This window comes from Podarcis filfolensis (genome assembly GCF_964270895.1).
Source record: "Podarcis filfolensis genome assembly, chromosome: 8".
NCBI classification, from domain to species: domain Eukaryota; kingdom Metazoa; phylum Chordata; class Lepidosauria; order Squamata; family Lacertidae; genus Podarcis; species Podarcis filfolensis.
Genome location: NC_139611.1, coordinates 71535328 through 72541637, shown reverse-complemented (window position 1 = coordinate 72541637; position 1006310 = coordinate 71535328). Strand labels below are relative to the sequence as shown.

Below are 1006310 nucleotides of genomic sequence, written 5' to 3'. Positions count from 1 at the left end.
GGTTCCTGGGAGAGAAACCAGGCACATCCCTCAGGTGTCTGTTTCGTTTTTAATATTTCTCTTTGCTAACAGGCAGCGGGTGAGTTGAGAGATCCGGCACAAGGCCTTGCAATATATATATTTGCTATGGTGGTATCCAATTTTATTTTATTTTTTTTTTAAAAAAAAATTATTTGGTTTTTCAGATTAAAACTTTACAGCCACGTATTCAACATACAACATAAAAACAAGATTCCAAGGAATCTCTTGTACTTCCCTCCTTCCTCCCCTTTGTGGGTTCTATTGTTAATCATTTCCTCCTGCATCTTTTATAATAATCCAAATCTTTTATCTCTCCATTGTATCCAAAATTCGCCATTAAACTACAAGTGATATTCCAATCCTACTAATGGTTTTAACTGTTTACAATGGTCTTTAAGATAAGTTATAAATTTCCCCCATTCCTTATTAAAATTTTGGTCTTCCTGATTTCTGATTCTTCCAGTCATTTTTGCCATTTCGGCACAATCCATCGACTTGATCTGTCATTCTTTGGTAGGGATTTTATCTTCTTTCCATCTCTGGATGGTATCCAATGCTACTCACGGCAGACCCATTGAGCTTAATGTACATGAGTAGCTTATGTCCATCAGTTCCAATGGGTCTACATTTGAGTAGAACTTAGTTCGATACAATCCTATGGAATTGTCTCTGGGGCGAATGACTACATCCAGGCTTAGGTGGTGTTTGCACAATACATTTAAAGCACATGTCTTCCCTCCAAAGAATCCTGGGAACTGCAGTTTATCCCCTCAAAGGGCTTCAGTTCCCAGGTTTCTTTGGGGGAAGACATGTGCTTTCAAAGTGTTTTAATTGTATGGTGTGCACACAGCTTAACTAGTGTGTGTATTTATTAACTTATTATATATGTTTTAATGCCACCTCTCCTCCAAGGACCTTGAGGCAGCATACTTTGATCTCCCCCATGTTATTCTTGCCACAACCCTGTGAAGAAGGGTAGGCACAGAGAGAGGGAGTGACTGGTCTGAGGTCACCCAGTGAGCTTGGTGGCAATTTGGGGATTTGAACCCAGGCCTCCCCAGTCCTTGTAGTCCAGAACTGAGTCCAACCAAGGTGTCCCCAACATTTCTGAGCCTGGGGACACATCTAGAAATCTAAGGAGTTGTGTTTGGCGCACCACAGAATAACCATTTTGCAGAAGAAAAACTGGCAATGCTTAGAAGGCTCCCAAAAAGAACACCCAAGGCAGAACATCTACACACACATAAAAAACAACACAGACAAAAAAATGCAGATCACCCAACCAAAAAGCCCACCAACCCTCACACCCAAACAACTTGCAACATTAAAAAAAATAAAGGAGGGGCAAGTTGACTGGACAGGCACCATGGGGCATTTGTTGTGTTCCTGCCTGACCTCTGTGTTCCCTGCCAGAGGACTTTCTTCTAGTGGTACCGAGAATTCCTTTTATTCTAGGATTGCCGTATTTCAAAAAGTGGAAATCCGGACACAAAAGAGGGGGGGTGGGGGTGGGCAAAGTTGTTATTGCTTCCATTGCTAGTTTCTGAAGCTGCACACACGTTTGCTACCGATCCTGCAGTTTCTTGAGGCATAATGCTGTTTGAGGCACTATCCCTCAAATTAGCTGCCGTTTCGTAGTTCAATAACACCTGGTGGGCCACATGTTTTTTTCCACTCTGTCCAACACCACTCGTTGCCCCCCCTTTTTTCTTCCATTATATTCATACTGTTGCGAGTTCTGATGCTGAACTTGCTTGCTTCCATATTACTTTTTAGATAGACCCAGTACATTGTACTGGTCATTTGAAACCAACTCAAGTAATGCCTGTGAAGTGCTGTTTATGGTTAGAGTGCCGGACTAGGACCTGGGAGACCAGGGTTCGAATCCCCACCTCGCCATGTAGCTGACTGAGTGAATTTGGGCCAGTCATAATCTCTCAGCCCAAGCCTACCTCACAGAGTTGTTGTGAGGATGAAATGGGGAAAGGGAACCATGCACGTCTCCTGGAGCTCCTTGGAAGAAAAATGTGGCATATAAATGAATAATGCCCTCCTGGGGGATACAGAGGTTGGATGGCAATCTGTCACGCATGATCTAGTTAAGATTCCTGCATTGCACGGGGTTGGACTAGATGACCCGAAGGTCCCCTTCCTCCTCTACAATTCTAAGATTCTAGGGGGAAAACGTTACTAAGCACCAACTTGGGCAACTCCCCTCCCACCTCCCTTTCTCCCATTGGATCCCGCCCATTAAGACACGGTGAGTCGCGCGATTTGCTATATATTCTCCACATACAAGCCTCTCGTCCAATAAGCGGTCGCGAAAGACTGACAAGGCGAAGGGAGGGGCTCCTTCACATTTCCCCCCCAATCAGAATGGCCAAGGGGTGGATTCGTCATGGGGAATTGCCTGACGGGAGTTGAAGTTCTCTCTCCCTCTCGTTTGCTCGTCAGGCAGACCGCGGATCGAGCGGACTACAGTTCCCAAGTGCCTGTTCGGCAGCTGAGTTCAGCCTTAGGAAAAGGGAGTGCAAGAAGATTAGAAAAATCTCGGGTCAAAGAATGCGCTGGGTGGAATCGTAGAATTGCAGAGTTGGAAGGGAACCCGAGGGCCTTCTAGCCCAACCCCTTGCAATGCAGGAATCTTCCCTTTCCCTAATATAGTTTGGGGTCCTGTTCAGGACTATTCTACTCCCCATCCCGTTCAGTAGCAATGGCCAGGTGTGTCCTAGTTAATAAGAGGACAGTCCTCTGTCTAGTCCAAGTCTGGCTTAATGATCAAAAACATTATTATTATTATTACTTATACCCCACCCATTTGGCTGGGCCTCCCCAGCCACTCTAGGCGGCTTCCAACAGAATATTAAAAACGTAATACAGTGGACGCTCGGGTTGCAAATGTGATCCATGCGGGATGCACATTCACAACCGATTCGGCATTTCTGCACATGTGCAAAGCGCAATTTAGCACTTCTGCGCACGCACGACCGCCGAAACCCAGAAGTAACCCGTTCCGGTACTTCAGGGTTTCGGCGGGTGCGTAACCTGAAAAAACGCAATCTGAAGCGGCTGTAACCCGAGGTATGACTGTAAAACACCAAACTATAAAAACTTCCCTGAAAGCCTTGAAGCTGCCCAGACACAGCACAGTAGGCCCTTTCCAAATTTACATATGCATAAATAAATTAGGGGCATACAATTTTTACGCAGCTCTGTTTTCCTCTGCAGCCGTGACAGGGCTACATTCTCAGAGTTCATCGTGAGGAGGGATTGGTTTAACAACCAAACCCTCTTCACGGGGAGCTGCAGTTTTGTCAGGGCAGCAGCTTTCAAAGGTTTCTGGCAGGGGTTGCCAGCCCAGGACCTGAGACCCTTCTGCGTGCATTGGGAGAGTGTGTGCACGAATTCCATTGTGCTTAGTTTATTTTTTTGGCTGCTATTCTGTTAATGTTGTTAATATTGTTTTATTGATCATGATGCTGTAGTACGTTTTGAATGCTGTATATGACTTTTTTCGTAATGGTGCTGTTTAGCTTATTTCCCCCCGTCGTTTTGTTAATAGTGCTTTATTGACTGCAATTGTTTTACTGATGATTTACTGTATAATTGTTTTACTGAGGAATTGTTATGATTTATGTTGTATATATGAAGTTCTATTATGCTGTTGTTGTTTACTGTTCGTAAGCCGCTTTGCAATGCATGTGCATGAAAAGCAACATAAAAATATAATCAAGCAATCAAATCAATCAAAGCAGATGCTCTACCACTAATCTACCGCTTGGACCATGCTACCTGGAGCTGATGAGAGTTGGGATGTCCAAAAATATCTGGAGGGCAGCAGGTCCTGCATCTCCACCATAGAAAGTGTCCTGTAGAAATGCCTCCATATGCAGCTAAATGACACCCCAAATGGGACAGGAGGATCGAAACCTTGAGCTGGACCTGCAGAACCCTGCCAGGAAAATAGTGCTGCTTTTGTCAGTTCAGCCTGTATGACTGGCCCCCACACAAGCATTTATGTTATCCAGACCCCCACATGGGATTAACATGGATACATGTCTTCTAAAACAGACCCCAAATGTATATCTGAGTCCAGATTTCCCACATTCAAGCCAGAGCTCTGCTGTCTATCACTCCATGTTGGCTGCTATATTTTTATTTTTATCCATGGTATCAGGGGCATGGGACGCGGGTGGCGCTGTGGGTTGAACCACAGAGCACAGGACTTGCTGATCAGAAGGTTGGCAGTTCGAATCCCCGCAACAGGGTGAGCTCCCATTGCTCGGTCCCTGCTCCTGCCAACCTAGCAGTTCGAAAGCACGTCAAAGTGCAAGTAGATAAATAGGTCCGCTCCGGCAGGAAGGTAAACGGCGTTTCTGTGCACTGCTCTGGTTCACCAGAAGCGGCTTAGTCATGCTGGCCACATGACCCGGAAGCTGTGTGGCGGCTCCCTCAGCCAATAAAGCAAGATGAGCACCTCAACCCCAGAGTTGGTCACTGCTGGACCTAATGCTCAGGGGCATCAGGGGCATAGCTAGGCACAGGCTCAGGATGCAAATGGGCATGTGCCTGTTTACATGCTTGGATGCCTCTGGGCGAATTAAGGTGTCAGAGACCTTGGATCTTACCAGCCCTGTGCTCCATAGTATACCCAGTAAGCAAAAGAATATTTCTTTTTTAAAAAAATTAAAAAGGCAAAATGGGAAGATGTCTTGCACGTTGCTCTGTCCATTTGGTGCCACCTACACTAACTGGCAGCAACTCTCTAGTGCTCTAGGCAGGAGATATTCCCAGCCCTAGCTGGAGTTGCTGGGGACTGAACACTGGAACTTCTCCATGCAAGACAGATGCTCTGCCACCGAGGTGTGGCCCTTGGGAAAGGAGGGGGCAGGAGATCAGGGACCTGATGCGAAAGACCTGGGGCTCAGGCCCCTGGGCCACCCGCTGAGAACACCCCCAGCTCAGTTACAGGACCCCTGCTCAACAAAGCAACCCAATCCTAGACTTCTGTTTACTTCCGCAAGTCATTCCTTTCCTGGGTGTTTTGCTCCCACCCTCCGGTCCTCCCTGCCCCCATCTCCATCAATACTTAAGCCCGATCTCCACGTCTGGCACATCTGTGTGCATCACTTCATCCTGACATCTCGCCACTGCTGCTCCCTCTACGCCCAAAGTGTACACAGGGGCTCATTGTTCTGGATGCTCAGCTTCCCCTTGTGGGCTGATCTGCCTTGGCTTTCGCTGGCCACTGAGGCTGGCATAACCTGGTACCCTTGGCTGGGTCTGAGGACTTGTCTGGTTTCCCGGGACGTATTTGCTGGAGGAAGGACAGCAGCAATTCCACGAGAAGCCCATCCTCAGATTCTGGGTGAGTGCCGTTTTATTTTACTTTTGTGAGGGGCTTCTGTGGGAAGGCTCACCGATGAGGGCAAAGCACCTGGTTCTTTTTTGTGTATTGTCAGAGCATGGATTGATCTCCAAGCAGAGTCAGAGAGCAGTTTCGAATCAAAAGACAGCTGCTAAGGTATTTTTATAGCTTTGGGGGGAAAGGAGATTGCGGTTCGGAGCAGCGGTAGCCAACTTCTGGCTTATGAGCCACAACTGTGGCATCTGTCCCTTGGTGGAACCCCACCTTAACTCAGTCAATATGTGGGATAAAGCCTGCCTACTGCTTCACTATCAAGGGGAAGAGTCAGGGGGAGACATTTTTGTGGTATGTGTTCGCAAGATCTTAGCTCAGTGGCAGAATACCTGCATCACCCACAAAAAGATGCAACTTCAATCACCAGCAGCTCCAGGTACGGCTGGGAAAGACCCCTGTTAGAACTGATTTATTTACAATATGCCAAGGAACTCAAGACCCCGTACAGTGGTACCTCGGGTTACAGACGCTTCAGGTTACAGACTCCGCTAACCCAGAAATGATACCTCAGGTTAATAACTTTGCTTCAGGATGAGAACAGAAATTGCACGGTGGCAGCAGGAGGCCCCATTAGCTAAAGTTGTACCTCAGGTTAAGAACAGTTTCAGGTTAAGAACGGACCTCCAGAATGAATTAAGTTCTTAACCCGAGGTACCACTGTACATGGTTCTCCCTGCTCTGTTTTATGCTCGCAGCAACCCTGTGTAGTCGGTTAGGCAGAATGAGAGCGACTGGCCCCAGGTCAGCCTGCGAGCTTCATGGCCAAGTGGGAATTTGAACCCTGGTCTCCCAGGTCCTTGTCAAACATTCAACATCCCTGTGTTCGTCAGAGGAAGGGTGGTATATAAATTTAATAAAAATTAATAAGAAGCAGAACCAGTGTCAACGAGCATAGGATGTCCTGATTTTCTTTGGAGAAATGTTGGAGGGTATGGAGTTATGCAGTGCTTCTTTTCTATTAAAAATGTTTAGGGGTACTCTCATTTTCCTACTCATATTGAAATACTGCCTCTCAATGAGGCCAAACTTAGATGCACAAAATATTTAGGGGTATGCGTACCCCCAGAAAAATGCACTGGAGTTATGTGACCCTCAAGCCAAAGAGATAAATAACTATACAACCTTTAGAAGATATCTGAAATCAGCCTTGTCTAGGGAAGGTTTTTTTAATGTTTTATGTTTTTATGTATGTTGGAAGCCTCCCAGAGTGGCTGGGGCAACCCAGTCAGATGGGTGGGGTACTGTTATTGTTGAAATTATTATTATTATTCATTTGAGAAATGCTGGAGGGTGTGTAATACTGAGTCAGATGGACCAATAGTCTAACTCAGTGCAAGACAGGTTTGTATGTTCCAGTGATCTACATGCAGGAGAATGTGAAGACATAGGAACATAGGAATCTGCCTTATTCTGAGTCAGACCACTGGTCTATCTAGCTCAGCTTTGTCTACACTAACTGATAGCAGCTCTCAGGGTTTCAGACAAGATTCTATCCCAGCCCTACCTGGAGCTGTCAGGGATTGAACCTGTGACCTTCTGCTTGCAAGGCAGATGCTCCACCACTGAGCTACAGCACCTCGGTCCTGAAGTGATAGAAAAAGGGACAGTTTCATTAAAGATCGCATGCTGAGAATCACAGTTTTGACAGTTCCTTTCTGGCAGGGGTGGGGGCAATGTTCTTGCAACTAGAAAAATTACACTCTGCAGAAATGGGTGAAATAGAGCCCTAGCGCTAGGGTTATTTATACATTTATTATTTTCAGAAAATATTCCTATGAGGGTAGCCCCTCCAGGAGGTCACTGTTATGCAGGAGGAATTTTAGAAGTTTTGGTTTGCATAATGAAAGTGCCTTCTCACCCATGTCGTTTTAAATTTAAAATGCCCTTTTGCTGTTAGAAAAGTGCTGGGGAAATGCATTGAAAAGGGTGGGATGAATGAGCAATTGATGGGAAGCAGGTTCAGGCCACCCATGAGGCAAGGTGAGGAGACTGCCTCAGGTAACAGGATTCATTGGTGCAGCAGATCCCGATGTCAGAGCAAGAAGGGAGGTGCCATTTGGTGTGTGTGTGTCCACCTGAAGTGCCAAAATATCTTGGGCTGGCACTGATGGGAAGACATGTAACCACTTTGCATGTGGACCAGGATGAATGCTGAGTCAATGGCTTGTGAGTCCTATAAGAGTCTTTTTAAAATGGCATTCCTCCTCTCCACTCCATGTTAAAGTCAACTTTGCACCATTCTGCTGCATGTCTGCATCATGAGTAGGGATTTGGTTCAGTCCACATTTAAAGGCAAGCTTATCTACTTCACACTCTCTGAAACAATATGTGAACCAAAACACAGGCAACCTTCTGAATTCATACTTATCCAAATTTTGTGATACAGTTCTCCAGTTAAGTAATGCACCCAAAAAATGCATATACTTGGGTGTATATTCATGGAAAAAACAGGCAAAGATGCATGAGCTTAGGGGAAATTGCTCTAAAATGTGTATCTCAGGTAATATCGCATACAGCCTTGTGCATATTAGGAGACACTCTTTCTAAAATGTTGATGAATTTTCATGAGAACTGTATTTTAAAAAATGTGAAACTGAAAATGTTGAGAACTGAACTTAACATTGGAAAGATTGGAAACGGAAATGGACATTTTCACCCATTGCTAATCAGGGGAGGTCGTGTGTAAATTTAATGGTGAGCTTCTCTTTCCTTTTGTGCATTTAGTAGCCCTTGAGAGTGCAGAATTTGAGAATATTTAGCTTAGAGCAAGTGGCCAGGAATGGTGCAAAGGAATAGGTCTTCTTCGGATCCAAAAGGGTTAATTCAGCAGAACTGAAACTGAATTCTGAAAGTAGGTCAGCCATTTGAAATTGGTATATGAACAATACATTTGGAAATGTTTTAAAACATGGTGCTGAGAGGAAATCATTTGCAGTGTTCAGTGGTCAGGTTTGACACTTTTTCAGCTGGTGTTCCCAAAACTCTCAAATCGAATAGTGCCCGTTGCCAGGAATGTGGCATGGGAGAAAAATGGAATAAACATTTCAAGGTTGTGGTTTCCTTTGCAAGTAAATTTGATATGCCATAGTTTGCATGAGAATTCCACCCCACCCTCCCAATTCATTTCAGCAATAACCAGGAAAGCCAGGATGCCAGAGCCAGAATCTTGTCTCTGATGGGAACACTCTTGGCAAATTGTTTTGCAAATTGTAGAGTGAATGGGCAGGGTGTGTGTGTTGCATTTGAATTCTCAAAGCCTTCATCAAGTTTTGAAGTTCCCCAGGTTGGTGCGGTGGCTAATCATAAAGCCTTTAGCCTATTCAAAAACACATATTGTTCTGCACAATCCCAGTCTCTGAGTGGCGAGAAACGTTGGTGGTGGTTTCAAGCCCTTTTCTGAGGTCTGGAACGAAGGTGAATGGAGACTGTGGCATCTTTAGGTTATATTTACCCATATATACAACCTGGGCATGTGGGATGTGGGTGGCACTGTGGGTTAAACCACAGAGCCTAGGGCTTGCCGATCAGAAGTTCCGCGGTTCAAATCCCAATGATGGGGTGAGCTCCCATTGTTCAGTCTCAGCTCCTGCCAACCTAGCAGTTCGAAAGTATGTCAAAGTGCAAGTAGATAAATAAGTACCGCTCTGGTGGGAAGGTAAACGGCATTTCTGTGTGCTGCTCTGGTTTGCCAGAAGCGGCTTAGTCATGTTGGCCACATGATCTGGAATCTGTATGCCGGCTCCCTTGGCCAATAAAACAAGATGAGAGCTGCAACCCCAGAGTCGGCCACACCTGGACCTAATGGTCAGGGGTCCCTTTACCTTTACAACCTGAGCATAGTATGGAGGGCATCACAGCACTAATCCTCCAGCAAAGGAATTGGTTCAGCAGCCTCTTCTACTGGATTCTAAGTGTTTCCTGCGCACCATACATTTTGCAACGCATGTTTAAAATGCCCCAGGTTGAATCTCTCGCATTTACGAGAGCAGAGGATCTCGGCCAGTGTCAGGGGGACACAGTGAATGGATGGACTAGTGCTCTGAGTATAAGGCAGCTATTTCATATGTTTATACTGGATGTTAGCTGCAGGTCGCCCTATCACAATTATCTTGCATTTCCTCTGGATGTGCAGCCAATGCTGTTCAGCAAGGTATAATAATATAATAATAATTTATTATTTATACCCCGCCCATCTGGCTGGGTTTCCCCAGCCACTCTGGGCGGCTTCCAACAGAACACTAAAATACAATAACCTATTAAACATTAAAAGCTTCCCTAAACACTGCACGGCTGACAAAAAAGGCACACTGGTTGCTGCTGGGCGGCCTTGGAAAAGATGCTGCTGTCTTCTGAAGATCTGTTGGGTTGGGTTTGGTGGAGCGTTTCACTCCAGCCTAAGGACAGAACTTTTTGCCACGTTGTGTTGTTGTTTTCAGCAGTTGCTCGGAGTGAGTAGAAAATTCAGCATGTGGCTTCTTTTCTGTCACAGCACCCCCGTGACAGGAAAAGCATCACCTGCCGGATTACTGTTGCTGCTAAAACAACTGTGGCTGCCCTGTTGGCTCTCCAGTTGGGACTCCCTTCAAGTTCCGCCAACTCCAGCCCGCTTAGCCAGTGGGCCAGGGATGAGGGAAGTTGTTTTGTGCTCCAGAGGGTAGGACCCGAATCAATGGATTCAAATGCTAAGAAATGGGACTCCGGCTAAACATTACAAAGCACTTTCTGACTGTAAGAGCTGTTCGGCGGTGGAACAGACCCACCTCAGAAGGTGGTGGATTCTCCTTCGTTTGAGGTGTTTAAACAGAGGTTGGACAGCCATCTGTCAGGGATTCTACCCAAATGCAATTTTGGTTTTAAAACGTGTTGTAAGGAGTCTGTATGGGAGTATATTGTATTTAAACATGGGGTATCAGAGTTTTTAGGGGCTAACCAGGTTGGGATAGCTAGGATAGCAGGCTTGTTGGGTTTTGAATGTCTTATGTAGATTTTTCAATTTCTTTGTTCTGTATGGGACAATGACAATAAAGATTATCATATTGTATCGTATCAAAATTCTTTAGCTCTGATTCCTATGTTGCAGGGATTATAGATGACCTTTGGGGTCCTTTCCAACTCTACAAATCTATGATTCTATGAGTTGCAGCTCAAGACCCACCTCAGGAGGGGCAGGGTGTGTGTGTGGAGTTATCAACCCTTCCTGCTTCACACTGGAATGGAGGGAATTTATATAACAAGTCCCAAACTGAACAAGCTTTTTTTTCTTTTGGCATGGTGCACGTTTGATTTTATCCACCCGAGGGCAGCAGGGACCCATGAACAAACACAAAGGCCCGCTCAACAAAGGGAGCTTTGAACAAGCTGCAGCTCCTACATGGTGTTCAGATCCAAGCGTGAAGAGGAGAGCTTTTAATAGCAGACAAAGTGCGGGATTGCTCTTCCGCATCTATAGCTCTCCCAACCCCTTGTCAGCACCCTGGCAAGATGTATTTTTATGTTCTCTCACATTGGCCGCGCTTTGTGTTTAAACTGTTCTCGCTTGCAACGCTTGAAAGTGCAATACAAAGGCATAATAATAATACAAAGCCCCCAGTCTTGAGCTTTGAAAGGTTCCTAAGAGAGGGTATCATTCTCAACGATGAGGAGGCAGCATGAGTTCATTTATGCTGCCTCCTTGCTGGCCTGTTCTAAATTTGCAGAAAACAAACCTAAACAACAGTTTTTGTTATCCTCGTTTATTATATTTTTATCTCGCCCTTCCTCCAAGGAGCTCCAGGAAGTACAGTGGTACCACGGGTTAAGTACTTAATTCTTTCTGGAGGTCCGTTCTTAACCTGAAACTGTTCTTAACCTGAAGCACCACTTTAGCTAATGGGGCCTCCCGCTGCTGCCGTGCTGCCGGAGCATGATTTCTGTTCTCATCCTGAAGCAAAGTTCTTAACCTGAAGCACTATTTCTGGGTTAGTGGAGTCTGTAACCTGAAGCATATGTAACCTGAAGTGTATGTAAGCCGAGGTACCACTGTATTTCTTATTTATTTCATTCAGGGAAATTATACGCCACTTATTTACGCTTGTCTCTAAGCAGTGTACAAGGAATGCAATCCAATGAAAATTAAAAACTGATTAAAACTACGAAGTCAAAATTCAGTTTAAATGCTTTCTGGGATTTTTTTTTTTTTTAAGTATTCAGGTGCTGGAAGTTCAACAGGGAAAGTGGGGATTCTCTCTCACCTCAGATGGAAGAGGCTTCCATAAATTCGTGCCCCCGATATTCAACGTATAGCTCCTGATGAATATGAGCATAGAATCATAGAACCATTGAGCTGAAACAGACCCCAAGAGTGCATCCCATTAGATGCAGTGGATCTGAGCCATGGGGGACCACCAACAGTGATTCCCCAAAAGACCTCTGGGATCGGGCAGGGGTATAAGGGATCAGGTGGTCCCTGTGGTATGCTGGACCCAAGTTGTTAAGGGTCTTGCAAGGGTCTTGCAAGGACTTTGAACCTGGCCTGGTAGTATACAGTGGTACATCAAGTTACAGACGCTTCAGGTTACAGACTCCACTAACCCAGAAATAGTACCTCGGGTTAAGAACTTTGCTTCAGGATGAGAACAGAAATCGCGTGGTGGCGGCGCGGTTCGAAATACTACCCTTGAATTTCATTACTAATATGTATCCCAAGTGGCATTTCTGACAGCCAATCTTTCATCATTAGTTACGTTGCCTGGAAACATCGAGCATTCGGAGGCTTTCAAAATTATTTAAGAACTTCAAAATGTTCTTTTGAATTCTCCCAAAATGCTGAGCTGTAACAATATGAAAACACGATGAGCCTCATCGCCATATGCTGATTCTTCAAGACCTAGCAAAGCTGAGAGCCATTTCGATACAAGCACACCCACCTTCTGTTTACAGGAATGCATCTGTAAGATATTGCAATAATCTTTAATGTTTGTGCTGTTTTCTAACCTTTGGTAGAGAGAAGCCCTAGTGACAGATTTTTCTCTGCCAAGATCTAGCGGCCCATTATTTTGGCAGCAGCTAAAAGGCTTCCAAGATTCCAAGGTTAGGGTGGCCATGTGCCCTTTTTTACAGAGAGAGGGCAGCCCTCTGTTTGAAGGACTAGTCGGTCCAAGTCAGGTTTAACAAAAAAGAGTTGACTGAAGGGAGAGTAGGAGGACCATTAAAGGAGTTGTCCTAACAGCTCTCAGCACTATTGCTGTTGTTGTTGTTTTATTATTATTATTATTATAATAATTATTATTAAGAGAATTTCAGTTATACAAAATAAAGTGAAGAAAGTAAAGGAAAAATGGAGGAAAAATGCAAATGAGAACTAAAAATACAATAAGAAAAAGGGATATAATGTAATACACTAAATATAATCAATTACACTTCCATACATTGTTATATAGATATACAGTGGTACCTCGGTTTATGAACTTAATCCGTTCCGGAAGTCCGTTCTTAAACCAAAACTGTTCTTAAACCGAGGCGTGCTTTCCCTAATGAGGCCTCCCGTTGCCAGTTCCCTTCCACCGTTAGGCTTCCGTTCTTAGACTGACGTAAAGTTCTCAAACCGGGACACTACTTCCCGTTTTACAGAGTTTGTAAACCGAATCGTTCTTAAACCGAGGTACCACTGTATACGTAATGTTATTGTCCTAATACATATGATTATCAATAACCCACTATACTTTATATAAACTCGTTCCAAACATCAGTATATTTATCCAAACAAAACCTACATCAATAGGCAGCCCATTCATACATTGCGAATGTTGTCATGTTGTCAATCCATTGGTTAAAGGGGATCTTATCTTTATTCTTCCAGTTCATCGATGCCAATCTTTTAGCAATAGTCAAGGTGCATAGAATCCATGTTCATTGCTCAGCACTCTTTAACAAACTACAGCTCTCATAATTCTTTGTGGCTGTTCAAAGTAGTATAGCGTTGCTTCAAATGGATGGCCTCCCACAGGCTTGCTCAGGTGGCAGTGGCAAGCACGTAGCATCAGCTCTCATTTAACGCCATGCAGCTGGGAAGGGCTGTTTAAATTTCCCACAATGCCCCGGAGTGACGCAACATCAGTGGCATTGTGGGAAATAAAAATGGCAGTGCCCAAACACTTTATTAAACTGAGGCCTGAGGCAGGAAGGAAGGAAGCAGGGACGCTACCAGGCTCCTAGGGGGTTCTGTGGCTGCTCAAGGATGCATAACTTGAGCGGCACAGGGTCTATACCAGACATAGGCAAACTTGGCCCTCCAGATGTTTTGGGACTACAACTCCCATCATCCCTAGCTAACAGGACCAGTGGTCTGGGATGATGGGAGTTGTAGTCCCAAAACATTTGGAGGGCCGTGTTTGCCTATGCCTGGTCTGTACCATAGATGGGGAAGGTGTGGACCAGCAAAAGTGGCTGGATTGTTGTTGTTGTTGTTTAGTCGTTTAGTCATGTCCGACTCTTCGTGACCCCATGGACCAGAGCACGCCAGGCACTCCTGTCTTCCACTGCCTCCCGCAGTTTGGTCAAATTCATGTTGGTCTCTTCTATAACACTGTGCACCCACCTCGCCCTCTGTCGTCCCCTTCTCTTTGTGCCCTCCATCTTTCCCAACACCAGGGTCTTTTCCAGGGGGTCTTCTCTTCTCATGAGGTGGCCAAAGTACTGGAGCCTCAGCTTCAGGATCTGTCCTTCCAGTGAGCACTCAGGGCTGATTTCCTTAAGAATGGATAGGTTTGATCTTCTTGCAGTCTCCTCCAGCACTATAATTCAAAAGCATCAATTTTCCGGCAACCAGCCTTCTTTATGGTCCAAGTGGCTGGATTAAAACTCCCATAATCTCTGAGCAACATCCTGATGTGAGTCGGAGGGCACCAATATTGGGAGGGCTACAGGTTGTCCAATCACAATTTACACACAGACAGACAAACACATATCATTTTGCCCTGTTTAGATGACCCCCCCTCCCTTCGTGGTCCTGATTTCCCTCACTCCACTTAATTACTAAAGTGACCAGATGCAAAGAAGGACCAGGCCCTTATGTAACTTCAAGCTGGATTTCAGTGATGCGTTTTCCTCTTTCTTTGACATTGCGTCAGTTTCCAACCTATCGAGTATTTAAATTTCTTCAAATATCAATTTGCCTTTTGGAAAGCAAAGCCTGACAAGACTAGGCCTAGGACCATAACCAGTTATTATTATTTTCATAATCACCTTAAAAGAATTCTCTGATTTATGAGGCAAGAATTTAAAAAAATAGGACGTTAAGAGTTTTAATATACAGACGTAAAAACTGCAGTTTGCCGGTGGCAACCACCATCTTAGAAGTCATCAACCCCTGCCCCAGACCACTATTTCATAGGTCCTTCTTTGAGGAAGGGCGGTAGCTCAGTGGTAAAGAATCTGTTTGCATGCGGAAGGACCCTAGTTCAATTTCTGGCATTTCCTGTGCTCCGGGGCGGGGTGGGGGAGGCATTTTTATTCCAAAACAACTTATTTTCATCAAATGCTGGCACATGCCAGCTGAATCGATCCACTAATCTATTAAAACGAATGTCATTTATTGACTAAGATTTCTTTAACCGGGCAACAGGTTAGAAATGCTAAGTGTGGAGTTTCAGACATCAAGATTTTGCCAGGCTGTAAGATTTGTGCAACATTAAATAATAATAACAACGACAACAACAACAACAACAATCTTTATTACGGTCCAGAGACCCAACAAAACATTACAAATCAATACAGAGTTCATACAGCCTAAGTACTGCCAAACTTGTCGTATAATAATAATAAATCAGATTGCAAAAGGGTGCAACGACCCCAGAAGCCCCTCGCATCTGATCCGCAGCACGGCTGCACAATGTGATGTAAGCGAACAGAGTCTGGGCTCTGCAAGGGACGGGCTGAGCCTAGCTTGGACAAACAGCTTTGTTCTGTGACCTTTCCTTGAGTGGCGCTGCCAGGCTGTGCCATTCCAGAGCGGCTGCTTCGCGGCGCTGCGTTGAGCACGATCTGCTTTTAACACAAGCCATTGTCAAGAGGAAAGAAGGCAGAGCAGGGAAGGGCGCCGCTCTGCGAGCGGGAAAGAAACCTTTGCGAAACTAAGGGAATGAGCACCTAGAAAGTCCTTGACTGCACAGACCATTACTCCAGTGACCTACGTGTTAGATCAGTCCGCCTGGCCCGTTTCAAACCACAGCCACACAGGAGAGAGATGAGGAGCAGCCCTAGACTGAGGCCCCATCTGCATCATACAGTTAAAGCAGTATCAAAGCACGGTAAACACTCATGGCTTTGCCCTGGGAACTGTGTTTTTTTTGAGGGTGGCAAGAGTTGTTAGGAGACCCCTGTTCCCCTCTCTCAACTACAATTCTCAGAGTGGTTTAACAATCAACCCCTCTTTACAGGGAACTCTGGGAATTGTAGTTCAGCGAGGGGCATAAGGGTCTTAGCGCTCTTAACAAACTACAGTTCCCAGGATTCGGGGGGGGGGGGACTATGACTGCTTGCAGCAGTTCTCAACCTGTGTGTCCCCAGATGTTGTTGGACTACAACTCCCATCATCCCTGAGCTCTGGCCTTGCTAGCTAGGGTTCATGGGAGTTGTAGTTCAACAACATCTGGGGACCCACAGGTTGAGAAAGGCTGGAAAGGGATGTTGTTGTTGTTGTTTACTGGCAGATCCCAGGGCAGGTTGCAGAAATCGAACTTTCAGAATTCCAAACAGTGAGCGCTGCATTGGCATGAATTGGGTGCACTCTCAAAACACACATCTCAGGGGTCAAAAGTACAGCGTCTTCAACATTTGCCGAAAGCTGTCTAGTGAAGAAGCCAGACGGATCACTTTGTGAAGGGAATGCCACAGTTTAGGGGCTGCACCAGAGGATGCCCTCTTCCCAGTTGCCGCCGCCTCAGCTTCTGAGTGGGGTGGAACTACCAAGAGGGTCCCCTCTGCTGATAGCCACACCTGAAAAGGTCTGTAGGGAAGGTTTTGTGGATACAGTGGTACCTCAGGTTACAGACACTTCAAGTTACATACTCCGCTAACCCAGAAATAGTACCTCGGATTAAGAACTTTACTTCAGGATGAGAACAGAAATCACACGGCGGCAGCGGGAGGCCCCATTAGCTAAAGTGGTACCTCAGGTTAAGAACGGACTTGGGAATTGGGCTCGGAGAGAAACCGACAACCCGTTTCCATTCCGCTACTGCTTCTGCAGGCGTCGGCATCCTTTCCCGTCTTGTTCAATGCCTCCCGAGAGCTGCTCCAGCTTTCCTTCTCCGAAGGAGTCAGTCTGGGACATGCGCCTCCAGAGAGCTAGCAGGCCTGGGCCTCTTGCCAGGGGTAGGCGGGCACAGCTGGTGCCTGTAGGAGGGAAGTTAACACCAACAGCGGAGGCAGGAAAGGGAGAATCAGCTACAACCGAGACCTACGTGTGTGAGCACTCTTCGCACACAAACACACAGTCGCGGACACCCACACCTCGCAGAGGCACTCTTTCTTGCTTGTACAGAAGCTTCTGTGTGCATCCAGTTTGGAGCCTGAGCTTTAAGACTGCTTCTTGGGCCGACAGAGCATGTCAGTTTCGCCTGCGCTCTGTAGCCAGTTTGCCCATCGGAGTCATTTGCGGTCGATGGTGTACTAGAACGTAAGACAGGGATATCAAACCAGGACTTCAGATCCCATCAGCCCAGCCAGTATTTCACATCCCCTCCAACATTTCTGTGGTGAAACAGAGATGTCCTGTTCCACCCCTCTAGCTTTTATCTTATGAAAATGGGATGTCCTAATCCAGCCCCTCCTTTTCGCCAGTGAAGAGAGTGACGTCTCATCCCCTCCAGTGCTTCTGGAGAAATAGAGACAACCAAAGGGAAAGCAGGGCAGTCCAGGATCAAATCAGAAACCGGGAGGGCTTCTGCAAGTCAGGGATTGTCTTTGGAAAACCAGGACACTCGGAGGGTCTGATTTCATCCATGGGTCAAGGATGATGGGAATTTGGGGAGGGGGGCTTCCCTCGTGCTTGGTTCGGAAGCTGCAGTTAACGCAGGATGCTGCAGCACGATTGCTGACAGGAGTGAGAACCTGTCAGAATATAACACCTTTTGCCCAGAGAACTGCACCGGTTGCCAATTTGCTCCTGGGCCAAGTTGACGGTATTACTATTTGTATATAAAGCCCTTAACAACGTGGGATCCGTTTACCTGTGAGATTGCCTTACCCCTTAAAAGTCCACTCAACTGCAGAGCTGGCGCTGTTCCGCATAGTACTCATTCCACATTTGTAAGAAATTGATCTTCTGTTGACGTCACTGTATTCTGTGTAGTCTGATAAAACCTTTTCTCTTTGGGCAAACCTATCAGTAGTGTCGAATGTTGACATGTGTTTCAGTCTGGTTTTTAGCATATTGCTAATGTCAAATATTTCTTCAAATGTTTTGAATAATTGTTTTTAACCAGTTTGTTCTTTTTGTAAACCACTTTGAGGTTTTTGTTTGTGCAATCAAAGGGGATATAATTTTTATAAAATAAAACAGTCCAAAGCAGCTGGAGAGCTCAGTGTTGGCTATCAGAGACTCACAAACACCGTGGCACTTAGATTCTGCACGAGGGTCTCCATAGGCATCTGGTTGGTCGCTGTGAGAAAAGAACGCTAGATTAGATGGGCCTTTGGCCTGATCCAAGAAGCTCTTCTTACAAGAACACAATGAAAGTCCTTAGTAATTAGTAAGGTGCTGAAAAGTGGATTTGCATACTCATCAGCTGCCCTGGAAAACATTTTGTACCTGGAAGATGGCATTCTGGATTTGGGCTGTGTCACACCGGAGGGTATGGATTTGTTGTTCTGAATTACTGGAAACACACCTAATGCTATGGTTTGGTCCGTGAGTACTCTTGCTTAGAGCAGGGATAGCCGATAGAGTGCCTTTCGGATGTTGGGCTACAACATCAGGTCAAAGGCCTGGAAACGATGCCTTATGAGGAACGGCTAAGGGAGCTGGGCATGTTTAGCCTGGAGAAGAGGAGGTTATAAAAGGATGTCACATAGAGGAGGGAGAAAGGTTGTTTTCTGCTGCTCCAGAGAAGCGGACACGGAGCAATGGTTCCAAACTACAAGAAAGAAGATTCCACCTAAACATTAGGAAGAACTTCCTGACAGTAAGAGCTGTTTGACAGTGGAATTTGCTGCCAAGGAGTGTGGTGGAGTCTCCTTCTTTGGAGGTCTTTAAGCAGAGGCTTGACAACCATATGTCAGGAGTGCTCTGATGGTGTTTCCTGCTTGGCAGCGGGTTGGACTCGATGGCCCTTGTGGTCTCTTCCAACTCTATGATTCTATGATTCTATTCTATGATTCTATGATTCTATGAACTCCTATCAATCTCAGCTGGCATGGCCAATGGGCAGGGATTGTTTGTTTGTTTGTTTATCACGTTTATACCCCACTTTTCCTCCAAGGAGCTCAAGGTGGCATACATGGTTCTCTTCCTCTCCAGTGCATCATCCCAACAACCCTGTGAGGTTGGTTAGGCTGACTGGCCCAAGATCACCCAGTGAGTTCCATGGCTGAGCAGGGATTTGAACTCTAGTCTCCCAGGTCCTAGTCCATCACTCTAACCTGGCTCTTTATATTACCATATTACCTGGATAGCTCTGTTCGTTAAGAGTGTGGTGCTGACAATGCCAAGGTTTGCAGATTCGATCCCTGTATGGGAAAGCTGTATATTCCTGCACTGCAAGCGGTTGGTGTGTGTGTGTGTATATATATATATATATATATATATATATATATATATATATGTTTTACAATTTAGAATACTCATTTAAACATCCTTAAAATATCAATGACTTCCCTTCTTGCCTTTCCTTGGTTCATTTTGCATATCATAAATCCCTGCATATTTTACAGAAACTAAACAATTCAGAATAAAACTTATTTACACTCTTGAATTTATCTTCATGCTGCCAACGTTTTCAAGTGTACACAATTTCCCCCCATAGGACTAGATGATCCTTAGGGTCTCTTTCAACTCTACAGTTCTATGATTCAGTTACAGGAATGGTAGCAACTAATAGTCCATCAGTATCTAAGAGGACACCATGTTGAATATTCTGGCCCCAGCAAGGCCAGTGGTTGGGGATCATGGGAGTTGTAGTCCCACAACATCTGGAAGGCCACAGGCTAGCTATCTATGGCCTACACGACTTGACAAGAGAATGTCACTGTTCCTTTCGTGGCTGTGGGTGGTCTCTTGAAGGGCAATTCACACGGCAGTTCTGACATTCTGAGAACGGCTCCCGTAGAAAATTACGAATAGCGGTCTTGGTGACTACAGTGGAACACAGGAGCCAGGTCATCTCTGAAGTATACCTATGGTTGGTAACTTTGCCGAGGTACGAAGAGAGAGGAAATGCAGGCTAGAGCAGATAAGATTCATCGGTCTTGTGTCTGCTTTTTGTTCAACTAAATCACAAGGTTGGTTCCCTTGGATACAGATACAGATTTCCCCCTCCATACAGAATTCTAAACAAAGAGACAAAAACACACTAAAAATTAAAACCTAGCTATTGTCACAGCCCAACAGGATTGTTATGAATTTTGCCATGATTGGATGACACCATCTGTGGTACAGTTAGGTACCGTATTTTTCGCTCTATAACACGCACCAGACCATAACACGCACGTAGTTTTTAGAGGAGGAAAACAAGGAAAAAAATATTCTAAATGAAACAGAGGATATATGATTTTTGTGGTTCATGCTGTGGCCACAGACATGTGATCTGACAGTGAGTTTGGAGTAGCCCAATGCAAAAATCCTGAGGATCCATGTGGATCCATGCTTTGTAACCACGTTTTTGCACCACTGCGACCCCAGGCAACAGTGGGTGCGTGATTTTTTTTGGTGCAAGATGTAGCCATGGACATGCTATGTGATCTGATGGTGAATTTGGGGTGACCCAGTGCAAAAATCCTGAGGATCCATGTGGATCCGTGCTTTGTAACCACATTTTAAGTGGGGAGGGAAGGAAAAGCACTCAAGGGACAAGGAGCACGCATGGGGTGTGTGGAGAAGGATGCTGCTAATACTGCTATTTAGCGAGCTGAGTGGGGAGGAGAGAGGAACAGAGAGCCTGCTTGCTTTCAAGGAGCCAACCGGACAGGAGCCGCTTACACTCGTGTAAGCGGCTCCTCTCCTCTCCTGCTTTGCTCCTTTAAAGAAGCAGGCTCTCTGTCCCTCTCTCCTCCCCACTCCGCGGCTCTTGTCCCACTTTGCTGTTTCAAAGCGAGCCACGGAGGAGGGAAGGAAGGGGAACCATGGATCCTCTGCTCACAACTGCAGCAGATCCCCCCGCCATCCGTAGGCATTCGCTCCATAACACGCACAGACATTTCCCCTTACTTTCTAGGAGGAAAAAAGTGAGTGTTATGGTGCAAAAAATACGGTAATTCTGGATTCCAGACTTCAGCGGTCTGCCGTTGGGACCCCTTCTTTAGAGGGTAATAATGAGTTTTGCTTCAGAATGTGGTAGGAACATTGGAAGCTGCCTCAGACTCAGGTTCAGTCCCCAGCAACTTCTGGTAAGAATGGAAATGTCCCCTTCCTGAAACTTTGGAGAGCCGTTGCCCATCAGTGCAGACAGTACTGATCTAGATGGACCGCGGGTCTGACTCAGACCATACATTTAAAGCACATCTAATGCATGTTTTATATGTCTGTTGTTATTGTCCATGGAGTTTTCTTGGGATACTGGAGTGGATTGCTGGTCCCTTCTCCAGGTAGACCACATTTATTCTAAACTCTCAGCTATGACCTGTCCGTCCTGGGTGGTCCTGCACGGCATAGCTCATAGCTTCTCTGAGTTATTCAAGCCCCTTCGCCATGACAAGGCAGTGATCCTTTTGAATTGTGGTGCTGGAGGAGACTCTTGAGAGTCCCATGGACTGCTAAAAGTTCAAACCGATCCATTCTGAAGGAAATCAACCCTGAGTGCTCACTGGAAGGACAGATTCTGAAGCTGAGGCTGCAATACTTTGGCCACCTCATAGGAAGAAAAGACTCCCTGGAAAAGACCTTGATGTTGGGAAAGCTTGAGGGCACAAGGAGAAGGGGACGACAGAGGACGAGATGGTTGGACAGTGTTCTCGAAGCTACTAGCATGAATTTGACCAAACTGCGGGAGGCAATGGAAGACAGGAGTGCCTGGCGTGCTCTGGTCCATGGCGTCATGAAGAGATGGACACTACTAATCGACTAAACAACAACAACAATGCATCTTTAAAGCATATGACTTTCCCCAAGGAATTCTGGGAGCTGTAGCTTTCATAAGGGTGCTGGGAATGGTCACTCGGGGGGGGGGGGGACTGTAGTTCCCAGGATTATTAGGGAAGGGAAAATTGTGTGTGTTGAATGGTCTATATCTGGAAGGCAGCTTCTGATGGTCCTAGGCTGAATGCCCCCTCACACTCTTCCCTGCCTCAATGCTTTGCTCATTCGAATCCAGCTCCCTGCCTAGCGCTCTCCCTGCAGGAGGTAGATGGGACACTGGCAGCAGCTGACTAGGCAGCTGAGCCAACCTTTGCAGATCCTGCGTGATTAATGATCTGGCACCGTGATCCTTCCTGGTGGGTGTATTTACCGCTCGGTATCCTGCCAAGTCTTCCGAAGAGAGGAGCAGCCTCCATCTCGCTTCAGAAGCTGTCTCGAGCGGTGGCCCTCGAGATCTGTGGGGCCATGTTCACCTTGCCTTCTGGTCAGCCTTCCAGGAGTGGGAAAGTGGGACAGGCTAGTGCTGGGCAGCAGGGGGTCAGAACATGGATGTAAAATTTAGCTTGGTGCAGGGGGCTGGTTTCTACACACGCCCAACCCCCTTCTTTATCTCTGAGTACAGTAGTACCTTGGTTCTCGAACGCAATCCGTTCCGGGAGTCCATTCAACTCCCATAACTGTTCGAAAACCAAGGCTGCAGGAGCTTCCTTCACTCAAGCGGAAGCTGCGTCGGACATTCGGCTTCCAAAAAACATCCACAAACCAGAACATTTGCTTCCAAGTTTGCAGCGTTCAGGAGTCGATTTCTTCTACAACTAAGCCGTTCAAGGACCAAGGCACCACTGTATACATCCCAAACAGGCAAAAACACGATGAGAAGCAGGACCGGGAAGGGGGGGTGGCCTAGGGAGAGCCCCAGGGGCCACACAGAGAGGCCTGGAGGGCCACATGTGGACCCCAAGTTATGCAGCCCCCAAGCCAAGGAGATAAGTAACTATACAACCTGTAGAAGACATCTGAAGGCAACCCTGTATAGGGAAGTTTTTTTAATGTTTAATGTTTTATTATGTTTTTATATATGTTGGAAGCCGCCCAGAGTGGCTGGGGCAGCCCAGTCGGGCAGGGTAGAAATAATAAAATTGTTATTGTTATTATGGAATAGGACATTCCTATTTTCATCTGAGAAATATTGGAGGGTATGAAGACATTTTTCTTTCAACAACTCATTCTACCTCGATGATAGGCTCTGCCAGAGCTGTTCTTATTATGTTTGTAAATTGCCTTGACAAACATGTTAGAATGCAATTCATTAATATTAATAATAATTATAATAATTATAATTCCAGAAGGTTGGCCTGGTGGCCTGGAAACCACAACGCTGCTTACACAAAACACATTTAATACACACACTTAAAGCACATGTCTTTCCCCAAAGAATCCTGGGAACTGTAGTTTACCCCCATGAGCTATAATACCCAGCACCCTTAACAAACTACAATTCCCAGTATTCTTTAAGTGGAGGGGAGAGAGAATGTGCTTTAAAACATATGGTGTGTACACAACTTGAATGTTATGACAAATGGTTGAAAGAGCTGAATTTAGTTCAGCCCAGAGAAGGAAAATTAAGGAGACATAGCTTTCTTCTAAGATCTGGAGGGCTGTTTGGTTGCTTTTTGGTTGTTTGATGGGGGTGTTGAGTGGTTTTTCTTGCAGCAGCCTGCTTTGTGTGGGCGTTTCGTGTGTTGCAGTGAGGTCCTGAGCCTCACCGTTTTTCCGTCTGTGAAATGGGTCTTTTGTGATTCCCACGAGCGTTCCCGAGAATTCCAAATGTGCTATACGGTTGAGCTGCTGCCCTTTTCCATAGGAAGCTATCTTATGCTGAATCAGTATTATACAGAGTTGAGTCTCCAGCATTTCAGGCAGGCAATCGGTCCCAGCCCTGCGTGAAAATCCCTGGGCTTTGTATGCAGCCACCTTTGTATGCAGAGCAGGTGGCCTAATCTATGTGTCTTCTCCTTCGAAACCTCAGAGCTGGTGGAAGGGATTATCTCCATCAATGGCTCCATCTAGGTGCTGCTGTTGCCAACACTCATTTTTTCGCCCCCTTTGGTGGTGTTCCTGTGCCCTGAACGGCTACTTGGCAAGCAAATAAAATTTGGCAGCCAAACTGTTTCTCAGCAGGGAGGGAAGACGATAAGGGGAAGTTTCAGCTGCTGAGTTTCAGCTTGTTTCCTCATCCTTCTCCCACAGAGTAATTGCCTCTGATATTCCTCCTTCGATGCACTCCATGCTAATTTCTGTTCTTCTCCATCTACATACTGTAATTATCCCAGAGCAATTATAGTCTGCCTTCCTACTACCGTCCCCCTCACCCATCCTGATTTTCAGGAGATGGGTGCCTTTCTACCCTTTCGCTGACTCCTCCTGACTGGACAGCAGCCACCAGCTGAGTCTCTTTTCAGCCCTGCTACAAAAAACCAAACAAACCAGATTTCTGAGCTTATTCACTATGGAGCAGCGGTAGGCAACCTAAGGCCTGGGTCCCAATCTCCTTCTCAATCTGGCCCGCGGACGGTCCGGGAATCAGCATGTTTTTACATGAGTAGAATGTGTGCTTTTATTTAAAATGCATTTCTGGGTTATTTGTGGGGCATAGGAATTTGTTCATTCCCCCCTCCAAAAAAATATAGTCCGGCCCACCACGTGGTCTGAGGGACGGTGGACCGGCCCACAGCTGAAAAAGGTTGCTGACCCTTGCTATAGGGCATCAAGCATCAGGAGCTGTCTGTCTGGCCAGCCAGAGTTTATAATTTCAGCAGTCGGGGATGCCAGACTTGTGGAGGGGCTGCCTGGGCTGCCTGCACAATGACTGCCCACCCAACAGCTAAAACAAGCAGCCCAAACTGTTCATCTCCCCACTTAAAGTTGGCAGCACTGAACACTGTAAGTGCAGGACTGAGTGAGGGGTTGGCTAGAGGACCTCTAGGCGCACTTCCATCCTATAGATGCATGATTCTGAGACCTGTACGGCCAACGCTTTTTTTAACGTTCATTTTTGCTTTCAATTTGTGGAGCAATGTATGACATTTGTGTGCCCGTTTGAGTGATGTCCAGGCAAGCGATTGCGTTGAAACCCACGACATGCAAATGTCTAATCCTATAGGGCAGGGCTAAATCATGTATGCAAGAATGAAAGAAGAAGTTGCAGGATCAAGCCAGTGGCCCACCTAGTCCAGCATCCTGTTCTCACAGTGGCCAATCAGACGCTTGCGGGAAACCAGCAAGCAGGATTCAGTCGCAAGTACACTTTACCCTCCTGTGGTTTCCAGCAGGTAATATTCAGAAGCATTCATCCCTCCAGCTGTTGTGGCAGAGCCTAGCCATCATGCATTGCTAGTAGCCTTGGGTAGCCCTCTCCTTCACAAATTGGTCTAATCCTTTTGTTGTTGTTAAAAAATATAGTTTTTATAGAAGATTTTTTGTGATACAAAAAACAAGCAAGGAAAGATACATAAACTGTGGTGTCTCCACTTTCATTTCATAGAGTCTTTTTCATGGTTTGTTTGCATTCGGTGTGCCATCTTGTTTGGTGGCTGTTTTTGCCTCCTGCAGCGGTGAGTTCCACAGAGTAACCATGCTCCGGTGGGGGCTGTCGTCCCAAAGCAAAACAAAACCTGGCGGGCACCCAGTTGGGGAAGGCCGTTCTGGAACGTTACCTTTTATCACCCCACCGCACTGCACCCACCTCCGGACCATCTCACTCTGCTCCTTTGCGAGCTTGAGGGAGCATCCCCACGAAGGCCTGCCTGTTTACTCGGCTGCGAAAGTAACACGATTGAGTTCACCATGGCAATGTGCACACGGCACACGGGCCCAGGCAGATGGGGAGCTGCTGCTCACAGGAAGTCAGAGCTCGTTCCCCCATATGCTCTGCCGATTGATGCAGATTCACACTAATAATTAGGGCCCTATCCCTGCTTGCTTTACGCCAGCAGAGCTCGAGGAGGGTGCAAGAGCTGGAAAGGCAAGGGTAGGGAGGTGGGCTCCGTGCCAGTGACTCAGAGTTCAGTACAAAAGCCCGAGCGATTAAAACACACCCTTTTGCCTAATGCCTCCTTGTTTGAGGAGCTGGCACAGGGGGAGTCAGCTGGGTCACAGCTGCACAGGAGGTCTCTCTCTGCAAGGATTGCTTGGCTTGTTAAGATAAGATGCAGCTACCTCTGGGTGAGGGAAGAGAAATTTGCTTGAGTTTGCCCTTAGAAGAGGGTGAGACAAATTCGTGGAGAGTACCAGTGGCTTCTTGGCACAATGGCAATGTTTGGCCTCCTCTGCCAGAGGCGGAAATGCTTCTCTGAATATCGGTTTGCTGGAAGCTGCAGGTGAGGAGAGTTTGTGCTCACCTCTCCTACTTGAGGGTTTTCCCATGGACCACTGTGAAAAGAGGGTGCTGTAGCAAATGGGCCTAATAATAATAATAATAATAATAATAATAATAATAATAATAATAAATTTTATTTATACTCCGCCCTCCCCAGCCAAGACCGGGCTCAGGGTGGCTAACACCAAATATAAAAACAATTGATTGAAATACAGCTAAAAAAACAAGATTAAAATACAACATTAAAACATTAAAATGCAGCATCATTTCAATGGAAACTCAATCAAAAACTTTTTGGGGGATAAAAAGTCAAGTTTTTACTGGGCTGTTCTTACGTTTCCAAATCCACACTTTCCAAAGCAGTACAAGAACCGAAACAGAACCATCCTTCTAGAGTCACGTGAAGAGTAGGTGGATTCCCACGAGGCAAGACCACCGTGATAACAGCAAGAAACTGGGAAACAGGGGCAAAGCAACTTCTTATATACATCCCTGAAAGCCTGGGCCACTCCCACTCTCAACCTGATTGGCTGTCTGAACTTCCAAGCTGCAAATCCCGACTCAGAGGTCAAAGGCTAGTGTCAGAGGCCCAAATCCTGAAATGTTCTGTGATTGGACGTCATGTCTTGAATCAGAACACAGGAGCTCAAATTCCTTAGTCCAGACTCAAGCTCAGGCAAACACAGACCACTGAATACATAACATCAGGCTTCCCTGAATTTTGCATTACTTCGTCCTCCAAGCAGGGATATGTGCAAAAACATATGTGTCCTGCTGTGAAGCGTGCCTAAAAATGCATTTATGAGGAAAATCAACATTCAAAAATGCATTCTAACAGGGGGAACTGCTTTGCAAGTTTGCATATGTTAGGTGAAATTGTATACAGATCTGTGTACATTTGGATAAATTTGCACTAAAAGGCTGGTTAGTTTTCCTGAGCACATTAGGGGAAAAATTGCACGCAAATTCCATGGAAATGTAGAGAACGGAATGTAGCAGTGGAAAAATGAGAGCCACCCCAGAGGTGGCTGCATTTCATGAGCAATTGTTGGACGGGGAGGAGGAGACCATTATCCGTTCTGGAGCAACTATGCAGCAGCTCCAGGCTGTTTTGCTCCCGCCTTGTGAATAATATCACAGTCCCTAACTGTCACTGAGTGAAGGACACTCATGGTGCAATTTGCAAAATGATCCAGCAGAGGAAGGGGAGGGTGGAATTCTGTGGAGGCAGACACACACAGAGAGAGGATAGGATGTTGTAGATTCCCCGGCAATGGATATGTTGGTGGCTTGGAAACACGGGGGACCATTAAACAGGGATCTTTTGTGACTTAACTGTGTTTTCCTGGGTCTGGGGAGGTGTGCCTGCCCACAGTAAGGAGGGGGAAATATGAAGAATGCGTTTTTGGGCGTGTCAGGAATGCCTCCCAGTAGAAAGGCTCAATTGGAGGAGATTGTGCTCTGATGAACGCAGCTGGAGAAATGGATTCACTGTGCGTCAGATCAGCGCAAAAACCATCCCCGCCCCCCAGCCAAACTGGAAAACGCAGGAATCCTGACTCCAGAGCACCTTACCCATTAGGCCCCCATCTCCTCTTGTCCAGAGAAGGAAGAGCTGCATCGCATGCCCAAGGTCCCAGGTTCAATCCTCGGTATCTCCAGGCCAGTGGCTCGTCTAGTCCAGCATCCTGTTCTCACAGAGGCGAAACAGACGCCTGTGGAAAATACACAAGCAGGATCTGGACACAAGAGCCCTCTCCCCTTCTACCGTTTCCAGCAACTGGTATTCAGAAGCATGTGAATTTATCCAATCCTCTTTTATAGCCTTCCAAGTTAGTGACCACCATTGCCTCCTGCAAGAGCAAGTTCCATAGTTTTAACTCTACGCTGCAACCCAGCTCTCCATAGCCAACATGTGGGAATGTTCAGGGTGGCAGGAGAGGATATATTGTTTATTTAGGTCCTTCCTAACAAAGTGAAGTTCCTTTACTTAGCAGAGTTACATTCCCCTTTTTACTTGCACAGCAGATAGCTGGTTGCAAGCTCGTGTGAGCATCTCCCTATTATACAATTCAGTCTGTCTTCAGATTGAATTGTATGTTCCTGGTAAGTTCCCTTGAATCCCTCTTAAAAGAATAAAGATGCCACAGTCTTATTCAAAGTCAAGAAAAGAATCAGGTAGGTAGCCGTGTTGGTCTGACACAGTAGAAGTATATAAAAAATAAATAAAAGAATTGTCCAGTAGCCCCTGAGAGACCAACTAAGTTTGTTCTTTGTTATGTACTGAGTTGAATAGGATCCAAACTGCAGCAGTCTGATTGTGAGTATATTTCATTCTTGGTATGAGCTTTTGTGAAGGGCGCTGTTGGCATTTGATAGCATGAAGTGTGCATGCAGACGAAAGCTCATACCAAGAACAAACTTAGTTAGTCTCTCAGGTGCTACTGGACAATTTTTATATATTTTTATTATATTTCAATAAAAGAAGTTTACTTACATCAGTTCACAGTTGGATCTCCAAAGGCTGACTTAGTTACAAATATGTACATGTGGATCTACCCCATATGGGAAAGTAATCCCAGTGCTTCTGCTAGCTGAGAGCTAGCAGAGCAGTCCTAGCTAAAAAGCTGGTCAAACAAAGAAGGAAGTCAAAAAGGGGAAAGGTTGCTGCATGACTCGTCCTTTTGTTACCTGGACAGGTTAGGTCACGCCCACCTTCTGTCACGTGCAAAAGGAAGGATGCTCCAGCCAGGAGGAACAGGACGTTTCGACTGGCTGGACCAAACATTCCCTCACATGTCTTCTCTAGCATTATAAGGAATGTTGTACTTGACTGCCTCTCATGGATCACATCCCACACAACATATATCACTGTCATATATAAACCACTTCCCCCCGCCTGCCCCAATACAGCAAAATACAGCCAATTTAGGGTGCCGATCATCTGCTAGGAGAGGAAAGAGTGGAAAAGGAGGGTGGGACAGAGAAATAGAATTGGGGGGGGGGCTGGGATTCTGAACAGAGAGCACTCCACGCTGCAACATTTGGTTGAAGCTCCCTCTTCTCCTGACTAATAGCCAATGGCCATTGATTCCACACCTGGAAATAGAAAATAGATGGTTCCACTTCTGAAAATAGAGTGTTCTCACCTCCAGCATCTTGCAGACAAAAATAGGGAAACTTGTGTATGTGTATGCAGGTGATACTTTCACAGCCTAAGGATTACTGAGTGTATGGTACATGTGCACACACAGTGATGCATAGCTTCCCTGCCTTCCAAATGTTGCATTAATTTGCTCGAAGAGAACTTATCCTGCATTGGCTTTCAAAACAACCTTTCCCGAGAATGCTTAAGAGAAGGTTCATCATTGGATCTGACTGCTCTTACCTAGGATGAGCTACAGCAACCACATATATAGTATCCGGAGGGGCGGTTTGAGGGGGGCTGTGAGGGAAACAGCATTCTGACTCTTTGCACCCATGCACATGCATTTGAGCGCGCACACCCTACAACCAAGAGATCCACTCAGATATTTAACTTTTGCAGTCCCTGGAAAGGAGCCTGATGCCTGGAGAACTCAATCTCTATCCACACAAAAGCAAATATAGGGACAACAAAATAGGGCAATTAGGGCATCAGTAGCACCATGGTCCTCTCTTTTGGGTGAGGGGTCGTAGCTCAGGGCTCCTTCAGGCAACCTATTTATTGATCACAGAACCTAATTTGCTCGCACAAATCTTATGTGGTGGTTAGACTAATGTGTAGTCGTTTTTGTTTGTTTGTTTTGTTTTGTTTATATGACAATGAGCATTCATCCTGCACTCATTTTGATTTGCTGGTGGGGTGTTTACATGTCTTCCCATTAATTGCAGGTTCATCCTACACATTTCCCCTCCACTTTCCTAACAGCAAACAGTCTGATTCATTTTTAGTGGAGATTTGTTCTAATCCACTTTAAACGCACAAACCAACAGCCCCTCCAGACATCCTTTTGGATTGCACATTCATGATGCTATTATGGCGGCTGCACATGTTCCCACTTTCAATGCTGTTTGACGCTGCAAAAAATTCAGAGTGGACATCCTGCTTCATTTCCAAACAGTGCACGTCCCGTAACCTCCCTCTGAAATCCTGTAGCTTTTTATACCCCAAATGTTCCGGTTTACTTATTTTTGTCCTGCATTAGTTACACTATAGCCCTTCCAGACAGGAAGTAAAGTGGTAGCATTGGGGAAGCACCCTAGAACAAAGTGAAGCAGAACAAATCCACTGCTATTGCAATAATACGCTCCATCTGCAATATACATTTAATGCAATATTGTATCAGTTTGAACAGCCATGGCTTCCTGCAAAGAATCTTGGGGACTGTAGTTTGTTAAGGGTTCTGAGAGTTGTTAGGAGACCCCAGTTCCCTTCATAGATTTACAACTTCCACAGCAGTTTAACAATCCTGTCACTCTTACCAGGGAACTCTGGGAATTGCAGCTCTGAGCGAAAAATACAGATCTCCCAACAACTCTAGCCACCCTGAACAAACTACAGTTCCCAGTATTCTTTCGGGGAAGCCATGACTGTTTAAAGTGGTATCGTGCTGTTCAGATGGGGCCTTATTGTGTTAAGAACATGCTGTAGAATAGGGTTACTAGACGTCCCCGGTTCCTGGGGACAGTCCCCAGATTTGCAAAGCTGTCCCCAGGAAATGTGGCAGCGGCAGCCTCAGCAGCCTGGAGCCAGCCTGGTAGCGCAGTTGGCTCTGGCTGGCTTCGGGAGCTGCTCCCTGCTCGCTGCCACCGCCACTGCCAAAGGGGAACCGGGGACGTCCAGTGGTACAGATCTCCTGCCCCCATCCCCCTTTGTTTTGACAGATTGGGGGAGGCTCAAGAGTTGCAAGTGGGCAGCCGTTGTCCAGGAAGGGTGCAAGGGGTGCAGTTTCTCTGTCAGGCAAGGGGCAAAGCCCTTCAGTCAAAACAAAGGGGGAAGCGGGCAGGAGATAGGTGGAGGCTCGGGACTCACGGGCAGGTGGCACACAGTTGCCCAGTTTTTTAAAAAACTCTGCGCATTTATGTTTCACAGGGTGCAAAAGAAGGGCTTTGCACCTTGCCCGGCAGAGAAACCCGCGCACCTTGTGCCCCTCCTGGGCAATGGCGCGCCACCCGCCCATGACTCCCGAGCCTTCCTCAATCTCCTGTCCCCTTCCCCCTGTTTTGACAGATCAGGGGAGGCTCGGGAGTCGCAGGCAGCCCAGTTTTTCAAAAACGCTGCGCATTTATGTTTCACAGGGCTTTGCACCTTTATACAATATGCATGTATGCTTGGGCCCAGGGTCTTTTGCCTCACCATCCCCACTACTGACTCCCTGTTGCTACTCAGCTTCAAAAAAAAAAAAGGGTCCCCGGATTCATTGAAAAAAATCTGGTCACCATATGTAGAATGTACCCAACATTTAAAAAATCCAACAGTCTGGAGGGGCCCCTAACATTCCGGTTTGCACTTTAATCTCTCCCACAAAATATTGATGGCCCGCAGGCACTTTCAGCGGTTGGGCTCACATTTTCCATGCTAAAGCTTCAATCCCTGGCAAGTCTAGTTAAAAGGCAGCAGTCCGGAGATGGGGGAGGCCCTCTCCTTCCTGAGACCCCTGGAGAGTCCATCGTAAACCAATTCAGGGGCCCGGAAGGAAAAACAGCTTCCTATGTGCCTGGTCGCTCATGCAGACCTCGGCCCCTCTCCCAGAATTCAGTGCAGAAGCTAGGATCTCATGCTGCTCTCAGGCAGGCAAGCTGCTCAGGATAACAGGTATTTAGCTGATTGCTAGATAATGGCACAACGCAAGAAGCAAGAGAGCAGGCGGATGAGAATTAAAAACCGGCTCCTTTTAGGGGAGTCCCAAGGCCCAGCCCAAATCACATCCACCCACAAGAGAGGAAGGAAGATGTGCTGCGAGAGAAGCAGCCAATGTACTAAGCCAAGCATCCCCCCCCACTTGCAGCAGCCTGTCTTTTCACTCTCCCCCCCCCCCAACACGCACACATAGCCGGTGGAATTTGTGTGTGGGCTCCGCTTGCAGAAATGCAGAGCTGACATAGTCGGGCACCCACTGACACTCGCGTGCCCAGGAAGCTGCCTGCTCTGCCCAGATTCCACCTACGGATGCTGAGCCACCCTTGAGATCTCTTAGAAGCCCACAGGCAGGGTGGCAATTGTCCTGGGACAGAAGGGTCTGCAGCATCACTTCAACCCCAGCTAGGACTCCATCGTCCCTCTTTGCTGCTGTCCATCAGGCCCAAGTGCCCTGTCTCTGTTAGTAGCCGGCAGCATCCGAACCAGAGGCTCCGCTTCCATCTGCTGACTCCAAGGTGGAAATCTTTTTTGCCCTTCTGCTTCCCAAGACAACCCGGGCTTCGGTTCAGCTTGCTCTTTTCCTTCCAGATCCCCACCCAGTTCGTCCAAACTCGATGCTGGAAGCATCAACAGGAGAGAACGCCTGTCGACGCTGCTAAAAGGTAAGTTTCATCGGAGCAGCGGGAGTTTCTGTCTCTGTAGAGTTTGGGCAGGACCCCTTCAGGGGTTCTTGTAGAGTTGTTTTCCTAAGATTAAGCCCAGCCTGAATATAAAAACCAGAAGGATGCTTGTTTGGAAGCTGGGTTTCCAGACCCAGCAGTCCTGGTGGAAGCATTGTCACAAACTCTGCTTTAGGCTCTGCCCCACATGCAATCAGCCAGTGTGGTGTGGGGGTTTGGGTGTTGTTGGACTAAGGTCTGGGAGAACTGGGTTCGAATCCCTACCCTGTTGCGAAGCCCATTGGGTAACCTCTGGCTTGTCCCTGTCTCTCAGCCTAAACTACCTCGCAAGGTCGTTGTTGGGATGATAAAAACAGGGCGGGGGTAAACCATGCATGCCACCTTGAGCTCTTTGGAAGAAAGGCGGGCTATACATGAAATGAATAACTGGGTGAGCCCACTAGGAACCTCTGCCCCTTCTTACGTCACATTAGCAGAACCATGGGCAGTATATTTGCTGACACCCCTTTATGTCCTGCCCAACCTGATCACCAGTACAGGGAGTTGCCTAGAAGTCTCAAGTTCTCCTCTGCCCCTTGGGACAGCAGGGCCGGAGGTTTGGGGCCAATTGGCTCCGTCCATCATGCTTTATTTACTGATTGCAACTCCCTTGCTCCATACAAACTGGATGGAACGAATGTGCCTGTCGACTTGGCCAGATCAGGGGAAAGATGTCGTAACTGGGAAGGGGGAAAATCTGGGGTAAGGATTGATCTTCATCTAAGGCAGTGAAATAGCTTGATATTCGGCCCTGGGCTGGGTCCCTGTTTCTTGCGTGTCTCTCTGTCCTTTGGAGGAAGAGAGACCCTGGCACGGTGTTACAATGTGAGCTCTGCAGGTAGAAAGTCTCCCGTTCAATTCCTGGCATCGCCTGTTTTTTAAAAGCCCTCTCTCTGCCTGAAACTGTGTGCAGACCCACTAGCCAGACAGAGGAGGCAAAACTGATCTGGAGATGAACGTGAGCAGTCTGGCTTTGGTGTAGCTCCCGGTGCTTTCGGGCCACAGAGGTCAGGGCAGGAGCTGTGCTGGTGCTAAAGAAGCCTGTCTATAAATCGCGCCTGCCTCCTGTGACTGTTCTCCGTTCTGGAAGGAGACACAAATGTGCTTTGTTTTGTTTGCTCTGCAAACGGGGACAAGCAGCTTGTTTATCTGCGCGAAGCCTGTCTGGGGAGAGGTAGGGTGATGCCAGCCCCTGGGAAAGGAAAGGGGCCTGATCCCCTCGATTGATGGGTCTGAACAGACATCCACCCTGATCATCGCTAAGGGGGTTTGTTTCCCTTGGCTCTGGGGGTGAGATGGACCCTTCCTTGAGGAAGAAATGGAGCTCCTGCTGACAGTTATCTTGATGGCATTGGGCAGGAGCACTGTTCAAAGGCTGGGTGGACAGACTCTGACATCGAAGGCAGAGGACAATGATGAGAGGGTGGAGGTGTTCAAAATGGAGCGTGGAGAGCCCTAAGGGGACACAGCATGCCTGTCTTCGCTTGTGTCATTTCAGATGTCCGTAGAGAAAGGGGCGGCAATTTCGTGGGGGAGCAGATTTCAGCAGGATTCTGTGGTCTGTTCTTGAAATGCATATAAAGAGCAACCCTGTTTATGCCCACTCAGAAGGAAATCCCACTGGGTTTTATAGTACTTGCTCTCAGTAATGTAGGGATCGGACAGCTGCGGCTTCCTGGAAAGGGACCCTGAGAGTCATCTAGTCCAACCCTCTGCAATGCAGGAACCTCAGCCAGATCACACGTGACAAATGGCCATCCAGCCTCTGCTGAAAAGCCTCCAAGGAGCCCCAGCCTGCATGGCCGGTGGTCAGGAATGGTGGAGGCTGTAATTCAGCAACATCTAGAGGGCCCTCGCTTCCCAGCTCAGTTAGGGATTGCAGCTTCAGTTGCTAGAAAGCAGAATACACCTCCCCTCCCCCTCCCCTGCCACAAAAGCATAAATGGTGGCTGTTATTAAATCTCCCAACAACTTCAGCAATTTTCTTTAAACAGATTTTAATAAAGCAATTTTATGAAAACAGCAATTTTATTAAAACAAAATAGGAAAAAGGGGTGTGCTTTTGACCTGCAGATCTGGAATGCAGGCCTCTTTCCTTGTTTGTAACTCTCCAAATGTTGCTGGACTCCAGCTCCCATCGTCCATGCACGTCTCCTATGCTGGCTGGGGCTGTTGGGACCCTGAGTCCAGCAGCATCTGAAGGGTCACTCGTTCTCCATCGCTAGATTATAGCAACACAAGGCAGCAGCTTTCCTGGTGGGGCAGAGCCACAGAGTGGCCTCCCAGAGTCAGCACCCCTGCTGCTTACCAAGAGCAGGGAGGTCCAAGGTGGCCGCAAGGTCAGAGGCATTGGTGGAGCCTACCTGGCACACCTGCCAGAAGGCTATCCTTGCAGCTGCACCTCACTGGGCAAGCCACACCTGTAACCACCATTGCCAATGTCACAGTTCCACCACCAGGGGGCGTTCATCAGAACAGGGCCTTTTCGGTGGTTGCACCCTCAATATGGAGTGCCCTCCTCTTGGAAGTATAATTTGCGCCAATATTTGTCCAGGCATTTATGGGACGTTAGTCCACTGCTACACATGGATGTGCTGGAATTTTTATTCTGGGTTGTACTTGAGTTTTGCTTGTATTTAGAAAAATGGCCCTAAATTATCCATGTCCATTGATTTCTGTATATTTAATATATATTGTGACTCACTCTTATTTTGCCTGGATTGTTGTTTCAGTTTTTTGCTTTAAATTATGTTGTAACACATCACAGGATCACCAGTGAGCGGACTTGGTTGACAGTGCCCTAAATTGAATAAATAACTTTGCAATCTTGTGCCTATCTGCTTGGAAGCAAGTCCTACAGAGTTCACTCAGGGCAGAGCTGGGGAGCTTGGGGCCCTCTCGATGTCGCTGAACTACAACTCCCATCACCCCTTGCCATTGGCCATTGGCCATGCCGCTGGGGCTGATGGGAGTTGGGAGTCCAACAGCATCTGTAGGACCACAGGTCAGTCACCTCTGACTTAGGGCTCGCTTCCAGCTTGCAACGGCGTGCAGAGCAGAAATAACAGGCGCTCTTGAGGAGCAATTGCATATGTTCTGAAACACGAGGATGGCGGGGCACGGGGAAGTCCTGCCAGCCCTCCCTAAAAAGCACCCCAAACCTTGTGGCAGGGAGTTGGGGAGGGTGGTGGAAGAAGGTTGGGTGAAACGTCATGTGTTCTAACCTATCTGCAGCACCACAAATTTGGCTGAGAATGTATGACAGCCAAAAGGAACGGAGGCGAGGAATTCTAAATAGATCCAGGCTCTGCTGGCCATTCCATCTCCCCAGCAAACCAAAACCAAACAACCAGTGTGGCTATAGATTTACAGATAATTTCTGCAACAGGACGTCAGGATGACAGCCCCTTTCCTCCAGCTTCTCTGTGAACCAGCGAGACCCTTTCTCCTCCTCTCCGAGAGAGAAAGGCAGCCAAACTCTCCATCTTTTTAATCGCCTTTCCCAGCTAATCCCTCCTTCTTAAGCAGCCTCTGTCGTTTCCATGCCCGTGCCACCCGCCCACCCTACTCTCTCAGCTGCTTTGCATCCTGCGGGTGCCCTTGCGATAAGATCTCCCTGTGTTTGTAACCTGAGCAAGCGCTGGGAGCAGGCAGGAGCTGAAAGCACCAGGGCAGCCCTGCCACAGCCTTCTGCAGCCGCCCTGGCAGCAACCAGCTGATGGCTCAGCTGCCACAAGCCAAGTATTTTGCCAGATTTGCAGGCAGGCACGGGAGAGATGAAAACAGGCTACTTTTGTTACTTTTGCTGGGAGCTGTACTAGGGTGGCCCTGTGTCCTGCATTGCAGGGTACGGTCCTTTCTTTGTGTCCTCTGTTTGAAGGGCTTCTTTCAAAATGAAGAAGAACCCTAAGAAGGGTATGAGGGCAACGCAATGCTTTTATCTGCCTCCATTGCACACGTTTAAATGTCTGGTATGCGTCTGAATCCCTCCCCCAAAATAGTCTGGAGGTACCAACAACCTTTCCCACTATGGTGAGAAGCAGCATAATCCAATTTAAATGACAGGCCAGTAATAATTTTCCAAATTTCCATTTGTGCATATAAATCAGCACATGCAAATCAGCGTCCTATTTTTCAAGGCTGATATGTCAATACGCTAAGCCCACCCGAAGCGTAGCTGTACAGACTTTCAAGCCAAACAGGCAGGCGTGCATTACTCTGTAGCCAGTCACAAGCCTTGCATTTCTGCATCCCCGATCCTGGGCATGTTCTTAGACAAAGATCCCACTGTGTTCCATGGGGGTTACTCCCAAACAAGTGTGCTTAGGACTGGAGCCTTATATGTAAAACTCATTCCCTCCTGAGTTGCAACAGCTTTCTTAATGAAAACATTGTGCAGCCGAGAGCAGCCATTTTGATTTCCCACAGTGCCCAGGAATGATGTAACACCAGAGGCATTGTGGGAAATAAAAATGGAAGCTCCCAGGTGCTGTATTAAAGGGAGATGCAAGGCAGGAGTGAACCATGGCCCTGCCAGAGGGTGGGATTTGCAGCTGCTGCTAAGGAAGCACGCCACAAGCAGGCACAGGGGGTACACTCAGAGTAAGGAAGGTGTGACACAGAAGATGTTTCTGGGCTACAGCTTCCACCATCTCTGAGCACTGGCCATGCTGACTGGAGTCCAGCAACATAGAATCGTAGAGTTGAAGGGATCCCAAGGATCATCTAGTCCAACCCCCTGCAATGCAGGATTCTCAGCTAAAGCAGATAGATAGAACTTTGTTCAAAAACTTCCAAGGAAGGAGTGTCCATAACTTCCAAAGGCAGTCCATTCCACTGCTGAACAGCTCTTACTGAAATTTCTTCCTGATTTTGAGTCGGAATCTCCTTTCTTGCAACTTGGAGCCATTGGATCGAGTCTTGCCCTCCAGAGCAGGGAGAAACAAGCTTGCTCCATCTTCCATGTGACAGCCCTAAAGATATTTGAAGGTGGCTATCATATCTCAGGGATGCCTTAGCTGAAATTCCTGCACTGCAGGGGGTTGGACTAGATGATTCTTAGGTCTCTTCCAACGCTACGATTCTATGTTTCCATGATCTCCTCTCAGTCTCCTCTTTTCCAGGCTAAACATGTCCAGCTCCTTCAACCATTCCTCATAAGGCTTGCTTTCCAGACCCCTGGTCATATTGGTTGCCCTCCTCTGCACACGTTCCAGCTTGTCAACATCCTTCTTAAATTATGGCGCCCAGAACTGGACACAGTATTCCAAGCGTGGTTTGACTAAGGCAGAATAGAGTGGCACTATTACTTCCCTTGATCTGGGCACTATACCTCTGGAGAGTGACAGGTTCCACAGCCCTGATGCGTGTGTGCACATAGATCCACACGTATCATTTTGTCATGTTTGGATTATCCTCTCTCTTCCCTGTCCTGATGGGCCCTGCTCTGCTTCATTTCTAAGGTGGGCAGATGTAAAAAAGAACGGCCATCCTCTTTTAACTTCACGTTGGATAGAGAAGACCAGGAGAGAGAGGGCTTAGCAGCCGCAGAGTGCCGTGCAAGATTGACAGCCCCCCTTCAACACCACTATTAAAGGTACCACAGACTTTTATTTTGCACTTTCAGAGAAGGGTTAATCACAGAAGATCATAGAGTTGGAAGGGACCGTGAGGGTCCTTAAATGCACGAATATTCCACCCAACACAGGGCTCAAACCCACAACCTTGAAATTAATAGTCTACCAACGGAGCTATCCCACATTAGTCGTTTGCTTAAAAAAGAAAGAAAGAAAGAAGAAAGAATCTGGGGGCAGGGCTCAGACCTTAGGAGCCCAGTCAGACCCACTTGTCCCTGTAACCCAGTACTGTCTGCACTGACTGGCAGCAGCAATCCAAAGTTTCATGCTGCCAACCCTACCTGGAGATGCTGAGCCCTTTTGCAAGCAAAGCAGATGCTCTACCACTAAGCCATATTACCCGAAACTTTGCTACCGACTACCAACACTCCTCCACTTAATCTCAGACTGGTGGAGTGCTTTGTGCAGCGCTGGCAAGAGGATGGCCCTCTGCACGCCCTCAGAAGCGCTCCTCCTCTGCGTTCTCACATCCCATTGCATTCTAGAACCCCATCCTCCCCCTACCTTGCCTGCTCATTTGCCCTTAACTATTTGAGGATTAAGTGTTACAGACCAGTGTCGGTGTCTCTGATTAAGTATCAGCTTCATCTGAGCTGCCGGGGATGGGAGGTGGAGAGGGTATATATGTGGATTGGATGCAGAGAGGAAAGTCCGGCATAAACAAATCAGCCCTAAGGAATGGCCAGAGGAAGGAGAGGGGTATGCTGCTCTGCGGTGGACCGCTCTGAATCGGTGGTATTTGGACACAAGAAAGGCCACCTCACTCACAAAGATAAGAGACCACCTCACTCACAAAGATAGGTGAGCTGTGTGCAGGGAGAAGGTTTTGCTGTATGGCCTGGACGTTTCCGTGGGGGTAGGAAGGAAAGGCGCAAAGGAGAGATGGCAAGGGACGGTTGCCGGAGGGGAGTGTCGGAGAAACAAGAGGTGTATTGATAACTGCACAGGTGGCTTTTGTTGTGGGTTTGACGCAGGCCGCACCCAGCCAGGATCAAGCCCGCTCTTATGCCTCCATTTGCGACAGAGGCAGGCAAGTGGGTGTTACCGTCAGCCAAGCAACAATAGGAGCCTGTGTGTTTTCTTCTACTGCTGCTTTTGTTTTCTGCTCCCTGCTGCTTCCCAGCAGATCTTCGCCTGAGGCCGGTGCCACAGGCTGACATTGTGCGGGTTCTGGTGGGGAGGGGGAAATGGGTGAAAAGGGCCTGCACCTCCCACTGTGCCACCAGGATGATCATATTGGGGCCTCCATCCGGCAGCCGTCTTGGTTTGGGATGTTCTGAGGACCTGGCGGTAGTTACAGCGTTCTCCGGCCTTCTTCAGTCTCCAGATGTTGCTGGACTTGTTGGAAGTGCAAAAGCAGGGATCATTTAGTTTGTAATGTAAGGGTTAATGTTAGTCAACTAGACAAGAGGATGGCAGGTGGAGATGTTGCTTAGCAACTGGGCAGAGTGGCATGATCTTCACTGAGGCAGCACATTCTCCGACTGGTTGTGTAGTTCTGAGGGAGTTTTCCTCTGTACGTTTGGATGAATGTCTCCCTGCTATGTACAAAGGCTGAAGTAAGAAAGACAATGCCTCCTGTTCCTTTCTCCTAAGATTATTCATTGTTTTCATTTATTATTTGTAAAACGTAGCTATATACCGAAAAGTATCAGAGTGGTTTACCTCATTCATTACAGCTGGTCTATAGCTATCACACTCCCCATTGAAATTTGTCAACATTAGACATGTCTGGATAGGCTTGTCTGAATAAAAATGTTTTTAGCAGGTGCCCAAAAAGAGTAAAGGGAAAATGGCTGCCTGATGTCAGTAGGCAGGGAGTTCCAAAAGTTTGATTTCTTACAAATGCGGAATTATTCTTATTACCTGTAACAGCACCAGTTCCACATATTAAAGCAGTTAACATATTAACATATTAAAGCAGTGGACATACAGTGGTACCTCTGGTTAAGAACTTAATTTGTTCTGGAGGTCTGTTCTTAACCTGAAACTGTTCTTAACCTGAGTTACCACTTTAGCTAATGGGGCCTCCTGCTGCCACTGTGCCGCTGGTGTGCAATTTCTGTTCTCATCCTGAGGTAAAGTTCCTAACCTGAGGTACTACTTCCAGGTTAGCGGAGTCTGTAACCCGAAGTGTTTGTAACCCAAGGTATCTGTAACCCAAGGTTCCACTGTATATGAGATACAGTGATCTCATGCTCCCTCTCATGACAAAAGTAATCCATTTGGGTAACAAAGGCTGATTCGGCTCCAAAACCGCGCCCACCTGAACCCAGATCGTATCAGATCTAGGTAATCGGTCTCATCCAGGAATATCAGAAGTTGTTCCACAACCACCCTCTCCGCCGCCATTGCCAACAAAGAGGTATTGGCAACCAGTCTATAGTTACTACTTTCTTTAAGTAGTAGCCTCTTTAAAAGCAGTGGGCAACCACTCAATCCATGCATTCGCCACACCCATGACCCATTCAGTCACCCCACTCCAGCTAGCTTTAATAAACCAGGATGGGCAAGTATCCAATGAGCAGGTGGTCTGGCTCAGCACTGCGAGAATCCTGCCCATGTCCTCAGGCCACATGAATTGGAACTAGTTCCCCCAACACGGCGTTGGAGACCTCAGCCGAGCGACTTTATCCTCCAATCGTTCAGCCGTTCGGTTAGAAGGCTTCCATTCCTCTGGTCAGGAGTAGCCAACCTCTGGATCACGTGCAGCAATGCCACCGGAAGGTTATTTGAGGATGCTCTGGAGCATAGCTGTCAACTTACAGATTTGAAAATAAGGGACCAGCAGCCAAAATAAGGGATTTTCCAAGCACAGGTATGTTCAACTTCTGAGCCCCTCCAAGCCAAAAGCAGAAAGCCCAGCCAGCAGCCAAATGAGGCCTCAAGTGGTGGTTCCCACAGCTCAGCAACCTGGCAAAGGGGATGCAGCAAGGAAAACCACCGTCACCGCTCCACTGGGAAGTGCTGAGCAAAGGCGGGTCCCCAGGCAATGCGTCCGATTTGATCGGCACAAGGCATGCAAGCTCCACCCTTCCCCAGTCGTTCTTAGACTCCTTATTGGATGAGCAATGCAGCCAAGCAACACAGTTGGAGCCTCCCTCCTCCCTGGCCGGCAGGGAGGGAGGGAGAGGAGCTGCTTCCTTTGAAACCCGGAAAATTTAAGGGACGTCATCAATAAGGGACAGCAGCGGGACACGGCGCTGGGATAAGGGACTGGGATGGTTGACAGCTATGCTCTGGAGGCAGCAAAGGAGCATCTCTCCACTGCCTTGGCTGCCACAGGGTAGGCCCAATTAGGAGCCTGAACGTGCGGTTGGCTCTGGGTATGCCTGCCACCTGAACAGCAGTCCTGACGAGCCTTAGGGATGAAAGCCGTACAAGGTGGTGAGCCTGTTTATTTTGCAAGCCTTCCTTTGGCCTTTTCTCCCCACTCCCCAATCTGGGCATCGGTGTGAGGAGTCGTCCTCACTTTGGCAATGTCTGCTGGCTCAGCCCAGAATGCCTTGCTGATGAATCATTGAACTGGAGATGTTGAGAAGCCCAGCAAGCTATTGCAGTATCTTGTGTCTATGAGTTATCATAGTATCTGGTGTCTGGGCACGTTAGAGCTAGCAGGGATTTGAAATTGCAAGAATTGCCCTTTTCTTGATCACGGCGGCTGTGATCAGATTCCTTCAGCTTTTTTTAAGTATATTCAGATCACGACTGTACTCAAAGCCGCTCAAAGGGTTTTGTGCCTAGGAGGAGAAGGGATTCCTGCCTTTTTGCGATCATCCTCTTGCAATCAGATATGCTAAAGAGCCGTTTCCCTTCTCCAAGTCCTGGTCCTTATGAAGCCAAAACAGCACCATCCGAAGAGACACCCTCAGAAGAAGGAGATGTCAGCAGACTCAGCGATGTTTGCATAACCACAAAAAAGAGAGTCAAATGTTGACTGAGCATGCTCAGTGGGTACAGAATGCTGAATTATTGTTGGAGACGCAATGATTGCAGAAGAATCAAGTGGCTGGAACTCTGAATGGGAGCAAGTGGGCCTGACTTGCAAGTGTATTTCATTTTTATCTCCAAGAAGCACAGTGTAGCATGCCTAGATCTTCTGTTTCTCTCCCCACCCCCACCCCTGGTTGCTCCCACTTTTATCCTCACACAACATCCCTGTGAGGTGGGTTAACTAGGCAGTTTGAAACAAGGTCAACCCATGAATGTTGTAGCTGAGTGTGGGTTTCTCTCTCCTCGCCCTCCATGCTGTGAGTGTTTAGACTCCACCTGGGCTTTTGTGGAAGTTAAATCTGCCTTGCATATAGCAATGCTAGGATTTCACCTCTGCTTTGCATGAAAAAGCTCCTGGGTTCAATCCTCAGATCTCCAGGAAGTGATGGGAAAGACCCCTGCCTGGAACCCTGGACAGCTCTTGCTGCCAGTCAGTGTAGGCAATGTTGGGTTAGATGGTCCAGTGGGCAAAAACGCATTTGTTACAGGAGAGAAGAAGCGGATTGGTCTACTGGCTACTGGTGTCACAGCAACAGCCTACCTGTGCAACTGGGGAAACAAGCTGATTGGTCTGCTGGCTAGTGATGTCACAGAAGGGCCCTTAACTCTACATTGAGAGAGCCTTTTCCATCTTGCTAGGATGGAACATTTACATAGGTATTAGGAATAGGGGTCTCAAAATCTCTTCAATTAATTTAGGGGGGGGGGGGAATAGTTTGACGGAAATGTCAAAAGCCCTACTCACATGGCAATGTTTCTCTATTCAGTGTGGACAACCTGAAACTTGTTGGAAGCGAAGAACTGTAGCTCTGAAGGTCTTCTGCTTAGGTCCTCAGCTCCACCACAGAACATCTGAACTCCCTTGAGTGAGTCATATTTTCTCACAGGCTTAAGATTTTCCGTCAGTACAAGGAGGGTGGGATGAAAACAATTTCAGCTATGATCCCTTTGTGAGTGTTCTTCTCTTGCATGTGTTACTGGTTGACATTTTATCTTTCCACACCATGCTGCTATGCTTGCAAATTCATTTGCTTTTCCTTTCTCATAAGTGAGGAGTGTGGGGGTGCTTCACCATCAACATCTACAAAATTCATCTCTCTGCTGTAGCTGCTGGTCTGGCCAGAGAGCTAGAAGCCACACGGCAGCAGCTCCTTCGTCATCTAAGGTTGACAGACATCTTAATTTTAAAACATAAGCAGGCCTAGGCTCCTCCTGGAACAATAAGGACTAGAAATTTAACACTTTCTAAACTTGAAAAATGCATTTGCTTTCTGCATGGAACTTGAATGTGCCTGTTATGGAGCAACTTACTGGCTGATTCGGGTAGAAAATAAAATCGTACTTTTCGATAACAACCATGCTGCCTATGTTCCTGGCAACAGTTGGGTTTATAAGTTAATTTCCCAAGAATCTATTAAATGCAGGTGCTTTTTGGCACGTTGAGGATTAGTAATCAGTTGTTCCAGGCATAACATTTCACTTATTTTATTATTTCCTGGGACGACTGGCAACATTTCCTGAGACGACTCACAAGTGGGGGCGGAGGGGCGGATTATGCATATGATATTCTTGCTGAGTCTGCCTGGAAATACAGAGGACCCTTATAGCAGTAATAAAGATGGAATGTAAATCGAAAGTCGTTAGATTCTGCACCAAGGAGAACCCATATCCTACCAACAGAATTCCTGAGATTTTATGCCATAACTCTCTGTATTGTTATGCGTTCCCTGAGCAATTAGATTTCTGTGAGCAGGGCTACCCGTGTGGAAATATGCAGAGGCAATACCTGGACGTGACGAAAGAGTGCTATTAACTCCCCCACCCACCCATGCCCAAGGATGTGTTTCCATGGGATCTAAAATATCCGACAATGACCAGGAATTGGTTGGAGACTCACCTGGAAGGCGGGTGGCTATTTTGGAAAACCCTAGTTAGCCAGCAATGATGCTGATGCTGATAATAGCAAAATAAAATTATTTATTTATTTATACATACCCCGCCCATCTGGCTGTGTTTCCCCAGCCACTTTGGGCGGCTCCCAACAGAATACAGTGGTACCTCGGGTTACATACGCTTCAGGTTGCAGACGCTTCAGGTTACAGACTCCGCTAACCAGAAATAGTACCTCAGATTAAGAACTGTGCTTCAGGATGAGAACAGAAATTGCGCGGCGGCGGCAGCAGCAGCAGCAGCTGGAGGCCCCATTAGCTAAAGTGGTGCTTCAGGTTAAGAACAGTTTCAGGTTAAGAACGGACCTGCGGAACGAATTAAGTACTTAACCCAAGGTACCACTGTATTAAAAACACGATCAAACATCAAAAACTTCCCTAAACAGGCCTGCTTCCAGATGTCTTCTAAAAGACAGATAGTTGTTCATTTCCTTGACATCTGATGGGAGGGCATTCCACAGGGTGGGCACCACTACTGAGAAGGCCCTCTGGAAGGAAGTCAAGACATGCATTCATTCATTCATTTATGCTGCCACCTATATACATCAGGGGTGGGGAAACAAAGGGCCGTCTTCCCTCGTGGCGAACATCCCAGGGGCCATTTTCCCCTGGTGGGTGGGGCCAGAGGCAGAAGTGGGTGGAGCTTCTGGGATGTGCTTCTTACCTTTGTACACAGACACCTTACAATCTAGAACAGGCACAGGGAAACAGGAGAGGAAGGGGGCAAATGCAGGCAACGTTCCCTGTGAGGAGGAATCGATGGTTAGAAACCGTTCTGGGAATTGTAGCTCTGGGAGGGGAATAGAGGGGCCTCCTAACAGCTCTCGGCACCCTTAACCAACCACAGCTCCTGGGATTCTTTGGGGGAAGCAGTGGCCATATCATGTGATATCACAACACTTGAAATGTGCAATGAATGTGGCCTGTGAAGGAATGCAGCAGCTCCACTTCAGAGTGAAAAGGCTTCCCCATCCCTGAGGCAGACCTAGGAGATGAGTTTGAGCTCTCTAAGCCTCTAAGGGTGCTGGCTGTCTCCCTTGAGATCTGCTCCAGCCTTAGTTGACTTTACAATACAATACTATACGATAATCTTTATTGTCATTGTCCCATACAGAACAACGAAATTGAAAAAATCTACGTAAGACATTCAAAAACCAACAAGCCTGCTATCCCAGCTATTCCAACCTGGTTAGCCCCCTAAAAACTCTCATACCCCATTTTTAAATACAATATACTCCCACAGAGACTCCTTACACTGCATTTAAAACCAAAATCGCATTTGGATGGAAACTGTTTGCCTCTCTGCTGGACTGTTTCGATGACACCTTTCACCTTTGCTGCACGATACGTAAATCAATGCAAATGTTACAAAATGCTGGTGAACGTCCAGTGACCTCCTTCCGAAGGAAATCAAACCTGGGTAATCAAACCTGTGTCCCTGGAACATCTCGCTGCTCAGAGAAGTGGATCGTGCTTACCAGCATGTGGAAAATAACTGTGCAAATGGATGGATCCAAACGAGTTGAACTTAAGTTCTCACTGAAACCAATGAAAGAAGTTAGTCCCATGGATTTCAGGAGGGAGAAAGCTCACCAGTTTAGGCTGCAGTCCTAACCCCATGTATTTGGGAATAAAGCTACACGGAATTCAGGCTGGTCTGCAGTTCCTTACCCAGAGCAATGTCAAAATGCAGAATGAATCGAGATCTGCTTTCTCTTTCTTTTTCTTGCAAGAATTTCAGTTCTGGTAGGCTGTGTGACAAAAAAAAAAGACCGTTCAGTGGGTGGGCTAATTAAAGCTGCCCCTGTCATGCTTCAGTTTCTGATTGGCTCACTAGCCGTTTGAGGGAAGAAGTGACAGGCAGAGTTGCCTGCAAATAATAACCCGTGTGGTGTAGTGGTTAGTGTGTTGGACTACGGACCTGAGAGACCAGGGTTCTCGTCCCCACTCTGCCATGAAACTGACTGGGTGACCTTGAGCCAGTCCCTGTCTTTCTGCCTCACCTTCCTCACAGGGTTGTTGTGAGGATGAGATGGGGAGCAGGAGAACCATCACACATGCCACCTTGAGCTCCTTGAAGGAAAGGTGGGCTATTAATCAATCAATCAATGGCCAGGTGGATAGCTCAGTTGGTTAGGGCATGGTGCTGACATTGCCGAGGTTGCAGGTTAGATCCCTGTAAGGGACAGCTGCATATTCCTGCATTGCAGGGGGTTGGACTAGATGATCCTCAGGGTCCCTTCCAATTCTATGGGAATAATCTCCAAATGAATCCGAACTTTAATGTTTAAAAACCCTGGTAGAGGACAAGGATCTTGAGATCACGTTAAGGGTAGCCAAATTCTGTGCGATTGCCATAAAACTTAGGGAACAAGCTGTGCTATCATAATGATTAAGGTTTTAAATGATAATTTTAGGTTATATGTTAGTGACTAAGTTTTAATTTATATATATTTTAAACTGTTGCTATATCTGTATTGTCCCTCTTATTGTCTCGCGTATTGTCCCATGTTTTATGACTTCCTTGATATTGTATGTGGACTGGAACTAGTCTGTGACCGAAATAATAAAATTCAACTAATTCTATGGAAATATTTCCCAGCTACCTCTGGGTCAACGACCCTGTCCGCTCTCTGGAAATGTAGATCGCAATCATAAGCCCCAATAGCGTGCAAACCCAAAAAAGCCAGCAGGGCTTGGCTTGGGCAACCCAGTAGTTGCCACTGACTATTGTTTGAATAGCTACATGCAGAAATTCAACTGGTAAAGCTTTCTCCCTACCATTTCAGTGGAACAGACTCCCACGAGAGGTAGTAGACTCTCCTTCCTTGGAGGTTTTTAACAGAGGTTGGATGGCCATCTGTCACGGTGGATGCTTTAGCTGAGATTCCTGCATTGCAGGGGGTTGGACTAGATGACCCTTGGGTCCCTTCCAACTCGTAAGTTTCTATTGATTCTATTTCACCAGCTGCATGCGGAGAAAAGCTTCACTGCTGGATTTCTGCCCGTCAAACAGGAGCCTTCCAAAGCAGGAGGGGAAGAAAGTTGGCAAGGCTAGAAGCCCAAAGTTGGTGTGTTTGATACAGGCCTGCTATAACCGAAATACTTTTGATGCCTCTGTTTAGACACCACAGAAGCGTGCAGGAGCAAAACATGTAAAGTGTCTCTGCCCTCTGCTGGAACGTCAAAGCAAAGCAAGCAGGGGGACTGATTTATTTATTTACTCATCTTCTAAAGCATTTTTAATCCCATTCTTCAGCCAAAAAAATGGTCCCAGGGTGGCTTTTATTTAGCCATTACATTTTAAGTGTTTGCACCCAACCGTTATGTGGTGCTGGGGCTTTACAATAAATAGAAGAATAATAAAACAAAAAGCACTCCCAGCTATGTACAATAAAACAGCAATTGTTCCTCCTGTTATCTTTGCTCAGCCTGTTCATGCAGTTCCCTTTGGTAACCAAAGCAGCACCCATCCATGCGCAAGAAGGAAGCATCAGCAGGGCTTGGGGAACCTCGAGGTTTGCAGAAGGACAAAATAGGATCCAAAGCAGCCTAATAAGACTTGTATCTGTTCAGTGCCCGTGCAAGAAGGAAAATTGGGGGTGGAGTCTTGTTGTGGCTTTAAATTGTTAGCTGCCTTCGGTTTCTTCTGAGAAAAATTAGGCAGATTGTACATTTTTTAAAAGATAAAAATAGATAAACCATAAGAAGGAACACGCCACACTCCAACATTTTTGCTACAGGTCCCATTTGTTGCAGTCCAAAACAGCAGATGGCAGAATAGCATAGAAGCTGGAGATAAAAAGTCACAATTAAAATGCCTGGAAGAACTTAAAAAAAAAAAAAAGATATTTGCGTGCGTGCTCAGTCTCCACAGCCAACATCGGACATTTGCACAGGTTGGTTCTCAGCCTCCCTGTGCCATCACCACTGTCATTTGAGACCAGGTAGCAGCCTGACCGCAAGCCCAGTTCTGGTCAAGGGTGATGGGACTTGCAGTCCAACTATATCTGGAGAGTCATGGGTTCCTTACCCCTGGCCTACACATTAGTGGAAGGCCATCCTGAACAGTCCAAAGTGTGTTGCACGTGACACGTTAAATTCTTCAAGCAACGTAAACCCCCAAATATCTGAAAGACCATCTCCTTCCATACACCCCCCTCAGGTATTAAGACGGACAGAGGGGAGCCCTCTTGGTTGTTCCACCACCCTTAGAAGTAGTGGCCTGGGAGAGGGGATTCTCTCAGCAGCCCCTGAGCAGTGGGATTCCCTCCCCACAGAGATGTGCCTGGCACCTTCACTGCATGGCTTCTGTCAAATGCTTAAAGCCCTGACAGATGTGTGTCTGGTTGCATGTGTGTTCACCCTAGAACCACAAAGGTAAAGGGACCCCTGACCATTAGGTCCAGTCGTGGCCTACTCTGGGGTTGCGGCGCTCATCTCACTTTATTGGCAGAGGGAGCCGGCGTACAGTTTCTGGGTCATGTGGCCAGCATGACTAAGCCGTTTCTGGCAAACCAGAGCAGCGCACGGAAACACCGTTTACCTTCCCGCCAGAGCAGTACCTATTTATCTACTTGCACTTTGACGTGCTTTCGAACTGCTAGGTTGGCAGGAGCAGGGACCGAGCAACGGGGGCTCACCCTGTTGTGGGGATTCGAACTGCTGACTTTCTGATCGGCAAGACCTAGGCTCTATGGTTTAGACCACAGCACCACCTGCCATAGAATCATAGAATTGTAGACTCAGAAGGGACCCCAGGGGTCATCTAGTCCAACCCCCTACAATGCAGGAATTCCAACAGAAACAACCGTGGCAGATTGGCCATCCAACCTCCACTTAGAAATCTCCAAGGAAGGAGAGTCTGCAACCTCCCCATTGAGTCCATTCCACTGTCAAACAGAAGCAGAGTAGAAGAAGAGTTTGGATTTGATATCCTGCTTTATCACTACCCTAAGGAGTCTCAAAGCGGCTAACAATCTTCTCTCCCTTCCTCCCCACAACAAATACTCTGTGAGGTGAGTGAGGCTGAGAGACTTCAGAGAAGTGTGACTGGCCCAAGGTCACCCAGCAGCTGCATGTGGAGGAGCAGGGAATCGAACCCGGTTCACCAGATTATGAGTCCACCGCTCTTAACCACTACACCACACTGGCTCTTACTGTCAGAAAGCTCTTCCTGATGTTGAGTCAGAACTTCCTTTCTTGTAACCTGAAGCCATGGGTTCAAGTCCTATTTCTTGGAGGTGAATTGTTTTAATTTATAATTGATTATTAAATTTCCATCCCATCTTTTCCCCAAGGAGATCAAGAGGGCATATCTGAAAGACCACCTCAATTTTTCCCTCACAGCAACCCTGCAACGGGGGTTAGACTGAGAGAGCATGACTGGTCCAAGGTCACCCAGCATGCTTCACAGTCAAGTGGGCATTTGAACCCTTCTCTCCCAGGTCTCAGTAGTCCAGTGCTATATCCCACTGGCTCTCTAACTCATCTCCATTTGTTTTAAACTGTTTTTAAAAAATGATTTTATTATTTTCAGAGTGAACAAACAACAAATACCCTTCTCCGCAAGAGTGCTATGTCTTGCCAAACAAATTGTTTTTAAGATGCAAACCATCCCCCCGTTAAATAAAAATATCGTTGCATAAATCCCGGCGAGAAGCAGGTGGTCTCTATCCGTGTTCCTTTTTTTAGTTCATATGAAGTAAAACCGAACCAAGTTGCAGAAAATCTGCCTGACTTTTTGCGGGTGTTTCGTTTGTGTAACCTCTCTGCCAGGTTTCCTGTGCAAATTAGGCTTGAAAGCTGTAGACACCATAGCTCTATAAAGATCTCCAAAAACTATTTGTAATTGTTTTCATGTGTGAGTGGGGTGGGTGGGTGTTTAGGATCAGGTTAGCCATATTGATTTGTATGCTGTTGGTGGATATTTGTCATTGCCTTGTTGGGCTGTGTATGTGATAAAGGGGAGCCATAAAGGGAAGGCGTCTTCTTCTATTTGTCCCTGTGTCAGTTTCAGTTTATTGGTTAATTTTTCTAGTAAGGCTGTTTCCCATACTATTTGGTACCATTGGTCCATGCTTATTCCTGACAGGTCTCTCCAGTGTCTGGTTATGATGTTTCTGGCTGCTTTCCCCCTATTCTTCCTAATGTCTCAACAAATGAAACTGATTTGTAAAAAAAAAAAAAGTTACGTGGAAGAAAAAAATACGAGAGAGAGACATCGCACATACCTTTGTAAATCAAGAAAATCTTTAATAAAAATGTATTTAAAAAAAAACTATTTGTAATTGTTTTGATTGACATTGTTGTGACCTGGAATCTTATGGTGAATGGCAACTACCAACAACGATGGTGATGATGGTGTTAACCTCTGCTGGTTGCTGCTGCAGGTTTCCTGTTGCCATTTTAGCTGTGTATTCTTTTCCTTTCTGTGATTGTATTATTGATTATTGCTGTGATTTCTTTTTTTTTTGTTGTTGTTGTTCATTTCCTGATCTCTGCTTTGGAATGTTCTGCTTTGCTTTGTGGTGGCAGATTGGTTTTCGTTTGTTGCTAGAGTGCTTTCCTGTTTTACTGAAATGGTGATGTTGAATTGGGTTTTATCTTGTACACCACCCAGGGAACAGAGGGGATGGCCATAGATGCTGGTACAGATGGGGCTACTACACCTTTAACAACTTGCCATTCAAGCTGCGCTACTATTAAAGGTGCAGAAGCCCACTTTTGCAGCCGGCTGTGGCGCTGTGGGTTAAACCACAGAGCCTAGGGCTTGCCGGTCAGAAGGTCGGCGGTTCAAATCCCCGCGACGGGGTGAGCTCCTGTTGCTCGGTCCCTGCTCCTGCCAACCTAGCAGTTCGAAAGCACGTCAAAGTGCAAGTAGATAAATAGGTACCACTCTGGCGGGAAGGTAAACGGCGTTTCCGTGCGCTGCTCTGGTTCGCCAGAAGCGGCTTAGTCATGCTGGCCACATGATCCGGAAGCTGTACGCCGGCTCCCTCGGCCAGTAAAGCGAGATGAGCGCTGCAACCCCAGAGTCGGCCACGACTGGACCTAATGGTCAGGAGTCTCTTTGCCTTACTGTATGTAAAGGGGCCGAATAGATAAATATTACAGGAAGCCCAAGCAGTTGTTCTTATGCTGTTGATTTAAACCTGCTTCTTCTTCTTCTCTTCCTTAGACCAACCATTGCAAAGTAATAACAGCATGAAGTGCTTCTACAAAGCTCTCCTCGTCTCCTGGGTCCTGTTTGAAGGTATGTCTCGGAGGCAGGGTGCAATCTCGCCTCTGATGTTCTCACAGCCTACAAAGCTGTGACCCACCAATCCCAAATGCAGACCCACCAGAAGTGTAAGGATGTATGGAGACCCTCCAGAGGCATGCTAAACAAAGGGTGAGGAACCAAGGGTCCAAGGGCCAAATAAAGCTTCCAGGTCTTTCCATCTGGTCCTCCAGGCTCTCCCTAAGCCACACCAGTTCCCATAACACACCCCCTCATTGGCCCTTCTCACCCCAAGCCCCACAAGCCCCCCTTTGAAGCAGTGATGGCCACCAGCTTGGATTAGGCAAATTCATGGAGGATAAGACTAGCCATTGTGGCCCTAATGGCTATGTTCTGCCATCACTGTTGGAGGCAGTAACACCCTCAACACCAGTTGCTGGGAATCACAGGTGGGGAGAGCACTCTCGTGCTCGGATCCTGCATCTGAGCAGCCGCTGTGGGAACAGGATGCTGGACTAGATTGGCCATTGATCTGACCCAGTACTTATGTTCTTCCTAGGGGCTGCACCCTTGCCTGCGCGGCTTACAAAGCCCCATTCCTCTTCCCAGCAGATGCAGCCACCAAGCTTGCTTTTCACCTTCTTCTGTTCAGCAGCTCCATTTTGCACCCATTTTCACCTTCATCCTTGTGTCCATGCCTTCACCTGCTCTTTTTGTGGAACACCCCCCTGCACACAAACCACACCCCTGGTAACATCCTGCATATTCGTCCGTTCCCTCCCCCCCCCCGCAATGAATTGCAACAACCAAGCGTCCTTTAGACCATCCTTTCTCAACTTGTGGGTTCCCAGATCATCCCTCCCTCCCATCATCCCTAGCTAGCAAGGCCAGAGCTCAGGGGTGATGGGAGTTGTAGTCCAACAACATCGGGGGACCCACAGGTTGAGAACTGCTGCTTTAGACCATGGGTAGGCAAACTAAGGCCCGGGGGCTAGATCTGGCCCAATCGCCTTCTCAATCCGGCCCGCAGACAGTCCGGGAATCAGTATGTTTTTACATGAGTAGAATGTGTCCTTTTATTTAAAATGCATCTCTGGGTTATTTGTGGGGCATAAGAATTTGTTCATTTCCCCCCCCCCAAAAAAAATATATAGTCTGGCCCCCCACAAGGTCTGAGGGACAGTGGACCGGCCCCCTGCAGAAAAAAGTTTGCTGACCCCTGCTTTAGACTTTCTGCCCAGTTATGAAGCTACCACCCCCTCTTCAGACCCTTTCACATCCCTGCTTTCATCTTCAATCCCGTCCCCGTGCCTCCTACTCCCAGACTTTTGTCATCCCCTTTTGCACTCCTCATTTTCACTTCCATTCCCTGTTTTCCTCCCCCTTACTTTTCTCAACTCTCCTTTGCACATAGATCACCCCTGGGCTCATGCCTGCTCTTATCTATGAAAGCTACCATGCCGTGGCAAGTCAGCTGGCGACCCTCCCTGCGATCCTAACAATCTATTCTGCAGCCGCCTCTGTGCACACACAACCCATTCTAATATATGTTACTGTAACTGTAGCCTGCTGGTTAGTTTCTTCAGTTGGAGAAGGTTGAGTTCAGTTGATGGATGCTGTATGTGCATGTATGGGTGTTTGCTTGCTAATAAAACATTTCTTCTAAATTGCTACGTTGAATCTGGAACTTCATGTTGAAGGCAACACATGGTACTATGTGAAGTGTGAAGGTACTATGGAATATTTGAGGGCCCCACATCCTTTATTTCTCTGACATCAGACAATTGAGGAATGGAAGAGGGAGAAGCTTGAAACAACCTATTTTTTCCCTTCCTTTTAGCGTCCCTTCCTTCTCACTGTACTCAAACAACAGAAGAGGTTTGAGTAAAGCAGGGATGGCGAGACACAGGAGAGTTGTTTTCTTAAACAAAGAAAGGAAGAAACCAGTTTTAACAAGGATAAAACAGCAGAGATGGGTGGAACAGAGAGGCTAACGCAGAAAAAGCTAACACATAAAAGCTAACACATCAGAGACTTTCCTTTCTCACTTTACTCAAACCTTGTTTAAACCCAGGATTGTGATGTGGCACTGCAAATCCTCCATTGCAGGCTGCATGATAATAGCCTTACACACACACACACACACACACACACACACACAACACACACACACACACATACATACAGGCAGATATTCTTAATGTGTCCTGGAACTGTGATATTGCCTCTTACTTGCCTAGACAGAGAGGTATGGATTTTGCAAGGCACATGGCTTGTATGCAGCCTACTGTATCACATCTATTGCTCTGCCCACTTTTTGGCCTCCTAACTCTGGCATATGGAATGTGGCTCCAGGACTGAAAAATATTTCCCCCTCCTGTGCTAAACCTTCTGTGTTTTGTTGCTCCATCATTGCATTGTACACAGCTGATGCACTCGTTTGGCAGAGAATCTCCTTTTGTAAGCAATGGCTTCAGCAGCACAGGGGATCTGACCCAAAGCAAAAGTCCAGATTCAGGCAGCCAGAGCAAGGCGAGGCAAAGCAGAGCAAAGTTTAGTTCATCCTTTTCCAACCTGGTGCCTTCCAGATCTTTTCAGCTACAGTTCCCATCAGTCGTGATCAGGGATGATGGGTGGTACTGTAGTCCAACGCATTTGGAAGGTACCAACCTGGGGAAGGTCCTAGTGAGATGAGGCAAGTGCCAAGATTCTTTGGTACCTTGGACAGCTCCATGCAAGGCTCAAACTGAAGAGCCCAGCTCAAATGTTGTTTCAGCACCAGCCAACCTCAGACTGAGCTTTAAATGAGGAGGAGGAGGAAGATGATTATAATTTATTATTATTTATACCCCACCCATCTTTCTGGGTTTCCCCAGCCACTCTAGGCAGCTCCCAACAGAATATTAAAAACACAATAAAACATCAAACATTAAAGACTTCCCTAAACAGGGCTGCCTTCAGATGTCTTCTAAAAGTGAGACGGTAGTTTATTTCCTTGACATCTGATGGGAGGGTGTTCCTCAAGGCAGGCGCCACTACTGAGAAGGCCCTCTGCCTGGTTCCCTGTAACCTCACTTCTCACAGTGAGGCAACTGCCAGAAGGCCCTTGGAGGTGGACGTCAGTGTCCTAAGTAGCTGCGTCTGCCTTCAGCCAGAGGAGCCGCCTCAGTTAAAAAATCCCCAGCCTGCTTTAACAGGCATTGGCTCTGATGAAGCAGGAGGAGACTGTGGTCCCACTAGGGCTTCTGAGTGGAGGTCAGAGGTGGGGTAACACAATCTCCTTGGGCTGAATAGGTGCTCATATTATGAGCTCCTCAAGTGCCCATGCTACTGAGTTAGTATGAGCATCCAGGGCTTGTTCAGAGGGCAGCTTCTTCTCTCTCCCTGAATCCCTGCCCTTATTCAACCCTGAGACCATTACAGAGACTGGATCATAACCAGTACACACCTACTCCAGATTGTGTACAGTGATTGAAGGTCCTGGCTCACCTACCTTATGTGACAGCCCCCTCAGCTACCCTGTTTAGACGTCTACTGAGGAGTGACTGCGTTATTTGACTAAGTTGGAAGAAAGCCAGCAGGGAGCTTGTTGGTTTCCTTATGGGCCCTTTCCTTTTCTCCCCCTCATTCCAACATTGTGTAGGTAGATCCAGACAGATCTCTGCCGAGTGATGGAATTAATTTTCACCTTTTTTTTGTTCTTTTGGCCATTACCCATAGCCTCGTTTGCTATGAAAAGCAAAGGAAGCTGTGTTGATCCAGGAAAAGGGGGGGGGAAGGGAAATCAAAATTCTCACAGTTGGACATTGAATGCCTTTATACGACCAGTCAAAACATCACACAGTAACAAGCACAGGCTTTCAAGTTCTCCAAAACTCTTCATTGGGCTGGATGTTATATACAGCAGGAGAGAAGAGGGAAGGAATTAAAAAAGATTTCCCCCCCAAATAGCCTAGACATTGTAGGGTTGTCATATTTCAAAAAGTGAAAATCCGGACACAAAAGTTGTTGAGGTGTTGTTGTTGTTTTGCAAAGTCATTGGGCTTTTTCTAGTTTTGGCCAAAGTTCTTGAGCTATTTTTAAGGAAATTCACCAAAGTCTACATTTCCGACATGGGCTGCCATACGTCTGGATTTTCATGGACATTTTTAGCAATTTCCACCCGGACACTGTTTCTGATGGCCGAATCCTGGCTATGTCTGGGAAATTCCAGATGTATGGCAACCCTACTATAAGGTCTGTATCTACTACATCAGTCTCAAAATGAAGGTAGCTAGCTTGTTTGGATACAGTTCCTTCCAAGCAATCTGTCAGTAGCGGACGGTGTATTGGGCTGCTGGCGCTTACCTGACCTCCCAGCAACTGAGGTTTACTTGGAGAGAGAGGCGGCGAGAAAGTTAGTGCAGTGCACCTGCACCAGTGGAGCCAATGCAGAACTCCTACCAGTATGTTTGCATCATGCTGATCTCCCCACTGCCTCTCACCTCTCTCTCCCTGAACAGAGACTCAGTTGTCAGGAGGTTAGGTGAGCAGTGTCACCGCACACCACCAGCTGCCACTGCAATTTGTTTATTCATCCTGTGCATCTCTTTGCGCAAAGTTTGTGGGGAGGTAATGCGATGTTGGCTTGCTTATTTGAGCATTCGTTTTGTTTGTGGGCAGGTTATAAGACGTCGTGTCAAGCGATTGCTTTCCCACACTTTCCAGTGCATTTCCCTGGCACTTTCCTTACTGCAAAAAGTTCGATTTTTTTTACAGAAGCGGATTTGTTGCGCAGGAGTGCCAAATCCACTTCCGTTGCGCAGCCTAACTTTGCCGGTATGAAACTGAATCCCACCTGCAAAATAGCCACAGTCTGGAGGTGCCCTTAGTCTTCCTTAGGTGCTGCTACAAATTGTAGGTTTTGCCTATAATTCCGGGACAAGGAAGCAATACCTGAACCCCCATTTTTGGAAACAGTTATCTAGACCTGTCTCCAGCATTAAGCAAAACGTGCTAGGCAGAGAGAGAGAGAGAGAAATACCAATCTTTATTTGAGCAAAGCTGGAGATTAATTTTAGGTGTTATTATAGGTAAAAGAAGAGAGAGAATTAGCTGGTCATTGAGTATTTGCCTCAAAAAGTAAAGCTCCTCTTCAGGTGATAGAAAATTGGCTTCCTTTACTTGTAGATTCTGCTTCCAAACAGAGAAATCCTGTTTTCTCTTCAAGGCACATAAAGATCAAAGGAAGCCTTTTTGGGCCCAGTAGGGGATATGATTTGCATGCACGTTCAATTCCCATCATCTCTGGATAGGGCTGGGGAAGGCTCTTCTCCAAAACCCTGGAGAGCCTCTGCCCATTCATATACACCAGACTTTCCCAACCTGCCACCTTCCAGGTGTTTTGGACTCTTATCAAGCCCAGCCATCACTGCCAACCATCGGAGATTATGGGAGCTGTTGTCCCAAACACCAGGAGGGCGCCAGGTTGGGAGACGCTGGTGTAGACAGTCCGAAGCTAGACAGACCAGGGATGGGGAACCTGCAGCTTTCCAGTAGTTGCTGGACTCTGACTCCCATCATTCCCAGCCACGATGGCCAGTGATCCGGACGAATGGGATTTGTAGCCTTCTGGGCCACAACTTCCCCATCCCTGAGATAGGCCATGTTTGCACCATATATTTAAAGCGTTATGCTACCACTTTAAACATGCATGGCTTCCCCCAAAGAATTCTGGGAGCTGCAGTTTGTTATGGTTGCTGAGAGTTCTTAAGAGACCCCTATTACCCACCAAAAGCTGTCAATCCCTCTTCAAAGAAACTCTGGAAACTTGTCGCTCTGCGATGGGAGCAGGAGACTCCCAACAACGCTCAGCACCTTTAACAAACTACAGCTCCCAGAATCCTTTGAGGGAAGCTGCAACTGTTCAGAGTGATATGGCACTGCTTTAAATGTATGGTGTGAATGTGGCCTTGGTCTAGAGAAGCTTCCTAAATGCTATGTACACTATAAGCAAGTGGAAACAAGGCTGCTACAGGTAGGAATAGAGCCTTACGGTGCTGCAGCAGCGGTTTAGCCTTGAAAGCAGGACGTGCAGGGGAGCATGCCCGAAAGACGTACAAAACAGAGGAGGAGAGAGGTGGCCTTCTCTTCATGGCTTCCTCTGCGTCTCTCTCTCACAGGGGTCCTGGCTGGTCCATGGAGTGCCTGGATGCCCGAGCACATGTCCGCCTTTGAGGGCACCTGTGTCGTCATCCCTTGCCGCTTCAGCTACCCCGATGAGCTGCGCCCGTCGGCCGTGCATGGGATCTGGTACTTCAACAGCCCTTACCCCAAGAACTACCCGCCTGTGGTCTACAAATCCCGCACCAACATTGTCCATGAGAGCTACTTGGGGCGCACCCGCCTGCTGGGAGAGCTGAACTTCCGCAACTGCACGCTGCAAATCTCCCGCCTCAGCCCCGAGCTCACCGGCAAATACTACTTCCGCGGGGACTTGGGAGGATACAATCAGTACACATACCCTGAGCACTGCAACCTGGAAATCATCAGTGAGTACCAAGCCAGGCCTGCTCTAATTCCCTTTTTCTGGGGGAGGGGGACTTTGTGCACCGTTTTATTGAGCAAAGACTTTACATCTCTGCCAGACTGTGCTTCTTGTGTGTGCTGACTTGCCTCTGAACCAGCCCAGAGAGAGGCAAGTCAGGCAAGTGAAGGGCCAGGTGCTTCCCCCTCCTCTCCTACACCATTGTCTCCCAGAACCAGGAGGGGAGTGAAATGGGAGGAGCAGGGGAAGTTGTCGTGCAGGCATAGTCTCTGGCTGCATGCACACAGCCCATCAGGGGAAGGTACATAAACCGGTGGAGGAGGAGCTGTCCCTTGTAGCTGCAACTGCTCCATAGAGAGCAGACCTGAAAATATCTGCCTAGACACTAGATTGGTGTGTGTCAGGATGCTGTCAGCAGCCCTCAGCTGGTTGCCCAGGAAAGTATACAGACAAGGAAGAGTTTCTTACTGTCCTTTTTCATTTCACTCTTTACAGAGAGAGGCTATAGAACCCAGCCTCTTGGATAATGGCATTGTCCCAAGTGAATCTCCACCCTCCGCCTCTCCCACTTCCTTGTTCGTCACTTCTATGGGTGCTGCTACCTGCCCTCTGTCTTTGAGCTCTTTGCTCTCCTACTTTTAAGGCTCACCGGGTTCTGGGAGATGGCGGGTCTGGGATGCTTTCTAATGACAACGTGTCAGCCGGGTGTTGTTCCGGCTGTCCCATGATTTCCCACCTTTTCTAATTTTTTTCATATAATTTTTTATTGGTTTTCCATTGATTATACATATATACAGTCTAAATTACATAAGTTGCATATAACATAGCTGCTACAAGAATCATATATATAGTACACAGTTATTTTGGGCTCCACCGAGCCTCGGACTTCCCTTCACTTCGTTGGTAAGTATCAGATAATTTCTAAAGTTACGTGTTTTATCTCCTTTACATATTTGCCAAACACTGTTAGAGTTGTTCTAACCCTGCCAGAGTCATCGAAGTTCTATACTTATCTCTTATATATGTCAGATATTTGTTCCAATTTTCATGAAACTTCTGATCATCCTGGTCTCTTAGTCTTCCTGTTATTCTAGCTAGTTCAGCATAATTTATCATCTTGGTCTGCCAGTCATTTATAGTAGGTATTAATTCCATTTTCCAGCTTTGGGCTAACATAGTTCTAGCGGCCGTTGTGGCATATAGAAACAGATTTTTATCCTCTTTTTTTATTTCCTTGCCAACTATTCCTAGCAGGAAAGCTTCAGGCTTTTTGGGGAAAGTATACTTAAAATTTTTTTTAAGTTCGTTGTAAATCAGTTCCCAAAAGCCTTTTACTTTACTGCATGTCCACCACATATGATAGAACTCACCATCCCCCTCTCCACATTTCCAGCATTTCTTAATCTTCAGTTTATAAATCTTAGCCAATTTCACTGGTGTGAGATACCATCTATAAATCATCTTCCAGAGGTTCTCCCTTAGTGCCGTACACGCCGTGAATTTCATGTTTACATTCCACAGTTCTTGCCACTTTACAAAGTCAATGTTGTAACCAATATCTATGGCCCATTTTATCATGGCCTCCTTCACCTCTTCGTCTTTTGTATACCAATCCAGTAAGAGGTCATACATCCTAGATAATTTTTACCTTCTATGACTTCCACATTAAATTTAGATTTTTTTATCTTCAAATCCCAGTTTCTTTTTATCATCTTTTAACAGATCATTCACTTGATGGTATTGCAGCCACCCCGTGAGTACATTCTTTACCTCCTCATAGGGCTTGAGTTTTATGCCCTGATCAGTTTTATTGATAAGTTCTTCGTAGGTAGCTTTCCCCCCCCTCCATGTTAGTTTTTTTGACAGTTAAGACATCTATTGGTGAGATCCACCATGGGGTTTTCTTTTCCAGCAGGTTCTTATTTCTTTCCCATACTTTTGAATTCCCAACTTTTCTCCTCATCTGCCTCTGAGCTGCAACCTCCCTCAACCCCCTGTTGTAAATCTAGACTGTCTTCCTCTTCCTCCTCCCTGGAAGGGTCAGGATGCAGAGGCAGTCTCCACCATTCCTCCTCTGCCCAGTCCCTGACAGTGTGCATCCCCACTGAGTTCTTCAAGGGGAGCACTGAGACGCGGGAAGAGGAGTATGTCTGGTTGTAAGCAGGAAGGCTCAGAGGAAGCAAGGCTGAGGCTGGTGGGGCAGTGCCCCATTCACCCCGGTGGACCAGCCTCCACTCTTGGTGTCTTTTCTTTTTTTACATTTTATTTATACTTTTCAGATATATACATTTCACTGATGTTACAATCATTTTGACATTTTAAAAATTGACTTCCTTCCCCCTCTTTCTGCGGTTCCTTAAATTCATTTTTAATATCTTCCGCATATCCATATGAACTTAACTTACTCATTTTTTTATCTTCTTTAAATATATACTCTTATATAGCTGCAGGTTGTAACAATAATCCTGCCAGTGTTTTTATCTGTTTACAATTTATCTGTAAATATTCAATAAACCATTTCCATTCTTTTATAAAAAGTTTGTTTTGATTTTACTTTTCCGGTAAGTTTCGCCATTTCTGCATATTCCATAAGTTTTTGTATCCATTCTTCCTTTTCTGGGACTACTACTTCTTCTTCTTCCCATTTTTGGGCAAGTAACATTCTTGCCGCTGTAGTCACATACATAAATAAATTTCTATGCAGTTTAGGTAGTTCTATCACAGAGCCTAGAACTTGCTGATCAGAAGGTCGGCGGTTCGAATCCCCACGATAGGGTGAGCTCCCGCTGCTCAGTCCCTGCTCCTGCCAACCTAGCAGTTCGAAAGCACATCGAAGTGCAAGTAGATAAATAGGTACCACTCTGGCAGGAAGGTAAACGGTGTTTCCGTGCGCTGCTCTGGTTTGCCAGAAGCGACTTAGTCATGCTGGCCACATGACCCGGAAGATGTACGCCGGCTCCCTCAGCCAATAAAGCAAGATGAGCGCCGCAACCCCAGAGTCGGCCACGACTGGACCTAATGGTCAGGGGTCCCTTTACCTTTACCTATCACTATAATTCCCAAGATAAAGGCTTCTGGGTTGTTGTTTTTTACAAATGTTCTTTTAAACATCCTTTTCACTTCACTGTATATCATTTCCCATTGGTGTCTCTTTTCAACCCCCCACAGACAAACCCACCATTGTGAGCCCCCCAGAAGTGGTGGAAGGGACTGAAGTGGAGCTGCGCTGCGTGGTGCCGGATAACTGTCCCGACATGAAGCCCATCATCACATGGATGAACCACGAGAACCTGGCCGAGCACTCAGTCTATGCGCAAGTGGAAGAGGAAGGCGGCACCTGGTCCCTCGTCTCCCTGCTCAAATTCATGCCGTCGCGCGAGAACCACGGGCACGAGCTGGGCTGCAAAGTCACCTACTCCAACACCACCTTTGAGTTTGATGGGTTTACTACCTTGGATGTCAAATGTGAGTCAGGGTTCCTAAGCGGCTGTCACTTCGTGACTCGATACGTTCGTCTCCCTAGGTCTCAAGGTGGAGAACAGGCCTTGCCACCTCTTCTTTTTATCCTCACAGCAACCAGGGCCGGCCCACCCATGAGGCAAGGGGAAACGACTGCCTCAGGCGGCAGCATCCACAGAGGAAGCAGATCCGGCCTTCGAGGAACACATTGCCCGCAGTTGCTACCACTGCTGTGCTAAACAGTGGTCTCTTTTGTTGCACTCCTTTTAGGCTGGATCTGCTGCCATCTTGGCAGCTCCCCGCAACGACGCCTCCGCAACGGCTTCTTGGCGAAGAGGAGGTGATGGTGGTCTCCCTCCACCCTTGTTTCCAGTGTAGATCTTCATTCCGCTTTTGTTCCTGATGTAGATCTTCACTCACCCATTCTTCCCTAGCCTAGGGGCGGGGACACCATTTTGTGCTTTGCTTCAGGTGCAAAAAAGTTTTGGCTGGCCCTAACAACAGCCCTGTGAGGTAGGCTACGCTGTGAGATACTAGCTGGCCGAAGGTCACCCAGTGGGCTTTGGGGAGGCGGCGGGGCAGGTTTGAACCCAGGTCTCCTAGGCCCTAGTGGGCACTATAACTGCTACAACACACAGGCTCTTGCCACATTTTGGTGCTGGAGGACCTCTGGAACCAGGGATGTTTGCTCAATGAACATCAAGCTCCATGTTCTGCAGTGAGGGAGGGCCTGTTGGGTTGCTTCTACACTGGAACACTTTAATGTCTTTCGAAGCACATAAACAAACCTTGGTAGACCCACACCATAGACTGAAAGCACATCCAATGCACATGATTTCCCCCAGATAATCCTGGGAACTGTAGTTTGCTCAGGGTGCTGGGAATTGCCATTCAGGGACGGGAAAACTACCGTTCCCATGAATCTTTGGGGGAAGTGGTATGCTTTAAATGCATGGTGCAGATAGCCCTGGTTACTGCAAAGAGAGCACCTCGCTGAGGCTGATCTCTTTTGGCTTGCTTCCACAGACCCGCCCCGCATTCTGCAGGCAAACTCCTCCGTGGAGGTCATTCAGGGCTCGCAAGTGGTGCTGGTGTGCTCCGTGGACAGCAGCCCCATGGCCTTGATCTCGTGGCTCCGAGAAGACGAAATTCTGCACGAGGACATGGCGGGAAGCCTCACGCTCCATCTGGGCAACATCACCCACCTGCAGGACGGCATCTATACTTGCACGGCTGAGAACATTTACGGCAAGGACAACCATTCCCTGGCCTTGGCTGTGCTGTGTAAGTAGCCAGTCCTGAAGCCCTGAAGCCAATTCAGGGGCGCGAGGAGAAGCCTGCAGTGCAAACTTTGCAGCAGGAAATGAGATGCTCGCTTTCAGGCATCTGGACCTCAAGTCTTTTATTTATTCTGAATGTTTCTATACCACTTCTCCACAATGAAAAAAAAGCAGTTTATTGGGGTTTTTCAGAACACATACACACCAAACTTCATTAACTGCCATATATATAGCTAAATATAATAATTTTATAAAATAGCAAAATACATATGATAAATACATTATAGTTATAATATACTGTATTTTTCCGTCTATAAGATGCCCCCATGTATAAGACACCCCCTATTTTGGGGGACTCAGATTTAGGAAAATGGGGGGAGAGTATAAGACGCCCCCTAATTTTTGACATTATTTTTTAGGGGAAAAAACCTAGTCTTATACACAGGAAAATACGGCACTTAATATTTTTACTATGTGTTCCTTTGGTGGAAAAGACGGCTTTTGGTGTTTCCCTCTCCCAGATGCCCCTTGGAAGCCTGTGGTGAACGCCTCTGTGGTGGCCGTGGAGGGAGAGCCGGTCACCATCCTGTGCAGCTCACAGAGCAACCCTGAGCCCATGATCACCATCTTCAAGGACAAGAAGCCCATGGCCATGGGCGTCTACCAGAACCAAGTGGCTCTGGAGTTTGAGTCTGTGACGCACGAGGACGACGGGGAATACTGGTGCACGGCAGAGAACCAGTTTGGCCAGCGCAGCACTGCCTTCAACCTCACCGTTGAATGTGAGCACTCGCCTGGGGCCCCCAGAAACTCTTGTGGGACATAAATGTGTTTTGGGTGTATTCCACTGTGGCACCTCATTCGCTCAGTGGACTTCTGTTCATGCAAGCAGGATTATTCATTCCACTTTCCTGCCCCGCCCCATATCAGCCCCCAAGCCTCATTCTGCCTAGCTGTAGGGCCACCACCATATTCTGGACTGATGCCAGCAGCTCTGACCGAGTTCTTCTGGGGGCTCACATCTGTCAGCCTCTGGCTCGGAGGTCTCCCAGTCTCTAGTAGCAGCTTCAGAGCCTTGATGCTGGTCTAGTTCCCTGTCCGATGCCTTTGCTAGAGACTCTGCAATCTCTGACTCTTGAGTCTTGACTGGTCATTACAGCTGGCCATTACCTATGGTGGCATGTCTGTGCCACCATAGGACAGCCCCTGGTGTCCTGGCACAGGCTTTTGCTTGTGGGCCCCCACCCAAAAGAGCATGTGCAGTCCAGCAAAACAACTGGACTAATCTGCTGTTGCACCTCCACCTCTTTCACAAGAATGTAAGAAGTGCCTGCTGGGCTAAACCAGTGGCCCGTCTAGTCCAGTGTCCTGTTCTCACAGTGGCCAAGCAGATTCCTATGGGAAGTCTGCAAGCAGGACTCCAGCACAAGAGCTCTCCTTCCTCTTGCAGTTTCCAGTATTCAGAAGCAAGGCTGCCTCCAACACATAGCTGTCAACTTACAGATTTGAAAATAAGGGATCAGCAGCCAAAATAAGGGATTTTGCTATTGTAAAGAGTTACATAGATTGGTAGGATTGACAGATGCTGTCAATCTGGCATGAGGCGGTTGCACCGCCGCCCCAGCCGCTGAAGCGCCGCCTTTCTGCATCCCTCCCCATCCCCTCCTCTTCCTCCTCCCTCAGGCTGCCTCTTCAGCTGCCACCACCGCTGCTGCCTCTGGGCTCACGGGCAGCGTGGGTAAGAGTCTCTCTCCCTCCCTCCCCCTCTCGGGCAGGGAAGGGCCGATGGAACTCCTCACGCCAGGACGACAGCACCAGCGTGTGCTCTCTCTCGCGGCGGAGGACCCCGAGCCGCTGCTTCCCTCCCGAGCCGGGCGAGCATGAAACCCGAGAAATTTAAGGGACATCATCAATAAGGGACAGCAGCGGGACACGGCGCTGGGATAAGGGAGTTTCCCACCAAATAAGGGACGGTTGACAGCTATGCTCCAACAGTGAAGGCAGAGCTTAGCCATCATGATTAGTAGCTATTGATAGCCTTCTCTTCCAGTCCTCTTTTAAAGCCATCCAACTGGGTGGCAATTGCTGTCTCCTGTGGGAGTAGGTTCCGTAGATTAACAATGCACTGTGTGAAGAAGCATTCTCTCTCTCTCTCTCTCTCTCTTTCTCTCTCTCTCTCTCTGCAGTTGCTCCCCTTATCCTTTCGGACTCCAAGTGCACAGCCGCCCGGGACACTGTGAAGTGCATCTGTGCAGCCAAGTCCAACCCGGAGGCTGTGATCACCTTTGAGCTCCCCACGCGCAACGTGACGGTGAACGAGACCGACCGGGAGTTTGTGTACTCGCAGAAGACCGGCTACATTGTCACCAGCATCCTGACCTTGCAGAGGGAGGTGGACTCCCAGCTTTACATCGTCTGCTCAGCCAGGAACTTCTACGGCACCAGGAACCAGCAGCTGCAGTTCCACCACTCCAGTGAGGGCCCTTCCAGGCAACTGCCCCACCTTGGTCCCTGCAGCTCTCACGAGGCTCATACCAGTCTTGTCCAGGGGTGGCGCTGTGGGAATGGATTTAGACACCAGGAGATGACCTATTGTTTAGTTATTGTCCTTCCTTGCTCACGTGATTGAGATCAGCAGAATACCATCCTTTGCAGTTTAAACTTGGAAGCAAAGACAAGGTTGATTTAACCTTCTAGAAACAATAATCCAGGATGCTTTAAGGCAGACTGGATTTTCCCTTGTATTATCCCCTTTCACCCACTTAAAAACAACAATCACACACTTCTAGCTGCTGGATGACTCCGCCGGTAGAGCATGAGACTCTTCATCTCATGGTTGTGGGTTCAAGCCCAACGTTGGGCAAAAGATTCCTGCATTGCCGGGGGCTGGGCTGGATGAGCCTGCTGGTCCCTTGCAAAACTACAGTTCTATGATTCCGCATAGCTTTTGTGAAGAAATAAAAGTAGTATTTACTTACATAATCTAGGTCTCGAAGCAGCAGTTGCAGTAGCAAAACGAAGGCAGGTTTATAACCAGTATCTAAGTTACAAAAGTACAAAATGTTAGTTCAAAAATGGTGCCTGAGCTGCAGAGCTCAGATACGCACATGTGGTCAGCTTGGAGGCATGGTGAAAGAAGAGAGATGCGCCCAGGAAGGAAGGAAGTACCATATTTTTCGCTCTATAAGACGCACTTCCCCCTCCTAAAAAGTAAGGGGAAATGTGTGTGCGTCTTATGGAGTGAATGCAGGCTGCGCAGCTATCCCAGAAGTCAGAACAGCAAGAGGGATTGCTGCGCAGCGAAAGCAGCGATCCCTCTTGCTGTTCTGGCTTCTAGGATTCAGACTATTTCTTTTCTTGTTTTCCTTCTCCAAAAACTAGGTGCGTCTTATGGTCTGGTGCATCTTATAGAGTGCAAAATACGGTATGTAGCGTTTCAGATTCCTGCCAAGGCAGACAAAGGAAGTGATCTCACAGAGTTCTCGAGCCAATTTCACAAGTAGCTCTGTGAGATTCAGCCCCTCCATGCGTCTATCCGGCAAAACATGAATTGTTGGCTTGTCAGCAGTAATGTCCCACTGGTGCCGCACATTTCAGCCAAGCAGAAGGGGGCAAAGCAGGGCCAGGGAGGGGCATAGCCTTGGGAGGTAGGTGACGACTATGGAAGAGGTATAGCTGCCGGCGGCGGGGTGTTAGTCCTAAGGACCATATAGAGAGGCCTAGAGGGCTGCATTTGCCCATGCTCTGCTGAGACCAGAGCACTGGGACTATCTTGCCAATCCTGTGCATTTCTCTCTCTTCTTTAAATTTTCCAGATAGTCTGATGTGGGCAAAAGTGGGGCCTGTTGGAGCGGTGGTAGCCTTTGCCATCCTCATAGCGGTCGTGTGTTATGTCAGCCAGACCAGGAAAAAGTAAGTTTTTTGTGGTGGGGGTGAACTCAAGCCCTCCCTCCTTCATATCGTCTCGTTTTCTTCCTGTAAGAAATCCAGACCCAAATTCAAATCTGGGAAAACATCACCAGAACCAGGGCCTTGTTTCCCCTGTTTTGCACCAAACACAGAAAACACACTCCCTCCCTCCCTCACTGCAGCCATGCTCCTGGAGCCAATGGCTGCAAAATCAGCCAATGACTGTTTGACCATAGGAACCTAGAAATCTGCTTTATATTGTGTCCATCTAGCTTAGTATTGTCTACTCTGACTGGCAGGGACTCTCTAGGGTTTCAGACAGGGAGCCTTCTCCACTGTCCTGGGAGATGCTGTGGGACCTTCTAAATGCTCCACCACTGAGCGATGGCCCTTCTGTAAGGCCTCCGAAGGCAACTGCATCCCACAGAGGCTGCGGCTCCTCTTGCACGAGTGAGAATGCTCCAGCCAGCATTGGCTACAGAGCTATATAATAATAATAATAATAATAATAATAATAATAATAATAATATAATTTTTTATTTATACCCCGCCTTTCCCGGTTCAAAAACCGGGCTCAGGGCAGCTAACAACAAATTTAAAACACTTAATTATAAAAGCAGCATAAAATACAGTATAAAAACATGAATAACAATAAAATTCAAAAATCAATTTAGGGGAAATAAGCATTAGATAATCCCCAGGGCTAGCTGGCTGAATTGGTCCTACTTGGGCCAGTGAGGAGGCCAGGGGAGAATTAGCTGTGGGGTCTTAGATTGGGTGATCGTCATAAAAAGGGAGGGGGAGGGAAGAGAAGGGAAATAAAAGATCAGGCTGAATTCAAATGAAAGGCCAGGCGGAATAGCTCTCTTACAAGCCCAGCGGAAGGAGGTTAAATCCTGAAGGGCCCTAGTCTCATGGGACAGAGCATTCCACCAGGTCGGAGCCATCACTGAAAAGGCCCTGGCCCTGGTGGAGGATAGTCTGACTATATCCAGGGTGCTGACAGGCCTGACCCAGCCTGCTGTGAATCAGTAAGTTTCGCTGGTGCAGGCAGCTTCCGCTGAGCCTTCAGCTCTGATGAGACAGGGCAGGTTCTCTCTATTCACGGTTTGTGCAAACAGTGGCTTCGCATGATCTCTAAGCCCACGACTATAGTCTCTGCAGATGTCCTGGGATGTGTGAAACTGCCGTCACATCTCAAACACCGCAGGCAGAGGTTTTGCATGACTTGTGGTTTGCTCCTGCAAGACTGTCCACTGAAGGAAGTTTGTGTATTGAGCGGCAGATCACTGTTTCACACATTCACCTCTGGAGAGTGGGGCGAGGGGCAATGTTTGCCACTCAACTTCCATTAAAACACATAAGGACGTAAGCACATCCCTGCTGGATCAGGCCAATGGCCCAGCTAGTCTAGCACCCTGTTCTCGCAGAGGCCACCCCCATGCCTGTTGGAAGTTGAGGCGCAACTCAGCTTGCTCAGAAGGGTCTGCCTGGGGTAAAGGCAGATAGAGTGTGAAACTTCCAGGTTCCTAAACTGTCTCCGTCTCTTTGATCTCTCTGCTGACCTGCCCACAGAAGTCAAAGGGATGTGTGTTAAATTGCGTCCTCTCAGGGTTCTGAGAGTTGTCAGGAGACCCTCTCATCGCCTCCTAGAACTACAGTTCCCAGAGTGGCCTAACAAGCACTCCCTCTTTCCAATTCTCTCACAATTTTTCTCTGGACCTTCATTGGTCAAGGTTCCCTTGGATGTATCTTCTGGGAACAAGGTGGCAAGAATGATTTCTCTGTTTCTCCACCTAGTTAGTTATTGTTATGTACTGAAGTTCTCACCCTGGGCCAGCAGGGGGATACTGTAGATAGTTATGCAAATAAGGGATCGAAAGTGACGTTCAGTGATAGGATAGTTTTAGAAAATTGTTACAGTTACATTGTACTGGAGCTCTATATAAGCAGGCTGACTGAACCCTTCAGTTCAGTTCTGTCCTGGCCTGTGAATAAACAAGAGCTGTTTGAAGAATAGCTGTGTCGTCTGATATGTTCACCCACAACTTAACAGTTATCTAGGACTAGAGAACTCTTACCTATCAAATATATACTTTCCTTAATAAAAAATAAACTTCCTTATGGTATACTAAGTCATTTCATTAACGTCTGCTGTTGCGTGCAAACTCCGGTATGCTAACACAACTAGGGCTTGCCAAGTCAGACATCATGCTAAACCGTCATTAAGCTTCCTTAACCATAGCCTGGTGTGTTATCTGAACTGAGCCCCAAAGTGAGGGATATACCTATGTAAACTTTCCCTAAACCATGGCTCAGTGATAGAGCACATCCTTTGCATGCAGAAAGGCTCATGTTCTACTCCCTGCAGGTAAAAGGTAAAGGTCAAGGACCCCTGGACGGTTAAGTCCAGTCAAAGGCATCTATGGGGTTGTGGCGCTCATCTCGCTTTCAGGCCGAGGGAGCTGGCGATTGTCTGCAGACAGCTTTCCAGGTCATGTGGCCAGCATGACTAAACCACTTCTGACGCAACAGAAAATCAGAGCGCACGGTTTCTGTGACGGAAACCAGAGCGCATGGAAATGCCATTTACCTTCTTGCCACAGTGGTACCTATTTATCTACTTGCGCTGGCGTGCTTTTGAACTGCTAGGTTGTCAGGAGCTGGGACAGAGCAATGGGAGCTCACCCCATCACGGGGATTGACCTTCCAATCGGAAAGTCCAAGAGGCTCAGTGGTTTAGACCACAGTGCCACCCATATCCCTTCATCACCAACTAGGACTGGGAGAGACTCCAGACTCTGAAACTCTGGAAATCTGCTCCCAGTTGAGACAACTGATTCTGGGCTAGATAAGCCAATGGTCTGAATCAGTATATGGGAGCTTCCTGTGTTCCTAAACTGGATGTCCCCAGTTTCATTTGCGGTGCAGCCAAGAAGATACTGAGAGTCTCTGTGGCTTCCTAACAAACAATATAATCTAAGAAACAAATTAGCACTCTTATTATACTCTTAGCGGAATTTTAGAACCCAGTCCACAATCCAATTAAATGCAAGTAATTGGATTCAAAATTATTTCAGTCCCACTGCAATCAGCGAATAATACAATTTTGAAAACAAAACAAAACCCAAAACTTGAATTTCCTGCCCATCACCCACTGAGGACAAGATTATTAAAGAAACAGAAGATAATTGAGGATTTGCAAATAGTAGAAAGATTGGATCGTTTATCCTGGCTGGAGATGATTGCCAAAATAGCTATCAGGCCTTGAATATGGAAGTGCACTTATCAAAGCTGTCAGATAATCCATTGGTTAATTAATGAATTGTTTACTAATCACTCATCAGCTGTGATTGCAAATCTGAAACTCATCATGCTAATGAAAGAAGCCACTTGGGATTCTGACTGATTTACATTATATAGCCTGGTGCCAAAATAATAATAATAATAATAATAATAATAATAATAACAATTTATTATTTATATGCTGCCCATCTGACTGAGTTGCCCCAAAATGGAGGTGTTGGTTGGAAACATGGACAGAGTTTGACATTATAAGTCTTTGTCCCTTCCTTATTTTATTCTTATTCCCAGGAAAAGTATGAATGAAAGTTCGAGTTTCATGCAAACAGAAAACCCTCCTGTCGCCTACAGCGGAGACTACAGGACTCCTGGCCATCTGGAGAAATCAGAGGTACTGATAAGAGGGAGGGCGATGGGGGTGTCCCATGTCCCCTTTTGGAAGCAGTATGCCTCTGCTGGGCATCTCAGGTGGGGAAAGTGCTGCTGTGATCTCGCCCGGCTTGTGGGCTTCCCTTTTTCATAGAATTGTAGAGCTGGAAGGGACCACGAGGGTCATCTAGACCAACCCCCTGCAATGCAAGAATATTTTGCCCAAAGCGGGGCTCAAGCCCACGACCCTGAGATTAAGAGCCCCGTGCTCTACTGACTGAGCCATCCCTTCAGTCAATGAGACACCATCCCTTGAACATCTGGTTAGCCACTGCGAGAACCAATCACACAGTGAGCCATTAAGCGAAGGAAGCAAAATGTGAATGTTTCTTTCTCCCTCCCTTGTGATCTGGCAATGAGTATTTGGAGGGGAGAGAGAAAAAGAATAGTTTAGGAAAGAGCCTCGTTCGGATTGCCAGAAAAGATTGGCGGTGGGGAACCAAAGCTGCATGCAGAAGCAAAAATGAGCAAACATCCTCTTTTTAACTTGTAACACGTTTTGAGTTGTTCATGTGAGAGCGAGTGCAGGTTCTTTCCTACAGCAGAATCTTGCCATTTTTCAATAAAATGGGGGGAAGGAGGAACCTGGGGAGGGGACTGGGAGTCAACACGAAGCAACTCAGCTTGTAAAAATGGAGGCAATCAATTTTAAATCAAAGCAGACAGGAGGGAGCCTGGCCAGACAGAGAATTGTAGGGTTGGAAGGGACCACGAGGGTCATCCAGTCCAACCCCTTGCAATGCACAATTCTTTTGCCCAGTGTGGCCCTAAGATTTTGAACCTCGTGATCTACTGACTGTCCCTGGGAAGAAAGATTGCTTGTTAGGCCGCTCTGGGAGCTGTAGTTCTAGGAGGGGGAATAGAGGGTCTCCTGACGACTCTCAGCACCCTTTACAAACTACAGCTCCCAGAATCCTTTGGGAGGGGGAAGCCATGGATGTTTAAGGTGGTATCACAGCGCTTCAAACGGAGGGTGTGAACGTCCCCAAACTGTGCCCCACGGCTCAGATCTGCCTGTCTCCCAAGATGGGGCCCCAAACCCAGCTATCTCACTTTGCCTCATGGCAGGGCTGATTCTAGGGTTAGCCTTCCTCAGTCAGGTCACTAGTGACTGCTGTTCCTTTTCTAATAAGGAGATCTGCTCCCTGGAGAGCCACTGACCTGGGCAGGTAAGTATGGACCTCTCCATCCATGTGCATAACACTGTCCTTTTTGTGTATATGGCATCCGGGCCTTAGAAAACAGAATTCTCCTGGTTTGGACTGAACAGGGGGTGGGGGTGGATGGAAGTGGTTCTGGTCAATTCTGCCGCCCCCAGGCAGCTGCAGTTTCTGATCAGATCAGACAAGGCAGGGTTGATGTCAGTCAATTCTGGTGTCTGTTCTAACAGAGGGTGCTTTCAGGTGCATGGCGCTTACATCGCTTTTATGTCTTGCATTTCCTATGTGCATCAATTGGCGTCAGTATCTACCGCTAGTGACTGGTGCCTTGTGGTAGGAGGCAGGGAGGCCAACCCTAGGTGGCACCAGAGAAGGCTGCCTGAAGGCAGGGTGAGGTTGGTGAGGCAGTGCCCCCATTTGCCCAATTGAACCAGCCTCCTAATATACCTCCATTGACTAAGGGGAAGGCCAATTTGTGTGGATGGCTTTTAAAAAGGAAACACAGACCCTCCAAGTGTCCCTATTTTCCAGGGACAGTCCTGGATCTGCAGAAGCCGTCTCAGTTTCTGCTTCATCCTGGAATGTCCCACTTTTCCTTACGAGGTCCCTATTTTCATTGGAGAAATGTTGGGGGGTATGGAGTCATGTGACCTCTGAGCCAAGGAGATAAGTAACTATACAACCTTTAGAAGACATTTGAAGGCAGGCCTAAATAGGGAAGGTTTTTTAATGTTTAATGTTTTATTATGTTTTTATATATGTTGGAAGCTGCCGAGAGTGGCTGGGGCAACCCAGCCAAATGGGTGGATGATGATGATGATGATGATGATGGTGATGATGATTGAATAGGACATCCCTATTTTCATCAGAGAAATGTGGGAGGATATGTGCATGTTGTGGCTTAATCTAGGTCAGATCTTTGCTGGAAGGGGGTCTTTATGTCATTGAAATTCTACTCAGTATTGATCCAGAGCATTACTCCAACATATAGTTAGCAGAGTAAAACTTAAACACGTTGCAGGATTCCCAAAAAATAGACCAGAGGCTACTGTATTTCATCCAGCAGAGCTTTACTGCTGCTGAAGGCAAATGAGCATAATGGTCACAAATCCGAAACATTCAAGATTGGCAAAGTCCATAAGAAATCCAGTTGCAGCAAACTTAACTTAAACCTACAATAACTTATAATAAATCTACCTTAACACTAAGCATACTATGTACAGAACACCACACTGGAAGGAAAAGAGATAGAAAGAGAAAGTGAAACCCAGGCTCCCTCTGACCTTAATTTTATACTCAGCATGTCCTTGACAGAAAGAGGTAACAGAACCAGTTTAAGCCACTTGTACTCAGCGTTTCTGAAGGAAAAACCCAAATACAGTGGTACCTCGCAAGACGAATGCCTTGGAAGACGAAAAACTCGCAAGACGAAAGAGTTTTTCGTTTTTTGAGTTGCTTCGCAAGACGATTTTCCCTATGGGCTTGCTTCGCAAGACGAAAACGTCTTGCGAGTTTGTTTCCTTTTTCTTAAAACCGCTTGAAGAGGTGCAGTTGCGACTGACCGTGCTTCGCAAGACGAAAAACATCGCAAGACGAAAAGGCTCGTGGAACGAATTAATTTCGTCTTGCGAGGCACCACTGTACTAAGAAATGCAAACTGAGACTTTAACCCTGGGCCCTGCTGCAGTCCTGATCTGGATTGGCACGTCCCATGCCTGCCTCTTTAAAAAAGTCAGTGATTCCATGTCTCGTTTCGCTCAAAAAGTGTCTTTCTGATTTGAAAACGGCCCTCTGCCTTGGCCTGTCCTGCGCGAACAGCTTCCATGTGTGTGCATGCATCATGGGAAGTCCTCGAGCCGCTTTTAATGTTGCTTGTGGAAACGCACCGGATTGTTTATGTCAAAGCTGTGTGTTTCCTTGAGTGTGCCTCTGCAATGGCTTCCCCCAGGGTCTGTGTGTCTGTCCTTCCCAGGCGCTGTTAGGCCTTTCCCTGCCCTTGCTTGCTTCTGTGACATGTAAACTTGTGGTGAAGACAATATGGGATATCTGCTTTCAACGGAAGGGCCCAATCCTGAAACATAAGAAGTTCATAAGAAACAGGAACAAAGTGCCTCTGAACAGGTGCAGAGTGCATTTGGGCACCACCGAGTAACTGCAGCGCTTTGGTTTCCACGTCACAGGGTAGGGGTTCCAGATAGGCTTGATCTGCAGCACGTCCGTCGACCCTTGTAGCTTAAAATACTGCTTGGGTAAATGGGTTGGTTAAAACCAACAACATATACTGAACCAAGCCATTGGTCTATTTACCTGGGGGACCAGTGGACCCTCGGGATGTTGCTGCATTACACCTCGCATCATCTCCTGACCATTGGGCCACACTGCCTGGGGATTATGGGAGTCAGAGTCCAGCAATATCTGGAGAGCCACAGGCAGGGGTCAGCAAACTCTTTCAGTAGGGGGCCAGTCCACTGTCCCTCAGAACTTGTGGGGGGCCGGACTATATATATTTTTTAAAAAAATATGCCCCACAAATAACCCAGAGATGCATTTTAAATAAAAGCACACATTCTACTCATGTAAAAACATGCTGATTCCCAGGACTTAGTTTGCCTAGCCATGGCCACAGATTTCCCCATCCTTGCCGTAAGACAACGAATGTGTTTGTGTTGTCTTCCAAATAGCGAGTCTTCAGGATTTAAGCCCCCGCAGCAGTGAGTTCCGCAAATCCGAGGTGTGATCTGGGGGGAGCCTTCAACCTGGTCTTCTCTCTCCCGCTCCTGCAGTATGGGCGCTGCGACAAACGGCTCTTGAACAAGGACCTGGGCATTGACTACGCCAACATAGACTTCACCAAACTATCCACGAAGGACAGCTACACCCTGACGGAGGAGCTGGCTGAGTACGCCGAGATCCGAGTCAAGTGAGCCCTTTCCCCAGCCACCGCGGCAGGCAGCTCCCATGGACCGCCACCCATTGGAACTATTGTAGTCTAATGAAACGCTTGGCCATGCCTCTCGGCTTTGGCTTCCTAGTCCTGAGAAGACCCTACCAATTGGTTTTGATGTCTTGATGCTCGCCCTTTAAATGCTCACCTGTATCTCCCTGGGCCCCTTTCCTTCCCCTCTCCAGAGTGCATACTGAAGATCAATCTAATGCAGATTAGTCTGTCCACTAGTTTGTTTGTTTTTAATTCTTTCTTCTTTTTTCGCCACCCAATCAGGGTGGTTACGAAATTGTGGGGTGCGGGGATGACTTTGTTCCACTTTTGCATGGATGGTTTGCGGCGGGCTGGTGGTTCTAATCCAGAACTGGGAAATAATTCTGGGTCACTTCTGAGATTAACAAATCTGAAATAGCTGAGCGATCTTATGTATGCACAGATCCAAGAATGGGGGCGGGGCGGGTCACCTTTCTGTATCCACAGCAAGTGGACCAGATCCCCTCCAGGGGAGCACTTGGGTCTTGGTCTGGCACAACCAGTGCTGATGAACACCTGCTGTGGGTCTGACCCATAGCTTCAAAATGTCCATTTCACATTCCAGATCCCGCTTTTAGAAAGCACTGAGCTCTTCGTTAAAAGAACACGGAAGCGCTTAGAGGCTGCGTCTCACTTAGGACCCCTCCTGACTGCTGTTTTCCCTTGGGTTTTTTTGTTTGTTTTTTTGTGGGTGTGATTCTGCAACATATCCTTGATGCAATAATAGTGCATTAGTGGCCGTCCACATGCCATTCCGCTTTATTGTTCTGAGATGTTTCCCAAATTCCACCGCGTTATTGACACCTGGAGCAGGACACTCTTGCACTACAGCCCAACAAAAGCAGAACGACGTCATGAACAAAGCTCAGGACGGTTGCCGTATAAAAAGTTGCAGCATTTCAACTGGAAGTTACAGGGCGTGCACCGCTTGGAAACATAGCAGTGTGTGTCTGCCCCCAAACTTTTGCAGGTGCAAACAGCATTGAAAGCAAGGTTGTGTGTACCATCCTGAGCACAAATCCTCATGAGTACACAACCAAAATGACTTATGGAGGGGCCCTTATGTAAACATGTGCTGGTCAGCAGTTCCTTCCCACCCTTGCAGCCTTGGTTTTTAAAATCCAGGATCAGAAAGAGAGGCGGGGGGGGGTGTGCGACTACCATTGACATACTTGGCTAATGCACGTGCAAAGTGTTTTCTCCAGTGATACTTAATGTCCTTTTCGCATACCTCTCATCTGTAAAGCAGAAGGTCAATTGACGAGAATGTCAGTTCTGCTTTTCTGTGCTGCACTAAGGTGCATTCCAAGCAACGCTAGCGTCTCTTGTGAAAACACATTACGTTTCACTGATACGTATGTATGGCTGAATACAGTGCAACAACATCTGCCCAGTTCTGCTGCCATTTGTCTTTGTGGCACTGAAGCTCAGTCTCTGAACTGCAGCCTGTTCAGAAGGCAAAAACTCTTCTCTCTATAAAACGGTGTCCCGATCTTGAGCATGTTAGCATCAACAACAAGCCTGCTGCCTTTGATTGCATTGGAAGACATGAGAGAAGCATCTTGGACTCTTCAACCCAATCAACAATGCTAGCTGTATATCGCGACCTCCTGATGTTTATATGACTTCATGTTGAAAATCCTGTTATTTAGCAAATTTTATTTTGGTTAGCAGGACAAGCAGACATTGTAGTTAGCTGTGTTAGTCAGTTAAAAGAAAGAACCCCCCCCCAAAAAAAAAACCAGTATGGTGATAATACTGTGTTATTAAGAATAACCAAAATGCTGCAGGCTCAACATGAGCAAGCTTTAGAGTTGTTCAGAGCTCTTCATCAGATTATGAAGAATTTGGGAGGCCTTGAAAGCTTGCTCATAAGTTTGTAATATTTTGGTTTGTCCTAATGAAACTGTTTCTCGAATGTGGCTTTGGGAGAAATAGAGCCTCCCATAAGCCAGAAGATGAATGAAAATAGTTCAGCAAATATTATTTCTTTTTTAAAAGCAACTCACGATTTCTGAGCTAGTTCTGTACTGTAATAGGTGAGGTGCTGGCAAGTTATTTTTGAAGGCTTGGGTTTAGCAACTGGGGCCAAATCTGCTTCTGCAGCCCATATCCCTTGCAGAGTTAGGCATGCCTTAGCCCAGGGATGGGGCATATGTGGCCCAGAGGAAATTTCCGAACTACAGAACCCATTATCCCTTACCCTTGGCCACGTTTGCCGTGGCTGATGGGAGCTGGGGTCTGCCAACATCTGGAGAGGAGAGACAGCTTCCACACCCTGTCTTAGCCCACTGAAATCACCTGAAATCGTCGTTTCCACTGAACCTGCTACCTTGATGAATGGCCTAACCTGAATCCTAAGTGTCGTCAAGAACCAAGGGCCTTGGTTTTGAATTGTCCGATAGATAACCAGTTGCTAACATCACATGCATATCTGTAGCTCTATGAACGGGGGCCTCTTCTTGCGCATACAGCAGCTACAGCAAGTAGGGCCGCCACGCTCTTCAGTGGCCCCACTCCTGAAGTTTTTCAAGTGATTTCCATCTCCCGTATTCCAAGAAAAGATTCCGCTGCACCTCTTATTGCTCCAGGTCCCATCCTACGCAGAAATGTTTAGCTTTAAGATCAAGGCTCTGCCCCCAGTCTCCTCTTTCCAGCATGTTTGTACTGTACAAAACGTATTGTATTTTGCTGATCAGATTACTATCAAATCACAAAAAAGCTGGGAATTCATGAAGCACAGCTAAGGTGGACTCCCTCACTGCCTGTTCCAATGAAATGACTTTCCACCACAGGCAAATTAGTGTTTTGAGGTGGGGGGGGGGCTGTGGTTCCTGATTTCTGGAAGCATAAGCACCATCCGATACAGGTTGTTTATTAGTGATGGTATTTAAAGCAAAGTCGGTGTAAACCAGAGATACACTCAGATGAAAGAAACTTGTTTTCCTCCTAGCTTTGTAACCCAGCTAATGCTTCCTTTCACTTCCCACTCCCCCTAACAGCATTAATCTCTAACCTTCCAGGAACGATTATGGTATGTTCTATTTATTGCAAAGATACTTTGGGGGGGGGGATACTTTTTATTAGGAAGGGGAGGGTGGGGAGGATATGAAACCGGAATTTAATAACATGTTCTAAAGATGAGCATATACACATTGTGTCAGAAGTAATTTCCGCTGACCTAAACAGGAGTTACTCCCTCGTTACTAGGGTCTAGTAAGTCTGTTTGTAGGACTGCAGCCTACAACATGAAAATATTCCTTATACTGAGTGACACAGTGAGCATGTGGCCCTCTAACAAAGCTGTCCAGGATTTCAAATGAGGGATATTCTGAGTCTTGCCTGGAGATGCCAGGATTTGAACCTGGAACCTTATGTGATCATAAGCAGCAGGCAGGCACACTTTGAGGGGAACGGGGGTGTGTGTGTGTGTCCCTTTGCTGAGGAACCAACTCAAGTATGTATGTGTATATATATATATATATATATATATATATATATATATATATATATATATCAAGTCACCCTTTAGTTATATACTAGTCCACTTTGTCAGTTTCCCATATGAGCAATTTTAGCGTGGTTGTAAATAGGGGTTAGATAGTTAGGTTTAATTTTAAAGGCCACTGTTTGCTCTCTAACTTCATTAAGTACATTCCTCCATATGTGTGTGTGTTTGTGTGTTTGTGTGTGTGCATGTCAGACTGAGTGAGAAGTACTCTTATGTTTCGAATGAGTGTCGGGCAGATGTAAATCTCTATCACGATCTCTACGGGCAGTCCAGCCAAGCAAACGAGGAAAGGTCAACCCCACCTATCAGGTTGGCGATATTAATCTTAAGAAAAAAAATGCTGGGCTTTTGTACAACTTTGGTCCCACAATACAGCAAGTGTTTAATGACTTTTAACCCATCTGACTTTGTACCCTGAAAGAAATAAAACAGTATTTTACAAAGCCATCTTGTGTCTTGGCTCCTTTAAGAGGCATCTTCGGAAATCAAAATCCTTTCTCAGCAGCCAAGGGCATTAGGAGTGAAATCAGGTGAAACATGGCACAGAGCCCCGGTGTCCATTTGAAAGAGACACTGCCTTCTTCCTCAGCACAAGATCTTGGGTTTTTTTGGAAAAAAGAAAAAGAAAAGAAACACCACTCTAAAGTCGGAGCCGCCATATTTATGGCAAAGACACACAGCGCCAAAATGTTTCTGCCAAAAATGACAACGCAGTGATGTGTTAGGGAACCTTTCCCCCCATATTCTCTCTGGGTCAAACCCTTGGGAGCCACATGCAAGTGGTGGCCAGAGCTAGAGGCAAAAGTGGGGCAATGAATGTACACTTTGCCTTTGCACAGTTAAAGGTAAAGGGACCCCTGACCATTAGGTCCAGTCGTGACCGACTCTGGGGTTGTGACGCTCATCTCGCTTTACTGGCCGAGGGAGCCGGCGTACAGCTTCCGGGTCATGTGGCCAGCATGACTAAGCTCACGGAAATGCCGCTTACCTTCCCACCAGAGTGGTACCTATTTATCTACTTGCACTTCGTGCTTTCGAACTGCTAGGTTGGCAGGAGCTGGGACCAAGTCTCGGGAGCTCACCCCATCGCAGGGATTCGAACTGCCAACCTTCTGATCAGCAAGTCCTAGGCTCTGTGGTTGAACCCACAGCGCCACTTGCGTTAGGTTAACACTAATTCTAGCCTCAGGATAATGAATGCAGCTTTGAACTGCCACCCACACTGGTTTGATGCAGGTCAACCTGAAGCGAGACCTACCACAGCTCGTTGACAGAGCACATGCTTCTTCCCCTGCAGAAACTCCCAGGTTCAATCCTGGCCACTTCCAGGTAAACCAGATGAAGGGAATCTTCTGCAGACAGAGACAACAAAATCCTGGGAGGTTGTTAAGCAAGAGGTTGGATGGCCACCTGTCAGGGATTATTCAGCTGTGATACTTGTGTTTGCAGGGGATTGGACAAGATGGTCCTGTCAGGAGTTCAACCTACACTCGAGTAGGCCCCAGGCAGAGACACATGCCCGACTGTCATGTTTTCTCCCTCCTGGTTGATCGTTCGGAAGCTTCAGAAGCTTTCTTCAGCCCAAACATCACAGCGACCGATGCCAACCGACACCGGCACACTTAGGGATCCGCAGAGTTTGCGCAGCATGCACATGACAGACCTCAGCAACTCAGCATTTTGGCTAATCTACTTTATTTACATATAAACACACAGGGAGCACTACAACATGGCTCCCTCTTTCTCTAGCATCAGACAGCAAAGAGAAAAAGACAAAGGACAATAGTCCCACAGTAACACAAACATCCTGCCTCTGTCACTTCCCACTCGGTGGAGTCAAAACATATACAGTCATGTGAAAGACAACAGTCCTATGACCGCAATCATAGATCAGGAATTCTAAGAGGTCCTTGGGGATACTGTCCCAAACTACAATTCTATATATCTTCTGAAGTGCAATTCAATTTGGTTATTGATTAGGGCTGCCAAGCGTATGGCTTGAAAATGGTGTCTGGGTAGATTTTTGCTGAATTGGCGAAAAGTAGCATTTTTATTGGAGCAGTGGGGAGAGACAGAGATTTCCCCCCCCAAAAAAAAAACACTCAACAGTTTTGTCTGGATTTTAACTTATGGGGAAAAGTTAGGTTGGGATGGGAGAAGAAGAAAGATGAGGAAGCCTTTTCAGCCCGAGGACCGCATTTCCATCTAAATGACCTTCCAGGGGCCGCATGCCATTGATGGGCAGGGCCAGAGGCAAGAGGTATATATTATAAATTTGTACAGGATGGTTTTTCTTCACACCTGTCTTTCCTCCATCTAAGCAGCCCCATGCAATGCACATTGCAATAATCCATATATAATTTTATGGGTGACAAAGTCCACACTATATTGGACCACAAACAGCCACAACTGCTGAACTAACCATAACTGGAAACTGGCACTCCTGACCACCAAGGCTACCTGAGCCTCCAGAGATACCATCAGGTCAAAGAGTGCCCCGGAGATTCGTACCTGCTTCTTAAGGGAAGTGCGTTGTGGGTTTATATTACATATACATAAACTGATCGAATATGCGCAGCTTGCGGACCTAACATATAGAATAAGAGAACAAGAAGAACATACGTTTAAAGAAGATCGGGAAATGTTTATTGAATATACAGGGAGAAATTGTGTACACTTGAAAGTGCTGGCAGCATTAAGATAAATTAAACAGTGCAAATAAGTTTTGATGGATGTAATAATGGAATTGCGGGAGGAAGTGGAAGATGAATGCCTGGCGTGCTCTGGTCCATGGGGTCATGAAGAGTCGGACACGACTAAACAACTAAACAACAACAAAAATAATAATGGAATACTGAATGGTTTAATTTATGTGAAATATGCAGGGATTTATGATATGCAAAATGAACCATGGAAAGAGAAGAAGGGAAGTAATTTATATTTTAAGGATGTTTAAATGAGTATTCTCATTTGTAAAACAGAATATATATATATATATATATATATACACATATACACACACACACACATTTCGGAACGCACGCATAAATCATAAAGAGGGCTAAGAATAAAGATGCAAAAAGTGTACTGTACTAATAGGAATAGCAAGACAATCAGACACGGCCTTTCGGGCAGACGCTCAGCCCTCTCACAGCCAACCCGAAACTACAAATCCCAGCAGCCTGTGCGAAAGCGGAGTCTCTCTTTTTCGCGCTCTCCCCCTCCCTCTCCGGTTACACGTCCCGGCAGCTCTTGCGACATGGGACTACATCTCCCGGCGTGCCACGGGAAGGTGGGTGGCGCCCGGGAGGGAAGGCGCTGGAGTTGAAGTTCCGCGCAGGCAGCGGGAAAGAAGCAACAGAAGCAGCAGCTGTAGCTGCAGCTGCGGGAGGAGTTCCGTCGAGCCGCGGCTGTGGTCGGGATGGACTGGAGCAGCGGAGCGTCGCTGGCGCAGGAGCTCCGGCGCTGGGCGGCCGAGGAGATGCAGCTCCCGCCGGACAGAATCCCCTCCGAGAGTGCGGCCCGCCGGTGGGTGACATGCGGCCCTCTCCTGCCTCAGACCCGCCCCCGCCAGGCGGCTCCCTGGAATATATTTCAAAAACTCCAGCAAAGCGAGTACTTCTGAGCATGTGCAGAGTTCAGGGCCTTACGCCTCTGGTGACCCAGTTGCTGGGAATCTGGCGGGCAGGGGGCTGTTGCTTGCAGGTTTATTTTATTGCATGTAGAATTTGAAGGGACCCTTTTCTTTTGATCGAACCCACAACCCTGAGTCTTACGCTCCACCAGCTGAGCTATCCCACCTTTTCCTCCAAGCTCAAGGTGGCATAGGCAGGTCTCCCCCCACCCCGCCTCATTTAATCTCCACAACGACCCTGTGAGGTAGGTTAGGCTGAGAGGCAGTGTCTGGCCCAAAGCCAGATTCGGTGGGGATTTGAACCCAGGTCTCAAAGGTTTTAGTCCAGTACTCTAACCACTACACCATGCTGGCTCTCTGGTTTCCTACAGGCATCTGGTCGGCCACTGTGAGAACAGGATGTTACGCTAGGTGGGCAATTGGACTGATCCACCAGGGCTGTTCTCTTAGATTTACAGGACCTTCGTTGGCTTAAGTCTGCTCTCAGCCAGCAGGGAGGAGGATGGGGAGAAAACTAGAATAGGCTGAAACAAATAAATAAATAAATAAATAAATCCTTCCAGTAGCACCTTAAAGGTAAAGGGACCCCTGACCATTAGGTCCAGTCGTGACCGACTCTAGGGTTGCGGCGCTCATCTCGCTTTATTGACCGAGGGAGCCGGCATACAGCTTCGGGTCATGTGGCCAGCATGATAGCCGCTTCTGGCGAACCAGAGCAGCGCACGGAAACGCCGTTTACCTTCCCGCCGGAGCGGTACCTATTTATCTACTTGCACTTCGACATGCTTTTGAACTGCTAGGTTGGCAGGAGCAGGGACCGAGCAACGGGAGCTCACCCCGTCGTGGGGATTCGAACCACCGACCTTCTGATCGGCAAGCCCTAGGCTCTGTGGTTTAACCCACAGCACACCTTAGAGACCAACTAAGTTAGTTATTGGTATGAGCTTTCATGTCAATAACTAACTTAGTTGGTCTCTAAGGTGCTACTGGAAGGAATTTTTTTAATTATTTTGTTTCGACTACGGTAGACCAACACGGCTACCTACCTGTAAGTAGAATCGGCTGAGTCCACCTATCATTGACTCTGCTTCTGCCTGCTTTGGATCTCCCTATTTTCCATTCTACCCATCCTAATGGGGCTCTGGCTGCAATGCTTGGGCCTGATGGGTGTTAGAAGGCTGCACCTGCAACGTTTTCTTCCAACAATGTCTGTCTTAGAATTCCAGTCTCTTCCAAGCAGATTAATTCCACATTTCCCCCTGTTTAACCCAATTGTGTACAGCAGAGATAAAAATTGTCCATCAGAATCTGAAACCTTACATAAAATGCCTGCTTAAACAAAAATAGTCCTCGCCAAGCACTGGACGTTCAGCAGGGAGGGGAGAGAGGCCCACAGTTCTGAACATGCAGGTGGGTCTGAACCAGGGGGGATTGCTAACAGCGTTTCCCACAAAGACCTCCTCGGCCAGGCAGCGATATAATGAACTGAGTAGACCTTAAGGGATTCTAGTCCCAAGTTATTAAAGGCTTTGTAAATTAATCCAAGAGCCTAGAACATTGCCCAGAAGCATATGGGCAGCCGTGGAGTTGCATGCTGGTTGCATGTAACAGACTGTATGTTAGTCGCTCTGGAAGCCTTTTTGGCTTATGAGTGGGATATAAACGCTTTCCATCCTTTCCCCTACTCTCTAGGATGTGCTCAGGTCAGTGTGCTGAGATCTGGAAATTCGTCATCCAGCATGTTCGCCACCAGAGGTAAGAAGAGGTTGTGTTCAGGAGAAGCACTGAGAGGCTGGTGGGTTAGGATTTGGCTTTTTGTTTTCCTCACAGCTGGTAGATGTTGGCTGGACTTCATGCTGGCTTCGGCCGGTGGGAATTGGAGTTCAGCACACAACTTGGAGGGCCACAGGCTCCCCATCTCTCGGGTGACGCTAGCTGCCCACATTCAGCAATTCTTTCGCCAGAGGAATTTTGCTACTCCTGGGATCCCGTTTGCATTCATGGGACGTCTTGGGAAGCAGATGGGCTGAAACAGCCATCTTTTATTATTGGCTCTGTTCTCGTGCCTTTAACGCTAGGCTGAGATACTTAGAATTACAGAGTTGGAAGGGACACCGAGGGTCATCTAGTCCAACCCCCTGCAATGCAGGAATCTCAGCTAAAGTACCCATGACATATGGCCATCCAGCCTCTGCTTAGAAACCTCCAAAGAAGGAGAATCCACAACCTCCCGGGGGAGTCTGTTCCACTGTCAAACAGCTCTTACTGTCAGAAAATTATTCCTGATGTTTAGTCAGAATCTCCCTTCTTGTAACCTGAAGCCAATGGCTCAAGTCCTACCCTCCAGAGCAAGAGAAAGCAATCTTGCTCCATCTTCCATGTGACAGCCCTTAAGATATTTGAAGATGGCTATCGTATCTCCTCTCAGTCTCCTCCTTTCCATGCTAAACATACTCAGTTCCTTCAGTCATTCCTCATAAGGTTTGGTTTCCAGACCCTTGGTCACCTTCCTCTGCACATGTTCCACTTTGAAATTGGGGTGACAGTATTTTTTGGCACAGAGATCAAGTAGTGGGGGATACAATGCACTTCATTGACTTAATTTTTCTCTTTGTCGATACTGTAGGACCGTAAAGAAGATCCGGGGCAATTTGCTATGGTATCCTTTTGGTGGGCATTTTCCTCCAGCGTTCCACACCTCCTTCTGCTGAGAGTTATCCCTCCTCTTTTTTTCGCCCCTTGCAGCAATGGTGTGGCAAGCAAAGTTCAGCAGTGGGCAAGTTCCTTTGCCGTTGTGCTGTAGCTCAGTGGTAGAGCATCTGCTTTGCACGCAGAAAGTCCCAGGTTCAATTCCTGGCATCTCCAAGTCGGGCTGGGAGAGGACCCTGCCAGAAACCCTGGAGAGCTGCTGCCAGTCAGAGTAGACAGTTCTGAGCTAGATAGCCCTGTGGGCTGACTTGGTATAAGGCAACTTTCTGTGTTCCTCCCCTTTGTCCGCTTCTCCATGAAGGAGGAAGCATCACTGGTTGGATTTCTGTAGTGTATTTCCTTTTTATAATCTGCCGTTCCTCCAAGTGGATGCACAGTTCTTTCCGCCACTCCCTTCTTATCCCACCACAACAATCCTATGAGGGAGACTAGCCTGACTTCTGCCTGTGTTTGTTGTCATTTTGGGACCAGGATAGGACTTTTATACTTTCCCAAACCTTTGCATTTTTAAGTGTTGGGGGTTTTTTTCCTTCCCATTTTTTTTATTGATTTTCACAAAATTATGAACAAACAACCATAAATCATAACCTTATTAAAATTATGCTTATTAACATTGTTAAGTGACTTCCTCGTTTTCCCTAGGTTGAATTTCAATGCATATCCTTTTAATGGTTTTCCAAATCAAAGTTCTTACAAACTTAACTTAATCATTAAACATCCTTATATCCTTTCAATTCGAGATTAAATATATTGATTCATCACTTAACTTATATAAAATCCTAAGCCAATTGTTGGGTTTTTTTGGCCTTCTGCCTATACCTTCAGTAGCCTGACATCCAAAAATTCAGCAGGTGAAGCTTTGCCCACTAATTATTTCATGCCAGGGATGTATTACCTGCTTAATTTGTATGCCTAGCTGCGGTTAAAAGAACAGCAGCAGAGGCACTCTTCACCCCTCCCCCCAAAAAAGAGGCAGCCCTACTCTAGAGGGCTGTAGAACAACCTTTGTGCCACTGCCTTCTTCATCAGTATTACTCCAAATGATGAACTTGTTCCTGTTTTCTGACTTCTGTCTATACACATTGCTTACATCTTCACCACGGTTTACTGTGTTATAAGCAAGCCTAGCCCCTTGCTGAGCTCTCACGCTCTCCCCTTTTGCTCCCTTGCCACATCCATGAAAAGGGCTTTGGTGTTTCAAGAATCGCAGCTTGGCATCTCATCCAGACCCAGCAAACTATGGTTGATCTTAACATACAATTTGCTTGAAAGACATCAAACCATGGTTTACAAAGCTGGCATTTTCAACACACCATTGTTAAGATCAACCACAGCTTAGGGTGTGGATGTAAGCACTGAATTGTGATTATTCAGAATCAGAAGCTTCCAGACTTTTTTTTTTTTAATTGCTATTTACCTCAAGGGATGGTAAATCCTGAAGCAGAGAAAACTGGGTTCTGTGCTTGTTGGCTTCTTGTGACTTCTGGACATAGTTGTTGTAGTGACTAAAGAAAAATGGGAAACTGTTGGTTTTCTTAACCCGAACCTTTCATGTAGGTATCAGCAGATGGAGGAGACTGAGGTGAGAGATCAATATACCGGGAGGGATTTGGGTGTTGCTGCTACTCCCTGTGGCTTGGGCTTTGTAATCTGTGGGGAAGGGGCTGCCTTTAGGATGTGGAGGGGGAGAACTTGGAGATAGAGGCCACATTCACAACCTATGTTTGTGGGATAGTGGGGCGGGAGGAGGGTTGCCTTATGTCTATGAGTATTGTGGGAAAATGAGCTGTGAGTGAGCTTAAATGTGCCACGCAGAGTTCCACCCTAGCAGGGCTGGTGTTTTTCTCCCCAGGGCAAGCCCAGCAGTTCAGAATCGGAGAAGGAGCGCCGTAAGCAGCTGGTCCAAGACATCTCCCGCCTGCGGGGGGAGCTGCAACAGCTGGACTTGCAGATTGAATCAGCACAACATGAACTCGTGGCAGATGGTGAGTGGGAAGACGTTGGCTCAATGGTCATAAGGACTAGAATCTTGAGTTGTTGTTTAAAAATATTATAAAGATGCCAAAACTAATGCCTATTCTAGCACTTGTGACAATCCAGCACAGGGGATCTTCGTTGTTATTATAGCACTTGTGCAGAGATCCCAAAGTCGCGTGGGAGTACCCACACTGCCCAATTTGTGATGCGCCCTTGCTCTCATCTGGTCTCAGAGGTCGCCCTGGAGACGGCGCAGGAGGAGATCTGGGATGCCAAGCGCCGCAGCTTGCTGCTCAAGGCATACTCTGCCCGGGTCGCAGCAGAGCGTCAGCAACTGCAAGCGAGAGCGGCAAAAGTCGGAGGCCGCCTGGAGCAGCTGCAAGAGATGGAGAGGTACAGTCCCCCATCTCCAGTCTCTTGGATAGGCAGGGCACATTTGTCCAGAGTAGGGAACCAAGAGCCGAATGGGGCCCTCCCTGCCTGGCCCTTGGAACTCTTGTGAGGCCACGCCCCCTCTCCAGGCCACACCCCTCACTGGCCCCGGCTTTGCCCCCTCCTTGATTGCCTTTGCCTGGATGGAACTCTGATGACACCTCTCCCTTGCCCGGGTGGTGGATGAACAGTCGCTTTGTATAGCTTAGTGTACAAAGGTGAGATGTGCGTTGGTTGCTCTGCCCACAATGGGCATGCAGGGAATGTTTGAGAGGTCTGCCCAGCCGCCGGAAGGGGTTCTCTCCATCCTAATTTGTTCTCCGTAGGAAGGCCAGGACAGCGGTGGTGTTCAGCAAGAAAGCCCCGGAGCCTGGATTCCCCAGCATGGAGCCGGAGGTTTTGGTGAGGATTGGTGGCTTGCTTGCGGGGAAGAGGGCAGAGTAGCTTCTTGCAAAGGTATATTTACTTGAGATCAGGGAAATCGGGATTTCCAAGTACTTATTTGCTTTGTAGTACTGGCTTAAGGACAGCTCTTTCTGGTCAAAAGTGTACGTACCAATGTCTGGTTACTTATTGACCGAAACCTTGATTCTGAAATCATAATCTTTCAATTTCTGGTGCTTATATCCCAACTTTTCCCCCTCTCCAAGGAGCTCAAAGTGGCATACATGGTTCTCTCCCTCATTTAATCCCCACAACGACCCTGCGAGGTAGGCTAGGCTGAGAGGCAGTGACTGCCCCCAAAGTCATCCTGTTCTCACAGCGGCCAACCAGATGCCTATGGGAAGCCTGCAAACAGGACCTGAACCCAACAGCACTCTTCCCTCCTGTAGTTTCCAGCATCTTGTATTCAGAAACATGTTGCTTCTGACAGTGAAAGTAGCCATCAGGGTTCGGAGCCAGTGTTTTCCTTCTCCAGGAATTTGTCTAATTCTCTGCTAAAGCCACACGAGTTGGTGGCCCTCATTGCATCTTGTGGGAATGAGTTCCATAGTTAAACTATGTGAAGATGTTATTTCTGTCCTGAATCTTCCAACATTCTAGCATTGGCTCTGGTGTTTGTGCATGAATTCTAGCACGTGCCAAGGTTCTGCGGTATGAGACCAGACACAGTTTTCGGGGCACGTAATTCAGTAGATTTGGAGGGCTGTTTTGGGTGTATGCACTGTGGAAGCTCAGTCAAGCAATTAAGCTCACTGCAGAAAACAGGCACTTAGCAGAGTTGTCATTTTACTAGGCCAACACCAACATGCACTTCACATACATACACTATTTATAGATGATATGAGTTATCTCCTCTCTCTGAGCCCAGAGAGGGCTATTTCCTTCGAAGTCCATGCTTGTGTTAAAGTCCACAGCCAAGTCCTTGGTTCAGTTGCTTGCAGAGTCCTTCAACTTAACGAGTTCTCTGAAATCTGCCAATTTTCCAACTTCTTCCTCAGATGATCTCTTCAAAAAATATTCACTCAAATCCACAGTTTCATCACATAACCTTCAACAAGTCCTGCACTCCCCTACCACAACAACCCACACAGCATGCTGTAACCTGAGTTTTTATACGCAAAGTTTCTCCCAAATCTGCCCCATAGCACAGATAAAAGAGTTTGCCTGCCAGTGCATTGTGGGGAATGAGTCATCTTCTCTGCTGACTCATGGAGAATTAACCTGTTAACTGCATTTTTTAACAGGCTGGAGGTAGGTGTATTTGGGGGGAGAAACCTTAGCTGAGGTCTGTCCCTTGTTTCTCTCCAGCGAGATGTCCAGGAGGCCTGCCAGCTGCGCTTCCACTTCCTGAAGACCCTCTTTGAGCACAGTGTATCAGGGCATTTTCCGTAAGAGCCTATCTTCCACCCCTTTCCCACTTCCCTTAAATTTGTCCCATGTTTTGTATACTTTCCTCCCATTAGCCTTGCATTGTAGACCTCTCCCTTGCTCCATGAGTGCCCAGTTTCCAGATTTCACATTGGGTATCTAGAAATTTTGAAACAATGAGCCACAGTCTCTTTGGACAGCCTAACATAGCACTGGCTAACCGAACTGGGACTCTGAGGTCTCTGCTGCAGTGCTAATCCCTCAGTTTTTTAGATGGGGGGGCGGGGGTTTGCTTTAGTGGGACTTTGCCTGCTTCTGCCAGACGTTGGACTACATGACATTTAAGGTTACCTCTGTCTCGTATGATTCTGTGAGATGTGATGGGCTGAGCCTGGGATCTTCTAGACGGAAAGCAGTTCATAATTTTATTCCCCCCATGAAATTCCTGCACTGGCTCCCCATCTGCTTCCAGGCTTGGTCCAGTGCCATGGTGTTCCCTTTATAAAGCCCTTGCAGCTAAAGACCCTCTCCCCAATTCTACACCCACACAGTTTGTCCTTTCCAAACACCTTAGGTCTTCAAACCGTTTGGGAGTGCCCTTTCCCTTTTGGTATCCTTCCCCTTTGAAAAGCATCCTGGTCATTCTTACCTGTCCTTTTCTCCCTGCCTCCCTGAGCAGGTTTGGGGGAATCTGCGGCCCTCCAGAGATGTTGCTGGATTATGGATGCTGGGGCTGATGGGAGTTGTAGTTCAGCTGCATCCAGAGGGCCACAGGTTCCCTGCACCTGCCCTTGAATTTCTAACACTCTCTCTCTTTTTCCTTTGGTGTCTCTCAGCAGCGGGATGAATGAGGAGCAGCTGAACCCTTCCTACCAGCACTGGCTGAGCCTTGTGGAGGTAGGACCACACATTGCAGAGCAGCGATGAGGAAGCCTGTTGCTTTGCTTGGACAGCCTGCTCTATGACTGCCTGTGAGCAGTCTCTTCTCTCTCTCTCTGTCTTTGAGGTCATCCTCACTACCTTTCCCTGTCTCCCCACAGAAAGTAGCTGGCTCCCACCCTCCTGCCCACATCCTTTCAGCCCTGGAGCACCTTGCCCTGCAGAACACACAGCAGCTGCAGGAGCTCACCACCAGCATCAACATTCCTAGGGATGTGGAAGCCCTCAAGTAGGTCCTGCCCTGGGGGAGAGGGGTGGCGGTGTTGGGTATCCTGGGCTAATGACACCACCCAGCACCCCCGGGCAACCTCTGGAGAGGTCCGGAGGGTGGCAACAGGAGAACGGGACTTTTCTGCAGTGGCTCTCCATTGGTAGAATGCTCTCCCCAGGGAGACTCCCCTGGTGCCTTCATTTAGGTGCCAAGTGAAAATGTTCCTCTTTAATCAGACAGCCACAGATTGACAGCCAGTGTCGTGGAAGGCGGGATTATTGGGTTGTCTTTGTTTTCATTATGTATTTTCTGTTTTTGTGACGTTTATCTCGTGAACTGCCCTGAGACCTGGGGCGTATAGGGCAGTATGCAAATTTAATTAATTACTAAATAATAATAGTAATGAGGCATGGCCAGGGAAGGTTGTGACCTAGGGAGAGGAGGCATGGACTGGGGAGAAGGTCTGAGGTTCTTCACTGGCTCCCGTTTCAATTACCCGCAATGTTTCTCTGTGGGGAACTTAACCTGGCTGGCCCCGAACCAGCTATTTTTTACGGAAGCATCGCTGTTCTTTGGCACCAGTAAGCCCACCAAGGCTCAGGGGAAGTGTTGGGGGTGGAGGGAAACGCACAATGTCAAGCAATCGCTCAAAGTCAGAGTCTTCCCCTCGGTATCTCATGAGGCTCTTTGGGGTCTACAGTTCTCTCCTTTCTGCCCCATGCTCAGGTTTCGCTATGATAACGCCCACCTGGAGGATATGTCGGAGCCAATGAATGACCTGCCCTCTGTCCGGACCCTCATACAGGTGACGGCCCTTGGCGCTGCCTTGTGGCTGAATGTAACGGGGGGGGGCATGTAGCTATGGTTCACACACGGTCTGTTTTATCTCTCGTGGATAGGGCTGTCGAGCACCTACCTTGTCTGAGTCTCTGAATGAGTGCCGTTTCCAATGCAGCTTTTACTTCAGCCAGTTCATACATTCAGTTCTTCACTGCTTGAAAGTGCTTGTGCTGCTATATTCACTGTTGTGTGAATTCTGAGAGAGCTAACTAAAGACGCCGGTTATCTGAAAACTTGTTTCCTTGGAAGTGTATAATTGATCTCTCCAAATTATTTTGGGCAGCAGGATTTAAGGCGGATCTGGTGATTAGGACATTGGAAGCTATGCTTCTGAGCATAATTCAAAGAGCTGGTGCTGACTTTTAAAGCCTTAAATGGCCTTGGCCCAGTATACCTGAAGGAGCGTCTCCACCCACATTGTTCAGCTTGGACACTGAGGTCCAGCTCCAAGGGCCTTCTGGTGCTTCCCTCACTATGAGAAATGATGTTAGAGGGGACCAGGCAGAGGGCTTTCTTGGCAGTGGCACCCACCCTGTGGAACGCCCTCCCATCAGATGTCAAGGAAATAAACAACTCTCTGACTTTTAGAAGACATCTGAAAGACAGCCCTGTATAGGGAAGTTTTTAATGTGTGGTGTCTTACTGTGTTTTAATTTGTTGGAAGCTGCCCAAAGTGGTTGGGGCAACCCAGGCAGGTGGGCGGCATATAGATAAATTATTATTATTATTTATTAGCTGCCTTCTACTGAGTCAGACCTTTGGTCCATCTAGTTCAGTTCAGGTCCATCTTTGTCAGCACTGTTGTTTTCCATAGGAGTTGGGTGCCAAAAAAAGGGGGCGCTCATAGTCTTTGCTTTCCTTCTTCCTCTCCTGGTGGGCAGGAGGGCTGGAGCAAGTGCGAGATGCTTTGTGTGGAGCAGATCCCTTTAAACGCCCAGGAGAGGAGCCTCTTGGCTCGGCTGGAAGCTGTCGTCCAGGAGATGCATAGCCTGCTGTCTGATGACTCGGAGCGCTCTATCCTGGCCAGGTGAGAAGACGGATCTTGCAGTTGTGGTTCCTTCAGGGGAGACCATGAGCAGCAATGGAGCTGTGCATCTCACTTTTAAAAACAAAATTCTAAGCCAGTGTTTCCCAAAGTGGGCGATACCAGCCCCTGGGTAGCGTGGGTAGGGAGCCAGTGTGGTGTAGTGGTTAAGAGCGGTGGACTCGTAATCTGGTGAACTGGGTTCGCTTCCCCGCTCCTCCACATGCAGCTGCTGGGTGACCTTGGGCCAGTCACACTTCTCTGAAGTCTCTCAGCCTCACTCACCTCACAGAGTGTTTGTTGTGGGGGAGGAAGGGAAAGGAGAATGTTAGCTGCTTTGAGACTCCTTCGGGTAGTGTTAAAGCAGGATATTAAATCCAAACTCTTGTGGGAAGGGGGCGGTATGCTGGAACTATCCATGGGGGCAGTAGTAGCCTTGGGTGCAATTGGGGGGGGTGTTGAATAAAAATAAGGGCAGTGGAAGCAAACGGGGAGAGACCTATAAATAAGCGCACTGTGTGAACAGACACGTGTCAGGGATTCTCTTCCCCCTTTTTTTCATGCTGCCTCCCATCCCAGAGCTGCGTTTGAGCTGGAGCTTCGGGCCGTGCGGTTGAGGGGATACAGAGACGGACTTCTGCAGGGCTGCCGGGAGCTGGAAGAGGCGGTGAGGACCCGGCACGAGGAACTGCAGGCTGTGCAAGCTAAACGCCAGAGCATCCTGGACTTCCGCCACCTGGTGGTGAGTGTGTGGAAGGGAGGATAAATCTTGGAGGGGGAAAGAGTTGTGTGGGTCTTGGGATTATAGGTGTGTGGAGTTGGAAGGGGACCCCCAGGGTCATCTAGTCCCACCCCCCGCCATGCAGGAATCTCTTGCCCAACGTGGGGCTTGAACCCACGACCCTGAGATGAACAGCCGGCATTCTCTCCCAACTGAGCTATGCCAGCAATAGATCCAGAGAATCTGAGGCGTAGGGCCAAAAGCCTTGAGACAAGACTGCTTAGAAGCCATTTTGGCATGTAAGCAGGATGTGAATGAATAATAATAATTTATTATTTATACCCCCGCCCATCTGGCTGGGCTTCGCCAGCCACTCTGGGTGGCTTTCAGCAAAATATTAAAATACAGTAATGCATCAGACATTAAAAGCTTCCCTAAACAGGGCTGATTATACAGAAGGATGTCAACTTCTAGGTTAGGAAGAGCCAATCTTGTTTCTCTCTCCCCGTCCCCCCGCATAAATATAATGGACTACAATACCCATCATCCCTGGCCACAGGCCATGTTGATTGGTTGGTGGGGCCTCTGGCAACATCTGGCAAGTGCTGTATTGGTGGAGGTTGTTAAAAGCCCCCTCTTTCCCTTTTCAGAGTGCCCTGTGAAGTGGAATGGTTTGTTTAAACCACTCTGGGAATTTTAGCTCTGCGAGGGTCTCCTGACAACTCCCAGCCCCCTTAACAAACTTCAGCTTCCAGAATGCTTTGGGGGAAGCTGCGACTGAAGTGGTGCCATACTGCTTTTACTGGATGATGTGAATGTGGCCTTGTGTGTGTGTGCCTATGCCATTAGGAGAGGCTTTGGGGGAAGGGGGTGCCTTGTGCAGTCTGTTGAAAAGTAGCACCTTAATCTCCCTTCTCTGCCTCCTTCCTACAGAATGAGAAACAGCAGCACATCCGGGCGCTCATCAAGGGAACGTCGTATCTTAAATCACAGCTTCGCAAGGACCAGGCAGAGGCAAGATCTGAGGCTCCCTTTCACCTCTACACGAATATATTTATGGCCTGGGGTGGCAATGTGCCAGAATCTGTTGCTTAGAAGTCAGGAAATAATAATAATAATAATAATAATAATAATAATAATAATAATAATAATAATCAGGGCGGCTAACACCAGTAAAATTACAATAATAATAAAAAAGCCAATTTAAAATACAGGTTAAAATATAATTTAAAATGCAGCCTCATTTTAATAGTAGCCCATAGATCAAAATCATATGGGGAGGGAAATATAAGGGTCAGACTGAGTCCAAACCAAAGGCCAGGTGGAACAGCTCTGTCTTGCCGGCCCTGCGGAAAGATGTCAAGTCCCGCAGGGCCCTAGTCTCTTGTGACAGAGTGTTCCACCAAGTCGGGGCCAGTACTGAAAACACCCTGGCCCTAGTTGAGACCAATCTAACCACCTTGCGACTTGGGATCGCCAAGGTGTTGTCATTTGTGGACCTTAAGGTCCTCCACGGGGCATACCAGGAGAGGCGGTCCCGTAGGTACGTGGGTCCTAGGCCACATGAAGTCTGGCTATGTAGAAAGGGGGGCATGCTAGATGTTGGGGTCAGTCTAAGGGGCAGCAGCAGATTTTGAGAGGGCGAGTGTGGACTACCAGCTCCCACCACCCCCTTGCAACATCCCCATTGCTCAAGGCTAATGGGATTTGTAGCCCAACCTGGTGCCCTCCATAAGTTATCTTAAAATTGTAGAGTTGGAAGGGACTGAAAGGTTTCCCCATACCTAATGCACCATCTGCTTAAAGCCAGACTGGTCATGCTACAAAATTCATATCCTGGACCTAAGAATCTGCCTTATGCCAGGTTGGTCTATTTGCCCACCCAGCCAAAGATTATCTCATCTGACCGGCACCTGTGGTTCTCCAGGATCTCAGGCAGAGGTGGGTCTTTCCCATTAGGTGTTTCCTGATCCGTTTAACCAACGAGCACTAGGAAAAGGCATGGCATAAGAGGAAGATGAATTTGGAGGGAGGAGGAAATCTGCCAACAGCAATGCAAGTTCTTAGTTGAACGCTGGTCTTCTAATGGCCAGCTAGGATACAAGAGCTTGGGGAAGAGGCACCAAAAGTTGCTGTTCTCTCAGCTGCGCTGACAGAGTGGCCCTGCACCCCACCTATTCCCTCCTCTGCTGCAGCCTGATGTAACGACTGCTGCCGGGTGACCATTGATAGAGGATGGAGGACAGCTTCTTAGCAGCAAGGATTGTGGCATTAATAATAATAATAATAATAATAATAATAATAATAATAATAATAATAATAATAATTTTATTACCGTATTTTTCGCCCTATAGGATGCACTTTTTCCCCTCCAAAAATGAAGGGGAAATGTGTGTGCGTCCTATGGGGTGAATGCAGGCTTTTGCTGAAGCCTGGAGAGCGAGAGGGGTTGGTGTGCACCGACCCCTCTCACTCTCCAGGCTTCAGGAGAGCCGCAGCGCCAGCCCCACAAGGTCGGGGGACAGCAGGGAGGCGGAACGCCGCCATCCCGCTGTCTCCCGATGTGGTTTGGAGGCTGACGGCGGGGAGACGCGTGCTTCTCCCCACCGCCAGCCCCGCAAGCTCCGGGGACAGTGGTCTGCAGGCGGGTAGCGGGGAGAAGAGCGCTTCTCCCCGCTGCCTGCCCCGCAAGCTCTGGGGACAGCTGGGAGGCGCAGCGCGTCTTCCCGCTGTGCCCGAACCTGGTCTGCAGGCCACAAGCGCCTGGGGGGGAAATATTTTTTTTCCCCTTTATTTCTCCCCCAAAAAACTTGGTGCGTCCTATGGGCCGGTGCGTCCTATGGGGCGAAAAATACGGTAATTATACTCCACCCACCTGGCTAGGTTTCCCCAGCTACTCTGGGCGTCTTACAGCGCATAAAAAATTGTAAAACATTAGACATTAAAAACTTCCCTAAACAGGGTTGCCTTCAGGTATCTTCTAAAAGTCAGATAGTTGTTTATTTCCCTGACATCTGATGGGAGGGTGTTCCACAGGGCAGGCGCCACTACCAAGAAAGCCCTCTGCCTGGTTCCCTGTAACCTCACTTCTCACAGTGAGGGAACCACCAGAAGGCCCTCGGAGCTGGATCTCAGTGTCCAGGCTGAATGATGGGGTTGGAGACGCTCCTTCAGGTATACTGGACTGAGGCTGTTTAGGGCTTTAAAAGTCAGCAACAACACTTTGAATTGTGCTCAGAAATGTACTGGGAGTCAATGTACGTCTTTCAGGACCATTGTTATATGGTCTTGGTGGCCATTCCCAGTCACCAGTCTAGCTGCCGCATTCTGGATTACTTGTAGTTTCCGGGTCAACTTCAAAGGTAGCTCCACGCAGAGCACGTTGCAGTAGTCCAAGTGGGAGATAACCAGAGCATGCACCACTCTGGCGAGACAGTCTCAGCCTGATTACCTGATGGAGCTGGTAGACAGCTGCCCTGGACACAGAATAGACCTGTGCCTCCATGGACAGCTGTGAGTCCAAAATGACTCTCAGGCTGTGCAGCTGGTCCTTCAGGGGCACAGTTACCCCATTCAGGACCAGGGAGTCTTCCACACCTGCTCGCCCCCTGTCTCCCCAAAAACAGTACTTCTGTCTTGTCAGGATTCAACCTCAATCTGTTAGCCGCCATCCATCCTCCAACTGCCTCCAGACATACTGCCACTAGAGTTGTTCCTGACCCAAGTGGGGCTCTGCAACGTTGAGGACTAGAAACTTTCAAAATAAATATTACAAAAAGTGCAGAGGGAAGACCTGGGATTCCATGTTCTGCACCTGGAAGCAGAGGTACTGTGCTTACGTGGCACCTTTGTGACCATGCTGGTTTTTCTTTTATGTCTCTCTGTCAGATCCAAGACTTCATAGAAAAGAAACTGCTGCCTCAAGAGCAATTGGTGAAGGGAGCAGCCGAGCAACTGGAGGATAGGGTGGACCGCGAGGTTCGACAGTTTGGGACCATCGCTCTGCCTTGCCTGCTGCGCCGCGATCTCTCTGCGTGAGTCCTCCTGCTCCCCTCCCCATGGACGAGCAACGCTGTGGGCTCTAGAAACAGGAGAGCCCCACATTGGGCAGCAAGATACCTACTTCTAAGTTTCTCATTTTTAAAAGAGCAAAGTCACGCTTTGGCCATGCCTCCCGAAATCGTTGAACCTGGAGAACTGGCTGCAAGTAAGAGTAGCTTTCCCTGATCCAGGTGTTCCCCAGATGCTGTTGAACTGCAACTGGCCATGGGCCATGCTAGAGTTGAGACAGCGGGGGGGCAAGGCTGCTAAAGACCTTTGCTGGTTGGAGGCGGATGGTGAATTGGTCCTGGCTCCTCCTGTGATGATCAAAGCCGGAATATATTGGCTGGAACAAGTACAAATAGTTAAACTGTATTCAAATGAGATTGATGTGGGTTTCAAGTCTTGTCCTTCTTTGATGCACAATCTAGAGGGTGGTTAATTTATATTTTAAGCCTGACGGTGCTTAGAGCTGTGTGTATCCCATGGCCCCATCTGCACTACACATTTGAAGCAGTATCATGCCACTTTAAATTGCCATGCCTTCCCCCAGAGAATCCTGGGAACTGTGAAGGGTGCCAAGAGTTTCTTGGGAGTCCCTTATTCCCCTGCCAGAGGTACAATTCCCAGAGTGGTTTAACAATCGGGGAACTCTGGGAATCGTGAGCTCTCCTAACAACTCTTGCTGGCCTTTACATTTCCCAGGATTCTTTGGGGGAAGCCGTAAAGGATTCAAAGTGGTATGATACTGCTTTAAATGTATAGCGCGGACTGGGCCCATGTTCATACCTCAAGCAAGCACACAAATGTGTGTGCGTTGGGATCAGAATGCATCCTCCATCTTTGATTTGAAGACAAGGTGTGGGGTGGAGGGGAAATCATGAGCCCTTCTTTCTGACACACACACCCCAAAAAATATTTCAGGTCTCAGCGAATCCCCGCCCATGAGCTTTCTATCCACCGCCTGAGCCGAACAGCGCCAGCCGTGTACCAGCCCTTCCTCAATGTGTGCCAGGGAGTTGCCTTCCCTCTCTACAAGGTGAGTGCCTCTCTGCTGCGGGCTTGGTTTATATCTAGGTGGGGTGGGGGGAGGAAGCTAACTGGGCTGGATCACTTGAAATAACTTTTTCTCCCCCACCCCACTCACCTCCCCACAATAGCCCAGTGGTAGATCCCATGCAGGAAGTCCTGAGTTCACCTTTTTGTTTATAGCAGGACAGCAGGCACTCACCTGTGACACTCCAGCTTTTGCTAGACTGCTACTCCCATCATCCCCAGCCACCATGGCCCAGAGGTCAGGGATGGTGGGAGCTATAGTCCAGTAGCTTCTGGAGGGCCTCAGGTTAGCTGTCTCTATGTTAAAAGGATCAGGGAACAGGTGGTGGGAGTCATACTTCATGGACAAATAGCCTGGCCTGGTGCAAGGTGGCTTCCCCATGTTCCTGGGATCCCACACAGCCTTTTTTGCAGGCTCCTTTTCTAGCAAGAAAAAATGTGTTCTAGCGGCTTCACATTTTATGCAGAAGCCGACATAATTTCCATGGCCTGCCTATGAAAGCAAAGAGCTCTGAGCGACCCCAGTTCCGTGAAGTGTGCATTTGTATTCTATATGTACCTTTAGGTATGCCCTACTTTATAGAACGCGGGTGGCACTGTGGGTTAAACCACAGAGCCTAGGACTTGCTGATCAGAAGGTCGGCGGTTCGAATCCTTGCGACGGGGTGAGCTCCCGTTGCTCGGTCTCTCCTCTTGCCAACCTAGCAGTTTGAAAGCACATCAAAGTGCAAGTAGATAAATAGGTACCACTCCAGTAGGAAGGTAAACGGTGTTTCCGTGCACTGCTCTGGTTCACCAGAAGCGGCTTAGTCATGCTGGCCACATGACTCCCTCAGCCGGTAAAGCCAGATGAGCACCACAACCCCAGAGTCAGCCACGACTGGACCTAATGGTCAGGGGTCCCTTTACCTTTACCTTTTTACTTTATAGAACAGGACAGAATTTTGTTGGATTAGTCCATCGCTAGGGCTGGGCGATAACTGGTTTTCAACATTGCGACAGATCATCTGCTAAACATCGCGATATACTGATATGTCACAATGTCTGAAATAATGTAGAGACATTGGCTGGCTTCACAGTTTCTCCCCACATAATAAAAATCACATAATGGTTTGCAATATATTGCCAGGTCAAAAATTGTGAAACTGATATCATATCGGTTTTGACTTCAAACTGGTTTTGGGCAATATATCAATATATCGCCCAGCCATATCCGTCACCCGTATCAAGAGAACAAAATGCAGTTCATTGCCACATCAAACGAAACGTCTGTTTCTTGGGTGAAATAGCTGGAAATTGAATATGAAGCTTTATTTTAAATAGGGTGGCTGCTTGTCAAAATGACTCGGTACCCTTAACTCCGAACCTTTACCAGTGGTCTAAAATCAGCCCTAGTTCCCTTTTTCTAAAATGGGAGGCCTTCCTGTGTTGCTCTCCAGCATCTTGTGTTGATGCCTACTGTGCCCTGTGCGCCATCATTCCTCTCTGTCTCCAGGCCCCGGAGGAGCTGCTCGTGCACACCACAGAGCTGAAGAAGATGCTTGTGCTCCTGCGTGCCCAACTTGACTCAAAGCAGAGGGCGCTAGGAAGCCTGCAGCGCCAGCTGGATAACTCCCCGGAACCAGATGCGCAGGGTGAGTCGGCCTTAGCGTGGCACCTCTTGGAGAAGGGAGCCGTGGCTTGTGGGTGAAGCATATGCTTCCTGCGTAAAGGTCCCAGCTTCAGTCCCCAGCATCTTCAGTTGGGGCTGGGAATATCCACTTCCTGAAAGAGCCCCTGCCAAGTCAGTACAAACCAGGCAAAAGGGGGTGTGTGTTTTTCCCCCAGCCTAAGGGCCACATTCCCTTCTAGGCAAACTTTTGAAGGCCATGTGCCAGTTGTGGGTGGGGCCAGAAGCACAAGTGGGCGGAGCAACAGGTGAGAATGTTATCCTTTGTACAATAGGCTGATTTCTACACACACACACACAATCACACAATCGCCCCCTCTGTATTCTCCATTCAAGCAAGAGGCATTATCGGAGTTCCTGCCAAGTCAAAACACTGGAATAGGCCTAGTTTCCTCACCTGTGGACCTCCACCAGTGGTTCAACCAATACCCATCAATGTTCTTTCTCAGGAACAGTGGAAAATACCTTATATAGCTTTTCAACCTGTGTGCCGTGGCACCCTGGGGTGCTGCAAACAACAGGGGCTACTTCGGTGGGGTTTTCAAAAAGGGTGAGGGGCTACCAGCTCTGCAGACAAGGGGTGACATAGCTGGACTTTTGAGGCTCAGAGAATGTTTCCCCACAGAGGAGCCGCAGAAAGAATGTGGTTGGTCAAGGGAGCCGTGGACTCAAAAAGGTTGAAAACCTCTGTCTTATGCTAACTCCAGGAATATACTTCCTTCTGTTCTGTGCTAGGCTTCATTGGTGCAAGTGGGGAGTTGCTGCTACCATACTATTTCAAAAATGCATTTTTCATTTCCGTTTTTGTGGATGATGTGGACTAACCCCGAGGCCACCCACAAGTTGTGGCAGGTAAAAAACCTCCGTACATAGTTGCTGCTTGATACTCAGCGAGTTCTTCCCAAATCTCCCTCTCCCCCTCCCCCCCGTCCCCAGCTCTTGTGCGGGAGGTGCAGAGCCACGATGAGGAACAGGTCCGTGAGCTGCTGCCCCGGATCCAGCGCATGACGGATCAGTGCCGGTGTCGTATTGAGCGTTGGCAGGAGGTACAGGCTGTTGTGGACGCCTGGTAAGTGGAGGGAGGTTGGCAAGCCATTGTGGGATATATTCCTGAGCCTAGTCCCTTCCGGATGCAGTTGGGACCACAACTCCCATCATCCCTGGCTGTTGCCCATGCTGCTTGGGGCTGATGGGAGTTGGTGGACTCAACATGGCAATCTACCTTTGGGATAAAGGTAAAGGGACCCCTGACCATTAGGTCCAGTCGTGAGCGACTCTGGAGTTGCGGCGCTCATCTCGCTTTACTAGCGGAGGGAGCCGGCGTACAGCTTCCGAGTCATGTGGCCAGCATGACTAAGCCGCTTCTGGTGAACCAGAGCAGCGCACGGAAACGCCGTTTACCTATTTATCTACTTACACTTTGATGTGCTTTCGAACTGCTAGGTTGGCAGGAGCTGGGACCGAGCAATGGGAGCTCACCCTGTCGTGGGGATTCGAACTGCCGACTTTCTGATCGGCAAGTTCTAGGCTCTGTGGTTTAACCCACAGCGCCACCCGCATCCCTAGACCTTTGGGTTAGGGCAGCCTTACTCAAACATGGATCCCATCATCCGTGAGGAATAATGTGTGGATACTGGGCAATAGATATAGGACACAATATAGATTTTAACCTCTGGGAAAACCTCTGGAAAAGTGATTTGAAGTTCACAACATGTTGTTCTTTGAAGGAGAACTACTTGACAATGATTTACAGATGGTATTTAACTCCGAGTAGGCTTGCTAAGATGTATAAGGCAGAATCAGACAAGTGCTGGAGATGCAAATAGAGGGAACATTCTTTCATCTGTGGTGGACTTGTAAGAGGGTAAAAAAGTATTGGGAAATGATCCATAATTAATTGAAAAAAATGTTTAAAAGTACTTTCCCCAAAAAAACCAGAGTCCTTTCTGTTGGGGATAATTCAGACTGAAATTCCCAGGTATTAAGAAAAAGTTATTTATGTATGCTACTACTGCGGCCCGTGTTTTATTAGGCCAAAAATGAATAGTATAGCTTTTGTAAAATGTGCAGGGATTTATGATATGTAAAATGAACCATGGAAAGACAAGGGAAGTCATTGATGTTTTAAGGATGTAAAAATGAGTGCCTTAAATTGAAATTACATTATATATATATATATATATATATATATATATATATATATATATATATGGAATAATGTGTGGATGGTCCAGTATCCGCCGCCCCAATGCAATGGCATATTGTGGGATGCACCTGCAAAATAAACCCCAGAGTCTGAAGGAGCCCTAGTTGACAGGGATTTCTGCCTTCACCCTTAAAAAAGAGAAAGAAATTGGTGCACAGGACCCATCAGCTCTGAGGTTCTTGGGTTTTTTGGGGGGGTGAGGTGGGGGGTCCTGCAAAAAGCTAGCCCAGCTGCCACTCTGAAACACCCTCTCTGTTTTCCCTCTTCCAGGTGGGAGCAACCCGCGCAGTTTGTACTCCCCACCGAGCGCCGCCTTGGCTTCACCCTGCAGCAGTGGCTGGAGCGCTGGACCCTGGCTGCCAGAGCTCTGCAACAGAAGCAGCAGCAGCAGCAACACCAGCAGCAGAGCTGGGTCTGAGACCAGTGTGGGAGAGGGCTGGGCATTCGTGTCAAAATGGCGCTCACACACGCACGCACACATGCCACTTGCTGGAATATAGGTATCTAAGCCTAGCTGCACTCATTACCGAAGGGGCACGGCATAGGTCAGGTTGCTATGGGGAGGAACCTAAGAGCGGTCTGTCTGTCTGTCTCTCTGTCTGTCTCTCTGTCTGTCTGTCTCTCTCTCTCTCTCTCTCTCTCTCTCTCACACACACACACACACACACACACACACATCCCAGCATCCTTTCTTGCTGTAAGTTACAATTTGATAAGTAGAATGTGCCTTCATATTTTCTAATTCTTTGGAATAAATCTTACTGCATCAAAACGTCCCTTCATATTTTCCAGTTCTTTGGACTGAATCAAAATGCCATGAAATCTCAGTCGGGGGTGGGGGGGATGGGACTTGCTCTCATCCTTCTGTGGCCTGGCTCAGCCATTTCTAACTTCTGCAATATGTGCTGCTGCCCTGCGATTTTGGCAGCAGTTCCTCACTTGTACACCTGGCAGGATCCTTCATTGGTTTGTTGCTCCTCCCCCAGGAAGCAGGGTTTCATCTAAGGCAGGGGATAGGGGGTCTGTGGCCTTGCAGATGTTGGGACTCAGACTCCCATCAGCCCCAGGCAGGGATAGTGGGAGTTGTTGTCTAGCAACAACTTGTGGGCCACCCCACCCACCTGAAGTAAGGCTAAGGTTTGTGGTGCTCCACAGTCCAGGTGGACATTCAGAAAACAGAAGTTCTACCATCTCACAGCAAAAAGGGAAACCACCTTGGAACATCTGCAAAGCAAAGTGGCTGCCTTTTTAAAGGCAGCATGGTTTGGCACTGAAAAGGGTTTGTGTTGCTTAACCTACCAGCAGTCTCTTGATTCCTTTATTAACAGCAAGGAAGTAATTTACATCATCAAAGATGGCTCTGGGTCTACCTTGAATTGCAGTGCAGGTGAAAGGATATTTTCACCATTTCCCAGACATATAAACTGACCAATTAGACTTGTCAATTGCACTGTAATCCTGTGCATGTTAAATGACTAAACACGATGGGGAACTGTAACCGTACTTAGATTCATGGTGCGTGGTTTTTTGAAAAGCTGCTAAAATTTTGCTGCTTCCTTTCCGCCATGGCCCCTGCGACCAACAGAGCTGAGAGATATTTTCACCCACCTAAAAATTACGCTTTGGGTTTGTTCGTTTGTTTTATTTTCATACTACTACGGTACATGGTGCTTTACAAATTCTGGAATGACGGTTCCTCTGCCCCAAGTGGCTTACAATCTAGCCACTGACCCAAGGGAGGGAGGCAAAAAAAATTCTCTGCATATGAATACTGTATGTATAATTGGTAAAATATTCAGCAAATGAGGCAGTGCATGGTTTTTTGGGGATAGTGGAGGAGAGAGACACCAAGGAATTACATATTCCTCCCACCCTGCTCTATTTTGTTACAACTAAATGCCCAGGTATTTTCTGCTTCTGACCGAATCTTCGTCTTTGCTTTGTTGTTCCCTGCTCCATGAGTGGGGAGCAAAAAGCGTAAACTATCACTTTGTCAAATAGTGAAACCTGCTTCAATGAACATACCTTTGGCAAACAGACTGGCCAGCCTGCAAACAGCAGCAGCAGCAGACAATGTCCTATTTTCAGAAGCACCAACCTTGTGCCAGCCTTGCTGTCCACTTAGCTCTTGAGCAAAGTCTTAAAGGAGCTGGCAATGTCCCCACTAGCACCTTGCTCCTTGTTTCCTTCCTGGTGTTGGCGGAGGGTAGGCCCAGGGGCTTGACGACGACGACAATACTAGGCCTTTCTAGCTGTGCAATTTCTCAGCCAGTTCACCCATCGGGCCCTGGATGTCACAGACGAAACGGTACACGTAGCGCTGTCCGCTGGTCTTGTGAATGATGTTCTTGTGATAGTAGTACCGCAAGCCGCGGCTGAGTTTCTCATAGGTCATGCGGGGTTTGTTCTTCCTCTTGCCCCAGCGCCTCGCCACCTGCCCATAGTTGAGAAAGAAGAATGGGATGGAAGGTAGCCCCCAGGCACTGCGTCAGCGTAAAGATCACAAGAACCAAAGACCTGTTGCATGTTGAGTTTGCAGCTGAACATGTTGTGCTACAGCAGCCTTGAGCAACCTGGAACCCTCTAGCTGTTTTGGATTACAATTCCATCAACTCTCCAGCCAGCACATAGTCTGAAGTAGCTGGGTTGGCAAAGATTACCTAGTGAGATGATGGCATCTACTTCCGTACAGCTGACAACAGCTGGAGACCCACAGATTGCTCCCCTGTGGTGTAGCGAGGTGGGGGCATAGCTATTTTCTCCTGCTCGAGGGTAGGACTCGAACCAATGGCTTCAAGTTATAAGAAAGGAGATTTTGACTAGACATCAGGAAGAACTTTCTGACAGCAAGAGCTGTTCAACAGTGGAATATTCTCCCTTGGGAGGTGGGGGCCTCTCCTTCCTTGAAGGCTTGTAAGCAGAGTTTGGGGGGGCCACCGGTCCTGAATGCTTTAGCTGAAATTCCTGCATTGCAAGGGGTTGGACTGGATGACCCTTGGGGTCCCTTCTATAAACCCTATCTCCCATTCCTGTATGATACACAGATTTTCAAACTGATGTTGATCCTGTTCACACATTATGATTCTTAGGCGTACATCTAAGACCCCCATTTGCACCACAAAGGTCTTTTCTCCATGCCCCTCTGGTTCCCAGTATTGATGGGTAGGGTTGTACCTAAGGGTTAGTGAGGTTGGCCCCCACCAAGGGGGTGTAAAAATCACACCACTCTGGCTCGGATCCTACCAGCCCATCCACATGCTCTCCTTGCCAAGGGTTCAAGGGAGCCTTGGTACACCTCTGTTGATGGGAAGGGCATGGAGGGAGTTTTCCCACTTGTGGGTTAAGTGCCACTCCTTCCATTCGCATACGAGCCTCACCTCGTGGGGGTCACAGAGTTTGAACTCCCAGTCGTTCCCCGTCCAACGGATGAAGGCCTGGCAGGAGCCATCTTGGAGCAACTCCAATAGGAAACGCCACAGCTGTATGGGACCGGAACCTGTCCAGGAAAGAGAAGCAAGGAGTGTTGGTGGTATGCAGGGCTTCAACAGAGCCAGTGGTGTAGCATGGGTTGCCAGTGCCCCGAGGCAAGGCAAGTATAGCGCCCCCTAACCTGTGATTCCTGTCAGGGCTGGGCAGTGGTGATTTTGGTGGGGAAGGGTCTTCCCAGCAGGGAGAGGGAAGTTGGGGAGGGGACAGCAGTGGCAGCTGTTGTTATTATTATTATTATTTATTATTATTATTTATTTCATTAAATTTTTACACCGCTTGATTGTTTTAAACCAGTAGAGGCCTGGTTGCTGTCTACTTGTGCCTGCTGTCGTCCCATTGTCGGACCCCGATTTACACAGTGTTTTTCTGGGAATCGTTGGAAGCGGTTTACAAGATTAAATCAAAGCTACAAGCGTAACAATAAAACAGCCATTAAAAGCTGTTGCTGGAATCACACAGGTAGCAGCACATCAAGCCGAATAAATTGAAGGGAGCAGATTTAAATCTGCTGATTCCCCCCCCCCCCCAAGGTTTTAGAGCCATGCACAAAAAAATCCTTCAGCAACACAGCAACCTTTTGAAGACCTCTGCAAGCCAAAAGAGGAGGACCTTGACAGACTTTTCCAATAGTTTGAAAGCTATGGAACAGCCTCCAAAAAGGCCCTGTCTCAGGTTTCTAGTATTGATGGGAAGGGCAGAAATCTTTCCAGACTCTTACCTGTCCGTTCCCTATGGGACAAGTTAGTGACATTGGCCTCTGCCCAGTCCCTCGACTCCTTTTTCCTCTGGGTTCTGACCGGAGGGCCACACAGACATGAATCGCATTCCAAGGGGATTGGTTGGCTGAAGACAGCTGGGCCAGATGTCTTTCTCCAATCACGGGATGTCACGACCCCCAATAAATCTTGTTCTAGAGGGGAAATTATGGAAGAAGAGGACTGTGAGGGTAGACTGGAAAGCATGTGGAAGATGCCTGATAAAGTCATAGAGGTTTGTGAAGGGCTCAACATGGGTTAGGGTTTCTGTGCATCTCATGGGTGTAGCCAAGGGGAGAAGGAAGGCAGGAAGCTGCCCCCCTAAATCATTAAAAATCAATACAAATCTCAGGTTCTGCCCCCCAACAAAAGCCTGCCCCCCCCACCAACAAAAATCCTGGCTGCAGTCATGGTGCCTCTATCTTTGGTCCTCCTCTGATTTAGGAATGGGCCATAGCATCTGCTTTGCATGTAGAAGGTCCCAGGTTTACATCTCCAGTTATACTGATCAGGTAGCAGGTAACAGGGAAGGCATCTACCTGAGATTCTGCGGGAACACTTCCAGATCAGAGTAATATTGGACTAGGTGCAGTGAACTACATTGAACTAGAGAAGCAGTGTGATTGTATCCAGTTTAGCCCTATTCAAAGCAGACACGTCAAAATGAATGGAAACTAAATCACATCCATTCGTTTCAACAGGTTCTCTTCTGAGTAGGACTAGCCTTGGCTGCAATGGCTACCGTGTGTTCTCCTTCCACTATCAGAATAATGGATATCAATTGTTGCTGGGAATCAGAGAGGAGAGAGCTTTGCGCTCAGATCCTGCTTTCCAGCTTCCCATCAGCATCTGCTTGGCCCTTGTGAAAACAGAATACTGGATTGGATGAGCCAGATTCATCAGGTCTTCTTTCATCCTTCCATTGACGCAGACAGTGCAAACTGTTTAATGAGCCTGCAAGATTGTGCTTTCCTTCCTCCGGAATCGTCTGCTTCCACACTTCTTTCCGAACATACAGACTAGAATTGCCTTGCAGGATCAGACCAAACATCATCCATCTAGTTCAGGATCCCACAATGGCCAGCCAGATGGGTTTCTGGGGTGCCCAGTATCAGTGCATGAAGCCAACAGCCTGGCATGCCTACCTGGCTCTTGCTGTTCCAGTTGACCCCCGAGCAGAGGCTGAGATGAGGGCCGTTGCTCTTCAGGGGAGCAGCGGCACAGAGGAGAAGACAAGGCCTGAGGCGCAGGGCTAACATACGGGGAGCCCTGCAGACTCGTGGGGCTGCTGTCCTGATAGGCAAGCCTAGAATCTGAAGGCGATTGAAAGAGAAAGAAACATCAACAGGAGGGGCAACCGCTATCTGACGGCTTTTCTCACCTCACACCAAGGAGCTCTGGCCCTCCAGGTGTGGCCTCTCATCATAGCTGTCAACTTTTCCCTTTTCTTGTGAGGAATCCTATTCGGAATAAGGGAATTTCCCTTAAAAAAAATGGGAAATGTTGACAGCTATGCCTCCCATTACTGTTGGCCACTAGCTGGATCTGATGGGAGTTGCAGGCCAATATCCTCTGGAGTAACCCCATTCCTGTTTTGCACCTACAGCCAGGATCTGGGACAATGTGAAGCAAACATCCCCATAGCATGCAGAGAAAAACTAACTCCATATTACAGTGGTACCTCGGGTTAAGTACTTAATTCGTTCCGGAGGTCCATTCTTAACCTGAAACTGTTCTTAACCTGAGGTACCACTTTAGCTAATGGGGCCTCCTGCTGCCGCCGTGCAGCCACTGCACAATTTCTGTTCTCATCCTGAGGTAAAGTTCTTAACCAGAGGTTAGGGGAGTCTGTAACCTGAAGTGTTTGTAACCTGAACTACCACTGTACAACATATCTGGAAGCATAAAACAAGCTCCCTTGTTGTATGTACCATGTACCATGATTTCAGGACTCTGGAAATTTGCCAGGTTCCCTCTTTGTTAGCCCATCTGCCAGCGGATGCCAACGTCCTTTTTAAAAAATAATTTCAAGCCAGCTTTTGAACAGTAATTGCCATCTTACAATCTGCTGAACTCTTAAAGCCTTTGCCTCTTGTTCCCTAAACGTCTGGTCACTGTTGTAATCAGTGGGTGACTCTTATGGCACCCTTATTATTTTGTTGTGTGTGTGTGTGTGTGTGTGTGTGTGTGTTTATTACAGTAAGATGCTTTGATTATTTTGTAACGTATAGAAATGAAACATTTGCCCATCTGGTCTGAACCCAGAACCACGGAGGCAGAAATGACCCGAGGCAGAGATAGCTGATGTGGTGCCTGCCAGATGTCCCTGGACCAACTCCCACCATCCCTAACCACTGGTCAATGTTTGCTGGTGCTGATAGGAGTTGTAGTTCAACAACATCTGGAGGGCATCTGGCTCTCCCTTCTCGGATGTGTCCCAAACTTCCTAAAACTGCCTACAGAGCCATCTCTTTCCTCTTGCCTATAACCAGTGGCAGAGCTTCATGCTCCGGCACCGGGGGGGCGAAGAGCAGGCGGGGGTGGTGTGCCGCCTGCAGGGTGTGGTGCATGTCCTGGGGGCATGGCGCGCAGCCTGCGGGGGCGTGGTGCCCAGCACGGGTGGGGGGCAGCCACGATGGCACCCCACCGGGATTGCGCTGCCGGGGGCGGTGTGTTCCCCCTGCCCCCCTCTTCCTCTGCCAGTTCCTATAACTTACCTCTTTCATACAGTGCACTGTAATCCAGGCAGGTAGAGGAGACCTGTGTCAATTCCATTACCGTATTTGTGTACTCAGGGAAGCCTAGAAAATAAATGGGATGAGTATTAGACTTGTTAGTTGCTTGCTGCTGCCCAAAGGGTCTCCAAGCAACTTACAGCATGCGGGCCGCATCCGCAATACACATTTGCAGCGGTATCATACCACTCTGAACAGACATGGCGTCCGACCAATAATTCTGGGAATTGTCATTTGGATGCTGAAAGTTGTTAGGCAACCCCTATTCCCTTCACAGAGCTACAGTTTCCAGAGTTCTCTAGAAAGAGGGATGGGTTGGTAAACCACGCTGGAAATTGTACCTCTGTAAGAGGAACAGAGGGTCTTCTAAGAACTCTTGATGATGGACTATATGGGACTGGCAGAAATGACTGGCAGAATCCGGGACCAGGGAGAAGAGGCGGTGGAAGAAGATTGGAAGAAATTTAAAGACTATTTACAGAAATACTGCAAAATTAATGAATGTTAGAATGATGTTGGATAGAAATTAAGTGGTTTCCAGCTGTAATGCTTTAAGAATATGGAAGAAGGGTATTTAGGTTAAAAAATAAAATAACTAAAATGGTGTTGGATTGGAAATAAGTGGTATTGGCAACAAAGTTAATAAGAATATGCAAAAATGAATTGATAATGTATGAAAATACTGAGTTATAAAATGTTAAGTTATAGAGATAAGATAAATGAAAGAGGGTAAGGATTTGCTGATTTGATTATTTAAATGGGAATACAAGAAGGGGAGGTGTGAGGAAGTCAAAGAAACAAGCAAACGAGTTTTATGTTATGAAAAATAATTGTTTTTAATTTTTCTTGTTGTTTCTGTATGTTTTATTTATCTTTTTATTTTTTATTTTTTCTCTTTTAGTATTATGTGTTTTTGTATATTTGTCTTTGTAAAATCTTAATAAATATTTCTTTAAAAAAAAAAAGAACTCTCAGCCTCTGTAACAAACTACGGTTCCAAGGATTCTTTAGGAGAAGCCATGCCATTATTATTATTATTATTATTATTATTATTATTATTATTATTTCTATTATTTGTACCCCACCCACCTGACTGGGATGCCGCAGTCAATCTGGGCGACTTCCAACATATATTTTAAAATGTTTATGTGGTATGATACTGCTTTAAATCTATAGTACAGATGAGGCCTTGGGATCCATCAACATCTGGAAGGTCACAGATTCCCACGACTTTCCAGTGTGGCTGATGCAAAGGTCGGGATACTTTAGTGATCACACCCAGGGATATCATTTACCTTTCAAGCCCGGTGTGTGATGGAACGGCATTTCCTTCTCAAACCCTTCAAGCTCAGCTAGGTAACTCCCACCGGTCCAACTTGGTGGCGGCTGATTCACCTCATTTTCTGGCAAAAACCAGGAATCTACAGCACTGAAGTCTTCCTCTTGGAAAACCTTCTTGTAATCTTCCATGAAATCTTGATGCAGGGGAGAAATAAAGAGAAAGAAGTAAGGGCATCAGACTTTCATTTGAAAACACTTTCTTTCGTAGGGCAAGGACGAGGAGGTTGAGACCCTCCCGGTATTCCTGGCCTACAATTCCTATCACCCCTCAGCCACTGGCTGTGCCAGAAAGGGTTGATGGGAGTTGGAGTCCAAAAACATCTGGAGGGCCGCAGGATAAACAGCAGTCGGGGCTGAATACGGCTGCACGAAATGGTACAAGAGTTAAAGCTGGCTTGAAAGAAATGGTGTCTACATTCATCCCAAGGCTACCCCTTAATGCCAGTGTACTGGAAGAAGCAAAGATCACCAGTGCCAAAGCAATGATTCTTCAACATCAACTTCATTGGACTGGTCATGTTGTGTGGATGCCTGATTACCGTCTTCCAAAGCAACTACTCTATTCCGAACTTAAAAATGGAAAGCGTAATGCTGGTGGTCAACAAAAGAGGTTCAAAGACGCTCTCAAGGCAAATCTAAAAAAATGTAGTACAAACACCGACAACTGGGGAACACTGGCCTGCGAGCGCTCCAGTTGGAGAACAGCCTTTACCAAAGGGCTTTGAAGACGCTCGAACTCAGGACCAATAGGAGAAATGCACTAAGAGGAAGGCACGCTTGGCAAACCATCACCATGATCAACTCCCGCCCGGAAACAAACGTCCCCACTGTAGAAGGATATGTGGATCCAGAATTGGCCTCCTCAGGGACTTACGGACTTATTGTTAAAACCATGTTTATGGAAGACACTCTTACTCAGCTACAAGTGATCACAGAAGAAGAAGAAGAAGAAGAAGAAGAAGAAGAAGAAGAAGAAGAAGACCCCTAACCACACAGGCTTTGCAGATCATTTGCAAGCTTCTATGATGAGAGGCAACAAAAAGACAAAGGAAGCCAACCAGAGTTGCTGGAGCAACTCAGTCTGATGGGCAGGGTATAAATAATAAAGTTATTTTTATTTTATTTTATTTTTATTATTATTATTATATCTGCAATATACTAGGCTTGTCTGTTCTGACTGGCAGTAGCTCTTTAGGATTTCAGCCAGAAGTTCTTTCCATCATTTGTGAATTCATCCTTTTGAACTGAAGGTGGCAGGGCTTGAACCCAAGACCTTCTGCAAGCAAAGCATCTGATCTATCACTGAGTTATACATCTCTCCCGGAAATTTCTTAAGATAAAGCCTCCTGCTTTCCCCCTGGCATTGGTGCCTAGAACTGGCAACTGTTTGCTCCACATGCAGTGGCTCTGAGTGATCACCCAGCCAGATGGGAACAATGAGTGTACACAAGTGTGTATACCCTGTCACAGGAAGTGAAACCACTTTCAAACTACTCGCTACCACCTCAGAAAGAAAAAAATAATCCCTGGCTCTGCTTTAACGTCTTGTCCTCTGAACGCTTCCATTTGCATTATACAAAGAAGCACTGTTTTAGGATTCTCGTTACGTTGTGCCCTGTGATTTCCTGAATGATGCCCAATACTGCGTTCCAAATACTCTACATTTAATCTCAGTGAATGTCTAGTAGTACATGTTAATAATGCCCACTTAAATTCTTCTACATCTCCATTTATATTAACTTTATAATTTTGTCTAAATTTATAAGGGATAAGATGCCACTGATATATAGTTCTGCAGACATTTTCTTTAAGGTTGAAACTTCCTAGCAAAAATGTTAAAGAATCCATTGCATTCTTCTTCTGCTAAAGACACACACACACTCTTGAAAACTGCTCAGAAGTCATTATGGCATGTAAGTGGTATATTAATTTATTATTATTATTTCTGCTACCACTAATACCTACCCTAGGTAGCATTGCCTGTAACTTTCAACGCTCAGTTCCAACCATTTTGATAATTCATGGCTTGATTGCCAGTGTTGCTTCAATTTTGCATCTTACATTTTTTTTTAAAAAAAAGTTTATTTGTGTTAGTTTTGCATTAAATTTTGCATTTCAAAAAATCTGCGGGGCTACTGCCGTTGACTTGGAGCATTTTCTTAAGTGATGCTGAAGAGACACGGAATGTGTCGTTCTCGTCATCATCATTATTATTTATCTGTATTATTTATCTGTATGCCACTCTTCATCTGCAGAGCTCAGGGTGGTTCACAGCATGAAAATACAAGATAAAAACCCAAAACAAAGACAAACCAAACCAATAGCCCCACCCCTACCCACAAACACATTTAAAAAGGCTATAGCGTCATGAATTCGATTAATGCAGGACAGAAAGCAAATGGCTCTCTCTATATATTTTAACCAGTGCATACGTTACAGCGGGGAAAGGAGCCTGCAGCCTTCCAGCTGTTGCTGGACTCCAACTCCCATCAGCCCCAGCTAGGATGGCCAAAGGTTGGGGATGATGGGAGTTGCAGTACAACGACAACTGGAAGAGCAAGGGTTGCCCACGGGGAAGGGCAACAGCTCTGCAAAAAAGCATCTGCTTTGCATGCAGAAGGTGGCTGGTAGGTTGGGCTGGGAAGGTCCCTTGACTGAAACCCTGCAGGGCTGCTACCAGTCAGTGTAGACAATACTGATCTAGGTGAAAGATGTTGCGTATTTAGCAGGTTAATTGTGCTGCAGAAAGCGTGCTGGGGAGACCACACGTTCAGGAAACAATGAAGAAATGCAAAAATATCTTTTGCTTGGCTTTAATTACAAAAACAAAAACTCCTCTCGCGTTAACTCTATAAGTATGACCCATCCATCGACCCATTCACCAGGGGACTGAGAGAGGTACACGCTGCTCTTTATATACTACAGTGGTACCTCGGGTTAAGTACTTAATTCGTTCCGCAGGTCTGTTCTCAACCTGAAACTGTTCTTAACCTGAAGCACCACTTTAGCTAATGGGGCCTCCCGCTGCGACCGCGCTGCCGGAGCATGATTTCTGTTCTCATCCTGAAGCAAAGTTCTTAACTCGAGGTATTATTTCTGGGATAGCAGAGTCTGTAACCTGAAGCGTATGTAACCCGAGGTACCACTGTATACCCAATTGCTGACACAGCTTAATTAACACAACTTAACAGCACCTGTTATACTGCTTCACAACTGTAAAACTAGGTCATGATATTTACTCTGGCCTTTAAAGAGATACACATCTTGTGAAACAATAATGAACCTTAATCTTTAAATAAACCATTCAACAGGCCAGTGGTCTGACTCAATATAAGGCATTCGTCCTTTACTTTGGCATGCCATAGGTGGGAACTGTAGGAATCACTAAAACGAAAAAAGCTGTTCATTTATTCATTTGAGTCATTCTTTTAAAATAAAACACTACAAAGCAACACCCAGCAGCACAATCCTACACACAGGCACTGAGAAGGAAGTCCTACACTCGTTGGCATGGGGCTGCAGCCGACATGATTAAGGGCTGAGTGTGGAAGGAATAAAAGGGAGAAGCTCTTACCCAACTGTTCCACCTCTGCTCCAGTCGGGACCATTTGCAAGGGGGGCTCCATCCAGCATTGGCGCCAAGGATCCATGTCTGCAATCTATTTAGATCGATTTAGATCTGAATTGAGCATAATTTTTAATTATTTTTTAAGGAAAGAAGTATCAAAACTAGGCAAAAGTAAGGCAGATATAATAATAAACATATGCAACATAGCAAAAAAAAAGTTCATATTCTAACACTCGCAATCAGATTGCAGTATGATTTTTGCTTTCCTTCTTATTTGTGAATATCTGGACTTGCCGTCATAGAATTTCAGAGTTGGAAGGGACCACAAGAGTCATCTAGTCTAACCCGCTGCTCTGTAGGAATCTTTTTTGCCCAATGTGGGGCTCAAACCCACGACCCTGAGATTAAGAGCCTCGTGTTTTAAGGTTAAAGTACGGCAGATGTGCTACACTGAGCCAAACCACTGATCCATCTTAGCCCACTAAGCGGCAGTGGCCCTCCCTGATCTGGTCAGCAGTGGGTTTCCCAGAGACACGAGGGCCTCTTAACTGCAAATGCCAATTACATTGAACCTGAAACCTGTGGTACGTATGTGCACCGAGCTGCTGCCTCTCTTTCCCTGCTCACAGGCATCACCTCAGCATTAGTTAGGAATCTGTCTTGTACTGAGTCTGACTGCTGGTCCATTTAGCTCAGCATCCTCCAGGGATGCTGCTGGACTCCAACTCCCATGATCCGCAGCCAGTCAGGGACAAGGCAAGTGAGAGTCCAGCATCACCTGGAAGGTCAGAGGTTCCTGGTCCAGCAGCAGCTCTCCAGGGTTTCAGCCAAGGACCTTCCCATCCCTTGCTGGAGATGCTGGGGATCGAACCCAGGACCTTCTGCACATAGAGCATGTGCTTTTTGCCACTGGGCTATGCAGGCTACTCACCTCTTTGCTGCGTTCTAGGATAGCTGACCCAGTACCGCCTGGTGGCGTCTTTCTCTTCTTTTCCTTGGACAATGAAACTGGCAAAGGGAGGGTGTGCGTACCTACACAGACCTCTGAGCAGTGGGATCCTGCACCATGCCTTTGAGGGGGGGGGAGAATGCTGCTGGGTGCTTTTCCTTGGCCAGGAAATTCAGAGGCTGCTACTGCTGCCCTTTCTCCCTCTCTCTATTAATATGCCCCTACCCTTCCAGTTCCTCTGCCCAGCCATTGGCTGGTTTAGCCGGTTTCGTGACTTTTTTCTAAGTTTATGGGGAGGGGGAGATAGGCGTCTATGTCGTCACAGCCAGTGTGTGTGTGTGTGTGTCCGCGTATCACGACTCTGCAGCCCCAGATCAGAAGGCCAGGTGGTCGGATTTCAGAGCTGGGGGGAGGGAGGGGGGAGTCGTGAGAGGAAGCAGGACTGGTGTGTTTATCTCTAGGGACCACGATGCAGCCAGCAGAATCTCCTTGTCAGGCTGTATAAGTAGCCCTAATAAATCTCAAAATGAGACACCGCAGCTTCCTCTCAGGCCTGTCCTGGGCTGAGAACTATGAGGCTGAGCTCCTCTACCAATTTACCTGGAAATAAGCTAAGGAGGACTTGTTCCTGAACGCCTAGGATCGTGCCATTAAGAAACAACTTTCCCCAGGCTCTAACCAGGCCATCTAAGGTCACCACTGACCGAGTGCCACTATTTCGTGGGAGAGATTCAATCACATATTGATCATTTAGGTTTGCACAATGAAATAGCAATGATAGGGCTGGCCCTGAGCATAAAAGCTGTCGTTTAAAACAGCCTTTGCAAATCCTCAGATATACAGTGGTACCTCTGGTTAAGTATTAATTCGTTCTGGAGGTCTGTTCTTAACCTGAAACTGTTCTTAACCTGAAGTACCACTTTAGCTAATGGGGCCTCCCACTGCTGCCACACGATTTCTGTTCTCCTCCTGAAGCAAAGTTCTTAACCTGAAGCACTATTTCTGGGTTAGCGGAGTCTGTAACCTGAAGCGTATGTAACCTGAGGTACCACTGTATGATAATTCACATGTTGCAATCTACACACACTCTGAGTGGAAATTTCTACAAAGAAGCATCTTATTTTTTCTTTTTTTGGGAGTTCACAATCTGTGTGAAATTTGTTTGTTGCTATAGTTTAACAACTCTGTATTGATCCTTACAGTGTAAGGGAATCAGCAGCCATTGCTTGACCAGTCGTGATGGAAAATCTTTGTGACCCCAGGAGGCTATGGGGTGAAGTGAAGGGAGGACAGACGATTTCATGGTTCCTTTCATGGCAGCTGATAAAAATCACTCGTGCTGCCCTGCCTCACAAAAAGGAAACAAAACGCGAGGCTGGGCATGTCTGCTCAGAAGCAAATCCCACAGAGGTTAGTGGGACTTGCTCCCAGGTAAGTGGGCAAAAGACTGGAGCCAAGTCAAACACACAGACACACACACATTTTATTTCTAAGGTGAAAAATAGGCGTGTTAAATTGGTTTGTGAATTAGGATTGCTTTACTCTATAGTAGGGGTGGCTAACCGGGGTCCCCACACATTTTGACATGTTCATACCCTCAGGAAACCTACAAGCACACAGCCTCCCTCCCCATCCCACAGGGGGGTTACAACAATATGTAAATACAATATTAAAACCATTTGGAAAGCAAACAGGAGAATAGAGTGTATGTTTAACAATGTACATATAATAATGTGCCCTGTTGTGCTGCTTTTATTCCTCCTTTAAAATATTTACTAATTGTTAAATTTAGATCCCGCTTGTTCTGCCAAAGGAGCCCAGAGCGGCGAAGAGCAAGTGATAAAACAATAAAAAATATTTTTTTTAAAAAAATTGAAATAAAAGATGCAGACTGGGAAAGTTCTCAACTTAAAAGCCTGGTTGAAATAGGAAGGTCTTCTTCAGCAGGCGACAAAAATATAACAGAGGTGGCGCCTGTCCAAGGAGCCGGTGCCACAGCACTAAAGGCCTGATTCTGACATTGTGTGGAATGAACCTCCGAGTAAGGGACAATCTGCCAGAAGCCTTCTCCTTCAGAGCTCAGTGATTGATTGAATATATAAGTTGTGAGATGATCCTTCAGGTAAAAGTAAACAGAAACAACTATACAATCTGAGCGCGGGGGGCGGGGCGTGTTCAAGAGGCTGGAGAAATACATTGGTTCATAAGAGTTTGCAAAATCCAGAGTTCAGCAACAAGAACCAAAATGTCTCAGAAACTTGGCAAGCTTTCAAGTTCTCCAGAAGCTTCGTTCATTGGGCAAGAGGCTTTGTGTAACAACTCGCCTGATGAAGCATTCTGGAGAACTCAGTAGCTTGTGACTTTGGGGTTGGTCGCCCAATGGTACTGCCCAACTCTGGGTTCTTAAAATGTATATGCTGGAGACTAAAATGATGTCAGAGTTGGGGAGGGGAGCTTTCCACATGGGGGTGCTGCGGCTGTGGAGAAGGCCCCTTCCCCTGCCATTACTTGCCCCACTTCAGAGGGCAGGAGAACTCTGACCACGATTTCAGTCCTCTGGGCCAGCATCATGGTGAGTAGATCTCTCTGACCCCCTGCATAGAGCACATGCAGTCAATTGAAACCAGATGGTCTCTGCCCTCAGGCTTGCAACTGCAGCACACAAAAGGAAAAGGGAGTGAGGAGGGAAGAGGAAAAAAGCAACGAACACAGCTGCCAGTTCTTAAAGCTACATAGTCGTTTTTTCATCCCCTCAGGCAGGAGAGCGCCACATCATGCATTCTACTGGGTGTCAGGGTGGGGGAAGCACTTCTCAAAGTCCTGGCAGCTGGGAAGAGAGAGTGCCAGATATCTCTCAGTCATTAGCTCCCATTGAGATAACAAGCACCCCACCCACCTTGAGCCATTAACAAGCAATCTTCCTCGAAAAGGAAGTGGCTGGCTGGAGATGCAAAAGAGGTAGCAAGAGAGCATTCAGGTTCTAAGGCTTAGTTGCTGTCGTTCTGCACAAGCGGCTCTCTGTGTTGAAAACAGACTGTGAGTGCATCTTTGTGTATACACACACACACAGAGAGAGAGAGAGAGAGAGAGAGAGAGAGAGAGAGAGAGAGATTACACCACACCTCATCTCCCCAGCCTGTCTTCTTCTGTGGAAGGCAAGAGAGCAACGATGGTCAGGACAGTTGCACAACCCATAGAGATAGAGCAGCCCCCTTGAACAGCCCGAAACCACAAACCCACAGATTGTGTAAAGGCTTGAGATTGGGTAAGAGAGAAGAGGATTGCCCTCTACCCTAACTGGAACCCAGCTCTGCAAAAAAATTTAAAAAAGAAAAAGCCCTCGCTTGTGGAATCCTTGTTCCTTAATAGCCCTGGATCCAAATCTTTAATCCAAGCATAGGGGAAGCCTTTTCAATCTGAGGGCCACGTTGCCTTGTGTGGAACCTTCTGGGGCCACATGCCGCTGGCTGGGTGTAGCCAGGGGCCAAAGTAGGTGCAGAGCAATTGCAGCCACACACAAAGCAGAGGTTTCTACACCTGCAAGTATCCATGTTCAATCCGCACAAGGGCATGATGGCAGGCACATGCATTCTAAGGGAGAACGGAGCAGGGCCACAAGGCGCATGACCTAAGAAGAGAGGGTGTGGCCTAGAGAAAACCCCAAAGAGGGGCCAGATTCTTCCCCCGCCAACCCCAGGCCTGAGATGCCCTCCCCTGCTTTCAACCCCTCTCAGTGACTAAATAGGGCCCTACTTTCCACCTCTCCACAGTAACTTTTGGCAAACCTCATTTCCCATGATCCTAGCAGGAACTTCGGCACCCCAATAAAATGGGGAAGGGGGAGTCAGAGAGAGAGAGAGGGCCTGACCCTGCAACCCCTCCACTCTCGGCCCCTTCCCCTGTCAGGGAATCTCAGGGGAGGGGTGGGTGCCTCAGCCTGAAACTGCAGCGTGAGGTTATGCAACGGCCCCAGCACTGAGGCAAGGAGTGCACAACATCGACCGGAAACCACAGGGCCCCACGCCTCCCCACAAAGCACAAACCAGGTGCAACACAGCTCAGGGGACGAGGAGGGGCGGGTGAAGGGCTCTGAATAGTAAGGCTGCTCCTTTCTGCGACTGCTGCTGGGCAATCTTGGAGAGCAGGGCCTCTGGCACAGGAACCTTTCATCCAGCATCACTAACTGGTGTCATGGCGCACCAAAGTGTGGCTTCATGCCGCTCCTTTTGCAGAGAGAGCCACAGCGCCCAGACACATAAACAAGCCAGTGAAAGAGATGCTACGCTTTCCAGTTCAACTTTCCCATACAGTGGTACCTCGGGTTACATACGCTTCAGGTTACATATGCTTCAGGTTACAGACTCTACTAACCCAGAAATAGTACCTCGGGTTAAGAACTTTGCTTCAGGATGAGAACAGAAATCGTGCAGCGGCAGCACGGCAGCAGCGGGAGGCCCCATTAGCTAAAGTGGTGCTTCAGGTTAAGAACAGTTTCAGGTTAAGAACGGACCTCCAGAATGAATTAAGTTCTTAACCCGAGGTACCACTGTACAAATAAAGCACTTTGTTGGGGTGGCGAGCACAAACTGCAGCTCTGCCAGAGGACCGGTTCTAGTTCTCAGCATTCTTTAGCAGCAGGGTGGGGAGAGAAAGAAAAAATGCTTCTCCATAAAGCAGGGGGCCAGATTTGATGAAGTGAACATGCGTGAGGGCTTTTTTCCCTAGGGTTGGGAAAGGAAAGTGACAGGTTAAATGAGAGGGGCAGATCCACACCATATATTTAAAGCACATTTATTAAAGCACATGACTTCCCCCAAGGAATCCTGGGAACTGTAGTTTTTTTTAAGGATGCTGGGAATTGTAGCTCTGTGTGGGGGAAATCAGGGTGAGTGCACCTTAGATAACCAATGTTGTTCAATCTCTCTGCAAACAAATCAGGCTGATTGCTCGTTAAGCAAGCTGTCTGGAAGCGGTCCACATCTCCCCATATCTCCCAGGACCACAGCAGTTGGCATGACATCATTAACTTTAGTTTTACCCTTCCTTTGCTCCACTTCATTGGCTACTGCGGGAAAGTCGGCAGGAACCTTTGAGCGAAATGATGTCACAGGTCTGCATTATGGAAAGGTTATCAGCGCAAACAGAAAGGAGAGGTGGATTTGGGACCGTCGCATGTTTAAAACAACGTGAAGTATTTGCTTCCAGGTGGGTTCCTGCCCCCCTCATTTTAATGTTGTGAAGCTGCTCTATGAGCAGAAGAGTGGGGTCCAAATAATAAATTGACGGGATCGACTGGTGTCATGGCATTAGGAGCTCCTGAGGCTATGTTTCCCTACAGCAGACATGGCGATCGCCAGAGTTTAATGACTATCTTTTTCAAAACCGTCTCTGCTCAGTAGCATAAAGCTAGCCTGTCAGATCATTCAGATTAACACTGCAACATTTCAGATTATTGTAATTTTTATTTTAAAAAAGCACACCACGTCACCTTTGTTCAGAAGCTGCTGTTTTCCTAAGTGTTGGAAGAAAAAGAAGAGTACAGATTTCTAAGGAGAGTTTGCCCCCGATGAGATGCATGCGGGTCAAACAATTGAGCTAGAACGGACTTTCAGAGTCTGTTCATATCACTGCTTTTCAAATTCCAAATGTACTTGTGGCTGTGATTCAGAATCTTGTGGACACCCAAGTACTTTGAGAGAGAAAAGGGCATTTTGCACATTCCAACTCTCCAGCTGCAGGGCTTATCCACACTTAACTTTGCTCCGTATTTCTAGGTTTCCCAGGTCCCGGTCCCAGTCCCAGTCCCGGTCCAAGCAGTATTTTTTTATCCCAATGCTTTGCCTGGAAAACCACATGTTTTGCCCCTGATTCAGAGGAAACAGCCACCCAGTTTTCTGTGGGTTGCCATTTGCTCCAATTCAGCAGTAAAATATGGGAAAACGCCAGGACTAAAAAAAACCAACTGCTCAGAAACAGGCCTTTCAAGCCTAAACCTGTGCCTAGAAAGTGTGGCACAAAGGGAAGTGTGGATGAGTCTGCAGTCTAATATCTTAAATTCTGAAACCAACTCTTCTGGGGGGGGGGGTGGAATTTAGACTACTGTTTTTTGCTTTCCACCTTCTCCCAGACACAGTAAAATTGGTGTCGTCTTCCAGCCTTTGCTGGACAAGGTTCAAGGGAAGTGCAATCCAAAGTTGCTGGCAATCAACACCCACATACCAGAAATTTAGATTTGCACAATTAAAAGGGATTAAAGCACTCCTGAGCAGCAAATCCACTAGAGAGAGAGAGCGTGTGCAAAAAACAGACTTTTGCAGTTAGGAAAGTCACAAAAAACTATTGATTAGCAGGAAGATGCATAGCTGTCCTGCAAGAAATCAGGATAAATGGCCGTCATCAAGGAACCTCCCCGCAAACAAATGCTCAGTCAGGACCAGGCACCGTCAAACTCCGCATAAGCTTCATGAAAGAAAATCAGGATAGATTCTCAATAAACATCTTGTCTACTTTCTGTTCTAACTTAGGGAGAGACGCTTTGCATAACAGAAAAGCATGGCTCAGAATAATATCAGACCTACGTTCTATAGCCTGCAGCTAGATTCACATCAAGAGCCAAATTAAGCTAGTGAAAGGGGATATACATTGTAAAATATGTGCGAACATATATCAGACCCTCCAAGTGTCCCTATTTTCCAGGGAAGTCCCTGATTTAGAGAAGCCGTCCCAGTTTCTAATTTGATCCTGGAATGTCCCACTTTTCCTTAGGATGTCACTATTTTCAATGGAGAAATATTGGAGAGCAAACCTGTATAGGAAAGGTTTTTTAAATGTTGAATGTTTTATTATGTTTTTATATATGTTGGAAGCTGCCCAGAGTGGCTGGGGCAACCCAGTAAGATGTGTGGGGTATAAATAGTAAAATTATAATTATGGAATGAGACATCCCTATTTCCACCAGAGAAATGGTGGAGGGCACGCAGGCATGTGTTAGCTCACGCTGAGGTCTGGAACTACAGAGGAATCGGTGTGGTTGCTTATTTTCTACCCAGGCCCTGGGATCATGTGACCCTCCAGCTATTGCTGCACTACAACTCCCATCAGCCCTGACCGTTACCTATGCTGGATGGGGAATACGGGCACCGGAATGCAGCAACACCTAGATGACTCTCTATACCTGCCCTAGCCTTTGAAGTAGCTTGTAATGCATCGGTTCTCAACCTGTGGGTCCCCAGATGTTGTTGGACTACAACTCCCATCATCCCTGAGCTCTGTCCTTGCTAGCCAGGGGTGATAGGAGTTGTAGTTCAACAACATCTGGGGATCCAAGGTTGAGAAAGGCTGTAATGTGCTTTAGTTAGGATTGTACTGATAGTGTATCCTTTAGGCTGGCTAGAAACTAAGTTGCTTCCGAATACATACAGCTCAGTGGCACAGCATATTCTCTGCCGCCAGCAGGTCCCAGGTTCAATCGGCAGCATCTCCACATAGGGTTGGGAATATCCCCTGCCTGAAACCCTGGAGAGCCGCTGCCAGCCAGTGTAGGCAGTACTGAGCTAGATGGAACAAGCGTCTGACTCAGAGTCAGACTATGTTCCTATCAAAATTTGGCCCGTTCTCTTGCTGATTCTACAGCAGTGGGGTGTTAGTGCTCCAGGTGTGTGCACCAGGCTTCTTTGGACTGTGGCTCAGGGACAGAGCATCTGCTTTGCATGCAGAAGGTCCCAAGTTCAATCCCCAGCACCTCCACGTAGGGCAGGGGGAGACTTCTGGCAGAGACCTTGGAGAGCTGCTGCCAGTCTGTGCAGGCAATATTGGGCTGGATGGCTCAACCGTCTGACTCCATATAAAACAGTCTCCTGTGTTCCAATCCAAGAAGCTAAGTTCGAACATGAGTTTGTGCATCTCTGCTTTTAGAGAAGAAACCGTCTTCCTGGTTTTTGTTGGGAGCTCCCCTCTTGGTCCTTCTTGCAATAAACAAATAATCATCGAAGCGGCCTTTCTGAAAATCTGGCAGTCCTGTTGTAGAAAGAGGTCTTCTTTTCCTCTTCGCATGCTGTGTTTCCCCGCCAACGAAATCTCCCATTTCTTTCTGCCTCCGTTCTTCCGACTTCTTGTCCCGCTTTGCAATTTGAAGTTAAACAGAGAGAGAGAGAGAGAGAGAGAGAGAGAGAGAAGGCTCGCAAACCAATTGTTGCTATTAAAAAAAAAAAGTTTCAGAGCTTGCAAGCTTGGTCACACCAATAGGAAACCAGCCCTAGCGGCTTGTGTGACTTCACTTCCCAAAATTAGACACACACACACACATACACACACACACACACGAGCCCTGTTCATCCGGCCCCCTGTGCAAGATCAGCCCCTGCCAATGCAACTGAGCCAAGCGCCCATGGAACTCTAGGCGGGAAGCAGCAGGTACAGGCAGGCGTGCCATGGATTGCACCATCAAGGTAAGTTCTGGAGATGTTCCTCCATCTTCGTCAGCAGCTGGCTCCCTGGCCCCCTTCTCTGTCTCAGGCTTGCACCAAGCTGGTCTCTGGTTCAGTTCCTCTCTCTCTCTCTTTCTCATACACACCCGGCTCCAGAAACAGGGGCCCCCTCCGCTCTTTCCTTCTGGTACAAAAAAATTTCCTCTTCCTTCCCTTTCGCGGCGGTTGATGTCTCTGAGCTTTTAAAAAACCCAAACCAAACCACCACAAGAGACGCCTTGAGCTCTGAATGGGAGAGTTCCCTTCTACTGCACGGCCTGACCGGCCGAGAGATAGAAGATGGGGGTGAAATGGGGGACCCCCCACAAAAAACTGTCATGCGTGGAGACAGTCCTCTCCGCCATATCATCATGGTGACAGCAGGAAGAGGATATTCCTACAGGGGTGCCTGTACTGGCCTGCCAAACCCCAAGAATTTCAGGGATGGAGTCCAAGTTTTGGGGTGCTTCAGCCTCCCCCCAAAAAAACTGGAGGTACTCCTCTTCATAAAAGGTCAGTTCATTTTTCCTTTTGCATTTCAGGGGTTATCAGCTTGTACACTGGTTTGCCTTTCCCGACTTTACCTTTCTCCGTGATCTTTTAATTTTTTAATTTTCCTTTCAACCGCATATTCATGCAGGTCCATGGATGCTTTTAGGGCTTTGCAAATTCTTTCTCTAAGCATCCACTTCCATTCACAACCCTGTTGCATTAAGATGTGCTTTTGTCCACCATGGGTGTGTTCTTGGCAAAACCAGCGGATCTTTTGATTTGGTTTGAACCCTTTCAGGTTGTTTGAGACTGAATGTGCATGGCTTGTGTTTCTCCAACCACCCAAAAGGCATGTATTTAAAAGAGGAGAGAGAGAAATGAAGCTCTTGAAAGATTTGTAGTCATTTTTGGTTTGGCATTGCTGTCTCTATTGGTGGGGGGGACATTCTGTGTTTGGGCTGGGTTGTAGATTAGTACCGGACTGCTCTAGTTTTCAAAAACAAGGAACACTGTGAGCCATTTTTGTTAGCGCCGGAACCAGGCAGGGTGGAAGTAAGATTGGACACCTCCTGAACTTGGACCCAGACTCTGACAAGGTCAGCACCGGCAGTTTCCCTTTGACATTATTCACTGCTCTGTGTTGTTGAGACAGTTTCAGCAAATATTCAGTTAGTACGCCACCACCCTGCCTCTTCCAGGTTAAAAAGGCCACTGAGCCTGATGTCTTGCTTTACAAAACCCTGGAGCCAATGCTGCTGATTTTTCATCTGTCCCAAGAGCCCTCTGGGAATGTTGTAGTTTGAAATGCAAGTTAATTTACATGTCTTGAGCAGAGGCATCTCACTCCTCTTCTACGGCAACTATCTTTGCGATGTTTGATAAGAGTTCCCTATGAAGCAATCTGTGGCCATTGAAAGGGTGGATCTATTTAGTTTTTTTAAAAGCTTAGGGTACAATTTTATTTTTTATGATTTTAAATGGTGTTGCTAACTGACCAGGGAGGGGGAAAAAGAGAACCTAATTCCTTGCTCCTGTTTCTTGATTGGCTGAAGTAAGCAGGAAATAAACATGTTCACCTGCTAAGGTCTCTGGATCAAGCTGCTGTTAAGAGGCACAGAGAAAGAATGGCCTCAGGGATCATCTATTAAATATGAAATGTTTTCAAATGGGGAAAGTATAAGCACTGGTGCCAAGGGAGCATTTTCAGGTAGAGTCCTAGTGGTAGGCCAGAATATTTGGTAAAGAGCACGATTCATGGGTCAAGCTCACAACTTGTTTTCCCTTTTACTGACTCTGCCCCTGTGCCTTTAGAAGCATCTTGACCTACACAAAACCATGGGGGAAATTCTGCATGCTTAATTTGCCTATGCCAAGCTTCCAGTTAAACCAGCAGTGGGAAACCTGTGGCTCTCCATACAGTTGATGGACTCCAACTCCCATCAGCCCTGGGGCCAGGGATGATGGAGGTTGTAGTCCAGCAACACCTTGAGGTCCCACAGGTAGAAATGGCGACACCTGTATAGCTATCACCTAGAAGCTGAAACCTCTGCTAAACCGTGGGTTCACTAGTCAAGCTGCTATGTCTTCGCTTTACTCCCTCTTCGCTTTCTTCCAGATTTTGGGAAACTAATATTTGGCTGGTTTCTTTGTTTATTTTATGATGACATTTACGTCTCAGCTTTCCATCAAATAGCTCAAGCTGGTGTATGTGGTTCCCCATTTAAAGCTCACAAGAACCCTGTGAGGTAGGTTAGGCCTTGAGAAAGAGCAACTGGCCCAAGGTCACTCAGTGTGCTGGGTAGGGATTTGAACAGCTCTTAGTGTGACGCTCTAATCACTTTGCCATGCTAGATCTCTCAGGCTGCCTTCAACAGGTGTATGTCAGGCAGAAATCCAACAGGAGAAGCTTTCTCCTCACATGGAGGGATAGGGAAAGGCTTCATTTATTGGATGAAGCCCGTGATGCAGCTGTTAAAAAGTCCCAGGGACCATTATAGGGGGAAATAAGGCAGCAAGGCTGGAGGGCAGTTGTCCCATATTAATTAAGAATGAGTGCTAGGGTGCGATCTGGTGTATATAACACACCAAAGCCTGTCTAGATCACTGTCTCCTATAACAGAGGTGATAAAGGATAGAGATACACACCTCCACACACTTTTGCTTCTCACTACCCAGAAAGAAACAAAGAAACCTTGGATCCCTGCTGGGTATGCACCACACATTTAAAGCCCTTTGCTCCTCTCACAAAATCCTGGGAACAATAGCTTACCCCTCACAGAGCTACAATTCCCAGCAGCCTTAACAAACTACCGGTACACCCTAAACAGACTACATTTTGCGGGGGCGGGCGGGGGGCGGGAAGCCATGTGCTTTAAATGTATGGCAGACAAGGGTTCCCAATTTTAATTTATTTCAACTATACCACAGACGGCCAGTTCATGCAGGTCCGTTGGCAACCTTTAGCAAGCTGCTATGCTGTGCTTGATTTGGAGTGGGAAGGTACAACAGTTCTCTTTTATCATTCTAGATCGGATCTTTAAAAAGCAAAAAACAAGCCCACAACCTGTTAACTTGGGGTGGGGGGCGGGGCGCTGCCAGAGGAGCATGTTGCTGTTTATGTGGTAAGGATCCTAGTGGGTTCAGCATGTGTACATTTACCCGATATAAGAGAAAACAATAGCTGGGGGAAGGGGGGCCTAGGACTGAGTAACAGCACCCCCTCTCCTCCAATATTCAGGATTTCGGTAGCCAAACAGGAAGCTGTGCCTCCACCGCTCCCCCCTGCCCTCCAGCTCCATCCTTTATTACAGAAGATAGGAGAGCTATTTAAAGCCCCCCTGGCTTGCAGGGCAGTTCTGAGCCTCGGGTCCCCATCAGGCAGGCCTTATCAGCAACAGCAGAGGCTTCCGGCTTTGCGGCCTCAGACTTCCTGCCTTTGCTTCCTGTGTTAGCTGTCCCACCAGCAACATCGAGCTACCATGACTGTCACACACACCCCTTACACCCCACCCCACCCCCTGCCTGCCCGCCCCGCAATCGCCACCATCAATCACAACCACATCAGCCAGACCGCCTCACGTTTCAACAACACATGCTGGTTTTTGTGCAGCGCAGAATCTAGGCTTGCTGTTTCTACACTTTGACAACACTGTTAGGAGTTTGAGGGTGCCAGAAACCCCTCTAAAGCCTAGATCAGGGGTTCCCAAACTGTGGTCCGGCAGTCCACAAACTTTTATTCAGGTAGTCTGTGGTGTCTCTGTAAAAAAGACAATTAAAAGTCACACAGCGTTTACTCCAGCACATTACAGTTGCTGCAGCAGGCAGATAAACCTTAACTGGCCCACGAAGACCCTTGGCAATTTCCAAGTGATCTCGGGTGGGGTGGGGAGTTTGGGAACTATTGCCCTAGATCCAGCAAGTGTTAAAATCCAATCAAGTCTCTTTAGCTTTCTGAACGCCTGGATCCAGCAAGTTTTATAAGCCAGGCTAGTTTCCTGTGTTGAGGCGATTGCCTAGGTGATGGGCAATTAGGAGAACAACGGATTAAGGGGCTTGGTGCGAGACAACAACAGACAAAAGCCAGAGTCTGCAACAGTGTTTTGGGGACTGTGATGTCAACTACAAGTAAAGCAGCATGCTGTAGATAGAATTAGAGAGCAATGTTTGATTTCTGTTTGAATCCAAGGCTGCAGCAGTGGGAGAAGCAAGACTCTTTTGGGGTGTTCATGCTGTGAACCCTTCCAGCTCAGGCTGCATGTGTAAATAGACCATATATCCTGAAGGCACCACAGTCCCCGCTGCGCCTTCAGTCCTGGGACCCCTGAAATGTCACACCACTCGGAAATTGGGGTTTTCGTGCAACAATAGTGAGTGAGATGGACCAATGGTTCTGACACAACACAAGGGAGCTTTCTGTCTTACACACATACATTTGCAGCACCACCTACAAGTTTTTGGTCATGCCTTGCCTGGGCACGCCTCCCTCAGTGAGTCTACCTCCTAGTTACATCAGGTCCAGGGAGCTGTTATCTGTGGGGCACCTGTGGGGTTGTGGGCCCTCGGCAGATGCCCCACCATGCTGAGCCTTGGCGCCAGTCTTGCACATGCGTACCTCACAAGTCTCCACCTCCTCCAGGGCTGGTTCTAGGTTTTGGAAGACCCCTGGGCAAGATGCTCCCCCTAACCTCCTGCAGTGCAGCCGCCATCTCCTCGCCTCTCCCTCTGAGCCCACTTCACACACCCCGGCCAAAAGGAAATCACAAGGCATGCAGAGAGGCGACTGCTCCTCCTCTTCGTCCCTCTCATTACTGGCTTGCTTGGAGAGAACAGCTAAACGTGCAGCAACAGTGAGCGTTGAGAGCAGCAGGGCCTTCCAGGGATTGGGAACGGGGTCTATACTGGGACATGGTCCTCAGCAAGTGCCCGGCAATGCCAATCTAGCCCCCCCCCAATATTATCTGGTTATTTGTTCTGCAACTGCGCTGCTGTTCATCACCATCGGTTCTGGCAACTGCAGCTTCACTAAGATTTGCCCAGGGTTTCATGGGTTTGGGTGTTTTGACAGGTTGGGGTTCTTGTTTTTTCCATGTAAAAATCAGATTTTTAAAAAAGAGAAAAACCAATCAGCCACTGATATTATGCTTTTTGCCATGAAGGGGGGTGGGGAGGGGAGACAGGCTCTGATCCCTTGGGATCAGATAAAAATTTAAAAACAATTGAAAAGTTGCTCATTCTAAGAGGGTGGGGAACTTCAGGCCTGGGAGCTATATTATTATTATTATTATTATTATTATTATTATTATTATTATTATTATTAAATTTATATGCCCCCCATCTGACTGGGTTGCCGCAGCCACTCTGGATGGCTTCCAACAAATTGAAAACATTAAGCACAGTAAAACATCAAATATTCAAAACTACCCTATACAGGGCTGCCTTCAGATGTCTTCTAAAAGTCAGATACAGTAGTTGTTTATTTCCTTGACATCTGATGGCCCTCCCGACCTCTTTGTTTGGCCCTTGGGACTCTCCTCAGGGTATACACCCTCTCAAGGCCTTCACCAGCCCTGCCTTGCACCCTTCTTGAGTGTTTTTGCCTGGCTGGAATTTGTCGAACTCTGACAATGCCTCTTGCTTGCCTGGATGGGAGATTGAGCGGGTGGGTGTGAGTGTAGAAATTACTTTACCAAGCAAATATTATATTTAAATTAATTGCTCTTCCCACTTTTCACTCTGGCCCTGCCCACCTCTGCCACATGGCACCCTCCACTCCACCAAAAGTTAACCCCCCAAAGGAAATATGGGCCGAATAAGGATCCCACCCCCCGTAATCTAGGATATTGGATAAATATGTAAAGGTTGCTAAGCAACCAACGCCCTTCTTTCTTCTTCCCTGAACCCAGCAACCGTACAAATCCCTGCGAGGCTGAGCTGCTGTTGTGACAACAGAGGGGCCAGCCGCAATGGTTTCCTCCTCCTGCCCGCTGAAGCACCCTTTAGAAATGGTGGCCTACAAATTAAAGCAACTTTTCTCGGCCTGTGGCCTTCAGGATGTTTTGGACTACAACTCTCCTAGCCGCTGTGGCTGATGGGAGTTTGCAGCCCAAGTTCGCCTCTGGACTGTCACTATTGTGCAAGAGGGATTCGATTGCTAAACAGAAGTTTTAGCTCATTTACAGAGGGTTAGAGTGCTCTGGCAACACAACCCACACTTTTTTTTAAAGCCATACTTTTTTGACAAGGAAAAGCGCCAAAAAGCATTGGACAGCAATCATTGGATGGGAAGATGTCGAAGCGCCATGTAAACAAATAACCTCCCCGTGGAAAAAAATTCAAGCAACTGCTCAAGGGAGAGCGGGCATTGTTCAACTTTGTGCAAGCAGATCAGGGCGAATGCTCAGTAAACCAGGTTGGCAAAGGCAGTCCTTGCTGATGGCAACACCACCTCAGATGCAAGACCACTTACTGTATTTTCTGGTGCATAAGACTACTTTTTAACCCAGGAAAATCTCAAAAGTCGGGGGTTGTCTTATACGCTGGCTACAGCAGCAGCTCCTGCAGCAACTCCCCACCAAATGATAAAACGACAGCAAATTAAATCAGAGGACACCAAGCTCTCTAGATGAAGCAGAAATACGCTTGAAAATTGGCCCTGGAAGCCCCCGGCCACTGGGAAGTGGAGCAGATTTCCGAGCCGGACTGGAGACTGGTTTTTTAAATTTTTATTTGGTGTGAGTTGGAAGAGGGGTAGTCTTATACGGCGAGTATATCCCAAACTCTGTATTTTAACTGGAAAAGTTAGGGGGTCGTCTTATACGCCCAGTCGTCTTATACGCCGGAAAATACGGTAATTTGCTTTGGCTCCTAGACTTCACCTCTTCATTTGCTCTTTACCTCAGTCAACACTGTGGCCCCATCTGCATTAACTTGTTAGAGATTTTTGGGGGGGGGCCCGCAAAAAAAACCTAGAAGTTGGTAAATGGTAGGATTTTGATTGCTTGGATTATTGAAGGGGAGATTACAAGCCAATGGAAAAATAGAGACCGGGCTTTCTTTCCAAAAGTCGGGGCCTCATCTGAGATAGAGGCATTGACATGACAATATGTTATCTGAAGAAATGTGCGTGCACACGAAAGCTCATACCAATAACAAACTTAGTTGGTCTCTAAGGTGCTACTGGAAGGAATTTTTTTATTTTGTTTCGACTATGGCAGACCAGCACGGCTACCTACCTGTAACTATGACAATATGTGTTGATGGGCCATCTCAGAGGAGTCTTGGGCCTGGGCAGAGAGAAGGTTGCCAGGGTAACTGGGCAACAGGAAAACAAAGTCTTTAACAAGGTGTGCTGGAAAGAAGAAAGGAGAAAAAAGACTGAGAAACAACTTAGCAAGCAAAGAGAGATGCCTTTGACTGCAGTGCTGCACCCCTGTGGGGGACATGTCCTTCTTTAAATGACCTTGCTGTAAGATCTGGACTCCCTCCATGCAGGCTGGAGGTGTACGTATGTGAATAAATCACATTTCTTAAAGCTGTGACAGGCTCTGCCGCGTCGTCAGTTCTCCAAACGATCACAAACCCCGGGTGAGCGCCTGGAGTGCCCTGGAATTGTGCTATCGCTTGGCAGAGAGTAGGGGTAGTGCCAGACTTTTGCGACACTTTATTTAAAACAGCATCATACACTTTTAAAGTCATGGCTTCCCCCCAAAGACTCCTGGGAACTGTAGTTTGTTAAGAATGCTGAAGAGTTGCTAGGGGTCCTCTAGTCCCCTCACAGAGCTACAATTCCCAGAGTTCCCTGGGAAAGGGGGTTGATTGTTAAACCAGTCTGGGAACTGTAGTTCTGTGAAGGGAATTGTAGTCTCCTAAACAACTCTCATCACCCTTAACAAACTACAGCTCCCATGGTTCTTTGGGGGAAGCTATGGCTATTTAAAGTGGTATTGTGGTGCCTTAAATGTATGGTGTGCTTGTGGCTAAAGACAGCAGGCATACGGGATTTGGCTGAGGGTAAAGTGAGTTTAGTGGAGTATTGCTCCTTTTACATTAATGGGCCAGCCTCCATTGGCTGCAGTAGTTTGGTCCACAGTCTCTAAACATTATTTTTCATTCTAGTTGCTTTGCGCTCTCCGTGTGTGTGTGTGTGTGTTTTGCTGCGTTTTAGCAATCTTTGTCTAATCTTAGCTCATCAGTTCTTCAGAGTTAGGATCCTTATCTTACACTGGCTATCTTTCAAAAAGCAGCTGACTAATCAATTGCACTCCTTTCAGCAATTGTAAAAAGAGATACAATATGAGGAAGGGCCATAGCTCAGTGGGAGAGCATCTGCTTTGCAGGCAAATTATCTCTGGTTCAGCCCCCAGAGTCTCCTGGCAGGGATGGGATAGTTCTTGGTCTCAAACCCTGGAGAGCTTCTGCCAGCCAGTGCAGACTATATTGAGCTGGATGGCCCTGATTCCTCGGTCAGCTCAGGCCTGAAGACTGCAGGGCAGCGAGGCAGGCTGCAAAGCATGAGAATCCCTAATCTGTTTGATTGCCCAGTGCCAGGAACACACACTCTAGATCCCCCCGGAAAAAACCTGGAGAAAAATTATATAGACCACAGCAACTCCCCTTTCCTGATCCTCAAGTCTGTCCTGATGCTGCCCTGAGCTGGGTGAGACCAACTCCACCCTGTTCATCATCCACCAAGGTATCAGGGATACAAACCAGATTGGCCTCCTCACCCATAATCAGATCATGAATGAGGGGGTCTTACTCAGAGTCAACCTGGCATTTAACAACAGCAGCCGTAGACCCAGTAGACCCAAGGGTTCCTCTCCTCCCAGACAAAACTCCCTTCCCTAGGTGAAAACTAACAACACCTACGACAGCAATAAAAACCCCACAAATTAAAAACAGTTAAAACAACTAAAGCAGTTAAAAACAGGTTAAGACAGTGGCTGCTTTCAGTCTGCATACAATATGTAGCTGATTACTTTCTCCCATTTGACATTGCATTTAATTTTCAGTGAAATGAACAGGGTAGAATAACGTAACGACAGTGTAATTTTTGTAATTACCGGTAATTGCAGAACTTACATACGTTTGCTACAGAGGACGGTGAGACGAATAACGTGGATTTTAGCAGAAGGCAAATTGCAGCAGAACAGAAACAGTTACACGTATCAAACACGTGGGGCCAAGCAAAACAATTATTTATTAAGCAGTGGTCTCACTCAGTATAAGGAGGCACAGGTGACAAAGAGGCCTTGCACCTTGAGGGAGTATCAGCAGAAGAGGGAGTATCAGCTGGTGTGGCCTGCCATGCAAGCTACACCTGCTAAAATTATATCCTCTTCACAATTATTAAAAGCGCACCGGTCCCTTTTTTGCATCTGAGTACCATGGTGGGACGTGGGTGGAGCTGTGGTCTAAACCACTGAGCCTCTTGGGCTTGCCGATCAAAAGGTTGGTGGTTCAAATCCCCACGATGGGGTGAGCTCCCGTTGCTCAGTCCCAGCTCCTGCCAACCTAGCAGTTCAAAAGTACACCAAAAAAGTGCAAGTAGATAACTAGGTACCACTCCAGCAGGAAGATAAATAGCATTTCCGTGCACTGCTCTGGCTTCTCCAGAAGTGGCTTAGTCATGCTGGCCACATGACCCAGAAAAACTGTCTGCGGACAAACGCCAGCTCCCTCAGCCTGTAGAGCGAGGTGAGCGCCGCAACCCCAGAGTCGTCTGTGACTGGACTTAACTGTCAGGGGTCCTTTACCTTTACCTTTTTACCATGGTGGTGGGGAAGGAGATTTTCATTGGGATTAGAGTGGGAAATTAAAGCCCTTTTCCCATGTCATGGCCCTGATCCACTTCTGATCCCTTTACCATTTATTTGAGTCTCTTTGTGTCAAAATCAGACACACAATGTAATTATTTAGTGGACAGAAGTCTTTGATGGTCAGCTTGCTTGGTTTTCTCATCAAACCAGGCCAGGATGATTGACAGTAACCTGGAAAAACACCAGTCCATTCTGCTTCAGTACTTTTAACAGAAGTTGTGATTTGTAGGAGTGAGCGTGTGAAGCTGTTCAGGCATGGAAATGAAACACTGAATGGTGGTGGTTCATTGTTGCAGAGTGAATTCTTTAAGGGACATGCGCATCAGGGTCTGGCTCAAAATTGGCCACTTGACATATTAGGCAAGCGTATGGTGTGCATATATATTGCTTCATTTCATGGGAAGATTCTCCATTCCATTCCTGTATTGCTTTTCTTGTATGTTCTGTCCTCCATTTCTCCCTTTCCGCATTCTAGTTTAAATAGAAGAGTTTCTAAAATTAAATTCTAAGGTAATGCATAAGAGGACACAGATACCTGCACTGTTAATTTGTGTAAAAAAAAGGAGAGTTCAGCAGGCATACTATGTCCTGGGCTTATCTCTTCTACATAACTGTTAAAGGTGCAGGAGTACCTGCCTTTCCATCCGAATACCTTATCACAAATCGTACTTTCTGGCCTGGAAACAGGGTGGATGGATGCAAAGGAAGGCATAGTTGCATAGAATAGAGGCAGGCATAGGCAAACCTGGCCCTCCAGATGTTTTGGGACTACAACTCTCACGATCCCTAGCTAACAGGACCAGTGGTCAGGGATGATGGGAATTGTAGTCCCAAAACATCTGGAGGGCCGAGTTTGCCTTTGCCTGGAATAGAGAATGTCAGGAGGTGTAGCTGAAATTTTCATGCAAGGCACATCTGATGAAATTCTCTCTTCTACGCAACTATTAAAAGTACTGCAGAGGAGCTTTCTTTTCTGAAACTAGGTCATGCTCGGTTTGTGTCAGTTCCTCCAATTCGTTCCCCCTTCCAGATCACCAAAGTGCCTATCTGCAGGGATCAAATACTGCAAGCAAAGGACGAAACAAGAATGAAAGCGCAACCTTTACAGGGTCGTCCTATGCACAGCTGTAGCGAGGTTATTTTTGTAGAGTGTTTCGGCAACACACAGGCACTCCTGTGTCTTCATGCAACTTTATGTGCTGTCCCGCCCAGTCTGCTTTTTCAGTTTGATCTGTAGTCACGATAGTCAGTGAAGATACGCATTCGTGAAGCTCAGCACCGAAAGAATCTTGATGCAATCGTGCACAGAAGTACACCAAGATGGTTAAAATAGCAAAAACAAGAAGCCGAGGTAGTGCAGATGGCCAATGGGAAACTGTAGGAAGTGAAAGCTGTGGCCAGTAGTTTGCAAACAGTACTCTGTACGATGACTGAACTTTTTTGTTGTTGTTGTTAAGGAACAACTAATCGTTGAAGGCATTTGAGAACAACAAAACAGGCAGTTTGGAACTCCCAAAACCCAGGAATAAATTGGGATGGGGAAAATTTCCAAATCATCCCTAGTTTGGAGGAGCTGCTGGTTTCTTTCCCCGGAACCCTAGCTTTCAATCTGTGTCCTGGGGGCCCCTAGGGATCTGCAGAAGCTTACCGGGGGCTCCTGAAGGACAGTGTCAGTCAGTAATAGTAGCCAAACTTCTCTGAATGGCAGCTGGCCCACCACAACTCAATTTCACAGCCGCAGGATGTGCTGCGAAGGGTTGCATTGGGTGACCAATGAGGGCAGGTTCCTCCCCATTTAATTAATTGCACAGAAAAGAAATTCCAGCAGGTATAGTTTGCACGACACCTGCTAAAATCCCCTCTGCTAGTCACTTAATTGAAGGTGCAGCAGCCTTCTCCTTGTGCCCATCTCTTTGTTCATGCTCCCAGTTTGTGCAGGACAGCATCCCCCTGAATGCTGGTCACTGGGGGGGGGGGCAACAAGAGGAGAGGTCTTTGGCCCCCGTGCTGCGGTGGCTGGTGCCCATTGCAACTGATGGGGCAGAAGGCAGTGAGCCCCAGCGCTACTTGGAGCCAGAGCAAAGGACTTCTAGCTTTGACCCCATCTCCTCCCTCCTGAGTTATACAAAGGCAACACTGAGACTCAGGAGGAGGAGGAGCCAGACAGGGTGAGTGGTAGAGCATCTTTTGGGCATGCAGGAGGTCCCAGATTCAATCCCCACATCTCCCCTTAAGGCTGGGAGAAAGACCCTTGTCTGGAACCCCGGAGAACTGCTGCCAGGCTGTGTTAGACAATACTGCGCAAGCACGACCAGTGTTTGAATCAGTATAACCTAAGAGTCTCATCTACAAATCTTTAATGCACAAGCAGGTGGAGACAGGAGGAAGTGTTTTCTTTAGGTACTTCTCTGCTAAGCTGTTTAGGGCTTGAAAGGTAGGTGCCAGCATCTCGCACTGGACTCAGAAGTAAATAGGCAGCCAGTATAATTATTTCAGAAGTTGTGTAATATGGCTTCAGATAAGAATTATAGCAGCCTAATTTTGAATTCTTTGACACTGTGTAGTAATAATAAAAACAACAATAATAGTAGCAGTCCTAGTATATTGGGATTGCAATATTTCAAAAAGTGAAAATCCGGATACAAAAGTTGTTAAACTTTTTTTGGCAAAGTTGTTGAGCTTTGTTGGCAAAAAGACAAACGATAATATAGTTTTTGAGCTATTTTAAAGGGAAATTGCCAAAAACGACACTGCCAACATGGGTTGACATATGTCCAGGTTTTCCTAAACATTTTAGCGATTTCCGCCCAGACACCGCTTCTGACTGCAGTCTTCTGGCTGTGTCCAGGAAATTCCAGACGTATAGCAACCCTACATAGTTAATGCTCAGTGAACACCTTTTGCTTTCTGTTCCTCACTGTTATATACCTCTTGCTGGACTTCCCCAAAACTGTTCAAAACCTCTGCCTCATTCTCATCTAAGTATTCTTATAGTCTCCTTGTCCGAAATTCTCTGCCCATATCGATGGGAATTTCTGTGTGAAAACGTTAAAGTTGTTTTACTGAATTGTCTGCTCAAGGACTCCCCTCCTTTCCCCAAACGTGAGAGGAGAAAGATCTGAGAGAAACGCCAAGAGAAATATTCTGACCCATCTAGAGTTAACAGGCTACTGATTTTCTGTGTTTCTTTTCCAAGAGACACTGGTCATTCCTTAGGCAGCCCTGTACTGGGAAGTTTTTAATGTTTGATGTTTTGCTATGTTTTTATTATATTGAAAGCTGCCCAGAGTTGCTGGGGCAACCCAGGCAGATGGGCGGGGTAGAAATAATACGACAATATCATTATTTTTAATACTATTATTATTATCATCATTGTGAAGGACTGTCAGTCCTCGTTTGGCTGTCTGTTTCTTTGCTGGAGTGTGGGGGGCGGGGTTTGCTCCCATGGGTTTAATAATTTTTCTGCCTGCTGCAGCAATTGTAATATGCCGTGCTAGATGCAGTACAATTTTAAATTGTCTCTTTATTGCTTCTTTTATTTCTTGAATTGCGTTTTATTGTATTACAATTTTCATTTCGTAGGAACAGAACGTAGAGCAGTATCACAGCACTTCAAACTATCTTCCCCCAAAGAATCCAAGGAACTCTAGTTTGTTAAGGATGCTGTGAGTTGGTAGGCAACCTGTGTTTCCTTCACAGATTCACTTTGATTGTGACTTCAAGCTGGGGATGATGAAATGGCCTTACCGGCCATTTAGCATGGTACAGGAGGTCCGGCGCGGGCTTCTCATCTTCCTGAGAATGAGGCCTGTCACCCTAGTAGCCCAACGATTCCTCTATCATATGAGGGGATCACAGAATCATCATCATCATCATCGTTTTATTTGTATGCCGCCTTTCCCTAGTTAAAACAATACTCAAGGCGGCTGACAACATGACAAGATCTACACAGTGACCAACACAACAAAAGTCATAAACAATAAATAAAACACATCAAAACATACCCAACCAAATGGAAAACAATTTCCACATAAATCATAAAATCTAAAACTAAGAATGCAGCATTAATATCGATCACAATTTAAAATGGCATAGATAAAAAACAAAAGCAATTTAAAAACAAAAAGAAAACAAAAACGTTATACACCTTGTGTATAAAGGCGGACATTTCAGCTCCAGCACTGCATGTTAGTAGTAGGAGCTTTGTTACCCATGATTAATATGAACCAGGATTCCTTATTAACCCAAGTTTTAACCAAATTAAAAAACAACTAGAAACAGTGGTTTTGAGGCTCAGTTTCAATGCAGTGTTATTTCACATTTTGAATGACTAAATTGTACCATATAATCATAGAATTGCAGAGTTGGAAGGGTCATCTAGTCCAACCTCTTGCAATGTAGGAATCTTTTGTCCAGTGTGGGACTTGAACCCGCATGCTCTACCGATGGAGAACTGAGCAAGTTCAGTGGGCATGAAATGCTACCTGACTATTGGTAACAGAATGGAGTGTGCTGTAGAAAGGCCTGGCCACCTGGTTGGCTGGCTAGAACGCTGAAGAGGAGCTTTATACACTGCAATATTTTGTTGCAGCATCTCCCCCCCCCCCTTTAGTATAAGTGATTTTATCTGCCAGCCCTCAGCAGCTTTGCTCTGTGGGCTTGAGGCAGCAAGCATGTGTTTGCTGAAGGAGCCGGGAGAGAAGCAAACCACACAGCTCTCTTCCCCCTGCATTGGATGATACCATCTCCCCACCAGTGGTGCCTGCAGAAATGTCTGCTCAGCACCCCCAAAGACTTCTGCTTTTGGTGCATGAAGGAACGCGCAGCAGCACCCTGGCACTGGGTGTTGGGAAACAGGCGCCTCATGCAAACTCTCCTGCAAGACAAATTTTGAGCCTATGAGGCCTGGCCTGTACTATTCTGCAGGAGGGGAATGGCGTATGTCAATGTTCCCATTCTTTTAGTTTTGGCTTTTTAAAATCTCCCTGCAAGTAGAGGTTTAGCATAGCAGGAAGATAGCTGAGCTCAAACCTTTCTCCTCAATGTGCTCCCCACCTCCTGTTTTCCCCAACAGCAGGCAGGAGTTATTGGTTTTCCTTTTCCTTTTTTTTGCATGGGAGAGCATTCAAAGACACTACCCCCCATCCTGAAGCTTGAAGTCACACCTGCCGGAATTTTACCTCCTTGTTCTCTTGCACATGACAGGGTCTATTTATGTAGGATCGGATAATCGTTATGTTGTGGGATGGCCATCTGTCATAGTTGAGATTCCTGCATTGCAGGGGGTTGGAAGAGATGGTCCTTGGGGCAGGGGCAGAGCAAGGTGGGTGCGGTCCTCCCCTTGTGTCACCTCCGAGGGGGGTGACAAAATGCTGTGTGGCCCTCAATGTCTGTGAGAGACTCTGTGGCTTTGGCGTGCACTGGCTTCCCGCTGCCAGCTTCCCCCTCAGCTGTAGGGCGGCAGGCAGACTCCTTGTTGCAAGGCATGCGATCTCTGCAAAAAAAGCTCAACAACTCTAGCTCCCCCCCAAAATATGAAATAAAATCAAACCATTTTTGCAGGCAAAAATAAAATAAAAAAGTCAATGTGTGCATGGGGGGGGTGTGACAAGAAATTTTCCACACCGGGTACCACCTGACCTTGCTACACCACTGCCTTGGGGGTCCCTTCCAATTCTATGATTGCTCTGTCCATTGAACCACACGGGCTGTTTAGACTCAGGAACCCCTAGGGAGCTGGTTTACTTTCGTGACTGGACTTAAGAGCTCCAGCGCTGATTGCGAGCAACCTCCTCCCTTGGTTTCCTGAGCTGGGGGTGCGTCATCGCCCGGGAATTCCATTGTCGAGATAGGGCCGGGATTTGTGGAAACCTCTCTGTGCAGTCCTGGGAAAGCTCAGCCGTCGACTTCCCCACCTGTTGCGTTTTTCAAACCAGAACCCGCCGTACGGAGCCGACCCAATCGTTAGGCAGGGTAAGGCGGCAGATATGGGAGCGGTGGGCAGCAAAGTTCTGGAGGACCAAGCTCTCTGGTGCACACAACCTGCCCTCTGCACTAGGGTTGAATCAATTTGTCAACTGCACTTTCTTATCTTCCCTGGTTTAGGTTCGTTTTGCCACATTTCAATATGAGTTTCCAAATCTCTTCTTGGGGAAAAAATGCAAGCAGATGATTAGTGCAAGTTTCTCCCAATGCACACATATTTGCACAGCTATTTCCCCTAACAGCATACATGGAGGGAGCCCCACCAACCTGGGCCATAGTTAGAGCATCTGCTTTGCAAAAGGTCCCAGGCTCAATCCCCGGTGTACCCAGGTAGGGCTGGGAATAACCCCAGTCTGAAATCCTGCAGAGCTGCTGGCCGTGTAGGCAATTCTGAGCTAGATGGACCACTGGTCTGACTCAGGATCAGGCATTTCCTATGTTCGCCCAGGAAGCAAAACATATTGAGTCTCCCCTGCTACTACAGGTCTCAAGTGACTTTATATCTGCTTTTCAAAGCCCTGATGAGAAGCCATTGGGACTTGAGAGACAGAAGTGCCTGGTGTTTTGGTTTCAGTCCTGCATAATCCCAGCTCTCTCTGTACTCAGTTTCCATTCCTTCTGGGACCAGCCCTACTGTTTGGCAGGGTAAAGCGACTCAGCTCAGGCTGCAAATTGGGGTGGCCAAATGCAAAAGAAAACAGGGCTCCTTTGCCTTGAACCGTCATGTAGAAAGGATTTCAATACCTGCTGAAATTCCTGAGGCAGGAACCTTGTCCTCCCCGCTGCAAATCCTGCAGTACTTTTGGGGAGCCCCGAACTTGTTCATCCTTCTTAGCTTATTATTGTCCTTTCTTTTAACCAATAGGGTTTAGATTTTTCTGCCTCTGGCACCGACATTCTTTCATTCCCAGAAAAGGGGAGGGATGGCAAATTCTTTGGAAACCTAACATTACTGGAAGTGGCAGCATTACTGCGGAGATCAGTCTCATGAGAGAGGCTTGGCCCAGTCATTGCATTGTTTTAACTTCAAGCGTGTTGTTAAAAACTCTTTCATCTACTCAGGCTTTTAAAGCCAATTTACCCTAATAGGTTTGTTTTCTTTAGAGTTCCAAATATGTGTGTGTCTCTCTCTCATCCTTGTTTTCTGATGGTTCTGTTTAGGTTGGCTTCTTTGATTGTTTTATTGTTGTACTGTACACTGCCATGAGTTTGGGGAACTATGAATAATAATAATAATAAGTATTGTTATTATTAATCATTCCCCCATTCTTGTAAGGAGCTCAGAGTTCTCCCATGTGCTCCAGCAGACATTTTGCATGGACTGGGGAACCTTTGGCCCTTTCAGATGTTGCTGAGCTACAGCTGCCATCTTCCTTGACCAGTGGCCCTGCTGACTGGGGCTGATGGGAGCTGGAGCTCGCAAGTTCCTCTTCTCTGATTCCCAAACCCTGATCCTTTGCTTGTACACTTCCCCCCCCCCCCACGCTTGCAGGAGGCGCTGTCAGTCGTAAGCGAGGACCAGTCCATATTCGACCCATCCTTTGGCACCCCGCATCTCCTGAAGACAGAGCTGCCTTCGGTGGACAACTACGGTGGCAAGGAGGGCATCGGTCTGGAGGAGCCCCAGTGGCAAGCCCAGGCCAACAGCAGAGGCCATGTGGTGAAGCAGGAGAATGAGCAGGTCAACTGCTCCAGCAGGTCAGTGGCACTTCTTTGAGCTGGCTAGCAGAAATCTCCCTTCCTCCCAGCAGCCATCATGGGAGGAAGCTTGAAGGGTTAAATTTCTTGTAATCATGTGGGTGCTCAAGGCCCAGGAACCTTGGCTATTGGTTTCGCCCAGCTTAGTACTGCTATTGAAAGGGAACTTGACCAGCTTCTTGCTGGGTGGGGAATGATAGTCTAAATGGGCTTGCACCTAGTGAAAACAGAACATGGGGGAGATAAGAGAAAACTGGCTGACGTATTTGATCAAGAAAACATATACGCAACTGACAGGGACTGCATACACGCCATCCAGTCAAAGCATGCTCCCCCAAAAAGAATCCTGGGAGTTGTAGTTTGTTAAGGGTGCTGGGAATTGTAGCTCTGTGAGTTTCCAGGATTCTTTGGAGGCGCTTTAAATGTGTGTTGTGTATGCAGCCTAGCATTCCCTGCCTCTACAGCTCGCCTAACCCAGATCTCCGCATTCTTTCTATCTGAAGAGGCTGCTTTTTCTTTCTATTTTGCTCAGAACTTGCTGCTGTGCCTTTAAGAAGAGATTGCTTACAGGGACATAAAGAGCAGGCGCTGAGAGGCGATCCTTTTACCTCCATATTGCCTGCCCGTTTCTTTCAAACCAGGCTGCTGTTTAAAGCGCAAAGAGCAAACCAGGCTTTTATTATCATTCTTATTCCTGGTCAGTTGGCAACCCTTCTGAAGCTTGTTTGCCCTGCTGTTGCAAAAATCTGATGCACAGAGGCAGGGCAGGCCATTGGTGGCTGGTGCCCATTGGGACAGGCAGAGTGGGCGGCAGTGAGGCCAGCGATAGGCAGATCTAACCAGCACCTGGGAGACCAGGGTTCAAATTCCCACTCAACCATCGCCCTGTCTCTCAGCCGAACCTACCTCACAGCATTGTTGGGATTAAATGAGGAGGCCAGGGAGCCAGGGTACATGCCACTCTGAACACCTTGAGGTGAAATACAAATGCAAAGAATACCTATAAATATTCTTCTTAATGGACCATGCTCCAGTGAGGATGGGGTGATTCCCTACCCTGCTGCAGCGCCTGGGCCTTTCAGACCATTTTTACTGGCTGCAGGACGTATCTTCCCCTGGAGCTTGTGGCTGCTCTCAAACCCACAGGAAACAACTCACTTCCCCTTCAGCCAAGCAGTTTATATTAGGCGAATTTGCATCAACCAACGGGCATCTGGTGCAAAAGAGGTTAGCGTAGTTCAGGGCTTCCCAACTTCTTTCTAAAGGAGGCTAAACCTCAGCTCAAGCCCTGCTCAAAAGGAAGGTGAACTCGAGGGAGGGACGCAGCTACAATTCCCAGAGTGGCTTAACCACCACCCCTCTTCGCAAGGAATGCTGGGAATCGCAGCTCTGTGAGGGGGACAGGAGACTCCTAACAAGTCTCAGCAGCTACTAGACAAACTACAGCTCCCAGAATTCTCTGGGGGTGAAGTCGCCGCTTTTTGAAGTGGTATCATAGTGCTTTTAATGGATGTTGACCCAAGACGCCACAGCCCACCACAGAAAAAGCCTGTTCTTGTGCTTCCACGCTCAGGAGGAGGAGGCAGCACATGAAGAAGGGCCTCAGAGGGACTTCCGGGTTAGCGCCATCACCTAATGGCGGATTCCCTCCGAGTTCCGGAGGGAATCGGCTCAGTAGGGGACGGGTCCTGCCGCGGCGGCGACGCGGGGACCCTCAGAAACCACAGGCGCTGAAGCCTGTGGACCTGCTGACTCGGCGGGCACCATTTGCGCCCCCCCGACCCGCGAAGGAGCCTTTTTAAAGGCTTCGGAACGGGGGACGGGGAGCGGCGCGGTGCTGAGAGTCGACTGCTTCCCCTACGGAGTGAAGCCGCATGCCATGGTCGGAGAGCGCTGACTTCTTCCTTTGAACATTTGGACTAAAAGTAACAACCCGTGAGTAATACGGAAATTGGACTTATAAGAGGGAAATTTTTTCTTTTGGATTAGGCACGATCGGGGAAGGCGCAAAAAGGAAGTCCGTCTCCCCGCCTTGTAAACATCTTAAAGCAAGGACTAGATAACTAAGGTTGAGATAACACCTTCTTCTTTACTGGATAAAAGTAATTAATTTCACGTTTTGGCAGTATAAGCGATTTTGCTGGAGGATAAGAGTTAACTTTGAGAGCGGAACTGTCACCCCCCCCCCCAGGACCCGGGAGCGATCCGTGAGAGAGCCTGTTGAAGAGACATAGAAGATTTTGACAGCTGTCAAACTAGCTGTCAAAGCTGGGGGGGGGGAAAGAGAACTTTGTTTCTGTTGTCTTTGCTGGTTATATTTGTTACAATCTGGTAATAAATTGTTGAAAACAAAGAAGAAAAAGCTAATTTGACTTTTGGGTTGGAACTGGAAGGAATACTAAGTAACCAGAACTCCTCTAGAGGGGGTTCTGGGACATTACAAGAATGGCTGCAAGTGGAAAAATACTGACTGAACTGGAGAGGGTTTTCTTTCTCTTGGGAAAGTTACAAGAACAAAGTAATGTTTTGGCTACAAATGTCACAACATTGAATGAAACAGTAAATAAACTACTGAATCTGGAAGGGACTTGACTCAAGTCTTTGCATTTGAACAAAAAGTTTTTGTAGCTGAACTAAAAATCTCTGCAGCTGAACAAGAAAAGAAATCTGAGAAATTTGAGAAAGTGGGGAGAGAGTTATATGATGATTTGGAGGGAAAGGAAGGAGGAGCTACAATGCCGCAGATGATTAAGGAGAGCCAGAGGCCTGTTAAGATGGATATAAAGGAAAATAAGAACGGGATGATGAAAATCTGGTTTGAATTGAAGAATGAAGAATGGAGAGATCTCCTCATGTGGAGATCTGAAGACCTATGGATTACAAACTTGACTAAAGTGGAAGCTGGAGTTTTTGGGACATTTGGACTTAAAAGAAGTAAGAAACAAGATTTGGGCTACACTTTTAAATATGGAGGTCTGGCTGGAAGAAACATGGACCTTATTGGGACAGAGCTTCTCCGAGATTTGGTGTCCAATACAAAGGACTATCAAAAAAACCGGCAGAGAGGAATTGAGAGAGAATTAAGAGCCTCGGACGTGAGGTCACCAGGCTGACAGCAGATAGACTGATGGACATTTGTTGGGGTTCGAAACAGGGAAAGGCGGGGAGTGGGGCTTTGGGAATCCAAAGGGTGTACAATTATACTTTGTTTCTTTTTATTCTGTTTTGCTACTTATATAAAAATGGGGAATTCGTGGAAGGGAATTGGGGTCGACCTTAGAAAAAGATTTTAAGAATAAGTACTGATGTATAAAGACTGAGGTTTATGTTAAAATTGGTTAATTAAAATGAATTAAATATAATAAGGTAAAATTTGGGGATAAGAACTTGCTGAACTAAAAATTGGAACTGGAATACAAGAAGGGGAGGTGTGGGGAAGTCAGGGAAATATGTTATTGAAAGTAAGGAATGTAAATTCTATGTGTGTTTTTTTTCTTTCTCTTTTGTTTTTTCTCTATTTTTTGAAAACTTCAATAAATATCTTTAAATAAAAAAAAAAAGAAGGGCTTCAGAGGATGGTCGCAGAGTCCAGAACGGTTTCTGCCTCTGTCATTGATGCACATAGAGACCCATAAGCTCAGCTAACTAGCCAGGCTAGAGGCCTTGTGCCTTATCTTGTGCTAGGAGCAGCTTTAGTCCCAAGGTTGTAAACAACATTCCCAAGTGTCTACATTTGACAAGGAGATGTGCTCTGCTCAAATGTCCTAACCCCCTCAGGTAGAAAGGAATGCAAAGAGACCACGTGCAGTGGGGGGGGGGGGCTGCTTAGAGAGAGAGTCCTTTGTTTCCTTGCCTAATGAATATGTAATGAAGGAAAGACCATACATGGTATAATTCGTATTGTGTTGTAACTTTAGATTGGAGGAAGTTTATGCATATGTATTGCTTTAATAGATAACAGCCATGTATATTAAGGGGACGCGGGTGGCACTGTGGGTTAAACCACAGAGCCTAGGACTTGCCGGCGGTTCGAATCCCCATGACAGGATGAGCTCCCATTGTTCGGTCCCTGCTCCTGCCAACCTAGCAGTTCGAAAGCACGTCAAAGTGCAAGTAGATAAATAGGTACCGCTCCGGCGAGAAGGTAAACAGCGTTTCCGTGCGCTTCTCTGGTTCGCCAGAAGCAGCTTAGTCATGTTGGCCACATGACCCGGAAGCTGTACGCCGGCTCCCTCGGCCAATAAAGCGAGATGAGTGCCGCAACCCCAAAGTCGGTCATGACTGGACCTAATGGTCAGGGGCCCCTTTACCTTTACCTATGTATATTAAGAAGGCCCCACCTTCTCGGGGCTTTGCTCAGCTTTTGGAGAGTGATCCCACTGAGCCATTATTGCTAGCAATAAACACTCTTTGTTTTATCACCACTGTGTGGAGATTTCCTTCATAATAATAATAATAATAATAATTTATTATTTATACCCCGCCCATCTGGCTGGGCTTCCCCAGCCACTCTGTGCGGCTTCCAACAAAATATTAAAATACCGTAATGCATCAAACATTAAAAGATTCGCTAAACAGGGCTGCCTTCAGATGTCTTCTAAAAGTCTGGTAGTTGTTCTCTTTGACATCTGGTGGGAGGGCGTTCCACAGGGCGAGTGCCAGTACCGAGAAGGCCCTCTGCCTGGTTCCCTGTAGCTTTGCTTCTCGCAATGAGGGAACCGCCAGAAGGCCCTTGGCGCTGGACCTCAGCGTCCGGGCAGAACAATGGGGGTCGAGACGCTCCTTCAGGTATACTTGGCCGAAGCCGTTTAGGGCTTTCAAGGTCAACACCAACACTTTGAATTGTGCTTGGAAACGTACTGGGAGCCAATGTAGGTCTTTCAAGACCAGTGTTATGTGGTCTCGGCGGCTGCTCCCAGTCACCAGTCTAGCTGCCGCATTCTGTATTAGTTGTAGTTTCCGGGGCACCTTCAAAGGTATCCCCACATAGAGCGAATTGCAGCATTGCACATTGCAGTAGTCCAAGCGGGAGATAACCAGAGCCTCAAATGTTGATTTTTGCTACATCGTCATCTGCGAAATGCCGGGAGAGTGCCGTTCAGTCGTGGCAAGTTCCCAGACCTCAGTGAGCACGTCGTCCAACAAAGCCCCCTCTCCCTCTCTTCTCCGCCAGCAGGCAATCGCCCGTGGACTGCAGTGTGACACGGAGGGGCAAATCAGGGGGAACAGTTGACCCGTCCCAGGTATCCTATCCAGGTGGATACAACAACCAGCGCAGCAGCCCACCTGTTAACCCCCCCAGCGAGGAGAAGAGGGTCATTGTCCCAGCAGGTCAGTATATGGGGCTTTTTGGCATCTCCCTGCCCTTCTCCCTGACTTCTGGTTCACACGCTATGCTGAACCCAGGTACAAGCTCTCTCTACACATGTACAAGGGTGTGTGTGAACTATTGTGTGCTTGTTGGTTTCTACATCTGAGCTTTTGTATGCACAGACTGTACACTTGTTGAATGTAATGTGTGAATACCCCTGCTGGCTTCTTGTATTGGGGAACAGCCTTTTCTTCCAGTAATGGCTGGTTTTCCATGCTGTTATTCCACCCGCTGTGGGCGACTACCAAATCCCATTTGTATGCTGTACTCTTGACACAAGGGATGGTGACCAAATCACTTCATTACAACAAACTCTTAACACATGTAAAGCATGAGAAAAGCCCACTAGAAACATATATCCTTTCAGCTGCTTCTAGAACTCCTGAGCTTTTGTGTAAAACCAGGACTACACTAGAAAGTAAGGGGTGGCAGTGGTGGATGACTGCTCAATTAGAAGTGACAGGAAATCACACATCACATGCTCAGAGGCACAGTCATCTTACATATTCCCGGTCTGAGCTCTAAACTTCAAAATAGGTCAAGAAAGGCCTATGGATGGTGTAATGTTAAGAAATTCCAGGACATGTTTTATGCGAACCATTTCACCAAGCATAAGAGCACCCCGCAGAACCGATTATGGTAGGGTTTCCATAATTCAGAAAGAGAAAATCCAGACAGAAAAGTTGTTGATTCTGTTTTGCAAAATCGCGAAGAAATGAGGTTTTAGAGAGATTTCCCCCCAGAAATCGCCATTTCCGATATGGGTTGCACCGTGCATTTAAAGCACATGACTCTCCCCTCAAAGTATGCTGGGAACTGTAGTTTGTTAAGGGTGCCAGGAATTGTAGCACTGACTAGTAAATTACAGTTGCCAGGATATTTTAAAGCATGCGCCTTTGATGTATGGTGCGTACTCAGAGGTAGCCTCACTATCATATCACCCCAAAGTATCCTGGGAACTGGAGTTTGCGAAGTGTGCTGGGAATTAGCTCTGTGAGGTGTGAACTACAGTTCCCAGGGTCCTGCAGAGGGTTTTCTGCCCAAGGAACATCCAAAATCTGGAGCCAACATTGTACCTAGACACCTGTATCTCTCCAACAGACCCTGGCGTGTGGACCCACGAACATGTCCGCCAGTGGCTTGACTGGGCAGTGAAGGAGTACGACCTCATCGATGTTGAAACCGGCCTCTTCCAGCATGTGGATGGCAAGGAGCTGTGCAAACTTGGCAAGGAAGGTTTCCTGCGGCTCACTACACCATACAATGCCGACGTGTTGCTGTCTCACCTCAATTACCTGCGCCAGAGTAAGGCCATTGACAGGCTCGGGGTGGCAAAACTCAGTTTTCAGATAGAGGCTGCGTGTGGAACAGGGGGGTGTTGCACAATAGCCGCTTCTAAAAATTGCTTTATGCTCCCTCATGGGGAGCTGGTTATCTGAACCATGCAACACTATCAGGAGAATTGCATGACAGATCTGTGGCAGGATTGCGGTGCTGGACATGAGGAGTATGCATTTCCTCCAGAAACGCCTTGCATGTAGAGCACTAGCCACTCAGGGAACCTGCTTCCATGACACACTAACTTTCTATGTGTGGGGTGGTTTCAAAGAAGGGGTACGCATTCAAATGAAAGATCCTCCACTTCCAGTCTGAAGCAGTCTGAAGAATCCTATCACGCTTGACACATGCCTTATGCAAAGTCAGGTTTTTGAGCCATCTAGGTTTTTCTTTTCTTTTCTAGCCCTGCTCCCTGAGACCATGGCACAGTGACAGAGCATGTGTAAGGTCCTAGTTTCGTCCCCCAACCTTGCCTCTTGGCAGGGGATGGAGAAGAACCAAGGACATCAGAATATGTCAAAAGCCCCTCTAGCCCAGCCAGCATCCTGTTCTCACTGTGGCCAACCACATACCTATGGGAAGCTCAAAAGTAGGAGCTGAGCATAATAGCTACCTCCCCATCTATGATTCCTAGCAACTGATATTCAAGGCTATACTGCCAGCAACCATGGAAGTAGAACATATCCAATGTGGAATTTGAGACCCTGGGCTAGAGGGATAGGCCTAGTGGGAAGCAGATTCCTTAGCTCAGGCATAGGCAAACTCGGCCCTCCAGATGTTTTGGGACTACAACTCCCATCATCCCTGACCTGGTCCTGTTAGCTAGGGATGATGGGAGTTGTAGTCCCAAAACATCTGGAGGGCCGAGTTTGCCTATGCCTGCCTTAGCTCTTGAACTAGCTTGGAAAGTATTCTCTCATTCTTACTGCAACTATGATTACCCTGTGATAATAGCAAACGAAACCGCAATCTGTGGCTGGCCAATGACCACCGCAGCCCCTCCTGCCCTCTAATAACTTTTCTGCCTTTCTCTCTCCTCCACTCAGGCAGCCCCACTTTTACGTATCCGCCTGCGCCAGTCATTACTCAGCAGCCCCCGCCCCCACCACCCCCGAGGGCCCAAGTCAAATCCGGTAAGTTGCCAGCAAAGGTAATGGCAAGATCAGGCCTGGGGCTGGGATAGGGCCTGCATCTCACAGATCTCACATGAAAGCAAAGTTGTGGTGCTTGAGAGTGAGCCACAGAGTCAAGGGAGGTCTGGCTATAGACCCAATCAAGCAATCCTCAGCTTCCGTAGTAGTCATTATTGATATTCCCCATTCTCTCACATTTTACAGAGAATCATTGATGCCAACCTGCTGCAGGCTGGTGTTTCTCAGTGTTTCATTCCCAACTTTTCCCATATCTAAACTATTGTGTTTTAAAAGAAGAAAAGAATTGCAGCTCCAGCCTCTCCAGTTGCAAAACACCACTGAGGCTCTTCAGAGCTACTGCACCTTTAGTTAGAAGCTTCCTCCTTATAGCTTCTGACACTAATTGCTTCCTGTTGAAAGCGGCGCAGTGTTAGGGATTTTCCTTTAATTGGTCAGTTCCCATTCTCTGCACGGAGGGGGAGGAGAGCGCATATATATTTGGTTGTTACGCAGTATTGCAAGCATGACAAACATGGACAAAATACACCACTGTTTCCCATTTTACAATACGGTGGTCTTTGAATCATCTGTGAACTGTGTCTTTCCTCCCTGAAATAGCACCTCTGTTTAATTCAGACCCATTTTCTCTCTCTTGGTACAGAGTCTGCATATGAAGAAATACGGCGCAACAGCTGGGGCAGCGGCTCCATCAGCACAACTTCCAAAGGTACTAGTTAGTCATTCCCAGAATAAAAGCTGGGAAGGCTACAATTTTAATCTCTCTGCTCTGGTTGTGTTGATATGGGGAAGGGCCATAGGTCAGCGGTCCAGAACATCTGCTTCTAGTGCAGAAGGTCTCAGGTTCCATCCCTGGCATCTCCAGCTAGGGCTGGGAGAGACCTTCCCGTCATCTGAATCCTGGAAAACTGCTGCCAGCCAGTGTGGGCAATACTAAGCTAGCTGGACCGGGGGCGGGCAGGGTTGACAGTTCCCGGTTCTCCTAACCTTTGTGAACTGCTTGGCCAGGAATTAATCGTTCTCAGTCTGGATGGACTGGATGGACAAAGCTACAGGTGCCCGATAGGCAGAGGACCCCTCCAGATGTCCTTTTTCTTGTGCACACATGATTATTTGTTCTCATGGAGCAAGAGCACAGAGTCATTCATCAAAGCTAAAGGGTATGAGATTCAGGAGAACGAGAGAAGAAGTGCACCCTTAATAATAAGAATAAGAATAATTTATTATTTATACCCTGCCCATCTGGCTGGGTTTCCCCAGCCACTCTGGGTGGTTCCCAACAGAGCGTTAAAAACACAATAAAAGCTCAAACATTTAAAACTTCCCTAAACAGGGCTGCCTTCAGATGTCTTCTAAAAGTCAGATAGTTGTTTATTTCCTTGACATCTGATGGGAGGGCATTCCATAGGGCGGGCGCCACTACCAAAAAGGCCCTGTGCCTGGTTCCCTGTAACCTCACTTCTCGAAGTGAAGGAACCGCCAGAAGGCCTTTGGAGCTGGACCTCAGTGTCTGGGTAGAATGATGGGGGTGGAGACGCTCCTTCAGGTATACAGGGTTGAGGTTTTAAAGGTCAGCACCAACACTTTGAATTGTGCTTGGAAACATACTGGGAGCTAATGTAGGTCTCAGCGGCCACTCCCAGTCACCAGTCTAGCTGCCGCATTCTGGATTAGTTGTAGTTTCCGGGTCATCTTCAAAGGTAGCCCCACGTAGAGTGCACTGCAGTAGTCAAACCGGGAGATAACTAGAGCATGCACTACTCTGTTGAGACACAGTCTGCAGACAGTAGGGTCTCAGCCTGCGTACCAGATGGAGCTGGTAGACAGCTGCCCTGGACACAGAATTGACCTGTGCCTCCATGGACAGCTGTGAGCATAGAGAAAATGTTAAACTATGGACCTTGCTTCCACAGCAAGCTTCCACCAACCTACATTGCTTTTACAAGGCGATTAGACAAATTTATAGAGGTTTAAGTGCATTGATGGATACTCGTCCTGATGGCTGTAGGATCCCTTTTGAGATCAGTGTGCCCTTGAACACCAGCTGCCGGGAACGAAAGCAGGACAGAGCCATGGGGCTCAAGCCCCTCTTGCGGACTGTCCATAGGCATCTGGTTGACCCTTGTGAGGAACAGGATGGTGGTCTAGGTGGGCCTTTGGCCTGATCCTGCCATGCTGTTCTTCGTGGCACTGTGGGTTAAACCACAGAGCCTAGGACTTGCCGATCAGAAGGTCGGCAGTTCAAATCCCTGCGATGGGGTGAGCTCCCGTTGCTCGGTCCCTGCTCCTGCCAACCTAGCAGTTCAAAAGCACATTAAAGTGCAAGTAGATAAATAGGTACCGCTCTGGCGGGAAGGTAAACGGTGTTTCCGTGTGCTGCTCTGGTTCGCCAGAAGCGGCTTAGTCATGCTGGCCACATGACCCAGAAGCTGTACGGCGGCTCCCTTGGCCAGTAAAGCAAGATGAGCGCCGCAACCCCAGAGTCGGCCACGACTGGACCTAATGGTCAGGGATCCTTTACCAAGGGGAAATAGTTCTCAGCCCCGGTTAAATCCAATAATTGCATATGGACATCTTTTGTTTCTTTCTCTTAATGCTTCCCTTGTTGCTTTTCCATCTTCAAGGTTCCCCACCACAGATCCAGGGTGTCGGCAGGACTCCTGATTCAACACGCATTGCTCCAGGTACAGTTTTTCACCTTTCCTAGGAGAAGTTTGCACCACTTCCTGCCTTGGGACTGCCACCTTTTTTTTTTATCAGCCTCTGTTCCTGTGCTTTTAACAACAGCATCACCTGCAAACCAGCAAGGGCTCCTCCTGTCAAAAGGATCACCTGCTGATTTCTGTAGATCAGGCTGTTAAAGGCAGAAGAGCAGATTAGGCTCCTCTTTTTCTGGTCAGTTGGCAACCATGCTTTGTAATAGTACCACATGTTTTGTGATGTGGGGATGGCAAGCATATTCTTGTAATGCTTTCAAATGAATATATTTAGCTTGCGTAGGTGGAAGGGGCAAAACAGGACTCATATCCACGGTGTTGAAGGGAGAATTTTGACAGGTGCAACTTGTCATGTCAGAGTTCTGAAGGGAAGGGAAAATGTGCACTAGCTAAAAATCTCTCTTCTGTATAAACAGAGGAGATAGATCATGGAGTTCAACAGGTCACCCTAGCCTCAATGGCATGCCTTTATTTAAATATACATTCCTTCTTACCCCTAATATATTTTCCACTCATGTTTCATCTCCACAACAGCCTTGTGGGGTTGGTCGTGGCAATTTTTCTGCGGCTGGAGAAAAAAAGACTGAGGAGCAGAGATGCTTCCAAGATCACAAATCAGACCACAGCTGAGCTGAGGGGTAGCCAACTTTTTTTAATGGCAGGGCTCCTGTGCCTTTAACGGCTATATGGCTAGCAGGAATTCAGCTGACAAAGCTTTTCTCAGTATGGAAAGAACAGTGATGGGGAAAGAATTGTTGGCTTGGTTGGATTTCTGCTTGCCACTCAGCTCCCAAAGACCTTGCTAAGAAGAGATGTTGGCAAACTACCACGGTGGTGATTTGAACTTGGCTCCCAATGCAATAGCATCTAGTAGGCCAGGGATGGGGACCTGTGACCCTCCAGATGTGGTCAGACTTCAACTCCCATCAGACCCAACCAGCATAGCAAATACTCAGGGATGATGGGAGTTGTAGTCCAGCAACTTTGGGAGAGGGACCCCAGGTTCCTCATCCTTGGAGTAGAACATAGTGGCTCTTGGAGCAGTTGGGCCAGAAGGAGGTCTAGTTGTTACTGAGGTGGTCAAGCCTACCTGTACTTGCTTCAGGTGTGGGCTCACATTGCTGAATGCAGAAATGCATATCCTCTCTCCCTGCACAAGGATTACTAGCATGTCGTGCCTACAGCCTAGCCTTGAACTTGACAAGCTAGTTTTCTATTTGCAGGGACTTTTATTTACTTATATGGAGGAGCATTCAGCCACATGAGCTGCAACCTGCAGTCTGAAGTGGTACAGCCCAGCCCAGAGCTGTACCACCTCAGCCAGAGCTCAGCCGGGAAGCGCCTGAGAACAGCAGTGAGGCTTTCCAGGCGATGCGGCAAGGCAGAGCTGCAGGTGGGGAGGTGCATCTTACTCCAGCCCCTCTCACGACTCCCTTCTCATTCTCACCAGATCCATACCAGGTCCTGGGACCCACTAGCAGCCGCTTGGCAAACCCAGGTGGGTCCAAACGTCTCTTTCTCTTGGGGAGTTAGAGGGTGTGTGCAGCCGGGCTCGTGGCACAGAGGTGCCATAATGGGAAAAGAAAGCTTCGCCTGTTGAATCTCTTTCTAAGGCTGGGAAAGGGCAGGGAGATAGCAAATAGGTGCTTGCAGAGCCGAAAGCTCCCACCCGTTTAGCGAGCCAAGCTGTTTGCTGTGACAAAAGCTCGGGCAGAGGAGAATATGGGAGCGAGGAGCAAAGATGCGCCATGTTCAAAAGCCCAGTATTGGTCTCCAATAGAGATGGGGAACCTCCGGCCCTCTGGATGTCATTGGACTACAGCTCCCATCATCCAGTGGTCATGGATGATGGGAGTTGTAGTCCAGCAACATCCAGAGGGCCGCAGGTTCCCTGGCCCACAGCACCCGCGTTAGACCTGCCCTCTTAACCTGGCCCAACCCACTTGCTGACCAGCTTCGCAGACAGTTCGGAGCTCCCACCTTTGCCCCCAACCCCAACCCTTAACCAGGCCCCTTCTCTCCCCCGGCAGGCAGCGGTCAGATCCAGCTGTGGCAGTTCCTCCTGGAGCTGCTGTCGGACAGCAGCAACGCCAACTGCATCACCTGGGAGGGCACGAACGGCGAGTTCAAGATGACGGACCCCGACGAAGTGGCTCGGCGGTGGGGCGAGCGCAAGAGCAAGCCCAACATGAACTACGACAAGCTGAGCCGGGCATTGCGCTACTATTACGACAAGAGCATCATGACCAAAGTGCACGGCAAGCGCTACGCCTACAAGTTCGATTTCCAGGGCATCAACCAGAGCCAGCAAGGGCAGCCAGGCGAACCTGCCCTCTACAAGTACCACCACACGGACCTGCCTTACCTCCCGCCCTACCACCAGCAGAAGGTGGGCTTCGGCCTGGGCCACGCCGCCCAGATGCCCACCTCCCCCACGGGCTTCTTTGGGCCCACCTCCCCCTACTGGAATTCCAGCGGGGGCAACCTCTACCCAAACCCCAACGTGCCCAGGCAGCCCGGAAGCCACTTGAGCTCTTTCTTTTAGTCCCCTTGATGCCTCTGGGGCCCTTCAAGCTACTTGGACTCCTGCGGCAGCCAGCAGAGCTCATTGTTCAGACAGCAGCCGAGCCCCAAGACTGTGAATTATCCTGGGTGGTGTGGATGAGGGTTCTGCCACCAGGGGGCACCCCTCTCATCTCCTTTGGCACTTAGTGCAACGCCCATCTGATCTCCTCCTTCGCCACTAGGAGGTGCTGGACTTGGCTGGAACTTCTACAGCACAGATGGGGAGCCCGCAGCTCTCCTGTTGGTATTGAGACTACAACTCCCATCTTCCTTGACCCAAGGCTGGGGATGATGGGAATTGGAGTCCGGCAACTTGGGGAAAGGGCCACAGCTGCCCCATCCACAGCTCCCGAGTGAACGACAGAGCCTCGAATTTGCATGCACCGCAGCAGAGGGAACTTGAGGTTGCAAGAGACATTGAGCTGCTGCTACTTGCTTGGCATCTTTTCATGGCTGGCCTAAGACGTTTTGCTGATTACAAACACAGCTGAGCAGAGCAGGCTAAGGTGGGGGAACAGCACAGGCCACAGGGGACCTGCAGCCTAGTCCTCCAGCCCTTTGCTGCCACACCTCTCTCTCACACACAAACACACACACACGACCTCTGCCACCTAAGGTGGCTGTCTCACTCTCCCTTAATGGCAGTGGTACCCAGAGTGGTTTTCCAATCAACCCCTCTTCCCAGGGAACTGTGAACTATAGTTCTGTGAGGGGAATAGGGGTTGCCTTAACAACTCTTTGGGACGCGGGTGGCGCTGGGGTCTAAACTACAGAGCCTAAGGCTTGCTGATCAGAAGGTCGGCGGTTCGAATCCCCGCGACGGGGTGAACTCCTGTTGCTCAGTCCCTGCTCCTGCCAACCTAGCAGTTCAAAAGCACATTAAAGTGCAAGTAGATAAATAGGTACCGCTCCGACGGGAAGGTAAACGGCGTTTCCATGCGCTGCTCTGGTTCGCCAGAAGCGGTTTAGTCATGCTGGCCACGTGACCCGGAAGCTGTACGCCGGCTCCCTTGGCCAGTAAAGTGAGATGAGCGCCGCAACCCCAGAGTCGGCCACGACTGGACCTAATGGTCAGGGGTCCCTTTACCTTTACCTTTAACAACTCTTAGCGCCTCGAGCAAACTACAGTTCCCAAGATTCTTTGAGGGTGGGGAGCCATGGCGGTATGTATGCTTTAAATGTATGCTTTAAATCTAGGGTGTGAATATGCCATAGTCACCCTTGTAGAAATTAACAGAGAAGACAAAACTAGAATGAGTCAGCACTGCCAGTCGTTGGTTCTGGCTTCCCCCTACTGTTGGGCTCCCTGCTTTCTGCCCTATCAGCCCCAATGGGCCACAGAGGAGGTCAAGCCTATATGTTAAGACTAGCAGCTGCTGGGGGAGGAGAGACACTGACATACAGTACAGCCACAACAATAGCAGTGCCATTTTCTCTTGGAACATCAAATTCCACTCCAAACCCTGGTGTGACAATATAAGTAGCATTTTCCAGCATGGCGGTGATGGTTGAAAAGGGCCTTTGCTCCTGACTTGGGCATTTCCAGTGTATTTGGGCAGTGGGGGGTTGGGGGGGGAGATTAAGGTAGCAAGTACTTATTGGCTAGCACTCATGCCATCACCAGGGCTGCTTTTGCCCCCTTAAGCCAGCCCACATTTTTTGCAACTATTTTTAATGTTTAAATGCTTAAGGTTCATGGTTTTAATTTGCCAGGTGGGTGGGTGGGTAAGGAAAAGGGAGAACATTTATATTCCTATTTTTTTTAAAGATGCATGTGTGGCAGTTTTAAAATAAATATTAAGAGACACAAGGGGTTAAGAAGCACATGTATATGTATATCAAGAGGGGCTGCACTTAAAACTGCAGGTGACCTTCACAAAATGGTCTTCGCCGTTCTCTGATTGCAAACCTCAAAGCACGATGGTTAGACTTAACTTTGTTGAGCTGAGTGAGGCTCTTGAGTGGGCTATTTTCCAACTTCTTTCCAAAGTCTTGAGTATTTTCCAACCTCTTTCCAAAGTCTTGAGCACCTATTGCCTTCTCATCTGTACTAAAAGCTGCTCTGTTTCCTTCCAGAATCCCCACAATGATTTGGAGTCATGCTATTTTGGGGCAGCGTGGCAAATTGAAAACGCAGACCCAGCCAATGGGCACTACTAGGGTGAGGTCAGGGCAGGTACCCTTGTATCCCGGACAATCACTGGTGCTCTAACAAGTGCCCCAAGTTGCCTTGTGGTGATGCCAGGCCTCATTCTGGGTACTGCAAATTTGCCTAAACAGTGTGTGGAGGCCATCTATTAAGAATGGAACATATATTGGTCTTCAATGACTTTAGCAATCTCAGGGGCTCTGGAGGACAGTTGTTAGGGGAGGATGTTGTTGCTTGGAGATGGGTCGCTTCCCCTCACAGAGCTGCAATTCCCAGAGAAGCAGGAATGACTGCTAAATCTCTTTCAGTTTATAATGTTCATATATATCAGAGGTAAATAAGCATGTGATCTGAGCATGCAGCAAATCACTTGAAGCTGTAAAGTGGAACAAGCATTTTGTTATATAAGGCTCTCCCATGAAAGAGATCCCTGCAAGTAAAAAAATCCAGCGCAGAAAGGAAGTTTTTGTTTCAGGCTGTTCCCTGCTATGCTAGGTTTCTACTTGCAGGGAGAGTGTTGCTGTTGTTTTACATATGGGATTGTTGAAAATAGGATTCCTCCAGCTGCAGTCGTACAAATCCTAACCTCAGCCTCTGGCTCATGCTACTGCCTCCCAGGAGCAAGGAGGAGAGGCAAGGTAAACTCAACATCTCTCTTGAATAATATGGGCAAAAATTCAGATAAACAAGAGGAGATGCTACAACAATCTGCTGGGGGTGGGGTGTGTGCTGAGTGTTTCTAGGAGATGCATCGTCCCCTCACAGAGCTACAATTCCCAGAGTGGTTCATGCCAGTTTTCAGGGAACTCTGAAAACTCTGTAAACAGGCACTACTACAAGTCAACATGTGGTTTAAAGGTGTAGTCTGACTGGTATATATACTTACAGGGACACTGAAGTCCGGATGGTGTGACCTAAATTAGACAAGTGGTGGAATTCCCCTTTATTTGCCAGCGTTGCAAACTCTATCCCATTTCTGCCGCTTGTGGAGGCAGACCCAAGAGGTTGCAGCCGACTAAATTGTGCTCTCATAAGACGACCTGCAGAAATCAATGGACTCGGCTGACTGTTGATTTCAATGGGTCTCCTTTCGAGTATCACTTAGTTGTAGCAGCAACCTCCTTGGGTCCAGCTCCACAGTGGCAGAGACAGAAGAGCTTGCAGCACAGGCAAATAGATGCAAATGTCGCCCACTTGCATAATTTAGGTCACATCCGGACTTCACCTTCGCCACCACCTTTAAGTGCCTATATGACTCAAAGTACACCTTTACGGCACACGCTGGATGAGAACGGAGGCTGCTGAAAGGCAAAATGCTGAGGAGGACAGCTACCAGTTTGAACCATCTTCTCCGGCAATGACTCTCATACTTCCTAGCTATGGAATTGAGTAGCAGTAACAGCAGCATCTTATTCAAAATTCTCTTTGTCTCCTGTACTCAACTTTCCCTCATCTCCTGGAACTTCCCAGCCTGTCATCAGGTAGTTTAGCACCAGGAAGGCCTCGAGAGACGAGGAACATCTTTTTAGAGAGGTTTAAGAGGACTACAATCGCAGGAAACAAGTTGCCCTGGCCATACACAGAGAGCCAGTGTGGTGTAGTGGTTAAGAGCGATGGACTCATAATCTGGTGAACCGGGTTCGATTCCCCACTCCTCCACATGCAGCTGCTGGGTGACCTTGGGCCAGTCACACTTCTCTGAAGTCTCTCAGCCTCACTCACCTCACAGTTTGTTGTGGGGGAGGAAGAGAAAGGAGATTGTTAGCCGCTTTGAGACTCCTTAGGGTAGTGATAAAGCGGGATATCAAATCCAAACTCCTCTTCCTCCTCCATACGGATCCCATCAGTCCATCTTGAGTAGCAGCAACCAGAATCCCAAATATATGGGTTTTGGAGAACCACTGCTCTTCCTCTTGTGTGTCTGTCACCCACAAAACAACATCCTGAAGCTCCTTTTAAGTACTGTCCCACTGCAAAGATGATGGATTCCACTCATTCCCATAATCTCCCTCTGTAATACAATTTCTGTTCTGTAGCGCTCCTGTATTATTAGTCTTCCGTGTATTAAAAGATGTGCTGTAGATGAAACTTTCTGGATTTGATGGGTCTTGAGTAGGCCTGGGCAATATATCAATATATATTGTGAGCACCGGGTCTATCTCAGCTGAGGGGGGGGGGGGGACTTCCCCTCCCCCCAGCTGAGAGACACAAACAAGGTGCATTGTCCCTGCCTGGGAGCCTGGCTGAAACCACCTCAGCTCTGTCTTTCTTCCTCGGAAAGAGAACTGCAAAAGCAAAAGCTATACAGAGCGGAACCAACGTATCTCAATTTCCTCACACAAGACTCCAATGCTGGAATGTAAACAGACATGTGACATATAACAATCCCACACAACTGCAGCTCAGGAGGAATGGAATTCTCAACACCAATAGTTTAAAAGTTGCATGTGAAAAGAAATTCACACAAAAACATTGAACTATGCTTTTGAGTTCCATTTTCCTCCACTCTGAAATAAGATCACCTCTGTGGAGCTCTGTTGTCCACTTTTAGAGTCAGGTGCATGCAATTCCTGAGCTGTAGAGCTGAACTGGTATGTGCACACGGCTCTACAAAACCCTCAAAGGCCATTTTGGTGGTCTGGTTTAAAAAACAGCAACGGAAACCCCCAAAGCCTGTAGTTTCCCCCCTCTTGAGTTGCTATTATTATATATTTATATATATCCCCCACTTTCTCTCCCTAACATGGACTCCCCCTAAATCCCAGGGTTCCCTGCAGGAGTTCCAGAGCCTTTTCCCAACAGAGGCCCCTCAGCATCTTTCCCTCTCTTCTCTCCCCCCCCCATTTCTCTTATTTAATCAAGGGAGCAGAGCAGAGCCTTGTCCCACCTCTACAGCTGCCGTCTGCCCAGCAGCCTCCACCTCTGCAGGGGTCAAAGCAACCACCTTCCTCCACTGCTCCCATCTGCTTCCTGCTCTCGTGCCCAAATCCACGGCTGCTTTTCCTGTTTGTCCGGCCCCAGGACAATGCAGACAGCTTGTCTAGGACATGCACGGCCAGAACAATGGGGGTTACGAAGCAGATGGGCCATGCAATAACACAAGGGGGGCGGATGACAGAAGAGGCTCCTTCGCTTCCCTGGTTCTGCTCCCCTCTGCTTGCAAAAAATAAAATAAAAGCAGATATTCCTAACTCCAAGTGGGAAATGCATGTGCCTCTACAGGTACCCTTCTCTTGCTGTTGCTTGTGGAGAGGGCAATTCCTTTCCTCTTCAGTGCCCAGCCCAAAGCCTTTAAGAAGCCAGGAAAACTCTCTCATAAGAAACCCTTGCACTATTTCCCCAGAAGCATGAAAGGAGCGGTAGAAGCACCATTTATGTCTGGCGTGGGCGAGAGAAGAGGTGCGCAGCCCAACTGGTCAACCCAACTGGTCAACCCATAGGAAATGAGGCCGACGTAACAGGTTCCCCTCTCCTGGTTTACGGAAATTGGCACACCCACAGCACCAATGAGTAGAAGGCTGGTCCTAGGAAGAGGTCATGCTAGTTGGCCATCTAACCCAGTAATGTCAACTCTGACTGGCAGCAGCCTCGCAGGACCCTTAGACTGAATGTTTCACTGCACCCCATCTTTTTAATGAGATGCCAGAGGTTGATACTGTGACTTTCTGCAGACCACTTTAAGAGGCAGTGGCGGCCACTGATTTAGGTGGCCTTAGAAAACCAGACAAATTAATGGAGGATATATATATATATATATATTTAAATAATATTTATTAAAGATTTTTTAAAATTATAATAAAGAAAAAACAGGACAAAAAGACAAAACAGAAAAATAGAAAGAAACAATAAATCCATCATTCTCAAATTTTTAACTTTCATTACCTTCTTTCTTTGACCTCCTCCTCCTCCCCTTTCTTGTATCCTGGTTAATAATTATCACAGCAAATCCTTTCCATAGTTCATAATATTTTGTCCTTACATTATCTTAATCTATTTTCATCTTGTCTTATAGCAAACCTTAAAACTTAAAACTTAAATCTTATTTTTACCGACTTCTCATAACCATATCATTAACCTAATTCTTTAAACATTTTTACTAGAACCAAGTAGTTCCATTTCAACATTTTTCTAACATTCATCAATTATTTTAAAACAGTCCTAATGATAAAAGAAAAAAAAGTAAAACAATCCAATCTTCATCCAGCGTCCCTTCCACCTGGTCCCGGATTTTGTCAGTCCTTTTTGTCCCATTAATTTAGCGCATTAACCTGGTATTCTTATATCTGAGGCCCTCAAGTCTCTTCCATGTCCCTTCCGCGACTCTTCTTCATATTTTCCTTTCACTCGTGGGAACTCCAGCTTAGTAATGTTTTTGACCCTTTTCAGCAGATCAGCCCCATTTCCATAGTCCAGACTAAACTCCATGTGATATTTAAACACCTGTTTCAGATTCCCTCCAAAATTAAGAGCCCCCACAGCTCCAAACATCTGACGGCCCATTACCAGACTCAGAAAGTCCAAACATCCCTGCATAGGAGGGTCAGTCCAACCCCCCATTTCCAAACCAAACCAAACTTTATCTTTCCAAATCTGGTTTTTTCCAAATTCATTTATCAAATCCAAAGGCTCATGATCCTGCAGGGCCGCAACTCCCTCCATTTCTGGCACCCAGGATTCAGCAGTATCCTCTTCTCTCATCTGTGCTGTCTTTTTTTTATATATATAAAATTTTTATTGGTTTTTCAACACATATTAAAAGACAAAACGACACAATACATAAACAAACAAACAAACAAACATATAAACACGTATAATTTCTTAACCTTTCTTTCCTTAAACCTTCTTTCAGCGACTTCCCCATACCTCCCCTTTCTGCATCCCTGTTTTAAATCAATCCAGCAACCCCTAATTTCAATTTCTTATAGCACTTTCTTTAAATCTTTTTTCTCATATCCAATTGTTTGTCACTGCAATTCTGTTTTGCTTTACCCATGACATTTTAGCACTCATTAATTTTACAACAGTTCTTGAGATAAACTTTAAATTTCTTCCAGTCTTCTTCCACCGTCTCTTTCCCTTGGTCACGGATTCTGCCAGTCATCTCCGCCAGTCCCATGTAGTCAATCACCTTGGTCTGCCATTCTTCCAGTGTGGGTAGTTCTTGTGTCTTCCAATACTTTGCTAAGAGTACTCTTGCTGCTGTTGTAGCATACATAAAAAACGTCCTATCTTTCCTTGACACCAATTGACCTACCATGCCCAGGAGGAAAGCTTCTGGTTTCTTCACGAAAGTGCATTTAAGCACCTTTTTCATTTCATTATAAATCATTTCCCAGAAGACCTTAATCCTAGGGCACGTCCACCAAAGGTGGTAGAAAGTACCTTCAGTTTCCTTACATTTCCAACATTTGTTATTGGGCATATGGTAATTTTTTGCCAGCTTGACTGGGGTCATGTACCACCTATATATCATTTTCATAATGTTCTCTCTTAAGGCATTACATGCCGTGAACTTTATACCAGTGGTCCATAACTGTTCCCAGTCCAGTCAGCAAACATAATGTTATGACCAATGTCTTGTGCCCATTTAATCATAGCTGATTTAACCGTCTCATCCTGTGTATTCCATTTCAACAGCAAGTTATACCTTAGACCTTCCTGTTTCAGTACCAAATTGAGGTAAATTTTGAGTCCAATTCCTCTCTACTGGCCAGTCCTTATTTAAAGTCCAGTTGTTCAAGATTTAAGTACTCACGGGTGATTTTTTAGATGCCAAATTATCCCAGGAAAAAGGCAGCGCTCTCCGGCAACGGCTATGCGGCTTCGCTCCACGGAAAAAGCAGTAGACTCACAGCACCACACCACTTCCCCCTCTTTGTGTCGGAGCCCGTTAATGGGTTCCTTTGCGGGTTGGGGGGGGCACTAAAGGTGCCCGCCGAGTCCCATGGTCACAGGCTTCATCCGCCTGTGATTTTTTAAAGGGTCCCTGCTTCGCCGTAGCGGAAACGACCCGTTTCGCGCGGAGCTGGTCCCTCCAGTTCAGAGGGAGTCCGCCATTGCTGATGGCGCCACCCCGGAAGTCGTCTTAATGGAGGATAAGCCTTCTTGCCAACAAAGGTGCGTATAGTTAAAGCTATGGTTTTCCCAGTAGTGATGTATGGAAGTGAAAGCTGGACCATCAAGAAGGCTGATTGCCAAAGAATGGATGCTTTTGAATTATGGTGCTGGAGAAGACTCTTGAGAGTCCCATGGACTGCAAGAAGATCAAACGTATCCATTCTTAAGGAAATCAGCCCTGAGTGCTCACTGGAAGGACAGATCCTGAAGCTGAGGCTCCAATACTTTGGCCACCTCATGAGAGGAGAAGACTCCCTGGAAAAGACCCTGATGTTGGGAAAGATGGAGGGCACAAGGAAAAGGGGACGACAGAGGACAAGATGGTTGGACAGTGTTCTCGAAGCCACCATCATGAGTTTGACCAAACTGCGGGAGGCAGTGGAAGACAGGAATGCCTGGCGTGCTCTGGTCCATGGGGTCACGAAGAGTCGGACACGACTAAACAACAACAACAAGCCGTCTGGCAACTACTAAACCAGATAGCTCTGTTCTACCTCCTCTGCTGGGGGTTGTATGCTTCTGAATAGTAGCTACTAGGAATCAGACCAGATTGCTATTGAGGATCAGGCTCTCCATGCAGGTTTCCAGTGGGCAACTGGTTGGTTACTGTGAGAACAGATTGCTGGACTAGACGACCCAGCAGGGCTTGATTAGGTTCCTATGCAAAGCATGCACTCCGACACTGAACGATGGTTCTACGCCCCTCCCACCCCAATTTCCTCTGATAAGCTTCCAAGAAACCTCAGCATTTCCTAGAACAGCTAGAAAATAATTTCCTTAAAAAGGAGAGAAGCTGCCAGTCAGAGTAGAAGCAAACAGGTTTACCTGGAAGAAGGCTGCTTTCCTAGGACTTTGACGAGGGCTTTGCTTGGAGGGGAGAGGAGGTACCTTGGGGGCTTGGAGAAGAATAGGGATGGAAAGCTAAATGTTAAATCAAGTAAGAGGGAGATATTAACCTCTAAACACTTTGCTTGTAAGTCGACCCTTTTGGATAAAATCTAAACGAAACAATAACAACCCACTTTCTAGGACCACAATGGTTCCTTTTGAGCAACCGCATCACAGGAATCACGTTAACCCTACATGTGGCTTTTCAGGGTCTCACGAGGCCCAGTCTGGCTACAAGATTCAGCCGCTGGTATCACAGACTCAAGGCAATCTCTTGGGGGCTGCTATGTCCTATCTAGAACCAACATGAGGTTAGAGCTTTATGGAAGAGAAAGAAGCTTTATCAACCAGGAAAGGAAGGCACTCTCTTCCCAGGAGAAGGGGCACCACAACAGAAGGAATTGTCTAGAGCCAAGAATGTGGCAGATGGCCATTTAGCCCAGGGAATGGGGAACCAGGTGGCCTCCAACTCGCACCAGCCCTGGCTAATAGTCAGGGAAGATGCAGTCCAGCAGCCTGGAGGGGCACAAACTCTAGAATCTTTCTTTAAAAAAAGTTTTTAAAAAGTGGGGGACCCACAATAAGTCATATTGGCCAGAGGGAAACTAGCGAGGGAATAACTACACAGAAGACAAGCTGAATGGATGTAGTAAGAAAAAAAAAAGATACACACAACTTTATTGGGTAAGAAGACTTTTGTCCACGGAAGTTGTCAATACGCACAAACTATCCCCCAGCTGAGTTTGCAGGTTGTGACTCCTCAGCAATGAACTCACAAAGCTGCTATTAGACGGCAGAGCTAATGGGGAAGGGTTTGTCTGTGTATGACAAAGAGAGAACACACACGTATCTTCTACACGGAAGAGGCCTTGGACTGATGGAGTAACAAAGCACTTCCGGTCTCCTGCCGTCAGCTTCTTCCTGCGGTCTGCTTCTTTTCCAGCAGAGGGCAGGATCGAACAGGCCTACAGACAATTCCTTGCTTCAAGGGGCTCATGGGTGAACAGCATACAACATCATCCTGCACCTCGTTACCTCAGCCCCAACTTCTTCTTCTCCTTCTGTTTCTTGCGCACCACGTCAATATTGCGATCTTTCCACATGCTTTTGCGCAGCTTGATGGGCCGGCTGCCGACATACTTTCCTGCCACAGACACAAGAGAAAGGGCAGTGGGGAGATTGGGGGGGGGGGAGGCAGAGAGAAAAGAAGGAAGGTTCAGTAAGACTGCCCTGTCCAAGCCAGCTCACCTTGTGTGGCTGGAGAAACATGGAGCTGTTTCCTAAGCCACCCTCATTTAATTCACTGGCTGACACCCCAGGGCTTCAATGTAATATGTTGTACCAATGGCCTCCGGTTATGCCATCAAACAAGACAATGTGGGAATTGAGCAATCCTAGACACTTCCCCAAACAGGAGCATCTGAAGTCAGCCATATTCCTCAAAATATAAACCAGATTAGAGGTACACACATTTCCAGACAGCCTTGGCCTGCTCTCTCAAGATGTATGTCATATTACAGATACTTTCAAGTGTTGAACATCAGCAGTGAGCCCTCTTGATAGTTCCAGCGCTTTCAAAAGCTCAGTGGCTGCAGCCCAGGAAAAGGCATTCTTTGTGGCAGCTCTTAGTCTGTGGAACTCCCTCCCCAGAGAGGTGCACCTGACACCTTCCCTACAGTTTCCATCATATGCTGAAGACACACCTCTTTTACCTTGTCCTTTGACACCCGAGATGCAGTGTTTTAGGACCCACCCTACACTTGTGATTATAATCTGTTTTTAATGTTGCACTTTAAATTGTTATGACCTGCCCTGGGACCTTAGGCAGTAAACAGTAATAGTAGTCATAAGCAACAGCTTTGAAGATGCTATGAGGGCCTTCAAAATCCAGCACAACGGTGCTGGCAGGTGAGGAGCTGGCCATTTCCCTGTAGTATTGAACCTTGGAAAGATGCAGAAAACAAGTAGACATATTGCTGCCTTAAATACAGGAAGCTGCCTGATACAGACTACGGTGGTACCTTGGTTTTCAAATGCTTTGGTACTCAAACAACTTAGAACCCAAACACTGCAAACCTGGAAGTATGTGTTCCGGTTTGTGACCTTTTTTTTGGAAGCCGAACGTGTTCCGTTTTGAGTGCCATGCTTCTGTTTTGAGGTCTGTCTGTTTTTGCTATTTGTTTTGCGTTTTTGTTTTTGCAGCTTTTAGTTTTGTTTTTGTCACTGCGTGGAACCCAGTTCACCTACTGATTGAATGATTGTGTGACTGCAGTACATTGTTTATTGCTTTCATTTTATGACAATGGTCTTGTTAGATAGTAAAATTCATGTTAAATTGCTTTGTTTTAGGGGTTGTTTTTAAAAGTCTGCAACAGATTAACCCATTTTGCATTACTTTCTATGGGAAAGCGTGACTTGGTTTTGGAACGCTTTGGTTTTGGAACAGATTTCCAGAACAGATTAAGTTTGAGAACCAAGGTACCACTGTACTGGGTTTGTCTAGTCTAGTTTTATCTACTCTGCCTGGCAGCAGTGCTCCAAGGTCTCAAGCAAACGTTCTTCTCATTGCCTGCTACTTGATCCTGGAAATGCCAGGAACTGAACTTGGGACTGTCTTCATACGAAGTGCATGCTCTGCCCCTGACCCATGATCTTTCCCCACTTCAGCGGAGCAGGGGCTCCGCTGGGAGTGAGGGATTCCAGGCCCTGTACAGCTCCTAGCTCTCCCCCCCCCCGCCCAATAGGGATCAGGCACCCCGACCCTCGGAATTCTAGGATTCCGCTCCCATGAACTGGGTCCGCAGCTCAGGCAGCGTCTCACCATTCATCTCCCGCATGGCACGGACATAGTCGTTTGGGTCCTTGAAGCTGACAAAGCCATAGCCTTTCGTCTTTCCGGTGCGCTTGTCGCGGATAACCTTGGCCTTCAGGAAGGAGGGGTAGCGGCTGAAAGCGCGTGCAAGGATGTCATCGTTCACTTCATTGCCCAGGTCGCCACAGAAGATCCGGAAATCATCTGGGGGAGGGGAGAGAGGAAGGGAGGAAGAGCACAAGACATGAGGCTGGGCAATTGGCCCTTTTTACAATTTGTTGAACCCTTTCCTCGCGAAACAAGTTTCTGGCCCTCAAGACGGCAAAGTATATGGGCAAAAGGAAAGCAGGATGATTTGCAGCAGTCAAGGTACTAGTCCTCAGTGTCTTCTGTGACTCCTCGGCCTTCAAACAGCAGTAAAATTGTGTGTTATTTTCCCCAAACCTGTCTAATTTTAATAGTTTATTATCCAAGTCTCAAAAGTCAAGTTTGGCTTGATGGAGTTTGTTAACCTGGAATTAACATTTATTTCAAACAGAAATTTAAATATGAAAGCATTTATTGTCAACCGCTGGTGTCAACTAACCCCAAGCTTGAGGGAACAGTCCCTTGCAATGAGGATTCTTGCCAGTATTTTTGACTGTTCACCAACCCACGTGACGATGGACACTCACCAGAATCCCATTCAAGTAGGCTGGGGTCCTCCCAGCATGTCCCAGCAGCTGTGCGGATGCAGCGCTTGAGCTTTTCCTGCTTCATTTTCTTCTTGTCCTCTGGTGTGCTCTCTACAACAGGCTGGCCGGGAATGGGAAGAGAGAGAATGTGCTGATTAGGCAAAAGACCACTTCAAGAATTTGTTTCAAATGGAAATTTGTTTCTAGCCTGGTGAACTCCAAGTAGGTAGGTTGACTGAACCAGACTCTCTTCCCCCCCACATTCTCATTTACTCTGTTGGAGGAACTGGACATGGAGGAAGGAGCTAATTTCCTTCATGAGCATAAATCACCCATGTATGAGATAAGCCAACAGGTACAAGGTCAGTCAAGCCTGTTGCTATGGTTACAGCCCAGTGTTAAGGCATGCCAGCTCATGGTGGCCGGGTCTTTCGCTGTAGTGTGTCAGCCCGTGAGTCTGTCCATGAGTTGGAGTCTACGTTATATCTTGAATATAGAAATATTTTGCACTTGTATGTATATATCTGCCAGAATAAAAAGTCTACATATAAGCTGTATGTGTATATCAACGTCTGGAGCTGCTTTACTGAAGCCTTATCTTCTACAGCAGTAAACTGTTTTGGACCTTAAGCTGCCTCTGTGTGGTGATTGTAAGTTGGAGCAACTTCTGCTGCATTGGTATCTCACCTCACTTCCCCAACAGTTTCTGCCCATTTCTAGTGGGAAGCCACCACTGCTCCTTACCTCGACAGGTACAAATCCAGCATCGGGTCCCCGGGATCGCTTCCCCCGCGCGGGTGGCTGCTCGTGCCCACGTAGTGGCTGCAGGCTCCTCACATCCACCATTGGAACGGGCTCCGCCTCTGGCATACTTGGACCTATCACAGGCTCCTCCATCCCAACCGGCTCCTTCTCCTCCACCACAGGGGGCGGGGGCTCCCGATGCTCTTCCTGCAGAAGGAAGAGGAAGGGCTGTGATGTCACCGCTGTAGTACACATCGGAGGTCCTTTTTCAGATGCCTCCACCTTGCCAGAACTGCCCGGCAAAGGTAATCTTAAGCGGCGCAGTTCAACAACTTCCCGCACGGTGTCAGAAAGGATCCACCCACTGGAGACTTGGGGGAATTAAACTGTGTGTATAGTGGCTAGAGCGTCGGACTAGGACCCAGGAAGCAAATCCCCCCCTCAGCCATAATGCTCACTGGGTGACCTTGGTCAGTCACTGCCAAGTCTCAGCCTAACCTACCACACAGGGTTGTTGCGGGGATAAAATGGATAAGGGGAGAACCACGTGCTTGAGCTCCTTGGGGAAAAAAGATGGGATACAAATGCAATAAACAGTAATAATAAAAAATAATGTGGCCTTCATTCGGCATGCTCACTACTAACCTCTTGCTTCTTCACTGGCGGGGCAGAATACACTGTGGGAGCGGCCTGGATGACAGTGGGGTTCACTTTGGGGGGCACCACCACGGGTCGAGGAACAGGCACCAGCGGCGCCAGAGGACCGACGGGGATCCCTGGCCCAACCTAGCCAAAAAGCAGGCAGAAATCAGTGTCAGTTTTGCAAGTTCAGCGCTAATATCCGAAGTATGAGGCTGATCAAGTCCCCATCCCACTTTGAACCTGCAAGTCTCTGTTACTTGAGAACTTGCGCCAAAGTTTGTTTATTTCGTTCCACTTCCTAATGCATTTTTCTTTCACACCTTGCACCTTTAGACTTCACACTTAAGGATAGGGACTACCCTGTTATACTAGTGATCTGGGAGCCTTTTTTTGGCTGATGTGGGGGGGGGGGGAGCCACGTAAATAAAACCGAACACCAGCCGCTCCCAAAAAGCTTTCCCCTTGTACGTGCTTGTGAAGGTTTAGTAGGAGTAACGCGAGTCATGGATTTTACAGCACAGAGGCAGCTAAGTCACATAGAGCCAAATACTCAGGCTGTTCATTTCCAGTCTGGCAACATAATAAAGGATGATCTCCAGCTCTCATCCCCAGTCACCTGCCCCTGTTGGGCACATCCTAATGCTTGATAATAGTTCTGAATCAGACTTCTAGAAAAGCAGGGTTTCTCAAACCTGGGTCCCCAACCGTTGTTGGATTACAACGCCCATCATCCCTGATTGCTGGTCCTGCTAGCTAGGGATGATGGGAGCTGTAGACCAATAACAGCTGGGGACCCAAGTTTGAGAAACATTGGGCTAAAGAAGGAGCAGTTCCCTTCTGCTTCTTTCCCAGTAGCCCCATGTATTCCCCTTTGGTCTACACTGGCATGTCCCAATCTATTCCCCTCTGAGTGAACTCTGGCACAGAAGCAGAGAGCAGCCTCAAAAACCGGAAAAACAGATACCACCCCCGCCCTCTCGCCAAAGAAAAAGAAACTCACCGGGGGACCAGATCTCATGGGCCCTATGCCCCCTAGGGGCGGGCCAGGTGCTCTCTGCATTGGGGGACCCATAAGCATTGGGGGGCCCTGGGGGCCTGACATGGGGGGCCCCACCATAGACTGGTGATGAGGAGGCCGCATTGGCAGAGGACGAGGGCCACCTGCAAAAAAGAAAATGGAGTAATAATTAGAAATCAATGTTAGGCAGCACTCAGCACACTGACCAATAAAGGCATGGTGTTTTCTGGTGTTTTCTGCCCACCCAACCTTCAGTTTCTATACCCTTGGCTGGGCAGCTTAGAAATGTAATTAAAAAGCTTTGCATTCAGAAAAACATACTTTCCATTCATTGACTGGTTTATACGCTCCCTGCAAGGCCCTTTCCACCTGGCCTAGGGGGTGAGGCCCAGATTCACCAGCCCTACTGAAGAAGCTCCTCATGAGGCCGGAGGAACATCGCCCAGCTATTATTTTATTGATTTATTGATTTAATATGCTTTACACCGCTTTGAGGTTTTTATTAAAAATATAAAGCAGTACAGAAATTAATAAATAAATAAAATACGCTGTGGCTCAAAGGGGAAGAAATTATTGGTTTTTCCTTCAAAGTCAGCTGAACCCCAAAAAGCCTCTGGATTCCCTGAGAGTCCCAGAGACAACAGGGTATGGAGTGATGTGCGTTCAGGCCTCTCCCCAACTTCTGTGCAAATGCCATGAGGCACAATAGGCACATCACGCCAGAGGCCCATCTAGTCCAACATTCTGTTCTCCTAGTGGCCAACCAGATATCTATGGGAAGCCCACAAGCGGGACCTGAGAGTGACAGCTCTCTCCAAATTTCTGATACCCAGCAACTGGCATTCATAGGCATACTGTCTCGAATAGTGGGTGTTAAATACGGCCATCGGTCCTAGCAGCCATCGATAGAAAATCCATGGGGAAGAAGGCTAACACTCTTTAAAGCCAGCCATACCTTGTGCTATAATGGAAACATGGCTAGACACCCAAATGATTTTTCTTTTTAAGATAAACCTGCTTATCAGGAAGAGTCACAGGAAGAGGATCGGTGGAAGAAAGACTACGTCTGTGCTGAATAGGAAGAAGATACGTTACATCAAGGATGGGGAAACTGGCTCTCCAGATGCTGTTGGACTCTAACTCCCAACAGCCCAGCCAGCAAGGTCAACGGTAAAGGATGACATGAGCTGCAGTCCAACAACTTCAGGAAGCACAAAGATTCCCCATCCCTACTCTTAATAAGAAGACCTATAGTGAATCAGACTAATCCTGACCACCAGCACCTTGCCATCAACTTCAAAGCAGAGGCTATTCCCAGCTACTCAATATCCTCAACCTGAGCCTTCATCCATACAAATCATGTGCACTCCCACTGAATCATGGCTTCCTATCTGCCTCCACAGAATCCCACCAAACCTCCCACTCCAGGTTCCTTGCAAAACGGTGAACACAACCAACAAATAATAAAAAAGACAGCTTACCGGATCTCTGCAGAACATGAGGCACAAAGGTCGGCCGGAGGATGGGGGGGCGTTGCGGGGGGACAGCTGGAGGGAAGAGAGAATGGATTTCATGGCCCTTGGACATACAAAGCCCATTTCACAATCTTTGCAAAAGGCTGAATTCACAGTGCTGGCAATTAGCCTTTAAAACCTAAATGACTGACAACCAGTATACTTGAAGGGATGGTCTTCTCCAATATGAGCCTGCCTGGCCACAGGTCAGCTGGAGAGTCCCTTTCTGCATGCCCTGTCTCCATATGAGGTGTGATTGGAGGAAACACTTAAAAGAACTCTATTGCAGGGTCAACAAAGTATGAATTTCTGTTTGAACACTTCCCTCTTGCTCTTCTGAAGCTAGCTGAAAACTTATTTCTTCTTTGAGGCCTACGACCTGTAGGTTCTTGAATGTTTTATTCCTAGCTCTTTCAGTTTAGTTGAGATGAGGAGCCTGTGGCTCTCCAGATGCTGGACTTTCAACTCCCATAAGCACCAATCAACACGGTCAAAGGCCAGGAATGATGGTAAATGTAGTCCAGCAATAGCTGGAGGGCCACAGCTTTCTCATTCCTCTGCTGATGTGATCTTAGCGCCCTAACAATTTATTAATCTGTTTTAATTGCTTGGTTATTCTCTTAAGCATTTTGGGTGGGACACAACTTAATATCTGACATAACTGCAGTTGTGGTGGGGAACCTGTGACCCTACAGAGGTCACTGGATTACAACTTCCACCAGCCCCAACCATGGTGGCTGAGGCTGATGAAAGCTGGAGGGACACAGGCTTTGCATCCCTCAGGTAAGCATAGAATTACAAAGGCACTGGCTATATACCTGGGCCCACAAATGGCACTGGAGGAGCCACGATGGGGGTCACCACAGTGGCTGCTGCTGCTGCTCGGGCTTCCAGACTCTGCTGGACCTGGAAGAAAAAAAAGAAACAATTGGCAAGAACAGATGTCAGTGAAGTAAGATGAGCAGTCAAGTACGAAAGTTTAGTATTCACACATTCATCCTCCTCACCCCAGCTTCCTAAGGGCAGCTCTGCTGCATCAGACCAAAACCCTACACTATCTGCAATCCTTGCTTCCTGAAGATCAAATGCCTATCTAACTTGCATGATGTGCACCAATTCTGCCTTGCACTCAGCAGCATGGTAGATGCTGGATAGAACATAAAAGTGGCATGATTGAAAGAGGACTTGCACATCACAACCTAATGGGTGAGGTAGCAATGAAGAGAAAACACAGTGTTAGTGCTATAGGAATGGTTTGTTGTAGAATTACACCATACGGTATTACCTATGTGCTAAAAAGAAATATTCTACTGTTTCAAAACACTGATCAAAACCTAAATTGGGGCGGGGGGAGCAGGCTCTGCTGGCCATGGAGTAAGCAGCAGAAACTGAGAGCTCAGAGAGAAAATACTTTAAAGGATGGATTTCTCACTCTGAAGAACAAGTATTATGAAGCAAAGAATACAGGTAAGTCCTTAAGAACTTTTCAAGCAGGAATGTAATTTGGAGTTGTGAAATAATAAACATTACTACTTAATTTCTGGGCAAGACACAAGCCCTGGGCCAGACGGCAAACTGACTGGCTGGAAAAGAATCTAAAGCAAAGGGCTTGTGAAGACAAAAAAATGGACAATTAGAAATTATCGGACCTCTTACATTTAAATAGTAGAAGTAACAAAGAAAGGATCAATACCCAGGACAGTAAAATATTTGGAAATCTTGGAGTAAATAATTGAATATAATTAATTACTCTTCCTTCTGGTCTCTGGGCCTGAAGCCTGATACCAGGTTGGAGACTAGATTTAATTGACGCAAAAGAACTTGAAAGGGAAAAACAACAATAAATACTACAAATAAACAAGGGGCAAGGTGAATATAAAATGGAAGAATGGTATAAAGAGGTGTGGGATACAGCAATTAATGACAAATTAACATGTGTTATTAAGGTGGGGAATATGCAGGAGAAATGATTTTGAGGAGATATGGAAGATATTTGTAGAATTTGTGCTCTTAAAACGGAAAGGGGTCAAACTATCGCAAGAGGTGCTGAAATTTTGGGAGGTTGGATAGTTATAATGGAATGGTCGGGGGGTGGAGAGTGCATATTTTTATTTCTACTTTATTATTATTACTTTGTTTATAAAAGAAACCTAAATCAACAACTACTGCTTCAGCCAAAGTAGAAAAGTGACAGCACCAATATATTTTGAAAACCACAAATGTGTAATCTGAACCTCTAATCCCAAAGCCCAGCCTTCTTCACCTGGACCAGATTTCAAGGCTTCTACCGAAAGCCAGGAGCTGTTTCATATAGAGTGAGACCACTGGTCCATTTACCGTAGCTCAGTATTATCTATACACTACTTATGGTTAGCAGCTCTTTGGGGTTTCAGGCAGGATATTTTTTCCCATTCCCAACTGGAGATGCTAGGATTTCAACCTAGGACCTTTTGCATGCAAAATATGTTTTCTATCATTGAGCTACAGCCCTGTCCCTCAAAGCTGTCCAGCAAGCATCCTGCATTGCAAAAGGTAAGTCTCAAGCAGTCTCCTCACCTGTTGGTAGGTGTTGGTGGCAATGATGGGTCGGATGACAGGGACCGGGGGGACTGCAGACACAGCTGGCACTGCCAGGGCAACTGGGACAGCTTCTACCACAGGGGCAACAGGAGGCAAGGATACTGGAGCTCCCAGCACCTCCTGCTCAAACCTGTAAACAAGAACCCATAACATTTATATCATTCTTTTGCCATACAAATGCTCCACATACAGCATTCCATTATTAATCTGAACAACTGGCTTGATATTTTGATTGTTTTTATTACATCCTTGCTGAGGACCATGAAGGGCCAAGTTCAAATCCCACCCAGCCAGCAACAAAGCTCACTCTGGAATCTGCATCACCTTTCATCCTAATCAATTTCGCAGGTCTGTTGAGGAGAGAAAATGAGGGGGAAGGGGGCCATGGACACTACTTTAACTTCTATTAAGGCATGATATAAATACCAAATAATAATCACCATCATCATCAGACAAGAACATCAAATGTTTTAAAGTCTATTGTCAAACCACACCAAGAGTTGGAAAGCAGGCTGTTTGGAGGAATATTCACTTCAGAACAGCTCTGCCCCATACTGAAATCAGAAGGGAAAAAATAGGGAATGGTTTGCGTAAGCTCTGAAAACAAGGCTAAGGTGGGCTCTGAACTGGAAGCATCCCAGCTCGCAAGGGAGACTCGGAGCTCCCATTACCAACACTGCCCTGGGTTCCACAGCCCCGTTTCCTAGCACCTGCAACGCTTTTCTTTCCAGCGTGTTCACTGTCAACATTGACTGTCGCTGTAAGACAGGGAGGGAGGGATGGAGCCCCCCCCTTGAAATCTCCCAGGTGTCCCCAGACTTCCAGCTCCCATCACCTCCGTCCATTAAATCATTTTGGCTGGTCTTCGCTGCCCGCCCCCGCAAACACAGGGCCCCGCAATGGGAGCCTCCCCGCTTCACTCACAGGGCCATCTCGGCTTCCATTTCCTTCAGCCTCTCCTCTCCACTTTTCGCGCCGCCGCCGCCACCTGCGGCCGCCGCCGGTGGCCCTTTCCCGGGCACCCCTCCAGGCACCCCGGGGGGCCCTCCCGGCGGCGGAGGGGGCGGAATCGCCGGAGCCGCCATGGCTCAAGTGCTCTTCCAAGTCGGTAGCAACCGCTCCTACAACTAGATGGACCACCGTCCGCCGAGACTACTTCCGGCGCAGCAATGATGACGATAGCCCTGGGACTTCCGGCGCACTTCGCTGACGGTAGCAGAAAAAATACAACTTCCGGTACAATCAGAGCGCTGTCGTAGGCTGTGTCTCTCTATGGTTGCAGGACGGTGTAGCTCTTTCCTTGTCATTCTCTCTGATGAAAACTCGGCAGCAACCTATTTTTTTGCTAGGAGTGAGGAAATAAGGTTAAGACCGGAAGTATTGCTAAGAACTGCCGCAGTGTGACTGAGTAATTGCTAACTCTATGGACACGTCGCGTTCCTTTTCCCGCAGGACGCTGGGCGGGGCTAGGTAGAAGGGGCGGGGCTAGGGTGCCCCCTGGTTGGAAGAAACTGAAGAGGGGGAACATGGTCTATTAATCTGTGGGACTTATAGAATCGTGCTGTAATTTTTCCACTCACCTCTCCATCCAGGGAAGCAAGAGGCATTATCAGAGTGAAGGAGCACCTCACAGCCAGGCAGAAGCACACAGAGGAAGCTCAGTGATGGTGATGCCTAGGGAAAGGGGGAATGGCCGGAGGAATCCCAAGGGCCAGATAAGTGAGGTGTGGAGGGCTGCAATCAGCCCTGAAGGCCAAGGCTTTCATTCTTACCTTGTGTGTTTATTCAGAAGCAAAATCCACAGAGTTCAATAATAAATGTAAATAGGTCTGTCACTTTGCAATGCAGCCCTACAGCAATCTGAATCACCCTGAGTAGGGCTTGCTTCCTAGCAATCAACCACCTAATGTTTTCCTTTTGTCCAAGTGAAGGGCTTCTCACAGTGGGAGAAAAATATCACCTTAGTGCAAGAATGCCAACTTGAATAAAATATGGGGGGGCAGGTAAGCCTCTCCCCGCATAATCGATCACAAAATGCGGCATAAGTGCACAATTGGCAATGACCATCAACTTTGGGGGGCTTGGGCCCCCTCAAATATTTTATTGAGGGCCCAAAGTGACGTTGGCCCCTAGGAGTTGACTCCTATGCTACAATGCCAAAGCAGCAGTGATGAAGTCAGGCCTTAAGCCCAGCAGGAAAATAACTCCCTTCTGTAAAATGTGTTATCTAGGCTCCCGCCTCTTGCATAAGCACGGAATTCAGGGACTTTTGTCATCTGCTTAAGTAACTTATTACAACATATCCAAACAACCTGTGGAACATTCCTTTATCATGAGCACCAAGTGGGAACTGGCCAGCTGCAAGAGAAGGCTGGCTGTGACGTAGCCAGATCAGCCTTCAATCTAACAAGCAAGTAGGTAATTCCATATGCAAAAGTATTCCAGACTGCTTATTAAGTGGAAGTGGAGGGGTGGTGGTTTATGGCAAAGTAAGGAGGGGTGCTGTGGAAAATTATGTGAGTCGTGTATCCTACATGCTATAAGAAGCACCCCAGTCATTGACAACAATACCACAAATTCACACGTAATCCGCTGATCTTAACACAAACCATAGCCACATGTTTTTATGCCTTTTATTAGAATTTGCACTGTTCACATGATGTTGGACGCTCAAGTCAGCATGACCAAGAAAAAGCGTTATTTCAGACTATCCTTCAGACACCGCATTTCGGTGGGGGGACCTCAGCAGCACAGCAGTGTCATGAGAAAGGGAGCAACTGGCAGGGGCAAGACAATCAGATCTTGCCAGGAAAAGTCCCCTCTTCTATGCGCTCATCCCAACTAGTGACCTGAAAAAGACCAATAGGCTTCTTTGATTAGTCATATCTTCTGGGCTAGTACAGAGGCAAAGTGACTAAGACTACAGATCTCCTCCTCACATGGAATTCTGCAGCTTTCTTTGTAGAAAATTAAATCACATTTCTAATCCTCATAACTATAGATTATAACAGTCTTCTTTGGTGGGCTTTGTGGGAGTTGCCTGCAAAATATTGCAAGGTGATATTTATGTTTCCTGCATAGCTATCTAGCTTATCCTCATATTTAAGAAAATTTTGACCTTGCAATTTGTCCATGAAAAGGTCCCAAGGCAATACAATAAAAATAGTAGAAGTTCCAGTTATGTTCTTTTATTACCCATCACTTATCAGTGCATATCCTCCTTGTTCGTTTGCCACATACAGCTAAAAATATGGGAACATATCAGGCTCACATTATTAATTTTGTGCAAAATAATAGGTTTTAGGAGTTATCATTTTGAGCAGATTGAAGTTTTCTGACACACATTAAGCACGTGTCTATTGCATCTCTGAGGCTTCACCCAACACAGCCTATGGTCCACAGAACCTCCCCTCCAGTCAAATAACAGAGCACTGAAATGTGCCAAACACCACCCACCAAGCCCATCCTTTACGCTGACACCTATTTCTCTTTCACATACACATTCCTTAACCCTGGTCAGTTCCATTCACATACCCAAGAAACGGGGCAAAGGGACGTGTACACTCTTTTGTACCACTGACAGACATAAGGGTCTCCTCCCTTGGCATTCATGGCTTTCTCACAGCGGTGGAAATCTGTGGAGAGAGAAATGTTTCAGACTTATGAAGATGACCACTGCAGCTTTTTAAATCCCAGACTGTTCGCAAGAATCGATGTATTCTGCACAAGGTGGCATCAGACATTATTTTTGCCTATCTCTGCTTATTTTATTGTTATTTAATCTTTCTTTCCTCCTCTACTATAGAAAGTACCCAGATTACCCAACTTACAAAAAAGAATACAAAACACTTGCACATTCTCGTAATAAGGATATTATAGTGATAATATTATGGTCTGACCTGTTGCATTTTCCTATTTTTTCCACTTACTGCCTCATTTTATGCACAGATCTAGAAGTGCTGCAGCCTGAAACTTTTAGGAAGACTTGTACAGTACACTATGGACCTTGCCTGCAATAGTGAAAGTCAACAGTTTGGAAGTTCAGACATGGTACAATAGGACAACTACATTTTTTATACTTCTCTGGCAACTCAGATGTCAGATGATGAATAGTCCTAGTTTCTCATTACTCACCCAAGGATGCAAAAATTCACATAAATAAATTATACTCACCAAGATAATTTTGCCAGCAGTTCCGGGTTTGGTTTTGATTGGGGAACCGGCTGTCAAACGGAGCCGTTCGGTAATTTTCCAGCTTTTCCTTTATGGTTTCAGACATGTTCTCTTCTCTGAAAGAATATATAAAATCAGCAATATGAAAAGACCCAGAAGCTTCACAGCAGTAACGCTCAGAACCCATATCCCATGTTAAGGGATTATGTGTCCCAAAGATATTTATATCTTCAGGGAGCATTCCAACAACTGGATGGCAGCACAGTCAGATCATGGGAGCAGAACACTGCTTAAAAGGTAAAGGTAAAGGACCCCTGGACAGTTAAGTCCAGTCAAAGGTGACTATGGGGTTGAGGCGCTCATCTCGCTTTCAGGCCGAGGGAGCCGGCGTTTGTCCACAGACAGCTTTCCAGGTCATATGGCCAGCATGACTAAACCACTTCTGGTGCAACGGAACACCGTGAAGGAAATCAGAACGCACAGAAATGCCGTTTACCTTTCCGCCACAGTGGTACCTATTTATCTACTTGCACTGTTAGCTTTCTAACCCCAGCCCACCAAGCACGCATACACACATGTATACCTATCAATCCATGCAGCAAAGAAATACATTAACACAGTATTATCTCTGTACACCACCCCCTAACAAATCTACAACATTAAAACCCCATCACCCAATATCTGCCTGATAAGAGGCCAGAAGGATATTGCTTCAAGTCCCAACACTGCTGTGGACATGCTGGAAGGAGAGAAGTAGTATGCAGAGCAGGTATAAGGGAACCTCTGGCCCTCCAGATGTTGAACTACATCCCTGGCAAATGGTGATGCTTGCTGGGGCTGATGTGAGTTGTGGTTCAGCAACATCTGAAGGGGCAAAATTTCTTCACACCTGCACTGCTGTGAGTTCTGGAAGACCTGCTTCCTGCTCTGCTAGCTTTTTTCCACCTGGCCTGGGAGGGTGGGGTCCTGGCTGACTCCAGCTACAAAAGCTGAGGTTGCTGAGCAGACTCTTGGTTTGGAGTATTGTTCAGTGGGTTTTATTGCTATTTCTGATACTAATTTTCTTGTATCTTTATTTTTAAATCATATGATTTATGTCGCAATTGTTCTGTTTGGTTGTGTACTAATTGACTTGTTTTATTTATTGTTTATTACTATGTTTGTAGTTTGTATTATGTAAATATTTTCATGTTATAAGCTGCCTTGAGCATGATGACAGCTCCCAGTACTACATCTGCAGCGCAAGAAGTTAATGCAATCAAAAGCCCTGCTCCCGCTCCTGATGACTGCATACCTGAAACATGTGTATCAAGCATACCTAAAAAGTCTTGCTCCCTGATCTCAGATGCACCAAAGTAGCAATAGTTACTTCTTGGTAGGATGGCGAGAAGCAATTAAGAATAGTACTCCTGTACCTTCAGTAATTCTATAAGCAGAGGCTTCCAGCAGGTGCAACCTGTCAGTTCTGCAGCAAGTTTGATTAAAGCTGCCTCCACCAAAGTCTCCTCTCCTGCACCATTTCAGAAGCCTTCCATTCCACCTGGTCACCTTACCTGGTCAGTGGGATAGAGAAAGAGCTCTTTGGAGCTTCACTAAAAATGCCACCATCAATACTCTTTCAGCTATGCAGCTGCACCTACAACAGTTGTGCAGCAGGCAGAAATTCAGCACTGGGAGCTTTTGCCCAAGCATGCTGACAGAAAGAGCAGGTAAAGGTAAAGGGACCCGTGACCATTACGTCCAGTCGTGGCCAACTCTGGGGTTGCGGCGCTCATCTCATTTTATTGGCTGAGGGAGCCGGCGTACAGCTTCCGGGTCATGTGGCCAGCATGACTAAGCCGCTTCTGGCAAACCAGAGCAGCGCATGGAAACGCTGTTTACCTTCTCGCCGGAGCACTCCCTGCTAAAATTCTTACACCGCTAATAAAAAATGTACATCAGCCTTGCTAAGACTAAAGGGAGGAGGAAGATGACAAGCCAGCTCAACACACCTGCACAAAGCCTCTTGCAACCGAACAACAAATAAAAAGACATGTACTATACAACAAATGATGATACATTAGAAAGTACTCAAAAGTATCTCACACATAAATAGCAATGATGTTTGAATTACATCAAGGTGACAGCAAAGGAAAGGAGGCAATTGAAACCATTGATTTAAATAAAGTTTCCCACAGAGACTTCTTCATATATTTCCTAAACAGCAGTTAAATCCTAAGACCTGTAAAGCACCTAAGAGTGTAGCTATTCATAACAGGTTCATTATATTCATAACTTCATTAATATGGAAAGGCCTCCTTTAGCACAATAAGGGGCTCTGATTCACTTTGGAGATTAACTGTATGTCCAATATGCTTATGTTCAGATTTAATGAAAAGAAACATAGTATTTACAAATAATCTTTTAAAAACCTTTTTTTTAATCGTATTTTTTAGCCACCTGAGTATTATTGCATTGCAACAATTCTGAAACATAAGTATAAGCATGGGTTACATTTAGACTGTCAAAGAGACAGTTAAGAGGTGCCACAACAATCACCTTCAATTATCTGACCAGCTGCCACATGGGGCAAATCTATCTCCTGTTGCTCCAGCAGGTAGAAGCAGAAATTCTAATTATGTGTAAGAAACTGGAGACTAAATATTACGGGGAGAGTGCTTCATTTTGTGCAGATTATTTAGCATACTGCCATGGAAGGAGATTTAAGCAGAAGCTAGATTGCCACCTATCAAGGATGCTGCAGTAGTGGCTGTCCCCCTCACACCCAGAAGTAGGCTGGACTAGATGGAACTCTGAGGTCCCTTCTGACTTCAATACCTGCAGGATCAAGGGTGAGTAAAGAGCAGCACATCCCTGGATGATTTCAAATACAGTGGTACCTCGGGTTAAGTACTTAATTCGTTCCGGAGGTCCGTTCTTAACCTGAAACTGTTCTTAACCTGAAGCACCACTTTAGCCAATGGGGCCTCCTGCTGCTGCCGCGCCACTGGAGCACAAATTCTGTTCTCATCCTGAAGCAAAGTTCTTAACCCAAGGTACTATTTCTGGGTTAACGGAGTCTGTAACCTGAAGCGTATGTAACCCGAGGTACCACTGTACCTCAGCAAAGAGCCCTGGCCCAACTGTTTCAGGAGTGGCAACAACAACAAAATATATACATGCGCGTTCCGGTCTCCCCGCCGTCCAATATATATTGCTAAAATAATTTAAGGCTCCTGGGGTGTGTGTGTTGGGGTGAGATTTGTAGTCACCCGGAAGTGGACTTGTGTGTGTGTTCGTGTGTGTGTGTGTGTGATTTATCGCGTTCCTGGGCTCAGAATCCACTCTTTTCAGCGCATGTCTTCTTAAATTATTGTATTTTAATATTTTGCTGGAAGCCGCCTAGAGTGTCTGGGGAAACCCAGCCAGATGGGCGGGATATATTTATTTATTTATTTATTTTTATAAAAACGCAGAGCGGGTCCCACCAGGCCTGAAGCCTGTCCACCCCGGAGAAAGATTAAAGCCCCAGTATTGCAGAACGGGGGCGATGAGAGGCGAGAAAAGGGCGCCTTGGAAAAGCCTCCTTGGCGGGATTCGAACCCAGGGCTTCCCCGCTCCGTCCCCTCGCCCGCCCTTCACCTTCTGGGCCCCAAGCGGCGCCGTCGGCCGGTTCCCCTGGAGGGAAGGAAGGAGTCCGGCCTTCCTAACCAGCACCCAAATCCCGGCCCGTCTCCGAGAGAAGGCCGGGCCCAGCCCTCCGAGCTCCGGCTTCCCCTCCTCCCGGCCCGGGCTCCCTCCGGCCTCCGCGCTTCGCACCTCAGCAGCAGCGGCACTCAAGGCTCTTCCCTCAAAGTGACTTTCACCCGTAGACCGGCCGCGGCTGTGCCGGAACAAACGAGAGCGGGGATTGTAGAGCGGCGCAGGAAAAGGCGGGCACAACGGCGTGATGGACAAGCCTTCTCCGCGCTCGCATGCGTTCGAGGAAAGATTTGCGGCGGGCGGGTAGGCGGGCGCTCTTCCCCGACAGGCCCGGTGGTCACGCCCCCTTTCGAGTCTGCCCAATGAGAGCGAGCTTCGGGACAGTTGCGTTCTCTTTACCCCGCCCCCCCCCCGAAAATCATATCACGGCTTTGATTTTTGTCGGTTGAAAATTCTAGCGCTCAGCAAAAAGAAAAAATCTGGCTTTGGATTGTTACCACGGGACAGCAGGGCTGCGATCCTCTGCTGCACATAGCTCGCATTTAACTTAATGAGTTACTTCTGAGTAAACATGCATCACATTGGGCTGCAAAGATGAGGCATAGAGGAAGAAGACAGTTCCTGGATGAAAACCGAACAGCTCTCCCATGTGTTGGCATGTCCCACTGTTCTGTCCAAAAAACAGAAATTTCTAGGGAAATGTATTTACAGAAATTTATTTGATTACAAGGCAGGCAGTCCCCATGACCCCAGGACTGGCTCTACTTAACTTGTATAGTGTTATATGAATTCTTTTTTTATATAATATATTTATTAAAGTTTAGGAATTTATATAAAACAGAATAAACAGAACAATAAAAACAAAAACAATAAAAATACATACAATCCAAAAAAGAAAGAACACACATACAAAACAGGTATAGTTTCCATCCCTTATATTCATAAAACTTACTTTCCCGACCTCCTCATACCTCCCCTTTCTGTATTCCATTCTCTAATTAAGTCAATTCAGCAAATCCTTTCCCTAATTTCTATATACTTTTTAACCTTTCTTTTCTTAATCACATAATCATTACAGCTTTTAACTCCTTAATTTCTGAATCAACATCGTTCTAGCCTTCAATAATTTTGCAATGTTTCTTAAGATAGTCCTTAAATTTCTTCCAATCTTCTTCCGCTGTCTCTTTTCCCTGGTCTCGAATTCTACCGGTCATTTCTGCCAGTCCCATATAGTCTATCACTTTCATCTGCCATTCTTCCACGGTGGGTAGATCTTGTGTCTTCCAATACTTTGCGATGAGTATTCTTGCTGCTGTTGTAGCATACATAAAAAATGTTCTGTCCTTCTTTGGCACCAATTGGCCGACCATACCCAGGAGAAAGGCCTCTGGTTTCTTCAGAAAGGTATATTTAAATACCTTTTTCATTTCATTATAAATCATTTCCCAGAAAGCCTTAATCCTTGGGCATGTCCACCAAAGGTGAAAGAATGTACCTTCAGACTCTTTACATTTCCAACACTTATTATCAGGCAAGTGGTAAATTTTTGCGAGCTTGACTGGAGTCATGTACCACCTATAAATCATTTTCATAATATTTTCTTTCAAGGCATTACATGCCGTAAATTTCATACCGGTGGTCCACAACCGTTCCCAGTCCTCAAACATAATGTTATGACCAATATCTTGTGCCCACTTGATCATAGCTGATTTAACTATTTCATCCTGTGTATTCCATTCCAACAGCAAGTTATACATTTTTGACAAGTTCTTAGTTTTGGATTCTAGTAATTCTGTCTCCAGTTTCGATTTTTCCACCTGGAAGCCAATTTTCCTGTCTGACTTAAAAACCTCCATTATTTGATAGTAATGGAGCCAGTCTCTCACTTTATCTTTCAGTTTCTCATAACTCTGCAATTTCATTACATCCCCTTCTTGTTCCAAAATTTCCCAATATTTCGGCCATTTAGACTCCATATTAAGTTTTTTCACAGCCTTTGCCTCCATTGGGGACAACCACCTGGGAGTTTTGTTCTCCAGCAAGTCTTTATACCTAATCCAGACATTATACAGTGCTTTCCTGACAATATGGTTTTTAAAAGCTTTATGAGCTTTAACCTTGTCGTACCACAAATATGCATGCCACCCAAAAGTATTATTGAACCCTTCTAAATCCAAGATATCTGTATTCTCAAGAAGTAGCCAGTCTTTCAACCAGCAAAAAGCCGCTGATTCATAATAAAGTTTAAAATCTGGCAGGGCAAATCCCCCCCTTTCTTTTGCATCAGTTAATATCTTAAATTTTATCCTGGGCTTTTTGCCCTGCCAGACAAATTTTGAAATATCTTTCTGCCACTTCTTGAAGCAGTCCATCTTGTCAACAATTTGCAATGTTTGAAACAAAAATAACATTCTAGGCAATACATTCATCTTTATAGCTGCAATTCGGCCCAACAAGGAAAGCTTCAATTTTGACCAAATTTCTAAATCTTTTTTTACCTCTGTCCAGCATTTTTCATAATTATCTTTAAACAAATTCACATTTTTAGTTGTCATATTGATCCCCAAGTATTTCACTTTCTTAACCACAGTTAAACCTGTCTCATTCTGAAACCTCTCCCTTTCCATAGGTGTTAATTTTTTCCCCCAATACCTTAGTTTTGGATTTGTTCAATTTAAATCCTGCAACCTGGCCAAAATCTTGAATTAGTTCTAATACCCTTTTAGTACTAGATTCTGGCTCTTGTAACGTAAGTACCAAGTCATCTGCAAATGCTCTCAATTTGTATTGTTTAGCTCCTACCTGTACCTCTTTAACCAGCTGGTCCTTTCTGATCATATTCAGCAAGACTTCCAGGACTGATATAAAAAGTAATGGAGAGTTTGGGCACCCCTGACGTGTCCCTTTTTCTATCTTAAACTCTTCCGTAACCATATTGTTTACAATTAACTTTGCTTTCTGCTCTGAGTATATTGCACCTATACCATTTTCAAATCCTTGGCCTACCCCCATCCCCTGGAGATTCTTCTTCATAAAACTCCAAGAAATATTGTCAAAGGCTTTCTCCGCGTCCACAAATATCAAAACTGCTTTAGTATTTATGTTCACTTCTAGCTTTTCCAAAATGTCTATTATATTCCTTACATTATCTGACATATGTCTTCTCGGGAGAAAGCCCGCTTGGTCCCTGTGAATCTCTTCCATCAAAACTTTTTTCAGTCTCTTAGCCAGAATATCAGCAAAAATTTTGTAATCCACATTTAGTAACGAAATAGGGCGGTAGTTCTTAAGTTGGTTCTTTTCAGTCTCAGTCTTTGGTATAAGTGTAATATAAGCTTCTTTCCACGTTTCTGGTGCCTTTTTCCCCTCCAAAATTTCATTACAAACTTCTTTCATAGGTTGTAATAGCCACTCCTTTAACATTTTATAATATCTGGAAGTAAGCCCATCCGGTCCCGGAGACTTGCCCAGTTGCATATTTTGAATGGCACCTTCTATTTCCTGTTCAGTTATTTTCTGGTTCAAACCTATTTTACTTTCATAATAAATTTTTTTGTAATCCATAAGTCTTGAGAAATTTGTCTATGTCTATCTCTTTCTGCGGCCCTTGTGTATATAATTGTTTAAAATATCTCTGGAAGCAGTTTCTAATCTCATTTGGCTTATATACATTCTTTCCTTCCACTTCTAGATTTGTAACCGTATTTAATTTTTGTCTTTTCTTCATTTGCCAAGCCAATAGTTTACCGCATTTATCTGCTGATTCAAATGTCTTTTGTCTCATTTGTTTAATTTTCCATTCTATTTCTTGATTCATCAGCTCCATATATTGTGTTTGATACAATTTGATTTCTCTCAAAATCTCTTTGGACTTTGGTTTTGATCTTAGTTTCTTTTCCCCTTCTTTTATCTTCTCCAAAATCTTGTCTTTTTTCTCATTTTGGCTTCTCTTTTTTATTGCATTTTGTTGTATCAGAAATCCTCGCATAACGGCTTTACTTGCATCCCAGATTACTCTTTTTTCCACATTGGTGTTCATGTTTATTTCAAAATAATCTCTCAAAGTTTTTTGGGCCTTTTTGTACACTTCTTCATCTCTAAATAGGGTCTTTTCCTTCCAGTAGCACCTTAAAGACCAACTAAGTTAGTTCTTGGTATGAGCTTTCGTGTGCATGCACACTTCTTCAGATACACTTCAGATACACTTCATCTCCATTCTTACTGCATTGTGGTCGGAGCAGGTTTTTGGGCAGATTTCCACCTTCTTTATCCTTGATGCCATTCCTCTAGTAACCCAGATTTGATCGATTCTGGTCCATGTCATTTTGGCTTCAGAAAAGAAGGTTCCCTCTCTCTCAAGAGGATTCTTTGTTCTCCAAATATCAATCAAGTCCATATTGTCAGTCATTTCAAAAAAAGTTTTTGGTAATCTTCCATCCTTAGTGAGTACCTGTCTTTGTGCTTTGTCCATATTGGTAGATACTACTCCATTCATGTCTCCTATCAAAATTAGATTATAGTCCATATAGTCCAACAAAATCTCATGCAACTTCTTAAAGAATTCAGATTTCCCCTCGTTCGGTGCATAAATTCCTACAGCCAAAAATTTCTCTCCTTGGATTTGAATTTCAATTGCCAGGAATCTTCCTTGTTCATCTTTAAAAACAAATTTCGGTAGTAATTTTTCCTTTGCATATATCACAACTCCTCTTTTTTTAACTTTGTCTGATGAAATAAATTCTTGCCCCAATCTTTTATTCACCAATATTTTCCTTTGTAGCCTCGTCACATGTGTTTCTTGTAAACAGATCAAATCCAGTTGTTCTTTCTTCAGTATATGAAAAACAGCTTTCCTCTTTCGAGGCATATTCAAACCATTACAATTCCAACTTAGAAGTTGCAGAGCCATGATGAGACTATTTACTTATTCCTGTTGCTCCAAGTAGTTGTTCTTCCTCTGTCGATGGTTTCAAACCAAATGACAGTGTTATATGAATTCTAAGGTCACGGGGGTGGGAAGGATTTTTGTTTGTGTAAATAGCAGTTTATTTTGTGTGTTTACGTACAGTGGTACCTTGAGTTACATACACTTCAGGTTACAGACTCCACTAACCCAGAAAGAGTGCTTCAGGTTAAGAACTTTGCTTCAGGATGAGAACAGAAATCGTGCGCAGCGGCAGAGGGAGGCCCCATTAGCTAAAGTGGTGCTAAAGTATTTACCATCTCAAAGGAATGGCCTGGCTACCCAGAAAATGCAATCAAATTAGGCATTATTAGGTATCCTGGCAGACAGGAGAGAAGCAACACACTCAATTTTTTGCTGGAGACTGCCTCCTTCTGTGATGTATGTATCATGTTTTTTTGGGGGGGGGTCGTGGGGTACAGGGTGGGCAATTTCAAAAGTTTTTATAGGGGCTTGCACACCGTTGTTCTGGGTCTCTCCTACCTCCTTGCAAGGGAGGAGGGGAGAACTCTGTTGCAACAGAAAAATAGAGGTCTGCCTTGCTTTCTGTGAATCTTGCCTCCATCCATTCATCTCTGACCGATCATGGACTTAGGGGACTCAGTCCCTCGGGGAGTTGGGCAGTAAAGGTGAAATATACTCAGAGTTGCAAATTGATTTCATGCTCCTTATTCAGCTCATAGTGGTGAGGAGGAATGAATGAATGTCCCCTCAAAGTATCTGCTTTATATACATTATTTATACAATGGGCTGCACATGATTGGCTAATTCTGGAATTCTACTGTAAGCCAATCAGGTTGTGGATTCACTTATATCTGGAGCATGATTGGGTGGTTCCTGCCAACCAATCATACTGCTGCATTGTTCTAGGACCAATCAGACTGCTGCATTCTGAATCCTATTGTTCTAGGACCAATCAGACTGCTGCAATTTGGATCCTATTGTTCTAGGACCAATCAGACTGCTGCAGTTTGGATCCTATTCAACTCAGTACATAACAAAAAGCCAAACCCCCTATTTCCCCCCTATAACAATAGTCACAGTATGTTGCAAATTAGAAACAAAAAACTCATAACACATATATTAACTGCTGCAAGAGCAACTGTTGCTAGGACATGGAAATCATTAAAATAATTAACTATGGACCAATGGTATAATGCAATTTGGCAAACAACATTATTGGAAAAACCAACACAACATTTAAAAGTAGTAAGAGGCCAAAAGAAGCTCGACAGTTTTTATGCAGTCTGGTGTTACTTTATTGATTACACAAATAATGAGGCATATGGTAGAACAATAAAGTTTACGGCACAGCCTGGTGAGCATGAAGTATATATTTTATTTTATTTTCCCTCCCCACTTCCTATAGATTCCTATAAATTCTAATTGTTATTGCAAAATATATTTTACTTATGGTCACCAATCTAATCAATACACATACCCATACATCATATCTGTAACAATTAGAATAATTTTGGTAAATACATTTCAACACAACTTCGTTAATATATTCAGAAACTTTTATTTGAGTATTTATTGCTGTTTTATCTTTTTGTAATAGTTGCACTGTCATATGCTCTACTATAAACAAATATATATCTCAAAGCAACTATGTTAAGCAGTTTAAAAATGAAAAGAAATAAAAACTGTGTTACGAAAAGAAGAAGGCAGGGACAGGGAAGATGCATATTTTCTCTGGTTCAAAGTCACATCATCACCTAAAATAAGATTCTTACTAAAAGGTGGCAGCAGCAATAAGAAGACAACCAATAATTTTGAAAGTTCCATTGATACAAGTCTGTGTGGGAGTTTGATCATCCATACTTTATAAGTGGCAAATGTCCCAGCTCCTCAAAACACACAGACAAAGGCTCTTACTTTTAGGTAAGAAATAGCTATTTATTTAAGCAACTAAGAACTCATCCACACCTCTGCTTGCCACAGTATTTCCCCCTGGGAAAACCTGTTGTCTACCACGGAACTGGAGCAAACATCAACTGAGTTTTCTCCAGACTGATGTTTGCTTCAATTCAGATCTAGAAAGCAGATTTTCCAGAGTAAAGCAGCGAGACAAAGGCAAAACTGTTCCGACTCTTGCCTAGAACGCAAGGGACAAGTGAAAAACCACTCAGGCCCATGTTTTCTAGGCTTGGGACAATCTGAAGTGTTGGTGAGCCCTAACAGTGAAAGCTCAGCAGCAGATTCATGGCTCAGGAGTCACAATTCAGAAGTTCAGGAGGAGGGCAAGAACTGGATGGAAGGGCCAAAGATGTCTCAACAGGTTTCCTGTCCCTCCCACCAAGATTTCAATATCAAAATTGAAAGTGCATGGTTTGTTGGGGCACTTGGATCTGCTCCTATCTATGAAGGCAGAGTCTGACCCTAGGCAGCAACACTGCACTCTCCTGTTTAGGCCCATGTTGAGTCACTTCTGTCTCTTGTCCAACCTCCTATCTCGGCTGATCAAAGCTCTCCCCAGCCTCCATTGAAGCACTCTACTCTGCAGAAAGATTGGTGAAGGGAGAGCCAGCATCCATGCACCCTCTTCTAAAATGGCTGAAGTTAATTTGGAAAGGGGGAATCCCCCTGCTCCTACCCAGGTCCGTCCATTTACCCCTCTGTGAATTTATTTTTCCTCCTCCTCTTCCTGTGTCAGAGTCACCAACCCAAGCCTATTCCCAACAATGCTGCAAGGCTCGTGATGGCAAACAAGTTTATTGATTAACAAAACACACATTCTTTCCCCCCCCAAAAAATTGCCTTGGCACCTGGACTCCTTTGATTGACTTCCGAAGATAGAGCAGAGCACAGGTGTCCAGGCATTTATCGGTCTCACAATTCCACACATGGCTTAGCCATGCAGGTGTGTTAAGAAATAAGGGGGCCAGACATTAATCTGAACAAAAGCAGAGTCGGAGGATGGAACCTGGCTCCTTTTACATGTAAAGCATGTGCTTTGCACCTGAGCAATGTGGTCACCCCTAATGCAAAGTGGGAACACTAGTGGTTGGTCTCAGGTAGGATGCTTGCATCTTCAGGGAACCTGCCCAACTGTCTGAAACTGTGGAAAGCCCCTACGAGTTATTGTAGACAATGATGAAAAAGATAGACCAATGGTTTGATTCAGTATAATAATAATAATAATAATAATTTATTATTTATACCCCGCTCATCTGGCTGCGTCCCCCCAGCCACTCTGGGCGGCTTCCAACAAAACACTAAAAAACAATAACCTGTTAAACATCAAAAGCTTCCTTAAACAGGGCTATAAGGCAACTTCCTCCCTTCCTCCATTAGAGGTCAAGATAGTGACTTGGTCATGACTACATAATGAGTTTGTGTCTGAAGCTCAGACATGTTGAGTGGTATCCAGCTAACATGTCCCACCAGGGCAAGGATTTACACTTCCACAATGGAACTTTCCCCAACTCCCCCACAACTAAATCTGGACTGGGGTTCCCCCAATCCTCTGGTGCAGGGGAAGGAGAGGTAGGAAAGTTCTGTTGTGCAAGTGAAAATCTTGGCATTGATAGGATGCGTTAGTTGGATATAACCCAATGTGTGCTTCACCCCATCATGTATAATGCAAGAAAACATTGGGGCAGGCTTCACAGCTCTCCACATGAAGCACTCACTGAAGTGGGATTGTAGTGGGCAGAACGGCATCACACAACACCACATCCATCACCCACACGACTGTTAATAAAGGAGAAGCTTTTGGCAGCCACCACAGTTTGTGCCTGGGGTGAGGCTTGAACCTTTCTCTATCCTGCTTCCAAGCTGAACTTGTGAGCAAGTTCATCACACTGAGGATCCTGTGAAGGATCGGCCTCTTGAAAGTTCAAAGCAAATCAGAATGTTTCAGATTCACTCACATGTGGAAATATTTGCTGACAAGGTGCTCTTTTTGGTCTTATCTGGCTGGAGCAGAAGGCCATGCCAGTTGCCAAGGAAGATGTCACCAAGTAAAAACACACTTGCTAATGAGATAAAAAAGGAAGAGAGACTGGCGTGTCGTATCTTCAGATATCTGAATTCTGGCAATCAACCACACAACATGCAGTATTTCAGTCTCCAGATTTAAAGCTGTTGGACTCCAGAGTTTAATTTCCGAGTGAAATGCTCCCGGCTGTTCTGATCTGGCCGCAGCAGAATAATATAACACTTGGGGAAGAAGATGCAGCCTAGTAACCCAGCACTGGAGGCCAAAATAGAGAAGATCTCCACAGCCACCATATATTTCCCTTTGGTGCTCAGGTAGCTTGGGATGAAGGACGCCCAGACGCTGCAGAAAACCAGCATACTGAAGGTGATGAACTTGGCTTCATTGAAGCTGTCAGGCAGCTTCCTGGCCAGGAAGGCAACCGTGAAGCTCACCAAAGCCAAGAGACCCATGTAAGCTAGGATGCAGTAGAAGGCAGTGACGGAGCCCTCGTTGCACTCAAGGATAATGTACCCAGGCTCCGAGCGGGTATCAAAATCTGGGAATGGGGGAGAGGTTCCCAGCCAGACCACGCAGATCCCAGCCTGGATGAGAGAACAGAGCAGCACAAAGCCATGGGCAGCTCTGGGTCTCAGCCATTTCCGCATTCTGTTCCCCGGCTTTGTGGCATTGAAGGCCAGAACCACAGTGATGGTTTTGGCCAAGACCGTAGCAAGAGAGACAGAGAAAATGAGGCCAAAGGCTGTCTGCCGGAGAAGGCAAGTCTCCATCCTTGGCCGGCCAATGAAGAGCAAGGAGCAGAGGAAGCAGAGCATTAGAGAGGAGAGGAGGATGTAGCTGAGATCTCGGTTGTTGGCTTTGACTATGGGAGAGTCTCGGTGTTTAATAAAGGTTCCGAGCAAAAATATAGCCAAGAGGGAGAAAGAAAGAGCAGAGGAAGCTAAAGCAATCCCCAGGGGGTCGTCATAGGACAGGAAACTTAGGTTTTTGGGAACACACTTGTTTCTGGCTTCATTTGGATAGTAGTCCTCTTTGCATGTCTCACAGCGGTCCATATCTGGAAAACACAAATTGGATCTCACTATTGACCACATAGACCCATGCATCCATCTTTTGGATCGTATGAGTTGTGCTATAGCCTGGTCTCCCCAGAAGCCCAGTGCTGCTAAATAGCATGTGTAACTTTAGATGAATAAAAATATAAAGCTCAACTGACCCCTATACCCTACCCCCTCTGTTCAAAGCTGCCTTAGCTAATTAAGCAGCTCGTCTACATTTATTCAGTCAAATACACATTCAGTTTACACCCCATTAAAAGACAAAAGATACTGCTCATTCTTAAAACACTGGAATCTGATTTGGCTGAAATAAAGAAATGGGTTAGTGACTTACTAGACTCCAGCCCATCAGTGCTGTGCACAGGTGGTTTATGCTGGGAACTATTTTCTCCTGAGTTTGATCCAAGATGAAAAATGTGAATTTCAAAAGAAAATGCAGAACACACAGAGAACACGAACAGAAACGCTATATGTTTGTATGCCTTGGCCACATTCTTACCAATTTGGTTGGAGATCTGGCCAGGTAGGCACCGGACACATTTGAAGCAGCAGCTGGGCCTTCCCTTTTCCGCCACTTTTCTAAATCCAGGGAGGCAGCTGTCACTGCAGATGGAGCGCGGATGCTAAAGAAGTGCAGGAGGGAATGCGTTTTTTAAAGTGGCTGTTTTGCAAATGATGGCATTCAATCACATATTCGCAGATTCAGGTTGTACCCTTATTGTTCATTTGGCACACTTGCACAACGAACCCACTTTCCCAACCGATTGGGTGCTGCCCCATAAACCATCCACCATACCTCCCTTGGGTGGAGCACCCAGAGCAGAGTCTTTCTTGAGTCTCACCTGCCCTAATCGTTCCTTCCAGACAACCTTAGCATCATCAAAGAAGAAGTCTTGGCCATGGTGCTTCACTCCTCCAACTTTCACACTAACCAGGGAGATGTTAGGGAGCACGATCCAATTGAAAATATCATAAGTAGCCGTGGAGTCTCCATTCTCATCAAAATAAACCTCCTCTCCAGCACTGTTATTGAATCGGACCTTTTTCAGAAACATGTGGTGCTGAGGGCAGAGATTGCAAGGGAGGGAGAAATCTCTCTTCATTAAAGTATGATTTAATAATTATGACTGCCAACTGATAGAAGAACTTACTTAAATAAACTGACTGTCCCACATTTAGCTAGTGAATGAATGAATTTATTAATTTTGGTCACAGACCAGTTCCAGCTCACAAACCATTTCAGGGGAGTCATAAAACCCTATAAGGGTACATTCATTTAGCAACTTGATTCATCATGTTTAAATTAATATGAATATTGTAAAATGTGACTCTGGTGCATGTTTGTATTAGTGGCTTGAAAGCCAGAGAGGGCATCTCCCCCTGCTGTGTTTCAAACTGCACTTGCGGAACAATGCTCTGATTTCGTCTATACATATTATCCAGGATATATTTAAAACCGTATGGTGCCTTTGCTAATGCAATGAATGAATATTATAATCTATTCAAATCTATAGGTGGGACAGGGCCCACTGACAGTGTCAGAAAGGGGGATTGCAGCCAATAGCCCTGAGGAATCAGGTGATTTGGAGCGCCAATGAAGTCCCTCTTGGTCTCATTTAAAGACGTCTCCTCAGAGTGTCTACCCTTTTTCAGCCACTTGTCTTCTCTCTTCTCCCTCTTACTTGCCTGCTTTGGAATTTGAAAAGCATATTAGACTACATCAAATGCCTCTGGCCTTGGGATCCTTGTCTGTATACTCCATAACCTGAAACCACAGGCCTGTGTGGACCACCCTGTTTGCCTCTGATACCACTGGGCCCTGACAAATCATGTGGGGACACCATACGCAATGATGAGGCTATCAAACCATCTCTGGCATTGTTGAAACCTCTCCTCTGTCTCAGATACATTATTTGTGTCATAATACCTGCCATGGGGGTAGAAGGCCTTTTCTCCTCCTCCTCCCTCCTCCTCCAGTATTATGATATCTCATTTCCATCAGTGCATGGGCTACTGCATAGACCGCATTGTAAATGCTGTAGCTCTGCCACACGGTGTTCATATCAAAATCTGAAACAGGCAGGCTGTCCAATCGTTCCCTTTCAGTGCATTTTCTTTTCCCATAAATTGGGATTGAGTAGGGAGGAGGCATCACACAGTCAAAGGCAAAACCCCAGAAATGCTTCATCAAAATATCATTTGGATATTTTTTAGGGTTCACAGACCGAAGGAAGTCTTGAAATTGTGGGATTTCCGCCTTATGAACTGCAAAGGACAAGGCGCCCTGGAATGGATTTGAGTCTGGTTTGTCTGGCCGGGGACCTGCAGTAAAATCCCACTGGGCTGTGATGATCCAGATCTTGCCTCTCGTTCGGAGATTTCGGCTCAGAACTTGTAAATGAAAGAAGTGACTGGTGCTGCCGTAAAATAAAGTCACATTGGCCGAGGACTTTGTGAGGGCATCTTCCATCTTATGAATGGTTTTCATAGCCAGGTTCTTCATGCTGTACATCTTTAAGATGAATTCAGCGCAAACTCCATTTTTCTGCATTTCACCTTCCATGGCCTGGAGGAACTTCCCACCATTATCGTCACCTGTAAAAACTACTCCAATCCACATCCAGCGGAAGTGAAGGATCAGCTTGATGATCCCGGTGAACTGAGCCAAGTCACTGGGGACTGTCCGATACAGAAAAGGGAACTGGACCTTATCACTCAGGATGGGATCAGACGAGCCATAACAGATCTAAGGAGAAAAGGGCTGTTATTTCTTGCTGGTTTATATTGTGTGTTTTTTTTTTGAAGGCATAGAACCTTCAACCATTTTGTGTGCCACAGACTGGTTGGACACAGATGATTGGTGAGAGAAACCAACTGGGATCCCCCAAGGGATGAAGGCTGGGGATTGGTGGTAGATGGCAATGAGTGGTCAGAGGTAGAAGAGGGAGAAGACTGGGAAGAGGAGGTACTGAAAGCAGAAGAGGTAACAGGGCTTAGTGAGCAGGGGGAATCTATGGCAGAGAGACATCCAGAATCAGGGGCAGAAACTGAAGCAGGAGAAGAGAGAGGCCAAGAGGCAGAGATGAGTCCGGCTGGCGAAGGGGCTTGGGCATCTCCCTCTCCTGCTGTGATGAGCTCCCCTCTCCACTCGTTTCTCAGAACCAGGAGAGGCATGAAGAGGGCAGATGAGAAGTTAGTTTCAAGCAGGTGCAGTCTCAGATTGCTTTGTGAAAACCCTGGAGAAGAGAGGACTTAGGCAGCTTTGGGGAGACAGGGACCTTCAATCTCAGCAACTGCTTCATGGGGAGCAAGATCTGCAGGAGATGAGTTGCTCTGACACTCCTGTTCAGATCCTCTTTTGCTAATCAAGAGTTAACTCCAACTTTCTTGGTGTGATTTACAGCTGTTGTCTCCTGTCATTGTGTTTAATTTTATGGTTGTATAATGGTGGCTTTTAACCTAGGGACCTGCCAATTAACCTGAAATATAAATGTACTTAGGCATGTGCTCTCCTCCTCTTCCTTCTAATTGATTTAAAGGTTGAAAGTGTGAGGTAAATGAGCCTCTTATAACCAACATGTTTAACTCTAACATGTGAAGGGGTTAAGACCATAGAGTAAGCTGTCCTGTGAAGGTTACCAAATTCTTTGTTCTCTTACTTGTACTGTGTGAACCCTACCAGTAATGAGGTCTAATCTAATCGCCCTACCACTCCTCCCAGTACTGGGCCAGTTTAAAGTTCAGAATGTTCAAGGGCTATTTGGTGGAGGCAGGCAGGAAAAAATAAAATAAAGATATCCACTTGGTGACTCTGATGAAGTTAACTAGAAGGAGAGGTTGGTTTGCCTCCCTTCCTTCTCACTGCGCAGGCTACAACCTGTGACATCAGTTTAATGTAGCCTGCCCTGGGATTGCCTATTGAAGGAGAGTAGGCTGCAAATAGTTTAAGTAAATAGATAAATATTTCTTGAAAATGCAAGTTTTTACATGCATATGATTGAAGAACACATAATTTACATTATCTCATTTGGTCACATCTGTCCTGTTTGCTTGTTCCAGTATTTTGAAGTCAGAGAGGGTGTCAGGTACAGCAACAGAGCACAGGGCCAAACTCACCTGAGGTACCTTGGAGCTCTGCAACATGTTGCTCATCTCAGTGGTCGACTCGGATGTCAGAGCCCCAATGACGGCTGCCAGCTTGCTCTGCCCATGGCAATGATAGTTGGGGATGGTTTTATCCTTTGGACTTTTGCTGACCAGGCTGTCGTAAGACGGCCTCCCGTAGGAGTAATAAAGATCATATGCGCTGGGAGGCAAGGGGAGCACGGAAGGAGTCCAGTTCCTCTCAGATAAAATGCTGACAGTGGCCTCATGGTTCTTTCTCATGTTGTGACCATCCTCATAGAGCTGGAATCCCAAGGAGACATTGGGAAAGAGATGAAAGTCCTTGTTGAGCTCTTCCACTGCAAACACAAAGGCCAGGACGTGCTGGTAGTTCTTGCTGAGTTCGCTGCAGTGGGACAGTGAACCTCAGTAACTCTATTGTGAACTGCCCTGGAAATATTCAGTTAAAAATGCACTAGACAGACAGACAGTACTCAGAAGGGCATGGGGATGATTATGCTACCCATTAGAGATAATGGAAACTGTAGGTTTGTCCAACGTTAGCGTTCTAGATATTGAACTACTCCCCCTCCTAACTTGTTGAGCCTTTTTTGGGAGCGTCTCCCCTCCTCACCAAGAAAAAAAAAAGTATTGGGGCTCTTGGGGGCTTTTTAATGGATTTTTAAAATTTAAAAATACCCCCCCTTGCCATACATCCTGGACATTTTGCCGATTCAAAAAACTCCACCTGGACGCCATTTTGAGGACCAATTCCTGAACGTTTCCAGGAAAATCTGGATGTATGGCAGCCCTACCTAATCCTACCATCCCTGGTAACTCCACATACCAGCTTAGTCTGATGGTAGCTGGGAGCCCAACAATGTGTTGGGTATCCACATTCTAGCCCCTGAAGGAAAATAAGCAGCAGCACAGGTGTTGTGAAGCTACCACACTCTGATTGTGTTGTTGCATGCCACCTCAATCCCCACCAGCGTTGCAAGATTCCAGGGGTTGTAGGAGCACTTACCAGGGTCTCTGTTGCCTGTGGTGTCTTTATGATATGGGTCAGTGATGACCCATCAAGGAAACCATCAGAGGGCAAGACAGCCAGGCAAGGGGGAGCGGGGTGTCATCTTTGCTGGGTGTTAGTGGGCAGAGGCAAAGGGCAGCTTTAGGGTTACAACACTGAATGATTAGGCTGGAGGGAGGCCTTTGGAGACGGTTAGCAGTGAGAAGGAGAAGAAGGAGCAGAGCTCCATGTGAGTGGGAATGACAGGCTGAAACTAAGAGACACCAGGGATGGCTTTTTGCTGTTCTTTGCATCCAGTGCTGTCCTGAAGGCAAAATGAGACCCTCTCCAATCCCTCCCTTTTGGTGCAGGTTGTATAAATGCATAAATATGCACTGAAATATGCATAAATAAATAGGCATAAATCAAACCATTTGTCCCCTGCTAACGGCCCATCCATTCAGCTCTGCCAAGCTGGCTTGGTTCCATATAACTAAATCTAGGAGGGTTCTGAATTTGGCAGAGTTTCATCAAAACTTGATTAATTTTTAACTTTTACTAAATCACATAATTATGGGGAGTCTGCACACACACACCCAATTCGTAAAAGTATGTATGCAAAGATGGAAGGAAGGAAAGTACTATGGCAACTATTCATTTGTTAGCCAAATTGCTGGTTAATAGCACAGGCTGGCAAGCAGATGTTTTGTGAATGGGAACTAATGGTATGGGGGTGGTCTTTTGATAGCTGGGGATCTCTTTGCCGTTTTCAAATGAAATGCTGACCAGTACTTGAAGGAGGGCAACACCCCTCTAGGTAAGGGAAGAGGGCAGGGACAAGCGGATGTACATGGGTGTGTGAGAGAAACAGCAGCAGACTATTTCTGCTTTCGGAACAGGGAGAGAGACGGAATATGCAATGAGGGCCAACTACACAAGACACCAATCAGTGTTTTAAGAAGTAAACTGTAAAAAAGGAAATAATCTGGAAGGAAGTATTCTAAGTTCTGTTTACGCAACATCAGTCCTGGTATTGACAGACCATCTTCAGTCTTTACAGAGCATTTATTCCAATTTGTATGTGAGGAGTTGATACAACAATAAGAAGGAAAGAGGAGCCTGCAACCTGGACAAGAGCACAACAGCACTCTGTTGCACATCTGTAGTCCCAAGCAACAGCTTTGCAGAGACACAATGCCTCTCACAGGGAAGGTGGAACATAGCCAGGAATGAGCATTCATGTTCTGAACTGATCCTGGTTTGCTCACTTTTGTATCTTTCTGCTAATCATTCATTCATCCCACACCTTTCAGGGCATTTCCCCATAACTTTCCTAATCACAAAAAAAATCCATTAAAAAGTGGATTTGTTGCTCTTTGGCAAAAGAGTGCTTTATTCCAACTGCGCAAACCTAAATTTCCCTCCTGCAAAATACTGGCAGAGTGGAGGCAACCCAGCTCCTTGCATTTTGGCTCTGGTGCATTGCTTTGTTAGATTTTTGGTGGATTGTTGCTATTATTATTATTATTGTTATTATTGTTATTATTACTTATTAAATTTCTATACCACCCTTCATCCAAGAATCACACAGCAGTTTACAATATAAAAGCAAAACGTAAAAATAAAAAATTACATACATAGCATAGTAACACACACAAAAAAATGCCTCCACACCCACAATTTAAAATGCTATAGATTGTTTCATTAGCCAAAGGTCTGGGAGAAGAGAAATGCTTTTGCCTGGCACCTAAAGATCTGTAACACAGGGGCCAGGTGAGCCTATGAATGCAAAGTAATGATATTCTTACAAAACCTACTTGCTTTCACTCAAGAAAGCAAATGCTTGATTCTACGCCAGTTCTGATCTGATCTGAAATAACATCATAGACCTGAGTCTGGCTAAACAAAGAGACTGATAAAACTCAGATGATACATTCTGGTTTCCTGAAACAGTGTTAAATACTTACTGACCGACCGTTGCAAATGAAAAAGGCTGTGGAGCACTTTGGAATTTTACTTTTTCATTATCTAAAATATTCTGGGATAATATACCGCCAATAATATGGGCCCCGTCTTTAGAGTAGCCTTCCGTGTAACTTTTCTTAGGAGTACACAGGGTTTCCCCATCCGTAGCCACAGCAGTGGGGAAAAGCAGCGTGATAAGGATCAGAGACAGCATAAGGGCACAGTCAGAAGAGCTGAAAGAGCAAGTTCATTTCAATGTGGTCCAGCACTGCAGCCTCTCTATTCTGAGCCCTAGAGTGGGTCTACAGTGAGCAGGGTGGAAGATCTTGGCTTTGTTCTATAGACAGGAGCCTTGTCAGGCATAATAAGGCCATGTTTACTCCGAGATTCCTCACCCTTTCAACATTCTTGTTATTGTTTACCAGAGTCCCCTCTGGGTGGACCTCCTTGCGTTGATCATAGTCATTGCAGTGATTCCACCTCCCTGCTCAATGCAGATGCTCCCTTCTGCTCCCTGTGGCCCAGCTTCTTTCACAAATAAGTTTATGCTGATGTGCCCCTGTACTGTGGGGACAAGGAATGAAGTAACAGCATGGAGCACCTGTGCCCACAGAAAGTTCCCTTCCTTGCTTTGGCCCTGCTCCGTGTTCCTCCTCTCCTGGTGACTAAGTTAGCCTTCACTAGGAGGTGGTCTAGAATTCAGGGGTTAGCAAACTATGGCCCGGGCAGTGGCGTAGCGTGGGGGGGTGCAGGGGGGGCCGGCTGCACCGGGCGCAACATCTGGGGTTAGGGCAAATCCACTGGTTAGGGGGCGCAAATCCACGGGTTAGGGGGCGCAAATCCACGGGTTAGGGGGCGCAAATTACTTGCCTTGCCCCAGGTGCTGACAACCCACGCTACGCCACTGGGCCCGGGGACCGAAATCCGGCCCACCAGGCTCGAAAAACCGGCCCGGGGACCCTGCCGCCCACTTGGTCAGGCCCCTCGCTGAGCTAAACCAGTGTGGCGTTTCCTTGAAAAGAAGCCACAGACGCCTCGTCGCACGGGGACTGACTTCCATGACACTGGCACGGCTTCAAATTGGCTGCAGGAAGCTCCTGCAGCCAATCCGAAGCTGAGGACACCTCTGGGTGGGCGACAACGCTGGTACGGCTTCGGATTGGCTGCAGGAACGTCCTGCAGCCAATCCGAAGCCTTGCTGCACACATGCTGAGGTAAACCTGGCATGGCCATGGCCATAGAAGCTGGCAGGCAGGCGGCGGATCTGGGCTGCGCCATGGGCATTTTGACGGGCACATCATGGGGCTTCAGCTGGAGGGTGAGCGGCGCACTGCCTGCCCGGCAATGTTAGAATTCCTGCTCCATGATTGCAGTCATGGGATTTTTGTCTATCACATGACGGTGTATGTTTTGACTCCACAGAGTGGGAAGTGATGGAGACAGGATGTTTGTGTTACTTGAAGTGAGACTATTGTCCTTTGTTCTTTTTTCCTTTGCTGTCTGATGCTAGAGAGAGAGTGAGCCATGTTGCAGTGTTCCGTGTGTGTTTATATGTAAATCAAGTAGATTAGCCAAAATGCTGAGTTGCTGAGGTCTGTTACGCAAACTGTGAACACTCTGCAGATCCCTAAGTGTGCCGGTGTCTGTTCGCATTGGTCACTGTGATGTTCAGGCTGAAGAAAGCTTTTGAAGCTCCCGAATGAATGACCAGGAGGGAGAGAACATGCCAGTCGGGCATGTGTCTCTACCAGGGTCCTACTCCAGTGTAGGACGAGCTCCTGACACGCTCCACGTGCGCGGCCTGCCCGCTGACCTGGCCTCGTATGACGGGTCGCAGTGCATGGTGCACGCCGCCTGGGAGCTCCGCAGGGACGGGCCGATGGAGCAGCTGCTGCTCGTCAACAACGCCGGTGAGTGGGCGGCCCTGAGCTGCACTCCTGAGCACATGCAGAGTGCGTTCCTCCTCCAGGTCTGGAGGCAGCTGCAGGACTGGTTTGCAGGGTATTTATATTTTTCAAAATATAGTCCGGCCCCCAACAAGGTCTGAGGGACAGTGGACCGGCTCCCTGATGAAAAGGTTTGCTGACCCCTGGTCTAGATGCATCATAGGAACACAGGAAGCTGTGACCATTAGTCCACCTTGCTTGGTATTGTTTGTGTTCCCCAGTTCCCCAGTTCACCAGTGTCCCCCAAACTTGAGTCTCCAGCTTTTTTTGGACTTTAACTCCCATGAGCCCCAGCAAGCCTTGCCCATGACAATGTCTGGAGTGCCACATGTTCTCCATGCCTGGTCTTCACCTTAGCCCTTCAACTAGGCGCTTAAGAGACTCACTGCTGAGCCATGGCCTGAACCAATGTGGATCAGAACACCTATTAAGTGCTGCAAGAACAACTATTGCCAGGACATGGAAATCATTACAATTAGTAACTATGAACCAATGGTATAATGCAATCTGCCAAACAGCATTATTGGAAAAACTGACACAAAATTTAAGAATCAACACCATTTTTATGCAGTCTGGTTTGACTTTATTCATTACACAAACAAGGAGACGTATGGTAGAACAGTACCCGTAGTTTACAGCATAGTCTGGCATGCATGAAGTGCATATTTTAATTTCCACCCGCCTCCCCAGGTCCTATAAATTCCTATAAATTCTAGTTGTTTTTGATACAAAATAACTTTTACTTATCACCACCAATTTAAGCAATATATGTTACTACACATCATTTCATATCTGTAATAATTGGAATAATTTGGTATATACACTTCAACAACTTTGTTAATCTATTTAGAAACATTAATCTAAGTGTTTATTGTTGTTCCTTTTTATTTTTATGTAATTGCTGCATTGTAATATGTTGTAATGTAAACAAAGATATATCTCAATGCAACCATGTTAAGCAGTTTAGAAATGAAAATGAATGAGGACTATCTTACAAAAAGAAGAAGACAGTTCCTGATATAATAACACTATATCAATTTATAGAAGAATATATGGGAGTATATTACATTGCATTTTTGTTTATATTTTTCTCGCTCTCTCCTTTTTATACTTATTTTGTTCTCCCCCCCAAGTCCCCCCCATGTATCACTTTATTTCCTTATAACTGAAATTCTTTCAATAAAAATATTAATATAAAAAAGAATTAGATGGACCAATGTTTTCATTCAGTATAGGGCAGCTTCCTCCATTAGAGGTCAGAATAGTGACTTGGAACTTTCCCCAACTCTGGCTCTGGCTCTGACACAAGAAGAAGAAGAAGAAGAAGCAGCACAGATGGGTAAATGGAGGATCCTGGGAAGTAGCATGGGGATTCCCCCTTTCCAACTTAACCTCTGCCACTTTGGAAGAGGGAGCAGGGCTGCTGACTCTCCCCTCACCAATCTTCCTGCAGAGTAGAATGCTTCAATGGAGGCTAGGGAGAGCTTTGATCAGCCAAGCTGGGAGGTTGGACAGGAGGCAGAAGTGACTCAACATGAGCCTAAACAGGAGAGTGCAGTGTTGCTGCCTAGAGTCAGGCTCCACCTTCATGGATGGGAACAGACCCAAGTGCCCCAACAGTTCCATTGCACAATTATAAATCCTTGCCCTGGTGGACCACGTTGGTTGTATATCATTTATCATGTCAGAGCTTCAGACACAAACTCACTATGTAGTCAGGACCAAGTCACTATCCTGACCACTAATGGAGGAATGGAGGAAGCTGCCTTATACTGAATCAAACCATTGGTCCATCATTCTCTACAATGACTGGCATAATACATACATTCATACAAACATGCTACATACAAACATGCTACAGCTAATAGGAGGGCAGGCCTGCTGCTTTTGGCAGGCACCAAACATAGTTTGTGCCTGGGGTGAGGCTTGAACCTTTCTCTATCCTGCTTCCAAGCTGAACTTGTGAGCAAGTTCATCACACTGAGGATCCTGTGAAGGATCGGCCTCTTGAAAGTTCAAAGCAAATCAGAATGTTTCAGATTCACTCACATGTGGAAATATTTGCTGACAAGGTGCTCTTTTCGGTCTTATCTGGCTGGAGCAGAAGGCCATGCCAGTTGCCAAGGAAGATGTCACCAAGTAAAAACACACTTGCTAATGAGATAAAAAAGGAAGAGAGACTGGCGTGCCGTATCTTCAGATATCCGAATTCTGGCAATCAACCACACAACATGCAGTATTTCAGTCTCCAGATTTAAAGCTGTTGGACTCCAGAGTTTAATTTTCGAGTGAAATGCTCCCGGCTGTTCTGATCTGGCCGCAGCAGAATAATATAACACTTGGGGAAGAAGATGCAGCCTAGTAACCCAGCGCTGGAGGCCAAAATAGAGAAGATCTCCACAGCCACCATATATTTCCCTTTGGTGCTCAGGTAGCTTGGGATGAAGGATGCCCAGACGCTGCAGAAAACCAGCATACTGAAGGTGATGAACTTGGCTTCATTGAAGCTGTCAGGCAGCTTCCTGGCCAGGAAGGCAACCGTGAAGCTCACCAAAGCCAAGAGACCCATGTAAGCTAGGATGCAGTAGAAGGCAGTGACGGAGCCCTCGTTGCACTCAAGGATAATGTACCCAGGCTCCGAGCGGGTATCAAAATCTGGGAATGGGGGAGAGGTTCCCAGCCAGACCACGCAGATCCCAGCCTGGATGAGAGAACAGAGCAGCACAAAGCCATGGGCAGCTCTGGGTCTCAGCCATTTCCGCATTCTGTTCCCCGGCTTTGTGGCATTGAAGGCCAGAACCACAGTGATGGTTTTGGCCAAGACCGTAGCAAGAGAGACAGAGAAAATGAGGCCAAAGGCTGTCTGCCGGAGAAGGCAAGTCTCCATCCTTGGCCGGCCAATGAAGAGCAAGGAGCAGAGGAAGCAGAGCATTAGAGAGGAGAGGAGGATGTAGCTGAGATCTCGGTTGTTGGCTTTGACTATGGGAGAGTCTCGGTGTTTAATAAAGGTTCCGAGCAAAAATATAGCCAAGAGGGAGAAAGAAAGAGCAGAGGAAGCTAAAGCAATCCCCAGGGGCTCGTCATAGGACAGGAAACTTAGGTTTTTGGGAACACACTTGTTTCTGGCTTCATTTGGATAGTAGTCATCTTTGCATGTCTCACAGCGGTCCATATCTGGAAAACACAAATTGGATCTCACTACTGACCACATGAACCCATGCATCCATCTCATTAATCAGATGAGTTGTGCTATAGCCTGGTCTCCCCAGAAGCCCAGTGCTGGTAATAGCATTTGTAACTTTAGGGGAATACAAATATAAAGCTCAACTGATATATCTACCCTACCTTTCCTAAGCTAGGTGCAACAGAAAAGCCTTGATTTGAGTTTTGGTTGGTTTCCAAGGGAAAAATATTATGCACTTTGTGGTCACCACAGGGCATTTGGTGAACTGTGAGGACGGTCTGATCTAGCACAACTCTTCTAATGTTCTCATGATCTTCACCCATGCAATTACAAATCCACATATCGTCATGCCCCATCCTATCTCTGGCCAACAACATAGAGCTGGATAGGAAAATTCAATTCAAACAAGGTGAAGGCAATCATATTGCTCCAAAGAAAAAACCAAAAGCATGCAGAGCTTTGGGAAGGCAAAATACCCTTTGACAAAACTGTGTAAATGCTGACCATATTTCTATAAATATACTGTTTTTAACTCCTGAATTTCTTGCTCCTAAATAATGTTAATTTAGGTATAAGTAACAATTTTCCAGAGCTTGTTAAGCTAATATTTAAGACATAGTCATATTAAAACTCTCCACTTTGGGACAACCAAACTTTTTGCTGCTGCAATCATACAGGTAAAAATATTTGTAAGTTATGTTTTATTGACAGTGCAGTACAGTGGTACCTCGGGTTACAGGTGCTTCAGGTTACAGACTCCGCTAAGAACTTTGCTTCAGGATGAGAACAGAAATCGCGTGGCGGTGGCGTGTTGGCAGCAGGAGGCCCCATTAGCTAAAGTGGTACCTCAGGTTAAGTTTCAGTTTAAGAACGGACCTCCAGAACGAATTAAGTTTTTAACCTGAGGTACCACTGTATAGTTTAACAACCACGACAACAATACGTATAATAGTATCACATATTGAAATGTTATTGATAATAATTTAACAACCGGAATGCCATTTCCATAGTCTTCCTTGATGCTACTTCTAAGTGACTTACCAGATTCCAGCCCATCAGTGCTATGCACAGGTGGTTTATGCTGGGAACATGCATACATTATTTTACCCTGAGTTGGATCCAAGATGAAAAATGTGAATTTCAAAACAAAAAGCAGAGCACACAGAGAACACAAACATAAACTACGTGTGTTTGTATAGTCAAGCAATGCCTTGGCCACATTCTTACCAATTTGGTTGGAGATCTGGCCAGGTAGGCACCGGACACATTTGAAGCAGCAGCTGGGCCTTCCCCTTTCAGCCACTTTTCTAAATCCAGGGAGGCAGCTCCCACTGCAGATGGAGCGCGGATGCTAAAGAAGTACAGGAGGAAATGCAGTTTAAAAAATGGCTGTTTTGCAAACTATGGCATTCAACCACATATTGGCAGGTTCATACTTGATTTGGCACACTTGCACAATGAGCCCACTTCCCCGAAAGATTGGGCACTGCGTTAAGGAAAATGACAGGGCAATGCACAACCTCAATTTGCACTATTTGATTGTGGAGGACTCCCTGGTCCTCAATGGGTTAACTGTGCCCCTGAAGGACCAGGTGCGCAGCCTGGGAGTCATTCTGGACTCACAGCTGTCCATGGAGGCGCAGGTCAATTCTGTATCCAGGGCAGCTGTCTACCAGCTCTACCTAGTATGCAGGCTGAGACCCTACCTGCCCGCGGACTGTCTCACCAGAGTGGTGCATGCTCTAGTTATCCCCCGCTTGGACTACTGCAATGCACTCTACGTGGGGCTACCTTTGAAGGTGACCCGGAAACTACAACTAATCCAGAATGCAGCAGCTAGACTGGTGACTGGGAATGGCCACCAAGACCATATAACACCGGTCTTGAAAGACCTGCATTGGTTCCCAGTACGTTTCCGAGCACAATTCAAAGTGTTGGTGTTGAACTTTAAAGCCCTAAATGGCCTTGGCCCAGTATACCTGAAGGAGCGTCTCCACCCCCATCGTTCTGCCCGGATGCTGAGGTCCAGCGCTGAGGGCCTTCTGGCGGTTCCCTCACTGCGAGAAACAAAGCTACAGGGAACCAGACAGAGAGCCTTCTCGGTAGTGGCGCCCTCCCTGTGGAACGCCCTCCCATCAGATGTCAAAGAGATAAACAACTACCTAACATTTAGAAGACATCTGAAGGGAAGTTTTTAACGGGTGACATTTTAATGTATTTTTCATCTTTGTTGGAAGCCGCCCATAGTGGCTGGGTACAAATAATAAATTATTATTATTATATGTGAATTCCCCAGTATTTTAGTGTGAATTTTGATTAATATACACATATTTATATGCAATTTCCTCTAAAAATGTGTTGTTGTATGTTATTTTCACTAATACTTGATTTTTTTTAAAGAACAACTTAATGTATGCATTTCTATAGACATTACTTGACTGGACAATTTTGGAGGATGGCTGTGTTTCTGTTAATGCATTATTTTGGAAATTAGGCAGATTTGCCTTTAAATGCAAACTGAATCCAATTTCTCCCCAATTTCTAGGAGGGACAGAGCTGTGTTTCCCATGTGGCGTGCCTTGAGCCTCCTTGACTAACCAAATGGCTGCCATCAGGTGTTGCACAAGCTGCAGGAGCTGTTACCCTGAACAACTAAAAGAGGCTCCTGGGAGGCTGGAGGAGCATCGCTGGAACAATTCTTGGGTTGGGGCAACTGACTAAAAGGTTTTAAATGGTTCTAATTTTGATTCCTCTGCTTCGTTTTTGTTGGGTTGGTGTTGGTTAAATGTTTAGCTGTGTTTGGCAGTGATTTTAATTTGGGTATAACTGTAAACTGTCGATTATTGTTCTTGTTATTATTATCAGTATTGTTGTTATTGGTTTCTATTGATTTGTTGGTTTGTTTGTTGCTTGTACAGGATATTTTGTTTTTAAAAGGTTTGTTGTGTTTTTATATACCGTATTTTTCGCCCTATAGGGCGCACTGGCCCATAGGACGCACCTCATTTGGGGGGGGGAATGAATAAAAAATATATATTTCCCCCCCCCAGCCGTGGGGCTGGGGCGGGGGAAGCCCGAGTTTCCCCCGACCCCAGCCCCCAGAACAGGCTGCTATCCGCAAGCCTTGCGAGCCCTGGGGGAGTTCCCCTTGGGCGCGCAAGGCTTGCAGACACCTGCGCTTGCGCTTGCGGACACCGTGCTCCGGGCTGCAGGCTGCCGCCCGCAAGCCTTGCGCGCCTGTGGGAACTCCCGCCGGGCTTGCAAGGCTTGCGGATAGCTTCCTGAAGCCTGGAGAGCGAGAGGGGTCAGTGCGCACCGACGCCTCTCGCTCTCCAGGCTTCAGCGAAAGCCTGCATTCGCCCCATAGGATGCACACACATTTCCCCTTCAATTTTGGAGGGGGAAAAGTGCGTCCTATAGGGCGAAAAATATGGTCTATTGTAAGCTGCTAAGAGTTGCTGGGGAAACACAGCCAGATGGGCAGGATATAAATTATATAATTATTATTAACCACTCTGAGTTGTGTGAAGGTAATAGGGATCTCCCAAGAACTCACAGGGCCCTTAGCAAACAACAGTTCTCATGATTATTTGAGGGAAACCATAACTGTCTGAAGTAGAATGCACTGCTTTAAATCTATAACACATATTGGGCCTTGATCCAGCACCATAAACCATCTACTTTACCTCACTTGGGTGGAGCACCCAGAGCAGAGTCTTTCTTGAGTCTCACCTGCCCTAATCGTTCCTTCCAGACAACCTTAGCATCGTCAAAGAAGAAGTCTTGGCCATGGTGCTTCACTCCTCCAACTTTCACACTAACCAGGGAGCTGTTAGGGAGCACGATCCAATTTAAAATATCATAAGTAGCTGTGGACTCTCCATTCTCATCAAAATAAACCTCCTCTCCAGCACTGTTATTGAATCGGACCTTTTTCAGAAATGTGTGGAGCTGAGGGCAGAGATTGCAAGGGAGGGAGAAATCTCTCTTCATTAAAGTATGATTTAATCATTATGACTGCCAACTGATAGAGGTAAAGGTAAAGGTACCCCTGCCCGTACGGGCCAGTCTTGACAGACTCTAGGGTTGTGCGGTCATCTCACTCTATAAGCCGGGAGCCAGCGCTGTCCGCAGACACTTCCGGGTACGTGGCCAGCGTGACGAAGCTGCTCTGGTGAGCCAGCGCAGCACACGGAAATGCCGTTTACCTTCCCACTAGTAAGCGGTCCCTATTTATCTACTTGCACCCGGGGGTGCTTTCGAACTGCTAGGTTGGCAGGCGCTGGGACCGAGCAACGGGAGCGCACCCCGCTGCGGGGATTCGAACCACCGACCATGCGATTGGCAAGTCCTAGGCACTGAGGTTTTACCCACAGCGCCACCCGCGTCCCTAACTGATAGAGGAGCTTACTTAAATAAACTGACTGTCCCACATTTAGCTAGTGAATGAATGAATTTATTAATTTTGGTCACAGACCAGTTCCAGGTCACAAACAATATCAGGGGAGTCATAAAACACGATAAGGGTACATTCATTTATCAACTTGATTCATCATGTTTAAATTAATATGACTATTGTAAAATGTGACTCTGGTGCATGTTTGTGTTAGTGGCTTAAAAGCCAGAGAGGGCATCTCCCCCTGCTGTGTTTCAAACTGCACTTGCGGAACAATGCTCTGATTTCCTCTATACATATTATCCAGGATATATTTAAAACCGTATGGTGCCTTTGCTAATGCATTGAATGAATATTATAATCTATTCAGGGCCTATTGCAGCTAATAGCCCTGAGGAATCAGGTGATCTGGAGAGCCAATGAAGTCCCTCTTGGTCTCATTTAAAGACCTCTCCTCAGGTCTTTGTTGAAAACTCTCCTCTGTCTCAGATACATTATTTGTGTCATAATACCTGCCATGGGGGTAGAAGGCCTTTTCTCCTCCTCCTTCTCCCTCCTGCTCCAGTATAATGATATCTCATTTCCATCAGTGCATGGGCTACTGCATAGACTGCATTGTAAATGCTATAGCTCTGCCACACGGTGTTGATATCAAAAACTGAAACAGGAAGGCTGTCCAGTCGTTCCCTTTCAGTGCATTTTCTTTTCCCATACCTTGGGACTGAGTAGGGAGGAGGCATCAAACAGTCAAAGGCAGAACCCCAGAAATCCTTCATGAAAATATCGTTTGGATATTTCTTAGGGTTCACGGACCGAAGGAAGTCTCGAAATTGTGGGATTTCCGCCTTATGAACTGCAAAGGACAAAGCGTCCTGGAATGGGTCTGAGTCTGGGTTGTATAGGCGGGAACCTGCAGTAAAATCCCACTGGGCTGTGATGATCCAGATCTTGCCTCTCGTTCGGAGATTTCGGCTGAGAAGTTGTAACTGAAAGAAGTGACTGGTGCTGCCGTAAAACACAGTCACATTGGCTGAGGACTTTGTGAGGGCATCTTCCATACTATGAATGGTTTTCATAGCTAGGCTCTTCCTGTTGTACATCTTTAAGATGAATTCAGCGCAAACTCCATTTTTCTGCATTTCACCTTCCAAGACCTGGAGGAACTTCTCACTGTTATCGTCACCTGTAAAAACTACTCCAATCCACGTCCAGCGGAAGTGAAGGATCAGCTTGATGATCCCAGTGAACTGAGTCATGTCACTGGCGACTGTCCGATACAGAAAAGGGAATTGGACCTTATCGCTCAGGATAGGATCAGATGAGCCGTAACTGATCTATCGAAAAAAGGGGGATATTTCTTGCTGGTTTATATTGTTTTTGAGTAGGAATAGAACCTTCCAACCATTTTGTGTTCAATTTTTGTTTTTAAAATTGTGGCTTTTAAATGTAGGAATCTGGCAATTCACTAGATATATAAACTTAACTAGGACTGTGCTCTCCTCCTTCTTATTTACTAAAAGGTTGACAGTGTGGGATAAATCAGGCTCAAAAAACCAGCATGCTTAACTCTAATTAATGCATGAAGGGGTTAAGACCATAGACTAAGCTGTCCTGCCAAGCTTATCTTGGGAGGAAGACTTACCAAACTCTTTGTTCTCTCTCTTCCACTGTGTGAACCCTACTGTCAAACTGCAAGTTGGTCAGTAAATCACACCGTTCAAAGTTGTAGTTAACTCTTTATTAGCAAGAATATGATCTTCACAGGCTTGGCTGAGTTTCAGGCCAAATGAGCACAACAGCTTATTACCTGTAGCAGTTACTTCATGAGATCATTTGCCAAGACTAAGGGTCACTGCCTCCCCACAGCTGTCAGTGTCTCCTTCTCCCCAATTGTTGTTTAGTCGTGTCCGACTCTTTGTGACCCCATGGACCAGAGCATGCCAGAGCCTCTTCCAAGTGATCAGAGACTGCTCCTGCATGCAGACTGCCTTTGCTCCTCCCATTTCATTTCTCTCCTGGTTCTGGGTGTCAGAGGGTGAAGGGAGCTTGCTGCTGCTGCAGCAGCAGCTGGGAGAAATCCCTGTGACTTTTCAGCAGTCTGACTCATGTCTGCCACTGGACCTCCCTCCTCCCACTCACCTGCTTCAGCTTCCCCCTCTGATTCTTGACTTCTCTCTGCCACAGACTCTCCCAGCTCACTAAGCCCTGTTACCCCCTTCAGATTCTGACACCTCCTCTTCTCAGTCTTCTCCCTCTTCTCCCTCTGACCTTTCAGCATTGTCTCACCATCACTCCCCAGACTCTGAGCCATTTTCCTTTGGTGGTTCCTCCATTGGTTCCTCCCACCATTCCTCTGTGTCCAATCAGTCCATTACACCTACTAGCAAGGAGACTTAGTCTGGATGTTCCAAATTTATACTGAGTGGCTTAAGCAGGCCATCTTTGTGCTTCTATACAAATAATTTAGAAACGTTTACCATTTTGGAACCTAAGTTATACTGTTGGTCTTTTATTGCTGCTGTTCAGAAAAGCACATGAACCTGACCTTTGAAGAGTTTGTAAGTAAACCATTTTTAACTCACCAAATGTGTGGTCTCTTTCTATGCTAAGGGAAGTGGGGAGCTTTAGAAGCAACTTAGAAGGTGATACGGAAAGGGGGGGGCATGTGTCATTTGGTCACACTCCTATTTGGTTGCTCCAATATTTTGAAGTCAGAAAAGGTGTCAATTACAGCAACAGAGCACAGAGCCAAACTTACCTGAGGTACCTTGGAGCTCTGCAACATGTTGCTCATCTCAGTGGTCGACTCTGATGTCAGAGCCCCAATGACGGCTGCCAGCTTGCTCTGCCCATGGCAATGATAGTTGGGGATGGTTTTATCCTTTGGGCTTTTGCTGACCAGGCTGTCGTAAGACGGCCTCCCGTAGGAGTAATAAAGATCATATGCGCTGGGAGGCAGGGGGAGCACGGAAAGAGTCCAGTTCCTCTCAGATAAAATGCTAACGGTGGCCTCATGGTTCTTTCTCATGTCGTGACTATCTTCATAGAGCTGAAATCCCAAGGAGACATTGGGAAAGAGATGAGAGTCCTTGTTGAACTCTTCCACTGCAAACACAAAGGCCAGGGTGTGCTGGTAGTTCTTCTTGAGTTTTCTGCATTGGGACAGTGAACCTATTGTGAACTGCCCTGGAAATATTCGGTTAAAAATGTGCTAGACAGACAGATGGTACTCAGAAGGGCATTGAGATGATTTTGCTACGCCTCAGGGATAACGCACCCCCAACCCCCCTAATTTCATACAGTATGTATGCATAGATAGATGGGTAGATACTGTACCAAAGAAACAAGAACAGCATCTTTACAGGTGTTAAGACTTCTGAGTAACTGTTCCTTTGTTAGCAAGATTGCAGGTTAATATTTAAAAAGGTAAAGGACCCCAGTCAAAGGCGACTGTGGGGTTGCGGCGCTCATCTCACTTTCAGGCCAAGGGAGCCAGCGTTTGTCCACAGACAGCTTTCCGGTTCATGTGGCCAGCATGACTAAACCACAGAAACCAGAGTGCACAGAAATGCCGTTTACTTTCCTGTCACAGCAGTATCTATTTATTAACTTGAACTCGTATGCTTTCAAACTGCTAGGTTGGCAGGAGCTGGGACAGAGGAGCTCACCCCATTGCACAGATTTGAACCGCCGACCTTCTGATCAGCAAGCTCAAGAGGCTCGGTGGTTTAGACCACAGCACCACCCGCTCCCACAGGCTGGCAGGCAGATGTTTTGTGAATGGGAGCTAATGGTATGGGGTTGATCTCTTGATAGCTGGGGATCTGTCTGCCCTTTTCAAATGAAATGCTGACCAGTACTTGAAGGAGGATGACACCCCTCTAGGTAAGGGAAGAGGGCAGGGACGAGCAGATGTGCATAGGTGTGAGAGAGAAACAGCAGTAAAAGATTTCTCCTTTTGGAGAGAGAGAGAGAGAGAGAGAGAGAGAGAGAGAGAGAGAGAGAGAGAGAGAGATTATACACTGAGGGCAAACTACACAAGACAGCAATTCTTGTTTTAAAAAGTAAATTGTAAAAAAAGTACGGTAAATAACCTGGAAGAAATATTCTCTACAGAAGCTGGGCATTGCTGCTTGCAGAAATCTTTAGACCATTAAAAACAAACAGACACTGAATCTCTAGCAGCATAATATACAGGGTGAGTCCTTTAAAAGAGGCCCTGTGGATACAGAGTACACATGTTAAACAGGGCCTCTTTAAAAGACTCACCCTGTATTTTAGTAAATTGGAAATATTAGGGATTTGTGTATTGGCTCTCTGACCACACACATAAAGAGATGTCTTTCAACTATATGCCACTGAATAAGACTTTATAGGTTGAAACACGTATGGCATGCTTTCTGAAATATGTCTGTTGTGAACAATCTTCACCTTCTGGATTTCAAAGTTTTGAGCAACAAAAACTTTGTATTTTATTGCTGTGGTTCAGTTAGCACTTGAAAGACATACTCAGTCAATATAGTTAGACATTTTAGAATATATTTATGTGATATTTCACACTGTGTCTACATTGCAGTGTTGTGAAGTCACATAAAATTGTTCATTCTATTGATCGCTAGCCATAGACTTGCTTCTGTAAAGTTTTTCAATTCTTTCACACCTACATGATAGAAATATATCCTATGCACTTAGGCCTTGACTTCATTCATTCACTTGTATGTACTGATTGCTCGAGAAACCACTTCTTATCTCATCTGCGATAACATCATAGGCTTGAGTCTGGCTACACAGAGATTGATAAATTCAGATGATACATTCTGGTTTCCTGAAACAGTGTTAAATACTTACTGACTGACTGTTGCAGAGGAGAAAGGCTGTGGAGCACTTCGGAATTGTTCCTGTTCACCACTTAAAATATTATGGGATAAAAGACCACCAATAATATGGGCCCCATCTCTAGAGTAGCCTTCAGTGTAGCTTTTCTTAGGAGTACACAGGGTTTCCTCTCTCATAGCCACAGCAGTGGGGAAAAGCAGTGTGATAAGGATCAAGGACAACATAAGGGCACAGTCAGAGGATCTGAGAGAGCAAGTTCAATGTGGTCCAGCACCACAGCCGCTCTATTCTGAGCCCCAGAGTGGGTCTACAGTGAGCAAGGTGGAAGATATTGGCTTTGTTCTATAGACAGAAGCCTTGTCTGACATAATAAGGGCATGTTTACACCCAGATTCCTGGCCCTTTCAACAACTCTCATTCTTGTTATTGCTTACCAGAGTCCCCTCTGGGTGGACCTCCTTGCGTTGATCATAGTCATTGCAGTGATTCCACCTCCTTGCCCAACGCAGATGCTCCCTGCTGCTCCCCATGGCCTAGCTCCTTTCACAAATATGTTTATGCTGATGTGCCCCTGTACTGTGGGGACAAGGAATGAAGCAACAGCATGGAGCACCTGTGCCCACACCAAGTTCCCTGCAGGCTGAGGTCATCTTCAGAGGCCTTGCTCTGGCCTGCTCCATGTTCCTTCAACGTTGGAGGCTGGAAACACTGACCTTTCGTTGGTGGTGATTTCACCACAAGGTCCCCGGGTGGGTTGCAAATACAATATTAAATCAGTTAAGATGTACTTTGTTATCTTAGTGAAATCAGTGCCCCATCTTTGAGGTTGCCATGAGACGACATCCTGTTTTGCCATTCTAGGAGGAAAGTGCTGGCTCTGCTTCTGTTCAGATTAAGTCCAGGGCTTATGCTTATTCTCTCTCTCTCTCTCTCTCTCTCTCAAGCTGCCTAGTTGAGCCAGGTGTGGACTGCTGAGAACGTGGCACCCACTAGACACCTGGGCTGTGACCTCGGGGTGTAGATAAAACAAAGGAGTCGAGGTGCTGAGCCAAAAAAAGAGAACTCTTATCACATTTTCTTAATCACAGAACTTGTTCTCTACTTTCCAAGGTAGGCACAGACACTTCGCCACGCAGATCTGCTGCTATGGAACTCGCCAAATCGCTGCGCATCTTTCTGTTCCTCCTGCTGTCTTTTGGTAAGAGAACTGGTGGCAATGGGATGTGGACCTCGGAAGGGCGGTGGTGGTCTAGATGCATCATAGCAACACAGGAAGCTGCTATCTCCTGAGCCGGACCATTAGTCCATCTAGCTCTGTATTGCCTATGCCAGCGTTCTCCAAATTTGTGTCTTTATTGGGCTGCCTTTCCAGGTGAGGCCCACTCCCACAAGGTCCTATACACAGAGAGGCTTTGTATTTGTGGTCAACCACAGGTGGAAGGTATTTTTATGCTGTTTTTTGTTGTATTGTTATTATTACTCATTTTATGTTAGCCTGCCCCTTATACAGAGACCCAAGAGATTGCTTTCTGAAAGCCTTTGTTCACACATGCAAACAGGTACACCCTGGCATAAATGGTCTGGTTTATTTTGACTGACAATAATAGCTTTCTGACACGATGCTCTCTGTGCACTGGCTGCAAAAATATAAATAAATCAGGAGACAGGAGTTAGATAAAATCTCTATAAATTGTGGCGATTTGAAGGTTTAATTTGAAAACAAGCTGGATTTGAGTTTGTTGATGTCTCTGGTAACCTCTCTATTACACCATGGATGTTGGCTCATATTGTGGATGTACGTATCTGTATGGTTTTATTCGTACTGTTGTTGTGGGTTCGTCCTGGCCTATGGCTAGAACAATTTATATTGATTGATGGGTATTCTAATGAAGAACGTTGGTCACCATCCCAGTGAGCTTTCTTGGTCTGTGTTGCAGTGTCAGCGCACCGTAACCGGATCATTGGAGGCGAGGAGTGCCCTACAAATAATCATTCTTGGCTCGCTCTGCTCTACGACTCTGACACGCTTCTATGCTCTGGAATGTTGATCACCCCCGACTGGGTGCTCACGGCTGCTCACTGCTACATTTGGTGAGGGAAATGTATGGTAAAAATCCATTGCCAGGTCTCTGGCTATGCTTCAAGGTGCTTCTTAGGATCTTTAGCGATCAGAGTGTGCGTTTTGAAGGGCTCTCATAAGGGCAGAGCTTTGCTTTTACATAGCACCATTGTCAGGCTTCAGACAATCTGATCCCCCTCCCTCATGGCTGGCAGCAAGAAATGGGGAAACAAGAAGTTCTTACCAAAGGTAATTTATTCAATATTCACACAGAGAGACGCATGATGGCGCCTCTTGGATAATGGCGTTGCTCCGAGTCAAGTCCCACCCCCTCCATCTCTCCTATTATACGCCATCCCTATCCAGCTTATCTGAGCTTTCTGTTCTATTTTCAGTGCACACCAGACCTGGAAGGGGGTGGTCTGGCATGCTTTCCAAAGACACTGAATCTGTCAGCTGTCTCTCCTCTGATGCTTCTTCTTCTTCCTCCTGCTGCTCTCCCAGTATTTCCCAGCTTCTCCTTGCTGCAGCCTCTGAACTATGACCTTCTGCAGACCACTGTTCTCAATCCACACGGTATCCCTCTTCTCTGGGAAGTGCAGGAGGAAGGGGGCTGGTCTCAGTCCAGTCCCTGACAACCATAACAGTTCACAATGTGTATTACGGTCACATCTTGTGGGCATTCAGCTTGTGCAGTTTCAACCATACATAGCTGAAGGCGGGCCAGTGAGAGAGCTTAAAAGTTCTTTTTGCACCAGACCAGCTTGCAGTTATCCAGCATGGGAAGAGCTTTGAAGCTCTCTCTGCCTTGCTGATGGGTAAGGCTTGCTCTGCACGCTGGTCCCAGAAGGCTCTTGCAAGATCTTGCAGTGCTGTGCAAGCTCCCACAGATCTCATGCTAGCCTCCCGTGGGGCAGAACTAGAATTTGTTTACTTTGTTTACTCTATCTATCTATCTATCTATCTATCTATCTATCTATCTATCATCTATCTATCATCTTTCTGTCTGTCTATCTATTTATTTCCTTATTGACTGTACAAAATCAACACAGAAAGTATATGCACAAATGATTAGCTATGGACAGAACAATTCTGAATATTCAGTATATAAATCCATTCCATAACTTGTTTATTTATCTGTTGTTCACTTAGAAGATATTTAAGTCCTACTATTTTACCCCACATTCAGAGAAGCATGTGTGAGTGGTGCAGACAGATCTGATTTTTTTAAAAAAAAGATTAGTTGAAGCTGACTGCCATTGACTCTGGCTCCACTTGCTGGTGGCCTCCCTGAGTTGCCCTACCAATCTCAATGGGCATCAGCCACCACTGCCCAGTGCCACTCTTTAGGTGTTGGGACAGCATCATTGCTTGGCAACACCCATGCACAAGAGGGAGATAGTGATAGGCTAGAGGCACACAAAATCTTTAGAAGAAACCAAAACCCTAGAGCAGGCATGTCCAACAGGTAGATCACTGGTAGATCATCGGCTCCCCCCAAAGAAGCTGAACAACTGTGGCTCCCCTAAAAAAAAGCTAAACATTTTACCTCCTCCCTGAAAAAACTCAACAACTTTGACCCAACCCCCCCAAAATGGGGTAGATCACTGCAAGTTTTTAACTCTGTGAGTAGATCGCAGTCTCTTGGGAGTTGGCCACCCCTGCCCTAGAGGGGTAGAGAACTAGGGTGGCCGTGTGCCCTGCTTTACAGTGGGCAGTCCTTTATTTGAAGATCTCACCAGCTTCAGGCCAGAGTCCATGACAGATATCCACTCCAAACAACAGCGAGACCAACCTGTCCATTCAGACCTTGCTTTGAGAAAGTCCTGTGGTCTTTGCTTTTTGTCTTCTAGTGGAAACATCCAGGTAAGGCTCGGAGCACACAAGAAAGATGACTATGAGCAGTTAAGAGTCAGCACATTGAAGAAATGCCCCGGTGACAATTGCTCATGTTTTACCGACGACATCATGCTGATCAAACTGAACAGCTCTGCTGTCATGACTAGCCGTGTGTCTACCATCAACTTGCCCTCCAGCTGCTCCCCGGTAGGAACAGATTGCACTGTGATGGGCTGGGGCACAACCACCACTCCTGAAGGTAAGTGCTGTTGGCAGAGTAGCAACATTGCAGCTAGGAAGTAGACTCCAGAGAGCAGCAAGGTCAGGTATTTGTCAAGACATCAAAACTGGCAAAGGCACGGCTTCTTCAACAAGACTGCTATCCTCACTTTACACAGAGCACCTGGGAAGGTTGATGCCTGAAAGGATTCTTGGTTTGGATTCTTCGTCCTCACAATTTAAGTGGGCCCACTGAGCTCGTATGCTCCAAAGTCTCCAAAATCCTGGAGGTGGCACTGCACATAGCCAGATTTGGAAAAACACGACTATCCTTGTCACCTGCAAATGTGATCTCTCACAAGCATCTAACTAGACAACCCTGGCTTCCATTTTGTTTTCAGAGACATATCCTGATGTTCCTTATTGTGTTAACATTACAATATTTGACAACCTTGTGTGTGAGGCGGCTTACCCATGGGACGTGACCGACAACATGTTTTGTGCAGGATACTTTGACGGAGGCAAAGATTCATGCCGGGTAAGGATATGCCAATTGTGAGCAGGATTGCTAAGTAGGGATCAGGCCTGGTAGATGGGGTGGGAACGGGGGAGCCTGAGGCTTAAAATCTGTTTCCTCGCCCTCAATGTGCTTTTCTGTACTTGCCTTCTCCATGTATGGTATTATTACATGGAGATGTTGCTTCTCGTGCCATGGAACCAGTCTTCCTTAGGAATTCCCAGGGTGAAACTCATGGCCACGTTGACTGTGGCCATAGGTAGTGCCGTTTTTCTAGAAGAAGGGGTCCAAGAACTCATGAACACCTCCCTCTTTCTCTTAGAATGGCAATGGCGCCCACCTGAGAGGTGCTGGAACTGAGTTCCTGCAAGTTCCCCCTGAAGAAAAGCCCTGGCCATAAGGTCCTTTTGTCACACACATCTGTGGAGCTGTCTGGAAGCCTTAGCAGGAGAAACAAATGGGAATGTGAATGGGCAATAGAGCAAACTAGGTGGAGCTGGTTTACAGAGGGTACAGCTAACAATGGCACTATGGTTGCTTCCAGACTGCCACGTTTTTGGCATGAGATTCAATCACATACCAACAAATTCAGGCTGTACAATTAAAGCTGTTTTGGCACTCTTGCAAAACACACCTGCTTCCCCAGAAGACTGGACTTTTTGCAATAAGGAAAGTGAAGGGAAAATACACTGGAACGTGCATGATGATCCTTGTTTGACACAACAAAAAAATCAAGATGGGTCCTCAATAAGTAGGCCACCTGGAAGTGAGCTTTGCCTCTGAAGACCAGTTGCTCGGGAACATGAGTAGGAGAGGGCTAATATACCCATGCCCCACCTGTGGACTTCCCAGAAGTATCTGGTTTTCCACTGTGCAGGGCTGGCCCAGGACATTTTGGCACCTGAGGTGAACCACAAAATGGCGCCTCCCTCCCTGCCAGGGAAGAAGGGGTGGGTGAAGCTCTACATCAGGAACAAGGGGCGGGGGGGAATAAAGATCTACATCAAGGTCTGCTGCGCCATGGATCCTGCCGCCTGAGGTAGTTGCTTCACCTTGCCTCGTGGATGGGCTGGCCCTGCCACTGTGGGAAATGGGATGATGGGCTAGACAGGCCTTTGCACTGATCCGGCAGGACTCTTCCTACATTTCTTGTGATAGCTCATCATTTGTTCTCTCAACAGGGTGATTCTGGGGGACCCCTTATCTGTGGTGATGGAGGCCTCCAAGGGGTGGTCTCTTTGGGGGGCTTCCCTTGCGCTGAGCCTGGTGAACCTGGCATCTACATCAAGATCTGCAAATTTCTTGAGTGGATCCGTACTACTATAGAGGGGAATCCATTTAAGTCTGGTGCCTGTAAGGATGGAATATTCCAGTAGAAACCTCTTGAGCAACGTGAGGGGGAATAACTTAGCTACAACTGCCTTCTTTCCTCCATGCCTTAAGACTGCAGGCCTAGGCATGTTTTATCCTGGGAGTAAGATTCATTGAACACGGTGGTACTTACTTTAAGTAAACATGGAGAGGATGGTGCTGTGCAACACCATGCCCCACCTTGAAATCCTGATCTGGTACACATTTACTTAACAGTAAGTCACACTAAACCAAATGAGATCTGTTCCCAGGACAATGAGCATGGGTTGGTGGTCCTATTGTTGTGATGCATGAATTATTCCCTCCCTCAGTGCTAAAATATTGAATCTTCTGATTACGTAACAACCATAGTTTCCGTGCAAACTTCTTGCTCTGAAAGCTAACACCTGAAAAATAAAGTAATCAGCAGAATTTAAGTGTCCATCTTGTTTTCTGATCCAGTGCAGTTGGCAGACAGCCCTGACAAGGAGATGTAGAATAGCGTCTTCCCCCTCTAAATGTGCTTATCCCCATGAGGCTTAATCTTATCCTCAAGAACAGAAACTTGATAAGAACGAACGTCTGATTAGTCATCTTTGATGTATCAAAACCAGGAACCAGGATGAACCAATTAATTGTTCTTAAGCCTCGAAGAGCTAGTTGTGTCATGAAGGGAGGACTTAACTCATGGTACCCAATGTGGTGCCCTCCAGACATTTTGGACTACAACTCCCATCACCCCTGACCATTCACCGTACTAGCTGGAGCTGATAGGGATTGTAGTCCAAAACTTTTCTAAGACACCATGCTGGCTCTCACTGGCTTACATCATACACAGCTCCGTTCTGTGCATGTATGCTTAGAAGTAAGTGCCACTTTGTTCAGTGGGACTTACCCTCCTGCTTTTGCATGGGACTGTAGACTTAGTCTCAGTCACTAGGCAGTTGCCTCAGGCAGCTGATTGTCATGAAAGAGCAGCCCATTGTTATTTAAGCTATTACAGTGGTACCTCGGGTTACATACGCTTCAGGTTACAGACTCCGCTAACCCAGAAATAGTACCTCGGGTTAAGAACTTTGCTTCAGTATGAGAAGAGAAATTGTGCTCTGGCAGCACGGCAGCAGCAGGAAGCCCCATTAGCTAAAGTGGTGCTTCAGGTTAAGAACAGTTTCAGGTTAAGAACGGACCTCCGGAACGAATTAAGTACTTAACCCGAGGTACCACTGTATTATTATTGTACATTACCTGACAGGGAAGGAGAGAGGCACATGTGCAATTTTCCGCCTTCGGTGCTAAAATATCCAGACCAGCCTTGGATAACATGTACCTTGACTTGGGCAAGACCATTTGCTGCTCTCCATCAGTAGAATATCTTGGTCTAGCCTTCCTCTAGGCTTTAAATATTAACTAAGTACAGTTAAATAGTGTACAGATAGACTGAGCCAGCCTGGTCCCCTGGTTTGGGGGCTAGTCAAACTCTTTCTCAGTGGCCCCACCTGTTCAGGTGCTGAGGGAGGCCTTCATGGGCCCCTCCTTCCCCAGGCCCCACAGCTCCAAGTGGCTGGCCCCACAGAGAATCCATCCTCTGGCACCCAGGTCCCAGGAGGGGCAAGTGGTCCTTGTGGGATTTTGTTTTGACTCAGGTACAATATGAAATTAGCTTGACTGGCCTTGGGTTCTTATGGGTACTGTGGCTTGCTGGTGGTTGGTCAAGTTGCTGCTCTGTGTCAAGCTGCCTCAGGCAGCAAAATGTCTTTGGCTGGTACTAGACTGACTTGACCTTAACTCCTAGGGATTTTGTGTGCCCGTGTGATGTTTGTTAATTAAGGCACTATTTAGCCTGCATTGGCCTAAATCAAGCGTGGCCCTCGAGCCCTCTATCTGGCTTATGGGACTCTCCCCAGGCCACACCCCTTAGCAGCCCCAACTTTGTATCCTCCTTGCCTGACTGGAATATGGCTGCCTATAATGATTCTTGCCTGCCTCCGTGGAGAATAGAAAGGGGTGTGTGTGCAGAAACCAGGCTACTATAAGGAGATAGAATTTATGCACACTTTTGCCTTGGTGACCCACCCATTACTAGCCTATGGCCCCTGGAAGGTTGCTTAGGTGGGAACGTGGCCCTCAAGTCTGAAAAAAGGTTCAGCACCCTTAGCCTAACATGTTTTAGCATGGTATTTCTTCTCAATTAATACATGTAGTGTGATTAAGAAATCCATTGCTTTGATTCGATCCTCAATAGAGCCTTTTGGTGTATTGCAATTTAATACTCACACTGCAGCTTCCCTATGAAGTCCTGTTGCTCAAGGACTGCCATATTAAGGACAGTTAACAATGTCCTGCAGAGTTTTGTGTTACTCAGAAGTCTTGTCTGCTTAACGCCAGCAAAAATCGATTCGACAAATTTAACTTCCTAGTGCCATAAAAACAAATACCTTTAAAAATTGGAATTGTTTGTGCCTGCTGGAAGCTCTCTAAGGGGTGGCTAATTAAGCGGCACTCTTCCTGTTCCTCTGCAGTCTGAAGCATCTCTGTGAGACTGTAACACACCAGGTGCCTGAAAAGCCTAACCCCAGGATGCCAATGGAAAGACACACCTCCTTGGCCTACAATTAGAAATTGGGGGGGGGGGGATGAAATGATCTCTCATGTGGCAGCAGCCAAAAGGAGAAATAAGTAATCACGAGCCAATTCCATGGGGTGGGACAGGAAGAGAAAGAGAGGGAGGAAATAGCTGGTTGGTGAAACAGCTGCAGTGGCAAGGGAGTAAGCTACAGCTGGCAGGAGCAAAACACATGTATCAATTAGTCCTGCTCTAATTCTTTAGAAAAGTCTTTGGGGATCTCAACTTATGGCAAGACTTTTTAAAGTTTTCATGGTTTGGAAACGTTGCCTCAGTTGGAATGTGCTTTATCTTTTTGTGTAGATCAGAGGCGGCCAGCTTGTTTTGGATCCATGGGCACTCTTGCATACCAGAGAGTGTTGAGACCTGTCTGCCCCCACAACCTATTAGGTTGGCTACAACAGTGCTTCTTTCAAGCCTAATTTCAGTCTGTGCAGGAAGGTGTGGCGTTTTTTAGAATCATAAGACTTGGAAGGGACCCCAAGGATCATCTAGTCCAACTCCCTGCAATGCAAGAATATGCAGCTGTCCCATACAGGGACTGAACCCACAACCTATCTAGCGTGTGGTTGGACACAAAATGTGGAAGATTTTTGTGTGTGCATGTGTGCAGTTTGAAAGCTGATAACGTGGAGTTTGGTTTCTAAGAAACCAAAAAATCTGCACTTTCAGTCCACTATCTTGATTCAAAATGGCAGCCAACTCTATCCATAGATGAAAACCTGCTCCTTGATCTCAGGAACCATCATGAAAAAGGTGGTTTATGGTATCTTCAGAGGTGTCCAAATGCAGAGATCGGACAAATTTCCAAATTATTTAGCAGATTTTTATGAGAGATTTAAAGGAATGGTTATATGAATCACATTGTGCAAGATCAAGCCAATATTAAGCACTTCTGGTTCCACAGAATGGAATCTGCTGACAGATAACATTCCCTTTGAAATTAATGGGACTTAAAAGTGCTTTGCTCGCCCAGAACTTGTTCAAAAGCAGATTTAGGACAGCCAAAAGTTGTACCTTCTCATAAAATCTGTAATTAACTGATGGAATTTGCTTTTGAGAACTGTAGCAGCAGCAACTAGTTGAAACAGGTTTTTCTAAAGTACTGGACAAATCCAGGTTTATCAAGGGCTATAATTTCCTCTATGGCTGCATACATCAGCATCTCGAGCACAAGTTGTTATTTGGAGGGTGTTCAATGTTGGACAGGATTAAGTAGCCTCTAGCATTCAAGACTACTCAAATCCCCTATTCTCTGAATATGGTGAAGTGACTGGGAAGAGCTCAAAATAGGAATTCTGAAGCAGAAGGGATGGTAACTCCAGACCACTGTGGGGGAAAGATCCTTTATTACATGTGCTCATCCACGGACATAACACACACACCAGAAATTTACACAAATGAAAGCAGGGCTAAAGTTCACCTGATATAAGGTGAAAGCGGAAGCTACATCACATCAGGACGAGTATCAAAAACCTAGTTTCTACAAGCAAGAAAACACTTTGCTCCCATTTCAACACACTAATACAAACCTGGGGGGAGCTGCAGAAAAGACCCTTCCCTTCCCACTCCATTGAAGAATGCTTGATATCCAGCAAACAGCTGGTTCATCAAATCGTGACTACTTTGGCTCACAGATAAGTACTGTAGGCTTCAAATCCATTGACAAACTACTGAAAAATAGTTACAAGCAAGGAGGGAGAATTCTGTGGGTTATGAAGCCAGTCATGGTGGACCTTGGAGCCCATGTCTGCCTTTTTGACCAGTAACACAAACTCTCCCTTAAGCAAGCTTAATTTAAGGTTGCTGCATGGTGGCTTGTTCAAAATGCTTTTGAGTGGCTATACTCTTCAGGGATACCACAACATGAGAATCCCATGTAGGTCTGCCAGACTGCATGGCAAATCTCCATGCCAACAGCTCTGAGGGAGGTAGAGCAATGACACGGGGACTCACCACACGATCAAGGCAAACTACATTGGCAACAGCAGGGCTTGTATGATGTGGAAGTGTTTGACAGCAGCAACTGCCTTGTACCTGCAACATACAGAGTTCGCCTCAATTTATAGGGCTGTTGGATGTAGTGAGGAGATAGGCCTGTGGCAGAAGCTCTGAATTTGCCAAAGGTGTTCAAAGTCTGCCCTGCCACACAAAATGTATTGGGAGTGGTACAAAGTGACTTTTCAAGATTTCCCACACAAATTCTGACAGGATGAGCAGGGCAGGCCATCTTTCCAAATTAAGAGGCACCGCTCTGAACACAAAGCAAGGAGGGCAATCAGGGGAAAACATTATTTTGCCAATCATAAACTGATGGGAGGAGGGCATGGGAGACTGTTTGAGGAGTGGGGGAAGAGGTGAGGAAAAGGTGACTCAGATGCCTCAGACCAACCTGAGGCGGACTGGCAGGTATCATTTTCATCACAAGATCCTTCCCTTCTGCATCCTATCAGAATGCTCATATGTACATACATTCCAAAGTCATGTCCACCCCCTCCCTTTTGAAAAGCTCTCAAGTTCCCTTCATGCTTTGCCCTTTCTCCAACTTATTCCCATGGCATTAGTGGACAGAGGGCATTCTTTAAGCTGCAAAAAGGACCAAGCAAGATTTTGAAATTCCCCTTCTTCTCCCCCTTATGTATACACAAAAAAAAAGTAAGATGATGTGACGGGTTCTGCTCCAGTTAATGGTCTCCGTGCAGGGAAAGGCTGTGTAAAGGTCTTTTCATGCTCGGCAACTGCACTGTGATTTCTGAGTTCCTCTGGCCCATTTAGGTTTCCCCCGCTCGGCTTGGTAGATAACTAGGTCTTTGATTCTCTCAGTCTGTAAGGAAAACCAAGGACCCATCAGAAATGGTAAACAATTCCAGAAATGTAGAGCTGGCGAAATACATTCAGATGTTCAAAGCAGCCAGGTGAAATGGTGTGCCCAGAAAACCATGATACTCTGTATCTGACCATATGCTGTCCTTCCTAATCCTGGCACCTGAGATGGACAGCCTAATCCTTAATTATAGGTATCATCTATCTATTACTTACATGAATAAATACACTAGCCTAAGAGTAACACTTTAAGTACAAAGCAACAAAGCAGCAGACTAGACTTTTTTTACAATGGCCTGGTTCACGTCACACTAAACCACAGGCAAAAACTGTGGTTTAATGTGAATGAGCTGGTGTGAATTTAATGTGATGTGCAAACCAGACTAATGGCTCTTTGAACCAAAATTTATTTATTTATTGCCCTTTCTTCAATTAAGTCAGGGTAGCATCTATGAGTTTCTCCACTCCACCCTGCCTGTTTTATCCTAACAACCCTATAAGATAGGTTACGGTGATAGTGCCTGGCACAAGTTACCTAGAGAGCTTCATCGCTGAATTCAACCTGGGCCTCCCTGGCCCTAATCTAACACTCTAAACCTGCCCGTCCACAACCTTTAGCCATCCAGATGTTGTGGAGACTCCAGCTCCCCTCAGCCCCAACCAGGATGGCCAATGGCCTTGGGTGATGGGAGTGGTAGTCCAGAAACATCTGGAGGGCACTATCTGGGAAGATGGCTGCTCCATCTATTGTGACACACTGTCATCAGGTAATTTTGCACCCACCCAAATTCTAAAACATATATATACCACAAGACCAGCCAACAACAGGCTCTGATGATAGCTCCCAAAATCCGTTTTCCAGCTGCCAATTCCCTCCCTCCAGCCTTTGACAGAGACCAGCATGGTTATTTTAATGCTCTCAGGTATAAGGATGCTGATTACCAGTGTATTTGTATCTGCATTAAGGAAAAAAACAAGGATACCATGTGGATCTCAAAACATCAGCACACAGAGGATAGCTGTCTTGGTTTGTTCTTCACAGACAACCATATTTTCTTAGCCTATGACCACCATACATGGGAAGCCCAGTTAAAGATTCAATGGCTACTCTTGTGGCCGAAAGTCAGTGAAGTTATACACTCACAAGTCAGTTAAACCTGTGCACACAGAGTTGTTCACATTTTCGATCTTAAAAAGTGGGTTGCCTCTGCAGCATGTAGCAGCAACTTCAAAAGATGCCTGTGTTTTCTTGGCTACTTTCACTGTGTAATAAGCGATAAGGGCTTTCTGGTTGTCCATAGGTATTTACTTCCCGCTTTGTCAGTCAAAATTCCTGTGCATATCAAAGTCACATGCACAGTCCTTCTAAAATCTAGTTTTTAACGTTTCATCAGTTCATCACTGCCAGAAGCAGTAAATAGAGAGAACCCATAATGGCAACCAAGCATTCATAGGAGGAGCTCTTAACAGCTTGGCTCTTTACCATCTTGTGAAGTGCTGGGGAGAATTCAGCACACATGCAGGCCTAGAACCCATCCAATGCAGGTGCACTGCAATATTACTACTAACAGACCCCCAAGAAAATTTAAGCAATGTACTAATAATGGTCGCTTCCTGCTACCTACCAATAACCAGTCCTGCTTGTCTGATTCAGTGACTTCAGCGGAGCCAACTCCTTGCTGAAGACCGTTGCCTTGCCCTTTCTGGGTAGGGCCGTCTCCCAGGCTCAGGGTGCAGAAACTGGTAGTCTTCTGCCAGGGCTACAGCCTCATCCCCATTTTCAGGGTGACGTTCCCGAACCCAGCGCTGGACATCCTCTGGGAGGAGGTTCAGGAACTGCTCGAGCACCAACTGCTCCACAATCTCCTCCTTGCTGCGGGCCTCTGGTTTCAACCACTGGAACAGCAGTTCCTGGAGTCGCTCATAGGCCACTTGGGGCCCTTCAGTCTCTTTGTAGGCAAAACCCCGGAAGCGTTTGCGCTGGTTCTCGGAGCCCACATTCGGCAGGCATGGGATGGCTTGCTCCACCTTGGCACATCCTCCAGCCCGGCCAGCAGCCAGGCTGCTATGAGCCTGCTGCGCCTCCCCAAAGAGATCTGGCAGGAGCATGGCCCTTCCTGGCTCTCTGGCCTCCTGGCAGACATCCGGCATTTCTTTAAAGATGTCAGCATCACCATCATCATCCTCCATCATCCGCTTTGCCCCTTTCCCTTCTCCCAAGGGCATCACTGGAACTGACACAGAAGCCTCTGCAGCAGGGGGCACCAAGGATTTTTCAGTTTTTGGTTTCTCTTCTTGTTTTACCTGCAGTCTTGGGGCTTGACACTGATCCGTAGGCTGCTGCGTCATCTCCGAATGTTCAGCTCCTCCTCCTGAACACTCACCAGCTGCTTTGGCCTCGCCTCTATCCAAGTCCTGATGCTCAGCCATGTTGGTGCTACCTGGATCCCTCTCCTTTGCAGGGTCACTGCAGGATGCATCCAGGCTCTGCTCATTCACCTTGGTGGCCATTTTCCACAACAAGGCTGTTTGCCAACCCTGCAGCTATGCTAGGATGTTTGGTGAACAGAGTACCCGATAGGTGCTGCTTTTTCTTTGCTTCAAGAAAACTCTGCAAAGGGCAAGGGGTGGAGGAAGAGAGAGAGAGAGAGCAATACAGACACAATTGATATTCAGGCTGTGCTTCAGCATCTGACAAAGACATATTCTGAAATCAAGGGACTTAAAGTTAGTCAAATTCACTGATTCCAATGGCCTTACTAAGAGTATGACTTAATGCAGGGAGGGAGAACCTTTTTCAGCTTGAAGGCCACATGTCCCATATTAGTGGTGAGTGGGCACCAGAGGCAAAAGTGGGCCAAGCAACCAGTGTAAATGCCTATACACTGGCTAATCTATAGTAGGCTAATTTCTACACACATCCCTTTCTGTCCTCCATCCAAGCAAGCAAGAGTCATTTTCAGAATTCAAAAACACATTCCACGTAGACAAGAACATTCAAGGAGGGTGTGAAGGCCAGTGGAATGTATGGCTAGGAGGAGCAGACTGATTCCTGGAGGGCTGTATAAGGCCCTGGTCCTGAGGTTCCTTGTATGGTCATTTTGCCTGTATATTCATTCCAACACATGGCCAGTTCTGGCCAGTTTGATTCATGTGAGAAATAAAACAAAGTAAGATCTGATTACTCACACATGAGTGGAAAGGGAAGGCATCCCTGAAATGGCTAAATTGGGGAGATGGGAGAAGTACCAGAACTCCAAGCACCCCTATAGTTCAACTCCAAGCACCCCTATAGATGGAAAGGATTAGGCAGCAGGTGATGGAAAGATCTCTGCTCAAGCCTCTGAAGGACAAACAGTTCTGTGCTATGGGCTAGATGCTGCTCCAGAATGCTCTCAAATGGGGAAAGCAGGCCCTTTAACAAAGTAGATCTGAATTTCCTCTCCGTTTCAATAATGTGACCTAATCAGTGTGTGTGAGATCCTATTCTACAGCAAAATCAGTCCAACAGTAAGATCCTGGATCCCCCTAATTTATTCTGCCCATCCCATTGGAAGATGAAAATGCTTACAAATTCAATAGAATGGATAAAATACCCTATCTTCAGAAGCCATTTGCACAAAACATTATAGCTTAGTTAAGTTTCCTTAATAGTCTTCCAGTAGGGCTTATTCCCAAGTAAATGCACCTGCCATTTCAGCATTTAATGTGATTTAAGGTGCTGCATATAAATAGAGAATGAGCGCCATTGCCTGCCCTGCTTTTCCTCACGGGGGTTACAAAGAATTGCCTGCGCCTTTTACGCACAACTGAAGCCAGGTGTTCCACTGAGGTCAATGAAGTTTGCTCTTCAGCCAGGAAGCTTAGGGTTGCAGCATTAAAATCACACACACACAGACACACAGACACACACACAAGCACACGCATGTTCAAAAGAGCGGCATTCTGAAGCGCTCCAAACCTAGACAGGAAACCGATTCCGCCCTCGCGCATGAAAAAATCGGGGGAAATAAAAGTAAAAAAATCGACGCGGTTTCCGTTCCCTTTCTCAATTGGCAACCCACGTAGGTTTTGCACGACCGGCCGCAGGCGCCCAAACTTATTGAAGCGTCGCTCCGGTGAGGACTGCTCGATTCGGATTCACTCCGCCTCAGTGAGAACAGCCTAATTCGGATTTACCCACCCCTGTTCCTTTAGCAACCAGAAGAGGAAAGGTTCAAAGGGAATGAAAGGAAGAAGCCGGTGCCAACTGCCCCCTCCCCCCGCATCCCTTTTGTTTTGATCTGGGTAGCTGCGCGTACCTTCACCCAGCCGAGGCCTCCTTCCAACACTCTGGTCCCGCCTCCGGAAGTTCCCCTGGTACTTCCGGGAGAGAGAGAGCAAGAAAGAGCCAATCGCGACTGACGCTTTCTACGCGAAGAAGCCGAACGCGGGAAAGGGCCATAGAGCTATACACCCGCGAAGAACATTCAGGCTTTACTTGGACTGGTAAAAACAACAGGCTTAGAAAGCCGTTGGCCATTTTAAAAAAGCGTGACGTGATCCATGACGTGGCCAGGAGCGGCGGGGAAAGCTCCAGAACCCACAACTGGGCAATACGTACTTTGGTGGTTGTTGGGGCTCCCCATGGGAGCGTTCGGGGAAACAGACAAAGAAAGAGGGCAGGGCATCATGGAGATTCGGAGGGTAGAGCGGCATTTCCGTTTAAACGGTTCCCCCCCCTCTTTCCCCGGAAATGACGCTCATTTGTAATTCTCAGCCCCACCCACCACGACGCTCCCACGTAGCTGGTGTTGTAGAAGGGAAGTCAGTGCGGTAGGGAAGCTGTCTTGTAGGGAAGCGTGTCCCCCCACCTCAACACTCTCACAACCCCAGCAGCTTGAAGGCCTCTGCAGTACTTTTATTTATTTATTTCCCAAAATTTGTACACCCCTTGGTGTTTTTTTAAAAAAACAACAACCCTCGAAAGGGGTTTGCAAAAAGGCAAAACAGTAAAATCGAGAAAAAATCGCAACCATGCTTTAAAACATACGGAAGTTAAAATACTAAAACATTGAAATTATCTCAGCTTTCTAAGCATCTAGGTAGGCTTGTCTACACAGGATTTTTTTTTTTTTTTGCAGGCCCAAAAGTGGACAGTGAAGGCACTTGCTTGATCTCAATAGGCAGGGAGTTTCAAAGTGCAGGTGCTGCCACACTAAATGATTATTACAATTGCGGGATGGGTATTATGTGGCACCTACAGTAGTGCCAATTCCACCAATCCAAGTGGGCACGTGGGATAAGGCGATCTCGTAGGTAAACTGGTCCAAAATTGTTAAGGGCTTTATATGCTAATAGCAACATTCTGAACTTGGCCCAGTAGCAAATCGGCAACCATTGTAGGTCTCTGAACATGGGTGTTATAGGCCTTTTGTTGTCAGCAATTGTACTGCAGCATTGTGCACTAGCTGCAGCTAGGAGATATTGCAGGGCAGCTTCAACCTTTGGTAAACATTACAAGTTGGACACGTATGCTTCTGCCAAGAAATCCTTCAGTAGGAGGGTATTAGAACAGGTAGTTTCTCAGTAAAGTGACATTGGACCTACCAAGAAGGTTCATTTTCTGCATGGAATGAAGGGGAACTTGCCCACCCTAAGAGATTTGAGTTTGATCTCCACTGCAAGCTTATTGTTTTTTTCTTGTCTTTTTTGTTTTCTCTCTAATCAGCTCATTTTTTTTAGTTTTCTCAGTTCTGTTCTCTGGATCAGTTGTTTTTTGACTATTTGATCTCTGTAGGCTTGAGCTTGGATACCTTCAACTGGAGAGGTCGCTCTCCTGCTGCAAGGTAAGAACAGCTCTAATTTGCATATTCCTGCTTAGTAGAGTGAGAGGGACAACCCATGCAAGGATCCCCTCCATTACCTGCAGAAAAGGAACCTTCATGGTAGGTCTAATGTCATATTTTATTAATTTTAAACTCATTTATTAATTGATGTTCCTTGTAGATTATTAAATTATGGTAACTCTCTTTGGTTACCCACAAAATAAATGCTCCAATTCGATTACCTGCAGCTGCCGTTTATTTATACCATTTCTGGAGGAGTCCCAGGTTCAATTCCTGCTCCACACCATAACTCAATGAATTGCAAGTCGCAGGGTTGGGAAAGACTCTTACCCCAAAGCAATCCCATCAGCTAGAAAGACCAGTAGTCCAACTTTGCATAAGACAGCTACATCAGTTCAGATAATGAAGGTGTGCTTAAGGCACTGAGATGTTGCCCGTGGGTCAATTCTCTCTCCCCCCACCCATAAAACATAACATAAGAAACTATCCATCGCCACCATGAAATTAAATATGTGTATTAGTTCACATCATCTCCTTTCTCCACACCTGCCTTTTTTTGCTCATACCTTCAAGCACTATGGTAAGAACCAGAGTCCATGGTTCTTTTTTTAACTTTCAAGGTATGAAAAATTGACTAAACATAAAGACTAAACTAGACCATTTCACAGCCTTTGCCTAGTACAGTTTTCCCTCTGGAGGCAGTGTGCACCTTTGATTCAGGTACTTCTGACTTAAGGCCTGAACAGGAATCTGTGCCAATTGGCTCAACACCCATGCTATTTAGTGCCCACAGACAATATACAAAAACGTTCCCAGTTGCTTTATTTAGAGCTAAGCAGGAAAGAAACAGGTACTACAGTATAAAAACAAACAAATCCTAGAGTAACATTAGAAGGACAGTAATGACAGTCAACATTTGCACCACAGCAGGCAAAGAGCTTCAGCTCTAGAGCCTGCTGCAGTCTGAGCAACTTACATGATATGCTAAGGGTGGGGGTCAGGGACAAAAGAGAATGAATGTAGCAAGATTGGTTGTCTCAGACAATCGAGAGCTGAAGGAGCTTTTTCCTTTTAATTCAGGTCCTCATCCTAAGGTCAATATTGCTGCTGAATTTCTTGATGCTCAATTTCTTGATGCTCAGCTTATGTTTCAGAAATGCTGAGGAGAGAGCAAAGTTAGTATCCAATTAAACATTTTATATATATTACATTCAGGAAATGAAAACTTACCACAGAAACTAACAGTAGAAATGATTTAAAGATTTTCCAGAAACCAATGTCACTTTCAACATTCCTCAACTGCTTCAATCTGTCCTCCATCTCCCAAAAGTATCCAATACCAGATATTCAGAAATTTGTTTTAACTTCTCATTAAGAAACAAGAGGAAACCAAACTGTTAAAAGAAGACTTCAGAGTCCTGACGGCTGTCTTTTTCATCTGGTACCTGGATAATTACTTCCGGAATGGCACTTTGGCCTGGTCTGCTCCCACACTGGTTGCCTTCCCCAAGCTCCAATGAAGCCACCCAGTTTGAGCAGACCAAGCAGTCCTGTGAGGGCACTGTATTGGAGCAGGGATGAGGAACCTGGTGACCTCTAGATGTTATTGGACCATAGCTCCCACCATCCCTTATCACAGGCCATGTTGGGTGGGGTGATGGGAATCCAACAGCTGGAAGGCCACAGGTATCCCAACCAGCCAGTGTAGAACAGGGTGGGGCAGCCAGGTACACTTTTCCCAGGCTTTGGAGGACTAAGCTGGTTGGGGGGACCCTCCAGGGAGTGACTGCTTTTCTGGTTGAGTTTATAACTTTAATCTAACAAGACTCCCACCAGAGGCCTCAGACAAGCTCTTCGCAGGCCTGATCCCAACCCTGATCTAGACCAAGAGAAAAGGGAACCAGTAAGCCCTCTTCAGGCTAGACTGCCTACATTTTACGAATTATTCAAACTTATCAGTATGGAGAGAGGCATGATAACAAGCGTTTGTTGCTGAAAAGGAAAAAATGAGAGGTAGAAAACATGGAAAGAACAGTTTGCTTTTAAACATGGATAGCAAAGAGAGGAGACTTACATTTCTCTCTCGCCATGCTGGCCTGCTGGGAATTTCGGCAACATTCTGGGATGTGTTTGTTGCTGACAGTGACTTCCTGTTGCTGAGGATGTGCACAATAGTGCCAAGAGCCTCTGATAAGTCTTGTAAAGAGGTACCACTCAACCCATATAGTGTGGAAGCTGTACAAATGAAAAAAATAAATGTAACAACCCTCATTGATGGAGCAGTCAGTACGACTTCCAGGTAGCATTGCCAACAATTCTTATTTGAACAGTAGTAGTTAACCAGTGGTCCTGCAGATGATGTTGGGATTACAGCTCCCACAAACACTGACCATTGGTTGTGCTGGCTGGGGGGGGCACAGGTTGGCCACCCCCAAAACATTTCTTTCTGCCATCTTTCATTAGTCAATAATCTATTTCTTTCTTTTTTGAAGTCTTATAATATACACCTCACACCCTTCCCTTTTTTTGTTGCACTAGCTTTAAAACCCTAGAGTGCAAATCATTAAGTATAAAGTTCTTCACTCTCAGCTTCTATCTCTCATCTGTTATCATTCTAACTTTTATCTCTCCTTTTATCTGCTATTGTTCACCTCTCCCCTTCTGCCTGTTATTGTGCCACTTTCTATGTCTGGAATAATCACTATCTAATCACCATTTGCCTCCCTTGCTTTAAATCCGTGCTCAAAACCCACTTCTGCAAAGCTTTTTCTAGATCATCATACCATGATATCATCTCTTCTTTGCTTGTGTTCACTTGACAAGCTGTGCCGTTTTTATTTAATTAAATTTAAATTTACATATACTATATCTAATACACGCTCTGTATTAAATGTGCAAAGTGATGTGTGGATTATGCTGATTTGTTAAATTTATATACCACCCTTCAACCAAAGCTCACAGGGCAGTTTGCAACATACAAACACAAAATACAGTAACACAAAAGACAATACCACACACCCCACTGGAGTATGCCACCATGGGGGTTCTCTCACTTCATGCCATAGCATCTAGAAGCATCTGCTACATCACTCAGCATCAATGCGTTGTTCACATGGCAGGTGCTCCTGGACATTATGACAGAAGGAGGCAGTGGAACTTGCCATGTGCGAGTCTTGTTTTCACTTGCATTCCCATGAGTTGGCATAATACGGAACCCACCAGTTCCATGCAGCCACAATATAGGTGCCTGAGAGGGCCCGAAAGGCAACCCATGGCACCACAATGAAACAGCTGCTGTCTGCTCATGCCAACAGTTACCTTGGGTTAGTCGGAGCTCCTCACGCACAGTGTCCAGCTCAGCCTTCAATACGGTGCAACTGGCACATGGAGGTAGCATTCTGGAGCCTGGTGGCCCATCGTGGGTGGTGTCGCCACTGCCGTTTCCACTCCAGGGAGAGTGCAGCAACATCTCAATGCTGTCGCTGAGTGAAGGTCTATCTGCCTCCGGAGATATGTGACCATCATTCCCTGCTTGGGGGCAGGACGCATTGCCATCCTTGTCAAAGACCAGTTGAGATGGCCCAAGGCCAGCTGTTGCTTTCTGCTCACATGATGATTTAGAAGACAGCACCCCGTTCAGAGCCTCTGAAACCCTACCACTGCCCTCCATCTTAGCTTCCCCCTCAACCAGACTCTCTACAGCCACAGCAACATTGCACCCGGAAACAGATCTTCCCCGCCCTTTCGCTTTCCCGGCTTGCTTTCCTGGTGCAGGGGTTGGCATTTGCTTAGCTTTCTCCCCAGCCTCAGATGTCTCCTCTGAGTTATCATTCAGCTTCCTTTGCTTTGTTGCCTCTCCACGTTCTCCATCTTCTGTGGCCACAGTCCGTTCCCTTGGACCTGACTTTGGTCTCTTCCTCAGCCGAAGGTGTGCTTCTGTACCTGAAGGTGGAGAATAAGTTTATCTTGAGAGACCTGCCAAGATAGAAAAATAACAGATGGGCTTGTGGTTAAGGCCCTAGGCTGGGAATCAGAAGATCTGGGTTCCAGGCCCACTGATGCCACAGGGCTCCACTCACCCCTAGAGGATCAGGTTTCCTTATTTAACAGGTTTCTTATGATACAAATCATCAGGAAGGGCCATGAATAATCATGAATGCAGCCCTCTGAATGCAAAAGATGCTTGGCAGTCTTCCTCTACCACAAAAACCCTGAGGTGGGTTACCGTTATTTCCATATTACAGATGATGAATGGAGACTGAGAAAAAGTGTGTTCTCAAGGCCCACTCAATAATGACACTTAATATATCACAATATCCTAAAGAGAACTCACACTCTGCATAGTAATGTATTTTATCTTTTGAAGTGTGGCATACCTTTTCCACCCCGTGTAAACAAAGAAACATACCCCTGCCACCCTTTCAACGAGTCTGAATAAAAATTCCCTTAAGGCGACTTGGAAGATAGTTTTTCTTCATGTTAAAAATCTGACTGACAGGATCTTTTCCCCTGAAGATCAGATTGGCTAGTGAACATAATTTTGAAGCATGAAACAGGACACAGTCCTGGAGATCTCATCATAATAATTTGAGGCATTTTGAGAAATTGTTGTAATTATCATACAACTGTAGTTACAACTTATATTTGCATAGGTGAAAGATTTATATGATCTGAAGAGAAACCAGAGTATGTTCATATTACTTGCAGGCATGGCAATTTATAAATCCCTTTAATACCATTTTCTTTGTTTTGGTGGTTCCTGTGGTTTCATCTGCTATTTTGTTTGTTGACAGAAGACATGTAGGTGTGGGCTGAATTGTATTAATGCTCTTGTTTAGCAGTGCAGGATTTGACTCACTAGATGTTAGTCCCATCCAACTCTACAAAAATTAATAAAAAAATTTTTAAAGGGAAAAATAATTACCAATCAAAGCGTCCTTACAACCATGATCCTGTATTTAGCAGTAGTTCCAATCATCCCAGTGTGAAGAGGGAAATATGGAAGGGTTGCAAATTCCACGCAAAACCACTTCTGCTGTCCTAAACATAAATAATTGGCCAAACCTATCTGTTCAGAATCTACTATACTCTCTGGCCCCTGAGAAGGCAGCTGGGAAGGTGTTCATCAGTATGCGGATGATACCCAGCTCTACCTCTCTTTTAAATCAGAACCAGTGAGGGCGGTGAAGGTCCTGTGTGAGTGTCTGGAAGCGGTTGGAGGATGGATGGCGGCTAACAGATTGAGGTTGAATCCTGACAAGACAGAAGTACTGTTTTTGGGGGACAGGAGGCGGGCAGGTGTGGAGGATTCCCTGGTCCTGAATGGGGTAACTGTGCCCCTGAAGGACCAGGTGCGCAGCCTGGGAGTCATTTTGGACTCACAGCTGTCCATGGAGGCACAGGTCAAATCTGTGTCCAGGGCAGCTGTTTATCAGCTCCATCTGGTACGTAGGCTGAGACCCTATCTGCCTGCGGACTGTCTCGCCAGAGTGGTGCATGCTCTGGTTATCTCCCGCTTGGACTACTGCAATGCACTCTACGTGGGGCTACCTTTGAAGGTGACTCGGAAACTACAACTAATCCAGAATGCGGCAGCTAGACTGGTGACTGGGGGCGGCCGCCGAGACCATATAACACCGGTCTTGAAAGACCTACATTGGCTCCCAGTACGTTTCCGAGCACAATTCAAAGTGTTGGTGCTGACCTTTAAAGCCCTAAACGGCCTCGGTCCAGTATACCTGAAGGAGCGTCTCCACCCCCATCATTCTGCCCGGACGCTGAGGTCCAGCGCCGAGGGCCTTCTGGCGGTTCCCTCATTGCGAGAAGCAAAGCTACAGGGAACCAGGCAGAGGGCCTTCTCGGTAGTGGCGCCCGCCCTGTGGAACGCCCTTCCAGCAGATGTCAAAGTGATAAACAACTACCTGACATTCAGAAGACATCTTAAGGCAGCCCTGTTCAGGGAAGTTTTTAACGTGTGATATTTTATTGTATTTTTGGTTTTTATGGAAGCCGCCCAGAGTGGCTGGGGAGGCCCAGCCAGATGGGCGGGGTATAAATAATAAATTATTATTATTATTATTATTATTATTATTATTATTATTATTATAGTGTAGTCTCTTGTAGCATGAAGCGCTTAAAGGAGAAAGTGGTAGAATTCGGAGTAAATTTTATTTTAGAGCCCTTACGTTAAGCAGATGAAAGCAGGAGCAGGTTTGCTGCCAAGCAATAGATGTAATTACTACGAGGAGTGGCAGGTGAGGGAGAAATGATGTCAGGCATTTCCTCAACAAGTAATCCCATGAACCTGGAAAAGTAAGGGTGGAGTTCTATGGCCTAATGCAATCTAGGAAGGCATTCCTTACCAACTTTCCTAGGGTTTTCTTGACTGTCTTTGATGGAAGATGGTCTCCGAACCTCATCCAATTCTTCTTGGGGGGAATCTGCTACCATGTCATCGGATATCACCTGTGCCTGGAACAGTAAGAATGCCACATCTGCATTCATCACCTTCTGCTCAAGTTAACAGGCCCTTTACTTTCACCAAGGATGTCGGTGTTGGTCCCCATTATCTGTGAACCATGGATGATTTAAACTTGCTGTTTGTTACTGGAGAGCCAACTCATTCTAAATGTTCCTTAAAGACTGAATCCTACTATATACACCCAAGTCCTAACCAGACTGAGTGTATCCTACTTACATGGATGTGTTGCTAAGAATCTGATGTTTTGTACTAATGAAATGTCTGTTGTTTCTAAAAAGCAAACTCTGCCATCATAGTTGTCTAGAAAAAGTTTGAATAGTCACACAGCAGGCCAGGTCTGCCTTTCCCTTTTTGGCCAAGCAACACCCAAGATGATGTGAAGTGGGGAATAGATAAAGACAAGGCTTGGATGAAAGGCGCTTTACAGGCACTGACATTCAGCTGGTTGGTGATGCCTGCAAAGCCCCTTGCACAGTGCTTTCCAAACACCACAGACTATCAGCTGATTGCCAGTGCTTGGGAAGCAATGCACTCAAGGCTCCTCAAGCACCAACTATTTGCTTGGATTGTTGGGGCTTGGAAGTGCTGTGTGGTTCGATTGTCTACCTGCCAAACGTAGCCTGCCAGTAAGCAGAGATAAGGATCCAGATTACCATCTGAATCCAGTTCTGCACCCCTGCCATACAGTGTTAACCAAAGGCCAAGAAACCCAAGGGAACAGCAGGCATGGTTTCCAGGAATCAGAAGACAGGCTTCTGTGCCTTGCAGAACATACTGTTCCTGCCTACTCAATCCCCAACCTGGCCCTGCCCTGCCGCAAATCTCTGTCCCTTCCTTCTAAAAGCTGAGGGCTAGAATTCTTAGGTTTCTATCTGGTGTCCTTTGGCCAAGGAGAAACCTGTGTAAGGTCAGCTCCAAGCAAGAATCAGAAATAATCAGAAATATGATCCTACCTGATCCCTTTGCCTCTTGGACTCAAAGTGAAGCTGAAACCTCTCTGCCAGGGCCACAGCCTCCTTGCCGTTTTCTGGCTGACATTCACGTACCAAAGTCTGGATTTCGTCAGGCAAAATATTCAAAAACTGCTCAACAACCAGCAGCTCCATGATCTGCTCTTTGCTGCGGACATCTGGCCTCAGCCATTGATAGGAAAGTCCCCACAGGCACCTGTAAACCTCTTGGGGTCCCTGGGCTTCCTGGTAGCGGAACTGCCTGAAAGACTGACGCTGTGTCTCTAAGTCTATGTCTGTTTCCAGTGCTTTAGCACAATTGCTGCCGCAGAGTTGTTGGGTCTTGCTATGAAGTTGGCCTTTATCTTGCTGTCCAGAACTCTGGTAGGAATCACACAATGGATTCAAAACAGAGAGGTGTGCCCCTGGGTTATCACCCTTTCCTGTTGCTCCCATGTGCCCTGCAACAGGAGGAGGCCTCAGGCCTGTCAGAACCTCTTGGCATTGGTCTCCAGGAGACTGCTGAGATAGTAGCCATCTCAGTATCTCTTCAGCAGTCCAATACTGCACTTCAGGGGGCACTTTCACTGCTCCTCCAAGTGCCTCCTTCACAGGAAGTCTGGTTAAGCCCTTTCCTGCTACATCAGCTTGCATTATCTGTTCTAGCAAAGCCTGTAGCTGTGAGCCAGGGCCTGCAGCGGTTCCTGCTCCATTCTTTGTTGACACCTGCAAAGTGTGCAAAGCGTTGGTACAAGCGGTGGAGGTAGGACTGGGAGGAGGTCGCTGAGTCAGTGCTTGGACAAGCTCGGTTTGCTTCTGAAAAAGCTTCTCAAAGAGCTGGGCCTGGAACTCCCTATCCTCCCGGCGCATCTCCCTGTCATGCTGGATGAACTCTGCTAAACTCTGCTTCTCCTCCGCTTGGCTAGCAACCTGTCTCTGCATTCTCTGCACTTCCAGCTGATGTGAACGCCCATATTTCTGGCCAGTGCCCCTTGGGAAGCTGGACTGCCCATCTCCCTGAGCTTTTTGCTTCCGGGTTCGGAGGTGGGGACGTTGGTCAAGCATGGATATGAGATGTCTTGGTGCAGGCTGGGTCTCCATCACTATAGGAGAGGCCACATCTATAAGGAAAGCAACAAAGCACAATGAATATCCAGAGAAATGCAATGGTGTGCATATACCCAGGATACATTCCACCTTAGTGACAGAGCATGCTGGTCCATAAGGAATGAGAGCTGATTCAAACGTCCAAAAAAGCAACCACTACAATCCTCACAGGATTAAATCACTTCAGAATGCATGTTAAGAAACCAAGCTTTTGTACTCCTCTACATCCAATTTCCCTCCCTGTGGAAAGTTAGCGCCTATGGGGAAAGTACTTTAGCTTTTTGACCTGGGAGAGCATTCAGACATACAACACCCATGACCTACATGATGCATGATTTGGCTTTTATTTGATTGTCATGTACCTTTTGCAGAATGAGTCCAAGGGCAGTGATCTAGGATCTCTATTTAGAAAAACTAACACCACTGTAACATTTTAAAATGTAAGCATATGCAGAATCACTTTTTAAATCGTGGCCCCATGAGTGCAAAAAAGTTTCTGCTGGAACTGACCCTGAAATTGTGGGCAAGGTGTAGGTAAAAACAGCTGTATTGAAGCTACCCAGATGACAAATTATGATGAAATTAGTACGACTTGCACCCACTTGGATGCATATGTACATATGGTGCTAGGAGCTTTTGACCTTTAAGGGACAATCTTAAAGTTCAAGATGAATCAACTGGACAAGGCTAACAAACTAGAAGGAGAGCATGTTATTTATAATGGAGGATCCTGCAGTCCAAAGGGATGAAGGTGATGCAATTCATTACCCTAGTTGGTGTCATAGTAGTCTCTTGCATGGAATACATTCATCTTGGACAGGTGCCCCAACTGTCCAAGTCTAAGCTATTTTTGGTCTGATTATGAAACAATAAAGTGCAATTTTGCTACAGGCAAAAAAGATTACAAGGGGACAAAGACAGCAGAACTTGAGAGGCATCTAGAAAGTCTTCTCAGGAGAGCAGAGGAGAAGCAAGCACATGACACATATGTGGGTGCCAAGAATATAGGGAAGTGCAGGTCAGAGGCCTTGGAGGCTAAATACCCAGTAAAAGGCTCTAGTTAAACAAGTAATTCAAATCAAAGATGTCAGGCCCACCTGAGGTATCCTTCAGGAGGAGCTCTGCTGAAATAAACCAGGCAAAATGAACAATGGAGCTTACCAAGCTCAGGTGATATTTCATCTTCCGATTCCTCTTCTTTCACTTGAACTGGGATGACTTGGATCTCACCGAAGGCATCCTGAGACTCTGCCTGGGCATAGCTGAATTCATCAGTCCCTTGGCTTTCAGAGGCAGCAGTCTGTGACAACCAGTGCCCAGAGACCTGAGACCCCCACCGCTCACTGATGCTAGACTGGGTCCCCCAGGGCTCAGATATAGAAATGCCTTCCTGTCTGTCTGCAGAGATACTGGACCCCTCACCAGCTTCAGAGGGAAAGCCTGGTCTGCAGTTTATATACTGTGTCATTATCTGGTCGATCTCATCATAAAATGGACACTTGATGGGTGGTCGCCCAACTGAGTTATTTTCTTTTGCTTTCCGGTAAGCCACTTTCAAGCCTTTCATTTTCTCCCGGCACTGGTCCCCGGTTCGGTAAATGCCCATTTCTGCGAGGCGCTGGGAAATGCCATCATACACTGCGCGGTTCCTCCCATGAGAACTAAGATCGTGAGTGACTGCCGCCTCGGTCCACAGGGCAAGGAGCACCTTGATGTGCTCTGCTGGCCAGCTGGCTGCCCGCTCTTGTGGTCTGTCACGCCTCATCATTACCAAGGAAAATCGAAGAGTTTTGTTGGCGGAAGTTAAGATGCGAAAAGTCTGGCCTATGGAAGTCCATGCACCGGCAACTCAGATACAAAGAAAGGGAATTTAAATGCAAGGGATTTCAAGGTTCCCAATCTCCATGCAAGGAACGCCTTGTAGGTGATGCTTGACCCACCTCCATGTGTCATTTATACAGAGCTTCCTGCAGCTGCCAAACCCAGGAATTTGAACTCAGGGCGGCCACAATAGCTACATCTTTCCATTCATACTAGATGGAGTGGAATCAATCCAGGGCAGGTCACCAGCTCATAAGAAAATGCCATTAGAGTACTGCTTCTCCTGTAGGAAGGAAGCTAGGTTAACAACAACCCAAGGTTAATCCAGTAAGAAAGTCACTGGTTTGTATGTATACTCAGTTTCAGGAAAGTAGGGTATCTGTTCACACTAAATGTCAGCTAGTCTTATTCACCTGCTAAAACAACAGAAGATGCAGCTGTCACTAATAGATGCTGGAAAAATCCTAGTTCCCCAGGTGCTTAAAAACATGGTGAAGATAAGAATTATGGCTAAATATTTGTTTTTCAACTTTCTTCCAAATACAGGGCAGTTTACAAAGGGACTTTCATTGTTCTAACTCCACAACAACACGGTGAGGTAGGTTAGGCTGAAAGATAGTGACTGGCCCATGGTCATCCAGCCGAAGTCTGACACTGTTCATTTGTCTAAACACTCTTCATTTTTTAACCTGAAGAACACACCTTTAATCTTAACCTTCAAAACACTATTAATCTTAAAACTGTGTTTGTTTTTAGCTTTTTATTTTGTTAACCCTGTATCCTTGTGTCTCTAGAGTGTAAAAGTAAACTAATGATTTAGGCAACATTGTTTCCAAGTCACAAGAAGTAAGAGTTCCGTTTCATTCTATATTAATAAAACCTCCATATGAGAACTATGTCCAGTTCTGGGCACCACACTTTAAGAAGAATGCAGACAAATTGGAACAGGTTTAGAGTAGGACAACGAAGATAGTCAGAAATATGAAAAAGTCTTATGAGGAAAGGTTGAAAGAACAGACCATTTATTTTACCCTGGGGAAGGGTGTGGGATGTTTGTGTGTGCAATACTGCACTTTTCAAATACCTGAATGGCTGTGATGCAAAAGAAAAAACACCTGTCTCCTGCTACCCCAGAAGGAAGAAATAGATGGATTTAACTTACAGAAGAGCAGATTTCTGGGCAGATGGAGCTTTTCAACATGAGAAGGTAGCCCATCTAGGAAAAGGAAAACTTATCCTAAACCTCTGCTGCCTTGCGGGATATCATTAGAAGAAAAGTCTACGGGGTAAACCCTACACAAATCCGAAATGCAGTCCCCAAGACAGTTGGGTAGCACTTTGTACACCTCCTTCCGGCAACTCCTACAGCCAAGCAGGTGCCAAATGTATTGCTCTGCTTTCCTTTGGACCACATCAGCGAGGCCGTGGGGTGGGTCTTGTCGTCTGAGCAGCCTAGGCCCTCCAAACACACTGCCCAGGCTTACGCCCTGGGGAGGTCACTATGGTGCTGCTTACACATAACAAGTTATCAGCCTCTGCAGCCACAGCAGGTGCTGTGATTTTCTAACCGTTTGACTTCTAGAGGTGCCCTCCATTGTCTCTAGAGACAGACGGATGCCAACATTTCTTATTACTAAGAACAGTTTGATAATGGAACCAATCAACCAAAGTGGGTCCCATGCTGGACATCTTCAATCAGAGAATGAACAGCCATCTATTCAGGCTGCAGAAATTTTCTGCAATAAAATGGGGGCAGGGATCAGCAGGCATTGGAGTAGTACAGCCCTCTCCAATTACCTATTCTATTCTATTCTCGATTCTATTACCACAAAGGATAAGCTTAAGAGAAACCAATTCTACCATTTTGAAGAAAGAAACCAGATGTGCATTGTGTCTACTCCCACCGCTCCCCAAATCATTTTTTCTCCTCAGAAAAAAAGTTGTTCTAGATGGCCCAAAAGCCACCTCCAATTCTAATTCAGATGTCCAGATGTAGTGGAAGTACAAAAGAGTTACTGGGTGGTTATTTTTGTTTGTTGTGTAAAAAAAAAGGAATTTTAGCAAATGCTTCTTTCCTTGCCTCTATGCAACAAGATAGAGCTACCACAATTCCTACTTCTACATAAACAATTCAAGGCAAATGAGTTTTATCTGCCTTTGCATCTGGTCTCCACCCACCTTTCTGCTTCCGTTTAAGAAGTGTGAGGTAAGGGAGACTCTTAAAGAATAAGGTTGTGATGCGACTGGTGCAATCTCCCTGATATTAGGGTGCAAGCCACTTGTGCGTTCAGACCTTCCCATCTGAAACCACTTGCTCCCTGAAGAACCAACCCCAAGATCTGTATCAGAGTGCTTTTTAACGTATGGTGTGGGTGTGAGCACTATCTCTCAGCCTAGCCTCCCTCGCAGGGTTGCCATGAGGAGAAAAATCAGGTCTGCATACGAAAAACGCTGCACCCTTCCTTGAGGACAGAAATAGAATAAACAAAATTTACAAATCAAAAAACCTAAGCTAGGAAAGCCAGCTTTTCACCTGGCTTGCAGAAAGGCTGAGCTGCAGCGATTAGCCAAGGGTCCTGTTTTAGCTCCAGACACTTAAGATTAGGCTTATTTAGTACATTATTATTATTGGTAACAAATATTTATTATCACTATTGTTATTATTTATTAGATTTATATACCTCCCTTCATCATAAGATCTCAAGGGGGTTCATAGAACAAAATACAGGACAGAAAGAAGTAAATAATTAAACGAATCAGAAAAAATAATACCCTCCCTTCACACATGGACACCCCAACAACAACAACAACCCCTTTTGAAAACACGCGTTTCTTACTGCAATTATTTATATAGTCGTAGATCTAGGAATTTATATATTTCAAAATGCACTTTTTAAAAAGGGCCTGAAGCCCCCCGATTTCTCTCAACAGGCCGTTGAAAAGGGGCGGGAGAGATGCTCTCGGCTGAAGGGCAAACGGGTACCGTTTCCTGGGCAGGGAAGGAGCCCGCTAAGGCCAAGGAGCCCCCTTCACCCCCAGCCCTGGCGCCGCCCCTCTCCGCCGCCATTCCCCGAGGCAGAAATCACCTCAGGCGGCCTCCCTTCCCGCCGCCGGAGGGTGGACGAACTCGCCTCCCCCTCCCCCACCCGCTCCAGGGCACCGAAAACCACCTCCCTACCTACCTGCTGTTAAAGAACCACTATAAAGGGGAGGAGCCGCTCCGGCTGCGAACCCGCCCACAGCCTCAGCCAATAGGTGAGCCGGGTTGTTTCGGCTGTGAGGGGCACTCATTGACTCGCCGGCTTGTCACTCACACGGGCAAGAGGCGGGGCTCGGGGGTAGGATTAATCTCTCTTTCTCTCCCCCTCCCCCCCGCCTCAACTCCACCGACACCCATTTCTTGTCCCAGGAAACGACGACGGGATTTGGCTGAGAGCTCTTGTCGATCAGAGGGAAGTGGGCGGGGAACGGAGAGGCCATTCGCCCGGCGCTCCTGTCAGTCAAGAGAGGCGGCAAGGTGGGAACGCAGGGTATCTTCTTACCATCTGCCGGGCCCGTTAGTAGAGATAGGAAATGTGGTAGAATGACACGAGGAGTAAATGGACGGTGCCCAGGAACCTATAAAAACGCCCTCGCGCGCACAGCCCATAGAAAGCAATGGAGAAATCCCAGGATTTTACCCTGCCTGTTACTGAGCATCAGGCGCAACCATCCCCGAAGCAGATGTATCTTTCTGATTTGAGTCTTTTAATTTCGAGTGGGAAACTGATTTATTTGTTAAGACGTTGAAAGTGCGCCGTTTCTGCAGGCGCAAACTGAGCTCTGCCCTGGTCCGGGAAGAGGCTGGAGGGGACAACGCTACCGAAGCGACCTTCATTCCTGCAACCGGTGCGGCGTTTTGCAACTCCGGATTCTGAGTTTGGGGGATCCAAACCACTCCACGATCCCGCGTGCAACCTGCTGCGAGATTAACCGGAGGGGCGCAGTGCAGGGCTGGCGCGAGCCGGTTCTCAGCATCCAATAGTGGACTGTGCTTGCATACTTACACATCATGCCTATATAGCGCACAGGCGCCCCAGGAAACATCCTGGGAGCTGTAGTTTAAAGGGTGCTGGGAAGCATAGCTCTGCGAGGGGCAAAACTACAGTTCTCGTGGTTCTCTGGCCTGAGTGGGAAATGTGCTTTAATGTATGCACGCAAGCCCGTGCATCTACCACTGGAATTTGCACTGGCGGTGCTCCTTCAATGATTACAGGCTTCGTCCCTGCATGAAGCGACGCTCCGTCCATCTGACAAAGCGGGCTCTTAGCCCGCGAAAGCAAACGGCAGGAAGAAACAGGGCTCAGGCACCACAATTATGCAGGGACCACCTGTTCAGGCGCCACAATTATGCTGCCATGAATATGCCATGGGAGCATATTCACCCAGTGCTTTTCCAGCTGCATTGGTTGCCGGTGGAGTACAGGGTCAGATTTAAGGTGCTGGTTTTGACCTTTAAAGCCCTTCATGGCCTAGGACCCATTGTACCTACGGGACCGCCTCTCCCGGTATGCCCCACAGAGGACCTTAAGGTCCACATATAGCAACACCCTAGAGGTCCCTAAGGAAGTTAGATTAGCCTCAACCAGAGCCAGGGCCTTCTCAACACTGGCTCCGGCCTGGTGGAATGCTCTGTCTCATGAGACCAGGGCCCTGCCGGATCTGATTTCTTTCCGCAGGGCTTGTAAGAGAGAGTTGTTCCACCTGGCCTTTGGCTTAGAATCAGTTTGATTCCCTCCCCCTCTTTCTTTTTCCTTTCTCCTCCTATGAAGAGACTGCATCCTAATGTCTTAATGTTGTATCTTAATCTTTTAAATTGTATTTTGATCAACTTGTTTTTATTATGGGTTGTTAGCCACCCTGAGCCCGGTCTTGGCAGGGTATAAATTAAATTATTATTATTATTATTATTACTCGGGCCTCCAAATGCGGTTGGGGCTCCAGCTCCTCATCCAACAATCCGAAAACTCCCCTGCCCTAAGTCCCGGTTCCAAATAGGCTCCGGGTTGCAAAGCGGCAGCCTGGCCTACGACTCCCATCATTCGCCGCCCCGACCCCCGCCCCGCCGGCTACTTTCCCCGCCCCTTCATCTCTTTTCTCGAAAAGGACTACATCTCCCGTCAGCCTCTCTGCCAGCTTCCGGCAGCTTCTCCCGGAAGCGGCGAAGAGCAGCCTGGCCTTGTTAAGCTGAGAAATGGAGGAGATCGGGATCCTGGTGGAGAAAACGCAGGTAAGGGAGGCCGGGACGCGCGTCGTGGAGAAGGAAAGGCGGCGCCGGGCCGGATCTTCCTCCTTCGCCGTCCTCCCCCCACCCCGTCTCTGCTGCTTTGGGGCCGAGGCGGCGGTGCTGAAGCCCTAGAGGGCCGGCGGGGGACGGTCGAGGTGCCGAGTCACTGCGGGGCTGCTGGGGCCCTGGAGGAGCCGGAGGAGGACCGTGGCCTTTTCGCTCTTTGCCCCACTGGACCCCACTTCCCCCGGCCCCATAGAAAGCCCTGTAAGCAGCAACCCTGAGACAGGAGTCGGCCCCATTGGGCACAGGGGCGCAGGGAGGTGCCTTGTACTCAGTCAGGACACTGACTCAGTGCTGCTTGCACTGACTGGCAGCGGCCAGGCTCTCCGGAGTTTCAGGCAGGGATCCTCTCCCAGCCCTGCCTGGGGATCCAAACTGGGATTTTCTTCTGCACTCAAAACAGATGCTTCTCCCAAGGCTGTCAGCTAGTAGTAGGCCAGCTAGGTAGGTAGGTAGCCTCAAGGGGCATAGGCCTCAGAGGGGGGTGAGCAGTACCGGCCTCGGAGAGGCACAGTTTTTTTTTTTTAAATAACGGATTACATTTTTTTTACATCTTACGAATTCCCGATACGTGTTTCACTTGTACATTCTGAACCCGGTTTCTAGAACTTAGAAAAGCTTACATACGCTCAAGGGATGCTGCGGAAAAGAGGCTTCCAGTTGGCTTGGCAGCACTTGACCCGAAGGAGTGGGTGACAAAATTAGAAAAAGGGGGAAGGCACACAGAGTGATAGTTGGATGCGCCTGAAATGGAAGCTTTTTAAAAGAGACTTGAATTTTAACATCTCAGTTCACAAGGTTGTTAAAAATGATTTGTGTGCTAAAACATTTTCTTTTGTATTTGAGAAAGGCAATCAAAGATGGTTGTATTACTTATTCTTGCAGTTCAAAATACATTTATCGGAACTAAGTTTTTGTGCTTTCCAATTTTTCTACTAAACATGTTTCTGAACATTGAAGTTAGCATTTATTTATTTATTGTGTGGGTACAAGTAGTTGGCCTTGCCTACTGATCAAAATAATCTGGCACCAACACTGGCTTTACCACTGAGCTGTGGCCCTTCCCCTGTGGGACTTCTCTCTGGGTAGACACGTATTTAGGTTTCCTCTTTCAGGCTCCTGCTTTCCTTCTCCTGCTACATCCCATTCCATTGCTAATTAATCTTGATCTCGTTTAAAGTGTTGCCAAATCTTGGTTGTGGGTTTTTTCAGACTAAATGATTATTGTGGTTCGGCAGATGCTGGTGTTTCAGATGCTGACTTAAATGTAACAAACAAACAATTCAAAGTGTTGCTTTTGATCTATAAAGCCTTAAACGGCTCATGACTGCAATACTTCAAGGACCGCCTCGCCTCTCCCTATCTGAACCAACCCTGACCCTGTGATCATCATCAGAGGTCCTTCTTCACATTCCCCCTCCCTGCTGGATCCGGAGGGTAGCATCACAAGAATGGGGCCTTTTCAACAGTGGCTCCTCATTTGCGAAATGTTCTCCCTTTGGAAGCTTGCCTGGCACCATGGTTACATATCTTCAGGTGCCAGGCAAAAAGAGGTAATGATTGTCCCCTCTTCTGCTGTTAGAGCTTCTGTTAGAGGAGGGGGTACGCAACAGCATTGTGTTGCAGTCTGATTTGTGAAACAACAATAATTAATATCAGTGTGCTGATTTGGACTGTGCAAAGTGCTTGGTGGTTTATTGTCAGGGATAGGCAGGTGTCCAAAGGATGGGCAGAGAAGGATGATCCGGGAGAAAGGGCCAGCAATTTGTGGGGTTTTAGACCTCACATGAGGGGACGCGGGTGGCGCTGTGGGTTAAACCACAGAACCTAGGACTTGCTGATCAGAAGGTTGACGGTTCGAATCCCTGCGACGGGGTGAGCTCCCGTTGCTCGGTCCCTGCTTCTGCCAACCTAGCAGTTCGAAAGCACGTCAAAGTGCAAATAGATAAATAGGTACCGCTTCCGGCGGGAAGGTAAACAGCGTTTCCGTGCGCTGCTCTGGTTTGCCAGAAACGGCTTAGTTATGCTGGCCACATGACCCGGAAGCTGTACGCCGGCTCCCTCAGCCAATAAAGCGAGATGAGCGCCGCAACCCCAGAGTCGGCCACGACTGGACCTAATGGTCAGGGGTCCCTTTACCTTTACCTTAGACCTCACATGAGGCAAGGGGAAGAGGCCTGGCAGTCAGAGTCAGGAGAAGAGGAGGAGGAAGAAGAGTTGCATGAAGGCGCAGAGGAGGAATAGGCAGTCCCAGAGAGAGATGGGAGCTCTTAGAATCTCCTCTATCCCCTCTCCAGCTGTCTCCAAGGACAACAAGGGGCTTAAAGTGACAGGAGTAGCTGGAGATGCTACGCAGGAGAAGTTGTTTGCTTGTGCACACCACAAGGGTGTTTAAATGTGTTGAGGGAAGCATGGTCACACAGTTGCTCCAGCTGTCTGGGTTGGAGCACAGGTCTGAAGAAGGCAATGCCTAGCTAGCTGTTTAGCAGGAGCGGTGCCTGGGATTTTCGCCCCTTAGGAGCTGATATCGTGTTCTTTGCCAATAAAGAGCTAAACTTCCAGTCGCGTGTCCTCATTGCTGGGTTCGGGACATTTATTACAACTCGAAGAGGGGAAGTTTTTAGCACAACTATGCCTTTGGAATTTGTCCTAAAGTTGTCCTAAACTTGCGACATAGATACAGGTAGCAGAACTTGGCCTCTGATAAAACCTGCGTAGGAGGAGGCTGCAGCAAAACTTAATCTTTTTCCTGGACTGTTCCTTTGGCTTGCTCCCCTGTCATTCAGTCAGCTCAGTGGACTCCCAGCTTCCACCAGCTTGAGCCTGCATGGCTACGAATGACAGGCATTTTACTGCGGCAACATCTAGGGAGCCTCAGGTCCCCCAACTTAGCCAGGTGACATGTGCAGTGCAGGGGGTGAAAGTTTCCCAGATAACTCTACATTCTCATTTCTTTGTGTTCCCTGATTCTAGGATGAGCTTCCAGCTCTCTCCATCTCTAGGCCTCAGACTGGCCTCTCCTTCCTAGTTCCTGAGGCTGAGGATGTGGAGGACCTGTACAGCCGTTATAAGGTGAGCTACCTGGTGATCTTGTTCAGCTGTGAGGTTGTAGCGCTCTGTTTGTGGCGCTGGAGGGAACTGTTGTGTGGTCCTTCACTCTAGAACAGGGGTGGGAAACAGGAACGCGTTGGCAGGCTGGATCCTAAGCTCCCAGGATAGCTCAGTTGGTAAAGCGTGATTCTCTTAATCTCAGAGTTGTGGGTTCGAGCCTCATGTTGGGCAAACGATTCCTGCATTGCAGGGGGTTGGACAAGATGACCCTCATGGACCCTTCCAACTCTATGATTCTATGATTCCTTGGGAGCCACTTTGCTGGGTGGACAGGCCACTCCCCTGTCAATCACCTGACATCAGCATGTAACTCAGCTTCAAAGGAGAGAATCAGGACTGTGGGCTAAGTACCCTTGCTATTCTTTTGCAAACGCTGCCCATCAGTTTGGCTGCACTTGGGAATTCCTCGGTTCAGCTGATCCCAGAGGCATCTCAGTTGATCAGTGGTGCCTTCAAATCCTGCTTTCAGCAGGGATTAACTCCACTTCCATCCAGGAGCTCCCGAGCAGGACCAGTCTTTGGGGCTTGCACTTGGTGCCAAATTCAAAAGGTGCTGAATTCCAGCAGTGCTTGCCATGAAAAGAAATCGGGAGCACACCTTAAGCCTCCAGATTGTTTCTTTGCAAACACTTCACCACCTGCTGCATGCGTGACATCACATATGATGAGAGACCCGCAGGTCAAATATTCCCCATCACTGTTTGACAAGCTAGCAGCAGAGCCACAGAGGTTGCCATTATAGAGGCAAACTGGTGGAACAGTAGAAGAGTTAGGGGCACCATTGCTGCAGTGCCGTTTTTGACAGAAAGGTGCAAAGATGTGTTACAAATTGTTTCTGGCCTGCTCTGTCCGAATTAATTTTTTGTGGAATGTTAATACCTTGCAGAAATTAATTTATGCAATTTACTGCCACAAGGCAAGGTTGAATTGCATGTTGTGGATCATTATGAATGGGATCGAAAACAAAACTGCCATTATTGCAGTGTCTTTATGCAAATGTGACGGCACTGGGAATTCTGTGTACAGTTTGAGTTACTGCACTTTATATAACAAATGTCTTTGTATTGTTGGTCTCAGGTGTATGTTGTTGACTGGAGTGTGAATTAGCTGCTTAGGAATTACTGTTTTTTCTTAAGGACTAGGAAGTTGAACAGAAGAGATATTAAGGAGAAGCAGTAAGGGCATAGAGGCAGAGGTTCAGGTCTGTGGGGAAGGAGTATAATTATTCTACCTTTCTGAAAGTTTTCTCTGTGACTTTCTTTTTTTAAAAAATCGATATAATTCAGATTCTGCAGTATGTAGAAGATCTCACACTCTTAAGATCAAAATTCCCAACCTCCCTGGCTACACAGCTTGTCTGCTATAGTTGTAGTGTTGAGGGGGCAGTGGTGTGGATGCAGAAGTCTGTGCTCGCTGCATACAGAGAAGGGCTGTAGTTCAGTGGCAAAGGATCCGCTCTAAGTGCAGAAGGTCCCAGGTTCATCCCCTGGTAGGGCTGGGGAGAGACCTCTGCCTGAAACCCTGCAGAGCTGCTGCCAGTCAGGGTTGGCTAGATGGAGCAGTGCTCTGACTGTGTAAGGCACCTTCCTACGCGTTCCTATGATATCATGAGTGGTAATTCAGCTGGTGCAGAAGGAGGAGGTTTGAGGAGGATTTCGGTGTGCCCCCTGTAGAAATTGCAGCAAGAGCTGGAGTTCCTGGAAGTTCAAGAGGAGTACATCAAAGATGAGCAGAAGAACCTAAAGAAGGAGTTTCTGCACGCCCAGGAGGAGGTGAAACGAATCCAGAGCATTCCGCTGGTCATTGGCCAGTTCCTGGAGGCCGTGGATCAGAACACAGCCATTGTTGGTTCCACCACAGGTACAGTCCCTTCTTTCCTCCAGCCCATCTACCTGCAATGGGCCAGCTCCAGGTTTGAGGAGGCAGTGGACAAAGTCCGCTCTGGCAGGGGCCCTGCTCTGTTTGTGTGCCCCAGGTGGTGGTGGCGGCTAATAGCAATCATTTTATTCTGATCTGTACTGAACTGCCAAGGACTGCCATTCAGATTTCCCACAATGCCCCAAGTGACACAACACCAGGGGAATTGTGGGAAACTTAAATGGCAGCTAGACTCAGAGACCTGGCACTGCTCAGTGTGTGTGTGTGTGTGTGTGTGTGTGTGTGTGATTTGGGGAGGGCTGGAGAAGTAAAGGGAGGCAAGTATCATTGTTTGGCACTGCCAGGGTGCTGGGGCTCTGGCAGCTGCCCAGGGATGCCAAGTGTGGGCGCCAGCCCTCCCCTCCCCTTACATTGCAGCTTGAGAAAAAGAGCTGGCTTTTCTCCCTGGCAGCCTCTGTTTCCAGTCTTTTGTCTCATAAGTGTGTCTCCACTTCAGGCTCCAACTATTACGTCCGGATCCTGAGCACCATTGACCGGGAGCTGCTGAAACCCAACGCCTCTGTGGCCCTGCATAAACACAGCAATGCCTTGGTGGACGTATTGCCCCCTGAGGCCGACAGCAGTATCATGATGCTCACGTCAGGTAAGGCAAATCTTCCTTGGATCAGAGAGGTGAGCCCTGTTAATGGGCTGCCTATGGACAGGGATTCCAGGATGCCTTCAGTAAGAAGACAGCACTTGCTGTCTTCAGAGTCCTTGGTGTGGGGAACCTCAGACCCGCAAGTCCCAATTTGGCTTGCAAGGACATTCCTTGCAAACCCCACCTGCCTGCTACACACCTGACAGGCAGGTACTTGTATGACTGCGAAGGAACACTTGGGAGCTTAAAGTGAGCTCCTGGTTGTGCTTTCGCTGGAGCAAGCTGTGCTCGCACTGCCCATCAGATCCAGGAGCATGAAGCGGTTTACGTTGGAACTGCGGCTCCAACGGAGCTCCAGCATGTGCTGGCTGGGGCTGATGGGAGTTGGAGTCCAAAACAGCAGGCAGGGGTGGGGGGAAGGCTGCCCAAGGCTATGAAGACAAAGGCCCAGTGGAATCAAGGTGGCACTTGAAAGAATGTAGCAGGGTAGAAAGATCCAAGGGCAGGAAAACACCTGAGGTCCCGTCCCTTCTCTGAGCAGATCAGAAACCAGACGTGATGTATGCTGACATTGGTGGGATGGATATTCAGAAGCAGGAAGTGAGGGAGGCAGTAGAGCTGCCCCTTACCCACTTTGAACTCTACAAACAGGTACGTGATCTAAATTTCAATGCCGGAAGTATGTGCAGTGTGTGCACAAATAGGCGGTCATTCATGTATCTATAGTTATTTGCCACTTTTCCATTAGAAAGCTCGCAGTGGCTTGCTTCAATAACAGTGATCCTAGAAAGCTGCCATATACTGAGTCAGACCACTGGCCCATCAAGCTCACTATTTTCCACTGACTGGCAATGACTCTCAAGGGTTTCAGCTCAGGGACCTTCGCAGTGTTTTCTGGCGATGCCAGGAATTGAACTTGCAGCCTTCTGCATGCAGAGCAGAAGCTCTGCTGCTGCGCTACGGCCCTTACCCTTAATGGCTCCCATTAATATTTGTTTGCTTGGGACAGGAAGTGGGTGGGGTGGAATTGCAGAGAGAACTGCATCCTCCGCACTTCATCGCCTGTGTTCATTTTACAAAGAAGAAAGCACACGTGTTTTCTCCTGCCCTAGCTGGGTCGGTTGTCATCTGTATGATTGAAAAACACAGCAAAGGGAAACCTCCCTTGTTGCATGTGCTGGCAGCTATCAGTCCTGAGCCCCCACCTTCTGCCTTTTAATCTTTGGGCTGCTTTGTATAGAGAACATCTGTGCCTTCTTGCCAGTGGAGGGAGATCCCCAAGCAGAGCCTGAATTGATTCCTGGCTATTATTTCTGGATATTTTACATGGGTGCACACCAAGATTTACTCATGCATGCCCTTCTCAGTGCTTGGACCAGCCCTTAGCCCAGTCGGTGCCCAATGCAACAACATCATTGAAGCAAAATCTGGATGTGGTTGGTGCATGGATGGGAGGCTTCTGGGTGTAGCGGCTGGACCATCTAAGGCAGGGATGGGGAACCTGTGGCCCTCCAGATGTTGTGGAACTTGACTCAGAGCAGCAGACTCAAGCAGCAACTTGGAAGTGGGGTTTTATTCTGTTGAGAGATGTGACAAGGGCCCTTGAGATGGCCTATTTTGTTGTTCTTTTCTCACCTTTCGTCCCTTTTTTCAGATCGGCATTGACCCTCCACGGGGGGTGCTGATGTACGGCCCGCCTGGTTGCGGGAAAACCATGTTGGCCAAAGCAGTGGCTCATCACACCACAGGTGAGCAAGGCACCAGTTCTCTTGCCTTGGACACGTCACTACTCTGTTGGGTGTAGGTTTGCTGGCATCCCTTGGTCTTCCCAAGGCGGTGGCCCCGTTAAGATGGGTTTCCCTGGGAGACCGAGGGATGCCAAAGGAGCTGGGTCTAACTCTGCCTTTCCCTCCAGCTGCCTTCATTCGGGTAGTAGGATCCGAGTTTGTGCAGAAGTACCTGGGCGAGGGGCCGCGCATGGTGCGGGATGTCTTCCGCCTGGCCAAAGAGAATGCCCCAGCCATCATTTTCATTGACGAGATTGACGCCATTGCCACAAAGCGCTTTGATGCCCAGACTGGAGGTGAGTTGGTGACGGGGGGAAAGGGGGCAGGGGGGCAGGGCTCCTGGGCAACTGTGGCCACCTGAATAGAGGGAAGAACTAGGGAAGAGCAGCTTACATATGATCGGTAAAAACAGGACAGTCCTTGCCCATAGGATTACAGTCTTAACAGACGCAGCATAAAAGGAAATGGGATGGGGGAGGGAAGAGGAAAGCAAATGAACTTATTAAAGTTGTAATGACCAGCAGGAATAGAAACTTTTCAGGGACAAGGAGCAAGGGGGCTGGGCTGTCATCAGAGCTAGTGCAGTAGTCCTGCTTCCCAGTCTCTTCCTCTGCTGTAGCCTCAAATATATTTGGGAAATACCACCTGGAGGAAGTTGCTTTAACCTTTCACCAGCTGCTCCAACCCCCTTGACTAGATCCACACACACACACACCCCAGCTGATAAAAAGAGCCAGCAAGCGATTGGGGAAATGGTGAAGTTCCCTCTTCTGTATTAGGCAGCAAATATAAGTTTGGGAATCCTGCGTTTGCTGCGTAACCCCTAGTTTCTGCCTGAGTCCTGGCGGCTGGGTAGGGCTGCTGCAATTCCTGCTGCCTCCTCTAGGTGTTGCTCCGACCTTGCAGTGTCACAATGTGCTAGAACCCTGGGCTTCCGTAGTTCTTTGTCGGTTGAACATAGTGACCTCTGCATATGGTTGGCCTATGAGAGCCAGACGACAAACTTGGCCCAGGTGAGCCTATGCTTCTGCTAGGGGGGAATATATTTTTTTTCCAAATTCTTCAACTTGGGTGAATTGGGCATATTTTGTGCGGGCGATCACCTTATTTTGTGCAGTCGGGGTTGCAAATCTGGATTTGTTGAGCAAGAAATAGGATGGCAGCTGGGTGTGGAAGAAGCAGGGAGGGTTAGAAGGGCTGTAAGCTCAACAGTAGGGCATTCACCTTGCATGCAGAAAGGTCCCTGGTTCAATCCCCAGCAATGGAAATGGGCAGAGACCACTAGAAGTCCTTGCTTTTCTGTCCTTGTATACCAGGGATGGGGAAACAAATGGCACCCAACTGCACACGAGAAGGAAGGAGGGTGGCAGCAGACTGGGAGAAACTTCACATTTTACAGAAATGGGAAACATACCCAAGGCTGAGGGTATCCCAAAACAGCCCAGTAAACCCTGAGCATACTTAGCAGCCTGGGGGGTAGGTGAGAATGGAAAAGTATATTGGCAGACTGGAATGGTGTATCCTGTAAAAGGATATGGCTGTCTGATTAGAATGCCAGACAGGCAGACTCTATACCGCAGCATCTTGTTTGTGGGTCTCGTATCCTCCAAACAGTCTTTTCTCTGCAGTAATGAGGACTTGAAACTTGGACAGCTGTATAAATCCTGAGGTTCTCTGAATCATGGCTTAACAGGCCAGTGTGGTGCATTCCAGGCTTGCACAATATCCCTGAAGATGGGTTGGTAGCGCAAAGCAGCTTTGGGTATGGCAGCGAAAGGAAAGGGCAGCTCTCTCTTCCAGGGCGCACCAGCTGATAAATTTGTTGGTCTTTCTACAGCTGATAGGGAGGTTCAGCGCATCCTCCTGGAGCTACTCAACCAGATGGATGGCTTTGACCAGAATGTTAACGTCAAGGTGCGTGTGTTGGGCAGCAGCAGGGGGTGGAGGTGGGCAAGGGGAAGGGTTGAGTGGCATAGAAAGGCAATTCCCCTCTTTAGCATAAGCTCTGGATTTAAAGCAAAGATGGGGAAAGCTGTGGCTCTCTAAATGTTGTCGAACTACAACTCCCATCACCCCTCAGTTTTGGCCTGGGCCCCTTGGGAGTTGGAGTCCAGCAACATCTGGAAGGCCACCAGTTTCCATCCCTGCCTAAAGGGTTCCAACAAATGTTGGCTTTTCTCCACTTAACTTACCAAACTCAAATTCACAGTCTGCCCGAGCCTCCCATTATTTTTTTGCATCAAGAAGTTGGGTTTAATGGAGTTCTCTCTTGGTTCCCTTCTAGGTGATAATGGCCACGAACCGAGCAGACACCCTGGATCCTGCTCTGCTCCGGCCAGGCCGCCTAGATCGTAAAATTGAGTTTCCCTTGCCGGACCGGCGCCAAAAACGGTTGATCTTCACCACCATCACCAGCAAGATGAACCTGTCTGAGGAGGTGGATCTGGAGGATTGTATCCTTCCGGACAGTGCAGTGGGAAGAAATAGGTGGAGGGCAGGGGGACTAGAAGAATGGCCAATGAGCTGAGCTTAAGAGATGTTTTGTTTGTGTGTCGCCCCCCCCCCCTTGACCTACTAACAGAATAAAGTTTCCTGAATTTATTTCTTGTCTTTTAAAGTTGGATGGTAAAATACCCCTCTTTACCCACCAATCCTTCTGGCAGTGAATATGAGGAGCAAGCTGATGCTATAAAGCCAGGGCAGGAAACCTGCGGCTGTCCAGAAGTTGCTGAGCTATAACTCCCATCATCCCAGGCCATTGGCCACAATGTCTGGGGATGATGGGAGCTGGGAGTTCAACAACATCTGGGGGGTCACCAGTTCTTTATTTAATGCTGTTAAATAAAGGGGAGTGAAGAGCAAGAGGCCAGTTGGACTGTTTGTAACCGTAGCATCCTCGAGTACAGGGGTTGGCTGCTAGGGTGTACCTGTCGCCTGACTATTTTGCCAGCTCCCGCTGCCAACCTCCTACTTCCATGGAAAGGGTTGCATCGCACCTGGCAGGTGCTCCCCTTGGCAAAAAAATTGCAAAATTAGCAGCTGCTGATCATCCCTCTGACACTTTTCTCATTTCAATGGGAAAGGCGGCAGCTCCCAATGGGGGATTTTGCAATTATATAGGCCAGTCTTCTCCCCTTTTCTAGAATGGCCACACAAGGCCCATTTGCTCCTGCTCTTTCCTTCACTCTTTCTTCCAGACGTGGCACGGCCGGATAAGATCTCAGGAGCTGACATCAACTCCATTTGCCAAGAGGTTAGTATCGCACGTTAGACAGCAGTTAGTACTCCCCCTTTTTTAAGTTTTTACTTCCTGCTGATGTTACCCGTTCATGCTTTCTCCCTTCCTTCCTGTCTCCTTAAGGCTGGCATGCTGGCTGTCCGGGAGAACCGTTACATTGTGCTGGCCAAGGACTTTGAGAAGGCCTACAAGACTGTCATCAAGAAAGACGAACAGGAGCACGAGTTCTACAAATAAAAAGATGGGAGAAGCAGGATGGAGACGGAGGTGGTGGTCTCAGTCTGTGGGGGGCGGGGGCATTTTTGGTATCTCTGGTGTTGGTGTGTGAGATTTATCCTGTGAATAAATAATTACCCAGGACTTTAGTTGCTCCCTTCTTCGGTGGGGATACGAGATTACCCTCGCCTTAAGACTCAAACCCCACCAACACCACCCACAGTTTATTCATGGCCACCTCTTATGTAGCATTTGTTCCTAAGCCTAACAGGGAACACTGTTAGTTGAGTTTTCTACAGGGGTGGCCAACCTTTTTTGGGGGTGCTCAAGCCCCACATTCACATTTTGCTAACCCTTCTGGGGGTTGCATGCCAGGAGCAGGTGAAGCCACCTCACACTTGAGCATGCACACTTTCAGATGATCAATTCGATAATTGGGGAAAGGGAAGGTTTCATCACCACCACTGCACTGGGCTTTCCCCACCTCCTCCTTTATCTCTTTGCTTTCGCCACCTAAAGCAAAGGATTCTTTTCAGGGGGAAGCAAAACAAATTGCTTCAGGAGCCAAATCAGACCCCTGAAAAGTGGGGTGGTGGTAGCTGGCTCTGTTCTCCAGCGGTGAAAGTAAGGGTATGGAGAGATTTTAGCTCCATGATGGAGCATGCACTTGGCAGGCCAAAGGTTCTGGGATCGGCAGTTGAAATGGGCAGGGAACCTCTGGCCCATGTTCCAGTCTTGCTCTTGCTAGGGGGTCCCGTTTGTCTTTTCAGAATAGGGAGATGAGCACTGCAGTGCTCAGTGGTGGGAGAGCACAGCATTTCCATGCGTTTAAAAGTGCCCAAAAGGTCTTGTGTAGACAAAGGCGCTGCTTCCTCCTCCGGTCTGAGCTGCTTTGGACATCATTTGTCAGCAGAGGGAATCTCTTCACCCTGAACAACACGGCGGCCAGTTAAATAAAGACAGGAATGGATTTCCCCCCTCCGAACGGTTTTGAAGAGGCACGGAGTGCAGCAAGGTGTGGTAACAGCTTGTAGTTGAAGCCGGTACTTCAAAAGGATGCCCCTTTTAGATTTTTTAAGAGCTTTTTATTGCAACGCCAAAGTGACACCTGAAAAAGGATCCTGCTCAGTATGCAGCAGCGGCTGCTTGTTCTATTTTCATGTTGTCCAACCTGCAGCTAAAAACAATAACAAAAACAGACCCCTGTCCAAAAGAGATGCATCTGCACAGCATTTGCTCTCCCATCTCTCTATGTCATGGGTAGGCAAACTAAGGCCTAGGGACCGGATCCGGCCCAATCGCCGCCTAAATCCGGCCCAGCATGTTTTTACATGAGTAGAATGTGTCTAAAATGCATCTCGGGGGGGTATTTGTGGGGCCTGTCTGGTCTACATGAGTAGAATGTGTCCTTTTATTTAAAATGCATCTCTGGGTTATTTGTGGGGCCTGCCTGGTGTTTTTACATGAGTAGAATGTGTGCTTTCATTTAAAATGCATCTCTGGGTTATTTGTGGGGCGCCTTATATTTTATCCCAATACAGTAGTCTGGTACAGAAAAACGGTTTCTTAAATGTTACGCCAGTCCCTTGAAGGAGTCAATCCTTGAACGGAAAGGTTTTTAAAATATTGCATTACATGTGATAACTGGCTTACAAATACGAGGAGGCCTGTGTTAAGAACCACAAAGGTTTGAGTATATGTTTGCTGTTAATGCCATTATCACCACCTGCTTTCTGCATTTTGCTCCCTTCTGACTGTTTACAATCTCCCTCCCTGAATCATGTGTAAATATGTCTAACTCAGGATAATGCTTCACACACCTGATGAAGTCCACAACACCTCATGCTGCGATACATTTATTAGTCTTAAATATGCTGCAAGACTCTTAGGAGTGTTTGCTGCAGCAGACTTAAATGTGACCTTGTGCCTGTAGCTCTTTGAAGGGGCTGTGGAAGGCAGGAGCCCAAGCAAAGTGACGCCTTCCCCAATAACTTAACAGTTACAGAACATGTTGTTCTTTCTTTCTTCAAAGGATGCAGGCTCCCTCACTAACATTGGCATATACATGGTAAAACAAAGAGGCGATAAAAGACTCAGGAATATTAGAACCCATCTTGTCCAAAATCCTGTTTTCACAGTGGCCAAACAGATGCCTCTAGGAAGACCTGAGAGCGACAGCAACACTCCCCACTTGTGGTTCCCGTAGGGCTGTGTGCACAAACCTGGTTCCAGCCCTGAATCAATTTGAGGGTTGGCGCTTCTGTTGCATCTTCCTCGTCCCCTATACTGTGAAGGGCAGCAGGGCCAATCCCGCTGAGCTCTGCTCCCCAGCGTGTTCTCTGGGGCATGTGGTGAAGCAGACCCCTAAAGCCTGCAGTATTGCACCCTGTGTTCTCCCGCTGCTGAGCAGAAGCTTCAGTCCTGTTCAGTTTGACAAATGTACCTGTGTTCCCTTGCTGGGAGCAGGTGTGCATGGCTAAAAGGTCCTTCCTGCCCGACACCCTGCACCCTGACACTCCTGGATCACTCCAGGAGACCCTGGAAAATTGGGTTATCTAACTCAGCTGGGGATTTAGAATTTGGCATAATTTGGGGCACAGACCTAATTCCCAGGGAGGCCTACTAATTCTCTGACAGTGTAGGTTAGAAACATTGATAGCCTTATTCCCTGCAGGTGTATCTACCCCTCTTTTAAAGCCATTTGAGTCAGTGGCCATCGAGGCATCTTGTGAGAGTGAATCCCATCATTTATAACTGCACAGAGTGAAGAAGTACTTGCTTTTGTCCTGTCCTGAATCGTCCTTTTCCATGCAAACAGTGGGTGATTTATTAACGGAAATGTGGGGGGTGGGCAGGAAACAAGTCGATCTGTTCTGTCAAATGCCCGGAGGAAACGGTGCGTTGCTGGCGTAATGCCAATATGCCGTGTGCCCGTGCACCATGGATGTCTGATAAGCTTCCAGGCAAATCTCGACTTGTGTTTACTTTGGGTTTATTGGCTTGCAAAGCAAACATGGTTCCATGTTCACTTTTCTTTTGGGACTGAAGGGACACGTGCCGGGCAGAAGCAGAGCCAGGATCTTCCTGCTCATCCAATTCTGCATTTGACCACCAGCTCCAAACTCCCACCGGCCATTCTGATGGGTGGTTGGGAAGCAGGCGCCCCCGATCTGGAGGGCCACAGGCTGCCCAAACCTCTCTTTTAAGTCCTTGCACAATGCCTTTTATTTCAGCTGCAGTCAAAAGTGGTGCTGTCCGGATTTTGGTTGGACTACATTTCCCACCAGCCCAGGCCAGAAAGGCCAAATGAGGGTAATGGGAGTTATAATCCACAAAGCCTGGAAGGCCCCCCCATTGGCTACCCCTGCTTTTATCTGGAAGCGTTACTAGTGGATTTGAGGGGAGCCTTTTTTGCAGAGGACGAGAATATGAGGCTTGTCCTTGCCTTTTGTGTTTGTTTCTTTAAATCAAGGAAGTAGATGCACACTCCCAAGAATGAGCATAGCTCACAAAGGCAACAGCCACAGAATGCAGAGTGTCCGTTGGAAAAGGAAAACGGAAAAACGAGTGGGTGTCGGGTAGAATGGTTGCCTTGAGCTCTTTCAGTTTATGTAATCCCAGTGGAGGAGATGGCTGGGCAGCTGGCACAACAAAGGAGAAACAAGCCTTACTAGGAGGTGAGGTATATTACTACAGGCCCCACCTGTTGCTTTAGCCTCTGGACCTAGAGATATTACTCCCACACCTGTTTTCCCCCCTTACTTGAGGTGTGTGGTGAACTTTCTGCCCTCCAGATGTGGCTGAACTACAACTCCCACTGTCGCCAGCCATTGGTCATGTTTGCGCGGGTTGATGGGAGTTGTGGTTCAGCAACAACCCCAGGCGTTTGGCTGATTTGACATCCGATGCCCTTTTAAATGTATTGCGGAAGTGGGGGGATTATTGGTTTGCCGTTGTTATTTTTATTATGCATTTTGTTGTTTTTATTTTGCAATTTTTTTGTTGTGAACAAAATTTAACAAATTTAAACAACAACATTTGGAGGGACAAAAGGTTCCTGCACCTCACACTTCAACGCTGCTTACTGTTTGGGGGTTTTTTGTGTTGGTGGGGGTTGTTCTTGCTCATTTTGCTGAATGGGGTTCTAGACGTTTGCCACAGACGGCACCACTGTCTGAGGTTTTACAACGTGATTTATTTATTTACAGTGTTTTTCACACACACACACACACACATACACACACACACACACACACACCTTTTAGCAGAAAAGACTTTTGGATCAGCTTACAAAAATAAGTCCTAAGACAGGCCCTGCTTTAAGACAATTTAAAAGGATATGGCACATGAGGAAAAGGCGATGGGAGGGAGGAGGGGAAAGCAAGTTCTAGTGCAAGTTTTTTGGAAGTTGTGGCCAATGGCTGTGGCAGTTTGGGCAGTTTTGATAAAGGGCAGCTCCTCCCCTGAAACACTGTTCTGCCCCCGCCAGATCAGATCCAGGAGCAAAGCTGGTGACGATGTCTAGGTCAGGAGGACACAGCATCTCCTGCCACACAGCTCTTCCCTTCGATAACTGGCTTGAAAGCAGCGATAATCCTCAGAGAAAGGGTGCTTGATGGAGATACTCTCCTCCCTTGCCAATATCAGTAATTACTGTTGTGAGCAATAAAAAGAAACACACTTCAAAAAATTCCCTCCTCTCACAAGATCCTGGAAAAAACGTTTTAAGAAAACAGGATCTGGTGTTTGCAAATGTTAAAAAAGTGGATGCTCAGCCCCCAAAGTGTAAAAATATGCTATAAAAAAACCCAACTACTTCAGTGGTTTCTTCGCCTCCTATATTTGTTCATTTGTTTATCTACCGGTATCTATTTGGGCTTCCCCTGGGCATCAGGTTAGTCACTTTGAGAACATGAGGTGCTGGGGTGAGATGGACCTGTGGCTTGACACAGAGGGTCTTTTCTTATGATCTAATTTTTAAAATGTCTACCCTCACTTTTTGACTGCAAAGCTCCCACCCCCACCCCCCGCAACAGCTTGCAATACATTAAAAAAATGGACGGTAAGATAAACAAAAAAGCATAAAACATAGTCGATATCAGAATGCTAATACTGGAGCCCAAACTAAAATACCATTCAAGAACCTAAGCAGGCCCATCTAGTTCAGCATCCCGTTCTCACTGCTAGTGGAAGCCAAATAAATAAAGCAGATGGGGCAAAACCATGTACAGTACTGTAGTTGTTCTTTCCATGCATATTCTTTTTCTCCTTGGGAAGCTGAGCGTTTATCTGATGTCAAATTCAGATCGTGTAATTATAGTTGCTTGGAAGGTCTTGTGCAACAAACCCTCATCCCCAAAAGTCAAAGTGTGGGAACTGTATGGGATAAAGCTTGCTCTGATGCAACATCGCCAAACCTACACCACCTAATCTCCATGTAAACAAATCAGCATGACTGCTCAATAAGCAGGTAGCCTGGAAGTGTCACTGATGCCAATACTCAATAGGCTCTGTGCCCTTGTAGCAAGCTTTGAGCCAACCCAACCTCCAAAGGTAAGGAGGCACGGAGCAAAGCCTCTAATGCTGAATGTACCTGGTTGGCAGAGTTGCCTTTCAGGGCCTGCTAACCTTTTTCAACCAGGAGGCACATCAGTAATTCCGAGAAAGTGCTATAGGTGCGTTACAAAATGGCTGCCATGGGGGGGGTGACGAAGCACAAAATGGCTGCTGCGGGCATGGGGGCACAAGTGCGAAATGGCTGCCACATCTGAAAGGGCATGAAAAGAGGCACTAGCGCAAAATGGTGTCAGCATGCCCCTGCATAAATGGGGGGGGGGGACCGTATCACCCGCAAGGGCCCTGACTCAGAGAGATGCTCTTTGTGTCTTTCCTCTGGGCCCATCTTAGGCAGTCACATTCAAAAAGTACAATGGCTGCACAAGCTGTTTCTGTGTGTGTATGACGTACTGGCTCCACGTTTGAGGAGACCCTCTGGGCAAAGTGCTCTGGCGGACCCCCCTCTTCTATTAATGGGCTCTGGCAGGCTTAGCTGATAGCACCATGTTGCAAGTCTAGGGGCATTGTAGGAAATTTAAATAGGCCTAGTTGCCTTGGCCTGCTTGGAGTTACTAGGCCAGAAAATTATTTTAAGGGGGGAATCCAGAGCACATATCAGCAACCCAAGGAAGGCAGGTGCCAGACTGTATATGTGTGTGCCTGTGTATGTAGTAGAGGAATTCTATTTGTTCCGAAACAAAATTGTGCCATTTCAATGCTGGGAAATTCACTTCCCCTACAATGACCTCAAAGACAATGTCTGGGCAGCTCTCCCACGAATGAGTACTGTACATTTATTGCACATTTTAAAATTCCATCATTTGGAAAGACCCTGCGTTTGTCTACCACCATGAAATGAGTCAGGAGGCTTGTGTGTGCCTTGGAAAGGGTGCTTGTTTTGAAAAGCGCACCAAAAATGTTTAACTATTCCTAGGAGTACATAACTGCTTGGCAAGGGAAGGACACAAGTAGCTGATCCAGTGCATACCGCAAAGTGCATGGCTGCATGCTGGAAGTGCAGTGATGTCATATAAACAATGGCTAGAGGAAGTAGGTTTGGATGTGGGTTCCGGTTCCATTTAAGACATCATCTGCACATAAGGAGAGGCAGTTGTCGGATAATGACAGCTTAAAGAAGCAATACAATTGTCTAGCAAAGAATGTTTACATTCCTTTTGAGAATAAAAAAAAAAAAAGGAAAATGTAGCATCATAAGTTTGATTTGGAATGGCTGACCCTTAATGCTGAAAATGCTGTATTTGTGGACTTATTTATATAGTGCCATGAATTTGCGAATTCATGGCACTATATTACAGGCCTCTGCTTCTAGGAGCCTACAATTAAAGTTCACAACTGAGGAAGAGGGAAATGGGGAACAGGCAACACTCAGCGGAAGAGCATTAGTGATCAGTCCCTGGCATTGCCTGATGTTCTGCAAAGCCTCTACCAGTCAGTAGTAGTCAATGTGGTGCCCTCCAGATGCTGGGACTAGAGCTTCCATCACCCTTGATCATTAATCATGCTGGTGTAGCCTAATGAATTTTTCATTTACAACATCTGGAGGGCACCATGTTGGAGGGCACAGTTGGTAGAGCATAAGTCTCTTAATCGCAGGGTTGTGGGTTCGAGCCCAACGTTGGGCAAAAGATTCCTGGATTGCAGGGGGTTGGGCAAGATGACCTTGGTGGTCCTTTCCAGTTCTACGATTCTGTGATTCTATGAAGGGCAGTGGTTTCACTGTGTAAGGCAGCTTCCTAAAAGGAGGGGTTCACTGGGGAAAGAGGCATTTATTTCACTTAGTTACAGTGGGTTATGGAGACTAAGGAATTAATGTGTCACCCACACCCACCTCATTCCCGGCAGTGGAGGTTCGCTAATTGCTGGTGTCAAACCATTCCTGGAGACTCAGTTTCTGTGGAATAAAGGGCAAGCAGTTGCTTCTGCTTTTGAAACCTGGTCTTCTAACTACCGTATAACTAAATCTGAGATCTTGTTGATGCATTTTTAATGTTAAGCATTAACTATCCAGAAACAATAGTGTTACACCTTGCGCAGGCACATACTCTCTGTCTTCCTCCCAGTCTTGCAGCAGACTCCATAATTGGGCAAATATCCAAAGCATAAGATTTATTTATTTTTTAAAAATGGATTCTTCTCCCGAGCTGCGCAGCAAAGGCAGCCAGGAATTCTGATTCCACCGAAGGAAGACATGCGCTGCCGTCCCACTGATTCGCTCAAGGTCAACGCGACTCCCCAGGCCTGCCTGATCATTTCCCCCGCCCGCAACGTTTTGGGAGCGGAAGAACCCAGGAGTCCGGGCTGCCAGCCCCGGTCCGCTAGACCCCTAACTTTCTCTGGCCCTGGCCAGGAACTCAGCTTCCCAGATCCACTTCCTGATCCAGAAACGAACCCCACGAGAACCCAGCCTGCTTTGCCAGCCTAACTAGGCCGCTCCCCCCTCTTTATTGGGGTGCGTGCGTGCGCGGAATAGAGCGGACCCAGGAGTCCCGGCTCGGCTCCCCGCACCCCCCGCCTCCTCTCTGCTCTGGTCCCTCCCCCTCCGGCTTGCCTTCGCTGCCGCGCTGCGCGGGGCTGGAGCCGCCGGGGGTGCGCGCAACGAAAGGGGCGGCCGCCGCCGCCGAGGAAGGAGGAGGGCGGGGAGGGACGGAGGGAGCGCGGGGCCTGCCTCTCCTTCCTCTTCCTCTGCGCGGCACCAGGGCCGCCGGCCGGGACCAGCGCTCGCCTCTCCATCCCGGCCGGGCGGGGAGGGGGGAGCCGCCCGCCCCGCCGCCCGCCTTGGGCTATGTTCGAGTAAGGAAAGCGCGGCGCGGGGGGACCGGGGTGCGTGGCCGGCTGGCGGGAGGGATCGGCGGCGAGCGATGCCGGCCGCGTCGGGAGCGGGAAGGAGAGCCAGGATCGCGCCGAGGGAGGACGGCTCTTGGCTGCAAGCAGGGGAGGTGGGGGGATCGGGGCTGGGAAAGGAGGCGACCGTCTCCTCCTCCTCCGGGCTTGTGCCCGCTCTCCCATCGCTTCGGAAGCCGGACTGGCCACTTGTCAGCTGAGAGGCGGAGAAGGATGGATGGAGGCAGAGGGATGGACACAAAGGAGCTGCCGGGAAGGAGGGAGACGGCGGGTGGCAATGGAGGGTTGTGTTTGCGTGGGACCCGGGAAACGGGTTTCTTTCTCCCTCCCTCTCTCTTCGCGGAGGTGCAGATCTTCCAAAACACCCGGCGGGGCGGAGGAGCAAAACCCTCGGCTCCTCTGCCTTAATCTCCGGAAGGCGCTGGGGGAGAGGGCTGCGCGCGCGTGCGTTTGCAAGCTCTTTTTGGAAAGTCTTGTAGGATGGGGGGGCGGGGGGAGGTTTCAGATCGGTCAGCCCACCCCCCCCCCCCGCTGCGCTCCGATTTCTCCCACCCACTCCCTTTGCTACAGGTGCGTGTTTATCAGCGTCTAGTTCTCACGGTGTGACATCAGTCTGTGTTCAGCAGTGGTAGCAGCGTGGTCTTTGTAGCGCCATCGTCGGGGAAGCCTTTGTTCCGCGTGTCCCTTCACGCATTTACGTGTGCTTGTGTGTGCATATGGATGCAAAGAGGAGGGGGCTTGAGATCCCATCCCCCACTGCAAAAACTGATATTCTCCATCGCAATACTGGAAAGTGTAAGGGTGCAGGGAGAGTCGCCCGTTGTTCTCCCCTTCATCTCCTTGGGGAAGGGGTTGATGAAGGCGAGACTTGGATTGACAGCTGTGCGGAAGGGTAAAGGGCAGCAGTAGCTCTTGGCCCATCTGGGAGTTAGAACATAATTCTCTGGCCTCTGCTGACTTCTTGGGCTTCTGTGTTTGTGTATAAACGAATAATAATAATGCCTGTGCTAGCAGACACACACACACACACACACGCATGTGCCTTGTGATTAAATGGGGGAAAGTTGGAACCAGGATCTCCTGAGATTCCTTCTTTACTCTGGGGAGGTATTTGTCAGTGGCTTTTTAGTAAAAGGAACAGCCTTGTGTGAGGTTCTTCATGATTGGGCTTTTAAGCTAAGGATCTTTTAATTTCAATATACTTTTTTTGGAGTACAGGAAAGTAAAGGGAATCCCTTGAGAGGTGTGTGTGTGTGTGTGTATGTTTTCTTCAAGCTTCTAATTTAAGTGCTTGTGGTTAAAGCGGTTTTACAAATTGGTTTTACAAAGTTCTGATTTTATTACTTCAATATTTTAAAGGCCAGTCTTATGATATTGAGAATATGGAGATTATAGGACTAGGGGGTAAGAAAGTAATAAAATATTACATTTGGCCCCAATACAAGTTTTTCAACTCATGCTGGAGTAACCAACATGGTGCTATCCAGATATTTCTGGATTGCAACTCCCACCAGCCCTGCCCATTGGCATATGGAGACCACCATGGTGTTATAGGTTAGAGTCTTCTGATGATCCAGACCACTGAGTGTCACAAGCAGAAAATAGGATTCCTGATGACCAGGTAGTAACAGGTTACTTAAATAAGTGAGCCAAGTTTCGAACGTCAGACCAATAAACAAATGCGGTGTATATCCAAATGGATCTGGAAGAAAGTGTTTTTTTAAAAAACCCCTAATAAATAGATTAGATCCTGAACATAAAGGCAAACCTATCGATTGAGGTTCATTTCACCCATCACAGGAAAAAACAAGTCTCTTCATTTCTAGTGTGGATAATATACTTTCTGTACCATCTGAAGGTCATTTGGATGCCTGAAAACACACAGAACATGAACTCCTGGTAGTCAAAAGACATTCACACTATAGAAAGGTCACAGTTGCCTCATGGATCTCATTGACATTAGTGAGTTATCAGGGAGGTTCCAGATGAAAACTTCTGAAGTATCTTTCCTTACATGAACCGTAGGTTAAAACCACAGGGTTTAGCCCTGAATTCCTCGGCAGCTATACAGTTAGGTGTCTTTTATACATTCTCACAGCCCCGTGAAAACTATTTATGAGCAGCTCCTGTGCAGCCACTCGGGTAGTCAGCTAATCACGCAGATCTTTTGCACAGAATCAGAAGTGCTCCCTTCCTGGTGCAGTTCTAATTCCATAGAAAAGACTTAACATCAGGGATGGAGAAGTTGTGGCCCTAGACATGTTGCTGGACTGCAAGTCCCATCACCCTTGACAAATGGTCTCTCTGGCCAGGGCTGATGAGAATTTGAATCCAACAACGAAGGAGAGCCGCACAGGTCCCCCCCTCCCCGCTCCCTGACCTCTACAATCAGGCTTCTCAGCCACGTCATTGGGTTATTTATGCATTCTCAGTGCATGGGAGCTGCTGGCGGTTACAACGCTTTCAGGAGGCCAGGAAAACAGAAAAAGGCATGTCAGGGCAAGGCTGACCCCAACCCACCTCCCCCAAGACGTTTGGCTACCCAAGCAACTCCACAGCAACTTGGGGAAAGTGGGCCTCAGGATGCCTTCCTTGAATGTGTGTGGCTCCACCATCCTTTCGCAAGTGACCTTCGAGTGTGTCTTTTGGATCACGTGTAGCCAGCACCTCCAAAAACCTTGTTACCCTAATCAGCTGCTTGAGTGGCTTGTGCAATTTGGATCAGCCACAGTCTACACTGAGGGTGTTTCGAAAACACCCTGAAGTGTGGAGAATCCCTGTGACAAAAGCTTGAGACCTTTGGGGGGGCCTTCCTATTCTGGAGGTGAGGAGCCCAGGCAATGGAAGTGGCTCACAGGAAACTCTTGTCTCTTCCCCCTTACCCCACAATGCCTGACATCTGGGGCAGCATCCTGCCAATCTGGCACAATTATGGCTGCAAATGTGGTTCCTGCCTTGGCACAGGGCTCTGATCTGAATCCTCAGCCTCCCACCACCTGCGGGGATGAACTGTCGCTCTCTGTCTGTCGACCCTTTCCCTGTCAGCCCTGCGGTTCCTGTGACAGCCGCCCCCATCTGCTGAAGGCCTGACCTCTTCCTCCCTCTGGACACCGGGGTCCGCGTGGCACATGGATGGGAGGCAAGGCGAGGGAACTAGGTTGCTCAATGCCATGCCAAGGTCGGCCCCAGAGAGAGCATTAGCATTTCATTAGAGCGGATGCTGTGGCCACACAGAGCATGGGAGAACAAGGAGCATGACATGCACAGTCCCCTCTGCCCTTTCTTTCTCAGCCCCAGCCCACACCCTAGCTCTTCTTCTGACAATAACCCTGCTCCTTTCTGCTGTCATTTGGTGTGCTTCTGTAACCTCTTTTTCAGGCTATGTGCACACCATACATTTAAAGGACACCCCCCCCGAGTTCTGGGAACTGCAGCATGCTGAAAGGAATTGTAGCTCTGTGAGCAATAACTACAGTTCCCGGGGTTCTTTTTTAGGAGGGGAAACGTGCTTTAAATGTATGCAGCCCTTTTCATATTTTAATGCTTAAAAAAAATCCACATGGGGTATACCATAGCTGGCTCTTGTGCTTTATGAATAGGGAAACAGTGCATACAAAATCTGGGGCCAGCCATGAGAGGTTTTAAGAGGGGCTGATCTGGAGGCTTGACTAATTTTGGAGGGTGTTAATGACAGGTTGGGGTGACCTCTGTCAAGGATGAAGTAGGAAGAATTATTTCCGCAAGCCTCAAAGATCTGTAGTGTTAATTCTTTACAGGCCTAGGATCCACTTGCTTTAACTATTTTGCAACATAGGGCCTATTTATTATTTCTCATCCATTTACGTTTCTCTGATTCTCTCTTCTTTCCCACTTTCTCGTGGCACAAAGCTGGGTACAGTTATTGTTGCTGTGGATGTTATTTAATTTACATACAGCTTAATGGCAAACTAGGCATCTAAGGCATTTATGAGTAAAAAAAACCCATGACAGAAACATTAAACATTCCTAATTAAAACATGCAACCAAGCTATCCCATTTAAAAAAACATTGCAGTTAAATTGGGTGGGCCCTTCCTAGCAAGTATGGATGGCATCTGTCTATCTCGGGAGACAATGGAAGGGTGTGCCTTTGGAGGTGAAGTCAAACCATCGGAGAGTTACAGCACCTGCTGTGGCTATAGAGACCGATACGGAAGAGACATGTTTTGTTGCAGTGGGGGCAGATGAAGGTGTTTGGCTGCACGTATACATGCAGCAGTAGGCAGCAGCTGCAGTGCCACAATCAGTGGGTAGCTGTGAGCTGTCCACCGTTTTTTTAGTGTCAGCATTGGTAGGCCCTCTGGGGCTCTAGGCTAAGGTTGCCAGATGTTGCGATTGGCCTGTCGAGGCATATCTGTGCTGCAGTCACAACAGTCTGTCTCGTCTGCCAGGGTATCCTGGGAATTGTACTTGTAAAGCTACCTGAGTTGGCAGCTGCCACCACATCTTGCAGTAGCAAATCCCGTAGTTTTTATCTTTGAAGGTGACCCAGAAACTACAACTAATTCAGAATGTGGTAGCTAGACTGGTGACTGGGAGCGGCCACTGAGACCACATAACACCGGTCTTGAAAGACCTACATTGGCTCCCAGTATGTTTCCGAGCACAATTCAAAGTGTTGGTGCTGACCTTTAAACCCCTAAACGGCCTCGGTCCAATATACCTGAAGGAGAGTCTCCACCTCCATCATTCTGCCTGGACACTGATGTCCATCGCCGAGGGCCTTCTGGCGGTTCCCTCGCTGTGAGAAACCAAGTTACAGAGAACCAGGCAGAGGGCCTTCTCGGTAGTGGCACCCACCCTGTGGAACGCTCTCCCACCAGATTTCAAAGAGAAAAATAACTACCAGACTTTTAGAAGACATCTGAATGCAGCCCTGTTTAGGGAAGCTTTTAATGTTAATAGACTATTGTATTTTAATATTTTGTTGGAAGCCGCCCAGAGTGGCTGGGGAAACCCAGCCAGATGGGTGGGGTATAAATAAATTATTATTATGATTATTATGATTATTATTATGATTATATCTGTGTGCTGTCTGAAGAAGTAGGAGCACGATCTAGTTGTAGAAACGTAGGAGAAACTGCCTTACGTAAGGTTTCCGACAGGTGATTCCCAATCCTCCCTAGAGATGCTGAGGATCGAACCTGGGACCTTCTGAATGCTGTGTGGATGCCCTAGCAATGAGCTGTGGCCCCGTCCTTTGTCTCTAACCAAGCTTGCGGCTGATAAACACCAACAACATCCTTCACCTGAAGCAGCCGATCCTTCAAAGCTGCCTCTTGTTGCTTGTCTTCCTCTCCTGCACAGCCCTAATCTTGAATGCTCCTCTTAATCCTCAGCCTCATAAGAACTCCAGATCTCACCCCAGCCCCCCTCTTTCCCTCTCCATACGAGCTCTCCTCTGTTTTGGTCTCTCCCCCCTGAGCTTCACAGCCACGAGGGGCAATGTAACACAAGCTTTCTTTCCTTTTCTCCTGGGTGAAAACTGTTAGGCGAGGTATCCCTGTTCAAAGGCAGTGTCTTCTATCCGCTCCCATAAAGCGTAAGTGAATATCGATGAGGCAGCTATTTATTCTCATCACCCAGGGGCAAAACAAAGAGGAGCCATGCCACCATTTATTCCCAGAAGGCAGCTGGCTAAGAGCCCTGGGGAATATTGTGGAAATAGCACTTGTAGGTTGCTAGTTTGCTGGTACTATACTATTCTGGAAGGCTTGCTCCAGTGGCTGCAACTTGGGTTTTTGTCCCCCTTCCTCTTATAACCAGTGAGGCCACCAATGAATCTTCCCCTAGGGATGCCTCAGAATCAACACAGGCAGCCTTTTCTTTGTCTGGATAGAGTTGCAGGGCAGGGGTGAGGTTCATAGAGAACATAAAGAGTCCTGCTGAATCAGAGGAAAGGCCTGTCTAGCCCTGTCCTTCTGTTCCCATGGTTACCAACCCAGATGCCTATTTGTAGTCCACCAGCAGGACATAGGGACACAGGAAGCTGCCTTATTGGCCTGTCTAGCTCAGTGTCGTCTACGCTGATTGGCTGTGTCTCTCCAGGTTCCAGGCAGGGGTCTTCTCCATCCCTACCTGGAGATATATGGGATTGAACCTGGGGACATTATGAATGCAAAGCAGATGCTCTGCCTGCTGAGCTGCATGCCTCCCACGGTTGTTCCCTAGCAACTGATATTCTGAGGCATGCTGATTCCAATGTTGGAGGTGATGTGTAACCATCGTGACTAGTAGCCTTGTAATCCACAAATTTGTCTTAACTGCTTTTTAAAAAAGATGTCCAAATTGGCGGCCATCTTTACATGATGTGTAGTTAGATGAGGAGGCCGGCCGGCGTGTTTGTGTATCTTCCGCTGTCCTGGTCCCATAGACCGATTGTTGCACCATTTCGCTCTGCAAAATGCAACCAGGATTGCATACACGCCATCAATTTAAAGGACACCGAAATCATGTGCCCCCCCCCCAATAATCCCGGGATCTGCAATTTGTTAAGGGTGCTGGGAATTGTAGTCCTGTGGGAGATAAACTACAGACCGAAGATTCTTTGGGGGGAGCGATGTGCTTTAAATCTGCTTCAGATATATGGTGTGTATGTTCACTGGGACTTATGTTCCCTCAGCTGGAAGTGGGTGCATTCTTTCCCTCCAGAGTCTGCAGCTGCGGGTCCTAGATAAGGCCAAGCAATGGTCCATAGAGAAGAAAACAGGGTCAAATGGTACGATTGGCTGAGAGCCACAGCCCTCCCACATGCTACCCAGAACTTGGTGTTCTGAAGTGAAATTCAAGGACAAACAGGAATTAGGAAGAATGACTTGACTCTTCAGCGCATATTTTGACAGGTTGAATTTATGCGGTTATTTTATTTGGGAAGATACAGTAATGAAAAGTGGGTAAGAATTTTTTTATATAAATAATAATACTGATAGTAACAACTACTATTAAGAATGCATGTGAAAAGCAATGAGCACTTCCTAGGGATGCTTATGAACTATTTTAGTTGTCTAGCCATTTCCTTTGCTGTTGAAGGTGGGATTCTATATTCTGGTGAAATTTGGAATTTATGTGCATTTACACAGTGTTCCCCCCTGCAGAGTTGAGAGTGCTTCAATTTAAAATAAAGCACTTAAGGAAGCACCCAGGTCTGTGTGCTTCTTGGTGTCTGAATCTTGACACCCTATGAGTCGTACAATGGCATGGTCCAAAGACCCGCCACTCACAGCAGCCTTGGCTAAAATTAAGCAGATCTGGGGCTGGTGAGTGCCTGCCTGGATGGGAGGCCACCACGAATCCTGTACGGAGGCCTCACTCTGTCTTCACTGGAGGAAAGTGATCCAAAACTTCTGGCAGTCCTTGGTGGTTTGGCAAAATTTGTCCTCACTAAGATTCTGCTCTCACCCCTGAAAGAGGGGTGGGCTTTTTCTCCCTGACATCACCCTGAGTTTTAGGGCTGGGTTCATCCTTCTTCTCCAGTTGTCAATTGGTGATAATCTCTCTGGTGCTGAGCCTTCAGCCCTAGTCTATACATGCCACAGAATGAGATGTAAGATCCTGAGATGGCAGGGTGGAATGGGCCACTTCTCACTTTCGGTGGGGGGTGCCATTTTTTGTATGGTAACCCGCTAATTATAGACAGGGCACCCACGGGCACAGTGACACCCATGGGGATTTTCCCTGTTGCCACAAAGTCTTTAAGCCCCCACCCTGTATGTCATGAGTTGATGAGGGTGGCTACCATTTTTTCTTCCTTGAAAAGTAAACAGAGCTGACGAAGGAAGTTGGAAAAGTGATACTCTTTCCCATCTCCTTGTTCAAATTGTATGTGCCTTTCAAGGCTCAGATTGATTCTATCAGATGTAATTTTTACCCAGACGATCCCTTGGAAGAGTGAAATGTGTTAGTGTATTCTTTCTTTCTCTTTCTTTTGCTTTCTCTGGGGTTTCATCTGAGGTTGAGGGGAAGGAAGTGACGAAAACTCGCTCAAAACCCCAAATCTGTCCAAAGGCCCGAAAAACTTTACAAGCTTGGCTCTAGAGCATTGAGGAACAAGTTAAAAAACATTGGTCCCAGTACAGATCCTTAGCATCTGGCTGGCTACTGTGGAAAACAGGTTGCTGCATAGACCTTTGATCTGATAACAGCAGGGTCCTCATGTTATTATATATTTCAAACAAGACTGCTTTGGGCAGGGCACCCAGTACCATTCTGGACCTGGTCCTGTTGTCCTGGGTGGAACACTTAGGTGTTAGCTTGGAGACTTAGGTGTGACTGACTTGACGTAAAACAAAACAAGGCAAATGCAACGATGCCACATTATTTATACCAGTCATACTTTCAAGAAACCCTTGATGTTTTAAACACCCACACTGTGTGGAATTAGATAGAATATCAGATTTGAAGGTTGTAGGGGGAGCATACAAACAGGAAGGGGGTGTAATGGGTATTTGGGAGTGTGGGTGGGTTGCCAGAGACCTGCCTATACCTGGAACGGCTTTTAGGCTGGTCCCAGTAAGTCCAGGGTCACTCATGTGGTAGCAGTGATTAAAAAGTTTCACTAAATCCCAAATGCCAGGCCAGCCTAATTCAATAAAGCTTGATGCTGATGAGGGGCATAGGATGGGCAATTGCACATTGCAAAAAGGAAAAAAAGAAAGGCTTCAACATAAATTTTTCAAACTTATTTATTTGTGCTTTTATGTCGTGCTTTTATCTTGTACCGCCCTGAGATCTTTTGATAAAGGGTGGTATATAAATTTAATAAACAAAATGAGCGTGAAAGAGGTTTAGTGATTTGCACATGCAAGTTGACGTGCATAAATGCAAATTTAGGATGACTTGCTGCAATCTAAATAGAAACACAATGCACCTCCCCATAGCGGGGAAGACTGTGACCAGGCGACCTATGTGTCTGCTACATCTATGCACAAGTGCTTGCTGCTGATGGGCGACATCAAGCCCCGTCCTGCTCTCCCTTCTTAGGGTTCTTTATGTTTAAACCAGACTCTGTTTAAATAGAAGTGTGCCCTCCAACAGCCCTTCAGGTAGCAGGGTTGCCCCTTGTAAAATCAGACACGTGGCATCAGACACAGTGATGGCGAGGCCCAATTTTAGAACAGTGAAAGGAATGGAAACTCAGTTCACGGAACCCAAGCGGCGTTTGAGAAGGGACTTGGCAGGATATGCACATGTCAGGGGAAGGAGACCAGAGTTTACACCTCACCTCTTTGGGCAGAGAGCCAGGGGGCTCGGCTTTGCCTTGGCTTTTGCCTCTTGTCCTGGTATCAAAAACATCGTGCTCTTTTATAGGAATCAACTATAGGCATAGAAACATATACTGATTTCGGAGGTTGGGGGGACTACAGGCTGGCCAGACAGAACTACACTCTCTGAAGAGGCTTGGGTGCCGCAGGAAGAGGATAGAGAAAGCGTTTGGGACAGCCATCCTCCAAAACACTGGCCTGTGTGTATGTTTCCCCCTGCAGCTGTTCAGTGCAAAGCAGCCACCTGCTGCAAGGGGCTGTCCGGGAAGGGCAGACAGAGGCGGGGTTTGTGTGCATGCGGGTGAGCCGAGGGCCAAAATAACGGTGTGAGCTGCGTAGCCCAAACAGCTCTGCAGATCTTTTTATCTTGCTCTCATCTTCTTTGGGTGCCCTTCTCTTTCTGTCTTTCTCTCTCCCCCCCCACCCTGATTTCTTGTTCTCATGAATTTCCCTCCGCTCTCTTTCTTTCTTGCTCTCGTTTGCACCAGGACACAGGGCAGATCCTTGGGTGGCCGGTAAGTTCCTTGCTGGATCGGTGCAGGTCTCTCTCTCTGTATGTGTGTGTGTGTGCATGATGATAAGCGTGGAAGTGTGAGGAAACATGTCTCCTGAAACCACCACACCCAGTATCCCGGTCTGTGGGAGCCTGGCGCTGCCTTATTCCCAGATTCCCAGCCCTTGCTGTTTGCAGATTGTTGCAGAACCTGACATCGCCTCCAATCGCATGATACTGGTGCCTGGCATTCCATGCAGCGCAGCGGACAGAGTCTGAGGCTTTGTCTGGGCAGGAACGGATTCAAATCCCACTCGGCCTTGAAGCACAGATAGTGATCTTGATCTGGCTGCTTATCTGTTGGCCTCATCCACCTCAACAGGGTTTTTGAGAGCCTGAAATGGGAATGCTCCCATTGGGTGTGGGATACCTTGGATCCCTTACTCTGGCCCTGTAGACAGTGAACCACAACTACTCCGTCTGCAAAAGGAAGGTAATATTAGCCATTTGTGACTTTCCGATGGCTGGGAAAGGAAAGGAACCAGCTCTTTCCCAGTTTGCCACATGTAGACAAGTCTTATAGGCAGTCAAACAAACAAACCACTACAGTGGTACCTTGGGTTACAGATGCTTCAGGTTACAGATGCTTCAGGTTACAGACTCCGCTAAGCCAGAAATAGTACTGCGGGTTAAGAACTTTGCTTCAGGATGAGAACAGAAATAGCGCGGCGTCAGCGGGAGGCCCCATGAGCTAAAGTGGTACCTCAGTTTAAGAACAGTTTCAGGTTAAGAACGGACCTCCAGAACGAATTAAGTTCTTAACCTGAGGTACCACTGTATTTGCCAGCCTGCCCCAAATTAAAAAAACTTCAGATTTCCCAATTCTTCCCCATTTAGGAGGTGGAGTTTTGGTTTCTCTTTTCTTTACCCTTGTTTTATTCTTGTTGCTTGCTAGATCAATGACTGAAGAGATACCAGGGGGTGAACCTGTAGCCCTGCATGTGTTGTTGTTGGACTACAGCTCTCACCTTCCTTGGCAATTGGCCATGGTGGCCATGGCTGATGGGAGTTGTAGTCCAACAGCCCCTGGAGGTTCCCCATTCCTTTGGTACAGCTTATGGGGCGTCCACATGGGTCAGTCTCTTATTCCGTTTGGTTTTGTCTTGACCAGTTTCAGCTCTCTACTCCTCCTTACTATAGCCCTAGCACGGATTAAACTCTAACTCCTTTGCCAATCCTCACAGAACTCTAGCCCAATGGTTGCCATTAATCTGATCTGAATTAATTTTATAATGAAATGATTTTAGAATGTTGTATTTATTTTACTGTTGTTAGCCGCTCTGAGCCCGGCTTTGGCTGGGGAGGGCAGGATATTAAAAAATTATTATTATTATTATTATTATTATTATTATTATTATTATTACTGTTTAAACATAGGTTGCGTTTGCCACTCGGCACATAATAAATGAGCCTCAGACTATTCTGACCACTCTGATTTCAAGGATGGTGGAGGGAAATGGAGTCCAGCACAAGCCAATATGTGCATTCGCTTGGAAGTAATTCCCATTGTGCCCAATGAAACGTTACCCTTAGTTCAGCCTTTGCCAACCTTGAATGCCTTCCCAGTGTTTTGGACTACAGCTCCCATCAGCCCCAGCCAGCACATCAGGCTGGCAAAGTCTGTCCTTGTTACTGTTCAGGATTCCATCCCTAAATGAGATGGTGATGTACTTTAACCCCTTCCTTTTATTCACATGCTCATAATGATTAAAGCTAGGGCTGTCAATAAATGAAATAATTTTGTAAAAACATTTTGGGCAACTTAAAACAGCCTCCTGATCAATGAGGCTTCATTGTTATTTACCGTAATCATAATTCATCTTTATTTAAAATGCAGGTGATTTTAATGCATCTCCTTTTAACTACCAGCTCTCTTTTAGAAGAGTTCTTTCACTCAAGAGAAAATGCTTCTTCTATGATGATGCTTTGATATAGTCACGCACCGTTGAAAAACAAATGCCCCCCCCAAAAAAACCCCAATTGTTTTATTCAGGAGCAAATTTTGCAGATTTAACTAACGTATTTATCGGTTAATGCTTTTATAATCGTTCAGTTAATATTCCTCCAATGAAGTGACAGCCCTAATTAGAACATAAGAAAATTTGTCTGCATGGGAATATTCCTTGATGTGATGCATGTTTTCCTGTGATCAGGGTGTCCTGGTTTCAAATCCTTGCTTAAGTCATGAGCTGTCAGAGCGGCCTTTGGCAAGTTGTATTATTTCAGCCTCCTTATGCCTTTGCTCACAAGGCTGTCATGGGAGTAAATAAGACAATTGTTGTAAGGCACTCTATGCCAAACACTTAAAAGCACATGACTTCCCCCAAAGAATCCTGGGAGCTATAGTTTGTAAATGGCGCTGGGATGGTAGCTCTGTGGGGGGTAAACTGTGGTTCCCAGGATGCTTTAAATGCATGGCTTGGATGTTCCATAGCTTCACTGGTTCCGGTGCTCATAGGTGAGTGCTGTTGCTTATGTTGCTAAAACAGCACGGCCCATTCACAAGATGAAGGTATCAGGTTTGGGGGAACCCCACGGCTTGTAGAAATGTAAAGCAATCTTCAAGCGGGGAGAACACCTAAATGCTGCTGGTGGGGTTTCCAAAAACTTCCCAAGGGGAACTGAGCATGCTTCAAGGATACACGGTACATTAATGACCTGATTAGCAGTCATATTGCGGGTTTTTTAAAAAACAAAATGCCAATGGTAGGGGGCTGCACAGCTCATGGGGAGGAGAGGTTTAAGCCTTCTCTCCTAGATGCAGCCATAAGGCTCCTTTTAATTTGAGGAGGGCATTTTTTTTTAGCAAGACTGCAACTGAGAAGGCTTAAAATGCGCCTTGTGCGCTGTGGTGTTGATAGCTATGCATCCCTGTACATGCCTAGTTTTTGTTTTTTAAGTGCATGTCATAATTGCTAATCATGGTTATAGAACATGTGGCAAGGCAGATTATTGGGGGCATAACCAAGATGACCGAATGGAAGGAGTAATAGGGTGGAACAGGAGTAATCCACGCTACAGGCCTCACTTTTTGATTCTTTATAAAATAATTCTCTTGGCATGTTCTGGAGGCCATTGGCAAATATTTGTGTTCCCATCCTACATTTCAAAGGCTTTTCACAGGACCTGCTCACACACGGACATAGATGGGAGCCCAGTAGGAACAGTAACAGGGGGTGGGGAGGGGAATCCCTTTCCTCATGGCTTGTGGGCAGTATGGATGGGGAACCAGTGTGGTGTAGTGGCTGGAGTGTTGGATTAAGACCTGGGTTCTAGTTCCCACTCAGCCACAAAGCTCACTGGGCAACCTTGGGCCAGTCAGTCTCCCAGCCTAACCTACCTCACAGGGTTGTTGCAAACATAAACTGGAGGGGGGGATAACTACGCACGCCGCGTGGGAAATCACTGTGGTAATAAGCATGGATAGTCATATACACAACTTCCTTTCACTCTTTCTTTTTTGGAGGAGAAGACCTGTACAAATTGGGTGTGGCCTCGTATTATTTCGTACGCCGTGGATTTGGGAAGGAGAGTATCTGGTCTGTTACTCAAACCGGGTCCTTAGCTGACGGTGGTTTGTCCACAAATCTGACTCCAGTTTGCTCTTCACTCCCCTTCTGAGTGTCTCTTAGAATCTCTGGCATTTCCTCAGGTGACCTGACTCTGGGATTGGGATCCTGTTTCTTCTCATGAGCTGGGAGCCTTCCTGTTTACATTTCCTCTGCTCTAGTAATAGCTTCTGCCGGACAGGAAATGAAAAAACAAAACCAAGAAACCCAACTTGGAAATTTGTTAAGCTGCAGAGATGGTTTCTGTGTCTTTAAAAGTTCAATAGTACAGAGAATATGGATTTTCCTGTTATAGGGTGCTCCAAGACGGGTGCTCATTGTGACACGGGCACTCTTCATGCGTGGAAAGCTCCCCCCCCCTTTTTTTGTAATATCCACCAGGTGTCTTTGGCATCAAAACACCAGCCTGTATTTTTTTGCTCATTTAATCTGGGTTATATCATTTCTGATGAGTAACCACAGTTCTTTTTTCTGGGGGTATGCAGGGGTACGCATACCCCTAAACATTTTGCGAAACTTTGTACTTTTGTCCATTTACTATATTTATTTTTCCCAATTTGAACTATAAAATGATGATTTTGATTCAAAATGAGAGTACCTCTAAACATTTTTCTTAGTGCTGCGTAAAGGTAAAGGTACCACGTACGGGCCAGTCGTGTCCGACTCTAGGGTTGTGCGCCCATCTCACTTAAGAGGCCGGGGGCCAGCGCTGTCCGGAGACACTTCCGGGTCACGTGGCCAGCGTGACGAAGCTGCTCTGGCGAGCCAGCACCAGCGCAGCACACGGAAACGCCGTTTACCTTCCCGCTATAAAGCAGTACCTATTTATCTACTTGCACTTAGGGGTGCTTTCAAACTGCTAGGTGGGCAGGAGCTGGGACCGAAAGACGGGAGCTCACCCCGCCGCGGGGATTCGAACCGCCGACCATGCGATCGGCAAGTCCTAGGCACTGAGGTTTTACCCACAGCGCCACCCGCGTCCCTAGTGCTGCGTAACTACCACCAAATTCATTGCCAGCAACCACTGAGATATTTCTCCATGACCTGTTTGCAAATGAAGGCCCCATCTCCCCAGTCTGGAAGCATCCATAGTCCTGCAGTGATGGGAAAAACTGAATGGCGGCAGGTTGTTGGTTTTTTTGTATCCCAGCAAGATATGGCAGTGGCTGCAGCCACCTTGATGATGATGCTAAGCATGCCTGGGTCTGCTTAGAACTCCTTTGTATGCCATCTTGAGGTCCATGCAGGACACGTGGGAAATAAATGCACTAAGTGATTGTTGTTATTTAGTCGTTTAGTTGTGTCCGACTCATTGTGACCCCATGGACCAGAGCACTCCTGTCTTCCACTTCCTCCTGCAGTTTAGTCACACTCATGTTGGTAGCTTTGAGAACACTGTCCAACCATCTCATCCTCTGTCGTCCTCTTCTCCTTGTGCCCTCAATCTTTCCCAACATCAGGGTTTTTTCCAGGGAGTCTTCTCTTCTCATGAGGTGGCCAAAGTATTGCAGCCTAAGCTTCAGGATCTGTCCTTCCTGATTCAATTCTCCGCAACTCTTAAAGACACAGGTCCTCTTAGGGGTTACATGTGAGCTGGATGTTGTTTGGTGGGTGAAAGCAAGATAGAGGGTTAGAAGGACCAAGGTGGGGAATGCTGCGGATTAAGGCAAACACGGCATATAAATCATCTTGAGTTTTGTTCCTGGGCAACTTGGGAACGGTAGTGTTTAAATCGGCTCACAATTGCCTCCCTGCTTCCTTCCAGCACAGGCACCACATCCCCACGTACGACCCCAAGCAGCTCTCCGTCCCTGAGGAAGCGCTTGTTGCAGTTGCCGCCACGACCTCCTCCAGAGTTGACCCCGGAAGCCATGGTGGAGAAAGGCTCAGAGAATGCGGCAGAGCGGACCCCTCAAGCAGTTCCCCCTCCCAGCACCCCACTGAACTACCCCCTCAGTGGGCGCAGCTTCATCCGTAATAACAAGGTAGAATGGGTGGGGGCATGTGTGGCGGGAGATGAGAGAAGGTGAACCTGTTTGGGGAACTCTGCTCAGCTTCTGAGGTGGCTCTTAGGGTGCCAGAACTGAAGGAGGTTTGGTTGGTGGAACAAGGGAGAAGGCCTTTTCAACTTGGGCACCCAGATTATGGAACAACCACCCATGGGAGGTGTCCCCTTTCAGGCACTTAAGGTTTTCTGTTTCCGCTGGCATTGTTTAGTTGACCCCTGTTCGGTTTTCTTTTAAAATTATTAGGCTGGATTCAACTAGCATAAACCAGTGCAAGGACTTCTGTTAGCACAAGGTGGCTTCCCCCTGCTTCTCTTCATACACCAGAAATTAAAACACTAAAATTAATTACATCTTATACCTGTGTAATGAATACTTATGTAATTAAAATTAATGGGCATGCATAAAATTGAACATTGACCCTTTCCTGATTGAAGCCCACCCCTCATTGGCCCTGTTTTGTCCTCCCACTTTGTGTTTTTGTCTGTCCCGGATGTGTCCTTGAACATGTTTGGATGGAGGATAGAGAGGGGTGGCCAACTGTGTGCAGGAATTGCCCTACTGCATAAAGGCAAACTTTGCATTAGTTAATCTGCCCACTTTTGCCCGTGTCCCTGCCGGCCACTGGCATGTGGCCCTTGAAATGTTGCATGGAAGGGAATGTGATGCTTGGGCTGAAAAAAAGTTCATCACCCCAGGTTAACATGTGGCTTACACTAACTCTCTCTCTCTCTTTTTTCTTTCTTTCAGAAAATGCAGAGCTGGTACAGTGTAAGTTGTTATTTTTGTTCTTCCATTGGGGTGTACACAAGAATAGAACGCCTCCAGCTTTGGGCCATTAAGAAGCTATTAAAAGTGCACAGCAATATTGCCAACGTATGAAAAGGCAGGCCCTTCTGGTATCCATCCAAAAAGAGAGAGCTGGAAAGGGCACGCATCTCAGTTCACGGCCTTCATGCCACTTAAAGTTATTTGTGACTAAAGCTGCGCTCACACTGTAATTTTAAGACACATGACTTCCTCCTAAGAATCCTGGGAACGGGAGTTTACCCCTCAGAGAGCTGCAATTCCCAGCACCCTTAACCCAGCAACAGTTCCCAGGGTCCTTTGAGGGAAATTGTGTGCTTTTAAATGTATAGTGTATACCAGGCATAGGCAACCTCGGCCCTCCACATGTTTTGGGACTACAACTCCCATGATCCCTAGCTAAACAGGACCAGTGGTCAGGGATGATGGGAATTGGAGGGCCAAGGTTGCCTATGCCTGGTGTATATGTTTGTAAGACTGCAACCCTAAACACGGCATTTATTAAGAAGTAAGCCCCACAGCGGGGCCAGCTTCTGAGTGTGTGTGTGCCTCAGGATTGCACTGTTGGAGCCATATTTCCAGAAGTGAATATCAACACAAAAAGTTGTTGAACTTTTTTTTTGCTGATTTTCCAACCCCCCCCCCCCGGATGCTAACTCTGTCATTGGGAAGTCCATCTGTATGGCAGCCCTAATGAACTTTCTCCCTTGTGCTTGTTTACTGAGAGGTTTGCCCTGTTAAGTTCAATGGAACTTACTCCCTAATATGTGTGATTAGGATTTCAGCCCAAAGCCTTTGGAGTAGTGTGGCCAGCATTTCATGGGTTTGCTTTCATGGTTTTACTTCCTCCCCCCCCCATTACTGTTTTTAAAGTACAGGTATATTTAAAAACCACCAGCTCATCAAAAAAAAAAAAATCAAAGCATTGTACAATAAGATAATTGAAACGTCGTAAAACTGCAATTACAAAATCATAGAACACTGTACACATGGATCAGTACTGAGTTACATTAATCCTATGAAAAGTCCTTGGCGATACAAATACATTTCCAGTTGGTGATGAAATATCCGGATGGCAAGTGCTTGGTTTCAATAGGAACAGTGTTCTCGATCCCTGGTGTCACTGCGCCAAAAGCCTTGGTTCACAAAGAAACTCTACGAATACTAAGTCATATTAAGTAAATATTACCGTTAAGTAATATTTACTTAACGATGATTGTAGTTCCTTGTCTTATGAAACTTTTACGGCCACTCTAAATGTGACACCGTTCACACAAATAGCAATCGAAAGATTGTTTTTTTTAAAGTGTAAATAACAAGCATTGCATTGGTGGTGGTGGGGAGAGGAATCTAGATTTGGGACCCCGGTGGGCAGTGTTGCAGTGAGGTTATTAAATTAGGTCCTAGCTGCCCCATATCATAAGCCATCCCTGTTGGATGTCTGCCCTAAAGCCCTGCCCTTTTGTGCCCTGTTGTGGTTCCTATCTGAATCAGCATCTTGCATCCCTTCATCCCTGGAGCTCAAGGCAGTGCATGCAGTCTTTCCTCCCCCTTCCATTTGTATCCTGTCAACAACCTTGTGAGGTTGGTAGGCAGAGAGGTTGCTGTGACTGGCTCAAAATTCACCCTGTGGCCCTTCATGGCTGAGTGGGGTTTCGAACCTGAGGGAGGGAGAGGATAGCCTGGAACCTAAAAGGGAGTGTAGGAAATAAATCAGCGCTTTAAACTGGGAGTCTATTTACCGTATTTTTCGCTCTATAACACGCACCCGACCATAACACGCACATAGTTTTTAGAGGAGGAAAATCCGTAGGCATTCCCTCCATAACACGCACAGACATTTCCCCTTACTTTTTAGGAGGAAAAAAGTGAGTGTTATGGTGCAAAAAATACGGTATATTCCCAAGCCATGTTTTAATCATGATGAGCACTTTTTCATAGACCGCAGGCATGGGAATAATCTGAGTATGTAAACAAACAAATGCTCCTTGCAGTTGGAAAACTAGCACAGCAGGGAAGAGGACTGGCTTAGAACCTTTCTGTACCATCGATATGGTAGATTTCTAGCTGTGGCATATTCCTCCCCCACTCAAATGTAGGGACATTAAAATGTGAGGTGTGCAAATGTACCCCTGCCTGCAGTGGTACAGCCCACTCCCTATTCTGCTCCATGAGCAGATCTGGCTAGTCTCATTGAATGAAATGCACAAGCATTTGAGAGGTGGCAAAGGGGAGGGGCAGTGCTTTTTCTCTGGGGGGACACATACCCCCTAAACATTTTGTGAATCTCAGTTTGGCCTCATTGAGGGGCAGTGTTTTAATAAGTAGGAAAATGAGAGAACCCCTAAACATTTTTTTTAATTAAATAAAGCACTGGGAAGAGGCATGGCTGCTGGTGGGGAACAAGGGTTAGCTAGACAAGACTGCGGGATGTGGCAATATTATCTCTTATTTCTCCCTCCCCATATATATATATATTTCCCTTTCTGCTTTGGCAGCAAGCGTAGAACAAAGAGCAGCGGATTGGAGGGCATGGCAGGGAATCCCAGGATCCTAGAGTTGGATGGGACCCTGCGGGTCATCTAGTCTAACCCCCTGCAATGCAGGAATATGCAGCTGCCCCATACGCGGATCGAACCCTTTTTGCCATTGCCGCTGCCGAGTTTCGCACCTAAACTTTTAATCGGCGTCTTCTTTTTTTCTTATCGCTCTTCCTCCTTCTTTGGGTAAGCTGCCCTGGGAACCTTTCTAGGGGGCGAGATAAAAAAAAAAATCCTTCGAGCGAAGAAGGCAGGCTCAGCCTCGGAATCTTGTTTTCAGTACCAAGCCGACGGGAATCGAGTAATACATAGGGAAAGACCAAGACGGTGTCTCTGCGCACGTGCAGAGCGTGAATCCCTCGCCGCTGAGTTTTATCTCTCCGTGTGTTTTGCAATGGCTTCCGGAAGAGGAATTCTTCAGAAGTGAAGCGGTGCGCCGGGTTTGAGGCGGGCCGGCGGAGGTCGCCTCCCCTTCGCCGGGGGGCAGAGTCCCCCACGTGGGCAGGAGATGGTTAACTGCAGCCTGACACCCAGCCCCCTTTTGTTTCCTGTAAGTGACACCCGGGCACCCGTAGCCAATGGCTGGGCGGTGTAACAGGAGCTGCGGAGCTGTCCCTGGGGGAGGCCTCTCTGCGTCTTCGATGGGCTCCAGAAACTTTCCTCCGCCGCCCTCCTTTCACTCTCCCCAGCTCCTCTGCGCCCCCACTTTTACTTCCTCCCCGGCCCTTCTGCGCATCCTCCCCTTCGGGATCCGACCCCTGCGAAAAAGGAAGCACGCCCCGACCTCCTCCCGAGCACTTTCCATGACCCTCGGGGCGCCTGCGAGAACCCCACCCCCCTTGCCCCAGCCTGCTCCCTCCCTCTCTCCGATCTTCCTCTTTTGTGCTTCTGCTGTTTTAACCCCATCCTTCCGCTGACACTTTGCCAGCCGCGCTCCCCGCTCTCCCCCCCCCCCCCATTCCACTGTCAGCCCCGTTCTTGACCCATCCACCCCCGCTTTCTGTGCTGATGATATCGCACCAATCCTGCACCTTGCCTTCTTGCTGGCGCGCTGCCCTTTCTCCACCCCGCGCTGCAACCTGTCCATTCTTGTGCCAGTGCGTTTGCTGAATTTTCTGAATCTAGCGCTGCTGCTGTCTTCCTTTGCGTGCACCCAGCCACCCACCCTGCAACCCACGCTGATGCTGCTTGGAAACCTCCTTCGCCTGCTGCCCTTGCTCCCTGGGTTAAGACGCTCCCTCTGGACAGAGTAAGTGAGATGTCTCGCTCTTCCTACTTCTCTTGACTTTTGCTTAGCACCCCACCACCTCCCTCCTTCCTCGGTTCTGCTTCTTTGCCTCCAGGGTGCGTGTAGTCGAACTACTACACCACACTGGGTCTATGTACACAGCTTAAAACGCAGCCTGGTCTTGCCTTGCTCCTCTCTCTTCCTTCTACTACATCAACCCCTAAACAGCTTGGCTTGGCTGCAGTGCATTGTATTTCCTTCTTGAAGATCTTCTGTAATCTCTGGGGCCCTTTGTCCACTTCATCTTGCCCATCCCCTGAGGTTATCAGTTGCCACCCCCACCCAGACCCTCCACTCCAACCAGCAGGTCTCTGCAGCCTCAGATAGCAAGGCTGTGTACACACTCCTGTTTACTCTGCATCTAGTGTACTCCCACCCCAGGTTTGGGAAGTGGTGTGTGCATGAGGTTAGCCACAAGCCTTATCTATCCACCCCCTTGTTTCTTACGAAATACTGCATTTTGATCCATTCACCCCCTCCCCCAAACCAGCTTTGATCCAAACTGAGGAAAATAATGACTTTGGCTGTGTTTTATGCCGCTAATTACACAGCCCCAGTATGGTTTAGTAGTTAGAGTGCTGGACTTAAAATAGAGGAAAGAGCCAGGTTGAAATCCTCACTCAGCTGTGAGCCACAGGCGGGTGGCCTTGAGCCATCTAATCTCACAACCTAACCTACCTCACAGGGTTGTTAGAATAAAATAGGGAGGCCTGTGTATACTGTTCATAGCTCCTTGTTGGAAGAGTGGCATTCTTTTTTTAAGGTGGTGGTGGTTATAATACCCCGCACATCCGGCTGGGTTTCCCCAGCCACTCTGGGCAGCTTACAGCACATATTTAAAAACAGTAAAATATCAAATATTAAAAACTTCCTTATACAGGGCTGCTTCCAGATGTCTTCTAAAAGTTACGTAGTTCTTTATCTCCTTGACATCTGATGGGAGGGCGTTCCACAGGGCGGGTGCCACCACTGAGAAGGCCCTCTGCCTGGTTCCCCGTAACCTCACTTCTTGCAGTGAGGGAACCGCCAGAAGATCATCAGAGCTGGACCTCAGTGTCCGGGCTGAACTATGGGGGTGGAGATGCTCCTTTGTGTATACTGGGCTGAGGCTGTTGATGGGAAAATAAATGTCACCCCAGCTGCTCTCTTCTCCCATGCCATAGGATGGCCCTGCTAAACCAATAGCTCCTGCCTCCAGCTCTCTGCATGGTGCTGGAAGTGGGCATAGATAGTTTTCTTCTGAGCTGGGTGCCTCTTGGGCCAAGGGTCCCGTGGGAGGGACAGGAAGGGAACGCTTCCATCCTGAAGGGCCTGGTTGTCTTTGGCAGATGCTGAGCCCCACGTACAAGCAGCGCAACGAGGATTTTCGCAGGATCTTCAAGGGACTGCCTGAAACGGAGCGGCTTCTTGTAGGTGAGAGACAGGAGGAGAAGGGCGGTGCAGGGAGGCTATGCCAAACGGTGGGATCCAAAGTAGGTGGTGAATGAGGTGTATCAGCAGGCCTACATGTGATGGTTGATAGTGTGGAGCTGGGGTGGGGAGCCTGTGGTGGCCCTCCAGGTGTTGTTGGACTCCAACTCCCATCAGTCCCCATGGGGCCAAGGAAGATGGAAGGACAGCAACTTCTTGAGGGCTTCCACAAACTCTGTCTTTGCTGCAGTAGATGATAGAGGAGATCAGAGTTGGTGACAGCCACAGCATGCATTTAAAGCACATGACAGTCCCCAGTACTCTTAGCAAACAGCAGTTCCCAGGATTCTCTGGGGGGAGCAACATGCTTTAAATGCATGATGAGACCAAAGACTTATTTGAGAACTGGTTTGATGCTTCTCTGTGCAGAGTTACGATTTCTGGAGAATTTGAAAGCACAGGGAGGGCAAAATCCATTTGTCCCATTGTGTGCAAGGGAGGGGAGATAAATGGTTTTGTTGTTGTTGTTTTTAAGTGCAAATTGAAATATCTTTCTCCCTTGCAATATTATTACCTGACTGGCATTTTTAAAAGATTGTGCAAAGTTTGTGCGCTTCACTTCTCTTGGCCCAGAACCAGGGTGCAAACTTAAGCATGCCTGACATAATGCACATTCAAAGGCAGTTAGTCTCTGAAGGCTCTAGCCTTTGGCTGTGAGAGAGAGATCATTTTGTAGAACGTGTTCTATTCTAATTTTGTATTTGTCATGATTAGGATGCGAGAGAGGTTTCCTTGCAGTTTCTTGCATTTTAGGTTCTCTTGTCTTTCCTGTCCATCCTTTTAAGTTCTCCTGGCTGAGGATTCCACTCCTGTCAAAATGTATAAAGGAATTATAGTTGGAATTTAGATTAGCCCCTACCCTCCCCGTCTGTAAGTATAGATCCAATTGGCCCCGTTCACAGGTTGGAAGAGAAATTCATTGTGACACCCCCGCTTTATTCACAGTCTGATCTCTCCTACATATCTTTTTTCTGCACTAGCAGGCTTGCTGATTCCTATTTCTGGACACCTCATAAATTGCCTCTTTGTGCCAATCAGCACAAAAAAGCTTACAAATGAGCTGAGTGCCAGTTTAATGGTCTAGAGTAGACTTGCTCCCCAAGACACCGGAGAACTGTAGTTTGATGAAGATGCTGGGAGTTGTGTGTGTGTGTTTAAATGCAACCCTTAGCCTAATTTCATGTGGGTATCAAGAAAGGGGGAAATGGGGAAAAGGAGAGAGGCTGGGAAAATGGGATCTCTCTCTCTCTCTCTCTCTCTCTCTCTCTCTCTCTCTCTCTCACACACACACACACACACACACGAAGGGAGGTGGCATAAGGAAAGGGAAAGGGGAGTGATGGAGAGAACGAGAAAGGGGTTGCAGAAGGAGAAAAGGGGTGTCCCACCCAGTTTTTGCTCTAGTCGTCCTAACCGCTGCCAGCACATGGCTCCCAGCACATTACCCCTGAGGAAATGTGGCCCTTGGCAGAAAGAAAGTTCCCCACTCCTAGGTTAGAGAGTCCTTCACAAAACTGTTGTCCTTTATCCACAGAACAATGGAACAACTATTAAATCAGTTAAAGCCTCTGGTTTTGAAGTGTCCTGTTTAGTCACCTGCAACCATTCTGATGTCCTGTCTCTAGAATAAGTGCTCTAAAGGACTGACTGCTCCCGTATCAACCTGCCAGTAAATGGAGGTCACCTGCCCACACGCTCCTCTGGGTGCGCCAGCGTCAGATGTGAGGCAGGGGAGTGACCACAGAGAGGGCGTTTCTGGCTGCTGAGCCTCACATGGGGAGCTCCCTTTGAAATGAGGCGATGCCTTCTTTGTTATTGTTTAGGCACCAGTTTTTTTTCTTCACCTAGACTTTTTAGAGACGTGGGCTGTTTTTAACCAAGCTTTGCATCTGCTTTGTTACTGCAGCTTTAGTTGCTGTGTCGCTGTGTTTTTATGTGATTGCAACCCACCCCAAAAGAAAACAGTAAGGCTGAGCAATATATTTTGGAAAATGAAATGAAAACAGAGCAGCAAAAGATGAGTGGCAGCGTAAACTGCCGGGATACGCGGAATTAGCTGGTATGACTGACATAATAAGAAACTGAGATGATAAAAGGTTCAAGGAGGATTGGCCATTAGACTATATGAAAAACCATTGTAGCAAGATAATTAACCTATCAGGGTGCGAATAACTCAGTTATATCATGAGATAAGGAGAGGGAGAGAGAGAAAACTGAGAAGAACAAGAAGACGTGGATAGGTGGGGAATAGATAGGAAACCATGGAAAGAGGGTGAGGGAAGTGTATGAAAAGATGTACTCTTATTATTCTTTCTTTTTGAATGTAACAGTTTATGTATTAATGCTGAATTGTAACAGAAAAGCAAATAAATAAAAACAGAGCAGCCTTGGGTCGGTGCCCAGCAGCTGTGGCCTTCACCCCCCTTATCAACAGGATTGGTCTCCCCACAAGCCTGCTGCTGCTCCCCAATCCCCCCCCCGACTCTGCCTTGAACCCAAACACTTGCTCTCAGCAGCTGACGTCTCCCCTCTCCTCAGATTACTCCTGTGCGCTGCAGCGTGACATCTTGCTTCAAGGGCGGCTTTACCTATCGGAGAACTGGATCTGCTTCTACAGCAACATCTTCCGATGGGAGACCACGGTGAGTGCCTTGGCGAGGTAGCCTGGGGGGAGATGGGTCAGGTACGCAGGCGAGCCCCTTTGCCTTCCCCCCTCCTGCCGCTGATCCCTGTTGTGTCGCTCATCCGCAACAGATCTCCATCCAGCTGAAGGAGGTGAAATGCATCAGGAAGGAGAAGACGGCCAAGCTGATCCCCAACGCGATTCAGATCTGCACAGAAACCGAGAAGGTGAGCCAGGGGTGTGTTTGTGTGCTTTGGGCTGACTCCCGTGTTATGCACATTCCAGATCTGGACTGGGGAACCTGCGGCTCTCCAGGTGCCTAGAACATAAAAGGAGGCACCTGCTGGATTAGGCCAAAGATCTTTCGAGTCTCCAACAGTGGCCAACGGGAAAGGACCAGTGGCCAATTCTGGTGAAGCAGCTGGGATTCTTGCAAATAATTCTAGGCTAGGTAGGCCTTGGTGTGATCGAGCTGGGCATTTCTAGTGATCTTCGGACGAAGGGCGGTGTAGACATTTAGCAGACAATAATAATTTCTAAAATTCTTAAGCCAAGAATGCAGTTCTCTAGGATCACCGAATACAGATTTCTTGGGTTGCAACTGTTTGTAGATCTTCAGCGTACGTTCTTGCTTTGTAAACGTTATGACACGCTGTTACATTATTTATTTAAATAGTCACAGGCCATGCTTCCACTAAAATACAGTGAGGTGGTATGCAGCATGCAAAATTGAAATAAGACCTCCATCTCCACACGCTCACCCTGCAGGTCAACTTTGACCGGTGGGCGGAGCCACCTACCTATCAGTCGCTCGGCATCACCGTGACATCAGATGGTGAACATTGTGGTAGCACCATCTGCCTGTCAGTGTTTGCCCATGGGGCTGTTTGCCGGCCAGCCAATCCAATAATATTTCCCCCCTGCTATTTCTGAAGATGCCAGGGACCTTCTGTATCCAAAGCTTGCACTTTCCCACTGAGCTGTGTTCCCACCTGGTAAGACAAGGTGGCTCACCCCTGTGCCAGCTGATATTCTGCTCCCTGTGTGATAGTTGCAGCTTGCTTTGCACAGTTCCGGTCATGGTGCCCTTCCCAACATTACTGAGTTTCCAATGGTCATTTTGAAGCTGTGCATGAGTGCACGTGTGCATGAGGAAAACCTGGTGTCTGGAGCTGTGAAGGGGAGCTGTTAGGAAGTGCCTTGCCCTCGGCTTCCTCTTCCTCCTCCTCCTCCTCCTCTGACCTGCCTCCCTAAGGGCTTGGACTTTTGTTCTCAGTGTGAATCTCATGCCAGTGGATATGATCCTAATCGCATCTGTGTGCTCCGCTTCCTGCTAACCGTTGTGCCCCAGCAAACATAGAAGCGCAACGGCACAGGACGTGAGAGATGAGCCTTGTTGCCTCCTGTTCAAAACAAGCTTGCAGCTTGGGGCAAAGATGCACGAGTGAGCTTTGCCCTAGGCCTCACCTCCAGCCCACAGTTGCTGGTTTGCACCCTGACCCAACAGTTCCTGTCCTCCTCACCCCAGCCTTCAGCTAAAGTTTTATCAGTGTCTGGACAGGCTGTGCTCCGCAGAGATTAATCTCTGCAGAGTGTGCAGCCTTTTATTTTCCTAGGCATCTCCTATGTCCCTTGCTTCTGATACGTTATCTCAGCTAGAGGGGCAATGCCCCGCAAAAGCAAAAGGGAAAAGAACATCGGGTGACTCTCGGGTGTGCCTCTGGAACAGTTCATGTGAGCTAGTTGCCTCTTAATAGCATTTACCGTATTTTTCGCTCTATAACACGCACCGACCATAACACGCACGTAGTTTTTAGAGGAGGAAAATCCGTAGGCATGCCACCCGTAGGCATTCCCTCCATAACACGCACAGACATTTCCCCTTACTTTCTAGGAGGAAAAAAGTGAGTGTTATGGTGCAAAAAATACGGTAATTGCTTTTGTTGTACTTAACAGTAGAATCATAGAATCGTAGAGCTGGAAGGGACCCCCAAGATCATCTGGTCCAACCCCCTCCAATGCAGGAATCTCTACTAAAGCATTACTGACATAGTCATTCAACCTCTGCTTAAAAACCTCCAAGGCAGGAGAGTCCACCACCTTCTGCAGGAAGTCTCGTTCATTTCATGCGCTCTGTGGATCTCAGGATTCTAACTGACCTTATCAGCTGTTGATAGACAGCTATCAGGATGTAGTCATTGCAGGCAATTAGTCCTGAGCACAAGTGTGGCTAGTAAAAGGGTGAACTTTGATAATGACATTGAGATGAGACAAAGACATGAGCTGGCTGGCCAGATCCTGGGACCCCTGATCCCTGGTGGGTCATTTTGGCAGGTGAATGGACCCCCATAACCTGTCTGATCAAATGGTATCACGTTGATTCATTCGCCCCCCCCCCCCATGTCGCATGGCAAGCAGTATTGCAAAGGAAAATCCAAGCAAAGCAAAACTTTGAGGTTGATAGGTGATGATACCAACACTTGCTTTCTGCACTTTTATCAGCCCCCATACTGGGTTCTCCATGTTGTTGGACTCCCAGCAGTGCCAGCCAGCATGGTCAGTGGCCACAGATGATGAGAGTTGGTGCCCAACAACATCTGAACGACTGCAGGTTCCTCAGCCCTGCTGTGCAATGACAGCATGCACACAACCTGTAGGTAGAAGCTATGAATGCTCACCTTGATCCCACTGATCTTGGGGCACTGATCTCAGGCTCTCTTTTCACTTGCCATTCCCAGCATTTCTTCACCTCATTCGGGGCCCGTGACCGCTGCTTCATGCTGATCTTCCGCCTCTGGCAGAATACGCTCCTGGATAAGGTAAGAATGGACCCATTGCTCCTGCAGAAACAACCTAGGATACGGCAGCTTGAAGCTCAGTCCTTGCTATATTTCAGCACTGGAGTTCCAGATCTTGCCATTTTTTTTTGGTTATGTCTCTGTGTGAGTGAAGCCGCTGCCCAGTTTCTGAAAATAGGAACCAGATGTTTAATGTTGGGTTCTAGACTGTATGGGGGTGGTATGTGTTGCATGTATCTGTGTCAGGACTAAACAGATAAGCCTGGACTGATTTTGCCCTGTTCATCCAAGCGCTTCAACTGCAGTCCTTTTTCTCTTTTCTAATGCTGTGCTCTCCTCCCAGACGTTGTCCCCTCAAGAGCTCTGGCACATTGTCCACCAATGCTATGGCTCTGAACTCGGCCTCACCAGTGAGGATGATGATTACGTCTCTCCCATCGATGAGATCAACGGTTTGGGGTGAGTGTACACTGCCCTGCAGACACCATAATGTGTCCCCACCCTGACTGCATTGTAACTATAAGGATGCCAGGGGAGATAGTATAAAATACAAGATTACAGTCTACTGAGTCAGGCTAATGGGTGCACCAAGCCCAGTGCTGGCTGCACAGATTGGCAGCACCTCTTCAAAGTCTCAGGCGAGGATCCTTCTCCTAGTTCTTGTTTGCTCCAAGCCTCTTACCTGGGGGTGCTTGTGCAGCAGATTTGTCTCATCCCCCTTCCAAGAGGCCCTACCAAATTTGAATCAAGGTGTGGTCCGAGCGTTGCCCACATTCTCACTTGTAAGAGAAAGTCTCTTTCCTATCTCCCAAGAAAATAATAATAATAATAAGATTTTATTTATATCCCGCCCTCCCCAGCCAAAGCTGGGCTCAGAGCAGCTAACAACAATAAAATAATACAACATTCTAAAATCATTTCATTATAAAATCAGTTCAAATCAAATTAATGGCATCCATTGGGCTAGAGTTCTGTGAGGATTGCCAAAGGCTGTGCCCTGGCCAAAGGCCTGGTGGAACAGCTCTGTCTTGCAGGCCCTGCGGAAAGATGTCAAGTCCCGCAGGGCCCTAGTCTCTTGTGACAGAGCGTTCCACCAGATTGGAGCCACAGCCGAAAAATGTGTGCACAAGAGAGAGAGAGAGCATTCACACACCATCAATGTAGAGGCCAGGAACCTGTGGCCCTCCAGGCTTTGCCGGACTGCCACTCCCTTCAGTAGAATAGATTGCAGTCTGTGTTTGTGTGTGGTGTTCCCAACAGTTCCTCCAGTTTGCAAATGTGCCCATAGGCCCAAAAAAGTTGGCGAACCTGGGCTCAGGAATGCTGAGTCAGCCCCACCCAGTGACTGAAGTTGCCACGAAGTTGATTGTGGATATGGGTGGGGGCCCTTGTGCATTCTGACTCCTTTTTTAGGCCAGCCTTTCTCGCCCAGGGCTGCTTTTTGAACCCTCCCTCCTCCTTGTCTCTACATTTCCCTGGCTCTTCTTTCCAACAGAAGCCCCAAAGAGGCTGGGGATGTCATTGACCTGAGCGACTTGACTTCCCGCTGCAGCACGGACCTCAAGCTGGACACCAGCCCCCTCATGGACAAAAGGGACGCCAGTCAGAGCATCAACTCGCTGGCCAGCAGTAGTGACGGGACCACCTCGGTGAGGATGGCGGGGTTCGAATATGGGTGCTTTTGAAGTCTGTATGAGTCACCATTTGAACATCTCTCCTCGTACCTTTTTGCCAAAATCTGCCCCTCTGTGTTTCACACCCATTGGTCTCTGGAGCAGCAGAGAACATTCTGGAATCTTCCCCCAGAATGCTCTGCAACATGCAAGGGTTCTGCTGTAGCCCAAGCAACAAAGGAATGGTTCCTTGAGGAAGCTTAAAATACAAGTAAAGGTGTAGTAAGAGGCAAGTGGAGGACCGTGGAAAGTTTCCTCACTAATTAAAATAAAACATGTCCAGGAAATGAGTGCAAATTAAATCAGATCAAGGGATTTTATTTCACGTAATAAAACCATTCCTTCCCTGCTTGCTGCCAAAACAGATAAATGTTTCAAGATCTGGAGTATTTTTAGAAGTCCAGTTCTGTGAGATTGCTTTTTTCACGGCCAAAAAGACTCTCTCTCTGTATCTGTAATTGTTGTTTAGTCAAGCCCTACAGAGCTGGGAAATGTCCAAGAATAACATCCAGAGGGAGCCCTCAAAACGAAGTTGACATACCTAAACACTTCCTGCTAAAATAGTTTTATGATTTTACTTTCCGATAATGTGTAAGACATTTCAGGAAAATGACAGGCTTTTGAACTACTTCAGAACACATTCCCTCCCCTTAAAAGGAAACTGAACGAGGGTTCTTGTCTCGAGAATGGCCGGCACTCTTGCTAACTACAGTTCCTGGGATTCTTTAGCATGAAGCTGTGAGGCTAAGATTGGTTTATGACTGATGTGCTTGTAGTTTAGATATGCACTGAACCTGTAAGAAAATATGCTACCTAAAGTTTCCAAAGGAGGTAGCTTTGTTAATAACAAACGCCATAAAGAACTTTGTGGCACCTTAAAGACAACAGATTTATTGTATCATGGGCTAGAGTCCATTTTATCAGGTGCCGCAATAAAACTTGTTAGCAGTCATGATCAATATTTTAAAAACAAACAAACAACAGAAACAGAAAAATGATTGTCAGGATTCCACAGGTGATACATGAGTTTTATTAGAGGTAGGGAAGCGGAACTGTTTAGAAATTGTTACTGCTCAATGCAGCTGCTCAAGATTTAAGCTAGCCAGCCATGCCCTTTTCCAAGGTACTCCATACCATTTCCACTACTCCTTGGTTTTCCGTTTTCACACTCTCCAGCATCAGTCGCTGTTCTGCAGCACTGAGCAAGCTCATTCCTCTTTTAGCTGTGTCCCCCAAACCCTGATATCTCTGCATGGATTTTGCATTTTGGGTACATAAGGATGGATACGTTCCCAAAGAGCATGCTTGCTGTTAGTATGTAGGATTCCATGATCTGCATTAGATTTGCAGCTGTACAAGAATTTAACTGTACTACATTCCATTGCATGCCATCCAGACTTCTATTGCATGCAAGCTGTCAAAATACCACCAGGCACCAGCTGCTGTCCCGTCCCCCGTCCCCCCAGATGTCAGGTGCTGATGCTCAATGCCAGATACGCAGCCAGTATTCCCATGTCTGGGGAACATTTGGAGAATCTTCTGCCCACTCAAAAGAGAGCAAACTCCTCAAGTGTGTCGCTAAGTGTGCCCATCCACTTCCTTCCAGCTGGCAGAGGACCCAGATGAGAACACTGACAGCCAAGTGGATGCCTCTTCCAGCCACACAGTGACCTCAGCAACAGAACCTCCCAGGGACGATTTGCCACAAGGGCCGCCAATGTCCCCCCTGGAGGGGGACCCACTCCCCAGCGAGGAGCTCCCCACGGACATGAGCAATTCTTCCTCCTCAACGCAAGATGAAGGTGAGGGCAGCCTTCCCCCCCCCCCACTCTCTGTTAAATGGGGTGTGTGTGTGAATTGTCGTATGCAGATAATATGCAAATTTGTGTTATGGGCCCCATGCCCTGACTCTTCTAAGTACCTAGCGGTGCCCCGGCTGCACTTGAAGCAGGCAGAGGGCCTTCTCAGTAGTGGTGGAATGCCCTTCCATCAGATGTCAAGGAAATAAACAACTATCTTGAGTTTCAGAAGACATCTGAAGGCAGCCCTGTTTTAGGAAGTTTTTAATGTTTGATTTTTAATCACTTTATTATTATTATTATTATTATAATTATATTATCATTATTATTATTATTATTATTATTAATACAATGGAACCTTGGGTTTCAAACGTGATCTGTGCGGGAGGCATGTTTGCAACCTGCAGCATTCACAACCTGCAGCGCTGCGTCTGTGCATGTGTGTGACGCGATTCTGCGTTTCTGCGCATGCGCAAAGCCCAGAAGTAACCCATTCTGGTACTTCCGGGTTCGGCGCGTCTGTAACCCGAAAAGGCTCAACCCGCAGTGATCGCAACCCGAGGTATGAGTGTATTCTGTTGGGAGCTGCCTAGAGTGGCTGGGGAAACCCAGGCAGATGGGCAGGATATAAATAATAAATAATAAATTATTATTATTATTATTATTATTATTATTATTATTATTAAACTCTTTTCTCCTTCTCCTCAAGCCGAGGTGGACGCTTTCTTTTCGGACCTGCCGGGGCGGTTGCTCATTAACACCGTTTATCATGTTGGAGCCGAAAGGCTGCAGCAGATGCTCTTCAGCGACTCCCAGTTCATACACGGCTTCTTGGACCAGCGCAAGTTCACAGGTAAGGAGGACACGGGGACGCTTCCAAAGCTACATCCTCCCTTGTTCAGGAGTAGGGTTTGGGCGGATGTTTCAAGCTGCAAAACACAGGATGCTGCCCATTTCTGTCATTCTGCATTGCTTAGACCCAAATCCATTTTGCAACACTGTCTTTTCGCCCCGATCCCAATTTACAGGAGGGAGGGCCGCAGCTCAGTGACAAAGAGCCTCTGTTTTGCACGCAGAAGGTCTCTGGATCAATCCTCAGCATCCTTAGATAGTGCTGGGGAAAGTTCCCAAATGGAATCCTTCGGAGCCACTTCCATGTTCTGAGAATAATAATAATTATTATTATTTATTATTTATACCCCACCCATCTGGCTGGGTTTCCCCAGCTGTTCTGGGCGGCTCCCAGCAGAATTAAAAGCATGATAAAACACCAGACATTAAAAGCTTCCCTAAACAGGGCTGCCTCAGATGTCTTCTAAAAGTCAGATAGTTGTTTATTTTCTTGAAATCTGATGAGAGGGCGTTCCACAGGACAGGTGCTACTACCGAGAAGGCCCTCTGCCTGGTTCCCTGTAACTTTGCTTCTCGCAGTGAGGGAACCGCCAGAAGGCCCTCGGAGCTGGACCTCAGTGTCTGGGCTGAACAATGTGGGTGGATGCACTCCTTCAGGTGCAGTATACTCGAGGCCGCTTAGGGCTTTAAATATCAGCACCAACATTTTGAATTGTTCTCGGAAACGTACTGGGAGCCAATGTAGGTCTTTCAGGACCTACAGGGCAGGCAGCAAGCACTTCTTAAAAAAATTAGCACTGCATGATTTGTATATTGATCTTAAAACTTTCACATACTGTTTCCTCCCCCCACTCCATTTTTTTCAAAAGCACAATAACCAAGGAATTCCTCCTCCTGATATGTCCCCTTTTCTCCCGCAGACGTGGCACTGACTTCGTGGACTGGCGACAACAAGTGCCATCAAAGCCGTGTCATCTCCTACACAATCCCCATCACCAACCCGTTGGGCCCCAAGGCTGCAGCTGTAGTGGAGACTCAGGTGTGGATGTGCAAAAGCATCTTCTTCTTTTTTTAAAAAAAGACGGTAGGGGAGGGGAGTGTGCCTTTTTTATAGTGAGCTGACTGGATTTCAAAAAGCCTTTCAGCAACTGCTTCCTCAGAACTGTTGACTAAACAAAGAGCGGGGGGGGGATAGTAAGTACCTCGGGTTACATACGCTTCAGGTTACATTTTTTAAGGTTACAGATTCCACTACACCAGAAATAGTACCTAGGGTTAAGAACTTTGCTTCAGGATGAGATCAGAAATCGAGCGGCGGCATGGCGGCAGTGGGAGGCCTCACTAGCTAAAGTGGTGTCTCAGGTTAAGAACAGTTTCAGGTTAAGAACGGACCTCCAGAACGAATTAAGTACTTAACCCGAGGTACCACTGTACAGTGAAATTACGTGCATTTGATTTGCGTGATTTCAACCATACGTGGTTGAAGGCAGTCTGGTTGAGGGGAAATGTCTGAAGTCCCAGGCAAGGCCTGCTTGGCTCTGGGATTTTCCTGCAAGATCTTGTAAGAACCAGAGAACACACCAAGTGGACCTTGCCTTGGAAGGAAGGAAGGCCGAGAGCTCAAAAATTCTTTTCGTGCCAGGTCAACTTAGAGTTACCTAGTGCAGAAAGAGCTTTTTTATTTTTATTTATTTATTTGGTTTTTCAAATTAAAATTTTACAGTCACATATCCAACATACAACATAAAAACAAGATTCCGAGGAATCTTTTGGACTTCTCTCCTCCCCTTTGTGGGTCTTATTGTTAATCATTTCTTTCTGCATGTTTTATAATAATCTTTTACCTCTCCATTGTATCCAAAATTCCCCATTCAACTCCAAGTGATATTCCAATCCTCCTAACGATTTTAACTGTTTACAATGGCCTTTAAGATAAGTTATAAATTTCCCCCATTCCTTATTAAAATTTTGGTGTTCCTGATTTCTGATTCTTCCAGTCATTTTAGCCATTTTCGGCATAATCCATCAACGTGATCTGCCATTCTTCTCTGGTAAAGATAAAGGGACCCCTGACCATTAGGTTCAGTTGCGGACAACTCTGGGGTTGCGGTGCTCATCTCGCTTTATTGGCCGAGAGAGCCGGCGTGCAAGTCATGTGGCCAGCATGACTAAGCTGCTTCTGGCGAACCAAAGCAGCGCACGGAAACGCCGTTTACCTTCCCGCTGGAGCGGTACCTATTGATCTACTTGCACTTTGACGTGCTTCCCCCAAAGAATCTTGGGAAATGTAGATTACCCCTCACAGAGCTACAAATCCCAGCATCCTTAACAAACTACAATACCCAGGATTATTTGGGGGAAACCACGTTAGGCATGTTAAATGTGCTTTAAATGTATGCTGTGGGTGTTGAGATAGATAGATAGATAGATAGATAGATAGATAGATAGATAGATACGGATTCGTCCATGGAATCTTATGCTGTAATAATTTTTTTAAGCTTTGAAAGTGCCACAAGGCTTTGCCAAGTTTGCTGCAAGCAAGTTAAGGCGGCTGCCCTTCTGTAAAATGTGTGCATGACTGCAGAACTCACAGGTCTCTCTTCTCCCCTTTCTCTCTCATCGGCCAGACTCTGTTCCGTACCAGCTCCAAAAGCGGGGGCTGCGTGGTTGACTCAGAAGTGAATACACAGGGGATCCCATACCAGGACTACTTCTACACAGCGCATCGATACTGTATTACTGCTGTAGCCAAGAGCAAGGCCCGACTCAGGTACTGGTTCCTCCCCCTTGTCCCCACGGCTTCAGGGCTGGTTTCTTCTCCTTTTGGCATGTTGACCCAGTTTATCTCTCGAGGCAAAACCAGCGAGAATCCCTTGGCACCGTAAAACAGGGGTGGGAAACCTGTGGTCCTCCAGGTGATGTTGGACTGCAGCTCTCAACATCCCTGACCATTAATAATAAGAATAAGAATAGTAATTTATTATTTATACCCCTCCCATCTGGCTGAGTTTCCCCAGCCACTTTGGGCAGCTCCCAACAGAATATTAAAAACATGATACAACATCAAACATTAAAAACTTGCCTAAACAGGACTGCCTTCAGATGTCTTCTAAAAGTCAGATAGTTGTTTATTTTCTTGACATTTAATGGGAGGGTGTTCCACAGGGCAGGTGCCACAACCGAGAAGGCCTTCTGCTTGGTTCCCTGTAACCTTGCAGTGAGGGAACCGCCAGAAGGCCCTTGGAGCTGGACCTCAGTGTCCGGGCTGAATGATGGGGGTGGAGATGCTCCTTCAGGTACAGTGGGCCGAGGCCATTTAGGGCTTTAAAGTTCAGCACCAACACTTTGAATTGTGCTCAGAAATGTACTGGGAGCCAATGTAGGTCTTTCAGGACCGGTGTTATGTCGTCTCAGCAGCCATTCCCAGTCACCAGTCTAGCTGCCACATTCTGGATTAGTTGTATTTTACGGGTCACCTTCAAAGGTAGCCCCATGTAGAGCACACTGCAGTAGTCCAAGTGGGAGAAAACTAGAGCATGCACCACTCTGACAAGATAGTCCGTGATGGAGCTGGTAGACAGCTGCCCTGGACACAGAATTGACCTGTGCCTCCCAGGCTGCGCACCTGGTCCTTCAGGGGCACAGTTACCCCATTCAGGACCAGGGAGTCCTCCACACCTGCCCACCCCCTGTCCCCCCAAAACAGTACAGTGGTACCTCAGTTTTCAAACAGCTTAGTTTATGAACAACTTGGAATTCGAACGCCGTGAACAGTAGGTGTTCGGGTTTGCGAACTTTTTCGGAATCTGAACTGTTCTGTTTTGAGTGTTACACTTCCTTTTTCAGTGCCACACTTCTGTTTTGAGTGCTCCTGCTTGCACGGGAGTAGGAGCTGGATCGGGGCTGCTCAGCTGGGGAGGTGCAGGCACTGTCACACTTGCCATTGAGGGGTTCGCAGCTGGGGGCTCCTTTAAACTCCCCTCAAGGGAGAAGTTTAAAGGAGCCCCCACCTCAGCATCAGAAGCCCTGCACCACATGAAGGCAGCCAGGCGGAATAGTTGCTGGGATGGCAAAGGTAGAGGCAGCCCGGCAGCTGCATCTGAGAGCCCCTAAACTGCTGCTGAGGCACCTGTCAGGCTGTTTTTGCATTGCCACACGATGCTCTTTTAAACTTCTCTACTGAGGTGAACACAGCCACGCACCCCTCAGTGGAAAAGTGTGACGGAGCCTGCACCTCTCCAGGTGAGCAGCCCCGATCCAGCTCCGACTCCTGTGCAAGCAGGAGCGAGGCGGGGGATCTCTCAGCTGGGAAGCAGAGGCTTTGTGCTCCCCAGCTGACATTCAAAATTAAAACTGAAACTATCCAGAAAACCACAAAGCCAACAAACTTGCAACTCATGAAAAAGCAGCAACACAACAAATTAAAAAAGCAAGCCAACCGCAAATGAATCAAAACCGCAAGAAAACATAAAACAACACCGACCCTAACCCTCATTCTAATCCTTACCCTAACACTAACCCAGTCCTAAAATTAACCCTAACCCTAACCCAGAAATGGTCTTGTTAGATAGTAAAAATAATGTTAAATTGCTGTTTTAGGGGTTGTTTTTAAAAGTCTGGAACAGATTAAGTTTGAGAATCAAGGTACCACTGTACTTTGATCATGCCAGCTGAGTCTGGCGGGGCAACACCTGAAAGGCTACAGGTTTCCCATCCCTGCCATAGGAGCGTTTATCATGGAACCACACGGTCACAGAGTTGGAGGGAACCTCAGAGTAGTCTAACCCCCCCTGTTCAGTCCAACAAAGAATATAATAGCAGCATCCCCAGCAGATGGCCATCTAGCCTCTGCTTGAATACTTCCATAGAATCTGCGGAGTGAGCTTTCACAGGCCGCTTCATCAGAAGCTTTTATTTCCTTTATTGCAGAGTCTCCTCTGAGATCCGGTACCGGAAGCAGCCATGGAACCTGGTGAAAACGCTCATTGAGAAAAACACCTGGAGTGGTGTGGAAGAATACTTTCAGCACTTGGGTATGGGAAGCAAAAGGGCAGAGCTGCACTCCAGAAATCTGAGCACAGCAGCAGCACCGCCAGGGACCTTAGGGGCTGGGATTGCCCCCTGCTTTGTCCCGTGTGGGGGATCATAGCACCCCGTAGTTTCATTGGCCCTGGGTCTGGGTTGCTTTATCTGTGGGCATGTGGTGGGGATTCATGCTCTGGAGGAGAAAGCAGTGGTAGCTGGTGCTCATTGGGACTGGTAGGGTGGGAGGCAGGGAGCCCAACAGTAGGTGGCGCCAGAGTCAATGATGGGCAGAGATAGCTAATGCTAGTTTTGTCCCCCTCCTCATTGCTGAATCCTACAAAGGCAAAACAGAGACTAAGGAGAAGGGACCTGACAGCCAGGGCCCTGGGCTGATTGTTCTTGTTTTTGCTGTTACACCCTGTCCATCTGACTGGGTTGCCCCAGCCACTCTGGGTGGTTTCCAACAGATATGAAAACATAATAAAACATCAAACGGTTAAAACGTCCCTATAGAGGGCTGCCTTCAGATGTCATCTAAAAGTTGTATAGCTATTTATCTCCTTGACATCTGATGTGAAGGTCTTCCGCAGGGCAGGCGCCACTACTGAAAAGGCCCTTTAGTTAAAAAGGCAGGCAGGTGGAGGGTTGGCAGAGGGCTGACAGAGGTTGGCAGGGCAGAACTAGCCTCCCCTGGGAGTTTGCTATGGAGCTTTCAGCCTCCCCTCCCGCTCCCTCTGTTGCAGAGCTGGCGCTGGTGCAGGCAGAGAAGGCCCTGCTGGAAGAGAGCTGCCATGGCAAGGAGCCGCGGGGGCTCCTGTCTGGCCTGCGCCGCCGGAAGCGCACCCTGAGCTGGAGAGCCCCACACATCGAGCCCCCGCTCCCCACGTTGCCTGACGGTGAGGGGGCAGCCCGTACCATCCGTCCCTCAGGTAGGCCCCCCTCGCACCGGGGTCCAGCCTGTCCCCTTCCCTTCCGCACTGGGGTGTCTCCCTGGATCTGCAGGACGCGATGCTTGCAACAGCCCTTGACCTGCGGGCCTTCTCCTTCCCTGCAGGCAGCCTGACCTCTCGGCTCTCGGAGCAGCTGTCGGAACAAGGCCAAGGCCAGACCGTCTCCACCGTGATTCTCATCATCAGCTTGGTGTAAGGCAGCTGCTGGCTTGGGAAACGGGGAGCCGGGGATTGGGGTGGGATCTAGAGCCTCTTAGGAGCTGTCGCGGCCCCAGGCACGTTTACTCAGAGGTGAGTCCCACTGTGTTCAGTGGGGTTCATCTCCTAGCAAAGCACCCTCACACCATACCTGAAAGTGCCCTAGCACCACTTTAATAGTCTTGACCCCGCAAGGTCCTGGGAACTGTAGTTTGAGTGTGCTGAGAGCTGTTAGGAGATCCCTTGCAAGGCTACGATTCCCAGCACCGTCAACCAGCTAGGAAGCTGGAGGGGGGACGGAGTCATGACTGCTGATGTGGCATAAGAGTGCTTTAAATGTGCAGTGCAGACGTGAGCTGGATTGGGAAGCAAAGTAAGAGCACAACCTGTTCTTGTGTAGGACAAGCATAAAGGTAAAGGTACCCCTGCCTGTAGGGGCCAGTCGTGTCCGACTCTAGGGTTGTGCGCCCATCTCACTTAAGAGGCCGGGGGCCAGCGCTGTCCGGAGACACTTCCGGGTCACGTGGCCAGCGTGACGAAGCTGCTCTGGCGAGCCAGCACCAGCACAGCACACGGAAACACCGTTTAGCATAGGAAATAATAATAATAATTTAAAAAATAAAATAAAATAAAATAAAAATACAGTGGAACCTTGGTTGTCAAATGTAATCAGTTCTGGAAGACTGTTCAACTTCTGAAACGTTCGACAACCAAGGCGCAAAAGGCTGCTGCAAGTTCAATGGAGAAACATGCCTTGGAAGCCGTTCGACTCCTGAGGCGCGTTCGAAAATGGAAGCATTCACTTCTGGGTTTTCAGCGTTTGAAAACCGAAACGTTCAGCTTCTGAGACGCTCGAACACAGAGGTTCCACTGTAATAGTAGTAGTAGTAGTAGTAGTAGTAGTAGTAGTAGTAGCAGCAGCAGTAGCAGCAGTAGCAGCAGCAGCAGCAGCATGCCGCCCATATGACTGGGTTGCTCCAGCAGCTCCCAACAAATTATAAAGCCACAGTAAAACATCAGACATTTAAAACTTCCTGATACAGGGCTGCCTTCAGATGCCTTCGGAAAGTTGTGTAGCTTTTTATGTTTGGAATCTGATGGGAGGGCACCACTACTGAGAAGGCCCTAAGAGCTGGGAGCTGAACCGCAGTGTTTGGGCTGAAGAATGGGGGTGGAGATGCTCCTTGAGGTATACTGGGCCGAGGCCGTTTAGGGCTTTAAAGGTCAGCACCAGCCCACAACCCACGGTTGCCATGTTTAGTGCATCATGCACATCCAGCCCAATGCCTCAAAGTGCATGAAGCGAAGGTTTTTGCTCACCGCTTTCTCTCTTTGTGCTGGGTAAGGGGTGGGGCCCTGGTTCAGGGGCGGAGCACACACTTTGCATGCAGATTGGCCCCTGGGGCACCAGAAAGACACTGTTCCTGAGACCCCAGAGAGCGGCAGCCTCTTATGAGCAGCCAGTACTGGATGAGATTGACACATGAGCTTCTCCTGGTAGCAGTCAGCTTCCTGCGTCTCTTAAACCTAGCCCTCCCATTTCTGTGTGTTGTTCTGCCGTGAGAAAGACGCAAGAGCAGGGTCAACGGCCTTGCTTGTTTAATAGTAATGGTGAGCATTTGGTGTGGGGGGTGGGGAGAGACTCAGGATAGGATCCCCTGCTTTTTTTGGTGTGTTTTTTTTCCGGGCCGAAAGCACGAGCAAAGCGTCACACGTCTCTTTCTTTCCTTCTTCCACCTCTGCCTCCGCACAGGATCTGTGTGAGGTATCGTATGCCAGTCTCACTCCCCCAACTGTGCTTCTGCCTCGGGCCCCCTTTGGACCTTGCCCCTAACCTGAACCCCATCCTGCACTGACCCTGCTGTTGACTCACAAACACCATCCCTTGCCTTGGATGCTGACAGATAACACCCCAACACCTCACCGCTTATGCTCTTTGCCACCCTCCTCCCTGCCACCACAACCATCTCCTCTGGCTCCATGTCCCTGAGCCTGTTTGTCATCCTCCACTCGTCTGTGCATTCCTTCCTCCACTCCTCCTCTCCCTGCTTGCCCTTTTTCCCCTTACTGGTGTCTTGTACTCAGGGCTTTTATCTGAATTAAAAGCAAAGCAAAAGGAAAATAACGATCCATAGACAGATAGCCTGAGTTCTTTACCCTGGCTAAGTTATATGAAGTTGCATACTGCTTCCTTATCTTTGCCTGTGCCTGGCAGTTATGGCAAGGAACAAAGTGCTTCGTGACACACCAAAGTTGTGTCCCCCGACAGCTGGGTGGCCTGCTTAGCCCCTCTCTTCTCTCTTCCTTGTGGCTTCTGACCCCTCACCCCCCCCCCCAATCTCTGCCTTCACATGATCAAAGCTTAATCTGTGGGCCAGGGATTTTCCAAGAGAGAGAGAGAGAGAACAAGAGAAAATGTGAGGGGGGAAGAATGTGAAAGAGGGAGAAAGAAAAGAGAGGCTGCAAAAGAAAAAGGATGTGAAAGAGAGAATGCAAAAGAAAGAAATCTGAAAGAGAAAAATGCGAAAGAGAAGGCAATAATGCAAGCAAATGTGAAAGAGAAAGCAAAAGAGAAAGAAAACAGTGCAAAAGAATGCGAAAGAGAGAAAGTAAGAAAGTGAGAGATAATGCAAAAGAAATAAAATCGAACAAAGAGAATGCAAAAGAAAGCAAGCAAAAGAGAAAGAAGACTACTGGCATGCTGAATTTTGCAACCAATATAAAAAACATGTGCAAAATCATGGATTACACAGGGATCAAGTCTTGTTGTATATTGCTGTCCTTCAGCTCAGGCTGAGTTCACATAGTGCATTTGCAACATGATCTGTACATTTTTGATATTATCGCTGCAGCCTCCACTTGATCACTTAAAAACTAACCTGGAGGGATCATCACAGACTATTGTCTCTTATCGCATCGGGCTGTTTTCCTAACAAGGGGGGGAGGGGGAGAATGCTTGCTACCACTTAAGCTAAATGGCGCAGACCCATGCCCTGTCTCAACCACCCTCACCAGCATCTGTGTTGAACCCCTGCATTTACTTTCTTTAAATACTGCGCTCTAATGAGCTACATGCTATTGATTTCCCAAAGAGAGATGTCAGATGCTGGCATCATCCACTCAGCGTAGCATACACTAATAGGCACTCATGCCTTGTATTTTTAATGCTCTGAGCAGGGAAGCTGCAAAGGGTTGTGCGTTCTTAGAGCCAAATGTAACTGAGCAATATTGCAGGGCCTGAACTCGGGTCCTCTTGTTTGCAAAAAGGCTGAAGGAGCCATAGCTCCGCAATTGAGCCAGAAGTGCCTGGTACATGCATGGATAGCTCCAGAGAGTTAAAACACACGGAGAAGAGCTATAATTCCATGACAGAGCACATGTGCTTTACAAAACACTTGCTCAGTGAAGTTCCCGGGTTCCGCCTGTGCTATTGCAAGCAAAAAGTAGCAGGCGATGTGAAAAGTCTCTGTTTGAGACCTTGCCAGTCCGCAGACAATTTTAGGCCACATGGACAAATAGCCTGACCTGATAGAAGGAGCAAGACTTTCCCCTTGCTCCTAACACCTTGTAAGTCAATAATAACTAGACAGGGGGACCCACGGGACAGGGGTGTTTTCTGTGGCCTAGAAAACCTCTGACTGAATTGAAAAACCTGTTTTGAGGGGATGTGTGTCACCTGGCTGAATGCCAACATGGTGCCCACCCCCCAGGATATTCTAATGCCCATCACCGCTGAACATTAACCAAGCTTGATTGGGCTGATGGCACCTGGAGGGTACTTTGTTGGCTGCTTCTGACGGTATCTAACAAAGTAGTTCCGTTAGCTCAAGGATTTCTATTTGCACAGTAGAACTTCCTCTCTTGCACCCCCTGCATCTTCCCCAGATATGCTCTGGAGGATTGGGGGAAACTTGAGAATAGATTCAGGGCATGCTCCTGGAGGGGAGGGCGATGGGAAGTTCCACTGTGCAACCAGAAGCCCTTAACTTGCGGTACTGCTTTGTTGGATACCGCCCACCGAGCTGCTAGACCTTCTCAGAATAGACCCATCGGAATCAATGAACATGGCTAGGCTAGGTCCATTGATTTCAGTGGTCCACTCTTGAGTAAAACACAGGGGCTCATCCACACTTCCACTTGCCGTGCTTGACTCACACTTTCTAGGCATGGATCCGAGCGGTTTTCCTCATGCCCCGCTCCTTTCCAAGGGGAAATCCACCCTTTAGTGTTAAATCAGAGCAAACATCATTTTTGCTTCGATTGAGCGCTAAAGAGCTGTTTTCCCTGGGCGGGAACAGTGGGACAAGAGGAAGTGGATGAGCCCATAGTTGAATATATATGTTCTATAGACAAGTAGATAGATCCCTTCATGTAGAAGAGTAGCATGCCAGGGAGAAGCTGGCTGATAATGCTTCTCTTTGACATTATAAATTTCTACTTGTTTGTCTTTTAAATGTAGAGACTGAAGTGGTTCGAATCAGGCACGGGTTGGCCGCTTTGGCAAGAGCTTGGCCCAAGTGGTCCCTTCTCCTTCCAAGCCATTTCTCTCTCTCTTTCTCTCTCCAGCCTTGTGGTCTTGGTTATCTTGAACATGATGCTGTTCTACAGGCTCTGGTCTCTGGAGCACACAGCCCGGACCTTTGAATCATGGCAGGCCTATGCGCTCTCCAGTGGGTAAGGAACCAAGAGAGAAGTGTGAGGAGCGGGATCTTTTTCTGTCTTACCTTTATGATCCGAAACAACGGATTCAGGCCCTGTAGTTTGTTTAAAATGTTAAATGCGTTGGCAACATTCAGTTAGAAAGGAGGTGAGAGGGGATAGTGGGCTGCATTTAAGAATACAGAGGCCTTGTGGAACTGGTCTGTGGCATAGGAGCAATAGCACCGTGGAGGAGCACATAAGGCATGGAGATGAGGGGGGCTTTGAAGACATTTCCCTGTCGATTGCAGCTAAGAGTACACTCTCTCTCTCCTCCCTGGCAGAAAGCTACCACAGACGGCATCTGAATGGGCTGAGATCCTGGAGCTGCAGAAGCGGTTTCACAGTGTGGAGGTTCAGAAGTGGAAGCAGATCCTCAAGGCATCTGTAGAGCTTCTAGATGAGGTGAGGTCTGCAGCTTGAGGTATCGCGAGGGCGCTAATGGGGAGCTAATTTGAACACTCTTGTTTGTGTGGGAATGTTGTAAATAGTAGGGGAGGGTATATTGATTAAATTTTATCCTTCCTCACTCACGCTAGCGAGCTAGTAGCAGAGCACATTCCCTTGTACATTGCTGGAAGCTAGTTGATGGATTCGTGAGAATCATTTGAGTTAAGCAATCCACTCTGGCTTGTCCAGATTGGATTGTTCCTGGTAAATCCCCTTTAGGTAAAGGTAAAGAGACCCCTGACCATTAGGTCCAGTTGTAACTGACTCTGGGGTTGCAGCGCTCATCTCGCTTTATTGGCCGAGGGAGCCGGCGTACAGCTTCCGGGTCATGTGGCCAGCATGACTAAGCCGCTTCTGGCGAACCAGAGCAGCACACGGAAACGTCGTTTACCTTCCCGCCGGAGCAGTACCTATTTATCTACTTGCACTTTGACATGCTTTCGAACTGCTAGGTTGGCAGGAGCTGGGACCGAGCAACGGGAGCTCACCCTGTCGCAGGGATTCGAACCGCCGAACTTCTGATCTACAAGTCCTAGGCTCCGTGGTTGAACCTACAGCACCACCCGTGTCCCTAAATCCCCTTTAGTTTCCCTCTTAAAAACAATAATGACACAACAGTCTTCCTTTAAAAGTAATGATAAGGTTTACTTACATTCAGTTCACAGTATGGTCCTGAAGGCAGGCTATATCTTGTAGTTACAGTTACAGAGAAAAGTGTGGGTTCATCCTCTGTGAGGGATGAGCCCAAGCGCTGCTGGCTGAGAGCCAGCAGACAGCAAAAGGCAAGTTGGAGAAAAGGCGAAAAAGGGAAGGTGGCTGCATGAAGCCCTTTTGTAGGGTCTGCTAGGGTCACGCCCATCTACCTGGTCACACACAGGGGGAGGATGCTCCAGACCGGGTGCGACAGGAAGTCCTCCTGGCTGGAGCAACATTCCCCTGTGTGTCCACTCTGGGCAAACAGGAAATGTTGTGTTTGACTGCTTCAGTGATGTTACATCCCCCAGTTTGGTCTGAGGCAGCCCTACCCAGTGGAAGTTAATGGCAATAGCACCATTTTTCCACGGAGGATGTTGGGGGGGTATCTAGTCCTAGTCACTTCTTTGGTTGGCAGATTGATCTGTGCCACCAGCTCCCCTTCTCCTGCCCTGGGTAATGTTTGGGGGCCCTGGAGTCAGGAGGGGAATCTCTGGCAGTGGTGTTTCCTGCATGCTTGGAGCATTTGAAAAACACAAATCCTTTGCACGTGATTGCATTGGGATGCACAAAGGACTGAGTCCTTTTCAGCGCTAATGGAGGAATATTTGTGTTGGGCTTCCTTTTCTCAGTCTTCGCAAACACCGGAGTTTCTCTGTGTTTCTCTTCTCCCTCCAGCCTTAAGGAGATGTGAGGTGAAGGGGGGAGGATTTGAATCATGGTGCTGAGACAGAGTTGGTTTCTTAAACTTTGCCGCCAGCAAGCCATTTTCCCAATTGAAATCCCTCTCTTTGAAGCTGTTGTTTGCACAACAACAGATGGGGTTTGGGAAGGAGACGCTGTGGCTACCACAGGCCCTGAGAATAAAACCACTCCTGGGCCTCATTTCTAATGATGACCGCTCCTTACTTGACTGTCTCCAGGGAGGGCTAACGCTGTCCTCTTCCCTCCAGATGAAAATCTCCCTCGAGAAGCTGCACCAGGGCATCACGGTGGCTGAGCCCCCCTTGGAGCCGGAGTGAAACCCCCAGCGCTCCCTCTCTCCCAAGGATGTTGCTCCGAAACTGCTGCTGGGTCGGTGGCACCCACCTCCCGTGGCCGGCGTGCGACCGAGGGGACGACATTCCACTCCTCGCCAGACCAACAGCTGGACCTTAGCCTCAAGAGTGCTACTCGCAGTGATGGATTCCACCGCCACCACTTTCCTGCTTCGGGGAGCTTTCTCCCGGAGCATTTTCATCCTCTCTTTTTCTCTCTGAGGGTCTCTGCAGTGACTTCATTTTATCCCCTCCCCCTTTAAGTGCTATTTATATTCCTCACAGGACCCCAGAGAGCTTTTGACTTCTGCTGCTCCAGCTTCCTTTCTCTACCTTCTTTCCAGCTGTTGTTCGGAGTGTGTGTGACTGGGAACTTCAGTGGACAGGTGGCGGTGCCTGTATCTCTTGTGTTGAGATTTCACCCAACAGCTGGGACAGCAAGGACCCGCTTTCCTCCTCCATGTTGAGGGCAATCGATCTGCGATTTCCTTCTCTCTCACACACACAAGTGGTTGAGAGATGGGAAACCAAGAGTCCGTATTGAATCCTTCCTTGCTCCTTCTCCTGTTTCCATCCTTTGGCGAGCCCGATTGTTTTATTAAAGGGATCTTCTCGACAACATTACCTCTGACAGAAGGGGGAAAGGGTAGGCATGGCCCTGAACATTATGGGGCCAGAAATCTGATTTACAGAAGTTGGAGAGCTTCTGAGACCCTTGAGGGGGTTCTGTGCCCCTTGCCCACGTGAGAGTTAACCTAGAGCAGGGATGGCCTTCCAGATGTTGATGGACTACAGCACCCATCATCTCTGACTGCTGGCCATGGTGGCTGGGGCTGATGGGAGCTGGAGTCTAACAATATCTGGAGGGCCACAGGTTCCCCATCCCTGACTTAAGAGCATGCCCAGGCAAGGGAGCCAAAGGCAGCTGGGTAAACAGCTGGGTCAAACCCACCAGTAATCCTATTTATGCATTTCCATCACTGGTGTGGGGGTGGGCAGTGAGTCCAGGAGTACCCCAGTCTATGCCAAAAGCTTTCTGGCTTTGGGAGGTTTCTGCTGTGCCAGCTGCCCTAATCCGTTATTTTCCGCAATGAAAATGCCAAACACAGCTCTCTTTTTTTTTTGGGAGAGGAGGGCAGTCTGAAGGAGTGCAGCACAGTGGCCACAGAGTCGGGGCTCCTGGGTTTTACTTTTATTTTTTTTACTCCCATGTGGACAGCAACACGTTCCTAGACTCCAGGACTCCTTTGCCCGATTCCTCCTAGGCCCGTCTCCCAGGCAACAAATGGGCTTTGCCAAGGCCTAGCTGTACTGTCACTTTAAAATGAGGTTGCACTGCCAGTCAGGGCCCCAGGTGCCCTTCAAATACTGCCTGAGGGGGATTCTAATCTTGAAATCCACCCCCTCCTGGGGAGGGGTGTGTGTCTGCCAGCCCTATGTTCTCCATTCCCGACTCAAGACCTTGGAAGGCCCAGGTTTCTGACCTCCCCCTTTCTCCCTTCTTCCCCCTCACCAAGGTTGTGGTGAGGGGGCTCCCCCCCCCCAGTTTTGTAGCTGTGTTCAGTGTTAACGATCCTTTGTGTTCAAGGTTCCACAGAGGTGCTGGGGCTTATTTATTAGGGAGCGGAATAAAGACCGTGGATCGGAATCTCTCTGTGTGTATATGGGGAGTGTTTTTAAAGTGTGTGATCTTCTGTGTCTCCTCCACCCCGTCACTAGGGAGCTTGAGTGATCCATGTTGTAGGGGCATAAGTCACAAAGGGCCAGGCTGGGCCTAATCCTTTGTAGCACTGGGGAGTTGCAGAGGTCCAGAAAGCAAGCAATCCCTTTCAGTAGCCATAGCAGGAGGGCCGAAGGAAATCTGCTTTCACGGTTAATGATTCCAATAGATCCTGGCAAAGGATAACAAAAACTGTTGTTCCATTGAGGAGGTGCAGTGGGTCAATGTGTCTGGCTGTTAACCAGAAGGTTGGACTAAATGACTCTTGGGTCCCCTTATGAGTCTATGCTTATTTTTTATGACATGTACAACCCATCTCACTCGCAAGAAGCTTAAACAGCATGCCTAGTCCCTGTGCCCCCCCCCTTTCTATTTTATCCTCACAAGAATCCTTTGAAATAGATTGGCCCAGGTTCACCTAGGGAGCTTCATGGCCGAGGGGGTCCTGAATGATGCTGCCAACCAAGGCTTGATGACTTCATAGCCATGCACTAGTGCCTTCTCCATCCTTCTTGACACCTACGGAGTTCAGCTCGGCTTCTTCCTAGAAGGGCTGTGTTGTTGATTTTTCCTTCAGGTGTTCTGGACAATGCATGGGAAGGCTGCCCACAATGAGGAGCCTGTCATGTGAGGCTACTCCTTGCCCCCCCTGCCCCCCTTGGCTGCATCCAATGCTAGTCACACCCAGAGCTGACACGCTAAAATGAATGGACATGACAAACGTAGGTCCATTGAGTTCAATGACTGCTCTTGAGTAAAACTGAGTTGGGTATAGCTCTTTGTCAGTGTTCTTGGAGAAGCTTCCCTAAAAGATGGCATCCTTCCCCATCCCTACCCAGGCAATAATAAGTTGCAGGGGTGCGTTATCTGGACCATGTTCTCAGATCATACTAGATAGATAGATAGATAGATAGATAGATAGATAGATAGATATCTCATCCCACCTCACAATTAAAGATTCTCTAGGTGGCTTGCAGAAACACACACACATTATTTTTGTTTTAACCATGAATTATTTAAATGACATCCTCCCATCCCAAAAAAGGAATCCAGACCACAAAACGATAAGACAAAAGCAGCAGTTAAACGACGATAAAAATAACACAGAAGACCTCAACCGGCTGTGAAAGACAATCATTAATAGCCTGGACAAGTAAAATGGTCTTGGCTTGACATCTGAAGCTCCTCAGAAGGGAACCTTGAGGAGAGCATTCCAAGGTCAGGTTGGCACCACAGGGCAATTTCCCCAGTTGCCACCAGCCTAAGATTGTCTCGGGAGTGCCAGAGACACTGGCAAGTGGTTCTTTCAGCAGGAGACAAAGGTGGGACCCAAGAGACCAAGAGGATGCTCTAGAGTAGAACATGCCCACAAATCCTCTACCAGCTCAGGACCCACCAGGTAGATCTCTGGGTGATCTGTAGTAGATTGACAAGGATTTCAGACTCCTTATGGTTCATAGTAGCAACAGCAAAATGATTCTCTGCCCCAACCTGCCATAATTATATTGCTGAAATGGAGGAAACTCGGAATAACCAGGAGTGGATTTTTGTGTGGAACGACTAGGAGCTCAGTTTACTTCTGGGCTCAGAATTCTTTAGTTCCCCTTTTGCACGAGGCTATGATTGATGGATCTGGGGGGTTGTAGTAAAAAGCTAAGTACAGCACACAAGCCTGTCTGCCCACCTGCGCTCTACGGCTTGCGGAATCTAGCTTGTTTTCCTTAAGAACCCAGAAGCTCACCCACCAGTCAGATACAAGTGATGGGAGTCAGGTGGAGCAGAGTGAATTTCCTGTTGTGTGTTGTGAACTGGGAGGAGGAAGATGATCCCGGTGAGGGGTGTAGCCAGGATTGGGACACACTGGGGCAAGCTGGGGATGGGGAAGGAAGTATTTGCAGAGAGCTGGGATGGTGAGGGCATGGAGGTCAATGCGCAGGATCCAGAGCAGCAGGACCTATCCCCAGAGCCAAAGAGGCCCCTGTCTCCAAAAACATGGCTGGCTCTGAGGCGTAGGGAGCAGCGGGCAATGTGCTCCAGAAGGCTGAGGCAGCCAAGGGCCCACAGCCCAGCTCCTTAGCTGGCCAGGTGGGGCTCACTAGCTCTGGGAGGAGGGATGTGATTCCTCAGCCAGATTGGGCTCAGAACAGGTGAGCTCCACATGCCTGCAATCTGCATGGAAAATACAAAAGGGAAGCAGAGCTCAGGTCCTGTGTCTGCTCAGCTGCCCAAGTTGATGGACCTTGACTTGGATGCTCCTGGACCCCTACGGGTTTGGGTTTGATTGACTCTGGGCTGTATCCTGACTGCTGGACTTCAGGCTTAGCTACTTGGATTGATCCTGGACTTTGGACTTGACTTGCTGTCAGGTAGGCCAGGGGTTTAGGACACTCACTGTACAGTGGTACCTCGGGTTACATATGCTTCAGCTTACATACGCTTCAGGTTACAGACTCTGCTAATCCAGAAATAATGCTTCAGGTTAAGAACTTTGCTTCAGGATGAGAACAGAAATCGTGCTCTGGCGGTGCAGCAGCAGCAGGAGGCCCCATTAGCTAAAGTGGTGCTTCAGGTTAAGAACAGTTTCAAGTTAAGTACGGACCTCAGGAACGAATTAAGTACTTAAGCCGAGGTACCACTGTATTCCCCATAGCCCACCGAGCTGCATATACAAGTAAAAATCTACACACGCAGTTCTAAAACTCTGAGCCAGTGTGGCATAATGGTTAGAGTGTTGTACCTGGGTTCAAATCCACCCTCGGCCATGAAGCTCATTGGGTGGCCTTGGGCCAGCCACCATTTCCTAGCCTATCCTACCTCACAGGGTTGTTGAGGATGAAATGGGGAGGAGAAGAACCATGTACGCCACCTTGGAAGAAAAGGTAGTATATCAACAACCACTGCAACCACCACCACCACAAAAGCTTCAAAGAAAACTAATAAAAGACAGCCTACTGACAAACCTAGTTTACAGGTAAGGAGCACTGCTAGAGAAGTGATTAGTACAAGGTCAGCCGTAACAGGTTTAATTTTCTTTTACTTCGATATTTATTTATTTCAGAACTGCTGGAGTTCACTTCACCATGCCTGTGTCTCCTTTCCCCTTTCTTTGACCGACATCAGAAAATGAAAGAGGGAATTGTTTGAAGAGATACATAATTAAATGCTTCTTTTGTGCCTTGTAGGCCTCTCGCTCCCCACAGGCTCTGTGCGCCTCCTTCCAACATCCCCCAGCAGCAGAACGGTAAATTTTTTAGTAGCTTTCTTCGGCTTTCTTTGCAGAGGGAGGATAAGAACATGGTGGTTCTGCTCTCCTTGGTTTTCAGGATCTGTTTCTGCTGCTGCAGGTTTTTTTGAGGGTGCAAAATTGGCCACTAACTGACAGTGGAGCCAAGGCTCTTCTGGGTCCAGCAAGCCAAGGGGGCAAGTCCAAAGAAGGTGCTCAGAGGGGAGAGGCAGGCAGGCAAGGTTATCTCATTGTTAGCGGCTGTGACACAGATATCCGCTGCTGCCAGCAACCAACTGCAAGCCTCTTGTAATTTCAGCACTGAGCTACCTGCATCTTCATAGTTCTGAGCGACATCATTTTGGGGAGGAGGAATAGGGGAGGAAATAAGAACACAAAAAAGCCCTGCTGGGTCAGATCAAAAGCCTATCTAGTCGAGCATGCAAAATGGCCAGCCAGGCACAGGGGAAGCCCACAATGTCCTGAGGCACGGCTGGGGAACCTCAGAACAGGGGGGTGAATGGACCCTCCACCACTCTTGTCTGGCCCTGGGTACTATCCCCAGGGCACATCCCCTCTTCCCAAGCTCTGCAACCTCCTTGAGTGCTTGTCAGGAGTGGGTCTCAGGAACAGGTCAGCAATAAATCACACGGCGTCAGTGAAGTTAACTCTTTATTCAAGAAAACAAGGTCGACTCGGGAGGACAGACCTTGTTAGCACAGCAACTCGTCCCAGTAGATTTTGCCCCTGTAGTCCTTAAGTCTCCTTCTCTCCCAGGTCCTTCCCAAGCAATCTGAGACTCTGCCGCCGTGCCCGTCTCCCTCTTCATACCACTTCTGGTTCTGGGAGACCAGGAGAGAGGGGAGCTGGTTTCTTCCCCAGCCTGACTCATCTCTGCCTCTGGGCCTCCCTCCTCTCCTGCTTCTGCCTCTGATTCTGGACTGCTCTCTGCCACAGACTCCCTGCTCACTAAGCCCTGTCACCTCTTCAGCTTCTGGCATCACCTTCTCCTCCCAGTCCTCTCCTTCTAACCACTCATGGTCGTCCCACCACCAGTCCTCTGGCACTGAGCCTTCTTTCCTTGGGGGTTCCCCAGGTGCTGCCTTGCACCATTCCTCTGCATCTAGCCAGTTCCTGATAGTGCTTGGCTGAAATGTGTCCTTGACAATGCCTCTCCCTTGCCAGGATGGAGGATGGAGAGAGGCAAGCCCAGGCACAGAACCCAAGGACAGTTAGGTGATTGAAAGACAGCCTATAGCATATGCCAAGGATCACATCCATTGCTCCGCCCACTTTCTCCTCTGACCCCGCCTGCCAGTGGGATATGACACCTGGAGGGTTGCTGTGAGTGTTTTGCTGACCCTTGGGATCCCTTCCAAGTCTGTGATTCTATGAATAACAACAGGAACAAGGGTGCAGGTGAGGCACTCTAGCAGTAGTGTGGGGATTGGTTTCTATGGGTTCACACTGCTGCGTGTTGCTGTAAACCTCTGAAGGCTCAGCAGTGTTTAGGTAGGAACAACTGGACAGTCCTTTACGCCACAGCCATCGCTTGGATCAGAGGAATAATAATAATAATAATAATAATAATAATAATAATAATAATAGCAGCATTACTTATACCCCACCCATCTGGCTGGGCTTACAGTACATATTAAAAACAGTAAGATGTCAAACATAAAAAAACTTCCTGATACAGGGCCGCCTTCTGATGTCTTCTAAAAGCTGTGTAGTTCTTTATCTCCTTGACATCTGATGGGAGGGCGTTCCACAGGGAGGGCGCTACTGCCGAGAAGGCCCTCTGCCTGGTTCCCTGTAACTTCACTTCCCGTGGGATTCTCTTCTCAAATGGTAGCAGAACTCCCAGAAATGGGGTCTCTCAGGTAAGCTCATGGTACGGCCTACTCTGATGGGCAGTGTGGCTCAAGTCTTCCTGCACTGCAGGGGGTTGGACTAGATGACCCTCGGGACCCTTCCAACTCTACAGTTCCATGATTCCCTCACAGTCTATTAGGCTCACACGCCTTTCCTCACCAACCTTAACGGCTCAGCTGAAACAGCATCTCTGAAGGGCAAAGGGACAAGGAAACATGCTGGAGTCAAAGAGGCCCTTGAAAGCTTTGCTTGCTGCTCACAATGGGGCAGAGGAGAGTGGATGCTGACCCCCGGGGCACCGGAGTGGAACGGGAGGGATCTCCATCATCGGACTCCCAGGCAGGCAAGTGTGTGTTTCCATTAGCCTTGCATAAGTGAATGATGCAGGAGCCTGTTATGGGAACTGGGAGATAAGGCTGAAATCAGAGAATCTCTCAGAGCCTGGGAGATGGGGAATGTTACGGTGAGGCATTGTGGGAGGCAGGTAGATGATAAGAGGAAAGGGAGAGAGGGTTTGCAACTGATGATGAATATACAAGACTGCACCTCTGCAGTGCTCATTAAATCAGTCCCGAGTAACTGCCGCCTGCTGGTTTCATGCGTGCATTCACAGATTAGAATTTGAACCGCTCATTAGCTTGCATTAAACACAGGGAGCTGCCTTAACCCCAGATCAGACCAGTGTTAGAAACTCAGATTTACAAGCTAGGAGCCAAATGGCTCCTTAAACCAGGGTTGCAGTTGCCAAAACAAAATGTCTAGTTGCCATTTTGATGCCAGACCCCACTGGAAAGTTGTATTTTTTGGTTCCTGAATTTTTTTCTGATTGTGGCACATAAAATATCACGGGTAGAATTCTACAGGGTGTGTTGTTAAGTGTGTGGAAACAGGCAAGACCCAAGGATCACTAGGCACGCACTTCCAGATGGAGGAGACATCAGGTGACATCCTGGCACTCAGGCATCTTCACTTGGTCGCACGCGGCTGATAGCTAGGTGCAAAATGTGCCTGGCGAATTCCAAACACTGGATCAGATTATTTGTCCTGTCTAGACCAGTGCTGCCTACTCTGACTGGCAGCATGGCTTTCCAGGGTCTCAGGCAGAGAAAGGCATTTCACATCACCAGCTTCCCCAACCCCTCCAAGTGGAGACCTGAGTGCCTGCTCCAGGGACCTCAACGTACAAATGTGTGCTTCACAAGCAAGCCACTTCTTAAGCCATCATGGCTGGAAGACATCAGGAATCTGATCATAAATGCAATCCCCTATTAAAGCTATCTAGGTTTCACTAGGGACGCGGGTGGCGCTGTGGGCGCCTGGGACTTGCTGATCAGAAGGTCGGTGGTTCGAATCCCCGCGACGGGGTGAGCTCCCATTGCTGGGTCGCTGCTCCTGCCAACCTAGCAGTTCAAAAGCACCTCAAAGTGCAAGTAGATAAATAGGTACTGCTCTGGCGGGAAGGTAAACGGCGTTTCCGTGCGCTGCTCTGGTTTGCCAGAAGCGGCTTAGTCATGCTGGCCACATGACCCGGAAGCTGTACGCCGGCTCCCTCGGCCAATAAAGCGAGGTGAGTGCCGCAACCCCAGAGTTGGCCACGACTGGACCTAATGGTCAGGGGTCCCTTTACCCTTAGGTTTCACTACATCTGTCGGGGTGAATGCTATAGATCAAGCTATGTGTTATGTATTATGTGTTGCCAACCTTTTTTTTAGGCTCAAGGGAACATCTGGATTTTAAGCATCATAGGTGCCACCGCTCTTGTCACTTCTCGCTTCCTTAGATCAGCCCCCTGCCAATATAGGGGACACAAAAAACACACACTTTGCTTTTCCAAGGGATCTGGAAGAAAGCCAGATCCAGTAAAATTAATTTGAGGTTTAAAAGCACATAGGAACGTGTGTCACTCTTTAAGAAAAGTTTTAGAAGGGATAAAAACATACTCTCCCTTAGCACCTCCTGACCATGGGGGCAGTGAGTGGGAGGGCCGGAAGCTGTGTAGACACCAGCAGAAGACCTCTAAGGTGCCTTTGCACCCACGGGCAACACGTCCAACAGGCACTGAAAGCACATGGGAATCCTGGGAGTGGTGGTTTCTCCCTGGCAGAGCTACGAATTCCCAGCAACCTTCACAAGCCACAGTTCCCATGATTATTTGGGAAAAGTCATGTGCTTTGGATGTGCTTTGAATGCGCAGTGTGGCTCTGCCTAATACTGAGCTACATGGGCCAATGATTTGATTAAGTAGAGGGCATCTCCTCGTGTCCTAAACTTTGTCAGGATAAGAGAATCAGAAGTGTGCCCTGTCTAAAATATATAGCCTGCACTGTGTGTAGATTAAGGGATTTCATCTGCTTTTGTCTACCCAATTTAGGACTGGAGTGGGGAGAGACAACGAGGTTTTTCTCTTTGGGATCAGGCAGAAGGGCTTAAGTCAACCATCACTTTCTGCGGTTTAGTCCAGGAATCTGTTTTCAGTGCCAAAGAGCAACAGGTCTGCTGATAAAAACTGAGGCTGCCTCTGAGTATCTGCAAAGTGCCTTTCCCTGTCATCACCCAGTAGCCACAGACAGGATTGAGCGGGGCACCTCTTTTCTTACTAGGATGGGAGGCAGCAAACATAGTTTTAATTGATCTTCAAAAAATAAATAAATGTTATAACTATATTGTAGTTTGTGCTAGAATTTTATGAAGAGCGGGTGAAAATACTGTAAACCCAATAACCAATGAAGAGGCCAAGGAGTTTCATCCTCAGGGACCTATTGCAAGGCTTCGACTCACGTGACACACCAACGTCGAGAGTGCTTCTGACCCGGTGCAAAGTGTCCTTCAGGGCCCGATCAGGGGCATTGTAAAGACTTTCGGGGCAGTCCCTTCTCTTCTCGTAACTAGAATCTCGAGGTGCGCCTGCCGTTTGGGAGAAAGGCGCGCGGGGGTCGAAGACCCACCGTGGGCGTGACTCGTGCTGGTGGGGCGGGAGACACGACTTGGGACGAGCTGCTGCCGGGCTCCTCCGCTCCCGCAGCCACTGCAGAGAGTGACGCATCCCTCTTCCGTCCTGATCTTCCTTGCACACCCGCCCCCCTCGTTGATTATTCCCCACAACACGGCAGAGGAGGCGGAGGCGGACGGGTGGGCAGGTGGGCGCAGTGCTTGGCGCTCACGTCCAGCCAGCTCGCCCTCCCTTTGCCTGCCTACCCTCGGCTTGCCCCGCGTGGCGACTCCCTGCTCGGCTCCCGCTGTTGCTTGGGCTGCTGCTGCAATGCATCAACTTTCGCTGCGCCCTCCCCCTCCGACTGGCGCACGCTTTGATTCATTCCCAGCCGCCCTCTCCGACAGCAGCAGCAAGAGCAGCAGCAGCAGCAGCGCCAGCAAGCCCAAGCCTTCCGCCGCCAGCGCCGGCTTTGCCGCAGCGGTGCGCGCCGCCGGGGAAGGCTAGGCAAGGCGAGAGCGGGCAAATCGCCGCGTCGCAGCCCCCAGTTGAAGGAAGGAAGGAAGGCGGGAAGGAGAGAGAGAGAGAGAAGGAAGGAGGGAGGGTCATCCGGGCAGCGTCTCACCCCACACCCTGATCCTTCCCATCCCTCTGCAGCAGGCAGAGTCTTGTCTCCAAAATCGATTCCTCCTCGCTTCGATCCAGCCCTACCGGCGACAGGAAGCGGTTAAAAAGATCTGACCTCTCCCCGTCCCAAGTACAGCCCGCGAAGGGGCTTCCGAGGCGCCGCGCACCGGCCATGGATCCGGCCCTGCTGCGTCCCGCACCTGCTCGTGGGGGCGGGTAGCTCCTCCTTGCGCGCGCCGAAGACGCTTTGCCAATCGGGCTGCGCTGCCTGGTTAGATCGGGGTGTGTGTATGTGCACGCCCGTGTTTTCGCAGAGAAAAAGAGACAGGATGCCCATTCGGAAGGCACTCCGGATTTAAAGGTGACTCGCGGAGCCTTGCAGCCAGCGGACCCGGGGCAAGGCCGTGAGCGCCTGGAGCCTGGCCGGCGCACCTCGGAGTGAGGAGGACACGGCTCCTGGGACCGGGAAACAAGCAAACAAATATTTTTTTTGGAAAGAAAATTGGCAGGAAATTCAAAGCTCCAGACGCGGATCTGCGGCAGGACAAGCCACCCCGGCTCGCCTCGCCCTGGCTTGGTGAGGAGGAGAAAAGACCCCCGCGCGCTCTCCGGGCCCATCCCAACTTTTATGGATCCTCCCGCCGGCCGCCTCTTCTGCATCTCCTCGAGCTCTAGGTCCCCGGCTTCGTCCCGTCGCAGCGCCGCGGCGCAAGGGGCAGCCGTCGGGGCAAGTAGCGGCGCAGCGCCCCCTGCCGCCGCCGCCCTCTTCGGGGCCGAGCGGGATCAAGTGGCCGAGGCCGAGTCAGCTGCATCCGGCTCCGGCATTCCAAGGCGCTCTTGGGTTTTCTCCTGCGGGCGCTGAGCTCAGCCCCGGGCTATAAATACCCTCCCTGGAAGACTCTCCCCCAGGATCGTCTGTCTGTTGACCGCAGGAGGTTGCTGGGAAGGGCGGGGGGAGCCCGGCGCTGTGTCTGTCCCCCCTAGGCCAAGAAGGGCGCGCACCCTGGATCCGAACCCCCCGGGATGGCTACCCCGCGCCCCATCTCGCTCCTGCTGTGCTTGGCCCTGGGTGAGTTGGAGAAACGGGGTGGTGGGGGCGAGGGGAGGAAGAGAGAGGCAACGGGGTGAATCCGGATCTAAGGGTACGGAGTGGGACCTCGGTGGGGGTGCTGCGGAAGCCCAGTTTAGACGTGCAGGGGGAGCAAAACTAGCTGGGTCGTGGTGGTGGTGGGGAAGACTAAGGAAGGACCAGGACTCCTCTTGCTCATTTAGGGCCTGCGCAGGCACGCGGTTCGATCCCAAGAAAACCCACTTCCTAGATTTTGTGTCGTGGGACTTGAACCCAGTGCAAAACACGCACATCCCTGCCCCCTCCTCAATACAGCTAAGGGCTTCTGTTTTTGTTTTTCTGGGGCATGATTCAGATAGAATCCGAATCTCTTGAGATCCAGGAACCCAGTGCGGAGTCTTCTCTGAGCTTTCACTGGCCCTCTAAAGGGGTTCTTCTCTTTCAGAACTTCCCTTAAGGAGAGGGTGCAAACAGTCCGCCCTGGGGAGCTTGAAATCCAGCTCCAGTTCTTCTCTCCCTCTGTTAGGGTTCGCATATTGATCCCAGTCTTAGGGCCCAGGATTTTGTGTATGTTGTGCAGGGCTGAACAGAGGCCACACCACTGCCACTCAATCCTTTTCTGCACTTTTTTTTAAAGGTCCCACAGAGTCCATTCCATGGCCTCTAAAATCCATGTCAGGATTTCTTTGTCTGTTCCCAAAAGGGCCCCAAAGTAGCACCTCCCCATACAGTCAACCCAGCAGGGATAATCTCAGAGGAACCAGGAGCAGATTGCAAATGTAATAGCAATTTGGGGGTGGGAGTGAATAGTCACAGTGGCTGCAAAGGTAATGGACTTTTAAGTGAACAATAGCCCAAGGAAGGAGCCCCAGTTGTTGTGTGCTAAGATGTTCTCCAAAAGGGGTCCCAGTGAGTCCGGCTAAAGCCAGTGGGATTTACTCCTGAATCTACAAATGAAGGATCAGGCTGTGCATTTGTGTGCAGAAGAGAAACAGCGAAGTGTGTGAAAAAATAAGGCAGGAGCAGTTGAAAGGATAGAGGTGTTTTTTGGGGGGGGTGCTGCAGACAAAATATAAGTGTTTCTCTGGCTAAACTATGAGAACGAGGGGGGGAATGGACAGGGGGAAAGCAAACTAAGGAAGGATCACACCCATTGCTGTCAATAATGTGGGGTGACCTCCCCCTAACCCCCCAAAAAATATTTCGGTGCTTTAGTTTGCCACGTATTTTTCTTCTTTTGCATTCATGAGTAACAATGAATGCCAACTGCTAATATAAAATTAGATGAACATGGCATTTTCAAAGTTTCTAGCTTTCTTTCTCAAATACAAGCAAAATAAAAATGCTAAATAAGGCCATGCGCTGGGGCATCAGAAAAACCCCGGTGGCAAACTACCCTTAATTTCCATGGGGAAATTGCCCAGTACAAATGTTTCTAGAAAACCTACCTTGCCTATTCCTGCCTCCTGCCAGCCTCCTCTTGGGTCCCCTTCCATCTATCTCTGTTCCTGCGTGTCAGCAGCCTTTCTCTTTCTGATGGGTTTATAGGTAGCGTAATACCTTCTTGCTTTTAGAAATCTTCCCAGTGGTGCAATCAGGTAATTTTAGACCCTGGACTATCCTCCCCACTCCCAAACACTTTAGATGGCGATGTGTTTGACTCGACTTCAAAACATGGCATCCCGAGCCCTGCTGCTTGGGGGACCCTCATTCTTCAGAGTCTGGGGCCCTGGACTGCTGCCCTAAAGTCCTAACCTGACTGTGCTGCCCGGTCTCCACCCACTCCCTTCCACATCTGTGCTTTCCTGTGCCAGGATCTTCTGGTTCATCCCCATAGATTTTGTATGGCTTTGGAGGAGGCAGAGGAAAAGGAGAAAGGTGCTTGGAATAGCTCAGTTGGTAGAGCATGGGGCTCTTAATTTCAAGGTCGTGGGTTCGAGCCCCACGTTGGGCAAAAGATTCCTGCATTGCAGGGCGTTGGGCTAGCCTTTCTCAACCTGTGGGTCCCCAGATGTTGTTGAACTACAACTCCCATCACCCCTAGCTAGCAAGGCCAGAGCTCAGGGATGATAGGAGTTGTAGTCCAACAACATCTGGGGACCCACAGGTTGAGAACCACTGGCAGTGGTCCCTTCCAACTCTCCGATTCTATGAAAACTCTCCCACCATCTTTGATAGCATCTGCAGGGACTTGTGGCCTTCCTCCAGATGTCGTAGGTGGCAACTAGTCCAGCAAATTCTTGCCTATCTATCTATGGAGATTCCCATCCCTTGCTTTGGGGTTCTCTGTTCTGACCCAGTGGGATGCCCCAACTTCACGAAATACACAGGGGTGTGTGTGTGTGGTGCCTTTAGGTGCTCCTACCTTGCTGAGCACAGTAACGACGACCCCGAGCCAATATCTTTGTGTGCATTGGTTTCCTCGCGGATGCAGGATAGTGAAAATAATTGGACTCCATAGAGCAATATTTGCTCTCGTACTACACAGCCCCCTGGATCCAGAAAGAATAGAGGGTGGGGGCGGGAATTTCAAAGCAGACATGCAGATCAATCCACTACTTAGCAATTTATTTATTTCCAGTCATTTGTGCCTCTGCTTTTTTCACTTGCCGGATCACCCAGGGGAGTAAAACGTAAAGGAAGAAGAAGAAGCTGCATTAAATACACAGAACGATCCTATGTATTTACCCAGGAATAAGTCCCACTGTATAAAATGGGTAAGCGTGCATGGGATTGCAGCCACAACCAGAAATATTAAAACAGCTGATTAAAGCAAATGAGCAACATGACATAGCATAAGGCTGTAACAACTCCTTGGTATAAAGAACCATTTGCCCACTGAAATAAAACCCATTGGAATGCATGTAGAAATATAGGGCTGGACAGACATAATTCAGGAAGGTATTCCAAAACCTTTGACACCAGTTTATTTATCCACCTCATTGTAATCTTCCAAAGACCTAGGTCGGCATGTATGTTTTCCATCTCAGTGTTGTTTTCACAACAGCCCTGTGGGGCAGGTTAGGCTGAGAGCCAGTGACGGACCGCCAAGATTACGAAGACTGATATATGGCTGAACGCGGGTTTTAAATTTGGGTGTCCCAATTCCTCGTCTGCTACACCAGAGGTGGGCAGAAAGTAGATTGGGATCTGCTAGCTCTCAGGATGATTTGCAGTAGATCAGCAAGAGTGGTTCCCCCCTTCCCCCCTTACTCCTAGTCCTTCAACAATTGCAACTGCAAAAGAACTTTTCCCTCCTAAATTAGGCCACTGAGATGAAGAAAGCTCACTAAGAGTGGATTGCTATGTGAAACGATTATGAGCTCAGTTCAGTTCTGGTGATGAAGACAAAATCCCAGGCTCAGGATGTGCTCAAGAGGCAACCTGCCCTGTTCCTTAATTCTAAACTATATATATTTTGCACCTAACCTCTGTTTGTGGATCTTGGGGTTATAGTAAAAAAACAAAGTAGACTCAACAAGCCAGTAATATACTATACCACACAGCAAAGGGACTGATCCCTCCTGCCCCCGGAAAGAAAATTTATTGGTTGCCTTCCCACACATATTTATGTATAGCTAAAATAAAATAATTATTGTTCCCAATTTTCAAAAACTGTCCTATGCCTGGTAGCCTGGAAGTGATTTTTTTTTAAAAAAATATATACTCACCCCAGGGGCTGGTTGCTATTTGCAAGCCTGTCTTAATCAAAAGCTCTGGATGCTTTGCAGATGGAAGAAAACCAATGCCTGTTTTCCACATTCTGGAAAGTACTGGATGAATCTATTCCCGGTCTCCACCCCCCCCCCCGCATCCTTCCTACACTTTGGCAAGGCTTGTGTGCTATATTTTGTTATGTCAACAGTACGTCTCTATAGTGGAATGGGCGGGTGATGTCATGGCCCTCCTCCCGTTTGTGTCTACCTGTATTTATTTATTATATGGGCTTTTCTCGGGATCTCAGAACGTGATCATTAGAAGTGAGATTCCTAACACTGAAGTGCTTTTTCAGAAATCAGCAATTATTTAGCAATACATGCTGAAGTCAGTCTCTCTCTCTCTGTAAATATTTTTATTGAAAGTTTTCTACATTGCATACAATAAAAGCCAAACTAATCTAAAGAAAAAGAATAAAGAATAACATAAAAGAGAGAGAGAGAGGCAGAAGGAGAAAAATAAAAAGAATGAATACCAAAAGTCCTCTATTGGAATTTTATCAAATCCCTTTCTCCATACACAGAAAAGTAGACCCTCCCAGCTCTCACCTGGGCCCCTGATCTTTGATCTGTCATCTTCCTGTGTATATCTTCATCAATCCAAAATAAGGGACTTTTACAAAGTCTCCATAGCAGTGGGCTATACAAAAGGCATACAGATCCATCTGTTTTAAATCCTGAAATTTGCGAACCAGCTGTATTTCACAAACCGCCTAGTGCTGAATTAAGGCGCACAGGTGGAATGACGTTAAAACAATGAAATGGAAAGCGGAACAATTTTGACATCTGCGTCCGCTGATGTGGTAGGGTAGACTGCGCAATGTGTCACAAGTTTTACTCATGTCATCTGAGCTGACAGGAATTTAGGGTTCTAGAGCCAATCTCGCAAACCTTTTGTACCTTGTGCACCACTACTTCTAAATTCCTCAAACAATTTCTTCACTTCTCTAACGTGAACAAATGAGGGAAAACTCTTTCAGCCCCCAAACTAAAATTATTGGGGGCTTTATGCCCTTATGGGCATAAAGGGGGGGGGTATCACATGCCCAGGTGGGTAGGATGGGGGGGCAGTATGCTGGCCTGTGGGATTCTGTCCTCCGAGGTGGCTGCCTCAGTCTGCCTCATGCACCCGCTGGCCCTACAAAAAGCCCACAGACAGGACTCTGGTCCTGGAAATAGCCACCAAGAGTAGCTACTTTGACGACCTGTGAAATGGTCTAATCCCCTTTCGAAACCATCAGAATTGGGGGGCCATTATCACATTTTGGGATCTGTAACCCCAAAGAAAGGCTATTTACAAAAGGGAAGCTGCATGCTTGCTTACTGTGCCTGGGCTGCACTGACCTTTTTTTTTTGCAAATGACATACAAATGACACCTTTTTAAATATGTAGCTACCTATTTGTTTCAGGTGTGGCCCTCCTGGACTCACCTCTGCTGTTGGGCAGGATGCTTTCATTGGGGTGCGAAGGGTGTACAACCCTCGTCAGCAGCCAGATTTTCTGGAGGGCTAGAACAGAGTCCGGGCGGAGGGTCAAGGAGATGCCCCGGTTCTCCCAAAGCACCCCATTCCTTCGTTTGCAAATTTCTGTTCTGCTGCAGATGCCACACTCTCTGCCCTTTTGGCCATGGTTTGGCAACAGATGGGCCAAGTGGTCTTATGCAGTTGGCCAGATTTCATACCAGGGCCTCTGGATGCTGACCAATAGCACAGAGAGAGCACTTTGATAGCTTTCCAAGTCACCCCATTAATTTACAACCAGGGCCAAGAAAAATGTGGTGCTAAAACGGGCTAGGAATCCAATCTAAGCTGATGCCCAAACTGCACTGGGTATTAATTTGCTAGCCTCCCCCAAGTTATGAAATCTGTTTGTCCATCAAGGGCTTCAGGCAGAGATCTTTCACTTCAGTTGATAGCTGTTCCTTTTAACTCGGGCGGAGAAACTTTTTCCACCCAAAGACTACATTACCTTCTGTGCTGTGTGTGCGCATGTCAGTGATGGGCGGAGCCAGAGGCCAAAATAGATGCAACAATAGATTTGACTCTTTAGGACAGTAAAGCTTCCTTCCAGCCACCCCAAGGTCAAAGATTTCTGTACATAAACCTCTCCGTGCTCCATATAGGACAACAAGCATTAACACAAAGTTGAAGGACACTTTCTGGCCTGGCCAGAGCATTTAATGAGGTGGGGGTGTGGCTTGGAGAGGGGGTGTGGCCTGAAGAGAGTCCCAAGGGCCACATTCAGTGAGGCCTGCAAGGCTGCATTCAGCCCCAGTGCCTGAAGTTCCCCACCCATTTTAACTGAGGGTAGCAATGCTTCTGCATTTATTTGTTTTTAATTGGAAACTGATATGGGAATACAGTGGTACCTCAGGTTAAGTACTTAATTCGTTCCAGAGGTCTGTTCTTAACCTGAAACTGTTCTTAACCTGAAGCACCACTTTAGCTAATGGGGCCTCCTGCTGCTGCTGCGCCGCTGGAGCACGATTTCTGTTCTCATCCTGAAGCAAAGTTCTTAACCTGAATCACTATTTCTGGATTAGTGGAGTCTGTAACCTGAAGTGTATGTAACCTGAAGCGTATGTAACCCGAGGTACCACTGTATGCAGAACTGAACTTAAGGCTTGAAAGGACGAGACACTGAAAGAAACAGAAATTGACAAATTCTCCCAGTCTTTAGAAGACAGCAAAGGGGAGCAAGACATTTAGGAGGAAACTGTATGTTTTTAAAGGTGGGGGAGTAGTGATGTCATAATTTGCAAACAGTATTAAAGGTATGCTCTTACCTTATGCTAATAGAAGGAGCTGTACATCTGGGGATTGCTTGTGTTTCTGGACGCTACTTAAAACTAATGGTCGGCCCATTTCTAATCATTAAATTTTCACGGCTCTTGCTCGAGTGCTGCAGAGTTGATCGTGGGGCTGTGGCCAAATGGCAGTGCTCAGGAAGATACAGTCCACCCGCCTCCTGACATTCCCCGAGCTTGCTTGACACCCGTCGGCAAGGTCCTTGCAAGGTCCATGCATTCCCAGGGTCTGCACCAGCGCGGAGGGAAGTCGGGCGTTTGCTAAGGCCTGCAGACTGTTGAGAAACCTTGGCCATCGGCCTCTGCTTCCATCTTCTCACCTGGTGGGCCGCAGGAGGCGCAGTGATCTCCCAGCAAGCATCTTTGGTGTCAGAAGCGCATGAAACAAGTGGGACCTGCAACACAATGTTGCAGCGTGCCTTTTAGCTGCTCAGTGTTCCAGCCAACCCGGCAGCTTCTTTCAGGATACTCCCGTTTTATTCCTCTATTCCACCGCATGACCGTTCTCCTTCAACCAGATACTCAGTGTTCTGCAGCCGTTGAGCCTCTTCAGTCCCCATTTGGGTTTGTTTTTCCCTGATCCATTAAATTCACCCCCCCCCAAAAAAACACAGCTCTCCTTTGCAGTTCTCCAGGCATGCTGATATCTCCCTCTTGTTTCTCAATGGCCACATTTTGGCTACAGTCCTGTTGGCACGTACCTTCTGTGTTTGCTATTAGAGGGATGGATGAGAGGTGCTATCGGGAAGCATCCAGCTTTGTCCTGGGAGCCCATTCTCTTAGCCTCAGATGTTTCAGAGTTGGCTCTGGTTCTGCAACGGCAAGAGGAAAAGCACTTTGAACATTCTCCCAGGCAGCGTTTTCTCCTTTGGGATTGGGCATGTGCACTGATTTCCGCTGGCCCAAAAACCTGGAGCTGGCACCTCCTGTTTAAAATAATATTTATATTCACGCATACAAACACAACCCAGACAGAGTAAGCTGGCATCTAGTGCTCCCAATCTCACCCCCTTTTCTCCTCCTTAAAATATATATTTGTTTGCTAATTCAGGCTGAAGGAGATGAGTTGGAGAAGGGGTGCCCCCCCAATTTTCCAGACTTAAATTCAGCTCTCCACATTTCGACAGCAATTTGTGATGGGGGAAAAAATCCTCATGAAAATTCATCAACACTTCTATGTCAATTTCTCCTGATAAACATGTTACAGTTTACATAGAATAATAGAATTGTAGAATTGGAAGGGACCCCAAGGGACATCTAGTTGTACCCCCTGCAATGCAGGGATCTAAACTAAAGCATGCACATTTACACACTTTTTGCAGTCGGTTCCCCCTGGAAATAGTGCATTTTTGTATGTTATTTTCACAAACATATGGCTTGTAATAAGCTAAGTCCTACTCAGAGTAGACCCATTGAATGACTGTAAAGTTATATCTTTTGCTTTCATTGGGCCTACTCTGAGTAGGGCTGACATTGGATACAACCCTATGTTTCATGCAGCCCCCCCATATATTCATTTTTTGGTACGTGGTGTTTGGTTTGGCATTGCAAAATTCAGAGAAGTGCAAACTTTGAAGAAGAGCTACGGTTTAGTTCACATATTGGTTTGAAAAGTGTAGGTAAGGCAGTTCTTGTTAAACGCAAACAGAATCGCATTTCTCCTTCATCCCACAATCCTCTTCGTTGCCTGTTAGTGCTGCTGAGCTAGATGGAATGAAACAACTGCCTGTGTTTCTGGAGCCCTGAGGTCCCTTCGCACTCTTTTTGTTTCTGCTGCTTCTGTACCTGCCCTTTCCAAGCATGCTAGCAGCCATGTGGAAGGAGACTTTGCACATGTATATGTGAGGGAATCAAGGCATCTTGTTAAGCCCTTGCCCCCTCTAGGAAAACCTGGGGCCAAACCCTCAAGAAAAAGTAACTTTCATAATTTCCCCTACCTGGTTACCTTGAGCCAGATTTTGACTCAACCCTAGGTGAGCAGCTGTTTACAAGCCTGTTTTTAAAGCCCTGGGGGTTTCCGGCATGAGATCGCAGAGGCTGAACGTCATGTCCTGCTGGTTCTCATGCAGGAGAGTGCTGAGAGTTGGTCAGCAACTAAGACTTCTGCAAAAGAACCACTGGTGCTTCAGATGCTGCTGATTGTGTGCTGAAGTCAGCAAAGCTCCCTCTGCAAGCTCTGTCCTTCGAGCCAGCAGGGTGTCATTGCTGATGCATGAAAAGCGGGGAGAAAGAAAATGACCTGCCGGAGGACGCTGGCTCTCGCCCACTGGTGTGCTGACACGCTTTGCAGCCACAAACATGCGCACATGCGTTCCTCCCTTTGCCAACAATGTTGTCACACCTACTCAATTACTCGCCCACGGGTGCTCAGTCACACTTAATGATGATGCAGTCCCAGTAATTGATCTCTGCAGGCTTTCCACTCTGACGCTTTCATTCCTACTCCCAAGGAAGAGGCAGGATTCCTTGTGGGGTGAGGTGATCTTACTGGTCAGTTCTGGGGCCCAAGCTCACAGGTGCAGTGGCGGAGGAAGGGGGGCAGGGGTGGTCCTCCCCAGGTGCCATCTTTGAGGGGTGACAAGAAGGCACCCCACGAGGGACTTGCCCTGCCACCCCGGGTGCGGCGGTGCGAGCTGCCGCCATCATGCCGCCGCCGCATGCGGAAGATCCTCCACTTGCAGCTGCACCCTCCGCCACCGTCCATACGGTGCGCTCACATGCGTGGTACGTAGCGCCGCATGCGCTGTACGTAGCGGTGCGCACGCATGCGCACCGGGCAGCTTGCTCCGCCCCCGACATCCTGCACTGGGTGGCGGTTCTGCTTCCTTCGCCCCCTGCACAGGTGTCCCAGCACGGGAAGAATGGATACAAAAACTCCTGGAATATGCAGAAATGGTGAAACTTACCGGAAGAATAAGAAATCAAGATAACAAACTTCTTAAAAAAATAAAAGAATGGAAATGGTTTATTGAATATTTACAGATAAATTGTAAACAGATAAAAACAACGGCAGGATTATTGTAATAACCTGCAGTTTCGTAAGAGTATATATTTAAAGAAGATGACTAAATGAGCCAATTAAGTTAATTAGGATATGCAGAATACATTAGAAATAAATTTAAGGAACCGCAGAAAAAGGGGGAAGGAAGTCAAGTTTTGAAATGTCAAAATGATTGTAAAATCAGTGAAATGTATAAACCTGAAAAGTATATATAAAAAAGAGAGAGATAGTTTTGTTTTTGTTTTTAAAAATGGAGGTAAAAACTGTTGGACAGCTATATATCTGTATAGTGGGGTAGGATAGCTGGGGGGAAAAATCATACCTGGCAACCAATGCGCCCCTTTGGTTTCAGATAATATGTAGGTAGACGGGTCTAAGAAGCCCAGGACACAAATTTTCACGCCCTCTAGCAGCTTGTGGTGGCTCATTTAGCAGAAGCAATGTATGTAGTGTTAACTCTGGAAGTGTATCCCCGATTCTGACCAAACGAAGCCTCCTAGAGCAAAATATACATCAGGAGACTTAGTGGGGTCAGTTTTCCTGCCCCACTAATATGGGAATGAGGGACATGGTAGTTGAACAGCAGCAGCGGCGGAGGAAGCCACTCGGGCGCCTGGGGCAGTGTGCCGCCCATAGGGGTGGGGCGAGCCGCCCATAGGGGTGGGGCGAGGGCGGGGCGCACCGCGAGGCCTCCAAAGTCTGCCTGCCTCCTCCCACTCAGCTGCCCTACAGCTGGGGGGGGGAGGCAGCGGTCAGACTGTTTGGGCAGCGCGGAGTCTGCATGTGCCCAGGCCACTGTGTCTCTCCCAGGAGAGACGCGTGGCTGGGGTGCACTGCAGGCCCCACGGTGAGTGCCACCCAGCATTTTGTCACCCCCCTCAGTGGTGACACTCAGGGCGGACCGCACACACCACACACCCTTCTTACACCCCTGAACAGCAGTGCAATGAGAGCATGATACGACTTGGGAAATGTCAAACAAACCCACCTGAACTGTGGCATCTGCAGGTGCCAAGTGAATCTCCTGGGATGGAAGTGGGGATAGTGGAAGGGATGTGAGATATTTGTATCGGACGTTTATTCTCACAACAACCTTGTGAGGTAGGTTGGGCTGAGAGGCAGTGACTGGCCCAAGGCCACCCAGTGAGCTTTATGGCTGGGTGGGGATTTGAACCCTGGTCTCCCAGGTCCTCGCCCAGCAACATCTGGCCACAGGTTTTCCAATCCTGCTGTAGCATTGTCATTGTCGTTATCACGTACAGCAAAATCTTATACTTATTCAGAAGTAAATCCAAATGGATTTAGTGGGCCTTACTCCCGTAGTAAGTATGTTTAGGATTTGGGCCTCCGCTCAGTTTTGCCTCAGACGTTTCTGGATTCAGGGAGTCAATGCGCTGTAACATATGCAGCGCCGGTGCCTCAGCAGGAGCTCAGTCTTAACAGATGGCAGCTGTGTTCTTCCTGCTGATGCAGCTGATCTCCGCAGAATAGTGTCCTCTGTTCCAGTGGTTTGCCTGTGGATCTTGTGAGTTATTCTCCTTTTACAGAAGGGGAACTGAGGGTGAGAGAGATGCCCAAGACCCCTCTCAGTGACTCCCATGGCAAAGTAGGATCTGGATTGAATCTCAGAAGGTGACTCAGAAATTACAACGAATCCAGAATGTGGCAGCTAGACTGGTGCTTGGGAGTGGCCGCCGAGACCACATAACACCGGTCCTGAAAGACTTTCATTGGCTCCCAGTACATTTCCGAGCTCAATTCAAAATGTTGACCTTTAAATCCCAAAATGGCCTCAGCCCAGTATACCTGAAGGAGCATCTCCACCCCCATTGCTCAGCCCAGACACTGAAGTCCAGCTCCGAAGGCCTTCTGGCAGTTCCCTCACTGCGAGAAGTGAAGCCACAGGGAACCAGGCAGAGGGCCTGCTCAGTAGTGGCGCCCGCCCTGTGGAACTCCCTCCCGTCAGATGTTAAGGAAATAAACAGCTATCTGACTTTTAGAAGACATCTGAAGGCAACCCTGTTTAGGGAAGTTTTTAATGTTTGAAGTTTTATCATGTTTTTAATGTTCTGTTGGGAGCCGCCCAGAGTGGCTGGGGAAACCCAGATAGATGGGCGGGATATATTTAATAAATCATTATCATCATCAAACTGTAGAATTGGAAGGGACCTTGAGGATCATCTAGTCCAACCCACTACAATGCAGGAATATGCAGCTATCCAATATAGGGAATTGAACCTGCAACCATGGCATTATCAATACCATGCTCTAACCAACTGAGCTATCTGGTTGACGGAACTCTTGCCTCCAGTTTCAACCCTGAACTTTGAGTAGGGAACCTTTTTCACCCCAAAGGCCCTATTCGCTTCTGGGCAATCTTCAGGGAGCCACATGCAATTGGTGGGTGGGGCCGGAGACAAAAGTCGGAGGGGCAACAATGTGATTTAAAAAACAACAACAAAGAACAGCAACATTGAATAGCAGGCCAGTTTCTTCATGCTCACCCATCCCTCTCTGTCCTCCATCCAGGCAAGAAAGAAGCATTACCAGGAATCGAAGGGCACATTGCAGCCAGGCAAAAGCAGTCCAGGAGGTTGCAATGCAGGGCTGGGGAGGGGTCCAGCTCGGGAGGGGGTGTGGCCTGGGGAGAATCCTGGGGGCCAGGTGGGGAAGCCTGGAGGGCATCATCTGGGCCTGAGGCCCTGCATCCCTGCTCTGGACCATATTGGCTCAGGCATGAACTTTAATCAGGTCATAGAATTGTATGTCTGCATCTAGCAACATCTATTTATAAAAAGCCTTCCCCACCAATTAAAATTGTGCCCCCAGCCGCTATTTGCCCCAGTTTTAATTTGAAAAACTTCTCCCCACACTCAACCCGTTGTGTTTATGAGTTCTGACATCCCTTTGTTTAGAGAAAGAACCCAGAAAGTTGGGGCAGGGGTGGAGGGTGATATGGATTAGGATCATGCCATGCAGGGTTGTGGGGTGTGTGTGTGTGTTGAAATAATGTTTTTTTAATTAATTAAATAAGAGATAACAGAATACAAAACAGAAGGATACAATTAATGCCCTTTGTATGCACTTGGACAATAATTCGCATATGACAAAAGCAAGTATTCATAAATTAAAATTGAGTCAACAGGATTCTGCAGGGTCAGAGTGTCAATGAGAGTTGACAGAGGCTGTTAATCCTTTCCTCCTGCATTGTTTTCCTGCTGAAAATCGCTTCCCGAGCTTGTCCATTGCCCCACTTGTAATGTTTTGAACCAAATGACAGCTTCTGGAAATGGGGTTTTCAGCAGGGAAGTGGGGCAAGGCAGAGGGAGATAAAATTGTCATCCCCTCCCTGTGCTCATGATTCAGATCTGTGGGACTTGATTATCAATCAATATTCTTACGATCTCAGATCAGCCACTAGAATACATCTAAACACATGCAATTTTACAGTTTCCAGGCAAAAGCCTTTTTGGGATTAACAACATAACAAAAAGCATTGTGTACGCTTTGTTCACAATTAAACTAGAACTAGTTTTTGAGTGCTGGTGTGTTTGGTAGAGGGCTTTAATCATCTGGTTCCCAGCAGTGCCTGCTGATGCACAGAATTTTGCCACTTTGATGGTGATTTTGTTAGCAGAGTCTAACAAACGGAAGGAAGTAATTTTTGTAAATAAATGAGACAGGGCCCTGGTCACAAGCATATGAATCATGTCCTTGAAATCATGTCTGGTTTGACCTTCAGTGAAGTTGTATTTGGGGTGCTCTAGTGATTGCTCCAGATCAGAGTAATGTTAAAGGGCCACATACCATGAGCTGGTGCAGAGGTCAGCAATCCTAGTGGTTAGAACATTGAGCTTGAACCCAGCTTTAAATCCAGACTTGGCCGTGAAGCTCTGAGGACGGCCTTAGGGAAGATTCACTATTGTTCAGCCTAAAAGCTGTTGTGAGGCTTTGCTCTCTAGCTCCTTAGAGGAAGTTCTTCGGCGGAAAGACATCCGCAGCTGGCCCTGGCCCCTCCTCCATGCTCCTTAACTTGTCCCTTTTCCAGCTTCTCCTGCCCCACTGGGCATCTTTCCACCCCTCCCAAGGCATTCTGGGAAGACTCCTGTAGACCCATGGCCCTCTCCTCCCGCCAGCCATAGGCTGAGCTCCAAGGGTCATCATGGCAGGCACAAGAAGCTGGTGGGAGCTGGCAGTGTCTGTTGCGGCTGCATTAGTCAGAACTCGCACCGTCGACTTACATTTGTATTTATTGGCATTAGCAGACACCTTGCGGAAGGACGAGAGGGGGGAAAACTGAGGCCTTCTGCATGGTTGTGTGAGCTAACAAAGGAGCAAAGGACAGCATATTGCAATTTTACATTTGCTGAAATCCCCTCTCCTCCTCCTCCCTTATTTTCATTGGTATGTAAATGTATGTTGTGTACCTAAAAAGCCAGAGGTATACTTCCTCTGACCATGCTTGGTGAAACAGAAACGTCTTCAGCAGGTGACAAAATATTAAAATTATGAGGCTTTATTTCTGTGCTCAGTGTGGGTCTCCAAAACTGAAAGCTAGCAGTGTCTGTGATATAGAAAAATAGGGGTGGTTGTCTTTTGCTGCCCAACTTCCCAAGGGATTGAGTCCCCTAAGTCCATGATGGGTCAGAGATGAATGGATGGAAGCAGGATGCAATGAAAGCAAGGCAGATCTTTATTTCTCTGTTGCAACAGAGTTCTCTCCCCACCTAGCAAGGAGCGAAGAGAGACCCAGAACCAAGAAGAAACATCTCCTTTAAGGGTTTTCATTTTTGCGTGGTGAAGAAGGACATCTCCTTTACAGTCAGAAATCACATCACACATAAGGTGAGGTTACTGTGGCTCAGGCAGGCCAAGGTGTGATATTCCTCAGGATTTGACAAGTTTTGCATAGTTCCAGACACAGTTTACACAAAACATTAGCATCTGATAAGACAATCAGGATGTCCCTCAGACATTCCTCAATGTAGAGCATCTGGGCAAACAATGACAATTAATACAAAGGAGATTCATAGGTATAGGAGAGAGTCCCTTCAGGAACTTCCCCTCATTGCTACCTGCCCATGTGGTCTCAGGCAAGAGGGATTAAGGAGGCAGAGGAAAAATTTGGAGTCTTTAGGGGAGCCAAGATGGCTTTTGGATTGCTCTCCTGTACTGTTGTAGACATGTGGTTTATATACTTACGTATGTTTGCAATTATCAACATTTATTCTATGTTTGAGACCTTAGAATCCTTTTAACCACTGGAAGAATTCTGCTGCCAGGAAGGGAGGCAAAGATGGCCGCCCTTGGTGAGAGGATACAAACCAATCGTTCCAAAGCCGGAGACACGTGAGAAGCTTTGGTTGCCTTTCTGATGTGATTTCTCTCCCGCCTCCCCTTCCCAGTGACGTTGTGCCAGGGTGGCTGCGTGGAGGTGGACTCGTACACCGAGGCCGTGGCCGGCAACAGCTTCCAGATCTTGTGCATCTCCTGCAAGAAGCGCAGCGAGACGGAGGCGGAGGCCTTCACCGAGTGGTTCTTCAAGCAGAAGGGGGAGGAAGAATACGTCAAGGTGTGTGCCATGGCGATGTAAGGGTGAGCGGTTGTGTGGAGGGGGCGATGGGATGGGTAGCATAATGGCCTGTTCACTCCCTGGACCAGGAAATGTTGTAAGCACCTTCACCATAAATACACAGATCTAGAATAAATAAGCTTGTGGGATCTGTCCTCATCCCAACTTGGAACTGCAAAGCCCATCAATCCAAGGCAAGTGCAAAATAGGGGCTGAAAGCGTGGAGCCGGTTTCAAAATGGCGGCTTAGGGGGTGGAGCCAGTTGCTCTTTGCACCCCATGAGCCAGCAGACACTGGGATAAACTGCATAGACCGGTACATAGGCACTGATTCCTAGGGGCTGAGGCAGTTTTGTTTCCACCCCCTCAATGTATTTTTTCAGGGGGCTGGGCTCCCCCCAACCATGGAGGGAATATATATGGTACTTTTGCAAGTGCTAAGTAATGCTTGTTCTGCTTTTGTAGGAAATCGATCCCTTAGTGTGGCAGCACCCATTCTTTGGAGCCCATTGATATTAGGCAGGAGTTGTATTCTTTTCGTCACCTGCTAAAAAATCTTTTGTTTCAGCAAGCCGACCCAGGCATATAACTTGAACATTTTATTTTAATTTAAAGTATGTGGGTTTTTTTAAAAAAAATCCCTCATTGTATTTATATTTTACATCTTTTATATAGTTTGTTCTTAAATGTTTGTTCCTATCAATATTTTAATAAGTATTTTAAGTTGTTGAAAACTAGTTAGAGGAATTTTTTTTGTTCTAGCATTCCAATTCTATTGAATAAAATATAATATATATATATATATGCTCTCCTCTACTGATTGATCCCAGGATGGCAGGCACTGTTTTAATATAACAAATAAGTTGACTAAATGCTGGAAACTATACGTGAAATGGACACCCATGGAGTATGCACACTCTTCGTACACCAACCGCAATTAAATGCAGGTAGTCTGATTTGCTGGTCCTCCCATTCTCCAAGAGACCAATGTTAATTGGGTGTCTTTTGTTCCTTTGAAATGGCTTTGTTGATTTGTGAGTTCCAAGGTACTTGGTGTTCCCGAGAGCTCTTCCCCAGGCTATTTTTATTAACTACATCAATGATTAACCATTTTAGGAGCACCTGCATGTATAGGAGGTCGCAGAGAGAAAGAAGAAGAAAGAGATGCAGGCAAAAGACTTTTGGGAGCAGGATAGAGGCAGGATGGTGAAAGCAAAGCCCATAAAAATCGTGCTGGTGGACCTTAGATGTCTTTTACAGGGTAGTCACCATCATAATAAAAAAGGACAACATTTGCATTGTGCTTTCCAGCATTCAAAGTATTTCCTATACTTCACCTAGTTGCAACAGGGGTGGGCAGCCTATGGCCCTCCAGATATTGGACTCCAAATCCCATCAGCCCCAGCCACTGTGGCCGATGGACAGGGAACAGGGGTAGGGGAGGGTGGCGCACATTGGGACTGGTAGGGCAGAAGATGGACTGATGGGGCACTGCCCCACCAAGCTCAGTTTGTCCTCAACCAGCTTGCACTTGCCTGCCTTCTTACAACCAGCCCAAGGGCTATCAGCCTTGGGCATTAGTGTTGCCCTTGCAGAATTCCACAGGAGGAGGATTGGGACAAAACTAGAATGAGTTGGCTCTGCCTGTTATGAGCTCTGACGCCACCTACTGTTGGGCTCCCTGTTTTCCACCCTACCAGTCCCAATCTGGCCTAGCAGACCCGCCATCATCCCTGAAAGCAGGCTCGGAGCCAACAACCCTATATGCAAGCCTGTATTATTCCCTTCCAGACTGGGGTTGGGAGTCTGAGGCTGTGAGTGGAAGTGGTTTGCGTAAGTCCACCTAGTGAGTTCAAGATTGGAGTTGAGTACGTCTTGCCTTATAGTAGGGCCACCTCTGCCAACCAGGCTTCTCTGTGTGTGGACTGAACCTCACCTGTCCTCCAGATCCTTCGCTATGACCCAGATGAGAGGCTCAACGTGATGGATCCTCGCTTTGAGGGCCTGGTTCATTGGAATGGTACCAAGAACATCCGGGACTTGCAGGATCTCTCCATCTTCATTCTTAATGTGACCTTTGACCATATGGGTGAATACGTTTGCACTGTCAACCGCACACTCTTTTTCGCGGCGGAGTTCACACACAACATCATGGTCAACAAGACCATCCATGTTACGGTGGTAGAGAAACGTAAGTATAAGCTTGGAGCTAAGGAGAAGCGGAGGGAGAAGCTGGGGTGGTGGGGGACTCTTGGCGGGCTGTGAAACAGTGGTAAGCTTAAGACAGGGACGGGGGATCCTTCCTTCAGCCCAGAGGCCTTGTTAGACCCACCAGGCCGTTTTGGCCAAGCCACACCCACCTTCCCTACACCTGATTTTGTATATGATGTCAGGTGTGAGGCAGGTAAAGGCAGGGTGTGGACAAAAGGGGCTTTGCGGTCCCAGCCAATCCATTGTGCCTGCAAAGCACTTCCCAAGTGCTAACTAGCAACTGATTGTCAGCGCTTGGGAACTGCTGGGGATGAGGCTTCCCAAGCCCTGACAATCAGCTGATAGCCAGGTTTGGGAAAGCACTGCACTCAGGGTTTTCCCAGTGCTGAAAATAAGCTAAGGAAGCCCCATGTACTGCGTGTGGGGTTGTTGTTTCCCCCCCCCCCCAATGAATTTTTATTTCAAAAATGGGTCACCTGGTATCACAGTAATTTCAGGTGATTGGCAGGTGGTCAGCTCCACCCACCTGCGAGACTTGGCCTTCATGTGTGTGCTGGCTAGATTCATTTTCCTGTGCCTGGTTTAAAACAGAAGAAAAGCACTGGTGAACCAAAGGTCCATCTCATCTCCTCCAGCTTTTGTGTTCCACACTGGCTAACCAGACGCCTCCGGGAAGTCTGCAAATTTCAGTCATTTGCATAGAGCTACCAGCTTTAATCTGTCCAAGCAACAGATACACTGACTTTAGAGCTGTAGCTGATTAATCGGTGGCAGCCTATTTTACCAGATGGGGATGAAAACTAAGGGCACATGTTTATATCTGGAAGCCCTTTTGGTTCTGGTGTCTTGCTGTAATAGGAATTGGAAGGGGGGGGTAGTTTTAACAACCATGGATGCAGGGAGCTTTTGCTTGTTAAAATTGTTAGAATGGTAAGAGGCTCCCCACACCCAAGCTAAAGGGAGGACCAATTTGCATGGCAGGACAAACATGACTCAAAATCTGGAGCCGGAGAGCAAATGCAGCTAGAAACGTGCATTAGGGGTGTGTGTGTGCCTGTTTTGTTTTGCACATCCTTATCTCTGTCCTTCCTTTCACAGAAAACCGGGAAATGGCATCCATCGTTTCCGAGATCATGATGTACGTTCTCATCGTCGTCCTGACCATCTGGCTGGTGGCTGAGATGGTCTACTGCTACAAGAAGATCGCCGCGGCGACGGAGGCAGCTGCTCAAGAGAATGCGTAAGAAGCGTGGGTGGCGATAGGAGGGGAGTTGTGCGTGTGCGCAAACACACGTGTTGAGAAGCCAAAAGAAAGAGCAACAGGAGACCAGTTCTATCTCCAGCTTTGACCCACCTTGGCCAAAGTGCCCTCTGCTGGGCCAGCTCCTACATAGGCAGAACTCCCTCCAGGGCAATGACATGGTTGCAGTGCATCACTACAGGGTCATTGCTGTTTAAATTTCCCACAGTGCCTCAGGGCAGCTTTACGTCAGGGGCAATATGGGTAATTTAAAGTGGTAGGTGGCTCCCGGACTGGTGTAGGAAGCCCAGGGCTGCCAACAACAGTGGACTCAGGGCCCAGTAGCTGCCTGAGGATGCAGATGCTGGCCCTGGCCCTGCTGGAGGTGGCGAACACAAGGGAAGCATGCAGAAAGTGAAAACATCTGGACCGGACCGTGTGTCTTACTGGATCAGAGGGAGCTGGGAAGCAGGCCAAAGGCCCTTCCAGTGGAAGACTTCTGTGTGTCTTGCAGTGGTTTTATGCCTTAACTGGTGGCAAAGCCAGGTTCACCCTTTCTTTTTGCTGTTATAATCCTCCTTGTTAGCCTGGCAGGAAGTTGCAGGCTCAGCTGAAAGCATTGCCTGCCTCAAAGCTCTCCTTGCAGAATAAACAAGTCCTTGGGACACCTGTTGGCTGCACTCATAAGAGCATAGCAAGAGCCCTGCTGGATCAGGCCAGTGGCCCATCTAGGCCAGCATCTTGTTCTCACAATGGCCAACCAGATGCCCATTGTGAGAAGCCCACAAGAGCACTCCTGTGGTTTCTAGCCACTGGCAATTAGAAGCGTTGCAACCTTCAACTGTTGTCCTCAAACTGCACTTGAGGCATGCTATTGCCAAACACTTAAAATATCCTTGATGGTTCCCCGAGAATAAACTTTGTGTGAAGAGGCCTTCACATGTACTTGAGGGGCTGGTTAGAGAGCTTTGGCAGACCCAACCTGGCTTGTAAGCCACTAAGCGGAACCTGGAACAAGGCCAGCTCCAGGTTTGTTGAGGAGGGGGCTTGTCAAAATGTACCCCCACCTAGGCCTGAGGCTGCCTTGGCAGGCTAACCTGACAACAACAATAGGCAGCAGTCATTCCCTGATGAGCACCGGGGCCTGGGGGGGGGGATTATGTTGTTTCCCCACAATGCCCTTGGCGTAACATCACTTCAGGGCATTCTGGGAAATTAAAATGGCAGGCAGCTCCCAGACCCACCCATTTGGTGTTTGCTGCAGCACCAGAAAAGACAACACAGTTATTTTACAGAAGGGCCCACGATAGGCACCAGCAACGGGCCACACTGGGGCTTTTGCAGCTGCCGTGTGCCGGTGCCAGCCCTGGTTATGGAGGGTGGGGAATCGGGGCAAAAGCCCACCTCACACATATTCCCGCTTCTCTCTTGTGTCCTGACAGCTCTGAGTACTTGGCCATCACGTCGGAAAGTAAGGAAAACTGTACAGGGGTGCAGGTAGCTGAATAGCCCACGTAGGGCTGTTGGCGGGCACAGGAATTCCTGGCTGGCAGGTAATGTATTGTGAACATCACCGCTTCGTCCCCCTGTTTTCCAAGAGTGACATCAGCAAAAGATGCCCCTTTCTCAGTAGAAATGACTACTGAAATCTAGATGGGAAGGAGAGGCGGATAGGGAAATATGGGAAGAGGCAAGAGGTTAGCAAGGGACAAATGTAGGTAAATGCAGTTATGAGCAATTAAGCTTTGTTGCCATGGGGCCTACCAAACAAAAAAACCCCACCTCTAGTGGATGGCGATTGCACTCAATATTCCCCGCTCTAACGGCTTCTAATATCGAGAGTGATTTTGGCAGGCTTCTGAAGGAAAAGGTTAGTTAGCATTCTATTACCGCTTCCCCGTTTTAGATTAAATAGCAGGGGGAGACGGTGTGATGTATAGAGGGAGAAAAGTTGTGTCTCTGGGCAGGGCTGCCAACTTCGACTACAGAGGGGCACTCGCATGCCTTTAACAGCTGTGTAGCAAGGGAAGAATCCGGGGGGGGGGGGTTCAGCTTTCCCCTGGACTGTGGCACAACTTTGGGGAAACTGGCCCTTGTTGAGCCTTCCTCCATCACCCTGCTGTCAAAGGGCCCGGAAACCCAGTGCCGATTCTAGGTTATTTCATTTGCACTTTTCCCATTGGGCTCAGTCCGCATGGGCACCTAGAGCAGGGCACCCGTGGGCCCTTATGGGACTTTCTCGGTGCCCACAGAGTCCGCTCTCTCCTGCACCCATGCTCCCCACGCCACAGAAATCAGGCTTGGAAGAAGCATTGCAGCCAACAGGACAGGCTGCGGTGTGTGTCTGGCTGTGTAAAGCCCACTGAAATTTCCCCAGTTTGCGTGCCCATGCGCCTGGAAAGCTTGGTGACCCCTGGTCAAGAGGGGGAGGCCGAGGCGAGTGAAAAAGAAGCCGCCATACCTTCTCCTCACAGCTCTCTTGCTCGGGCAAACAGGCCCCGGCAGCAAGGAGGAGAGGCAGCCAAGGGGGCAGGGGTCTCTAGGGTTGGCAGTTGTGCCCACTTCCCACCTCAGATGAGGCATGGCAGGAACTCAATTGTGCCAACCCTCGGTGCTGGACCTGAGCCGCTTTGGGGCCTGAGAGAAAAGAAAAGAGAGAGGGAGGGAGGCGGTAAGCCTGAGCTCAGGTTCTCATTATGCGGTGGCAGTTATCTAACGTTCCTGTGTTTGTTAACGCTGTTCCAGGGACGAGGAGGACGATGGCGGAGAGGGAAAGTGACTCAGCAGAGGCATCAGCAGCCCCTGAGAAGATTTGAGCTGGAGCCAAGCAGCCGCTCCCCCACCCCGCTGCACGGCCTCCCCTCCCCCACCTCCCCCTTTAACCAAGCATGCTATTTTTTAATAATAATAAAAAGAGAGAGCTCTGTATCTGGCCCGGCTACCCAGGGACAGACGACGTGTGTTTCTGAAGGGGAAAAGGGGGAGGGGGCGGCTTGTTCCGGCAGGCACCTTGCTGTTTTTTTCCCAAGGACACATCCTTTTCGCCTTCTGTCGAGCAAAGGGTCGCCTCTGCCGCGATGCATGAGGAGAAAGCGGTATGGCTGCTCGCAAACACACACAAAGCTTGGGGCCCCTTTGCTGCTGTGGCCCCCCCGTTGCGCCGCCCGAGGCCTCTTTTCTTTTGAGAGCAATTGCACTTGCGCTTTCTGGTTTTTTGCACATTTATTGCGCTTCCCCCTCGCCCCCCCCCCCGTTACTTCGCTACCAGCACTTTCTATGGGTCTGAGGAGAGGAGGCCCCTGCCGTTTGCAATTGCCTGGCTCCCCGACATTCCCCCTCCTTTCATGTCATGTTGTTAGGCCTCTGCCTTGATCTCTCTGCTCCCAGGGCAGCCACATCCGGCAAGGAACTGGAGTGGAGAAAGGTATTCAAGATGGCTGCTACACAAGGCCTGACCCTTAGAGAGGACCTTAAGATGGGGGCGCTAATCTAGGAATACCTTTGAGGGGTGAATATCTGATATATATCTGGATATATGAACTGTGACAATACAGAGGCCTGCCCTGGCTGGATCCCACCATTTTATTGTCTTGAGAGGATTTCCCTCAAGGGTGTCCCCCTGACGGAAGGTTTTGCTCAAGGGATCTTGCAAAAGGAAGATGCCGCAGAGCAGAAATTCAATTGGTGTAGGGGGCCTGGATCCAGACGTTGCTCCTTTGGCTATGTGTCCCCAAACTTTGTTACTGTTCTGCCCTTCCTGGCGTCTTGTCAAATTCGCTTCCCGATCTTTGCCCCTGGCGCATATCAGTTCCTCCCACGATGCCTTCATGCCTTTCCCCCTCCTCACGTTTCCATTTCCTACATCCATCGCTACCCAGTCAGGCCATTTTGGCTCATCGGGGAATACTGTGCCCTCCCCTCTCCTCAGACCCCGGGGCTGGTCCCAGGGACCAGCTGCCCACCATCACAATAATAGAATAGAGTTTGTTCATAAATAAATAATAAAAAATATTGGATTTCACCAGCTCTGGTTGAAGTGAGTCATTCTTGTGATGAAAGGAGATGCAGATGTGTGGTAAAGCAACCATGGAACAGATAACACTTTGCGTGGACCATGGGGTTCCATTTATTTCATTGCAGAAATCACTTGTGGCGTGCGCATGCCGCCCTATATCCTTAAAGTTTTTGCTTTAAATAAATACATACCAGTAAGAAATAAAACCAAAAGCGACACAGGCACAACACAGTCAACTCATTGCAACCCCAAGCTTAAAACACAGATTTAATAATTGAGAAGTTCAGACTAGGTAAGTCGGCGGTGGAGAACATTTTCGGCTTTGCAGATCTGATCCGTAGGTTCTCCATCTCAGTGGGCCAATTTTGACAGGTGGGTTGTCCCACCCACCTGTCAGAGCTGCTTGTGCAGCAACTCCCAAGCACCCAACAGCCTGTACGATGTTTGGGAACTGCAGCATGAAGGCTTTGCCAATCCTACGCTTGGCAAAGCACGGGGTTTGCAAACCTGTTTTCTAGTCGTGCCTCTGCTTGCCTCAAACCTGACATCACCTATGAGGTCAGGTGTGGGGCAAGTGAGAGTGGCTGGAGGTGAAACAACCTTGTAGCTCTGAGACCTGCATTGGGTCAAATGCAGCTTATGGGCTGGAACTTCTCTACCCCTGATGCAAGTTAATCAAATGCCTTTGTGAGGAGGAAGGTCTTTGCCTCGCATCATAAGGAAGATGCCAGGTGAATCTCCCACCAAAGACAGTTCTGTAATGGGAATGCCAGGACTGAAATGGCCCTTTCTGCTTATCGTTCTGCCCGGACACTGAGGTCCAGCGCTGCGGGCCTTCTGGCGGTTCCCTTGCTGCGAGAAGCCAAGTTACAGGGAACCAGGCAGAGGGCCTTCTCGGTAGTGGCACCCACCCTGTGGAATGCCCTCCCACCAGATGTCAAAGAGAAAAATAACTACCAAACTTTTAGAAGACATCTGAAGGCATAAATAATAAATTATTATTATTATTATTATTATTATTATTATTATTATTATTATTATTACTTGGTAGAGGAACCCAGAGCAGCAGCTGTGAATAGGATCTTAGGGTTTTGATAGAAACATGGAAGAAGGCGTATGTGTCTGGTAACCTGGCCCAAGCCATTCAGGGACTTTAAAAGGTAAGAAACCAGCACTTTAAATTGAGCCCAGGTGAGGGTTTTGGAAGGCGAGGAGGGCAGGCACATGCTTGCTTGTTTATTGAGCATTCCTCCTATTTGTTTGCAGGGATATTAGACAATGTTGGCTTATTTAATGAACGCTCATTCATCTGCAGGGAGGTTAGATTGTAATCGCTTTTCCTGAATTTGTCGGTATGTTATTGAATCTCACTGCAAAATAGAGACAGCCTGGAAGCATCCCAAGACTTTTCACTTCAAATGCCTCCTATCTCCACATTAATCCCTTTCCAAATGAGTTTGGATTTTTTAAAGGGGGAAGGCAGGAGGTATATTGTACAGTGGTACCTCTGGTTATGAACTTAATTCGTTCTGGAGGCCCGTTCTTAAGGTGAAACCGTTCTTATCCTGAGGCGTGCTTTCGCTAATGGGGCCTCTGGCACACGATTTCCGTTCCCATCCTGGGGCAAAGTTCGCAACCAGGAGCAGCTACTTCCGGTTTAGTGGAGTTCATAACCTGAGGCGTTCATAGCCTGAAGCGTTCATAACCAGAGGTACCACTGTACACAGTAATTGCATAGTTGCTAAGTTGTGTCTGATCCAGACACCTTTTCTGAGAAGTGTGCCTCTTGCCAGGAATGCAAAGGGAATGCAGTTATGTGGTAGAGCATATACTCAACGTACAGATAAAATCACCAGCCTCTGCAGTTAATAAGATCTCAGGAGGGCCAAGTAATTAGGCCTAGATGGGGGGAGACCCAGGTTAAAATCCTTGCTCAACAATCGTGTTGCACACTGGAGCCTAATCTCAGCCTAATCTCCCTCACAGGATTGTTGTGAGAATAACATGGTGGAGGCTGGGAACTGCACACTGCCGAGTTTGGAGGGAAAGGAGGATGTACATGCAGCAATAAAGAAATCCATATAAACAAGTTTATTAATAGTCCACTGACATTCAAACTCCAAAAACAAATGTAAACAGAAGCCCACAAATAGTGCACTTTTCATTATTAAAACTTTAAACAGGATTAGGACAAAATTAAAACAAGTACATCTTATCAATGTAAAAGCTGTAATAAATGTACAACCTCTGGCTGAGAGCCAGGAAACTTATTGCTGGACAACATTGGCCAATGGTCTGAGTTGGTATAAGTCTTCTTCACTGACTTGCCAAAAGGTAGTCTTAGTTTATTATTTTTATTAGATGTATATATTTAAACCGTCCATTTCTCCCTCATATTTTAACTATAGTCAGTAAATGGTCTAGTTCTCCCTCATATCTAACTATAGTCTATACTTTAGTCTATCTCTTCCTCATATTGGTAACAGAACCTTCATCCAAGTAGCTTAACACGGCTGTGTCTTCCTTCACCCCATTATGAGATACCTTATTTCATCACATGAGGTAGTTTAGGCTGGAAGATAGTAAATTGCCCCACATCTCTCATGTTGGCTCTCTTGGGCCAACAGGTACTCAAAAGTGGTGCTGAGACCCTTGTACCTTATGTGCAGTTGCAGAATAGTTTTCTGGCACCATCCTGTGGCAACTTCTCAAATTACACTTTAAAGTCATATATGGCAAACTAACGCTGAAGCGCAAGCAGCTGCTGCGTTCCACTACGTACCACTTCATATGCAGGCTAGAATGGTATCAGTACCTTCCTGATGGGATGCGGGTGGTGCTGTAGGTTAAACCCCAGAGCCTAGGACTTGCCGATCAGAAGGTTGGCGGTTCAAATCCCCGTGATGGGGTGAGCTCCCATTGCTCGGTCTCTGCTGCTGCCAACCTAGCTGTTTGAAAGCACGTCAGAGTGCAAGTAGATAAATAGGTACCACTCTGGTGGGAAGGTAAATGGCATTTCCGTGCGCTGCTCTGGTTCGCCAGAAGCGGCTTAATCCTGCTGGCCACATTACCTGGAAGCTGTACACCAGCTCCCTCGGCGAATAAAGCGAGATGAGCGCCACAACCCCAAGGCGTCTGCGACTGGACCTAATGGTTGGGGTCCCTTTACCTTTACCTTTTTACCTTCCTGATGCTGCTGGATGACAATTCCCACCAGTCCCAGCCTGTGTGGCCAATGGCCAAGGGTGATGGGATTTGTAGTCAAACAGCTTCTGGCGGGCACACAAATCATAGAATCATATTTCCAGTTACAGAAAGGTAGCCGTGTTGGTCTGCCATAGTCAAAACAAAAAAAATTTTTTTCTTTCCAGTAGCACCTTAAAGACCAACTAAGTTAGTTCTTGGTATGAGCTTTCGTGTGCATGCACACTTCGTCAGATACCTGTTCGTATCTGACGAAGTGTGCATGCACACGAAAGCTCATACCAAGAACTAACTTAGTTGGTCTTTAAGGTGCTACTGGAAACATAGAATCATAGAATCATAGAGTTGGAAGAGACCACAAGGGCCATCGAGTCCAACCCCCTGCCAAGCAGGAAACACCATCACATTTTGCTAGCTGAACACAGTATGCTGGGAGGCAGCTGGCTGCATAAAATACACATTTGCAGCATAAAATACTGGCTGGTAGCTGGTAGATTTTTTAATTAAACTTTTATTAACTCATAGAATCATAGAATCATAGATGCTGCCCACCCTGCGCTGCCAAGTCCAGCCAACCTCATCATGAATGAATGTCGGAAGCAAATCGCAAGGCACTCGGACCACTTCAAAGGGCAACACAAAGGGCAATGGTATTTCACTGGAAAAACCAACCGACACACCAGTTGTTAACAAACTTATGCACTGCCATGTGGAATTAAATCTCATGGAGCTCAGTGGAAGCAAAGTAAATGTGTAGGATACAGCTGCATGAAACTCACCCCACACAACCCAAAATCTTAAAGCTCAGAGGTTGCGCTTTTCATCAAGGACTTGGGACAGGAATGGTGTGCTCTCTGCTGCCTCCCTTTGGCCAGGTCCTGCAACTGCAGCCTCTTTCCCTGCTATTTGCTGGTCACTGCTGGCCAGGTTGTGTTACTGCAGCCTCTTTCCTTGCTCTCTGCTGCCCCCTCTTGGGCAGGTACTGCAACTGTAGCCTGTCCCTTGTTCTCTGCTGTGCTCCCTGTTCGCCAGGTTGTGTAACTGCTGCCTCTTTTCTCTGCTCTCTGCCGCCTACTATTGTCCAGGCTGTGTAACAGCAGGGTTTAATCCCTGTTTCCTTCTGCTGCCTCTTGGCAACCTGGTCAAGAGGGGCAGCAGAGAGCAGGCAAAGAGGCTGCCATTACAGAACCTGGGTAAAAGGGTTCTGACGAAGTGTGCATGCACACGAAAGCTCATACCAAGAACTAACTTAGTTGGTCTTTAAGGTGCTACTGGAAAGAAAAATTTTTTTTTTTGTTTTGACTATGGCAGACCAACACGGCTACCTATCTGTAACTGGGTAAAAGGGGGCAGTAAAGAGCAGCGTAGGAGGCTGCAGTCACATGATTTCAGCCTCTTCTCTTGCTCTTATGTATCAGATTCCCACCATATGCAGCAAAATAGTTGCAAATGCACCTGTGAACTGTGACATCCGTATATGCCCGGTTCTCGCCACCCCAGCCCCTGACCTTCTTCGCCTGGCTAGAAGTTATTTTTGTGAGCAGAAAATTTGCCAAGGCACCAAACAGCACTTATGAGGAGATGTGGAATAACTGATGCAAGGGCAAGAGGAAGGTGCCATCCTTTACTTCCATGTTGTCAGTCCTCTTAGGGGGCAGGGATAAAGATCGTCTTCTTCTGGGGCTTCCTGCACCGCCGCACGGTGACAGTGACAGGAGCCGGGTCCAGAGGCATTCCTGCCACAGAAGGCATCGTGCCAAACTGGAAGAAGCAAAGGGGAAGAGCTTGTTACAGGGAGGCAATGAAATGCAAAACAGCACGCTAGAAATCTGCTAAAGTTGCAACGGTTAGCACCCCATCTTGCAAGGGTGTTTTCTACATCAAAAGTGGACTTGCTTGCATCTTGAAACATGACCGTGGATATTATGTTTGGCAAAGCCAATTTCCCTCAAAGGCAATGAGGTGTATTGGTTAGAGTGTTGGATTAGGACTGGGGAAACCCCAGGTCCAGCTGTGAAACTCAACAGGAGACTTAGAGCCAATCCATTACCTCTCAGCTTAACCAAACTTGTTGTGAGGGTAAAATATGGAGATGGTGGAGTGGGGAAGAGGACTATGATTTGGGTCCAGACTAAGTTACCATATTTTTCGCTCTATAAGATGCACCAGACCATAAGACGCACCTAGTTTTTGGAGGAGGAAAACAAGAAAAAAAATATTCTAAATCCCAGAAGCCAGAACAGCAAGAGGGATCGCTGTGCAGCGAAAGCAGCGATCCCTCTTGCTGTTCTGGCTTCTGGGATAGCTGCGCAGCCTGCACTCACTCCATAAGATGCACACACATTTCCCCTTACTTTTTAGGAGGGAAAAAGTGAGTCTTATAGAGCAAAAAATAGGATACTTAGTTGCGACTTTAGTTTCAAAAGCAGCAAAGTTCAGCTAATTTCTTAGATACAACTCCACGCATGCCACCTCGAACTCCTGGGAAGAAAGGCAGGATAAAAACGTAATATATATTAAAAAAATCTCCTGGAGATGCATGAACGTTGGTGCTTCATTAGTTTGGGGTTAGAGTAAAAGGGTTGCTGGGGTAGTTAGCTTCAATCGTGCCATTTTATACGTGACTGCTGAAATAGTCACAACAATAGTCAGCCCACAACTTATGCGGCGGTTACATTTTGGGGATTGCATCTACTGTAAATAAGTTGGAGCAGGGCTGGAGGGCTTCTTGAGCAAATCATTGTAGTTCAGATTCGACTGAAAAGAAGTGAATCCATGTACTTCTAATATTTATGTATTTCTAATATGTACTTCTAATATTTATTTATTTACCGGATTCCCCTAACTACAGTTAAAAACGTGGATTGGCTTAGGGCTTTGCAAAACAGAGTGCCAAAGGTTAAAACTGGCATATAATTCGTTGACAGTGCTTTATTCACCAAAAGCCTGCAGGTTTCTCTGTCTGTCTGTCTGTTTGTGTCTTAAAAAGCACTTGTTACCGTACCTCCTGCATATTTAATTTTTTTAAAAATCAAAATGCTACAAATATGAACAATTCTTCAATTTATTCTCTATTTCATTTTAGCTCTGATGTGCCTTTTTGCAGTTATAAATGGTTCTGACATTTCTACCAGGGTCAGCCTCCCTGAATTGGGATTTGGATGAAAGTGCAACGGGTGTGCCTTTCTACATTCTTTGGATGTACAACTCTATGGTACGTGCACCCGCCTTCCCACCAGGAGGACTGTGCTCACCTTATAGGGTGCACTCCACTTCCCAGCACCTGCCACGTTGAGAGACCTCACGCGCAGCAAGTACGTAGTACCAGGAGTGAGATTCTCCAGGTGCTCTTCTGTCTGCGAGCAAAACCAATGGATGTTCTTGCCTTGACCATCCAGCCTGGCCTCCTGCAGTTGCAGCTCATAGAAGGAAATCAACTCCCCATTGCGTGGGCCTGACCAAGAAACCTATGGAGGAGAGAAAATGGGCATCATGCAGAAACCTAGAAGACGAGCTCTTTCACTTGATCCTGGCATCTTCAGGGAAGTGGGTGCTAAAGGGGTCCTTTCACTGGTGCAGGGAGGGACCGTGGTGGGTGGTGCCCATTGGGATTTATGGGACAGAAAACAAGGAGACCAGTAGTAAGTGGAGCCAGAGCCAATCCAACTGATTCTAGTTTTGTCCCCCATCCTCTACCCTGTTGAGTTCTGCAGGAAGTAAGGAGGAGGAAGCTGGCATTCAGGGCCACCCCTGGGGCTGGTTGTAAGGAAGATGGTGGCTGGTTGAAGACAGATGGAGGTTGGCTGGGCAGTGATCTCTTTACCCTAATGTACCAGCCTCCTAACCATATCAAACCTATCCATTCTTAAGGAAATCAGCCCTGAGTGCTCACTGGAAGGACAGATCGTGAAGCTGAGGCACCAATACTTTGGCCACCTCATGAGAAGAGAAGACTCCCTGGAAAAGACCCTGATGTTGGGAAAGATGGAGGGCACAAGGAAAAGGGGACGACAGAGGACGAGATGGTTGGACAGTGTTCTCGAAGCTACCAGCATGAGTTGGACCAAACTGCGGTAGGCAGTGGAAGACAGGAGTGCCTGGCGTGCTCTGGTCCATGGGGTCACAAAGAGTTGGACACGACTAAACGACTAAACAACAACAACAACCAGCCTCCACTGCCCTTAAGGGACATTCACCAAGAGGTAGCCTTAGTCTTCTCTGAAATAGAAGGAAACACTGGGGGTGCTTCCAGGCAGCCTGTCTATTGAACATTCACCCTGACTTGTTTGTAGGGAGGTTAGTGAGTGCTTCTCAACACTTTCCAGTGCATTTCCCCAACATTTCTCTTAGCACAAGATGTCCAGTCTCTCCGGGAAGCGAGTTGGTTGCACAACACCTCCCAATCAACTATAACTGCGCAACCTGAATTTGGCAGTGTGTGGCTGAATGCTGGACCCTGCAGCCAAGTGTTAGTTCTTAGCTTTAAAAAAAAGGTAAAGGTAAAGGACCCCAGGACAGTTAAGTCCAGTCAAAGGAGATTATGGGGTTGTGGCGCTCATCTCGCTTTCAGGCCAAGGGAGCCAGCGTTTGTCCACAGACAGCTTTCCGGGTCATGTGGCCAGCATGACTAAACCGCTTTTGGTAAAACGGAACACAGTGATGGAAATCAGAGTGCCTGGAAACGCCATTTACCTTCCTGCTGCAGTGGTACCTATTTATCTACTTCCACTGGTGTGCTTTCGAACTGGTAGGTTGGCAGAAGTTGGGACAGAGCAACGGGAACTCACCCCATTGCAGGGATTTGAACCGCTGACCCGATCAGCAAGCCCAAGAGGCTCGGTGGTTTAGACTACAGCGCCACCCACATGGTAAGTTCCTGGCTTACCACTCATGGTTTGTCTTGGGGGCAGACAAACTACAAGCCTGGTTTTGGATGCCATGTTAAGCCAAAACATAGTTTAGCTCCTGGTAGTGAAGCAGCATGTTTGCAATTTGGTCTCTGGTTCCTCTGCCTCTTCTAAATCCAGCTTGCACTTCTGGGAGTTCTCGGTCCACATGCTGCTTGAGCCTTCCTTGTAGAATTTTAAGCATAACCAAATTGCAAACATGCACTGGATTATGGAGAAAGCCAGAGAGTTCCAGAAAGACATCTACTTCTGCTTCATTGACTATGCAAAAGCCTTTGACTGTGTTGACCACAGCAAACTATGGCAAGTTCTTAAAGAAATGGGAGTGCCTGATCACCTCATCTGTCTCCTGAGAAATCTCTATGTGGGACAAGAAGCTACAGTTAGAACTGGATATGGAACAACTGATTGGTTCAAAATTGGGAAAGGAGTACGACAAGGCTGTATATTGTCTCCCTGGTTATTTAACTTATATGCAGAATTCATCATGCGAAAGGCTGGGCTGGATGAATCCCTAGCCGGAATTAAGATTGCTGGAAGAAATATCAACAACCTCAGATATGCAGATGACACAACCTTGATGGCAGAAAGTGAGGAGGAATTAAAGAACCTTTTATTGAGTGTAAAAGAGGAGAGCGCAAAATATGGTCTGAAGCTCAACATCAAAAAAACGAAGATCATGGCCACTGGTCCCATCACCTCCTGGCAAATAGAAGGAGAAGAAATGGAGGCAGTGAGAGATTTTACTTTCTTGGGTTCCATGATCACTGCAGATGGTGACAGCAGCCACGAAATTAAGAGACGTCTGCTTCTTGGGAGGAAAGCAATAACCAACCTAGACAGCATCTTAAAAAGTAGAGACATCACCTTGCCAACAAACGTCCGTATAGTAAAAGCTATGGTTTTCCCAGTAGTGATGTATGGAAGTGAGAGCTGGACCATAAAGAAGGCTGATCGTCGAAGAATTGATGCTTTTGAATTATGGTGCTGGAGGAGACTCTTGAGAGTCCCTTGGACTGCAAGAAGATCAAACCTATCCATTCTTAAGGAAATCAGCCCTGAGTGCTCACTGGAAGGACAGATCGTGAAGCTGAGGCTCCAATACTTTGGCCACCTCATGAGAAGAGAAGACTCCCTGGAAAAGACCCTGATGTTGGGAAAGATGGAGGGCACAAGGAGAAGGGGATGACAGAGGACGAGATGGTTGGATAGTGTCTTCGAAGCTACAAACATGAGTCTGACTAAACTGCGGGAGGCAGTGGAAGACAGAAGTGCCTGGCGTGCTCTGGTCCATGGGGTCACGAAGAGTCGGACACGACTAAACGACTAAACAACAACAACAAAGTGAAGCAGCAACAGCAATATCGGGAGAGGAATGAAGCGGCTGTGATTTTTGCTGTGAGGACCAGTGGCACACTCATTCCTTCTTGTGCAGTCATGGTTTAGCTCAGCTTTATGTGCAAACCATGCCACTATGTCCAATACAAGCTATATTCCAAACACAGTAATTTCCAGGCACTTGAAACTGAAGACTATTGCTGTGCACTTGGAGGGCAGTTGGCCTGGATGACCCACTGGGATTCCTTGTGTGATGTTTTCGCTCTTAAGGTTTCTGTGAGCAGAGCTGTCAAGGGTGGCTTATCCTGAGGCAACACGTCTTAAGGCCTGAAAGAAGACTATTTATAGCCAGTGACAGGTGATGTGTTTCGATGGGAGTTAAGATGGCTCAGGAAAAGGATGAAGAGCGATGACTAAGCCTTATTGTCCCCAACCCCATTAAGCAGGGAGAGGGGTTAAAAGAGAAGGAAGCGATCAACCTGCAGATGTTTTTGTGACTGATGGAGAATCAATGGACAAAAGGATACAGAGGGCTGAATTGCTCTCTGTAAAAGGCACTGTAAAAGACTCTGGCAGTTCCATTAGAAATCTGATGGGGAGCATTGCCCCTGGGACCCCTGTATTTTCCACCTATGCTCAACCTGTGTACGTGTATAAACCAGGGATGGGGAATTGCAGATGACACCAAACTGGGAGGGGTGGCTAACACCCCAGAGGACAGGATCACACTTCAAAACAACCTTGACAGATTAGAGAACTGGGCCAAAACAAACAAGATGAATTTTAACAGGGAGAAATGTAAAGTATTGCACTTGGGCAAAAAAAATGAGAGGCACAAATACAAGATGGGTGACACCTGGCTTGAGAGCAGTACATGTGAAAAGGATCTAGGAGTCTTGGTTGACCACAAACTTGACATGAGCCAACAGTGTGACGCGGCAGCTAAAAAAGCCAATGCAATTCTGGGCTGCATCAATAGGAGTATAGCATCTAGATCAAGGGAAGTAATAGTGCCACTGTATTCTGCTCTGGTCAGACCTCACCTGGAGTACTGTGTCCAGTTCTGGGCACCACAGTTCAAGAAGGACACTGACAAACTGGAACGTGTCCAGAGGAGGGCAACCAAAATGGTCAAAGGCCTGGAAACGATGCCTTATGAGGAATGGCTAAGGGAGCTGGGCATGTTTAGCCTGGAGAAGAGGAGGTTAAGGGGTGATATGATAGCCATGTTCAAATATATAAAAGGATGTCACATAGAGGAGGGAGAAAGGTTGTTTTCTGCTGCTCCAGAGAAGCGGACACGGAGCAATGGATCCAAACTACAAGAAAGAAGATTCCACCTAAACATTAGGAAGAACTTCCTGACAGTAAGAGCTGTTCGACAGTGGAATTTGCTGCCAAGGAGTGTGGTGGAGTCTCCTTCTTTGGAGGTCTTTAAGCAGAGGCTTGACAACCATATGTCAGGAGTGCTCTGATGGTGTTTCCTGCTTGGCAGGGGGTTGGACTCGATGGCCCTTGTGGTCTCTTCCAACTCTATGATTCTATGATTCTATGAATCTGTGGCCTCTGCAGAAGTTCTTGGACTCCAAATCCCATCAGCTCCAGACAGCATGGCCAATGGCCAGGGATGAGAAGAGTTGTAGTTTACTAGCATATGGGAGGCAACAGGTTCCCCATTGCTGATATAAATGGCCTGCTATTGTGATTATGATGCTGCTGCTTATTATGATGCTTTTTACGATGTTTTAATTATTATGCTCCATAAAATGTGTTCTTAATCTTGTACACCACCCTGGGACCCTTCACTCCAGTCACTCTCCTCAAACCTTATTCCACAAACACTTAAACAAGCATTGGAGCCCCCAAAATCTCTCACGTCTCATAGGGTTGAGGTGCATGTAACAATATGGGTTCCTCAGAGGTGCACTAAATGTGATCTATCTATGCTCAAATGTTGCATCCCCATTTACCCGGTGGGGTAGTTGAAGAGGAATTCAGCTTTTGGCTCAAAGAGAGACCCGGCTCTCCAGTCACAGTAGCCTAGCAATGCAGAGGAGGCCATTTTGTGTCAGGAGGCCCCACCTGAGCGCTGGTGCTGCTGACGGTGTGCTCGCGGATGAAGGGCTGTGGCGGCAGCTCCACACACACAGGAGACTCCGAGCCGCTGTCGGAGAGGCTGGTCTCCCCGTCGCTCATGTCCAGGTCGACGGGGACGCTGGGGCTGCTGCTGCGTCGAGGGCGGCTTGGCGGGGGCCTGCGAGCGGCTTTCTTCGGAACTGACAGCCCAGCCAGCAAGTCATCCAAGGTGTGAGGTAAACTGCAGGCTGAGTAGAGGATGTGTTTGGGGGTCTCGATGATGCTGCCCAGGCCAGAGCTGGAGGTGTCGCTGCTTTCACTGGGAAGGCTCGAGTGATTTCTGTAGAGCTGAAACTAAATTAAAAGAGGAACAACCCACCCAAACAACCCCTGAGTGAAACCTGCTTGCAGAACTTGTTGTTCATGTTCTCCTAAGCCAGAGGTGGGGAACTTGATGCCCTCCTGATGTTGATGCACTACAATTTCCACCCCCGACCATTGGGCATGCTGGCTGCAGCTGATAGGACCTGGAGTCCATCAACATCTGGAGGGCTGCAGGTTCCCCATTCATCTCCTCACACTCCAACATTTTTCCGTTTATTGAAAGGATGTATATATTCCAGATGACTGACAATACTTTAAGAAGCATCAATAGAACCTAGGAAGGTCTTCATTTTCACTACTACTTGTAGCATCTAAAAGAAGAAAACATGGTCCCAATGTTGGTGGGCTCCAGTTCCCACCAGGGGAACTTATTTCATTTTCCGTTGGCAGTCTCGTGCCAGCGTAAGCTGGAGCCAGGGCAATGGATACAACTCCTGCCTTTGTACAATAGCCTACAGCCACACAAAATCCAGATGTTTCCGCATACACTCCCCCCTACCCCACACATCCTCTGAGGCATCACCACAGATCAAAGACACATCCCAGCAATTAAAAGCACTCAAGGGGGGGGGGGCATGGAGCAGGTCTAGTTATGGCCTGGGGACAGTTCTGAGAGCCAAACAGAGATGCCGGGTGTGTGTGTGTGTGTGTGTGTGTGTGTGTGTGTGTGTGTCATATTCACTCCCTGGGCCTAAGGTTCCCAACTCCTCATTTATATGATCAAAGTATCTCCTTAGGCTGTACCCTTCCCCCTTGAATTAGCTTTTTTGGGGGTTCCTTATGAATTAACTTTGATTATAGGAGCTGTAGATTGATTATCGAGGGATGGGGGTAGGGGTAGGTGGGCCTCAGTCCCCCAGTCTCAGAGGGGGCCCTAGCACCCTCTACTTCCTTCTTCTGGGATGCCTGGTTCCCTGTTGATGGCCCACATTAGTGGTTTTTTTAAAAAAAGCATTTTAGAGAAATACCTCACCTACCATTTTCAAGCAGGGGAGAGGTCATGCCCTTGGGAAGGAGAGACTTGACGAGGCTTCTCTGTGGCAGATATGATGAGTGGTGATGAATGACTTGCACCTTTAAGGCTGCATCTGTTCACAGGAATGGGGGGGGGAGGATTTGAGTGTATCAGGATTAAATAGGCCCACACATCTGTTGAGCCTCCAGATCCGGAAAGCTTCCGGCTGCAAGGAGCAGAACCCTTTCCACATCGAAATGCATCTGCCCAGCAACCAACTTGTGCATGCAGCAAAGGGAGGCTTAGCCAGGGGCACACTTTGGGCTTTTGAATTTCAGTGGTGCCCTGCGCAACGCCAAAATTTGGTGCCCTCCGCCCCAGCCTCTTGTCATTGTTGCGGTGCCCTCTGAACTCAATGCCCAGTGTGGGCGAACTAGTTGTGCTCCCCCAAAATCCATCTCTGTGATGGCCAGCCCCTTGGACTTCCTTAGCATGGCTTCCACTCAGTCTCCCTTGTTGTTACCTAGGCAGAGAACTGCCTTTGCTAACTTTCCAGGAAAACCAAACCAAACCAAACAAAACAAAACAGAAAAACGCAGGAAGAGAAGCCATTTCCCCAGCTTCAGAAGAGGAAGAACAGAGCTGTTTACCTTCATGGAACAGACAGGTTATGCACTTGGCTTCACTCCTGAGCTGGGGGTTCTGCTCTCAGATCCAGCCAAAAACTCCAACCAGGAGCAGGAAGCCTTTTCAATCCATGGGCTTCGTTCCTTTCTAGGTAACTTTCCAGGAACCACATGCCAGAGGTAAAACTGAGCAGAGCAACCAATGTGACTTTCACCTCTGTACACACACTCACATGTACTCCTTTCTAGCCTCTATCCCAGGGGTTGTCAACCTGGTCCCTACCGCCCACTAGTGGGCATTTCAGGATTCTAGGTGGGAGGTAGAGGGTTCTACGGCACAAGTTGAATCCTCCTTCCATCGAGCACTGGTGGGCAGTAAGGAAATTTTACCATCAAGAAAGAGGCATTAGGGGCGGTAGGTATAAAAAGGTTGACTACCCCTGCTGTATCCAGACAAGCAAGAGGCATTGTCAGAGGTCAAAGACACATTCCAGCCAGGCAAAAACATTCAAGGAGGGTGCAAAGCAGCAGGGTCAGAAACGGGTGTGGGCTGGGGAGAGTTCTGAAGGCCAGAAAGAGAAGTCTGGAGGGACACATCTGGTCCAAGACCCTGAGGCTTCCCATCCCTGCCCTCGACTTTCCCCAAATTGGTGAAGTTTCCTCCCTAGCTCCACACACACTCAGTTTCTGTTTTGCATCCTAAATCCCTTCCCTGAACATGTCTGTGGTGCCGCCGCCACCCCTTCCATCACTTTGCTCCCGAAAAGGACACCTTTTCCATGAGGACTCTGGCTCAGTACTCATTCCCAGATGTAATCAAGCTTAAAACACACACACAAAAATCTAAACTTTTGTGGCTTTGCAGATGTTGCAGGACTCTGATTCTCATCAGCCATAGGCAGAGTGGCCTATGGTCAGGGATGATGGGAATTATAGTCCAACAACTTCCCTCGTCTATAGGATTGGAATGTAAATGTGTTTGCTGACATTTCATTTTTATCCTATCTCCCTTGCGCTGTCATTTTCCTCATCGCTGATTTTTCATTGTAAGCTTCTGTCTGTGTTTTGTTTTCGAAAGTCTGTAAAGTGGTACGTACGTGAATGGTATAACTACTACTACTACTACTACTACTACTACTACTACTATTACTACAAGGATGCCTGTATAGAAATTACTGACACTGTCCTGGTCCTTCAAAACAAAGATGGGGGCCGCCCTACATGGAATCATTACAGAGGTTTCTAATTTTTTGGAGCAGATCATGGTTCCTTATGTCATGCCCTGTACTTGGGCATTATATAAAACTCCAAGGTCCAGTGAAAGCCACTGCCAGGCAAACAAGCTAGAATGCTGGGTACCCAGCCCATTGCCACTTTCCCTCGCTCCCCTCACAGCCACCCCTTGTGTTTCAGCGCTGTCCAGACTAGCTCTGCCTCTGCCTCGAGACCCATGGAGCTGACTTACCGCCCACAGGATGCCCCAGCACTAGCATATTGGAGGCTATGAGTCTGAAGGCCTGTCCCAGAAAGGCCACTGTTTGCCTAGTCCTCATTATGCCACAGTGCTACCCCTTCCATTGTGACCAGGCACAGTCAATGTGGGGCAGGCCTAGGCCTAGGCCTAGGCCCCAGGGCCCTTTTACATGAACGTAGCTGCTGACTGGCTCTGTGCAGTAATTGTATTAATGAAAAAATGAACAAACATGAACACACATGTATACCAGCTGATATGTTTCTATTGTGATAGGAATTTTGAGGTCTTAGATATATGGTAATGTTCATAACCGCACGTACATAGATCAGCACAGGAAGACTGACCTGAAGCCATTTTGATTCCTAAACTGAGCAAATGTTTTCTCTGCAAGGTCAAAGTGGAAAAGCCTCTCCATTGTCTTTTCCTTCACAAATCCTGTCTTAAGTGTATGTGTATGAATAGGCTGTGAGCCTGTGACCTGGCCCAGGAACTAAGTATTTATCATTACAAAAGATTGGCCAGGCTCCCCAGGCAATCCAGTCAAGTAACCTGCCAGACAGGAGATAAACAAGGACAGGAGAAAAACAACATTCAAATTTCTGTTTAGACCACCTTTTCTGTAATGTAGGTATGATGTATCTGAGGGGTGGTCTTAGGTTACATCCCTTCTGTGATATATGTATGATGTTTCTGGGGGTGGTCTTGATCTACAGGGTGGCAATTTCAAAAGTCTTTATAAGGCCTTGCATGCCATTTTTCTGGGTTCCTCCTCTCTCCTGTGGGTGAGGGGAGCACCCTGTTGCAACAGATCAATAAAGATCAAGCTTACTAGCTGCTTTGCTTCTCAATATTCTCTGGTTGGCCTCTGTTATTCCCTCCTACCAATAGGGAACCTATGTAAGGACTCTATATGGGCTCTTGGATACCCCATAAGGGAAAAGGGCAATTTTTGTTTACAACACTATCATTACAGACATAGGACCGGAGCTGTTTTTTGTGGCAATGCTCACCACTGGTACAGATTACCAGCATCTTTTTTGTACCAACAGTACTTTTATCAATATATAAGTACTAGCACCTTTTTTATTTTATTTTTAACCCAAAATACCAGTGCTTAGGACAATTGTGTGCTTTGGTGTTGCTTAACACAATTGGAAGCCAATGCCTCTGCAAAATCCCGCTCTTGCCAGAGCCCGGAATGAAACCAATTATATGTTTAGGAAGGCCGAAAGGAAGCAGTACTAACAGCATAAGAGAGAACATTTTCTATTGGCTCTGCATTATGGAAGGGGTTCTTCTGGTTGGCTGTGAAATAAATAATTAATTGTCCCCCCCCCAAAGGGGGTCTTTGCCTCAGAAGGAGGACTGGGACCTCGGAAGGAGCGCGGTTGTAGAAGGCTTCATACCGGTCGGGAATTGACACAGACCACACCAGGATTTGAGAAAAAGCAAAGTCTGATCTTTATTGAAAGAACAGAGAAAAAAACGAAACTGTTGCAACAGGGTCCCCGCTCACGTAATAAAACGAAGTGAGAGCCCGAACAAAAGAGCTGCCTTGACTCTTATACCTTTTGGTTTCCATACAGATCAATAACAGCGGAGATGGCAGGAAGTGACATGAATGGCGTGAAGAGGGGATTAACATAAGGTAAGAAGGATGTTGTAAGACCTTTGGGAGGTGTCAAATATTGCTGGCGGGCTGGGATAATATGTGTTGAGCTTCCTCTCATTTATTCTGGATCTGCTTAATGGCTTTTCCTTTATCTACAGGAAAAATCTCCATAGTTGCTGATAATCAGCATGCAGATCACAGAGGCTGGATGTTCGGGAAATGGCTTCAATGTTAATGTGAGATCTTGCTCTGCGTTGCTATCAACTTGGGTGTGATAGTCTGATGTTTGCATACTTATTGGAAAATAAAACTACAGTGGTACCTCGGGTTACAGACGCTTCAGGTTACATATGCTTCAGGTTACAGACTCCGCTAACCCAGAAATAGTGCTTCAGGTTAAGAACTTTGCTTCAGGATGAGAACAGAAATCGTGCAGCGGCGGTGCGGCAGCAGCAGGAGGCCCCATTAGCTAAAGTGGTGCTTCAGGTTAAGAACAGTTTCAGGTTAAGAACGGACCTCCGGAATGAATTAAGTACTTAACCTGAGGTACCACTGTACTTTATTTTGAGGCGGTATTTGTGTGTATTCATGGAATGATTTTTTGGGACGCGGGTGGCGCTGTGGGTAAAACCTCAGCGCCTAGGACTTGCCGATCGTATGGTCGGCGGTTCGAATCCCCGCGGCGGGGTGCGCTCCCATCGTTCAGTCCCAGCGCCTGCCAACCTAGCAGTTCAAAAGCACACCTGGGTGCAAGTACATAAATAGGGACCGCTTACCAGCGGGAAGGTAAACAGCGTTCCGTGTGCTGCGCTGGCTCGCCAGATGCAGCTTGTCACGCTGGCCACGTGACCCGGAAGTGTCTGCGGACAGCGCTGGCTCCCGGCCTATAGAGTGAGATGAGCGCACAACCCTAGAGTCTGGCAAGGCTGGCCCGTACAGGCAGGGGTACCTTTACCTTTACGGAATTATTTGCAGACCCAGCAGATGGCAGTGTGGTGGAGAGTGTTTTGGCAGCTACAGTTTGGATACATTCAGAAAAATACAGCCTAGTGCAGCATTACATGTCTGTAAAGGTACATTCATGGAAAAAGAGATACATTTCAGTAAGGATACATTCAGATACATTCTTATACATTTCAGTGATAGCAAAAGGTAAAAAAGACACAGCAAAATGATACATTCAACGATACATGAAAAAGACACAGCATGCATTCTGATACATTTCAGTGATAGCAAAAGAAGGTAAAAAGGCACAGCAAAATGATTTATTCTCAAACGATGCATTCTGCAAGGCACAGTTCATTTTCTTGTGGGGTTTTTAAGGTAGAGCACTATAATTCTGATATTGGTAGGGTCATTTTCCTTTATTCCCCTCTCTGACCCTGACTCTCTTACGACAGCTGACACCTGCCTCTTTCTTATTGGCTGCTCCTCGCTATATAAGGCCTACCGTTGAGATGGTTTTGAGGCATTGTTTTATCTAGATGTGTGCTAAGGGTGGCCAGGTGGCCCTCCTTTATCTGACACAAAGTGAAGCTTTGCTGTGGTGTGTGTGTGTGTGTGTGTGTGTGTGTAAAAGCAGTGTTTAATTCTTTATCTGCCAGATTCCCCCTTGAACCTGTGCCCCAACACCGCCCTGCTTTTACCCCTTCCAGTGCTTCAGGTGCATGTTAACATCACCTTCCCAGGTTATAATAAATAGTTAGACTTCATAACACTAATAATAATAATAATAATATCCTCTGTGGGACATACCAGGAGAGGTGGTCCCATAGGTACGAGGGTCCTAGGCTGTATAGTAATAATAATAATAATTTATTTATACCCCGCCCATCTGGCTGAGTTTCCCCAGCCGCTCTGGGCGGCTCCCAATCAAGTATTAAAAACAATACAGCGTTAAATATTAAAAACTTCCCTGAACAGGGCTGCCTTCAGATGTCTTTTAAAGATAGGGTAGCTACTTATTTCCTTCACATCTGAAGGGAGAGTGTTCCACAGGGTGGGCGCCACTACCGAGAAGGCCCTCTGTCTGGTTCCCTGTAACCTTAGTTCTCGCAATGAGGGAACCGCCAGAAGGCCCTCGGCACTGGATCTCAGTGTCCAGGCTGAACGATGGGGGTGGAGATGCTCCTTCAGGTATACAGGACCGAGGCCATTTAGAGCTTTAAAGGTCAGCACCAACACTACAACATGTAGTTCAGGAGCTTACTTCATTTTTCATTTCCATCTCCAAAGAATGGATTCTCTAAAAATCCCCTCTCTTTTCCTCTTTTGTTTTGTTGATGGCCTATAGTTTCCCTCATAGGGGGAAGGATGGGAGAAATTTCTTCTGCAGCTTTAAGGGCAAGAGGGAATTTTTTAAATCTGCACGGGTGTGTGTTTGTGTGTAACACAATAGGAGGCAGACGGAGCTGGAAGAAAATGCCTGTAGAGAGAACGCCATTGGCTGCCAAGGGAACAAGGCAAGAAATGAGCTTTGTTTGGAGGATAAAAAAACAGAAACATGATCCAAGGAGGGCAGCGTCTGGCAAGAATCATCCTGCATGAGGCATCTGAAAATCCTGACAGGTTCCAAAATGCGTTCCTTCCATCCTAGGCAAAACTGGAGTTACCTGATGTGTGTTACAAGGAGGGTCATGACAAAGATCAGCAGCTACTACTGGCAGCCCAGGGTGCCAATTTGACTTCTGGGGGCTTCCTATCCAGCGCTTGAATGATAAGGTTCAGCATCAGCAGTCGGCTCAGAAGGGCTCCTAGCCAGCCCAGTCTGGCTGTGATGCTGCTCCTCACCTGTTCCCCAGAGGCTACTGCAGTGGTGGGCGGAAAGTTCTCAGTTCAGCTAACATCCTTAGGGGCCGCCCGCCATCTTTATTTATCCAAAATGGACAGGCCTCAACCCAAACTTCAAAAATGGCACTGAGGTGAGGGCCCAGTTGTCCCTCTCCTATCTACTCCTTTGAGCCTTGGACTTGCCGATCAGAAGGTCGGCGGTTCGAATCCCTGCGACGGGATGAGCTCCTGTTGCTCGGTCCCTGCTCCTGCCAACCTAGCAGTTCGAAAGCACGTCAAAATGCAAGTAGATAAATAGGTACCGCTCCGGCGGGAAGGTAAATGGCGTTTCTGTGCGCTGTTCTGGTTCGCCAGAAGCGTCTTAGTCATGCTGGCCACATGACCCGGAAGCTGTATCCCGGCTCCCTCGGGCAATAAAGCAAGATGAGCGCCGCAACCCCAGAGTCGGTCAGGGATCCCTTTACCTTTACGATCCTGCAGCTCACCACATTTTTGATGTGAACATGATGGACATATGGATGAGGGCCTCATCGAGGGCTGTCCCGAGACATCTTCCTGCTTAGGGTTACCGGGAATTGGAAGGGGGGTGGACCCCCCCCCCAAGCCTTGCCTCTCCACACTACGAGGCAAAGACAAAGATCTTCCACTGAACATTACCAAATGTAGCAAACTGATAAATGCATCTATGTACTGGCTCAATGGGAAAACTTTAGGAAGTCATGTAAAACCACTCCAGTGATGGATTTACACCATTCCAACGTTCTAATCAGAAGGAAAATGGCTACCAGAAGAGGAGCTTGGGAGAGAGCTAGGGGCAGCCATAATCCCTGAAGCGTGAGACCATGTACACAGCAGCCCCACTGCCTGGGTGATAATCCCTGGCATCTGGCACCTGAGTGCCAGACAGGTAGTCATCCCAATCACAATAGCAAACCCAGCCTCAATGGATTGGGGTCTCAGTCAAGAGGAAAGGGTGTGCTTAACTTGTCTGGGAAACAGGAACATGTAAATACCGTATTTTTCGCTCCATAACACGCAGATTTTTCCTCCTAGAAAGTAGGGGGAAATGTCTGTGCGTGTTATGGAGCGAATGCCTACAGATGGCGGGGGAATCTGCTGCAGTTGTGAGCAGTCCGTGGCTCGCTTTGAAACAGTAAGCGGCTCCTGTCAGCTAGCGGAGCCGGGGAGGAGGGAGAGAAGCAGAGCGGGGTTGGCTGCTTTAAAACAACCCCGTCCTCTATGTTCCTCTCTCCTCCCCACTGAGCTGCTATGTAGCAGCAAAGCTTTTCAGCCAGCCTAGCCGGGAGGAGGGAGAGAAGCAGAGCGGGGTTGGCTGCTTTAAAACAACCCCATGCTCTCTGTCCCTGCCTGCAGTTTTTTGCTGTCCGATTTTGGATTAGCCACTGTAGGGGCTGTGTGTGTGTGTGCTTGAGCTATCGTTCTCCTCCTCCTGCTTCCCGTTCACTCTCCCTGCGCCCCTGCGCTCTCCCTCCGACTTTAGGATTGACACTCTGTGTGTCTGTGTGTGTGTGAGAGGGCTCCTTCTCCTTCTCTTGCTTCCGTTCACTCTCCCTGCGCCCCTGCGACTTTAGAATTGACACTGTGTGTGTCTGTGTGTGAGAGAGGGCTCCTTCTCCTTCTCTTGCTTCCCGTTCACTCTCCCTGCGCCCCTGCGCTCTCCCTCCGTCTTTAGAATTGACACTCTGTGTGTGTGAGAGAGGGCTCCTTCTCCTTCTCTTGCTTCCCGTTCACTCTCCCTGCGCCCCTGCGCTCTCCCTGCGCCCCTGCGACTTTAGAATTGACACTCTGTGTGTCTGTGTCTGTGTGAGGGCTCCTTCTCCTTCTCTTGCTTCCGTTCACTCTCCCTGCGCCCCTGCGACTTTAGAATCGACACTCTGTGTGTCTCTGTGTGTGTGAGGGCTCCTTCTCCTTTTCTTGCTTCCCGTTCACTCCCCCAGCACCCCTGTGACTTTAGGGCCAGTTCTCTCTCTGCGTGTGTGTGTGTTTTGACCTCACTGCGCTTGTTGGGGGAGAGTGTTGGTCGCAATTTTTCTTGATTTGTCTCAGAGTGGTTACTATCATGGTTTCCTTGCCGGGGTGGAGGGAGAGACGCAGAGCCTGCTTGTTCTAAAGGAGCAAAGCCAGAGAGGAGCCTCTCCTGCATTATTAGCAGCATCCTTCTCCACACACCCCACGCGTGCTCCTTGTCCCTTGAGTTCTTTTCCTTCCCTCCCCACTTAAAATGTGGTTACAAAGCACGGATCCACATGGATCCTCAGGATTTTTGCACTAGGTCACCCCAAATTCACCATCAGATCACATAGCATATCCATGGCTACAGCCTGCACCAAAAAACACACGCACCCACTGTTTCATGGGGCTGCAATGGCGCAAAAACGTGGTTACAAAGCATGGATCCACATGGATCCTCAGGATTTTTGCATTGGGCTACCCCAAACTCACCGTCAGATCACATGTCTGGCCACAGCATGAACCACAAAAATCATACATCCACTGTTTCGTTTAGAATATTTTTTCCTTGTTTTCCTCCTCTAAAAACTACGTGCGTGTTATGGTCAGGTGCGTGTTATAGAGCGAAAAATACGGTACGTACCTTCCTTTTACCTAGTGGGTGTGAGGTGGAGGTGAAGGAAGGGAGAGGGGGCAAACCTTATACTCAGGTTTCTGCCAGAAGACACTTCCCAGTTTATGACATAGTTATGACAAAATGTATGATGTTTTTGCTAAGGGTGTTATGGGTAAAATGGGAAACTTATAAAAAGGGGAGTCATTCTTCTTTCTGCTTCTTCCATGTGGTAGTTTGAAGTCCTGTTGCAACAGTTCCTTGAATAAAGTTCAGGCCTACAGGCTGCTGTTTTGCTCCTATATTCTTGGCTGGTGTCTTTGTTTGGTAATCCAAGTGAGCCGGGGGAATTTTTCTTTAACATTTAGTCATCATAGCTCTGTGGTAGAACATCTGCTTTGCACGCAGAAGGGCTCAGATTCAACCCCAAGCATCTCCAGATTGGACTGCCTGGGACAGAACTCTGTCTCCAGCCAGCCACTGTCAGCCAGTGTAGTCATCACTGAGTTAGATGGCTCCTCAACGGCCTGAGTATAAGGCAGCATCTTATGGTGCCTGAGGACAAGATGGTGCTCTTCCCATTGATTTGAAGGTTATTGTGAAAAGGTTTGAAGAAACGAATAACAAATTATAAGGTAAAAGGTAAAGGTAAACTTACCTTACTTTCTTGTTGTTGTTAGCTACCTTACTTGCATCAAGAGATGGTCTTAAAATATATTGGAATAAATAGAGTTAATAAAAGTTTAATTAAAAAAATCTACAAGCTACCAGCCAGTATTTTATGCTGCAAATGTGCAGTATTTTATGCAGCCAGCTGCCTCCCAGCATACTGTGTTCAGCTAGCAAAATGTGGCCTCCCCTGCTGCAGCAAAGAATGGCAGGTCGAGATTTCAAGCAGGGACATAGCTGTCAACTTTTCCCTTTTATTGCGAGGAATCCTATTCAGAATAAGGGAATTTCCCTTAAAAAAGGGGGAAAGTTGACAGCTATGAGCAGGGGACAGGGAAGGGCCTCCACCATTCTACCCTGCCTCCGGGAGAGAAGAGCTGCAATGTGTCTTTGAGGATGAACTCAGTTGCCTTTGTGCTTTTTCTTATTGGGCAGGGATGGAAAAGGGGCGATGGTGGGAGCGGCTGCTCTCTTGCCCATTCCTGGCCTGATCTCCCCCCCACTTCCGCCCCACTGTCCCAATCCAGTTCAGGGTGGTGGTGCAGAGAACCAGGTAATCAGTAACTAAGTGTGTGTGTGTGTGGCCAAAGACTTCCCCCACCTGCACTTGAGCCTCCTCTGAAAAGCAGGCAGCTGGGTGATCCGCTGCCTTTCCCCCTTTCCTTTCCCCCACTCCTGCGCTCGCTGCGTGTACCAAGAGCTAAGTGACCCATTTGTTTTGGCAGTCTCTCCCTCTGCTCTGTACCCAGTCCCTGATGAAAGTCCTACTTGGTTATTACACACCACAGAATGTCGCATAGACAGTGGGAAAACAAAAAACGCAGAACAGCTAAGACAGATATACAGTTAAATTTATACGTGACACAGATGATTAATTCCAGAGGAGGAAAGGGAGCTGTATAATTTGCATCTGATTTTATGGTTATGTTCTTTAGATGAGTCAGTGATTTAAAATCTTTGACTCTATAGCTATATCAGCACAGTTAATTGTGCGGAGGTAAGAGACTGAGTTAACCTGGATGAGTGATGTCCGCTACCCTCAGTGAGTTAGGGATTTCTGCTGCAGGCAAAGACAGGCATCAGCAGATTGAGCAGAAAATATCAATAGTGGGTCCAATGGCCACAAAGGTGGTTTCTGGATGAGCTGTACAGTGAAATGAGGGGTAGATGGGGCTCATCAACCTGGGATGGTAGCCCATCTAGGAGAAAGAAATCTCTGGTCCTAAACCTCCACTGCCTTGAGGGATATCTACAGAAGAAGGAAAGGCTAGGGAGTAAACTCAACACAAATCTGGAGTGGAGTCCCTGAGACAGTTGGATAGTGTCTTGCACACTTCCTTCCAGCAACTCCTGCAGCCCAGCTGGTGCCAAATGTATTGCTCGTCTTTCCTTTGGACCACATCAGCCAGGCTGCATGGTGGTGTCTTATAATTTGGGTAGCCCAGGACCTCCATATACACAAAGTGACCCCCAGGGAGGGACAATGGAGTGGAGAGGCACACTCCATTTCCTCTTGAGACAGATAGATGCCAACAACCATTAATTATAATACTGTATTTTATTGTATTACACTTTGAATACTATGGAAGTAAAAGAAGCAAAGAAAAATACAATTAAGGAATCATACAGCATATCACAATTGCTACAACTGCAATAAAATTTATTAAGTGGTCCGCCAAGACCCTCAGCGATATTAAGGTGGTCCATTGGCACATCGCCCCAAGGAATCCTGGGAATTGTAATTTGTTAAGGATGCTGGGAAATTGTAGCTCTGCGATAGGTAAACTAGAACTCCCATGACTTTTTGGAGGGTGGGGGGAGCGTGTTTTGAATCTGCTGTAAAGGTATGTATCATGTTTCACAATGGGCAAAATGAATGCTTGCTTTTGGGGGGAGTAATATCCATTTCCATTTGGTTTTTAAAAAATGTTTTTAATACTGAAATATTGCACACAGTAATATTTCTGTAACAAAGGCTGCCAAGACCTCTCTCTATAAAAAAAGAATTGGGGTCCGTATTAGTTAGCATGACGGGCGTTCCTTTTCCAACTGGATATTTTACATCAGGCTCCGACATGTCTTGGGCCTGACCTGATCTCACCCAGATCAAAGCTCCATCCCATTGACCCACACAGCCTGTTTGCTCTCACTTTCCTCGCTGGGCGACGTTTGCTGGAACTGGGGGAGCGTGAAGGCACGAGGGAAGCGGCTGGAGGAAGAGGAGGTCCTGATGAACCTGCGCCTGGGGGCTGGGATTGTTCCTGCGTCTTTGTGTGTGTGCACAGAGAGAGAGAGAGAGTCTCTTCTCCTTTGGAGAGGCTCCTGAGTTGCAGGTGCGACGTGAGCCGCAGACAATGGGCGCTTTGAGAAAGGAGGCCGCGCTATGGGGGCGGGGAAGCGGCGCGCGAGCTTCGGGTCTGGCGATCTCCAAAAGCTAGAGCGCAGGGCCGAGTTAGAAAAGAGCAGCCTTTTCCCTTTACAAACACCTTTCCATCCATTCAAACACCACCGCATTCCGTTGATTCAAACCCTTTGGAGAGATCTTCTTCGCCATCGGATTTTGTTTCAGGCTGAAGCTCGCGCCTCCCTGCAGGATAATAGCAGGCGAGCGTGCTCTCAGGAGGAAAAAGAATGAAAAGGGAGGGTGGCCCGCTGTAAAGCACAAACGCACCGTCCCAATATCGTCATTTGGTCACCAAACAAGCCCATTTCTCCCGCCAGGGCTTAATGCTCCAAATGTAGGACGGATACCTGGACTAAAGGGACTCATGAGCGCGTGCAGAGTGCATTCCCCTGACCGCTCCCTAACTCCAGAAAATCCCCAGCGGTTAGGGAGGAAGGACTTACAGTCTTTCTCAACCTGTGGGTCCCCAGATGTTGTTGAACTACAACTCCCATCACCCCTAGCTAGCAAGGCCAGAGCTCAGGGATGATGGGAGTTGTAGTCCAACCACATCTGGGGACCCACAATTTGAGAACTGCTGGAAGGCGATACAATGAAAAAGAAGAAGATATGTTGCTTCCAGGCCGACTTTAGCCCCAGCATATTTTTTTCTACAAAGGAATTAACCTCTGATCACAAACGTCGCATTCAGACGCCAGGAACATCGCTGGTTGGTCGCCGTTGGAGACACAAACTGTGTCGGACTAGGTCAGAGATGGGAAACCTTTGGTCTTCCAGATGTTGTTGGACTACAGTTCCCATCATCCCTGGCCGCTGGCCACCTTTGCTTGAAGCTGAGTTGGACTCCAGCAACATCTGGAGGGCCACAGGTTCCCCATCCTTTGGCCAGTGTTCCCCAAACTTGGGTCGCCAGTTGTTTTTGGACTACAGTTCCCATCATCCCTTATCACTGGTTCTGCTGGCTAGGGACAATGGGAGCTGTAGTCCAAAAGCAGCTGGAGGCCAAAATTTGGGAAACCCTGGACTTAAACGGACCCATGGTTTGATCCAACAGTTCTTTATTTCCGTCAACCCTCACTATCCCGGGCCACTTTTGAAAGGGACCCAGGTGTCCTGTCATGGCTTTTTTTTAAAGAACTCACTTTCAAGGCTGGGAATGGATCCCAGGAATCCGGGTCTCCCCCTTCCTCTGAAAACCCCAAACACCGTCTCCCTCTCTGTGTCTGTCAGGCTGTTTCCCTCCCCTCCAGCCCTAAAAAAACCTTCACGCTTTCTTTAGCTGGGGATGGGATCCGGACGCGTCAAGCCCCTCCCACCTGTTAGCCACACCCACCGCGTGTTCTCTTCCCCTCCCCACCCCCCCCCGGCTCCTTCCCTCCCACCGCCCCTCCGTCTGGCAGGTGTCTGCACAGCTGCAAAGGGGCCGTCGCGCCCGGGTCCCCCCTCCCGGCTCCTCCCGGGTTGCTAGCCCTTCCCCTCCTCCTCCCGCCGCCCCAGGTGGGGAAGCTGCCTTGCGCAAGGAAGCACTTCTGAGCCCGGGAGACCTGCCCTGTCTCTGGCTCTTCAGCCATGAAGATCGCGCCCCCCTTAGCGGGAAGGCAAGTACCCCGGTGAGGGCAGCGAGGTAAGAGGGGCTTCTTTCCCTTCCGCGGTTGCTACTTCGCGAACCCCATTCCACAGGGAAGTGGGGAGCAGAATTTGAACGCTGCCCTGCTTTGTCAACCCGTGTGTTCCTCCACCTCCTTCTGGACACCCCACAATTCCACCCCCACCCCGGGGCTTGTCGGCATATGATCACATTGATATTCTTATTTTTTGAATATTTCCATGGGCTACTTGCCGTTTCACAGTGGATTCCAGTTTGGGCAGAATGCACCACATTTCGATTTGCCTACTTTGCTTTCCCGCTATACCCTCCAGTTAAACTTTTTTTGGGTTATCGCATTCGATCTGAACAGTTTCTCTGGCCTGTTCTGAATTTCTGAACGTGACGCTATTTGTTTGGGGTTGACTTGGTCCGACAGGTTTGAAAATGTGTGGATATCTAGATGTTAAAATCTCTGGCTTGCCTCCAGCTGAAGGAACTTAAATTAATCATGCCCGTTAACTTCAATAGGTCTACCCTGAGTAGGGCTAGTATTGAATGCAACCCAAAGTGTGCTCCTCCCCTTTTAAATGAAGGATTGGGGATTAAGGAATGTTCTATCTCCATGGGTGTAGCCAGGATTTTTGTGGGGGGTGGCAGGCCTTTTGTGGGGGGGGGGCAGAACCTCCGTTAGCTATGTATTTTTATGTGTTCTTACTGATTTAGGGAGAGGGACGCGGGTAGTGTTGTGGGTTAAACCACAGAGCCTAGGACTTGCCGATCAGAAGGTCGGCGGTTCGAATCCCCGCGACGGGGTGAGCTCCCATTGCTCGGTCCCAGCTCCTGCCAACCTAGCAGTTCAAAAGCACGCCAAAGTGCAAGTAGATAAATAGGTACCACTCCGGCGGGAAGGTAAACGGCGTTTCCGTGAGCTGCTCTGGTCTGGTTCACCAGAAGCGGCTTAGTCATGCTGGCCACATGACCCAGAAGCTGTACGCCGGCTCCCTCGGCCAATAAAGCGAGATGAGCACCGCAACCCCAGAGTCGGTCACGACTGGACCTAATGGTCAGGGGTCCCTTTTCCTTTACCTATTGATTTAGGGAAGCAGCTGCCCCCACCCCCCATGTATATCTCATTGTTAATATCCTTTAATTCTTTAGTAGAAAGATTGCTCCAGAATGTTTCTCGATAGCCTCCTATAATAAATTACTCCCTTGCCACATCCCATGTCTTTTGAATTAATAAATTACAATTTTTCTGAATTAATTAATTCACTGCCTTCTCCTTCTCCTAAGATAATACAGGGCAGTTTGGGCAATACCCTTGGGTGAGCTTCCTTCTTTGGTGGTGGGGTCGTGGTGAACTGAGAGCAGGTGGGGGGCACAGTTGTCTGAGACGGTTTACCATTTTAATTCCCCACAATGCCCTGGAGCAATGCTACCTTGAGGGCATTGTGGGAAATTAAAATGGTGGCTCGACCCAGACCCCACCGGCATGATTTGAAACAGTCTCATACCACTTTAAACAGTCACTGCTTCTTCCAAAGCACCCTGGGAAATATAGCTTTTGTTAAGGGTGCTGAGAGTTGTTAGAGACCCATATTCCTTTCACAGATCTGCAATTTTCAGAGTGATTTAACTATCAATCCCTCTTTACGGGAAACTCTAGAAATTGTAGCTCTCTGAGGGGGAATAGGGGTCTCCTAGCAACCCTCAGCACCTTTAACACACTACAACTCCCAGGGTGTTTGGGGGGAAGAGTTGACTGTTAAAAGTGGATGTGTGTGTGTGTGTGTGTGTGTGTGTGAATTTGAGCCTTTTGCTCCTTTGGAACCAACTCTGGTCACATGGCCAGCAACGCTGAGTAGGGAACCTGCATAATAACTACAGTCATACCTCGGAGTCTGTTCCGGAAGTCCGTTTGACTTCCGAAATGTTCAGAAACCGAAGCATGGCATCTGATTGGCCGCAGGAAGCTCCTGCAGCCAATCAGAAGCTGCAGAAGCCCCGTCGGACATTCGGCTTCCAAAAGAATGTTCGAAAACAGGAATACTCACTTCTGGTTTTTAATCGTTTGGGAGCTGGAACGTTTGACTCGCAAGGCGTTTGGGAGCCGAGGAACGACTGTATTTTTGTTTGGAAAACTGATGGATATACACAGAAAGATCGCATTGTTGCCTATTCAGGGTATTAGGCCAGGGACCTCTGGATCAGGGAAGACAAGCTGACACAGTCACCTCCCTGACTCCCATCAGCCTGGAACACCCCAAACCAAAGGAGGTACTGGGCACTTCTGCATTGATGGGACGAGGACTTATATGGGATGGTGAACTCATGGTCCTCAGTTAGTTATTGGGACTAAGAACAAAGAGATCTTTGTCTTTCAACCAGTCTTGGACAGGACAGTCCTTTGAACAGGATGCCTTCAGAAGAGAACAGGGATGTGAAACTCAAGCCTGGAGGCTGCATGTGTCCCTCTAGGTCTCTCTGCCTGGTCTTTGGGACTCTCTCTTTGCCACTTCTCCACCGGCTGTGCTTCACACCCTAAAGGGGTTTTGCCTGGCTGGAATGTGTCTTTGAGCTCTGTTATGCTTCTTTGCTAGCCTGGATTGAGGATAGAGAGGGGTGTGTAGAAATTAGCCTGCTGTGTAAAGGTAAAATGAACTTTGGTTGCTCTGGCCCCCAGAAGGTCATACAGATGGGCATGTGGTCCTCACCCAGAAAAAAAGGTTCCTTACACCTGAAACAGAGGACTGTCATCTTGAAAGCCCTTCAAATAGAAGACAATGTCTTCTGTAAAGTAGGACACATGCCCCCCCCACCTGCCTAGCACTTTCTTCTGGGTGTTCCCATGGGTGAACATTGTCTATAGGAAAGTGCCTGCAGAAAGTTACTTTGATAACATTGTTCCTGGTAATGCAGATTCCCTTGGGGCATTATAATTCCTGAACTGTATGATGCTCCCTCTTGGGTTCCAGACTGAACTCTCATTTCTAACAAGGGACATTTCTGGAGGGGTTAGAAAACAGTCTTCTGTGCTCGCGGCTGGGACATCGGTGCGCTGCTGGGAAATTGAACTTATCTTTGATGTCCTTGTTTGGAAAGTGACTCATCAGAGTGAAGTAAAGGTGAACCAAAAAATTGGAACACATTTCTGCAAGGCTGCCAGAAAATGAAATAAAAGTCCAGCACATTACTGCCCAGTCCTTTTAAACCCCACCCCCCGCTCTATAATGCACAATAATCACATGTAATTTTACAGTTAGATCATACTTCATATGGCCATAATTAGAGGTTCATTTGTTTCATATTGATTGCTGAGCAATGAAGATGGTAACCATTTTCCCCTGCTGATTGGATCTTTCCTTCTCATAGCTGCTAATATCTGTTTATTATATTTTGTATATCTTATTCTTCTTCACAATCATTAAGTGTGAAACTTTCCTCTTTTCCTGCAGCTTTGCTATTAAAATGCAAGCAGTTAGTAGCATTTGAGAGACCAGGGCAAAAGAACCTTGGCTAATACCTGTGTTGTGTATTGCCAATACCATCGTTAAAGGGTCTAAAAGTAGATGGGTGTCTACTATTGCTCTAATTTCTTGCTTAATTTCCATCCAGAAGTCTTCGATCACCTCACAGTACTTTGGGCAGCTTTGCATCTCCAACAGCGGCCAGACATTGTCGTGCAAACCAGGCCTATAAGTCTTAAGTCAAGAGAGCTATCCCTGTACTGTTGATATCTCTCTTACAAGAGGCTGTGTCCTCCTGTGGGGCCAAGTCTTCTCTATGTAGCATCAGTCCACCATCAGTACACCGGCTGAGAGATCCACATGTGTACATGCTCCCCTGCCCCCAAGCAGCTGGGAATGCTGCCTAAGTGTTTAGCATTTTTAGTGTTCAGTGGGTGAAGGCTGGAGAGACCAGGATTCAGATTCTGATTCGGTCCTGATGCTACCTGCGTGACCTTGGGCTAGTCACACTTTCTCAGCTCAACCTACCTGTGGAAATAATATGGGGGAACCATGTGTGCCACCCATTGTTCTGCGGAGGAGAAGTAGAGTCAGCGTGTGTGATGGTGATACTCTGATCACTACTTTCTTTTCTTTTTTTCTTTTTCAAATTGATATTTTATTGAAAAAAAATTCTGTTATAAAGCAACAAAGTGATACAAAATGAAAAAAGAACAAAACACAAAACTGTGTTAAGGGGAAAAAACCATTATACGAATACAGTCTTACCTTGGTTCGCCAATGCCTTGCGACTTGAACGTTTTGGCTCCCGAACGTCACAAACCTGGAAGTAAGTGTTCCGGTTTGTGAACGTTTTTTGGAAGGTGAACATCCGGTGCAGATTCCGACTGAGTGCAGGAAGCTCCTGCAGCCAATCGGAAGCTGGGCATTGGTTTTCGAACATTTTTGGAAGTTGAATGGACTTCCGGAATGGATTCTGTTCGAGAACCAAGGTACGACTGTATATACCAAAATACCCTAACCCATACATTCTTTTATAAACTTGCTATTATTATCCTAATACTCATGTAAATATTAAAAGCATACTACATTTTGCATGAATTCGTTCCAAAAATTGTTGTATTTATCCAAGTGGAGTCTACGTCTGTAAGCAGCCCGTTCGTAGGTTGCAAGTGTTATCATATTATCAAACCACTGATTAAGGGAGATCATGTCTTTATTCTTCCAGTTCACCAACATCAATTTCTTGGCTACCATTAGAGCACGTAAAATCCATTTTTGTTGTCCTGTTGTTAACTTCCATATAGTGGGTATATGGCTCTGAACTACCACTACTTTCTTTGCATGCTCAATGGAAAGGTGGGCGGTGCTGTGGCTCCAGGATTTCGGGGGCCCTTGGTCTTGGCACCCACAGCACAGCCTTGCAACCTGTAAGAGCTGGAACATGCAAACTTGAGAATCTGCTTAGGGTATATCTGATGTTCTTGACTACTCTGTGCAAACTATAAATGGCAGCCCTGTTAGGTCAGCAGGCTCTCTGTTGATCTCAGGGTCCTGGCAGGTGCCCAACTTTGCCTCCTTCTCGACTCAGCCCTGGCAGATGGGTTCAAGGTTTCTTGAGGCTTATATTCATCTTTTGTTGCCTATAGGGCTTCCAGACTCCCCCCAGCCCCGTAAAAAAGGCCTCCTCTCCTGGAAGACCTGAATTTCGGAAAGGAGGATCCAGCAGGTTTGATGATTAACCAGTTCTGAAATGGCTGAAAAAGATGGTGAGTTGCAATTTTTTTTTTTGAAGGCCCTAGAACCTCCCATGCCTTTTCCCATTTAACTCCAGGCTTTCCTCCCCAGCACCCCCACCCCTCACTCAGCCAGAGCAGGACTTAAACATTAACATTTCTGGCTGATTCCTGCTGCCCTGGGAAAGGCAGTGAGGTCATGTGCCCATTAAGTGACCTCTTGGCACCCTCTCTCTAGGTTTTTGTTCCGTTCGGAGGTGGGCAAATTCCACAGGGTGAGTTGTGTTAGGTTTGCTGCAGGTGACTCTATGCTGCAGCAAAGAGTGTTTCTTGTTCTTGTTTGTAAGTGACGCCTGTGAGCCTCTATAGAGTCCTTAGAGCAGAGATTAATCCAGCTCTGATTTACTCGACCCTGTCCTTGTCTTGGCTTCCACCAATGACAGTATATAAGACTCATACCTTTCTATGTATTAAGCCAGACAGACTGTTGAGTAGTAGCAACCTTTTTCATCCATACTGAAGGCTCCTTGGATTCCCAGAGCCTGATTTTCTGACAAAGGTCTTTTTAGTGGTGGCACCTGTTTTCAGAGGGTGGAGCTACCTCAGGTGTGTTTTTACACACTGGTCAGTGAAAATGTCTCTCTTTATCAAGGCTTTAGAAAACCAACTCCATATCTGTGTTGTTGCTGTTAGTTTTATGGCTTCGCCACCTTTGCTGTAAATTTTAATTGGTGTTGTGAGTGATCATCGTGGTGGGTAGCTGAGTGAAAATGTATTATTATTATTATTATTATTTAAATTTGTATACTGCCCTATGTAGTCCAGCAATGTCTGGAGAGTCACCTGTTTGCCAGACCCACTGGAAAGAAGCCACTACAGCAGCGGTGAAGAACCTTCAGCCCTTGAGCCTAATAAGGCTGCCCAGGCCACACCATTTGGCCTGCAAGGACTTTTGGACAATGCTCCACCCAGGGCCGTCTTAAGCATATCTGGTGCCATGGTGCAAAGATCCCTCCACACGCCCCGCCCCCCATTTCCCAGAGTTGTCAACCTTTTCCCAAGCCTCTGTGGAGATCGCTCTCCTCCCGCGGAGGCTTGGGAAGGAAGCTGCATGCCCGCCAGCCATATGGTTGATGGGGCACAGCTGGTGGGCGTACAGGGAAAGGGGAGGCTGCCGGCAAAGCTGTGCAGTTCCCCACTCACTGGAGCACCCCTGAGAGGCTGGCACCCTGGCACAATGCGCCACTAAGCCCAATGGGAAAGATGGCTCTGGCTCCACCTACCTCCACTACACCTGACACTACTTACAATGTCAGATGTGATGAAGATAAAGACATGGCTCAGCCAAAAGGGGATTTGTGGGCAACGCCAATCAGCTCTGAAGAGCATTTTGCAAGGGGTTTCACAAGAACTGACAATCAGATCATAGTCTGCAAGGACTGCCCATTGGTGTCTGGTGGAGAACTTTGCGATGGCAAGCAATTATCCAGAGCCCTTTGCAAAGCCTCTACAAGACCCAACAACCAGCTGATTGTAAGGTCTTGCAGAGTGCATTTGAAAGCTTTTGCCCCCATCGTTTGATTTCAAACCAGATGGGCAGAAAAGGATCTCCCGACATCATTGTGATGTCAGGTGATTGATAAATTTGGCCCTGCATGTGAGGAGATGCGTCCCGCAAAAACAGATCCAATTCCCAATTCCTGCAACCCCACTACTTTTCTTCTTAGTCTGGGGGCAAAGCAGAGAGGCACATGAGTAGTGGTCTCCCACTGAGCCAGGTGATAATGAAAACCTGATTTCTATTTCATTTGAAGCTGAAATGATTACCTGCATGTGAAGCTCATTGATTTCAGTTCTAACAGCTTGCCTAAGCTGAAGTCAAAGTGATTTTGACCACATCCTGCTGCTGCTGTTTTGCAATCCTCCCTAAATTACAGGCAGGTGCCAGTTTGCATAACTTCAGGAGAGGTGTTAAGGTTATAGCTAACTAGCTAGCAGGAATGCATGCACAATAAAGACCTAAGAATGTTTCCCTGGTTGTCCAGCCAATTCCTGCTTCTAGAGCAATTAATAGCAGCTCCAGGGTATGGTACTTGAAAATACCAAAGGGTGTGCCTCCTCTTTCCCTATTTGCTGCTCTGACGCAGCAGGAAACAGAAAAAATATAGCTGCAAGCCATCCCGTACCTCGGCGTTGATCATCTAGCTCTTTCCAAGTGGTATGTAGGTCCTGGGCAGTAGTACTGCCAGATAATGGGAGAGGCTCCTGGCTCTGTTTCCTAACCAGTGAAAAAGAGGTGGGGGCAAAGGCCTCCAGTTATTACAGTGCCCCATGCACTTGTTGAGAATTGCTACTGCAGTGTGCCTTTAAGGAGCAATCTGTTGCAAAACACATCCGGCAGGGAACAAGACTTCTTTCAAGAACATGGAGTTCCCCCCTTGTTAAGTTTGCCTGCCAGTGAGTGATGCATCTGTGGTTTTGTAGTTGGCTTTTTGCTGTCTAACCATCTCTCTCTGCCTTCCAGGGGGCCTGAAACGACGCAACTGGACTTTGCCAAAGGTGGTGGCTGTAGTAGCCAGCGGCTTCCTTCTCTTGGCTGCGATCGGAGTTGGGAGCTGGGCTATAGGTGAGAGTCTTTGCAGGGCTGGAAGAGGCTGTTCACACGACACGGTGCACATTAAAAACCAGTGATCCTAGTTGCAGGGTGTGTGTGCCTTTTATATGTATGTTTCCGTGTGCAAGGAAAGGGCACTCTATCCAATTCTATCCAGCCCAGGAGGCCTTTCAGTAGTTGCCCCAAAACTCTTCCCATAAAAGATTCCATCTCTTTTCAAGTACGCTGTAGGAAACAGCTGTAATTTTAACACCAAATGCAACACCAAACAGGGTAAGAACAAATCCCGGAGTAGGAATCACATACAGCTGAAAACCACTGGTTAAAAAACAGGGCAAATGTATCAGATTCAATGCCAGGCTATTTCTGGAGAAATGGCAAACCCTATAGTGTAAGGGTGGTGCTGGAGGAGACGCTTGAGAGTCCCATGGACTGCAAGAAGATCAATCATGTCCATTCTTAAGGAAATCAGCCCTGGGTGCTCACTGGAAGGACAGATCCTGAAGCTGAGGCTCCAATACTTTGGCCACCTCATGAGAAGAGAAGACTCCCTGGAAAAGACCCTGATGTTGGGAAAGATGGAGGGCACAAGGAGAAGGGGACGACAGAGGACGAGATGGTTGGATAGTGTTCTCGAAGCTACCAGCATGAGTTTGACTAAACTGCGGAAGGCAGTGGAAGACAGAAATGCCTGGCGTGCTCTGGTCCATGGGGTCACGAAGAGTCGGACACGACTAAACGACTAAACAACAACAACATAGTGTAAGGGAGTTTCTGAGCGGGCAGCAGTATCCCAGTGGTATGAATTCCTGTAGAAGATGGCTCTGCTGGAGCGCTCCCAAAGCCATTGAGGAGCCAAAGTCAGCTTTGGGTTTGGAACCCGATAGTACTACACCTAAGGAACCCACAGCAGGACCTGCAAACATGGTGAAGACTGTGACAAACCATATCTGAGCTTCAGACAGAAAGCTGATAGTTGTTGACTTCACCACCACATGGTAATGGACCATGTAAAAGGACCAAGCCGTTCTTCCACAGTCTTACTGGAAAGTATGTGCTGAATTTGCTGTGGATGATGTTCAAGACATTGCTGCCTACTGCCATGTGAAATGCAGGCCAACGTCCCAGTGTTACAAGAAAAACCAAAAGGTGCATGGATTGTCTGAAGCAAACAAGCAGAAGCTGGAAGGAACCCTACAGTAACCACAGATTTCTGTGTCATAAAGTGCTGACGGTTAAATGATACCCTTTTCTGCATAATGAACTGATCAAGTTAGAATAAGTGCCCCGATGAGCTTTTGTCGCTCTGTCCTGTAAATGAGAAGAATAAAAATGTATAAAATGGCAAAAAGAGGAGGGGGGAGGAAGAAAGAAAGAAGATGAATCTACCAATCCTAGCATTGCGTGGACAGGCGGAGTCCCCAGATCCCGAGCGGTCCCCCCGTCATGTGGAATAACGACTCAAGACAATGTGCTATGGGATTAAATTGGCCACAACTTTATTAAATTTCAAATGTGGGTAGACCTTGGCTCAGGCATTGGGTGTTATCCCTCCCCAGTCCCCAGCCGGGGACCTAGGGAGCATCAGGGTTATCCAGTGTTTGTGGGGGGGATGGGCCGGCTCTGGAGAACATATGTTCAAGCAGAGATAGCCGCTCCCGTTACGCCGCCGCCGCAGGGGAGAGCAATGACGACCTTTCGGCGTACGGTCAAAGCCTCCCTTCAGAAACCCCTTTAACGGGGAACCCTGGTATCGCCGCTGCAAAGAGGAAGATAGATTAAAGGATTCCGCCCAAGGCCTGATACCGCCACCCGAGCCCGCAAAGATTGCCGTCTTGTCGCCAAGACTACCTCCCTCTATTGTGTGGGCAGGTAATCCCTCCCCTACCTGGCCTGATCTCCTTGGCAACGCTTCCCCCAGGTGGGATTGGACAGCTGACTGTGGTAGGCGGAGACCACCAGGTATCCCACCTGAGGGAAGGCGTCCACGCAAAGGTCGCCCCCCGTTTTATGCGGGGAGCGGTCATTGCCTCCTATCTAGGGTTGCGATATTTCAAAAAGTGAAAATCTGGACAGAAAAGTTGTTTTGTTGAGCTTTTTTTTTAGTTTTGCCCAAAGTTGTTGCGCAAAAAATTGAACATTTAGAGCTATTTTTAAGGGAAATTACCAAAACCAACATTGCTAACATGGGTTGCCATATGTCCGGATTTTCCCAGACGTTGAAACAACTTTCGTCTGGACACTGTTTCTGACGACCAATTGCTGGCTATGTCTGGGAAATTTCGGACAAATATGGCAACCCTACTCCTTAAGATGAATTCTGTTCAAACTCAGGGGTGGGCAACCTACGACCTTAGGGCCACTTCTGGCCCACAGCCTAACTTCGTGCGAATACAAGGAGGGGGGTGGGAAAGGGAGTGGCTAAGAGAGAGAAAATGGGGTACCCTTTGCACTTTTGACTCTAGCCCCACCCACCACTGGCATGGGGACCCCAACTGATTACTCCCAAGAGAATGAGACCCTTCACAAAAAAATTAAAAATGTTTCCCACTTCTGCTCTAACTTCACCTTCCTGTCTCTCCATTGCAGTGGTTTCTGTGCTCAGAAGTGAAGGTGAAAGCCTGTATGTTGGTGAGTGTTTGCAAGAGAGCTGTGGCCTCTCTTTTTACATACGGCATCATGTCATAGGGTCCAGTTTACTGGTCTTTTCTAAATCCCTGATCATATTAATTACTTACACAATGCTTTCCCCCAGCATCCCATGTGCCTTTTCTCAACCACCCCCAACAATAGCCCTGTAGGGCAGGCCAGTCTTATATTTCTTTCCTGTACCTTAAAGGCCTAATTTTTCAGCAGAGGTTTGATGGGAACAGTGCACAGGCCACATTCCCATCATGACTTCAAAGCGTTACACTATCTCTTTAAACAGTCATGGCTTCCCCCAAAGAATTCTGGGAACTTTTGTTTGTTAAAGGTGCCGAGCATTGTTGGGAGAGACCCCTGTTCCTCTCACAGCTGCAGTTTCCAGAGTGGTTTAGCAATACATTTCTTTTCACAGGGAACTCTGGTATGGAAATAGGGGTCTACTAACAGCTCGCAGCACCCCTAGCAAACTCCTCCTCCCAGAATTCTCTGGGAGAAGCCATGACGGTTTAAAATGGTATCATAGCCCTTTAGGCACGAATGGGGCCAAAGTTAAAATCAGGCAATTCACTCCCACAAGATAAAGCGATGCCTACCAATTTGGGTGGTTTTGAAAAGGGGTTTAGACAAATTCATTGAGGATATGCTATCAATGGCAGCAGGCCTCTGAAAACAGCAGTGGGAGAGAGATGTTGTCTTTCCGCCTGGCTTGCGGACTAAATATGAAAAAGGATACTGGGCTAGCTAAGACCTTTGGTCTGATCCAACAGGGCTCCTCCTAAGTTCAGTCCTGAGGTAAATGTGGGGAATTGTGTGAGAATCCATTCAACTGAATTATCCCCAAATGCTGATGCCATGGCGCACCAAATTAAACATTCATTCAAGATTGTTCCTATATGGATAATTTAGGCCATCTGCTATCAGCTGAAGCACGAAATCTAGGCCTGAACTTACTGTACACATGCCTATATAGTTGCTCATCGTGCCAGGTAGATTTCATTGCACAACGGGAGTATTTGTGGGAGCTCTCAGGAGCCGAGCTAGGAAATTTAGGGGTGAAGTCAATACTAGTCCTTGCCCATTGAAACGGATGTGCACAACTAACTTGGAGTCATTTATCTCTGTGGGTCTGCTGTGAGGAGAAACTAGCTGTTAATTAACACGTCATACTTCTAATTTGGCTGCGCCATGGCGCCTCATACAAGCGGGAGATGCCACCATGAATTAGGAAAGGATTGGTCAGTGTTGGGCTGCAGCAAAGGTGGGGTGAAGTGTGGGCATATCCTGCCAAGATCTCACACCTTTGTTTGGTCAACGCAGTCCAGGTGAGCTCCGGCGACCTGCGCCTCACTGTGTACGATGAGAATGAAGGGAGGTGGAGGCTGCTCTGTTCGTCGTCCTTCGATGCCCAAGTGGCCACCCTCAGTTGCGAGGAGATGGGATTTGTCAGGTACTTCGAGATAATGGTAATGGCTGAGGTGACTAAGGGTGAGTGAGAGAAGCATCGGCAGAGGAGGCCTTTTGGAGCAGAAGTTTAGAAGAGGGAGCCTTGCCGGCCCACCTTGTCACATAAGAGGGAGAAAACCTGCACCAGCTGAGATGCTCTCTTCTACGTAGTACACAGGACCGCCCCCCCCTTTAACTTGGCTGTCATAATTTTATCCATTTCACAAAAAAATTTACACTGCTTCATTGTAATGAAGCCTTACAGCAGTTTGCAAAAAAGAATAAAACCACCAGTAAAAAATAATTATTTAAAACCTAAAAAAAAAATAAGTAAATGATAAGTTAAAAACCTGATTAAGACGCATGCCAGCATTCAACATAACCGATGCTCACATGGGTCTGTAGCCCTTTCCAGGCATTAACTGCATGTAGGGCTTTTCACCTGTGGAAAGGGAAATAGGGCTGTACCATCAACTGCATCCCAGCGCTGTAACCCCTGCCGGCTCTGCATTTAGCTCAGGTGTCTGAGAACTTCCCTTTGCAGATGGCCACACTGATCACATAGACACTGAGGACACATCCCCTTGTTTCTGCACATGAGAACTATAGCTGCATTCAGTGTGTGAGAAGAGCTTTGGAGCCACTGGCCACTGGTAGAACTTGTGTGAGAGGTGAGACCAGTTGAGAGATGTAGGTAGGGGTGATCCGGTCTAAGGAGCCTTGGAAAATGGATGGGATGGGACATGCTTCCTCCCCAAACTGTTGGGCTGAACCAAATGGTCATGTTTGAGTCTTGTTTTGCTCACCCCAAAGAGTGGATGGTGTTCAGGGCATGATCAAAGCAGCCTGCAGGATGCTCTTCCCCTGAGCCAGAGAAGGGAGGCTCAGTGCCAGAGCACCTGCTTTTGGTGCAGAAGGCGGCAGGATGAATCCCTGGCATATTTAGCTCAAAAGCAGCCAATATTGAGCAGCCGTATTCTGCTCTAAAGCTTTAGCATTGGAGAGGGTTGGACTAGATGACTCCTTGGGGGTAGCTTCCAACTCTATGATTCTATGGAAACCATGGAGGGAGAGGGCGGTAAGTTGGCGCTTTCTAGATCTTGTTGGACACCAGTTCCCATCAGCCCCAGCTAGCATGGCCAGTGGTCAAGGATGATGGGAATTCAACAATACGTGGAGAACCTCAAGAGGTATTGGAGAACAGGGCTGAGAGAGTCTTCTGCCCAGGTGGGTGACTCAATCTAGAGTTAGGGCAATGCTTCCTGTAGTGGTCACATGGGCGATCCTGGCCACTCAGGGGCCCTTCTAAGGCAAGCATAGTCAAACTCGGCCCTCTAGATGTTTTGGGACTACAACTCCCATCATCCCTCGCTAACAGGACCAGTGGTCAGGGATGGTGGCAGTTGTAGTCCCAAAACATCTGGAGGGCTGAGTTTGCCTATGCCTGTTCTAAGGCAACCTCTTTCATTGCCCTTTAAGAACGATCCTTGAAAATGCACTAAGAGGGTGGGGGAGATCTCTCTCAGTTCTGGTGCTGGGATGTAGGCATGGCTGTTGCATTGATACTGACCCCCTCTGTGTTTGCCTGCCTTTAGGTCTCTCTCCTATTCAGTTCTGGCTGCTGACAGAGCAGGGGCCAATGGGACATCGGGCTATTTCTGCGTGGACGAGTCCCGCCTACCTTTTGCACGAAGGCTGAGTGAGGCCATTGTGGTGTGGTAAAGTACAAGATGGACTAGGGTGGGAGTTGAAATCCAGAAATGTCTGAAGGCCACAGAATCAAAGCCGAAAACCCTAGCACTAGGCTAGGTTTCCACAGTACCCCATATCTTTTGTCGAGCTGGGGGTGGGGGTGGGGTAACTTAAACACGTTGCAGAGTTCCCAAAAAATAGACCAGAGGCAATTATATTTCATCCATCAGAGCTTTATTGCTACTGAAAGCAGATGAGCATAATGGTCACAAATCCAATACATTCAGAAATGGCACAGTCCATAAGAAATCCAGTTGCAGCACTTACAAAAACTTATAAACTTATAACAAGACTAAAACTTAACACTAAGCATACTATGTACAGAACACCACACCAGAAGGAAGAGAGATAGAAAGAGAAAGTAAGTAAGCCCCAGGCTCCTTCTGGCCTATATTTATAGTCAGCATGACCGTAACAGAAGGAGATAAGAGAACCAGTTTAAGCCAGCTGTACTCAGCTTCTCTGAAGGAATAACCCAAAGACCATGAACCTTCATCTTGTTTCTTTCACAAAGAGAAGGTTCCAGAACCCTCTTGAATGAATTATAACAGGAAAGATCTCTACACATCAGATCAATGCTTTCTGCACTAAGAAATGCAGACTGACACCTTTGACCCTTCTGGGTGGGGCTGATGGGAGTCCAGCAACATCTGGAGGCCAACAGTTCCCTCTGCCCTGACCTAGGCCTTGTAGGACGACCTAGACTTGGACCAGTTAGGGCAGGCATGGGGACCTTGACTCACCAAGGGTTCCATATTTGCCTGCAAGACCCTTTTTGTGGAACCATGCCCCACTGTCAACCAGGTGACATCACCTTGATGGGTGGGTTTGATGGACGCGGGGGATTGCAGCAGAAATCAGGGTTGAAACCCTCCTGCTCCACCCATCAGCGGATGGGGAGTTCAATCCTGCTTGGTCACTGTCTCCCCTCACTCGCCAACTTTAACAGGTGGGCGGAACAACCCACATGCCAATCACCTGATGTTAGACAGGTCCCACCTGTCAAAATTGACTTATGTTGGTGGGGCCCATAAATGTTCCCCACCCACTGGTCTAAGGCGTTTGGCAGTCCCATATGGTGCATCTGACAGACTTAATCCCAACACTTGGTGACTGGATTATATTCTGCCCCCTTTTGCTGCTCTCAGCTGCTAAATACTTGCCCTATTCCCCTAACAATTGGTACTGGGACTGACCCAGGTGTGGGTGACATTGATGGCAGATCACTTAAAGCACATGGTTAAACTACAGTTCCCAGGATTCTTTAGGGGGAAGTCATGTACTTTAGATGTGTCTTGGATGAGCTGTAACTGTACTCGAGTGAGCACAGACATACTAGGAAAAGCACATCCATCACCAGAATGCTCACCCTTTCTCTGAAGCTTCATCACCATATGCGTATACCAACAAACTGAATGTTGGCTCAGTCTTACCCCATCCTCTGCTGTTTGGGCAGCCTGCCTGTCTCTTTGTTCATTTTTAAAAGCATCTCATGAATGCTCATGGGTGCATGCATTCATCTGTTGCCTACAGCTGGCTTCTGCTGCAAACTTGCAGAAGCGTGAGTTATTGGGGTTCTGCTTAGAGTTTGACCCTGGAGAGAAAGAGGTACCGTTGCAATAAACCCAATAAGGGCTTAAAGCAGGCTTCCTCAACCTCAGCCCTCCAGTTGTTTTGAGACTACAATTCCCATCATCTCTGACCACTGGTCCTGCTAGCTAGGGATCATGGGAGTTGCAGGCCAAAAACATCTGCCTGGCTTAAAGTCACTGTAAATGTGTGACATTGACATGGCCAAGGTCATTTAGTTCATAATGATACTGGGGGCTGTGTGTAAGCTAGGCTTTTGAAAACAACACCTTCCCCACCCAGTTCTGCACCGGGAAAAGGCACTGTGTGAATTAAAATAAGTGAAAATATCCTTAATGTGCCTATTTTACATCATTCCCCTGCTAGCCACAGGGAACACAAGGGACTTTTAGGGCCACTATAAATCCTACTCAATGTGAATTCCAGCTTTCAAGTTAGCGAGAAACTGCACCATTGCCTCCAGGTTTGTCATAAGGCCTAGAATCTTGGAAATCAAATGTTCAGGAACATGAACTCCCCACCTGGCAGAAAGCTCAACTTGCAAGGAACCTGAAATACACATGTTCCTGATGAAGGTTCGCTCTCCTTCCTTTCTGCAGCTGAGCCCTCTCCTCTTTCTCTTTCTCTCACAGCGAATGCCCGACAGGCCGATTCCTGGCAACGCTATGCCAAGGTATGGAAACCCCGAACCCTCCCAAGGGGACCGTCTTGATCCACCTGGCTGTGTACAGGTCTCTCTCTCTCTCTCTCTCTCTCTCTCTCTCTCTCTCTCTCTCTCTGCCTGCTATCTTGAAGTTCCTCTAACTCTTTCCCAAGTCTCCTTCTGTTGTTCAAATGCCATTAACAGCTTTTCATTTTCTTCTTCTGACCTGCTCACACCTAAACACCCCTTGGGACAGTGGAGGCTGTTCTGTTAGCGCAAATACAGTACGCACCGCCAGCCTCAGCAAGCCCCCACCTGCCTGCCTTCTTATTTCCAACCAAACCGGGAAGTCCAGAAGGTGGCCCTGACTGCCAGCGGCCAGCATCCTCCTCCTCAGTCTCATTGCTGCCCTTGTAGAAATCATCAGGGAGGACAGGGGCAAAACCACAACTGACATTGGCTCTCTGGCTCCACCTACAGTTGGACTCCTTGCCTTCCACCCTACCAGCCCCAACAAGCACCAGCCATCACTGCCTTTTTAGTTTACTGGCCTTGGTGCTAATGCGAATGTGATCTCATGAAAGCAGACAGAAACTTGCATCAGAACGAGGAAAGAAAGGCAAGGTCAGCTCTAGCTTTGAGGAAGCCATCTGCAGTGTGTCCTCTGGTGGGCTCCTCTGTTGCCAGCAGGTTTACCCATTAGGAGTGGGTCAATGCCTGGCAGCAGCCATTTAAATTTCCCACAATGCCCCTGACGGCTCTGATGACCTTGTGTGAAATAGAAATCGTGAGTGCCAGTCAGTCAGTGTGTGCGTGAAATTAAAGGGAGCTCAGGGCAGGTGGTGACACTCAGCCCAGCCAGGAACCCCAGTAACTGCCCCCCAAAAGCTGTGTGGTGAAGCTGGGACTGGATAAAGGTTCTAGAAATCTACGGACTCATTAGTTGCCAGTAAATGTTAGAAACCTACATTGCCTCTTATCGAGGAATGGCTAAGGAAATACTGTGTGAAGCTTAGGGATGGCAGTCAACACCCTGAGATGGCAGAGAAAACATGGCCTCTGTTTATTGGTCCACCCAATAAACGTGGCCATTTGGCATTTCGTTTTTAAGCTTGCTTGCCTTTTGTGTGGTAACTCTGCCAAGCAGTGCTACAGTTCCCAATGTTCCCTGAGAAGAGGGCTTGATGGTTAAACTATTCTGGGAGCTGTAGTTCTCTGAGGGGGAATGCAGGTCTCCTAATTACTCTTCGGCACCCTCAACAAATGACAGGGCCTAGAATTCTCTGTGGGAAACCATGACTTAGGACAGGGCGTGCCGCGGGGCTCAGCTGCCCTACAGATGGGGGGGAGGCAGCGGGCGGACAGTGCGGAGCCTGCGGGCGCCTGAGATGTGTGGCTTGGGCATGCTGCAGACCCTGCGGTGAGTGCTGCCTGCTATTTTGCCACCTCCCTCAGGGTGACACCCAGGGTGGCCCGTACCCCCGCACTCCCCTTCCTATGCCCCTGTGTGGCCCATGGCACGCTCTTCATGCAGCAGAATGAGGTGGCAGGATTCTGAGGCAGGGGTTTGCATTGTACTATTTCAGGCAGGAGGAGGTGGATACCACTTAAGAATGCTCCCTGAAATAAAAACTTGAGATGGCAAGTTGAAAACAAAAACACAGGCCTATCCCATCAGGGAGAAAACTTCTAACCCAGCTGCTCCCTGTTGCACTAGTTTTCTACTTGTGGGGATGTTGTGGTTTTTTATGTGCTTAGCATTAATAAAAGCCCCCCCCCCCAAACCCCAACAACACCTGATGTGGTACAGGCCATATCCAGATAACTCTGGTCTCTGCCACTAATATGTTGGCGTGTGCTGAGGTAAGGGCAAGGAGGAGCCTGGTCCAAACAGGGTCTGCTCCCTTCACATTGGCACATGTGGAGATGGCTGAAACAGTTGAATAATACCAAACCACTGAACATCCACACCACTGAAACACTTGAATAATAAGGAAATGTCTCATTTGTGGGCAGCAGAGGCTGTGACTGGGGCAGGTCTGTGAATTATTTTGATGGCATGCAAGGGTTGTGTGAACCTCCCCTCTGCATTATGTAGCGTACAGGAGGTAGCCATGACCACCAACTAGGATTACTTTAAGAGAGGATTAGACGAACTTGGGGATGTTTACAAGGCTTTCATTAGCTACTAGGCCATTGGAACCAAAGTTGGTGTGCATGTTCATGACAGTATTCTGCAGGTCAGGTATGAAACTCAGCTCAAACCCATAGATCTGATTTTGTTCTTTACTCTGCAGCAATTGTGGGAATGGGATAGACTCTTAAAAAAAAATGTATCTCAAATCCTAGAGGGTAGCCAGGAAATGGCCCCCAGTTTTAAGTGACGTTACCTGATCACCTGAGGTGTTTTTAGCCAGATCCTGCCCCTTGAAGAACTCATGCCTGTTGTGTTCTTTGCAGACTGTGGACGTAGAAAGTTGTCCGTGGACCGCATTGTGGGAGGACAGGACGCCAGCTTGGGCAAATGGCCATGGCAAGTCAGCCTGCGCTATGATGGGACGCACCTTTGCGGTGGCTCCATCATCTCCAATGAGTGGGTTATCACGGCTGCACACTGCTTCCCAGAGTAAGCCCCTGCCATATCTGTGTTTGCTATTGTGATGGCTCCCAACTTGGTAAGGTTGCTCCTCTCAGGGCTTGCCCTGATGTTTTAGAGTGTTTACTAGGATGTGTGAACCCATCTGAAGGTAGCTCTGTTCAGGGAAGTTTCTAATGGTTGATGTCTTACTGTGTTTTTAATATTTTGTTGGGAGCTGCCCAGAGTGCTTGGGGCAACCCAGTCAGATGGGTGATATATTATTAATATTAATAACAACAGCAACATGAAAAATTGAACTGAATGGCCTCAGTTGGCTTCAGTTTTAATTTGTTCCAAAACAGATGTGATTAGAAATGAACGAATCATGGAATTGAAGAGTAGGAAGGGACTCCAAGAGTCATCGAGTCCAACCCTCTGCAATGCAGGAATCTCAACTAGATCATACATTACAGATGGCCACCCAACATCTGCTTAAAAACCTCCAATGCCCAAGATGCCACCACCTTCAGAGGGAGTCTATTCCATGGCTGAACAGCTCTTATTGTCAGAACGTTCTTCCTGGTGTTTAGTCAGAATCTTCTTTCTTGTACAGTGGACGCTCGGGTTGCGAACATGATCCGTGCAGGAGGCAAGTTCGCAACCCGCAGTGCTGCGCATGCGCGGGTTGCGATTCAGTACTTCTGCGCATGTGCAAAGCACGATTTTACACTTCTGTGCATGTGAGACTGCTGAAACCCGGAAGCAACCCGTTCCGGTACTTCCGGGTTTTGGCACGTCCGTAACCCGAAGAAATGCAACCTGAAGTGTCTGTAACCTGAGGTATGACAGTAACTTGAATCCATTGGTCTGGGTCCTAGCCTTCAGAGCAGGACAAAACAAGTTTGCTGCATCTACCATGTGGCAGCACTTGAGATATTTAGCTCTTTACCAGGCTAAACATACCCAACTCCCTCAACTGTTCCTCATAAGGCTTGGTTTCCAGACCCTTTATCATGTTGGTTGCCCTCCTCTGCACCTGTTCCAGCTTGCCATTATCCTTAAATTGTGGCACCCAGAACTGGATACAGTCTTCCAGATGTGGTCTGAGCAAGGTGGAAGAGAGTGGGACTATTATTTCCCCTGATTGGGATACCAGAATAGCATTAGCTTTTTTTTTTTTGCTGCTGCTGCACCACGCTGTTGACTCATGTTAAGCATGTGATCTACTAAGACCCCTAGATCCTATTCACATGTACTACTGTCAATCCAGGTGTACAAATATGTTCGTTCTGTTGGAGGTTTTCCCACTGGCATCTGGTAGGCCTCTGTGAGAACAGGATGCTGGACTGGATGGGCCACTGGCCTGATCCAGCAACCTCTTCTCATTCACACCCACCCACAAGCCACCAACAACCCTGGCAATGTTGTATAGCTGTCCTCCTCCAATCTCTTTCTGTGTCTTAGGCTGATAGCTCAGTTGGTAGAGCATGAGACTCTTAATCTCAGGGCCATGGGTTCGAGGCCCCACGTTGGGCAAAATATTCTAGCATTGCAGGGGATTGGCCTAGATGGCCCTTGCATTCCCTTCCACCTCTATGATTAATTTCGATTTTGATTTCAACAAGTCTCCCCCATCTCTCTGCAGGAGGAATCGAGCACCAAGCAGGTGGCGGGTGTTTGTGGGAGCCGTTTCCCAGCGCTCTGCTAAGGGGCTGCAGGTGGGTGTGACAAGCGTCGTGTACCACGGTGGCTACCAGCCCTTCCTGGATCCCAACAGCGAGGAGAATAGCAATGACATCGCCCTGATGCACTTGGCAACGCCCCTTTCCTTTAACGGTGAGAATGTGGTGTCAGGAAGGTGGTTTGGGGAAAGAGTTATTAAGAGCCTGTGGGGCAGGGGTGGGGAATCCACCCAGGGAGGAGGGGAGAGGGAAGTTGGGCAGGAAGAAATGTGCTGATGGAGCGATCATAATAGTGCAGTGTTGAGATCCATCCATAGATTCCCAAGCCACACCAGTTATGAGGTTGCTAGCATGATTATATAGCATCTCACCTGCCTTGCAACCTTATGATGAAGGGTAAGGGAGAAATCGGAGGAAGGAAGGAATGTACACTTGCATGTCCTATGGGGCTGCGATGTACCGCAATGCAGAACTTGCCTTTCAAAGTAAGGTGAAGGTTGCGCCCAAGCTTCAACTTGGGGCAACCACAGCAGAAAAAAGTTAACTCTGCATTCAAAGCCAGTGTTGGGGTTCAACATCTTATGGGTGATGGGCCTGGGCACCTGCACACTGGCAGTGCCAAGCAGCCAGCTGAGTTTTTTGGCTTTCAGGAGAGTGGATGGGTGACAGTATGAGCAACCACAGCTGTCAGAAGAGGCAACAGCCACCATCACCTGCTCTCTCTCCTGCAGGATGTCTGTTTGTGGGAGACTGATTGTGCCTTCCCCAAACTCCCTTTCCCCCTCTGGAAAAAAAGAGGAGTCAGCCCAGTGCATAATATTCATGTTTCTGAGTGTGTATGTGAGAGACAGAAAAGAAAAACCCATGGATGTGAGTGACCCAGAAGCTAGGAGGCAGGATGAAAAAATTCATTTGCCTTTTGACAATACTTTTCTCCCCACAGAATATATCCAGCCCATCTGCCTGCCAGCTTTGGGGCAGCCTTTGGTGGACGGCAAGATCTGTATCGTTACTGGCTGGGGCAACACCCAGTACTATGGTAAGTACCTCTTGCCACTGCTAAGATGGCAGCAGCTCTTGCAAGCTGTGTTGTGTATCCTTCCCGCTTCTTATGCAAGTACAGAAATGGCTGTGGGCTGCATCATTCCCCTGATAACCTCAGAATTCTGTCGGTTCTTTTTTTTAAAAAAGCTGCGAGGCTTCAAGGCAGGTTTAATTGATGTGGGCCATTCCTTAAAAAAAAACAACAACCCAGAAGCCAAAGGGAGAACTGATGTAAGGGCCAATAAAAGCAGAATACAAAGCAAGTAGATGTGGGCTTGCTTGCTTCCCCCCCAGTGTCTTTTAGGTTGCGGAACTTAGCCCGCCATGATACAGAATCCCTGTAATTTTGACTATTTCCCCTGCTTATATGCAGACGACATACAGCTCTGGTTACAGGCAGGTGAGATGAAAAGTGGTGTTCCAGTTGCAGCCCCTTGCATCACTCTGAGCTGCCCATTTTGGCAGCTGTTGCTGCTTCTACTGGGAGTTAATCCCATAGTGTTAACAATGCCCTGTATTCCAGTACAGAAACTGTTCTTAACCTGAGGTACCACTTTAGCTAATGGGGCCTCCTGCTGCCGGCACGCCGTGATTTCTGTTCTCATCCTGAAGCAAAGTTCTTAACCTGAGGTACTATTTCTGGGTTAGCAGAGTCTGTAACCTGAAGCGTCTGTAACCTGAGGCACCACTGTATTGTGAGGAAGGGGGATAAACTTCTCTCTGCCTACGTTCTCCACATTGACCCCTTTCCTCGTTGCACTTCCTTGTGGAAGCGAGCATCGCTCTGTGGTGGAGCACACTTTCCGTGTGCAGAAGGCCTCAGCTTCAAACCCTGGCATCTCCAAGGATCAAGGGAGCAGGCAATAGGAAAGACCTCTGCCAGAAGTACCGGAGACCTGCTGCCAGCCAGAGCTGACTGCACTGGGTCAGTGGACAGATAAGTCCAACCTGTTTACTAAGCCTGCTTTCCTATGGCACTCGGTTCTTCCGCTTTGTAGGGCAACAGTCTGACGTGCTGCAAGAAGCCAGCGTGCCCATCATCAGCACCAGTGTCTGCAACAGCCCCGACTACTATGGCAGCCAGATCAGGCCCAGGATGTTCTGCGCTGGCTTTGCTGCCGGCGGAACAGATGCCTGCCAGGTAGGTTGTGCTGGGCAGTGGGCAAGGGCAGGGCTGGGGAGGCAAGGGAATATAAGTTATTGAAGGTGGGCGAGGTGTGGTGGACTGCATTTAGAAAGAGAGAGCAAGGTGTGGGTGTTTGGCAGAGGTGGAGAACATTTGGTCATCCAGATTTGGCTGGTCTGCATCATTCATCATCCTTGACCATAAGCCACTCTGGCTGGAGCTGACGGGAATCCTGGGGGGTTGGGATGGTACAAATTCCCTCATCTTTAGTGTTTAGTAGACTATTTGCTGAACAGCAAAGCAGAGCAGGATGCATGGTGAATTTGTTCAGACACAAAGTGACCCAGGCAAAAAATATCATGGGGCTTAGGCCAACAAATCACATTTCTTCCCTACAAGGTTTATCCCTTCAATTATCTTAGATGCTTTTTCTAATGTGTGTGTGTGTTTTATGAGCAAGAGGTAAAGGACAGCCAGCGTTGTTTCTGCCAGTTGGCTTCTCTGCCCGCTAGAATGGAGGGCAAAGGGCTTTTAAACCCATTCTTCTCCCTGTGAAGAGCGACAGAGGCTCAGTCAGAATTTTGTAGTGCTCTAGCTGTTGAACTTTGGCCTGCACGGGATAACATGTTTGCTATGGGAATGTTTTTCTTCTGTTTGAAAAAACAAAAACAAAAACCATAATGGCGGCCATGAGGGTTTCAGATTAGGATCATGGGGTTGTGACAGGGCATTAAAATTATAGATTAGGTTTAAAAAATGTAGCACATGTACAAGTTGATCAGACCTGCACACATAGCTAGTAGGAGATTATTAAATAGCTTTATTGGTTACAAATGCCTGATTGGAGCTGGAATGAGGCATATAACATCCCTGGGGAACATGAATGATGGGGGGAAAGGGGTTTACTCTTTCCCTGTGCCATTTCCCGGCTGAAAATTGTCCCTCCAGAACTTAATTCTTGCCCTCAAAGGCACCACTGCAGTTCCAACCCACAGCTGTGGGCTTTGATTGGCCTGTGTTTCTGCTTCAGCACCCTGGCCTTACCTGGTCCACATTTCTAGTTAGAGTGCTATACTATAATTATAATAAGAATAAGATTAAGAATAAAAAATTATTTATATCCCACCCATCTGGCTGGGTTTCCCCAGCCACTCTGGGCGGCTCACAGCAGAATATTAAGAATACGACAAAACATCAAACATTAATAACTTCCCAATACAAGGCTGCCTTCAGATGTCTTCTAAAAGTCAGATAGTTGTTTATTTCCTTGACATCTGATGGGAGGGTGTTCCACAGGGAGGGCACCACTACCGAGAAGGCCCTCTGCCTGGTTCCCTATAACCTCACTTCTCGCAGTGAGGGAACCACCAGAAGGCCCTCGGAGCCGGACGTCAGGGTCTGGGCTGGATGATGGAGGTGGAGATGCTCCTTCAGGTATACTGAGCCGAGGCCATTTTGGGCTTTAAAGGTCAACACCAACTCTTTTGACTTGTGCTTGGAAACGTACTGGGAGCCAATGTAGGTCTTTCAGGACCGGTGTTACATGGTCTTGGCAGCCACTCCCAGTCACCAGTCTTGCCGCTGCATTCTGGATTAGTTGCAGTTTCCGGGTCACCTTCAAAGGTAGCCCCACGTAGAGCGCGTTGCAGTAGTCTAAGCGGGAGATAACCAGAGCCTGGTGGAATGAGCAAGGGTTGTAACTCCTGCTTTCTTCTGCCTGACAGGGTGACAGCGGCGGCCCCTTTGTGTGTGAGGATGGCATCTCCCGGACTTCCCGCTGGAGGCTCTGTGGCATTGTGAGCTGGGGCACCGGCTGTGCCCTGGCCAATAAACCAGGGGTCTACACAAAGGTCAATGACTTTCAAGGGTGGATCTATCGTGCCATGAAGGTAAAGGGCACCCGGGGCAGTTGGGTGAATCAGTTGCAGGAAAAGCAACAGGGAGAGGCTTGCGGCACCCTAAAAGTTAATTCAGCGGTTGGCAGCCTTTTGGGGATGGTGCTTGTGCAATGGGAACGGAGGCAACTGGCTGACAGGCAGTGACTCCAAGCCTCCTTTCTGCAGGGATCAGTTGCACTAGTGAGTGGGAAGTCAGGTCATGCAGCCAATTCAGGAAGATTGAAGGCGATGACTTTTGCTATGCCCTGCCTTAGGCAGGTGTCAGCTGTGATATCGAGTTTCTGATAGGTATCTCGGCAGCTTAGCCGATCCCAGAAGGTTGATCTCAATCAGCTGACTGCCTCCCTTGCCATTGCACAATTGGGGATGCGCTTTAAGGCTCCTGGTTGTGCCTAGGAAGACCTGTCTACCTGCCAAACAACCAACATCATCACCATCGTATATTTATATGCCACCTATTTGTCTGGGTTGCCCGCGCCACTCTGAGCAGAATTGAACAAATTATGAAACCATGGTAAAGCATCAAACATTAAAAACTTCCCTATACAGGGCTGCCTTCAGATATTTTCTAAAAGTCAGATAATTGTTTATTTCTGATGGGAAGGCGTTCCACAGGGTGCCTGGTTCCCTGTAACTTCAGGGAAGAGCCAATGTGGTATAGTGGTTAAGAGCAGTAGACTCGTAATCTGGTGAACCGGGTTCATGTCTCTGCTCCTACACATGCAGCTGCTGGGTGACCTGGTCTAGTCGCACTTCTCTGAAGTCTCTCAGCCCCACTCACCTCTCAGAGTGTTTGTTGTGGGGGAGGAAGGGAAAGGAGAATGTTAGCTGCTTTGAGACTCCTTCGGGTAGCGATAAAGCAGGATATCAAATCCAAACTCTTTTTCTTGCAATGCGGGAACTGCTAGAAGGCCCTTGGAGGTGGTTGTCAGTGTCTGGGCTGAACGATGGGGGTGGAGATGCTCCTTCAGGTATACAGGGCTGAAACCATTTAGGGCTTTAAAGGTCAGCACCAACACTTTGAACTGTGCTTGGAAACGTACTGGGATGTCACATAAAATGTCAAGCGTAGGGCAGGTTGGTGTGGTTTGAGGGGAAATGGCCTTGTGGGCCAAACTGAGACCCACACTGGGCCTGATTAGGCCAGTCGGAGGTTCCAAACCCTGTGTTACAACATCCACTGGTTAACTGGTATCCAATGTAAAAGATCTCAAGTGAGCACATAACCAGTGCATTGCTGTGGAAAGGCAAGGGAACACCTCTCCTGTCCTCCCAGCACATCTGTCTGTCTGAAGGCCCCAGAAAGATGCACAGCCTGCCTCTCCTTTTGTTTCCCCTCCTGCAGACTCACTCCCATGCCAGTGGAATGGTGATCCAGGACTGAAGCCCCGGAAGAGCGATGCTGAGCCGTCTCCGCCTCGCCAACCTCCCCCCTTCCAGTGTGAGACTGCTGCTTTAAACAAAATGGGGTGGGGTGGGGCAGAAATGACATTTTACAGAGAACAAACATTGTCCCATCCAACTGTGTGCTCTGGCATAGCCTCGTGGAATAGGGCAGGGGAGCCCTTCTACACTGTGAAGTCACCGCTCCTTGCTGGCCCTTTAAACATCTGCCAATATGATGCCTTTGCTTTGCCAGCCTATCAAAGGGGTGCTTCTGGTTCTTTAATGGCCCATCTAGGAATGAGGGTCGGCCTTGCTTCCCAGGACACCTGCGACTGGCTAATCTGTGGTTGCTTTGGTGTGGCTCATTACCCAGATCACACGAACGTGAGACCCTTAAAGCATTGAATTCTGGCAGGTCAAGAATTTCAAAAGTAAAGGCCCAATCCTTGGAAGTTTTCCCCAGCTATAAAGAAGGGCAGAAGCTGCATTTAAAGGGAACCCCCACAGCAACTTCTCACACTACCCCAGGTTACACTCAGGATGGATGAAACCATCATGATTTCTGACTTGAAACTGGGGTGTCCTGATTGTCCTGATTTCAAGGCTTGGTCCCCCCCCAGTTCCGCCCCAGCAGCGAATCCTGGCTCCCTGCCCCTTGCAACATGGCAGCCAGCTACGAGCTTGGCAGTGCGGCTTGATGATGTCATTTCCCAGGATGCTGCTGGAAGCTGAGACACACACACAGAGACAGAGAGGCGGAGCATGGGCTTAAAAGGGCTGTGGTGCAGATTGGAGCCAGCAGCGGTGGGGGAGAGTCTTGAGCTGCTAGCAGGGTGGGGAAGAGGTCGGTGGGAAAAGGAATGGAGGGCTTGGTGCCCGGGGCTAGGGTCCCGCCCAGTAACTTGCGAGGTGGCAGCAGTGCCTCTGAGCATGTACAGAATGCACACATGCATATTTCTACCCCTCCTCCCACTCCCCCCCCCAGCCAGAAACGCCTTGCATTCCTCAGATGAAAATGGCCTGATTTCCATCTGAGGAATATCGGAGGGTATGCCCCAAGCCTTGTTCTGTGGACCTTTGGCTCTCAGGTGATTTTGTCAGGTGATTTCTCTAGGTCATTGGTCTCCAAATGGTAGGTTGCACCCTAAGATGAGATTGGTTGTGCAAGTGATACCACCACCATTTTCGTACATTTAAAAAAAAATTGTTTTAAAGAGCAAATGTCGTAAGACAGACCTGGAGACCATATGTGTTGTGTTATACCATGAATAACAGAACTTACCACAGGAGGGCTCAGGTCTAGAAGGGGAAACAGTTGAACCGACGACAGGAAGTCTTAAGGAGGAGATACTCCCTTACTGCAGTTTGCTAAGGGCAAATTTGGAACACAATAGAAGCAGCCCCATGCAGAGGGGGTAGGGCGTTGGGTTCCCTTGCCCTGGGTCTCAGAGGGCTAAGCCAGCCAGTGCCACCCCCCTCCCCCTGCCAGGGACTGGCTGCTGTTTTGTTTGAGTTTATGACTCAAGACTTCCGCCCCAGGCCTCAGACATGGGCCTGAGCAAAAGAGTCTACTTCCACTTACCTGAAGTTTGCAAGCATTTTTAGGGAAACTGACAGGACCAATAGAAAGCGGGCCCATGTTTTATATGAGGGCAAAATATCAATATCTGACCCAAAGAGCCTCATTTGGAGTCCAGGGAGGATATCACTGAGGGTCGGATACCCTCCGCCAGTCTCCCGTTTCCCTTCAGGATGGGAAGATGTCAGGAAGGATTGACCGGCTGTTCTGTGCATTTTCCATCTGTCCTTTTAACAAGATGGAGTACATTTTGGGGAGGGCTTTATTAGGGTACTTTTAGCCCTCCAGTACAGACTTAAGAGTTATGTTTGTATATTCCGTTGAGGATCTGTTGCTGTCCCCACTCTAGCATTGTCCACAGGTGAAAATAGCCGCCAATAATGTTGAATCTGACGGTTTTCCTCCATCACACGCACATTGTAGACTTGGAAAAAAAAGCCTAGCACAGATATCTTCTGGTATTACTCTGTTATTGTCTACATACAGAATGGGTGTACTCTATCTCTGCATCCCCAGGATAAACAAATCTGTTGTATGCACTGGGAAATTAAGAACCAGAAACTGCTTCAGTTTCGTATTAGAAGTTCCATTAAGGATTATTTTGGGTCTGTACACAAGTGATACACCGGCCTTCCCAAACCTGATAACCTCCATAAGCTTTGGACTACATTTCCCACCATGCCTGAGCCCAATGCCCCTGGTGGCTGATGGGAGTTGTAGTCTAGTCCAATGCATCTGCAGAGCACCAGGAAGGCTGTTGGAATCAAATGGTAACTTCTCACTTTCTTGACATTCCGATGAATGTACAAGCACCCAGCTGTCCAAAAGCAACTGTACATCTTTAGCATAGCCATGCGCACACTCACACTTATTGATTTGGTGGTAATTTGTAAGTTACTGGCTGGGCTGATCAGATACATTTGATGCCGTGACCAAAAAAGAAGAAGCTGAAATAAAAACATGTGGTTCACCTATCATAGAATCATAGCAATGCAGAGTTGGAAGGGACCCTGAGTGTCACCTAATTCAACTCCCTGCAATGCAGGAATCCACAGCCAGCTCTGGGTGGGCTTGAACCAACCTTCTGGCTGACAGCCAGATGCACTAACCCATTGCGCCACTGGAGCATATGAAGAAGCCCTGCTGGCTCAGGTCAAGGGCCAGTTATCCAGCATTTCCCCCACCTCACGGTGGCCACACAGCTGCCTGAGGGGAGCCCATGTGCAAGGCCTGAGGGCAATGGTGCTCTCCACACTTGTGATTCTCAGTAGCTGTTATTCAGAGGCATGCTGCTGCCTTCAGCATTGGAGGAGCACAACCTTTGTGGCCTTATCCTCCACAGAGTTGCCTACATACAGTAATAACCCATCTGGGGCCAGGAAGTATCCCAGAACAGTCCTCTATTATGTCTTCTGATACTGTAAATAGATAACTATGTTGGGTCTCCTTTGGGACCATGGATCAGTTCACTTAGCTTGTATATATTTGTGTAATTATGTCAATTACAGTAAATAAAACCTGTTTTGATTATAGATGGCTCTTGGAGTATTTCGCAGACTTTTTAGGATCCCCCTCCAAGGCTCAAACAAGGAGCTTCCTGACTTGCACATTAGTATTGTGTCTCTTGTTGTTGGGAGTGCAGAATGAGGGCCACTGTCCCCTCCCCCCAGCAAAATACACCATTTTGAATACCTGCAAAATTCAATGCTGCTCTAGTATCCTGCAAGGAAGGATGGGCAGCAAGTGTTAATTCACAGTAGTGGGAGGGAAGCTTTTACAGTGGTACCTCAGGTTAAAAACTTAATTCATTCTGAAGGTCTGTTCTTAACCTGAAACTGCTCTTAACCTGAGGTACCACTTCCCGCTGCTGCCGTGGCGCGATTTCTGTTCTTATCCTGAAGCAAAGTTTTTAACCTGAGGTACTATTTCTGCGTTATCGGAGTCTGTAACTTGAAGCGTCTGTAACCCGAGGTACCACTGTATAGAGGGAGAAAATCCCCCATTCTGCACCAGAAAACAAATCACAACTGAACACCATTGCATGGGATCAGGGCCATAGCTAGGGGGTGGTGAGGTGTGCCTCTGCCAGGGGCGCACATGAGGGGGAGGGCACAAAATCGGCTTAAAGATATGTCCATAAATATGTCTATAAATAAAAATATTTGTTATTGCTTCATAAGAAAAGGTTTTAAATAGAGGGTGAATTGAATGAGTGGAAGGGGGGGGTATTGGAGGAGAGGTGGAAAGAAGAGCTAATTTGTCCATGGATAAGGGGCACAATCTGGATAGTTCTGCCAGGGGCGCAAGATCACCCAGCTACGGCTCTGCATGGGATGCCAATAATCTGTTTGCCGATGGCAGGAGCTGGGCAGATAGATGATGGAGAAAGGATTTGTGAGGCCCACAGCTAGTTGAGAAGATGTACAGGCTAACACCAGGCCCCTGCCCCCTTGTAGAAGCAACTGTCTTTAAAAGACTGCTTTGAGAGGTACTTTCCTTAAAGACTAGGCCCCACCAGGGTTAAAAGGCCAGCCTGCCTGCCTGGGATGGCACAAAAGGGATGGACTGGGTGGCTCTGTGCCAGCACAGCTGTGCCCACCAGAGGACTTGCTGAAGCACCATTCCAGGTCAGAGACTGTTTGTGTTTGTGAGTGTTAAGCCAGAGATACAGAACAGAGATGTAGCTAGCAGGGCCGGTTCACCCATGAAGTGATGTCATGTGCCCCCCCCCCAGGATCCATGGGGGACAGCAAATGTGGCCCCCACGGCTGCTGTGGTTGTTGCAGCTGCAGCCACTGTATCTCCAGCTGTTGCTGCTTTCCCACACTGGTGAGTATTGAAGTGTATATCGAATGAGAGAGGCACTACATACATCAGCAGGACAGTTTATGCAGTGGCCTTTGCAAACTATGATTGTCGGCAGCACAATTTTCTAATTTGTTTCAGGCGCCAAAATGTCTTGGGCGAGCCCTGGTTGCTAATACTCTATCCATCCTGCTGTTCCCCAGAGGCTCTTGAAAGAGTCAGTGTAGAGATCCCACCAGAACAGAACAAAACAAACCAAACAACAGAAAAACACCTCTTCAAGTGGGCGGAGAAGAACATTCTGCCGATCAAATCCGAACACGTCGCCAGGATGGAAAACGAGGCAGATTGGCTCAGCTGGCAAACCATCTCAGAGGTGGAATGCAAACTCCACCCCTGCCGACTTCCAACAGATAGTGGAAGACTTCGGAGAACCAGGCGTGGTTCTGTTTGTCACCCCACTGAACACTTAGATAAACAGATTCGTGTCTCGCTTCCACTCACAAGAAGTGCAGGGAATGAACTTGGGAACAACCGATTGGCTACCGGGGACGCTATATGGTCCCCGCCCCACATTCAGCCTTCTGGCAAGGACAAAAAATATCCTTGAAAAATATCCTTAAAAAATAAATTAAGAGAAAATGAAATAAAACAAGCAAGAGATGACTCTTCCCTCCTACTGGTCTGCAATGACAAAAAAGTCCTTGCTGGGCTTACCTGCAAAGCACAGGGCTGCAGTGGAGCAATTTCAGTAAAAAGGAAGACATGCCAAGTCTCTTACTGCTGATGTGCTACTGTGCACAGCAGCTAAAGTGTAGCAATTTAGTTTGTGCAACAAAGGGAGAAACTTTCCTCCCTAGCTTGGTTGGGGAAAGGTGAGGATTAAAGGGCTGTTTTGGAGGTTGTAAAAGGTTAAAGTTCCCCAAGAGCCCGGTCCTTTAGGGTAGTGGCCTGATAAAATGGAGCGGGAAAGAAGAAAGGGACATCTAGAGTGGGAGTTTGGGAAACTGTCATCAAGAAGCACTCCAAGATAAAGAAAACATAGAAAAATAAGTTGCAGCCAAATCCAATTCAATCCAAAGTAAAAGCAAGGAAATCCAGAAAGGAAAAAAGTAAGAGAGCTTCAGCACACGAGGACCTTCCTTTCTAGCTGGTAGGCAGTCAGTCTTGGATGTGGTGAATCCTTTCATGGGGTAATGTTGTGGGATTTCAATACCAATGCCAAGACTTCCTCAAATGGACCAGCTGGGGACTTCATGGCCTCCATGACAACCATGGTGTTGTCTCAGTACTTCTGTGGTCTAATCAGAACTCCTCCTCATGCAAAAAGCTGGTTCTGGGTCATGATCAGGACCATAGCAGGTGTCTGGGAGGGATGAAACTCCTCTACCCACCCTCTCTGCCTGAAATTTGCAAAAGCAAAATATTGCGTAAAGCAGGTTATTAAAGTAGCATGCTGTTTGATCCCAACAGATTTATCCAAAGTCTCCTTGATCAGCTACATCATGCATTGATAGCTCCCATTAGCAGCAGGGAGGGGTGAGAAACCAAATCCTTTTCTGATTTAAAGGTGAGCCTACAAAATTCACATTTTTCGCAAATGGGCAATTTCCTGAATTTTGCAACACAGTTCTGCATCCAAGTAATGTAGACAAAAATGCGTTCACTAGGATAAAGAGTGCATCTTGTGAGTCTTAGAATCCTAGAATCATAGAGTTGGAAGAGACCACAAGGGCCATCGAGTCCAACCCCCTGCCAAGCAGGAAACACCATCAGAGCACTCCTGACATATGGTTGTCAAGCCTCTGCTTAAAGACCTCCAAAGAAGGAGACTCCACCACACTCCTTGGCAGCAAATTCCACTGTCAAACAGCTCTTACTGTCACGAAGTTCTTCCTAATGTTTAGGTGGAATCTTCTTTCTTGTAGTTTGGATCCATTGCTCCGTGTCCGCTTCTCTGGAGCAGCAGAAAACAACCTTCCTCCCTCCTCTATGTGACATCCTTTTATATATTTGAACATGGCTATCATATCACCCCTTACCCTCCTCTTCTCCAGGCTAAACATGCCCAGCTCCCTTAGCCGTTCCTCATAAGGCATCGTTTCCAGGCCTTTGACCATTTTGGTTGCCCTCCTCTGGACCCGTTCCAGTTTGTCAGTGTCCTTCTTGAACTGTGGTGCCCAGAAATGGACACAGTACTCCAGGTGAGGTCTGACCAGAGCAGAATACAGTGGCACTATTACTTCCCTTGATCTAGATGCTATACTCCTATTGATGCAGCCCAGAATTGCATTGGCTTTTTTAGCTGCCGCGTCACACTGTTGGCTCATGTCAAGTTTGTGGTCAACCAAGACTCCTAGATCCTTTTCACATGTACTGCTCTCAAGCCAGGTGTCACCCATCTTGTATTTGTGCCTCTCATTTTTTTTGCCCAAGTGCAATACTTTACATTTCTCCCTGTTAAAATTCATCTTGTTTGTTTTGGCCCAGTTCTCTAATCTGTCAAGGTCGTTTTGAAGTGTGATCCTGTCCTCTGGGGTGTTAGCCACCCCTCCCAGTTTGGTGTCATCTGCAAATTTGATCAGGATGCCCTTGAGTCCATCATCCAAGTCGTTGATAAAGATGTTGAATAACATCTTGTAGAACCTGTCTAGCAGTCAGGCCTCTTCCCCCTCACCTGGGAGGGTGGGGCCCTGACTGACCAAAGCTAGAAAAGACGGAGGCTGTTCAGCACCTTGAATACCATCTTGTCTGTGGGTCCTGATTGACTGACTGACTGACTGACTGTAGCTTTGGAAGCTGAGCTGGCTGAATAGATCTTTGGGTTGGGGTATGCTGGTTTCGGTGTTGTTATCACGGCCCCAGCTATCTAAAGTTTTTAACCGCTTTAATTAATTTTAATTGTTTTAACTGGGTTTTATCTTGCATGCATTTAAGTACAGGTAGAATTCTATGGTACGTGGTGGCGGTGGATCTTTGGGGTCCATAAGGGTGGGAGATTGTGGATGCCCCAAAGAACCAAACGTGTGCCCTCTGGTGTACAAAAGCCCCGTTTTTTTTAACTTCTTATTTGGAGGTCCTGATGCAGATTCTAAGCCTGCCGTGTTGTAGCTAGACAAAAAGTTAATGTATGTTTTTGCTGTCTTCTAAATTCTAATTCCAAAGCCACAGTGTGCGAGTAGGTTCATAAGCAGTTATGCATGTGTGTGTATGGAGCGGTGTGTGCCTTGCTTTAGGCAGGTGTGACTGACTATGGTGCTGCATTCTCTTCTTTGTTTAAAGCGATTTTCCTTCAGTTGATGCATAGTAATCTAAGGCAGGCATGTCCAACTCCCAAGAGACTGCTATCTACTTCCGCTATAAAAAAAAAACTGGCAGTGATCTACCCATTGAATTGACGAAAGTTGGAGGAAGACCCAAAGCTGTTGATGAGCATTTTTGGGGGAGCCAAAAATTGATCGGCCAGTAGATCGCAATTGACCAGTTGGGCATGCCTGATCTAGAGGATGTGAATGGGGCCTATTTCCTAATGGATGTGATGGAGATTTGAGTTAATTGTGCATCTAATTTGTGCCCATGAGCTTATTGAGATTTGAAAGGCTAATATGATATGTATTCAGAACTGAGTTCCTTGGATTTCCCCCCCACCCAGCCTGGTGGCACCACTTGAACATCCATTCTTGACCCATTGCTACCTCCTGAACTCATCCCTTCCTCCTGCTTCCCAGCTATCCCCAGAGTTGGGCTCTAAAACTGTCGCTACCTGAAAATTACTAAGGATGTGGCATTATAACCTTCTTTCTCTCATCTTCAGTTTTTCAGTGTCATCGATGGCTTTTTTCAAATACAAGGAAATCCTTTTTACTCCACTGGTCCACTCAGTGGAAACACTCAGCTATGTAGAAAACGAATTCCAACTGCTGGATGATGATACTGTGGTCGTAGCTTACCCCAAGTCAGGTCAGTTGTGCGATTAAGTAAATAGACTCTGGATTTAGTTGGCTTAGTGAGGTACCACTTTGGATGATAATATTTATTACATCACTAACTTTAAATATGAAGCTAACAAAGAATATCCCCTCCCCCACGCTCTTTCGATACTTTACAACTGTGATGCTCCATGAAAGTCAGGACAAAGAAAAGTTATCTCAGATTAAGAAAAGAACAGGGGTGGGGAATAATAAAAATACAGAACTATACATGACACATTTGTGCCTGGAAATTTCACTGCAAAAGATAATTGAGCTTGAGCTTCAAAAAGAGAAATTTTCTAGCCAGATTTATCACTGCAGTGAGATTCAGCCACACATTAAATTCAGAGAGATATGTAGGTAGATCCCTCTTCACTCTAGATTAAGGTTACCAGATTTGAATCCGGGGACACTTTTAAAATTCAGTGGATTTTCTATGGGGACTGATTTGTAAATCCGGGGACTGTCCCCAGGAAATGGGGACGTCTGGTAACCTTACTCTAGATGTCAAACTTTCAGTTCTGAGGGTCTCCCCCTACTCTGTGTAGGCATCTAAATGCCATGGAATGCAACTCTAAGCAACTAAACAAAACATGAAGGTGCATCTCCACCCCCATCATTCAGCCTGGACATTGAGGTCCGGCTCCGAGGGCCTTCTGGTGGTTCCCGCACTGCAAGAAGCGAAGTTACAGGGAACTAGGCAGAGGGCCTTCTTGGCAGTAGCACCCACTCTGTGGAACACCCTCCCATCAGATGTCAAGGAGATAAATAACTACACAACTTTTAGAAGACATCTCAAGGTAGCCCTGTATCAGAAGGTTTTTAATGCTTGTTTTCATTAAATTTTTAGATAAAGCTGCCCAGAGTGGTTGGGGAAACTCAGCCAGATGGGTGGAGTATAAATAATAAAATGATGATGGTGTGTGCACACTTGTACAAAAAGGTGTGTTGCAGCAGCTCATGCTTTGTACTCAAAAATCGCAGACAGTTTGTCTTTAAAACAGCCCTGATTCCTAGGTAGCTGCCTACGAAAATGGAGGTCACCATGACAAACTTGCATTCTTGGGATACCTTAACAATGAAGGTAGAAGAGACCTATGTCAAAGGGAACTGGAATGTTCAAACTTATTTAATAGAAATATACTTGTTTAAATTGTCCAAAATTATTTGTGGGTTTTCCAGAAAACATCACATAGTCCCATATACAAAGGCCAATAGTCTGGAAACGGATCACAGTCTACCTTGTGCCCACCCCTCTTTCTCACAGTTATCTGGGCAACTTAAATCAGCACTCGCCTTCCAGAACATCGCCCACCTTCTCTTTGTACAGTCGTTCTTAGGACAAAATTGTTTGGACTCCTGACTGGAAACCAAAGGAGGGGAGAAGGTTCTTGTGCTCATGTTTTGCTTCCTGGTTTCCCACTTGCATCTGGGAGAAACAGGATGCCAGACTCGATGGGCCATTGGTCTGATCCAGCAGGCTGCTCTTCTGTTCTCATTTGCACCACACTCAGCAAAATAATATCATCAACTTCAGCATGTTATACCATTCCTGATTTTTGGGAATCTTGTTGCACAGGAAGGTGCTAAGTAGCTAGCTGTGGACAAAGATCCATTCCATTTCTTGTGATCGTCTAATTGATTTCACAAGGGAGAGACATTAATGCACAAGTGGTTTTACAGAAGAAGACTGTGACTGGTGGATTTCCTCTTAGGTAGTCATTGGATGGTGGAGATCTTGGGCTTAATCCAGAGTCAAGGGGACCCCTCATGGGTTCAGAAAGTACCACTGTGGGAAAGGGCACCCTGGATTGAGATGGATGATCATTTGCAGATTGCCTTGAAAAATCCTTCCCCCAGGATCCTGACTACTCACCTGCCATTCCAGCTTTTCCCCAAGTCCTTCCTCCACTCCAAGGCCAAGGTAAGAGAGGAACAACAGACACATCAAGCCTGTCTTTGGCTCCTGTCTCTCTGACACACAGATGTGAGGGATTCTGGAACACTTGACACAGCCTGTTTACAGGAGGATGCCATATTTTGTACTAGAGAATGGGGAGGAATATTGGAAAGCTCCTTAGCAGTTGCCCGACTGCGGGAGAACTTGAATTGGTCATGGTCCACATGCATGGTCAGCCCAGGTCCTCACTGCAGGCTTCTCCTGTTTCCATGTCAGGCTTTATTATGCGACGCTTTATGGATTATATATCTCACAAATTAAAAGTATTTAAAGGGCGAAGCTTGAATGACCATTTTTTTAAAAATGGCATTATTTTATTTATTTCTTTTTTAAAAAACATTTTTATTAAAGATTTTCTTGGGTTACAAAAGTACATGCATTGTTTCTTTTTTCAGGTTCTATAATCTTTCTTACAAATCAGTTACAGATATTAGTGTTGAGTACTGTATAAGGTTGAGGAAGAAGAGGGGGGAGAGGAGGGGCGGTGTGGTGAGGCTTATATTTTTTGTATAGTGTACGTGTACAGATTTGTGTCAGCATCAACTGGGAAGGTTCTCTTTCTATTCATTTATTGCATTTCCTTGGTAGGGAGAGGTATGGGGGGGCAGGGTGGGGTTGGTTGTCTGTGGGTGGCTGCAGTGCGGTTTGTTTGCATTTGTGAGGGGAGGGGGAGTGCATGTTGGGTCAGGTAAACCAGAGTGATTCTTATGCTGTTGGTGGATTCTTGTTGTTATCTTGTTGGGCTGTGTATGTGATAAAGGGGAGCCACACTGGGGTGAAGGTGTCCTCTTCTATTGATTCCCGTGTCAGTTTCAGTTTATTGGTTAACTTTTCTAGTAAGGCTGTTACAGTTTTTAGTGACACAGTGTATTCTAGTTTTGAGGGATTTTGTTCCTGTTTGCTAATAGTCTGGAGTCCTTCCCTCCAAATTCGTAAAATGGTTGTTTTATCATTGATTTCTAGACAGTCAATTCCCCTTCTTTTTTGTTCCATGAATTTAAGATGGGGTTTTTTTTTGGCTCCTGTTTGTTTGTAGTGTGATGAGAGAGTCATAATGTCTTGTTCTAACTTACCAATTTATGCAGGCTCCTCTGGTGACCGCTTTCATTGTGTCCCAAAGGAAGGGGGTTGTTATTTTGCCCACATCATTGTCCTTAAAGAAGTTTTGGAGAGTTTTCAAGAGACTAATCCCCCTTTTTGGAGGAGGAAAGCACTGTTTTTTGGGCTAGAATGTTAAAATGTTGAGTTTTTTTTAGGGGAGCCAAAGTTCTTGAGCTTCTTTGGGGGGTGCCAGTGATCTAACGGTGATCTGCCACAGACATCCAGTGATCTACCTGTTGGACGTGCCTGGAGTAGACCATTTGAAATTAATGGTCCTATGTTAGTTATGCCCATTATTTTCAGTGGCTCCACTCTGAGTAGATGTCACACTGGATACATTCAGTAACAGTAAATTAAATAACAATTTGTTACCCTTTCATGGGGCAGTAGTCAGCTGCCACACTCTGCCTAATGTTAGGGCCGAGATGGCTGCTCTCCCTAAATGTGGTCCTGTATCTGTTACAGATAGTCTGTACACTGCGTAACCCCAGAGATGTGATGGTTTCAACCTACTACTTCAGGAAAGGCCTTAAAGATTTCAATGATCTAGAAACTGTGGAAGAGTTCATGGAGAGTTTCCTGAGTGGGGAAGGTATGGAAGGAGGCAAATCAGCCAGTCTCCTTTGCTGTGATTCAGCACAATGTCCGCTACCAGAAACAGATAGGTAGCCGTGTTGGTCTGCCATAGTCAAAACAAAAAAAATTTTTTTCCTTCCAGTAGCACCTTAAAGACCAACTAAGTTAGTTCTTGGTATGAGCTTTCGTGTGCATGCACACTTCTTCAGATACACATGCACACGAAAGCTCATACCAAGAACTAACTTAGTTGGTCTTTAAGGTGCTACTGGAAGGAAAAAAAAATTTTCGCTACCAGAAAGGCTCTCTTCTTAGCTCATGGAACAGCCTTGACAGAGAAGTATAATTTGCAGTTGGATACATGGAGAAGAGAAGAAATGGGTGAAAGTCCTATTTTAGTCATTTTCTTTTTAAGCAAATTAATAAACGTCCTTAACAAATGGGTAAGACTGGCACCAACATGAGAATAGAGTGGAACCTCACATTCAGTGTTGTGGATGATAACAGACATTCACTGGTGGCAGAGACAAAAACAAACAAACCTTAACAGAGAAAGCTGCATTCAAACCTTTACTTCTCCCCTGTGTGGATAATGTCACTACACAGATCAGTCACTAGGTGGTGCTGGACATACGCCAGAGTCAATGTTTTCTGTTACTTATTTTGTTTTTGAGGGACAATGCAGTCATTCTAAGTCCCTGACAAGGCCAACTTGAATAAACCCCACCTAGCTATTCTCGGCTGCATCAACAGAAGTATAGTGCCCAGATCACGAGAAGTCATAGTCTCACTGTCTTCTGCCTTGGTCAGACCACACCTGGAATACTGTGTCCAGTTCTGGGCACCACAATTTAAGAAGGATATTGACAAGCTGGGATGTGTGTAGAGGATCTTGACCAGCATGATCAAGGGTCTGGAAACCAAACCTTATGAGGAACAGTTGAGGGAGTTGGGTATGTTTAGCCTTGGAAAGGGCCCCCAGCCCCCAGGAGCTGGCACCTATGCTGACTGGTGTTTTTTCTACGTCTACAATGGCATTCTCTCCCTTCCCAGTGAGAGCCAGTGTGGTGTAGTGGTTAAGAGCGGTAGTCTTGTAATCTGGTGAACTGGGTTCGCGTCTCCGCTCCTCCACATGCAGCTGCTGGGTGACCTTGGGCAAGTCGCTCTTCTCTGAAGTCTCTCAGCCTCACTCACCTCACAGAGTGTTTGTGTGGGGGAGAAAGGGAAAGGAAACTGTTAGCCGCTTTGAGACTCCTTAGGGTAGTGATAAAGCGGGATATCAAATCCAAACTCTTCTTCTTCCCCGCACAACTCTTTACATTTCACCATTGCTTCCTCTTTGCTCTTCCAGTGAGTTATGGTTCCTGGTTTGACCATGTGAAAGGCTGGGTGGAGATGAAGGAGAGAGCCAACATCTTCTTCATCACCTATGAAGAACTGCAGCAGGTACAGGTCCAAGCTTGCCTGTGTTCATGCACTACCAGGTTACGGGCCCAACTCTGACATTATTCATGCATGAAGTTGCCAATTTTTTGTTTGGAAAGATTCTGGTACTATTGGCCAGACTGAGGAAGTGCAAAACTCCTTGCTACTCCTACAAGGATTATGAAGAAAATAAGAATAGGAATAAGAATAATATTGTACCCATTCAAATGGGCGGCTTGCTTCAGCCACTCTGGGCAGCTGCCAGCATATATAAAGACAGAATAAAACATTAAACCTTAAAAAGCTTCCCTATACAGGGCTGCCTTCAGATGTCTTCTAAAGTTTACATAGTTACTCATCTCCTCAATATCTGATGGGAGGGTGTTCCACAGGGTGAGGCCACTACCAAGAAGGTCCTCTGCCTGGTACCCTGTAGTTTCACTTGTGTGCCTAGGCCCAGTGACTTGCATTTCCCTAGTGGGTAATAAACACACGGACAAAAGTATTTAGGCTTATGGGTTCAAATAGGCCAAAACTTTATTGGTTACAGATGTGAGCGGTTTGGTTTAGGCACTGGGTGACGCTCAACTCCCGCCCATCTGCAGGGAGTCCATCTAAGGGCAAACCACCAATAGGAGGAGCCCTATGACTTACATCAAGTAGGGGCACCCCAAGGGGTCCCTGCTGGGGTCGTGGCATGGCCCTAGCCCATGTCTGGGCATCGGGCAGGATCCACAACCCCGGATCCCTTTAACAGGATACCCTTAATGAGGAGGAGCAGGCGGAGGCTACAGCTTCCCCTCCATCCAAACAAAGGCTTACCCAATGCCTAACCTCACAAAGTTGTGACGATTGCTACAAGGTAGGCAAAAACCAAATGGCTGGTGCCAATTTGCCAAGTGAAAAAAAACCCTACCCGACCCCAACAATATGGCAGCTGACATTTGTCCATAGCAAGGTCATGTCATAGCAAAGCATAAAAAAGAAGGCAGGTGGGTTGGGAGATCTGGCAAAGGATGAGAGAGGAGGGCCACCTGGCTGTGCCACAGATTAAATTTCCCATGGCCACACCCCCAACTGGCACTGATTGGACAGCTGGGCAACCCTGGGCATGGCCCCACCCAACGCTGGTGACGCAGCCAGGATGGCACTAGGGGGTTGTTAATCTCTGCCCCCGCCAGATCACTGCAGTGGTCAGGATGCCTGGCTGCAAATCTGCCCACCGGAAAAGGTGAGTGGACTTCTCACAGTGAGGGAACCTCCAGAAGGCCCTTGGTGTTAGATCTCAGTGTCTGGGCTGAACCATGGGGGTGAAGGTGCTCCTTCAGGATTTAAAGGCAAAGAGCCTCATATCATGCACAGAGTGCCCTTCCTTTCCTCTGCATTGGAGCAGGTATGTCAATAGGTTGTGTCATTTCAGGGATGTGAAAACTAAATTTTTGCAAATTTATTCAGTGAGGTGCCTTAAAAGCAGGTTTTTGGGTGTGAGGATTTCAAATCTACTATTTTTGTGATTGGACAACATTTAGTTTGGTAAGACCACATAGGAATGAGAAAAGTCAAGTTACAACTTTTTAGCAGCCCTCTTTTTTGGGAAATGGAATGCTGAAAAATTCAGCACCATTTAGTATGACAATAACCTGCTTTTCTGCCTTGAATGCAATGCCTCTTGCTGACTCTGATGCCTCCTAGGTGCTGTGATGGCTGAGGAGCAGCTGGAGACAGGAGGGGTTCTGCACAATGATAGCAGTGAATTCCACATCCTCATGGCATCTATCTTGCCCAAATCACATACACCTCTGTGTGCCTCTTGATCAAGGGCAAGCTCTCTACATCACATGAGGATTCACAGCCATTTGCTTTTGCTTTCTGCAGGACCTTCGAGGCAGCGTGCAGAAGATCTGTCATTTTCTTGGCAAGGAGCTAAACAGCCAACAAATTGAGTCTGTGGTGGAAAACGCCTCCTTCCAGAAGATGAAGGACAACAAGATGTCCAACTTTTCTTTAATACCAGAGAGCATTTTTGATCAAACAAAAGCAAAGTTCATGAGGAAAGGTAAAAACATTGGACACCAAGGAATAAGGCCATAATGCTGCATGCCAGGGGTGAAGAACCTTTTTCTTTTTCTGTGGATGTCTATTGCCTCACAGAAAAAGCCAATCCACAACTAGGCCAGAAAGTGGGTACAGTTTGCCTGATATCGTGTTCTCTCTGTGCAACATCTCACCTATGTCTAGCTTTGTTGCATGGATGCCCCAATCAAAACAAGAAATGTTCTGAGAACAAGGGTATGCCTGTAAGATTTTAAGGCCTGGATAATTCTGGGGGTGCCTGAAAGTAGGTTGCAGATTCTCCAGGCCATCAAGACACAGTAGTTGCCTCAGGGTTGTCAATGCAAGATTTGGCAGATTCTGTGCCTTTCACATCGATTTGGAAAGCAAGCAGAAATTCAGCAGGCAGAGCAACAGACACACAGTTCGTGGAGATCTCTGAGGTGCAATAAGAAAGCATGGCTGGATGAGATACTCAGCTGGTCCAGGTATCCAACATGCATGCATTAGTGCTGCCGGAAAGCCAGAACAGGAGGGAGGGAATGGCTGGGGATGGGCTCAGAGCAAACGGCTAGGGGGCATGTGTTTACTTCCATAACATCAGCCATCTGAGGGAGCTGCCACATGTCTGAGCATGAGAAAGAAAAGTGATAATTTGAGCAGAAGTAATTTCATGCAAACTTCTTTGTGGTTTCCACTTGCTCTTGTGTTGTTCTAGGGATCTCCGGGGACTGGAAGAACCACCTGACAGTGGCACAGAGTGAACGCTTTGATGATGCCTATCAGGAGAACATGCGTGGCGTGAATATGACCTTCCCATGGGACCAAAGAGTCCCAGATTGTTGCTCCTGCTAAGAACCTCTCCTCCTCCTAAGAACTACATTCTTATGTATCATATGGTTTGGCTATTTTCTGCTACCACTGTGCTAAATAAACATACCTGATCAGGAATGGAACAGTTGTTCTTTATTTTTTGACCAAATCACAAAGTGTCTTTAGAGCTTGGAGGTCTCACTGCAGCAGCTCCAGGAGAAATGCTGAGATCGAGACACCCCTTGAACATCGCCTTCATAGACCTGATGAAGGCCTTCAACCTTGTCAGCCAAAAAGGACTCTTCACACTCCTCAAAATAGGATGTCCACAGAAGTTTCATGAGATGATTGTGTTCTTCCATTATAACATGCCCGGCACCTTCCAGTATGATGGCACATCCTCAGATGCCTTCCCTATTTTGTTCTTTTCTTAAATGACCGAACTGCTCTTATAAAAGTTCCTCTTTGAATGTTAAAGAGCAAAGTAAAATGAATAAATTTACCCTTAATGGCCTGCACTGGCCTGGAACAAAAGAGAAGTTTTCAACAAGTATTTAAAAGGTGGCAGAGATATCTCCTACTGAATCCCTGTTGTCAGGGTGTTCCACAGGGCAAGGCCAATGATACTGAAAGCTTGGTTTCTTGTTGTCAAATGAGACACACCAACTTGGGGGACAACTGAAGATGCCCCTGCAGATGATCTCAGTGATCGGGCTGGACTAGAAGAGTTCAGGTGATCCCTGATGTATCCTGGACCAGGTTGTTCAGGGCTTTGTAAATCAATGCAAGAACCTTGAACCTGGCTCAGTAGCAGATGAGCAGCCAGTGCAGCTGTTTTAACAGTGGTGTCACATGTTCTTGACCAGAAGCTCCCGTTAGCAATATGGCTGCAGCATTCTGCAGAAGCTGGAGTTGCCTTTATCCTGCAGTGTGAGAAGGATGGTAACCTTCCTTCACGTATGAACTGACAGAAACAATGGCTACATGTCATTAGACACATATATGTTATCCACTCCATAGTCCGGTACCCATTTCCTGAACCTCTAAGTTTCTTCAGTGAAAGTGCTGGGGAAGCAGATCTGAGCAGAGTTGAATCTTTGCATAATAGCTGGTGAGCAGCAGATTTGGTCTGGAGGGCTGAAAAATGCTCCTTCGCAAGTGACTCTCCTAGCAGGATCGAACCCCCTCCCCATATATGAATGTGGGAGGTGTGTGTATGGGGGGGGGGGAGAACACGCCTTCCCCCTTGACTGAATGTTTAAGTCTTGCTCTGTGAGCCAGGAAAAGAAGGAAGCTCCAGATTCGAACGGAAGTGAGCATGGCCTGTGTCTTTCAGAGGCATGTCTGGTCTGGAATACAAACTCCCCTCTCTGGTTGGCAGTGGTTTCATCCAAAGTTCATTGGCACTTTCATCCTATCTATGTAGGAAGTGCATGCTATGCTGAGTTGTTGATCTTCTGTTGACAGACAAATATACCTGCTGAAGTTTCCCTCATTCCTCCTGCTTCCTGATATTACTGCTGACTCTTTGCAAGGTTTCCTCACACAGTAAGTATCTTCCTGTATTCAAGGTTTGCTTACGTTCTTTCAGATCATCTCAACCTCCTTCTTCTCCCCTTGATGAATTCTTTCCCAGTTGCCTTCTCCCTTTTCCAGATTCCCTCTTTCCTTTTCCAGATTGGAACATGTCTGGTTTTAAATTAACTGCCTTATTCTATAAATGTAGCAGTGGAAGAAAGACAGGACAACAGGACACTGGCTCTTCTGAGAGACCTGCTCCTCCTGTCTCCTCTCCTCCCTGAACTGTCTGCTGTTGGCAGTCCTCCACCTGTCGGCAGCTGTGAGAGAGAAGGGAGAGCAATGCCTCTGCTGAGAGACCGCTTCATTTCACTTCTCTTCTTCCCAAACAGATTCCATGCAATTTGGTAATCAGTTTCAGATTTTTGAAGCTTTACTTTACTTTGAAAGCCCCCCCCGCCTTTGGATTGTCTTTTGAGATTTTAAGGCACTGAGTGGGGAGTATTTGCTCTGCTCTTGGTTTACAGCTGTTGCGTAAAGCTGTTCTGGACATGTTTGCAGCTACTGAACAAGTGGAATGCTGCAAATAAATAAATGAGTATCAAGGGTTCCGTAAACGGACAAAAGCTCGCCTCACCTGGCCTCCTATTGGCAGAAGCAGGGAAGAGGAAAGACTATTTTGCACTTCAGGTAAACAGTGTGGGAGTAACCCCAGAAGCAGCTGTGCATGTTTGTGTACGGAGTGGTGTGTGTCTATTTTCAGGCAGGTGTGGCTGTGATGTAGCACTCTCTTCTTGCGTAAACTGATTTTCCTCCAGTTGATGCATAGTGGCAGTGATCCAGAGGAGGTGAATGGGGCCTATTTCCTCATGGAAGTGAAGGTGTCTGGAGTTCATTGTGTGACTATTTTGTGTCCAAGATCTTACTGAGATTTGAAAGCCTGATATGATGTGCACTCAAAACCGAGTTCATTGGATGTGACATAATCTCTCTCTCTCTCTCTCTCTCTCTCTCTCTCTCTCTCTCTCTCTCTCTCTCATCTTCAGTTTTTCAGTGTCTTCAATGGCTTATTTCAAATACAAGGGGTTCCAATTTGCTCACCTTTTAATGTCCGTGGAAACACTCAGCTACGTGGAAAATGAACTCCAACTGTTGGATGATGATATAGTGAATGTCACTTACCCCAAGTCAGGTCAGTAGTGCAATTAGGTAAACAGACTTTTGATTTAGACTTAAAGTATCCACTAAGCCTGCCAGGTATGTTTGTTTTTGACATAAGTCATGAACAGCCACCATGTAGCTGCATAATAAATAAATAAATAAATAAATAAATAAATAAATAAATAAATAAATAAATATTTAAACCCCGCCCATCTGGCTGGGCTTCCCCAGCCACTCTGGGCGGCTTCCAACCACATATTAAAATATATCAAACATTAAAAGCTTCCCTAAACAAGGCTGCCTTCAGATGTCTTGTAAAAGTTTGGTAGTTGTTGTTCTCTTTGACATCTGGTGGGAGGGCATTCCACAGGGTGGGTGCCACTACCGAGAAGGCCCTCTGCCTGGTTCCCTGTAATTTGGCTTCTCACAGTGAGGGAACCGCCAGAAGGCCCTTGGCGCTGGACCTCAGTGTCCGGGTAGAACGATGGGGGTGGAGACGCTCCTTCAGACACACTGGACCGAGGCCATTTAGGGCTTTAAAGGTCAGCACCAAACCTTTGAATTGTGCTCGGAAATGAACTGCGAGCCAATGTAGGTCTTTCAAGACCGATATTATGTGGTCTTGGCGGCCGCTCCCAGTCATCAGTCTAGCTGCTGCATTCTGGATTAGTTGTAGTTTCCGGGTCACCTTCAAAGGTAGCCCCACGTAGAGTGCATTGCAGTAGTTCAAGTGGGAGATAACCAGAGCATTCACTACTCCGGCGAGGCAGTCCGTACCAGATGGAGCTGGTAAACAGCTGCCCTGGACACAGAATTCACCTGTGCCTCCGTGGACAGCTGTGAGTCCAAAATGACTCCTAGGCTACACACCTGGTCCTTCAGCGGCACAGTTACCCCATTCAGGACCAGGGAGTCCTCCACACCCACCAACCTCCTGTCCCCCCAAAACAGTACTTTTGTTTTGTCAGGATTCAACCTCAATCTGTTAGCCACCATCCATCCTCCAACCGCCTCCAGACACTCACACAAGATCTTCACTGCCTTCACTGGTTCTGATTTAAAAGAGAGGTAGAGCTGGGTATCATCTGCATATTGATGGACACCCAGCCCAAACCCCCTAATGATATCTCCCAGCAGCTGCATATAGATGCTGAAGAGCATGGGGGAGAGGACAGAACCCTGAGACACCCCACAAGTGAGACCTTGGAGTCATCTTCGATAGCTCAAGGAAGATGTTGACCCAGTGTGCAGTGGTTGTGAGAAAAGCAGATTCCATGCTGGGGATCTCTAGGAACGGAATGAAAACAAAACTGCTGCTAACGGGATGCTGCTCTCTACTTTCCCATAGGCCTCTGGGAGAAACAGGATGCCAGACTCAATGGGTCATTGGCATCATCCAGAAGGCTATTCTTCTGTTCTCATTTGTGCCACACTCAACAAAAAATATAGTCAATTTCACCACAGTAAACCATTCCAAAGTTTTGGGGATCTTGCCCCATAGGAGGGTGCTGAATAGCTAGCATATGATGAAGATCCATTCAAATTCTTATGTTCCTCTAATTGCTTTTGCAAGGGCCAAGGATTAACACACAATGACTGACTGGTGGATTTCCTCCTAGGTACTCATTGGATGTCGGAGATCTTGAGCTTAATCCAGAGTCAAGGGGACCCTTCATGGGTTCAGAAGGTACCACTGTGGGAAAGGGCACCCTGGATTGAGTTGGACGAACATTTGAAGATTGCCTTGAAAAATCCTTCCCCAAGGATCCTGGCTACTCACCTGCCATTCCAGTTTTTCCCCAAGTCCTTCCTCCACTCCAAGGCCAAGGTAAAAGAGGAACAATGGACACATCAAGACTGCCTTTGACTCCTGTCTTTTTGACACACAGATGTGGGGGATTCTGGAACACTTGACACAGCCTCTTTACAGGAGGATGCTATTTTTTGTACTAGAGAATGGGGAGAAGTACTGGGAATCTCCTTAGAAGTTTCGTGATTGTGGAAGAACTTGAATTAGACATGATCCACATGCATAGTCAGCCCAGGTCCTCACTGGAGGCGTCCCCTGTTCCCATGTCAGGTTTTATTTCTAATGCCTTCAGTTTGCTGCCACAATCTGCCTAATGTTAGCATTGGGCTGCCTGGGCCCTCCCTAAATGTGGCCCTGCCTTTGTTACAGGTCATCTATACTCTGCGTAACCCTAGAGATGTGATGGTTTCAAGCTACCACTTCATCAAAGGCTTTAAAAAATGGAAGGATGCTGGGACTTTGGAAGAGTTCATGGAGAGATTCCTGAGTGGGGAAGGTATGGAAGGAAGCAAATCAGCCACTCCTGTTTGGTGTGACCCAGCACCAGTGATACGGAATATCAGAATGTATATATTTTTAGCTAACGCAACAGTCCTATCAGAGAACTATAATTCCCAGTTGGATACATGGAGAAGAGGAGAAATGGGGAGGGGTCCTAAATTTGTTATTTGCTTTCAAAGAAAATCAATAGATGCCCGTTCAAATGGACGAGAAAGGCACTAAAATGAGAATAGGGTGAAACTTAAGGAAAGTCCTTAACACCAACAAGACAATAGATCAGAATTGATGATAGCAGACATTCTCGCTGGTGGCAGAAAGAAAAAGAAACCTCAGTGGAGAAAGCCCATTAAAGTGTAAAATTGTTGACTCATTCAAACATTTACTTCTTCTGTACGTGGATAATGTCAGTAGATAGATCAGTCAGCAGGTGGCATTGGACTCAGGGTAGCGTTGAAGTCTCCTGTTACTGATTTTGTTCTTAAGGGATAATGCAGTTATTTTCCAAGTTCCTGACTGGCGTTTCCTCTACGTCTACAATAGCATCCTCTACTCCCTCCCACAACTCCATACATTTCATCCTTGCTTCCCCTTTGCTCTTCCAGTGGGTTATGGTTCCTGGTTTGACCATGTGAAAGGCTGGGTGGAGATGAAGGAGAGAGCCAACATCTTCTTCATCACATATGAAGAACTACAGCAGGTAAAGGTCCAGTTTTAACTGTGTTGACCTGCAGCCCCAATTCTGATATTATTCACACATGAAGCTGCCTTCTTTTTAGAAAGATTCTAGTAATATTGGCCAGAAAGGGATTCTGAGCATGTGCAAAATGCGGTGCTACCTCTACATACACTGCATATCATGTGCAGAATACATTTCCTTATTTCTACATTGGAGCAGATGTGCCAATAGCCTGCTTTTCTGCTGCAAAGGTAATGTCTCTTGCTAACTCAGGTGCCCCCTGTGTTCGGTACTGGCTGAGGAGAGGTGGAGACAGAGTGGCTTCTGCAAGGTGATAACAGCAAATCCCACATCCTCAAGACATTCATTTTGCCCAAAGCCAATTCCGACATAAGGAGGAAGTGGAGTTGCGGGCTCACGTCCCCAACAACTGTGCGCGGCTGGCTTTAGCCCCGCATGACCTGGGGAATCCTTGGGCCGCGTCAGCCCCAAGGCCAGCGAATTGGCTGGCCCCAGGGGCATGGCCTGGGTCATTTAATGCCGGTGCGGCCCCGGGATCTCCCCTTTTCGTCCTCGCATTCCGGTAAAGATTTCTGGGGGGGGGCGTTGCCTCGTCCGAAACCTATGGAGGCCAGGGCCTAAAGCACGCCCCCGAGTGGTGACCCCTCGGGGAGTTCCTAGTGATGTACATCTCAGGGCTCCCCCTACTGATGTTAACCCTTTACGGTTTTCATGCTAACAGGCTGAAGCAGGATAGTCTGATAGAACCAATGCCTAAAGCCAATACCGCTCTTACCTGTAACCAATAAAGTTGTGGCCATTTTTTGCCCATTAACCTAAACTAATGGTGTCCTGTGTCTTCATTTATTCCAACTGGTGGGAGGCGGGAATTGCCATGCAATGCACATTGCATACTGGTACTCATGCTCTCTGTGTGCCTCCTGATGAAGGGCAAGCTCTCTACATCACATGAGGATTCACAGCCATTTGCTTTTGCTTTCTGCAGGACCTTCGAGGCAGCGTGCAGAAGATCTGTCATTTTCTTGGCAAGGAGCTGAACAGCCAGCAAATTGAATCTGTGGTGGAAAACACCTCCTTCCACAAGATGAAGGACAACAAGATGTCTAACTTTTCCACAACACCAGAGAACCTTTATGACCACACAAAAGCAAGGCTCATGAGGAAAGGTAATAACATTGGAGTGCCAAGGAATAAGGCCACAACGCTGCATGCCAGGGGTGAAGAACCTCTTCTTTTTCTGTGGATGTTTGAATGTCTCACAGAAAAAGTCTATCAGCAATCAGTCAATAGAGTGTAGAGTCAGACTGTGAACACAGTTTGCAGGTCCAGAAGGGGGTACAGTTTGCAGGATTGCATACCTTCCTCTCTGTGCAACATCCCATCTACGTCTATCTATTTCATGGGTGTCCAGATCAAAATAAGAAATTATTCTGAAAGAGGCAGTCTGGAGAACAAGGGTGTTTCTGCACGATTTTGAGTCCTGGATAATTCTGGGGACTCCCTGAATATAGGTTGCAGATTCTCCAGGCCATCAAGAAACAGTAGTTGCCTCAGAGTTGTTTATGCTAGAGTTGGCAGGTTCTGCGCCTTTCACATCAATTTGGAAAGCAAGCAGAAATTCAGCAGACAGAGCAACAGGCACACAGTTCATGGAGCTCTCTGGGGTGAAGGGTTATTAATGTCACATCGTGCAAAGAAAAAAAAAAGTTTTTTCCTCCACCCCCCTTCATTCCAAACATACAGTCTCCTAGTGGTGATTCATCAGAAGATTTACTTATCCATCTGTCACTCCCGGTCACAGAGATCCATTAATCAGCAGTCTTATCTCTCGAACATTACTTGATGTATGTGCTTCAGTTTCATTCCAATCATATGTTTCCAATTATAATTCCGAGCTGAAGCTAACCAGCACGCGCTAATTGGAATCGGCATCAGGAAGATCTGACTTCACCGAGGGCTCGTGCCAAGTGTTCGGCACCCCCATCTCTCAGATCAGGGGGTGCATTGTGAACACCGCTGGCAAGGCACCGCCCCCCATCTCCTGGGGGGGGTAGGAAGACTGCATACTTCCCATAGCAGCCCCTTAATTACCTCGTATGGGTCAGAGAGATGTTATTGTCAGCCATCTTCCAACGCGCCACCTGGTGGCCCCCCGAGGGCAATAGGCTTTTAAGGGACAGACATTGTAGCTCTACAGCTCAGCACTGCTTACTAATGCCTGAGCATGAGGAAGAAAAGCTCTAATTTGAGCTGAAGTAATTTCAGGTGAACTTGTTTGTGGTTGGCATTTGCTCTTGTGTTGTTCCAGGGATCTCCGGAGACTGGAAGAACCACCTGACAGTGGCGCAGAGTGAACGCTTTGACCATGCTTATCGGGAGAACATGCGTGGTGTGAATATGACCTTCCCATGGGACTGAAGAATGCCAGATTGTTGCTCCTGCTGTTCTCCACATTCTTATGTATCAGATGGATTGGGTATTTTCTGCTGAATAAACAGATACCTGATCAGGAGTGGTACAGTTGCTGCTATTTGTTTTTTGTTTACTAAATCACAATGTGGCTTTAGAGCTCAGAGGTCTCACTGCGTCAGCTGAGACTGAGACATCCCTTGTACATTGCCTTCATAGACCAGATAATGGCCTTCAAACTCTTCACACTGCTCAAGATAGGATGTCCACCTAAGCTTCACAAGATGATTTTCTACTTCCATGAAAACATGCCCAGGTCCATCCAATACGAAGGCTCATCCTCAGATGCCTTCCCTGTTTGTGTTCTTTTTTAAAATGCGTGTACTGCTCTTAGAAAACTTCCTCTTTGGATGCTAAACAGCAGGGTAAACTGAATAAATTTATATAATGGGTTAGAGACTGGGTAAGTGAATATTTATCTGTTCATTCATAAAAAAAATTATATCCCACTGTATCATAAAATCAAACAATAAAATCACAAAAAAGCTAAGAACAAGTTAAAAAACAAACAAAAAATAAATTAAAAACAAACAGCAACAGACCAGAGTGGGAGATGTACTCTTAATGGCCTGCACTGGCCTGGCACAACAGAGAATTTTCAAACAGGCGTTTAAAAGGTGGTACAGAAGGCTCCCACTGAATCTGTGTTGGCAAGGTGTTCCACAGGGCAAGGCCAATGACACTGAAGAAGGGGGAAAGAGAGGACCAAAATAATTACCGCCCAGTCAGTCTGACATCAATACCAGGGAAGATTCTGGAGCAGATGATTAGGCAAACAGTCTGTGAGCACCTAGAAAGGAATGCTGTGATCACCAATAGTCAGCATGGATTTCTGAAAAATAAGTCATGTCAGACTAACCTGATCTCGTTTTTTGACAGAATTACAAGCCTGGTAGATGAAGGGAACGCAGTGGATGTAGCCTACCTTGATCTCAGCGAGGCATTTGACAAGGTGCCCCATGATATTCTTGTAAAGAAGCTGGTAAAATGCGGTCTTGACTATGCTACCACTCAGTGGATTTGTAACTGGCTGACTGACCGAACCCAAAGGGTGCTCATCAATGGTTCCTCTTCATCCGGGAGAAGAGTGACTAGTGGGGTGCTACAGGGTTCTGTCTTGCGCCCGGTCTTATTCAACATCTTTATCAACAACTTGGATGATGGACTCAAGGGCATCCTGATCAAATTTGCAGATGACACCAAACTGGGAGGGGTGGCTAACACTCCAGAGGACAGGATCACACTTCAAAATGACCTTGACAGATTAGAGAACTAGGCCAAAACAAACAAGATGAATTTTAACAGGGAGAAATGTAAAGTATTGCACTTGGGCAAAAAAAATGAGAGGCACAAATACAAGATGGGTGACACCTGGCTTGAGAGCACTACATGTGAAAAGGATCTAGGAGTCTTGGTTGACCACAAACTTGAAATGAGCCAACAGTGTGACGCGGCAGCTAAAAAAGCCAATGCAATTCTGGGCTGCATCAATAGGAGTATAGCATCTAGATCAAGGGAAGTAATAGTGCTACTGTATTCTGCTCTGGTCAGACCTCACCTGGAGTACTGTGTCCATTTCTGGGCACCACAGTTCAAGAAGGACACTGACAAACTGGAACGGGTCCAGAGGAGGGCAACCAAAATGGTCAAAGGCCTGGAAATGATGCCTTATGAGGAACGGCTAAGGGAGCTGGGCATGTTTAGCCTGGAGAAGAGGAGGTTAAGGGGTGATATGATAGCCATGTTCAAATATATAAAAGGATGTCACATAGAGGAGGGAGAAAGGTTGTTTTCTGCTGCTCCAGAGAAGCGGACACGGAGCAATGGATCCAAACTACAAGAAAGAAGATTCCACCTAAACATTAGGAAGAACTTCCTGACAGTAAGAGCTGTTCGACAGTGGAATTTGCTGCCAAGGAGTGTGGTGGAGTCTCCTTCTTTGGAGGTCTTTAAGCAGAGGTTTGACAACCATATGTCAGGAGTGCTCTGATGGTGTTTCCTGCTTGGCAGGGGGTTGGACTCGAAGGCCCTTGTGGTCTCTTCCAACTCTATGATTCTATGATTCTATGATTCTATGATTCTATGATTCTATGAAAGCTCAGTTTCTTGTTGTCAAATGAGACACACCAACTTGGGGGACAACTAAAGATGCTCTTGCAGATTATCTCAGTGATCGGGCTGGACTAGAAGAGTTCAGGTGATCCCTGACTTATCCTGGACCAGGTTGTTCAGGGCTTTGTAAATCAATGCAAGAACCTTGAACCTGGCTCAGTAGCAGATGAGGAGCCAGTGCACCTGTTTTAACAGTGGGGTCACATATTCTCAACCAGAAGCCCCCGTTAGCAATATGGCTGCAGCATTCTGCAGCAGCTGGAGTTTCTGAACCAGACCCACACGCAGGTCCACAAGGAACACATTACAGTAATCAAGCCTCAAGGGTACCAGTGCATGAACTACAGTGGACATGCTATAGACTGGGGCAAAAGCTATTCTCAGCTGGCATGCTGCTTGAAGAAAACTGGGAAGAGCAAAGACCAGAAGAAAAAGAAGAGAAGAGGCAGCCAGTGGTGGAAAGTTCTTCACAAGTTGAATTGCAGGCTGATTCAGGCCTATTCCAGTGACGGGGTGGTGGTGGCAGGGATCTATGCTTAGGCTGAGTCAGGTTGAGGCAGCCCAGGATTTCAGAGTGATCCAGGCCTCTTACAGGACGTGGCATTGGGTGGGGAGCCTGAGGGGTCTGCTTTGCTAGGATGTTCCAAGATGGGAATAAGTGGGGTAACTAGGGTCCCTTGCGCCCTTGGCAAGGAGCTTAATTGTGCACCCTTCCTCAAATTGCCTTTATCCTGCGGTGTGAGAAGGACGGTAAGCTTCTTTCATGTATGAACTGACAGAAACAGCAGCTTCATGTCACCAGGCATATATATGTCATCCGCTCCATAGTCTGGTACATGATTTTTGCACCACTGGCAGGGACCCATTCCCTTAACCCCTAAGTTTCTTCAGTGAAAGCACTGGGGAAGCAGGTCTGAGCAGAGTTGAATCCTTGCATAACAGCTGGTGAGCAGCGGACTTTGTCTGGAGGGCTGCTAAATGCTCCTTCGCAAGTGCCTCTCCCAGCAAGATCGAACCCCCTCCCCTCTATGAATGTGGGAGGTGGGGGGAGGAGGAGAGAACACGCCTTCCCCCTTGACTAAATGTTTAAGTCTTGCTCTGTGAGCCAGGAAGAGAAGGAAGCTCCAGACTCAACTGTAGTGAGCATGGCCTGTGTCTTTCAGAAGAATGCCTGGAACACAAACTCCCCTCTCTGGTTGGCAGTGGTTTCATCCAAAGTTCATTGGTACTTTCATCTCATCTATGTAGGAAGTACATGCTATGCTGAGTTGTTGAACTTCTGCTGACAGAAAAATATACCTGCTGAAGTTTCCCTCATTCCTCCTGCTTCCTGATATTACTGCAGACTCTTTGCAAGGTTTCCTTACACAGTAGGTATCTTTTCCAGACCCACAGGATGCTCTAGTAGCTGCTGAATTATAAAGACTGCTCCTGTTCCCTTCTTGTATTCAAGCTTTGCTTACGTTCTTTCAGATCATCTCAACCTCCTTTTTCTCTCCTTTATGAATTCTTCCCCAGTTGCCTTCTCCCTTTTCCAGATTCCCTCTTTCCTTTTCCAGATTGGAACATGCATGGGTTTTAAACTAACTGCTATATTCTATAAATGTAGCAGTGGAAGAAAGACAGGACAACAGGTCCACCCACTGGCTCTCCCCCTGCTCCTTTCCTCCCTGCTCTTGGCAGTCCTCCACATGTTGGCAGCTGTGAGAGAGAAGGGAGAGCAATGCCTCTGCTGAGAGACTCGCTTCATTTCACTTCTGAAATATACTCAGAGTCGCAAAGTGATTTCATGCTCTTTATTCAGCTCATAGTGGTGAGGAGGAATGAATGAAAGTCCCCTCAAGGTATCTGCTTTATATACATTATTTACACAATGGGCTGCACATGATTGGCTAATTCCGGAATTCTACTGTAAGCCAATCAGGTTGTGGATTCACTTCTATCTGGAGCATGATTGGGTGGTTCCTGCCAACCAATCATACTGCTGCATTGTTCTAGGACCAATCAGACTGCTGCATTCTGAATCCTATTGTTCTAGGACCAATCAGACTGCTGCCTTTTGGATCCTATTGTTCTAGGACCAATCAGACTGCTGCAGTTTGGATCCTATTCAACTCAGTACATAACACCCCTCCCCTCTAAGTTCCAGTCCTGCCCGGGAGGTCACATTCATAGTCTTCAAGGTACGCCGGCGGCCTACGTGTGCGTTGCGGCCTGGGGTGTTCCCTGGTCCGGGGTTCAGGTTCTGGCTCGTGTTCCAAGGATTCTGGCTGTGATGGGGCTGTATGGTCTGGCGCAACCGGCTCGCTCAGTCGTGGTTCTGGTTCCAGTGTCCTTTCGGCCTCACGGGTTGTCTCTGTATTTACTGATTCTGCCTCTCCTGCTTGCCCCTGCTGCTCTATGGGCCTCACTGCCCGACTGTTCCCTTGGGACTCCTCTGACCTGTCCTCCTCCTCCTTGTTTTCTCCCGGGAATCGTCGCTGTATCTGGTCGCAGTGGCGGCGCCAGCATTGCCCCCCATCTGTTAGCACCTCGTACGACACAGGGCCAGTGACCCTGGTGACTGTGGCGGGTACCCATGCAGGGCCTGCCCCAAAATTCTTTGCATACACTGGGTCCTGGGCCTTGAAGGTCCGGGGGTTCCTGCCTTCCCCCACCACTACCTCATCCTGAGCTCTATCGGGGTGAAGGCGGTCCAATCTGATTGCAAGGCGCCGACCCATTAGTAGTTCAGCGGGGCTCCGGCCAGTCGTTGAGCTGAGGGTGCTGTGCTGTGCTAGAAGGAATGTGGCAAGGCGGTACTCCCAATCCCCTTGCGTCATGCGGCGAAGGCTGTCCTTGGTGGTCCGCACCATGTGTTCTGCTTGGCCATTGGTGGCAGGGTGGAATGGCGCCGAACGGATGTGGCGGATGGCGTTCTGCGCTGTGAAGGTTTGGAATTCTCCTGACGTAAATGCAGTCCTGTTGTCTGAGACGAGAGTGTCAGGGAGCCCGTGGGTTGCAAACAGCCTGCGTAGTACCCGGATGGCTGCGGACGTAGAAGTGGACGGTACCAGTGCGACTTCCAGACATTTGGTGTAGGAGTCCACCACTATGAAGAATGTTTTCCCCTGAAAGGGGCCAGCGAAGTCCACATGCAGGCGTGACCATGGTGCTCGGGCGGACTCCCAGGGGTGGACTGGGGCCCTTGGGGGATCTGGGCGGGATTCTTGGCAGGCCTGGCAGTGTTTGACCCAGGCCTCTATCTCTCCGTCAATCCCCGGCCACCACACATAACTCCTGGCAAGGGCCTTCATTCTTACTACCCCTGGGTGTGTCTCGTGTAGGGCTGTGAGGACCCTTTTGCGGAGGGGCTGGGGAACAATGACCCTGCTTCCCCATAACAGGCACCCCTTGTGGGCCGACAGTTCATGTTTGCGGGTTGTGTAGCCGGCGAATTCTGGCCCGGGGCTGCTGCTGGGCCATCCCCTCCACACCCAGTCCAGGACCCGGGAGATGACCCTATCTTTCTTGGAATGGTGTGCAACTTCTTGTGCCTGAATGGGGCGCTCGGGAAGCAGCTCCAGGCTCATAACCTCTTGTGCAGGTGCTGGGTCGGGGCCTGTTTCCGGTAGTGGTAGCCTGCTGAGGGCGTCCGCATGGCCCATCGCCTTCCCAGGGCGGTGAATCAGTGCATACTGGTAGCTGGCAAGGAAAATTGACCACCTGAGGACACAAGGAGACAGCACTTGGGGGGTCTGCTTTTCAGGGGCAAACAAGCCAAGCAACGGCTTGTGGTCAGTCACCACGGTGAAGGGCCGCCCGTACAAGAAATCATGGAATTTTTTTACTCCCTTCACGATTGCCAGACCCTCCTTGTCGATTTGCGAGTAGTTCCGCTCGGTTGCGTTGAGTGTCTGGGAAAAGTATGCCACCGGTACCTCTCTTCCATCCGGGAGTTGGTGTCCCAGGACAGCGCCAATGCCATAGGGTGAGGCGTCGCATGCTAGCACCACCGGCAGCCTCTCGTCGAAGTGTGCCAAGACCGAGTTTGAGACAAGCAAGTCCTTGACTGCCTGGAATGCGGCCTCCTGGCGCTGGCCCCACACCCAAGGGGCCCGCTTGTCCAGGAGTCTGTGTAGGGGCTCCGCTACCGCCGCCTTGTGGGGAAGGAAGGAATGGTAAAAGTTCAATAGTCCCAAGAAGGCCTGAAGTTCAGTCTTGTTCTTGGGTGCTGGAGCATCACAAATGGCCCGTACCTTGTCCCCAGTTGGATGGACCCCTTCTGCGTCCACCATAAATCCCAGAAAGTCCACCTGAGGCACTCCTAGTAGACATTTTTCCCGCTTCACCTTGAGACCCGCCGTCTGGAAACGGTGCAAAACGGTGCGGAGGCGGTCCTCAAACTCCTCGGGTGTGGGCCCGGCAATCAACACATCATCGAAGAAGGGGGTGACACCAGGAATCCCTTTAAGGAGAGAGTCCATTAGATTCTGGAATATGCCTGGTGCCACGCTGACACCGAATTGCAGCCGCTTTACCCTGAACGCTCCTCTGTGCGTCACAATTGTCTGTGCCTCTGCTGTGGCCTCATCTACTGGCAGCTGTTGATATGCTTGGGCCAGGTCCAGCTTGCCAAAAATTTTCGACCCAGCCAGGGTAGCAAGGACATGGCTGACCACTGGCACTGGGTATGCATGGGCCGTGAGGGCCTTGTTTATGGTACATTTGTAGTCTGCGCAGATGCGGACCGAACCATTAGGCTTGACGGGTGTGACGATTGGGGTTTCCCAGGGGGCATTAGGCACCGGCTCCAGCACTCCTTGCTCCACGAGTCGGTCCAATTCCTCGTCTATACGGGGTTTCAGGGTGAACGGGACCCGGCGGGCCTTGAGCCTGACCGGTCGTACTGCGGGGTCAAGCTGTAGAGCAATGGGGGGGCCCGTATACTGTCCCAGTTTCCCATCGAAAACCCTTGGAAATTCCTTGCATATGGCATCCACGTCCACTTGTAAGCTCGTGTGGTTCACCCCGGTGACGGCTAGCCCCAGTGGTCCAAACCATGCCAATCCCAGTAAGCTAATGTAGGGGCCCTTGACCACAAGCAAGTCCAGTTGCCGCGTCCGCCCTCGGTACTGCACCCTGAAGGTCCCCACCCCCATTGTGGGGACCTTACGTTTCTGGAAGTCCCTGAGGGTGAATGGGGCCGGCCTGAGTTTGGGACCCCCAGTAGGACACAGTTTCCTTAAGGTCCTTGCCGAGATTATGGATAGAGTTGAACCCGTGTCAAGCTCCATGCGGCATGGGCCCCCCTCTATCTGTACCTCTACATAAATTTTCTCTACGTTGGGGTGGGGCAACTGGTATACCTGGAAGTCCGTGAGCTCCGTCGAGTTGCCTTGGTGCGTTGGGCCCCGGGACCTGGGGCTCTTGGATTGGTCATCTGATGCCTGGCGTTGGGTGGGCCGAGCTCGACACACCCGGGCGATGTGTCCCAATTTTCTGCACTGCCTGCACTCTGCGTTGCGGAAACGGCAGGTCCTCCTCTCGTGACTTTCTCCACAGCTTGCGCAGTTCCCTCCTTCTCGTCGAGGCAGCTGTGGTATGTGGGCTGCTTGAGTGCGCTGCTGTACTCGGTGCACCTCCTCCCTGTTGGATCCTGAGTCGTCGGTGAGGTCTTCGTGGTGGACCCTCGGTTGGGACGGCTGGCTCGGCCGTGCCTCTTGCGTCGACCTCTCGGCAGCTTCCGTTGCCAGGGCCTTCTCCAGAGCGATCTGGAACGTTAGGTTCTTCTTAGCGTAGAGGTGTCGTTGCAGCTTCTCATCCTTCAGGCCACCGACGAGGCAGTCACGAAGCATGTTCTCCAGCTCTGACAAGTTGCAGAACCGGGCAGCTTGGCGGAGAGAGGTCACAAACCCAGTTATGGTTTCCCCAGGGGCTTGCCGCTTTGCGTAGAAGGCATTTCGACGAGCCACCACTGAGGGCTGTGGCGAAAAGTGCCCCTTCAGCTGTTCCATTATTGTTTTGTATGGAACAGTAGCAACGTCTTCAGGCGCAAGGAGAGCCTGGGCGATTTCAAACGTCTCCTCTCCGCAGACGCTGAAGAATATTGCCCTCTTCTTGGCGTCTTCTTCATCGGTGACCCCTTTGGCTTCTAGGAGGAAGGTGAAACGGGAGGCGTACGCTTCCCAGTCTCCAGATGCTGGGTTGAACGGCGAGAAGCTGCTGTCGGTTGCCATTCTGAGTTCCTTGTGTCCCGGAGCTGAAGCCTGGATACACGGTGCGAGGCAGCGGTGCGGCAGGTGGCGGTGCTGTGGTGCTGTGTGTGGCAGTCAGCTCAGCGGGATCCCACCTTCGTCGCCAGTGAAATATACTCAGAGTCACAAAGTGATTTCATGCTCTTTATTCAGCTCATAGTGGTGAGGAGGAATGAATGAAAGTCCCCTCAAGGTATCTGCTTTATATACATTATTTACACAATGGGCTGCACATGATTGGCTAATTCCGGAATTCTACTGTAAGCCAATCAGGTTGTGGATTCACTTCTATCTGGAGCATGATTGGGTGGTTCCTGCCAACCAATCATACTGCTGCATTGTTCTAGGACCAATCAGACTGCTGCCTTTTGGATCCTATTGTTCTAGGACCAATCAGACTGCTGCAGTTTGGATCCTATTCAACTCAGTACATAACAACTTCTCTTCTTCCCAAACAGATTCCATGCAATCTGGTAATCAGTTTCAGATCTTTGAAGCTTTACATATGGGTTTTCTTCCCCCTTCCTTATGGATTGTCTTTCGAGATTTTAAGGCTGTGAGTGGGGACTCTTTGCTCTGCTCTTGGTTTGCCGCTGTTACGTAAAGCTGTTCTGCAAATGTTTGCAGCTGTTGAGCAAGTTGAATGCTGTAAATAAATAAATGAGTATCAAGGGTTCCATATAGGGACAAAAGTTCGCCTTCCCTTGCCTCCTAGTGACAGAAGCAGGGAAGAGGAAAGACTATTTTGCACTTCAGGTAAACAGTGTGAGAGTAGCCTCAGAAGCAATTGTGCATGTGTGTGTATGGAGGGGTGTGTGTCTTTTTTTAGGCAGGTGGGGCTGTAATGTAGCACTCCCTTCTTGCGTAAACTGATTTCCTCCAGTTGATGCATAGTGGCAGTGATCCAGAGGAGGTGAATGGGGCCTATTTCCTCATGGAAGTGAAGGCGATTGGAGTTTATTGTGTGATGATTTTGTTTCCAAGATCTTACTGAGATTTGAAAGCCTGATATGATGTGCACTTAAAACCGAGTTCATTGGATTTCCCCACCACCATACCTGGAGGCACCACCCAGACACCTATTAATGGCCCAGCAATTCCTCCTGAACTCTCCCTATTCTCTGCTGAAGCAGAGAAGGGGGGGGGGGTCAAGAAGCTGCTGAAGAATCACGGGAATGGCAAGAAGCTCCTCCCGTATCCCGGTCTCAAAGAACACACAGAGAAGAGACAAGAGATACACAGAGACTGTTGGAGACTGCTTGGGCAACATCCGGGAGAGGAGGAGCCTTAGAAAGTGTGGAAGAAAGGGACATTCAGTCCGGACAACAGCTCTACAGTGGTACCTCGGGTTAAGTACTTACTTTGTTCCGGAGGTCCATTCTTAACCTGAAACTGTTCTTAACCTGAAACTGTTCTTAACCTGAAGCACCACTTTAGCTAATGGGGCCTCCTCCCTCCTACTGCACCGCTGGAGCATAATTTCTGTTCTCATCCTGAAGCAAAGTTCTTAACCCGAGGTACTACCTGAGGTACCACTGTATAGGGGAAAGACGTACCAGGAAGTATTCTTGAGTTGTTTAACGTTTCCTTGAATAAAGCATTAATTTCACTGACAACGGACTCTGCCACTTCGTGCTGAACACTATCTGACTTAGCCCTGATAGAAATGACATGTACTCACAGTGGCGTAGCGTGGGGGGTGCAGGGGGGGCGGGCCGCACCGGGCGCAACATCTGGGGTTAGGGCAAATCCATGGGTTAGGGGGCGCAAATCCACGGGTTAGGGGGCGCAAATCCACGGGTTAGGGGGCGCAAATTACTTGCCTTGCCCCGGGTGCTGACAACCCACGCTACGCCACTGTGTACTCAGAAGTGAGTTTCTTGGGTTTTTTCCACCACACCTGGTGGCACCACTTGAGCATCTACTGATGGCCCATCACCACCTCCTGAACTCTCCCCTTCCTCCTGCTCCCCAGCTATTCCCAGAGTTTTTCTAGAACAGTAGCTGCACGAATGTCCCTAAGGATGTGGCATAATTTTTCTCTCTCCTTCTCTCTCTCCCCCCGTATCTTAAGTTTTTCAGTATCACCAATGCCTTATTTCAAATACAAGGGGACCCCATTTTCTTCAGAATATTTTTCAGAGGAAACACTCAGCTATGTGGAAAACGACTTCCAACTGCAAAAATGAGAATTCAAAATAGAAATATTACACAATCCCTAGCCACTGTTGATGTTCACAGAAGGAAGCAAAAGAACCCTTGAAATTCCTGGGGAAGTCAAGAAACCTTGAAAAAAAGAGAGATTTCCATATCATTCTGTCTTTCTGGAATATCTTAACCCAGATATTTACAGCGCTCATGAGCTGAATTGAGAATATTCCCAGGAGAATTTTATATATTATGGCATGCTTCTGTCATGTCACTAGGAAGGCTTTTGGTGCTGGATATGGGTGGTGTGGGTGGTTCCCTTGCAAAGGGTCCCATGTCGAGGGGGTTTATAATCATAATCACAATCAAAGCTATACGTATATGGTTACCTACTGAGAATTATTAAAAAAGCAACTGTACCTCAAGATATTATTGTGAAAATATATTGGGGAGGTGAGGGGGAAATTTTGTCCTTGCTCAGGACACCATATTACCAAAGTCTATCTCTGATGCTGTGTCAGGATAACCATCTCTACAGGTTGATTGTATATAGACGAATAAGCCACCTTTCTGGTATAGTCATTTTCCAAAAATCCTCATAATTAACACCCAGTTAATTTAATAATTGAATTAAAACAACATGGATTGACAAGGTCACAGCAAGGTGACTGTCCACCAGGATAAAGATTATGTGAATACCCACAACACAGGAGCTAAATCCTAGGACTAGGAAGTCCATAGTAAAGCTACTTAGCAGGAGAATTCAAGGAACCACAGGAATCTAGACTAAGAGCCCCACAAGTACATCACAAATCTAGCAAGCAGGAAAGTCAATGGGTAACTAAGTTAAAAGAAGCAAATTATCAAGACCAGCAGGGGTGTGGGGTTTTTGCATTGTTTTGCACACTCTGCCATTTGTATGAATATCTCCCCATGTGTATGTCAGAAATGCCATGAGTTTCAGGCTCTCAGGGAACAAGTTCCTTCCCTCGAAGCCAAGGTTGCAGAATTAGAAAGTGTAGGAGGCAGAGAAAGTGGTCAAGGAGACCTTCAGGGATGTGGTAGCTGGGTGGCCCTCCCACAATAACAGTTCTCCTGCCGTCAGGAAGAACGAAGGTCCTGAGAAAGGAGAACATCACTTTGAAGAAGAGGGAGGCATTCCCTTAGAAAGGACCCGTTTCTTGGAAGTTGGTATAGGGACCTGTGCTTTTGTAACTTGTTCATAAGTGATCAAGTAGTGAGGTGGCCAGGTTTGCTGACACTAAAAATAGATGGTCAGTAAAATGGTGAATGAATTTAATGTAAACAAGTGTGAAGTGATGCATGTTGGAGCAAAACATCTCAATTTCCCATACACGCTCATGGGGTGTGAAATGGAGGTGATGGAGCAAGAGCGAGACCTTGGAGTCATCTCAAGGATGATGTTGACCCAGTGTGCAGTGGTCGTGAGAAAAGCAGATTCCATGCTGGGGGTCACTAGAAATGGAATGAAAACAAAACTGCTGGTAACATAATGCTTCTCTCTAGCTTCCCACAGGCTTCTGGGAGAAACAGGATGCCAGACTCAATGGGTCATTGGCGTCATCCAGAAGGCTATTCTTCTGTTCTCACTTGTGCCACACTCAACGAAAAAATATAGTCAGTTTCACCATGGTAAACCGTTCCAGAATCTGGGTGTCTTGCCCCATAGGAGGGTGCTGAATAGATAGAAGAGGAAGAAGATTCATTAAAATTCTTATGTTCCTCTAATTGCTTTTCAAGGGCCAGGTATTAATGCACAATGATTGACTGGTGGATTTCCTCCTAGGTACCCATTGGATGGCAGAGGTCTTGAGCTTAATCCAGAGCCAAGGGGACCCCTCGTGGGTTCAGAAGGTACCACTGTGGGAAAGGGCACCCTGGATTGAGCTGGATGAAAATTTGAAGATTGCCTTGAAAAATCCTCCCCCCAGACTCCTGACAACTCATCTGCCATTCCAGCTTTTCCCCAAGTCCTTCCTCCACTCCAAGGCCAAGGTAAAAGAGGAACAATGGACACATCAAGACTGCCTTTGACTCTTGTCTTTTTGGCACACAGATGTGGGGGATTCTGGAACACTTGACACAGCCTCTTTACAGGAGGATGCCATTTTCTGTACTAGAGAATGGGGAGAAGTACTGGGAATCTCCTTAGCAGTTTCCTGATTGTGGAAGAACTTTAAGTGTACATGGTCCACATTCATGGTCAGCCCAGGTCCTCACTGGAGGCGTCCCCTGTTCCCATGTCAGGTTTTAGTTATCATGCCTTCAGTTTACTGCCATACTCTGCCTATTGATAGTGTTGGGCTGCCTGGGCCCTCCTTCAATATAGCTCTTCCTCTGTTACAGGTAGTCTATACTCTGCATAACCCCAGAGATGCCATGGTTTCAGTCTACCACTTCATCAAAGGCTTTAAAGCGTTGAAGGACCCTGGAACTGTGGAAGAGTTCATGGAGAGATTCCTGAGAGGGGAAAGTATGGAAGGAGGCAAATCAGCCACTCTTGTTTGCTGTGACCCAGCACCAGTGATGTCCACCACCAGAAAACATTTATACATTTATTTTTAGCTAACTCTAGAGTTCTATCAGAAAACTATAATTCCCAGTTGGATACATGGAGAAGGGCAGAAATGTGGCAAAGTCCTACATTTGTCATTTGCTTTCAAAGAAAATCAATAAATTTCCTTTCAGATAGGCGAGATTGGCACTAAAACGAGAAGAGGGTGAAACTTAAGGAAAGTCCTTAACAGCTGGGTGAGATTGGCACTAACAAGAGAATAGATCAAAATCGACGATAACAGACATTCTCACTGCTGGCAGAAAGAAAAAGAAACCTTAATGGAGAAAGCCCATTAAGGCGTAAGATTATTGACTCATTCAAAGCTTTACTTCTTTTGTACGTGGATAATGTCAGTACACAGAGAAGTCAGTAGGCATTAGACATAGGGTAGCATTGAAGTCTCCTGTTACTGATTTTGTTTTAAAGTTCCGGACTGATGTTTCCTCTACGTCTACAATAGCATTCTCTATTCCCTCCCATAACTCCTTACATTTCACCATTGCTTCCTCTTTGCTCTTTCAGTTGATTATGGTTCCTGGTTTGACCATGTGAAAGGCTGGGTGGAGATGAAGGAGAGAGCCAACATCATCTTCATCACCTATGAAGAACTACGGCAGGTAAAGGTCCAATTTTAACTGTGCTGACACGCAGCTCCAATTCTGACATTAATCACACATGAAGCTGCTTTCTTTTTTGAAAGATTCTAGTAATATTGGCTAGAAAGGGATTCTGAGCATGTGAGATGACCTAGTTTTAACATTACAGGAGCCAGAATCTAGTTCGAAAAGGGTTTTGGAATTGATTCAAGAATTTGGTCAGGTGGCTGGTTTTAAATTGAACAAGTCAAAAACCAAAGTTCTTGAGAAAAACTTAACACCGATTGAGAAAGAAAGGTTTCAGAAGGAGACAGGCTTAACAATAGTAAAGAAAGTTAAATATTTGGGGGTTAACATGACTGCTAAGAACTTAAACTTATTTAAAGACAACTATGAGAAATGTTGGTTAGAAGTGAAGAAAGATTTAGAGATATGGTCAAACCTGAAGCTTTCCCTGTTGGGTAGAATTGCGGCTATTAAGATGAATGTATTGCCAAAGATGTTATTTTTGTTTCAATCTTTGCAAATTTTGGACAAGATGGACTGTTTCAAGAAGTGGCAGAGAGATATATCTAGATTTGTCTGGCAGGGCAAGAAGCCTAGAATAAAATTTAAAATACTAACTGATGTTAAAGAAAGAGGCGGATTTGCCCTGCCAGACCTGAAACTTTATTATGAATCGGCCGCATTTTGTTGGCTGAAAGAATGGCTGCTTCTTGAGAACACAGACATTTTGGACTTAGAAGGTTTCAATAACGTTTTTGGGTGGCATGCATATTTGTGGTACGACAAGGTCAAAGCTCATAAAGCATTTAAAAACCATATTGTCAGGAAAGCATTGTTTAATGTTTGGCTAAGATATAAAGACTTACTGGAGAATAAAACCCCAAGGTGGTTGTCACCAATGGAAGCAAAGGCACTGAAAAAGTCCAATATGGAGGCCAAATGGCCGAAATATTGGGAAATATTGGAACAAGAAGGAGATAAATTGAAATTGCAGAGTTTTGAGAAATTAAAAGATAAGGTGCGAGATTGGCTGCATTATTTTCAAATAAGAGAGGCCTATAATTTGGATAAAAAAATAGGCTTCCAGGTGGAAAAATCAAAACTGGAAACTGAATTGTTAGAACCCAAAACTAAAACACTTTCAAGAATGTATAACTTGCTGCTAAAATGGAACACGCAGGATGAAACAGTTAAATCTGCTATGATTAAATGGGCACAAGATGTTGGTCATAACATCATGTTTGCTGACTGGGAACAGTTGTGGACCACAGGTATGAAGTTTACGGCATGTAATGCCCTAAGAGAGAATATTATGAAAATGATATACAGGTGGTACATGACACCAGTCAAGCTTGCAAAAATCTATCATTTGCCCGATAATAAATGTTGGAAGTGTAAAGAAAATGAAGGAACATTTTTTCACCTTTGGTGGACGTGCCCAAAGATTAAGGCTTTCTGGGAGATGATCTATAACGAAATGAAAAAAATATTTAAATATACATTCCTTAAGAAGCCAGAGGCCTTTCTCTTGGGCATGGTCGGCCAAATGGTGCCAAAGAAGGACAGAACTTTCTTTATGTATGCAACAACAGCAGCAAGAATTCTCATCGCAAAGTATTGGAAGACACAAGAGCTACCCACCCTGGAAGAGTGGCAGATGAAGCTGATGGACTATATGGAATTGGCGGAAATGACTGGCAGAATCCGAGACCTGGGAGAAGAGTTGGTGGAAGAAGACTGGAAGAAATTTAAAGACTATCTTCGGAAATACTGTAAAATTAATGAATGTTAAAATTATGCTTGGATTGGTAATAAGTGGTAACTAGTGACAAAAGTTAATAAGATTATGTAAAAAATGTATTGATGAATGGTTGAAAATATTGAGGTATAATATGTCATGACACAAAGTTAAGATATTTGAAAAAGGGTAAGAATTTGCTGAATTAAGTATGAAAATGGGAACACAAAAGGGGGGAGGTGTGAGGAGGTCAAGGATACAAGCATATGACTTTGAGGATATTGAGAAAAATGGATTTGTTTTATCTTTTTAATTTCCTTTTTTTTCTTATTTAGCTGTTTTTTGTGTATTTTGTGCGTTTTCTTTTTTGTATTGTCTATTTTTATCTGTGGTTTTTCTTTTTTTTTATTCTGTAAATTTTTATTTTTTTTTCTCTTGTAAAACTCTAATAAAAATTTATTTAAAAAAAAAAATAGAAAGGGATTCTGAGCATGTGCAAAATTCGGTGCTACCTCTACATACACTGCATATCATGTGCAGAGTACATTTCCTTTCTTCTACATTAGAGCAGATGTGCCAATAACCTGCTTTTCTGCCTCAAAAGCAATGTCTAAAATGCCCCTGGGTGCTTTGCTGGCTGAGGGGAGGTGGAGACACAGTGGCTTCTGCATGGTGATAACAGCAAATTCCACATCTTCATATTTTTTTTAATGAAATATTTATTAGGATTTTCAAATTCAATACAAAAAAAATTAAAAAATACAAAAAAATACAAAAAAATAAAAGAGGAAAAATTTAAAAACACATAAAATTTACAATTCCATATTTTCATTACCATATTTCCCAGACTTCCCCACACTTCCCCTTCTTGCATTCCAATTCAAGTTGTTTGTTCAACAAGTTCTTATCCCCAATTTTTAACCTTTTTATATTTAATTCATTTTTTAAAACTTATTTTAACTTATAAACATCCATATTTGTACCTCAATACACAAATCTTTTTCCTAAAGTCGACCCTGATTCCATTCCACGAATTTCCCAATTTTCATATTAATAACCAAACAAACAAACAAAAAAAAGACAGATCATAATTATACACCCTTTGGATTCTCAAACCCCACCATCCCCTTTCCCGGTTTCGATCCCCAACAAATGTCCAGTTTTAATCTTCTATCAGCCTGGAGATCTCACGTCCGAGGCTCTTAATTCTCTCTCAGTTCCTCTCTGCCGGTTTTTTTGATAGTCCTTAATATTAAACTCCAAATTTCGGAGGAGCTCTGTCTCAATAAAGTCCAAATTTCTTCCAGCCAGACCTCCATACTTAAAAGCAAGGTCCAAAAGTCCAATTGTCACCAAGACTCCAGCTTCCACTTTAATCAAATTTGTAATCCATAGATCTCCAGGTCTCCACACAAAGGAATCTCTCCATTCTTCCTTCACCAATTTAAACCAGAATTTCATCATCCAGTACTTATTTTCCTTTGTAATCATGCTGTCAGGCCTTTGGTTTGATTTTTTGTTTCCCTTTTTGAGCATGATGTCAGGCCTCTGGCTCTCCTTTGTCATTTGCAAGGTTACAGCTCCTCCTTCCTTCTCCTCAGGAACAACATATATCTCTTTCTCCACACTTTCAGAATTCTCAAAGTCCTCTTTTTGTCCAGCTGCATGGGCTTCCTGAGTCAAGTCCTTATCAAGTTCCGTAATGTTATTTGCTTTTAAACTCAAGGTTGTTACATTTGTAGACAAAACCTCAATTTGGCCTTGTAACTTTCCCAGGAGAACAAATATTCTGTCCAGCCCAGCCTGAATTTTCCCTTTTCCAGCCATTCTTGTAGTGTCCCAAATCCTCCTCTAGAGGGATTTAGTAACTTAGTATTCTTTCCAGTTAAAATCCAAAAGTCAGGTTAATTTGTATCAGTTCTTACTTATTTTCAACAAAATATAACCAAGTTGCAGCAACTGTATCCAGCAGAGACAGCAGAAACAAAGTTCTCTTTTTCCTTTTTGACAGCTAAATTTGACAGCTGTCAAACTTCTCTATGTCTCCTCAGCAGGCTCTCTCGCGGATCACTCCCGGGTCCGGAGGGGGTGGAACTTCAACTCTCAAAATTAACTCTTATCCTCCAGCACAATTTCTTATACTTATATCGCCAAATCGTGAAATTGATATCTTTTATCGAAAAGACAATTCTCTCGACTTTAGTTAACTAGTGATTGCTTTAGATCTTTTACAAGGCGGGGAGGCGGACTTCCTGTTTGCACCATCCCCGATCATGCCAAATTCCAAAGAAATTTCCTTAAAAAGTCCAATTTCCGTACTACTCACGGGTTGTTACTTTTAGGGTCCGATTGTTCACAGGAAGAAGTCAGCGCCCTCCGACCATGGCTCGCGGCTTCACTCCCCAGGAGAAGCAGTCGACTCTCAGCACCGCGCCGCTCACCCCGTCCCCCGTTCCAAAGCCTTTAAAAAGGCTTCTTCACGGGTCGGGGGGGACGCAAATGGTGCCCGCCGAGTCACCAAGTTCACAGGCTTCCCCGCCTGTGATTTCTAAGGGTCCCCGCGTCGCCGCAGCGCCAAGACCCCGCTCCTGAAGAGCCGATTCCCTCCGGAGCTCGGAGGGAATCCGCCATTAACCGTTCGCGCTAACCAGGAAGCCTCCCAAATTCCACATCTTCAAGGCATCCATCTTACCCAGTGCATGTTGCATACTGGTCCTCATGCTCTCTGTGTGCCTCCTGATGAAGGGCAAGCTCTCTACATCACATGAGGATTCACAGCCATTTGCTTTTGCTTTCTGCAGGACCTTCGAGGCAGCGTGCAGAAGATCTGTCATTTTCTTGGCAAGGAGCTGAACAGTCAACAAATTGAATCTGTGGTGGAAAATGCCTCCTTCCACAAGATGAAGGACAACAAGATGTCTAACCACTCTACAATGCCAGAGAACGTTTTTGATCATACAAAAGCAACGCTCATGAGGAAAGGTAATAACATTGGAGTGCCAAGGAATAAGGCCACAATGCTGCATGCCAGGGGTGAAGAACCTCTTCTTTTTCTGTGGATGTTTGAATGTCTCACGGAAAAAGTATATCAGCAACCAGTCAATTGAGCGTAGAGCCAGAGCTGACTGTGAACACAGTTTGCAGGTCCAGAAGGGGGTACAGTTTGCAGGATTGTATACCTTCCTCTCTGTGCAACATCCCATCTAAGTCTATCTATTTCATGGGTGTCCAGATCAAAATAAGAAATTATTCTGAAAGAGGCAGTCTAGAGAACAAGGGTGTTTCTGCACGATTTTGAGACCTGGATAATGCTGGGGACTCCCTGAATATAGGTTGCAGATTCTCCAGGCCATCAAGACACAGTAGTTGCCTCAGAGTTGTTTATGCTAGAATTGGCAGGTTCTGTGTCTTTCACATTGATTTGGAAAGCAAGCAGAAATTCAGCAGACAGAGCAACAGACACACAGTTCAAGGAGATCTCTGTGGTGCAATAAGAAAGCATGGCTGGATGAGACACCCAGCTGGTCCAGGTACCCAACATGCATGCATTAGTGTTGCTGGAAAGCCAGATCAGGAGGGTGGTAATGGTTGGGGAGGGCCTCAGGGGAAACAGTCAGGGGGCATGTTATTTCTCCAATAACATCAGCTATCTGAGGGGTTGCCTGCCTCACAGCTGAGCACGAGGAAGAAACGTCCCAATTTAAGTTTACGTAATTTCAGGTGAACATCTTGGTGGTTGCCACTTGCTCTTGTCTTGTTCTAGGGATCTCCGGGGACTGGAAGAATCTCCTGATAGTGGCACAGAGTGAATGCTTTGACCGTGTTTACTTGGAGAACATGCGTGGTGTGAATATGACTTTCCCTTGGGAATGAAGAATCCCAGATTGTTGCTCCTGGTGTTCTTCACATTCTTATGTGTCATATGGTTTGGCTGTTTTCTGCTACCACTGTGCTAAATAAACATACCTGATCAGGGGTGGACCAGTTGTTATTTCTTTTTTTACCAAATCACAAAGTGTCTTTAGAGCTTGGAGGTCCTTCTGCAGCAGCTACAGGAGAAATGCTGAGACCGAGACTCCCCTTGAACATCACCTTCATAGACCTGACAAAGGCCTTCAACCTTGTCAGCCAAAAAGGACTCTTCACACTGCTCAAGATAGGATGCCTACGGAAGCGTCACAAGATGATTGTGTTCTTCCATGATAACATGCCCGGCAACTTCCAATATGACGGCACATCCTCAGATGCTTTCCCTGTTTGTGTTCTTTTCTTAAATGCATGAATTGCTCTTATGAAAGTTCCTCTTTGAATGCTAAAGAGCAGGGTAAAATTAATAAATTTACTCTTAATGGCCTTGAGGAAAGCTTTTATATCATGTGCAGTCTGAGGTGGTACCATCCTCTAACAAGAATGGACCATGCCAGAGACGGCATGTTTGCCTCATCATCAGAAGTGGTAAATGCGTAGAGAGCAAGCAGGACCCATTGCATTTTCCTGCCAGATGTAGAAGGCTACAGTTCTTCATTCCACATACAGATGCTGACGGGATTTGCTGCTGCATCTAAACAGCGAAAGAACAGTGTCCTCCATTTCACCTGAGGGCAACAGGCTTTTAAGGGGCAGACATTGCAGCTTTTTTTTATATATAAAATATTTATTGAAGTTTTCAAAAGAATTTAAAAAAAACAAAAAAACAAAACACACACACACAAAAAAAAAACCAAAAACCAAAAGCAAACCTATATCTTTCATTAACATTTTTCCTTGACTTCCCCACATCTCCTCTTCTTGTATTCCAATTCAATTTTTAGTTCAACAAGTTCCTATCCCCAAATTCTACCTTATTATATTTAAATCCTTTTGTTTAACCAATTTTGACATAATTCTCAATCTTGATACATCAAATCTTATTCTTAATATCTTTTTCTAAAGTCGACCCTAATTCCATTTCACGATTTCCCCATTTTAATCTAAAATAGCAAAACAGATTATTTACAAAAAAGAATATATTTATACCGCCTTTGGATACCCAAAACCCCACTCCCTACTTTTCCCGGTTTCAATCCCCAACCAATGTCCATCAATCCATCTGGTATCAGCCTGGTGATCTCACATCCGAGGCCCTTAAATCTCTTTCCTTTCCTCTCTGCCGGTTTTTCTGATAGTCCTTTATGTTGAACGCCAGATCTCGGAGAAGCTCTGTCCCCATAAGGTCCATACTTCTTCCTGCCAGGCCACCATATTTAAAATTGTAATCCAAATCTTGTTTTTTACTTCTTTTAAGACCAAATGTCCCAAAAACTCCTGCTTCCACTTTGGTCAAATTTATCTTTCCCTTTAAGTCCATCTTTACAGGCCTCTGGCCTGCCAGGTCTCCATATTTATGATTGTAATCCAAATCTTGTTTTTTGCTTCTTTCTTTGATCCTCTGCTGCATTATAGCTCCTCCTTCCTTTCCCTCTAGGTTATCATATGTAGCTTCTTCAAATTTCTCAAGTTCCTTTTCTTGTTCAGCTGCAAGGGTTTTTAGTTCAAGGGCACAGTCTTTTTGTTCTGGTACAGAGACTTGAATCAAGTCCCTTCCAATTTCCACAGGTTTGTTTGCTTTTTCATTCAATATTATGACATTTTTAGCCAAAACAATGCTTTGTTCATGAAGTTTTCCCAAGCTTCAAAATATCTTCTCAAGTGCCGTCTGTATTTTTCCACTTACAGCCATTCTGTAATGTCCCAGAGCCCCCTCTAGGGGAGTGCTGGTTACTTAGTATTCCTTCCAGTTGTAAATCCAAAAGTCCTTTATTTTCCTTGGTTTTCGACAATTTGTTACCTATATGTAACCAATATAACCAGCCGAGGCAATAGAAACAAAGTTCTCTCTCTTTTTTCCCTTTCAGCTTTGACAGCTAATTTGACAGCTGTCAAAGTCTTTTAAATCTCTCCAACAGGCTCCCTCACGGATCGCTCCCAGGTCCTGGGGGAGGGGTATCAATCCACTTTCAAAATTAATTCTTATCCTCCAGCACATTCACTTATACTGCCAAAACGTGAAATTAGTTACTTTTGACTTCCCACGAAGAAAATGTTTTTTTTTTTCAACCTTAGTTATCTAGTCCTTGCTTTAAAATGTTTACAAAAGGGGGAGACGGACTTCCTCTTTACGCCTTCCCCGCTCGTGCCGAATCAAAAAGGGTTGATTTTTAATGTCCAATTTCCGTAATACTCACGGGTTGTTACTTTTAGTCCAAATTTCAAAGGAAGAAGTCAGCGCTCTCCAACCATGGCATGCGGCTTCGCTTCGCGGAGACGGGTAGACAGCTCTCAGCTCCGCGCCGCTCACCCCCGGTATGTTCCGGAGCCTTTAAAAAGGCTCCTTTGCAGCGGGGGGGGGACGCAAATGGAGCCCGCCGAGCCTTCAGTTCACAGGCTTCCCCGCCTGTGATTTTTTTCGGGTCCCCGCTTCGCCGTAGCGGTAGAACCCTAGCTCCACGAAGCAGATTTCCTCCGGAGATCGGAGGGAATCCGCCATTACAGTTGCTGGCGCTAACCGGAAGTCCAGACAGCCACACTGCCCTGAATGCACCCGATCCCGTCTGATCTCGGAAGTTAAGCAGGGTCGGGCCTGGTTAGTACTTGGATGGGAGACAGACATTGCAGCTTTACAGCTCAGCACTGCTTACTAACAGCTCTTTTTGGACGCTCTCTGTGATGCAGTTGGAAAAGGTGACTGGAAGAGACACCTAGCTGGGCCAAGTCACCAACACGCAAGCATTAGTGCTGCTGGAGTGCCAAGTCAGGAGGGTGAACAAGCAGTCAGGGGACATGTGCTTTTCCCTCTAACGTCAGCCACCTGAGGGAGCTGTTGCATGCCTGAGCATGAGGAGGAGAAGTTCTAATTTGAGATAAAATCATTTCAGTCAAACTTCTTTGGGGTTGACATTTGCTCTTGTGTTATTCCAGGGATCTCCAGAGACTGGAAGAACCCCCTGACAGTGGCGTAGAGTGAATGCTTTGACCATGCTTATCGGAAGAACATGTGTGGTGTGAATATGACCTTCAAATGGGACTGAAGAATCCCAGACTGTTGCTGTTCTCCACATTCTTATGTATCAGATGGATTGGGTATTTTCTGCTGAATAAACAGATACCTGATCAGAAATGGTACAGTTGCCTTTATCCTGCAGTGTGAGAAGTACGGTAAGCTTCTTTTGTGTATGAACTGACTGAAACAATGGCTTCATGTCACTAGACACATATATGTCATCCACTCCATAGTAGTGAAAGCACTGGGGAAGTAGATCTGAGCAGAGTTGAATCCTTGCATAACAGCTGGTGAGCAGCAGATTTGGCCTGGAGGGCTGGAAAATGCCCCTTCTCAAGGGCCTCTCCCAGCAAGATTGAATCTCCTCCCCATCTATGAATTGGGGAGGTGGGGGGAGGGGAGAACACACATTCCCCCCTGACTGGATGTTTAAGTCTTGCTCTGTGAGCCAAGAAAGGAAGGAAGCTCCAGACTCAGCTGTAGTGAGCATGGCCTGTGTCTCTCAGAGGCATGCCTGGAATGCAAACTCCCCTCTCTGGTTGGCAGTGGTTTCATCCAAAGTTCATTGGCACTTTCATCCTATTTATGTAGGAAGTTGATCTTCTACTGACAGAAAAATAAAGCTGCTGAAGTTTCCCTCATTCCTCCTGCTTCCTGATATTACTGCAGACTCTTTGCAAGGTTTCCCCACACAGTAAGTATCTTTCCCAGACCCACAGGATGCTCCAGTAGCTGCTGGATACCGGTAATAAAGACTGCTCCTGTTTCCTTCCTGTATTCAAGGATTGCTTACGTTCTTTCAGATCATCTCAACCTCCTTTTTCTCTCCTTTATGAATTCTTCCCCAGTTGCCTTCTCCCTTTTCCAGATTCCGTCTTTCCTTTTCCAGATTGGAACATGCATGGAACATATAACTAATTGCTATATTCTATAAATGTAGCAGTAGAAGAAAGACAGGACAACAGGTCCACCCACTGGCTCTTCTGAGAGACCTGCTCCCCCTGTTCTTCTCCTCCCTGAACTGTCTGCTATTGGCAGTCCTCCACCTGTCGGCAGCTGTGAGAGAGAAGGGAGAGCAATGCCTCTGCTGAGAGAACAGCTTCATTTCACTTCTCTTCTTCCCAAACAGATTCCATGCAATTTGGTAATCAATTTCAGATCTTTGATGCTTTACAAATGGGTTTTCTTCCCCCTTCCCCTTTGGATTGTCTTTTGAGATTTTAAGGCTGTGAGTGGGGACTCTTTGCTCTGCTCTTGGTTTACCGCTGTTACATAAAGCTGTTCTGCAAATTTTTGCAGTTGCTGAGCAAGTCGAATGCTGTAAATAAATAAATGAGTATCAAGAGTTCCGTATACGGACAAAAGTTCGCCTTCCCTTGCCTCCTAGTCACAGACTAGGGCAAGGCCACAGGGCAGGCCAATGACACTGAAAGCTCAGTTTCTTGTTGTCAAATGAGACACACCAACTTGGGGGACAACTGAAGATGCTCTTGCAGATGATCTCAGTGATTGGGCTGGACTAGAATTCTGGACTCGAAGAAAAAGAAGAGGGAGCCTGAGGGGTCTGCTTTGCTAGTGTGTTCCTTGCAGGAAACATACCTAGGGCCCCTTGTGCCCTTGGCAAAGAGCTTCATTGTGCACCCTTTCCCAAAATTTCCTTTATCCTGCAGTGTGAGAAGTTCGGTAAGCTTCTTTCACTTATGAACTGACAGAAACAACGGCTTCATGTCACCAGACACATATATGTCATCCACTCCATAGTCTGGTACATGATTTTTGCTCCATTGGCAGTGGCCTGTTTCACCAACCCCTAAGCCTTTGTTGGGAAAGCTGACATCATGGTGACATCATGAGGGGGGTGACAGTTGGGGTGCTGTCTGCCTGCGGGCACGGTGCGGGCGCTGTTGCCCCTGCTCCTGGCTGGAGGAAGCAGGCAGGGGAGTGTACAAGCTGCTTGGCTTTGCTGGCAAACCGTGCAGCTCCTCCTCCCTCCCAGTGGCGTAGCGTGGGGGGTGCAGGGGGGGCCGGCCGCACCGGGCGCAACACCTGGGGTTAGGGCAAATCCATGGGCTAGGGGGCGCAAATCCACGGGTTAGGGGGCGCAAATTACTTGCCCCAGGTGCTGACAACCCACGCTACGCCACTGCTCCCTCCCATGGCTCTGTGTACTTGGGAGTCGCGGGGGTGGTGCTGTTGCCCCAGCTCCGGCACAATGAAAAGCAGCTGTCCTAGTAGGTTTCACTCTTCCACTTCTTCCTGACAAAACTACCACCAAGTTCTAGAACAGAACTAAGTCAGTTACAAAGAGGATTGTGTGAGAAAACTGGAGAGCTTCCTGCACACAGGGAGAGAAAAACCAGATCCACAAATGTGATAAGAGTAAGACCAGGCATGATAAAACTTTACTTCTGTCAGTGCCGGCTCACGAGCGGCAGCATGGCTTTTCTCTCGGCTGCGTGCAGGAAGCTCTCCAGTTTTCTTGCATATTCTTCTTTGTAACTGTACTAGGACGGTTGCTTTTCATTGTCTCTGTTCCAGTTGCTTTAACACAGAGACTGACTGAAGTTTTGCCAAAGGTGGAGAAAACTCAGGGCACCTTGGAGCCGCGCTTGGGGGGGGGACTTTACCCCACCCCACCGCCCTAGGAGGAGGCAGGCAGGGGAGACGGGTGTCATCCCTGTCTCCAGTTGAGCACACCTCTGCACAGAAGTAAGATCCTCTGGTTTCAATAGAGCTCACTCCCAGCAGGGGACTGCACTTGGTCCACTTTACTAGCCCGCACAGTAAAGGTTTCACAACCAATTAGAATAGCTGGCGATTTGCTTGACCATATGGTTTTTGGGTTATCCAATCCCCCCCCCCGTCTCTTAACTGTGCTGTTTCCCTTGCCCCCTCCAGCTAATCTCTGCCCTGCTTGCCTCGTTTCTTTTGTGTTGCTGCTGCTGATTGTTTATGGGTGCAACTTTGTCTCCTATCTGCGGGCATTAACTTGGAAGGAAGTCTCTTTGCACTTCGTGGGGTGTGCTGCTGAGTTGGAGTGCCTGAGACTAAGGAACACAGGCTGGAATATCATTTATTTACTTGTAGGATCGCTGATCGGCGAACGCATTTGCCTTGCCCACTTTTTCCCTGGGCAGGAATCCCTGAGCAGCGAGGCCACATAAGGGTTAAGGGGAGCGAGAGAGCAGGGCTCCCTAGAGCAGCCCAGAAAAGGCCCCTCTCTCCTTCCCGTCTCCATGCTTTTCTCGGGAGGCCTCTGGGGCGGTGAGAGTTTTGGGCAAAGGGGAGGCTGTGGGGCGATGAGGGGGGTGCTGAGGAGGCTGTTGCAGGGCTGAGAGATGAATGGGAGGATCCCCTGGGTGGGTGAGGGGAAGGGAAGCCTGCAACAGCCTCCTCTGAACCCAAGGCCTCAGAGGTCCCAGCACCCCCCAGCCACCCACGACCCCCCCCGGGGGGAGAGGGCTCTTTGGGGGGCTCAGAAGTGGGCACCCCTTGAGAAGGGGGGGACTCCAAGTGGGGAAGGAGGGTGGGCACCCATCTCTGTCAGATGCTTTCATTGCGACCCCTGCATTGCGGAGGGTGGACTAGATGACCCTCGGGGTCCCTTCCAGCTCCGCAGTTCTCTGGTTCTGTGGGGTGGAGCAAAAGAGCCAATTCCTTGAGGCTGTGAGGGCTTTAGCCTCCAACATGTGTGCACTCGCCCTGGCTGAACGGTTCATTTATCCAGTCTGTATAACGTTTATTGCACACGTAACTTGTTAAGATACAGTTGTACATTTATCCACTCCATGTTTACACTATTTCCAGGCTTTGTTTTGCACATGGCACCTTAGTATGTTTGTTGCTTGAATGGTTACAAGTCTATCTCTATTCTAGCTATTATTCTAGTAAATTTGGTTTTATACTTATAAGCCAGTTTGTGGTGGTGTTGTTTTGTTGCATTATTATTACTGTCACCACATTTGATACTTTGTGTATATACTTTGCACTCACCATGGGCCTTGTTTGGGCCTTACAACACTGCTGGGCCAGTCCTGCTAGGTAGTTTCTTAGAAAACCTCCTTTCTCTCCACCATACTGTCCCTCTCCACTGTGATAGGAATTTTATGGTCTTAGATATATGGTAATGTTCATAACCGCACATACATAGATCAGCACAGGAAGACCAACCTGGAACCATTTTGATTCCTAAACTGACCAAATGTTTTCTCTGCAAGGTCAAAGTGGAAAAGCCTCCCCATTGTCTTTTCCTTCACAAATCCTGTCTTAAGGTTCCAGTTACAGATAGGTAGCCGTGTTGGTCTGCCATAGTCAAAACAACAAAAAATTTTTTCCTTCCAGTAGCACCTTAAAGACCAACTAAGTTAGTTCTTGGTATGAGCTTTCGTGTGCATGCACACTTCTTCTGAGTTAGTTCTTGGTATGAGCTTTCGTGTGCATGCACACTTCTTCTGAAGAAGTGTGCATGCACACGAAAGCTCATACCAAGAACTAACTTAGTTGGTCTTTAAGGTGCTACTGGAAGGAAATTTTTTGTTGTTGTCCTGTCTTAAGGGTATGTCTGTGTTTGAATAAGGGTGTGAGCCTGTGACCTGGCTCAGGAACTAAGTATTTATCATTACAAAAGACTGGCCAGGCTCCTCAGGCAATCCAATCAAGTAACCTGCCAGACAGGAAATAAACAAGGACAGGAGAAAAACAATATTGAAATTTCTGTTTTAAGACCACCTTTTCTGTGATGTATCTGAGGGGTGGTCTTACGTTACACCCCTTCTGTGATGTATGTATGATGTTTCTGGGGGGTAGTCTTGATCTACAGGATGGGAATTTCAAAAGACTTTATAAGCCCTTGCACAGCATTTTTGTGGGTCCTCCTCCTTTCCTGCATGTGAGGGGAGCACCCTGTTGCAACAGATCAATAAAGATCAAGCTTACTAGCTGCTTTGCTTCTCAATATTCTCTGGTTGGCCTCTGTTATTTTCTCCTACCAATAGGGAACCTATGTAAGGACTCTATATGGGCTCTTGGATACCCCATAAGGGAAAAGGGCATATTTTTATTTACAACACCACCATACTGTCCCTCTCCTAGGTGACTGCGTAAGTCATGCAGAAGCTTCCTGGGCTTTGGGAAGGAGGCGACAGGGGAACATTTAGGGGGCTAGTCTAGTCCCCCTAGTCCACTGGGCCAGGGCAAGTACCATTATGTGGTGGGGAAGCTTACACTTTGATAACTGGGTGGTGGTCTTTCTGCTTACACCCCCATGCCCCTTTTAAACTTTAAACCAAGGCAAGCTACTCACTTTAGAAATCTCTTAAGAAAGGTCCTGGGAAATACTCTAGGTGGTGATTTTGAGGTGCCCAGTGACACTGACCGCCGGGGACAGATTTTAACTGGAATTTTTGTTAAGCAGGAAAATGTTCCTTGAAATAAAACACCACATTTCTGCATTTCTTCTGGGGGCCCCTGATTTTGAAAGTGGGGCGGCTTAAGCAGGGTTGATTTCCAGCCAGAACTCCCCTTCTGGCACCTCTTAGGTGGGTGCCATTGCCATCTAGAAAAATAGCACTGGGCTCAAGTATTTAAAGGCACACCTCATTTCTTGCTTTGAGGGAAAGATTTATGACCTCCCTTTTCATATGTTTCCAGGAACTGAGGTGTCTTGGGATACAAATGTACCACACCTTATTCTTTTCTTGCTTTAACCACTTGGAGACACTCCCCCATTTAAGGAGAGAGGCTACCAAATGGCCAGGCTGTGGGATGCCCCCTCCCTCTTGAGGTGTGTCTGACCCCCATCATTGTGTATATTTTGCTGGTTAGCCAAGGCATATCTTTTTGCACATGCCCTGGGGTGAAATGTGAGTCCAATGTTCCACTCCCTCTGCAGAGTTGCCTGCTGGTTTTGCCTGCTGTTTGACACAGTTTAATGGAGTTTGGTGTTGCTACTGTCATAAGAGAATCAGGGTCAGAGAGGGGAATAAAGGAAAAATGATCCTAATGATATCATCCTACCCAAAAGCCCCCAACAATAATAAACTGTGCCTTGAAGAACGCATCATTGGGAATATGTCATCTTACTGTGTCTTTTCACGTATCATTGAATGTAAAATAATGTGTGCCTTTTCCATTTTAATGCATCATCTTAATGTAACGTGCCTGCTGCTATTCCTGTCTCACTGAAATGAGTCTGAATGCCCTTACTGGTGCCCTTACTGAAATGAATCTTTTCTCTATGAAGTGTACCTCTTTCTCCATGAAGCTATCCTTTTAAAATGTATTTGTGAATGTATCTTTTCTGAAATGCCTAGTATGCTGTACTTTTCTGAATGTATCCAAATTATAGTTTTAAAGAATGTAACAATCTAAGTATTTCAAAATGTATATACTTGACTCAGTATTGTATCCAAAAGGCTGCCAAGACTCTCCACCTCACTGCCACCTACTGGGTCTACAAACGATACCATGAATACACACAGATAAGAGCTCAAAATAAAGTAGTTTTATTTTCAAAAAAGTATGCAAACGTCAGGCTATCACACTCGAATTGATAGCAATGCAGAATAGGATTTCACGTTAACATTTAAGCCTTTTCCTGAACATCTTCCTGAACATCCAGCCTCACGATCTGCATACTGATTATCCTGTAGATAAAGGAAAAGCCATTTAAGCAGATCCAAAAATTAAATAACTCGAAGATCGACACATATCACCTGAGCCTTCAGCAAATTGACACCTCCCGAAAGTCTTTCAACATTCTATTTACCTTATGTTAATCCACTCTTCACACCTCTCATGTCACTTCCCGCCACCACCTCTGCTATTGATCTGGATGAAAATCAAAAGGTATAAGAATCAAGGCAGTCCTTTTGTTCGGGCTCTCTGACTCCGTGTCATTGCATGAGCGGGGACCCTGTTGCAACAGTTTTTTGTGTTGTTGTTTTTTCCCCTGTTCTTTTAATAAAGATCAGGCTTTGCTTTTTCTAAATCCTGGTGTGGTCTCTGTCTTTTCCCGACTGGTACAGAGCCTTCAATTGCGCTCCTTCCGAGGTCCTGGTCCTCCTTCTGAGGCAGGGACCCCTTGGGGAGGCAATTAAATATTTATTTCACTACACACTGGGATCCCTTGTGCCCTTGGAAAGGAGCTTTATCGTGCACCCCCCCCCCAAACTGCCTTTATCCTGCAGTGTGAGGACGGTAAGCTTCTTTCACATATGAACTGACAGAAACAGTGGCCTCATGTCACCAGACACATTCCGTGTATAACATGGCCCCATGTATAAGACACCCCCTATTTTGGGGGACTCAAACTTAAGAAAATGGGGGGAGATTGCCCAGACTTGTGGAGCTTTTCCCTATCAGCTGTTGCCTCGCCGCCAGAAGTCGTATTGACAGCAAATCCACACTAGCACTTGTTGCAGCCACCAATAACACAGCTCCCATCTCAGCCTAGCGGAAGCAACATTTTTAAACGTTAGTTTTGAGGACAAAAACTTTGTCTATTACATGGACAAATACGGTATATGTCATCCACTCCATAGTCTGGTACATGATTTTTGCACCACTAGCAGGGGCCTGTTTCACCAACCCCCTAAGCCTCTGCAGGGAATGCGCTGGGGAAGCAGATCTGAGCAGAGTTGAGTCTTTGAAAAACAGCTGGTGAGCAGCAGATTTGGTCTGGAGGGCTGCAAAATGCTCCTTCACAAGTGCCCCTCCCAGCAAGATTGAACCTCCTCCCCATCTATGAATTGGGGAGGTGGGGGGAGGGGAGAACACACATTCCCCCCTGACTGATTGTTTAAGTTTTGCTCTGTGAGCCAGGAAGAGAAGGAAGCTCCAGACTCAACTGTAGTGAGCATGGCCTGTGTCTTTAAGAGGCATGCTTGGTCTGGAATAGAAACTCCCCTCTCTGGTTGGGAGTGGTTTCATCCAAAGTTCATTGGCACTTTCATTTTATCTATGTAGGAAGTACATGCTATGCTGTGTCCTTGTACTCCAAATATACCTGCTGAAGTTTCCCTCATTCCTCCTACTTCCTGATATTACTGCAGACTCTTTGCAGGGTTTCCTCACACAGTAAGTATCTATCCCTGACCCACAGGACGCTCCAGTAGCTGCTGAATTATAAAGACTGCTCCTGTTTCCTTCCTGTATTCAAGGTTTGCTTATGTTCTTTCTGATCCTCTCAACCTCATTCTCCTCCCCTTGAAGAACTCTTCCCTAATTGCCTTCTCCCTCCTCCTGATTCCCTCTTTCCTTTTCCAGATTGGAACATGCATGGGTTTTAAATTGACTGCTATATTCTATAAATGTGGCAGTGAAAGAAAGACAGGACAACAGGTCCATCCACTGGCTCTTCTGAGAGACCTGCTCCCCCTGCTCCTTTCCTCCCTGAACTGTCTGCTCTTGGCAGTCCTCCACCTGTTTGCAGCTGTGAGAGAGAAGGGAGAGCAGTGGCTCTACTGAGAGACCCGCTTCATTTCACTTCTCTTCTTCCCAAAAAGATTCTTTGCAGTCTCGTCATCAGTGTCAGATGTTTGAAGTTTTACAAATGGGGTTTTCCCCCCCTTCCCTTTTGAATTGTCTTTTGAGATTTTAAGGCTGCAAGTGAGGACTGTTTGCTCTGCCCTTGGTTTAACGCTGTTACGTAAAGCTGTTCTGGAAATGTTTTCAGCTACTGAGCAAGTGAAATGCTTTAAATCAATACATGAGTATCAAGGGTTCCTAATATAAAAAATACAAAGTGAGACATTAAGGATATCCAAAGGGAAAAATATGAAGGACAGAGGTTCTGACGAACGGATTATTAAAAACGCGTGAGGCAAACAGTGGAAGTCTTTTTTTCTTTTCTTTTCCTTTTTAAAAATTATTTAAGGTAGATAATGACAAGATGAAATTATACAATTGAATATAAATATAGATGGGAAACGGCTATGCATTGTGAGTACTTATCTACTTTAAAAAAATTTCACTTATGATCTTTTTCCTTCTTTATTCTTTCTTTGTTCCTTTTTTCTTTTTTCTGATATCTCATCTTTCATTTCACTGCTTTATTGTGAATAGCATTTTATAGAGGTATAAAGAACTGTAAATATGAAAAGAGATAAAATATTCTCTAATTCTTTTTCCTTGGTTAGTTATATTTTCTTTTTCTTTTGTATTTTCTTTTGTTGTGAATATGTATGTTTTCTAATTTGTATTTAATAAAACTATTAAAAAATAATTCAAAAATTCAAAAATAAGAGTATCAAGGGTTCCATATACAGGCAAAAGTTCGCCTCACCTGGCCTCCTATTAGCAGAAGCAGGGAAGAGGAAAGACTCTCTTGCACTTCAGGTAAACAGTGTGAGAGTAGCCCCAGAAGCAGTCGTGCATGTGTGTGTGTACAGAGGGGTTTGTGCCTTGCTTTGGGTAGGTGTGAACGTGGCGTAAACCAATTTTCCTGTAGTTGATACATAGTTGCAGTCATCTAGAGGATGTCTTTGGACCTATTTCCTAATGGAAGTGATTTGAGTTAATGGTATGAAAACATGTGCCCATGATCAAATTGAGATTTGAAAGCCTGCTGTTGTCAGGATCTGGCTGGCTGCAGTGTGGTGAGAGGCACCAGTTGAAGGCTCAGAGTCAGGAGTTTGGTGGTGGGACACTGAGGAGAGGTCAGAAGGAGAGGATTGGGAGAAGGAGAAGGATGCTGAGAAGGTTTACTGAGCAGGGAAAAGTGATGACAGCGAGCAGTTCAGACTGAAGCAGATAAGGGGGGGCGGGTCAAGGAGCTGCTGAAGAATCATGGGAATGGCCCTTTCTGGCTGCAAGAAGCTCCTCCCGTATCCCGATCTCAAAGAACATGCAAAATCATGAGGAGGGCAGAGAAGAGTCAAGGGATATGCAGAGACAGTTGGAGACTGCTTGGGTAACATCCGGGAGAGGAGGAGCCTTAGAAAGTGTGGAAGAAAGGGACATTCAGTCCCGACAACAGCTCCATAAAAGAAAGACTGACCAGGAAGATTTGCTAAGTTGTATGCCATTTCCTTGAATAAAGCACTGATTTCACTGACAATGGATTCTTCCTCTTTGCGCTGACCAGTATCTGACCCAGCCTTGATAGATATGGCATGTACTCAGAAGTGAGTTCCTTGGATTTCCCACCACCACACCTGGTGGTACCACTCAACCATCTATTGATGGCCCATCACCAACTCCTGAACTCTCCCCTCCCTCCTGCTCCCCAGCTATCCACAGAGCTTGGCTCTAGAACAGTAGCTACCTGAATGTCCCTAAGGATGTGACATAATCTCTCTCCTTCTCTCTTTCATCTTACCTTTTTCAGAGTCATCAATGGCTACTTTCAAATACAAGGGGATCATTTTTACTCAACAGTTTAACTCAGTGGAAAAACTCAGCTATTTGGAAAATGACTTTCAACTGTTAGATGATGATATAGTGAACGTGACTTACCCCAAGTCAGGTCAGTGTTGCAATTAGGTAAATAGACTTTGGATTTAGACTTAAAGTATCCACTAAACCTGCCTGGTATAAGTTTGCTATTGACATAAGTCATGAACAACCACCAAGTAGCTGCAATGTCCTAAGCTTTGGCTTAATCCCTGGAAACCCATGTAAAATGAATGAGTTTAGTTTTTCAGATGTTGCGATATATAAGACCTTCTTCAACCAGGTATGAAGGGGGACAGTCAGGTTAGCTCTCCATCAGTGGGTACCGATTAGTCAAGGAGCAATAAACAAATAAATTATAAGAAATTTACAAATGAGGAAGGTGGACAGCAAACAAGTTGAATATATGAATAGACCTGTCCACCACATGTGAAAGTTACATGTTTTTCACTTTTTGAAGTACACAAAGTGAAACACAGACATTCTCCGAATTTAGCAATGCACTTCTTCAGCTAAGTAATGTGTACAAAAATGCATATACTAGAATAGTGTGCATAAAATACATACTTTAGTGGGGGGGTGAATAAAAATTTATTATAGTAAGGGAAAATGCTTTGTAGAAATGTGCAAGAAAATTCACAAACTGACATGGAAATATGGAGAATTAAATGTAAGATTTCAAAAAGGAGAAATCAAAATAGACGTATTACACCATCCCTAGCCACTGTTGATGTTCATGGAAAGAAGTGAAAGAACATTTGAAATTCATGGGGATGTCCGGAAACCTTGCAAAAAAATAAGAGAGATTTTCAAATCTTTCTTTCTTTCTGGGATATTTGAACCCAGATATTTACAGCGCTCGTGAGCTGAACTGAGAATATTCCCAGGAGAATCTTATGCGTTATGGCATGCTTCTGTCATGTCACTAGGAATGTTTTTGGTGCTGGATATGGGCAGTGTGGGTGATTTCCTTGCATGGGGTGCCAAACCGAGGGGGTGCATAATCACAATAATAATAAAACCTATATTTATTTGGTTACCTACTGAGAAGATTTATTAAAAAAGCAACTGTACCTAAATGTATTATTGTGAAAATAATTTTTTGGGGGGAGGGGAATTTTTGTCCTTGCTCAGGGCACCATATTACAAAAGTTGTCTCTGATGCTGTGTCAGGATAACCATATCTAAATGTTGATTTTATATAGACAAATATGCCATCTGTCTGTTATAGTTCTCATAATTAACACGCACTTAACTTAATGATTGAATTAAAGCAACTTGGATTGACAAAGGCACAGTAAGGTGATAAAAATCCTGTGAAAACCCACAACACAGGAGCTAAATCCTAGGGCTAAGAAGTCTATAGAAAAGCTACCTAGCAGGACAATTCAGGGAACCACAGTAAACTAGACTAAGAACTGCACAAGAAAACAGAAATCTAGCAAGCAGGAAAGTCAATGGGTAACTAAATTAAAAGAAGCAAATTATCAAAACCAGCCGGGGTGTGGGGGTTTTGCATTGTTTTGCACCCTCTGCCAATTGTATGGATATCTCCCTATGGCACAGAAGTCATGTGTATGTCAGAGGTGCCATGAGATTCTGGTTCTCTGGGAACAAGTTCCTTCCCTTGAGGCCAAGGTGGCAGAACTAGAAAGAGTAGGAGGCAGAGAAAGTGGTGGATGAGGCCTTCAGGGATGTGGTAGCTGGGCAACCTTCCCACAATGACAGCTCTCCTGCTGTCAGGAAGAAGGGAGGTCCTGAGAAAGGAGAACATCACTTTGAAGAAGAGGGAGGCATTCCCTTAGAAAGGACCCGTTTCTTGGGAGTTGGTACTGGGACCTGTGCTTTTTAATTTGTTCATAAATGATCAAGTAGTGAGGTGGCCAGGTTTGCTGACACTAAAAATACATGGTCAGCAAAATGGCAAAGGCAAGTCAATGTAAACAAGTGTAAAGTGATCCATGATGGAGCAAATAAGAGGAGGAGACAGATTCATGGAGCAGGCTATTAGTGGCTACAACCAGCTAAATAATATAGTCAACTTCACAACAGTATACCATCCCTGATGTGGGGGATCTTGCCGCATAGGAGGATGTTGAATAGCTAGCAGGGGACAAAGATCCATTCGAATGTTTAAGTTTCTCCATTTGATTTAGCAAGGGCCAGAGATTAATGTACAAGTGGTTTTATAGAAGAAGCCTCTGACTGGTGGACTTTCTCCTAGGTACTCATTGGATGTCGGAGATCTTGAGCTTAATCCGGAGTCAAGGGGACCCCACATGGGTTCAGAATGTACCACTGACGGAAAGGGCACCCTGCATTGAGTATGCCGATCATTTGCAGGTTGCCTTGAAAAATCCTTCCCCCAGGATCCTGACTACTCACCTGCCATTCCAGCTTTTCCCCAAGTCCTTCCTCCACTCCAAGGCCAAGGTGAGAGAGGAACGATGGACACATCAAGCCTGTCTTTCGTTTCTGTGTTTCTGACACACAGATGTGTGGGATATTGGAGCACAAACACTTGGCACAGCTCATTTTTAGGAGGATACCATATTTTGTACTAGAAGATAGAGGGGAATATCAGAAATCCTCTTAGCAGTTTCATGATTGCTCGAGAAATTGAACTGACCATGGTCCACATGCATGCTCAGCCCAGGTCCTCACTGCAGGTTTCTCCTGTTTCCATGTCAGGCTTTATTTATTGTGCTTTCAGTTTGCTGCCACCCAGGGCTGCCTGGGCTCTCCCTAAATGTGGCCCTGTCTTTGTAACAGGTAGTTTATACTCTGCGTGACCCCAGAGATGCCATGGTTTCAGTCTACCACTTCATCAAAGGCTATAAAGAATTGAAGGACCTTGGAACTATGGAAGAGTTTATGGAGAGTTTCCTGAGTGGGGAAGGTATGGAAGGAGGCAAATCAGCCACTCTTGTTTGCTGTGACCCAGCACCAGTGATGTCTACCATCAGAAAGTATTTATTTTTACGTAACTCTACAGTCCTATCAGAGAACTATAATTCCCAGTTGGATACATGGAGAAGGGGAGAAATGCAGGGAAGTCCTACATTTGTTATTTGCTTTCAAAGAAAATCAATAAATGTCCTTTCAGATGGGCGAGAATGGCACTAAAATGAGAAGAGGGTGAAACTTAAGGAAAGTCCTTAACAGCTGGGTGAGATTGGCGCCAACAAGAGAATAGATCAAAATCGATGATAGCAGACATTCTCACTGGTGGCAGAAAGAAAAAGAAACCTTAATGGAGAAAGCCCATTAAAGCGTAATATTATCTACTCATTCAAAGCTTTGCTTCTCTTGTATGTGGAAAATGTCAGTACATAGAGCAGTCAGTAGGTTGCATTGGACCCAGGGTAGCGTTGAAGTCTCGTGTTACTTATTTTGTTTTTAAGGGAAAATGCAGTTATTTTCTAGGTTCCTGAATGGTGTTTATGTCTACAACAGCATTCTCTACTCCCCCCCCCCCAATAACTCCTTACATTTCACCCTTGCTTCCTCTATGCTCTTCCAGTGGCTTATGGTTCCTGGTTTGACCATGTGAAAGGCTGGGTGGAGATGAAGGACAGAGCCAACATCTTCTTCAACACCTATGAAGAACTACGGCAGGTAAAGGTCCAGTTTTAACTGTGTTGACCTGCTGTCCCAATTTTAACATTATTCACACATGAAGCTGCCTTTAAAAATAAAAAAAAGATTCTTGTAATATTGGCCAGAAGAGGATTCCGAACAGGTGCAAAATTTGTTGCTACTTCTACGTACACTGCATATCATGTGCAGAGTACATTTCCTTTCTTCTACATGAGAGCAGATGTGCCAATAACCTGCTTTTCTGCCTCAAAAGCAATGTCTCTTGCTGACTCAGATGCCCCGTTGGTGCTGTGATGGCTGAGGGGAGGTGGAGACACAGTGGCTTCTGCACGGTGATGACAGAAAATTCCACATCTTCAAGGCATCCATCTTACCCAGTGCACATTGCATACTGGTCCTCATGCTCTCTGTGTGCCTCCTGATGAAGGGCAAGCTCTCTACATCACATGAGGAATCACAGCCATTTCCTTTTGCTTTCTGCAGGACCTTCGAGGCAGCGTGCAGAAGATCTGTCATTTTCTTGGCAAGGAGCTGAACAGCCAACAAATTGAGTCTGTGGTGGAAAACGCCTCTTTCCACAAGATGAAGGACAACAAGATGTCCAACTTTTCCTTAACACCAGACAACATTTTTGACCATACAAAAGCAAAACTCTTGAGGAAAGGTAAAAACATTGGTTGCCATGGAGTGCCAAGGAATAAAGCCATAATGCTCATGCTAGGGGTGAAGAACCTCTTCTTTTTCTGTGGATGTTTGAATGTCTCACAGAAAAAGTCTATCAGCAACCAGTCAATAGATTATAGAGTCAGAGATGACTGTGAACACAGTTTGCAGGTCCAGAAAGGGGTACAGTTTGCAGGATTGTATATCTTCCTCTCTGTGCAACATCCCATCTAAGTCTATCTATTTCATGAAAGTCCAGATCAAAATAAGGAATTATTCTGAAAGAGGCAGTCTAGAGAACAAGGGTGTGTCTGCACTATTTTGAGACCTGGATAATGCTGGGGACTCCCTGAAAACAGTTTGCAGTTTCTCCAGGGCACCAAGACACAGTAGTTGCCTCAGAGTTGTTTATGCTAGAGTTGGCAGGTTCTGTACCTTTCACATCAATTTGGAAAGCAAGCAGAAATTCAGCAGGCAGAGGAACAGACACACAGTTCCCGGAGCTCTCTGTGGTGCAATAAGAAAGCATGGCTGGATGAGACACCCAGCTGGTCCAGGTACCCAACATGCATGCATTAGTGCTGATGGAAAGCCAGATCAGGAGGGTGGGAATGGTTGGGGAGGAGCTCAGGGCAAACAGTCAGGGGGCATGTTATTTCTCCAATAACATCAGCTACCTGAGGGGTTGCCTGCCTCACAGCTGAGGACAAAGAAGACATGTCCCAATTTAAGTTGAAGTAATTTCAGGTGAACATCTTTGTGGTTTCCACTTGCTCTTGTCTTGTTCTAGGGATCTGCGGGGACTGGAAGAACCACCTGACAGTGGCACAGAGTGAACGCTTTGACCGTGTTTACTGGGAGAACATGCGTGGTGTGAATATGACCTTCCCTTGGGAATGAAGAATCCCAGATTGTTGCTCCTGATGTTCTCCACATTCTTATGTATCATATGGTTTGGCTAGTTTCTGCTACCACTGTGCTAATAAACATACCTGATCAGGAATGGAACAGTTGTTCTTTATTTTTTGAACAAATCACAAAGTGTCTTTAGAGCTTGGAGGTCCTTCTGCAGCAGCTGCAGGAGAAATGCTGAGACCAAGACACCCCTTAAACATCGCCTTCATAGACCTGATGAAGGCCTCCAACCTCGTCAACCAAAAAGGACTCTTCAGACTGCTCAAGATAGGATGCCCATGGAAGCTTCATGAGATGATTGTGTTCTTCCATGATAACATGCCCGGCACCGTCCAATATGACGGCTCATTCTCAGATGCCTTCTCTATTTGTGTTCTTTTTTAAAATGTATGAACTGCTCTTAGAAAACTTCCTCTTTGGATGCTAAACAGCAGGGTAAAATGAATAGATTTATATAATAGGTTAGAGACTGGGTAAATGAATATTTATCTGTTCATTCATAAAAATATTTATATACCACTGTATCATAAAACTAAACAGTAAAATCACAAAAAGCTAAGAACAAGTTAAAAAACAAACAAAAAATAATTAAAAACAAACAGCAACAGACCATAGTGGGAGATGTACTCTTAATGGCCTGCACTGGCCTGGCACAACAGAGAATTTTCAAGCAGGCGTTTAAAAGGTGGTACAGAAGGCTCCCGCTTAATCTCTGTTGGCAAGGGGTTCCACAGGGCAAGGCCTATGACACTGAAAGCGCAGTTTCTTGTTTTCTAATGAGACACATCAACATGGGGCACAACTGAAGATGCTCCTTTGTAAATCAATGCAAGTAGCTTGAACCTGGCTCAGTAGCCGATGAGCAGCCAGTGCAGCTGTTTTAACAGTGGTGTCACATGTTCTCAACCAGAAGCTCCCATTAGCAATATGGCTGCAGCATTCTGCAGTAGCTGGAGTTTCCGAACCAGACCCACAGGCAGCCCCACAAGGAACACATTACAGTAATCTAGCCTCAAGAGTACCAGTGCATGAACTACAGTGGTCATGCTACAGATTGGGGCAAAAGCTATTCTCAGCTGGCATGCTGCTTGAAGAAAAGTGGGAAGAGCAAAGACCAGAAGAAAAAGAAGAGAAGAGGCAGCCAGTGGTGGAAAGTTCTTCACAAGTTGAATTGCAGACTGATTCAGGCCTATTCCAGTGACGGTGGGGGCAGGGATCTAGGCTTAGGCTGAGTCAGGTTGAGGCAGCCCAGGATATCAGAGAGATCCAGGCCTGTTACAGGACGTGGCGTTGGGTGGGGAGCCTGAGGGGTCTGCTTTGCTAGGATGTTCCATGCAGGGAATCAGTGGCGTAACTAGGTTCCCTTGTGCCCTCGGCAAGGAGCTTAATTGTGCACCCCTCCCCCCCAAATTGCCTTTATCCTGCGGGTGAGAAGTACACACAGTGATTTTTGCACCACTGGCAGGAACCAGTTTCATCAGCTCCTAAGTTTCTGCTGGGAATGCCCTGGGGAAGCAGATCTGAATGATGAGCTGCTGAAGAATCACGGAAATGACCCTCTCTGGCTGCAAGAAGCTCCTCTTGTATCCCAATCTCAAAGAACATGTAAGATCATGAGGAGGGGAAAAGAAGAGACCAGAGATGAACATAGACAGTTGGAGACTGCTTGGGCAACATCCGGGAGAGGAGGTGCCTTAGAAAGTCTGCAAGAAAGGGACATTCAGTCCAGACAACAGCTCTATATGGGAAAGACTGACCTGGAAAAATTGTTGAGTTGCCATTTCCTTGAATAAAGCATTAATTTCACTGACAATGGACTCTGCCTCTTCGTGCTGACCAGTATCTGACCCAGCGCTGCCAGATATGACATGTAGTCAGAATTGAGTTTCTTGAATTTTTTTCCACCACACCTGGTGGTACCACTTGAGCATCTACTGATGGCCCACCACCACCTCCTGAACTCTCCCCTGCCCCCAGTTATCCCCGGAATTTGGCTCTAGAACAGTAGCTACCCTAAGGATGTGGCATAATCTCTCTCCCTCTCTCTCCCATAGCTTCAGTTTTTCAGTATCATCAATGCCTTATTTCAAATACAAGGGGATTCCATTTTCTCCAGAATTGTACTCAGAGGAAACACTCACCTATGTGGAAAATGACTTCAAACTGTTGGATGATGATAAATGATCTATGGAAGCCGCCCAGAGTGGCTGGGGAGGCCCAGCCAGATGGGCAGGGTATAAATAATAAATTATTATTATTATTATTATTATTATTATTATTATTATTATTATGAATGTCACTTACCCCAAGTCGGCTCAGTATTGCAATTAGGTAAATAGAGTTTGGATTTAGTGGACATAGTGTCCACTAAACCTGTCAGCTATATGTTTGCTTTTGACATAAGTCATGAACAACCACCATGTAGCTGCATAGTCCTAAGCTTTGGCTTTATCCCTGGAAACCCATGAAAAACGAATGAGTTTTTCAGATACAGTCATACCTTGGATCCCAAATGTCTCCGAAGCTGAACCTTCTGGCTCCCGAACAATCAAAAACTGGAAATGAGTGTTCTGGTTTTTGAACCTTTTTCCGATGCCAAACATCCAGCACAGCTTCTATTGTTTCTGACACACCTGCACAATCGGAAACCAATTGGATGCCTCACCTTGGTTTCCGAAAATGGACTTCCGGAACGGATTCTGTTCGATTTCCAAGGTACAACTGTATTGTGATATATAGGAGCTTCGTAAACGAGGTATCAAGGGGAAGTTCGGTTAGTTCTCCATCTCTGGATAATGATTAGTCAAGGAGCAACAAGCAAATAAATGTTAAGAAATTTATAAAGAAAGAAGGATGGGCAGCAAACAAGTTGAACATCTGAATAGACCTGTGTGCCCAAGATATCCTTCATTTCCTGTAAAATCTGGTTCCAAAATCTGCGCACGTGCATAAGTCCACCACATGTGAAAGTTACATGTTTTCCACTTTCTGAAGTACACGAAGTGAAACACAGGCAATCCCTGAATTTTGCAATGCACTTTTTCAGCTAAGTAATGTGTACAAAAATGCATATACTAGACTAAGTGTGCATAAAATGCATACTTTAGTGGGAAAAACATAGAAATGCATTATATTAGGGGGAAATGCTTTGTAAAAATGTGCAAGAGAATTCACAAACTGACTTGGAAATATGGAGAACTGAATTTAATATTTCAAAAATGAGAAATCAAAATAGACATATTACACCATCCCTAGCCACGGTTGATGTTCACAGAAGGAAGTGAAAGAACCCTTGAAATTCCTGGGGAAGTCTGGAAAACTTGAACAAAAATAAGAGAGATTTCCACATCATTCTTTCTTTCTGGGATATGTGAACCCAGATATTTACAGGGGTCTTGAACTGAACTGAGAATATTCCCAGGAGAATCTTATACGTTATGGCATGCTTCTGTCATGTCACTAGGAATGCTGTCGGTGCTGAATATGGGTGGTGTGGGTGGTTCCCTTGAAAAAGGGGTCCAAGCCAAGGGGGTTCATAATCATAATAACAATCAAACCTATACTTATATGGTTACCTACAGAGATTTATTAAAAAAGCAACTGTACCTAAAGGTATTATGGTTAAAATATTGGGGGGGGGGAGGGGTAAATTTTGTCCTTGCTCAGGGCACCATATTACCAAAATCTCTGATGCTGTGTCAGGATAACCATCTCTAAAGGTTGATAGTATGTAGACAAATGTGCCATCACTTCCTTCACCTCCTCGTCCTTAAGGTTCCAATCCAGTAATAATCTGTATGTTTTTGATAATTTTTATTATTATCATTTAATAATAGTTTTCTTTCTAAATTTGATATCTTTGTGTCAAATCTTTTTTTGTGTCTGATTTTAAAATTTCATTTAGCTGGTAATATTGATGCCAGTTCACGCCTGCCTGCTTGAGTTCTTAGTATTTTTTTTATTTTCAATTGGTTATTTTCTTCTTCTAATATTTCCTTGTATGTTAGACAATTAATGTCCATGTTTTTCTTTTTCACTACTGTTGCAAATTTCACTACGGTATAGGTAAAGGTAAAAGTACCCCTGCCCATACGGGCCAGTCGTGTCCGACTCTAGGGTGAGCCGGCGCCGTCCGAAGACACTTCCAGGTCACGTGGCCAGCGTGACGAAGCTGCAGCTGGCAAGCCAGCACCAGCGCAGCACACGGAAATGCCGTTTACCTTCCCGCTATAAAGCGGCCCCAATTTATCTACTTGCACTTAAGAATGTTTTCGAACTGCTAGGTGGGCAGGAGCTGGGACCAGACGACGGGAGCTCACCCCGCCGTGGGGATTCAAACCGCTGACCATACGATCGGCAAGTCCTAGGCACTGAGGTTTTACCCACAGCGCCACCCGCGTCCCGACCTCACTATGGTATACTATTCCATAATTCTGGGAATCTTGCCCGATGGGAGGGTGCTGAATAGCTACCATATGATGAAGATTCATTCAAATTCTTATGTTCCTCTAATTGTTTTTGCAAGGGTCAGGCAGGTGTGGTTAAACCACAGAGCCTAGGACTTGCCGATCAGAAGGGTTCGAATCCCTGCGACAACGGTGAGCTCCCATTGCTCGGTCCCTGCTCCTGCCAACCTAGCAGTTCAAAAGCACATCAAAGTGCAAGTATATAAATAGGTACCGCTCCAGAGGGAAGGTAAACGGCGTTTCCGTGCACTGCTCTGGTTCGGCAGAAGTGGCTGAGTCATGATGGCCACATGACCCGGAAGCTGTACGCCGGCTCCCTTGGCCAATAAAGCGAGATGAGCGCCGCAACCCCAGAGTCAGCCACGACTGGACCTAATGGTCAGGGGTCCCTTTACCTTACCCATTGGATGGCAGAGGTCTTGAGCTTAATCTTGAGACATGGGGACCCCTCATGGGTTCAGAATGTACCACTGAGGGAAAGGGCACCCTGGATTGAGCTTGATGATAACTCGCAGCTTGCCTTGAACAATCCTTCCCCCAGGATCCTGAATACTCACCTGCCATTCCAGGTTTTCCCCAAGTCCTTCCTCCACTCCAATGCCAAGGTAAAAGAGGAACAATGGACACATCAAGACTGCCTTTGACTCTTGTCTTTTTGGCACACAGATGTGGGGGATTCTGGAACACTTGACACAGCCTCTTTACAGGAGGATGCTATATTTTGCATTAGAGAATGGGGAGGAATATTGGGAATCTCCTTAGCAGTTTCCTGATTGTGGAAGAACTTTAACTGGACATGGTCCACATGTATGGTCAGCCCAGGTCCTCACTGGAGGCTTCCCTCGTTCCCATGTCAGGTTTTATTTATCATGCCTTCAGTCTGCTGCCACACTCTGCCTATTAATAGTGTTGGGCTGCCTGGGCCCTCCTTCAATATAGCTCTTCCTCTGTTACAGGTAGTCTATACTCTGCGTAACCCCAGAGATGCTATGGTTTCAAGGTACCACTTCATCAAAGGCTTTAAAGTATTGAAGGACCCTGGAACTGTGGAAGAGTTCATGGAGAGATTCCTGAGTGGGGAAAGTATGGAAGGAGGCAAATCAGCCATTCTTCTTTGCCTCCTGATGAAGGGCAAGCTCTCTGCATCACATGAGGATTCACAGCCATTTGCTTTTGCTTTCTGCAGGACCTTTGAGGCAGCATGCAGAAGATCTGTCATTTTCTTGGCAAGGAGCTAAACAGCCAACAAATTGAGTCTGTGGTGGAAAACGCCTCCTTCCAGAAGATGAAGGACAACAAGAAGTCCAACTTTTCTTTAATACCCGAGAGCACAAAATCAAAGTTCATGAGGAAAGGTAAAAACATTGGTTGCCACGGAGTGCCAAGGAATAAGGCCACAATGCTGCATACCAGGGGTGAATAACCTCTTCTATTTCTGTTTTTCTGTTTGATGCCACACAGAAAAAGTCAATCAGAAACCAGTCAATAGTGTGGAGTCAGAGATGACTGTGAACACAGTTTGAAGGTCTAGAAAATGGGCACAGTTTGCAGGATTGTATACCTTTCTCACTGTGCAACATTCCACCTAAGTCTATCTATTTCATGAAAGTCCAGATCAAAATAAGAAATAATTCTGTGTATTGCCAAGAATGTTATTTTTATTTCAAACATTGCAAATTGTGGACAAGATGGATTGTTTCAAGAAGTGGCAGGGAGATATTTCTAGATTTGTCTGGCAGGGCAAGAAGCCCAGAATAAAATTTAAAATATTAACAGATGCAAAGGAAAGAGGTGGATTTGCCCTGCCAGACCTTAAACTTTATTATGAATCAGCAGCTTTCTGCTGGTTGAAAGAATGGCTACTCCTTGAAAACACAGACATTTTGGATCTGGAAGGTTTTAATAATGTATTTGGATGGCATGCATATCTGTGGTATGATAAGGTCAAAGCACATAAAGCATTTAAAAATCATATTGTCAGGAAAGCATTGTTTAATGTTTGGACAAGATATAAGGATTTGCTTGAAAATAAAACCCCAAGGTGGTTGTCACCGATGGAAGCGAAGGCTCAGAAAAAACTCAATATGGAGGCCAAATGGCCGAAATATTGGGAAATTTTGGAACAAGTGGGAGACAAACTGAAATTGCAGAGTTATGAAAAACTAAAAAATAAAGTGCGAGATTGGCTTCATTATCATCAAATAATGGAGGCATACAATTCGGATAAGAAAATTGGATTCCAGGTGGAAAAATCAAAATTGGAAACAGAACTGTTAGATCCTAAAACTAAGACTTTGTCAAGGATGTATAACTTGCTGTTGAAATGGAATACTCAGGATGAAACGGTGAAATCTGCTATGATTAAGTGGGCTCAAGATATTGGATATAACATTATGATGGCTGACTGGGAACAGTTATGGACCACAGGTATGAAGTTTACGGCATGTAATGCCTTAAGAGAGAATATTATGAAAATGATATACAGGTGGTACATGACTCCAGTCAAGCTTGCAAAAATCTACCATTTGCCCGATAATAAGTGTTGGAAATGTAAAGAAACTGAAGGTACATTCTTTCACCTTTGGTGGACGTGCCCAAGGATTAAGGCTTTCTGGGAGATGATATATAATGAAATGAAAAAGCTATTTAAATATACCTTTCTGAAGAAACCAGAGGCCTTTCCCCTGGGCATTGTCGGCCAATTGGTGCCAAAGAAGGATAGAACTTTCTTTATGTATGCTACAACAGCAGCAAGAATACTTATCGCAAAGTATTGGAAGACACAAGATTTACCCACTCTGGAAGAATGGCAGATGAAGGTGATGGACTACATGGAACTGGCAGAAATGACCGGCAGAATCCGAGACAAGGGAGAAGAGTCGGTGGAAGAAGATTGGAAGAAATTTAAAGACTACCTACAGAAATATTGTAAAATTAATGAATGTTAAAATGATGTTGGATGAAAAGTTATGTGGTTTTTAGCTATAACGCTATAAGGAGTATGAAAAAAAATGGGCTATTAACAGACAAAAATTTAATGCTATATTATTTTAAGATTAAAGATTAGGATAATAATAATAATAATAATTTATTATTTATACCCCGCCCATCTGGCTGAGTTTCCCCAGCCACTCTGGGCGGCTCCCAATCAGTGTTAAAAACAGTACAGCGTTACATATTAAAAACTTCCCTGAACAGGGCTGCCTTAAGATGTCTTCTGAATGTCAGGTAATTATTTATCTCTTTGACATCTGATGGGAGGGCGTTCCACAGGGCGGGCGCCACTACCGAGAAGGCCCTCTGTCTGGTTCCCTGTAGCCTCACTTCTCGCAATGAGGGAACCGCCAGAAGGCCCTCAGCGCTGGATCTCAGTGTCCGGGCTGAACGATGGGGGTGGAGACGCTCCTTCAGGTATACAGGACCGAGGCCGTTTAGGGCTTTAAAGGTCAGCACCAACACTTTGAATCGTGCTTGGAAACGTACTGGGAGCCAATGCAGATCTCTCAGAACCGGTGTTATGTGGTCCCGGCGGCCACTCCCAGTCACCAGTCTAGCTGCCGCATTCTGGATTAATTGCAGTTTCCGGGTCACCTTCAAAGGTAGCCCCACGTAGAGCGCGTTGCAGTAGTCCAAGCGTGAGATAACTAGAGCATGCACCACTCTGGCGAGACAGTTCGCGGGCAGGATAATCAAAGAGGGGAAGGATTTGCTGAACTAACAAATTGAACTGGAATACAAAAAGGGAGGTGTGAGGAGGTCTGGGAAATAAGCAAATGAAAGAAAGTGATGGAATGATGGAATTGGTTTTTTTATCTATTTTTACTTTGTATTTTTCTTTTTTCTTTTTGTAAAATTCTAATAGATATCTTTTTTAAAAAAACAAAGAAAAAAAAACAAAATAAGAAATAAGAATTATAAGAAATAATTCTGAAACAGGCAGTCTGGAGAACAAGGGTGTGCCTGCATGATTTTGAGACCTCGATAATTCTGGGGACTCCCTGAAAATAACACCTAGGGGGCATGTGTTTCCCCCCCTAACATCAGCTACCTGAGCTGCCACATGCCTGAGTACGAGGAAGAAAAGTTCTAATTTAAGTTGAAGCAATTTCAGGTGAAATTCTTTTTGGTTGCCACTTGCTCTTGTCTTGTTCTAGAGATCTCCGGGGACTGGAAGAACCTCCTGATAGTGGTGCAGAGTGAATACTTCGACCATGTTTACTGGGAGAACATGCATGGTGTGAATATGACCTTCCCTTGGGAATGAAGAATCACAGAACATTGTTCCTGCTGTTCTCCACCTTCACATTCTTATGTTTGATATGTTTTGGGTACCTTCTGCTAAATAAACTCTAAATTAAAAATTTTTACATGTGTGTTTTCATACCTGCCAACTGTCCTCCTTTGAGCAAGAGATCCCAGCTTAACAGAAGGTGCCCCGGCTCCTCCTCTGCTGCAGGAAGGCAAGGCCTCGACTGCAAGTCCTCCATTGAGGCCTGCTGTGGCCGCAGACGTACTTCTAGAAGCTGGGCTGCACTTCAAATTGCACTTCCAGAAGTGTGGCGCTGGCTTCTGGAAGTACATCAGTGGCCATGGTGGGCCTCAATTGAGGTCTTGTGGTGGCAGCAGCCTTGGCATCGTCATGGCAGCAGCAATGGAGGAGAGACAGTGAAAGTAAGCCAGTGGGCCCTGAGGAGATTTCACCCCTCCCATATCCAAGAATCTTCTGATGTTCTCTGCTGATTCTCCAGAGAGGAGGGGGCAGTTTCTGCTCTCTACTTATTCTGCTCCAGCCTCACATCAAAGAGAGAGAGAGAGAGACTGAGTGTTAGAGAGAGATCGTGTGTATAGATAAGGTTGCTGCTAAGAGCAGCTGCAGACACTCAGTGCAGTTCAGCATTTTCATTTAGAACTCATTTAGCCCTGTATATAGTTGTGTATTATAGTTGTAGATAGAATAAAGAAGATATTCTACAGAGCTGCTCTCCGAGTCGTTTATGCTCTGCTGTACTCTGCTATACTCTGCTGTGCAACGACTGTCTTCTTGTTGGAGTGAATCTGGTGCTCACAACTCTAAGCTGTGAGTCCACAGCACTTTGACCTGTTCCTGTGCAGAAGGTGGTCTCTGGAAGTGCTACCCAGCTCGCCTGGCCCAGTCGGGGCTGAAGTGGATGAGTCCAGTTGGTGGCACTGGCTCAAGGGTGATACTGACAGGCCCAAGACAGCAGGCTGGGCCAAGGAGACCTGGATTTGGGTTGGGAAATGTTGGATGCTATGGTGTTTTCATTTAACACATGCTGGAATGCAACAAAATGTTCCTCTTTGCTCCCTGTAGTTTATCAGCAGAGACAAATCAGTCTCCACCACAGTGGCAAAGCTTAAAGCAGGTTTTGCCCAAACCCCAGGGAGATTGTGCCGGGCCACGTTTCTTTTTGCAACTCACAGCATGCATCAATTTGCCAGAGAATGGGGTACCATAATGATTCACTCTATCCCAGCCTACTCTTGGTCTGCGCAGCAGCAATCTGGTCACAGCATTCTGCACTAGCTGGAGCTTCCTAACCAGACTCAAGGGCAGCCCCACAAAGCGCTCATTACAGTATTCTTGCTTCAAAGTTACATGGACTACATTGGTAAGAGTACCCCTGCCAGGGACGACCATGGTTGGTGCTGATAAGATGCATATAACAGACTATAGACTGGGGGGAAAGCTATTCTCAGCTGGCATACAAGTTGAATTCCAGTCTGATTCTGGAATTTCCCAGCAACGGTGGGGGAAGAGATCCAGGCTTAGGCCAAATCAGGTTGTGACTCAGGCTGGGCAATGTATTGGTACACTGTCCAAAAATGTTTTGTGATAGTGATTTCATAATATTTGACCTGGAAATATATCATAAATCACGGCGTGTGTGTGTGTGTGTGTGTGTGTGATCACTTCTACATTTATTGGGGGGCAGTACCATGGTTTCCAGAAGGTTTCAAATTAACTTCAATATTCTATAAATGACTGCAGCAGAGGGAGATAAAAGTGACAGTAGGTCCATTCACCAGCTCTGCTGCACCTCCTGGCTCCTCTCTTCCCTGAACTGTCTGCTATCGGCAGTCCTCCACCTGCAGCAGTGAGAGAGAAGGGAGAGTAGTGTCTCTGTCGAGAGACCCGCTTCATTTCACTTCTCTTCTTCCCAAATAGATCCCATGCAATCTGGTTATCAGTTTCAGATCTTTGAAATTTTTACAAACAGGTTTTCTTCCTGCTCCCTCTCGACCCTTCCCCTTCCCCTTTCAGATTGTATTTCAAGATTTTAAGGCTGTGGGTGGGGACTGTTTGCTTTGCTTTACTGCTGTCATGTATAGCTGTTCGGGAAATGTTTTCAACTGCTGAGCATGTGAAATGCTTTAAATCAATAAATGAGTATCAAAGGTTCCAAACTGAGGGAAAAGTTCACCTCACCTGGCCTCCTATTGGCAGAAGTACCTACGGGACCGCCTCTCCTGGTATGCCCCACAGAGAAACTTACGGTCTTCAAATAAAAATATCTTGAAGGTCCCAGGCCACAGAGAAGTTAGGCTGGCCTCAACTAGAGCCAGGGCTTTTTCGGCTGTGGCTCCGACCTGGTGGAACACTCTGTCACAAGAGACTAGGGCCCTGCAGGACTTGACATCTTTCCGCAGGGCCTGCAAGACAGAGCTGTTCCGCCAGGCCTTTGGCCAGGGCACAGCCTGACTCCCTCCCTCGGCAATCTTCGCGGAGCTCTGGCCCAATAGTGGCCAGTGGCTTGAATTTAATTAATTTTATAATGAATGATTTTAGAGTGTTGTTTGTGTTGTACTTTTGTATTGTTTTATTGTTGTTAGCCGCCCTGAGCCCAGCTTCGGCTGGGGAGGGCGGGATATAAATAAAATTTATTATTATTATTATTATTATTATTATTATTATTATTATTATTATTATTTTGCACTTCAGGTAAATAGCCCCAACTCATCCTATGAGAGTAGGCCCAGAAGCAGTTATGCATGTGTGTGGATGGGGTGTGTGTGTGCCTTGCTTTGGGCAGGTGTGACTATGGTGCTGCATTCTCTTCTTTGTTTAAAGCGATTTTCCTTCAGTTGATGCATAGTGGCAGTGAGCGAGAGGATGCAATTTGGGCCTATTTCCTAATGGGAAGTGGAGGTGATTTGAGTTAATTGTGCTACAACTTGTGCCCATGATCTGACTGAGAGATGAAAGCCTGATATGATGTGCACTCATAACTGAGTTCCTTGGCCAGGTGTCACCACCCGGACTGGTGACACCACTTGAGCATCTATTGATGGCCCATCGCCACCTCCTGAACTCTCCCCTTCCTCCTGCTCCCCAGCTATCCCCAGAGTTTGGCTCTAAAATGGTAGCTACCTGGACAGGGGGCAGAGTGGTTGAGCTTTTTTTTTAGGGGAAATTGTTAACGAAAATTGCTGAACCGCCGGACCAATGCTGCCAGCTGCATGTGTCTAACAAGCCGCCTATCAGCTGTTCCCTTGCTGGCAGAATCAGCAAATCACCTGCACAAATACAGCAACACCAAATCAAACCAGCCCTTCCACAGCCAAAAATAACATGACCAATAGCCACCGACAATCTCCAGCTACTGCCAGCAACCAATCTCATGTCCCCCCTCTGCACTACCTATGTACAAGATGACCCCAGATTTTGAACTATGTTTTACGGTAAAAAAAACTCGTCTAATACACGGAAAAATATGGTATCTGTGTCTGCTCCTCTAGCTGAGGTGTAATGAGAGACTGCCAGAACTACACCTTTCATCACTTTACCTCTCCACAGCTCCTGGCCTTGCTTTCCTTCTCCCACACCATTTCCTCAACACCCCACTCTGCTTCTCTTTCCCAGCACAGAAAGGGTTGAAGGCGAAGGAACTTCAGGTGTAGCCATGCTGAGGAGTCACAATGCCTCTGCAGCTAGGTGGGAGTGAGATTCCTGCCATCTAGTCCTGATAGGTGGCAAGAAATTTTGCATAGTAGGCTAGTAGGCTCTGGCAACTGCATGGCGGGTGTGGGTGGCACCACAGTTCCATTAGGGCCTAACTGCAAACTGAAAGCAATACAGTCATACCTCGGGTCACGAACACTGTGGGTTGCACGTTTTCGGATTGCAGACTGCACCGAACCTGGAAGTACCGGAACGGGCACCTTCCGGGTTTTGGTGCTCGCGCATGCGCAGAAGTGCAAAATGACATCATGTGCATGCGCAGAAGTGCCAAATCCCGTCACGTGCATGTGCAGACGTGGCACTTCAGGCTGCGAACGCCTCAGGTTGCGAATGTGCCTCCCTCACGGATCACGTTCGCAACCCGAGGTATGACTGTAATGATTTGGGGTTTACTTATAAAGTTCCCACCTGCTCTTTCATGTTTTACAGCTGTTTCTACATTCCGGATATTTTACAGCAAAAACCTAAACAGAAAAACACCAAAACATTGCTAACTCTGATATAAACACCAAAACACTTTAAAATTAAAATAAAATAAAATAACACTTTTCAAAATTAAGAAAATCCACATTTTTTTATTTTTATTAAAAAAAGAGGAATCCCCTCAGCACGCCCAGGTTCATATTTTAGACTCACTTAAAGCATAGCACCAACTTGACTACAGTAATTAAACAGAATTTGCTTCCGCTGTCCTGATGCTAAACACATTTGATTGGAATAAGAACATTTTTGTGTGTGTAGTAGAAAAATGAAGTAAAAACAGTAACATGCTCCTCTGTAACCACACAGGTTAATACGCAGCCGGCCTCCCCCAGCTATAAAATGTTTAATAAGAACAACAACCGAGGAAAGCTTTCTGCCACAACCATTTCCAATCAGCGTTCACTAAATTCATTGGGCTGTTTTCTTTTTTTTGAGGGGTGGGTGGGCAGTTACAGTGGACACATTAACATCTCTTAGTTAGATGCTATCTATGGTTGTAGCACCCTGCTTGTGGTTAACGCTTAGCTGGAATGAAATATTCAACGCAGCAATAGAGAAATTAAAATAATAATTTATTTGTCAGACAAATAAATGATAGGCACAGTGGTATATGGTTACCAAAGCTCTGCCCCCTCCAGCCCTGATGGCCAGCACTTATATTTCCTCAGCCCAGCCCCCTCGCTCCTCCTTTGGCTGCCTCTGTCCAATCAGCCTGGTTGAAATTCCTATTGGCTGTTTGCTAGAACCAATCATAAAAGATACACCCATTTCCTATTGCCTTTTATGGGAGACAAAGAGCTATATTTCCTTCTATCTATAAATGGCAAATAAGTAGTCATATATCTTACATTTGCCTCTACAAGGCACCTTAATTAACATTTCATCTTTTGCCCTATTGCCCTATTCACTGCAAAACAGATGGCTAAAACAGATGGCTCATGGTATTAAATTCTATCTAAACAGAGATCTTGGGTTCACATTCTCACACACCATCAATGAAATAAGAATCTAACATAAGAATCTAACATTTCTTACTTTCTAAATCCTTTGCATAATTACATTAAGCCAACAAATCTCATACATAACATAGCTTTTTAGAAGAAAAGGCCTTTGCAAAGTAAAAAAGGAACTCAGTAAAAACAGCTTCAAAAGAAGCCTCTTCAGTTTACACCCCCCTTTCCCAGCCAGCTGCTTTACCCATTAGATCTTCCCAAAATTTATTGCCCTTTAACTCTCTCAGTATACCTTAAACCTTAGGAAAATATGGCTAGAGTCTGATGGGAGGCACATGGTATTATTTTCTGTTAAACAATAAATCTTACTATTTACCAACTCTTAATTAGTGTTTTTGCAGCTTGATTGTATTCTGTAATATGTAGGGTCAGTGTAACATTTGCTCCCAGCCTGTAATTCCCTTTTACAACTTTGAGAAACTTGTCTCCTGCTACTGCTATAAATCAGGGGGGCCCTTGTTCAGGAGAGCAGGAAGATAAACAACTGCCAAAGTACTTAGCCAGCTGGTTTCTGCCTGGAATGAAACATACAAACATTTGCAAATATATCTTTAAGCTCATTTTAAAATACAGGCCTTGATCAGATGCCTCATGGTTAGCCTTCAGAATGGCTGCCGGCGCCAACTGCTCACCGTGGGGAATGAAATTTACAGGCCCTCTATAAGCAAACAGAACACCATAAACATCATGGAACTTTGAAGTGTCAGGCATAGCTCTAATGGCTTTAGCCCAAACGTAGCAGAGTTTTCCTGCACAGCGAAGAAGCTAGTTGAGGTGGAAATGTCTAGTCAGCTAGACTCAGAATAACTATTTACAGGATTTATTAAAAGGAAAATAAAACCAGCAGAGTTTCTGCATACAAAACAAAGCAAAATAAATCCTTTCTTTCTCTCTCTCTCTCTCTCTCTTAACCATACACAGCACTCCTACTCCTAACACACCCCTAACACACCAAACTGTGCTAGCAATCCCTAGATAACAGAGTTGAGTGCTGGTCGTTAACCAATCAGAATAAGTAGTTTCTAGGTCAAGCTGACCTTGGCTTTCTGCCAAGAGTAAATTGACACAGCCTTGAGTTAATTCGCTTGCACATTCGCTTGTTCTTTACCTTTGCCAATGGTTTAGTTAACACATCTGCTACATTTTCTTCACTTGATACATAAGTACAGGTGATTACATTGTCTTGTACACAGCAACGCACATTTTGGTATTTTACAGAGATATGTTTGGAACGCGATTTGAAACCCTCTGTTTTACTTAAGGTTATACAAGCTTGATTATCAATGTAAACTTGTACTGGTTCTCCACAATTTACATTGAAATAAATCACCTCGTTGCACAATTCACTCAACGCGGCGTACTCTGATTCCGTTGATGACACACTTACAACGTCTTGCTTGCGTGACCGCCAGCTGATTAAAGCTCCACCGACCATTATGACTAGTCCTGTGACAGATTTTCTATCCGGCAAATTTCCCCAGTCACTATCACAGTAGCAACTCAACATTTCATCCTCTGAAGAATTTAATTGTAACATATAGCCAATTGTCTGTTTGAGGTATCTCAGAACTTGTTTTACCCCTTTCCAGGCATTTAGTGTGGGTTTTGAGACCAATCTACTTAATATGCCTACTGCATAGCTAATATCAGGTCTGGACCACTGTGCTAGATACAATAAACTTCCAATTACAGAATGATATACATCAGGATGTTCAAATTCAGGACTCTCATCTGTATGAAGTGTTTTTATGAAACCTGGATCCATAGGCACCACTGCCCCTTTGCAATCCTGCATCCTGTATGTAGTCAGTAGTTGTTTAACTTTGTTCTGCTGACTAATTAGGCAGCTGCCATCTTGGGCCCAGCACACTTCCAACCCTAGATATGTCCTAACCGGGCCTAAGTCTTTCACTTTGAACTTACTGGACAATTGCTTGGCAAACCTTTTAGTTTGTTTATCTGTTTTGCAAGCATACAATACATCATCTACATAAATCAGACAAAACTCTTGATCACTGCCTGTACCACGTACATAAACACAATTGTCAGCTGTACTCTGCTTGAAACCAAATGACACTAAGGCCTCATGGAAACATTTGTTCCAAGATCTTGCAGCTTGTTTGAGACCATATAGAGCTTTGTTTAATTTCAACACTCTATTGGAACCTGTCTCATAACCAGGCGGTTCGGCTAGATACAGGTCTTCTGATATTGATGCATGTAAATATGCAGTCTGGATATCAAAATGGTTTAACAGGAGTTTTCTCTTTGCTCCAAGCGTTAGAATCAGCCTTACACTGTCCCCCTTAGCAGTAGGGGAAAAAGTCTCGTCATAATCTTTTCCAGGCCTCTGAGAGTATCCTTGAGCCACTAAACGAGCTTTGTATTTGTACTCTCCTGTCACCAGAGGTTTAAGTTTGTACACCCACCTGCAGCCTACAATCTTTGCCCCCTCAGGCGCTGCTACTGGTGTAAAAACCTTGTGCTCATTCAGAGAGGACATCTCTTCCTCCATTGCTTGCTTCCAGATCTCTGCCTCCTCTTTTGGTAACTTTAACACCTCCTGAAAACTCTTGGGCTCTGCAATTACACTAAACACATTTGCAGTATCTGGAGAAAAACGCACCGGAGGCACTCCTTTGTTTTGTCTTTTAGATCTTCTGGGAGAAAATTTTTCTTCTGACCCACTTTCCTCCACAGAACTACGACCTCTCTTTTGTTGCTTAGCAACTGGTCTCTGGCTAATTCCACTTGCTTGAGAGCTCATATCTGAACTTTCCTCCCCCTCAGACTCTGATTCTCTATGTTTACCTTCAGAGTCATGAAGCTCCTGGGAAGGTTCAAACCAAACCTCAGTATTGGCATGTAGTCTCTCCCAGCCACTATGTTCACAAAAACTGGCATTCCTGGAGATCACAATGCCATTTGTCCCTTCAGCAAAGCGGAAACCTTTTCCCAGCTCCTGGTAACCCACAAACACTAACTGTTTGGTCTTAGGATCTCCCTTCTTTCTCATTTGTTTTGGAATTGATACCCAGGCTTTTGATCCAAACACATGCAAATGGTCAATTTTGGGTTTTTTCTGAAACAATTTAAAGTATGGAGTTGTACCTATTGTTTGATGAAAGAGCCTATTTTGGAGATAACACGCGGTGAGCATGCTCTCCCCCCAATAAGACATGGGCAAATCAGCATCATCAAGCATGGCAAACATCATGTCTTGTAAAGATCTGTTTTTTCGCTCTGCAACGCCATTCTCCTCTGGGGAAAAAGCGTTCGTTTTTCTATGCCCAATGCCATGTTTTTGTAACCAATCTCTAAAAGCATTTGACATAAATTCGCCACCTCTGTCCGTCTGAATCCTTTTGAGTTTAATGGACAGAAATCTTTCCACAGATGCTACCCAGCCTTTAAACTTAGTGAACACGTCACCCTTATTCTTCATGGGAAAAACCCAAGAATAACGCGTGGCGTCATCCACAATTGTTAATGAAAAACGCGATCCACCCCTGCTTACAGCAAACGGACCAATTACGTCCATGTGAACCAGCTGTAGCGGTGACTCACTAACTCTGTCACTTCTGGGGTAAGAGACTCTGTGGGTTTTAACCTTTTTACAAACATTACAATCAAGGTACTTGTTACAACTCTTTAAATCACCCCCATCAGCCAATTCAGACATTTTTAGTATACTTTTCCAGCCAGCATGCCCCATTTTCCTATGCAATAAGTGCACACAGTTGTCATGTATAGCTTTGTTATTCACTGCAGGCTGAGATTTACTGACTACTGCTGCAACTTGAGATCCTGCTTTAAGCCAAAACAAGCCTCCCTCTGACTTAGCAGTGCCTAAAATCTCACCAGCCTTCTTAATAATGCAACTGTCTCCTTCAAAATACACTTTAAACCCAGCTTTTAGCAAACAATCTACAGACATCAGATTGCTCCTTAATGAAGGCACATAAAGTACATTTTGCAGGCATTCACGAAGACAAGGAACAAAAACTGCACCCCCCGAAATCACTTCGGAAGTACTTCCGTCTGCTAGAGCCACCTGGCTGCGCTGTGCTGAGTTCTTGGAAACAAACAATTCATCTGAATTTACGATGTGCCGAGACGCTCCCGAATCGACCACCCAGACAGCTTGTTTCTCATCAGCAATCTTGACCTCGGCGGTCACCAGCTGAGCCGACTGTTTGCGTTTGAAGAATTTCCTTTTACGCTGCTGCTGCTGCTGCTGCTGATCTCGTCTCTGCTCCTGCACCGGCCACTGAGACTTGACCAACTCCGGACATTGTCGTTTTAGATGCGCTGAAGACCCACATCGGAAACATCGCCTAACAGCAAACGCTGACTCCTCACCGGTACGCTGCTTTTGCTTCACCTCTGGCACGGCATGAGAACTCCTTCCAAACCGCCCGCCTGTAGAAGCCTCTGCAGCAAACGACCTTTCTTGCCTCTTCTGCCATTCTTCAATCAAACGCCCAGTAACGTAACTGATTGATAAATCACGCTCCTGTATGCCTTCTAGAGACAAAACTAAATTATCCCAGCTTTCCGGGAGAGAACTCAAAATAATAGCCACCTTCTCCTGCTGGTCTAATGCACAGTCTCTTTCCTGTAGCGCAGCAAACTTTAACTGTAAACTGTGTAGGTGTTCCTGCATTGTAACCCCAGGCTGTAACATTGCCTTGTACAATGCCTTGCGAATGAACAGCTTGGAAACCGCTGTCTCACGCACATGGAGTTCTTTAAGTGCTTGCCACACACCTCTAGCTGTCTTGATTCCCCTCACATACGGCAACTGGGAATCTTCCAGCCCCAAGACAATTGTGGCCCTTGCTCTTTGGTCTTTATTGAGGTCTTCATCATCAGGCTTCGCAGGAAACTTAATCACCACTTGCCAGAGACGATCCCTCTGCAGCACTGCCTGCATGCGTTCCGACCACAGCAAGTAATTGGAGTCATTCAGACGCTCAAAAGCCATCTGAACTGGTTGTGAGGCCATCTTGAGAGCGATGTCCCTGGAACCCGGAACCAGCTACTCACAACCACCGAGAGAGAAAACAGGAACCACAGCACCCAGCACTCACACGCTGCAGCTGTTGTCCTTGTGTCCACTGCGTCACCAGCTCACCACAGTCAGGAACCAGCCAGTGTCCATCTGCTGCACCAACAGGAACAACAACTTCTGGAACTACTGGAACCAACGCCGTTGATGCTGACACCACCACAACTCAGGCTGGCAGCACAATGCCCATAACCTCATGGAACTTTGAAGTGTCAGGCATAGCTCTAATGGCTTTAGCCCAAACGTAGCAGAGTTTTCCTGCACAGCGAAGAAGCTAGTTGAGGTGGAAATGTCTAGTCAGCTAGACTCAGAATAACTATTTACAGGATTTATTAAAAGGAAAATAAAACCAGCAGAGTTTCTGCATACAAAACAAAGCAAAATAAATCCTTTCTCTCTCTCTCTCTCTCTCTCTCTCTCTCTCTTAACCATACACAGCACTCCTACTCCTAACACACCCCTAACACACCAAACTGTGCTAGCAATCCCTAGATAACAGAGTTGAGTGCTGGTCGTTAACCAATCAGAGTAAGTAGTTTCTAGGTCAAGCTGACCTTGGCTTTCTGCCAAGAGTAAATTGACACGGCCTTGAGTTAATTGTGTGAAGCCAGAATCTGTAAGTTTCCCATGAGAACCAATTAACAGAAACTGAACAAAACAGATGAGGAATGGATATCTTGAGGGGGAGCACTTCCTAAATGCTTTCAAATTCTGCAAGAAAACATGTCTACTTACCTGGTCTGAAAGGCTTCGGAGCTTTACAGGAGGAAGGCCGCAAAGTCCCACCTCCTCTTTTTCCACAGCAAGTTTTCTGCCCTTAATGGCAGATGCCGCAGGCTTCAACTCTCTACTGAGCATGTGCAACAATACAATTTCACCCCCCTCCCTCCATTTGCTCCCCAGAAATAATTAAGGGACAAGTTTCTGATGGTCGCAATTCTTCAGTATGGGAAGAAGTTGAAATATTGAGCACTGTTTCGTAGCGTGATAACTGACAGTTGGGATATTGGGTTGTGTGCATAGGGTGTGGGGCTGCCACGGAGCATTTTGCTACTTGAGGCAAAACAAAATGGCTTCCCTGCTGCTGCCTCCTCCGCACCCCCTGTAGCTGCTTCCTCCTCCATCACCGCCTGAGGTGACTGGAGGCAGCCTGAGGATGCCCTGGCATGCTGAAGGCAGCGGCTGGGTGGGGGAAAGGAGGCCAGAGAGGAGCAGGTGTACAGGGGAGCAGTGTCAAATACAGTGATTTTACTTGACTGAAATTGGAAATGCTTAAATGCATTGGTACGTGTTTAATTCTGGCATGTTCCCCAGTAACTCTCATGCGTTCGGTTAACTCTGGTCACATAGGAGGTATCTTACTGCATTCTCCATTTTGTTTCGTGCGCAAATGGCTTGACTGTAATGGCTGCAGCTCCTTGAACACTGGAGAAGAGACAGCATTAGATAACTTTCTTTCTCTGGCAATAGAGATCCTGCCATCTTCCCTTCTGTGGGACACATGACCAAGCCAGCGTAGACATCACTGAGACAGAAAGTGCAAACACGCCGGGAATGTGGGCTTGGGAGAACACATCTTTGTTTGGAATTCTGTCCTGCCATTTGGTACCCAAAATCCTCCTGATCTTCATCTTGGTATTGGAGGTTAGCCCCACATTCTCTCTCCCAAACCCTTTTGGAGAAGTGAGCCGTTGCCAGAGCTGCCATTAGGCTTGTCTGGCTCAGTAACAATGGAGAGATTTCTGGTTATGGTGGAACCTAGGTGGACAAAATGGTCTACCGCCTCAAGCGTGTAGCCACCAATGCAGATGCATGGAGTGCTGGCGACATCCCGACCCAAGGTGTTGGTCTCTGTCAGGCTGATGACAAGGCCGGACTTCATGCAGGCTTGGACAAAACGGTTGATGAGTTTCTGTGGAGCTTCCCTGAATGTGCTGCTAAGGCTGCATTGTCTGCAAACAACCTCTCAGATTACGTGTCATGATGCAATGTATGAAAACCACCTTTAGGGGGTGGGGGTGTTCTTTGTAATTGTCAGTCCTAGTTTGTTCTTCTGGGCTTTCTGTAGAGGTTTCCTGTGTGAGATGGCAAAGTCCTCAAGAAAACTCTGTGTATACCTAGGAAGACAATTCCTGCTTCCTTCTGTTAGGCTCGCTTTTCTTTCCTTAAAGAACGAATGCCTGATTCCCCTCTGTCTGATTTCCAGATTGGAACATGCACAGATTTAAAATTAAATGCTAAATGAAATAAATTCTATAATTGGCTGTGGCAGAGGGAGAGATGGGACACTCCAGTGCCTCATTTTGCTCTTGAACTGGCACTTGAGTTTTGTTTCTTCCTCCTCCCTGTCCATTCCCTTTTCCTTTGGAGTTGTGTCTTTTAGATAGGGTCTGTCGGCTTTGTTCCAACGTAAGCTTCCTCTGGGATGTTTTCAGCCACAGAGAAGAATAAAATGCTGTAAATCATTAACTGAGTGTAAAAGGTCATTGTGAACATTCTTCATCTCACCTTGCCATACTGCTGGCAGAACAAGGGAAAGGAAGAGACCAGAAGAAGGAAAGATCAGAAGCAGTCAGTGGTTGTAAGTATGGTTCAGGCTGAATTCTAAGGTGGGTTGGAGGATACTTTAGGGCTATAAACACATCATAAAGCAAAAACAAACCAATACCTCCCCTCCCACAAACACATTTAAAAGGCCATATAATGTTCAATCGGCCAAAGGCCTGAGTCCCCCCCCCTTATGTTTGCTTTGCTACTACATAAGCTCATCTGGGAATGTTTCACAGAGCAGAATGAAAAGTTGTGAATCAGGAACTGAGTATCAAACAGCACCCTGAGCAGCAAGTTCATCTCGCATGGCATACTGCTGGCAGAACAAGGGAAAGTAAGAGACCAGAAGAAGGAAAGATCGGAAGCAGCCAGTGGTTGTAAGTATGGTACAGGCTGAATTCTAAGGTGGGTTGGGGGCTATAAAAGGAGGGGGGTTGTTTCAAAGGTTTATCGTTACTCAGAACCTCCAAGTCCCATAGAGCCAAATGTATACCTCTTTGGTTCATAAAAGCCCTCACTTTTTTACACTTATTCTTTGGGGGGTCCTGATGCAAATTCTCAGGCTCTTGGAATGTAACAGTTAATGCATATTTTTGCTGTGTTTGTGGCTTTGGGGAAATAGCCATTTAAACTCTGATTCCATGGCCATAGTGTGAGACTTAGTCCACAAGCAATTACATGTGTATTTACAAGCAATTACAAGTGGAAATATTCCTACCCGGTCCCAACAATAAGGCGGCTGACATTTGTCCATAGCAAGGTCATGCATACCAAAGTTTGAAAAGAGGGCGGTTGGGTTGGGAGACCCGGCGAGGAGGTGAGAGAAGGAAGCCCCCGGCCGCGAAGCAGTTTAAAACACCTTTGGTCACGTCCCCCACCGGCATAGACTGGCTGAGCAGGTGTGACGCATCTGGGGCAGGCACAGAAGGGGGTCTCAATCCTATGCCCACGAGCCGGGTCATTGCAAGGGCCCAGATGCCCAGCCACAACGCTGCCCAATACGAAAGGTGAGTGGGTCCTACCTGAAGGTCCCAAAGGATGTGGCATCAAAACTCACTCTCTCATATATCTTGATAAATATGTTCTAATGAATAATAATAATGTGTTTGTGAGAGGGGGTTACTGCTTTGTTTTTGCTTTATTGTGTATTTTGTATTTTTGTGTGGCGAACCACACTGTTATCTTTGGCTGTATACAAATTTAATTAATGATGGTGATGGTGATGATAACATCTTTACAGTTTTTCAGTGTCATCAATGACTTCTTTCACATACAAGGGAATCAGTTTACCTGTAGTGGACTACTACTCAGAGGAAACGCTCCGCTATGTTGAAAATGAATTCCAAATGTTGGATGATGATATAGTGAGCATCACTTACCCCAAGTCAGGTTAGTAGTGCACTTAGGTAATTTTAAACTTGGAGTAAACAGTGTTTCAAAGATGATGATGTCCTATTTCAGAAACATTAAACAATAAAATAGCTAATCTCTCCCTGCATCCATCTTTGATGCTTCATATCTCCTACAGTCTTTTTATGTTAAGACACACCTTTTTCTTTTTTGACAAGTCGGATCAAGAAATTAAAGTTTCATTTAAAACCAATTATTATGGTTCTGTCATGTCTAAAGGCTGTGTGTAACATTCCACTCTACCAGGAGCGCCATGCAACTCACAAATGCATCTTAAACTCGTGATTCAAAACACTGGACAGCTAAGCGGGTGGCTTACATCATAGATTTTTGTTTTTCTAGATACACAGCCCCTGGAAATGGGGACTCTATTAACACCTCCTTACTCGGAGGTACCTCAACAATTAAGGTATAGCTGACCTATAAAAAAATCAGGAAGATACACTCTTGCTTAAGAGAAAGATGCTTAAGGAAAACAGGTCCAAGAATTTCAGATAGTCCATCCAAAACTTCTACAGCTAACTTTAATCAATAATTTCATTTCCCATTTTCTCTCCCTTCATCCCTCCCCGCCCCCCTCAGTATAAAGCTGTTTTGGATTCCTGATTAAGCAGACAATGTTCTTATCACTGAATGCAGCAGAATCAGGTGGTATTCTCCTTTAAATGGAGGGCCACATAAAGAATCTGAGGCTTAATTATGCCCTCTTGTGGAATATCTGTTCTTCAATACTGGAATAGCTGGATCACATGTTTGGCCAAGTATAAAGCTGTTCTGCTATATTTTAACAGGAAGATTCTAGAGATGTGCCTCCTGCAGGTGTGAGCAACAAGTCATCCATGAATGCTGACTGTATATAGAAAGCTAAGTAATATGTCTGCTATAGATTAGTCACACTGCTAATATCCTCACTGGCTACACCCTCATCAAAATAGTTCATTCAGTTTGGTTCACCATGTTAAACTAGACATGAATTTTTGGAATCTTGCCTGCGTAGGAGGGTGCTGAGTAACTTGCTGTTCACAAAAAATCATTCCATTTTTTTCTGATCCTTTCAATTGATTATGCATGGGGCATACTGGTTCTATTGAGCCATGGAAGGGGAGAGGGAACAAGATAAAGGAAATGTGTTTATTGCAGAATCAAGAGGGGTTGAGAAGACTACCTAATATTCCTCTAGGTACCCATTGGATGCAGGAGATCCTGGGCTTAATCTGGCGTGATGGGGACCCCTCCTGGGTTCAGAGTTTACCAGCGTGGGAAAGGATAGCTTGGATTGACAGTATTCCAGGCCTACAGCTTGCCTTGAAATATCCTGCACCCAGGCTCCTGGCATCTCACCTGCCTTTCCACATTTTCCCCAAGTCCTTCCTGCACTCCAAGGCCAAGGTAAGAGAGGAACAATTGACACATCAAACCTTCTTTTGGCTCTGTTAGGCAGAATGACCTGCTCAGTGTTTCAAACACTCCACCTATGGCCCTAGTCAAGACAAGTATCTGACCCAAAAAGGGTGGGGAGATAACCCCTGCCCAAAGCAAGGATGGAGGAAGACAATTTGCTGCCTGAGGTGTGGCAGAAAACACACATCACCAAACACTAATTCCTACTAGCTTCTGGGGGTATAAGGATGGTATACAAATTTAATAAACAAAGAAAGAAACAAATAAAACAACAGTAAATTAAACAACAAAGACTTTGCTTCCTTTTCATGAGACCCACCTAAGCTGCCTCAATCTGTCTCTAGTTAGGGCTTCTTCTCTTGCCTTCCCTAAATATGTCCCCTCCCTCTCTTCCAGGTTATCTATACCATGCGTAATCCCAAAGATGTGATGATCTCATTCTATCATTTCAGCAAGGGCTTAAAAATAGTGGAGGACCCTGGAACTTTGGAAGAGTACATGGAGGAGTTCCTGAGTGGGAGTGGTAGGGAAAGAGGGAAATCAGCCTGTCTCATTTGTTCTACCTCACTGGTCACTATGTTATCAAGGCTCTTTCCTGCCCTTTCCTCTCATTTCCTTTCATTGTATCAGAGAAGTACAATTCCCAGTGAGAAAGGTGGGGAGGGGGTAGGATGGGAAAAGGTCTCGCAGTACTCACCTCATTTTCTTTAAAAAAGTAATAAATATCATTAAAAGGGGAATTGGAATGGCTGCAAAATGTAGGGAGAGGATATTATGAATCCCTGGCTCTAGTGTCGTATACAATATTAGATCTCTTGTCTATGTAAATAGAATCATTAGACAACCCAGTCTCTAGGTGGTACTAGGCTTAGTTGTATCTGGGTGTTATTGAAAGTTCCCTGCTTCTGTAAATAGGTGCCACTGTGGTGGGAAGGTAAACGGTGTTTCCGGGTACTCTGGCTTCCATTATGGTGTCCTGTTACACCAGAAGTGGTTTAGTCACGCTAGCTGCATGACCCAGAAAGCTGTCCGTGGACAAACGCCAGCTCCCTCAGCCTGAAGCAAGATAAGTGCCACACCCCATAGTTGCCTTTGACTGGACTGTTACCTACCTTTTACCCGATTGGGTGAATAAAGGCCCTTTGTAGGTTCCTGACTGGTGTATCCTTTATGTCTTTCCTCTCGCCTCTGAAACTGTTTACTTTGCTCTTTACACTTTGCTCTTCAAGTGTCTTATGGTTCCTGGTTTGAGCATGTGAAAAGCTGGATGGAGATGAAGGACAGATCCAACTTCTTCATCATCACCTATGAAGAACTACAGCAGGTATTGGCCCAACCTTGACCATAAAGTCTCCAACTTTATGTCATGTGACATATCATTTTGCCATTTTATTTTATTTTTTGTTCTGAAAAAGTCTTCTACAATTGGCAAGGTGATTCTGAGTTAGAGAGGTACAAATTCCCAAGTAATTCTCACTTTTATCTGGTGCTTTCTGTCTAGTTGCAGTTGATTGGTTCTGCATAAGTCTATGCTCTGTTTCATTGTTTGTTGATTCAGAAATATATGCATTTTTAACACACACTACCACCACAGCTATCCACAGATATTTGCAAATCAGTTCATCTTCCCTGCATGCTCCCTTTCAAAATTAATGAAACAGGTAGCCCTCTTAGCCAAGAGCCTTGGGACACCTTAGAGACAAAGCTCATGGTGTGACTAATGGCCCATCACAAATCCACCTGTCACTGCAAACCTAAACATGCCCTTTCAGAAGTAAGTCCTATTGAATTCAGTGGGGCTCACCACCAGGTAAGTGGAATTAGGATTGAAGCAATTCTTGCTACCTTGATTTCACAATTCATTATAAAGTTTCTATCCTGTCTTGTTTCTCTCACGTCAGGAGGGGCAGTTTAGTTATGCTGTAAGTGCAGAAAACTTGGGTGGTGGTGGGGATGTAAAGGATTTTTAAATTTAATTTCACTATTGAAAGAAACATTTAAGTTGGTAAGAATGGGCAGTCAAATCCAGATGGTTCTCCCCTCTTTTTTAAAAAAATCTGTGGAGCAGTGATAACACTAGCAATTTTCAGAAGAGATTATTTCCATGCGAAAAGAACAATAATGATTGATGTGTTCCTTTGGTCTTTAAAATGTTAATAGGGAAAAAATCACGATAGGATTTCATCCTTAATCTGCCTCCTAAAACCATATACCTGTGGATGAGTATCTCTGAATTCTGTGGGATTTACTTCTGAGTAGACATGGTTAGGATTGCAGCACAATCCTTTAAAGATATAATAACACTTCCGATGAGGCACCTTTATGCATCAGTTAATATATTAGCAACATACTTCAAAGAAATTTATGTATCTATTTATATACAAAGTATGTGTGTTAAAAAAGGAAAGTGTCCTTTGTAGAGAACTAAGGTGAATAGTGCTCACAGCAAGTCTGTGCTACAGTGGGGGTTTGAATGAGCAGATGGAATGAAACAGTTTGATAGTCCATTTTCAATTGATTTCTCCAACATTTCTGTTTTGGGTTCAGAGTTCCTTTCTTCTTCTCCAGTATATTTAAAATAAAATAAAAATGACTTAAGGCCAAAGAGCCTGATATTACATGCGCGGTGCCATTCCTTTGTTCTACAACAGACCAGGTGCGGCCTACAATCTGCTGTTCTGTACTTAATTCAACATCTCCAAATTCAGAGCTGTCTCCAGTATTCCCTGGGTCCTGTACTACATTTGAGGTAGCCTTGAATCATTCTTGCTAAATGCTCCCTGCAAGAATGGCCTCTGCATTCTTTCTCAAAGGGCAGATCTCCCTGTGGCAGTGTCAATATGAGAATTCAGCCATTTGCTTTTTCCTTCTGCAGGACCTACGAGGAAGTGTGAAGAGGATTTGTCATTTTATTGGTAAAGAGCTGAACAGTCAGCAAATCGACTCTGTGGTGGAAAATGCCTCCTTCCACAAGATGAAAGACAACAACATGTCCAACTTTACTCAATTTCCAGATACCTATTTTGATCACACAAAAGGAAAGCTCATGAGGAAAGGTAACAAAATACCTTGTGATAAATAAAGGCTGTGGCTTGTGCAACCTATGAAAATGTGTGTGTGTGTGTGAGAGAGAGAGAGAGAGAGAGAGAGAGAGAGGGAGGGAGAGAGAGAGAGAGAGAGAGAGAGAGAGAGAGAGAGAGAGAGAGAGTAGTGGTGGGGAAGAAATCTGATTCAGTTCACATTGAGTAAGCCTACTCATCTCACACGTTCTTGTACTGATACTCAACAGTTCTTTGAAATTCACACTGCTCTGAATTTTGTGTGCTATTTTCTGCACAACCCATCAGTGCAGAAATGAAACTGCTAACATAATGTAGGCTGGCTTCACCCTTCCCAGGCTGGATACCTGGAAGTCTCCGCCTACCTCAGCAAATCACCCAATCCTGCCTGGGGAGGCGTTCCCAGGGGATCGGCCAGGTAAGGGGAGAGACCACCCTGCCCACACAACAGAAGGTGAATCTGACATGTGAAGCATCAGTTATTTAAGATTTGAAAAAAGAGAGAAAAGGAGAAAAACTAAAATTGACAGATTTGCCCATTCTTACTGGTGAAGCTTTAGGAAAATGCAGCTAAGTAAGTCTAGGCCATCAACATGGAAGCATGACTACTCCTGGGGTACCAGTTGAGGGAGGGCCTGGGAAGAACAGCCAGGGAGGAGATCCTGCTACTCCTAAAAAAAGCCGCCTGAGGCAGCTGCCTTGCTTCATCCAGTGGAAGGGCAAGTCCTGAGCAAGATGAAATGGGGTCCTGATTTTAGTTGAAGTAATTTTAGTGGATCTTTTTTGTGGTTACCAAGTGGTTCCACACCCTCTTCTGTTGTTCCAGGTATTTCTGGGGACTGGAAGAACCACTTGACTGTGGCACAGAATGAACACTTTGACCGTGTTTATCGTGAGAACATGCAGGGTCTGCGCATGACATTTCCATGGGATTGAAGAATGTCAAATTACTCCTCCTGCTATTTTGTCTCATGCTTTTATGTCTCTAGTGGTTCTGGTATTTTTGAACAGAAATTGAATGGTTTTATTGTGATCGTTACTTTTGTGCCTCCTCCTCCTTATTATTATTATTATTATTATTATTATTATTATTATTATTAAGCTTCTGGTCTCTCAACACCTACTCAAATGCATTAAAATATCCCTCTTGGCTCCCTGAAGTTTATCAGCAAAGCTGATACTCTGATCATTTCCTTGGAAGGTAGGAAGTAGGTTATCAGCATACTCTTGTACGACCAGTTTCCTTGGATCTGAAGTGGTAAGGTCAATGATAGAAAATCACTCCTTCAAGTCCATCTCTTCCTATCTCTTCCTCCTCTGGAGGGTGGCAGGAATCGTTCTGTTTGCTGTATCTTTCACAGCCACTTTGGTGTGTTCTGAGGTCAGCAACTGCTGCCCTAGCTCCTCAGGCCCAGAAGTGGTGTCTGGGGTGAGAGCATGCAATCAATTTTGCAGCTCCAGCGACACAGCATGGCTCCCGACTGCCCTACTTCTGTGCATCGTATTTCTCCAGGGGCTCATCTCTTACAACGGATGATCTTCCTCCTCCCTAAGGGCACCCCACCTGTGTTGCTGTTCCAGCACATCCCACTCAGCTCTATTGAGAAACTCTGCATGTTGCCCTGTACTGTACAGGATTGCCCTGTAATTTTTCCACTCACCTCTCCATCCAGGGAAGCAAGAGGCATTATCAGAGTGAAAGAGCACCTCACAGCCAGGCAGAAGCACAAAGAGGAAGTTCAGGGTTGGTGAAAGATGCAGCCTAGGGAAAGGGGGAATGGCCAGAGGAATCCCAAGGGCCAGATAAGAGAGGTGTGGAGGGCCGCAATCAGCCCTGAAGGCCAAGCCTTTCATTCTTACCTTGTGTGTTTATTCAGAAGCAAAATCCACAGAGTTCAATAGTAAATGTACATAGGTCTGTCACTTTACAATGCAGCCCTACATATATTTACACAGCAATCTGAATCACCCTGAGTAGGGCTTGCTTCCTAGCAATCAACTACCTAATGTTTTCCTTTTGTCCAGGTGAAGGGCTTCTCACAGTGTGAGAAAAATGCCAACTTAAATAAAATATGGGATTGAGGAGCAGATAAGCCTCTCCCCGCATAATCGATCATAAGATGCGGCACAAGTGCACCATTTAATTGGCAATGACCATCAACTTTGGGGGGCTTGGGCCCCCTCAAATATTTTATTGAGGGCCCGAAGTGACGTCGGCCCCTAGGGGTTGACTCCTATGCTACAGTGCCAAAGCAGCAGTGATGAAGTCAGGCCTTAAGCCCAGCAGGAAAATAACTCCCTTCTGTAAAATGTGTTATCTAGGCTCCCGCCTCTTGCATGAGCACAGAATTCAGGGACTTTTGTTATCTGCTCATGTAACTTATTACAACATATCCAAACAACCTGCGGAAAATTCTTTTATCATGAGCACCAACTGGGAACCTGCCAACTGCAAGAGAAGGTTGGCTGTGATGTAGCCAGATCAGCCTCCAATCTAACAAGCAAGTAGGAAATTCCATGTGCAAAAGTATTCCAGACTGCTTATCAAGTAGAAGTGGAGGGGTGGTGGTTTATGGCAAAGCAAGGAGGGGTCCTGTGGGAAATTATGTGAGTTGTGTATCCTACACATTATAAGAAGCACTCCAGTCATTGGCAACAATACCACAAATTCACACGTAATCAGCCGATCTTAACACAAACCATAACCACAGGTTTTTATGCCTTTTATTAGAATTTGCACTGTCAAATGACGTTGGACGCTCAAGTCAGCATGACCAAGAAAAAGCGTTATTTCAGACTATCCTTCATAGAATCATAGAATCATAGAGTTGGAAGAGACCACAAGGGCCATCGAGTCCAACCCCCTGCCAAGCAGGAAACACTATCAGAGCACTCCTGACATATGGTTGTCAAGCCTCTGCTTAAAGACCTCCAAAGAAGGAGACTCCACCACACTCCTTGGCAGCAAATTCCACTGTCGAACAGCTCTTACTGTCAGGAAGTTCTTCCTAATGTTTAGGTGGAATCTTCTTTCTTGTAGTTTGGATCCATTGCTCCGTGTCCACTTCTCTGGAGCAGCAGAAAACAACCTTTCTCCCTCCTCTATGTGACATCCTTTTATATATTTGAACATGGCTATCATATCACCCGTTAACCTCCTCTTCTCCAGGCTAAACTATTGCATAAATCAAACCCCTGCGTCCAGTCACACTTCCCTGCGTGGCTCTGCTGGAAGTTGACGCGGCAGGGAGCAGAGCTGCAGCGGTCCCGTCCGTGTGAGATGAGGGATAAATCAAGTCCAAAGACAGTTCAGTTCTTATCTCTAGAAGCGTTTATTTACAAGGCAATAAAACCGTCCGAAACTTCAGACATTCTCCGTGCTCCAAGAGCACACACGCAGCTTCTGCTGCTCACCGAGAAGTGAAGCTGAGAGAGGAAACAGAAAGACTTTGTGCGTCACTTCTCTGCGACAAGCCCCTCCTTCTGCTCCCCCTCCTTTTCTTCTCAGACACAGGACACACCGGAGTACTGACCCTGTCAGTTCCAAACTCCACACCCCCTCTTGTCCTGCGTCTGGAGACAGTAGCCATCAAGGCTTTCCCCATACACAGACCCTCACAGAACTCCTCGTGCTTCTGGAAGGTCAATGGTTTTGTAAAACCATCAGCGAGGTTCTTTGTTGAGGGACAGTATTTCAGAGCGACTAGCCCCTCATGAACGCTCTGACATACGTTCCGGAAACGTATATCTAAATGTTTTGTCCTTGCCTTGAATTGCCCTGTCTCAGCTAATTTAAGGCATGGTTGGTTGTCTTCATGCACCACAACGGGCTGACAACTCTCTTCACAGATTTCCTCGACCAAACACACATAGAACTCCAGTTCTCTGCAAACCTCTGATAGCGCACTGAACTCAGCTTCAGTAGATGAAAGCGCTATGAGACTTTGCTTCCGGGACCTCCACCCAATCACTGAGTCCCCAAACTTCACCACTAGGCCTGACACTGATTTGCGGTCCTCAAGGTTAGCCCAATCCGAATCCACCCAGGCGGTCAGCTTAACATCACCCTCAGCTGACATCTTGAGGCAAAAGTCTTTGGTATCTTGCAGGTAGCGTAGCACCCGCTTAACACCATTCCAGGCCTGCACACTAGGACTTGAAGCCTCTCTACTGAGCAGATTGACAGCAAACGCTATGTCTGGTCTGCTCCACTGTGACAGATACAACAAACTACCCAGAGCTGACTGAAAGAGTTCAGTGTTTTCGAACACCACACGTTCTACTTGCTGACACTCCTTCACGTACCCTGGCTCCATGGGTGATCTGGCACCTGCACAATCAGACATCCTGAACTTCTCAAGCAACTGCTCAATCTTACCTTTCTGGCGAAGCAAAAAGCTTCCATCACTTGCTCTTGCGATCTCTACGCCTAGGTAGGACTTGACATCTCCAAGTTGCTTCAGCTTGAACCGCTTACCAAGCTCCTTAGCAAACTTCTCCACCTGTTCACTTGTCCTTGCCATCAACAAGATGTCATCAACAAACACCTGTGCCACTTGCTGTTGCAAGCCTGAATCTCTAATGTAAAGACAACTGTCTGCAAGAGATCTCTTAAAACCTAGCTTTTCTAAAGCTTCATGTAGGCACATATTCCAATTCCTGGCAGATTGGCGTAACCCATAGATGGATTTGTGCAACCGCCACACAACGCCTGGCTCACTGACTTCGAACCCTGGAGGAGGACGCATGTACAACTCCTCCTGGAGATCTGAGTTCAGGTAGGCGACATCTACATCAAAATGGTTCACCTTCCAACCTCTCTGTGCTGCTATTGCCAACAGCATTCTCAAAGTCTCCGCCCTTGAGGTTGGCGAATAGACCTCTGTGAAGTGGACTCCGCGTCTCTGCGTAAATCCACGCACCACTAATCTCGCTTTGTACTGTGGCTCTCCTGCTTCTGTGGGTTTAAGACGGTAAACCCATCTGCAGCCAACAGCTTGCTGGTTAGCCGGCAGCTGTGTGAGTGAGAACACTCCAAGAGACTCCATTGAGTTCATCTCCTTCTGCATCGCCTCATGCCATTTGCTGGCTTCTTCCCGAGGCAACTTCTGAACATCCTCAAAGGATTCAGGTTCACACCTAGCCACACCAACCCAGACACTTGTGGCTTCATACCTTTCAGGTGGCTTCCCTTTGGTTGATCTTGCTGACCTCCTCAGCGTGAATTCTGGAACTGCGCCTGATTCACCTGGATCAACCCTCCTATCCTCTATGTCAGAATCATCCCCCTCTGACCTGCTGCGCCGTTTAGGGCGAACAGCTGGTCCTGCAGGAGAGGATGGTTCACTCCTTGGCTCAGACTTGACAGAGACCTGTGGAGGGGTCCTGGGACTCCCTTTTGGAGAGACACGGAGCATCTCCCTTGGAGATCCCTGCTCTGGACTCTGTGGCTGTGGACTGTGCTCATCAGCAACAGGTTCAGCCTCACCCTCCTCTTCCTCATCTGAGTCTACCAGAATATCCGGATTTCCGTGAAGCCGCTTCCACCCACTCTGCTCGCAAAACTCAGCACTGCCGCTAATAAGCAGCCTGGACTGGTTGCCAGTAGGGTATGCGAAGCGCCACGCTTTTGAACCCGGCTCATAGCCCACAAAGATCATTTTCCTGGATCTTGGCTCCCCTTTTCTGCGCATGGCCTTTGGAATCAGAACCCAAGCTGTAGATCCAAAAGTGCGCAGAAAATGGACCTTCGGCTTTTTCCGATGAAGCAGAAAGTACGGTGTGTCCCCTACACTGGAATTGAACACTCTATTCTGCAGGAAACAAGCCGTTCGGAAACTTTCGGCCCAAAAGCGCTGTGGCAGACCTGAGTCTGCCAGCATAGCATTCGCTGACTCCTGCAGCGTGCGAAACTTCCTCTCTGCAACCCCATTTTGTTGCGGAGAGTGGGGGGCCGTCAGTCGATGACTGATACCCTTCTGCCTGAAGAACGATTGCAGCGCAGAACCTGTAAACTCCCCCCCACGATCGGACTGAAAGGACACTACTTTGGTAGAGAACCGTAGTTCTACCGCTGTGATCCAATCCCTGATCAGTGCAGCTGCCTCTGACTTCTGTTGCAGTGCAAATAGCCAGGCATGTTTTGTAAAATCATCAACCAGAACCAGAGCCCACTTAGAACCAGCTAACGAAGGTGTCGGCATGGGTCCCGACAAATCTGCATGAACAAGTTCAAAGGGTTTACTGGTTTTCCTCTCAGACCTGGGATATGAGCATGTTACAACCTTTGATTGCTTACAGGCTTGACAATCTAGGTATTTGTCACATGCCTTGAACCTGCACCCAATGGTGTTGTCAGTGGCCTTCTTCACATATGACCACCCTGCATGTCCAAACCTGCGATGCCATAGGTGTAAGCAATCATGGTGTGGTGGGACATTGGCACACTGCCCTTGGGCATCTTCAATGGACTCTCCACTAGCCCCATTTTCCACCAGCCCCATTTTCCCACCAGCCCCATCTTCAATGGGCATCTCGATCAGAAAGAGCGTGCCTCTTCTCTGGACACTGTGGATCTTCTTCCCATTCCTGAAAAAGGAACACACATTGTTAGAAAACAAAACATCAAACCCAGCAGCCATAAGGGCCGGCACACTTAAAAGAGAGTGGGCAAGCTCTGGTACCACAAAAGCTTCTATCCAATGGTCTATGAAAGAGCAATAAAGAAGACCAGTTTCAGTCAATGGTCTTTGAGACCCATCAGCCAAAGTAACATAACGTCCAGTTTTAACTGTCTTGCAGTTCCTCAAATGCCCAGACGATGTCACTAAACAATGCGAGGCGCCTGAATCGATGACGAGAGATAAAGAGTGTCTCTGGGTGTTTTCCACAGATGCCAAGGCGTTGCTAGCACTCCCATCGGTTGCCATGGCGACAGCCTCTCCCGGGCTAAGGCTCTTGTCTTTTCTCAGAGACGCTAGCGCAGCTGTGAGGTGATAAGACGCTTTGTCTTTGTTTTCCTCCCCGCCTGCAGCTTTCCCACGTCGTTGCTGGGAACCTGCCCTGGGAACCTGCTTTGTTGACATTCCACGCCGGCCAGTGTCCTTGGCAGCCTGGGCCTCTAGCGGATGCTTCCCAGCGCTGTTGGACGTTGCCTCAAAGCACAAACAACTTTCGAAGCCTTTCGCTTTCTCAGAGCTCTTGGAATGGCCTGCCTGGCCTGCCCCCCCACAGCCTTTTGGGGTGCAGCCTGCGCTCTCTTCCACAGCTCTCAGCTGCTCTCCAGCACACAAAGGAGTCGAAGCAGAGAAACAGCTTCCTGGAACAGCCCCCTCTGATGTGGCTCCCACTCCGGCCTGGAGCTTGCTCCCTTGGCCCTCGGCTTTCTCCCGGCCCTTGGCTCCTGCTGAGCCTTCGCACAGGCTCCTCAGCACCTGCCAAGCGGCCTCAGCCGATTTAACGCCCTCCAGGTGGGGCAACAGCAAAGCGTCCACACTTGCTTTCAGCAGGCAAAGCTCTCTCTGCTCTCTCTCACTCAGCAGAGCAGTAGCCTGCTTGGGTGGGGCCGGCTCCTTCTGGACTGGACTCCAGAGCCCTGTGGCCACAAACCACCCCCTTGCTCCTCTTGACCAGGCCTCCCAGTTGGCCCCATTCAGCCTCTCACCGGGGTAGCTCTCTTGGCTCTGCTGTGCCTGTGCAGCAGCCATTCTTCCTCCCCCCCGAGGCTTCAGCGTACTCACAAGTTTGCCAGCAAGCCGGACCTCCGAAGCAGCCGTTCCTTCTGGCTCTTGGCTCCGCTCTCCGGCATCTCCCACTGCCCTTTCCTGGCAGGAGATTTACAGCAAACCGACGCTGGTAATTTCCTCCCTTCTCACACTTGTCAGGAAACGCAACACGTCCATAACCTATTGCATAAATCAAACCCCTGCGTCCAGTCACACTTCCCTGCGTGGCTCTGCTGGAAGTTGACGCGGCAGGGAGCAGAGCTGCAGCGGTCCCGTCCGTGTGAGATGAGGGATAAATCAAGTCCAAAGACAGTTCAGTTCTTATCTCTAGAAGCGTTTATTTACAAGGCAATAAAACCGTCCGAAACTTCAGACATTCTCCGTGCTCCAAGAGCACACACGCAGCTTCTGCTGCTCACCGAGAAGTGAAGCTGAGAGAGGAAACAGAAAGACTTTGTGCGTCACTTCTCTGCGACAAGCCCCTCCTTCTGCTCCCCCTCCTTTTCTTCTCAGACACAGGACACACCGGAGTACTGACCCTGTCAGTTCCAAACTCCACATAAACATGCCCAGCTCCCTTAGCCGTTCCTCATAAGGCATCATTTCCAGGCCTTTGACCATTTTGGTTGCCCTCCTCTGGACCCGTTCCAGTTTGTCAGTGTCCTTCTTGAACTGTGGTGCCCAGAACTGGACACAGTACTCCAGGTGAGGTCTGACCAGAGCAGAATAAAGTGGCACTATTACTTCCCTTGATCTAGATGCTATACTCCTATTGATGCAGCCCAGAATTGCATTGGCTTCTTTAGCTGCTGCGTCACACTGTTGGCTCATGTCAAGTTTGTGGTCAACCAAGACTCCTAGATCCTTTTCACATGTACTGCTCTCAAGCCAGGTGTCACCCATCTTGTATTTGTGCCTCTCATTTTTTTTGCCCAAGTGCAATACTTTACATTTCTCCCTGTTAAAATTCATCTTGTTTGTTTTGGCCCAGTTCTCTAATCTGTCAAGGTCGTTTTGAAGTGTGATCCTGTCCTCTGGGGTGTTAGCCACCCCTCCCAGTTTGGTGTCATCTGCAAATTTGATCAGGATGCCCTTGAGTCCATCATCCAAGTCGTTGATAAAGATGTTGAATAAGACCGGGCCCAAGACAGAACCCTGTGGCACCCCACTAGTCACTCTTCTTCAGGATGAAGAGGAACCATTGATGAGCACCCTTTGGGTTCGGTCAGTCAGCCAGTTACAAATCCACTGAGTAGTAGCATAGTCAAGACCGCATTTTACCAGGTTCTTTACAAGAATATCATGGGGCACCTTGTCAAATGCCTTGCTGAGATCAAGGTAGGCTACATCCACTGCGTTCCCTTCATCTACCAGGCTTGTAATTCTGTCAACAAACGAGATCAGGTTAGTCTGACATGACTTATTTTTCAGAAATCCATGCTGACTATTGGTGATCACAGCATTCCTTTCTAGGTGCTCACAGACTGTTTGCTTAATGATCTGCTCCAGAATCTTCCCTGGTATTGATGTCAGACTGACTGGGCGGTAATTATTTGGGTCCTCTCTTTTCCCCTTTTTGAAAATAGGGACAACATTTGCCGGGACTTCGCCTGTTCTCCAGGAATTCTCAAAGATGACTGCCAGTGGTTCTGAGATCACATCTTCCAGTTCTTTTAATATTCTTGGATGCAGTTCATCTGGCCCTGGAGACTTGAATACATCTAAGCTAGCCAAGTATTCTTGTACTATCTCCTTAGTTATTCTGGGCTGTGTTTCCTCTGCTGAATCATTTGCTCCAAATTCTTCAGGTCGGGCATTGTTTTCTTTATCGGAGAAGACTGAGGCAAAGAAGGCATTGAGGAGTTCAGCCCTTTCTGTGTCCCCTGTTTGCATTTCACCATCTTCTCCTCTGAGTGACCCCACTGTTTCTTTGTTCTTCCTTTTGCTACGAACATACCCATAAAAGCCTTTTTTGTTGCTTTTAACCTCTCTAGCAAGCCTGAGTTCATTCTATGCTTTAGCTTTTCTGACTTTGTGTCTACACGTGCTGGCTATTTGTTTGAATTCCTCTTTGGTGGTTTCCCCCCTTTTCCATTTTTTGTACACATCCTTTTTTAATCATAACTCAGTTAAAAGTTCTTTAGATAGCCACCCTGGCTTCTTTAGGCACCTTCCATGTTTCCGTCTCATTAGTATTGCCTGAAGTTGTGCTTTTACTATCTCCCTCTTAACAAACTCCCAGCCATCATAAACTCCCTTTCCTTTTAGTATTACTGTCCATGGGATCTCACCCAGCACTTCCCTAAGTTTTATGAAGTCGGCTTTCTTAAAGTCAAGAAATTGAGTCCTAGTATGCTTGGCTGCTCCTTTCCGCTGTATAGTAAACTTCAGAAGAGCATGATCACTCGCGCCTAATGATCCTTCCACTTCTACCCCACTACCCAGGTCATCAACATTGGTTAGGACCAGATCTAAAATGGCTGTTCCTCTTGTTGCTTCTCCCACTTTCTGGACAATGAAGTAGTCTGCAAGGCCAGTGAGGAATCTGTTTGACCTTATGCTCTTGGCTGAGTTTGACATCCAACAAATATCCGGGTAATTGAAGTCCCCCATTACTACTATCTCCCTTCCTTTTGCATGCTTGGCCATCTGTTCCAGGAAGGCATCATCCATGTCCTCCGTTTGGCTTGGGGATCTATAGTAAACTCCCACAATGAGGTCACTGTTATTCTTCTGTCCCTTAATTTTGACCCAAATGCTCTCACTTTGGCTTTGAGGTTCTAAATCTTGGATCTCTTCATAGGTATACACATCCCTGACATATAACGCCACTCCTCCTCCTTTCTTGTCTGGTCTGTTTCTCTGAAATAGATTGTATCCCTCCATTATTACATTCCAATCGTGGGACTTATCCCACCAGGTTTCAGTGATGCCTATTATGTCATATTTAGTTTGCTGTACCAAGAGCTCAAGCTCATCTTGTTTATTTCCCACGCTTTGCGCATTAGTGTACAGACATTGAAGTCCATTAATCATTCCCCCATGTCTCTTATTTAAGGATTTTTTCCTCCTACCACTAGGTCTGCGTGCTGTTTGCTCCATTTGGTCTATGACATTTGGATGATCATCTTCATCAATTGATAGACTCCTACCTTCAGGAGCACTATCTCCCTCCCCCTAATAATAATAATAATAATAATAATAATAATAATTTATTTGTACCCCGCCCATCTGGCTGGGTTTCCCCAGCCACTCTGGGCGGCTTCCAACAAAGATGAAAAATACACTAAAATGTCACATATTAAAAACTTCCCTGAACAGGGCTGCCTTCAGATGTCTTCTGAATGTCAGGTAGTTGTTTATCGCTTTGACATCTGATGGGAGGGTGTTCCACAGGGCGGGCGCCACTACCAGGAAGGCCCTCTGCCTGGTTCCCTGTAACTTGGCCTCTCGCAGTCAGGGAACCACCAGAAGGCCCTCGGAGCTGGACCTCAGTGTCTGGGCAGAACGATGGGGGAGGAGACGCTCCTTCAGATATACTGGACCGAGGCCGTTTAGGGCTTTAAAGGTCAGCACCAACACTTTGAATTGTGCTCGGAAACATACTGGGAGCCAATGTAGGTCTTTCAAGACCGGTGTTATATGGTCTCGGCGGCCGCTCCCAATCACCAGTCTAGCTGCTGCATTCTGGATTAGTTGTAGTTTCCGGGTCACCTTCAAAGGTAGCCCCACGTAGAGCACATTGCAGTAGTCCAAGCAGGAGATAACCAGAGCATGCACCACTCTGGCGAGATAGTCTGCAGGCAGATAGGGTCTCAGCCTACGTACCAGATGGAGCTGGTAAACAGCTGCCCTGGATACAGATTTGACCTGTGCCTCCATGGACAGCTGTGAGTCCAAAATGACTCCCAGGCTGCGCACCTGGTCCTTCAGGGGCACAGTTACCCCATTCAGGACCAGGGAATCCTCCACACCTGCCCGCCTCCTGTCCCCCAAAAACAGCACTTCTGTCTTGTCAGGATTCAACCTCAATCTGTTAGCCACCATCCATCCTCCAACCGCCTCCAGACACTCACACAGGACCTTCACCACCGTCACTGGTTCTGATTTAAAAGAGAGGTAGAGCTGGGTATCATCCGCATACTGATGAACACCCAGCCCAAACCTCCTGATGATCTCTCCCAGTGGCTCCATGTAAATGTTGAAAAGCATGGGGGAGAGGACAGAACCCTGAGGCACCCCACATGTGAGAGCCCAGGGGTCTGAACACTCACCCCCCACCACCACTTTCTGAACACGGCCCAGGAGGAAGGAGCGGAACCACTGTATGACAGTGCCCCCAGCTCCTAGCCCCTCAATACTTTAGTCAGTTTAAAGCCCTCCTGATGGGGTTTCTGAGATTTTTGGCAAAAACATTCCTCCCAACCGTTGTGAGGTGCAGCCCATCGCTTGCTAGAAGTCCATCTTCAAGAAACTGCAGTCTGTGATCTAAGAATCCAAACCGTTCCCGTTTACACCATTTGTGAAGCCAGCTGTTCACTTCCACTATTTTTCCCTCTCTCCCTGGGCCACGTCGTTCAACTGGGAGGACAGATGAGATGACAATTTGTGCATTTAATTGCTTCAATTTCCTGCCCAGAGCCTCGTAGTCTCTTTTGATCTTCTGGAGGCTATTGCTTGCAGTGTCATTGGTTCCCACATGAACCAAGAGGAAGGGGTATTTGTCAGTGGGTTTTATGACTCCTTGCAGTCGTTCAGTTACATCTTGGATCTTAGCCCCGGGGAGACAGTACACTTCCCAAGACATCTTGTCAGGCCCACAGAACACTGCTTCTGTTCCCCTCAGTAGGGATTCCCCTATCACCACTACATGCCTCCTCTTAGGTTTGGTCGGGGTTCTTCCGTGAGCTGTCCGTTCCAAGGTCGCCTGCACATTCCCTGAGGACTGACTTTGCTGCTCGTCTTCATATACCTGATCGACTGTAATGAGGGAGAGATCCTCAAATGGAGTCTGCTCTTCGTCTTCCATGCTAGGGGAGAGGACCTTAAAGCGATTGTGTATTTCTAAACAATCAGAGCGAACCCTGGGCCTCCTACTTCTTTGAGTCACGTTTCTCCATATATCTGGCTCCTGTGTTGGTGAACTAGCCTCCTTCTCAGGGGAGTCCCCTGTCTCCTCCTTGGTGGAGACGGTGTGCTCTGTTGCTTCCAAGAAGATCTCCAGCTCTCTAATTCTTTGGAGCGTAGCTACACGTTCCTCCAGTTGCTGGACTTTGTCTTCTAAGAGGGCAATCAACATGCAATTGCTGCAGGTAAAGCTGCCTGCAACCTTTGGCAAGATGGCAAACATTGCGCAGGAACCGCAGGCGACTGCAGCTGTTCCCTCACCCTCCATCTTGAGAACGTGTCGTTGGGGGTGACTACAGCGGTCCTCCATCATAAAAAGCGTGAAGACAGGACAAATAAATCCCCCCCAAAAAACCTATGTCTCCCCCAACAAACGTTTGAGACTAGCTCCCCTAAATCTAAAAGATGGATCAAACTGCGCGCGCCACTAGGCACGCGCCGCTGCCCTGCAAGCTCTGATAAGCTCCTCCCACAGCTAATCACCTGCCTCAACAGAAACCCTGCCCCCTCTGACCTTTGCACAGGGAGAGCAGCTAATCAGCCACAAGAAACACACACACAAGAAAACCCTTTTTGCTCCTTCTTCAGCTGCTGCCCTGCAAGCTCTGATAAGCTCCTCCCACAGCTAATCACCTACCTCAGTCATCGCATTTTGGTGGGGGGACCTCAGCAGCACAGCAGTGTCATGAGAAAGGGAGCAACTGGCAGGGGCAAGACAATCAGATCTTGCCAGGAAAAGTCCCCTCTTCTATGTGTTCATCCCAGCTAGTGACCTGCAAAAAAACCAATAGGCTTCTTTGATTAGTCATATCTTCTGGGCTAGTACAGAGGCAAAGTGACTAAGACTACAGATCTCCTCCTGCACATGGAATTCTGCAGCTTTCTTTGTAGAAAATTAAATCACATTTCTAATCCTCATAACTATAGATTATAATAGTCTTCTTTTGTGGGTTTTGTGTGGGAGTCGCCTGCAAAATGTTGCAGTGTTCACAAGGTGATATTTATGTTTCCTGCATAGCTATCTAGCTTATCCTCATATTTAAGAAAATTTTGACCTTGCAATTTGTCCATGAAAAGGTCCCCAAGGCAAAACAATGAAAATAGTAGTTCCAGTTATGTTCTTTTATTACCCATCACTTATCAATACATATCCTCCTTGTTCTTTTGCTACATGCAGCTAAAAATATGGGAACACATCAGGCTCACATTATTAATTTTATGCAAAATAATGGGTTTTAGTGGTTATCATTTTGAGCAGATTGAAGTTTTCTGACATACAATAAGCACCTGTCTATTGCATCTCTGAGGCTTCACCCAACACAGCCCATGGTCCACAGAACCTCCCCTCCAGTCAAATAACAGAGCACTGAAATGTGCCAAACACCACCATCAAGCCCATCCTTTACCCTGACACCTATTTCTCTTTCACATACACATTCCTTAGCCCTGCTCAGTTCACATACCCAAGAAACAGGGCAAAGGGACGTGTACACTCTTTTGTACCACTGGCAGACATAAGGGTCTCCTCCCTTGGCATTCATGGCTTTCTCACAGCGGTGGAAATCTGTGGAGAGAGAAATGTTTCAGACTTATGAAGACAACCACTGCAGCTCCTCTAGTACAGAGCCCAGGGGACAGCTTTTTAAACACCAAACTGTTTGCAAGACTCTGTTGAAGTATTCTGCACAAGGTGGCATCAGACATTAGTTTAGCCTATCTCTGCTTATTTTATTGTTATTTAATCCTTCTTTCCTCCTTTTCTATAGAAAGTATCCAGATCAACTTACAAAAAAGAATACAAAACACTTGCACATTCTCATAATAAGGATATTATAGTGATAATATTATGATCTGACCTGTTGTGTTTTCCTATTGTTTCCACTTACTGTCTCATTTTATGCACAGATCTAGAAGTGCTGCAGCCTGAAACTTTTAGGAAGACTTGCACAATACACTATGGACCTTGCCTGCAGTAGTGAAAGTCAACAGTTTGGAAGTTCAGACATGGTACAATAGGACAACTACATTTTTTATACTTCTCTGGCAACTCAGATGTCAGATGATAGTTTCTCATTACTCACCCAAGGATGCAAAAAATTCACACAAATAAATTATACTCACCAAGATAATTCTGCCAGCAGTTCCGTGTTTGGTTTTGATTGGGGAACCGGCTGTCAAACGGAGCCATTCGGTAATTTTCCAGCTTTTCATTTATGGTTTCAGACATGTTCTCTTCTCTGAAAGAATATATAAAATCAGCAATGTGAAAAGACCCAGAAGATTCACAGCAGTAACGCTCAGAAGCCATATCCCATGTTAAGGGATTATGTGTCCCAAAGGTATTTATATCTTCAAGGAGCATTCCAACAAATGAATGGCAGCACAGTTAGATCATGGGAGCAGAACACTGCTTAAAAGGTAAAGGTAAAGGACCCCTGGACAGGTAAGTCCAGTCAAAGGTGACTATGGGGTTGGGGAGCTCATCTCGCTTTCAGGCCAAGGGAGCCAGTGTTTGTCCACAGACAGCTTTCCAGGTCATGTGGCCAGCATGACTAAACCGCTTCTGGTGCAACGGAACACCGTGACGGAAACCAGAGTGCACAGAAACGCCATTTACCTTCCCACCACAGTGGTACCTATTTATCTACTTGCACTGTTAGCTTTCTAACCCCAGCCCACCAAGCACGCATACACACATGTATACCTATCAATCCATGCAGCAAAGAAATACATTAACACAGTATTATCTCTGTTATGTACTGAAGTTCTCACCCTGGGCCAGCAGGGGGATACTGTAGATAGTTTTCACTCAGGTCCACATATGCAAATAAGGGATTGAAAGTGATGTTCAGTGACTGGATAGTTACAGAAAGTTGCTACAGTTGCATGGTAGTGGAGCTCTATATAAGCAGGCTGGTTGAACCCTTCAGTTCAGTTCTGTTCTGGCCTGTGAATAAACAAGAGCTGTTTGAAGAATCGCTGTGTCGTCTGATATGTTCACCCACAACTTAACAATCTCTGTACACCATCCCCTAACAAATCTACAACATTAAAACCCCATCACCCAATATCTGCCTGATAAGAGGCCAGAAAGATATTGCTTCAAGTCCCAACATTGCTGTGGACATGCTGGAAGGAGAGAAGTAGTATGCAGAGCAGGTATAAGGGAACCTCTGGCCCTCCAGATGTTGAACTACATCCCTGGCAAATGGTGATGCTTGCTGGGGCTGATGGGAGTTGTGGTTCAGCAACATCTGAAGGGGCAAAATTTCTTCGCACCTGCACTGCTGCGAGTCCTGGAAGACTAGCTTTTTTCCACCTGGCCTGGGAGGGTGGGGTCCTGGGTGACTCCAGCTACACAAGCTGAGGTTGCTGAACAGACTCTTGGTTTGGGGTATTGTTTGGTGGGTTTTATTGCTATTGCTGATACAGTGGTACCTCGGGTTACGAACGCTTCAAGTTACCTTTTTTCGGGTTACCAACGATTGTAACCCGGAAGTAAGTTTTCCGAGCTCTAGGAGGCCTTGCCGCTGCCTGGAGCCAAGCCCCAACATCCGCGGGGCCTGCGGAGGCTCTGCGAATGCTGGGAGCCAAGCCGATTGTGATTGTGGAAGAGGACCCTGAGTCCCCATCCAAACATCAGCACAGGTAAGAAAAAAAACACATTTTCATTTTGTACTGTTTTATTGATTTCATTTTATGGATCAATGGCCTCGTTAGATAGTAAAATTCATGTAAAAGTACTGTTTTAGGGGTCGCTTTTCACCATCTGGTTCCTGTTTTGGTGTGTTTTGTTTGTTAATTGTGTCCCTGGCTGCTAATCAGAGGCTTCCTGATGAGTCTGCCAGCTGTTGAGTCCCGAGCACCCATGCAACACAGAAGTAAGATTTGGAGGTTTTGTTTTTGCTTTTTTTGGTGTTTTGTTTGTTTGGCTTTTCCCGGTTTTTTGACTGTGACTTGTTCTTCATTTTATGGGACTGACTTGTGACTTCATTTTTGTGACTTGTTTTTGTGACTGTGTGGAACACAGTTCAGGTACTGGTTGATTGTGTGACTGCAGAAATGGATAAAAGCCCCCATCCAAACTGACTATCATCAGTGTACATAAGAAAAAAGAAAATGTTAATTTTTTTTCATCTAAAATACTGTCTTATTTATTTTATAGTACAATACATTGATTATTGCCTTCATTTTATGGATCAATGGTCTCGTTAGACAGTTAAATTGCTGTTTTAGGGGGTGTTTTTCATCGTCTGGAACGGATCAAACCACTTTCCATTACTTTCAATGGGAAAGTCTGTTTCAGGTTAAGAACGCTTCAGGTTAAGAACAGACTTCTGGAACCAATGAAGTACTTGACCTCAGGTACCACTGTAGTTCAAACTGTGGCTAGGTGGCCCTAAAGTTACCGTATTTTTCCCTCTATAACACGCAGATTTTTTCTCCTAAAAAGGAAGGGGAAATGTCTGTGCGTGTTATTGAGCGAATGTGTGGTCCCTGGAGCCGAAAAATCAGGCAAAAATCAAATCGCGCTTCACGGAGAAGGGAAATCTGAAAAGAGGAAGTGGCTGCTTTCCTGCATTCTGCCTCAGGGTCTTACTGCCCACCCTCCTCTGTTTCCTTGCTGTGTTTGCTGAAACGGAACAAAGAGCAGGGAAAGCCCCTCCCCTCCAGGCAAGCAGAGAGGAAAGCAGACTGTGTTCCTTCTATTTCCTCTCTGTGCTCCGGTGCTGCTGGGGGAGAGGGAGAGAGAGAGAGAGAGAGGGTGGGAGGGAGAGAGAGAGAGAGAGAGAGAGAGAGAGAGAGAGAGAGAGAGAGAGAAATGGCTGGGGTGGGGGGAAACGTTTGCCTTTCTTTTCTCCCTCCCGTTAAATCCCTCTCCTGCATTCTTAGCCAGCTGCTTCTCTGCACACCACCTCATGTCCCTTCTTTGTTTTTCCTTCGCTCCCCATTTAAAATGTGGTTACAAAGCATAGATCCACATGGATCCTCAGGATCTTTGCATTGGGTCACCCCAAATTCACCATCAGATCACATAGCATGTCCATGGCTACAGCCTGCACCAGAAAAATCACGCACCCACTGTTGCCTGGGGCTGCAATGGTGCAAAAACGTGGTTACAAAGCATGGATCCACAGGAATTCTCAGGATTTTTGCATTGGGTCACCCCAAATTCACCATCAGATCACATGTCTGTGGCCACAGCATGAAGCACAAAAATGATACATCCACTGTTTCATTCAGAATGTTTTTTCCCTTGTTTTCCTCCTCTAAAAACGATGTGCGTGTTATGGTCAGGTGCGTGTTATAGAGCGAAAAATACGGTACCTCCAATTGTTTGGAAATTTCCAGTTCCAATGCCTTCTGTTCCAGTTGTCTGAAAGCTGGCTGGAACATTTTGTGACTTGCTATGTTTTGCAACGAATTGCGTTATGGCAGATTCATTTATGCCAGCGCCGTGAACTATTTTAGAAACCTTTTTTGCAGGATGGCATAGCAGTGCTTATTTTTTTTTCTTGGCTTGCAAAAGTATAGAAAATGAGTATTCTGCTTAATGGATGCATCAGACCAATGAAGTGTTTGAACTTTCTAATAGATTTCGCAAGTGTGTAACGATCTATTGAGAAAAGGAGCACCCACAGATAGATGATACTGAGGCAGTAATTGATCTTACTTTGTCTCCCTCAGTAATCCAACAGGTACAAATGAGTATCATTGTGCATATTGCACCATATGCATTGCAGGGCAGCTTGCAGGGCAGCAGCTGAAGAAGGAGCAAAAAGGGTTTTCTTGTGTGTGTGTTTCTTTGTGGCTGATTAGCTGCTCTCCCTGTGCAAAGGTCAGAGGGGGCAGGGTTTCTGTTGAGGCAGGTGATTAGCTGTGGGAGGAGCTTATCAGAGCAAGGCATTTGACAAGGTGCCCCATGATATTCTTGTAAAGAAGCTGGTAAAATGCGGTCTTGACTATGCTACCACTCAGTGGATTTGTAACTGGCTGACTGACCGAAACCAAAGGGTGCTCATCAATGGTTCCTCTTCATCCTGGAGAAGAGTGACTAGTGGGGTGCCACAGGGCTCTGTCTTGGGCCCGGTCTTATTCAACATCTTTATCAACGACTTGGATGATGGACTCAAGGGCATCCTGATCAAATTTGCAGATGACACCAAACTGGGAGGGGTGGCTAACACCCCAGAGGACAGGATCACACTTCAAAACGACCTTGACAGATTAGAGAACTGGGCCAAAACAAACAAGATGAATTTTAACAGGGAGAAATGTAAAGTATTGCACTTGGGCAAAAAAAATGAGAGGCACAAATACAAGATGGGTGACACCTGGCTTGAGAGCAGTACATGTGAAAAGGATCTAGGAGTCTTGGTTGACCACAAACTTGACATGAGCCAACAGTGTGACGCGGCAGCTTAAAAAGCCAATGCAATTCTGGGCTGCATCAATAGGAGTATAGCATCTAGATCAAGGGAAGTAATAGTGCCACTGTATTCTGCTCTGGTCAGACCTCACCTGGAGTACTGTGTCCAGTTCTGGGCACCACAGTTCAAGAAGGACACTGACAAACTGGAACGGGTCCAGAGGAGGGCAACCAAAATGGTCAAAGGCCTGGAAACGATGCCTTATGAGGAACGGCTAAGGGAGCTGGGCATGTTTAGCCTGGAGAAGAGGAGGTTAAGGGGTGATATGATAGCCATGTTCAAATATATAAAAGGATGTCACATAGAGGAGGGAGAAAGGTTGTTTTCTGCTGCTCCAGAGAAGTGGACACGGAGCAATGGATCCAAACTACAAGAAAGAAGATTCCACCTAATCTTTAGGAAAAACTTCCTGACAGTAAGAGCTGTTCGACAGTGGAATTTGCTGCCAAGGAGTGTGGTGGAGTCTCCTTCTTTGGAGGTCTTTAAGCAGAGGCTTGACAACCATATGTCAGGAGTGCTCTGATGGTGTTTCCTTGTGGTCTCTTCCAACTATATGATTCTATGAACCTGTATTTAGGGCCATTACCAAGAAGCTGGCCTGGAACCCCCCAACTTTACAACACTATCTCTCTCCAAGAACAAGACACCTGTCTACCCCCCACCATGTACAAACAAGCAACAGAATAATAGCTTCCCAGTTGGAAAATAACACAAGTTAACAAAGACGTTAAACACACATAATCCAAAACAGTCAAACACAGTTACACTTCTAACACCTCAGTTACACTTCAACACTGGTCCAGTAACAACTTTATATTTTATTCTTCATTCTATTTATATATTGCCCTTCATCCGAATATCACTGGGGTGTGTGTGTTTCACAGCACAGAAATAAAAAAAGAGAACACAGAACACATCATAAAGCAGAAACAAACCAATACCCCCCCTCCCACAAACACATTTAAAAGGCCATATAATGTTCAATTGGCCAAAGGCCTAGGTTCCCCCCCTTATGTTTGCTTTGCTAAGATGAAAGCTTATCTGGGAATGTTTCACAGAGCAGAATGAAAAGTTGTGAATCAGGAACTGTGTATCGAACAGTACCCTGAGCAGCAAGTTCATCTCGCATGGCATACTGCTGGCAGAGCAAGGGAAAGGAAGACATCAGAAGAAGGAAAGATCAGAAGCAGCCAGTGGTTGTAAGTATGGTACAAGCTGAATTCTAAGTTGGGTTGGGGGCTATAAAAGGAGGGGGGTTGTTTCAAAGGTTTATGGTTACTCAGAACCTCCAAGTCCCATAGAGCCAAATGTATACCTCTTTAGTTCATAAAAGCCCTCATTTTTTACACTTATTCTCTAGGGGTCCTGATGCAAATTCTCAGGCTCTTGGAATGTAACAGGACCATAAGTTAATGCAGATTTTTGCTGCGTTTGGGGCTTTGGGGAAATAGGCATTTAAATTCTTGATCCCATGAGCATGGTGCGGAAGTTAATTCCACATGCATTTACTTGTGTGGAGGGAAGAGTGTTCTGCTTTGGGCAGTTGTGGCTGTTTTGCTACACCCCACTCCTTATTGTCTGAATCAAGTTTTGCTCTGTTTATGCACAGAAGTCCCAAAGCTACTGATGTGATCGTGGCTTATTTTTGAATGGAAGTAAATGATTTGAGCAAATTATGCAAGCAAATAGTGTGAGGAATTTGCCCTGTTGATTTCATGGGATTTGAAAACCCACTATTAGGTCTACAAATGACTGAATTTGTTAGGGTTTGTTTCCATGTGTCCCAGAGATCTGAATCATTGTGGTTGATGACACAGCTATGTCCACAGTTCGGCCCCAAAACAGTGACTACTTGAAGGTCCCTAAGGATATGGCATCAAAACTCACTCTCTCATACATCTTGATAGATATATCTTAATGAATAATAATGATGTGTTTGTGGGAGAGGGTTATTGCTTTGTTTTTGTTTTTGCTTTATTGCGCATTTTGTATTCTCAGATTTTATTTTTGTGTTGGGAACCGCACTGTGATCTTTGGATGAAGGGGGATTTACAGATTCAATAAATAATAAAAATAGTATTATCTTTACAGTTTTTCAGTGTTATCAATGACTTCTTTCACATACAAGGGAATCAGTTTGCCTGTAGTGGACTACTACTCAGAGGAAACGCTCCGCTATGTTGAAAATCAATTCCAAATGTTGGATGATGATATAGTGAGTGTCACTTACCCCAAGTCAGGTTAGTGGTGCACTTAGGTAATTTTAAATGCTGGAGTAAATGGTGTTTCAAAGATGATGTTGTATTTTAGAAATGTTAAACAATAAAATAGCTAATCTCTCCCTGCATCCCTTTTTATGCTTTACATCTCCTACAGTCTTTGTATGTTAAGGCACACTTTTTTTTGATAATTTAGAAATAAAATAGTTTCATTTAAAACCAATTATCATGGCCCTGTTATGACTACAGGCTGTTTGTATCATTCCATTCCAGCAGCAACACCACACACAAATGCATCTTAAACTTGTGATTCAAAACACCAGACTCCCAAGCAGATAGCCTGCGCGATATATGTTGTATTTCTAGGTAGACAGGCCCTGGAAATGGAAATTCTGTTAACACCACCATGACAAACCTGCTTACTCGGGGGTACCTCAACAAAGTATACTGTAGCTGACCTATAAAATCATCAGGAATATACACGCTTGCTTAAGAGAAAGATGCTTGGGGGGGAGGGAGTCCCAACTCATCCCAAATTTTTGTGAGAATTCCAGAAACCATCAGATAACCCAACCAAAACTGGCCAGTAATCTGGTAATGGACTACAGTTTAGTTTGCACTGTCCCCTATTCGCCATAATGCCCTGGACTTCTTTTTTCACAGCCAACTTTAATCAATCCCTTTATCTCCCATTTTCTCTCCCCACATCCCTCTGCCCCCCACCCCATCCACTGAGGTACAAAGCTGTCTGGATTCCTGACTAAGCAGACCAAGTTCTTATCACAAAATGCAGAATCAGGTGGCATTTGCCCTCAAACGGAAGGTCAGTTAAGGAATCTTAGGCTCAGTACAACCCTCTTGTGGAATATCTGTTGCCTGTCAGGGTCCTCAGTACTGGAATAGCTGGATCACTGGAATAAAGCTTATCAGCTGTAGTTTAACAGGGAGATTCCAGGGGTCTTCCTTCTACAGGAGTGAGTTGATCATTTGCTTGGCTTCCAACCTAGCACAGTTAACGTGACAGGCTTGGTCAGAGGGCAAACCAATGCTGCTGTCAAACCAGCAAGAGGAGGACTTCAAGAGGAGCTGTGGTGTGGCACGAGGGGCTCAGCTGCATGGTGGGCTTGGTGGGAAGGGAATTGCAGGGCTCTAGCTGCAACAAGCATTTTTATTACTTCTGTTTTCTCGAATGATTTGCTCATGTCAAAAGCAATTGTATTTCAGGATATTCATCTCTGAATGTTGTTTCTTTATATAGAAAGCTAAGTGATATGTCTGTTATAGATTAGTCACACTGCTGACATCCTTATCTGCTATACCATCATCAAAATGGTCCAATTTGATTCACCATGTCATGAATTTTTGGATTCCTGCTTGTGTAATATTTATATCCCTGGCTAGGCTTCCCCAGCCACTCTGGGCGGCTTCCAACAAAATACTAAAATACAGGAATCCACCAAAGATTAAAAGCTTCCCTAAACAGGGCTGCCTTCAGATGTTTTCTAAAAGTCTGGTAGTTGTTGTTCTCGTTGACATCTGGTGGGAGGGCGTTCCACAGGGCGGGTGCCACTACCAAGAAGGCCCTCTGCCTGGTTCCCTGTAACTTGGCTTCTCGCAGTGAGAGAACCACCAGAAGGCCCTCAGCGCTGGACCTCATTGTCCGGGTAGAACGATGGGTTGGAGACTCTCCTTCAGGAATACTGGATCGAGACCATTTAGGGCTTTAAAGGTCAGCACCAACACTTTGAATTGTGCTCGGGAACTTACTGGGAGCGAATGTAGGTCTTTTAAGACTGGTGTTATATGGTCTCGGCAGCTGCTCCCAGTCACCAGTCTAGCTGCAGCATTCTGGATTAGTTGTAGTTTCCGGGTCACCTTCAAAGGTAGCCCCACATAGAGCGCATTGCAGCAGTCCAAGGGAGAGATAACCAGAGCATGCACCACTCTGGTGAGACAGTCCACAGGCAGGGAGGGTCTCAGCCTGCGTACCAGATGGAGCTGGTAAACAGCTGCCCTGGACACAGAATTGACCTGTACCTCCATGGACAGCTGTGAGTCCAAAATGACATGAAAGGGGAGAGGGAACAAGATAAAATAAATGTGTTTATTGCAGAATCAAGAGTGGTTGGGAAGACTACCTGACTTTCTTCTAGGTACCCATTGGATGCAGGAGATCCTGGGCTTAATCTGGCGTGATGGGGACCCCTCCTGGGTTCAGAGTTTACTAGTGTGGGAACGGATAGCTTGGATTGACACTATTCCGGGCCTACAGCTTGCCTTGAAATATCCTGCACCCAGGCTCCTGGCATCTCACCTGCCTTTCCACATTTTCCCCAAGTCCTTCCTGAACTCCAAGGCCAAGGTAAGAGAGTAGAAATTGACATGTCAACCCTGCTTTTGGCTCCTGGGCAATCTGTTAAGCAACATGACATGTTCAGTCTTTCAAACACTTCACCTACGACCATATCACCGTGGGCAACTTCTGTCATGATCACAGCTAGTTAGAGAAGGCTTATATATCCCCACCCCAGATGTTGTGGTTGTGGTGAAAATTCCACTTTGCCTCTCACTTTACATTTAACCTCCACCTAAGTAACTCCCACCGTTCCTGGAAAAATCTTGTTTGAGAAGTCATCCACATTTTTCAAAATTTTGGGGAAAGGTGGTTAGTCTCCAACTGAGTTGTGTCTGGTGAAAAGGTGGGGGGGTTATTGTGAAATTATTAATCCTGTAGGATTCACATAAATTTTGGACAGGTTACTTAGAGGTAAGGAAAGGCAAGTATCTAACCCAAAAAGGTGGTGAGAAAACTCCTGCCCAAATCCATGCTGGAGTAAGATGATATGCTGCAAGAGGTTTATCAGAAAACCACAAGCATCAAGCACCAAATCTTACAAGCACCTGTCCTGTGAGTATAGGGTGGCATACAAATTTAATTAATATAAACAAACAATAACAGTAAATTAAACTACAAAGACTTTGCTTCATTTTCATGAGACCCACCTAAGCTGCCTCAATCTGTCTCTAGTTAGGGCTGCTTCTCTTGCCTTCCCTAAATATGTCCCCTCCCTCTCTTCCAGGTTATCTATACCATGCGTAATCCCAAAGATGTGATGATCTCATCCTATCATTTCAACAAGGGCTTAAAAGCAGTGGAGGACCCTGGAACTTTGGAAGAGTACATGGAGGAGTTCCTGAGTGGTAGTGGTAGGGAAAGGGGGAAATCAGCTTCTCTCATTTGTTCTACCTCACTGTTTACTATGTTATCAAGGCTCTTTCCTGCTCTTTCCTCTTGCAGTACTCACCTCGCAGTACTCACCTCATTTTCCAAAAAAAGTAACGAATGTCATTAAAAGGGGAATTGGAATAGCTGCAAAATGTAGGGAGAGGATATTGTGAATCCCCAACTCCAGTGTTGTAGACAATATTACATATCTTTCCAGTGTAAATAGAATCATGAAACAGCTCAGCCACTAACTGATATTTGGACTTGTTGTATATGGGTGGCGTTGGAAGTTCCCTGCTACTGTTCTTGTTGATCAGGTGAAGAAATTTCTGATCCCAAAGATACATGGGAAATTATCAGGAAGACTCTTACAGAAAAAAGTGTTCTCGCCATGCTTGAGGTTGCAAAGCACAGCACCTGCTCTCCTATCCACTTAAATCTCCCTTTGTGTAGAGATTTCCAAAAGGGATACATGACAAATCTGAAGAAACATGAATCGTGTAGGCTGTTTATGCTGGCCAGATTTAACATGTTTCCCTCGGTGGTAGTGAGAGGAAGATACTTAGCTATCCCAGAATCAGAGCGTCTCTGCAAGTGCGGAAGGCGGGAACCTGATACTCTGGAGCATATATTCTTTTCCTGTGATTTTGGCAGTTATGCCAGAGGACAATTGTTTGAGGCCCTAGAATTTAATAGACAGACTTTTACACAACCAACTGTTCAGGACCTGCTGGCGGACAGCGATGATCAGGTTACTATTGTGGTGGCTGAATTTTTGAGTGCTGTCCATGGAGAAAGAGTGGGCCATGATGAGGAGACTTAGTGGTTCTTAATGGTAGGTGATGTTGCTGTGTTGTATTATATTATCTATGTACATCAATTTATTTTTGGAGTTAAGAATAGGACTGGGATAAATTGTGTTCGCTGAGCCCGTATTTTATACAGTTTGTATATGATGTTTGTTTGATATTGTGTGGTGTGCTATGCCTAATAAAGGATTTTGAATTGATCAGGTGAAGAATAAAGGTCTTTTCTAGGTTCCTGACTGGTGCATCCTCTATGTCTTTCCTTTCCCCTTCAAAACTCTTTACATTCCACCTTGCTCTTCAAGTGTCTTTTGGTTCCTGGTTTGAGCATGTGAAAAACTGGATGGAGATGAAGGACAGATCCAACTTCTTCTTCATCACCTACGAAGAACTACAGCAGGTATATTTATGCCCCCAGGTTATGTCTCCAACTTTGTGTCATCATTTTGACATTATTTTTGTTCTTAAAAAAGTATTGTACAATTGGTAAGGTGACTCTGATTTAGAGAAGTACAAGTGTGGGGTTAGGATTGCAGCCATTCTTGTTACCTTGATTTCACAGTTCAGTATAAAGTTGCCATCCTATCTCGTTTCACGTCAGGGAGAGACAGGTTAGTTATAAGTGCAGAAGTAAAGGAATTTTAAATTTCATTTCATTAATAAAACAAAGATTTAAAGTGGTAAGAATGGGCAGTCAGGTCCAGAAGGCTCTCCCCTCTTTGACAAAAAGACCAGGATTTAAACTGTGGAGCAGTGATAAAACTGACAAGTATCTGGAGAGATCACTTCTTCCCCTACAATATGCTATTCTGTATTTAATTCAATGTCTTCTAATTCAGTGCTGACTCCTGTGCTGACTTTGAGGTACCCGTTGACAAACATTTGCATGATTTTTGCCAAGTGCTCCCCGCAAACGGACACAATTGCCTTTGTTTTCTTCCTAATAATAATAATAATAATAATAAATTTTATTTATACCCCACCCTCCCCGGCCAGAGCCTGGTTAACAACAGTAAAATCACAGTAAAAACATAATGGGGGGGGGGGGAAAGCAATTTAAAATACAGATTAAAATGCAATTTAAAATGCAGCCTCATCAAAACCATAAGGGGAGGGAAACATAATGGTCAGACTGAGTCCAAACCAAAGGCCAGGTGGAATAGATCTCCCTGTGGCAGTGTCAATGTGAGGATTCACTCATTTGCTTTTTCCTTCGGCAGGACCTGCGAGGAAGTGTGAAGAGGATTTGTCATTTTATTGGTAAAGAGCTGAATAGTCAGCAAATCGACTCTGTGGTGGAAAATGCCTCCTTCCACAAGATGAAGGACAACAAGATGTCCAATAATACTCAATTTCCAGATACCTATTTTGATCACACAAAAGCAAAGCTCATGAGGAAAGGTAACAATCTACATGACAGACCAAGGCCATGGCTTATGCAAGCTATGAAGAACCTTTGTGTGTGCATGTGAGTGTGAGAGAGGGAGGGAGGGAGGTGGGGAGGAGAGAAAAAAAGAGGTGTCAGGGTGGGGGGGATTTGACTCAGTTCACCTTAACTGACACTTTCTTGTACTGAAACACAACCATTCTTTGAAATTCACACTACTCCAGATTTTTCAATGCTGTATTCCAGACAAGTAATCGGTACAAAATGTCACTGCTAGCATAATGTAGGCATATAAATACATATACTGACAATAACATACATATTTGCAACAAAAGCAACAACAACCTGTTTCTTGCATGAAAAATGTGTAATTAGGATAAATTTGCATTAAAATGCTGGGGGATTTTTGAAGGATTTTTTTAAAAAAATTACAAACGGATTTTATAATGTGGACAACTGAATTTAAGCTTTTGGGGGGAAAGGAGAAAAGGAGAGAAACCAAAATTGACAGATTTGCCCATTCTTGTGAAGCTTTAGGAAAATGCAGCTAAGTAAGTCTAGGCCATCAACATGGAAGCATAACTACTCCTGGGGTACCAGTTGAAGGAGGGCCTGGGAAGAACAGCCAGGGAGGAGGTTCTGCTACTCCTAAAAAAAGCCACCTGAGGCAGCTGCCTTGCTTCATCCAGTGGAAGGACAAGTCCTGAGCAAGATGAAATGGGGTCCTGATTTTAGTTGAAGTAATTTTAGTGGATCTTTTTTGTGGTTACCAAGTGGTTTCACACCCTCTTGTGTTGTTCCAGGTATCTGTGGGGACTGGAAGAACCACCTGACCGTGGCACAGAATGAACACTTTGACCGTGTTTATCATGAGAACATGCAGGGTCTGCGCATGACATTTCCATGGGATTGAAGAATGTCAGATTATTCCTCCTGCTATTTTTGATCCTCATGCCTCTCATGGTTGAAGTGTGTCCTGCTAAATAAACAGATTTCTGAATAGAAATTATATGGTTTTGTTGTGTGACTCCTTTTAAGGGTGTGGGTTTTTTTAAGCTTCTGGGCTCTCAGCACCTACTGGAATTTATTAAAATGTCCCTTTTGGCTCCCTGTAGTTCATCCGCTCAGCTGTGTTTGCTTGAGTTACCATGGGAACAAGATGTTTTTCATGGGTGTTCCAGTAAGATCGGGCAAACTACAGAAAGTCACAGGAGTAATTTTAATTTGTTTAAGTTGTTTACTTCAATACTTGTCACTCCTTTTCACTCTACCAGACAGGTTTATGAGCCCTCCATCCCACACAAATGGGATGGAGGGCTCATATGCCCCCCCCCAATTCTTCAGGCTACAGCAGCTGTACTTCTCATTCTTCCATTATTGCCTGCCTTTCCTTCTTGCATCAAGGAAGAGGCGTCACCATTTCTTGCCTTCCTCCTCTCCTTGGAGTCAACATGTCTTCTTGCTAGTGGTTTCTAGTTAGAACCCTTTGCTCACTTCTAACTGGTCACTACTGGTAGAAGCTGTTCTGATTTCTGGCCTTAAAGAGGGCCTTAAGATACAATCTGGCCCAGAGGAGATGAAATAATTTGGTGCATGCTTTATGGGTTTCTCTGGGTGCCTTGGGGCTTGTGAACAGGCTCCAACTCTGCAAAGAAGCCCTGTGACACAACTGCATTTATTTTGATCTTACAAAGAGAAGCTCACAACTCAGCCTGAAACAGCTTACTACTGAAGGGGAACAGTTAGGGTTCCCCCCAAAAAACCCTAAAAACTGTCTGTGAATTCCCCCCCAGCCAGGCCTCACCTTAAGCATTTTAAAACTGCATTTTCCTCTAAGACAAAAAGCATTAGCTAAGCAGTCCTCTTCTGTAATGAAAACGCTGTAACTAAAAAAGATTGCAACAAGGTAGAGAACAGAGCCCATTGTCTTCTCAGGCCTTTCTCAGAGCCTTTGGCCTTGCTAAAGAACCACATTGCAACTTGCTTTCTGTCCAGGAACCATGCCAAAGTACAAGAATGAAACAACTGGAACACACTGAAACCCTCTCACCCCCTTTCTGGGAAGGGTCCAAAAATGGTCCCAAGACAGGAGCTTTCTATTCATGCTCAGAGGAACTCATGGGCAGGACTCTTGAAGAAGGGGGAGGGAACTGGAAGGGGATATAAAAACTATGTGCAATGGCTGTGAACTTCGTGCTTGTTTTTTTGTGACTTATCACACTTGCTCCTCTTCCGACCCAGGTTGGCAGAATAAAAACTCTTTCTCTGGATTTAACCCCTTGGTGTCGTTTGGCTCCTTTCGTCCCAGCTCGGGTGCAACATTTTTCCTACCCATGGTTTAAAGGGCCTAGAAAGGCTACACTACCATCAACAACAGACAGCATGACAGAGAAGCAAGCATAGGAACTAGAACCTGCAACACACCCGGATGCCAGCTCAGGCCACATTCTTTTTTTTTCCCCAAAAATGTTTATTAAAATTTTCCAAAAATCCAGAAAAAAAGAAAGAAAAGAAAGAACAAAAAAGATTTAAAAAAACCATTCACCGTTTACAACCTTATTTTCAATAACATATTTCCATGACTTCCCCACACCTCCCTCTCTTGTATTCCATTTCCAATTATTAGTTCAACAAGTTCTTATCCCCAATTTTTAACCTTATTATATTTAATTCATTGTTATATTTAGCTCATTTTATATAACCAATTTGTACCTCAGTACCCATTCTTAGAATCTTTTTCTAAGGTCGACCCCAATACCCTTCCACGAATTCCCCATTTTAATACCCCTAACAAAATAAAATAAAAAAGATCAAAATATAATTATACACCCTTTGGATTCCCAATCCCCACCCCCCTTTTCCCGGTTTTGATCCCCCACCAATGTGTATCAGTCTATCTGCAGTCAGCCTGGAGATCTCACGTCCGAGGCTCGTAGTTCTCTCTCAATTCCTCTCTGCCGGTTTTTTTGATAGTCCTTTATATCAAACACCAAAACTCGGAGAAGCTCTGTCTCAGTAATGTCCGTTTTTCTTCCAGCCAGATCTCCATATTTTAAAGTGGAGCTCAAATCTTGTTTCTTAATCCTTTTAAGTCCAAATGTCCCAAAAGCTCCAACTTCCATCTTGATCAGATTTATAATCCAAGAGTCTTCAGATCTCCTGGGGAGATCTCTCCATTCTTCATTCTCCAATTCAAACCAAATTTTCCTCATCCAGTTCTTATTTTCCTTTGTATCCTTCTTGACAGGCCTCTGGCTTTCCTTCATCTGTGGCATTGTTGCTCCTCCTTCCTTACTCTCCAGCACATCATATATTTCTTTTCCCACTTTCTCAAGTTTCTCAAGTTTCTCTTCCTGTTCGGCTACCAAAACTTTTTGTTCCGCTGCAAGGGCCTTTTGTTCAATTGCAAAGACTTGAGTCAAGTCCCTTCCAAGTTCAGTAAGATTGTTTACGGTTTCATTCAATGTTTTGACCCTTATAGCCAAAACATCATTTTGTTCTTGTAACTTTCCCAGGAGAAAGAAAGTCCTGTTTAGCTCCATCAGTATTTTTCCACTTGCAGCCATTGTAGTGTCCCAGAACCCCCTCTAGAGGGATTCTGGTTACTTAGTTCAAAAAACCAAAAGTCAAATTAGTTTGTATCAATTCTTCCTTGTTTCCAACAATTTATAACCAAATTGTAACAAATATATCCAGCAGAGACAACAGAAACAATGTTCTCTTTCTTTCCCAACTTTGACAGCTAGTTTGACAGCTGTCAAAATCTTCTATGTCTCTTAAACAGGCTCTCTCGTGGATCACTCCCGGATCCCGGGGGGGTTGCACTTCAACTCTTAAAAACAACTCTTATCCTCCAGCAAATAGCTTAAACTGCCAAGTCGTGAAATTAATAACTTTTATCCAATAAAAAAGAAAATGTTCTCTCAACCTTAGTTAGCTAGTCTTTGCTTTAAAATGTTTACAAGGCGGGGAGACGGACTTCCTCTTTGCGCCTACCCCGTTCGTTCCAAATCCGAAAAAAAAATTCCCTTTTAAATCCAATTTCCGTATTACTCACGGGTTGTTACTTTTAGTCCAGATATTTAAAGGAAGAAGTCAGCGATCTCCGTCCATGGCATGCGGCTTCACTCAGCAGGGGAAGCAGAGGACTCTCAGCACCGCGCCGCTCCCCGTCCCCCGTTCCGCAGCCTTTAAAAAGGCTCCTTCGCGAGTCGGGGGGGCGCAAAGGTGCCCACCGAGTCACCAAGTCCACAGGCTTCCACGCCTGTGGTTTCTAAGGATCCCCGCGTTGCCGGCGCGTCAGGACCCGACCCCTGCTGAGCCGATTCCCTCCGGAGCTCGGAGGGAATCCGCCATTAGGCGATGGCGCTAACCCGGAAGTCCGCTCAGGCCACATTCATGCCATACATTTAAAACACGGCGCTAGCACTTTAAACAGCCATGGCTTCCCCCAAAGAATCCTGGGACCCGTAGTTTATTAAGGGTGCTGAGAGTTCTTAGAAGACCCCCATTCCCTTGCCAGATCTACAATTCTCAGAGTTTCTAGTGAAGAACAATAGATTATTAAACCACACTGAAAATTGTTTACTGATCACCATTGCATGGTTAATTGATAAACTGCAACTGGTTCACTGAGGCATGGCATTGGGGGAAAGAAGACATCTGGAAAGCCCAAACCCACCTTGTCCATTATCCGTATGTCTTTAAGAGATAATATACAAGGTTTGATTGGGGTTTTTTTTAATAAAAAAAAATATTCTGTCCCTCTTTTGTTTTTAATTGTTTGTATTTTACATGTAAGCCACCCTGAGTCCCTGTCAGGGAAAAAGGTGGGGTAGAATTTTATTGTTGTTGATGATGGTGATGGTGTTGAGGAGCAGCAAAACATGGTGGGCAGCACAGGCAGTTTCCTGGCCACCTCACTTGGAATGTCTCACTGTGAGGAAGGACCCAATTGGCTCCTCCTCCTCAGAATGAGACAGGTAGAAGAAGGAGCAGCAGAGAAGCCTCCAACTAGTCACCTGCCTCATCACTGGACAGCTCACTTGCCTGGTCTTCTGTTGGTAGGTGCCATGGGCTGCCCATTAAAATCTATCTATCTATCTATCTATCTATCTATCTATCTATCTATCTATCATCTATCTATCTATCTATCTATCTATCATCTATCTATCTAGCTATCTATCTGCAAAGCACCATTCTGAGGGATTTCAGAAGTAATCTACCCAGCTTCTACTCATATTGATCCGGCGCCGAACTCCAACTTATAGTTAGCAGAGTAAAAAACTTAAAACACGTTGCAGGATTCCCAATAAATAGACCATACACCATTAATATTTCATCCAGCAGAGCTTTACTGCTACTGAAGGCAAATGAGCATAATGGTCACAAATCCAATACATGCAGGATTGGTACTGTCCATAAGAAATCGAGTTGCAGCAGACTTAAACTTACAATAACTTTTAATAAGACAAAACCTTAACACTATATACAGAACACCAGACCAGAAGAGAGATAGAAAGAGAAAGAGAAAGTGAAACCCAGGCTCCTTCTGGCCTTACTTTTATAACATGACCTTGACAGAAGAGATAACGCAGCCAGTTTAAGCCAGCTGTACTCAACTTCTCTGAAGGAATAAGCCAAACATCATGAACCTTCTGCTTGTTTCTTTCACACAGAGAAGCTTCCAGAACCCACTTGAATTAATTAGAATAGGAAAGATCTCTGCATATCAGATCAATGCTTTCTGCACTAAGAAATGCAAACTGACACTTAAGGCATGATAACATATCTATCTCTAAATCGCTATAAGTGTATCCAGTGGCGTAGCGTGGGTTGTCAGCACCCGGGGCAAGGCAAGTAATTTGCACCCCCTAACCCGTGGATTTGCGCCCCCTAACCCTAACCCCCAGATGTTGCGCCCGGTGCGGCCGGCCCCCCTGCACCCCCCACGCTACGCCACTGAGTGTATCAATATATATTTAAGTGTGTGTATAAGAGAGAGAGAGAATTTGGGGGGGGGGAGACATACAGTATGTAAGACTATGTAGCTAAATGTTTAGACTTCTACCTTCCTCAGGGATACAGTTGGGATTTCAAATGAACACCATTAGCCTGGATGACAGTTTTAAGAACACTCGGGATGGAATAATTCTAAGGAGTGTGTCATACACAATATATTGTTGTTGTTTTTAATTTAAGAAAAGGAAAAGGATACATGCGAAACAAGCATTGTATTCTAGATGCAAACCAATGTTGATTATTCTTGTCTTAAGATGATTGATTCAGAAATCCTCTTTCTTATAATGGTGGATTTGATGGTTGCCCCATAGAAAAAATATGTATTTTATATCTGTTTATTACATTTCTTCAGGGAGCTCAAGGTGGCATACATAGATCTCCTCTTTTATCCTCACAACAACCTTGTGAGGTAGGTTAGGCTGAGAGTGAGTGACTGGCCCAAAGTCACCCAGTGGCTGGGTGGAGATTTGAACCCTGGCATCCTAGGTTCCAGTATGACACTAAAAACTACACCATGCTAGCCCTTTAGCAAGATTCCCATTCATGGCTCAGAATAAAGGGCTGAATGTTTAATTAAACATTGCAACTTGCCTTATACCATATCAGACCTTTGATCCATCTACCAACTTTCCCGTTGCTCATCTTTATGCAGAAATGTTTCTACGATAACTCCACTCCAGAAAGGTTGAGGGCCATCAGAATTAAAATGCTTTGTAACAGGTTGCACAACTTTCTTGGTCCAGGTTACTGATCTATTTATTTTGATGTCTTTAGCGTTTTTCAATGTCATCACCATTTTTCGTCTACAATGGGATCTTATTCCCCACAGCGCTGTCCTCAGCAGAATCGCTCACCTATCTGGAAAAAGAATTTCGCTTTTTGGATGACGATCTACTGAGTGTCTCTTACCCCAAGTCAGGTAGGAAAGACAGTGTGTGGAATGAGAGCTGCAGAACATTTTCAGAATAAACAGGGAAAGGTCATTGGAATTGGCATTGACAAATCATTTATCTTGTTTATTTATTAAATGCCCATCCTGCTCTTCCTCCCATAGGAGCCCAGGGCAGCAAACACTAAAATGTTAAAGCAATAATATTAAAATAATAAGATTTTTTTTTAAAAAAAATTAATGCACATGAAAACACCAGACAATTCAAAAACATTTAAAACAGTCACATCCCCTCACCACTAATAATTTCATATTGCCAGGAGGTTTGCTTTGGTTGTCAAAGTAGTTGTAAGGTGTGCATTGCAGAACCAAAAGGGCTGTGGGAGAAGAGGTAGCCCTGTGATTGCTATACTCCCTCCTAGGTGGCCATTGGATGGCAGAGATCTTGTCAGCGATCCAGCAAGAATGGGACCCCTCGTGGGTTTGCAGTGAGAAAATAACCTGGATCGAGACTTTTGATGGCATGAAGACTGCCTTGAAATATCCTCCACCCAGAATCTTGGCTTCTCACCTTCCAATAAACCTTTTCCCTAAGACCTTTCTCGAGTCCAAGGCCAAGGTAAGAGAGGAACAATTCACACACAAAAGCCTGATCATGTCTGTCTGCAGTAAAGATACTGGGAATTCCGTACTGTCAATACAGTATTTGGCACAGCCCATTTCCAGGAAGGTGCCACGAGGGTTGTTTGTAGTAGTAGCAGTAATAGTACAAGCTTAGAGATCACTATACGAAAGACTCTTTAACCATCATCTTAATTCCAGAATGGTGCTGTCGGTTAAACCACAGAGCCTAGGACTTGCCGATCAGGTCGGTGGTTCGAACCCCCACGACGGAGTGAGCTCCCGTTGCTCGGTCCCTGCTCCTGCCAACCTAGCAGTTCGAAAGCACGTCAAAGTGCAAGTAGATAAATAGGTACCGTTCCGGCGGGAAGGTAAACGGCGTTTCCGTGCACTGCTCTGGTTCGCCAGAAGCGGCTTAGTCATGCTGGCCACATGACCCAGAAGCTGTACGCCGGCTCCCTCGGCCAATAAAGCAAGATGAGCACCGCAACCCCAGAGTTGTTCACGACTGGACCTAATGGTCAGGGGTCTCTTTACCTATGAATAGGTAATGTTCAGTCCATGACCTCAGCAGAGGACTGCTGTGGCCCCAGTTTGCTAGGCTGCCCCCAAAGCTCTCTCTGAAGCTGGAAGTTGCAATGAAACGCCTCACTTTGAAAATTAGGCAAAATGTCAGAGTTCAAACTGTGTTTTCAGCTTTCGCTTCTGAGGGCCAGACTAGCTGATGTGATGATTTGGCAAGTAGGAAGCTATGCAGGTGGGTTCTGAAGCCATATCTGTATGGTGAGGCAGGGACTGACTTTTTCAATCCATGCCACTGGCAATGTTCATGTCTCTTTACTTAATGGTGGGGATCTTCACGGGGAAATGAATTAAAGAAAATGATTTTTTTAAAAAACCTCACACCAGTCCCATTTCCTCTGTCCCATAAGGGGCCACCAGACACCTGCTCTTGAATAAATCTCAGAGCAACAAGGTATCACAGGTTTCTACTATTTACACCTACTTAAGGTTCAGGAAAACCTCTTAAGGACCTCTAAAAGTTAGCCCTTTTTGAAATTCAATTCTTTTTAAATTTTTCCCACCCGCACTCCCAAAAGGTTCCTAAAATTGAAGGGGCAATGTGAAAGGCAAAGTGTGAATTATGAAACTATAAATTCAGGAAGGTTGCAAAGAAAATTTAAGCAGGAAAATTCCCCTTCATTTTGCTTCCAGCTTGTCTCAGGGTCAAACTTCCTATTATAGTAATTGCATAGCTAATAGCTTGTTGTTGCTGTTTGGGGGAGGGGGTGATTTTCATTGGAACCATAGTATATAGAAAGGCGATGTTTAACCTTTGCCTTCCTGGCTGTGATCCTGATGAAAACTGCCCCTCCTCTATGGACTCAAAGCAAATCACCCAACACCTGCTGTTATTTTTCAAACCCCAGACATAGTTGCTAAGTGCAGGATTAAAGCAATTTTCAGAGCTACCTACATCTCAAAATCCTAAATCCTCAGAGATACAAAACTCTAAAATATAGGTGCTCTGGGGGGAAATCAGATATGATCTGGGATTAGGGGTAGGAGAGAAATTTGATTCAGTGTTCATTGAAAGGCAAATAAACTGACAGCGATCCTTCTAAATTTTTACCTCCCAGTTATTCTCAATGCAGTTCTCCCATCAGGTAATTTATACAAAGATGAACGTTAAAGTACATATTGTTATGGGCCACCCCAGTCTCTGCCAAGTGGTGCACAGGATTTCAGGGGTCTTGGCACTTCACCAAGGTTGTGTTTTCTTTGGAAATGAGGCACAACGGAGGCTGTGCTCCATTTCCATATTTCTTAAAGACACTCGTTTCTGCTGTGCCTCGATTTCCCAATTGAAGCAACCCTACTAGAGAGCCTGGAACCCTCTGGGATCTTGCTACTGCTCAGCAGACTGGGGTGGCATGCAACCTTTGTAACAATACGACTATTTGATTTGATTTATTTCCATGTCGCTTTTCATTCAAATGAATCTCAAAGCGGCTTACAAACAATAAATAACTATCACATAATAAAACTATAATAAATAGTTAATTTCCTGACTCCCAACTTGGCCGCCACATTCTACCCAACGTCAGAGCTTGTCCTGCTGCTCCTCCCTTAAAATGTGCCCGCTGCCTCTCTTCCAGGTTATTTACACCCTACGAAACCCCAAGGATGTGCTGGTATTGTTCCACCACTGCCATAAAAAATGGAAGGATCCTGGAAGTCTGGATGAGTTCTTGGAGGAGTTCTTAGATGGGAACGGTATGGAAAGAGCCAAATCGGCTCACCCAGGGCCGTCTTTAGCATATGCATGGCTGGGGGTGCAAAGATCTGCCCAGCTCCCCCAAATTTAGTTAATTTCGCATGCATGGCGCCATTGAGCATGGCAAGCGCCCTCGTTGAGTCTGACAAGCGCCGCAGTGGTGAATGACAAGCGCCGCTGCTGGCTCGGCGCTTCTTTGGTAAATGAGCGCACAAAGTCAAAAGTCCTTTAGTGAAACAGCAGGTATACATTTCGGTAATACCTAGGTATATATGTATTTTGTTTTTCTAGCTTGATCAAAATTATTTACTATTTCATAACAGGTAGATAGTTAAGAACTTAGGCTGCTTCAGCAGCGGGCGCCTGGCACCCCCCAGAATTTGGCACCTGGGTGCTCGCACCTCTTGCACCCCTGGGTAAAGACAGCCCTGGGCTCATCCCCCTCTGTTGCAGCCCAAATGTCTGCTCCATGACACCATGAAGGCTCTCTTTTTAACCATTGCTAGAGCCCTATCATAGAACTGTAATTCCAGCAGGGATAAATTAGAAGGAAGGTGGGAGGTGTCATGTTAGTTAAACTCATTTCCTTTTAGCATTAATAACGTCCTTAAGTAGTGAATGGCCTGAATGTGTGGGGTGGGGATATAGTGGGGTCTCAAATTCAGTGTTTTGAGGCAATATTATAAGGAATGTGTGACACTGGAGTTGTTACTGGACTACAAATGCCATCATCCCTGACCACAGGCTATACTGCTGGGTGTCAGGGACTGGGCAGAGGAGGAATGGTGGAGACCGCCTCTGCATCCTGACCCTTCCAGGGAGGAGGAAGAGGAAGACAGTCTAGATTTACAACAGGGGTTTGAGGGAGGTAGCTGCTCAGAGGAAGATGAGGGGTAAAACTTGAAAATCATGGGATAGCCGGGACAACACCCGGCTGACACGTTGCCATTAGAAAGCACCCCAGACCCACCATCTCCCAGAACCTGGCGAGCCTTGAAAGTAGGAGAGTAAAGAGCTCAAAGACAGAGGGCGCTTAGCAGCACCCATAGAAGTGATGAATGAGGAAGTGGGAGGGACGGAGGGGGTGGAGATTCACTTGGGACAATGCCATTATCCAAGAGGCTGGTTCTATAGCCTCTCTCTGTAAAGATTGAAATGAAAAAGGTCAGTAAGAAAATTTTCCTTGTCTGTATACTTTCCTGGGCAACCAGCTGGAAGCCACTGACAGCATCCTGACACTGGGGCTGATGAGAGGTGTGGTCCAAGAGAAGTGGTAAAGTTGCTGTCTCTCCCCAAACTCCGTGTCATTATGTAGTCTAGTAACTAACTGGCAGTATCTGGATAGGATTCAGGAGTTTCCTGTTGCTATCCTGCTTTTGTTAGAGAAAAGCATTAGATGTTCCTTGCTACCTTCTTGTTTAGTCTGTTCTCCCTGAGTCTTCCTTGACACACCTCCCTACTGTTGATGCCTACTGGTGCCTCCGTTTTCCTCTTCCAGTGTCCCATGGCTCCTGGTTTGACCACGTGAAAGGCTGGCTGCAGATGAAGAAAAGGGAAAACTTCCTTTTCATCACGGTTGAAGAGTTGAAACAGGTGTGGTCCAACCTTAGCGCTCGTCCTGGAGTTGTCCACATTTCAGCATCTCCTGTAGCTAGGAAGCATGGGTCCAGCCAGTTTTCTGCTTGTAACTCAAACTTTCTAGGCATGAGTCCAAGCCATTTTGTATTTGCCTCATTGCTTTCCCCTGGAAAACTTGCTCTTTAGCACCAAGTCTGAGCAAACGTCCATCTGGAGAAAAACCTGACTGATGTTTGCTCCAATTCAGCTATAAACAGCGGGTTTTCCTGGGGGAAAGTGGCAGAAAAGCAGAAGTGTAGATGAGCCCATTGTTATATTCACACATCCATAGTTACCTCACCTTGTTTATTGCTTATCTATTTCATAAAATCTATATAGCACTTGATTTAAAAAAAAAAACCCCTCAAAGAAGTTTAGAAAAAGTTATCACCATTTTCATTTTTGTAAATTCTGGTACTGTTTGCTAGATACATTTAAACATGTGCAGTATTCCTTTCTGCCTCTCTACATGATTAATAATAATAATAATAATAATTTATTTATGCCCCACCCTCCCCAGCCAAGACCGGGCTCAGGGTGGTAAATAAACCTAATAGGAAAGTCACTTAATGGAAAAGAGCTTTATATCATGTGCAGAGTGCCCTTCCTTTGTCCCACATCAGACCAGGAATGCCATCAGATTAGCTGTTTTGTATTTATTTCAATATCTCCTTTTACTTGTATTTTCTTCAACTTCTTACTTCAAAAAAAGACTTTTTCTTTTCGGTGTCTGTGCACAGGGAAACAAATACTTGCATGAATGCCCACAGCATTTGGAACCTCACACAAATTTATTATTTTGTGCAAATCTGATAGTTTAAAAAACTTGTATTCCTCCCCCCCCCCCGATTTTTTTTTTAAATGTGCACACAGATAAACAAATAGCCTATGATGGACCTCAGTTTTCCAGAACTTGTGAAGGACAAGTATATAGTAATTGAGAAGGAGTGTGGAGACACACAGCATGAAAACATTCCATCAAGCATCACCCACTAGTATAGACAGGAAGCAACAGGACGGATTTTGGAGGCATAAAATCAAAACTGGATGAAGGCAAACAAATTTGCACATGGACTCAGTGACCTAATGTGGACACAACCAAGGTCTGCTGCTGTCTCAGATGCTCTTTCGGTGCTGAGCAGGCCAAGAGGCAGTCTGAGACAAAAAGAAAGGCAATTTTTTGAGAACAGGATTCTACTCTGGCTTCCTCACCATGGTGGCTGAGAGGTCAATACACCCATGGCATCAGTATTGTTAAATGCACCCTACAAACTAGCAGTAATGCCCTCTGTGTGCCTCTTCATCAGTTTCACAGTCATTTGCTTTCCCCTTCTGCAGGACCTTCGAGGGAGTGTGGAGAAGATCTGCCAGTTCCTTGGCAAGGAGCTGAACAGCCAGCAAATTGACTCTTTGGCGGAAAACCCCTCCTTCCATAAAGTGAAGAATGAGACTATGCCCATCTCATCTCGGAAGCGAGGAAGTGTTTCAATGCACATTAAACAGCCGCTTGTGCTGACAGGTAACAGTATAGCTTATGGTGGAGTCCATAGATAAAGGCCATTAGGCAAAGGGGGCGGGGCGGGTGGAGAGTCTTTCCCTGTGAAGTGCCATTGACCAATGGATAAAGTTAATCAGGAACTGAAGCCAGTGCTGAAATAATTCTGGCTGAACATCTTTGTGGTTACGAGTCCTTCTTGTGGTCTTTCAGGGCTACCCGGGGATTGGAAGAACCACGTCACAGTGGCACAGAACGAACGCTTTGACCGTTTTTATCCATCTCACATTAAGGGTGTGGGTGTGAGTTTCCCCTGGGACTGAAGAACAACAAATGGTTGCTCTTGCTTGCTTTTTTGCACCCCCACACCCTTTTATCTCTCATATGATGCATGTCCCTCCTACCAAACCACCAGGCTATATCACTGCTGAATTATTATTTCTTCAGATGTGATCAGAAGAGGCTGGTCAGTAAATGGTATGGTTGTATTGTATTTTGTATTTTCAAATATGGTATGCAAGAGGTAGGCAACCTGTGGCCATCCAGATGTTGTTGAACTGCAAGCCCATCACCCCCAACCATTGGCAATGATGGCTGGGGCTGATGGGAGCTGGAATCTATTACCATCTGGAGGGCTACAGGTTCCCCATCCCTGCTGTGTGCTATTTGTTTTGATTCTGTAATAAAATTGTATTGTATCTTATTGTATCCATAATTGTATTGATGCACAGCTAAATGCATTCAATTACCCATACCAACACAACAGATGGTAATGCTGTCAGCATGATGTTATGGATTTCAAAGTTATTTCCCAAACAGGCACTCTCTCTCTCTCTCTCTCCCTCCCTCACCCCACCCCCCATTACAGAGCCTGTTCTGGGTGCTTTTTCCTTGTGATTGAAGCAATATCCTCTCATGCCAAAGAAACTCTTCCAGGGGTGGGAGTTTCCTGGTAGTGAGTGATTCAATCATTAGGGTTTGGAATGGGTGTGGACTTCATGGTGACTTGCCTGCCAGGTACAAAAGTTGAGAATGTGACACATCATCTAGATAGCTTGGTTGTTAATGATGGGGAAGTGTCAGTGGTTCAATAACCTGTGGAAGTGTAGACACACAGTTCTGGAAGCAACATTTCAGGTGTTAGGTAGGGGCTTGAAAACCAGAATCTTTCTCCGAACTGCTACCAGGTCCACATTCAAGGCCAATAAGATATGAAACATTGAGGACTCTCAATGCATTGATGAGATGATGGGTGTCAGTAGGAGGAGTTTGATTTGTTAGGCATGGGGGAATTGGGGGGGGGGGGAGACAACGACAAACTGGGCATCTACAAAAGCGTCAGGCTCCACTTCAATCAAATGTTGGTGTTTAAAATCAGAACATACTGAGAGGGATGCAGAGGAGATCAGGGAAACTGCTGGCCAGTTAGCTTAACATCTGTTCTGGAAAAACTGGTGGAGAACATTATTAAAGATGAAATTGTGAAGCATCTAGGAAAGAAGACGTGCTGAAGGAGAACCAGCATGGCTTCTGTGAAAGTAATTCCTGTCTAATCAACATTTAGAGTTCATAGAGGAGGTCCATAACTATGTTCATAGAGAGGGTCCCTAACTACGGGATATAGGGGTGATCTAGTACAGAGCGTGTATTTAGACTTTCAAAAAGCCTTTGGTACAGTCCCACACCAAAAAACATCAGAGTAAGCTTAGCAGCTATTAGATAAGAGACATATCATTTCATGGATCTGTAACTAGTTAAGAACAAGAAACAGTTCTCACAATGGATGGATGTAAGAAGGGGTCATCCAAGGATCTGTATTTGTGCCAGTGTTTTTAACTTGTTCATAATAGAGTTGGGAGTGACAGTGAAGTGGTCAAGCGATGAAACTAAAATATTCAGTATTTCAAAAGAAAGAAGGGATTGTGAAGAGGTCCGAAAGAATTGTTCCAAACTGGGTGAATGGGCCTTAAAATGGAAAATATTGTTCCTTGTAAGTGTATGTATATTGAAGCAAGAAATCCTAACTGGATATAGTGGATCACTCAATGAAGACATTGACCCAGTGTACAGAAGCTGTGAAAAAAGGTGAAATTCATGTTAGGAAAGAGATTGAAAATAAAACTGCCAATAGTCTACGGTGTGATCACTTACTTTGAATACTGTGTTTTGGTATTGTTGCTGCACCTCGAAAAGGATATTGTGTAGATCTGGAAAAGGTGCAGAAAAATGCAAACAAAACGATTAAGGGGCTGGAGCGGCTCCTCTATGAGGAAAGGTTGCTGCAGTGGGGACTTTTCAGGTTAGGAAAAAAAGCAAGTAAGGGGAGACATAATAGGGAACAATAAAATTATGCACAGGGTAGAGAAAGTGGAGAAAGAAAAATGTTTCTCCCTTGTGCATAAACCTAAGAACCTGCAGTCTTCCAAGGAAGCTAAGGGCTCATCCAAATTTCTGCTTCTTATATTCTTTTTCTGTGGCTGATGGAGAGTAAGTAAGTAAACATTCCTACTAGGGTTCCTTGCAATGTGTGGATGAATGCATGCGAGACAAATTTCCTACACAGAAGAAACTTAGGGGTAAGTTGGCCACTTAACTCATCGCCAAAAAAGTTGAAATGCACCAGCTGCTCATTCCATGTGCTCACAGTTGATAGGCAACATCAAGACCCCTACTCTTGATTTTTCAGTTATTGACCTTTAAACCAGACTTGGATAGTCCTTCAAAGAGAGGATTCCTTGAATAGAACTGACTTCTGTAAAGAAACAACCCCTGCTTCTATGTAGGATATGCTGCATGTGTCTTGGGTTTCATCACATCTGCACCGTGTTGCAACTCAAAGAGTATGTAGATAACAACCATACGATCACAGGAACATTAGTGGTTGCTTTCTTCTGATATTTTTTGGACCTATACCGAGCCAGACCAGGAGATAAAATAGAAATTGAAAGAAATATAAGAGAAAATAAGTTGCCAGAAATTCCATATGAAAAGTTGAATATTTTAAATGCACCAATTAATATAGCAGAAATGCCATTAAACAAGCAAAAACAGGAAAAGCACCAGGTCCAGATGGACTAACAGCAAAATACTACCAAAAAATTTAGAAAATTACTTAATTCACCCACTACAAAATGTAATGAATGAAATATTAAAGATAGGGGAAATACCAAAGACTTGGAAAGAGGCGTTTATTACTCTAATTCCACAAGACAAAAGATAATAAGTGCTGGAAGTGTAAAGAAGTAGAAGGTACGTTTTACCATATGTGGTGGCAATGTAAGGTTATAAAATGTTTTTGGGAAATGATTTATAATGAATTGGAAAAAAAGTTTAAAATAACATTTGTTAAAAAGCCAGAAGCTTTCTTAATAGGTATAACTGGAATGGATATACCAAAAGAATACAAAATTTGTTTATGTATGCAACAACAGCCCCCCAGATATTGATAGCTCAACATTGGAAAGAAGTCCCAACTAAAGAAGACTGGCAACTTAAATTAATGGAATTTGCTGAAATGGCTAAATTAACTGGAAGACTAAGAAATCAAGAAGACAACAAATATAAGAAAGAATGGAAAATGTTTATTGCTTATTTACAAAAGCACTGTAAGGAAGTTAATACAATAGCAGGTCTTTAGAAACGTTTGTAATATTAAGGAGAATGTTTAAAATGGGAAATCGTTAAGGATAAAGAAATTATAGACATGTATAATATATTATAAAAGAACAAGGGGAGGAAATGGAGGGAATAATTTTCTGAATAATCTGAAAATATGGATTTAATATGGTATGAAAATGTTTTAGTTTCTATTTTCATTTCAATTGTTTTTGTATGTTATGGTTTATATGATGATAATGTTCAAATGTGAAAATTAATTTAAAAAATTATAAAACAACAACAACAACAACAACAACAACATGGGTCCATCAACCTCTCCAGGGTTTCAGACAGGAATCTTTCACTGCCCTCCCTGCAGATTGAAACGGTGACCTTCTGCATATAAGGTCTGTAAGGCACTGAGCTATGGTCCTTCCCAACAGATCAACCCATGAATTCACAAGTATTGCTTCTACAACATTTTACTTCCATGAAAATGCAAAACAGCCTAACAGGCTGTGCTGAAAGCATAAATGACACATTGAGAAAAAACTACTACGTGTCAATTGACATGAACACTCTTTTCTTCTGGAGGTTTTAGATACCAAGCTGGGTTTGGGGTGAGACATTTGGATAAAATTAAATACTTAGTAATGCTGTCCAATCTATGTTGTATTGCCCTTGTAGCACTGAAACATCTGGTGAGGACTGGATGAGCTGTTTTGATGGCTGCCAGTATTCAGTAGGCATCTATTGCAATTTTCAAATTAATACATTAGACAGCTCCCTAAGGTATATCATGTACCCGGCAGAAGCATCATCTTGCTCTCTTAGCAAAAATTCCATGTTGCTTAAGGATCGTAGAGCCAGCTATCTTCCCAAAGTGTCAGCAAGATCTTCCAGCACAGAATCACTACATAACCCCCCAAACCCCTACTTTCACATGAATTTGGTGACAACAAAGCGCGGTGCAAACCTGCAGGCATAAAAATCCACTCCTGCTTTTTGGTCACAGCTCCTTTCTAGATACAGCAGTATTCTACTCCTCACACCCTTGAATCCAGAAGAGGTAATTTCTGACCCCTGTTATTTCTTACAGTAGTCAAGGCGCTTTATTATTATTATTATTATTATTATTATTATTATTATTATTATTATTATTATCTCTGGCATTATGAATGGGTTATTAATAATGCTGCCGCATATCCCAATTTTGTGCCTTCATTTTTATTTTTATTTTTTTAATCCTAACCCAAAAGAAAGCTTTTATTTGGGTCGGCATTATTTGAACATACCAGCAGGTTCAAATTATAACCCCAAGGACATCAGCTAAAGGACTTGGTATCTATATGAGCTGTTCAAGCTCAGGAAGTGGTGTGTGATTTTTCACCTGAGATTCTTAAGTAGCTACTGAATGGCCACCTCTATTCTAGGCTATAGTGGTGCTGTAAAAGGGGGTTACCTTTGTGGTCCCCTTCAGCTCTGCGGTTCTGTTATTTTAACCCCCTGCTCTACTCAAGATCTGTGGTACAGGTGCAACACCAATATCCCTGGACTGATGGCTACCCAGCTTCTGCATAAATGTCTCCAACACAGGACAGCTCACCATCTTCTGAGACAGCCTGTTCCACGGTTGGACAGTTCATGCCATTAGCAAGTTTCTCTTAATGGTTAAAGGGAATCTCCCTTCCTGAAATTTCCATCAGTTGGATATACCTGTTAGAAGTCCAGGTTCCTGGCTTGATAACACAGTAAATGTATGTAATTAAAAAGGAGAACTTATTGCAAAAACAAGCAATTAGCATTGCAGACCCTCCAAGTGTCCCTATTTTCCTGGGACAGCCCCGGATTTACAGAAGCTGCCCCAGTTTCTGATTTGATCCCAGAATGTCCCACATTTCCTTAGGATGTCCTTATTTCCATTGGAGAAATGTTGGAGGGTATGGAGTTATCTGACCTCCGAGTTATCTGAAGGTAGCCGTGTATGGGGAAGGTTTTTTTTTTTAATGTTTAATGTTTTATTATGGTTTTTTATATGTTGGAAGCCATCCAGAGTGGCTGGGGCAACCCAGTCAGATGGATGGGGAATAATAATAATAATAATAATAATAATAATAATAATAATACATCTCTATTTTCATCAGAGAAATGTTAGTGGGTATGGGTTCTGCCCAGTACTGACCCAAGAGAGGTTGGAACCAAATAAACCTTTTAAAGGGTGAACCAGGGCAAGTGCCCCCCCCAAAGTTATTTGATGATGTGCCGACTCGGGTCCTAATAAAAAAAAAAACTCCTACTTTTCCCACTTGAGGCCTGGCTGCCTTCCAAGGTGGTATCTGGAATGATAAAAGCCACTGAGTAGTCCTGGGGAATGGATTTCAAAAAAAACAGAGATTGTCATTTTCAGACAATTGCAGCCACCTGGAGCTTGCGGTGCTGTGCAACAATATAGAGCTCTACTCTCTTCTTACAACTGAATCCAGGCAGGTGCCAACAGATGGCTCTCCAAGGGCTTAGGGCTGCCCTGCCCCACCCAAGTCCTATTTTCTGCTAATAGTTACACAGGGATCAGTGCACCAGCAAATGAATCAGCTCCGAGCAGATTCACTGAGCCGTAGAGATGCACATGGGATGGGCAAACAACTTTAAAATGTGAGTGCATTGCAAGACCTGAACAGCAGGACCTTTGGAAGTCAGGAAGGAGATCAGCGTTTTGACCAGACTCTGCCTCTCATCTTCTGAGAAACACTGGCGAAAAAGCAGAACATGAACGGATGGACACAGATGAGTCCTTACCGTGTCAGTGACCTCTAGGTCAAAATCTGATTTGAGGGGTTCTTATTTCATCCGAAAGTGGGATTCACAGAAGCAAGGCAACCCCTTGATAACCAACTTTCAGTTTCCCAAACACTCTCTCACACCCTCTAGCATTTCTCTGGTGAAAATAGGGATGTCCTATTCCACACCCTCTGTAATATTTCTCAGGTGCGGGAGCCTGTTGTTGGGGGGCATGCTTGTGCCTCCTCAAAAAAATGCACCCAGGGCCACGCCCCCCAGCCCCCTTGCAAGGCCACTGTAGCAGAGAGAGGTTGACAAGAGAAGTGGACAGCAGCAAGAGGGAGACTCTTTAACATGTCTATGTTAAATGAGGAATGCGGTGTCAGAAATCTGTCAGTTTGCTTTCTCCAATTTTGCATTTTGTTAATCTTAAAATTCAGTTCACTTCATAAATGTATACACTTAGGGCATTTTTTAAAAAAAGGTATCATGAACCATACATTTCCATGAGACAGATGGATGCCAAACAACTTCCCAGTGTGCCCACTTTTCCATTCAATTTCACCTAGTGCATATACTCTTGCCAGCAAATTTTCCATAATAGAATGCATTTTTCACACATGCACTTTTCACTAATGTCTTATCCACACATCCTCTTGCCTTGCCACTTTCCCTCAGGGAAAACCGTTCTTTAATGCTCCATCTGAGCAAACGGCAATCGAGTTTTCCATGGACTGCAGTTCGTTCTGATTTAAAGCTAAAGAGTGGGTTTTCAGTCAAAAAGGAGTGGGTCAACTGGAAAACTGCTTGGACCTGTGCTTTCTAGGCATGGGGCAAGCTGAAGTATGGATGAGCCCTAATGCAAACCTTTTCGTATGCATTATTTGGTTACGCTGCGAAAGAGAAGTGGAAATTTTGCACTAAAACATGAACTAAATGATTTTTTTCCTAATTCCTAAAAAAAAGGGACTTCATTTTCCATCTCATATTGAATTACCAGTTATTCCATCCATGGTTTCCTGTTCCTCTATGTTTCTTAGCCAGATATTTTAAGACAGAGCTTTCCAAAGTGTGTGTCCTGAAATGTTAGTGTGTAGGTGTGTCACGCGAACGCTCCCCATGCTCCTTCTGGGTCTGGAAAAGGGTTAGTTTAACCTCCTGTTTGCTAGCAAAAATGAATTACTGTGTCGTGAAATGATGCATGGCTAAAAAGTGTGTCACCAACATGAAAAGTTTGGAAAGCTCTGCTTTAAGAGATACAGATAGGAGGGCTGGGCAACTGAGTTAGTGCATTTGCCCTGTTACTTGTTCTGTGTTGTTGTGAATGCTCACTGCTGAGATGGAGGACAATACAGCCCTTAAAAGGGATAGCATTACACCAATTCCCAGGGGTGTGGCAAGATCCTGTTCCCCAATCCAGATCTCCTTTTGCAAACATTTGGGAGTTCAAGCCAAGTGGGATGATCATGGCACAGAGTCCACACTTTGTATGTTCACCTAAACCTTGTTGATCTTCTCTCAGTAATGGAGCAAACAAGAGGATCAAGGCCTAATCCACATCCGCCTTGCCCTCTCAGCAATGAGTTGTTTCCTGCTTTCTTAATTGGAACTGCTAGATTGGGGCCCTTAGATCTCCTTGTCAGAAGAACACAGGGTAGAGGACAGCTAATACTGATTTTCATAGAGTTGGGATAAAGCACCCTGAAGTGAGGTCTTGAGGAAGGAGCTTCTTTCAAACCACACAGTCAGGCTGGATGTTTTAGGACAGAACTATCAATTGGTAGATTTTCAGATTTTGGTGGACTCCAACTCCCATCAATCTCAGCTAGCATGGCCAGTGGCTGGAGATGATGGGAGTTGTAGCTCAACAACATCTGGAGGGCCACAGGTCCCCTACATCTGCATTAGAAGACAGAGCAGCCTGTGAAACATGGTCACCTTAGTCTATAGTACAGCTTCGCCGAGGGGGTGCAAAACTGAGAAGATCTACAATTGAGAAGATACATTTGGGGGCTGTGTGTTTTCCTAAACATCACAATGTTTCAATAGCGTTAAAAGTTGAGGCTGTTCAAAATTTTGCTTGCAGATAACTGAAGAGGTGGTTTATGGTTAAAGCACAGCTCTGGATATATATTTTTTAATAGTTACAAACTTGATTTAAGGTATTTTTTGTTGTTGTTGCTCTTTTAAATCCTATATTGCTCTTTTTTAAGAAAAGCAAATATACCTCACATTACTTCACAGGCCGTGCTCTAGACAGAAAGCAGGGTCAGTGTGTAGGTTCAAAAATTGGAAAAAAATATGAAGACAAAAATGCGCACACTTGGCTACCTCTTAATTATATTTAAGGCAAGGAAGAGCAAGTAACCCCCATGGTGGCCCTTGTTTGGACTTATGGAGGAAAGTGAATCTCTTTTATTTACAAAAAGCTTCCGAACCCATTCCACTGCAATTTGGCAAGCTTAATCCACTCTGAAGGGACTCATAAATGTCACTCACTTTGTCAAAAGGGGAGAAGAGTTACAGCTGTTTTTAGATTTCCCATTATAGTGAAAGGGGAACCACAGAACTTCATTTGGTACAACTCAGAACCCAAATTAAAGATCGAAGTGGGAAAAGTAGAGTGTCTGAAAACAGATCAGTAATTTTAAAATGCACAAACTCAGCTACAAGACAAATCTTGGGGCCTGCGCACACCCCTAAAACATACACAATGGATTAAGAGTGGATTTAAAGCTTCCATGTTGCCATTGAGTTAGGAATCCCTCTAGGGCATCAGGCCAGGTCAGAGGGAAGGGAAGAGCAGTCGGGAGGCAGGTCAGTTTTTACAGGGGGACTTGGGTGTGGAAATATTGCAGGGCTGTATATATAAAACCAGAAGAGACTCCTTAGGGATGTCTGAGTCTGGGCGACAACAGACGTGGAGGAAGAAAGGAGCAGAAAGGTAAGTGAGGTAGGGGCTAAAGGCAAGTGGAAATTTCCGCATCCTCAAGATATCAGGAGAATGAAGACAGGCAGGTATTTTTACATATGCACACACATAACACGGCCAAGCTTGACATGAAATTGAATGCAATTAACTTGCATGCTTTTGTTACATGAAGAGCAGCATGGGAGAGCCTTAGCAACATCTGGGACTGCAATGGATGGAGATGGAGGGATGGGGGGAGAGAGGGGGCACACAAAAGGCTTTACTCCTTTCCTCCCCCTGCCATGATACCAACAAAAAGCGCCCTTCCCTCATTGCTGTTTGCATTGAGACAGAAACCTTCCTGGGCCATTTCCAGGTTATCAGCACATCTGAAATAGCTTAGTGAATGGCATGTCCCAAAACCAGGATGCGTGTCACACAAAAGTCACATGACCCGCTTGAGATCACAGTGGTCAGAATGGCCGCCATGCTCTTGTGCAAAAAAACAGGATGTTCTGTTTTTCCCCTGGGACACTTGCAGGGTATAGCATGTTGATATTGGATTGCGGAGATTTGAGTTCGAATGCTGGCTCAGCGATGAGGTTTAAGGGGAAGGGGCAAGTTGTAATTATGAGGACAGACAATAGTGAGTGCAGTGCATTAGCTGGCTTACCCCCCCCCCAAACCTGCCACTGTCAACATACATGCTGGCCCCATAACCCAACATTTACATGTGAGGTAGCCATGTGTAGCATCTATACATGCAAAACTGTGAACATGCCTAGGGATTCTCAGCATGAGGGAGAGACCCAACTTTTTCCATTCACGTGCAAGTGAGGCAGCCACACTTTGGAACTCTCCGTCTGTTGACGTTAGGCAGGTGCCTTCACTGTACTCTTTTCAGTGTCTGCTAAAGCATTTTTGTCCTGGATTTTAATTATTTTTGGGTGGTTTAAATATGTGGTTTCACTTTCTTTTCAGTGGGTTTTTTTTTTTTTAGTAAATCACTTTGAGGTTTTCTTACAATCAAGGTGTATATAAATGTTGTGAAATAAATTGTCCAGCGTGCATCAATCAGAACATGCACAAAAACTGCCCGGTTATGCCATCGAAGCAGGACTTGGGGGGCAGAGGTCTATTCCCCACCCAGAAATCAGAATGAGCAGGTAGATCTCCAAGCACAGCAGAGCTGGCTTACTACATTTTGAAGGCAGTGAAATGATAAACGCTGTCATCTTAAGAGGGCGATGGCCGTAAGACCATAAAGTCCAGAGTCTAAAATGACCAAATCACCACAGAGGCTCCTAAATGTGGTTGTTGGGGAGAGGGGTAGGTGTTATGGGTAGTGAGCACATCTTTGGTGGGGTGGCACAACACTATGACCCCCTCACGTGTGCTTCCAATGGAACACCCACCCACCTTCCAATATAGTGGTACCTCGGTTTACGAACTTAATCCGTTCCTGAAGTCCGTTTCTTAAACTAAAACCATTCTTAAACTGAGGCATGCTTTCCCTAATGAGGTGTTCCGCTGCCGGTGCCCTTCCACCGTTCAGTTTCCGTTTATAGACTGAGGTAAAGTTCGCAAACCGGAACACTACTTCCGGTTTTGCGGAGTTCATAAACCAAATCATTCATAAACAGGACTGTTCTTAAACCGAGGTACCACTGTATATTGGGCCACCTCATTTCACAGAATGAGTCCACATCTTGTGCACTATTGATAGTTGTTGGGAATTTTGCAATGCAAGAGTTAAGTGCCGCTCAGGACCTCCTGATGATACCTTCCATTTTCCTAAGGTGGAAATGCTTGAAAATGCACCAAACTTCCCAATTCTATCGCTTTGATTTCTGAAAAAGCTCCCCCACCCCACCCTCCTGCCACATCCTTTGCTTCAGAATTCAAACTCTTTGGTAAATTGTTGGGATATGCAAAGTGCTTAGAGCTATCAGACACAGGCAAATATCAGACTCTGAAATCAAACCTCTTTAGTCGAACATCAAATGCTGAAACAAAATACCGCAGGGTGTGAAATCCAGATATCCACATCAAGTAACTTTGGCAAATATATAAAACGCTTAGGCTGTAATCCTGTCCACTTATCGTATTTTTTGCTCTATAGGACGCACCTGACCATAGGACATACCTTGTTTTAGAGGGGGAGAACAAGAAAAAAAAATCTCCCCCTTTCTGCGCAGCGCCCCTTCAGCGAAGCAGCAGGAGAAACGGAGCCCCTTCCATTTCTCCTCCCGCTTAGCTGAAGGGGCGCTGCCCCTTAGCTGAAGGGGCATCTACCCTTCAGCAACAGGAACCCGAAGCCTCCGGAGTGCAGTGGGAGCTCCCGCTGTACTCCGGAGGCTTCGGGCGGCTATCTTTGAAGCCTGGAGAAGCCTCCGGAGCACGGCGGGAGCGCTCCCACTGCGCTTCAGAGGCTTCGCCTTGCTATCGCTGAAGCCAAGGAGCCTGCATTCGCTCCATAAGATGCACACACATTTCCCCTTAATTTTTGGAGGGGAAATTGTGCGTCTTATGGAGTGAAAAATACAGTACCTAGTGCTTACACCCAAGTAAACATGCCTAGAGTTGCATGGTCAGAGATTTCAAGTGACGAAAATTCAGAGGAGCACTAGATTTTTCCTGTTCCAACCATTGGCCAGTTTCACATAGGCAATGGGGAAGAGTGGAACTGACAGGCAGGTCTCAGACCCAAAAAGTGTGATCCATTGTGTTCTTAATGCAGGAAGGGGGAACCTGTGGCGGTCCAGCTGTTTGCAGACTACAACTCCCCTTATCCCTGATCATTGGCCATACCGCTTGGAGCTGATGGGAATTGGAGTCCAAAAACACTTGGAGGATCACAGGTTCCCCACCTCTGCTTTAATGGGATGTGGGTGAGTGGGGGTGGTGGGACATACACACAACTGGTAAAAGCATCTTTCCCTCCTGCATTCATGTCTTAATTCAATTTTATATGCCCTCTCCTTTCTCCTCAATTCCTGGGATGTTGCTTGTCATATGCTGCTGCTTGGGAAGGAGACGCCAATATGAAGACTTCCTTTGCCTTCCTGCTATTTCTGCTAGGTAAGTTGAACCAAGGCAGCAATCTGAGTCTCACCAGAAGCTGGTATATGGAGAAAGAGGCATAAACAAGACCAAGAACAAGTGAAAAGCGCAGAGAAGTGGAGAAGGCCCATTACAAATTGGGGAGCTGCTGCAAAGCCTTGCTAAATTGACGGGTAGATGTGGTGAGATCCCCCAGGTGAATCCACAGACCCAGAAAGCTTCTCAGAAGAGACAGCACTCTTCCCCTGAAGACTCACCATTGTCTTTCCTTTCTCTCTTATAGGTTCAGCTTCGACTTTTTGGCTGCATGAAACAAAAGTAACAATAAAAGAAACAAAAGAAACAAAAGAAACCAACGGTAAAGTCTGACCCTCATGGGGTGTCAGTGGAGCTTTCTCCAAAGAAATAGTATTTCTAGAAACCTGAGTTATTTAACACTGATTTAGATAATGATGGGCTGACTGAAGTCTTCTACATATCCTCCAATATTTCTCTGATGAAAATAGGGACATTCTATTCCATAACAACCATCATCTACCCTGCTCATCCAACTGGGTTTCCCCAGCCACTCTGAGCAGCTTCCAACATATGTAAAAAATATAATAAAACATTAAAAAAAAACATTCCCTATATAGGGCTGCCTTCAGATGTCTTCTAAAGGTGGTATAGTCACCTTTCTCCTTGCCTAAGGGCATACCTCCATACCCTTTAACATTTCTCTGATGAAAATAGGGACGTCCTAAGGAAAAGTGGGACATTCTGGGATCAAATCAGAAACTGGGACGGCTTCTGTAAATCTGGGACTGTCTGTGGAAAATAGGGACACTTGGAGGGTCTGCATAAAACAACTACTGAGACCAAGATGGAGGTTCACCTAGCAAAAACTTTTAAGCAGAGTATTTAGGGGGGCACTATTGTGCAAATCTTCCTTCCTTCCAGAATCTGGTAGCTGTGAGAACATAGAGAACAGTTTCCTTCCTTTTGAGGATGCTCTGTTATGCCACACAACAGCATCCCTCCCTGATTTTCATAGGTTTGTGTCAGGTTTGAGGCATCAAAGTGTTTTCTCTCCTTTCTGTCCAGAGCACCTCCTGTATCCCTATGGGGAAGCTGCAGGAGATATGAAGAACCCCATAGCAGATGACGGGACGTCCCCTAAGATTCCTATTTTGGTACCTTTCACCTTCTACGACAAGACTTACCACAGCGTTTATGTACGTATAATCCCTTTTGGCACAAAGCAAGAATGAATCACAGGAAAGGGGAACGTGACCACTCTCCCACTTCAACCTCGAGTGTTCTGCTCTCAGGATGCCCATTACCCTACAAACTTCCATCTTCTTGTAGCCGGAAGAACAGATAGCCAATACTGTGATTAGAGGCTTATTATCTTTTGCCCCGCTCTTTCCAGGCAGAAACCAATGCTTTGAAGTTCTGTGTCAGAGCACTTAAAGGGTGGGTTTTCACAGGGAAAGCTCTGGAGCAAAAATAAGGTCCCAGGTCTTTGGCTAATTGATCTATGGCCTTTTAAACTACGTACGTGGGGGTTATGGCTTTGGTTTGTTACTATGGCATGTATTTTTGTGTTTTTATATTGTAAACTGCTATGTGATCCTCAGATGAAGGATGATGATGATGATGATAATAATAATGCATGAACCAGCTGCTGAATAGGGACTCTCGTTCAGATATGTGCATTCAGAATGTCCTCAGCAGTGCAGCTAACCTGAGCACATGACCCAAGGGGTAGGACCAGCAGCACAGTCTCACTTCCCAGTCATGGTATCGACCCCCCCCCCCTTTGTCTGTTACACTGTGCTGCTCCCAGAGTCTAGGAGCTGATACCCAGAGAATTCAGATCAGAAACTGAAAATTCTTAGCAGTGAGAAGGAAATAGCCCTTGGGGTGGTTTGCTTGGGGGCACTTTAGCCTTTTACTGTTTCTGCTTATGTTGCTGTTCTCTGCCCCTTCACAGGTAAACAACAATGGGGTGGTTTCCTTTTCCGTGCCCGTCCCAGAGTACACCCCCGAAGCCATCCCCATGGTAAACGGAAAGGCCTTTGTTGCCCCTTACTGGGCAGATGCCAACATTATTTTAGGCGGCCGTGTCTATTACCGGCAGACGCAGAAACCAGAACTGCTGAGAAATGTCACCCGGGACATTAATAACTACTTCCCTGAAATCAGTTTCACGGCTACCTGGCTCTTCGTTGCCACCTGGGACCGTGTAGCCTATTTCGGATCTTTGTCCAGTAAGGTAAGTCATTCCGCATTTAAATAAGAGCCTAATTGGCTCAGGCATCTTCCTTCCAGTTGGGCCTTGCCTGGGACAACATGGGCCTCTGCTCTGATACAGGCGTTGGAGGTCTCCGTACTAGATTACCACATAGCAGTGTTTCCCAAATTTGGGTCTCTAGCTGAGTCAGACCAATGGTCCATCGACAGTAGTTGAGTGTTATTATAGATTGGGGAGGGGGGAACCTCCTAAACCATAGGAATTAACAAATGGTAGGATTTTCATTAATTGGAATGTGGATGAAAGAACAAGATGCAGAACTGTGTCAGGGATCCCTGGGCTTGCTTATGCTAACCAGTTTGGCTGGCCTAGTGAAGAGCAAATCTGTTAACATGACAAAAGGTGTTGATGGACCATCCAAGAGGAATCCTTTGGCCTGGGGAGGCAGATGGTGCCAGGGTAAGTGGCTGTGAGGTGACAGGTAAAGGGAGTCTTTTAGCAAGGTGTTCTGGGAAGAAGAAGAGGGGAGAAGAAAGACAGGGATCCATCAGCTGAAGGCTGGCAGGGAGAGATGCCTTGGACTCCAGGGCTGCACTACTGTGCCAGCCTCATCTGGAGTGCTTGTTTCAAGCATAACCACCAATTTTTACTTGCATACTCACTTGTCAGAGTCACTGGAAATCAGAGTCACTAAAAGTATAGCACACAAAATACCTACAGCTATCCACCGGCCTTCCCCAACATGATGCCCATTCCCATCCACCCATTATGGTTAGGGGTGAAAGAAGCTGGAGTCCAAAATTAAGAGTTGAGTTGGTCTTTTAGGGTTAACATATACCAGAAATAGGAACCGTTTCCCCAGGAAGCTACCCTTGAAATTAAGGTGCAAAGCAACCCTAATTTCTATAGATATATTTGCCCATCAGAAGCAACTCCCAACTTTGTCAAAACATGCATCCCTTTCTTAAATGCAGCTGTAGCACCAAGAAGCCAAATGCACATGGAAGAGCATAGCCAGCCAGCAGCTACAGCAAAGAGGAAAAGACATAGGCCAAGGAAATTGCCATGAAATTCATTGTGTGTCTTCTCAACCTCACTCTTTCTGCTTGTTTTTGTTCCAGGTAAACACCTTCCAGGCTATCTTATGTACTGATGGCCATGTTTCCTTTATGATGCTCAACTATGCAGACATCCAATGGACTACAGGGGCAGCAAGTCAGGGAAATCCCAGAACGGGTTTAGGAGGAATCCCAGCACAGGTAGGCCCACGCTGTGACCCGAGAATTTGGTTCCAGGCGGTTCTCTCAGAAGAGCTGCTCAGAGTCCCTTATGGTGCCAGAGTGAATGACATGCTTTTTCATTCAAATCCGGGAACACAGTTAGCTGACTTATTTCACTGGTCTGGTCTACAATGGTCTAACAGGCAGTGGCTGACACTGAGTCAGGCTATTAGCCCATTGAACCCACTGTCGTCTGCTCAGACTAGCAGTGGTCCTCCAGGGTTTCAGCCTTACTTGAAGATGCTGGGGATTGAACCTGGGACTATCTGTTGCAAAGCTCTACCACTGAGCTGCAGCCCTGCCCAGGCTTTCAGGAACAGATCTTCCACACTGGCAGCTATTAGCAGGGGTGGATCTTGGGGTCTAAAATGTCAGCAGTGCCCTGTGTGATGCTAAAATTGTGCTCCATTCTAAACCATTGCTGCAGTGTCCCCTGTGGCACCCCAAGTCTCTGCTCCCACTGTTGCCACACTCCCCCAAATCCACCTCTGCTGCTACCTGTCCTTTCCAACTTGGGATGCCAAGGACCTTCTGCAAGTTGAGCCAGTATTTTACAGTTCTCATCACAGAAACCAAGCCAAAGCCATCTGGGTGCAAACCAGCAATCCTAACATGAGTTTTGCTAAGGGATATTTCTTTTTCTAAAAAAATAAAATTTTATTTGATTTTCAAGAATATAAGCATACAACAAAATCTATTCCAAATCCAAATATCGAGATTACTCTGAATCTCCTGACTAAGCCCCATCCCTTCCAAGGGTCCTGTTGATTCTATTTCCTGCTGCATATCAATACTTCTTCACTTTTTTATCTTTCTAAATTATCCATACATTTTGCTACATTACAAGTGTGTGTAAAATCCTGCCAATGTTTTAGCCTGCTTACAATGATCTCGTATATAAATTATAAACTTTCCCCATTCTTTTAAAAAGTTCTTGTCTTCTTGGTTCCTGAACTTCCCGGTTAATTTTGCCATTTCAGCATAGTCCATCAACTTGGTTTACCATTCTTTTCTGGTCTGGGTTGTCTCTTCCTTCCATCTTGCTAAGGGATATTTCTGACCAGGTGTGGCAAAGCAGCAAATGACCACCCTGGATATCTCACTATGTGGATGGAAACAGTGCTGGGCCAAATATCTGACAAGCAAGAAACTTGGATATTGCAGGATTGGTGAATCTTTGGCCCTTCAGATGTTGCTGAACTACAATTCCCACCATCCACAGCCAGCTTGGTCCAAGTTCCCCACACCTGAGTACTGGAACCAAAGGAGAGTTTAAGTCAGGGATAGGCAACCTGTGGCTGCCCAGATATTGTTGGACTACAAAGCCCATCATGCTGCCTGGGGTGAGACTTGGAGCCCAACAACAGCTGGAGGGCCAAGGTTCCTCATCCCTGATTTAAGTAGTTCTGCAGCAAAAAGCCACTTTCCTTGAGGGAGCCCACCTTAGTGGAAGTCTCTAGCAGAGCAACCAGTTTGTTGATAGCTCCTGCAGTAGTTCAGGAACCCTGTCCATCCTGCAAGTGCTTGGACTCCATCCCTGAGAGGGAGAGACCCTAGGAAGATTCCCTGGAAGTCCAAAGTGTTGTTGCTTCTTGCCACAAAGCAGCATTTGACTGCTATGCATATATCAAGGCTGGTATTGTGGTTATTTCAGGCCGGCTTCAACAGCGGCGATAACAAGAACTACTACAACATCCCTAGCTCCCGCACTCCTCAAGTCATCAACATTACAAAAACTAGCAACGTGGATGTGCCAGGACGCTGGGTGTTCCAGGTGGACAATTTCAAACCGGCTGGAGACCCTGAAGAGCTTACGCCTAAGAAAGAAGAACCAGAAGTCCCCCAGAAAGAAGAGGACCTCCCTGAGCAAGAAACAGGACACCACAACCATGAGGACAACCAGGAGGTTCCTGAAGAACAGTCACATGTGGACAGTGATGAGGAGGAGAGTGATCACTGTGAATGGTAAGTATGTCAAGCCAAGGCCTGAAGGGTGGGAACTAGCTGGCTTTTCCTGGAAGTCAACAGGAAAAAGCTTCACAGGGCATTGTATGAAAGCAGAGACCATGCCTTCAGCCACACGCCCTTCCTGCATCTCTCCCCCCCAGAAGATACTGCAGAATCATTTCACATTATTTTCAAGCTTTTGCAAAATCTCACCAAGAATGTGGTCCTTCTTACCATTTCAATATTATAGGGAAGTCACTTCCATATGTTATTTTGCAGAGACACTGGGTGAGATCCAGCTAAGTCATACACAAAGCAGATGTTCGCAGAGTAGACTGTATTGTTTTCAGCGACTGCTAAAAGCATTTTTGTTCAGGCAAGCCTACCCAATTTAGCATGCAATTTTAACACATGCTCTTAGTATGTATAATTGTTTTAAAATGACTGGTTTCATTCCAGGTTTTGCAATTTTGTTTTTAATGTTTTTAATTGATATTTTTGATTAATCTTCTAGATACTCCACAAATACAAACACTTTCAGTAGATAACCTTGAAAGAAAGAGTTTGTTGCAAGTCCGAAGCGATATCCCCCTGCACAGTGCACACTGTGTGTCCTCAGCTTGCAATTTCTTGCAGTATGAATGGACAATGTAGATAAGTAGGGGACAAACTCAAGCTGGGATTCTGGGGCAGGCCTTAAAATGACTTAATTTTCTTTTCAGTAAAAACAAACATCTTGCCTCTTTCCCCCACTCCAGATAAGCCACTTTCCTCAGAAGACCTTTGCTGTTGCCGTCAGAAGAGAGACACAGCCAGGATGTAGAACTATCCCTCTGTTGCCTTCTAGAGGCTTTCTGCAACTGCAGCTTAATTGTAGTGTAGCAATAAAATATTAAGCTCTTCTAGCATTGTAGTTGTGCTATGTATCTCAAGAGCGGGGGGAAATCTGAAAATGTTCTTTGGGGGAAAATCTGTGTGTAATGACACACACACACACACACACACACACACACAGAGAGAGAGAGAGAGAGAGAGAGAGAGAGAGAGAGAGAGAATGACTGCATATATAAGGGTGTGGGGAGATTAATTTCTAAATTAGTAACATAGGAAGCTGGATCATACATCAAACCTTGGGTCCACCTAGTTCAGCATCACTTGCACTGCCTGGCGGGAGTTCTCTATGGTTTCTGACAAGGGTCTCTCCCAGTCCTCTGTGGAACTGCTGAGAACTGAACCTGCTCTGCCACTGAGCAATATGAACCATTCCCTATGGTGCCACCTCTTAAAACATTTTTCAGAAGTCACACTGTCTTCAAAAAACAATGGGTGGACAACATATAAACTATGAGATTAACCCCAACCAATGGACCAGAATGTGGTCTAAACCTCCCTTTAAATCCATATCAGCAAAAAGAAAAGTACTCACTCTGAAACTCACTTAGAGGTGGTACCTAACACCACGGACACTAACGCTAATACGCCCAGGAACTTCACCAAAATTCTGGAGAGGATGCACCTCCACAGGCACATACCTCCCCATGTGGTAGGAATGTCCCAAAATCCAACTCTTCTGGACATCAATCACACAAGAAATATGCAAAATAACTAAGCAAGTATTAGAAGTCACCCCAGAACTGGTCCTACTAAACAAATTCCAAGACAGTAAGAAGTCACACTGTCTCATTTAGATACTTCCAAGCCATTAGACAGACAACCCCCCACCTGAAATGGCAGGAAGGAACTGGAAAGTCATTGTGGCTCATGAGGAGACCCTCCCCAGAGCTTGAAGAGGATGCCAGTGAGCTGAAAGTCCAGTAAAAGGACTAAAAAATGGCTCACGAGAGCATTTGCTGCCACCGCGAGTAGGGTGTCCCATTCACCCTACTGAATCATCCTGCACTGCCTTTCAAACCCATTATCATCTAGAGAGGGTTCCCTGTAAGACCATTAAGTCCAGACTCTCAAGTTCCCTAAATCCACCACTTAAACCAATCAATCTCTTGGACCAATACTCCTCCTAAGTACTTTGTTTGGGTTCCTGCCTGCAGCAGGCCCCCACGCGCACCTAATTGCTCTCCCCAAATCCACTTAATTGCTTTTTCTCCCCAAGAGCTTCCCAGCGCTAAGGCCGCCCACCTGGCCCAGGATGGATGTGGAGGTCACTCCATCTCCCAGCTCTGGATGATTAATGGGTCTCTTTTCTTTCTTTCATGGAAGCAGCAGTATAATGCAGTGGCAGAATAATGGGACCTGACATACGCTGAGGCCCCACAGCTGGGTGAGAACAATGGCAATGTAGGAAGAGTGAGGTGACACATCCGCCTGGGGAAAAGGATCAGAGGCCCACTGCCTGTTAATGGTTAACTCTACTCTTTCTCTCCCTTCTTGCCCTTTCCAAGAGCCAATAAATTTGTGCCCAGTCTGCCTGGACAACCCAGGCTGGATGCTGCCATTGTAGAGGTCTGTGGGTGATGAGATTGGCTTGCCAGAGTCCTGATCAACAAAGCTGTTGTATCATTCAGAGTTGTGCAGGCATGCCCTTAAAGGACAGCCCGTTTGGTTGGAGTGTTGGAATAGCATCCTGAAGACCAGGGTTCAAATCCCCACTCAGCCATGAATCTTTGGCCAGTCACCAACAAGGAACCTAACCTACCTCACAGGGTTGGTACGAGAATAAACAACAACAACAACAACTTGAATTTCTATACTGCCTTTCATCCGGTGATCACAGTGCAGCTTGCAATATAAAAACACCCAAACGCATAACACAGTAACGAAAACATTAACCCCTACATGCAGTTTAAAAACCCATAGATTGTTTAACAATAGAGAGAGGGAGGCAGTCATTCATTGTCTTATTTGTGAATAACGTCCCATAAAACACCATTAAACAATTTAACAATACATTAAAACGTACATGTATACAATTCCTAGTCCAACACAGAGGAAAACTGATATTAACCAGATTTGGACCAGACAGACCTTCAGACAGAGGATTCCATCAAACGGAGTCCTGTATTCTGTAAGGCAGGAGAATGATGACCCTAATGCAAACTCCACATTAGAAGAAGGAACCTAACCTGGCATGGCCAAGCCTTTGATCAGCTATGCAAGATTTTTATTATATTTTTCTCTAAGAAGCTAGTCAACTCCACCCCCCCCCCAACATTCCACTTGTGATTGAACTTCATTCCAACCTCAGAAATTAAGCAGGTGAAGCTTGGTCTCCATGCCAGGAAAAACACTACAACTGTTGATCTCTACTTGATGTTCAGCTGTAAAATCCCCAGTTCAAACCCAGCATCAGATTTAGAAATCCAAAGGCCATTGCTGCATAGGTGCTGTGCAAGTTGAAGCTAGGAATGGAAGGATCGATCCATTTCAGATCTCTCGGCTTCCTATTTTTCCAGTCTTGAATTCAGTTCTGCACCTTTCAGCAGCAATATGAGATATTAAGCAGGAGGGAAATCTCCAGAACTCTTTCTCTTCCCTTTTAACAGCAACACTCATTGAGCAAGAGTTCTATACCCTGCATTCACATATGTTTGGAATTTGCTGGTTTCCCCAGCCAAAATTTGAACATTAAATTTAAATAGTTTAAAACTGTTGTTTCTTACCCACCTTTCTTCACCACAAGCTCCCAGGGTGGGCTACGGCAATTTAAAATTACAACAACATTGAAAACAGTGCTAGGGATATGGGTTCCCTCAGCCTTGTTTGTATATACAGATGTTTAGGTGTTTGTGCAGCTTTTAATTTTCTGCTGCTGTCAATTCACTCAGAATCTGTTTGGTTTTTTTAACCCACCTCCTGACAGCTGATATAGAAGGCTAAGTGAGATGAACAGCAACTCTAGAGACAGGATGAACTTCATGCAGAGATCGTAGGTTTATTAAAGGGATATTATGCACATAAGGGAATAATGATACCTATATTGTGGTTGCTTAAATGTGTTTGGCAGCAGTTTCTGAAAAGATGGTGTTGCTGACACCAGCCTCTAAGTGGCTTTTACCTCACGCCAGATACCCCAAACTTCCACCCCAGCCAAGCACTCACACAACCCAGTCCAGCTACGGGAGACAATCTGCCTGTCATCAGCACCAACCTGAGCAAAATGTTTGGGAGGGGGCACCCCCTCCCCCCTCTTCTGCATCCTCTTCTGCTGCACACATTTGAGTGCAGACCTCCCCTTCCCTGCCAACTTATTCGCCTCTTGCCTGTGCACAATAATAATATTTCTGACTTGCCAGGAAGGTAAGTAGAAACTAGTCTAAAGCAACAAAGGTACAAAGCGAAAATTCAGATTAGTTGCTCCGCCCACTTTTGCCTCTGACCCTGCCCACCAGCGGCATGTGGCCCCCAAAAGATTGTTCAGAACAGGATGCAGCAGCTAGACTGGTGATTGGGAGTGGCTGCCGAGACCACATAACACCGGTCCTGAAAGACCTACATTGGCTCCCAGTACGTTTTCGAGCACAAGTCAAAGTGCTGGTGTTGACCTTTAAAGCCCTAAATGGTCTCAGCCCAGTATACCTGAAGGAGCGTCTCCACCTCCATCATCTAGCCCGGACACTGAGGTCCAGCTCCGAGGGCCTTCTGGCGGTTCCCTCACTGCGAGAAGTGAGGTTACAAGGAACCAGGCAGAGGACCTTCTCGGTAGTGGCGCCTGCCCTATGGAACACCCTCCCATCAGACGTCAAGAAGATAAACAACTATCTGACATTTAGAAGACATCTGAAGGCAGCCCTGTTTAGGGAAGTTTTTAATGTTTGATGATTTATAGTGTTTTTAATATTCTGTTGGGAGTCGCCTAGAGTGGCTGGGGAAACCCAGCCAGACGGGCGGGGTATAAATTATTATTATTATTATTATTATTATTATTATTATTATTATTATTATTATTAGGCCCTCAAGCTGAAAACATTTTCTCGCTACAAAAATAATTGTGCACTTGTTTCTTGGTACTGTTACCTACCTCCAGTTCCCTACCCAGTTCAGTATGATTGCCCTTTCTCCTTGCCAAGGGCATTGGGATTATTTTATTTTTTAAAAAAACCCTGCCCAGTTTGATATTTATACCCTGAGACTGCCAGCGATTGGGCTTGGTTGCATTAGGGGAAGCTGACCATAGGACAATATATCCCTGTCTAAATACCCCAAGACAGGTTGGGTTGACAAATGAATCTATTCATTCCTATTAAAGCGTCCAGGATTTGTTCCGAGTTGCACCTACTGGGAGATCATGTATAAAACCCCCGCTGAGCTATAGACCATACGGGCAACAGGGATCAGTGTGACTCCAGCATTCTGAAGGATTGCTCCACAAACACGAATGGGAGGCTGGTAAGTGTTTCACCTTTGGGGTAGAAGGTGGGGGAATTCTCCAACTTGCTTGCAAAAAAAACCCACGGTCATACAAAGTCTTCTGCTTTCTCTGTTTTTAACCAGGAGCAATGTTGTATAGTGGTTAGAGTGTTGGATCTGGAGGGTGCCTCCAGAGGTGTGTTTATTGTTTGATCAGGGCTCCTCGTGGATGCAGGTTTTTCAGAGCATCCACACAACATCATTGTCATCAGAACTCCAGCCAACATCTCCATTTCCCGCAGAATATCTGCTAAGTTTTAAAGCGGTTGTGAATGACTCATTGGGAATATTTGAATGACCTAGATTGCCTCTAGACTATTAGTATCGTGTGGGAGGAATACAAGCGCCTACTGAAAGTTTAGGTTTGTACCTATACAGTGGATTAAAGCACTCTGTTGCCCTAGCTCATGGGTAGGCAAACTAAGGCCTGGGGGCCGGATCCGGCCCAATCGCCTTCTCAATCCAGCCTGCGGACGGTCTGGGAATCAGCGTGTTTTTACATGAGTAGCATGTGTCCTTTCATTTAAAATGCATCTCTGGGTTATTTGTGGGGACTGCCTGGTGTTTTTACATGAGTAGAATGTGTGCTTTTATTTAAAATGCATCTCTGGTTTATTTGTGGGGTATAGGAATTCATTCATTTTTTATTTTTTTTGAAATATAGTCTGACCCCCCACAAGGTCTGAGGGACATTGGACCGGCTCCCTGCTGAAAAAGTTTGCTGACCCGTGCCCTAGCTCAACAAACTGTCTTTAAAAACAAAACAAAAAAACCCCTGACTTTTTGCTGTTTAGAAAGTAATGAGGAAATGGATAAAAATGTGTGGGGTGGACAGCCAATTAACAGGAAAACAGGCAAACACCCCACAAACAAATGAGGGTGAATGCTCATTGTCATATAACCAACCCATAAACAACTCAAGCTCAATAATGCTCAATGAACTGGACACAGTCTGACCACTGCAGACAAGCAAATCAGGATGAATGCTGAATAACTTGCAATACTAAGCCCCCACCTGCAAGCACCATTAGAGGCAGCTCCCCATTCACTCATGAGACTCACCTGGTGGCCCCTAGATTTACCTTCCTTGCAGGGCTGCTGGGAGTATAAAGCAAGGGCAACTACACACACCGCCCTGAGCTCCTTGCAGAAAGGTGAGGTTAGAAAAATGCAATAACAAGAGGTCCAGTTCACAAAATTGTAGAGACTGAGATTGCTGGGGACATAGGTTTCTGGAGGGCTTTGCCTCAGGCCTGATGTTTGCTAGAGTTTCTTCTAAAGAAAGGGTTTCGTGCAAAGAATACAACAGGCATTTTGGAGGCTTTTAGTCAGGTGGAAAGGGACGCAGGTGGCGCTGTGGGTTAAACCACAGAGCCTAGGGCTTGCCGATCAGAAGGTCGGCGGTTCGAATCCCCGTGACGGGGTGAGCTCCCGTTGCTCGGTCCCTGCTCCTGCCAACCTAGCAGTTCTAAAGCACCTCAAAGTGGAAGTAGATAAATAGGTACCGCTCCGGCGGGAAGGTAAACGGTGTTTCCGTGTGCTGCTCTGGTTCACCAGAAGCGGCTTAGTCTTGCTGGCCACATGACCTGGAAGCTGTACGCCGGCTCCCTCGGCCAATAAAGCGAGATGACCGCTGCAACCCCAGAGTCAGTCACGACTGGACCTAATGGTCAGGGGTCCCTTTACCTTTACCTTATAGTCAGGTGGAAAGAGGGGCATATCAATATTTTAAATAAAACCCATCACACTCAACTCTGGTTTGTTCCAACCATAGTTTACGTCCCTATTGCTTTAATTGTTACTATAATTACTGATATCTGATTTGAAACCCTATTGAGTGCAATGGGACTTACCTCTGAGTAGGCACACTGTAAAACTTCTATGAGTAATCAAGTAAGATTCGGATTAAATAATGCGCAGTCCAACTCAGAGTTAAGCCCACAGTGTTCAGTTCTGCTTACTCCTAGGAAAATGGCCAGAGGATTGCAGCCTAAATTAATATATTCAAAGTAACTTTTACAATGTAATGCCAGAATGGGGCATCCTTACTGAATTGACTCGAGAGAGTTTGGCAACTGGCCCTAACAGAGAAATTGACCAACAGAATGTGATTAGTTAAAGGACAGAACCACAAAGACTCATTTATAACTGGCTAGTACTATTTTATTGATATGAATAAGAAAAAACAATCCTTACCTTCTGCACACATCCATATCTTTTGGATTATCGATGTTAAACCACATCCTATGCTTTAGACTGCTGGCTGTGTATCCTTATGCTATATTTTCAAGGTGTACCCCAGGGTTTCGGTTAAAGGGGTGGGTGTGTTTGCTATTTTAAAAACATGTACACCATTGAACTATTTTAAAGAACAAACAAGAACAAAGCAAAAATCCAAATTAACTTATTAATTATTAGGTCACCAACCCAGTTCATGTTATAAAAAGTGAAGGAGGGGCTAAGAATAATGAGACCACACCTCCTACTGTTCACAGAACTAGCACTGGGTAAGTATGTCTTCTTCAAAAAAAATTGCCCCCCCAAGCCTACCCAAAGGGTCAGAGAGCCAACGCAAAAAGCCTGTGACTGTAGCGCAGTATTAGCCATTGCGGGGTACCGTACTTTATCTGCTTTTAAAGGTACTACCGGCCATTGGCCATGAATAAGGTTTCTCTGTTCAGCAGCAATGAATACCAAGCGATGGATATTTCCTTGGCTTGTTGGCCATAGGCAGATGGGGGAAAGTGTATCTGACCAGCAAGTAACCCATCAGGTGCCTTGTTCTTGGAAAGCCCTGGGGGATCAGCTGATTGTTGGGGCTTGCAAAGCACAGGGTTTGTGCAGGGCTTTGCAGATGTTGCCAATCAGCTGTATGGCAGTGCCTACAAACCCCCTTCCAGTTCATCCACATATTTACCTGCCCCAAACCTGATGTCGTATATGTCAGGATCAGGGCGAGTGGGCATGGCTTGCCTAAAACAACCTCCCGTTCCAAATGTAGAGGCTTGGCGGGCATAATTAGGGCCACAGACTGCAGGTTCCCCACCACTGGTCTAAGGGGATGATTCTAGCATAGGGCATGATAGGTCCTAAGCTCAAATCCTAGAGAAGCCCTGTATGTAGGAAAGGAAGCTATCAGATCTTTTGCAGCCCAAAGCCTGAGACTCAAGTAGTGGGTTTAATGATGTGTTGATGTCATTGAGACAGGGCCTGGTAATGTCACAACTCTTGAAACAAAGATAGGCATGCAGGTCAGGCATGGTGCATGACCTCTAGATGAATGGGTGCATCCTAGAGTTAAAGGGATAGCGCTAGAGATGTTCAGCAGATGCCTGAGCTCTTGCTAATTCCATTGACTAACTTGCTTCTAATTCTAGCACTGCAGGGGCTATTGTTGGGAGAAGTAGCTGAGGCAGGTAAGTTGAATTCAAGTACTCCAAAGCCCATCAAACAGCCTCCCCCAACATGATGCCCTCTAATTGCTTTCCATTCTAGTTGTTTTAGCACATCATAAAAGAGTTGCTTCAGACCTTGGGCACATGGCAGACTCTCTTTTCTATGCAACTATTAACGGGCCTCAATTAACATTGAAGTGTTTTATTTTCTTTGCACTGGGCTCAACTAATATGCACTGAGTTGAAGATGTGGTCACACTTTTGTGAGATCTCTCCCCCCCTCCCCAAGATTTTATTAAAGCTTTTTCATAATACAATAAGATGAAAGTAATCTAATAAAAACAGAAATGGGAGAGGGGGGAGAAGAAAATGCAGAGTCCTCTCTCAAATGCAGCTCTTAAGCAACCCTTATCTCACACACAGAAAATGGTGGACCCTCCCAGCTTTCCTTTCTTCTCCCAGTCTCTGAAACAGGGAGTTCTTCCCTGCCCTCTTTTCCACATGACCACAGTATTGAAATATTAAAATAAACTGCAAATTTCTTTCTGGAAGCTGTGACTTTGCATGGTAGTATTCACAACACTCCTCCCTACTATTACTCATGATTTCTTTCCCAATTCACTTCAGATGAACTGCTCTACCCGTATGGACCCAAACACCAGGACAGAACCACCCCAAAGGCAGATGACGGGGCATCTCCTCAGATCCCCATCTCTGAGAGCTTCTACTTTTACGCCAGGAGGTATCAGTCTCTTTATGTAAGTATCACCCTGACGGCTCTCACGACCTTCTGTAGCCCTTTCCATTTACAGCAGAAAGCTCTTTGGAGACCCCCTAACTGTCTGGAAGGCAAAACCAGCCTGTGATACCCCAGACCAGGGGTAGACAACGTGGTGCTTTTCAGATCTTGGTGACCTGCAATGCCCATCATCCCTGACCATTGGCCATGTTGGCTGGGGGTGATGGGAGCTGTAGTCCAGCAACATTTGCATAGCATCACATTGGCTATCTCGTCCACAGACTTCCAAGAAGAACTCCAGGACTGGCAGGTTAACTTTTTCACATTTTCCTTCAAACAGCAAGGACCATCCATGATGTTCCAAAGATGACAGATTTTCACCTGGGATTATCTACTTTTTTAAAAAGCTCTGTGGAATCGGGGGAGAGGCTGACAGAGGGAGGGAGATTGTCTAATCAGAGATGGCCATGTTGCTTGATCACACCTCTAAAGGCAGCATCTTGACATTGACTAGTCCAACTGGTACACCAAGAGAGGGGAATCCATGTCTCTCCAGCTGCTGCTGCAACTGCCATCATCCCTGATCAAGTTGGCTTGGGCTGATGGGGTCTGGAGCCCAACAGCACCTGGAGGAGCACAGCTTCCCCATCCCTGATCTACATAGTGGCAGATGGGCCACTGACACCTTGCAACAACCCAGGACTCCTTTAAGAGTCTTACAGATGAGCAGCTATACAACTATCATTTTTTTTTTTTTTTACTAATCTTTTTATTGATATTTTGGAAACGACATCAAACAATACAAAAAAGAAAAAAGACTGAAAAGAAAAAAAAAGCAAACAAACAAACAAACAACAACAACAAACAACGCCTATAAACATAAAACAGACAAACCAACATAACATCACTCAATTGACTTCCTTCCATCTAGGTTTAGGCAAAATAAACTCATCGCTTATCTGCAGATTGTATTATATCAGCTCTTTACATCGCAGGTTTTAGATTCCGCCCACTGTGATTTTGGTAATACCTAGATTGATTTCAATGTAACTTAGAAATTTATTCCAGTCGTTCGTAAACTTAACGATTTTTTGATGCCTAATTTTTTGTGACATTCTAGCTAATTCTATATACTCATATAATTTCATTTGCCATTCTCTAATGGTGGGGATATTGGAAGTTTTCCAGTTTTGCGCTAACAAAATCCTGGCGGCCACCATTGCATATTGAAAGAATGTTTGGTCTTCATTTTTGATCTCCTCTCCGATCATACCTAAAAGGAACGCTTCAGGTTTTTTGGGGAAGGTGTATTTCTGTATTCTTTTTAATTCATCGTAAATTTGTCCCCAAAATCTTTTCACTTCGTCACAGGTCCACCACATGTGAAAGAAATTACCCTCTTTAGTTTTACATTTCCAGCATGTGCTGTCTCCGGTCTTATACATCTTCCCCAGTTTTGCCGGGGTGATGTACCAACGATACATCATTTTCTCCATGTTTTCTCGGAGAGCAGCACATACAACTATCAGAAGTGTGGGGGCCCTGTCTTCTTTTTCACCTGACCACTCTTAGTGAAAAGTGAGAGTATGACTGGAGGACTATATTATATTTCCTTATTTGTGTATACTACATTTTATTTTATTTTGCTTAATTTATTTGATTCATATACTGCCCTTCCTCATAAGATCTCAGGGTGGTTCACAGAATAAAATATAGGATAAAAATAAGTAAATAGTGTAAGTAAAACAAAACAGCAAAAATATACCCCACCCCACCCCCTTCTCACAGACACATGTAAAAGACTGGAGAATATTAATCAGCCAAAGGCCTGGTTGAATATTGGGCTGCTATACGTCCGGGTTTTCCTGGACATTGCCAGGATTTCAAAGGTGGAATTGATGCCCGGGGGGGATTTCCGAAAGGTGGTGCTTTGTTCTGGATCTTAGGAGAAAGCTTTTGGCATTTTTGTAAAATGGGTTTTTACTTTTTGAAATATGGCAACCCTATTGAAGAGGAACTATATTAGAAATATCAAGTAATTTTTCTGCTTGGAATGGGACAGGTAGCTTGCCATTTAATAGAGAGGCTAGTGCATTATGCCGGGTACACTGGGTTTTTAAAGAGACTGTCATTTTATTCTCAGGACTTCCTCCGAGGCTGACCTGAAATTTCTCAGAAAACAATTTTCTGACAGGTTTTAGAATGCTCATTTTTCAAGCTGCTCCTGAACCATTGGAGAAATCCCCTTCTTCCCTAGACAATATTCAGCAAAATAGCCTCCCCCAGTCTTTCTGTCTGCGAATCTTGGGTGCAAATGTGGATCCAGTTAGAATGTTTTGGGATTTTATGTTAAGATTGTGGACTGGACCTTGACCTTTTGCCCCCCCCCTCAGGTGAACAATAATGGAGTGGTGTCATTTGGTAAGCCAGTCAGCCAGTTCACTCCTGATCCTTTCCCCTTGACGGATGGACGGGCATTTGTTGCTCCCTTTTGGGCTGATGTCGATAACCGCATCACCGGTGAGGTCTACTACAGGCAGAGCCAAGAAAAGCAGCTCCTGCAGAGAGTCACCAGTGACATCAACACTTACTTCCCAAGTGAAAATTTCACGGCTACCTGGGTCTTCATAGCCACTTGGGACCAAGTGGCTTTCTATGGATCCCTGTCCTCCAAGGTACGATTCTTTGATCATTTCTTCATGACGGCATTTCACTCACACACCAGAAACAGCTGTATACATGAAAACACTGGCTGCCTGAGTACAGTTCACTGGCATGCAAATAGCAGCTGTGGGGCAGACTTCTGGACCAAGGGGACTGGAGAAGGAGAAATGTAACTCTTTCTCTCCCTGCCAAATTCTATTTGTAACTGCTATTTGCATTTCAAGGGAATGTAATAGTGGTGCTAATTGAGACTTTGCTGGAAATGCAAATAACATGTCCAGTGTTGTGATATTTGCCAGGACCACAGGGAGAGGGAATTACTCATGCCCCTGCTTGGTCTTCCCTAGGGCTACCAGATGCAGACAAGGACAGGGCTCCTACACCTTTAATAGTTGAGCCCAAGGGAATTTCAGCAAATGCACCTGCTGAAATCCAGTTTTTGACCTAACTATCAAAGGTGCAGGAGCCCTGTCCTGTTTTTGCACCTGGCCATCCTAGTCTCCCCTGCAGCTGCTACTTACAGAACAAAAAAAAGTGTGTTGATTGCATTTCCACAATTAATATCCCTTCTAGTTTGGCCCTAAACTAGTCACTTCCATGGATCCAATATGAAGCAAATATAATGGCTGTACAGGCTTTCCTACAGCTGCTATTGATGCAACAAAATGGATGAACATTGATTGCATTTACACCGTTAGTGTCACCATCTGCTGTGAACTTCAGATGGCCAATGAATAAATCTCAAACTTTGGTTCAAGCAGCTGCAAACCCAGGGGTTACCAAAGGGGCTCCTGCCAGATGTTACTGGACTACAACTCCCATAATCCATGCAACATCTGGAAGACTCCACATTGGCTATTCTTGCTCAAACCTTTCCTGATTTGAACTCTGCAGTAATACTCACTCCAGAGCACCCAGCTATAGCCTATAATAAGGTTTTATTTAAAAAAGAAAAAAAGCAGAAAAAATATTTCAAGAAGAGAGGTGGGAAGGGATGATTTCATTGAGAACACCGTCTTCATCTGGTGAAAATAAAGGCTGTTTTCTCCCATTGCAACCTGGGCCCTGCTTAACGTCCTCCATTTACTTGTGTTTAACTGTAACCTGGCATGTATTTAATGTGCCATAAAAGTCACAATAAATCCTGATTAAATGCCTGGTTAAGAATTTTAAACCCTTGGGACACCGTGACCAGATTACAGAGCAGAGTAATAGTTCCACCAGCTGACAAAATCAAGGGAACTGTAAGCAGACGGCTCATTGCTTTCTGCTCCAGTTAACCACAGTCTAAAAGCAAACAATATCTACTGGAATAAAGGAGGAAGATGCCACTCCCACTCGTGTGCACATTAAAAAAATGTCCATGTGAATTCAATGGTACACCCTTAAGGGCCAAACAAATGCAATGAATGCTTTTGATTTTTAAATTCATGTTTGTTTTTCTCATGTACATGCGACAAACCATTCCTAATCAATCATAGGGTGCTTCTGGAAGGCGCTGTTTATGGTTTGGGATTCAATCACATACCAGAAAAACTCTGGTTGTGCAACTGTAGTTGATGGGGAGGTCTTCTGCAAGAAATCCTCTTCCCCAGAATATTGGACTTTTTGTGATAAGGAAAGTGACTGAACAATGCAGTGGGCAGTGTGGTTGTAAGATAACTGTTGCTTTGATGCAACGTCCTCCTACATCCCCGCAAACAAATGAGACTGGATGCTCATTGATTAGCCAACATTGCCTAACCTCCCTGCAAACAAACCAGGATAACTGCTCAATAAACGGGTTGTCTGGAAGTGGCCAGAGAAGCTATAAACAATACATACCTCACAATCCAGGAAGGTGGATTTACGCCAAGCATAGGCAAACTCCAGCCCTCCAGATGTTTGGGACTACAATTCCCATCATCCCTAGCTAACAGGACCAGTGGTCAGGGTTGATGGGAATTGTAGTCCCGAACATCTGGAGGGCTGGAGTTTGCCTATGCCTGATTTATGCTATGGAGGCTCCCCTGTCTCTCATACATGGGTAAATTAGGGAACTCCAGAAGAGGGAACTGACCACTGAAAAGCAAGCTGTACCCATCTACATTCCAGTTGCATTATACTACCTTTATATAACAGGGATTGAACCTGGGACCTTCTGGATGCAAAACGCAAGCTCTAACACTGAGCTGTGGCCTCACAGAAACTGTGCTCTGGGAACCGAGTTTTGTTGCTGATGCTATTCCACATTATCCAGGAAAAAGTGTGAAGCATATGGATATGGGAGACAACCAGTCATTGTATAATTGCTGTAGGGAAGAGGATGCTGATATTACCCATTGATCATGCATTTGGTGTTGGTTTTTAGTAATTTGGTTAGAGAATAAAAGGCGAATTCCCTGGATTCCTAGATCCAGGTTTGGGGCAAGTGTTCTTTGGTGAGAGAGTCCCAGCCGATTTAAAATCACAAAACATGCACCAAACTAAAGTGTGGAAATATAGGCCATTTGATATTTAAAATATCCCCTTCTAAGTTTCTTTTAAAGTTTCCCACTTAGCATAAAAAGAGACTACACATTTGAAAAGTTAAAAATAGTTTATTTACAAACTCTTTGACGGTCAGATTCATGCGCTTTTCTATAAAGCAGCTGGAAAAGACAGGCAGCACAACTTAGTTTCAAAAAGTGGTTAATACTTCTAAATTATTTGTATAGAAACACAAAGATGGCTTGCTAAAGCCATGTGGTCTAAGCTTGGAGCATTCAGCTTGGACATCCTTACTTAAAGGATTCACATGGTGAAAGAAAAAGAATAAAGAATTTGGTAACCTTTCCTTCCAATGTGGGACCCAGCTAAGCCTGGCAGGACTGCTTACTCTATTATCTTAACCCCTTAACAGCAGGGACGTGGGTGGTGCTGTGGTCTAAACCACTGAGCCTCTTGGGCATGCCGATTGGAAGGTTGGCAGTTCAAATCTGTGAACAGGGTGAGCTCCTGTTACTCTGTCCCAGTTTCAGCCAGCCTAGCAGTTCAGAAGCATACCACTGCAAGCAGATAAATAGATACCACTGTGGTGGGAAGGTAAATGACATTTCCGTGCTCTCTGGCTTCCATCATGGTGTTCCATTGTGCCAGAAGTGGATTAGTCATGCTAGCCACATGACCTGGAAAGCTGTCTATGGACAAATGCCAGCTCCCTTGGTCTGAAGGGAGATGAGTGTCGCACCCCGCATTTGCCTTTGACCGTCCAGGGGTCATTTTACCTTTTACCTTTACCTTAACCCCATAATGCATTAATTAGAGTTAAGCATGTTGGTTATATGAGACTGATATATCCCACATTTGGCACTTGTTTTGTATAGGTGAACACATTCCAGGCTGTTTTAACCTCCAATGGTAAACTGTCTTTCGTTATACTGAACTATCAGGACATCCAGTGGATATCAGGGCAGGCAAGTGGTGGAGATGCTCACACTGGCTTGGAGGGCACACCTGCTCAGGTAAGTCCTACCTCTGGTTACATGCTGAAAGGAAGTAGTAGTCCAAAACATCTAGAGGGCACCAGGGTGATGAAGGTAGATGATCTGCTTGATCCAGTTCAGCAGTTCACTGTATGTTATGTCACCAGGAGAAAGTGAAGTGTTACCTAGCAAGCCATGTATTCTGGAGACACATGAGCAGAACTCTCATCCTTTGCTCATGTTCCATTTCTCTCTTCCAGGCTGGATTTAACAATGGAGATGCTAACAACTACTTCAACATCCCTGGATCTTGGACTCCAAGCATCATTAATGTCAGCTCCACGAGTAACATCATGGACCCTGGGCGCTGGGTCTTTGAGGTGGATGTCTTTGCAGTGCCAAATGGCTGTGTTTACAAAGGTACATTGATCGCTACTCGATAAGAATATAAGAAGAGCTATGAAGGATCCAGATCAAATTCTTCTAAAATCTTGGGAAGGGTCATAAAGGATAGGACATCTGCTTTGCTACCAGCTCCACACCCACCAACCCCTGTCCTCCCAGGCCTCCCCAAATTCACCCACTTCCCTTAGACCTCCTCCCACTGCTCCTGCTTATACTGCCTGCTTCACTCCAAGGATGCTGTTTCAGATCAGCAGCGGAGGGCAAGGAAGAGGGAAATGGCAGGTAGTGGCAGAGCAGGATGGTAGCTGGGGAGTTGCCTAATCCTATTTCCTGACCTGTCCACCTACCTCTGTCTCGCTCCTCTGTGTCCCTTGTCCTTGCACTCTAACACTGCTGTGGTGGCCTCACAGCTCTCAGATGTGTGCCCACCATGCTGTGATATGCAACACCACCTGTTGGTAGCCAAGCAGACAGCAGCATGACAACTGAGTAAGACCTAGGGAAGGGGAAGTGGATCCAGATAATGGGCCAGATCCTTACCTCCGTGCCATGGATGATGCTGCCCAGCTATCAATCACCCAATGTCAGAATGTTGGGTGACCCATTTATGCCTGCATAATCATCAGGGCTTTGCATGTGCCACCAATCAGCTGTTGGGCAGTGTCTCCTAACAGTCATTGGTCCTTTCATGTCTTTACCTGTCACACACCTGAAATCATATATGGCATCAGGTGTAGGACAGATGGGTGTGCCTTGACTCGCCCCCAACTGCCTTGGGAGCCAAATGAGCAGGCCTAGTTTGACCTGTGGGTTGGAGGTTCCCCACCTCTGCCATGAGGGAAGGGCCATCACTCAGCGGTACAGCTGATGCTTCACATCTTCAGTGAAGTGTCCAGATGAAGGGGGAAATGTCTCGGAGAGCCTTGTCTAGGTGGACCTTGTATAAGGCAGATTTCTGTATATCCATCTTACTGCCATTAAATTTTAGCATCTCTTTCCTGCTTTGACTAATATTTTAACCTCACCTGTGTGGTTTGCAATGGCTATTGCTTCAGTTGTGTTTGTAATGTGAATATAATGAAACCAGAAAGCTCTCGCGCAAGCTAATGGCATGAGCCCTTCTGGTCACTTAAGTTGCTTATGACTTGCATTCTGTCTTGATAGCTAATTTCCTGCCAGTCGGTGCCACCTTCTGGACTGAATCAACTTGCGAGGAGAAGTGCCAGTGCACGTCTGAAGATCCCAGGGTGACATGCCAGGCCAGCAGGTGCTCTGCAGATGAGATTTGCCAGCCGAATTCCTGGTACCATGTGTGCCGGCCCACCCATAAGGCCACCTGCCATGTCTTGGGTGGGCGGCACTACACCACCTTTGATGGCCGACTGTACCAGTTCCAAGGCAACTGTGTTTATGTGCTGTCTCAGATGTGTGCACCCTCCAACAACCACAGCCTGGAGTATTATTGGGTGGAAGCAGGGATTTCAGGGGAAACCCCAGAAGTGTCACAGATAGAGCACTTGCGTATGATGGTCTACGGACAGCACATTGCTGTAATAGCCAACTCTGTTGGGCATGTCATGGTAAGTGCTTTGAATTCAACAGCCAAGATAAATCCTAAACTCTCCAGGTTTCCCTCTGCTCTTCTCTCCTTATTTACTATTTTTCTTTCTCTCTTTGCAGCCTCCCCTCTCCCCACACCACTTTCACTCAAGGGTGGGGAATCTGTAGTCTTGCAGCTCCCATCATCTCAGAACATTGACCATGGATGGCCAGTTTTCTTCACCCCTTCACTAGCTGAAAAGACACCCTGAGTGACATACAAGAACCAGTAGTAAGACAGTCCTTGCCCTCAGTTTTAAAGACATAACACACAAGGAAATAGGGTTGGGGAGGAAATAGTTGTTATTTTAAAAAACAACAACAAACAAACAAACTTAGATTTTTATAAAAACCAGCTGGGGTGGAAACAGTTCCTGCAGTGGTGAGGAAATATTTTCCCTTCTCTCCTTTGGTCTGCAGCCTGATGGTTCCACACCTCTGGTCCACCCTAGCTGGCAGCAGCTCTCCAGGTACCTGGGGATGCCAGGGATTGAACTGGTGACCTTCTGCATGCAAAGCAGATGGTCTACCACTAAGCTATGGTCCTTTCACAATGGGAAAGGCCAGACTGATAGTATTGGCTGTAGTTCTGTAGGATCTCAGGCAGGGGGTCTTCAAATCACCTGCTACCTAGTTCTTTTAACATGGAGATGCCAAAGATTTGAACCTGTGTGACTTTCTGCAGGCAAAACAGATTCTCTACCCCTGAACTAGCCTATGAGTCCTTCACACTGAGCTATGATCCTGCTTTCTTTGCAGCTGATTATGGAACAGATACAGGAACATAATAGTGTCCATAATTCCCTGAGTTCAGATCTCAGGTGTCTGTCTGGATAGATCTCAGATCTATCATAGAATAATAGAATCATACAGTTGGAAGAGACCACAAGGGCCATCGAGTCCAACCCCCTGCCAAGCAGGAAACACCATCAGAGCACTCCTGACATATGGTTGTCAAGCCTCTGCTTAAAGACCTCCAAAGAAGGAGACTCCACCACACTCCTTGGCAGCAAATTCCACTGTTGAACAGCTCTTACTGTCAGGAAGTTCTTCCTAATGTTTAGGTGGAATCTTCTTTCTTGTAGTTTGGATCCATTGCTCCGTGTCCGCTTCTCTGGAGCAGCAAAAAACAACCTTTCTCCCTCCTCTATGTGACATCCTTTTATATATCTAGAACTGTTATCATGTGGGGCCAGCATCACTTTCTTAAGTACAGTCTAGGCAAGAGCTAAGCTATGGCTTTTAACTCTGCTCTATTCTGCTGAACCCCCTTCTAGATCAATGGAATCAAGAGCCTTCTTCCTGTGACCCTCCTTGGTGGCAAGGTCCGAGTGCATCAGAGTGGATTCTCAACTATGATAGCTACTGATCTGGGGGTGGAAATTTCCTACAAGGGGAGTCAACATGTGGAGGTTGCTGTTCCTGCCAGCTACCATAATGCCACCTGTGGCCTCTGTGGAACCCTGAATGAAAACCCCGCTGATGATTTCTTGACTCCAAACAGATCCCTCGCGGCATCAGCAGCTCTGTTTGCTAAAAGCTGGCAGGTGCACTCTGCAGAGGACCTGTGTGGGAACACCCAAGAGTTGCCAAGCTGCCCTTCAACCGAATTGGCTCTTTTTTCCAGCCCAGAGTACTGTGGGATCCTGAAGGAATCTCCAGGTCCTTTTGCAAACTGTGCAAAGGCTCTGCCTCTCTCCAGCTTTATGGAAAGCTGCACGTATGATCTTTGCAAATCTGGGGGCAATCGGACGGTACTGTGTGAATTTCTCCATATTTATGCTGGACGTTGTCAAGCAACAAACGCTACAGTTGGGCAGTGGAGATCGGATGCATTTTGCCGTGAGTCAACAATAATAATGGTGGCGACAATCACCTACGAGCCCCTGTTTTCCAGCCCGGGCTTGTTGTGAGGACAGCCTGGTCGGGTAGGGAGCTTGAGGCCTAGCAGCTAAATGCAGCCTCTCTAGGGGCTGGAGGGACTTTGGGTTCAACAACATCTGGGAGGCCGTAGGTTTCCCATTGCTATCTTATGAGAAAGGGCCAGAAGAAGGCAGCCCATGGTTTCCTCAGGTGAACAGGTGTGTGTGTGTGTGTGTGTCTAGTCCAGGGTTTCCTAAATTTGAGTCTCCTGGCTCTTTTTGGACTACAGTTCTCATCATCTCTGACCACTGGTCCTGCTAGCTAGGGATGATGGGAGTTGGAGTTCAAAAGCAGCTGGTGACCAAAGTTTGGGAAACCCTGGTATCAACTCAGGTACTATTTGCATGATTCAGGAACCTAATTTTCTTTTCAAGCCCAGCCATGCTATTCAGCAGGGTGAAGTGACCTTCTTTAGCTTGCAGAGAGTTGGTAAAGGCATAAATTGGTGTTTGAATGGTGCAGCACAACTTTATGAAAAGTTGGGCGTAGCAGAGTGTCTATGTTTGCACTCCTCTCCAGGCAGCAAAATGTCTTGGGCCAGCACTGATTTCCTCTACCCTCTTCATACATCCTTTCTCCATCAGGAATCCCTTGTCCAGAGAACAGCCATTATGAGCCTTGCTCTACTGCCTGCCCAGCCAGCTGCTTGGATTCCACAGCCCCACTTTATTGCAACGAGCCTTGCAGGTAAGGACAGGCAAATCCATCAGTTTTGGTTTCTCTCAGTTTTTCAGTTTTCTAATCACATACTCCTCATTCTTAGTTTGCATTTCTTTTTAAGTCCTCAAGAGAATCCATCAGCATTTTATTGCAAATTTCTTCCAATCGACACATATTTGTGTGCAATTTCCCCCAATAGACAGAATTTTGCAAAGCAGTTCCCCTAATAAAATGCATTTTTGTATCTTATTTTCACAAATGTATGCATTTTTATACACACTTTACCTAAGCATATGCCCAAAAATGGAAAAAAGAAGTCCCAGCAAAAGAAAAATGGATACAAAAACTTACTGAATGTGCAGAAATGGCAAAAATTACTGGAAAAATAAGAAACCAAGATAACAAACTTTTTATAAAATAATGGAAATGGTTTATTGAATATTTACAGGCAAACTGTAAACAGATAAGAACATTGCCAAGATTATTGTAATAACCTGCGTTTTATAAGAGTATACACTTAAAGTAGATGAATAAGTGAGCAAATTAAGTTAATTTGGATATGCAGAAAATATTAAAAATAAATTTAAGGAATCACAGAAAGAGGGGGAAGGAAGTCACGTTTTGAAATGTTAAAATTATTGTAAAATTATTGAAATGTATAAAATTGGAAATCATAAAGAAGCATATGCATTTCTGTACACATTATTGGCTGGAGAACTGCAGTGCAAAATTCACAGGAATTTCGGCTTGAAAAGTACGAATTAGGAGGACTCACCTCTAAACGTGGGTGCCAACTCCTTGGGGCCCTGGGTGCCTGAGCACCCACAAAATTCCCCATGAAGGGGCTGGGCACCCACAAATTTCGATGCCAGGGCCATGCATGCTATACTCACGGCCCTGGGCTCCCACGGTTGCGGTGCCAACCTGACACTCCTGCCTCTAAATGTGAACTGAATTGACTTTCTTCCCTGTCCCCTACTTGCAGGGAGGGCTGCTTTTGCAACAGAGGCTACATTCTTAGCGGAGGAGCTTGTGTGCCCCTGGACCGTTGCGGCTGCACTCTGAACGGCCGGTATTACCAGCTGGGAGATGACGTGATCCTGACAGATACCTGCAGCCAGAAATGCTCCTGTAGGCGCCCTTCCCACCCCATGGAGTGCCAGAAGCATGCATGTGGGGCTCTGGAAACGTGCAGAGTTGTGGGCGGTGTGCTGGGCTGTTACCCGGCGACCTTTGGCAACTCCTGGGTGTTTGGGGACCCCCATTACGTCACTTTTGATGGGGTCGCATTTGACTATGAGGGAACGTGCAAATACACGCTGAGCAAGTACTGTGCCCCCCAGGGAGCCCTCCCTTACTTCGCCATAAAAGTGGAGAACGAACACCGGGGCTCCTTGGCCGCAACATGGGCACGTCTGGTGGAGATAGACGTCTATGGGGAGCACATTGCCATAGCGGCTGGTCAGTACGGCAAAGTGCAGGTAAGGACCTTGTCCATACTCTTTCCTTGTCTGGTTCCACCTGGCATTATTTTCTGTTGCACGGCAGAGAAGGATCTCAATGGTTGGATGCACAAACACTTGAGCAGGCTAGGCAGAGGAGGAGGAGGAACACGGGCTGAATGCAGATGCAGACCTGGATCCGTGTCGTCACACTCAATGGGATGCATGTTCTTAACTGTGTGTTTTATTTATCTGACGGGATTTCTATACTAGTTAATTGTAGGGTTGCAATTTGTCCGGAACTTCCCAGGTACATCCTGAATACTGCACGACAGCAGTATCCGGGCGATAAAATGTCCGGGAAATTCCAGACATATGGCAAGCCATGTCGGTTGTGTCGTTTCCCCTGATTTTCCTTAAAAGTAGCTCAAAAGCGTCATTTTTTGTTATTTTGCCAAAAAAAAAATAAGAAAAAAAAATCAACAACTTTGGCACAAAACAAAAAACTCAACAATTTTTCTCTCTGGATTTTCACTGTCCGTATTCTTATAAGCAGTTTACAGAAAACAAAATGCACATTAAGATTATAAGTAAAAGTCATTTAACCTACTTTTTTTTTACAACATATAAATAAAATCAGCCATTTAAAAAAGGATACGTTGGTTTCAGCATTACACCTCCAGCATCTTTCTGAATTAGCCACTGCCTTTCTATACAAATATTGTGCAGTCCAAGGGCTGGGTCTCCTGCAAGTGTAGTTCCCGAATCAGCAGGTGATGCACACATAGAACTTTCCTCCTGCATATGAATTACCCTTTGCTACAAATGGTTGTCACCTATACTTTTGAATTTATATTGCAACTTAAGCCAGTGGCGCTTATTTGGCTGGTACAATATCTTACTTTGGGTCTAGCCAGTGCTTTTTTTCTGGGGGGGGACGCAGGGGTTTGCATACCCCTAAACATTGTGTGAATCTAAGTTTGGCCTCATTGAGGGGCAGTATTTCAATATGAGTAGGAAAATGAGAGTACCCATAAATATTTTTTTGGGGGGGGAGCGCCTGGAACTAGCTTTTTATTGTAGCTTTGCTAGGATGTACTAAACCAGCAAATTCTGAAGATGCCAAGGTTTGGCAGTGAGAAATGGTGCGATAGTAAAACCTTCAGAAGGTATTACATCCACAACTGAAACGTTTACTTGCTTATTAATCAGAAAATATATATATATATACAACCATACCTTGGTTTTCGAACAGCTTAGTTCTTGAACGTTTTGGCTCCTGAACGCTGCAAACCTAGAAGTGAGTGTTTGCGAACTATTTTTAGAAGCTGAGCGTCCGATGGTGCTTCCGCAGCTTCCGATTGGCTGTAGGAGCTTCCTGAAGCCAATCAGAAGTCACACATTGGTTTTTGAATGTTTTGGAAGTCTAACAGACTTCCAGAACGGATTCTGTTCAACTTCCAAGGTACGACTGTAATGTGGAGTTCATAGTTCAAGAGTTCTCTAGTGGGATGCGCCTTGGGCTTCCAGTGTGAGGGCTTCCTCTATGGCTTATTCAGTCCGTAATAACTTACTGGCTTGCTTAATATGTAAAGTGAGTGTGCTGCACCCTTTTGTTAAGTGATGGAAGGAATGTAACTCTGGGTTAAATTGGTTGCGGTGGTTGCTATTCAGTAATCCCCCGAGAGCACTCTGTGGTCCAACCACTAATATGCGGCATAATCTATCTGACAGAAATGTGGGCAGAGAAAACCACATCAGTAATTTTTTATTATTATTGAAATCAATAAAGTGGTTTGCTCATTAAAGTAGGCTTGGCTATGTCCAACGAAAATTCGGCTTGATAAATGTATGCTGCACCAGCTTTAAAAGTGCCTTGATAGACAAATCACATGCGCCTCTACTATACTTGTTTGGGAAATGGGAGGAAAAGGACTGGGCTGCAACAGAGCCATTCCCCTCTAGGAACATTGGAAGCTGCTTTTAATGAGTCCGACTGCTATTCCACCTGGCTCAGTATCGTGCATGCTGATTGGCAGTGGCTCTCCAGGGTTTCAGGTAGGGAGTCCCTACCTGCCCTAGGTGGAGATGGTGGGGATGGAACCTGAGGTCCTCTGCATCTTCTAACACTGAGCTACTGCCATTACCAAAAAAGTAATGGATGGTGGAAGGCTTCCAAAAAGATTGACGATCATCAGAATTGGGAAGGATGGTGTGTAGTGACAAGCAGACACTCTCCGGGACATCAACCCTGCTCAGAGATGCCAGGGATTGAACTTGAACCTTCTGCATGTGAAGTATGTATAGATGGAGAAGCTATGGCCTTTAACCATCTAGGCCGAGTTGTGTTTCTCCCGTGTGCTGAAGTATTGTTACAACAACATTTTGTTCTGCCTCTCCTCTACTTAGCTCCATACTTCTCCCATTTTATAAATACCATGAAGTGGTCTGAAACCACATGCCCCACCCAGAACTTGTGATGGGTGAACTTGTGGCTGGACCGTGTTGCTGAACGCCAATGGCCAGGGATGATGGGAGCTGGTGTCCATCAACATCTGGAGGGCACCGAGTTGGGAAAGGCTGTTATAAAGGCTGCTTAAATGGGGGTTGGATTTCGGCCTGTCACTCACTGTGAATGCAGTCGTAATGGTTTGAGAAAGACATCTCCCTGCCTTTCTTTCCATTTAGCTGAACGGCATCCTCCTCCAGCTGCCTTTCGAATTTGGAAACGGGAAGATCTATGGCTACTATAGTGGCTTCTCTGCCATCATCCAGACTGATTTTGGCCTCTTTGTCTCTTACGACTGGTCCTACTATGTGTCGTTTTCTGTCCCCAAGTCCTATTCTGGACTGCTCTGTGGACTCAGTGGAGACTTCAATGGGAACCGGAGCAACGACTTCAAAAGCCCCGATGGCACTGTGCTCTCAGATGCTGTCGCTTTTAGCAATAGCTGGAAGGAGGCCAGCTCACCTTTCCACTGCACAGTTGTTGGGTTTCCGCCACACTGTGACGAAGACCTGCTAGACCGGTACTCCTCTGTGAGCTCCTGCGGCATCATCCGCGATCCAGATGGGCCATTTAGACTCTGCAGTAACCACGATGTGGCTCAGGTCCACTTTGAGAGCTGCGTGAAGGACATGTGTGTCACGAACGGCAGCAATTTGTGTGAGGTCCTGGGCACATACGCCCAGCAGTGCCAAATTCACAGAGCCACGATTCAGCCCTGGAGGGAGATCACTGGGTGTGGTAAGGGATTAACAACTGGCATGTGAACTGCAATAGCAATACTGGTCACAGTGTTTTAGAGCAGTGGCTCTCAGCCTGTGGCCTGTGAACTCTATTCAGGTGGCCACAAAAAATGGTTGCAGAACAGTCATGAATATATGTTTGGCCAGGCACTTGATTTATTATTTGGACAGCTGAGATCTTTTGGATTACTGAACAGGCTAATAAGGCCCAACCTGGGGCTAGTGATTTTCATAATATGTTGCTAGTGCGGTCCATTTACTTCTTTTTTTAAAAAAGGAAAAGAAATGCCAGTTAAAGGCAAGACCACAAGTTATGTTATGATTTCTAGAATGAGAAAGAAATGCTTATTAAGTGGTCCACTGGGACCCCCAACAATTTTTTCAACTGGTTTACAGAGGGAGAATTTTTTTTTTTTTTTGAGAATCACTGCTTTAGTGTATTCAGAGAATTTTGATCACGTTTCTCACTCATCCTTACAACAGTCCTATGGGGGGGGGGCCGAGCTTGGGACTGAGAAATTAAGGGTGGCAGAAACAGCATCAGTGACTGCTAAAGCCACAGCACCAAAACAAAGTTCACCACTGAGGTCTGCTCTGCAATCCTTTTTTAATTTTTTTTTAAAGTTACATCTGCCAGATGCCCATTGCAATCAGCTCCTCTACAGTTTTGACCTATTTACTGATAGCGGAATAGTTTCTTTAATTACTTTAGTGGTTTATAATAGTTTCAAAGGTAATTAAAGATAGGAGGTGCCTCTGGCCTTTTGCCTGGAGATTAATCTCCAGTATCATAAGCAGTAGGGATGTGGGTGGCGCTGTGGTCTAAACCACTGAGCCTCTGGGCTTGCTGATCAGAAGGTCAGCAGTTCAAATCCTGCAATGGGGTGAGCTCCCGTTGTTTGGTCCCAGCTCCTGCCAACCTAGCAGTTCAAAAGCAAGTAGATAAATGTGCAAGTAGATAAATAGGTACTGCTCCGGCAAGAAGGTAAATGGCGTCTCCGTACGCTGCTCTGGTTTCGGTGTTCCATTGCACCAGAAGTGGCTTAGCCATGCTAGCCACAAGACCCGGAAAGCTGTCTGCGGACAAACGACAGCTCCCTTGGCCTGTAAAACAAGATGAGCACTGCAACCCCAGAGTCGTTTGCTACTGGACTTAACTGCCAGGGGTCCTTTACCTTTACCTTTTTATCATAAGCAGTGCTTGGGCGAATGCTGTAATTTCTCCTCACTCCTGGTTCATGCATCTTTCTGATAGGATTTCTCTATTCCCTCGACAGCAAGCATCTAGGAGTAAATGCTTGTTATCTCTGTCCGTGGAGATAAGAACAACAGATAACTCTGTCACAATTATTCACCTCTTAATTACAACTTTCGAGGAGCTTCAAAAGCTGCGACCAACCTGCTTAGCTCCTTCCGGGAAGTCAGTCTCCTCTACAGTGTTGAAGGAGCTGCACTTTTGCATTCTCAATATCTTTTTGTTTGTGCTTGTTTCAGAGTTGCGCTGCCCTGCCAACAGCCACTATGAACTCTGTGGACCTTCCTGCCCTGCTTCTTGCGCCCACCCAGCTGTGCCCTCTCGTTGCCGGACTGGGTGTGTTGAAGGGTGTCTGTGCAACCCTGGCTTTGTGCTGAGTGGCACTGAGTGTGTGCCTCGCCAGCAGTGCGGCTGCACTCACGGCGGAAGATACTACCTAACTGATGAAACCTTCTGGCAAGGAGAAAACTGCAGTAGCTTTTGCCGCTGCGATAGCATCACCCATGCTGTCACGTGCACCCTCTCATCCTGTGGTCCTGGAGAGTTCTGTGGCATTCGCAAAGGCGTTTATGGGTGCCACAATCTGTTAGGTGGCACTTGTTGGGCTTCGGGGCATCTCCACTACACTACATTTGATGGCCGGCATTATGACTTCTGGGACACCTGCAAGTACATATTTGCAGAGCTGTGTGCGGCAAACACATCTTTACCCTTCTTCAGGGTTGAGGTTAAGAACGAGAAGCTGCACAACAGATCTTTGCCTGTGACCTCAGAGGTGTTTGTGCAAGTGGGCACCCATCAAATACACCTGCAGAATAGACGCCGGGGAACCGTCAAGGTAAAGAGCATGGGGGAAAGCTCTTAAGCGGGGGCGAGCAGCCTTTTTGCTCCTACAGCATTGGCGGGGGGGCTGCACTAAGGAGCTGTGTACAGGCTTTCCCTGCCTTGTAGGGGGCAGGGGGGGAGAAGACCCTCCCCTAGTGGCGGAGCTTCATGCTCTGGCACCGGGGGGCAGAGAGTAGGCAGGGGCAGGGCTAGCGTGGCGCGCTGCCCGCAGGGGTGTGGTGCACGTCCTGGGGGCGTGGCATGATGTCTGTGGGGGTGTGGTGCCCAGCATGGACAGGGGGGCAGCCGCGATGGTACCCCACCAGGATCACGCTGCCAGGGGTGGTGCACTCCCCCCCCACTCCTCTTCCTCCGCCAGTGCCTGCCCCCACCTTGGCAGGGTGAGAGAATCCCCTTTGAAAGCAGGGAGGGGCTGCATTGGTGACAGCCAGCTTTTTTCAGTTACAAAGACTCTCCGTGCTGTGGTGGAGAAGAATACAATGGGGGTGCAGTCAGCCCCACTGTGAAGCAGTCTTAGTGGCATATTTGCAGCATCACCTGCAGTGGCTGAAGTTCCACGGCTCATACTGTGGAAGAGCAGCCCCCAAAACGGGTAAAGATGGTGGTAGCAGAGGGACCACCCAGGAGGCCATGTTAAGAGGGCCACATGTGGCTCACTGATTGCCCACACATACACCATACTGTGGAGGTAAGGTTCATCCTGCTCTTGTGAAGAATCTGGTCAAGGCTATGATTGGTAGCGAGATGAGATGCAGGTACAAAATTCAGATAAATGGGGCATGGGAAGGGATTTGAAAGATGAAGAAGGAGCAGGGCAACAACAGAAGAGAAGTGACATAGCCACGGGCATATGAATTTATTTTGTTTTATTTTGACAAAGTAATAATCCCAAATAAATAAGAATAAAAATGTGCACCCCACCTTTCCATTGTAGCTATCCAACCTCCCAAAATTTCAACACCTCTTGCGATGGTTTGACCCCTTTCTGTTTTTACAGTACAAATTCTACAGACACCCTCCATATCTCCTCAAAATCATTTCTCCTGCATATTCCCCATCTTACCTTAATGGCACATGTCAATTTATCATTAATAGCTATATTCCACACCATTTTTCCATTTTATATTCTGCTTGCCCCTTCTACTTCCTAGCTATACTAATTCATGCAGCTGTCAATAACTTTGTGAGCAAGTTCTTCATAGCCTGTGACCCTTCTATCCCATCATAAATTGATAATAATGCTACCTCTGGACTTTCAGTCAGCTTTAACCTAGCTAAAGCACAATTCAAAGTGTTGGTGCTGACCTTTAAAGCCCTAAACGGCCTCGGTCCAGTATATCTGAAGCAAGGTCTCCTCCCCCATCATTCTGCCTGGACACTGAGGTCCAGCTCCGAGGGCCTTCTGGCGGTTCCCTCACTGCGAGAGGCCAAGTTACAGGGAACCAGGCAGAGGGCCTTCTCGGTAGTGGCGCCCGCCCTGTGGAACGCCCTCCCATCAGATGTCAAAGCGATAAACATCTACCTGACATTCAGAAGACATCTGAAGGCAGCCCTGTTCAGGGAAGTTTTTAATATGTGATATTTTAGTGTATCTTTCATCTTTGTTGGAAGCCGCCCAGAGTGGCTGGGGAGACCCAGCCAGATGGGCGGGGTACAAATAAATTATTATTATTATTATTATTATTATTATTATTATTATTATTAGTGATTTCTGTTATTATGTTAAAATCTAAGGCAGGCTTCCCCAACCTGGTGCCCTCTAGATGTTTTGGGCTGCAAATTCTATCATTTCTAGCCATCGGCCATCCTGGCTGGGGCTGATGGGAGCTGTACTCAAAAAAAGCTGGAGGGCTCCAGGTTGGGGAAGAATGTACTGAGGGGGCAATTGGGTTGGCTCATAGTTAGGCAAGGATTATTTCGCAACAGGAGCTAAGATGCAGAGTCAGAGCAAAGCAGGTATGAGGCTGATGCAGAAGTCAAGGAGAGACCTCAGTGAAACAGGAAACTAGTCAAGAAGAGTGCAAGAGACCCTGGAACCAAGCCTAGTTAAGGCAAAGTCACATCAATGAGTCTCTTGATGTCCAGGTAAGCTGCCAATCTCACCAAGGCCAGATTAGTAAAGATTCCAGGACAATTGTCGTTTTGGAGCTGTCCTTAGATTGGCCACTTAAGCCCCACATGAAATGCATCACTAAAAGTGGGGGCACCAATCTGCATCAAATTTGCACATTGAAAATTCTACACTCCTGAACTTTGTTCTGAAGTAAGGAGAACAGGAATGGTTTCTTAAGAGCCAAAGTAACTTCACCACCCAGAAGCCTTGTTGTGGAAGAGAAGAGTGCCAGTTCCTTTTTTTTTTTTTAAAGTGATATTTATTCAAAGTTTCAAAAATACATAAGTATAGAAAAAGAACAGAAAAATACAACAACAACAACAACAAAAAGACTTCCGGTTGGCGCCAGCGCTAATGGCCGCCTCTCGCTGAGCTCCGCTCAGGGAGGCTGCTTCACGAGTTCGGGTCTGACCGCTACGGCGAAGCGGGGACCCCTAAAATCTCAGGCGCAGAAGCCTGAGAGCAAGGAGGCTCGGCGGGCACCTTAAGCGCCCCCCTTTACTGCAAAGGAGCCTTTTTAAAGGCTCCGGAGTGGCAGCGGGGAGCGCGGTGCTGAGAGCCGCTACCCAGCCCGTGAAGTGAAGCCGCGTCGCCATTGACGGAGAGCGCCGACTTCTTCCTGACATTTGGATTACAAATTGGACTACCGTGAGTAAGACTGAGCAATAAATTTAAAAGGAAATTATTACAAATTGGCTGAAAGCGGAGAGGGTAAAAATTAAGGAAGTCTGCCTTCTCCGGACTGCATGTAAATAAAGCATCGAAACAAGAAGCTGCAATTGACAGAAAGCCTTTTAAAAGTGACGGACTCAGGCATTGGACTTAGTTCCCCCCCTTAGCAGGCAGGGGCAGGGGGGGAAGATTTATGATTTGTCTTACCTGCATGAAAGAAGCTTAGAAGGGCAAAGCTCTGCCGTTTTAAACCCTTGGGGAGGACTGCCTGGAAGTGACTTACCGGGACTGAGAACTGTCATTTGAGACTTGTTACAAAGTAGGCGCTTTGATGGATTACAATTAAAGACCTGACTTGCTACAAATTTGGAACTTTGGAAAGATACAATTTGACATTTTGGAAGATATTGGATATTTGGTTGCTACCCTTGTTTACCTAGGAAGGGAACCTTTGTTATTTTGTATTGGAAGCTTTGAACTGCTCCATCTAGAGGCTGTAGGAAAATAGCCATTATTTTTCACTGTAAGGTTGTGGAAATTTCCAGCTGAAAGTGATTCTCGTGGGAAAGACCTTGGGATATGAGTGGCCCAACAGAGGAAAGAATAACAAGGGCTAAGAGTAAAGTTGAACAAAAGAGAAGAGCTTCAATTGTACCACCTGCAGCCCCCTCAACTCCCTCCATGGATACAGTAACAATAACAAAGGCATTAGTCAAGATAAATGAGACTCTAGAAGGGCTAACAAAGCAGAGTACTGAAAATTCCAAACAGTTGAAGGAATTATCAACAAAATTGGATCTGAATACAGAGACTATAAATAAATTAGTTCAAGAGAATGAAATAACTAGAAAGATTGCAGAGGAGGCAAAAATTTCGGCAGAGGAAGCAAAACTTTCTGCAGGAAATACACAGGAAAAGATAGTACCAGTCTGTAAAAAGCTGGAAGAACATGATGCTGCCCTGTCTTTATTGGAATTACAGAGAAAAAATAAAAATTTGAGACTGAGATTGATTCCAGAAAATGAAAAGGACAATTTGATAGACTATCTGACAAAAGAATTTCTGGACTTTTGGCAGGACAGCTTGAAAGAGGAGGAATTTAAGATAACAACTGCTTTCAGACTGGGAAGGAAACAGAACAGAAAGAGCCCAAGAGACTGCCTTATAACTCTGAGATCTCAGGAGGAGAGAGATAAGATATTGAATTTACACTTTCAAACAGCTCTGGAAATTGAAGACTCGCGTGTGCAGATTTTTAAAGATATCCCTAAAAATATCCTGGAAGCGAGGACACATTACAAGGATTTGGTCACTCTATTGAGAAAGAACAACATACTATTCAGATGGGAGTTCCCACAAGGCCTGTCTTTTAACTACAAAGGAAAGAAAATCAAGATAAAAACAGTGCAAGATAAGGAACAGTTCATGACAAGGAATGAGGAGGATCTCCTCAAGGAAACGACGGAACCTACGGACTCAGAAAATCTACCAGATATTTCAAACTTATCTTTTGGAGCTAAAAAATCATCAGAAGAAGATCTCCCTGGTGCTGTTGGAGGGGTAACCAAATAAATAACAAGATGTCTCTGCATTTTCTAAGTTGGAATTGTAATGGCTTGAATCTTCCTAGGAAGAGACGAGAAGTCTTTCACATCTTAAAAAAAGAACAATTGGACTTGATTTGTTTACAGGAAACCCATGTGACTAGAGTACATCGAAAATTACTTATTAATAAAAGATTAAGACAAGAATTTATTTCGTCGGATAAAGTGAAGAAAAGAGGAGTGGTGATTTATGCAAAGGAGAAATTGGCCCCTAAATTAATATTTAAAGATGAACAAGGAAGGTATTTGGCAATTGAAATTCAAGTACAAGGTGAAAAATTATTGATAATAGGAGTCTACGCACCAAACGAAGGGAAGTCAGAATTTTTCAAGAAATTGCATGAGACACTAATAGACTTTTTGGATTACAATGTAATATTAATGGGAGACATGAATGGAGTGGTCTCTACAAATATGGACAAAGCACAAAAACAGGTGATCTCCAAGGATGGGAGACTACCTAAGACCTTTTTTGAAATGACTGACAATATGAACCTGATTGACATTTGGAGAACAAGGAACCCTCTCGAGAGAGAGGGAACATTTTTCTCTGAAGCAAAAATGACTTGGACTAGAATTGACCAAATATGGATAACTAGTGGGATGGCATCAAAGATCAAGAAAGTGGAAATCTGCCCAAAGACTTGCTCCGACCATAATGCTGTAAAGATGGAAATGAACCCAACAACAGCTGGCTCCTTTAGATGGAGGATGAATGACTCCCTATTTAGAGATGAAGAGATATATAAAAAGGCCCAGAAGGCGGTTAAGGACTACTTTGAGATAAATCTGAGAACAGAAGTGGAAAAAAGAATAGTTTGGGACGCAAGTAAAGCTGTCATGAGAGGATTCCTAATACAACAGAATGCCATAAAAAGGAAGAGACAGAATGAGAGAAAGGATAAGATCATGGAAAAGATAAAAGAAGGAGAAAAAAGATTGAGATCTAAACCAAAATCACATGAAATTTTAAGAGAAATTAAGTTTCACCAAAGACAATATATGGAACTGATGAATCAAGAGATAGAATGGAAAATAAAACAAATGAGACAAAAGACATTTGAATCGGCAGATAAATGTGGGAAACTTTTGGCATGGCAACTGAAGAAGAGACAAAAACAGAATACGGTTACCAATTTAGAAGTGGAGGGAAAGAACATCTACAAACCAAACGAGATTAGAAACTGTTTTCAGAGCTATTTCAGGAGACTTTATGCACAAGGGTCGGTGAACGAAAAAGAAATTGAAGAATTCCTTAAAAAATATGGATTACAAAAAATTTCTGAACAAAGCAGAATGATTTTGAACCAGAAGATAACTGATCAAGAAATTGAGGGAGCCATTCAAAATATGCAATTGGGGAAATCTCCAGGACCTGACGGACTGACCTCCAGATACTACAAAGCTTTGAAAGAATGGATTATGCAACCGTTGAAGGAGGTCTGTAACGAAATTTTGGAGGGGAAGAAGGCACCTGAATCGTGGAAAGAAGTCTATATCACACTTATACCAAAGACAGAGACAGAGAAGAACCAGGTCAAGAACTACCGCCCTATATCATTACTCAATGTGGATTATAAAATTTTTGCAGACATTTTGGCAAAAAGATTGAAAAGAGTTTTGGTGGGGGAGATTCATAAAGACCAAGCGGGCTTTCTTCCAGGAAGACATTTGTCAGACAATGTGAGAAACATAATAGACATTATGGAGTTACTGGAAGTTAATATTAATACTAAGGCAGTATTAATATTTGTGGATGCGGAGAAAGCCTTTGACAATATTTCTTGGAGTTTTATGAAAAAGAATCTCCAAGGGATGGGGGTAGGCCAAGGTTTTGAAAATGGTATAAGTGCAATTTATTCCGAACAAAAAGCAAAACTGATTGTAAATAATGTGGTTACAGAAGAATTTGCTATTGAAAAAGGGACACGACAGGGATGCCCAATATCCCCACTACTTTTTATATCTGTCCTGGAGATTTTACTAAACATGATTAGAGAGGACCAGCTGGTTAAAGGGATTCAGGTCGGAGCTAAACAGTATAAACTGAGAGCATTTGCAGATGATTTGGTTTTAACTTTACAAGAGCCAGACACTAGTACGAAAAGAGTGTTAGAATTAATACAAGTATTTGGTCAAGTAGCAGGTTTTAAATTGAACAAACAGAAAACGAAAGTATTGGATAAAAACCTAACAGCTGCTGAAAGGGAGAAATTTCAGAGTGAAACTGGTTTGACGGTAGCAAAGAAGGTGAAATACCTAGGGATTAATTTGACATCTAAGAATGTGAACCTATTTAAAGATAACTATGAGAAATGCTGGTCAGAAATTAAGAAAGATCTAGAAGTATGGTCAAATTTGAGACTTTCCTTGTTAGGCCGAATTGCTGTTATTAAGATGAATGTCCTGCCTAGAATGTTGTTTTTGTTTCAAACATTGCAGATTTTAGACAAAATGGATTGTTTCAAGAGGTGGCAAAAGGATATATCTAGATTTGTCTGGCAGGGCAAAAAGCCCAGAATAAAATTTAAGATATTAACTGATGCAAAAGAAAGAGGGGGGTTTGCCCTGCCGGACTTAAAGCTGTATTATGAATCAGCAGCGTTTTGCTGGCTGAAAAGTTGGCTGCTTCTTGAAAACACAGACATTTTGGATTTGGAAGGGTTTAACAACAGATTCGGCTGGCATGCATATATATGGTATGACAAGGTAAAAATTCATCAAGGCTTTAAGAATCACATGGTTAGGAAAGCATTGTACAATGTTTGGATTCGATATAAAGATTTGTTGGAAAACAAAACCCCTAGGTGGCTGTCACCAATGGAAGCTAAGGAAATGAAAAAACTTAATATGGAATCCAAATGGCCAAAGTACTGGGAAATTGTAGAACAGGAGGAGGGAAAAGTAAAACTGCAGAGTTATGAGAAATTGAAGTCAAAGGTAAGAGATTGGCTTCATTATTATCAGATAAATGAAGTTTTCAAACAGGACAGGAAAATTGGCTTCCAGGTGGAGAAGTCAAAACTAGAAACAGAGCTATTGGAACCCAATACTAAGAACTTGTCAAGAATGTATAGCTTGCTGTTGAAATGGAATACACAAGACGAGACGGTTAAATCAGCTATGATTAAATGGGCACAAGACATTGGTCACAACATTATGTTTGCTGACTGGGAACAGTTATGGACCACCGGCATAAAGTTCACGGCATGTAATGCCTTGAGAGAGAACATCATGAAAATGATTTATAGGTGGTACATGACCCCAGTCAAGCTTGCAAAAATTTATCATATGCCCAATAATAAATGCTGGAAATGTAAGGAAACTGAAGGTACTTTCTACCATCTTTGGTGGACGTGCCCAAGGATTAAGGTATTCTGGGAAATGATTTATAATGAAATGAAAAAGGTGCTTAAATGCACGTTCGTGAAGAAACCAGAAGCCTTTCTCCTGGGCATGGTAGGCCAATTGGTGTCAAGGAAAGATAAGACGTTTTTTATGTACGCTACAACAGCAGCAAGAGTACTGTTAGCAAAGTATTGGAAGACACAAGAACTACCCACACTGGAAGAATGGCAGACCAAGGTAATAGACTATATGGGACTGGCGGAGATGACCGGCAGAATCCGAGACCAAGGGAAAGAGACGGTGGAAGAAGACTGGAAGAAGTTTAAAATCTATCTCAAGAACTGTTGTAAAATTAATGAATGCTAAAATGTTTTGGGTAATGCAAAATAGAATTGCAGCGATTAACAATTGGATATGAGAAATAAGATCTAAAGAAAGTGGTATATTGAAACTAGGGGATGCTGAAAAGATTGATAACAGGGATGCAGAAAGGGGAGGTATGGGGAAGTCGCTGAAAGAAGGTTCAAGAAAAGAAAGGTTAAGAAAGTATACGTGTTTATATGTTTGTATGTCTATGTATTGTGTTGTATTGTTTTGTATTATGTGTGGAAAAACCAATAAAAAATTTATTAAAAAAAAAAAGAAAAATACAACAAAAAATAAAGAGAAAAATAAAAAGAAAAAGCAAAGAAGAAAAATACAGATCCCATATTGCATCTTTTCATTTGCTTGTTTCTTGGACCTCCTCACGCCTCCCTTTTTGTGTTCTAGCTTAATTCGTTATTTCAGCAAATTCTTCCCATATTTCTCAATTTTTGTTTAAATAATTTATCTTAACAGTCTATCTTATTTAATTAACTCAACATATCCTTTCCATCTTTTACATAATCTATTGTTCAGTTTACCTTAATTTCTTTAACCTTATCTTACCTTAAAAACCTTAAAATTCAAAATTTAAACCATGTTTCTACATAATTCCTTAAATCCTTTCTACTAAAGCCAATTAGTTCCTTTCCAGCATAATCCCTAATATTTCATTAGTGTTACACTAATTCCCAAAATAGAAAGAAATTTTTCTTTTTATAAACTTTTCCTCTTCTCTAGTTTTTATCCAACGTCCCTTCTTCCTGGTCTCGGGTTATGTCAGTCCTTTCTGACCATTGCATCCAGTCCATCAATCTGGTGATCTTATGTCCGAGGCCCTTAAGTCTCTTCTATGCCACTTCTGCATATTTTCTTGTTCTTGTTTGTGTTTACGCTCTTCTTTATCCTTTGTTGGTTTCTTTCGTAATTTCTTTCCTTTCTCCTTGAGGAGTGGGTCTCCGGGGAATTCCAACCGGTGATAATCTCCGTTTTCCTTCATCAAGCTAGCCCATTCCCCTGAGTCCCACTCCCCGTCATTGTCATTGTAATCCAAAAAGTAGTTATCCAAAAAGTAATTGTCAACCTGCTTCATAGTCCCACCAGAATTGAGAGCTTCCTTGACTCCAGATACTTCCAAACACACTCCAAGTTCAATCTTCCAATGCAGCAGCTTTTGCTCCTGCAGGACTTTAGGTCTCACCATTTGTATTTGTATTACTTGGGATGCAGTCACAACCTCTTCCGTCTTCATCTGCCCTTGGACTTGCCCTGTCAAACCAGTTTCCTGTATAATTTCTTTGTCCTTGTTTCCTGTTAATTCATATTCACTGGCTACAGCAGTCATCAAGTCCAACTTTTCATTCATCAAGTTCATTTTCTCATGCAACTGCTCCAGCAAAGCATTTGTTTTGCCAAGGGCAGACACCAAAACTTTCTCCCAACACATTTCTGTTCAAGGTCGAACGACTGGTCCCACGATCTCAATCTCGCAGCTGTGGAGTCTCCGAATAAACTGCAACAACAAACTGACAGGCTCCCTCTAGGGGACACAATTTCTATTTGTATCCATCTTTGAAGAACGTATCCAACAAAGGAGAATTACTTTCGATTTTCAAATACTTTGTTTCTTTAAAATGCAGAAATGCAGAAAGCAGCGTTGAAGTTAATTTGTTTCTCTTTTTTAACTATCTGTCAAAGTGCTCCACTTTTAATCAATGGACGTCTCCAACAATTTCTGTCCTGACACCCCTTTCCCAGGTTTGGGACGATGGAAACTTATATTCCTTTACTCTCTCTCTTGCAGGCTTAAACAGTCAGATCCCCCCCCCTTTTCTCCTGCTTCCAAGGGGGTTTTGTTGGTTATAGATGCAGGAAATTTCAATCTTTAAAACAACTTTCCAGGCTATTAGGTTGCAGGGTTTTTGCTTCAGTCTATTTACAAAAAGCGGAAGGCGGACTTCCTGTTTACACCTTTCCGCTTCGGGGCCAAATTAGTACTTTTTTTTCCTTATTCCCCGATCTTTAAACTTGACCTACTCATGGGTAGTTGTTTGATAGCCGAATTGTCGCAGGAAAAAGGTCAGCGCTCTCCGGCAACAGCTGTGCGGCTTCACTCCACGGAAGAAGCAATTGACTCTCAGCACCGCACCAGACACCCCGTTTCACTCCGGAGCTCGTTACCGGGCTCCTTTGCAGATTGGGGGGGGCGCTGAAGGCGCCCGCCGAGTCCCACAGTCACAGGCTTCACCCGCCTGTGGTTTCAGGAGGGTCCCCGCTTCGCCGTAGCGGCAAGACCCGATTTCCGCGTTGCTAAATCCCTCAGAACTAGAGGGAATCCGCCATTGCCGGTGGCGCCGCCTCCGGAAGTCGAGAAGAGTGCCAGTTCCTTGATGACCCTTCAGATTAACCAGTCTCTGACTTTTTGCTTCTTTCAATCAGATTGATGGGATAACTGCAAACCTTCCAGCCAACGTTAATCAAGGAGAAGCTGTCATTTATCGGCATGGAGTGTACACAACACTGAGAGCAAAGTTTGGCCTGGCAGTGAGCTTTGACCTGGCCCACAGCCTTTTTGTCACCATCCCAGCCGAATACATGGGCCACACCTGCGGGCTTTGTGGGAACTTCAATGGAGCTGCCGCTGATGACTTTATGATGCAAGACGGATCCTTGGGGAAGAATGTCTCCTACTTCGCTGCGGGTTGGAAATCTGAGACTGTGCCGGGCTGTGACGGTGGCTCAGCTGACCCATACCCTCAGTGCCTGGAGCAGGAACAGATCCTCAAGGCAAAATGCGAATGTTGGATCATCCAGAACCCCACTGGGCCCTTTGCTCCTTGTCGGTCTGAAATTAGCCCTGAGCCCTATCTGTCTGATTGTATATTTGACCTCTGTGCCTCCCCAGGTGACAGAAGGGTCCTGTGCCAGTCCATTCAGAAGTATGCCGCAGCCTGCCAGAGAGAAAACCTGAGCATCTCAGCTTGGAGGAACGATACTTTCTGCAGTACGTATCTTGGAGCTGTGTTACTACACTTGAAGCGGAGAAATCTTTCCATGTTGGTTTCTCATCGTTTCTCATTTTTCCCAGTCTTAAGTTCAGTTCTCTACATTTTTGCAACGGTTTGCGATTTTACAAATGCTCATGAAAACCTGTAAAAATGTAATTGCACACTTCCCCCCAATATACACATTTTTTTGTACTGTATTTTACCTGATTTCCCATTTTTGCAAAGCAACTTAAACAGTGCACTTTATATGTTATTTTCACTACGATATGCATCTTAACACAAACTTTCCATTAAAAGAAGGCCTTTTTTGTACACAAATGGGAGCTGCAGAAAAATGCAAAAGAAAGATGGCAGAACATGCAGATTAGGTAGATTGTCACTGAAATTCAAGCTGAATTCCTTCCCCTTCCCTACTTACATGCACAACAATTACACTACATGGACATAAGAAGAAAATGGTTATAATTATCATTGAACTTTCGTATTTAGGGGAAAACATGCCCATAAGGAGAGAGAGAGAGAAAAAATTGCTTTCTGTTTCACCGGCCTCACAATTTACTTTATTTCTTCTCCTCCTTGTCTTGTGGTGAAAAAATTATGTAAAAATAATAGCTCCCTGCCGAAAAGGCTGCTGTAATTTTTAAAAGGCATTTGCTTCTCAGTGAGGTGGAGATCGCAGAATTTTACAAACTCGGTATGGTATTGAAGTAAACTTTACTCAGAGGAGATCCGTTGAAATTAATGAACACAACTAAGTTAGGTACATTGATTTCAATGGTTCTGAATAAAACTTAATTGAGTAAAATGGTCTCCCAAATTTCTCCATGGTTTTTGTGGGTGGCAAAATGTGTGTGTAATGGGGACTTGGAGAACTCCTTGGAGAAGGAGTTGAAATTCTCCAACACCTTATCTCTGAAAACTATCTTTTGTTAAAATTTGGTTTATTTAATGTTGAATGAAACTCTGGGCTGCTTCAGACTGGTGGTGGTTGTTGCTGTTGTGTTCCAAAATGTTAATGATGCACAAATAGTGCATTAGCAGTGGGCTTATCCACACACCATTCTGCAAAGCTCATACCAATAACAAACTTAGTTGGTCTCCAAGGTGCTACTGGAAGGATTTTTTTTATTTTGTTTCGACTATGGCAGACCAACACGGCTACCTACCTGTAACCATCTGCTATGTTAGTTGATCCACAGCTGCAACCAACATTAACGTCAGGAGTGCAGAAACCATTTTGCCAAGCACTCTGTAGGGGAGGACTGAAATCCTCTGTTAACGGTTCAGGAGGAGGTCGAAAAAAGAAAAGAAAAATCCAAAACTTGCCAGAAAATTATTTTCAGGAAAAGCATTTTCTTGTTCCCCACCCCTAGATCTCCAATGCCCACAACACAGTCACTACGAGCTCTGTGGCAGTCCTTCGCATCAGTTGTGCTTCGGGACCTGGCTCCAGAACGACTCTGCCTCTACTTGCTCTGAAGGGTGCTTCTGTGACGACGGTTACTATTGGAATGGCAATGAGTGCGTCTTGCCTGAGCAGTGTGGCTGCAAGCATGATGGCCGCCACTACAAAGTGAGCTGGTTGTCCAGTCCAGTCAAAGCCTATTATTCTTATTCTTATTCTTATTCTTATTCTTATTCTTATTCTTATTCTTATTCTCATTATCATTATCATTATCATTATCATTATCATTATTATTATTAAAACTGCTCCCTTTCCCTTTTGGGGTACAGTGGTACCTCGGGTTAAGAACTTAATTTGTTCTGGAGGTCTGTTCTTAACCTGAAACCGTTCTTAACCTGAGGTACCACTTTAGCTAATGGGGCCTCCCGCTGCCGCCACCGCGCAATTTCTGTTCTCATCCTGAAGCAAAGTTCTTAACCCAAGGTACTATTTCTGGGTTAGCGGAATCTGTAACCTGAAGCGTCTGTAACCTGAAGAATCTGTAACCCAAGGTACCGCTGTGTTCCAGAGCCTGTATAGAGTCCTTAAGTGGGTTCCCTGTCAGTAGGAGAAAATAACAGAGGCCGACCAGAGTATATTGAGAAGCAAAGTGGCTTGCAAGCCTGATCTTTATTCAAGGAGCTGTTTCAACAGGGTCCCCACTCACTACACACAGGAGGGAGGGGAACCCTGAACAGTGGTGCACAAACCCTTATATAGACTTTTGAAATTGCCCACCCTGTAGCCCAAGACCACCTGCCCAAAACATCATACATGCCTCACAGAAGGAGGCGGTCTACAGCAGAAGTCCTGTCTGCCAGGATACCTGACAATGGTCACTGATTGCATTACCTGGACAGCCTGGCCATTCTTTTGTGATGGTTAATACTTTAGTTCCTGAATTCAGGTCACAGGCTCACCCTATTCATACACAAATTCACCCTTAAGACAGGATTTGCAAGCGAAAAGACAATGGGACGGCTTTCCCCATTTGCCTCCCTTACTGCAGAGGAATATTTGAAGTCATTGGGAGAGTCAGAATGGCTCCAGGATTGCTCTCCCATACTATTTCAGGCACATGGTTCATATATTTAGATATGTGCATTTATGAACATTTATTCTATATTTGAGACCTTAAAATTCTTATAATATAATGTTTGTTTGTCTGTTGTACTTCACCCATCCGACTGGTTTGCCCCAGCCATTTTGGGCAGCCACTTCCAACAAAATATAAAGGAACACAGCAAAACATAAAACAATAAAAGCTTCCCGAATAATGCATAATTGGGAGGGGTTATAGATCAGGAGTGGAGCCCTTGCTTTCCGTATGGAAGGGACCAGGCAGCAGGTTGTGAGCAACACCTGGGCCTGAGATCGTAGCGGGCTGCTAAATAAGTCTCTTCTGCTTTAAGGCCACTTCCTAATATTGCCCAAGTTATTACCTTGCCACCTTTGCCTAAGGCAGGAAAATGTCTTGAGCCAGCTGTGGGTGTATTGAAGGAGTTATACAATGGTACCTTGGGTTAAGAACTTAATTCATTCTGGAGGTCCATTCTTAACCTGAAATTGTTCTTAACCTGAGGTACCACTTTAGCTAATGGGGCCTCCCGCTGCCACCGCGCTGCCACTGTGCAATTTCTGTTCTCATCTTGAAGCAAAGTTTTTAACCTGAGGTACTTTTTCTGGGTTAGTGGAGTCTGTAACCTGAAGCGTCTGTAGCCTGAAGTGTCTGTAACCCAAGGTACCACTGTATTATATGATGGCCATTTCCCTTTGTCTTCCTCATGCAGGTTAGAGGCCATATCTGGCTGCCTGGCTGTGCTAAAAAATGCATCTGTGACCCCCAGGGCAATTTCCGTTGTTTCACAGCTAAATGCAACCAGGGCCAGCAATGCGCCCTGAGGGACGGACAGTGGGGCTGCCGGAGTTTCCTGACCACCTGCGTTGTGACGGGAGACCCTCACTACTTCACCTTTGACGGTGCGGTGGTTCACTTCCAGGGCAGCTGTGACTACGAGGTCTCTTACACTTGCAACTCTTCCCGTGATTTCTCCTTCCGGGTTATGGCTGCCAACAGGCATTTCTGGAAACCCAGCGTATCCTTTGTTTACCGAGTAGAAATCTGGCTCCTCACCAGCCACTCGAGTTTCCACATCGTCCTAGAGCGAGGCAAAGCTGCCCATGTGAGTTGGGGCGGGATGCTCACTGTTATCAGGCCTGCGTGCTTGCGCTGATTTAGTCGGCAGGGCCAATGGACCTGATGTTGGATTTGGAACTGGAGGGTGTGTGGCCAGGGGCGGCTGGGGCCCAATGCGACTGGTAAGGTGGCTGGACAATGGTAGGCAGAGTTAGAACGAAAGATAGGGGGAACCAACTGTGGCGATCACACAGGGTCCCTGGACATTTCACCGTCTATTGTTTTTTTTTTTAATAAAAATTTTTAATAAACATTTCACCGTCTATTGATCCCTGTGCCACCACTTTATTTCTCACTGCCACCACCCAGGCCCTACCTGGTACAATACTGAGTCCAGTCAGGTTTAAATTGGAACACAAACTTTTGTTTATTTATTGCAGTTTAACAAGTGTGTGGTTTCATAAACAGTATCAGTCAATTACATTCATCGGGTGCCTATCCAGACCTATAACTTCCGCTACCTGCTCTCACTCACTAAACCACCTCTCTGATTTGCTTGTCTTCCTAGCCCCTAACTGTTCCTGACTCAGCTTATTTCGCTACACTAACTCAACCTCCCCACAGACTCTATCCCAATTCACTCCCACTCCAACCAACCACCCAACTCCCAACAAACTCTCCCCTCCACCCCTCCCAGAGCTGGTTTTATAGTCCCTCTGACTCCACCCCTCCAGGTTCCGATTGGGTAACCTGTTTAACTATTTCACCTCCAGCACTCATATGTTAACGTCACACCAACTAATGCTAGTTTGGCCCCCGCCCTCCTTTCTGCTGGGCTGCCGGAGCAAAACTGAGACCAAAGCAGAGGTGGTTGGCTGGCATTGTCTTCTTGTAACTAAGGTAGGCAGCTGGGGGGGGGGTGGCTGAGGGCAGACCCAGGTTGGTGTGGCAGTGCCTACTGAGCTACCCTCTGTTGAACATGGCTGGTTACCAGGCAAGAAAACAACGAACAGGGTGGTGATACAATGACTACTGCAATCGACACGAGATAATATTGACACAAGGCAACTATCTGTAAACAAGCAATAAGCATCCATAAAAATGGCAGAAGTAGGTTCTTTCCCAAATAGGTTTTATCTTAAACAATAGCAAACACAGTAAATAAAGAGTTCTCTTGTGATATATCAGTGGTTCAGTGCTCATTTCTTCTCTTTCCAAAAAAGATTTTGGAAATTCTATTAAATAGGAGGTTTAACAAACTGAAGGACTTTGTCCTCTTTCTATGCTCCTCCCGATGGAAACGCACAGATGGAAACAGATATATCCCTACTTTAAGTCATTCATATACTGTCTTTTCCTGTATATTATTTACTACAAAGCTTGATGACTAAGCTCTTTAGCGACGAAATGTCTGATTACCAGACCGACGTCTGAGCACTGAACCACTGGTATATCACAAGTGGACTATTTTATTACTGCATTTGCAATTGTTCTACATAAAATCTATTTTGGAAAGAGAAGAAATGAGCACTGAACCACTGATATATCACAAGTTAGCTCTTTATTTACTGCCCTGGTTCAAGACCCCCACCGCCTTACTGTTAGCAACACAGCTAACAGGAAAAACAAAGCTAGTACTACAGAAACTGCTTTTCTTTCCCTGCCCCTTTTAATATACAGGTTAATGGCAGAAGGACCCAGTTGCCAGCCCATGTTGGATCCATTGCTCTGATCTTCAGACTGAGGCACATGGTGGTCGTAAGAACGAAAGCCAACTTAGAGATCCAGTTCAATGGGGCCAGCAGTTTGTTCATCCGTGTGGGCCCAGAGTACCAGCATCAGCTGTGCGGAATATGTGGAAATTTCAACGGTGATGCCACTGATGATAAAGTCCTGCCCGGTGGAGAGAAAGATCTGAGTGATGCAGAGTTTGGGAATGCCTGGATATCAAACACCAGCCCCAAGTGGTAGGACTACTCTCTTCCCCCCAGAGCCAAAATGGAACCTGCTCTGTTCTCCTGTGACCTATATTGCATGCAAACAGGGCTGGTCCTGCCATAAGGCAGAGTTGAATTAGCTTATACAGCAGATGCCGTGGTGTGTCTCACAACCTGCCCTACACCTTGTAAAACAGCCTGCTGGCCTCAGATGCTGTGTGTTTAAGTAAGATTCAACCACAAGTCCACTGAGATTCTGTACATGGAATTGTGGGGGAGCCATTTTTTAATTTTATTTTTTGCCTCAGGCAGCAAAAAATCTTGAACCAGTCTTGCATGAAACCCTTTCTTAGGGAAGCACAACTGCCCAACCTTATCAGCAGAGGTGATGGAAGAAAAGCAGTTCTCCCACAAGGCACTCCTCTCTCTTTCCAATTGCCGCTAGAGAGGCTGTTGACGTTTTGTCTTCCCCTAAGGAGAAGAGAGAAGAACAAGAAACACTCTGGTGAGCTGCCATCCAGCTCCCAGTTGTGGTTCCTCCATGCCCCAATGGCAACCAGAGGATGTTTTGATATTTGATAGTATTTAGGGGATGACATACATTTTGCATTTGACAAGTAGGCCGCTTATGACATTTCCTATTTTATGACTTCCTTTTTTTTAAAAAAAAACACCCAATACATCTGATCAGATTTGAAGTTATTACATGTTAAATTCTGTTTTGTTTTGCTGCTTGTTTTTCAAAATCACATTATAATGTGGATTATACAAAATGTGAAATGGCAGAATTTAGCAAGAGAGTAAATTTCAAATATTTTCAGAGTATCCGTCATATTTAGCAAGGGCAAGCAAATTTTTGTTCAGAAGAACTTTCTGATATGATTGTGATTCATCATCATTTTAAATGATGAGATTAATTTAACCAGTTTTCCTGATTGTTTCACATGGATATACAGTGTAACATACATTATAAACCACCTTTGAGTTAGCATTTTAACCAGAGTGGTGCAAAATATTTCAATTAATAAACAGCTGGTTCTCCTTCAGTCTTGCCGCAGTTCTTGGGACTCAGCTAGTCTGGTAAAGAAAAAGTGATTTATATGCGTTGTTTATGCGATATAACATTGTGCCACCAGATGGCGACGTGGAGTCCTGTTTTTCTCTACCTGTTTTCCCTGTTTAAATTTACAACGCTTTAGACTGAAACGCTTCTTTGATGTGCCTGCATCTAGCCTTGTTCTTCCCATGATTCTTTTAGGTGTCAGAACGACACTGGGCGTCTTCATCCATGCCCCAAACAACATGTGTTTGAGCGGAAGTGTGCTATCCTGATCAGCGATCCTGGGCCCTTCTCCGAGTGCCATTGGCACAGAAGCCCTGACCCTTATTATGAGTCCTGTGTTTATGACCTCTGCCAGTACGGACAGGCCAACCGCATGCTATGTGGAGCTATTGAAGCCTATGATGAGATGTGCACCATTATTGGTGTGAAGGTGACAAACTGGCGTTGGGAGATTGGATGCAGTAAGCAAAAAGGGGTATTTGCTTTTATGTTGAAGTGCTCGCACATTAGACCAATAACTGCTTCTGCCTGAGAGCTTCCCCAGTAAGATGCCTAGACCCCTTGCAAGAACCTCTGGTTCAAGACTGCCATCGGTTTTTGCTGGGGGAAGGCTCAGTCACTGTGGAGCATATGTTCCGCATGCAGAAAGCCCCAACTCCTCCAGCTGGAGCTGGGAAAGCTTTCTGTCTAAAATCCTGCCAGTCACCATACAGTTGTCACTAAGCAGCAGGATAGCCTATGTGGTTCCATCTAGATGTTGTTGCACTCCAGCTCCTATCAGCCCCAGCTAACATCACCAGTGGTTGGTGGTGATGGGAGTGTTAGGATATAGTTACATTCCACCTTAAACGGGTCAGGCATGACTGTTGTGTATCACATGCCTGTTTACATCCAGCACAGTCTGCTGGGAACTTCCTTTGTATGTTGCTTTTGCTATACTGCTGTTTTGCTGGACACAAAGGCATGCACACATGTTTTCCTTTGTTCCTGAACTATGTTGAATAAATGCTGTACATTTTTGCTTGCACATCTCTCTGTCCGCCTCTTCGCTGTGAGGTGATTTACACACTCTGCTGACAGAGTGTGCACGGGTCTCTAATCATATCTGAGGCTTGTTTCGCTGACTGACTGATGCTGTTCCACGGGAGACCAGTGACCATCCGGAGCCAACTGGGGGCCTGCCTGATGCCCCCCGTCTCCCCGCATAGCTGTCAACTTTCAGATTTGAAAATAAGGGATCAGCAGCCTCGAAAATAAGGGATCAGCAGCCTCACCTGTCCCGGGGACAGTCTATGGGATATCTACCAATCCGGGATAGCAGCGGGAAGCAGTGGGAAATGGCGCTGGAATAAGGCAATTTCCCACCAAAAAAGGGAAGGTTGACAGCTATGTCTCCCCGGCAGTATCCCAACAGGGAGCTGTAGTCCAACAACATAGAGACATAGAGTTGGAAGGGACCCCCAGGGTCCCCATGTCCAATCCTCTGCTGTGCAGGAATCTCAGCTAAAGCATCCATGACAGGTGGCCATCCAACCTGTGCTTAAAAACCTCCAAGGAAGGAGAGGCCACGTCTGGAGGGCACCTCATTGTCTATCCTCCTGCAGACAATACAAGATGATTTCTAGGTTGTTCCTGGTGCTACTGCTGTGAGTCATAAGGACCCCAAGCAGGTTCTCTCCTACATAGAGATTCAACCATTCTGTGTGTGCACTAAATAGAAAAGAGGGGTAGAATAATCATTACTAATAGCTGTGTGTCTATAGGACAATAATATGCCCCTAACATGCATGCAATATGCATATCAATGTAATATTCTTGACATCTCATGGTTCTTTTTTCTTTGTATATAAGTAAAAGTTTAAGCTACAATAATTTAAGAAGATGGATAGAAAATAAGGGGTTTTCTAACTGTAATGCTATGAGATAAGGATTTGCTGGATAAATAATTTGAACTGGAATACAAGAAGGGGAGGCATGAGGAGGTCAGGGAAATATGTTATTGAAAAATAAGTTATGAACTTTATGTGTTTTTATTATTTTTTCTTTTTAATTTTTTCTTTGTTTGTATAAAATGGAAAATTCTAATAAATATCTTAATAAAAAAAAATATTCTTGACATCTCTGTCAAAGCTGCTGAGAGTCTCATAATTAAGATCAGCCCACAATATCTTTGGGACTACAACTCCCATCATCCCTGACCATTGGCCATGCTGACTGGGGCTAGTGGAATTTGCGCTCCCAAACATCTGGATTAGACAAATGGATAAGGCAAATGTCTTATGGCTAACCTCTCAAACATAATTTACCTTTGCCTTCTGTAGGAACCGTGATAATAATAATAATAATAATAATAATAATAATAATAATAATAATAATAATACATTATTTATACCCTGCCCATCTGGCTGGGTTTCCCCAGCCACTCTAGGCAGCTTCCAACAAAACACTAAAATACAATAACCTATTAAACATTAAAAGCTTCCCTAAACAGGGCTGCCTTCAGATGTCTTCTAAAAGTTTGGTAGTTATTTTTCTCTTTGACATCTGGTGGGAGGGCGTTCCACAGGGCGGGCGCCACTACCGAGAAGGCCCTCTGCCTGGTTCCCTGTAACTTGGCTTCTCGTAGCGAGGGAACCGCCAGAAGGCCCTCTGTGCACCAAAATGTTTGATCGATACAAATGCAAAAAAAGAGAGACCTTACCAGGACTTTGCCTTGATATGCTAAGTTTGAGCATGAACGGCTTCCAAAGCATTTCACGTTTTTCTCCCCCACAGGTTTTACCTGTCCGTTCAACCAGTATTATGACTTCTGTGGCCCGGCCTGCCCAGCCACTTGCGCCAACCTCAATGCACCCTCCCGTTGCACAAAGCCCTGTGTGGCAGGCTGCTTCTGCCAAGAAGGCTATGTTCTTCACTCCGGGGTGTGCGTGCCCAGGAGGATGTGTGGCTGCATGCTGGATGGCCGCTATTACCAGCTGGGAGAGGAAGTGATCCTGACAGACACTTGCAGCAAGAAATGTTCCTGCAAGCAGCCTGCGCGCCACATGGAATGCCAGGAACATGCCTGCGGGCCTCTGGAAATATGCAAAGTTATGGATGAAAAACGGGGCTGTTACCCCATGAAAAACGGCACTATGTGGATATACAGCCATTCTCGCTACATCACATATGATAATCACATTTATGGTTTCCGAGGCGCCTGCAAATACACCCTGACTACCTACTGTGGCCCCCCAGGAAAGCTTCCGGGTTTCACGATCAAAGTGCTGAATACACACAAGGCCTCCCTCGCGGTGACGACAGTGAAGCAGTTGGAGCTCGATATCTATGGGGAGCAAATTATTATAGAAGCAGGACAGGAAGACAAAATACAGGTAAGGCTTTGCTGTGTTATCCCTTCTTCTCTGGCTCCCTTTCTGCCCCAAATGTAGGATGCAAAGGGCTCATCATACTAGAACCTGGGACATTCAAGACAGGCAAAAAGTAAGTATTCTTCACAAGGCACATAGATAAAGCTTTGGGATTTGCTTTGACAAGATAATGTGATGGCTATCAGTTTGGGTCTGCACCAAATCTTTCAGCATTCATTGGATGCCTACAAATTCTAGTGTTATGAAAGAGAGAGAAGAACTTATTTCTATCTGCCTTCTACATAATGTACAGCCGTACCTTGGCTGTGGAACTTAATCCGTTCTGGGAGTCTGTTCGACTCCTGGAACGGTTCAAAAACCAAGGTGCGGCTTCCGATTGGCTGCAGGAGATTCCTGCACTCAATTGGAAGCCGCAGAAGCCACATCAGACGTTTGGCTTCCAAAAAACGTTCGCAAACTGGAACACTCACTTCCAGGTTTGCGGCGTTCGGGAGCCAAAACATCCCAGTACCAAGGCGTTCAACAACCAAGGTATGACTGTATACAGTTTCAGAAGCTTCTGTCATGCCACCTCTAACAAGCTTCTTCTCTAAACTGGGAAGTCTCAAATACTGCAGCCTTTGCTCACAGGAGAGTCTCTCCGCCCCCTTGACCATTTTGGTTGCCTGCTTCTGAACCTTTCCCAACCCTTCAATATCCTTTCTGAGCTGAGGCAACCAGAACTGTATACAGAATTCCCAATGCGGTCACACCAAAATTCGTATAACAGTATTATGGTATGGGCACTATGATATTGACATAAAAATTCCAGCTTGAAAATGAAGACTGCTTAAAGCGCAAGTTAGCATAAAATGCAGGCTTTGTCACTGATAAACTATAAAAAGACTTAATGCCTATTCACGATTGTCCTGGGTACCACCTTCATTCAACAAGGCTAATCTGGGAGTCTCTGTTTCCCTGCCACCTAATTTAATGCGCTATTTGTATTTTTATGGTTTGGTTATACTTTTTTTAAAAAAAGAAATTGAGAACTGCCCAGAGAATTCCTGTTATTCGGCAACCTTTTTAAATGTTGTTAATAAATAAATAACAAATGCATTGCTGGCAAGCTTAAACCCTTGGCCTTGACATACACATGTCACAGAATGTTCGCACCCCCATTTTTGTCCTAGGTAAATGGGTACCTGATGAACCTGCCTGTCACCCTCGCATCAGGAAAACTCAACGCCTATTGCAGTGTCTCTGGCCGCTTCGTCATCGTTGAGACTGATTTTGGCCTCTCTTTCTCCTACGACTGGGTTTTCTACGTGTCTGTTTCTCTTCCCGAGACTTATTCTGGCTCCCTTTGTGGCCTCGGTGGAGATTTCAATGGGAACCGTCTTGATGACTTCAGGACCCCCAATGGTACTCTTGTAAAGAATGCTCATGCGTTTGGAAACAGCTGGATGCATGCAAGCTCTCCGTTCTACTGCAGAGCAGTTGGGGCTCTGTCTGCGTGCAGTGAGACTGAAGTAGCCAGGTTCAGATCGAAGGACCGCTGCGGAATTATAAGCGATGTGAACGGGCCCTTTAAACACTGTAACAGCCCAGAAGATGCTCGGCTCCACTTGGAAAACTGTGTGAGGGACATGTGCGCAAGCACAAGCAGCCGCAAGACTCTCTGCGAGTTGCTGCAGAGTTATTCCCAGCAGTGCCAAGCTAGAGGCATCAACATTCAGCCGTGGAGAGAGATTGCTGGATGTGGTAGGCAATTTTTCAGTAGAGAAAAATATATTTAGGGTACAAGACTCTTATTTTTCTGCAGGATTGCAGGAAATGTGTGGGCTCCATTGGGCACAGAATTCAGCGTAGACTCAGCTTCCTATTCTCCTAGAGCTCATGGCTGAGAAAGGGGTGCTTTCAAAGTCTGTAGGTGATACTGAAATCACAACAGAGGAAATTGTTAAGTAACAGATCTAGGAGGTCAAAGGATGGTGTTTAGAAACGTGTATGGCTTTTCCCGTGACTAGCTGAACCATAAACAAATTAGGCAAAATAATTTTAAAATGCAGGATGATTTGTGCAAAATAGGGGGGAAATGTATGCTGGTTCCATCTACAAGGTCATAATAGTCACATTTTGGGGGGACAGAATTTTAATTATTTTAGCACAGAGTGCATACCTGTATATGCAGCATGGCCTGATATTGTTCTTTGACACTGAAATCTGACTTGGCCACTTTCTCAAAAGCTAAAAAAGCACTGAGTATTTCTGTAACATTTGGCTATGTCAGAGAATAGAATTTATTTTTGTCTTCCCAACCCAAGCAAGCCTTTTGGACTAAAAGCAAGCAGTCAGACAGTTTTATTTAATTTTCACAGAGTATCACAGAAAGCAGAAGGCCTGGAAAACACGTTTTCTGAGACAGGGCTTTTTAATTTTCTAATTGCAAAGTGCAACTTGCAGGTTCATTGTGTTTGTCCTTAGAAGGACCTTCTAGAGACAAAACAATAATGGGAAAATGTTTTACAAGCAAGGTGGGCCTTTATCTCCTGTGCCATCCAGGCATTACAAGCGGAGATCTACACCAAAGTGTTGTATTCTCTGTCCAGGATCATTCTGGTTCAGGTCCCCAGTTCGCGTGGAACAGAAGCTCCATTTGGGGCATGCAGAGAGTGATGGGGCGAGGGAGAGACGGAAGGCGTAAGGATAGAGGAGGAACTTAAAGCAAGTGTTTTATTGCTATAGAATGAGCAGCAGATCTCTGGACTAGGAAAAGTGCTCTTTCCCCTTGCTTCCATGCTGAAATATTCCCATTTACTGTAGTGTGGTGTCGGAATGCTTTTAAATCTCCCAGTATTCATCTGCCTACCCTTAGCCATGCCTCCAAGTGTTCTGCTCCTGGTGACTGGGATGTGTTCAAGATGGACAGCTCCTAGGGGAGCTCAAGCTGGAGCAGGTATAGAAATGTTGCTTCAGCACAGATTAACGGTGGCTTGAGCCATAAATAAGGCTGCAAATATTTTTTGCTTTTGAACTGCTGTGCAAGCATGGTGCCAGCTAAGTTTGATGTTGAAGGAATTGTAGAACTCTTCGGGAGGAAGTCTAGGAAGCTTGAACAACAACAACAACAACAACAATTTATTTATACCCCACCCATCTGGCCGGGACTCCCCAGCCACTCTGGGTGGCTCCCAACAGAATTAAAAGCACAATAAAACATCAGACATTAAAAACTCCTCTAAACAGGATTGCCTTCAGATGTCTTCTAAAAGTCAGATAGTTTTTTTAATTTCCTTAACATCTGACAGGAAGGCGCTCCACAGGGCGGGTGTCACTACCGAGAAGGTCCTCTGCCTGGTTCCCTGTAACCTCACTTCTTGCAGTGAGGGAACTGCCAGAAGGCCCTCAGAGCTGGACCTCAGTGTCTGGGCTGAACGATGGGGGTGGAGATGCTCCTTCAGGTATACATGGTGGGCGTTGCTTCTTTCTGCACCAGTTTATTTAAAAAATCTGGCTGTGTGCACATCACCAGGTTGAAATGCAACCAAGTTATTCCTTTTCTCAACTCGAATCGTAGCTTGTGGGGTTTTTTTGGAGGGGGGGATACATAAAAATGCTGAAGTTCATAAATAAACAACCAGATTGATACAGGATAGACATGGGTTGTGGCTAACGTTGTGGTAGCACTGTGGTCTAAACCACTGAGCCTCTTGGATTTGACAATCAGAAGGTCAGCGGTTCAAATCCCCGTGTCGGGGTGAGTTCCCGTTGCTCTGTCCCAGCTCCTGCCAACCTAGCAGTTCGAAAGCACACCAGTGCAAGTAGATAAATAGGTACCACTGTGGTGGGAAGCTAAACAGCATTTCTGTGCGCTCTGGTTTCCATCACGGTGTCCCATTGCGCCAGAAGTGGTTTAGTCATGCTGGCCACATGACCCGGAAAGCTGTCTGTGGACAAAAGCCAGCTCCCTCAGCCTGACAGCGAGATTAGCACTGCAACCCCATAGTCACCTTTGACTGGACTTAACCCTCCAGGGGTCCTTTACCTTCCTTTACCTTTTGCCTGCGTTTAGTCCACTTCCCAAACTAGCAGTGGGAGTGAACTGGATGCCTGGGAGTGTGTGCAAAGGCTCAGTCTTAGCTAGAAATAAATGAATATTCTATGTGATGTTTTTATTTTCCAGACTTTACCTGCCCATCAAATAGCCATTATGTACTCTGTGGTTCTCCCTGCCCTGCCTCTTGTGCTGAACTGGCTATGCCCAAGAACTGCAGCTGGTCCGCATGTGTCGAAGGATGCCAGTGCAAAGCAGGGTTTGTGCTGAGTGGCATTGAGTGTGTGCCTCTGGAGCAGTGTGGCTGCTTTTACAAGGGACAGTATTACCTGAAAGGGGAAACATTCTTCCAGAAAGGAGAAAACTGCCAAAAGATGTATCAGTGTAATGGACCTACCTATGCCGTCGTTGCTGTTGAGTCCCTGTGCGGACCTGGACAATTCTGCGGTACCCAGAGGGGGGTGTATGGGTGTCATCCATTGTTGGATGGTATTTGTCTGGTTTCTGGGTTTTCCCACTACGTCAGTTTTGATGGCTGGCATTATAGCTTTCAGGGCACTTCCACATACGTCTTGGCTGAACTGTGTGGGGTGTCCAAGCCTTTAGCAGCTTTTAAAGTTGAACTGAAGAGCGAGAAGCAGTCCAGCAGCCCATTATCTGCAGCATCAGAGGTGTTTGTGCAGGTGAACCACACCCAGATACATCTGCAGAGCGGACACAGGGGCAGAGTCAAGGTAAGAACATTCTTACGTATTCACAGCTTGGCTAATTTATCACTATCATCATCATTTTTAATTTGTATACCGTCTTCCTATCTTACAATACTCAAGGTAGTTTACAAGCTGAAGAAACAAAAGATGTGCATCTTATAACAATCTGATGCAATACAAAAATGTGATAATAAAACATAACTTTAAAATAGGCAACCTACATCAAAAAAGTAACATTCAACAATCATTAGAATAGTATTAAATAAGAATAACATATAAAAGTTAAACAGAAATCCACTCAACAGTTACAATTAATAATTTCTAAACTATAATCAATAAAACAATGGCAAGACACAGCACAGTCATACCTCAGGGTTAAAGACGCTTCGGGTTAAATCTTTTCAGGTTGTGTCCCGCGGTGACCTGGAAGTACAGGAAAGGGTTACTTCCGGGTTTCGCCACTCGCGCAGGCGCTCAAAATGATGTCACGCGCATGCGCAGAAGCGGCAAATCGCAGAATGCACAGACGCAGGTTGCATTCTGCTCAGGTTGCGAATGGGGCTCTGGAACAGATCCTGTTCACAACCAGAGGTACCACTGTACATAAAATAATACAATACAAATTGAGAAGCAGAGACAAGAAGGTGGTGGGGCAAGGGAGGTGGAAGGAGGCCTTGCCTGATGGAGTCTCTCCATCTTATTTATTGTTAGGGTGCTTACTAAGTGCTGTTATATTCCAATTACGACTAAAAGAATCAGAAGCAGGGTATCACATATAAGCCAGTGCAGTGTAATATTAAACAGGTCCAATGATTGAACTGTGCACATCGGCACCTAAGAAAGATGAGGATTCGCTGACATCTCACACTCTTCTCTATTGAACCCACTAAGTCTTTGCCTACTTATCTTTTCTTTATTTTGTAAAATTTTAAACTCTTAAACCTTCCTCCTTCACCACGCCCAAAACCTGGGCAGATGGAGTGCAGCTGACATTCCATCGGTGCAGAGTAGCCTAGTGCCACAAAAGATTGTTTAGTGTCATCAGCCAGCCTTGCAAACAAATCCGTACATGTTACTATTCCACAAGAAAAAGGTATTTACAGCTCTTACAAGACTAGCACGTTTACTGTGGCATAAGCTTCCCCTTCATTGGATGTACGGCATGCATAATAGTGGGGGATTGTAAGCAGTGCTGTCAGAGAGAAATGAAATGCAAAGTTACAACAGCTGACCACTCAATTACAGCAGCTTTCTGTCAGTTGAATGAATTTTATTGTTACAGTCACAGACCAGTTCCGGCTCACTTACAATATCAGGGAAATCATAAAACACAACAGGAATACATTGAATTGCAATTGGGTATAACAGAGACAGTACAGATACAGCGGCAGTTAAAAATATATATTTCTGTCAGTTTTTTGGGGGAGAGGACTACAATTCCCATCAGTTCCAGGAGGCATGGGAGCTGTAGTCCCATACAAAAGCTGGAGAGCACCATGTGCTCAATAGTGCATTTATTTATTTATTTATTTATTTATTTATTTATTTACTTGGTGAGTGTTGGCCTCTGTTTGAAATGCAGCATTTTCCCACAGCGGCTTACAACATTTAAAACAATTAATGATCACGATTTTGATTTTCCGCCTGTTTACAACCATCTGCAACTCAAGGTGGCTGACATAAAGTCAGGATAGATGCAACCTAAACAATTCAGCTCACAGTGAAATTGAGCACCATTAAAACAGCAACAGATGCGTTTTAAATTGGCATCCTGAAAAAGCCCATCTTCTGCTGCAATCCTGTACATTTACCTGGCAGCAGACCCCATGGAACTCAGTTTGGCTCGCTCCTAAGCGGATATTGGGGGATTGGACTGTAAATGAATAGACCTCACTTCCTCTGGCAATTAATACTTGCTGTCTCCCACATGCACTGTGGGAAATTGAAATACCGTCTAGAGCTGCCTGCCATTTTCTAGAGTGATGGGTTTCGGGGAAGAAAGGTTCAATGTTCTTCTTTTGCTCACACAGATTGATGGCGTGGTCGCAATCCTTCCAGTGCATTTGGAAAACCAAGGAATTGTCATTTACCAGCATGGGTTTTACACAGTTTTAAAGACAGACTTTGGGCTAACAGTGAGCTATGACCTGGCCCACAGCGTCTTTGTCACACTTTCCCCTCAATACCAAGGCCAGGTATGTGGGCTGTGTGGGAACTTCAATGGGGTCGCTGACGACGATTCGGAGACACGCAATGGATCTACAGTGAAGCATGCCTTGGACACTGCCCTAGACTGGAGGTCAACAGACATTCCCCATGGTGCCTCTTCTGCTATATTTGGTCGGCGGGGAAGTCTCGTCCAATCTATATCTCTGTGCTGGATAATACAGAATCCTGATGGGCCATTTGCATCTTGTCACTTGCAAGTTGACCCAGAGCCTTATCTGACACGTTGCATTTTTGACCTACACATCTCCGCCGGGGACAACAACGTCTTGTGCTGGTCCATTCAGACATATGCAGCAGCCTGCCAAAGAGCCAATGTAACCCTCCGGCCCTGGAGGACGGACTTTTTCTGTGGTAGGTCCATTTTGTGAAACTCGGCACATCATACAGTTTTGGGCTCTGCTCACATTGGCCCACTTCCATTGCAGCCCTCAAACTTCCATTTCCCAATACATGACTCTTACAATTGGCCCTCAAGGACATGTTTGCTTAAACATACATGCTTTCTGTTCCTGTGACTACTCCATTGTTCTTTGCATTCGAAGCAGCAGAGGACAGCATAGTGGGGTTCACTGCTCATCTGACCTCCATTACTGATTCTAAGTGTAAACTTAAACTTTGGGGCAGTGAAAAGAAAATGGAGCAAATTAGTGCAGATTTGGAAGCGTCCCATATGTGCCCTGCCAACTATGTTGTAGTGTAGGCAAAGAGAGGGAGGAACAGCATTAAAAGTCAATGCTGTGAGGGCTGGCAGAATAGGTGAACATGTACCAAGGACAAAATCCTTCCCACCATTAGCTACCTCAGGTACTGAGTGTCAACAGGACTGTAGCTATTCAGATCAAATCTGATCTGATATGATCAGGGTTGTAGCCCAAATGAGGTCACTGTGGGACAGGCATCCCCAAACTCGGCCCTCCAGCTGTTTTGGAACTACAATTCCCATCATCCTTGACCACAGGTCCTGTTAGCTAGGGATGGTGGGAGTCGTAGTCCCAAAACAGCTGGAGGGCTGAGTTTGGGGGTGTCTGCTGTGGAATAACCTGCCTCATACAACCAACATGTTTATGTCTAATTAATGCATGAAGAGGTTAATACCATAGAGTAAGCCGTCCTGCCAGGCTTGGCTGTGTCCACTTCCCTTCACCTTGGAGGAACTAGCTTATGAAGCCCTCCACAGTCTACTTGTGAAACTCAAACCAAGCTCAAACCACATGGCTCTCATCAGCCACTCTTGAGTTCCTATACCAATCATTTAGGAACTTTCACCACTTTGGAACTAAACGATACTTATTGTTTTTATTTTGATTATGGATTTTGTGGTTTTATATTTTAATTGTATTCTGTAAACTGCCCTGAGACCTGCAAGTATAGGGTGGTATAATAATAATAATAATAATAATAATAATAATAATAATAATAATAATAATAAATTACTGCCTGTGCAACCTTCTGACTGATGTATGGAAAAGCACATGAACCTGCCCATTGGAGAATTTGTAAGTAAACCACTGTCAGAATAATCACTAAGGCAATTCTTTAATTGATAAGCTCAGTCACTGTATGTAAATGCTGCATTACAATGATGGTGGCACAATAATAATACATCTTTAAGAGTCCTAAAACCATAGGTGAGAGCAATGGCTTTTGTAAGCAGTGAAAAATATAAACAACCACTCCAGATTTTGAAAAATCCCTGCTACAGTACTGTATTTTGGTGGTGGAAAAACAAACCATTTCTCATCCTTGTTTATCCTCTTCTTTTCAGCTGCAGATTGCCCAGCAAATAGTCACTATGAGCTCTGCAAGCCGCCTTGCCAAGATCTGTGCTTGAGCTCCACATTTAAACACCTCTGCAGCCCCCTGTGCTCAGAAGGGTGCGCCTGTGATGATGGATACTTGTGGAATGGAGACAAGTGTGTTCAGCCTGAGCAATGTGGATGTAAACACAATGGGCTGTACTACAATGTGAGTAGATTTCACCCTCCCTGATGTTGTTAAAATCCCATTTCAAAATACTGGCATGCAATGCTGTGTTGTTGTTTTTTAAGGAGAGAATTAAGATTACTCTGCTAGATTCAAAGCCAATATGAGCTTATGCAAGTGTTTAGACCATGTCCAGTCTTTACTGAGCATTTATCCTGAATTGTTTGTGGGGAGGGTCTACAACAAATAAATACTCGTCCTGGTTTGCTTCCAGAGTGTATACTCGTCTTCCCATTAATCATCCATTCATCTCATGTTTTTCAATGCATTTCCTCATCTCTTTCCTAACTGCCAAAACTCGTTTCCTTTTTAAAGTGGATTTGTTGCACTAGTGGGGACAGAGCACTTTAATCCCCTTTAATTGTGCAACCCTAATTTGCTCTTGAATCCCTGGAGGCATCCTTATAGTTTCATATTTCAGAGATATGCTCATATATATATATATATATTCGTGATCTTTTCACAATGGCCATTCTTTCTCTCTTCATGGCTGCTTTCCCTACCAGATCGGAGACCTTCTCTGGCTCTCTGGTTGCACACAAAGGTGCAGTTGTGATGCTTCTTTCGCCTTCCACTGCGTCCCAGCAAGCTGCAGCCACGGACAGCAATGTGCCCTCAAGGATGGCAAGCTGGGCTGCAGGCCTCGGCTGGCCACTTGCACCGTGTCCGGGGATCCGCATTATTTCACTTTCGACGGGGCTGTGGCGCATTTCCAGGGCACTTGCGCCTATGAGATCTCAAAGACTGATGGCTCCTCTACTGACCTCTCCTTCCGGGTGGTGGCGGCTAACAAGAATTTCCAGAGTCCTCTGGTGTCCTTTCTTTACCGAGTGGAGATATGGCTTGTCTCCAAGCAGTTCCATTCTCATGTTGTTTTGGAACAAGGCAAAGATGTGGAGGTGAGCAGAATTTGTTGGGACTCAAAGAAGAGGCCGTGGGGTGGGAATCAAACACAAGCAGATTGGAAAATGCACATTATAGAGCAGCATAACCAGAAGCCATTCTTAAGGAACACATCCCATGAGGAAAGGTGGAAGGAACTATCTTATGTGAGAATGTTGTTGATAGTAGGAGAGGATATATTGATTAAATATTATCCTTTCTTCACTGTGCGAAATATGAGCAAGCCAGGGCTGAACTGATATTACCCTTGCTGGTACCTTTCCTGGGAAAATCAGAGGCTCACTATGTCAGGTTCCTACTGGAAGATCAGACAAACGCTAGAACATTAGCAGTGGCAAAGTTTTTGTCAGTGGTTGCAAGAACCAGTGATCCCTGTCTTCTGAACAAAATGCTTGTTTAACCTGGAGGTAGGCTGTATGGATTGTGTATTGCTTTATAATGATTTGTTGGGTCTCTGGACCGTAATAAAGATTGATTTGATTATCCTTCCTCACTCACGCTAGTGAGTCAGTAGCAGAGTACATTCCCCAGTATATAGCAGGAAGCTAGTAGGTAAACTCATTTGAATCTCTTTACTTAAGCCAGGCATGGCCAGACTTGGCCCTCCAGATGTTTTGGGACTACAATTCCCATCATCCCTGACCACCGGTCCTGTTAGCTAGGGATGATGGGAGTTGTAGTCCTAAAACAGCTGGAGGGCCAGGTTTAGCCATGACCGACTTAAACCATCCAATCAGGCTTGTCCAGATTGGGCTTGATCCTGGTAAGTTCCCCTTTTACTCCTCTTAAAAAGAATAAAGACACAACAGTTTTCTTTTAAAAGTAATGATAAGAAGTTTACCTACATTCAGTTCACAGTAGGTTCCCTGAAGGCAGGCTTTTAGCTTGTACTTACAGAAAAGAGAGTGGGTTCATCCCATGTAGGGATTTGAGCCCATGTGCTGCTGGCTCAGAGCCAGCAGACAGCAAAATACATCAGTATCAGAAGAAAGCAGCAAAAGAGTAAAGGGAAGATGGCTGCGGGACTGGCCCTTTTACAGGGGTCTCACGGGGGTCACGCCCACCTACCTGGTCAAACGCAGGGAGAGGATGCTCCAGACCAGTCCTCCTGGAACTGGAGTAACATCCCCCTGTGTGTCTACTCTGGGCAAACAGGAAGTGTTGTACTTGACTGCTTATGTTACATCCCACATCTTAGCCTGGAGAGGAGAAGTCTGAAGAGGGACGTGATAATACTCTTCAAATATGTGGAGGGTTAATTCCCAGGGCCCATTTTCTTTAGATCTCCAGAGTGGAGGTGGGGGTGGAGAAGTCTAGGAAGAAGCAGTGCCAGCAATTGCAAGCAGTGGCTGTTTCAACAGCCTGGCATGTGTGTCCCACCGTGGGAAAGGCGTCCTCCTTGGGCCTTGCTTTGTGGTGTTGTAACCCACAATTTCCCCTCTGGTTCCCATTTGGACTTCTGTTCCCTTTTCAGGTCGATGGGAGGCAGACCCCCTTGCCAACAGAGCTGAAGCAGTTGGCCAACATCACGCAAAGGAGGAACGTGGTGACTTTGAGAGCGCCCCCCAATCTGGAGATCCAGTACAATGGCCGCCATGCTTTGTTTGTCCGTGTAGGCCCAGAATACTGGGGAAAGCTGCACGGGATGTGTGGGAACTTCAACAGCATCCGCAGGGATGATAAGGTCTTGCCCGATGGCAAGAAAGCCAAGAACGATGCGGAGTTCGGCAACGCTTGGATGTCAGACAGAAGCCCCTCAGAGTACGTTTATACCCTTCATCTTTCCTTCGCCATTTATAGTGGTGCTGGTGCATTCACACGTGCATGGAAACAGGAGCTGATGAGGGCTTTCTTTGCTGCAGTACATGCTCTTCAACTGCCTTTGCTCCTCATGCATTCCTGCATCTGAATCAAATGCAGACTGTTACCCCCCATTTTCCAGTCTGACTATCTGCTTAGTTTTCCTTCTCACCACTGGTCCTTTGATCCTTCCATTAGGCAGCAGATGTTGGTGGATGGGAAGTGATGGGGAAATGTTGGAGGACTGATCTGTGTGACACGTGGCCTCCCTGTGCTTCCTAAGCCTGGACAGTTTCTGTACATGGATCAGGTGTCATATTATCCTTTGCCTCAGGCAGCAATTAGTCTTGGGCTGGTCATAAGTGTTCACTTGCTTATCTACTTAAAATGTCTGGCTTTTTAATGGCTTTATATATATATATTTTCTACTCTGTTGCTTGTTCGCTTAAAAAACCAAACACTATTTCATGGAAGGGTGTGGAGATGGCTTCATGACTGATAAATGGGCCAGTCGATCAGCTCTATGCAAATCTGCTACAAAACAGAAATATGTGCTTTCCCTTGCGCTTGGCATCTTTTCATGAATATGATGAATGTGTTTCCATAGCAGCCTGACCACTAAATTTATGTGCATCTGTCTCTGCTGAGAAACAGCATTCTCTGATTGGTTTCAGGGAGAATGGTCCACACCATTTCAGAATTAGTGTTCACAATGGGGACCTGCAATGGAACCTTGCAGAGCAGAGTGCTCTTGTTCAGTGTGATAGTCAGTCATGCCCTTTATTAGATACTCCATTCCCCTTTCCATTCCTCACACAACAGGCATTATGTGGTCCCTGAACATGCTTATTCCTCATTGGATTGTCTGCCTTAAGAATTTTTCTACTACTGTAAATCTTGAGGTTCCCCTAAGTATGCTGGTACCTCCTTTTTGGGTCTTTGTGTTTTGGCTACAGCAATATAATTCATCACTTCCACTTGCTATTAGTATAAGTGACGGCTGTCAATCTCTTCTTTTCCTAGCCAAAAATAGGCACTTGAGGAGGATTGGGCATTACTGGATATTGGAAAGGAGCTGTTGTCCTGCTTGGAAGTTCTGGAATTGGGGAGATTTCATAAAACTCCTCTGGAGATTCACCAGAGCCCAATCTTGAACGTGGCTTAAATCTTGCCTGTTTGGGTGGATCTATGGAGTTTTGTACAGAACTACTGTACAGAAATGCACAGTAGTTCAGTAGTTCCAGTTAACCGCTACTCACACTTTCAGGTGCAGAAACGACACTGGAGGATTTGAGCCTTGCGTAAAGCAGCAAGAGTTTGAGCAAATGTGTGGGATTCTAAGAGATCGCTCTGGGCCTTTCTCAGAGTGTCACTGGCATGAGGATCCAGCTTCTTATTATGAATCCTGCATCTATGACCTCTGCCGGTTCGGACCAGGCAATCTCATGCTCTGTGGAGCCATAGAAGCTTATGAAGAGATGTGTGAGATGCTGGGAGTGACGGTGCCAAACTGGAGGAAAGAACTTAAGTGTGGTGAGCATGGTTCCTCTTGAGCTATCTATGATGTCACCACTTATAATGTGCAAATGTGCACATGTTCATTTCTATGTCTTTAGTTCAGGGGAGCTTTTCTGTTGTGAGCCACATTCCCACAGGGGTAATCTGTTTGGGGCTGCATGCCAGGACTCGGGGCAGGGGGACAGCCATTTTTGGCAAAAAGCCAAAAATGAGAAGTGAAGTTTGCAGCACTGCAGGCTTGCATAGCGCTCTCTCTCTCTCTCTCTCTCTCACTCACACACACACACACAGCTCCTCCATCTCTCACCGTCTCTTTTTCTCCCCTATGAGGAAAGGTTACAACATTTGTGTTACACCACGCCCCTACAGCAGCCCGTTTTTTGTGGCACATCCCCATTGGCAGCCATTTTGTGATTGGTGCCCAAAGCACTTACTCAAAACTCCAAGTATGCCCGTGTGCCTGAAGAGGTTTATGTCCTCAGTGCTGTATTATGAAGAAATGCCCTTTTTAATAGACGAGATCCTCCTACACAATATTTACTCTCACAAGTAATCTCTATTCAGCAAAGCTTCCTGCCATCTTTAGTTAAATGTTTAGGACAATATCCAGCTAAGTTTTACTCAGGGTAAATGCACTTACATTAATGGGCGTTAGTCATGTTCATTAATTTCAAAGGCTTTGCTCTGTAGAACTAACATTTATAGCAAGGTATTTCACCTGGGGGATAAGGGACAAATATTTCACTAATTACCACCCCCCAATATAATTGCCCTAGTGTCAGATTCTGTTCCCACAGCAGGGGGAGGAGGAGCTTGAATTACTTATTTCCCCTCTTTCTTCTTCTTTTTGCAGAAAAAATATCATTAAAAAAGAAAAATATGGATCCAGATTAAATCAGTTGAAATTAGGACTTGTATACATTTACCTTTTGCCCCGTGCTTTCTAGGCACAGATATGTGTTTTCCTGGTCTGGGTGCAAGTGTTTTTGTTTTGCCTTGCTGCTTTCCCCAGAAAACATCATCTTTAACGCTGAATCGGAGCAAATGGCAATTCAGGTTTTCGACGGATAGTCATTTGCTCTGATTCAGTTGTAAAGAGCAGGTTTTCGCAGGGAATACAGCTTCGATAAGTATGGATGAGTGCTTCTGTGGCTGCCTTTAAATGTTTGGGGAGGAAGGAAAGACCAAATCACAGCCCCCTTGCATCTATTTTTACTTACGTTGCCAACCAGGGTTGCAAAATAACGTTGTGGTTGTCTCTTTGTTTGGTGGCAGCGAGGCAGCCATGTCCTCTTCTTTTGGGATAATTTGTTTTCTTTTACCCTAGAAATTGCCTGCCCAGCCAACACTTACTATGATTTCTGTGGCACAGCCTGCCCTGCCAGTTGCAGCAACCTCAATGCTTCTGCCCAGTGCTCCAAGCCGTGTGTGGCAGGTTGTTTCTGCAGAGAAGGCCATGTTTTGAAGTCTGGAGTCTGCGTGCCCTTGGAAGAGTGTGGCTGCAGGCTGAATGACCACAGCTATCAGGTGGGCGAAGAGGTGATCCTGACAGACACCTGCAGCAGGAAATGCTCCTGCAAGCAACCCGGGCATCCCATGAAATGTTGGGAGCACACCTGTGGGCCTCTAGAGAGATGCAAAACCATAGATGGCATCCGGGGCTGTCACCCTGTGAAATACGGCACCATGTGGGCATTCGGTTACCTCCACTATATCACATTTGATGGAGCTGCATTTGATTATCGAGGCGTCTGCAGGTACACACTCACTAGGTACTGCGGCCCTCCCAGCCAGCTTCCTGCTTTCACCATCCATGTGACCAACGAACACATGGGCTCCATCGCAGCATCTTGGACCAGACGGATAGAGCTGGATGTCTATGGGGAACACATTGCTGTAGCAGGAGGGCAAGAGGGCAAAGTGCAGGTAAGGAGAACTTTTTGCAAGCTTCGAAGAACTTCACACACACCCCAGAGAACACTGCGGAACTGATTAGTAGAGAACCTGGAATCCCCAAAGAGTCGCTAGCTTGGCACGCTTGTACACAAATACACTTTGCCTATACAGCCATTTTCGCAAGTCTGCAGGGTGTTTGAGGAATCGTCGCCATCTAAATTTAGCAATTGTTTCAGGTGTCCTCCTGTCCCAAGAGGGGATGGAGAGGAGGTCACAATTAAAGGAGTTGCTCGTCGACAAACATGCAGCAGAATGCTAAGCATGCTCACTTAGCAGTAAGTCCCATCGCATTCCTGTGTTAAAAGATTGCAGCCTTAGTTGTCATGCATAGGTCAAAACTGGAAGTAACAGCAGTAGTCATGTATGTCTGCAAAAGTGGCTGCCCCATTGCATAGTAAGATGTAGATATGGCATCTTAGGGCCCCTGCAGTTGTCCTTTTCCTTGTGCCTTCGTGATGATTTGTGCTCATGATGTACACCATCCTCTTTTTAATACTGTTTGTGGCTGCAGACATTTTGGGTGGGCGTGCTTGTTGCTTTTCCATTGGTGCATGCCCCATAACGGCCTGCTGCAATCCTGTCGCTTTTCATACCATAAATGTTCAGGGGAGAGCGGGGGCTGTCTTTTTCTTTCATTGCACTACAGCTCAGGAGTGCCCCTCCATGCCCAAGCAGATCAGAACGGGAAGCCCGGCAATATCCGAAAGGTTGCCAATCCTTGTAGAATGGCAGCTTAAGGAATGAATATGAAAATAGTAAACTAAAATGAGCAATGATTTCAGTATATCAAAAATCACACCAGTCAATTATCTTTTTTTAAAAAAAAAAAATATTTATTACTTTTCCAACAATTTAAACAAAACAAAATAAGCAATACAATACAATACAAAAGCACTACATGACATAACATAAAACACTACATAACACTAACACATTAAACTAACAAAACAAAATAAAAACAATTTAAAACACATCAAATAATTTCAATATCTTATCTTTCATTCACTTATTTCCACGACCTCCTCACACCTCCCTTTTTGTATTCCACTTCTGTTAATTGTTTCAGCAATTCCTTTCCATCTTCCTCTGTTTTCTGTCCTATAATTATCTTAACCTATTCTAACCTTATTTTCCCTTTAATACTCTAATAATCTATTTATACTTAGTTCCTTATAGCATTTCCACACCAGTCAATTATCAATTAATCAGTTATGAAATTGATCATGAAAAGTATTTTTTCTTTTCATTTTTTTCTTGTTTCTTTCTTTTCTCTTTTGTCTTTCTTCTTTTCCAGTTTGCATTCTGGAAAATTGTGTAGATAAAATGTTTTTATGTATGTTTATGTATTGTTTCTATTTCTCTTTTTTCTTTCCATTCTTTTGTAACATTTAATAAAATTTTAAAATTAATTTTTAAAAAAATCATACCAGTCAGCATGGGGGGAAATTGTGGTCGGCACGGGGGTCTCAGTAGTTCCTAAAGGTTTCTGGCATCACCCTTTTGTCCTAGGTAAATGGCCTCCTGGCAAACCTGCCCCTCACTCTTGCATCAGGGAAGATCAACGCCTACTTCAGAGGCTCATCCATCATCATCCAGACTGATTTTGGCCTCTCCGTTTCCTACGACTGGTCTTACTATGTGTTCGTTTCTGTTCCCGAAACCTATTCCGAGTCCCTCTGCGGCCTTGGTGGAGATTTCAATGGAAACCACCATGATGACTTCAGGACCCCCAACGGCTCCTTGGCTCAGGATGCTCTCGCTTTTGGGGACAGCTGGAAGGATGCCAACTCCCCTTTCCACTGCACAGTGGTTGGGCTCCCGTCCTCCTGCAGCGAAACCGAGGCAGCCCAGTTCAGATCTCAGGGCCGCTGTGGAATGATTAGCGATCCAAACGGACCCTTTAAAGAATGCCACGACCTTGCAGATCCTCAAATGCACTTGGAGACCTGTGTGAAAGACCTGTGTGCCACTCAGGGCAGCCATAAGACCCTGTGCATGGCCCTTCAGAGTTATGCTTGGCGGTGTCAAGTTCAGGGCATCACCATTCAGCCATGGAGGAAGATTGTCAGCTGTGGTAAGTGAGATTCCAAAAAGTAGAATTTTAAGGTGTCTTGTTGTATCGTCAACAGCTGGAATGGAAGTTTCCTCCCATTTTTCTTAGTTTACCTATTTCTCCTTCGTGGAGAGTATTCCTTAATTGGGGAAGAGACATAGCTCAGTGATAAAATATCTGCTTTGCATGCACAAGGCCCCAATTTTAATCTCTAGGTCCTCTGTCTGAAAATCCTGGACAGCTGCTGCCATTTGGTGTCAACAATACTGAGATTAGATGGACCAGTGGTCTGACTCAGTAAAAGTCAGCTTCATATGTTCTTATATATGTTTCTTTAACATTGCTGGAAGTGTTGCACTGTGTGTGTCTTTCAGAGCTGACCTGCCCATCGAATAGCAACTACGTGCTCTGTGGAACTGCTTCCCCCGCTTCTTGCTCACAACCACCTGTGCCCAGGAGTTTCTCACCTGCCTGTTTAGAAGAATGCCAGTGTGAAGCTGGCTCAGTGCTGAGTGGCACCGCCTGTGTGCTTCGGGAGCAGTGCGGCTGCAGCTACAAGGGCCGATACTACCTAAAAGGGGAAACATTCTTCCAGGAAGGAGAGAATTGCCATAAGATATACCGGTGTGACGAATCAGTCCATGCCATTGGTGGCGCAGGGTCCTTATGCGGCCCCGGGCAATTTTGCGGTAGCCAGAATGGGGTGTACGGGTGTCACCCATTGTCAGACGGTACCTGTCGGGTTTCCGGGTTTCTCAGCTACATCACCTTTGATGGGCGGCATTATGGTTTCCATGGTGCCTCCACGACTGTCGTGGTTGAACTGTGTGGGGCACCGGAGTCCTTGCCTTCTTTTAGAGTTGAGGTGAAGACCGAGAATGTGGCTGGAAATCCTTTACCTGTGATATCAGAAGTGCTTGTGCTGGCAAACAATACACAGATATCTCTGCAGAGAGAACACCAGGGTACTGTCAAGGTAAGAACGTAGGAGCCATGTTGGAGGTTAAACAGGAAAGGCCCGGGCCTGTGTTGAGCTTCTGCCTAAACTCATCCCCAGACTCGGCAGAGCAGAAAAGTCAGTGTGTGAAGGAGGGGAGAGAAGAGATGCAGGTCCACCAGCAACTCAGCTAAGAAGCCAGTGTGGTGTAGTGGTTAAGAGCGGTGGACTCGTAATCTGGGGAACCGGGTTCGCTTCCCCGCTCCTCCACATGCAGCTGCTGGGTGACCTTGGACTAGTCACACTTCTCTGAAGTCTCTCAGCCTCACTCACCTCACAGAGTGTTTGTTGTGGGGGAGGAAGGGAAAGGAGATTGTTAGCCGCTTTGAGACTCCTTCGGGTAGTGATAAAGCGGGGTATCAAATCCAAAACTCTTCCTTCCCCAGCCCTTTCGGCTGTCATAGGGCTGCAGCTTTGGCATCAGGTTGTAGCAGAGGAGGAATCAGAAAGGACACGGGAGGACCACTCCATCAGCATGGAGACCAGCAACTTTTCACAACACTAGACATACACACAACATACAGACATGCTGGGCACACAAATTACTCACAGCCTTCCCTTATCAGTGGGCAGTGTTCTGATAAGAGAGGGGAGAAGAAGAGGAGGAGGGATGTGATTGGCCCCTCCTAGCTTCTCAAATGATCAGTCTGATGACCAAGGGTGGAATGGTTTGCGTCCTCATCAGGATGCTGGGCTGAGCTGGGCAGAGAGATTTAGGCACCTCCCACCCCAGACCATGTCTTCCCTAAGTGTCCCTTCCTTTTTTTGTTATCACCATAAAAATTGGGGTGAGGAGAGACAAATGTCCATGGGGAGGCAGACAGATTAGGCCTGGACAGTGGCGTAGCATGGGGGTGCAGGGGGGGCCGGCCGCACCGGGCGCAACATCTGGAGGGGCGCGCTCGCACTCGCAGCTCTCTGCCCCTACTAAAATCCACGGGTTAGGGGGCGCAAATTACTTGCCTTGCCCCGGGTGCTGACAACCCACGCTACGCCACTGGGCCTGGATTAGGGCAGCGGTTAGCTAGTCTTAATGTAAGGCAAGTCAGTGTCATTATTCCCCATACTGAAGATGCGATGACTGAAGCTGAGATAGAGAGAGTGGCTTCCCTCATGAGTTTGTGACAGGGGTGAGATTCAAACCAGGAACTTTGACATTTGTTGCTCAGCTTCTTTGCCACTGTGAACCCCACCGTTGTTCCTCTGCTGCAGGATGCTCAGATTATCCTGATGGAGCTTCCCACATATGCTACGTGCTGTGCCAAGAGGAGGGCCGTGGCTTGTTGCGAGGGACATGGTTGCAGCCGCAGTAGAAAGGTGGTGGGGAAAGGGTTAAGCACATGCCCACATTGGATGTATCTCTGCTGCAAAATCCCTTCTCCATGGCCACTTTGCAGGAAAGATGTGGTAATTGGGAATCCCTGACCCATCTTCACTCTGCGTAGTTTGGCCATTGAGGTTTCTGTTGTCAGGACTAACCTGCTTTTGTTGCTTCCTTTCATACAGATTGACGGCGTGGCTTTAAACCTCCCAGTGCAAATCCAGGCCCTGGGAGCTGCCATTTATCAGCATGGCTTTTACACAACTTTAAAAGCAGACTTTGGGCTAACGGTGATCTATGACCTGGACCACGGTCTCTTTGTCACACTTCCCCCTCAATACCGAGGCCAGACCTGCGGGCTGTGTGGGAACTTTAATGGAGCTGTTGGTGATGATTTCCCATTGAAAAATAGCTCCACGACAAAAAGCACGTTGCATTTTGGTGACCTCGATGGATCTCGTGCCTCTAACCCCATGTTTGATCTCATCTGGTCAAAATCTATGTGCTGGATCATCCAGAATCCAGATGGGCCGTTTGCTTCTTGCCACTCCCAAGTTGATCCAGAGCATTATCTGACCGACTGCATCTTTTACTTTCATCTCACTGTCGGGGACAACAACACCTTGTGCCGGTCCATTCAGACATACGTAATGGCTTGCCAGAGAGCCAATGTTACCATCTCACCTTGGAGGACAGAGACTTTCTGTGGTAGGCCAAATCCACTTCTGCCTCACAGTTTGGACTGCAGTATAGCTAATGTGATGTATTGTTTTTCTGTAACAAATTAGGCTTAAAACCAAGAGTTCTCAAATTGTGATCCGTGGACTACTGGTGTTCTACAGGGAGCCAGTGTGGTGTAGTGGTTAAGAGTGGTAGTCTTGTAATCTGGTGAACAGGGTTTGCTTCCCTGCTCCTCCACATGCAGCTGCTGGGTGACCTTGGGCTAGTCACACTTCTCTGAAGTCTCTCAGCCTCACTCACCTCACAGAGTGTTTGTTGTGGGGGAGGAAGGGAAAGGAGAATGTTAGCCGCTTTGAGACTCCTTCGGGTAGTGATAAAGCGGGATATCAAATCCAAACTCTTCTTCTACAAGAAGAGTGATTCAGGTGGTCTGCAGAAAGACTGAAAAACAGTCAATAATATCTATACTTATGTTTGCACTTTATTTGTTGTCTGCCCCCATTACAATGGAGATTGAGACAGTTTTGACCAGGGGAAGAATATCAAACAGGCTAACAAGCACCTGGTCTGGGGCCTGTGATCTTTATAATATGGATAAGCACCCCCCTTTTTTTCTGTCCTCCATCCAAACAAGCATGAGGTATTATGAAAGCATGAGGACGCTTTAGCTGAGATTTCTGCATTGCATGGCATTGGACTAGATGACTCTTGGGTCACTTCCAACTCTAAGATTCTATGGTTCTATAAAAGTTCAAGGACACATTCCAGCCAGGCAAGAACACTCAAGGAGAGGGCGCATAACAGGGCTGGTGAGGTGTGAGGCCTGGAGAGAGTTCCGGGGGGGGGGGGGGAGACCTAAAAGCCTGAATTTGGCCCCTTGTGTCTGCGGTTTCCTACCTGTGCTTTGGGACTTCCCGTCCCTTCATGGCACTCTGCTTCTCATTCCATGTCTCTTCTTTCCTGAGCAGGCTTTGACTGCCCTGCCAATAGCCACTACGAGCTCTGTGGGCCTGCCTGCCAGGACGTTTGCTTCAGTGCTTGGATTAAGCCCCACTGCCTTCCTATGTGCATTGAAGGGTGTTTCTGTGACAGAGGGTACCTGCGCAGCGGAGACAGATGCATCCCAGAAGAGCAGTGTGGCTGTTTGCACAAAGGGCTGCATTATAAGGTGAGGGTCCACATCCCTGCTTTCCAGTGTATGTAGCCACAACGGGCTTTTTCTCTCCCTGCTGCCCTTAATCCTTAAATGGCTCCCATTTACCTACAGTGCTCTGGAGTGATGCTTATATCTGGGATATTGTAGTAAATTAAAATGGCAGTTGCCTGGTACTGATTGGAGGAGAACTGGTGCTTCATTAGTCCACTGGGAGAACACCAGCATAAACAAGGAAGCCCACCAGAGGGCATTCTGCTGAGCGCCCCCTCAACCATGGAGCAGGCCCTGTGCTCCTCACTGAGTGGCTTGACAGTGGCCATATTTTGTTAAGTACAAGTGTTTAATTGACATTGAAATTGAGAATGCCTGTGTGTGTTGCTGAAAAGTTTCAACGCACGGGAAATTCCATTGGAGTTTACTAAGTTCTCTGGGCTCTTTAATGGGTTGATAATTAACTTTTGTTGTTCTCTCTAGCTAACATGGGAGTTTTTAACTTTAGATCACATGGGAGGCTATTGAATTGCAAATCTGCCATCTTGGAAAGATGATGGCTCTAGTCCTTTGTTTCCAGGCTTAGTGGGAATAGAAATGTGTGAAAGAGTCTCCTGAAGGGAAAGAAAACAGCTCCAGGCAAAATGGAGGCTTTAGGAAAGAGAATGACCTATGCTTCTAGGTCTGTTTGGAATTAGCTTTTATTTCTAGGATGCTGAATCTGTGCTAGACAGCACAAGATACAGTGGTATCTTAGTTCTCAAATGTTATGTACTGAGTTGAATAGGATCCAAACTGCAGCAGTCTGATTGGTCCTAGAACAATAGGATCCAAAATGCAGCAGTCTGATTGGTCCTAGAACAATGCAGCAGTATGATTGGTCGGCAGGAGCCACCCAATCCAGCTCCAGATAGAAGTGAATCCACAACCTGATTGGCCTACAGGAGAATTCCGGAATTAGCCAATCACGTGCAGCCCATTGTGTAAATAATATATATAAAGCAGATACTTTGAGGGGCCTTTCATTCCCTCCTCACCACTATGAGCTGAATAAAGAGCATGAAATCACTTTGCGACTCTGAGTATATTTCATCAAATTTAATCTGTTCCGGAAGTCCGTTCCAAAACCAAAGCGTTCCAAAACCAAGGCGCGCTTTCCCATAGAAAGTAATACAAAATGGATTAATCCGTTCCAGACTTTTAAAAACAACCCCTAAAACAGCAATTTAACATGAATTTTACTATCTAACGAGACCATTGATCCATAATATGAAAGCAATAATCAATGTACTGTACTATAAAATAAATAAGATAGTATTGTAGATGATAAAAATAATAATAAAAAAATTTCTTACCTGCACTGATGATAGTCATTGTTGGGGGGGGGACTTTTATCCATTTCCACAGTCACACAATCAATCAGTAGCTAAACTGGGTTTCACACAGTCACAAAAACAAATTAACCGAAAAAACCTCAAAAACAAAAACACAAAAAAAATTAGCAAAAACAAAAGTGCCAAAGCTAATCCGCTCCAGAAGTCTGTTTGACTTCTGAAATGTTCAAAAACCAAGGCACAGCTTCTGAATGGAGCTGGCGCCCCAGAAACATTAGCTGACAGCCGCATTGGACATTTGGCTTCCAAAAAACGTTTGAAAACCGGAACACTTACTTCCGGGTTTTTGGCGTTGGGAACCAAGGCATTTGAATACCAAGGTACCACTGTATCATATGGAATGACTTGGGTGTGTCTTTAATGTTTTTGTTACGTTTTGAAGAAAGTTCTGCAAGTAAAGTTTTGAGTCAAACAAAAGGGTTCAATGTTTATTCTAAAAGGAATCAGGGTTGCGTTTTGTTTTGTTTTTTTGTTTTTGTTTTTGCATCCAGTCACTTCAAGCTGTGCACCATTAATATCTGTAGCAAATCTTTTAGCTCACAACCTTCCATTATGCTTGTAGATTGGGGAGCGGGTCTGGCTCCCTGGTTGCCGTGAGAGGTGCATCTGTGACGGCCCTTCCGACTTCCGCTGTGTCCCAGCCAGCTGTAACCTCGGCCAGAAGTGTGCTGCGAAGAATGGGAAGCTAGGCTGCCATACACGGTGGGGAACCTGCACAGTCACTGGGGACCCTCACTACTTCACCTTTGATGGGGCTGTGGCGCATTTCCAGGGCACTTGCGCCTATGAGATCTCCAGGACTTGCCACCCCTCCTCTCCCTTCTTCTACCGGGTTGTTGCAGAGAACAGGCACCAGGGAAACCCTCAGGTGTCTTTTGTGAGCCGAGTGGAAGTCTGGCTGAAGAATGAAACGCTGAGCTTTCATATAATCCTAGGGAGTGGCCAAACAGTAGAGGTACGTGAAAGATTTCTGGATATGATGCATAGTTATTTTTTTGGGGGGGGAAATGCTTTTATCCTGCTTTATATTCTCCACAGGCTCTCAAAACTGCTTACAGAAAATGCAATAAAAATGATGTCAGAGTTTGGTATCGGGAACAGCAATTGCCCAATGGTGACAGAATTACTTAGGTGGCATTCCTGCCCATCTCACCCTTGTTGGTTTTCCACCACCTCCTTAAGGCTACTTTATGCTGGCACCATTTTATTTATCTGCTTAGTCAGATTTGGTATTTTATTTAGTGCCCCGCTTGAATTTCATTTTAGCTGCCTTTGCAATTGCATTTTTTGTCTGTGTTTTTTTAATTAAAAAATTCACATTGTTACGGGTTAGTTTTCCTTTTAGCCACACTCCTATTGTCAGCTCCCTTAGGCATTTATCAGATGGAGAGCTGGGAAAGAAGCTTGCTTCAATAAATCACAATTACAATGAGGTCCTGGGAAACAATTTCAGTGCAATTGAACTGAATGACGAAATCTGCACTTTGTTGTGAAATGATCACAGGTGGCTACAAACCTTTCTCTGGCACATCTGATACGCTTACTGCCTTAATCACAGGTCAACCAGGAAAGAGTGCAACTACCCCACAGCCTGGGAGCCCTGGGTGCTATTTCCAAGGTCAAAAACATTGTGACAATAAAAACAGTAGCCGGTGTGGAGATCCAATACAACAGCCGCCACACACTCTTTATCCATGCAGGACCAGAACACCAGGGGAAGCTGTGTGGAATGTGTGGGAATTTCAACGGCATCCGTAGAGACGATAAAGTCCTGCCTGATGGAAGCAGAGCCCAGAATGACTTGCAGTTTGGGAATGCCTGGAAAACAGATACAAGCCCAACAGGGTAAGAGGGGTCGATACTGCAGCGTTTAACACTTTGTTGGTGCTTTTCTATAGAGCATTCAGAAAAAGTTTCATAGGCAGTAAAACTTAGCTTAGTTGCAAAATGGTGAAAGTTCCTAAATTATTGGTATAGGAACTCAAGAGCGGCTAGTGAGAGCCATGTGGCTGAGCTGGAGCAACTAGCTCAAACCTCTTCACACACTGAGTTGGATTACCAGTTTCCTCCCGAAGGGAAGTGACATAGCTAAGCCTGGCAGGACAGCTTCCTCTATGGTGTTAACCCTTTCATGCATTAATTAAACTTAAACCAGCCTCATAGAACCAAGATGCTTATCCCACAATGCCAATGTAATTTACATGCAAGCCCAAGGTTTGCCCAGGCTCTTTCCTTTTCATGCCCAACTCTGGCCAGTGACCACAGAAAGGCGTCTGCTGGGACTAAAACCTCCTGTCTTTACTTTTCAGGTGCTTGGATGACACTGTAGCACTAGAGCCATGCAAAGATCCCAAGGAATATGAAGAGGTCTGTGGGGTCCTGGTTAACAAATCAGGACCATTTGCTGAGTGCCACTGGCATGTGGACCCTTCTCCTTTTTATTTGTCCTGCTTATATGACTTGTGCCATTATGGGGTGGCTAATGGCATGTTGTGTGTGGCCCTCAGCGCTTACGAGGAACTGTGTCTTCTTCATGGGGTCCACGCCAGAGGCTGGAGAGCAGCTGCCCGGTGCCGTGAGTTCCAATTTCATCAGCTATCTGTCCATCTTGGGGGCAACTGGGGTTAAAGGGGCTTCCAGATTCTCATTCTTTCCATGTGGGATTCAGTTACAAACTGGCAAATTCAGGTTGTGCAATTATAGCAGATCAGGATGTCCTATCCACCTTCCAAATGTTCAGACTTTGCAACAAGAAAAGTGGCGGGGAAATACACTGGAAAGTGTGGGGTAATATTTGCTTTGATGCAACTTCATCTAACCTCCCCACAAACAAATCAGAATGAATGCTGAATAAATAAATGGTGGACATTATCTGATCTCCCTTCAAACAAAACAAGACCAATACTTCTTAGAGAGTTTTTTTGGAAGCACCCTAAGTCTATTAACTAGAAAGGGATGGAAAACCAACCTTTGTGACTACACAGGGTAATTAAATGTAGGTAAAAAACAATCCTCGGAAAGTCTGCTGTGCTGGTGTGAGGCTCATAATTTCTTCAGTTAGTGCTGCCGCTGACAGACTTCCCCTACTTTCTGTGTCCCTGAACTCTCAGACTTCCTCAGAGCAGGGGTTGACTAACCATTGTCAGATGGAGGGCTACATTCTAATCCTTGGGCCCTATTGAGATTTCCCCTACAGCCAAACTGGCTTTCACTTCCACCCCAGAGACTGGAATGTTTATCAGCATTCTGTGACTTGCCTTGCCTTTCTCCCTCCCCTCAGCAATCACAAAAGATAATGAACATCATGATATGTAAATCACTGGCCAGAGGTGTGTGTGTGTAACTCTCTGTGTGTGGTATCTTTAAAAACCGTAAACATTTGAAATGTTCCTCTCTGTAGCTTCCGTAGTTTCAACACCCCCATCCCCCTGCTTCTTCAACACACAAGCTCACAGGACTAGAGGGAGTTCCTCAGTATGTGGAACCATCAGGAGAAGACTTTGGAGCAAAGGTAGAAGGTCCCATTCAGCAGTATAAGCAAGCCCCCCCCCCAATCCACCCAGGTCTGGCTTACCACTTTGTGAAGCAAGGAAAGTGATGCATACTATGATCCAAAAAGACCCCTCTGTGTGAAGTTCAGAGTCTGCAATTACCTAAGACCACCGCTGATTCCTGCAACTAAACCTGTTCCTCTTTCTCTAGCTGCAACGGACCCCTGCCTTGACTTGGCATGCGGAGACAATGAATGGTGCGGTGAGAAAAATGGAAAATGGGGCTGCTTCTGTCACAGAGATCATAGCCCTGCCAAACAGGCTTCTTATGGTAAACAAGAACCACAGCTTTTCCCTTTTTGTCTTTGCATTTGCCTTTGAAACACGAAGTGTTACATAATGTCAGTATTCACACATTCCCCTGGTGCAGTGCCGTCAAACCGAGGGCCGCATGTGTGGGTCCCGACCACCCCAGAGCGGCCCTCGTCTTGCCACACGCTGGGGGGCTCCAGCTCCAGCAACAATATCTTCAGCTGTCACCTGCAACAACCCAGCTGTCAGAAACAGGGCCAGGATGCCAAATTCCTTTTCTCCCTCCAGATTACCAGTTGACATGCGATGACAGCAACAGTGTCGTGTCTCTCTCCCGCTGCCTGCTCTTCGCCGATGGATTCCCCGCCGAGGAACTGCATTTGGCAGATCCCACCTGCACTGGCACGCTTGTCGGAGACAGGCTCCTCTTCTACTTTGATACTGTGCAGAAGACCTGTGGGACCACAATGGAGGTGGGGAAAATTATCCAGCATAAAGCCTCCCCTCTCCCCACCCCGCTCATGAAGAAACACTTGACAGATATCCCAACATGCAGCTGCTGCTCCAGTAAAAAAAAGCCTCTCTGCTGAAATAGGTAGCAGCAAGGTTATGCAAAATATCTCTGCCTGACTGAGATGCTAGAAAGCTGCTTGCCATCAGAGTAGACAGATGAGATGAGCAAATAATATAAGCAGAAGCCAGTTTCCTATGTCTATACCAGGGATGTCCAACCAGTAGATTGTGATCTACTGGTAGATCCCTGGCTGATCCTAGTAGATCGCAGGATGCTTATTGTGTACAAAAAGTTATGGGGGGAGAGCTAAAAAAACTCCTTCCCTCAAAAGATTACAACTCTGAGCACTTCACTCCTAAAAAAAAGCAATCCACCCACCCCACGCACGCTCCTCCTCCCTCCAATGACAATGGGTAGATCACTGCCAGTTTTTTTATACTTGGAGTAGATCACAGTCTCTTTGGAGTTGGAAATGCCTGGTCTATACCATTTCCTGCTATCTGACCCTTTTAACCAGAGATGTTGTGACCCTGGTACTTTCTGTGTGTACCAGTGAGCTATGACCCCGCCTCAAACAGACCTCCTAAAAAGCAAGATTCTGGCAGGTAGCGCTGTGGTCTAAACCACTGAGCCTAGGACTTGCCGATCGGAAGGTCGGCAGTTCAAATCTCCGCGACGGGGTGAGCTACCGTGGCTCGGTCCCTGCTCCTGCCAACCCAGCAGCTCGAAAGCACGTCAAAGTGCAAGTAGATAAATGGCGGGAAAGTAAATGGCGTTTTTGTGTGCTGCTCTGGTTTTGCCAGAAGCGGTTTAGTCGTGCTGGCCACATGACCCAGAAAAACTGTCTGCGGACAAACGTCAGCTCCCTCGGCCAGTAAAGCGAGATGAGCGCCACAACCCCAGAGTGGTTCGCGATTGGACTTAACTGTCAGGGGTCCTTTACCTGTACCTTTAGCCTCTGATACCTAACTGGCTTACACTAAGGGAGATGTCGGTATTATTTCCAGACTCCTGGAGACTGGGAGGAGGGACACTGCTAAAGCAAGGAAGGAAAATCTGCCCTCTGTGTCCGCTTACATTGCAGTGGGCCTCACAAAGTTCTTTCCTTGCATTATTTCCAGATCAACACAACCCATGCCATCTACTTCAACACAGTGGAGGGCCGTGTGGAGAACACCTACGGAGGGGTGATCAGCAGGGATCGCTTTCTCTTCCTGCGCTTCTCCTGTGCCTACCCACTGAACATCAACCTTTCATCTGCCATCCATCCCATCCAGGAGTGAGTTCAGCCGGAAGGACAGGACAGAGAAGCCAAATGCCCCAATGCAGGATTTCACATCCTCGTAATATTTGCGTCTTTCCAGCGTTGGCTCCAGCAGCACCTGGTCCCCTGCAGAGAGCGGTCTTTGTATCCTCTCGCTGTGCTCCTCTCCATCTTTCCTTGCATGCATCTTTCAACTGTGGAAGACTCTGTGCCTCTTCCACTAGCATGGCTTCAAATACTCCAGGCCTTTTACCTATGTTCACCATGTTGGCTCCAAAGTTCTTTGTTCCTTTGCTCACTTTGTCCCTTATTCGCTTCAAATTTAGGTACCTCTATCTTAAGAATCTACTTTCTGGACTAGACTGAAGGCCTCCCAGTTCAGTACTCTTGACTCCAACAAAGGCCAAGCAGAGTTTTCCCACCCTCAAAACATTGCTCTTGTGTCCTTCCAGCCTCCTGCTTTCCAAATCTTTCTTCTTCCTCACTCTTCATCTCCCATCAGTCCTCTTCCTGATCCCAAGAAAGTGCAGTGCTGCCCTGTTGCTTGCTCCAAAACTAAAGCATTGTAACTCTCTTATGTTTTACCCCTTTGATAGCATCATTAACACCACTCTCACCTCCGGCCAAGGGAGCTACCAGACCACCATGACTTTGTACCAAGACCCTCAGTACAGCCGGCCCTTCACCCAGAGCCCTATCCTACTCACTGTCAATCACAGGGCCTATGTGGGCATCAGCATCTCGGGGGCAGACGCCACCCGCTTTGTACTGACCTTGTCGTCGTGCTGGGCCACACCGGACAAAGACGCCTCCTCCAGCATTCGGTGGGATATCATCACCAACCAGTAAGCTGCTTGCCTCTTCCTGTTTGCGTGGTCTGCTCGAAAGGGAACAGGGCTTACTAACTGGAGGAGACAGGCAGGGAGAAGAGAGAATTCATAGCACTGGAGAACAGGGGTTGAGAATCGGGAGGACACTTGGGTTTGGCTGTTGATGCCTTTTAGACATCGACCATGGACTGAGGTCCAGGACACCTGGCATGAAAGGGCAGCTAGAGAAGAAAGCCACAGCATTCAAGATGAATATGTATGAAGAAGGGGAGAAGCAGAGGGACTGCAGAGACAAGAACCTAATTTGAATATTCTCTTAACTGAGGATCAAACTAGAAATGATGCACAGGTACATAATTTATTACGGTCAAAGACCAGCTCACATAACACAATAAAAACAGCGTTCATAAAGATAAAATATACAATCGGAGCAGACTGCAGCAATAGCTCATGAGTTAAAATTAAGATATATACCTACACCCGTACAACTGAGATTTGGGCCACCATAAAAAATTGACCCTGAGGCGCCCCAAAGGGCAACTTCAGCATTTCCCTAGTAAGCTATTTTATTCTAGAGGATGATCTGTGCCTACAAATCTGGGCGCAGAATCTGGCTACCAGCCAGGTCGTCATATGATCTTTGTCTAAGAGGAAAGAATTAAGTTTAGACTTGTCTGAAAGATCGGCGAGCCTCTTCAGCGGAGGATCAATGGTGTCTCTACGAATCTCAACATAAAAAGGACATCTAAAAAATATATGTTCGAGGCTTCCTATTCCCCCTAATGGGCAGGCGCAAAGTCTCTGTGTGTAGAAATAATGTTATTCATATATTTAGTCCTTATGTTTTTCTTAAAACAAAACATATAAGTAGTTGATATAGAGACCTCAAACTGGGTGGATAACATGCCGGGCAGGGAGAGGGGAGTCTTAAACTCTTGCCCCCACTATAATCCTGATCAGAAACTGAGCCCTCCACACTTGCACACTTGATGTCTTCAATGCAGAGAGCTCCCTTCCCACTGCAAAGGGGAGCTGCAGTTCCAATTCAGACCAAAGGGTTAAAGACTCTCTCCTCCCTGTCCATGTCGTGGTCTTGATCCCCTTCTGGCTCCCGCGTATAAAATTTATGGAGAAGGAAAACACAGCCCAAGGGATGAAAGGGATGGAAATGCTCCTTATTAAGGCCTGGGTCTCAGAAACTGTGGTGCAACATCTCCAGCGCCCCTCTGCCCATCATTCTTTGATGTTGCAGAGATCAAGTATGAAACGCCTCTACGTGAACCAGCCTAATGTGATTTCTTATCCGATGATTAGTCGACACTCAGTGCCTCCTAGCTGAATGTCAGGATTGTCTTAATGGAAGATCGTTGTGATGACCCTGGATGGACATGAAAGTCTTGTGAAGGGTCTTTCGCACCTGCGGGTTCAGTCAAACGAGTGATAAACTTGCACAGGTGAACAAGCCCTTGGTCTCACCAGGCCCCTGCAACTCTCAATCCTCTGCCCGATGCCACCTTCTCATTGCAGGTGTCCAAACCCTCGAGACGGCACTGTGGTAGTTGAAAAGGATGCCGTGTCCCTCACTGGCCATTTCTCCTTCAGTGTCTTTGCCTTCATCCCAGATTTGGAGGAGGTGTACCTGCACTGTCGCATCCGCCTCTGCAGCTTCCTTACCACCAGGTGTACCGTGGTGAGTTAGGAAAAGGAGGAACCGCAAACAAGGCTGGCTCCAGGTTTGAGCGGGGCATAGTGGGCTCCTCCCATGCCAGTGGGTTGCCCTGGTGTTGTGGACTTACCTGGCGGCAGAAGCAGAGTTCTTTCCACTCCTATAGAACCATTTAAGTTTCCCACAATGCCCCCACTATAGTGTCATTCTGGGGTATTGTGGGAAATCAAAATGGTGGTCAGTTTCTCATAGTTCCCTGGAAAATATCAGGGGCATTTAAATGGCAGCTGAGTGACTCCAGCGCTCAGAATGGAGTGCCAGTTAAAAGGGTACCTAGGGCAGGCATCAGCAGTGGTTACCTGTTGGGAGTCTGGGGCCTTAGCAACTGCCCAAGGAGGTTGCATGCTGACACAGGGTCAAGGTTTCTGAGTCAGATCAGGCCAAGGCAACAGCTTTGAGAGCTGGTGGTAGCCCTCATACCCTCACCTGGAGAGAGATTAAGATCAGAGAGGTGGAAAATTACCCAGGAGGTCTTGACTTGTGTTAAAATCTAGATATGATCCTGATATACCTGCATCAACCTGGGCAGAAAACAGACTGGCAATGGGCTGGGAAATTAGCCTGGCTGTCATCCTGGTACCCACGGGAGTGCTGAGACTACAGAGCTAACCAATGCAGAATCCTCTAGACCAGCCTTTCTCAACCTTGGGTCCCCAGGTGTTTTTGGCCTACTACTCCCATCATCCCTAGCTAGCAAGGCCAGAGCTCAGGGATGATGGGAGTTGTAGTCCAACAGCATCTGGGGACCCAGGGTTGAGAAACACTGCTCTAGACAAAACAATGAAGTTCCATTTCCTCCCTTTCTTTCAGAATTGTGACAAGCCAGGCCCTGCGATTGCTGGAAGGAAGCCTCCATCGGGCATTGTCTCAGCTGGCCCTTTCTTGAGATATGATGATTCTCTTGATCAAGGCAAGACACTTTCCTCTCAGCACAAAGGCTCAGGCACCTGGGCCCTGTCTGGCATTGACTGTTCTCACAAACAACACTAAAAGAATCTTTCTGCCTCTCCCATGACTGCGGCGCAGGGTGGGGGTGCTGCTGTTTTCTTCCCCAGGTTGTAAATTAGATTAATTCAGCAAGGAACACGAGGAACAGAAAGTTTGATTTAATACATTGAATTAATAGTAATAATTTTGGGGTGTTTGTGTGCCAAAGAAATGCAGCTCGTTGATTTTAAATAACCCAGCAGGTGTGTAATTTCCATTTCTCGCAAGCAGACATAGCATTAACAATGTGCATTAGTGGCAGGAGTTCATCTTACGTCTTAGGATAGCATTCAAACAGTGAAAATCCAGACAGAAAATTTGTTGAGATTTTTTTTGTTTAGTTTTGCTCAAAGTTATTGCATTATTATTATTTTTTTGCAAAATCACTTTTTTTGAGGCATTTTTAAGGAAAATTGCAAAAATGGCACTGCCCTACATCCAGATTTCCCCAAACATATTGCCAATTTCCGCCCGGACACTGCTACCGACTGCAGTACATCTGGAAAATTCTGGACGTATCACAACCCTATCTTAGGCGAGCACAGCATTGTGGCTTGAACCAAAAAGAAAATTTGCAAATATTTCAGCTTTGCCATTTTGTCATTCAAACTGTGAATGCAAAACTTTAAAATCCCAGCCTTTGATATAGGTTGGCTTCAGTTGTAAAGACACAGAAATTTGGGGAACTAGTTAGTTTTAACTGTGGTTAATTAAGAAGCCTAGGTGTTAAAGTGCTGTTAAAACAAATCACAGCTGCATTTGTCAAACACTCCTGTCAAAATGTATGCCTAGGTGGACCTGAAACACTTTGTGCCTTCTGAAGCACTTTCTAAGTGGGATGCAGCAGTATTCCCCTTCGAGGCTTGTCTCAAATTATCTGCCAGTAACTGGACAGGGAAACTGATTGATAACCATCTCTTCCTCTCTGCAGGGCTCCGGCTGGCTGCCAAAAGCTGCACTGCACCCTCCTTCACCATTCTGCCTGTGCTGCTCAGTGCCATCATTTCCTGCAACATTTTCTGCTAACGCCTTTGATCCCAGACAGGGTACTTGTTGGGAATATGGCTCACGGAGAGATGGAGATGGATCTTGAAATTCACCATCCCCGCGGGATTTCTGCTGCTGCTGCACATGCTGACACCCTCCCAATTTCTGCTGTGAAGGCAGAGCCCATTAGTGGAGATAGAAGCCTGCTGTTGTTTACATCAGGGGTGGGGAACCTCAGGCCCTCAGGACTCTAACCAAGCCACACACCCTCTTCCTCGGCCAAACATTTCACCAGCTCTGCTTCATATATTCCTTAAGTGTTTGTTTTTTTTGTTGCTCTGCCTCTGGGTTTGCCCTCCACTGGCTTGTGTCCTGCAGAAGACTGCCCAGAAGGGAATGCAGCCCTGAAAAATGTCCCCCACCCCTGGTTTACACAATCTGTTTGAGGCCAAACTTGATGCAGTACCATTCAAGCAATTAGCAACCATGCTGATGATGCTTTAAATATATATATATATATATAAGCAGCTATTGGTGGGAGGTGTTTTTTGGAATCTGGGTAGCCTACTAATTTAAATAACAGCCCTGATCCAGATTGGGATTACAGTGGAGAGCAGAATGATAAAGCCCCTGTACCCCTACTTGCCAGAGTCATGATCTGCATCACTCTGCCTACCTCTGGTTTGTTTTTGTTTTTTTACCCTAAAAATAAAACAAACATTTGCTACTTGTGCAAATGGTGTCCTCTCTAGTTTGGCCCTTATCTGAAGACGACAGTGAGCAAATCCAAGTGCCTCTGCTCTTTCAAAGGGTTTTCTTGCTTTGTTTTAATGTGTAACACTACAAATGAATTGAGCTGCCAACTGGCTAGGGGGGAAAACTCACCTGGATTGCTCCAGTGCGTCTGGATTTTTTAACTGCTGAAGCAAAACATGCTCACCTACTAATTGCTGCAGGTGAAACATTTAAACAAGCAACGGTGCACCCTTCACAGCCCTAGCTGAAATCCTGAAAGTCATTTTCACAACTGACAGATCAGTGTGGGGATAGAGTTTAATTTTGCTTTTGCATTTCCCTGCATCGGTAATTCAAATGCTGATCCTGCAGTGGTCAGAAATGCACAATGGATTTAAAAGCGCCTCTCTGCCATTCTGTCCCTTATTGGCAATTCACTGGCATGGTGATTCATTCTAAAATTAGGCTTTAATCCTGTGTGTACACTTCCTTTCTGGCGGCCACAGCCATGGAGCTCTGCTTCCTCACACCTGTCTCATCAGCAGCTCTGGGGCTTATTTGGACTTCTCCAACACACATGTTAAAGTTACCCTTCTCTGCTGTACTTCTTCTGGCAATGTATATGACTTTACTGACATGCCTGCCATCCTCATCAAATTTATCCTGGGACTAGTGGTCCCTTCCACTTTGCGGTGTCGGGAAGCAAGAGAAAGGCGACTCAGATCTAGTTTCAGAGCTTTGCATCGCCCTCTGAATCTTTTCCAACATCCTCTTGCTGATTCCCTCCATCCTTCCCTTCGAGTTTAGTATCATCCTACTTCCCAACTGTGCAGGGTTATGCATAGCTGAACCTTTGCTGCAAGGCGCTGATACAATCCTGACCAGATTTTATTTTTTATTATGTGTTTTTGTGTTCTCATTTTGCATTTGTATGTTGCGAGCTGCCCTGCGATCTTTGGATGAAGGGTGGTATACAAATGTCAATAATAATAATAATAATAATTTGGCTCTACGAAAGCCCCTGGGTTGTTTGGTTTTTTTTGTTAACGTTTCCCAGAAGGTTCCCCCCCCAAAAAAAGAACAATTCTAAATCTCTTTTACAAAGTGTTGTAGCCCTTCCGCAAACCTCTCCTTAAGCACTTGATCAGCATCCTAATGCCCAGTTCTTTCCAGTTCTTCTATTGGCCTTAAAGTTTCTTGAAGCTGTTGATGCCATCTTGCCCTTTGCCTCGTGTGGCAAAAGCATGTTTCGAGCCAAACCCCCAGCTCCAGCCGTCTTACCTCAAGCAAATTGGTGCCTCCTTGCTTAAAACTGGCAAAGGAAGGGTAACAGCAAACATTTTAGCAGTGCACCCATCTAGGAGAGCAACCACTGACAGATTTTACAAAATGGACCTGCACATGCATGACCCAGAACTGCATGGAAGAACTGACCCAGATTAGGGCTTCACCCAGGATCTGTTTCCTGGCCACTACAAAGCCTAGTCTGCCTCTCCAGTGGGACATGGCGGTAGAATTTTGAAATGTTAGAGGGGACTGAAAATGATTCAGACTGCACGTGTCGGATTATATTTTTGAAACTACCGCTTGCTTGTTTTGTTTTTAAATTAGAAACTAGCACAGCATGGAGTAGCCTGTTCCCTAACACGTGTTGGGGTTTATTTGTGGGGATATTTCCCTAAAACAGTGGTTTTCAACCAATGTGCCATGGAACCCTGAGGTGCCTTGAATGATGTTTGGGGTGCTGTGGGCAACACTGGCCTCTGTCCCTCTTCTTTCCCTCCGTCCTCTGATGCCTTCTCATGTTTCTGCCTCCCAGAGGCTTGCACAGTTGTTTGTTGCAGCATCCCTGGCTACAAACTCCCCAGGCGAATGGTGCCTCTGGGGCTGGCCAGGGGATGCTCGTTGCCAGGAGCTGAGGTGGCCTTGGAGTAAGCAAGCAAGTGGGTGAGGAAGCCCCACCAGCCAGTCTGCCAGCCCTTACTGTTGGAAATGGACAGACAAGTCCCAGGCCCCTGTGGGGCAGTGTCAGGAAGCACCTCTCTTTGGGGGGAGGGGGGCAGCTCAGAGACCAGGGGCGGCAGCAGCGGCTGCCCAGAGGACTGCCAAGGAGAGGGGAGCAGAGGGGAGGGTGTTTGAACACCCACTAGGGAGGGTGTTTGAAAAAGGGTGAGAGGCAGGCAAGGGGTGACATAATTGGGCACCTGAGCAGGGCCAGATTTAGGTTTGATGGGGCCCTAAGCTACTGAAGGTAATGAGGCCCTTTATATGTAGGCACCCTACATATGAAATGAGCAATCCAGTGATATTTTAGGGAGCAGGCTAGCAGGTAGGGTCCTTACATACATCATAAAGGTAAAGGTAAAGGGACCCCTGACCATTAGGTCCAGTTGTGACCGACTCTGGGGTTGCGGCACTCATCTCACTTTATTGGCCGAGGGAGCCGGCGTACAGCTTCCGGGTCATGTGGCCAGCATGACTAAGCCGCTTCTGGAGAACCAGAGCAGCACACGGAAATGCCGTTTACCTTCCCGCCGGAGCGGTACCTACTGCTAGGTTGGCAGGAGCAGGGACTGAGCAACGGGAGCTCACCCCGTCGCGGGGATTCGAACCACCAACCTTCTGATCGGCAAGTCCTAGGCTCTGTGGTTTAACCCACAGCACCACCCACGTCCCACATACATCATAGGAGCCTGCATAACACAAAACACTGTTGCTGTATGTAGGTTTTGTTTTATTTGTTTTTTATCTTATATTTTGGAAATGTACATCCAGGTTTGTTTTTTCTTTAGGTTTTTTTTTGGGGGGGGCCAAGAGAGTGGGGCCCTAAGCTATAGCTTCTTTAGCGTATACGTAAATCCAGGACTGCTCCTGAGCCCACGGGGGTGCCGCAGAAAGAATGCAGTTGGTCCAGGGAGCCGTGGACCCAGAAAGGTTGACAACCTCTGCCTTAAAACATAGGGGGAAGTTTTTTTTCTCTCTGCTCCCTCCCCGGCTCTCAAATAGTACAGCCCATTCCACCGCCACGTTCTGCTCAGATTCTTTTGAGGGCGGCCAGTTCCAAAGGGGGGAAGGGTTTTTTTTTAATCTCCCGCGCAGTCCTTGGGCACGGGGAGCACGTGTCGCTCTGTCATCAGGCGCAGGCACCCTGTCTCCCCCACCCCAAGAAGGCTGCTTTTCGAGATCCGACGGCGGCGTGGCGCCTCCGCTGCCCACTAGAGGGCGTCCCTCCGCCGCTTGGCTCCCAAACCGGGCTGGCCGGCGCGTTGCGTAACTGTGCCTTGGGCCGCTTCCCAGCAAAGCGGAGCCGGAGAGGATCGGCGACGGGAAGATGGAGACGCTGTGGGCGAGCGAGCCGAGATTCCTCTCCTGGGAAGGGAAGGCGGAGAGGGCGCCTCTGCCTTGATTTATGGCGCCATCCAAGGCAGAAAGGCGGCCTTTGCAGCGCGAAAGGCGGGTCCTGCGCTCTCCCCCCTTAGCGCACATTCCCCCCCCCCCCCCGCTGACCCAAGCGCTGTGCCTTTGAGACAGGCAGGAATCCGGCAGGTGCAGCGACCAGATGAGTTTGGGAGTCCCAGGACTGGGGAGACTCGCGCTGTGGGCTTCCTAGAGCCCCTGACTGGCACATTATGGGAAACAGAAGGTTGGACTCTGTGGACATTTGTCCTAGTCCAGGAGAGCGCTTCTTATCTTCTTATGAGGCTTATAAACAGGGGCTGCCGAACATGGCACTCAGCTTTGATGATGACTTGCTGGTTAAGATGATCACTTATATAGTGCCTCAAATTGACTCAAATCACTTATATAGTGCCTCAAATTGACTCAAATCACTTATATAGTGCCTCAAATTGACTTAACTGCTGCCTGGAGACTAAAATAAATATAAAGTGCTATAGAAATGACACGAATAATTATTTTTCTGCACAGCTGTAAGAGGCAGTGGTATATCATCATCAGCGCAGGGCCCTTTGGAGCAGAAGTTCAAGGCCTAGACGCAACCACCAGTGTGCCAGAGCTGGAGGAAGTGAGTTAATACACATTACCAGAAGGGCTTTTCAAATCTCAGAGCTGTTTCAGGCAAAGCAGTGCCTGAGGGAATTTCTCCAGTGCAGCTCCTAAAGGTGACATAGACCCTCTTTGGTGTCCTGCAATCTCAAATTCATGATTTGCACTTCTAAGATCTGCTAGCATTCCTCTGATATGCCCTACAAAATCCCTACTATCTCTGTCTCCACCTCCATGGTTCTGCCCGGACACTGAGGTCCAGCGCCGAGGGCCTTCTGGCGGTTCCCTCATTGCGAGAAGTAAAGCTACAGGGAACCAGGCAGAGGGCCTTCTCGGTAATGGCACCCGCCCTGTGGAACGCTCTCCCACCAGGTGTCAAAGAGAAAAATAACTACCAGACTTTTAGAAGATATCTGAAGGCAGCCCTGTTTAGGGAAGATTTTAATGTTTAATAGGTTATTGTATTTTAGTGTTTTGTTGGAAGCCGCCCAGAGTGGCTGGGGAAACCCAGCCAGATGGGCAGGGTATAAATAATAAATTATTATTATTATTGTTGTTGTTGTTGTTGTTGTTGTTATTAGTTATTATCTGCATCAGGTTCATCCATGGGCAGGGGGCAGCCAACCCCCTCCCAATCAAGTAAGTAAATAAAAATACTTAAGTAGAAATTGTAGAAAGATTTAGACAGATTTTTCTTTTTTTTCTTTTCCCCCCTTTTTTTATAAATAATTTTTATTATTTTCCAATACAAATATACAGTTCTGTCAAATTTTCACAAATTTTCACAAATTTGATTCTTTTTAGACTTCCTTCGACTTCTCTGACAATCATCCATAATTACTTCTCAGTTTACGCATTCCTCTGTTTATATTGCCATTAAACTTCCCTCCCACTCCTATTTGTTTTTAACAATATATCTCTGCTTTCACAGTGCTTCTTGAAATCCCACCAGTGTTGTTTGCACATCACATGTTCTTTTCAGATATTCAACAAATTTCCCCCAGTCCTCGATGAACTTTTGGTCTTGAAAATATCTAATTTCCCCTGTTAATCTGTCCAATTCTGCATAGTCAGTCAGCTACCTGGGGTCAAAAGAAAGTAATTTAAAACAACTGTTGTTGAGACATTTAATTCTGAACCTGCTAAACAGAGTCCAACAGAGGTTGATAATGAGTGGATGTCCTGCCCACCCTCCACATAAATCCTGGGCTTATCTATCTCCCCCTTCTACGCCTTGTGATGGAGTTCCTTTGCACATGTGGGTGAGTCTTGCTTTAGTTGTAATGGAATGATGTCCAGGAAACCTCAGCCAAAACTTTGGGAACAGAAATCGCCTGGCACCAAAGATTTCTGCATGCACTTTCTGCGCCTCTGGGCTTTCCAGAAATACTTTGCATGAACAACCCCCCTGAGATTTGCTCTCAGACAGCAGCAGAGTTACTGCGGGAGAACACAACACCCTGCTTGAGCTGCTGGAATTGAACGCTGAAGAACACAGAGCACCGCTTCCTGCTAGCACAATGGTTGGATTCAAAGGGGCTCCCCCAGACTGGTGTTTCTCCAATGTTATTGCATGATTGCCATCTGAAAGGACAGTCTTCTTGCAACAAAAGTGGGACGAAAATTTACTTGGGAACATTAGTAGTACAGAAAGCTAAGAGGATTTCAGTGGGAAGTTACTACAAGACAGGCACTGATTGGAAATGAAGTGGTACGCCCACCCCCAGAATCTTTTGCAGTATTGAAAGTGGGTTTGTGTATAAATGACCCCGCTACCATTTTATTGAGCACAAATCACCATGAATGCACAATGAAAAGGACAATTAGAGAGGCTCTGAAACGATAAAAAAAACCTCCGGAGAATATTGTGGGTGCAAAAGAGGATAGGACTCCAGTATTTTCACTAGCTGTGTGTACAAGAGGGGAATTGAGGTGGACACTTCTTCTGCACCAACAGCAACTTTCCTCTTTCACATCCAGTCACCCTAAAGTCTGGAGGGATTCTGCAATCTATGCCAAGCATATAACAAAGAGGCTCGATCTCTCTGTGTGGGCCCAGCCTTCTCCCACTACAGGTCTTGGAACGTTGTGACAAGGGCTGCCCAGAGTTTGTGCTAGGTATTTTGTGCCTGCCCTGAGCACAGGTAGCAAACTTCACATTGCATGCCGGAGACCTCCAGCATAGCCAAGGGAGTGGTGAAAACACTGATTTGTCACAAGGGAGAAGCCCCGTCAATTTCAAAATAGACCCAGGATCTTCTATGTGGTTTTAAGTTGTGGAATACAACCCCAAAAACGGTTCAGCCCATCACCATGGTTTCCTTGTAGGAAGAAACACTTGAGCGCTGCTTCCTTTCAGATGGACACAAGCCACCTTGAACATCTCTTGTCTACCCAGCAGAAATCAACCTGGGAGGCCCCTGCCAGCGTGAAAGCAGATGAAAGGAGAGGAAACGGCTATTTAGGGCACAAAACCTTTGTATCCATGTTTTTTAACCAAAGAAAAGATGGGGCAAGTCAAAGGTTGGCTGCACAGCCCATTGGCACACATTTTTAGCTGTGCTGTGAAAATACTGCCGTAACCTTTAAAAAGATGAAAGAGGGCTGTGTTTCAGGCTCCCAGCTGTAGCTCGGTGGCAGAGGATCTGCTGTGTGTGCAGAAGGCCTCAGGTTCAATCCCCGCCATCTCCAGACAGGGCTGGGAGTTGAAAACTCAGGAGAGCCACTGCCAGTCAAATGTGGACAAAAGAGGGACCAATGGTCTGACTTGGTTATAAAAGGCATGTTCCTCTGCTCCTCGGAGCAGGATTGCAAAGGGGCAGGGGAGGCCTCCTGCTTCCTGGAGCATGCCACCCTGCTGAACTCTCGCTGACATCTGTGCAAAAGGCCCCGCAGGAACTGGCACACTGCCAAGGGGGAGCATCACAGGCCATTGCTCTGGCTCAACCGCATGCAGCTGCGCTGGCTCAGGAAAACACCAGTTGAATCACCCCATTCTCCAAGGCTGGAGATGCAAAGCCACCCCTACCCTTCCGAGGGGCTGTGTGTGACTCGGGGACAACATCGGGCAACGCCACGGCCCCTTGCTTTCCTCCAAACTGGCGTTCCTCCTGCCCTCTCCCCCCGATCTGAAGAAGACTCATCTCCCCACCCTGGAACACAGAACACCCTCTTCCTTTTCCTCCATCCTTCTCAAAAGCCACCCAGACAACACGGCTCTCATTAGGCACGGTGGCTGCATCTTCCAGTCAAAGCACACCCAAGGAGGGATTGACGGGGAGGGGAAGCAGTCCTAAGGCTCCGTGCCACCCCCACCCTGTCTTTTCTGGGGTTTTTTTTTTTTTGTCGCTGGCTCCTAGTGCCTCATCTGGAGCCGGAACAAAAGGCCAAGCCCCCTTGCCCTCCCTCCAGGGCTGCCGTTCTCACATCCGAGTCAATGGAGCGCTTGTTCTCCATCGAACTCCCTAACAATGTCCCGTCTGTGCCCAGAGCAGCCGAGAAAGGGGCCTGGGGTTGTTCTCAGAAGTGCCGGGGTCACTGGTGAATTTCAAGTCAGCGGAAATGACAGAGCGAAGGGAAGCTCTCGGGGGGCAGCAGGCAGGCAGGCACCCTCCCGGAGGCCACTGTGGACCCCCCCTCGCCCTCCCCAGGTCTTCATGCTCTGCCACTGGGCTGCAGCCAAGCCCCAAAAGGTGAAGGAGCAAAGGCATCTTGGGAAGCTGATCTGAGCCTATGCCCAAAGGCATCTTTAAGAGCTGCACCTAAGAGAGAATGTATGCTATGAACTGCCCTGAGATAATAAAATAAATTCCTCTAGGTTTAGGAGCATAGCAAACTGCCTTATGCCAAGTCAGATCACTGGTCCACCTAATTCAGTGCTGCAGACACAGACTGGCAGCAGCTCTCTAGGGTCGCTTTTCCCAGCCCGACCTGGAGATGCTGGGGATCGAACCTGGGACTTCCTGCCTGCAAGGCAGATGCTCTGCCAATGAGCTACAACCCACAGCTTGGTTTGGAAAACCACTGGCATAGAACCAGGGTGGCCACTGAATGCCTCATTAAGGCAGGGGCAAAAGAGGACACCGCTGTGAATGGAAACCGAACGTGCTGATCTATATTTGTGGATGCAAATTTAGAATAACCACTGTGATTCAAATAGAAATACAAAACATCTTGCCAAGGTGCAGAAGACTGTGGCCAGGTGATATGTTAGCTGTCCAGGCACTGTGCTAACTCTCAGGGGTGACTTCAAGATCTGTCTTGCTCTCCCTCCTTGGGCTCTTTGATCTTCCGGACAGATTTGGACTGGACAGCCCTTCAAAGGGGAGGCTCGTCATTGCTGCCTTGTCTTACACCAGCCTGATTGGCATGAATACAGCTGCCACTGCCCTTGTGACCCCATGTTGACTCTAGGTTCAGATCCCACTGCTGCAAGAGATGTGTCAAAGAGCCTTCAAAAAGTACCATTTCAGATAAAAAAAGGTTGCGTTAGCCAGGAATGGCAGGGCTCACTGGGTTTGGCTTCCTCCAGAAGTAGATTTATGGCAGTTTGGAATGTATTTACAAGCACATAGGTTCAGCATAGGCACACAGCTTTGATGCTCCTAAAGGTAAAGGGACCCCTGACCATTAGGTCCACTCGCGAACGACTCTGGGGTTGCGGCGCTCATCTCGCTTTATTGGCCAAGGGAGCCTGTGTACAGCTTCCGGGTCATGTGGCCAGCATGGCTAGGTCACTTCTGGTGAACCAGAGCAGTGCATGGAAACGCCGTTTACCTTCCCGCTGGAGCAGTACCTATTTATCTACTTGCACTTTGTGCTTTCGAACTGCTAGGTTGGCAGAATGCTCCTAGGGGGCAGCAAATTCACTCCCTCACCGTATCAGATAGGCAGAGAGGACCATGCACCGGTACCGCAAGATGCTTTCAGTCTATCAGCGAGAGCTCTGCCTTCTCTCTTAAACTGGAGTTTCTCTCACATGGAAAAACACGCCTCCTGCTCTGAAGATAATCACACCTCCACCATCCATTTAAAACACATGTCTTTTCCAAAAGAATCATGGGAACTGTAGTTCAGTAAGAATGTTGAGGGTTGCAGCTCTGTGAGGGGCAAACTAAAGTTCCCAGGATTCTTTGGAGGAAGCCATGGGCTTTGGTTGTGTGGTGTGTACATTTAGTCTTTTCCCCCAGGGCTGGATGCCTCTCCCATTCAAAGCACTCAGGTAAGGACTCAAAACACCCGAGAAAGATGCCCTTCACAAGCATTTTGCTTATTTAGAATGTTTATTCCCTGCCTTCTCTCCTGTAGTTCAAGGAGGCTTACCAAGCAGTAAACTGCAGTGGCAATGAAAAACACACACACCAGCAATAGAAGGAACAAACAGTGATAAAGAAACAGCAGTAAAAAAATAGTTTTAACAGCAGCTGCAGCAAGAAGCGTCTTCGCACATCGTAAAAAGCTAGCGTGAGTCAGAAAGTAAAGAACCAGAGTTGGGATGGGGAATCCTGTGTGGTGGTCCAAGCGATGTTGTTGGACTTTTCATCAGCCCCAGACAGCCTGGCCAATGGTCAGGGATGACTGGAAGCTGCAGCTTGGTAACATTTAAAGGGGTGGAGGTAGGGCAGTGGGACCGGTTCCGCTGCACTGGGCACTGCAGGTGCACTACCAGTGCAGGTGGCACTGTGGTCTAAACCACTGAGCCTCTTGGGCTTGCCAATCAGAAGGTCGGCGGTTTGAATCCCCGTGACAGGGTGAGTTCCCATTGCTCTGTCCCAGCTTCTGCCAACCTAGCAGTTTGAAAGCACACCAGTGCAAGTAGATAAATAGGTACTGCTGCGGCAGGAAGGTAAACGGTGTTTCTGTGTGCTCTGGCACTCGTCATGGTCCTCCGTGAGCCAGTAGCGGTTTAGTCATGTTGTCCACATGACCCAGAAAGCTGTCTGTGGACAAACGCCAGCTCCCTCGGCCTGAAAAGTGATACGAGTGCCTCACCCCATAGCCACCTTTGACTGGACTTAACCGTCCAGGGGTCTCTTACCTTATTACCTTTTTACTACCAGAAGGGCATCCAGATCGATGACCAAAAGATCATAACTCTGAGATACCAATGAGATTGTTAAAGAAAAGGAGCAATTATAACTTTCTCGCTGATGCTTTGAGAAATAATGCCATCCCATTCAGATGGGAACTTCCTGAAGGCATTTCATTTACATACAAAGGGAAGAAACAAAGGTGTTGAGACCTTTCAGAAGCAGAGCAGATAAGTTCAGAGGAAATACAGGAAAGAGCTGGGGGGGGGACTATCACATGGGCAGAACTATCCAGAAGAAACTATCTAGAACTATCCAGAAGAAAGGGAGCAGGAAGAGCAAGAACAGAAGGAACAAGACTCTTAAACATAGAAAACGGATTAAATTCAAATAAGAAATTAAGATGGATTTTTAAAAATTGAGCTGGGATGTATATGGACTAAATAAAGTTACGAGAAATGAAACAAGATGTGTTACTGAAACAAAATTTGGATGCAATATGTTTGCAGAAAACACATTTCGAAACAACATAGATAAACAAAAGGTTGCAACTATGAAGTAGGGAAGAGAAGGGAAGCAAAGAGGTGAGAGGGGTATGCCAAATTTTGGACTTGCACAGAGCACCACTGAAAGTTGAGACCAAAGTCTGCCCCTGCCACAGGTTTCCTACCCAGATTGTTCTTAACTATTGGTTGACTATTTGATTAGCTATTGCTGTGCACACCCTGTTCTCCAAGTGGTGAGAGGCTCCAGGGGTTCCAGCTTTCCTTGGTACAAAGGTCACTGGAGACTATGTGTCTTTAGGATACAATGGTACCTTGGCTCTCAAACTTAATCCGTTCCGGAAGTACGTTCCAAAACCAAAGCGTTCCAAAACCAAGGTGCGGTTTCCCATAGAAAGTAATGCAAAATGGATTAATCCGTTCCAGACTTTTAAAAACAACCCCTTTTAAAAACGTGAATTTCACTATCTAACGAGACCATTGATCCATAAAATGAAAGCAATAAACAATGTATTGCAGTCACACAATCAATCAATCAGTAGGTGAATTGGGTTCCACAGAGTCACAAAAAGAAAACAAAAAGAGCTGCAAAAACAAAAATGCAAAATGCAGCGGTACCTCAGGTTACAAATGCTTCAGGTTACAGACTCCACTAACCCAGAAATAGTACCTCAGGTTAAGAACTTTACCTCAGGATGAGAACAGAAATCGCACGCCAGCGGCGCGGCAGCAGCAGGAGGCCCCATTAGCTAAAGTGTTACCTCAGGTTAAGAACACTTTCAGGTTAAGAACTGACCCTCCGGAATGAATTAAGTTTGTAACCAGAGGTACCAGTGTAAATAGCAAAAACAGACAGACCTCAGTGTAACACTCAAAACGGAAGTGTGGCACTCAAATCAGGAGCGTAACACTCAAAATGGAGCACAATCGGCTTCCGAAAAACGTTCGCCAACCGGAACACTTACTTCTGGGTTTGCAGTGTTTGGGTTCCAAGTTGTTTGAGTGCCAAGGCATTTGAGAACCAAAGTACCACTGTATTTGGTTTTATTTTCGCAAGTTGGACTGGTGAGAACCAGCAGCACCATCCCCATGCAGTTTATGGGGGGGTGATGGATCTGCAGGTAGGAACAAATCCAGAGGAGGGAGGCACGGTAGCCCCAAAGGTATGCATCATTAGTCAGTTTCTTTCCAGGACTCAGCAAGGGGGGGACAGGAGTCCGCCTGCCTCCATGCCATTCTAATTGGCAAGTAAAGCTGATGTTCCCTGCAAGTCTCTAGAGACATCAGGACCTGGCAGCTGTGCCCAGGCCAAACACTTAAGATGCTCTCCGCAGGAATGCACAGCCCTAGCTCCACTGCCAAGGGGTTCATTTGTATGTACATCAGGTACAGTGTGTTCTGGGCTTGGCTTCCCCACCTCTGCTGTTTATATGCTGATCTATACACACAATACAGAGGTGAAGGAAGGTGATCTGAGAAGCAGCCACTGCCCTGGAGGGACAGGCTGTTCTGAGACCATCAATCCTTACAGCGTTCGCTGTTTCCGAGATGAGATCCAGGTCCAGCTGCAACTGTCTTCCCCCCTCCTTCTCTGATCATGTCTTTCTTTAAGGCAGGGTTTCCCAAACTTGGGTCTCCAGCTGTTTTTGGACTACAACTCCCATCATCCATAGCTAGCAGGACCAGCGGTCAAGGATGATGGGAATTGTAGTCCAAACACAGCTGGATAACCAAGTTTGGGAAACACTGCTTTAAGGTAGGGTGCAGGGAACCTTTTATCAGTCCAGGGCCACGTTCCTGCAAAGGGCAATGCCCCAAGGGCAGGTACACCAGTGGTGGATGTGGCCAGGACCCAAAAGTGGGTGGAGCAACAGAGGAGATGCTTGCCTTGGTGTGAAGGGATCTATTCAAGCCATGTAACATTGGGAACTTGCTGCACACCTCTCTCCCCACCTGGGCAATTAAGAGGTGTTTTATCACAGTTCAAGGAACACATTTCAGCCAGGCAGAAGCACCCAAGGAGGAGAGGGAGCACAACCAGCGAGGGGTGCAGCACTGGAAGGGTATACCCTGGAGAGAGCCCTGAGGGATGTAGAAATAGTGTGTGTGTGTGTGTGTGTGTGTGTGTGTGTGTGTGTGTGTGTGTATTTGGCCCATGGGCTTAAAGTTCCCGACACTGTTTTAAAGCACTTTGCAAGGCTCTACACACACTTACAGGAATCAGAAATAAAAGCTTCTCCACATCCCCAGCTCTTTACTGTATATTCGCCCCCTTTTTCATATATAACTTTGTGTCTTCCTGTAAAACTGGCCTTAAAAGCTTCTTTGACTTTAGTGCAATTTCCCTCAGCATCCTCATGATAACAGTCTGAAAGCCCCTGGGAGGGCATCCCAGTTGTCCTTTGGAAAGGTTGGAGTTCCCTCTCCAACGATGAAGAATGAGAGCGCAAGAGAGCGCTCTGATACTAGTCTGATACCAGCAACCCCTTTTCCCTCTGCTATCCATGGTCCTGGCCCATCTTTGGTAAGGCCAAAACAGGTGAGCAGACAACTGGTAAAGAACTTGGAGAAGAAGAGATTGCATCTCAGCCACCTGACATAGCCCCAAGCTGGGCCAAGATTTAGGTCAGCTCTGGTCTAAATATCTCTCTTTGATTTCCCCCCATATTATTCCCAATGAGAGGGGAGATCCATTTGTGATTTCCCCCACCAAAGCCTGGAAATAGACAGAATGATGGAAGTGTTTTTCTCTCTCATTACCTCCACCCCCCTGGCGAGAGCCTAGCAGGCTGTGATCTCAAGGTGGTTCACAAGATAAAAATACTGGATAGAAAAATACAGGATGAAGAGCGTGGTATAAAAATAAAATAACCGTCAGCTCCCAGAGGTTCCTTGTGGCTGGCAGTACCACCAGAGGTTACTTTCTCCAGACCTACCGATCCCCAGAGGTGGATCTGTATGTTGGTACTTGGTAGGTCATCCATAAGCTGCGCTCAGCTTTTTCCCGGTCTGGCCTTTCTGCAGCCTATCATTTCACCAGAGTGTTTACAGAAGCAACAAAATCAACCAAGGGACACAAATTGCGGCCTTATCTGGTTGAATTAGTATGTTACATCTACCTGTACTTCAAAAAGATCTTCCCCTTTGCCTGTGCTGGGCCCAGGGGTAACCTGTGAAATGCAGTCCAGTCCAGAATCCAAAGGTTCCGCTAGGAGTCAGTCCAACAGGGCCAAGGCAGGACACGAGGCAGGAAACCAGGCAAGGACAGGGGCAGGATTTAGCATACAGCAATGTTGCTCCCACAACCTTGGCGGGGTCCGACAGCCTTTTATCTTTGTCGGGGTATCGGCCAGTCCTGATCCCCCGGCAATTCACCTCCCTGTTTCGCCCGAAGGCGAGCACTCCTCCTGCGAGTACTCAGGTCTCTCCTTCTCTCAGACCTTAGTCTCTGCAGCTCAGGAGACATCAGTGGGTTACTAGACCCAGGGGCCACCTCAGCCTCCCGACCAAACTGGTAGTGGAACAGCTGTAAACGATGTAAACAATGGCCCAGCTGAAGGCAACGAGGTAATCCCCGCATCTGGACCAGGGCAGGCTCAGGCCCCTGACTCGGCCCAGCTGGTGTTTGTTGCAGGGGAACCTGTGCAGACTGGGACTCTTCCAGATCAGACCCCAGACTTGGTTCAGGTGATGCCTGAGGCAAAGGATCCGGTGTAGAGTGAGTCTCCTCTGGTTCCGAGTCCGAGTGTGAGTCCCAGGCCATCACAGTGCCAATGAGTACACTCATTGGCCTGGTAGGATCCCCCCTTCCTCCCAGTCCACATCTGTGTCTGTGTGTTTGAGAGAGCCGCCAACATCCAAACTAGCAAGGCAGCCTCAAGCTGCTACAGGTGAATGCATTTGTCTACTGACTTTTGTTGCAAAGCAGCAGAGACTGCGGAGGCCATTCTGGTTCTAGTCTCATTGTTTCAGTGCTTTGTTTAGTTTTTTGATAGGATTGCCTGAGCTGCCCACTGACCCCTCACATCCCACGCAACTGGCGGCTCTGCTAAGGAAGAAACAATGGAGCTGAAAATAATAAGCATTGATGCATCAGCCTTAGCTTTGCTCAGTCCAATTGTTTACCTCTATGTTTACCTCTGACTCAGGAAAGCGGGGGAGGGGACACTGGGAATCTTATGGTCTAGAAGCCTAATTCTGTGCATGTGCTTGTTGGAGATTTCTCCCACTGGTTTCTGAACGTTTCCAGTTTTTCCATGTCAGACTTGTGCCTGTTTCTTCTTTTCTATCCAGACATACAAGTCTACCCTATATAGGCAGCAGCAGCAGATAGCTGGAAGGTAATCTATTTCCCATGTGTCTTACCTCATTCTCTGCTGTTGACCTGAAAGTCACCTTTTCTTCAGCAAAGGAACTTCAGAAGTTTGATTCTATTTGTTTAGGCCTGAATGGAGACAATGGCTTCCTCTCCCACATCAGGGGCTTTAGTTAACCAAGCAAAGCTTAAGAAGGCTGTTGTCATTGCTTATTACTGGTGCTGTAAATGGCTACTTAAATGGCAGGCATTTAAGCTTTGCTTAGGGTTGCCACAGACTGGGTGATTCCCAGTGCCAGCCAGGTATGTGTTTTTATATGTGATTTTATAGCTGCAAAATGCTAGCTGTGTTTATTGTCAGTAATATAGAAGGTGTGGCAGGATTAGATAATATCCAAGTGAGCTTTTTGCAAGGCTTATTCGCATTGGCTCACTGTTAAGATTTAGTTGCATTATCACAGATGACGCTTTGTGTTTCATTGCCATCTGACCTCACTGTTTTCACTTCCTTCCCTCTGCACCCAGGAGGCCTCTGTGTGTTTACAACACTTTATGCATCTGATAAAGGGGATTATAGTCCGTGAACGTGTATGACATAATAGACCACTTTGCCCTTAAGGCTTCACAACACGCCTTGTTGGTTTTGTTGCAACAGACTAATATGGATACTTCAACTTCCAGAGGAGCTTTCATGCAAAACCGCCTGCTTTGATCTAGCAAATTCAGTTCTTGGAAAGCTTCATTACCTCTGTGATTGTATCAGTGCGAAGGTGACGCCGACCTGCACAAAGCCGGAATAGGAAGATCAGATTTCTGCATGAGAGGGTTTTTGGCTGTGCCTGTTTTCCCTCGTGAAGCTGGGAAAGATCGGTGCTATTTAGGGAACTGTTCCACGCTGCGTTTCAAGCCATCTGTGCTTATTCCTACATCTCTGGTTATTTGGGGGATATTAAATGCAACAAGAATGAATGCTCTTAAGTACAGCCCCATCTGCACTATGTATTTATAGCAGAATCATACCACTTTAAACAGACATGGATTTGCCCCCCAAAGAATCTTGGTTTCTTAATGGTGCTGAGAGCTGTTAGGAGACCCCTGTTCTCCTCACAAAGCTACAATTCCCAGAGTTCCCTGGGAAGAGGGATTGACTGTTTAAACCACTCTGGGAACTGTAGATCTGTGAAGGGAATGGGGGTCTCCTAACAAATCTTACCACCCTTAACAAACTACAGTTCCCATGATTCTTTGGTGTCTGTCCCACTGTGTAATAGGGGAATTGCTGCAGCCCTTGGCAAATTTGCTCAGTGGCAAAAGATCTGTCACACAGGCATGTAGCTGGCCCTGGAGAAACAAGGGGAAAGAGGTGGAGGTGAGGGGCTGCGAAAAAGAGGGGGGAAGGGGCACCCTCCCCCCCCTGGCTCTGTCCTGTCCACTGCTGGCATCCCCAGCCCTACAGATGACTCTTTAATGGACCTCTTCTTTAGAAAAATCTGCCTTCGGAGGCACCAGTTTCTGCAGGCCTCACCTTGTTTAACCCAAGGTCTAACTATTACCTGAGGCTGTGCACTGATCCAGCTCCGACCGCTTTTTGCAACAGGACAGGGATTGCACAATGCTCCTGCCTCCTCGAACCATCTCCAGCATCTTGCTTCAAGTCCTCTCTGGCCCAGTCTGGATCTCTGAGGGGGTGGAGCAGCCTCCCCGGAAATCAACAGGACGTGTCAGGGCCCTGTTCCTACGAGGAAACTTTTGGTGATTTGCATGAGCCAAGAATGCTTGATAAGGCCACTGGAGGGTTTTGCCCTTCTACAATGCCCACGGCACAGACAGCTGCCAAGCCTCTTGACGAGGCTGTTTTAAAGACCCTCTTCCTAGGAAGCTGCCTAATACTAGGTCAGGCCATTTGGCCACCCAGGCTGGTTCTGTCCACCCTGACTGGCAGCAGCAGCAGCAGCAGCTTTCCAGGGTTTCACCTGCTGCCAGATTCTTCTAACTGGAAATGTTGTGCATTGAACCTGGGAGCTTCTGCATGCAAAAAAGAGACTCTATTCCAGGCTCAGAATCTGCACTTCACATGCTGGGGCATTTGCAGGGGTTGGTATATCCTGGCAAGGCCTACTAGGGCTGATGCCCTGGCTATCCTGCCTGCTGTGACATTCTGCATGCAAAGCAGGGAGTGCAGAATCTGCAAATCATTTACTGGTCTACCAGTAGAGCCTAGATCTACCTCCTGTCCTCTCCTCCCTTAGCAATGTAGCGAGTAAAAGCAGTGCTTGGCAGATTTAGAGGTGTGACGTGTTCCCAGGGGTCCTTGCACCCATACATTGCAGTGTGGGCTACTTTCACCACTCTAACGCACAGATTCACAAACATTAATACGTCTGGGCTCACTGCTTGAATTGTGGAGTGACAGGTACGTGGAGGTGTTAATCAAATATTACACAACCCTGCTGCCTCCAGCCTTCTAAAAACAGCAGCCAAGACTGCTGCCTCCTCTCTGCAATCTGAGCACTATCTGAGGTGTACTGTTGTAACGCTAAGCAATGTTCACTTAAAAGATGTGCCTTGGGAAACAATTGCAGTTCCTCCCAATAAAGTCGTTTCAGCTGGAAGAGGTTGATTTGGGGATCTAAACTGCATTGGATTCCTGGTGTTCAACACCGGACCCCCCCCCTCAACTAATGCAGCAATTTCCCCTGATAGGCCACCAACGCCTTTGATGATTGCAACAACAGGCAGAAAACCAGCAGATGTAGCTTTCTCCATCACTCCCAACGCTAGGCAGAAAGTGACCCTACTCAACACGGAGAGTCTATCTAGTGAAAATGGCTGAGAAGACTGAGCTGTTAACCAGGGAGCTCCAAATTCAAATCTTACCTTTGCTGAGATAATGAATAGCTGGGATGGGGAACTTGGTGGACTACAACTCCCATCAAACCCTGCTCATTGGCCACGCTGACTAGGGCTGATGGACACTGAAGCCCAATAATTGTTGTTAGGGCAAAAGGTGGTCAGAAGACCTACCAGCAAAAGAGAAAGGAGTACGTCAGGCAGCTGTGAACACCTGTGTGGCAGGCGGAAATCCAACAGATGCAGCGGTCTCTGTCATTATTCAAAACCTGTGGGGAAGTGGAGGAAGAGCTGCAGCCCTCCAGGTGGAGTTGGACACTAAGCCACTTCAAGCCAGCGTTGCCCACTGGCCAGGGGTGATGTCCTAGCTAGCAGGCCACAGGTTCCTCACCCCTGCGAGATACACAGACGCTGCTATGAAAGGCACGGTTGTCTCAAGCCAGAGGAGGACCCCTATTTGAGGGGGTGAGTTGTGAAGGGAAACCGAGCGGGCCTGCCTCGTTTCCTACAAGGGAAGGGAAGGATCGAGGCGCCTCTCCCAACTGGCAGGAGGCTGGAAGCTCCGGGTTGTCTGTTCCCTTGCAGAGGAAAGGCGAGGGGGCCAAGGCGGCCCTTCCCTTCCCCGCGGCAGCCAAACCTGTTCCTCCTCCTCCTCCTCACCTGCCTTGGGTGTGGTCTGCGCTCAGGTCTGTTTAGTCAGGGAAAGGAGGGCCCCTCCCCGCCTCGGCTTTTTCCGGGTAGGATTGGCTCGCCTGCATTTGGCCTTTCTGCAGACGGGGTGAGTAGAGGGGCCCTTTGGAAAGAAGGGGGGAGCAGGATCGGGACCCGGCCTCCTGGCGGAGGGGAAGGTTTCGTTGCCCACGGTGGGGCTCTCTTGCAACCCCCGGCTTGGGTGCGGCTGCCCCAGGCTTGCACTTTGCTCTCTTTTTCTCCAAGGTAGAGAAAAAGAGCATCGTGCGCTCCTTGCGTGTGCGCGCGGCTGTTTCTGAGCAGAGCTGGCAAGCTGAAAGTTCTCCCCTGAAATTAGGGCCGCCTGGGAATTGTTCGGCGAAAAGAGCAGTTCATCTGACCAGGTCCTGGCAGCTCTGTAAGACCCGAATAAGCGTGTTCTTTGTATCTCTCTCTCTCTGCAAAAAAAGAAAAAAGCAAGCAAGCGGGGAGCGATTCTCCCAGAGCTGCTTTAACTCACGAAGCAAAACAAAAACATCAATCATGATGCGCATTAAAAGTATGGTAGCTTTCTGTGCTTCATCATAGTTTCCCTTTTCTAGAGACCAGCTGCTCCATGCTGGCCCTTATTTCAGATGGGCTTATACAAAAATAGTGTATTTAGGCCTACATGATATCTCTAAGGGGGTAAAACCCCAGCATTGCCCTGGATTTTGGATGAGCACAATTCTGTCCCTTTATGGGAGACTGAGGGACTGGTTCCAGTCCGTGCCACCCCTGGCCGCCTTGTGGGTAACGTGTTGCCTTTGTTGTGCAGACATTTTATTTTATTTGCCCGATCCATTTGACATAGGTTGGCACTTGTGTGGCTGCTCCTTAGTTATGGTAGGAAAGGGGCATAATTTTGGAGCGGCCGCTGTGAGCAAAGCTGGGATGTGTCCTTCCCATTGGAACTGATTTTGATCTGGAAGCAACAACTGGTGTGGTTTCGAATCACTTGTGCGGGATCCAAGCCTCTTCCTAGAGGGAAGCAGTTCCATGTGGAAGCTGTTATAAATGTGGGGACAAAAAGAGGCAGAAGTAATGAGCAGCTTGAACTTCAGAGCTGAAGTGAAGGCCCCACTGGGCTGCCAGGGCAATGGCATGGAAGGGGGGTATCTCCATCTCTGCATCTCAGTGGTGCAAATAGACCCCCTCTATGCCTGTTGTTGGCTGCCACTTAAAATGGCTGCATTCTACTTGATGCTGGAAATGTTGGTCAGGCTGGAGTCATTGACTGCAACAGGTTGCTTGGGAAATGTGCCTCCGTTCTCAGATGGTGGGCCATTGTGATGTACTCCTCTTTGGAATGTGGCTGCCTGTGTGTCAGGAAGCACCTATTGGATAGTGTCTGTGACCTCACTGACAATGAGAAGCCTGCTGGGGACTTTAGACTCAGCTGGCAAAGACGGATTCAGAAAGGAGCTGGAATTGAAAGGCAAACTGTCCCCTTCTTCTCCTCACATGGAATATGCATCTGCAGTTCAGATTTGAACCAGTCCTGAAAATTAATTATATACAGCTCCACAAAACAACTCCAGAACACCGTGAGTGACAAAAAAAATCCATGTTTTCATAGAAACACAAGGGCTTTGCCTTATAGATATGCACAGGTACACACACACACAGAGAGAGGGAGAGAGAGTCTGGCAGAGGATCTTCAGACTTTGCTTTGAGACTTTGGTCCCATTTACACAGTACTTCAGTGTGTTTTGTGAGTCCCCAATTCATGCAAGATTCCTGCACTGCACGTACACCAGTTGAATCTAATTCCTTTGTCACAATGCAAATAATTGCTTCACTGCTGCTGATAGCTGAAAGAGCAAGACTAGTCAGTTCCCCAGGAGCTGGGGGGTAGGTTTCAGGAACTAATGGTAGCAATTATATAGCTGCCACTCTAGGTGCAGCCATGCAGTCTCTAGACAGGCACTGTTTCTTGCAGGTAATGGCAGCAGTGTTTCTCAGAGGGGAGCAGGGACAAGACTTCTCAGTTTAGGTCTCAAAATAACCCTTCACTAGGCATGCTTGCAGGACTAGTCACCTTCTGCCTGGATATGTTAGCAAAGAAAATGTGCTTGCATGCCCATTCTTGAAATACTCATGCATTCCATATGCAAAATGGAATTATGCAAAACCGTGAATTGCAAAATTAGGAAGGAACTTCCTTTTGACATTTAAACAGCCATTTAAATCACTGAAGAGGCTTAATCCCTAAGCTACAGTAAGGTAACACTTTTATCAACCCTCCCCCCAAATGTCACAAAGTTGTGTGCAAGCTTTTGAGACTTGCGGGCTCATTGTTAAAACAAAACCAGGCTGGGGATAGCAACAGAGCATGATAAGTTAAGGACTGCAACCCTCACTGGCTTCACCCATTGGAGAGAGGGTGATGGGAGTTGTAGTTCAGCAACATCTGGAGGGCCACAGGGTCCCCATCCCTGATTTGAGGCCCGCAGTTTGCAGCGATTTAAGCATCCCTGTGTTTTATAGGTTTTCTAGACTTTGACATTGTTGGTTTGTATTGCTTTTGTTTTGGCTGTCACTTAGGAGAATGGATGCTTTTGGAAATAGGGTTTCTGGAAAAAGGGGCAATCACTCATTTCTGTGGTCTGAAACAACGGATGGTCTCTTGAAATAGAAAGGTGCCTGTAGATTCACTGGTGTTGTTGAAGAGCTGTTCCTAATTCTGCTTATTATTTTTAAAGGCATCATCTTTGGGATGATGGGTTCTGCCCAGGATGGGGAATTGCGGTGTTTTCATGCACTCTGTTGACTCGCATTTTGAAGACGGGGTTTGGGGTTTTCTGCTTCAGAGCTCTGTGTGTCTCGGGACATGCTTTTGGTCTTTCATTCAGTCCTGGTGCAACTTCATTTCAAATACAGTGGTACCTCAGGTTAAGTACTTAATTCTTTCCAGAGGTCCGTACTTAACCTGAAACTGTTCTTAACCTGAAGCACCACTTTAGCTAATGGGGCCTCCTGCTGCTGGACTGCCGGAGGCCGATTTCTGTTCTCATCCTGAAGCAAAGTTCTTAACCTGAAGCACTATTTCTGGGTTAGCGGAGTCTGTAACCTGAAGCGTATGTAACCTGAAGTACCACTGTAAAGACTGTTGCACCTTCAGAGGCAATAAGAACTGCTTGTGTGGTTGATGCAACATTTCTCTGTGTGCAGGTAGTTGTTATCTTGGCCCCTGTAAAGCGGAGACCTTTTTATATCCCCAAGCTATTAAAATCTCTTGTAAGCTTTAAGCAGTTTTGCACTCTGTTACTGTTTTTTATGGTGTGTTTATTTACTTTTATTATTGGATTTTAAGTTACCACTTCTTGCAAACTGCAAACTTTGTTGTAGGGCGGCCTATGTAAATACTATAAATGTAGCTCAGGGCCAGAACACATCCCTTGCATGAGAAAGGTCCCAGGTTCAATCCTTGGAATCTCCTTTTGCAGGACTGCAAAAGACTTTTATGAACTCTGGAGCGCTGTTGTCAGTCATTGCCGACCAGCCTTTCCTAAGCAGCTGCAACCTTGTGTTCTCTGGATGTTGTTGGACTACAGCTCCCATGAGCTCCAGTCAGCATGGCTTAATGGCCAGGGATGATGGGAGTTGTAGTCCAAAACGTTGGAGGGCACCAGGATGAGGAATGCTGGTTTTAAATTACCCAAACTGCACCAATGCTCATTAATTTGTCTCATCCCTTTTAAAAGTATTCTACTGACCATTGCAATGTTCTGTGGCAGTGAATTCTGTTGCAGTACTAACAATGAACTTTTTGGCAAACCCCACACCTTTTAAAACCATGCTTCTGATTGAATCCCGAGCCTTAAAAAAATGTGCTTAAATTTGGGGCTAGAAGTCCCATAATGAGCCCTGGCTCTGAACGGAGCAGATTCCTTGAACTTGCCGAAACTTGTTTGCTTTTCATAATGCTGTCATAATGAGTTAGTAACTGGAGATTTCCAAGGAAGACATTGTTCTGTGACTTGCCAATCAGATTATTGCCTTGGCACCCAATGAATTTGGACGCAGGAGGTGCAGCTACATCCAGCATTCCTTGCAATATTGCTCTCCCTCCTGAGCCGTCCATTAATAAACCATTTGTTTCTGAGATTTGTTTCCTGCATCACATTTGTGACGGCTCTAATCTGTTTCCCACTGGCACAAGGTAGGTACTGAGTAGTTAGTGCTTATATGTTCTAAGGCAGGGGTAGTCAACCTAGTGCTGTCCAATTTCTGCTGGACTGAACTCCCATCAGTCCCAGCCAACATGGCCGGGGCTAATGGGACTTGTAGTTCAACAGTATCTGGAGGGCATTGCATTGGTTACCGCTGTTCAGTGGCTTCTGAATCTGTAGAATTTATGTGAAAGGCCATTAACTACTCTTTGTAGCCATTCCACAATACGTGCATAGCTCCTTCTGCCTCTGTGGTCTGGGCAAAGTGTTTTCCCAGTCCAGCTCCAACATTCTCCCCAGAGTGCTTTTCAACTCAGGTTCCTGGGAGTTTTCCTGGGCCATATTGATGCATGGATCTCTGCAGGTGCACTTATCTTCAACATTTGACCCTTCCTCAATGAATCTACTCTTCAGGAGGCACCAGCTGGGGGACCCCAAAGGGAGGTCCCTGAGGAAGGAGGCTCAGAGCCCAGGGATTGGTGGTAGGACACTGAGGAGAGGTCAGAGGGGGATGATGGGGAGGAGGTGCTGGATACTGAAGGGACAACAAGTTTTAGCGAGCAGGAGGAACCTGTGACAGGGAGCAGGCTGTAGTAGACAAGAATCCCTGGAGTCTCCATCTCCTGCTGTGATAAGCTCCTCTACCCACTGGTCTCCAAGAAATAATAAGCAGGATAATGCGAAGACTGGAAGAGAGAACAGAGGTGCGCAGATGCAGTTTGAGACTGCTTGGGGAACTCCTCCAAGAGCCTTGGAAGGGACAGAAGGCAGGGACCTTCAAACTGCTTTATAGAGGCAAGACCTACTGGGAAGCGCTGCCGAGTTCTGTGCCGTTTCCTTGAATCAAGAGTTAACTTCACTGCCAACAGAGAGCCTTGCGCCTTTTGTGCTGACCTGCATCTGACTCCAGCCCTGACCCTGCTGGGAGTAGCTTGTGCCTCTTGATGGAGTAGATTCAGGGTCTCCAGCTGTTTTTGGACTACAGTTCCCACCATCCCTGACCACTGGTCCTGGTAGCTGGAAATGATAGGAGTTATAGTCCAAAATCAGTTGGAGACCCAAGTTTGGGAAACTCTGGAGTAGAGTATGGGTGGAGCAGCAGGTCAGAGGTCTTCCAGACCTGCTCAGCCCTTTCTCTCCCCAGCCCATGTTCCTTTGGACCACCCCCTCACTGTCATTGCTCTGCACCTTCCTCAAACTCTTCTTTGGGTGCAATTATGCCCCTTACAGCAGAGGCATGCCTAGCGGAGTGCAACCAATTCGGTCGCACCAGGCACAGGAATTCTAGAGTGCTGTAACTATGATGTCCAATGGAAGTCGAGAGATGGAGGGGCTGCTGGGTTTTGTTGTCGCACAGGGCTCCACTGATATTTGAGGTGCCAAGGTCTGCCACAGCTTATGGGGAAACTCTTTTCTCATTCCCATTATTTATAAATGCAAGTTTAGATATTTGTGCTTGGTGACACTTTTCTGCTGCCATCAATTCCCTTAGAATGTTTTAAAGACTCCTCGTAGCCTAGATGTGAGATTGAAACCAACACTGGAGTCAGAATGACTAAGGTGGTTTATCAGGGGGATGTTATATACATAAGGGGACACTGGTATTTATTTTGGGGGTCTTGGCGACAGTTTCCAAAGGGCTTGAGAGATGCTGTTACTCACCCAGCTTCCAGGTGGCTTTTTGCCTTCGGTTCCCTAAACATTCACTCCAGCCAAAGTCACTCACAACCCTGTTCTGCTACTGGGCATTAGGGCTGGGCAATATATTGATATATTGTCCAAAACTGGTTTGAAGTTCACATCGTGATATTTGTTTCAGAATTTTTGACCTGGCAATATATCACTATTCATGGGGGTTGTTTGTGTGTGCTATGCAAATATCATGATGTGGGAAAAGCCATGAAGCCAGCCAGTGTCTCTGCATAGCTCCATCCTTATTTCGGTATCATGATATAGTCATACCTCGGAAGTGGAACAAAATCCATTCTGGAAGTCCATTTGACTTCCAAAATGTTCGAAAACAAAAGTGCGGCTTCTGATTGGCTGCAGGAAACTCCTGCAGCCAACCGGAAGCTGCGGAAGCCCCTTTTGATGTTTGGCTCCCGAAAGAACGTTTGAAAACTGGAACACTCACTTCCGGTTTTTGATGGTTTGGAGCTGGAACGTTTGACTTCTAAGGTGTTCAGGAGCAGAGGTATTGACTATATTGCGATGTTTAGCTAATGATATATCATGATGTTGAAAACCAGATACTGCCCAGCCCTACTGGGGACAATCTTCCTCTGACCCCAAAGCCCTTCCGGTTGTACTTCTGCCTACATGGACACAGTTTAGCTGTTTCTTAAAACCCAGTTGCGTAATCTTCTGGTCAGACCTTTTCTCAAGGCTCCCTCTCAGCCTAACACAGCCACCAGCTTCCCTTCTTCTGTTCTTCACCAGCAACAGCTTAATATTAAGGCCTCAGCTATCCACTTCTCCCTCAGCTTTCCCACCTCTCATCAGCTTTAGCAGTTGGTGTTCTTTTTCCCAACTGACAGTTAACTTGCCCATTGTTCACTGACTACAACCTCCAGCCAATCACAGCCTGTTATTTCTCAGACCAACCAGAATGAGTTTACCTGATCCAGGTGACTCACTGTCCCTCTTCCTTCTAATAGAAGATGTCGCCAGACAGGTACTACTAACAGAAACATAGCAGCCCAAGGCCTCAAACATTTGGTACTTGCACTCTGACATCAACTGTAGAGGCAGGAACTAATTTTATTAGTGCTCTGTCTCGGCATCACACAGTTGACTTCAGTTCACTATTTCCAAAAGAATTTGTAAATATTTCTCAGGAAAGCGCCATCCCTTATGTATTTGCTTTACTCTGCTTTCCCTGCCACACGCTGTGAGTGACAGCGTAAATGCCACTAAGGACTAGCAACCATCTGATTAAATGATTCTAATCCTGTAACCATCACCCTGTTCTCCCAACTTACACCTGCTTTTCACAGTTCTGTCTCTTTAAGACAATATCCTTCTTCCTGTCCCTAAGCTTCTGGTGCTGTAGCTTGCTTGACTGCCCTGTTGATCCATAAACATCGGAGTAACTTGTAACTGGAAAACACTTTATATTTACTTATCTCTATCTCTAGCATCAGGTTTTTTGGCCCCTCTGGGCACCCTGGAGTGCTAAAGCAATGCTAAGAATGTATGTTCGGTTTGGAATGTTCTGTCCTAATTTTGTTTTCTGATTGGCTCGGGTAACCCTGTAGAGTTCTGAATGCCACTCAAGTACAGACCGGTTTTGCTTGTTGCGCTTCACTCTCTTTCAGTTTTGTCTTAGACACGTTGTGTTGTTTTTTTAAGTAGAGATGGTTTTTAGAAGACATCTGAAGGCAGCCCTGTTTAGGGAAGCTTTTAATGTTTGACAAATTACTGTATTTAATATTTTGTTGGAAGCCGCCCAGAGTGGCTGGGGAAGCCCAGCCAGATGGGCGGGGTATAAATAATAAATTATTATTATTATTTGGTGTAAAATACACTGTCCCCCCCCATCTCTTTGCAACTGGTTGGCAGCTGCTCTCTAGAGTCTTGCGCAAGAAGATTTCCCTATCACCTACTGCCTGGTCTTGAATGCAAAGCATACACTATATCACTGAGCTAAATAAGGTTGTGTTGCTGGCCAACCCAGCAATGGAATCTGCTAAGAATTTGGGAGGGGGCACATTATCACAGAGGATAGGGCTTTTCCATCTTCACTGTCAGGGGTGTAGTGAGGATTTTGGTTGGTGGGGCAAAAAGTTGGCTGAGCTTTTTTTGGGGGGGGGAGGGAGATTGCCCCCTAAAGCTTCTGCTGGGGTAGGGCAGAGCCTCAGTTAATTGAGTACTTTAATGCTTTTCAATTTTTTTGTAAATCGGGGGGAGGCAATGGCCCCCTATCCCGCCCCTCGGCTACACTCATGGTCAGTTGTGTTCAAGTCCAGCTTTCAAGCTTTTCTTAGGCATCAGTTTTGCCATTGTTTAGGGAAGTTTTTAATGTTTGAGGTTGTATCGTGTTTTTAATATTCTGTTGGGAGCCGCCCAGAGTGGCTGGGGAAACCCAGCCAGATGGGCGGGGTATTATTATTATTATTATTAATAATAAATAAATATTGTGAGAACAAGATGCCTTTGGCCTTCTTACATTCTTAAAGGTAGGGAGAGGGCTGAGAGATGTTCGCAGGGAAGCTTAACCCATTTGCCGCCTCAGCCTCTGGGAGAAGTGGGGCACGAATGGAACAAATGTTCTTGTGAATGGCATATATATATATACAGTTCCATTCTGGTCCCAAGGGTATGGCCTGATGACATGTGAGGCCACCACTCTTGCTGAAGCTAAGCAGGTCTGGGTTGGGTCTGTTCTTGGATGGGAGACTGCTTAAGAAGGAAGTACATGTACGCTGCCTTGGTTTGGGGGGAGAAGGCAATGGGGGGGGAGGCAGGGTATAAATACTGGAAAAACTAGAAAACTAAATGAATTCTCTCCATCTTCTTTCCTCACAAAGCTCTGCTTATCCCTACACACCAATATGAAACCCACCACTATGGAGATCCTGCTGCTTCTCTTGGCTGGTAAAGTTCTCAGAATTGTCCTCTCATCTTCTGCTCACTTCCCCTCCCCAGCCCCGTGAAGCTGGCACTGAAGCTGGTGCCTGTATCTTAATGCTATTCAGGGCCAATGAGAGCTGTGGGTGGAATGCCCTTCCACAACCTAACCATGTTAGGCTTCTGCACTGCAAAGGGCAGCTGTGAGTAGGGAACTGAAAGCTGGGGGGCTGTAGTTATGCTATCAAATTACAATAACTCTTTTCGTTTTCTTCCGTAGCATTCCCTGTCCTGGGGGCCAATGATCCTACTGGTGAGTAGCTGTTGGTATTTCCTGTTTGTTTTTGGGGTTTTTGTATACATTACTCTAGATGTGGCACAGGGGCTCCTTAACAAGGACGGAGAACCTGTGGTCTTTCAAATGTCAGACTTCCAACACCAGTTGGCATGGCCAATGTTCAGAATGGCTCAGGAACACAATACCTCGCGGACCATTTCTCTCCATGTTATGTACTGAAGTTCTCACCCTGGGCCAGCAGGGGGATACTGTAGATAGTTATGCAAATAAGGGATCGAAAGTGACGTTCAGTGATTGGATAGTTTTAGATAATTGTTACAGTTACATTGTACTGGAGCTCTATATAAGCAGGCTGACTGAACCCTTCAGTTCAGTTCTGTTCTGGCCTGTGAATAAACAAGAGCTGTTTGAAGAATTGCTGTGTCGTCTGATATGTTCACCCACAACTTAACACTCCATATGAACCAACCCGGACCCTGAGATCTTTGTGTTCAAAGAACAGTCAGCAACACACCTGGGTTCTTATAAGAGGGCTGTTTTGAGGTGTGAATCCTAAGGCTAGGATGTTCTAACGTCTTTCTTCCTCTCTCTTCAGATCCAAACAGCCCCTTTTATTACGGTAAGTTTGAGTCATTCTTGGCAGCACCGTATAATCCATCCTGAATCTTCTGGCCAAGAGCAATTGTACATAAACAGATGGTGTGCTTGTTTACAATAGGAAGGACTTGCCATGTTTCATCTGTCTTGTGTGCAAGAGTGCTAATCGTACATTGGAACACATCCACACCAGCTCCTTGAAACCCTTAGTCCTATTCTGTATTTACCCCCTGCAACCCCTGATCACAACTACAAGTTCTTCTAAATGTTTCCCACTGAGTAGTTCCTTAAGACAACTCTTCCATAACTCTCTGCCTAATAAAAATCACCAGAACATCCCTGATTGGTGGATATTGAGTGGGTGGGAAAGAGGTTTATAGATTAGTGGGAGAGAATGGAGTGAAGATGCAAGTATCCTAGACAAGACCAAACCTCTCCTCTTTCCTCCTGCAGACTGGTACTCGCTGCGTGTTGGCGGTTTGATCGTTGCTGGTGTACTCTGTTTTCTGGGAATTGTTATCCTGCTGAGTAAGTGAATGCAGAAATTTATGGGGTGGGAGGGAGGACGAGTTGGTTTAGAGGCTATTGGCAATTGCTTATACAGTTTGGCTTCGCACTCCCTTAGGTGCTAAATCTGTGTCTGGGCTATACACCACTGCAGTGCAGAGATGTGTGAGCACCACCAATTATCCTTCCATGCAGAAAACTGGCACATTCTATAGAAAGCTAGGCTTAGAACATTTCTGTCATAAGAGGTCTGTTCTGTGTGGAGGAGCATGCAATCCTAGGTGCCTTCACCCTGCAGTATTTTATTCATTTGCAAAAAAAAATATTACACTCAAGGCAGAAACTCAAGGCAGATCACAACAGCAATGAATTATTATTTAATTATTATTCATTGAATGCACACCCCAGCCTTCCTCCAAAAGGAGTCCTGGGTGGCAGCATGAAGCGCTTTAGCTGCAGACACCCGATTGATTGATTTATGTATGTTCATTCACATATATTTTCAGTGCTGCTGTTCAGACAGAATGGTTTCCACTGTGATTCTGCACCCATAGTAACAGCAACAGTAAAATCATTTTAGAAAATGAAATACGTGTGCTGCTTCAATTTGGGCTCGGCTTTAGAGAGAACCTTATCACTCACTGTCCAAGTACCCCTGCCGCTGCAGCATGATTTTTTTTTAACAGATAATACTAAGTTAAAATCTGAGTAGACCCATTGAAATGAATGTACCCAAGTTAACCGTGTCCTTTAATTTCAGTGTGTCAGCTATGAGCATGACTAACAATGGATACAACTCAATACGTCTATTATTTTTGTATTTACTTACTGAGAATGGCTTGGGTCCAATATTCGCTGCCTGCTATCACAAGGGCGAGTTCCAACATTGAGCAACAGAGGGATCCAGTGCCATGGATTGCACAATCTATAGTGCAATGACGTTACCAGCAACCTGCTGTTGCATTTTCTTGTGCAGCATACCGTATTTTTTGCTCTATAGGACTCACTTTTCCCCCTCCAAAAATTAAGGGGAAATGTGTGTGCATCCTATGGAGCGAATGCAGGCTCCTTGGCTTCAGCGATAGCAACGCGAAGCCTCTGAAACGCAGAGGGAGCGCTCCCTCCGCGCTCCAGAGGCTTCGCGTTGCTTTCGCTGAAGCCTGAAGGGGCTCCGTTTCTCCTGCCGCTTCGCTGAAGGGGCGCTGAGCAGAGAGGGGGAGATTTTTTTTTTTCTTGTTCTCCCCCTCTAAAACAAGGTGCGTCTTATGGTCGGGTGCGTCCTATAAAGCGAAAAGTACGGTAGTTGCTCTGGCATAAAGCATTTCTGTAGTGGAACAAGTACTGTGTACCTTTTAAGTGACTTTAACTGAGCACTACACTGGATACAACCCATCATCCTCTGGCAGAGTGATTTTTGCTCTTCAACCAGAGCAGCAAATGGATAGTTACTTAATTTATTATTGTCGTATTTTTTACTACCAAGAGAAGCAGTTGTGGAATAACTTGATCAGCCTTGCCTACTGGCAACCTTAACTTGGAAAGGAGGGGGCACTGTTTTGGGAAGGGGAACACAACATGTCCCACTTTGAGCCAGCTCCATCACACAGAGATACCATATATCAGATCACCTGTTGGCCTCTGTAGCCTACGGCAGCTTTCTATAACTGGGAGCCCTGGTCTACAACTCCCCCCTGCCCCATACTGGCTGTGGCTGATGGAAGTTGTAGTCGAAAACTTCCAAAAGGCAGCCAATTGGGGAAGGCTAGCCTAGAGTCTCTGTGCAAACCTTATGCAAGACACCTGCATTTTGTCAGCCACTGCTGATAGCTAATCTGCCAAATCCTTATGCTATTTTTCATTCTCTCTTCCCAGGTGGAAAGTGCAAATGCAAACCTAAGAGGAAAAACAGGTATGATGAAATTGCTCCCATAGGTTGTAGGGTAGCAGGAGGGAGATGGCAGGCACTGTGGGTGGCAAATTAATAGGTGGCAAATTTGAAGGGGTATGATTCTGAAGAAAGTAAAGTCCTATTCCCGCGATCTTAAAACTGGAAGGAGGAATGTTGATGGTTGTCTGTGGCTTCAACCTTATTAACTTGTCCTCTTCCTTTGTAGTGTCCACACCATGCAAAAGCTCCCACTTGCAGGTAAGTGCTCCTTTGGGTATGGAGAAGTGATTGGAGGGGGGGGGGAGAGTCTACTGAAAATGCCATTATTCACCCCTGCTGGGGACTGCAAAGATTAGCATTTCTTGAAGCGGATCATGGGTGGAATGCGATGCTGCTGCAACTTCAGCCTGGAAGCCTGAGTCGCCTCCATCGCATGCACCAGGCCAATGGAGAACAGGGGTCCCAAATGAAATTTCTAAGAAGGAATAGATTTTGCAGCAGAAAAGAGAACTGTGCAAATACTTGCAGCATCTGGGCATGAAATACCACATGGCCATTACCTCCAGAACTGTCATGCAAAGAATCCCAATCCCTGTGTTGCCGGTTTTAAAAAGTGCTGTGTCCTGACCCTTGTTGGAATCCACCCTGTGAGAAGGGTATTGTGAGGGAGATGATGGGTGAGGAGAGGGGTGCATTTATTTTGCCCTCTGGTGGCAGCTGCGGAGTGCTTGGCTGCAGCGTTACCTGAGCAGGAGGCTTTTTTTGGCTTGCTAAAGATGCTATCAGATCTTTGCCCTGAAGCAAAACCCGAGGTACATTTGCAACGGCTGTGGAAATAATTACCCGCCCATCACCATATGGTTCCAGAGCGGGTCACAACAATGTAGAATACTACAGTGGTACCTTGGTTCTCAAACTTAATCAGTTCCAGAAATCCGTTCCAAAAGCAAAGCATTCCAAAACCAAGGCGCATAGAAAGTAATGCAAAAAGGATTAATCTGCAAAAAGGATTAATCTGCCCCGTAGAAAGTAATGCAAAAAGGATTAATCAGTTCCAGACTTTTAAAAGCAACCCCTAAAACAGCAATTTAACATGAATTTTCCTATCTAATGAGAACATTGATCCATAAAATGAAAGCAATAAACAATGTACTGCAGTCACACAATCATTCAATCAATCAGTAGCTGAACTGGGTTCCACACAGTTACAAAAAAAAGAGCCGCAAAACAGAAACGCAAAATAAATAGCAAAAACAGACAGACCTCAGCGTAACACTCAAATCGGAAGCATAACACTCAAAATGGAGCACTTTCGGCTGCTGAAAAAAGTTCACAAACCAGAACACTTACTTCCAGGTCTGCAGTATTTGGGTTCTAAGTTGTTTGAGTACCAAGGCGTTTGAGAACCAAGGTACCACTGTACATTAAAAACACTCTGAAGAAAAGTTACAGTCTGAGCTAGAGGAGATCCCAAAATATATGTATCTCGTGCCAAAGGCAAGGGTGAAGAGATGCCTTCAGCCTACAACGAAGGCTGGATAATGAAGGTGCCAGGCACTCTTCTGTGGGAGGGGAATTCCACAACTTAGGGGCTGCCCTGGAGAATGCCTTCTCATAAGACACACACACACACACAAAATTCTAAGGGCCATGGAATGACCAAGAGGGTCTCCTCTGCTGATCTTAACACCTGAGGGGGTCTGCAAGGAAGGAGGGTGTCTTTTGGATATTTGGGGGCCTAAGTAGTTTGGGGCTTCAAACACTACAATGAACACAGTGAATTGGGCACAGAAGTGAACTGCTAACCAGTTACAAGGGTTGTATTCACACACACACACAACTAAAGTGAAACTTGGAGGTTCTTTGTGAGGCAAAACATTGAAGAACTTTTGAGGGAAGTGTGTTAATAACACCAGTAAAAATGGTGTGTGTGTTTGTTCGTGTACACACTTTGTTCAGCACAGGTTTTGGCAAAGGAAGGTGTACAGTTCTGAATTCTGTTTTGGCAAGAGAAGGCATCTTAAATATGCTGTGCTATCTAGTTCTCCTTCTCTCTATCTCTCTCTCCTGTAGGAGAAACCAGTGAATGCTGAGTGAAGATAATGACTGCTCCCACTAACATACCAGCCATACCTGACTCCTCTCTCAATTGATATAACACACTGGATCTTTGAATGTTTTTTTGGGCTCTCACACCTGTATTAGGTTTTGTTTTGTTGGTTTTTTAAAAAAAGAAACATATAATAAAATTCTGGTGTTTTTCCTGAAATGGATGGTCTTGGGCTCTGCGTAGATAATTCTGATTTAAGGCAGCAATGAGGGTCCTCTCTCTCTGTCTCTGGCCCTTGGGACAATTACCAGGCTCCCCCAAGGCCGCCACCCCCGGCCTTTCCTCACATCCACCTTGTGTGCTTTTGCCTGGCTGGAATATGTCCTTGAACTTGAACAATGCCTCTTGCCAGCCTGGAGGGAGGACAAAAAGAAGTGTATGAAGTCTACTGTACAAAAAAGTTGTGTCCATGTTTATCCTTGGTCCCATGTGACATGTGATCCTTGGAAGGCTGCCCAAATTGGGGATATGGTGGCCCTCAGGTTGAATTAAGGCCCAGTCACAAGGCGGCATGTCCAGAGACCAGAAGCACACCACTGAAGTTTAGCTGTTGTCGCTACACCATGAGAGAGGGGAAGCCCAGTCTTCAAAAGGTGGTTCCTTTGCCTGTAGAAATTCCCACCGATTTAGTCAGCGTGTGAGGATGTTGCATGTAGGACATGAGACGGGAGGGAGGGAGGCTTGTGTCTTGCAGAAAGCATGGGCCATTTCCAGGAGAGTCATATCCCATGTTCTAAGACAGGAGTGGGGAACCTATGGGGCTTCAGCTGTTGTTGGGACTCACAACTCCTGTACAGATTCAGACCATTGGTCCAGCTAGGCTGGCAGTGTCTATGCTCCGTTAGCGGCTGTCCAGGGTTTCAGACACAGTCTTTCTCCCAGTCCTACCTAGAGATGACAGTGATTGAACCTGTGACCTTCAACATGCAAAGCAGATGCTCAGCCACAGCCCTTCCCTAAGTTGGAAGGATCACATTTGTAGGGCCTCACCCTGTTTTAGTGTCTTCCAAGCTGCACGGAGCCTGGAAGCTGAAATCATTTCTGGGTTACACAATTCACAATTTTGCAGATTCGTAGTTCATCACCCAAGGCACCATGTCTCTTAGTGGCAGCCCAATGGCACCTCTGGAATTTACTTCCTTGCAGTCTCCACTAGACTTGCAGTCTGTGGACACTTTTGTTCCAAACACTTTTGTTTCTTAATTGCAAGGCATTACTTGAACAATTTTCTGCTGGCTGAATGTTTACAGCTGATGCGCTTCCAAATGTTGCTTACTGCAATGTACTCTGGCTTAATTGCTTTGAGCTGTAAGCCGCTTTGGGAGGGTTTTGTCCTAAAAGGCAAGATATAACTATCCAGAAATGAAGTGAATAATAATAAAGCATGTTGTACAGAGCAAACTCTCCTTTATATTGCTGACTGTATGCATGCGAGGTTACGAGAAAGATCCCAGTAGAAGGAAAAGCAATGCTAACATCACAGGATGCAGACTTCATATTTTTGTATAGTAGATCTCTGCTGCTTTCTCTTCATTTGACAATTTATAGATGTGTCTCTGCGGTTCTTAAATCCTTGAATATGAAGGCTTGGGAGGCAGGTGTATTCCTGCAAAGAATTAAATCCAGAGACACTAGAAAGATGGCCTCGAATGGATCTTGCACAAGTAAAAGAAGTGGCGCCATCAGCAACTTTGGCATGGCTTGTGGATGGATTCTCTGTCCAGTTTGGTCAAGGCGTGTGTAGCCTTGGCTTGATGAAACAGCAGATTTGTGAAGCTGGGAATTACGTAACCAAGATTACGATTTTTATCTTGGTCCACCTTAAGGTATCAGCTGCTCCTTGAACTTTAATCACGATAATAAACGCGAACGTCTGCTGAGAGCCAGCGTGGTGTAGTGGTTAAGAGCGGTGGACTCGTAATCTGGTGAACCGGGTTCACATCTCCACTCCTCCACATGCAGCTGCTGGGTGACCTTGGGCTAGTCACACTTCTCTGAAGTCTCTCAGCCTCGCTCACCTCACAGAGTGTTTGTTGTGGGGGAGGAAGGGAAAGGAGAATATTAGCCACTTTGAGACTCCTTCAGGTAGTGATAAAGCAGGATATCAAATCCAAACCCCTCCTCCTCCTCCCTTTTCAGAATTGGTTCTAGCTTTGTACATCCTCCAGCCAACATGGCGACTTCTGGATGTTGCTGAACTGCAACTCCCATCAGCCCCAGGGAGCCTATCCATAGCCAGGAATTATGTGAGTCGTAGTCTGCAGCATGGGGAGGGCCAAAGGTTTCTCATGCCTGCTGTATCCATTTAGGGGAGGCACCAGTGCCAGCGGCTAGGGATCATGATTGGACAGTGTTTTTGTGTTCACGTCCTGCTGGAAACCAGTGCATTTTGCTGGCCACTTGGGGAACACAATATTGGGATTAGGTGGGCCTTTAGCCTGATCCTGCAGGGCTCTCATGTTCTTGAACTTGCAGGAAGTTTCCTGGAAAATGCAACCGTGGCAACACAGCAGTGCACTCTCTTCAGAGTAACTTCTCCCCTGCTCCCCCCATGGAGTCTAGGTAAAGGGTAAAGGGACCCCTGACCATTAGGTCCAGTCATGACTGACTCTGGGGTTGTGGCGCTCATCTCGCTTTATTGGCCGAGGGAGCCGACGTACAGCTTCCGGGTCATGTGGCCAGCATGACTAAGTCGCTTCTGGCAAACCAGAGCAGCACACCGAAAAGCCGTTTACCTTCCCGCCAGAGCGGTACCTATTTATCTGCTTGCACTTTGACGTGCTTTCGATCTGCTAGGTTGGCAGGAGCAGGGACCGAGCAACGGGAGCTCACCCCGTCGTGGGGATTCGAACTGCCGACCTTCTGATCAGCAAGTCCTAGGCTCTGTGGTTTAACCCACAGCGCCATCCACGTCCCTGACCCCATGGAGTCTAGCATGCAACAAACCTGGCAGCACAGTACGGTTGTGCCTGGGCACACCCCCCCTCCTTGATATGATTATTGGCACAACCCACCTGTTGTTGCAGTTGGGAAGAAGGCGCACAGCAATCAATACTACTCATGAGCCCACGAACAATATACTATTTTTATTATTATTTACATTGGTCGCATGTTGTGGGACCCCCACGTCATGAATGGGAGACAGAAGAAGAAGGCGGTCTGCCTCTGTCGGAGAAACAGCCTCTGCCCAGGTGATGCCAGCTCAATATCCTCATGATTCCAGTAAGAGCATGTACTCCTTGCAACCCAGTGCTGCCCACTACTGGAAGAAGGTTGATGGATTTGAACAACATGCTGGTTATTTACAGGTAAAAGGATAAATGCTGTACTTAAGATGCATGGCAGATCTCCCTGGAGCCTTTCTCAGTTCTGTAGTCTCCTTTGCTCACCCATTCTATCAATGAGTCCAACTTACCCTGTGCCCCCTTGGTTTTCTCTCCCTGACCCACATCAAAAGGAGCAGGGGTACCTCATGTGCTTGAAAGCTAAGCTTGTGCTTTAGTTGTGCTTTAAGAACCAGACACTGTCTAGTGCCTAAAAATATTCAAAAAACCATAAGACTGAAAACGGCCATTAAAAACACATTTGTTGCAACCCAGCGGTCAATAATTGCAGGTGTCTCATTGAATGCCATTGACACTTGCTTCCATAGAACCATACATGGAATTCTGCAGTTTTGTCTCAATGGAAACCTAGAATGGGCCTTTGCTGCGGCCGATTAAATGTCACGGATTTCAATGACATAGCGCAATCCTAGACCCAGGGGTAGGTCCCATTGAGTTTCACGGGTCATGCTCCCAGATAAGTGGGTATAGGGTTGCAGCTTACCTTTTGCTGGATTGCACAAATTTTATTTAGAAAACAACAACCATGCAGTTGAAAAGGAGGGGAAATAATTTGTAGTAAAAACAACAAGCGAGCAGAGAAAATAAGCAAGGGGTAACGGTTTGCACTGAACCCTTTTAAAAAAAGACAATAAAAGTTGACTTCGGGAGGGAAACCACAAGCCTTCATCCACGTTAGTGAGGAGGAACGGTATTTAAATAGAGAGCATCCATGCTTTAAAGGGGGGGGGGGAACGACCAGGAACAAAATTCGGATTGATTTTAAGCAAGGTTTGCCTCTCCAAATCTGCACGCCCCCATTGTGAAGATGCTCAGTTTAGCCCCACTGCAAAGCATTGTGGGCTTTTGGTCCTGCAATCTCCAACATCCTTTGTTCTAGCAATTGTTTTTTGTTTAAAGCATTCTGTGGACTGTTCCTGTTGCCATTGCTTTCACGTGCTAGTGAATTGTGGCTGTTCAGTTTGCCTGCCTTCCACCCACTGGCTAGCTGTTACCCAGTCCTCTCCACCCTTCTCTGCCGCTGGAGAATTGCACTCTCAGCAGCGTCTTGCTTCCCGTCCTGCCTTCCTAGTAGTTGCCTTTGGCACTGCACTTCCTCCAGGGGCTGGCTCCTCTCCTGCCCTTCCTCTCCCCATGGTGGCTGCCTCTTATCCTTGACACCCCCAACCCCACCACCGCCAGGCTCAGGCACTCTGATCGTTGATGACATGCCGGTAGATATGCGTTTGGCCCTTGAAGCTGGAGGCAATGAGGAAGTCCTGGTTGTCAATGCTGAGGTGGGCGAAGGAGCGTGGGGCCTGGGTGCTCAGCTCTCGGAAGTGCTGGAAGAGTCCTGTGACGGGGTCGTAGAGGTACACTTTGCTGAAGGAGTAGTCGTTGCCTAGGAAGGCGTAGCGGTAACCGGCAATGCTCAGCGGCTGGAAGACCATGGAGCCGCGGGAAGGCATCTGCTGGACATCTCGGAACATGGAGCCGTCCCAGTGCATCACCTGCGGGTGGCAGAGAGGAACGTGAGCTCAGGTGCCCTTGGAAAGATGGAGACTCCAGCAAAGTGCAACACAGGGTTGGATATGCTCGAACTCGGCCCAGAATACCTCAAGGAGCATCTCCACCCCCATTGTTCAGCCTGGACACTGAGGTCCAGTTCCAAGGGCCTTCTGGCGGTTCCCTCCCTGCGAGAAGTGAGGTTACAGGGAACCAGGCAGAGGGCCTTCTCAGTAGTGGCCCCCACCCTGTGGAACGCCCTCCCATCAGATGTCAAGGAAATAAACAACAATCTGACTTTTAGAAGACATCTGAAGGCAGCCCTGTTTAGGGAAGCTTTTAATGTTTGATGTTTTATTCTATTTTTAATATTTTGTTCGGAGCTGCGCAGAGTGGCTGGGGAGACCCAGCCAGATTAGTGGAGTATAAATAAAACAACAACAGCAACATTAATGATATAATATTATCATATCCTACTTCTAATTGAGCCAAGAACTGGGTGATTGATGTACTTAAAAAGACCTGTGACCAGGACAGGATAACAAATTCATTCATTTCTTACCAGTCACTAGAATTTGGGCAGTCCCACGTAGGGAACTGATGGGTTTGGGGCTGATAAGCCATGGTTTATTGGGCCAAGGGTAGGCCTTGTGCCAGGGTAGCTCCTTATTCCCTCACATAAACAACCACTCTTTGTCCTTTTCTGTATAAAGCACAACAGGTGCTTGAAGATGCTGCCATATCATAGTCTCCATTCTAAACACACTCAGTTTCTTCAACACAGGACCATCTTCACTGCCCTCCTCTGAACCGCAACCAATTTGTCTGCTACTTTCTTAATGTGCAGCACCCAGAAATGGGCACTTTACACCAGAGGAGGTCTGGTTAATGTGGAATAAGTGGCATTTCTTTGCCGTGGCTTGGAAACTGTGGTTCTACTAATGCAGCCTAATGTGTCTGAAAGCAGACTTCAGGAGCACTCCATATCTACTTCCCTGCTCAGGGCTTCCTTTACCTCTAGGCTGCCAGGTTCAACACCCACCACACCTCAACATTCAGAAACAGGCGATGCTGTAAATGAGAGTGGACAAAGGGCAGTTTCAACACCTTTTCACGGAGCATAAGCACATTCCCCCACTGCAGGGTTGAAGAAACCCTGGCCCTCTAGACCAGTGTTACCCAAACTTGGGTCTCCAGCTGTTTTAGGACCACAATTCCCATCATCCCTGACCATGGGCCCTGTTAGCTAGGGATGATGGGAGTTGTAGTCCAACAACAGCTTGGGAGATCCAAGGTTGGGAAACCCTACTCTGGGCATTGTTCAACTACAACCGCCATTGCCCACGCTTGCTGGGGCTGATGGGAACTGTAGCTGTAGCAACATCTGGAAGGCCAAAGATTCCCCCCACCTGTCCTACTGAGAAGCAAATTGGGACTTAGTGACAATTCCACCAGCCTCACCTTGGAGTCACCAAGGAATCGGGTCAGGCAAACGTAGACATCCTCCTTGACTTTGAAGTGCTTGACGGCATAGACATCGTCCATGTCAGGGATGTCCGTGCGGCGGACAAACTGCTGCTTATTCCACTGGTAGACGACAGGGCGCTGAGAGCTGCTGGCCAAGATGAGGTGGGGTTTGCCAGCAATCTCCAGGAACTCGGCATCTGTGTCGCGATACCAGGGGTGCAGAGACTGATGCGAGTAGAAGCCATGCCCGTTCCAGCGATACAGGGTAGTGGAGCCGGCCTTGGAGCTGTCGGCCATGATGAAATACCAGTCTCCCTCCACGCGGAAGACCTCAATGTCGTTGGGCTTCCGGATGCGGGAGCCGTCGATGGCCTGCATGTGTACGAAGCCCCCCGCTGCCGCTTCATGCCGCTTGTAGATGTGCGAGCCTCCGAACAGCTGAGCCACTACCACAAAGAGGTGGCCGTCGATCACCAGGGGTTTGCAGACCACCGTGGACGAGCCTAGGAAGTGGAGACGGTGTGGAGAGAACGAATGGTGACCTGCTCCTTTGCGTGATGTTAGAGAGGCTACAGTTGAAAGAAACAGCAGCTATGGAGAAGGCCCAATGGAACACAGACAAAATGGCGGACGGGTGGGCAAGTGTTCAGTGTCATACTACAGAGACATGGAAGTCTTCTCTGGCTTCCATAAGAAGGGAAACATGAATGATCTTTAGGGCTGGGCGATATCTGGTTTTCAACATTGCGATATATTGCCAGCTAAACATTGTGAAATCTATCTATCTATCTCTCTATCTATCACAATGTTTGAAATAAGGATGGAGCTATGTAAAGACATTAGGCTGGCTTCACGGTTTCCCCCCCATTGCGATTTTTGCATGGTGCGCACACACAAACATCACGATTTGCAATATATTGCCAGGTCAAAAATTATGAAGCCTATTTCACAATACAGGCCTCAAACTGGATGATATATTGATATATTGCCCAGCCCTAATGATCTTATCGGTTTCTTAGAGGATAAAAACACAAGTGAACCATAGAACACAAGTAGGGAACGTACATTCCCCCAGAGGTTGCTGGGCTGCAACTCCCACCATGTCTGACCATTGGCCATGCAGGCAGGGGCTTATGGGAATTGGAGTCCAACAGTGTCTGGGGGTGTGTGAATGGGTTTGCCATCCCTGGCCTCACACCTCAAACCCCAGCCAGCCTATTTAACACTAGCAGCTACACCAGAGGAGGTTCTTCCTTTGCTGCACCTGGGACACAATGAGCCTTCCTACAAACATTAACTCTCAAGCTTTCTCCCACACTCATGTATTGTTGCTGACCTTACCCACTAATAAGGAGCATAGAAAACCGCTTTTACTTTCTGACCATCTAGCCCAGTATTGTCTGCAAGGATTGACAGAAGCTCCCCAGGGATTTGGGTAAGGGAACCTTCCCAGCCCTACCTGGAGATGCTGGGGATTGAACCAGGGACCTTCGGCATGTAAAGCCAACACCCTACCACTGGCCTAAAGCTCTTCTGCTTCCCAGGATGTAAGACAGGGTCTCTAATAGAGTCAAGAGAGGAAGTGGGTGCATAGCTCACCGTTAATGCTGGCATAGGTGCGGAATTTCCCGGCCACGTGGTCCCACTCCAAGAAGCTGCAGCGGCCAGTGAAGGGCTGGGCAATGACCAAGTTCTGTTCCTTGTTGTTCATGAAGGTTTCCACTGAGAGCGACTGCTCAGGTAGCGTGTCAAAGAGAACAAGGTCTGCAGGAAAGAGGGTGGAGGTTAGAACTAGAACAGGAAAGGACCTCCTCCGCTTCTGTTTGCTTCAACTGTCCTAAGTGGGGAAAACTCAGTTGGCTGAAACACTATTAATCAATAAGGGCATGTTCCCCAGGCTTGCCTTAAACACCCACCCACATCACAGACTCTTTGTATTTATTTACAGTACTGCTTTTAAACCCTCAGGCACACCTTTCTTTATCTGCCTCTCAGAACTCTCTCTAATCAACTTTTAAAGCCATCTAGAGCCATGGCCACCACATCTCATGGTGGCAAATCCCACCAGGTGACAAAAGTGTTTCCTTTGGTCTGCCCTGCACTGATGCCCCAAAAATTCAATTGGACAATCCCAACTTCTGGTGCAGGGTTTCTCAGACATGGGTCTCCAGCTGTTTTTGGACTACAACTCCCATCATCCCAAGCTAACAGGACCAGTGACCTGGAATGATGAGAACTGTAATCCAAAAACAGCTGTTCTAGTGATTTGAAAGGAGAAAAGCTTCTCTATCCTCTTTCCCCCTACACCATGCATAATCTTGATCATGTTTGTCACCCATGACAGCCATGAAGAACCTAAGAACCATAAAAGGAGTCATCCTAGATCAGACCAAAAGGCTTATCTCAGGGGTGAGGAACATGTGACTCTCCAGATGATCCTGGACTACAAATTCCATCATCCCTAACTGCTGGCCATCCTGGCTGGGCTGATGGGAATTGGAGTCCACCAACGTCATGAGGTTCAAACCCCTCAAGTATTCGAGTCCAGTGTCCCAAAACAGATGACATTAAGAATCCCACAAACAGGGCCTAGAATGCAAGGTGAAGCTGACAACAACAACAACAACATTTATACCCCACCGATCTGGCTGGGCAGCTTCCAGCAAAATATAAAATATAAAGTAAAAACATAATAAAATGTCAGACATTAAAAACTTCCGGATACAGGGCTGCCTTCAGATGTCTTCTAAAAGATGTGTAGTTCTTCATCTCCTTGACATCTGATGGGCAGGCAACCTGACTCCTCAATCAGTAAACACCTGCTATATGTGAAAACCATTGGTGCCAACTCCCTGGGGCCCTGGGTGCCCTAGCACCCATAAAATTCCCCATGAAGGTGCCAGGCACCCACAAATTTCAGTGCCAGGGCCATGCACAATCAATGGCCCCGGGTACCCACGGTTGTGGAGCCAAGCTGGCACTCCTGGTGAAAACAATGACAGGAGAGTGGCAGAAGAGAACAGACTGGAGGGGCTGGAATAAGAGGACAGGGAATCCCTGTAGCAGGTGGGGGTTCTTGTTTATTTTGCATGTTTATATACTGCTTTGCAGCAGACAAGACCCAAAAGTGGTTTACAAAATCAGTGGCGGAGCAAGCTGATTGGGCACCTGGGGTGGTGCACGTGCCCTGTGCCCAGGGGCGGAGCCAGCCGGGGCAGGACACTCCGGAGTCTGCCTGCTTCCTCCCACTCAGCTGCCCTACAGCTGAGGGGAAGGCGGCGAGTGAACTGTTTGGGGCAGCGCAGAGCCTGCGGGCGCCCGAGCCACCGCGTCACTCCCAGGAGAGGTGCATGGCTCCGGTATGCTGCAGGCCCTGTGGTGAGTGCCGCCCAGCATTTTGTCACCCCCCTCAGTGGTGACACCTTGGCTGGCCCACCCCCACCGCGCCCCCTTCCTCCACCTCTGTACAAAATGTCTTCGGCCGTCCTTGAGTGAAGGTGGTGGTGGGGATCCTCTTCCAGGTGGGGGAAGCACAGGGGAGAAAGCAATGACCTACCTGTAGTGATGCAGTTGAAGCCTGCAGGGCGGAGGTCGCTGATTTTGGTGCGGTTCAGCTCCGGCGGCGACCGGCACTCCATGGGCTCCACCTGGGCATTGGTCTCGCCCAGCCACTCCACCAGCCATTTGAGTTTGCAGTCGCAGTGGAAAGCATTTCCCCGCAAGTCCCTGCCAGGAAAAAAGCCAGTTTGGGACCAGCACTAGGCTGCGGGCAGCTGAAATGTGGACCTAGGCCCAGCCAGTGTTATCATTATTAGATTAGATTCCTGCATTGCTGGGGGTTGGACTAGATGACCCTCAGGGTCCCCTCCAATTCTACAATTCTATGGAGTTTCAGTTCAAAAGCTTCTGAAGGGCACCATGTTGGCTATCCCTGCCCTCTTCCCCAGCCTTGCTCCCTCCCCTCTTACACAAAAAAGTCAACTTTTGCATCCTTTTGTAATTAGGTTAGGATGGTGAACATAGCTTGGGGTGGCACTGTTTTGAAAACTGTCGCTGCTTCAGCAACTGTGCCCACAATTAGCCGAGCAAATTAATCTCCACCCACGCAGAGCTTGTGACATTCGGTCCTCCCCTTTGGCTTTCCTTTGCAAGAGACTCCAGTGCGCTTTTGACTGCACTCCTTGCCAGCAGCGGAGAGGTAACTGAATCACTATGGACACTTAGAATCCAAGAATTGTAGAGTTAGAAGGGATTCCACCCCCTGCGATGCAGAAATCTCCACTGAAGCATCTGTGACAGATGGCCATCCAACCTCTGCTTAAAAACCTCCAAGGAAGGAGATTCCACAACCTCCTGGGGAAGACCGTTCCACTGTCAAACAGCTCTTACTGTCAGAAAGTTCTTCCTAATGTTTAGCCAGAATCTCCTTTCTTGTAATTTGAAGCCACTGTTCCGAGTGCCACCTCCAGAGCAGGAGAAAACAAGCTTATTCCATCTTCCATATGACAGCCCTTGATGTATTTGAAGAAGCCTATCGTATTTCCTCTTATCCAGACTAAACATATCCAGCTCCTTCAACCATTCCTCATAAGGCTTGGTTTCCAGACTCTTGATCTTCTTGGTCACCCTCCTCTGCATACATTCCAGCTTGTCAATATCCTTTTTAAATTGTGGTGCCCAGAACTGGACACAATACTCCAGGTGTGGCAGAATATGACTTCCCTATACTTCTGATGATGAAGCCTAAAATAGCATTGGGGGTTTTGTTTTTTGCTGCTGCATCACACTGTCGACTCATGTTAAGCTGTTAGACAACGTTAGCTATTTCAAGAGCATTCCTTCTGACTTGTTTGTGAGGAGGTTAGATGAACTTGTGCCAAAGCAAATATCGTCCTGTGCTTTCTCATGCATTCCCCCCTCACTTTTATTATGGCAAGACGTCTGATCTTTTGAGGGAAGGGGGTTAATAGCTCAAGACCACCCAACCAACTCTAATGGTGTCAAACTGACTTTGCCAGGAAGTGACTGAATCCCACCTCAAATTAGTGACTGCCTGGAAGTGCCCCACATCCCCCATGTACTCCACACCCACAACCCTCCCCCCCCTTCGCCCCACACTCACACTGAAGTCAAAGCGTCTAAGCCCTGGAACAGGTTCCTTGGTAAGGTCTGCAAGTTATTGTTAGCCAAATTCCTGTGGGCAAGAAGAAGAAGAAGAGTTTGAATTTGATATCCCGCTTTATCAGTACCCTAAGGAGTCTCAAAGCGGCTAACAACCTCCTTTCCCTTCCTCCCCCACAACAAACACTCTGTGAGGTGAGTGAGGCTGAGAGACTTCAGAGAAGTGTAACTAGCCCAAGGCCACCCAGGAGCTGCATGTGGAGGAGCGGGGAAGCGAACCCGGTTCACCAGATTACAAGTCCACCGCTCTTAACCACTACACCACACTGGCAGGGAAAGCACTTAGAAGGAAGGCAACGTACACATCCTCAGTTTGCGGGGCTGGGAAGGCGAAAATTGCAGTGGAAGTGAAGGAAACACAGTTTAAATAAAGGGGATATGTATTAGGAACCAACAGGGTCTGCAAAAGACGTTTTGCTACTGGTCAGGAATGATGGGAGTTGGATTTGGGGGTGTTGGGAGCAGTGTGGGATGATGAGAATGGTCCAGGGATGCTGGAAGCTGGAATCCAACATCATATGGAAATCTGGTGTTTGGGGAAAATGCAAGCAAGTGTAAGGTAGAGAGAAGGAGAGGACAAGTATGGAGATGTGGGGCGGCTGGATGCCATGTTGGGAAGTGAGATTGTTTGGGTCTGTGTTAAGGGATAGACTGGGATTAGGAGTGGGTCAAAAAAATCACTCACAGGTAGAGGAGGTTCTTGAGACCTCGGAAGGCGTTCTTAGAGATTGCTTCAAGCCTGTTTTGCTCAATGAACCTACAAGTGGAAAGAACAATTAAGTCACAATTTGGAAGACAGCAGTGGAGGGACAACTAAAGGGGAAACAAGGTAGCCAGTCTCAGAAGTTTAATGGTGATATTCATGGCTTCAAGGGATGGAGCAGGGACGGGGGGCAAAGGGGGTTAGAAGCCTGAAATGGCAAGACTTATCTATAAAAGCTGTATGTGTTGGATCCAGGCACAGTGGCTCATACCTTCCTATCTCACCTCTCTCACACTCTGAATTCCTTTCTTGCTTTTGGATTAGTGGCAAACCATAGTTTAGTGGCCTGAACCAGACCAATCCATGGTTGGTGTAAGCCACAGTTTTCCTACAAACCACAGTTTTGGACCGGGTTTGCATTCCTGGTTTGTTGAAGGCAATTCGTGGTTTGCCCAGGCCACAGGTTGCCCAGTTCGGATGTAACAGCAAACTGTGGATTGCTGCTACATCAGAAGGAAACCAGAGAGTGTGAGGAGTAGTGTGGAAGGTGTAGCGAATGTGCGAGCACAGAGGCTCATTTACATAATTCTTGGTACCGCATCTGGGTTGGTGTCACATCTGAACTAGCCGAAAGAGGTTGCAAACCTATCTTTCACCATTATTATTATTATTATTATTATTATTATTATTATTATTATTAAGCTTCTATACCACCCTTCATCTGAAGATCACAGGGCATTTTACAATATAAAAGCAGATAAATACATACCATAACAACAAACAAAACAAATATCCCACACCCCAGTTTAAAAGGCCATATAGATTGTTTAATTAGCCTATTATTATTTATGTAAATGTGAATAATTTCTATTAATTTATTAAATCATACCATTATGCACATTTAAAACAGCATGTTTCCTTTCAAAAAAATTCACCGATGTTGTAGTCTATGGAAGTGTACTTAAAGTTAAGCAAAGATTAAGTAACAAAATTAAAGCGTAGTCAACTAGGGAGATCTTTAATAAGTTGTCCTCTTTTAATATGGATTCACCTCCTAAAGTGACTCAACCTTACCCCAAATATCCATCCCAACCCCTTACCCTCCTGGGTCATTTATGCCTCACCCCACTCCACCCCACCCCCAGAGCGCATGGCTGCCCCCAACCCTCCCCTGACGCCCCCCCTTGCACACTCACAAGTACTCCAGGTGTATGAGTCCCACAAAGGCGTCGTCCCCGATCAGTTCCAGGGAGTTGTAAGTGATCAAGCTAGGGGTTGGGGGATTGGGGGAAGAAGCAGGCAGGTCAGACACTGGGGCATACGACGGGGACGGTAACCAAGTCTGGGATGGAAGACAGGGAGCAGGGCTTGCGTCCCAAATCGCTGCATCTTGCATCAAGGTACCCTCTAGGTTTGGGAGGGCATGGTAACAAGGTTTACTGTCGCTACCGTCCAAAAGAGTTAAATCACACTCACAATCTGGTGTTCCTATGGTGGGCGAAAGAGGACTCAGTGGGGAGCTATCTCACTAGTACCAAGACCTTGGTCTACCCACAGCTGGAAGGTCAACAGGAAGGAAAGGGGCCTGCCAATCACCCCTTAGCTGTAATGGAGAGATCTAATGGGGTGCCCAGAGTATTATGCCAGAGCATCCTGCACCAGCCCCCCCTTGCTCTTGTCATTAGCTAGAGCTCAGCACATGGACATAGCCAGGATTTTTTGTTGGGTAGGGTAGGACTTTTATTGGGGGGGGGGGGCAGAACCGACGTGATTGGTCAGTTAGTTAAGTATTTCTATTGTTTTAATTGATTGGGGGGGAAGCTTCCCCTCTTGCGCCCCCTGGCTACGCCCATGCCTTGGCAGGGTTTGGCCCCCAAATCTGTTCTTCAACCCAAGGGATCAAGGTTGGACTATGTGACGAAATGACAGGGAAAACAGTGACTTGGAGCATGCACAGAATATGCATTTCTTTGTAGAACATGTGTGGGCCATTTCTATCCACACACCTGCAGTTAGGAGACTTCCTATGATGTTGGAATCCAGTTCTGGATTCATACGGGTACCTCTCTCTCTCTCTCTCATTAAGCACTGCCATCATGCCAATGAGAGACTTCCTCCGCCCTGCACCAGCGCAGATTGGAATGAAGGCCTCTACTCACTATTTCCATCCCACTTGGCTCTGCTTGCGGTGCGTGAGATTCTCTCACCCACCCCTTAAGCAGCAGTAGGGCACAAGCAAGTATCCGTGGAAATGTACAAATACAATTGCACAGATGTGAGAGAGACATGCTCACGGGGGGCACACACAGACACACCAATGGATCACATGTACCGCAAAATCAAGTGTCGGCACTAACCCACAAGCCCGATCTCGTGAAACGGTACAAGTTCCCTCCTGAAATCCACACTCACAGGAGCATCTGCAAACAGTCACTGATAAGGCAGTTCAATTTCAGGGCTGCTATTGTTGAGTAATGGTTTAAGTTTTAGCCAATTAACTGATGGATGAGTTGATGGAATCTGCATTAATTTGCAGAAAGATAACCTTTGTTCCAAAGAAAAGCATTTTTTAAGACAATGCACAAATTTGTTGCAACAGACATTGTTTTTGGAGAGGCATTCTGTCTGATGTCTCTTACACTGGAGGAAATGCCTCTTTTGCGATGTTATGTGTATAAAAATAAAAATGTGTATAACAAATTTCCTGAGCACCTTTTACTCCCTTCCAATGACCTTTCTAACTGACATATTGGCTAAACCAGCCTTCCAAACCTGTTGTCCTCCAGATGTTGTTGGACTCTAACTCCCATCAGCCCCCAAGCACCATGGCCGATGGTCAGGGATGATGGGAGTTGGAGCCCAAAACATTTGCAGGCCACCAGGTTGGGCTAGAGAAGAAGAAGAAGAAGAAGAAGAAGAAGAAGAAGAAGAAGAGGAGGAGGAGTTTGGATTTGATATCCCGCCTTTCACTCCCTTTAAGGAGTCTCAAAGCGGCTAACATTCTCCTTTCCCTTCCTTCCCCACAACAAACACTCTGTGAGGTGAGTGGGGCTGAGAGACTTCAAAGAAGTGTGACTAGCCCAAGGTCACCCAGCAGCTGCATGTGGAGGAGTGGAGACGCGAACCCGGTTCCCCAGATTACGAGACTACCGCTCTTAACCACTACACCAAACTGACAGCTAGGTGGATAGATTCACATACTTCTGGGGAACTTTTGGTCCACCAGATGTGGCTGAACTATGGGCAACTATGGGATTGGAGTGCTCATCTTGCTTTCAGGCTTAGGGAGCCGGCGTTTGTCCACAGACAGCTTTCTGGGTCATGTGGCCAGCATGACTAAACCACTTCTGGCTCAACTGAACACTGTGATGGAAACCAGAAAGCACGGAAACACCGTTTGCCTTTCCACTGCAGCGGTACCTATTTATCTATTTGCACTGGTATGCTTTCGAACTGCTAGGTTGGCAGGAGCTGGGACAGAGCAACAGGAGCTACTCCGTCATGGGGATTCAAACCGTCAATCTTCTGATCCGCAAGTCCAAGAGGCTCAATGGTTTAGACCACAGTGCCAACTCCCATCAGACACAGCAAGCACAGTCAGGGATGATGGCAGCTGTAGCTCAGTCACATCTGGAGGGCCAAAGGTTCCCCACACCTGCTCTGTGCATATCCAAAAGCAAGAGGCAGCGAAAGAGTACAAATTGACCTAAGGAGATTCACCGTCACTGGGCGACACACAGGCTGAAAGGGAGGTTTACGGGAACAGCTTCTCATGTGGCTCACACGCATGGAGAAAACAAAAGGCATGCCAGGCATTGTCTATCCACACACACCACTCACAACCGAGGTGTCAGGAATCCTTACAGCAGCTGGAGAGATGGCACCTGTTGAAAGCTGCCAGCTAAGATCTCGGTGAATCCTGAGCGAATTAGAGACCTGCAGAGAGAGGAAGGAGCGAGAGGGGGAGGAAAGAGAAAGGAGGGGGTGGTAGAAAGTGGATGATGTGAGGAAAGATGTCAGCTGCAGGCAGCCTGGCAGCACCAGCAAGCCCCATGAAGGATGGCACAGCCAGCCCCAAACGGAGCCTGCCCAGACTTGAAGGAGCTTAAACCCCAAAGCACCCTGACCACAGAACTCTAAAAAAAACCAGCGTTTCAAAGCCCAAACGTTGTTGTCTTCCCACCACCACCCATAAAAAACCCCCTTCATTGCTGCACAGAGAGAGCTGAGCTGAAATCCGCCTCTGTTTTTTTCATGCAGCAGCTAGAGTGGTTGTGTGTTTCTGTGGAATGTCTCTAAGCTTTCCTGGAGTACACATTGCCTTTCAACCTAGGGTTCCTCTACTCACTTCCAAGAGTCTCCAGGGAGCTGCATGCCTGCATCTCTGCAACAGCAGAGCAATCCCTGAGAGATCTGCAGATGTTTTCACCTGCAAGTTATCTCTCCAGTCTATGGGGGGGAGCACTTGAGGCACACCTAGGATAGACACTTGTCCTGACCCTTGGATGCCACCGCTGGAGGTAACAGTTGGGCTGTGTAGTATCCACTCGAGGTGTTGCTCTAGGGAACAGGCAAGGGATCTAAGGCCCCGAGGGCACATTCTTGGGCTCGCGGATCCAGTACAATTTGGGAAGGAGATGATTCTTCTCCCCCGCACGGTTCAAAGCGCTGGGTCCCCGAAACCCTCCAGATTCCTCATAGCTAACCGCCAAGGAGCCACCATCACTGCACCACACAGCCATGTGGGGAGGGGAGAAGCAGGGCATCCACCTTTACGTGCTGCCAAAAATCATTTCGCAATTAGAAATGAATAAATATGCTAAACGATGCCAAGCAGGAAAACCGACATCCAGCCAGAACTATTGGCGGGGAGGGAAATGGAGGGGGGTGGGAGAGCACACCCCAAGGGCTGGTTGCTGATTCTCACAGGCAATATCCCTCCCCACGGTGGCGGCCCCATGTCCAGGGTTCCGATGTGGGAAGGAGAGGGCAGTTAAAAAAGAGCCATTCACCTTTCTTTTTGGGAGGGTCCCTCACCCATCCTTAAGGGGCTGTTTTTCGAAGGCTGGTGCGGCAGGGGAGCCGGGTGAAATTGAGAGGGCGGGGGAGTCAAGGGAGTCTGTAGATAGCACCCCCTCCTCTAAATTATTCAAGTCCTGACCCCAAACTTTTAGGAGATGAACCCCCTAGCCCAGCCCCTCCTCAATGAACGGGAGCCACCCTGAATCAAGTGTAAACCTAAGCAAATTATCTATCTATCTATCTATCTATCTATCTATCTATCTATCTATCTATCATCTATCTATCTATCATCTATCTATCTATCTATCTATCTATCTATCTATCTATCTATCTATCTATCTATCTCCTTTTTAACCCCCTGCTGCCCACCTTCTCCAAGCAAGGGGTGCTGGAGGATATGCATGTATTCGGCCTGCGTGTAAGGGAAAGGGAAGCGGGGTTTCTGCGTGGAGTTGGGGGCGACATTCCCCGAGCCCCTCCACCGCCTCCAATCCCCCCACCCGCACCCCGGAGAGAAGCTCGCTTACAGGGAGAAGAGGTTCTGGGGCAGGTCTCGTGGGATCTCCTTGACCCTCTCGCAGATGGCCGTGTCCTTGAAGCAGGTGCAGCCCCCCGGGCACTTGCGCTTGGGGTACTTTCGGCCGCCGCTGCCCGGCCCGGCCAGGAGCAGCAGCAGCAGCAGCGGGGCGCCGGCGCCGCCGAGCCCCAGGCGCCAGCCCATCCTCCAGCCTCGCAGGGGCCCCAGGCGAGCAGCCCGGCCGGCGGGGCGCCTTCCCGGCGGCGGAGGCTCTGCTTTCCCCGCTCGCGCAAAGCGACCGGTCGCGTCCGCGTGGGCCCTAATCCCGAGGCGGCAGCGCCTTGCTCCGCGCTCCCGCAGTCATGGTCTCGCCGGCCTCCGCGGTGGCGTGCAAGGCGCCCTCTCCGCAGCCTGCGCCTGGATCCGGCAATGGGTCCCTTTTCGACTCCCTTTCGGCGGCGCAGAGGCTCCCGGGTTACCGCCGCCTGCGGATCTTGCAATCCGCTTTGCCTGCTGCTGCTGCTCTGATTGATAAAGATCTAAGTGTATGTATATATATATAGATAATCAATCGACTTCTCCACCTAGGAGGGAAACGAAATAGAATCAGCTAATCGATTTGGGGCTGATAGGAAAGATCTAACCCCAAACAGCCTTTCCTCTAACGTGCGTGCAGCCGTTGCACCCGTTTCCCTCTCCGCTCCTTCCTCCCTTTCTCTCTGCTCCGCTCTTGTCTCCGCAGATACATCACCGCCGCGTGTACACACGCGCGCGCACACACACAAACCAGAGAGCGAGCGAGAGAAAGCTGCCAACCAATAGGAATGCAAGCTCCCGGCTGGCACAGCTACCAACCTACAGTGGGGAGGCAAATGAGATTGGAGGGAAAGGAGGAGATGGGGAATCATTATTGTCACCCAGCACATCAAAACTCTGGAATTTGCTTCCGCAAGAGGTAGTGATGGCCGCTAGCTCAAAAGGGGATTGGACTAATTCATGGCGGATAATGGCTAGCACTAGCCATCGCGACTGCGTGTCATCTCCACTTCCCACTGGCAGTGTCAGAATAGGATGATGGAGAAGCTGGGCCTTGGGCCTGATCCAAGCAGGGCCCTTCTAACGCTCTTCTGCAATAAGCAAGAGGGCCCCCAATTCAGGGTTGGCCCAAGTTGTTTTGCCATCTGAGGCAAAGGACAATATAGGGGCCTCTCTTGTGTTGAGAAGTTGACTAGCCTGGCTGCTGAATCTTCAGCACTGGTGTCAGGATAGCGTCCTCCACACAGCACCTGAAGACAGCAGCTCAGTGCAGGGCAAGCCATGTAGCATATACAGTGGAGGATGGTCCTAGAGCTTAAGATGAACAAGCAGGGAACTGCTGTTGCTCCCCAATATTTGCCACCTGAGGGCATTCTCCTCACTTTGCCTAATGGTAGGGCTGGCCCTCTGAATACATATTACCACCTAAAGCAGGAGAGAGAGAGAGAGAGAGAGAGAGAGAGAGAGAGAGAGAGAGCGCATTAAGTCCCCAGAGTGTAATATTATCTAACTGCACAGCTGGTGTTGCCTTCACAAAAATCATATGGGTGACACTGATCTTCCTGTGTGTGAGATTAGATCTCAGAACAAGAGTTCCATGTTCATTCTATTAATCACATGTCTGTATCTCACAGTCCCTACCGGAAGGGCAGATTAACACACACACACACACACACACACACACACGGCTAGCAACTGACCTTATCCCACCAAACTAATGGAGATTTGAACCCAGGTCTCCCCAGGCAGCCATGGCATTAGCATGCTCTCCAGGCAGCTGCCTGGGACCCATAAAAACTCACCTCTTCCCACTCTACAAAACGTGGCTGAGTCTACCATGTACCTTGGAGTGATGCTACAAGAAGGGCATTATGGGAAATTAAATGAAGGTTCCAAGACCCAGATCCCTGATGCTCCTGCTTCCACCTGGATAATCTATAGGGGACCAGCTGGCATATGAACAGCCCCACCAAATGGTACTTTATCGAGGGTCTCCTCCAATCTGCCCTGTTCTCAGGTCAAGTCCAACACTCCATGGTTTAAAAAAGAAGAAGAAGCTAGATATAGTATTTAACAATTCTGAAAGCAATCATAGTATTTGGAAGGATAGCTGACCATCTAGATCAGGCATAGGCAAACTCGGCCCTCCAGATGTTTTGGGACTACAATTCCCATCATCCCTGACCACTGGTCCTGTTAGCTAGGGGTCATGGGAGTTGTAGTCCAAAAACATCTGGAGGGCTGAGTTTGCCTATGCCTGATCTAGAGTCTGCTTAACTTTTTTTGAATGAGCAGAGAGTCCACCACCTTTCAAGTCAAAGACCTGGTACCACCAGGAAGTTATTTATAATGTTTAGCAGAAATGTTTTAGTGTGTTCTAGGTAGGGATGGGTGTGAATATATCAATTTTGGATTCTCTGTCTCTCCCCCCCCCCGCCCCCAGTCTTCAGGTCACCACATTTCTGCATCAGTTTGCATTTTGAAAATCCTCATGATAATTTCTCAGTATTTTAGTGCAAATTTCTCCTAATGTATTCACTTTTGAAAGCAGTTTGTGTGTGTTCTATTTTCTTAGGAACCAACTCCTAGGGGCCAAGGTCCCTTTGCCCCCCCCCCAATAAAATATTTGAGCCCCCGCTCCAAGTTGATGGGCACTGCCATTCAAATGATGGGTATTCACAGCATCTTGTGATTCATTATTTGGGATGGGGTAACCTGGGCTCCCCAATATTTTATTCAAGTTGGCACCCCTGTCTATTTTCACGATTATATACAGTTTTATGCTCCTTTCTCCTATTGTATGCATTTTTCTATACAAAGAAGTGCAAATATTAAACAATGGCTGTGTTTTGGTTTGCATTTTGTTTTGGAAAGTGCAAATTAGGTAGGTTTGCACTAAAATTCAAACTGAACCAAATTCCACCTCCTATCCCTCGTTCTTAGTGATTCAAATAGGGGTAGCAGTAGGACAGATTTCATAGTTAATGTATACAGAAATGGTGCATATATGGAAAAACAGTTAAAACAACACAAAACAATATGTATGCATGTATGTACTGTATGTATGTAAGTAACTAAGTAAGTATGTATGTATATTTAAAACAACAACACATACATATATAAATTAAATTCAAATATTTGTATCCAATGCTACTCAAGATACATACATTGAAATTATTGGATATGACTAACTTAGGACCATTCATTTCACTGAGTAGAACTCAAGTTGGATACAACCCTAAACTGAATTTGGGACTTCCACTGAACTATGCTCACTTCATGAACTAATGCCAACTAATGGAAGAAGCGTCTTGGGAGTTTATTGGAAACCTGGTGGAATAGAGAAAATTAGCAGGGTATTGTTATAGCTGAATATAGACTCTACTGAAATATCCAAGTGCATTGAGGGTGGTTTAGCTCTATATGTCAAAGAGGGCATAGGGTTCGATGATCTAGAAAATATATGAGGAATAAACACCTTTGCTTTGGCAGTTAGCTCAGCTGGTTAGTGGTGTTGATAATGCAAAGGTCATAGGATTCTTCTTCTTCTTCGTAGCCGAGCAAGATTGTCTTCCATAAACACGGTTTTAACGATGAGTCCGTAAGTGGCTGTGGAGGTCAATTCTGGATCCACATGTCCTTCCACAGTGGGGACATAGGTTTCCAGGCAGGAGTTGATTATGATGTGGATTTGCCAAGCATGCCTTCCTCTTAGCACGTTTCTCCCTTGCGTCCTGAGTTCGAGTGTCTTCAAAGCCCATGGCACCTTTGGTAAAGGCTGTTCTCCAACTGGAGTGCTCACAGGCAAGTGTTTCTCAATTGTTGGTGTTTATACTACATTGATCATACTGTTCTATAATCACTGTGGGAACTACAGAATCACAGGAAAGGGAAAGAAACTATGCAAAACACAGAAGCGTCACTTCTTCTTTTTTTTACCCCTGTCTGATCAGCCCAACCTCTTCAGGCTTCTGAAATTTTGCCAGGCATGAGGACTAGAAACCTGCACTCTTCTCAAGATTGAGCCAAAGCAAGTGTCACCCCCTCACTTCCCAGTGCATTTTCCCATCACATTCATTACAGCAAAAAGGCCAATATTTGGAGAAGAAGCAGCTTTGTTGTGCAAGACTTCCCAAGCAACTGTTATTGCATAACGTGAATTAGCTGGTATCTGATTGAATCCAGCCGGAAAACAGTGACAGTCTGGAAGCCCCCTGATGATTTTTCCTGGTGCAGGGAGGCCCTCTGCTGGTGCTGCTTTCTCATTGAGGAAGATCTTTGTGTCAGTTCCGCAGAACAGAACTCACTGCAAGATCTGTGAATAGCCATCATCCTGGAAGCAGCACACAAGTCTAGGTTCTCTTGAAGCTTCCAGCCATTGGAAAGGACCACAGCTCAGGGTGAAGCACATGTTTTGGTGGTTTGATCCTTAGCATTTCCAGGCAGATGACCCTCAGAGTCCATTCCAACTCTACAGTTCTATGATGCTCTCTGTTGTTTGCCAGCGTGAAACAATACTGGGATTGACAAATAGACTGACCTGATCTAAGACAACTTCCTATTTTAATATGGGTAGCTCAATTTAAAAAAAAATCAAGTGTGTGCTCCAGAATCCTTTGTTATGATTAGGGATGGAGGGGAAGTTTGATTTAGTTTGTATTTAGAAATGCACTTACTAAATTCACATTTTCTGAAACAATATGCGAATGAAAACCTAGTCATCTTTCAAAATTCATGCTTCTCTGAATTTTGCAGTGCAGTTCTTCAACAAAGTAATGCATGCTAAAATGCATATGCTGGGGTGAGGTCTGCATAAAATTGCACTGAAAAAATGTGCGTGTTAGGCAGGTATGCATGCAAACATGCATACGTTAGGGGGAAATGCACTAAAACATAGACATGTTTTTGTTTTACATTGCAAACTGATGTGGAAAAGTGGAGAACTGAACTGAAGGTTTGGAAGATGAGAAACCGAAGGGCCTGAATTTGAGATTTACCCATTCCCTACGCAGAACAACCTTGTGAGGTCAGTTAGTCTGAGCGATTGTGATTGGTCAGAAGTGGCTCATTGAGTGGTGTGAAGTTACTATGCTGTGAAGTTACTATGCTAGCTTCCCAACAGGTGGGCCACTGTTGCTCCCAGGGAGGGGATGGGTGGCAGGGAAGCCAGCATGGTGCAAGCACATCAATCTGCCAGCAACAGCAATCCATCTGTGGATAAACTAGTTTAGCAGCTCCAGCCCACCCTGCCCCATCCGACAAGCCACTTCTGATCCGATTTATCCTCAGGGCTATTTGGGGAGTTCAACCCCACTCTCCCCAGTTGGAGTCTGGCAGCCTAGCCACTACAGTATGGCTTTCATTGAGAGAGTTTTGGACATGGACATGTTTCTCTCCCTGTGTGTGAAACTGTTTATTTACGAACTTAGAAAAGAAATGTGGTTGGCAAGGAGTCCCGAAGCAAAATCACTGCAGACCTCGGCATACAAGAAACATCCTGGATGCTCAACTTGTTTTGTGTGTTCCCCCCCCCCCCTGATTTTAGAGTGTTTTCTGTGCTCTTGCAAGTCCTCGGGCCCCTTCTAAAATGCAGGGATCTTGTAGGCAATGGTGACATCAGGGTAAAATTATGGGTCCACTCAGCAGAATGAGCGAGGGGATTCTTAAACTTAGCCATGCTGGCTTGTCACAGTTTGAGAAGTAAGCAGAGCCATCTGCATTGCCAGCTGAAGAGGTGGCTCTCTATAGAGACATGAAGTCCAACATTTAAGGAAACTCCTTTTTAAGTCTTGAGGGCCACGTTCTCTTCTGGGCAACTTTCTGGAGGCCACATGTCAGCAGTGGGTGGGCAAACACAGGCAGAGGAATCAATGTAAATATTACTTTTGTACAGCAGGCTAGTTCCTATGCACACCCCCTCCTTGTCCTCCAGCAAGCAAGCAAGAAGCATTACTGAGAGCTCAGGGACACATTCCAACCAGGCAAAAGCACTCAGGGACAGGGTGAAGGAAGGCCAGTGAGGGCTGTGGCCCCAGGAGAGGGGGTATGACTGGGACAAGGATGTACCCTGGAGAAAGGCCTGAGGTCCAGATAGAGAGGCATGGAGGGCCACATCTGGGCCCCTGCACCTGAAGTTCTCCATCCCTTCTTATTTTATTTTTAAATAACTTTTTTATTCAAAATTAAAACAAAACATATTATCCAGAAACATATCATCCTTATTTTCCCCCCATTTTTCCTCCCTCCCCCCACCCTCCTACACAAATCCCACCCCCCGGCTTCCCTCAGTTCCAGTCTTTGATTTCTCTAAAAATGCTGTTTTCTGCATGTTACACAGTTGTATAGATCCTCAAACTATTTAGCTGCTTATTATCAATAAAAAGTTTGTGAATGTTTATTCAAAACCAGCCAAGGAGTCCAGTTCACTTTGTTGTGTCTTCAAATACTTTGTAAAGGGTTCCCATTCATCTTTAAAGTCAGTTATTCTGGTCCCATAGCTTGTATGTCAGTTTTGCCAGTTCTGCATAGTCCATCAATTTTTCTTGCCATGATTCTTTGGTTGGAGGTTCTTCAGTCTTCCATCCTTGTGCTTTTAAAACTCTCGCGGCCGTTGTCGCATGCATGAAGATGTTTTTCAGCTTTTTTGGTCAGATCTTTCCCTACAATCCCTAATAAAAATGCTTCAGGTTTTTTAGGTAAAGGTAAAGGGACCCCTGACAATTAGGTCCAGTTGTGACCGACTCTGGGGTTGCGGTGCTCATCTCGCTTTATTGGCCGAGGGAGCCAGCATACAGCTGTCATGTGGCCAGCATGACTAAGCTGCTTCTGGCGAACCAGAGCAGCACATGGAAACATCGTTTACCTTCCCGCCAGAGCGGTACCTATTTATCTACTTGCACTTTGATAGTTGCACAGGTTTTTTAACAAATGTTAAATGGAACATTTTCTTCAATTCGTTGTATATCATTTCCCCCAAAAATTTAATTACCTCACAATCCCACCACATATGATAAAATGTCCCCTCCTTTTCCTTACACTTCCAACATATATTTGAACTAGTTTTGTACATTTCCCCTAACTGCACTGGTGTTGTGCACCAGTCCATCCCTCCTTAGAACTGTCTCACTCCGCCTCTGTTTTAGCTAAAATGTTTAGTTAGTGTCTCTTTGTTGAACTCCCATCCAAAACGGCTGTCTGTGTCTGATTCCCAGCTTGCCTGCTGCTCTGAAGTTCTGGCATCTTAGGACAGGTCCAGGACAGGCTACTTTACCCTTCAATAGCCTCCTCTTTTTTTTCAAAATACATGAGAGCTGCTCTTTGAGAAACCTGGCGAGTCCTGCAGGGTCGATGCCCTCTCTCCATCTCCCAGGAGTCTCCAGCAAGCTCCAACAAGCTCTAATAGTTTCCACTCCCCCTGACAATCCGGCCTTTTGGCTCTCTCTCACCACCACCCCTCCATCCCAAATGCCAAGCTGTAAAGCACAGCGCGGATCGCGGGCCCTCCCCCCCACCCCGACTTGCACAATGGGTCCAGCTGTTTGGCCAAGTGCCCTAAGAGCTGGGATTCCCGCCCAGGCCTCGGCATTTCCCTTCACACAGCGCTGCTTTGTTCTTCCAAAGTCTTCTCGGGAGGGGATGGAGAAGACCTGGACTTAAAGAGCAGCTGTTCAGAATGAGGCAAAAGCAAAGCGAGGGCAAAGGAGGTTGCCACTGGAGGGGGGGCAATTGCTCAGGATGAATGCAGGTTATAACCAAAGGCACCTGCCTTCTTACAGTGCTTTACTGGCTCCCGGTGGAATACAGGGTCAGGTTTAAGGTGCTGCTTTTGACCTTTAAAGCCCTGTACGGCCTAGGACCCACGTACCTACAGGACCGCCTCTCCTGGTGTGCCCCGCGGAGGACCTTAAGGTCCAGAAATGACAACATTTTGGAGGTCCCAGGTCACAAGGTGGTTAGATTGGTCTCAACTAGGGCCAGGGCCTTTTCAGTACTGGCCCCGACTTGGTGGAACACTCTGTCACAAGAAACTTGGGCCCTTCGGGACTTGACATCTTTCCGCAGGGCCGGCAAGACAGAGCTGCTCCGCCTGGCCTTTGGTTTGGACTCAGTCTGACCCTTATGTTTCCCTCCCCTTATGGTCTTGATTTATCGGCTACTTTAAAAATGAGGCTGCATTTTAAATTGCATTTTAACCTGTGTTTTAAAGTGCCCCCCCCCATTATGTTTTTACTGTGATTTTGTTGGTGTTAGCTGCCCTGAGCCCAGCTCTGGCCGAGGAGGGCAGGGTATAAATAAAATTTATTATTATTATTATTATTATTATTATTATTATTATTATTATTATTTACAAGTCCAGGGGGTGGCCCTGGCTGCCAGCTTCCTCCTCCTTAGACTCAGTGTTGCCCTTGCAGAACTGAACAGGCAGTGGAAGGATGGGGGCAAAAATAGAATGATTTGACATTGGCCTTTGCTCTGCCTGTTATTGGCTCTGACGCCACCTACTGTTGGCCTCCCTGTTTTGCACCCAGTAGTGTAGCAGCCAAGTTTCTCCTGAGTAATGCAGAATGGAAGAGGGAAGTGTTTTCAAAGATTCCGATGATTGATGCCACCGTGAGCCCCTTATGAGTGTCTGTGGGGAGGGGCGAAGACTGATCCATTAGAGTGAATAGGATACTGCCCCCCCATCAGCCTCAGCCAGGCCTCAGCCAGCCCCTACCTGGTTCAGGAGGTGACATTGCCTGTCCTCTTACTCCTTCTTAGTCTGAGTGCTGTCCTTGGGGAAATAACTTGGGAGAAACCAAGTTAGACCTGAAGTCCCCCCATGTGTGGGAAACTGCAAAAGAAAAGTGGCTGGCTGCCTGAATTAAAAAATAGCACAGGGGGTTTGACTCAGTCTTCAGCCAAAACAGCCCCCAGCAGAGTTCAAAGCAAAGATCTGTGCAGCATTTGCAAAGCGTGGGAAATACAGGTTGCCAAACCATCAGATGTCCCACTTACCATTTTCTCCCCCATCCTTTACCCCTCTCGTAGTGAATAGACCACAAACTTCAGTAAGTTTAAATGCTTTACTTACAGTTATTGCAGGTCTCACTCATGCACGGTTCAATGCTACAGCAGAAACAACACAGGCAAGGAGGAAGATGGAGGCAAAGTTATAATTAGTTGGCACTGCCTGTTATTGGCTCTGGCTTTGCCTACTGTTGGGCCTCCCTTCCTTCTGCCCTGCCAGCTCCAATGGGTATCATGCCACCACTGTCTCAGTGAGTTAGCAGAGAAGAATTTGAGGGGTTACTGATTTGTGGGATACATTTGCCAGGAGTACCTTCTGCATTGCCTCAGGCATGTAATGGACTTGGAGTCAGCAACTGGCATTCCTTGGGTCAAATCTGCCCTCTTCCCAAGTGCCAATCCACCCAAAACAATTTGCTGCCTGATGCAAGGGACAGGGTGGCTCCTCCTCGTTTCCACTGATATAAAATGGACAGTGCTCTGGTTTGAAGAGTGCTGTTCAACCTTGAGTCCCCAGGTGATGTAGGACTGCCCCTCTCATCGTCCCCAGCCAACTTAACCAACAACATCTAGGGACCTAAGGATAAATAATGCTGGCTTGTTCTGCATGCCTGTCTTTGTGGGTAGGTACAACCATCCAGTCAGCACTCAGAAGAACTTGTAGTGCCTGGAACAAGAATTGCATTCTGAAATTGCTGTCCAAAGGAGTCGAAGGAAGAAGACAACAAATTTTTGGTGACCTTGCAACACTGCTGAAACAATGGCTCTCTCTCTCTCTCTCTCTCTCTCTCTCTCACACACACACACACACGCACACACATGCACAGAAAGACAGTATGGGGAAAAGCAAAGTTTAGAAAATGAAATGTCTAGCTCTTCCAAACAGACAGACACAGTCTAAGCTGGGCTATCTTTGAGTCGCAAGCAGAAAATAAAAATCCACCTCCTAGTGGTTAAAATAAAAGCAATATACTAAACTGACCTTCGCCCACCAGATGTTTTTGACTACAACTCCCATCAACACCACCCACTTTCCGGTGCCAATGGTTGTAGTGCTGTGTCTCTCCGTCGCCTTTAGCCCTTTCTGCAAAAGCTCAGTGTGAACATCTACCACATCTTTCCCTGCCAATTGTGTGTTGCAACTGGGAGCATCTGAATCAGCAAAGGCAGCTTGAGTAGAAACATCATCTTTATCACAAACATTCTACCCAGCCTGGACAATTTTACTGCTTGCAAGGGTTGCAAGTTGTGACAGACCCCAAAACAGGCACCAAAAAATGGCTCTGCCATAGAACATGTGTTCCATACAGGAGAAGTCTGTGCTGCAAGCGATGTCTGTTTGTGTGGTATCTTCCCAAGAACCATCGAAAACTTGGAACCAAGTATGAGAGAGCCATTCTGGGTTACCAACTGTCAGATCAGCCTTTGCAGTTATGCCTTTGTATGTTTTGTCATTTATGTTTTCTGGTGGCCTCATAGCATAGTCCTGTTGCAAAGATTTAGCAGTACTTAAGCACAAATTGTTCCAGAGAATCTAGTTGCAGGAATGGAGAAATACAGTGTACATTAAATAATGTAATCATGCTACTATCCTGTACTGGTGCTTTGAGCGAGTCTGCTTGAATGATGGATGAAAGGGAGGCAGGTTCTCCCACGCATTTGTGTCACAGCACAGAAATAGCAAGCGTTCCCAGGTTTTCGACTGGCCCTGCTTCAGTGCCTTTGCCCACATCCTGACACTCAGAAATTCAGAAGGTGACTCTTTTCTTATGAGTTCTTTTTCATGTCAGGAAAAGTTCCACATGCTAAGTTTCTATGGACTTTGTTGTTGTTGTTTAGTCATTTAGTCGTGTCCGACTCTTCGTGACCCCATGGACCAGAGCACGCCAGGCACTTCTGTCTTCCACTGCCTCCCGCAGTTTGGTCAAACTCATGCTGGTAGCTTCAAAGACACTATCCAACCATCTCATCCTCTGTCGTCCCCTTCTCCTTGTGCCTTCCATCTTTCCCAAAATCAGGGTCTTTTCCAGGGAGTCTTCTCTTTTCATGAGGTGGCCAAAGTATTGGAGCCTCAGCTTCATGATCTGTCCTTCCAGTGAGCACTCAGGGCTGATTTCCTTCAGAATGGATAGGTTTGATCTTCTTGCAGTCCATGGGACTCTCAAGAGTCTCCTCCAGCACCATAATTCAAAAGCATCAATTCTTTGGCAATCAGCCTTCTTTATGGTCCAGCTCTCACTTGCATACATCACTACTGGGAAAACCATAGCTTTTACTATATGGACCTTTGTTGGTAAGGTGATGTCTCTACTTCTGTGGACTAGGCTGCCCTTAAAGAGACAGCAGAACTACTGGTGGCAGGCGGGGGAAGTTGGAAACTCTAGAAGTAACTCCAGCAAATTCTCTACAACTGTTCCTGAAGACAATGCATCTCTAGAGACTCATCCTCCATCTCCTGGAAAGACCTTTTAGGGTCCCATTGCTGGAAATCGGTTGCCCCCTACTGGTAATTTGTCAAATCACCCAGTGGATGTGAGTGTAAGTTGAGTGGTTGAGGTGCATAACTGGTCTTTGTGCACATTCACCAGGCCTTGTGGAGAATGTGCACACAATCCTTCATTGAACAGGGAATTGTGCACATTTCCCAGTCAATATGAATTCACCCCCCCTCTTCCTGCTGCTCTGTGGGAGCTGGGAGGGTATGTTGTAGACAAGAGGCAGCAGAGGGGACACAGAGTACGAGGACTCAGTTAGTTGGTTGGTTAGATTGCACACTTTTTTATTATTTTATTATTATTTATTGAATTTATATACCGCCCTATACATGGAGGTCTCAGGGTAGCTCACAGAGCAAAACCAGAACAGAAAACCACAATATATATTTATTATAATATTTATTATTATTAATCAAAATATATAATCAAAATAAAAACAACAACACAATAACCCCCCTTCTGAATAAGAGAAATAAAAAAGGCATGGAGACCATATATACTGACTGGAGAATGTGCATATTGCCCACAGAATGTGCAGAAATGTACATCCCCCAAGGCCTGTTGGCTGTTGGAGATTATGCATATTGGCCAGGGAATGTATAAAAGTTAATTGATTTATGCATAATTCCAAAGGCCTGTTGGAGATTATGTGTATTGACCGCGAAATATGCACAATAGCTGGTTGTTATGCACATTACTGCTCAACTTACATTCCTCTCTTTACAGATACAAAATATATGATATGTACAGGATATCTACTGAATGTTGTGCAGTCCTTATGAGAGAAAGGCTGCCCTTTTCTGAAGCTGTGTTAATTTTCCTTTCCAGAGCTAATTTACTTTCCCAGTCCGCCACTATAATAGCAGCTAAGACTGTGTCTGCATGCTTGACACAGAAGTTAAAAGACTCACATCCTGATAAGCTTGGTACATTTCTTCACCCATCCCCCACTGCTTTCCCTGCAGATAAATTTGAACATGTGTCAAAAGAAATGAATGCTCACATTTGATGTGGGAATCTGATAAGCTGCAGAGCACTCTTCGATATGTGCTTGTTAATTGGTAGGCTATTTAGCCTGATGCCCAGCTCATGATCAAGGTCACTTGATGCATATTACAAATTAGCCCTTGAACACTGTTTATCCCTGCTGTCATACTGACCATCAGTGGGGCTAAAGGGTGTTTTTAAAAGGCCAATCCCCACCTGCATCTTTCAGCATCTTAATGACTGTGAGTAGGGACTTGGTGTACAACACCAGCTTAAAATGCAGCTTTGTTGTTGTTTAGTCGTTTAGTCATGTCCGACTCTTCATGACCCCATGGACCAGAGTACGCCAGGCACTCCTGTCTTCCACTGCCTCCCGCAGTTTGGTCAAACTCATGTTTGTAGCTTCGAGAACACTGTCCAACTATCTTGTCCTCTGTCGTCCCCTTCTTCTTGAGCTCTCCATCTTTCCCAACATCAGGGTCTTTTCCAGGGAGTCTTCTCTTCTTATGAGGTGGCCCAAGTATTGGAGCCTCAGCTTCAGGATCTGTTCTTCCAGTGAGCACTCAGGGCTGATTTCCTTCAGAATAGATAGGTTTGATCTTCTTGCAGTCCATGGGACTCTCAAGAGTCTCCTCCAGCACCATAATTCAAAAGCATCAATTCTTCGGCGATCAGCCTTCTTTATGGTCCAGCTCTCACTTCCATACATCACTACTGGGAAAACCATAGCTTTAACTATAAGGACCTTTGTAGGCAAGGTGATGTATCTGTTTTTTAAGATACTGTCTAGGTTTGTCATTGCTTTCCTCCCAAGAAAAATGCAGCTTAGGTTGCTAAATTGACTCAGAGAGGGCCTGTTCTTTTAAGACTCTATCTATGCCACATAAAAATCTTGCTCTGGGACAGGCGTTTCCCAACCTTGGGTCTCCAGCTGTTTTTGGACTGCAATTCCCATCATCCCTGAACACTGGTTCTGCTAGCTAGGGATGATGGGAGTTGTAGTCTAACAACCGGAAGAGAACGATGTTTGGGAAACCCTGCTCTGGGACTTTTCCTGCCATGGAAACAGGTGATACCTATAGCAGAGATGGGGAGCAGCTAGATGATGTTAGGAGTCTAGCTTCCATCATACCCAACCAGCAGAGCTATTGGTCAGGGGTCATGGGAGTTGTAGTCCACCCACATCTGGAGGGCTCTGCGTTCCTCACTCCTCACAGATATGCAACTCTTATGTGACCTTTTTTTCTCAAGCTGTTTTGCATCCATGCCAATGCAGGCGGGGGCGATTTTTGGCACTTAAACACTCACACAGGTAGGTCAATTGACCTCAGGTTTCGTAAGCCCAATAAAAAAGTTCGCCATCACAGCCGTTTCGCGACTTCCAGCGAGGCTGCAATGCAATTGCATCGATGACCCTGCCTCCCGAGTAAACATGGCAAGGATCCGGAGTACAGAACAATGCGGTGGGTTATCAAACTGCGGTTTATCAGTGTTCAGATTTTTACTTTGATCGCGTGGGTGGAGGGAAGGGAACGTGTAGACGTGGCGCTCCAAGTAACGTCTGAATAGCGCCGAGTAGGGCGTTGGCCTTGCGTGTAGCGGTCGCAATGTCGCATTTAAATAGCCTGGAACACCTCCCTGTATAGTGGCCATGTGAATCGGCGCTCGCTTCTGTGCGCACTAAACTCTGGAATGAAAGAGCTGCCAAGTGGCGTTCCGAGTTCAAGAATGCGTGTTAGTGAGCTCATGTAAAAGCTTGCCCAGAAAGTAAGGCGTGGCCCGATACGTATGTTGCTTTTCTTCAATGCATTTATTTATTATGACATTTATATCCCCACTATTCCTCTAAGAAATTCACTTTGACATATGTCGTTCTGTCCCGATCCATCGTTCCTCACAACAACCCTGCGATGTAAGTTAGGCTGAGAGGCGGTGATAGGCCTAAGATCATCCAAGTGATCTTCGTGGAAATTTCATAGAATAATAGAATTGTAAAGTTGGAAGGGACCTTAAGGGTAATCCAGTTCAACCCCCTGCAATTTGATCCCGGACTTCCCAGCGTTGCTATGCGCGCACGCGCACACCAACCCACGAGGACACACCACCGTGTGGTTACCGAGGGTGGGCAAAGTCTGCAGGAATGCGAGAAAGCAAAGAAAAAGGACGATCGTGGGATGAGTGGGTGGGGGGCGGTCAGAAAAAAACGTGGTTAAGGGGGCGGGGCTTGTGTGCCCGACACAGAGGAGCGTCCACGCATTCCTCAGAGTCACTTTTTAGAAACACGCATAAAAAAACGAGGGGAAGAGAAATCGACGCCTGTCATGAACGGTCTTCGGCACGGATCTCATTCACTACACCCGTGTCCGCGCGCGTCAAGCAGCCCCACGCCCGGATCTGCCGCGTGCGCCATCCACACGCAACTGCAAGGCGCGCTAGCTGTGCGCGCACGCCAACACGACGGCAGCCTGCCAGCCTCCCTTTCCCTTCTCCGGCCTTTCCCTACGGCTGCTGACCCCCGGCCGGCCCCGCCGAGCTCCGCGCCCCGCCCAGGCCCCGCCGGCCCCCGCGGCGCCTCCCACACCCACCCGGGTTCGCGCCGGCGACGAGGCTGCTTTCCGACGCTCGGCAAGGGAAGCGCGCCAAGGTCGGGACCACCGATCGGGCCCGGAACCGCGTGGCAAGCAGCGAGGACGGGTAGGAAGAGGTGGGGGCGACCGAAAGCAACCGGTGTTTGTGTGCGTCTCTGAACTTCTGGGAAAGCGCTTTGCCAAGTAAGTTCAAGGCAACGGTCCGCTGTTGTGGGTTGATTTCGAGGTGGGTGCGATCCGGAGTGAACAGGGACGCCAGAATCTGGATAAGGGGCACGAAATCGCCTCCTTTTGGAGGTCGGGTTTCTTTTTGTGCGTGACTTTGCCTCCTGGAAAGCGCTAATACTGGTGGTCACCCGTCATTAGTTCACTATTAAATCTAGGTTTGGGAGCTACTAGCAAAGTCAGCTCCAGGTTTTTGGAGGGCAGGATACTTTCCATGGCCCCACTCCTCTTGGTGAGTCTTTCCCCTCAATGTGGCAGGTCTAGGGGGCTCTTGTTAGTGTGCTAGGGTCTGGGGTGGGGTGGGGGTGGGGCTCCGACCTTTGCCAACTTAAGAAGAGTGGAAGCAGACCAGCTGGCCCTCTAGTTCTGTATTGCGCACACTGATTGACAGCTGTTTCTCCAGGGTTTCAATCCGGAGAATTCCCCAACCCCTAACTTGCAGAAGCCAAGGATTGGACCTGGAACCTTCTGCACTCAAAGCAGATGTTCTACAGCTGAGCCAGGACTCTTCTCCTTGACGTTGCTGCCCCTGGTTATTCCGGTTCTTTACCTCCTGGTATGCGTGCCTCTCGGTGCTCAGTTGACGGGGCAAATAAACAGTTTTCCTTCCCCAAGCCCCATGAAACAGCTGGATAATGTGGAAGAGCGTGTGCCTGGGTTTCTCTGCATTAGTTGTGGTCTCCGAAAATTTAACAGCGTACGAAGGAGGCCGTCCTCCTGCAAAGGTCATCGGGGTGATCTTGAAATCTGTGGGAAAGACCCGCTATTTTGGAATAATCCCAGGGGTTTGGGAGGATAACTCCGAAGAGCCGCATGACTCTTATTAGAAAAGCTTCTGTGTCTTCCCCAGTGGTGCAAACAGGCACAAGTTCAACAGGGGAAACCTCTCCCTCCCCCCACATCACGTTATTGGCAGGGAAGTCTTCTCCTGTTGAAGTTTTGCGTGGCGCTCAATTTGAAAAAGAGACAGGAGCCTAGGTGCTGGCGGTGGAGGTGGCTGGCAGGCAACCCTAAGTGGGAAAGGCTTGGAAGTATTTCCAGAGGAAGGTGGTTGAATGGGAGGCTTGTGTTAGGTGAGCATGGCAAGTGACCCGATCGACTCATGTTGACTCGAAATATTTGCTTGGCTTTAAGGGACAAAGAATGGGCCATTTCTTTGACTGCCTTTAGCAACATTCCTAAGGGAAACGCTCTGGGCTTGCGAGAATGCTGCGTTAGTGTTTTGCAAATTACAGAATTTCTTCATGGAACTTGGTGTGCTGAGATGGCCCGGAAGGGGGCATTAGGCAAATGGATGGAGGGTGTGTCTTATGAAGGGCTACATGCAAATTGCCAGGTCAAAGGCAGCCTGCCTCTTGAGGATGAGTTGCTGGGGAAAGGCAACAGAAAGGGCTAATGCTGTCGTGTCTGGCTGGCCACTGGGGGAAATGCAGGAAGTTGCCTTCTTATACCATCTAGCAGGAGGGTGGGTTTTTTCAGCCTTACCTGGAGATGCCAGGGATTGACCCTGAGACCTTTTGCGGGCGAAGGAGCTGCTCAACTGCTGAAGTACAGCCTTTCTAGGATGCTGTTCGAACTAATCCCCCAAGGGCTCTTCTTATGTGCTCTGTGGTTCTCATTTCTACCAGCCTGTTTGTTACACTCAGGAATGATTGCAGTCCAAATAATCTGGAGAGCACCATAATAGCATAAGTCGTCTTCTTTGGCGATCACTTGTAGCCGAGTAAGATTGTCTTCCATAAACACGGTTTTAACAATGAGTCCGTTAAGTGACTGTGGAGGCCAATTCTTTTTTTTTTTTTAAATAGATTTTTATTAGTTTTCCATACATTCAAATCATTTATCCAAATTTTACCAGATTTTAACAAAATTCATATTTTGGACTTCCTTCAACTTCCCTGACAATCATCCATTTTTACCCTTTAATGCGCATTTCTTTAATAGCATTGCCATTTGTCTTCCCTCCTTTTTTCTATTTACTTTCAGCAATACCTCTTTAAAAATTTTTTACAGTGCTTCTTGAAACCCCACTAGCGTTGTTTGCACCTCACATACATTTTTCAGATAATCAACAAATTTTCCCCAATCTTCGATGAACTTTTGGTTTCGAACATATCTTATTTTCCCAGTCAGTTTGTCCAGTTCCGCATAGTCAGTCAGTTTCATTCTCCATTCTTGAATCGTCGGTATGTCCTCTTGTTTCCATTTCTGGGCCAAAAGAATTCTTGCTGCCGTAACTGCATACTGGAAGAGTCTAAAGTCTTTTCTTCTTATATCTTTTCCTGTAATCCCTAAAAGAAAGGCTTCTGGTTTCTTAGTAAAGGTGTATTTTAACATCTTTTTCAGTTCATTATAGATTGCTTCCCAGAAGCTTTTCACTTTCTTACATTCCCACCACATATGGTAGAATGATCCCTCTTTTTCTTTACATTTCCAGCATTTATTACATGTTTTGTACATTTTTGCCAATTTTACCGGGGTGATATACCATCTATAAAACATTTTCATGACATTCTCCTTCAACCCCATGCAATTCTGGACCCACACGTCCTTCCACAGTGGGGACATTGGTTTCCAGGTGGGAGTGGCTCACGGTGTGGATTTGCCAAGCGTGTCTTCCTCTTAGCATGTTTCTCCCTTGCGTCCTGAGTTCGAGTGTCTTCAAAGTCCATGACTCCTTTGGTAAAGGCTGTTCTACAACTGAATCTCTCACAGGCCAGTGTTTCCCAGTTGTCGGTGTTTATACTACATTTGTTTAGATTTGCCTTGAGATTTGCCTTTAAACCCCTTTTGTTGACCACCAGCATTGCGATTTCCATTTTTAAGTTCGGAATAGAGTAGTTGCTTTGGAAGACGATAATCAGGCATCTGCACAATGTAAGTAGAACCTGCAGGATCAGGCCAATGGTTCTGAAAACCCCAGCTTCTTGTTCTTGGCCAACCAGATGCCTCTGAGAAGCCTGCACCAGGCAGCGGAAGTTGGTGGAGGTGATTCTGAGCCAGATGGATCAAGGCACTGGCTCCACGTAGCATACGTTCCCCTTGTTCGGTTTTTCCATCTGTAGAAGGGGAACAATAGCAACTTGCTTTTCAGGGTTTTTTTTTATTGTGAGCGAAAATCACAGTACAATTTTTAAAGTGCTTGTGTATGTTCTAAAAGGTTGCATGCTAGTGGACCTATCTTCTACCTTTAGCCTGGTGTCTTTAGCCAAATCCGGGAAATTTCCTAGTTTCCTAATCTCTGCAGGCAGGAACAAGAAAAATCTTAGTCTCTTTAATTACTTTAACATACGAGACCAACTTGGAGGAGACGGTGTAATTAATTTCCCCTTTCCTACTAGATCTTCCTTGTACGTTAAGCATATCCTCCTTTACCAGAGGTGAGGGGGCATGAACTAACTGAGTCTAGGAATACAATTCTGTGGTTTTAACTCCTTCATGCATTAACTAGCCCTAGGCTTGCTAGTTATATTTGACTGCAATTTCCCACAGTTGTTGTTAGCTATTTATTTATTTATATACTGCTGAGTTGCCAAAAGGGCTTCTAACCACTTTACAAGTATAAATGGCAACAAATATATCCAGACGTGTTTAAAATGCACAATAATGCAATTTCATCCAAAAGTTGAAGACATTCGTTATTAAAAATGTAAGACAAGTTAATCAAAACCTTATAACTATTAAAACAGTAAAAAACAACAACAATTTAAACAATATAACACTACTGACGTGGGTTTTAAAGTTTTATAATTTGCCCAAGTTTTTAATGTTCTGCTTCTTTTTTTAAAATGCAGCCACCTGTCGTTTTAAATGGATAGTTTTAATTGTGAGCCGCTCTGACAACCCTTCTCAGGATCAAGGCCAGGGTGCAAATGCATGGAGATATTAACTGCTGCTCCCCACCCACAAACCCAAGACAATCTTCTCCAGGCCTGTGAGTTTTGTGCAAATGGAGAACAGGCTTGCGGCAAAGGTGGAATGCTGTTGCTACTTATCGTCTTCGGAAGGGCTTGGTACTGAAATGAACCCAAGCAGAGCTGTGAGACTGGATGCCATGGGGGTCGAGTATGGGGGATATTTATAACTCCAGCATCCTGCTAGCCTGGGTATATTTAGACAGAGCTGCCAAACAACAAGTCAGGGGAGAGGGCTTGGCCAAAGGGCTTAGCTGAACTCCCGTGTGCTACACCCAAGAGGAATTTTCCTTGCTGGGTCGCTTCTTCCCCTGCCTCTCGCAATTTTGTCGTCGTCGTCATTTAGTCGTGTCCAACTCTTCGTGACCCCGTGGACCAGAGCACACCAGGCACTCCTGTCTTCCACTGCCTCCCGCAGTTTGGTCAAACTCATATTGGTAGCTTTGAGAACACTGTCCAACCATCTCGTCCTCTGTCTTCCCCTTCTCCTTGTGCCCTCCATCTTTCCCAATATCAGGGTCTTTTCCAGGGAGTCTTCTCTTCTCACGAGGTGGCCAAAGTATTGGAGCCTCAGCTTCAGGATCTGTCCTTCCAGTGAGCACTCAGGGCTGATTCCCTTAAGAATGGATGCGTTTGATCTTCTTGCAGTCCATGGGACTCTCAAGAGTCTCCTCCAGCACCATAATTCAAAAGCATCAATTCTTTGGCGATCAGCCTTCTTTATGGTCCAGCTCTCACAATACTAACCTACAAAAGCAATGAGCCAATGAATGGCCAAGTCCTAGGCAGGAACCAAGCCTCCTTTTCTGTCTATATTTCCTAAGCATCCCGAACCTGCTTCAAATGAGACAGCAGTGTGATGCAGCAGCAAAAAAGCTAATGCCATTCTAGGCTGCATCAACAAAAGTGTAGTGTCCAAGTCAAGGGAAGTCATAGTACCACTCTGTCCTGCCAGACCACACCTGGAATACTTACTGTGTCCAGTTCTGGGTGCCACAATTTAAGAAGGATATTGACAAGCTGGAACAAGAGGAGGGCAACTGAGATGACCAAGGGTCTGGAAACCAAGCCTTATGAGGAACAGTTGAAGGAGCGGAGTATTTAGCCTAGAAAAGAGGAGACTGAAAGGAGATAGGATAGCCATTTTCAAATATATACAAGGCTGTCGCATGGAAGATGGAGCAAGCAGCTTGTTTTCTCTTGCTCCAGAGGGTAGTACCTGAACCAATGGCTTCAAGTTACAAGAAAAGAGATTCCCTCATTGCAGGGGGTTGGACAAAAAGACCTTGGCCTGCTCCCAACAGGTAATGTTGTGGTGGGGCGGGGGGCATAGACAGCTTGGCCTTATAGAGTCAGTGTCTCCCTTACTGCTGGAATTTAGATTTCCAGCTTCTTGGGGCAGAGATCTGTCTTCCTTTCGCTCCTTTGTTTTGAGTATATTAAAATGAAGTAAGGTTGGAGAAGCTTTGGTTTTCATCTCTGACCATTGGCCATGCTGCTGCTGGGAGTTAATCCATATCAGGAAAGCCATATGCTCCCCATTCCAAGTGCAAAGAGACGTGCATTGATGTTTCCACTGAAAATAACAATAAAAGGATGACTCTTAGCTGGTTCTGGGGCCATTTTTTTTTTGTTTCTGATACCCAATGTACCAACCTGGATCAAACCACTGACCCAATAGCCCCTTACAGCAAAAAGTCTGGTTAACTATGCTAGGGAATGGACAAACTGCAGTCTGCATTAAATGTGTAGTCTGCTGTTGTGTATTTTCTTCTTCTTAAGATAGCAGGCATGTGTGTTTGCGTGCGATAAGGACAAGAAGCAACAGAGTGGGTGGGTGGAGTAAGTTAACTGGCATGCAGAGAAAGGGTTAAACCGTTGCACTCCCCATTCCCAGTCCTACCCCTCCCATCCCACTCCTGCCTTAGAAATCAAAGGCAGGCTAGGTGCTTAGCTTAGGGGAGAGACAGTGTGGTGTAGTGGTTAGAGGGCCAGACTAGGACCTGGGAGACCGGGTTTCAAATTGCCATTTGGTCAGTATTATTTATTAAATTTATATACCACTCTTAATCCGAGGATCACAGGATGGTTTACAATATATAAACACAAAAATATTTAACATGATAAACAAAACAGTAACATACACATCCAATACTAAGCCATAGATTAATTAGCCAAAGGCATGGGTGAAGAAGACTGTTTTAACCTGGCGCCTAAAGATATGTAGTGAAGGTGCCAGTTGAGCCTCCCTAGGGAGAGCATTCCACAAACAGGGAGCCACTGCAGAAAAGGCCCCGTTCTCATTTTGCCGCTCTCCAGATGAAGCTCACTTGGGCCAGTCACTGCCTCTCAGCCTAACCTACCTTGCAGGGTTGTTTGGGCAATTAAATGGGGAGGGAGGAAACCATGTGCACTACCTTGATCTCCTTGGAGGAAAAGGTGGGATATAAATGCAATCAATTAAATGGATAAATTAAATGCAGGGGTTTAGCCTCAAGTGCATCCCCTCCAGGTAAGTCTGGAAAAGGGAAGGGAGGTGCTTCATTCTCTCTCCAAAGAGCGTGGCATCAGTTTGTGTGGGCAATCTAGCTAGTTAAAAGGAATGAATCATGAGTCACGGCAAAGCTTGCAGGCATCCCCGCAGAGGAGAAAACAAAAGGGCTGGTTTCATTTCAAGGTTTCCAAACCTGATGTACCCTTGGTTAACAGATTGTCCTCGGCAGAATGTCAGATTCAGTCAGTTGCAACTTTAAAGAACAATAAATACTGCATTGGCGCATGTATTTTGATGTCCTTGTAGCTTGCTTTCCTGTGGTATATATTCTCAAAGCATGAAAATAAACACACACACACACACACACAGTATACAAATGCATGAATTGTAGGGCCACTCTCTTCTGTAGACCTGCAAGGTAAAGGTAAAGGGACCCCTGACCATTAGGTCCAGTCGTGACCGACTCTGGGGTTGCGGTGCTCATCTCGCTTTATTGGCCAAGGGAGCCAGCGTACAGCTTCCGGGTCATGTGGCCAGCATGACTAAGCCGCTTCTGGCAAACCAGAGCAGAGCACGGAAACACCTTTTACCTTCCCGCTGGAGCGGTACCTATTTATCTACTTGCACTTGACGTGCTTTCGAACTGCTAGGTTGGCAGGAGCAGGGACCGAGCAGCAGGAGCTCACCCCGTTGCGGGGATTCGAACCACCGACCTTCTGATTGGCAAGTCCTAGGCTCTGTGGTTTAACCCACAGCGCCACCCGCGTCCTGACCTGCTTGGTAGTCCATCCCATAGTTTGGGGGCGGCAGTCTAGCCTGATCCAACTCCTTCTCCCTCTATGGCTGTGTGCATCCCATACATTTAAAGCACATTGCTTTCCCCAAAGCAGGGCTTCCCAAACTTGGGTCTCCTGCTGTTTTGGGACTACAACTCCCATCACCCTTAGCTAACAGGACCAGTGGTCAGGGATGATGGGAACTGTAGTCCAAAAACAGCCGGAGACCAGTGTTTGGGAAACCCTGGCCCAAAGCATCCTGGGAACCACGGTTTGTTAAGGGTATTGGGAACTGTAGTTCTGCGAAGGGCAAACTACAGTTCCCAGGCTTCTTAAAAGCCATGTGCTTTTAAGTGAATGGTGCATGCACAGCCGGGCTGTCTCCTCTGCTGTGCTGCCTGTGGGTTTTTTTCTTTTCTTTCGCACCTTCTGGTCACCAGCACACGCTGCTGTTCCCCTGCAGCCTTTGTCCTGGAGCCAAGGCAGACTTAATTTAGCTCCCCTAATCTTTCCTTCTCTGCCGCTAGCCAGTACCTTCCCTCTTTTTTTTTTTTTAAAAAAGAAGTTTGTTCCTTTCCCTCAACCCCAACCAGCCCTTATCTCCTCGCGAAAGACCAGGGAGGCCCAGAAGTACGGATCCTGAGGGGTAGGTGCGAGGGGCTGCACAGGGCAGGTAGCGAAGCAATTTCCCCACCCCTTATCTGGGGAAAGGAGACAGGACAACTCCAAGGGCATTGCTGTTGAACAGGGTGAGTTTCCTGTGAGGGTGAGCCTATGGGTGGGATAATATAACACCCTTGCGTGCCAGAACCCAGCAGAATGGGCACCTCTCCGGGGAGGAACAGGGACAGCTGTGTCAGGGGCTGTAATGGAGCTGTCCCTGTTCCTCCCCAGAGAGGTGGTTGTGTTGGCTTTTTGGAATGGGGCATGGCAGACTCGGGGGGCAAGCGTTTTTCTCTGGTGTGTAGCAGTGCTTGGAAAGCCAGTTTTTTAAAACAAACTGCAGTTCCCAGGATTCTGTGGTGGTCGTTGTGGGGCAAGCAATGTGTTTTTAACGTGCTTTAAAAATAACGTTGTGATTTTTCACATTGATGGAATATGCAGAAATGGCAAGTTTATCTCGCGAAATCAGAAATCAAGATGAGGCAGAATTCAAGGAGGGTTGGAGAAAGTTTGTAGATTGTTTTTTTAAAAAAAAACACTATTGTAAATATGCTAAAACGCAAGCGGCTTTAGAGTAAAAACAGCAGTAAAATACAGATTTGAAAATACTGTGGAAAAGGTAAGATATGGAATAACTAGCATGCAGCATAAATTAGAAAAATATGATTGTACATTGGCAAATGTTGCTTCAACTTTCTCTTTGAAATATATAAATAAAAGCTTATGAAAACAAATAAATGAAATAAACCTTTGGTGTGGATGTGACATGCTCCCATGATGTCTAGCCTCACCCTGTGACGGTGCAGCCGTACTTTCTGCATTTAAAGCAGCCTTGCAAAGAACCCTGGGAACTACAGTTCCCAGCGCCCTTGCTAAATTAAAGTTGCCAGGATTCTTTGTGGGGAGGGAAAGGGGCTTTAAGGGTACAGGCTTGTGTTCAACATAGTGCTAAGATTCTGCCAGCAAAAAGGTTGCGCGACAGAATCTCCTCCCCCTCACGCACCCCCTTGGCACTGGTGGGCATGCAGCCCCCAAGGAAAGGTCTGATCCAGTTGAGGTACAGTCAGTGTTAACTGGATCCACCAGTGTGTGTGAGGGGGCTCTTTTCTCTCTCTGCCCCCTTTTCTCTGAAACTCAGCACTGCAATGCTGAGATTGTCCAAGGCATTTGGGTGCTTGAACCCGAAATTCTCTGCATCATGCTCCCATCAGGGCAAATTAACAATAATGCAATTGGCTTCATTAATGGCAACAGATTGGGACATGCATCGGACCTCCTGTTTTTGCAGCCCCTCTGGCCCGCTGGATATTAGGGGGTGGCAAAGCTTGAGAAGGTGCAAGATGGTGACAGCAGTCACAAAATTAAAAGATGCCTGCCTCTTGGGAGAAAAGCAATGTCAAATCTAGACAGCATCCTAAAAAGCAGAGACATCACCTTGTCAACAAAGGTCCGTGTAGTTAAAGCTATGGTTTTCCCAGAAGTGATGTATGGAAGTGAGAGCTGGACCATAAAGAAGGCTGATCGCCGAAGAATTGATGCTTTTGAATTATGGTGCTGGAGGAGACTCTTGAGAGTCCCATGGACTGAAAGAAGATCAAAACTCTCCATTCTTAAGGAAATCAGCCCTGAGTGCTCACTAGAAGGACAGATCCTGAAGCTCAGGCTCCAATACTTGGGCCACTTCATGAGAAGAGAAGACTCCCCGGAAAAGACCCTGATGTTGGGAAAGATTGAGGGCACAAGGAGAAGGGAACGACAGAGGACGAGATGGTTGGACAGTGTTCTCGAAGCTACCAGCATGAGTTTGACCAAACTGCAGGAGGCAGTGGAAGACAGGAGTGCCTGGCGTGCTCTGGTCCATGGGGTCACGAAGAGTCGGACACGACTAAACAACACCAAAAAGCTTGAGAGCCTACATAAATATTGGGCTCCTGCAGATCTGTTTCTTGAGCATTTATGTGGATTCGCTTGCGCACAGCTTACACAGAGGTTAGGCAATATCTAGCTTTAATTTTTATATATATCTTATTGCTTTTATACTCCCCCTTTCCTCCGAGGAGCTCAGGGTGGTGCGCATGGTTTTCTCCTGTCTCCATTTTTAACTTCACAACAACCCTGTGAGGTTGTTTAGGTTGGGAGACTGTGGCTGGCCCCAGGTCACCTAGCGAGCATCAGGTCTGCCTGGGAATTTGAACCCTGGTCTCCCTGTTGCTTTCCTAACCACAAAAAAGGTTTGTTGTCCACCCTGCTCCACCTAGGATTTGTAGTTGCAAAACAACAGCTAGGCACTTTTACCCACTGGAATTCTGCAAGCCTAAATTTCTTTCTGTGCCCGAATCCCTCCCGCAAAATACAGGCAGCCTGGAGGCGACAGATGTATTGGCCCCATAAAAAAGTTAAAGGGACCCCTGACCATAAGGTCCAGTCGCAAACGACTCTGGGGTTGCAGCGCTCATCTTGCTTTACTGACCGAGGAAGCCGACGATTGCCCGCAGATAGTTTTTTCCGGGTCATGTGGCCAGCATGACTAAGCCGCTTCTGGCGAAACCAGAGCAGCGCACGGAAACGCCGTTTACCTTTCCGCTGGAGCGGTACCTATTTATCTACTTGCACTTTGACGTGCTTTCGAACTGCTAGGTTGGCAGGAGCTGGGACCGAACAATGGGAGCTCACCCCGTGGTGGGGATTCGAACCGCCCACCTTCCGATCTGCAAGCCCTAGGCTCAGTGGTTTAGACCACAGCTCCACCCGCGTCCCGATTGCCCCCATAGTGGGGTTCAAAATTGGCTGCCACAGGCATGCTGTTTCTCCTGTTGCCCGGTAGCATTGCTAGCCCTGCTGGAGGCAACCCCAGCGGCCAACTCGCTTTCTTCCAGGAATGTGTTCCCTGCTGGGGTGCAGTTACTGAGCAGTAGGGAAAGGCAGGCGGGTGTTGCTCTGCAGCTACAGCAACAAACAATAGGGTGTGTATGTGTGGGAAATTAAGGCTACAAGGAACCGACAAAAGAACATTCAGGCAGCTCTAAACCTGGCCGTCCCTGATTGTCCAGCCAGTCTAACCGTCTGCGTCCCCCCGTTTCAATCTCCCCAGCATGGAGAGAAGCTTTTGTACCCTTGTCCAATGGATCTCAAAATTACGAGCTGCCTGGGCAGGCCCAAACGTCTCCTGCACATTCCACAAGGCTTTGGCAACACTCTGCTCCCTGCCAGAGCCTGGCTTCCACATTTTTGGTCTTGTGCCGTGGTTGTGAGGTCCCCAGCGTCGTCCTAGCAGAGGAGGAGGTCCCCCACTTCTTTGCAGCGCCTCCCATGCTCATTGATTGACAGGTGGTTGACAGGTCCCTGCTCCTACCCGCAACACCTCTCTCAGTCGATGCTGGCATCATTGCCTAGCTGCAAATCCGGCTAATTCCAGAAGGAAGTGTTGTAGCTCGGTGGCAGAGCAAGGGCAAACACGTGGCACTGTACCTTGAAAACCCATTTTTTTGAGAGCAAAGTGGTACCTAATGTTTAGAGCAGCTCCAAATGTGTGCGCTGGGGCGTTCTTTGTTGCACCGAGAAATCTCTTGGCTGATGTTTGCAGTTGGAAGCGTGGCCTTTCTGGCAGAGAGTGAGCCAAGGCATGGGAGTGTTCCTATTCCCCTTTCCTGCTCGGTTAGTGATAGCAGCAGCCAAACATGCAAGCCAGAAGGATGTTTGTAGAAAGGATCTGTTTGTCTGAGCACTATGGGGCTGGGGTAGGAAGTGAGGAAGCAGGGGCCGGCCTCCCTCCCGGGCAATTGGGTGTGTGCCTTCCAGCATTAGTCCGGTGGTAGTGGTTGTTTTTGAACTAGCAGCGAAGTCACGTGATGAGTGCTGACGCAAATTGAGGCAAATGGGACCTCTGAGGAACGGGTGGGGAAGAGGGGTACAAAATGGAGTACAGTGGTATCTTGGGTTACATATGCTTCAGGTTACATATGTTTCAGGTTACAGACTCCGCTAACCCAGAAATATTACCTCAGGTTAAGAACTTTGCTTCAGGATTAGAACAGAAATCGCACAGCGGCGGCGCGGCGGCAGCAGGAGGCCCCATTAGCTGAAGTGGTGCTTCAGGTTAAGAACAGTTTCAGGTTAAGAACAGACCTCCAGAACGAATTGCCATATTTTTCGCCCTATAGGACGCACTTTCCCCCCTCCAAAAATGAAGGGGAAATGTGTGTGCGTCCTATGGGGCGAATGCAGGCTTTCGCTGAAGCCTGGAGAGCGAGAGGGGTCAGTGCGCACCGACCCCTCTCGCTCTCCAGGCTTCAGGAAGCTTTCTGCAAGCCTTGGGAGCTGATCTCCCGAGGCTTGCGGAGAGCTGCCTGCATCCCGAAGCCTGGGGTGCACTGTGCAGTGTGCCCTGGGCTTCGGGCAGCTCTCCGCAAGCCGGGGGAGACCGGCGCGACTTCCCGCCGGGCTCCCTAGGCTTGCGGATAGCAGCCTGTTCTGGGGGCTGGGGTCGGGGGAAGCTCGGGCTTCCTCCGCCCCAGCCCCGCACCTGGGGGGGGGGGAATAATTTTTTTTCTTTATTTCCCCCCCAAAGAAAACTAGGTGTGCCCTATCGGCTGGTGCGCCCTATGGGGCGAAAAATACGGTAAGTACTTAACCTGAGGTACCACTGTATCCTGGAGCAGGGGTGAGCAGGTCGGAGGCCTGATATATACTGCAGCATTTTGTTGCAAGCCTCAGTTGTTTTCCGTAAGTGCCTCCTCGGCCATGGGCACTTGCAAACAGAGACTCTGAATTTTAGTTGAATTCTCCCTCTTTCTTGTTAAATGCACTTTGATCCGCATGTTCTGGTTAAGAGCACGACAGGACCTTTCTCTGCCGGAAGGTTGCGAGCTTAATTGCCTGCCAGGGCAGGCAGAAGGGAAACCCTGAAACGTCCCTGAGCACCCGAGAGACAGGTTATCATTTGCAAACATTGCAAAGCAGTTTTCGGTGGCTGCAAAAAAGCCTATTGCCATAGTTACAGGCCTTTGCCCTCCCTTCCACAGGGCCATTGAGGCCATTTCAGGATGTGAAATAATGGGTCCAGCCCCAGCTGTTTGAGGAACCATTTCCTCTCCTCTCCCAGTCCATTTCCCTTTCCACCTGGCTGATCTGAACCCCCCTCCCAAACCGCCCCTCTCCCCACAGCCGTCTTGCTGACACTTCTCAGCCACCCTTGTTTCCTGCTTGCGTTTTGAGGGACGTTCTCTAATTCTGGAACGTTTCTCAGCAAAGCTCTATTTTTAACCGTACCCCCCTGGCTCCCGGTGGACTTGATGTTTACTTTTCCGTCCTTAAGAGAAGCCGACTTTGTGTTCTCTCAGGGTTCCTGCTTGTTCAGTGGGAACTCCCCAACAGGCTGCGTTCTTTCTTCAGGGCAATGCCGAGTGAGGTGGGAAACATTACCTGTTGAATTTCTGTTGGTTGCCTCAGATTGGTGCGTCCGTTGACAGCGCAGGAGCCCTCTCAAGAGGGAAAGGCAACTACCTTGCTGAGCACTGCTGTTGGGAGAAAAGGGTGGAGGAGGGAGAAGGGGGAATGAAGAGGGGAAATGCCCTGAAGAAGAACATGTCTGAAAAGGTGGAATTTGTAGCTCATGGCAGCTGTTTTTAGTGGAAAAACAGGATAGGGGAGAAAGGTTTAGCCCCTTCCTCTTGCACTGGGATCCAGACGGACCCCAATAGGGTTCTCTTTGCATGCTGGGGCTAAGTACAGTGGTACCCGGGTTAAGAACTTAATTCTGTTCTTAACCTGAAACTGTTCTTAACCTGAGGTACCACTTTAGCTAATGGGAACTCCCGCTGCCGCCATGCCGCCGCCACTCAATTTCTGTTCTCATCCTGAAGCAAAGTTCTTAACCCAAGGTACTATTTCTGGATTAGTGGAGTCTGTAACCTGAAGCATCCGTAACCTGAAGCGTCTGTAACCCAAGGTACCACTGTACACTTTTTAGAAAGTGTGCCTAACACAATGTGTAGTTGGACCCTATAGTAGGGAACCTCAGGGCTAAATGCAACCTTCCAGGACTCTCTGTGTGGTCCTCAGTCTCTCTCCAGGCAACGCCCCCTTTCACCAGGCCACACCCCCTGTCACAGACCACACCCCTTTCCCTCCAGGCTGCACACCTCACCAGCCTTGCTTTGTGCTCTTCCTGGGAGTTTTTGCCTTGCTGGAATGCGTCCTTGAATTCTTACGATTCTTGCTTGCCTGGATGGTGGGCAGATCAAACCCCAGAATCATAGAATTGGAAGGGACCCCAAGAGTCATCTAGTCCAACCCTTTCAATGCAGGAATCTCAGCTAAAGCATATTATATCCTGCACATTGCTCAAGCCAGGAATCTGACTATTCGTTGCTTTTATATCTCCTCAGAACAGTCATGGAGTTGTGGTTCCTTCTGCCTCTGTGTGGGATCTTGATAGGATCTGCAGTAGCAGGTAAGCTTGGGGGGGTGGGCAGGGGAGGAGGAGAAATGGCTGAGAACGTCTGCTGACATTTGGGCATTTTGTACTCTGTGCAAAAAGAAAACCCAGTTCAAAAATGTACTGCACCTTATAGTAAAAAAGGATCTTGGTGAGCCAAGGTGGTGTAGCGGTTAGAATCTTGGACTAGAACCTGGGAGATCAGGGCTCAAATCCACACTCACTGGGCATACCTGTCAACTTTTTCCTTTTCTTGCAAGGAATCCTATTCAGAATAAGGGAATTTCCCTTAAAAAAAGGAAAACGTTGACAGCTATGTCACTGGGTGACCTCGGTCTAGTCACTGCCTCTCAGCCTACTTCACAGGATTTTTGTGGGGATTAAATGGGGAAGGGGAAAACCATATACACTACCTCAAACCTCTTGTGGGGGGCGGGGGTGGCAGAAGGTAGGATAAAAATATAATAAATCAAATAAATAAACCTGAACTTGCCAGTACGTGCTTGAATGTCACCCGAAAATAGCAGGTGTCTGAAAGTGCCCCTTATATATTCAAGCCTTTTCAGTGTTGCTTTTGTTGTTATTTCTTAATTTATGTGCTGCTTAGTTGCCAGGTAGGATTGGAAATGCAATTTAAAGAGGAGGAACAGTGGGGTATAAATAAAAATAAATGATAAAAACAAAACATTTCCCCCCAAATCGGGTTTATCAAGATTATAATGCTAAGTTGTTTAGTATAAAGTGATTGATTAATGGGGGCGCGGGGGCGGGGAGGGAAGATTTAAGGATAACCGTATTATTAATCTCCTCTCTCTATGTGTGTGTGTGTTTGTTTGCCTCTTTCAGAACCACCACAACCCAAGGACATTCCACACGACCCATTCAATTATGGTGAGCCAGTTGTTAGTACCTGGGGGATAGATGGCAAGGGCAGAGACCACCCCAACAGACTTTTGGAAACAAAAAACATGTTGTCCAATCTCCTCGTTTTTGAAATTAAAAAAACTACAACTTTAAAAGAGGTGCGGATGACTCTGACTTGGAGCACAGCACTGATACAAAGGAGTGGGTTTTCCTCAGCCTATGTCTCCCTTGCTCCCCACAGTGGAGACCCATCCATTCGAGCAAATGGGGCACTGCCTCATCAAGGTCAATCTGTCCCCAGCCAGCCCTCACCTGTCTGCCTACCTCTTCACTGACAAGACAGCTCTGGCTGTCAGCTTCCTATTCCTTAGTCTCAGTGCTTCTGCCTTCTAGGACTCAACAGGGAGGAGGAAACCTGTGCCACATTTACACCGTGCCTTAAAAGTGCTGTGATACTTCTTTAAATAGTCATGTCTCTCCCCCCCCAAGAACCCTGGGAGCTGTTGTTCTGAGAGTTCTTAGGAGACCCCTATTCCCTTCACAGGGCTACAGTTTCCAGAGTGGTTTCGCAGTCAATCCCTCTCCACAGGGAACTGTGGGAATTGAAGCTCTGCGAGGAGAATGGGGCCTCCTTTCCTTAGTTGGCGTTTGCTATCATTGGCTTGGGGATGTGGGTGGCGCTGTGGTCTAAACTACTGAGCCTAGGGCTTGCCAATTGGAAACGGAGTGAGTTCCCATTGTTCGGTCCCAGTTCCTGCCCACCTAGCAGTTCGAAAGCACATCAAAGTACAAGTAGATAAATAGGTACCGCTCCGGCGGGAAGGTAAACGGTGTTTCCGTGCACTGCTCTGGTTCGCCAGAAGTGGCTTAGTCATGCTGGCCACATGACCCAGAAGCTGTACGCCGGCTGCCTCGGCCAATAAAGCGAGATGCACGCCGCAACCCCAGAGTCGTCCGCGACTGGACCGAACAGTCAGGGGTATCTTTACCTTTAGCTATCATTGGTTTGAGAGCTCCGCCTATGGTTTGGGTTACCAGAATTTCGCCCTACCCATCCCGATGGGCACCGGCTGTTACTGATCCGGAGAGCACCGGGTTGGGGAACACTGATGCAAAGCATCACAAGAGCATCCCCTCATTCCAAGTCAGGGATGTGTTCCCAGCTGGAAATGACCACTTCTTCCTTCTCCTTCCTTCTCAGATTACCACTCACTGAGAATTGGGGGGCTGATTTTTGCTGTCGTCCTGTTCCTGCTTGGCATTCTCATTGTGCTCAGTGAGTAGATTCTCTCCTTTTCTCCCCCCCCCCCCCCCGCCGCATTTCCCTGCCTTATAATGAGCCAAGCTGAGCCATGGCACCTGCTGAATTTCCCCAACATTGCGACTGCAGAAGCTGCAGGTGTGGGGAGGAAGGGCTCCTTTCACACACCTGTTTAGTTGAGGGCTGATCGCTCAGGGCGAAAGGGACACTGCCTCACCAACTCTCAGTCTGCCCTCTGCCAGACCCAACTTTGCTGTCTTACTTACATCCAGCATACATGGTATTACTGGCTACCCTTGTCCTCAATCTCAGTGTCATAGCAGTCATCAGGGAGGCAGATGTGGACAAAACTAGAATTAGCGTGCTCTGGCGCCACCTACTGTTGACCTCCCTGCCTCCTGCCTCGCCAGTTCCAAATGGGAACTAGCCACCACTGTCCAGTTGTTATTTTTTTCTCCTCTTAAGGCCCACACAGCGGGGCTCAGTTGCACACACTGTCTCAGATACCGGATACAGTGGTACCTCAGGTTACAGACGCTTCAGGTTCCATACACTTCAGGTTACAGACTCCGCTAACCCAGAAATAGTGCTTCAGGTTAAGAACTTTGCTTCAGGATGAGAACAGAAATCGTGCTCCGGCAGCGCGGCAGCAGCAGGAGGCCCCATTAGCTAAAGTGGTGCTTCAGGTTAAGAACAGTTTCAGGTTAAGTATGGAACTCCGGAACGAATTAAGTACTTAACCCGAGGTACCACTGTACTTGTACCTTTTCTCTCGAGGAGTGAAAAGCTGCTGGTGAGGGCGGGGTAGGAGGGGGAAACTACTGAAGGGAAATGGATCAAGGAGCCCATGTGGACATATGGCTCAGTCAGTAGAGCATGAGACTCTTAATATCAGGGTCATGGGTTCAAGGCTCACATTGGGAAAAATTAAAAATAAAAATCCCGCATTGCAGGTGGTTGGACTTGATGACCCTTGTGGTCCCTTCCAACTCTAGAATTCTATGATTTTATATATGAAGCTGTCTTTTACGGAGTCAGGCATTTGGCCTGCCTTGTCCACTATTGCAGCCTCTGACTGGAAGAGGCTCTACAGGGACCCCAGCAGATGTCTTTCCCATCGCTCACATCCCTGGAGACACCAGGGACTGAATTTGGGGCCTTCCACAGGCAAAGTTACGTGCTCTGCCATAACTTTCTACTGCCACCTTCTGGTGGTCTTCTGTAGCACGTTAACAGCACATGCAGCTGCTAAGTGTCACCAGGTTTGTAGATAAATTGGAGCCTCTGAGATACAGGAGGGTGTGTTTGTATCCTTGGGGGAACCTTGAGGTTTGCAAAAAGAAAACACATCAAGGGAAAACCCATAGGGGGGAATCTTCTCCAACTGAAAGAGCAACCCAATGAAAGCTGCTTGTGTCCTCAGAATGCCGTTGAGAGGATGTGTGGAATGGAGTTTTTGGGAGGAGGGCATGGCTGGCTAGAACCCCAAGCAGCGGCACTCTGTGCTGCAACATTTTGTTGCAGGTCTCACGTGTAGTCTCTGAGCCCCATGTGGACCTCAGACTGTTGATCTATTTAGTTCAAGACTGGCTGGCTTCAGTGCTCTTAAATTTAGTCTTTCCCATCCTGTCTTTAGATATTTTGTGGATTGGAGTTGGGACTGTCTCTATGCATTCTGCCACTGACCCGTGGGCTCCCTCTAATGTGGGCTGCTTTCTGTTCCAACCACTTGGCAACACTCCCTTCCCAAAAGAAGGCTGGCAATGCCAGAGTCTTTGCCCCTCACTGATTCCCCGTACTGATTCTCTTTCACTGTTTGCCCTACTTGGGATTTCTTTCTCTCTTTCCCAGGTCGACGTTGTCGCTGCAAGTTCAACCAGCAACAGAGGTAACTCCTTTCTCCTGAAAAGCTTAAATGAGTGGGTGACCTAGGATGGAGGGGCTATTATATATGGCAGGTGCAGACAGGTGACCTAGCAAGGAGAAAACAAGTAGCACACTCAAATTATGAGTTTTGTTTATTTATTTCTTTATATATATATTTATAGCCGGCACTTTCATAAAAACATATCCAGGTGGTATGCGACATATAAGGATAAAATCAGCCAAAAGCATCCATAAATACATCAGTAAAACATAGTGATTGGTTCATGGCAATATAGTTTTCAAAAAACATATTAAAGAAGGAAGGGATGGTTCCTGCCGAACTCTAGTGGCAGGGAGTTCCGCAGGGCAGGGCGTGCCACGCTCAAGGCTCAGTCCCTAGTTTAGACCAACCCAGCCTTAGGAGCGTTGGGAACCAGCCAGAAGTCATCCTTCAGACAGTCTCAGTGATTGAGGTGGACCTTAAGGAGTCAGGCAGTCCTTAAGGTATTTGGACCTCAAGTTGTTTAGGGCTTTATGAATGAACACAAGTAACTTGAATCTGGCCTGATAGCAAGACAGCAAATTGTTAAACTTGGGGCTTTGGAAAAGTAAATACAAAGCTTCTCCCTCCCTGCCAGTGGCATAGCGTGGGTTGCCAGCACTCCGGGCTACCTGGAGGAGCAAGGTTGAGAAGGAGGGAAACGGACAGAGACAGAGAACACATGCGCATTCAGCTGCCTAACAGCATCTGCGGCACCCAAGAGATTGCAGCTGTAGAGATAAGAAAAGAAGAGTTGTTCCATTGCCCAGAGAGGTTCTCATAGAGAGGCCGTTTTCAACAGAGCCCAGCAACGGAATCGCGTAACTGTATTGAGACAGCACCAGGTGTTGAAATTTGGCGGCTTTAACAATTTTGCACCCCTGTGGCCCTCCCCACGCTACGCCACTGCTCCCCCACCACAATAGTTGGGTTGCAAGGAGGGGTCCTTGGCAGTAGGGGTCAGGCCACCAGCCCTCCAAGCAGCAGGGCAGAGGCTGTCACAATCCAAAACACGGGTAGTCTACCCTTTTGGGCCCATGGAAATGTGAATAAATCCATGGTTGGCAAGGCTCATTAGCTCGCATCACCTAAATTAACCATTTCTATGGGTGCCCTGAGTAGTTATTTTATCTGCCAACAGGAGGAGCTATTGCTTTGCTCTTGTACAAAACACTGTGTGGTTTTTAAAAAACAGAAATCACTGCAGGATATGAAGAGAGCAAGGCATTTTTGTTAAGCGCAGCATGACAAATATTTTTTTCTATTTACAGGACGGGTGAACCTGACGAGGAGGAGGGGCCCCTGCGCAGTTCGATTCGGCGTAAGATCTAGCCTCCTTTAGTTATCCTTCACTTTCCTCTGCTGCGCCCTTCTTTTCCTCATACTTGAGGACTGGAAACTTTAAAAAGAAAACCGGCGAGCTGAGCCTTGTGCCTATGTCAGATTTATTCGTTTCGTTAAAAACTTTTTATTTGTTTATTTTGTAAAAATTATACACTGCTTGATTGTAAAAACAAAACAAAACAAAAGCTTATATATATATATATTAAGGGGTTAGCAGAAGGTAGATTGAGATCTGCTGGTAGGATTTCTAAGTGTGTTGGAATAGATTGGCAAGGACTCCTGGCTCAGGTGTTTAACAATAGTAACCAGGATATGACTTTGCTCACCTTAATTGAGCGGCTGAAACAAAGAAAGTGAGTGGACTTTTGTGTGGTAGGACTGCATGTTCAACTTGCGTCCCATCTACACCACACATTTAAAGCAGTATCATACCACTTTAAACACCTATGGCCTCCCTCAAAGAATCCTGGGAGCTGTAGTTTGTTAAGGGTGCTGAGGGCTGTTGCTGTTGTTTAGTCATTTAGTTGTGTCCGACTCTTCGTGACCCCATGGACCAGAGCACGCCAGGCACTCCTGTCTTCCACTGCTGGTAGCTTCGAGAACACTGTCCAACCATCTCGTCCTCTGTTGTCCCCTTCTCCTTGTGCCCTCCATCTTTCCCAACATCAGGGTCTTTTCCAGGGAGTCTTCTCTTCTCATGAGGTGGCCAAAGTATTGGAGCCTCAGCTTCACGATCTGTCCTTCCAGTGAGCACTCAGGGCTGATTTCCTTCAAAATGGAGAGGTTTGATCTTCTTGCAGTCCATGGGACTCTCAAGAGAGTCTCCTCCAGCACCATAATTCAAAAGCATTAATTCTTCGGCGATCAGCCTTCTTTATGGTCCAGCTCTCACTTCCATACATCACTACTGGGAAAACCATAGCTTTAACTATACGGACCTTTGTTAGCAAGGTGAGGGCTGTTAGGAGACCCATATTCCCATTACAGAGCAAAAGTTCCCAGAGTGGATTAACAACACCGGGCAACAATTTTTTACTTTTTGAATGTTGTCTAGATTTCTACAACTGATTTAGGGTATTTTTGCACTGCTGAATCAGGAAATGGCATCCGTTTCTCTCCATCAGGTCAGGTTTTTGTGCTATGTTGATTTGAAAAAAAACAGATCTTGTGACAAAAACGATTACATTTTTGTGGCATTATCAGCTGATTTTTGTCAACACATATCATCCTAAATATGTTTTTAAGAGAAAAAAAACGTTTTTCCAACAACATATATTGATTACCTGATAGAAACATCGATTACTGTAAACTGAATGGTGGGCATTGATAAAGGTAAGTACACGTAAATTGCATGTTGCTTCACCATTTTTCAAACTTCAGGGCTTGAACTTCCGTTTCTTGGAACTCCTGGAATGCTCAGCAGCACGGAGCTCTCTCTTCAGAGTCCAACAGTAGTCAGCCATCATGACTGCGTCCCAGCGACCCTGATACCTGGTCTCCATCTCTCTCATGTCCTGATGGAATCTCTCCCCCTGCTCGTCACTCATTGAACCCAGGTTCTCAGGAAACCGGTCCATATGTGAAAATAGGTAGTGCATCTTGACGCTCATGTTGCAGCCCAGGTTTCTGAAAGCAGTCAGCATGTTGTTGACAAGTTCTGCGTAGTTTCTGGCCTTATTGTTGCCCAGAAAGTTCTTCACTACCAGAACAAATGCCTTCCACGCTTCCAGTTCCACTTCGTTCATTGAGTTTCCGAACTCTGGATCTCTGATGAGCTGACAGATCTGAGGACCGTCAAAGATGCCAGCTTTCAACTTCTCCATGGTCAATCCTGGAAAAGCCTGGCACAAGTAAGTGAAGCAGTCACCATCCTTGTCCAGAGCCTTGGTGAACTGCTTGATTAAGCCGAGCTTGATGTGCAGCGGTGGGAAGAGTATTCTGTCTCTGTCCACCAGAGGGTCGTTGATGACGTTCCTTTCTTTGCAAGGCACCAATTCCTCCCGCACAGGCCAGTCCTTCTTCGTGTAATGCTGAGCACGGTCCCTACTATCCCACATGCACAGAAAACATGGGTACTTGGTGAAGCCAGACTGTTGTCCCAACAAAAAGTTCACCATCTTCAGGTCAACACAAATAAACCACTTATGTTGATCATAACCAATTTTCTCCAGCACATACTTCACCGCTTCATAGTTCTTCAGTGTAGTCGAGTGAGCCAGGGGTATAGAGGCAAACTGGTTGCCGTTGTGTAGCAGAACACATTTCAGTGATCGCTTGCTGCTGTCAATGAACAGTCTCCAATCTTTGGGTTCGTACTGTGGCACTCCAAGCTTGAGCAGAAGCTGTGCAATATCTGTACAGTACACCAAGTCCTTCTCTTCCGAGAAAAAATGGAGGTACTCTTGATGCCTGTTGCGGAAGAAGCTGATGTGAGCACTGTCAGAGAGGAGGTTTTTTTCCTTCAATCTGGATGCCAACAGTTCGGCAGAGTCCTTTGACAAGCTGAGGTCACGAACTAGATCATTCAACTCCTTTTGGGAAAATGGATGTGGAGCAACATCTTCAAGAACCACTTCTTCTTCTTCGTGTCCTTCAACACTGGAGGCATCTTCGTCACTAATGTCAGGAAGTTCTCTGAAGATAGGTATTGGAATTTCATCACAATGAGCTACAGGACGACGTGCTGATTGAAGATCAGGATACTTGAGGCTGCTCCGGTTCTTTCTGTTGATCCCAGTCACATCAACAACGCAGAAGTAGCAGTCAGTGACATGGTTTGTCGGCTCCCTCCAAACCATGGGAATTCCAAAGTTCAGACTCCTCTTGCCATTGGTCCACCCACGTAGAGTCTTGGTGCATGCCTTGCACACCATGTGTGGCGCCCAAGCTTTATCCTGGTCACCAAGTTTAATAACAAAATGACTTTATGCTTTGCTGCACCAATTTATGGAAGATTTCGAGGTTTTATGACTTCAAACTGATCCCTTTTTGACATAATCACCCAGAACTATCGGACCTGAATACTTCTTGTCATTAAAATAATCATTTCCAATCAAAACAATTATTCGACATGGCATTTTACCCCCACCAACTTCTTCTAAAATGCTCCACACAAGCGTACATTTGAACAAAAACGTAAAAAAATGACATGTGGCCATAGCTCAAAAACTTGACCTGATTGAGCAAAACCAATGTGATTTTTGGATTCAGCGCATCAGATTCGTCCTAAATCATCTGAAAAAACGCAGACAACAAATTTGTTGTTGACCAGTGCAATCAATTATTCTTTCCAGAGAACTTTGGGAATTGTACCTCTTTGACAGGATCCAGCCAGGCAAAAATACTTGAGGCACAAAGAAAGGCCTGTGAGGAGGCTGTGGCCTGAGGAGGGCCAGACTGAAATGTCTGGAGGGCTGCATTCCATCCACAGGCCTCAGGTTTCCCCACCCATCTGCTAGATCCTGCACTGTGAGGCAAAATGTGTTTGGGGACTGCTTTGATTTGTCATGTAACAGGACACACTGCTGGGGCAAACTGTTCCTGCCTGGGGTGGATTAGGAAAAAAGAAGGAAAGCCTTTTAGGGAAACAACTGTTTTTAAAAACTGTCTCTTTCTGACTCTCCTTGCCAGGTTTATCCACAAGGATGAGATAGAAGAAGCCTGAAACTGGTGAGTTGCAAATACCGCAGGACTGGGGAGATGGACCACTGGTTTGGACAGACTGGTTGGGCTCCAGGTCCCACTAGCATGCTCTGAAAATCAAGTTGACAGCTTTGCTCATAGTTTACACTATATTGAAATTGAAAGTGATTGTAGAACTTTCCAGTGAACACTACTGAATGGGCAGTGTGTCACAGTGGTTAGACTTCAGGACAAGGACCTGCGTGGCCAGGGTTCAATCCAGGGGTATTGTGGGAAACGCTGAATGGCAGCTCGTACACCCTGCCAATAATGCTGATTGGAACACTGGAGGGGTTAAAGAGGGGGCTGTGGGGCAGCCACCAGTAGGGCAGGGTCTGCTGGACCCCTGGCAGCTGGTGGAGGCTCATCCATTGGGGCGAATGGGCATTCCCTTGCCAAGCTCAATCAACTCAGCCTGCCTGCCTTCTTACTTCCAGCCAGGGGTTGGTACTACCTGCCATCTTCCTGCCCCCTATCCTCAGCAGGGAAGAGGCCAGTGGAGACAAAAATGAGAATTAATTGCCTCTGCCAGACATTGTCTCTAGCGCCACCTACTGTCAGTCTCCCTGCCTTAAAACCTACCAGTTCCAAGAGGCACCGGCCAACCACTGCTGGCAGCTACCCAGGAATCCTGGGTGCCAACTCTGGGGCTGGCAGAGGCAGTCCTTGAGGTACGCAGGGCCTGAGCTGCCTAGGGCTTTTAAAGGTGAACCCTGTCCCTTTTAATTTGGCCAGGCACCTCCAGGCTTGCAATTACAGAGAGGCAAGAAGGCAAGTACACAAGAAGCTGCCTTATCCTAAGTCAGCAGCTCTCCAGGATTCAGGCAAGAGTCTCTCCCAGACCTATCTGGCGCTGATGGGATTCACCTTGAGACCTTCTGCATGCCAAACACATGCTCTCCTACTGAGCTACGGTCCTTTCCTCTAAATTGACTGTGGGACACCTCACAGAGCAGTATGTCGTGGAGAACCACCTGGAGAAACCGTGATCTTATCGGGGCTTTTTGGGGTCATCTGTTGGGCTTCTGCCTTTCTGGATTTATTTTGAACTGAACTCCTTCTGCGCCTGACTTTTCTTTTTCTCCTCCCAGGCTGCTCCTGACATGTCGTTCCCCCCATGATCCAGAGTGTTCCTGTCTCTGCACTGCACACAGCCCTCGCCTCCCTGCCCCCCAGCAAGCCGCCTGCCGTTTGCACCAAACCTGGCAAAACGCCAGGCCTGCTGTCTTCGTGGTGATCCTAGCCTAACTTGGAAGTGCTTAGCTTGCTGCGAGACTCTGAGAGAAAGGGGTTGTCGTCCGGCACATTTTGCTCAAGCTTAGTCCTCATCCTAGGCGATGGGGGATACTAAATCTGCCTTCCTGGTGCTCAAACGGTTACGATGAGACTTCCCAAGAGCAGTGGTAGAAATGCTTTTCAGACATATCTAGGCATAAAGGCTGGCAGCTCTGCCCTTGAAAAGAAAACAGAAGGGGTGTTCTTCTTCCAGAGAAGCTAGGAGCTCATCCAAAGTGGGGGGATTGCTTCCTTGGCCTTCCAGATTGTCACTTGGTGCAATATCAGTTACTTGGTGCAAGTGCAGAGTGCAAGGCAGCCTTTTCTGACTCGGTGCGTTCCAGATCTCGTCGGGCTCCCAATTCCCATCAAACCTGGCCAGCGTGCCCAATGGCCAGGGATGAAGGGAGTTGCAGTCCCTACAACATTTGGATGGCACTGTTTTGGGGAAAGCTGAAGGTGAGCACTGTCTCTAGAAGTTGTTGACACCTGTCTGTCTCGAAAGACAATGGAGTGTGCCTCGGTGGGTGAAGTCTCATCGCTGTGTTTGGAGCACCAGAGTTACCTCCCCAAGGCGCAAGCCTGGGCAGTGTGTATGGAGGTCCCAGGCTGCCCAGATGGCAAGACCCCTCTCTCGGCCTTGCTGATGTGGCCCAAAGGAAAGCAGAGCAATGTGTTTGACAGCAGCTTGGCTGCAGGAGTTGCTGGACGGAGGCGTAGAAGGCACCATCCAACCACCTTGGGAACTGCAGATTTGCTTAGGGTTTTCTCCTTAGCCTTGTCTTCTCCTGAAGACATCCCTCAAGGCAGCAGAGGTCTAGGATCAGAGTCTTCCTTCTCCTAGATGGGCTGTTTTCCCAAGTTGTCGAGGAGCCCCCTTTGCCCCTCACTTCCCTCTGCAGGATGTGCAGAAATCGCCTTCTTGACCATTGGGCCCACTATTGGTCTCATCCACTCCATCTGCTGGAGCCTGTCTTCATATACAGGGGAAGTCCTTAACTCACCGAGGGTTTGAGACCCATCGGCTACCCTTGCCTGGTTTAGCCGGCCACTTTAAGCCATTTCCCAGAGTGTGGCTGCTGTCATATGCTGACAGTTTCTAGGAGCCACAAGTGAGAGCTGAGTGCAGGGTGAGGCCCAAAGCTGAACAAACTACCCCAGAAGGAGCACAATGTGTCCCCCATCAGAAGTACTACCCCTCTCCTAACACCCTACCCCCAGGTAGAGGGTGATGAATAATGCATCCCTAACCATGAGGCTCCCTAACCAGGATTTTGCAATTCTCCCAGAGCCTATTTGTTGTATTTAGCAGCTGCAGCCACAAGACGTAGCGGGGAATGTTCATTTTGTTCCTGTCTGGTGGAGTGCGAGTTCCCAGCCCTGCCAAATCCACAATAATACACTCTTATAAATGGGAAGGGAGTATGAGATCTTTCTTTTTTTTTATGAGAGTAAATTGAGGCCTTTCTTTCTTGAACAAAAAATAGTGACATTTTCGACAGGAAGAAGAAGTTCTGGCCTTATTACAAGCTTGCTTTTTTGCCAAGAACTTCCTACAGTCAGTGCAGAATATCCAGCTGTTGGGCTCAGCAAGCTGGCTGGATCTAACCAACTAGGGATGCAGAAGCCGTAGCCCTTCCAGATGTGATAGGACTCTCAACTCAATTGCCTATGGTAACTGGGGCTGATGGGAGTCCAGCACCAAATTAGAGGACCACAGCTTCCCCATCCTTAGCCTAAATCTTTGCCTGTGGCATAGCAATGCAGCCTGGCTCTGAAAATCCAGACCAGAACTGGAAATCTACTCCCAGGTGCCGATGCTTCAAATAATAAAACCTGGAGGCAGAAAGTAATTCCCGCCTTTGCCCTGAGTGTTGGGTGTGTAGGATGCAATAAATGAGTGTGTACGCTAGTTCTCCAGTTATACCGCCTTCACCTGCTTGGAAAAATGACTCTCAGTTATAGGCTAACCTTGCTGCGTGTGGTATCATTTGAGGTTACCTGTATTCTGTTGCAGTGTGGTTTCTTTCCAGCAGAGGGCAGTGCCATAACATCCACCTGCTTCTGTTCCGTCTAGGCTGCGTAGGAGGAGCAGGTGTGGGTGGCACCTGTCAAAGCTTAATGCCTGATGCTCTTTGTGCTGCTGGCCCTTAGGAAAGCTCTCCACTGAGCCCCATTCCCCTGGTTTTGCTGACCCCGTTCTGTGTTTCTGACCTTTTATGTCTGCCAAGTCTCTTCCACGACATTAAAATACTACTTTCTCCAGCTGCAGTGAAATGCCAGACTTTGCTCTCTCTGTGTGTCTGTGTGCTTGTGCATGAACAAGCTTGAGAGCAGTAAGACATGGGTGGTATTTTCGGGAATTTCCACACACAAACTCCCAGGTGCCTTGCTCAGAACATAGAACTATCTCCTTCACCAAATAACAGCTGTATCAAACAGCTGTGGAGGCATTGGAGGAGAGCTGCACATTTCCCCATTGTGAGTTTAATTGCCTTAAGTGACTTGTCACCTAGGTTGGGGGCCTAATCCAGCTCCTGCAGCAATTCCACCCCCACCCCCTCAATTTCGACAGCAGCAACAAAAATACAGTCATACCTTGGGTTACAGACACTTCAGGTTGCGTTTTTTCAGGTTACGGATGCGCTGAAACCCAGAAGTACCGGAACGGGTTACTTCCGGGTTTTGGCGGTCGTGCATGCGCAGAAGTGCTAAATCACACTTTGCTCATGCACAGAAGCACCGAATCACAACCCGCGGTGCTGCGGATTGTGAATGCTGCGGGTTGCGAACATGCCTCCCGCACGGATCACGTTCGTGACCTGAGCGTCCACTGTAATATAAATTGGGGTTCACAGGCTGGATAGCTCAGTCGGTAGAGCATGAGACTTGATCCTAGGGTCATGGATTTGAGCTCCACATTAGCTGAAAGGTTCCTAGATTGCAGGGGGTTGGACTAGATGAAATTTGTGGCCCCTTCCAACTCTACAATTCTCTGATTCTATGAGTGCCATCATAGGACTGCAAGTCACCCCCACTGTGGTCATCACATCAATCATTTCATGAACGATAACCCCGCTCCTCTGCTGACCAGAGGCCCTGTTTTGCATGCAGAATTTTTCAGGCTCATTCCTCACCTACTCCAAGCAAGGCTAGGTGGGACGCCCTACGTGAAAAGCTGGAAAGTGCCTGCCAGGTGCTGTAGATGGTGCTGAGCTAGATGGACCAGTTGTCCGTGACTCAGTATAGCGTGACTTCTGTGTTCCAGAATCACAGAACTGTAGAATTAGAAGGGACCCCAAGGACCATTCCTGAAATACAGGAATTTTTTTGCCTAAAGTGGGGTTTGAACCCATGACCCTGAGATGAAGAGGCTCATACCAACAGAGCTTTCGCAGGTCCTGTTCTTCCTATGGATCAGCTGAGGACGGGCTTATTGGGGGAAAAGAAATACCTAGCTATGTTTTGAGCTGGTAATGTGCACACAGCCTTAGTTAAAAGCACAACCTGCTGAGAAAGAGTCAATGTTTCTTATGTGTAAGGAAAGAGGTTCGGAATCCTAGGTTCAGAACCAAGTATTTCTTGGTTATCTGCACCATCTATTGACTCCAGTTCCAAAGGAGCCTGCTTCATCCAGATGACAGATGGTTTGCATGTAAAAAACACTGAGCCTCACAGATGTGCAACTGTTGTGTGCCCCCTACTTCCATGAGCCATGAGAAGTTTTGGGGGAAGCTCCACTTCCTTTGTCTCTTCCCCAAGCTTTCGCTCGCTTCCTGCCTTCCACACTTGTGTGTGCTCTGACACACGCCAGCTTCCTCGGCTGGAACGGCATCACCTTTGCCAGGGCCCCTTGGGTATCTCATTCAAAAACGCAGAGAGAGCCTCAGCTGGCAGGAGACCATCTCTAAACCATGAGCTCTCATTGACGAAACCTCAGCTGGTCATGTGGGACTATTCACCAGCAATCTGCAAGGCACAAATGTGACAGGGCCAGGCCACAAGTGCCTGCAAGTAAGGAATTGTTTAATGCCACCTCCCCCATACTGATGCCCTCTTGATGTTTCTGACTACAATTCCCATCAACCCAAGCCAGCATGGTGATGGGAGCTGTAGTTCCAGACAAGTAGAGGGCACCGGGATGGGGAAGGCAGGAGTCCTACATGAGCTTGCGCACAAGGCTTGATGGTTGACAGGGAGACGGTTTCATCAAACAGGCACGCGTCTTACATGAAAATCAAAACTGTTTTCTTCTCTGCCTTCCACTTGTCCCTCTAGGCCTGGCTCAGGGACTGGCACAACTCCCCAAAGTCTTAAATAAGCTGCCCCTCGGGGGCTCCCTGTACAGCTTCCTTGAACGCTGCTTTGTCTCTGTGACTTGAGTGGAAAATAACAAAAATCTCCAGGGGAATGTAAGGTTTCCATTTCCCCGGGGCTCAGATCTCCAAAGCTGGGTTTCAGCTTCCAAAGAGGTAATCATGTTAATCTGCCGCAGCAGAAACAACAGAGGTTTTTGATGCCCGGAAAAGCTAATAGATTAGGTGTGGCAAAGCTGCTGTGGATCTAACTCCACCATTAAGCCAATATAAAGTATTGTCCTCAGCTGTGTATGTGTGTGCAGGCATCCCCCATTTATGTGGGGGCTACATTCTGGGTCTACATGCATAAGGAAAATTGGGCAAGTGGGGAGCAGCCTCTAAAAAGCCTCTCAATGCCCATTTTGCCCCCTCCTGCTCCCCAGCTCTCTCTCTCTCCACACAACTCTCTCTTCAACTAGAATTGAAGCTAGCTGGAGGATGTGCAGGAAAACTGCTGCTGCACTACTGCTCATGTCAGCTGCTAGGTGTGGAGGCTGAGCAGCCTAAACAAAGCCTCTCTGCACTTCAGGTCTCTTTGGGGCTTGCTCTGCCCTTACTAAAGCTCTTTTCAGGGTCTGGGGAGGGTCTCCTCTCAGGCCACAAGGACTCTCCAGCTGTCTTCTGCCATTTCCTGGTTTAAATTTATCTATTTCCCGGTGCTGCGTGTATATGTGGTTGCGTGTGAGTTAATTGCATGTAAGTGGGGACGCCTGCGTATAAGAGTTGGATCAGGCCAATGGCTTAACTAGTCTCACATCTTGTTCTCGTAGTGACCAGTCAGATGCTTCTGCGAAGCCTACAAAGCAGGACATGAGCATAACAGCACTCACATGGAATCACAGAACCATAGAGTTGGAAGGCACCCCAAGGGCCATCTAGACCAACCCCCTGCAATGCAGGAATATCGGCTAAAGCATCCATGACAGATGGCCACCCAACCTTTGCTCCCAACTCTCTCCAACTGTGATTCCCGGCAAGTGGCCTTCAGAAGCATCCTGAATGTAGAACATAATTATCATGACTAGTGGCCACTGGTAACCTCATTCCTCTGAAATTTGTCTACTCTTCTAAAGCCATCCAAGCTGGTTTCCATCACTGTTCCTTGTGGGATCAAATCCTACAGTGTGAAGAAGCTAATTCTTTCATCAGTCCTAGAATCATAGAATTGTAGAGCTGGAAGGGACCTGTGGGTCATCTAGACAGGGATGAGCTTCTGAAGCTTCCAATGTGCAGCTTCATTGGATGTCCACCATACAGGTTCTCCACCCCTCTTTGACTTCCTCTTTCATCCCCCTCTTGAGATATTTCTGTGGCAACTACCAAGGTAGGCACCTGAACAGCTCGTCTTGTGGTTGACTCTGAGGACACCTCTTTTTCAGGCACTCGTTGTCCTAGATTCCAGGTAATCTCTTCTGAAAGAAGTAACTTAATTAACACAACATCGGACTTGGCCAGTTTGGAGCAGCCTGATCCTTTCCATCAACAGCTTCTCATCATCAGCCTTACCTGAAAGATAACCTCTCTTTGCTTGCTCTGCTCTTGGACATCACATGGCTTTTGGGAACAAGGTGTTGCCTGTTAATTCAGTGTTACTGAAGGTCATCATACTCCAGTCACCTGTCCCTTACTGGGCTTCCTTTTTGGAGCGCCTAGAAAGTGCCTGGACTTATAAAGGTCACGACTGGGACATTTACAATGCAGCACAGGAAACTCCCCATTTACGTATGGCTCAAGGCTTGTGCAACTGTGCATGCATGCATTGCCACAAAAGTGGCACGAAAAGAGGCAAAAACAGCCCTAAAATGGGAAAATGGCACAAAAACTGCATCTAGCAATCCCACAAGCCTTTGCAAATGCAATCCCATGAGCCTTTGAAGCCTGTGTAGACTTGGAATTTGAGCAAGGAGGTTTAGAGGGTGCGGTTGTGGTGGAGTTTGGAGGATTGTTAAAATAAAATTCAAGGGTTTTTCAAGGGTCTAGAGAAGGGGTAGGCAACCTAAGGCCCATGGGCTGGATGTGGCCCAATCGCCTTCTCAATCCAGCCCGTGGACGGTCCAGGAATCAGCTTGTTTTTACATGCGAAAAATGTGTGCTTTTATTTAAAATGCATCTCTGGGTTATTTGTGGGGCATAGGAATTTGTTCATCCCCCCCCCCCAATTATAGTCCAGCCCACCACATGGTCTGAGGGACGGTGGACCGGCCCATGGCTGAAAAAGGTTGCTGACCCCTGGTCTAGAGGGTTTGTGCAGGCTTTTTCAATGGTGTTCCTGACATACACTATTTCACTTAAACACATGGTGCCTTGGAATGCAACCCCCATGTAAATAGGGAGCTGCCTGTACTAAGCATGTTAACCCATAAGTAGTGCCCACTGCATGCAGGAACACAGAAGCTGTCTTATACAGAGTCAGAGACTGGTCCATCTGGCTCAGTATTGCCTACATGCAATGGCACTGGTTCTCCAGGGTTTCCAGCAGGAGATATTCCCAGCCCTACCTAGAGATTCCAGCCTGGATCTAGCCTGCAACCACCCACATAAGAACCTTTTGCAAAAATAAGGGGAAGAGGTGCAAAAGAAGAATGGATATGGAATACAGTGGTACCTTGGTTTACGAACTTACAGTAATCAGTTCCTGAAGTCCGTTCTTAAACCAAAGCGTTCTTAAACCAAGGCATGCTTTCCCATAGCAGCGGGGGACTCATTTTACAAATGGAACACACTCAACAGGAAGCAAAATATGTTCTCATTCCAAGGCAAAGTTCACAAACCAAAACACCTACTTCCGGGTTTGCAGCGTTCTTAATCCAAGTTGTTCATAAACTAAGCTGTTCTTAAACCAAGGTACCACTGTATGCAGAAACTGTGAAACATACAGGACTGGAAAAATAAGAAATCAACAAACTTTTTATAAAAAAAGAATGGAAATGGTTTATTGCATATTTACAAACAGATTGTAAACAGATAAGAACATTGGCAGGATTATTGTAATAATATGCAGTTTTACACGAGTATATATTTAAAGTAGATGAATAAATGAGCAAATTAAGTTGATTTGGATATGCAGAAAATATTAAAAATAAATTTAAGGAACCGCAGAAAGAGGGGGAAGGAAGTCAAGTTTTGAAATGTTAAAATGATTGTAAAATCACTGAAATGTATAAAACTGAAAATCATAAATAAAAACTTAAAAACAACAACAACATACTATATACACACAGAGAAGGGGCAAGGAGCAAGCAATTTGGTGCCTGTTGCAGCTTTTCCCTCTTTGATTTTCTTGAAATTGACGGAAATAATTCAGAGACCTGCTTTGCTCTCTGCTGCCCTCCCTGTGCAAACAGTTTGTTTAGGCTGACACTTTAGGTTCGAACGGCCCTGGAAATGCATTACACCAAGGATGATTGATTGCTTATACAGTGGTCTCCAGGGAGTATCACCAAATGGCCCAGCACAAATGAATCACATCACCGAAGCCTCGTATATTCATATGGAGTCAGTGCATCCCAGTGGCTGCATCAAAGCTATTCATAGCCCACGATGTGAGGGCAATGGCAGTGACTGAACATGTTCAATGGGCCAGAGGACTCTTATGCAAATTGAATGAAGAGATCACAGACATTTGGGCACCCTTTCTGACACATATGCCAACACTCATCAGCAGATGGATTTCTTCAAAACCAAACACCGTGAGTGTATACTTGGATGACAAAGACACAATAATAACAGCTGGCATTTGTACTAGAGGTGGAGAAAATCGATTTCGCGTTTAAACCCGAACTTCTCAAATCCGCTCTTTCTGAAACAAGATGAGAATCTAAACACAGCTAGCCTTTGAAAGCTGCGTATCCGAATTTTGCGATGCAGTTCTCCTGCCAGTGTTTTCAAAAACACATCTATTTGGGGAAAGTGTGATTTTAAAAAGTAATATAATTTGCTAAAATGCATTATATTGGGATTATATTGCTTGTACAAATTTGTACATTTGTCAAAGCTGTGTACAAAATTTACAAGGAGAAATTCGTGCTAGCATGCTGGTGAATTTTCATGAGGGTTTTAAAAATAAATGCAGATTCCTACACAAACTGAATTTAAGACTGAAAAGAATGAGAAACTGAGAGAATTGAAAATGACAGCTCCTTCCATCCTTATTATACCTACCATAAAAGGGGAGTGGTAAGATACTGCTACGTGCTCTGTGTGGACAAGAGGAGACAAGTGGCGTAAACACCCATAGTGTGCTACAGATCAAGGCCTTTCCAATATGGTGCCCTGCAGATGTTGCTGGACTCCAACTCCCATCAGCCCCAGCTGCAATGGCCATTTGTTTGTGTAGTCCATTGACATCCTTGCAACAGATCCACTGCCCTGCATCTCCAGAGACAGTCACTCTGAACCCTAATATTTCCATGGAATTGGGGAGAGGCATCCCTTTTTATCCATGGCTATTAGCCATGATGGGGGGCATGGGTGGCGCTGTGGTCTAAACCACTGAGCCTCTTGGGCTTGCTGATCAGAAGGTCAGCGGTTTGAATCCCAGTGATGGAGTGAGCTCCCGTTGCTTGGTCCCAGCTCCTGCCAACCAACAGTTCGAAAGCACGCCAAAAAGTGCAAGTAGATAAATAGGTACCACTCTGGTGGGAAGGTAAACGGCGTTTCCATGCACCGCTCTCTGGTTTCCATCATGGTTGCGCCAGAAGCGGCTTAGTCATGCTGGCCACATGACCCAGAAAAACTGTCTGTGGTCAAACGCCAGCTCCCTCGGCCTGTAAAGTGAGATGAACGCTGCAACCCCAGAGTCGTCTGTGACTGGACTTAACTGTCAGGAGTCCTTTACCTTTACCGTTAACTTATTAGCCATGATGGCTATGAACTACTTCCAGTGAATACCAGTTGTTGGGATTGACAAACTATTGCTGCCATGATCCTGCTTGCAGACTTCCTGTAGACATCTGGTTGGTCCCTATGAGAACAGGATGCTCAACTAAAGGGGCTTTTTGGCCTGATGGGGCACGCTGTTCTTACGTTCTTATGCAATGTGAACATGCAATCAGATTATTAAAAAAAAGGAAACCTGAGGCTCCTTTTCCATCCACAGTCTTCAATCCGTAAAAGCTCCTAAAAAGGTAAAGGTCCAGTCGTGACCGATTCAGGGGGTTGCGGCGCTCATCTCGCTTTATTGGCCGAGGGAGCCGGCGTACAGCTTCTGGGTCATGTGGCCAGCATGACTAAGCCTCTTCTGGCGAACCAGAGCAGCACAAGGAAACACCGTTTACCTTCCCGCCGGAGCGGTACCTATTTATCTACTTGCACTTTGACGTGCTTTCGAACTGCTAGGTTGGCAGGAGCAGGGACCGAGCAACGGGAGCTCACCCCGTCGCGGAGATTCGAACCACCGACCTTCGGATCGGCAAGCCCTAGGCTCTGTGGTTTAACCCACAGCACCACCCAGGTCCCTGTAAATGCTCCTAGTAGGGTGTAAATTCCACTGAACACGGTGGGGCTTATTTCTGAGGAACTGTTCTCAGGATGGCACAGCGAGTATCTAATGCCATTTGGCAGGTTGCAGCCAATATGCTCTGGAAATGTAAGAAACTCTTTGCGTCTGTTTTTTGAAAGCTTACTCAAAAGCGTAAGAACAAAAGGTACTGTGAGTCAGTCAACGGCAGCCTTCTCTGTGCTTCTGTTATCATGAGAAGAGACCTGCTGGATCAGTCCCAAAACCCATCAACTCCAGAACTCTACTCTCACAGTGGACAACCAAATGTCTATGGGAAGTCCGCAAGCGGTCTCGTTTTCATTTCGTTTCTTATATTTCTACACCTCTTTTCACTCCCTTGAGTCACAAAGCGGCTTACACACAATAAATAACAACAGAACAGAACATCACAGTTACAACATAGATCATATAAAATAATGATCAAATCATCAGTAAAACAACCACCACAAAACAAAAAGGCTAAACAGCACAACCACAAGAAAAATCATATTATCAAATTCACAAAGCATCGCAGCACTCTACAAAACAACATTAACAATATTAACAAACTATCGTGGGGATACAGATTAACCACCAAGGAGAAGAATTAAATGTGGTAAATGTTTATGCCCCAAACACGAATAAAGCAGAATTTTTCAAAAAACTGGAACAAATATTACTGGATTTAGAGCCTCATAAATTGATCCTACTAGGTGATTTAAATGGAGTTCCAATACCAGAGTTAGACAGAAGTGCAAAAAAGAAAAAATTGAGTCAAGGGAAACTACCAAGATCATTTAAAAACCTTGAAGAAAACTTAGACTTGACGGACATTTGGAGACACAAAAACCCACTGACAAAACAATTTACATGCTTCTCAGAGCCGCACCAGAGCTGGGGTAGAATATACCAGATTTGGGTATCAAGAGAATTAGTAACAAGAGTTGAAAAGTGTGAAATACAACCCAGAACCCTTTCTGATCATAACTCAATATCCTTGGAAATTAAGTGTGGAGTTCAGGGTGTGTACAGATGGAGAATGAACGAATATCTATTTGAAAATGAGGAGGTAATTGAGAAGGCCAAAAAAACCTTAAAAGATTTCCTTGACTTAAACCTTAATAAAGAGACAAATATTGACACAGTTTGGGACGCCAGCAAGGCGGTGCTAAGAGGCTTTTTAATTCAACAAAATAGCCATAGGAAAAAAATAAGAGAACAAAAGAAAGATGAAATCCTGACCCAATTAAGAGAATGTGAGAAAAAATTAATAACAAATCCTAGTGATGAACAGACCAAACGAACATCCAAATTGTTACAATCACAATATTCAATGCTAATTAACCAAGAAGTCGAATGGAGAATCAAATCAATGAGGCAAAAATTCTTCGAATCAGCAAACAAAACGGAAATTCCTGGCCTGGCAACTACGAAAAAGGAAAAAGCAAAATGTGATTAATAAGATAAAAATAGAAGAAAGGCTTGTGGAAGAACCAAATGAAATAAAGAAAAATTTCCTAAAATTCTTTGAAAAACTTTACCAGAAAGAAGAAGACATAATAGAAATAGGAAAATATCTAGAAAATAACAGAATAACATCTATAACGGAGGAAGAGAAAACCCAACTGAATAAGTGCATAACAGTAGATGAATTTCAGGAAGCAATAAAGAGAACGAAACTAGGGAAAGCAGTGGGTCCAGATGGATTATCGGCCAAATACTATAAAGTTCTCGAAGAATACTTAGCCCCGGTGTTATGTGAGGTAATGAATAATATTCTACAAGGAGGGAAGATACCGGACTCCTGGAAAGATGCTCACATAACGCTGATACCTAAAGCGGACTCAGACAAATTAAACATAAAAAATTACAGACCGATATCACTTCTTAACAACGATTACAAAATATTTGCTGAGATAATGGCAAACAGACTTAAGAATTATCTAAAAAATGCAATACATACGGATCAAGCTGGATTCCTTCCTAATAGACAATTAAAAGACAATGTTAGGCATATAATAAATATCATTGAATACTTGGAAAAGAAGAACGAAATTCCTACAGCATTAATTTTTATCGATGCAGAAAAAGCATTCGATAATGTATCATGGCTATTCCTATTAAAGTGTATGGAGACAGCAGGGATAGAAGGTGCTTTCATGGAGGGAATCAAAGCAATTTACTCAAATCAAAGAGCCAAACTGATTATTAATAACAACTTATCTGACACATTCGAAATTTCAAAGGGTACGAGACAAGGCTGCCCCCTGCCACTGCTTCTTTTCAGTGCAAATAAGATAAGGAAAACATCTGAGATACGAGGAATTAGAATTGGGGTGAAAGAATTCAAACTGAAAGCATACGCGGATGACCTGGTAATATCAGTCGAGGACCCGATACAGAGTACTGACAAAGTTCTGGTACTTCTAGAGGAATTTGGGAAAGTAGCGGGCTTCAAGTTAAATAAAACTAAAACTAAAATGATGGTTAAGAATATGGGAGAAGATCTAAGGAGGCAGCTAGAACTCCAATCGGGAATCAAAGAAGCAAAAAAGATAAAATATCTAGGAGTGTGGCTAACGATGAAAAATATAAACTTAATGGCTGATAACTATACAAACACCTGGAAGGAAATCCAAAAGGAACTAGATACTTGGAATAGGATAAAACTCTCCTGGTCAGGCAGAATGGCTGCAACCAAGATGTGTATACTACCGAAACTTTTATTTTTATTCCAAAATGACCCAGTGATTAGAGGAAGTGCAATATTTAAAAATTGGCAAAAAATTCTCTCTAAATTTATATGGCAAGGTAAAAGACCGAGAATTAGATTTAAACTGTTAACGGACAGAAAAGACAGAGGAGGATTCTCGGTCCCAAATCTGAGACTGTATTATGAAGCCTCGTGCCTTTGTTGGCTTAGAGAATGGGTCACTTTAAAAAAACACAGATCTGCTAGACTTAGAAGGCTTCGATTTAAGATTTGGTTGGCATGCTTATCTCTGGCAGAATAAGGAAAAGGTGCATAAAGGCTTCTCAAACCACATCATCAGAGGGACACTGTTAGAAGCGTGGGAAAAGAATAAAAAACTACTGGAAAAAAATACCCCCTGGTGGCTATCCCCTATTGACATATTAACTACCAAAAAAACAAACATGGAAGGTGAGAGATTGACCTATGAAGACCTCCTGGAAAGATCGGAAAGAGGATGGAAAATTAGATCTTATGAAGAGTTAAAAAGCAAATTAACAGGTTTGCTGCAGTATCATCAAATTAATGCCTTATGGAAGGAAGATAAAAAGATTGGAATGAATGAGAAAAAATCAAAGTTCCAGGTAGAGATAATAGAGAGTAAAACTAAACTGCTATCTAAAATGTATAATCAGCTATTAGATTGGGACACCAAGGATGAAGAGGTTAAAGAGGTTATGGTAAAATGGGCAATAGACATTGGATATAATTTGGATTTTGAAAAATGGACGAAGTTGTGGACTAAAGGAATGAAATTTACAGCCTGTACTGCCCTCAGAGAAAATATGGAAAAGATGATGTATCGTTGGTACATCACCCCTGTGAAATTGCAAAAAATGTATAAGACTGGCGACAAAAGGTGTTGGAAGTGTAAATCTAAAAAGGGAAGCTTCTACCACATGTGGTGGAAATGTGAAGAAGTTTAAAAAATTTGGGATTCCATCTACAACGAACTAAAGAAAATACTTAAATACACCTTTGTCAAAAAGCCTGAAGCCTTCCTTCTGGGAATGATCGGAGAGGAGATTAAGAAAGAAGATTATATAATGTTTCAATATGCAACTGTAGCTGCCAGGATTCTGTTAGCACAAAATTGGAAAACCCCAAATACCCCGACCGTTAAAGATTGGCAAATTAAATTATTTGAGTATATTGATTTGGCAAAAATGACGCAAAACATTAGACAGCAAAAAGGTACAAGGTTTATTGACGATTGGTCTAAATTCATAACATATATGGAAACAAATTCTAGAGATATAAAAATCACAGTAGGTTTAATATAACCCTTGCGATGTGTTTACGTTAAAAAATGAAAAACTGCAGAATGGATTTAATATTCACATAACCCAAAACCGAGATGGAGGGAAGTCAAACGTTATTTATTGTTAATCAATGTTTGTTTTTTGGTTGGTTAGGTGTTTTGTTTTGGTTGATGTTTTCTTTCTTCTTTGGTATGTGTTGGCTATTTTTCTTTTTCTCTCTTTGTTGTTATTTGGTTATAGAAAATGAATAAAAATAAGTTAAAAAAAACACAACAATATTAACAAACTAACAACCAAAAATAAACTAAGCACTGCTGAATTCATACACACCCTCTCGCCACCCCTATGACTCATAGTCTTCTACTCAGTTCATCAAAAGACACATTCACATGGAGTCTTTCACCCAACGTGGGGCTCAAACCCATGACGCTGAGATGAAGAGTCTCGTGCTCTACCGACGGAGCTATGGAGCTAAATCAGCTATGGTCTGATTCAATATCAGCCATGCCCCTTTAAATCACATTCAAAGCACATGCTTTCCCTCAAAGAATTCTGGGAACTGGAGTTTACCCCTCATAGAGTTACAATTCCCAGCAACCCTTTAAAAACTACAATGCCCAGAATTCTTTGAGGGAAAGGGGAAAGTGTGTGCACAGCCTTACTCCTTTGAACAGTAAGCACCCATCAGTAACAGAATAGGCTGCTGGGGCAGGTTGCGACTGTAAGGAGAAAGGCTTGCGACAGTCATTATCTATTGGGGATAATGTGTCTTGTTGCCTTCGGGGAGTTGATGGGATTAGAGAGCCTAATGGGCTGTGCTCCAGCAGCGCTGTCATTCTTATGAGCTTGTGATCTTCTGTTTTGTGTTTTTATGAGGCTTGTCAATAGAGCGAGCTGGATGAGAAAAGCGATTCCATCAACACTATGTGTACTTGACCTTGGGCAAGATGGCTCAGCAAAATGTTAATTAGTTCTTGCATAAAACTAATTCCGCCTTAAATCACAGACTGGCTTCATTAGGGGATGGAAAGACTTAACGAGGAACGGGGACGGCTGTGAGCCACATGCGACCTCGTTTCCCGTGGCTCAAGGAGTCTCGTTAGAATCCTGAAAGTTTCGACACATCCTCCCAATAGATAATAATGGTTTAAAAAGGGTTTTAGCCCCCCGTGGCTTCACAAATAGTTTAGTAATGTTATGGACCAAAAGGTAAAAAGACTTAGCAGCCAGAAAGCCAAGTTGTTTTTTCCAAATGTAAGCCCCTCAGGGCAGGGGCCTGTCATGCTGTTCCTCTTGAAAGCACTTGTACACATTGGTGGTGCTATATAAACAGTAAATAAACAACAAATAAAAATATCTGATGAATTGGCATTTGATTTCGATACCTGCGTCTCAGAAGTTGATATGGTACAATGAAAGCAAGGAGAACTGCAATGCCATTTAAACATGTATTTGGGAGGGGGATAATTGGGTGGTTTTTGTTTTTATTCTTTTTATGTATTTTGTGTTTTTATATTGTGATTTTATGCTGTACCCACCCTGAGACCTGTAGGTATAGGGCGGTATGCAAATAATAATAATAATAATAATAATAATAATAATAATAATAATAATGGCAGCAGGCTCTGCTGAACCCCCTGGACTTATGTATACAGTGGGGCATCAGTGGGGCTACATATTTCTTGCTATGTTATGCATTTTTGTGTTTTTATATTGTAAACTGCCCTGTGACCCTCGGAGGGAGGGTGGTATAGAAATTTAATAAATATATAAATACATTTTTTTAAATTGGCCATGCTGGATGCAGATGATGGGGGTTTGAGTCCAAATGTTTTGGTCCCCTGCTTGAACTCCATATAAGGCAGCTTCCTATTTTCCTAACCCCTGGCTTTAGCAAGGCTGCAATGTAGGCTACTGCTTTTGTCGCTGGCATCTGTTGATCTGACCACTTTTTGCCTCTGCACCTGCCCCCCTGCCTACCACTGGAATATGCCCTGAAGGTAACTCATGAGGAAATGTGGCTTCCTGGCTGAAAAATATATTCCCCCCGGCCCCTAAGTAGACCGATGTTATGGAATCCTGAATGGTACCACTTCAGAGGGGAGAGAGAGGGTGGGGAGAGGTGTTTGACTAGGTCTACCCCAGTGGTAGCTGGTGCTCATTGTGACTAGTAGGGCAGAAAGCAGGGAGTCAAACAGTAGGTGGAGCCAGAGCCAGCTGATAGGCAGAGCCAAAGGATTACAGTGGTACCTTGGTTCTCAAATGCCTTGGTACTCAAACGCCTTGGTTCTCAAACGCCGAAAACCTGGAAGTAAGTGTTCTGGTTTCTGAACGTTTTTCAGAAGCCGAACGTCCGATGCGGCTGTCAGCTATTGTTTGTGGGGCACCTTCACCAATCAGAAGCTGCGCTTTGGTTTTCGAAGATTTCGGAAGTCAAATGGACTTCTGGAACGGATTAAGTTTGGCGCTTTTGTTTTTGCTATTTATTTCGTGTTTTTGTTTTTGAGGCTTTTTCGGTTAATTTGTTTTTGTGACTGTGTGGAACCCAATTCAGCTACTGATTGATTGATTGATTGTGTGACTGCGGAAATGGATAAAAGCCCCCCATCCAAACAATGACTAACATCAGTGCAGGAGGGAAAAAGACAATACTGTCTTATTTATTTTATAGTACAGTACATTGATTATTGCTTTCATTTTATGGGTCAATGGTCTTGTTAGATAGTAAAATTCATGTTAAATTGCTGTTTTAGGGGTTGTTTTTAAAAGTCTGGAGCGGATTAATCTGTTTTGCATTACTTTCTATGGGAAAGTGCGCCTTGGTTTTGGAGCGATTTGGTTTTGGAACGGACTTCTGTAATGGATTAAGTATGAGAACCAAGGTACCACTGTAATACTGTATTACTGTAATACAAGGTACCAAGGTACTGTAATACAAGGTATTAATACTGTAATACAAGGTACTGTAATACTGTAATATTGTAATACAAGGTACCACTGTCCCCTGCTCTTTTCTGTTGTTTTCTACAAGGGCTGAGACTGAGGACTGGTTGTCAGTAGGAAGGAAGGCAGAGGTTGTTGACGGCCGTGCCCCAGTTGTCTTGATGGACCATCTCCCACTGGTCTATCCTCCATCCATTTGGCCAACCCCCTTTAAAAATAAGTTGCGCTATAGCAAAGGTACCATCAGGGCAGGACTTTCAGCCAGATGTCCAGCAGAATGAGGAGGAAGGTGCCCCAACTCCATTAATCTGGGATAGTTCAGACAGTAGAGCACGAGACTCTTAATCTCAGGGTCATGGGTTTCAGCCCCATGCTGGGCAAAAGATTCCTGTGTTGCAGAGGGTTGGACTAGATGACCCTCATGGTCCCTTTCGACCCTACGATTCTATCGCCAAAGGGCTGGTTTGCTACATTTGGGAAGGAATGAAGCAACATCACCATCCCTGCTTCAAAAAGATGTCTTCTTCCCATAAAGCTGATAAAGCCCAGAGACTAAAAATACCTAAGCGCTCCACTGCAGCCAGTGCCCATCACATTGTAGTCATGCGACCCCTCGTTCTCTAAGCTAGTTATGTTCTCTGTTAAAGAAGCCCTTTCTTTCGCTGCTGGTTCTAATCATCCTGACTTTGTTTCCTTTGAGAGAGTGAATGTTTTTTTTTATTCTCTCTCTCCCCCCTGCCCTTGTGATCACAGAGAGCAGGATCTTGCTGCTCATAGCATAGATCTTCCCCCCACTCTAGTCTACAGCTTTGTGCATTTATCGGTGCTATCCTGCAAAAACCACCAATGGAAGCCACCAACCGCAACAGGGTTTTAATTTTCTCAAGCCCTGCAGGCTCTTTAGCTGCAGGGCGCCTCCAGACTGTCAGACCAGAACATTAGGTTTGCACAGTTAAAAGTGGATTAAAGCACTCTGTTGCCTTGGAGAAAGAAATCAGCTTCTTTCTCTTCTTTTCAATGGACCTTCTGCAGGTTGGAAAGTGACATGGAAACGCCTTGAAAAGGGTGGGATGAATGAATGAGAGAGGAAGGTGTGCAATCTCTCTGCAAACAAATCAGGGTAATAAATAAAGACCAGACTCTGGCTGCATTCACATGGCAGGTTATTCCATTTTGCTGATGTTTCCCTGTTAATTCTGTGTTACAGTTTAGCCTCTACACAACATAAAAGACACTTCCATAAATATAGCAGAATGTAGCACAAGTTGGGTGCTCCTTTCCATGTTATTTGCTTCCAGAATATTTGCACATAGCATTGAAATGAGCCTGCCTCTATCTCTGCCTGCCTTTGCACCTCTTTCATAATATCGCTTCCTTTCTGGCTCTCCACAGCGGTGTGCAAGACCTGGATTCTCCTGACTCTCCCAGCCCTTGTCTCAAGCTTCTCTTATTGGCCTCCTTCTTCATGGAGGTAAGACTTTCCACTGCCCAGATTTGCCTCACCAATCCAGTCTGGACATTGCTCTCGGCTGTACTTTTCCGTTTAGAAAAATAGCAAGAGAAAGCCATGATAGAAGTCTACAAAATCAGGCACCGTGTGGAGAAAGTGGATTATAATACCAGAACTTGGAGCCATCCAATGAAGTTGAATGTTGGACGATTCAGAACAGACAAAAGAAGGTCTTTCTTCACACAGTATAGAGCTAAAATTTGGAATTTGCTGCCACAAGAGGTGGTGATGGACACTGGCTTGGATGGTTTGAAGGAAGAACTAAATTCATGGAAGTTAAGATTATTAAGGGCTGACGTCCGGAATTCAGAACTGGATACCAGCAATTGCAGAAGAAGAAGAAGAAGAAGAAGAAGAAGAAGAAGAAGAAGAAGAAGAAGAAGAAGGGTAGTAGTAGTAGTAGTTTGGATTTGATATCCCACTTTATCACTACCCAAAGGAGTCTCAAAGCGGCTAACATTCTCTTTTCCCTTCCTCCCCCACAGCAAACACTCTGTGAGGTGAGTGAGGCTGAGAGACTTCAGAGAAGTGTGACTAGCCCAAGGTCACCCAGCAGCTGCATGTGGAGGAGCGGAGATGCGAACCCGGTTCACCAGATTACAAGTCTACCACTCTTAACCACTACACCACACTGGACGCAAGAGGTGCTGTTGCATTCAGGTCCAGCTTGTGGACTTCATATGGGCATCTGGTTGCCCATAGTGAGAACAGGATGCTGAACTAGATGGGCCCCTGGCCTGATCCTGCAGCACCCTTCTTTTCTTCTTTCTCTCTTGCAGACCCCTTCCCCTTTCATGCTGCCACAATGTGAGAAAAAGAGAGCACTGGGCCTCCAGCCACCCTGCTGTTTAACACTCCCAGTCCACCTTGCTTCCTTTCAGTCCAGCTGGAAGCATCATAGCATTAAAAAAAACACGGCACCAGTCACACCCTGCCGGCTCACACTTTTTGTGTTGTTGATGTACCTGGATATGGTAATGGAGAATTGTGTTCTTTTTCCCTGTTAACGTTGACCTTGCATTTGCTTGTATTATTTCATCCTAATATTAAATTTGATTTATTGACTTGGCCTTACGTACTTGTTTTCAGTTGTGCCGTGCATTTTTGAAGGATTTTTTTTTAAAAAAATCACAAATAAATAAAAAGTAGCTGATGTCTCTTGTGAACTCTTTGGACACTGGGGGAAAGTGGCATATCCATTAAACGAATAAAGGCTTTAAAAAAGTTATTCCCCCCCCCCACACCACTCAAACCTTTTAAGCCAGTGGCTACCACATCATCTTGTCTGGGGGTGGGGGAGAAGAGGAGGTGTGATTTTGGGGACTTGTGTGTGTCTGGGAACCACATGCAGGATTCCTGGGTTCTCTTTCCTAAGGGTCCTGAGCGCGTGGGGCGGCAAGAAGCAAGTCCAAGGTCTGAGGTTTCCACCTCCTTCTTCCTCGATCCTCCTCTCACTTTCCACTGGCCCCTCCTTCCCCACGTGGAACGAAGGGGGGGGGGAGGAAGAGAGGGGGAAAAACACCCGCCAGCCCCGCATCTTCACGCCAGTCTTAGCGCTTCTCCCTCCCAGCTGGGCTGTGCCGCATTCGCTCTTGGCTACGGATCGGACCCGCGAAGAGGAGCAACTGCGTCACCGCATCGACCACCACCACCACCATGGCTACCCCCCCGACGCCCCTGCATGGTGAGATTCGCCCCCCTCCCACCTCCGGGGGAGACGGGGCAAGGGCTGGGTGAGGGGGGCTTCCGAGCGGGGCACCCCACAAGCTCATCTAGTCCAGCCCCTCGCTTTGCCCAAGACTAGATATTGCGGGGCAGGAGGATGCCTTCTTGGAAATCAGAGGCAATGAGTTTTCTGGGTCGGGGGGTAGTTTAGGTATTTGCCCGCCACATTACTATTTTTTGAGGTAGCCCGAGTTTTAGCCACCCGCTTCCTTCCAGAAGCAGAGAGGAAATTGGAGGAGTGGGGCGCTGATGGGAGACCCCGCACAAAATCGACTCCTTTGCGCGTGCAAAAAAGGAAGCCCCGCTTGGTTCAAACGAGACTCGCTTCTCCGGGCAAAAACGAACCGGCAGATTTCCTTTGAAGGAGCCGGGAGTGCGGAGCTGCTGCTCCTGCTCCGGAATCGCTCCGGAGTCGCTCCGGAGCGGAAGGAAGAACTTCCGATTTGGGTGTCGAAAACTGCGCTAACCCTGGCTGCACTGAACTGCTCCGCTCCCTCCTTTCCCTGCAATTCCTTACATCAGGAGAGAGGATGGTGTGTGTGTGTGTGTGTGTGTGTGTGTGTGTGTTGCGGGGTGGAGTGGGGCGGGCAGCGCTTGTGCTTCTGCAACTTTGAGGCACCGGGGAGCAGCTGCGATGGGGAGACGGTCCCACGGAATGAACTCCGCGGGGGCTGCAGGACCATCCCCAGGAAACCTTGGCTGGCTTGGGGCTGTTGGCAGTTTGTTGGGAGCCGGCAGGTGCATTTCTCTCTGTGTGGCTGTTGCTTAACTGAAGACTGCAGAGGCAGGTGTTAAGCTGTTGCCTTCCTGCTTGCTTGCTTGCTTCCTTCCTCGCCTCCTCTCCTCTCCCCCCCCCCGCAAAATTCCCCCGGGAGGAGTCGCTGCAGGGGCTAAATGTGTGGGCTCTGTGTGTGTGTTTGCAGTCACATAGCATGTTGCCCGGCTCACTGCAGTCCTGGGAAGCCTGAAGTCATCAGCTTCTGCAGCTGCTGTTTGACTGACAGCACGGGGAGGACCAGGATGCTGCCCAGCGGCAGCGGCGGCAGCCTCTGTGCATCAAGGGGGTTGGATGCTTGGATGGAATGTGCAACTTTGCAGAAGCAGGGATGCTGCGGTTGTTTTGATGGCGGGGGTTGGCAGCGGGGTGGGAGAGGGAGAGTTTGTGCAGAGCTCTGAATGCCCAGTCAGTTGTGCTTGTGTGCTGCGTACACAGTGTACATGCCCTGTTTACTTTTCCGGGCTTCGACAGTGTTGAGAGTTGCTTGTGGTGCAGAGGAGTGTGTGTGTGTGTGTGTGTGTGTGTGAGAGAGAGAGAGAGAGAGAGAGAGAGAGAGAGAGAGAGAGAGATTTTTTGCAGAAATTGTTGTAGATGATATCACTCACATCTATGATGCTTCATACCATATTAGACTGTTTGTCCATCCGGTCCAGTAAACTTACCAGCAGCAGATCTCCAAGATCTCAGACAGAGGGTCCCCTGCCCCACTGCCTGACCCTTTTTAACTGGTAATATTGGAATCCGAACTCAGGACCTTCTGAATGCAAAGCATTGGCTCCCTGCCTGAACTTTGGCCCCTCCAGCCCACACATGCTAAGATTCACTTCTTCAGACACAATGCCAAACTGTGGTTAGAGAACCTTTGCCATAGTTTCCCGTGAAACCCACACAGAGAAACTGTGTTGCGTGGACCAGAATCAGAAACCATGGTTTGTAAGGGGTTTTCAAACTACGATTTGCAGTAACTGTAGCTTGGTGTGGTATCTGAATGGATGAATTGCAGTTACAGTTGCTGTTCCACCTCCAAGGGCTGGTACACCCAGAAAAGAGAGTGCTCAGCAGACAGAAAAAGGAAAGCAAGCAAGCCACTCTGAACCACGGTTTGCCTGCTGTACGTTTGAAAACACAAACTGGTTGGGGATCTAAACGATGGCTGGTGCAAACCATGGTTTGGCATGAAGTCTGAAGAGACCCAGCCTTCTTGACATCTCACTCTCCCTAATTTCCATCTATTACATTATTGTGCCTGGATAGCTCATTTCAATGGAGTATCCCCTTTATATAAAAGTTGTCTCAGTTAGGATGCGATTGTAGACAGGAGCAAAAACAGATGCTGTATCCTCTTACTTGTATAAATGATGCTGTCCTGGGTGTGTTAGGGTGCATGCTTGAGCTGATTCTATGAATGCCATGTTACCATTGTGTGTGTGAAGTTTCAGGCTAGGTGCAGATGGTGTGATTGTGTGTGTATGCTGTACCATCTGCTAGTTTTGTGTGCGTGCATGAATGGCATTTTCTCCTGGGTGTGTATGTTGTATTGAGTGGGTGTTTGCAAGAGGGCGAGATCTGCGATTCTGTGCATTTGAGTGCATGGCCATGGTATCTAAGTTTGTCCTGTACATTTGGGGCCTGGTAGTGATGGATGTTCCTAGTTCCCATGAGGAATCAGGAAGGCAATTGGCAGGTAAACATACATAGGAGTTAGGTGCTAAGGATGAGACAACAATTGACAATAGGGGCATGAATACATTCCATCTCCCCATTGAACACCCCACACCACATACTCCATTTGTCTGCCAGCCATGCTGTCACCTAGTGGTCACACATATGGTATTACATGTGCTGTGCGTGTACATGCATAAGGTTCTTCTACTCAATTGAGTAGGGAGTAGTAATAATAATAATAACAACAACAAATATTTTCTGGGTTGCCCCAGCCACCCTGAGCAGCTTCCAACACATAGAAAAACATAATAAAACATTAAACCTTCACAACCTCCCTATACAGGGCTGCCTTCAGGTGTCTTCTAAAGGTTGTATAGGGTTGGAGCACCCTTAAGGAAACCTACAAGCCCCACTGCTGAGTTCCTCCAATTTCAGCTAAATCATACCCCCTCAATAGATTTCTAAAAACAGAAGCTGAAATGGCCGTCGAAAAGGCTAAGGGGGACAGACTCTCTCCCTGCAATTGAAGCACTGCCTATTTTTGGATGATATGCCTGGATTTCTGGTTCTCCAGTTTTAGGACTCCCTTCCCTGATTCTTTTCATTACCAATCCTCTTGGTTTTAAAACAAGAAAATGTTACCAGTACGTATCTTGTTTTATTGGTCTTAAGGCTTGCAACTGGATCAATGCAGTAGGCAGAGTCTATGGGGAATAGTTACTTCCATCCTCTGCAAAAACAACAACAACAACCCCCTGTATATACATTTCCCCCCTGCAAATGTGAATAGTTATTCTGGAATATTTTACAGGCTGTGTTTTAAGTATTAAATTATGGTTTGTGCTGAGTATTATCTGGCTCCCTAATCAAATCTAAGCTCTTTTCATTTGCTTGATCCAGTTTGTAGCTGTTAAGGCTGTTGCAGCTGTGGACATGCACGGTTCGTAGTGATGTTGAATGCTCAGCCATTGGGGTGACAGGCTGGTGGGGTCAAGAGCACAGTATCTCTCCTTCTCCTTCTCCATTTAACATGGGGGGGATGTGCATAGAGCTAACTTAGAATGTGTAGATTGTTGCTGGAGGGTCTCTGTAGCCCTTGAGGAAGGACCGTATCTAAGTGGTAGAGGATCTGCTTCAAATGCAGGAGGTTCCAGGTTCAGTCCCCAGCATTTCCAGGTAGAAGAGACTCCCTGCTTGAAGTCCTGGAGAGCTGCTGCCAGTCAGTGTAGACCAGAGGCAGACAACCTAAGGCCCGTGGGCCGGATGTGGCCCAATTGCCTTCTCAATCTGGCCCAAGGATGGTCCGGGAATCAGTGTGTTTTTACATGAATAGAATGTGTCCTTTTATTTAAAATGCATCTCTGGGTGATTTGTGGGGCCTGCCTGGTGTTTTTACATGAGCAGAATGTGTGCTTTTATTTAAAATGCATCCATGGGTTATTTATGGGGCATAGGAAATCGTTCATCCCCCCCCCCAATATAATCTGGCCCACCACATGGTCTGGGGGATGGTGGACCGACCCACGGCTGAAAAAGGTTGCTGACCCCTGAGCTAGATGGACCAGTGGCCTCACTCTGTAGAAGGCAGCTTCCTATTTTCCCCTCCTCCGTGTGATCCAACAACCAGGGTACCTGCAGTTTCATAAATAGGATGTTCGCCAGGTACGAAGCAAGGGAACAAGCCTCTGTTACACATAATGCTCAAAATGTGTGCGTCCATCTCCCCTGTTTGAAGTGTGGTTGTAATACACTCTGGAAATGTGACCCTGTGGCAGGATATGTTGGTGAATAAGGCGTTGCTTGGGAGGGACTATTGGACCAGCCGCCAGTCTGCAGGCGTTCTAGGAAAGGTGTACGTCTGTTTACTAGGGAAGGCGAGCGTACAGGGTGTGCTTTTGTGTGTGTTCGTGCATGCATGCATGCATCCAGCAGTCTGCAACAGTTCCCCTCCTCCTCGTCGTGATGGAACTGCCCTCTCTGCCCAGGCCAAGGTGATGTGCTTTCCTGCACGCAGGCTGGGAAGTTGGAGGGAGTCAGGAAAGGTTATTGTTTGCTACATGCATTGATCCCAGCCACAGAAGGTTATGCGCCTGCTTAGTAACTCAGCTGCTCAGGGCCATTTGCAGTGGCAAACTTAAGTTTGTGTACTCCGCATCAGTCAACAGGGAGGTCCAGACAATCGCAGCTCCTTGCCAAGCATGCTTGCATGATGCAAAATTTTGTTGCATTCAGTGCCGGATTTATGTATATGCTAAACAAGCTATAGCCTAGAGCCCCACTCTCTTGGGGGCCCCCCAAAAAATTAAAGAAAAAACAACTGGATGTACATTTCCAAAATATAAGATAAAAAACAAATAAAATAAAACCTACATACAGCAACAGTGTTTTGTGTAGGCTCCTAGCCTGGTTTGCTACATCAATTACTTTGATAAAATACATATTTTGTTATGTGCAAATGGCTTTAGATACCTATTAGGTATCTAAGGTATATATAGCATATATTCAACACAAGAAACAGTGACAATTTGTTGTTGACAAAGGACAGCTGGACAAATAAAGGGCCCCATTACCTTCAGTAGCTCAGGGCATCATCAAACCTAAATCCCACCCTGGTTGCATTCATTCTTTAGATGCTTAGGTGTACGCTTACAGCAATTTGCTCAGCGCTAAAATAAATGTACCGGGCACAGTAGCCCCTAAACAGCTTGTGATAAGCACCTACCAGATTCCCGAATGTGAGCACTGGCTGTTAGTTACTTACCTGCACATCTGTTTGCATTTTTCATGTATGCCCTGCTAGAAGTGTGGTTGCTGTTTGTCCATTGGTAAAGTCCTCTCCCCACCCCAAACCAGTGAGTTAAATAAATACTGTATCCTCTTTTGGAACTCTTGCCTTCCCAGGCTACCTATCCTTTGAAAATCACTTGTGTAACGTTTGAGAAAGCCTTTCCCCTCTCAGCCTCTAGGAGGAAGCTTCCCTTGGCAAGTGTGGACAGCCTGCAAAACCGTACAGCCATAGATTTACCCACATATTTGTTTGTTTGTTTGATAGATAGATAGATGATAGATGATAGATAGATAGATAGATAGATGATAGATAGATAGATAGATAGATAGATAGATATAGATGATAGATAGATAGATAGATAGATAGATAGATAGATAGATAGATAGATGATAGATAGATTAGATAGATAGATAGATAGATAGATAGATAGATGATAGATAGATGATATAGATGATAGATAGATAGATAGATAGATAGATAGATAGATATAGATATACTTTCCTTCATCAAAATATCTCAGGGCAGCTCACAAGATAACAATACAAGATAAGAGCACCAAGAAATAGTTTAAACAGAAGCAATGAAACAACTTAGCCAGATGGGTGGGGTATAAATAATATAATCATCGTCATCATCATTATTAATAACCCCACCTCGCACAAACACATTTAAAAGGCTGCAGAATATTACTCAACCAAAGGCCTGGTTGAAGAGGAATGTTTTGCCTGGTGCCTTAAAATATATATGATGAAGATGCCTTATGAACCTCCCTAGGGAGAGTATTCCACAAACAGGGAGCCGCTGCAGAAAAGGCCAATTCTTGTGTTGTTGCCAGCCTCAGAACCTCTCATAGAGGAGGTACACGAAAAAGGGCCTCAGATTTACTAGAGAAAACAGGTAGGAAGTAAATTCCATGTGAATTCAGATACCCACGGGTGCACTAACCTCCTTAGGGAATACTCTCCTGGGGTATTATTCACAGAATCATATGCATTGTTGGTTTTTAACCCAAGTTACTGAATGTGGAAACATTTAGGCTGCAGTCCTGGGCCCACTTACCTGGTAGTTGAACTCAGTGGGGTTTATTTCTGATTATAGGCTTGGAATGTGTAGGGCTGAACTGCAGTCATCAATAGCCACTGAACACATAATTTGAATTCGGGTGGGGGGAGGGCATTCTCAGCCACCTTGATTTTGTGGTCAAACAGAGTGGTTTATTTTTTTATTTTTTTTTTGTAATATTTTTTATTAAACAGCTTTTATATTAACACAAACAAAACATACAAAAACAAACCACACACGTTAACAGAACAAAAAACAAGTACCATTTCATGTCCTAATTTCTTAGACCTTACTTCCTCGACTTCCTCTTGCTTCCCGTTTCTGTATTCCAAGTTCTTACAATTATTCAGCGAATCTTCCCTTATTTTATTATAGATTTATGTTAATCGTCCTTATTCTCTCTGTCTTAACCATTACTAATAGTAACCATTTATTTTAAGCCCAACATCATTCTAACTGTCATTAATTTTATAGTATTTCTTTAAGTAAACCTTGAACTTCTTCCACTCCTCTTCCGCCGCTTCTCTTCCCTGGTCTCGGATTCTGCTCGTCATTTCTGCCAAACCCATGTAGTCCATCACCTTCATCTGCCATTCTTCCAGTGTGGGTAGATCCTGTGTCTTCCAGTACTTTGCAATAAGTATTCTAGCTGCTGCAAACAGAGTGGTTTAAAGGATATTAAGGATTTCAGAAATCTGTGGTAGTTGATCATGAGGACATGTCTTGTGACACCAACAGAGACTTCCTCTGATATTTATGCTGCTATTTTTCACCAGCAGAGAAACCTAAGAGCTGTCACTTATGTGTAGTGCTGGGTGTTTGCATATTCATGAGAAGTGGTTGCTATTTGTGCCCGATGGAGAATTATTTGAGGTGAAAAGCTCCATTGTTTGCTGAAAGGCTCCTGACAAATAGAGGGACCTATTGGACAAGTGCGCAAGTTTTTAAATGTGTGACAGAACTCTTTGATTTGCGTGCTGAAGAGTTCTGTGTCACCTTGAAGCTTGAGTCCTCCTATGCACCTAGAGCCCAATCCCCCCAAATCTGTTCCATAGCAGATCTTCTCCAGAACCTATCCAGTAACATCTGGCTGTCTTGCTCATACCATGATAAATGAGACAGTTCCTCCATCAAATCTCTTGCCTGCCTATCCACAATTTTAAGGAGATACTACTTTGCAGAATAATATTGGTGACTCATAATTAATGTATTACTTCTCATTTGAAGTATTTTACAGTCCTTATCTCACTGAGTCTCATAAGAAGCCTGTAGGCTCCTGCTTTATTACTTCCATTTCAGAGATGGAGAAGTCAAGTTAAACCATAGTGAGTTGTCTAGGACCACCCTCTGAGCCCATTGACAACTTCGCATTAGAGTAACAGACAAAACGAAATTCACACAAATTTGGAATTCATTAACACCTCCATATTCAGATTTGATTTTTTTTAAAAATTCAGACAATCCAGTTTTGCTTCTGAAATTCAAATGATTATGGTATTTAAAAGAACATGAACTAATTTTTGTAGGTGAATTTTAAGGCAATATTAAGTATTCTTGCTGAAGTCAACATCTCTGCACCCTAAAAACTAAGTATCCAACAGTCTCCATAGCTGGATGTAGTGAAAAACAATCCGATGGGCAGGTTTTATAAACAAATTCAGATTAGAATCTGCTGGAGACTAAAGTCCTCTCCAACATTTGTTTCTGCTCTACAACGAACCTTTAAACAGTATTTGCAATAGCAACAATAATAAGACTCATCATCATCATCACCCAAAGCTAGTTCCCATGCACAGGATAGACTTGTGATCAGAGCTTAATTTTTAAAGAGGGGCCAGACTAAAATATGGACTACACATGTAAACTGCTTTCAAGCCTGCTTAACTGTCATGATTACCAACCAATAACTCTGGAACTATAATGTGAAGACACTTTGGGGCCTCCAAAAAGGGGGTTCTTTGCACACTCACAAAACTGCAATTCCCAGAATCTTTGGGGGAAGCTACATTATTTACTGCTCAGTTTACATTTGTAGTGTGCAAAGAGTGTCTGAAACTTCCCTAGATGGCAGGCTGAGTCACTGATGAGGGACAGGCACTCTGTACATGCTTAGGGCCACTGATCTTAATTGCGTTTCTAGGGCTGAGCTCTGGCATTCTGAGAACAGGCTCTGTGACTTAATTACTGGAGCCGTCTAGCCCAGAATGAAACTGCTTGTGGTCAACGCACCATTAATGCTTATCATATCAGAGCAGATATTGTTGCCTGTTAAGAGTTCCTGCCTCAGGCAGTTTTCAGATGCAGAAGTACCTTTCCAAACGCTCACAGTCCCTAACCTACCACCAGCATTATCCTGGACCCCTGCCCAGCAAGAATCTGCCAGCCAAAGAAATGCTGTTTTACTTCAAGGACTTCTGAGGGGCTGGCCTGGAGCCACACACACCCCACCTCCACCTTCCAACCTCGAATCCCAAATTCTGAACAGGGTCAGCACTTTAAACAGAATTCCTAGGCATCTTCAGCACTGCAGAGCATCAGCCTCATAGGCCGCTTTGATTTTGGTGGGCAGGCGAGGACATCCACGGCCTGATTGTGGCAGGAGGTGTTGTGGGGAGAAGGAGAGAGAGAAAGAAATGCTTCTCCATTTAATAAGCATCTCTGGGAAACGCCTCTCCCTTTATCTCTGCGGCTGCCCTGGTTATTGCTGTCTGCAGGGTGTTTCCCTGGCCGGCTTCCAGAACTTTCTGGGAAACCTGCTGACTCAGCGGTGGGGGAGCTTGACCCACACGCCAGCCTCCTGTCTGGCCCCCTGGATTCCTGGACAGGCCGCAGGGGCTACAGGAGGGGCAGAGGGAAGCAGGAAGGGTGAGAGATGGGACTCTTGGGAGCGCAAGAGGGGATCTGAGGACACGGGGGTCGTTTTCATTCACCAGCCCTCAACTGGCAGGACAGCTGTGGGTTTAAAAAACGAGGGGTGCTTGTTTCGTGGTGGGGAGCAGGAGGAGCCCCAGCCAGGAAAGTTTCCTGTCGACAGCTGGCAAGGCGCCAGCTGCGTGGCTCCCCAAGCGAGCATCCTGTCTCCTCAGCTGCCCCCTCCTAGCCCTGGCAGCGGATTAAGACACTGCGCCCGGCTATGCGGTGTCCTGTCTCCATGGCAACCCCCCATCCCCTGCATTGGAGTTTGCATTATTCATCCGCAGTCCCTGCGCTGCAGCAGCAACCGCCCTCAATCTTGCATCAAGCACTTTGGAGCCCTCTCCCTACCTATATTCTGCAGATAGGCTTGGGCAGCGGGGGGGGGGGGGGGAGAAGGAATCACTTATGCAGGTGACCGGGATGGGTAGGGTGGGTTTGTTTAATAAGAGGTAGGGGCACTTGAAGCAGGCCTTTCTTCCAGTAACCCAGAATGATGGAGCCGAGATCTGCTCTTAGAGGAGGGGCAAAGGTGGCGTTTTGACTTAGGGGGACAGTGGGAGGGGGCACTTTTGAGAATGGGAGATGGGAGCAAGTGAAAACTGGTGTGCGTGTGTGCTGTTAACTCTCGATTTTAACGTCACTTCCAGCCGTAGCAGAGAAAGCTGCCTGCTGCATGAAGTATAAATATATATCGGGAGAAGTTGCAGCAGCTGGTATTTTCTCTTTTTGTGTTGCTCCTAAAAGACATAGCAACTCCATTTGGAAATCTGGGGCATATCAGGTTTTGCACCAAAAGGGATGGGTAGAGGGAGAGGTTGATGGTGCAGAGAATTGGGGAGGGGTTTTTTTTGGGGGGGGAATGTGGTCAAATGTCATTCTGTGTGTGAGGTGAGTGGCCTTTACAAAAAGGTGGAAGAAATGTCAGAGTGGGCAGGTGTGTATATTTGTGTAGCTGGGTTATCTTTGGCTATGCAGATGATTTTTTTAAAAAAATGTATTAATTTATCCCAATTTTTCCTCGAAGGAGCTCAAGATGGACCAGGTGCTTCTTTTGCCTCCCCATTTCATCCTCACAATAACCCTGTGAGGTAGGCTGGGCTGAGAGACAGTGACTCGCTAAAGCTCACCCTGGGAGCCTCATGGCTGAATGGGGCTTTGAATCCCAATTTCCCAGATCCTAGTCCAACACTCTAACCATTGCACCACACCATCTTCCCAAGGATTTTCTCAAGTTGAGGGGTGTTTGACCCCTCTATGGGTTGCAAGAAGCTGGAGGATATGGGAGATCTGCCTTTCCTGCAAATATGGCTGAAATTATATCAAGCGGCCAAGACACCATTGGTGGTGAGGAGAATGAACACCATCCCAATGTGATGTGTCTAGACCTCCGTTGGCCAAACACCTGTGGGATGCCATGTTCGCTGGAAATGTGTTTGAAGTCATAACCTCTGGCCTAGAACCTCTTCCACTGAAGCCTAGATGGATGGCTGTGTGTGATTAGTTACTGGTGAGGGAAAGGCACTCTGTATATGCCCAGAGTCACACTTGATGGTGTTCCTTGTTCTACGGCCCTGGCATTCTGAAAATGGTCTCTGTGGCTAATTGCTGGTGCAACTTAGATTTGCCCTCTATGTGGAATGTGATCCACCACACTTCCCATAAGTCAGAAACGTGGCAATATTTCAAGTTGCAAGGAGCTGTCAACGATGTTCGTTACAGGCAGAGAGGTCTCCCCCATCACCTACTGGTAAATCCTTTTAACTGGCAATACCAGGGATTGAACCTGTGGCCTTCTGCCTTCAATGCAGGTGCCCTGACACCGAGTTAAAAGGATCCACCACTGCCCGTAAGCACCCCAGACTCCCTGATGAGTCAGTGTCATTCTGTCCTATCTTGATAGTGCTGCTTGAATCATTATTAGGGCACGTCTACACTGCAAAATTAAAACCACTTTTACTCTCCAAGTCTCTTCTGAAGGATCATGGCAACTGGCATTTTTGGAAGGTACTGGGAAGTTTGCGTTAAGAGAGACCAGACCCTTCGCCAGAACAAGAGTTCACAGAGTTCCTTAGTTGGGAACTTCAGCCACTAAAGAGGTTTAGAAACTGGTTTGAGTGTATAGGCTCTGCATACCCAGAACACCAAAGGGCAGGAACCTATAAGGGCCTTCATGATCCACTGAAAGTGAGATTAGATTAGATGGCAGGTTGCAGTACTGTTGGATCTCCCATCTTTGCCTTCTTCAAGGGACCACTTGCACAACAAGCAAAACGCTTTCCGTACCACTCAAGAAAGAGGTACTCTTTTGCAAGATTTATTTCCCTCCAATTGCACACCTTTTGGGGGAATGCACAAGACCAGAACCACATTCTCAGCTCAGAGGCAGCATCCAGAATTGCATTGTTAAAAGATGTTACCCAATGTGGTCCAAGACCACGGTTTGGAGAACTAGGACCTGCCCTTCCAATAGATGCCAAGATATAGTCTGAAGGAATGTGGGACCACAGCCTTACTGAAGCTAGACAGGTCCAAGTCTGGTTCATTTCTGGAAGGGTTCAATGATGGAAGAAACACAATACATCACTGTAAGAAAATAAACAAGAATAAATAAATTTAGGAAGATTAAGGCAGTTGCCTCAAATTGTAGGCAATACTAAAGGATACTAAACTGCCAGCTATTCACATTTTTTTTTACCATGGGGAGGGTACACCATTTGAATTTTCCAATCAGGTATCAAAACATCTTAGGATCAGAAGCAAAACACTCCCAACCAGCGTTGCTATATATGCATGCAGAGGCAGGCACTTAATTGTCAATTCTTAGAAAAAATGTGTTCTTCATTCTACAATGGCAGAAATCCCATCCTGGTCTGGAAGCAGCGATAGGTGTCAATTCATACCTGTTATCTTTAAAAGGTTGAAAGCAGCTGCAGTCGCTGTACCTCTCAACCCACTGCCCATTGGTCCCACTACCTCCCCTCCTTTCCCACTTACTGTATCAAGGACAACTTATAGCTTTGCTGAATAACAGGTAGGGTAGAAGAGCTTAGTGAGTGGAGGACCATGGTCAAAAGCCCATCCATTATATCATCACTCATTGCTTTAGATCTTATGAAGTTAGAAGAACAATACCTGGCAATCCTATTTGAACCCACTCATGCCACACTCGAATCCTGTCTTGATCTACACAAGGCAGTAAAGCAGATTAGTTGTTAACACCACCAAGGAGAGCTCCTAGGAAGCAATTTGCTCCAACAGCACCAAGGAGAGCTCCCAGTGACAAGGTGTGGAAGAGGCCCTTTAAACTTCTTTCTCCAGTCCACTCCTTTTGAAGAACAGGGGTGGGGCACCTCTGGCCAAAGGAGCAAATGCACTCCTCCAAGCCTCTTTCTCTGGTCCTTGGGACTCTCCCCATGCCACACCCTCTCTCCAGACACATCCCTCACCAGTCCTACTTTGCACCTTCCTTGGATGCTTTTGCCTGTCTAGACTTTGTCCTTAAGCTCTGATCATGCCTCTTTCTTGCCTGGATGAAAGAGAAGCGTGTGTGCATGTGCGTATAGGAAGTAGTCTACTTAACACCAAGGTAACATGTACATTCATGGCTCCACCCACGTTTGCCTCTGGCCCCTCCTCCCACCGCCCTGGAAGGCAATGAGACCTTTGGCCTGAAAAATGTTCCCAAGCCCTGAACTAGGGTGAGGTAGTGTGGGAGTCAGTTTGTTCCACAAGCCCAGGGCAAATTGCTTGTGAGAGTCCTGGTTCTGGTTCTACAACACCTGATTTAGATGTGGCGGATGACCACCAAGCTTGATGGTGAGGAGGATTAGACAAATTCATGGACGGTGAGGCCATCAGTGTCTACTAGACATTCTGGCTATGCTCTGCCTTTACTGCTGGAGGCAGCATGCTGGGAATCACAAGTGGGGAGGGGGCTACTACATTCATGTCCTCCTTCTCACAGGCATCTGGTTGGCCACTGTGAGAACAGGATGCTGGAGTAAATGGGCCTTTGACTTGACCCAGCAGGTCTCTTCTTATGTGGGCTCCTGCCTGGTAGCTTTGGGTTTCAGCACCTTCTTAAGCACCAGCCAGGAACCTGGTGCAGCTCCTTGAGCAGTGATGCTGTAGCCTCCAACTCAGTGTCCTGGTCACTGCTGGACTTTCACTTCATGGCATCCTGTGTCAAACGGTTTGAAGGGAACCAGTGACATCAGATTCACAAGATTGTGCTCCCTAAACTGAGAAATGTAGAAGGATCATCATGGAAGACTTAGAAGATGCTTAGAAGAAGATAGGCAATAACCTTTAGCATCTCTCTTAAATAAGAACAGGACAGCAACAGGAAATGCATGGCAATACCCAGGTTCAACTAAGCCCAGCGCCACCTAGTGACTAATGAGTATAATGACACTATCCACATAGTGGATGCAGGAATGAATTATACAACATTTATTTAAGCCATTGTTTTGTAGTGAACCCTATTGGGTATGACATTACCCAAGGCAATGATTTACCAGCCAATGAAATGAAATGTGCAATAGGCCTGGTTGCTCATTGTACTCTCACTCTCTGTTTTCTCCCCAGATAACAGCAGCCACATGGACCCCTTCACCTATGGTGAGTAATGTTGTAGAAATGAAGCACAGTCGCTGGGTCTGAGGGTTGTGTCATACCCAAAGTAGACCCACTGAAATTACTGAGCATGGCTAACTTGGGTCCACTATTCTCAATGGGGTCTGCTCTGAGAAGAATTTACCTGGAGATCCTTTTGCCCCACACGAGAAGGAAGAGATATTGTAGGGAGTTGGCTGCCCCTCGGGGGTCCCTTTCAACTCTAGGTGGGGGTGTTAAGATGTTGGGGTGCAAGGGTGGTGGTGACTGGGTTTTACAGGGAGAGGCGGGGCACGTCTCTGGGTGGCAGATACGGCATCTAAGGCATTTTGGTTTGGGTGCTTGAGTGACCATGAGCATCATACATTCTGACCAGCTCCATTATCCTTCCAGACTATGATACGCTGCGCACAGTGGGACTGGTCTTGGCCATCGTCATGTTTGTGCTGGGAATCTTGATAGCACTGAGTGAGTCACTTCTTTTTTTATTGATGTATGTTTCCTTTATGCCTCTCTTGGCTCCTATACTGGCCTCCCTGTCTGGTTCCCTCAGCTCCCAGTTCTGAAAAGCCCTATTCTGCCGACAAACCACCCAAATGCAGATACCTGTATCAGCCAAAGGAATCAGCAGCTACTGAAGAATCTAGCCTTCCTTCCTTCCTTCCTTCCTTCCTTCCTTCCTTCCTTCCTTCCTGTCTACAAGGTTCTAGAAGTAACATCTCAGGAAACTTTTGATGCCAGAGGTGCCAGGGGATTAGGAGCCCACAATAGCTCTCTGCTCATCCCCTCCAGTGACTAGTAGAAGCAACATAAATGAGATGCCACAGTAATGCAGTGGCTAGCATGTTGAACTTTGACCAACATCCATATCCCTGTTCAGCCACAAAGTTCACTGGTTGGTTTTGGACCAGTCATGGGAAGGTACCTTATATCAGGTCAAGACTCTTGTCTCCCTTGGTTGGAAACAGCTCTCCAGAAACTCAAGGAGATGTCTTTCCCATCTCCTGTTACTTGATCTTTTAAAGTAGATATGCTGGAGATTGAATGTTGGGACCTTTAATCTTCAAGGCATGAGCTGTTCCACTGAACCAATGGTGTTGGTCCTTGTCGTGGCCCTTCCCTCAGTTTAACATAACTCACAGGGTTGTTGTTGTTGTTGTTGTTGTTGTGTGGTGAATCCCCAGCAATACTCTAAGCTTCATGGAAGAAGGGTGGGGCACACATGATAGGTAAACAAAAGAATGTAACATAAGCAAATTTAGTCATATTCTGCATCATGCTTATACATAACAACGTAAGAAGAGCTTTGCTGGGTCAGACCAAAGGTCCAACATCCTGTTCTCACAATGGCCAACCAGATGCCTATGGGAAACCTGCTTTCGGGACACGAGTGCAAATAATTCTGCTTTTCTGGACACTTATTATTTTCATCCCAGAGCATAGGCAACCTTATCCACTGTGAGATACAGAAATGCAAGATACAGGTGCATGTGATGGGCCTGGAGCAATGACTTCTCAACTTCCAGGGCAAATAGCAGCTTCAGGGGGGTTTCATTGGAAGGGAAAGGGTTAACCAAGGGATCTCCCTAGGTATATGTGGAAGGTGCATATATACATTTGTCACTGAGGCCATCCAGAGGAGCTCTGTTAGTTACAGACCCCTGAATGGCCTTAGCTAGATGACAGTCATTTAGTTTCTCCTCTAGCAGTGATTGAGGAAGACCGTTTTAGGCTGACAGGCCTTTGCAGCCATTAAAAACATTATTGATTAGCCAATCACCTTAATGATTATTTTGTACTGTATTTAAATAGCGTTTTACGTTTTATTGTCGAGCCATAACCTCATATTTTATGACACAGCTGTAATCTTTTCATAAACAAACAAAATATGAAAAGGAAAATACTTTTTAATAGCAGCCTGTTAAGGACCTATGTGACCTTTCAGGACTGTGCTGAATATTGAGGTGGCAGTCGAAAGAGTGGCAGCGGTGGAGGAAGGAAGGAAACTGGGATAATGAGAGGAGAAGAGTTAATTGCCTTGCTAAAGCCCCTATTAGTTTTATCTAGACAAGGTGATAGATGGTGGGAGGGGGGGGGTAGATGCATGCTGTAAAGTTAACAAGCCAGTTTGCCTACATTGTGCACAGATCTTTCAGGAGTGAAAAAGGGTGCCCTTCCCCTTTCTCATTATCAAGACACTCACCCACCTTTCACTATAGAGCTACAAAATGCCCAAGTTCAGCTCATCTGAATGCTCCAGTCCTAAATCAGAGACACATTTCACTACAAAGTACAGCTGAGGCCAGTGGGTCTACCGTGTGGTGTTTTTTTTTTTTGGGGGGGGGGTCCTTTCCTCCACTCTAGACTATGCTATCCTCATGCTGAGAGCTCTGAACAGCACTACATGGCTCCTTTTCCAGCTGGGCAGCAGCCCTGAATAAGAGGGTGAGGTTACGCTGCAACCTTTTGTTACAGGCCCCAGTAGTATTTTTATTTATTTATGAATGACACTTCGTCCCACCAGATAGCAAGACAGGATCGTTGTTGCAGCCTCCCAGCCCTTCCCTTCCATTCATACTTTGCTCTTTTTCCCTCCTGCTGCAGGTAAAAAGTTCAAGTGCAAAAAATCTGACCCCAGGTAGGTGCTTCCTGACCACTTTCTCTCTTGTCTTCATCCCTGACCTGAACTCTGCAACACCCCCCACCTGACCTTCCTCCTCCTCAAACATTGTGCCCTTCATCCCTATTCACTTGTTCCCTTTTCTGTGTCTTCATCTCTGCAGCCTGTCGGACCCCCGGGCATCGGGCAAGACTCCTAGTAAGTGTGATGTGGCCTTGGGAGGGAGGGAGGGAGGCAGAGGGCAAGTGGTATCTCATGGGCCTGTTTGTGTGTGTAGCCTTGTGCAAACTTAGCAGGCAACACAACCTCTCTCTCTCTATTTTCAATCTACTTAAAAGCAGACCAGGGGTCAGTGGTGGCTGGTGCATTGGGACTGGTAGGGTAGGCAGTACGGAGGCCAACAGTAGGGGGCGCCAGAGACACCAATAGGTGAAGCCAGAGCCAATGACAAGCGAAGCCAACTAATTCTCGTTTTATCCTCATCCTCTTCCTTGTTGAGTTCTACAAATGCAACACTGAGACCATACCTTCCAGCACGGCATGGCCCGAATCTGGGACGTCATCTTCTGGGTCTCGAGCGAGTCACGTGACCTGCGTGAGATTGCAGCCCCCCTCCCAAAGCACTGTTTTCCGGCACAGCACCCAAAAACATGAGTTTTGGGGTGCTATGAAATGCAAATTTCTGTGCGCTGTGCCCAAAAGTGGTGCAGCCGGAAATAGTGTGAGATCATGACGGCCATTTGGGCCACTGTTTTCTCATAAGAAAAAAAAGGATGTCCTGCTTTTTTCCAGGGTAGTTGATGGGTATGTGAGACCAAGGAGGAGGAAGCTGACAGCCAGAGCCCTTCTCTGCACCCTGGACTGGGTGCTAAGGCAGCCAGAAGGGGGCTGTCTGAGGGGCAGACTGAGGTTGGCAGGGCAGTGCCTCATATGTAGGCCCTAACAGACCAGCCTCCACTGCCAGGGGTCCACCTGAACCGCCATATTTTACCCATAAGAGAGGTCACGTTTATTAGACATTCATTCTGATTTCTTCCCAGAGAGGTTAGACAACGTTGCTTCAAAAGCAGCCATTACCTCAATTTCCAGCACATCCCTTTCCTTACTGCAAAAATAAATTAATAAAAATAAATATTTTCGGGGGAGGGGGAATGGGCCCTGTTGCACAAGAGGGCTGAATCCACTTCAATGGTGCAAGCTGGATTTGCCAGGATGCGGTCGGACCCCCGTAAGAACAGCTACTGCCTCAAAGTGCCCAGGGTGTTTCGAAAACAGCCCCCTTCCCGCCGATCTGAGTTTGTGCACGTGCAAAGGTGCCTGCTTCTCTGCCCCCTTCACCTTCTCCTTACGGAGGCATTGAGGAAATTGCGAGAGGGAGGGCAGCTTGAAGCTCCCACACCTGAGGTAACCTCCCGCCCACCTTCCGTTACCATGGAGTTTGCTGACGTCGGAGGGGATGCTGAGGACTCTATGGTGACGCCATGGCAACGGAGAGCACGATTCCTGCAGCAGCTGGGAAGCCTACAGGGAGACATTGTTTGCCAGGGCTCCCAAATGCTAGGATTCGTCTCTCTCCATCTTGTCATGGCCACTGCCACTCTTCTCTCAAACTCTCCCTCTCTCCTTCTCCTTCTCTCTTCCAGCTCCAGCCGGTGGTGTGTAGGTGCCCTCGCCAATCTCTGCTGCTCCCGACTGGCTGGGGGATGAACTGCGCCCAGGAACATTTCTCCTGAGACCTTGGCACCTTGGCACCGACTGCCCGGGAGGGGGAGGGGCTCTCCGTTCTATCCTCGACAAGGGAGGGGCAATTTTATAACCAGTTAGCTCTTGCGCTTCCATTGCATGACGGGGGCGGGCACCTGGGCGGGGTTGGGGGAGCTACACAGGCCATGAGGTAGCGAAGTCCCTCTGCCTGTCTATTTCAGCTGGCACCCACCCCGCTGGGGGCTGGTTCCCATAACCCCCAAAACAGGGTCCCTTTAAACTGCAATAACGCTGCCTGCTGCCACCCTCTGGGAAACACCCACCCCACCCCATGCACCCCCCCCAACGATGCCCCCTTGCTTCTGGGCATATTAACCCCCCCATAGCTGCTGCTGCTTTGCTTTCTGTGCCTCCCGCTACGCTGTGAGAAAAAAAAAGAAGAAGTCCAATGACCACGATAGCCACAAGGGGGACGGGGATTCTACCCAAGAGCCAATCTGCCCCAGTGCTAGAAACCAGGACGCTTTTTTTGGGTGGGGTGGTGGTGTTGGGCCACCTGTGAAGCCAAGGATAGGGCCAGCCGAAGGAATAAAAAGGAGCGAGGGAGGGCTTGCTTTTGTGGCATACACTCCACTTCCCCCAGGGGGCGCTGCTCACAGCTTCTCCTTGCTGTACCATCCACATCTCCGTGTCTCTCATCCAAGCATGGAGCAAACTTTGACCAATCAATAAACGTGGGTTGTTTTTTTCTAACTAGACTCGCTTGCTTTGTTTTGTTTGTTGTGACCCTAATGGGCTCAAAAGTTCCATCTCACCACTGGGTAGCTCAGTGGGGTAGAGCATGGTGCCGATAACACCAAGGTTGCAGGTTCGATTCCCCGTGTGGGACAAACGCATATTCCTGCATTGCAGGGGGGGTTAGACTTAGATGATCCTCAGGGTCCTTCCCAACTCTACAAGTCTATGATTCCAAGCTGCCTTGTGATCTGCAATTCTGAGCTTGCTGCATAAGTGGCAGGATTTGGGTTCTAAAAGAGCTGAGTTCTACCCTCTCTTTTTTTTACTGATCTTCCGCTCCTGCGAGAAGTGAGGTTACAGGGAACCAGGCAGAGGGCCTTCTCGGTAGTGGCGCCCGCCCTGTGGAATGCCCTCCCACCAAATGTCAAGGAAATAAACAACTACCTGACTTTTAGAAGACATCTGAAGGCAGCCCTGTTTAGGGAAGTTTTTAATGTCTGGTGTTTTATTCTGTTTTTAATCTCTGTTGGGAGCCACCCAGAGTGGCTGGGGAAACTCAGCCAGATGTGCAGGGCATTAATAATAATAAAAATAATTCACTAGAACTAAGGAATAAGCTACACACCAGGTTGTAGGCAGCTAAGTTCTATGTGGAGTGCACTCATAGAAATTAATGGACGTAAATTTCTCATGTTAATTAATCCCAGTGGGCCTAATGTTGGAAACAGTCCTTTGTATTAAATGTGGAGTTGCACTTATGATGCCTTTTAAAATGGCGGCTTTGGGAGGGGCTGATTAGGGTCAGGCAGAAAAGGTAAAGTACCCCTGGATGGTTAAATCCAGTCAAAGGTTGCGGTGCTCATCTCACTTTCAGGTGACGGAGCCGGCATTTGTCCGCAGACAGCTTTCCGGGTCATGTGTTCAGCATGACTAAACCGCTTCTGGTGCAACAGAACACTGTGACAAGTGCCAGAGCTCACGGAAACGCTGTTTACCTTCCCGCCGCAGTGGTACCTATTTATCTACTTGCACTGGTATGCCTTTAAACTGCTAGGTTGGCAGAAGCAACAGGAGCTCATCCCGTTGTGTGGATTTGAACCACAGATCTTCCGATCAGAATCAAGGCCATAAGAAGGGATGTGTTAATTTGATGAAAAACTGCCCCCCACTTCTCAAAGCTGCTACTTGCCATGTGTGGAGGGGAAGCTGCAATTGGCCCCAAATGTGTCTTCCTTCCTGATACAGGTAAGAGCTGGTGGAGAAGGCAGATCTCAGCCCGAGAATGGAGAACGTTAAATAAAGTTACGGTGTGCCATGACAGCTGCTATTTTTGAAAAAAACAAAAACAAATAAAAAACACAGCCCAGATATGTTAAATGCAATAATGCGTTTAATTGCAACGTTTAGTCAGGCCCTTCTGAAAAGAAAAGGCCTTGATCTTCTTATTGAGATGCCTTCTTTTTGTTTTTGTTTTTCTGCTGGCTTTTAACATTGGCTTGGTCAGCAGAAACGAGCAGCTGAATGTGCTCCTCTCCACGGTGTGAAGTGTTTCACCTGCCAACGGGCTGCATCTTAGGCTGCAGAAGAACGGCACAGGCGGCTTTGTATTTGCGGCCAGTTGGCAACCCTGGACCATCTAATCAGCGTTATTGTGGCGATGGGGGAGGCGGAAAAAACCCACCAGCCATTCTTGGAACGCTGGCGTCCTTAACTAAGGAAGGGATGAATGAGCAGCTGCCTGGGCCGCGGCCTGGTAAATTGCCATGATCAGAAGAAAGAGGAACACAACACATACAGAAAGAGGCAAATTGAGAGGGTGCGTGTGGCTGCCGCGCTGCCAAGAAGGGCCAATCCACACTTCCGCTTGTCTTGTGCCTAGAAAACAAGGATCTGAGCAGTTTCCTGCTTCTTCTGTACTTCCTAGGCACAGGTCTCTATGCAATTTGCCTAAAATAGAATAATAGAATTGTAGAGTCGGAAGGGACCCTTAGGATCATCTAGTCCATCCCCCTGCAATGCAGGAATATGCAGGGAGAGAACCTCCAAGCTTGGCATTATCAGCACCACGCTCAGCACCAACTGAGCGGTTTTGCCTTTGCTCTGCCGCTTTCCCACTGAAAACCTGCTCTTTAGTGCTAAATCAGAACAAACAGCAATCTGTGGGAAAACCCAATGAACATTTACTCCAGTTCAGCAGAAAAGAGCAGGTTTTCCCAGAGGGGAGGAGAGTAGTGGGGATGAGCCCTCAGTCTGGATCCAGGGGCTGAGCCATGCCTCTAAATATATCCAGCGTTGTGGGGCCTCCTCCCCTGAGATTGCAAGAAAAATGTGGTGTTCTCTTTAGCGACCAGGGAAAACGCAGGGTCTCGCTTGCTTCCCTTTAGGTACCAATTTCCGACTATACTTGGGGCTTTATATGATGGGAAGTAATTCACAAATCCAATAAAGCTAATGCTCCATATTCTGAATGATCTCACCTGCTGAGCCAGGCGGAGAAACCCACGTTGTGAATGCAGCCGTGGCTGCCAAGATAACGCGTAATTCCGGTGCTTTGGGGGAGTAGAAATATGAGATGCTGGTACACATATCTTGATAAAAGCGCCTTGGGTGCCCACACACAAGAGTTGCCAAGGGTAGCAAGAAAAGAAACGATGGTCTTCTGTACCGGTGAGGATCATCACATGCAAAAAAGCACCACGTAATTCTACCCTAATGCCATCGCAGGTGTCCAAGTTTTGCAAGCTCACATTGTGCAAAGGGGACTTTCCCAGACCCCTCCAAATGCCACTGCCTCTCACCCTAGCAACCCCATCCTCCCCATCAGCCTGTAGTGAACCAGCAGGTCATTACCTAGCCAATCAGATTTGGCTACAGGATGACCCTGAGGCCAAACAGAATTTGCCTCCTTTTTGAATTAGCTTTATTAGACCTGAGTAATCTGGTTGACTAGGCTCCCTTTCCCCACACTGGTGCCCTCCAGCTGTTCTGGACCACAACTCCCATCAGCCTCATCCAGCATCTTTTATCTTGTTCTCAAGTGGGGAGCTATGGGGCAGTGGGGGCCCCCTCTGGTTTGGGGGACCATGGGCAATGTCATTTGGATCCCCTTTAAAGGTACGAAAATAAGTCAAGCATAACATTTCACTTATTTCTATACAGGAAGTTAAAATGAAAGTAAGGCTGATTGTATTACAATACGTTCCATCAGGGTCAATTTTTTATTACAACCGTGGTGGAGAATATCACTCAATGCACTCTAAATACATGAATGCAGGTCACGAGAAGAAGCAAGCTGTGACCTTCACATGTGGTACTCGTACGTAAACAGAAACAGCCCCCCCCCAAACCAAACCTCTTTAAAAATCGTATTAGTAGGAGGAGCATATGGTGAGTTGGTGATAACCAGTTCACTGATAAAATTGCCATAGTGATTAATCCTATACGAGTACAGTGGTACCTCAGGTTGCATACGCTTCAGGTTACATACGCTTCAGGTTACAGATGCTTCAGGTTACAGACTCCGCTAACCCAGAAATAGTACCTTGGGTTAAGAACTTTGCTTCAGGATGAGAACAGAAATCGTGCTCCGTTGGCATGGCGGCAGCGGGAGGCCCCATTAGCTAAAGTGGTGCTTCAGGTTAAGAACGGACCTCCGGAACGAATTAAGTACTTAACCCGAGGTACCACTGTAAATTCTCTAGTTCCCTATTTAATGAAATGAACTTTTTCGAGCCTTCTTGGAAGCAAAGCCCTCAGCCAAATCACTATGACCCAAACTTTCCCCAATTTTATGTTCAGCTGAAACCAACACTAATCCTACTAGACATTCTCGCAACGTTTTGGAGGGCTGTTAGAGGCAGTCCTTTGCTTGAAGATCTCCTCCCTTTGAGGGCTGCCGAGCCCAAGACTAGTTTAAAAATAAGGAACCACCCAAAGGGGAGCAGAAGGGTCTTTGAAGTTTCCCATCCTGGTCAATAGACCAAAGAGGCAGGTGCAAACGTCCCCTGGTGCCCCCCACTTGCTATGGCGAGATGCACTCTGCTTCTCCTGAAAGCACAGCCATTGTTTCTTAAATTTAAATATTTGCATGTAAATTACCACGTGCAGATATTATGCAAATGGGCACTCTCTTCTGTCCTTGCGGCTGGTGATTCAAATCCTCATAATTGGCCACCCTAAGCACATAGCGTCCCCTTTTCGGCTCAGCTGAGTTTTGGAAGAAGGAAAACAGGCAGGACTCTCTGTGTCCTTTCTGGGAAGACGTTCCAGGCTTAAGGAGAAGCAAGAAAAAATGGGCAGATTCTTGTGGGAGACTTTTGCATTAAAAAAAATAAATGATGCCACACATAGGGCGTCGCCAGATGACCTGTTCAGTGAGCATTCATTCATCCAGACAAATTCATTCTGATTTGCTTGCTGGGTTTTTATACATCTTTCTGTTAATCCTGCGCTCAATGCATTTTTAGTGCATTTACCCATTGCTGTGCATTGCTGCACACTGCAGTTCTGTGCTGCTGTTTGGTTATTCTCACATGGGCTACGCCCGTTCTTTCTGTTTTCCTTGAACCATATTTTCATTTCATTTTTTCGAAACCTGTCCTGGGACCATTCAGCAAAGGGGAGGGCAGAGGCAAGAGTGGGCAGAGCAACAGATTAAAATGTCACCTTTGTACAGTAGGCAACTTTCTGTACACACACACACAGCTCTCTGCCTTCTATCCAGGCAAGCAAAAAGCATGGGGTACATTCCAGCCAGGCAAAAACACTCAAGGAGTGGCCTAAGCAGGGCCAGTGAGGGGTATGGCTTGGGGAGCATCCTGAGGGCCAGGTAGTGGGGCCTGGAGGGCCACATCTACCTCCTGGGCCTGAGGTCTTCACCCCTGCTGTGTCCCCAAATGCTTCCTGCCCCAGCGGCTTGCTGATCTCTGGTGCTGATACAGAAAGGGCTGCAGAAACTTCTGCTGCATCAGGGAAGGGGAGCAATCAAAGGTGCCCTCGTAATGCATTTATACTCCCCAGAGCCGGCCCACTGATTAGGTAGGGTGAAGCCCCCGCCTCAGGTGGTGGAAGTGCAAGTGTTTCACCTCAGGTGGAGAAATGGGATGGGCCACCTGTTATGTACTGAGTTGAATAGGATCCAAACTGCAGCAGTCTGATTGGTCCTAGAACAATAGGACCCAAAAGGCAGCAGTCTGATTGGTCCTAGAACAATAGGATTCAGAATGCAGCAGTCTGATTGGTCCTAGAACAATGCAGCAGTATGATTGGTTGGCAGGAACCACCCAATCATGCTCCAGATAGAAGTGAATCCACAACCTGATTGGCTTACAGTAGAATTCCGGAATTAGCCAATCATGTGCAGCCCATTGTGTAAATAATGTATATAAAGCAGATACTTTGAGGGGACTTTCATTCATTCCTCCTCACCACTATGAGCTGAATAAAGAGCATGAAATCACCTTGCGACTCTGAGTATATTTCACCACCCCTCCCCAGAGGAGTCCAGAAACAGGGATCAGATTCGGGGAGGAGGGGAGTGTCTTCCTTGCTGTAATAAAGATTTGTTCTGGCTTTTAGCCACCAGAGGGCAGAACAACTCCAAAAAAGTTGGGAGTTACTCAAAACCTTATAAGAACACAACGAGGTGCCTTAAACACCATCGTATTATTAAATGTGCTTTTAACTAAAGTGCTTATGAAGTTGTCATGTGTCTTCCAATAGCAAAAGCACCCAATCTGGATCACCCCCCCCCACTGTTTTCCTGTGAACAATCAACACACACCACTGTGGGCTCCCCCCTCTTCCAAACACTATCTGCTGCAAAAGAACCCATACCTTCAAAAGGGGGAGAGATTTTTAGTGGGAAAACAGCATGGGGAAAATGGCTAGTCCACTCAAATTCATGTGCTATGGGGCTTTGTTTCTTGTGCATTCATCCTGATTTCCTTGCACGAAGCTCACACAGAAATTATACAATTCCTGGTTCGTATTGGGCATTTGTTCTGACTTGTTTGTGGAGAGGTTACACATCAGGGAGCCTTCATTCTAATCAGCCTGCACAGTGTTTATATAGAATTCTAAATAATATAATTGTAGAATTGGAAGGGATCCTGAGAGTCATCTAGTCCAACCCCCTGCAATGAAGAAATCTCAGCTAAGAAGAAGAAGAGTTTGGATTTGATATCCCGCTTTATCACTACCCGAAGGAGTCTCAAAGCGGCTAACATTCTCTGTTCCCTTCCTCCCCCACAACAGACACCCTGTGAGGTGAGTGGGGCTGAGAGACTTCAAAGAAGTGTGCCTAGCCCAAGGTCACCCAGCAGCTGCATGTGGAGGAGCAGGGAATCAAACCCAGTTCACCAGATTACGAGACTACTGCTCTTAACCACTACACCACACTGGCTCTCTAAAGCATCCATGACAGATGGCCATCCAACCTCTGCTTAAAAACCTCCAAGGAAGGAGAGGCCACAGTCTTCTGAGGGAGACCATTCCACTGTCAAAAGCTCTTACTGTCAGAAAGATATTCCTACCCTCCAGAGCAGGAGAAAACAAGCTTGCTTCATCCTCTATGTGGCAGGTACAGTGGTACCTCGGGTTACACACGCTTCAGGTTACATACGCTTCAGGTTACAGACTCCGCTAACCCAGAAATAGTACCTCAGGTTAAGAACTTTGCTTCAGGATGAGAACAAAAATCGTGCTCCGGTGGCGTGGCAGCAGCAGGAGGTCCCATTAGCTAAAGTGGTGCTTCAGGTTAAGAACAGTTTCAGGTTAAGAACGGACCTCCGGAACGAATTAAGTACGTAACCAGAGGTACCACTGTATCTAGCTTCATCCCTTGCTCATTGGTTGCTAGATAATGGGTTTGTGCGCGTAAAGTGCAAGCAAATTTTGAAACAGGGCACAGTAGCAGAACCTCCAGATGAAACCTGAAACAATTTAGGGAGGAAAGGGGAGCCTGTGATCAGTGGCAGACCTTGGCATCTCCAATTTCAGTGGCCTTTTCGGTGATCAACCTGTGGGTCCCCAGATGTTGTTGGACTACAACTCCCATCATGCCTGACCACTGGTCATGCTGGCTAGGAATGATGGGAGTTGTAGTCCAACAACATCTGGGGACCCACAGGTTGAGAAACACTGCGAGTGCTCCCATAATTCCTGACCATTGTCTGCACTGTCTGGGGTTGATGGGAATTGGACTCCAGCAATATCTGGAGCGCCCAGGTTTCCCTTCCATTTGCATCATCAAGAGACTTTCAAATCAGTCCAGTTGCCAAGAGGGTCCATTTCTCCGTTTCAAGGCAGGCTGGAAGATAGTGCACAAGTCATTTCTTTCTCTGGCCCCTTGTGCACTATACACTTTAAAATACCACTTTAAACATTCCCGGCTTCCCTCTAAGATTCCTGGGCACCGTAGTTTGTGGCAGGTCCTGAGAATTGTGAGGAGACCCCAGTCCCCATCTCCACTCCCCTGCCCAGCTACCATTCCCAGAGTGTGAAGAGAATAGTACTCTCTTCCTCACAGCTCTCAGCACCCCTCACAAACTACAATTCCAATGATCCTTTGGGGGTAGTTGTCGATTGGATCAGGGCTTCCTAAACTTGGTTCGCCACCTGTTTTTGGACTACAATTCCCATCATCCACTGGTCCTGCTAGCTACGGATGATGGGAGTTGTAGTCCAAAAACAGCTGGAAACCCTGGTTTGGATCCTATCCCAAAAGATTCCCCAGCCAAGACGCACCAACCTGGGCGAGTGCCGATTTCTTGGAGCAAAAGGCACCCCCGCCGACCTTTTTCGACCGTCGTCTCCTCGCCCGAAATCCCACCGCAGAGGATCCTTCTCCGGGACAACCAGGAAGCCCAGAACTGGGAGAGCGGGTGATGGGTGGATCTCCTCCTCTGGAAGTCCCGGGACTAGGAGGAGCAATACGTGCAAAGTTCTTCTGCGCCATTGGAGCTCCCCGCGCAGCTAAGGGGGAGCGCTGCGGTGATGCAGCTTCCACATTCCCTTGTTTAAAGTCCTGGAACAGTGCAACCCCTTTGGCGACCTGCACGGGCGCCGGAGGTTGAGATCTTTCTCCTCGCCTTTCAGTCGCCCCGGAGGAGCACGTGGCGCTGCCTGGAAATTTGAGATGTCCTGTTTTGCTCTCCTCCGCCCCCACGCTTCTTTCCTAGCCTCGGGCAGGAGCATCTATGCCTCTCTCCCCCCCCCCTTTACAGCTTTGTTTATTGGGTTACTTCTTTTCAGCCAACACCAGATTCATGGGGGGCCGGAGTCTTTATTGCAGGGAGGGCGGGATTGTGGCCCGAAAAAGCGTTGCTAGACTACAATTCCCATCACCCCTGGTTATTGGCTTTGCTGGGTGAGGTTGCTGGGAGGGAGTTAGGGGCTCAGCAACAACGAGAGGGCAACAGGTACCCCAGCCCTGCTTTCCTGTTTTTAAAGCTGCCGCTACATGCTGTGCCTCATTTATATTTAGTTATTTAGCAGACTAGTATCCCACACATTTAGCTATATAACAGCAACACACATACACGGGCGTAGCGGGGGGGAGGCAGAAAGGTGCCCCCAATAATGAATAAGAATACATAGCTAACCGAAGAATACATAGCTAACCTCCAAACAAAAGGCCTGCCCCCTCCCACAAAATCCTGGCTGCACCCATGCACACGCACACACACTCTGCCAAGGCAGTTTGCAACATACTGTATATAGATGACACACAGATGCAAATAAATCCGGGGGCTATTTTGCCCACGAGATGGCGCCCTTTCCCATTCTGTGCTCAAATGCCAACCCAGCTCACAATTGCAGTGGCAACAGGACATCAGACTCCACTGCTTCGTTTTCAAGGGAACTTCTAACCCCATCTGCTCTTGAGGGCGGCCTGGACCCTGCAATCAATTGCTGACCCTGTCACTCGCACCCCCCTTGCTGCCAATCCCTTCCTCTCCCACCTGCTTGCTCCCCACTGCAACCTGCTCGCATGCCCCTCCCCCTCCTACCTTTGTTGTCTTCCGCCTCCTGCTCCTTGGGAGACGCCGCACGGATCTCATGGACTGGAGCGGCCTGGGGAAGGTCACTGCGCGGTGTCGGATTGGGGCAGCCTACCAGAAGGTTGCCTGGGCCTGTGCTGTGTCAGCTAGCTGCCGAACTGAGGGCTGCCTCTGTCAAATACACCTGCAGCGAGATTTTGGGAAATGAGCCACAGCAGAGACTGCAGTATCTTTATGATATATGGTTTATTTACACATTTCTACAACCTGTAGAGTTAAAGCTATGGTTTTCCCAGTAGTGATGTATGGAAGTGTGAGCTGGACCATAAAGAAGGCTGATCGCCGAAGAATTGATGCTTTTGAATTATGGTGCTGGAGGAGACTCTTGAGAGTCCCATGGACTGAAAGAAGATCAAACCTATCCATTCTTAAGGAAATCAGCCTTGAGTGCTCACTGGAAGGACAGATCCTGAAGCTGAGGCTCCAATACTTTGGCCACCTCATGAGAAGAGAAGACTCCCTGGAAAAGACCCTGATGTTGGGAAAGGTTGAGGGCACAAGGAGAAGGGGATGACAGAGGACGAGATGGCTGGACAGTGTTCTCGAAGCTACCAGCGTGAGTTTGACCAAACTGCGGGAGCCAGTGGAAGACAGGAGTGCCTGGCATGCTCTGGTACATGGGGTCACGAAGAGTCGGACACGACTAAACGACTAAACAACAACAACAACTTGAGCCTATGATGGCAGGGTTCACAGCATGAACACCTCAAGAGGTTCTGGCTTCTCCCATTGCCACAGCAGCCATGGTCTTAAGCAGACCTCGGCTGTTGCTCTCAAACATTGCTCTCTGCAACACTCTGCTTATTAACTCTGTTGCAAACTCCTAACTGCAATCCTAAAAATCTAAACTAAAACACTTGCAATGTCTTTTAAGCCAACTCTCAGTTGAGGGAGCCCACTCCTTTGCAGATAAGATTTGCCCTTGATCCTTTGTGTTGTCCTAACGGCTCATCCCCAGGCAATCGCTTCAAAAGGAAATTAGCCTGACTTAATTAGCTATTAGGGACGCGGATGGCGCTGTGAGGGACGCAGGTGGCGCTGTGGGTAAAACCTCGGCGCCTAGGACTTGCCGATTGCATGGTCGGCGGTTCGAATCCCCGCGGCGGGGTGCGCTCCCGTCGTTTGGTCCCAGCACCTGCCAACCTAGCAGTTCGAAAGCACCTCCGGGTGCAAGTAGATAAATAGGGACCGCTTACCAGCGGGAAGGTAAACGGCATTCCGTGTGCTGCGCTGGCTCGCCAGATGTAACTTGTCACGCTGGCCACGTGACCCGGAAGTGTCTGCGGACAGCGCTGGCTCCCGGCCTATAGAGTGAGATGAGCGCACAACCCTAGAGTCTGGCAAGACTGGCCCGAACGGGCAGGGGTACCTTTACCTTTACCTAATTAGCTATTAAAACATGATGATTCCCTAGGATTAAAGAGGTGTCTGATGCACAGCTTAATATACATGGGTCCATACCCTCCAACATTTCTCCAGTGAAAATAGGGATGTCCTATTTAATAATAACAGGGATACTGGTGGTGCTGTAGTCTAAACCACAGAGCCTAGGACTTGCCGATCAGAAGGTTGGTGGTTCGAATCCCCACGACGGGATGAGCTCCCGTTGCTCGGTCCCTGCTCCTGCCAACCTAGCAGTTCGAAAGCACATCAAAGTGCAAGTAGATAAATAGGTACCACTCCGGCGGGAAGGTAAATGGCATCTCCGTGCACTGCTCTGGTTTTGCCAGAAGCGACTTAGTCATGCTGGCCACATGACCCAGAAGCTGCCTATGGATAAACGCTGGCTCCCTCGGCCAGTAAAGCAAGATGAGTGCCACAACCCCAGAGTTGTCCGCAACTGGACTTAACGGTCAAGGGTTACTTTTACCTTTTAAATAATAATAATAATAATAATAATAATAATAATAATAATAATAATAGCTCATCCATCTGACTGGGTTGCCCCAGCCAATCTTGGCAGCTTCCAACATACTGTATTTTTCTGTGTATAAGACTATATTTCCCCCACATTTCTTAAGTTTAAAATTGGGGGTCGTCTTATACACAGAATGTAGCAATTACGGTAATTATTTCTTAATTTTGGGCTCAGAAAATAGGGGGCGTCTTATACATGGGGGCGTCTTATACACAGAAAAATATAAAAACATAATAAAACATTAAACATTTAAAATCTTCCCTATACAGGACTGCCTTCAGATGTCTTCTAAAGGTTGTACTGTATAGTTATTATCTTCTTGGTTCAGGGGTTGCATAACTGCTTACCCTCCAACATTTCTCCAATGAAAATAGGGACCTCCTAAGTGGGACATTCCAGGATAAAATCAGAAACCGGGACGGCTTCTGTAAGTCCAGGACTGTCCCTGGAAAACAGGGACACTTGGAGGGTCTGCGCATCTTGATTAGATTCTAACATGAGTCCGACACACAGTTTTAACAAACAGACCTGAGTTAAATTCTAACCCTAGCTTGATCAGGAATTTAGGGAGTCTTGCACCTACAAACTCATAGCAATACATAACTTGCTCGGTGTTGCTTTCATTGACTGACAGAGGATTTAAGCCATGGGCCTCTCCTGTCCCAGCTCTGCCAGAAGTTGCCGGGGACCAAACCTGGGACCTTTGTTACCTTTTCTATACTTTTCCTGCCATGAGTGTCCAACGCCCATTTCAAAAAAGAGAACCTAAGAATGTCTCTGCCAGGCTAACTGTTCTCAGTGTTCTCAAGTTCCTTTTTGAAACGTTCTGCCCCTCCAAGTTGGCACAATATTCTGGGCAAATTATGTGAATTAATGTCCGTGAAGGAGCCACGGCCTTTGTCTCACCGCTCTCCTAGCCGTGCAGAACAAAAAAATAAAAATAAAAGTCTGGGTTGTGGTTTCTTTCGTTCCTCATTTGCTGCTCTGGGTTTGGTTACCGTGTCGTCATTTTACAGAGGAGCCTGTTACTTCTAAGGGAGTGCGCCATCAAAGTTTGAAACACACACACACACGCCGATGGACTCGACGTATATATACCCACACACTCAGAAATGTAGGAACACGTGCCCATGACTCACACCGCTCCCCAGGGCCAGGAAGTGGCAAGGGGAGGAAATGACTATTGGGGCCTTTTGCTCGCTTGCAGATGCCCGGCAAACGGAACGCCTGGTGGACTGTAGCATCCGCCATGAAGGTGAGTGATTCCCCGCCCCCCAAACTCTCCAGCATAGACCACCCAGCTCTCCCTTTTTTGTCATAAGAACCTTCTCTCCCCCTGCATCCTGTCTCTGGAACAATTTGCCGGCCAGAAATTTTTTTTCCTACCAGGGAGTTAACCCTTTGGGGTGTTGGAGTTGCCAGAAGAACCAGACCCTCTGGCTCAGGGGAAATGAAAGCCACATGGCAAAAAAAACCAGAGTTGGGAGGAAGGGAGATGGTCTCAGCGGTCAGCGAAAGGCTTGGGATATATAGTCCAGAATCCAGACAGGCAAGCAGACACCTTTTCCTAGTTTTCACTAGTTTGCCTTTTTCACTCCATCCTTGTTTGCATCTCAGGAAGGGTTTATTTTTTAGGGGGAAAAAAACTTCTTTGCTGTACAGACTTTGCCTTATATAGTTAGCAAGCTGCCTGCCTGTGTGGCCAGGGATGTCCGGCTTTCAAAGCCGTGGTTCTCAGAAGCAGAAGTTTGAGACCGGCCGGAAAGCATCAGACTTTTGGAGTTTTGGCATGTGTGCGTGCGTGACTGCCGGAGAGAAACAAGCAAACAAAAAAAGAATTAGGCTTCCCCAAGACAAAGCTGAAAGGTTGTCCGTTTCGGTGATGTTGGGACTACAGTGGATTGGAAAGGATCCAGGAGGAGAGGCTTCAAAAACAAACAGCCCAAGCCAGGCTTGGGAGGCAGATGGAGTGAGAGCCCCCCTCCAACTAGGTTTTTGGTAAACTCCCAATAGGCTCCTCTGTAGGACGTTGGCGGGGCTGACAGCTCAGAGCTACCTCCTCAGACGGCTGCATCATGGCTCTCACATCCTTTGGAGCAGTTTGAGCACAAGCCACAAGGTCTTCGGCAGTTGGAGTGAAAAAACGGTGCCTTCCACCGAGGGGAAATGCCTGTATATTTCCAGCTCCACAGACGGGATGTTGAGAGGCCTCAAAACCTCAGCAGAGCTTCTGAATCTAAAACAGTGGCGGACAACATGTAGGGTTCTTTCTCTCTCTGGGTGTGGTGTTTGTGTTGTTGTTTTATTCCCTGAGGCCTTTTTATCAATTATTTTCAATAATTGGGTCAGGACATTTCATTTGTATTTGGTGCTGCTGCAGTGAAATCTTAAAAACTGGGCAGGAGGGAGAGATAATTGAATTTGTTTATGCTGTTACAGGAGAATACATTTCCCCTATACTCTGTGGCTGTTTTACTGGGAGATCTAAATTGCCGTTATCATGGCCCGTATGTTAAAGTTTATATTGCTAAAGTTGCTAACGTTTATATTGATGTATCTAATTGTTATCAGTGCTGGTCTAAAATATGAGGTTTTTTATTTTTTTAAAAAACTGTATCTTTTGTAATGGACGTTTATATTTGTGGGCGTTTGTGAACCGCTTAGCGATTACAGTGGTAGCTCGGGTTAAGTATTTAATTCGTTCTGGAGGTCGGTTCTTAACCTGAAACTGTTCTTAACCTGAAGCACCACTTCAGGTGCCGCCGTGCCACCGGAGCACGATTTCTGTTCTCATCCTGAAGCAAAGTTCTTAACCTGAAGCACTATTTCTGGGTTAGCGGAGTCTGTATCCTGAAGCATATGTAACCTGAAGCGTATGTAACCTGAGGTACCACTGTATCTTTGAAATATGAAGTGCTGTATAAATTAGCAGAGGAAAGAAATAACAATAAATCAGTTTTAAACACGCACAAGATGGCATTTATTTGTTTAAAGAAACATATACTCTGCTTTTCACTTCATCTGGGTCTCAAAGCAGGTTATACAGAATAAAAATGTAAGATCTACAAACTTCAAAACGTAAATTAGAAGCTTTGGAGGAGAAAGCATCAGAACAGCACTCATAGTGCAAAAACCTCTTGAAATAAAACAGTTCTAACTTGCTGCCTGAAACTTAGTGGGGACAATTCTAATGTCAAATTATGAATGTGTACACACTCTCTCTTTAAAGCCTGTTTGAAGCACCTTCTTTCCCTCAAAGATTTCTGGCCACTGTAGTTTGCTAAGGGGTGCTGGGAGTTGCAACTCTGTGACTACGGTCAACTACAGTGCTCAAAACTCTTTGAAGGAAAGTACATCTTCCAAAGGCATTTTATGGGAATAGAGAGTACACAGCATTAGTTGCCTATTAAGCCACTGCAGCACTCAGGGTTGTATCATTTCCCCCCCAGGTTGGTTGCTATACAGTGGTACCTCGGGTTACATACACTTCAGGTTACATACGCTTCAGGTTACAGACTCCGCTAACCCAGAAATAGTACCTCGGGTTAAGAACTTTGCTTCAGGATGAGAACAGAAATGGTGCTCCGGTGGCGCAGCAGCAGCAGGAGGCCCCGTTAGCTAAAGTGGTGCTTCAGGTTAAGAACAGTTTCAGGTTAAGTACGGACCTCTGGAACAAATTAAGTACTTAACCCGACGTACCACTGTAATTATCTCTGTTGTATGAAAAATAACGTGGGAGTTGATTTTAAGCTGGGGAAATGACAGAACCCTGAGTCTGATTCTATGGTGTAAAGAAGCTATGGCCATCCGTGAAAATAATGAAAATAAATGGCAATAGATCTAGAGAAGGCTGTGTGCTTTTTATAGAATTAGATCCTGGTTCATTGGAATGCTAAATGCATAGTAGTAGTAGCAGCAGCAGCAGCAGCAGCAGCAGCAGCAGCAGCAGCAGCAGCACTGAATCTTCTACAGTCCATCAATCAAGCCTCACCACAAGAGCAATGAACGCACGTGCCCAGACACATGCCTCTCAAACACTGGTATGGTTTCCTTGGCTTCTGTAAGGGTAATTGATTCAGCGTTTCGTTGGCTGAGGGATCTGTGCCTCAGTTCCAGCTGTGACTTTGTCCTGTTTTGGTTCACACAGTGGAGAAGCAGTTGCTACTCAGAGCATTCAGTGTTGATGCTATGGGGCAAAATCTGAACTAGGGTCACGATGGCTGAATTTGTGTCTGTCTTTTCCAGCTCTTTGTCTTTCTGCTGCTTGTCTGTGTGAGCCTCAGTGGTCCTGTAGATGCTCAAGGTAAGATTCTCCCTCTTCAGTGTGTTAGTTCAGGTGTGCCTTCAAACTTCTGCCTCCATGACATTATCCAGTTATGAGTTTACACCCCCAAAGTTCTCTATGAGCTGCAGCCTTTCCACCTTAGCACCTAGTGTCCTCTAGGTGTTTTGAACTACAGTTCCCACCATCCCCAACTAGTATGGCCAGAGAAGAAGGGAGCTGTGGTCCAACATTATATGGAGGGCATCAGATTGGGGAAGGCTGTCCTAGCAGAAATGCACAAGTCATCTGGAGTTATGGTTTAGCAAATCCATCATTTCTGCCCATTGCCTACATTGGTTGGGGCTTGTGGGAACTGACGTCGAACAGCACCTTCAGAGCACCCCATTGCCTACCCCTGGTCTGGAGACACAAGTGCCTCCTAGAATATGGAAGCCATCCTTTCCCACTTTGCCCATCAACTGGCAGATTTCAACATTAGTGCCACCCCTATCTTTTGGAGACAAATGACTGGGACATTTGGGCAAACGTAGCAAAGAAATACTGTTGTGAAATATTTTCCCCTGCCAATTAAAAATAATTATCCTCAAATAAGGCAAAACATATGCCGGCATTTCCGAGAATCCAGAAATGCCATGGCGACTGTTTCTCAGCCCAGTCATCCCTTCCTGCATGTGCTGCGGAGGCAGAGCAACAGACCCTCCAGCTGCTTGGGCGCTTTCAGTCGCTGCAAATTGCAACAAGCTGCTTAAGGGAACTGCCAAGAGCGACAACTTCCTCTAAGCTTAGCTCCCATTATCTGAATGTGTCAATAAAGGTGCTCCAAGCTAGGTTTGGGCCTTGAAGTAGGCACTGATCCTTCTGGAAGGACCTCCTCAGACGGTGCTCCTGGCGGTTTTCGAGTTCTGTAATCCAGGGTGAGGGAGAACAAAAGCTAATCTTCCCTCCCCCTCCCCTTTTTATGAAGATTACCAGCTCTGGATCCCACAGCTAATTCTCTCCTGGTCTCCTCGCTGGCCCAAATAGGACTCATTTAGCCAGCTAGCCCTGGTGATCATCTATTGTTTATTGGATGGATTCCCCCCCTAAATTGATTTTTGAATTCTGAATTTATTGTCATTCATGTTTTATACTGTATTTTATGCTGTTTTTTGTTGCATCAATTAAGTGTTTTAAATTTGTTGTTAGCTGCCCTGAGCCCAGTTTTCTGAACTGGGAAGGGCAGGGTATAAATAAAAATTTATTTATTATTATTATTAAATAAATGGCATGTGAGAACAAATCATTAAAGTTCAGGGAATGCCAATTGTGGGGTGTAACATAACTGAAGCAGTCAAATACAACATTTCCTGTTTGCCCAGAATGGACACACAGGAGAATGTTGCTCCAGCCAGGAGGACTTCCTGTCACACCTGTGTGACCAGGTAGATGGGTGTGACCCTGGCAGACCCTATAAAAGGGCTAGTCACGCAGCCATCTTCCTCTTTTGGCTGTTTTGCTCCTTTGCTTCTCTTTTGCTCTTTTACCATCTTCTGCTGGCTCTTAGCCAGCAGCAAGTGGCTCATCCTTTCAGAGGATGTAAGCCACAAGGTGGAAAGTCTGAGGCCTAGCTCAGACTTCTTTTCTCTACAACTGTAAATGTAACTACAAGATAAAACCTGCCTTCAGGACAATACTGTGAACTGAATGTAAGCAAACTTTACTGTCACCTTTAATGAAGACTGTTGTATTGTTGTTTTCAGAGGGAAACATAAGGGGAAACTGACCAGGAACAATCCAGACTGGACAAACCAGACTGGATTGCTTAACTCAAATGATTCTCACAAATCCATCAGCTAGCTTCCAGCAATGTGCAAGGGAACATGCTCTGCGACTTACTCACAAACGTGAGTGAGGAGAGATAATATTTAAACAACATTTCTTCTCCTACCTTTCCTCAACATTCACACACCAATATGGTGCCCATCTGAAATTTGGGATTACAAGTGCCCACCACTGGCCATGTTGGCTGATGGGGATTGTAGTCCAAAAATGTTGGATACCCCTGTTTTGGTTCTTAGGTTTTATCTTGTAGCTGTTACTTTATGTTACTTTATGCTATTTTGAAACCAATCAAGTGCCTTTATTTATTATTATTGCAAAGTGTTTGCGGTGAGGAAAGCAGAGAGATGTAGTAATGCCTTGCCATATTCAGTTGCATGGGCTGACTTGAAAACATTGCCGAAAAACACGTGGAGGATCCAGACCGTGGCTGGCTTCTGCCTAGGGAGCAGGGAGAAGCTGGATTCAGTTTGCAATTAAAGGCAAACTTAACTGATTCATATTTTCTGAAGCAATATGGGACCCAAAACACAGCCATCTTTCAAAATTCACATTTCTCTTGATTTTGCAACGCAGTTTTCCAGCCAAGTATCATGTACAAAAATCTCAGCATAGACACCTGCTGGATGATATTGGGCCAGTCACTTAGTCTACCTCACAGGGCTGTTGCAAGGATAAAATGGACTGCAGGGGGTGGGAGAACCACTTCTGCGAGCTTCTTGCAGAAAGCCTGGGATAAACATGTACAAAAGAAAGATTTTGCTGTTCATGCACAGAAAGGACTTCAACCCACTGCATTCTTGCTTTCATTCCAGCAAATGAAATGGATCTTGGGTTTGGATTTTGCTGAGAAGCATGCACTTTCAAACAAAAATTTGTGCATTTCCCTTTTGGTTGGTCATCAGCAACTTTAAGTCTGAAAACCAGTCTTTGTTTTGTTGAACACAGCCCTTGGCCCTTAAGACTTTAGATTTTGCTTAAACTGATGTCAGCCAGTTGGTTGGACTCCAACTCCCATCATCCCTGACCTTTGGCCATGCTGACTGTGGATGATGGGAGTTGGAATTGAACAACATCTGGAGGGGCCCCAGATTCCCTAGCTATGCTGACACATCATCAGGCTATCTCTGCATGCTCAGAAGGATATTTATGTGAGCTTGTGGCTTTGGTTTCAGGTACCTCATCCCCACTTGTGGGACAGGAGGCAGATGGCGATAGAACCACAACTGAATCCTTTTTGCCTTCCACAGGTAAGTTTTGTTTGTTTAGTCATTTAGTCGTGTCCGACTTTTCGTGACCCCATGGACCAGAGCACGCTGGGCACTCCTGTCTTCCACTGCCTCCCGCAGTTTGGTCAGACTCACGTTGGTAGCTTCGAGAACACTGTCCAACCATCTCATCCTCTGTCGTCCCCTTCTCCTTGTGCCCTCAATCTTTCCCAACATTAGGGTCTTTTCCAGGGAGTCTTCTCTTCTCAGGAGGTGGCCAAAGTACTGGAGCCTCAGCTTCAGGATCTGTCCTTCCAGCGAGCACTCAGGGCTGATTTCCTTAAGAATGGATAGGTTTGATAGGATAGGACAGGTAAGTTTTACAGTTCTGCAAACGACTAGCCATACCTGGACCTTCCCAAAAGACGTGGTGATGCATTCATAATGCAGCCAAACAAACAAACAAACGCCAAATCACTTTGCTGCCAACATCTGCCTGCCCCTTCAAAAGCACTCACATTCTTTATTAGTTAAAGGTCAGCAGTATCAGTTTTGAACCCCCTGCCCCTGGGAGGGAAATAAAGCTAATGTAGTATGTGTGACTTTGAACAGAGAAAAATAGCAGGCAGGGCAAGGGTTAAAGGCTCCCTCCCGATGTTCCTTCTCTATTCTAAATTCCCCTCTCCCAAAGCTGCTTTTCATTTTATTACAAAAATAAATAAATGCAACCAACAATGGCGCGGTGTTATAATTTTAGACTCTTAACTAAATAGTCTTCTGAGGAAGACCATGATCTTCTTCTTCTTCTTCTTCTTCTTCTTCTTCTTCTTCTTCTTCTATTACATTTATTACCAGCCATTACAGTCCTATCATATAAAAGAATAGATAAATAGATAAGGAGGAAGTGTAGGTGTTCATTTCAAGGGTTAAGCTAATACTTTATTGAAATATACTCGGAGTCGAGTGTGGATTTTATGCTCTTTATTCAGCTCATAGTAGTGAGGAATGGGGATGTTTCCCCGAACTGTCTGCTTTATATACATTATTTACACAATGGGCCCCACGTGATTGGCTAATTCTGGGATTCTCCTGTAGACCAATTAGGTTGCGGATTCACTTCCACCTGGAGTTGGATTGGGTGGCTCCTGTGGACCAATCAGACTGCTGCGTTCTGGATCCTATTGTTCTAGGACCAATCAGACTGCTGCATTCTGAATCCTATTGTTCTAGGACCAATCAGACTGCTGCAATTTGGATCCTATTCAACTCAGTACATAACATTTATATTGGAGCCGAAGGCAGGAAGGGTGGGGAGATGGCAAGTAATAAGAAACTTGACCTCCTTTACTGAGCACAGTAAGAAAAACTTGCTGTTCCCAAATATATAGCCGAAGCCTGGAATTCATGCAGAAAGCAAATTGCAAGGTATTGTGGAAATGTGGGAGAACTGAACTTAAGATTTGGAAAATAAGACACCAGGAGAACCTGAAAAATGCCATATTTGCCCATCCCATTGTCGCCATGGGCCCGGTGGTTTTTTGGAAGGTTCATGAAACACTATGAAAGTCTGCAAAACTTTTTTGGCTAGAGGCATAAATGGGATGTGTGTACAAACCACCAGCTTCAATTTGCTTTTATAAAGACACAGGAGTTCTGCCCTCCATGTTGACATCTGGCCACCTGCAATCGGTAGTAGCAGTATAGCACTCGAGGGAGAGGACTTGCAGATCTTTCTAACCCAACATTTCTTCTCTATATCCTGGTCTTCTATAGCAGAGGAGCCAGAGGCTGAAAGTATGACAGCAAGCCCTCTGAATTTCCAGCAAAAAGAGAATGCATCATTAGGAGGTATGTGGCTGAGAACATCCTTGGATTGGAATCCTTCCATAATTCCATGGATATTTGTGCAAGATAAATAAGACAAGACCAGAACGTCTACCTGCAAATATTGTCAAATTTAAAAGGATGTTTAATTCCCCCCTATTGCCATGAAGGATGACTGTATATATATGACTGTATATATATGTGTGTGTGTGTGTGATACATACATACACACACACACACACACACACACACACACATATATATATGGAAATACATAGGGACATAGGGCTCCTCTAGACCGGAGCGGGTTTTTCTTTTCTGTGGTTGTGTTCTGCAGCATATCACTGTTGCAAAAAAAGTAGTGCAATAATGGTAGATTTATACTGAAGCATTCACACACCATTCCAATTTACTAGTTGTGCTGTGGTGCTCACAAAACAAGCTCACAAAACCTCCCTGGAAACAAAGCAGAATGAATGTTCACTAAATACCCAACACCGTCTAATCTCCCAGTAGCGAAATCAGGATGAATGCTCAACAAACCACTTGCCTGGAAGCATTTCAGGAAGGGAAAATCCTTAGACAACATTTATGCTTGTGTGTTGCAACTGGGATGGGGGACTTGTGGCCCTCCTACAGATGTTGCAGGACTTCAACTCTCACCAGCCCCAGCCAGCATGGCCTGTCTTTGGGGCCCTAAACGGCCTTGGTTCAGTATACCTGAAGGAGTGTCTCCACCTCCATCGTTCTGCCCAGACACCGAGGTCCAGTGCCGAGGGCCTTTTGGTGGTTCCTTCGCTGCAAGAAGCCAAGTTACAGGGAACCAGGCAGAGGGCCTTCTTGGTAGTGACACCCACCCTTTGGAATGCCCTCCCACCAGATGTCAAAGAGAAAAATAACTACCAAAATTTTAGAAGACATCTGGAGGCAGCCCTGTTTAGGGAAGCTTTTAATGTTTAATAGGTTATTGTATTTTAGTGTTTTGTTGGAAGCCGCCCAGAGTGGTTGGGGAAACCCAGCCAGATGGGCAGGATATAAACAATAAGAAATAATAATAATAATAATAATAATAATAATAATAATAATAATAATAATAATATAGTTGTCCAACAACTGATCAGGGTGGGTTCAGGCTCACCATTCCCACAGCCTGTGTGAGAGTTGTAAGTCATGACGTAATAGTGAAAATGGCCTACCCAAATTCTCCACCCTTGTCGTAAGCAGAGGGGGGACATTTCAGTCGGTAGAGCACATGACTCTTAATCTCAGGGACATGGGTTCGAGCACATTGGGCAAAAAGATTCCTGCATTGCAAGTGGTTGAGCTAGATGGCCCTTCGGGTTCCTTCCAGCTTGACAATTCTCCACGGATGGGGCAGAATTCTCCCAACAGTTCAAACAACATTCCCGTCCTGCCCCTGGCAACCTCTGTTTCTCAAGCCCATTGAAAAAGGCATAAGACATTCATAGCTTTTGGGGTAGGGTGACCATTTACCCCAAAAAGCTGCTGGGCAAAGGGTCTTATGTTTTGCCAATGACTCACCATTATCAAACAAACCAGGCCATTATCAGCCTTTTGCTTCTTTGTGACCCACCCCCAGCGAGCCATTGCCAGACTGGTCTCATGAGGAAGCTAGCAGCATCAGAACTGGCAAGGAAAGTTGTAGGGCCAGGAGACTGAAATTATCTACAAGGGGATTTCATCCTAGCTCCAATGTAACACTCTTTTCTTAATATGCAGTAGAAGAGACATCTGTAGCTGAAGTGGAGACAACTAAAGGCATCACCCCTAGCAGTGCAGGTGAGCATAAGAACCATGGACCACCCATGAGGGGAGGTGGGCAGAGAGAGGGAACAATCAGAAAGAGTTTGCTTTGCCACATCCAAAAGAATGGAACCAGCTCACCTGTCTCCTTCTGCGTTTTCTTTTCCAGAAGTTACCCAAGCTCAACAGCCATCTGTAGACCAGAGGAGGAGAGCAGGTATGTAGAAGGCAAAAGACAAATCCATGTTCCATGTACAGAAGTTGAGGGACTGGAAGATGAACCTTAATTCAACACCGGCAACAGGATAGTGTCCTTTAAGTGAGGACAGCAGGATAATTATGAGGGTGCAGGACAGGCTATGTGGCATGCACAGTTCTGTCCCCCAACCAAAGGCTATGGCCAGTGGTTCAGGAAGGTGCCCTTTGCCAGTATTTGCTGCTTGAGCAGTCCCCTCATTCTACCAATGGTAGGGCCAGCCTCTGTTGCTCTCCTGCTGTTAATCCCCATATTACAGGAATATAATTTTTAAGTACACAAACTTCTGCAAATATCAGGGATTTTGCCAAGACGAAACCAATGCCTTCAAGGAACTGCAGGCCAGGGGTGGGCAGGGCTGGAGTTAAAAGTGGGTGGGGCCAGAAGCAAAAGTGGGCAGTCACGGGTGTGACTCTCACTTCTGTACAGAAGGCTATAGCCCAGCCACACAAAAGCTAGAGATCTCCTCATGCACTGCAAACACTTTTCTCCATCCTTCCACCAGGCAAGCAAGAGGCATTATCACATTTCAAGGACACATCTGAAGCAGACAAAAATACTCATGCGGGGTGCAGAGCAGGGGCGGGGTGTGGCCTAGGAGAGGGCCAGATTGAGGGGCTTGGAGGGGCATATTTAGCCTGTAGGTCTGAGTTTCCCCACCTCTGCTGTAGCAGCAGGATCAGACACGACCTCTCCTTCCTCATAGTGGCAAGCTGGGCATATTTCTCAACTACCTCACATTCCTTCTTTTTTAACAGATGTTTGGAAGGTAGATTACCAAGAGAATGTTTTCCATTATGGTGAGTCTCAACAAGCTGGAAACAGACTGTTGTGTTGCATGCCACCCCCATCTCCGAGCGGTGGGGATTCTAGGGGTTCCAGGTGCTAATCCAGGACTTGTGTTTCCTTTTGGGAATGAGGCACAGCAGAAACTGTGGTGTCTTTATCATATATGGTTTGCTTACACATGTATACAACCTGAGCCTACACTGGAAGGGTTCACAGCATTAACAGCCCGGAAGGGTCTTGTTTCTCCTATGGCCACAGCCTTCGATTTAAACAGAAATGAAACATTTCCCTCTGATCCTCCCTCCAGTTTGTTGCTTTACAAACTGGAGGGAGGTTACATCACTGCAAAGTCAACTCCAGACTCAGGCTTTGTCTTTCTAACTATCTAACTATCTAACTTTCTAACTAACTATCTCTGATATCACCCATTTGTCTTCTCGCAAAGAGCCCCCTTCTTTTGTTCTCTTAATGGCCCATCACCCAGGTGATCACCCCAGCACAGGAAGCCAGCCTGGCTTATATTTTAACACTTGCTGAATCCAGGAGTTAGAAGGATCTGGTAGACAGCCTACTTCCTCCCCCTCAAACTCATAACAATAGATACTTTTTCAGATACTTAAAAGGGGCTTTCAATGAAAGTTGGTTTCTCCTGAGATGTTTACTCACCCCACTATTGTCATCCTTTAAGAGGTAATGCAGACTTTCTCACCTTTGGAAAACTTGCACAACTCATCTGAACAGAGGAGACAGTGGGACAAAAGAAACAGGGGTGTACACCATAGGAAGAGGTGCCTCTCTCCTTTGAGCTCTCTTAAATTCCATTATCTAGTTGTGTACACAGTACACCTTTGAAACACATTCGAGTACATTTCCAAGCCGCAGATAATTCTGGGTACCAGTTTGTCAAGAGTTGCTGGGAGCAGAATGAAACTTATGGACTACGCAGAACTGGACAAAATGACTGCGAAAATTAGATATCAAAAGGATCACAAATTCATCGAGGACTGGGGAAAGTACACGGACTATCTGAAAAGTATATGTGATGTACAGACAACGTTAGTGGGTTTTAAAGAAGCTTTGTGAATGTTAAAGACGTACTGTAAAAGAAAAAATAATCTGATAAGTGAGCACTAACCGGCAGTATGAGAAATGGAAAATGTGTAATGAATAGATAATATGGATGATTGGTGGAGGAGCTGGTGGAAGTACAAAAAATGTGAAACATGAGATTAGGATGTGCTGAATAATTTGTAAAAGAAAATTTAATAAAAATTTATATATATATATAAAAAAAGAGTTGCTGGGAGCTGCAACTTTGTGAGAGATAAATTATGGTGCCCAGAATTCTTTGAGGGAAAGAATGTGCTTTGAAATTTCCTTAGAAGAATAGTTTGTACATGGCTGTAGCCAACATTCCATGGTCGCTGAGCATGCTCAGTTTTCACTGGCCTGTTTAGGGTTTGCTCACCCCTACATTCTTTTTGTATTTATGGAAATCTTGGGGGTTCTCCCAAATCTCCTTGATCCTCTTGTTTGTGGCTAGTGCAGTTCTGGCTACTTAAAGGAACAGCACTCATCTCCCAACTCTGGAAACAGAGTGAAGGAATGGCGATGTACCCATTCCTGTTTACACCCAGTGCACTCCCACTGCTACTTTGGCTTACATTGTGTGTACGCCATTTCCCAAAAGAATCGGAAATGTGCTGGCTGCAGATTAAACAGGAGTGTGTACACTGTTGCACATGGCTTTTTCAGGGGGAACTCACAGGAACTCAGTAGAACTAGGGAGGATTTCATGGTGAGTTCCGGCACTTCTTTTTCTAGGGAAAAAACAAAGCACTGCTGTTGTACTATATTTTGGGTCCTCCCTGCCCCCCACCAGCTTTGATCCTAATTGAGAAAAAGAACAACCTTGCTGTATTTTGAGCTGCTAATTTGTACACAGCTTTAGTGTGTACTTCAGGTTTGCATTGAATGCCTGCTTTTCTCCATACCCTTGCAGATTACTATTCCCTGCGCAAAGGGGGCTTGATAGCTGCTGCTATCCTCTTCATTCTTGGCATTCTCATTCTCACCTGTAAGTATGAGCAACTGGGATGAGTGGAGCTGCTTTGAGTTCTCTCCCTAAATGTGGGTGGGAAAAGAGTGGAGAAGTAGAAGTAGAATTGTGCCTGGATATTCACATAATCGCCCCTTTCCTCTCCTCATCTGAGACCTTATTAAGGGCTCATCCACACTTTGCTTGTCCCAAGCCTAGAAAGCACAAGACCATGCAGTTTTCCGCATGTCCCATTCTGCTCTTTACCACTGAATCGGAGCAAATATCAATCCACGGAAAACCTGACTGACGTTTGCTTTGATTCAGCAGTAAAGAGCAGTTTTCCCGAGGGGAAAGTGGTGGGGGAAGTTGAAGTGTGGACAAGCCCTAAGTAATAAGTGCACGACTGATAACTGGGATCTGCAAAACTCAAAGCAAATCCTGCACTCAACAGCTGCTTAGAGGCACTATGCTTTCTCCAGCCCTGCCCGCCCCCATTCTAATAGTATGCCTTTTGTATCTGGCAACAGGATCTGGTAGATCTTAGGAGGGGGGTAGAGAGGGGAGGCTGAAGAGCTGGGTTCAGAAAATGGGCCTTTACTCTAGGAGGAGGAGTTCAGAAAACGGTTTGTTCTCTCTCCACTTCCAGGTGGGAAACATGGAAAATCTCGATGCAGAGGGAAGAAGCGGGCAAGGTGAGCAACACCTTCCCACCCACCTATTCCTGTTTCCTTATCTCTAATTAATTCCATCTTGTGAAAGTCCAAATGCTGGAATATGAATGCAGCCTACGTATATGTAATTAAGGTGTCACTATTTGTGGTAGGGATCAAAACGCATACTGGAACTTTGGGGCTGCCTACACACTAATCTTATATTTATCTAGATTGATTCTAGATCTACAAGGGTGGTTGTGGCTACTTGATATGCATTTGAAAACTCTCCCCTTCATTAGGTTACCCAAGCCTTTTCTCCCTGCCCATACCCCAGGTGAAAAAAGAAGAAACTGGTGATTGTCATCTTGTTCACTCTGGTCCACCAACACTGTCATTGGTCGGGGGGGGGGGCGACACACCCACCTCCCCGTTGCTGGAACCATCTGCATATGTTTTTTTTAATGAACAGGAAGTGAAAAATCAGTCTGCAACAAGCTTTTATTTTCAGAATGAAAGCAGTTTCTCAAGAAGCGCAAAGAAATCCACAATCGATCTAGATTGTGTGTGGATTTTGCAGAAAAGGCAAGCCCTTGGTCTCCATTAATTCCAGAATGAGTTGGCTTGGCCTGTCATTAGCTGTGGGGCAACCTATAGTTGGACTCCCTGCTTTCTGCTCCCCCAGTCCCAATGGACACCCATAACCACTGGGCGCAACATTATCTAACATTGCTACACACAGATCAGAACAAAAGCTCCTTAAATAGCCAATGCCATCTCATCTCCCTGTAAACAAATCAGGAGGTATGTTCAATGAAATTACCGTATTTTTCACTCTATAAGATGCACCAGACCATAAGATGCACCTAGTTTTTGGAGGAGGAAAACAAGAAAAAAAATATTCTGAATCTCAGAAGCCAGAACAACAAGAGGGATCACTGCGCAGTGAAAGCTGTTCTGGCTTCTGGGATAGCTGCGCAACCTGCATTCGCTCCATAAGACGCACACACATTTCCCCTTACTTTTTAGGAGGGAAAAAGTGAGTCTTATAGAGCAAAAAATACGGTACTGCTTGAAAGTGCCTGAACCTCTGTGTAAGCTTTGTGCAAGTAAATCAGGATGAATACTCAGTAAATAGATCACCCCGAGGAGCCTAACGTGTATTCTCATATTCCTTGCCCTGATCCCTGTTTCCTTTCTTTACAGGAACTACGACGTGACACCAGCCTGAAGCCATCTCCTATCCTCTGGAGGACTGCACTGATTGGGAGGAGCAGGGCGGGGTGGGTGGGGCTGGTTTGATTGACAGATCTGCTTTGACAGATCGTAATGTAACCTGTTATCCCCCAATAGGGGAGCACTTCCTTAGCTTCCCCACCCCAAATCCATCCATCCTCTGCCTGACACATCCTAGTTTGTCCTCTACTTGCTCCCACAACCTCCGTCCATTTTTCTTGGCCTACAAGAAGTGTTGCCTTTTCTCGTGTTACAACTGCAACAAAAGTTGTATTTTCATTACATTAAACCAGCCTCGCTGTAGAACAAGAACATTTGTGAATTCTTTGTTCTTTCCCTTGTGCATCCTGAGGCCAGGGAGGGAGATGCTGCCTGGATCTAAGGGCCTGGCTGTCGACACTCCAGGCCAAGAAAATCCCTACGGTCCTCCATCTGCGCCAAGAAGTCTCAAATTCTGTACTTGCAATAAATTTTTGGCGTGGCTTGTTTTTTCTACGTTTGCTGGCTATATTTGATTTCATGCTTTCGCTGGCATCTTATATGCAGCCATGTTCTAAAAGAAGTCATCGTGCCAGAGGGATATTGCTGCTCCCAGTGCCATGAACTGTCAGCACAATATTCATGGTGTTGCAACTGGCTCCATTTACTTGTGAGGACCCAATTACACTGCTGCTGCTTTTTTTGGTTTTTTGTTCTTCGTAGAGCGAGAGAGATAGATTTTTTAAAATAGTTTTTATTTGATTTTACAAATTGATTCACACAGATAATATTATTACAACTATTAAAATTTGCATATGATTCTTCTGAATCTCAAGACTTCCCTCCTTCCCTCCATGGGTTCTTTAAATAACTATTTTTTTTAAAAAAAACACCCCTGTATATTATAAGTCCATCTAATTTACCATCCTCCATTATATCCAAAATCTCTGTATCATTGCAAGAGTTATTTAAAGCCTGCCAAAGAGTTCAAGTATTTACAGTGGTCTTTCAAATGCAATATAAATTTGTTCCATTCCTTGCTGAAATTTTAATTCTCCTGATTTCTGATTTTCCTGGTTAATCTTGCCATCTCTGCATAGTCCAATAATTTCATCTGCCAGTCCGCCCTAGTAGGTAACTTGTCGTCTTTCCAACTCTGGGCAAGAATCATCCTTGTGGCTGTTGTAGAGTACACAAACAGTCTTTTTAGTTCCTTTGGTATCTCTGCACCTATAATTCCTAACAAAAAGGCTTCTGGCTTTTTAACAAAAGTTATTTTAAACAGCCCCCCCCCCCAGTTCATTATATATCACTTCCCAGAATTCCTTTATCACTTTACAGTTCCACCACATATGATAAAATATGCTGATGCTGCTTATGTTTGTTTTCTTAATCACTTACTTTTATTATTTATTCGCTTCCATTATTACTGCATTTCTATCCTCCCCAGAGCTCAAGGTGGCATATAAATCATAACAACTATGTAAATCCCAGAGGGGGGATTTGAACCCTGGTCTCCTCCATCCAGCGCTTTAAACATCCAACACTGTGAACAAAGGAGCTGTAGAAAGAAGGCAAATGACTATATTGGTGTGTTTTTTTGATGCAGGAAAATGCATCCATCATGACTGGAGCACTCCCTCTTGAGGCTGCTTGAGAAAGCACAACTTGAAAAATAGTGATAATTCCTTGCGAGAAGATGGGATATTTTGGTTACTTGACATCTTTTTGTCTCCCCCTGGTGGGAGCAAGAAAAGGAGAAAGGATTGGGGAGTTCTCAAGAAATATCTTGAGAACATTTGTTGTGATTTAACTTCTGGAATGCCCTTTGAATAATCTCTGTAAATAATTCGTACAAAAAGAGAATGATATAATTATTTGTACTTTATTATTAAACAAATGGACAAATTTATGCGATAGGTTTCAATAGAACAAAATATGGAAAAGACAGGAAGTCTGACACTTTGGAAGAAAATTTATTGTTAAAATGTTAGGCTTTTTTGTATCAGTTTATTGGTGACAATGAACTCAAGTTTATGTTGTACAGTTGTAAGTAAGTATAATAAAGCAAAATGAAATTGGAAAAAAAGGAAAGGAAAGGAAAGGAAAGGAAAGGGAAAAGGTAGGATTTTAGCATACCCTTCAAAGTTAGTAGCAAAGGCGGGACTTTATGCAGAATATTTGCTTGCCTTACTGCCTGTGAAAAGGGTAGGGTTTATTTTATTTTATTTTAAGAATAATCTGACCAAGTAAATCCATTGTTGACTCCCAAACTGGGAGGGGTAGCTAATGATGCAGAAGACAGAATCGGGATTCAAGATGACCTTAACAGAGTGAAGAACTGGGCCAAACTGACTAAATAAATTTCAATAGGAACAAATGTTAAGTTTCTACATATAGGCAGGAATAACCAGCTGCACAAATATAAGATGAGGATACCTGGAATGCAAGTAATGAAAAGTACCTAGGGGTCTTAATAGACCACAAGCTTAACATGAATCAATACAGCAGCAAAACAACAACAACAACAACAACTAATGCTATTCTAGGCTGCATCAACAGAAGTATACAGTGGTACCTTGGGTTACATACGCTTCAGGTTGCATACGCTTCAGGTTACAGACACCGCTAACCAAGAAATAGTACCTTGGGTTAAGAACTTTGCTTCAGGATGAGAACAGAAATCGTGCTCTGGCGGCGCGGCAGCAGCAGCAGCAGCGGGAGGCCCCATTAGCTTAACCTCAGGTTAAGAACAGTTTCAGGTTAAGAACAGACCTCTGGAATGAATTAAGTTCTTAACCTGAGGTACCACTGTAGTGTCCAGATCAAGGGAACTAAAAGTACCACTCTATTCTGCCTTGGTCAGACCAAACCTGGAATACTGTGTCCAGTTCTGGGCACCACAATTTAAGAATTATGTTGACAAACTGGAACGTGTGCAGAGAAGCGTGATGAAGATGATCAAGGGTCTGGAAACCAAGCCTTTTTTTTTTTTTAATAAATTTTATTAGTTTTCATCAAATTATACATTTCATCCCGAATATAACAAATCATAGCTGTTTTGGACTTCCTTCAGCGTCTCTGACAATCATCCATATTTATACCTTTCATACACATTCCCTTTTTTCGTATTGCCAATATTCCTCCTTATTCCTAATATTTCTAATAAACAATACTTATTTATTTTTTACAGTGCCTCTTGAAATCCTGCTAGCGTTGTGTTAATACCACATGTATTTTTCAGATAGTCCACAAATTTTTCCCAGTCCTCAATAAACTTTTGATCTTTACTATATCTAATTTTCCCAGTTAGTTTATCCAGTTCTGCATAGTCTGTCAATTTTAGTCTCCATTCTTCTACTGTCGGTATCTCTTCTTGTTTCCACTTCTGGGCCAACACAATTCTGGCTGCCGTTACTGCAAGCCAAGCCTTATGAGGAACAGTTGAGGGAGTTGGGTATGTTTAGCCTGGAAAGAAGGAAAGTGAGAGGAGATATGACAGCCATCTTCAAATATCTCTGTCACATGGAAGAGAGAAAAGATTGTTTTCTCCTGTTCCAGAGGGCAGGATCTGAACCAATGGCTTCAAGTTACCAGAAGGGAGATTCTGACTAAACATCAGGAGGAACTTGTGACAATAAGAGCTGTTTGACAGCGGAAGGGTCTCTATCAGGAAGTGGTGGACTCTCCTCTCTTGGAGGTTTTTAAGCAGAGGTTGGATGGCCATATGTGATGGATGCTTTAGCTGAGATTCCTGCATCGCAAGGGGTTGGGCTAGAGGACCCTCGAGGTCCCTTCGAACTCTACAGTTCTATGCTTCTAATGATAGTAAGCACATTTATAAATTGCTACGCTGTGGTGTATTTGGTAAAAATAGAACAAAATATGGCTCTAAATACAATAAAATCAAGTTAACAAACTTTTTTAAAAAATCCCTACGAATGCCAGAAACAAGAAAACATCAGATATAAAACTGATTTTGCACAAATGACTAGCTTCCATTTTTAGGAAAGCTTTCCTAAACCAAATATGTCTTCAGTAGGTGCCTAAGCACCATTATGCTCGGCAGCTGCCTGATTTTGGCTGGCAATTCATTCCAGAGAGCTGGAGCAGCAACACTAAAAGCCTCGATTCTCATACAGGCTACGCGCGCCCCTGGGGCCATCCCTGTATCATCTACAAAGCCATTAAAGGCAGACGCTTAAATTCCCTAACTGCATGCTTTCAAGGGAGGCGGGTAAGATGTTGATCCTGTCTTTCTGTCTCTGTCTCTGCTGTTGCAACACTCAGCCAGCAGCAGCCTATTTGGCCGAGGCAGCTCTTCAGCTCGCTCGCTCCGTGCAACCTCTCCAAGATCCGCGTCTGCTGACACGACCCGGAGGTGGTAAGGGAAGGGAACGGGGTGCCCAACGCTCAGGACGCGCCGGGGTGCAGTTTGTAGGGGTTTCGTCCCTAGCTTTTGCAAGATGAAGGAACTGTCTCCCGGATTCTCCTCCATGATCCAGCTTGCTTCTCAGCCCCATCTTCTGGCAAAAGGAGTAACGCACAGTTAAGGGAGGCGCTACAGAAACCTTGGGGCTTATTAGGGGGAAAGGGGAAGGTGCCGGAGGCTGGGATGATCTGTGCCGGCTTTGAGGCGGGGGAGGCGAAAGCCATGCCCTCCCTGTTTCTACGAAACGCTCAAACATCCTGGGTTGCCAAGCAGCCGCCTCACTCTTTGCGCAGCGTGTAGATGATTTGAGGCGCACTTTTTGAAATGATGGAAATGATGGACTTCCGCTTGTCCTGTGACTAGAAAGAATGGTTTCCCCCTTGCCCTGCTCCTTTCCCAGGGAAAACCGGCTCTTTAGCTCTAAATCGGAACAAATCCATTGCTGGGGTTGGACTAGATGACCCTCGGGTCCCTTCCAACTCTCCAAATCTATGATTCTTTGAAAATGCAAATCCGTGGAAAACAAGCCAGGTGGGTGGGGTATAGTAGTAGTAGTAGTAGTAGTAGTAGTAGTAGTAGTAGTAGTACAGTGGTACCTCGGGTTACATACACTTCAGGTTACAGACTCCGCTAACCCAGAAATAGTACCTCAGGTTAAGAACTTTGCTTCAGGATGAGAACAGAAATTGTGCTCCGGTGGCACGGCAGCAGCAGGAGGCCCCATTAGCTAAAGTGGTACCTCGGGTTAAGAACAGTTTCAGGTTAAGAACGGAGCTTCGGAATGAATTAAGTACTTAACCCGAGGTACCACTTTAGTAGTAGTTCATGTGGGCCTAGGAGGAAAGCTGGGACCTAGGTACAAATTGTTCTAGAAACATTTCCAGAAGCCGTAATGATGCACTTTGCATCTCCACCTGGAGAAAAGCTGAGCCACTGCTTTTCTAGATCCAGGCTCTAAATATTCTGCCGCTTCCAAAATGTGACTCTTCACCATTTCTTTCTGTGTGCCTTGCTCTCCTTTCCCACTCTATCCTCATGTCTCTTTATCCTCTCTGTTTCCCAGAGAGGCAGTTAAGACTAGAAATTGGCCTCCATGGATCCAGGGGGCTCGAGAACTATTATTTCAACTCAGATCGTGCCCCACAAGCTTTCTGAGACACCCATAGGTCCAGAGGGCTCTGGAGCAGGGCCTCCGACTCAGATTGTGACCCAACAACCTCAGATTTTCTCCAGCGCTGGGGCCAGTCCTTCTCTGCAGAGGCCACTGAAGAAATTTTATGCCGGGGAGCCGCTGGCACTGGGGGTGAGTGCAAACAAACAGGAGCGGCAGTGTTTGAGTCCACCATGTCTGCCCTGCACTAATAACTGTCTCTTTTGGGAGCTTTCTTCCCCAATCAGCTTGAGAGTGGTGCTTCTCAGACAGTATCCAGGGCACCTTTGGCTTCCTCTGGCGTAAGATCAGAATGGTGAATTAGCTTGCAGCACTGCTGAGAATGTGTAAAACTGGATTGTGGACCATCCAGATTTTGCTGGACCGGAACTTCCGTTATTCTGGCCATTGGTCATGCTGACGGGCTGATGGGTGTCAGAGTCCAGCAATGTCTGGAGGGCTGCAGGTTTCCCAGCCTTGACTTAATGGAAGGGAAGCATGTGCAGCCCAACATGCAATGAGGGCACTGCTAGGAGGTGGGCCTGCCCATTCATGAAAAGGAACATTTTGGCATCAGCAGGGGAAATAGACCTCTGTTTTAGGGAATGGAGCCAATTATTCCCAAGTTTTAGGGTTCTGTAAAGGGGTGGGGTGAGAGTTGTGGGAACAGAGCTTGCAGAGTTATCTGTCTGTGGGGCAAAATACAGTGGTACCTCTGGTTGCGAACGGGATCCGTTCCGGAGCCCCGTTTGCAACATGAACAGAACACAACCCGCATCTGCGCAGGTCATGATTCACCGTTTCTGCGCATGTGCGTGACGTCATTTTGAGCGTCTGTGCATGTGTGAGTGGTGAAATCCGGAAGTACCCCTTTCTGGTATTTCTGGGTCACTGTGGGACGCAACCTGAAAAGATTTAACCTGAAGCAATCGTAACAAGAGGTATGACTGTACTAAATTTAAAGGTCGGGGTGGATCCCCATGAAAATATGCCTGTTCACCCAAGGGGTGAGAGAACAAGGGTGGAAGGCAAACAACATGGCTGTGCTCCTTTTCTTCCTTTGCCCAATATTCAGACTGTCAAATGCACAATCCTCAATTTGGTTTCCAATGTGTGCATTTTATTTATTTGGTTTTGTCTATGGTGGCATTGTCCACAGCGGCTGGGGCAACCCAGTCTGATGGGCCGGGTACAAGTAATAAATCATCATCATTTCCCATGAAACATCCCAAAGCGATGGATAATAAAATAATCAGAAAAACAGCAGCAGCAGCAGCAACAACAAAACATTTTAAAGCAATTCCAAATGCAATACAGATACATTCGTACCTCGGGTTACAAACGCTTTGGGTTACAGACGCTTCAGGTTACAGAGTCCGCTAACCCGGAAGTAGTACCTTGGGTTAAGAACTTTACTTCAAGATGAGAACAGAAATTGTGCGGCGACGGCGTGGCGGCTGTGGGAGGCTAAAGTGGTATCTCAGGTTAAGAACAGTTTCAGGTTAAGAACAGACCTCCGGAACGAATTAAGTTCTTAACCCGAGGTACCACTGTAAAGGGTGCGGTGAGAATCTCATCCTAAAAGGTTTGTTGGAAAATGAAATTAAAAATTAAAAAGGGAAATGAAGGTCCTCAGAAGCACCTGAAAAGGCCCTAGGGATGGTGCCTGACTGATATTTAATGGGAGGAAGTTCCAAAGGGAAGTGCCGACACACTAAAGCTTTGATCTGTACATGATTTGGAAGATCTCCAGGTGTGATGGTACTTGCAGGAACAGAATGCAGAATGCAGTGATTGGTTTGGTGTATAATGGGCAGGGCAATCCTTTAGGTCTCCTGGTATCAGTACCTTGACCGTAGCCAAGCAGCTAATATGCCACTGGGACAATGGGTGAGCAATTGTTGTGTGAACAAAGGCTGAGATGAACACCCACATATCCACTGTGATAGGTAACAAAATGCATGAAACAGACCTCGGTTAACGTGACCTGCTGCTAACCCCCTGCTAAACCTGTGCAGGATCTGAATCTGTTTTCTTGCAGCAAATCAGATCATTTTCAGAGGGGCAGTTGCATTAAAACTATTGCAGCAAAAACGAGAGTCTCGCGGCATTTATAAGACACATTTATTATGGCACAAGACTTCCTATGCCATAATAAAAGTGTTGAGACTTGAAGGTTCCACTAGTCAAAAAATGTTTCCATATTTCAAAAGGGAAAATGTCACCCACCTTCCCACCCACCTGCTGAAGTTTATCATCATTTAGGGAACTTGTCATAGGCAAATTGTACTTATATCGTCAAGGATGAACAAGATCAGGGTAACATCATGTTTAATTTTCTCTTTGCAGATCACTCAGATACTCATAGGCATCACGGGAATGGCTTTTGGGCTTGTGATGAATGTTGCGTCTAACGACTTCTTGCTTTATGCAGTCATAATGACCCCGTATTGGACAGGAATCCTGGTAATTCTTCATATTTGAGCCTAAGAGAAGTTTGACAGGATTCACCTTTGCTCTGTCAAATAATTCCTGTGCTAGTGCTGTGTTTTGAAACCTGCCCTCTGCTCCGCGTTTGCTTAATGGCTGCCCAAAGCAGGCAGGTCTAACTAAGGACATAGGAAGAGTTTGCTAGATCAGACCAAAAGCTTAACCAGTTCAGTGTCTTGTTTGCCACACTGGCCAACGAGATGCTTCTGGGAAGCCTGCAAGCAGGTCATGGAGGCAATAGCTATTGGATACTTGAGTCCCAAACCATTAGGGCCCTAAGAACCAATGCTTCGAACTGTGCTTGGTCATTGAACTCAGCTACATTAGTAAAGAAACAATGCTTTGAATGCGCTATAAACATGCACCAGCAGATGGTGCCAGAGAGCAGGAAATATTTAAATATGATTTTCCATAGTCCTCCCCCCTTGTTATAATGATCTAATTCATGGATAGGCAAACTAAGGCTCGGGAGCTGGATGCGGCCCAATCGCCTTCTAAATCCGGCCCGTGGACGGTCCGGGAATCAGCGTGTTTTCATATGAGTAGAATGTGTGCTCTTATTTAAAATGCATCTCTGGGTTATTTGTGGGGCATAGGAATTCGTTCATCCCCCCCCCCCCGCATATGGTCTGGGCCCCTACTAGGGCTGAGGGACAGTGGGCTGCCCCCCTGCTGAAAACGTTTGCTGACCCCTGTGATTTCTGACTTATTTATAGCATTCCCCTCGCCCCGTGTGTAGATCCACAGCTTGTTAAGAAGGGTGCAATATGTTCTGTTTGGTTAGTCCTGGTCAACAATCCAGCATCAGAACAACATTCTCTTAGAACAGCTGAAGTTTCTGCCAGGCTTTCACAAGCATTGCAGCAGTTACCAGAGAGCATGGAAACAGTTGTTTTGTTGAACACAGACCCCTGATCTGAATGGAAAAAATCTCCTGATTTAAGTGGATCTGTTCACCCAAACAGGTCTCCTGGATTGAATGGCCTTTGTACGAGGGATGTCAGGTTGAGTATTAGTGATTTTCATTTGTAGAAAGTCAGATGATGCCCAATCTAACAGTTCTCTGACCAGAGGCGGAGCTAGCTGCTCTGGTACCCGGGGGCAGGGCGAGCATCCCAGGGGGGCGGCACGGCGATGTAACCCCCCCCCCCAGAGATGACACCCTGCACCTACCATACCCCCCTTCCTCCACCAGTGCCTCTGATTATGATCTAGTGGACAGAACCAGACAGTCAGTCCATTGGAGATTCGTTCATTGCCCCTTATCTCTCTCTGTCTCTCTGTCTGTCTCTTGCAGTACCTCATTTCAGGATCCCTGTCTGTGGCAGCTGCTAGCAACCCCAAGAAGCCGCTGGTGACTATCCTCTTATGGGATTGTGTGATGTGAGGAGTCTGATGAAAAAGAAAGAGAGAATTTGTGACTTGTGTTGCTTGCCGTTTAAGGACACTTCCTAGACTTGGGGTTCTGAGGCTGCCTTGTAAAATGCAGTTCATTGCTTAGTGGTTGCTATCTTAATGGGGCCTGGCAACTGGGGTGGGCCAAAGAGACATGTTGGAGTGACACAGGTCAAGGATGGGGAATCTGTGCCCCCCCCTGATGTTGCTGGACTTCAACTGCCATCAGTCCCAGGCACTCATCAGGAGTGATGAATGTTGCATTGAGTGACAACATATTATCCTCCCCCACCATGACATACATAACATCCAGAGATTGTTCCAGATAAAGACTCGTGTTCATGCATATGTAAATAGGCTGGCTTTATAAGAAAACCAGTTTAATGGGTTCAGATGCCAAAAGATCTCCCCCAAGTTTTTATAAGTCAGGAACCAGAGGGGTCTTCTTTGAAATCCTCCTGGCACACACAAAGAACGGGCCTGGGTTAAATACCTTAAGGCTTGGGTTACCAACCTTTTTGGGCCCTGGGGGCACATTTGAAAATCCAAGAAATTGCCATGAACACCACAAAGTACCCATTTCACAGAAACGCTGGTGATGCTCAGAATTCTGGCCCTAAACAACAATGACAACAATTTCATTATTTTCCCCTGTCCATCTGAATGGGTTTCCTCTTCCAGCCTGGGTAGCTTACAGCATGTCTAAAAACACAATATTAACATCAAGCATTAAAAACCTCCAGATACAGCATTGCCTTCAGATGTCTTCTAAAAGTTGTGTAATCATTTATCTCCTTGGTATCTGAAGGGAGGGTGTTCCACAGAGAGGGTGCCTCTACCGAGAAGGCCCTAAACAAAGGCAATGTACATCTACCCTGCAAACAAATAAAACAGTGACTGCAGGGGGGAACAGACAGCCCTGTTCCATCCCCCAGTGAACAATAGGCCAAAGAACCTAACTGTAAAAAAAATACAATCTGAATACAATATGGAAAGGACAGGGGGTCTTGGCAGGTGTCTTGAGGGCATGGTGGGGACCTCATCTTGAAGGCTGTTCCTAAAGGTGCTTACTCTCATCAGGGTCTTTGGCCAGAGACACAATGGTTTTTCTTCTCCATCTGTAGGTGAAGAGCATGCTGGGATTGAATGTGGTGAGTGCCATAGCTGCTGGCCTTGGGATTATCATCCTTTCTTCATCTCTGGCTATTTCAGGCCTGGGGTTTCATGCCAGGTATTGGTGCAGGAACCTTGATACAAAACTGGCTCGTAGGTGTTATGAAACCAAAGTCATCCCTGAGGTGAGGACATGTCCTGGCAAGATGATGATGATGAAAATAATAATAATAATAATAATAATAATAATAATAATAGTAGTAGTAGTATATTGATACTGCACCCATCTGTCTGGGTTTCCCCAGCCACTCTGGGCAGCTCCCAAGAGAATGTTAAAAATGAGATATAACATCAAATATTAAAAACTTCAGAACCACTTGCAGGCTATTTGCACCCTGAAAGAAAGGTGCAAGGGGCCGAGGTGGAACAGCAAGCATTCAATATGGTGTTTCTAGTTCAAAAACTCACAGTAACATGGCCGAGGAGCAAGTGGGGGATCAAAGGAAGCTGGTCCATTAAGTGGAACAAAGCACTGGCCCACCAGCCTGACTTTGCCCTCAGCAAGCCTTCACCTGCCTGCCTCCTTATTTACATAGATATATGTGGTAAAGAAGAGCAATTTCTTACTATCGGGACATATCTTTCATTCACAGAATATACTGTCTGGAATGATGGCTGTTCACCTGGCATTCACCATCCTCGAATTCTGCATCTCCATCTCCACTGCTGCCTTTGGGTGCAAGACGGTGTGCTTGAAAACCCACACAGAAACGGTAACATTAGAAAGGGAGTGGAGTTTGGCAATCCAAGCAAACGAGTGGGGATTCTGGAAGTGGGATTGCTTGCTCTACTGTCTCGTAAGGGGTAGGGGTTGTTGTCCAAATAGTATTCCACATCCGGGTTGCAATTCTTCATCTGGGATGCTCATAGAATTTATCCTTAGCTTCGCACTGCCAGCTTGCCACTGTGGAGAAGCTAGCATTTAACCAGAAATTACTTTCTTCTCAGAACTGTGGAACTTAAATCCTCCCACCTGGTACATGTGTCTATTTGCACGCATTTTGGAAACGACAAGCGCTCAGTTAAAATGAAGGCATTTCAGATTGCACTTCCCAGTTCCTCATTGTAGGGGAAATAATATTTGAGCCAAACCTCTGAGTGAATGATTCCTCTGCAGGCAGCTTTCTAGGCTGTTGCCATTCTGGGCAATCAGTTGATTGTTGGGCTTGAACAGCTCCACATGCAGAGCTTTGCAAATCTTCATAATCAGCTGATTGTCCAAGCAGGCAAAAATGGGTCACCTGACATTTTGGCATCATGCCATTGACAGGTGGGTTACCTCGCTCACCTGTCAAACTTTGCCCAATGGGGCGGGAGAGATAAGGATGCAGTTTGTCACCCCTTTTTTAGCTCATAAAGCTGCCTAGATAAGACTGGTGGTGTGTGAGTAATGCTTAAAAAAATTGTTGAGGCCAGAAATGAGGTTCAACAACATTTCTGGTGTTCAGAGGTGGGATGCCCTCCCTAGTCCCTTGCCTCTCCCCATGAATAGCAAATATTATGGAAAACTGCACAAAACTATGCAAAACCTAAGAAATTGTGCAACATTGTCATTCAGAATTTAGACCTTTTAGGGGTCAAAATGGCAGAGTCCATAGTCTGGATACCAGCTCTAAGATTTACACATGATGTCAAATATGATATTCAGGGCTGGCGGGTGACAGTGAGGTATTGGAGGACATAGCTATTTGTCATGCTTCAGGGAACCAGCTTCCTCTCCACCTTGGCAGTAGATAAGCAGAACAAAGGAAAAGGAGTCTTCTTACCAGTTAGAAACTTTAATAATCACAGCGAGAGAACAAAAATCACATCTCCTGGAAATGGCGGAGCTCCCAATTAAGAATTCCACCCCCTTTCATCCCACGTCACGTCTACTTCTTGTAATCTGATCTTGCACCCTCTGTGCTTTGTGTGCTTTCTGCTCTGCCACTTTCTTAGCTCTTCTTGACCTTGGGCTGAGTGGAGGAATGCTTTCCAGAGAAAGGGAATCTGTTAACTCTCTCTCTCTCCCAGTGTTTCTTCTCCTAGCTCTTCCCCATCCAGTATTTCCCAGCTTCTGCCTTCTGAACTATGTCCCTCTGCAAACCACTGTTCCAAATCTATACTGTCCTCCTGCTCTTGGGAAGATTCAGGATCTGGATCAGGAGCAGGGGGATGCTTCCACCATTCCTCCTCAGTGCAGCCCTCCTCAGCAGAGTCCCTGACACTATTTGGGCTACGTAGCCTGCCCCTGCCCCTACTAAGCAGCCCTGTTATCCTCAGGTAGTTTTCCAAACTCTGCCCCTTTATTCACAAGTTGAGCAGCAGACCAACACCCTCCCAGGCTGATTTTCTTCCTTTCTTCAGGTTGTGGTGGTTTACCAGAACACGATTCTGGACAGTGCTAATGCTGTCAATCTCCCGGCTTCTGGCAAGGATGCAGAGAACACCTGAATTGTCGCTTCCTCCATGCAATGGTCCTGGAGTCCTGCCTCAAAATCCAGAGCAGAAAGATTCAGACTTTTTTTATTCTTATGTACATATATTCCAAACAGTCTCCTTAACACATCTCCAATGAAAATGATAACCTGCCCAAGACAACTTATACCATGAACTATACAAAACAAGATAAATAGACATGGAGAACCCTGATGACAATGGGGAATGGCCTTGAGCCAGCAGAGCTTTAAAATTTTGGATCAAAATCTAAACTTGGTGTGATATATGACATGCCTAAAGCCCAACTAGGGATAAATGGGAATCTTTAAAATCAATTCATATCTACCAAAGGGATCTAGGCAAAAGTGGTTTTCTGTTTTGCAAGCTGTCTGGAACCCTTAGCAATTGACTTTTGATAGATTCTCAGTAGTGCTAATTACTGACATTACTAATCTGAAAATGGTAATTAAGAGGAATATACATAGTGTTACCTTGACACTACTGCTATAATTTATAAAGTATCAATCGCAATTTCAGTGGGACACTTGGGTATGTTTCGTCTTCCAAATTCCATTGCAGGGAGGTGTTTTTTGAGGGTCACTATTGCTGAGAAGCCTTGCTCACAAACTGTTAATAAACCTATGACCCCAGTAAATTTGCTAATATGTCATTGCTGTCATTTCTTCTTTCTCTATGTTTGATACTAAAAAAACCCTGTAGATTTGACGGAGAGGATTTATTTCTGTATATGATTTTATTTATCCACTCAAATATTGTGAATAAGTTGCATATCATATCTTACTATATAATAAAATTGGAAGGTGTCACCACTCTGTTTTCATTGGCTGTTTTTCAAGATTCTAAAGGCAAGGGCAGCATGAGGTTGCTTTGAGAAAACATTGTGATGATGCAGGGTAGGGAGAGAATTGAGCCAGAGCAAATGAAAAAGTACTATATCCCTTAATTCTTGGGGTGCATTTATTCATTTCATAAAATCTATATATACTGCTTGACGGTTTTTTTAAAATGGTATATGAAAGTGTGTTCACGTTACCATTTATTCCACATCCAATGTTCTCCTGCTGTTGATTTTTGAAATCACATTCCCATCATGCTGGTTACAGTCATCATAGTGATCCTGTAGTTTCTTCACAAAGACTTCTGTCTGATCCTGTCTCTCTCTTTCTCTCTCCCCCCCTCCCTCCACCTCAAAACATCAGTCTGACTAGGAAACTGGATGCGAAGTAAACTGTGATGTGAACACTTCCTAAGAATGACATTTGAGTCAGGGACAGACAGCTTCATGACAAGGAGTTTTTGGGGGTGGGGTGGGCATTGCAGGGCCCAGAATCCAAAAAGGTCACACGGGTCAGGTGAAGCCATCCCCGCTCCCCTCTGTGATGTGAATAACACCGTGCAGATGCAGTTTTTTAAAAACAGAAGCAGGGGGTCCACGACCTTTTAAGCTGCTAATGTAAACGCTACCCTTAGAACAGGTTCGTTTGCAAAACTCCGTTCAGAGTTCTCCCACGCAGAAAGTCCGTCTCGTCCCCCCCATCTCCTCTTTTGAGCTTCTTAGTTTTCAGTGGGGAGGTGGGACAGTTGCTGCTGCTGCTGCTGCTGTCGTTGGGCACATGGGGCCCGGCAACTTTTGCTGCGACCTGCCTCAAATTGCGCAGGGGTCGTCCTAAACCCTGGATGGGGATTTCCCTCCCACCCTCCACCTCCTGACCAGCTCCCGATTTACGATGCCGCCTACGATTTCTTCCGGCAACGAATCGGTTAATAATAACGCCCACTTGCCCGGAGGAATGTGCTGGCAGAAGAGTAGCAGCCGCAGCTCTTGCGCTCTGGGTCCTCCGCACACGTGACGTGTGCTTGACCATGGGCGTCGCGGGCGGAGAAGCAGACCAGACCTCTCTTCTGTCAATCACCCTCGTTCTTCGGTGGGGTCCGGCTCAGAGGAGGGCTGGGAGGTGCGTGCAAAGGGGGTGGGGGCTTGCGGAGCGGTGAGTCGGCTTTGCAGCTGGCAGCAGGGCTGGGGTTGGGTAAGCCCATCCCCGATTTCCCTTCTGCCGTCTGAATCCTCCCACCAGCCGGAGGAAAAAACGAGGACAGCATCTCTCCTCCTGCCCGTTTCTACACTAAGCCTTGCCAGGGGGAAATCTCTGGCCTCCCAGTTACCAGGACGACCAACACAGTTGCCAATTTTTTGTTCTGGCCCCTGTGACTTTGACCTTAACCATAGTTTTGTTGGTTTGCATTTCGTCGTCTTCTCCCTGCCCCCCTCTTCATTTTTACCCCATCGCTGTGATAAATCATTAGACCAGGGGTAGGACTGGAAGTGGAGACATTCAGATCATGTATCCACAGCAGAGGAACAACGGCTGGGAGGAGTGCAGAAGGCCATGGTGCACCTGTAGCAGCAGAATTGGACACCTTCATCTGACTCACCTGCAATGAAATAGGTCTCTCCTGTTTCAGTCTCTACAGCCACAGCAGGCGTTGTAACTCTCCAGCTTCATCCTCAAAGGTACACCCTTCCATTGTCTCCTGAGACAGATAGATGCCAACACCAGGAATGGCCAGGGATGATGGGAATCACCCACCCCTTGCTAGTCCTGCAGATGCAGCTGTCTTTGATGGCATCTTTCCCCCATCCCCAACAGAGATGATTGACCTGTGGCCCTCCAGGAGTTGATTGAACAAATAATCATAGAATTGTAGAGTTGGAGGGGGCCCTGAGGATAAATTAGTCCAACCCCTTGAAATATAGGAATATGCAGTTTGTCCCATATGGGATCAAACCTACAACCTTGGTGTCATCAGCACCATGCTCTACTAACTGAGCTCTCCAGGCTGAAGGCCATCAAACAATCCATTTCTATGCCACTTAATTTAGTAAAAAATATACCTATAAGCGATGTACAGAAAACGGAAGCAGCAACAGACAACTTAAGATATTACAAAAATGCAGTTATGTGTAAAGGTAAAGGTAAAGGGACCCCTGACCAGTCGTGGTCCAGTCCTGGCCGACTCTGGGGTTGTGGCGCTCATCTCGCTTTACTGGCGGAAGGAGCCGGCATACAACTTCCGGGTCATGTGGCCAGCATGACTAAGCTGCTTCTGGCGAACCAGAGCAGCACACGGAAACGCAGTTTACCTTCCTGCCAGAGCGGTACCTATTTATCTACTTGCATTTTGACATGCTTTCGAACTGCTAGATTGGCAGGAGCAGGGACCGAGCAATGGGAGCTCACCCCGTCGCGGGGATTTGAACGGCCGACCTTCTGATCGGCAAGTTACTAACATATATTCATTTTCCTTCTGACACACATCCTCTCTCTTGGCTTCCGGGTTCTCACTCAGGCTCCAAACAAACTCTCAGCTCACCCACAAGTCTCACAATGAGAATTGCTATTGGAAACAGTGGACATCACCTTTCGCTCTCACCCTAGACTTGCATTTTTATGGGCATTCTGAAGGTGGATGCTACTTCCGCAGCTGGCCCACAGCTGTGCCCCATTCAGCTGCACCCTCAACACCCAGTTCTAGGTGTGGCAGGTTTGTTCAGTTTTCCAGGGAGTAAGAAGGATGGGAAGAGGGCCCCTTCCACTCACAGCTCCAGTGTCCTATCCTCCTCCAGCTGCCTGCAGACTCTACCTGACAAGTAATTTGCAGTGAGCACCAAGGCACTTCTTCCTAGCCCCATTTGTCAGGCTCACCTGTTGCTGGACTCCAGCACTCCCCAGTCCCAGGCAACATGCTCATTGGTCAGTTGGGATGGAGGTTCTAGTCTAGCCACACCTGGGGGGGGGGCAGACAGGAGCAGTTGCCCCATCCCTCAGATACAAGGACCAGTGGGATGACTCCCAGGAACAGAGGGGAAATTCTTTTTTAAAATGTTTTTATTTATATTTTTCAAGTTTATAAAAGGTAAAGGTAAAGGGACCCCTGACCATTAGGTCCAGTCATGGACGACTCTGGGGTTGTGGTGCTCATCTTGCTTTACTGGCTGAGGGAGCTGGCGTACAGCTTCCGGGTCATGTGGCCAGCATGACTAAGCTGCTTCTGGCAAACTAGAGCAGCGCACGGAAATGCCGTTTACCTTCCCGCTGGAGCGGTATCTATTTATCTACTTGCACTTTGACATGCTTTCGAACTGCTAGGTTGGCAGGAGCAGGGACTGAGCAATGGGAGCTTACCCCATCGCAGGGATTCGAAGCGCCAACCTTCTGATCGGCAAGTCCTAGGCTCTGTGGTTTAACCCACAGCGCCACCCATGTCCCCCTTTCAAGTTTATACATTTCATTAATTTTACAATCAATTTAACATTTCAAAATTTGACTTCCCTCCCTCTCTTTCTGTGGTTCCTTAAATTTATTTTTTAATGTCTTCTGCATATCCAAATTCATTTAACTCGCTCATTTAATTATCTACTGTAAATAGATACTCTTATAAAACTACAGGATATTACAATAACCTGCTGATGTTTTTATCTGTTTACAATTTGTTTGTAAATATTCAATAAGCCATTTCCATTCTTTTATAAACAATTTGTTATCTTGATTTCTTATTCTTCCAGTAAGTTTTTGCCATTTCTGCATATTGCATTCTTCCAGTAAGTTTTTGTATCCATTCTTCCTTTACTGGGACACCTGCTTCTTTCCACTTGTGGGCAAGTAACATTCTTGCAGGGGGCAAATTCGTGGAGGGAGAGCTCTATCAATTGCTACTAACCACAATTGCTATACAGTGGTACCTCGGGTTAAGAACTTAATTCATTCCAGAGGTCCGTTCTTAACCTGAAATGGTTCTTAACCTGAAGCGTGCTTTTGCTAATGGGGCCTCCTGCTGCCACTGCGCTGCTGGCGTACGATTTCCGTTCTTATCCTGGGGCAAAGTTCTTAACCTGGAGCAACCACTTCATGGATAGCGGAGTTTGTAACCTGAAGCGTCTGTAACCCGAGGTACCACTGTAGTGGCAAAGCTTCTGAATACCAGTGGCTGGAAACCACAGGAGGGCGAAGTGCTCTTGGGCTTGAATCCTGCTCCCACCTGGTTGGCCACTGCAAGAGCAGGATGCTGGACCGGATAGGCCATTGGCCCAATACAACAGCCTCTTCTTATAACTGCCTTATACTGAGTCAGATGAGCAGAGACCAGAAGAGATTGCCAGTGGTTCTCAATGGGTTTCCGACAGGGATCTCTCAGCCTTACATGGAGTGGTCAAGGATTGAACCCGGGACATTCTGCGTATATTGCAGGGGGTTGGACTAGATGATCCTGGGGTCCCTTCCAACTCTACAGATCTATGATTCTATGCAAAGCAGATGGCTCTACCACAATCGGACCAATTTTGCTTTGCCTCCCAAACTTGCTTCTCTCCCCCGACCCCATGTCCCTGGTTTCACTTCTGTATTTCTAATGGAAAGTTGGTTGCAACATGACACACAGCTGGCCACATTTTGGGATTGAAGCACGACGCTATGTAAGCCCAAATTGCACAAGAGTCCCAAATATAGTGTTGTGCACAAATGAACCTTCGCAATAATTTTACACATTGTTCTTTTCCCGGTAAAGAGGAAGAAGCTTCTAGTTCTGTTGGCTGAGACACACACACACACACACACACACACAGAGAGAGAGAGAGAGAGAGAGAGAGAGAGAGAGAGACTGGGTGATGTGCTGCCAATAACAGCTGAAACCAGAAGGGTGGGTTCTCTCACATTTCCTGCAGCTGTGGAACAGGACCTCGGAGTCCCAAAGACCCTTTCTCCTTCCCACAACTGACAAAAACCAGAATGAATGATGCAAAATGCTGTGGGTGGGTGGCAAATCGTGCAAAATAAGGGAGACCCTTTTAGAAGTTACTGTTTCAATGAACTGGAGCAGCGAAAAGAGTGTTGCATCTTAATGTGATGCAGCTGGGATAGTTAAACAGGAGAAAAAGCCAGTGTCTGCTCATGTCCCATGAGGATATGTTTGCTTCAATAAACAAGAGCCATTTTCAATCCAGTGCTAGGCCTGTGTAGAGCTTGTGTGAGGCCTGAGGTGGGGATCTTGCTAGAATAAAGTTATAAACTCAAACAAAAAAGCAGCTAGTCCCTAGCAGGGTCCTCCCAGCTGGCCTGGCCCTCCAAAGCCCAGTGCAAGTGTACCCACCTACCACCCCCCCTTGCACTTTTTGACATTAAGAGCTGTTCGACAGTGGAACAGACTCCCACAAGAGGTGGTGGACAGTCCTTCCTTGGAGGTTTTTAAGCAGAGGTTGGATAGCCGTCTGTCCTGGATGCTTTAGCTGAGATTCCTTCATTGCAGAGGGTTGGACTAGACCTTCCAGGTCTAAAATTCCATGATTATATTCTATGAAACCTGAACTGAGCAAAATCTGCACTATTGCTCAACATCTGTCCGGATCTGGTCTATAAGCTCCGAGGGGCTCACTTGGGACTTCCTTTTGAGTAGGCACCCATAGGACTGTGCCACCAGCTTCAGTCAAGCTGTGGGGCTGGCAGGCAGAAGATAAGGAGCCAAAGCTGGTTGCCCTCGATGGCCCTTTTCATTTCTAAGAATTGCTGTCTTTGATGGAGCTTTTCATTTCCAAGAATTGCAAGTTTCTGGATGTGAGCTGCTGTATAGTTCTTTTGTCTCGTGCTAGGGGAAATGTTACTCTGGGCTCCCTTTCACTTCCCTTCCGCCCCTTCTTCTTCTTCTTCAGGTTCAGTCCTACTAGCTAACCAGCAACTCACTTGGCCAGGACTCCTTTTACACTGATCACAGCATTCCTGGTGTCCTATGACACAATTGGTGCCCCTGGGTGCAATCCAGAAAGAGGTATGGGATCAGCTTGAGGTCTGTGTGTGTGAGCATTGGCAGGGTTGGCAAAACAGTGCCTTGGCTGCAGGGGAGGCCCGCCCTGTTTGCTTCTTCATTTTGGATCCCAGAGAACTTAAACACCAGCTTGATTACTCCAGCTTCTGGTGTGTAGGACTGCATCCAAGTCAGAGCAATGCAGGTGCCTGGAAACAGAATGGGAGAGTTCCAAATCTGCAATATCGTAAAGCCTTTGTCATTCAGCACCCCCTGCCCTCACCCCAAGCAGAATGAATATCCTGTTTTTGAGCATTAAGAGCAGAAGGAGGATGGGCAGTTTGGACTCCCAAGTTTGCTTGGGAGCATAGCTGTCAACCGTCCCTTATTTGGCCGGAAACTCCCTTATCCCAGCGCTGTGTCTCGCTGCTGTCCCTTATTGATGATGTCCCATAAAATTCCCGGGTTTCAAAGGAAGCAGCTCCTCTCCCTCCCTCCCTGCCGGCCAGGGAAGAGGGAGGCTCCAACTGTGTTGCTTGGCTGCATTGCTCACCCAGTAAGGAGTCTAAGAATGACTGGGTGGTGGAGCTTGCATGCCTTGTGCCGATCAAATTGGCCGCGTTGCCTGGGGACTCGCCTTTGCTCAGTGCTTCCCAGTGGAGAGGTGATGGTGGTTTTCCTTGCTGCATCCCCTTTGCCGGGTTGCTGCGCTGTGGGAAACACTGCTTGAGGTTTTGTTTGGCTGCTGGCTGGGCTTTCTGCCTTTGGCTCGGAGGGACTCAGAAGTCGAACATACCTGTGCCCGGAAAATCCCTTATTTTGACTGCTGGTCCCTTATTTTCAAATCTGTAAGTTGACAGCTATGCTTGGGAGGAGAGTGCCAAGTTCAGTTGGTGCTCTCGTTATCACTGCTCTCCATTATAGGGAGAAAGAAAGCCACCCTTCAGGTTATTATTATTATTATTATTATTATTATTATTATTATTATTCCAAAAGGGGCAATAATTCACTCCCCGCTCTCCCTCTCTTATTTTCTCTTTCTCCCTTTTGACACAGTTCTTCCCGACACAGTTGCTGTTTTGAAAGTCTACAGAAGCCCACTCCCCAAACACCATCATGGATTCAACTCTGACTGCCCCACCATGGCCCTCCTCCTCGAGGGATGAGTCTGATGCTTCTGTGCCAAAATCAGTGAAGAAGTTTTATCGGGGTGAGCCATTGGCACTGGGGGTGAGTACAAAATATAGTGGGGAGGGGGGAGAGATCATATTTGAATATACAGTGGCTAGTTAATGACTGCCTGCCTCCTTTGGCACTTCCTTCCGTATGCCATATCAGAAATCCTGCTGTTGTTGTATGAGTTGCTGTCTACACAAACGTCTGCTGAGGTTTTTTTTTTTTTTGCAATGCAACAAGCTTTATTAATAGTCTTACAATACATTACAGTGGATGTTTGCAACCCGCAGCAGTCGCAACCTGCGTCTGCGCACGCCTGGGTTGCGATTCGGTGCTTGTGCGTATGCGCAAAGCATGATTTAGCGCTTTTGCGCATGTGCGATCACCGAAACCCGGAAGTAACCCATTCCAGTACTTCCGGGTTTCGGCAGGCCGCAACCCAAAAAAACACAACCTGAAGCGCCTGTAACCCGAGGTATGACTGTACATATATATATAGTATATCTCATAGAGTTGAGATTTCAGTCATATACACACGTGCGCGCGCACACACACACAAAACATATACTTGTCTTTCCTTACATAGTTATAAACCTCAGGCTGTGTTTATGCTACTTTTTATGCGGTTATTGACAAAAATTATTAACAAAAATTAACATCTGCTGAGTTCTACGTGACATGCTCACAGGTAAATGGGGATTGGACTGCAGCCCACATGAACATTAAAAAGAAGAAGGAAGATATCGTTTGACATAAGCCTTCCTTAATCCTGAGGCAACATAAAAGTTTATAGGATTCCCCACCCCTGCTTTTTTAAAATAAAAAAATAATAATTATTGAACAAGCAGAGTCTTAAAATACATGCAATACCAGCAAACATAGAAATTATTGAGAGTATACATACAAAAGAACAAAAATAAAGCAAAAAAGAAAAAGGGAGGGAGAGAAAGAAAAAGAAAAGAAAGAAGAATAAAAGTATGAATAGAGTAAAAAACATAGTAATATCTCATATTTCAGACAGCAAAGAAAAGAAACTTCCGACTATACCCATTGTACTAATTTTCAAATAAACTATTATTTACACAGTTACATAACATTGTTTTTCGTTAACTTAATTTAACTTTATCTAACATGTACTTTGTATTACAAGGCTCATTCAACATCTGTCAGAAAACTTTTACTATTGCAGTACCCTTTGAGATATTCCTTAATTATAAACCAACCCTTATTTACTTCTTGTATTGTGTTTCCTCTTACTGAGCCCGTTCTCCTTGCTAATTGTAAGTACTCTATCAATTTGGCTTGCCACTCGATCTTTGAGGGGATGATGTCGCTTTTCCATTTGCTATTAAAATCCTTGTTGCAGTTGAGGCATACATGAATAGCCCCACCCCTGCTTTAAACGCAGAGATGTGGCACTATTTGGTCTATGTGGTTAAATACACATTGTGCATTTATGGGACAATGCAGCACTGCACTCTTCATTACTGCATTTTGATATTTTCTTGGAAGCTGCCCAGAGTGGCTGGGGAAGTCCAGTCAGATGGGCGGGGTATAAATAAATAATAATAATAAAAATAATAATAATCTCATTTCAGAACAATCTCCCCTTGCTTCCCTTGCACACTGTTTTAGGGGTTTTTCCAGAACCCTTAGAGCCAATGGGGGATGTGGAGGGCGAGTGGGCAGGAGAAAACCCCATAGTATTAGTGGGAGTCCCTGCACTGGCTTCCACTAGCGCCATTGCTCTCCCCCCCCAAAAAAAAATCCTGAGAAATGTAGTTTACCTCTCACAGAACAGCGTTAGGAACTGAGATATGAAAGCAAGGAGCTAAATGGCACCTTAAACCTAGGTTATGGGCGCAACAATGAAATGCCTAGGTGCGCTTTTTTATAACAAGAATTCAAAGCCGAAGATGAACCGCAGCTAAAATTTTGTGCTCATTTTTCACATGGTCTAGTCCTTCCCCTTCTTCCCACCACCCTGATATTCTTAAGAGGGTCTCTTCCCCAGTCTTTAGAGAGTGCAGTATCTGAAAGTGGGGAGGCAGAAAAAGCTCCTCCTTTCCTTCCACTCTGCAGTTTTAATCCGATATCTTAGACATGGTACTGTGCCCAGAGCTCAGAAACTGCTCATGCTAATGAAATTCCATGTTACGGAATGCGCCTAGAACAATGGGAGCTTTGAACACTGTCACAGAACTATAATTCCCTGCACTCTTCAACTTGGCTTCAAATGTATGGTGCTTCTTTATGCCGGAACGAATAATCCTTCCATGTAACGAGTCAATCGAGAACCTGAGTCTGAGAAATGGGCTGGAAAGGTGCTCCACTGCAGTTGCTGTATATGTTGCTTTTAATAATAATAATAATAATAATAATAATAATAATAATAGTAGTAGTAGTAGTATTAGTAGTAGTAATAATAATAATAATAATAATAATAATAATAATATTTCTGCCCTGACCCTGGTACATTTCGTTAAAAGACCATGCTATGACCACAGTTACAGCTGACGACTGTCCACTGCTGCATAATGAAGCACAAAGGACTTAATGAAGCTTAAAAATACTGAAGGACAGGCAGGGGTCAAACTTAGGTCAAACACTGGTGGGTTTGTAGTGGACCTGTGACCTCAGTAACTGCCCCAGCAATTCAGCCAATGTCTGGGACAGTCCTGTGCCTAACTTGGCAAAGCTTTTAAGAGCGCTCAGCCCTGCCACCCTGGCTATTAGACCAGTGCCTCTGTTTCCGTTTCTGAGCAGAAATTCTCTCCTCATCTCCCTGTCTGTTTTTTTTTTTTTAAGATATTTATTGAGATTTTACAATCAAAGAAAATTACAATATAAGAAAGGAAAAATAAAAAAGACAAAGAAAAAAGATACAAAAATACAGAAAAAAGTACAAAATATGTGAAAAATAAAAAAAACAAATCAAACTTTTCATGTCTTATATTTCAATTACTCGTTTCCTGACCTCCTCACACCTCCCTTTTTTGTATTCCAGTTCACGTAGTTAATTCAGCAAATCCTTTCCCTCTTTGTTTTTATCTTAATTATAAATCTTAACATATTAAACATCATATTTTCATCTAATTATCAATCCTTTTTTGCATATTCTTTTAATTTTGTTACTAAAGCCATCTCCTTTCAATCCTGCATCATTTTAACATTCATTAATTTTACAGTGTTTCTGCAGATAGTCTTTAAATTTCTTCCAATTTTCTTCCACCAACTCTTCTCCCTGGTCGCGGATTCTGCCAGTCATTTCCACCAATTCCATATAGTCTATCACTTTCATCTGCCATTCTTCCAAGGTGGGTAGATCTTGTGTCTATCATCTCCCTGTCTTTTGCTTTACACAGCCACCAAACGCTTCCCTCCCTCCCTCTTTGGCTTGGGGGCAGCTGCTGCCAAGGGTGACCCTGCATGATTGCAAATTTGCATCTCCACCCCCCCCCCATCTTCAAGGCTAACATCAGTACAGGGGGTAATTTGAAGCCTGGAGCCTGTGGCTGCCTAAATCATGGGTAGGCAAACTAAGGCCCAGGGGCTGGATCCGGCCCAATCACCTTCTCAATCTGGCTCGTGGATGGTCCGGGAATCAGCATGTTTTTACATGAGTAGAATGTGTCCCTTTATTTAAAATGCATCTCTGGGTTATTTGTGGGGCCTCTCTGGTGTTTTTACATGAGTAGAATGTGTGCTTTTATTTTAAATGCATCTCTGGGTTATTTATGGGGCATAGGAATTCATTCATTCCCCCCCCCCAAAATATAGTCTGGCCCCCCCACAAGGTCTGATGGACAGTGGACTGGCAACCTGTGTGTCTTAGTAAGCAACTTGTGATATTTTAAGGGTTTAGGATAAAAACCCAAGCTAGAATGAGTTGGCTCTGCCTGCCATTGGCTCTGTGCAAGGTTGGAATAGATGACTTTCAGGCTCCCTTCCAACTCTACAATTCTGTGATCCTGCCTGCACCTGCTGTGGCCTGTCCACCTTCTGCCCTACCAACCACCACACCCCAGAGCTGTCCTCGTGAGCCTGTTTATTTGCCTTCCCCTGTCTGATGTTTGAACTGCAACCACCAGGAAGTCCAAAAAATCTACTGCCTGTCTCCTCAGACTGAGTTCAGAGGGACTTCCTCCCAAGTAAGTGCATTGAGGATTGCAGACTTTGGTCCTGATTTCCCTGGCCATGAGGTGTTCGTGGCTCCTTTGAGCATTTCTGTTTTGTTCCAAAGACTCAAGACTACCTTACACGTTATGTTAAGTTTATCCAGTGGCAAACTTTGGCCTTTAAAATTTCAGTGTCGCCCAATGTCGTGCAATGCTAAAATTCAGCTCCCTGCTGCCTTTCAGTGTCGTGCAATGCTAAAATTCAGCTCCCTGCTGCCTTTCAGTGTCGTGCAATGCTAAAATTCAGCTCCCTGCTGCCTCTCATCTTCCATGGCTTGTTATTGTTGCAGCTCCTTTGCGGGCTGCCTCTGGTTTGGCCCTTGGAAGCTCTCAGTTGTAGATATGTGATGATTATAAGGATATTGCTGGAGTCCATTGATGTTTATAGGCACCCTGTAGGTTAGTTATCCTATGGGCAGCAAGCAGGTAGCATTCACAAAGAAGAAGAAGAAGATTCACGCCTCTTCTGCACCCCTTGGAGAAGGCATTCATGCCAGAAAAACATCAAGATCTGAAGTGATCTTTATTTGCTCTGTGGGTAGAAAGTGTGGTGATGCTATAACCTGGTTTTATGTTTTCTTTGCAGATCACACAGATCCTCCTCGGAATCACGCACATTGCATTTGGAGCTGTGTTTAACCTAATGGGTGATCACAGAGGATCTTTCATTGCTATAGAACAACCACTCTGGGCTGGAATCTTGGTAATTCTACATATAATATCTCTGTGTGTTAACCCCCCCCCCCAGCAACCTAAAAAAGCAAAACAGTTCCTTCAGGATTCACCTGAGAGTAAGGCAGAGATGAAACTATCAGTGACTACATTATTACATGAGCACTGTTCCACAGCATTTGATATTTTCATTTACATATTCATTCGAAATAAGTTGGGTTTATGAAGCAATTCTATATCTTCCCACCACGCTGACAAAGAATTCTACGAAACAGTAGTCAATATCCGGAATCACTGTTCTTCACTTCATTTAAAGGTTTTCAGAGACTTTGAGACTAAAGATTTCATTTTGGACTTGTTATGGTTTGAAGGAATTCTATAAAAGATTGACTAATGCGTATGTACATGGTCATTGTGTTGCCTAGACATTGCTGACATTCTCTTTGCAACACAGGGGTTTGTTTGGTTACTTACATCTTGCTTTCTAGGCAGGGACCCAATGAAGAAGCAGGCAGTGGCACCTGGTGCTCCACCCTCTCCCACTCTCTGTTGTTTGGTCCAATGTGACAGGTAGCTGGATGCAGCAGTGGTGAGGAGGAGGAGGTCCAGGGGCCTTGTTCCGACATGACCCCTGTTAAGATAAGAGCTCTTGGGAGATGCCTGAACTTGCCAACCCTTGATACCAACTATTGATGCCTGCCGTGTAAGGAAGTGTGCTGAGTTAGAGGCAGAGAGAGATTGGAAAAGGCCCAATATGGGGAACTGCAAACTACAAGAGCCTCCCTGCCACAGTGATTAGTGTGTTACACTAAGACTGGGAAACTGTGGTTTGCATTCAACTTACTGGTACCTTCTACATATGAGAAAATGCCTTGTAATCTTGTTCATTGTTTCTGTCTTCCTCTCCCATGTCTTACAGTACATCATTTCGGGATCTCTGTCTGTGGCAGCTGCCAGGAACCCCAAAGTGCCAATGGTAACTAATTTGTTTTCGGGCACACACATCTGTGTGACATGACAGGAGGTGAAGCACACAGTTGGTGACGTCTTCTGCTTGCCATTTAAGGCTCCCTCCTGGAATTCCTGGTCTGAAGCTATCACGCCCAACCTCATGCGTTTTTCCCGAGGAAGTTCTGTGGATTACTTTATGAGGTTTAGGAACTTGGCTCAGGCCAAGCGTCAGATTGGATTGACACAGCGTTAGAAACAGAGGGGAAATTTGATTCAGTATGCACCAAAAGCTGAATGTATAAAATTGGCACTTTTTGAAATGATATGCATTTGAAAGCTACAGATATCCTTTTAAATCTGCACTTAGTTGAATTTTGCAATGCGCTTCTCCAACCACCCAGTGTTTACGAAAATGCATTTATTAGGAGAATGTGCATAAAGATGAAGACATTAGGACATTGTCAGCTTTTCAATCGCAAACAATGATTTTCCTCTACTCCATATTTTGGGTTCAACTACACACTTAAAAAAAGAAATCCTGCCCCAATCTCAGACAACTCATAGCTGGTCAGCTGCAGCTGGTTAGAATCTGATAGTTTTTAACATTTTTTTTAAAAAAATATTGTGGGATATTTCCAAAGCAAAGGATATTTACCCATATAAGTCCAAAGCTGAAATGGTTGCTGTTGTCCCACAATGGAACCTGCCCTCCCCACCTCATGTGAAACTCAAGGGGTGGGGCTCTGCATCAGTGTATTGCGACACCATAGGATGTCCCCAGAAGCCCCATCTGTGTCCTGTTCTGGGCGCCACAATTTAAGAAGGATATTGACAAGCTGGAACATGTGCAGAGAAGGGCAACCAAGATGATTAAGGGTCTGGAAACTAAGTCTTTTGAGGGAGTTGGGTGTGTTTAGTCTGGATAAGAGGAGATATAATACCAGGCAGATTGTTGTTTAGTCGTTTAGTCGTGTCCGACTCTTCGTGACCCCATGGACCAGAGCACGCCAGGCATTCCTGTCTTCCACTGCCTGCCACAGTTTGGTCAAACTCATGCTGGTAGCTTCAAGAACACTGTCCAACCATCTCGTCCTCTGTGCCCTCAATCTTTCCCAACATCAGGGTCTTTTCCAGGGAGTCTTCTCTTCTCATGAGGTGGCCAAAGTATTGGAGCGTCTCAGGGCTATTGTCACCATTGTAGAGGTCAACAGAGCTAGAATTGCTTAATGCAGGAGTAGGCAACCTAAGGTCCAGGGGCCCGATGCGGCCCAATCGCCTTTTAAATCCGGCCCGCGGATGGTCCGGGAATCAGTGTGTTGATACATGAGTAGAATGTGTCCTTTTATTTAAAATGCATCTCTGGGTTATTTGTGGGGCATAGGAATTCGTTCTCTTTCCCCCCGCAAAATATAGTCCGGCCCACCACATGGTCTGAGGGACTCTTGGCTTAATTAAATAATATTATATCATTGCTTAATGAAATAATGTTATATGTCACCATTTTTAGGTGAAAGGCATGCTTGGAATGAACGTGGTGAGTTCTGTGGCAGCCGGCATTGGAATTGTGTCGCTCTCTTTCCAATTGGATTTTTACTCGCCAGAATGGGAAGCAGAATACTTTTGCCATTATGAGTATTCAGGCAATACTACAATGTCAGAGTGCATTAAAACTCACATACTCCCTTGGGTAAGTGCAGGTCTCACCAATACTGAGGGTGCTAGCAAACCATTGTTATTTTGGGGCGATATTCCAGGAGCACCCCGGCCAATTGAGGTTGTACCATTAAAGTGGATTTAGAGTTCACAGGCCACAAACCCACTTCCTCCAAAGATGATACTTTGCAAGAAGGAAAGCAATGGATAAACGTACTGGGAAGTGTGGTGAAACACTTGCTTGAGGCAAAGTTTGAGTGAATGCTGAATAAATGGCCAACATTGTCCAATCTCCCTGCAAAGGGAGGAGGAGGGACACAGAACAGGGTGAAACAGGGTGCCTTAGCTCCTGGTGAAGAGAGGAAGTAATTTGTGTCACTAATATAATCTCTCGTAATCATTAGCAGAAGTGAAACTAGGCTTTCTTTCACCCAGGTCAAAGACCCAGTTTGGCACACACAGACCCCACATGCATTTGTTTACACACACAGGCTGGGAGCCTCTGGTGGCTTCAAAAAGCCTGGCTCACCGCCCTGTAGCTACAGCACTGGCTTTGAAATAACCAGAACAACAGATGGGGAATAGTGATTACTTTGATTTTGGAATTACGTACGTTTGGTGCATTTTGCATTGTCCCAGCGACACTTAAGCAATTGCAAGCCTTGTGGGTTCTTGAGGTAGGCAGCCAAGTTAGGCAGCCAAGTTAGTCTGCTGCCCCCTGGTATCCAGGGGCACTGGGTATCTGTGTGCATTATTATTTTTGCTCTTGTATCCCACCTGATCACTAACAACAACAACAACAACAACAACAACAACAACAACAATTTATTATTTATACCCCGCCCATCTGACTGGGTGTCCCCAGCCACTCTGGGTGGCTTCCAACAAAACACTAAAATACAACAACCTATTAAACATTAAAAGCTTCCCTAAACAGGGCTGCCTTCAGAAGTCTTCTAAAAGTTTGGTAGTTATTTTTCTCTTTGACATCTGGTGGGAGGGCGTTCCACAGGGTGGGTGCCACTACCGAGAAGGCCTTCTGCCTGGTTCCCTGTAACTTGGCTTCTCACAGGGAGGGAACTGCCAGAAGCCCCTCGGCGCTGGACCTCAGTGTTTGGGCAGAACGATGAAGGTGGAGACACTCCTTCAGGTCTCCAAGGAGCTCGAGGTGGTCTACATCCCCACAACCCCCCTGTGGGGTTGAAGGGCTGGGCTGAAAGAGATGACTTGCCCAAAGGCACCTGGCAAGTGGGGATTTGAACCCTGGACTACCAGGTCCTAGCCTGAGACTCTTTGAAATACACCTATAGACAAGCATACACCTTGCTGGAGGGTAATTCCCTTTGCTGGGCTCTCTGTTTCATCGACAGAACATGTTGTATGGAATCCTGGCCGTCTTCCTGGTATTCAACATCCTTGAGTTTTGCATCGCTATCTCCACCGCTGCGTTCGGGTGCAAGACTGTTTGCCAGGACAACTACACCGAAACGGTAACATTGAAAAGAGAGTGGGGTTTGGTAACCAGAGCAGGCAGAGATTCAGTGACAGGGTCCTAAAATAAGGGGTATTGTAGAATAACGATATTCCATGTTGGGCCTGGAATTCTGCCTCTAAAACTCTTAGCTCATTGTTCCTGAAATATACTCAGAGTCCTGTAGTGATTTCATGCTCTTTATTGCAGCTTGTAAAACAGTGATTGAATTGCCCCCCAAACCTCAGGCTTTTATATACATTATTCACACAATGAGTCCCATCTGATTGGCTGATTCTGCTTCCCTCCTGGAGCCTGATTGGTCTTTTCCTGCAGGCCAATCAGTTGTTGCATTCTACGATCCTACCAGCCTAATTAACTTCTTCCTGGAGCCTGATTGGTCTTCTCCTGCAAGCCAATCAGTTGTTGTATTCTAGGCTCCTACTTGCCTATTGTTCTAGGATCCAAGGTTAGTACATAACAGCTCCTAAGCTCCCATTGCAGTGTGAAACAGATGTATCTAGCTAGAAAGAATTGGTTTGCTGTCAGCACTATGGACTAGAAAACCACCTAGCAGCACCATCAAGATCCTGAAATACTCGGGGAACCTCCATGGATGCAAAAGGCTTCCTGCTGCAGATGGTTACCTTGAAGGCAGCTGAAACAGTGATGGAACTGAGGGCTGAGCTAGCAGACTCATCCTGACAGTCTCCCTAGGTGCTGATTGTGGGTGGAAGGGCTGTGGCTCAGTGATACAGCATCTGCTTTGCATCTAGGAGGTCCCAAGTCCAACCCCCCACAGCCCTTCCCTTATTTATCAAGAGCCAAACTTTGTTGTTGTTATTCAGAAGCTGAGCATCACAGTAAATGCACAGCAAGGCTGATTTTACTCTTGGAGTATTCTTTTCTGCAGGTTGTGGTGGTTTACCAGAATGCGACCCCAGGCGATGCTCTTGGTCTTCCAGCCGCTTGCAAGGATCCCGATTCCCCCTGATTTGCTTCCTCTTCCACCCTCCTTGACTGCAATCTCCTTCTGCAATGTTAAGAGCAAAAAAAGGATGAATGTGTACTTATGTGCCAAGCAGCTTTACTGGCTAGAACAAGATTGTCTTCGTAACCAGAGGAATACAATGGAACTATTTTGATAATGCGGCGTGGGCATTTCTTTTTTGATAGAAGGGCAGCTTTATAACTTTGAACTGACCTTTTAAAAGTAGATCAGGGGACTATAAGAAACCGGTCAATGGGAGCCCTGAAAACAAAAGGGGTCATTTTTAACAAATACAGTAGTAAGGATTTTCAAAACAAACTATAGTGAATGTTGCATTGCCTAACTATTCATCACCTGAGGGGAAAAAGAAGAAAGATTGCAAATAAGATGTGGGCTGATTGGACGAATAAATACCATTGAAATTGCACTAGATATCTTGCAGCAAGATATGAATGGGAAAAGGAAAAATTATACGAATGTATTATGCTTTGTTCACTGTTTCTGGTCATCTGTTTTCAGATAGCTTTGTGTGTTCCCAGCATCTAACACAGGGATTCTGACATGCTAGAACAGAGGTGTGGAAGCTCTGGTCTGTAGGCTGATGTGGCCCACCAGAGCTTTGAATCTGGCCCTCAGGACTTTCCCCAGGCTACTCCTCCCCTCCTCTCTTCCTACATCACCCTCAGCTTCAGCCCGGCCTTGCAGAGTGTTTTTGTCTGGCTGGAATGTGACAGCAGGGGTCGGCAAGGCTTACTGGCCATGGGCCAGATCACTCTCGCAGAGATCCTCCATGGGCCGGACTGGTGCAGTGCGAGACCAGAAATCGCGTCTGTGCATGTCTGTGGCACCAGAAATAGCTTCTGCACATGCCCAGACACCGAAAACTATGCCTGCACAGAAGTGATTTTCGGCATCTGGGCATACGCAGAAGCTATTTCCGGCACCACGGACATGCACAGACACGTTTCCAGTGTCTGGGCATGCGCAGAAGTGATTTCTGGAGCTGCGGAAGAGAGTCCCCACGCCATGCTGCGCCGGTTTAGTGCAGCATGTGAGACTCACTGAGTGGGCAGCTCGGTTCAGGGGTGGCTCACAGGCCGGTTAAGCGACCCTCATGGGCCACTTCCAGCCCATGGGCCTTAGGTTGCCGACCTCTGCCTTGGAGCTTTGTTAGTGCCTCTTTTGGTGTGTGATCCCGTCTACACATGGACGCGGGTGGCGTTGTGGGTTAAACCACAGAGCCTAGGACTTGCCGATCAGAAGGTCAGCGGTTCGAATCCCCGCAGCTTGCATTCTCCTTTCATATCACAAATAACTGAAATCACAGTGTAGTGGAAAACACAGGAAAAATGGAAGATTTCGTCTTGCACAGTCAACCCTTCCTGCGAGTCCTCGCTGGAGCACCCCTGCCCTTGAGGGAGGCCCAGCTGGGGTTCAATTGCCCAGATTAGGAAACCTAATCTGCACAGGTGGTGGCTCGGGAGACATCCAGCCCCATCTGCTTGGGGCAGGTACAAAGTAGTCAGAGAGGATAGGGATGATGGCCCAAATGCTGCTGAAGCTCCCTCTGGCTGGATCTGGTGCTGTATGTGGGTGAAGTTCTGGTGGGGGAATTGTGTCTTTGGAATTGTTCCTTTGGGGTTATTTCTCAGTGTTATAGGGTTTTTTATTGCTGTTTAAGAAGGTTTACTGTTTGGGTTTTGTTGTTGTTGTTCAGATAAAAATACCTTCCCCCTCATATATTTTCTACCAAAGATCCTTTTGAAGAACCTGCAGTGTTAACTGGCAAAACACCTAGCATTTATTAATTTCTAGGGCTTGCCCAAAATCTATAACAATATGGCAAATAAGATTAAGAAATTGGTCCCCAAATGCATGCTTGGGTCTGAGCTACAGTTCCCAGAGGGGTTTAAGCATCCATGCCTCATCCCAGAGAGCAGTGGTTAGGAGCTGTGTTGCCCACCCTCCTTGAGTGCCTTTGCCTGGCTCACAGCATATCTGATTGTAATAATTTCGGTAGCTTGACTGGATGGAGGATGGAGAAAGGGAGGTGTATGTGCACATGGAAAGCTCCAGCATTTGCAGGGCCACAAGGAAGTCTGCCCATTTTTGTGTCTGGCCCCGCCCACAGTGGGCAGGAGGCCCCTGGAAGATTCCCCACCATGAAATGCAGCCCTCAGGCTGAATAACATTGTGGGCTAAGTCCTAAGAACCAATCTGAGGTGGCTGTGCGGGAGCTTAGCAAATATTTTCTAAACATGTCCTCGGTAGGTATGTTGACATGACAGTCATGCTGTTTCTTCTCTCTCCATGATTCTAAAATAACGCGGCAGCTTTGGCTTAGGAAATCTATTTAACTTATCCATGCATTCAGGACAGATCCTGAAGCTGAGGCTCCAATACTTTGGCCACCTCATGAGAAGAGAAGACTCCCTGGAAAAGACCCTGATGTTGGGAAAGATGGAGGGCACAAGGAGAAGGGGACGACAGAGGACGAGATGGTTGGACAGTGTTCTCGAAGCTACCAGCATGAGTTTGACCAAACTGTGGGAGGCAGTGGAAGACAGGAGTGCCTGGCGTGCTCTGGTCCAGGGGGTCACAAAGAGCCGGACACAACTAAAGGACTAAACAACAGCAGCAACAACATGCACTTAAATAGGGTGAATAAGCTGCTATTACTAAGAAATGTTAATGTTGGGAATAGATACTATATCTACCTTCCTTCCTTTGTTCTGAATTATATTTGGAGTTTTAATCCCCTCATCCCATATAAAATCTAATACCACTTTTTCCCATTGGTTACAACACAACAGCGTTCTGACCACATTTTTAGATTTAAGCAGGAGGGTGCTATGTGCTCCCAAATAGCATAAGGGCATTGAATGTGGTCTTGTGCATGAAATACACCTTCCTAAGAATATTGCCTTCTTTCTTTTTGAAAATGAAAAGGAAGCTTCTTGTTTTGTTGGCAGAGAGAGAGAGAGAAAGAGAGAGAAACTGGGTGGAGTGCAGCCAATACAGGAGGAATCTTCAGAAACCAGAAGGGTGGCTCCTCTAACTTTCCTGTAGTTGGGGAACAGGACCTCAGAGTCCCGCAGACCCCTTTCCTCCCCTCAGCTAACAAAACCGGACTAAACGATGCAAAATGGGGCGGGTAGGTGGCAAAATCGAGCAAAATAGGGGAGACCCTTATAGCCCTTAAATGGACAAATGCAAAGTGCTTTGAATCTTGATGTGTGATGCAACTGGGAGAGAGTGGGGCGGAGTCGGAGTATCCGGAGAGGAAACGTTGACGTGAACAAACAGAGCCAATTAAAAGCCCGCGTTCTCATCAAACTGGAATTCAGCAAAATCTAAACTGTTACCCAATATCTGTCCGCATCCATTTCTGCAAGCTCTAATGAGATCAGCTGACACTTCTTTCGCGTAGGCACCCCTAGGACTGCACCGTCAGGAAAGGAGCGGTAGCTGCGAGGCAAGAATTGCAAGCGAGATCTCTTTCTGAGCAGGTCCGTGATAAGTTCGCACTTCCCCCCATGCCCCGCCCGCCCCTTCCCTCCCCAATCTTCTCCCCAAAGTTCAGCCCCGCTAGTTAACCATCAACCCGTTTGGCCGGGACTCCTCGACCATCCCGCAGATCCCAGCGGCGCAGGGACGTCTTTTCGCGCTCTTGGGGCCAGAGGAGGCGAGGCGAGGGATCCATGCACCACGGTCTGTATTCTGCGTGACAGCCTTGACGGGTGGTTGCCTTTGCCTAGAGGGGAACCGGGTCCCAGCCAGAGGAACCAGCTCTTTCCCACTCCTTTTCCTCCGAGGCAGAAGGAAGAACCTGTCGCTGAGGAGGAGGACGGGCAGTTTGGAGTCCCGGGTTAGCTGTCATGGGCGTAGCCAGGATTTATGTTAGCTTTGCCAAGTGCGCCTGCTGCTCTCAGTCTCTCCGCTCTCCTGCAAGGGAAGGGAGGGAGAACGTCTCCTGTTTCCATCCCTCGCCATTGGGAAATTTAGGGAATTCCCCAGCGCAATCCGAAACCCTCTGGTTCCTAACCTTGCTCATCCCGAGGGGCGGCGGCGTGTCTTTCTGCAGGATTGCTCCCTGCTGAGGTCCTTTGCAGCTGACCAGTTGACTGAGAAATCATCCTGATTTGATGGCACAAAGTTTTCAGCCTGTCGTAAATTCAGCGCGAGCCGTTAAGGGTCACTTCTGAACGAGTCGTTTTATGGAGCACGAATCCTGATGCGTTTGCACAAAGCTCGCGCGCGAAGGTTAGGCAATGGCTGTGCGCGCACACACGACACTCTGCCCCGGCTGGCATGGCGCTCCCACAACTGGGATCTGAAGCCGAGTGCGCAGCACGACTTCAACCCACCCTGCGTGAGATGCTAAAAGCAACATGAGCCATTGGTGCCCTCGCCGGACACATCTGAAAAATTTTTATTTTTATTTTTTTAATAATCTGCAAGCCTATTCATTAGCCCCAATTGTTCCTGCCACACCAACCTCATTCAGCCTGAGAAAGAATTCTGTGGAACTCAAAAGTTTGCTCACAAACTTTGGGACATTTTGCTTGGTACAAAGTAACAAAGTTATTGCTATATTGTGGCGTTTGGATTCTCCCGTTCAGTTTCAAGGCACCTCCATTTCTCTTACTTTGGGAGCATAGCCCAGGTGTGCTGGGAAGTTGGCAGAACAACCAGGGATCCTCTGGATCCTACATCCCTGTGCGTCTTCCTCTAGGACAGCTCCCTAATTAGTTTATTCCCAGCTGACCTATTTCTCGAGATTTCATCCTGATTTGATTGCACCAAGTTTTCAAAGGAGTCAGATGCCTGCTGTTTAGCAATCATTCCCACTCTCTTGTATGAGCTCCCCACAAATAATTTTGCAGTTGTTACTCTGGCCTTTCCAGTGCATTTTCCGCCACTTTCCTTACTGTGAAATGTAAGATTCTTATGATCTGAAATCAGTTTTCTTGTGCAAGCTTGCCAAACCCAGTTTAATTCCATTACTGAAATTTGCAAGTATGTCCTGGAAGCCCACCCAGAAAATAAGGACAGTCTGCAAGTGGTCAACAGAGTTGGAATGTCCTTTCCTTCCAAAAGGGGGCAGTAATTCACACTCCCCCCTCTCCCTACCCTCTTTGTGGGAAATCCAGAAAGAGGAGTCAGCTTCAACATTTTCTGTTTGCTGGAATGGGCACTCAGAGAAATGTGGATCCAGCAGGGAGGACTTCTGGGCATAACTTACCTATATACTGTGATACTGATCACATCTGCATCTCTCACTTACTCCAGCTTGCTCACTTGCCATCGTCGTGCATCTTCTACCACTGCATCTCTACTCTACAGAGATGTAGCGAGTTGTTGAGTCTGAAGTCCAAAGTCTCAGGACTCAGCTAGATTGGTAAAGAAAAAGCGATTTATATGTGTTGTATAGGCGATGCAATGTGGGTGGCGCTGTGGTCTAAACCACAGAGCCTAGGACTTGCCGATCAGAAGGTCGGCGGTTCGAATCCCTGCGACCCGTTGCTCGGTCCCTGCTCCTGCCAACCTAGCAGTTCGAAAGCACGTCAAAGTGCAAGTAGATTAATAGGCACCACTCCAGCGAGAAGGTAAACAGCGTTTCCGTGCGCTGCTCTGGTTCACCAGTAGCGGCTTAGTCATGCTGGCCACATGACCTGGAAGCTGTACGCCGGCTCCCTTGGCCAATAAAGCGAGATGAGCGGCACAACCCCAGAGTCGGTCATGACTGGACCTAATGGTCAGGGGTCCCTTTTTATAGGTGATATAACATTGTGCCACCAGATGGCGCTGTGTACTCCCGTTTATTTCTCTACCTGTTTTCCCTGTTTAAATTTACAAGGCCTTTAACTGAAACGCTCCTTTGATGTATCTAGATTCGGCCTCAGACTCCATGGTCCTTTTGTACATACAAATGCACCTGTAACTGCAGCATAAGACTGCCTCCAGATTGCTACTGCATGTGAACTGTGAGTAAACTGTATTTTATTCAAAGAAGACTGGTTTTTTGTGTGCTGCTGTTGTTTTAAGGGGGATAAAAGGGGGAAACACCAGGAAAACCCAGTCTACACATCAAGGCATCCTGGATTGCTTCATCAAAAAGGCTGCAACAAGCTGAAACAGCAGCTTCCTAATTTTGTCGCAAAAGGGGTGTGCTCTGCTAAACTCACAAACGAGTGTAAGGAAGGGTAATATATCCTTTCCTAATTTCTATACACATCCCCACACTATTTCCCTTGTCCCATTTAGATCTTCTCTTCCCGATACAGTTGCTGTTTTACAAAACCACTCCCCAAACGCCATCATGGATTCCAATCCGATCGCACCACTGACCCCCCGATCCTTCTCGAGAGATGAGTCAGATGCTTACATGCCAAAAGCAATGAAGAAGTTTTATCGGGGTGAGCCATTGGCACTGGGGGTGAGTATGGAATATAGGGGAAACCTAGAGGGTCTGTGTTCCCCTGCCCGCTCTATTTGAGAGCCCTCCCACTTCCTTCCCCATAGCATTTTAGACCTGCCTACCCTTAGGCAACTGCAAAGCCCTCTTCTCAGCTTCCCAGCCCTGCTTCTGAAGTCAGTTCTGTCTTCTCTTCTGCACCTTGTGTAGCCCCAGCTAACGTGGGAGCTGTAGTTCAGCAGTGTCTGGAGTTTAGCATCCTACATTCTGATGCTTGATGTATTTCAGCGAAATACATACTCATCTTTCTGAATGAAACCTTTGGATTTTTCAAGTGCTTAAATGTTGACTGCATCATGATCTATTCTATTCATTTTTTAAAAAAGTTCTATACTGTAGGAAGAAAATTCAGTTTGTATACAAAGGAGTAAATCTCACTGAACTCGGTGGGAATGGCTTTTGAGTGGATGTGCACAGAGTTGCGCAAGACAGGTCCCTATCTCCTGCCCTCCCACATACAAGTATTTTAAATAACATAAATAACTTAAGTTTGTCAGGGTCCCCAGGGAAGGCAGAACCACTGCTATGAGGAGACGGCTAGCCACACTCTTCCTGCCTTTCCTATGCCTATCCAAAGAGATTTTTAAAGAAGTTGGGATGATACCTTGCATGGTGTAGTGGTTAAGAGCGGTGGACTCGTAATCTGGTGAACTGGGTTTGCTTCCCCACTCCTCCACATGCAGCTGCTAGTCACCCACCTTGGGCTAGTCACACTTCTCTGAAGTCTCTCAGCCTCACTCACCTCACAGAGTGTTTGTTGTGGGAGAGGAAGGGAAAGGAGATGGTTATCCGCTTTGAGACTCCTTAAGGGGGAGTTAAAGGCAGGATATCAACTCCAAACTCCTCTTCTTCTTCATCTGAGGTTCAGAACGCAGACTATATTCTCTGCCTCTTATTCTCTCTCTGGTGATATTCTGAAAAATGAGCAAGCGTCAACAGTTGCAGCAAGATGCATGTCTGCCATGTTCTGAGGACATGCAGCCCAGCAGTGCTGTTTTTCTAGAAAAATAACTTCCAGAACTCACCATGAACACCTCAGTTCCTATGAGTTTCCCTTGACAAAAAGCCCTGCAGCCGAGAAATAAACAACACTCCACATACTCACAGCTTGCATGCTGAATGGCTGTGCGCAGCCATAACCCTGCCCGACATCTCTGCATGCATTGGTCTCCTTTGCTTCTTTCCCGGAGGCAAGACCTTGAGCATATCCAGTGCCGATTTACGTATAAGGTAAACAAGCTATAGCTCAGGGCCCCCCTCTCCCCCCCCCATTATACCGAAAGAAAGAAATACCGTCTTTTACACTCACTAAGTGTAACAGGGTACAAAGGTCTGCTGTCCCAATGAACAGTGTGGACTACTGTGGGGATATTGATATTATATTAAAAATGCATTGTATTAACTACAATTGCATTGTACAGGTTACAGTTACAGATAGGTAGCCGTGTTGGTCTGCCATAGTCAAAACAAAAAAAATTTTTTCCTTCCAGTAGCACCTTAAAGACCAACTAAGTTAGTTCTTGGTATGAGCTTTCGTGTGCATGCACACTTCTTCAGATACACTGAAACAGAAGTTGCCAGATCCTTCTATATAGTGAGAAGGTGGGGAGGGGTATTACTCAGAAGGGTGGTGGGAATGGGTGGTTGGCAGATAGCTGTGATGAGCCTGTTGACGACTCTTAACGACTGCAATAGGTCTTACAGGAAAAAGCAAGGGGTGAGAAGGTGAAAAATGGCTTTGTCATGTATAATGAGATAAGAATCCTATTGCAGTCGTTAAGAGTCGTTAAGTCGTTAAGAGTGGTTGGCAGATAGCTGTGATGAGCTGTTGACGACTCTTAACGACTGCAATAGGATTCTTATCTCATTATACATGACAAAGCCATTTTTCACCTTCTCACCCCTTGCTTTTTCCTGTAAGACCTATTGCAGTCGTTAAGAGTCGTCAACAGGCTCATCACAGCTATCTGCCAACCACCCATTCCCACCACCCTTCTGAGTAATACCCCTCCCCACCTTCTCACTATATAGAAGGATCTGGCAACTTCTGTTTCAGTGTATCTGAAGAAGTGTGCATGCACACGAAAGCTCATACCAAGAACTAACTTAGTTGGTCTTTAAGGTGCTACTGGAAGGAAAAAAAAATTATTGTACAGGTTAAAACACCTAATTTCATATTAATAAAGCTATTATTATTAGCAGTTTGCACCATATAATTATAATTATTAGCAGTTTGCACCATATATTTACACCTATTATTACCATATTTCATGTTATAGCAAGTTTCTAGAGACTAGATTATGAGTCTTTGCAAACTGTGTTTCTAAAGGAACTTTTGTTATTTCCAAATGCCAATGTGTTTGCATTATTAAGTTTGTTATGAATAAAAATTTTTTTAAGCTAGAGCTTAATAATTATTTCACTATTAATATACTTCTTCTTAATTGTATTTCATTATTAATATACTTCTTCTTGATTGTATTTCAGTTCAACAATTACTTTGATAAAATACATATTTTGTTATGTGCAAATGGCTTTAGATACCTATTAGGTCCTTAAATTACCATATAGCATATATTCAGCACAAAAAAATACCAGTGGCAAAGTGTTGTTGACAAAGGACAGCTGGACATATAAAGGGCCCCATTACCTTCAGTAGCTTTGGGCCTCATCAAACCTAAATCTGGTCCTGAGCATAGCAATGGTTTACTATTGGATAGCATTGCATTGGCTCCACCCATTTAGGCCTTCAGCCCTGCTCACCTCAACATGTGCCCACCCCCACCATGTTTGAAGTAACTTTCAGTTGGTCTGCAGCTAGAATGTGTGGTGATAATGAGACCTGGTTTTATGCTGTCTTTGCAGATCACACAGATACTCATCGGAATTATGCAAGTTGGTCTTGGAGCTGCCTTTCACACTGTGCCTTATTATTATTATTACAGTTACATTGTAACTGAAGTACCAATCTGGAGTGGAATCTTGGTAATCCAACACACATCTTTGTGTAAAAAAAGAAAAAGAAAAGTTCCTTTGGGATTCAGCTTAGACTAAGGGAGAGATGGAGAGGTTGGGAATGTCCCTGGGTGATTGGACTGCAACTCCCATCAGCCCCTGCCTGCCTGGCTAAAGTTCAGGGGTGATTGGAGTTGTAGCTCAGCAAAATCTCTAGGGCTGAAGATCCCAAAGCTCTGCAACAGTTGAAGACCAGAAGGCAACACCGACCAAGGCTGAGCATCACTCAAAGATCCCACAACTGCTACTGTGTAAAGGGGGGGGGGGGACTCAGAATTATGCCTCATGAATTAAGCGGAAAATAGAAGCCACTGGGGAGGGGGAAACCACACACCTGACCTGTGGGCAGAGAGTCAGTACTGCTTCATTGAGCGTGTGTTCTGGGGTGTTAGTGGCATGTGGGTGCAAAGCCAGGAGCACAGGATTGGCTCTGCACAGTGCCAGTCTCCATACCACCTGACCTTACTCTCCCAGTAAGAGGCAGGGACTCCTTTGCCAGGAAATCGAGTACAGTCCTGCCCCTTCCCCCCAGGCACTACTATTCAAGTTCAACTTTTTTTGGGGGGGGGGATAGACAGTTTCTCGTCCTCAGGAGACATGAAGATGGCATGTATGTGGGATAGCTGGTGAAAATGTCAGAAGCTGAAGAATGGCTGAAGAGGTGTTCCAGTCATTATGGGATGGGGCTTCATTGTTCTGCATAGGCCTTTGCCCTTCCATATTGCTTGTGGAAGCTAACTGTCTGTGCAGCTTTGCGCACCCTCGGATCCTATTTCAGAGTGTATATGCAGTGCTGACATGGGACCTTGGAGGTGGTTGTGAAGGGGTGACCATTCTAGGGAGCAGGCAAGGCACAGCAACAGTGCCAGATCCAGCCTTGGACTCCCCTTGTGCCCTGGACCTCCTCCCTCAAAGAGTCCACCAGAGAGTCTGTTGGGCAGAATTTGTATGGACAAATGCTATGATAGTTATGGAGCTGTCCAGCAGAAAGGGTATCTTTGCTTCAGTACTTTTGCTTGAGAAACATCAAGTAATGCTCCATTAATATCGTTTTCTGGTTATGACCTAATGGACTGGAAGGCAAGATGTGAGAAAAATCCCTTGGAATCTTGTTCCTAGCTTCTGACTTCGTTTTCCTTCTCTTACAGTACATCATTTCAGGGTCCCTCTCTGTGGCAGCTGCCAGGAACCCCAAAATACCACTGGTAACTAATTTGCTTGTTGGGAAATTGCGATGAAAGATGGAGCACAGAATTTATGGCGCCTGCTGCTTGCCATTTAAGGGTCCCTCCTAGAATTCCTGGTCTGAAGTTACCTTGTCCAACTTCATGCATTTTCCAGAGGAAGTTCTGTGTATCTCTTATGGGGTTTATCATCTCAACTCAAGAACCATATTGGTCTGCAGCTACCATGTCCAAAATCATGCATCAATTCAGATATGGCTGGTTAGAATCCAATAGTTATTTAACTCTATATATAGCTTGAATTTGTGAAACTCAAGGGGTGGTGCTCTGCCTCTGTGTATTATGACATTATTGGATGTCCCCAGAAGCCCGTTCTGCACTATACATTTAAAGCTGCATCAAAGCACTTTAGACAATTATGACTTCTCTCCAAAGACACATGAGAACTGTCATTCAGGGTGCTGAGAGATGTTAGGAGACCTCTATTCCCCTCACAGAATTACAGCTCCCGGGGAGGTTTATACCAGGCAGTTGCTTCAGGATTGCTCAATGAAGGCATGATATCTGATTGTTTGTCCCCACTGTTAGGTGAAAGGGATGCTGGGAATGAACGTCGTGAGTTCTGTAGCGGCCGGCATTGGAATCATTTTCCTCTGTTTTTCACTGGATCGCTACCTTTTGCGTAGGCAGGTGAGAGAGCTGCAATGAGCATCATCCGAAAAAGTATAGTGGGTGTAATAGATCCCCATTGTTCCCTTGGGTAAGTGCTGGTCTCATCATAGGGAGGGCTCTTCCAGACTGTTGCTATTTTGGGGCGGGATTCTAATTGCATCCTGGCAAATACAGCTTGTGAGATTGAAGTGGATTCGATACGCCCTTGTGCAAGAAACACACTCCCCTGCTGAAAACAGACCCTTTTTGGATAAGGAAAATGACTGGAAAATGCACCAGAAAGTGTGTTTAGACAACCTCGGCAGGACAGGATGGGAGGATGAACAGAGCAAGTCATGGTGTGAGTAGAGCGGCGCTTTGACATAAACAGATTACTTGAATTGCTTAAGTCTGCTGCCTTTGGCTTTGACCAGGGGTCCCCAAACTAAGGCCCGCAGGCCGGATAAGGCCTGAGGGACTCGTTTATCCAAACTGCAGAGACCCCCATTTCCCACTGCCATCGCCTGCTCTTACCAGTGCTGCGCTGCGCAGCTGCCCACTTCCTGGTTGGAGGAGCACTGGGAATAGCTTGTGCACATGAGCAAGTGTTATTTGTGCATGTGCAAACGTTATTTCCGGTGCTCATCTGGGTTGGAGGAGGCCCGTGCACATGTGCACAAGCTATTTCTGGTGCTCCTCTGACCCAGAAGTACACCAGAAATAACGTGTGCGCATGTGTATGGACACGTGCTCCCCTGCCCTCTGGCCCGCCACGCAATCAGCGCTGGAGACACCAGCCCAAGGCACAGTAAGTTTGCTGACCCCTGGCTTTGACTGAGGGTCTTTTAAGCAAGGGGAGCCCTTGAACACTTCAGGGGGGCAGCCAAGTTAGGCAGCTCTGCCTGGTCTCCCAGTGTCCAAGGGGCACTCGGTGTCTGTGTGCATTATTATGTTGTTTTGCATCCTCACAACAACCCAAAGAGGCATCTGGTTGTCAGCAATGGGAACAGGGTGCTGGATTATCTGGTCCACTGGTCTGATTCAAACTCTGTTCTTCTCACATACACACACTTTTATAAATGGATAATAATCCCCTTTGCCGGGCTCTCTGCTTCATTGACAGGGCATATTGTATGGAATCCTGGCTGTCTTCCTGGTATTCAACATCCTTGAGTTTTGCATCACTATTTCCATCGCTGCGTTCGGGTGCAAGACTGTTTGCCAGGACAACTACACCGAAACGGTAACACTGAAGAGAGTGGGGTTTGGTGACCATGGTAGACAAAGATATTCCGGGGTGGGGCCTGCTTCCTTGCTCCCCAAATAAGGTGTTTGTTGTCAAAACAGCATTTCACCTTGGGCCTAGAAGTCTCCCTCTAAGTTCAATGGTCTAGAGCTCATCCCTTAATACTGATAGCAAGCAGAGTTACGGTAGTTGCTCAGGAGCTGAGCAGCACTGTAAATGCACAGCAAGACTGATTTTTCTCCTGGGGTGTTCTTTTCCTGCAGGTTGTGGTGGTTTACCAGAACGTGAGCCCAGGCGACTCTGTTGCTCTTCCAGATGCTTGCAAGGATGCCAGATCTCTCTGACACTGTTCCTTCATCCCATCCTCCTTGACTGCCATTTCCAATGTTATGGGTAAAAAATACTAAATGTGCACTTAGGCACCAAGGAGGTTTCTTGGCTCATCCTAGATCATCTTTGAAGAAATCTATGTCTGTCATGACCCATGCAAATAAAACACTGGGATTTTGATAAGGCAGTGTGGCCTGTTGTTTGTTAGGAAGACTGGCAACTTTTAACTTAAGAGCAACATTTTAAAAGTAGATCGGGGAAATGTAAGAAGCCAATCAATGGCAGCCCTGAAAATGAATAGGACCATTTTGAACAAAAATAATGAAAAAGATTTCCAAAAGAAACTGCAATGGATGCTCAGGTTGCAAACGTGATCTGTGCGGGAGGCACGTTCACAACCCGCAGCATTCACAACCCGCAGCGCCATGTCTGCACATGCGCGGGTCACAATTTGGCGTTTTTGTGCATGCGCAAAGCGCCGAAACCAGGAAGTAACCTGTTCCGGTATTTCCGGGTTTGGCATGGTGTACAACCCGAAAATGCGCAACCTGAAGCGTCTGTAACCCGAGGTATGACTTGACTGTATAGCAAATATAATGTTGCTGAACTAGGCCTTACATGAGAATAAGAAAAAGAAAAACTGCAAACAGGATGTGGGTTGACTGGACCAATAAAGATCCCCCTAATTGCACTAGATATCTTTCAGCAAGATATGAATGCAAAACAAGAAATATAACGATATTATACATTACTCAAAATTTCTGGTCTTCTGTTTTCATATAGCTTAGTGCGTTTCCGGGGCTTCTGACATGCTAGAACAGAGGTGAGGAACGTCTAGTCTGTAGCCTGATGTGGCCCCCCAGGGCTTTGAAACTGGCCCTCAGGAGTTTTTCCAGGCTACTACCCTCCTCCTGCATCATGCCAGTCACCAGTCGTGCCTTGCAAGGTCTTTTTGCCTGGCTGGAATGTGTCTCTGAACTTCGATAATGCCTCTTATTTGCCTGGTGGGAGAAGTGTGTGGTCCCATCAGAACTATGCACTTAAAGCAGTATCACAGCACTTCAAACAATCATGGCTGCCCCTCAAGCACTGGTCTTCAGCTGATGGATTGGGACCCACTAGAACATCACAGTCTTATCCAAGTTGGTTTGCAACACGACCGGAGCACTACCACCATGTGAATATAGGGTAAAAGGTTAAGAATTGGGTCCCCAAGTGCATGTTTGGGTAGGGTTGCCATATATCTGGGAAATCCCAGAGGAGTCCTGAATTTGGTTCCTTTTGGGGGTGGTTTTTTTAAAAATAAAACTGTAGCTAATGTCTGGGTTTGGGTGCTGTGTTGGTGGCACAATTGGCGGTGGTTAGTCTGAACAACTTTTTGGGGTGGGCCTCCTAAGAAAAGCTCAACAAATTTGTGGTGGGGTCTGGATTTTTACCTTTTGAAATATGGGAAATCTATGTATGGGTTAAAAGCGGGACCTGGGTCTGGGTCTGAATTCTTGGACACAGAGTGTTAAAGTGTGGACTTCTGCCTGGGATGATCAGGGCAAAATGTTACCATCATTGCCTTGTGTGGCAACCAATCGAGATCACATGACACCTCCCATTTCCCACAGTGTATTTCTCACCGGCACCCAGGCAGTGGCGCTGTTGCATCACAGATAGATTGCAGCTGGAACAAAATAAAAAAAATTCCTTCCAGCAGCACCTTGTTGTTGTTTAGTCGTGTCCAGCTCTTCGTGAGCCCATGGACCAGAGCACGCGATTTCCAGTGTCGTGCTGTGCCGGCCCGGCCCACAGAGGATCTCTGCAGGAATGATCTGGCTCATGCCCAATAAGCCTTGCTGACCCCTGTTGTAGGTGCTTCCATTCAGACTGTCACTATTTTGGGGTGGGATTCAATCACATAATGGCAAATGGAAGAAAAATATGGTATGTATGTATGTATGTATGTATGTATGTATATAAATAAATAAATAAATTCAGGTCACAGAATTAGAGTTGATGGGGAGGTCTTGTGCAACAAACTGGTTCTCCAAAAGACTCCTTTTGCTAAGAAATAAGGATGAGTCACGGATCAGAGATGAGTGGAAGTGTTTTGAAGAGTATCTCAGAGGGTATAATAGTCACTTTAACCTACAAGTAGGAATGAACATGTGAGCAGCAGATAACATTAAATAGAGGAGGATTTGAGATGAAAATGGGTAGAATAATAGATTATGCAGCAGACAAAAGACTACCCAGAATGCCATGGAGAGATGGACTGGAAAGTCTGAGGATAAGAGATAATGATGAATATTGTTTGGTGTTTGTGTAACTTGCAAAAATGCATTATTATTATTATTATTATTATTATTATTATTATTGACAGCAACAACAGACTCTTTGCAGAGAACAGCAGCTGACAACATAATATCCGCCACTGGCTTTAAACATGTGAGGTGTGGCTCATTATTTATCTCATGCACCTCGTATCTGGTCTTTGCACAGCGGTTGCACATCCTGCTTAATCTTTACATGCTCTGCAATGTAAATGTTAGCACATTGGTGACTTTAAAACACACACAGAGGCCACACATCCAATTCAACTGGAGCACAATGATTTGAGTTTGCGGATGCTGGTGGGGCTGACTCAGCACCTGGAACCAGTTTTCAAAGCCAGAGTTCATAACCTGGAAGGAACTGAGTCTTTCACACCCCGACTGGCGTTGTCTGCTCTGCATGATAGGCAGAAGCTCAATAGGTGCAGCTTCCCCATCACAGGGAAAAGCAGCAATGTCGAGAGGAAAGTGCCATGGTCTGGATTTCTGCTGCTGCTGCTTGAGGCATTGGGGCACTGCCAGAAGAGTCTTTGCTTTCCACTGTGACAGTGAAGGGGGTCAAGGTTCAGAAGGCACGACTTTCATGTAAGATTAAGCCTCCACACCCTCTGTTCATCAAAGGCACACATGCACACATGCATGCACACACACACGCATGCCTGCATTTCTTGACTTCATAAAGCACGTTCAGCTCCAGTCACTCAGGGAACAGACAAAGGAGAGTAGCAACGAGAGCACAGCCATTTTATTGGTACGCCATAATCAGCCATGGCTCCAAGCCTATAGGGGGCAGCAGAGGGATCTTTGCAAAGATTTGAGTACATCCTGTCTTGACACGGGTGGATGAGGAGGGGGCTCTCTTGAGTAGCAGGTGGTCTCATCTAGTCAAAAGAGACAGAAACATTTGTACTGAAAAGCAGATCCCTACTCCTGCCCGTTTTAGCAACTTGCTAATTTTTTCTTAACAGCCTCTGCCACATCTCCACCCACACATTATTAAGGGAACATTGTGACAGCTTGGAAGATTAAAACACAAGCCTAGAATGAGCATGTCACCAGCAGAGGCAGCTTCCAGTATCCTTGTCCATAAAGAACAGTGCATGTGTGTAGGGATCTTTTAAAAAATGCAATACAGTGCCAGATTCATGTATAAGCTAAACAAGCTATAGCTTAGGGCCCCACTCTCTTGGGGACCCCCCAAAAAAGTAAAGGAAAAAAAACCTGGATGTACATTTCCAAAATATAAGACAAAAAAAACCAGTAAAATAAAATCTACACACAGCAACAGTGTTTTGTGTTGTGTAGGATCCTATGATGTAAGTACTGGGCCCCGCCTGCTAGCCTGCTCCCTAAAATGTCACTGGTTTTCTCATTTCTATATATAGGGTGCCTACATTCTGCTATTTATAATTATTAGTTGTTTGCATCATATATTTACACCTATTATTTTTTCATGTTATAGCAAGTTTCTAGAGACTAGATTATGAGTCTTTGTAAACTGAGTTTCTAAAGGAACTTTTGTTATTGCCAAATGCCATTGTGTTTGCATTATTAAGTTTGTTATGAATTTAAAAAATCATTTTAAGTTAGAGCTTAATAATTATTTCACTGTTAACATACTTCTTAATTGTATTTCACTATTAAAATGCTTCTTCTTAATTGTATTTCAGTTCAACAATTACTTTGATAAACTTTGTTATGTGAAAATGGCTTTAGATACCTATTAGGTCCACAAATTACCATATAGCATATATTCAACAACAAAAAAACAGCAACAAATTGTTGTTGACAAAGGACAGCTGGACATATAAAGGGCCTCATCAAACCTAAATCAGGCCCTGATGTAATATAAGTATTATTAAAACAATCCACACAAAAACACCCCTCTCAAAGGACACTCTGGCACTTACTCCAAGCATTTGCTCTTCTCCGTTGTGTCTCCGATCACAATCTCATCCACTTGGAACACCCATCGCCCCGGAAACTGCACGTTGGTGGTTTGTGTGATATTGAGGACACTGGGAGTGCGTGATGCTGGGATGTTGTAAAAGTTTTTCTTGTCTCCACTGTCAAATCCAGCCTAGGGAGTGGAGACAGGAGAAAAGCAATTTACTGTCCAACCCCACAGCATAGGAAACATTCTCCTCAGTCTCGATCCCTTTCTGCATATTCATGTATGTGTGCAAATGTTTGGTTGACTTTAACTCCTAGTAAATTCGCAAAAATGTATAAAACATTGCTGGAAATGTAAGGAAAAAGAAAGCACCTTTTATCATATGTGGTGGAATTGTAAGGTAGCAAAAGGATTTTGGGAAACAGTATATAATGAGTTGAAAAAAAATATTTAAAATAACCTTTGTTAAAAAAGCCTGAAGCCTTCCTTTTAGGAATTCTAGGTGCTGAAATCCCACAGGAGCAGAAAAGGCTATTTATGTATGCGGCCATGGCAGTGCGGATGTTACTGGCCCAGAGATGGAAAGAAGATAAAGTTCCTACCAGAGAAGAATGGTAGATGAAGTTAATGGACTATGCTGAAATGGGTAAAATGACCGGAAGAGTCAGAAATCAGGAAGATGAAAATTTCAATAAGAAATTGGGAAAAATTATAATTTATCTTAAAGAGCATTGTAAACAGTTAAAGTCGTTAGTAGGATTGGAATATCACTTGTAGTTTAAGGTTGAATGCTACACATAATGGAGAGGTAAAAGATTTGGCTTATCATAAAAGATATGGGAGGAAAGGATTAATAATAGGACCCACCAAGGGGAGGATGGAAGTCCAGGAGATTCCTTGGAATCTTGTTTTTATGATTGATGTTTGATATATTTTTGTAAAATTTTAAGTTGAAAAGCCAAATGTGTGTGTGTGCGTATATATATTTAAAAAATGTTGGGTTTACCCCCTGCCACTTCCTTTTCCCCGCCTCACGTCTCAGATGTACTACCTGTATGCATAAGAATGTAAGGTCAGTGGCTCATCAAGTCCAGCATCCTGGCCAACCAGATGTCTATGGGAAGCCAGCAAGCAGGTCCTAAGCACACAGCACCTGTAGTTCCCACAAACTGGTCTTTGGAAGCATGAAGTGGAGGTAGAAAATAGCCAACAGGCTTAGGAGAGTTGCTGATGGCTTTGTCCTCCATCAGAGGCCAACTTGTGAAGAAGATTTGGAGGGGGGCGATGACACATGCATGTGATGTCAGGTTGGGAGGAGCTAGGAGGTGGAGCCGAATGTGGCAGCAGTGTGGCCTCATTGGCCAGTGGCTCCTCCTCTCTGGTGCTCAGCCTCCTCCTCCTCTTCCAACTGCCGCCACTGGCTGGGGGCTGCTTCCCCCCTCCTTCTCCTCCTCAGCAGCAGCAGCAGGAGGAGAATACTTCCAACCGAAGAGGAGTGGCAGATTAAATTAATGGATTATGCTGAAATGACAAAATTTACTGGAAGAATAGAAAACCACGGAGAAACAACTTTTAATAAAGAATGGGGAAGATTCATGGACTATCTGATAAACAACTAAGCTCATTAGCAGGATTAATCTAAAACAACTGTTAAATAATAATAATATATAATAATAATTTATTATTTATACCCCACCCATCTGGCTGGGTTTCTCCAGCCACTCTGGACAGCTTCTAACAGAATATTAAAATACAATAACCTATTAAACATTAAAAGCTTCCCTAAACAGGGCTACCTTCACATGTCTTTAAAAAGTCTGATAGTTGTTTTTCTCTTTGATATCTGGTGGGAGGGCGTTCCACAGGGCGGGTGCCACTACCGAGAAGGCCCTCTGACTGGTTCCCTGTAACTTGGCTTCTCATAGCGAGGGAACTACCAGAAGGCCCTTGGCACTGGACCTCAGTGTCCGGGCAGAACAATGGGGGTGGATATATTTGTTAAGGAAAACACAGGGAGTAACTAATAAATAGAATTAATTGGGAGGTGCAGTAATGAAAATTAAAGCATAAGAAACCACAGAAGGAGTGGGGAGGGAAGTCAAACGATGTGTTTTTATTGGAAAACTTATTTAATTTGTAAGATTGCTAACAATTTCAGAAATTGAAAAATAAAATTTCTTTTAAAAAAGGAGAAGGAGGAGGAGACACGACTGGCCTCCCTCGCCCCCTGAATTTTTTTTAACAATTATTGAGAGGTCCTCAAAAGAGTGAGGATTAGACACTCTTTGAAAGCCATCAAAGCTGGTGGCCATCACTGCCTCAAGCAGGGATAGAGAATCTGGAATGTCATGTTGAGCAGCTTGGAAGAAGGGCAGGACATATCTGTAAATAAGAACCACCCAGGCTCCAGATCAGGGCAAATATCTGTGTGACAGCGGAATAACTGCAGCAGAATCTTCAAGAGTGGGTTTTTAGGTTTGTTTGTTTTTGCACTGGCAACTGAAAGCTGATTTAGCAATAGCCAGATGTGATTGTGTGGTTGCTGTGAAATAGCCCTAAAGCACATTATAGCCACAGGAATATGGAACTTCAGAATTCGGGAACTGAGACTTTCAGCTTTCATTTAGAAAACATAGAAACACCACAAGCAAACACTCAACTTCCCTTATTGTTGGATGCCTGCTTCCTGAAATTGTTCAAGCAAAGCTTTGCACATTTCAGAAGCTAGAAGCATTAATGAATCAGATTTCCAGAGACCAGAGGTCAGAAATGCCATGCCCTTGTTCCTTGTTCCTCCTTCGAGTTGCAGAAGCAGAATAAATGAAAAAGCAAAACCTTCAGAATAAATTCATGGATAAGGTAAAGGTAAAGGGACCCCTGACCATTAGGTCCAGTTGTGACCGACTCTGGGGTTGCGGCGCTCATCTCGCTTTATTGGCCAAGGGAGCCGGTGTACAGCTTCCGGGTCATGTGGCCAGCATGACTAAGCTGCTTCTGGAGATCCAGAGCAGCGCATGGAAACGCCATTTACCTTCCCGCTGGAGTGGTACCTATTTATCTACTCACACTTTGACGTGCTTTCAAACTGCTAGGTTGGCAGGAGCAGGGACCGAGCAACAGGATCTCACCCTGTTGCAGGGATTTGAACTGCCGACCTTGTGATCGGCAAGTCCTAGGCTCCACGGTTTAACTCACAGCGCCACCTGTGTCCCATTCATCGATAAGAGGAACATGCAATTTCCCTCATTCTGCGTAATTAAATTTGGGTTGTGGAATCCAAGTTCATTGCCACTGCATTTGGGGTGCAAAATAGTTACAGGAAAAGTAAAGCCCTAGCAGTAGAGACCCCTCCCTTGCCAAAAAACCCATCACAATGAAAATCCAGGACCCGCCCCCCAGATATCAGCAATTAGTGCTGGGCCAATCTTTGCCATAACTGCTGATATAACTGGAACAAAAATACAATAACACCTCCAATTTCTTTCCAGTTAGTGAGTTAATGGGCTGACATTCAGATAGTATTTTAAGACAGCCTTCCTTAACCTGGTGCCCTCCAGCTGCTTTTGGATCGCAACTCCCATCAGCCCCAGGCCACATGGCCAGTGATCAGGGGATGATGGGGGCTGTAGTCTAGTGGCATGCGGAGGACACCAAGTTGGCGGAAAGCTGATGTAGGTTATGCATTGCACCTTACAGTACAATTTCGACTTTCATGAAATCACTGTGGATGGAAATATTGATCTGTTGGACTGTTCACATGGCAGTTTAACTCTGTACATGGATAGCCTGCTGTTTCTGATTTCAGCAAGGCAGCTTATACCCATCATCTGCAGGTGGTTTCTCCCATCTGATCGCTTACAAAGCCAGGCCTGCTTAAGAGCAGAATCGGCACAGATGCATACAAAGCATATCTGGATATCATGGTGAAGCATCCTTTGCAGGGAGTTGGGTCCCTTCCAACTCTACAATTCTATGATTCTAAAGTTAAACGCTAAGGGCTTAGCCACACCTCCATTTACTCCACTTCTGAATTGGAACAGATGGCAGGTTTCCCATGGATTGGTGTTTGTTCTGATTTAGTGCTAAATACAGGGGGGGGGGTTGGGGGGGAAGCTTTGGGGCAAAGGCACTTCCACTTGGACGCATGCCTAGAAAATGTGAGATAAGCAGAAAACAGCTCAGACCCATGCTTCCTAGGCATGGGAGAAGCAGGAATGCGGATGAGCTCTTAATCTGTCCATTAAGAAAAAGGGGGGGAACTGTCCCCCCCATTAATACTTAAGGGTTGTATCCAAGTCAAAGTCACTTGGCTGTATACTTGTTCCCCTGGCAAAATATTCTGCAGCAGCGGGAAGTTGTTGCACAAGAGAACACAGAAGCAAGTTGCTGGTAGTTTTATTGAGCAACAAGTTCTCACTAACGCAACTGTTTCACTGGAGTTCTCCCTTGTGTTGCGGAGTCCTCCATTGCACAGAATGAAAACTTGCCCACCTGCTTGTGCAGACAGAGAACATTGGATGCAACCCATAATGAGTATCCCAAACACCTTTTCTCACAAAACAAATGTGGTTTTGTTTTGTTTTAATCTCAATTTAAAACATATACGGTGGTACCTCGGGTTTCAGACGCTTCAGGTTACAGACTCCGCTAACCCAGAAATAGCACCTCGGGTTAAGAACTTTGCTTCAGGATGAGAACAGAAATTGTGTAGCGGCAGCAGGAGCCCCCATTAGCTAAAGTGGTGCTTCGGGTTAAAAACAGTTTCAGGTTAAGAACGGACCTCCGGAACCAATTAAGTTCTTAACCCGAGGTACCACTGTTTTTTGATACTTTTGGTTTTGGCCAAAGGCTCTGGAGAAGCATGAAACCCAAAGGATGTTCTGACCCACATGTTGGTCTGGGAGGTCAGAGACCAGGTCAGTTTCATATCGGAATCTGCAAAGGTCAGATTCCCTCAGTGTTCCTATTCAGATCAAATACCTGTGCAGGGGTTCCCCCAAGGCCTGTCCTGGGATGTCCACCGCTTGCTATCCCGGTTGTCCACTGGATGTCGGCATAATTCAAAATGATGAAAGCGATTTGGTTATTGGTGGTCAAGACAGCCTGGAAAGTGTTGGTCTGCAGCAGAAAGAAAAGAGACATGGGACTGTGGAGCTACGGACAGCACAAAGAGATGCAGCTCTGTCTCTGGGGCACACAAAGTAGGAGGGCTACATGGGGAAGTCTTCTTCATCAAGAGTGATAGGGAAATCATCTAGATTAGGGACAGAGGAACCTGAGGTTTTCCAGATGTTGGTGGCTGGAGTCCAACAACAGGTTCCCCATCCGTTCCTCTTGTTACCACATTTTCACATTGCATATTAAGGGTTAGGGCAGGGGAGGAACCTCAGACCCGGGGACTGAATGTTACAAACCTCTGACTTTTGTGTGGCTGTGTCATGGACTGGCTGGATGCAGAGGAATGGTGGGAGGCACCAGATGGGGAACCTCCAAGGTGAAAAGGGTCAGAGGGATGGTGGTGGGACAATGCTGAGTGGTCAGGGAGAGTAGAGGCATTTTTGGCAAGTGTTGCCCTTGTAAGTTTCATCTGCTGAAAGTCCCTTTTCTGCTCCACCCAGGGCCCTATCATCTCCTGCAGCTGGCTACTATAGGTCAGGGAGAGGCCTACCTTTTTTGAAGCACTTCCAAAGTAGGCGACACGGTCCCAGGTAGCAACCAAGGCCCAGACAGCTGTGAAAGACATCTCTGGGAAGTACTGGTTGATGTCTGCGGTACAGAGGCTAAGCACTGCAGAGTCCTGAGTCTGTCTCCAGAGGACATCCCCGCCTCTAGTATTGTCAACATCCCCCCAATAGGGGGCGACAAAGGGTGACCCTAAATCCAGCGGGAAAGGGTCGGGTGTGTACTGTGAGACATTCACACCAAAGGAGACCACCCCGTTGTTGTTGACCTGAAGAAAGGAGAGAGATACAGGTGTGAATGACAGCAGGTAGGTAGACCGAGAGATATAGGGTTGGCGTCATAGGAGTCAACTCCTAGAAGCTGAGGTCCCTTCAGCCCCCCATTAAAATATTTGAGGGGCTTGGACTCCCCCAAAGTTGATGGACGTTGCCATTCAAATGGTGTGTGTGTGTGTATGTGACATCATGTGATTTATCATGCAGGATGGGGCTTACTCTCCCCTCCCCCCAATATTTTATTCAAGTTGGCACCCCTGGTTGGTGTAATTGAACACCTGCCAACCCTGACCTCAGAAATGAGGAGAATCAGTAGGCGGCAACAGTGATGGTGAGGAGGTAGAACGTTGCCCAAGGTTCCTTGAAACCTGGAATCAGCAATGGATGGATGCATAGATGGACAACTAGATTAGATAGCAAGACTGAAGATGGGCCAGTACCAGCCAGCCTGCTAGATCTCATTGACAGGTGGGCAGAGTTCTGCACCACCCACTCTTCTGGTTAAGAAACATGTAGACTGGGGCTTTGGCCAGGCATTACGTACGTAGAGTGAGCTGTACTTTTTGCCATAGAAGCTGAAGGGCACTGCAGTGATGATCTTTGTAGATGTCCCATCATCTGACTTGGGGTTCTTTGTGTCACCCTGTGCAGTCCCATAAGGGTACATCAATGATTCTAGAGGAAAAGGGAGCATCTTGTTAGAGCCCAAGCCAGCAACTCATTTTACAGAAGGCCCCTTGGGGAGGAGGGAGGGCTATGTGTTTGGCCAGCCTCTCCTCCCTCTATCTGGGTCTGAAGCTGCATAAAGCGCACAAACGTCTCCCAAAGGATCTTGGGAACTATGGTTTGTTAAGGGTGCTGGGAACTAGCCCTGCAAGGGAGTGAACTGCTGTTCCCAGGATTCTTGGGGGAAACCCATGTGCTTTAACATACGGCATGTATACAGCCTGAATGTGTCCTTTATAAGAAAACGCTTAGGATCTCCCCCAGGATCAGGAAGCCTGCAAAATTCTCCTTCAAACCTTCCCACTGAACATGGGAATTGGGGGTGGAATCAGTGGGGGCGGAGGTCTTAAGGTGCCTGGAATCCTCCACCACACATTCTTGCAATGTTTGGTGGAGTAATGCCTGAATGTTTTATAAGTGTACTGCCATTCATTTGTTCAAGGCAATTCCCCAGCCCAAATTCAGGCCCACGAGTCAAGTGGATCTTACCATTGGAGGCATCGGCTGGAGAGGTCAGGGTTGACCCTAAAGAGCAGCAAGAGAGAAAACCATGAGATCTGTTTCATGTTTACAGGCATACACAGGGAGAGACAAGAGTTTTTTATGCAGATGCCAGAAGTGTTCCATTGCGTTTCAAATCGAGATTTGATCTCGGAGGTCTTAGTTGACCACAAGCTTGACCTGAGTCAACAGGGTGATGCAGCAGCAAAAGAGCGAGCGAGAGCGAGAGAGCGAGCCAGTGCTATCTAGATTGTACTGTGTGTCTGCTGGTGCATTTCCACCACCCTGACCTTTCTGCCCCCCTGTTCCTCCTCTTCCTCTCTCTGCTGGTAAACAGTAGCAATAAGATTGATGCCCCTACTACTGAATATGCTATCTCATCCAAGGCTTGCCAGAAGACAACGCAGCCATCTAGCCACACGTATACTCTGTAACCAATCAGTGAAGCCCAAGCTACCATGGCTGGCAAGAGAACATTCTCGGTGTACTTCACAACTGTGGGACGTATGATTCAGATACCTATAACATTGCCTCACCCCTTATATACCCAAACTGGCCTCTGTACTTTGCAGGAGAGGGCCTTTGCAAATATTATCTAACCAGGAAGCCCATTCCATAATAATTAGGAATTGGTCTTTAGTGCAGTTTCACCTACCTATTGGAACTCACATCAGACAGATGCTGTTGTTAATTGTCTTTTCGACCCTTTCCCAGCAAGATTTTTCAATGGCTATTTCTACCCTGTCTTAATTTTGTGATAAGAATGTATCTGTAAATTCTTACCACGGTTTTAAAATAGTGTTTATATATATATATATTATTGATGAAGTTTTTGTGGTTAAACCTTTTGGTGATGTTGTATTGGAAGGGATAGCTCAGTCCGTACAGCATGAGACTGTTAATCTCGGGATTGTAAATCTGAGCCCCACATTGGGCAAAAAGAGTCCTGCATTGCAGGGAGCTGGTGACCCTCGCAGTCCCTTCCAACGGTTCAATTCTATGATTCTATAAAATGAAATGATAAGAAGAGCCCCATCCTTCAGTGGGTTTGAAGAAGACCTACCTTTATCAATTGATTTGATCTGAGTCACAAAACTAGATGGGCTCGTCAGCAGGATCACGCCAGAGTGCCGAAAGTCCAGCACCTTGGATCAATCCTGCTGATGAGCACAACATGCCTTTCCATCCAGCACTGGTACTCTGGGCTCATGGAGAAAGTCAGCAGTCAGGAAGGCCGACAGACATTGAGAAGGCCCAGAGATTTTAAGGAGGCTAAAGACACCTTGGACCCCTGCGGGTGGGGCAAGTAAAGAGGCAGATAGGAAAGAACAACCAGGAGACTTGAAATGTGTTCCCAATAGTTCCATGAAAATCAGGGCTTGTATTCAAGTCCTTTTAAGTCTGGCTCCAATTGCAAGGCCAACTGGGATTGGTTCCTCACTCGGGAGTTTCTGATCAGAGCTCTGGAGTGGAGATGATCCCTGCCAAAAGCATGGCTTGAATTTAGTGCCAGCTTCTAGACCCACTGGGTGGTTGAGCCCCACTGGGATCAACTGCTCCACCACACTGCAAAGGAAGAAATGTCTCACTGGACATTTTGGTGACCTTAGGTGTCTATCATGCATTCCACCTGTCAAAGTGGCCCACGAGGAGTGGGGGAGCTAAGAAATTGGCCCACTGGGCTGAAAAAGTCCCTAACAAATTGGTTTCTGTACTCCTGATTTTATACAATATCCCCAGCCACTTCCACAATTGCTGTATTTCCTTTTTGTAAAATTGTTCTTCTAAAAATAAATTGATAATTATAAATCATCTTGTCTATTTTTAACTGAAAAGCACGGCAGAAACGTTGAATGAAACAACGAACTTTTAAAATTCCTCCACACATTGTGAATGTAGCTGTAGTAGACTCCTGCCAGGTCAAGTCAACCCAAAATTGAACCTACTTTTACAATAAGTTAAGATGAGGCTTGATCTGCCATTCACGGAGAAAACAGCCCAAAGCAAAGAACTGGCTTCTGCGTCTCCTACTTACCCACTGCCAGCAGAAGGAAAACAGATATAGTTTCCATCCTGGCTGCTCCTTTGTCCTGGACCTGCAGTGTCTTAAGCGTATTTCAGGTGCCTTCTATGCCTCCTCCAGCCAAGAAAGGATGTGTGGGGTGGATCTACACCTGATATTTATCTTGACCCTGCCTTCCACACCTAGCTTGACAAAAAGAGAACAAACAGTTCTCATAAGGAAAGGGGACCTTAATCAAATAGCAGGCCGTTTCAACAGTCTAATCCCATTGAATTTCTTTGCACAACTTGTTTTTTGGTGAGAAATGGGCCAACACCACAAAAGGCACAATGGTCTCCTGGGTGGAGTCGGAATGGGGGGGTGGGATACGTCCACAATTGTGTGCATAGGCAAACAAACCTAGCACCAAGAATGTTCTAGGTGCTGCTCAGTGTGGCAAAATGATGCAGAGCATTTGAGCATCCGGTTTATTTTTGATGGGCAGAATAATGCTCAACACCTTTGACAGATAAATGGAATGAAATAATATTTTTAGCTGTAAGCTATCTTGAGTCCCTGTCAGGGAAAAAGGCAGAATAATAATAATAATAATAATAATAATAATAATAATAATAATGGAAACTGGAAGCTTGATCAGGAACCAACTAGAGAGTAAATCCTATTGATCTCAATGGGACTTAGTTCTGAGTAAAAATGCTTAGGTTTGCTGTGTAAGCAGACTGCCTAGTCTTTGCACAGTTACCTGGCAGTAAACTCCATTGAATACAGCTGGGCTTCCTTCCGAGTAGACAGTCTAAGGCTCCCTTTACAATAAAGGAATCAACACTCCACGTGTTTCCTAAAAGATTGCTGGCCGCTGAAGCATTCCAATTATAGAATTTAAAGTGGATTGGTGACGTTTTCCTTCAAAATGATTGTAAGGGCTTTCTGTGCCAGCTTCACTATTTCCTTCATTCATTGCAAGTATTTTATTTTCAGTAGAAACAGGACTCCACTTTTGCACCTCCACATTCCACTTTTAATTGTTCTCCAAAACGTGGAGGGGAGGAAAAAGGGAAAAACGAGACATTCCAGGATGAAATCAGAAACCAGGACGGCTTCTGTAATTCTGGGACTGTCCCTGGAAAATAGGGACACTTGGAAGGGTATTGGTGAAACGTGAAAAACACGTTACCTCATTCACGTGCCAGAACATCTCCCAAATACTGGAGCAAAAGTAGATGACAACATCACTCCTGCTTGGAAAAAAGTCATGGACCTTTGTTCTTCTGCTTCTGTAGCACTGCAATGGAGTCAACACCCAAATGCAAAATGACCCTAGATTTACTATAAAAAAACCCCCAAACCAAAAAAACCCCATGCAATTTTGTGAAACAGCTGGCAGGTTTGGTAATGCAAAGAGTTTTATCTTTATTTATCATCAGCCTAGATCTTTACATTTGAGGATCCTGTCTAGTCGTTTCTATCATCTGGATCTGCTTGCCAGGAAAGCAAATTTGCCTGCTTTCTTTTCAAAAGAAAGAAAAATGAAGCTTGTTTGATCATGTCATCGCATGTGTTGACACATTCTTAGTCATCAGTGAAGTTTTTGTCCTCATGTCTCACCTGACACCTGGACTTCAATCCCCAGCTTGTTCTTTGGTTAGCCCTTAATGCAAATCCCATTGAACACCATGAAAATCAGTGGACCTTATCTCAGCTGAGCCTCAAAACCTTTATGCTAATATTAACCAACATTTCCCTAATTCTTGCAAGGTGATAGATGTGCCTTTATCCCCCAAATGCCATGATGTCTCCTTGCCAGAGACATAGGAGGTTTTGCATGTAGAGAGTCCAGTAAATGACATCACCAGGTTGGGCTGAGGAAGATTCCTGTCAAAAACCCTACAGAGTTGCTACCAGTTGTGATGGAAAAGTTTGTTTTTGCTGGGCAGGTTGGTTCACCAAGTGTTTTCTTTTTCTTTTTCCCTGCCAGCAAATGGTTAACAAACAGCAGCTTATGATTGACCTGGGTTCCAGGAGGGGGAGTTGAAAAGGAGAAGATTTTGAGAGACAGTTTTGTAGGTTGGGAGAATAGGTTGGGAAATAGAGAGAGTTGGTTTTGGGTGGAAACATCCACTCTGAGGAATATATCACAAGCTAGAGAAAGGAGTCTCTGAGCTTAGTGTGAAGGACAGTGTGTGGTGTCCTGTTAGAGTAATTAAAGGTAAAGGTTAAGGGATCCCTGACCATTAGGTCCAGTCGTGACCGACCCTGTGGTTGCGGCGCTCATCTCGCTTTACTGGCTGAGGGAGCCGGCGTACAGCTTCCGGGTCATGTGGCCAGCATGACTAAGCCGCTTCTGGCGAACCAGAGCAGTGCACGGAAACGCTGTTTACCTTCCCACCAGAGCAGTACCTATTTATCTACTTGCACTTTGATGTGCTTTTGAACTGCTAAGTTGGCAGGAGCAGGGACCGAGCAATGGGAGCTCACCCCGTTGCAGGTATTCAAACCGCCGACCTTCTGATCAGCAAGTCCTAGGCTCTGTGGTTTAACCCACAGCGCATTAGACCAGGAATTAACTGGGAGGCTGAGTCTGAACCAGGAGAAGTAGAAGCTGGAAAGATACAATCTACTTAGGTCTCATTCCAGTCAAGAGGGGAGAGATTCTTCTACAAAAAGAGAAGACTCCTAAACCAGTGATCTCTTGGGTCTCTTACTTGGAGTACCTCAGGAGTAGGGTTGTCTAAGGGGTGTGTAACTGACAGGAAGTAACACCTTGTTTAAGAACCAAAGTATTAAGTGCCAACAGCTGTGCAACAACTGAGAAAGCACTGAAGTGAAATAACATTATAATCATTATAAAGTATCCTATGTTTTGCCTACTTGTGTCATAAACCTCCTTTGTTAATTAAAATATTTATTATTTCTTTGATCAAATCCTGCCTGAGACTCCAAATTATTAAGTTTTCCCTCACAGAACTCCCTCACAAGATAATCTGGGGTACTTTGTGGGAATTCGTGGAACTGGTGTTCTGTGAGGTTGGTGCACTATATTTAAGTGAGGGCGGGCCCAAGGGTGCTAGGGGAAAAAGTGCAGTTGCACCAGTCAGTAGTAAAACCTGTAATTTCTCCATGGACCACTTAAAAATTGCAGAGTGTCTTGACAGACCTGCCTGTTGTAGCAATTGTGACTCACTCTGCTTGATGCTGTATGATCTTTAATGGTGTTTCTCTTTCTTCTTTTATTTCTTATGTTGCATTTTACCATATTTGCAATTTGAAAACCACATCCTTCAAATTGTAGGTGTGCTTCATAGACGTTCTTGCACCATATGCACCACTACATATCAGGAACTGGGAAGGATGAATAGGTCCATTTTACAGAATCATAGAATTGTAGCGTTGGAAGGGATACCAAGGGTCATCTAGTCCAACCCTCTGCAATGCAGGAACCTAAAATGAATCATTCACGACAGATGGCCATCCAACCTCTGCTTAAAAACCTCCAAGGAAAGAGAGTCCACAACATCCCAAGGGAAATGGTTCCACTGCCAAACAGCTTCTTGTAACTTGAAGCCATTGGTTCAAGTCCTACCCTCCAGAGAAGGAGAAAACAAGCTTGTTCCCTCTTCCATGTGACAGTCTTTGAGATATTTGATATTTGAAGATGGCTATCATATCACCTCTGTCTCCTCTTTTCCAGCTAAACATACCCAGCTCCTTCAAATGCTCCTCATAAGGCTTGGTTTCCAGATCCCTGGCCATCTTGGTTGCCCTCCTCTGTACATGCTCCAGCTTGTCAACATCCTTCTTAAATTGTGGTGCCCAGAACTGGACACAGTATTCCAGGTGTGGTCTGACTAAGGGAGAAGAGAGTGGTATTATTACTTTCCTTGATCTGGACACTATACTTCTGTTGATGCAGCCTAGAATAGCATTAGCTTTTTTTGCTGCTGCATCACACTGTTGACTCATGTGAAGCTTGTGGTCCACCTAGACCCCTAGATCCTTTCACATGTACTGCCAGTAAGCCAGGTGTCCCCTCCTCTTATATTTGTGCAGTAGAGTTCCAGAAAAGTTGTTCAGATCTTATAGGTCCTGTTTTGAGCAAAATCTCAAAATTGCCCCTATCTATAACCACTGAAGGGGAAGGAATTTGTTTCAGTTTGCATTCAAAGGTGCATCTACCAAATTTGCATTTTTATATACCTATGGCACTGTTCCAGCAATTCTCTTCTCTCTCCCGGCTGCTCCAAGTCCATTTTTTTCATGTACTGAGGGACTTTGGGCCTACAGGAACGTTAATTGCAAACAACAAGCTTTTTCAGGCACTCTGTTCAGAAAGAGACAAAATAAAAGTGAAAGAAGCACAAATCAGAAGAATTCTGCAGAAAGGCCAACTGCCTTTCGACTGCAGAATCAAAGGGAGACACACTCTGTCCTCTGCAAGTGACCAGGGCAGCAGGGGCCACTGGAGACCCAGCAATACAGCTGCAAATAAAACATTTTAAATGTGTTCGTAAAGTCCATTATACAAATGTGACACTAGATGGTGATGGTGAGCTATTGCAAATTCAATATACAATGGTACTTCGGGTTAAGTACTTAATTCGTTCTGGAGGTCTGTTCTTAACCTGAAACTGTTCTTAACCTGAAGCACCACTTTAGCTAATGGGGCCCCTTCTGCTGCCGTGCTGCCGGAGCAAGATTTCTGTTCTAATCCTGAAGCAAAGTTCTTAACCCGAGGTACTATTTCTGGGTTAGCGGAGTCTGTAACCTGAAGCGTATGTAACCCGAGGTACCACTGTATTTTTCAAAACTTTTTTTTAAAAAAACATTTTCACAACGTTTTTTATATGTGACTAGATTCCACCTGGGAGTCAGTGCTAGGAGTCAACTCCAAGGGGCTCAGTCCTCTTTGCTCCAAATTGACTGTGCCAACCCCCCCCCCAGCCTTCTCCTCTGCCGCTGCTGCATGGGAGCACAGGTAAGACTCCCGATCAGCCACCCGCCTCCCTCTCTCTTGGGGTGCCCCCACTCTTCTCCTCCCCTCTAGTGGCCTTGGCCTAGATCTGAAACCCTGCAAGCCCCCCACCAAGGAGGGGACTTGGCTGCAGCCACCTGCTGGTATCTGGGCAGGAAGAGGAGGGTCAGTGTTGGGCTGGGCTTGCCATCATCCAAGCCCCCTGGACCAGCCCCTTAGCACTGAACCCAGCCCAGGAAGCATCACCTCCTGTGCCCAGACCCCAACTGCTTGGGTCTCAGAAACACCAGATGAGGGAGGAAAGTGATGCAGCCTCTGCCGGGCTGGGGGCCCTCTGGCTTCGCTCTCTCCATCTGTACTTCCAGCGACCTTCTGGCTGGTGTGGTGGGATGGCAGCCTCCCCCCCCCCAATATTTAACTCAAATTGGTGCTACTGGAATCAATATACCTCAGCTCCTAGGGAGAACATGCCAAAGGAGGGACTAAGATGTCCCGATCCATAGTTGGCTGGGAGTCATGAGAAACCATACGGAAGAAAGCTGGGATATAAATTTAAAATGTCTTTTTAAAAGGAACAGCTGCAGGGACCTTCTCTCTCTCTCTCTCTCCCGCCCTCCCTCCCTCTCTCTGTCTCTGTCTCTCTCTCCCCCCCCCCCCAGTTCTGCTCTCGTTACCAGAAAACAAAGCTTGACGGAAGAAGAGAAAGTGCACGCTAGTCCAGGGATGGGAACTCCTGACCTCTCTATCTAGTCATTTTGATATCTGTCCAGACCCCTCCCTTCCCCAGACATGCTCTGTCCATCCTTGAGTTCCTTGGCCTTCATGGAATGTATCCTCAAATTATGATAAAGCCTCTTGCTTGCCCTGGCAGAGGATGGAGTGAAGTTAAGTGTGTGACGGGGGAGAGAAAGCTCTGGCTTGTTCCTGGCTGGAATGTAGCCCACTCCTCAAAGGGAAAAAGTCCCATTCATTGCTTCACCCACTTTGCCTCTAGCCACACCCCTGGGACCACTGGCAAGTGTCCCCCCCTTAGTTTTTCATGTGGATCATGGGATGAAAAGGTCCCCCCTCCCAATGCTCTAGTCTCTGCCCACAGCCAGAAGGCAAGCAAGGCCTCCAGTATCGGAAAATGAGCCTAGTGGCCATAAGGGGATATAAGTGACTCCTTATAATGTCATCACTTTGTCAAGCTTATCTCTCCATCTTTCCCACCTGCTTCCTTTTCCTCCTGTGATTTCTGTGTTAACTTGCAAGCCTTTGTTCAGTCGGGTTGTCATGCTTGCCTCTTGCAGCAAAACCAACAGAGAGTTGGTACCTAATCTGCAAGTCTGGAAACAATACGCAAACTTAAACACAGCTATCTTTCAAGATATGAAACAGGGAAACATTTTTTGGGGGGATGCAGTTCTCCAAAGAAAGAAAGCATATGCAAATGAGTATCTTGACTGGTGACCCCTATCCCTGCCAAGCCGTGCATGGGATTCCAGGGGTCTTAGCCCTCAACCAGGGACTGTGCTCCTTTAGAGAAATGAAGATGTGGTGGAGGCTGTCATACCTTTAAGAAATAGGATTTATTCGCGTAGTTACACCTGAGTTTAGATCGAGGGGAGTCCAGATCTTACAGCATGGTTGTCTCAAGAGGGGTTTGTTCCCCACAGCAGTGCAGCACTGGAGTCCAAGGCATCTCTACCAGACAATCTTCAGCCAGCCTGCCCAAAATGGATCTCAGTCATTGCTCTTAACTCTTTTTCTTCCCAGCACACCTTCCGAATGAACTTCTTTTTCTTACCACCTCACACCCAGTTACCCTGACAACCTTCTAAACCCCCTATCTCTGTTCACACCTCAGGGCAAGGGGGGCGGCGAGGACAGTTCTTTTGTATTGCCAATGGCCCTCAATGGCCCTATATTGTTTCTTAATGGCCAGGTCGGGTTTTTTTTTTTTGCATATGCTAGCCCAGGAATTCCTGCTTTCATTTCTCTCTTCTCATCCCAAATAATCAAAATCCTACCATTTATTAATTTCTAGGGTTTAGGGCACCCCTGCAAACTTATAACAGTATATTAGGGGAAAGTGCACATAAAAATGCCTACATCCCTATTATATTAGGGAAACTTAGGCCAGATTGCAAAAAAGAAATAAAAAGGGGAGGGGCGGAATATTTTTTTTATAAATTGTCAACAAATGCTGTCGAATTTTGGTGAGGACTTAGACTGAGAAATAAGAAAAACAAAAACCAACCTATTCCTCTACCCCTAGTGGCACCTTAAAGACTGACAAAGTTATCATGGTGTAAGCTTTCAACGACTGCAGCGCATTTAGTCAGATGCATGAAGCACAATCCTGAGTTGCAAAACAAGCGCACATATACAGAATGTGCATGGGATGGTCAGAGGGAGATGAACTGCTGAAAAGTACAGATAGTGGTTGAAATATACTCAGAGTCGCAAAGTGATTTCATGCTCTTTATTCAGCTCATAGTGGTGAGGAGGAATGAATGAAAGTCCCCTCAAAGTATCTGCTTTATATACATTATTTACACAATGGGCTGCACATGATTGGCTAATTCCAGAATTCTACTGTAAGCCAATCAGGTTGTGGATTCACTTCTATCTGGAGCATGATTGGGTGGATCCTGCCAACCAATCATACTGCTGCATTGTTCTAGGACCAATCAGACTGCTGCATTCTGAATCCTATTGTTCTAGGACCAATCAGACTGCTGCCTTTTGGATCCTATTGTTCTAGGACCAATCAGACTGCTGCAGTTTGGATCCTATTCAACTCAGTACATAACACCCCTCCCCTCTAAGTTCCAGTCCTGCCCGGGAGGTTGCATTCATAGTCCTCGAGGTACGCCGGCGGCCGACGTGTGCGTTGCGGCCTGGGGTGTTCCCTGGTCCGGGGTTCAGGTTCTGGCTCGTGTTCCAAGGATGCTGGCTGTGATAGGGCTGTTTGGTCTGGCGCAACCGGCTCGCTCAGTCGTGGTTCTGGTTCCGGTGTCCTTTCGGCCTCACGGGTCCCCTCTGTATTTACTGATTCTGCCTCTCCTGCTTGCCCCTGCTGCTCTATGGGCCTCCCTGCCCCACTGTTCCCTGACCTGTCCTCCTCCTCCTGGTTTTCTCCCGGGAATCGTCGCCGTATCTGGTCGCAGTGGCGGCGCCAGCATTGCCCCCCATCTGTTAGCACCTCGTACGACACGGGGCCAGTGACCCTGGTGACTGTGGCGGGTACCCATGCAGGGCCTGCCCCAAAATTCTTTGCGTACACTGGGTCCTGGGCCTCGAAGGTCCGGGGGTTCCTGCCTTCCCCCACCACTACCTCATCCTGAGCTCTATCGGGGTGAAGGCGGTCCAATCTGATTGCAAGGCGCCGACCCATTAGTAGTTCAGCGGGGCTCCGGCCAGTCGTTGAGCTGGGGGTGCTGTGCTGTGCTAGAAGGAATGTGGCAAGGCGGTACTCCCAATCCCCTTGCGTCATGCGGCGAAGGGTGTCCTTGGTGGTCCGCACCATGCGTTCTGCTTGGCCATTGGTGGCAGGGTGGAATGGCGCCGAACGGATGTGGCGGATGGCGTTCTGCGCTGTGAAGGTTTGGAATTCTCCTGACGTAAATGCAGTCCCGTTGTCTGAGACGAGAGTGTCAGGGAGCCCGTGGGTTGCAAACAGCCTGCGTAGTACTCGGATGGCTGCGGACGTAGAAGTGGACGGTACCAGTGCAACTTCCAGCCATTTGGTGTAGGAGTCCACCACGATGAAGAATGTTTTCCCCTGAAAGGGGCCAGCGAAGTCCACATGCAGGCGTGACCATGGTGCTCGGGCGGACTCCCAGGACTGGACTGGGGCCCTTGGGGGATCTGGGCGGGATTCTTGGCAGGCCTGGCAGTGTTTGACCCAGGCCTCTATCTCTCCGTCGATCCCCGGCCACCACACATAACTCCTGGCAAGGGCCTTCATTCTTACTACCCCTGGATGTGTCTCGTGTAGGGCTGTGAGGACCCTTTTGCGGAGGGGCTGGGGAACAACGACCCTGCTTCCCCATAACAGGCACCCCTTGTGGGCCGACAGTTCATGTTTGCGGGTTGTGTAGCCGGCGAATTCTGGCCCGGGGCTGCTGCTGGGCCATCCCCTCCACACCCAGTCCAGGACCCGGGAGATGACCCTATCTTTCTTGGAATGGTGTGCAACTTCTTGTGCCTGAATGGGGCGGTCAGGAAGCAGCTCCAGGCTCATAACTTCTTGTGCAGGTGCTGGGTCAGGGCCTGTTTCCGGTAGTGGTAGCCTGCTGAGGGCATCTGCATGGCCCATCGCCTTCCCAGGGCGGTGAATCAGTGCATACTGGTAGCTGGCAAGGAAAATTGACCACCTGAGGACGCGAGGAGACAGCACTTGGGGGGTCTGCTTTTCGGGGGCAAACAAGCCAAGCAACGGCTTGTGGTCAGTCACCACGGTGAAGGGCCGCCCGTACAAGAAATCATGGAATTTTTTTACTCCCTTCACGATTGCCAGACCCTCCTTGTCGATTTGCGAGTAGTTCCGCTCGGTTGCGTTGAGTGTCTGGGAAAAGTATGCCACCGGTACCTCTCTTCCATCCGGGAGTTGGTGTCCCAGGACAGCGCCAATGCCATAGGGCGAGGCGTCGCATGCTAGCACCACTGGCAGCCTCTCGTCGAAGTGTGCCAAGACCGAGTTTGAGACCAGCAAGTCCTTGACTGCCTGGAATGCGGCCTCCTGGCGCTGGCCCCACACCCAAGGGGCCCGCTTGTCCAGGAGTCTGTGTAGGGGCTCCGCTACCGCCGCCTTGTGGGGAAGGAAGGAATGGTAAAAGTTCAATAGTCCCAAGAAGGCCTGAAGTTCAGTCTTGTTCTTGGGCGCTGGGGCATCACAAATGGCCCGTACCTTGTCCCCAGTTGGGTGGACCCCTTCTGCGTCCACCATAAATCCCAGAAAGTCCACCTGAGGCACTCCTAGTAGACATTTTTCCCGCTTCACCTTGAGACCCGCCGTCTGGAAACGGTGCAGAACGGTGCGGAGGCGGTCCTCAAACTCCTCTGGTGTGGGCCCGGCAATCAACACATCATCGAAGAAGGGGGTGACACCAGGAATCCCTTTAAGGAGAGAGTCCATTAGATTCTGGAATATGCCTGGTGCCACGCTGACACCAAATTGCAGCCGCTTTACCCTGAACGCTCCTCTGTGCGTCACAATCGTCTGTGCCTCTGCTGTGGCCTCATCTACTGGCAGCTGTTGATATGCTTGGGCCAAGTCCAGCTTGCCAAAAATTTTCGACCCAGCCAGGGTGGCAAGGACATGGCTGACCACTGGCACTGGGTATGCATGGGCCGTGAGGGCCTTGTTTATGGTACATTTGTAGTCTGCGCAGATGCGGACCGAACCATTAGGCTTGACGGGTGTGACGATTGGGGTTTCCCAGGGGGCATTAGGCACCGGCTCCAGCACTCCTTGCTCCACGAGTCGGTCCAATTCCTCGTCTATACGGGGTTTCAGAGCGAACGGGACCCGGCGGGCCTTGAGCCTGACTGGTCGTACTGCGGGGTCAAGCTGTAGAGCAATGGGGGGGCCCGTATACTGTCCCAATTTCCCATCGAAAACCCCCGGAAATTCCTTGCATATGGCGTCCACGTCCACTTGTAAGCTTGTGTGGTTCACCCCGGTGACGGCTAGCCCCAGTGGTCCAAACCATGCCAATCCCAGTAAGCTAATGTAGGGGCCCTTGACCACAAGCAAGTCCAGTTGCCGCGTCCGCCCTCGGTATTGCACCCTGAAGGTCCCCACCCCCATTGTGGGGACCTTACGTTTCTGGAAGTCCCGGAGGGTGAATGGGGCCGGCCTGAGTTTGGGACCCCCAGTAGGACACAGTTTCCTTAAGGTCCTTGCCGAGATTATGGATAGAGTTGAACCCGTGTCAAGCTCCATGCGGCATGGGGCCCCCTCTATCTGTACCTCTACATAAATTTTCTCTACGTTGGGGTGGGGCAACTGGTATACCTGGAAGTCCGTGAGCTCCGTCGAGTTGCCTTGGTGCATTGGGCCCCGGGACCTGGGGCTCTTGGATTGGTCATCTGATGCCTGGCGTCGGGCGGGCCGAGCTCGACACACCCGGGCGATGTGTCCCAATTTTCTGCACTGCCTGCACTCTGCGTTGCGGAAACGGCAGGTCCTCCTCTCGTGACTTTCCCCGCAGCTTGCGCAGTTCCCTCCTTCTCGTCGAGGCAGCTGTGGTATGTGGGCTGCTTGAGTGCGCTGCTGTACTCGGTGCACCTCCTCCTTGTCAGATCCTGAGTCGTCGGTGAGGTCTTCATGGTGGACCCTCTGTTGGGACGGCTGGCTCGGCCGTGCCTCTTGTGTCGACCTCTCGGCAGCTTCCGTTGCCAGGGCCTCCTCCAGAGCGACCTGGAACGTTAGGTCCTTCTTAGCGTAGAGGCGTCGTTGCAGCTTCTCATCCTTCAGGCCACCGACGAGGCAGTCACGAAGCATGTTCTCCAGCTCTGAGAAGTTGCAGAACCGGGCAGCTTGGCGGAGAGAGGTCACAAACCCAGTTATGGTTTCCCCAGGGGCTTGCCGCTTTGCGTAGAAGGCATTTCGACGAGCCACCACTGAGGGCTGTGGCGAAAAGTGCCCCTTCAGCTGTTCCATTATTGTTTTGTATGGAACAGTAGCAACGTCTTCAGGCGCAAGGAGAGCCCGGGCGATTTCAAACGTCTCCTCTCCGCAGACGCTGAAGAATATTGCCCTCTTCTTGGTGTCTTCTTCCTCGGTGACCCCTTTGGCTTCTAGGAGGAAGGTGAAACGGGAGGCGTACGCTTCCCAGTCTCCAGATGCTGGGTTGAACGGCGAGAAGCTGCTGTCGGTTGCCATTCTGAGTTCCTTGTGTTCCGGAGCTGAAGCCTGGATACACGGTGCGAGGCAGCGGTGCGGCAGGTGGCGGTGCTGCGGTGCTGTGTGTGGCAGTCAGCTCAGCGGGATCCCACCTTCGTCGCCAGTGAAATATACTCAGAGTCGCAAAGTGATTTCATGCTCTTTATTCAGCTCATAGTGGTGAGGAGGAATGAATGAAAGTCCCCTCAAAGTATCTGCTTTATATACATTATTTACACAATGGGCTGCACATGATTGGCTAATTCCAGAATTCTACTGTAAGCCAATCAGGTTGTGGATTCACTTCTATCTGGAGCATGATTGGGTGGATCCTGCCAACCAATCATACTGCTGCATTGTTCTAGGACCAATCAGACTGCTGCATTCTGAATCCTATTGTTCTAGGACCAATCAGACTGCTGCCTTTTGGATCCTATTGTTCTAGGACCAATCAGACTGCTGCAGTTTGGATCCTATTCAACTCAGTACATAACAGTGGTTATTACAGGAGTCTTCCTAAAAAGAAATGAAAAAACGGAAACTGTTACCATGAAATTGGAAGGGGGGGTGAGAGAGCTCCCCCCCCCCACGAGCCTTGCCTCTCCACACTATGAGGCAAAGGCAAAGAGCCTCTGCTGCACATTACCAAATGTAGCAATTCACTGATAAATATGTCTATGTACTGGCTCAATGCGAAAACTTTAGAAATTCATAAGAAATCTGAAGGTATCTGAAGAAGTGTGCATGCACACGAAAGCTTATACCCAGAACAAACTTAGTTGGTCTCCAAGGTGCTACTGGACATTTATTTTTATTTTTATAAGAAATCACATTGTTGTGTCAATCATCTCAGTTCCAATGGCATTTAGGACCCAGGGAAGTGAGGTATAAGGGGAGGGGTGAGTGATCCCACCATAATCCCTGAGATGTACAGTCACTTTGGCAGGGCCTTCCTAAGGAGTCATGTCTGGTGATATCCTGCCCCAAGAGTGTCAGACAGACAACCATCTCAATCACAATGCCTACCCACCCCATAGTGGGATGAAGCCAGGACAAGATAAAGGGGTGTATTTGACTTGACTCAGGGACCAGGGAACTGTAAATGATTTCCTTTGTGCAGTGGTACCTTGGAAGTTGAACGGAATTCGTTCCGGAAGTCCTTTTGACTTCCAAAACATTTGGAAACCAATGCTCCTGCAGCCAATTGGAAGCCACAGAAGCTGCTTCGGACGTTCGGGTTCCAAATAACGTCCGCAAACCGGAATAGTCACTTCTGGGTTTGCGACGTTTGGGAGCCAAAATGTTCGACTCATAAGGCGTTCGAGATCCAAGGTACAACTGTACTGTGATGGAGTACATGTGAAAGACTATATTTGAGTGACAGGGGTATGCCTGGATCTCAGGTTCTACCTGAGACCACAGCTGTTCTGTGACATATCTATGATGTCTTGATGATGCTTTGGGAAACGTATTATGGAACTCCTTATGGAAACGTGGCCACCAGGGACAGGGGTGGCACTGTGGGTTAAAGCACAGAGCCTAGGACTTGCCGATCAGAAGGTTGGCGGTTCGAATCCCCATGACAGGGTGAGCTCCCATTGCTCGGTCCCTGCTTCTGCCAACCTAGCAGTTCGAAAGCACATCAAAGTGCAAGTAGATCAATAGGTACTGCTCCGGCAGGAAGGTAAATGGTGTTTCCGTGCACTGCTCTTGTTCGCCAGAACATGCTGGCCACATGACCCGGAAGCTGTACGCTGGCTCCCTCGGCCAATAAAGCGAGATGAGCACCGCAACCCCAGAGTCAGTCGCGACTGGAACTAATGGTCAGGGGTTCCTTTACCTTTACCTATGGAAATTTGGCAGTCCTCCTCTTTAACTGCACTCAGGAGAGCTGCCAAGACATTTTTGTATTTGTCCAGGCTTCTGGAAGATACTTTAGTGAAGGTTTTGCCCTATGAACTGCCCTTTGCAGTACGGCACAGCAAGGACGGAGGAACATCCTCAGCCTGAGAGCTATGTTTTCTCATGGGCAACGTTCTGGGTGTGTGTGGGCAATGGATGCAACTTTTAATGCAGAAGTCCAGCCACGCAAGAGTTGGAGGCGTCAATATGCGCAGCCATCCATGTAGGTAAGAGGCACTATTACAACGGACACGTTCCAGCCAAGCAAAAGAGATGGAGGCAGATAAAGCACAATCAGTGAGGGAAGTGACTTGGGGAGAGTCTATAGAGCCAGAATGAGAGGCCTAGAAGGCTGCATAGGTACCCAAAGCCTGAGGCTTCTCACCCTTGCATTGGCCAGTGTGGCGGTGTGGTTAGAGTGTTGGGTTAGAACCTGGGAGTCCAGGGTTCAAATCCCCACTCAGCCATGAAGCTCCCTGGGTGACCCTGGGCCAGTCTCTGCCTCTCAGCCTAACCTACCTCACAGGGTTGTTGTGGGGATCAAATGAAGAGGGGGAGAACTATGTACGCCATATTGAGCTCCTTGGAGAAAAAGCTGAGATGGAAATGCAAGAAATAAATAAACTGGAATGCACTGACCAGGATGCAGGTTTAACACATCCAAAACCACACTACTTGCTTTTATGTAGTTTAATTATTGTTATGTGCCTTGGGGAGAGTCAGGCTGGGATACAAATTTAAATAATCATGCAAGAATTAATCTTGATTTGAACTAACCATCCAGAACCTTGGCTTCAGGTCCCTGGTCTCTTCCTAAGAAATGACAAAGGTTCCTGATAACACAGTAGTCCTCTGAACTGGATATAGCACATCCCCCAAACCACACCACACTTCTGAAGGTGTTGCACAATGCCAAAAACTGAATCAGCCCTTTTGCATGAGAGACATGGTCCCCTAAGACTGCTCCAGAGACTTGCACAAACTCTGATTTTGCAAGAGGCCAACGGAATCTGAAACATTTACTTGAACTACACAATGCCCTATGGTTCACCCTGTTGTTAAGTACCATATGAAAACGTGCAAATTCACATTCTGTATTGCTTTCATCTGCAACCTCCGGTCCTACACTGTCCTGCATTGTGGATGCTAATGAGAAGGTCAGACTCCAATTTTGAAAAATTAAGGATGATTAACATAATATTTAGTTGCACAGCAGAGCTCTGAAGCAACAGTGGAAGAGGATTGATGGCCATCTCAGTCTTTCAGTCTGTCTCCCTCCTCCTCACATCTCCAGCAAATGAAACACTGCCAGGTCCATATGCACAGGCAAAGTAGGGACCACAATCAAAGCAGGTACCAGAAAATAGTTTAGTAACATAGGAAGCTGCCTTATACCCAGTCAGGCCATTAGTCCATCTGGCTCAGTATTGCTCACACAGATAGGGAGCAGCTCGTGTCAGGCGGGGTGTCTCTTTCCACCCTACATGGTGATATCATGAACGGAACCTGGGACTTTCTGCATGCTAAGCATGTGCTGTGCTGTGGAGAAGCACAACCGCAATCCATTGCAACACACTCCTGAAACGGACACCACAGTTCCCCAAAATTGAACCACAGGTCGAAATGAACCACAGCTGCCTAAAGTTGCTTCATCTCCATAATGTACCGTTCCCTAAAACCATGCCAGTCCTTTTCAAGCAATGGATTGAGCAACCCCCGATGTTGCAAAGAACTGAAATCAGAGGTGTTTTCCAATGCACACTGTGTCCTAGGGACTTGTGCCTATGCAAATCCTACCTCGCAATCTGCAGTAAAATGGCATGACTCTTTTATTGACATGTGCACAAATCTGGGGGGTGGGGCATGAATATATTGTCCTCCAGAACTTGTGGATGACAAGGCCTGTCGTGCCTTACAATTGGCCATGCTGGCTGGGGCCAGGGAGCGTTGTAGTTCAACAGATACCAAGGGGAGCTAGAAATTCCCCATTGGAACTTCCAAGTGGAGCCCATTGCTGCACAGTGCAACTGATGCCCTGCTTTCATCAGGAATCTATGCTGCCACAGCTTGACTTCAAGGCAGGACTGCAAAGGCAGAATTCGGAGTGCAGCTGGAGTCCGCACCTGATGCTTCCTTTGAAGTCGACTCACCTGATATCAAGGCTTCAGGAGACCCTATCCCTCTCACGGTGGGATGCCAAGAAGCAGAATAACAAGAAGAGTTCTTACCATGTAGTTTATTCAATATTCACAGAGAGAGAGAGATGAAGGAATGCTGTCTCTCTTAGATAATGGCGTTGCTCCAAGTAAAGTCCTACCCCCTCCATCCCTCCTAGTCTACATCACCCCTGCACTGGCTGATCTGTGCTTTCTGCCTCTGAGTTTTCTGTTCTGTTACTCTCAAGTCACGCCTTGTTCTGGGAGGGGGGGGGGGCGTCAGGAATTCTTTCAAGAGACACTGAGTCTTTTAGCTGTCTCTCGTCTGGTGCTTCTTCTTCCTGCTGCTCTCCCAACATTTCCCAGCTCCTCCCCTTCTGCAGACCACTGTTCTAAATCTATACTGTCCTCCTCTTCTTGGGAAGATGCAGGAAGGGGGGAGGTTCCCACCATTCCTCCTAAGTCCATCCCTTGACACCTGACAGTATATGCATGGCATTGACAAATGGGTGACCCCATGCATAGCTAACAGAGGGTGAGCAGAAGCGAAGCTAACTGCTCCGGCACCTGGAGTGGTGCACATGCTGTGCACCCGGGGGTGGGGCTAGCCATCTGTGGGGGAGGGGCTAATGACACTCGGGGCAGGCCACACCCACTTCACCCCCTTCCTCTGCCGGTGAGGGTGGGCCAGTCTCCCATCAACTTGAGAGCAGGGTGGGAAAGTTCATTCCTGCAGTGTTGAATACCCTGTGTGCCAGTGTGGTGTAGTGGTTAAGAGCAGTGGACTCGTAATCTGGTGAACCGGGTTCGATTCCCCGCTCCTTCATATGCAGCTGCTGGGTGACCTTGGGCTAGTCACACTTCTCTGAAGTCTCTCAGCCTCACTCACCTCACAGAGGGTTTCTTGTGGGGGAGGAAGGGAAAAGGAGAATGTTAGCCGCTTTGAGACTCCTTAGGGTAGTGATAAAGCGGGATATCAAGTCCAAACTCCTCCTCCTCCTCCTCCTCCTCCTCCTCCTCCTCCTCCTCCTCCTCTTCTTCTTCTTCTTCTTCTTCCCTGTCCAGCAGCTGTTGTGCAGAGGCATCAAGGCCAATAGGTGCTGCTTCAGGGGTGGGGCATCGCGGAGGAAGGAGTCTCTAGTGGCATCAGGCAGGAAAAAGGAGAGGTCAGGCGGAAGAGAGCACCCTGCCTCCCATATCTAAAGCATCCACCGCCACCCGCCTCAACCCACCTCCAGAGAAGACACAGCTGACCTCTTGTGGTTTCTCCTTTCTTCCTAACTTCTCCTTCCTGCCTTATGAGAGTCCCAGATCACTCTGGGTACCCAGCCTGACCTACAGTGCTCCAGGGCTGTCTCAGTCTGAGTTGGCCAACACCCAGATCACCCCAAACCTGCATGATTTGGTTTGGGCCTCGGGCAATTCTGGCGCACAGCTCTAATGGTTTGTCAGACGTATGGTCCCCCAGCCCATCAAATGTACTGTGGAGAGCAGGAGGTTCAATCCTGCTGGGTGCTGCTTTGCCAGTGCATTCCCATCTGCCTGTGATGGAATGTGGCACTCAGGATGAAAAAGAGTTCTGTACCCCTATATTAAGGTCATGCCCCCTGAAAAAGGATACACCATAACCCCCCTTTTCCGCGCCTGACCCCCCACACATTTGTACTCAACACCCATGGTGGGGAAAGGGAAACACTACAATTCCTGAGAAACTCCTGCTCCTTCTATTTGCCAAGGGGAAAACAAAAGCTTTCCTATTAAGCAGCTAGGGAAATCCCCCACCAAGGACCACTTAAAGATTTGTACTCTAATCTCAACAGCTGCTTTGTTGCACAAGAATTCCCCTTTGTTATTTTTCACCTCCAAAGTTCCTGCTTGCCCTTCATAAGAGGCCCTCTTCCATTTCCCACCCTCCCAGTCAAATCCCCACATTCCTATGTTCGAGAGATCTCGGTTGAGGTCCACTTCGCACCTCTTGAGCAATAGCTCCTTTCTACGGACTCTGGATTAAACCTGAAGGAGGCTGGTAAAAAAATGTTTTTTCTTGGTTTCCATTAAGCTCCTCTCCCTCTCCCTCTTCTGTCTTTATTATTTCCCCACTGTTTTTTGTTTTTTTTTACACCATCTGCATGATCCATTTAAAGCATGCCCAGTACACTTTTAAAACACTTATTTTCCCCAGAGAATCTTAGGAATTGTAGTTTGCCAAGTGTGTTTGATATTGTAGCTTTGCGTTGCTTCTGAATGCTCAACATGTCTTTTATTGCCTATATTGGCAATATGACATGCATTCAGGTACTTGAAATTCTAACCTGGTGCCTTGTTGCTCATTTGCTGTCCAGGAAATCTGAATTTTGCCCCAAAATTTTGCATAGATGAGATCACGTGTTAAGTGTACAATACAGCGGTACCTCAGGTTACATACGCTTCAGGTTCCATAGGTTTCAGGTTACAGACTCCACTAACCCAAAAATAGTACCTCGGGTTAAGAACTTTGCTTCAGGATGAGAACAGAAATCGTGCTCCGGCGGCGCAGAAGCAGCAGGAGGCCCCATTAGCTAAAGTGGTGCTTCAGGTTAAGAACAGTTTCAGGTTAAGAACGGACCTCCAGAATGAATTAAGTTCTTAACCAGAGGTACCACTGTATAGGACAGGACACGGCCCATGGCCAGAGATTATGTGAGTTATAGTTGCAAACATCTGGAGTTGGAGAAAGCCAATGAAAGGTGACATCAGGATTGTTTAGCCACCACTGGGCACTTCAGTGACTCCCATGCATGCATAGTGTGAGGGTGCAAAACAATGGCTAGTGCCTTATGGCAGACTTGCTATGGGTGCTGTAGGAGGGTTGGATCCAGATTAAGAGGAAGAATAATCATTTAGAGGTAGAGCAGCTGATTTCAATGACAAAGGACCCAGGTTCAGTCCCCAGCAGCTTCAGGTAGGCCTGTCTTGGTGTAAGGCAACTTCCTGGTTCACCAAAAGTTGAACTCAGTTCCCACTGTAATTGATATGGTAAGTGAGTCATGTCATAAGCCCCATATGTTGCAACGGGAACAAAGCTCAATGAACTTAGTGTGGATCTAGCCTGGAGCATTTACCAGTGTTGCTATGATCTCTCTTCTTTCAGGTGGCATTGTTTAGTTTCCTGTTTCGCAGATGGAAGTGTGCAGGTTGATCACACACACACACACACACACACACACACACACACACACACACAGGGTTGGCCCTTACAAGAGAGAGATGCAGGTGGTGCTGAGGTCTAAACAACTGAGCCTCTTGGGCTTGCCGATCAGAAGGTCGGTGGTTTGAATCCCCATGACGGGGTGAGCTCCCGTTGCTCTGTCCCAGTTCCTGCCAACCTAGCAGTTCAAAAGCACACCAGTGCAAGTAGATAAATAGGTGCCAGTGCAGGAAGATAAACGGTGTTTCCATGTGCTCTGGTTTCCGTCACAGTGTTCCGTTGCACCAGAAATGTTTTAGTCATGCTGGCTACATAACCCAGAAAGCTGTCTGTGGACAAACACCGGCCCCCTTGACCTGAAAGCGAGATGAGCGCCACAACACCATAGTCACCTTTGACTGGACTTAACTGTCCAGGGGTCTTTTATCTTTCTTTTCCCCCCCTTACCTTACAAGAGCGTTACTGTTTTATAAATGCATAAATTAGATCTCTAAGATGTATAACAGCCTGCAAATCAGAAGGCTTCTGATAACATCTGAATAGTGATCTGCAGGTATTTACCTTGGGCTAAACATACACAAGATCAGTTTCGGCCCCTGAAGATGTGTTTTGTGAGAGGTTGGCCGCCATGGTGAATGGTTTAGAATCTGCAACCAAAGAAGACCTTGTTGTTGTTGTCATCGAATATATACACTATGATATGCAGTGGTCAGCCCTGAGTGCTCACTGGAAGGACAGATCGTGAAGCTGAGGCTCCAATACTTTGGCCACCTCATGAGAAGAGAAGATTCCCTGGAAAAGACCCTGATGCTGGGAAAGATGGAGGGCACAGGGAGAAGGGGACGACAGAGGACGAGATGGTTGGACAGTGTTCTCGAAGCTACAAACATGAGTCTGACCAAACTACGGGAGACAGTGGAAGACAGAGGTGCCTGGCGTGCTCTGGTCCATGGGGTCACGAAGAGTCGGACACGACTAAATGACTAAACAACAACAACAACATGCAGTGGTACCTCTGGTTAAGAACTTAATTTGTTCCGGAGGTCCGTTCTTAACGTGAAACTGTTCTTAACCTGAGATACCACTTTAGCTAATGGGGCCTCCTGCTGCCACCGCGTTGCCGCTGCACGATTTCTGTTCTCATCCTGAAGTAAAGTTCTTAACCCGAGGTACTATTTCTGGGTTAGCAGTGTCTGTAGCCTGAAGCGTATGTAAGTCGAGGTACCACTGTATTGTATTGGGATAAGCTTTCCAAGAGGTTGGCTGTTTAAATTAAAACTGAGCAGCTTATCTCTTGACAGGCTGCTGGCTCCTGGTACCCTTCTTCTGGAGAAGAAGTGACTTCTTGAAGCTGGAATTACGCAGGGCCTGCATGTGTTTAGGTCAGACGGATGAGGTGGATGGAGGAGCAGGGAGGCGGTTCTTCAAGAACTTACAGTCAGGTGGAATCTGGAGGACTTCAGTCTTTCAAAACTCTCAAGCTGTTCTTGAGAGTTGCATAAATCAATCAGAGGAGCCAGAAATACAGATTTATATAGTTGTAGCTCACCATCTCTTGCTTGGCTCCTTTGGGAGGGAGAGTGGGGGAGAAAATCAAACAAAACAAACAGATAAAATAACTGCAGCTGCCTTCCTGGCACAGACAGAGCTTTCAGACCAGTTCTGTGGAATTTCACTTTTTGAGTCCTTCTCTCTATATAAAGGGGAACAGCAGCAGAGAAAGAGTTTTCCTCTCTCCTACAGCAAGCCAAGTTAGAATTGCTGAAAAGTGGAAGGTAAGAGGCTGCTTTGGATTCAGAGTGTTTTTATTGTGATCATTTTCTTCCATTTCTCCCCCGTTATTCCTCTAAGGAGCTCAGGTACCTTATTCTTCTCCATCGTCCCATTTTACCCTCACTACAATCCTGTGAGGTGGGTTTGGCAGAGTGAGTCTTTCTAGGGGTGGATGAATCTGTCAATTCTGGTTTCTCTTAGTTTTCTGGTCTTCTGTTCTCCACATTTCTGCATCAGTGTGCAATTTTAGTTTATTTTTTGTAAGTTCCAATGAAAATTCGGCAGCATTTCAGTGCAATTTTTTATACACCATTTTGCATGCAGTTTGCCCATATATAATACATTTTTGCATTTTCACTAATATATGCAATTCCCCTAACATATGCATTTTTTATTACACTTTGTTTGGTTGGAGAATTTCAATGCAAAATTCAGAGGTACAAATTTCAACAGGGAGCTGTGATTTGATTATTTAGGGGAAGTGCAAATTAGGCAGGTTCACATCAAAAATAGGGCTGTACACTGGATTTGGCAGAAGTCTGAAGTCTGACGCTTGAACTGAATCAGGCCAATTTGGTGAGATCTGTACTTTGGTCACATCAAACAGCCCCCTTGGCTGAGCCTCCCAGAGTGATTTGAGGCTGTCAAGGGTCAAGGCAATGGGCAGGAAGAAGGAAGTTTGGCTGTGCATGCCTGTTCAGTCAAAATGAGCAGTCTTGCCCCAGTGAGCAACTTCGCCACTGAATTCTGCACCAGCTGTTTTGACTAATAAATTTGCATCTGCCTTTAGTATGTCAACATAATAGAGCCTCTGCATGTTGTAAGGGGTCATTATGTACATAGAATTCCCCATTTTTTAGTTTGATTCTGTCTAGTATCTCTCTCTTTTGGAGTAGGAGTGGGTTAAGTCTCCAAGTAGATCTCTGTTTTGTTTCTAGTTGGTAGTGCAGGGTAGCATCTAGCGTACTGGGACCAGAGATTACTATTGGTCCTATTGAAACCTGCTTAATATTTGCAATAAAATCTAACGAACTTATTAAATAACCAGTTCTATTATATGAGCTATTACGGTTTGAAAAGAAAGAAAAAGAATCCTCTAGTGGATTTAGCAAGGTTCAAAAGACATTCTAAATTACCTGGATTGTATACAGAGGAGCACCTTAATTTCCCCCTCCAATCTAGTTTCCAATCTAGTGGCCAGTTCAGGTCTCCATCTGATAACAATTTGCCTTCCTAAAAGTCTTTTAAGGTATTTAACTGGCCTGAGCACACCCAGCTCCAGGAGGACAAATGGCTGGTAGTTTAATTCTTTAATTCTTTATCGACTAACCACAAACTTACAGTAGCTCCTGAGGTGCACTAAGCGCGCACACACACGCGCGTGCATAATGAACCACAAACACTTCTGGTACCTAAGTAGCTGTCGCACCTCCCTGGGCTTATGCTCTGAGCTGGAGTGTTGGAGCAACAATTGGCCACTCCTACACTTAGACTTAAGTACCCTTGCCTGACCACCACCCAGTTTTTAATAGAACTTCAAGCTACACCAACCACAACCAGCTGCAAAAGACATACAGACAGAATTAAAAGAACAGGGTGCTTACTGCATAAGCACATTACGAACCTAGGGATTTGTTTTCCGTACCTGAACTGAGCTGAGCTCACAGTCCTTTCTGGCGGAAGTCCCCTCCTGGCTATCTTTCTTCATTTCAGCAGCCCATTTAGGGATGGGTGGGAAATTATTTTGTTATTGCAGTTAAGCAATCAGAAGAGAGGAGCCCCTTGGCCTTCCACTGCATATCTGGCAGAGATCTACCTTTTTTGGTCCACTGCTGCTATATGGGCCTTTGGAGTTCTTGCAAGAAACAAAGTCCTTTTCCATCACTGCACCTCCATACTGGGAAAAGCTGCTGCTGTTGATTTTTGTTATAGGTGTAGTGCCTACTTCAGCTCAAAGGTTATGTTTCTTCAAAAATCTCCATCATTGCTACCATAGCTTTCTGAATCGAGAAAACCCCGGTCCTGAAATCATGTTTAATATTTATTCCAAAATTCCTTGTTTTGCAGCCATGGCGATGCTGAGGCTCCTCACCCTTCTGGCTGGTTTGATGCTCCTGAGCGGTGAGTAACCTGGGATCAGATCCCTTTTCCTCTTCAGGTTACACATGCAGTTATCAGTATGCATTGTTAGGCAGCACAGCAATGAGGAACCTGATCATGCTCCATATATTTACTAGACTACAACTCCCATCATCTCTCACCATTTGCCATGCTGGCTGAGGCTGATGGGAATAGGAGTCCAGTAACGTCTAGAGGGGTCACAGGTTGCCTAGACCTAATGGCCAAATTACATCCCACATTAAATACAGTATTACACATTAACTCAGAAAAAAGCAAGCTATGGCCTTCACTGCAATTAGTAAAAACAGATGCACCACAATGAGAATCAAAATATTTTGTAGAAAGAAGCAGTTTTATCAAGATGCCTCCCTCCCTACATCACCCTTATCTCTGCTGAATGCATTTGTTTAATCACTACCAGAATTCCGCAAATATTGTGAAATCTATTCTTCCACTGAAAACCTTTGAACAGTTTCCTGGCACTGAGTAATCCGCTGTAGCCACTGGATGTACCTGAATCTGGCCACAACTTAAGCACATACAGCAGTGGCCTGTTTTATTTACTTCACTTCCCATAAGCACTCCAAGGTGATTTAACAATACAGTGGTACCTCAGGTTACATACGCTTCAGGTTACAGACTCCGCTAACCCATAAATAGTGCTTCAGGTTAAGAACTTTGCTTCAGGATGAGAACAGAAATCGTGCTCCAGCGGCGCGGCAGCAGCAGGAGGCCCCATTAGTTAAAGTGGTGCTTCAGGTTAAGAACAGTTTCAGGTTAAGAACGGACCTCCGGAACGAATTAAGTACAGTATTTTTTGCTCTATAAGACTCACTTTTCCCCTCCTAAAAAGTAACTGGAAATGTGTGTGTGTCTTATGGAGCGAATGCAGGCTGCGCAGCTATCACAGAAGCCAGAACAGCAAGAGGGATTGCTGCTTTCACTGTGCAGCGATCCCTCTTGCTGTTCTGGCTTCTGAGATTCAGAATATTTATTTTCTTGTTGTCCTCCTCCAAAAACTAGGTGCGTCTTGTGGTCTGGTGTGTCTTATAGAGCAAAAAATATGGTACTTAACTCAAGGTACCACTGTAATAAGCAGCAACAATTTCAAGTCCAGTACAGAGACTGACTGCAATGGGGTGGAGAGAGAGACTGCACTGGAAAAACTTGCTGGAACAAGAAGCTCTCCAATAGGCCCTAATGAGACAATAGAGATGTTTGTCTGATAGGTAACAGGAGTGAGTTCAAGACGGTTGGTGCCAACACGGCAAATGCCCACTTCCTATATTATGTGGTGCAGAGCTTCTGGTGAGATCTTCTCTGCAAGAGGCCCCCTCTCACAGACCACAGTGATGGGCTGGGTATAGAAGTGTGAGACAATACACTGGTTTAGCCCACTTACAGCCCCTGGGTGGTATCCAATTCACTTGTTCCATTAGCGCAAGGATTTACCCTTGTGCAATGGAACACCCCCTCTCTCCTTGCTCTGAACCTGTGCCTTCCCCAAATCTGCTCAGGAGGGTTCAGGGAACCCCTAACAAATTTAGGTAAGGTTGGGAGGGGGCGAGAGGGAGAACCTTCCATTGTACCCAGCAGCAGTGCATGCACAGTTGTGTTTGAGGAGAACCAAAGCTCACAGGGATAATAGCTCATGGAGTGATGTCCTGTCCATGGGGGTGTGCACATATGGGGTTTTGACGCTTTGTTATGTGAGCTGAGATTACTTTTGTTTTTGCTATGAGGGGAGAGACAGCATGTCTGCTCGCTCTCCCGGACTGCTGATTTATTTTCTCTGCTATAAATAAAGCTTCTTAGATTAGAAAGAAGCTGTGTACGGAGTGTTTTTCTGCACGCCTGAGATTCCTCCACACAAAGCACACACCGCTGATCGCAACACTCTGCTATACGTCCGGAGCAGAGCTGAGGCGCAGCTGAAGCGTGCCGGACTTTCAATTCCACATCATGCACTTTTTTTAGATGAAGAAATCACGAGGACACAATCTAGTCAGTCAATTTCCAGCCACCCCCCTTTTTTTTTGCAAAAGGGGTGACCGACATTAGTACAAAAGCAATTAAGATGTATATGCATTCCTCACTTCAGCTGCTGGGTGTTCTCTCTCTCTCTCTCTCTCTCTCTCTCTCTCTCTCTCTCTCTCTCTCTCTCTCTCTCTCTTTCTATAGCTTAGGAAACTGCACATAGAGCACCCATATTGCTCCTGCTTCTTTCTCATGTGCTGATGATGCACATACAGAACATTCATATCCAGACGGGGGGTGCATTTATTTCTGAATCTGCACCCTATTTTTAAAAAGACAAGCAACAACAACAATGCAATTTATAGCCTGCCTTTCACCAGCGGGTCCCAGGGCAGGTTGCAAGAATCTAAAATTCAACATTAAAACACTTAAAACAAACCAGGAACAGGCGAGTGCAACCAAAGGAAGCAGAGATGTTTTTCCACATGCATTGGCTGAAAGAATGAGTTCTCACAAATAGCAGGGTTTTTTCCTCCCCCCTCCCCTGCCCACATCAATTGATGGGGAGGTGAGAAAGAATCACTTTTCCAGTCCCATGCTGGGCATTTTCCAAAGCACTGAGCATAGGGTTGGCAATGCCCCTTTCACTGCACTCCCCATGCGCATGGGCGCTTCAGAACCCTGCGCAAGGGATTTTGACAGATGGGCAGGACAACTCGCCTGCCAGTGGTGATGTCATAATGACGTCATATGATTGGCATGTGGGTTTTCTCCTAATCCAAAGACTAGACTGAAAGAAAACCAAGCAGAACCAGGGAGGTTTTGCTGCAAAGCAGAATGTGGTGCCGTGAAGCAGATTGTAGGTCAAATGTTTTGTGCTTAAACCAAAGGTGGGGAGCCTGTGTCTTTTCAAATGCTGTTGGGCTCAAATTCCCATCCAAACCCAGCCAGCATGTCTAATCGTCAGGGGCGATGGGAACTGCAGTCCAACAGCATCCTTGATATATAATAAGTTTTCTTTTCATCTGATTTCTTTTTTGCTTTGATATTTCATTGCTATTGTTTTTTTATAATATTTTTTATTAAGTTTTCCATTTTAACAATCCAATTAGATCACATTAAATATTCCAGATTATACAAATACATATCATAAAGTCCAAATTATAAATTTTTTGTTGGGGCTTCCCATGCTTCAAGTTCAGTGGGGTCTGGTCATCTTATCTTTTTACTGCCTTGAGTTTCCAATAGTCCTTTGTTTAAATCCTCCTGTTGTTATCCTCCTTCTTTCATGGCCTCCGAGTTATTTCCACAGGCGAGTTGAAGTGAACAATAATATACTTCTGTGTGAACTTTGTATGACTCCCCCCTTTTTTTTGCAGCTGGTAAGTCTGTTATTTGCAGTATGTCCTCACACGCTGATGTTTACGTCGATATTTCATTGCTATCATTTTCCAAAATCTCTTTGTGAATTTTATGTCCTAACCTCTTCAGGTCATGCCAGCGCAAAGTACTATGGGAAACAATTTGTCACGGCCTTCATGCAAAATTTTGAGACGAGCCGAGCCTCCGAATCAAACTTTCAGCTGCTCCTCACTGGCCACCACAACCTGACTGAAGTAACTGTGTCAGTGAGTCGATCAGCCTTCCGGAAAAGTTATTCAGTTGCAGAAGGTGAAATGGTGCCTGTTCAGATCCCAGCGACTGCAGAAATGAAAGGCAGCACCACATTCGATCAGTCTGTTCTGATTCAGGCTGACAAGGAAATTTCTGCTGTCTTACTGTACCGGAAGTTGTATTCCGTGGCAACCACAGCTCTGTATCCATCCCATGAGCTTGGCACAACCTATTATGTCGTAACCCCGTCAAGTACCAAACCGCCCATCTACTTAAAAGAATTCGCAGTCATCGCTTCACAGTCTCCTGCCACAGTTCGTATTTACCTAAAAGGGAATGTGATCTTTGGTGGGACATCATACGCCGCAGGGACAAGAATCACAGTTTATCTCCGGGCATTCCAGGTTGCCCAGCTGCAAAGCTCAAATGATTTGTCGGGCACCAAGATCGAATCGTCAACACCCGTGGCCGTCTTGAGTGGGCATGTCTGTGTGGTGCAAAATTACCAGTGTGACCATGTTGTTGAGCAGCTGCTGCCGGTCTCCAGCTGGGGCAGCACCTTTGTCGTCCCCCCAGTGTTTTTCCAGACCAATAATGACATTGTGTATGTGGTGGCTTCCCAGGACACTCATGTTGACTATCAGCTGGGGGCACAGAAAGGCTCTCAAGACATGGTGGCTGGTGAAGTTAGGCAGTTTGAGATCCAGTTCCCTAATGCCTTTTACATCTCTGCTAATACTGGGATCCAGGTCCTCTTCTTCTTCACTGGCCTCAAGTCGGGAAACACAGGCTATGACCCATTCCTCATCAACATCCCAGCCACAACAGCTTATGGCCTATCCTACCATGTTGATGGGATAAAGAATTTTGAGAACTATGTCGTTATCATAGCAAAAAGCTCTGAAACCCAGAGGATTACCCGAGATGAGACCGCTATCACCGGCGTTCAATGGAGAATGATTCCCAGGTCACCTTATTCATGGGCTGTATACAACTTGGGCCCCAGGCATCAGTCCATCTCTGTAGCACATCCTCAAACTCCTTTTGGCGTCTTGGTCTTTGGTGGCCGAAACTATGAAGGCTATGGCTTTGCTCCACCACCTTTTGTCTTATCAGGTAATTTAAGTTTCATGTTGGGTTTACATCCTATGTAGATGTATTGGGGTTGGTGGGGAACCAGTTTGCAAGGATAATTTCTTCAGGAGATCCTTAAGCTGTATTTGCCACCCATCCAGTATAAGTTCCTTTTACAGAGATCTCCTGTGCTATGGCCAATCATCTCTTTGCACAACACAGCCAATCATAAAGCATCACTATAGACAGGTCCCTCCCACATCTATCTCCATGCAGGGGTGAATGTGTATATTTGCGTCTCCTCCAGAAAAGCTCATCATAATCTGGCACTTCTTTCTTCTTGATTGCCTAACCGCAACATTGCAAATTTGTTTGTGTATTTAGAATAGTTTTTCTAAAATTTTACTTTTTAGGAAAAACTCGTCACATAGCAAATGTAGCATAAGGTAATTTAAAACATCACACTTAAAAAAACACCCCGAAATACATTAGAATTAGAAACAATAATCTGTCATAAAATCACAATTATCAACAGAATAAAAGCAGTAGCAGCTGCAAGCCAATAACCTGCTTAAAATCACTCCATAAAAGTGATATGTACCTCTAGGGCCCACTGAAAAATTTGTAGAGATCTCACTTAGAAGCAAATTCCACTGATGTGTGGCCACCACCAAGAAAACCCTGCCACATATGCCTAGCAATTTTATTTCTGTCACAGGTGGGCACACAAATGAGTCCTCTGATACAGATGTATCAAAGCATACGTGACTCTCCAAAGTTCTTGGGATGGGAGTGTTTACAATAAGATTGCTTTTCCGTGATTTTATTTATTTGATGCATTTATATTCCACTTAATTCTTGGTATTTCGAAGCAGTATACGTAACGGCAACCATACATAAAATGAAGCCATAAAAGGATAGCAAATTATCAGAAGGGCCTGTGGGTAGCCATGTTGGCCTGACGTCCCATTTGATGATCCTATCACTTAATTCCAAGTCAGCTGACAATAAAACAACTCATTCCCTCTTTAAGTGCATTTATCTCAGGATGCGGGTGCCTCTGCGGTCTAAGTCACTGAGCCTCTTGGGCTTGCCGATCAGAAGGTTGGCGGTTCAAATCCCCACAATGGGATGAGCTCCTGTTGCTCTGTCCCAGCTCCTGCCAATCTAGCAGTTTGAAAGCACGCCAAAAAAGTGCAAGTAGATAAAGGTAAATGGCGTTTCCATGCACTCTGGTTTTCATCATGGTGTCTCGTTGCACCAGATGCAGTTCAGTCATGCTGGCCACATGACCCGGACAAATGCCGGGTCCCCTGGCCTGAAAGCTAGATGAGCGCTGGAACTCCATAGTCACCTTTGACTGGACTTAACCATCCAGGGGTCGCTTACCTTTTCCCTTTACTTATCTCAGTTAGCAAAGATATCTTGATAGACCTATAGACCTGAGAAATGACTTGAATGGGTTTTAATCCTTGTTTCAATCAGATTCTGAACTGGCTCCAATATCCTGCCCTGAGAACAGCCACTATGAGTCCTGCGGAAATGCCTGCCCAGCCACCTGTTCTGACCGAACCGCTCCAGAAACGTGTGATGATACCTGTGTGCCAATCTGCCAGTGTGACGAGGGCTACATCCTCAGTGATGAAACGTGCATCCCAGTGGAGAACTGCAACTGTACCTATAACAACAAGATCTATGGTCCGGAGGAGGAGTTTTGGACTGATGAAAGCTGCCGTAGTCGCTGCAAATGTAACCCCAGATTAGGGAGGGCTGTGTGCCTGCAGGATTCCTGTAAGGCCAGAGAGAGATGTGCCCTAGTTAATGGGAACTGGGGCTGTCATACCATCAGCTATTCCACCTGCATAGGAACTGGAGACCCTCACTACACCACCTTTGATGGAAAGAGATTTGACTTCATGGGAACCTGCATTTATCAAATGGCTGGAGTCTGCTCCAAGGACCCCACTCTCACCCCGTTTTTGGTCACAGTGGAGAACAACAACCGAGGCAGCAAGGCGGTGTCCTTCACCAAAGTGGTGACACTAGAGGTCTATGGCATGACCATCAGCCTGAGCCAAGAGCATCCACGCAAGATTAAGGTATATATGCTAGGCGACAAGAGAAGATTGGGGGAACTGTTTACATACTTTGCTATGAGAGGACCAGCTGGTACAAGGGTAGGGAGTCATTCATTCATCACCAATCATTCTCCTCCCTCCACCCTTGCAGACTCGTTTCCCTGGCAACAGTTTAGGGATAGGAGCTGAAGAATTACTCTGTGCTGAGTGGCTGCTATATTATATCTCATACACATGCAATGCTGGATAGCTACCACCCCTGGCATCTGGTGCCTGACTCGAGGGGAGCACAGTAGAGGATTTAGGAAGAGATGGCCAAGTCCGCCTAAAAGCCAGTGGAACATAGAGGCTCTGCCTTCATACAATAGATTTCTGTTTTAACTGTCCATAGGAGAAATGTGTCCCCTTGTCCCCATAATTTTAGTCCTCTCATCTGGCAACTAATCTCTTTCACCAGCTTCAAAACCCTGAATAACATAATTCTACATTTGTTCATCAGTTAATCACCATCCTTTTCTGATTTAACTGAAAATCCCTGGATGGTCACTTCCATGTTTTCCAGGTGAATGGAGTCTTTGTGGACCTGCCTTTCTCCTACGAAAATAAACTGAAGGTGTACATCAGCGGAGTCCATGGCTTCATCAAAACAGACTTTGATCTGAGAGTCAGCTTTGACTGGTACAGTTATGCCAGGGTCATTATTCCCAGCACTTATGCCAATGCTGTGTGTGGACTGTGTGGCAATGCCAACCAGGACCCCAGCGATGACTTTGCTATGAAGGATGGAGCTCAGACAACAGATGAAATCCAGTTTGCAGACAGCTGGAAGTTGAAGGAGGTCCCAGGATGCTCTGCAGGATGCATTGACTGCCCAGTATGCAGTGAGGCAGAGAAGCAGACCTACAAGGGGGACCAGTTCTGTGGGATCCTCAAGAGAAGGGATGGGCCATTCAGGCAGTGCCATGAGACCATTGACCCAACACCTTACTTCGATGATTGCGTTTTCGACACATGTCAATACAAGGGTCATCATGACACTCTCTGCAGTGCCATCAGTGCCTATGTGACAGCCTGCCAATCTTTGGACATTGAGGTTGGGAAATGGAGATCAGACTCTTTCTGCAGTAAGTATTACTTCCTGAATCTCAGTTTTATTTTTGCTCCAGAAACGAGTGTGGACATCCTCTGTGCAGATATTCTGCACAGACAGAATGCATGGATTTCAGGGCATTTCAAGGGATCCAGACCACACCAGAAATTGGGCAAGCAGAATCATCCTGTTGCTCCTTCTACGTGGGGAGCTTTCTTCAAGTGGCTACTGTGAGAGCGGGGTAAAATTAATGGCTTGTCTAGCTCCCTAAGCTCTTGGAAAAGGACCGTAGCTCCACAGTAGAGCTTGTCCTTTGTATAGAGAAGATCCCAGGTACAATTCCCAGCATCTCCAGGTACCATTGGGGGAGAACCGTGCTTGAAATCATAGAGTATTTTTGCCAGTCTGGGTAGACACTGCAGAGCTAGATGGATCAGTGGACTAGCTCATAGGAATGTAAGAAGAGCATGATGGAGCCGGCCAATGGCCCATCCAGTCCAGCTTCCTGTTTTTGCAGTCATGCATCTATGGGCAGTGGCGTAGCGTGGGGGGTGCAGGGGGGGCGGGCCGCACCGGGCGCAACATCTGGGGTTAGGGCAAATCCATGGGTTAGGGGGCGCAAATCCACGGGTTAGGGGGCGCAAATTACTTGCCTTGCCCCGGGTGCTGACAACCCACGCTACGCCACTGTCTATGGGACACTCTAAAGTAGGACTTGAATGCAATAGCATCTCCCCACTTGTGATTCCCAGCAATGTACACTGTCTCTGTGTCAGGGACTGGGCAGAGGAGAAATGGTGGAGACTACCACCACCCCAATCTCCCAGAACCCAGCAAGCCTTAAAAGTAGGAGAGCAAAGAGCTCAAAGACAGAGGGCATGTAGCAGCACCCATAGAAGTGACAAATGAGGAAGTGGGAGAGGTGGGGGGGAGGGGGGAGATTCACTCAGGACAACAGCATTATCCAAGCGGCTGGGCTTTATAGCAGCTCTGTGTAATAGTGAAATAAAAAAGGACGGTAAGATACCTTTCCTTTCCTTTATACCTTCCTGAGCAGCCTGCTGGGAGCCGCTGACAGTATCCCGACACTCTGACAGTAGAGGTACAATAGAGCCACAGTGCTTAGTAGCCATGGCTTGGCAGATATGAGGCAGTTTGTATTACAGTCATACCTCGGGTTGAAGTAGCTTCAGGTTGAGCATTTCCAGGTTGCGCTCTGCGGTGACCCAGAAGTAACAGAGTGTGTTACTTCTGGGTTTCGCCGCTTGCGCATGTGCAGACGCTCAAAATGATGTCACGTGCATACACGGATTGCGTTCGCTTCAGGATGCGAACAGGGCTCTGGAATGGATCCTGTTCGCATCCAGATGTACCACTGTATATTACAATGGTCAGGGGGAAAGAAAATAACACACCTCTCTACTCATTCTCTCCTTCCAGGCTTTTCCTGTCCACGCAATTCCCACTATGAACTCTGTGGAAATGCCTGCTCTGATACATGTGGGAGCGTCTCCTCCCCAATAATGTGTGATGCTGCATGTACCGAAGGGTGTGCCTGTGATCCTGGATTCGTGCTCAGTGGAAATCAGTGCATCCATCTTGCAGAGTGTGGCTGTGTGCACCAGGGCAGATACTACAAAAAGGGAGAGGAGTTTTATCCCAGTAGCTCCTGCCAGGAGAAGTGCCGCTGCCTGGACAATGGAGCCACCAAGTGCCAGCAGTTCTCCTGTGGAGCGCATGAGGAGTGCAGGGTGGAGAACGGCATCCAAGGCTGTCACCCTGCGGGATATGGTACAGCTATAGCACTTGGTGACCCCCTTTATATTTCCTTTGACGGACAAAGCTTTCGCTTCCATGGTTCCTGCACTTACACTTTTGTCAAAGTCTGCAGCACAGACCCTCGGCTACAGAATTTCTCCATTTTGGTGGAGAACGAGAAGCTTGGAAATGGACACCTTGCTCAGATAAAGAAGGTTCTGGTCTCTGTTCATCAGCACACTATTGTCCTTGAAAGGGGAAGGAAATGGATAGCTATGGTATGTATGGGCCACTCATATCAGATTATTATTACTATTTGAAATAAAAGGGATGCGGATGGTGCTGAGGTCTAAACCACTGAGCCTCTTGGCTTGCTGATCAGAAGATTGGCGGTTTGAATCCCTGCAATAGGGTGAGCTCCCATTGCTCTGTCCCAGCTCCTGCCAACCTAGCAGTTCGAAAGCACACCAGTAGGCAGGAAGGTAAATGGTGTTTCTGTGTGCTCTGGTTTCCGTCATGGTGTCCCGTTGTGCCAGAAGTGGTTTAGTCATGCTGGCCACATGACCCGGAAAGCAGTCTGTGGACAAACTCTGGCTCCCTCGGCCTGAAAGCGAAATGAGTGCCACACCCCATTGTCGCCTTTGGCTGCACTCAACCGTCCAGGGGTCCTTTACCTTTTACCTATTATTTCAAATGAATAACATGTCCTTCTCATGCAAACAGAGTCCAGGGCAGCTTGCAGTCATAAAATTACAGGAAAACCATTTGGTATAATAATTAAATTGTTTTTAAATAATGATGACATTTCTTTAGATCACTGGAATGAAAAACAGCATGTGCAAAAGGATATGTGTGTGTCTTTTGTATATGTGTGTGCTTGAGAATTTGCGTGTGCTCAGAGCCGACCCCATGAATTTGCTTCTTTCTTCTTGGCTCATGCAGGTGGATGAAGAATTCTGCACTTTGCCAGTGAATAGAGACGAGGGGAAACTCTGGATCACTCAGGAGGGGATCAATATAATTGTCCATGCATCCCTTGGCCTCACAGTTCTTTATGATACCTCTTCCTACGTCCGTGTGTCTGTCCCCAGCACCTACCAGGGACACATGTGTGGTTTGGGTGGCAATTTCAATGGCGACGAGAGGGACGATTTCATGCTGCCTAGTGGGGAATCTGCACAAACGGTGGATGAGTTTGGGGCCTCCTGGCAGGTCCCTCTGGATGGTGCCATCTGCTCCAATGGCTGTGGTGAGGAATGCCCCACTTTTGATACAGTCCAGACAGCACCGTATGAGAGTGACGACTCCTGTGGAATGATCACGTCCGAGACAGGGCCATTCAAAGACTGCTCCTCATTAGTAAGCCCCTCAGATTACCTTGAGCAATGCCTGTATGACTTGACTGCGGCCAAAGGGGAGGAGGAGTATCTCTGCCGAAGCCTTCAAGCCTATGCAGCTGCATGCCAGTCTGCTGGAGTCAAGATTGGAGCCTGGAGAACAAAGTCCTTCTGTCGTAAGTTGGATGAAAAGGTTTCTTCATCTCTGCCTTTTCGGTAGTGAGTCTCTCCAATACCCAAAGTAATATGAGCCTTTGATTGAGCTATGTTGGTTTCAGTGCTATGAGTTTACTTGTCTTTCTCTCCCACGTATCTTTCTATCCATGGAGAGGACACAAAATAGATGAGTATATTAAAACCCCATGTGAGGAATGTTCAGTTCTCAAGATGTTGTTGCACTACACCTCCCACCATCCCCGTGCATTGGCCATCCTTTCTGTGTCTGATGGGCATTGTAGTGGAGCGACATCTGGAGAAGGTTCCCCATCCCTGATAAGAAGCAACAAAGGAGAAAGGAAAAGTGAGAGACAGAGCTTTGAGTTTTGGAAGTCTAGAGACATCTTGAAGGGAATGCGTACCTCACTGGGTATCTGATGAGGGCAGTGGATTTCCAGCTTTTTACAAAGACTTTGCTGTCTCTGACTTCACCTATGCTTGACGTGCGTATTTGTAAAGAAACCCAACTATTATTTAAAAGCCATAAGTCTTTGGTGACCTCTCCTCCAAAGGAAACCTGCTGTTCCTGGAACTTCTCATAACTTGGTGAAGTGGTGTGTGCATGTATAACAACACAATACAGAGAATAGAAAATAGCTGAAAAGAAAACCTGCTTCTTAAGAAGACTCTTTCCTATTTTATGTAATGAAGAATGTCTGGTAAACATGGCTTTGATTTGTCTTCTCAGCCCTCACCTGCCCAGCCAACAGCCACTATGAGACTTGCACTGGATCTTGCGATTTCACCTGTGCCAGCTTGTCCACTGTTGTGCAGTGCTCAAAGAACTGCTTTGAAGGCTGCCAGTGCAATGACGGCTATGTGTCTGATGGGGATGCATGTGTGCCTATGAACAAATGCGGCTGTGTGCATAATGGTCTGTACATTAAGGTAAGGCCAGCTTTGCTGGTGGAGCATCATGAACGTTGAATGAAAATGGCGTGCCTGTGGTACAAGCATTTGCTGTAGTTAGATCACTGTCTCTTTCTATTCCTACATGTAGATCTTGGAAGGACAGCAGGCTAATTTTCACAAATAAATAAAATAAACAACAACAAAAAAGCAGTGTATTTGAACGTTCAGACTCTTTTCCAGCTCTCACAGCTATGTCCCTTTGTCTGGGATTTCCCTACAGGTTGGAGAGGATATCTTCTCAAGCAACTGCACGGAAAAAATAACTTGCAATGCCACAGGTCAACTTGTTTATGAGAAAACCAGATGCCAGGCTGAAGAGATATGCACGCTTAGAAATGGAGTGCGCAGCTGTGAAAGCAAGGAATACCAGTGCATACTCACTCCAGGAGCCCGACTCTCTACCTTCGATGGTGCTTCGCGCAAGTACCTCTGCAGTGGGGTTTATGACATTGCCACCGTTTGTGATGAAAGTGTCCCCTACTGGTTCAGGGTGTCAGTGAGCATCGGAAAGGACAGTGACGATGTCTTGGTAGTTGGGAGAGCGGTCCATGTTTTCTTCCAGAATGCATCCATCACTCTTAAAAGGGACCACAGGACATGGGTAAGAGAAAGTCAGGAGGAACAGTGTGTTAAGATCTGAGAGCCATTAGTAAAGTATTGGGCTCGATTGCTGTCCCCTCCCGTTCCTGCACAGCCAGGAAGAGGAATAAACCTTGATTCAGTTGTATGTCCTGCTATGCCTGGCCTCTCATTATGTACTAATTGGGGATCAATATATTTTTGTTTAAGAAAAAGATTCTTGGCAATTGCAAAACATGCCAATTTCAAACAATGGATGATGAAGCTGGCTTGTTTAATGAATCTCAATTCCTGGTGAAAATTGCAGGTGAATTTATTCCTTCTCCTGAATGAATGTGGGGAGAAGAGGGTAACACTTCAACATGAGGCTTAAAAGATCTGAGCACAGTTTAGCATTACATGGGAACTGGTCCAGTGTGGGAGGAATCTCCTGATAGTTTATGCCAGGGCTGTAGATTCAGAACTGCTGAGAAACCCTCGTTTTTTAAAGAAGCATTTCTTCTTTATTGTAATCAAGTGTTGTGCTTGCTTCTTCATCCAATGCATGGACTGATGGGGCACCAGCAGATTCTGTGCCTCAGAGTTGCCCTATGATTCTGTGGAAGGATCTCTATCATTGACATTTGCTCTTTTGCTCTGCAGCAGTGTTAAAGCGAATCAATGGAGAGAATTCATAATCATATAAGACTTTTGTTCTCAGAACTTTTCATCTCATCTCTCCAAGACCAACTTCTGTGGGAATTCAAAGGCAGCATCCATTGGCAGTTTCTCTTCATTGTATTCATTTAATATTACCTGAGCTAGAGCATGCAACTTCTGTTTATTCATAACAGGCTCCAGTGTTTTTTGACTTCCAGTTGCAAAGTTTGACAGCCTCTGGGGTGTTCCATCTGACAGTATGTGGGGTTGGCGTGGATTTTGGTTCTCAGGCTGCTGCTGGCTTCTTGGCCTTCACTCGGTGCCAGATCTCATGTCCCCTTCTTTATGTGTTCCAGGTAAATGGACGCCTGGTAAGGCTGCCATACAGAATTTCCCAAGCCATATCTGTGAGCGAAACTCAGGACGGGATCCTAATTAACCAGGCCTCTCAGGTGCAGGTTCACCTTCGCTCTGATGGGGAGGTGACAGTGGGAGTCAAGAAGACCCTCGCAGGAAAGCTGTGTGCCCCATGCGGAAACTTCAATGGGAACAGCTCTGATGACTTGAAGCTGCCCAATGGGATGGTCGAGACAAACATTGCTGAGCTCCTACATGCCTGGGAGGCCAAAGACTTCTAATATTAGTAAGATCGCTGTGACTGTTTATTGTTTTTTTTTTTTTTATTATTATTATTATTATTATTATTATTTAATTGATATGCCACTTAATGCCAAGATGGCTTCAAAGAGATTTGCCAAACTTAGGCTGGATCTGCACTGACCTGTTTAATGTTACAGTGGTACCTCGGGTTACATATGCTTCAGGTTACATATGCATCAGGTTACAGACTCCGCTCACCCAGAAATAGCACCTCGGGTTAAGAACTTTGCTTCAGGCTGAGAACACAAATCATGCTCTGGCAGCGCGGTGGCAGCGGGAGGCCCCATTAGCTAAAGTGGTGCTTCAGGTTAAGAACAGTTTCAGGTTAAGAACGGACCTCCGGAACGAATTAAGTACTTAACCCGAGGTACCATTGTATTAGAATGATTTTAGATATGTCGTTCTGAAACATCACAGGGCACACTTGTAAATTAAAGCATTTTTAACCCCTTTTTTTGGTCAAAACGCTGTCTCCCTACTGCTGGTTGCTGGTTGCTCTGCAGTGCCTTCCGGTGTCGCATTTTAATAGCACATTATGAACATTAAAAGTAGGACATCACATGTCCATATACATCATCAAAACCCTTCCTTAACGTGAAAAACCACGAGTGTAGATCTGCCCATAAGAACCTACATTGTACTGCATCATTAAAATAAAGAATAATTAAAAATACACTGTAATTAAAACCTAAAAGAAAAAAAATCCCATTAAATATAAATGTCCATTTATCTTTAGATAAATGTGCTAATCATGGACATTTATAATTAACGGGATGTTTCTTTCTTTTTGGTTTTAATTACGGTGTATTTTTAATTATTCTTTATTTTAATGATGCATGATTAGCATATGGATACCCACTAAGTGTCCAGGAAAAAACAGGACATCCCATTTGTTGTGGAAGATCGCAAAAGCCATTTTGGGTGCTGTGACCTCCCATGCTTTCATGTTGCGCTCTCATGCAGCATCCCCAAATGCGCTCTGGAAAAGCACTTTTTCCAGGGTGAGGTTGTGGCAAGGGTCAAGTGACTCACCTGGGAGCGTGTCCCGGAAGATGTGTGTCCTGGTTTTTGAAATGAAAAAAATGAACAGTATGCATATGCAGCGAGGCAAACACATTAAAACAATGCAGCAATTAAAGCAGGAGGCCCAGGCAAAGAGATCAAGGGAATACCAGTGTAAACAGGTGTATTTTGAAAAGCTGGCAGAGTGCCAGTACAATTGGGTCTGTCGTATTTAAGCAGGGAGTTCATTCCACAATGCCAATGCAGCCAGTGAAGCCCACCTCCTAGTCATCACAAGCTGAGAATTATTGGGCTAGACAAGTTCCATTTGTTAATCTTAATTCCCTTACTGGGCAACAGAGGGGAAGGACTGAGCCACAATTACCTTTTGCCTTGTGCTTTCCACGTACAGCTCCATGCTTTAAAGTTCCAAGTCTGAGCGCTCTCTCTCTCTCGCCCCAGAGCCTTTCCTGCTTTCACCCATCCATCATCTACTGGAGGAGGCTGTTTCATAGCCCAAGCCTAGTCATGTTTATTCAGAATGATTTCAGCTGGAGTTGCTTTCACATATGTATGTTTAGAGTGGCAGAGCTTGCACATCACAATACGTCTGAATTTCTGGCTTGTTGTGGTTTAGATCAAAAAGAGGATGTGGGTGCCCATGGCCCAGTCACTCCTGCTTTGCTTTTCCACTGGTGAGAATGGGGTAAACCAGCCAGAAAATCTGGGCTTCCTATTAACGTTCAAATCAGGGATTGTGGTTTGTTGCTCCCACACTTAGTAAGAGAACGGCAAGTCATGGTTTGTGTTTGGCTAGTGGTTGTGGCTTACTGGAGAACAACAAACGATGACAGCTGAATTGGATGTTATAGGAAGTCAAAGTTTCCTGGTTTATTTATCCTGCTCAAGCCAGCAGAGGGTAAAGTTGGAGCAATTGGGCACCAGAACACCACTTGCTCACAATATACTATGATGTGTAATGTCTCTCCTGCATTGGTTTCTACAGCCACAATGTATTCCCCTGGGAGTGGGCCCAGCCAGTGCTCATTGGACAGCTGGGCCTGACCCCTAGCATATGTCCGCAGGTTATTGGTTGGCAGCCCCATTGTAGCCCACCCAGCTGCCAGATTACTAGCCTGGCCCGTGGTCTGGTCCAAACACTGCCCACCTTCAAAGGTGTGCAGACATGTCAGCATGAACTCAACCTTTGCTTTTGGGCAGTATAAGCCAAAACAGTATAGGCAGTGTAAGCCAGTGTATAGGATCAAGCTGTAAGCCTTTTAAAATCTCTTTTCTTTGTGAACTCCAGAACCGCTGCATCCTGGAATGATTCCATGCACATTTCCCACCCTCTTCTCTGACCTGGACCTATCTCCTGAGTCCAACACACGAAGCAGAGTGAAGGGACGCCATTTTGTTCAGTGTAATCACAGGAGCAGTGAAATTATTCTAAACCAGTAAATATCACATTCTTGCTCGCCTCAGCCCCCTGGATGCTGCTGTATGGAAAAGAAGATTATTAATGCTCCTGCAAACCGAAGAAGAAAATATCAGAAGCCATAAAGTTCTCAAACTGTGAACTTAACAGCCATCTTGTCCCAAGAGCATCATTTCTGGAACATTACGGCATTTCAAGGGCAATAGCAAATATCTGAATGCAATAAAGGGAAAAGTTAGCCTCCAAACAACAGAAGTAAAATTGCCTGGAGCTATTAGTAGCAGTGCAGAAAACTGCAAAGACTTTTAATGTTTTGTATTTTTTTAAAAAAATAATTGTTATTTGATTTTACAAATTCATTCACATCCAAAATCAAAAATAATCAAAATTAAACAAGATTCTTCTGAATCTCGGGACTTCCCCCCTCCCCTCCATGGGTTCTTTGGTTAACTTTTTCAACTGCATACCATAAATCCTCCTAATTTTCAGGCTTCCATTGTATCCAAAGTCTATGTAACATTACAAGAGTTCTTTAAGACCTTCCAAAGAGTTCAAATGTTTACAGTGGTCTGTCAAATATAGTGTAAATTTCTCCCATTCTTTGTTGAAGTTTAGATCCTCCTGGTTTCTGATTTTCCCAGTCATTCTCGCCATCTCTGCATAGTCCAGTAGTTAATGTCTGCCAATCCACTCTGTAGGGACCTTGTCTTTTCAACTTTTGGGTCATCTTGGGGCCCCAAGGCCTTCAGCCGCTTTGCTCTGATTTTCCACAAAAATAACCCATAACAGCAAATTGCCTGCTAAATAATTACCACTGTTTGTAAACAGGCTGTATTTCCATTCAAAAAAACATTGCTAAAAACTTAATCATTTTTATTAACTGTATTTGCATACAAGAAACGACAGATAGTTTTAAAAGGTGTTTTAGTTTCAGAAGATGCATGGACCTCAAAAGAGGTATTCCCTTCCATCTGGGAGAAGCAGGCAGACCTCTGCTGAGGCGATGCCTGCCACCCATAGATTTATTGGACTTAGATTAAAAATAATTAACATTTTAAACTCTTTTTTTTTAATGGCATGATTAATTGGAGGCACATTCTTAATTCAACAAATGTGTTGTGAATACCTCCACATGTGGTGGGAGTGCCCCAAAATCCAACTCTTCCGGCCATCAATCAAGAAATATGCAAAATAACTAAGCAAGTATTAGAAATCACCCCAGAACTGGCCCTACTAAACATCCCACTCACATCACAAAGAGCTCATAACCCACCCACTCTCAGCACCCAGAAGCATCATATGCAGACACTGGAGAGACCTGTCAGGAGTAAGCATGGATCAATGGTATCACATAGTATGGGAAACAGCCTTATTAGAAAAACTAACCAACAAACTGAAACTGCCACAGGGACAAATAGACAACAAGACAACAACAAGAAACCGCCAACAGCATACAAATCAATCTGGCTAAACTGATCCAAACACACACACACACACACACGAAAACAAATTTCACTACAGCCAATCAAAGACAACCAACCACACTCTAGGCCTAGGCCACCCTCAACCTCTCTCATCACCAAAGAAATACAACAAGCGAATAGTAAAGAGAATCCACACAAGTGACGCTGACACAAAACACCACACATACACTAAGTAGAATAGAAACATTGCCACCGACCCCACCCAACTCTCATTCCCCCTCCACCTCTTTCCCCCTTTTCTTCCTAATGTAACACTAATGTCTCACAGCAAATGAAACTGATCTGTAGAAAATGCAACTTGAAAAAAGAGACAAATGCACGTACTTTTGTAAACTAAGAAATCTTTAATAAAAATATATTAAAAACAAACAAACAAATATGTTGTGAAGTGTTGTGTAGATCCCAAATGGTTGTTTCGAATGCCAGTCCTACTCAGTACATGCCCATTGAAGTTAATGGACATGACTAACTTTTAGATCCTTTAATTCCAGTGGGTCTACTCCAATTTCTAATAGCAAGACCAGACACCTTCATCTGTCCCAGCTGCAATAAAGAATATATCCCCTGTATTGGTCCAGTGTTTTGTCCAACTATGCTTTCCTTGCCTGTTGTGATCCTACTTAGGGTGACTCAACTCAGCCCTACTGAATGTGACTCTGCTTTTCTGGATGAGACCCCTGTCCTTCTAGCAAGTGAGGATGTTGATAGACATAATTTCCTTTCCACTCTGTAGCCATCACTTGCAGAACTGCTACTGTGCATCTTCCACAAAAGCAGTGCTATTTTTCTAGAAAAAGGGGTGCCGGAACTCACCAAGAACGCCTCCCTTGTTCTCTCTCTCTCTCTCTCTCTCTCTCTCTCTCTCTCTCTTAATTTTTTTAAAAAATAATTTTTATTAATTTTTCATTAATAACAATCCAGTGGAGGCCACATGAATACAATGCCAAATCATGCCAAATCACAATACAACCAAAAGTGCCAATTAAACAGTTCCGAATGACACATTTTTGGATGACTTCCTGTGTTCCGGCTATCAGTAGTTGATGTTATTCCTTGATCCTGTGCCAATTCTCTTAATTAGTCCAAGTTCCACAATTCTGATCTTACTCCTTTGTTCTAGCATCCACTGATGTAATGACTATTGACTGTATTTTTATAAATGCATATCCATTAACTTGCAGAGGAAATTTATATCCTGTAGCTTTGTGAAATATTTCTTCACCTTCTTCTTTGCTTCATGTTGCAACCAGTCAACTTTCTTCAACATTGCCCCTCCTTTGAGAACTCATTTATAAGTACGCCATAACTTCTCCATTTTGCTTTGAAACCGAAAGCAATCCAGGGCCCAGCCGAGACTTCTGGACCACTTCCAGTGTTTATCTCCTTGTATCTTCTAACAAGCTGGCATCTCACCAAAACTGTAATAAATCAGAACTAGAGCTCTCTTTGGGTGGCGCTGTGGTCTAAACCACAGAGCCTAGGGCTTGCTGATCAGAAGATCGGCAGTTCGAATCCCTGCGACGGGGTGAGCTCCCGCTGCTTGATCCCTGCTCCTGCCAACCTAGCAGTTCGAAAGCATGTCAAAGTGCAAGTAGATAAACAGGTACCACTCTGGTGGGAAGGTAAACGGTGTTTCCGTGTGCTGCTCTGGTTCGCCAGAAATGGCTTAGTCATGCTGGCCACATTACCTGGAAGCTGTACGCCGGTTCCCTTGGCCAGTAAAGCGAGATGAGCGCCGCAACCCAGAGTCGTCCACGACTGCACCTAACGGTGAGGGGTCCCTTTACCTTTTAGAGCTCTCTTTAGTTGGCAATGTTTACAAGTCATCACAGAATTTCACACAGCCTGTTCTTTCAAGCATTCTGTAAAGAAAACCATAAGTTCTTGTTAAATCCCTCTGCGTTCCATAGATAGCTGTAATCCATTAGTAATTTCACTCCGTTAATTGATCATTTTTCATTGAAGGCTTGCCGATTCATAGCACAAAAGCTCAACAAAGGGTCCCCTTCACTTGCTCTCCAGATCAAAACCTTGGCACTCAGTGGCTGATTCATTTCACAGGTTATCTTTCTCTTTCTTCCAAAACACATCTGTTTCTGAAGTCCAAATTCAGATATATCTTAGAAGAAACAGATACGTCTGCTCATGGCGACCACATTGGGGATGCATACATGCATTCACTCTGCATCCCTGCCCCCACATTCCATCGGAGCGAGAGGCAGTTATCGAATGATCTGCAAGAGAAAGCTCTCCCCCCCCCGACCTGGGAGGGGGGGGGGCTTGCAAGGATAATTACTCCCAAATTATCCTTAATTAACTGCATGGCTGGCATCCGCTACCATGGGATTGGCAGTTTGCCATGGCGGCTGCGCCAGAAGCCCTCCCTTGTTCTCTTATAATGGCAATGGTGCCCACCCGAGAGGAATCATAGAATCATAGAATCATAGAGTTGGAAGAGACCACAAGGGCCATCGAGTTCAACCCCCTGCCAAGCAGGAAACACCATCAGAGCACTCCTGACATATGGTTGTCAAGCCTCTGCTTAAAGACCTCCAAAGAAGGAGACTCCACCACACTCCTTGGCAGCAAATTCCACTGTCGAACAGCTCTTACTGTCAGGAAGTTCTTCCTAATGTTTAGGTGGAATCTTCTTTCTTGTAGTTTGGATCCATTGCTCCGTGTCCGCTTCTCTGGAGCAGCAGAAAACAACCTTTCTCCCTCCTCTATGTGACATCCTTTTATATATTTGAACATGGCTATCATATCACCCCTTAATCGCCTCTTCTCCAGGCTAAACATGCCTGGAGTTCAGGCCGAGGAACTTGAGTTCAGGCTGGAAAAAAGCCCTGCACAAAAGCCCTGTTATTTGTCTTACATAATTATGGAAGTTACTTTGTAATTACCTTATCAGAGTCCATTCAATGAAAAGAAAGGCAATGCAAATGGGGAAAAATGCATAATCAAATATATATCACTGTCAGACTCAAAGCAACAGCAGCAGCAAACACCAGTCATGTCTGCTGGATTGATTTCTCTTCCAGGTATCACCCATCATTTTCTTTATAAGCTGCTTTCCCATCACTAAAGCTATGTTGAAGGTGGCTTACAGCAGAAAAAGATTTACATAATTACAAAAGTAGCCATAAAATAAAGAAGACACATCAAAAAGTACACAGCAAAATTGAACCATTTCCATATAAATCATAACAACACTTAAAAATAAAATAATATATATAAATAATAATAATATATCAATAACTCCCTCAGTAATACCCCAGCCCAAGAGTCTTTTGAGCAACATCAGGTTAAGTAGCTGCAGTCAGTCAATGCCCTTCCCTCCCAGACCAGGTGAGAAAAGGCTAGCAAGGCAGGGAACAGATCTTCCAGGACTCGCAGCTAGGATGGTTGATGGATATAGGATGAATAAGCGAAAATTAGCCATTTCAACTGCCATTTCAATTTTTGTCAGATTTCTCCAACAGGCAGGCCCAATACATTTTGGCACCTGAGGCGAACTACAGAATCATGCCTCTCCCACCCCTCAGTTTAGGATGCATAGTTGTCAACTTTTCCCTTTTCTTGCGAGGAATCCTATTTGGAATGAGGGAATTTCCCTTTAAAAAAGGGAAGTGTTGACAAGTATGTTAGGGTGAGATGCAGGTGATGGTGTTGAAGAAATTTGCTTTATCTGAAAAAAGTACAAAGCCAGACTTCTGAGCACAACTCCAGTGCACGCCACTCTGTAGCCAGCACACAATGAAGCACACAAAAGTCAAGCTGTAGTGTTTTGTGCCCTCAGGAACTTTCAAGACGTCACCCACTTTTAGCATTCCAATTTTCAGACCCACCCCACCTACCCAATGCACCCAATAACACGCTCAGATATCAGGTTCAAATCCCAGCTTGTAAAGCTCACATGGTCGCCTTGAGCCAATTGCAATCTCTGCCTAACCTAGAGCACATGGTTATTGCGAAGGGGGGAAATGTGCAAGCGAAGGCACCCTCTCCATGAGCTGCTTCTCTCCCCTGAGCAACAAGAGAGGCAGCTGACAGGGAGGGAGTAGGCAAGCAGCAAAGGATGTGCACAGGAGAGCTCACAGACAGAGAAAGAGGCAGCTATGGCAGAGGCAGCAATGGGTGGATCCGCCGCCACTCACAGGGGGTCTAGATCTGCCACTGAAGCAACATGCTTCATTCTGTGTCATGCAAAACATCCCTGCTAGTAAATAGCACTGATTTTAAACCAGGCTTCCCGGACAGCCTTAAGCTGAACTGGGCACGGCCCAGAGAACATGCAGTTAGCTCCACATGCCCAGTGGTGCATTGGCCTTCCTCTTTTGCAAACAGCAGTCTCCAGTTCCCAGCTCAGGGAAGTTTCGAAAGCAGTCTCGGATATGGTGATAAGCTGTTCAAAGCGGGAAACTAAAATGTCCCATTGAACTGTTCCCTGAATTAGCCCTCTGGATTTTGGCCCAGAAGAGCTTCCCAAGGTCAGTTTCACTTTCTTTTTTCTGATTATGAAGAAAATTCCCAGAGGTCAAACTCTGCTTCTCTGGAACTTGTTAGCCTGACAGTAAGATTCACAACATGTTAGTTTCCTATCCAAACAACAAGTCAGGTCAAGGACACTTCGGTCTTCTACCCCTGAGCAGCAGAACTGCACAAACAGAAAAAAGCTTGCTGTCTAGCTTGCCAGGTTTTGTTGATAGCAAGTACCATAATTCTTACAGAATAATGTCTAGGTAAAGCTGCATCTTTCACTGATGTCCTGCTAATTATGAAGAACGACAACAGCAAACAGGAGAAAAAGTTTGGCTTCACCTATTTCAGTATTCAAATACATTTGAGAAACATTTGTTAAATGCTAACCTATAAGGCACATTGCCCAATCCAGTCAGTTGCATTTTTTTCTGGGGCTGAGAGGATAGGCAAAGGTTCTCTGTTTTTTTTTATTTGACTCTTGCATTTTCCCAAAGCCCAGCCCTTATGGACTGTTGCTGCTTTCCTAATAGTTAATCGGGAGATGGGCTTTGACTCCTTCCGCCTATAAAAAGGGAAAAAGCAGCTGAGAGAAAAGGAGAGAGGACCAAATTCTTCTTCATCCAGCCAAGACAAGCTTACTTAGGGGCACAAGGTAAGATATTGTTTTGAACAGTGCCGTGTGATTCTAATCAGCTGCTGATCAAGGGAAGGATCTGTCTGAGATAAACAAGGATCCTTCTTGCCTTTTGTGCTTTTGGTGCCGCTAGTATAGTGTTGGATGAATTTCTCAATTTTTGTTTCTCTTTCCTTTCTTTTTAAAAAAAATCTTCATGAAAGGTTTTATTTTAATGCAATTTCCCTCGAATATACATATGCTTGAATGCAGTTCTGCCTCATATACATTTCCCTTAATGCAGTGCACTTTTGTATCTTATTTTCACTAATATATGCTATTCTTATGTACACTTTATCCAAGTATATGCATTTTTTTGTACATGCCCCTTAGCTAGAGAAGTGCAAAATTCAAAGAATGGTTGTGCTTTGGTTCATGTATTGTTTTGGAGAGTGACAATTTAGCCACCCATAAATGCAAACTGAATCGAACTTCTCCCCCATTCCTGCACTGGTACTAGTTAGTCCAGAAGACATTTAACTGAAGAGGGGTTACAGTGGGTGGGCAGACCTTCAAAAAGCTGCTTTAGGGGAAATAAGATCTGCCAGCTCTGATTGCTGTATCTTCTGCTTTGCTATTTTAAATGACGTCTGGGTGCAAGCCTCTCTGGGGTGAGCCACCAAGAAAACTTTTCTCTAGTCACCATTTGCTTTAGCACAGATAGTGAGGGCTTAGAAGACTTTATCTGAGAAGAGGCAGAACAAAGTTGGGCAAAGTAGTCCTTCAGGAATGCCTCTAGGTTCCAAACTGTTTGGTGCTTTAAAGGCAAGCTGCACTATTGGAATTGTGCCACAAACCAGACTGGGAGCCACTGTTATTGTTTACACACAGCCACAAAACGTTGCCATCTGCTGAGCATGGTGGCTTAATTTTGAACCAACTCCAGTTCCCTTCATGCAACGCATTGCAGTAGGTTAATGAATCAGAGGCAGTTTTAGGGCAGTAGGACCGGTTTGGATGCACTGGGTTGCAGGTGCCACGGGGGGGGGGGAGGCCAGGGCACGGATCCGCAACAATGATATCAAATTGAGCATGAGAGGTGGGGGGCACTGAATCTTAGCACTACAAAGGGCGCCGCTGAAATTTGAGAGCCCAAAGTTTGCCACTGAATGAACGCCTGACGGATCGTGTTCTGAAAAAGGACTGTTACAGGACAGTTTGCACTCTTGTCAAGTTTCTGAAAAGTTATTGTTGCGACTGCATAGTTGGAAGTTCCCAGTAGAATTCAAAGCAGTGCTATGTGAATATCCTATCAGTGCAAGGATTTCTGCTTGTGCAATGGAACATTCTCCCCCTCTCCTGCCCCTGCCCCATCCCTCACAAATCTGTTCTAGGCATTCAGCCAAACCTCTAGGGCAGATTTGTGGGGAGGAGGGGAGAGTTTGGTTGCACAAACATAAATCCGTGTGGCGACGGAGGAAGTGCTTTGGAAACTGCCCTGCGTTTCATGTTGTAGGAAAGGCAACATGGTCGGATTTGTATTTAGAGTTGCATAAAACAATCTACCTTACTTCTTTCCTATATTCTTTTGCAGCTATGGCAATGAGGTTATTGTTCCTCTTGACTGGTCTGGCACTATTGAGTGGTAAGTAAACTGGACCAAAGGCCACCTCCTCATTTTGGGGATGGCCAGTAAGGGAGCATGCGCTTTCATATGGCCTGGCACGGTAAAAATTTACTACACAAATGGATGTGAAAAGGGGATGCTGGTATTCGTTCATTATGAGCCACTTCCTTAAAAGTTATTTATTTTTTTAAAAAAATATTTCTTATATAGAGCTACACAGTCATCAATGAAAGACATTTGCATTAACCGTCCCCTCTTATTGTTTATACTAATTTGTTGCATACTGGCTGCCAACATGGGGCTCAAACTCATGGGCCTGAGAGTAAGAGTTTCACACTCTACCAACTGAGCTATCTCTCACGACAAGCCTGGGTCCTAGTTTCATGAGAGATGGAAGTAAATTTCACTATCCACTTACTCCATGTGATTATTCAGATGCTCATAGCTGTATGGGGTTCTTCCCCAGTATATATTATTCCAAATGTGGCCACACCATTCCATATATATTTGTGAACAAGACTTGCGATACTATTTTCGATCCGTTTCTATTTTCCTCCTCTCAGGGCCGTGTACAGCAAGTTCCCAAGGAAAGGAATTTGTCACAGCCTTCATGCTCAACATCAAACAGAATCGACGCAATACTAAGCTTGAGTTGCTCATCACTGGGTACTATCCTGCAACCACCGTCACGGTCACATCAAACAAAGCTACATTCCAGAACACCGTTCCTGTCAATGAAGGGGAAACTGTGTCCATTGAGCTTCCAGCTTCTACAGAGATGGTGGGGACAGACACCTTTGACAGGGCTGTGACGATCCGAGCAAACCATGACATCTCTGTCTTTTCCCGCAGCCACAAGGACTATTCAACTGGTGCCATGGTAGTGTACCCAGTTGAGCAACTGGGTACGTTGTATTATGTGGTAACCCCAGTGGGTGAAATGGCAGACACTTTCAAGGAGTTTGCGGTTGTGGCCTATCAAGCAGCCACTAGGGTCAACATCCATTTGACAGGGTCTGTGACATTCAAAGGACGTGTTTATCCCGCTGGGAGCATTCTGGTTGTTAACCTCAAGGCCTTCCAAGCAATCCAGCTGCAAAGCTTGCAGGATCTATCTGGCACCAAGGTTGAATCAAGTGGACCTGTGGCTGTCTTGAGTGGGCACAGCTGTGCCAAGAACCACACACACTGTGACCATGTTGTCGAGCAGCTCCTGCCCATTTCACGCTGGGGTGCCGCCTTCCTTGTGCCCCCAGTGTCCTTCCAGAGCAGATACGATATGGCATATATCGTTGCATCCCGAAACACTTCAGTCACGTATCAATCCGGACCCACAGCAGGAAACTATAATATGAGAGCTGGAGAAGCTATTCAGTTGAGCATCCAGCCCTCTCGGGCACTTTACATCTCAGCCGACAGAGAACTCCAAGTCCTTTTCTTCTTTGGTGGTGCATCAAGAGGAAGCACAATCTATGACCCATTCCTCATCAATGTTCCTCCACTGACAAGCTACTGTAGGTCATACCGCATTGAGGGAATGGCCGGGTTTGATAATTATGCAGTTATTATAGCCAAAACCTCAGAAACCGGCGAGATCACATTAGAGAAGAGGGCCGTTGAAAACATCCAGTGGAGACCAATCCCAGCCACAGAATACTCCTCTGCTCAGCTCAGCTTGGGCAGAAAAGCTAGTTCCCTCTCCCTGGAGCACCCCAGCACTCCTTTTGGACTCTTCATTTTTGGAGGCTCATTCCGCGATGGCTATGGCTCCACAGCTCTTTGCTTATCTGGTAAGTATTTAATAGGCTGCTAGGGAATGAACAAATAGTTGACAATAGTCTTGACCAGGCTTCCTCAACCTTGGCTCTCCAGATGTCTTTGGCCTACAACTCCCATGATCCCTAGCTAACAGGACCAGTGGTCAGGGATGATGGGAATTGTAGTCTCAAAACATCTGGAGGGCTGAGGTTGAGGAAGCCTGGTCTTGACTCTTGGATAGGAGTACTTGCAAAAAATTCTGTGTTGTTTTTCTGCTCAGAAATGCCCCCCACAGCCACTGCTTCTCCCTTCTACAGCAACTCTTTTCTTTTCCTGCCCTATTCTTGACTGTAATCTGTATGTGGCTCCATCGCTTTGGAATCCCACAGATGAAATTATTGCCACATTTGTACTAGGGATGGGGGGAGAAATTCAATTTGATCACATTCAAAGATGAACCCACATAATTTACGCTTTCCAGAACAATACATGAACCGAAACACAACCACCCACACTTCTTCAGATTTTGCATTGCAGTCCCCCAACACGTTTACAAAAATGCATAGGGTAAAGTGTGCACAAAAGTGTACACATGCTTTTGATGACACAATATCATTCCCGAAACCTTCATTTGTAGATAGGTTCTGTGGAAAATGTGACCAAATTTACATAATACAGTCATACCTCAGGATAAATACGCTTCAGGATAAGTATTTTCAGGTTGCGCTCCGCAGCGGCCCAGAAGTAACAGAGCGCGATACTTCCGGGTTTCGCCGCTCGTGCATCTGCAGACTGTCAAAATGACGTCATGTGCATGCACGGAAGCAATGAAACGCAACCCGCTCATGTGCAGACGCGCTGTCGCATCTTACGTTCTGTTCAGGATGCGAACGGGGCTCCAGAACGGATCCCGTTTGCATCCGGAGGTACCACTGTAATACTAAGGATGAAAAAGGTGCAGTGAACTGTCCAAACAGTTGCCACAAATATTCCCATGCCACAAAAGCAGAAATTACATAAAAATAAGGCTAATGTCAAATTTGAAGACTGCTAATTGGAGCCCATCTGGCAGTTCCTGTTTGTACCCAGTTTATTTCCTGTGCCACTGGGCTACAATGAATTAAAGTGCTGAGGCACAAAACTACAAGCCAATATGTCAATAGAAAAATGTTCCTCATAAGTGAAGGAATTATGAATGACTAGTTGTTGTAAGCCGCCCAGAGTGGCTGGGAAAACCCAGTCAGATGGGCGCGGTATAAATAAATAAATAAATAAATATATTATTATTATTATTATTATTATTATACTGAGAACTCACCTGACCATTTTTTTATCAGTGTTTGATCCAGACACAACCGTGGCTCCATTATCCTGCCCTGAGAACAGCCACTTTGAGGCCTGTGGAAGTGCCTGCCCAGCCACCTGCTCTCACAGAACTGCTCCCTCTGAGTGCACAGAGACCTGTGTGGAAGTCTGCCAGTGCAATAGAGGCTACGTCCTTAGTGCCGAGAAGTGCATCCCAGTGGAGAGCTGCACCAACACTTCTATGGGTATGAACTGCAATGCAGGGCGGGAGTCCTGGGCTCATGAAGACGGCCAGACTCTCTGCAAGCGTTACGCCAAATTACATAGGGAGTATAACGTTTGACTGCTGAGACCATATAACACCAGTCTTGAAAGACCTACATTGGCTTCTAGTACATTTCCTAGCACAATTCAAAGTGTTGGTGCTGACCTTTAAAGCCCTAAACAGCCTCAGCCCCGTATACCTGAAGGAGCGTCTCCACCCCCATTGATCAGCCTGGACACTGAGGTCCAGCTCCGAGGGCCTTCTGGCAGTTCCCTCCCTGCAAGAAGTGAAGCTTACAGGGAACCAGGTAGAGGGCCTTCTCGGTGGTGGTGCCCACCCTGTGGAATGCCCTCCCATCTGATGTTAAGGAGATGAGTAATTACATAACATTTAGGAAACATCTGAAGGCAGCCCTGTATAGGGAAGCTTTTTAAGGTTTAAGGTTTAACTGTGTTTTTATATATGCTGGAAGCTGCCCAGAGTGGCTGGTGCAACCCAGTCAGATGGGTGGGGTGTATAAACAATAACAACAACAACAACAACAACAACAACAACAACAACAACAACAACAACAACAACAACAACAACAACATTATTGACTGGAAGGAAAGAGGGACTTTTACTCCCTCAATCTTTCCGTCCTTACTGGAGCCTTGAATTACTTTGCTTTTCTTGATTTTTAAAACATGTAATCACACCTGACTACTTTTGAACATTGCTTTCCTTCAGGTCCCACTGACCCCCCAATAGACTGTCCTGAGAACAGCCACTTCGAGACCTGTGGGAATCCCTGCCCAGCCACATGTTCAGACAGAACTGCTCCCGATGAATGCACAGATGGCTGTGTGGAAATCTGCCAGTGCGATGATGGATACATCCTTAATGATGAGAAATGCGTCCCAGTTGAGAGCTGCCTCAGCACTTCGACAGGTATGGACTGCAATGCAGGGCAAGAGTTCTGGGCTGATGAAGACTGTCACATTATTTGCAATTACTACCTCAAATTAGGGACAGTTGTGTGCAGAAAGACTTTTTGTGAGGCCAAGAAGAAAAGCTTCAGGCACTGTAGGGGATGGAGGCTGTGAGCATTCAGAAGTAGCTCTGCTGCCAGAGCTGGGTTAGGAGAGGCGCGTATGGAGGTGTTCAAAGAATCAAGTGAGGCCAATTTGAGCCCTTGCGGGTGTCAAGCCTAGCCTGCAATTTAGCTTGATACCAGTGGCTCTCACGTCTTCAACTCAGCTGCTGCCTCGCAAACCAAGACACAAAGGACTTTTTCACCATGCCACCCTTAATTAGAACAGCAACTGCATGCAAGGGTTTTGCGGGTGGCAAAAAGGAATAAACTTTGAGGTCATTCTGTGGGTGAAGATGCAACCTTTTCTTGCAAATCCCATCTGCTTTCAAGGTCAACAGGCTTCATTTTGGGAATATGTCAACTCATGCCTGCATGTGTTAGCTTCATGGTCCATGGGCCCCTGTCCCTGAGGTCACATGGCTTCCCCTGTCTGCAACCTACATGAGTAAGGTATGAACATCTGTCTGATGCATGGAGATTGTGGTGTTCTGTGTCCACAGGGGAATAAAGCAATAGGCATTCCACTATCCCTGCCTAAATCTAATTGGTTTTTTTACAGTCCTGAGCCACATGCAAATCAATTTCATTGAGAAGGCCTAGTTTCACTAACATGGGAGATATTTTTTTCTCCCCACTTTCCCTGCAATTTAAAAATACCAAATATATCATGTCCTCCTATGCAAGGTGCTTCTGACACTTCAACCATTTCAGCTGCTACTTTTGTCCTTTTCCTTGCTCCAGGATGGCCCTTTTGCGACACGGCAACTAGAACACTATTATGCATTAAAAATCTATCCCACCTATTTCTCCAAAGAGACCCAAGAAGCCTAAGAAACAATACAAGAAACAGAGCAGAACAAAGTTCCGAATATTCATTTCAGTTAATAAATTAGCAACCCTTTTAACAAATCTCAATAACCCCAAAACAATGTAGAATGGAGTTAGGAAATTTTACGTAATTTTTTCAATGGCCTGTTTAAAAAGCCAGGTTCTTACCTCATGCCTGACACAGTAGAGCGATGGGACCTAATGGAGCTTCCTCGACAAGCCATTTAATAAGGTAGGTGCCGCAACAAAGATGACCTTACTAATAGAGCTTTAAGGGACTTGGAAGAAGGCCCTAGATGATTGCAGTACAGTTGTACCTTGGTTGTGGAACAGAATCCATTCCAGGAGTCTGTTCGACTTCTGAAAATGTTCGACAACCGAGGTGCAGCTTCCGATTGGCTGCAGGAGCTTTCTGCACACAATCGGAAGCTGTGGAAGCCGCATCAGACATTCAGGTCACAAATAACATTTGCAAACCGGAACACTCAATTCTGGGTTTTCAGCATTCAGGAGCCAAAAAGTTCAACTCGCAAGGCATTCGGGATCCAAGGTACGACTGTATAATAAAAGGTTTGACTTGGAAATTTGCTGCAGAGAGTGTGTGCCCCAGAACCATTTCATTCCTGACTGCAGCCTTGAATAAGCTTTGTTTTTCCTTAACTTTTTAAAATCACACCTGACCAGCTTTGATCGTTCTTATTCCTCCAGTTCCCACCTCAGCCCCAGTACCCTGCCCTGAAAACAGCCACTTTGTGTCCTGTGGAACTCCATGCCCAGCTACCTGTTCTGACAAAACTGCTCCCAAAACGTGCAATGATACCTGTGTGGCGGCCTGTCAGTGTGATGAGGGCTACGTCCTTAGTGCTGAAGCCTGCATCCCAGTGGAGAAGTGCCCTTGCATTTACAAAGGGGTGAGCTACAGCGCAGGAGAGGAGTTCTGGGCTGATGAAGGCTGTCGTACTCGCTGCAAGTGTGACTCCAAATTAGGAAAGGTTACGTGCACCAAGTCCTCCTGTAAGGCCAACAAGAAATGTGCCCTAGTGAATGGCATTTGGGGCTGTCATCCCATCAGCTATTCCACCTGCATAGGAACTGGAGACCCTCACTACACCACCTTTGATGGAAAGAAATTTGACTTCATGGGAACCTGCATTTATCAAATGGCTGGAGTCTGCTCCAAGGACCCCACTCTCACCCCGTTTTTGGTCACGGTGGAGAACAACAACCGAGGCAGCAAGGCGGTGTCCTTCACCAAAGTGGTGACACTAGAGGTCTACAACATGACCATCAGTCTGAGCCAAGAACATCCACAGAAGATTAAGGTACATATGCCAGGTGATAACGAAGATTGGGGCAGATTTAAATTCAGCATTTGATTTTTGGTTCAACCAGCTCTTCAACGTGCAATGAAGTCCTCAGGCAGGGCCATTGCATCTGATTCTTAATGTTAGAATGCCAACAGTCTTTCTGTTGTGGTTTACAAGGCTAAAGGATGTGAGGCTAGGACAGGAAAATGTGCTGAATGAGGAAATTGTGTTCTGTATTGTGTTATACTGGATACCAGCAACAAAGAAGAAAGATACAAGGCGGTAGCACCTAGGGATGCAGAAATGGTTTGAATTAGTTCACATTTAAAGGTGAATACCAAATTAGCAGTTTCCAAAACAATATGCAAACTGAAGCACAGCCATCCTTCAGAATTTACACTTCTCCAACCATATACAGTGGTACCTCGGGTTATGTACTTAATTCGTTCTGGAGGTCTGTTCTTAACCTGAAACTGTTCTTAACCTGAAGCACCACTTTAGCTAATGGGGCCTCCCTCTGCTGCTGCGCTGCTGCTGCAGGATTTCTGTTCTCATCCTGAAGCAAAGTTCTTAACCTGGGGTACTATTTCTGGGTTAGCAGAGTCTGTAACCTGAAGAGTATGTAACCTGAAGTGTACGTAACCCGAGGTACCACTGTAATGTCTTTAAAAATGCATTTACTAGGGGAATGTAAATGCAGATAGTATTGAAAATAACATATGGAAACACATCGCTTGAAACTGTGTACATTATTCAAAACTGCAAACAAAAATGTGTTTATTGGGAGAAGTTGGCACTAAAATTAGCTCTCTCTTTTTTTTAAAGATCACAAATTGCTGCAGAAATGTAGAGAATTTGGCATGCCAACCCTGCAGATGTAATGAGGGCCAAAAAGTTATGTGAGGGCAGAACTACGATTGATATTTTACTGATGTGATTCATAGAATCATAGAATGATCTAGTTGGAAGGAACCACCAAGGTCATCTGGCCTAACCCCCGTGCAATGCTGGAATCTTTTGCCAAATGTGCAGCTTGAACCGACTGAACTACCCCAGATCTAACAAAGCAATTTATAAGCTGCTGTTCTCAAGTTCAGCTCAGACATGCAAATCGGCACCTCTGGTTGCTGTCCCATCTCTTGTAGAAATTGCTGATTTTAAACGACTCCTTCATATGGTGATTATAATGTGAGAGACATATCAGCTTTCTGCCTCAAGCATGCATGCTACTTTCACAAGCTGAAAAGGCATTATACATAAAATCTGTTTTCTGGTGCGTGTTCTTAATAAGTAGGCCATTCCATGGCTTCTTGAAATTGTCATATGACAAATTTTGCCCTGTAAATCTGTCTTAAGTGGGACGGTTTTTCCAAGAGCCCAGAGGTACTAGAGAAGAGCAGTAGATAATCTTGGGTTGGGGCAGTTCAAGCTTTCTAAAAGTCAGTGACAAAGTGATACCAGCAACAAGGGCCTGGCGTCTGCTGATGACCCACAACCCAGCCTGGGTCCACTGACAGCAGCCTCCTGGACCTGCTCCACTTCCTCACCATGGCTACCTGCTTGTACACCCACCTCACTGTGTATCTGGCCGAGACAATAGTGGTGATGATTAAGAGGAGCAGTAGACACCACTGCCTGCTTGCTCACTGGCTTTCTGTCAGACAAGCAAGGGAGAGGAGGAGCAGGTGGCAACAATGGAGATCAGGTCGAAAACTCATTGAAGGAGGACACACTGAGGGAGAGGGTTCTGAGGAGGCCGTTTTGTCTGTAGAGCATGGAACCAGCACAGTGCAATAGAACACAGAGGGTTTACAGTAGTACCTTGGGTTGCAGACGCTTCGGGTTATAGACGCTTCAGGTTACAGACTCCACTAACCCAGAAATAGTACCTCAGGTTAAGAACTTTACCTCAGGATGAGAACAGAAATCGTGCGGTGGCAGTGGGAGGCTCCATTAGCTAAAGTGGTACCTCAGGTTAAGAACAGTTTCAGGTTAAGAACGGACCTCCAGAACGAATTAAGTTCTTAACCCAAGGTACCACTGTATCTCTAAATGACAAATTCCTGTTTGAACATTCAATAGTAAAAACAGTTTTCTTTCTTAGCCTCAGGGTTCTGATGATGTCATGTGGGAGCAAGTCATTTCCTTCTCATTCTAGGGCCAACAAAAGTCAATAAAACCCATAGATTATACAACATATAGCAAGGGTGGAAAATAAGTGGCCTGCCGAGTGTTGCTGAACTACATCCCCCATCATTTCTAACCACTGGCAATGCTGGCTGAGGCCACATGCTCTCCACCCCTAGCATACAGCACAGATTGTGCCTCTCACTAGTGAAAACATGTGCAAGTTGGTTTTCCCCCCTGAATTTGCTGAACTCTCAGTGTGACGGTCACTTCTATATATTTTCCAGGTGAATGGAGTCTTTGTGGACCTGCCCTTCTCCTATGGAAAGAAACTGAAGGTCTACATCAGCGGAGTCCATGGCTTCATCAAAACAGACTTTGATCTGAGAGTCAGCTTTGACTGGTACAGTTATGCCAGGGTCATTATTCCCAGCACTTACGCCAATGCTGTGTGCGGACTGTGTGGCAATGCCAACCAGGACCCCAGCGATGACTTTGCTATGAAGGATGGAGCTCAGACAACAGATGAAATCCAGTTTGCAGACAGCTGGAAAGTTAAGGAGGTCCCAGGATGCTCTGCAGGATGCAGTGACTGCCCAGTATGCAGTGAGGCAGAGAAGCAGACCTACAAGGGGGATCAGTTCTGTGGGATCCTCAAGAGAAGGGATGGGCCGTTCAGGCAGTGCCATGAGACCATTGACCCAACACCTTACTTCGATGATTGTGTTTTCGACACCTGCCAATACAAGGGTCATCATGACACTCTCTGCAGTGCCATCAGTGCCTACGTGACAGCCTGCCAATCTTTGGACATTGAGGTTGGGAAATGGAGATCAGACTCTTTCTGCAGTAAGTACTGTATTACTTTCTGAATCTGGATCTGAGTTCAGTTAAATATTGGGTGTTGATGGCCGCAATGCAGTCTTAGCATTTGGAAAAAAACCCAACCCACCATGAATCATTTGATAAGGATTTCAGGGTACTGTGTAAAAGACAACATCGTATCAAGGATTGCTTAGAGAGTTGCAACTCTGCAGGAATACTAGGTGGAATGACTCCCTATGCTTTGGTTTTTTCCTGTAGTGCCTCACAGACCTGGGGCTGTACAGTGGTACCTCGGGTTAAGAACGTAATTCATTCCGGAGGTCCGTTCTTAACCTGAAACTGTTCTTAACCTGAAGCACCACTTTAGCTATTGGGGCCTCCTCCTGCTTCCGCATCGCCGGAGCACGATTTCTGTTCTCATCCTGAGGCAAAGTTCTTAACCTGAGGTACTATTTCTGGGTTAGCAGAGTCTGTAACCAGAAGCGTCTGTAACCTGAAGCGTCTGTAACCCGAGGTACCACTGTATTCCACATAGCATTAAGGAGACCTGATGGAATGATCTCACTTCTTTGCCCCAGGGTTCTCCCAACTCCCTAGAAAAGATTTGGGGAGAGTGTGGTGGCATGCAGGGGGAGGAGAATGGAGAAAAGTCCCATTGTCCTAGCAGGCATTGCACTAGCACAATGATTTATTTCTGCACATCCCAAGATGCCCAGTTTGTGCACATTATTTTCCAATGCCAAATCGAATGGGAGTATGGTGTTTTTTTTAAAAAAATGAAAGATCTCTTGACCTGCTGCATGAGCACAAAGAAGGTATTGCATTGTTAAATTAGCAGTTACCATTCCCCCAAATACATAGGGGTGCTTCATTTTCACTCATCTCCAGAAATGAGTGTCAAGGAGGGGGTCACTTTCCCAAGTCCTCCCTCCAAGCTACTAATCAATCACACACAGGCACTGAACAGGTTGCCAAGCTTTATTGGTTTCTGCTTTGGCACCAGCCACAGAACATCAAACAGCAAGTTGAAAACATGGCATGTTCTCTCCCTTAGCCGGAAGGTTAACTCGAAGATTTATAGGGGTTTGGGAATGCTGGCAAAAAGCCAGCCCCTTCAAATGCTCCCACTTTGGGAACTAATTGTTACCACCTGCCTGAGGGGCCCCACCCAGCTCACAGGATCACTACTTCATGACAAACCTACGTTTTTTGTCCCTCATCCAGCCCACCACTGAATCTAGGCACCAGTTCATAACAGTCACAGCCCCTCCTGACTCAGATGCAACAGAATAAGCACTAGAATAAGTGCTTTTTTGTGGTGTGTGTGTGTTAAGAGGACATTTTGAACCACATGGTGCCCAAAAGTCTTCACATAATAAAACTTTGGTGGTGCTTTTGCTGAGCCTTAGTTATATTCCAAAGGCTGGTATAATTGTCTTTATTCTTTACTTCCAGGACTTCCCTGTCAACCCAATTCCCACTATGAGCTCTGTGGAAGCGGTTGTCCCAGCACATGCCAGAACCGTTCCTCCACCATAAAGTGTGGTGCACCATGCGATGCACCATGTACTGAAGGATGCTTTTGTGATTCTGGATTCGTGCTCAGTGGGGATCAGTGTGTGCGTCTTGCAGAGTGTGGCTGTGTGCACCAGGGCAGATACTACAAAAAGGGAGAGGAGTTTTATCCCAGTAGCTCCTGCCAGGAGAAGTGCCGCTGCCTGGACAATGGAGCCACCAAGTGCCAGCAGTTCTCCTGTGGAGCACATGAGGAGTGCAGGGTGGAGAACGGCATCCAAGGCTGTCACCCTGCAGGATATGGTACAGCTATAGCACTTGGTGACCCTCTTTATATTTCCTTTGATGGACAAAGTTTTCGCTTTCATGGCTCCTGCACTTACACCTTAGCCAAAGTGTGCAGCACAGAGCCTCGGCTACAGAATTTCTCCATTTTGGTGGAGAACGAGAAGCTTGGAAATGGACACCTTGCTCAGATAAGGAAGGTTGTGGTCTCTGTTCATCAGCACACTATTGTCCTTGAAAGGGGAAGGAAATGGATAGCTATGGTATGTATGGGCCACTCATATCAGATTATTTCAAATAAAAGGGACGCGGGTGGCGCTGAGGTCTAAACCACTGAGGCTCTTGGGCTTGCCGATTGGAAGGGCAGCGGTTTGAATCCGCTTGGTGGAGTGAGCTTCCGTTGCTCTGTCCCAACTCCTGCCAACCTAACAGTTCGAAAGTACACAGTGCAAATAGGTAAATGGCATTTCTGTGTGCTCTGGTTTCCGTCACAGTGTCCAGTTGTGCCAGAAGCAGTTTAGTCATGCTGGCCACATGACCCGGAAAGCTGTCCGTGGACAAACGCCGGCTCCCTTGGACTGAAAGCAAGATGAGCGCCACACCCCATACTCACCTTTGACTGCACTCAACTGTCTAGGGGTCCTTTACCTTTACCTATTATTTCAAATTAATAACATGTCCTTCTTATGCAAAGAGAGTCCAGGGCAGCTTGCGGTCATAAAATTACAGGAAACGCATTTGGTGTAATAATTAAATTGGTGTTTTTTTAAAAAAAATGATGACATTTCTTTAGATCACTGGAATGAAAAACAGCATGTGCAAAAGGATGTGTGTGTCTTTTGTATTTGTGTGTGCTTGAGAATTTCTGTGTGCTCAGAGCTGACCCCCATGAATATGCTTCTTCTTTGCTGAGGCAGGTGGATGAAGAATTCTGCACTTTGCCAGTGAATAGAGACGAGGGGAAACTCTGGATCACTCAGGAGGGAATCAATATAATTGTCCATGCATCCTTTGGCCTCACAGTTCTTTATGATACCTCTTCCTACGTCCGTGTGTCTGTCCCCAGCACCTACCAGGGACACATGTGTGGTTTGGGTGGCAATTTCAATGGTGACGAGAGGGATGATTTGATGCTGCCTAGTGGGGAATCTGCACAAACGGTGGATGAGTTTGGGGCCTCCTGGCAGGTCCCTCTGGATGGTACCATCTGCTCCAATGGCTGTGGTGAGGAATGTCCCACTTATGATACAGACCAGACAGCACCGTATGAGAACGATGACTCCTGTGGAATGATCACGTCTGAGACAGGACCATTCAAAAACTGCTCCTTATTAGTAAGCCCCTCGGATTATCTTGAGCAATGCCTGTATGACTTGACTGCGGCCAAAGGGGAGGAGGAGTATCTCTGCCGAAGCCTTCAAGCCTATGCAGCTGCATGCCAGTCTGCTGGAGTCAAGATTGGAGCCTGGAGAACAAAGTCCTTCTGTCGTAAGTTGGATGAAAAGGTTTCTTCATCTCTGCCTTTTCGGTAGTGAGCCTCCCCCAAACCCAAAGTAATCTGAGCTATTGGTTGAGTTACGTAAGTTTCAGTGCTATGCAATCACTTGTTCTCTCACCTTTTCCCTCAACCTTTTTCTCCCTCTTATCTTTCTACGGGGTTCCTGTTTTTCAACCCACTGCCTTATTTTGCAATCTTTCTTGACTCTAAGTTCCTTGTAAGAGGGCCTATGAATGCAGCAGATCTGGTTTACATTGTTAAGTAATGCACATTGCCACTCTGCCTGGCATGGGATATCTCAAGCCAACATAGGATACCTCAAAACAACAATTACCTAATATTACCAATATTTATGATTTACATATTTATTCTCTGAGAGGTTGGAATGTTTGCGAACACTTCCAAGTCAGCTGTAGTGTCAGAAGCTTCTGTGCCATAATACTGATGAAGCAAAATAGTTGAAAATAGTTGTTTTCATTTTTGAAAGCCTCCCTATTCCATGCTTGTCAAACATTACTTTTTCTGCTCTCTCTCTCTCTGTAGCCCTCACCTGCCCAGCCAATAGTCACTATGAGACATGCACAAAACCAGTTTGCGATTTCAGCTGTGCCAGCTTGTCCACTCCACTCCAGTGCACCAGAAAATGCTTTGAAGGCTGTCAGTGTGATGATGGCTACTTGTTTGATGGGGATACATGTGTGCCTACAGACAAATGTGGCTGCGTGCATGATGGTCTCTACCTCAAAGTAAGTCTTTGTATCCTAGTTATCAGGGTTCCCATATAGAGGGGCCAGTGCAAGTGGTTTATAAGGATGGGAGAGAAATTTGATTCAGTTCGCATATAAAGGTGAACCTACTTTCCAAGACAATATGAGAACTGAAACATTGCAATCTTTTGAAATTCGCACTTCTCTGAATTTTGCAATGTAGTTCTCCGGCCAAATAATGTGTGTATAGAAATGCACATATTTGTGAAAACAACATGCAAGATGCATGCTTTGCAAAGTTGTATATATTAGGCAAAACTGTGTTAAAAATGTATAAGGAGAAATTTTCACTAAAACGCTGATGAATTTTCACAAGGCCTTTTATAATAAACATTCACAAAGACATGTGGAAGTGTGGAGAACTGATTGGGAAATGGAGAGAAACCGAAACAGATTGATCAACAATGAAGGATATGATTTTACAAATAACACACATACTTCTAATGGAAGGGATAATTGCGACTGCGCTCATGTCATGCTTATGGCCTTCCTGTGGGCATTTGGTTGGCCACTGTGAGAACAGAATACTGGACGAGATAGTCCTTTAATCTAGTAGTGATCTTACATTCTTAAATAAATAAAACACATTTTTATAAGATGAAGTAGTTGTTACTGGTCTGAAGGAGGTAGCTGTGGATCCAATGCTGAAAACCCTCTTCAAGGCACAATCTAAACCCAGGATCCATTTGGATGAGTGAATTCGGAATAGGCAGATCTGCAGCTGAGCCTCAGCTAAGCCCAGGGCTGGCTAGGACATTTTGCTGCTTGAGATAAAACTTCCCAGCGCCACTTGGTCAGTCACATGACTAGTGTAACCCTGTGCAACTTACGTTGACAAAAAGGGTGGTGTAAGTGAAACTCTGCTTCCAAGTCTTGTTTTCTCTCTGCCAGTCTCAGGCCAGCTCAGCCATCAGTAGCCTTGCTACTGAGTGGAGTTTGGAATAGGGGTAACGTACACTGGGTTAGTTTTCCTTAGGTCAGAAATAAACTTGTGCATCTTTTACATGGGGAATCAGCATGTGAACATTCTAAATAAGCTAACACCATTAAGTAAAAATAAATTGCTGTTGGAATGTTTGCATTATTTTCCAACTCCCCTAACTTTATTTCTTTATTCGGGAATTTCCCAACAGGCTGGAGAGAGCATCTTTTCAAGCAATTGCACAGAGAAATGCACCTGCGGTGACTTGGGCAAACTTACCTGCGTTAACAGCAGCTGCCAAATAGACACCTGCACACTTAAGGATGGTCATCGTGCCTGTGAGCGCATGGAACGTCTGGAGGGCGAGTGCAGACTCACCCCTGGAGCCCAGCTCAGTTCATTTGATGGTGCCTCAGGGAAGTACTTCTGCGATGGAGTTTATGACTTGGCCTCTGTTTGTGACGAAAGTGCCCCCTTCTGGTTCAGGGTGTCCGTCAGCATTGGAAAGGACAATGAGGATGGCTTGGTAGCTGGGAGGGCAGTTTACATTTTCTTCCCTGATGCATCCATCACTGTCAAAAAGAACAACAGGACATGGGTAAGTAGAGTTCAGGATGGAGTATGCCATGGGGAAAAATATATCTAGTTCCTAATAATATATATATCTTCTTATGACTTGTCTATGTGTTCATCACTAGTCACTGCAGCTTATTATTTGCTTACGTGATGTGTGGGCTTATCATAAAAGGTAAAGGGACCCCTGACCATTAGGTCCAGTCGCGGACGACTCTGGGGTTGCAGCGCTCATCTCGCTTTATTGGCCGAGGGAGCCGGCATACAGCTTCTGGGTCATGTGACCAGCATGACTAAGCCGCTTCTGGCAAACCAGAGCAATGCACAGAAACGCCGTTTACCTTCCTGCCACATTAAAGTGCAGGACCACAGCTCAGTGGCTGTCAGGCTTGAGGAATCCTCTCCTTCACCCCGATGGCACCAAGAGGCAGGGAGGAAACAAGAAAGTTCTTAAGTATGATTTATTCAGTCATCACGATAAAAGACAAAGAATTTCGGTCATAATGGAGCTGCTCACACTGAGCTCCTCCCCTTCCCTCTCTAGCAACAACACCTGCTTCTACAACGTCTGTCCATGGACAGTTGTCTATGTGCTCTTTGTTCTAGCACTCTTAACAAACACTTAACAAAATAAGTTATTATTATTATTACTGCATTTTGGGAGGGGGGGGGGTTGGGTATGCTGTCCAGTGACGTGTCAGCTAGTTTCTCTGCCTCCATCCCTCCTTCTCCTAACACAAGATAACTCTGCTGTTTGCCTGTCTCTGAGCTGCTATCTTCCTCAAAGCCCTGCTATAATTCAAGGCTGCTTTCCTCCTCTCTGGAAGTTACAGGAGAAGGGGGGGGGTGGAGATCTCCACCATTCCTCCTCCTCTTCAGTACAATCCCTGACAGTGGGAGAGCATTTGCTTTGCATGCAAACTGTCCCAGGTCCAGTCCAAACTGGGAATATTCCCTGCCTGAAACCCTGGAGAGCTTCTGCCAGTCATTGTGGACAATAATGAACTAGATGTCCCCAATGGCCTGACTTGGTCTAAGTCACCTTCCTATGTTGCCAAGTGGATTGGCTGCTTCCCATCATAAAAGAGATTCTCTGGACTATTACACAACCCCTTTTTATATACTAATTGGCATTTGCTTGGTTGGGGAAATATGCAGTAATTAATCCATGGAAATAATTTAAAGTTGTGCAGTCCGACTAGCTGGAAGATTAAGGTAGGTCCTCTTAAATAGTTTTCCTCTGATCCTTCCAAGACTGTTTATAGAGGCACTCACAAGACAGAGACCCCTGCCAACGCGAAAAATGAAATTGCCCAGTGCCTGCTCATTTTTAATAATATGATGCTGAAGAGTAATGGGGGCAATCTCATGGTTTATGACAGGAAACCATCATTTTTGGATAGCCGGAGGTTTTCCATCACTGCACCTCCTTGATGGAGAATTACATTTTTCATCAATTTTTGCCCGCTTAGCAGCTGTTAAGGCACAGGGCCTAATTCAACCAAAAGGGAGTATTTCTCAAGAAATCTTCCATCTCATTCAACAGTGGAAGGCTAAAGCAGAGATAGCTTCCAGATGTTGTTATAATGCAGCTCTCATGATTCATTGGCCATGCTGGCTTGGGCTGATGGAAGTTGAAGGCCAGCATCTGAAAGGCCACAGGGTTATGATGATTTCTTCGCTGATCCCTATGTTCTTCAACGGTGGATGAAATTCGGCTTTTCCACATATACCTTTGCGCTCTTTTAATCAAGATTCATGGACGACTGCAGAATACCTACTTGTCCCCAGTTCTGTGCTCTCATTCACTATAAGAATACCTACACTCCTGCCAGTCAAAGAGTTGGGGCAATCTATCCTTTTGTTGTTTAGTCATTTAGTCGTGTCCGACTCTTTGTGACCCCATGGACCAGAGCACGCCAGGCACTCCTGTCTTCCACTGCCTCCCGCAGTTTGGTCAAACTCATGTTCGTAGCTTCGAGAACACTGTCCAACCATCTCGTCCTCTGTCGTCCCCTTCTCCTTGTGCCCTCCATCTTTCCCAACATCAGGGTCTTTTCCAGGGAGTCTTCACTTCTCATGAGGTGGCCGAAGTATTGGAGCCTCAGCTTCACGATCTGTCCTTCCAGTGAGCACTCAGGGCTGATTTCCTTAAGAATGGATAGGTTTGATCTTCTTGCAGTCCATGGGACTCTCAAGAGTCTCTTCCAGCACCATAATTCAAAAGCATCAATTCTTCAGCTATCAGCCTTCTTTATGGTCCAGCTCTCACTTCCATACATCACTACTGGGAAAACCATAGCTTTAACTATACGGACCTTTGTTGGCAAGGTGATGTCTCTGCTTTTTAAGATGCTGTCTAGGTTTGTCATTGCTTTTCTCCCAAGAAGCAGGCGCCTTTTAATTTCGTGACTGCTGTCACCCTCTGTAGTGATCATGGAGCCCTTTAATATTATTTAACTCTGGCTGTGAATACCTAGGGAGTTACTAATATGTGAATGGTGAAGTTGACTTGGTGTTATTTAGTAGATGTAGCTTAGAGTTGGTTCCAATGTTTTCTTGACTTTAGATGCTTAAAGTTAGTCTATGGTGTACTCTACATGTTAATTGGCTTTTGCCTGTATTAGTTGGTGTGAATTCTGAGGTTCTTGCTGGCTTCTTGGCATTCATCAAAACAAGATCTCATGCCCTAATCTTTACGTGTTCCAGGTAAATGGACGTCCAGTAGGCCTGCCATACAAGGTCTCTAAAGAGGTGTCTGTGAGCAAAGTTCACGATGGGATGCAGATTGACCAGGCCTCTCAGGTGCAGGTTCTCCTTCATCCCAGTGGAGAGGTGAGAGTGAAAGTCAGGAAGTCCCTCGCAGGGAAGCTGTGTGCCCCATGTGGAAACTTCAATAACGACAGCTCTGATGATCTGAAGATGCCCAGCGGAAAGGTGGAAACAAACGTTGCTGAGGTCCTACATGCCTGGAAGGCCAGGGACTTCTAAAAGGAGCATATTTCTCTGTGGGTGGCTGGTCTTTCTTAATACACAAGGACTGCAGATCTGCTTATTTTCAACTTATTTCTGAGCAGAGATGTAGGCAATTACACCATAGTTTCTCTTTTGGAAAACAACAACAAAAAACACAAAAATGGATTTTGTCGAATTATATTGTGTAGACGCAATCCTGAGCGGACAATAACAAGGCTGACTCTTCAGTGACCCATTAGTTACATTAATACATAATTGCATTGTTTGTGATGAACACTGTAATATTATCAACTGAAAAATAGTGAAGCAATCAACATCAGATATAAAATTGTTATCCGTGGCAGTTTGGGGAAACAGTTTTGTGGTACCTTAAAGACTAAAGCTGTATATACACAGTATGTTATTGCACACATGGGTCACAAAGATCATGTTTTTCTGTGTGACACTTTTGTCTACAAAGGAGCACCTCCATTTTAAACCATTCAAATGTTTATTTATTTTTTAGAAACCCTATATTTAGCTCTATTGAGCTTGCTTCAGCATTTTAGTGTGAATTTCTCCTAAAACTGATTTTAATATATACTTTTGACTGGTGTGCACATTTTTGCAAGCATTTTCCCATAATATAATGCATTTTGTATGTTATTTTCACAAATATATTCATTTTTATGCACACTTTGCCCTAATATATGCATTTTTATTAACATTGGTGTGTGTGTGAACTGTGTTGCCAAATTTGGTTAAGTGTGACTTTTGAAGGACAGTTGTTTTTTGGTTCTCATATTGTATCAGAAAGTGTGGATTTGATAAATTCAGCTTTAAATGTGATTGAATCAAATTTCTGCCTCGGCCTTGGGTGATTTAGCAGTGGTAACAAGAAAGGACCTGAGTCAGGACAAAAGTAAGAATGATATGTCATAAAAATGTATTTAAATCACTGCGGAAAATAATAAAATCATATCAACTCAGAAGTAACTGAAATGTAAGAATAAAAACAATATATAAATACAGTGGACGCTCAGGTTGCGAATGTAATCCGTGCGGGAGGCACGTTCGCAACCCGCAGCATTTGCAACCCACAGCGCTGTGTCTGCGCACATGCGGGTTGCGATTTGGTGCTTCTGTGCATGCTTAAGCGCCGAAACTCGGAAGTAAGCCATTCTGGTACTTCTGGGTTCAGCGAGGTGCGCAACCCGATAACGTGCAACCTGAAACATCTGTAACCTGAGGTATGACTGTAAAATGAAGGTCAATACAGTGGAACCTCAGTTGTCGAACGCTTTGGAAGCCGAACAATTCGGAACCTGAACGTCGACAACCCAGAAGTGAATGCTTTCGTTTTTGAACATGCCTCGGAAGCCAAATGGCTTCTGAGGCATGTTTCTCAATTTCTTCAATGAATTTTGCCGACTGGCAATTGTGCCTTGGTTGCTGAACTTTTCAGAAGTCGAACGGTCTTCTGGAACAGATTACGTTCGACAAGCAAGGTTCCACTGTAGTATGCGGCAGATGAAGGTGCATACCATTATGTACTATTGTACATAAATGGAAAAGTACAAAATGAGATGAGTGCCTGAAGACAGGCAGTGAGGTTGGGTATCCATAGAAGTGGTCAGAGAGGAATGTCTGCTGGGAGGAATGTCCGCTGTACAGAGAGAGGAAACACCCCTATGCATCTGTGTCAGAACAACCAGACGCCTTCATCTGCTGCATCTTCAAGGAAACATGTCTCTCTCGCATTGGTCTCTATAGCCACAGCAGGTGCTGCCACCTTCCAACAGTTTGTCTTCTCCTGAGACAGACAGATGCTGACAAAATAAGACAAACGAAATTATTACTTGGAACAAAAACAAGTTGTGAAACTAACTGCAAATACAACTGCTTTTCAAAAATGTGAATATTGGGCATAACTGCACGCCAACGTGTATATTAGGAGAAAAATCGCACTAAGATGCCGATGAATTTCCACGAGACTTTGATTTTTAAGAAAATCACAAACTGATTTGGAAATGGGGAGAACTGAACTAGCAACTGGAAAATTAGAGAAATGACAATAGACAGATTCAGCCTTTCCCAGTCTGTTTCCAAAATGCCTTGCTAAGAGGAGGACACTTCAGAGCCACTATCCTTCTCCATTTCATTAATTCTTTAAAGTCTAGTTCTCAGTATTGCCATTTGGCCCTTGTCACATGTCAGCCCTGCTCATATTAAGGGGAAAAGATAGTGGGAGATGGTGTCACAATTAAAATGCATTTTGTATCTTTGAACATGGTTTTAGTAAGCTGGCATCCCTAATAAACAGAAGCAATGGGTTAACCTGAGTATCTGGGAGCCTAGTTGGAATCAACACACATATAAAAAATGCTGTGGTTTTTTTTTAAAAAAAAAAGTTTTGAAAAATACATTGAATTTTGCATAGCTCGCTATCACCATCTAGTGTCTCATTTGTATATTACAGCACATTTAAAATGTTTTATTTGCAGCTGTGTAGCTGAGTCCCTAGTAAGTTAATCTTTGTTAGAAGCATTGATGTTTATGATATAGTCGTAAATAATGATGTTTAAAAATATGTATCAAACCTCTTTATTCTGTTCTATTATTTTTAAAAATTTAAATAAAGTTCTGTTTTTAACCCAGTTAGATTGACAGTTCACCTAATTTTCAGAAGTATTTGGCTGTGTTCTAAGAACCTTCCCTGCTCCTCTGGATTCCTGTAAAAACAGTACACTTACCAGTAATTTCAGCCTGATTTACAAGGCAATGTTTTGCATGTGTTTGATGACTGCAACATAGCATGTGAAAGTCTGGTTTTAAAAACGTCCACCAGAGGGCTGCTGCTTTGAATGCAGTGCTTTCAAAGAGCAGGCAAAAAAGTTCAACCCTGATAAGTTTATCGTATTAATGACAGGAGCTGCATTTATAAATCCACACAATTTCATAAGGAAGAGCATAACGAAGCAGATGATTTTTGGAAGTGCATTTCATACGACATAACTAGTTCACCAGTTTATTCTAATCAACACACATCCTTTATTGAATTCACTGAAAACCCTCGGTAGTCCCTTCCACATGCTTTCCATGTCAACAGAATCTTCGTGGATCTGCCACTCTCCTATTGAAAATAAACTGAAGGTTTACATCAGGGGCCTCCACAGCTTCCTCAAAACAGATTTTTGATCTGAGAGTCTGCTTTGACTGGTGCAGCTATGCCAGGGTCATTATTCCCAACACTTATGCCAGTGCTGTCTGTTGACCTTGCGGCAATGCCAATCAGAATAACAGTCATGGCTTCGCTATGAAGGATGGAACTCAGGCAAGGAATAAATCCCATTTGCAGGCAGCTGGAAGTTGGAGGCAGTCCCAGGATGCAGTGAGACAGAGAAACAGAGGGGACCAGTACTGTGGCATCTTCATCAGAAAAGATGGGCCATGCAGGCGGTGTCATGAGGCCATGGACCCAACTTTCTACTTGGATGCTTGTGTTGTTGACACCTGTCACTACAAAGGTCACCATGACATTCTGTGCAGGGCCATCAGAGCCTATGTGGTCACTTGTCAAGTTCAGGGCATGCAGGTTGGTCCGTGGAGATCAGTTTTCTTCAGAGGTAAGTGGTGCTTTCTACTAGTGGTGGATGAATCTGTCAATTCTGGTTTCTCATTTTCCCAGTCTGAAATTCAGTTCTCCACATTTCTACAATGGCTTGAGAACCGTCCTTTTAAGAATACTCGTGCTAATTTATCCTTATGTGCAGGCAGTTTTGACTAATAGACACATTTTGCAAGCAGTTTCCCCTAACGCTTATTTGTACGTTGTTTCTTCAAATATCTGGATTCATATATATTCTAATATATGAATCTTTCTACACATCAGTTGACTGGAGAACTGCATTGCACAGTTTGGAGAAGTGCCAATTTTGAAATACAGCTGTGTTTCAGCTTGCGTAATGGTTCAAGAAGTGAAAATTAGGTAGCTTCTCATTGAAACAAAAACAAAATCAAATTTTGCCTCCACCTCCCATACTCAGCAAAGTGTTTGCTGAGCCAACTGCAGCCACACCTGCAGTGAAGCAAAGATGGCAGCAGATGAACATGGCCATGGTGCTGCCACAGAACTGACTACAGTGGTACCTCAGGTTACAAATTTAATTCATTCCGGAGGTCCATACTTAACCCCAAACCATTCTTAACCTGAGGCGTGCTTTCACTAATGGGGCCTCCCGTTGACACTGCGCCACCGGTGCGCAATTTCCATTCTCATCCTGAGGCAAATTTTGTGACCCAAGGTTCTACTTCTGGGTTAGCGGAGTTTGTAACTCGAAGTGTTTGTAACCCGAGGTGTTTGTAACCTGAGGTACCACTGTACTGCTGGCAAAAAAGAAAAGAAAAAAGAAGAACTCCAGACCTTACTGGTGTCAGCGGACTGGGGACAGGGAGGATAAAAATCAATAGCGTTTATTATTTCCTCAGCACCACCACTTAACCAGGCACCAGCAGGGGTGGGATTCACATTATTTAGAATTAATAGCCATCCAAATCTCGAGCTGCACGCCTCTCATTTCCTCGTGATCAATTGCAGTTTCCTGTTATGACAGCAAATACCTGAAATGATGGCCACATCCTAAATGAATTGCACTTAAAGTTGAGTCATCTCCAACCTTCCCCCAAAGTGCCACATTGCCTTTTGAAAGGAAAGAGGAAAAAGTACAAACTCCAGTGCTGCAACAGAGCCATGGAATTGGGCATGTTACTCTAAACTGCAGAAATCCCTCTTAAATTATGACAGTGAATGAAACAAAAATGCAACGACTTTTGGTTGCAAACTAAATTTATGTGTTCATTTATTTGGAATATTAGCGCCTTACCAACTCAACAAAGTTAAAATGCAACAAAATAGACAATAGTTGCTAGGGAGGAGCAAAGGTGTGTAAACATTTCCAAGCTTCATACTTCAGATGTTCCAGCTGTTATAAAGGATGATACTCAACTGGGAGGGGTAGCTAATGCCACAGAAGACAGTATAAGAATTCAAAATGATCTTAACAGATTGGAGAACTGGGCGCAAGCTAACAAAATGAATTTCAATAGGGACAAATGTAAGGTTTTGCACTTAGGCAGGAAGAACCAGATGCACAAATATAGGATGGGGGACACTTGGCTTACTAGCAGTTCATGTGAAAAGGATCTAGGGGTCTTGGTGGACCACAAGCGTCACATGAGTCAACAGTGTGATGCAGCAGCAAAAAAAGCTAATGCTATTCTAGGCTGCATCAACAGAAGTATAGTGTCCAGATCAAGGGAAGTAACAGTACCACACTATTCTGCCCTCATCAGACAACACTTGGAATATATAGTAGTAGTAGTAGTAGTAGTAGTAGTAGTAGTAGTAATAGTAATAATAATAATAATAATAATAATAATAATAATACCACAAAGCCTAAAGCTCCTCATTAAAGGGCAATGATGCCTACAATATCAACAACCTCAGATATGCAGATGATACAACTTTGATGGCAGAAAGTGAGGAGGAATTAAATAACTCTTTAATGAGGGTGAAAGAGGAGAGTGCAAAATATGGTCTGAAGCTCAACATCAAAAAAACTAAGATCATGGCCACTGGTCCCATTACCTCCTGGCAAATAGAAGGGGGGGGGAATGGAGGCAGTGACAGATTTTACTTTCTTGGGCTCCGTGATAACTGCAGATGGTGACAGCAGCCACGAAACTAAAAGATGCCTGCTTCTTGGGAGAAAAGCAATGACAGAGCTAGACAGCATCTTAAAAAGCAGAGACATCACCTTGCCGACAAAGGTCCACATACTTAAAGCTATGGTTTTCCCAGTGGTGATGTATGGAAGTGAGAGCTATAAAGAAGGCTGATCACCAAAGAATTGATGCTTTTGAATTATGGTGCTTAAGGAGATTCCTGAGAGTCCCATGGACTGCAAGAAGATCAAACCTATCCAACCTATTCTGAAGGAAATCAGCCCTGAGGGCTCACTGGAAGGACAGATCCCGACGCTGAGGCTCTTCAAAGCCCATGACACCTTTGGTAAAGGCTGTTCTCCAATTGGAGCGCCCACAGGCCAGTGTTTCCCAATTGTTGGTGTTTATACTACATTTTTTTTTAAAAGATTCCCCTTGAGATAATCTTTAAACCTCTTTTGTTGACCACCAGCATGATGTTTCCATTTTCAAGTTTGGAATAGAGTAGTTGCTTTGGAAGATGATAATCAGACATCCACACAACATGACCAGTCCAACGAAGTTGATGTTGAAGAATCATTGCTTCAACACTGGTGATTTCTGCTTCTTCCAGTACACTGGTATTAGTTCACCTGTCTTCCCAAGTGAAGTGTAAATTTTTTTGGAGACACCGTTGATGGAATCTTTCGAGGAGTTGGAGATGGCGTTTATTAATGGTCCATGTTTCACAAGCATACAGTAATGTTGGTAGTACAATAGCTTTGTAAACAAGCATTTTGGTTTCCCTGCGAATGTCCCGGTCCTCAAACACTCTGCACTTCAATTGGGAGAAAGCAGCACTCGCAGAGCTCAGGCAATGTTGGATTTTGGCATCAGTGTCGGCCCTTGTGGAAAGAGAACTGCCCAGGTAGGAGAAGTGATTGACATTTTCCAACGTTACACCACTGAGTTGGAATTGTGGTCCTGCAGAGGGGTTATTTTGTACTTGCTGGTGCAGCACTTTGGTTTTTCAGATGTTGAGCAATAGGCCAAACTTTCCGTAAGCTTCTGCGAAGATATTTAGAATTGTTTGGAGGTCATTCTCTGAGTGTGCACACACTACGCTTTCATCAGCATACTGAAGCTCTATGACGGAAGTTATGGTAACCTTAATCTTTGCTTTCAGCCTGCTCAGATTAAAGAGCTTTCCATTTGTTTGATATATGATTTCTACTCTGGTGGGGAGTTTCCCTTCGACAAAGTGCATACCATATAGGAACTGGGTATGCATTCTTTGGAATTCCGCCTCCCCCCATTACATATTAGTCATTCTCTGCTCTAGCAATTGTTACTTTACTTCTGAGTGGAGATTCGAAGCTTTGTGTCCCAGGTCCTGCCAAGGCAGCTAAGAAGCAAAAGCCTAAAATAAACAATATATAAAAAATAGCAAGTTGTGCAAAAGAACCAAAGCAAGCTACCGAAATTAGAAGCTGGGGGTGGTAGTGGAAAGAAGAAGAAGAGAACATTTTTTGGGGGGGGGGTGTGTGACAAGGATCACCTATATTTTGCAATTCGGTTGAGAAACATGTCACTCTGTGTTCACGCTCTCTAATCTTGTGCTATCTGACTTCCACCGTGCCCAACTACCATTTCTAAAGAGTGGACATTTCTTGGACGGTTTGGTGGAACTAGATTTGCATAAGTCTCATTGACCCTATAAAAAGGGAAAGGACAGCAGAGAAGCAGTGAGGTGGGTGGGCAGAACCCACCTTTGCTCTCTTCTCTTGTGCCGTGACAGGTCGACTCAAGCGCTGAAGGTAAGAGACTTCTCTGGGGTTCTTCACTGTCAGCCACATCTGCTGAACGAAGCCAACCAAGGGCAGAGTATACATTTATCAGTATAAAGACCCCATTCTGTTATCCATGGAGGCCAGTCCATTAGGGCATTTGAAGGAGAGTCCATTTGACTCTCCTTCCTTGGAGGTTTTTGAGCAGAGGTTGGATGGCCACCTGTCATGGATCCTTTAGTTGAGATTCCTGCATTGTGGGGTGGTGGTGGACTACATAACTCTGAAGGTGCCTTCCAACTCTACAATTCCATGTTTCTACAAAATGGGGCCCTACCCTACCACACTCAGTCTCCGCTCAGCCAGCCCCGCTTGCTGGGGAGTGGCCCTGCCTATCAGCTTTCTCCCCCTTAGTCTCAGTGTTGCCCCTTGTAGAACTCTGCTGAGAAGAAGAGGACACAACAAGAATTAGTTGGCTTTCCTGGTTCATGGGCTCTGGTTCCCCCATTACTGGGCTTCTTGCTTTCTGTTCCATAAGTTCCAGTGAGCATCAGCTACCACTGAATGAATGCTGTTCTTATCTTTGCACAGCAGCAAAGGTCCAAGGTTTCTACATGTGCGTGTCTCTACATGTGGCCAAGCCAGAGACAAGCACATGTATGTGGGGGGTATCATATGAGAGGAAGGATTTGCCTGGCAGAATTGGCGGTTGTTGCATCAATTCTTCCCTGGGCCTCGCCCCTACACCTGCATTTCCTTTACCTTGACAAAGACAGATTTTGGATAACCTTCTAAGTTCTGCCCATTGAACATATTAGTTTCTCTGGATTGCACTTTTGCACAGCTGAGCCCATTTCTATCTCTGTACAACAAGTTCTGCCCTGTTTTACAAGGCTTCTGTCAATATCCCTTACGAGTCCAAGTGCCTTCCATATGGAGATTGTTTATTTGCACAAATATTTGCACAACTATTTAAATGGGCATTCCCTGAGTTGGGATGAGGGGTGGAGCCTCTAAATGTTTGACCAGATACTAATCAAGTAGGTAATAAACCTCTGATTCACCTTTTAATTGTATCTGAGATAACACAAGGAACTCTTAGCTCTCAAACTGCCCAGTTTGTTGGCTGATAGCTATAGCAATTTAAATTATGATGATTTCAGGAGGCAGTCCCAGTGGAGGCTTCCGTTGAAATGCAGATAACAGCTTCAAAAAAGTGGTTTTTGTCAGAAAAATGGCAGGGAGACAAAAAAGAAAAAAGAAAAAACCTCCTCATAGTTTCAAGGCTGCTCAAGGCCTGGCTCCACCAGGCATTTATATAACAAATAACCTCAACTGCATAATGCAATTAACAACACATCTAGCTTAATTAGGGGGCCTACCTAAAAGATAGACTCACCCCTTATATTCCCAGTCAGCAAATTCACTCTGCATTTAATGGTTGAATCACTTGTATGTTTGCTGCCTTGGGCTCCCTTGGGAGCCCACCTTCGCAAAACGCAAACCAAATACTCAAAGTGAAACACAGCTTTGACATTTACCTTTCTCTTGGTTTTCATTTCATTTATTAGACTTATCTGTCGCTTGTCACCCAAAGGTCTCCAAGTGAGTTACAGTAAAAAAAAAAAAAAGAAGGCAGAGGGCCTTCTCGGTAGTGGTACCCACCCTGTGGAATGCCCTCCCACCAGATGTCAAAGAGAAAAACAACTACCAGACTTTTTAAAGACATCTGAAGGCAGCCCTGTTTAGGGAAGCTTTTAATATTTAATAGGTTATTGTATTTTAATATTCTGTTGGAAGCTGCCCAGAGTGGCTGGGGAAACCCAGCCAGATGGGCGGGGCATAAATTATTATTATTATTATTATTATTATTATTATTATTATTATTATTATTACTGCTCCTCTCCTGCAGCTGGTGGGGGTGCAGAGCAGAGGCACACCTGCCTGGGAATTTATCTTTCCACTAGATGTCAAGGCCAGCTGTTGCAAATCAGTGGTGGGTGGGTCCAGGGTCCTCCAGGGGTGGTCTGGCATCTCTCCTCTCCCAAAGCAAAGCAGGAGGATAGTATCAAAAGTTTTACCAGGATCTGAGATGTAATTCACTACCCAAACACACACATGTGCATATATTCAGGAAAACAACACACAAAAACGCAACACGTTAGAGAAAGGAACTTGCAGAAATGCATATATTAGGCAAAATTCTGTTTTGAAAATTGCATATATTATGAGAGCTGTGCATGACAATGAATAAGAATTACCATAAGTGTGGTTTGTTTGTTCCTGAAAAGAAAAACCCTAAAATTTCAAAATGGGACTAACTGCATTTAAGATTTAAGAGAGAAGTAGAAATTGACACATTTTCACCAAACACCCACCAAAACCTCAGACTTGCCTGGTTTCTTAAAGCTTCCCTCCTCCCTGACCTCTGCCCTCATTCCACTTCCACAATGTGGGTTATATATTATAGATTTTAGTTATCATCATACCAGGGCTGTCAGTTCTTTGATAAATATTGTTATCAGTGCTTGCTGCCAAGAAAGATCAGGCAAAATGCTGCCCTTTCCCCTGCCCACTTTTAGGGCTCAGAGAGCCACTAGAGAGTAAGCTGCTTATATAAGCCCAGCTATTTGGTGAGCTGAACTAGTCAGGTGGCTTCAGCAGGTAAGCAAGATGCTTTTTCTATTCTTTGCTGAGTGAGCAATGCTTTTATATGGGGAGAGATAAGTAACCTGTATGTCAGCAGAAAAGCCCAGGCTTGCAGAAAAGCCATTGGGAATGAAAGCAAGCTTAACCATATAGCCCTTGTGTGCAGCTGGGAAGCACACCTGGTTAGCAATGGCAGACACTCCAGTAAGTCCCTATTTTCCAGGGACAGTCCCAGATTTATAGAAGGCGTCCCCATTTCTAATTTGATCCTGGGATGTCCCACTTTCCCTTATTTTCATCAGAGAAATGTTGGAGGGCATGTAATGGCTGCAGAAAGGCTTGTGCACCTTTTAGAGTTTTTTAGCATGAAAATTCTATTCCTGATCCAATGCTGGTCTAATCAAATTCTGTTAGGTAGCCCTTGTGTTTCAGAAGTCCAGCTGCCTTCAGCCAGAAATCAGGCATTTAGTGGCACTAGTTCCATGCTATGGAATGCAGAACTCTTTCAGCAGAGATTCGGCAAGCCTCCTTGCTGTTAGTTTTCATGTGTTTCTTGAAGACCTTTTCATGCCAACAGGACCCTCTATTCAGTTCAAATTGTCTTAAGGCGAGCCTGCCATTTTTTAATGAATATTTTTATTGCTTTTACACACCCACACACCCCTTAAAACTGTTGTTTTTGTGGTTTGGACAGGGTTTGGATCTGGTGCAACTTTATCTTGGCTTACCTTGCACTGGCTTGCTTCCACCAGCTTCCTGCAATGGTATATGTCAGATGGCAATGGTGGTTGCTCGTGAGTAACCAGTCAGGACTCCGACCTGTCTTTTACAGGTTTTATTTTGGTGCAAAACTATTTACAGTGCAGAGCCACAAGTTCATGTCTGCCTCAATCGCTAGCAGAATCCGGGAGTGGTCATTTCCAGGTCCTCCCCCAACATAAGAGCTTAGTCACCCCCAGCCTTTTCCTTCCTTCTTTTTGTTTTACACCTCTGCGCAGGGTGGGCAACGGAAGAGGCATGCTTCTCTCCTGGCCAGCTTGGCCAGGAGCAGTGCTGAGGCTCCCAGCAGCATCCTCTGGTCCCTTCCCCTCTTCCCCACTGGAGGTGTGGCTTTCCCCACCACAGGAAGAGGAACTGCTTCGCAAGATTTTCGGAGGTTCCCTGTAACCCAACTGCCCCTCTGCTTCCCTACCCTGTTCCGATGGCAGTACCCTGACAGTATATATCTTTTTTTCTAGAAAAAGAGGTGCCAGAACTTGTTGACCTTTTTTTAGGGTGCGCACCCCTTCTGACTCCGTTGCGCAGCAGGAATGCACCAAATAGGTGTGCAAGAACTCAATTCCAGTGAGTTCCAGCTGCAAAAAAGCCCTGTTTTCAATAATTTGCACATTTTTGCAAATACAATGCTTCTCGTGTGTTATTTTCACAAATTTTCCCATTGTTTCACACACTTTCACCTAATGTATGCATTGCTGGGTTGCTACCTTGCAAGATCTGGAGAAGTGTGAATTTTGAAGAATAACTGTATTGGTTCGAATTGTGTGACTTCCACAGTTCCTTGTGGAAATGCAAACAAAATCAATTTTCTCCCCATCCCTACCCAGGTGAGACAAATGATCAGAGCAGAAAAGTTAAAGAAAAGAAAAGAAAACTCATGCACACACTCACGCAGAATCTGCAGATGACCTGAACTTCTTTCTTTTACTGTTTTGTAGCCATGGCCAAGAGACTGCTGCTGCTTTTGACCGGGCTGGCGCTCCTATCTGGTGAGTTTGGTACATAATTAACCTGCAGGTTGGCCCCACAAGGGAGACACTTCTTGAATTTTGCCTCTATGGAGCAACTAAAGATGCTGACAGAACAGGGACTCACTCAGAGCCTGGCAAATTTCTCTTTGACCGAAAATCCCACACTGTGGCTATCAGACACACAGCCCAATGCATTGTTGGCTGAATCTGCACTAACACAGGCCACAGGTCATCACCACCTGTACTATATCGTAAACTTTAATCAGTCAGATTTCTGATTTAGGTGGTTCTCATTTCCCCCTGTATTTGGCAAACTCATGTGAGCCTCTCCCACAGATGAATATTCCTGATCTTCCTGAGATACATTTTCCTTGATATAACCAAATAGAGTTCTTTAAAAGTCCCTCTGATAATTTTCTGTCAATTATCAAGATAGATTTTTTTTTGGGAAGTTGCAAAAGTCAGATCAGTATAGAATGTTCCAAAAGCTATCACACCAAGTGATTATAGCACAGCATTGAGATGCCTGCATTGAAAAACTTCCTTCTGGGGTGCAGGCTATCACAGGAAAAGCTGGATATTCTTAGGGATGCTTAATAGCATGTCAATAGATGAATAATCATTTATTGAGCTTTCTCAGATGCCATCTCCTTGATATAACCAAATAGAATGGCTTCCTTTAATTTTCTGTCTGTTGCAAGATAGGATAATAAAGTACACTAAACTCTAATTGCTGCCACCTCATGTGATTACGGCACAGCATCGAGATACTTGCACTTTACTAATTATCTGTTCCTTCTGCCTTTCAGGGTTCTGTGGAGCAGATTACCGTGGGAAGGAATTTGTAACATGCTACCTGCAGAACTACTTGGCAAGCCAACAAAGTCCTAGGCTTGAGCTGCTTATCACCGGATATCATCCCGCAACCACCGTCAAAGTCACAGTGAACAAATCTTCATTTCAGAAAACGGTTCTAGTCTATGAGAAAGAGACAGTGTCTGTTGTGGTCCCGGCCTCTTCGGAGTTGACAGGGAACAATATCTTTGATGGGGTTGTCAGGATCCAAGCTGACAAAGATATCTTAGTCTTTTCCTACAACTACAAGCTTACGTCAAGTGCTGCCACAGTCGTGTACCCAGTTCATCAGCTGGGCACACAATATTATGTGGTAACCCCAGAAGGGCATCTCTCAAACACTTTCAAGGAATTTGCAGTTGTAGCCTATCAGTTTCCTACTCAAGTCACTATTCACCTGAAAGGGGCCGTGACATTCCAAGGGAAAGTTTATGCTGCAGGGAGCAGGCTTGTTGTTGACCTCAAAGCCTTCCAAGCAATTCAGTTGCAAAGCTCAGTTGATTTGTCTGGCAGCAAGGTTGAATCAGATTCACCCGTGGCTGTTTTGAGTGGGCACAGCTGTGCCATACAGTTCTCAGAATGTGACCATGTCGTTGAGCAGCTCTTGCCTGTTTCCAGCTGGGGCACCACCTTCATAGTTCCTTCACTGTCTTTTCAACCTAGAATAGACATTGTGTATGTCATCGCTTCCCAAAATACTTTGATCCAATACCAGTCTGGGGTCAACCAAGGCTCCCGTCGTGCGGTGGCTGGAGAAATCATGCGGTTTGAGAAGCAGCCCTCTCAGGTCCTTTCCATCTCTGCTGATGTAGGAATCCAGGTCCTTTTTTTCTACACTGGTACCAATAATGGAAATTGCCAGTACGATCCATTCCTCATCAATGTTCCAGCCTTAACAAGCTATTGCACGTCATATCACATTGATGGGATTAGGGACTTTGATAATTTTGCTGTCATCATGGCCAAAACCTCAGTTTCTGGTGGGATCACATTGGAGAAAAAAGCCATTACCAATGTTGAATGGGCACCAGTCCCTGGAACAGAATATTCATTTGCTCTACTCAGCTTGGGCAAAGAAACCAGTGCCCTCTCTGTAGAACATCCCACCACTCCTTTTGGGCTCTTCATCCTTGGAGGTGCCAAAAGCAATGGTTATGGCTCCGTGGCCATTTGCTCTTGTGGTAAGTATCCAGATCTGTGCATATGGTTTAAGTTTTTTTTTTTTTTTTTTGCTACAAATGAGACGTTAGACTATATAATTATAATTTGTTACATCTTAATGAATATCCCCATCCTTATTTGTGGTTTCTTCCACTTCCAATATTTTCATCTTTTTGCCTTCCAGCATTGGATGCTGTGTTTTAACATTACTGTGTGCTCATTTGTAGATTGTGAAAGAAAGTGGCCCCTTATGAGCGGTAACTGGAGGACCACAGTAGATCTCAATGGACATTGGAATGGAACTTTAGCTGCCACTATTTCAGTGTCCTAGTTTCCAGTATACTTTCCATATAGAGAATAAAGGACTGTAAAATGGTCTAATTTGATGAATTTTGATTTTCTGCCTCCCACTCTCAAATCTGCCCCCTTTTGTCACAGGTTCCATCTCCTTGCCTGTGTCCTCCAGCCTCTTCTTCATTTGTCTCCTCTTTCTAACTCCGTTACCTAATCTGTACCATCCCTGCAGCCATCTTGTATTTCCCTGCTCCTCATGTTTCACTGTCTCCCATGGCCTCCTTCTGCCCCTCAGGCTCTCTGAGAAACCTACTCTCCACTTGAATCTTAATTCCAGTGTACTCACAGCTTTCCTTTCTTCCTGAGAAGGCAAATTTAAACCATATTGATTGCCTTATTGCCTGAGCAATCAGAATGTCCATAAGGCAACCAGATAAGTGGCTATTCAGAAGCCTGTTTCCTTTGTTTTGTCTGTCTGCAGCATCCTCCCCTAGTTACTAATGATGCTTGCTTTTGCAATGACACCACCATTGTTCTGTTCCAGACAAACCAGTGTCTCCGTGCAGCTTGATCCAGTGCAGGAAGAAGGAGAAGTGTGAAATCATAGGAGGTGATCCAGTGTGTGTGCCAGAGTCTGAATCCAACTGCTGGGCCCAAGGAGATCCTCATTATCACACCTTCGATGGGAAGAAATTTGACTTCATGGGCACCTGTACCTACACTATTGCCAAGACTTGTGGCTCGGATGCAACTCTTCCTTCCTTCAGTGTTGAAGCCAAGAATGAGAACAGGGGAGGAAATACTCGTGTTTCGTACATTGGCTCTGTGACAGTCACAGTCTATAACACCATCATCAAGGTGGTCAGAAATGAGAAAGGCTTTGTGAGGGTGAGAACGAAAGATGACCATATTTCTATTTCTTTAAAAAAGCAACCTATTTTCCCCAAGAGTCCATCACAATCTACTCTGCTTGCTTCTTGTCTTGTCTTGTAACGCAGGCATGTGGAACAGAGGATCTGGCAAAGTCTCCCTGCCCCTGTTTGCTAACCTGGACTGTTCTCTGGCCACCCCTCCGCTCCCTCCTTCTTCCCCTCCCCCCACCAGCCAGTGCCCCACTTTTTTAGTGTTTGAGGGGGAGCTGTTTTCCTTTTATGCCATACCTACTTTGCGGCTGGCTGTATCTGCCTGCCATTGGGCACTGGGAACGATAGCACTGCCCAAATAGATGAGGCTTCGGGGGCTTCTCACCATTTTTAATTTAAACAAGTTCTCCCAAAATAAGAGCAGTAGTGAGACAGAATTAGCTACAAGCCTAGATGGCTCAGTAAACTGATCTGGTGAGATGCCATCTTTGGGATCAATGATCCAGTGAGTGCCCAGGAGCAGCACCTACCTCTGCTTGGTCCTGTTCTGTCACTTAGCTCATGAGATCTTTTTTTGCAGGGGAGGGGGGAGGGATCTGGATTACAGGGTTCCAGATATTTGCCTGGCAATCCACTCTAGTGACTGCATTTTCAATTATTCCTTCTTGCACTGTACTTTCCAGCCACAGGTCTGCAGTTAAAAGCTCTGTGTCCAAGTGTTACTTTTTCTTTTTCTTTTGCCCTGGAACTTCCCCTGGGAAAACCTGTTTTTTACCACTGAATCAAAAAGCAATTGACAGAAAACTTGCTTTTCATTTGCTCTGATTCGGCAGTAAAATGTCGAATCAGAGCCAAGGAAAGTGTGTGTGTTGGTCTTTTTCATATACGTTCCTATTTTACATCCATCTCATTCAACAGGCTATATGATGTAGCAAACCCAATAGGTTGTATCCAACCAATTTCTACTCTGGGCACACCCACTGAAATTAATGGACCCAAGTTAGTGCATTAATTTCAACAGGTCTGCTCTGAGTCTGACTGACATTGAATACAATCTACAGTCTTGTCCTGCTGTTTGTTGCATCTGAGTTTTCTCTTGCAGGTGGACAACCTGCGGTTCCGTCTGCCCATCTCCCTCCATGAAGGAAAACTCCGTCTCTACCAGAGTGGGAGCTCTGTCTTCATTGAGACAGATTTCTCCCTGAAGGTCTCCTATGACTGGAACACCTACCTGGTGGTGAAGCTCTCCAGCAGCTTTTATGAAAATGTCTGCGGACTTTGTGGCAACTACAATGGAGACCCCGCTGATGACTTCAACAAACCCGATGGGGCCTTGGCTCCCAACCCCAATGAGTTTGGAAAGAGCTGGAAAGTAGATGATGGCGACAGGTTGTGTTGGGATGACTGCCATGGGGAATGCAAAACCTGCTCCCCAGAAATGGCCAAGAAGTATGAAGGTGAACCATTCTGTGGCTGGCTCATCAAAGGAGAGGATGGCCCATTCAGCAAGTGTCATGCTGTGATCGACCCCAACCCCTATCTGGGGAACTGTGTCTATGACCTCTGCTTGAATGATGGGCTGAAGGAGCTTCTTTGTGATGCGCTGAATACCTACGCAGTTGCTTGCCAGGAAAAGGGAGTTGCTATATCTGACTGGAGGACCCGCACTGGTTGCGGTAAGTGTCTCTGGGTGCTTAGTAGAGCACAGCAGATTTTATTTTCATTATTTGGCTTAAAAATTATGTTCTCCCTTATGTCATGAGGTACATACTGTCAAGCCAGGGCATTTCATGTTCTGCAGATCTCTGCACGAAAACTTTTTCACTGAGCCTAGCATTCACTATTAAGGAAGATTCTTGTCCCCACTATGACAGAGAGAGATGGTTTGAAGGGACTCTAGGAATAGAGTGTGACAGCAGAAGCAGAATCTCTATAGTTTTTTTTAAATTAAAAAATCAGTTCCATGTAACAGCTGAATAGGGATGGGCTAGGAAGGCAAATAGTGGATGTATTATTTCACCTGTATTGAACACTTCAAGGCGAGAATTGCATATGAGGTTATCCTGTTTTATTTCTGCAGTGCTCTAGCAGGGATTTTAGGCTAGCAGAATCTAGAACACCTTGCTTCTGGCCCGCGCTGTCTTCTAAGCTTTTAATCTTGTGCTATTGATAAGGATCTTGTCTCTTTTGACAGGTGTATCTTGCCCCGAGAACAGCCATTATGAGCTCTGTGGGTCTCCATGTCCTGCCACCTGCAATGACCAAGCTGGGCCCAAGAATTGTTCCTCAATGTGTTGCGTGGAAGGCTGCCAGTGTAACGAGGGCTTTGTGTTGGATGCTGGGAAATGCATCCCCAAGTCTGCCTGTGGGTGCGTGTTTGAGGGGAAGCACTTGCTTCCTGGCGAGCACTTCTGGGGAGACAAGACATGTACGAAAAGGTGCTTCTGCGACCCACAGACAAGACAAGTGAGCTGTCAGGCAGTGAGCTGCGGAAAGGGAACGGAGTGTAGGGTCGAGGGTGGCATTCAGAACTGCTACCCAACCGATTTTGGCAACTGCTCTGCCTCTGGCGACCCGCACTACATTAGCTTTGATGGCCGGAAGTTTGACTTCCAGGGCACCTGCGTGTATCAGTTCACCGGGCTGTGTGAGAAGAGGGAAGATCTGGTCGATTTCCAGGTCCTCGTTGAAAATGACCAGCGAGGCGGCCAGTCTGTGTCCTATACCCGGACTGTAGAGGTGAAAGTTTATGGGGCCTCCATTGTGATGAGCAGAGGGAACCCTGCAAAAGTCATGGTGAGTTTATCATAGAGGTGGGGAACCAAATGCAGGGGCAGAGGAAGGGGGGTGCAGTTGGGTGCAGACCACCCCAGGTGTCACCACTGAGAGGCGTGACAAAATGCTGGGCGGCACTCATCATGGGGCCTGCAGCGCACCTGAGCCATGTGTCTCTCCTGGGAGAGTCGCAGTGGCTTGGGCATGCGCAGGCTGCCCAAACGGTTCGCCCGCTGCCTCCCCCCCAGCTGTATGGCAGCTGAGTGGGAGGAGGCAGGCAGACTCCAGAGGCCCCGTGGTGCATTCCACCCCTATGGGGCGTGCCACCCCAGGCGCCCAAGTGGCTTCCCCACCACTGACCATCTCCCCAAGGCATCTCCTTGCTACACTGGCCTTGCTTTGTACCCTCCTTGCATGACTTGAATGTGTCCTTTGAACCCTAATCATGCTTGCCTGGAAGAAAGATAGAGAGGCATATATGATTATGCGTGAAACTAGCCTACTGTACATAGGTAAAATTAGCATTCATTGCTCTGCCCACTTTTGCTTCTGACCCCTCTCACCTGTGGCATGTGGCCCCCAGAAAGTTGCCCGGAAGGGAATGTGGCTCTCAGCCTGAAAAAAGTTCCCCATTCCTCATCTGGAACATCACAGTTGGAAACTATTGAGAATTGGGGAGGGAATTATTCTGATAATGAAGGTACCTGACATGGTTCCTTTCCTCTCCATGGCTAGTGCCCAGAAGAAAGGTGAAGTGGGCAGCCTTGTGCCCATTTTGCATAGTTTTTGAAAAGAGACCATTCTGTGATCATATGAAATCTATTTTCCAGCATTATTATTATTATTATCATTTTAAAGGGAAACTTTACTTCAATAATCTAGTACAGTGGGTTATCCTTTTTTTGGTTGCAGAGGTGAGAGGAACAAAACAGGCAGGGGCAAATTTCCCAGGTTGTGTGTTACCAGAAGTTTCACCCCTAACAGAAAGCTAAGATCAGCAAGTGAATTCTTTGTGGTACTTGATACCTAACACAGAATTTAAAAGGAGTTAAATTTCCCCTCCTCCCTGCAATTGTTAATTTTTCTGCTGATCTCTGTGCTCTGGAGCAGCCTTGCTTAATCTTACGTATCCCAAGTGTTACTGGTCTTCCAACTCCCATCAGTCCTGGCCAGCACAGCCAAGGGACAGGGATGATGGGAGTTGTAGTCCAAAGTACCTGGAGAGCACCAGGTTGGGGGAACATCATGGATTACAAAGGCACTTCTGAAATGCCCCCTGTTTTGAATGGGCTCTAGGTGAACGACTTGCTGACCAACCTGCCCTACAGCATCGACATCAACAGAATCTCCGTATTCAGGAGAGGGCAAGGGGCAGTGGTCCAGACAGACTTCCAACTGACCGTCATCTTTGATGGGATCAGCCGGGTCACTGTGTCTGTGCCCAGCAGTTACCGTGGCGCCTTGTGTGGTCTCTGTGGGAACTTCAATGGCAACAAGCAGGACGATCTGACCATGAAAGATGGCACAGTGGCTCCACACCCATCGGACTTTGGTCAGAGCTGGAAAGTGCGGGAGGTGCCAGGCTGCAGCAAAGGGGGCACGGAAGAATGCCCTGCTCTGTCAGCCATTGAGAAGAATCAACGGAACCTCAACAAGGAGTGTGGGCTCATCCTAGCCAAGAGCGGCCCCTTCAGAGAATGTCACAGCAAAGTGGATCCAGAAGGATACTTCCAAGATTGTGTGTACGATTATTGCTTCTTTGATGGCCAACAAGCTGTGATCTGCCAGGTCATTGCCAGCTATGCTGCAGCGTGCCAGGAAGCTGGGGTGACCATCTATCCTTGGAGATCAGACACCTTCTGCAGTAAGTGCTAATGCCCTGAGCTGTTTTCTGAAATTCCTCAGATTTTCAGAGTTACAGAGAACATGGTAATCTATCTAAAATGACATGCAAATATATGAATGCTTATTTTTCTTCTTAAAGTATATATTCAAATTTTGTCCCTGTACCATTTCAGGTAAAACTTCATGTAAAACTTTTCCCAGCTGAGAAAGTCTCATTGTCCCCCCCCCCACCCAAGTGATGGACAGAGCTGCCCACTCTCTCAGTTTCTTAGTTTTTCTAATTTGAAATTCAGCTGTCCACATTTCAGAAGGAATCTGCCATTTTTGAAAGTGGGGGAGAAATCCCCATTAAAATTTGTCAGCATTTTAGTACCAATTTCTACTTACAAACACATTTTTGCAAGCAATTTCCCCATAGATAATGTGCTTTGGTATGCTATTTTCACTAAAATGTTCATTTTAATGGCCATTTCCCACCAAATATAGGCATTTTTTGGAAATACTAGTTGGTTGGAGAATTGCACTGAGATTTTGGAAATTATGAATTAAGCAGTTTCACCTTTAAATGAGAGCCGAATTGTATTTCTCCCACATCCCTATTTTCTCCCAGTCTGGGCAATCAGTTCTTGTATGATCAGAGGAAAAGAAAGATGGGACTTCTGTAAACCAGGTGGGGGGGTGCAGTGTAAACACACACACACACACACACACACACACACACCAGGCTACCATTGAAAAGTGGGGATTCCAAACAGGTATAGAAATAGGTCAAAAACCAGCTCTCAGTTGGAAAGCTGTCCATGGCATATTTGGGAATCATTAGTGGAAGAGTGCTGTTGTGTTCATGTCCTGCTTGTGGACTTTATGTAGGTATCTGGTTGAGAGCAGAATGCTGGAGTAGATAGGCCTTTCATGTGATCCAGTAGAACTTTCCTTATGCTTATAAAAACCCCTTTCAGCATGCCATCCTAGAACATCCTGGCCCTTTCCTCCCTCTCAATGTTTCTTTGTACTGGTTCCACTTGACAGGTCTTTCCTGCGCTCCGAATAGCCACTACGAGCTCTGTGCGGGAGGCTGTGCTCAGACCTGCGGCAGCTTTTATGCTTCAGTCCCTTGTTCGGCTACGTGCCACGAAGACTGCGTGTGCGACGAGGGCTTTTTGCTGAGCGGCGATCAATGCGTGCCCACGTCCCGGTGCGGCTGTCACTACCAAGGCCACTACTACCCGGCAGGAGAGACTTTCTATCCAACCTGTCAGGAGCGTTGCATATGCCACGCTGGGGGGAGTATTGGCTGTGTCTCATTCTCCTGTGGCCCCAATCAGGAATGCCGGTTGTCAGATGGCGTCCGGAAATGCTACCCTGTCGGCAATGCCACCTGTTCTGGTTCAGGTGACCCTCACTATCTCTCCTTCGATGGACGGGCCTTTGACTTCCAAGGCACCTGCACCTATACCTTGGCTACGGTTAACACAGGCAACCGGCTCTTGAGATCCTTTACTGTCAATGTGGAAAACGAGGCCTGGGGGAATGGGAAGGTGTCCGTTACCAAGATGGTTTCTGTCTCAGTCTACGGCGTTACACTTACATTACTACAGAACAAGCAAGGTCAAGTGATGGTGAGTCCAAGCTATAAGGAATGGGCAATTGGATGGCCATCTGTCATGGATGCTTTAGTTAAGATTCCTGCATTGCAGGGGGTTGGACTAGATGACCCTCAGGGTCCCTTGCAACTCTGTGATTCTATGATTTTTAGCCATTCACCTTTTTTTCTCTCTCATTAAGACATTGCCTTTGCTCAGTCATTCAATTAGTCCTAAATGAATCTGAGAATTTATGTTTGGTTTCTCTTTCTTCCAGCCCTAATTTCAGTTTTTCCATATTTCCACTTCTTTTTTTTTTAAAAAAAGAGAGAGTCCTGAAAAATTGTCTACATTTTAGTGCAATTTTTATTGCAAATTTATCCTAATCTACTGAGTTTTGCACGCAGTTTTGCCTAATATGCACAATGTGGCAAGTAATATTTCCTACTTCAGTGCATTCTTATATGTCAGGGGTCGGCAAGGTTTACCTCGCGTGGGACGGTTCACTCTAGCGGAGATCCCTCTGTGGGATCGAGCGTGTGTGCATGAGCATGCACGACCATAATTTCCAGCATCTGCTTCTGCGCAGACACAATTTCCAGTGTCTGCGTCTGTGCAGATGTGATTTCTAGGTCTTAGCATGCGCAGACGCGATTTCCGGCACCGCGGAAGTGAGTCCCTGCACTGCGCCGGTGTAGCGCAATGCGTGGACACTCACCGAACAGGCAGCTCGGTTTGGGGGCAGCTCGTGGGCTGGTTAAATGACTCCTGTGGGCCGCTTGTGGCCCATGGGCCTCAGGTTGCCTACCCTTGCTATATGTCATTTTCACTAATATATGCATTTTTATACAAACATTACTTTGCTATTGTATATGCAATTTTTGTACAGGTTACTTGGCCAGAGAACTGCATTGCAAAATTCAGAAAATTTCAAGGATAGTGGTATTTTGGTTCTCATATGGTTTCAGAAAATGTAAATTCTTTTCAATGCAAACCGAATCAAGTTTCTTCCCTATTCATAGACTAGAATCATAGAATCATAGAATCATAGAGTTGGAAGAGACCACAAGGGCCATCGAGTCCAACCCCCTGCCAAGCAGGAAACACCATCAGAGCACTCCTGACATATGGTTGTCAAGCCTCTGCTTAAAGACCTCCAAAGAAGGAGACTCCACCACACTCCTTGGCAGCAAATTCCACTGTCGAACAGCTCTTACTGTCAGGAAGTTCTTCCTAATGTTTAGGTGGAATCTTCTTTCTTGTAGTTTGGATCCATTGCTCCGTGTCCGCTTCTCTGGAGCAGCAGAAAACAACCTTTCTCCCTCCTCTATGTGACATCCTTTTATATATTTGAACATGGCTATCATATCACCCCTTAACCTCCTCTTCTCCAGGCTAAACATGCCCAGCTCCCTTAGCCATTCCTCATAGGGCATTGTTTCCAGGCCTTTGACCATTTTGGTTGCCCTCCTCTGGACACGTTCCAGTTTGTCAGTGTCCTTCTTGAACTGTGGTGCCCAGAACTGGACACAGTACTCCAGGTGAGGTCTGACCAGAGCAGAATACAGTGGCACTATTACTTCCCTTGATCTAGATGCTATACTCCTGTTGATTCCCATCTGGAGGTTGAGTAGGGTGACAGCAATGAGGGTGGGGTGAGGGCAGAGCTAGCATCCTCAAGTACACATACTCTTCCTCACATGCCCTTTTCAGCACACCTGTTTCAGGTTATCATCACTGAGAGGGCTAGGATAAAATATGTTCCTCCTAGGAGCTTTATGGTTATCTTTCCACTGCGAACTCAAAAAACCAACCCTTCTCAAACAGGAAATTCTTCTTGCAGGTGAATGGCTTGATCTACACCGTCCCTATATCCTTGTCTGCTGGGCGGATCAGAGCCTATCAACACGGCACAAAAATCCTGATAGAAACTGACTTTGGTCTCATTGTGAGCTACGACCTGGTTTACCGTGTGACAGTCACAGTCCCAAGTACTTACCAGAGTGAGATGCGAGGCCTCTGTGGGAACTACAACGGGCAGAAGGATGACGACTTCCTGCTACCCGATGGGAGCACAACTTCCAATGCAGGTGACTTTGGTGCTTCCTGGAAGGTTCCAGTCCATGGGGCAGCTGGATCTTGCTCAGATGGATGCTCTGGAAACAGCTGCCCAGTCTGCGATGAAAGGAAGAAGGAGATCTTCAAACAGCGCCACTACTGCGGGATCCTCACTGCATCTGATGGCCCCTTCAGGGCTTGCCATGGAAAGGTCGATGCCAACGTATACTTCAACGACTGCATCTATGACCTGTGCATGGGCAACGGGGACAGCCAGATCTTGTGCAACAGCATCCAGAGCTACGTATCTGCCTGCCAAGCAACTGGAGTCTCTGTTGAGCCTTGGAGGAGCCCTTGCTTCTGTCGTAAGTACTGGGGATTGAAAGTTCATGGGGACGTGAAATGGGAGAAGAGAAATGGGAGCAGAATCTGAACTGGTTCCATGTCACTTTGGGGCTAAACTAGAGGGGTGTGCTCATTTGCAAAGCCCTAAAATGTCTCAGGCTCTACAGAGACTGAATTCATTTGACCTTTCCAATTACACACGATCACCCTCTTGACTATTTCTGACACACCAGTTACGAAATTGTTTGCAATGAGTTCCTGCCAGAGCCAGAAGTCTAAGGTAGAGATGGGGAGCCATTTTTCAGTCCTGGGACCATGTTTCCTTCTTGGCAACCTTTTTGGGTCCATATGCCAATAGTGAGCAAAGCCAGAGCAAAAATGGGTGGAGCAATTGATGTTATTTGTTATCTTTGTACAGTGGGCCAGTATCTATCCCCAATCTTTTATACCCCTCTCTATCCTCTATCCAGGAAATTAAGAAGCATGATCAGAGTTCAAAGATACATTCTAGCCAGGAAAAAGAACTAGTCCCTCTTTTGGATTTCACATGCTGTCTTTCACAACCATTTTAAGAAGCACCGGGGTTCTTTTGGTCTAATATCTTTTTTTCTTTTCCAATTTAGCTATGCGCTGCCCTGCCAACAGTCACTATGAGATCTGTGCCCAGCTCTGCCCCACCTCCTGTGCTAAGATCACAGACCCTGCACCCTGTCCGAAGACTTGTGCTGAGGGCTGCCAGTGTAATGATGGTTTCTTCTTTGATGGTGTCGGCTGTGTCCCCGCAAAAGACTGTGGGTGCATAAAGAATGGACGCTACTACAAGGTAGATGGTCTTCTGAACCTGATTTTCCTCTCCTCCTTTTAAAATTAAAATACATTTTTTTTATTTTTACTGTCCCCAGTCATTATGGATCAAGTTGTTTTCATCTGCTTTTACCTCTGTGTTTGCTCAGTTTCACGTTCTTTCGAATCAGAAGTCACAAGCTGTTGTGATAATTTCTAGAACTTAGAGAATTCCACAGCCTTTGTATAATTGAGTCAAGTTGTGTGTGTGTGTGTGTGTGTGTGTGTCTTGAGGTGTAATCTGAAAGTAACAAAGTCGTAACAAATGAACTGCCGTTGTTATGAGGAGGTGCAGCAAATGGCAGAATAATGCATTTTTAAATGTAAGGATATGACAGAATTACTAAGGCCATGTTTATAAATGAAACAGAAGAGCCCAGACCTTAAGCCTATCTAATCCAGCATTCTGTCTCAGTGCAGAGGCTAATAATAATAATAATAATAATAATAATAATAATAATAATAATGTTATTATTTATACCCCGCCCATCTGGCTGGGTTATCCTAGCCACTCTGGGCAGCTTCCAACACACATAACTGTTTATGGGGTGCTTGGAAGCAGGGCATGAGCTCAATAGCCCTCTTCCTTAGTTGCAGAGTGGCTCGGGAAACCCAGTCAAATGGGTGGGGTATAAATAATAACTACTACTTCTTCTTCTTCTTCTTCTTCTTCTTCTTCTTCTTCTTCTTCTTCTTCTTCTCATCATCACCACCACCACCACCACCACCACAATCATTATCATTATTTTTACAGTGGTACCTTGGTTTATGAACTTAATCTGTTCCGGAAATCCGTTCTCAAACCAAAACCGTTCTTAAACTACCAGCTCTGGTGACTCGACCAATTAATGGGTTTCTCCTTGAAATGTGATACCTGTTAATGTTTTCATGCCATCATTTGTTGCTTCAGAGCATTTAGAAGCTGACATGTATTCATAAATAATGTTATTGACTTCAGGTCCAGTTGCAACAGAGAACCACATTCAGAACTCTTGGCTGGATGCTATTTGCCATCTTCACCTACACCTTTAGTGTAGATCTGATTCTGCCCTAATTCTGTTGTTGCTATATCTTATTGTTTTCCAAATTTCCCACCAGCCCAATGAGAAGGTTCTGCTGAATGCATGCCAGGAGATCTGCCACTGCATCCCAGGCCTGGGAGTGATTTGTGAGGCCCACAACTGCGCTGCTGATGAGATGTGCAAGATCCAAGATGGAGTCATGGGTTGTATTAATAAGGGTAAGGAGAGATTAATTAAAGGACGAGATGAGGAAACTGTGACCCTTCAAGGTGACGTCATTGTCCCTGACCATTGACTAGGGCACAGAGGTGCTTGTAATATGATTCCCTTTGTCTTTAATATGGCGCTGCTGCCCAAGTAGTGGCTTTTGAAAGAAATGGATAGCTCAGTTGGTTAGAGCATGGTGCTGATAATGCCAAGGTTGCAGGTTCTATCCCCGTACGGGACAGCTGCATATTCCTGCATTGCAGGGGGTTGGACTAGATGATCATTATGGTCTCTTCCAACTCTATGATTCTTTGACTTATCCACACTCACACATCTCTGTCCTCTACCCAGACAATCAAGAAGCATTATCAGAGTTCAGGGAGTTATTCCAGCCCAATAAAACTGGGACAGGAAGTGAGGGTTATGTGTTACTCTTGCCTTTTTTGCTTCCGCCTATTGCCATGAGGCCATCATGGTACTATCCATGTGTTCTTGGACTACAGCTCCCATCAGTCCTGACCATCTGCCATATTGGCTGAGGCTGATGGGAACTGGAGGGAAACAGCATCTGAAGGGCACCGTACTGGCTGCACGCAATTAGATATTCACCCCGAATTGCATCTAGCAATCACTCACATTTCGCCCCTTTCATTCCAGATCCATGTAAATCCCTGAAGTGCCGAGAAAAAGAAACATGCAGGATTGTGAACGGCCAGGCCAAATGCATCCCTAACTTCTCAGGAATTTGCTGGGCCTGGGGGGACCCACACTACCAAACCTTTGACAAAAAGAAGTTTGATTTCCAGGGCACTTGCTCTTACACTATTGCCAAGTACTGTGGGAATGATGCTACACTGGTGCCTTTCACTATCGATGAGAAGAATGACAACAGGGGCAACCAGGCTGTGTCCTACGTGCGTCTGACCAACATCTATGTCTATGGGTACAAGATCTCCATCCACAAACAGGAAACTGGAAGAATCCGGGTATGTCAAATAGTCAGGGGGGGATGACCCCACTGAGTGTAATGGATTTCATTCTGATATATAGCCAGAGCCCAAAAGTTTAAAGTAGCATTAATGAGTAAGGAAAAAAATAGTATATACGTATGTCAGGATGGAGAAGAGAAACAAACGATTGCAAATCAGATTGCTATACCACTCTGAATAACTGAGGTAATGACCATCATGCTATTACATAACTAAAAGGCCCTCATTATCCAGGAGTCCTATCTCATTTTTCTTTCTTTTGGAAAATTTTCTGTTTTACAATTTAAAATACTCATTTTACATCCTTAAGATATCATTGACTTCCCTGCTTCTCTTTCCATGGTTCATTTTACATAACATAAATCCCTGCATATTTACAAAAAAACTATACCATTCAGTATTCCATTATTGCATCCAACAAAACTTATTTACACAGTTGAATTTATCTTAATGCTGCCAGGATGTCCTATCTCATTTTCCTGAGCTTGTGTCACTGTGGCAAGGGGCAAGACAGTGGCAGGGTTGGTTCAGTGCAAATGCTTCAGCAGAATTGGCTCTGCTGGTGTGTTTGCCTCACTACATCCTCGCTGCTGCCTTGCCTCTCCCCCTTTTGAAAAGCCATAACAATGATGGTGATGGGAGCCACGACTCCTTAAGTGGTACAGTAACAACACAGTTCCTAACCATGTCTGCTGATATACAAGTCCGATTGAATTCAGTGGGTTTGCTGCCAAGTAAGTGGGGTTATAAGGCTAGGATCAACCTGGCTGTACCTGTTTCCTGCAGTTGTGACTACATGGGATTGTGTGGCACAATCTCCAAAAAGCCTAAGAAAACCAAAGGAATTATTCCTGTGTGTGTGTTGTCTTGCCTTTCTGCCTCTAGCTGAATGACAACATTGTCAGCCTGCCACTGACTCTTGAATATGGCAAGATCAAGCTGTACCAGAGTGGCACCAATGCTGTCCTGCAAACAGATTTCGGCCTGCAAGTGACGTATGATTGGAAATGGCACCTGGTGATCACTCTCCCCAGCAGCTACTATGGGACCATCTGTGGGCTGTGTGGAAACTTCAACCAAAACCCTGCAGACGACATGGTCTTTCCCAATGGCACCAAGGCTGCCTCCATCATAAGCTGGGCCAGCAGCTGGAAAGTCAAGGACCGGGACCCCTTTTGCTGGGATTACTGCCGAGGGAATTGCCCAACATGTGATGAGGGCAAGAGGGCGCTGTATGGAAAGGAAGAGTACTGTGGGCTGATCAGCAAAACCTCAGGGGGCCCCTTCAGAGAATGCCATTCCATAGTGAATCCAGATGACTTCTTTGACAGCTGCATTTATGATGTGTGTCTCAATGGAGGAGCCAAGAACATCCTTTGCCAGGCCTTGGAGGCCTATGCTAAAACCTGTAGGAAAGAGGGTGCCACCATATATGATTGGAGGACAGCCTCTGGCTGTGGTGAGTACTTTTCCTTTATACACACAATGTATGTAATGACACCTATGGCTTAGAGCAGCAGTGATTATTAATAGTCCACAGACCTTCAACTTCCAACCCTCCACAAATATCTGCTGCCACACAAAGAGGCAGGGAAAGAAAGCCACAGTGCACAAGATAGCCCACTAAGTACATGCTTTTTCATTGCTAAAACCATAAACAAGAGGAAAACCTCAAATGAGATACCCTGTTTGCTTTGTAAATCAGTTTGTGGTTGAGAATAGCTGCATCCGAAGCAAACAAATCCATGAACTACATCACTCCTCCAGCAGCAGAGCTTTGTGAATCTCTTTGGCTATTGGAATGAGTAGAAGCATGGCTGGACCAAAACATTTTGCTACCTGAGTCATAAGAACACAAGGTCTAGCATCCTGTTTTCGCAGCAGCCAATCAGATGCCCATAGAAAATTCACAAGCAGCCTATGAGTGCAACAGCACTCTCCCTACTTCAGAGTCCCAGCAAAGGGTATTCACAGGCATTCTGTCTCCCACAGTGAAGGTAGAACATAGCAACCTATTCACCATGAATTTGTTTAATCCTATTATTGTTTAATCCATCTGACCATGTGGCTGCTGGACCTTATGTTATCCTGGGAAAAGGATAGTATCTTTCATGTAAGTGCACTTTTAAACTCCCAGTGTTCCTGCTTCCACATACAATATCAGCAACAAGAGCTCTTGCGAAGTTGAGACTTCAGCACGTTTTATCAGTTCTTAAATTCCTGATGTTCTCCTCCTTACAGCCTTGCCGTGCCCTCAGAATAGCCACTATGAGTTCTGTGGCAATGCCTGCCCTGCCAGCTGCTCCGACCGCACGGCTCCCTCTTTCTGCACGCAGCCATGTGTGGAAGCCTGCCAGTGCAACGATGGCTACGTCCTCAGCGTCGACAAGTGTGTGCCTGTTGGGAGCTGTGGCTGCACCTACAATGGGCTCTACTACAAACCCGGAGAGGAGTTCTGGGCTGATGAAACCTGTGGCTTCCGCTGCACATGTGATCCCACCCTGGGCTTTGCGGTGTGCAAACCAGCTGGCTGCAAAGCCAGTGAGCAGTGCACTGTGGTCAACGGAGTCCGGGGCTGTTATCCCGTAAGCACTGCTACTTGCTCAGCAACTGGGGACCCTCACTATACGACTTTTGATGGGAAGAAATATGACTTCATGGGCACCTGTGTTTACCAGCTGGTTGGGCTCTGCTCTAAGGACCCGACTCTCAGGCCTTTCACTGTCAATGTGGAGAACAACAACCGAGGCAACCCAAAGGTGTCTTACACCAAAGTGGTGACACTGAAGGTCTACGATGTAACCGTGATTATGAGCCAGGAGCATCCGCGCAGGATCCAGGTATTGACACAGGAATTGATGTATGTATGTATGTATGTATGTATGTATGTATGTATGTGGAGGTTCTTTGCATCCTTTCAGGACCCCTTGGGAGGGTGGCTGAGGCACTTGGAATAGTTTCTGTATCTTTGGACATTGTAGCTTTAACTACCTGGGCTCTTCTTATGCAGAGTATAGGCTACGTAACGTAGAGATGTGTTGCACAGCTACAATCATAATTCATTGTGGATTATATGCAGCTGGTGGCCCACTGAGGGCTGTCAATTGCAGCTCCTGAAGATGGAACTAGGCAAAGGTGGTTTGTAGTCAGTGAGAGCAGGATCCCCAGCTGCTCAGCAATGGTGAGTTAACCTGCTTTTACTCTGAAAGAGTGCTTTAACACTCAATCCTTCTTCACAGAGAACTCTGAGTATAGCGGTTCCCCAACAACTTTCAGCACACTTTGCAAGCTCTGGCTTCCAGGATCCTATTGGAGAAGCCACAATTGTTTAATTTGCTATCATACTGCTTGAAATGCATGGTGTGAATGTAGCCTTCCATTAGATATGGCTTTACGGTAACAATTCCTGTTGCATCACATTCCAGGTCAATGGCGTCTTTGTGAACCTGCCTTTCTACCATGAAGACAAGATAAAAGCTTACATCAGTGGGAATGAGGGCGTCATCAAGACTGATTTTGGCCTGACGGTAGCCTTTGACTGGAACACCAATGCCAAAGTCACTGTACCCAGTACGTACGCCAATGCCGTTTGTGGCCTCTGTGGCAACAACAACTTGAACCCCAATGATGACTTGACCATGAAGGATGGGGGTCATGCATCCAGCATCTCCCAATTTGCAGAGAGCTGGAAAGTTGGAGAGGCCCCTGGGTGCACACCGGGTTGCACCACCGATTGCCCGCCATGTGGAGATGCGCAGAAAGAAACCTACAAGGGCGACCAGTACTGTGGCATCCTCATCAAAAAGGATGGGCCATTCTGGCGATGCCATGATGTCCTTGACCCAACACCCTACTTCACAGATTGCATCTTTGACACCTGCCAGTATCATGGTCAGCATAAAATTATGTGTGATGCCATCAGCATCTACGTGGCAGCATGTCAGGCTCTGGACGTTGAGATTGAAGAATGGAGATCAAACTCTTTCTGCAGTAAGTGTTGCCTCTTGAAGCTTCCATAAGTCACGTCATCTGTTGTTTACACTGACTGGCATTGGTTCTCTAGGATCTCAGCCAGGGACTTTTCCCAGTCATACCTGGGGCTGCTGGGGGTTGAACCAGCAGTTATTTGCATGAAAAGCACATGATCCACCACTGAGCTGCCCTCCCTCCCCTAGTTCAACTTTAGGGATGTGCATGAGTTGAAGGGAAGTGCTGCATAAACTTGACATTCATCAAATTTTGAAATGTGAAGTTTGCAATTAGATTATTTTCTCTCTAAATGTATTTCAGCATTCATCAGAGTTTTTGAATAGGTACCAGATCATTGTATAAAGGCAAATAGTAACAGGCTCCTCTCTCTTCCTCAGCAGAGACAAGGTCTTAACTCTTATTGTCTGTTATTCAATGTCAGTCATGCTCAAAGTACACCGGTTGAAATGAATGAACATGACTAACTTAGCTTTATTAATTTCAATGGCTCTATAATGAGTAAAACTTAGCTGGATACAGCCCATAATGCTTAAGAATTTTATTTTTTAAAAAATACCCTTGGATTTTGAAAGACCAGTTGGAATCTTTTTGTTTAAGCCTTTTGACTTGTCAGCAACATCTATGACTTGATACATACAGGTCACATCAGAGCTAAGATTCCCCTAAAAAATTCAGTCGGAATCCAATCTGCATATAGCAATTTTGACATTAGATGTGAAGCATTTTGCATTTACTGATCTCCACATTCAGATTGAACATTTAAGTGTCAAATTCATTTCAACCTTGATAATTCAAGTAGCGGGGTTTCACATCTATCCAATTTTAAATGTTGATCCTGGAGAGGGGCAGGGAAGCAGTATCATTCTTAGTCTAAACCACCCAGGCATTTAAAATGCTGTAACATCTTTTAACAGGCTTCATTTTGAATTTATTCAGCAATTGCAAGTGCTGCAGGGCAAAGCGATATGATGATGATGATGATGATCAATGAGATACTTCTATATTCTTTAACTATTCCATTAATGGATTTAAATATGAATTCGGATGACAGCCTTCACTAAAAACTAACCAGTAGATGGCACTGCATAAACAGAATAGGCAAAAGAGTCTTGCAGACCTCTTCCTGTCGATGTCTCTGAAACAACCTCTGCCCTAGCTTGAAATTCTCCACAGTCTGTTTTTGTCCTTTCTTCCAGGCCCTGCCTGCCCACCCAACTCTTACTACGAGCTCTGCGGAAACGGCTGCCCTGCCACTTGTCATGGTCTCTCGGCTCCTGATTGCTGTGAGATGTCCTGCAAAGAAGGATGCTATTGCAATCCAGGGTTTATCTTGAGTGGGGACCAATGTGTCTCCATTGGCGATTGTGGCTGTGAGCACCAGGGCAACTACTACAAGAAGGGAGAGGTTTTCTACCCCGGTTCCTCTTGCCAGAAACGATGCCAATGTGCAGACAATGGAGTTGTCCAATGCTTGGACTTCTCCTGTGGGCCCCATGAGGAATGTAGGGTAAAGGACGGTGTCCACGGCTGTCATCCTGTAGGGTCTGGTACATGCAGTTTGGCCGCAGGCTCCCACTACCTAACTTTTGATGGACAGGCCTACGACTTCCAAGGAACCTGCACTTATACTTTAGCTAAAGTCAATGGTGTGAGTTCTCAGCTGGCAAACTTCTCAGTGGTGGTGGAGAATGAAAAGTCTTTTACCAAGATGGTTGTGGTCTCTTGTCATGGATATACCGTTGTCATTGAGAGGGCAATAAAGTGGAAAGTCAAGGTAAGTTCTGTTCTGGGTTTAGCCTCTTTGAAGTAGAAATGCCAGCAAAGTTCACTAGCAGTTTCTACAATTGCAGGAGTCCCTGGGAGAACGTCATCTCCCAATATCCATTGCACCCCATCTTACTATCTGGGTTTGTCTCAGTTTCTCATTTTTTCCAATATTAAATTCAATTCTCCATTTTTTTCTGCAGCAACCTGTTATATAAATGCTTTAAACAATAAAACATGATTTTGAAATAAAACACGAAAGTGATAAGGGAACTGTATAGGAAATGTAGGGTGTGTTGATTTCATTTTTTAGGGTTTTAGGGAGTTTAGGGGGGGTCCACTAGAGAAACAAGCAAGCTGCTTGGATCTTAGACTAGGATGACGCTGCTGGAAGCTAGCCCTGATTTCTCTACCCAATCGTGTTTAGGTTGAACTGATGAGTGCTAGGTACCGGCTCAGAATCCTTTTGGGGGTTCCCAAGTCCCCTCCCAACTGGACAGCAACTACCAGAGAGTAAGACCCACTGGCAACACTGCAGGGCTGTTCTGTTGCAAACCCTTGATCCCTTTTGACTGGTCTTTAGGTCTTTAAGGTAAAGGTAAAGGGACCCCTGCCATTAGGTCCAGTCATGACCGACTCTGGGGTTGCGGTGCTCATCTCGCTTTATTAGCCGAGGGAGCTGGCGTACAGCTTCTGGGTCATGTGGCCAGCATGACAAAGCCGCTTCTGGTGAACCAGAGCAGTGCACGGAAATGCTGTTTACCTTCCCGCCACAACGGTACCTATTTATCTACTTGCACTTGACGTGCTTCCGAACTGCTAGGTTGGCAGGAGCAGGGACCGAGCAACAGGAGCTCACCCCGTCGCGGGGATTCGAACTGCTGACCTTCTGATTGGCAAGTCCTAGGCTCTGTGGTTTAACCCACAGCGCCACCCGCGTCCCTACCTTTAGGTCTTTAGTGACTAACAAATTATGATTTGCCCTGTAGTAAGGTATTGTTTGGTCTGGCTCTGAGATACTAGTTGTGCTGGTATTTATTGTATGTTGTATGCTTGCTTATGTCTTTTTGAAGGAAATTGATATTTAAAATGGTTTTAATATTATATTTTACAGTGTATATCCTAATACATTTCTATCTACTCTGCAAAAAAAAGCCTGTGGATTTGTTGCCCTGGGGAGACAGGGTGCTTGAATCCACTTGAATGGCACAAATCTAAATTTCTGCTATGTGTTTGAATCCTTCCAGAATAGTGGGAGTCTAGAAGAACCCTTAACTTGTAAACTGCTTGGGGAGGCATTCTATTATTATTATTATTATTATTATTATTATTATTATTATTATTATTTATATACCACCCTATACGCACAGGTCTCAGGGCAGTTCACAGAATAAAATCAGAATATAAAACCACAAAATACATTCTTTGCCTGAAAAGTGGTATATAAATCCATTAAATTCTGACAATTTTAAACTGTGTCCATGGTCACCTTCTCTGTGGTTAATGCAGGTGAATGGAGAGCTCTATACGCTGCCCATGAAGACAAACGATGGGAAACTCTGGGCCAACCAGGAAGGCAACAATATCATTCTCCAGTCCAACTTTGGTCTCCAAGTCCTTTTTGACACCTCCTCGTATGTTCTGGTGTCTGTCCCCAGTAACTATCAGGGACTTGTCAATGGCCTATGTGGCAATTTCAATAAGGACAAGACTGATGACTTTACTCTACCCACGGGGGAAAGAACCCAGAATGTGATCGAGTTTGGGGCCTCTTGGAAGGTTCCCATTGATGGTATCAGATGCTCTGATGGTTGTGGAGATAAATGTCCCGTCTGTGATGCAGCCAAGACAGCGCCGTACCGACCCGAGAGTTCCTGCGGAATGATCCAAGCCCAATCCGGCCCCTTCAGGAACTGTCACTCCGTGGTGGACCCTGCTGAATACTTCAACCACTGTCTGTATGACATGTGTGCAGCCAATGGTGCTGGAGAAACTCTCTGTAGGAGCATCCAGGCCTACGTAGCGGCATGTCAAGCTGCAGGAGTTACCATTGGAGCCTGGAGAACAAACAACTTCTGCCGTACGTTTGTACAGGAATCTGCAGTTATTGTTATTTATTATTATTTATTAAATTTCTATACCACCCTTCAGCCGAGGATCACAGGGTGGTTTACAATATAAAAACACAAGAATATGTAACATAGTAACCAATAACGACAATACCGCCCCCCACAGTTTAAAAGGCTCTCTCTCTCATCCATCCATCCATCCATCCTGTTATATTGGCCAACAGATACTTCAATGGTATCTGTATTTGGATCCCATAGAACATAAGCTATTTCTTTAAAATTAAATTAAAAAAAACTAATTTCTCCAGCCTCTGTTTGTGAAGATGCGTTGCCTATAGAAAATGGTTTCACCTTCAGCATTTAGATCAGGGTGGGGAACCTCCGGCCTGCAGGTCAAATTAGGTCCACCAACACCCTTCCCATTTGGCCCGTGAGGCCATTGTGGTCAAGCCACCTTTGCCTACCCTACATATACAAAATCAGGTGTGGGGCAGGCATAGGTGGGGCTTCTGCATGTATGGGTGGGCAGGTTTCCACAAATTTTAAAAATGGTGTTTTATTGAACTTCTATTTTATTTTGCCCTTATCATACACCCCAATGAATATAGGTGATCTCTCCCCTGCCCCCTAACTTAAGAAATGCTTAGCTAATGTTCTATATGTGTCTGAACCATCGCTGTCTCCTTTCATCACTTGTCTCCTTTCCCTTCTTTTTCAGCTCTCACTTGCCCATCCAACAGCCACTATGAGTTGTGTACAAAGACCTGTGATTTCACTTGCACCAGCTTATCCACTCCAGGCCGGTGCACAAAACAATGCTTTGAAGGTTGCCAGTGTGATTATGGCTACCTGTTTGACGGTGACAGGTGTGTGGCAGTGGGGAACTGTGGCTGTTCGCATGATGGGCGCTACATAAAGGTAAGTACAGTGAAAGTGGTGGTGTCCATGAATAACACTCTAAGCAAACCCAAAGAATAGTTTGTCTTACCTCCTTAGGATGGCCGCTCATGCATTGGCCACCAGAAAAAGAAGACATGTCTGTGGCATCTTCTCATGCTCACCATAGGGTCACATAGAGTAGACGAGGAGAAAGGGTTGCTGAAAAAGGCCAAGCCTGCAGAGTGATGGAGAGAGAATGAGACAAGTTGGGGAGAACCTCTGGACCAGCAAAGCTGATGGAGCAGAGCAGGAAGGGACAAGGGAAACAAGTGCAATATATGAAGAGAGAACATAGCATAGTCGGGGTTGAAATTGATTTAATGCTAATTCAAGTACCTCTTTTAGTATCTATTTTATTATCTGTTTGTCATTTATGTTGCATTGGCATACCCTTATGGATATAGTTGTATAGTTGTATGTTGTTGTTGTTTAGTCGTTTAGTCATGTACGACTCTTTGTGACCCCATGGACCAGAGCACACCAGACAATCCTGTCTTCCACTGCCTCCCGCAGTTTGGTCAAACTCATGCTGGTAGCTTCGAGAACACTATCCAACCATCTCGTCCTCTGTCGTCCCCTTCTCCTTGTGCCCTCCATCTTTCCCAACATCAGGGTCTTTTCCAGGGAGTCTTCTCTTCTCATGAGGTGGCCAAAGTATTGGAGCCTAATCTTCAGGATCTGTCTTTCCAGTGAGCACTCAGGGCTGATTTCCTTCAGAATGGATAGGTTTGATCTTCTTGCAGTCCATGGGGCTCTCAAGAGTCTCCTCCAGCACCATAATTCAAAAGCATCAATTCTTTGGTGATCAGCCTTCTTTATGGTCCAGCTCTCACTTCCATACCTCACTACTGGGAAAACCATAGCTTTAACTATACGGACCTTTGTCAGCAAGGTGGATTAGTTGTATAGCTGCATGTTTTAAATACTTTGGTTCTGTAAATATACATTTTGAATGTTTGCTTGCAAATGGAATTCTAGTAGCAATCATATATAATTGTGCATTTAAATTTTTAATTTAACCACACTTTTCTTATCTCCCTCTCCCTTTTGTGCGTTATAAATCTTCCAGGCTGGCGAGACTATTGTTTTTGAAGGTTGTTCAACCAGCTGCACTTGTCGCCCAACAGGCCAACTGGTCTGTGAGGGAACTAGCTGCCAGTTAGGAGAGATTTGTCGCCTCCACAATGGTGTGCGTGGTTGCAGGGGGCAGGAAGGCGAGTGCATCATCGTCCCTGGAGCACGGTTGACCTCCTTTGATGGCGTCTCTGGGGGAATCCTTTATGAAGGAGCTTATGAGGTGGCTTCCCTTTGCAATGAAAATGACCTCTTTTGGTTCAGGATCATAGCAGTGGTCAAGAAATGCAACGAAATGGATTTGCCATCAGTGTCGATAATACACGTGTTTTTCCAAAGGATGCTTATCACTGTAAAAACAAACAAGGAGGCATGGGTAAGTTCCGAAGGCAGGCTCTGGGGTCATCTCCTGTGTAGGTCATACATAATAAACATTACTGACGTCAGCCCATTGATTTCAGTGGGTCTGCTCAGAGAAGATGCTAGTTGGAGACAATCCACTATTTACCAGTAATTGTTTGTTTGTTTTCTGCATTTATGTAGTGAAATTTCATTAAAATTCTCTAGGTAGCTTCCAATATAGAGGTAAAGAAAACAAATAAAAGAAAAAGAAAACATAACACCAATAACTACGTAAGACAGCAAAAAAACAAAAGTAAGCCTAAATCACCTTTCATTGTAATTACCTCACCCATGGTCTCTCCTGGCTTTGGAGGTGGCAATGCAGCTCCTTGTCAAGGGTGCAAGGGAGCCTACAATAGGTATGCCTCTGGCCCTGGTCTAAAACAGAAGTGGAAAATCTGGGGCCCGGAGACAATATCTCATCCAGGCCTCTTGGTATGGCCCTTAGTACTTGCTCCAGGCTACTCCCATAGCCATAGAATCATAGAGTTGGAAGAGACCACAAGGGCCATTGAGTCCAACCCCCTGCCAAGCCAGGCCACACCCCTCGCTGGTCTGCTCCATTCCATTCCCATTAGTGCTTTTGCTTGGTTGGAATGTGCCTCTGAGCTGTGATTCTACCTCTTGCTCACCTGGGCAAATGGTAGGAAGGTTTGCATGTTTAGAAGACTTACTTTTGCGTGGCTGCAATGTATCCTACTGTACGAAGGTAAGAATTGCATGCATTGATCTGCCCACTTTATTCTGATGGCACTGGCTGCCATGTAGCTCCCAGAATGCTGCCATGAAAGAATATGGCCCTAGAAAAGCATTCCTCGCTCTAAAGGATTATGAATAATGGACATTATGAGGACAGAAAGAGGGGCAGTGGTTCAGGGCCCAGCTATCGAGAAGTAGACAGTGGCAGAACAAACCAAAGTTGTACAGCAGTAAAAGCAAAGACTGAAACGGGTACAGTGATACCTCGGGTTAAGTACTTAATTTGTTCTGGAGGTCTGTTCTTAACCTGAAACTGTTCTTAACCTGAAACACCACTTTAGCTAATGGGGCCTCCCGCTGTCGCTGCGCTGCTGCCGCACGATTTCTGTTCTTATCCTGAAGCAAAGGTCTTAACCCGAGGTACTATTTCTGGGTTAGCGGAGTCTGTAACCTGAAGCGTATGTAACCTGAAGTGTATGTAACCCAAGGTACCACTGTACTGTGTTCTGTGGAGGAAAATTGTCCCTGGGGGGTTCAAGCATGGAGGCTCACACCAAATTCCCAAATTGGTCAGACTTTAATCTGTTGCAGGAAAGAAAAATGACCAGACAAGAAAATAGGCTGTGCTCTTGGATTGGTGCTCTAGTCCACCAAACACACACACACACACACACACACACACACACACAAACACACACACACACACAGACAGGCTTGCCTTTCACGTTGTTTGCGCCCAGTGTGTGATAATCAGTTACATAGCTTCTGAATTTGGAATAGTTTTGGATATGATGAAGAAGTAGGAATATGCAAGCTATCTCTGCATGCTCATTCCTCTTGACCAAGAGGAAGGGGAACCTCGAGTCCAGGAGCCAAATGCAGTCCTCCAGGCATCTCCCTTTGGCCCTTGGGGCTTTCCCTAGGACACACCTGTTACCAGCCCTGCTCCATATCTCATCACATGCTTTTGCCTGACTCTGATAATGTTTTTGCTTGCCTGGATGGATGGAGGGTGGACTGCTGTTTGTCCATGCCTGTGCAGAAACCTTTGTGTTTTGTGAGGCTGGAAGGTCACCTACTGTACAACAGTAACAGTCCACCCATTACTCCATCCACTTTGGCTTCTGGTCTCACCCACCAGTGGCATGTGGACCCCAGAAAGTTGTCCATTAGGGAATGCAGCCCATGAGCTGAAAAAGGGTCCCTCCCTTACTCTAACCATTAACGCAACACCTTTCACCCTCCTTTTCTGAATTTCAGGTCAATGGGCACCAAGTGACGCTCCCGGCAATGGTATCTGCAGGTGTCTCCATAAGCGTCTCTCAGGATGGCGTCGTAATTAATTTGGCCTCCGATGTAAAAGTTCTCCTCAGAGCCTGTGGGGAAATGACAGTGGAAGTCAGCGAAAGCCTGGAAGGAAAACTCTGTGCCTCCTGTGGCAACTTCAATGGAAATGGTATTGATGACCTGAAGCTGCCCAATGGGAACGTAGCAGGAAATATTGCTGAGGTCATTGATTCCTGGAAGGCCAAGGACTTCACTAGCTGGTGAGTGGCTCTGGGGGAGGTTTTTGCCTAAAGAGGATAAAAAAAAAGAAGTACTTTACTGTTCGATCCTCTTAGGAACTTAGGAGTTGTTCAAGGAGTCCACATCGTGGATTAAAGGTAGCCTGCTCTGAAGCCCCCAACCCATATTGCAAGTTGGAACATGGCCTGCCCTGGAACCTGTCTCCCAGACAAATCTCCTGAAGTGGTCTGCTACTTGTCTCTTTGTTCTGAGTTGCATCTAACATTAGACATTTCCAAAGGAGACTCACTGAAATTAACGGACATTACTCCATCCAGCTCTGAGGACCTTCTGGCGGTTCCCTCACTGTGAGGGAACCAGGCAGAGGGCCTTCTCGGTAGTGGCGCCCACCCTGTGGAACACCTTCCCATCAGATTTCAAGGAAATAAACAACTATCTGACTTTTAGAAGACATCTGAAGGCAGCCCTGTTTTGGGAAATTTTTAATGTTTGATGTTTTATTGTGTTTTAAATATTCTGTTGGGAGCCACCCAGAGTTGCTGGGGAAACCCAGCCAGATGGGTGGGGTATAAATAATACATTATTATTATTATTATTATTATTATTATTATTATTATTATATAATTCCAATAATTCTACTCTGGCTAGAATTTAGTTGGCTACAACCCAATGCTTCACTAACTGGTCCCAGGGCAGAAATAGAGCAATAAAACAACAGCAAACTGTTTAAGCAATACTCATATATATGAAAACATCCTTAAAATTTAAGATCAACTAGCAACAGAGAAACAACTTCTATCTGAGTGGCTTGTGACAGTTTTGAGTTCTCAGCTGCCTCCCAGAGGCCAGGCTGAAGAGTTGCATCTTCACCGACTGATGAAAAGTCAGCAGTGTCAGAGCTGTGGGGAAATCTACGCATAATATGGGGGAGGGATCTGTGTGCTCCATCAGCACATGGGGGAAGCCATCTCACCACCACCACAACCAATACGAAGTCCCTTGGGGCAGGATGTCATTGGTCGGTCATGATGCACTTCCCAAGGGGAAGCTGCCCTAGCCTATTCATAGACACACATTACTTGCTGTGCTTGCTAGGTGTTCCAAGCTACTAGGATTATTATTTTTAAAGAAAGACAAAAGTAAACCAATGCCCAGGCCAGGAGGACAAGGCAGTTCATGCCACAAGTTCTTCCTTCAGACAGCTGGCTGGCTGGCTGGCAGTCAGTTGTTCCCTATAGACAGCATCTAGCATCTGGCAGCAGTCAGCAGATTGTAAAACCAGAAGGATGAGTTACATTCAGGCAGTAAAATACCCATAAACTAAGCAATTACTATTCAATAAAATTCTACAGTTACATGGGAAGTATTGGAGAGTTTCTCCCTGATACATAAACAAAATCATATTGACTTCTTCAAAATTTTCTATTTCAGTGATGTCTGATCCAAAGCAAGCAACTCTCTCTGCTGCTTAACTGTCGGTGTCAACTATTTGCAACTGAGCTCGGAGCAAAACTGTTCTGCATAGAGTATTCCCTGGCTTCACATCTTCATGTTTTTCAATCTGCTATCTGATTGCCAAACAAAATGATGACACTTTTTCCTGAGAATCAATAAATCCTCTCTTTTTTTTTGGAAAGCTTTTCTACACTGACTTCATTGTGTCAGCATGATTTTAATACTGTAGATATGCAAATAAATAGGATGGGCGGTGGGAAACTCTGATGGCTATGTTCAAGCAAGGAGGCAAGGAAGCCATTTTCTTCAGCCTCCAGATGTTTGACAACAATTCTCATTATCCCTGACCAATGGCTAAGAGGGCTGGGGACGATGGGAGTTATAGTCCAACAACATCTGGGAACCTAGACAAACAATGTTCGAGAGGCAAAGGGTGTTGAATTTTGAACTAGACTCCAGTCAGTGCTCAGTCCCTCATATTCTTATGGGAGCGGGTAGGTGTTAACAGAGAAATCTGAGGGCTCTCTTGGACAAAAAATAAGGACAGCAGCCAGGAATACCAGAGCAAAACAGCAGCCAGTAAGGTTTGGTCTTTATTGAAGACTGTCGCGACAGGACTCCCACCTGCCACAAGGTGGAACAAGATGGAAGCCCCGAACAAAAGAGAACTCAAACTTTTATTAGCTGGTAATCCCCATGTTACCCCCCCTAACTACATCACTAATACAGTGGCACCTCGGGTTACATACACTTCAGGTTACATACGCTTCAGGTTACGGACTCCACTAACCCAGAAATAGTACCTCGGGTTAAGAACTTTGCTTCAGGATGAGAACAGAAATCGTGCGGCGGCAGTGGGAGGCCCCATTAACTAAAGTAGTGCTTCAGGTTAAGAAGAGTTTCAGGTTAAGAACGGACCTCCGGAACGAATTAAGTACGTAACCAGAGGTACCACTGTACATCATGGTTACATCATGAAAGCAGAGGTCTGGTGGCAGTAATCTGAGCATCCTGGACCTTGCCCCATGGTTCCCCTTGCCCTCCACCAAACACCCATCAAGTGTAACAAAGGAGATATTTACATTTCCCTGTTTCCCGGCCAAGTTAATCACACCCTTTTGTCTCCATCTGGGTTTGTTATTTCTGGAATGGCTACCTGTCTGGCACTCAGGTATCAGGTGCCAGGAATTATCACTCAGGCAGAGGGACTGTTGAGTAACTGAGCTCACATCTCTCTGTGAATTTCTGAAGTTTTCCCAGTGAGCCAGTACATAGATACATTTATCAGTGAATTGTTACATTTGGTATTGTGCAGCAAAGACCCTTTGAATAGATAGGAAGAAACTGTGATGAAGTGTTCTGTGGGGACAAATCACGAAAGCCACAAAAGTGATTGTGGTGATTTTGGTATTGGACTGCATGTGCATGATATCTGCTGGAGGGTCAACCCCCCCCCCCCCACCTATACATAAATTCCTGAAACATAGGGAAAACTTGAAAGAGAGAAATCAGCAGGTGAGAGAGGGGCCCCTGGCTGCTTGCAATTGATTTTGTCCTCAAGCTGGGCTCAAAAACAATAGCATGCCCAGTGTGTGTGTGTGTGTGTGTTAAATTCAGTTCACATTTAAAGGGGAATCTACCGAACTCATACATCCTGAATCAAAATGCAAGCTAAAACATCCATCAAAATTTCCACTTCTCCAAATTTTGCAGGGCAGTTCTCAAACCAAGTAAAATGTACAAAATGGCATATCAGTGTGCATTAAAATGCATATGCTTGCCAAAAAGCATATATTGCTTACAAAATGTGTATATGAGGAGAAATTCACACTGAAATGGCGATGAACTTTCATGATTAAAAAAAAAAAAAGCAAACTGAAGACGGAATGTAGAGAACTGAAGATAGATTGCAAACATGAGAAAGGGAGATGAGAAGAGAAGACTCCCTGGAAAAGACCCTGAAGCTGGGAAAGATTGAAGGCACAAGAAGAAAGGGACGACAGAGGACGAGATGGTTGGACAGTGTTCTCGAAGCTACCAGCATGAGTTTGACCAAACTGCGATCCAAATGGCCAAAATATTGGGAAATTATAGAACAGGAGGAAGGAAAAGTGAAATTGCAGAGTTATGAGAAATTGAAGTCTAAAGTAAGAGACTGGCTTCATTATTACCAGATAAATGAAGTTTTCAAACAGGACAGGAAAATTGGCTTCCAGGTGGAGAGGTCAAAATTAGAAACAGAGCTCTTGGAACCCAATACTAAGAATTTGTCAAGAATGTATAACTTGCTGTTGAAATGGAATACACAGGATGAGACGGTTAAATCAGCTATGATTAAATGGGCACAAGACTTTGGTCATGACATTATGTTTGCTGACTGGAAACAGTTATGGACTACCGGTATAAAGTTTACGGCATGTAATGCCTTAAGAGAGAACATTATGAAAATGATTTATAGGTGGTACATGACCCCAGTCAAGCTTGCAAAAATCTATCACACGCCCAATAATAAATGCTGGAAATGTAAGGAAACTGAAGGTACTTTCTACCACCTTTGGTGGACGTGCCCAAGGATCAAGGCCTTCTGGGAAATGATCTATAATGAAATTAAGAAGGTACTTAAGTGTACTTTTCATAAGAAACCAGAGGCCTTCCTCCTGGGCATGGTAGGCCAATTGGTGTCAAGGAAAGATAGGACGTTCTTTATGTATGCTACAACAGCAGCAAGAGTTCTTTTAGCAAAGTATTGGAAGACACAAGAACTACCCACGCTGGAAGAGTGGCAGACGAAGGTGATTGACTATATGGGACTGGCTGAGATGACTGGCAGAATCCGTGACCAAGGGAAAGAGACGGTGGAAGAAGATTGGAAGAAATTTAAAGTTTATCTTAAGAACTGTTGTAAAATTATTGAGTGCTAAAATGTCATGGGCAATGTAAAACAGAATTGCAGTGATAAGTAATTGGATAAGAGAAAAAAAGATCAGAAATTGTATTACAAGTATTGAAATTAGGGGTTGCTGGGAAAATTTAAAACAGGGATGCAGAAAAGGGAGGTATGGGGAAGTCGTTGAAACAGGGTTTAAGAAAGAGAGGTTAAGAAATTATATGTGTTTATATGTTTGTTTGTTAATGTGTTATGTTGTGAATTGTTAGTTCATCAATAGATTTTATTGCATTAGCCGTGTGGCCATAGCATGATATACATAGAAATAACAACATAAAATGGGGGTGGGGAGGTAAAGGTAGATATCGTCCTGGGCAAATGCTTAAAGGGAGAAAAAAAAAAAAGAGAGATAACAGAAGCAACAGAGGATTTAAAACATCGAGTGACCGAATAGTACAGAAACAAAAAGACAAAAAACTGTTGAGGCTGGAGGAGGATCGTTAAAGGGGTCCTTCAGCTCCTCAGATTTGTTCTAACTTCATTGTCCTTGTACAATAAAGCTACTTGGAACTTCGTTCGATTGTGCAGCATATCGACTGCAGCTGTGGTGTTAAAAAAGAAGTTAGTGCCGCTTTCCTCTTCATCACACTGAGCAGGAAGTTAGCTGTCATCTCGGTAATCCAACAATCAGAATCCTGCAAAAAAAGGGACACTATCCAAGGCTGGATTGGGAGATGAAGCTTGTTCATGAGAGGAGTTAAAAACCGAGATCTTTCATCTGACCAGTTAGGACAGAAGAGCATTACGTGTTCCATAGTCTCCAGAGCCGTGTCATTGCAGGTGCATGTTCTGTTTGCGATGGGGACTCTGGAATAACGACCCGACAGAACTGCTGTAGGAAAACAGTTGAGACGGGCACAAGTAAAGGCCCTTCGCTTAGCCTCCGAAGAAATTGTGAAGCAGTATAGAGGGATTCCTTCAGGGGGAGGAATAGCTAGGGCTAGGCCTGAACACGGCCCTCTTGCATCGGCAGCTGTGTTAGAGAAGTCAAGTTGCTGTAGCTTCTTTTTAATTGAAGGTAGGGCCGCCGGACTAATACACTCTAATTTAAGAACAGTTTTGCAATTCAGATTAAAAAGAGAGCGGAGTTTGAGGTTAATTGTAGTTTTCCAAGGGGAATTATGAATATCTCTTAGAATCAAATTGGAAAAACCACCTCTAATTCGAGCATCCGATGCTAGTAGGTGGGAGCTATAGGAGATGGCTCGACACCATGCTCGTTTTACAATTGAGGGCTGGGCGAACTCAAGTCGTAGGGCTGCACCTGAGACGCATCTCGGAACACCGGAAAGAGATCTCAGAAACATATGAAGTGGGCGATCCAAGTTACCTGATATTGCTGTAGTCCATACTTCACAGCCATATAGTAGTTTAGGAACAACTTTGGCATTAAATATTTGAATTGCTGCTGGAAGGTGTTTGCCGCCCTTCTGGTGGTAAAATCGGACAATGGCATTGGAGGTCGTGGTTGCAGCGAAAAAGGCAGATTGTAGATGGGTGGTCCAGGAGAGATTATAAGTGAATATTAAGCCTAGATATTTAAAGGCTTTTACCTTTTCTAAGTAGCCACCTGTAATCTTAAGTGGCTCTAGCTTGAGTTTGCGGGAACGAGTGAAGTGAAGGACTTTCGATTTTTTATAATTAATATTAAGAGCTTCCGCCTTACAATAGGCGATAAATGCATTAACTGCATTTGCTAGGTCCGCAGCTGTTCTGGATAAGATGACGGCATCATCTGCATAGAAAAGGGAAGCAACGGGGTAACCTGCTAAGTGAGGAGGATACTTAGTTGCTAGCTTCAAAGGGGAAATTGCATCATGAAGATAGAGATTAAACAGTAAAGGGGCCAAGAGACAACCTTGTCGGACGCCCTTGGCCGTTGGAAATGGGGTGGTAAGGGAACCGTTGGGACCACTTCGGACGCAAGCTGTGGTGTTTGAATAAAGGGAAATAATTAGGGAGAGGAGGTGTGGATCAATTCCCAGATGGGCAAGTTTGGACCATAATCTCTGCCTAGGGATGGAATCAAAGGCGGCCTCCAGGTCCATGAAAGCGGTAAATAGGTGGCCTTGCCTTGGTGCAGTGTATTTACTGGCAAGGTGATAAAGAGTTAAACAGTGGTCCATGGTTGATGCTGACTTTCGGAAGCCAATCTGTTCTAACGGTAGAATGTTCCTCTCCTGGACCCATGAAAGAAGTTCTTCCAGTAAAACAGCGGCAAATATTTTCCCCGGAATAGATAATAAACTAATGGGGCGATAGTTCCTAGGGATGTTTGGCTGGCCGCCTTTGAAGATCGGAACTATTATAGCTTCTCTCCAGGAGTCGGGGATGTCTAAGGCGGAGGAGATAGCGGTGAATACAGGAGTCAGCTGTTCACTCCACCAAATAGGATCAGTCAGGAAAAGGTCCAACGGGACCATGTCTGGGCCGGGGGCCTTATTCCTTCGCATGGACATTATGATGTTGAAGATACGAGTTGGGGTAAAGTTTATTGAAGAAGTGGGACTAAGAGAACAGGAACAGAAGTCCGACGGGGGGTGAAGGAGATCTGTAAGATGATTTGGAGAAGCGAAACTGGTTGAATAATAGGCAATCCATTCATCAGCGGAAATCTGGGTAGCTGAATTGAGTGGTGCCGAAGGTCTGACTAAGCGCCAAAAAGAGCGGGAGTCATGCCTCTCTACAGCCGAACGAAGAGTGGACCAAGCCTCTAGGATGTGCTGCTGTTTCTTGCAATGAATCATGTTTCTGTATGTCCTTTTAATATCTATGAGCTTTGCACGAGTTTGGGGGTCGTTGGAAAATTTGATGATTCTGACCATTTTCCTTCTTAGGGCTTTACATTCCTTGTCAAACCAAGGTGATTCAGAGAAGAGGCGTTGGTGGATAGGCGAGGTGGTGGTTGTGTAAGTTGGTGAGAAAGCGTCAATTAATTTCCGATATTGGTCAGCGGGCAGAATTGGGTCAGAAGGGACAGCAGACATATCAAATGATTTTTGTATGTCCAGGGCAAGAGAGGAACTGAGGCTTGTCCATTTCTTTGTTTTGTATACTGGGTGACTTTGTGCCGTGGAACTATAGTTTGAGGGGGCTGAAAATGGCTCTACTAGGTTTAACATTAGAGTCAATGGAAGATGGTCACCACCAAAATATTCAGCCACTTCCATTTTTGTAGAAATTGAGAATAGCTCCGGCGTCAATAAAATGTAGTCGACAACACTGGTTCCCCGGGAGGTGATGCACGTTAATTGCTGCGAGGACAAGGGAGTGATGTTACCATTCGCGATACAAAGATTGTTTTCCATGGCCAATTGGGCCATCAGCCTCCCCAACGCATTTGTTACAGGATCAAGAGAGCATCTGTTTCCCCAGGGGGGCTGCAGGGGATTGTCCAAGAGTGCTGCGGGAGATAATATGTCATCGTCGTTGGGACCTATTCTTGCATTAAAGTCACCTAAGAGGATTTGGGGAAGTCCAGGGTTAGTTATTTGAAGGTCATGGAGCCAAGACGAAAGTTCAGACCACCTTTCATTACGGTCGAAATCATTGATTACTGGGGGCAGATATACTGTAGTTATCAACCATGGGCTTTTGGTCTTTGGAAGATGGATCTTTATAGTGAGAAAGTAAGGGGAAGATTTAATTTCCTCGCAAATAGTGAGGGATAGGTTGGTTGAAATAAGACAGGCAAGGCCAACTTGGGGGCGACCCCTGTTGGTTAGTTTACGAGCACAGGAGCTAAAGGAGCAATAATTAGGGAGAGCGATACTTTGTCGGGACCAAGTCTCTTGAAGGCACACAATGTCAAAAGAAGAGATGAAGTTTATTGCCTCAGGATCCATTTGCTTTGTCGCCCAGCCGTTAACATTCCAGGAGACAATTGTAAGGCTCTGGGATGGATTGGATGCATCTTTAAAGGAAGGAATTGCTTTTTCTTGATTTGTGAATGAGGATTGGGTCTGTTTATACCTAATGATGTCGAATTTCCGTGGAGATAGGGAGCCGGCTGGTGTTTGCCTCTGGTCTGATCTTTGTCAATTATTTCCCAAGGTGCTTTTAAGGATTACTCTTTTATGAGCCGGCCCATTACTCTCCATACATGGCAAACTAGCCAAGTGTTCTATAGTTTCGGCTGCTAAGTGTTGAATACTGACATTAGTGATCACCGGGCCTTTGAAGTGTGTTATCTCTTTCCGTAAGTATTCTTCCGGTACCTGATTATGGCCTAATTCTGCCTCGTCTAGGTACCTCAGCTTGTCCCAAGAGCCAGGTGAGTTCACCTTGGGGATGGTTCTCCTTGTTGGAGGTGGTGTAGTGTTCTCTTCAGTGTGCTGGGCTTCCTTGATTGGAGGTAGGTTAATCTCAGCCATTGTCTGAAGGTAATGTGGCCGACAGGCCGCTGGGTTTTGTTCTTGTATAGGGTTCAAATTATAGGAAGTCTGGTCCTTATTGTGGGCGTCCACATTAATTTCCTTATTTATATCTCTCCCAGCCAGCTTAACTCTTAGCAAATCTAGTCTTTCTAATATTTCAGTTTGTATTGGAGATGGAAAATGGCAAAATTGCCTAATTAAGGTATTTTCTTCCACGGAGAAAAGGTCCTCATCTTCATTCTCTTGAAATTGCAGGTCTTGCAGGTGAGCATCTTTCCTTTTTAGTTTTTGAGGCTCTTGTTTCTGGAGACCAGGCCAGGTTCTGGGAGGTTGTTTCTCCTTACTAGGGTTTGCATGCTTAGTTTCCAGAAGGGGATTCGGTGGAGCCTTGTTTTCAAAAAATCTGAGAATTTTTATCTGGGCCTTTAAGAATATATATCTTGATCTGTAGATAAACTTGGCCAGGTTCTGATCTCTAAATGTAATAATTGCTCTCATTGAACAACCATCATGATGCAAATAGTCTACAGAAATAATGTCATATGGCTTTACTGTTCTTGGCAATATATCGTTCAGAATGTTCAGGGAGCTCATTCTTCGATCTTTCCCTGAAAGGAAGCCCTTTGATTTTGGAAAGTTTGTAAATACCAATTTTTGGGGATTTAAAATCAAGTTCCAACATCTTGCCTGAGTAAAGGCTTGCCCATCTTGTATAATGTTGTCACCGCGATTGGGCAATGCATCGTCCCCATTTCTCGGTTTGCTAAGCGGTTTGCTGCCTTCATTGTTGGGCACCACTTCTCTCCCAGATTCTAGCTCACTGAGTGAACTGTTACCAGAGCTCTGGGGCGTTGCTTCCATCCCCCCATTTAGTTCTAAACTATGGTTCGGAGATGCCATCTTAGCCATTAGTTGTGGCGATGACTTCTTTTTCCCCTTCCTGCCTTTCTCTTTTTTATCTCGTGCAGCAGATTTATTTGAGTCCGATGGGAGTAGATTAAATAATTTCTGCCATTGTTTATGTCGGCTTATCTTTGCTTTCCTTGTTGCTTTAATATTCTTAGTTTTCTTTTCCCTGGCTTTTGGTCTATTTTTTTGCAGTTTCTTGGTTGTTACTGCTTGTCTCATCTTCACATGTTCATCTGGGTTTTGCACAAGTTCATCTGGTTTATGCACTTGGGGTGCATCAGTTGCCGTTGTCTCTTTTGGTTGGGGAATAAAATTTTCCACAAGTTGTTTTGTGTGTTAATATATGTTGTAAAACCAATAAAAATTTATTATAAAAAAATAAAAATAAAAAAAGAGTTTGACCAAACTGCGGGAGGCAGTGGAAGACAGGAGTGCCTGGCATGCTCTGGTCCATGGGGTCACGAAGAGTCGGACACGACTAAACAACTAAACAACAACAATATGAGAAAGGGAGAGAAATAGAAAAGGAGAGTCGCTCATCCCTATCTGATATGTAGGATTTGCATGGCTTAATGGGCAGACTTGGTGGCAAATGAAGGTTGGGATAGGCTTTAGGCCAGGCTTCCTCAGACTCGGCCCTCCAGATGTTTTGAGACTACAGTTCCCATCATCCCTGACCACTGGTCCTGCTAGCTAGAGATCATGGGAGTTGTAGGCCAAAATCAACTGGAGGGTTGAGTCTGAGGAAGCCTGCTTTAGGCTCTGCCTTCTGAACAACATCACTGGAGTTGCTCTGGATTTGTAATATTTCATATCTGAATCGATTTCCGTTTCTGCAAAATGAGTTCTGCCCTATTTTACAAGGCTACTGTCAACATCCCTTAAAAACCCACCATAAAACAAAGTGCCTTCCATATAGACATAATTTATTTGCACAAATACTTGTACAAATATTTGCATGATGGTTGAAGAATGAATCCTGGGCTGGGCGTAGGGGTGGAGTCTCAAAATATCTGTTTCAGTAATCAAGCTGGTAATAACTCTTATTCCCTTGTTATTGCCTTTTAACTGAAGAAGAAGAAGAGTTTGGATTTGATATCCTGCTTTATCGCTACCCGAAGGAGTCTCAAAGCGGCTAACATTCCCCTTTCCCTTCCTCCCCCACAACAAACACTCTGTGAGGTGAGTGGGGTTGAAAGACTTCAAAGAAGTGTGACTAGCCCAATGTCACCCAGCAGCTGCATGTGGAGGAGCGGAGACGCGAACCTGGTTCACCAGATTAGGAGTCTACCACTCTTAACCACTACACCACACTAGCTCTCTGAGAGAAAAATACAAGGAACTACTAGCTCTCAGACTATGATTTAACCTTCAAAGTCTATTCTTCTCCCACAGGGGAGCAGGACTGACCACTATCATCCTAGATATTTTGTATGTACCTTGTTGTTGTTGTTTAGTTGTTTAGTCATGTCTGACTTTTTGTGACCCCATGGACCAGAGCACACTAGGCACTCCTGTCTTCCACTGCCTCCCGCAGTTTGGTCAAACTCATGCTGGTAGCTTCGAGAACACTGTCCAACCATCTCGTCTTCTGTTGTCCCCTTCTCCTTGTGCCTTCAATCTTTCCCAACATCAGGGTCTTTTCCAAGGAGTCTTCTCTTCTGATGCACCATAATTCAAAAGCATCAATTCTTCAGCGATCAGCCTTCTTTATGGTCCAGCTCTCATTTCCATACATGTCAAAAGGATAAAGGTGCTGTGCCATCTGTTCCACTTGGCAAGGGGTGGGAAACAGACCCAGAGAAAGAAGATTTCTTTCTTTAGCCCTTAGGACTCTTCTCAGTATTTTGTTCCATATGTTAGCAAAGCCACTTACATAAAGCAGATAGAGTCCAGAGATAAATCCTGGTAACACCTTACTGAACAATCTGAACAAAATATATAATTTGAGGAGAAAGGTACATAAAGGATTTCTCTTTTAGGACAGGTTTCGTACGCAACAAGGGTAGATTCAACTTAATACTCACATGAAAGTTCCCTCAGGGCTACACAGCCACTCAGAGAAAATGCTATCTCACTAATTGGGATTGATTTGAGTTGATTTGGGATTCTGTCAAATTGGGTTGAAGCACATAAGTCCATCTGGGTCAAAATGGGGGATGGACTTCAAAAGGAGGGGCAGTATGGGGGTGAGGAGAGTGGGTGAAATTCCTTCTGAAACTCAGAAATGACGGATAAAGGATCAGCTCATCAGAGAGCAGATGGGGAACCATCACAGAAAAGGCCCCGTCACAAGTCAATGCCAATCAGGCAGACCCTAGTGGTGGCATGATCAAGAAGACCTCTCCTACCAAGTGTAGGGTTTGAGAGCCTACCCCCTACTCTTCTATGATAATAGTGCCCAAAAGCCCATTCCACACCTCCTCCTTCCCTCCCCCCTTCCTGCTTCCACCCTGGTAATAGCAGCTCTCTGTATCTCTCCCACTTGCTCCCTCTGATGCAGGTGCAGAATGCCTTTTATTGATTTTCACCATCCATCCCAAGGCTGTAGCTCAGTCCCTCGACAGGAGAGCTCCGTAACTTGTGACCACCCATAAAGCATCCTGCATATGCACACTGTCTGCATGTAATTCTGCAGAAGCCCAACATTTTTCCTTAAAATAAATTCCTTCCAATGAAATCATTGTGTGACCTTTTATTTCAGAGTCAGTGAAGGATGTGCCATTAAGCGTTTAACAGCTGGTCGATTGCTGGTTCCTGGGAAAGCATTGCTGCCTTTTGTGAGGCTGATAAACCTTACTTTCCCTTTCCCCGCACCCAGCAATCCAAACAAAATTTTCTGTTTTTGACTATGTATTTGAGTCTGTGCCAGATCAGATAAAATGGTATTTGCTGAAAGGGGCTGGGAATAGAGCAGGGGTCAGCAAACTTTTTCAGCAGAGGGCTGGTTCACTGTCCCTCAGAACTTGTGGGGGGCTGGACTATATTTTTGGGGGGGCAATGAACGAATTCCTATGCCCCACAAATAACCCAGAGATGCATTTTAAGTAAAAGGGCACATTCTACTCATGTAAGAACACACTGATTCCTGGACTGTCCATGGACCGGATTGAGAAGGCGATTGGGCCGGATCCAGTCCCTGGGCCTTAGTTTGCTACCCATGGAATAGAGAGCTGCTGGGCCTGGGAGTTGGAGGAGAAATTCTCGAAAGGCTGTCTTCTCCCCAGCACTGGCCCAAGACATTTGGCACCTGAAGTGAACCAAAAATGGCACCTTCCCCACCCACCCACCCAACCAGGGAAGAAGGGGTGAGTGAAGATCTGCATCAGGAACAAGGGGAGTATAAAGAGTATACATTGGAAACAAGGAGGGAATGAATGAAGGAGTTTCTTATTTTTCCAGTCTCAAGTTTATAACAGTTTGCAATTTAAAAAACAAACAAACCCTCATGAAAGTTCAGCAGCATTTTACTGCAATTTTCTCGTACACATAGAATCATAGAATCTTAGAGTTGCAAGGGACCCCAACGGTCATCTAGTCCAACCCCCTGCAATGCAGGAATCTCAGCTAAAGCATCCATGAGAGATGGCCATCCAACCTCTGTTTAAAAACCTTCAAGGAAGGAGAGTCCACCACCTCTCATGGGAGTCTGTTCCACTGCTGAACAGCTCTTACTGTCAGAATGTTTTCCCGCATGTTTAGTCAGAATCACCTTTCTTGCAACTCGAAGCCATTGGTTCAAATTTTACGCTCCAGAGCAGGAGAAAACAAGCATGCTGCCGCCTCCATGTGACAGCCCTGAAGATATTTGAAGATGGCTATTGTATTTCCTCTCAGTCTCCTTTTTTCCAGGCTAAACATACCCAGTTCCTTTATAGCACTTCAGTTCCTGTCTATACACTCTGCCACAGTAGAATATCATTATTGCAGATTCCTTAAGTAGAAAGAGTTTGCCCATGTGGAGGTAATGTGCCTGAAGATTTACCCCACTACTTACTGGTTTGCCCAATCAATGAGAAGAGCAGCATAGCTCAAAGATTTAAATCTCCCAGTTGGGAGATTGGGTGTTTGATTAACTTTTTATTAGGGGACAGGTCCCCCACACTTCTGAAAAGGTGGCCTATTTTCCCTTTAGAGCATGGGTAGGCAAACTAAGGCCTGGGGGCCGGATCCGGCCCAATCGCCTTCTAAATCCAGCCCACAGACAGTCCAGGAATCAGCATGTTTTTACAAGAGTAGAATGTACCCTTTTATTTAAAATGCATCTCTGGGTTATTTGTGGGGCCTGCCTGGTGTTTTTACATGAGTAGAATGTGTGCTTTTATTTAAAATGCATCTCTGGGTTATTTGTGGGGCATAGGAATTTGTTCATTTCCCCTCCAAAAATATAGTCCGGCCCCCACAAGGTCTGAGGGACAGTGAACCAGTCCTCTGCTGAAAAAGTTTGCTGAGCCCTGCTTTAGAGTGCAATGTTAAGGAAAAAAGTTTGTGTGGACCAGTGGGAAAGGCTTTGGCGCATAGACATTAGGTTCACTGCTTGATATGAAATAAAAGAGAATTTTAAGAAAATGTTTTTTAGTTGGTACCTAATGCCATCCATGTTAGCCAAAATCTACAAACAGAAGTCCAACCTATGCTGGAAATGTGGCGAAGAAGAAGGAACATGATTTCATGCCTGGTGGACATGCGAAAAAGCAAAGGGGTAGTGGGGTATGATTCACGAAGAATTCAAAAAAGTACTAAAAGCATCTATACAAAAGAAACCAGAGGCATATTTATTAGGCCTGTTGGAAAAAGACATACCTCAGAATAAGAAATGAATTTTTCTATATGCTACAGCAGCCACCAGGATTGTATTTGCCAGCAAATGGAAGAGTGAGATAATACCTACAAAAGCTGACTGGATATATAAATTAAGCAAGTTTATGAAAATGGCAAAGCTAATTGCATTTATAAGAATGCAGTCAAATCAAAAACTTAAACAGGAATGGCAATGTTTTGAAGAATATATGGATAAACACTGATCCAGAAAGAACATGGTGATATGCTTAGATTAAAGGAGTAAAGTGAAATAGAACTCACTAACAAATTATATTATAAAGAGAATAAAACACAATAACTCAAAAGATTGCAGTGTTTTGTATCGAATTTATACGGAAGTCGAGATGGGGTGGAGGGAAGTCGTGGGTGTGGTGGTAGGTAGTCACGGGGGCGGGTATGATCTTTGTTTGTGTAAATAGCAGTTTATTTTTTGTTTGTCTATGCATTTCTTCTTTTCTATTTTTTGTATCTTCAAAATTCAATAAATAATATAAAATCTAAAGAAAGAAAGAAAGAAAGAAAGAAAGAAAGAAAGAAAGGGCCCTAGTGGGGATGATAAGATAAATTCTTCAGAGGAGCAAACTCTTACCTGATAGATCATCTGGTTTTAATCATTATTTTACCTGTGTAATGTATTTTATCCTGTTTTTATTATTATGTATTTTATCTTTTGTAATGACTTTGGCTATACATACAAATAAATAATATTCAGAGTAATTCACACCAAACACTAAATACAGTAAGAGCAGATTAATCAGAGATTAAAAGCCTGCTACTCTCCTTGTCTGTTCCTGCAACTATTTCACCTAGTTTCACATACATTGAAACACCACAAGTATAGCCCTTAGGATTATGATTGTCTCTAACTCTGAGCTCAGGGTCACACTTATACTGCAAATTTGGTCCCTCAAAGGGAATCTAATATTGCTACCAATCATTTTTGATCTTTCAGAAATTGCCAAACAATAAAACCTATTTTGCATGTCCTAGCTATGTAAGCTACTAAGTTTTGTGTGGCAATTTGAATATTAAGTTCTAGGAGAAACCAAATATTGACCAGACAGCATAACTTAGATAAGAGCCTGCTGAAGATAAGAACCAGCTGGATCAGACAAATGGCCAAATTTCCTCCAAATTTCCTGCTTATAACCACAATGAGGGCTATAGAATATAGATTTTGCATATTCACATACTAGGTCTGATGATTATGTGACTGTGTTATCAGTATTTCCTGCTTAGAAAGTGATATTGCCCTTTTCCCTGCCCCCTTAAAGCATTGGCTGGGCTACTAAAGAGTAAGCTGCTATATAAGCCCAGCTACTTTGAGTGCTGAACTAACCAGACGCCTTCAGAAAGTAAGCATGGTCATTGCCTGCCTTTGTTGAGTTGGTGATGCTTTGATATGTGGACAGGTAAGTAACCTGCATGCCGGGATCTCCTTGGTGAGGCCGTAGCTCAGTGATGGAGCATTTTACCTTGCAAGTAGAAGGCCACAGGTTCAATCCCCAGCATCTTCAGGTAGGGCTGGGGGAGACTCCTTCCTGAAACCCTGGAGAGCTGCTGTTGGTCGGTGAAGACAATACTGAGCAAGATGAACCAATGGTCTGACTCAGTATAAGGCAGCTTCCTATGGTCTGCAGAAAAGCCATTTGGAATATAAGCAGTCCAACTATACAAGCTGTGGATGCCTTTCAGATGTTCTGGACTGTAAGCACATCTGGGGGAAACTGTAGTCCAAAACACCTGGAGGACACCAGATTGGCAAATGATGAGTAGGGAGTTTCCTTTACTTACAGGAGAAAGAGATTTAGATTAGTCTCAGAGAGTCAGGTACAGGAATTTTTGGAAAAACATGGTAAAGACCCAGAGTTTCAAAGCTCAGGGAGAGGTTCTAGAACCCCTTATGAAATGCAATGAGATGAATTGGAAAAGACTGAAAGAGCAGGGCAAAAAAAGCAAATCTTTTTTAAACGAATCAGATAATGGCAAATCTTAAATTATTAACCTGGAATGTTAACGGCTTTAACAACAATATAAAAAGGAACAGGGTGTGGCATGAAGTTTTAAAACAGAATTTGGATATAATTTGCTTACAGGAGACCCATGTTGCAAGAAAACATGAGAAAATTTTGAGTAATAAGAGGTTAGGGAGCCATTTCATTGCATCAGATGTTTCCAAAAAATGTGGAATTGTTTTGTACATAAAACCTGTACTTGAACCACAACTAATTCAAAAGGATGAGAAAGGGAGAAAATTAATGGTACAAATTAAAGTTGAAGGAGAAAAAATAATTCTAGTAGGGATATATGCACCAAATGAAAATAAATCAACAAAATTTCAGGATCTAGAAACAGAATTGTTAGAATTTGCAGACGACAAGTTAAAGATCTGTAACAGAACATTTCTGTTCCTTATTGATATCAGTATCATGTTGGTCTGTCAAGTACTATTAGTTGCCCCCCATGTATCAGAAGCCCGACTGGCTTCAGTTAGAAGTTGGACATTTATTCCCATGCTGTGGAATTCTCTTGCAGCAGACATTTGTCTGGGATTCTTGATGTTAGTTTTCAGATGTGTCTTGAATATCCTTTTATGCCAACAAGACTTTATCCATTTTTTAAAAAAAAAATGATTTCAGTCATTTCTGATTATCATCTGTAGGCTCAGCCACCCATCCACTTTCCCTGAGGGAAAACCTGTGGTTTAGCACTGAATCAGAGTCAACAGCAATCCGGTATTTTGCAGATTGACATATGTTCCAATTTAGTGTTAAACAATGGGTTTTCTCAGGGAAAAGTTGTGAGACAAAGGCAAAACTGATCAGATGTCTCATGCAACCATAGTTTGAAAGAAATTGAGAAAGATGGTTACAATTTGCTGAGCCAAGTAAAAGGGGCTGTGGGAGCCACGATTCATATATGTTGCCATGCAGACTCTAGAAGGCATGTTGTAGATGTTCAAGAGACAAATGATCAGATCGGAGGATGGGAATTTACCTTGGATCTGCAGATTACTTGAACTACTTTCTTCTGCTGTTTTTTTAGCCATGGCAATGAGACTGCTGCTGCCTTGGATCTGGCTGGCGCTCCTATTTGGTGAGTTTGGTGCTAATCGGTAACCTGCAGGTTGGCCCTACAAGTGAGACATTACTTGCACATTTGTCACTGTGGGGCAAATGCAGATGCTGACAGAACAGGCACTTGCTCACAGCCTGGCAAAGCTTTCCTTGACCCAGAATTCCATTTTGTGTCTATGGCTATCTGGCACCCAGCCCAATGTATTGTTGGCTGAGTTAACACATGCCCAGTCCCTACCATTGTGGGGAACCCATGGCCGATGTTGTTGGACTCCATCTCCCATCGTCCCCAGACATCAAAGATAATGGTCAGCGATGATGGGACCTGGAGTCCAAACACATCTGGAGGGCACTGATTCTGAATGTCTAAAGTCAAAGATTTACAGAATGCAACTTACAAAAGGCAAGCCTGTCTATTTTTCTCAGCTCAGCTAATACTCTGCTAACAATCTAAAATCTTAATATATGAACAAAGGAGCAGTTCTTCTTTCTCTCCATTCTCTCCACACTGTTAAGACCTCAAACACTGAAGCCTTTATTCATAGATTCAGTTGCTGTTCTCAGTGACTGCACCCCAGTCTACGGTAGCACCTTCCCCAGAGAGTTCCGCCTGGCCCCTGCTTTGTATTCTTTCCAGAGCCAGCAGCACCTTCGTCTTTCTAAAATTCCATCTGGTTTTTAAAGACTTTGGGGCTTGAAAAGTTTTGATGGCATGTTTGTATTTAACCCTATTAATTACATACCCTATTTGCTGTGTTTCACCTTATTTGTTGTTTATTTAATCATCGTATTTTAAACTATTATTTGGTAAGAGAACGTTTGTTATGGGGTAGCTGAGAAATACCTTTGATTCATTAATTCATTTTTTTTGAAAAAAACAATACATGATCTGTTCATATAGTACATAAGTCAAATTTGCCGATATAGCTAGGGTAGGGGTAGGGGCTGTACTGTTGCTCATTCACCCTAACAGATCCCCCACCCCTTCACCAATTCCATTCCTTAACACCTGGTCAAACTCCCTTTCCTTTACACCCATCCATTCCCATTCCTCCTCCCTATACACCTTATCAAGCCCTTCTCCTCCTGCTTTTACAACTCCACCACCTTTCTAACTCTGCACTCTCACTGACCTTGCTACTGCCCCTTACAGCTTGCCCAAACACAGTGCCTTCTTCCACTCAGAGCTCACCTGAACTATGTCCCCTCCCATTAGACATCCCACCCAGCTGCCAGGGCCATTTCATACTTAACTGCAGAGGGTGAGGACGAGGGAAGCCATGGGCAGCAGTGGAAGAGCAGGACTGTTGCTGGTGAGCTGCCTGCCCAGCCCTGCCTGTTCCTCAGTGCCTCACCTGGGGCACATGCCCACATCCATTTCCCTCCTCCTTGGCTTCTGAAGCTGCTGAGGCTGAAGTGGGCAAGACAGTCACAGGGAGCTGTCTCAGTCTGTCCTCATTGTTCCTCTGCAGTTTTGCCTGGACTGCCTGCTCTGCCTCCATCTCTGTTTGCTTGGGCTCCCCACTGTCAGCTTCAGCCATGCACACACGCAGCCATCTTCCTAGGCCACCCACTCATTCACTTGGACCACCTGCATTCCTGCATCTGCACTCCAACACTCTTGTTCTGTTCAGTGGTGGAGCTTCAAGCTCTGGCAGGGAGGGGGAGGGTCTGAGAGCAGGTGGGGGCATGGCTGGCATGCACCCCGGGGGTGTGGTGCACGTCCCGGGGTCATGACGCCCAGTGTGGGGGGGCCCCCAGCTGCGATGGCACCCTACCAGGATTGTGCCGCCGGGAGCGGTGCGCTTCCCCCGCACCCCTGTTTCTCCGCCAGTGGTTCTGTTATCATGCTGCAAAATGCTGATCAGTAATTGTGAGAGAATGGGAAAGGAAGGTGTGGCATGTAGATGACCATATCTTGGTTCAATGCTTCTAGGAGGAGTTGAACAAAGAGAGAAAAAAATTACCAGGTGCTCTTTCAACTGTGTTTGCTTGGAACAACTGTGTTTGCTTGGAGCATGCACACGAAATCTAATACCAATAACAAACTTAGTTGGTCTCTAAGGTGCTACTGGAAGGAATTTTTTTATTTTGTTTCAACTATGGCAGACCAACACAGCTACCAACCTCTAACTGCTTGGAACATGACAGCCTGGGTAACAGAGTCTCACTAGAAGCCTCTCCAGGCTACAATCAAAACTTCCTTCTGGGATGCAGGCTATCATAGGAAAAGCTGGATATTTTTAAGGGAGGGTTCATAATGTATTAACAGATGAATAATCATTTGTTCCTCAGAGACCACTTCCTTAATACAACCAAACAGGAATATTACTAGGTTCCTTTGAGTAATCATTTTCTTACTGCTGTAAGATAAACTAATCAGATCATTATACAAAAACTCTAACCGTTGCCACATCAAGAGATTAAAGCCCAGCACTGAGATACTTGCAGTTGACTAATTATCCATTCCTTCTGCCTTGCAGGGTATTGTGGAGCAAGTTCCCGAGGGACGGAATTTATCACAGCCTTCCTGGAGAACTCATTCAAAAGTCAGGGCACTCCTAAACTTGATCTGCTTATCACTGGATATCATCCTGCAACCACCATCACAGTCACAGTGAACAAATCTACATTTCGGAAAACGGTTTCTGTCAATGAGAAGGAGACCGTGTCAGTTGTGGTCCCAGCCTCCTCAGAGATGAAGGGGACCGACATTTTTGATCAGACTGTGCGGATCCAAGCTGACAAAGATATATCGGTGTTTTCTTACAACGACAAGCTTTCCACAAGTGCTGCCACAGTTGTCTACCCAGTTCAGCAGCTGGGCACATCATATTATGTAGTAACACCAGTGGGGAATGCGGCAAACACTTTCAAGGAATTTGCAGTTGTAGCCTATCAGTTTCCCACTCAAGTCACTATTCACCTGAAAGGGGCTGTGACATTCCAAGGGAAGGTTTATGCTGCAGGGAGCAGGCTTGTTGTTGACCTGAAAGCTTTCCAAGCAATCCAGCTGCAAAGCTCAGCTGATTTGTCTGGCACCAAGGTTGAATCAGTTGCGCCCGTGGCTGTTTTGAGTGGGCACAACTGTGTCAAGCAGTTCTCATATTGCGACCATGTTGCTGAGCAGCTCCTGCCTGTTTCCAGCTGGGGCACCACCTTCATAGTTCCCCCAGTGCCCTTCCAAACTCAGACTGACATTGTGTATGTTGTCGCTTCCCAAGATAACACTTTGATCCAATACCAGTCTGGGGCCACTCCAAGCTCCCGCCGCGCGGTGGCTGGGGAAGTCATCCAGTTTCAAATGCAGCCATCTCAGTCCTATTTCTTCTCTGCCAATGCAGGAATCCAGGTCCTTTTCTTCTTTGCTGGTAACAGCAAGAAATACGACCCTTTCCTCATCAATGTTCCTGCTTTAAAAAGCTATTGCACATCATATCACATTGATGGGATTAAGGCATTTGATAATTTTGCTGTCATTGTAGCAAAAACCTTAGATTCAAATGGGATCACATTAGAGAAGAGAGCCATTACAGATGCCAAGTGGACACGCATCCCTGGAACAGAGTATTCTTTCAGTCAACTTAGCTTGGGCAAAGAAGCCAGTGCCCTCTCTGTAGAGCATCCCAGCGCTCCTTTTGGGCTCTTCATCCTTGGAGGTGTACATGCTGATGGCTATGGCTCTGTGGCCCTTTGCTCTTGCAGTAAGTATCTGAATCTGTGCATATACTTTAGGTTTTTATGCTACAAATGAGGGTTTTGAATAAATAATTAAAGTTGGCTACATCCTATTGAGTACCCAGTGGTTTTTTCATCTTTTTGCTTTCCAGCACTGGATGCTGTGTTTTAACATTACTGTGTGCTCATTTGTAGATTGTCAAAGAAAGTGACCCCTTATGGGTGATAACTGGAGGACCACAGTAGCTCAAAATGGACATGGGAATGGAACTTTAGCTGCCACTATTTTAGGGTCCAAAATCATCTCCTAGTTTTCACTATTCCATTCTGCCTGGAATACTTATCATAATATAGGTTAAAGAATTGTAAAATGGTCTGATTTGATGAATTTTTACTTTTTGTACCAAGTTTGGAAAATCTTATTGAGACCCAAGTTTCCCATTTTCCAGAGGGAAGGGGACATGACACGAGACCTACAAAGTTCTAGACTGCAGTAACAGTCTGACTGGTTCAAATCAGTATGTGAAATTCAGCTTCCCACCATCTTGATTGCCTTATTCCCTGAGCAATCGGAATGTCCATGAGGCAACCAGATTAAGTGGCTATTCAGAAGCCTGTTTGTTTTTCTTGCCTTGTTTTGTCTATCTGCCACATCCTCCACTAGTTACTAACAATGCTTGCTTTTGCAATGACACCACCATTGTTCCGTTTCAGACAAACCAGTGTCTCCATGCAGCTTGATCCAGTGCAGAAAGAAGGAGAAGTGTGAAATCATAGGAGGTGATCCAGTGTGTGTGCCAGAGTCTGAATCCAGCTGTTGGGCCCAGGGAGATCCTCATTATCACACCTTCGATGGGAAGAATTTTGACTTCATGGGCACCTGTACCTACACTATTGCCAAGACTTGTGGCTCGGATGCCACTCTTCCTTCCTTCAGTGTTGAAGCCAAGAATGAGAACAGGGGAAATACTCGTGTTTCGTATGTTGGCTCTGTGACAGTCACAGTCTATAACACCACCATCAAGGTGGTCAGAAATGAGCAAGGCTTTGTGAGGGTGAGAACGAAAGATGACCATATTTCTATTTCTCTCTGGCTTAAAAAAAAGCAACCTATTTTTCCCCAAGAGTCCATCACAATCTACTCTGCTTGCATCTTGTCTTGCTTGCATGCTGTAATGTAGGCATGTGAAACAGAAGATCTGGCAAAGTTTCCCTGTCCCCCGCTTGCTAACGTGGACTGATCTCTGGCCACCACCCCTGCTCCCTCCTCCTGCCCTTCCCCCTGCCAGCCTGTGCCCCACTTATTTAATGTTTGAGGAGGAGCTGTTTTCCTTTTATGCCATACCTACTTTGCGGCTGGCTGTATCCGCCTGCCATTGGGCACTGGGAACGATAGCACTGCCCAAATAGCTGAGGCTTTGGGTGCTTCTCACCATTTTTAATTTAAACGAGTTCTCCCTAAATATGACTGGCAGTGAGAATTTTTTTAAAAAGGTCTTTCGGTATTACTGTTTGTGAAAAACTTCAAAGGTATTTTAAAAGAAAGCAAGAGAAGTTTTGGTGAGATTTATCAAAACTCTTCAGGAAGATAAGAACATAGAAAGCTGCTTTATGCTTAGATCATCGGTCCATTCCAGCTCAATATTGTCTTTAGTGACTGGCTGTGGGTCTCAAGGATTTCAGGCAGGAAGCTCTCACACCCCTTACTGGAGCTGCCAGAGATTAAACCTGGAACCTTTTGCAAAGCGTGTGTTCTGCTACTGAGATGCACTCCATGTGCTGCAAAACATATGGTCCACCACTGAAGTATGGACTCTGCAAATTCTGCACATTCCTGTTGAATCAATCTACCTTTATTATTGCATGTGTGTGTTGGTCTTTTTACAATCATCATCATTTTATGCCCATCTTGTTGTTTTTTTTTTAATTAAATATTTATTGGTATTTTCAAGAAACATATAACAAACAAAAACACAAAAATAACCAAATTAAAAACAACACTAAAATCCAAACTTAACAGAAAAATAATAAAAAAAAAGAAAGAAGAAAAAACACATAAAGTTTCAGATACTTATTTTCCTTAACCTTATTTCTCAGACCTCCTCGCACCTCCCCTTCTTGTATTCCAATTTAAATTGTCAATTCAGCAAGTCCTTAACTTATTTCTTCACCCTAACTTAAACGTTTATTCTAACATACTATTATTTTACTTTGCTTCTTTTTTCCATTTCCTCAATTTATTTTTGCCAGCCTTATTTTCTTTTAATTTAAAAAAGAAAGAGAGGAGAAACCAATTTTACCTTATCAAAATTACACATCAATACTTATACCTCCTTACTTATTCTTAAACCTTTTTCCTAAAGTCGACCAAAATTTCCCTTCCACAGTTTCCCCAATTTCCATACAACTAACAAAAAAAAATTATAGCAAGAAAAGAAGAATAAAAGACAGATTATACTTATATACCCTTTGGATTTCCAACCTCCACCCACCCTTTTCCCGGTTCCAGTCCCCAACCAATACATCAGTCTTTATGTTCTTTAGCCTGGAGATCTCACGTCCGAGGCCCTTATATCTCTCTCAGTTCCTTTCTGCCGGCCTCTTTGATAGTCCTTGATGTTAAACCCCAAGTCTCGGAGAGGCTCCGGCCCAACAAGATCCATGTTACTTCCAGCCCGTCCTCCACACTTAAAAGCGAAGCCTACGGGGTATTCTAGCTCTTGCTTCAAATTTCTTACAAATCCATATGTCCCCGAAGCTCCAGCTTTCGCCTTCAACAATTCTGTGATCCTCAGGTCTTCCGATCCCCTCCAAAGGGGATCTCTCCATTTTTCGGACTCCCATTCAAACCGGGCTTTCCACATCCAATTTTTATTGTCCTTTTTTATCATCATGTCAGGTCTCCTATTACCACTCTCCTTTAACTCGTGCAGAATTCCAGCTCCTCCTTCATTTTCTTCAAAGGCAACATGTTGTTCCATCGTGTCTACACTTTCAGTTTCATTTATTTGTTCAGTAGAATGGGCTCCCTGTTTCAAATCCTTATCAGGCTCAAGACAGTTGTTTACTGTTAAATGTAGTGCTGAGACCTCTGTAGACAAAGCACTGTACTCTTCTTGTAACTTTCCCAAGAGAACAAATGCTCTGTCCAGTTCTGCTTGAAATTTAGATGCTCCAGCCATTTTTGTAATGTAATGTCCCTATTACCCCTCTAGGGGGATTTTAGTTCCTTGATATTCCTTTCAGCTCAAAACCAAAAGTCCAGTTATTTTGTATCAGCCCTCCTTATTTTCAACAAATTATACCGAGTAAGCCAGCAGAAACAGCAAAAACAATGTTCTCTTTTTCCAGCTGACAGCTAGTTGACTGACAGCTAACTTGACAGCTGTCAAACTCTTCGATACAACAGGCTTTCTCCTAGGACGTTCCCGGGTCTAGGGGGGGGTGAAACTTCAATTTCCCAAAAAAATTTTAATCCTCCGGTAGATCTTCTTATAATGTTAAAACCGTGAAGTCAAGATCTTTAACTAACAAACAAAAAACAGATTTCCTCGACCTTAGCTGCTCGGTCCTTTGCTTTAAGTTGTTTACAAAGAGGGGGGGTGGACTTCCTTTTTAGCCCCTTCCCGCTCGTTCCAGATTCAGAATAGAAAAAATTTTTTTTTGAGTTCCAATCTCCGTATTACTCACGGGTTGATGTTTGTAATCCAATCGGTCGAAAGAAGAAGTTGGCGCTCTCTGTCAATGGCTTGCGGCTTCACTCCGTAGACGAGCGAGTACTCTCAGCACCACGCCACCCTGCCTCCGTTCCGAAGCCTTTAAAAAGGCTCCGTCGCGGATTGGGGGGGGCGCAAATGGTGCCCGCCGAGTCTCTGTGTTCACAGGCATCCGCGCCTGTGATTTTAAGGGTCCCCGCTTCGCCGCAGCGGTCAGACCCAGACACTACGGAGCCGATTCCCTCCGGAGCTCGGAGGGAATCCGCCATTAAACAACGGCGCCAACCGGAAGTCCATTTTATGCCCATCTTGTTGAGTAGAATAAATAACAAAAAGAGTCGGTTGTATCGAAGGTTTAGTCTGAGTAGACCCAATGTATGTGCATTAATTTCAACAGGTCTACTCTGAGTCTGACTGACATTGAATACAATCCACTGTGTTGTTCCACTGTTGGTTGAATCTGATTTCTCTCTTCAGGTGAATGACCAGCGTTTCCGCCTGCCCATCTCCCTGAATGAAGGGAAACTCCGTCTCTACCAGAGTGGGGGCTCTGTCTTCATTGAGACAGATTTCTCTCTGAGGGTTTCCTACGACTGGAACTTTTACCTGGTGGTGAAGCTCTCCAGCAGCTTTTCTGAAAGTGTTTGCGGTCTTTGTGGCAACTACAATGGAGACCCCGCTGATGACTTCAGCACCCCCGATGGGGCCTTGGCTCCCAATCCCATTGAGTTTGGAAAGAGCTGGAAGGTGGACGATGGTGACAGGTTCTGCTGGGATGACTGCCATGGGGAATGCAAAAGCTGCTCCCCAGAGATGGTCAAGAAGTATGAAGGCGAACCATTCTGCGGCTGGCTCAGCAAAGGAGAGGACGGCCCATTCAGCAAGTGTCATGCTGTGATTGACCCCAACCCTTTTCTGGAAAACTGTGTCTATGACCTCTGCATGAATGATGGCCTGAAGGAGCTTCTTTGTGAGGCACTGAATAATTATGCAGTAGCTTGTCGGGAAAAGCAAGTTGCTGTCTTGGACTGGAGAACCCCCATCGGTTGCTGTGAGTGTCAGAATCTCCCTTCTTGTAATTTGAAGCCATTGGTTCGAGTCCTATCTTCTTGGGCAGGAGAAAACAAGCTTGCTCTATCTTCCATGTGACAGCTCTTGAGATATGTGAAGATGTCTATGATACCTTCTTTCAGTCTCCTCTTTTCCAGGCTAAACATACCTAGCTCCTTCGACCGTTCCTCATAAGGCTTGGTTTCCAGACCCAGAATAGACTGGGTTTCATATATACACACACACACACACACACACACACACATGCCAAAGGCCAGGGTAAAAATAGGAGTCTCCAGCATATGATGAAAGCTATACAGTGGTACCTCGGGTTAAGAACTTAATTCGTTCTGGAGATCCATTCTTAACCTGAAACTGTTCTTAACCTGAAGCACCACTTTAGCTAATGGGGCCTCCCGCTGCCATGTGATTTCTGTTCTCATCCTGAAGCAAAGTTCTTAACCTGAGGTACTATTTCTGGGTTAGCGGAGTCTGTAACCTGAAGCATCTGTAACCTGAAAAGTCTGTAACCCGAAGTACCACTGTACAATGAAATTGCCAGATGTTCCTCTATGGGAAGGGAATGCCAGAGTTTGGCAGCTGCCACAGAGAATGGCCACTCCAGGCCACCACAACCCCAAACTTCCAAGGGTAGCAGAACTACCAAGAGGGCCCGCTCTGCAAACCTTAGTTTACTGTTACATCTGTACAGAATACATCTTCCTGGCAGCTTAGGGTGGTGCATCCATTTGATTCGCACAATACTCTGAGAGGCAGGCTAGGCTAAGGGCATCTTGGTCATTGCTGTTGTTGTTAATTAAATTTATATACCACCCTATACCCATAGGTCTCAGGATAAAATCAAAATATAAAAACCACAAAATACATAATCAAAATAAAAACATGGTTCAGTACACTTTCCCTCGTCCCACATTAGCAAAATATAGCTTAACTCTCAGATTCCCCGTGTCTTCTAATCGTGCCTTGTTGACAATCATCTTGTCTCTTTTGACAGCCAAATCCTGTCCCGAGAACAGCCATTATGAGGCCTGTGGATCTCCTTGCCCTGCAACCTGCAACAACCAAGCTGAGCCTCAAGACTGTTCCTCGATGCCCTGCGTAGAGACTTGCCAATGTAATGAGGGCTTTGTGTTGGATGCTGGGAAATGCATCTCCAAGGCTGCCTGTGGGTGCGTGTTTGAGGGGAAGTCCTTCTCGCCCGGTGAGCAGTTCTGGGGAGACAAGACGTGCACGAGACGCTGCATCTGTGACGCACAGAGCAAGCAAGTAAAATGCCAGCCCGCCAGCTGCAAGAAAGGAGAGCTGTGCAAGGTAGAAAAGGGCATCCAGAACTGCTACCCCACCAGCCGCGCCACCTGCTCTGCTTCAGGTGACCCTCACTATCTTTCATTCGACGGACTGGCCTTTGATTTCCAAGGCACCTGCACTTATACCTTGGCTAAGGTCAGCACAAACAACCGGGTCTTGAGAGCCTTTACTGTCAACGTGGAAAACGAGCCCTGGGGAAATAGGAAAGTTGCTGTTACCAAGATGGTCTCAGTCACTGTCTATGGCATTACACTCACATTACTGCAGAGCAAGCAAGGTCAAGTGAAGGTGAGTCCATGCGGAAAGAAAAGGCAAATCATTAGATCTTTAGCCATTCATCTTTTTTTTACATTAAGACATTGTCTTGGCTCATTCATTTAATTAAGGATGAACAAGTCCATCAGCTTCTTTCTCTCATATTTCCTGTCCTAAGTCCAGTTCTCCACATTTCTGTATCAGCTGGCATTTCTCCCAAGAATTCTGATGAAAACTTGTTAGCATTTTATTGCAAATGTCTCCTAATATAGGTTTTTTTCAAGAGGCAGTTTGCCCCCTGGCTGCCAATCCTTGGAGTCTGAGTTTGCAACATAAGAAACAACCCTTAGGCCAATCCTACTCAACCAGCGAATGTTCTGTTTTCTTCTTCCAGGTGAATGGCTTGATTTACACCGTCCCTATATCCTTTTCTGCTGGGCGGATCAGAGCCTATCAACATGGCACAAAAGTCCTGATAGAAACTGACTTTGGTCTCATTGTGAGCTACGACCTGGTTTACCACGTGACGGTCACCGTCCCAAGCACTTACCAGGGCCAGATGCAAGGCCTCTGTGGGAACTACAACGGGAAGAAGGACGATGAGTTCCTGCTACCCAATGGCATAATAACCTCTGACATAGCTAAATTTGGTGCTTCCTGGAAGGTCCGGGTCTCTGGGGCAGATAGATCTTGCTCAGATGGATGCTCTGGGAACAGCTGCCCAGTCTGCGAGGAAGGGAAGAAGGACGTTTTCAAACAACGCAACTACTGTGGGATCCTCACTGTGCCTGATGGCCCCTTCAGTGCTTGCCACGGAAAGGTGGATCCCGGTGTGTACTTCAGCAACTGCATCTATGATGTGTGCCTGGGCAACGGGGATAGCCAGGTCTTGTGCAACAGCATCCAGAGCTACGTTTCTGTCTGCCAAGAGGCCGGGGTCTCTGTCAAGCCCTGGAGGAGCCCTTCCTTCTGTCGTAAGTACTGAGGACTGAACATTCAGGGGGAGAAGAGAAATGGGAGCAGAAACTGAACTGACCCCCTGTCCCTTTGGCACACATCTAGAGGTGTGTGTTTATTTGTAAGGCTCTAACTGCCTCAAGCTGTGCAGAGACTGAACTCACACTTAGATGCTCTATGACCTTTCCAATTGGGTGTCACCACCCTCTTGACTATATGCTTCGCAAACTACTGACAAGCTCAAATCACAGAGGTATATAGAAAATTCTTTTCAATGAGTTCCTGCCAGAACCAGCAGTATAAGTTGGTAGGATGGGGACCTTGTTCAGCACAAGGGTTGTGATCCCTTCTTGGCAACTTTCTGGGGCCATAGATAGGGCAATATTTGGACCTGGTCCCGAGGTTCACCATCCTTGAATCAAGGTATGCTGGAAAGCAGGAAATCAAGCAGGTATGCAAGGACAGTTACTCTGAGAGCTCAGTCTGTGTCTGAGTGATGAAACGCAGCCGAGGGAGCCAGAGCAGAGTCAGCAGCCTTGTAGACCAATTGGTACCTAGCAAGACACTTCTCAGAATACACTGCAAACAAACAAAGGAAGTTGCTTTGTGCTGGAATACACATAGATGGCCCCTCCCTCTCCCCTGGCTGTTGGTGAGAAGGACAAGGGCCAGAGGTGTAAGAGAGAGAGAGCAAGCTGCAGGCAAAAGCCGGAGAAAGAGAGGCACACTGGATTTCTGCTTGAATCCAGGACTGTGGCTATGGGATAAGCAAGAATTTTTGGGATGTTAATGCTGTGAGCCCCATCATAGGCTAGGGTACAGTCGTACATTGGTTGCTGAATGTCTTGGAACTCATATGTTTTGGCTCCTGAACGATCAAAAACGGGAAGTGAGTGTTCCGGTTTTCAAACAATTTTCGGAAGCCGAACATCTGCCGTGGCTTTCGGAGCTTTTAATTGGCTTCAGGACATTCCTGCAGCCAATTGGGAGCCGTGTCTTGGTTTTTGAACAGTTCCGGAAGTCAAATGGACTCCCAGAACACATTCTGTTTGAGAACCAAGGTACGACTGTATGTGCAAATAAACCATATATCATAAACACATCACAGTCACTGAGGACCCTCGTTCCAAGGAAATCAAACCCTGGGTAAACTCCTGGAACCCCTGGAATCTCACATTGCTCGGAGATTGGGCTTGTCCCACAGCTCCAATAGCTTTTACAAGATCTCAGAAGCATTTTACTACCTTCAATGCTTCCTCTCCCTTTGGAAACCTAGGCATTTTTAATATAAAAAAACCCCCTCCATTGTCTTGAATGGGCAAGTTTTCAATGGCTGAAGCAAAAATACATGAGATAAGTGAAAAAATGATCAAAACAGTGGGGTTAAGGAACATAAATTCATTCTAGCATCAGCTTTCTGTTTTCGTCTTTTGCAAAAACAGCAGCTGTCAAAGACACTTTCTGCCCTGTACTGGCCACTCTTTCTGCATTTCACTTGCCAGCTTCCCAGCCATCCCAAATAGTACCAGGGAGCCTTTCACCTAACATGGATGCTTTTTCTTTCTTTCCTCATTTAGCTCTGCGCTGCCCAGCCAACAGTCACTATGAGATTTGCAGCAACCTCTGCTCCACCTCCTGTACCAAGATCACTGACCCTGCGGCCTGTCCGGAGACCTGTGCTGAGGGTTGCCAATGTAATGATGGCTTCTTCTTTGACGGCCTTGGCTGTGTTGCCGCAAAAGACTGTGGGTGCTTAAAGAATGGACGCTACTACAAGGTAGCTGATCTTCTGAACCTTTTTTTCCACAGCATGCTTTCCCAGTTTCACATTCTTTGAACCCCAAATCACAAGCTGTTGTGATCGTCTCCAGAATTTCTCAGGTCTTGAAATGTTTTAATGGCTTTCTTTTGAAATATGGAATAAATAAAATGAACTGTTATTGGTAGGAGGAGGTTCATCAGATGGCAGAATTGTGCAACTTAAGTGTAACGATAGGACAGATCTACTAACAGCTTGACTATGCAGTCGACTTAATGTGATTTTACTTACTCCATTGCACAAATCACTGAAAAATAAATAGAAAGGGGTGGGATAATCTGACTTACTGGGCACTGGAGCCTATTGTGAGATCTTGCAGGAGCCTCAAGAACACTCATGTGACCATCTCAGAACCCAGTAAGCAAGGTGCGGGGCAGGAAAACTCTTCGAAGAAAGAGATTTTGATCGTTCTGCTTTGTTTACCAGGCTCTGAGAAAGACGTACAAGGCCTCTGGGAGGCTCCCACAAGATATCACTGGCCATCCAAGAACCTATGAGATCTTGGACAGTGGGGGCAATTCCAGGGGTCATCTTGACTTTGTGTGATTTTGCCTTTACATGCAACCTCAAGGAACATAAACCCAACATAAGCTGAAAGTCATCTGTAAATGCATGCAAATTATTTGACCTGGCTGCTTGCTGTGGAATGGGCAAATTATCTCAACTGATAATTTGAGGAGTTGTGGCATTGGGAGCTGAGATGGGGGGGGGAACCCCATGGTGGGCAGTTGGTGGCGATTCATTCATGCACCCATTTCCCCATTTCTGCTTAACAGCCCTTTCTGTTAAAAGGAGTGTCGCTCCTCCTCCAATGCTCAGTCCTTTCCCATTCAAGCTCAATACCTCAGAAAAGCACTGAAGGGATTATTGTTGCTGCTCTGTTTTATTGTTTCCCAAATCTCCCAACAGCCCAATGAGAAGGTTCTGCTGAACGTGTGCCAGGAGAGCTGCCGTTGCATCCCAGGCCAGGGAGTAATTTGTGAGGCCCACAACTGCGCTGCCGATGAGAACTGCAAAGTCCAAGATGGAATCATGAGCTGCATTAATAAGGGTAAGGAGAGAGTCAATCAAGCAAAGGGTGGGGACCCTGTGGCCCTTCAGATGTTGCTGGATTACAATTCTCATTTTGCCTAACCCCTGGTCTTGGCACAGTTATGCTGGGAAATTATAGCACCTTCTGTGAGGAATGTAGTATGTGAGTCTATAAATAATGGGCAAGGTACATTTTTTAAAGCTCTAGGGCAGCATTCTCTTCTGGGCAGACTTCTGGAGCCACATGCTGGGTGGTGCCAGAGGCAGAAGTAGACAGAGCTACAATTGTACATTTTTCCTTTGTACAGCAGGCAGATTTTCCACAAACTTACCTGCACTTCTCTATCTTCCATTCCAACAAGCAAGAATCAATATCAGAGATCAAGGGCACATTCCAGACTAATAAATATGAGGCAGGGTTGTGTGTTGCTTCCCGCATCACATAGATAGCCCCACTGTACATCGGGGAGGGCTGTGTGGAGAGAGTCTCTTCCTTTAAATTCCTAGGAGTTTATCTCAGTGAAGACCTTACTTGGAAAATAAATACAACCCAGGTGGTTAAGAAAGCCCAACAGAGACTCCATCTCCTCAGAACATTGTGGAAGAATGATGTCAATCAACATTTGATGATCTCCTTCTACCGGTCAACAATAGAAAGTGTCCTTTCATATTGCATCACGGTGTGGTACGCTGGTTTGACACCATCTGATAGGAAGTGCCTGCAGAGGGTGGTGAATACAGCACAAGATATTATGGGCTGTCTCGTGAATCCGCTGGATGAAATAGCGGAAGAACATTGCCTCAGGAGAGTGAAGAAAATTCTCAGAGATGATTCACACCCTAGCCGGCACTTTCTTGATCTCCTGCCCTCAGGCAGAAGATATAGAAGCATGCTTAGTCACACCAACAGGGTAAAGAACCGCTTCTATCCGTGGGCTGTTAGGCTGCTGAATGAAAAGATAACAACAGGGCAACTGACTTTCAGGTTTGGTGGGTGTGCGTCAGTAAATCAGGGAAATTAAGACTAAGAGAGCTGAGTGGGGGGTGCTCGTGTAATCTCACAAATTGTACAAGCGACAATAAAGTATTTCAATTATGTTACCCTCCAGATCTTCTTGCTCCTATCACTTTTGACCATGCAGGCCAAGGCTGATGCGAATTGGACTCCAACAACTTCTAGAGGGCAGCATGTTGCCTACCTATGCCCTTTTGCTAATGGATAAAACTCCCCTCCACCTCTGCACCTTTAGTTTTTTACTGAATGACTTCTAGCTCTTGCTCACGTTTCCTGGCTTCCATTTTAGATCCATGCAAAGCCCTGAAGTGCCGAGAAAAGGAGACATGCAAGATGGAGAATGGCCAAGCCAAATGCAAACCACAGTTCACAGGAACCTGCTGGGCTTGGGGGGACCCACACTATCACACCTTTGACACCTTGAAGTTTGATTTCATGGGCACTTGCTCTTACACTATTGCCAAGTACTGTGGGAATGATGCTACGCTGGTGCCTTTCACTATCGATGAGAAGAACGACAACAGGGGCAACCAGGCTGTGTCCTACGTGCGTCTGACCAACATCTATGTCTATGGGTACAAGATCTCCATCCACAAACAGGAAACTGGAAGAATCCGGGTATGTTAGATTGCCAGGGGATGGGATAATGTACAGTACTGGAATTCATTCCAATAGCCACTTTGAGAGCCCGATATTAGTCTAAAGTAGCATGAAAGGAATAGCTATATCAGGAGGGAGAAGAAATACTAGTGCTTGCAGGTCACTCTCAAGAGATTATTGAACCTCTATACCACTCCGAATGATGGAGGTTATTGACCTTCATGCCACTTCGCATGATTAAAAGACCCTCATTATCCAGACATCTGATCTCTTTCTCCTTTGTGGCTGGCAGAATATAGGGAACGGGGGAATGTGATGTGATTAAGCTGCAATCCTATTTGGCATAATATTGATTTCAAATCTGGTCACAAGAAACCGTAGCAGGATCTAATGATCTTGATCCTTCAGCATGGCAGATGTGTGCTCTAGATCTACCCAATAAGGATCCAATGAGGAGCTTGTTTTGTGATGTTTGCGTTTAAAAAAGATTCTGTAAATATTGCAAGTTGGCAACCGAATGGTGTACAGATAAACACAATCTGAGTCCCTTTCTTGGGCTCATGGTTTGAAACCAGAGTATGAGCAGCTGCTAGTGCAATTGGATTTGGCTTGGTTACACCTTATAGTTGACTTTGACCCTCCTATGTGACTGCACTGCCCAAACATAAGTGATCACTTGGGCCACCTAAGCCCAACAGACTTGTCTGCACTGCCAACTAATATTCTCAAGGACCACTAAAAAACTTAACCTATCTAAAGTGATGCTTGCTCATGTGAAACAGTACCATGGACAGAGGTAGGTGGTGAAAGTGTAAATTCCTTGAGAATCACCTGCAGTAATAGCTTAGGGAAGGGGCTGGGAATGGTTTACAACTTCTGTCATCCTTGATCATTGACCATGCTGGCTAGCACTAATGGGGATTGTAGTTCAACAACACCTGGATGGCCCATAGATTCCCTGTCACTGGGTTTGTGACCATGGCTAAAATGCCTGCTGATTCCCCAGCCTTTGTCTAAAGAATTCATTGAAGCTTACTCCCTTGGGTTAGAATTTCAGCCTAAGGCTAGGATCAACCTGTCTGTTCCTGTTTCTTAGACACATGGCTGCATGAAAAAAAAGGAAAAATAAAACAATAATTCATATGTGTGTGTTGACATTCTGTCTCTAGTTAAATGACGCTATTACCAGCCTGCCAATGACTCTTGAAGATGGTAAGATCAAACTGTACCAGAGCGGCACCAATGCTGTCCTGCAAACAGATTTTGGCCTCCAAGTAACGTACGATTGGCAATGGCACCTGGTGATCACTCTCCCCAGCAGCTACTATGGAGCCACATGCGGGCTGTGTGGAAACTTCAATCAAAACCCTGCAGACGACATGGTCTTTCTCAATGGCACCAAGGCTGCCTCCATCATAAGCTGGGCCAGCAGCTGGAAAGTCAAGGACCGGGACCCCTTTTGCTGGGATTATTGCCGAGGGAATTGCCCAACATGTGATGACAGCAAGAGGGCGCTGTATGGAAAGGAAGAGTACTGTGGGCTGATCAGCAAAACCTCGGAGGGCCCCTTCAGAGAATGCCATTCTACAGTGAATCCAGATGACTTCTTTGACAGCTGCATTTATGATGTGTGTCTCAATGGAGGAGCCAAGAACATCCTTTGCCAGGCCTTGGAGGCCTATGCTAAAACCTGTAGGAAAGAGGGTGCCACCATATATGATTGGAGGACAGCCTCTGGCTGTGGTGAGTGCTCTTCCCCACTTTGGAACTAAGCCAAGTTTTACTGCCTGTGCAACTTGCACATGACTTTGAGCTTTGCAAGTAAACTGTTTTTAAAACTTCTCAAATGTGGGGTCTTTTTGCTATGCTGGTGGAAGAGGGAAATAAACTTGGGGGGGTTGGAACTCACTTGGAGGAGCACATTTAAAAGTGTTTATAGCCTATATTTTCACATTTGTCGTTGCTGCATGTTTTGTGATTTTAAATCTCTGCTGGGGTTCTCTCACCAAAGAATACTTGCTCCAAACTTTGATCTTGTGACCCAAGAATTAATTCTTTAAAACACACACACACACACACACACACACACTGTATATGACATGTACAATATTAGCAGCATCAGCTCTTGCCAACTTAAGCTTTAGCACATTCTATCAGTTGTTAGACTCCTGCTGTTCTTCTCCTCCTTACAGCCTTGCCGTGCCCTCAGAATAGCCACTATGAGTTCTGTGGCAATGCCTGCCCTGCCAGCTGCGCTGACCGCAATGCTCCCTCTGCCTGCAAACAGCCATGTGTGGAAACCTGCCAGTGCAATGATGGCTACGTCCTCAGCGTCGACAAGTGTGTGCCTGTCGGGAGCTGTGGCTGCACCTTCAATGGGCTCTACTACAAACCTGGAGAAGAATTCTGGGCTGATGAGACCTGCGGTTCCCGCTGCACATGTGATCCCACCCTGGGCATCGTGGTGTGCAAACCAGCTGGCTGCAAAGCCAGTGAGCAGTGCATTGTGGTCAATGGGGTCCGAGGTTGTCATCCCATAAGCACTGCTACTTGCTCAGCAGCCGGGGACCCTCATTATACCACCTTTGATGGGAAGAAATATGACTTCATGGGCACCTGTGTCTACCAGCTGGCCGGGCTGTGCTCTAAGGACCCGACTCTCAGGCCTTTCACTGTCAATGTGGAGAACAACAACCGAGGCAACGAAAATGTGTCCTACACCAAGGTGGTGACATTGGAGGTCTACAATGTCGTAATCACACTTAGCCAGGAGTATCCACGCAGGATCCAGGTATAGACAATTGGTGAATGTATGGTTGCTTTTCCCCTTTGTGTCATTACAGGGCTGTTTCAGAGGGTGGCTCTTGGGTATGGTACCTTGCTAGTTTTCTAAGTAAGCATTGAAGCCATTCCTGCATTAGACATAGGGGATGGTTTATCTGTGACAAATGGCACCGTACCCCATTGGACATTGTAACTACAGGGTCTGTTGACATGCAAAGTATACATGAAGTAAGCTCGATGTGCTGCAAAATTCGGCATTAGATATGTGCTGTTGACGGCCACAAGAGTTGTCAGATCCAGCTCCTCAGTATGGGACAAGTATGGTTTGTGAGCAGTGAGAGCAGGGCCCCCAGCTGCCTACAACAATGAGCTTATCTGATCCAGAAACTATTATGGGAGCCTAGGACGATGATTAGATTTTTCACTGGCTCTTTTTTCATAAGTTGGGTTACAACAACATAAAACTACAATATTAAAAAGAGTTAAAACAATTTAGAGTCAGGTGAAATATATATATATATATATATATATATTATATATATATATATATATATATATATATATATATATATATATATATATATATATATATATATATATATATATATATATATATATATATGGTTAAGAGATGTGTTTTCAGCACATGACAAAATCGAACTTATGAATATGTCAAATGAAGCTCAGCAGGGAGGGAATTTCACAGCTTAAGGGCTACCATGGAGAATTCCTGCTCCCAGATCCCATCCACCCACAAACTACCAAGAGGGGCCCTCTTTGCCAATCTTAGCATCTGAGAGGGTCTGTAGGGAATGAGTTGGTCTTCCCAGATTGGGGATAGTACTGGCTACCAACAACCCTGTTGCCCAGCAACACCACCGATCAGGCTGGCCAGGGTCATTTCTGTGATATTGTTGGAGGACCCCAAGAGAATAATCCTAGGTGATTTCAATATCCATGTGGAGGCTTCTGTTGGGCCAACTCAGAAGTTCATGTCCTCCAAGGAATGGAAATTGGTGGTTCTGTGTTACAGTGGTGCCAATTCTACCTCCAGGACTGTATTGGGACAGTCCTTTTTGGCCCTCCAGTGAATATGTTATGGGATGCCGCAGGGCACTATTTTATCTCCAGTGCTATTTAATATGTGTCTAAAGCCACTGAGAGCGATCATTAGGAGTTTGGGGGCAAGTTGCCATCTGTTTGTTGATGATACTATACTCTATTTTTCCAGAACATGTGAATCAGGAGAAACCTTATAGTGTTTATGTTATATGCTTCTTGTTCATTAATTTCAATGGGTCTGTTTCTCTAAAACTAATACTGGACACAACCACTTGGCAAGAGCAGTGGTAACAATTCCTACTGCATCACATTCCAGGTTAATGAAGTCTTTGTGAACCTGCCTTTCTACCACGAAGACAAGATAAAGGCTTATATTAGTGGGAGTGAGGTCTTCATCAAGACTGATTTCGACCTGACAGTAACCTTTGACTGGAACAGCTATGTCAAAGTCATTGTACCTAGTACATATGCCAATGCTGTTTGTGGCCTCTGTGGCAACAACAACTTGAACCCCAGTGATGACTTGACCATGAAGGATGGGAGACAAGCACCTAGCATATTCCATTTTGCAGAGAGCTGGAAGGTGGCAGAGGTCCCAGGTTGTTCACAGGGTTGCACCACCGATTGCCCGCCATGTGGAGAGGCACAGAAACAAGCTTATAAGAGCAACCAATACTGTGGGATCCTCATCAAGAGGGATGGGCCTTTCAGGCACTGCCATGAGATCATCGACCCAACACCCTACTTCAATGATTGCATCTTTGATGTCTGCCAGTATCATGTGCAATGCCATCGGCTTTTACGGGGCAGCCTGTCAGGATCTGGACATTGAGCTTGAAGAATGGAGATCAGAGTCTTTCTGCAGTAAGTATTGCCTCTTGGAGCTGTTATAGCAGAGGAACATAAGCAGTAACTTGACACCTGTTCAGATCATCTACTGTTGACATTGACACTGACATTGACATTGGCTCTCCAGACCCTCAGTTATGGACATTATCCCAGTCATACTTGGAGATGCCAGGGATTAAACCTGGGACCTTTTGTGTGAAAAACGTGCTGTTTACCAGTGAGCTAATCCTCCTCCCTTACAATGTTCTGCTCCAAGGATGTGCATGCCATATGTTGCGGGCTTATGGTATATGGAAATACAATTTAATCTGATGGCAACCTTTGCTAACATCTGCTCTAACCAGCAGATGTCACTCCATAGACATAATTTATAACAGAGCACGGCACACCTATTCTACTCCAGGTGACCAAAGACCCAGGCGTCTTCTGAAAAAACTTCTATACTAGCTTGAAATTCACTACTTTCTGTTTTTGGCCTTTCTTCCAGGCCCTGCCTGCCCACTCAACTCTCACTACGAGCTCTGTGGAAACGGCTGCCCTGCTACTTGCCGTGGTCTCTCTGCTCCTGATGGGTGTGAAATGACCTGCAAAGAAGGATGCTATTGCAATCCAGGGTTCGTCTTCAGTGGGGACCAGTGTGTCCCTATTGGGAATTGTGGCTGTGAGCACCAGGGGAACTACTACAAGAAGGGAGAGGAGTTCTATCCCGGTTCCTCCTGCCAGGAACGATGCCAATGTACAGACAATGGAGTTGTCAAATGCCAGGAAATCTCTTGTGGGCCCCATGAGGAATGTAGGGTGAAGGATGGTGTCCAAGGTTGTCATCCTGTAGGGTCTGGTACTTGCAGTTTGTCTGCAGGCTCCCATTACCTAACTTTTGATGGACGGGCCTACGACTTCCAAGGAACCTGCACTTATACTTTAGCTAAAGTCCAAGGAGAAAATGCTCAGCTGGCAAACTTTGCCGTGTCAGTGGAAAATGAAAGGTCATTGACTAAGATGATTGTAGTCTCTTTTCATGGACACACCGCTGTCATTGAGAAGGCAACAAACTGGAAGCTCAAGGTATGTCTCTCTGAAGTAGAAATGCCAGCATAGTTCACCCACAATTCCTACAACTGCAGGAGTTCTTGGGAGAATTTCATCTCCCGCTGTCCCTTGTGCTCCATCACTGGGAATGGACGAATCTGACAATTTTGATTTCTCTCAATTTCACATTTTTCCAGTACTGAATTCAGCTCTCCAGATTTCTGTGGCAATTCGAAATTGTTTTTTCCCCCCGTTAACCCTCCTGCTTTTAAGTGCAAATTTCTCCTAACAACTCTCCCCCTTTTTACCAGTTAAAGATTTGCTAAAACATTAAGCAGTTTATAAAAGCTATAAACAAACAAATAAACGAACAAATAAATGATGGACACATTTTTGAAGAAAGCAATTTTCTCTAATATAATGCATTTCTATTTTTCATTTTCACCAACATGTGGATTTTAATGTACATCTCCAAATATATGCATTTTTGTCCACTTTTGGGGTTGGAGAACTGCAATGCAGTTTTGGAGAAGTTAGAATTTTGGTTGTTTTTAAGTAGACTTGTCACCCTGGGGAGACAGGGTGCTTTAATCCTGTTCGATTGCATAAACCTGCATTTCTGGAATGTACCTGAATTCCTCCCACAAAACAGGAGCAATTTAGAGGCACCTTTTGTTTGTAACCTGCTTTGGGAGTAATTTCCACCTGAAATGGAGTCCAAAACACCATTAAAGAAACATTTATAATTATTATTATTTAAAACTGTCACCTTCTCTGTGGTTAATGCAGGTGGATGGAGAGCTTTATACGCTGCCCATGAAGACAAAGGATGGGAAACTCTGGGCCAACCAGGAAGGCAACAATATCATTGTCCAGTCTGACTTTGGTCTCCAAGTCCTTTTTGACACCTCATCTTATGTCCTGGTGTCTGTCCCCAGTAACTATCAGGGACTTGTCAATGGCCTATGTGGCAATTTCAATAAGGACAAGACTGATGACTTTATTCTGCCTACCAGGAAAAGCACCCAGAATGTGGAAGAGTTTGGGGCCTCTTGGAAGGTTCCCATTGATGGTATCAGATGCTCTGATGGTTGTGGAGATAAATGTCCCGTCTGTGATGCAGCCAAGACAGCGCCGTACCGACCCGAGAGTTCCTGCGGAATGATCCAAGCCCAATCCGGCCCCTTCAGGAACTGTCACTCCTTGGTGGACCCTGCTGAATACTTCAACCACTGTCTGTATGACATGTGTGCAGCCAATGGTGCTGGAGAAACTCTCTGTAGGAGCATCCAGGCCTACGTAGCTGCATGTCAAGCTGCAGGAATTACAGTTGGAGCCTGGAGAACAAACAACTTCTGCCGTAAGTTTGCACAGCATGAACCTGCAGTTACATCTTCTAATCTTCTTCTGCTCCTTCCAGGACCTAATCAATAGAATCATGATTAATAATAATAGTTTATGCCAGTTAAAAACATGGAGTAGGCCTTTAATTAACTTTTATTATAATTTCCCCCCGTACTTCGCATCCAAATGAATAGGGATGAAATGCTTTCCTAACCCCTTCTATAATTAAATATAGTTAGCCAATACACCATCCCTGCCTGGACTGCTTTTGACTCCTTCAATCACTGATCTTCACTCTCATTTTCAGCTGTCACTTGCCCACCCAATAGTCATTACAAGTTGTGTACAAGGACCTGTGATTCCACCTGCACCAGCTTATCCACTCTGCCCCGGTGCACCCAGAATTGCTTCGAAGGCTGCCAGTGTGACGGCGGCTACCTGTTTGACGGTGACAGATGTGTGGCAATGGGGAACTGTGGCTGTGTGCATGATGGACGCTACATCAAGGTAACTGCAACAGCTGTGAAAACAGCGATGTTTGCGCATTCGCTTGTGCCTCTTGTAAGTCAGCCTGCAAGGCCTCATGTTTTTCATGAATAGACCCCAGAAAAAGCAATGCATCATCAAGAGAAAAAAAGATTCCACAAGGAGAGAGCCATCACAAAAAAATACCCTTCTCATATTGCCATCCTCTACTGGATGACGACTCATGAAAGTCACTTGTCCACTGATGAACAGAGTTTCCTTTTGGGAACAAGTGAATTAGCAATAGGATGGTTTTAGACTGAGTCCAGACCTGCAAACAACATTTGTAGAGGTGGAGTTAGGATTTTTTTAAAACTCTATTTTGGACTCTGAAAGCCAGAGAAGTTTATTGGAAGTGGTATACTGCTGCTGATGTTTGTGTTGGTAACAGGGTTGGTTATATTAGTCTATTTTTGGCTCATCTGTTTCACATGCAGTGATTCATAATTCATAATTCTATTCCATGCCCTTACTACATTAATCCCCAATTTTGTTTATTTGTATTGGCACAAAATATTTAAATATGTCCTTCATGCACATTTTACTGTTTTCCCCACACAAAATTCATGGATGACAGAAAGGCCATTGCTTCTATACTATCATAGAATTACATTCAGGATCCTGTTCTCATTTTATATTTTTGTGAATTAATAGTTTAACAAAACAAAACAAAACCCCATATGTTGATACATGTACTGGCATAGTCTCCCCCTCCTTCCTTTTATTCCTTTAGTCTAGGAATAGCAACATGATGCTCTCCAGATATTGTTGGACTATAATTCCCATCATTTCTGACTGTTGACCATGCTGGCTGGTGCTGATGGGAGTTTGGGGGGAGGGTCCAACAACATCTTGAGGGCATCATGTTGGCTATCTGTACTTTAGATATAGCCGGGTATGTTCATGGAAGCTATAAACCTCGCTGACAATTAAGAAACATTTTCAAAGGCTTGGAAGGATAGCTATAAACTGAATAAGAAGGAATTAGCTAGGAGATTATGGGAAAAGGTGGCATTTATCAAACTGACAATAGTGTTAAAGAAATATGGAAATTATAAAGAAAAATGACACAGGTGGAAGCCGGTGGTGCAATATATATGTAAAAAGAGAACTTGGAATAAATGTCATACTAATATAATATGAATGAATATATTAAAGTATAAAATGTGACCTATTTTGCTATTGATTTATCAACTATGTAGCACTGGTGTACTAGATTATAGTTGTACAGAGGTATTTCTAAGTACACAGTTGTATATGTTGAATGTCTGTTTCTAAATGATTTCTTTTTTACCTTATTAAAAAGAATTAAAGTTTGCATTTAAATTTTAACTTTTTCTACTCTTCTCTCCCTCCCTCCCTCCCTTTGTGAACTGTAAATCAACCAGGCTGGAGAGAATATTGTCTTAGAAGACTGCTTGAAAAAATGCACCTGTAGCCCATCCGGCCGACTGGTTTGTGCAGAAAACAGTTGTCAGGAAGGAGAGATTTGTGCCCTTCACAACAGTGTGCGTGGCTGCATAAGGGAAAATGGCGAGTGCGTCCTCACCCCTGGAGCACAGCTGACCTCCTTTGATGGAGCCTCAGGGGAAATTCCCAACCTAGGAGCTTATGAGGTTACATCCCTCTGCAACGACAACGACCCCTTTTGGTTTAGGATCGTAGCAGTTGTCCAGGAACACAACGGTTCGAATTTGCCAGCTGTGACAACAATACATGCGTTTTTCAAAGGGATGTATTTTATCACTGTAAAAACGAACAAGGAGACACGGGTAAGATCCTCGGGCAGGTTCTCAGATTTCATCCAATGGCATATTTGCATAATGATTAAACTATGTCCGTTAATTTCAAGACGTCTGCTCTGTGTAGACATGAGTTGGACACAACCCCTTATTTATCTGTTTGTTTATTTTCCGCATTTGTATGCTGGCCCAATGCAATAGCTTGCCAAGCTCTCACCCACAGGGCAAAAGGGCTTCCCCATTTTTAAAAAGCAACTTGCTATCCGGGCCAATAGTCAGTGCTGCTGGGAATTGTTGCTCGGCTACATTCAGAGATTACCATGTTGGCTACCCCTGATCTAAAGGTAGGGAGCCTGAGCCCAAGGGCCAATGTGGCCCTCTGAGTCTTTCTGTCTGACTCTCAGGTTCTCCCCTGGACCTCCCCCTTCCCAGGCCATACCCCTTGAGGTGTGAAAATACCTCCTGGTTGCCTGGATGGATGAGAGAGTCCTATGTGTTTAGAAGCCTGACTTCTGTGACTCAGTTCAAACCCAGAAATGCCAGAGAGAGTTAGAGAGTCCTTGTGACTTGTGGGGAGACCATCCCCGGAGCCCAAAGAGGACTTCAGTGAGGGCTAAGTAAGCCCCAAAGAGACCGAAGGCGTAACAGGGCTTTGTTTAGGCTGTTCAGCCTCCCTGCCTAACATCTGACATGTGAGGTAGCGCACTTTCCTGCGTGTCCTCCAGCCTCCTGCTGGCCCCAGAGCTTCAACACTAGTTGTGCATATTTCTGGATACAGCTATTTTAGTATGGATTGGAGAGAGAACGGCAGAGAGGGCATTGAAAGGGTGTTTATTTTTATTTTATTTATTTATTAAATTTCTATACACCGTCCTACACCTGTAGATTTCAGGGTGCTTCATGACATAAAATTGCAATATAAAAAAAGACAAAATACACGATAGAAATAAGAACAGAAACAAACCAATAATCACCCCCCTCCATTCCACAACACATTTAAAAGGGCATCGGATGTCAACCAGCCAAAGGCTTGGTTTAAGAGGAACGTTTTCTCCTGGCGTCTAAAGGTGTGTAAGGAAGGCACCAGGTGAGCCTCGCTGGAGAGAGCATTCCACAAATGGGGAGCCACTGCACAAAAGGCCCATTCTCATGTTGCCACCCCCTGGACCTCTTTGTAAAGGAGGCACATGAGGAAGGGGCTTAGAGGATGATCATATGGAGAGAGGCGGTCCTTGAAGTATTGCAGTCCTGATCAGTTTAAAGTTGCTCCCCATTTTATGTGATTTCACTTATGTGCACTGGGCCCTAGAAGGTAACTCCTGAGTAAATGGGGGGGGGGACGGGATGCCTATTTTAGCTCAGCACCTTTCACCCTCTTTTCTGCATTTCAGGTAAATGGGCGCCAAAGGACACTCCCGGTGACATTTTCTGAAGATGTCTCTATAAGCCTCTCTCAGGATGTGATTGTGATTAAATTAGCCTCTGTAGTCAAAGTTCTCCTTGAACCCAATGGGGAAATGAAAGTGCAAATCAGCAAAAGCCTGGAAGGAAAAGTCTGTGCCTCCTGTGGGAACTTCAATGGAAATGGTGCTGATGATCTGAAGTTGCCCAATGGGAAGATAGCAGGAAATATGGCTGAGGTCATTGATGCCTGGAAAGCTGAGGACTTCTCTGGCAGGTGAGCAATTCTGGGAAAGGTCTTTGCCTAAAGGCGACATGGGGTAAAACAGGCACATGACAGCATACTCCTCTTAGTGTTGGAGGAGGAAATCAGGTAACCAGCAAACAATTTTCCAGATCAGAACAAATTAGGTTAGGGCACTGGGAAGGAAAAAGGACAGCCAGGCAGCCTCTGCAAACAGCAAGATAGGGCTGTTTGCAAAAGGGCTTTCAAACAGCCCTGCATTGCACTTGGGCTGCACATACCTGTTCCTAGCAGGGGAACACAATCACACAGTCAAATTATACAGGGCTGAATTCTCCACTTACTGGCTGGTGAGCAGAGGATGAAATCCTGCTGGCTGCCCAGGACTGCTTCACAAACATGTTACCTGCAGGCACTATACTGGGGGAGCTTACCCCAGCAGTATTGAAAGAAGGGTTGCCAGCACTGCAGAGGTCCCAAGGTAGGAAGAAGAGAGCTAGCCCTGTGACCAATGGGGTAGAGAGGAGGAGAGAGATACTGGCTACTGCCCCTGTGTTGTGCCAGCACTGGTAGTTGGATGGTTTCTCACTGCCAGCAGTTATGGTTTCCACAGTGATGCTGATGGCTGATGGAGGAGTCAATATGGGAGGTGAGGTGAGGTGGGGCTGGCTCAGGCAACTTCTCTCCATAAATGCAGGCGGCAGTGGTTGCAGCAAGTGAGATCAGCCTGGAGTGGGACATTGTTGTCAGTGGCAAGGGTGGCTGGGACCTGTACTCCAATGAGCTGAGATACATTGGGGGCAATGATGCAGGAGGAGGAAGGGCAAAGAGGGTATGGTAAGCAGGCATGTCATGGCAGTCGAGCACATGCTATGGCAGTGCAGGAGTAGCCCACCAATGGTGCAATACTGCTTTTTTTTTTAAATGATTTTTTATTAAAGGTTTTTATAACAACAACAAAACATATAACAGATACATAAACAGACAAAAACAAAAAAAAACAAAAAAAACATGTACAATTTCGAATCTTAATTTCTTATGCCTTTCTTCCCCGACTTCCTCATGCCTCCCTTTTCTGTATTCCAAATTCTTATCAATTGCTCAGCAAATCTTCCCTTATTTTAATTTAAATTTAATCTAATCTTCCTTATTCTCCTTGTCTTCACCCTTGCTAATAGTAACCATTTACTTTCCAATCCAACATCATTCTAACTTTCGTTAATTTTGTAATATTTCTTTAAATAGTCCTTAAACTTTTTCCATTCTTCTTGCGCTGCTTCTCTTCCCTGGTTTCGGATTCTGCTCGTCATTTCTGCCAGGCCCATGTAGTCTATCACCTTCATCTGCCATTCTTCCAGTGTGGGTAGTTCTTGTGTCTTCCAGTACTTCGCAATAAGTATTCTAGCTGCTGTTGTAGCGTACAAAAAGAAAGTTATATCCGTCTTTAACACCCCCTGTCCGACAATACCCAAGAGAAAGGCCTCTGGTTTCTTAGGGAAAGTATATTTAAATACCTTTTTAAGTTCATTATAGATCATTTCCCAGAATGCCTTAATCTTCGGGCACGTCCACCAAAGGTGAAAGAATGTACCTTCCTTTTCTTTACATTTCCAACATTTATTATCAGGCAAATGGTAATGCTCTGTGTAGAGAACATGCTTGCAAGGCAACGCACAGCAGGACTGAGACTTTCTGTTTTCTGCAGTGTGGTTGAGGGACAACGACACACCACTTCCTTCCCCTGCCCCTTTCCCAATCATATAGGGTTCAAAAAACCCTACAGTCCCATTAGCCCCATCCCTCAAATTGATCATGGTTGGGCATTCCATGAGTTGTTCAGGGTTGAGCTGGGGAAGGAGGGCAGGCACAGCCCTCAAAATGAACAAATCACACTGTCCATTTCAAGATCTCTGAATTTTTTTGGTTTCTTAGGATTCCTGAGCAATGCCGGGAACTTTCTGCTAGTGTTAAAAAAAATCTACAGTGGGGCGGGAAGTGTTGTTAAGATTCTCACAGAGTCATAAACAAGCTCATGTTACATTCTTCACAATCTTATTTTACAGGGATGTCTAAAAGCTGTCTGAGCCAAAGTGGAACCCTCCCTTTTCTACTCAATCATCAGTGGCAACTATTCACATGCAAGTTCTTGAGTTACGTTCTTCTGTGTATAACATCCCACCTGCAAAACATTTTTATATTGCTCAAACCTCTATCAATATGACTGATTACAAAAAAGATGATGACACTTTCCCCTAAGAATCAATAAATCCTTTGGATGTGTGAACTTTTCAGGACTGACATTACTTTGTTCAGCATGATTTTAGCTCTGTGGATAGGCAAAAAAACCTGTGGGGTGCGGGAAGCTCTAATAATGGTTATATTCAAGCAAGAAGTCAAGGAAACAATATGGTCTAGAGTGGTATCCAGATGATGGGCCCCCAGATGTTGTTGGATCACAGTTCGGATCATCCCTGACCATTAGTTAAGCTAACTGAGGATGGTGGGCGTTGTCACTCAAGACTATCTGGGGGCAAAGAATGATGAATTTTCTTCTAGACTCCAATTGTGCTCAGCATCAGAGTACTAAAGGTATGGATTTGGTGCTCGTCCTCACCTAAGAACAGCTCTGTTGGACCAGACCAAAGTCCTCTAGTCTGCATTCTGTTCTTACAATTGCTAAGTAGATGATCATGAGGGCAGTAGCCTTCTTCTACTAGTTCTTCTGGTATTCAGAGGCACATTTACATCATAGATTTGTGATGATTATATAAATCAAGGTTCATATTATGTGTAACGCAGCCAGATTTCAAAGCATCCTTCTTTGATTTATTCCATAGAAGTAGCGAACAGGAGCAAGACAACTGGCTTTAGGAGACACATTGTCATCCTCCTGGGTTGGCTGGGCTGCCATATGATATTAGTGGTCCTCAGGGCCTGCTCCAGACATTTTGGCACACCACCCCAATCGTAGTTTGTTAAGGGTGCTTATATACATACTGTTGAGGCTCATCACGTGCCTCCAACCCAGATGCTGATCCCCACTCCTGCCTTCTTCCTGATGCTGATCTTCACTTGGAAAATATGGAAATGAGGGAAGTGTAGATCAGCCTCAGAAATGGGAGAAAGGAAGACTTATACAAAGATATCAGACAAAAAAGGAAAGTCCCTGGGGTATAGTGCAAATGATGGATTTGCTAAATGTTTATTTTTCTCTTATTAAAATAAATAAATACATGTGTAGACAGACAAATGTTTTATTGTCTAACACAATCTGCTAGCCCAGGATAAGTTCCTGCTTAATGTAATGTAAATAGTTGCAATGTAAACTTACCTAGTGTCTTAATAGCAGTGTAAATTCTGGAGCCGGGTGCCAAGATTACGTTCCAGTTAGACTGATAGTCCAAGATGAGTTCCTATGTCAATCCATCCTCCTCTGAGTAAATTAAATATATTTCCTTTACTGTGTGTGTCCTGCAGCAAAGCTGCATTATACTGAATCAAACCATTTGGTCCATCTAGCTCAGTATTGTCTACTCCAGGGATGGGTAACCTCTGGCCCATGCACCAAATTTGGTCTAGCAGGAGTCCCAGTTTGGCCCATGAGTCCATTTCTCACAAACCATGCCCACCTGCCCCACACTTGATGACATATGGGTTGTCAGGTGTGTGGCCTGGCTACAAAGCAACAATCTGGCCCAACTACACTCTAGTGGGTTCCCATCCTCCATGGGTGGGCACTGGTGGGCTTACCCAGCAGCAGTGATAAGGATCATTAATCTTGATAAAGGTCATTAATCAGGATAGTCGAGTAGTCGAGGTTGTTTCACTTCTAAACCAGACTGGAGTGGTTCCAGATTATCTGCTTCCTCCTTGACCTTGCACCTGGATGGCCACCACCCTCTCAATCACTTTGCCAAGGAAGGGAATATAAGAGACAGGATGTTAGTTTGCTAAATCTCTGGATTCGGGGAAGGCCTTTATAAGAGGAGCCATACCTCCTCTTTCAAGGCAATGGTCATAACCTTCTCCTCTAATAAAGCATTGACCACTCTCTGGCCCCATCCTGTCAATCCTTTCCCACTATATTTTACCAGCCTTGACAGAAAGAGATCAAGAGGGCCTGTTGATGGCCTGGCCACTACAAGTGTCCATTCTTGGGATGCAGTGATTTAAACCATACCCCCCAAGTGTCCTAGAAAAATGGAGACATCCCACTTTTTATTACAAGAGGATGGTGATCATTTTAGGTGCTGTGACCTCGTGCAATTTCATAGTTCGAGTCTCCCCCCCAAAAAAAAAATGCAGGGTTTTTTGGAGCTGCAATCTTGCATGGCACACCCAAACACACGCTTTTGGGCAACCAAAATGTTTGTTGAGCTCTCACAATAAAAAACAGGAAGGTGGCATCCCGGATTTTGGCTTCAAAGTGTTGGAGGGTATGCTGAAACTGATGCCAAGGTATAATTCAATATTGCTTCAGGGAGCTCCACCCAGCCTGATTCAACTGTGGCATCAAAACCAACATTGATCTGAGCAATTTCCTCCTCCAAATGATTTGCAGATGTTTTGCAACTAGCTACAGAGTGATCCATGGTTAATGATGGAATATTGGCCTAGACCAGCCAGTTTAACACTCTGAACTGCTCAGTTACAATTGCAAACATCTCTGCCTACTGGCCATGAGGAACAATGGGACAGTGTCAGCGAAGCTCAGATGGTGACAGGAGGAGAAGAAGCAGGCACAGGGAGAGGACAATTAACAGCAGAAAGCAGAGAGGAGGGGGAGAGCAGCTATAATCTGAGCTCTGACCAAAGGCAGATGTGTTAGAACTACAATAGTGGGCAAGACGTTGGAATGCAGGAAATAGGTAAAGGTAAAGGGACCCCTGACCATTAGGTCCAGTCATGGCCGACTCTGGGGTTGCGGTGCTCATCTGGCTTTATTGGCCAAGGGAGCCGGCGTACAGCTTCCGGGTCTTGTGGCCAGCATGACTAAGCCGCTTCTGGCGAACCAGAGCAGCGCACGGAAACACCGTTTACCTTCCCGCTGGAGTGGTACCTATTTATCTACTTGCACTTTGCTGTGCTTTTGAACTGCTAGGTTGGCAGGAGCAGGGACCAAGCAACGGGAGCTCACCCTGACTCGGGGCTTCGAACCGCCGACCTTCTGACTGGCAAGTCCTAGGCTCTGTGGTTTAACCCACAGTGCCACCCGCGTTCCTCAGTGCAGGAAATACACTCTGCCAAATCTCGTAGGATTTCAAAAGTGGCAGAGACGTGCGAAAGATACCGAAAGAGAAGGTGGGGGCTTCCGTGCTGAGGAAGGAGCTCAGTCCAGACAACTCCATCTTCTGGGGAGGACAGATGAGCACAGGAGCTCCATCTTAGTTTGTTGTTTTAGCAATAAATCTGAAATAATTAACAGCCAGAGTTGTCTTGTGTTTGTGGGAGAGACCAAGCCGTAACAATGATGCTAGGTAGTCTGTGGCCGCAGGATAAAATTTCGGGGACAGCAGGCAGGGACTGGTAGAGTGAGGTGGGATCAGTGATGATATGTTTGGTGAGTAAAATGAGACATGAAAGCAGTGGCATAGTGTGGGGGGTGCAGGGGGGCCGGCCGCACCGGGCGCAACATCTGGGGGTTAGGGCAAATCCATGGGTTAGGGGGCGCAAATCCACGGGTTGGGAGCGCAAATTACTTGCCTTGCCCCGGGTGCTGACAACCCACGCTACGCCACTGCATGAAAGTAATATACAAATGGGAAGACAAAACAAAATAACTAAGGAAGACAATAGCTAGGACAAAAGTGTAAAAGATCATTTAACAATGTGAACAACACAACACACACACCCCAATTCTTTTTTATTAAAAAATAACAATAACAATAACAATAACAAACAAACAAAATCCCAGAACATTTTAGCTATGTGTGGTCCTTTCAAGTTGAGTGGAGCAATCAGTCTTTAGAGGAGGAGGAGAAAGATTGCAGGAAGGTGTGACTCCTGGGGGAAATGTAAGGTGAGAACTTTGTTTTTCTGAGAACAATGACAACGCAAGACACTGGGCGCAGAGAAATACCACCTATGGAGTTGGCAGCCAAGAATGAATGAATAACATTAGTCAAACTTAAGTTGCACTTTTAATCATGAAAGGAGTTTTGGGGACGAATAAAGGTCAAGGTCCATTGCAGTAATTTCACAATAAACTAGTTGGGGTTTGGTTGTAAGGTGTTTGGCAAACTGAATGATTTTGCAAACCGTTTTTGGACAAGGTGATTTCGAAAGCCAACGAATTCTAAAATTTCAAGAGCTCAATCCCTACTCCCATCAGCCCTAGCAAAGCATGGCCAATGGCCAAGGGTGACAAGAGTTTAGAGTTCAAAAAGTGAAATTCTAGACACAAAAGTTGTTGAGCTTTTTTCTTACTGCTTCCAACTGCAAGCTTGTAAAGGGCTTCTAATTCTGCAACATCTTGAGGGTATCAGCTTGATGGAAGGCTAAACCACAGCTTTGGCCTTCAGGGGCAGCAACGTGGGGGATCCTCGCTCAACACAACTAGAAATGTGGCTGAGATGAGTTGGACCTGCTCCCCATTCTCAGACTCTGAGCTCCATCCCTTTCTGGTATCACCTGGCTGGGCAGAGGTGGGGGGAAAGCAAAAATCACTGGCATCTATTCTTCTGCCCCACCCCCACCCCACCTGAGGTTTGTATGAATTTAAAGGAACTGCCCAAATCCCTGGCTGCTGGTCTTTAATCTCTTCATGATAAATTGCAGTTTCTTAATCTAACAGCAGTTTTCTGAAATCATTACCACATCCTGGATGAATTCCTCTTAAACTTGCCTCATCTCCTTTGGCTATTCCCTAAAACGGTATCAGACATTTAAAAAGGGAAAAGAAACAACAATTGCAGAGGCTCTGTGCTGAAATAAGTAGTTTCTCATTAAAATGGAAATGCTATTTTAAGCGCAATGACCTAGGGTTAACCCCACTATTGGAAATCCTATTAGACTGCAGAAATCCCTATTAGTTCATTTCAATTTTCCTGGCTCTTGATGGACAAAGGACTCGGATCCAGATCTCGTTTTCTACTAAAAACTTTACAGAATCGTAGAACTGTAGAGTTGGAAGAGACACCAAGGGTCATCTAGTCCAACCCCCTGCTAGCCAGTAATATCACTCATATCCATAGAATGCACAGACAAAGCAAGGAGCACTGGTGCAGCAGGGGCAGGACATGGCTAGGCAAGTGGAGGCACTGATCCAACAGCTGACATGCCCCCTGCATTCCTGTTATAAATGAGTGGGGCAAATGGGGCTTTAGCAGGGAGGCAGCTTTGGATTGAGCAAGCAAATGAAAACCCACATGGGGATTGGGGGTTCATGCCGACACTGGCATTTCCATTCCCCAATCAATGGAGGGGGTGGCCATGCTGGCTTAGAATCGGACTGGGCATCCGTCATCTCCTCAGTGGGCAGAGGCCAATGCCATACCCTCTAACGTTTCTGTGATGAAAATAGGGACGTCCCATTCCACAATGATAATTTTTCTGTTTATGCTCCGCTCATCTGACTGGGTTGCCCCAGACACTCTGGGCAGCTTCCAACATATATAAAAGCATAATAAAACATTAAACTTTAAATAAACAAACAGAAAACCCCCCTTCCCTATACAGGATTGCCTTCAGTTGGCTCGGGGGTCAGATAACTCCATAACCTCCAGCATCTCTCCAATGAAAATAGGAACATCCGAAGGAAAAGGATCAAATCAGAAACCGGGATGGCTTCTCTAAATCAGGAACCACCCTGGAAAACAGGAACATTTGGAGGGTTGGCGATGCAGATGAAGGCTCTGGCGACAAAAGAGGCTGGACTGGCAAACAGCTACAGCTCTCTTGCTTAATGAAAAACAGGAGCAGAAATTACAGCTTAGCCCAAGTTGCCTAAGGGAGTGGTATTGCAGTCCGTCACGGCCGCAGCGAGTCAGGGTGGCCTATTGACTTCAGCACAGACTCCTCTACCAGCCATGCTGGCTGCTGGGGCTTGTCCGTGGTTGTAGCTCATTGCAGGTGAGCCAGAGGGCAGGGTTTTGGAATAAGACCAGAAGGAAACAAGATCCACTCTCTGGTTATACAAGCCCAGGCCTCAGTTGTCGCTGGATTCCAGAGGGGCTGGTCGATTCAGGATACACACCCAATGCCTATGCTGAAGCCTGCTAACATCTTTAATCAACAAAGCTGTGACCTGTTGAAATCCTGTCTAGTTGCCCTGTGGCTATGGCATCTTTATCATGCCTTCACCCAGGGGCATAGCTAGCTGATCCAGCACTCGGAGTCTGCCTGGTGGATGCAAGCCCCACGCTGTCATTTCGGGAAGAGCGGGGCCCCGAGCCACCGCGTCACTCCCAGGAGAGACACGTGGCTCGGGTACGCTGCAGGCCAGGCCCCGCGGCAAGTGCCGCCCTCTGCGGTGTGCTATTTTGTTACCCCCTTAGGGATGACACCTGGGGCAGACCACACACCCCTTCCTACGCCCCTACCTCCACTCCACTGCGCGTGGCTCCCCTGTACCCGGACCCACAGGTAGAGACTGCCTTTCATAAATAGGGACACATACTGGGGAGGGAGAGGGAAAATCATTTGAATTTCACTTACTGATTTGAACAAAACATCCAACTCTTGGCTGTGGGTCTCTGGTCTAATAATGCATTTCAGCAGGCCCTTCCAATGAATACCACAATTTCTGCAAATTGGACCACAATGTCTCAAGTTTTGACATCTCATTCCAAAGAAATGTACAGTCCCTAAAACTGCACCACGCCCCTAGGGCATGAGGACATAGGGAGGTGCCTTATGCCAAATAAAACCGTTGCCCCATCTGGCTCGCTATTGTCTGCCCCGACTAGCAACAGTTCTCCACCGTTTCAGTCAGTGAATGCCCCCAATCTCACCTGGAGTTGCTAAAGATTGAACCTGAGACCATCTGCATTCAGCCATGGGCCTTCCTCATCAGTATTGCAATAGCTAGGTTGTGAAATGAGTAACTGCTCCGAAAAGAACACAATGCACTGGAGTTGACACTTGATGGGCAACCTACCTTTTGACTCAATTTGGAATCTGATTAGCCAATTACATGCATCTCTGCTGAATGCTCAGAAACAGGCCAGGTATCTCCCCCCACACCACCCCATATCACCCCATCATTTTCAACCAGCCTCCACATCCCTACCCCCAAGACTTGGACAAGTAATTTTTAAGGCTTTGGGGATGTGCAGGGAAATCTGGTCAAGTCCCTGGAGATTTGACAAGAAGCTCTGCAATCAGAAGGCTCAGGTGAGCAAGGTCCAAGAAACGGGTCAGCCTAAATGACTGACATCTTGTAAGCCCTCTTCCTAACACTTTCTCGATCTGCCTTATGGCGATGCCAAAATGCTCTGCCCCAAGGCTTGACATTAGATGGAAAATCAATGGTTATACTATTAGAACTTAAGGGCAGAGCTTTAAATAACTTCACATGGGATAATGCCACAACAATGGGGAACTGTAATGGCCACAAGGGGCATGCAGAATATTTCGCTACCTCTTGTACTTTCACAGTTTCTCTAAACCAGAGTTGGGATCTTCAAGCATTAGGGGGGTGTCACCCTGCAGGCCTCTCTATCTGGCATGGGGGCTCTCCCCAAGCCACACCCCTCCCCAGCATTGATTCACACCTTTCCATGTCAGAGGGTATGTTCGTCTTGAGTGTTTTGATTGGAATCTGCCCTTAGTGCTCTTGATGGAAGTCACAATATGGCTGCTCTGTGGTTCATGGCATAACACAAAATGGCTCACTTACTTGTTACAGCTCTGACTTCACCCATGGGTTAAAAACACCCAGGGTGGTTTACAACAATTAAATCACAACATCAAAAACAGTTTCAAACAACTTTGAATTACAGAAATAAGGTGGGTTCTAAAATTATTATTATTACTATTTATTGAATTTATATACTGAATTTATATACCGGGGGTCTCAGGGCAGTTCACAGAATAAAATCAAGATATAAAACCACAAAATACATAATAAAAACAAAAACAACAACTCAATAGCCCCCCGCCCCCATTTTTTTAAAAAAGGGCATAGGATGTTGTTATGTACTGAGTTGAATAGGATCCAAACTGCAGCAGTCTGATTGGTCCTAGAACAATAGGATCCAAATTGCAGCAGTCTGATTGGTCCTAGAACAATAGGATTCAGAATGCAGCAGTATGATTGGTCCTAGAACAATGCAGCAGTATGATTGGTTGGCAGGAACCACCCAATCATGCTCCAGATATAAGTGAATCCACAACCTGATTGGCTAATTCTGGAATTCTACTGTAAGCTAGAATTCAGGGGTTTCAGGGCGAAAGGGACCCGGCGGGCCTTGAGCCTGACCAGTCGTACTGCGGGGCCAAGCTGTAGAGCAATGGGGGGGCCCGTATACTGTCCCAATTTCCCATCGAAAACCCCTGGAAATTCCTTGCATATGGCGTCCACGTCCACATGTAAGGTAGTGTGGTTCACCCCGGTGATGGCTAGCCCCAGTGGTCCAAACCATGCCAATCCCAGTAAGCTAATGTAGGGGCCCTTGACCACAAGCAAGTCCAGTTGCCGCGTCCGCCCTCGGTATTGCACCCTGAAGGTCCCCACCCCCATTGTGGGGACCTTACGTTTCTGGAAGTCCCGGAGGGTGAATGGGGCCGGCCTGAGTTTGGGACCCCCAGTAGGACACAGTTTCCTTAAGGTTCTTGCCGAGATTATGGATAGAGTTGAACCCGTGTCAAGCTCCATGCAGCATGGGGCCCCCTCTATCTGTACCTCTACATAAATTTTCTCTACATTGGGGTGGGGCAACTGGTATACCTGGAAGTCCGTGAGCTCCGTCGAGTTGCCTTGGTGCGTTGGGCCCCGGGACCTGGGGCTCTTGGATTGGTCATCTGATGCCTGGCGTCGGGTGGGCCGAGCTCGACACACCCGGGCGATGTGTCCCGATTTTCCGCACTGCCTGCACTCTGCGTTGCGGAAACGGCAGGTCCTCCTCTCGTGACTTTCCCCGCAGCTTGCACAGTTCCCTCCTTCTCGTCGAGGCAGCTGTGGTATGTGGGCTGCTTGAGTGCGCTTCTGTACTCGGTGCACCTCCTCCCTGTCAGATCCTGAGTCGTCGGTGAGGTCTTTGTGGTGGACCCTCAGTTGGGATGGCAGGCTTGGCCGTGCCTCTTGCGTTGACCTCTTGGCAGCTTCCATTGCCAGGGCCTCCTCCAGAGTGACCTGGAACGTTAGGTCCTTCTTAGCGTAGAGGCGTCGTTGCAGCTTCTCATCCTTCAGGCCACCGACGGGGCGGTCCCGAAGCATGTTCTCCAGCTCTGAGAAGTTGCAGAACCGGGCGGCTTGGCAGAGAGAGGTCACAAACCCAGTTATGGTTTCCCCAGGGGCTTGCCGCTTTGCGTAGAAGGCATTTCTGCTGAATCCCCAGGGGCTTGCCGCTTTGCGTAGAAGGCACCACTGAGGGCAGCGGCGAAAAGTGCCCCTTCAGTGGTTCCATTATTGTTTTGTATGGAACAGTAGCGACGTCTTCAGGTGCAAGGAGAGCCCGGGCGATTTCAAACGTCTCCTCTCCGCAGATGCTGAAGAATATCGCCCTCTTCTTGGCGTCTTCTTCATCGGTGACCCCTTTGGCTTCTAGGGGGAAGGTGAAACGGGAGGCGTACGCTTCCCAGTCTCCAGATGCTGGGTTGAACGGCGAGAAGCTGATGTCGGTTGCCATTCTGAGTTCCTTGTGTCCCGGAGCTGAAGCCTGGATACACGGTGCGAGGCAGCGGTGCGGCAGGTGGCAGTGCTGCGGTGCTGTGTGTGGCAGTCAGCTCAGCGGGATCCCATCCTCGTTGCCAGTGAAATTGCATGTGTAGCCCATTGTGTAAATAATGTATATAAAGCAGATACTTTGAGGGGACTTTCATTCATTCCTCCTCACCACTATGAGCTGAATAAAGAGCATGAAACCACAGAGCCTAGGACTTGCCAGTCAGAAGGTCGGCGGTTTGCCAACCTGGTGCCCTCCAGATGTTTTGGTCTACAACCACAGCTGGGACTGATGGCAGCAGTAGTTCAAAGCATCTAGAGGACACCATATTGGCAAAGAATGAGTTAAGGTGTGATCAACTTTTGGAGTTCTATAGCACAACACGACAAATTAAGGGCAAATGTCTGCACCTTCATTCTCTTACATCTGCTATTTCTTTTCTTTTAGCTTTAGGCTTTTTTTGGCCTTTAAGTTTAAAAAACAGAATTGTTGAGCAAAATAAATTAATCAGTTCACATTCCACTGTGTATGTTGACGTTTTACTAGTCTTCTTAAGCATATCTTATAATTTAGCAGAGCAGCTTCTAGCATTCTGAATGCTGATAACTTTTTGACAACAATCATTTGAAGGAACCTGAGCTGAACTGTCAACTCGATGGGAACTGACTAACTTTGTTTTGTAAAGGGATGAGCAAAAAGTGGAATTAATTCCTTGTGAAACATCTTGAACTAGCCAAAAGAGCTTTTTGTATAACCGTAGTTGTAGCTGTTTGAAAGAAATGGAGTTAGAATGATTACAATTTGTTGAGCTACGTAAAAGGAGCTGTGGGAGCCAGAATTCGTATGTCGTCTTGCAGGCTCTAGAAGGTATGTTGTAGATGTTCAAGGAGCAAATGATCAGAGTGCCAGGGGAAGGGGGAACTTATATTGAATCTGCAGATTACCTGAAGCACTTTCTTCTGCTGTTTTGTAGTCATGGCAAAGAGGCTGCTGCTGCTTTGGAACTGGCTAGTGCTCCTATATGGTGAGTTTGGTAGAAACCAGCAACTGGCAGGTTGACCCTACAAGGGAGATTTTTCTTGTACTCTTGTCTCTGTGGGGCAGTTGCAGATGCTGACAGAACAGGGACTTACTCACAGCCTGGCACATTTTTCATTGACTGAAAAATCTACTCCATGACTGTGGCTATCTGGCACAGAGCCTAGTGGAAGGTTAGCAGTTTTTTTTTCAATGAATCCGGGGACACTTTTCAACTTCAATGGATTTTATATGGGGACTGATTTGTAAATCTGGGGACTGTTCCCGGGAAATGGGGATGTCTGGTAACCTTAGACTGTTGGCCGTGTTAACACATGCCCAGTCCCTACCATGGTGGGGAACCTATGTCCAAAGTTGTTGGACTCCAACTCCCATCACTCCCAGCCAGCACTGCCAATGGTCAGGAACAACAGTGCCAAGTAAAGGGGGCCAAGAGGGGTGCCCCCCAAAAAAGTTCAGCAAAGGGCCTGGGACCCCTCAAAGTTCCATGTATCCACAGCATACATCAGCATGCTCCATGACATCAGCATGCACTGTGGCATGTGACATAGGACAAGCATGCAGCAGGGCGTGCTGATGTCATTTGCATATGCCGCATGGTGTGCTGACATTGCACAGCCTGTGGCTCATCTCGGGCAAATTGCCACATCTGTTTCTGTTTTCCCTGGCCTCTGAATTTGCTGAGGTCAAAACAGGTATGAGGTGAACAGCAGCAGCTTCAGTCCCTGGGGAGCTGCCCTGGTCTGGCTGTTGCTCTGCAGCTTACCTGGGGCACCTTGCTCACCTGCCTGTCTGGGGCACTTGTTCACTCACTGAGCTCCTGCCTGCCTCCTTGCCCTGTCTCCCTCCTCCTCCAACACTGCTCTCCCATCATCATGCTGCAGTTTGTAGCACCACCTGTGGGTAGCTACACAAACAGCAGCATGACAACTTCCTTACATTTTATTATTTAGTAAATATCAACCTGCTCTTTAAACACAAGCTTGCTAGTTAAAGTTAAGAAGTTCCCAGCAAATTAAGTACACCCCCTGCCCCAGAATGCTTTGGTGACAGCAGTCACCAAATTAAAAGACGCCTGCTTCTTGGGAGAAAAGCAATGACAAACCTAGACAGCATCTTAAAAAGCAGAGACATCGCCTTGCCGACAAAGGTCCATATAGTTAAAGCTATGGTTTTCCCAGTAGTGATGTATGGAAGTGAGAGCTGGACCATAAAGAAGGCTGATCGCTGAAAAATTGATGCTTTTGAATTATGGTGCTGGAGGAGACTCTTGAGAGTCCCATGGACTGCAAGAAGATCCAACCTCTCCATTCGTGAAGCTGAGGCTCCAATACTTTGGCTACCTCATGAGAAGAGAAGACTCCCTGGAAAAGACCTCGATGTTGGGAAAGATGGAGGGCACAAGGAGAAGGGAACGACAGAGGACGAGATGGCTGGACGGTGTTCTCGAAGCTACAAACATGAGTTTGACCAAGCTGCGGGGGGCAGTGGAAGACAGGAGTGGCTGGCGTGCTCTGATCCATGGGGTCACAAAGAGTTCGACATGACTAAACAACTAAACAACAACATATTTTAAAACCTCATTTTTTCAATAAAACAATAGTCTCTTTGCCAAATATTAATCAGCCATGTTTCCAATTCATGTCACTCTCGTTTTTTCCGATGTCTGACATAAAGTTATATGAACTGCTGTTTATTATAAAATGTCTAGATGTGAAAGATGAGGCTTGTTTGGTATCCAAAAGATGCCTAACTAGGAAGGAGAGAGCACCATATCTTATGGCTAAGTTTGGCTTTAAAATTAACATAGAAACAAAAACTATAAATACTGCCTTCCTGACAGTGAATGAGTGTTCAAAGTTTTTAAATGGTGCCAGCCATGAAAAGTTTGTCATTTTCTTCTTCTGTGAAATAGCTTCTGGAAAAATCTTATTCTGTTGTCCAAGTGCAATGGGGGAAAGAGATTATTTTGAATTCTGCTGGTAAGAGTGTCAGACAATTGAAACTTAGGTAAAGGTAAAGGTAAAGGGACCCCTGACCATTAGGTCCAGTCGTGGCCGACTCTGGGGTTGCGGCGCTCATCTCGTTTTATTGGCTGAGGGAGCCGGCGTACAGCTTCCGGGTCATGTGGCCAGCATGACTAAGCCACTTCTGGCGAACCAGAGCAGCGCACGGAAACGCCGTTTACCTTCCCGCCGGAGCGGTACCTATTTATCTACTTGCACTTTGACGTGCTTTCAAACTGCTAGGTTGGCAGGAGTAGGGACCAAGCAACGGGAGCTCACCCCGTCGCGGGGATTCGAACCGCCAACCTTCTGATCGGCAAGCCCTAGGCTCTGTGGTTTAACCCACAGTGCCACCCGCGTCCCCAATTGAAACTTAGAATCATAGAATTGTAGAGCTATAAGATATATTGAGGGTAATTATGGGGATTGGGTGGTACAGAAAGGAGTGGCATGTAGATAATCATATCTTGGTGGATTATTTCTAGGAATTGTCAGATGCTCTTCTGTTTACTTTTAGGTTTATACATGATAAGGGAAGATGGCAGAGGTTTATAGTGAAAGGAAGGAACACGTTTACCAGATGCTCTTTCAATTCAGCTTGCTTATTTTTTTTTTTAAAAAGATTTTTATTAAAGTTTTACAAAAAAGAAAAATAGAAATTCACAGAATAAAAAAACCATAAATTACAGAAAAAAGAAACACACAAAAGAAAAAAAAATACAGAAAGAAAAACACAACTAATTAAGAAAAATAACATTTAAACAAAGAAAAAATAAAACCATTCCATTTTTCCAATAACCTCAATTTCATATGCTTATGTTCTTGACCTCCTCGCACCTTCCCCTTTTTGTATTCCCATTCCCATTCAAATATTTAATTCAGCAAATTCAGCAAATTCTTACCCTTTATTTAATTCAGCAAATTCTTACCCTTTATCAAATGTTTAAACTTTGTACCATAACATATACTATATCCCTAATTTTCAACCAATTATCAATACTTTTTTGCATAATCTTAATAACTTTTATCACTAATTACCACTTATTACCCATCCAAGCACAATTTTAACACTCATTAATTTTATAATATTTCTGAAGATAGTCTTTGAATTTCTTCCAGTCTTCTTCCACCAACTCTTCTCCCAGGTCACGGATTCTGTCAGTCATTTCCGCCAATTCCATGTAGTCTATCAACTTCATCTGCCATTCTTCCAGGGTGGGTAGCTCTTGTGTCTTCCAATACTTTGCGATGAGAATTCTTGCTGCTGTTGTTGCGTACATAAAGAAATTTCTATCTTTCTTTGGCACCAATTGGCCCACCATGCCCAAGAGAAAGGCCTCTGGCTTCTTAAGGAATGTATATCTAAAGATTTTTTTCATTTTGTTATATATCATTTGGGCATGTCCACCAAAGGTGAAAGAATGTTCCTTCACTTTCTTTACACTTCCAACATTTATTGTCAGGCAAATGGTAGATTTTTGCAAGCTTGACTGGTGTCATGTACCACCTGTATATCATTTTCATAATATTCTCTCTTAGGGCATTACATGCCGTAAATTTCATACCTGTGGTCCACAACCGTTCCCAGTCAGCAAACATGATGTTATGACCAACATCTTGTGCCCATTTAATCATAGCAGATTTAACTGTTTCATCCTGCGTATTCCATTTTAGCAGCAAGTTATACATTCTTGAAAGTATTTTAGTTTTGGGTTCTAACAACTCAGTTTCCAATTTTGATTTTTCCACCTGGAAACCTATTTTTTTATCCATGTTATAGGCTTCTCTTATTTGAAAATAGTGCAGCCAATCTCGCACCTTATCTTTTAATTTCTCAAAACTCTGCAATTTCAATTTATCTCCTTCTTGTTCCAGTATTTCCCAATATTTCGGCCATTTGGCCTCCATATTGGACTTTTTAAGTGCCTTTGCCTCCATTGGTGACAACCACCTTGGGGTTTTGTTCTCCAGTAAGTCTTTATATCTTAACCAGACGTTAAACAATGCTTTCCTGACAATATGGTTTTTAAATGCTTTATGAGCTTTGACCTTGTCGTACCACAGATATGCATGCCACCCAAAGACGTTATTAAAACCTTCTAAATCCAAAATGTCTGTGTTTTCAAGAAGCAGCCATTCTTTCAGCCAGCAAAATGCGGCCGATTCATAATAGAGTTTCAGGTTGCTTAGAACAAGAGGGACTAGATAGTGAAGTTTCTCTTCAGGCCTCTCAAGACCACAAACAAAATTTCTTAGAGCACAGCTTTAAGATGTTTGCACTTGACTGATTATCCCTTTCAATCTGCCTTTCAGGATATTGTGGAGCAAGTACCTGTGGGAAAGAATTTGTCACAGCCTTCCTGAAGAACTACTTGCCAAGCCAGCACAATGTTTCATTTGAGCTGCTTATCACTGGATATCAACCTGCCACCACCGTCACAGTCACAGTGAACAAGTCTACATTCCAGAAAATGGTTTCTGTCAATGAGAAAGAGACCGTGTCCGTTGTGGTCCCGGCCTCCTCAGAGATGAGGGGGAGCAACGTTTTTGATCAGACTGTGTGGATTCAAGCTGACAAAGACGTCTCTATCTTTTCCGTCAATTACAAGGCTGTCACAAGTGCTGCCACAGTTGTGCACCCAGTCCAACAGCTGGGCACATTGTATTATGTGGTAACCCCAGCGGGCAATCACACGCCACACAATTTCAAAGAATTTGCAGTTGTAGCCCATAAATCTCCCACTCGAGTTACTATTCACCTGAAAGGGGCTGTGACATTCAAAGGGAAGGGTTATCCTGCAGGAAGCAAGCTTGTTGTTGACCTCAAAGCCTTCCAAGCAATCCAGCTGCAAAGCTCAGTTGATTTATCAGGCACCAAGGTTGAATCAGTTGCGTCCGTGGCTGTTTTGAGTGGGCACAGCTGCGCCATACAGTTCTCAGAATGTGACCATGTCGTTGAGCAGCTCTTGCTTGTTTCCAGCTGGGGTACCAACTTCATAGTTCCCACCCCCCTCGCCTTCCAAACCAAAATTGACATTGTGTATGTCATTGCTTCCCAAAATACCTTGATCAAATTGTTGGGATATGACTACTACGCAGCTTAGAACAAGCAGTTCGATGTTTACATCACATGATGGCCCTGACCGTGGGACAGGAAGTTTCAGGGATTTCTCAGGCATTTGTTCTTTGTGTAATATGAGACCTTCCTGTTGCTTTTGTGAAGGAAGTCTCAGTGAGTTGCTCGGAGAAGACTGAGCGAGCAGACATGTTTTTGTACAGTTGTACAGTCAGAAATAAACCGTAGATGAAATAGACTTTCTGACTATCTTCTTTCTCCTGCAGGTATGCAAGGAAGAAGGGGGTGTGCACCTTTCATGCAGGGAGGTGTCGCCTATATCAAGATCTTCCTGAACTGCTGGGATGCCAGCCAGGGTAGATCACCGGCAAACAAGCCCCGGGAGCCTGGGAGAGGGGCCAGCCCCTCCCGAGGGGGCTAGTTTTTCAACACAAATACCATTCTGGAACCACTCAGGGTTCCTGTCAGGCAAAGGCTGGGCAAGTCGTCCAGTTCAAAATGCAACCCTCTCAGCCACTTCACTTCTCTGCCAATGCAGGAATCCAGGTCCTTTTCTTCTATACTGGTGCCAAAAACCAAAACGTCATGCATGAATCATTCCTCATCAATATTCCAGCCTTAACCAGCTATTCCACATCGTATCGCACTGGTGGGATAAGACGGTTTGCAAATTTTGCTGTGGTCATAGCCAAAACCTCGGTTTCCAGTGGGATCAGATTAGAGAAGAAAGTCTTTACAAACACTGAGTGGGGACCAATTTCTGGAACAGAATATTCTTTTGCTCAGCTCAGTTTGGGCAGAAATGCTACTGCTGTCTCTGTAGAGCATCCCAGTACTCCTTTTGGACTCTTGATCTTTGGAGTCTCACCTTTCATTGGCATTGGTTCCACAGCCCTTTGCTCCTGTGGTAAGTATCCCAATCTGTGCATAATATATGGCCGGGGAGGGCGGCGTATAAATAAAATTTATTATTAGTCTTCTGTGCTACTAAAGGTTAAAGTATGGTTAAAGTAAGCTACATCTTATTTAAATATCCCTATATCCTGTGGCTTCTCCCACTCCCAATATTTCCACCTTTTTGCCTTCCAGCACTGCGTGCCAGCTTTTAACATTACAGTAGCATCGCCCATTGTCAAACAAAGTGGCCGCTTCTGGGCAGTAACTGAAGGCCATTTTATCTGTTGTTAAATTCTTGCTATTCTTCTCCTCCTTACAGCCTTGCTGTGCCCTCAGAATAGCCACTATGAGTTCTGTGGCAATGCCTGCCCCGCCAGCTGCGCCGACCGCAATGCTCCCTCTGCCTGCGAACAGCCATGTGTGGAAACCTGCCAGTGCAATGATGGCTACGTCCTCAGCGTCGACAAGTGTGTGCCTGTTGGGAGCTGTGGTTGCACCTTCAATGGGCTCTACTACAAACCTGGAGAAGAATTCTGGGCTGATGAGACCTGTGGTTCCCGCTGCACATGCGATTCCACCCTGGGCAGAGTGGTTTGCAAACAAGCTAACTGCAGTCAGCGAACAATGTACTGTGGTCAGTGGGGTCCGGGGCTGTCAACCTGTAAGCACTGCTACTTGCTCAGCAGCCGGGGGCCCTCACTATGCACCCTAGGCTATGAAATGTTCAATTCTCTTTGGTCATTATCTTAGCTCTGTTGATCTAGGATTCAGAGCTGAACATTTGTTGCGAATTTTATGATTCTATAAATGTATGGTGTTCTGATTGTTTTATTGCATGCCACCGTGATTTTTGTGTGTGTGAGTTGGTGGTGCAGAAACATTGTTCTAAACAAAAAAGCAAACAAACAAATCAATAATTTCCTTGTTATTTTATGAGATGTGCATACCACTTCCCTGACAAAAAAACTTGTAAGCATATTGTTTGCTTGATTATAAGATTTCTTTGCCGGCGTTCACCATAAGGTCCCGGGTCGGGTTACAAAAATAGAATATAGAGCTGTAAAAATAGATAGAACCATTGCAATTATTAAATGAGTAAAGCTGTTCCAAATGGAAGAGAACAGTGTAAAGTTAGCAAGAGAGGTGGGCCCCACCAAACAATGCTTTATTGCATAAAGCAATAAAGAATATAAAAAAGCAGCATAAAAATATACATATAGGTATATACACTCTGGCTTTCCCAAAGTAACCAGCACATATGCAGAGACATACAACAATGCATATTGCTATATCAAAATGCTTGTGTATTAATAAAACAGAGGCTCCATCTGTAAATCCCCCGAATACCCTTTGTCGCCTTCATCTATTTCTTCCCCTGTGCTCATAGTTTCCTTTAATTTCCTTACAACTTGTTTTGTTATGATAAAAGGAGATCATTATTTGCCAGCTATCCTGTTCCCTCAGGGCACCATCTGTTTCCACTCCCCTTCTTGCAAACAATGATGAGCGAATGTTGGCTTTTCAGGCTCTTATGGTCCACGCAGGCCTCAGACTCCTAATCTGGGCACAGTCCAGGGCGATCCCGAACCTCCTTTTACACAAACACATGAAATTTGGCTTCCCCATTTGTTTGTTTAACTTGGCAACCAGCTCACTGGAATCTGCTGGTTTGGAGTGGGATGTTCAGACTTCAGACCTATGTCCTGCGGTTTCTGGTGAGCCTTTGGGGTCTTGCTCATTGCACCAGATTTGCTAACTATGTCACTGCCCTGACACCCAATAAATAATTTATCTTCTGTCGTTGGCTTAGACATGGTCAATTGTGAGCAGGTTGGTTTGAGGGATGCCAGAATATGTTATCATTTCTTCCTATTA

General features: G+C 46.2%; 39 protein-coding genes and 1 long non-coding RNA gene across 102 annotated transcripts; 27 read left to right on the top strand and 13 right to left on the bottom strand.

Moving 5' to 3' along the window:
• The first annotated feature begins 5139 nt into the window (after positions 1-5139).
• MAG (myelin associated glycoprotein) lies at positions 5140-78453 on the top strand. 11 transcript variants are annotated; one of them, XM_083627003.1, is made up of 13 exons: positions 5140-5389; positions 32522-32595; positions 38115-38248; positions 43049-43147; positions 51411-51485; positions 57614-57982; positions 61147-61443; positions 62464-62721; positions 63239-63499; positions 64904-65191; positions 66533-66629; positions 70221-70320; positions 74302-75100. In XM_083627003.1, the coding sequence occupies exons 5-13, from the start codon at positions 51437-51439 to the stop codon at positions 74440-74442; spliced, it is 1860 nt and encodes a 619-aa protein (XP_083483129.1). In that variant the 5' UTR covers positions 5140-5389; positions 32522-32595; positions 38115-38248; positions 43049-43147; positions 51411-51436; the 3' UTR covers positions 74443-75100. The 11 variants fall into 11 exon arrangements, with proteins under 11 accessions (XP_083483129.1, XP_083483132.1, XP_083483130.1 ...); XM_083627000.1 differs by lacking the exon at positions 5140-5389 and adding an exon at positions 71492-71527 and having other exon boundaries at positions 32076-32595; positions 74302-78453; XM_083627006.1 differs by lacking the exon at positions 38115-38248 and having other exon boundaries at positions 74302-78453.
• Positions 78454-81267: 2814 nt separating this feature from the next.
• Positions 81268-102049, top strand: HAUS5 (HAUS augmin like complex subunit 5). Of its 2 annotated transcripts, none has more exons than XM_083627242.1 (19): positions 81268-81534; positions 83333-83395; positions 84267-84299; positions 85907-85931; positions 86202-86334; positions 86560-86719; positions 87085-87160; positions 88511-88590; positions 89407-89467; positions 89611-89738; positions 90447-90525; positions 91442-91587; positions 92164-92326; positions 93239-93319; positions 96194-96339; positions 97271-97385; positions 98898-99036; positions 100008-100140; positions 101548-102049. In XM_083627242.1, exons 1-19 carry the CDS (start codon positions 81428-81430, stop codon positions 101693-101695), a joined length of 2016 nt encoding a protein of 671 aa, XP_083483368.1. In that variant the 5' UTR covers positions 81268-81427; the 3' UTR covers positions 101696-102049. The 2 variants fall into 2 exon arrangements, with proteins under 2 accessions (XP_083483368.1, XP_083483369.1); XM_083627243.1 differs by having other exon boundaries at positions 81316-81534; positions 86202-86437; positions 86477-86719.
• A 744-nt stretch (positions 102050-102793) lies between these two features.
• On the bottom strand, positions 102794-114875 carry ETV2 (ETS variant transcription factor 2). Of its 2 annotated transcripts, none has more exons than XM_083627769.1 (8): positions 114097-114875; positions 113172-113276; positions 109552-109731; positions 108239-108322; positions 106667-106834; positions 105485-105676; positions 104655-104773; positions 102794-103711 (listed from the first exon to the last, which is right to left on the bottom strand). In XM_083627769.1, the coding sequence occupies exons 2-8, from the start codon at positions 113245-113247 to the stop codon at positions 103526-103528; spliced, it is 1005 nt and encodes a 334-aa protein (XP_083483895.1). In that variant the 5' UTR covers positions 113248-113276; positions 114097-114875; the 3' UTR covers positions 102794-103525. The 2 variants fall into 2 exon arrangements, with proteins under 2 accessions (XP_083483895.1, XP_083483896.1); XM_083627770.1 differs by having other exon boundaries at positions 113172-113256.
• A 7526-nt stretch (positions 114876-122401) lies between these two features.
• LOC310768781 (retroviral integration site protein Fli-1 homolog) lies at positions 122402-155023 on the top strand. Of its 3 annotated transcripts, none has more exons than XM_083627550.1 (9): positions 122402-122561; positions 139866-140071; positions 145248-145402; positions 146544-146747; positions 147827-147913; positions 148575-148640; positions 150556-150615; positions 152099-152146; positions 152679-155023. In XM_083627550.1, the coding sequence occupies exons 1-9, from the start codon at positions 122544-122546 to the stop codon at positions 153191-153193; spliced, it is 1359 nt and encodes a 452-aa protein (XP_083483676.1). In that variant the 5' UTR covers positions 122402-122543; the 3' UTR covers positions 153194-155023. The 3 variants fall into 3 exon arrangements, with proteins under 3 accessions (XP_083483676.1, XP_083483675.1, XP_083483677.1); XM_083627549.1 differs by having other exon boundaries at positions 145245-145402; XM_083627551.1 differs by lacking the exon at positions 152099-152146 and having other exon boundaries at positions 145245-145402.
• A 7985-nt stretch (positions 155024-163008) lies between these two features.
• Positions 163009-173531, bottom strand: RBM42 (RNA binding motif protein 42). Its single transcript, XM_083627533.1, has 10 exons — positions 173276-173531; positions 172328-172481; positions 170590-170677; positions 169739-169804; positions 168240-168400; positions 167243-167383; positions 166598-166804; positions 165854-165974; positions 165189-165383; positions 163009-163511 (listed from the first exon to the last, which is right to left on the bottom strand). The coding sequence occupies exons 1-10, from the start codon at positions 173434-173436 to the stop codon at positions 163399-163401; spliced, it is 1407 nt and encodes a 468-aa protein (XP_083483659.1). The 5' UTR covers positions 173437-173531; the 3' UTR covers positions 163009-163398.
• A 1439-nt stretch (positions 173532-174970) lies between these two features.
• On the bottom strand, positions 174971-176683 carry COX6B1 (cytochrome c oxidase subunit 6B1). Its single transcript, XM_083628210.1, has 3 exons — positions 176525-176683; positions 175886-175986; positions 174971-175200 (listed from the first exon to the last, which is right to left on the bottom strand). Exons 1-3 carry the CDS (start codon positions 176628-176630, stop codon positions 175147-175149), a joined length of 261 nt encoding a protein of 86 aa, XP_083484336.1. The 5' UTR covers positions 176631-176683; the 3' UTR covers positions 174971-175146.
• Positions 176684-184259: 7576 nt separating this feature from the next.
• On the top strand, positions 184260-823577 carry LOC310769052 (membrane-spanning 4-domains subfamily A member 4A-like). Of its 5 annotated transcripts, XM_083628122.1 has the most exons (11): positions 184260-184352; positions 184405-184651; positions 812664-814403; positions 814575-815058; positions 816385-816477; positions 816758-816929; positions 819834-819953; positions 821132-821188; positions 821756-821857; positions 822942-823061; positions 823328-823577. In XM_083628122.1, exons 6-11 carry the CDS (start codon positions 816813-816815, stop codon positions 823406-823408), a joined length of 597 nt encoding a protein of 198 aa, XP_083484248.1. In that variant the 5' UTR covers positions 184260-184352; positions 184405-184651; positions 812664-814403; positions 814575-815058; positions 816385-816477; positions 816758-816812; the 3' UTR covers positions 823409-823577. The 5 variants fall into 5 exon arrangements, with proteins under 5 accessions (XP_083484248.1, XP_083484246.1, XP_083484245.1 ...); XM_083628120.1 differs by lacking the exons at positions 184260-184352; positions 184405-184651; positions 814575-815058 and having other exon boundaries at positions 813604-813999; positions 816778-816929; XM_083628119.1 differs by lacking the exons at positions 184260-184352; positions 184405-184651; positions 814575-815058 and having other exon boundaries at positions 813609-813999.
• Positions 189154-194615, bottom strand: LOC310768789 (vomeronasal type-2 receptor 26-like). 4 transcript variants are annotated; one of them, XM_083627567.1, is made up of 4 exons: positions 191852-192040; positions 191012-191230; positions 190669-190792; positions 189154-190168 (listed from the first exon to the last, which is right to left on the bottom strand). In XM_083627567.1, the coding sequence occupies exons 1-4, from the start codon at positions 191876-191878 to the stop codon at positions 189249-189251; spliced, it is 1290 nt and encodes a 429-aa protein (XP_083483693.1). In that variant the 5' UTR covers positions 191879-192040; the 3' UTR covers positions 189154-189248. The 4 variants fall into 4 exon arrangements, with proteins under 4 accessions (XP_083483693.1, XP_083483692.1, XP_083483695.1 ...); XM_083627566.1 differs by lacking the exons at positions 191012-191230; positions 191852-192040 and adding an exon at positions 194286-194615; XM_083627569.1 differs by lacking the exon at positions 191012-191230.
• Positions 201120-212139, bottom strand: LOC310768141 (vomeronasal type-2 receptor 26-like; the record flags this gene model as incomplete). The annotated part of the gene is made up of 5 exons (XM_083625855.1): positions 201120-202367; positions 203605-203728; positions 206110-206328; positions 209532-209984; positions 212044-212139. 5 exons carry the CDS (start codon positions 212137-212139, stop codon positions 201448-201450), a joined length of 1812 nt encoding a protein of 603 aa, XP_083481981.1. The 3' UTR covers positions 201120-201447.
• On the top strand, positions 201582-218025 carry LOC310768958 (gilatoxin-like). Of its 9 annotated transcripts, XM_083627937.1 has the most exons (7): positions 201582-201676; positions 204923-205101; positions 212720-212807; positions 213547-213700; positions 215522-215766; positions 216128-216264; positions 217425-218025. In XM_083627937.1, exons 3-7 carry the CDS (start codon positions 212756-212758, stop codon positions 217617-217619), a joined length of 783 nt encoding a protein of 260 aa, XP_083484063.1. In that variant the 5' UTR covers positions 201582-201676; positions 204923-205101; positions 212720-212755; the 3' UTR covers positions 217620-218025. The 9 variants fall into 9 exon arrangements, with proteins under 9 accessions (XP_083484063.1, XP_083484065.1, XP_083484068.1 ...); XM_083627939.1 differs by lacking the exons at positions 201582-201676; positions 204923-205101 and adding an exon at positions 210897-211159 and having other exon boundaries at positions 212724-212807; XM_083627942.1 differs by lacking the exons at positions 201582-201676; positions 204923-205101 and adding an exon at positions 210897-211159.
• LOC310768931 (uncharacterized protein) lies at positions 221549-227492 on the bottom strand. 2 transcript variants are annotated; one of them, XM_083627873.1, is made up of 3 exons: positions 227341-227492; positions 224665-225650; positions 221549-223040 (listed from the first exon to the last, which is right to left on the bottom strand). In XM_083627873.1, the coding sequence occupies exon 2, from the start codon at positions 225548-225550 to the stop codon at positions 224699-224701; it is 852 nt and encodes a 283-aa protein (XP_083483999.1). In that variant the 5' UTR covers positions 225551-225650; positions 227341-227492; the 3' UTR covers positions 221549-223040; positions 224665-224698. The 2 variants fall into 2 exon arrangements, with proteins under 2 accessions (XP_083483999.1, XP_083484000.1); XM_083627874.1 differs by having other exon boundaries at positions 227223-227349.
• Positions 229673-242534, bottom strand: LOC310768590 (uncharacterized protein). Of its 3 annotated transcripts, none has more exons than XM_083626967.1 (7): positions 242409-242512; positions 238567-239523; positions 236302-237419; positions 235230-235338; positions 232186-232809; positions 230942-231102; positions 229673-230026 (listed from the first exon to the last, which is right to left on the bottom strand). In XM_083626967.1, the coding sequence occupies exons 2-7, from the start codon at positions 239171-239173 to the stop codon at positions 230018-230020; spliced, it is 2628 nt and encodes an 875-aa protein (XP_083483093.1). In that variant the 5' UTR covers positions 239174-239523; positions 242409-242512; the 3' UTR covers positions 229673-230017. The 3 variants fall into 3 exon arrangements, with proteins under 3 accessions (XP_083483093.1, XP_083483092.1, XP_083483094.1); XM_083626966.1 differs by having other exon boundaries at positions 238567-239509; positions 242409-242490; XM_083626968.1 differs by lacking the exon at positions 238567-239523 and having other exon boundaries at positions 242409-242534.
• PSMC4 (proteasome 26S subunit, ATPase 4) lies at positions 244340-255469 on the top strand. Its single transcript, XM_083627596.1, has 11 exons — positions 244340-244495; positions 247529-247627; positions 249340-249526; positions 250041-250187; positions 250726-250835; positions 251839-251932; positions 252100-252267; positions 253809-253885; positions 254256-254424; positions 255169-255224; positions 255333-255469. Exons 1-11 carry the CDS (start codon positions 244460-244462, stop codon positions 255444-255446), a joined length of 1257 nt encoding a protein of 418 aa, XP_083483722.1. The 5' UTR covers positions 244340-244459; the 3' UTR covers positions 255447-255469.
• Positions 258946-309818, top strand: GRAMD1A (GRAM domain containing 1A). 5 transcript variants are annotated; one of them, XM_083627122.1, is made up of 19 exons: positions 258946-259102; positions 279029-279248; positions 280020-280040; positions 285233-285317; positions 287913-288016; positions 288129-288224; positions 290736-290816; positions 291139-291254; positions 292291-292444; positions 294075-294270; positions 294977-295120; positions 296040-296158; positions 297747-297889; positions 300049-300152; positions 300888-301073; positions 301199-301286; positions 305859-305966; positions 306275-306395; positions 308087-309818. In XM_083627122.1, exons 2-19 carry the CDS (start codon positions 279135-279137, stop codon positions 308153-308155), a joined length of 2049 nt encoding a protein of 682 aa, XP_083483248.1. In that variant the 5' UTR covers positions 258946-259102; positions 279029-279134; the 3' UTR covers positions 308156-309818. The 5 variants fall into 5 exon arrangements, with proteins under 5 accessions (XP_083483248.1, XP_083483247.1, XP_083483246.1 ...); XM_083627121.1 differs by lacking the exon at positions 258946-259102 and adding an exon at positions 263650-263792; XM_083627120.1 differs by lacking the exon at positions 258946-259102 and adding an exon at positions 270749-270774.
• On the bottom strand, positions 285330-293237 carry LOC310769217. Its single transcript, XR_014551538.1, has 3 exons — positions 292520-293237; positions 290676-290837; positions 285330-286183 (listed from the first exon to the last, which is right to left on the bottom strand). It is a non-coding gene; the product is annotated as an uncharacterized lncRNA (long non-coding RNA).
• On the top strand, positions 318102-342180 carry SCN1B (sodium voltage-gated channel beta subunit 1). Its single transcript, XM_083628053.1, has 6 exons — positions 318102-319613; positions 334543-334709; positions 336656-336899; positions 338018-338159; positions 339602-339712; positions 340905-342180. The coding sequence occupies exons 1-5, from the start codon at positions 319568-319570 to the stop codon at positions 339666-339668; spliced, it is 666 nt and encodes a 221-aa protein (XP_083484179.1). The 5' UTR covers positions 318102-319567; the 3' UTR covers positions 339669-339712; positions 340905-342180.
• On the bottom strand, positions 346991-357252 carry FNDC8 (fibronectin type III domain containing 8). The gene is made up of 5 exons (XM_083628033.1): positions 357130-357252; positions 355061-355171; positions 353706-354053; positions 348633-348845; positions 346991-347139 (listed from the first exon to the last, which is right to left on the bottom strand). Exons 2-5 carry the CDS (start codon positions 355061-355063, stop codon positions 347026-347028), a joined length of 678 nt encoding a protein of 225 aa, XP_083484159.1. The 5' UTR covers positions 355064-355171; positions 357130-357252; the 3' UTR covers positions 346991-347025.
• HPN (hepsin) lies at positions 364541-397501 on the top strand. Of its 2 annotated transcripts, none has more exons than XM_083627598.1 (13): positions 364541-364759; positions 373902-374021; positions 376513-376614; positions 379192-379233; positions 380566-380695; positions 382287-382409; positions 384666-384706; positions 387137-387302; positions 388900-389090; positions 389880-389975; positions 390979-391121; positions 392831-392995; positions 394350-397501. In XM_083627598.1, the coding sequence occupies exons 2-13, from the start codon at positions 374006-374008 to the stop codon at positions 394386-394388; spliced, it is 1254 nt and encodes a 417-aa protein (XP_083483724.1). In that variant the 5' UTR covers positions 364541-364759; positions 373902-374005; the 3' UTR covers positions 394389-397501. The 2 variants fall into 2 exon arrangements, with proteins under 2 accessions (XP_083483724.1, XP_083483723.1); XM_083627597.1 differs by lacking the exon at positions 364541-364759 and adding an exon at positions 368594-368821.
• Positions 402590-411545, top strand: LOC310768923 (sulfotransferase 2B1-like). The gene is made up of 6 exons (XM_083627851.1): positions 402590-402734; positions 404461-404669; positions 406272-406398; positions 407734-407828; positions 409683-409863; positions 410578-411545. The coding sequence occupies exons 1-6, from the start codon at positions 402605-402607 to the stop codon at positions 410712-410714; spliced, it is 879 nt and encodes a 292-aa protein (XP_083483977.1). The 5' UTR covers positions 402590-402604; the 3' UTR covers positions 410715-411545.
• On the top strand, positions 412017-465601 carry LOC310768902 (sulfotransferase 2B1-like). 4 transcript variants are annotated; one of them, XM_083627806.1, is made up of 7 exons: positions 412017-412220; positions 413237-413382; positions 414971-415179; positions 415531-415657; positions 416265-416359; positions 417345-417525; positions 418668-418871. In XM_083627806.1, exons 2-7 carry the CDS (start codon positions 413253-413255, stop codon positions 418775-418777), a joined length of 852 nt encoding a protein of 283 aa, XP_083483932.1. In that variant the 5' UTR covers positions 412017-412220; positions 413237-413252; the 3' UTR covers positions 418778-418871. The 4 variants fall into 4 exon arrangements, with proteins under 4 accessions (XP_083483932.1, XP_083483930.1, XP_083483929.1 ...); XM_083627804.1 differs by lacking the exons at positions 412017-412220; positions 414971-415179; positions 415531-415657; ... (1 more) ...; positions 417345-417525; positions 418668-418871 and adding exons at positions 412479-412597; positions 431132-431340; positions 431692-431818; ... (1 more) ...; positions 437044-437224; positions 465472-465601; XM_083627803.1 differs by lacking the exons at positions 412017-412220; positions 414971-415179; positions 415531-415657; ... (1 more) ...; positions 417345-417525; positions 418668-418871 and adding exons at positions 412480-412597; positions 431132-431340; positions 431692-431818; ... (1 more) ...; positions 437044-437224; positions 438006-438223.
• Positions 441924-456939, top strand: LOC310768921 (sulfotransferase 2B1-like). Of its 3 annotated transcripts, none has more exons than XM_083627848.1 (7): positions 441927-441975; positions 451609-451746; positions 453898-454106; positions 454446-454572; positions 455197-455291; positions 455757-455937; positions 456727-456939. In XM_083627848.1, the coding sequence occupies exons 2-7, from the start codon at positions 451617-451619 to the stop codon at positions 456834-456836; spliced, it is 852 nt and encodes a 283-aa protein (XP_083483974.1). In that variant the 5' UTR covers positions 441927-441975; positions 451609-451616; the 3' UTR covers positions 456837-456939. The 3 variants fall into 3 exon arrangements, with proteins under 3 accessions (XP_083483975.1, XP_083483974.1, XP_083483973.1); XM_083627847.1 differs by lacking the exon at positions 441927-441975 and adding an exon at positions 444503-444545; XM_083627849.1 differs by lacking the exon at positions 451609-451746 and having other exon boundaries at positions 441924-441975.
• On the top strand, positions 461705-485324 carry LOC310768925 (sulfotransferase 2B1-like). 5 transcript variants are annotated; one of them, XM_083627857.1, is made up of 8 exons: positions 476772-477855; positions 478301-478446; positions 479656-479779; positions 481006-481214; positions 481623-481749; positions 482456-482550; positions 484102-484282; positions 485112-485324. In XM_083627857.1, the coding sequence occupies exons 4-8, from the start codon at positions 481017-481019 to the stop codon at positions 485219-485221; spliced, it is 711 nt and encodes a 236-aa protein (XP_083483983.1). In that variant the 5' UTR covers positions 476772-477855; positions 478301-478446; positions 479656-479779; positions 481006-481016; the 3' UTR covers positions 485222-485324. The 5 variants fall into 5 exon arrangements, with proteins under 5 accessions (XP_083483984.1, XP_083483983.1, XP_083483980.1 ...); XM_083627854.1 differs by lacking the exon at positions 476772-477855 and having other exon boundaries at positions 478303-478446; positions 480966-481214; XM_083627855.1 differs by lacking the exon at positions 476772-477855 and having other exon boundaries at positions 478304-478446; positions 479656-479804.
• Positions 497771-499394, bottom strand: LOC310769104 (cytochrome c oxidase subunit 6B1-like). Its single transcript, XM_083628211.1, has 3 exons — positions 499258-499394; positions 498600-498700; positions 497771-497909 (listed from the first exon to the last, which is right to left on the bottom strand). Exons 1-3 carry the CDS (start codon positions 499361-499363, stop codon positions 497856-497858), a joined length of 261 nt encoding a protein of 86 aa, XP_083484337.1. The 5' UTR covers positions 499364-499394; the 3' UTR covers positions 497771-497855.
• Positions 501540-712246, bottom strand: LOC310768100 (uncharacterized protein; the record flags this gene model as incomplete). Its single annotated transcript, XM_083625810.1, has 3 exons — positions 501540-502464; positions 710012-711461; positions 712140-712246. 2 exons carry the CDS (start codon positions 712244-712246, stop codon positions 710204-710206), a joined length of 1365 nt encoding a protein of 454 aa, XP_083481936.1. The 3' UTR covers positions 501540-502464; positions 710012-710203.
• LOC310768930 (sulfotransferase 2B1-like) lies at positions 504085-512211 on the top strand. Of its 3 annotated transcripts, none has more exons than XM_083627870.1 (7): positions 504085-504766; positions 505659-505807; positions 507940-508148; positions 508867-508993; positions 510124-510218; positions 511039-511219; positions 512009-512211. In XM_083627870.1, the coding sequence occupies exons 2-7, from the start codon at positions 505675-505677 to the stop codon at positions 512116-512118; spliced, it is 855 nt and encodes a 284-aa protein (XP_083483996.1). In that variant the 5' UTR covers positions 504085-504766; positions 505659-505674; the 3' UTR covers positions 512119-512211. The 3 variants fall into 3 exon arrangements, with proteins under 3 accessions (XP_083483996.1, XP_083483997.1, XP_083483998.1); XM_083627871.1 differs by having other exon boundaries at positions 504602-504775; positions 505667-505807; XM_083627872.1 differs by lacking the exons at positions 504085-504766; positions 505659-505807 and adding an exon at positions 506281-506609.
• LOC310768876 (sulfotransferase 2A1-like) lies at positions 516077-526260 on the top strand. The gene is made up of 7 exons (XM_083627762.1): positions 516077-516268; positions 518001-518145; positions 518538-518734; positions 520896-521013; positions 522513-522607; positions 523970-524150; positions 524340-526260. The coding sequence occupies exons 1-7, from the start codon at positions 516092-516094 to the stop codon at positions 524447-524449; spliced, it is 1023 nt and encodes a 340-aa protein (XP_083483888.1). The 5' UTR covers positions 516077-516091; the 3' UTR covers positions 524450-526260.
• On the top strand, positions 524467-542843 carry LOC310768890 (alpha-tectorin-like). 3 transcript variants are annotated; one of them, XM_083627788.1, is made up of 8 exons: positions 524467-524603; positions 536446-536493; positions 536759-536833; positions 537559-537689; positions 538451-538732; positions 539833-539970; positions 541646-541956; positions 542697-542843. In XM_083627788.1, coding segments are annotated over exons 2-8 (975 nt in total). In that variant the 5' UTR covers positions 524467-524603; positions 536446-536456; the 3' UTR covers positions 542698-542843. The 3 variants fall into 3 exon arrangements, with proteins under 3 accessions (XP_083483914.1, XP_083483913.1, XP_083483915.1); XM_083627787.1 differs by lacking the exon at positions 524467-524603 and adding an exon at positions 532866-533445; XM_083627789.1 differs by lacking the exon at positions 524467-524603 and adding an exon at positions 533497-533519.
• On the top strand, positions 605360-622860 carry LOC310768140 (alpha-tectorin-like; the record flags this gene model as incomplete). Its single annotated transcript, XM_083625854.1, has 15 exons — positions 605360-605392; positions 606627-607191; positions 607545-608146; positions 609674-610196; positions 611138-611337; positions 613273-613665; positions 614269-614555; positions 615020-615285; positions 616413-616532; positions 616802-616986; positions 618149-618306; positions 618888-619136; positions 620649-620811; positions 621658-621757; positions 622766-622860. The coding sequence occupies 15 exons, from the start codon at positions 605360-605362 to the stop codon at positions 622858-622860; spliced, it is 3939 nt and encodes a 1312-aa protein (XP_083481980.1).
• LOC310769110 (FXYD domain-containing ion transport regulator 3-like) lies at positions 641837-656269 on the top strand. Of its 4 annotated transcripts, none has more exons than XM_083628220.1 (8): positions 641837-642036; positions 650671-650737; positions 650991-651023; positions 651604-651627; positions 652059-652133; positions 653985-654021; positions 654227-654258; positions 656074-656269. In XM_083628220.1, the coding sequence occupies exons 2-8, from the start codon at positions 650695-650697 to the stop codon at positions 656091-656093; spliced, it is 264 nt and encodes an 87-aa protein (XP_083484346.1). In that variant the 5' UTR covers positions 641837-642036; positions 650671-650694; the 3' UTR covers positions 656094-656269. The 4 variants fall into 4 exon arrangements, with proteins under 4 accessions (XP_083484346.1, XP_083484347.1, XP_083484348.1 ...); XM_083628221.1 differs by lacking the exon at positions 641837-642036 and adding an exon at positions 642233-642345; XM_083628222.1 differs by lacking the exon at positions 641837-642036 and adding an exon at positions 643352-643513.
• LOC310768710 (leucine-rich glioma-inactivated protein 1-like) lies at positions 659182-674623 on the bottom strand. Of its 4 annotated transcripts, none has more exons than XM_083627390.1 (9): positions 673840-674623; positions 672155-672226; positions 669487-669558; positions 668273-668344; positions 667529-667600; positions 665963-666132; positions 664006-664170; positions 662401-662975; positions 659182-660944 (listed from the first exon to the last, which is right to left on the bottom strand). In XM_083627390.1, the coding sequence occupies exons 1-9, from the start codon at positions 674031-674033 to the stop codon at positions 660639-660641; spliced, it is 1698 nt and encodes a 565-aa protein (XP_083483516.1). In that variant the 5' UTR covers positions 674034-674623; the 3' UTR covers positions 659182-660638. The 4 variants fall into 4 exon arrangements, with proteins under 4 accessions (XP_083483516.1, XP_083483517.1, XP_083483519.1 ...); XM_083627391.1 differs by having other exon boundaries at positions 662401-662909; positions 673840-674612; XM_083627393.1 differs by lacking the exon at positions 669487-669558 and having other exon boundaries at positions 662401-662909; positions 673840-674607.
• FXYD1 (FXYD domain containing ion transport regulator 1) lies at positions 688575-716048 on the top strand. 3 transcript variants are annotated; one of them, XM_083628235.1, is made up of 8 exons: positions 688575-689127; positions 703403-703467; positions 704299-704343; positions 705518-705592; positions 707429-707465; positions 708755-708804; positions 712458-712496; positions 713600-716048. In XM_083628235.1, the coding sequence occupies exons 2-7, from the start codon at positions 703410-703412 to the stop codon at positions 712478-712480; spliced, it is 288 nt and encodes a 95-aa protein (XP_083484361.1). In that variant the 5' UTR covers positions 688575-689127; positions 703403-703409; the 3' UTR covers positions 712481-712496; positions 713600-716048. The 3 variants fall into 3 exon arrangements, with proteins under 3 accessions (XP_083484361.1, XP_083484363.1, XP_083484362.1); XM_083628237.1 differs by lacking the exon at positions 688575-689127 and adding an exon at positions 696820-697102; XM_083628236.1 differs by lacking the exon at positions 688575-689127 and adding an exon at positions 696833-696999.
• Positions 733586-752712, top strand: LOC310769096 (FXYD domain-containing ion transport regulator 7-like). 2 transcript variants are annotated; one of them, XM_083628196.1, is made up of 6 exons: positions 733586-733771; positions 747609-747641; positions 748029-748103; positions 750240-750273; positions 750419-750453; positions 751899-752712. In XM_083628196.1, exons 1-6 carry the CDS (start codon positions 733744-733746, stop codon positions 751916-751918), a joined length of 225 nt encoding a protein of 74 aa, XP_083484322.1. In that variant the 5' UTR covers positions 733586-733743; the 3' UTR covers positions 751919-752712. The 2 variants fall into 2 exon arrangements, with proteins under 2 accessions (XP_083484322.1, XP_083484321.1); XM_083628195.1 differs by lacking the exon at positions 733586-733771 and adding an exon at positions 742235-742970.
• On the top strand, positions 764695-779860 carry LOC310769131 (uncharacterized protein). The gene is made up of 10 exons (XM_083628253.1): positions 764695-764932; positions 767923-767980; positions 770956-771030; positions 772762-772836; positions 774553-774612; positions 774713-774793; positions 775591-775632; positions 777624-777698; positions 778309-778354; positions 779519-779860. Exons 1-10 carry the CDS (start codon positions 764885-764887, stop codon positions 779541-779543), a joined length of 585 nt encoding a protein of 194 aa, XP_083484379.1. The 5' UTR covers positions 764695-764884; the 3' UTR covers positions 779544-779860.
• Positions 783505-793415, top strand: LOC310768964 (membrane-spanning 4-domains subfamily A member 4A-like). The gene is made up of 7 exons (XM_083627959.1): positions 783505-783911; positions 785023-785262; positions 787459-787575; positions 788897-788953; positions 790119-790292; positions 790761-790880; positions 792514-793415. Exons 2-7 carry the CDS (start codon positions 785053-785055, stop codon positions 792598-792600), a joined length of 765 nt encoding a protein of 254 aa, XP_083484085.1. The 5' UTR covers positions 783505-783911; positions 785023-785052; the 3' UTR covers positions 792601-793415.
• On the top strand, positions 794429-810981 carry LOC310769013 (membrane-spanning 4-domains subfamily A member 4A-like). Of its 4 annotated transcripts, XM_083628044.1 has the most exons (9): positions 794432-794561; positions 794959-795118; positions 799307-799422; positions 800470-800628; positions 805339-805455; positions 806344-806400; positions 807883-808062; positions 809399-809518; positions 810413-810981. In XM_083628044.1, exons 4-9 carry the CDS (start codon positions 800515-800517, stop codon positions 810491-810493), a joined length of 669 nt encoding a protein of 222 aa, XP_083484170.1. In that variant the 5' UTR covers positions 794432-794561; positions 794959-795118; positions 799307-799422; positions 800470-800514; the 3' UTR covers positions 810494-810981. The 4 variants fall into 4 exon arrangements, with proteins under 4 accessions (XP_083484172.1, XP_083484173.1, XP_083484170.1 ...); XM_083628046.1 differs by lacking the exon at positions 799307-799422 and having other exon boundaries at positions 794429-794561; XM_083628045.1 differs by lacking the exon at positions 794432-794561 and having other exon boundaries at positions 794611-795118.
• A 2865-nt stretch (positions 823578-826442) lies between the features above and the next one.
• On the bottom strand, positions 826443-836981 carry LOC310768951 (sushi, nidogen and EGF-like domain-containing protein 1). The gene is made up of 7 exons (XM_083627928.1): positions 836829-836981; positions 834782-834817; positions 834111-834241; positions 833278-833559; positions 832590-832727; positions 827626-827795; positions 826443-826596 (listed from the first exon to the last, which is right to left on the bottom strand). Exons 1-7 carry the CDS (start codon positions 836863-836865, stop codon positions 826593-826595), a joined length of 798 nt encoding a protein of 265 aa, XP_083484054.1. The 5' UTR covers positions 836866-836981; the 3' UTR covers positions 826443-826592.
• A 20427-nt stretch (positions 836982-857408) lies between these two features.
• LOC310768139 (IgGFc-binding protein-like) lies at positions 857409-903113 on the top strand. Its single transcript, XM_083625853.1, has 22 exons — positions 857409-857682; positions 859748-859801; positions 863270-864508; positions 865952-866565; positions 867107-867668; positions 869075-869670; positions 870335-870905; positions 871634-871833; positions 872078-872458; positions 873432-873710; positions 882697-882793; positions 884349-884399; positions 884945-886171; positions 887477-887689; positions 888439-888639; positions 890321-890934; positions 893334-893895; positions 895327-895934; positions 896589-897159; positions 897713-897915; positions 899070-899456; positions 902141-903113. Exons 2-22 carry the CDS (start codon positions 859750-859752, stop codon positions 902420-902422), a joined length of 9510 nt encoding a protein of 3169 aa, XP_083481979.1. The 5' UTR covers positions 857409-857682; positions 859748-859749; the 3' UTR covers positions 902423-903113.
• A 9387-nt stretch (positions 903114-912500) lies between these two features.
• Positions 912501-943225, top strand: LOC310768527 (IgGFc-binding protein-like). The gene is made up of 21 exons (XM_083626677.1): positions 912501-912540; positions 914241-914291; positions 915083-916309; positions 917128-917471; positions 918549-919122; positions 919641-920242; positions 921518-922085; positions 923096-923685; positions 925493-926072; positions 926676-926875; positions 927994-928135; positions 928782-929110; positions 929999-930572; positions 931355-931953; positions 932539-933103; positions 934300-934877; positions 936377-936947; positions 937655-937854; positions 938945-939325; positions 941311-941597; positions 943009-943225. Exons 2-21 carry the CDS (start codon positions 914243-914245, stop codon positions 943016-943018), a joined length of 8970 nt encoding a protein of 2989 aa, XP_083482803.1. The 5' UTR covers positions 912501-912540; positions 914241-914242; the 3' UTR covers positions 943019-943225.
• Positions 943226-957421: 14196 nt separating this feature from the next.
• LOC310768787 (IgGFc-binding protein-like) lies at positions 957422-963895 on the top strand. Its single transcript, XM_083627564.1, has 3 exons — positions 957422-957497; positions 959131-959181; positions 961646-963895. Exons 1-3 carry the CDS (start codon positions 957488-957490, stop codon positions 962914-962916), a joined length of 1332 nt encoding a protein of 443 aa, XP_083483690.1. The 5' UTR covers positions 957422-957487; the 3' UTR covers positions 962917-963895.
• Positions 963896-968627: 4732 nt separating this feature from the next.
• LOC310768563 (IgGFc-binding protein-like) lies at positions 968628-987893 on the top strand. The gene is made up of 14 exons (XM_083626865.1): positions 968628-969223; positions 969585-970164; positions 971725-971924; positions 972876-973017; positions 974303-974631; positions 975783-976356; positions 976806-977404; positions 978776-979323; positions 979796-980373; positions 981127-981697; positions 981989-982188; positions 983595-983978; positions 985340-985626; positions 987657-987893. The coding sequence occupies exons 1-8, from the start codon at positions 968717-968719 to the stop codon at positions 979289-979291; spliced, it is 3447 nt and encodes a 1148-aa protein (XP_083482991.1). The 5' UTR covers positions 968628-968716; the 3' UTR covers positions 979292-979323; positions 979796-980373; positions 981127-981697; positions 981989-982188; positions 983595-983978; positions 985340-985626; positions 987657-987893.
• Positions 987894-1006310: the final 18417 nt, after the last annotated feature.

Excerpts from the sequence above, each read along its gene's own strand:
- MAG (XM_083626998.1), top strand. The coding sequence starts at position 5,221 with ATGCTCAGCTTCCCCTTGTGGGCTGATCTGCCTTGGCTTTCGCTGGCC. Across the intron at positions 62,722-63,238 it reads CCTGGCCTTGGCTGTGCTGT|ATGCCCCTTGGAAGCCTGTG; the intron begins GTAAGTAGCCAG and ends TCCCTCTCCCAG. Across the intron at positions 70,321-74,301 it reads GCCATCTGGAGAAATCAGAG|TATGGGCGCTGCGACAAACG; the intron begins GTACTGATAAGA and ends CCGCTCCTGCAG.
- HAUS5 (XM_083627242.1), top strand. The coding sequence starts at position 81,428 with ATGGACTGGAGCAGCGGAGCGTCGCTGGCGCAGGAGCTCCGGCGCTGG. Across the intron at positions 83,396-84,266 it reads CAGCATGTTCGCCACCAGAG|GACCGTAAAGAAGATCCGGG; the intron begins GTAAGAAGAGGT and ends TCGATACTGTAG. Across the intron at positions 87,161-88,510 it reads GCATGGAGCCGGAGGTTTTG|CGAGATGTCCAGGAGGCCTG; the intron begins GTGAGGATTGGT and ends GTTTCTCTCCAG.
- ETV2 (XM_083627769.1), bottom strand. The coding sequence starts at position 113,247 with ATGGATCCTTGGCGCCAATGCTGGATGGAGCCCCCCTTGCAAATGGTC. Across the intron at positions 106,835-108,238 it reads CAGTGCACTGTATGAAAGAG|ATTCTAGGCTTGCCTATCAG; the intron begins GTAAGTTATAGG and ends AATCGCCTTCAG. Across the intron at positions 105,677-106,666 it reads ACTGGAACAGCAAGAGCCAG|AACAAGATTTATTGGGGGTC; the intron begins GTAGGCATGCCA and ends TTTCCCCTCTAG.
- LOC310768781 (XM_083627549.1), top strand. Across the intron at positions 140,072-145,244 it reads CAGGTCAACTGCTCCAGCAG|CAGGCAATCGCCCGTGGACT; the intron begins GTCAGTGGCACT and ends CTTCTCCGCCAG. Across the intron at positions 145,403-146,543 it reads GAGGGTCATTGTCCCAGCAG|ACCCTGGCGTGTGGACCCAC; the intron begins GTCAGTATATGG and ends TCTCTCCAACAG.
- RBM42 (XM_083627533.1), bottom strand. The coding sequence starts at position 173,436 with ATGGCGGCTCCGGCGATTCCGCCCCCTCCGCCGCCGGGAGGGCCCCCC. Across the intron at positions 172,482-173,275 it reads ATGGAAGCCGAGATGGCCCT|GTTTGAGCAGGAGGTGCTGG; the intron begins GTGAGTGAAGCG and ends TCTTGTTTACAG. Across the intron at positions 163,512-165,188 it reads TGCCATGCGGGAGATGAATG|GAAAGTATGTCGGCAGCCGG; the intron begins GTGAGACGCTGC and ends TGTCTGTGGCAG.
- COX6B1 (XM_083628210.1), bottom strand. The coding sequence starts at position 176,630 with ATGTCTGAAACCATAAAGGAAAAGCTGGAAAATTACCGAACGGCTCCG. Across the intron at positions 175,987-176,524 it reads CTGCTGGCAAAATTATCTTG|ATTTCCACCGCTGTGAGAAA; the intron begins GTGAGTATAATT and ends CTCTCTCCACAG. Across the intron at positions 175,201-175,885 it reads CCCTTTGCCCCGTTTCTTGG|GTCACTAGTTGGGATGAGCG; the intron begins GTATGTGAATGG and ends GGTCTTTTTCAG.
- LOC310768789 (XM_083627566.1), bottom strand. The coding sequence starts at position 194,555 with ATGAGAAAGAACCATGAGGCCACTGTCAGCATTTTATCTGAGAGGAAC. Across the intron at positions 190,793-194,285 it reads AGAGCTCCAAGGTACCTCAG|CATCCGCGCTCCATCTGCAG; the intron begins GTGAGTTTGGCC and ends GCACTTCTTTAG. Across the intron at positions 190,169-190,668 it reads CCAGATCTCCAACCAAATTG|ATATGGACCGCTGTGAGACA; the intron begins GTAAGAATGTGG and ends TGTGTTTTCCAG.
- LOC310768958 (XM_083627937.1), top strand. The coding sequence starts at position 212,756 with ATGGAACTCGCCAAATCGCTGCGCATCTTTCTGTTCCTCCTGCTGTCT. Across the intron at positions 215,767-216,127 it reads CACAACCACCACTCCTGAAG|AGACATATCCTGATGTTCCT; the intron begins GTAAGTGCTGTT and ends TTTTGTTTTCAG. Across the intron at positions 216,265-217,424 it reads GAGGCAAAGATTCATGCCGG|GGTGATTCTGGGGGACCCCT; the intron begins GTAAGGATATGC and ends TTCTCTCAACAG.
- LOC310768931 (XM_083627873.1), bottom strand. The coding sequence starts at position 225,550 with ATGGCCACCAAGGTGAATGAGCAGAGCCTGGATGCATCCTGCAGTGAC.
- LOC310768590 (XM_083626967.1), bottom strand. The coding sequence starts at position 239,173 with ATGATGAGGCGTGACAGACCACAAGAGCGGGCAGCCAGCTGGCCAGCA. Across the intron at positions 237,420-238,566 it reads TGAAATATCACCTGAGCTTG|ATGTGGCCTCTCCTATAGTG; the intron begins GTAAGCTCCATT and ends CTTTCCTTATAG. Across the intron at positions 232,810-235,229 it reads AGAAAACCCTAGGAAAGTTG|GTACAGAAGCACACCTTCGG; the intron begins GTAAGGAATGCC and ends CTCCACCTTCAG.
- PSMC4 (XM_083627596.1), top strand. The coding sequence starts at position 244,460 with ATGGAGGAGATCGGGATCCTGGTGGAGAAAACGCAG. Across the intron at positions 244,496-247,528 it reads TCCTGGTGGAGAAAACGCAG|GATGAGCTTCCAGCTCTCTC; the intron begins GTAAGGGAGGCC and ends CCCTGATTCTAG. Across the intron at positions 252,268-253,808 it reads CTTTGATGCCCAGACTGGAG|CTGATAGGGAGGTTCAGCGC; the intron begins GTGAGTTGGTGA and ends GTCTTTCTACAG.
- GRAMD1A (XM_083627120.1), top strand. Across the intron at positions 292,445-294,074 it reads GTAGTGACGGGACCACCTCG|CTGGCAGAGGACCCAGATGA; the intron begins GTGAGGATGGCG and ends ACTTCCTTCCAG. Across the intron at positions 294,271-294,976 it reads CTCCTCAACGCAAGATGAAG|CCGAGGTGGACGCTTTCTTT; the intron begins GTGAGGGCAGCC and ends CTTCTCCTCAAG.
- SCN1B (XM_083628053.1), top strand. The coding sequence starts at position 319,568 with ATGGCTACCCCGCGCCCCATCTCGCTCCTGCTGTGCTTGGCCCTGG. Across the intron at positions 334,710-336,655 it reads GGGAGGAAGAATACGTCAAG|ATCCTTCGCTATGACCCAGA; the intron begins GTGTGTGCCATG and ends CCTGTCCTCCAG. Across the intron at positions 338,160-339,601 it reads GCAGCTGCTCAAGAGAATGC|CTCTGAGTACTTGGCCATCA; the intron begins GTAAGAAGCGTG and ends GTGTCCTGACAG.
- FNDC8 (XM_083628033.1), bottom strand. Across the intron at positions 348,846-353,705 it reads TCAGCAGCACCAGCGCTCAG|GTTTCTTGGTCAGGCCCACG; the intron begins GTGGGGCCTCCT and ends TCTCCTCCATAG. Across the intron at positions 347,140-348,632 it reads AGTGGAGTGCACCCTATAAG|TTTGGCACGATGCCTTCTGT; the intron begins GTGAGCACAGTC and ends TGCTTCTTCCAG.
- HPN (XM_083627598.1), top strand. Across the intron at positions 379,234-380,565 it reads AGGTGAAAGCCTGTATGTTG|TCCAGGTGAGCTCCGGCGAC; the intron begins GTGAGTGTTTGC and ends TGGTCAACGCAG. Across the intron at positions 391,122-392,830 it reads GCGGAACAGATGCCTGCCAG|GGTGACAGCGGCGGCCCCTT; the intron begins GTAGGTTGTGCT and ends TCTGCCTGACAG.
- LOC310768923 (XM_083627851.1), top strand. The coding sequence starts at position 402,605 with ATGGCTTTTTTCAAATACAAGGAAATCCTTTTTACTCCACTGGTCCAC. Across the intron at positions 402,735-404,460 it reads CGTAGCTTACCCCAAGTCAG|GTAGTCATTGGATGGTGGAG; the intron begins GTCAGTTGTGCG and ends ATTTCCTCTTAG. Across the intron at positions 407,829-409,682 it reads CCTATGAAGAACTGCAGCAG|GACCTTCGAGGCAGCGTGCA; the intron begins GTACAGGTCCAA and ends TGCTTTCTGCAG.
- LOC310768902 (XM_083627804.1), top strand. The coding sequence starts at position 412,533 with ATGCCTCTGCTGAGAGACCGCTTCATTTCACTTCTCTTCTTCCCAAAC. Across the intron at positions 412,598-413,236 it reads AACAGATTCCATGCAATTTG|TTTTTCAGTGTCTTCAATGG; the intron begins GTAATCAGTTTC and ends TCTCATCTTCAG. Across the intron at positions 413,383-431,131 it reads TGTCACTTACCCCAAGTCAG|GTACCCATTGGATGGCAGAG; the intron begins GTCAGTAGTGCA and ends ATTTCCTCCTAG.
- LOC310768921 (XM_083627847.1), top strand. The coding sequence starts at position 444,518 with ATGCTTTTCTCGGGAGGCCTCTGGGGCG. Across the intron at positions 444,546-451,608 it reads CTCGGGAGGCCTCTGGGGCG|AGTCATCAATGGCTACTTTC; the intron begins GTGAGAGTTTTG and ends TACCTTTTTCAG. Across the intron at positions 454,107-454,445 it reads TCCTCCACTCCAAGGCCAAG|GTAGTTTATACTCTGCGTGA; the intron begins GTGAGAGAGGAA and ends TCTTTGTAACAG.
- LOC310768925 (XM_083627854.1), top strand. The coding sequence starts at position 479,672 with ATGACTTCTTTCACATACAAGGGAATCAGTTTACCTGTAGTGGACTAC. Across the intron at positions 481,215-481,622 it reads TCCTGCACTCCAAGGCCAAG|GTTATCTATACCATGCGTAA; the intron begins GTAAGAGAGGAA and ends CCTCTCTTCCAG. Across the intron at positions 484,283-485,111 it reads AGGAAAGCTCATGAGGAAAG|GTATTTCTGGGGACTGGAAG; the intron begins GTAACAAAATAC and ends CTGTTGTTCCAG.
- LOC310769104 (XM_083628211.1), bottom strand. The coding sequence starts at position 499,363 with ATGTCTGAAACCATAAATGAAAAGCTGGAAAATTACCGAATGGCTCCG. Across the intron at positions 498,701-499,257 it reads CTGCTGGCAGAATTATCTTG|ATTTCCACCGCTGTGAGAAA; the intron begins GTGAGTATAATT and ends CTCTCTCCACAG. Across the intron at positions 497,910-498,599 it reads CCCTTTGCCCTGTTTCTTGG|GTCACTAGCTGGGATGAACA; the intron begins GTATGTGAACTG and ends GTTTTTTTGCAG.
- LOC310768930 (XM_083627870.1), top strand. The coding sequence starts at position 505,675 with ATGACTTCTTTCACATACAAGGGAATCAGTTTGCCTGTAGTGGACTAC. Across the intron at positions 508,994-510,123 it reads GGAGTTCCTGAGTGGTAGTG|TGTCTTTTGGTTCCTGGTTT; the intron begins GTAGGGAAAGGG and ends TTGCTCTTCAAG. Across the intron at positions 511,220-512,008 it reads AGCAAAGCTCATGAGGAAAG|GTATCTGTGGGGACTGGAAG; the intron begins GTAACAATCTAC and ends GTGTTGTTCCAG.
- LOC310768876 (XM_083627762.1), top strand. The coding sequence starts at position 516,092 with ATGGTGGGCAGCACAGGCAGTTTCCTGGCCACCTCACTTGGAATGTCT. Across the intron at positions 516,269-518,000 it reads ACTTGCCTGGTCTTCTGTTG|CGTTTTTCAATGTCATCACC; the intron begins GTAGGTGCCATG and ends TGATGTCTTTAG. Across the intron at positions 518,146-518,537 it reads TGTCTCTTACCCCAAGTCAG|GTGGCCATTGGATGGCAGAG; the intron begins GTAGGAAAGACA and ends ACTCCCTCCTAG.
- LOC310768890 (XM_083627788.1), top strand. The coding sequence starts at position 536,457 with ATGAAGACTTCCTTTGCCTTCCTGCTATTTCTGCTAG. Across the intron at positions 536,834-537,558 it reads AGAAACAAAAGAAACCAACG|AGCACCTCCTGTATCCCTAT; the intron begins GTAAAGTCTGAC and ends CTTTCTGTCCAG. Across the intron at positions 539,971-541,645 it reads TAGGAGGAATCCCAGCACAG|GCCGGCTTCAACAGCGGCGA; the intron begins GTAGGCCCACGC and ends TGGTTATTTCAG.
- LOC310769110 (XM_083628219.1), top strand. The coding sequence starts at position 648,750 with ATGAGTTTACCTGATCCAGGTGACTCACTGTCCCTCTTCCTTCTAATA. Across the intron at positions 651,024-651,603 it reads GGGGGCCAATGATCCTACTG|ATCCAAACAGCCCCTTTTAT; the intron begins GTGAGTAGCTGT and ends CTCTCTCTTCAG. Across the intron at positions 654,022-654,226 it reads AAACCTAAGAGGAAAAACAG|TGTCCACACCATGCAAAAGC; the intron begins GTATGATGAAAT and ends CTTCCTTTGTAG.
- LOC310768710 (XM_083627390.1), bottom strand. The coding sequence starts at position 674,033 with ATGGGCTGGCGCCTGGGGCTCGGCGGCGCCGGCGCCCCGCTGCTGCTG. Across the intron at positions 668,345-669,486 it reads CTCATACACCTGGAGTACTT|GTTCATTGAGCAAAACAGGC; the intron begins GTGAGTGTGCAA and ends TTCCACTTGTAG. Across the intron at positions 660,945-662,400 it reads GATTCCTTGGTGACTCCAAG|GTGATGCACTGGGACGGCTC; the intron begins GTGAGGCTGGTG and ends TGCCACCCGCAG.
- FXYD1 (XM_083628235.1), top strand. The coding sequence starts at position 703,410 with ATGGAGTTGTGGTTCCTTCTGCCTCTGTGTGGGATCTTGATAGGATCT. Across the intron at positions 703,468-704,298 it reads GATAGGATCTGCAGTAGCAG|AACCACCACAACCCAAGGAC; the intron begins GTAAGCTTGGGG and ends TGCCTCTTTCAG. Across the intron at positions 705,593-707,428 it reads TGGCATTCTCATTGTGCTCA|GTCGACGTTGTCGCTGCAAG; the intron begins GTGAGTAGATTC and ends TCTCTTTCCCAG.
- LOC310769096 (XM_083628195.1), top strand. The coding sequence starts at position 742,739 with ATGCTTCTCCATTTAATAAGCATCTCTGGGAAACGCCTCTCCCTTTAT. Across the intron at positions 742,971-747,608 it reads GGCAGAGGGAAGCAGGAAGG|ATAACAGCAGCCACATGGAC; the intron begins GTGAGAGATGGG and ends TTTTCTCCCCAG. Across the intron at positions 750,454-751,898 it reads GGCATCGGGCAAGACTCCTA|CTCCAGCCGGTGGTGTGTAG; the intron begins GTAAGTGTGATG and ends TCTCTCTTCCAG.
- LOC310769131 (XM_083628253.1), top strand. The coding sequence starts at position 764,885 with ATGCCCGGCAAACGGAACGCCTGGTGGACTGTAGCATCCGCCATGAAG. Across the intron at positions 764,933-767,922 it reads CTGTAGCATCCGCCATGAAG|CTCTTTGTCTTTCTGCTGCT; the intron begins GTGAGTGATTCC and ends TGTCTTTTCCAG. Across the intron at positions 777,699-778,308 it reads TGGCATTCTCATTCTCACCT|GTGGGAAACATGGAAAATCT; the intron begins GTAAGTATGAGC and ends CTCCACTTCCAG.
- LOC310768964 (XM_083627959.1), top strand. The coding sequence starts at position 785,053 with ATGGATCCAGGGGGCTCGAGAACTATTATTTCAACTCAGATCGTGCCC. Across the intron at positions 787,576-788,896 it reads CGTATTGGACAGGAATCCTG|TACCTCATTTCAGGATCCCT; the intron begins GTAATTCTTCAT and ends TGTCTCTTGCAG. Across the intron at positions 790,293-790,760 it reads AAACCAAAGTCATCCCTGAG|AATATACTGTCTGGAATGAT; the intron begins GTGAGGACATGT and ends TTTCATTCACAG.
- LOC310769013 (XM_083628047.1), top strand. The coding sequence starts at position 800,515 with ATGGATTCAACTCTGACTGCCCCACCATGGCCCTCCTCCTCGAGGGAT. Across the intron at positions 808,063-809,398 it reads AAACTCACATACTCCCTTGG|AACATGTTGTATGGAATCCT; the intron begins GTAAGTGCAGGT and ends TTTCATCGACAG. Across the intron at positions 809,519-810,412 it reads AGGACAACTACACCGAAACG|GTTGTGGTGGTTTACCAGAA; the intron begins GTAACATTGAAA and ends TCTTTTCTGCAG.
- LOC310769052 (XM_083628122.1), top strand. The coding sequence starts at position 816,813 with ATGGATTCCAATCCGATCGCACCACTGACCCCCCGATCCTTCTCGAGA. Across the intron at positions 821,189-821,755 it reads GGAACCCCAAAATACCACTG|GTGAAAGGGATGCTGGGAAT; the intron begins GTAACTAATTTG and ends CCCCACTGTTAG. Across the intron at positions 823,062-823,327 it reads AGGACAACTACACCGAAACG|GTTGTGGTGGTTTACCAGAA; the intron begins GTAACACTGAAG and ends CTTTTCCTGCAG.
- LOC310768951 (XM_083627928.1), bottom strand. The coding sequence starts at position 836,865 with ATGGAAACTATATCTGTTTTCCTTCTGCTGGCAGTGG. Across the intron at positions 834,242-834,781 it reads TCCAGCCGATGCCTCCAATG|AATCATTGATGTACCCTTAT; the intron begins GTAAGATCCACT and ends CTTTTCCTCTAG. Across the intron at positions 833,560-834,110 it reads AAAAGTACAGCTCACTCTAC|GTCAACAACAACGGGGTGGT; the intron begins GTACGTAATGCC and ends TCCTTTCTTCAG.
- LOC310768139 (XM_083625853.1), top strand. The coding sequence starts at position 859,750 with ATGGCGATGCTGAGGCTCCTCACCCTTCTGGCTGGTTTGATGCTCCTG. Across the intron at positions 887,690-888,438 it reads CTGCACCAACACTTCTATGG|GTCCCACTGACCCCCCAATA; the intron begins GTATGAACTGCA and ends GCTTTCCTTCAG. Across the intron at positions 893,896-895,326 it reads GAGATCAGACTCTTTCTGCA|GACTTCCCTGTCAACCCAAT; the intron begins GTAAGTACTGTA and ends CTTTACTTCCAG.
- LOC310768527 (XM_083626677.1), top strand. The coding sequence starts at position 914,243 with ATGGCCAAGAGACTGCTGCTGCTTTTGACCGGGCTGGCGCTCCTATCT. Across the intron at positions 920,243-921,517 it reads GGAACCCTGCAAAAGTCATG|GTGAACGACTTGCTGACCAA; the intron begins GTGAGTTTATCA and ends AATGGGCTCTAG. Across the intron at positions 939,326-941,310 it reads AAACAAACAAGGAGGCATGG|GTCAATGGGCACCAAGTGAC; the intron begins GTAAGTTCCGAA and ends TCTGAATTTCAG.
- LOC310768787 (XM_083627564.1), top strand. Across the intron at positions 959,182-961,645 it reads CTGGCTGGCGCTCCTATTTG|GGTATTGTGGAGCAAGTTCC; the intron begins GTGAGTTTGGTG and ends TCTGCCTTGCAG.
- LOC310768563 (XM_083626865.1), top strand. The coding sequence starts at position 968,717 with ATGCCCTGCGTAGAGACTTGCCAATGTAATGAGGGCTTTGTGTTGGAT. Across the intron at positions 970,165-971,724 it reads GAGGAGCCCTTCCTTCTGTC|CTCTGCGCTGCCCAGCCAAC; the intron begins GTAAGTACTGAG and ends TTCCTCATTTAG. Across the intron at positions 977,405-978,775 it reads AGTATCCACGCAGGATCCAG|GTTAATGAAGTCTTTGTGAA; the intron begins GTATAGACAATT and ends ATCACATTCCAG.